Here is a 968,576-nt window from a genome sequence, read left to right as displayed (position 1 = left end):
TTATTATTATTATTTTATGTCAGGATTATAAAACACAAAGTGAAATAAATGTAGATTTAATAATGCACATAGAAAGGAATATTTCTGTTTCAATACAAGTTAAGCTCAAATCGACAACATTTGTGGCATAATGTTTAAAAATAAATTTCAACTTGCCCCTCCTTTTCTTTAAAAAACAAAAAGCAAACATCTGATTTATATTGAGACACTTACAATGGAAGTGAATGGGCGTAATCTGTAAACATTAAAATACCCACTGTTTCAAAAGTAAAGCCACAAAACATAAACAATATGCATGTTAATATGTTTTTAGTCTAAATTAGATAAAATTGCTTACTAATCTAAAGTTATATCCAATTTTACAACTTTGTTGCCATGATGACTTATCACGTAAACGCTTTAATTCTGGTAAACGAACATTTAAATAACTTTACAACTCAAACAATACACGAATTTTAACAGAAGTGCTTTTATAAAAATAAAACTTCACATTACTGCCTTTAAACCATCCTAAAACTGGCCCCATTCACTTTCATTGTAAGTGCCTCACTGTAACCTTCATTTAAGTTTTTTTTTTTTTTTTTTAATGAAAAGTAGGGATGAGTTGTAATTATACTTTGTGGTAATCAACATTATGCCACAAATGCTTTTGACTGATCTTATTTTGTATTGAACCCGGAATATTCCTTTAAGAAAAAAACAAAGTTTAGAGATTCACTGTGCGCTAAATTAAGGCAGAAATACAGCATCAGTATTGAAATATCTTTTTTTTTCTTTTTTTTTTATTAAATGTTTACTTAAAAAACAGCACTGTACATTTTTATTTAGAAACATTTGACATTAACTTATGAAACCGGTTTACAGTCGAGGTGTAAAATGGGGTTTGCAGTAGATTTCACAGTGAAGCTGTAGGAGTTTATTCCGAGAACTCAGAGGAATAAGCTTGTCAAGAACACTGACAGGTAAGTGTGTGAACATGGATGTAATCTCCCGAGAACTGCTCCGACTTGTTGGGCTACCAGGGGATTTAACGGTAAATACTAGTCCACCTGAAACGAGAGCAGTCTCAGACAGTCAGAGTAGTCTTTTTGAAGTCCTCCTCGCATGTCATTTGGTGCCCTTCAATAGCACACCAGTGATTCCCACCACATTTTTGTGGGGACTGGGGAGTGATATTTCTCGCACTGATCCTCCTAAATTATTGGCTTCACTGGAGCCTTAAAGACCCATATGGAAGCGAGACATGGGAAGGCTGCCTCCTAATGACTGCTTTTGGCAGCCCAATATGTCTGCATAATCTCACAAAATGCATGTAACAAACCCTTGCTCGCTTTGGAAAGTGGTTTTACCTTTTCTGATATGTGATCCCTATATATGTTGATTGCTTGTCTCAAAAAAAGCAGACTTTTTCAAAAATAAGAGATTATTTTTTCAGTTTTCATTCTGATTTTGTCTTAATTTAAAGACTACATGAAATCAAATTGACAGTTTTGTGGCTTTTAGTTTTTTTGCGTTAGCTTTGAGACTATTTATATGTGAGTGTGCTCCAGGCAAGTGTAGTGGGCTTTGAGACTGGGCAAGCATCAAAGAGTTTTAATACACATTATTAAACGCTGTGCCCAAAGCACATTATACGTGTGAGTGTAATGTCGCGGAAATGTTATAGACGTAAATTGTTGCCTTAGAACCCACCAGTCAATGGAAACAATTATGTCACAGTGGCAAACTTCAGGACCAAATTGTTTTCAATTAAGGACAGTAATATTGCTCATATCACACAAATGAAAGATTGTCATATATTGAGCCGAGCATGTTTATGTTCATTAAATCATACAATGAACCATAATGCCTGAAGAGCTTGTTTTGATGTACAACAAAAAGAAAAGATTGTCAGTTATTAGCAGGCTATATGTTTCAACATCATAGGCCTCACACGTCACTCTTCCCACAGTTCAGAACCAATGGAATGGACAGCAGCAATTAACTAATCTGACTACCAAAGACAACAGTCTTAACCTGAATGCACAAGGCAAATGTAACTTAGACAAGACAGTCTACATCCCATAATATTTTGTTTTAAACAGACACTGTGCCCTCATGTTACAACTATAAAACAGACAGAGCATAATACAAGGAGGACATGATTGCCAGATCACCACTTCATAGCCTCAGAATAACCAGAAACAATAACCTAGTATCTATGACCTAGTATCAATAACATAGCTTTTTAATAAATATATTAATGCTACACTATGTAACTTTGACGTTTTGTTAAAAAAACAACATAATGTTATTACTGAGAGAGTGCAACAAATATCCATCTTCAAACCATGTCTTTATCCAAATACACTTTGATAAACCGATAATAATGATTTATATTTTAGAGCTGTCGGGACGGATTTTGCAGGAAATTGCATACATTTGTCATTCGCCCATGCATGTTCACGTCATATCCATACATAGAGAAAATAAGCTCTGGATAATGTAGCACATGTCTGGTGTGGGAGTAGCGTGAGGCTGAAAGTTTGTTGTCACAACGAACAAGAAAAATTGACCATGGATCATTCAACACGGCAAACCTCCGGGGAATCACCGGTTGTAAAAACAAAGAAACCCCAAACAGAGCAGAGTCTACAAGCAAAAACGGAATGTGACAGAGTCCGTAATAAAACCCGAATCAACATCGGCTTGGCTTTTCAGAGGTGGCGACAACTCCGAGATCATAAAGGATTTAAACTTCACCCAGAGATGGCTTTATTACTCAACAGGTAAGATATTTTATTGATATAGTTTATGTATAGTTGTGTAATCACACACACACATCTGTGTATGTGTATGAAGTGAAATACAATAATTATACTGTAATCGGTGCAGACCTTTTCACTTGCTAGCACACGTGTGTATTTTTCTTTACAACGGCAATAATTTATATAAATAAATCCTTTAGTCCTAGGCTTGCCAAGGACATGTGAGTCTCGAAATGATGTTGACCACTGGTTGGTAACAGTGACAATCTATAAATTAGTTACTACTGTGGTCTGTTTGGTCAGAATATCCTGCAGTTATAAAATCTTTACAACGTTTGACCTTATCAGACTATCAATTGTTATGTCTAATGTTAACGAATGTTGCCTAACTTTTGTAACATCATTTATTTTAAAACATCAATGTTTCCAATAAGTCAAAACATCAGCATAGGGGCCTGGGTAGATCAGTGAGTAAAGATGCTGACTACCACCCCTGGAGTCGCAAGTTCGAATCCAGGGCATGCTGAGTGACTCCAGCCAGGTCCCCTAAGCAACCAAATTGGCCTGGTTGCTAGGGAGGGTAGAGTCACATGGGGTAACCTCCTTGTGGTCCTACAATGTGGTTCACTCTCGGTGGGGCGCGTGGTGAGTTGTGCATGGATGCCGCGGAGAATAACGTGAAGCCTCCACACGTGCTATGTCTCTGCGGTAACGCGCTCAACAAGCCATATGATAAGATGCGTGGGTTGATGGACGCAGAGGCAGCTGAGATTCGAGTCACTACGCCTCTACAAGGACTTAGAACACATTGGGAATTCCAAATTAAGGAGAAAAAAAAAGCAACAGCATAAGATATGGCACTTACCTGCACAGATGACATGTTTTCGAATATCCGTCTTTTCCTTTCTTTCGTTATTTAATTGTCCATTCGCTCTGATAAGATGTCCTGCATCCATGTGTACATGGTGCCTCGAACCACATTCATCCACACAGAGTAGAGCCGAAGCACGACTACGACATCATTACCAAAATAATGTTCTTCCGCAAGACACATGCAGTTTTATTTTTTAACCGCTAGAGGACCAAAAGTTACATAGTGTAGCTTTAACTTACCTTTACTTGAACACAAAATCCATGCGTCTCTCCTTGCGAATGAACATCTCCATCACTTTGTTGTAGACATCACCTGTCAATCAACTCTAGAACATGCATGTGCATAAGCTATACAAGCTGGGAAAATTGTGTTTTTTAGCGTAATATGAGGTAAAGAATCACAATTTATGATACCAGTATTGTCAGATTTTATTGCTGATTTGAAATAATATTGCCCAACTGTTTTTGAGATTTTGATCTTTCTCCATTGAAGTACATAAGAGCTGCACTTGCATGACTGGAAATAGCCTCCCGAGAGTGTTCCAAATGGTCGACAGTGGACTGACTTGCTAGAAAGACTTTGACAATATCCATTTTAGCACCTAATAACGCATTAGTTACGTGAAATTGAATGTTTTGACGCACGTTTTTCAACTTGAACGTGTTGAAAACAAAAATCTAGCCTATCAGATAGTGTGACTGAAGAAAGGAGCTTCTGCTTGGCTTACTCATTTTGGTAAACATGCTTACCTTAGCCATTTGCAGTAGCGGGCCATTTGTAGTAGCGGGCGTGATTCAATTTGAATAAACGTACAGTGTTGAATGAAAGGGAGGTCAACAATGGTTTGAATCAGAGAAAGCATAACATAAAGTGCTTATACCTGAGGGTGGCTCCAAAGCGAATAAATGAATAATTGTCTGTGCTGCTCAACTGAGATAAAAGGTGACGAATTTGAAAAAAAAAAAAAACAGTAGTTATATTAACAATTATATTTAAATATTTCATAGTGAATTAATTTTTCTTTTCACCCTTCTATTAGGTAAGCACTGCTTACCTTGCTTATATGGATGCCACATCCCTGGTGTGCTCCAAAACATTGATCAAAGTCACTTTTATCAGATACACGAATTTAAAATGTACAGTCTTTTTTTTTCTCCAGAAAAACAGAGAAAAACCACAAATATTGATGACTCATCTTACACTGCACGTTTCTGTCCAATTTAATGCTCTCTAGAATGAGAATATCCTGCCCCTTACCAACCAACTAGCATGTAGCAAATCATGGTTCATGTCTGTGAAGTAACTAAAGCCTATTGGATTTTTTTTATTTATTTTTTAAATAAGTGACAAGCCCTTCGATACTGTATGTATCACCGAAACCTCCTGATTAAATTGGAAATATGTCAGCACAGGACATGAAAATGCACACATTAAGTGATTTGATGGGTCTTTAAGGCATAAAATTTGTATTATTAAAGATATATTTAACAATCTCACCACTTCCAGGAGATGAATCCATTGCTCAGTCCTCTTGGTCTTCTCTCAGTCCCTGCTCTATCATTGTTGGCACTAATAAATAAAAACCATCTTCCTCTTCCTTTGACAATATTTTCAAGGTACGAAGAGATCTGCTTATTGAAGTGGGGCAGATTAAAAATTCTGCCCCACGGCAATGTAATGGATCTTATGCAAAAATGAATGGAGACAGCGTGGCCCAGATTTTTCATAGATAGCCATAGCAGTTTATAGAGGGCCCCTCAGATATATAAATGGAGAAATTATCATGAAGAAACCATTGGCTATTAAAATTAATCATTTCAATGATAGAATAGGGCTGTCATAGTTCACTTGTTAGTGGTGCAGTGGCACAGGAGGGAACTGGTGAGAGATAATGAATGGTTTAGGAGTTCTGCATGTTAAAATGAAAGGTTAAGAAGGCAATCTTAGCATCGAAAGGGTATAAGAGACCTGGTAGCCCATTTAGCTAGTTATTTTATTTTATTTTTTTCATTATAAATATCTAACCATCCTTAAAACAAGATAGGTAGAAAAGATAGAGGCAAAATGACATATTAGTTTTGTTTTCACAGAAATTTAACAAACCGTAGTGAGGTTTATGTAAAAAAAAAAAATTATTAAAAAATACCAATGGGGAAAGAAAAATAAAACTTGAATCAAAGGGAAGCTTTTTTTTAACCCGACTGGAAATATATATATATATATATATATATATATATATATATATATATATATATATATATATATATATATATATTATGATTATTTTAAACAAAAACCATACTGATTTTTTTTTTTTTTTCAATTTCTGTGAAAAGACATAACACATTAATATCTCTTTGAATTCTTGTACATTTTTTGTTTGTTTGTTCTAAGGATGCTTTGATTGTTTTACAGAATAATCTGACAAAAACCCAGATAGAATATTATATATATATTAATTTATTTCTTTTTTTGCAATGCATTAAGCAAAGAAGCTAGCTAAAATAATAACGATAACACTCATAAAAAAAAAAAAAAAAAAAATAAAATATTTAAATTAATTTAATTAAAAACAATTAATCAGTAATCCAAGGGATGTCATTAAATAGCCAATTTAAAGAAGGTTGTGAAGTGTAAACTCCAATGCAGCAGTGTTGACTGGTTTAATAGATTTACCCTGCCGAATATGTCATTCAACTGAATAGTTTAACCAAAAATAAATACACAACTAAATAAATAAATTGCACTTTCACATTATGCAGCTAACTTTGGTTGTTCCTGTCATGTCTTTTATTTTGAAGTTCATGCCTTGGCTTTATTTTGATGTTCTATGTTCTTGTTATGTCTTTGTTCATTGTTCTTTCTGATCAATCTCAGGTATGTCTTTGTAATTTGTCTTATTATACCATCTTTTGTATAGCCAATTTGTTATGTTGGTTTTTGTTAAACCTTATTCTCTTGTAGGTAAGTTTTGAGCTTTGGTGTTAAAAGTTTCCCTTATGTTCACAGTTTTTTATTATTATTATTATTATTATTTATTTATTTATTTTTATTAGTTTTTTTTATTGTTATTAAAGCAATATTGCATTTACATCCACTATTGTTGCTGTCAGTGAGACCCTACGTTACATGCATATTCAAATTTGGCGCATAAAGACACGCAAGGCAAGTTGTAAAATTGTTTCTAAACAGCAATTAATTTTCACGTGTCTCGCAATGCACCTAGTTTTTAACGCAAATGAGATTTGAGAGCTATGGTGCAGGGCAAGGTTTACAGTGACTTACATTTTGGTCTGTTCCCCATGCAGTGTTAATGTATGGTTTCAGAAGATTCAACATGGTGTCATGACAACTCGTACTAATTCGTACTGAATGGCGAAATTGTAAGGTATCATAGGACTTGGCTTGCTTGAAAAGGTATTTACTGGTTTATATGTTTAAACTAATAAACCAACAAACAGAATTTCAAATCAATATAATGCAGTCATTGATTGTTAACTAGTACAACACTTTATTTTAAGAAAGGAAATGTCTGTGAACAAATTTGGTTACTCATTCCATGTTTATTTATCCTATACAAATGACTCATGTATGTCAGCAACCTGTAATACGCTTCCCTCATCATGCTCCAAACCCGATGTTGTTTTTCTTCTGTAGTACACAACAATTATTTTTCTATTTAAATCATGTAATCTATTGGGCTTGGGAAAGGGGTTACACTTTATGTTTAGGTTTGGGTTATGGGTTGAACTTAGGAAAAATCATAATAACAATGTTTATTTTTTCTCTATTGTAGTAAACTTTGTATGTTTTTGTAAGAGTTCAACTCATCTTACTATTATGACTTGTCATGAGACCAGGTTGCTTTCTTTTTGTAGAGGAACAAAAGCAGTTTTAAAATTCTGCCTAATATCTCCTTTTGTGTTCCATGGAAGAAAGAAAGTCATATGTTTTTGGAACAACATGAGGGTGAGTACATTACAACAAAATTTTCATTTTTGAATAAACTTTTTCTGTTTATATAGATCTAGCTATATTTTAGGTGTATTTTTATTTAAATGTGACTTAGTCACAATATCACACATTATCTAAGTGTCTGCAGAAGTTTAGGAGCAGTGTAACGGCAGTAATGCATTCACAAAGAGGGTTTTCAGAACTTACCCCTGTTAATAAAAACACAGATGTAAGTGGCACCTGATCTAAAGAGAAGCTGTCAAGGTTTCCTAATTTGCCGTATTACTTACATGTCATGCTGCAGTTAAAAGTGTGCATGGATGCCAAGGAGAAACTGTCCTCTGTGCCTAAGAATATCACTTCATTTGTTCAACCACTTCAATCAAACTGATCATGCTCTGCATATGGTATGCAAAACTAATCATTTAATTAGGCTATTCCACACCAGTTGAATTTGATGACATGGAAGCATATCCCCATTTAAAGGGGTAGTTCATCTAAAAATGGAAATTCTATAATTTACTCTTACTCTTAAATTTTAAGTAATTTTTAACTAAAAATCCAGCTTGATAGCCGTAGTCACCATTCAGTGCAGCTTGGGAATTCTCCTGTACATAACTGCTTTTGTGATCCATGTAAGAAAGAAAGTTGGTGGATTTTGATCAACATGAGGGGAGATTAAAATTTTTGGGTGAACTAGTCCTTTAAGAACAGCCCTCTCTGTGTTCCATGGGTTCCAGCATGGTCATGATGTAAAGTTTATATATGTAAATCCACACAAAGCTATCTCCGGTGAAGGGAGGAGGGTTAGAAAATATGGTCCGAAGAAGATAAACCAGCCGAAATTACCAAGAGGTGAAAAAAGCCAGGTTAAAGCATTCATAATCTCCAAAGTAGAGCCTTGGGCTGCTAGGCCTGTAAATTGGTGTGAATAGAAAAGGTTGCACATTTACAAAGATTTTCCCTAGACTCCAGGCTGTGGAAAAGGCAGCATCCAAGGAAGAAAGTAAACAGGATTATAAGTCACAGGGAAGATGGGCCATTACTTCACCTGTCAGCTCAACTGAAGGGAAGCGCTCAGAGAGACTCTTACTTTTGACATGGTGAATATTAAGAACGGCAGAAAACCTGATCAAATAACATGGAATTATATGTACTATTCAGATGTACTGCAGAGAACTTAGCTATGTGTGTTAAGACATTAAATTAGTTCAAACTAACCCAATGCTGCCTGAAAGAATAAATCTATGGGGCCATTTTTGAAACACAATTTAGATGACCTTTTTCCTGTAAAAGAAGACAAAAAAATGCATTTAAACGTGCATTTTCCTGCGAGAGCCTGGTATTAGAAATTGTGCAGTATGGCTTGTATATATGTATATATGGTCTTGATTGTTTACAGTGTTAGCCAAGAAGTAATGTTCTCTTTTAAAACAACAAGGTTAAATGTGCTGTAGCCATTCTACCATTCAATTATTTATAATTATTCCATTAATTTAGCCAGTATAAAAAAACATGCTACACTGATATCATCATAACCATAAAGTGATGATATTAGATGGCAATACAGTGGTACTTTAATTCACCATGATACTGAATGATTACCATATTGATTTACCATGGTATTTACATGGTACTTGTCCAAAAAGACAAAAACATGGTAATACCATGGTACTTTGATATATACCACGGAACTGAATGATTACCATATATATGTACCATGGTTTTTACCTGATAATCTAAGGTACTTTTAATATGTCCAAAAAACATAATATCATGGTATGTTTTGTGTGTGTGTGTGTGTGTGTGTGTGTGTGTGTGTGTGTTTGTAAATCTGGATATCTCACTTTTAGAGAAATAGTAGTTTCACTTTTGTGGAGAAGAAAAAAACTAGGGAATTTTACAGACAAACTGGAATATTCATGATAGCATGGAGCTGTTTGTTCAGTAACATCTCATTAAATAGCCCATAATTTTACCTATACACACTGCCTCACACCCTGCATGTGCCTTTGCTCACTCTTACATTTTTACCAGCCAGTAGTGATTTTGAGCATGTCCCAGGGAATTAATTGTAGTATGGAGTAATAGTCACGCCAAGAACAAGCTATCGTTAGCTCAGTCGTTTAGTTTGGTGGTTTTAGCCTGTTGTGAGCAAGTTCTTAGCCCTGCTTGACATTTGCGATAATTAAAACGGCTAATCCAAGTAGGGTGCTGTCAAAGCCATGGAAAATGGTCACAGTTAATTTTAGGCAAAATTAAAACCTCTCAATGAATTTCTTACCTGCAATTTTTGCCAAGAGTCTAATCCGCAATAATGTACCTGATTTATTTAAAGACTATAATGAGGTTAAACGTAACAAAACGCTTCATATCCATATGTTGGAGCTACTGATTATTTGGCATGTAATTTTAATCCCTCACCTTCTGCTTCAGTTTTCTTATGTTTTTCCCCTTAATCACTCATGTTGTATAACTTTCAATGCAAAATAGCTGTTGACAGCTATCGATATTGATAAAATTACCATATTTTTGCATGCCACACATGTATTAAATGGTGAAGCCATTCCGTTTTTCTGGTATTGCTATAGATACTAACAGGGCCTACCAGGCCTGGATCTAGAATGGTTACATTAGGGGGCAATAACATATAACGGAGGGTCGTCGACCAGGTCGGTTGGTGGATGGGGGTCCATGCGTGTAATTAAATAAGTTACAGCACATTTTGATAGGGTTAGGGTAAGCGCCATGATGATACAATTTGACAAAGCCCACCCCAGCACCCCACAAGATCCGGCTCTGGGTACTACCTAAAATTTGAGAAATTATCTAAAAATCCAAAACCATTTTTTTACAGTTTGGATGACAGAGCTGCAATATCATGGTTGTGGCACAGAAAATTATGACAACCTAAAATTATTCTATATATATATATATTTAAGAGATACATATTTCTGTCTGTCTTAACTTTAATATTTTAATCCTTATAAAGTGTTGAGTTATGGTGTAACACCTGCAGCGTCTGCTATCTCTCCAGAATGCCGCCAGAGGTCTCCATCTCTGGAATTCTAGCTTTCCCTTCACAAACTACATTTCCCATAATCCCCCGCTCAGACTGATTACTCACTCACCTGTTTCATATTATCCCAGACTGTTGAAGTTCTCCGTTTACCTGCATTCAGTGCGAAGTATTGTTCTGCCTAGTCTGCAATTCTAAGCGTTATTACCATTCATGTTCTTCCTGTGTTTTTGACTCCTGCCTGTTTATCGTATTTCCCTGTCTGCTTGTGAGGTTTTTGGATCTTTTGCCTGTTTATTGGATTACCACTCTGTCTCTCGGATTTACTTGGTTTGCATTTCTTGGACTGTCTCCTGTGTACCGGACCCTTGCCTGTTTTGTCATTTATTCTTTTATTTGCTATTTGTTGTACTGTTCATATGTTTATTAAACTGCACATGGATCTTAACACAACTGCCCCGGCGTCTTCGCTACATATGGTGTGAGGACGGGTGGTTTTTGCAACATTATCACACAGGAAGACGGTATGTTGTTTCTGAGAGTTCCGGTACCCTGGGATTGGCCACATTATAACGACTAACCGACTAAAGTGCATAATCAGTAACGAGCGTTATTTGAAGGTTGTGTTTTTCCTTCTAATATTTAATTTTTACTCCACTAATGTTTAGGTTTGAGGTTTGGATTGGGGGTTATGTTAAATGGAGCTCACACGTGCCCATAAATTCAACAACAGTTACCACTTTGGCCACTGGGGGCAGCATTTTGCATTATTTTAGCAAAGGAAATTCAACCAATTGTTTCAGATTTCACTGTGAGATCACTCTGGTTTTTGGAGTAGTACGATGTCATAATTTTGATAGGGTTTATTTAAATGACACATTTGTTTGTTAGAATGTAGAGAATTTAGAAAATTCTCATTAATTAAAAATTCTAATTAAAAGTAAAATTGTGGGACATGCTTTGTCCAATGTCTCAAAAACCAGTAATTTGTGTAGGCTTTTTAAAAATGTGTTTAGTACAAATTATTCTTGTAAAGGTGATTGTGGATGGAGGTTATCTTTATTGATTTTACACTTTGCCTAAAGAATCAGGAAGATACTTTCCCTTTTTTCTTTCTTTTTGGACACTTTATAATGTTTGTCTGTGTATAGGTGTAGTTTGTCATAAAGTGACAGTGTGTGAGTCTGAGACGAGCTCTAAAGCGGGGATAAAGTGTGCTGATGGACAGAAGATTCACAGAGAATTAAAAACACTGGGAGTCCCCACTTCCTCCAAAGCGCTGGAGAAGATGACTGACAGTCTACAGGGTCCCTCTCTCTGCACCCTCTCTTTTTTTTTCTCTCTCTATCTGACACTTTGAGACTTATAACCACTCTTGTGATTTTGAAGAGACTAATATATGAAACATTCATGACTGGTATCTAAAAGCAGTATGGATCTAGACGTATGAAAACATGATTGTGTTTCACCTTCTTGTTTACATAAATTATTCTGAATAACTTCTAAACAGTACAGGATAATAGGCCTGCAAGATTTATCCATATTCTGCACTCTAATTCTTCCTTTTATACCTCACTTCTTGACCAATGTTCTTCTTTTTTTTCTTTTTTATATAAACCCACACTCCTTTCTCCATGAATGCTCTTTATTAATGTAAGCGTAACCCTCAGCTGAACTCAAAGCCATAAACTCAATTTGAACCAATGACAGTGAATCTGCATTTAGAGCCAGATATAAGAACACACACTACAATTCATTACTGGCTCAGAGCTTTATATAAATGAATGACCACATCAAAAATAACTGGGCAGGTTTGTGTTTTTTTTTTTAACCTGGACTCTTATTTTCAGGTTTCAGTTTAAAGGAGTTTCTTCAGAATGTAATTATATTTTTTAACATCCTCAAAGAGAGGATCATAATAGACAGAAAATGAGAGACAGATTCATTATAAAAGACATCCAACATATATGAGTTAGTCTTTTTCATATTGAGCTGTTCTGTGTTTTATCTGATCTGTATTTGTCACCATTACAGAACAAGACAGACAGAAAGAGTATTACTGTCTGGCTTATTTTATCATAATTTATATTGAGTTCTTTAAAGTTTATACTCTGAATGGGGGCTGCTTCACATCATTTTGACATTTAGTATTAGTGTAGACAAACTGTTATGGCAGACATCTACAGTACAACTATATTATCATGAAACACTTTTTAAGACAACTAAGTGCTGTGGATAACCATATTTATCCTCCTCTTGTGTAGTTGATATTGCAGTTATAAACCCTTCCTCAGAAAATGAATATAAATAAACAACAAATTACAAGACAGGGAATGCTTGTTTAATCTACTTTTATACTTGATAATATTTATAGAAGAAAAAGCAATTCAAAGGATAAAAGCTAACTTAACTAATCTATGTAGCTATATTTTGGGGACAAATGTGTTAGAAGTTAGCAAAATCTGACAAATCCCAAAATTTGCAAATACTTTCAATTTTTGGAAATGAAACAGAAATGATATTACTTATTTTACATTTTTCTTCAAATTTTCTGACATGAGTCCTTTGAATAGCAGTGCAAAGTTCATTTTCATTAAGCGGATTTAAAGATTTGCATTGCATGATGAAGGACAAGTCATAAATCCTGATGAGAACTGACAGAGACATGGTATTACAGCTATGCAAATCACCTTACAATACTCCAGATTAGCCTACTACATTTCAACAGCAGGTTAAGTATGTTTTTTTTTTTTTTTTTTTTTTTTTTTTTTTTTATAAACAAAAAGTTAATATTGAGTAACTTACATTTTAGACACAATATGGCCAGTTATTTTGTCTATTTGTGCTCTGTTAATGAAAATGGTTCCAAACAAAGGCAAAGCAGGAACTATTCTATTATAATGATTTACACTAAGACTAGACACCAAACCTTGTCATAAGGGAACTTCAACAAGGCACAAAACAGGCTGTGATATTTTGGCATTTTATCCATCTTTGTGATTACAGTAAATTATCTTCATAATATGCTTCAACCTCCCAGCTCTCAACATATCTGTTACAAGAATGGTGTGGTGGTGGACTAAAGCACTGAACCGGTAAGCAAAAGGTTGTTGGTTCAATCCCCACAGCCACCATCATTGTGTCCTTGAGCAAGGCACTTAACTCCTGGTTGCTCCAGGGGGATTGTCCTTGTAATAAGTGCACTGTAAGTTGCTTTGTATAAAAGTGTCTGCCAAATGCATAAATGTAAATGTAAGAATGGCTCCTAATTTGTCATTTGTAAAGCTGCACCACAAAACTAGAGATGCAACAAGTTTGTGCTAGTCATATATTCCAACTATGACACTTGATTAAGGTAATCCTGTTTGTGCAACATGAATAGAAAATGTCTGAGCCCTATCTCCTTCTAGCAGCTGGCAGCTCTTCAGCACAATCCATGCCTTATTGTGGAATCAAACGCTATTGAGAAAGCACTGATTGTGCTGAGCATCAAAAACGTGGAATTGTTTACTTGAAATTAAGTGTGGTTTACACACATTGTCCAAAACGTGGCACTATGGCACGACATGTTCTTGACTAGAGATGATTGTTTACAAAACTGCACCTAGTAAGCATGGGAAATAAAATTGGTGGTGTTTTTCAGATGCAATATTGTTAGGAAACTGAATAAGCCTCATGCACATTTCAGATTTGTTCTAAATGACTTATCTTGCTTTATCACAATCTACTTCCACACTGTGACTGTCTACTTCATCAAAGTACTGGCTAGATTAGCTAGCAGAGCTTAAACAAGAGATCTTGTGAGTGGATAGGAATTTCAATGCTTCAGTTTCAACATTTCAACATGTATTAGGACAAATCTATCCTACAGAGGGCTTTACCAAGATAAATGCATTTATTTGACACCTGGTACAATGATGTGAGATCAGTGCTCCAAATACAGCCATTAAAAAATAAATTACAAAACTAGTGTAAGCTCAACATAGTTTCAACTTTGTATCTTGGTGAGCTCACAAGCTTTAAATTCTACTATTTTATGTACAGTTCATACACATACTTTTAGTATGATAAGTTTACAAAGTTTCATGCCTTGCCTTTAACCACAGAGATGTCGAAGCCATTTCATTTTAAATATGAAACTGTAACACAGAGACTCAAATGGCTCATGATAAAATACACCAATGTTCTATGTAGTGTTACATTTATTATTGATAATTATCAGACTAATCAATTCTTCCAAATAATTATCCTAACTGTAGGCTGTTTGCAGTTGCCAAGCAACTCAGTAGCTTGGTGCAATAATGTCAGCCTAGTCCACATTAATCAGTTTTTGTTTGAAAACACAGTTTTTAGTTTCCTAACATAATTGTTTTTCAAAATATGTGGTTATGGAGAATGTTCTTGGAACATGGTGGAAAACTCTGCATGATCACAAGGGAACTCAACAGCTACCAAATATTCTTGTACTCTATTTTATCAATTTAAATGTGTTTAAATTGATAAATAGTTACTTTGGAAGTACTGATAGTTTCTTCAGAATTGTAATCCAGTACTGATTACAAATTACATGTCAAAAATGTTAATAAGTGACATTATTTATTAGATTACCATTTTAAGGTAATGTAATCTGATTACTTTCAGATTTTTTGGGGATTACCTCTTACCTAATGTGATATGTTCAAATTCGAGGGCAGTGGAGGATTCAGGAGGCAGCGAGCTGTCAGCGTGAGTCTTTTATTTTCTTACTCTCACTCTTTTGTGTACAGCGTTGTTATTTTTATACTCAGGCAATAATTCACTTCCAACATAAACATAAAAAGGCTTCAAAACACTCATTAGATCTCTAACACTCTGAAGAACATGCCACTGCTGTAAACTCGGTCTCTCTCTGCTGTTTCTCTCCCACTCTGATGTTCTGGCGTGTCTTATCAGGTCTCCCTCCGCCATCACTATAATGAGAGACAGGTGTTAGAGTAATCATAACCCAGGTGACGAGCCTTACCGCTCTCCCTCTCCCGCAGACAGACACATGACCACGCCCCCCCATGCCACATACCCCCACTGCCGACTCAGGCCAGGGCAACATCCGGCCTGCCAACCCCCCCCCCATTCCTGGAGAGAAAGTCAGCCACAACCATCTGCGCCCCCAGTCTGTGGATCACCTCGAACTTAAAGGGCTGAAGAGCCAGATACCAACGGGTGATCCGCACATTAGTATCCTTCGTGCGGTGGAGCCACCCCCGGGGTGGTCTCAATATGGTGCTCTACAAGGTACGTGCGACTGGGAAGGGGTGAAAACATGTCCGCGAATTCTGCTTGCAACCAGGCAATATCTGTAATTTGCGACAGTGAAAGGTGGCCTCCACAAGGGACCGGGGTGAACGAATTTGTCATCTCCAGCCCGAGCTCTGCCATCTCTGGAACTATGTTGCCAAGGCTACAGGCACCGCCTCCCTCCATGGTTTGAGGAGATTGAGGTAGTAGATTTGATGTGCCTCTCCCCTATCCGCTCTCCTAACCTCATAATCGAGATCTCCAACTCATCATGTGGCCTCAAAGGGTCCTTGCCACTTGGTGAGTAATTAGGAGCTCGAAGCGGTCAGCAATACAAGCACTTTATCTCTCTGTGCGAATTTGCGTAGTCAAGTGCCCCGTCCTACAGTCGGCATTGATATTCTTGCGCTTGGAGCAAATTCTCCTGTGTTACCTGCCCCAAAGTGTGGAGTTTTGCCCTAAGGTCAAGAACATATTGAATTTGGTTTTTACTATTCAAAGGTCTTTCCTCCCAAGCTTCCCATATGACGTCGAGAACACAGCATGGCCGATGCCCATACAGTAGCTCAAATGGGGAAAACCCTGTGGAGGCTTGCAGGACCTCTCGTACTGCAAACAACAGGGGTTCGAGCAACTTATCCCAATTTTTAGCATCTTCATGTACGAACTTGCGAATCATGTTTTCCAAGGTCTGATTAAATTGTTCGACCAACCCGTCAGTTTGCAGGTGATAAATGCTGGTGCGAATTGATTTAATGCCTAAATAATTCGTACAGTTCATGTAGTTCACAACATGAATGTTGTGCCTTGGTCAGTGAGGATTTCCTTTGGAATCCCCACTCGGGAGATAATTTTGAAGAGTGCCTCCACAACATTACATGCTTCTGGATATCACGTTGCATAGTCAACGAGAACTAATACAAAGTGATGGCCGTGTGCAGTCCGCTCTAATGGCCTGACGAGGTCCATGCCAGTTCTCTCGAAGGGGAATTCAATCAACGTAACAGATTGTAACAGATTTGTATTTGCACTGCATATATATACAGTACTGTGCAAAAGTTTTAGGCACTGGTGAAAAATGTTGCATAGTAAGGATGTCTTCAAAAATAATGCCATAAATAGTTTTCATTTATCAATTAATGTCATGCAAAGTCCAGTAAACATAAAAAAAAGCTAAATCGATATTTAATGTGACCACCTTTGCCTTCAAAACAGCACCAATTCTCCTAGGTACTCCTGGACACAGTTTTTCTTGGTTGTTGGCAGATAGGATGTTCCAAGCTTCTTGGAGAATTCACCACAGTTCTTCTATCTGTCTCTTCATTTAATCCCAGACTGACTCGATGTTCAGTAGGGGGTCTGTGGGGGCCATGCTATCTGTTGTAGGGCTCCCTGTTCTTCTATTCTAATCTATTCTATTTACAAAAGTAATGTTTGGGAGTCTAAAATGTATATTTCCTATTGACACACTAAAGCTGAAGATATACATAACTATCTTAAGATAAATGTTTTTGTGAAACATCTTATGTGCCTAAGACTTTTTCACATTACTGTATATCTATCTATCTATCTATCTATCTATCTTTATATATATATATATATATATATATATATATATATATATATATATATATATATATATTGTCTTATTGTGTATTCTATATATACTTTATTTTCATAAATAAAATAAAAAAATTACTTTATTTATTTTATTTTATTTTTATTATTATCTCTGTCTTGTTGCTGTTTTGTATTGTTGTGCACTGGAAGATCCTGTCATCAAGACAAATTCCTTGTATGTGTAAGCATACCTGGCAATAAAGCTGATTCTGATTCTGATTAATTTGCGTACGTCACCGTGAATGCCCAGTCAAAAGAAACAGGCTATTATGCGGTTCAAAGTCTTTTCTTGGGCTAAGTGGCCAGCCATTGGGTTATAATGAGCCGCCTGGAAGAGTGTTTCCCAACGGCTCTTTGGTACTAATAGCTGCGTTGTATTCGCTTTGGTCTGAGTGTCCTGCGTCACTCTATACAACCGCTCTTTAATAATAGAAAAGTACGGGTATGTGAGCGTAACATCAGGCTGGAGCTGTTGACCACCAATTACTTTCACTTGGTCAAAGGCGTGCTTGAGGGTCTCGTCACGGGACTGCTCCAGAGGGAAATCCCCCTCAGGGAAACCCTTGAGTACGGGAGTTCCCTCATCTGTGTCATCATGATGCGGAGCAGACGTCAACGGCCCTGGCACCGCCTCACCAGCCATAGCATCGCACGCCACACACCACGACCCTATTGTGCAGAGCCAATCCACACACATTACCCTCAATACATTTTTAAAACCAGGCCAATTGGTTCCAGAATTAGTGGGTGGGTGATTAGGGAATTAATAGTGGCCTCGACTCTGCCTTTTTCCCCTGAATCGTATCTCAATGGTAACCACTGGATACTTGCGAATGTCACCATGCACACACCTCACTCTCACCCGTTTATTCCTTTCCAGTGCCCCGCCTTGCACCAAGCGTTGGTGGATAGAGGTTTGAGAACAACCCGAATCCACCAAAGCTTGATGTGTATCCCCTTTTATCCTTACCGGTATCTGATACGCCGCTGCCTGATCAGGGGCGGCCTGTGGAGCGTCAGGGATCCAGACCAGTGTCCCACCTCCCATCACCGGACAATGATCCTGACTATGTCCGGCTTCCCCACAGCTCCAGCAGACCGGCCCAGGCCTTCCTTCCGCACTCGTGGGGGCAGTCTCGCCAACCTGGGGGGGATAGCGGAGGGAGACAGGGTAGTAGGAGGAACAGACAAGGGGAGGGGTCCCCTGGACCGGGGATGGAGTTTGGTCGGGGCTCCTCCCCACTTCCGGGGAGCCGGAACTGGGCGGGACTGGGGTGCAGGGACAGGGGAAGGAACATGAGACACAGGGGTTGGAGAGAGAGAAGAGGGAGAAGAAGAAAAAAACTGGATCGCTGCTTCCTGGAAATGCCACCATGCAGTCCTCTGCCAGCTGGACGGCTTCCTCCAGCGACGCCAGGAGGTGGCACTGGACCCACTCGGACATACCTCAAGGAAGCTGTGCGAGAAACTGCTCCAGTACCACCAGGTCAACGACATCCATGGTGCCGCAGGTTCCCTCCGCCAGCAACCATTTCTGGCAGGCATCCCGGAGCTTTGGGGCAAAAGCAAACAAGTGGCTGTGCTTCCTGAAACTCAAGGACCTAAAGAGCTGATGGCTCTGTTTGGGCTACGACCGACCCGTTGCTGGATGGCCTTCCTCAGGTGTTGGTAATTAAGGAGGCTCGTGGCAGGAAATTGTTGTGCCGCAAGCTGCGCCTCCCCGGAGAGTAAGGGCCATAGACGGGCTGCCCACTGGTCGGGAGGCCACTTCCATACCTACGCCGTCTTTTCAAAGAGGTCCAGGAAGGCCTCTGGGTTGTCGTCCAGCCCCATCTTCATTAGGGCCGCTGGTGGGGTGGGTTCCGGGTTCCTTCTCTGGTGATCAGGCTTCAGAGCACCTGCTGGTCCTCCGCTTGTGCCTGGAGCAGGACTTGGAAACGCTGTTCCTGCTCCAGGCATACATCCATGAGGGCCTGGTGTTGACTCTGCTGGATGCTGGCGAGGGTCTTGAAGACTTCACCCAGCGGTGAGGACTCCATAACAGCGTTCTCCTCCAAACCCGGGTTTCAGCACCATTGTAAAAAGTCTCTAAGTTCGTGGGCAATGGAGGAGTCAGGAGACAGTGAACAGTCAAGGTCAGTCTTTATTTTTCTTATCGTTACGGCTTATAGCCAACTCAAAAATCAGGGCTCTTGTTTTGCTGGTGCTCTCTCGACTCGTCCCTGGTGCTCTCTCGGCTCGTCCCTGGTGCTCTCTCCCCTCTCTGATGCTCTGGCATGCCTTTTCAGGTCTCCCTCCACCATCACTATAATTAAAGACAGGTGTTAAGAGTAATCATAACCCAGGTGACAATCCTTACTGCTCTCCCTCTCCCGCAGACCAACACATGACGACGCCCCCCATGCCACATTAATCCATACAAAAGTTACTGTAATCTAATTATCATATTTTCAAACGTAATGTGATCTGATTACAAGTATTTGTTGTAATTTGACTACATAATCCATATTACATGTAATCCATTACTACCCATCACTGCTGATGGTGCATTGTGTTAGGATGCTCAGAGACACAGGTTTTGGTCCCAGTGAAACCAGGAAGTAATCGCATTCACATAATCCATGATAAGTGTGATTGAGACGTTGCATTTTCCCTCTAAAATGACACTTTTACTCCACTGATGGTTAAGTGAGGGTTGTTGTTTGGGTTAGGGTGTGTGGTTATTAAAATATGCATTTCTGTTGACTGTATTACATCATTACAACTAAAAAGAACTTGTTTTACAGCTTGCTTTTAGCACCCATGTGTGGATATTTTGCACAGAAAATGGACCTCACATCTGCACATATGTTCAACAAACATTTTAGCTTTGGCCACTGGGAGCATTGCTTTGAATTTCGGTAAACACAGACCAATTTCTATTGAAGAACTTTTGACCTACTGTCATTGAATTAACAGTAAGATCAGTGTAACACCGTTCCAGTGTGGATGAGAGTCATAAACATAGCAAAATCAATGCACTTTCAAATGAAAACCTATTAGTGTGGACGTCACCATAGAATGTGTTGATAAGAACTTAGAGTCAGGACTACTTGTTTTACAATATATTTGTTGTTCTCAGACTTTAAAAATGGCATTAGATAGTCTAGTCTTTTAAAACTCCTAAATGCTATAAAGAAAACAGGGAAGCAAATGAAATGGTCAGGATAATTGATCTGAATTTTACAGAGACATTATCAGACAGGCAATGGACCACCCTATTTCCTCTGGTCATTTGGAATCACATTGGTCATGTTAATGACCATTTTCCTTGACCCTGCTGATGGGATTACTATTGTAAAATATCCCTTGCTGAGATTTATGAGTGCAAGTCTCATTCATTAGTGTCTACTTGTTAGCACAAGCTTGTTAAAACCTTTTGAACTCTAAAAGATCAGCTTCATCACCCTAAATTCAATAATGCCAAGAATCATCCAGATCAGATGTAACATGTCCTTTATTATTTTTGATACACTCCAAAATCTCTCATCTAATCATGGACATTGAAACAAACAAGTGTTGTGTGCGGTGGAACATGGGTGATGTATGGCTCCTCAAAGCTGCTTTGCGTTGTAAATTAAAGCGCTTAATTGCTGCCTTATTGCTTGGTGAAGATGAATAACAGTCAGGAGGCTTATCATTGTCAGTAGACCGTGAACCAGCCTTCTCATTCTGAGCCCGACATCCTCCGCAGACACTCTCTTTCAATAGAGACGCTGCCACTGATAAGTCATTATCACCCACTTCCTGGAATGTCAGTTCTTTTACAAGGCTGGAAATTACAGGGTTCCCACAGTTTTTTTGAACAATGAAATTCAATGACTTTCCAGTGGTCTTTAAAATGATTTAATGGAGATTGCTGGTCACACTTGCATTTGTATAACAAAGCTATCAATCTTTTGAATTAATAGATAGAAAAGATGATGCTCACAAAGAGCAAAATGTAACCAATGAAATATTTAAGAGCAGTGGTTCTCAACCTTTTTTCCCTTGTACATTCTGAGATGATATTCTCCTCACCTCAATTGTACAGAGTTGTTATCTGAGTTACCATAGCCTTTCTGTCCGCTTGAACCAGTCTGGCCATCCTCCATTGATCTCTTTCATCAACAAGGGGTTTCTGTCTGTAGAAGAGTCTGCAGTGTCTGTTGTGCTTGAAAATCCCAGGAGATCATCAGTTACAGAAATACTCAAATCAGCCTGTCTGGCACCAACCATCATGCCACAGTCGAAATCACTGAAATCATTTTTTTTTTTTTTCCCAGATGGTTGATGTGAACTTAACTGAAGCTCCTGACCTGTATCTGCTTGATTTCATGCATTGCACTGCTGCCACACGATTGGCTGATTAGATAATCACATGAATAAGTAGGTGTACAAGTGTTCCTAATAAAGTTCTCAGTGAGTGTATATATACACTGATCAGCCACTACATTAAAACTACCTGGCTAATATTGTGTAGGTCCCCCTCGTGCCACCAAAATAGTGCCAACCCACATCTCATAATAGCATACAAAGTCTACAGTAACTCAGATAACCGTTCTGTACAATTGTGATGAGAAGAATAACATCTCAGAATATATAGTATATACAGTACTGTGCAAACGTTTTAGGCACTGGTGAAAAATGTTGCATATTAAGGATGTCTTCAAAAATAATGCCATAAATAGTTTTCATGTATCAATTAATGTCATGCAAAGTCCAGTAAACATAAAAAAAAAAAAAAAAAGCTAAATCAATATTTGATGTGACCACCTTTGCCCTCAAAACAGCACCAATTCTCCTAGGTACTCCTGGACACAGTTTTTCTTGGTTGTTGGCAGATAGGATGTTCCAAGCTTCTTGGAGAATTCGCTGTCTGTTTAGGCTGTCTCAAATGCTTCTATCTCGTCATTTAATCCCAGACTGACTCGATGTTCAGTAGGGGGTCTGTGGGGGCCATGCTATCTGTTGTAGGGCTCCCTGTTCTTCTATTCTAATCTATTCTATTTACAAAAGTAATGTTTGGGAGTCTAAAATGTATATTTCGTATTGACACACTAAAGCTGAAGATATACATAACTATCTTAAAATAAATGTTTTTGTGAAACATCTTATGTGCCTTAGACTTTTTCACAGTACTGTATATACTGTACACTCACTCAGAACTTTATTAGGAACACCTGTTCACCTACTTATTCATGTGATTATACTGTATACACAGTATATACTGTATGTATACAGGTGCATCTCAATAAATTAGAATGTCGTGGAAAAGTTCATTTATTTCAGTAATTCAACTCAAATTGTGAAACTCGTGTATTAAATAAATTCAATGCACACAGACTGAAGTAGTTTAAGTCTTTGGTTCTTTTAATTGTGATGATTTTGGCTCACATTTAACAAAAACCCACCAATTCACTATCTCAAAAAATTAGAATACATCATAAGACCAATAAAAAAAAAAAAAACATTTTTAGTGAATTGTTGGCCTTCTGGAAAGTATGTTCATTTACTGTATATGTACTCGATACTTGGTAGGGGCTCCTTTTGCTTTAATTACTGCCTCAATTCGGCGTGGCATGGAGGTGATCAGTTTGTGGCACTGCTGAGGTGGTATGGAAGCCCAGGTTTCTTTGACAGTGGCCTTCAGCTCATCTGCATTTTTTGGTCTCTTGTTTCTCATTTTCCTCTTGACAATACCCCATAGATTCTTTATGGGGTTCAGGTCTGGTAAGTTTGCTGGCCAGTCAAGCACACCAACACCATGGTCATTTAACCAACTTTTGGTGCTTTTGGCAGTGTGGGCAGGTGCCAAATCCTGCTGGGAAATGAAATCAGCATCTTTAAAAAGCTGGTCAGCAGAAGGAAGCCTGAAGTGCTCCAAAATTTCTTGGTAAACGGGTGCAGTGACTTTGGTTTTCAAAAAACACAATGGACCAACACCAGCAGATGACATTGCACCCCAAATCATCACAGACTGTGGAAACTTAACACTGGACTTCAAGCAACTTGGGCTATGAGCTTCTCCACCCTTCCTCCAGACTCTAGGACCTTGGTTTCCAAATGAAATACAAAACTTGCTCTCATCTGAAAAGAGGACTTTGGACCACTGGGCAACAGTCCAGTTCTTCTTCTCCTTAGCCCAGGTAAGACGCCTCTGACGTTGTCTGTGGTTCAGGAGTGGCTTGACAAGAGGAATACGACAACTGTAGCCAAATTCCTTGACATGTCTGTGTGTGGTGGCTCTTGATGCCTTGACCCCAGCCTCAGTCCATTTCTTGTGAAGTTCACCCAAATTCTTGAATCGATTTTGCTTGACAATCATAAGGCTGCGGTTCTCTCGGTTGGTTGTGCATCTTTTTCTTCCACACTTTTTCCTTCCACTCAATTTTCTGTTAACATGCTTGGATACAGCACTCTGTGAACAGCCAGCTTCTTTGGCAATGAATGTTTGTGGCTTACCCTCCTTGTGAAGGGTGTCAATGATTGTCTTCTGGACAACTGTCAGATCAGCAGTCTTCCCCATGATTGTGTAGCCTAGTGAACCAAACTAAGAGACCATTTTGAAGGCTCAGGAAACCTTTGCAGGTGTTTTGAGTTGATTAGCTGATTGGCATGTCAAAATATTCAAATTTTTTGAGATAGTGAATTGGTGGGTTTTTGTTAAATGTGAGCCAAAATCATCACAATTAAAAGAACCAAAGACTTAAACTACTTCAGTCTGTGTGCATTGAATTTATTTAATACACGAGTTTCACAATTTGAGTTGAATTACTGAAATAAATGAACTTTTCCACGACATTCTAATTTATTGAGATGCACCTGTATATACAGTATATGTATAAGCTATAGTTTTTATATTTATATAGGCTATAGAAAATTTCATAACTTTTAATATTTTATTATTTCTATGATTTTTCCTGGCCTGTAATTCACATTTTTAAATTCCTTGACATTTCCAGATTCTCCATGACAGTGGGAGACCTGCTACTAAAATGCTACTGTAGTTACTTGCTTTAAATTCTTTGATTCAGTGCATCAATATCAATAATCTCATAAGGCTGACATATGACAGATATTGGCCCCAAGTACACCTCTGATCTGCTTAAATTGTAAAAAACGACTAGGCCCGAAGGTGGTTTTCCCGGCAGTACAGGCTCTCAAGGGAATTATCTGACAAAGTTTTGGTCTTTCCTGTACCGCATCTACATCCTTCCACCAGTCAAAATGTCAGCTGACTGACTGTTAGGACACTTGTCCAGCAACATGATTGAATGAGAGTAAATTATGAGTGAACAGTGCAGTCTCCTTTTTGAGCCATTCGGTTTCACTTTGGCAGATCTCTGGAGGAGGATGGATAGTGGTAATACTGGTGTCTCATTTGTCACAAAAGTTCATAATATGTCAAGAGCACAACCAAGTTTGTAATGCTGCAAAAAAAATAAATAAATAAATAAAAAATGTTTCTTAGTATTTTTGTCTTATTTTACGGTAAGAAATATCTAAAGATCCTTAAAAAAGAAAGAAAATTACTTGAAAAGCAGAATGAAATGAGAAAATATGTCTTGTTTGCAGAGAAATGTAACAAAATTTAGTGGGGTTTATGTTTAAAACAAGAAGAAAAAATAATTTTAAAACTATTTACCAATGGAATAAGAAAAATAAACTTGTTTTCCCTTTGAATCATGTTATTTTTTTTATTTTATTTTTTTGTCTTACAGTACCTAATTTTTTTAATTTTAATTTTTTTTATTTTTTATATATATATATCCAAAACGTTAATACATTTGTTTTGGTTTCTCTGAAAAGAAGACAAAATATATTTTGTCATGTTGCTTCAAGTAAATTGATGCTGTTTTAAGAATGTTTAGATACTGTTAGTGAAAAATAAGAAAGAAATTATTTTTTTTTTTTTGGCAGCCAATCTGCTGTATGAGTATTCCTGGTTCTCCATACCTTTTGATCTAGGCAGGGTCGGATTAAGACTCCTTAAGCTTAGGCTTAGTGCAGATTTCATGCCCAGGAGCATATTGCGCCCAGTAAATGTGCTATTTATTAGCACATGCTCTCTGCGAGCACCCCATTCACTATTTTGCAGATAATATAGATCAGCCAACACCGCAAACACGTCAAAAAAATGTGTGCTGCACAATTCCGATCTTGCAGGCCGATTTTGAGCGCTATACAGTGAAGGACGCAGCAGACCACCATGATCTGACACACTCTGCCAGGACTGTACAGCATCACTGCACTACTGTGATCCAGACACCTGAATCATCTCTTTAACATGCTGAAAATGCACTTGACTACACCGCACATCTGGATTTATGCCAGGTAATAACATTCTTCTCCATCATTTGATAATTTTTTGATGAATTACTGCTGATATGATCGATATAAAATGTGAAACAGATCAATATTTAAGTCCTTTTTTACTCTAAATATCCACTTTCACTTTTACATCAGCAAAGTCACATGTGGTGCCTGTTTATTTTCACATCTGAAAGTGAAAGTGGAGATTTAAAAGTAAAAAGGACTTAAATGTTGATCTGTTTCTCACCCAGACCTATCATATCACTTCTGAAGATATAGATTTAACCCAAATATATTGCCCATATGGTTAATCGGCCCTGGATCTAGTTATGCTAGTTAACTTCTTATTACAAAACATGAGGTGTTTCTTCTTCTTTTCCCTTTCTTTTACTGAAATATTTTTACAAAACATGTTTTTGAATTGGGAATATAGTTTTAATTGTTATTTCCATGTCCTTAATGTCACTTTCCATCCTGTTGGCACAAGTCTTTCATAAGTTCCTCAATGAATTCCTCATCCAGAAAGTTGCATAATGTCTTGTAGAAAAACGTATTGGCAATGGCTTTTATGAACTCTGTGAGGTGCTGTGGTATTGTTTGTGTTCAATCCATTTTGATAAAATCGGTTTAATTGTATCAACATTTCAAAAGATGCTTAAAAAATCTAAATGTACTTCACATTGATTGCCTGGTGCAAGCTAACTCTCAACAGCTAACTTTTAGCCATTTTTTTTTTACTAGACCATATTTTTGAAAGTCTGGTCTACACTTTTATCATAATACTTCCTTAAATTACAACACAATTATTTTCATGTTTAAAAGTTACAGAGTTCAAAAAGTACTGCATAACAGGAATAACCTGACTCATCTAGCTTGTGATTTGTTCATTTATTTAAATTGTATGAAATACAGGTTTCTAATACGAGCCTAGTTTCAGCACATGCCAATTAAGCCCTTAAACCTTGAACAAACAATGAATATTTGATGTTTAAGCATATGGTTGACTTCCTTTACTCTGGATTATCCTTGTCTATAACTTGGACAAATTTCACCAAACACAGCAACTCTTATGATCACCCTACCACCAAACGTAGGTACATTAAGAACTGTGTTTGGCAGAAAAGTAATTAATTTCACTTACTCAGCATTATGCAGACAAATATAACCTCATTATATCATGGCAGAACAGAATATCCTGTTGGTCTTCATTTTACAGATGTGCACTAGTCTTGGCATAAAGTAAAATTGCATTACTGCATAAATGTCTGCCTGAGGTAAACAAAAGGGGGAAATTAATGTTATCTCTCCTATAGTTATACTGTCTTGCATTGCAATAAAATTACCTACAAAGTTGACAAACTGCAGTGTATGCACTTTTAAACAGAAGTTATTGCATAAAGGAGGGAATATAATTTTGTATTTCTTGTGACAGTGCCATAAGGCCAAAAATGTCCAAGTGAAAGGACCTTGGTGAAACATGGTGGATCTCTATTTGTGCCTACTGCCAAATTTCATTATGAATATTATGGAATGTATCCCTTTTCTTAACCAGACAATATTTGCACTCAATTACACAGTCTAATGTACAGCTGCACAAATAACTGTACAAAAACAATAACTGCACAAACTTACTTTCATATAGGTCTATTGTTATGTCTGCAGTGCTGGAGGCAAAAACCTTTTTTGCTGCTTATTGTTCTACTTTATATGGCATTATTTGCATTGATGTTGGTGGCCCTATGAGTTGTTTCATGTGGTGTTAATTTAGAGAACATTTATGTCCTTAAAGTGATATTTGACCCCCCAAAATGAAAAAAATCCTCATACTCACCCTCATGTTTTATCAAACCCATTTGACTTTCTTTCATCTGTGGAACACAAAAGGCAGAATGTTAGTTGCATTTTTATTACATTTTTTCTGCACAATATAAGTGAAGGGTGACTGAGGCTGTTATCCTGCCTAACATCTCCTTTTGTGTTCAAGGGAAGAAAGAAAGCAATATGGGTTTAGAACACATGAGGGTGAGAAAATAATAACAGAATTTTCATTTTTGGGTGTAACCCTCATTGTGGGTTGAATGTTAAGTACTGTATAGAGAGATGAAACATTTACATAAAATCAAATTCGTATTTTTATTCTGGAGAATATTGTCAGCCATACAAAAGTGTCTCAAAACAAATATACGCCACCAGTAATTCAAATACTGTACAACTGTCATGTCTGTTTCTTGTGTCTAGCATGGTATTTGTGCGAGAAAGATATTCACTCCAAAAGTGACAAAACTGGAAAGCATCAGTGTTGGGTAAGTTACTAAAAAAATTAATCCACTACAAATGACTAACTACTCAATTACTATAACTACATCTCTAAAATTATAATCCGATTACTTTTCAATTAAGTAATAAGTAATCGCATTACTAATTACTTAAGTTACTTATAAAACTTGTCACAATTTTGTTTTGTTTTTCCACTCAACAACAAAAAAAGGTCCATTTTCTCCTTGTTTATTGTCGCACACCCTTCAGCTGTCACAGAAACGCAAACAAACATTCAAATGAATATATTAATTCACATTTTCATTGTATTACACAAATATTTTTTTGAAATATTTGCAACCCTTAATGTACTTAAAAGTAATTGCTTTCATTTAAAGTCAGATACTATAATCTAATTCCAAAAATTTTAAATGTAATGAATTACACTACTTTTTGTACCTAAAAGTAATTATATTACAATAACTAATTACTTTGTAATCCAATTACACCCAACACTCCAAAGCACAGACCAAATATCTTTCTGGTCTACTAGACAGCACGACATGCCGCGAAAAAAAAAAAGTGATCGCAACTCACTGGATAGTGCAGAGTCAGAGCAAAATATTCAGTTTATGCAACTGATACATGAGGCAGTTAATATCGTGTACAATGTAAGTAACTTAAATGTATTTAAGTTACTATTGCTTACATCCTTCAAATTGCAGTTTCTTTCTTTCTTTTTCCTCATTATTTCAACATCGTGAAATTCCAGGCTGGTTTTTGCTTGGTTTTTGATGGTTTGGTGCTTGTCTAGCTGGATGACCAGCAAAAATTTTAGTTTTTCAACATTCCCTTGCCCCTGATCTGTAGCTACAGTAGCAAAATGGTTTGTCTTTAGTTGTACACAACAAACATCCATTCTGCTATGCAACATGTCCATCTCTTACTTCTAAAATGTGATGTCAAGAGGGTGTGTTGTGTATTTGCACTGATTAGAGAGTTAAGGCTACATTCATAATATCAGTCTTCACTCCTGTGAGAAAAAGACATTGACTGGGTGGAACCCACCCCGAGATTAATGACACCACATTCATAACCTGGCATTTAGTCTTTATTATTGCCAGCAGGCATGGAGCGTCACACACAAATGTGTAGCACACACCCAAAGATGTGCAGCATGTGCTAACACTGCCCTAATCCAATATGCTGATCTCCCTGCACCCACATCTCACAGAAAGCTGCGCAGAAAGGCTCATTTCTAGCAGGTTTTCAGCTGTTCCTAAGGGTGTGTGGCCAGTTCAGGATGGGTCTTACTGGGGAAATTGTGTTAAATGGAGTGTGAGGCCCAGCACTTTGACCTCAATTAATACTGATCTCTTCAGTGTCTGAAAGGGGCAGAACCTCCACTGACTAAAAGCAGGATTTAATCTGTTGTATGTCTTGTTACCTCTGCCTGATGATAACGTTATCATAACTCCAGTGAAAAATGTTTGCCTCCATTTTTACAATTCTACCGACTCTAATTACAAGCTCTGTGGACTGCGAGCATCTCAAACTAATTCCAGCCCCACAATTCTGTGTAGGGGAAAGGGATAATCAGTCTTTATGGGTGGCTGGGGTATTGATCATTCTCTGTGGGCATTTTAAGAATTCAGGTGAATAATAAGAAAAATCCACTGTGATGTTCTCTGATTGCTGTCGATTTTATAATATTCTATGTTGTATATGAGGTTTTTAAATGTATAGATCACCAAAAATGTTTTTAAAATGTATAATATATTCATGCTTATGTTGTTGTAAACTCCTATGACTTTCTTCTGTTGAATGCGAAAAGGTGATTTAAAAAAAAAAAAAAAATGTTGGCCACTCTTTTCCATATGATGAAAGTGATAATGGAAATGATTGAAAACAATGATGGAAAACTAAGGACGCTTGGTATCTAATTTTAAATGACATGTCTAAAAGGTGCAATATTTGATTTTAGAGAGTGAAAGGCCAGATTAACTTTTGGTCTGTGCATCACATAAAGCTTTTGTATGATTTCATTGGAATATAGTGCATGAGTTGCAATGGCTTTAATGATGCTTTTATAGTGTTTTTAGAGCTTGACAGGCCCAATCCCAATTCACTTTCATTGTATCCGTGTTCCAGAACATTTTTGACCTATTCAATTTGATGAGTTTTCAGTGGGCATTCCAGTCATTTCTAATCCATGGGAACCAGGGTCAGAAATTAACTGCTGCTAGGGGCAAAAATGCCACAGAATGTGGCAAAATGCCCCCATAATGAATTATTCCATTTATTTGCAACATCTGGTATGTCTTACAGCTATATTGTATTCTGGGCCAAGATATACACATTTTTGCATAAAACATAAGATGCAATTACTCAGATAAGAATTTATGTTAATAAATTGCTTAAATTGAAGTATTTGACATTATTTTTATATGATTAGAAAACATATGCCCTCATAAAGGTACACAAAATGCCCCTATAAATTTAATCCAGGGGACAAATATGGCCCCTTAATGGAAAAGATAATTTTTGACACTATATGGAACCCTGTTATATGGAAAAGAACTGTCAGGAAATGCTTAAAAATTCACCTTTTGAGTTCCATTTAAGAAAACAAGGGTCATATGGGTTTGGAACTAATTGAGGGAGAGTAAATTATGACAGAATTTTCATATTGTTAGGGAAAAATATTCATTTTAAGTTACCTAAAAAGTAGAGTTTTCTACTCTTGTGGGTACTGTTATCAAAGGTAAAATGCATATATAGAGATTTAGCTAGGTTTAGGCCTTCTGTGTTTGTGGATGTGTGTCTTAAACCGCTTACCCTGGGGCTCTTATTTTGTGCCCTGACTCATGACTAACACTTAACACGTCTGGCATTAGTGCCATAGTAAGAAGCCATGACCACAATTTGAAAATTTCCAACTGACTAACCAGAACTTCGGCAAACACTCATCTCTTCAAATCCTCTTTATACAGAGGCGAATGCAGAGGTGTGTGCAAGAGCGATCTGCAGTCAACTTGTCAACAGCTTTAACACATTAGTACTGCTGCTGTGTGTACTTGTGAGAGAGAGGAATGTATGAAAAAATAATTGAGCATATAGTGTCACTGTCAGTCCCATGATTCATCATGCTTTCAACAACTGCTTTCATAGGCCAGAGTTAGAAAACTACCTAGTCCTATGATATTTATATATTATTAAGCTCCAAAAATCCTTAATAAAACCTTAATTTCCCACCATCTTCCATCAGTTGGACAAACAGATAGGTCCTTAGTACTCAGCCCCAAGTCAAATGAGCCAATCCCCATTTCTCTACTTTTCTGGTGCCAAAAAAATGGCTGGCACTTCTTGACAAGTGGTTGCTAGCAGTAGTGTAATCTAGGGCATATGCAGGCGTATGCCCACCTATCTTTTTTAGGATTTTGCGTATGCCCACCTGAAATCCACCTCCTTTTGAGCTGAAGACGTGCGCCATTAATTCCCAGTTGTGTTCACAAACTTTGTTCCCTGGTTGACTTCCTCCGAGCCCTGTGGCAGTCGAGTTTTCGGAGAGACTCGCTGCCGACCCAGTACACGTGCTAAATAAGAGTCCTGTTCTGGGGTAGGTGCTCCGCATGTGGCGGTTTCCAGTAAGGCTAACCCCATGCAATATATATCTTCCGCTAATTCGTTTCCCTGTTGGCAAACTGCGTCTTCCTTGGGCAGAGCCCCTCTGCCCCAGTCTCCATGTTTGTAGTAACTCCTCCCCCGTTGGGTAGGATCTACCTTGAAGACTCTCCACATGGTTGGAAAGACCATGTGATTTATTCTTCCACTTAAATATCCCCCTCTCTCTTTGGGCGAGGTGTGGTCTCCGCGGTGTCTTCCCCTTGGGAGGGACACCCCCCGACTAGACCTGGCGGCCCAGTCGGATAATCCCCCTTCTCTTTTTGGGAGTGGAAAAAAAGAAGGGGAAAAGAGGCCACGATTGGGTTAAGCCTGTCTCTATCCCTTGAGTAGTCGACTTGTACCCAAAGGGCCGTTCGACACTCATAACTATGTTGGGGGAGGTTACGTGTCGACCTGGTGTGCTGGCTATGAGGCACACAGTAGTCTGCCCACCACACACCGCCAGTTCACGTAACACAGTTCAGCCAATTGTGGCATTTCGTATCGGGACCCCTAGTGTCACTACATCGACACAACGTTGAGTGAGTGACAGATAGGGAACGTCATGGTTATTTGTGTAACCTCCATTCCCTGATGGAGGGAACGAGATGTTGTGTCCCTCCTGCCACAACACTGAACTACCCGCTGAAATGGCTGGACCTTATATCGGCTCCTCAGCATAAAACCTGAATGAGTGGTTGCATACCAGCTCTTTTTATACCCGTATGTCCGGGGGAGTGGCATGCAAATACCACTCGCCAATTTTCTATGGCCTTTTATCAAAGACCAGAGGTGTCTCGGGCTCCCAAGAGTGACCCCTATTGTCACTACATTGACACAATGCCTCATTCCCTCCATCAGGGAACGGAGGTTACACAAGTAACCATGACGTTTTTTTTTTTGCCCATTGAGCGAACATTTTATGCCAATGGTGCAGGACGAGCTACGCACCAAGGTTGTGGCAAGTATTTAGGGATTTTGAAAAATCCCTAAATGTTGGTCAGAGCGATAGTAATAGTAGTACCTTGCTAAAGCAAGCACCAACTAATAATAATAATAATAATAATAATAATAATAATCAGGTCAGTTTTCTAAGTGATCTATTTGCTTAAAGCTGAGGTGTGTCATTTCATTCACATTAAAACACTTTCTCCTATCCCAGCTTAATATGGAGTACTATACTGTAAGTAAGACATTCGTAGGTTATTCTCCTGAAAAGTGTTAACACTGTGGAGCTATCAAAACATTGCTCTGTTTGTTTGAGCATCCCGGCCTCCCTAGCATTGCAACATTGACTCAACCAATGGTGTGAATTTGGGGTGTGGCTGTTTGTATGCCGACCAATGGCAGATGGGGGAGTCCTTGGGGAAGTTATTTTATTTTTTTCAATTACAGTTAATGATGCAAATGGCGCAGAAATTACACACTTCACCTTTAAAGTAAAAAGCAAAAGCACAGCAAAAACTGCTTTTTCATATTCTCCCAGAGCCTGATTATCCCAGAGATGTACAAAGACTGTAATACAACACTTCATTTATCATATTCGGAGTTACTGACTTCTGATTACATCACGTTATAATACATTTCACCACAGATAAAGTGAAGAGCACACATCGACTGTGAAACTGACTGGTTTTCTTGTTTCTCAAGTTACAGGGACTAGCAGACTGACAGCTCAGTGGGCAGCAGTGTGAAGTCACCTCTCATACTTGATGAAGACAAATGATCTCTGCATAACTCTCTTACCTCATGGATCAAATATAAAGAAATGTGACACTGACAAATTACTCTGACTGAAATGTGTCACTTGATTGAACGGTTCCGTGTTCATCTCTCACACTCAGAACTGCATTACCATCCATACAGTTGCACATAAAGCAATTTGCATCAGCCTAATTTGTGCAAATGGAAAGGGAATTGTTGGAGAGAGAAGTCTGAAGAAATCAAATAGATAAAAAAAAAAAGAATATTGTAGGGAAAATTCACTAAACAGTTGCAGTACTTTTGCAGTCGGTCTCTCAATGGAAAAAAAGATCATCTTATCAGAGATCTTCTAACATCCTCTGCACTTTTACCATAGGAGAGAGCGTAACAATCAACTAGCATGTTACGACAGAAAGTCACCATTTGCGGTTACCATACAAACGAATGGGGAGTGACACCTACCTGTCTAAAAATTGTCCATGTCTTCTCTCATAAAACAACAATTTTATCATAGTAAACTCCACACACAGTTCATTCCAAAAGGATTGTTTATTGTAAAACATGTTGAAGATTTGCGGACAGGTGGTCAGTTCATTAAATGATGAGCTGTTTCCCCACTAAAGTAGTTTATTCAGCGTAATGATGCATCTCCTCCATAGACATCCATTAAAACAAATGAAATAGTGCTGCACTGTATTTAAATTAAGTAATTATCATTCTTTTCAGTGCAAGCACGCCTCATTTCTATTAGGCTTATCTTAAAGGTTCTGTAAGCAATTTTTGCCGTTCTGGAATTTCCACAATCTGAGCCGCTGGATTAGCCATGCCATGTCTTTCCAAAACCGAGCAATCCAAAGACACCAAATGAGCTTTATCGAGTCTGACACTGAGCAGAAGCGGCTGTCAAAAACAACAGCAGCAAAATAGCGCCCTCAGCTGACAATTGTTATGAACCACGTGCAACAAAAATGGCATTAAGCCTCAATAATTCGCTGCAACTACAATACTATGAGAATGTGCAAAATGATTGACAGGCAAAACATCAGAGACCGTGACCTGCGGACACATTTTTGTTTGCTTTATACAGAGTCTAGTGCTGTCACGAAGACCGGTGAGATATCTCACAACACTTTTTTTTGCATACTGTACCTTTCCATGAAAAAACTGCTTACAGCACCTATAAATTGCTCTTTGTTTACAAAGTTCAGCACTGTTTGCCTGGTGTAATTTACGTTGCACTAATGGAAAGCAGGTGGTAAACAAAATTTTGTTTAAAAGAGATGAGTACATTTTTTTATTGATTGTGTCAGCAGCAATTCATCACATGATCCAGATTTCGATATGATATCCAGATGCGTGGTGTATGGTAAATCACACTTTGCAGCATCTGAGTTGAATCAGGTGCCTGGATTATAGTGGTGGAGTGATGACATACAGTCCCATTAAGGTGTAAAAGATTTTAGTAGTCTGCTGCATCCTCCACAACCTAGCACTCTGAACTGACCCGCAAGATTTGGAATTGCGCTGCTAACTAATTTGCATGATTCCTTTAGTGAATGGAGTACTAAAACCTATGTAAACAGTACAAATCGCAAATAAATGGTGATTTCAGTGGCCGCAATTCATTCTTAGTGAATGTCCCCTGTGCTTTTTCATTACCTTAATCAAAGCTGTGTAATATTAGTATTTTCATCTCAACTCTTATGAATGCTGGAAGGGCAACTCCTCATTGCATTTGCCACAAGAAAATCCAGGAACTCTCTCAGAATTATGAAGTTATTAAATTTCCTCTCCCTCCCTTTTATAATATACTGCACAGTATAGTTGCCATCCATTTAACAAATGCTAACTTGCTGAGCTACATTTAGAAGGCTCTCAGTGCAGCAATCCTCCCTAAGGCTATGCTAGTGTGTGGACTAGGGAGGCAGTAAATGCTGTTTAAGCATCACTGAGCAAATATATCCAACCAAGACACAGCTATTTTGTTCACGTAAATACAATCTGTGTCCCTCTGGCAAATTGCAGGGTGAAAATCAGAATAACCAGAATTGGATTTGCGATGACAGAAATGTCTCTCGGTAGATATTTTTGGTTGTTTATTTTGTTGAAACAGTCAGTAGGAGCAAGTATGTGGAGATAGCTTGAAGAGGAAAGCTATCAGTTTGCCTTGCAAAATTGCTTGAATGAGTTGGCTTATATAAGGTGAGATTCCTAACTTGCAAACTACTTGATGCATACTCAAACACAAACACAGAACTGCAAACCCCATGGGTAACTTGCTCTTCCAAGTATGAGAGCTAGTACAAATGCTGTTTACAGTAGGTGTGGTGTTTGTTGATTTAGTACAGTTTAGATTGAAGGCCGTGGATGATGTGCATGTTAGGGGTTGGGTGTGTTGTTATCACTCCCACACAATGCGTCCATTAAGATTTTAGGATAAAATCTATATGAATGCATAAACATTTTACATTATAAAAGAAGTAACCATCTCTTCCACAATTTTTAATCACCTTTTTTACCTGTACTACTTTAATTTAAAATGAGGTCATAAAATCTGCATATATAACAGCAATAAAAGAATTAACAAAATGCTGTATAAAATAGTTTTAGAGTATAGCATGTCACACCACATGACAAGTCAACTTCAAAAAAATAATTTAACGTAACTTCTCCATGCATGCATGCCTGTATAGTGTGCTTGTATAGTTTTGTGTATATGTGACTGACAGCAGCCTAGCATGTACTTGTACATGACTTTATTCGATTGGTGGAATTGATGTCCGATGACAGATACATTGCTTAGTTGCTCACAAAACGATGATTTATGAAGCAAATCAGACAGAAATTCCTTTAAGTTAGTTGCCTTGCATTATTAATCGTAAACAGATAGTTCAGCCTAAAATGAAAATCTGTCATCATTTACTCACCCTCATGTTGTTCCAAACTGGTATGACTTTCTTCTGTGGAACACAAAAGAAGATGTTAGGTCAAATGATGGACTCAGTTACAGTTCACTTTCATTGCATCTTTTTTTACAAACATTAAAGTGAATAGTGACTGAGGCTGACATTTTACAATATATCTCCTTTTTGTGTTCCACAGAAGAAAGAAAGTCACATTTGAAACAACATGAGGGGTGAATATGATGACAGATTTTCTTTTTAGGATGAACTGTCCCTTTAGACCCATGTTGTTTCATTGAACAGTTCAATATACATTGAATATTTTGGTTCTGTGTAGTTCCCTTACGACTCAGTACACTTGACATTGTGTAGTTACGCATATGGGGAGTGCCTTCATACACGACCTAGTTGAAACCTCTCTACAATAACGGCAATATTCTAATATTGGCTATGGTGTTTGAGCCCCGCCTGTTTTGGTGCGAAACTGTCCGCTATAAAAACAGGTGCACAGACACCATTTCCTCAGAATTTCTTCCTTCAAGAAAGCGATCATCTCATGTCTAGAAGCATTCTACCTTCGCTATCGATATACACAAGTCAGTGGGCGGAATCTTCACGGGAAAACTTTCCGCTCCCCTGCAGTGTTCCGGCGAACATCACACCGCCTCGCCGACTGACGCTTCACTGGTGAACGGGCCTCAGCATCCTGATTCCCCGCAGCGCTTCTGCAGGGTTTGTGTATCCTTACCAAGCAATTATATATTGTATATTGTATACTATGTGATATAAATATAAATATATATTAATTTATAAATTTATATATCTAAAAGAGTCACTTACATGTTTGCGTCTTTTTAAAGATGTCGTTCTGTAAGTGTTCCTTTTGCGAAAGGCACATCCTGCCATCAGATCAGCATGAGAGCTGCGTTTACTCTCTGGGCCACACCCACGCAGAGTCTGCTCTCATGGAGACAGACTGTCATCACCGTGAGGGCATGAGTCTCAAGACGCTTTGCTCGTGAATCACCCTTGTTCTGAGGGATGATTCAGCCTCAGTTGCCCTCCCACCCGCCTCTTCTGTGATACCTGAGAATTCACACGAGGAGGCACGGCGGGACCGTGAGGTCAAGCAGGATGACTTTGAGGTGGTCCTTGTGGCGGCACACGCCCCGCGAGCCCCTCAATCTCTCCGAAGTCAGTGGATGAGGCTGTCGCCCCTCCCCCCAGCGAGGCTGAGGAACATGCATGCGCCACTGACAGGGAGATGCTCCGTGTCCTTACAAGGGTGGTCGAAGAGCTTCACCTTGAGTGGTCTCCCCGAGAGGAACCTGAACATTCTCGCCTTGATGAATGGTTCCAGCAGTCCGGTCGCCGTCAAACAGCAGCGTCCCGCAGATCTGCCCCATTCTTCCCCGAAGTTCATAACGAACTATCCAAATCCTGGTGCGCGACCTTATACAGCGTGCTCGCGCAGTGACGCCATCCTCTTTAATGTGGATCACGGGGAAGAAAACGGTTATTAAAGCGGCACACCTTTGCCCAGCGAGTAACAGGGCGTGGAAATCATGCCACATACATCCTTCCAAACCGTGTCGACAAACATCCGCACTGGCGGGAAAAGCTTACTCAACAGCAGAACAAGCTGGTTCAGCACTCCACACAATGGCGGTGCACCAGGTATTTCAAGCCAAGCTCCTCAGGCAAACGGACGAGCAAGGCTTCGATCCAGAGATATTCAAAAAGCTCCGCACCACCACAGATTTAGCGCTGCATACCACGAAAGTCACTGCTCAGGCCATCGGCAAGTCCATGGTCAACCTGGCAGTTCTGGATCGACGTATATGGCTGACCCTCACAGAAATGAGTGATAATGAAAAAGCCACTCTTTTAGATGCTTCAGTGTCTCCAGCCGGCCTCTTTGGTGGCTCTGTGAATAAGTTTGCTGAGCGTTACGTCACGATTCAGCAGCAGTCACAGGCTATGAGACACTTTATGCCCAAACGGAGTATATCACAGCCAGTTCGCCCTCACTCTGTTTCGAGCCAGCGCCCGACTAAAAACCCCATACCTGCTGCCTCACCGGCACCTGCGTATCAGCACGCGCAGCAAAAGCGCTCCTGACGGGAACAACCCTTTGAAGCAGAAAGCAGAGCCTGCGGTTCCCTCTGGGTCTGCTCCAAAAAAGGCTCGATTGGAGACACAAAACACTGTTTCCCATCTCCCCACTATTGTTTGTCAGGAAAGGAATATTGTTGTTCACAATATTGTTCAGAATGTTGTTTCTGTGTCTTGCACTCAAATAAATGCAATAAAAAATGCAATAAGTGCAAAAAAGAATACAGCATTCATTGCAAATGCACGAGATTCTCACATATTCTCAATAAAGAGCCCCTTTTTCCTCTTCAAAGCACACACATGAGCGTCGCATCATATCATACAGTGAGTAAACCAAATTGCCCTCTGTCCCATTACGCGGATGTGTGGTAAGCCTTAACAGGTATTTCTGAATGGGTGCAAAAACTATCAAACATGGTTATATGATCCAATTTTGCACACCGGCCACCCTGTTTCAATGGCGTTCTGTCTCCCACAGTTTCGTACGAAGACGCACCAGTGTTACGAGCTGAAATACAGTCTTATCGTGAAAAACACGATAGAGATTGTGCCAAATTGTCAAGCACAAAAAGGATTTTACAGCCGTTATTTTCTTGTTCCAAAGAAAGACAGCGGGCTTTGGCCAATCCTGGATCTGAGACATTTAAATCGCGTACTCATAAAGCACCCATTCAAAATGATTACTCAGAAACGGATCTTATCGCATGTATGCCCACACGATTAGTTTGCGTCGATAAATCTGAAGGATGCGTACTTTCATGTCTAAATTGTACGACATCACAGGATGTTTTTGAGATTCGCGTTCGAAGGAACAGCGTATCAATTCAAAGTCCTGCCCTTTGGACTGTCTCTGGCTCCTCGCACATTCACAAAGCGCATTGATGCAGTTCTCGCCCCTCTGAGACTGAGTGTCTTGAACTACCTTGATGATTGGCTGTTACTGGCACAATCAGAGGCTTTGTTATGCCAGCACAGAGACTTACTGCTTCAGCCATTCTACATTGTCCATCTCAGTTCAAACTGGGGAGAACACTTCCACTGAAACTGTTTCAGAAAGCATTGGGATTTATGGCGCCGGCATTCCATTAGGTCTCTTACACATGAGACCTCTTCAGTGCTGGCTGAAGCGCCAAGGGCGCATGCGTTACACTATATCCCGCTAAAAACATGACAGTTGTGGCATATATAAACCGCCAAGGTGGAATTCAAACTGTATTGAGGATTTGGAAAATATCTGGTAAAGCAGAAATCGATCTATTTGCCTCAGTGGAGAATACCCACTGTCCCCTCTGGTACTCGAAGTCCCAAGTTGTCAGGCGGAAAGTGGTGACCACGGATGCTTCCAACACAGGTTGGGGGGCGGTGTGTGATGGACGCCCGACTTTCGGCACCTGGACAGGTGCGAGTAGGGCGTAGCACATCAACCACTTAGAGCTATCGGCTGTAATTCTAGCCTTAAAGGCTTTCAGTCAGAAATAGCGAGCTGTCATGTCCTGGTTTGCTCAGTCAGCATGACAGTTGTGGCATATATAAACAGCCAAGGCGGAATTCATTCACTGTCACTGTTGAGATACCGGGGCGAATGGAGACTTCATCCTCAAACTGTACTGAGGATTTGGGAAATATTCGGCAAAGCAGAAATCGATCTATTTGCCTCAGTGGAGAATGCCCACTGTCCCCTGTTATTCGAAGTCCCAAGCCATGCTGGGAACAGATGCAATGGCACACAAATGGCCGGCGAAATGCAAATATAAGTTTCCCCCGGTATGCCTTATTCACTCTGTCATATGCAAAGTCTGAGAGGACAAGGAAACGGTTCTATTAGTTGTGCCGAAATTTCTGGAAATGATGGAGATGCTGTACAGCTTGCTCACCATGGGAAATACCGCTGAGGAGGGATCTCCCCTCAGGCGCAAGGCACAATCTGGCATCCCCAGCTGTGTAACCTGCATGTGTGGCCCCTGCGCACTACACACGCCAGAACTGATGCGTTCAGTCATGAACACCATTTTACAGGCCAGAGCACCGTCCATGAGACATCTCTATGCACTAAAATGGAAGGTGTTCACTGATTGGTGTCTCTTACATAGCAAGGACCCAGTAAACTGCCCCATACATGAAATTCTAATATTTCTTCAAGAGCGATTAGACACAGGACTCACCCTGTCAATGCTCAAAATGCATGTGGCAACTATATATGCGTAGCATGCACATGAAGCTGGCGCCTCTATAGGCAAGCATGATTTAATCATAAAGTTCCTTAAAGGAGCAAGACGATTAAAACCAACTCGGCCGGCTACAGTCCCAACTTGGGACTTAACTTTAGTCCTAAAAGCTCTCGCAGGGCCCCCCTTCAAGACTTTGGACTTCGCATGCTCTCCGTTAAGACTGCACTACTGCTGGCTCTGGCCTCAGTAAAACGGGCCTGTGACCTGCATTTACTATCAGTCGACAATACATGTCTGGAGTTTGGCCCCGGTCTTTCAAGAGCCAATGTCAATCCCAGGAAAGGCTATGTACCCAAGGTCCTAACCATGCCCTTCAAAGCGCAGGTGGTTCACCTTCAGGCCTTCTTCCCTCCTCCATTTAATTTGGATGAGGAACAATCATTGTATTGTTATGCCCTATACGGGCACTACATGCATATATTGAGCATACTTGCCTGTTCAGACTGTCTGATCAGCTCTTTATTTGCTATGGAGGACGCACAAAAGGAATGCCCATCTCCAAACAAAGGCTCTCTCACTGGATTTTCGATGCAATTACCCTGGCTTATGAGTCGCAGGGTAAGACTTGCCCAATTGGTGTTAAAGCACACTCAACTAGAGGCATGGCCTCCTCATGGGCTTGGACGAATGGTGTGTCCTTACAAGACATATGTTTTGCAGCAGGATGGTCCTCTCAAAACACATTCGCAAGGTTTTACAACCACAAGTCCTCTCTGTTTAGAGCACTTGCTATTCATTAGCCAAATATATATATACTTATGCCCTTCCCTTTAAGTATGGGCTCCACATCATTTGCACAACCGCCTACATCAGGCCGTTATAATTTACCATAAAGATGCAAGCACTTTCATTATAAATATACTTCCTTCCTGACTGGATTCATAAGGAGTTAATTCATACTATATGACTAGTTCATATATTCGTTATGAGTGCTCTCCTCCTGGCCATCACAAGGATCACTCACTGCAGCATGCTCATGTCAGTCGCTGTCCCACAAGACTGCGCCGCCATGTTTCTTCTCTGGGAAGTTATGTCGTGTAGTGTGGCATGATGGGATTCTGTTCCCCATATGTGTAACTACGCTGGTCAAGTGTACTGAGTCATAAGGGAACGTCTCGGTTACGTATGTAACCTCGGTTCCCTGAGACGAAGGGACTGAGACATTGCGAACGCTAGCCGCACTACAAGACTCCGAGTTCTTGAGGTACGAGCAATGCACTCATTGTTCACAGTCAGAAATTCTGAGGAAATGGTGTCTGTGCACCTATTTTTATAGCAGACAGTTTCGTGCCAAAACAGGCGGGACTCAGACACCATAGCCAATATTGGAATATTGGCGTTATTGTAGAGAGGTTTCAACTAGGTCGTATATGAAGGCACTCCCCATATGCATAACTACGCAATGTCTCGTTCCCTTCGTCTCAGGGAACCGAGGTTACGTACCTAACCGAGACGATTCCAATACTTGAAATTTATAAAATGTAACATTCCAAACCAAGGACCTAAACTCACCAGCTCCACAACAAAGATGTGCATTACATTACAGAAGTGATCTATTTTAACAGGGTTGAAACTAGGTAATGTCAATGATGGGCTATCTCTGCAGCTAGTGGGCAGCATGCAGCGAAGCTGTTTAGCCCAGGGCAATTGGCACATTGCAAGGACGTGCTGGTATTCCTGGATTCTGCTGTTTTGCATGAATTTGAGCTCCGTTCCCTGCCACCAACGTCAGATCTCTGCCCACCTTGCAGAGAAATGGCAGTCCTGAACGCAGTTATGTTTGCAGGTAGAAAAATAGATGACTACCAAGCAAGTGTATTTGTTATTTTTGTTATTAGTGGTACTTACTAAGTCAAGTATCCATATTTTTATTTCGAGCCTGATGTCATTGAGCATAGACTACTTGGGGTTAGGAATTTCAACAAACCCATAAACCTAATTATTAAACTTAAGCATGTGAGACATAGATAATACCTCAAATCATGTGGCTTGCTGAGGAGAGGGGGCTTGTTTTCACTTAGTGGACAATAAAATAGGTGCTTAGCAACCAGCCACCTTGCAAGGCCCTATACTGTAAGAAATTCTTTTCAAAAATTGTGCCTTTAGGGGTACACCAGCTTGTCACTGGGGCAGTACCCTCAAATGTCCACCAACTGTACCCTGTATATGTCAGTTGGGATGTATTTGTACCTTATATGTCCTTAAAGGTTACAGATTAGTAACTTAAGGTGTAAGGAGAGTGCAGTGGGTGTACCTTTGAGATTACTACCCCTGTAACAAGCTGTCAGACTGATCTCACAGTGAAATCAGAAACAGTAGGTTGACTATTCTTTAGCTAAAATCAGTCTGTGCAAATAAAACAGTGAAGAGGAATTAATATTTTATAAACTGTAGCTCCCAACCCAAACCCCAAACCAAAACCTAACCAATAGTGGAGTAAAAATGTAATGTTAAGGTGAAAACTGCAACCTCTTAATCGTGCTAATCACTTCTTGTGCGAATGCAGTTTCTTCCTGGTTTCAACACAGAATCTGAAACCGGGTCTGCCATTCTGCAGACACAGTGCACTTCCGGTTGTATCACAAGGGAAGGTAAACACGCTTGAGCTGATGCAAAAATGTCTGAAGGGAGATGCTGCATGTCAGTGAGTAAGCATAATGTGGTCAATCCAAGGGTACTAGAACTCTTGGAAACAACATGCCGACTTCCTGTGTGATCATGTTGGTTGTACCCCTAACAGTGAATTCTTTGCAAATTTTAAACCAACAATACACTCTTGGGTCTCGGCTGTGAGTTTTGAACCACTCACATTTTCTTACCAAAAACTGCTAATTATATCAGATGTCTTTATCTAATCTTAAGCATCATAAAGACAATTTTACATCTCCGCATTGCAATTACAATAACGAGACAGCAGAGACAGCATCACCAAATTAGTGTGTGAGAATACTAAAACAATAAAAAAAAAAAAAGATATATAGCCCTTTTCTTTTCTTTTTTTTTTTTTTTAAGAAAACTTCTCCAAAGAATAATAAAGTTTTATGGATGGTTTTATGGGCATTTAATTCATTATAAATTGTGCATATATATTGTTTGATGTATTGTTTGTTATTTGTCAGAATGGGTCTCACTTCACAGTAAAGAAAAAAAAATCACAAATGAGATATCTTTGATATCACAATTGTTTATCCTGTACTGCAAGACTTTTACTGAAGCCTCCTGCTTCTCTGACATTTCTCTTGAGAACAAGACTCCAACTTCACATGTCTCCTCTATCTGTCAGGTTTAAACAAGGAGAACCCAAATGTAGACCAAATAAAAACTAAAGATATTTTATTAAAGGGGTTACAAACTCTAAATACAAAAGACCCAGGAAAAAATAAACCAGGCAGAAAACAAAACAACCCATGAGAGGGCAAAACTAAAAATAGTTTTTTTCTTATAACACAGAGGAACTATCAATAAACTGAAAAACAAAACAACAAAGGACCAAACATGACTGACCAAAAGAAACAACAGACTGAAACAAGAGGAATGATCCAACATAGGACAGAGTAAACAAAGGGAATATAAAGGGGAAGAAATCAAGAGAGCAAATGAGAAGGACAGGCGGAACAAATTAACAGAAGATCAGAGAAACGAGGGGGCGGGGTCAGGGACATGAGACAGGGAACAGGAACAAACAGGGTGACACACGCAAAACACAACAGAAATTAAAAAGAATCATAATATAAAAAAGTGTCAGGATCCTGCCATTAAAGTAAAAAACAAGACCTGACAGAGATGTCAGGATCCTGACACTGCCCCCTCTCTAGGGGATGACTACCAGGCATCCCAATCTGACCAACAAAACAAAAAACAAAACAAGAGTCCAACAAAAGAACCAACAAAAGTCAAGGGGGAGGGGGTGGTGCAGGCCACTGGGCACTGTCGGAACAGACCAGGGTGGTGCAGGCCAGAGAGGGGCCGAAAGGGCAGGAGGGCAGTATTCAGACCATGGGGGCACAGGCACTTCCAGACAAGTGGAGGAAGGTGGGGGATACCTAGGAGGAGGCTTTGGCTCAGGGATATGGCTCCAGGAATGGGGCAGGGTACGGCATCCAGGAAGGAGACTTCAGGATGGAGGCAGGGTCCAGCAGCGTGGGAGAAGGATCCAGGACAGGAGCGGGGTCCAGTGGCCTGGGAGGAGGATTGAGGTGAGGGGTGAGGTCTGGCACCGGGGGGCAAGGACCGGTTACCTGGGAGGATGGTCCAGGTCTGGGGTGGGGCCTGGCATCCTGGGAGAAGGATCCAGAATGGGAGTGGGGTCCGGTGGCCTGGGAGGAGGCTTGAGGAAGGAAGCGGGGTCTGCCAGCCAGGGTGGAGGCTTGAGGAAGGGGCTGGGGTCCAGCAGCCTCGGGACTGGGACAAGGTCAGGCAGGTCAACGACCGCTGGGCAAGGGTCAGACTGGGCGGCAGCTGCTGGGCAAGGGTTAGACTGGGCGGCAGCCGCTAGGCAGAAGTGTAGGACAGTGGCAACTGCCGGACACAGGGCAGGAGACTGGAAGAACAGGAAGGCAGCTGCTGGGCAGGGGTCAGTTTGGGCAAAAACCACTGGCGAAGGGTTAGGCTGGGTGGTGGCCACTGTGGCCGAGGGCTCTGGCAGCAGCAGGGAAACAACCTCAGTGGCTGGAAACACTGGCAGTGACAGGGGAACAGCCACTGTGGCCGGAAGCACTGGCAGGGGAATGGCCTCTGTGGCCGGGAGCACTGGCAGGGGAATGGCCTCTGTGGCCGGGAGCACTGGCAGGGGAATGGCCTCTGTGGCCGGGAGCACTGGCAGGGGAATGGCCTCTGTGGCCGGGAGCACTGGCAGGGGAATGGCCTCTGTGGCCGGGAGCACTGGCAGGGGAATGGCCTCTGTGGCCGGGAGCACTGGCAGGGGAATGGCCTCTGTGGCCGGGAGCACTGGCAGGGGAATGGCCTCTGTGGCCGGGAGCACTGGCAGGGGAATGGCCTCTGTGGCCGGGAGCACTGGCAGGGGAATGGCCTCTGTGGCCGGGAGCACTGGCAGGGGAATGGCCTCTGTGGCCGGGAGCACTGGCAGGGGAATGGCCTCTGTGGCCGGGAGCACTGGCAGGGGAATGGCCTCTGTGGCCGGGAGCACTGGCAGGGGAATGGCCTCTGTGGCCGGGAGCACTGGCAGGGGAATGGCCTCTGTGGCCGGGAGCACTGGCAGGGGAATGGCCTCTGTGGCCGGGAGCACTGGCAGGGGAATGGCCTCTGTGGCCGGGAGCACTGGCAGGGGAATGGCCTCTGTGGCCGGGAGCACTGGCAGGGGAATGGCCTCTGTGGCCGGGAGCACTGGCAGGGGAATGGCCTCTGTGGCCGGGAGCACTGGCAGGGGAATGGCCTCTGTGGCCAGGAGCACTGGCAGTGGCAGGGGAATGGCCTCCATGGCCAGAAGCACTGGCAGTGACAGGGGAATGGCCTCCATAACTGGGAGCACTGGCAGTGGCATGGGGATGGCCTCTGTGGCCAGGAGCGCTGGCAGTGACAGGGGAACGGCCTCCATGGCCGGGAGTGCCGGCAGCAGCTGAGGAGCAAGGGTCCTTCTCCTCCTCCTCCTCCTCTTCCTGTGGGAAGCGGGAAGAACTACTGCAAACTCTGACCCCTCATAGGCCAGTCGTGGGATCCCCCGCCTCCTGGCAGTCCACAGCAGGCTCAGCGGACGCCTCCTGGTGGTCCACAGCAGGCTCGGCGGATGCCTCCTGGCAGTCCACGGCAGGCTCGGCGGATGCCGCCTGGCGGTCTGCGGTGGGCTCGGCAGATGCCTCCAGGTGGTCGCCCAACTCAACGGAGGACAGCTTTCTCTCCTCCTCCTGTTTCTTCCAGGCAGCCTCTTTAAAGCAGGCATGTCCAACGAAGGAGGGACAGGGCTAGGTGTAGAGTGTGAGGCTGACTGGGACTGGAAGGTGGGATTGTCAAAGATGGTATCCCATTGTGCAAGAAGGAACTCCATCTCCATAAGTTTACAAACCTTATGAACCACCTCCCAGAAAGACCAACAGTCCAAATCTCCCAACACCTCCCAGTTAAATGGCTCATCCAGTTCATCAAGGAAAAGATGTATCAGGCCGGTCTCACCAATACCCAACCCCTGAACCTCATCGAGAAGTGTCTGGCCGTAAACTCCAAATGACCGGTTGCCCTGGTGACAATTTCTCAACCTGCAGTCCAGGGGCAAGCTCTGGGAGACCGGTTCCTGCCGGATTGAAGCAGGGGTAAGAAACAGCCCCATAGAGAAAAAATAAAAATAAAAATAAAGTCTGTTGGGTTCAAAAACCTGGTTGGATCATTCTGTCAGGTTTGAACAAGGAGAACCCAAACACAGACAATAAACAAACTAAAAATGTTTTATTAAAGGAGGAACAAACTCTAAATACAAAAGACCCAGGAAAAAACAAACGGCAGAAAAAAAAAAAACAACCCATAAGAGGGCTGTAACAGCTCACAAACTGAAGGGAAGGAGAACACAGGGAAGCAGGTTTTTCCAGGCTCAGGCAGGACTTTTAATCAGCCACTTCAATGCTTTACAACTTCACAAACTTGTCAGCTTCACAGGCACATAGTAACTTAAACACATCAGCTTCACAAACATAACAGATTAAACATAGCAGCTTCAGGAGCACCGTGGCCTTCCTTGTGCCAATCTATCAATCTATCTATCTATCTATCTCTCTCTCTCTCTCTCTCTCTCTCTCTCTCTCTCTCTCTCTCTCTCTCTCTCTCTCTCTCTCTCTCTCTCTCTCTCTCTCTCTCTCTCTCTCTCTCTCTCTCTCTGCTGGTGGCGTGGCTGCTTATATGCCGCTCTCCCCATGCTCACTGGAATTAGAGACAGGTGTTACACATAATCTAGCTCAGGTGCAAGCACCCTTACCGCTTTCTCTCTCTCTCCGGAAGGACGCTTGACCACGCCCCCGCTGCCACAAGGGCAAAGCTAAAAATAAAATAAAAATGCAAACGCAACAGAGGAACTATCAATAAACTGAAAAACAAAACCAACAAGGACCAAACATGACCAACCAAGAGAAACAACAGACAGAAACAAGAGAATTTATCCAACACAGGACAGAGTAAAGGAAGGGAATATAAAGGGGAAGAAATCAAGAGGGCAAATGAGAAGGGCAGGTGGAACAAATTAACAGAAGATCAGAGAAATGAGGGGGTGGGGCCAGGGAAATGAGACACTGAACAGGAACAAACAGGGTGACACATGAAAAACACAACAGAAAGTCAAAAACATCATATTATAACAAAAGTTTCAGGATCCAGCCACTAAAGTAAAAAACATGACTAGACAGAAATGACAGGATCCTGACACTATAGAGTTTCAAAAAAATATCTTAAACAATGTCTCAGACTGCTCAGATTTGCAAAGATAGCAAAATCTGCAATTAATTGTCAGAGAATTCAGTATGAACTGACATTTCTCATTAAATTCTTCCAAGGCAAAATTTTCTGAGCTATGCTATCCACATTCATTTTATAAAACTAATGTTAACAATAACTGAGAACTCCTTGATGTCAACATGAAATTAAAGTAACCCTATTTACTTTCTTAATGCATATCCCTGTGCTGTTATTAGTGCATGCTAGATTCCAAAGAAAAAAAAAAGTTTGTCTATGTAAATTTTAATCAAAATGTAATAAATTCCTCTGCCTCTGAAACAACATTCCTTTTCGACTGATGTCACAAGCCCTCTTATTTTTCAACCCGTCTAACCACCTGGCTTCATTTTAAAACACAACATTCCTATTTCACAATCCAGTCAGTTACAGTCAAGTCCCACCCTAATTTGTTCCCCCTCATAATATCCATGTATGCTCTAAAAATGTCAGATTACAAAAGTAAAATGGATTGCGAATGGTATACACATTGACATTGTGTCATTTGCTATGAAAGAGCAACCTCTCAACAATACAAAATATCCCCAGGCTCACACACAAGTATACTGGATTGAACTTACCTTGTTATCTAGCCTAACTATTGTAAGAAAACGAAAGCCAAATTCTGTAATATATCGCCATTGCGGATCCAGAATTTAATTGTTGTTTTGCAAACAGCTGCTGTAGCGCAAGTTGATAGGCAACAATGTGTTCTAAATTTGAATAAGTATGATTCATTTTCCTGCCAGCTAATTTATGACTCTCTGGCAAATTAAGAGGTCTAATTAAAACTAATAGCATTAGCATTCAAATGCTACAAACATTACTTAATGAACTACACCTATTCTATCACATTAATGGGTGGTACATATTGCAGGTTGGCACAATTTACTGTGTAAAATTTACAGCACATCCAGTCCAATGAATATAGAGCCTTAATGAGTGACATCAATGCACACATTCAGTGTTGATTTAGCCACGCAAATCCAAATGCGACAGCCTACGTAGCAGCATGCCATTGTCTCCATTATGTCTAGCTAATACATATTTTGAGTTCTCTGATGGGGGTGCATGTCAGTGCACTTCTCGCCTCCCCACCCCAATGCCCCTACCTGCAGAGCGCATCATCATTTGGCTTGTGCCTATCAAAGCACACTGCCATAATGCTCTGACTTTTGCCTCAGGTGCCGTCAAACATTTTCTGCTTCAAAAGTCTTTCACCACAAGAACGGTCGGTATAGAAAAGCTGTTGAGTTGGTGCCAACCGATCCATGAATACAGTTAACACTGTGTGCAGACGAGCCATTTAGCCTCATTGTATTGTGTTTCTTAACACCCTGCTAACGTGCTCTCGTGACCGTCAGGTGGATCACATGATTGCCGAAGCATTTGTGTGTCTTTCGCCCCAATCATGCTCAGAGATGAATGGTATCTGCCCAGAGTTATTTTTTTTCCCTTTTAACGCGTATGTGGGGGGTTGGCAGTCTGCTGTACGTTTGAAAGACCAGGACAGCCAGGTTTATAAATAAAACTGACAGTGTGCACCTTGCCCAACCATGACTGGAATGTTTAAAGCTTAGCAGCTCTAGAGAGAGACAGAGGCTTTGTTCCAAAACCTATTGAGCTGCCTCCATAGATAACATTTTTAAAAGAATCAAAGCTGCACTTCTGCAAAATTGTCAGTGTCTTTTCTTATAAAACAGCGATTTTATCATAGTAAACTCCACACACAGTTTAGTGTAAAACATACTGAAGATTAGCAGATAGGCAGTGAGTTCATTAAGTAATGAGCTGTTTCCTCACAAATGCAGTTTTTTCAGCACACTGAAGCATCTCCTCCATAGACATCCACTAAAAAATTGGCCTCTTGACTCCTCGCCAGTATACCACCCATAGAATTTCTATGGGACTGCTGTTATGCTATTTTAATGCTAAGCTTGTAGGCTTGTATTGTTTAATGTCATTAAAAATAAATTCATTATCCCATATTTGTGTGTGCTAAGAATTTTTATGTTAAGTATTTTTATGAGTGTTGCATCATTAGCCTAGCAACATGCTAACATTAAACTCGACTTTCCTGTGTGGAACAGTATTTGTGTAGTGCGCAGAATTGCTGCCTATAGAGTTCCAAATCTTTTGAGACCCTTAGAGGACAGGGCAGGAATTCTTTTTTTTTTTTTTTTTGCATGCCCTCACAACAAGTTTTGCATTCCCTCGCAATAAGTTTTGCCTTCCTTGCAATATATTTACCATGATTTTACTACAGTAACCATATTCTAAACATGATATTTGTAGTGAATCCATTGTGATAATGCAGGAAAATGAAAATTATGGTATTAGAAATCATAATTCTGTGGTTATTATGGTTTTACTATACAAATACCATAGTTTAACTATGGTTTTACTATAGTAATATTGTAGACTTTAGTAATCATAAGTTTTGGCAGAAATAAGTTTTCTATAGTAGCATTGTAGTAACCATGACTGTTGTAGGTTAACCATGTTTTTTTTTGTTTTTTTTTTTTGGCAGAAATCATGGTTTAACTATAGTAATATTGTAGTAACTATAAAAAACTAAAAGCAAGTTAAGTAACCATGTTTTTTTGTTTGTTTTTTTTTTTGGCAAGATGCCACCCTGGGTGGCTGCTCATATCGCCCATGCCTTAATCCACCACTGACCACGGTAATTCTTGTGGTTACTATGGTTTTACTACAAATATCATGGTTATTATTTTTATTACCATAGTTTTAAATTTCCTGTATTATTACTATGGTTTTACTGCGAATATCAAGTTTAAAATATTGTTACTCTAGTAAAACCATGGTAAATTTATTGTGACGAAACTATTGCAAGGGCACGCAAAACTTATCATGAGGGCACGCAAAACATATTGCGAGAGCACACAAAACAATTTCAGAAAAAAAAAATAAAAAAATTCCTGCCCTGTCCTTTAAGGGGCTCTGTTCAAATCAGCCACTTCTGAGCAGAATCCAAAATGAACACTCTCAGAGCATCATATACAGTACAAATTTAAGTACATTTGGCTTTGGGGAGTAAATACAACTTTAATTACTCGCTAGTTTGTCGGTAACAGGCAGTGGCTCACAGACCACAGAGCCTCATTATCAGTTATGCTTTAATGGGAGTCAATGCAGATACCAGTCCCATTAAAATCAAGGCACAAAAGATTGCTATTCATTGGAAGAGTGGCTCTAAACACTTGATTTTGGATCCTGCTTGGAAGACTTTGGAAGTTTTGTCTATGGGAGCTTCATGAACTCTATATTAATTGGATCTGCATATGATTGTCTATTGGACATTGGTCTTTATATCAATGTAGTTTTGTTCTGCCTGGAAGCCCATTTTCTCCATATGATGATTGGTCAAGTTCTCAAATGGGCGAGACTTCTGAATGTAATTGAATACTTACGAAATGTAAAAACACCAGTGTCAAGCCCAGAATTTTGTCAGGTGCCTTTTTTGTTGTAATACAGTTTTGAGCTTAGTTAACTGGTTTCATTAAGAAATGTGACTGTTTGAGTAGTAGTTTAAGCAGCTTTTTTTTAACCAAAAACGATATTCTCTACTTCCCCTCTATTGAAAAGCACCAGCCACCACTGGTATTACTGTTGCTGAGGTTTTCTCAATTCAACCTCCATTGGCAGGTGTGGTAAAATGTTCAGTTTGGACACAGATTATGTGGTTCCTTCTTGGTTAGCATGCTGCCTTAGAAGGCAGCTGCCTATGTATGCGGTAGACAGCAAAGCAGCTCACTAGGTTTTAAAACAGAGCCAGAGACTTAAAGATGGCTGAATTTCAAAGCTAGTCTGGAAGTGGGGTATTTAGAGACTGCACATGGCTGTCAGCAGCTTCAGAAGAAAATGACTGAAAAAAGACAGTGGTAAAATGATTTTTCTCTTAAAAGGGGAACCAGTTCAGTTTTAATCCAACATGTGACAAACAACAGTCTCCAAGACTTTCAATCTAAGCACGACGCGAAAAAGAATGGCTTGCTTGCACCGATCAATACTTATCAGATTCCCACCTCACCTTTGACTCTTCTGAAATGTACAAGGAGGGAGTGATCAACAGCTGGATTGAATCTGATGTCCAGCTACGATCTAGCCATGAAGTTGCAACAGAGAAGATAGAAAGTGAGACGCGAGACTGCCGATTAGACCGCCTGCTTTGACATGTACACTCTCTCACTTACTCAAATGCACAGGTACACACCTGTGAAATGACTCAGGGGAGATATAGCCTTGCCTCATGGTGGCCATTAAAATTGGCGCAATAGGAATTGAATCTTTGTTTTGAACTTGAGCCCTGGCCCGGGCTGTCTTTGTTGTGACATCTGGAGGGCGATGGAGATAAACTATCAATCAAAGCTGAGCTTCACTCCTTTTAAAGACTACCTGAGACCAGAAACACACACACACATATCAACTGACATTCCAACAAACAGTTTAATGCAGGAGTGTTGGCTTAAAGGTGACCGTTATAATAGCATTTATGGTGCAGTGTCGATGTAAGCTTAGACATACCAATCTGAGATAAGCTCCTGCCTTTAGGCAAGGGTAAAAGAGCAAAAACAAGCCTGCTAATTCACTTTAGTGAATTACATTGCTGAATTGCTTTTATTAGAGCAACCGTGAAAGTCTAAATCTGCTTTCCATCTGCTTTGGCATTTATTTTTTCACAAATGTTTCATTTTATGAAGTAGTCTACTCATAGCCAACAAACCCATTCTTAAAAGAATTTTACGGGTTCAATACAAGTTAAACTCAATCGACAGCATTTGTGGCATAATATTGGTTACCACAAAAATGTATTTCAACTCATTGTAACACTACTTAGTGGAAAGGAGGAGGCGAAAAGCAGATTTCCTGGTTCAGGTAGGAGTTTTAATCATGCACTCTGACGCTTACAGTTCCACACTCGTCGGTTTTACAGGCAAACATTTACTCAAACACTTCCAGTTCAATACACTAATCATACAACAGAATGTCAGCGTCGTGGCCTTTCTTGCGCCAGTCTCTCTCTCACCGCGTCTACTGGCGGTGTGGCTCTTTTATGCCGCTCTCCCCGTGCTCACTGAAATTAGAGACAGGTGTTAGACATCATTTAGCTCAGGTGTAAGTGCCCTTAACGCTTTCTCTCCGGAAAGATGCTTGACCACGCCCCCGCTGCCACATATCCCCACCGCCCGACTCAGGCCGGGGCAGCATCCGGCCTGTCTACCACTCCCCCCATTCCTGGAGAGGAAGTCGGCGACAGCCATCTGCGCCCCCGATCTGTGGACCACCTTGAACTTAAACGGCTGAAGAGCCAGATACCTACGGGTGATCCGCGCGTTGGTATCTTTCATGCGGTGGGGCCACTGGAGCGGGGCGTGATTGGAACAGAGGGTGAAGACCCGCCCCAACAGGTAGTATCGGAGAGTGAGGACCGCCCACTTGATGGCGAGACACTCCTTTTCCACAGTGCTGTACTTAGTTTCCCTCAACGAGAGTTTACGGCTAATGTATAGCACCGGGCACTCCTCCCCCTCCACCACTTGCGAGAGCACGGCCCCCAGCCCTCTGTCTGAAGCATCTGTCTGTAAAACAAAAGGGAGAGAGAAGTCAGGTGAATGTAAAAGCGGCCCCCCGCAAAGTGCGGCTTTAACTTGCGTGAACGCCCGCTGACACTGCTCCGTCCACTGGATCAGGTCTGGAGCTCCCTTTTTAGTGAGATCAGTCAGCGGGCTGGTGACGTCCAAATAATTAGGCACGAACCTTCTATAATAGTCAGCCAGCCCCAGGAACTGTCTCACCCCCTTTTTGGTCTTGGGCCTTGGGCAGGTTTATGTTTTGAACTCACCTCCGGTCCGAGCTCCACCTTCTCGGGAACTACCGTAGCCAATGTCACTGGGACCGCCTCCCTCCCACAATTTCAGGAGATTGAGATGGTATATTTGACGTGCGCCCCCTATATCTGTTCATTTAACCTCATAATTGAGATCTCCCACTGTCGTGTTTGACGTGTTTGAGGGTTTCGTCTCGCAACTGCTCCAAAGGGAAATCCCCCTCAGGGAATTCCCTGAGAAATTCTCTTTAATAAAACTCTAAAGTCAGGCCAATTAGTCCCCAAAATCAGCGGATGGGTGAGGCGGGAACTAACCGCGGCCTCCACTCTATGCTTTTTCCCCCGGAATTTAATCGTCAGGGTCACCACCGGATACTTGTGAATATCCCCGTGCACACATTTCACCCTCACAGTTTTAGTTGTGCCCAAAGCCTCAGGTTGAACCAAGCATTGGTGAATAGTGGTTTGATTACACCCGGTGTACACCAAAGCTTGGTGAGTACCCCCCTTGACACTTACTGGTATCTGGTACACTCCTGCCTAGTCGGGGGCAGCCTGTGGGAGGTCAGAGACCCGCACCACCGTCCCCAGCTCCATCAGAGGGCGCTGATCCCAGAAGTGGTCCGGGTCCCTGCACCTCCAGCAGGCTGGCCCAGACGCTACACCCACACTTGCGTCGGCGGGCGCCCCCCTCTGAGGGGGAGAGTGGCGGGGCATCAGGGTAGGGGAAGGTGTTGCCTCCCACACCCGGGGAACTGGTCTCAGTGTCTGAAGTCCTCCTCGTCTGCGTGGGGCAGGAACGGGCCCTGGGGTGAGAGCAGAACAAGAGGAGAGAGGGGAGGGGGAAAAAGCAGGGGGAAACATAGGGGGAGGGGAGAGAGAGTAGGAGGGCTCTTCCTCCCTCGGGATCGCCACCATGTGGTCCTCCGCAAGCCAGACGGCTTCCTACAGCGATGCCGGGAGGTGGCATTGGACCCACTCCGCCATCCCCTTCAGCAGTCGATGTATTAATTGCTCCAGTACCACCTGGTCAATGATCCTGTCGATGCCACTGTCCCCTGCTAGCAACCATCTTCGGCAGGCGTCGCGGAGCCGTTGGGCGAAGGCAAACAGGCGGTCGGAGCTCTCCAGCTTCAGGCTCCGGAAGAGTTGACGACTTTCTTCCGGACTCCGACCAACCCGTTGCAGGATGGCTTTCTTTAAGTCTCCGTAAGCCAGGAGGCTCTTCGCCGGCAGTTGTTGAGCCGCGAGCTGGGCTTCCCCGGACAGTAGCAGAATGAGTCGGGCCGCCCACTGGCCGAGCGGCCAGCCCCAGATCTCGGCAGTGCGTTCGAACAGGTCCAGGAATGCCTCGGGGTCGTCCGCCGTCCCCATCTTCTGTAACGCAGGTTGGGTAACGGCATGTGGGTGTCCGGGGTCGCGGCTGGGGATGCCTCCTGGCTGAGGAGGCTCCGGATCGCCTGTTGGTCCTCTGCTTGAGCGCGCATGAGCTCCACAAACCGGCGGTCTTGATCTTGCCGGAGCTCAAGCAGGGTTTGCTGGTGGTTCCGATGTAAGCCAGCGAGGGCTTGGAGGATCTCAGCCAACTGGGAGGACTCTACGGGGCGACTTCCGTCCATCTTCAAACCTTTTACCGGGTTTTGGCACCAGTGTAACACTACTTAGTGGAAAGGAGGAGGCGAGAAGCAGATTTCCTGGTTCAGGTAGGAGTTTTAATCATGCGCTCTGACGCTTACAGTTCCACACTTACCGCTTTCTCTCCGGAGAGATGCTTGACCACGCCCCGCTGCCACACTCATCCCTCCTTTTCTTTTAAAAAAAGCAAAAATCGAGGTCACAGTGAGGCACTTACAATGGAAGCGAATAGGGCCAAATTGTTGAGGGTTTATAGGCAGAAATGTGAAGCTTATACTTTTAGAAAAGCACTTGTATTCATTCTTCTGTTAAAACTTGTGTATTATTTAAGATGTAAAGTTGTAAATATCTTTGTGGGATTACAGGGTTTACAGTGTTACAGCGCCATGGCAATGAAGTTGTAAAACTGAATATAACTTTACACAGAAAAGGTTAGTCAGCAATTTTATAACACTAAAATCATGTTAAGCTTATTGTTTACTTCTTGTGGCTAAACTTTTGAAACAGTGAGTATTCTAATGTTTACTGATTGGCCCCATTCACTTCCATTGTAAGTGCTTTACTGTAACCCAGATTTTTTTTTCTTTTTCTTTTTTTTTAAATAAAGTCAAAATGTATTTTTGTGGTAATCAACATTATGCCACAAATGCAGTCGATTGAGCTTGTACTGAACCAGGAATATTCCTTTAAAGGGATAGTTCAGCAAAAAATTATTTTTGTTTCATCATTTACTCACCCTCATGTGGTTCCAAACCTGTAAGACTTCCATGGAACACAAAATGAGATGCTAGGTAGAATGTTAGCCATCTGCACTTAGCCAAGTCATCACCATTCTTAATCTATTCAAAAAATTAAATTCATACAATGATTTGAATATATCTATTATATGATTACATATTTTTTTTTTAAATTTCTGAATTCAGGTTTGATATATATATATACACATACACACTGATGAGCCAAAACATTATGACCACCTGTGTAATATGCTGTTGGTCCTCTGCATGCTGCCAAAACAGCGCACACCCACCGAGGTATGGACTCTACAAGACCCCTGAAAGTGTCCTGTGGTATCTGGCACCAAGATATTAGCAGCAGATCCTTTAAGTCCTACAAGTTGTGAGATGGAGCTGCCATGGATCAGATTTGTTGTTCCAAAACATCCAACACATGGTCAATCGGGGAATTTGGAGGCCAGGGCAACACCTTGAACTCTTCATCATGTTCCATAAAAACCATTCCCGAACAATGTGTGCAGTGTGGCAGGGCGCTTTATCCTGCTGAAAGAGGCCACTGCCATCAGGGAATACCATTACCATGAAGGGGTGTACCTGGTCTGCAACAATGTTTATGGAGGTGGCACATGTCAAATTGGCATCCACATGAAAGGCGAAACCAAGGGTTTCCCAGCAGAACATTGCCCAGAACATCATTCTCCCTCCACCAGCTTGTCGTCTTCCCACAGTGCATCCTGATGCCATCACTTCCCTAGGTAATCGGTGCGCACGTACACAGCAGTCCACGTGATGTAAAAAAACGGGACTCATCGGACCAGATGACCTTCTTCCACTGCTCCAAAGTCCAGTTCCGACGTTCATGTGCCCATTGTAGGCACTTTTGATGGTGGACAGGGGTCATCATGGGCAATCTGACCAGTCTGCGGCTACGCAGCACCATATGCAGCAGGGTGTGATGCACTGTGTGTTGTGACTATTTCTCCTGTAACCATCATTAAAATTTTCTGTGCCACAGTAGATCTTCTGTAGGTTCAGAAGGCTTCTGAAGGATAGCCTTCGTTGCCCTTGCGCATCTATGAGCCTTGGGCACTCAACATCATGTCGCCGGTTTGTGGTTTGTCCCTCCTCGGACCACTGTCGGTAGGTACTCACCACTGCTGACCGGGAGCACCCCACAAGCCTTGCCGTTTCAGAGATGCACTGGCCCAGTCGTCTGGCCATAACAATTTGGCCCTTGTCAAAGTTGGTCAGGTCTTTGCTCCGGCTCATTTCTCCTGCTCATTTCTCCTGCATTCAACACATTGACTCTGATAACTGATTGTTCGCTTACCATCTATTCTACCCAGACCTTGACATGTGGTCTTATTTGGAGATGATCAACGTTATTCACTTCACCTGTGAATGGGTATACATTTTTGGCTCATCTGTGTGTGTGTGTGTATGTGTGTGTGTGTGTGTGTATACATATATATATATATATATATATATATATATATATATAGTATATACACATAAGAGTTCTTCATCATCTGAAACATACTTATTTGGGTTTGACCCACAAACAAAAGCAACTACAAATGTACCCCCATGCATAACACATATGACTTCACATACAAAAAAAAACCCTAACTTATCACTGCCTAAAAGTTACAGCATCTGGTCAGAAAGAGGAAGCAAACATTCATTTCCTCAACCCCATAGGCCACCGATCCTTTATAAGATTTGCTGGGATCCTTGAAGAATGCACTACCGCAATCTCTCACCCTCCAGGGGGGCCTGTTCCATTCCTTCTCACTCTGCATTCTTGCTCCCTCTTCACAGGCAACACATGATTGTACTCGTAAAGACATGGGAACACGCTCCAATAAGTCTTCAGTTGAGAAACACTGTCTATTTAGCATATTAATGACCTGAGGTCAGTTTCTTAAGATTGTGTTCATGAAAAGATGTGGAGAATGAGATGGAAAGGAAATATTGAGCAGTGGAATTCTTAAAAAAAAAAAAAAAGAAAAGTAAAAAAAAAAAAAAAAAGAAAGGAGCTTATTCAGGTGTATCCAGGGTCCAAAATGAACTTTTATCATATCTGCCAATGGGGGATGAATTGAGAGCATTTTCTGGCCATAAATATTTCTTGCTTAACATGAAATTGTATTATACATATTTTGAATTAAAAATGTAGTTTTGTCTTGATATGGACTCAAGATGGTGCCGAGTATGGCTGCTGCATTGCTAGCTCCGACACAACATTGTAGTTTTTTGTTAATTCTTATGTTTTTTGTCTTGGATGTTGTCTGCCTTATTGTCTACAACAAACAAACATTTTTGGACATTGGTTCTGCAATTACACACCTTAAACCGGACTTCAAATTCCTTGATGCCGACCCGCTGTTTACAAACACGCCAGCGGAGCCCTTTGTCTGGGCAGCCCGGCCGTGGAAACGCAAAAGGAAAGGGGGAAACAGAGCCGGCGTTCTCATCAGAGTAAGACGTCGCGCAAATCGACCCCCACTACCCAGTATTCTTCTGGCAAATGTTCAGTCTCTGGGCAACAAGCTCTGCAAGCTGAGAGCGCGGATATCTTTCCAACGAGAGACGAGGGACTGCTGCGTTATCTGCCTTACAGAAACTTGGATGTCTGCGGAGATTCCAGACTCAGCCATTGAACCCGCAGTGTTCTCCGTGCACTGAGCGGACAGAGCAAAAGACCTCTCAGGTAAAAGCAGAGGTGGTGGTGTATGTTTTATGATCAACAAATCATGGTGTGATCAGAGGAATGTACATTCTATCAAGTCTTTCTGCTCTCCTGATCTGGAATTTCTTATGCTTCTGTGTCGACCATTCTGGCTACTGAGGGAATTCACAGCGGTCATTATCACTGCTGTGTATATCCAGTCACAAGCCGACACAGACCGGGCACTCAAGGAACTGTACGGGATTATAAGCAAGCAGGAAACCGCGCACCCTGAGGCCGCGTTCATTGTAATCAGGGACTTTAACAAAGCCAATCTCAAATCAGTCGCACCAAAATACCACCAACACATTAGTTTTAACACAAGAGAGGACCGGGTTTTGGACCATTGCTACTCTCCCTTCCGGGATGGCTACAAATCCCTCCCCCGCCCACCATTTGGCAAATCGGACCACTCTTCCATTCTGCTTCTGCCTGCTTACAGGCAGAAACTGAAACAGGAAGCACCCACCCTCAGAATGATCCAGTGCTGGTCAGACCAATCAGACTCTACACTACAAGACTGTTTTGATCACGCAGACTGGGAGATGTTCCGCCTCTGATGACGACATCGAGGTTTACACTGAGAGCTTAACGTGTTTCATCAGAAAGTGCGTAGAGGACGTTTTTCCAACCAAAACAATACGGATCTACCCGAACCAGAAACTTTGGATTAATAGCGATGTTCCTGCGACACTTGATGCGCGGACCTCCGCTTTTAATTCCGGGCATTCCGGGCCACGTCATCAGAGCGTGTGCGAACAAACTGGCTGGTGTTTTTACGGACATTTTCAACCTTTCCCTCTCTTTGTCCGTAGTCCCCACATGCTTAACGTCCACCATTGTGCCTGTTCCAAAGCAATCCAAAATCACTTGCTTAAATGACTGGCATCCTGTTGCTCTGACCCCCATCATCAGCAAATGCTTTGAGAGACTAATCAGAGATAACATCTGCTCTGTGCTGCCTCCATCACTGGACCCATTGCAGTTTGCTTACCGCAACAACCGCTCCACTGATGATGTCATTGCATCCACAATACACACTGCTCTCTCCCACCTGGAAAAAAAGAACACTTATGTGAGAATGTTGTTTGTAGACTAGAGCTCAGCATTCAACACCATAGTGCCCTCCAAGCTTTATGTGAAACTCCGGGCTCTGGGCTTAAACAGCTCGCTGTGCAGCTGGATCCTGGACTTCCTGTCAAGCAGACGCCAGGTGGTTAAAATGGGCAGCAACATCTCCTCATCACTGACCCTCAACACTGGAGCCCCGCAGGGCTGTGTTTTCAGCCCACTTGACTGTGTGGCAACACACAGCTCCAATGCCATCATTAAGTTTGCTGATGGTACAACGGTGGTAGGTCTGATTACTGACAATGATGAAACAGCCTACAGAGAGGAGTCAAACCTTTGATTTAGCTAACAGAAATTGTAATTAATAAAATATATAAAATTACACTTTAAAAAAATGGTACTGTCTACCGCATACATGGATTCTCTCTGGGAAAATGTATCATAATTTGTATATATATATATATATATATATATATATATATATATATTATCATCTTTTACATGTTTGCTGTTTCATTAATTTTTTTGTTGTGTTATGTTATTGGTTTCTTTTGGTTATAATTGGTTTTTACAAAACTGTGCCTTTTTCCAGGGCAATAATGGTAGCAATTATCAATAGCGTTTGTGTTGTCAATAGTCAAGGTAAAAATTAACTTAACAATAAATCCACCCTAATAAATATTCACTGTAGTAAAAAAATGTGACAACTTTCCCCGACATCTCACCTAATATGTTGCAGTTCCTGTTAAAATTCTGGATAACTGGTGGTAACTATTTTAAACTTAGTCAATTTATACTTAGATTAGACCAATTAGCAAATCTAAAACCCAAGGTGTGTCTAATCGGGGGTTTATGGGAAAAGAACAGGAACATTTTAAGTACGCAGTCTTGTATTCCAGGCATGAGATAATTTAGATGATTGACACAATACTGTGGTATATATAGCCATATACTCTTTCAATAAAAGGGTAATTGTATCTCTGGCTTCTCTTGTATTTTAGCTTTGTCAATAACTCAGACATCAGTTACCAGGCCACAAAGCACCAACCACTTAAAACAACAGAAAAGGATAATAATACACATTATGTCCCCAATCAGCCCTTCCAATAACAGAAGACTAAATGAACTCTAGAATGCCTGGAGAACCCCCACAGGAAAGAGGGCCAGCACCCAGTTCACTAGTGAAGGCTCGGGCTCAAGGCGGAAAATCTTGTTGAACTCAACATAATAGCTAAATGTCAATGTACAGTGCTTATGCTCACACAGTTGAGGAACTTTCCCATGAGACTTGATTAAGCAGGGAAAGAGTATGTGTGAGAGAGAGTAGATAACTTACTCATGTACATAATAACAGGATAAGTCACATTTGAATGTCCTCATTATCTTTTACTCAGGGGAAATGCCATGGAGATAGATTGATTTGGATATTTTAGGGTAAAAGGGACACAGAAACCAATTTGTGAGGCATCACATAGCTGTTCCAGAGTCAGAGAAGTTGAATGTGATACAGTAGTTGTCTACACGAGCCATATGTCACTTAAAAGTAATCTTAAAGTAAGCTTTAACTGACACTGTTGTTTCATTGATAAAGGACAACTGGATAAGTAAATAATTATTATTTTTGTTCCTAGCTCAACTACTAGCATGGCACTAGTAACAGCAATATCATGGGCCTAGTTGCATGCAAACCCTTAAGTTAAGAAAACCCTTAATTATCATTCTAAATGTATTGTCACTAAGGATTTATTTTCCTTCTTATCTTAAGGTATTTCTTGCAAACGGCAGATGGTTTTGATTTCCATAGAACATATATGTTGATAACATGGATTTTAGTGAATAATTCTGTTTGGTCAAAGTTGTGGTCTGGCAGTTAGCAGAAATGCAATAGCCAACCTAATCTCATAGTATGAACGTTACTATAACTACAATATTGCAAACTGATTTTTACATCCAAATTCTATGTTTTGTCACAGTTACCTGGTGAAATGAACATTAGAGGTGCCCCAACAACTGTGTGTTTTATAAATCAAGAGCACAATGGCAGATTATGACTTTCTAAACACTTTTTTCGCACTATTGCTCACACTGCTATGTTGTGATATCAAAACACTTTTACGATGAAAAACGTTACATTTTAACGCTTGTATTACAGAACCACCTACATTTACACACTTATTCTAGCATGATTAGCTTCTGCTCTAGCTCACCTGAAAGACAATGGTTCGAGACCAGCTAAGGATACTCCAAACGAAAGTGAAAGTGGTTGCTTCAGGAAAAAGTGTGCTTTTCAAGTCGAATTTGCTTTTAAAATACTATCGGTTAGGTTTAGGCATTGGTTAAATGTAGGGATGTCTGTTTTGTTCACCTCTCATTTATCTTTTAGGACAGTATTGGTTAGATTTATGGTAAAGTTTTAGGTTAGGGAGGTACGTTTTACTCATTAAACCTCCATCTAATATTCACCTTAAAAACCTTGTCTGATTACATCATTTTTCTCGCTTTCGGCATCCCCAGCTGGACATTTCACTGGGAAACTGCAGCCAAATGTGTAATACAGCACATAATTTTGGTTTGCCAACAATTTGCCATGGTCACATAAATTCAGGCTGGCAATAACAGTGGTAGAGGTAACCTCTCAGGTAACTTAAAATGTGTTAACATCTAAATGAACTGATTTTGGCTATGCCAAAAATATTATTGAATGTGACTGAATCAACCTATCTTCTAGCGTACACCAAATGACAGTGTCAGATTAGGTAGAATTAGCTCGCTGGGGTAATAACAGCACATTTTCAACCACAGTGCTCATGTGGGCTACGCAACTTCAATTCCCATAATTTCCAATCTTCTCTCTTATGTAAGTTGAATACATTTTGTTTTATATATACAGTATATATATATATATATATATATATATTTTTTTTTTTTTTTTTTATTTTTTTTTTTAATTTTATTTATTTATTTATTTTTTTTTGACCAGAGAATCATAATTCATTGACCAGTCATGTGTATTTCTATTCCCTTAAATTGATATGGACAATTTCATCAAGAGGCAAACAATTGGTACTGTCGATAACACAAAGACATGTGGTCAGCTGTCTGTCTGCCTCCATCTCCTGCAAATCTGCTTACTGTTTTCAGCAAGAACTGAAGTTCAAGTCCTCTCTCTCTCTCTCTCTTTTTTTTTTTTTTTTTTTTCATTCTCATTTTGATTATAGTCTCTTGACAGGTGTTGGCTTATTGAGTGGTAGACAGGCAAATGTAAGCATCATCAGCATGGAGCTCCTTTGAGAGACTGACACATAACCCCCATCTTTCCACTAGTCACCTATTTCCACCCTTAAGCCCTGCTGACTCTCTAAATCAATCAATCAATCAATCAATCAATCAATCAATCAATAATAAAAAAACATGTATTACATACTTAAAACAATATACAGGTAAGTGCACAACATGTAAAGAAAAGTATTTACAGAGAACAATGAGTAACAGTAAGAGTGTAAAATGTGTTTCTAATGGTCTCATATTTACTGCACTCAGTGAGGAAGTGTAGTTCATCCTCTATAACTCCTTGAGTGCAGTGTGAACACATTCTGTTCTTTCTGGGTCTCCAGGTCTGTCTGTGCTGACCTGTCTTTACCTGTGCTCACTCACACAACACTTTGTAAGGAGCATCCTGTGACGGTAGTCTTTAATTTTGGTCAGATATGGTGCCAGTTTATATTCTGTCTTAATTTTTTGAAAGTAGTTAAATTGGTTTGTTTCTTTGAGTTTGCTATGCCAATAATGGGTTTTTGGGTTGTGTTTTGTGTTTGTATAAGTTTTGAATTGATGAATTTAGCTGGTGTTTTTCCACAAAATACTTCAAAGTGTCGCTCTCTTGGTGTGCTGCTCTGTGTATAAACGCACAGTGATGATGATATTCTGGGGAAGAGTCTTATAGGTGGAACCAGAATTTACTTTCTCTCTTTTGAATGTCAGTCAAGAGAGGGAATCTGCCCAGTTCTGCCTGACAGTCCAGGTTAGAAGCACTTCTGTGAACTCCCAGGATATTTTTGTAGAATTCAAGGTGGAATTTTTTTTTTTTTTTTATCTTTTATCCCAAATTTCATAATTCAGTTTATATCTGGGGCCCCAGATTTTGCTGCCATACATAAGTATGGGCTTGATGACTCTGTCAAGCAATTTCAGCCACAGTTTAATTGGGAGGTTCAATTTAAATAGTGATTTTCTTATACCATAATGTGCTCTACGAGCCTTGTCTGTTAGGTCTTTTATTGCCAAGTCAAACTGTTCAGAAGCTGAGATAGACAGACCTAAATAATTGTAACTGGTAACATGGTTAAGAATTGTTCCCCTAAGTGTCAAAACATATTTTTAGTCTTGAAGACTATTTTTATTTTTGAAACTTTTGACTTGTCCATGTTGATTGGTAATGCCCAATTACTGCAGTAATTTTCTAGAATTGAGAGGCTTTCACGTAATCCCTCTTCAGAAGGTGAGAGCAACAGCAGGTCATTTGCGTGTAGAAGACATTTAATTTCTCTGTCCTCTAGTGTGAGTTCAGGGCTACATGAGTTTTGAAGCATTGTGGCCAATTAATTTATGTACATATTAAATAAAGTTGGATTTAGGCTGCAACCTTGTCAAACTCCCTTATTCTGGCTGAAATAATCAGTTTGTCTGTTGTTTATTTTAATGTAGCATTTGTTGTCTTTGTACATTTCCTTTATTAAATCAAAAACCTTTCCTCCTAATCCACTCTGAATCAGTTTTAGGAACAATCCATCATGCCAAATTGAATCAAAGCCTTTTTTTAAATCAATAAAGCAGCCAAATATTTTTCATTGTTTTGTTTGGTGGACATGTTTGTGTATAAGCGTGTGCTGTGTAGATATGATCAGTTGTTCTCTGTTTTGGCATGAATCCAATATGACAGTTGTGTAAAGTCTTGTTTTCTTGGAGATATTGGACTAATCTGTCATTTATAATGCAACAGAATAGTTTGCCAAGGTTGCTGCACACTGAAATGCCCCTGTAGTTGTTTGGGTTAAATTTGTCACCTTGTTTGAAGAACGGGGAAATTTGATTTTCTTTCCAATTTTTAAGAAAGTGTCCTGATTTTAAGAGCAAAGTGAATAATTTGAGAATGGCGTCATTCAGTTTTAGGCTGCCATGTTTCAACATCTTATTGCATATTTCACCTGAGCCACAAGATTTGTTATTTTTGTTTTTGTTGATGTATGTTCAGCTCTTTTGCTTTTAGCAATGATTTTTTTTTTTTTTTTTAAACCCCTTTTTCTCCCCAATTTGGAATGCCCAATTCCCACTACTTAGTAGGTTCTCGTGGTGGTGCAGTTACTCACCTCAATCCGGGTGGCGGAGGACAAGTCTCAGTTAATCCACGCATCTTATCACTTGGCTCGCTGTGCATGACACCGTGGAGACTCACAGCATGTGGAGGCTCATGCTACTCTCCGCAATCCACACACATGCCCCATTGAGAGCGAGAACCATTAATCGCGACCACGAGGAGGTTACGCCATGTGACTCTACCCTCCTTAGCAACCGGGCCAATTTGGTTGCTTAGGAGACCTGGCTGGAGTCACTCAGCATACCCTGGATTCGAACTCGTGACTCCAGGGGTGGTTGTCAGCGTCAATACTCGCTGAGCTACCCAGGCCCCTAACTTGTACTTTTTAAGCATTTGTTGATAGATGGTACGTGTTGATTTGCGGGGTTTCTGTGTTTTTATTTGATAACAATTGTAGTTCTTTTCTTAACATTTGACATTCTTTATCAAACCAGTCAGCTTTCATGACTTTCTCTTTTCTCCTGTTCAGTTTTATTTTATTAAATTATTTGCTGGCAGCTGTGACATTTTTTATTTATTTTTTTTTAGTTAATTGAATTGTTGCCAAATGTATGCTTTTCTCATCTTTTCCAAATGTGGATAGGAGAAGCACATCAATCATGTTCTCAGCATACTGTAAATGCTGTGGAGTTCAGCTTCACACTGGGCTGGACTATCTTTTCACCAGAAGAATCTGGTTTGGAGGGGATATAGTTTAGACTTCTGATTTGAAGATGGTGGAAGACTGGCTGACTTGTTCAAACAAATGACAATGTGAGAGTGGTCTGAGTGAGGTAGTTGTGGCACTACTGTGAAGTAATTGATCTTGTTTTGATCTAGATCTGTGATGGCGTAGTCCATTGTGCTGCTGCCTAGAGAAGAGCAGTAGGTAAATCGACCCAGAGCACCACCCTATGTTCTGCTGTTCACTATGTAGAGAATCAGGCTTTTACAGAGCTGCAGAACTTGTTTTACATTTCTGTTTATTATGTTATCATAGTTCTGACGTGCTTTAGTGGAATGCTTATTTTGATTTATATTTGTATTGTTAATAATATACTTTTCTCCAACTGAACTAATATAATCCAGTTCTTTCCCAGTTCTTGCATTCAGATCCCCCATTATCAGGACTGAGCCTAGAGATTGAAACTGATTGATCTCAGATTGTAATGTGGAGAAGATCTCCTCACTATAATAGGGTGACTCATTTGGGGGGATATAGGTGGCACACAGGTAAGTATTCTCATCTGTACAAATGAGTTCCTTTTTCATTTTAATTCAAATATGTGTTCTCCCTTTTTTAACAGGCTGAATGTAATGGAAAAGATGTTCTTTAAACCAAACAATAATTTCTCCTGAATCTCTTCCATTTTTAACATGAGGGTGTTTCACTGATGGTATACAAAATTCTCTGAAGTTTAAAGGAGTGTAGGTTTTAGACTCTAATCGACTCCATGTCTCAAGTAATCAAATAATCTCTCTCTCTCTCTCTCTCTCTCTCTCTCTCTCTCTCTCTCTCTCTCTCTGCTCTCTCTCTCTCTCTCTCTCTCTCTCTCTCTCTCTCTCTCTCTCTATACCAGGACCTTGTCGCCTATGGCGACATTCAGTCTTATTGTATCTGCTATACTCTGTAGAGGTATGCCACTAGAGGTATGCCACTGCCCAGTAATTAAGACCCACACGTCCTCACCTCCTTCTCTCTGTGTAGTGTGCATCCATATTTCTGACAAATGTGCTCAATGCTTCCTCTGAAATGATGGATTGTTCCAGTATTAGCCTGGACAATGTGCAAACTTTCTGAGGTATTGCTTGGACAGAAATGTCAATCCAGTTAGAGATAATTGAGGTTGGCTTACTTCCGTTTGGGGCGGATGGTCAAACTCAACTAACTTTTTCTATCAAAAACTTCCACTCTATTCTGACTTTTCAGGTGAATTATGCTTCTTATATTCTGTCTGCTCCATGTAACTTTATGGTTATGATTTTGCTCCAAAGGGTGTTAGTAGTTTAGCTCTTGACAAATTAAGGCAGTGCAATATACCGTATATTGAATATGCATGATTATACTGTATGTATTTGCAATAATTTTGCTTGCGGGGTCAAATTTAACAACACTGTAAAAATTGGGAGGATTTTAATATGGATCCATATATGGATTTAAGGATCACTCATTGAATCAATTAAAACTCAGACTGAACAATCTGTTTGCATTATCATATAAAAACGTTCATGGTATTTTTCACATAATAAATGGTTGTGTGAATTATGTTGGTGCATGCAAATGGTTACATTTTATTAATCCTTTGTCTTCAATTACTGCAAAACTGTTCTGAAAACGTGGCATTATTATTTTTAACTAGATTGTATTTTTGTTCTTAAAAAAAACATTTAGTTATAAATGTATAACTATATATTCACATTTATAATTATATTTTCACAATTAAAACAATATATTCAGGATTTATAACTATACATTCATATTTATAGATATATATTTGAATTTATAACTATAAAGTATATTCAAAGTATATATATTTTGATTTATAATTATATATATTCAAATTTATAACTACATATTTTGATTTACAGTATAACTATATATTTTGAATTTATATGATTATTTCTTTTGTGTGTATATATATATATATATATATATATATATATATATATATATATATATATATATATATATATACACACACACACACACACACACACACATTTTCCTATACCACCAAGCCTTAGTTGATATGTGTGTAGCACAGTCTGTATTTACAAAGAGTTTGGGTATCCAACCAAAAACTGTTCTCCAAACGCATTACATCTGCACAAGTGCAAAAGAAAATGCCTGCAAGAAGTAAAGAATGGTCTCTGATGTCACTGAGTGAACATGCAGTATCTCATAAGCAATGCTCATTTACTGTCATATAAAAGACAGGTAATGCAATTATATGGCATTTTGCCTTGAAAGCTTTTATTTGTGCTCTGGGCTATAACTGAGTACTAAAAAATAAAGGCAAAAGCAGATCTGGCAAATGTCTTCATTTTGTGTTATTCCATTTAAGGAATGGCTTTAGTACAAATACAATAAAGAATCCAATGCATATGTTCTGCCAGTAAAGCAGGTGCAGCTTCTATTTTATAGAAGCAAGAGCATACACTGTCAAACCTGTAACCCAAACATTACCCTTATTCCTTTTCCTGTAACTTAATCTCACAGAAGGCCTAATCATACAGTAATATATGGCAGAGGAACCATGAAACAATTTGTTAAAATTTGTAGTTTTTAATGCTAGAAGCAGCCTGATCTCATGAAAATGACGTGGCTGTGGCCAGCCCTAGAGGGTACATTATTTCAAGATGATTTATGCAAGACACATAGCTTGAATATACAAACTCATATGGATTGTATTCTTTCTTGACCTGCAACCTCCCAAACACAGTATCTCTGTTTAAAAATAACTCATAATGTGACACACTTTGATTTAGAAAGACTTTCAGTTAGTTTGTTTTGTTTCCTTTCAAGATGAGCATAATTTAAACAATATACTATTCGCAGAAAGGTTCCGAGTGTCAACAAAAACAGAAGAGGTCCTAAGGAGTATTCATTAGCCATATGGAGGCCAAAGAAATTTCAACTTGGCTGTACTGTACAAGCAGCAGCTTGTGATAGATGTAAGTAATCACTACTATAAAGTGCAAGCGCTAAGTTTTGCTAATTGCTGCTTAGGCTAGCTGCCACAGAAAAGATTGTAATTTTCCATTCTCTCCCATTGTCCATAACGATGGGCCAAATGGCTGCTTATGATTCTCTCAGGTCTGTTCCCACTTTTCTAACTTTGTCTGTGGGTAAATGTTTCAATAACAGCCAGCATAGCTGGCAAGACAGAGAAAAATAAATAAAATAAAGACAAGGTAGGCAAGAAAAGGTAGACAGAATATTGTAGGTACTGTAGACACAGAACACTGTATCGCTTTAAGTGTCACCTTATGATGGGAGTCCGCTTTCTCTCTGTTTTTCCTGTTCCATGTTCCAATGGAATCTGATTTCGTGTCCCTCTGATCTGTGACAGGAAATTTCTCAGTGCATTCTGAAGTGCTAGTCCTTCGTGCTCAGACTTATTATACAAGCATATGTAATTTCCAAAAAGATCTGTGATCACCAAATATAACTCCAGAGATTATCTGAAATACAATCCATGCTATTTGTCATGACACAAATTGACCTGGGCTGCATTTCCTGATAACAATTTATCTTTGCGGTTAAGAGCGTTTTCTACAAGCGATTTTATGAATGTTCGTTATTTTTTACGTGCGTTTCCCAAAACCGCACTTAACATGAACATGCGAGGATGCGCTTTAAGTGCTACTCAAGAGAGACGCTGTCCAAAAGCGTTGAAATGTGACCATATAGTGCTTTGCGTCATTGGAACTCCATTATATTTGAGCGTAACTTTAAAAACTTTTGTAATTTAGTTTGCTGGAAATATTTGAAAATATTTTCTTAAACGTACAACATAATTCACTATATAATTGCATTTTGTTTTGCAATTGTTTTGTGCAGAACGATATATTTATTTTACACAATCACTGCTTCGTTCATCAGATGTGCATTTTAATATTTCGTTTTCAAATTTTGCTCTGTCTGTGGGTCGAGATTAAAGCTTCCAGAATCAGTGAAGACAGCGGATGCCCTGTGTATGGTCCTGCTAATGTCAAGCATTAATTGAATATAATGAGGTTCACCGTGTTATTGCGGAGCACAAAATAAGGAGACGCCTGGAAGCTGCACTGTAGAGACATTCGCCAATCAAAGAGAGATCTGCTCTTTACTCCCTAAAGTGATAACGGTAACAGCAATGCTACACAACATGTGCGGTACAACACAACATGGGTGCTGGTGAGAGAGCCCTTAGGTTTCAGGGACGAAATGAGGAACCAATATACCGTACGGAGGATTTTCATGCACGGCATCAAGTTATTGACTTTTTTCCTTCTCTCTCTGTAATTTTTACAGTTCTCTGCAACAATCGTGCCACCACGATGTTGTTACCAACCAGTCCACAAATAATGTCATTTGTTTACTTGTTAATTTATCTGTTCATCCAATACTGACTAACCATTTTCTGCATTTATTATTGTTATTATTATTAGCCTTGGCAGTTAAAAATAATAATAAAATAAAACGTATGTATAATTATATTTTAAATGATCATAAAGTGTAGCGTAAGGTATTTAAATTGTATAAGGTGTAATTTCGCAATTGTCCTGCAGGTGTCTATGTCCTTACGATGTTCTTAGCGCTCTATGATTACTCTAGAGCACTCGTAAATCTACGAGCATTTTCAAGTACTTCATTTACGATGCTTTTGGGAAACGGGCCGCAAAACTAAAATGAATCGTAAGATGGATTCTACCATCTATATAGGCTTACGATGCTTTTGGGAAACGAGGCCCTGTTCTTTTGGCTGGCAGACCAGGTGAGAACACGTAAACACACACATTTTGCAAGCGACAACTGCATTTAGATGAATCCCTTAAGTGTGTAATTTCAAAGTGATCTCATGAGTATTTGAATGTATAGTATTCTTACGTCAAATATATTTCTAGAATATATAATATAGTTCTTCTTGTTTGCCATGAGATACAAAACAGAGTTTTCAGAATATGCTGCGGCTCAAAAAATATGACCATACAATACACCACAAAAGCAGTAATAAAGTAAAAAAATAATACATTTTATTAGTGCCCTATAATCCAAGACTTCAGAAGCCAAATGATAGATATGTTGAGGAATATACCCCAAATTAAAATCTATTTAATGATCTTCGCCTCCATCCGCTCTAGCAGCCATAACAGAAAAATAAACGAAACTAAATTAAAATATCTGAAATTGTTGCCTCAAGAACCATTATGACAAAGGATTTCGCCAGTGATGTCAAATGCTCATAGGCTCTCGCATGTCTTGTGACCGATTGTGATAATCTGGGGTGATGTATGTTTTTTTAATGACACATGAACTATTTCATGGATGGAATAAGGAGAAGATCAGTAGGTGTGGGATAAGCTGCTCAAAATATAAATAAAGTAGTATATTTTAACAAAACATATTGTCACTGTACATTTATCTGCCTGTAAGGTTTATTATAATTATTATTACAGTACATTGTTGAAAAGTGGTTATGTTTAGGTGTAGGGGTTCAGGGATCTAAAAGGTCTATAAAATAGTTATATAAATAAAATAATGACACCATACAAATACACAAGGATTAGTAAATAGTTTCTAAAGCTGTAAAAACGTACAGATGTTTACATTTTAGATGCTGTCAGTACGTCCATATTGTATGTTTCAGCGTCCATCCAAACATACAAAAATAAAAATGTATGTTTAAATGTTACATGCAAATAGCTATTAGATTAGGCATTGATACAGATTTCCCAGTTTGATTCGATTTCTATTCACAAGCTTTTGATTTCATTCGATCTTGATTCAATATCAATTCATATGGATATATTTCAGTTATAATGCCCATTTTTCTTACATATGAATGCAACTTTCTCTCAGCTAATGCTGTTAATTAAACAGGGAACCTTCTAACTAGGTATATTACTAAAATATTTTTTTTACTAATTATATTTTATCATTAATTTTTCATCATGTTGTTCACATTTTAGCTTTTTAAAAATGCACAAAACCATGTATTCCATCAACAAATATGAAGTCTTAAAATTGCATATGTAACGGTAGCCAGCTGGTGGGTACCTGTGCAGTGTGTAAACCTCACTCCCCTGGCCTCAAGAGGTGCACTAGCAACTGACACTCAAGGCTGTAGCCTTTAGCCAAGACATTAGCAGCAGATCCTTCAAGACCTGTTGCGTGGTGGAGCAGCCTTGGATCTGACTTGTTGTTCCAGCACATCCCATAGATGCTCAATTGGATTAAGATCTGGGGAATTTGGAGGCCAGGGCAACACCTTGAACTCTTCATCATGTTCATCAAACCATTCCCAAACAATGTGTACAGTGTGGCAGGGCGCATTATCCTGCTGAAAGAGGCCAATGCCATCAGGGCAATACCATTGCCATGAAGGGTTGTACCTGGTTTGCAATGATGTTTAGGTAGTTGGCACGTGTCAAATTGTTGTCCACATGAATAGCCGGACCCATGGTTTTCCAGCAGAACATTGGTCAGAGCATCACACTCCCTCCACTGGCTTGTCGTCTTCCCACAGTGCATCTTGGTGCATCACTTCCCCAGGTAAATGGCACACATGTACACGGCTATCCACGTGATGTAAAAGAAAACGGGACTCATCGGACAAGGCAACCTTCTTCCACTGCTCCAAGGTCCAGTTCTGATGCTCGCATGCCCATTGTAGGTGCTTTCGACGGTGGACAGGGGTCATCATGGGCAATCTGACTGGTCTGCAGCTACGCAGCCCCATACGAAGCAGGGTGCGATGCGTTGTGTGTTGTGACACATTCCTCCCGTAACCATCATTAAAATTTTCTGTGACTTGTGCCACAGTTGACCTTCTATCGGTTCGGACCAGATAAGATAGACTTCGTTGCCCTCACGCATCGATGTGGCTTGGGCCCCCAACACTCTGTCGCCGGTTTGTGATTTGTCCCTCATCGGACCACTGTCAGTAGTTACTCACCACTGCTGACCGGGAGCACCCCACAAGCCTTAACAATACAAGGCCATAACAATTTGGCCCTTGTCAAAGTGCCCAGGTCTTTACTCCTTCTCATTTCTCCTACATTCAACACACTGACTACAAGAACTGATTGTTCACTTACCATCTTATCTACCCAGACCTTGACATTTGGCCTTGTTAGGAGGCAATCAATGTTATTTGCTTCACCTGTGAGTGGTCATAATATTTTGGCTCATCTGTGTATATACTGTATATATAAAAATACACTCATTGAGCACTTTATTCGGAACACCTGTACTAAAAGTACACCTATTTATTCAGGTGATTATCTAATCAGCCAATCGTGTGGCAGCAGTGCAATGCGTAAAATCATGCAGATACAGGTCAGGACCATCAGTTAATGTTCACATCAACAATCAGAATGGGGAAAAAAATGTGATCTCAGTGATTTCGACTGTGGCATGATGGCTGGTGCCAGACAGGCTAGTTGGAGTATTTCTGTAACTGCCATTCTCCTTGGATTTTCATGCACAACAGTTTCTAGAGTTTACTCAGAATGGTTGGGGGAAAAAAATATCCAGTTAGCAGCAGTTCTGCAGACAGAAACACCTTGTTGATGAGAGAGGTCAACGGAAAATGGCCAAACTGGTTCGAGCTGACAGAAAGGCTATGGTAACTCAGATAACCACTCTGTACAGAATAGCATCTCAGAATGCACAACATTTCGAACCTTAAAGTGAATGGGCAGCAACAACATAAGACCACGTCTGGCATTTTAATAGGACCATAGTATTACTAATAATGTGTTCAGTGAGTGTTTAAATATATTGTTACATGTTTATGGTTTACATGCAGTATTTACATTGATTTGTAGAACAGGTGCTAAAACGGTACTGTTTCTTTGAGAATACAGGCAGTTTAGAGAGCATCACAGAAGTGTTTTACTTGAGCGTACATTAACGAGAGCTTCTTTACCTCATCCGTGTTTGTGTGATTAAAATTAAATGTTTATTTGTTGATGTTTTTTTAACAACAGCTTACTGTTAATAACAGAGAGGATATTAAAAGAGACATTATTTAATGACAAATGGATTGCATGGATCTTGTCTTTGGACATTATACGGAACAAGTCAAAACAATCGTTTATCCTCAACACGCAGTAAAAGTTCATGCTGTGCTGAACTTCTTCGCCAATACTCAATCCCAGGTTGCTAAAATCTGAACATATACCAGTCAGTGGCCAATCACAGACATTTTAATCACATACAGAAGTGCAAAATTTGGTCCTGCATAGAGTAAAATCTTAATGTTGGGGTTTGAGAATCGATATCAAGATCATTCATATAAAGATTGCGATGCATCAGAAAATCTATATTTTTATCCAGTCCTGGAGATATTTTGCTGTTCCCCAATTTCCAAATCATCATTAACAGAGGTGTTATGTTTTGTTTAAAGTCATGTTTCATGACTTTACAGGGCTACTTTTAAAAATGTCAGCAATTTTAAATGTTACTATAACAACCAGTTGTTCAGTTCAGTTAATGTAGTTCGGTCATTATCTAAATACAGTTGCCACTAGTTACTTGAATTTTTAAGTAGTGAATTAAATTGCAGAATTCAGTTGTCACTACTGGAAATAACCAAACTTTGTGCAAACGGGACCCTCATGTTTTTCCAAACCTGCATGACTTTCTTTCTTTCCTACAAATGAAAGGGGAATGTTTTGGAAAATTTTAGCCTCACAGTTTAGTCACAATTTACTTTCATTCTATGGAAAAAAGATTTAATAAAAATGAATGGTGATTAAGACAAATATACTGACTAATGAGTCCTTTTGTGTTCCATGGAAGAAAGAAAGTCATAGAGGTTTGAAAATAAAATATTAAAGTTAGTAAATAATTACAACATTTCTATTTTAGGTGTAACTATCCATTTAAAGCTGACGTATGCTTCCTTTTAATGTTAAAGGCCTACTTTCTCAAATACCAGCTTAATATTCAGAGACAACTATAAGTACTACATTTGTAGGTTGTTGTCCTCAAAAACTGTAAACTCTGTGTATCTTTGACACTATAGATTTTGCTCTGTTTGAGCGGCCCGTCCAGCCCCGGCACAGCAACATTGGCTTGGCCAGTGGTGAAGTTTAGGGTGGCACTATCTGTTTATTTGATGAACGGCAAACTGGAGGAGTGTTCAATAAAGCTGTTAGAAAACTATGTTTACTTTTGCAATTCCATTTAGTGACTCTAATGTTGCAAAAATTACACACTTCAGAGGACAGCCATATTTAGCTGCAGTGTGTATGTGGCCATTGAGAGGCTGGAGTTAATAATAAAGGCATTAGATGAACTGTACTGTATTGTTTGTACTTACTTTGCGATGCTGAGTTGGAAATATGACACCAAATGTTAGTGGTGGCTTGGGTTTTATCTGATGGGACAGCTGATGGGAGCTTGACATAAAGTGCTCATCACGCTCCATTACCCAGCAGCGACATGCTGCTCCATAAAGACAATTCAATGTACCTATCTCACAGCCACACAGGAATCGGTTGAATGCACATCTATACTTCGGTTGATCCTTCTCTGGTCTTTTTGTTTCATTTTAAGTGCTGGTTTTATCACGTGTGAAATCAGTGAACATACTGTCAGATGTGAATGCATTTTTAAGCTACAGTGTTGTTGTTTCCAGATAGAAACTCTTTTTTTATGCAGGAATATTCAAGTTGATTTGTTTTGGAAGAATCTCTAAGAAGAAGATCTTATTTTTTATGGCAGCTATTGAGAAAAATAAATTTGAAGATACATTTTTATAACACTATTATTACATTGATACAACACAGTAGTTACACGTCATTTAAACAAATAAATAAACAGAAACAACAACAGCACTGATATAAACATTTACATTTTTGAGGCTCTCACAGGATTGTTTGTTCTCAAACAAAAAAGTGTTTCATAATGTGCAGGCAACCACACTGCTGCCATTGTGTGTCACCGTTGATCTCATTTTGCTAATAAAACATTAAAGTGAACTTAATTGTAAACTCTGTCCAACAGCATATGCTCTTTACCCAGCTCAGGAAGCAGCTGCCACAGTCTGCCATCTGCTCCTTAATTGGGGAACTTGTCAAAGTTGTTATTATTATGAATTATTATTATTTATTTATTTTTCCTTCCTTTAATAACAGATGGGTGTTAAATCAAGTCCCTGAAGTCTACCCTAAATATTGATATGGATGCATATATTGTATCATTATGGTCAGCATGATCTTAATGGGACTATTAGACTTCTTCTATATATTGTTATATGTGTTATGCCATGTTTTTAATTTCTTATTTGTTTTGCTTCTGTTTGAGTTCAGGCCCTATAGAGCTGTTCAGGTTGTAGTCCAATAACCTGGACGGCAATTAGCAATTTCGAGCCATGGGTTTCCTCAGGAATCTCCTATGGATTTTCATAATGGTCGTTTTAAATTTCTGAGTAAAAAATGCCTGTAGTTAAAATTAATGAAAGGGATAGTTCATCCAAAAATGTTCTCATCTCTCAAATTCTTTTATCATTTTCTCACCTTCATGTCATCCTAGACTTTCACGTTCATATTATTTTATATTTTGAAAATTAAACTGGAGATGTTTGTAAAAAAAAGGATTTAAATATTGATCTGTTTCTCTCACCCACACCTATCATATCACTTCTAAAGATAGGAATTAAATAACTACTTTTATGTGGTCTTTATTTGATTTTTCGAGATTCAAAGGACTGGTCACCATTCGCTTAAATTGTAACGACCAACAGAGCTGAGAAATTCTTCTAAAAATCTTTGTTTATGTTCTGCAGAAGAAAGTCATACACAACTGGGATAGCGTGAGGGTGACTAAATGATGAGAATTTTCATTTTTGGTTGAACTATACTTTTAAAGAGTCTTTTACATTTTGTTCTATAACATAAATTACTCACAGTCATATATCAATCATTAATTTTAAAGCTACTTTGTGATTGCTTTTTTTTTTTTTTTTTTTTTTAACACATTTTGCTATCACAATATTAATTAAGGACTACAACTACCATCAGCATGTGAACTGTGTACTTTTTTATGAAATTGACAGCTGTTGTAGTCCTTATTTAACAATGTGTTAGCAACAAGAATTTTTAAAATACACAAGGGCTTCAAAATCCTCCATTGAGGGACAATTGTGCGTAATTTATGTTCTGGAACAAAACGCAAAAGCCTCTTCAAGTAATTTTCACCACAGATCTTATTTTACTCGTAATTTGAAAATCCCAATTCTAAATACCCATAGGAAATACCTGAGTGAACCCATGGAGAATAAGCCTTCAGGGTTTGCCAACAAACTGACATCACAGCTGAACAGCTCTATGGGGAGAATTTTTTTTATTTATTTATAAAGTATATTGAATTATGCAGTGGGGTTCCAAGATTCCATATTGAAAATATGGGATTTTTTTTTAAATTTTTTTTTTTTATTATTAAATAAAAAAAAAATAAATAAAAAATAGATTTTTTTTTTTTTTACTTTAAAGTATCACTAGCACCAACAAATGGAATCAGAAAAATAAACATTATTTATTATTTATTATTGCTTTATTTAAAACATTGTTTATTATTATACATACACCAAGATGTTGTGTCGGGCTGGATGGGTCGCTCAAAACAAACCAAGGATCATTGAAAGTGCCACAGAGTTGCAGTGTTTTCACTTTTTGCGGAAATCAACATACAAATGGTTTACTCTACTTATAATTGTTTCTGCATATTAAGCTGGGAAAGGAGAAAATATTTGAATATAAAAAATAATAAGAAATAAATATTCTGCACTATTTCTAGGTCACTAATCAAATAAGCAAATTTGTGACATTGACCATATAAGCACCTTTGTACAAAAGGTCAGATTTCCTTTCCTCCATTGAAGCATGGAACATTCTCAAATCATGCAGGATAATATGCTCATCAGGTTTTGCACAAACTTTTAGAATCCATGCCAGTTAGTGTCAAATACCAAATACTAAGCAATTATGGAACACGTTACATTTTCAATGTAAATTTTCGCTCAAATTAATATACTGATAAAATAATTTGTAATGGAAAAAATATATTAAAATAGAAAAAGGAAGTAGACTGTTTTTGAACCCCACTGTAAAATAGCTCTGCAGCACTTTCTTTTCTTTCTTGTAATTAATTTAAAAGGATGATCCCTCAACTCAAGCTGGAAAATGTAGTATTTGTTTTGGTGAACAAACACAGAATCAATATTCCAACCAAGGCCATAAACCCTTACTACAGACAAGCGATATCACTGATGGGTGGGAGCGGCCAAAAGAGGATAGTTCGAACTCTTTTTTTTTTCAGACCACCACCTTATATGTTAAATTGCTTGTGTATCTGGTTTGTAGAGATAGGCTCTTATCTGTTATTGAGAATGCTGGCAGCAGGTGGACTGATGTGTGTGTGTGGTGTCCAGTGGAGTGGCTCATCTAGAGGCGAAAGCCTCTCTGCATCGCTAACACTCCCCTAAGCTCTCTCCACTTACCCTCTGAAAGCTCCAGCGGAGCACACCATCCTACCAGCGGTCCCAGCAGACTTTGTTATCCCACAAAACAAACGATGTGTTTGCTTCTGCGAGAAGCATTGTTTTTATGTAAAATAACAGCGCTGTAAAGTTACTGAGCTTGTAAGTGTTGTTTATTACTATTATTAACTGTGTAGCATTTTTTTTTTTTTTTTGTTCCTGGGTAGTAAGTGTTATTTCCTAATTGCTTATGCCTCAAAATTATAGAAAATGGCTATTCCCCACAACTTTGCTTTTGTGACGAGGACAGTGATATTTTGAAATGTACCTATTTCCAATGAGAAAACAGGTGAATTTGTGCCTTTTCGGTGACCCCATGTTCAATAATATATTAATAATCAGAATAAACAATTCTTCCATAAAGTAATGTAGTTCATTACCCTAACTGTAGGCTGGTTATGGTTGCCAATCAAAGTGGCAACTTAGTGCATCAAAGCTGATGTGTGTAATTTATGAAAGGAAGAAATTTGTAGGCAAAACTGTGGCGCAATCAAAACAATGCTTTGTTTATTTGTGTACCTTCTTACGATTTTGAGGAAAAGCTTTAGGAGATCTAAAGACAAAACATATATATACTGTATATATTTTAAGGCATAAACTACAATCATGTTTTTTATCAAACCACACAATGAAGACTTTAAGACACTACAGACATAACTGCTTAATTTTCTGTTATAGCACAATGTTCTGTAAAGCTGCTTTGAAACAATGTTTTGTGTTCTGAAAAGCACTATACAAATAAAATGACATGACACTTTTTGTCTGGCTTATGGCAGATGGGGGAGTGTTATATTTGCAATTCCATTTGGTGACAAAAGTGGTGCACTTGTAGTAACAGGTGTGCATTTACAGACTGATCACACTTTGAATTCAGCGACAGTATGTTGAAAGATCTGCTGCTGAAATAGGTCTATTCTTACCAAAATTAGAACCACTGCCCCCAGCGGCCGAAGCTGGTAGTGTTGTTGAACGTATGGGCTCCAGTTTTTCAGGTGAAATGTAAACAAAATGGTGCCAAAAGTGTATTGTAGGGAACAGAAATGTATATTTTATTAACACTAAACATAATCATCTGTGGAGAATTTTTTTTAATTTTTGAGCAAAAATTCAACCACCAAATCATGTGCACCATTGTTTATGTAAATATGTTTACTTCCTGGTTTCCACAAGACCAGAAACAGTGTCTCAAAAGTTGGTTGCAAAGTAGCACCAAACTGATTGCTGTTTATGTACAGTGACTTTGAATGTAGATCAGCCTATCAGCATTTAGAGTCAGAACTATTTGTTTTATAATAAAGGATAGTGAACAAAAGATAACATCACTGAGACCATTGCTTAAGTCACATAATCGAGCCATTAAGGACATAAAAAGCATCAACGCTTGTTTTCAGTGTTTGCTGTCTGTGGTTTCTCTTTGCTCTTAGAGAGAAATCAGTTTGAAGCTGAAGCATCAACAGTGGAGGATGAGCACAACTGAATATCAATCAATAAAACATCTTAGATAAATTACTACAAGAGCACACAAAGTACAGTTTCAGATTGTGACCAAATTGATCAGTATAATATTTGGTTAATTGAGAGTAATTATATTGTTCTTGACAGTGTCATGTTTTGTATCCATATATGCTTAAAATTGGCTCAAGATGCAACTCACTAGCTGGTTGAAGCACACTATCATTCTTAATTATTTAGTAATTCTAAACATATTTGTGGGCACACAATTCTCATTTCTATGCTAATCATACAAAATGAAGAGTTTATATGCAGCCATTTGTTTTTTCTTTGGACCACAAGACTCATTTTATTTAATTGTTTTAAACACATTTCTCCCGATTAATTGGAGGACAGCAAAAGAACATAAATTGGAGGATGACAAAAGAACAAAAAATAATTTCTAAAAGGTAAGGGCAACCACTTCATCATTACATAGCTGGAGGTGGTTTTGTTTGTCCGTAAGGCTATACCCGAAGTCAGATCACTTCTGCGCTGGATTGAGTCCTGAATCTGGATAAAGAGTGCAGAGTAACTGAGTGTTAGCCTGGTAAAAATTCTCTCTACACTCCCACACATTCAAAGAAACATCATTGGGGTTTTATGAATCAACCTACAGCTTCTCTAGTAGATAATTAATGAAGATGAGAAATATCACCAGACTTATTATCCTTAAGATAAGTTTGTATAAATCCAAGTGTAGTAATAATGTGCTATGACAATGCTTTTAAATATTTTTCTATGTTTGGGCACCTAGTCTCACATAGCCAGAGTTCTGATTATCTACATAAAGTCATCTTTTCTGCTGATCCTGACTAAGAACTACCTACTTAGACAGAAAGAAACTCTGACTGACATTTAAAGAGACCAACCACGGTTCATTTTGTTTTTATGTGTGGTTTAGGGGTTGGTTTATCTGAAATAGTTGATACCACAATAATAGACAGTGTCAGTCTGCGACCGGCTGTTTTACATAAAGACTTCATAAACAGAATTTATGTTCCCTATCTGTCACTCACACACTCAATGATGTGTCGATGTAGTGACACTAGGGGTCACTCTTGGGAGCCCCAAACACCTCTGATGTTTTAAGAAAAGGCCAATGAAAATTGGTGAGTGGAATTTGCATGCCCCTCCCCCGGACATGCAGGTATAAAAGGAGCTGGTGTGCAACCACTCATTCAGATTTTTTCTTCGGAGCTGAGCGGTGTTGATGTATTCCACTGCCAATCCATTCACCTCTGCAAGAGAAAGCAAAGAGCGATCTCTGCGGCTGCTGGATTTTATGGCGCATCACAGCGGTTTCTCCCCCTCTCGCACAGATAAGTGCGAAGAACGCCCCTGAGTGCTTCGGCAAAGCGTGTTGATCGCTAAAAGAGTATATTTCTCCTTAAAGAGTGTATATTCCCTAAAAGAGTGGGCACTGACGGAAAGTATCTTTTTAAAGATGCCTTTCCGGTTATGTGCAGTTCCTGGTTGCAGTCGTTATCTCTCTGCTTCTGATGGTCATGGTCACATGACCATGGCCACGTTGAGATCGCAGCTTTCCTTCCTCAGAGGGAAAGCCACTCCAGCCACTCTCCGCCTCGGTTCTTCTGCCCGCAGGCACAAGACCGCGACGTTTAGCACTGGGGCGATTTGGGGACTTCAATGGAAGTAAATCCGCCGGGTGAATCCCCACGGACCTCCCATTCCCCAGCATGCTCGTGCGCCCGGTTGAGTTCCGGGATGAGTCAGGCGGCCCACCTCAGAGCGGGTTCCACCTCTCATTCGGCGCTCAGGAGGAGGATGAGATCTCGATAGCAGCGTTGGAGAGCAGGCTGCTTCAGTCTGATGCAGAGGACTCGGCTGGGCTTCCACCTTTGGGTGTGGCCGCCCAGTCTGAGGCTGATGCCGAGCTGACAGCCATGCTTGCCCGGGCTGCCGCGAGCATCAGGCTAGAGTAGAACCCTCCACCCTGCCCTGAACCTTCGCGACTTGATGATTGGTTCCTGGGGTCGGAGCGCCACTCACGCCTTTCTTCAGGAATCTCACGTTCTGCAACCAAGAACCCTAGGAAGTCTTCTAAGTGCCCCTGAGATGGGCGACCCGGAGGTGAGGAGAATCGTGCCACATTTGGAGGTGGTAGACAGACCACTTCATCCCCCGGTGGAGGGCCAGAGGGAGAATACTTGGTTTCCTTTTTTGTTGAGTTCACCCCACATTTTCAAAAAAAGAGCACTTTCCTCATTCTCTGGGTCATACACTCGATGCCTTTGGCTGTCATTGTTATGAAAGCCGTGCACCAAGCATTCGCGGCCAGGGCATTGCAGGTGTGGGTTTCCCACCTCCACGCACCCGGCCGCAACACACACACACCCACGCACAGGCAGTTGTGGCAGGCTACGAAGACGCTCAGCCTCCTCCCCCATCACTGACCAGTCCTACGTGGGGTACGCGGAGCGAGGTAAGTGCTTTAACATCTCTCCCTATATGGCAAGATCGGGACACGAGGACCCCCGACGTAGCACATTCTGCCCCGCTCTGCCACGAGACCCGTTCCGCAGGTACGTCAGCAGCGGTCGTCCCCTTGGTGCCCCTTGCCCGGAGTTTGGAGGCGTAGTTAACGCTCTCCAACCCGTCATGATGGCTGGCCAGGACGATCCAACGCAGCTACGTGATTCAGTTCACCAGGCGTCCGCCCAGGTTCAGTGGTGTCCTCCCCTTCGGTCTGTCCCTGTCGCATCGCATCTTCACAAAGGTCGCAGAGGCAGACCATGTCCTGCTAAGGGAAGTGGGTGTCCGCATCCTCAACTATCTCGACGACTGGCTGATCCTAGCTCACTGTCAAGATCTGTTGTGTGCACACAGGGACCTGGTGCTCACCCACATCAGTTATTGGGACTTCAGGTCAACTGGGAAAAGAGCAAGCTCACCTCGACGCAGAGCATCTCTTTTCTCGGGATGGAGTTGGACTTGGTCACTATGACTGCTCGTCTCATGAAAGAGCTGACGGCCATGCTTGCCTGGGCTGCCGTGAGCGTCAGGCTAGAGTGGAACACTCCACCCTGCCCTGAACCCTCACGGCTTGATTATTGGTTCCTGGGGTCAGAGCGCCGCTCACGCCTTTCTTCCTGGAGGTGCATGAAGAACTTGCAAAGTCGTGGCAGGCACATTTCACTGCCCGGACCAGGCTTTTGAGTTCTGCTGCTCTCACCACCCTCGACAGCGGGGCGGCCAGGGGCTACACGGACGTTCCCCAGGTGGAGCAGGCGATTGCGGTGCACTTGTGCCCGCAGAGCGCCGCCACCTGGTGGAACCATCCTAGGCTCCCATCCAAGGCCTACGTTGTCTCTGATGGTGAAGGCTTACAGTGCCGCGGGGTGGGCTGCCTCCCCTCTGCATGCTATGGCCCTCCTGCAGGTCCACCAGGCCAAGGCATTGAAAGAGCTGCACGAGGGTGGTCCTGACCCCGGAGTAGTGCAGGAGCTGCATTCGGTGACAGACCTCGCCATACGGGCGATGAAGGTCACAGCGCGGGCTCTTGGGTAGGCGATGTCCATGTTGGTGGTCCACCGTCGAAGACTTCGCACAGCAGTTTTCGACGGGAAAGCAGCAGACCGAGACCATTCAGCACATCTTGCCCCGGCATGGTTCAAGATTGCGCACCCCATCTGCCCATCACCGTGGTATTCCCTGTCCGAGGCCCCCCTTGGCACAGACGCACTGGCACACAGCTGGCCCCGGGGTCTGCGCAAGTGTGCATTTCCCCCAGTGTGCCTACTTGCACAGACATTGTGCAAGATCAGGGAGGACGAGGAACAGGTCTTTTTGGTAGCGCCCTACTGGCCCACCCAGACTTGGTTCTCGGAACTCACACTCCTCGTGACAGCCTCTCCCTGGAAAATTTCCAAGAGGAAGGATCTTCTTACTCAGGGATGAGGCACGATCTGGCACCTGTGACCAGAGCTCTGGAACCTCCACGTCTGGCCCTTGGACAGGATGCGGAAGATCTGAGTGGCCTACCACCCACGGTGGTAGACACTATCACTCAGGCCAGGGCCCCTTCTACCAGGCGACTGTATGCCTTGAAGTGGCACCTATTCGTGAATTGGTGTTCTTCCCGAGGCGAAGACCCACAGAGTTGTGCAGCTGGTCAGTGCTTTCCTTCCTGCAAGAGAGGTTGGCGGGGCGGCTGTCCCCCTCCACTTTGAAGGTGTATGTAGCCGCTATAGCGGCACACCACGATGCAGTGGACGGTAAGTATTTGGGGAAGCACGACCTGATCATCAGGTTCCTTAGAGGTGCCAGGAGATTGAATCCTCCTAGGCCGCACCTCGTTCCCTCATGGGACCTCTCTGTGGTCCTGCTGGGCCTACAGAGAGCCCCTTTTGAGCCTTTAGAGTCAGTTGAGCTGAAAGCCTTCTCCTTGAAGACGGCCCTCCTGACTGCGCTCACCTCCATCATGAGGGTTGGGGACCTGCAAGCATTCTCTGTCAGCGATACGTGCCTAGAGTTCAGTCCGGCGTACTCTCACGTGATCCTGAGACCCCTGCCGGGCTATGTGCCCAAGGTTCCCACTACCCCATTTAAAGATCAGGTGGTGAACCTGCAAACGCTGCCCCGGGAGGAGGCAGACCCAGCCTTGTCATTGCTCTGTACAGTACATGCTTTGCGTATTTATTTGGACCGCACAGAGCGCTTTAGACGCTCTGAGCAGCTCTTTGTCTGTTTCGGGGGACAGCAGAAGGGGAACACAGGACATTGCCCACAGAGGATTATGGATGCCATCACATTGGCATACCAGGCCCAGGGTCCGCCGTCCCCTTTGGGACTACGAGCGCACTCAACCAGGAGTGTAGCCTCCTCCTGGGCCTTGGCCAACAGCGCCTCTCTAACAGACATCTGTAGAGCAGCGGGCTGGGCAACACCCAATACCTTCGTGAGACTTTATAATCTCCGGGTTGAGCCAGTTTCATCCCGTGTTTTGGTAGGTACAAACAGGTAAGGATATGGGCAGCTGGCCGGGTGTACCACTGGCACACATGTGCCCCTTCTGAGGGGAAGACATGCACTCTTTCATCCATGTGAGTTCCCAGGATTGGTGAACCCTGGATTCCTCCCCCAGCACCTGCGGCAAGCAAATTCGGCAGAGGAATTAGACACCAGGCCTAGTACTTGTGTCAGTATGCCCTGTTCAGGTCAGCCCCTGTACTGGGATAGGTGCTCCATATGCGTTGGTTCCCTGTCGGTAACTCCATATGACATAATCTTCCATGGTACGGTCTCCCTGATGGTAGACCCATGTCTCCCTTTGGGCAGAGTCCCCTCTGCCACCGGTCACCGTGTTTGTGGAGCTTCCTCCCCTCCCTACCACAGGGACTTCCTCCACATGCAATACTGCCGATAAAGAATCAATAAGCCCGTGTGACATATTTCCACACAATTACCTCCCCTTCGGGCAGGGTGTGGTCTCTGTGGTGTCTTTTTCCAAGGACACCTAACTCGATGCGAATACGTTTGGCCCCAGCTGGAATCAAGTGAGTTCTTTCTCCGGGAGAAGAAAGAAGAGAAAAGGCCGAACCAGCTGGTGCAGCCTGTTCCCATTGTGGGCACGTCTGACCCCCCCTTTATGCTTTCAGGGGGCGAGGGTCCATACGACATGCACGGGGCATTGGGAAGGTTACGATGGGGCCGGTGCACTTGTTACTTGGCTCACAGTGGCCTGCCTGCACCCTGCACCGCCAATCCAAGTAACACAGTTCAGCTGGTTGTAGCGTTTCGTATAGGGACCCCTAGTGTCAATACATCGACACAACATCGAGTGAGTGACAGATAGGGAACATCTAGGTTACTGTCGTAACCCCCGTCCCTTGATGGAGGGAACGAGATGTTGTGTCCCTCCTGCCACAACACTGAACTACCCGCTGTAATGGCTGGTACTCTGTCTCGGCTCCTCAGCACAAACCTGAATGAGTGGTTGCACACCAGCTCCTTTTATACCCATATGTCAGGGGGAGTGGCATGCAAATTCCACTCGCCAATTTTCATTGGCCTTTTCTTAAAACATCAGAGGTGTTTGGGGCTCCCAAGAGTGACCCCTAGTGTCACTACATCGACACAACGTCTCGTTCCCTCCATCAGGGAACGGGGGTTACAACAGTAACCTAGACATACTTTCAAAAATAATAAGCACCGATAATGTTCACAGACATAACTTAGAAAACAAAGGAGACAATACATATACACTAGTGTGAATCTGCTCCACCAACCAAGCAAATCCATTGGTTAGTTCTTCCTCAAAAGGGCTCATTAGGCCCTTTCCCACTGGCAGTACTAAAGCCTGGTTTAGGTTCTTTCCCCTGGGAATAGTACTTTTCATCGCTATAGTTCCTATGAGACTTTAAAAAAAAATAAAAAAAATAAATTGTGTATTTTTAGTTCCTACTCTGGAGTAGGTACTTTGGGGGCGTATAGGGATTGTGGGAGACTGTTGGAGGTGCTGCAGCCTGTGATTGGTCAAAACCTATGACGCACAAAGCTTTGAGAAAGGAGAGAAGTCAACAGCCTCCATTTGTAAACAAATAGCTGCTAGCATGCTAATCAGAGTATTTTACAATTCCCTTAATAGAAATAAAATAAAACCAACAAAGTATACAAAGAGGATCACCCGTTTCACGTGTGTGGGGTGGGGGGGGCAGGTTTAAGTGGTTTACGAGGACTTTTTTTTTTAGGTTACAAACTGGTAATTACAAGGGTATTATGCTATAAATGTGGTTTATGATGATATTTCTAGTGTCCCCATAATTCAAATCGCTTAAAAAACATACTAAATGATGTTTTATTGAAAATGTAAAAATGCAGAACGTTTTTTGTGAGGGTTAGGTTTAGGGGTAGGGTTAGGGTTTGGGGATAGAATCTATAGTTTGTACAGTATAAAAATCGTTATGTCTATGGAGACTCCTCATAATGTGCACCAACGTGTGTGTGTGTGTGTCTTCATTTGAGATTTCATCACAGCTGTACTGTTTGTACTGTGTGACTATACAGAAAATAAAGTGATTTCTGGATTACTACATTACATTTTTCCTAGGATGACAGATATAAATGATCAGTTTTTTATCAAGAGTGGGTAATTGAACTCTGTTATACACTAAACCGTCATTAAATCTAGTTTGCATGAGGGAAATATTGCGTGCCTGTTACTGGGCATCAAGATGTATTTTTTAAGTCAATTAGTACGTATTTCAGTACAGTAATTTATGTTGAGTCATAAAAGCCTTTATGGTAAAAGATTGTGTTGATAAATAGGTTTATAGTGCTTTCAGCATGTTGCCCACTAAATTCAGTGTGTGCTGCGTGGTAGCCTGACCACTCGTCTCATCTCTCACTGCGGCTGCAGCAGCACGTAGCTCCACACACACAGCACTCGCATGAGTTAAAACATGGCTTCTGTCGGAGAACACGGCTTATTATGTGTCCATGTTAATGCATAAGTGTCGTTTTTTTAGGTTTGTGCTCAGTTGCGTCAGGGGAACCCGAAGTCTGATGTAAAGAGAAACCTCACTATTGCAGCGCAATGTATATGTTGCATTTATACAGTGCATGCAGCTTTTGTGAGTTCAGCTGCTTTAGCACATTAACCCTTTAAAGCCTGAGCCCAAAATTCAGAAAATTCCATGTACCAGAATATGATATTCATATCCATATTCATACTACATTCATATTCATATAACATCACACACTTGAACTGTATATACCATATTGAAGAGGGCTTTCAAATGATATAAATATATGTATGATTATTTAAGTCTAATCATCCTTTATCAATAAGATTTCACACAGCAATTTTTACAAAAATCTTCTCCGGCCACAATACTTCATCAGACAACTGCATTTTCAACCCTTTTAATTACAAGCTAGAGGGAAACTTAGAGTGTATGAAATATACATAATTTTGTGGGCAATGTAGAATAGCAGATTAGAAATATAATCTATTGTTTAAAAGTTATGACCATTCTAGTGATTAGTGGGAAAACGGAATAAAACAGACATTTAGAATGTTAAGATACATTTCACGAGACCACTCCTCAAATACTCCTTTTGAGCACCTGTAATAATAAATTGAGATTGCATCTGAAATTGAAGGATACAAACACTGAAATATACATTTTATGTGTTCAATAAAACATGCACTTTATTTAATTTGAATATTAGATTTACACACGAATTACACATCAAAACATACAAAATCAAACTTTCGAACTATCTACAGTAAATACATTTTTAATAAAGAGTGCAGGAACAGAATATATATACATTCATAAATACTTAACAACTGCAATACCTGTGGAGAGAAGAGAGGGAGAAAAGAGGGGAGGGGGAGGACAACAACACCAGCAAACATAGCCCAACCTAGGCCTCTTCGCGAAACTGGTCACACTCAGCTGAGTGCCAAGACTGAAAACAGTTCCTGTTGCGAACCAATTTAAGTATTTTGCCATTACATACCTGCAAGCAACAAGCTACTTTAGTTTTATTTTCAGTCCTACTTTTCCGATAGCATAGCCAACATCTCTTAGAGGACTCTTCAAATTTAGGGACATGGGCTGCGTGGAGTGATGACGAATGAGGGACTACAGGCTTTAGTGTATGCAAAGGGAAACTTGCGTGAATATCAATACCTGGGTTAAGTTCACCGGTCTATGCTCATCCCCTGGTGCCACATGAATGTGTTGCCATTCCTTAAACACTATGAAACTATTGATGACAGCAATGTCTATGAAGTGGGAAAAAAAAGAGTCTTCCACCACTTCTGAGTTTTTTGTAGGACATCGTAAGATTTTATAATTTGGTCTGACCTATCAACACCACCTATGTTTTTGTTATAATCGCTAATGACAGTGGGCTGGAGGGCTACTTCTTTTGTCCAGTCGCCATCATTTTTTACAAACCTAGTAATTTCGGTTGAGCCATTCGCATTGTGGAAATTGGAGAGGCATGTAACTGCACGCGTGTCCTTCCACTGAATTACAAGTATATTCCCCTCAGTACTACACCACCTCATATCCCGACGAGCTGTCTTGCGTTCCCATCTTTTGATGTCTTTAAATTCTGCAGGAAACAGTTTACGATTCACCCTGCATGTCCCACAGGCATTAGTTCCCATTTCTAACAACTTAACCATAAGAGCTGGGGATGTGTAAAAGTTGTCAAACCAAACATTGTGGCCCTGGTCTTTGAATGGCTGCAGTAACGATTCAACTACTTTGGTGGCCAAGTCAGTCACACGCCCATGTTGGGCCTCATGTATTCAGATAGAAGACAAAGGCAGGCCTAACAGTCATAAAAAACATTCCTCAAGCCCCCTCCTTCTAAGTCAGATGTTGTACTGATAAAAATCAAACAAAGGGAGTCCAAAACAGACTACAAATCCATGAAGCCTTGCCCACTAAAGGATCGAGCACTCAACTCCTAACGGATGAGGCACACAACAGAACGTCCCTCAAACATGACATCATCAGGACTTCAAATAATTCTGAAATGCTTCCAAAGTGGCTTCCAGCGACTTAGTTCACCGAATACGGACGTAGCTTTTTGCTGCTCTCCGGTGCAGCCTCGTGGCATAAGGAAGTAATGTCCAACTTGAAACTGTAGCCATACAATCTCCATCTCGCTGGACGAGTTGAGATTACTCTGTGTTCAACCGAACACTCTAACGGATCCGAAGGAGACCGCAGAGCAATTCGCATCTTCATCCGTTGGCCTACAGAAGTGAAGAGATTAAAGATTTCTCTTCCATCTTCAATCAAGTCGACATTTCTGAGTTCTCCGCCAGCCCGCCGAGAATCAACAGCCGTACCGCCCTCTGAGAATCAACAGCCGTACCGCCTGCCGACAGCGCGTGGAAATGGCCTCTCGTCATCACACGAGCCTCAAGAAACTGGGTCAGAGTTAAAGGACGGAGGAAAACACAAGTAAGAGGTTTACGTCTGGGCAGAGATAGAATATTATAGTGTGCTATTCTTGTGTTTCAAGGTTTTTGCTTGTACAGTTTACGGACCGCCATGTCCGCTAATTATTAATACTCAGGGTATTAATTATCACGAATTTGTTTTGCTGTATTGTGGTCCAAGCAAATTGGACTGTTGTGCATTTTCGCCATCGCGGGTGAGACAGCAACTGAGTTCATCCATTAAAGAGTCAAATAACAAGGGACTTTTACGAGACCCGCTCGTAAAACCGCGTCTCTGAATGATGAACACGGCTGCTTTATCTCCAGCTATCGCGAAATCAGCTTTCGGGCTGTCACTTAATCATCTCTCTCTCTCTCTCTCTCTCTCACTAACCACACTGACACACACACACTGTCACACACACACCTTGTGTTATAGAATTATTTTTATTTCCATATCTAATCATATCACTGTTTAGTTTGTAGTTGTAAGTCGGAAGTTTATTGACTGCATTGTATTAATTATTAATTGATATTACTGCATAAATAAACTTTGTTTATATTACAGAGAGAAGTGTTTTGGTTTGTTTTGCATACGCCTGTGTCATGCTGACGGGATGTCAGTGCTCGGATTCAAACCTTCATTCATTGTTTTTTTTTCCCGAAAATCGATATTCTTCGGATGTCGATTTTCCTAAGAAAACAATCTAATATTGAGACTGTTTTAATATTCGGTTATTAGTCCCTGATTCCAGGGTGGTGCCCCGTCAATGTTAATCCTTATTAATATTCTATTGATTTTTGATAACTGATAATTATCTTTGATTGAATTTGAATGATCAATAAGCTAGTGTTAATTTTAATGTTTCATCGATGTTAACAATTAACGATTATCTTTGATAAGTGTTGATTTTAAAGGATTAAAAAAAGCTAACATTGATTCTCATCAATGTTCTATTGATTTTTATAATTAATAATTATCTTTGATAATTATTAATTATTGCTAATACCAAACTTGCTCCTAAACGTAGCACACTACATTTACTGGAGTCCCATATGAGGTTTTAATGAGTTAGATACAATTAATTAATTTAAATATTGATTAATAACTACAGAAATAATTATTAATTATTTCTGATAGTAACACTGATCTAAACAACCAATAAAGCCCTACACCCATCATGACTACCTGTGTAAACATTAAAGTCAAGAGTATACCCCGAGTCTGATGTTGCAATTACCCATAATTTAAAATTCCACGAGTAGGCTTGCCCTTCATGTATTGTTTAAATCCTGACCGAGCTTTAGGCTTGACCATACGTTCATCTATTGCGAGATTTTCTTTAGGCTGAAAGATCTGTTGGCATTTTTGTTTGAGGTGGTTCATAAGATAACGCAACTTCCTAAGGCGATCCTGATTATACTCTGTGGTAGGGTCTACAACATGTAGAGCTGCTAAAAGAGCCTTGTAGTGGTCACACAACATAAATTCCCTTGCCCACGAGCCCTGAAGTGACTTGGTTCCCCAATGATGATGGGAATCAGGGAGAATTGAAAACCCCATGTAAATGAGCAATCCAAGAAATTTGTAAAATTCATCGGGGGTCACCTCCATCCAAGCTCCTTGGTAGCTGGAATATGATGGACAGTTTAGTACGAGCTCCCACCACTGATGGTTTGTAAAGATGCACATCTCAGCAACTACAACCTGAGAAAAAAACAGCATGAAAAAGTCAATTTCTTGCAACATCATATTGGAGGTTGACCGCACAGCCTGACGCACGCTACCTAAGTCAATAGCGAATGAACAGCTAGGCTTAAATGGGAGAGGTTTTGGTGCCTGTGAATCGATGTCAGAGTACGAGGGATAAGAAACAAAGTCAGGGAAGCATTTACACTTTCTAGCTGACTTGGGACCTGTGCAAGAATGGTTAGCCATACCCAAAATAATAAGCGTAACAGTGCTAGTGTTACTGTGAGTATCAGTCATATGAGAAATAGAAACTAACAATACATACACATTCATACATACCCAGTTGATGGTCTTGGCTGGGGATCAGGTTCCATCTCATCCTCCATCTCCTCGTGGTCCGGATCTTCCTGCAGTAGTTCCTGGTCCAGCAGATCTTCCTTCTGTGTGCTCATGCCCTCATGAACCATGTCTTCCTCTGCTATGAACCTAAGCTCATCAGCAGTCAGCTGCCTCCTCCTCTTGAGGGTGCTGAGCAGGGAGCCATAGTCTCTATCCATCTCTACAACAGAAAAAAAAAAATACAACAATTGGTATCCAGCAGTGTATTCTTCACAAATCCATACACTGTATAGTCACCAAAGGCTTGCAGACTAAGCAGAATGTTCAACTGCAGACAGCCCTCTCACACTTTCCTTGTGAACAGGAAGCTACACACAATCTAAAATCATGTCTGTGTGATGGATGGGTAAGGCTATCTGCTAAATTATAGAAAGATATCTACCATTTTTTTTATTATTATTACATGGGAAAATCAACAAGCTAGATAACTTATCTAACTAGCAGGCCAGTTTCCAGGCAGGTCTGAACAGTGTAAAAAAAAAAGAAAAAAAAAAGGTCTGAACAGCGTCTGCTCTCTGCCTCACATTACTTCAGGCGGATTTTTCACAAGCGACAAAATTGGCAAAAAAAGTTAATGATATTTAGTTAAAAATGTACATAGTATTGCTAGCTAATGTTTATTTAGCAAGTTTCACAGAAACTGACAAAAAAAGTTTGATATAAAAAGAGGCTCGCCAATGACGGTCACGTCAATTTTTCCAGAAAAAACTAGCTAGCGCTACTCCTACAAATAAATGCTTCATAACTAAAAAGGTTTGACTATCTTCCACAAGCGTCAAAATTGGCCAAAAAAGTTATTGATATTTAGCTAAAAATGTACATAGTATTGCTAGCTAATATTTATTTAGCAAGTTTCACAGAAATTTGCTTAAAAATAGAGGCTAGCTGCCTGTCTGATGAACGCCGACGGTCATGTCATTTTTTCCAGAAATAACTAGCATTACTCCTACAAATAAATGCTTTGTAACTAAAACGTTTTGATTTTCAATAGACAATATTGACAACACGTTAAATAATAAGTCCAACACTGGCGGTAATCTCCCAGCGTATCCTCTCTGGCTCCGCTCAGGCAAATGGAGGATGACGCTGATGACGATACATTTATTATTCACGCCCAGTAACCCCTTAACCAATCATATGTGCTTTTAGCTTATACTGTCATGAGTATTTGGCAGTTTTCAGAAATAAAATCGGTGATTGGACGGCGAAGATACTGAGACAGGAACCATGAGAATAATTGTTCCCAAATTTGAATGCTCCGGCTGGTAAGGTTTAAACAGCTTTCTGGAGTACATGTAAATGAGCTATTATAATTTGATATTCACAGAAGTTGAATGTAACGTCATTAATGATAGCTCTATATTATTGAACCAACTTGGTTCAAATGATGGAAGATAGTTACTACGGTTTCGGGAAAAAGTCGTGATTAGCTAGTTAATTTCTCCAACGATGCATCATACTACGGTGGTTAAGCAGTGAGTAATGTTGTTGCATGGGAAATGCACCACAGATTTGAACTGATGAGGGTATCACAATAACATTGTAAATTAATCTTTTATGATCATACAAACGTCACTCGTTATTTTACAATGGAGCAATTTCTGTTTCCCAAACCAGCATGTAGATTGCTTGTTATAAAGTAGAATTTAAGTGCTTTGTCACGGGAGCTGTCCAGTCCAAAGGTGCTGATCCCTTTGGCCAAAATGTCCAGGAGTTTGTCTTCTCAACATGAAAATAATGCGAAAATGCTGACAAACATGGAAATTGTATGCAACCTTGTTGAGGCGCCGAAAGTTATTAACAATTACCGAATGTATTTACAGAAATAATGATAGCTTTTGTAAGACAGGGTTTTAGATGTCTCGACTTCATAGAGATTTATGTAAGTGATGCAAGAAATGCATGTAATATGAATGCGCGTGATGTGAATCATAGGGGGCTCTCACGTAGCCCAAAGTTTTGTTTCTTTGGCTGGAAAATGAACAGATGCACACAGAACAGGATTAAAATGACGGATATCAGTAATGAACTACTCATAGACCTGTCGATATATTAACAGATATAGCCAATATTACATTATACTGTATTATGTGTCATGTGAATTTAGACCTATCATTCACGTTGCATGCACAGACTGCGGAGACTGCCTATTGATTTCAGTGCGATTCTTTCGACACTTTATTAGCCTCTGAAATAGTGTAAAATGGCTTTCAAATTATCAAAATATATTAATAAAATTTATTAACTGTCCCTTTGTCTTTGATAAACTGTGAAAGATGTGAGAAAGATATGTTTAAGTTGCACTTAATGGCCAACAATCTGACTAGCTTGTCTACAATAAAATGCTATATTCCCTGACAGACTAAAACAATTTTTGCTGGTGCTTTAAAATATTAAAGTTTTAGGTTATGTGCTATTAAAATGTAATGTTACAGTCCTGATTAGATTTTTTATCATTTGCACACCTTGCTCCACTAACTAACAATTTTATTTCCTTTCAAACGGATGTGCACTAATCTTTCCAAACAGATAAGAAGTGGTGAGACTGCTAATTGGTGAACAACCTAGTGTGACTCGCATTAGCAGCTGGATTAATAACTATTACTTCAAGGTTACTTTCGTTTTCATGTATTCTCAAAGGTTTGACTTGCTTAAATGAAACATGCTCTCAAAGTAAATGATTTTGAAGAGAGCCTTAATTTCTTCAATACAAATTTTAATGCTGATATCTTAATATTGCACAAGGAACTGTCCTAAAGCAGGAGTATATATATATATATATGAAACAACAGTCTCTAGAGTTTACTCAGAATGGTGCCTACAACAAAAAACATCCAGTGAGCGGCAGAGGTCAACGGAGAATGGCCAGACTGGTTCGAGCTTTAAGAAAGGCTACGTTAACTCAGATAACCACTCTGTACAATTTTAGTGAGCAGAATAGCATCTCAACACGTCAAACCTTGGGGCAGATGGGCTACAACTGCAGGAGACCATGGCAGGCAGTTTATTAGGACCATGATGTTCCTAATAAAGTGCTCAGTGAGTATATATATATATATATATATATATATATATATATATATATATATATATATATATATATATATACTGTAGATCTTTTTTTAAGAATGTATGAATGTAAATTTGTAGCTGGCTGCTCATACCAAGGAGCTCTATAATATGCTTGGGTTGTAGAAGATGACAATGAGCAGAGCGTTAATTCACTATGTACCACACAACATACTGTATACAGATTACATATTTAATGAAAAAGCAGCCTTTTGTGGTTTAATAATCACACTGGGTCATGTAGCGAACCTTTTTTCCGGATATAAGAATCTACTGTCAAAAACACAGAGAAAATGTTCCAAAATAAAAGCTTCCGCCAAAATAAAAGCTCCATTTAAATGGAAAAAAGTACAACAGAAATATATAACTACTGTATTTAGTTATGAAATATTCACTGTAATACTACTACTACTACTACTACTACTACTACTAATAATAATAATAATAATAATAATAATAATAATAATAATAATAATAATATTGTAACAAGTTCTTTAACTCTCTGCAAGAAGGAAGCGGGAGATGACGAAATCCAACTCAAAAGGCTATTTATTTTTCCAACACAAATTCGCTTTCCAGCATAAAACAAAAGCACACACATAAACACTACTGTGTGTGTCTCTCTCTCTCACACACTGGTGTCTGGCTCGCTCTTAAATCCCTCTCCACTCTCACTGCAATGAAAAACAGCTGTAAGAGATAATCAATGACAGGTGATGATCCTCATCGTTCTCATCTCCCGATCTCGCTCTGCTTTCACAAGCTGGCGCTCGACCACGCCCCCACCACCACATACTCCCATTGCCCGACTCAGATCAGAGAGCCATCCAGCCTTCCCGGTACTTGCCCTCCCCCCCATTTCTGGAGAGGAAGTCCACAACAGCTATCTGCGCCCCCGGCCTGTGGACCACCTCAAAATTAAACGGCTGAAGAGCCAGATACCAACAGGTGATCCGCACGTTGGTATCCTTCATGCGATGGAGCCACTGGAGCGGGGCATCGTCCGAACAGAAGGTGAAAGCCTGTCCCAGGAGGTAGTATCGAAGGGTGAGGACTGCCCACTTGATGGCCAGACACTCTTTCTCAATGGTGCTGTACTTCGCCTCTCTCACCAAAAGCTTCCAGCTGATGTACAGCACCAGGTGCTCCTCCCCCTCGACCACCTGGGACAACATGGTTCCCATCCCCCTGTCTGATGCATCGGTCTGTAAAACAAAAGGGAGAGCAAAATCAGGAGGATCTAACAATGGCCCGCCACAAAGCTCAGCTTTCACCTGCATAAAAGCCTGTTGGCACAGCTCTGACCACTGGACCAGGTCTGAGGCTCCCTTTCTAGTGAGATCAGTCAGCAGGCTGGTGATGTCCGAATAATTAGGCACAAACCTTCTATAGTAGCCAGTCAGCCCCAGGAACTGTCTCACCTACTAATTGGTCTTGGGTCTCAGGCAGGCCGCAATCGCTGCGGTCTTATCAATTTGGGGATGCACAAGCCCATGACCCAAGTGGAACCCCAGATACCGTACCTCCACCCTTCCAATTGCGCACTTCTTGGGAATTGCCATGAGTCCCGCCCCACAGTGACCTCAGAACAGCCCTCAGATGCTGCATGTGACACTGCCAATCATTACTGTATATAATGATGTCATCAAGATAGGCCACGGCATGAATCTCCACTCGGGAGATGATTCTGAAGAGTGCCTCCATAACACTACGTGCTGAAATGTTGCACAGAGGCACTGCTTCTGGATATCGCGTTGCATATTCCACCAGTTCCAACACAAAGCAATGCCTGTGTGCCATCCACTCTAAGGGCCCAATGAGGTCCATATACCAATTCTTTCGAAGGGGACCTCAATCAAAGGAAGTGGGTGCAAAGGTGCTTTTGGGGTGGCCGGCGGATTCACCAGCTGACAATCATGGCAGCTCCCCGCAGCTCCAGTAGACTGGCCCAGACTTCATGGCAGCGGGTTCAACAACCTGGGAGTGAGAACGGAGAGGGACAGGGGAAACTGGTGGGTTGTGCAGTCCCTGAAGCCGGGGAGTTGGTTTGGGAGAAGGAACCCCCCGTTTCCGGGGACGAGGAACAGGACCGAAGGAAGGGGTAAGAATAGAAGGAGGGTAGACAGGATAGAGAGAAAGAGAGAGAGAGAGAGAAAGAGAAGGTTATCAGGGCTCCCCGGAGCTGCTGGATGAAGGCAAACGGGCGGCCGTGCTCTCCAAGTGTCAGTGTGAGGAAGCGTTGCCGCTGTTGCTCTGGTGTCCAGCCAACCTGTTGCTGGACGGATATCCTTAAGTCCGCAGACACCAGGAGGTTCTCCGCTGGTAACTGCTGCGCCGCGAGCTGGGCCTCTCCGGACAGAAATGGAATCAAGCGGCCCGCCCACTGGGTGTTCGGCCAACCGCATGTCCCTGCCATCCATTCAAAGAGCTCCAGGAAGGCCTTCGGATCGTCTTGGAGACCCATCTTGATGAGCGCCACCTGGGGCAGGGCGGTCGCGGGGTCCAGGGTCTCAGCCGCAGTCTCCTCCTGGAGTAACAAGCTCCAGCGCACCTGCCGATCCTCTGCTTGGGCCTGGAGGAGCACAATGAACCACTGTTCCTGTTCTGCGCGCAGCTCGATGGCCTGATGCTGGGATAGGTGGATGCTGGCGAGGAACACTCCATCCAGAGGTGAGGCTTCCATGGCGGCATTCTTCCTCCCTACTCCTGGGTTTCGGCACCACTGTAACAAGTTCTTTAACTCTCTGCAAAGAGGAAGCGGGAGATGGCGAAATCCAACTCAAATTCGTTTTCCTGCATAACACAAAAGCACACACATAAACAGTTCTGCGTGTGTCTCTCTCTCACACACACTTGTGTCTGGCTCACTCTTAAATCTGTCTCCACTCTCACTGCAATGACAAACAGCTTTTAGAGTCAGTCAATGACAGGTGATGACCCTCACTGTTCTCAACTCCCGATCTCACTCTCCATTCACAAGCCGGCACTCGACCACGCCCCCACCACCACAAATAATAATAATAATAATAATAGATAAAACATAATTATCGTATATATTTAAGCAATATCTCACATCTGTGATGCTCTGTTGTGCAGCACTTTATTTGACAAAAATAATACCAATGTTGTATTTTGGATTGTGCAGTGAGGTTCTGTATAAAAGTTCTTCATTTGATAAAAATGTTGACAATTAAATGTTCTATTTTCATTTGATTACAGTTTTAATTCATTTATTTATTTAAACCCCATTTTGATGATAAAATTGAAAGAAAAAAATTATTATGGAATACAGATATCGGCGAGTATAGAAAATTAAGAACCGGTACTCATACTCGTGCTGCAAAATATAGTATTGGGACATCCCTAATATACAGTATATATATATATATATATATATATATATATATATATATATATATATATATATATATATATATTGAATGGAATGCTAGGACCTCAGATTCAAAAGAGAAAAAAAATATTCTTCAAAGGAATCAGATTTCAAATTTGATTAATTTCTGATGTTGATGTCCACTTAGACACATTTTTTCCCCCTTGGACTAAGGTTACATAGTTAGCAGGCATTGTCCTCTGCCAATGACTGAATGTCCTTTTTATTATTATTATGGTCTACTTATAAATATGACAGAATGATATGCAGAACATCGTTAAAGTTGGTTATGGCTTGAGATGGGAAAATATTATATAGCCAATGAAATACCCACAAAAATTGCTATTTATTTATATCTGCTATGTTCGCAAAGTCTTAAAAATGTAGAATCAGTACTTAAAGGAATAGTTCACCCAAAAATGTTTTGTAAATTTTGTTATAATTTACTTACCCTCATGTTGTTCTTTCCATGCAATTACAATGAAGCTTCAAGAAGGCAGCATAATTGTATTAGATAAAGGGGAATTCACTAAGAATGAATTGTGCCTGGTTATTTGCATGCGCTATCTATGCTGGTTTAGTTCCTAATTTACTACAGGAATAATGCAGATCAGGCAACGGTGCAAACACGCCCAAATATAGCTGCTGAATGCACTTTGCACACCCAGTTCTGACCTTAAGGGCCAATTCTCAGCACTATATTGCGGAGGATCCAGCAGACCACAGTGATCTGACACACTCTGCTGGGACTTTAGACACCTACGGTTGAAGTCAGAAGTTTACATACACTTAGGTTGATGTCATTAAAACTAATGTTTTACCACTCCACAGATTTCATTTTGGCAAACTATAGTTTTGGCAAGTCATTTAGGACATCTACTTTGTGCATGACACAAGTAATTTTTTCCAACAATTGTTAACAGACAGATTGTTTCACTTTTAATTGACTACATCACAATTCCAGTGGGTCAGAAGTTCACATACACAAAGTTAACTGTGCCTTTAAGCAGCTTGGAAAATACCATAAAATCATGTCAAACCTTTAGGCAATTAGCCAATTAGCTTCTGATAGGAGGTGTATGAATTGGAGGCGTACCTGTGGATGTACTTTAAGGCCTACCTTCAAACTCAGTGCCTCTTTGCCTGACATCATGGAAAAATCAAAAGAAATCAGCCAAGACCTCAGAAAACAAATTGTGGACCTCTACAAGTCTGGTTCATCATGTAATTTGGTGCAAAAAGTGCAAATCAATCCCAGAACAACAGCAAAGGACCTTGTGAAGATGCTGGAGGAAACAGGTAGACAAGTATCTATAGCCACAGTAAAACGAGTCCTATATCAACATAAACTGAAAGTCTGCTTAGGAAGGAAGAAGCCACTGCTCCAAACCCGCCATAAAAAAGCCAGATTACAGTTTGCAAGAGCACATGGGGACAAAGATCTTACTTTTTGGAGAAATGTCCTCTTGTCTAATGAAACAAAAATTTAACTGTTTGGCCAAAATGATCATCGATATGTTTGGAGGAAAAATGGTGAGGCTTGCATGCCGAAGAACACCATCCCAACTGTGAAGCATGGGGGTGGCAGCATGGGGGTGCTTTGTTGCAGGAGGGACTGGTGCACTTCACAGATATATGGCATCATTAGGAAGGAAAATTATGTGGATATACTGAAGTAACTTCTCAAGACATTAGCCAGGAAGTTAAAGCTTGGTCACAAATGGGTCTTCTAAATGGACAATGACTCCAAGCATGCCTCCAAAGTTGTGGCAAAATGGCTTAAGGACAACAAAGTCAAGGTATTGAAGTGGCCATCACAAAGCCCTGACCTCAATCTGATAGAAAATCTGTGGGCAGAACTGAAAATGCATGTACGAGCAAGGAGGCCTACAATCCTGACTCAGTTACACCAGTTCTATCTGGAGGAATGGGCCAAAATTCCTGCAACTTATTGTGAGAAGCTACCCAAAACGTTTGACCCAAGTTAAACAATTTAAAGGCAATGCTACCAAATACTAACAAAGTGTATGTAAACTTCTGACCCACTAGGAATGTGATGAAAGAAATAAAAGCTGAAATAATTCCCTCTACTATTATTCTGACATTTCACATTCTTAAAATAAAGTAGTGATCCTAACTGACCTAAGACAGGGAATGTTTTTTTACGATTAAATGTCAGGAATTGTGGGAAAAATGAGTTTAAATGTATTTGGCTAAGGTGTATGTAAACTTCTGACTTCAACCGTAAATCATCTCTTTAACATTCTGAAAGTGCACTTGATTACACTGCACATCTGGATAAATGCTGTTATAATGCTCTTCTCCATGATTTAAAGATGCTGATATGATCGATAGAAAATCGATAGGTCAATAGATCTCTTTTATCCTCATGCAACCCCACGTCCACATGTGTGGACGTTGTATTTTAGCTTTGCTATATGCAACGCATAATTAAATGAATTTAAACTGATTGAATACTGTTCACAACACTCTAGACTGTCATTTAAGGGTTAAACTTCTGCCACACTGAGTCACGTGACACAACAACATGACCTTGATTTCCATGAAGTGCTTCTACAGGCGCAGAGCCAACAAAAGTGCCTCCTGTTAAGAAACCTCTGAAAATTTAAAGTTTTTTCATTGTAACCAGTTTGGGTGTAAAGAGTGGTGTCACTAGTTTCATTTAATATGCCGCTTTAAAAGATTCATAAAATTTTCACGTGTCAGTACGCTGATAAACATGATGTCAATATTTGTGGATTTTGGGACATTATTCCCTCAAAAGTTGCAAAAACATGTTAGTTATTTTGAAAAACTTTCAACATTAACACATATGTGGGTCTTTTTGCTTCATTTTAATATAAATTTTGTTATATGTTTTCTGTATATCACTGTACAGTATGGTTGTATCCATTAACATTAGTAAATGCATTCCTATATTCACTGTGCATTTTCACATTGAGAATCAATGGGTTCATCCATAAGCTGTAAAATGTTGCTTTCAGAGGCTTTATATGAAATAAGGATGAAAATAAGGTGCTTTTCGAACTGTTCTGAGAAAGCACACTGGAGGTTAAGTCATTCACTAAATAGGGAGCAAGGGGGCATCCTTTAACTTTCTATACAAGTCCATTCACTTCTAAAATCCAACCAAAAGTTCAGTTTCAGGCTGCAGATGTTTGGACTCAACATGTTTGGCAGACATGGGACAGAAAATCAGCTGTAATGTCAGGAGGTTAAATAAAATGTAATCTGGTGGTAATAGCACAAGGAATGACAGTGACTTAATTTAAATACTCAAGACGCAGTGCAATTTCAGTTCTGATTGCGGCTTAAACTAGATTGCATGTGGTTAGTGAATACCACGCGTAAAAGTGGCACAACTGTTTAGTGAATTCGTCCTAAAGTATTTCTTTAAATTAGATATTCAGGTTGTATCTCATGCATGTAGCAAAATGGAGTTTACAGCTTTAAAATACTAGTCGAATACTTCTTCATCGATCTGTACGAAATGATTTTTGATGCACAAATGTGCTTAACGCTGCACACGATGTAAATAGGCTTCCAATGTAGACAACAGATTGCAAGGAAATGGCTTTCAAAGTTTCAAATGCCTCTGACACAATGTTGATACTGCTTGATTAAAGACACTCACATCATAATCCATTTGTGTTCAAAACAAAAGCTGAAACCCCTTGTTAAAGAATATGAGAGCCTTTTTAAGTCTAACCTCCTCTCTAAAGGCCCAGTGTCCTTGATAGCCATATTACAAGTATTGAAAGAACTCCCCCAAAACTACTCTGACTTATCTAACAGTCTCAGGTTTCAGTCTCCGCTGGACACCATTTCTTGCGCCATCATGCGAATGGTACAGAAATCAATACATTTGAAAAGTGGTTAGAGCTCCTTTATCTTGGGCAACTAATGATTTGGAGGTATGAATAATTCATTCTTAGAAAGCTACGGATGCAGCCAGGGAGTAGACAGGGAAAGGGAAGAGGAGGGGAAATAGTGCTTTACCTTATCACTCTTAATCTTAGAGGTTGCAGTAATGCAGTTCTGAACATTTAGCACTTAATGGTGTATCAGTGGAGGAACATGATCTTGGACCATTAGGGCCATCTTCAACAGGCTCACAAGATGCTGTCACTCTTTCTTTACACGAGTAGGGTCATGTGAAAATGTGAACGGTGGTAGTTAGGAAAAGACTGATGATAGTAGCTTGGACGTTCAAGGCAAAACATCTCTTGATGGGTAAGTTGTGTATGTGTGTGCTTGCATGTGCGTTTTAATGTGCAATTAGCTTCAGCCTTGGGATAATGGTGACCCTGGTTGAGAAAAATGTACATAGCTTTGTGGCTGTAACATAACTGTAAGCTGCATGTATTAACTGTAAGCAATGAATGATTAAATATCATATTTGCTTATAGGAAGGTTTATGTATAACATAATTATATAATGTCTATTAATGCAGTGCAAGCTCAGGTTTGTCTGTGTTTTTCAAACTCACCCAAGCAAACATGTGAAGATCAAACTTAATTATGTCTGAAGGCATATTTTAAGACTCATACATACTTGTCACATATTATTAATTAAAGAAAAATAAAACTAGACTCAACTTTCATTATATTACTATTTACACATGAAGAACACACAATCTACATTGGTGTGCAAAGGTCTGAGTCCACTTTTGAAAATGCTTCTATTTTGCATTATTTTCTAGTGAAATATACAGAATTTTTCATATCAAATTATATTATCAGCATAACAGTTGGAGTTTTTAAACATTTACAGTACATGGATTTTACAATTTCTTAGTATTTTGATAATCCATGTTTGCTTTAATCACAGCATGGACTCAACAAGTTTGTGAAAAACCTTCACAGGTTGATATCCCAGCATGATCCGAATATGCTCCAAAGGGCATCTTGTGTGCTTTAATGGAAGCAAGAAAAAAAGATAATTTGTACAAAGGAGTTTAAATGTTTAAATATTACAGAACCTAAATATTTTCTTCATTCCATGTCATAACTTTTTTTTTTTTTTTTTTTTTTTTTTTTTTCAATATCTTAAACTTTCTGTTTATTTCCAGGTTTAAATGAAAAAATCCAAGATTTTTTATGTGGTCTGAGACCTTTGGACCCCACTGTATTTTTAAATGTTTAGTGCAATACAGCACCCTGCAAATGGACAAAGAAAACCAACAAGCTTCTTGATAACGAATGTCATGCTGGTTGACATGGCCATTATGATCCTCGTAAGTATGGGCTGATATTGTAGTTCATGGGTATGAGTTTATTGGTCATGTGTAAAGAGGAAAGTAATGATTGTTTGTGCCATTCACATTAATGGCATTGGGAAATGAATCCTGATGATACCAGTGAGCAAATTCCCTGCAGACCAATTACAAAGGTTCACAAGGTTGTTCCTCATATGCACAATGACTTTTTAATGAGGCTTTGCCGTACCAGGCCAAAATATTGCTTGCTTATTTTGTTTTCAGTCTGCTTGCTCAATAGAGTATTGTTCGGCCATTGGGGAAATGACTCACACATTTCTACATTTCAGCTGTCAGGAGCCTACTGTAAGTCATTAGCTCAGTATTTATTGTATTTAAATTAAAAATCCAAGGGTTATGGTAGTCCTACGAGTGAGACCAGTTTTCACCTGCGCCACTTTTGTGTGCTGTATTTCACGTAGCCATCTACAATCCCAACTTGGTCTAGGGTGACCAGACGACCATGAAAAAAAAGGGGGTGATGAGGGTGAAAGTTTAGTACAGAGGAAAAAGCCGAGCTAATTCTGAGACGGCGAGAATAAACGATTCTCTCGTTATTCGCTGCAAGTTTTTCATTACAGAAAAAGCACGAAGCACAGCAATGATAATTTTCGTAAAATATAAGGCTAAGACTGATTATCACACTGTAAAAAATAATCCTGTAAAAAAACAGTAAACTACTGGCAGCTGTGGTTGCCAGCATTATACTGTAAAAATACAGTGTTACCATTCTTGAAATTAACAGCAAGATACTGTTTTTGACAGCTACAGTATACAACTGTAATTTAGCAGCATATTGCTGTTAAATTACATACTGTCTACTGTTGTTGAAATTAACAGCTATGTTCCCAGCATGCACTACGGCATGAGGAATTTACTTTGATTTTTTACTATTTGCTGGTTTATTTTGACATTGTTTTTGTTGTAGTCTAAGTTACTTGTATTTTAATGTTCAGCTTTTACTGTTTTACGTAGAAGTATGTTTGTTAATTGTAACCATTGTTGCGTTTTGTATGCCGAGAGTAGATATCTGTGTGTGTCTTGTTAACAACTCGTGTTATGCTGTAAGTTCATCAAAAACATCAAACACTCAGTTTGCTGATATCATTTTGCTGAAATAACCTTTACTGTTTTTGGTTTATGTTTATATATGTAATGCATCACTATTGTAACATACTGTGCCATTTGCAAGGAATGATCTGACATTCAGTCTGACCTTATGTTTTGTCTTCCATGTAGCATAGTTCAACAACTTGTGTTTCACTTAAACACAAATTGACTGGCTGGAAGAACATAATATAATAATAAAAAAGGTCCAAGGTGCCAGCTCAAGAGAACACAAATCACCATAATGGTGACTTCAAACAAAACAACTACTGATAACAAAACAACAACACTAATTAAACTAAGACTTCTATTAAGTCTGAATAAAAACTTTTGTACATGTTTTTTTGTTTTGTTTTTGTTTTTAATTTTTGTAGCCCCAATGCATTGCCAAAGCATACATACTTATTCAAGCTCAAAGGCTTATGGGTATTTCACCATTATAACCCACAATTTAGTGCTATACTGCTATACTATTTTACTGTGTAGCGGTTGTTGTAGTTTTTTGTTTTTTCATTAAAAAAATACACTGTTCAATCCTGGCAAAATTGTACATTTAATATGTACATTGCTTCAAAGATTGATTTTTTTTTTTTTTTGACTTCTCATTAGACAGACAAGTGAAAGCTGTTGTGAGATGATAAAGAACAGAGGAGTTGGTCAGAAACATAATGAACACTGTGGGTGGTGTAAAATATATGTTTCAAAATGTCACTATAGCTTTCACCAAGATGATATCACGATTTTAAATGTTCATTTTCTCCTAATGCCTGGCGTTGAACAGCTATTTACTGTAAAACTAGTCACTTCACAGTGAGCCTGCTCTTGATCTCCCAGAATGCAACATTTTTAACAGCAAACTACTGTATTTAAGAATCACAGATTGCTGCAGGAATTTGGCCGTAAATATTTTTTACAGTGCATGACAAAAGGTGTCCCGACTGTAACTCTGTCAGGACGTGGGGCACGGCTAATAAAATCAGACTTGGTCTCTCACAGAATCACGTTACTAAACCTACATTTTTCAAAATGATTTTTACGTGGCTCGAAGTGTGTATCGTGGCAGTACATACAGTAATTTTGAAGTACATAACCCTAACTACATTTATAAGCTTCTTCGGGTGCAATCAAATTTTGATAGCTCAAATAATAGAGTGCACTTGTGATGCAAGGGAGTCCTGAAGAGCTTTGCAAGTCAACATGTGAGTCAAAAGTTGTAAAGAAGGACCGTAAAATTACATGGTTGGTTCAGCAATTGTGTATTTCATCTCACAAACGCATTTTTTTTTACACAGTCAGTTAAGATTAGGTTTAGGGTAGGGAGGTACATTTTGCAGCCTGGTCTCATGAAATTTACGTGACAATGGCAACATTTTAGCAAACCAAAATTACGTGCTTCATTACACGTTTGGCTGCAGTTGCCCAGTGAAATGTCCAGCAGGGGGCACCAAAAGCAAATCAGACGAGATTTTTAAGGTGAATATTAGACGTATGTTTTATTGAGTAAAACGTACTTCCCTAGCCTAAAACCCAAACCTAAACCTAACCAATTGTGTCTTAAAAGATAAATGAGAGGTGAACAAAACAGACATCCTTACCCTTAACCAATGCCTCCCTATTCAATAGAAAAACCTAATCAATAGTGTTTTAAAAGCAAATTCTACATGAAAAGTATATTTACTGAAGCAACCATGTCATATCGTGTCGCTTCGATGGCACTTTCGCTTTACTTTCACTTTCCGTTTCAGGTATCCTTGGTTGGGCTCAAGGCTGGATCTCAGAGTCCAAAGTCCAACACTCTATCAGGTGAGCTACTGCAGAAATTAATCACATTGGAATAAGTGTGTAAATTTAAGTGGGTCTATAATACAAGCAAGGGTGTAGATTTGGGGGGATGGGGGTTGCAGCATATAGCATTTGCCCATGTTTAAATAATGGGAGGGTTGTATTTACTTGTTTTGATATTTTTTTTTGGGGGGGGGGGGTTACCTTCCCCTTATCCCCCTCGTAATCTACGCCCCTGAAGACAAGCATTTAAATGTATTGTTTTTCAAATTATGTGTAAGAGTAAAAGTGTTTTTATATAATAACATAGCAGCGTGTAAGTAATAGTGTGAAAAATAAGTCTTTATAAAGTCATAATCAGCCATAGTACCCATGATTTGTGTGAAAGTGAATAGAACGCACAGTTGTTGTAGCGCCTCTAGTGTTCATTTAAAAAATGTAGTTAAAGTAACGTTCATTCTATGATACTAGGTTCATGTTTTGTTGATAAAAAGCTCGCTAGACTGTTAACCTTAAAAACCTCATCTGTTTGGATGAAAATTTAACTGGATATTAGTGCCACTCAGTGGACAGTTTACTTTGGAGCTGCCATGATACGATTAAAGAAACATGTCATTTCATTTTGCGTAAATGTTGCCACATTCATTTAATTTTCATGAGATCAGTGGGCACAAACCTGTTCAAATAGGCTCTAAATGCACTAAAATAGTGCTGCACTGTGATTATTTCAAATCTGAAGCATGTCATTTTTGCACCTTTACAGAGTTACCAAACAGAATTGCAAAAATAATCATTTTCAAACAGTATCCCCAAAACTGCTTCCATCTTGTATTGGTTGTACAAACAGATAGCGATGCCTGTATTTTTGCCATTATCTAATTTGCATAATTCCTTCAGTGAATCGAGTGCTAAAACAATGCAGACAGTGTGCACAAACACCCCCCTTTCTGTGGGCAAATTTTTTCTAAGGTTGGGTGACTGAGGTGTATGGCTTGTAAGCCTCCGTGTAACTGCCGCGATTGGATGAAGTCCTCTCTAGAGGGGCAGTGGATTTAATTTCCTGCTGCATACCATAATGGTTATATCTATGTGCGTTAGTGCATGTATACTCTTTGCACGTATCCTTGTTAGCGTGTCCTCTGCCTTCAGTGTCATACCAGCCCCTGCGTGAAACCAGGGGACGTGGCAGTGGAGGCAGCACCTGGAACAGACTGATGTAGTGAGACGTGCTACAGCGAGCAGGGAAATGAAGATCAGCCTGCCACTTGGGGTTGATTGCGAGAAGGAGGCTGTTCTCTTTTTTTTCTGTCGATCCCCCTCCACTTTCCCACTCCTTTTTATAATCTCTTCAAAATCTAAAACCCATCACTGTAGCCGCTGGTGCGACATGGGTTTATCCAGCACGGATCCGGCAGTCTCTTCTCTTTCTCCTTGGCCCAGAGCCTTTAATCTGTAAAGCTTGGAGTGTTCATGTTTCCTTTAAAAAAACAGAAGAACTCTAATTGAAAACTTGCTGTGATGTAGCTGGCATTCACCCATTTAATATATATGTATAATTTCCCCCCCAGCTTAGTGAGCATGAGCATGTTTTTACTCCTTACATAGCCCAATGAAACAAACTGCAAAACTTCAAATGAAAGTACATGCTTTATTCTTGGTCACAGTTGTAATTGATATAAAACTTCAGAGTCAAAACAGACGCAATAGATAATTTGAAACGATACAAAAATACAAATTAAATAAATAAATAAATAAATGTAAATGTGCATTGATTTTTTTTTTTTTTTTTTAACAGATGAAAGAATAGTACATTTAAACTGTTTAAAGCTGACTGTGTCTGTTTTAGCCCTTTAAATTAGGGCTGTCAATCGATACAAATTTATCAAATTAATCGCATACATAAATATTTGCTTAGAAAGCCCCTCAAATAACAATAATTCAATTTATAATGATTCAATAATTATAAATAGTTATATTTAAATTATAATATTGTGTGTGTGTATATATTTATTATAATATATATATTATTATTATAAGATTTATTATAAGGGTTTATTTAAGGATGCATCAATGTACGCCTGCATCAGACGGATTTTGGACCATCTCTGTTGTGTCACATCATAAACATACCGTGTTTAGGTCGCTGTGTCAAGTTAAATGATGTTTGAAACTTAGAAAAACACGTACTGAGATCCCTGCATTCGGATTTGCATTCCATCAAGCTGTGTTTGTACGCAAAAACGTGTTCTCATCTTGTGTTAGCTGTGTCTCGAAGGCTGCGTGCTAGGTACGACACGTCCTTTGAAGGCTGCAGTATACTGAGTGTCCTCCTTCAAACAAGCCTCGTTTAAACGAGAAGGCCTTCGTAGGACAAGCGGATACGGAACATAACATGGTTGCTATGACAGCACGCCACTCTTTAACAAGCCCGAGCGCTTTGAGTGAGAAAGAAACAAAGTCCCTTTAGAAGGGAATATATGAGGTAAATTTAGGAGAGTTATAATGATGTAAAGAAAAAAGAAAATAGATTTTACAGGTGTACTTTTAGTCTAATACTTTATTTTAATTATATATTAATATAATTATACATGTTATATACTCTGCACCCATCTACTGAGGTACTTCAAATTGGGAATTAACATTACTTGCCTTTGAACATCATATTTAGGGGCATTTTTTTTAGACATTTCCGTTGAAGCAAAGAATTGTGGGTTGTGAGTGCTCACGAAGGATACACCTCATGCATCCTCTGAATTCCCGTGAAAGAAGGTCGCATTCGAAGGCTGCATTCGAAGTGTCCTACTCGCTTTTCTGAAACGAGACAGCCTTGATGACATATGCGGCCAACAAATGCGAACTCCGGAGGACGCAGCCTTCCAAACAAGGCACAGCCATTGTCTGCCCATGGTAAGTGTGGTTTGTTCTCAAACACGAGCAGAACGAATTTTTGTGTAAATTGTTCTTAAATTCATTCTGACATAAATTTTCTGATTCATGAAAGTTTTAGCATTTTCAAAACGATAGTTGGTACGAACCTGCTCCCAACCATGTGTAAATCATGCCTAAGATATCCAAATGTGTTGTGTTCTTTCAGGCAAACTGACATGACTACATTTTGATAGAACTAAAATTAAATTAGTAATGAAAAAAATAACTAATAATTAAATTAGTGAAATGAACCTTAAAAAATTACATAAAAAAGAAAACACTTTTATTTAGAAAAAGGGGAGAAAAAGTCTTGGTTACGTATGTAACGTCTTGGTTACTGATGTAACCTCTGTTCCCTGATGGAGGGAACGTGACGTTTTGTCGACATAGTGACACTAGGGGTTCGATATTGAGAGCCCCAATCACCTTTGAGAATTGGCGAATGAAAATTGCATGCCACTTTCCGCCCCCGGACATACGGGTATAAAAGAAGATGGCGTGCACCACTCATTCAGATTTATGCTGAGGAGCCGATAGAGAGTCCCGGTCAGCGGCCAGTTCAGCGCCGCAGCAGGAGGAACCTCCATCAGGGAACAGAGGTTGAATCAGTAACCAAGACGTTCCCTGTCTGTCACTCACTCAACGTTGTGTCGATGTAGTGACACTAGGGTTTCCTATAGGAAACGCCGCAGGCGCTGAACCGTGTCACGCGGTACGGAAGAGTGGACACCGGCAAGCTGCTACGTATCTCGCAGCAAGTGCTCAACCAAGTCGTGACCTTCGAGCGAGTTAGGTAAGGCATCTCCCTAGTCCTGTTAAGGGGGGAGGAGGCACTTACCCAAGTAGGCTACCGGCGGTGCCTTTCCTGATTTGCTGTTAAGCAATCTCCCACCGAGCACTTTCTAGAATAGCGCTGGGAAGTGCTCTTCCCTCTGCAGGAAGGAGAGCACTACGGAGACCACATCCTACCGGAGGGAGGTTAACATGTGGAGAATACCTCACATGGACTTACCAACAGGGAAGTTCACATATGGAATGATACCTCCGGAGGACCCTATCTACAGAGAGGGTACGCAGCCACAGTGGCCAAGGCAGAGAAAGCTCTGACGAGGGGAAACACAGGGTTCACCTAAGGGGAAACCGAACAGTGGAAACTCATCATACGGGATTAGCAATGAGGAATCACCACGCATGGAGCACTGAGCCTGAGCACACAGGCTCACCTGAAAAGGGGCATACCACGAGTACTGGGTCTGGTGTCATTACTCCTCCACCGAGTTTGTCACCAAACAGTACTTAAGAGTTAAAGAGGCGTCCAGGGTTCACCGGATACGGGGAACTGTTGTGGACAAAAAAGCGCACATTATCAACCAGCCAGCCGCCTGGTCTACCTGCTGTTACCGTGTAACACTCGGGTTGAAACCGGGTCTATGCGTAGGTTATAAAACCTCACAAAGGTATTGGGTGTAGCCCAACCCGCAGCTCTGCATATGACTGCTAGAGAGGTCCCCCTTGCCAGTGCCCAGGAGGATGCAACACCTCTAGTGGACTCCAGAGGAGGAGGTGGCAGGCGAGTTGCGACATGCGACGCGAGCGTACTCCACCTTGGCGGTTTATGTACGCTACAGTCGCTTTGTTGTCAGTCCAGACCAACACATGCTTGACCTGAATCAACGGTCGAAGCCTCCGCAGGGCCAGAAATACCGCCAGCAACTCTAAGCAGTTGATGCTCTGCCAAAGGAGTCAGGGCCCTGGCCAGAGCCCTGAGACTGCCTGTCCATTGCACATGTGCCCCAGCCCGAGTTCGAGGCATCTGTCATGACCATGACGTGCCTTGAGACCTGCTCTAGGGGAAGACCTGCCCATAGAAACGGCAGGTCCGACCAAGGGCTGAAAGTCTGACGGCACTGTAGCATGATGGTCAAACGCTGGGTGCCGTGGACTCGAGTCTGTAGCCAGTGCTGAAGCAGTCTCACATGCATCAACCCGAGGGGGAGAACCGCCACCGAGGATGGCATATGTCCCAGGAGCCTCTGAAATTGTTTCACTGGCACCGCTACCTTCTGCCTGAAGGTCTTCATGTTTGGTCATAATACGTGTCTTGAAAGTGAGTCCAACTCCATAGAGGAGATGCTTTGAACAGGGGAGAGCTCGCTGTTCTCCCAGTTGACCTGAAGCCCGAGTCAGTCGAGGTGCTGAAGCACAAGGTCCCTGTGCACACACAATTGATCTCGCAAGTGAGCTAGGATTAGCCAGTCGTCGAGATAATTGACAATGCGAATGCCCTTCTCCCTCAGCGGGGCCAGGGCAGCCTCTGAGACCTTGGTAAAGATGCGAGGGGACAGGGACAGACCGAAGGGGAGGACCTTGTACTGGTACGCTCATCTCGAAGGCAAACCAAAGAAAGGGTCTGTGTCGAGGAAGGATCGATACGTGAAAGTACATGTCCTTCAGGTCGATGGCTGAGAACCAATCCTGATGTCGTACTGACGCCAGGATGCACTTCTGCGTTAACATCTTGAACAGAAGCCTGTTTAAGGCTTTGTTCAAAGCACGCAGATCCAAGATTGGGCGTGACCCTCCCCCTCTCTTGGGCACGATAAAATAAGGGTTGTAAAAGCGAGGGGCTGGAGAGCGCTAACCTTGCCTCCAGATTCTGCGGCAGCGGCACCTAGGGGATGACTGGACTTACCGTGTCCGGGCAGGGTGGTTCGTGGCAAGGCAGAGCAGGCACCACACCTGGAAGACAGCCCAGGGGGGACATGCTGCTCTGCAAGCCCGCAACGGTGGCTGGTGACTGGGAAGGGCGAGTGACTTACCTGTTCACCGGCTGTCTCTTAACGGAGAACAAGGGAACAGGAGGTACTTGCGTTCGCCTGATTGACCGGAGAGGCTTCCAGCGCATGGCCGTTGCAAGTGCGCTGACCGAGGGAATGAGGAAACTGCTGTTTTACCGACCATGTGGATGCCGAGGCCCAGAGGCACCCAGTGATATAATACTTACCATGCACTGGCCTAGGAGTGATGGTGGGGCTGGAGAGTTCACCAGCACCAGGGCCACCTCGAAGCCCGTCCGGGGTTCTTGGGGGCCAGCTGATGGGCAGGTGGAGCCGACTTCCCATGGGAGGATCTTCTTCTCTGAGGCCGGCATTTGGTCTTCGATGGTACAGGAGCCGGTTCTGGCCTTGGTCTGCTTCCTCAACGTTGAGAACTGATGGGCGAAATCCTCTATGGTATCGCCAAAAAGCCCCCCTTGGGAGATGGGTGCATCAAGAAAGCGGACTTTCTCGGCATCACGAATCTCCGCAAGGTTGAACCACAGGTGCTGCTCTTGGACCACAAGAGTGGACATCGTCTGGCCCAGGGCACGCGCAGTGACTTTCGTCGCCCGTAAGGCGAGGTCGGTCACAGTACGCAGTTCCTGCATCAGCCCTGGGTCGGTTCTACCCTCGTGCAGTAGGTGAACCTGCAGGATGGCCATGGCGTGCAGGGTGGAAGCAGTTTGACCCGTGGCCTTGTAAGTCTTCGTAATTAATGAGGAAGAGAACTTACAGGCCTTGGAAGGGAGCCTTGATCAGCCACGCCAGGTGGCTGCACCCTGCGGGCATAAATGCACCACTACGGTGCACTGTACCTGGGGGAGCTCGACATATCCCTTAGCCGCTCCGCAGTCGAGGGTAGTTAGTATGGATGAGCCCGTGAAGCATGTACGGGCAGAAAAAGTTGCCTTCCATGACTTCGTTAGCTCCTCGTGCACTTCTGGGAAGAAAGGCACCGGGGCAGGGCGCAGCCATGAGTCGCGCTCCGAGCCCAGAAACCAATCATCCAGCCACGAATGCTCAGGGCAGGGTGGAGGGTTCCACATCAGCCCAATGTTCGCAGCCGCCTGGGCAAGCACGGCTGCCATCTCAGCATCCGCCTCATCCTGTGCTTCAGCGTCCGCTTCTGAAAGCAGAAGCCCACCCTCCAATGCTGCGACCGAAAGCTCATCCTTGTCGCGAGCAGCAAACGACTAATTAAATCCACCCTGAGGCAGACCACCTGTATCGCTCGACAGCTCTTCCGGATAGAATGAGCGTGCTGGAGGATGGGAGGTCCATGGGGGTTGAGCCGCTGAAAATGCTCCCATATCCACATTCATATCGCCTGCGGTGCTTGCCAACCTGGCCGGCTGAGCATCAGCCCAGGATTATTTCTTGGATTATTTCTTCAGCACTGGTAGATTTTTTTCACTTGTTTTGACTATAAAAACTCTGCCAGTACAGTAAGAATAAATACACATGTTAAAAATACATTCTCTGAAAAACCTAAATATCTATAATAATGCAGTGTTTTTTCTAAAACAAGATAAATCAAATTGATCTTGTTTTAAGGATTTTTAGATATTTTTACAGGAAAACAATACAAAAATTATTATCAAGAATACGATTTTTAACCTAATATCAAAGGTATTACTAGAAAAAAAGAAATTATGATCTAACGTGAATTTTCTTGATTAAAAAAATATTATCGTGCCTGGTAACATTTGCATGTAAAATGGCTAGAAATAGCATTTTAGCTCAGCGTAAAGCTGACAATTTACACAAGGTTTATTTCTATTTGTTCTGCTCCAGACCTACTTCAAACGTACTTCTCTGTCTGCTCGTATGAATGTAACACATCATAAGAAAGTGTTTCACTGCTGTTCAAATGCACTTTGGATCGCATCATTTATATGGATAAATGTTTTCCATCTGAAAGGACTAAATATTAAATGAAACAAATTACATAAAATGCAAAGTAATCACTGAACGTATGCATGTAGTGCCCGCACAGGGCATAACAAATGCAAGGATTGTTCCTTATCCGAATTAAATGGAGGAGGGAAGAAGGCTTGAAAGTGAACCACCTGTGCTCTGAAGGGCGTGGTTAGCACCTTAGACACATAGACTTTTTTGGGTTTGACAGTGGCTTTTGAAAGACCGGGGCCAAATTCCAGATATGAATTGTCAATTGATAGTGCATGTAAGTCACCGACCCGTTTTACTGAGGCCAGAGCCAGCAGTAATGTGGTCTTAATGGAGAGCATTTGCAAATCAATAGAGTCCAAAGGCTCGAAGGGGGGCCCTGCGAGCGCTTTTAGGACCAAAGTTAGGTCCCAAGTCGGAACTGTAGCCGGTTGAAGTGGATTTAATCGTCTTGCTTTTCTTATGATTAAATCATGCTTGCCTATAGTGGCACCAGCTTCAGGTGCATGATACGCAGATATAATTACCACATAAACTTTGAGCATTGACAGAGTGAGTCCTGCATCCAATTGCTCTTGAAGAAATATGAGAATTTCATGTATGGGGCAGTTTAGTGGGTCTTTGCCATGTGAAAGACACCAATCAGTGAACACATTAGTGCGTAGAGGTGTCTCATGGATGGCGCTCTAGCCTGTAAAATGGTGTTCATGACTGAATGCGTCAGTTCTGGCACATGTAGCACACTCCGTTCAGGGGCCACACTTAGCTGGGGATGCCAGATTGTGCCTTGCGCCTGAGACAGGAGATTCCTCCATAGCGGTATTTCCTATGGCGAGCTTTATAACATCTCTATCATTTCCGGAAACCATGGCTGATTGGGCCATTTCGGCGCAATCAAATTTCCTTGTCCTCTCGGACTTTTCATATGACAGATTTGTGTTTTGCTGGCCATATGTGGGCCATTGCGTCTGCTCCCAAAGGTGCTTGGGACTTCGAGTACCAGAGGGGACAGTGAGCCTTTTCCACTGAGGCAAATAGATCGATTTCTGCTTTGCCAAATATTTCCCAAATCCTAAGGACAGTTTGAGGATGAAGTCTCCATTCACCTGGTATCACCCCTTGGCATGACAATAGGTCCGCTCCGTAATTCAGATGGTCTGGGACATATGTCGCTCTCAGGGAAAGGACTTACTCAGGAGCGAGTGTGCTCCACAGGAAGAGGTGACGCGTCAGTCTCATCAATGGCAGTGAATGAATTCCGCCTTTGCTTTTTATATATGCCACCACTGTCATGTTGTCTGAGCGAATCAGAACATGAAAGGTCGCTATTTCCGACTGAAAAGCCTTCATGGCTAGGAATACAGCTGATAGCTCCAGGCGGTTGATGTGCCACGCCCTCCTCGCACCTGTCCAGGTGCCGGAAGCCGGGCGTCCATCGCACACCACCCACCAACCTGAGTTGGAAGCGTCCACAGTCATCACTTTCCACCTGACAATCTGTCCAAGCGTGACACCTTGCTGTTAAAAGGCAGGAGCCAAGGTGCTAGAGCAGCTATAGAGCAGCAAGATATCCATGCGCAGCTATATGATGCGCATGAGCCCATGGCACCAAGCATGTCGTGGCACATGTTACTTGAGCCAGCACTGAAGAGGTCTCATGTGTAAAAGACCTAATGGAATGACCGCGGATGCCGCTGCCATAAACCCCCAATGCTTTTTGAAACAGCTTCAGTGTAAGTGTTCTCCTCAGTTTGAACTGAGACAGACACTGTAGAATGGCCTGAGCTTGCTTTTCGTCCAGTTGACATTGAGGCCCAAGCTGTTTAGATGCTGAAGCAATAAGTCACTGTGCTGGCATAACAGAGCCTCTGATTGGGCCAGTAACAGACAATTGTCGAGGTAGATCAAAATGCGTACATTGCTCAGTTTCAGGGGGGCGAGAACCGCATCGAGGAGCCAGAGACAGCCCGAAGGGCAGTATTTTAAATTGATACGCAGTTCCCTTGAACGCGGATCTCAAAAACATCCTGTGATGATGTTGTACAATTCGGACATGAATGTATGCATCTTTCAGATCTATTGACGCAAACCAATCGTGTGGGCAGACGTGTGATAAGATCCTTTTCTGAGTAATCATTTTGAAAGGGTGCTTTGCAAGTGTGCGATTCAAATGTCTGAGATCTAAGACTGGCCGGAGCCCACCGTCTTTCTTTGGGACAAGAAAATAGTGGCTATAAACCCTTTTTGGGTTTGACAATTTGGAACAACCTCTATCGCGTTTTTCGCAAGGAGTTTGTGTATTTAGGCTCGTAACACTGGCGCATCTTCAGACGGAACCATGGAAGACAGAATGTCATTGAAATGGGGTGAACGGTGTGGAAATTGGATCGTATTCCCATGTTCGATAGTTTTTAGCACCCAATATGAAATACCCGTAAGAGTTCGCTACATGTCCGCGTTACGGGACAGAGGGCAATTTGGTTTGTTCCTTGTATGATATAATGCGCTGCTCGCCAGTGAGAAGCGCTTGTGCACAATGTGTGGGCTTTGAAGAGGAAAAGAGCTCTTTATTGAGAATGTGGGAGCGTCTCGTGCATATGCAGCAAGCGCTGTATTCTTTTTTGCATTTATAGAATTTTTTATTGCATTCATGCAAATGTGAGACACAGAAACAACATTTTGAACAATATTGTGAACAGCAATATTCCTTTCCCGACAACCAACAGTTGGGAGATGGGGATCAGTGTTGAGCTTTCTTTGGAGCAGACCCAGAGGGAACAGCGAGCTCTGCATTCCACTTCAAAGGGCTGTGCCCGTCAGGAGTGCTTTTGCTGCACGGGGGGGGGGGGGGGGGGGTGTTCCGCTGGTGCAAGGCAGGCGCTGATATGGCTGCTTCCATTTGGAAGTGGCTCGGCGGTGGCAGGTAGTGGCGCTGAGGCAGCAGGCATGGGGCTACTCTGTTTTGGTTAAAATGTCTCATAGCTTGTGATTGTTGCTGAGTCGCGACGTAACGCTCGGCAAACTTATCCACAGAGCTGCAGAAGAGGCTGGCTGGAGACACTGAATCATCCAACAGAGCGGCTTTTTCCTTGTCACACATGTTTGTGAGGGTCAGCCAGATGTGATGATTCAGAACTATCAGGTTGCCCATTGACTTGCCAATGGCCTACACAGTGAAATTCGTGGCACGCAGCACTAAATACGTAGCGGTGCAGAGTTTTTGAATGTCTCTGAATCATATCCTTGCTCATCCATTTTCTTGAGGAGCTTGGCTTGAAAGTCCTGCAGCACCGCCATCGCATGAAGTGCTGAACCAGCTTGGCCCACCGCTGAGTATACTCCTCCAGCCAGTGCAGAACGAAGGCGATTCACGAGCGCAGCATCTTGAGATTCATGCCCTCGCAGTGAGGGCAGTCTGTCTCAGTGAGGGCTGACTCTGCATGGGTGTGGCCCAGATCCAGGTGGCGGAGGACAAATCCCAGCTGCCTCCGCGTCTGAGACCGTCAACTTATCACATTGCTTGTTGAGCGCATTGCCACAGAGACATAGCGCATGTGGAGGCTTCATGCCACCCACCACGGCATCCACGCTCAACTCACCACACGCCCCACCGAGAACGAACCACATTATAGCGACCACGAGGTGGTTTCCCCATGTGACTCTAAATATATATTTATATTTCACACAATATACAATATACAATTGCTTTGTAAGGATACACAACACCGGCCAAAGTGCTGCAGGGAATCAGGATGCTTAAGTGGCATGTTCACCAGCGAAGCTTCAAGCGGCGAGGGGGAGTGATGTTTGCCGGAGCACTGCAGGGGAGCGGAGAGTCTTCTCGTTGCCGTGAAGATTCCGCCCGCTGACTAGTTTAGTCGACGGCAAAGTAGTAGAGGGCTTCTAGACAATTCTATCAATTTCTTTAAAGATTTTTCCTGTTGCGACACCATGCAAGGAGTGGACGTGTGAGCGATGAGCTCTGCGCACTTTGTTGGTTTTTAATTATTTTTGTGTTATAATCCGGTGAGATTTGATACACCCTGCTATATATTTGCTCTTTGAAGTCAATATGTCAAAAAATTAAAAATCCTCGGGCTCTGGAGATATTAAAAGACACTTACGTGCTCAAGCTGAAACCACTGACGGGCCTGCAGACCGGGGACTCGATTGGAATGGTGCAGCAGGAGAAATTCAGCATCAACTGTCCAACATGTTTGTGATGCTGACGAATGTTGTTGCTGACTTAGAAGATCTCACTGTAATATTGATCGATTACGACGATGGAAACTAAATTCTTGGTTACAAGTTGGTTACAAGAGTGGCAGAGGTTAAGAAGTGGATCAATTATCTGGAGTTATCGGAGAGGGAATAATCTGATAATCTGCCAGCGAGCAAAGTTGATTGAGAACATGTTCTTGAAAAGCTTGAAGATCTTGAGAATAGGAGCCGCAGGAATAACATCCGAATTGTTGGAATTCCTGAGCATGAAGAAGGCAGAGATATGGTGAAATTCCTAGAAGAGCTCTTCTCGAGTCTGCTTGACATAACAGGCCATAAGCTGGAAATCTAGCGAGCTCACAGAGTCCTGGCTCGCAGATTGGCTGAGGGAGATAGACCCCGATCAATCCTGGCCAAATTCCTGAGATCATCCGATAAAGATCTTGTGTTACGCGAGGCGAGAAGCAAAGGAAAGCTTTCTTGGAAGAATCACAACATTTTCTTATTCCCAGACTTTGCGAGTTCGACAAGAGAGAAATGTGATCGATTCAAGGAATGCAAGAAACTCTTATATCAACGGAAGATTGCTTTTGCACTGATGTTCCCAGCCAAACTGAGAATAGAGACTAAGGTTGGCCGCAAAGTAAAACCTTCATAAAAACATTGGAGTGAGTAAGCCATTTGGTGTTTCTCATGTGAGTGGATTGACTTGCTGTACATAGACTCGACTGTCTAAGGAGGCTGGGCACCATTTTTGTTTCTTTTTGTGTTGGTTCCACTTAGTGGCTGGAGTTTGTTTTGTGGCATGACACTCCTTCAAGAAACGTTTGCATTGACGGAAGATCGCTTTTATACTGAAGTTCCTGGTCAGTGGTAAGGATGACCGCAAAATATCTACATGCCTACAGCAAACGATGTCTTTTATAGAGTTGATGGACTGAGGGAATCATGGTGTGTTTCTTATGTGGTCTCTGAGTCAACTTGACTCGTTAAATATACAATTGACCGTCCGAGGAACCGAGATGTCTGTTTTGTTTCTTTTTGTGCTGGTTCCGCCTAGCAGCTGGAGTTTGTTTTGTGGAGGAACATTCCTTCAGGACAGTTGTGGATGAATCTGCTTGTTCTTTGTGCTTATGCCTTAAATTGGCTAGAGTTAGTTTTATAGATTTTCTTCTGTTTTGTCATTTTGCCTCACAAATTTTTTATAGAAGCACCGGGCATGAGCAATCCAATGGCAAATTTGTCGTGGGTCTTTAGTAGGCATACATGGACTGTATGGAGTTTAGAAGGATGGACACCAGTTGGTGCTGTCGTGCGCACGTTTTTCTTTTTTCTGTTTGTTTTGTTCAGGGGGAAGTTCAGGGTTTTATTGTTGCACTAATTATATTCTTTATAATTTTGTTTTGACACACAATTTATTCTTTATATTATATCAAAATGTCAAATGTTAATATGTGTGGATTGCCTCTCTCCACATGGAATGTTAATGGGTTGGGGCACCCCATAAAAAGAAGGAAGGTTACTTCTTTTCTTAAACGTAAGAAATATGATATTATATTTCGTCAAGAAACTCATCTTTGCCCGCAGGAAGCTGGAAAATTTGGGAAGATATGGGATGGACGTGTTTTCTTTACTGCTGGCTCAAGTAAAAGCAGGGGAGTCATTATATTGACAAATAAACATCTACAATTCAAATTTCTCAAACAGATTAATGATAAACTGGGAAGAGTCATTATTGTTTTAGCTGAAATTCAGGGGCAAAATCTGATTTTGGCTAATATTTACACACCTAATGCTGATGAACAGGGCTTTTTTATAGATCTTGAAGGGATGTTGCAAACCGTTGGCACCCCTCATGATATAATATTGGGAGGAGACTTTAATCTATTGATGGACTCAGTCCTTGATCATAGTGAAGCAAAAGTGTGTAAGCCCCCTAGAGCAACATTGATGCTTCACAGGATGTGTAAAAATCTTGGTCTTACAGATATTTGGAGACTTTTGAACCCATCTGGGAGGGATTATAAATATTTTTCATCAGTCCATAAGATTTATTCTAGAATAGATTTTTTTATATATCTAAATCCCTCATTTCATCTGTTGTTGATTGCTCAGTTAGAAACATTTTAGTCTCAGATCATGTCCTGGTGAGTTTAGAGGTGTTGCCATATATTGAGAAAAAGAAATCATATAGTTGGTGCTTTAATGTATCCCTTTTGCAGAATCCTGATTTTCAACAAATGTTAAAGGCCGAAATCAATGTTTATATGGAGACCAACTGGTCCTCAGTATCCTCTGTAGGCATGGCTTGGGAGGCACTTAAGGCAGTTCTTAGGGGTCGGATCATAAAGTATGCCTCATTCATCAAAAAATCCAAAGCACAAGAACTCGTGGAGTTGGAAGGAAATATTAAAAGAGCTGAAGCGCCGAATGTCGTCTGATGGCCTCAGAGAATTGACCCGACTGAAATACAGATATAATACTATTTTGTAGCAGAAGGTGGAGTTTTGGTTATTCAGGGCAAGACAGTCATACTTTGAGTCGGGGGACAAAGCAGGAAAACTTTCGGCTAGATATATAAAACAGAGAGTCTTTTTCTACCATTCCCTCAGTGAAATCTGCTGGTGGTGAAATATTTACCTTGGCCACTGATATTAATAATGCCTTTAAAGGGTTCTATCTTGATCTTTATAGTTCCATGTCTTCGTCTACTGATGAAGATATTAGAAAATTTGTGGAACCATTAGAACTCCCTAAATTGACGACTGAGCAAAAAAATGATCTTGATTCTGAGATAAACTTTTAAGGCCTTACCTACAGGCAAGGCTCCAGGGCCAGATGGTTTTGCTGCTGAATTTTTTAGATCTAATGCTGCAGAATTGGCTCCACTTTTGTTAGAAGTTTATACGGAATCATTAAAGAATGGAAAGCTTCCCCCAGCCATGACACAAGCCCGGATCAGTCTGATTCTTAAAAAGGACAAAGATCCAAGTGAGTGTAAAAGTTACCATCCAATTTCCCTGATCCACCTAGATGTAAAAAGTTTGTCAAAAAGTCTGGCTAACCGATTAAGTAAAGTTATGACATCTCTTATACATATATTATCAATTCCTTTTCAAAATTTTCAGGATACAGAGTTAATTGGTCTAAATCCGAAGCTTTGGCTCTGACAGCATACTGCCCAGTAACGGCTTTTCAGCTGGGCGCCTTTCAATGGCCCAAACAGGGCCTTAAGTATTTGGGTATTTTATTCCCAGCAAATTTATGTGATCTAGTCAGAGTTAATTTGACCCTTTAATAAAAAGGTTTTCAAGCGATGTGGGCAGGTGGGCCTCACTTCATTTATCTATGACTGGGAAGGTTAATGTTATAAAAATGAATTGTATTCCAAAATTTAACTACCTATTACAGTCTCTCCCCACTGAAGTTCCCCTCTTTTATTTTAAACAATTTGATAGTGTAAGGCTGGCACCAGGATGTCTACAACCAAAAGGCGCCATTTCCGGTAAAAGTCAAAGAACTCTGTGAGAATCAACGTCATAGAACTCTCTCACAAAAGCTGAAATCTACACCTGAATATCACCACGTGTGATAAATTGCAAACCAACTTTGCATTGTTTTACAAAGCTGAAATCTTCACCTGAATATCACCACAGTGTGATAAATTGCAAATCACCTTGCTGCCCCCTCTTCTCTCTCCCCCTTCTCCCCTTCAACAGCTTTGGACCAACACAAAGGCACAAGAATTATATGTAAAAATATAACAAATTCTATGAAAACAAAGAATGCAACTGTATGTGTTTGATATCATTTAAGAGGTCTCTGTGCTACTGGTAAAATGGTCTCCCTCCCATTGATAAAACTAATGGTAACAAAGTTATTACATCTTTGCCAAATACTGCATAATTCTGGAGGTCTATCCCCATCCTTGACCTACAATTTAAATGATCTCCTGTATGTTAACAAGGTTAAACCCCAGGAAGTCAAGAACACATTCAGCCCCCAAATTCTCACTGTTCAAACCATTTGGTACACAATGTTTATTCTGTCTAGGTATTTAAGGAAAGTTGGCAAGAAGCTTGGGGAATCTGTAAGCAGATATCCTGCATAATTGATGTGTGTAGTCGTTTTTACCAGGAATCTGTAAGCAGATCTCCCATGCTGTACCGCTGCATGTAGTTTTGTCAGGTATGTTACTTTGACTTGTCTTTTATTTTTAGTAATGCTTGTTTATTCTGATCATGTGAAATTGGCTTTGATTTGAATTTCTGCAACAATGTTTTATATCCTACCTGACAAATAAATTATTATTTGATAGATTATTCTGAATTCCTCAGAAATCATTTATATCATTACTGGAGCTTTAATATAGGAGGAAGCCATTTAAAGACACTCAGTTTGAATTTAAACCACCCAGGACAACCAGGTAGGACAACCACCTAGGACCACCGGGTAGGATTTGAATTTCATTAGACCAGGGTAGACAATACTGGAGCTTTAATATAGGAGAAACCAGGTAGGACAACCACTTAGGACAACCGGGTAGGAGAAAGCCATTTAAAGACTCTCAGTCACTGCTCACCGCCCGTCTTAGCAAGTTGTATGTACGTGACTAAGCGGCAATATCGTCTGGTTAGGAGACAGGCCAAACCAGACGATATTAGTTAACCCTACAACCGCTGACTAAGAACAGAACTGGCTATCCATTTTCGGGAGGTTTACGTAATTTAATAACGGCCAGCGTAAGTCTCCAAAGATCGAAAGGACAATGGATAGAAGAGGATTTAGAGTAATCAATAACCTAAAAATTTTAAATTAAAAGAATGATCAGAAATTAATTAGAGCTTAAATATAAATTAGAGGTCAACTTAAAATTGGAGTCAGATTAATATAAAATTAGAGTCAGATAAAATGAATGATGGAATCAAATGTGTAAATTAACAATAATTGCTTTACTTCAGCGCTCAGAAAAGACAGAACAACGCAGAGACCTTCAAGGGGCCATTCTACTGGAATCTGACATCGGAACAAATAGTTTGTTTTTTTTACCCCCGTTTTACAATAGTATAGCTAAATCCTTTATCTGGAATGGTAAACGTCCTCGAATGCATTCTAACAAGTTACACAGGCCAATTGACAAAGGTGGGTTGTGTCTCCCCAAGATTTTGTTTTACTATTATGCTTTTGGTGTCAGACATTTGGTGCATTGGTCGCTTCCGCCTGAAAGAGCTCCTCCCTGGCTCTTTATTGAACAGGAGGTCCCTATCTTGCTATTGCAATGTCTTTCTACCAAGCTGCCTGGAGAAGTAAAGACACATCCCATTATCTCACACATGCAGTTAGTGTGGACAAAAGTTTCCCTCATGCTCAATTCGGACATTTACCTGAACATTGCCACAAGTATTTGGTTAAACCCTAAATTGTGTATTAACAAGTCCCCCTTTGAGATCATTGAGATCCTTTGAAAATATTATACAGCGGTTTTGGATTCCAAGATCTCAGTTCTTCAGGTACTTACAGCTGCGGCATCTTCTTTGTGCCACCTTTGGGTGTAGTACGCAGCCCCCTAAAGCTGCAGACACTCTTGAGGTGGTACTAGCTGCTTTTGGAAAGGGTCACGAGGCTTCAGCGTACTATTCCTGGCTAATTCAGAGTCTAGGGGATGGGGTTTTGACATCTCTTAAGAAGTTATGGGAGAGAGACTTGAATTTAGTGCAGGGGTGCACCTCATTCAATTTAAGATTCTGCATCGTTTTTATTGGACTCCCTCTAGATTGAATAGGCTTGGTCTTAAAGACACACCCACCTGCTGGTGATGCCAGTCAGAGGATGGGGACATAGCCCACATTTTTTGGTATTGTATTAAGATTCAAGAGTTTTGGTCGAGGGTTCAGAGTTATGTCTGTGAGATCCTGAACACTCAGATTTCACTCTGCCCTAGACTGGGTCGGGTGTTAATGTAGGGAATAAACACATTAAAAACTGGGTCCTTACCAGTGTGATGATCGGCAGGAAAGTAATCCTTGGGGGATGGAAGTCGGCTGGTGCGCCCTCATTTCATTAGTGGTGCACCGAATTGGGAAGAGTTGCAGCCTTTGAAAAAATGATGCATAGACGGCTGGGCAGCTTGGGTGCCTTTGACAAGAAGTGGGGCACTTATTTGGCCTTCTTAGAGGGTTGCCAGGGAGGAACAGTGGAGAGAGACAGTTTAAATGGTGTGTATGTAATGGATTGACATGTGGATCCCTTATTCTTTTTCTTTTTTGTTGGGCAATTTTTTTGTGGTTTTTTTTTTTTTTTTTATGTCAGTGAGTATTTTCTTGGACTGTCTGCTTATATGTGTGTCTGTTATTATTCAGTGTCTGACCAGTGGGATGTGTGTTGGGTGGGGCATATTTTGATGAAAGCTGATTCCGTGTTTTCATGTGCTGATTGTGTTGATTTGAGGTTGGAATCAATTAAAATTGTTAATGAAAAAAAAAAGATTTTTCCTGTTGCAAGGGAAATATCACTGTTACCATCATGATTTACCCGAGAAGTTTTGCCAAAGACGCTGGCAATGCGCTCAACTGAAGATTAATTGTGGTGAACATCCTCCTGCCGGCATGAACTTTTTTACACTAAAGCTTCATTTCAAACTGTTTTTATTGATCTCTTGGACTGTTTAATTGACAAAAGAACCTCTGATGACAGCAAAAGCATGTGATGACTGTAAGTTTCTCACTTTCTTTTTAGAACAAACATGCAAGTGTTTGCTAAATCAATATTTTACGATGTTAATGTGTTCCATTTGAAAAAATAAATAAATAACTTTTATTACTGTTCACATAAATGTTAAAAGCTTCCTATTCTCATCTACTAGCGAGTCTGAAGCTTTCCTTACATGGCTTTTCTATGGGTGTGGATTATGATAATTGTGAATAAACGTGCACACGCCCCCTGTTTACGAATGTTTGGAATTCACTAACATACACACATTTTACTAACAAATCTGGTGAGTATGAAGCATTTGTGAATCCGGCAGAAAGTTTTCGGTAAGGTCCATTTTACGCGTAAATTACTCAGAATTTACTCATATATTTACGAAAGTTTCATGAATGGCTGTGTCTCGTTTGGAAGGCTGTGTCCTCCAGAGGTCGCATTTGTCAGCCGCATACGTCATCGAGGCTGTCTCGTTTCATTTTTTAGCTATTGTCAATGCCTTTTATGTATATGCACTTACATTTATACAATTGTTACCCTTTTTTGCGTTCCCAATAGAAAAAAAAGAAACGAGACAGCCTCGATGACGTATGCGGTCGACAAATGCGACCTCCGGAGGACGCATCCTTCCAAACGAGACACAGCCAATGAGTCCCTCTGTCTGTATGCTGCACGTTGCCTATACAGCGGGTTTCGCTTACTGCCCCCTAGAGAAAACAGGAGGTACTCCAAGCTTGAATTGCTCAGATATAAGGAATATTCCTTATAATGGTCTGTGGACATGATTAATTGTGTTAATGCTATGTTAACGTGTTATTTTTTGTATAATTAATCGCACCAAATTAACACATTAAATCGACAGCCCTAGTTAAAATACTTGTATACAAGCTTAATATGCAGAGACCATAAATAACTATTCGTAAACCATTCATACACTCAAAAATTCCTTGTTGAATTTAGTTAATGTAGCACAATTCTTGAATTTTTTGTCACAGCTTAATTTCATTATGTGCAATAAATGTAAGTTTGTAAAATGGAAGTTCACATGGAAGTTGCATTGGGAAAATTTTAATCATTTGAATTGGCCATAACCAGATGTAAATGTTATGTAAGTGTAACCCAGATAAAGCATCTGGATTCAATGTATCTGGTTTCATATATTTTAGACTGAGTTATACGTGTGCGTGTGTATGTGTGTGTGTGTGTGTGTGTGTGTGTGTGTGTGTGTGTGTGTGTGTGTGGTTCTTTAAGAGACTGACTTTTATTAACCAATCAAAGATCTTACTGTCTAAGCTCCACTCTCTTTTTGCATCAGTAGCTCAGTGGAGAGGGACAGAGATGAGTCTCAAGGGAAATACTAAGAGATAAAAGTTACATTTTAGTTAAAAGAGTTTGAAAAGTTTCGGTCATTATGTCATTGTTTTTGTTGTTGGAAACACTGTTTTTGCTGTTTTCACTGTTTTTGAGTTGACTACCATTGTGATAGTAGACTAAATGTTAAGTAAATGGTGGATGTTCAAAGAAATGAATATTTATTTCCTAAATTGTCATTTTAGGTGGCTGAATGCAGATGTTTGATTTAAACCTGATGAAAGTTAATTTAGTGGGTTAGAAAATTCCAGAAGGTATGTCATTTGCATATTTGTGATATAAATGTTTTTATGCTCTGTCTTTTGTTATTTTTGATGCATTTAAAGTCATTTTGGTGAAATATCAATTCAAAAGGGAAGATATTTGAAATAATATTGTGTTTAAAGTGATTTAAGTTGTTTTAGTCACTTTAAGAACTTAATTAGATATGTTGTACAGCAAAATTTTATAAGAAATGTAACAAGTAGGGGAAATGACCCAGCTAAGCCCACTCAAATCTAAGTTTTACATGTTTTCTTATATAAATATTATATAAGCCTTCCAATAAAATTATTATGAAATGAAAGATTAATCTCTCATCTAAACACTCATGTTATGTTATGTGATAAACTGACAAAATTAAGTTACTTTATTTAACTGCAAACATGAAAAGTCTGGAGTGTGTTCTCATGTGTTCTTAATAAGCACTCTATGCTTTAGAAATGTAAATGCTTCACATCTGACTAAATAAACACTCAATTTTGATTATTTCTGTAGAATTAGACCTCAAACATCATAACCAGTAAATTAAATCTTTAATTTCTGTATCTGGCAGTCCTTATAATTTTGTTCTCTGTCTTTTCATTTTTCTCCCTGCAATGAAAACAGATTCAGTATGTAGCGTTGACAATGAGTTCAGTTTAATGAGGTTCAATGGGTTATTTGCTCAGTGGGCTTATTAGGAACAATAGGGGTCAGTGGAAAATAAACATAAATAATTTAAAGTAGAGTCCAAGTAAACACACTTTTTTTTTTTTTTTCATGAATAAAAACACTATATTTTACAGCATGTTTGTTATTTCTGTTTAAACAAATAAAATATGATTCTGCTTTTAAGCTTTGAGGGCTTTTCAAAGGCACTGTTCCTTAAAAGCCCACATGAAAACAAAGTTATATTTCTGGATTATAATTACAGACAGATCACTTAACCTTGTTTGGGCTCAAGAAGCTTCTTAAATATATTCATTTAATGCGTTTATCAGCAGTTTTATTCATTTATTTTCTTTTACTGCTTCTATCTTTGTGGGCATCACTCAGGCAGTGTCCTGCACTAGCTCCAGAAACTCATGAAATCCATCTTAATTACAAAGTATTGCAAAGTATTGCTGTATTGCTGTTAAATACAAAGAAAATAAATAATATCAACAATCATTTTTTTTGTATTTATTTTTTTAATCATTCCTCACCTGGTTTGTTCATCTGACTCCAGAAAAATTGCTTTTTTTGAGGTAATCAAATGGCCGCCAAACAGCGGTAGCACATGTTCCCAAATAATTAAAGAAAGAAATATTTGATTGGCTCCAAATAAAAAGTAAAATGATACCAACAAATATGTGCATTTCCTCTGCGACAATTTTTTTTTTCTCTTGCTTTCTGTCTTTTTTATATTTCAAAATAAACAGTAAGTGGGCTTTTGTGGTATGTGGGCTTAATTGGGTCACTTCCCCTAAACATTCATTGTAAATGTAAGGCAAAATGTATCAAACACTGATGAAAATGTCATGGTTAATGAACATTTAATCTGACTGAACCTGTTTTATATAAACAGTTCAGGTCTTTTTCTTTAGAATTGTTTGATTGAGTGGAGTTCTGAGTTGAATTCATTGATGGCGAGTCAACCCCATGGAGAAACCTTGAACAGAGCATGCTGAAGATTTTACTGTCCCGGACAATGGATTTGATTTTTCATAACCAACCAATGGGGTAGGATTATTCTTGACTTGGTTAACTGATTGAGGACTGAACATTCTTCTAATTTTCTTCAGAAAAGGAGGAAATACTTTTAAAAGATTTGACAAAGAATTTTCACATACGGGCTGAAGTGACGACAAGAGATGTTTTATTTATTTTTTTTTTTTTTTTTATTGAAATTGTGATATGTACAAAATGTATATTGTTCTCTGAAACAGTAGTCTGAGTGGTTTCTGACACACACCTCCACCTCCTTAACCGAACCTAGTTGCATGGGCCCATTGGCATTGAGAATTTTAAAATTGCCAAGTGATTTATAAAGTAACTTGATATACTTGGTACATACGTTTCCCAGCATGCACCATGGCATGAGTAAAAACTGTGAATTAATGTCTTAATATTGTTGCAGTTTTTGCACTGGTGGTGTTGTGTTTGTAATCTCTTTGGGTTTTGTGTCATGTGAGTGCATTTTTTTCCAAAAATATGATTGTTGAGTGTCATTATGGTTTGTGTGTTGGATATTAAGAACCCTGGATGCCTGGTTGGAAAACTTGAATTAAAACTAATCTGCAAGATGTTGTCCTCTATTGCTGAGACAACAAGCTCACAGGTCTTTACAACAACAAATGTTAATCACCTCAACGTGATTAAACGTATGACTTTGACACATTTTTATCTAGTAGATGTGACAAAATGAATTTAAGGACATACAACAAGACTTGATCAAATTCATTTAAATAAATTTGTTTTTGATGAAAAATATAATTTAATTGCGTGTAAAAGTTTTCCTTGAAAACGTGAAAACACTGTGGCTCTGAGCTGAAAAAAATATTTTTCTGTTTGTTTGAGTTTCCCAACCAGCCCCACACGGCAGCATTGACCCAACCAAGGGAGTTTGTGGTGGGACCATCTTTTTGTTCGACCAATGGCAGGTGGAGAGTGAATTTGGGAAAGCTGTTTGAAAACCATGCTGGTTTATTTTTGCAGTTCTGTTTGGAGATGCTAGTGGTGCAGAAATTACACACTTAGGCTTTAAAATAATGTACACTCAATTTGTTTCATTTAATGTAATAGTGATTACAAATCTACAATTTAATATGAGGCTCTGTGTTTTTTCTGCTGGTTATAACTGGGACCACTGACATGTTAACGTGTCCTGTAAAATTGAAATAATAAATTAATTTTAGACCTTTTAAATATTATATGCACCTTAAATATGTTGAATGTCCATGTAGCTTTGAGACAGACATAAGATGGCAAATTGGAATTAAATGGCTCTGGTCATGTGACTATTTTCATTAAAAAATATTCACTTGAATTCAAGACAGTCTTGACTTTCATTTTAAGTTAACTGTGTAAACTACATGATTTGTTTTTTTAGACACCTAAAACTCAAAACAACATTTTCACAAATGTGACCTATGGGATTAAATGTGTTTTAAAGGAAAGTGATTTGCTTTAGCTGTTAAATGCTCTGCATTTGTTTGGCTTTTTTTCTTTTTTTTTTTTTCTTTTTTTTTACAGTTTTATTGGAATAAAGAGTATTTCTGTTTTTGAGGCTGTGGATCTGAGCTCTAAGCTACCCGTCATGTATTCAGATAGGAGCTATCGGAGATATCAGTGCCAGAGCTCTACAGCCGACTATTTCCTCTTCAAGTGCATTTATTTCGGAAGCAAATGGTGTGTGATCTTTTAAGGTGATGGATAACAAATGCTCTCATGCAGGTTTAATAGGTTTTCCTTGGAACAAAGGAAAATAATAAGAAGGATGCAAACATCAAAGCCTTCATCTGGGTAGCGCTGTCTAGATTATGATCATATGATGCACTGCAAGTGAATGCTGAATTATTACATAGTGGTGGCTTTGATGGCATTTGTTTATTTTTGGGTAGACTCAAGTGTTGTTGAAGCCCTCAATCTCAAGAAGTTTTCTGAGAATGAAAAACTTTTCTCACACTTTTCTTAAAAAAAATAAATAAATATTTTTTTTAAATAAAAACACAAATAAAATCTATATTTTTATATAATTAGTTGCATTTAGCATTATTTCCTTCCTGGTGTAGACCCTATCAGAACTAACTTAGGCTTTAGAAAAGCACTGATTTTCCACATGCTGTGAGTCTCCGCGGTTTCATGCACAGCGAGCCACAAAATAGGATGCGCGGATTGACTGTCTCAGAAGTGGAGGCAACTGAGACTTGTCCTCCGCCACCCGGATTGAGGTGAGTAACCGTGCCACCACGAGGACCTACTAAGTAGTGGGAATTGGGCATTCTAAATTGGGACAAAAACTAACAACATACAAATTATTGTATTGTTCTTGTACATATTGAATACATCATTCAAACATTCACAGTGTAGGTTGGAAAAAGTATGTGAACCCCTAGGCTAATGACATCAACAAAAGCTAATTACAATCAGGAGTTGGCAAACCTGGCATCCAATTAATGAAACAAGATTGGAGTTGTGGGTTAGAGCTACTTTGACTTATTAAAAGCACTCTTTGAGTTTGCTGTTCACAAGAAGCATCTGCTGATGTGGACTCATGCCTCGCAAAAAAAAAAAAAAGAGATGTCAGAAGACCCATGATCAGTAATTGTTGCTTTGCATAAAGCTGGAAAGGGTAAAAAGGTTATCTCGAAGAGCTTAATATTCATCTGTCTACAGTTAGACAAATTGTCTATAAATGGAGACGATTTACTGTAGTACTGTGGCTACTCTCCCTAGAAGTGGCCGTCCAGCCAAGACGCTCAAAGGGCACACTGCAGAATGCTCAGAGAGGTATAAAAGTACCCTAGAGTGTCAGCTAAAACTTGAAGGAATCATTGGAACTGGTTAACATCTCTATTCGTGAGTCCACTATACAGAAAACATTAAACAGGCATGGTTTCCATGGCAGGACACCACGAAGGAAGCCAAGCTTTCCAACAAAAACATTCCTGCGTGCCTGAAGTTTGCAAAAGACCACCTTGACACTCCACAATGCTACTGGGAAAAATATTTGTGGACTGATGAAACTAAGGTTGAATTGTTTGGGAAGAACATGCAGCACTACATAGGGCGTAAAAAGAGCACCGCATGAAACATGTTGAAAACATGATGTTTTCATGGTTTCAACATGAAAACATCATCCCAATGGTGATGTACAGTGGAGGGATCATTAAGATTTGGGTCTGCTTTGCTGCTTTGAGGCTTTGTGGCCCTGGACCACTTGCCATCATTAAGGGAAAAATTAATTTCCAAGATTAACAAGATATCCTACATGATAATATCAGGGTGGCTGTATGCCAGCTGAAGCTCAGTAGAAGTTGGGTGATGCAGCAGGACAAGGACCTTAAACATCGAAGTAAATCCACTACAGAATGGCTGCAAAAAAAGAAAATCCACCTTTTGGACTGGTCCAGTCAAGAGCCCAGACCTTAACCCAATAGAGATGCTGTGAAATGGTGCTTAGTTGAGGTTATTGATGCCAAAGGAGGATCGACCAGTCATTAAATACAAGGGTTCACTTACTTTTTCCACAGTACTGTGAATGTTTATAGGGACGTGTTCAATAAAGACATTAAAGATTATAATTGTTTGTGTGCTGTTAGCTTAAGCACCATCATGTTTGTCTATACTTGTGACTTTGATGAAGATGAGATCAAAATGTATGGCCAATTAATGCAGAAAACCAGCTAATTCCAAAGGGTTCACATACTTTTTCTTGACACTGTATATGTATTAGTTTTACACTACAAGTTTTGTGAAAAAATTTCTGTCTCTTTACCAGTAGCAGTTCTAGCTTGCATGGCGTCCTGGGCGAAACTGGCTTCAACACGCCCCCAAAGTTGTTGACCGTGGGGTGGGGGGGTGCCACCCCCTCGTGCCAACCCCCCCCCCCCCCACCCCCCACAAGATGCCACCCTGGGAAACTGCCCATGTCGCCCATGCCTAAATCCACCACTGCTCTTTACAGATACCTGGCACAGTTAGCTTTGAGAACAGTGGAAATATCTGAAAGTGATAGAGCCAGACCAGGTGTGTGTTTTGCCAGCTTGTGTTGAGAAATGTTTCACCATGGTTTTATCCCAGTTTGGGCCTCAGCCAATAAAAAACAGCTTCCAGGAGAAAACTGGGCAATATTGGACACACGGGGCTGTTTCAACCTATAAAGCAGGCAACTTGCTAATGACTTTTTCAGAAACTAATTTTCTTCTTTGCCGCACTGGCCATAAAAATGTGGTTATCTCCTCCATCCAGGGATAGATAGAGTTTTAACTGTCCACATTGTTTATTGTTTTCCACTGTAGAATTTATGTGATACATGGTACACACATCAGGAACAAAATCTTCCCAGATTTGTTTCAGTCTATGACTTGAGTCTCAAATTGTTCTTTAATTATAGGGAATGATAATATTGCACAACAGTACTCAATGCTAATACACTCAATGCTAAGAGTGCTATAAGTGACAATTGATCTTTTCGCTGTGGGTCTTGTTAAAGCCAATGAACGGTATCTACCTGCTTAAAAGCGAGAACAAGACAGCATTTAGACTAAATCAGCTGAATAGATATAGGCCCCAAAGAAATATAATGGGTTATTGAATATATATATAAAAATACATAGATTCCACCCCCCCCCCTTAATAGAATTAAAATAATTCTATTAAGCATGATTAAGGAAATTTAACCCAACAATGAAAATTCTGTCATCATTTTCTCATCCTCTTGTTAAGAAATTTGACTTTATAATGGGTTTGTGGTGTTTGTCTTAAGTTTATTTCAATTAAAAGTTTTCATTAAATGATAAACAAAACAAAAGTCTGATCATGTGCAGTATAGGCATATTAAATGAAGGCTTTCAAATCTAAAAAAAAGCCAGTTGACGCTGAGGACTCGACTGGGCTCCCACCTTTGGGTGCGGTTGCCCAGTCGCAGGCTGACGTGCAGCTGGCAGCCATGCTTGCCCGGGCGGCTGCGTGCGTCGGGCTGGAGTGGAACCCTCCACCCCTCCTGAACCCTCGCAGCTTGACGATTGGTTCCTGGGCCCAGAGCACCACTCACGGCTGCGCCCCGCCCCGGTCCCTTTCTTACCGGAGGTGCATGAGGAGCTCACAAGGTCGCGGTGGGCACCTTTCACTGCCCGGACCCAGACTCTGAGCTCCTCTGCTCTCACTACCCTCGAAGGTGGGGCTGCCAGGGGGTACTTGGTGATTCCCCAGGTGGATAAGGCGGTTGCGGTACACCTGTGCCCACAAAACGGCACCACCTGGCGGGGCCGCCCGAGACCCCCGTCCAGCGCCTGTATGTTTACGTCGTCTCTGGCGACTAAGGCCTGCGGTGCCGCTGGAGAGGCCACCCCCGCCCTGCACGCCATGGCTCTCCTGCAAGTGCACCAAGCCAAGGCGCTAAGAGAACTGCATGAGTAGTTCTGACCCGGGATTGATGCAGGAGCTGCGCTCAGCGACGAAGGTGGTCCAGGAGCGCCACCTATGGCTCAACCTGGTTGAGATGTGGGAAGCTGACAAGGTACAGTTTCCTTGACACCCCCGTCTCCCAGGTCAGCCTTTTAGGCGACACCGTCGAGGACTTCACCCAGCAGTTCTTGGCGATGAAACGGCAGACGGAGGCTATTCAGCACATCCTGCCTCGGTGCGGTTCAAGACCCCGCACCCCGTCTGCTCATCGCCAAGGGTGTCCTCCTGCCGCAACAACAATGGCTCCGCTGCAACCCACCCCCACGGCCCGGCCCCGGTGTGGAGCCACCCGCAGGAAGCAGACGCCACCCGTCTCATGGCCGGCCATAAAGAACCCAAGGAAGGCTTCGAAGCGCCCCTGAGACAGGCGACCCAGGCACGTGGAGACCTGCTGCAGGCCTAGTGATGGTAAGCAGACCACTCCATCCCCCAGTGGAGGGCCGGAAGGAGAATCCTTTGCCTTTTCTTTGATTCACCGCATGCCCAACACAGGCCTTTCCTACGGTTTGCTTTCAAGGGCCGGGCATACCAGTACAAAGTCCTCCCCTTTGGTCTGTCCCTGTCACCTCGCGCCTTCACGAAAGTCACAGAGGCAGCCCTTGCCCCATTAAGGGAAGTGGGCATTCACACCCTCAACTATCTCAACAACTGGCTGATTATGGCTCACTCACGGGACTTGTTGTGAGCGCACAGGGACCTGGTGCTCAGGCACCTCAGCCGGTTAGGGCTTTGGGTCAACTGGAAAAAGAGCAAGCTCTCCCCGGTTCAGAGCATCACTTTTCTCGGCATGGAGTTAGACTCAGTCTCGATGATGGTGCGCCTCACGAGCGAGCACGCGCAGTCAGTGCTGAACTGTCTGAGAGCGTTCACATGGAAAACGGCGGTCCAACTGAAACTGTTTCAGAGGCTCCTGGGGCATATGGCATCCTCAGCGGCGGTCACGCTGCTTGGCTTGATACATATAAGACCGCTTCAGCACTGGCTTCAGACTCGAGTCCGAGATAGGCATGGCGCCACGGGGCATACCGCGTGCTCGTCATGCCAGTCTGCTGCCGTCTGTTCAGTCCTTGGACCGACCTAGCATTTCTACGGGCAGGGGTTCCCCTAAAGCAGGTCTCCAGATGCGTCGTGGTTACGCTGGCACACAGCTGGCCCCTGGGGCTGCACAAGTATGCGTTCTCCCCAGTGAGCCTACTTGCACAGATGTTGTGCAAGGTCAGGGAGGACAAGGAGCAGGTCGTCCTAGCAGCACCCTACTGGCCCACCCAGACTTGGTTCTCAGACCTCACACTCCTCGCGATAGCCCTTCCCTGGCGAATTCCCCTGAGGAAGAACCTTCTTTCTCAGGGACGGGGCACCATCTGGCACCCGCAACCATACCTCTGGAACCTCCATGTCTGGCCCTTGGAGGGATGCGGAAGACCTAAGTGCCTACCACCTGCAGTGGTAGACACAATCACTCAGGCCAGGGCTCCCTCTACGAGATGCCTGTATGCCCTGAAGTGGCGTCTGTTCGCTAAGTGGTGTTCTTCCCAACGCGAAGGCCCCCAGAGATGCGCAGTCGGATCGGTAATTTCTTCCTGCAGGAGAGGCTGGAAGGTCGTCTGTCCCCCTCCACCTTGAAGGTGTATGTAGCCGCTATATTGGCACATCACGATGCAGTAGATGGTAAGTATTTGGGGAAGCACGACCCAATCATCAGGTTCCTGAGAGGCGCTAGGAGGTTGATTCCACCCAGATCGTGCCTCATCCCCTCGTGGGACCTCTCTGTGGTCCTTTGGGGCCTACAGGGAGCTCCATTCAAGCCCTTAGAGTCAGTTGAGCTAAAGGCACTCTCTTTGAAGACTGACCTCCTGACTGCGCTCACTTCCATCAAGAGGGTAGGGGACCTGCAGTCGTTATCTGTCAGCGAAACGTGCCTAGAGTTCAGTCCGGGCTACTCTCATGTGATCCTGAGACCCCGACCGGGCTATGTGCCCAAGGTTCCCATGACCCCGTTTAAGGATCAGGTGGTGAACCTGCAAGCGCTGCCCCAGAAGGAGGCAGACCCAGCCTTGGCGTTGCTGTGTCCGATGCGTGCTTTACACATCTATTTGGATTGCACGCAGAGCTTTAGAAGCTCCGAGCAGCTCTTTGTCTGCTTTGGCGGACAGTGGAAAGGGAGCGCTGTCTCTGAACAGAGGATCGTCCACTGGGTCATTAATGCCTTCGCGATGGCATATCACGCCCAGGACATGCCGCCCCCCTTGGGGCTATGAGTCTACTCTACTAGGAGTGTGGCGACCTCCTGGGCCCTGACCAATGGCGCCTCTTTAGCAGAAATCTGCAGAGCAGCGGGCTGGGCAACACCCAACACCTTTGCGAGGTTTTACAATCTCCGGGTTGAGCTGGTCTTGTCCCGTGTGTTGTCAGGTACGAGCAGGTAAGTTCCGGGACAGCTGGCCAGGTGTACCACTTGCGCATAGCGCCATTCCCCTCCCCGAGGTGAAGACGTGCGCTTTGACCCCCAGTCGTGTTCTCAAAGATGTGGACCCTGGATGAAGTTCCTCCTTAGCCCTGTGGCAGGAGGGTTTGTGAAGAAACTTGCTGCCGGCCTAGTATGTGTGCTAACTAGGCCCTGTACTGTGGTAGGTGCTCCACATGCACTGGTTCCCTGTAGGTAACCCCGTGTGATGTATCTTCCGCAAAATGGTTTCCCTGTTGGTAAACTAAGTCTTCCTTAGGCAGAGGTTCCTCTGCCCCTGGTCACCGTGTCTGTAGAGCACCTCCCCCCTCAGGTAGGACCTACCACAGGATTTCTTCACATGACATACTTCCGACAAAACTCGGTAAGACCATGTGACGTATTTCTTCCTTAGTTTAAAAATTGTAAACCAATTAGTTGCTTTTTCTAGACTACAAATTGTTTTTTTTTAAAAATCAATATTCCCATATCCATGTTAAATCAGAAAAGAAAACAATTACCCCAAGCACATCATATCTCAGTGAAAGATGGAATTCAGATTTTGCCTGGTTTGACCTCATATAACTTTCTAGGTTCGTTTTGGCTATGCTGTCAATCCAAACTATTGTGTTACGAAATGCATGCCTTCAAAACCCGTAATGTAATTCTGAATGCGCTGATCATTCAAAATGGCCATGTGACCATTGATAAAAAGGCCTGATAACCTCAAGCTTCCTGCCTAAATCTGCTCTTCCTGAAGGAAGCATGGCTAATGTTTAAAATGGGTCTGCAATCTGTACAACACTTTAAAATGCACTAGAGCAGCTCCTCTCCGATCATCATTAACATTCTTTATTGCATTGCACAGTTTATAATCTTTGTTGATAAGGAGATCTCGTCTTAATCATATAAACCCTTTAGTGGATTGGGGAATATTATGTATTAATGATCCACAAAGCCCATGCAACCTGAATATCAATACCACTTTCAATACTTACTGCATCATAAGATAATTGATTTACCCAAGTCCAGCACGAGAAAAGTCAACACACTGGGGGTGCAACTTCACGGTGCAGAGGTTTTACTTAACCAGCCGGACAGCCAGTCTGAGGTTAAATGCCTCTGTCCATGAGTCATTAGTAGTTTAAGAGTGACACCAAGCAGGCATGCATGTCCCCATAGAGTTCAGCCCCGGAGACGCTCAGAGATCACCAAGTCGCCGTGGCAATGCTTAGCCTTGAACTCCAAGAGAGATTCACTAGGAGTGGTTGCTAACTCTGAATTAAAAACAGCCTTCAGAGACTGACTGCAAGTCTGAGACCTGATCTGCCCACAGATTCGTTAATGTTTGAGTATACTAGAAATCCCTTAACAGGGACTCTGGATGTTGTACAATATTAAAGGCATAATTTACCTGAATTTACTGAAAATCTTCCACTCTGAGGCAGCTTTCAAATTTCATTCTGCATTTCGCATATTCAACCAGGCATGTTGCGTCTTGTTACGAAAAACTGGAAACAATGGCATTTTGGCACAAAAGACATCAAACCTAAGTTGTAATTTTTTAAAATCTGCGAATGAGCATGAGATTTTTAAAGCTTTGGCAGTGGGGAAGATTAAGACTGAATACATATTTAATTTCTTTCTGTTCCTACAAAACTATTATATGACTTCAGAAGACTTGAATAGAATACTATAGCGAATGAGTCGTATGGACTACTTTTATGGCGCCTTTATGGTGTTTCATGGAAAAGAGCTGTGTGAAAAAATTATAGTAAATGGGGTTGGAACGACATAAGGTGAGTAAATAATGACATAATTTCCCTTTTTGGCCAAACTACTGTATTTCTTTAGTTAAGTTTTCTTTACTTAACAAATCAGCAACAGAGCTTGTTTTAAAAATATATATTTTATTTTTGTAAACAATGTTAAATAGTTAATGCAAAAAGATGTGCAATTATTCTGCATTTTTTGTGTTGATAACATTTACATAGTCAGCTATGCTGGATGCAGTCAATAACCCTGTTTTATTTATTTATATATTTCTTTTTTATCTTATGATTCTTTTAAATCTTGTGATTATACTTGCAGTATAAGAAGTCAGTAAATATATCTGAGTTTAGAAAGCTTCTGTTCGCTGCTCTCTCTTCAAGGCTGTTGCTCTTTTCCTCCTTGTCTTTCCTGCAAGTTAATCCCATAAGGAATTCAATTTACTTCTCTTTTAATCATCGCCTTTCCATTGACTATTTTAAAACGGGAAGGTTTTCTCAAATCCCACTTACTATAATTAGGGCTTATGTGCAGATAATGAAAATTATAAGGGATCAAAGGTGGAATTCATTTGTAGAGGGCCCTGTATCTGTTTTAATTAAGTTACTTGCAATGTTGTCCTGAGATTGGTATGCAATACAGAGCACCACTATAATTATGTAAATAAAAAAATTAATTGGCCGGCTAAAATTAATGCAGCATCTATCAGTGGTACTATATATATATATATATATATATATATATATATATATATATATATATATATATATATATATATATATATATATATATATATATATATATATATATATTAAACAACTGTCTAATACTGGCAGATTTTACTGATTTGAAAAAGCTGTGTTTGACAACAGGCTTGTTAGCTTGTGCCACCTAGTGGATTAGCACCTTGTGTGTGAACATGACATTACATATCTAATAATAAACGATTGATTTCCCCTGACAGTCTCTCTAATTGGATGTTTTGCTGCATTACAACTTCATAAGTCCTAAACACACAGTCAGAGCTATATCTCATCTGCTAACAGTCAATGTGAACGCAGTCTCCTTCAGTGAAACACAATGAGTGCTAGAGCAATATGGATTCAATGTGGATGCTTTACATGTGAAATAGCACTGTTTTTACCAAAGTTCATGTGCTGTCACCTTTTTTTCCCCACTTTGAATTGCATAAACATATGCAAAACTGCCACAGGCAACACATATACACACACCTAATAACCCTGTTGCACCAGTGTCAAAACATGTCAGGCTCTCCACCTTGCTGTTCTGTCACAGCAGACAGAGGGTGCCATCGGGGGTTAAGCATGTCAATAAGCCCCAACCGTTGATCAGGACACTTACCGAACAGCTTATAAATCCCCCTGGCGTAGGTGCCTAGACAGATCAGTCCTCTGATCCAACTTAATTGAGGAAAATGCAATAGTATTAAGGGGAGAAGGGCAAGGGAGTCTAAACTCCAATCGTGACATGGAGCAATGTGATCTCATTTAAAGAGATATACATAATTTATCAGCTAATGTAGCTACTTAATAAGGGTTTTCTCTTAGATTGTATTAGGCAGATGTGATGAGTCTAGTGTTCCTTTCAAAACCACTCATCAAGAACAATTTGCTGTTAAATAAGAGGCTTATACAATATAGCCATATAAATTAGCAGAACAGAGCCATCAACTCTTCTAGTGCAGTGGTTTTCAACTAGTGGGCCACAGGTCTGTCTTGATTGGGTCGTGGACAGTAGGGGAAAGCAATGCTAAATGCAGATAGACTTAAGCTCTACTTTTAAAAGAGATGGGAATACACTTTCCCTATCTTTTGTTGTTGATGAAAAAGGCAGACCGTTCAATAAAACTATGTTATTTTGGTGTAAATCAAATTGTCACTTCGTAGAAGCTAGCTAAATTAGGTACTGTAGATGCCAATATGGACATGTTGCATACAGTAACATTGTTTAGGGTTGCCAACCCTTTTGATGACCCGTTCATTGGCCAACATGAAACGCCTATTGTCCCGTATTTAAGCAGGTAAATGGTTGGGGTTGGACAGCAAAATGTCCCATATTGAAGCTGCAAAATGCTTGAGGGGGACCACCCCCACTCTGGTCTGATGTCCCTTATTGAAGCACTTACATTTCTCAAACGTCTTGGGGCGAAACATTGGCAAGCGTCTCAGGGCGAAATATTTACAACTTTTCGCCACACGAATATGGGACACTTGAGCATATTTCCGCTTCAATATTTCGCTGTCTGTTGGGGTGGGGGGGCAGGATCCCCTCCAGTGTAGGGTGTAATCTGATACTGTAATCTAATGACATTTTGAAATAAAAAAGTAGTGTAAAGGATTACAGTTTAAATCTTGTAATCAAATTACAGTTACTGACTTTCAATTAAGTTAATTACACTCAAGTACCTTACATGGGTTACAGACACGTATTTCTAATAATATTTATTATGTAGAATACACTTAAAACATGAATTATCTTCATGTGTACATCTGCTTGTGTTTCTGTGGCAGCTAAAGGGGCAATGACAATGAACAATGAAAAAAATATCTACATTATTTTGAATTTAAGCTAATATATATATATATATTATGTTATCATTGTTTTAAGTAACTTTAAAGTAATTGAATTACTTTTACCATGAAGTAATCAGCAAAGTAATCTGATTCCGATATTAGATAAGTAATTTGTAATGTGGCTTGGAATACAATATTTGAGTAATTTACCCAACACTGGCCCCCTTTGAGCGTCTTGCCGCAAAAATATGATACGTCTCTTCTAATACGGGACAGTTGGCAACCCTACTAGTAGCGTGGATAAACTTGGTTTCTGCCAAAAACACTTTGCTTTCTGAAAAATGTATTATTTGTTGCAGAGCGGATTAATAATAATAATAATAATAATAATAAAAAGAATAAAATAAATACAATTTAATTGCATTTTGTTGTGCGATATTGTATTGCTATTGTTTTTCTGGGTCCTAAAGCAAAAAAAACCCTACCTCTGTTCTAGAGTCATTCAACAATACTTTGCAACAACATGCTGCATTGTCTTTTCCATACTAAGGTATCTTGCCATCTCAAACAACAATATGCATAATAAATTATTCAGCTTATATTACACTGTAAGTTTACGTTTCTGCCATATCAGCGGTGCCCTCATATCCCTCATGTCAAATCCACGGCCCTTCGTGACACAAAGATGATGTGATTTCTGACACTTTGGGAGCCCTCTAGCACAGTGTACGTGTGGGAGGTGCCCTGCCCACCCCGTGCCACACTCGGAGCAGCGCGAGGCTCGTGTTGATCAAATGCATGAATCAGCGGGGACCGCGTGTGGATATCTTCAGCTTAACGGCAGCGCGCACGTATTTTTGTCATTAAGCGTCAGTTTTGGACATCCCGGTCCGTTTTAATAAGAAAACTGGAAGGTTTGGTTGCGCTCGGATGCTCGGCTGGGTGAGTGTCTCGCGGTGAGTCTGCATCACTCAGAGGAACGCGAAGCGACTCGATGTATCAGAGTAAGTGTGTCTTTAGTTATCAGCTGTTCATCGCTCCCTACTTAGAGACCTATGGACTGAACTCGGGGTTGTAGTGCTTTAGCTGGACTTGTGCTAACTGAGGCAAAGGTATGCCAGTGCACGTTTCGTTTTCTGTCAGTGACACATTTTCTTGAGTCCTTTACTTCGAGAAGGGACAGATCAGATTTTTTACAGATAAACAATCTACTGAAGATCAATTTATTATTTTTTAGGCTGTTATTATTCTTATTCTTTTTATTGTAGTAGAAGTAGCAGTAGTAATAGTTGCAGTAATTGCATAAATCTGATATATGTCCATAATGAACATATAAATACGTATAGTTCATATATTTGAACATATGTGTACATATTCAGATTCCACTAGTATTTGGGAAAATATAGCCTATGTATCGTATCATATATAAAAACATAAATTTTTGTAGTATTTTGAAATACATGTTAAATATATGTACAAGTATGTGACTTTTTATATCAGTCAAAATCATATATTTTGCATATTTTGTCATATATTAGATATATGTAGGATATACAGTAGTAGGCTACTATGTGCAGTGCTAATAGTAGCCTAGGCTTGTCATTCTGGAGGGTATTCATTCTAATACATATAATAAAATACAGTTAATAAAATAATGTTGGTTATTTTAATCTCATCTCGTCCAGTGGCCAAGCAGGTTTTATACAGATCATATTTAACGTTAATTACAAGTTAGATCAGGCCATATCAGTCCAGGCTTTGAAACAAAACCGGTTTACTTTGATCCAAGTAAAAGTGACAAGCAGCTTCTCGTTTTGAGAGAAAACCTCATCATCACTGTTGACTTCTCAAACCTAATTCACATTGATCTTGCTTACTGAAACAGCTGGTGATGGGTTGAATACACAGAACGCATTAATGCCAGTATGGGTGTGTATTACAGATGCTTAGAGACATGTTGCATTGGGGTTAATGATCTGATATGCCCTGAGTTTGATTCGGTTAGAGAGCGTCATGTTGGAGACATGGAACCTTCGCAGATGTTTAATAATCCGCTCTCACTGTCCCTCTATTGCTTAATCCAGCTGGATTTACTGATTATTGCTCTCCACTAACTCCATAAACCACTCAGAATTAATTTTTTTATTTCCCTTGAAGGATTTTGCTGTGTCAAATGTTCAAATTAAACCATAACATTCTCAAATTTGATCCTTAGTTTTTTATTTAATAATTTTGTAAAACTTTATGGATCACTTTTATTGGTTGTTGGGGTTCTGTAGGCAAAAATCAGTTATATAAAAAACATTGAACTGTACCTCATTTGTACAGTATATGTGGATAGATTTATCTAGCATCTGTCGCTAAGCATCACAGACTACAGCTCCCTGTGTTACGTACAATCTCATCTCGGATGGTGGTTTAGCAGATGAGGTTTTATGTGGATCATATTCGGTGTTAATCACTGGTCAGGCTATATCTATGCAGGATGTTTTGTACGATTATCTTTTAATTGCAGAGTATGCTTTCTGGTCTTTCTTTTAAAGCAAACTGGGTTATTTTAGATCACAATGCATTGGAGACAAATTTAGTGTGAATGGATAATAAGTCAAGCTAACATTTGCATCCACATGTTTAAATACAGTTAGTAGGAGAATGTGTTGTTGCATTATAAACTATTTGTTTTGGATAATTATGTTTTGGTATTAGGTGGAGAGAGCTGAAGTTGTTTTGGGTGGCCTTGTGATATAGAACGTGGTCACAAATAGTTATCAGTGCTACATCAAGAGTAAAGTAATAGAGAGAGAGAGAGAGAGACTGAGATAGAGTGAGTATGCTTTCATTGTAAGTGTACTGCAGCATTGCAACCTGTCAGAAGTGATGTAGTGCAAGTGACATTAAAAAGATTCTAGGGTGGTTGCATTTAGAGGCATGTCATAAAAATTTCATCGAATAGTTTCTGCTGGCAGAAGTATACAGAAAACGTGTCGGGAAGGGTACATCTATATAATATATATACACTGATCAGCCACAACATTAAGGATGTTTTCACACTTGGGTCCTCTTTAAAAGAACCAAACTCAGACCCCTTTAAATGGACCAAGAAGTGAACCGAGTGAAAAAGGACACAGTTCTCTATGCATTCACACTATTTGTGACCTCTAAAGTGGGCTCAGGTCTCTTTTTGGTCCACTTGATCCATTAAGGGGTCTCAGTCCATTTTGCATTCACACTGTTGTTTTTGTGGAACCCAGACCACTTTTTAAAAGATTAAATTGATGATAATTATTATTATTATGGTTATATTAAATGTAAGGGTACAATTATCTCTGCATAATAACTTATGAGATTATTAAACATGTTTAATACCCTTAAAATGAATAATTAGCAATAGTCTAGGTTTCTTTGTTCAATAAAACATTTTATTGATCTTCTGTATAAAAAAAGAACTAATACATAGTGTAAATATATAACATCTTGTTTTTTTTATAAATTAAGAGGGAAAAGCAGTTTATTAAACTGAATGCATTGTATTTTTATACTAAAAAATTGTTTTATCTATTGACAGCGTCAGGCAACATCCATTCATTGAAAACAATAGTAAAATATTTGTATGGTAATCTCTTATCTGTCACGCGCCATTTCAATGCAGTCAATGTAACCCTCGAGTCTTCATTTGCACAGAACACTGAAGAAAGATTTTTGAGTTTGTTTTGTGAGGTTTAAATAGTTTTCATCAGCAACTCTCCATAGAAACAGAATAAGCAGCTCGTCGTGTCTCTTCTTCAGGTACGGTAACCTGTCAGGGTCAAACGTGTTCGGAATTACGCAAAAGGGCAAATCAAGTGAGCTTTGTGTTCACAATGCACATTATTAGTGAACCGAACCGCAGGCTGCAAGCGAACCATACTCAGACAACCTCCCGAGATGGTCTCGGTTTGGTTCGCTTCAACATATGGACCAAAAATCCCGCGAACTGTGCTAAGACCCTTGAAATGGACCAATTGTGAAAACACCCTAAAACCACTGACAGGTGAAGTGAATTATCTTACAATGGCACCTGTCAAGGAGTGGGATATATTAGGCAGCAAGTGAACAGTCAGTTCTTGAGTTTCATGTGTTGGAAGCAGGAAAAATTGGCAAGTGAAAGGATCTGAGCGACTTTGACAAGGGCCAAATTGTGATGGCTAGACGACTGGGTCAGAGCATCTCTAAAATGGCAGGTCTTGTGGGGTGTTCCCAGAATGCAGTGGTTAAATTAATATCATAAACGTGCGACAACTAGTCGACTAATAGCTTAAACTAACGACTATTAGTCGACTAGAAAATCTTTGGATGGGGGCAGCCATAATAGTTTTAGAGCAGGGGTCAGCAACATTTTTGACATGGAGTGCCATTTTTTATTTTCCTGGTCAATGGCTGTGCCGACTCGTTTATTTTTCATTACAAACAGTAGCGGTTCTATCTTTTATGGCACCCTGGGCAAAACCCGCTTCAACACGCCCCCAAAGTTGTTGACCGTGGGGGGGTTGGGGGGGGTGGTCTGTGTGGGTGCTTCGTGCCGCCCCCCGCAAGATGCTGCTCTGGGCATCTGGCCATGTCGCCCATGCCTAAATCCGCCACTGATTACAAATGATATTAAACAGTTTGAGTGAAAATTTTGTGCAAAACCCGATGATTATGATATCATGATCCTGCATGTGAATTTTCACAGAGCATCTAAAGTGCTTTAATGAAAGAAAACCTGTCCTTTTGTGTTATGAGTTAACAAAGTTAATGTCACAAATTTGATTATTTGATGACTGATCACGAAATTGTGTGGAATCTTAAATATTTCTTATATTATGTCACTGTAATCATTTAATCACTAGCACGCAAGCAACAGTGAGAGAGAAGCAGGCTAATTTATTTATATGACGTTTTTCGCACCTGCATTCCAGTCAACATCTTGATGTTTCCTAAACCTTTCTCATGATCACGCAGCGTGTTTTCATCAGATGAATGGGAGGCTAAACATTATTAAAGTGTGACGAGACACGTGCATCACAAGCCGATCAGCTATTTAGCCCTTTTCAGTTAATTGCACCTGCAAAATCCTAAAACTTTATTTCCAGGTTTAATTTATATTTTGAATAGACTCAGAATTTTGAACCCCACCATGTGGGTTTATGTTTTCTCTTTTAATCGTTTAATGTAATTTTGAGTGTGACCATGGTTTAAGGAGGGTTTACCTGTATGCTGGGTTGGAAATCTCAAGGATTAATAGTGGTGTTTTTCTTATTGCATTACGTGTTGTTCTGAAAGCAAAAAGAAACAAATGAAACACGGAATGTAGGCTGTCATCCGCGCAGTCTGACTGAAGCAATTAAAAGAAAGTGAAGAGCTACCTGCTTGTGATGTGCAAATGGCTTGCACGCGCTGCACGAGTCTGTTGGGTATACTGCAGTCTCGTCACATTTTAACTCTTTGTTTAGCCTCCCGTTCAGCTCATTAAAACATGCTGCGTGATCATGAGGAGGGATTACATCAAGATGTAGATTGGAATGCAGGTGCGGAATTTATATAAATATAATAGTCTATTCCTCTCTCGCCGTTGCTGGCGTGCCAGCGATTACCCATCCGTGTGCCAACGCTGGCACGCGTGCCATAGGTTGCCAACCCCTGTTTTAGAGTATAGCATGTCACACCTCAGAACATGTCAATATCCCAAAAGTAATTAATGTCACTTCCCATAAACAGTATAAATAGTTAAAGCTGAAGCTTTCTGTGCTAGTAGTGTAACAAAACGGATTTGCAAAACTTATAAACAGGTTTCCTTAACACTCCTTTTGTCTTCCATTGGTCAACAAACAGTCCCAAACTCACACCATTGGTTGAACCATTGTTGCTATGTGGGACTGGTTGGGATTCTCAAACAAACAGAGCAAAGAGCCACAGTGTTCACAGTTTTCACAGGAACCAACCTAAAATGGCTTACTTATAGTTGACTGCATATTAAGCTGGGATATGAAGTATTTTAACACTGACAAAATTACATCCATTACCTTTGTTATTTTCACCTTGTTTCTTGTGTTTTTGAATGTTCATATGAATGTTGCCTCCTTTAGGGATATGAATAGAGTCCCTCAGAACCTCGCTGTTGTCAAAGTGAGTACAACTGTACGTTTACATAGAGCGAATGCTGTGGGCGGCCCGAATGAACAGGCAACAAAGCCGCCAATGGGAATTCGAGTCCATTTACATTTGCAATAGACCCAGCTTGGCACGCTAAGGCCAGGCAAAATAGCATTTTGGACGAAGTCCTCCTGTGAAGTCTGTTAGCGTCTTATCTTAGGGCTCTCGTCTCTCGGTGACTGCACAGTAAACCAGGGCGAAGCCCGGCAAATAAAGACAAATGCTCTCTGTCACCCGCCTCGTGCCTCCAGAAAGATACTCTCCTTTTGTGCTGCACTCTGTTGGTTTTTAAAAGCAAACAGCACTGTGTGATTTTTCAAAACATTGTTATGCACAGAGGACTGCTGTGGACCCATGATACTTCTTTTGCCTGGTCGCATACAGAGACTTGTAACCCTCTTGTGTCATATTAAGATTTTTTTCACCCTATCCAGGTGATGTGGAGACTCAAAGTCGGTTGCTTATTTTCCTCCACCCCCATTCTTTCTTTTTTATCGAAAAACAGCCAGTGTCTTTGCGCAAGCATATGCTGAGTGCCTTTGACACATCTCTGCTACGGAATTATTTGCATATTTGCCAGGCATTGAAATTGATCCAGCTGACATCACAGATCAAAGCCATGTATACTGACAGCAATGTACAAATGGAACTGTGATGGCTGTCAATTAGGAAAAACAATCCCTCTGGTGCAGGGAATTATTATATCTCAGCTACCTCTCGAGTGTGTGAAAAGGGTGTTTTGATTGCATTGCACACCCTTATGCTCACGAAGCAATGGGTCTAATGGTTTATTAACAGTGTTCCCAATACCTAGCATTGTTAGCTTAAAGGCCAAAGGATTTTAACACATAAACTATACTGGGAAAGTAAAGTCTCTATTCGGTCAGCTCTCTCATTGTCTCGCATAGCTAGACCTTTGACTAAATGGCAAATGGTCTGGTTTGTATTGCATCATATTGTGGCCAAGAACCACCCACTTAGACAAGAAGACCAGCCTGACTGGCATGTTATGTGACGAATCACAGTTGGTTTTGGTTTTCTGAGATACACTCACTGAGCACTTTATTAGGAACACCTGTACTTCTATTTATTCATGCGATTATCTAATCAGCCAATTGTGTGGCAGCAGTGCAGTTCATAAAATCATGCAGATACTTGTCAGGAGCTTCAGTTAATGTTCACATTAATCATCAGAAAGGGTAAAAAATGTATCTCAGTGATTTCGACTGTGGCATGAATGTTGGTGCAAGACAGGCTGGTTTGAGTATTTCTGTAACTGCTGATCTCCTGGGATTTTCATGCACAACAGTCTCTAGAGTTTACTCAGAATGGTGCCAAAAACAAAAAACATTCAGTGAGCAGCAGTTCTGTGGATGGAAGCACCTTGTTGATGAGAGAGGTCAACTGAGAATGGCCAGACGGTTTCAAGCTGATGGAAAGGCTACGGTAACTTAGATAACCACTCTGTACAATTGTAGTGAGCAGAATAGCATCTCAGAATGCACAACACATCAAATCTTGAGGCGGATGGGCTACAACAGTAGAAGACCACGTCAGTAACTTTATTAGGACTATAGTGTTCCTAATAAAGTGCTCAGTGAGTGTAGATACCACAAAATAGACTGTCATGGAACCAAATAATTTAAATGATAGTGGATTACTAATTACTATACCTTTACGTAACTTTCTAAAACACAAAAAAAGTTTTAGTTTTTCTGCTCAACAAATTCAAAATGATGTATATTTCATCCTTTTCATTTGCTGGGTTTCCATCGAAATGTTTAGAATTTTTTAAGCGCATTTCTAAAAATTTGACTGAAGAAAATAGGAATTGTTGCACGTTTCCATCCACTACGTCATGTGTATTATCTTGAGGGAGCCTGCCTTGTCATGAAGGAGCAGCTGAATTACCTCCTTGCTTCGAGGAGAGTTTTATTTGGAAGATTTGAGCAATTATACTTCGTTTTATTAAATGCTGCCAGGAGACGCTGCAGAATAAGTGTATTGTCTGATATAATGAGGGCTGAAATGGCTGCAATGCCCACACGCCACCAGCCTCCTTATACCTGTGAGCGCCCGCGCTCAAAACTGTTCTGGCGGATTGTGTGTATCCACTTTAAAAACCACCTGTGGAGCCCTTCCCTGGTTTTGTATTGAACAGGAAGTTATTGCCCCTATTTCGCCATTGCAAAGCCTTTCTATTATACTAACCAGAGGAGTTAAGTTACACCCCATTATCTTGCATTTGCACTCGGTATGGACAAAAGTGTCCAGAGTGTTTAATTCAGACATTTATTAAATGTTGCCTCGAGCATATGGCTGAACCTAAAATTATGTATTAATAAATCCCCTTTCTGCTGGTCAGAGTGGATTGTGAGGGAGGTTAATACGCTTGGTGACCTATATGAGAGTGGAGTGTTGAGATCCTTTGAAAATATGGTTCAACATTTTAGGATTCCCAGATCTCAGTTCTTTAGGTATTTACAGCTGCCCACCTGCTCTGTACTATTTTTGGGAGTAGCATACACCCCCCTAAAGTGGCAGATACTCTGGGAGTGGTGATTACTGCTTTTGGAAAAGGTCATGAGGCATCAGGCATCAAAAAACGTCAAGTCTACTTCTAGAGATGCAAAGGTGCGCCTGATGTAATTTAAGATTTTACATCGATTCTATTGGACCCCCTCTAGATTGTATAGGCTTGGTCTTAAAGGCACACCCACCTGCTGACGATGCCAATCAGAAGATGGGGACACAACCCATGTTTTCTGGTGGTGTGTTAAGAGCCAAGAATTTTTGTTGAGGGTTCAGAGCTTTATGGGTGATGTATTGGACACTGGGCGTTCGGGGGAGGGGCTTTATGTATATAATCATATAGATTCCATATAGATTCCATATTTTCTGTTATGTTTATTTATTTTGTGAATGGGATCAATAAAAGTTGTTAATAACAAAAAAAAAAAAAAAAAACAAACACTGTAAGTTAAACACTTCCGAATATAAAGGCTGTTTGAAGAAATGTTTGTCAAGGTCGGACCTTTCGTTGGGCCAGTTACATCAAGCTATCGCACACTCATAACACGTACACGAATGGTAAAAACGCAATCATTTTGCAAATTAACCGCATTTTAACTAATGCGAAACTCTAGAAATCCACCTCCTGTTAGTGCATTACATTTTGAAGAGTTTATTTGAATATCAGTGTTTCCATCCAGGATTTCTTATGCACAATTTAAAAATGTGCATAAAAATAGTTGAATGGAAACCCAGCAATAGTCACACACTCATTGCGAAACATTGTCGCAAAGTAATTTACTTGTTTGTCCCTTATAAAGACTCGATGGGGGCTTGTTATATTTCTCATAATATTTCTATTATTTTAGAAATAAATTTCATCCTAAAAAATGCAGACTAATAAAAAACCTATGCGTCCTTATTCATGAACGTTGCGTTAAGCCAGCCAATCAGATTAGAGCTTGCCAGATCAAGAAAGTGCTTTCTAGTTTTGTGTGCAATATACATCAGATGGTCAGTAAATGGACAGTGTTTTTGTGTATAACGTGTAGGGATGCACCGATACCACTTTTTCTCTTCCGATCCGATTCCGATATCGTAAATCTTAGTATCGGCCGATACCGATCCCAAGCCGATAGCAGTGTTGTTGTTTTTTTTTTGCATAATCAGTTTATAATATCTTTACATTATTGTGTGGAACTAATTGGGAGTACTCTTTAATATGTAAAGAAACACAAACCTCTTACTACACATTATTTCAATATAAATATATAGCTTATTAAGAAACACTTTGTTATTAACTAGTATACTGGATAATGTAGCAGCAAAATTAACAGTAATTCCAGTCTTCAAGTCTTCAGTAGAAAAGAAACCAGTGTTTTATTTTTGCCTTTTTTTTTTTTCTTCTTTTTTTTTCAAAAATGTTTCAAGTTGCATCTGGAGTTCTCTTTTTTGTTCAATTTAAGACATCAGTCCACTTTTCATTCACACAGTTATTTTTTGGAAACCATTCCAATTAAATATTGTTATAAATTGTAAACAATACTAATGATGACAATAATAATTATAATAACAATAATAAATTGTTATTAATATTATTATTATTGACTTTTAATTTGAAATACAACAGTAATATATTTAAATTGTGCTCTTTTTAAACCCTCACACTTTTATTTTGACATTCTAAACTCTCCAGGAAGTCCTGTATGTGTCTGTTTGTTCAAGTTCACAGTAGTTTAATTCGCTTCTTATTCAAATTCTGGTAAAATCTGAGATGCTGTTCTTGAGTTGCACTCAAATATTGCACACCGCTGTGAAGGCTAAAAATAGCCGTGATTGAATCACCAGCCTGTGCGTGAGTTTGTGTCAACAGAGCAGCACCATTCACTAATGCGCTGGCGCTGCGCATACTATATATTTACTTATTAAACACAGCCTTTTGTGATTCACAGAGCTATCGCATGTCTTCAAGTGGCTTTGAATAAAATGCACGAGTTATATGAACTGCTTTAATGTTTTTATGGTTCTTTTATGTCATTTTTGGAGCTTGACAGTAACGAAGATGACTAACACACAGTATCGGATTTGGATCGGGCTCGTCGGACCGATACCCGATCTGTCTAAAAGCTTCAGTATTGAAGCCGATACCGATCCAGGTGTTGGATCTGTGCATCCCTAATAATCTGTGATGTTTTATTCCATAGTCGCCTAGTGTATCTCGTTCACACAATTGCACTTTTTGTAGAAATAGTTTTTAAAGGGTTCAGGACCGTAACTGATGAAGGCAAAGCTGTATTTTGACTGGGATCAGATAAAGTTACAGGAGAACCCCACCCCCGTTAGAAACTGAGTGATTTTTGAAGACAGGTGAAACTGCGCTTTTTTAGTTATTTTGATGTTTTTGTTGTTCTAAACTTCTCAAAAAATGTATTACTGTTTGGGTGTAACAATAAAATCTTTGTGACTACTTCCTTGAATGGGACTACACTATTATGTCAATGTGCATAAACAATTGTTTGGGCAAATATGTAAAATGGGTGAGAACACACCTAGTATTCAGTGTGAGTAGAAAAGTTCCCATTAAAGCAGCTATTTTCTTTAATTCTGCTGTTGTCCCTACCACTTTATGTCTCCGAGCTGTATTTTGAGCTCCCCAGCTTTAGCTAATGATCCTACATGATGCGACTAGTCTGGCCACAAACAGCGCTATCATTCATTTTAATAACACCACCATTGTGCCTTTTTATTATGCCTTAATGTCCGGTTATATGAATGGACTTGTGAGTTACTTTTATTAAGGAAGAACTCATTGAGTTGCAGACAAATTAAAATTATTTTTCTGCTTTGGATTTACATCCTTAGAAAATCCACCCCAATTTTTTAATGCATATATTGTTTTATGGATTAAACATTTTTACGACATTTTACACTTTTTCATCTCATCACACTTACAAAAAATACTGTGACTGAACCATGGTACAGTGATGGCATCATATGGTCATGTCATGGCATTTTGATAATACCATGGTTCTAAATGAATACCATAATATAAATATGGTACTTCCAGGTACTTTAAATAATACCATGGTTTAACCATGGTTCATGTGTAAAAAAAAGTACTTTTTGCAGTGGTTAAAAGCAAGTGCATCATTATTTATTTATGCACATCAATAAATAATGATATTTTTCAATGAAATGGAAGGTGAAAAAATGGAGCATGGTTTAATAACCAGCACATCTGTCTCTAATAATTCACTAAACTGTAACCTATATCTACCATTTCTAAACATGTTACAGTCTTATTGTCTTTTGATTCTTATGCAATCATGGTGCAACATGCTATTACCTTTGGGAATATGGCTAATTGTGTGTTTCAGTAAAGAAGCATAACATTAAAGACGCTGACTACCACCCCTGAGTCGCGAGTTCGAATTCAGGGTGCTTAGTGACTCCAGCTAGGTCTCCTAAGAAACCAGATTGGCCTGGTTGCTAGGGAGGGTAGAGTCACATGGTGTAACCTCCTCATGGTCACTATAATGCGGTTCGCTCTCAGTGGGGCGCGTGGTGAGTTGTGCGTGGATGCCGCGGAGAATAACGTGAAGCCTCCACATGCGCTATGTCTCTTCGGTAAAACGCTCAACAAGCCACGTGATAAAATGCGCAGATTGACATCTCAGACATGGAGGCAAATGAAATTCGTCCTCCACCACCCAGATTGAGGCGAGCCACTACGCCACCACGAGGACCTAGAGCGCATTGGGAATTCCAGATTGGGGAGTGTGGCAGGGTGAGCAAGAGATAGACACAGTGGGTGTGGCATCAAGCCTCGGAGAGGCATTTATTGGAAACAATAATAAACGTAAAAATGTCCAAAAGGGGTAATAAAATGTCCAAAGGGGAATAGTGTTCATAATAAAGGGGGGATCTGGCATCCTCGTAGTGAATGGGGCTCCATGAAAGGGCGGGGTAGTGTCCATAAAATAGCCCAGGCATGGGGTAGGTCAGTCGGCTGCTCACGCTCCCCTCCAAAGTCCACGGTGCGAGGGGCAGCGGTGTCACTGGCGACCTGTCTTCCCAGGCCCGCGGCAAGCCTGAGGGGAAGGCGGCCCGGCATCTAGCCCGTCAGCAGCAACGTGAGCTGTTCACCCCTGGCGACTCATTAATGCATCCGGGGGTCCGAGGAAGGGGTCCGGCAGCGCACCATCTCGTCCAGCTTCGAACCCTCTCAGCTCTGGTCATGGGCGTGCGAGGATGCCAGTGTGTGCACACGTGGAGATTTGAAGCCGGCTCCCCGAGAAAAGGTGCGCTCTGCATTTTAAAGACAGCGGTGATGAAGCATTATTCCCATCAGGTGTGCTTCATTCACCGCTGACTAAACGAGGCTTATTAATTATGCACCTCTTCTCGCTCTCCCGCTCAACTCCCGTCGTGAGCCTGGCTGAAGGGCAGCCTTAAGAGGCGGGACGACGATGACGAGCCAGAAGGGCGGATCATTCCGCCACAGAAAAAAAAAAAAAAAGGAGCATAACCTGATGAGACAGTTATGGAAATATTAGAGCTGCAATACTGGTTTCATTGTTTATAGAGTTGACTTATGTAATGAGCGTTAATAACGGGCATGTTGGGGAAATTGTTTATTCAGCAAAGTGCCACCCAAACAACATGGGTGTGTTTTCAAGTGCTTATGAGAAATCTTTGAACAATCTTTTGGGGAGATGGTGCTAAAAACATTCTGCTACTTTATAAATTGCAAAACAAACAAACAAGAAGCCTCTGCCTTTGAGGAATATTGTGAGTGAGATTAAAGTTTGGTTAGATGAGAAGATTGGTAAACTGGAGTAAGTGTGCCTCTGAGAACAGTCATGATGTAATCTGTCTTACAAACCAGTCACAAATGATATATATATATATATATATATATATATATATATATATATATATATATATATATATATATATATATATATATATAAACTCAGCAAAAAAGAAACGTCCTCTCACTTTCAACTGCTTTTATTTTCAGCAAACTTAAATGTGTAAATATTTGTATGAACATAAAAAAGATTCAACAACTAAGACATAAACTGAACAAGTTTCACAGACATGTGACTAACAGAAATGGAATAATGTGTCCCTGAACAAAGGGGGGGTCAAAATCAAAAGTAACAGTCAGTATCTGGTGTGGCCACCAGCTGCATTAAGTACTGCACTGCGTCTCCTCCTCATGGACTGCACCAGATTTGCCAGTTCTTGCTGTGAGATGTTACCACACTCTTCCACCAAGGCACTTGCAAGTTCCCGGACATTTCTGGGGGGAAATGGCCCTAGCCCTCACCCTCCGATCCAACAGGTCCCAGATGTGCTCAATGGGATTGAGATCCGGGCTCTTTGCTGGCCATGGCAGAACACTGTCTTTCCTGTCTTGCAGGAAATCATGCACAGAACGAGCAGTATGGCTGGTGGCATCGTCATGCTGGAGGGTCATGTCAGGATGAGCCTGCAGAAAGGGTACCACATGAGGGAGGAGGATGTCGTCCCTGTAAAGCACAGCATTGAGATTGTCTGCAGTGACAACAAGCTCAGTCCGATGATGCTGTGACACACCTCCCCAGGCCATGACGGACCCTCCACCTCCAAATCGATCCCACTCCAGAGTACAGGCCTCGGTGTAACGCTCATTCCTTTGATGATAAGCGCGAGTCCGACCATCACCCCTGGTGAGACAAAACCATGACTCGTCAGTGAAGAGCACTTTTTGCCAGTCCTGTCTAGTCCAGCGAAGGTGGGTTTTTGCCCATAGGTGACATTTTTGCTGGTGATGTCTGGTAAGGACCTGCCTTACAACAAGCCTACAAGCCCACAGTCCAGCCTCTTTCAGCCTATTGCTGACAGTCTGAGCACTGATGGAGGGATTGTGCATTCCTGGTGTAACTCAGGCAGTTGTTGTTGCCATCCTGTACTTGTCCCACAGGTGTGATATTCGGATGTACCGATCCTGTGCAGGTGTTGTTACACATGGTCTGCCACTGCGAGGACGATCAGCTGTCCTTCCTGTCTCCCTGTAGCACTGTCTTAGGCGTCTCACAGTACAGACATTGCAATTTATTGACCTGGCCACATCTGCAAGGTGTGGTCTCTATAGTGTCCTAAGTTTTTATAACTGTGACCTTAATTGCCTACCGTCTGTAAGCTGTTAGTGTCTTAACGACCATTCCACAGGTGCATGTTCATTAATTGTTTATGGTTCATTGAACAAGCATGGAAAACATTGTTTAAACCCTTTACAATAAAGATCTATAAAGTTATTTGGATTTTTACAAAATTATCTTTAAAATACAGTGTCCTGAAAAAGGGACGTTTTTTTTTTTTTTTGTTTGTTTTTTGCTGAGTTTATATAGTTGAAGTCAGAAGTTTACATACACCTTAGCCAAATACATTTAAACTCAGTTTTTCACAATTCCTGACATTTAATCGTAGAAAACATTCCTTGTCTTAGGTCAGTTAGGATCACTACTTTATTTTAAGAATATGAAATGTCAGAATAATAGTAGAGATAATGATTTAGGTAACACTTTATTTTGATGGTCCCAAGTAGATATTTAACTGACTATAAGTGACTTATCAACTGGCTTGCTATAGCTAGTAAACAGTGTTTCAACAAACATTCAGTAGACTATCGATAGCCTGTATAACAGCAGCAAAATAACAGCTTATCGACTGACTTGCTATAGCTAGTAAACAGTGTTTCAACAAACATTCAGTAGACTTTTAGTAGCCTGTATGTAGATATCTATTAATGACCTACTTACATTATTGTTGAGAAAATCAGTTCATTAAAAGGTCATTAATAAAGATCTATATACAGGCTACTGAAAGTCCACTGAATGTTTATTTTGTTTCATCAGATCAGGGGATATTTTTTCCAAAAAGTAAGATCTTTGCCCCCATGTGCAATTTCAAACTGTAGTCTGGCTTTTTTTATGGCAGTTTTGGAGCATTGGCTTCTTCCTTGCTGAGCAGCCTTTGAGGTGAGGTCGATATAGGACTCGTTTTACTGTGGATATAGATACTTGTCTACCTGTTTCCTCCAGCATCTTCACAAGGACCTTTGCTGTTGTTCTGGGATTGATTTGCGCTTTTCGCACCAAAATACATTCATCTCTAGGAGACAGAATGCATCTCCTTCCTGAGCAGTATGATGGCTGCGTCGTCCCATGGTGTTTATACTTGTGTACTATTGTCTAAATGAACGTGGTACCTTCGGGCATTTATAAATTGCTCCCAAGGATGAACCAGACTGATTTATTTAGATTTTCCCATGATGTCAAGCAGTCAGGCACTGAATTTGAAGGTAGGCCTTAAAATACATCCACAGGCACACCTCCAATTCAGTAAACCTGCTATCAGAAACTAATTGGCATATTGTCTAAAGGTTTGACATCAATTTCTGGAATATTGTCTAAAGGCTTGACATCAATTTCTGGAAAAAAAAACATTCTAGAGCAAATAAATACGTGGACAGCAGGACTACGTTGTGAAATTTTAAATAATACCAAAGCTGTAGAAAATCTGATTTTTTTTCATCAAATTGTTATAATGTTCCCAGAAATGTGTTGGTTATTCATGTTTTTGAGATGTCAGACATTACATCAGAAATTAGCATAATTAATTCTGATTCAAAGTAATGGCCAGCATCATCCAATCAACCATGTTAAAATAAAATTATACATAATAAATTCTGAATCTATGTACTGATTACAATTGTCCCATGTCTGCCAAACATGTTGAGTGGTCCAAACATCATCCACAGCCTGAAACTGAACTTTTGGTCGGATTTTGAGAGCGAATACACTTAGCTGCATAGAGAGCTATAGGATGCTCCCTTGCTTCCTTGCTCCCTATTTAGTGAATTACTTTACCTCCAGTGTGCTGTCTGTCTGCACCGGTCTCAGAACAGTTCAAAATGCACCTTATTTTTTAATCCTAACTCCATATAAAGCCTCTGAAAGCAAAAATGTTCAGCTTTAAAAGGAACCCATTGATTCTCAATGTGAAAATGCACAGTGAATATAGGAATGCAATTATTAATGTTAATGAATAGAATTGTACAGTGATAACAAAATAAAATGTAACAAAAATTACAATATTAAAATGAAGTGAAATGACCCAAAGATGTGTTAAGGTTGAAAGTTCACAATAACTAACATGTTTTTTCAACTTTTGAAGGAATAATGTCCCAAAATCCACATAAGTGGACATCATGTTTATCAGCGTGCTGACATGCGAAAAATGAATGATGTTTTTAAAACGGCATATCAAACAAAACTAGAGACACTACTCTTTACACCCAAACAGGTTTCAATGAAAAAACTTCTAACCAGACGCACTTTTGTTGGCTCTGCACCCATAGAAGTGCTTCACAGAAATCAACGTCGGAGAATTGGTGCTGTCACACCAATAGGGTAGTCACACCATTTTGTTTCTTCTGTATATTGTATGAAGTTAATAAATAAAAATTATTCATGGCATTATTTTTTGAAAACATCCTCGCTATACAACATTTAAAGTTTTGCACAGTACTGTATATAGCATAATTTAAATGTGTTCTATAATAAATAATAGTAAAAAAAATCTATAAAAAAAATCATTATTGCCCACAATTTTGTGGAGAATTCATTGTGATGTAGTTTGTAGTGGTTAATGGGTTTTGAGATTTGAGTGAGTATTAAACACATTATGAACCATGATTTCATAGTTTACCACCAGTCTTATTTGTTTGTTACATAAAACTTATTGTAACCGAATGGCATTGATCAGTTGTAGGAAAAGTCTGTTTTTCTAAGTACTAGGACTGATAGAGCTGTAAATGGAAATAAAGTATTTCCGATGTAGATTTTAGATTTTCACCTTGAGCAGATCAGTGATACATTCTCCCACCCATTAGAATGGATAAAATGGCCAAAATGCATTTTCATGCCTTGTTTCAGAGGCTACTACTGTAAATTACATAGAACTCACCGTCTTCTTTGGTTATACTTTTCCCTTGCCATTGTGTGTCCTCACACGACTTCTCAGGTATGAGAGATTACTCCAATTTTCTGGACATCACTGACAAATTGTTGCGCTGAAGTGAAATCCATGCCTTCACATTTTACCAGTGATAGAAATGTGGAGCCTTTTACTCCCAGAACATAATTTTTAGCTCTCAAAAATATGTCCTGAAGGCTTGAGGCAATTCACAAAATAATCATCTCCAGTGGCTCAGGTTTGAAAAGTAAAAATGCCTTTGAATTATATTTCCATGTTGGACTGGCTGTCATCTCATCTTAGTTGGTCAGATAAGTCGCCTTGATGTGAATTATAGTGAGACTGTAATAATGCGTCAGAGGTTGATCTTGATTTGACAGGCTGACTGAGTGCTACTGAGAATTTCTTTCTTATAAGTGGAATCTGGGGTGTGTGTTTTCTAAAATCTACAATTTACAAGCGGCACAAAAATGACATTTAAAAAATGCATTGTCTCCAAGGGCAGAAATGATGGACTGATACTTGTCTGAATGTAGGCCACTATCTTGTAGAAAAGCGAGTGTGTATATCAAAGCCATTGAGTCTTTATATAACAAGTGCCCTTTTCAAGATGAGCACAAATATGAGTACTTCCTCTCTAAATGTTACAGTATACTACAGCATGCATTAATGATACATACAGTATGGCGTCTTTGTTGCATCCAGGATACGCAATGTAATTTTAAAAGAATTGTTCACACAAAATGAAAATTCTGTCATCATTTACTCACCCTCATGCCATTTCAAACCCATATGACTTTCTTTCTTCTGCAGAATACGAAAGGGATATATTTTAAAGAATGTCATGATCGCTTATTTACAAATAATGGCAGTTGATAGCGATTCCCTTTTAAACCCAAAAGTGTCATAAAAGTAGTCCATGTGACTTGTACATCATATTCCAAGTCTTCTGAAAGCATACAATGACTTTGCATTATGAACAGACTGAAATTTAAATCATTATTCACTCTAATATCAAATCATTGATCTGGCGACACGCCAAAAGCATCAAATCATCATTAGTAACATCATTAATGAATAATTTGATTTTCAAAAAATATATATATTTTTTTTTATATTAGGCAGAATGTCTGAACTTCTGTTTTCAAAACAACAAAAGTGGATAAAGATTTCTACTGCCAAACTCAAAGACAAACAAATATATTTAAAAGTATGATGTATTCACTATTTTTCAAGTCTTCACAAAGCTGTACATTAGCTTTATGTAAAAAAAAAAAAAAAAAGACATGTCATTGTAGATTTGATGTCCATGACTCCAAACGGCATTAGTCCTCACATGTCATGTGGCCGATAATGGTCCAGCTCGTTTAACAACGCGACCACAAATTATGTTTAATGATGACAAAAGAAGCTATCGTATGCTTCAGAAGGCTGGAATATTGCACACACATCATATGAACTACCTTTATGAATCTTTTTCCTTTGTCCTTTTTGGAGCTTGGCAGTATGTCACCATTACTTTTCATTGAATGGAAAACAGAAGCTCAGAGATTCAGCCTAATATCTCATTTTCTGTTTCACAGAAGAAAGAAAACAATGCAAGTTTGGAATGACATGGAGGAAAATGGTAAATGATGACAACATTTTTCATTTTGGACAAGCTATTCCTGCAATTAAACCCAATAAGGCAACATTACAAATGCAAAAATTAAACCAACAAAGCTAGGCTATGTACCTCATTAAGAATCTTCTCTGAGAATCACTGCATTACATGAATACTGTCAGAACCACAGAAGCTTGAAAAATGCCATACAAATGACAGAGCTGGCCTGTATTGGTTTGGGCAGTCTGGCTGGCATATATCTCCCAGTAACAAGGCAGGCTTCATCAAGACCCCTTCATGTCATCATTGGCTAATCCGGCTCATCATTGGCACAGTGCTATATAGTTTAAGAGGCACAATAACTTGTAGTGTTCCTACCATTGTGGTGAAGTCATATAATAATGACATTATTGCTCCCGGCTTGAGTTGTAATTTAGGTTAGGCTGTATTACAGGACCATTGCAAAAGCCTTTCTGTTGTAGCAAGCTGCAATTTGAGCAGAGTAGAATAAGTAAGCCGTGGTTGCATTGCCAAGTTCCCAGCTGGGCCTGGGTATAAGGTATTAAAAAATTATTACAATTATTTGAGCACTGAGAGGCAATACAAAGGCAAACAAAACATTTGATATATTGTGAAAGTGATATACACTGAAAAAAAAGGAAAAAATCTCTATTCAATACACTAAACCAGTTCACTTAAAATCAACCTAATACATTTATGTTTGAGATGAGAACATAATTATATTGTGTAAAGTAAAATTCAACACAGTCATAAAAAAGTGATATTATTACACTGATATGAAATTATCAAATTGATTCAGATTTCTAGTGGACAGTGTTCACTCAACATGATTTTAACTGCTTTCTCAATTTACTTAATTAAATTGAGTTAATCCAACACAATTATTTAGTATTTGATCTCAACTTCATTTAATTGTGTACAATCCAACTATGTTTACTTAATCAAATTGTGTTGGGACTGTGTGCAACAAAATTGTCGCATCAGAGTATTTCTGAAATGGGATAGGGGATGTACATTTCCCAGCATGCTTTGCATGAGACTGGATTGGGAGAGTAAATTTTGAAATTAAGTGCTATTTTAATGTATTTCTACACAAAATGAAAGAAGTTGGAGACTTGTTAGTGTTTAATGATCTGTTATGTTGGGATTTAGAGAAGTTTCTGTCATGGTGAATATTTTTCAGAGGTTACCATTGTGGAGAAGAGTGAAGCTAATGGTTAGGTAAAGAATGGGTGATTTACAGCATTGTACATTGCTGAACAATATGTGTATATTGCATTCATGAAACAAAGACTGAAGGAACAACAGCATTCAGCCTGATTTAGGATCAGTAGACTCTCAACAGCACCATCCTTGTCATACTGAACAAAAATATATATATAATATGCTAATGTGTATTGTTGCTAGCTAGCAGAAAGCTGTTTAATTGAGTAACTTTTTAACAGCTTTTTAAGTAATTTGGACAGATCTCATTTACGTAAGATTAACTTAATCCATTTGCGTTTATGCAACATAAAACATTAAAAAAAGTAGAGCCTATATTTTCATTTCATATGAAGGAAACTCATTTTCATTGTGTGGAACCGATTTCCATAATTTAATTACGTAAAACCAACAAAAAAAAAATTCAGTGTAGTGTGATTATGAGTTATTTACAATATGCACATGAAGACACACACAGAGTGTGTGAGTGTTTGAGAACACTACTTAATAGTCACATTACAAAATCTCCTTACTACTAATGGAAGTATGTATGTTACATTGTCATGCTTTATAGAAAATATGTGTTCTGTGTGTATGGCCCCTTATATGTTACTTTGTATAAAAAGTACAAATGTAACATATTTAGTTACAAGCATTGCTCGTCTGTTATTTTAAGTCTATTTATAAATTATGGTAGTAATTGAATAGATAATATTGAATATTATTTATTCAAACTTTCTTTTCTTTCTTTCTTTCTACAAAAGACTGTAAACATCCAAAGTTTTCATACTGGAATAATAAACAAAATACTTTGTCTAAAGAACTATAAACATTCATTTGTTGCTGTGTATCAGAGATGAATCAGATAAAGCATATTTAACGAAGTACATTTACATAAATCCGTAAAAAGCAGTTGAGTTATATTAAATGAGATATCAAGTACTGCAAATTAGAAAATGTAAATATTAAAAAAGTATCAGGGTAAAGATTGCATTCTGACTTTCTCACATATGTTTTATCATAACATAACAAGGTGTTTGCAAATGGAATTATCATTATTCTGAGTCATTACTGCAGTGTTTAAGCATTTTAATTCAGCGAGAGTTTGTGATAGCAATGTTAACTGGGCTTTTGTATTTTCTAGCCCTTTTTTTTGTTTTTTTTTTTTAAGTAACCGGCTTAAAAGAAAACCTAATTGATTCAAGCCCTCATTTAACCTCATATTGATATTGGTAATTTATTGTGATCTCAATAAAAGGGCAAGGTTTCATTTGATGACCTCATTGGGTTAAGCTGAATAAGCGTTCATTATAATCACTCTGTGCTTTCTGCACATCTCTGGTGCTAGTAGTGGATTTATTGTTGTCAGCCAGAGATACTGCAATGGCAAAGAGTGTCCAGTGCACCAGAACTCACAGCCTTGGGCATTTGTCAGCTGTCGATGTGAGATCTTGTTTGGTAGTAAAGCTTAAGGCACACTGAATGCAATTCAAGCTACTCCTTGTAAATCTTGCAGTACAGTTGGAAATATGAATTTTGTGCTGTATATCATCTTGCTTTAATGAATATGGCATTCTTTTAATTTATATTTAATTTATATTTGTGACATTTTCTTTACAATTGTGATTCCAAATTAATTTATTCATTTGCATAATTTAAAAGAGTATATATATATATATATATATATATATATATATATATATATATATATATATATATATATATATACTATAAAGTGCTTTAAACCAACCATATTTTATTTAAACTTACTGTTATGTTCGGGCCAAAAGATTTCAAAAACTATGAAAAAAAATCATCTTAATCTTGTATTTGGTCAAAATATATTTTAATTCTCTACAACAATGAATAAATCAATAAGTATTTTTTATATACAGTATATAATTTTTATGATACTTATATTTATGCAATGACAGATGTTTTGAGTGGTTAATGGGGTGTTGCTTAGTGGTTGGCCCAAATCAAAAGAGACCATCCCCAATCTCTATCCTGTCATGATCCCTAGATATGTGCAGGGACCTTTTCAATGGAAGTCTATGGGATTTTTGCAGGGCAGACATTAATATTCTAAAGTAAAAGTCTTTTAAAATATAAACCAATATTTTGTATTGGTTGCAAACAGATCAAAAGTATTCCAATTATCAGCTTCTTTCACTAAAAATTGAGGGTTTACTATATGTCTTGTGTAAAAGAATAGTAACTGTAAAATAAAAGAAACTGACATATAGGTGGCGCTCTCTCCAGATGAAATGTTGCTATAAAATGTTGTTTTCAGTGTGGAAAAACAAGCCTTTGGCAATTTTCATCTATATAATCAAAAGGGAGGCTGTATATCTATTGTACTCTGTCTGGTCTTTGTTGACCTGAACAAAAAAGATGTTTGGAATTTTCTCACAAAACAGAAGGGTTAAATTCAACATGAAATGAAAACTGACCCTACTGTGGAGTTGTTACCTTTGAGGAATATTCTGGGTTCAATACAAAGCTCAAGACTAAGCACAGTTAAGCTCAGTCGACAGCATTTGTGGCATAATGTTGATTACCATAAAAAATAAAAAAAATAACTCGTCGTAAACATTTCTTAAAACAAAGCAAAAATCACATTGAGTTACATTGAGATACTTACAATGGAAGTGAATGAAGCCAATATTTGGAGGCTTTAAAGGCAGCAATGTGAAGCTTATAATTTATAAGCACTTTAATTCTTCTGTTAAAACTCGTGTATTATTTTAGCTGTAAAGTTGTTTAAATCATTATTTTACAGTCATTTTAGGGTTTATTGACATTGTAATGGCAACAAAGTTGTAAAATTGGCTATAACTTTACACAGAAAAGGTTAGTAAATGATTTTATCACACTAAAATCATGTTAACACACATATTGTTTATGTCTTGTGGCTATACTTTTGAAATAGTGACTATTTTAACGTTTACGGATTGGCCCCCATTCACTTCCATTGTAAGTGCCTCATTGGAACCCAGATTTTTGCTTCTTTTTAAAGAAAAGAAGGGGCAAGTCAAAATAATTTTTTGTGGTAATAAATATTATGTCGTAAATGCTGGCGACTGAGCTTAACTTGTATTGAACCTGGAATTTTCCTTTAACAAGCTCTTTCTACTTGATGTGACCCTTGAAAATGCTTTTGTTGGAGCAACCTAATGTAGTCTGGTTGATATAGTCAAATAAACTTGATTAAACCATTTTTTGTTACTGCATTATGTGGTGTATTTGGTGCATGTTATTCCAAATAAAACATTGTCTTCATCATCTTTAATTAAAATGTAATAACTAGCTCCGCATCTGAAACAATGTTTCTTTTTTCTGAGGTCACAAATTGTCCTTGTATTAGAGCCTGACCGATGTGGGATTTTTGAGACCGATACTGATACCGATATGGTGGTCGATATATTTAATTTTTGAGCTGGAATGAAAACAGACCTTTTCTGTTTGGATTTTTCACTGATTTTGCACCGATATGACTATGCAAAGGTAGTCAGAAGGCTGCTTTCTTAAATAAATATTTTTATCAAAGAATATTTGACATTATTATTATACATTGTAAACAAATTCTAGAAATGAACACTGAGAAAATAAAGAATAAATAAAAATACAATAAATAGCTTAATAAACATCAGTACTGTATGTTTAGTATCAGTCAAATGCTGACCATTAAAATAAAGAATAAATAAAATAAAATAAATAGCTAAATAAACATAAGTACTGTTTAGTATGTCAAATGCTAACCATTAAAATAAAGAATAAATAAAAATAAAATAAATAGCTAAATAAACATCAGTACTGTATGTTTAATATCAGTCAAATGCTGACCATTAAAATAAAAAATGCTGACCATTAAAATAAAGAATAAATAAAAACAAACCAAATAGCTAAATAAAAATCAGTACTGTTTAGTATCAGTCAAATGCTGACCATTAAAATAAATAATACATAAAAATAAAATAAATAGCTAAATAAACATCAGTACTGTTTAGTATGTCAAATGCTAACCATTAAAATAAAGAATAAATAAAAATAAAATAAATAGCTAAATAAACATCAGTACTGTATGTTTAATATCAGTCAAATGCTGACCATTAAAATAAAGAATAAATAAAAATAAAATAAATAGCTAAATAAACATCAGTACTGTATGTTTAGTATCAGTCAAATGCTGACCATTAAAATAAAGAATAAATAAAAATAAAATAAATAGCTAAATAAACATCAGTACTCTTATGTTTAGGATCAGTCTAATGCTGACCATTAAAATAAAGAATAAATAAAAATAAAACAAATAGTTAAATAAACATCAGTACTCTTTAGTATCAATCAAATGCTGACCATTAAAATAAAGAATAAATAAAAATAAAATAAATAGCTAAATAAACATCAGTAATGTTTAGGATCAATCAAATGCTGACCATTAAAATAAAGAATAAATAAGAATAAAATAAATAGCTAAATAAACATCAGTATTACTGTTTAGTATCAGTCAAATGCTGACTATATTAATACTGGCGAGTCAAGATAAACAGCGGCAGCCGTGTTACACCGTATTCTGCTATGCAAGTTCAGGGGAAACTTTCAACGGTGGAAAACCAGACTGTTAAATATTACATTTTATAAATGCAATGACTGGAATTGTTCGGTCGAAGAGGGTACCAAACTGTGAATCCTGAACAAAACAGTTTGGTGAATACATTAGCTTCCACTCAGCTGACAAGCAATGAAAGTAGCTATGTGGTTAGCTAGTTAGCTATAAGCTCGTTGTCACGGAGAGTAAAAGATGGACCAGCATTGTGTCTCACCAACTAGTTAACAATGTAGCGTGAAATCAACACTCAACAGACACAATCCACCACTGCAACGTTGTCTGCTGAGCTGCAAAAAGATGCTCTGATGTTTACCTTTCAATCTGCTACATTACTGACTGCACTGACAAACTATAGCTGGCTAACAGCAAACAGAGTGACATGGTTGTCAGGGACAAGGTTAACGTTATATTAGTTATATTGAAAAGGAAAAATGATGGGGTCATTGTTTATTAAGTTTCCAGTATGTATTTAACAGACTAGTTAACAACTTACCATGATGACACCGCTGAACTCCTCCCTGTCTGCAGAGCCACCGTCAGTTCAGAGTCAGCTCTGTAACCAATGGAGTCGGAGCGCGCTCTGCTGGACAAACTACGCTATGACACCAATTCTAAAGCATTGTTTTCTACATTATATGTTCTGTAAAAAGTTTTCATGTCGGCGCATAACGGTAAAATATACGCCGATACCGATATATACACCAAAAGGCTAACCGATATATCGGTCGGGCACTAGTATGTATGTCCATATTTTTTAAATTGGACAAAATCAAGCCACACTCCACAGTTTTTTTTCCTCATTGAAATCCTGTTTCAAGCAAAAAAATGTCAGATTACAGAAGTAAAATGAGTCACAAACAGCGTTTTATGTTGACTTTAAGCAAAGGAGAAATATGCAGAAGGACCACAAAGGAAAACAAAAAAAGAGAGATCTGAGCGAAACCTTTGACCTTCTACTCAGCAGATTGTAACGAGATTGGCAAAGACACAGTGGCTCATCCATGAAGGTTACATCCAACACAGAGAGCTCAGCTTCAGAAAGGCACTGTAAAAAGACTTTTGTGGGGCTTTGCGTTGCGAGCCATAAGAAGACATTTTAAGCCACTCTCTTTATATCCCATTGCCTGCAGCTCAATGCCCATGCATTCCTTCACCCATCTTTTTGAGTGCTTGTCATAGATGCACCAATGCATGCCTGCTTTTCAGCACCCTGGGCTCCTCTCTGTTTTAGAGAGAGGGATCTTCTGGCCAAAAGTAGCATTAAAGATGGGGGCATGTCACTTAAGCAGCACAAACCCACTTTGAAAATAAAAGAAAGAAAGAAAAGAAAAGAAAAGAAAAGAAAAGAAAAGAAAAAAGAAATGCATGACTCCCTCCAAGGCAGTTCCCAGAGAAAGGAACAAAATGCTTGAAAACTCCCATGAATTCAGTTTAAAGCTGTTTTTGACAATGGCAACCTTTGAAAACCCACTCAAAAGACATTGATTGAAAGAGCTTAATGATATTCAGATAAAATCTGTTGGTGCCACAAGACAATAGGTAATAGCCCTATTTAAATTACACTACAAGTCACACATAAATAAAATATATATGCATATGTATTTAATGAAAAACAAAAACAAGGTCATTTTGGAAGGTAAGGAAAGTGTGGCAGTATTTAATATTCTCTAAGGGTAGTTTGTCCCAAAATGAACATTCTTCATCATTTATCGGAATGTCAGCCTCGTCACCGTTCACTTTCATTGCATCTTTATTTTCATGTAATGAAAGTGAATGGTGACTGAGGCTAATATTATGCTTATTTTTTGAGAAGGAAAGTCATACAGGTTTGGAACAACATGAGGGTGAGTACTATAAATGATGTCAGAATTTTCATCCTTGAGCCAACTATCCATTTAACTGCATAACAGTAAATATTTCAGTTGTCCATCAATATGTGAACAAACAGGATAAGATAAAACAATACACACTGTAAGTTGAGATGCCTGGTTGCATGATTTGATCAACACATGTCCGGATATAGATCGCCTTAACCCTGTCAGCAACTGGATCAATCGTGTTGCACTTTCTGTGGTCTAGACTGAGCTGCACCTCATTTGTTGCACTTTCAAATCTCAGTATCCACTACAAATTAAAACTAGTGGCCGAATTTGCAAGCCTTTGATGAAAAATCCCATTGGTCCTCATCTTAATGTTGTTTTTGTCCCTTAACCACTTAAAATTAGAAAAAAATTACTCTCATTTAGTGGGTTTCAGTGGGAGGATGTCGTCAGTTCATTCACATTCATGTTTTCAATCAGTCACAATGTTAACCTGTACTTGGCCACAGCATGCTAATAGAGAGATCCTGAAAAATATTTTGTATAGACCCAATTGTTCAAAATGCTTGTTTTACTGTTAAATATAATGCATGTTTATTTTTTAAAATGTCTGTTTTAATACTGCCTAACATCTCATTTTGTGTTCCACAGAAAACATAATGTTGCACACTGAAGCAAAATGCTCATATTGCTCTTTTCCATACAATGAAAGTGAATGGGGACAGGGTATGTTGAGCTAAAAAAAAAAACAAAAAAAAAAAACACCATAAAAGTAATCCATATGAATCAGGCGCTATATTAAGTCTTTTTGAAATCATATCCGATAGCATTTTTATAAGGAACTGACTAAATAAAGGTAATTATTTACTGATAATCTTCCATTCCACTGTACCTTTCAAATCTTGTCACATTAACGCATCTTGAAACTTCACGAGATCAGTTACATGTCATGTAAGAACGAATGACATGTGGAATCATAGACGTAAAATCTGGCATGATGGATCTTCATGTGCCAGGTTTGTATAAGAACGCAGTTAGAGAAGACTTATAACGAAGAACAATTATTGTGTGTTTCTTATGCACCAAACACTATGTTGACATTAAACAAAACAAAATTGCAAAAAAATTGGTTGGGTCGCTAGATACTGTCTTTTATTTCTATAAACATGATAAAGAATGGGAAAACATGGGGGCCTGGGTAGCTCAGCGAGTAAAGACCCTGACTACCACCCCTGGAGTCGCGAGTTCGAATCCAAGGTGTGCTGAGTGACTCCAGCCAGGTCTCCTAAGCAACCAAATTGGCCCTATTGCTAGGGAGGGTAGAGTCACATGGGGTAACCTCCTCGTGGTCACTATAATGCGGTTCGCTCTCGGTGGGAAGTGTGAGTTGTGCGTGGATGCTGCGAAGAATAGCGTGATGCCTCCACACATGCTGTGCCTCTGTGGTAACGGGCTCAACAAGCCACGTGATAAGATGCGCGGGTTGACGGTCTCAGACACGGAGGCAACTGAGATTCGTCCTTCGCCACCCAGATTGAGGCGAGTCACTACACCACCACGAGGACTTAGAGTGCATTGGGAATTGGGCATTCCAAATTGGGGAGAAAAAGGGGAGAAAAAAAGAAAGAAAAAAATGGGAAAACATAATATGTGTTATCGAGTTTAAGGTTTGGGTGGTGTTAGGGTTAGGGTTAATAGCAAATATTAACTACTAATAAAGTACTTACAGATAGCGAATAACAAAGCATGTAACCTACAGTTTTGAACTGCATAGCGTTTCTGGTTATTACATGTAGCCTAAAACTCAAACACATGTATTGAGCAAATATACAAATAATATGGCCACAATACTAACTTCCAGCCTAATTTGTGTAATGGAAAATTGCGATTCTTATTAAAATATTTTACAATATTTAATTTGTTAATTATTCTGCTCCCATGAAAAATTATTTTGTTCACTTTTTCTTTCATTTTTATTGCCAGGAGAATATAACATATGATACAATAATACACATATAAATAAATTAATTCACATTTGATAATCCTGTTAAAAAATAGAAAATATAGGGTAGCCTATCGGCACATTAAAAGAAAGCACAGGTTGAGAGTGTTGACAGTTTTTGGAGGTTACAATTGTTTGAACATGCTGCCTAAAGAAATGTGAATGAATAAATGTAAACAAATAAGCCACCGATGCGTGGGCATCCTCGTGAATGCTAAATGTTGCAGGAAAGTGTTTATCATGCGTCTCCATGTCCAGCCAGCCAGTCAGTGTTGAGGTGGTGTTCTTGTTTTTGTTCTTCTTGTTCTTCTTCAGGTTCTTCTTGTTCTTCAATTTTATGGCGGTTGGCAAAACAAGCTTAACTTGCGTTACGGCCACCAACTGAATGGTTGTGATGTTGCGTGGAAGAGCTTTTAGGCTTTCAGCTCTCACCTTTTAGTACTGAAATTCTATGGTTATAGCGGTTTAGAACTGCTAATGTAAACTGTCATTTTATGGAAAAGAGCTGCATTAAGATCCTTCAAAAGTTTTCCTTTTGTGTTCCACAAAAACAAAAAAAAACAAAAAATTGCAGCAAATGGGTTTGGAATGACAATATGGGTGATTTTTTGGGTGAGCTATTCCATTATGTTGTTGATATTATGTTCGGGCTGAACGAATAACCAAAATAAAATCGAAATCACGATATGACCCTGTGACGAGGAGGAGGGCGTGGCCGGGCTGTGATGGAGCACGGCCGGCATGGAATCAGCTGATCAGCGGGAGATGCCGGTTCGGGAGAGAGAGAGACGCATGCGGCCGCATTGCATACGTGTCTGTTTGTCTTATGTTTTATGTGTTTTAAGTTGAGTTTTATATTAAACCTTACGTTTACTGTTCAGCCGGTTCCCGCCTCCTCCTTGCCCATCCTTTAACTGTTACAGTGGTGCCGAAACCCGGGAGGGAGGAGGGATGCGTTGTCGCGGAGTCCTCACCCCTGCCATCCACCAAGGGAGCAGCTGTGGCCGTCTGCCTGGGGACGGAGGGGTCGCTGCTGGCCACCAAGAGCCGGAGGAACCACAGCCGTCTGCAGAGAAGGGGAGAAGCGGTTCCATCTGCCAGGGGCCGGAGGACTCGCTGCCGTCCGCCAGGGGAGGAGCGAACTGGCGTCTGCCAGAGGGCGGAGGAGTGCTTGAGGGCTGGGCAACAGCATGTCCGGGAGCCGGAGAGCAAGTTCTTCTCTCTCTCTCTCTCTCTCTCTCTCTCTCTCTCTCTCTCTCTCTCTCTCTCTCTCTCTGTGTGTCTCCGCTTACCCTTTCCCTCTCCCCACGTCTCTCCCCCAGGTTCACAGGAGGTGGGGTGGACCACCGGCAGACAGAACGGCCGGAAGGGCAGCGTCTCCCCCCCAGAGATGGGGGGGCAGTTAGTCAGAATGGTGGCGCCCTGGCCTGAATCGGGTGGGGGAGGAGTGTGACGAGGAGGAGGGCGTGGCCGCGTTGCATGTGTGTCTGTGTTTGTTTATGTTGGTTTTTTGTTGAGTTTTTATTAAACTTTGTTTACTGTTCAGCCGGTTCCCGCCTCCTTGCTCGTCCTTATCTGTTACAGTGGTGCCGAAACCCAGAAAGGAGGAGGGATGCGCTGTAGCGGAGTCCTTGCCGCTGCCATCCGCCAGGGGAGCACTAGCCTGAATCAGGCAGGGGAGGAGTTTGACAAGGAAAGAGCGTGGCAGGGCCGTGATGGAGCATGGCCGGCACTCAATCAGCTGATCAGCAGGAGAGCAAGATAAGGGGCGGCTGGAGATGCCGGTTCGGGAGAGAGAGACGCACGTGGCCGCGTTGCATATGTGTCTGTTTGTCTTATGTTTTATGTTGTTATAAGGTGAGTTTTACATTAAACCTTACATTTAATGTAAAACGCCAGTTTCCACCTCACACGATTTTTAAACTGCGAGGGCTGCGATTGAATTAAATAAATAAATAGTCTCAACGCGCTGCTCTCTGTGCTGCGCCTATGTGCACAGCTGTTTTGTCTGTAGTGTAGTGCTTTCTTAAATACAATAGGATCATTGTATTAAACATGCGGTTTCAGAGTGGTTCTGTGCTCCATTTTTACAAACTCTATCTATCTGGTGCCCAGAGTGACAGATGTGCTCTGAGTTTGGTTCGGTGTACTATCGTGATCTAAGTGCATTATTTAAAGCACCCCAGATTTACTTTAATTGCATATTTGTGTAATTTTACATACCACTATGTTTGGCTGCTACAATTTACTATATGCATTTAAAATAATGTGGGTTTTTGTTGACAGCAAGGCAGATGAGAGCATTTCACTGCATTAAAAGGCTGTTGTCAACTCAACTTCAAACAACAGAAACTTCTGTCTCTTTAGTTTTTTTTTTTAATTTAATTTTTTTTTATCCCCTTTTCTCCCCAATTTGGAATGCCCAATTCCCACTACTTAGTAGGTCCTCGTGGTGGCACGGTTACTCACCTCAATCTGGGTGGCGGAGGATAAGTCTCAGTTGCCTCCGCTGCTGAGACAATCAATCTGCGCATCTTATCACGTGGCTCGTTTTGCGTGACACTGCAGAGACTCCCAGCATGTGGAGGCTCATGTTACTCTCCGTGATCCACACACAACTTACCACGCTCCCCATTGAGAGCGAGAACCACTAATCCCGACCACGAGGAGGTTACCCCATGCAACCAGCAACCGGGCCAATTTGGTTGCTTAGGAGACCTGGCTAGAGTCACTCGGCACACCCTGGATTCGAACTCACAACTCCAGGGGTGGTAGTCAACGTCAATACTCGCTGAGCTACTCAGGCCCCCTGTCTCTTCAGTTTTCAAAATAAAAGCTTCCACCAAAATTGGTTTGAAAAATGCTTGAGAGTTTACCGGGACTGCATAGTAAGTTAAGAAATGACTATTAAATAATAATAATAATAAATAATAGTTATAATGATAATAATTATTATACAATAATATATTTCTGTAATAATTTCTTAACATTATTATTATTGCAGTAATATAATATTCAAGTTGACTTGGTTTTAAAAAAAAATAATGATGAAAAGTGAACTGACCCTTTCACAAATTGGACAAAAATTTTTTTACAAAGCAGACAGATGCAATGTGATTATGACGCTTTCCCCCAACACCTCTGTTTCACTGTTTTATTTATTTATTTATTTGGACCCACTTTATATTAGGTGGCCTTAACTACTATGAACTTAACCATTTCCTACAGTGTACTTATTATGTACATGTTGTTGCATTGTAATTGCATTTAAAGTACTTGTATTTAATTACATTTTTAGTTACACTGTTAACTTTACTCCTAACCCAACCCTTACCCCAAACCCTAACTCTAACCCCTAATCCTGACCCTAACCCTACCCTTACTCCTAAACCTACCCGTACCTCAACCTCAGTAGCAGCAAATGTGGGCATTTTGCTGAACAACATGTAGTTACACAGTAAATACATAGTCTTAAATGTATTCAATGTTAGTACATAGTAGTTAAGGCCACCTAATATAAAGTGTGAGCATTTATTTAGTTTGGTTCTTTTTAGAGGACTCAAGTGTAAACACCCTTTCTAGAACAGTATTTCTGGTCGCAGTAAAGCATGGGAAAAACATGGTTTCATTTTGGTTAAAAGGAATCACACGTTTTTTGTTTTATGTTTATCATATTGCAGTTCAAATCGCAATCGCAATTTTTTTTTCAAAGTAATCGCAATTAGATATTGTTTTCCAAATCGTTCAGCCTTAACAGCCCTTGTGATTCCGATTCTGGAAAGCTCTTTGGAGATTATGCCTCAGGGATGGCCCTGATATTCTGAGGAAGGTGTTTTGCATCTTGTTAGTTTGGGCACTGCTGAATTAATAAACTGCAAACTGCGAGGCTTGTCCGCTGCGTCAAAACTCTTGTCATGCTTTCAAGCTGTTTTCAGTTCTGCGTTTCCTCCTTGTAAAGCAGAACTTGACTTTTTTCAGGGCTACTCTTGACACGTCCTGCTCTGTGTCTGCTCGATCTGTAGAATGCTGCATAAATCACACCACCTCCCCCACCTGCTTCCCATTTACATCTGTCTTCCTCAGCTGATAGTTCAGAACCGAATGCCCCACAATTCACACAGCCAGACAGCCAGGCTAAACAGGAATCTGGGAATGGAATGGAGGAATCCATATACAGTGTATTCAGGAAGTATTCAGACCCTTTCATTTTTTTCACATTTTGTTATGTTGCAGCCTTATGCTAAAATGCTTTAAATAAAAAAAAAATTAACAACAATCTACACTCCATACCCCATAATGACAAAGCAAAAAACAGATTTTTAGATAACTTTGCAAATTTATTAAAAAGAAAAAACTTAAAAATCAAATTGACATAAGTATTCAGACCCTTAACTCAGTACATAGTTGAAGCACCTTTGGCAGCAATTACAGCCTCAAGTCTTTTGGGTATGATGCGACAAGCTTTGCACACCAGGATTTGGGGATTTTCTGCCATTCTTCTCTGCAGATCCTCTCAAGCTCTGTCAGGTTGGATGGGGACCATCTGTGGACAGCCAGAGATTCCAGAGATATTTGATTGAGTTCAAGTCCAGGCTCTTCCTCTCCCGGCCTCTCTCTCCACAGATGTCGCTGGGCCACGCCCCCATCTCCACAGCTGCGTTCAGCTTACATTCAACCCTGACCAGTCCCCCAGTCCCTGCCACTGAAAAACACCCCCACAGCATGATGCTACCACCACATGCTTCACCGTTGGGATGGTATTGTGCAGGTGATGAGCAGTGCCTGGTTTCCTCCAGACATGACGCTTGGAGTTTAGCCCAATCAGTTCTATCTTCGTTTCATCAGAATCTTGTTTCTCACAGTCTGAGAGTCCTTTACGTGTTTTTTTATGTGTCTTACTCTGAGGAGAGGGTTCTGTCTGGCCACTCTGCCATAAAGCCCAAATCGGTGGAGTGTTGCAGTGATGGTTGTCCTTCTGTAAGTTTCTCCCATCTCCACACATGATCTCTGGAACTCAACCAGAGTGACCATCGGGTTCTTGGTCACCTCTCTTACTAAGACCCTTCTCCCCAGATTGCTCAGTTTGGCCGGCAGCCAGCACGAGGAAGAGACCTGGTTGTTCCAAACTTCTTCCATTTAAGAATTATGGAGGCCACTGTGCTTTTGGTAACCTTCAATGCAGCTGAAATTTTTTGTAGCCTTACCCAGATCTGTGCCTCGACACAGTCCTGTCTCTGAGCTCTACAGGCAGTTCCTTTGACCTCATGGCTTGGTTTTTGCTCTGATATGCTTTACAGCTGTGAGACCTTATATAGACATGTGTGTGCCTTGTGTGTGCCTTTCTAAACATTGTCCAATCAATTGAATTTGCCACTGGTGGACTCCAATCAAAGTGTAGAAACATCTCAAAGATAAGAAATGGGATGCACCTCAGCTAAATTTCAAGTGTCATAGCAAAGGGTCTGAATACTTATGACAATGTGATATTTCAGTTTTTTTTATTTTTAATAAAATTGCAAAGTTATCAAAAATCTGTTTTTATGTATTATGCGGTATGGAGTGTAGATAGATGTGAAAAAATAAGGCTGCAACATAAAATGTGAAAAAATGAAGGGGTCTGAATACTTTCTAAATGCACTGTACACTTCAAAGACTGATCAGAGTTGTTTTTTTCCTCCCCTTTTTCTCCCCAATTTGGAATGCCCAATTACCAATGCACTTTAAGTCCTCGTGGTGGCATAGTGACTCACCTCAATCTGGGTGGCGGAGGATGAATCTCAGTTGCCTCCATGTCTGAGACCGTCAACCTGCTTATCATGTGGCTTGTTGAACGCGTTACCGCGGAGACATAGCTCGTGTGGAGGCTTCGTGCCATCCACCGCGGCATCCATGCACGACTCACCACGCGCCCCACCAAGAGCGAACCACATTATAGCGACCATGAAGAGGTTACCCCATGTGACTTTACCCTCCCTAGCAACCGGGCCAATTTGGTTGCTTAGGAGACCTGGCTGGAGTCACTCAGCACGCCCTGGTATTCGAACTCACGAACTCCAGGGGTGGTAGTCTTTACTCACTGAGCTACCCAGGCCCTGACTGATCATAGTTTTTGATCAATTTTATTTTGCTGTGTATCAGAGTTAACCTAATTGTTTGTTTACCTTTGCCTACTTCAAGGTACTTGACCCAAGGATCTTTAGCTAGTAGGAAAATCTCACCCAAAAAAATGTCAGGGTCATATTTCACCCATATTTTACAGATGGTTTTTTCCATTGTGATATTATTTACATGACAACTATGCAAATTCCCATTACTCTAATGCAAAAGAAAAAAAAAAAGAAAGAAAAATATATAATTTTTTAAAATTAACTATGTTAAATGTTTATGCGCTGATAGAATACAAATTAAACAAAATGAGGTTGGTTGCTCTATATTTTGGCATCCCCACCCATCCCTCTGTTTAAAGCAGGACAGCTTTAAAGAAGATGCAAGTGGAGGTGTTCCACTAGGGGATTCTGGGACATTACAGTGCTTTCCACGCTCTTTTCAGTTACTTTTGCACTTTTGCAGTGTCAAAGGCCTGAAACACATAGAAAATTACTCTTTTCCTAGACACAATGTGCTTTTGAGTTTGGGCCCCGATTCCATGGTGATCCCTTTGGGACTTTCTCAGAGAAGTAAAAACAGAGCTGGCTCTGACACAATGCTTTCTCTTCTCCCATCCCTCATTCTCACAATAAACATCTCTCAACCACACCAAACACGCAGGAGGTATGTGAATGTGACATGTAAAGGCTCAACAAATGTATTAAACTGTTTACTGAGTGTGGGAGTTGTTAGCCACAGCAGCGATGTAGAAGGAAACTCTGTGCCACAGCTTGCATCGTTTGAGTATTGAATCAAATCATGATGACTAATGACTGGATGACTGATTTGCCAGACAAAGTGTTTTCATTATGAAATCAAGCATCAACTGGAATTTTTGCACCAGTCAAAAGCGAGGAATTTGCAATAGTTTTCGGGAGAATGGCTGTAAAAAAAAAGTAATTATGCCTCCTCAGATCTCACATACTTCTTTGAACTTTTGGTAGGTTCGACATTCATTGCTGGATGAGGAAATTATGAGGTAAATGAGGTAATACAAAATATAACTATTTTTACGCAATTAATCAAGTCCCCGGACTGTAATAAGGAATATTCCTTATACAGTATCTGAGCAATTCAAGCTTGGCTTGGAGTACCACCTGTTTCTCCAGGGGCAGTAAGCAAAACGCGATGTATAGGCAACATGCAGCTTATACAGACAGAGAACTAACCACACTTACTGAGGGCAGATAACACAAGATGAGAACACGTTCTTGGATTCAAACACAGCTTTATGGAGCGCAAGTCCGAATGCAGGGATCTCAAGACATGTTTTTCTGAGTTTCAAACTTAATTTAATTTGACACAGCGACCTAAAAACCATACATTTATGATGCAATGCAACCGAGACAGTCCAAAAGTATCCGTCTGACGCAGGTGTACATTGACATCCTTAAACAAGCCTTATAATAAATCTCAGACTGATTGAAGTATGCAGTTGCAAAATGGATTGCTATAGACTGTAGTCCAATGATAGGCTTATGTTCAGTAATATGGAAATAAACAATATATTGCATTCTAAAGCAACTTTTTGTATTGTCTTTTTTAATGCTTTACTTGTGTGGCAAAATAATGTTATGTATCTGTATTATGTTATTTTTATATATATATATATATATATATATATATATATATATATATATATATATATATATATATATATATATATATATATATAATGTACAGTTGAAGTCACAAGTTTACATACACCTTAGCCAAATACATTTAAACTTAAAACAATTTTCACAATTCCTGGCATTTAATCATAGAAAACATTCCCTGTATTAGGTCAGTTAGGATCACTACTTTATTTTAAGAATGTGAAATGTCAGAAAAATAACAGAGAGAATTATTTCTTTCAGCTATTATTTCTTTCTTCACATTCCCAGTGGGTCAGAAGTTTACATGCAATTTGTTAGTATTTGGTAGCATTGCCTTTAAATTGTTTAACTTGGGTCAAATATTTTGGGTAGCCTTCCACAAGCTTTTTGGGACAAGGAATTTTGGCCCATTCCTCCAAACGGAACTGGTCAGGTTTTGTAGGCCTCCTTGCTCGCACACGCTTTTTCAGTTCTGCACACAAATCCCTCCTGCAGCAAAGCACACCCACAACATGATGCTGCCACCTCCGTGCTTCACGGTTGGGATAGTGTTATTCGGCTTGCAAGCCTCACCCTTTTTCCTCCAAACATAACAATGGTCATTATGGCCAAAAAGTTCCATTTTGTTTCATCAGACCAGAGGAAATTTCTCCAAAAAGTAAGATCTATGTCCCCATATGCACTTGCAAACTGTAGTCTGGCTTTTTTAAGGCAGTTTTGGAGAATTGGCTTCTTCCTTGCTGAACAGCCTTTCAGGTTATGTCGATAAAGGACTAATTTTACTGTGGCTAAAGATACTTGCCTATCTGTTTCCTCCAGCATCTTCACAAGGTCCTTTGTTCTGGGACTGATTTGCACTTTTTGCACCAAACTACGTTCATTTCTAGGAGACAGAATGCGCCTCCTTCCTGAGCGGTATGATGGCTGCGTGGTCCCATGGTGTTTATACTTGCGTACTATTGTTTGTACAGATGAATGTGGTACCTTCAGGCATTTGGATATTGCTCCCAAGGATGAACCAGGATTTCTTTTTTCTGAGGTCTTGGCTGATTTCTTTTGATTTTCACATGATGTCAAGCAAAGAGGCACTGAGTTTGAAGGTAGGCCTTAAAATACATCCACAGGTACACCTCCAATTCAGTACACCTCCTATCAAAAGCTAATTGGCTAATTTCCTAAAGGCTTGACATCATTTTGTGGAATTTTCCAAGCTGCTTAAAGGCACGGTTAACTTAATGTGTGTAAACTTCTGACCCACTGCAATTGTGATATAGTCAATTAAAAGTGAAACAATCTGTCTGTAAACAATTGTTGGACAAATTACTTGTGTCATGTACAAAGTAGATGTCCTAAATGACTTGCCAAAACTATAGTTTGCTAATATGAAATCTGTGGAGTGGTTAAAAAATTTGTTTTAATGACTTCAACCTAAGCATATGTAAACTTCTGACTTCAACTGTGTGTGTGTGTGTGTATATATATATATATATATATATATATATATACACACTGAAGGCCAAAAGTTTGGAATAATGTACAGATTTTGCTCTTATGGAAAGAAATTGTTACTCTTATTCACCAAAGTGGCATTCAACTGATCACAATGTATAGTCAGGACATTAATAACATGAAAAATTACTATTACATTTTGAAAAAATGTTCAGAACTTCTTAAACTACTTCAAAGAGTTCTCATCAAAAAATTCTCAATGTGCAGCAATGACAGCTTTGCAGATCCTTGGCATTCTAGCTGTCAGTTTGTCCAGCTCCTCAGGTGACATTTCACCCCACGCTTCCTGTAGCACTTGCCATATATGTGGCTGTCTTGTCGGGCACTTCTCACGCACCCTACAGTCTAGCTGATCCCACAAAAGCTCAATGGGGTTAAGATCCATAATCTTTTCCAATTATCTGTTGTCCAATGTCTGTTTCTTTGCCCACTCTAACCTTTTCTTTTTGATTTTCTGTTTCAAAAGTGGCTTTTTCTTTGCAATTCTTCCCATAAGGCCTGCACCCCTGAGTCTTCTCTTTACTGTTGTACATGAAACTGGTGTTGAGTGGGTAGAATTCAATGAAGCTGTCAGCTGAGGACATGTGAGGCGTCTATTTCTCAAACTAGAGTCTCTGATGTGCTTATCCTCTTGTTTAGTTGTACAACTGGCTTTCCATATCTCTTTCTGTTGTTGTTAGAGCCAGTTGTCCTTTGTTTTTGAAGACTGTAGTGTACACCTTTGTATGAAATCTTCAGTTTTTTGCCAATTTCATTCATTGTATAGGCTTCATTCCTCAAAACAATGATTGACTGATGAGTTTCTAGAGAAAGCTGTTTCTTTTTAGACATTTTTGACCTAATAATGACCTTAAGACATGCCAGTCTACTGAATACTGTGGCAACTCAAAAACAAACACAAAGACAATGTTAAGCTTCATTTAACGAACCAAATAGCTTTCAGCAGTGTTTGATATAATGGCAAGTGATTTTCTAGTACCAAATTAGCAATTTAGCTTGATTACTCAAGGATAAGGTATTGGAGTGATGGCTACTAGAAATGGGGCCTGTCTAGATTTTTATTAAAAATTACTTTTTTCAAATAGTGATGGTGCTGTTTTTTACATCAGTAATGTCCTGACTATACTTTGTAATTAGTTGAATGCCACTTTGGTGAATATACAGTTGTGCTCACAAGTTTGTATACCCTTGGAGAATTGGTAATATATGTACCATTTTTAAAGAAAACATGAGTGAGCAGGCAAAACACATTTGTTTTATTTCTTATGGGATTCATATTCAACTGTAGGTTATAACAGAATGGCACAATCATAAAACAAAACATGGCAACAAAGAAAAAAATGACCCCTTTTCAGAAGTCTGCATACCCTTTGTTCTTAATACTGTGTATTGCCCCCTTTAGCATCAATGACAGCGTGCAGTCTTTTGTAATAGTTGTCTATGAGGCCCCAAATTCTTGCAGGTGGTATAGCTGCCTATTCGTCTTGGCAAAATGCCTACAGGTCATGCAAGGTCTTTGGTCGTCTTGCATGAACCGCACATTTGAGATCTCCCCAGAGTGGCTCGATGATATTAAGGTCAGGAGACTGTGATGGCCACTCCAGAACCTTTTTCTGCTGTAACCACTGGAGGGTCAACTTGGCCTTGTGCCTAGGGTTATTGTTGTGCTGGAAAGTCCAAGAGCGTCCCATGCACAGCTTTCGTGCAGAAGAATGCAAATTGTCTGCCAGTATTTTCTGATAACATGCTGCATTCATCTTGCCATCAATTTTCACAAGATTCCCCGTGCCTTTAGAGCTCACCCCCCCAAAACATCAGTGAGCCACCACCATGCTTCACAGTGGGGATGGTATTCTTTTCACTATAGGCATTGTTGACCCCTCTCCAAACAAAAGCTCTATTTTGGTCTTGTCTCTCCAAATTACAGTGTGCCAGAAGCTGTGAGGCATGTCAAGGTGTTGTCGGGCATATTGTAACTGGGCTTTTTTGTGGCATTGGCGCAGTAAAGGCTTCTTTCTGGCAACTTAACCATGCAGCTCATTTTTGTTCAAGTATCATCGTATTGTGCTCCTTGAAACAACCACACCATCTTTTTCCAGAGCAGACTGCATTTCTCCTGAGGTTACCTGTGAGTTTTTCTTTGTATCCCGAACAGTTCTTCTGGCAGTTGTGGCTGAAATCTTTATTGGTCTACCTGACTATTGGTCTATTGGCTTGGTATCAAGAGATCCCCGAATTTTCCACTTCTTAATAAGTGGTTGAACGGTACTGACTGGCATTTTTAAGGCTTTGGATATCTTTTAATATCCTTTTCTTTATAAAGTTCCATTACCTTGTTACACAGGTCTTTTGACAGTTCTTTTCTGCTCCCCATGGCTCAGTATCTAGCCTGCTCAGTGCATCCACGTGAGAGCTAACAAACTCATTGACTATTTATACACAGACACTAATTGCATTTTAAAAAGCCACAGGTGTGGGAAATTAACCTTTAATTGACATTTACCTGTGTGTGTCACTTTGTGTGTCTGTAACAAGGCCAAACATTCAAGAGTATGTAAACTTTTGATCAGGGCCATTTGTGTGATTTCTGTTATCATTATGATTTAAAAAGGAGCCAAACAACTATGTGTTAATAAATGGCTTCATATGATCACTATCCTTAAATAAAAGGATATCAATGCCAAAATTTCACAATTTCTGCCAGGGTATGCAAACTTTTGAGGACAACTGTAACTATTTATAATTATTTAACAATTATATATTGAATTATTGTTATTTGAGGGGCTTTCTAAGTAAATATGTATGTACTGTATGCAATTAATTTGATTAATTAATCGGCATACCATTTAATTAATTCGATCAACATTTTTAATTGATTGACAGCCCTTTTTTGTTGTTGTTGTCTTTTTGCCTTTTAAGTCAGCATGAAATCAAAATTGACCCTATTTACTTTCTTAATACATATTCCTGTTCTTATCGCAAATGATTCATTGGATTTAAGTCTAATCGAATTTACACTGTAACAATTCTCTATTGAAAAAAAAAATACAAAATCAACCTTATTTTTCAACCCCTATCTTTCAACCATCTGACATATAGAGACTAGTGGGCAGAGAGATCTTCCAATGTTCATTATGTACGTGAGATGGTTGTAGAGGTGGACACATTGACAAACTCAGTGCAAAACAGATTTCTGTCAACTATTGGCTTGTTCAATGATATCAGAATAAAACAAACAGTATATTAAGTTCTAAAGCCACTTTTTGCATTGCCTAATCAATGCTTTATTCATTTGCCACAATAATGCAATTTATTTCAAACTGATTTTCAATCCATATTATATATTTATTATAGGCCCTACATATTATATTTGTAAATATTTGAATTATTATGCATTATTTATATGAATTATCTTTATTTGGTGGCCTTTCTCAGCAAACAAGTATGTATGCGATTAATTCAATTAATTTTATTTATTAATCTGCATGTCATATAATTAATTCGATTACAATAATAGATTGACAGCCCTAATAGAGACACTACTTTTCACAATCCATTCAGTTCCAGATATATATATATATATATATATATATATATATATATATATATATATATATATATATATATATATATTTTTTTTTTATTTATTTATTTTTTTTATTATTTATTTATTTATTTATTTTTTCACAGTGTGGAAGTAAAATGGGTTGCGAATGTTGTTTCATGTAGACTTGAACAAAAGCATAGTTAGAGCTTAGTTGACACAGGTCGGATTCAAATTTTTAAATTCTGGTTAGATTCGAATCAAAGTTTAAGACCACATCCGCACTAATCTGTTTTTGTTTGAAAACACATAGATTTGTTTACACCTCTCATCCGTACTGGAACGACATTTTCCTCCACTGAAAATGCTCTCCATAACCGCATACTTTGGAAAACCATGACATTAGGAAACTGAAAGCAGAGGTTCTAAACTTAAACATATTATTGTGGACATGTGCTTAAAAGTGCACTCAGTAACTTTTGTCTTTGTGTCATCTTGAAAGTATTTTAACAGAAACAAAGTCACCTTTAAATATGCCAAACCATATTCAACTGTAGTGGCGGTTGTTTGAATGAAACTGTACACCTAATTTTTTGTGTTCCTTGCAGAGTGAAGAACTACAAACCACAGAGAGGATTCCATACATTTCTGATTGGATGTGAGCTGACTTTGATCGTACCAAACTGAAGATGAAGTTGCTATGGAAACTACTGCTGCTGCAGTCATTCATGGGGATTCTTGCAGGTAAACGTATCTTATTAGGAACTTTTAATGCATGCATGACAACTTCTCTTTGTGAAGTCTGGTCCCATATTCCTGTGTATGTAGGGCAGGGAACTGTAAAAAAAAATTTTTTTTTAAAAATGGCATGACATTGCAACTAATTTGAATACATTCGTCAGTGGCACATATTAATCATTAAAAACCCCATTAAGTTAAGAATAAAAGGGTTGTACGATTTGGTTAACTGTGAAAGTAAATATGATCCAGCATGCAGGAAAAGCCGAGAGGAAGGTCTGTCAAATATTTGCCTAATAGTTTTGAATTTAAATTAGGTGATTGGTTGGCGAGATAGAATACTAATATAAAACATATTAATTTAAATATCCTGATAGCTAAGATTGTGAGATTTAATCAAGTAGAGGGAGAAAAAAAAAAAATGAAAACTTTATTCTTTGGCAGACTGATTTATTTTATAGCGGTGTGAATTGTAATTCATGGGAACACAGTTGACCCAGAGGTGCTCTATATTTCCAATTGAAAATTACTTGTTACAAAAAGGCAATTACTGACTGTTACTTTTTGAAATGCAATGAGCTTAAGCATGATAGTCAGATCTGCTGTAAGTGTATATAATATACTTTGTGCACCTCATCTTGGCAATAGATAGATAGATAGATAGATAGATAGATAGATAGATAGTATTGCATGTAATAGAGCAGCGTAAATATTCTTTAAAACTGAAAGAAATTCATACGGACTTGGAACGACATGAGAGTGAGCAAACGATTGTGCTATCCCTTTAAAGTCCCTTAATGACTTTCTTGTCATTCCATACCAGTTGTAAACCTATAAAGTTCATGTTGCGTGCTACTGCATTCAAGTTAATGCTACTTCCCACTGTCTTAAAAGAGAAAAATAAGCACTTCCTCCATATGGCTCTAAAGCCTTTGTCATTAATAAATGTACAGTGAGGAGAAATTAACATATTTAATTAAGGAACAAGCAAGTTGCTTATTATATTACTAACAATTTTTTTTTTACCTGAGGGTTTTTTTCACATCAATCATAATCTGATTATATGGTTTCATTTCAAACACTTAAAACACTGTCTACATGAAATTAACACAATTTACTGTCTTTGAAGTATTTAATTAGTTAGTGCTGTGTGAGAGGACGCCATGCAGATAATTTTCTGTACTTGGTGAGAATAAAATGAAGTTGAATGAACTATATGAATGCAGTGCAAACTTCACGCTAAAAAAAAACTGGACGCAGCACAAGGAATAGTACAGAACGCAAGTGTCTCGAGCTGAAATTCTTTTTTAACTTGACTTGCCATCTAAAATACATGTCAAAGATATCTGTCTTGTGCATGTTTTCAAAGAAATCGATTGAAAAACAGCGCGGAGGGGTGCAAAAGTGTGTTTGGTGTAAACAGCCCCTTGTCTGGCAAAGTTTTCATGTGAAATTGGTTTTGTGGCTCATTTGGCATTGTGATTGTAATAGTGATGAATTGGCCCTTAACTGTGCCATGTGTTGTGATTGATCATATCACAAAACATTTGCCAATATCCTGCCTCATCTCCATTGTCTCTCTCATTTTTCATTTTATTCAAATATACTTTCAGAACACATAACTATCCCTTTGATATGTTTGATTCAGTTCAAAGAGCTCATTTTATTATTTCTATTCTGTATAGCTTAAAAAAAAAAACGTGTTTCAAAATTATATGCGTTTGATACAATGCATTTTATGAATGCCTACACGCATTTACCAACACATTACACGTATTTAAAATGTACTGCTGGGACATCGTTGCAAAATACAATGTTTTAGAAACACAATCTAGTGCAACCAAAATTTTAATGCTTAAGATATTAAGTAAGATAAAGCACACCAGAATTTTTAGCTTTGATATTGTATAATCTGTGTAATTGCATTCTGGGTCATTTATAATAATTTCCCAATTACTTAGGGCCCACACAGAGCCATATTCTGGTTTATATTGTATATTCTGTTTGAGCTTTTCATACACACAAATAGTGTAAGCCACAGTTAATTACAGTTAACTGTTTGATTTATATGCTTGTCTTTATTTAATGTAATTTTCTAAACGTATTCAGACCAGTTTATTTCACAGTATTTGTTTGTGACAATAGCTTGTTGTACTGTATTAGAACATCTAGCCAGTTTCTCATTGAGAAGTACTTGGATCTTTAAAATACAAAGATGCAAAAAAGTTGTCAATATATTGCTCTTTGTAATTTCTTTGACCTTTGGCATTGGTAATTCAAATGCGACAGGCAAACCTTACATGGGAATGTGTACTATTTTGGGGCATGAACAAAACCAACAATGAACCAACAATCTGTTTTCCAAGCAAAAAAAAAGATGTTTCTATCATCAGAATATTAATTGTGAGGATAGATGCTTTATTCTCCACTGTGCTTAAATGCCTCATTGTTTTGTTAATAAGCCCCCATGGGGGTTGTTATATATACATGTGTATGACAACACTAAAAATGCAGTTGCAAGTAACTTTTTAGCTGCAGAAATGAGCAGGATATATCACTTAGTTCAGGCATGAAACTCTGAATGGTGCAAGATTGTTATCTGTTAGCCAATCAGCTCACTTACATGTGGTAAGTCAACCAATCGGCTCACATGGTGTAATGGTTTAGCCAGTCAACTTGCGTACTCTTTCTTTGCCTAACATTTACATTTTCCCAGGTTACAAGTAAGCCTGTTTCAATGTAGTGTGCTATGAGAGTTTTCTCTGAAACCACCTCCACCCCAGCTTCATTTGTCTAGATTTGCTACATGGGTATTGAATCTATGTTTAACCCACATTAATATGCTAAATCTTTCAGAGAGTTGTCATGACAGAAATCTTATTAAAGTTCTCTGAACTACAGACATCTATAATATACTGTATGTTTGTGTTGTATCTTGCCTAACTGTATTTAAAGATATGAACTCCCCTGGTGTTCTCTTTTAATCTGTTTATTTATATTATCTGCAACCAGACGATTTGCTTTTATATATTAGATCAGAAAGGACTCTGTGTTTGGTGGTACTTGGCTTTCTTGCACTGATGGGTCTTTGTTCTTCCCTTTTATTTTCATAATGAGGTGGGTGGCATGGGTTGTTTTAGTGTTGTACTTCTTAACGTAAAACTGACAAGAAAGGTCGTGCAACCTGCCGAACAGCAGAGATGAGGAAGGTTTGCCCCTAAAAAGTCACGGCTTGGCAGGGTGACTGCTCAGAATGCTGAGAGGGGACCGCAATGATCTCCATCTCCCGCTAGGCATCTTTCTTTGTTCTCATACAGCAGTGTGTGGTGACAGGGTGAGCTGTCTGCTACACACACACACACACACACACACACACACACACACACACACACACACGTCACTCCACCCTGATCGCCCACCCAGTTAGCATGTGATTACCTTAGCATCGCACATACTTCACGAGAGGACACTCTGCATTCTAATTCCCTGTCTGCTTTCCCTGTTCTCGCCGCCTCTTTGGCTAGCTGCTTGTTTTATAGAATTTTTCGTCAACATACTTTCATAAAGGAACTCTCAAATGATTCCTCTATTCAGAGCCAACTGATTTAGTCATCTGAGACAGCATCTAAAAAGACACAAAGTCACAGTGTAGCATTCCATCGAGGTAAATAAAAACAGAAATGATGCAAGTAAAGGAAATTGGAGACAGCCTTGACATGATTTGAACTGGTAAATTTATCTTCAAAGGATCATATGATACAGAATCAAATGTTTCTTAATCTTTTGAGAGAAATGAGTTCAATGTACTATGAAAACTTACTAATTTTTAGAATTTTTTGATAGATATTAAAGGAATAGTTCACCCAAAATTGACAATTCTCTCATCATTTACTCGCCCTCATGCCTTTCTTTATTTTACAAAACACAAACGAAGATTTTTAAAAGAATATCTCAGCAATGTAGATCCATACAATGCAAGTGTATGTTAACCAAAACTATGAAGCTCCAAAAATCACATAAATGCAGCATAAAAGTAATCCAGTGATTTTATCCATGTCTGAAGTGATCTAATCGGTTTTGGGTGAGACTGTCATGGTCCTGTTACTCTGTCAGTGGCATCATTGTCCCATGTCTGTCTTGTGTTTCATTGTCTGTCTTTGTGTGAGTGCGAGGTTTCGGTTGTATTCCCTGCCGTGCACTCTTTTTGTTTCATGTCAGAAGCACGGTGTCTGGATCCTGACTTCCTGTCTGGTTCGGTTTCGGTCTGTGTCAGGATCCAGACACTCATGCTCCATTTCAGTCTATTATTGATGTGGGTGCATCGCGCTTATGTCATCTTGGCAGCATGCACTCGCATCAATAGTTTGTCTGTCTCGCGAACACGGGTGCGCCTCGCGTCACACTTGTGTTATGCGCCCGGGTCGCGAGCTGTCTTCGTGTTGTGCTGAGGTTCAGTCACTTTGGTCTAAGGTGTCGGGTGTGTTTGTGGCCGAACTCTTGCACAGGTGTCCTGTCTTGTTTTTGTCATCTGTTGCGTGCATTGTGTGGCGTTTGCCTCGCGATGTACGCTCAGATTTCGTTTAGTGTGAGAATACGTGGCATCGTTTTGTTTACCGTTGCTACACATTTTCTCATCTTGTTTGTCAGTTGGCATGGGCATATATTGCCTCATTGTCTTGGCGATGTGCGCTCATGCCATTTGGGTGTTTTGTTGTCTTGTGAGAGCAAGTGGCTTTGTTTTGTTTCTGTATCTCCGTGTGTCTCTCTGTCTTTCGTCATACTCGCCTCCTTGTTTGCTTATCATTAGTTAATTTGCCTCACCTGTCACCTATTAACACTATTATAGTCTCCTCGTGTTTTTTCTCCGGTGCCAGTTCGTCTTGTTTCCAGTCTTGTGTGTCTTGTGTGATCCAGTCGGTCTTGTGTAGTCAGTCAGTCCTGTTTGTTCCTCATCCCATTCCTGTCCAGTCCAGTTGGTCCTGGTTCCCTGTTTCCCTCTGCCCCAGCCCTGGATTGTTTGTTTTCCCCTATGGGGTTGTTTATGTTTGTTTTCCCCCTTGTGGGAGTTTTGGTTGAGTTTTTTCCCTTTTTTGTATTTAAAAAATTCCCTTTTATTTCTTCAACTCTGCGCCTGGTTCCTGTCTCTGCATTCTCTGACATGACACCAGAGCAGTGAATTGTCCATCAGCTGAACCCTGCTGAAACATTAGTTTCGAATGCCCTTTGAAACAGCTATTTATGAGGACTTCAGTTTGGAACGACCTTTTAACATGGCAGCCATGATTGTTCTCCCCCCGAAGTGCCCTTCGGAGGCTGATTTATCCCGTTTGGAATGCAGGGAATGACTGCTTTTCTGTGTTCAGAAACTTGGCCCGCCTAGTCACGGTTAGGTTATATAAGAACTGTATGATCTGACTGTGTGTAGCACCTGCATCTCTGCATTTTATTTTGCCCAACATAGGAGAGAGTGACTGAAGATTTTTAACAAGGTCCCTAATCATTTCAGTCTTATAGCAACAATTTGTGTGGTGTATTTCAGTCAATGTATTGCAGGTTTTGCAGCAAATTTTTTTTAAGTGTGGGGAAGTTAAAAGCTATATTTTACATGACAGCAAACCTGCATCCCGTGCTTGAGAACTGTAAAGCACTGTTTCTCATTTCATATGCGAAGAGGGTGTTTTTTAAATGCCCACAAATAAAATATCTTTTTAAGGGTCAATGATGTGATACTCATTTTTTTCCCAGATATATAAAGTTATTTAAAATATTCATTAAAAATGCAATTCACACAAAACAATTTCTTGACTGCACCTCTATTATGATGAACGTTTTCACTTTCTGAGTTTAAAGTAATTTTGATTTTTTTTTTTTCTGGAGATTAAGGTAAAAAATGTCTAAGTGGTGTCACCGTCCAAGACATTAAAAAACAAACAAAACAAAAAATATTATTCTAATTAACAGCTGAAATAAAAAAAAAAATAAAAAAATGTTGGCATAGGTAGTTTGGAATAATCTGATATTATTATTTCTGGGAATAAAATAAGCAGTGAAACAATTATTTTTTTAAATATTATTAATATTTGAAAACTTTTGTCCACCGTATCCAATTCAGGTGGTGTAACAAACATGTCGGTATAGCCATTTTAAACATGTTTAAAAATGTTTACGAAGTGAATTATTAATTTGTGTACACTCATTTGTATTCAAGATGCAAGTAACTTGATGGTTACACCACTTGACATTTTTGAAGTCATTAAATAATTGTTTTGTAGAAAATGTTATACATGTTTTTCTAAAAAGTTGTTTAACCAACATGGAGACAACTATTACATTTTTGCAAACTTGACACGTGATTTAAACGAGTTTTTAAAAAGATTTCTCATTTTTATCACATCGGACAATCTTATTTATCAATTACACTTAATTCTAAGGTTTAGAAAAAGGGTGGAAAATGGTCATGAAAAAATTAAATTATGACTTCCCTATCATAATACATTTATTAACATATTAATGTATGATATTTGTGATATGACCCCTTTAACAGGCTTGAGATGTTTTTTTCTTGTCTTCAGTGACTTTAGTGAGCCTTACAAACAGACCACTTGACATTTTCCCTCGTCGACTGAGTTGTTTAATTTGTCCACCTTGTTTGCTTTTGATAACACATTTCTTCCATTCAGTGAAGTGCTCTTTAACATCAGCTGCTAATGGAAAGCAGGATTCTTGGTGAATGAAAAGGATTCCATTCCAAATAACACAGAACACCTGTTCCGCTTCAAAGTCCTTCAGAAAGAATTACAAACACAATATTCTGAAGAAGTGATAAAATCTTTAGTACTCAGTACTAAATTTTAAATCTTAAATACATAAAGTAATAATTCACCCAAAAATGAAACTTCTGTCACTATTTACCCTCATATTGTTACAAACCTGTATAATGTTCTTACTTCTGTGGAACACAAACAAATATATTTTGCAGAATGTCTAAGCCACTCTTTTCTGTACAATGATAATGAATTGAAACAAGCTCTGACTATATTAAATATGTGCAAAAGTGAGATTTGAGAGCTAAACTGGAACTCAGACAAAGCTTTCGTATGGCTTCAGACAAGTTTGGAAATAGTGCAGAAGTTGTTTGGTGTACTTTATGGTGCTTTTTATGTAGCTTAGATATAATGCAAAATATGTGCTTTCCTGTTTCATAGTAGAAAGAAAATTGTTCAGGTTTGCAAAGGTGTGTAAATGATGAAAGAATTTTAATTTTAGGGTGAGCTATTCCTTTAACCAAAAGGATAACTAGATGTTTATTCACCTACATAAGTAGTCCCACCTCAAAAGGAGGTTGTAAACCAGTTTACGTGCTTCATATTTCTGCTTTTATATCCTCTGGCCCGCTTGCCTGCTAAGCTTCCTTTATAAGTGTATTACTGTAAATACGTTTTCCATTCATTTACACACACTGAAGGACGAGTCGACATTATTGTCTGTGCTAATGGACAGCATGCCTCACATGCGGTGTATAAACATTAGGTTGAAAATAACCCAGAATATCAACCAAACTGTGGTTCTCGTAAAATCCGTGTAGGCTGTGGAGGGTGTGTTGTCATGTACCGTTCGCTTGAATTGTAAAAAAATCATAAAAATACTACAAGGATGTCTTCTTGATTTAGGGGTAATTTTGGGGTAGATCAGTCAGATATAGCAATAAGTTCAGATGCAGGCTTCATCTAATGCTTGTCATTCGCTGTCTGGTTTATGTACACCACTCACAGGTGAAAAGGTAGTGAGCGGGACCCTGAAACACGTCATTTGGTGACCAAGTTATTCATGGCTTGTAAAGGCGAGGCCCAGTGAGGATTCTGCAAACAGCATTTTCAGCCCCCCCCCCCAAAAAAAAAAATCGTGAGGTGTTATTTTCATAGAAGCACTGTCTGGCTGACCTACCACTGGCATAACACATCCAAATGCTAATAGAAGAACAAATGACTCGCCTCCACGACTCTCCATATTGAAAAAAACATGCAATCACATTGTGCAATTTTTTTTTTGTAAGTTGTTCATGTAAGATTGTACAGCATGCATATTTCCTGTGTTTGTCTTTCTAATAGCAAAAAAAGAGGATGTCATTTAGGTTTGTTCCTGCCATGGTAACAAAGAACACAGGTTAAGCACGTTCAACCGGACCATGCCTTGGCAATGCGATGGCCAAGCGATCACATCTGCATTCACGTACTTGTGTAGAGCATGTTTCAGCTTTAAGGCGTCAAAGTTAAAGCCTCCTATCTGCTTGATTTATTCTTTAACAATATGCTTTTTCTTCAAATACACATCATAAAATTCCAGTTAAGTTTTAAACTTAATTTATAGCAATATTGGTGATTTATGACTATATACACTACCGGTCAAAAGTTTTGAAACACTTACTCATTCTTTATTATAATTTTTTTTTCACACTTTAGAATAATTGTAAAGTCATCAAAACTATGGAATAACATAAATGAACTATGAGAATTATGTTGTGACTAAACAAAATTCAAAATAAATCAAAACGGTGTTATATTTTAGCATCTTCAAAGCAGTCACCCTTTACCTAGAATTTGCAGACATGTACTCTTGACATTTTCTTAACCAACTTCTTGAGGTATCACCCTGGGATGCTTTTTAAACAGTACTGAAGGAGTTCCCATCTATGTTGGGCACTTATTGGCTGCTTTTCTTTATTATTTGGTCCAAGTCATCCATTTCAAAAACTTATTTGTTTTATTTTTTTTTATTAAATTTTAGTTTTATAATGAAATAATTAATATGGTGGCACAATTATATTTTTGTCTACAAAACTAATTTCAAACATTTAAGCATACGCTGTCAGATCAAAAGATTTTTTAAGATCATGAGAAACATTTCAGTCAAGTGTTTCAAAACTTTTGACCGGTAGTGTATATTTCAGGTTTATGCTTCAGTTGCTTTAGAGTTAACTGTGTCCGAACACATGATTGGCATACTTTTGATGCAACCAGCATTTAGCACAAGATTATGAGAAATGGCAATGATTAGTTGATTTTGTCCGTTAGAATCCTCAGCGGCTGTTCAGACCTAACATGATATTGAGCTAAAAGATAGACAAAGCACAACCAACTGAACAGAACGCAGGTGTATCATATGTTAACATATTTCACAACACATACTGTATTTGCCTGTCTCCTTATGAATATTAATTGGTAATCTGAATCGTAATTGTTTTTGCACGTGTTTCGTGTTAATGTGTATGCATATCAGGCTGTGTGCATATTTGTGTTACCGTGACGTGTTTAGTTTTCATGTTTGATTAGGATTTGGGGTTCATTTTTTATTCTTAACACAAATTTTTCAGACCTATGTGTTTATGACATTAATATCACAGACCAGGGCATTCTTATTATATAATACAATTTGCCTACGCATAGAACACAATATACTTTGACCACATTTCCCAATTTTTGTTATGTAAATAATTAATTAATTTGTTTGTAGGTTTGTTTGTGAGGTTTTCAATGAGCTTTTAAAGGTGGCCCATATCAGATACTGGTATAAATAGGTGAATCTTTAAGCTGGACCACATGTGTAAAACGACCTACACTGGTATGTTCATCATAACAACATCAACATCAATTACATTGTCTGATATTCAAATCTTGTATATGGCCATATACGAACAAATACAGTTAGAGTTCATATATTTGAGCATTTATGTACACATTAAAATTTCACAAGTGTTTAAAAAAAAAATTACAAATATGAAAATTGCCATTTTTGTCATACTGTCATATACTGTATATTGCATATATCTAAATAATTGACCTTTTTGTATCAGTAAAAACATTTATGAACATTTACTTTCAGCATACAAGTGTTCAGCATATATTGCAATTTTCAGATTCGTAGCCTACAGTATTAACAGCACTTCAAATTTTAATCAAATTTTATTGCACAACTAATGGGGATTTTAAAACATTTTAAATTTTTGAATGTTAGGTATTTTTGAATGTTAGGGACGCTTAACGTGGAGGAGACGCTTACACTGTTACTTTGGAGATGATACAAATGGCAGCTGTGCATTTGGATATTTTGCAACTGCTTCAGGCTTTTCAAGCATTTATTTTGCCGCTGTCAGACATGAAGGAAAGCGATGAGATTCCCTCAGATTATTTTTTTTTTGCTGAAAATTTCAGCAACAGGAAGTTCAGTCAGAACTAGGTTAGACATATGGCTTTTATTTTCTAGTATTTTTACATTTCGGTTGATGTTTTCATTATATTTTATTTACATAAAAAATTAAAAGTTTGTGCAGTACATTTTCATTACAATAAACTTAAACTTCTATAGCTTTTTTATTTCACTTTAAAAACTGCTTCCACTTGCACAATAAACTGCCATGGCAACAGTATTTAAGATATCAAATATCCCGTTACAATTTTATACCAGCAGTGTCTTGACATTATTCTAAAGAATTTTGAAACAATTCACATAAACACAAGAGGGCTATTTCAAAGTCAGATAAAATTGCCTTACTTTCTGCTGCCAGTTGGTGGCACTATGGTCGTGACCCATAATAGCTGCATACATGTGATTATCCCCCATTACCAAACATACAGCTGAATTTTCATCAAAATCATACAATGCACAGAGAAGATATAAGGAACTTCCTGTTTCACATTTTTGCCCTTAATTTATTGCGTCGCCATGGCAACAATGTTCGACATATCAAAAATTTGTTTGCAATTTAGCATCTTCAGTGTCTTGTCATAATGTTGCCTAAATTTGGTGACAGTCACATGATTCCCATAGGAGGAGTATTAAAAAGTTCAGGGCCTGCAGTTTTCAAAAAATGAACATTCAATCCAAAATGGGAGACTTCCTGTTGGGCGGAGCCAATGACTGTAATTTGAAAGTTGTCCGGCTTGATGAGAACAATATATGTAGCAAGTTTGGTGACCATAGAAGAAACTTACCCCACCACTTTTGTCAAAAGGTGGTGCTACAGAGCTCCCCAGCCACGCCCATGTGTTATATTTTGCTAAGACCAAATGGCCAACAACTCTAATGTGTGTGCAAAATATCATGAAAATTCAAACACGCCAAGTACCTTAAAAACATGTGAATATACATAACAAGGAATAATGACATTTAATGCATTGCCATTGCAACACTATGTAAGATATCAAGAATATCTCCAGAATTTTAAATCTGCACTGTCTTAACATTATTCAGTTTTTTTTTTAAGCAATTCAGGTAAACATAAGAGGGATATTTCAAAGTCTGTTAAATGTGCCACACTTCCTTCTGCCAGTTGGAGGTGCTACGAACGTGACTCACAATAGCCACATCAATGTGATCAGCCCACAAGGCCAAACATTTGGCTCAATTTTGATGTAAATCACACGATGCACACAGAAGATATGAGACACTTCCTTTTTCCCATTTTTTGACGTTACAATATCGCGTCACCATGGCAACACCGTTCGATATATCAAAAAATGCATTCGCAATTTAGCATTGTCAATGTCTTGGCATGATGTTGCCCACATTTGGTACCTGTAACATGAAATCCCTAGGAGGAGTATTTCAAATTACAGGCATGCATTTTTCAAACAATCCAAAATGGCTGACTTCCTGTTGGGCAAAGCTTATGACTGTCAGGGCAAAAGTTGTCCGACTTGATGAGATCTATATATGTACAAATTTGGTGACGGTAGCTCAAAAGGGATGTGCTACAGAGCCTCCCGAACATGCCCATCTTCTAGGTGGCACTACAGAGCCACTCTGCATTTTCAGTGCTTGGGCCTTTATAATAATAATAATCCTTAGAAAAACAATAGGGTCTCCACACTTTCAGTGCCTGGGCCCTAATAACATAAGTGTGACACTTCAAATTTTCATGCATTTAAGATTTGATTGGCCATGCCCAGATTAGTGGTATGAGTGCACATGATAAGCTTTATTGATCTCTAAAGGATAGACACTGAGTGTTGCATGAGAATGAATAAATCCTGTGTCTTTTTGATGTGAAAGTATTTGAGGTGCCTTGCTTTTGTCAACTGCACCTGAAATCAGGCCTGTTTAGTTAGAGGTCTTACGTTTCTTTAATGTAAGTCATTGATTTAGTTATTAGGCTACTTATTTTAAGTGGGGGGGAGGGATGGGGTGGTGAGTTGAGGTGGGCTACACAAAAGGTTCATCTATTCACTGAAATGACCAGATAGAGAGAGAAAAGAGGTAGCGCTGAGCGGTATGACCAAAGTCTTAGATCACTGTATGAGAAATCATGTATCACGGTTACAGGGTATTTCATGATATAATTCCTTTTGGATGGAAATCCCTAAAATGTTTATATATTACATAATAATGACTAAATTTAGATAATCCATTAGATAATCAATTAAATGTAAGGTACTTCATTTCATTAGATTTTTTTTCTTGTTTTAATGGAACTTGATGGATGCAAACCAAATGATTATTCATGAATTAATAATAATCCTGGCATCCGTTTGAATTGGAACAAATGAGGGTGATTCAATTATGACAGAATTATCTTTTTGGGGTTAACTTATCCCTTTAAGCTTTGAAATCTATCATGTGTATGTTCTTCCATGACTAAAAAAAAGCTTTAAGTTCATCCTTAACTAGTACAGGATGACTTTGATATAGCCTTTTGGATGATATTTTAAAGACTATTTTAGTGACAAATTTTAGAATGTGTTCCACTTTACCCGTATTCACCCTTTACTGCCCAGCCCTACAGAGAGGGATGTAGGGAGTGAGAATAAAAGAGAGGTTAAGCAAAATCAAAGGTGTCACAGTGGCATGGGAATTCTATGCAAATAAATCCAAACATTTGGCCCCATGCAAATCCCTTGTCACCCCTGAAACAAATTGAACTCATCAAACATGAAAATATGCTTGTCACTCATCCAAAATCCCAGGCTCATGTCTTTATATTTGCTTTCATTTATTTTGATGCCTCTGAAACTTTCCTTTTTCATATTCTGAAGGCAAGTGTCTATATTTACACACAGATGCCTGTTCTATCAGCCAAGATATACAGGTTTGGGGTCTACAGTATGTGGTTTTGCTTGCTGATTTGCTTTAAGCATTTGTTGCTGTTTTTTGGGCATCTGGCATGGAGATGCTGCTTTCATGAAGATCAGAGGGTCGCTTACTCCGGACTTGTTTGTCAGTCTCGTGGGAGGGCCAATAGAATTTGCCTCAGGCATGTGTTGCTCGCAAAAGGGGTTGAGAGGAAAAGAGGGGGCAAAGAGGAGTACTCTGTCATTCACTTGGAAGAAAGCACATTTGCTCTTTCTGGTATTCCAGGCTTACCCTTAGAAACATGTATTGAAAGGGCCAATGGAGTAGGCCAATTTACTGAGGGAGAAGACAACTGTGGAAAAAGAGAGTGTACATCCGAAAAAAGGATTTTTGCTGCTTGTTCACTTTACTTAATAATAAAAAAAAAAAAAACTTTAATTTCATAGCATGCAATCCACTTACATTTGTAAAATGGAAGTTTAATCCATAAATTATGACAATTTTCATTTGTGGGTGAACAATTCCTTAACCCTTTAAACTCTGAAAGTGTTTTTTAAAGATTTCCTGTTTCAGTGGCATGCCCAAAATTAAAGCCTTATAACTCTACAAAAAAAAAAAAAAAAAAAAAAAAGAGGGTCAATTGTTTGGTATAATTTAAAATAAAACTTTTCAATATTTTTTTTCCCCTTTTCTCCCCAATTTGGAATGCCCAATTCCCAATGCGCTCTAGGTCCTTGTGGTGGCGTAGTGACTCACCTCAATCTAGGTGGCGGAGGATGAATCTCAGTTGCCTCCGCGTCTGAGACATTCAATCCGTGCATCTTATCACATGGCTTGTTGAGCGTGTTACCGCAGAGACATAGCGCGTGTGGAGGCCCATGCTATTCTGTGCGGCATCCACGCACAACTCACCACGCGCCCCACCGAGAGTGAGAACCACATTATAGCGGCCATGAGGAGGTTACCCCATGTGACTCTACCCTCCCTAGCAACCAGGCCAATTTGGTTGCTTAGGAGACCTGGCTGGAGTCACTCAGCATGCCCTGGATTCTAACTCATGACTCCAGGGGTGGTAGTCAGCATCTTTACTCGCTGAGCTACCCAGGCCCCCCACTTTTCAATATTTTTAATGATATAGATTATGATAAATTATTAGACTTTCAGCCTAAGAATCAGCTGAAAAATTACAACAACAAAAAAAATCACTTTTTTTTTATTTTTCTGATTTGACATTATATATCTAATGGTGTAAATAAGGTAGCTCCAAAAAACTGCTTTTGATTTGTTCCCAAACATGTCACGTGTAACTAAGTGTTGATACGACAAAGCAATCAAAAGTTAAAACATAAAAAAAAAATCATTTATTCTAGTGTCCAAAAATGTCTCCAAGTGTCCAAAAGCCTCTCCAAACAAATAAAACATAATTGTGCAACTAATTACATATGCAAATACAAAAATGACTAAAGGTATGCTCTCTCTCCAAAACATACTGGTATGAGTTATGAGATCTCATTCAGTTCCATTCTGTGTCATTTGAGCCATCATTAAGTCTGTGTCATATACTTGGCGCAATCTCCTGGTGGCCATATGTAATTAGAGTGAATGATCCACTCTACCCATATTTGAATGACTTTCACCTCTTGTTGCATCGATCTGAATCCTAATACGATTGCTTAAGCATTCCAAGGCGGTGGACAATGTTCTTCATCATTTCCGATAAAGATGTCCGATCCGGGAAAGCTAACATATTTTTTGCCAGATAGTACTTGTGCTGTGTGCACATTGTTATTTGTGTGGATTATCTAATGATCTATGTATCCGATTATGTTGTATGTGGGCTCGTTTTAACGGGAATCCCCTCCTCTAAGTAATGGTATGTGATATTTTATGTTCTATTTATTTTTCGTGAAGTTATAGGATGAAAACATGGCTTATAAGTAACACCTGTTTACATGTAAGATGTATGTCAAAGAAATGTACTTAGCTATTACTCGCAATAATTTTTTTGAATGGACAATGTTCTTCATCATTTCTGATAAAGACGTCTGATCCAGGAAAGCTAACACATTTTTAGCCAGATAGCACATTGTGCTGTGTGCACATTGTGCTTTGTGTGGATTATCTAATGATCTATGCATCCGATTATGTTGTGTGTTGGCTCGTTTTAACGGGAATCCCCTCCTCTAAGTAATGGTATGTGACATTTTATGTTCTATGTATTGTTCGTGAAGTTATAGGTGAAAACACGGCTTATAAGCAAGAACTGTTTACATGTAACATGTATGTCAAAGAAATGTACTTAGCTATTACTCACTATAATTTTTTGAGTAAAAAAAATAGGCTGGTTGTATTCTGCTCTTTGTGAGCTTTGCAACAACATATGACACATGGCTGTTTGATCAGTCTGATGTTTTTACAGATAACAATAAAATGTACAGTGCAAAATGTACAGTGCCGTTTTCTTCTCGGCGGGCACGGGTTAAAGACAAAGACACTTGAAAGGATCCCATCTGAGTCTGATCACAAGTGAAATCAGATATTTAAGTCTGCTTTGAAATGTGAATGAAATTTGAATAGGCACCTGCACAACGCAGCATAAAACACTCCTGATTTCTTCATTATATGCACCATTCCCACATCTCAATATTTAATCTGTCATATCCATCTTTGGATGAAGTACTCATATCTAAATCTTTCTCTTTACATTATCATATATCAACCAAAGATGGATATTCTCCTTTGGTGCCGGACAAGCCCCATTGCACAGAACCCCATTCACTCTAATGGCTCCTATAGAGCGTGAAAAATATGACGTTTTCTTCATTTCCTGACCTTGAACCAATTTATATAGCTCTCATTCACCCCCTTCCCACAAATGCATGATAAGATGTGTTGTGGACCCCATCAAGCATGGAGGAATACATTTTCTTGAAAGTTCACCGGGGCACGCCGTGTGTCGTCTGCTACAGTTGGATTTACTGATATCCCGCCGCCTTTCAGAAAGAGAGGAGACAGTATCTCTACATTTAACCAGCCCAAAACCAAGGGAGAACAACCATACAATTGGCTTTGAGTCCCAGTTCTAAACAGACTTATCTGCCTGTATCAGTAAGAGCTGACCAGGAAAAGCTGCTCTGCCCATGGCTTATGGTGTGTGGAAATTAATGCAATAGATTTTGGATTTTCCAAAGTAGGTTTTGCCTCCATGAGTGTCTGTTTGTGATTTATTCTCTATTCACATGGTGGATTGCGGTGAAATCTTTAAATTCACTTACTGTTACCTGGTCACAGAGATTGTGGTTTGTGTTCAGTTTATTCAGTATGGGATTTAGACTAAAGCATGTAAGTAAAACATGTAATCTTTATTGGCTTTCCTTTGAAAGACATACTGAAATCAGTAGCAGGGTGTTTCTTCTATTATGGGTCCCAGGGGTTGATTTTTATTAAAGCTAACAGGTTCAGTTAGAATTTTTTTCTTTTTGTAGTAAGAAGGTCACATTAAAACTGACTTTTTTTCCATCATTAATTATTTGTATATTTCAAATGCCTTTTACAAAAAGTTTTTTTTTTTTTTGTTTAAGGTCAAAAGGGCCCAATGTAAAAAAAAATAAAAACACCCAGCAATGCTTTGTAATGCATAGGCTTTTAATAAAACATTACATTTTCTTCAATATCTTTAGCTATATCGCTTAGGTAACTACAGTAAGCTCACATTTTTTCTTCAATATGAGAGACCAAACGCAAGTGCTCTTATTTTCCATGATCTCACCTTGAGAAAGCACATTTTTCCTCACATAATGCCTTTCATCTTTATTGATAACACTTTAACCTGCAAATCCAGATGAGAGAGAGTACGAGAGAGAGAGAAATTTAACTGAAGTTTTTGATTTGGTGCTTACTGATTGATTTTGGTCCTTTGCCAAGCGTGATTCCGAGACAGGGTTATATGAGGTCACCTTCATGCGCAGACTGTATTAAAATTGAAGGTATTGTATGTTGTCATGGTGACAGACACTGCCATCAGTTGAATATAAAAGTTTCCCATTCATGTATTATGTAATAAGCTTGAATGTGTGAAATTCTTTAAATGTCTGCCACTTGTCATTTAGTGGCAGCACAATGAAAAGGTGAAAAGGGAATGTCACTTTTGTCAGCCATTCATAACCGAGACCAGGTTTGAAATAATAGTCTTCAGCAAATCACTTCCATTTGCAGTTTTCAATTAAGTGTTTTTAAGATTATAAAATTGATAGTTACAGCTCTGAAATCTGATTGGATGAGCCAAGTTTGAAGCTGTTGTCAAATAGCCAATAAACGCATCACAGCACATCAGTTGAATTCTATATTCATTCTATATTAATGCTCCAATGCATCTGTAATTCACCCATTTAAAACGAATGAAGTGTTGCCTAGCTAGTGGAATAATTGTTTATTTTCATTATTATGAATAATTAATTTAATCATTTATTAAACAATGGTGTCTTTTATCATATTGCTGTTGCACTTTATGAAATCTGTAATCCACCTGAGGCTGTGCTATATAGTGATTTTACCATATTTATAGGTAATGGCTTCCCATTACAAAAAGAACCGTGGTGCAGTGGTACAATAACTATGTTTCCATCAAAGGAAAAAAGTTTTAGCGCATCAAAATAAAGTTGATGGAAATGCAAATTATCGCTAAAATTGAACAGGGCCATGACGAATCACTTTCATGTCTGAACCGGTGGCAACCTGCGATAGGCGCAACATCAGGACCAATATTACAGTTCTATCAGAAGGGCAACTGCTCCCTTTTGATTGCAATTCCTCCTATTCTGACTGCATTTATTGGTGAAATTAAAATGACAGTAAGCTGGCTAATTGCAATGAATTGTCTCAATATGCTCCCCATTTTACCAAAACTTAGGAGGAAAAAAAATTAGGGACATCTGGGAGGCGAAAGGTACACAATTAGCAATATACACACATTTCTGTATGGAAACGGCTTAAGGGCAGATTTTTTTCACGATAAACCAAAACTTATGTGACAAAGTGTTTTTATAAGCATGACGTCATCACGCACACCATTTAAATGGCCATTTGAATGGAAACAGGCAGAAGATGGCAAATTTCACAAACTTATTTTTTTTTACACATTTTCAGTTTGTCAATAACAAAATTATGCGAAAAGTGGACGGAAACTAGGTTATTGATGGTATCAAATGGTCATGTCAGGGTGCTTAGATATATACACTAAATAATTACCATATTCATAAACTATGCTATTTTCAAGTTAAACTAAAATACTTAAAAGAATACTATGGTATTACCGTGGTATCGTTAAAAGAATGTGGTAATACCATGGTACTTTGATATTTAACATGGTACTAAATTATTACCATATTTTTATACCATGCTATTTACATGGCACTCCAAGGTACTTAAAAAAATACAATCTATTTAACATGGTATTTATCAAATAACATGGAATTACCATGGTATCATGTCCTCAAAACATGGTGATACCATGGTACATTGATATATAGAATACTGTGTTACTGAATGAATACCATATATTTATACCATGCTATTTACATGGTACTCCGAGGTACTTAGAAGAATGCTATGGTTTGGCAAATGTTAAAAATTTGGCATTATTGTGGTATCATGTTAAAAAAAAACATGGTATTACCATGGTATTTTGATACATACTGTGGTACTGAATGATTACATTTGATATATATGTAATATATATTTATTACCATGCCAATACCATGGTACTTATTTGTTAGTGTTTTGTGGCTTATCGCTTTATTATCCTGAGTTTAAAATTGAGAGATATTCATGAGCAAACACCAATTAGCCAATTAGCTAATTAATTGGCCCTAGTCCTGAATCCACCATTGTTTTAGCCTACCTAGTCTACATCTCGCCTTATTAATAACAAAATCTGTAGCTGAGACTATAATCCCATCATTAGGAAGAGTAGCACAGTGTTAAGATCAATTAATACCTCATTAATCACAAGCAAACTAGTCTTAGCAGCTGCCGCCACTGATTTTTCCCATTATCATGCATAGTTTGTTATGTATTTTGGCTGTCAAAAGCACTTGAGAAGTGAATTATTTTAGCTAAATTATTGACAGGTCATGATTTAACCACACAGTGGAACTAATACTCTCCAGGGCAGATTTATGAAAGCCTTCAATACATGTTGGAATTTTCGCTCATGAATTTTTAGGGGGATTGATCAAAGAACGGAGCGTGTCAAGTGCCCCAACCAATCGCAGGTCTTCGTGCTCAGCATTGATCCAGCAATGCAGTTAGCGTGCCTGAAATGCCTTCGTAAATCATAGTCTCATATGTGTAAAGTACCACAGAATGATGACGGTAGGGTGTATAATAGGGTTCAAAACAGTGTTACTATGAATGCAAACTTTAATACAGTGAAAAAGACACTCTATTAGCATAACATAAATATATATAAATAAATAAACATTTCCAGGATACTTTTGAATGTCCATGTACTAAAATAAAATATATGATGCCATGAGTGTACCATCATTTACTATTACTATTATTTTGAATGGCCATGGAAAATGAAGCAATGTGATAACAATTTTACCTGGTCGCAAAAAGTAGTCCTTTAATTTACCTGATGAACTTTCACCTTTTGCTGACCCTTTATGCTTCGCAGAGCTAATGTGTGCTTCTAAATCACTTGTACCTTTATTAGCAACTGACACATAAGTGCCAGCTTTACATGCCATACATTCTGCTTCCCACGGATCTCGACATGGACGAAAGCATGGGAATTTTTTGTGCAAATCTTCTGTAAATTTGCACTTTCGTTTGGGCATTGTTTCCACTCAGCTGTCATTTGCTGCTACTGTCATGCAACTGTTTGATGCCGAACACAACAGCGCTTCGTGCGTTCGCAGAGAGATTGACAGGCAGGAATTTGGCCAATAGTTGCTGCAAGCCTCTTATAATCGACCAATTGGTGTGCAAGAAGGCGGGACTTACAAAGAGGGGTTAAAGCAATGCAAATATGCACGCACACACAATGAAGTATTAGACCAGATGCACATCATAATGCAACTAAAGCAGAATCCCAGACATTTTCGCAAATTTAGAAATCCCAGCCGGATTCTTTTTTAAGGTCCTAAAAAGAGGACATGTCCAGGAAAAAGAGAACGTATGGTCACCCTAGATGACAAGGAGACAGTACAGGTGGATATGGTAAAAAAAGAAAAGAAAAAGATATTCCTATGAATTTATTTATTTATTTATTTATTTTTTTGTAATACAAGTTGCCCCACTATGTGTTAATATGTAAATTAGACACTAATTAATTAAAAATAAGCTAATTTTGCATGAATCCTGAAACAAAAAATATACTTTTAGACTGTTAGACTTTTAAAAAATCATGTAATTTTAACAACACTCTATGAACAAAGGTTTTTATAAAACAGATTGTTGATATAAACTTTTTTTTTTATATAAATGTATAACTTATATTTTGTGTTTAATTCTGAAATATCTTTCATAACTTACTTGTTACAGTCTATAGTTATTGTTTTATCCATTATATCAAGTTAGACTATACAAATATACAAGTGTGCATACATACTGTAACTACAAAATATAAACATCTTTTTAAACAAGTCCAGTTGCCAGGCCAACAGTGGAAGTGTCCTGATACATTTACATTTATTCATTTGGCAGACGCTTTTATCCAAAGCAATTTACAAAAGAGGAACACATAAGCGAATCATCTTAAGGAGACAGTGGTACGAAAAGTGCCATATTACAAAGTTTCACTAGCATCAGAATAGCATTCAAAACAGATTAAAGTGCAAAAAGGTTGTTTTTTTTTTAGTGGCTGGTTATAGCGCAGCTTTGCGTACTCCTCCATAAGTCCATCCAGTACTGATCCTCGTCCATGTCTGTGGACTCAATCTTTCCATCTGGTCTTTGAAGGAGACCAGAACCCAAGTAATAATATTTTAGTGAGATACGCCAGGGTCTGTGATTTTTTTCAAGAACATGACTCTGTGGAAAATAGTCTTGGACGGGATGGTGTCTTAATACCAGTCCACTTGAATAAAATGGCTCTTGACTACTTTGTTTTGCTGAGTTTAAATTCATAGCTAGCATTTCATTTATCCTAAATAGTCACAAATAAATAATATTTTCATGCAAAAAAATTAAAGCTTGATTGGAAATATCCAACAATAAACATATACTGTTCAGAAGTAATATTTACCTTTTTTTTCATGCATCACATCTCATATTTCATCTCAAGCATGCGCTTCACTGATACTGTCTCCTTGGTAAACAAGGACACTAACTTTTGAAAAAAAAAAAAAAAAAAAGGTTTAGTAGGGGCAAAATTTTGTCGTGTTGGAATGATGGAGCTGTTATAATTTAAGTAAAATCATTTTTGTAGAATAAATATTCAAATGTTTTATGTTTATTTCACTCTGTGTTTTAGATTATCATAATTTATATATATATATATATATATATATATATATATATATATATATATATATATGTATATATATATAATGTTAATAATAATAGGCCCCTAACTGTGCACGGACAAATGCACATGTGCAAGGTTGACTGTTGAGATAGAAGAGTCCACTAGGTGGCAAAACGCACAGTTGGGCTACACTGTCAAGCAGTAGTCGAAGAACATATCCTTCTCCATCGTTTTGTTGTTGTTCTTGCTTCCTCTAATGGCGGATCCTCAGTTTTTCTTCTTCTTTATCCTTCAGAGCAGATGTCCTGTAAATGTTATGACTCGGTGCTGCCCTCTAATGTCTGGTAGTGTATATCAAAGCAATTGTACTGCGCACGTGTCGAACGTGTCCATTCGCGCTCATCCATGTGAGGTATACTTTCAAAGCTGTGCGCACACAACTGTGCACGAGACGGAAAGGAACGCGCAAATTGAAGTATACCTGGGCCTTAAGATTGAAAGTCTGGGTCGTGGACATGAGTACAACAATAAAATCTATTAGGGAAAATCATTAATCAAATTAATTGCATGATATGCTGAATATTTAATAAAATTAATTACATATGTCAATAATTGCAGAGAAAGACATAAATATTTAATGAGTAAATAATTATAAATAATTATATTTATATAATTATAAATACAATATATGTAATAAATATATTAGGGCTGTTAATCTATTAAAATTTTTTATCGATGAATTACAAGATATGCAGATTAAATAAATTATGAATTTATTGAATCGTTGTATAAATTACTATATACACTGCCATTCAAAAGTTTGGGGTCACTTACTCATTCTTTATTATATATATATATATATATATATATATATATATATATATATATATATATATATATATATATATATATTATTTGTATTTTTATTTTTATTTTTTTTTTTTTTTTTTTTTTTTACATTTTTGAATAATAGTATAGTCATTGGAAAAACAGAAATGGAACTGTTGGAATTCTGTTGTGACAAAAAAAAAAAAAAAAAAAAAAAAAATCCAAAATAAATTAAAACTATGTTATATTTTAGCATCTTGAAAGTAGCCACGCTTTCTCAACCAACTTCTTGAGGTATCACCTGGGATGCTTTTTAAACAGTATTGAAGGAGTTCCCATCTATGCTGGGCACTTATTGGCTGATTTTCTTTATTATTCAGTCCAGTTCATCCATTTCAAAAACTTTTTTTTTTAAATACAATTTTATTTTTGTAATTAAATAAATTAATATGTTGGCACAATTATATTTTTGTCTACAAAACTAATTTCAAACATTTAAGCATACGTCTTCAGATCAAAAGGTTTTTAAGATCATGAGAAACATTTCAGTCAAGTGACCCCAAACTTTTGAATGGCAGTGTATATATACAGTATATATATATATATATATATATATATATATATATATATATATATATAATACTATATATTTAAATATTTATATATTATAATATTTAAATATTTATAAATATAATATATATAGTATTAATAAAATGCATTACATTACTGTTGCAGATGAGTAGATGTAATGATGCTGGCAATGACAGGCAGACGATGACGATGAAGTGAAGAACCCAGGTGCAGTTTATTTACATGAAGCTTGAAAACCAAAAATGTGACTTCAAAACATAATCATGAACTAAACTAGACTATAAACTTGGCATAAACATGACTTGACTTGACTTGACCCAACATACACAAACAAACAATACCTGACAATGGACAATGGCAAACATGAGGCTTAAATACATAGACAAGGGTAACAAGACAAAAAAGTTAACCAATGCCAAGACAGAGCTGATAACAAGGTAACTAGACAATAAACCAATGATAACAAGATACATGAACATGGAGGGAAACATGAAATCACATGACCAGGGGACCACATGACAAGATCACATGACAGGAACAAGCATGGCATGGAACAAAACACATACAACCCTGACATATCCTCCCCTCTAGGGGCGGCTCCCGACACCCCAAAACAAAAACACAAAGGTCAAGCGGGAGCTGGGGGGGGGGTGTGGTGACTTGACGTGGTTATGTGTCAGGACATGGAAACATGGTGAAACAAGGTGTGGGGCATGGTCTGGTGAAAACATGGTGTGGAGCATGAGGCCAGGGCGGAGACTGTGGGGGGTGGAGCCATGAGGCTCGAGGGGCGGAGCCATGAAAAGTGGAGCTGTGAGAGGCTCGAGGGGCGAAACCATGGAGAACTGGATACCCGGAGAGTAGCCTAAGACTCGTATGGCCAGGGTGGAGCCAGAGGCAGGGAGGACCAAGGCGGCACCGGAGGTTCGGAGGAGCAAGGCAGAGCTGGGGGATTGGAAGACTGAGGCGGAGCCAGTGGGGCTGAGGACCAAGGTGGAGCCGTAGGGATGGAGGTCCCCAGTGGAGCTCAAGGATCGGAGAGACGAGGCGTAGCCAGAGGATCGGAGAGCCAACGCAGAATCAGGTGACCGACAGACTAAGGAGGAGCTGGAGGGAGGAGGGACCCCGGTAAAGCCGACAGGCTGAAGGACCGCGGTGGAGCCAAGGGAACGTAGAGCCGAGGTGATGTCGAGGGATCGACAGGCCAAGGCGGAGTCCAGGGCTCGGAGGGTCTAGGCGGACTCAGAGGTTCAAAAGTTCTCCTTGTCTGGGATATCTCAGAGGGCAATGATCGAGCCAGTGGCTTGGGGGGAACCGGCTGATCAGGAGAACTCAGGGTGGGCTCAAGGGCGGGAACCAATTCCAACTCAAATTGCCCAGTGAGAGATGGCTCTGGAACGGACGAGGCTTGCAACACTGGCTCTGGGACGGACGAGGCTTGCAACGCTGGCTCGTTGACTGTGGCAGACGTGGGCATTGGCTCGTTGACCATGGCAGGTTTGGGCTTGGCTCGTTGACCAGAGGTGAGCCTGAGACATTGCATGGAGCAGACTGAAGCTTGGCTGTGACATGGCATGGAGCAGACTGAGGCGCGGCTGTGACATGGCATGGAGCAGACTTAGGCGCGGCTGTGACATGGCATGGAGCAGACAGAGGCTCCGGGGCAAAAGATGGCGTTAGCTCAGCAACCATGACGAGGAACTCTGGCTTGGTGGCCATGACGTGGGACTCTGGCTTGGCAGCCATGACGTGGAACTCTGGCTTGGCATCCACCTCCCCCACAGTGAACGAAGAACCACATATTAGTAGGGCATGGTCGATATACTGAGTCAGGCTGTAGGCACTCCAACCGTAAGGCATCAGAGAGGAGACCGGCTCATTCAGCCCAAAACGGAAACAATCCTTGAGGGCAATCTCATTAAAGTTGACCCTGCAGGCCAGAGTGCAGAAGTCCTCTACATATTCCTCCAGGGGACGATTCCCCTGACGTAAACGAAGAAGCTGAACTGCTGGGTTAATTTTGCAGTCAGGTATTCTGTAACAATGCTGGCAATAACAGGCAGACAAAGACGATGAAGTGAAGAACCCAGGTGCAGTTTATTTACATGAAGTGTGAAAACCAAAAACGTGACTACAAAACATAAACATGAACTAAACTGGACTATAAACTTGGCATAAACATGACTTGACTTGACCCAACATACACAAACAAACAATACCTGACAATGGACAATGGCAAACATGAGGCTTAAATACACAGACAAGGGTAACAAGACAAACAAGTTAACCAATGACAAGACAGAACTGATAACAAGGTAACTAGACAATAAACCAATGAAAACAAGACATATGAACATGGAGGGATACATGAAATCACATGACCAGGGGACCACATGACAAGATCACATGACAGGAACAAACATGGTATGGAACAAAACACATACAACCCTGACAGAAGAGCAATGATTAGGCAATACAAAAAGTGGCTTTAGATGGCAATAGATTGTTTATTTCCATATCACTGAACATAAGTCTATCATTGGCCTACAGTCCACAGAAATCCATTTTGTAGATGAATTCGTAAATCTTTTAGATATAGACAAATAATAAGGGCTTTTTTTAAGGACAGGTCTACAGATGCTTTTGGAGCATTTAAAAAAAAAAATTTTTTTAGGACGCTGTGTCAAGTTAAACAGTTTTAAACATAGAAAAACATGTCTCAAGACCCCTGCATTAGGAGATGTGCTCCTTCCAGCTGCATTTTATGCTGTTTTCTGTGAATAAGTGTGGTTTGTTGCTTTTACAGCTGTGCATTGCCGGTCCAGCTGGAGTCCCCTGCTAACTGGGACTTGCAAAATCGTGAAAGTGGTACTTCAAGCTTTAATTGCTCAGATTGTAGGAAATTCCTTATATAGTCCCACGGCATGATTAATGCCTTTATTTTATAACGTGTTATTTTTTTTTATAAAACTAAAAGCACTATATTAACACGTTAAATTGACAGCCCTAATATCTAAACAGAAACAGTATTTGAAAAGCACCAAAAATAAATGATAAAAGCATGGTAATAAAAGTGACCTTTATGTGACCTTCATATAACAAAAAGAAAGTTTAAATTTGTTAGCTTTTATAAAATCAAACTAGGGGACATAAAAGTTCCAGTAGTTGAAGTAACACCCTTCAGTCCCTGCAAGTGACTGCATTAAAGCTTTCATTAGCTTTCATTTCATTACATTGCATTTCATTGATGACAGTATTAGCGGGAGCTGACATCTTGTTGATGAAAGCCAAGACTGTTTCTGAGTAACAGAAGCGCTTGTTCTGCTCCAGGTGGACTCACCTGTTCCATCTCAGGGGATGCAATTATTATTTCTGTGGCTGCATGAAGGCGCACCGCATCCCTAGATGGCTGCGCAGGCAAGCCCTTGCTAATTGGTGATGTCAGCGATTCACAGCTGGCACAGTTTTCTAAAATTTTTTGTTATCCTATTTTGGCACCTGCTTCATTTTATTTTAGTTTGCGCTTGCTCAACACTTTCTTCTGCATATGCATATATCGATAAATGTTTTATTAATGGAAATTGCAAACTGGCTTCTTTCTTGATCTGCATGACTTCCTCCTAACCCTTGTTTATGGTATTCGCATATTTTGGCTGAACAAGCCAAGCTTTCAGTTTCAAAGGTGCTTTATGGCAAGTTTATGGTTATGTTTGGATTGAAATACTAGCTTACTACTTACTTAATAGCCTACTGCTCAGTATACACTTTATATTGCCTACCATTTTATAATTAAAACTATTTTCAGATAATATCTTGAATTATGTTTTTTTTCTTGTTAAAAAGCTGGGGGAGGGGGACCATGGCAACTTGATGTGGTTACATGGCAGGACATGGAAACAAGGTGTGGGGCGTGGTCTGGTGAAAACATGGCGTGGAGCATGAGACCAGGTCGGAGCCCGTGGGGTGGAGCCATGAGAAGCTCGATGGGCGGACCCATGGAAGGCGGAGCCGTGAGAGGCTCGAGGGGCGAAACCATGGAGAGCTGGATTCCCGGAGAGTAGCCGAAGACTCGAAGGGCCAGGGTGGAGCCGGAGGCAGGGAGGACCAATGCGGTGCCGGAGGCTCGGAGGAGCAAGGTGGAGCTGGGGGATCGGAAGACTGAGGCGGAGCCGGTGGGGCTGAGGACCAAGGTGGAGCCGTAGGGATGGAGGTCCCCAGTGGAGCTGAAGGATCGGAGAGACGAGGCTTAGCCAGAGGATCGGAGAGCCAAGGCAGAGCCAGGTGACCGACAGACAAAGGAGGAGCTGGAGGGACGAGGGACCCCCGTAAAGCCGACAGGCTGAAGGACTGCGGTGGAGCCGAGGGAACGTAGAGCCGAGGTGATGTTGAGGGATCGACAGGCCAAGGCGGAGTCCAGGGCTTGGAGGGTCTAGGTGGAGTCAGAGTTTCGAAAGTTCTCCATGTCTGGGATATCTTAGAGGGCGATGATCGAGCCGGTGGCTTGGGGGGAACTGGCTGATCAGGAGAACTCAGGGTGGGCACAAGGGCGGGAACCAATTCCAACTCAAATTGCCCAGTGAGAGATGTTTCTGGAACGGACGAGGTTTGCAATGCTGGCTCTGGGACGGCCGAGGCTTGCAATGCTGGTTCATTGGCTGTGGCAGACATGGGCATTGGCTCGTTGACCGTGGCAGGCTTGGGCATTGGCTCGTTGACCAGAGGTGAGCCTGAGACATTGCATGGAGCAGACTGAAGCAGAAGGTGGCACAAGCTCAGTGGCCATGACGTCAAAATCAGGCTTGGCGGCCATGACGTGGAACTCTGGCTTGGCGGCAATGAGGTGGAAATCAGGCTTGGCAGCCATGACGTGGAACTCTGGCTTGGCGGCCATTACGTGGAACTCTGGCTTTGTGGCCATAACGTGGAACTCTGGCTTGGTGGCCATAACGTGGAACTCTGGCTTGGCGGCCATGACGTGGAACTCTGGCTTGGCGGCCATGACGTGGAACTCTGGCTTGGCGGCAATGACGTGGAAATCAGGCTTGGCGGCCATGACGTGGAAATCAGGCTTGGCGGCCATGACGTGGAACTCTGGCTTGGCGGCCATGACGTGGAACTCTGGCTTGGCAGCCATGAAGTGGAACTCTGGCTTTGCTTCCACCTCCCCCACAGTGAACGTTGAACCACATATTAGTAGGGCAAGGTCGATGTACTGAGCCAGGCTGTGGGTACTATGACCGCCTGGCATCAGGGAAGAGATTGGCTCATTCAGTCCAAAGCGAAAACAGTCTTTGAGGGCAATTTCATTAAAATCGATCCTGCTGGCCAGAGCACAAAAGTTCTCCACATATTCCTCAATGGAAACATTTTCTCATGTTAGCGAAGATGTTGAACTGCTGGGTTCATTTTGGTCGGTCGAGTATTCTGTAATGAATGCTTAGCAATAACAGGCAGATGAAGACGATGATGATGTGAGAACCCAAGTGCAGTTTTTTTTCCAAATGTGAAATCCAAAAACCCTAACTACAAACATGAACAAACATAAACATAAACTTGACTAAACTTAACTTGATATGACATGACTTGGCTTGTCTATGAAACTTGACATAGAACGCTGTACACCAACAACGGAACATGTAAACACATACAACCCTGACAGTATCGCCATGGTATTTTTCTAGTAAAATCATAGTAACCGCAAAATTAAACATGGTTACTATTAACTACTATTAACAGCATGTTACTGTTGTAACACCATGGTTAGTACATCAGAACTATATAGTTTCCATCAAAACACATGGTTACTACAATATTACTGCAGTAAAACCATGGTTAATTTTATCCGGAACAAATCCTTCTCTCAACACCCCGACCTTCACTGTGACCAAATCACTGTGAGGAATCTCTTTTATTTATTACTATAAGTAGTATTATAGGAAATATTAAGAGTAGAGACATGGGAAAAAGTATGTCAAGGGGTTGGATTCGATGCCGAATCTCCAGCGTGACAACACATACACATACTGTCGTTACACCCAGAGCTACTGCAGCTGCATATGGGGCCACAGTTTGTTGTAAAATCCTGCATTTCCACCGGACTTTTGGAGGGCAAATAGTCACTTAGTTATCCAGTCTCTTAATCCAGTATATGTCTAACCCATTAACCAGTTTATGTCTCTGCCCCATCGCAAAATATTCTAATATGCCCGCCTTCATTTGATCAGCAGTTGACCCCAAATAAATCTGTTGTGGCTGCCTTGAGTTTGGTCTGAGCAGTGGTGGGTGGAGTTAGTGTAAATAGCCTCTGTCAACAAGAAGGGCTATTTGAACTTAGTGTAAACAGACACTCTGAAAAAAATAAAAAAATAAATAGTTTTTACTTTTAAAACTTAAATTAAAGAAGAAAAAAAAAATTTGCCAATTTGGTATAAATAAAGAATGAAATAAATCTAAATTCAAGATAAATTCTCTGAAAACTATCTTGCTTTAAGGATGTTTAGATATTTTTACTGGAAAGCAAAACAAAATGCTTATTAAGAAAATGTTATTTGCAGTGCAGTAAGGAAAATACTATGCATTTTTCCATGATAAACGTTTAACAGTAGAATACTACATTGTTGTCACATGACCTAACTATATTGCATATTTAATTCTGTGTTTGGCTTCAAGTTATCATCTCAGAAATAAAAATGGTTATTTTGCCTTTTTAAACTATTTTTGTGTAATTAAGTCTTTTTACTAACAGTTCATTCGTCACACTTAATATGGACAGTGTTTCATGCTCTGTGTGCTCTGTTGTATACTACATTTTGGATACTCTATGCATACATAAAATTCACGTACTGTGCATAGTACATACTGTATACTGCAGAATTAGTAAGAGTAGTACAGTATGTTAGTATGCTATTCTAAACATACAGGCAATACAATTTGATAGCTGCAGGAAACCAAAAAGTTCATGCTTACCATCTGTTAGGCATGGAATGGAAAATAAAAATGCGACAGACTCGAATTTGTTAAATTCTTTCTGGACACTATAGGGATCTTTTAATGAGAATGCATTGTTACTTGACTGAATGGGATATACTGTTGATCAAAACACATGCCGATTGAAGAACAGGAGGTGCTCTCTTGCAATTTTGAACCAATTCCGCATCCCAAAGGGCACACACACCTGCTCTTGAATAATTATGCTGGTGCCACCATTTAATTTTACTCTAAAGATCTCAGCTTTAATTAAAAAAAAAAATAAAAATAGCTTTGTTCACTCTGTCTTGTATTAAACTCAGAGGGCTTAAAAACAGACTGATTCTGAAAGTTCTTGTAGAAAAGTTCACTTGTCGACTTTTGTAGTGTTGTTATTGCTCCATGTTGTTGTGGAGCGAGACATGATGCAAGGCTTGTGAAATGTGTCTCATGCAATGTCTCATGTGTCTTCTGGACATTACCTATTGGTGTGTTTGTACAGGTGATTGGCCCCTGTGCATCCAACATCTACAGTAACATATGACAATATAACACTGTGGTGTCAAACATACAGAGTATTTTTAGCACTCTCCCTCTAGAAATAGGTGCATTGTCAAACCAGGGAAGAGAAATATTTCAAATCAAGTTCTAAGTGTATAATTTTTCCTTTTAAAAATAATTATATCCCAGTTTATTGTGAACATCTATAGATAAGCCATTTACAGATTGACATCCCCAATGTGTTAATACTATGGCTGTTTGACGCTTTAGAAATATTGCTGCTTGTTTGTCCAACATGTAAACTTCTGTGGTTTGGGGCAGGACTACCTGTTTTGAAACAATCTTTATTAATGCAGTTCTATTTGGTGCCACAATTTCAACCTGAAATGCTGTTTACAACCCATTTTACTATTGTTATATTACATATTTCAGAATAAAACACAAAATTCAATTAGAGAAAGAAAAAAGATTTTTTGAATAAGCAGTTTTTTTTTTTTGTTTTTTTTTAAATCAGCAGATAAGCGTGAATGTAAACAAACTCATTAATTGTGAAAAGTTGTCTCGATATGGCAAGTGATTGAAAATTGTTTCAGAGGTCGCAGCAAATTAATACATTTTGATATAAGATTACGAAGACATTTTTTTATTTTGGGGTGGGGGCATACAATATGTCAAATTTAATTGCATGTTTCATGTCATATCCAAAACCCACCAAAAATGTACGAATAAGTTCTGTACTTTTAACAAACATATCCAACCCATATCCAACCCAAGGCACAGAGGGTGCACCATAGTGCCTCTGACAATGAAATAAGGGGCTGTCATTGTCATGTCACAGGGGGAATTAGTGGAGACGGTTTGAGCTGAGATAAAGTATCTGTCTGTTTGATGGGAAGCAAAACAAGCCCAATTAAAGCACCTGGGATGCAGAGAGCAGCCGTACATGAGGCAGCGATCCGCACGCACTTACCTCTGTGCTTTCATACCCATGTTACGAACCTTGGATAGAATTCCACTTTTCTTGTTTATAATTAATAGTCTTGGGATTGATGCCTTTTTCATGCATTGACAATCGTAAGATTTTCCCGATGATTATCAACATACTGTATATCGGGATTTTTTTATCGTTGCACAATTGTCTTTTTTTTCAAATATATTTCTCATCACAGCTTTGGTAAAGTGTGAGCGGCAGGGTTAATTAAAGTAGGCCGTGCACCATACTCGTCTGGCAGATGACATGGCACATTCTAAAAATCGGAAAAATTATTTTCTACAAAGGAACACACACACCAGCATCACTCCGTGTCAAAATTCTGCAGTGCCATGGAGTGCAACTCGCATAGTTTTCCATTAAATTCGACACAAATTATTATCAAAGAACAAAGATTATTTACTCTAGCCATCACTGCATGACATATTGTGTATATGTATCTTTCATATAGCACAATGTATTTTCAGTTACAAGTATGTCAGCTTGAATGAATGACCTATTCAAGGCTACATACAAAGAAATTGTATAATAAAAGTCACCATTTCTAATCGTTCAGTTTGCACAGTTACACCAGTTTCATACACTAACCTGCAAACTCATCCACGTCACTTTGTTCATTCTTGAAGTACAAAAACCTTCATAACTTTGGACTGCCATCTGCTGCACCACATCAGCTCGTCCTGTGTGTGTGTGATACCTTTCCTGACCGCATCCTACTTCAGTAAATGTTATATCACCCCCTTGTGGTCTCCCAACGCTATTACACCAGACTGTTAAACAGAGGCCAACTGAGTGAATTGGAAAGCACACAAATGCTGGGCTGGTCTGAGTATTTCTATAACTGCTGATCTCCTGGGATTTTCATACACAACAGTCTCTAGAATTTACTCAGAATGGTGCCAAAAACAAACAAAAAAAAAACATCCAGAGAGGGGCAGTTCTGCAGATGGAAACGACTTGTTGATGAGAGAGGTCAATGGAGAATGACCAGACTGGTTTGAACTGACAAAGACTATGGTAACTCAGATAACTGTTCTGTACAATTGTGGTGAGAAGAATAGCATCTCAGAATGTGCATTAACAAAAAACAAAACAAAAATCACAGAGCTTTGACATATGCATTTTATAAGATTTTATAAGTTCATGTTTGTGTATTTTGATATATGCAGCCTGCTCTGTCGTTATAAAGATTATGATGTCATCTTACCATAAGTTCCTGAGACCCAGCAAAAGAAGTTTTACAATTTCCCTTTTTTAAATGTCAATATAGTGTTTGCTGCATAAAATACTTATGATAAAAAATGTTATTGCAAAAGGAATATTTAATTTATATGGTATTTGATGTGCTGAATTAAACTGTGATATATTTCAAGCCATATTTATAGACCAAAGAGAGGAAGTTGTCAAGGCCAAACTTTTAAACATTTTGGTATCTCTGAGAAGCCCATGGAGACCTCTGGTAATACCCCAAGATTTACCACTGTAGCATGTATGGGCTAAGAAAAAGTTAAATAACAAATGTCCTACAAAAAAAAAAGAAATGAATTGCTGGGCCTCAGGAGGATAATGACCTTTAAAGCCTAATGTATCAAATATGATACATAAAAAAAACCTTCTTTTTGTTGAACTGTAGTTTGTCTAATGGTACTAAAATATTTGTAATTTTTTAAACAATTTTATTTATTTTTTATTTTTAATGTAACATTTTTTTTTTTTCGAATTTTCAGACAATTATTTAATATATCAGGCTTTGCAGGGTTAAGTTGAAGCCCGAACCCGGCCCGTCCGCGAGACTATGTGACCTAACCCGACCTGTATGGTCAAATTGTAACTTTTTAAACCTGAACCTGACTCGATACCCGAATAATTTCTTCTCCAAGCAAGTAAATTAATCTGGAATCGTGTATAGCAGTGTAAAAGTCACATGAACTTTGCAACCTGAACTTCAAATCTTTGTGACACATGCGCTAAAAAATCTAGATGCAGTGCAACGAAAACAGTACGCAGGTGTCTCGAGATACATTTAAAAAAACAAACAAATCTGGAAATGGTATACATTAGTTCAGTTTCCTGCTGGCATGGCATTAAAGGAGGAGCCAAATCTCCATTTCTCCCCTTGTCTGTTTGCAACTGAAAATACTGCAGTCATTTGCTAAGTTGGTTTGGAATCCAGAAAAGCACCTAAACAGGTTGTATATATACATATATATATATATATATATATATATATATATATATATATATATATATATATATATATATATAAATATTCACCTTTCTGCTTATACAATTTTTTTTTATTATTATTATTATTTTTTTTTTTTTTATTAAAGCTGTTTTAAAACTGCATTTTCCTGTGTGGCAATTTGAAAAAGTTTTACATTTCATAGATTCAACACAATATTTAAACAGAAAAATAAAAACATAAAAAAATTGTAAAACCAGTAATCTAATAAAGTTTGTGGTTTCTTGTCTGTCACTCACTCGACGTTGTGTCGATGTAGTGACACTAGGGGTTCGATCTTGAGAGCCCCAATCACCTTTGCTTAAAATAGAAAAGGCCAATGAGAACTGGAGAGTGGAATTTGAATGCCACTCTCCGCCCTGGACATACGGGTATAAAAGGAGATGGCGTGCACCACTCATTCAGATTTTTTCTTCGGAGCCGAATGCATGTATTGTGTTCATCCCATCACCTACGCTTAACACTGCTGGATTTACGGCGCATATCAGCGTTCACCCTCGCACGGTCGAGTGTTGTGCTTCCCCTGGGCGCTTCGGCAGCAAAGTCTACAGGTGCTAAAAGAGTATATTCTAAAAGAGTATATTTTCTACTAAAAGAGCTCACACAAACGGTTGGCGTCTTTTTAAAGACGGCCTTTCGCCTTTGTGCGACTGGATCTGGCCGTTATCGCTACCCTCCGGATAACCACGAAATCTGTCTCAAGTGCTTGGGGCGCCAGCACGCCGAGGCAGCTTTCGTGGAGGGGTTATGTTCTCATTACGAGAACATGCCCATGAGAACGTTGCGGTCGCGGCTCACTTTCTTCCTCATGAAGCAAGGAGCCACTGCGGCTGCTTCCCAACCCGCTCCATTCTGGGCTGAAACTCAGGCGGCCGGGTCGGCGAGCACCGCGGGCGATCTGGATGTGGACATGGGAGCGTTTCCGCCAGCTCAGCCCCCGCAGAACTCCCACCCCCAGCACGCCCAGTCGAGCGATGCAGGTGGTCCGCCTCAGGGTGGATTTAATGTCTCGTTAACGGCTCGTGATGGGGATGAGTTATCGGTTGTGGCATCGGAGGGTGGACTTCTGCTGTTGGAAGTGGACCAATCTTCTGAGCTCTTGCCACGGGCGGTAGAGCTTGGGATGAAGCGAAAGCTGAGATGGCAGCTGTGCTTGCCCGTGCGGCTGCGAACATCGGGCTAAAGTGGAACCCTCCACCTTGCCCTGAGCGTTCGCTGCTGGATGATTGGTTTCTGGGATCGGAGCGCGACTCACGGCCGCGCCCCGCCCCAGTGCCTTTCTTCCCGGAAGTGCACGAGGAGCTAACAAAGTCGTGGAAGGCACCTTTTTCTGCCCGTACACGCTTTGCGGGCTCGTCTATCCTGACTACCCTCGACGGCGGCACGGCTAAGGGACACGACAAGCTTCTCCTGGTAAAGCGTGCCATAGCGGTGCATTTATGCCCACAGAGTGCAGCAACCTGGAGGGACCGACCAAGGCTCCCTTCCAAGGCCTGTAAGTTCTCTTCCTCATTGGTGACGAAGGCTTATGAGGCCTTGGGTCAGGCCGCCTCCACACTGCACGCCATGGCCATCCTGCAGGTCCACCAGGCCAAGGCGTTGAAAGATTTGCATGAGGGTAGAACCGACCCAGGGCTTATGCAGGAACTGCGTACCACGACTGACCTCGCCCTATGGGCGACGAAGATCACGGCGCGCACCCTGGGTCGAACGATGTCCACTCTGGTGGTCCAAGAGCGGCACATGTGGCTCAACCTTGCAGAGATGCATGACGGCGAGAAGGTTCACTTTCTCGATGCGGCCATCTCCCAAGGGGGGATTTTGCCGACACTGTCGAGGACTTTGCCCATCAGTTCTCGATCAGACACATCCTGCAATCAGACACATCCTGCCACGGTGCAACTCGGCTGCCTTCAGGCCTCCGAAGTCCCGCACCCTGTCTGCTTCTCACCAGGGCTGTTCTCCTGCAATGCCGGACCTGGCTCCCGCACCATCGGAGCCCGTACGCCAGCCTCTGAGAAGAAGATCCTCCCTCAGGAAGGCGGCTCCACCTGCCCGTCAGTCGGCCCCCAAGGACCCCGGACGAGCTTCGAGGTGGCCCTGACACTGGTGACCCAGGGATGAGATGTCTGACTCCGACCGGTCCAGCGTGTGGTGAGTATGAAATCGCCGGGTGCCCTCTGGGCCTCGGCACCCACATGGTCAATAAAAGAGCAGTTCCCTCATTCCCTGGGTCAGCGCGCTTGCGACGGCCAGGCCCTGGAAGTCTTTCAGGTCAACCAGTCGGACGCGAATACCTCGCGTGCCCTTGTTCTCCGTCGAGAGAAGGCCAGCCAACAGGTAAGTATGCTGGTCTCTGGGGCTGCTTACCCACCCCAGCCACCGGCCACCGTTGCGGTAAGTCCCCCCTGAGTTGTCTTTCCAGGCTGCCCTGGCCCCGCTAAGGGAGAAGGGCATATGCATTCTCTCTCGATGACTGGTTAATCCTAGCTCACTCGTGAGATCTATTGTGTGCGCACAGGGACCTTGTGTTTCTGCACCTTGACCGACTCGGGCTTCAGGTCAACTGGGGGAAGAGCAAGCTCTCCCCTGTGCAGAGCATCTCTTTTCTTGGTATGGAGTTGGACTCGTCACTCTCATGACACGTCTTACGACCGAGCGTGCTCAGTCAGTGCTGACCTACCTGAAAAGCTTCAGGCAGAAGGTAGCAGTGCCATTGAAATGATTTCAGAGGCTCCTGGGGCATATGACATCCTCAATAGCGGTTCTCCCCCTCGAGTTGATGCATATGAGACTGCTTCAGCACTGGCTACAGACTCAAGTCCCGAGGTGGGCATGGTGCCACGGCACCCAGCGTGTGACTATCACGCCAAGGTGCCATCAGACTTTCAGCCCTTGGCCAGACCTGGCATTTCTACGGGTGGGTGTTCCCTTAGAGCAGGTTTCAAGGCATGTCGTGGTCATTACAGATGCCTTGAACTCAGGCTGGGGTGCCGTGTGCAACGGGCAAGCAGTATCGGGGCTCTGGACAGGGCCCTGACTTCAATGGCACATCAATTGCTTAGAGTTGCTGGCAGTATTGCTGGCCCTGCGGAGGCTTCGGCCATTGATTCAGGGCAAGCATGTGTTGGTCCAGACCGACAACACAGCGACCGTGGCGTACATAAACAGCCAAGGCAACGTATGCTCATGTCGCATGGCGCAACTCGCCCGCCGCCTCCTCCTTTGGAGTCAGCAGACGTTGAAGCCTCTGCAAACCACTTACCTTCCGGGCGTCCTCAACCGTGCAGCGGATGCGCTCTCAAGGCAGGTAATGCTCCGCAGGGAGTAGTGACTCCACCCCCACATAGTCCAGCTGATTTGGGAGAGATTTGGGGAGGCACAGGTAGACCTGTTCACCCCCCTGAGAGTCCTCTCTTTGCCCCTTTTGGTACTCCCTGCCCGAGGCTCTGCTCGGCATGGATGCCTTGGTGCACAGCTGGCCTCGAGGGCTACGCAAGTATGTGTTTCCTCCAGTGAGCCTCATTGCACAGACTCTGTGCAAAGTCAGGGAGCAGGGGCAGCAAGTCCTGTTCATTGCTCCATACTGGCCCAACCGGACTTGGTTCTCAGATCTGATGCTCCTGGCAGTAGCCCCTCCCTGGCACATTACCCTGAGGCAGGACCTTCTTACTTAGGGGCAGGGCATGCTCTGGCACCCATGGCCAGACCACTGGAACCTCCACGTCTGGCTCGTGGATGGGTCGGATCTTCCACCAGCGGTGGTAAATACGATCACACAGGCCAGAGCCCCCTCTGCGAGTCGGCTGTATTCCTTCATGTGGTGTCTCTTCTTGAACTGGTATTTCTTCCCGTGGGGAAGACCCACAGAGCTGCACAGTCGGGTCTGTGCTGTCTTTCCAACAGGAAGGGCTGGAGAGACAGCTGTCTCCCTCTACCCTGAAGGTGTACATGGCTGCTGTAGCAGCATATCAAGATGGATGGGAGACCCTCACGACAGCACGACCTGATCACCAGGTTCCTCAAAGGCATGAGGAGGTTGAATCCTCCTTGACCGCGCCTGGTTCCCTCTTAGGATCTCTCTGTGGTCCTACCTGCCCTACAGAGAGCCCCCTTTGTGCCCCTGGAGCAGGCAGAGCTCAGCACTTTGTCACTGAAGCCGGCCCTCCTGGTGGCGCTCACTTCCATCAAGAGGGTGGGGGACCTACAGCCGCTCTCTGTCACCAATGAATGCCTGGAGTCCGGGCCGGCATACCCTCACGTGATCTTGAGGCTCGGTTACGTGCCCATAGTTCCCACCACTCCCTTTCGGGACCAGGTGGTGAACCTGCAAGCGCTCCCTTCAGAGGAAGAAGACCCGGCCTTGTCATTGCTATCTCCAGTTCATCTGTTCAGTATCTGGACCGCACGCAGAGCTTCAGATGCTCCGAGCAGCTCTTTGTCTGCTTTGGAGGGCAGCAGAAGGTGAAAGCTGTCTCCAAACAGAGGCTGGCCCATTGGATTGTGGGTGCCATTCCTTGGCTTACCAGTCACAAGACCTGCTGTACCCCTTGGGAGTCCAGGCGCACTGCACTAGAGGTGTTGCGTCCTCCTGCACACTGGCAAGGGGGGCCTCTCTAGCAGACATATGCATTGCTGTGGGTTGGACTACACCCAATACCTTTACGAGGTTTTACAACCTACGTATAGAACCGGTTTCATCCCGAGAGTTATGGGGTAAAAGTAGGTAGGCCGGGCAGCCAGTTGGGTGTACTGCTTGTATTTACGCCTTTCCCCTTTTTCAAGGTGATAATGTGCGTTATTTTGTCCACAACAGTTCCCCATAACTGGTGAACTCTGGACGCCTCTTTAAGTCTTAAGCACTGTTCGGTGATGAACTCGGCGGAGGAGTGATGCCACCAGGCCCTTTACTCATGGTATGCTCCTTTTTCAGGTGAGCCCGTATACTCGGGCTCAGTGCTCCATACGTGGTGATTTCCCTCTTGGTAATCCCGTGTGATGCGTTACCACTGTTCGGTTTCCCCTCAGGTGAACCCTGTGTTTCCCCTCATCAGAGCTTCTCTCTGCTTTGGCCACTGTTGCTGTGTACCCTCTCCGTAGATAGGGTCCTCCCAGTGGTATCATTCCATATGTGAACTTCCCCGTTGGTAAGTCCATGTGAGGTATTCTCCACATGTTAACCTCCCTCTGGTAGGATGTAGTCTCCGTAGTGCCCTCCCTCCTAGAGGGTGAAGAGCACTTCCCAGAATTTTTCCAGAAGGTGCTTGGCGGGAAATTGCTTAACAGCAAATATCAGGAAAGGCCACCACCTGTAGCCTTCTTGGGTAAGTGCCTCCTCCCGCATTAACAGGACTAGGGAGATGCCTTACCTAACTCGCTGGAAGGTAATGACATGGTCGAGTGCTCGCTGCGAGGCACGCAGCAGCTTGCTCGTGTCCACTCTTCCGTACCTCATGACACGGTTCAGCACCTGCGGCATTTCTTATAGGGAACATCTAGTGTCACTACATGGACACAGCGTCGAGTGAGTGACAGACAGGGAACGTCTGGGTTACTGGTGTAACCTCTGTTCCCTGAAGGAGGGAATGAGACATTGTGTCCCTCCTGCCGTGGCGCTGAACCGGCCGCTGACATGGCCGGGACTCTCTATCGGCTCCTCAGCATAAATCTGAATGAGTGGTGCACACCATCTCCTTTTATACCTGTATGTCCGGGGCGGAGAGTGGCTTGCAAATTCCACTCGCCAGTTCTCATTGGCCTTTTCTATTTTAAGCAAAGGTGATTGGGGCTCTCAAGGTCGAACCCCTAGTGTCACTACATCGACACAACATCTCATTCCCTCCATCAGGGATCAGAGGTTACACCAGTAACCCAGACGTTCACTACACTCCCATCGCAAGCTTGTACACTTGTAGTATATGATAATTCATTTTATTCCTTAGATTCCGATCTGAAAAGGTCTTCTCCTACTCGATGGGGAAAGTGTTGATACCAGCTTGTAGAAGTTTAAATCAACAGAACAAAGTATTGTGAAACTGATTCGCCCAAGAGTTTTTGCATATCCAAGAGAAATATGGAGAATATTTGTTTTCTTTTTTTCGGTCCAACATTATCAGTGGTAAAAACACATTTATAATTATTATGCCAAAAGCACACCATGCAAACAAACTGTCTTATAAAATAAATGTTTACATTTGAGTTTCTAACAGAAATCTTACAATTTCTCTCTCACTTTCTCTCCTGCAAGCAGTAAAGCTGTTCACAAAAAAGAAAGCAGTTTTCAATAAATAGATAAATGTAATTCTTTATTTATAATGAATAATGCTTTTAAGCTGTTTGTATTTCTTTACTACCACCAATAATGCACTGATACCCCCTGCTGCTACAAAACATTTTTCTGGTTCTTAGAACTGAAACATGTGCAGATGTTTTTTGGTTTAGTGAGAAAATACTCTCTTCTGCTGCTTGTTAGCAAGCCAGATGACCTTTAGAGCTTTTTTACAGCTGCAGCAGTCGGAGTGATTTAGTCTCAGATCTGCTTCCTCTGTTTTGCTAAATTAGTTAAAGAAAATTTGGGCAAAGATCCAACAAGGTGAAGCGCATTTTTTAATATATATATATATATATATATATATATATATATATATATATATATATATATATATATATAATTATTATTATTATTATTATTATTATCATTATTATTATTATTTATTTTATTTTATTTTATTTTTTTTGCAAAGAGCCGGCAATTCTTTTCTTCAGAAATCACTTGTCTCAAATTGTATCTTATGCATGCTTTTCACTGACACCTTTGTTGACTTAGTTAACAAGTACAATAACCTTGGAGAGAGAAAATAAAATAAGGGCAAAATTGTTTGGTGTTGTGGAAATAATGCCACAACTGTGTGACAGTTGTCATTTTTTTAAAAGTTAAGGAATCCTTTTCACACAATACATATTGAAATGTTTATTTTACTTGTTATTTATAATAGTTTTAAATATGTAATAATTTGTATTTTTATAATGGTTTTCATAGTTTAATACTGAAATTCTGGGTCTGGGACCAGGTTAAAACAGTGAACTCTGAGCATAAAAGGCATTTGAAAAAAAGGCCGGGCACAATGTTTCTAAGTCAGTTTTAAAAGTGCATTCAGTAATTTTTTCCTTATTAAAAAAATACATGAATTGTAATTTTGCAATATATTTAGGAAATCATGGCCACTTACTTTAAAATGAAGAGTCCACTCATATCAGTAACCTTATAAAAGCAGTTTTATTCTACATGGAGAGGGTCCGCACATGGGGACTGCCATGTTAGAATCACATGACCAGCCGAGTACTACTCACTTAATCTCAGTAACCGTCCTGTTATTTGACACGCACTCATTGATTAAAGTAATCATTGCTGACTGTGAATACTAAATTTCTACAATGGCATCTGAAACTGAAAACTATTGATTTTAAATATGCTGCATCCAAGCTGCTAGGTGTCAGTGTAAGTCCAAGATGACACAAAGACAAAAGTTACTGAGTGAACCTTTAATGTGACCTTCATTTAACCAAAAATAAAGTTGAAGTGTGTTCATTAATCAGTAAAAAAAAACGGGGACATGAAATTGCCAGAAATTTAAAATGAATTTAAAGGTTTAATTTTACATTTACATATAGTATATAGACCTACTGTATATGTGCATTCAGTATATGGCAATGTATACTGATACACTATTACAGTTCATCAATAATTTACTGGCCCTCTTCACTGCAAAATTTAGTAAAAATAGTAAAGTTTGTAATGCACTACTACTGTACACATTTCTGTGAATGTAAAGCAGCTGGTTGCCATGTACAGTATATACTGTAAATTCACACTCCTTTTTTTTTTTTTTTTTACAGTTTGGGTATAACTATAGCATTTTATAACAGAGCAGACTGTGTGAGCAATCTCATGTCACCTCACATTAGTAGCATCAAATCACAAGTGAGAGGCGCTTGCCACACGTCTAATTGCTTACACGTTTCCTGTTACAACTGCGCTGACGTATCGAAGGCTAAAAACAGACCAGGGTGTGACAGAAAGCAACGAAAGTGAGTCCTAAATTGCTGTTCTATAACAATCAACAGTGATCCCATCACAGTTGCCGTGGTGTCACTTGAATGAATTGATACTGTATGTTTTGTCGTCTTGTGGTTTGACTCTCTAATGGTTTACCATTGCTGGCCTGCTCAGCGGCACCAGCTAATAGCTTGTTTTTTCAAGACGGTTGGGTGTTTGTGTAAGTGGAGTGTGCTGATCGCTCTCTCTCTTTTCCTCAGTAGGCAACACACTGCAGAGCCCTGTGTTCACAAAGCAGCCGGGCAGCATCGTGTTTCCAGTAGACTCTATGGAGAAGAATAGAGAGGTGGTTTTCAGCTGTGAAGCTCAAGGTCACCCTCTTCCTTTTTACAGGTGAGCTGACTACCAACTTGGCATGACAAAAATACTATTGTCTGGTCATCTGCATCATTGCTTCAGTAAATTGCACCTCAGCCACTTTTTGCCAAATTCCAAAACATGTTCTGCAGGGGACATGTTCTGCATCTTTTATACCAATTCACATGGCCTCAGTAGCTTTATCATACTTTTTTAAATCATCCAACCACTTTTAAATGTTAACTGAGGTTTTAAAGGTAAATTTAGTTTTGGATTACCATTTTCCACACTCTCTGATAATAGAGCACTACAGTGCCCCCCACTTTTTCAGCCATCTTGGTTTCAGAAGTATTTTTCTCATTCATTTCTTCCACTGGGATTTCATAAAGTCCTTCATAAAAGAGTTCTAAGCCATGAACCAAACCAACCAGCTCCAAGGTGAATCACATCATTACAAACTTTGATTTGAAGAAAACGTATTTGAAAATGTACAATGCTCTGTACTTAACATCTTTAAAGGTTTATGAAACACTGGACTACATTTTCTGAGATGTTAACAGATATGTATGTGTTGCACATGATAGAAGACAATGTTAGCATCCGGTATTTAAAATTTTGGGAGGTAAATGGTTAATTTAGGGCTCTATCTCATGATTATTCAATATACCACCTCATATTAGATGAGTGCTTCAAACGCTCAAGTGATTCAAGTGAGTGAGTTGATACCAGGCTGCGAGTTTACAAGGATGCATGGCATTTTTGCGATGCTAACAGAGGGACAGGCTTTCTGTCAATGGTGAAACCTTCGAAATGTTGGTGCAATAAGTATTTATTACCTGAGAGTTTCAAGATATGTGGTGGTGAGATGGACTGGGGCTCCTTTAAGGCGCAGTTTGACTCCACTAGTCTCATACACAAATGCTATCGATAAATTCACGTTCTGGAATTAGTCTCAAATCCTTAATGTGAGAGTTAACCAATCAAAGCACTTTTATATGTGTACTGTAAATCAACGTCATGGAATATGTCTCAAACGTTATTAAAATGCAAAAGCTAATTTACATATATTCTAAATAGAGTGTACAATGGTTTGGCATTTATGTATTTGTGCATAAATTACAGATATGAAATAACCAGTGTGATGTACTATACTGTGAGCTTACAAAACATTGTATAATACATTTGTGCATTTTATTTTGAGCAGTCATGATCATTTTTGATGCTGTTATATGTATGGATCAGACAGACAGTTGTTGATCATGCCCACTTTACGTGGCATTTTTTAAAACTGTGGTGAGAACTCAATTGTGCTGAAAAAGGGGATTTCATGACCCTTTAATGAGGGAATAAAGTACAATCCCATGAAGCAGTGCAAATGGCGTTATCGAATTAAAAATTATGGAAAATCTATAACTATTGATTGAAGTTGTTGATTATAAGCATAGAGACTTTATTGCAAAATGTTCAGATATTTGCAAATATACAAGTAGTTTAAGAGTGTAGGGAGACCATATCGATTACATCGTTTACTGTGTGTCATGGGAGTGGGCAGTTGCTGCAGAGCTCTTTTGGGGTGCTTTGATTCTCTGATTGATGGATTGTTTGACTAAAGCATCATGGGCAGTGTAGTTATTCACCACAAATTCTGCAATTAAACTCACTTTCTTAAAAAAATAAAAATTAATAAAAAGCAAAAGTTGCACAGACTGTTCGCTTAGATGTTATCGTAAAAAGACTATTTGTCCATGAAGAAAATAAATGGGATTTTTTCTTCTGGAACCCTACTGTTGCGCTGTTAATCAGGCTGATTTTTTTGCTGTTGACTCCTATGTAAATGCCCTGTTCTCATGTGAAAGGAGTTATAGTGCTCACGGGGTGCGCGTTTGCTGTCGGGTCCAATAAAGTTTCTGCTGCCTCATCTTTCAGCAGCATCCTTTTTGCAAAGGCTGTATTAAATTGTGACAGCATCACAAATAAATACATGCTGAAATGTGCAGCACAAAGTGTTTAAGCTGAAGGATGCAATTTCTGTGCCAGTGGTGTCACCAAACAGAATTGCAAAAACAATGACTGTTTCCAAGCAGGTTTCGCAAACTCATCCCCCGCCAGCCATTGGTCGGTCAAATAGATACTCACGCCCCAAACTCATGCCATTGGATCTATGTTCAATGGAGTCAATGTTGCTACTTCAGGTGGTGGAAATGCTCGTAAAAATAGTTTCGTGGAAACAAGGAAAATATACAAGTTTGGAAAAAACATGAGGGTATGTCAATTTTGACAGAAATTTAATTGTTGGCTGAACTGTCCTTTTAAGCTTGGAAAGGAGAAAGTCTCTTTTTAGCTACAGTATGTTCTTAAGTATTAAGTTAATGGAGCATCCAGTTCGATAGGTTCAAATTAACGTTTCCCCCCCAATACTGTTCAGATGTGCTGTGGAAAGACAAATCCATGTAATGTTCCGGAATTGATCAAGCTTAATGGAAAAGCTAATCAAGAGCTTCCTGTTTCCTGTCAGATTGGCTGAATCATGGAGCCCTTTTGATGAATGTCCCTCTGTTGGCAGCTCGAGTGTCCATCACTTTCAAAGTGCATTAAGTTCAACCTCCTGAACTGCTCTCATCCTACACCAAAGCTAATTTAGCCTGCAAGGCAAGCCCATCACTCCCTGGTGCCTGTTTCACTACACATTATTTAAGCTCATACAAGCCCACAGGATAATCAAAGCTTTGATTGTAGCTCTTGAGCTAAGGCATCTGGCATGTGTCTCCCTTCTTGGAAGAAGGTTTTAGTGAGCGACGTGCTACGCAGGAAGATTTAAAGTATGCAACAGATACTCAATCCGCCTCCTGTGCCAGATGGTGTTGTGGTGCTATGTAATGTCTGTTTGAGCGTGAGCACGTAAAGCATGTGCTCAGCAAATGAAGCGTCTGTTTTAAGCTGTCACTGCTGCAAGGTGCTTGATATCGTGATGCTATGTAATTATACTTTTGTTCTATTTTTTGTCAGACTACACTGGAGAAAGTGGAAATGTGCTGTTGTTACCTTACGGAGCTATTGCTACCTGATCTGACCCTTAAAATGACTTTAGTTGGTGTAACTAGGGGTGGGTGATATGATAAACCGGTAGAAATATGCCAGCAGGTATACATTTTGGATTATTGTCTCTATCACTATAATGCAAAATTGCCACATGAGAAATGTGTACAGAACATAACACATATGCATTACACACTCTGTCGGATAAATGGAGGAAGGAGGAGCGACTGCTCGTTCCTCACATTCATTTGAATGAGAAAATGAGAGGAAGAAAATTGGTGCACATCATCAGACTGAAATGTGGCATTTTTTTTATTTTTATTTTTTTACTTTGACTATGTTTAAGTTCAAAATAAAGAGAAAATTATATAAAATGAAGAAGTTTTCATTTATAAAGTATTTAATTCACTGACAGGATTACTCAAAATTACACATTGCGACATGGCTTAATATATAATACAATTTTATTGATTTTTCAGAAAAATTTAACTATATCGTGATATATATCGTTCCCTATCTGTCACTCACTCGATGTTGTGTCGATGTAGTGACACTAGGGGTCACTCTTGGGAGCCCGAGACACCTCTGGTCTTTGATAAAAGGCCAATGAAAATTGGCGAGTGGTATTTGCATGCCACTTCCCCGGACATACGGGTATAAAAGGAGCTGGTATGCAACCACTCATTCAGATTTTCTCTTCGGAGCTGAACGGTCATGCTCATTGAGCTGAATTCCCACGACTGTTCATTAACCTCTGCTGGATCTGACGGCGCATTTCAGCGGCTTCTCCCTCCGAATGCCCCTGGGCACTTCGGCAGAAATAAGAGTATATTTCTCTAAAAGAGTATATTTCTCTAAAAGAGCGGCACACACGGAATGTCTTTTTAAAGACGCGTCTTTTTAAAGATGCCTTTCCTTTGTGTGTTATTCCTGGTTGTGCTCGTTATCTCTCACCTTCTAACGGTCACGATTACTGTCTTTCGTGTCTGGGCACTGCTCACGCGGAGACAGCGTTCGTGGATGGGTCATGTACTCATTGCGAGAACATGTCCATGGCAACGATGCGGTCGCGGCTTACCTTCGTAAGAAAGCAAGCCACCCCAGAGGCTCCCTGCCTCAGTCCTTCTACCCATGGGTATGAGGCCAGCGCGGCTAGCACTAGGGACGATTTGGGGACCCCAATGGGACCGCCTCCACCGGGTATCCCCCCACGGACCACCCATTCCCCAGCACGCTCGTCTGCCCTGATCGGGCTTCCGGATGAGTCTGCCAGCTCGTCTCACGGTGAGTTCGACCTCTTATTCGGAGCCCGCGAAAGTGATGAGCTCTCGAGCGCAGCATCGGAGAGCAGGCTCGTCCAGTCAGATGCGGAAGCCTCAGCTGGGCTCCTCCCTTCGGGTGCGGTTGCCCGGTCACAGGCTGACGCGGAGATGAGGACATGCTTTCCCGGACAGCCGTGAGCTGTCAAAGCCATCAAAGCCATGCCCCGCCCCCGTTCCTTTCTTCCCGGTAGTGCAAGAAGTGCTGACAAGGTCGTGGGAGGCACTTTTTACTGCCCGGTCCCGATCTTTCAGCTTCCCCACCCTCACTACCCTCGATGGTGGGGCGGCCAAGGGCTATTCGGCAATCCCTCTGGTGGATAAAGGCGCTCACGGTGCACCTATGCCCGCAGAGTGCCGCCACCTGGCGCAGGTGCCCAATGCTCCCGTCCAAGGCCTGTAGGTTTATGTCGTCTCTGATGGCCAAGGCCTATGGTTCCGCTGGACAAGCCTCCTCTGCCCTGCACACCATGGCTCTCCTGCAAGTCCGCCAAGCAGCTATAGCAGCACACCACGAAACAGTGGACGGTAAGTCCTTAGGGAAGCACAACCTGATCGTCAGGTTGCTGAGAGGCACCAGGAGGCTGAACCCCTCCAGACCGTGCCTCGTTCCCTCATGGGACCTCTCTGTAGTTCTTCAGGGTCTACAGAGAGCCTCCTTCGAGCCTTTGCAGTCAGCTGAGCTTAAGGCACTCTCCTTGAAGACTGCCCTCCTGACTGCGCTCACTTCCATCAAGAGGGTAGGTACCCATGGTGTAGCAGCTTCTTGGGCCTTGGCCAGGGGTGCCTCTCTAACAGACATTTGCAGAGCAGCGGGCTGGGCAACACCCAACACCTTTGCATGGTTCTACAACCTCCGGGTGGAACCGGTTTCGTCCAAGGTAGTGGCACGCAATACAAGCGGATAAGCCCGGGATAGCCGGCCAGGTGTATCGCTTGCACATTGCACCTTTCACCTCCTCTGAGCTGAAGACATGCACCATTAATTCCCAGTAGTGTTCATAAACTATGTTCCCTGGTTGACTTCCTCCGAGCCCTGTGGCAGTCGAGTTTTCGGAGAGACTCACTGCCGGCCCAGTACTCGTGCTAACTAAGAGCCCTGTCCTGGGGTAGGTGCTCCACATGTGGCGGTTCCTTGTAAGGTAACCCCATGCAATGTATATTTTCCGCTAATTCATTTCCCTGTTGGCAAACTGCGTCTTCCTTGGGCAGAGCCCCTTCAGCCACAGTCTCCATGTTTGTAGCACCTCCTCCCCCATTGGGTAGGATCTACCATGAGACTCTCCACATGGTCGACAAGACCATGTGACATATTTTTCCACTTAAATATCCCCCCTCTCTTTGGGCGAGGTGTGGTCTCCGCGGTGTCCTCCCCTTGAAAGGGACACCCCCCGACTAGACCTGGCGGCCCAGTCGTATAATCCCCCTTCTTTTTTAGGGAGTGGAAAAAGAAGGGGAAAAGAGGCCACAACTGGTTTAGCCTCGACACAACGTCGAGTGAGTGACAGATAGGGAACATCCTAGTCACTTTACTTGCCTGATGGAGGGAACGAGACGTTGTGTCCCTCCTGCCACAACGCTGAACTACCCGCTGAAATGGCCAGACCTTGTCTCGGCTCCTCAGCATAAAACCTGAATGAGTGCCTGAATACCAGCTCCTTTTATACCCGCATGCAAATACCACTCGCCAATTTTCATTGGCCTTTTATCAAAGACCAAAGACCAAGAGTGACCCCTAGTGTCACTACATCGACACAACATCTCGTTCCCTCCATCAGGGAATGGAGGTTACGTAAGTAACCAGGACGTTATCATGATATAAAATTACTCATATTGTGATATAGGATTTTGGTCATATCGCCCACCCCTAGGTGTAACCTAATAAAGTTGGGTTAATTCAGTCATATTAAAGGGATAGTTCACCCAAAAATGAAAATTCTCTGATAATTTACTCACCCTCATGCCATCTGAGATGTGTTTAACTTTCTTTCTTCTGCAAAGCACTTTTGAAGATTTGTAGAAAAAGATCTAGGTTCAGCAGGTCCTTCGAATGGGAGAGGATGGTGATTAAATATTTGTAGGTCCAAAAAGTACAGATAGTCAGCATAAGAGTAATCCATCCTATGTCTTCTAAAGTGAATCGATCACTTTGTGTGCAAAAAAGAATGATATTCAAGCACTTTTTAACTATAAAAGTTTGCTTCCAGTCAGGTGTTGACGAATGGCTAAATTTACCTGAGTGCTCCTTCGATTCATTGGTTGTGTGTCTGTCACACGTCAGTTCATGTACCATCATGCTTACATCATGGGAGTGCTTAAATATCGTTATTTCTGAGTAAATTATCAGAGAATTGTATTTTTTGGGTGAACTATCCCTTTAAATAATATTTTATTTTATTAATTGCTGCTGTTTATCAGTGTTTTATCAAGACTCAGTACGTTTACATGCACAGTAATAATCGAGCTACTGTCTTTATCAGTGTGTAATCGAATATTTGAAGGAAGGACACCATATGAGGAAGTGACGTTGACACTTTTAGTAATATTTTATTTATTTTCATGTATTTAAGAATGTGTAGCTCCTTCAGCTGCAGAAAAATAAATGCCACCTTCTCATCCATCCAAAAATGCACGTTCCTAGCGGTCTCCATGATACCTCTACATTCTTTGTGTTGCGTTCGACTTCTGGGTTAAACACACGTCACCTCTGTCTTTTGGAGCATACGCACAACGCTGAGGCTAGTTGTAGTCTGATTTATGTGTGTACATGCTGGACAAAGCCGAGTCAAAAAACAGACTGGTACGATTCAAGTTGGACAAAAACGTTTACTTGACTTTTTAAAATATGAATTATTGTTTTAGTCCTTATGAAATTAAACTTTTAAAGTGCATGGTAACACACTGACTGTTTTAATAGATTCAGTGTAGTTAGTTACTTTTTGTTAGTAGTTTGTAGCATAGCTAACTACTTTTCCTGTAGTTTAACTACTTAAAGTTTAGCTTGGGAAACTACAAGTTCCCAAGATAGCTAGGGAAACTACAAGTTTAATCTAGCTTCCCCAGCACTGCAGAGTGTACATTTTGTCAGTACACCCTCTTCCGTGGGAATCAAACCCATGACCTTAGCATTGGTAGTGTCATGCTCTACCAGTTGGGCTACAGGAAATATCTATTGTAGATAGCAAATTTAAATGATTTCAGTTGCAAACTCAATTGTAATTGCAAACTTGTTGTGGTATATTTGTACTCTTGAATATGTTTTAAGTTTCAAATATAAAAGTTGGGCTGATTTATATTTAGCCCCAAGTTGCTGGTACAGTCTCCAGCACCCCCACGACCCTATAGATAATGGGTATAGAAAATGGTTGGATAGGTGATTTATGTTAGTGATAGTGACTGAAATATCGTTAATTTTGAAATTAACCTATAACCTAGCCTGCTTGGCCTGAAGTTTGAAAATCTTTTAACCAAAGATAAAATATGATGTGAAATATATTATGTCATAACACCACTTATTGAAAAACCTGTATCGATCAATCACTAATTTATACCAAAAACCATAAGTAAAACCACTTAAGACACATGCCTTTGTGGATCTTACTTGGTCTGACACTTTTTAACACCTACTCCTGTAGGAGAAGGTTGGCGAGGCAGTATAATTTAAGTTTAACAACGCATTGTAAATTATACTGCCAGACTCACTTCATCTGAGACAACAGCCTCTCCTTATACTTAAGACTTCCTACCTTCTCTCTCTCGAAAGCTTCAGACAACATCTGAATTTAATTCAATCCTACAATCTGTTTAAGAGCTGAAGGAGACTAGAGAATGCAATGGAGTATCCTCCCATCACCTCATCTTAAAATTAAGGAAGAATTGTCAATCAAAGTATCTCCTGTAGCCATAGTTACAGCAGCAGATGGGATGTGGTTAATTTTATTTAATGGATACACACAGTTTTTTGACATGCTGTCACATAACTGCATTCTCATTTGTATGCTGATAATTGATCTTTTAAAAATAAAGTTGACAAATTTTTTGGAATATGGTGATATTTCTGGCCCGTATGATGACCAGAGGTGTATAGTAACAAAGTACAAATACTTTGTTACTGTACTTAAGTACAGTTTTTTAATATTTGTAGTTTACTTGAGTATAAATATTTCTTTGGACTTTTACTTTCACTTCACTACATTTTGAAGAGAAAATTGATACTTTTACTCAGATAAATTTCTCCAGACCCTTCCGTTACTTTTGCGACTGAACACCGCAAAGTTGAAAGAATCATTTGAGTCTAATCTTTTAATTTTTTTTCCTTTGAACTGAACAAAAAGATTTAAAATGTGGTCTGAATGATTCGTTTTGCAGCTCACAAATCTGAATCAAAATCACAAGCGAAGCGCGCACCAGATTATGTGTTCCGTCGTCTGTCTCCTCTGGGGAAGACATGAAACTGCTCATGGGGTTATTATTATTATTATTATTATTATTATTATTATTATTTTTTTTTTGACTAATTAATTTCATAAGTTTAGGCTTAAACATTATGAAAGCTGTTAAATAATGAAGTTATGTGCAATCAGTCTCCCGCCTTTCCAGGAGATCTGTTCATACAAGTCAATCACATGCATTTACATTTTACATTTAAACAAGGTGTGGTGTGTATGAATAATTACCAGTGCTAATGAAAATGTCCAACAATATTTATTTTTATATTTTATGAAGATGTGAATGGTCTTTGCCTAAGCAAAACTAGTTTTCTGGTGGTTGCTAAAGTGTTATATTTGCTTTGTAGCATATTTATGCTACAATATGTGGTAACTGGGGTTTTCTGGATGGTTACTAGGGCATGCTATGCAGTTTTCAAGGTGATCTCTGCTGTGTGTATTGGCGCATTGCTACAGTATGTGGTTGTAAGGTTGTTGCTATGCTGTTGCTAAGTTGTTTTCTGTGTTTTTTGCACATTGCTCTGCAGTAGACGGTGTTCTAGGTGATTGTCAGGTTGTTGCTATGCTGTTGCTAAGTTGTTTTAACTGTGTTTCAACACATTGCTATACAGTTGCCAGGGATTTCTGGGTGGTTGCTGGGTGGTTGCTTATTGGCCCAAATGAAAAGAGCCCACCCACACAAGTCTCTGTTCTGGTCACTAATTTGACTCAACTCCCTCCTTCAGTGTTCCAATTTTTATATACAGTGGTGTTCGTTTAAACTCATTCCATAAATATGATCATTCTGATGTGACTTGAATGCACCATTAAAGGGATAGTTCATTTAAAAATGAAAATTCTCTCATAATTTTCTCACCCTCATTCGATCCAAGATGTGTATGACTATATTTATTTTTTTCTGCAGAACACACACAACACACACACACACACACAAAGATTTTCAGAAGAATATTGCTGTTATGTAGGTCAATTCAATGTAAATGAATTGTGGCCAGACCTTTGAAGCTCCAAAAAGCACATAAATGCAGCATAAGAGTAATCCATAAGGCTCCAGTGGTTTCACCAATGTCTTCTTAATGGATCCAATTGGTTTTGGGTGAGAATAGACCAAAATATAACTCCTTTTTCAACTATAACACTTGACATTAGCAGTCTCCTTGGCGATCAGGATTTCAAGCTTGATTACACTTCCTGTAGTGCCATCTAGGGCTCTGCGCATACGTCAAGCACTAGAAAGTGAAATCAAGTTTGAAATCATGATCGTGCTTAGAGATTGCAATGGTAAGATATACAGTGAAAATGAGTTACAATTTGGTTTGTTCTCACCCAAAACCAACTGAATCGCTTCAGAGGACATGGATTTAACCACTGTAGTAGTATGGATAACTTTATGCTCCCTTAATGTGCTTTGTGTAGCTTGAAATGTCTGGCCACCTTTCACTTGCATTGAATTGACCTATAGAGCTGAAATATTCTTCTATAAATCTTTGTATGTGTTCTGCAGATGAAAGAAAGTCATACAAATCTGGGATGGCATGAGGACGAGTAAATGATGAGCACCATCAATCAAATAAATTGCCATGGGTTTAATGAACTGTTCCGTAATTTATGCAATTTACTTGTACTTTTGATACTTAAGTAAATTTAATATCAGTTACTTTAATACTTTTACTAAAGTCGTTTTCTCATGAGTTACTTTAACTTTTACTTGAGTAAATTTCCATGAAGCTATCTTTACTTTTACTCAAGTATGACACATGGATACTTTATACAACACTGATGATGACATGTGAATGGACATTTGGCATAGTGTAAAAATGAAAATGTGTCACAAAATAACCTCAGAGATAAAGAAAATATCACAGGCTGTCTGTGACACTGACTGGATGTTTTGTCACCCCAGACGAACTGTAGGTGGTGAACTGGGGGTGGGGAGGTGTAATAACTGATGACATCCATTCGTACCCTTCTCTTGTTTTCATTAAAATGCAATTTTACATAATAAGATGTATTAGCACTAATATAACGTTGCAACATTTCAATAAACAAGTATTTTGCAAGTTTAATCATACTTGATGTTGTATTACCATTATTAATTTGCTTTTACACTTCACAAATAACTAGCTACTCTATGGTGCAAAAGTATTTAAACACGAAACTTGAATACGGTACATTCGAGTGTCCCATTACTCTTTTTTTAAACATTAGAGCCACAAATCCCATGTTTTCTGTTATGGGAACTATTAGATATGTTAGATTAACTATTATTTAACATAACATTTTCCTAGCATGAAAAGTAGTTTGTTTTAAATATATTTAAAAAAATATATTTTAGACATTTAAAACAGGAATTCTGTCCTGTTCCACTTCATAAGTCTTGGCCAACAGTTAATATAACACAACAATGTCATGTTTTTTACATAATTTATTGAATTGGCATTTAATATGTTGTTCTATTTTTTTTTTATTATTATAATTATTTTGTATGACCAGAAACATAATACTCAGCATTTTATTATATCATGTGTCCACAGTTGATGCCCATTAACACAAAAGATGTAAAAATTTGTTGTAAATTATTATATCTCTTAAAAATTTATATATATATATGTATACACTACCGGTCAAAAGTTTTGAAACACTTGACTGAAATGTTTCCCATGATCTTAAAATTTTTTGATCTGAAGTCGTATGCTTAAACGTTTGAAATTTGTTTTGTAGACAAAAATATAATTGTGCCACCATATTAATTTATTTCATTATAAATCTAAAATTTAATAAAAAATTAAAAAAACGTTTTGAAATTGATGACTTGGTCCAAATAATAAAGAAAAGCAGCCAAAAAGTGCACAGCATATAGATGGGAACTCCTTCAATACTGTTTAAGAAGCATCCCAGGGTGATACCTCAAGAAGTTGGTTGAGAAAATGTCAAGAGTACATGTCTGCAAATTCTAGGCAAAGGGTGACTACTTTGAAGATGATAAAATATAACACAGTTTTGATTTATTTTGGATTTTGTTTAGTCACAACATAATTCACATAGTTCCATTTATGTTATTCCATATATTCTAAAATGTGAAAAAAAAAAAAATTATAATAAAGAATGAGTAAGTGTTTCAAAACTTTTGTCCGGTAGTGTGTATATATATATACACTATATTGCCAAAAGTATTCGCTCACCCACCCAAATAATTGAATTCAGGTGTTCCAATCACTTCCATGGCCACAGGTGTATAAAATGAAGCACCTAGGCATGCAGACTGCTTCTACAAACATTTGTGAAAGAATGGGCCGCTCTCAGGAGCTGAATTCCAGCTTGGTACTGTGATAGGATGCCACCTGTGCAACAAGTCCAGTCGTGAAATTTCCTCGCTACTAAATATTCCACAGTCAACTGTCAGTGGTATTATAACAAAGTGGAAGCGATTGGGAATGACAGCAACTCAGCCATGAAGTGGTAGGCCACGTAAAATGACAGAGCGGGGTCAGTGGATGCTGAGGCGCATAGTGCGCAGAGGTCACCAACTTTCTGCAGAGTCAATCGCTACAGACCTCCAAAGTTCATGTGGCCTTCAGATTAGCTCAAGAACAGTGCGTAGAGAGCTTCATGGAATGGGTTTCCATGGCCGAGCAGCTGCATCCAAGCCATACATCACCAAGTGCAATGCAAAGCGTCGGATGCAGTGGTGTAAAGCACGCCGCCACTGGACTCTAGAGCAGTGGAGACACATTCTCTGGAGTGACGAATCACGCTTCTCCATCTGGCAATCTGATGGACGAGTCTGGGTTTGGCAGTTGCCAGGAGAACGGTACTTGTCTGACTGCATTGTGCCAACTGTGAAGTTTGGTGGAGGGGGGATTATGGTGTGGGGTTGTTTTTCAGGAGCTGGGCTTGGCCGCTTAGTTCCAGTGAAAGGAACTCTGAATGCTTCAGCATACCAAGAGATTTTGGACAATTCCATGCTCCCAACTTTGTGGGAACAGTTTTGAGATGGCCCCTTCCTGTTCCAACATGACTGCGCACCAGTGCACAAAGCAAGGTCCATAAAGACATGGATGAGCGAGTTTGGTGTGGAAGAACTTGACTGGCCTGCACAGAGTCCTGACCTCAACCCGATAGAGCACCTTTGGGATGAATTAGAGCAAAGACTGCGAGCCAGGCCTTCTCGTCCAACATCAGTGTCTGACCTCACAAATACGCTTCTGGAAGAATGGTCAAAAATTCCCATAAACACACTCCTAAACCTTGTGGAAAGCCTTCCCAGAAGAGTTGAAGCTGTTATAGCTGCAAAGGGTGGGCCGATGTCATATTAAACCCTATGGATTAAGAATGGGATGTCACTTAAATTCATATGCGTCTAAAGGCACATGAGCGAATACTTTTGGCAATATAGTGTATTTTGACCTCTCTCATCAACAAGGCATTTCTGTCTGCAGAACTGCTACTCACTGGATGTTTTTTTTTTGTGTTTTTTTTTAGTACTATTCTGAGTAAACTCTAGAGACTGTTGTGCGTGAAAATCCCAGGAGATCAGCAGTTACAGAAATACTCAAACCAGCCCGGTTGGCACCAACAATCATATCAGTGAGATCTGTATGATTTTATGCATTTTACTGCTGCCACATGATTGGCTGATTAGATAATTGCATGAATAAGTGTTTGAAATAAAGTGCTCAGTGAGTGTATATACACTGCCTGGCCAAAAAAAAAAAAGTTACCGCTTGGATTTAAATAAGCATTTGGATTTAAAAAAGCATTTGGATTAAAATATTATGCCTCAATAATGCAATTACACAATACTATGAGAACACACAAAATGATTGACAGGCAGAAAGCGTCATTGTCCGTGGACTTTAGACACATGTTTGTTTGCTGTTTACAGAGTCTACAGTTGTCACAGTGACCGGTGAGATATCTCAGGGCACATATTTCATTAATATCTTTCAGGGAGTTGGAAAAATTTTTGCATAACTTTTCATGAACAAAATCGCTGACAGCACCTTTAAGAGCCTATGGTTGGATCATTATCAAGTGAGTCAAGTGAGCTTTATTGTAATTTCTCTATATGTAGAGACATACAAGAGAATGAAATGTCGTGCCTCGCAGGACCACGGTGCTACATATATAGACATTACACATAGACCTATCTAGCTTATATACTATATATATACTTTACATATACTTTCAACATATACTTTACAGACAATTAACACACATAGTGCAACAGTACAGAAAACAGTGCAAAGAAAACATTCAGGGCAAACAGTACAGGGCATGAGGACGTTATACTTAATATACACAGGAAATGTATATAGGTGTATACATAAGTGTTTCCACGGTGAGCCTGGGTAGCAGTGAAGATGTTAAAGTGACCAGTGTGTATAAAACTGAGAGAGAGAGAAGAGAACACCCCCACAGTATTGCACATAAGAATTGTAAACGGTTCTTAAAGGAACAGACTTTGTAGAATAGCAGCAAGAGGTTACGTGTATGTTTCGCTGGGGGGGAATTGGTGTTGGGGGCTCTCACAGCCTGGGGGAAGAAGCTATTGAGCAGTCTGGTAGAGCGGGCTTGGATGCTTTGGTACCGTCTTCCTGATGGTAGGAGCTGGAAGAGACTGTGGGAGGGATGGGTGGTGTCCTTCACAATACTGGTGGCTTTGCTGGAGCACCATGCAAGGAAAATGTCCATGATAGAGGGGAGAGGGACACCGATGACCTTTGCAGCTGTATTTACTGTTCGCTGTAGTGTTTTGCAGTCTGCGGCGCTGCAGTTCCCATACCAGACAGTGATGCAGTTGGTCAACACACTCTCAATGGTGCCCCTGTAGAATGTGGTGAGGATGCGTGGAGGGAGACTCACTCTTTTCAGCCGGCGCAGGAAGTGGAGGCGCTGCTGGGCCCTCTTGGATACTGATATTGTGTTGGTGGTCCAGGTGAGATCCTCTGTGTTGTGCACCCCCAGGAATTTAGTGCTGCTGACTTTCTCCACGGTCGTGCCATTGATGGTCAGTGGGAGATGGTCAACAGAGTTTCTCCTGAAGTCCATCACAACCTCCTTTGTCTTCCCCACATGGAGGGACAGGTTGTTAGCACCACACCATTCAAGTAGTTGTGCCACTTCCTCTCTGCAGAGTGTTTCATCATTGTTGCTGATGAGGCCTACCACAGTTGTGTCATCTGCAAACTTGATGATGTGGTTTGAGCTGAACTTGGCAATCCAGTCATGTGTCAGCAGCGTGAAGAGCAGCAGACTGAGCACACAGCCTTGGGGGGCACCTGTGCTCAGTGTGGTAGTGCTGGAGGTGTTGTGGCCGACCCGGACTGACTGAAGTCTTTTTGTTAAAAAGTCCAGGATCCAATTACAGAGGGAGGTGTTGAGGCCCAGCAAGTTCAGCTTATTGATGAGCTGTTGTGGGATTATTGTATTGAATGCCGAGCTGAAGTCAATTAACAGCATTCTTACATATTAGTCTTTGTGTTCTGGGTGATTCAGGCCCAGGTGGAGGGAGGAAGAAATTGCATCGTCCGTAGAGCGGTTTGGACGGTATGCAAACTGGAACGGGTCGAGTGTGTTAGGGAGACTGGACCTAATGTGATGCATGACTAACCTCTCAAAGCACTTCATCATGATTGGTGTCAGTGCAATGGGGCGGTAGTCATTCAGGCAGGTCACAGATGACTTCTTCAGTACCAGTATGATGGTGGTGGACTTGAGACACGTGGGGACGAAAAGGTGTTAAAGATGTCTGTTAGGACATCTGTCAGCTGTTCAGCACAATCTCTCAGTACACGGCCAGGTATGTTGTCGGGACCCGCGGCCTTGTGTGGGTTAATCCTAGATAGGGTTTTCCTCACGTCGGCTGCAGAGAGGCAAAGCACCTGGTCATTGGGAGGTGTAAGTATTTTCTGTGCAGGTGTGTCATTCTGCATTTCAAACCATGCAGAAGTGGTTGAGTGCATTGGGGAGGGATGCGTCATCATAACAGGCCTGTGGCAGGGGCTTGTAGTCATTGATGGTCTGAAAGGTGTCTCTGCTGTCTATGAAGTGGTTGTTGATTTTTTGTGCATGCAACTGTTTTGCCTTCTTGATGCCGTGCAGTGATTATTGCAGTGATTAATATGTTTCAGGTGGCAAAAATTAGTTTAACCCTAACTGATACAGTGTGTAGCTTCTCATTTCTTAAACAACTATGTTGGAAGACATATCCCGTGGTCGTGGAAAAGATGTTACTGTGTTTCAGAAGGGGCAAAATATTGGCCTGCATCAAGCAAAGAAAACAGCTAAGGAGATTGCTGAAAACGTTGGAATTGGGTAAGAACTGTCCAGCGCATTAATAAAACCTGGAAGGATAGTGGTGAACCATCAGCTTCGCCGAAGAAATGTGGTCAGATCACTAAAATGCTTGGTGATGTCACATCGTAAAAAATCAACAGTAGAACTCACGGCTATGTTTAATAGTAAAAGTAAGAGCATTTCCACACGCACAATGTGACGAGAACTTACAGGATTGGAACTAATAAGCTGTGTGGCCACAAGAAAGCCACTTGTTAGTGAGGCAAATTGGAACAATGCCACGACGAATGCCAAATGTCAAAGCTAAAGGCGGTCCAATGAAATATTAGTATGCAATTTTTTTTATTTATTTTTTGGCCAGGCAGTAATAGTCTTGACAAAGTCACAAAGTTTGTTTACCGTACTAAAAACAAATTATTATCTACCTAAAAAATGACCCAAATGTAATAGGAGAGATAACGTCCTGGTTACTTACATATCCTCCGTTCCCTGATGGAGGGAACGAGACGTTGTGTTGATGTAGAGACTCTAGGGGCACTCTTGAGAGCCCGAGACACCTCTGGTCTTTGATAAAAGGCCAATGAAAATTGGCGTTTGCATACCACTCCCCCGGACATTCGGGTATAAAAGGAGCTGGTATGCAACCACTCATTCAGGTTTTGTGCTGAGGAGCCGAGACAAGGTCCCGGCTATTTCAGCAGGTAGTTTAGCGTTGTGGCAGGAGGGACACAACGTCTCATTCCCTCCATCATGGAACAGAGGTTACGCAAGTAAACAGGACGTTCCTTATCTGTCACTCACTCGACGTTGTGTCGATGTAGTGACACTAGGAGTCCCTATACGAAACGCCGCAACTGGCTGAACTGTGTTACGTGAACTGGCGGTGTGTGATGGGCAGACCACTGTGTGCCTTTTAGCCAGTGCACCAGGCCGACACGTAACCTACCACAACACTGTTATGAGTGTCAAATGGCCCTTTGGGGACAAGTCGACTACCCAAAAGATAGAGACGGGCTAGCCCAGTCCTGGCCTCTTATCCCTTTTTTTTCCTCTCCCAAAAAAAGGGAATTAACCGACTGGGGCCACCAGGTCTAGTCGGGGGGTGTCCCTCCCAAGGGGAAGACACCGCGGAGACCACACCCCACACGGGGGGGGGGGGGGGGTATTTAAGTGGAAATACGTCACATGGTCTTGCCGAGCTATGTCAGAAGTATGCCATGTAGGGAAGTCCCATGGTAGGTCCTACCCTACGGGGGAGGAGTTACTACAAGCATGGTGACTGGGGCCTCTGCCCAAGGAAGACACAGTTTACCAACAGGTAAACGAATTAGTGGAAGATATACGTCGTATGGGGTTACCTACGGGGAACCACCACATGCGGAGCACCTACCCCAGTACAGGGCTTAGTTAGCACGTGTACTGAGCTGGCAGCGAGTTTCTCCGCAAACTCGTCTGCCACAGGGCTCGGAGGAAATCAACCAGGGAACGCAGTTTGTGAACAATACTGGGAGTCAACGGCACACGTCTTCAGCTCAGGGGAGGTGAAAGGCGCTATGCGCATGCGATACACATGGCCAGCTGTCCCGGACTTACCTGCTTGTGCGTGCCACTACACGGGATGAAACTGGTTCCACCCAGAGACTGTAGAACCTTGCAAAGGTGTTGGGTGTTGCCCAGCACACTGCTCTGCAAATGTCTGTTAGAGAGGCGCCACTGGTCAAGGCCCAGGAGGCCGCTTCACCCCTGGTAGAATGGGCCCATAGCCCTACCGGGGGCGGCACGTCCTGGTCGTGATATGCAGTAGTTATGGCATCAATGAGCCAGTGGGCAATCCTCTGCTTGGAGACAGTGCTTCCTTTCCACTGTCCACCAAAGCAGACAAAGAGCTGCTCAGAGACTCTAAAGCTCTGCGTGCGATCCAAATAGATGCGTAAATCACGCACCGGACACAGCAACGACAGGGCTGGGTCTGCCTCCTCCTGGGGCAGCGCTTGCAGGTTCACCACCTGGTCCCTAAAAGGGGTTGTGGGAACCTTGGGCACACAGCCCAGTCGGGGTCTCAGGATCACGTGAGAGTAGCCCGGACCGAACTCCAGGCACGTTTCGCTGACAGAGAACGCTTGCAGGTCTCCTACCCTCTTGATGAGAAGAGAAAATCTGAATGAGTGGTTGCATACCAGCTCCTTTTATACCCGTATGTCCGGGGGAGTGGTATGCAAATACCACTCGCCAATTTTCATTGGCCTTTTATTAAAGACCAGAGGTGTCTCGGGCTCCCAAGAGTGACCCCTAGTGTCACTACATCGACACAACGTCGAGTGAGTGACAGATAGGGAACTGATTTTAATTACCAAAAACGTTCTACTTACAGTAACATTATTTTGCAGGAATCTAATGTTCTGTACAATTGTGACACCCATTTTCTGAAGCTTAAGTTCATCCATTAGGATGAACTTAAGTTGATCCAGCATTAGGTTGTTGAAAAGTGGTGAGAAAAAGGTTTTGTTTTTTTGTTTGCTTTTTTTTAGGCCCTGATTTGTACCCTAGTTGTGAAAGCTCCCAGTACCTTTTACCAGTCTCACTAAGAACTAACTCAGAACAGACAAAAAGAAAAAAAAGAAAAAAGAAAACACTTGGAACCAAACAGGAAGCAAAAATCATATTATTATTGAGCATGAGTTTTGGAAACCCTCAATTTCTATCAATTACTAGCATCTCTCAAGACTACGCAGTATGGTTCGCTGTGGGCTAAAATATTTATTGCATTCTTGTCTTTTGAAAATATTAGGTCTGCTGAAATTTGACAGTGAGAATGTGCAGGCCTCTTTGATTTAAAGCTACTAGATTCAAATTAGACTCAAGAGAAAAGACAGCATAGAGATCCTGATTGAAACAAACATGTTATTTCTCAGGTTAGCGCACAGTATCTTCCTGGTGTGAAGATTTTGTGTGTGTGTGTGTGTGTGTGTGTGTGTGTGTGTGTGTGTGTGCAAATGACCCTCCTTTTAGGGGCATTAGGTAGATTCTGTTTTTGTTTAGGGAAATAAGAAATATCTGTATACAAATGTGAAACAGCCAAACGAAACAAGATGTTGTACTACAGACAATTTAGGAAAGTCTAGTCTGAATGTACCACATGCTAAACTGGATTTCTTTAGCATTAACTTTCTTGACAGTAACACTTGAAAAAATCTGACAGCTGTAGTATGAACACAAGTAAATTGGGCCACTTTTGGACCGTCATCACAATGGCAAAAAGTGGCCCAATTTATCTAAATTCACCCTACTTAAAGGTGCACCAAGTAATTTTTTATGTATGTGGTCTTGGACTTGGACAGTGACACCTAGGAGAGTGGATGCAGCATCATTCAACTGCAATAGTTTTTAATTACTGATGCCCTTGTAGAAATTCACTATACACAGTCAGCCATGATTAATGTAATCCATGAGTGTAAGTTTCCAATAACAAGGTGGTAATTGAGATTAAGCAAGTAGTATTCGGTTGGTCATGTGATTCTAACATGGCAACCCCCATGAGGGGACCCTCTCCATGTAGAATAAAACAGCTTTTATAAGGTTACTGATATGACTGGGATCTTCAAATGTGATTGGTCATGATTTTATCCGTAAGTTTTTAAATTACAGTTAATTTCTTTAAGATTAAAACTTTTTTTAATGATAAAAAAATTACAGATTGCACCTTTAAAGGGCTTGATGCTTGTAAGTATTGATGACTCATTTTGTAAGAGCCCATGCTGGTAGTTGGTTTAACTATCTGGGGTTAAAACCCCTTTTTCTCAATTTACGGCCAGCCTTTCAAAATAAAAAAAAAAAAGGACGTGAAGTTTCTACAATGGGAGGTAGCATGTGATATATACTAGTTATTGACAAACCATGCAGGAACATCAATGAAATGTATCTAATTATTGCATGTTTCTAAATCCATATAGTAAAACACAGCATTTTAGCCTTCAAAAGATAACCACTTGCTATTAATAACTTACACCACCTAATCAGGATCACTCCTGAATAAATTAGATAGCATAATATCACACATGCATGCACACATAAACTAAAGGAAAATATATCCTCTAAACATTGCCTCTGTTGATGATACAAAAATTAGATATTTCAAAGACTGGTTTGTACATGAATAATGGGTTTCAAGTTCTTAGAAAGGCACCGTGAAGTTTTATCGTATTGATTGGGAAGCTTGTTTGTTGTAATAAGGCTGTTTGAAGGGGTGGGGACTCAGCTGCTATCTTAAATTAATGATAGCATTTAGTTATCTTGCTAAATTCATGTTGTGATTACATTTTGTGCTGTAGAATAGGGAGGTGCTCACTGCAGCTATTAGTTCTAATTGGTCCTCTGCAGTGATAAAGCTCAGGTTTGATGCCATATGACTTGGTGTTCAAATAAGATGGATGATCACAGGACGTAATATTTTGGGCATTTATCTTAGAATAAAAACATTAAAAAAAAAAAACAAGCTTCTGGATTTATCTGCACTACAGCTGGTTGCTTTTCATTTAGCAGACACATTTTATGCAAAGTGGTTTGCAGTCCACTAATTGCAGGGTCAGTCCCCTTGGAGTTAGTCTAGTGTAGTAACTGATTTACTCAGGGGTCTAATAATAAAGTGGATCCCAGTAGCTTGGTACAGTTCATTGGTTGTCTACACTTGGAACTTTTGTGTCACCTGCCCAGATTTGCACCCTCAAATTAGTAGTCAGTAGTTGTGCAAAACAATCTCCTTTGAATGCTGATACCACTTCTATCTATTTACCCTGCTTCCAGACATTTGTTTTCTTAAACATTGTTTTAAATGGATAGTTGACCTAAAATTTTTACTTCTGTCATTATTTACTCACCCTGTTATTCCAAATCCATTTTCGTCAAGGGAACACAAAAGGAGATGTTAGGCAGAATGTTAGCCTTAGTCTTTATTCACTTTGGCAAACCTCATTATCTTTGCAAGTTCTAAACTTCTTAAAATAGAAGCAAATTACAAGTAGCAGTCCAGAGCTTAAAAAACAACAACAACAACAATAACAACAACAACAAAAATGTGGATGGCATAGATCAGATAAATTGTTCATAGAAGAATTTAGTTAGTGTGCAAATGTAAAATCTCAGACTTTTGATTGCAGACTTTGGTAACTTGGCAAATATAAGCACAAATTGAGACATTGTTGTGATCTCTTTTGAAACTCTAGAGAAGGCACGAGATTACTAGGATTATGTGCCTTTACTGTATGCAAAAGGCTTTCAAGGAGAAACAATAGAGATAGTAAAGAGCTTTAATTTGTCTTTCCTTTGGATAGTTACACCATGTCTTTTGTTCCCTTGTACAAGTTTACAATTCTTCCTCGGTTTAGGTTCTAAAACTGTGCTCCTCTCTCTTGTAGGTGGAAGCTAAATGGCACTTTGATCAATCCTAAACCCGGCTCCCACCACAGCCTCTCTGGCGGCAACCTTCGGATCACCCATCTCAACAAAGACGAAGACGCTGGGACCTACCAGTGCCTTGCATCCAACTCCTTCGGGACTATCGTCAGCAGGGAGGCCAGCCTAACCTTTGCCTGTGAGTCACGGTCTGATCTCTGATCAAACCAGCAGCATAGTTCAGGTTCAAACAAATAGGACATTGCAGACATGACAGCATGAACTGGTATGCTACCCCATGTTCTCCTGGCTGATATCATGATCAAAATGGAAATGTTTCCCCTAAGGAGAGCCTGGTCACTTTCTCGCACTCTCTCTTTACTATTTCTCTCTAACTTTTTCTCTCTCATTCGAACACATATACTCAGGTTGTTCAGGGGCCAGATTCAATTTCGCAGTTGCCATTTATAGGGAGATATAGGGAATATAATGAGATTTAAAAAAATATGAGATGCAGTAAAACACATTCATGCTTTGCGCTCCTTATTACTGATGTTTTGAAAGCCACGACTGGCATCTAAATCATTCAAGCTCCTCCCCTCCCAGCTACCATGAAAAATTCTTGATCTGACCAATAAGAAAATCACACTGTTTCCGAAAGATGTAAAATGTTGCCTTTGTGGGCTTTATATGATGGTAGAAAGGCAAGAACCGTCCAAATTCAATGTCTACAAAACATCTTGTCTATTAAAGGGATAGTTCACCAAAATATTTAAATTCTCTTATCTTTTATTCACCCTCATGCTATCCCAGATGTGTGTGACTTTCTGTCTTCTGCTGAACACAAACGAAGATTTTTTAGAAGAATAACTCAGCTCTGTAGGTCCTTTAATGCAAGTGAATGGAGGCCTGACCTTTGAAGCTCCAAAAATCACATAAAGGCAGAATAAAAGTAATCCATATGACTCCAGTGGTTTAATATATGTCTTCTGAAGTGATGCAATCGCTTTGGGTGAGAAACAGATCAATATTTAAATCCTTTTTAACTATAAATTTCCACTTCCACTTTTAGAATGTAAAAGTAAATGATTTTCTACTTGATATATTGCTGAATCGGTTGGTGCTAGTTAGTAGTAGAGGGAGAAAGTGCATTTCATTGAACAAAAATGTGTATATATACCTGAGCAGATGAAGTCATAAATAATGTTTGCACATTTTCCCAGAAGAGAAAGAGTGTTAATCTGAAATGTGTCAATACTGTTTCTGCTAAAACTTTATCCTGTCAACTCTAAAGTGTACACTAAGGTACACTACAGGTGTCCTCTAAGCTAACAGACATGGCCGAAAAGAAACACAAATATGATTCCATATTGTCTTTAAGGGCCATTTCTAGCGAATAGGAATGTAGTTTTAAATGCGTTGCACCTGCCATTTTCAGTCCATTTAGTTTGGTTATACATTGGTGAATTAATGTTAAGAAAATGTTAATTTATTACAAATAATGGGCCCACATTAAACAAAGAGTATTGAAAACTGGAGTTTTGTCCTTGGCTCGACACTCAAAAATGGCAGAGAATTACACCAATTGGCTGATCCGTCTTAGCATACGGCATCAATAACAAATGACTGATAGGCCTTTCTGATTAAATACTGATTCACCACATAACCAGCAAGACCATTGTCTGAAGATGATGGTACCCCCAGCCAGGACCAATCTAATTCCATAGGGGGGGCTGTCACTGTAAGATGATTGGCTGACAGATCCATCAATTGACGGTCTCTGACCTTACTAGGCTCCAGTTGTTGTTGTGTGGAGGGGGCACGCGACTCTGACTGCTGCACATCCATCTTCTTTATTACTCTCTCCATAGCTTAATTAACTCTGCCACATGATGGAGTGGTGTAAGTTCAAGATAATAATTTAAAGGGCAGCTGATGTTATTAGATGGGATATATTCTAATTTGGTATCTAATGCGGGAGAATTTGTAGAATACGCTGGCATTCATGACAGTGTGTAAGTCGAGAAGTCACATTTCCAACTTGAATTCTTAATTCAATTTAGTGTTATAATAAATATAAAGACCCATTCAATGCTACATACAGAGAAATTGCATAATTAACATCAGCATTTCTAATCATTCAGTTTGCACAGTGGCTACCGCATTTCCGACATTGCAATGTAGACAGCTTTATTAATTATAATGGGTGCGGTCGCATCGCTTTCAGTGATAGACATTCAATTAATCTTTTATAGAATATTGACATAAACTGAATGAGTTGTCTGTTTCAGCCAAAGCCAGTTTGGTTGATACACAGGCTGCACAAGTGTTTGGAGCTTGCTAGCCTGCTTAGAATTGCTTATTCTTATTCTTATATGTTAATCATATTATCCTTTGCCATTTTACTGCATGCCCTGGGTTTTTACACTTTTCTACTGTTTCATCTGTGTGTATTATATCACACGCACCCGTTTCTCTCATTTAAATTTTTTTTCTCCCTTTTTTCCACTTGTCTACATCTCGCGTCTCGAGTGCGTGCATTCGTTTAACAATTACAGTCAGGATTTAGGCCCCATCACAGTACAGAGACTGCACTTATCAGAGTTACAAATGACTTGCTCTTATCATCTGATCGCGGCTGCATTTCTCTTCTAGTGCTTTTAGATCTTAGTGCTGCCTTCGACATAATAGATCACGACATTCTCTTGAATAGGCTGGAGAATTATGTTGGCATTAGTGGACTTGCATTAGCATGGTTTAGGTCCTATTTATCAGACCGCTACCACTTTGTATGTGTAAACAAGCAATTGTCAAATCAGACAAAAGTTAAGTATGGCGTGCCACAGGGATCAGTTTTAGGACCTCTGCTTTTCTCCTTATACATGCTTCCCCTGGGAGATATTATCAGGAATCACTGAATAAATTTCCACTGTTTTGCCGACGATACCCAACTTTTATTTCTTCTAAACTCAACGAAAATTCACAATTCTCCAAATTAGCAGTGTGTATCAGTGAAATCAAAGATTGGATTGCCAGAAATTTCCTTCTACTCAAATCCGACAAAACAGAGGTACTAATGATTGGACCAAAAACTTCTAAAAATAAGCAGCTAAAATATAATTTGTCTCTCGATGGATGTACTGTTACATTGTCTTATTCTGCAAAGAACAAGACAATGTACCAATTGATACCAATCTGTCCTTTGAAAATCAAATTTGTTTGTAGAACAGCATTCTTCCACCTGAGAAATATTGCTAAATTATGACACATGCTCTCTGTTGCTGATGCCGAAAAACTAATTAATGTGTTCTTGACCTCAAGACTAGATTATTGTAATTCATTACTGGGAGGATGTCCGGCAAGTTCAGTAAATAAACTTCAATTGGTTCAAAATGCAGCTGCCAGAGTGCTGACTAGAACCAAGAAATATGATCATATTAGTCCAATTTTATCATTGTTACATTGGCTACCTGTTAAATTTCGTATTAATTTTAAAATTCTGTTAACTGCATACAAATCTTTGAATGGTCTAGCTCCACAGTAGTACTTAAGTGACCTTCTGACATGCTATATTCCATCACGTTCATTATGATCACAAAACGTTTCAAATCCCGAGGTTACCAGAGCCATCATTTAAGTTTTTGGACTTCAGAGGATGAACTGATGCCAACTCCAACTGTAAGACATCGAATACTTCATATGCCACTGCCTGAACCTTGGACTTAGGATGGACCCCACCGAACCTCACCAAAATGGCCTGCAGGTTGAAATGCAATGCACCTCATCATTTATCTCTGCCTGCTTCACCTTTGTCTATTGATGGAGCACACTCTTGAAATGGAATGCATAGACTATCATTTAATTGCCAACAAAAGCCTTCATCAGCCAACTAACAAAGGACAATGCATCTATGTGAACGTTTGCAGTAAATCCAGGATGGACTTCAAAGACATTAGTCATAAATCTTAAAGTTCATAAAAAAATATTTTATTTTTAAAACACTGGACCTTAACACTTACTTAATTGACAAATTTAAAACCAAGACTTGCACTGCACACAAATAACTAATATTGGCATTATATTCATGTTGTTTAGCCAGAGGGGAACTGGCCCCCACAGTGAGTCTGGTTTCTCCCAAGGTTATTTTTCTCGATTAACCAACATCTTATGGAGTTTTGTGTTCCTTGCCACAGTCGCCTTCAGCTTGCTTACAGGGGATCTAAATACAATCATAATTTAATTATTTAATTTCTATACACATTTTACAATCATATTTAATCAAACTGCACAATGATCACTGTAAGACATTATAGATATCACAGTTTTTTTTTTTTGTTTGGTTTTTTTTTTTGTGCTTTTGTTAGTGCATGATTTTCTGTAAAGCTGCTTTGAAACGATGAGTGTTGTGAAAAGCGCTATACAAATAAAAATTACTTGACTTACACCAGTTTTACTAACCTGCAAAATCAATGTCACTTTGTTCATTCTTGAAGAAGTACAGAAACCTTCATAACTTTTGACTGCAATCTCTTGCATAGCATCAGCTCATCCTGTGTGTGTGTGTGTGTGTGTGTGTGTGTGTGTGTGTGGGCAGGTTTAAGTGGTTTACGAGGACTTTTTTTTTTAGGTTACAAACTGGTAATTACAAGGGTATTATGCTATAAATGTGGTTTATGAGGACATTTCTAGTGTCCCCATAATTCAAATCACTTAAAAAACATATTAAACTATGTTTATTTGAAAATGTAAAAATGCAGAAAGTTTTTTGTGAGGGTTAGGTTTAGGGGTAGGGTTAGGGGATAGAATCTATAGTTTGTACAGTATAAAAATCATTATGTCTATGAAGAGTCCTTGTAATGATAGCTGCACCAACATGCATGTGTGTGTGTGTGCGTGTGTGTGTGTGTGTGTGTGTGTGTGTGTGAGATCGTGGCCGCGACCGGCTTCAGTAAATGGTATATTGCCCTCTTGTGGTGTCCCAACGCTATTACACCAGACTGTTAAACAGATGGCCAACAGAGTGAATGGGAAAGCACACAAATTAGTCTTCTAATTTAAATTTCAGCTAATTTTAATATATCGATAAAACAATATGCAGATCAATAATTGATATATCAATATTTTATTACATCCCTAGAGTGAATAGAGTGCAAAGTGTAGTGTGACCGCCCCTTAAATGTTCTCTTTGACTAAATTTAGCACAAATTTAAATGTATTAGCACGTACAAGAGTGCAGTCAAGTGTTTTATTATTATTTTGTATGATTTATTACTATTTTTATTATATACTACTACAATTTACTACTTCTACAATTCTGATACAATCTAACATTTTTAATGATTTAATACAATGATATCATGTTGCTGCAATACCCTTGTGATTTCCTTCATTTGCCCCCTCCACCACAGAATATGCATATCCTTATTTCTTGCCATGTAATAAAAATAAAAAAAAACAATATAACTTTGATAAAAAAATATATAGATATATTAATTTAAATGGTTTAAGAATAAACCGCTAGACAATCCATATCCGTCGACAACTAATCGGAATAACTTATTAGAGGAACGCATCTCAGTATGTTTCTCTGAATCTCATAAACACTGAGTCAAAAATGTCACTGTTTAAGCTTGTCTTCTGGGAATCGAGCAAGTAGATGCTTACAGATTTTGATGGCAAACAATAATATCCTAAATTTTTATTGATCACATCAGATTCTGCTGCCTTTTTTTCCCGCTGGTTGTAACACTGAGTGGGACCAGTGCATCTGTGGCAATGCTCTTTGAGATTGAGCGCTTGAGAGTTGCCAGTGTTACTTGTTCATTGTTGCAACTCTCCTCATTAGCGGAAATAGCAATTATCTCACATGCTATCGGAGAGATACATTTGAATTAATAGAGGCAATATTTGAGGTTTTATTTGTTACAGCTGTCTCAACAGCTGTAAGTATTCAGTTTGACTGTAATCAAAATAAAGTAGCAGTGATGTGTCTTCATGTAGGGTATTTCAAATGGCCACATATAAGAGAGTAATGCCCTGTAGTCTTCAGAGTACTCATTTCAGGTGTGCTGTGTTTCAGCGTGAGTAGAGCGTAGCAATGCTCACTTTTGAATTGAAATCACACCTTTTATGGAGTCTTTAAAGCATGTACCATTTCTACAAAATAGCATTATTTTCTTTTTTATTCTATGAGGACTTTTAGCAGCTTCCTGTTAGGAGTAGGTTTAGAAATAATAGTAGTTCTTGAACTAGGTTTTGTCTCTTAGAATGGATTTGTCTCTAAACAGCTTTGCCTTTTCTTTTCAAATAAATGACTGTTGAAAATCACTTTGTGTGAAAATACATTTACAGTTACTTTTGTGTAAGCTTGTATTGTGCCTTTGTGCACTTTCAAATTATCAAAAGTACAGATTATAAAAGACACTTTCATTGAATATGATGAAATGTTTTCTCTCTCTCTCTCTCTCTCTCTCTCTCTCTCTCTCTCTCTCTCTCTCTCTCTCAATAGAACTTGATGAATTATGCAGATTTTGAAAGGATTGTCAGTAGATGCATAGGAAATTAGAAAAATTGAAAGTGTCGATGCACCAGTCCCTAAAGCAGTAATTGCATTCTGGGGAATTTCAGAATGTTTTTAATTAAAATGCCACTGATAGAAAAGACCGTGTGCTGAGTCTTAATCGTATTACACATATACCATCTTCTCATTTTCAAATTTTCTTGGGTCTTCCAGAAGACCCCTCTCTTAATGTGCAATAGCAATTAAAGTTCTCGTTGACTTAGCGAGAGATTACAATTAAGTTATGCATTTCTTGCATTAACAACATGTTGAACAGTGTGGTGACAGGTAGAATAGAATAATTAAGGTTTAGAGGAGTCAGAGGATATTGAAGACATAATCTTAAAGGGGAGAATGGGGCTAGTTGACACAAGGGCTATATCTCGGTAGCTGTGGGGATTTTAGTCAAAAGTCATTTGCATATATGCTTGTTGTCCGTGGCAGTGGTTATCTATGTTGAGTTTTAAACATCTGAGGGGTCACGTGAATCACCAGTCTTCGTAAAATCATGTCGGCTCACGAGAGCCATGATAAGTTATGCTATCATTTAAAAATCGCCCACGGTGGCGGCACATGATGGTCAAGTTCATTTAGATTACTGTACATCCTGTCAGATCACTTTTGTAGAACTGGGAGTTCTTCAGTGGCGCCGTTTTTCTTCACTTTGAGCTGTTATGAATTGCAGAACAGGAAAGTGCCCATTTGATGTTACATCATGGCTACATTCTGGTTTCCTTCTCAGTCCAAATACATAGCTGTTACTCAAGTAATAAATACATATGTTAAGTGATTTGAAATTAAATAAGGACCCATTCAAGTTTTAAGTAAAAAAAAAAAAAAAAAAGAAAAGAAAAAAGGCTGGACTAGGAATTTTATTGCAGCTGAATTGGAAATGGAATTGTGTTCCAGAGATTAAAAAATTATTATTATTATTAGGTCTGTGTACCTTTGGATAATTATTATTATTTTTTTCATTTTTTTCATTTTTGTCTTCAAAACGGAATAACCAATAAACCGACTGTTTTCTAATTTTTCATCTAGAAAGAAATGATCAGAATTGAGAAAACACTTTATTTTTCATTTTTTCGTTTCATATAAGAACTAGAAAAACAGGAATTCAGCTTAATTTCTTGTTTTTTTCATTCAAGTGCTTAAAATAAGTATACAATCTTATTATTTGATTTGCACAAGTGGATGGATGTGACGCCCATTTCTACTGATTGGTTAAACCTGCAATGTCATCTGTCCTTCCTCATTCCTTTTCTTCAGAATAAAAGCCTTTTCGAGTGCTAAATCACCACAAGTTTATCACATAGCCTACATTGAGGACAGGTTTTCCTTTTTTTTATTTTTTTATTTTTTATTTTTTTACAGTCAATGCGGTGCTCACGATACGGTTTCATGTGCGCACGTTGCTATGGCTACAGTCAGAAAGGACTTTATTTTGCCCGACATGTCTACCTGTATACCTTTTTAAAACTGAAATGTCAGTGGAGGTGTAAATTTGCGTCCATATACAGTAGGCTAATAAACTGAACAGAATAAACCTTACATTTTACTGTCTACAAATAGTTTTCATTTTATTTTTAGTATACAACAACTAACCATGAACTGATTGAATAAAATGACACCCTTATCTATTATGCAGTTGTCTCTCTTTAACATCTGGGCTATACGATTTGCATAGGCAAGATGTTACTTTCACGATATGCGTTCAACCATTACGCAATAAAATATTATTTATGGACAGCGAATGTGTTTAAAACTTATTTGGAATTAAGTAAAATCATTGCTGTACATAAGTAAGGCTCTTCAAGCTACAATTTGATTATGGTTTTTAATATTATTTCACATTATAATAACCGGCCTTATTAATATTAGGTCTATACCCCATGTGAGTGCCTGGATTTTTAGCTTGATGTTGCCTACCAGCAACGAAATTCTCTAAGACCGGGTTGAATTAATGGGCAACACTTTTAATACACTTTTGGTGTAGGCCTATTACATTTATCTTTTTGATACAAAAAAAGTTTAATAAAACAGATGATCAATTACTCAGATGATCAATAAATTAATTACACTAGGGACATCAAAGACAGAATAAAATAATAATACACAAACAATAAGGGCTGAGCCCCTTCCCCCAAAAAAATAAATAATATAAAAATAAAAATATATGGTCCCCTTGTGTCCTTTATAGGCTACTCCTCAAAACCATGTTCTGCGATCGTATTCACATCCAATAAACATATGTTTTCCCTTATGTTTCCCCTGCAATTATTGGCTTGATTTAATTATCATTAATAACAACAACAAAAATAATGACCACATAACAAAGTATATTTAGTTACAGTTATGTCTGTGCACAGCATCCCAATTCATAATTTTCCTTTTAAAAATAAAAAAGTACTGCCACCCCATCCCGCGATGACAAAAGCGAGTTGGTGAGTTCAATGGTTGTCGTATCCAAGTGTCCATTGCTTGATGAGATTGCAATAAACATGCAGTAGTCAGAAGTTTTTCTAAGAAATATTAATATTATTCATTAAAATGATTAGAATCTATCTGCAAAATCAATCCGCAAACATGAACTTGGTGAACTCTTATTTTCTATGAACAGGGTTGAGGAAGAACAGATAATGGTGCATGTTGACCAATCAGTGGAAACAGGAGTGTCAGGCCCACCCACAAGGGCAAAACAAATATTCAAGTTATAATCTTGGTTTATAAGCACAAATGAGTTTTCTTGTTTTCTTTTTAAATTGAAAAACAAGCAGATACAACATAAATTGTTGTGATGTGATAAAGAGAGATAACGGAAATGTGATAAATGTACGGTTTGTTGTTTATTTAGTTTTGAAGACAAAAACAAGAAAACAAATTATCTGAACACGGACCTTATTATTATTATTTATTTATTTTATTTATTCTTTTACACAAAGACAGATTGGATTTTTAAGCATTTAAAGTTTAGGATTTTTGGCTGTTCTTTTGGCTTATTTAAAAATTGTGTATGTGTTTTTAACAGACAGTAGCCATACTTTGGGGGTAAAAATGCTTTAAAATATTTTAAATGTGATATTCTTTTTTTTTTTTTACAATTTATGAATTACATTATTTGTTGACCAAAACAATGTTTTTGTATTTTGGTTTAAATAACACAAAAAAACTGTTGTGTGTCTCATGATTGTTTTCAATTATTTTTATTTTATTTTTTTGCTGAAAAGACTATAGTAGGCGTTTTAATAAAGGCGTAGATTTAAAGAGAGGCATAGCTTTTGTTTTGGTAGTTGTGATGGGGTGTGACGAGAGAAACTGTATCTTTTTTCCAAGGCAATAATGTGAAAATGTACAATAGCTTTTTTTATGTAGCTACGACTTATGTCGGGGTATGTGGCACAATTTGATACACACTTTTGTTATTTTATGTGGACTTTTATCAGCTTTCTGTTTGGACTAAGTAATAATATGTGTCTCTTTTTTTTTTGTGTGTGTGTGTGTGGAGGGGGGGGGTGGTTATAATAATAAGGGATATAATAATAATACAGACTCCTTTTGGAGTTGACCACAAAAGGAAAAGAGTTTCATTATTAGTCATTTCAGAAAGTAGTTATTAAAGAGCTAGATTTCGTTAAAATACTTTCTTCAAACATTTTATATAATAATAAAACTGCATAAAAAAATAAAAAAAAATGTTCAAAATGTTGGTGTACAGTTAGAGTTTCGATTATTTTGTAGCTTTATTTTAAAAGAATAGTTGCCTGTCCCTATTTAAAGTGTGCATAAATAAAAAAAAAAAATCTTTATCACATTTATATTTTACAACACTGCTTAAATGAATACCATCTGGATTTCCCTCAGAAATGGTAATGCGGATGTGTGCATGTGCATTCTTCAAGTTGTGCCTTCCAGCAAGTGGTTGGTGCGCCATGCTTTTATGCCGTGTTTAAATAAGTGAATGGTTTCAGCTGTAGATACTACAAGAAGCATGTATTTAAGTACCCCCACTCTTTCTTTCCGTCCATCGCGCATCCATTCTTTTTGAAAGATCTCAGCTACGTGCTATCCTGGAGTACTTTAAACAACAATAGTCCCTTTGCTCTTTTTGGTTATGTTTTGAAGTGACCACTCGTAACCAAACCCAAAAAGCAGACAAAAAAAACAACAGTGACATCAGGATACAGTTGTCAGTATCCCAATTCGGGTACACCTCCTGCAATCAAAACTGTTGTGCCTCACTCGCGCTGATGATGACCATATGTCCCCTCTCAAAATCACTATGGCTTTTATCTCTATCCAAAATATACCCCAAAAAGACTATTTTTTTTTTTTTTTTTTTTTTCTCAAATTAATTCAGTACCTTAGATGTTGAATGTGTTTGTCCACTTTGTTCTTCTCTCTCAATTGTATGGCTTTTGTTAGGCTTTTATCTAACATCCTGTGTTTCATTGACATGAAAGTGGCAGTCTAGCCCTTTGTTGCCTCCCCATCGTCCCCAGATTGAGTCCAATAGGCTTTTAATCATAAGTGCTCATGGGCAGTTTTTTTGGCTGGTTGTTTGCTTTCCATGATCTTGTTCCTATAGCTGGGATTTTGCTTAAAGTTAAGCAGTGTTTGAATTAATAATATTACCAAAACTTAAAATTATGTCATTATTTATGTCGTTCCAAATCTTGTACTTTTTTTTTTTTTTTTTTTTTTTTTTCATTTTTGATGTAATTACAAATAATAGGAACTGGATTGTTCTTTTAAGTTTCTTTTCAATCCTTTGTTTTCATTGTTTTTGGTGATGTCTTTCTAGTGTAGGAGAGCTAGGAGCTGACATTTCGGTCCGTTTCTCACCCTAAGCTATTGTTTGAATTCTGAAGACTTGGAACGAATCTAATGAGCCATTGTCATTATATTTTTATGTAGTTTTTGTGTCATTTTTTTAAACTTTAAAGTTACAGTCCCCAGATGTAATTGCATGGAAAAGAGCAACCAGTACATTCTTCGAAATATCGGGTATGGTCCATGTAAGAAATTAAGTCATATGGGTTTGGAACAACATGAGGGTGAATAAATTAATAACAGAATATAAATTTGTTGTATTCCGTTAAAAGAATGATACAAAACTTTTGTAATCTGTGCAAACTTATATATATACAAATATAATACAGTAAAAATGCTATGCCTTACTTATATTGCCCTAAACCTTTTTAAATGTGAAATTCATGGCCTCTCTTCCACCTTCCACCATATTTCAAACACCTGCATTCCTAGTTTATATTCCTGCTGTTTGCTTTTTGTTAATAAAAATCATTATATTTTAAAATGAACTTAATCCAAACCAATAACCAGATACTGAAACAGAATTTCTGTAATTTCCTCTCAAAACAAAGAAGTATGACATTGTGTCACATTAATATGAACAAATGATGAATAATTAGTTTGCCTCATTCCCAGCTGTGCCCTGACATTCATAAGGGTAATTAGCTTGCAAGTATTACAAGTATTAACAATCTGTCAATAAGCTTCACACAGTTCATGACACATCTGTGACTTTTGGTGGCCTTTGGAATATGCATTTGGGGGAAAGGGCCAGCTGTCCTGACACAGATTTTTAAGTCTTATTTTAATTTGAATTTAAGCACTGCCTGTTTATAAAAGCACTTTGTTTTTTTTTAAACAAGCACAAAGGGCATTTTAAAAGACACATAATAAGTCAGTGTGAGTTTCATTGTAATTTAGTGTAATTTCTTATCCATTTAATATCACCCATTACAAATAAAATAAGCAGCATGGTTTCAACAGCTCATTGATGCCGATTCTCTCAGACCCAGTGAAAAAGTAATTACAGAAATTACTTCATTACAAAGTGCTCACTGCAGAGGTGTACGATGCTTTACCACAAAGTCACATATTAATCTGTGCAAAATTCTCAAGAATTGCTTTCCCTAATAGGAGACCAGTGTCTCGAATTGCTATCGGCTCCCAGGGTTAAAAAGAAATTTATGTTTTAAGAAATAATTAGGCAAAGCCTCCTAATAGACTTGTCCCCAAGCCAGCATGTCACATTCTAGCTGACCTTATAGTCCTCTTCATAAACCATTGAGCTCCATAATTTCACATTTAAATCTGGCCCTGAAGCAGAACCAATCAATGGTCGGTGTTTAGGGGGAAGTGATTGCAGGGAGTGAGGAAGATTTAGGATTGATATAGCCCATAAAAGGCCTCTTCATCCCTGCATCAGTGCTCCAGGTGACACCACAGCACCAGAAACCACTGGAGAGGAGGTTAATGTGGGTTAATTCATCTGATTTGAACAATATGTGCCATTAAATGTCACTGGTTAGCATGTGGCGCAGTGCTGGGGAAGCTACTTTGCAACTTAATGTTAACTCGTAATGTTAAGTAGTTCAACTACAGTTTAAGAAATAGTTCACACAAAAACGAAAAGTCTGTCATTATTTACTCACCCTCATTGTTTTCCAAACTCATTTTTGACATTTTTCTTCCATTGAAGATAAAAGGAGATGTTTGGCAGAATGTTCACTCTCAGTCACTATTGACTTAAATTGCATCTTTTTTTTAACCATTCAATAAAAGTGAATGGTAACGGAGAGTTTAATTCTGCCTAACATCTTTATTCATTATTTATTAATTATTCAGATCCCCTTTAGCTTCCACAAAATGGTTGCTAGTTTTCCCTATCATCTCCTTTTGTGTTCCACAGAAGAAAGAAGTCATAGGGGTTTGGAAGAAGATTAGAGTGAGTGAATTATGAAGTTAAGTGAAATTAAAATTTTTGGTGAATTATACCTTTAAACTACCCTTTTAAATAAGTAGTTAGCTACACTACAAGCTGCAAATAAATAGTATTTTATATATATATATATATATATATACACACACACTGGCGGCCAAAAGTTTGGAATAATCAGGGTTGGGGAGTAATGGAATACATGTAATGGGATTACGTATTTAAAATACAAAATACAAGTAAATGTATTCCACTACAGTTACAATTTCAACAAAATCATTGGTAATTAGAATACAGTTACATTCAAAAAGTATTTTGATTACTGAAGAGATTACTTTGCATTTTATTGTCATTTGTTTCATTTAATATTTAGTCCTTTCAGATGGAAAACATTTCTACATATAAATGATGTGCATTTGAACAGCAGTGAAACATTTTCTTATGATGGGTTATTCATACGAGCAGACAGAGAAATAAATTTGAAGTAAGTTTGGAGCAGAAGAAACAGAAATAAACCTTGTGTAAATTGTCAGCTTTTCGCTAAGCTAAAGTGCTATTTCTAGCCATTTTGCATGCACATGTTACCAGGCACGATCATATTTTTTTATCAAGAAAATTCACGATGGATCATAATTAATTTTTTTCTTGATAATAATTTTTGTATTAATTTCCTGTAGAAATATCTAAAAATCCTTAAAACAAGGATTTTTAGAAACAACATTGCATAAGATATTTAGGTTTTTCACATTTTACAGCATATATTCTGTAATCTGTAGTGGAATACATTTAAAAAGCAACCCTCCCAACCCTGGGAATAATGTACAGATTTTGCTGTTTCTGAAGGAAATTGGTACTTTAATTCACCAAAGTGGCATTCAACTGATCACAAAGTATAGTCAGGACATTACTGATGTAAAAAATGTCTCAGTTACTGTCGTAACCTCCATTCCCTGATGGAGGGAACGAGACATGGAATGCAACCACTCATTCAGGTTTTGCACTGAGGAGCCGAGACAAGGTCCCGGCCCATTCAGCGGGTAGTGTTGTGGCAGGAGGGACACAACGTCTCATTCCCTCCATCAGGGAACGGAGGTTACGACAGTAACTGAGACGTTCCCCTTCTGTCACTCACTCGACGTTGTGTCGATGAAGTGACACTAGGGGTCCCTATACAAAATGCCTCAACTACTAAACTGTGTTACGTGGACTAGCGGGGCGAGATGGGCAGACCTCTGTGTGCCTCATAGCCAGCGCACCTGGCCATCACGTAACCTCCCCCAACGCTCTTGTGGGCATCAAACGGTCCCCTGCACCTCAGGGACAAGTCGACTGCTCAAAAAAATTAGGACCGGCCGGCCCAGCCGCAGCCTTTTCTCTTTTTTTCTCCCCAAATGGAATGAAATCATTCAGCTGGGGGCCATATAAGGTCCATGTCGGGGGGTGTCCCTCCAAAGAGGAGGACACTGCGGAGACCACACCCCACCCAGGGAGGGGGTGGCTTTCAAGTGGAAATACGTCACATGGTCTTACCGAGTCTAGTCGGAAGCACGTCATGTGGAAGGGTCCCAAGGTAGGTCCTACCCGAGGGGGGAGGAGTTTCTACAGACATGGTGACCTGGGGCAGAGGGGCATCTGCCCAAGGAAGACGCGGTTTACCAATGGGGAAACCACTTTGCAGAAAATATATCACATGGGGTTACCAATGTGGTAACCAGTGCATGTGGAGCACCTACCCCAGTACAGGGCCTAATTAGCACACATACTTGGCCAGCGGCGAGTTTCTCAGAAAACACGCCAGCCACAGGGCTAAGGAGGAAGGACATCCAGGGTCCATACTTTTGTGAACGCGACTGGGAGAAAGAGCGCACGTCTTCGCCTCAAGGGAGGGGAAATGTGCTATGCGCAAGCGGTACACCCGGCCAGCTGTCGCAAGACTTACCTGTTTGAATCTGACAACACACGGGACGAAACTGGCTCAACCCGGAGGTTGTAGAACCTCGCAAAGGTGTTAGGTGTTGCCCAGCCTGCTGCTCTACAAATGTCTGCTAGAGAGGTGCCGTTGGTCAGAGCCCAGGAGGCCGCTACACCCCTGGTAGAGTGGGCGCGCAGCCCCACGGGAGGGGGGGCACGTCCTGGGTGTGATATGCCATAGCGATGGCGTCAATGACCCAGTGGGCGATCCTCTGCTTGGAGACAGCGCTTCCTTTCCGCTGTCCCCCAAAGCAGACAAAGAGCTGCTTGGAGATTCTAAAGCTCTGCGTGCAATCCAAGTAGATGCGCAAAGCATGCACCGGACACAGCAACGTCAAGGCTGGGTCTGCCTCCTCCTGGGGCAGTGCTTGCAGGTTCACCACCTGATCCCTGAACGGGGTCATGGGAACCTTGGGCACATAGCCCGGTCGGGGTCTCAGGATCACGTGAGAGTCACCCGGGCTGAACTCCAGGCACAGTTCACTGACAGAGAACGCCTGAATGCCCCTACCCTCTTGATTGAGGTGAGCGCCATCAGGAGGGCAGTCTTCAAAGAGAGTGCCTTTAACTCTACTGACTCTAGGGGCTCAAATGGAGCTCCCCTTAGACCCCGAATGACCACGGAGAGGTCCCACGAGGGAACGAGGCGCGGTCTGGGGGGGTTTAACCTCCTCGCGCCTCTCAGGAACATGACGATCAAGTCATGCTTCCCCAAATACTTACCATCAACTGCATCGTGATGTGCCGATATAGCGGCTACATACACCTTCAAGGTGGAGGGGGACAGCCGCCCCTCCAGCCTCTCCTGCAGAAAGGAAAGCACTGATCTGACCGCACATCTCTGGGGGTCTTCGCCTCAGGAAGAACACCACTTAGTGAACAGACGCCACTTCAAGGGAGCCCTGGCCTGAGTGATCGTGTCTACCACTGCTGGTGGTAGGCCACTTAAGTCTTACGCATCCTGTCCAAGGGCCAGACATGGAGATTCCAGAGGTCTGGTCACGGGTGCCAGATGGTGCCCCGTCCCTAGGAAAGAAGGTCCTGCTTCAGGGGAATTTGCCATGGGGGCTGTCGCGAGGAGCGTGAAGTCCGAGAACCAAGTGGGCCAATAAGGTACCACTAGGATGACCTGCTCCTCGTCCTCCCTGACCTTGCACAATGTCTGTGCAAGTAGGCTCACTGGGGGAAACGCATACTTGCGCAGCCCCAGGGGCCAGCTGTGTGCCAATGCGTATGTGCTGAGGGGAGTCTCGGTCAGAGAATACCAGGGCGGGCAGTGGGAGGATTCCTGGGAAGCGATCAGGTCCACCTGCGCTTGACCGAATCGACTCCAGATCAGCTGGACCACCTGAGGTTGGAGTCTCCACTCTCCCCTGAGCGTGACCTGCCGCGACAGTGCATCCGCTGTGCTGTTGAGGTTGCCCGGGATATGAGTGGCTCGCAGCGACTTGAGCCGCTGCTGACTTTAGAGGATGAGACGGCAGGCGAGTTGCGACATTTGATGAGAGCGTAGACCGCCTTGGTGGTTGATGTACGCAACCGTTGCCGTGTTGTCCATCCAGATCAATGGCAAAAGCCTCCGCTGGGCACGCAATACTGCCAGCAACTTGAGGCAGTTGATGTGCCAACACAGTCGCAGTCCTGCCTGTAGGAATTCTAGGTCAGCCCACATCTGGGGTGCCGAACCTGCCAGAGAGAAACGGTGTCCGGAGGTCGTGATAACGACGGCCATGAACACCGACTGTGAGGCCCAGGAAGTGAGGGAACTGCTGTTTTTTTGACAAAGTGGGTACCACAGCCCGTTGGGCGTGTGGCAAAATCAAAAGAAAAGGAAAATAAGGATTCTCCACCCAACCCTCCGTCGGGGAAAGGAGTGGTCTCTTTAACAGCTCCTGAAGGGTGAGTTCCCGACTTCCTGGGCTGCCCGTCTCAGGGGTGCTTTGAAGCCTTCCTCGGGTTCTTGGCGGCTGGCCATGAGACGGGTGGCATCTGTTTCCTGCAGGCGGATCCACGCCGGGGCCTGCCCACTGCCACACAGAGATGAATGGACCAGTAGTAGTTCAGCTTGAATGAACACAACCACTCGGCTCCGAAGAAGAAATCTGAATGAGTGGTTGTATTCCATCTCCTTTTATACCCGTATGTCCGGGGGAGTGGCATGCAAATTCCACTTGCCAATTCTCATTGGCCTTTTCTCAAAGATCAGAGATATCTGAGGCTCCCAGGAGCGACCCCTAGTGTCACTTCATCAACATAACGTTGAGTGAGTGACAGAAGGGGAACAGCAACATCATTATTTAAAAAAAAAAAAAAAAGCAATTTTTGGTCTAACCTAGACAGGCCCCATCTCCAGTAGCCATCACTCCAACACATTATCCTTGAGTAATCATGCTAAATTGCTAATTTGGTACTAGAAAATCGCTTGCCATTATATCAAACACAGTTGAAAGCTATTTGGTTCTTTAAATGAAACTTAACATTGTCTTTGTGTTTGTTTTTGAGTTGCCACAGTATGCAATAGACTGGCATGTCTTAAGGTCAATATTAGGTCAAAAATGGCAAAAAAGAAACAGCTTTCTCTAGAAACTCGTCAGTCAATCAGTGTTTGTTTTGAGGAATGAAGGCTATAAAATGCTTGAAATTGCCAAAAAAAACTGAAGATTTCATACAAAGGTGTACACTTCAGTCTTCAAGGCAAAGGACAACTGGCTCTAACAAGGATAGAAAGAAATGTGGAAGGCCAGATACTAAACTAAACAAAACGAGAGGATAAGTACATCAGAGTCTCTAGTTTGAGAAATAGATGCCTCACATGTCCTCAGCTGACAGCTTCATTGAATTCTACCCGCTCAACACCAGTTTCATGTAAAATAGTAAAGAGAAGACTCAGGGGTGCAGGCCTTATGGGAAGAATTGCAAACAAAAAGCCACTTTTGTAACAGAAAAACAAAAAGAAAAGATTAGAGTGGGCAAAGAAGCACAGACATTGGACAACAGATAATTGGAAAAGAGTGTTATGGATCTTAACCCAATTGAGCTTTTGTGGGATCAGCTAGACTGTAAGGTGCGTGAGAAGTGTCCGACATGACAGCCACACCTATGGCAAGTGCTACAGGAAGTGTGCGGTGAAATGTCACCTGAGAATCTGGACAATCTGACAGCTACAATGCCAAGGATCTGTAAAGCTGTCATTGCTGCAAGTGGAGGATTTTTTTGATGAGAACTCTTTGAAGTAGTTTAAGGAGTTCTGAACATTTTTTTCAAGTTGTAATAGTAATTTTTAACGTTATTAATGTCCTGACTATACATTGTGATCAGTTGAATGCCACGTTGGTGAATAAAAGTACCAATTTCTTTCCATAAGAGCAAAATCTGTACATTATTCCAAGCTTTTGACCGCCAGTGTGTGTGTATATATATATATATATATATATACACACACACACACTGGCGGCCAAAAGTATATATATGTATGTATATGTGTATGTATGTATGTATTAGGGTTGTCGATTTAACACGTTAATTTACGGCGATTAATTATATTAAAAAAATAATGTGTTAAAAAATCAACACAATTAATCATGTCCTTGGACAGTAATAAGGAATATTCCTTCCATCGGAGCAATTCAGCCCTGAAGTACTACCTGTTCTCAGCAGTGGGCAGTAAGCAGAACTCTAGTTATACATTGCAAAGCAATCTCAAAGTACTTTACAATAAGCTAAGTACAAAATAAAAACACAAAAGCAGCCGTGGCCTGTGCAGTTTAAGTCTAGGCCTTCAGTGCTATTCATGCTATTGAGAAAACACAGTTTCACAATAAATAAGACAACGTATGCCTATCATACATTACGTGGCAGTCAACTAATAATACCAATTGAAATTTTAAAAACACATCCATGCATGAAAGCCAGAACCAAGGAGGTCTAATACCAAGAAAAATCTCTCTAGTAATATTTGCGATTTAAATTTTGCTTGCAATAAATTTTGTTTTGTCAGGGTACACGTTACTTTTCAAAACTTGATCCGACACTGAATGCTCAAGCAGCCTAATTTACACTTAGAAAACTCCTGATGTTGCTATAACAATGCAAAAAGCACTTACCAATTTGCCTGAAGTGAAAATCAGTCCTCCTTTCCTGTTTAATTAATCAATCACACGATCATGCAGAACATCTCAGGTTTGTAATCCATGAGGATCTCTTTCTCAATGGCAATAACAGCAGTGATGACAGCCGACTCGTCAGCAAGATCTTGCGCTCTTCGCTTTCAAATTGCGTACATCACTTGAAGCATGATTGCGTCACTCAAGGCCAGCTAGAAGGCCTTGAGTGACGCTCACACCCACAAGAACAAATAAATCAATCTGATTGGCTGATGAATCTGACAATCTGACTTTAGATGCCTATTCACTGCAGTGTTGAGGGATACTGTGGAAATTCTGAAGGCCTGGTGGGGTGGGGCTCAGACTCATGCGGTGCTTCGGCTAAGGAGCATGGCTTTGGGCATGCGATTTGTGAAACAGTTGTCACACTTTGCTTGTAAGCATCATGGAATAAATTCTGATTGGATACATTTTTTAGTTTTTTGCTATTCATTTGTAGATTAATTAAGAGTGAAAAGCGATTGAAAATACATATGCAAAAAGGTCACTGAGAATTAAAGGATTAAAAAATATTTATTTATTAGGCATGTTACACCAGCAGAGAAGGCTTTGCTGGCCCTGAGAAATCGTAGCAATATAAACAAAAGCGGCGTTAACAAAAGTTAAGGGGTAGGGAAAGCCTGTTTGAAGAGATAGGTTTTTAAATCCTTCTTGAAGACCCCCACAAAGTCTAAATTACGAAGATGGGGAGGAAGATAATTCCAGATACGCGGACCATACACTGAGAAAGCTCTATCACCCATGGTACAAAGTCTAGTTCGGGGAACATGGAAGGCTGAGTTTTGGGTGGTCCTTAATAAATGAGCTGAGGTCTGGACCACTATGAGTTCGTTCAAACATGAAGGGGCCAAGTCATGTAAGCCTTTGAAAACAAGCAAGAGCACCTTAAAGTCCACTCTAGATTTAATAGGAAGCCAATGTAATGATTTCAGAATTGGAGTCAAATTTGAGTTTTTTTTTTTTTTTTTTTCATTCTAGTGAGAACTCTAGTGGTGATGTTTTGAAGCATCTGTAGCTTGTCGTGGTCTTTCTTTGGCAGGCCACTCAAAATAGTGTTGCAGTAATCCAAACGAGAGACCACAAAAACAAGAATGAGCTTCTCTGTGTCACCCAGACTGAGAGATGGCCTAAAATGGGAAATGTTTTTTATGTGAAAATAAGCTGTTTTGCACATTACTTTTTATATGATCGGTGAAGCTCAGGCAGTTAACAAGCTTAACACCCAAGTTAGTTAATACAGTTGAAGTTAGTAGCATCGTTACTTTTAGTTAGTTACTCAAAACTGATGAAGCATAAGTGTTGCCACTGTTTCATACAGCCTTGTTTTCAATTGACAAGAATATTCAACACATAAAAGCACTCTTGATCATTATTTTGTTAGAATCTTACTTGATGAGGTCAGTTGTAAGGGTTTCTTGAACATGATTTATTCATACTCATTGATGTACTTTTCAGCTGAGTGACTGCAGAATCCCTTTGTGGAAGATGACAGCAGGGGCCCCACAAAGCTGACTTCACTGTTTTGAATTCAAAAGCTTGCTGGTCTAGCAAAAATTTACATCAGCATGTATATTTTGGATCCATGAATTGCAACAGGGATGCCATAACAACTGTCTTCAGTGATCTAATTTAGTGGTTCTAAACAGGTTTTGCTTCAGGACCAAGATTTAAAAATTGGTATTGAGTGGTGACCCATTACAGTAAGTAAACAATAATGGCCTTAAAGTCAAGCATTGTAGTTATTCATATAACCCACGATCTGCATAGGTCTAATAATGTGCTAAATTATTAGCATAACATACTGAAGGCTGAATAGGAAATTGACCATTTTGGTTTCTAAATGTCTCCTGAATTTCAATGGTTTCATGCACTTGGCAGTCAATAATTCACCACACAAAACAAATTGTGGTTGGCATATCCTTGCTGCTGTATTTAAAGTAGTCTGGGTCATATTTTCTTTTACCTGGTGTGTTTTTTAATGGTTTTCAAGGATGAGGAAATATCAGTCAACCTGTCTATGTTGGCATCTATCTAATTTGGCTACTGCAGATTCTACCAAGTGACAGATGTATATGTGCCAAAATACCATAGAGTTTGTTGGACACTCGCTCGTTTGATGTCAACAGCAAAATATTTGGGAAGTGTTTTCTCTGAATTTTAAAAGTGGATAAGTCTATTTATTTTTCAACTCACCAGTTGAGAACCAGATTTAATTAGGTGGTAATAAGTTCAAAATAAGTTTTTGAAACTTACACATTTCCAGTTATCACCTAGAAATCTACAGTGGCAAAGCAGTTTTGTATAAAAGCAAATTTTATGTCCAGGTCCTACATTAGCATTTCACAGTCACATCATTGTTCTACATCTAATTGTTCATTTTCCCCCAAAACAGTAAAGGATTCTGGAACCAAGTGCTTTTGAATAGCTCTCCCTCAAGACTTTACAAGGTGCCCATCCATGTAGTCAATCTGCCTGTATGAATAACATTTCCCAAAGATTTCCTACAACAATTGCACAAGAGACAAGCTAGAAGCTGTTGTGACTTGTTATTGTTTCCCGTCAATTGTCAAATATAAATTAGTTTCAACGGTGATGCATGGAATGGCTTTGTAATGGTTGCTGGCACACTTTGTGATGAATAAAATTCAAAGGCGGCCTGATAACTGCAAGAGCCATTAAAAGCACTCATGTGTGGCCCACGCTTAGAAAACACTGCCACAGTCAAGGTGCAGTGAACTGCAAGAGCACTCTTCTGTTTAAAGGGACTCATTGATTTTGTCCTCACCTTAGCCCGAATCTGTTAACCCTCATAAAATATCATTGCTTATGATTAGAGATGGTAGAGTTTTGGGATTGAGCTCTTTAAGTAGGCTTTTACTGTGCGATCTTGGCTTGTTAGTGTCAGTAAATATGTTGTTTCAGCTGTTTTCACAATGAAATCAGAAACAGTAGGTTTACTTTTCTTTAGCTAAAATCGGTCCGTGCTTACCGAGATTCAAAACACTGCCCCAAAGCAGTAAGTATCATTGGGCATATGGGCACGTGTGAGCTCCATTTTCTAGGCTTGCCAAAAGCGAATTGTGAAGCAAGTTGTTTATAAACTGTGTCCCCAACCCAAACCTAAACCTAACCATCAGTGGAGTAAAAATGCGTCCTTTGAATCGCAGTCACCACTAATTTTAGGCAAACACAATTATTTCCTGGTTTCAACACGTGATCCGAACCCGGGTCTCTTACGCTGCTGACGCAACATGCTTCCAGTCACGCCACAAGGAAGGGTATACACACTGGAGCCGATGCAAAAATATCTGATAGGAGATGGCACTTGGCAGTGAGTTGGCATAATGTGGCCGATTCTAGGGTACTGGAACACTTGGAAACAACATGCCAACTTCCTGTTTGATCATGTTGGCTTTTCAGCTGTATTTTGTATTATAATTGCAATCAGAACACCTTAAAGGGATGGTTCACCCAAAAAAATCTGTTATCATTTACCTCATGTTGTTCCAACCTCCTATGGCTTGCTTTTTTCCATGGATCACAAAAGGAGATGTTAGACAGCATGTTAAGTGTCAGTCGCCATTCACTTCTGTTACATATTTTTCTTCATACAACGAAAGTGAATGATGACATCTTTTGTGTTCCACAAAAGAAAAAAGGCATAGGGATAAAGTAAATTACGACAGAATATTCATTTTAGGTGAATTATGCCTTTGACAATTACATATCACCCTGGCAATGACAGACAATATATATATATATATAGTTTCACTATGATATTCAAAGAACAGCAGGATGTCATATCAATAAATCCTGAATTCCCCAGTTTCTCAGTGTCTTTGGCCCTTTCCTTTTGCTTTAACTTTCATCCACAAAGTTTTTATTCTTGTATTCAAGTCTGAGTCAGCAAGAGGCTTAAGCTCTCTCAATAAACAGACACAATGGGGGGTGATATAGCCCTTAGTCCAGCTAAAGGCTATTTTACCACAACTTTATACACACTACTCCAAGGCCAAAATTTTATGTGGATCTCTGATTGTATCGTTAAATCATGTGGAATGCGCTGCATATATTTTCATTCATTGACAGTCATTTCTGCATCTCTGCAAAAATGTAGCATGTTATTTTTTTATTTCTTATCTGGGGGAATCGGTCTTTATTTTCATTTTCTTCTCTCATTTGCCCCTTCCCTTTTCTTCTTTCAGACTTGGAAAACTTCAAGACACACAGGCGGAGTTCCGTCTCTGTTCGGGAAGGGCAAGGAGTGGTACTTCTCTGTGGTCCACCCCCTCACTCGGGAGGTCAGTAGTTTTTGCCTTTTGACAAAAATGTCCTTTCATTTTAGTTAGTATTTCTTCATTGTGTCAAATGTATTACTTTACTCAATTTGTGTCAGGATGAGTGAAGACAGATTCAGTGGTTGTGGTGTCAGGCCTCGGAGTAGCGTTTATTTAAAAAAAAAATTAACAATAACAATTCAAACATCGAAAGTAACGTGTCCAGCAATATGTAAGGGATAATCTACAGTCAGACATTCATTATCGCAAAATAAACCCAGATAGGGTGGTAAGGACCCTGATGAGGAGCAGAGAGGTCTTGTTTCACCCTGAAGTTGTTTATATAAGGGATAATGTACATGCAGGCAGTTTTTATCGCAAAATAAACCCTGAAAGGGTGATCAGGACGAACAACCAGTTGACTGTACATTATCCCATTTATTATATGGCTACAAACCAAATAGATAAATAAAAGGACATAAAATAATGATTTCCATTTAAATTATATTATTATGTGAGAAGAAATAAATTGCTGAACAGATTATTTATACCTCCGGTTTGCATCAGAGTTCGGATGGTGTTAATTTTGTAAATAATGACCATGACTTCTCAATATCTATTTTATTGAACGACTACTTGCCAAATAAATAAATAAATAAATTGACATGAAACATTGATTTGAGTTGAAATTATTTTATTATCTTACTTGTAGAGATTGCACAGTGATCCAAGAAGTAGGAAAGATGACTTGAAATACTTGAAATGACCGGTCTGCTGTCTTAATCTCTGGATGTGCAGTTGTTACTCAGACATATCAGACCTCTAGATGGTGCCATTACCAATCAGAATAGAGTATTCCAGAGAGCCGAGTAATAATTTGCGATAATGACCAGCTGACTGTAGATTATCACACTTATTACAAGGCTACTTACCAAATAAAGTGGACGTGAAATAATGGTTTGAGTCTAAATTACTTTATTATGTGAGAAGAGACTGCAGAGTCTCTAGAAACAGCTGAATTCCACTTTCAGTTTGTGTCAGAGTTCTGTTGGTGTTTATATTGCAAAAATGTCTGACTGCTCATTATCCAGCTTATTACATGACAACTTGCCAAATAAAATAGAAAAGTACTTTAAATGGAAATGAAATGTTGATTTGAGCTGAAATAATTGTACTAGCTTACTTGTAGAGAATGAAAAGTGATATGAGAAGTATGAAATATGGCTCGAAATACCCGCATGACCAGTTCAATTTTACTTTATCCCTGGATGTCAGGTCATTATTCAGAAATATCAGACTTCTGGATGCCGTGATGGACCAATCAGAATCAGGTGTTCCTGAGCGCCGTGTAATAAAGTGCAGTAACTAAAAGGGGGTGTGGTTTGCTTGCCATGATCAAGGATCATGAAGGTCAGGGAATTGCAGAGAAGGGTTTGGTCCAGGTAGAGGTGGAGCCTGACGAGCACACATGCCTTGTCCAGGATGCAGGGGCCAGTGGCTTCTCTTGATTTATTTATTTTTTCATCATGTTATCGCCAGTATGTTTTAAATAATATCATGTCATTATCATATTGATGTGTTTTTTTAGTCTCATCTGTGTTATCAAAAAACCTTTAATCAACGAACATTTCTGTCTGTAATAATGTTGACAAGATTAACACTGCATATAAACATATTTCATTTACACCTCATTTTTCCAGAGAAGAGGTTTTCCCTTGTCTCTTGGCGCTCTTGGCTGTCTCATCCACAGATAATATAATCCCATCAATGCCTCTCAATTCTCTGACAGCATGTGAAGGCAAGCCCTACCACCCTCTCGAGACACTGATGTTTGTGTGCATGCCCTCTTCCAATCTCACCTGCCTTTCTATAGTGTCACGCAGTGTCTTTGAATATACAGAGCAAGGGATGCAGTTTATAGTACATAGTACATAGCAGTATATATGTATACTGTACAGAGAATACCTGGATGACCTATAGGTATGTTTGTCAAAATGAGCAGTATACAACAGAGCCAACTGCCTGGAATACTGTATCCCACAATAGAATGAACTCAACTTGACCTTCCATTTTTAGCATGATGAGTGAACTGGAAGCAGTTACTGCACCAATCTCTTTCTTGACTCATTATTTTATCTGACTCCCAAATGTTAATACATGTTAAGACGTATTAAGTTCTTAATATGCAAATAAAGGTATTATAGGTTAAATAACCCATTATAGGTCAAAGTACGTGGAAGATGTTAGTATGTCAGGAAATAAATGTATAATACACACTTGCAGCTATACCTAAATAACCTACTTCCTCAACCTTCGAGAAGCAAGTTCTTTATCGAATTTGTTAAATACTCTGAAAGTGCAGAAATTTTGACTCATCCAAAAATGCAGAAACATTGGCAGGAAAGCCTTGGTTACTCTTTTCCACCATGCTGGATTGCTCCTCCCATGTATTTCCCAGAGCTGTCTGAGCTGAATATTTTCCAACATGAAATGTTCATTGACTCTGCCATCACTTAGTAGATGGCCTCCATTAATTAATCCAGCAGAGTGTGATTTAACTGCATATTAATAGTGCTAACAGTGTTGCTTGTTAGAGGAAATGTTTGTTAGCACTTATTGCACAATAGATGCTTTTTGCACATTACTTTTTTGATGGGTGGCAGAGATCAAAAGCTTTTGTACTTCTGTAATGTGAGTTTATTAACTGTGTGATGTGGAGATTAAAAAAAAACTGAAAAATTGCAGATCAACGTCTAAAAAAGCAATTTTAAATTGTTATTTTTTATTAATTTGTCAGCTGTGTTAAAAAAGAGGTGTGGTGATATTACTTGCAATTTTTTTAAATCTGTTTATTACTTGTTCCTTATGGGGCATGCCAAGTAATGGCAGAATTAATAAATGAAAGGTTGTTTTGGGTCTCATGTAGCAACAGAGATATTAGAATAAAAACAAAACAATAGCACAGTACAAATGTATTATTTTCATTTGGAACAAAGCTATCAATGTCAAAGGGAACAATCAATCATTCTCCTCTCTGACTGTAGTTATGTTTCCGAAATTGCAAGCTCATGTACATAGCTACATGAGAGTTGATTCTTTTTTTTGTTTTGTTTTTTGTTTTTCCCCTTTTCTCCCAATTTTTGGAATGCCCAGTTCCCAATGTGCTTTTTTTTAAGTCCTCGTGGTTGCGTAGTGATTCACCTCAGTCCGGGCTTCACACCATCCACCGCGGCAACCACGCCCAACTTACCACGTGCCCCACCGAGAATGAACCACATTATAGCGACCACAAGGAGTTTACCCCATGTGACTCTACCCTCCCTAGCAACCGGGCCAATTTGGTTGCTTAGGAGACCTGGCTGGAGTCACTCAGCATGCCCTGCGATTTGAACTAGCGAACTAGCGAACTCCAGGGTGGTAGCCAGTGTATTTTACCACTGAACTTCCCAGGCCCCCCAGAGAGTTGATTCTTAACATCCTGTCAACAAATAGCATGGAGGGCTTGTGGGCTCGTACTGTGAATTCGGCACTAGTAGGTCAAAAGGTCTGCTGTTGGATCAGCCGAAGCTGGAAGTGTTGTTAAACATATGAGCAAATATGAGCTCCAGTTTACGGGTGAAGTGTCGCCAAAAAGGAGTTGTAGTTTTACTTGAAAATTATGGAATACAGTCAATAGGAATGCATATATTTTATTAAATCTATCCCCTAACCCAAACCCCAACCCTAAACCTAACAGTCAGTGGAGTAAAAATGTAATGTTAGAATGAAAATGCAACTTTCAAATCGCATTCACCATTGTTTATGTGAACATCATTACTTTCTGGTCATGGGACCAGAACCCATGTCTCTGATTGTGTCTCTGAGGCTGATTGCGCAATGTGTGTTCAGTAGCCCTAGTGGGAAAATCACCCATGAATTGATGCAAAATGTCTGATGGTCAGTAATTCAGCTGAATGGGGTTGATTTAGGGGTGCATGAACTTTCGGAAGCAACATGTCGATTTTCCGTGTGATCATGTTGGTCAGAGACAATGTGCACTCATAAAGAATGGCCGGTTTGAAATGTACTGTAGCCGCTGTGACGACAGAATCAGAGTTTGAATATTGAGAGCGATTGTTGTAGACGTAAAACATGAAAGGGCAACAAGCTTGTAATAATGATGCTGAAATAAAATATGATGAAAAATTATGAGTCTTGTAGTGTGAAATAGGCTTAAGAGTGAGGAATCTCATTAGGTTATTTGTTAGAAAAATTTGCTATTCACTAGTGAGTGAAAACTAGAATAATATGTTGCCAGTTTTCATAAGCTCTTTATTAGAATAGTGACTCAAACTGATTAAAAAGTGTGGCAAGAGGTTGCATCCAGTACTGAAAGACAAATTGTAATAAGTAACTAATGTAAGAAACTTTAAGCTGATGCAATATTTTCATCTATGGTAAAATACTTTCTCCTATCATAGTATAATATGCAAAGACATCTATAAGCCAGGTTTGTAGGTTGAATTCCCAAAGAGTTTAAACTCTGTGGGGCTTTCAAAATATTGCTCTGTTTGTTTGAGCAGTCTGACATGTCAACCTCTAGCTCAACCAATGGCATGAGTTTGGAATGGGACTACCTGTGTGTTAGACCAATGGGGTATGTGGGGAGTGTTTGGGAAACCTGTTTGTCATTATTTTTGCAAATCCGTTTGGTGCCACAAGTGACGCATAAATTAAACAATTCACAATTAACCTTGTGTAAGCCCTGCCTAGTACCTAAGTAATGAATCAGGAACTAACTAATGTCTTTTTTCTTCTTGATATTAAAGCCTTATTATGTCATGTTCCATACTTTGTAATAATTAAATTATTTAGGCTATGAGACAGAGGGGTTTTGATATTTGTCGAATTAAAAACAGCAAACCAGACCAGCCTGACCAGACTGGAAAGACCACCTAAGGCCAGCAAACCATAGGTTGTTTTATCAGGAGGGTATTTTATATATATATTCCTTAATACTGTCCTATCACATAGGCTCCTGGTTGGAAAATAGCAAAATAGGACAAAGGATTCTAGCAGAAGAATTTCTTGCCTGCCTTTTGATATTGGTTCACAAAAATCGGCGAAATTATGAACTCATTCCCTTTGTTGGATTTGTTGATGTGTTTTCCTCACTGTGTGTGGCTGCTGCTTGATTCGCCAAAGCTTTCTTTTCAGCTGTCCTCACAAATTAGATGAAAATACATTTTGGTATTGGAGCATGATTTATCTTTTACTCCTGGAAGAAGGAAACACAGCGTTTAGGAGTAGAGAACTGTCTGGAAGGGAATTGTTATTACTGAGTTCTTGTGCAAGCACAATGTGTCTGGATTTAAAAAGAAAGAAGCATTTGCATGTTAACTTTTATCATGTCCTTGTCTCTGTGGCACTGGGGAAGGAAAGTAAGGAAAAGGACACAAGACTTTCACTGTTAACTTTACAAAGAAAAGAATAATAACTGAAAGAGTTGCCTGAATGTTACTTAAGTATGTTGGAGAGTAATTAAGTAAAAGTAGCAAACTTAAAGGGATAGTTCTTTAAAAAATTAAAATTCTGTCATCATTTATTCACCCTCATGTTGTCCCAAAGCATTTATTTTTTTCTGTGAAACACAAAAGGAGATGTTAGGCAGAATGTTAGCCTCAGTCACCATTCACTTTCATTGTATGGAGAAAAGATGCAATGAAAGTAAATGGAGATTGAAGCTATCATTCTGCCTAAAATCTTTATATATTTTTTGTCCTACTAAACAAAGAAAGTCATAAAGAGATTAGAACAACCTGAGGGTGAGTGAACGATGGCAGAATTTACACTTTTGAGTGAACTGTCCCTTTAGCTATATTTTTTTCAGTAGCATGACAGTAGCTCGGCTGTTCTGATCATATTTTAGCTTTTCCAGTTACGAGCAATTTTTTGCAGCAATTAGTGGTGTAGCATTACAAAACGTTAAAACTTGCAACAAGCAGGTTGAGGCAAGTGATTTTTTTTTTTTTTATATATATATTTTGTTTTTGTGTGTGAATTTATGTGTATTCATATATTAAGTTTAATGCCATCAGATATATATCTATATCTGATTATATTATATAATTTAAAAGTTATTGTCCCCTTATATAACTTCAATATAGTTTTTTTCAATTTAGTAGCTTGACTCTAGTTGAACTACTTTAAATTATGAGTAGCTTGTTGCCTGACAAGCTACAATTTCAAAGTAGCTTTCCCAAAACTGGTTAGAGCCTGCAAGATTTTTTTTTACAGCAAGATAGATTCAGTGCAAACATAAATACTATAACAGGGCCAGTAACACCTGTTAAAAAGCATTTTGTCTTGAATAATTAATAATTAACTGTAGTATTAAGACATCAATACACATAAGAAACATGGGTCTCCAATTCGTATCTGCTTTCCAAAAAAGTGACTTCCTGTGACAGATGATGATGACGCTGATAATTTATGCCATCAGTCTGTTTCTCCTCCAAGCACCCTCCACAGTCAAACTCAACATAGTCCGTGGGTGGCGAGGTAACGAATGAATATCAGAGCATAGTGCTATTCATTACCTTCTGCACTCTGGGTCTAAATTACTGGCTACAGCTTTAAGGACTCATACGCTGCAGAGAAGCTCTCGTCAGCAGCAGAGGCCTGCCTGCCAGAGCAACTGTCTGGGGAAACATAAGGCCGAGAAGACAGCTGGCCCTCTGCTTCCTTATGCCGAGGATGTGCTCACACATGCTGATTGAGCTGTATATGATCCACTGGCAAGGGAGATGGAGAGAGAGAAAGACGAAAGGGATTGGTGGGTGATTGGAAGAGAGACTGTATGCTGACTGTTATGCTTCACCAATACAAATGATATGTATGTCCACATGCAAGCGTGTGGGCATATATTAGTGTTCCAAACAACCCAAGTGTGCATATATTTGCAAGCTTGTGATTTGCAAGCCCAGTTCTGATTTTCTGCTTAAAATCAGATTTATTTTGTGAGGTTGTTCACATGATGTTTTAAATGTGTCCTAAAGGCAATGCTTCTAAACTGAACTGAATGCATAAAAACCGTACCCTAGCATTTTCATTTATTATATTCTATTTATCATAATCTAATATTACAATATATTAATTTTATACAGGGTTTCCATGGTCATCGAAAACATGGAAATATCAGAGATATTTACATTTCTATATTGAATAGACATGTATGCATGCTAGATTTGCTCTTTTGAAGAGTTGAAGAGACATTGCTTGCAATTTGCAATAGTTATCTGTTTTAAGTAAATCTTTTTTTTTTTTTTTTTTTTTCAAGGAATCATCCAAAATGATTCACAGATTTATATGAATGATCCATTAGCAAATCTGAATTTGAATGACTTTTTAAACTCCTGAGCCAGTTATCACAAATGATTAGAAAGGTCATAAAAAGTCATGGGAATTCATTTGTAAAAAAAAAAAAAAAAAAAAAAATTTTAAAGTGTGGGAACCCTGTATATTTATTAAATCACTTTAATAAATTAAATTGATAATCAAGAAATTACATTTTAATAAATAAACAATTATACATTTGTTAATAATAAAAGGAGCTCCATATATTCAACTTGCCACATCTTTGCTGTCCTACATCATTTACACGTCATGGGCAAATCATCCCAGCTCAGTTCTGATGATTCTTGAAAAAAGAGTCTTCATGAAAAAAAAAAAACATTAATTTAGACCTGGTCACAGTGAAGTGATGTCTGATTTAGTTCCACATATGAAACTGGTCCAGATCAGACTTAAATATTTCAGAGTTTTGCTGTTCACGCTGTCATCCAAAAACACATCTGTGTCATATTGTGATGGGTAAAAATCTGATTTTGGGCATATTCATGTCTGTGCTGAAAATGAGATTATCTCTTCCACATTTTTCACACTTTTGCTTAATTAAATCTAGGGATGCACACCTACATCTGCTTTGCAGATTGAGAGCTGTTTAAATGAGAATACTGGTTGATTTTTCACAGAGCTCTTGTGAATAGATTAAGATCTAAGGTGTTAATTTAGTTTTTGTCAACAAGTGCAAGTAAGTTGCAGCAACATAAGCGACAGTCTTTTGTGAACATCTTTTTGGTGATTGTTAAACCCAAAAACATTTTACATACTGTATAAGATGCTATAAATGTAAGTGTGTTAATAGTGAATAAATCAAGAGCGATCTGGAGCCATGTATTATAGTGCTTATTAAGACATCATTCACTGGGTATTTCATCATACTCTCTATACTTAACATCTGGACATGCTGTGAATAGATTTATTAAAGTCAGAAGCATTAAGAGACTGTTAAAAACAAGTCTTTCCAAGCTGAGCAGATGACGTAGTTACTGTAGATGCAAGTCGAGTCAAGATTTGCAGTTGATTTCACCAAGATTCTGCACATGCTGAGTAAGGATGCGCAATACATCAGTGACTGTATCAGCAACAAAAAGTATATATAAAAGATATTGATTTTGGATTCATATATATTGATATTGGATCCAGAAAGTAACAGCAGGAGTCTTTGCCATGTCTAATTTATCATTATGTAAAAGAATGCTTTAAGTATTGAATCACTCTGAAATGAGGGTGCATAGATGACACACATACTGTATAAAAGCATGTGTGAAGCTTTACCTCCATGTCTGTAATGCTCAAAATGCTGGGATAACTTCAATTCGCCCCTGTCTCTCTTTGCTGTCTAGGTGTCAGTAAACAGTGCGTCCCTCTCCATTAGAAACCAGTCTCACATTATGATTTACCCAAGGCTTTCTGCTAACAAACATCCAACAGCAGGAATCTTTGACATGTCTAATTTATCATTATGTAAAAGAATGCTTTAAGTATTGAATCACTCTGAAATGAGGGTGCATAGATGACACACATACTGTATAAAAGCTTGTGTGAAGCTTTACCTCCATGTCAGTAATGCTCAAAGAGCTGGGACAACTTCAAGTCACCCCCTGTCTCTCTTTGCTGTCTAGGTTAGGGATGGGCATTTTGGTCATTTTGTCTACTCGAGTACTCGGACTAATTACTCGAGTACTTGTTGAGTACTGGAGGGGTGAATATTACATGTTCAAAACTATATATATAATAACATGTCTGACAAATGTCTATGGCTGCTGCATTGTGCCTTGTTGTTCCAGTGTATCGTCTATTCATTATTATAGGCTGTTATAAAATAATGTTACAAAATGTACAAAAGATTCAAAATATAATGCATCATATTTTATCATTATGTGAAGATTCGCTGTCCAACTCTGAAAGAATGTGCCCAACGCACGTCTCTGCTCTTCCTTCAGGTTACCGTAGTAATCTTAGTAAGCACGCACCAGTTTATTTAGTGACTGTCTGAACCGTCTATTTTCAAATAGATGCCATAACCATTGCATTTTTAATATTTATGTTAAATTGAAGTTCAGTTTGAAGACGCTGCATTGTGTTCCATTTAGCTGTGCTCTGTCTTGCTCTGTCTAGCTGTTTGAAACACTCACCTGCTGTATATGCATTGCTTCAGCGCATTGAGTCCACTGCCACACGCGCCTGGTGTGTGTGTGTGTGTGTGTGTGTGTGTGTGTGTGTGTGTATGTCCAAATGTTCACTCTTGTGAGGAAAGCCACGATGCTCTGTATTGTTGTTGCTGTGATTCATGAAGCGTTCCATTCAACTCGGAGTCTGAATTTCCACCTTTCAACTGGGGAAAGTGCAATGGAACGACACTTTTTATATTGGACATCTAACTTGGAAATTCGTCCAGAAATCTTCAACTCCCATTTCGTCGAGATGCAGGTGCGTGTTACTTCACACAGGGCAGGGAGGTTTACGGTCAATGACAAAAATTTACTTTTATTAAATAATATCCATTAACGAGTCAAAGTTCTTACATGAAATGACAATAAAACGTGTTTAGCAAACGTTTTGCTGAGACAGGTTTTCAAAACACGGTTAATTACGCTCTCTTTTGATTATCGTAACGATAGCAGTTTTGTATCAGTTTGGTTGCTATGAGACGTTTCTGACAATCAATGTACCCCTCAAAACCACAACATAATCAATCTCAAAATTAAAAATAAGCTCCCTCTTTGTCTGTGTGTTTAGTTGTCAGGTAATTGTCACTGGATTTCGAATGAAGTGAAAAGTCACATCATGTGTGATCACTATCGACCATCGTTTTCATGATCGATCATTGCTGCCATGTCCGAGTAGCCGAGTACTCGAGTACTCGTGCCCATCCTTAGTCTAGGTGTCAGTAAACAGTGTGTCCCTCTCTATTGGAAACCAGTCACACATTATAATGTCCCCAAGGCTTCCTGCTAACAAACATACCCCCCACCAACCACTTCCACACCCGTACACCAATCCCTCAGTTCCTATGGGAATAAATTCAGCCCTGCAGGAATACAGTGCCACTCATTCTCAACAACAAAACAACTGATTATGTGCTATGCTCCTAGTCTAAAGCTTAGTAGATTTAGGAGCTACGTTTAGCGCTCTCTGCCTTGCAGAAAGTCTGTAAATGAAATTTCTCAAAGAAGTTACCATAAAAAGCATTATTGTGTTGTATTTAATCTGCCTGCTTCTATTATGTTGAACCCATATTGTGGTATACTGTATGGTGTGATGCTACAGCATATTAATAACAAAAGAGTGCAACAACCGCCCACTATTTCAATGGCCATGGTTCTGGAAGTGTTTTTCCTATTCGTTTTCTCCATAGGGATTTTAAAAATAATAATAATAATAATAAGAGGTGTAAGCCATAAACCAAACCAAGCAGCTCAGAGATTAATCACAACTACAGATTTTCATTTGAAGTAAAAAAGTATATGGACATTGAAAGAAAAGAAAAAAAAGACCAAAGTACAAGACTAAATACTTTAATTCTTTTCATGAGGGAGCAAACTACATATCCCATGAAGCATTGCAAATTGAATAAGCCTTTTAAATGAATCAAAATGGGGGTACAGTATAAAACTATTGACTCATATTCATTGATTATAAGTATAAAAACAATAAATTTTACGATTATTGCAAAATACTTAAATATATAGGCTATTTAAATATTTAAGTTGTTTGAGAGTGTAGCGAGACCAACTCAACTCTTGCGTCATTTGCGGCATTTTATGGGAATGGGCAGCCGCTGCTGTTTTTATTTTTTATTTATTAAATTTTTTTTTATTATTATTTTTTTCACAATTTTAATTTCCATGGTAACATAGACTTCTCTCATTGGTGGTTCTCTCTTCAGGATTATGGGTAGTGTAGTTCTTTTTCTGCGTTTTGGCAGTTAAAAAATATTTTATACAAATTAAGTTGAATTCACTTTATCTTCTGTAAAAACATTTGGGAAATGGACATAAAATACTTTCGGGAAGTTGGCATTCTTGCAAAACTAGTAAAGGCAAAAAGAGATTGAAATATGTGAAATAAAATGGTGACCAGTTACAGCATATAAAATATAAAATTTCCCTATATACTTTAATGTAAATTTTAAAGGAATAGTTCACCCAAAAAGGAAAATTCTCTCATCATTTACTCACCCTCATTCCATCCCAAATGTGTAAGATTTTCTTTCTTCTGCTGAACACAAATGAAGATTTTTAGAAGAATTTCTCAACTGTGTTGGTCCTCACAGTGGAAGTGAATGGGTACCAAATCTTTGAAGCTCCAAAAGCACATAAAGACAGCATAAAAATAATCAGTATGACTCCACATCTTCAGAAGTGATATGATAAGTGTAGGTGAGAAACCGATCAATATTTAAGTAATTTTTTACTTTAAAACTCCACTTTCACATTCTTCTTCATTTGTTTTTGGCGATTTGCATTCATCATGCATATCGCCACCTACTGGGCAGGGAGGGGAATTTATAGTAAAATAAGGCCTTAAACGTTGATCTGTTTCTCACCCAGATCTATCATATCGCTTCTGAAGATATTTATTTAATCATTGGAGTTTTATGGATTACATTTATGCTGCCTTTATGTGCTTTTTCGAGCTTCAAAATTTTGCTACCCATTCACTTGCATTGTGAGCACCTACAGAGCTGAAATATTCTTCTAAAAAATCTTTTTTGTGTTCAGCAAAAGAAAGAAAGCTGTGTTTCTGGAATGGCATGAGGGTGAGTAAATGATGAGATAATTTTCATTTTTGGGCATAACTAGACAATGAAAATAGAAATGAAGTAACTATATACGTGTGTGTATATACGTGTATATATATATATATATATATATATATATATATATATATATATATATATATATATATATATATATATATACATACACACTACCGGTCAAAAGTTTTGAAACACTTGACTGAAATGTTTCTCATGATCTTAAAAATCTTTTGATCTGAAGGTGTATGCTTAAATGTTTGAAATTAGTTTTGTAGACAAAAATATAATTGTGCCACCATATTAATTTATTTCATTATAAAATTAAAATGTAATTAAAAAAAGTTTTTTTGAAATTGATGACTTGGACCAAATAATAAAGAAAAGCAGCCAATAAGTGCCCAACATAGTTGGGAAATGTCAAGAGTACATGTCTGCAAATTGGCAAAGGGTGACTACTTTGGAGATCCTAAATTATAACACAGTTATTATTTATTTTGGATTTTGTTTAGTCACAACATAATTCCCATAGTTCCATTTATGTTATTCCATAGTTTTGATGACTTTACTATTATTCTAAAATGTAAACAAAAATTATAATAAAGAATGAGTAAGTGTTTCAAAACTTTTGACTGGTAGTGTGTGTATATATATATACACTATATTGCCAAAAGTATTCACTCACCTGCCTTTAGACGCATATGAACTTAAGTGACATCCCATTCTTAATCCATAGGGTTTAATATGACGTCGGCCCACCCTTTGCAGCTATAACAGCTTCAACTCTTCTGGGAAGGCTTTCCACAAGGTTTAGGAGTGTGTTTATGGGAATTTTTGACCATTCTTCCAGAAGCGCATTTGTGAGGTCAGACACTGATGTTGGACGAGAAGGTCTGGCTCGCAGTCTTCGCTCTAATTCATCCCAAAGGTGCTCTATCGGGTTGAGGTCAGGACTCTGTACAGGTCAGTCAAGTTCTTCCACACCAAACTCGCTCATCCATGTCTTTATGGACCTTGCTTTGTGCACTGGTGCGCAGTCATGTTGGAACAGGAAGGGGCCATCCCCAAACTGTTCCCACAAAGTTGGGAGCATGGAATTGTCCAAAATCTCTTGGTATGCTGAAGCATTCAGAGTTCCTTTCACTGGAACTAAGGGGCCAAGCCCAGCTCCTGAAAAACAACCCCACACCATAATCCCCCCTCCACCAAACTGCACAGTTGGCACAATGTAGTCAGACAAGTACTGTTCTCCTGGCAACCGCCAAACCCAGACTCCTCCATCAGATTGCCAGATGGAGAAGCGTGATTCGTCACTCCAGAGAACGCGTCTCCACTGCTCTAGAGTCCAGTGGTGGCGTGCTTTACACCACTGCATCCGACGCTTTGCATTGCACTTGGTGATGTATGGCTTGGATGCAGCTGCTCGGCCATGGAAACCCATTCCATGAAGCTCTCTACGCACTGTTCTTGAGCTAATCTGAAGGCCACATGAAATTTGGAGGTCTGTAGCGATTGACTCTGCAGAAAGTTGGCACTATGCGCCTCAGCATCCGCTGACCCCGCTCTGTCATTTTACGTGGCCTACCACTTCATGGCTGAGTTGCTGTCATTCCCAATCGCTTCCACTTTGTTATAATACCACTGACAGTTGACTGTGGAATATTTAGTAGCGAGGAAATTTCACAACTGGACTTGTTGCACAGGTGGCATCCTATCACAGTACCACGCTGGAATTCACTGAGCTCCTGAGAGTGGCCCATTCTTTCACAAATGTTTGTAGAAGCAGTCTGCATGCCTAGGTGCTTCATTTTATACACCTGTGGCCATGGAAGTGATTGGAACACCTGAATTCAATTATTTGGATGGGTGAGCGAATACTTTTGGCAATATAGTGTGTATATATATATATATATATATATATATATATATATATATATATATATATATATATATTGCAAATTATATTAACATGTACATTATATACAGAAATGTAAGCGCAGCATAGTTCTAGCAGGAAGACTAGCAGCTGTTCATCATCACACCATTAGCTAGGTAACTCCAAGCCGATCACATGTAAACCATTGCTTTATAAGTCTGCTCACAATCTATCACACTGCTGTATCAGTGTGCTAACATGGCAACATCATTCTATAGCACTATCTGATGTCGAGTCCAAGTCGCTCTCCGTCTAGCTAACATCGAGATATGGACACAGACTTATTCATTGCTCCTTACTTTATCCAGAATCAGCAGTCCTCTCACAAACACACGTCTGCAAATTTCCGGATTCTCAGTGGGATCATGCCCTCTCGGAATCATAATAGACATGTTCTGACCTCTCCAGGCCACAGTAGAACCAGTGCACAGAACACCTCTGGAAGCCCGCCTTCCCTTCCCAATACGCTGTCTCTTCATCTCAATTTCTGCCCGCATCAAACCCATGGGGAGTAAACAATCAGCAAACCCTTATTTTCATCCATATCTCATTCACTTAGGAGATCTCCCTCAATCGAGTCACCGCATCCTTGATCGGAATGCACGACTTGGCGCGGAAGGAGCACGCTCCTTGCCAAGTCTGTCAAAATCATCGGCTCAGGCAGCAGCTGATTTCCATCAGAAATAAGCTAAGTTCTTATCAAATCCATCACATGCATTCAGATTTAGTCATGGGTCTAGGCCTTCTGTTGCCTATGTTGTCTGTTCATCATAACACATCTGCATCAATATCAAAAAGACATTTTTCATGTCAACAGCGCATTCGCTTTCATAGTAATGGCAGGCAACCACGCGTCCATAGTGTGATCACATGAGGGTAACTTGGTCAGGTTCACTCGCATGTCATTCACCATGTTGCATGCCTGAGTGTTCCCCATCGGGGAATTAAGATCATTATTCAGGCATGTCATGATGTACAGTGCTCATTGTACGGGGTCCCATCACTCCATTCAGTAAGATAGCTGTTTTGTTGGTCGCCTTTGCTCTAAATCACGTAGCAGGCAGAGCTCATGATGTGGGCACTCTGAAGGGAGCATGGGATCACAGTTAAATGTAGCCTTCACTAAGGTCTTGTGAAAGGGTCCTTGGTGAAATAATTAACCTATTTCGTTCGGTTCAATATTTCAAGCGCTGTTCCCTACCCAAGCGCCTTCAAGGGCACATTAATGCCGCTTCGGAAAATGCAGTGATTTCTTACTCTATACATACTTCCACGTTCTCATCAGGAGCACCACTGCTGTGGCGTGCCTCTGACACCTAGTGGTAGGCTCCGCACTGCATTCCCTTATTCATCAGATAATTTCATTACCAACGTAATGCATATCGCCTATATGATCTGGTCATACAGGGGGTAATTCCTATTTCGTGGCATATTTACGTTTTATTACTCATTCAGGCATCATTAAAGTGCAGAAATTTGCATTGTATGTCTTCATAAATCATTCACTTTCACCTTTGTTCGGACCAGGTTTCAATCTATGGGGATCTTCAAGCATTGGGGCTTTATCAGTGTTCCAATTTCAAAGCTCATGAGTTTAACTGTCATGTCAGCCTAACTACATTACTTTTAAGTATCAACACATTTCAGTATGATTCCGTTCACTTTTAATGTGCGTGGTCGGGATGCTACATTTAGTAGGTAACTACTAAAGTACTGACCAGGTAAGTAGGTTTGGCAATCATTGGATAAAACCTGTGCCAAATCAAGCTCATTAATTTAATCTTGCTACTGTTAATTTCTGTTCCTGCTGGTAAGTCATAGCTCCCTCCTAATGCTCTTGTTATTTCCTCAACTATGTTGCCAAATGCCTTATTGATTTTAAAGTTATCAATGTTTTCGTTTTGCTCCACTCAATATATGTATACATTTATAAAAAAAGAAAAAAGAAGAGAAAAGGCAGATCAAAGACGCCGACTGGCCCCTCTCCGGTGTCACATGACAGTCAAATTTTACTCTGCTGTCCGCACTCACTTTTGGGTGCAGAAGTAGCCCTCACATTTTAATTCTCTATCAGAAGACCTATGCTGGATCCTTCTCAATCACTTTAAGCTCCCCTCCGTACTACACCTGCTCGATGACTTCCTGCTCATCAATCACCCCGCTGCCCACACCCCTATTTTTGGATGTTCTATCGAGCTTTTTCACAAGTTGGGTGTTCCCCTCTCAAGTGAAACCCACGGGCCCCACCACGTCTCTCGAATTTCTCGGCATCATGCCCGATTCTCTTAACATGCAAGCTTCCCTGCCTAAAGATAAACTCGACAGGATCAGGTCTATTTGCACATCGTTCTCCGGTCAGTTTGGGTCTCAGAACGCGATCTCCTGTCCCTATCAGGCCACATCAGTTTGCATGCGCATCATTCCTCAAGGCTGCTCCTTGAGTTCCCGCCCCTCACACTAGTCCATTTTGTAGACAACCTCTCCCACATCATATCAATTTATGACGGCTGCCGCTTGGACCTCCTCTTCTGGTCACAGCTATTAAATCGCTGGAATGGCATTTCCTTTTTTCACAAAAAAAAAAAAAAAAATCCGGACGACATGTCCCTTTTCACAGACGCGGCTCACTACATAGGATTTGGGGGATATTTTCTAGGATCATGGTTCACAGGGAAATGGCCAGAACATTTTTTCAATATAGCTTCCTACGCTCCCTCATCCGCTCTTTTAAATGTATCCCATCATCATGGCCAGCGTTATATGGGGTTCCCTTTGGACACGCAAACGCGTCATAGTTTTGCGACAATTCTGCAGTCGTCACTATAAGTCTAGTCCTCCTCTAGCCATCATGTCTCTTATGAGATGTCCGACATGGCAGAGCATTCCTGCAATCTCATTATCTCAGCTGACTCCCTCTCTTGTTTCGCTTCCAGGAGTTCCACAGACTATGCCCCCCCCCCCCCCCGCCAGCAAAAAAAACAAAAAACATTCCCTGCCTACCCCTCTCAGACCTCCTGCTGGATTAAGCCCCTCCTTACTACCCCTTTTAAATTCCGCTCCAACTCTCATGCAGAAGGACTTGCCCGGTCCACACTCTCACACTTCCTACAACTCTGCCTGGGCCCACTATTCCTCCTTCGGCCAATCACACAGTACTCCTCTATTTTCCGTTCTGATCGTCCAGTGTGCATGTTCATTTCCTTTTGCTTTCACACTAGACATCTCAAATTTCCTCCCCCATTCATCACTCCATCCCTAGCCCCCATGTCACGCTACTGGTTCAGAAACCACCTCATCGCTACCCTAAAACATTGTGGTCTCTCCCCTCTTGTCTTCTCGGGGCACTCTTTTCGCATCAGAGCAGCTACTACTTCCGCTCTTTGAGGTATACTGGAGTCCACTGTCAAGATGCTCGGCCGCTGGTCTTCCTCTTCCTACCAGAAATATAGTCAACCTAATCCAAATCATCAAACAAGCTCAACTCTCCATCAGCCATAAGTTTTCATACCTATCTAGTGGTGGTTGATTCAATGATTCAATTCAAGCACGTCCATCGTTTCACAAGGATAACGCATAACTATGTCTACCCTCCTCGCCAGGGCTTCCATAATCTCAAGCATGGTTTCCTTTCCATAGGTATTGCACAAATCAGCTCGCCCTCACCGGAAAGCTCACACTATCATGGGATATCTTTCAACAGGGTATTGCATGACAACATCGCCATTATCGTATGGCTTTATATATGCTATTCACCCTGGCAAAGACAACCATTAAACAATGGCCGCCCTCATTAGAGGGCTTGAGCCTCATGGAATATCTTTCAACGAAGGGTATTGCACGCAACGTCGCCATTATCGTATGGCTTTACGCATGTTGTTCACCTTTCGGCAAAGATAACCATCAAACAATCTATTCCCTCGTTGGAGGGTTTTCATAATCAAATGTTGTTTAATTTCAACAAAGGGATTGTACGCAATGTCACCATTATCGTATGGCTTTACGCTAAAGGTTGTTCACCTTTTGGCAAAGATATCTCAAACAACTCTTCCCTCGTCAGAGGGTTTTCATAATCAAACGTTGTTTTCATTCAACGAAGGGATTTCACGCAATGTTGCCATTATTGTATGGCTCTACGCTACATTGTTCACCTTTCGGCAAAGATATCTCAAACAACTCTTTTCAAAATCAAATGTTGTTTATCTTTCAACAAAGATACTGCACAACAACGCTGGCCTAACATAGGGCCTCACACCACGTTGTTCAACTTTGGCAAAGATTCTGCACAACCAGGGGCTCCTCGACGGAGGGCCCAAAATCGCACTCAAGGACAAGGACAAAATCAAACTCAAGAGAAAAAAAAATTTACAGCTTTTCCTATTGCAAAGGTATTGCACAACCATGCCAGGAATATTGCGCATTAGATGTCAAATCTAGGTGTTCACATCTCTTTCTTTTTTCTTTTTACCCTCTTCTCCAGAATGAACACCTAATACCAGACCTGGTTTGTACCTGACTGGATCTTCTCTTTTGGGGGTAGTATTCTACTTTATCTCTTTTGGGGTAGGCTCCTCGCCCCTGCCTCCTATCTCCGGCAGGATATGATGGTTCCGAGTACAACTTCTTTGGACTGCCAGACGGGGCTTACGCCAAAGAGAGACATTACATTTCTGTTTTATATTCATCAAATAAATGTCATCTTAAATTCCACTCAAGTCTGTGAGTCTTCCTGATAGAAATGTAAACGCAGCATAGTTCTAGCGGGAAGACTAGCAGCTGTACATCATTGCACCATTAGCTAGGTAACTCCTAGCCGATCACATGTAAGCCATTGCTTTATAAGTCTGCTCACAATCTATCATATTTCTGTTTCAGTGTGCTAACACGGCAACCTGCACCACCCCACCACCACCAGTTGAGTCCCATCCTGCACAGGGTTGTCTCCTCGCCCCTGCCTCCTGTCTCCGGCAGAATATGATGGTTCCGAGTATAAATTCTTCGGACCGCCAGACGGGGCTTACGCAAAAGAGAGACATTACATTTCTGTTTTATATTCATCAAATAAATGTCATCTTAAATTTCACTCAAGTCTGCGAGTCTTCCTGATTGAACTTAAATTGCACAATTAAATTATAGAGTCAGTAAATAAAGAAAATGGCAGAATACTTACAGATTATTGCTTGTGCTATTACACATAATTCCTAATTTCAAATTTAACCCACCCCTCCTAGTTTTCATTGATGCAAAATCATCAATGACTTTGTCAAATCTGCCCAGCAATCACATGGTTGATACTTATTTTCTCAAGACCACTGAGTCGATCATGTATCACAGTGTACCTATACTGTTGATTATGGTTATCTTATGTTTGTTCAGAATGTAAGAATGCATTATGAACATCTATAATCCTAACCATTTAGAGCCTTTTAAGCTGAGTAGCCTGTCGAGAACAGCTCGGGGGACCTTTCCCCCATCGCGATCTTGCGAGCTCTGTGTGGGGGCGGGGTGGCATGATTTGAGGCACCTCTCTCCCATCGCGATCTTGCGAGCTCAGGGCGGGGCGATCGATCAGGTACCCTGTCGTGCCACCCCAGAGAACGTTGCCTCCCTAGGCGCCTGCCTATGCCAGGATCCCCTACTGGCTACCCATATACATACCATTGGTTAAAAAAAAAAAAACCTTGCAGCTCGTAGTAGGTCTGTCTTAAAAGGTTTACACATTCGTGCAAAAGATAAATTTCTCTAGGGAGAAAATGAATGGGATTTTCATTTCCGGAATCCTTCTGTTACGCTCTATAAGACATCTTTTGCATGAGATGTAAGCAGCCAGCAGTCAAACCAAGGACAAAGTATTTGTATTAATAGAGAGATAATAATATCAGTAATAGCGTAGCTCTTGACTTCTAGCTATTTTAAATTCACTGCAAAGACTGTGTGTCTGCAACTATGTGTCATCTCTTTGTTTTTTGTCCTCCACTCCTTGTTTTACCATGCCATGTTCTTGCATGTCCATAAAGCACACAGTAAAAGATAATTCTTAAGATTACTTCTGCTCAGAGCTGTCAACATTCTTTAGAAAAGCACATTCCTCATCGCTGGACACAGCATTATGGGTATGAGTAAATGTTTGCATATGCGATGTATGAGTGACTTCAGTAGTGGCCCGTTCCTCCAGAAATGTGCAGCACAGACCCAAATAATGCCCTCTTCACTCTCGCAGTCAGGTCAGATCAGTCAGGTACAAGCAGTTGAGATGCTGTCACCTCCACCTTGGTCTCCAAGCCTCGCCGCATTCAGAGGCCATCCACGTAATTCAACCTCATTCTGCATGTAAGTCAATAACTATGTTTAGTGTGGAATCTAATGCAGCTGACTGTTCTTTCAGGTGTAGCCAAGGCTGAAATCGTTTCTTTTCCACACTCGTGTGAACAATGGGCATGATGGCATCTGCCCTAGAATCGTACGGGCTCTAAGAGCACAGAGCATGCTTGTCCCATTAGAAGAGATTCTGAAGGGATAAGAAAAGTTTGAGAGTGCTTCTGTGACTGTTTCTGTGTTTTTTTCACGTTCTGACTGTAACTGTGACCGTGTGAGTCAACACAAGGCTAGATAGTACACACTGCGAGGTTTACCTGCAAACGCTGTATGTAATGTTGTATTTTTTTAGCTGGTTTTGTTTCAGGACTTAGATTTACTTTTGACATTGAGTGGCCACCCAACACAGTACCAATCATTCAAAGGGAAACAAAAATGTCCACAAAATCAAACACTGAAATATATTAATATTGCCATGAACTGCATAGACAATTTCTACGGTTTCGTGCTCTCTGTAGACAATAATTGTCTGTTCAAAAGACATAGTAGTTGGTACAAACCATGTTCGTCATTGCTTGTATAGTTTTGTTTATGGTTTTTGAGAATGAGGGCATGTCATGCAAATTGTCCATGTTGACATGTGCTTATTTTGGCAAGCTTATACCAAGTGACAGATGATTTTGAACTGAAATGATGTAGAGCATGATTGGATGCACAGTCATTGACATCAACAACAAAAGATATGGGAAGTATTTTCTCCTCCTTTATAATAGTTTATAAGCCTATTTATTTTGTTCTATATGCACTATTATATGCTTAGTTTCATTTTATTATTTTCATTTAGCATTGTTTTTCCTTTTGTCTACGATGCTATCAAAATATCTAATTTTGGGGTTGTGATCCTCCAGTTGAGAACTACTGAGATAAGAGATATTGGGCCCTATTTTATAAGCGCTAAGTGCAGCACTATGCCATGCCATAAGTAATACACACAAAGTCAATGGACATTGCCAGAAATTTGGGGCATTTTTGTGCAACTGTGATCTATTGCGCATGCAATGTGGCGAATTTGTGCTTGCAGTGTGCTATTGGGCTGGGTTAAGTGCAGTTTAATTCGGAGGTTCTTCTCCAGCACCATCTGCTTCCTATTAGTTCATTCCCTATAAAGCACCAGCAATATAAACAAAGACATCACATTCATAACAAGTTGGTAGTGTAAATGGACTGCAATGAATTAGAAGAATAGAAATATTGTGTTACGTTGTTTTGTGCAGTAACTGCTTCCCTGTTGGATATCAGGCATATTTCTATGACAGTGACATGCTCCTTTTATATGCATGGAAAATGTGGTTCTCGTCAGTATTTGGATTCACGCTCCATTAAATTATAGAGAATGTAAATACTAATAATCATTTTCATCTACTGACACACAAATCATGGCAGTGATTGTATCGGAATGCACTTCACATCTACCGGTCGATTTTGATTTTTTAAAATGTAAATAATTTATTGAAAAACAAAAATATTAAACCAAAAATATTTCTAAATTCAAATTACACTTCAAATTAACAAAAATATAATAAAAATAATGAAGTGGTCAGACAAATCATACCAAATCCAAACATTTTTCTCTCTCCAACTTCTTCCACCGTCTTCTTCCACCGACTTAAAAATCACTCTACGACAACAGGTGGAAAAAGACCAATATAAATTAGATCATAAATACCATTGTAAATATAAATATAAAATTAATAATAATTAAAAAGTAAATCATAACCTAAAGATAATTAAACACAAATATCATAAATGTTCCATAAAACGGTAACAACAGTGATCTTCATAGACATAATTTAATGTTCCACTGTTTTCAGAATTTGGACATGTACTGTATTGCCACCTGCTGGTGGAATATTCAAACTGCAAATGCAGGAACAAACACTCCCACCCATGCCCACTTGTGCTTTGTGCTGGCACAAAAATTGCACTTAGAATTAGCGCTCTCACTAAAATTGGATAAGACATTGCGCACAGCTGTAGCACTGCGCTTTGCACACTTACGAAAATAGAGCCCATTGTATAGTTAGTGTTGCAACATGGCTACTTAAATAAAATAAAGAAACAAATTAATATTTTCTATTGATTTGAGTTGAAATTATTGTATTATGTTTTAATGTTTTTATGTTTACTGAATTATATTAAGAAGAAACATCACAGAGTGATATGAGAGACATAAAACTAGCACAGATTCAGCATATAGGACATCAGCCTTGAACAACAGTCACTTAGTGGTCATTATACAAAAATATTTGGCCACAGGATGCAGCAATTGACCAATCAGAATCAAGTATTCCAGAGAGTCATAAATACTTTCTGTTAAAAACAATAAATCGAGGGGGCCTGGGTAGCTCAGCAAGTAAAGATGCTGAATACCACACCTGGAGTCGCAAGCTCGAATCCAGGGCATGCTGAGTAACTCCAGTCAGGCTTCCTAAGCAACCAATTGGCCCGGTTGCTAGGGTGGGTAGAGTCACGTTGGGTTAACCTCCTCATGGTCAGTATAATGTGGTTCTCACTCTCAGTGGGGCTCGTGGTGAATTGTGCGTCGATGCCGCGGAGAGTAGCGTGAAGCCTCCACACGCGCTAGGTCTCCGCAGTAACGCGCTCAACAAGCCACGTGATAAGATGCACGGATTGACGGTCTCAGACGCGGAGGCATCTGAGATTCGTCCTCCGCCACCTGGATTGAGGTGAGTCATTACGCCACCACGAAAACTTAGAGTGCATTGGGAATTGGGCATTCTAAATTGGGGAGAAAAGGGTAGAAAAAAAAAAGAATAAACAAAAAATTGGTGTTCTCTAGAGTCTGGAGTTACAAAGTGATACTGACCTCACTTATTCTTTCCTTTTTATCTTTTATTTATGTAATTATTTATTAAACAATGTTTTTATGTATTTGCCAAGCAACAAGCTTGTATGTGATCCTAGATACGGTAATTAAAAATGCATACTGTTGTCACATCAAGTCTCACATGTATTATTAACAGGCGATGATCAGGCAGCTGTGGTGCCATTAAAATTCATCAAGACCATGCACATCGATAATGCGCGATTAAGAGCCAGATATGTGCATCTTTTCATAAAGCATTATTTCCTGCTTGCGGCATGACAGAGTGGAAAATAAATAATGGGTCTCTTTGATTGGAACTGAGACTGTTTGGGGTGATAGATGGTTTATTTTGTCTGCAGATACGTCTTTTTTCTCCATTTCCTCACCTTTGTAATAATGGTTTCTTGCAGCTAAAAAGAAATATGATTAAAGTGGTACTTCCTACAACAGTGTTTCCCCATGGGCGTACACTGTTGATGTAAATTGGATTGCGAGGGATTGTTGTCATTTAGACTGTTTATACTAATCAGGAGGGATACTTTGAACTTAGCCCGAAGTCTAAACATATTTCTTCTAATTGTAGGCCTGGTGATGCTGTCACACATGAGTAGTGCTTGTGTAAGCACATTAGATCATTTGTCATTGAGCCGGATTACATTGTCATCTTCATCAAAACATATTTAAAAAAAGAGAAGACAAATAGCTTTTTGTCATGAATAAGTTAATAACTGTTTAATTGGTGAGATTAGAAGCCTATAGTTTTTTTTTGTTGTTGTTGTTTGTTTGTTTTTGTTTTTTTTTTTGCTCATTTATTTTAGTCTCGCTTGCTAAGGGAAACATCACTATTGATCAAAATGATGACATGTAGCTCGTTACGCACTGCTTGTGGTACAGACATGAATGATAACTCAAGTTGTGTGACTTGTTGAAGAGAGGTGTGCTATTACTTATCTAAGCAATCACACTTAAGATTTTCGCTTGGCAGACGATAAAATTGACAAAATAATCCCATAGATGTTCTTTGAAGGAGGGACCTGAGTCATATCTAGGGACCCAAATTTCAATAGAAATAGGAGTGGGCTACTAAGCTACCACTTAAGCAACCAACATAACACTCTAGCAACCACCCAGAACACCCTAGCAACCACATGCTAATCTGTCTATACATCTACATTTTAAAAAATTTAGTTCTGTTTATTGTCATGGTGCTCATAATGAAATTTGATTATATCATATCTTAAAGCTGCAATGTGTAATTTCTGCCCACCAAACATTACAGCTTACAAAAAAGGTATCTGTACAACAAATTACCATACACTGGTAAAATCGTCAGGTTCATAAAGCAGACCTGCACTTAGAAAGCAAAATATGTTCCCCTCCACATGTCTGCACAATTTGCACAAATCTTATTAGCTATCATTTTTCCCTTTTCGTTTATATGTTGACTTCTCTGCTGGCTTTCTGCAACCCCAGCATTCTTGGTATAATGCAAACTGAGTTTTGTCAGCATCAGACAGTCCCCTCCAGGGACCGTTCAAAGTGAAGAGGCTCAGCTTCTTACACATCAAATTTCAGAGTGAACCTTGAACGTTTCACACAGTCTATGAAAGATTCTATGTAGCATTTATAATCATTTTTAATCTTATATTTTTTGAGTAGGAAATAAAAACTGAAAACTGAGTGCTTTATCAGGAAAAGTTCCATATAGAGGAAGAATTTGAAAGCTTAGTTTTGCCAGTGTGATTTGTGATTATATTTTGCATTCAAAAAATTATCATTCCATTGCATTATGTACAAATCTGCTTCATTTCTAAGTACCTTGATACATAAGAAAATCAAACAGAATATGAAATAACATAAACATACACTGGCGGCCAAAAGTTTGGAATAATGTACAGATCTTACAGATGCTCTTATGGAAAGTAATTGATACTTTTATCACCAAAGTGGCATTCAGCTGATCACAATGTATAGTCAGGACATTAATAATGTGAAAAATTACTATTACAATTTGAAATAAAATGTTCAGAACTTCTTAAACTACTTCAAAGAGTTCTCATCAAAAAAATCCTCCATGTGCACCAATGACAGCTTTGCAGATCCTTGGCATTCTAGCTGTCAGTTTGTCCGGATACTCAGGTGACATTTCACCCCACGCTTCCTGTAGCACTTGCCATAGATGTGGCTGTCTTGTCAGGCACTTCTCACACACCTTACAGTCTAGCTGATCCCACAAAAGCTCAATGGGGTTAAGATCCATAATACTCTTTTCCAATTATCTGTTGTCCAATGTCTGTTTCTTTGCCCACTCTAACCTTTTCTTTTTGTTTTTCTGTTTCAAAAGTGGCTTTTTCTTTGCAATTCTTCCCATAAGGCCTGCACCCCTGAGTCTTCTCTTTACTGTTGTACATGAAACTGGTGTTGAGTGGGTAGAATTCAATGAAGCTGTCAGCTGAGGACATGTGAGGTGTCTATTTCTCAAACTAGAGTCACTGATGTACTTATTCTCTTGTTTAGTTGTACATCTGGCCTTCCATATCTCTTTCTGTCCTTGTTAGAGCCAGTTGTCCTTTGTCTTTGAAGACTGTAGTGTACACCTTTGTATGAAATCTTCAGTTTTTTGGCAGTTTCAAGCATTGTATAGCCTTCATTCCTCAAAACAATGATTGACTGACGAGTTTCTAGAGAAAGCTGTTTCTTTTTTGCCATTTTTGACCTAATATTGACCTTAAGACATGTCAGTCTATTGCATACTGTGGCAACTCAAAAACAAACACAAAGACAATGTTAAGCTTCATTTAACGAACCAAATAGCTTTCAACTGTGTTTGATATAATGTCAAGTGATTTTCTAGTACCAAATTAGCAATTTAGCATGATTACTCAAGGATAATGTGTTGGAGTGATGGCTGCTGGAAATGGGGCCTGTCTAGATTTGATCAAAATTACTTTTTTCAAATAGTGATGGTGCTGTTTTTTACATCAGTAATGTCCTGACTATACTTTGTGATCAGTTGAATGCCACTTTGGTGAATTAAAGTACCAATTTCCTTCTGAAACAGCAAAATCTGTTCATTATTCCAAACTTTTGGCCGCCAGTGCATATATATATATATACAGTATATATATATATCTTTGGTTTGTTTTAGTGTTGTAATAAATGTCTTTGAGCTACCATATGCTTTTGTGCTGCCTTTCTATGCCAACACAAAGCTTAGTTTTGTTTGCTGCAAAAAAAAAAAAAAAAAAAAAATAAAATATATATATATATATATATATATATATATATATATATATATATATATATATATATATATCAAACGGCAACAACAGTAGAGGTTTAGCGATTGAAGATTTTATCTTCAAAATGAATTCAACATTTTGAATAATTTATTGATTGAATGGATGACAGGATTAATGTCAGAAAGCAGATCCTGTTTTGCTATGTGCAATAACACAAAATCACATTACACTATTCACTAGCCCCATGTCTTTGTATGCATAGGAAATTATATTTTGCTCTACAAAAGTTAAGCCTGTTCGTAGGATGTTTTTTTTTTCTGTGTTCTGCTTTTTGTGACATGTTTCATGACAATTAAGCATTTTCCCGCCTGTTCCCATTACCATAATACAAAAAATATGCATTCTCATTACTGTAATATGAAAAAAGACATTTCTATAAAAAGTTTTTAGACAAAACTGTAGTAACTGTTGTACTGCCTTTGAGCTTATTTAAAGGTGCACTTAGCAATTTTTTTCCTAATTATAAACTTCTGTATTCATTCAATTATTGTAATTTTGAAACACCTGTATAAAATCATGAGCTCACACATGAGATGAAGACTCTAGTCATATCAGTAACCTTATGAAAAGCAGTTTTATTCTACATGGAGAGTGGGGCGGCCATGTTAAGATCACATGACCAGCCGAATATACTCGCTTAATCTTAGTAACTGCCCTGTTATTAGACACTTTCACTCATGGGTTAAATTTATCATAGCTGACTGTGAATACTAAATTTCTACAATGGCATCGGCATCTGAAAACTGTTGTGTTTGAATGATGCTGCATCCACACCACTAGGTGTCAGTGCAAGACCAAGAAAACATGCATAAAAAATTGCTCAGTGCACCTTTGAATACATATTGTATTACAGCATTTTTATTTTTTTTATACTGAAATACAGTAAATAATTAATGTTTTACAATAAAATGGATCACCTTTGAAAATAATGGGAATAAAAAAAAAAAAAAAAAAAGAAAGAAAGAATCTGAAGGAATTAATTACAGTAATTTCTGGTGACAATGTGCTTAATTGCCATGAAAATAACAATGCAAAAATGTTGCTATGATATTGCTAAAATCCCTTGCAAGCAGATTATCAAACAATTTCAAAGCACAGCACCATCTTATTAGAGACCAAAAGAAAGAGTTCCAGCATCTTGCACTATTTCCTCATCTCTACATGACCCTCACCTTTTCTTTTAGCCTCTGTCTTAAGAGAAGGTATGATATTAGCTTAGCTCTCAGTGCTCAGCGAGGGCCTTGCTCACAGGAAGGAAAAACCAAGCTGCTCAAACCCCTTCTGCGCACGAGATAGCCAAAGCCAACGGCTATGGATCAGATCAAACTGTGATAAATGACCAGGGCTCAGGCAGGACTCCTCCAAGACTGTTTTGTTTAATTAGCTAACGAGTGAGTGCGTTTGATTGGGCTAAGCCGGGGAGATGCTATGTGCCTGTCGATTAAATGCACTGCCAGGGAGCCGAGAGCCACTGAGTAGAACATTACAACATACTGCAAATGGATTTATCATTGACGGCACAAATGGAAAGCTCACATGCCAACATGTCCAGCCACAAAGTGGTTCAAATGAGTAAGATGTAGTTATGCTGCACAGTTTGTGGAAACGTAGAGGAGGGAGGTGACGGGAAATGCACATTGGCTTATTAATGCTTCAGTGCATTGTTCCTCCACAGATGCAGTTATGGATGATTTGATTTTGAGTATGCTTATTAGATTGACAACTGATTTCTTTATCGCTGTTACGAGCAGCAATTTGATTTTGATTTAAGCAAAGCCATTATTTTGGTATACATTTTATGCTAGAACCTTTAGTCTATAGGTAGAAAGTTTACCTATGACTACTTGTAATTATGAACATACAGTAGGGTTCAAAAGTAATTCTGGGATTCTGCACTGTTTCAACATTATGTAACTAATCAAATAAGCAGATTTGTGGCATAGACCATGTTAAAGCCATTGTACAAAAGGTTATGATTTCCTCGCTTCCATTGAAACACACGAGATGCTCTTTTTGCGTTCTCAAATCATGCTGGATGACATGGATCATCAGGTTTTGCACAAACTTGTGGAGTCCATGCCAGCTCGAGTGCATGCTGTCATTAAACCTTAAATGCATACATCGGGTATATAGTGACTCGGGACTGCATTCCACCCCTTGTACCTCATCTAGATTTGCCCACACCTCTTTAGTGTTCCTTAATCTCTCTCTTAAAATTAGTGTAACAAAATAATAATAATAATAATTAAAAAAGCCAAAATGGATTTTTTTTTACATTTTTTAATTAATTTTTTTTTATAATGGCTGAAGTACCAAAAGTGTACAGGGTCATTAGAGACTATAGGTATGTAATAGTGTTTATTTTTTTATTTATTTTTTTATTTTTATTTTTTTTGCACTTCCATAATTTATTTTAGGATTATTAATCTATGTAAATTTACTATCACAGGATATCTATTTCTTTGTTTATTACAGTACTATATTCATTCAAATACTTTGTCACATTGATTTTCTGTGTAACAATGGTGAATTATCAGCATCCCATATGTGCATACACATACAAGATATATTATGCATGCTATTTGTTACTCAATGTGACTGTTGTTTCAGTGATTGACTTGATTTGCATTTGACATTGCTATTGGATGAAGAAGAAAAAAACATGGATGTAAACTATAGCAAGTGCAACAAAAACAGTATTTTATGACTAATGTCATTTAAGTGCACTATTGAAATTATGTAAATTGTGCATCTATTTAGACTTAATAAGAGCCTGAGAAAATACTTATATGTAGCTTATGTGTATCTTATATGTTATTTGTAGCTCAGTATGTGTTTGACAGCCAGTTGCATCTCATGAAATTTCATTGTGAAAGTAATAAATCCTGTTCTTGATATGTCCTGATTTGTTGCATTATCTCTTTGATATATGAATAATAAAACATCAAAATATATCAAAATATATTTTATTCTATTATTTTCTAATTGTCTTGAAAATATTTTGAAAAGTTTACACTATTTAGGCATTTTGAAGATAATTTGTGATAGATATACTGTATGTGTCAGGTCTCTAAAGACCAGAATGTGTAATAGTGTTTGGTGAAATTCCCATGCATTTAATAGTACATACAAAATGTAATAATGTAATTTGTAATGGAAAAGACTGTATTAGATTTGAAAACTGCAAAATAGAAGCATTTTTACAAGCCCCCACTATAAGGGGAAAAAGTCCAAAGTTGTTCAAAACAGACTCATTATCAAAAGAACACATCCTTTTAAAAGAGATTTTCTTTCAGATCATAACTGGATAATACAAAAGTGCATGTTTCACCTTTTTACTTTTCTCGGTCCATTCTTGTCTGCAGGTTCTGTGGGTAATTGAATCAGCAAAAGGCAAAACAATTGTAACTCCTGGAGGTCAAGTTTCAAACAGTTTTTGTTCTGTGCTGGTAGAAGGACCTACCACTGACAGATGTGACATTAAGTGTATGCTGACATTTCGTGGAGAGGAACAGAAGCCAAGAATGCTACCTCTCCAAAACATTCCTCAATTACCTCAATTCAGAAACAAAAGTACAAGTTGTTTAAAACTCTGGTTCATACCAAGTGTGAAAACAACCTTCATGTATTCGGCTATGGATTTTTGAGCATTGGTTACATAGCACTACTTTCCCACTTGACTAGAGGCCAAATAATCACAGACCTCTGGTTATTCTTTCGGTCATTAATTTTCACCCCCTAAGCCACACAACCCTCCTCAGGCTGATTAATTTTCACCCCAGCATGTAGACCCAGTGCTAATTTAGTAACTCAAGGGAGGAGCAAGATTCATGAGCCGAGCCCACATATACCATTTAGGCTATACAGAGAGGAAATGTCACAATGTACTGTAGTTATGTTTATGCAAATGTACAGTGTATTCAGGAAGTATTCAGACCCCTTCATTTTTTCACATTTTGTTATGTTGCAGCCATATGCTAAAATGTTTAAAAAAAATAATAATTCACATCAATCTACACTCCATACCCCATAATGACAAAGCAAAAACCAAATTTTTGATAACTTTGCAAATTTATCAGATTAATATCACATGACATAAGTATTCAGACCCTTTGCTATGACACTTGAAATTTAGCTCAGGTGCACCCCATTTCTCTGGATCATCTTTGAGATGTTTCTATACTTTGATTGGAGTCCACATGTGGCATATTCAATTGATTGAACATGATTTGGAAAGGCACACACCTGTCTATATAAGGTCTCATAGCTGAAAATGCATATCAGAGCAAAAACTAAGCCATGAGGTCAAAGAAACTACCTGCAGAGCTCAGAGACAGGATTGTGTTGAGGCACAGATCTAGAGAAGGTTACAAAACATTTTCAGCTGCATTGAAGGTTCCCAAGAGCACAGTGACCTCCATAATTCTTAAATGTAAGAAGTTTGGAACAACCAGGTCTCTTCCAAGAGCTGGTAACCCTGCCAAACTGAGGAATCGGGGGATAATGGCCTTGGTAAGAGAAGTGACCAAGAACCTGATGGTCCCTCTGGTTTAGCTTCAGAGATCATGTGTAGAGATGGGATAAACTTGCAGAAGGACAACCATCACTGTAACACTCCACCAATCTGGGCTTTATGGCTGAGTGGCCTAATGGAAGCCTCTCCTCAGTGCAAGACACATAAAAAAGCACCTAAAGGACTCTCAGACTGTGCGAAACAATATTCTCTGGTCTGATGAAATGAAGATTGAACTGTTTGGCCTCAATTCCTAGCGTCATGTCTGGAGGAAACCAGGCACCGCTCATCACCTGTTCAATACCATCGCAACGGTGAAGCATGGTGGTGGTAGCATCATGCTGTGGGGGTGTTTTTCTGCAGCAGGGACTGGAGGACTGGTCAGGGTTGAAGGAAGGCTGAACGCAGCAAAATACAGAGATATCCTTATTGAAAACGTGGTCCAGAACACTCAGGACCTCAGACTGGGTTTTGTAATAACCAAAGGTTTATCTTCCACAATGACCCTAAGCACACAGCCAAGACAATGCAATAGTGGTTTAGGGACAACTCTGTGAATGTCCTTGAGTGGCCCAGCCAGAGCCTAGACTTAAACCCAATCGAACATCTCTGGAGAGACCTGAAAATGTCTGTCCACAGATGGTCCACATCCAACATGACAGAGCTTGAGAAGATCTGCAGAGAAGAATGGCAGGAAATCCCCAAATTCAGTTGTCCAAAGCTTGTCGCATCATACCCTAAAAGACTTGAGGCTGTAATCGCTGCCAAAAGTGCATCATCTAAGTACTAAGTAAAGGGTCTGAATACTTACGTCAATGTGATATTTCAGTTTTTTCTTTTTAATAAATTTGCAAAGTTATCAAAAATCTGGTTTTTGCTTTGTCGTTATGGGATATGGAGTGGAGATTGATGTGGAAAAAAAAATATTTAAAGCATTTTAGCATAAGGCTGCAACATAACAAAATGTGGGTCTGAATACTTCATGAATGCACTGTAGTTTCTGGACAGTCGAGTGACCTCTTTCTCCTCATGTGTTACATTGATGGTCTTTTCTCGATCTTTCCTGTTTCCTAACAGCTTTAACGTTCTCTTGGATTTTCAACGAGTACCCATCCTTTGTGAAGCAGGATTTGCGTCGATTCGTGTCCCAGGAGACCGGGAATCTATATATTGCTAAAGTGGAGCCATCTGATGTGGGCAACTACACCTGCGTCGTGACCAATACTGTCACCAAGACACGAGTCCAAGGCCCGCCCACTCCTCTCATATTGCGCACTGATGGTGAGGAAGCTTGTCAATTATGTGTCATTATATGATATGCAATCAATCTAAGCTAATCAATATTGTTTTCCTCCTATATGCATTGCAGGACTGTTTAAATGAGCTGTAATGGGATAAGAAGCAAAGCATATGACTTAAATAAAGCATACACTTCATGGAATACAAATTATATTCAAAGGTTAATGAGCTGTTCTTTGTAAATTTTAAGATGCCGTAGCAGCATGTTTGGGTGCCTCTAGGCAGGCATTATCAGAGGCTCTCCAACTGAAAGGTCATTTGTCTTGACTGATCTAATTGTTTGTTTCTCTGTGGATTTGCGATTTGATCAAACACATGCACCACAGTGATAAAAAGGAATTATCAAGTACCATTAGAGACAAACAGAATCGGATTTGTCTGACTGATATCATAAAATAAACTTTCGTTCCTTGGTTGTCACAATTTTTGTGTTGCAATATAACCTGTGACCAAAATAGTTTATGGCATTTCTTACTAAATAGAGTTAAATAACATTCTAAAGCTCTTTTCCAAAACCTTGTGAGCTGACTTGGTGAATGCTGCCTACATAGGGAGCTACCGTCTAAGGCAGCATGCTAGTGGTCATAAAACCTCATAATTGTCTGATTTGGAATGCTCTGCATAGGTAGCAACTTGTTGTGATTCGTACAAATGGGAGACTCGTCTTGTCATTTAGAAATTCCTCTAGAAATCGGTTCCTGTTTGTGTTATTCACATTTGTAAGTCTAATTGAATGAAAACGTCTTCTAAATGAATAAATGTAAAGGCAAATGTAATTGATTTCATTAAAGGTTTACATTAGCATGTTGCTAAGCTAACGAAGTGATACTCTGATAAGCATACTGTACATGACACACAAATATTTTCAGTTTTGATTTAAGTCAAGTCATTTTTATGTGTATAGCTCCTTTCACAACACACATTGTTTCAAAGCAGCTTTACAGAAAATCATGCATACATTTAATTATATTTAGAATCAACATTTCCATCTTGGATGGGATTGGCTTCTCTGTGAAGCATAAAGTACTTGCAATGCTGGCAAAAAGAAGGTATCTTTTAAGGCAGAATAATCATGCTCCCTACCTATTGGAACAGACTTCACATTGGAAGTGCAACTATGGTGCCTTAAAATACTGCCTACATAGGCAGCTCCCTAGGTTTTGGAACAAATCCTAAATGTATTCTGTGGCATCATGTAATTTTTGTTTTGTTTTCAACAAATAATTTTATATTTACAAATTGTATGTGTTGAGATCCAGCCAATGCCATGTTTGAATTGTGGTGTAAAAAAAACACTAAAATAACCTGATATTTGTATCACTGCTGAATGGCCAACACAAGTCACCCAATGGCGACTTTCACAGTGTGATCTGCAGACACAATTTCAAACCCCATTGTACACATCTCTCTACACGGGATGTTACAAAATGAGATGATTGCCTCTCTTCAACCCTTCCCATCTGGCAGTACTGACATAAACGGGCTGTGTTAGACATTTGAGATAAGCATCTCTTTTGACTCGCTCAGACAGCTTAGTAGCTAGCCCGCTGGCACAGCACACAAAATCACAGAAGGAGATATCACACCTCCCTCCTATCCAAAAAAGCCTTTCAAAAGACAAAATAAATAATGATGAAATGGAGAATTAAAAGATAGGCTGCTTTCTGAAATTGAATTTGCAGATTCAATAATTGATAGCTTTTATTGGATATGGTTTCCAATTTGCTTGTGATTGTTGATTGCTTCATCTTGTAGGTGTTATGGGGGAATATGAGCCTAAGATTGAGGTGCAGTTTCCAGAGGTCGTTCAGGTGGCCAAAGGTTCAACTGTGCGCCTAGAGTGCTTTGCATTGGGGAAGTAAGTGTTACAGTAAATGCTTTGAATTAAGGAAGAAACATCAATTTAGAAAGATGTCCTCAATGGAAAGGGGACGTATTTTGGGTGCATTCACAATATGTAAGAATTTCTTTAATTTCTTAGTTTCCGACTTGTAAAAATCAGTCTCAAGTCTTTTGTCAAATGTCTAAGTCAAGTCTCAAGTCTTAATCCTTGTCACAAGTCCAAGTAGAGTAATGTCTTAAATTTATTTTGGCCATTATCTTCTACATGCTGCAATTTAGTTTTATAAACCCAGTTTTAGGACAGTTCATTTAACATATTTGTAAAAATGTATTATTTCTATGGATTTATAAGAAAAAGTGAGCAAATGACATATGACAAATTTCATACGAAAAAGCAACAGAGGCACGCTTGCATTCATATCTGACTCTATTCCGTTATGGAAGGCCCTCTTTTTATGATCCAATCAACTCCTGATGAATAAAATCAAGTTTTGCCCCAATTTTATTTTTTTTTCTTGTAAAATATTCTGTTTCATTCTACATGTTGCAGATTCCATTTCATTTTTACTTTAAGATCACCTACAATACAATATAAGATATAATATGTATTTACAATGTCTCCCCACACATCAGTCCGGTACCTTCCATAAGTTGGCGTCGAGTGGATGGAGTGCCCTTCTCTCGCAAAGTGGACGTACGGAAAACAAGCGGTGTCATGGAAATCCCTTACTTTCAGCAAGAGGACGCAGGAACATACGAGTGTGTGGCAGAGAACACGAAAGGGAGGAACTCTGTGCAAGGAAAGCTGTCTTTCTTTGGTAAGTTGTCTTAAGATGCATAAATATTTGAACAGCAAAAGCCACATGTCACTTTCTGTCCAACCCCTTACCAAGAGGAAATCAACTTAAAGGGATAGTTCACCCAAAAATGAAAATTCTGTCATGTATTAACCACCATGTCATTCCAAACATATATGACTTTCTTTCCACATCTGACATTCCTAACATCTCCATTTTGGGGTGCATCAAAATGATTAAAGCTTCCCAGTCATGATGTCTCTTAAATTTGTATCCAGATTAAAAAGATGAGAGGGTGACCTTGTGTCTGACCTTGTACATTATGTGTGTCTGTGCATATGAGTGTGTGTGGATGTTCTGTAATACCAGATGGCACTGTGATTGGGATCCAATTTGACTCCAGATCAAAGCTGTTAAAAGTACTATACTTAGATGAGGGACACATATGCCAGGAAAACACTCTGCAGAGCTGCATCTGGATCAGGGGTGTCAGCTGATTTCTGTGTTTGTCAAAAAAATAGTTGTTGGTTTTAATATTAACTTCTTGCAGGCTTGGAACCCAGTTATACTGGCCATTTTTTGTGGAATCCTTTCAGGCATAATCCTTGACAGTGATGTTTTTACCTGTCACATGAAAAGGTTAAGTATTAACATTTGCTGTTTAAAAGGAAAATCAAATTAAGGATATAGGCCATTTTAACACTGCATTTACAATGGACGCAAAACATCTTTTGATTCTAACCATGTATATAAGGGTTGTGCACCATTTAGAATCAAATTATGGATGCCTTTAAATTTCCAATTCAGTTCCTGAATTTTAAATTAAGGTAGCAAACAGGATGCATAATTGTTATTCAAATTTGAGTAAAAGGAAATAAAATTAAAATGGAATGATATTTAAAGAAATTAATATAACTGCTGTTATAATCATGTTTTTCAGTATGAATTACCAATAAATGTGATCATACAGTCAACATATGGGGTCTTTCCAGAAACATTAGATGTTATTAATAATAATCAAGCTTTTAAATGCCACCTATAAAAAATATATTTCATTTAGATATAGTATATTTCATTATATTTAATACATTAACTTTCATTGTTTCGATCATGGTGTCATGATCCTGTTCTGTCTGCCTTTTGGTCCCTGTCTGTTTTCTGTTTGTGTGTGTTTGTCATGTGTATGTGTAATTGGCTGTGTCTGTGTTTGTCTTAGCCATGTGCTTCCCTGACCCCGCCTCCTTGTTACCCTCATCACTCTCCCTCCTTTAGGCCTTGTCATGTTTATTGCCTTCACCTGTTCCTCATGTGCTTTGCCTCTATATATTGTACCCTCTTCTATTTGTCAGATTGTTTTGTTAGTAGCCAGTCTGTTCCTGTGCCTGGTTGGTCCTAGTTATTATCTTTACTCTTGTTTATGTTTTGTGTTACCTCTTTTGTTTTCAGGTGTTTTAATAAAAAAATATTTTATTTTTCACTTATTGCATTTCGGTCCTCATTCCTGACACGTTCCGTGACACATGGTTGAAGAGCAGTTCATTTCCCCGAATGTTACAATTTATCCTGAAGCCTACAGAAAGGAGCCAAACATCATTTATTCTGCATATCAGAGAAGAAATAGTCATAATTGGTCAAAATGAATGAAACATTCATGTTTTGTCACAAAACTTGTCTAATGAAAGTCCTTTGAAATCCCTAATAAGTTGACTACTCATTTGACTGAGTAAACTTATTCCCTCAATTGAATGAGTAATGGTGTCTCCAAAATGTATGTAGTTAAGTTCAATTAACTTAGTGTTCATATTCACCTTAGTCAGCCCCGCCCCTTTTCTGCACTCCGCTCTTCCGAATTTTGTCATCTAACTTCCTGTTTGTATTGAATCTACTGAGAAGAGTCGATCAAAATGGATTACGTGTGGGAGCACAAAGCATTTTTCACCAAGAGTTGATGGTGTGAGTCTACAGCACCCCTTTACTATGTGAAAATGCTAGTGACATGTTTATTCTGTCACTAAAAATGTTCATTTTTTCAGACGACCGCGGAGGTAAAGTGGACCTGGCACATTCGGACAGCTATGACACACAGCACTTTTTCATAATACAAACGTTAGATTGTTTTGTAAATTATATGTAATTCCGCTTAATTTTTACGTTTCAACTTGTTAATAATTTGTTAAAATGTGTGGTTGATATGAAATTTCCAACAGTGACAGCTCATATTACACATACAAGTTCAACAATAAAGAAAATTAAAACTGTACTTTTTAAAAATTTATTTGTCACCCTACATTTTTTAGAGGCTTAAATGTGATTAAAATAGTTGTAAATGGAATATAAAATAAAACATACATTATCACATGTGTATGTATGTGTATAAGTATACTGTAGTTGAACCCCTCCCAGTTTAATGATCAAAATCTGCTTACCTTTACTAAAACGTGATGGGGGGCCTGGGTAGCTCAGCAAGTAAAGATGCTGACTTCCACACCTGGAGTCACGAGTTCGAATCCAGGGTGTGCTGAGTGACTCCAGCAAGGTCTCCTAAGCAACCAAATTGGCCTGGTTGCTAGGGAGGGTAGAGTCACATGTGGTAACCTCCTCGTGGTCACTATAATGTGGTTTGCTCTTAGTGGGGCACATGGTGTGTTGTGCGTGGATTCCGCAGAGAATAGCGTGAAGCCTCCACATGCACTATGTCTCCGCAGTAACACGCTCAACAAGCCACATGATAAGATGTGCGGGTTGACAGTCTCAGACGCGGAGGCAACTGAGATTCGTCCTCCGCCTCCTGGATTGAGGTGAGTCACTACACAACCACAAGGACCTAGAGTGCATTGGGAATTGGGGAGGAAAAAGGGGAGGAAAAAAAACTATAACGTGATGGGTAAATGCCATGAAAAGATGGTCAGAGGTGTTGTATGAGTTTTTTTTAATGACTTTGTGTTGTCTCTTGGAGTTTCATGAGCACAGAGGCACATCAGTACGTCCACAGCTTGAAGGTAGGATCTTGTGTATTTATGAAGTACTCTTGTTTTAAAATCTCCCCACTCTGCTTCCAGTTTTTATGACATCCCCTGAACTCTTTAAAATACTCATGTGTAACATATGCTGGAACTGCTGACAATGATGGCAATGACGAAGACGTGACGATGAAGATGTGAACCCAAGTGCAGTTTATTAATAAACGTGAAACCAATAACCCTGACTACAAAACAAAACAAAACATGGACTAGACTTGACTACAGCGTATCAAACACATTTGTCACATTCAATACTCGACCACTACACAATGGAGAACATGAGGCTTAAATACATGGACATGGGGGAACATAAACCAATGAACAAACAGAACTGATAACAAGATAATTAAACAATAAACCGATGAAAACATGACACATGAACATGGAGGGAAAACAGGAATCACATGACAAGGGAAACAGGAACACATGACATGAACCAGGAACTAAACATTTCAAAATAAAAGACATGAATCAACAGAATACACATGACATATCCCCCCCACTAAGGGGTGGCTCCTGAGACCCCAACACATAACCAAAACACGTAAAACATGACATAAATTCAAAGTTCTGTAGGGAGCGGGGGGGGGGTGTCTTGAGGCATGGGGCGTGCCGTGGCGAGAAAAGGCGAGGGGCGTGGGCAAAGTCCGTGGGGGGTGAAGCCATGAGAGGCTCGAGGAGCGGAGCCATGGAAGGTGGAGCCGTGAGAGGCTCGAGGGGTGGAGCCATGGAACGTGGTGCCCGGAGAGTAGCCCAAGACTCGAAGGGCCAGGGTGGAGCTGATGGCAGGGAGGACCAAGGCGGTGCTGGAGGCTCGAAGGAGCAAGGCAGAGCTGAGGGATCGGAAGACTGAGGTGGAGCCGATGGGACTGAGGACCAAGATGGAGCTGTAGGGAAGGAGGTCCCCGGTGAAGCTGACAGATCGGAGGGACGAGGCACAGCCAGAGGATCGGAGAGCCCAAAGCGGAGCCAGGTGACCGACAGACCAAGGAGGAGCCGGAGGGACGAGGGACCCCGGCACAGCCGACAGGCTGAAGGACTGTAGAGGAGCCGAGGGAACGCCGAGCTGAGGCAGTGTCAAGGGGCCGACAGGCCAAGGCGAAGTCCAGGGCTCGGAGGGTCCAGGCGGGGTCGGAGGGCCGAAAGTTCCCCTTGCCTGCTCAGGAGAACTAAGGGTGGGTATAAGGGTGGGAACCATCTCCAGGTCCCACTGCTCAGGTGTGGCTGTGACATGGCATGGAGCAGGCTGAGGCGTTGCGGTGATGTGGCATGGAGCAGGCTGAGGCGTTGCTGTGACGTGGCATGGAGCAGGCTGAGGCGTTGCTGCGACGTGGCATGGAGCAGGCTGAGGCGTTGCTGCGACGTGGCATGGAGCAGGCTGAGGCGTTGCTGCGACGTGGCATGGAGCAGGCTGAGGCGTTGCTGCGACGTGGCATGGAGCAGGCTGAGGCGTTGCTGCGACGTGGCATGGAGCAGGCTGAGGCGTTGCTGCGACGTGGCATGGAGCAGGCTGAGGTGTTGCTGTGATGTGGACCTCTGGCTCGGCAGCGGCCATGTCGTGGACCTCTGGCTCGGCGGCGGCCATGACGTGGAACTCTGGCTCGGCGGCGGCCATGACGTGGAACTCTGGCTCGGCATCCGCCTCCCCCACAGTGAACGGGGAACCAATGAACCGTAGGGCGAGGTCGATATATTGAGCCAGGCTGAGGGAACTGCGACCGCCAGGCATCAAAAAAGAAATGGACTCATTCAGTCCAAATCTAAAACAGTCTTTGAGGGCAACCTCATTAAAGTCCACCTGGCTGGCTAGACCGCAGAAGTCCTCAACATAGTCCTCCAGGGGACGATTCCCCTGACGTAGGCGCAGAAGTAAAACTGCTGGGTTCATGGTGGGTCTAGTATTCTGTAACGTATGCTGGAACTGCTGACAATGATGGCAATGACGAAGATGTGAAGATGAAGATGAGAACCCAAGTGCAGTTTATTAATAAACGTGAAACCAATAACCCTGACTACAAAACAAAACAAAACATGGACTTGACTTGACTTGACTTGACTACAGCGTATCAAACACATTCATCACATTCAATACTCGACCACTACACAATGGAGAACATGAGGCTTAAATACATGGACATGGGGGAACATAAACCAATGAACAAACAGAACTGATAACAAGATAATTAAACAATAAACCGATGAAAAACATGACACATGAACATGGAGGGAGAACAGAAATCACATGACAAGGGAAACAGGAACACATGACATGAACCAGGAACTAAACATTTCAAAATAAAAGACATGAATCAACAGAATACACATGACATCATGATTTTGACAGCTCTAAAACCTGTAAATCCACTTCGCTAGCTAATTACACTTTGACATCAACACCATAGATATCTATATAGAACTGCCTGAACGGAAGTTCAGAGACAAAATTTTCAAGATCACTGCACACTAGTTTCTCTGGCACAGAAGCTGATTAGAATGAACTTAACTATTTACAGTTGAAGTCAGAAGTTTACATACACTTAGGTTGAAGTCATTAAAACTCTTTTTTTTTAACCACTCCACAGATTTCATATTAGCAAACTATAGTTTTGGAAAGTCGGTTAGGACAAACATGCTACTTTGTGCATGACACGAGTCATTTTTCCAACAATTGTTTACAGACAGATTGTTTAACTTTTGATTGACTATATCACAATTTCAGTGGGTCAGAAGTTTACATATACTAAGTTAACTGTGCCTTTAAGCAGCTTGGAAAATTCCAGAAAATTATGTCAAGCTTTTAGGCAATTAGCCAATTAGCTTCTGATAGGCTAATTGGCTAATTGGAGTCAATTGGAGGTGTACCTGTGGATATACTTTAAGGCCTACCTTCAAACTCAGTGCCTCTTTGCTTGACATCTTGGGAAAATCAAAAGAAATCAGCCAAGACCTCAGAAAAAAATTGTGGACCACCACAAGTCTGGTTCATCCTTGGGAGCAATTTCCAAACACCTGAAGGTACACGTTCATCTGTACAAACAACAGTACGCAAGCATAAACACCATAGGACCACACAGCCATCATAGCGCTCCGGATGGAGACCTAGAGATGAACGTAGTTTGGTGTGAAAAGTGCAAATCAATCCCAGAACAACAGCAAACAATCTTGTGAAGATGCTGAAGGAAACAGGTAGAAAAGTATCTATATCCACAGTAAAACGAGTCCTATATCGACATAACCTGAAAACAGCCATAAAAAAGCCAGACTACAGTTTGCAAGTGCACATGGGGACAAAGATCTTACTTTTTGGAGAAATGTCCTCTGGTCTGATTAAACAAAATTTTTACTGTTTGACCATTATGACCATTGTTATGTTTGATGTGGAAAATGATGTGGATATACTGAAGCAACATTTTAAGACATCAGCCAGTAAGTTAAAGCTTGGTCACAAATGGGTCTTCCGAATGGACAATAACCCCAAGCATACCTCTAAAGTTGTGGCAAAATGGCTTAAGGACAACAAAGTCAAGGTATCGGAGTGGCCATCACAAAGCCCTGACCGCAATCCGATTGAAAATATGTGGGCAGAACTGAAAAAGCGTGTGCGAGCATGGAGGCCTACAAACATGACTCAGTTACACCAGTTCTGTCTGGAGGAATGGGCTAAAATTCCAGCAACTGCCCAAAATGTTTGACCCAAGTTAAACAATTTAAAGGCAATGATACCAAATACTAACAAATTGTATGTAAACTTCTGACCCACTGGGAATGTGATGAAAGAAATAAAAGCTGAAATAAATCATTCTCTCTACTATTATTCTGACCTTTCACATTCTTAAAATAAAGTAGTGATCCTAACTGACCTAAGACAGGAAATGTTTTCTGTGATTAAATGTCAGGAATTGTGAAAAACTGAGTTTAAATGTATTTGGCAAAGGTGTACGTAAACTTCTTACTTCAACTCTAGGTTAAGTTAACAAATGCAAGTAGATTTAACTCAGATTTGCTATTTAAATATTATTGTTTCTACTGTTGTTACTAAGTTTAATAGAATTGATTCAATTTAAGATCAAACAATAGCATAGATCAAATATAGATTGTAACAGATTCTACGTCAGTGATTAAATAAACTTAATTTTCCAAAGAAATGCACATATACCTGCACTTTAACTGCACATGCACAAAGACAATTATTCGACAACTTGGTCCAACTTGACCAAATGGGACACTGATCACCCAAATGGTGACGTCACATGAACAACTATTTGTATCAAAACTAAAAGTACTAAATAGTACTAAAAAAAGAGCTAAAACCACTATAAATTCTTAATTTCAACTATTTAAATGCCCCCATAACTTCTCTTTGTTCAAGCACTAAGCATTGTTGGTATTCCCCATAGCCTCAATTTTGTACTTAAAAATGTTGAGTTATTAACACTTACTATTTGCATTTTATTTATTGCATGTTCACCTTTGGCCCACATTTGTTTACCAGGCCAAATTGGTGTGATTAGTAAAATATCACCCTAAATGGCTAGGCCTGGGTTCCTAGCTAGAGTATTGTGTGACTTACAGGCTTATGAAGAGAAGAATATTTAATATGGATTTTAAAATGAAGGGTTCATAACCTTTTCCCTTCACTGCCGTGTTGGCTCCGCAGCATTGTTCATACAAGACAGCTCCTTATTAAGTAAGTACCTGTAGGCTAGAAAGCAGTGGGATTTATCCTCCCCTTATGGGATCTGGTGCTAGCTCTAATGCTGTAGCCGCATGCCCACTGGCCCATTTACAGGAATAGCCTGTACGGAGCTCGCTGAATGTTTTATTATTTGTGTTGTCTCATTGTTTATATTCCAAACAATGTGGAATGTAGGGGGACAGGATCCTCGAAAGGGAAGTTCTCCTAATGGGCTTCCCAGATGTGCACTGTATCAGTGATGTATAAACCTATTAATTAGATAAATAGCATGGGCGTATTGTAAAAGGTAATGTAATACAGCCGGCGAGGTGATTTGTCGCAGGCGTGGTTGTGTTTCACTAAAGCTCTCACTTCTTTAGCACACTTGCTCCACTCTATTTTTAAAAGGTTTGTTATTTATCATGATTCTCCTTTATTTTTCACTTTGCTTTTGCTGTGCTTCAGTTGTTCCCATCCTCCTTTTCATCCGTTCTGTTTCAGTCTTTTAAAGGATGTAAAAAGTACTTTTTTAAATCACTTAAAGTTAACTACATTAGTTCAAATACAGGTACTATGACACATCTGAATTAATTAAAAGTCAAAGAATCTTGCCAAATTATCTTTCCACATTTAATTAGACTTCTGTCTTTAAAGGTACACTCATTATCATTTGTCTTTGTGTCATTTTGGGATTACACTGACCAGGCGCGAGGCCACATAAGGGCCAGAGTGGCACTGGTCCACCCAGAATGACGGCTGGTCCACCCAATCAAAACTGCTGGAATATACTAACAGTTTGCAAATAAAAAGAAACAGTATTTTTTCACACACAAAATAGCTCACAATAGTTCTCATTATTTCTTCTCTGTCCGTAATCTGGGAACAAATTTCAGGAATAGTGTCGTCTATGAGAATGCTGAAAATGATCTCAGACCATCTCAGGATGCAAGGACATTGGGACAACAGGTGAATTGTCATGCGTGTCATAATTCAGTAGCTACAACCTCAGAAATGGATCTTGAACAAGAAATTTCTCTTCTGTACTTGTCTACTTTTTAGCCTCCATTTGAATGTAAAACTCCCCAACTCTATTGGACGGTTGTTAAATAGAACATCTGATTCACTCGTGTTTTTCACCAGACCTCTTATTTTACATAGACTACTAATCAAAAGAAATATTCTGCAACAATGCAGCAGCTCAACGAAGCCCAGAATGTCAGCCAAAGGAGAGTTGTTATCTTAATTAAAGATTCAGACTTTTTGGAAATAGCCAATGGCTGAGTTTCCCGGTAACGTTGCAACTTAAGCTTTTACAATCATCTTAACTAACATCACTCATTATTTTACGATGGAGTAATGCCTGTTTCCCAAACCAGCATGTAGATTGCTCGTTATAAAGTAGAACTTAAGTGCTTAATTACGGGAGATGTCCAGTCCAAAGATGCTGAAAATTTGGTCAAAATGTCCAGGAGTTTGTCTTCTCAACATGAAAATAATGTGGAAATACTAACAAAATTGGTTGTTTTTAATCTTGTCGAGGCGCCTAAATTTATTAACTATAACAGAATTAAATTAAATATATAATTATGGCTTTGGTAAGACAGGCTTTCAGATGTTTGCTCAGCTTATAGAGATTAATAAAAGTGATGCAAGGAGTGCATTTAACATGAATGTACCCAATGAGTATCGCATCATAATAAGGGTATCTCACGTAGCCAGTGTTGTTTCATTGGCTGGAAACTAAACAGATGTACACAGAACAGGATTAAAATGATGGACATTAGTACTGAACTACTCATAGACCTTTCTAAACAGAATGAAGAGAATCTCTCATTGCACACTCACTCTAACCTCCTTTGTTAAACATACTTTATTTATTTAGGCCTATTTATTTAAGTTTTAAACTGCAGGGTCACTTTACTTACATATGTCTCAAGAAATCTTTGTAATAAGAAAATCTTTCTATTGCTATCATAGTTATGATTAAGGCCAATAAAACGTTATACTGTATTATGTGTCATGTAAATTTAGATTTATCTTTAGACCTAATGTATACCTATCACGTTGCATGCACAGACTGCGGAGACTGCCTATTGATTTCAGTGTGATTTATTTCACACTTTATCCTCTAAAACAGTGTACAATGGCTTTCCAATTATCAAAATATATTAATATAATTTTTCAATGACCCTCTCTCTCTGATAATCTGTGAAAGATGTGAGAAAAATACATTTAAGTTGCACTTAATGGACTTAAGAACGGTTCAAAGCTCTCGTTAATTTACGAGCGTTTTTACGTAGATAACGATGCTGTTGGGAAAAACAGAGATTAAGTACTACTTAAGTACTGCTAATGTTCTTCTTAGTGCTTTGGGAAACCCAGCCAACACCTGTGCAAAGCAGGAGGACTGAAAAGTGTCTAATAATAATGTTTATTGCAATATCACTTATTTTAATTTATTGTATTTGTTTCTATGGCCATTTCATTTTTCATTGCATCAGTATGACGTATTAAGGTAAATTTCTAATAATAAACTAAATAATTGTTCAAAAACAAATAATTATTGTTATTGTACATGTAATTATGCAACTCTAAGTATTAGGCTAAGTGTAAATGAGTGAATATTGACTAATAAAAGCTGAGGAAATGTGCACACTTCATTATATTCACGATGAAATTAGGCACAGAATAGAGGTCCACCCTGTTTCACCATTTGGAGATTTATGGCCTTGCCCCTGACACTGACACCTAGCGGCTTAGATGCGGTATCATTTAAAATCAGTAGTTTTCGGTTTCAGATGTCATTGTAGAAATTTTGTATTCACAGTCAGCCATGATTACTTTAATCAATGAGTGAATGTGTCAAATAACAGGATGGTTACTGAGATTAAGTGAGTAGTATTCGGCTGATCATTTGATTCTAACATGGCAGCCCCTATGTGCGGACCCTCTGTGTAAAGCAACATATATATATATATATATATATATATATATATATATATATATATATATATATATATATATATATATTACCCCATTGGATTTTTTTCTACTTGTTTTAAGCTTAAATCTCACTAAAAGTTGTTAGATTTATCTGAAAACAGGATATAATATCACTTGATAAGCCATTTTGCTGATCAAGTTAATGTACTGTCTTGTTTCAAGGATGTTTAGATATTTTTACTTGACATGACAACATTTTAATTTTTGTTATGTATTTATTAATTTTTGAATGATTCCTTTAAACTTTTAACTTTTAAAAATTGCAATGTTGCTATTTGATTACAAACTGAACACTTCCCTTGATTGCACACAAGTTAAGTTTGTCTTTAACAATAATTATAACAGACAAATGTGATTTGGCTTGTTAGCTCAGTGAGATACAAAACATATTTTAAAATATCAGGATACATTTACATAATGATTACTAATGAAATATGTACTTGGTATGTACTAAATATGTACTAAAATATTACATAAGGAAAGTAATGAAGTACAATTACTATTGTAATTTACACCCATGTTTGCTATTATTTACAACACACTTCAGATAGACTGCAGGCCTGTAAATAAACAATGCTACCCCTATCCTGTTCGCAGATAAGGGAATTCTTGTTTGTCAGGATTAGCCTACGGACAGACCTCTTCGCTGCCACTGTGATCTCTCTCTCCTTCCTCTCTATTTCCATCTCTGTATCTCCTTCTCTTCCTCATCGTCTTTCCCTTGGCCAGCCAGGTGATAAAAATCTGTGATCTTATTTTGAAGTCCGATGGAATTAGGCCTACGAGGCATTCATCAGCAGAGCGGGGGAATGAGTCAATCAATAAGTTTATCTCATGTTTATCTTTTCCTCTGACAGCAGCAAAGCAGGGGAGACCCAAGTCTTTCATTCTTTCTGCTGCCATTGGCTTGATTAGCAATCGCCCTCAAATGTTTTTGTTGCCTTCATTAGCTCTTTTCTTTGCTGGGTTCTCAAGATTGTTTACCTCTAATCATATACAAATCACCCAGAAAGAGATGCATGTTAATTGTAGGAATGTATCTGTTTGTTTTAACCCAGTCTCACAACAATTTCATGAAAGAATACATTGGGGTTTAGAATGAAATGAGGGGAGCGTTTTACAGGTTATTGACATACATCAGTCATTTGTATTGTCAGGATTGGGCAGAATACTTAAAGTATTTTGGGCTGAATACTAAATACTCTCTCTTAAATGTATTAATTATTGTATTCTGATACATCACATAAAAAAGTAACATATTCAGATTACAAGAATACTTTTATAATACATATTTATAAAGGTAAAGGCAAGGCACAATTGAAAGAATAGTGTGATATGTCATGATTATCGCAACATTTTCATTAAATTGTCCTATTTGGTCCTTGTATAACCATTGCGAGAGCTGTGTCCGCATCCTCGCTATTAAGTCAAGCTTGTTCACAGTGGCCGTTGGAGTCCGACTGGGCTGTCCCTTGTCACCGATCCTGTATGTGGTATTTATGGATTGGATCTCAAGGTGCAACTGAAGTGTGGAGTATGTCCAGTTTGGGGGCCTCAGGATTGCATCCCTGCTATTTGCAGAGGATGTGGTCCTGTTGGCATCATCATGCTGTGACCTCCAGCGCACACTTGGGAGGTTTATTATTTACACACAGAGTGTGAAGTGGTTGGGATGAGGGTCAGCACCTCTAAGTCTGAGGCCATGGTTCTCTGCTAGAAAAGGGTGGATTGCTCTCTTCAGGTAGGGGGAGAGCAGCTGCCCTGAGTGGAGGAATTCAAGTATCTTGGGATCTCAACAGGCGGATTGGTGTAGCATCTGTAGTAATGCGGTCGCTGTACCGGACCGTGGTGGTGAAGAAGGAGCTGAGCCTGAAGGCAAAGGTGCTCATCATGGTGACGAGGTTTATAGCAGATTAGTGTCACTGAATGGCTGGATGTCTGAGTGGTGTCCGGAGAATAGCATAAGATTTATAGACAGTTGGAAAAGTTTTTTGGGGTAGACCTGACCTGCTAAAAGTGACGGACTCCATCTCTCCAGGGAAGGTGCTGCTCTCCTCTCTAGTAATTTGGCTCATAGTCATAATAGTGATAGTATTTGACTAACTGGGGCCCAGGTCAGGAAGCCAACAAACTGGTTAATCTGAACATCTGCTTGCTGCCTTGAGACATCACACAGGTCACATAAAATACAACACATAGAAATTGTATCACCTAGATATCATATAGAGACTGTGTCTGTTCCCCGAACTACCAAACACAAAATTCTCACTAAATAATTTCAGTAGTTCGCAAGTTAAAGTAATCCTGCAGTGAGGATAGCGTAAACATATGTGGCTTGCTGTCCCTGGTGGAGGGCTCGAGGCTCGAGACTTGACCTGAGCTTGACCCAAGCATATGGTTTGGATACATACATATATCCTCCTGTTCATCAGGAGGGGATCTACCTCCTTTTGTGGATTTTGATATTCTTGGAATAATTAAAAAGCCAGAATTTAGTGATTGTAATGAACATGACGGAATATAGCATGTCAGAGGGTCACTTAAGTACTCTGGAGCTAGACCTTTCAAAGCTTTGTATGTAATTAACTGAATTTTAAAACGAATACGAAATTTAACATGTAGCCAATGTAATGACAATAAAATTGGGCTAATATGATCATATTTCTTGGTTCTAGTCAGCACTCTGGCAGCTGCATTTTGAGCCAATTGAAGTTTATTTATTGAACTTGCTGGACATCCTCCCAGTAATGCATTACAATAATCTAGTCTTGAGGTCATGAACGCATTAATTAGTTTTATGGCATCAGCAACAGAGAGCATGTGTCGTAATTTAGCAATATTTCTCAGGCGGAAGAATGCTGTTCTAAAAACATTGCAAATATAACACCTAAGTTCTTTGCAGAATAAGACAACATAACAGTACATCCACTGAGAGTCGAATTATATTTTAGCTGCTTATTATTAGAGGTTTTGTGTCCAATCATTAGTACCTCTGTTTTGTCAGAATTGAGTTGAAGGAAATTTCTGGCCGTCCAATCTTTGATTTCATTGATACCCTCTGCTAATTTGGAGAATTGTGAATTTTCATTGGGTTTAGAAGAAATATAAAGTTGGGTATCATTGGCATAACAGTGGAAATGTATTCCATGATTCTTGATAATATCTCCCAGGGGAAGCATGTCCTAAACTGATCCCTGTGGCACTCCATTCTTAACTTTGATTTGACAATTCCTCGTTTACACATATAAAGTGGTAGCGGTCTGATAAATAGGGCCTAAACCATGCTAATGCAAGTCCACTAATGCCAACAAAATTCTCCAGCCTATTCAAGAGAATGTCATGATCTATAGTGTCGAAGGCAGCACTAAGATCTAAAAGCACTAGAAGAGAAATGCAGCTGCGATCAGATGATAAGAGCAAGTCATTTGGAACTGATAAGTGCAGTCTCTTACTGTGATGGGGCCTAAATCCTGAATGAAATTGTTCATATATTTAATTTCACTGTAGAAATGAACATAGTTGGGAGGACACTACCTTTTCTAGTATTTTCGACATAAATGGTAGATTTGAAATCGGTCTGTAATTAGCCAATTCTCTTGGATCAAGCTGTGGCCTCTTAATAAGAGGTTTGATAACTGCCATTTTAAAGTTTATTGGGACATGTCCATAGGATAGCGAGGAGTTAATAATATTAAGAAGAGGTTCTGAGATTATTGGGAATACCTCTTTTAAGAGCTTAGTTGGTATTGGATCTAACATACATGTTGTGGCTTATGATTTTTTGATACATTTTGTTAGCTCTTCATGACCTATGACAGTGAAGGATTGAAGTTGCTCTTGAGCAAAATTATGAGACACTGTTTTCTGAGGTTCCGTGAAAGTTGATTGCATAGTTCCAATTTTATTTCTGATTATTCAAATTTTATCAGTAAAGAAATTCATGAAGTCATTACTATTGTGCTGTGACGGATTATCTGGTTCAGTCGATGCTTTATTCCTAACCAATTTAGCCACAGTACTGAATAAAGACCTAGGATTGTTGTTGTTATTTTTTTCTATGAGTTTGCTAAAATGGCAGCTTTTAGTGCCTGTCTGTAGCTATAGACAATATCCTTCCATGTACCTCGAAATACCTCTAATTTTGTATTCTTCCACTTGTGCTCCATTTTCCGAGCTGCTCTCTTGAGTAGAGCTGTGGAATATAATTGTTTTTACGATGCATCGCGATGCTGACATGAACGATTCTGCATCGATGCATAAAAACAAAAGAATCGATTTTTAAAAAATTTCAATAAATATCATATACATTATATGCCGTACTGTTTTTAAATAAAGTAAGTAGTCTTATTATCTTGCATCTGATGTTTGTAGATAGGAGACATGGCGGAGGGAGAGCAGCAGCTGGTGCTTAAAAATGCACCTAACTTCATGAAAGCAGATATTTGGGCACATTTCGGTTTTTACTAAGATAAGTAGAAAAATTAGCATGATAAAAAATATGCTGTGTGCAAGACATGTCGAACCAAGATTAAATACTTCGGCAACACAACAAATATGAGGAATCACATCTGCCTTTTTCACCCAGAGCTAAAGTTAGCAGCAACCCCGCAAAACGCAGCTAATCAGCCAACAATACAGCAAGCGATGGTATCAGATTTACCTCAGAACTCTGAAAAGGCAAAGAAGATCACACAGTCCATTGCCAAATTTATTGCAAAGGTTCTCTGCCCTTACTCGGTCGTGGAAAACACCGGCTTTCACTTCCTCCTCCATACCCTGGAGCCAAGATACAGAATCCCTTCACAGAGTTTTTTCACAGACACCACTATACATGTTCTGTACAGTGACACAAAATCCAGAGTGATGGAGTCGTTGCGTAACACCAGCCAAGTGGCCATCACCTGCGATTCCTGGACATCCATCACCACAGATTCATATGTAACGGTAACTGCTCATTATTAATAAAAGAATTGGAGGACAAGATGCATCGTGATGCATCGAGAATCGTTTTATAATCGAATCGTTACCCTCTGAATCATAATCGAATCGAATCGTAAGGCAAGTGAAGATTCACACCTCTACTCTTAAGAGCATGAGTGTGATCATTGTACCACGGTGCAAGGCTTTTTTCTTTCATTTTCTTTAATCGATGGGGAGCGACACTATCAAGAGTGCTAGAGAAGACTGTATTTATAGTTTCTGTTATTTCATTAAGTTCTTCTAGGCTTTTTGGCTTACTGAGTATGTGAGACAATTCTTGAAGGTTGTTAGTGAAGCTATCTTTAGTGGTTGAAAGAATAGTTCTACCTGAATGACAGCATGGTGTAGATTGAGTGAAGTTAGCTGATCACAACAAACAAGAGATGAGGTAATGATCTGAGATGTCATCGCTCTGCGGTAGAATTTCTATAGTATCAACATCAACTCCATATGACAAAATTAAATCTAGTGTATGATTATGGCGATGAGTTGGTCCTGTCACATTTTGTCTGACTCCAAGAGAGTTGAGAATATCAATAAATGTTAATTCCAATGTGTCATTTTCATTATCTATGTAAATGTTGAAGTCACCAACAATTAAAGCTGTGTATACATTAACTACTAGATCAGATAGAAAATGTGCAAATTCACCAAGGAAACCAGAGTAAGGCACGACTGATTTATATACTGTAGCAAGGGCAAAAGACAACAGAGATTTTTATGTCTGTCACATTTATGTGTTTTGTTCATGTTCTGTGTTCATGAGTCTTGTTATCTTGTTATCAGTTCTGTTATGTCATTGGTTCATGTTTCATTGTCTTATTATTAGTTTAGTCTTGTGATTGGTTGTCTTGTTTACTTGTTACACATGTCTGTGTATTTAGCCCTGATGTTTGCCATTGTTCTGGGTCAGGTATTGTTTGTGTAGCATCATGTCAAGTCAAGTCAAGTTCAGTCAAGTGTAGTCAAGTTCATGTTTATGTTTTGTTATGTTTCACGTTTGGATGCCACTGTAAATAAACTGCACTTGGGTTCTTCACATCATCATCGTCTTTGTTTGCCTGGCATTGCAGTGTTCGTTACAGAATACCTGACCTAACTATGAACCCAGCAGTCCAGCTCCTGCGCCTACATCAGGGGAATCGTCCCCTGGAGGATTAGGTTGAGGAGTTTTGTGGACTTTGCTGCCAGGTGGACTTTAATGATATTGCCCTCAAAGACTTTTTCCGTTTTGGGCTGAATGAGCCGGTCTCCTCCTGATGTTGGATAGTTGAATTACCCTGAATCTGGCTCAGTTCATTGATTTGGCCCTGCAGTTGAGCGGTTCGTCTTTCACTGTGGGTGTAGCTGAGGGGGAACTGTGCACTCCTACAGTGACTGCCATGTCAGAGCCGTCCACTGTCATGGCTGCCGAGCCAGAGTTCCCCATCATGGCCGCCGAGCCAGAGTGCCACACCAGGGTCCCACGTCATGGTCACAGAGTCAGGGTCCCACGTCATGGTCACCGAGCCAGAGTCCCACATCATGGTCGCCGAGCCAGAGTGCCATGCCAGGGTCCCATGTCATGGTTGCCGAGCCAGAGTCCCACGTCATGGTCTCCAAGCCAGGGTCCCACGTCATGGTCGCTGAGCCAGGGTCCCATGTCATGGTCGCCGAACCAGGGTCCCACATCATGATCGTCGAGCCAGAGCGCCACGTCATGGTCACAGAGCTTGTGCCACCTTCTGCCCCGGATCCTGAGTCTACTCTATGCCATGTCACAGCCACGCCTCAGCCTGCTCCATGCCATGTCACAGCCATGCCTGAGTCTGCTCCATGCCATGTCAGAGCCATGCCTCAGCCTGCTCCTTGCCATGTCACAGCCACAACAGTGTTTGGCGGCAACGGTGGATAAAGCGCTGAGCTGAAGGAACTCCTACCTCCTCCTCCTGGTCTGGAAACAGTGGGGGTGAGGATCCATACTGGCACTGGCAGAGGACCTTAGTGTGTTGTGTGCGTACTCAGCCCACATGACGAAGGATGTCCAGGTAGATGGATTGTGGGCGGCCATGCACCTAAGTGTGGTCTCGAGGTCCTGGTTAAGCCTCTCGGTCTGTCCGTTAGACTCAGGATTGAACCCAGAGGATAGACTCACTGTCATTCCGAGTAGTCGACAGAATGCTCGCCAGAAGCGAGAGGAGAACTGGGGTCCTCTATCGGAAACAATGTCCTGTGGAATACCATAGACTCGAAAGACTTGGTTAATTACAATTTCAGCAGTCTCTTTGGCGGAGGGTAACTTGGGCAAAGGAATAAAATGATATGCTTTAGAGAATCTTGCCTTGGTTGCATGGAATACAAGCCTCCACAAACTCACGCACATCCTCCTTGATAGTAGGCCACCAGAACCTTCATTGCAGGAACTCGAGAGTGCGCTGAATGGCAGGATGGCAGGTAAGACGGGAACTATGTCCCCACTGAAGAACTTGAGAGCGAACAGCTCTGGGAACAAACAGGTAGTTCGGTGGACCTCCCCCAGGATCAGGATCTCGAACCAGAGCCCGTCTGACTGTAGACTGGATACCCCACGTAATCGGAGCCACAATCTTGGAACTAGCAATTATGGGGCCTACTAATTCTTCCCGGCTATCGGGTGAGCCAAGTCGGGACAGAGAATCTGGCTTGATGTTTTTGGACCCAGGTCGGTACGAGAGGGTAAACTGAAAATGGTTGAAGAACAGAGACCATCGTGCTTGGTGAGGATTGAGTCATCTTGTCTGCTGGATGTATTCCAAGTTCTTGTGATCAGTCAGGACAAGGAACGGATGTTGAGCCCCCTCAAGCCAGTGTCTCCATTCTTCCAGGGCATACTTGAACGCTAAAAGCTCCCTGTCTCTGACGTCATAGTTTCTCACAGTTGGTGTCAGGCAGTGTGACAGGAAAGCACAAGGGTGTAATTTGTTATCAGCTCCCCTCTGAGAACCACTCCTACTCCCATATCCGAGGCATCAACCTCAACCACAAAAGGCTTCTCGAGCTTGGGGAGGACAAAATGGGAGCTGAGGTGAAGCAGTGCTTGAGATCCCGAAAGGCTTTGTTAGAGTCAGAGTTCCAGAGAAACTTGGAAACTTTACCCTTGGTGAGGGCTGAGAGAGGAGCTGCCACAGAACTGAAATTACTTATGAACTTCCGGTAGAAGTTGGCGAACCCCAGGAAACGTTGCACATCCTTCATAGAGGAGGGAGTAGGCCACTCTGCCACTGCCTGAACTTTCTTGGGGTCCATCTCTATGTTACCTGGGCTTATAATGAATCCTAGGAACTGGATCTTGGTAACATGAAATTCACATTTCTCTGGTTTGACAAACAGGAGGTTTTCCAGAAGTCAACAAGTACCTTCCTTAAATGATCCGTGTGTTCATGAAGGGATCTAGAGAAAATCAAGATGTTGTCCAGGTAAACAAAGACAAATTGATTCAGCCATTCATGGAGGACATCATAAATGAAGGTCTGGAAGACAACTGGGGCGTTGGTGAGGCCGAAAGGCATAACCTTATACTCGTAGTGCTCAGTGGGAGTATTGAAGGCTGTCTTCCATTTGTTCCCTTGTCTGATCCACACTAGATGGTAAGCATTGCTGAGGTCTCTGGAGTAACTCGAAAGCTGTAGCCATGAAGGGCAAGGGGTAACGATTCCTGATGGTTATCTTGATTAGGCCTCGATAGTCAATACAAGGGCGGAGACCCCCGTCCTTCTTGCTGACAAAGAAGAATCCTGCTCCAGCAGGAGAAGTGGATTCTTGGATTAAACAAGATGCAAGGGACTCCGAGATGTATTTGTCCATGGCAGCCCATTCAGGAGGGGACAAGGAAAAGATTCTGCCTCTGGGGGGAACAAAACCAGGTAACAGGTCAATTGCACAGTCGTAAGGCTGGTGCAGGGGAAGTGCCATCGCACTACGCTTGCTGAAGGCTTCTTGGAGGTCGTGATACACCGGGGGAACTCGAGAAAGGTCAAGGGACTTAAGTGACTTGGGAGTAGACTTGGGAGGACTTGCGACAAGACAAGTAGAATGGCAAGCTTGGCTCCACTCCAGGACTGAACTGGAAATCCAGTTGATATGGGGGTTATGGCAAAGGAGCAGGGGTAACCAAGGACTAGGGGAAAGTCTGGGGAATCGATGAGGTGGAAGGATATCCCCTTGCTGTGTTGGGTTATAGACAGATGGCAGGAAGTAGTGCATCTGATCACCTACCCACCGCCCAGAGGTCTACCATCAAGGGCAGTAACGGTCAAAGGAATAGGGATTGACTCACAGGGGATATGGAGTTCCTGGGCTATAGTATAATCCATGAAATTCCTAGCCGCCCCAGAGTCCACCCAGGCTTGGAGAGAGTGTTGTTGTTTGTCCCAGGAGAATGTTGCAGGCAAAAACATTCCAGCTTCGGAAGGGAATTGGGTTACTCCCGTCACAGACCTCCCCTGTCTGCACGGGACTGGGCTTTTCCCAAAATCTCGGGGCATGAGTCTCTGAAATGACCAGGTTGTCCACAGTAAAGGCAGCATCACTCTTTCATGCGGCGGTCACGTTCCACATGTGATATTCTTGTGCTGCCCAGTTGCATGGTCTCAGGAGTTACCTGGATATCTTGGTGCAGGTAAAAGTATGGATAAGGTCAAAGGACAGGCAGTGGGCTTATGACTCCAATCTCTCTCTCAGGTGGTTATCCAGTTGAATGGCCATGTCGATGAAGGTCTCGAGATAGCTTGGGGTCTCCCTGGTAGCAAGCTCATCCTGTATGGCTGACGATAAGCCATTCTGGAAACAGACAATGAGAGCCTCCATATTCCAGCCACTGGAGGCAGCAATGGTCCGGAACTTGATGGCATAATCTGCTATAGATCTGCGGTGCCCTTGCTGGATGGACAAGAGTTTTTTTGAGGACTCACGGCCATGGAGAGGATGGTTGAAAACCTTACAGAATTTGGCCACAAAGGTTTCGTAACTAGCACAAAAGGGGCTGTGTGCCTGCCAAACTGCAGAGGCCCAGGACAAGGCTCTTCCCGATAGCAAGGTAATGATGTATGCGACCCGGGATCGGTCAGAGGGAAAGGAAGAGGGCTAGAGCTCAAAAGCCAGGGCACACTGGATCAAGAAGCCCTGGCAGGCACTCGGGTCTCCAGAGAAGCGCTGAGGCAGTGGTAGATGAGGTTCGGCCGCTGGGCTGAGACAAGGTTGGATGTCTGAATGCTCAGAAACTGAGGATGGGCTTGGTGATTGAGGGAGTCGTGGAAAAATTTCCTTGAGAGAACTCAATATCTCGGCCAAGAGTCCATCATGTCTAGCCATTAGGATCTCATGTTGGGCTAGAGCGGCCTCCTGTCATGCTACTGCACTGATCAGCTTCAGAGAACTAGGGTTCTTTGCTGGGTCCATGAAGTGGCTCAGTTTTTCTATCAGGCTCAGTGGTAACACAAGGTCGAGGGAACTGAGCTCGGGAGGAACGGGATTTATGGACCCAGTTGCAAAGAACACAGGAAGTCAGAGATAAAACAAAACAAGTCTTTAATGAATCTAAATGATAGTTCAGTAGTAATTCCAAAAGTAAATCCAAGTTAGAAACATAAAGTTCATCGGCTGTGTTAAATCCAAAAAGTTTTCCAAAAAACATAAACCCAAATAACAAAAGGTAATTCCAAAAGTAAATCCAAAAAACAGAAAGTATTCCAGCAAGAGAGGCAGTAATCCATAGAGAAAAAGGAGACACAGAGAACAGAACATGAACTCACAAAAACTGAGCAAAAAGTGAACAAAAACAGCAACTTGAATACATCTCAGAAAACGAGGCACAGGCGAAATGAATAATGACAAACAAGCGAGGGAAACACAGGGAGAACATAATGGGGACATCTAGTGTACAACATGAGGAACAACAAGACCAAAACACTGACCATTTTCTATGATATTACTCCTTCAAAGAGACATAATGAATGGTCTTTCTGTCTATCTATCTATCATAATCACAGTATGCCACTGAACAAGCTTTCAGCTGACATTAAGGATGCAGGTAAGAACTCATTTTGACCTCTCTACCCCTCATTCCTCTTAAGTTTGACTTGTGGGCATGAAATGTTTAGTGTGATTGTGTGCCCTGTGGGCAAGGATAAGTCAGGGCCTGACTGCTTACTTTTATTTAAACAGTGGGGTTTAAAAGTCAATACTCTCCCAGTAAGTGAGAGGTAGACAGAGTGGCAGTGACTGAGGGAACTGAGGTGAAAAAACAGTAGCACTTCAGTCTTTAGTAGTAGAAGGTTTGAGAACAGAATGCGACTGGTTTGCAGTCGTAGACTTGTAATTAATGGATCTCAGAATGCAATAGGAATCAGTAATCATATACACTGCAGTATTTTGTCTTGTTTACCAGTAGAAATCTCTAAACATGCTTAAATCAAGATAAATTTACTTGAGAAGCAAAATTGAATACGATATAAGATTTGTTTTCAGAGAATGTGTATTGAATTATGTTTCTTTTTCTTACTCCCTTGGAAAATTGTTTTTCCTTTCAAGCTGAAGTATGTGATTTTTTTATTTTTATTTTTTTTTTGCCAAAATACTTTCTGCTATCCCAGATTTATATGCCTGTAACTATAAGAAAGGCATTTGTAAGTTTGTTTCCCTAAAAATTGTGAACAGTTTGACACTGTGGTGCTATCAAACCATTGATGATAACCAATAGCATGAGTTTGGGGTAGGGCTATCTGTTGGTTTGATTAATGGAAGACATTTGGAAAACCTATTTGAAAACAATAATTCTGTTTGATTGCACGAAAATTACACCTCACCTTTAAAACAAGATTTTCTGGAGAAGCAAAATTGCGTTAGCTATTAAGGCTTGTTTTGAGAGAAAATACACTCACTAAGCACTTTATTAGGAACATTATGGTACTAATAAAGTGCCCGACATGATCTTCTGCTTTTGTCGCCCATCCGCCTCAAGGTTCGACGTGTTGTGCAATATGAGATGCTATTCTGCTTACTACAATTGTACAGAGGGGTTATCTGAGTTACTGTACCGTTTGACCTGTCTCATCAACCAGGCATTTCCACGCACAGAACTGCCGCTCACTGGATGTTTTTTTTGTTTTTGGCACCATTCTGAGTAAATTCTAGGAATTCAGTTCTGTGGCATTTTATGTGAAATCCCAGGAGATCAGCAGTTAAAGAAATACTTAAATAACCCTGTCTGGCACCAACAAACATGCCACTGTCGAAATCACTGAGATAATTTTTTTCCCCCATTCTGATGGTTGATGTGTATATTAACTGAAGCTCCTGACCCGTATCTTCATGATTATATGCATTGCACTCCTTCCACATGATTGGCTGATTCAATAATCACATGAATAATTGGGTGTACAGGTGTTCCTAATAAAGTGCTAAATGAGTGTACACTCCAGAAGAAAAGTTCCCATATAGAACCCTAAAGGATTCTATTGCTTGCTTCATATTTGGAACCTCTAAAAGGTTCTATATTGAACGCTTTTTAAGGTTCTATCAAAAGAACCCTAAAGGGTCTGGAGACCTGGGAGACTGAGTCATGAGAGGCGAAGCCAAGGAAAGTGGAGCCAGGGAAGGCAGAGCCCTGGAAGACACTGGGGGCAGAGCCATGGAAAGTGGAGCCATGGAAGACTCTGGGGTAGAGCCAGGGAAGGCGGAGTCATGGAAGGTGGAGCCATGGAAGGCAGAGCCGTGAGAGGCTCAAGGGGCGGAGCCATGGAAGGTGGAGCCATGGAAGGCGGAGTCGTGGAAAGTGGAGCCATGGAAGGCAGAGCCGTGAGAGGCTCGAGGATTGCGGAACTTGGGATCCTAGTGCCCGGAGCGTAGCTGAAGGCCCAAAGAACCATGGTGGAGCTGGAGGCTCGGAGGACCGAGGCAGCGCTGAAGGCTCGGAGGACCGAGGTGGAGCTGGGGGATTGGAGGACTGAGGCGGAGCCGGTGGGCGTGAGGACCAAGGTGGAGCCGGAGGGAAGGAGGTCCCTGGTGAAGCCGAAGGCAGAGCCAGGTGACCGACTGACCAAGGCTGAGCTGGAGGGATGAGGGACCCCGTTGATGCCAATAGGCTGATGGCCCACAGTGGAGATGAGGGGATGTAGAGCAGAGGTGATGATGAGGGATCGGAGGGCCAAGGCGGAGTCCAGGGTTCGGAGGACCAAGGCGGAGTCGGAGGGTCGATGGATCCCCTTGTCTGTGGAGTCAACTGGGCCGATGGTCGAGCCGGTGACTTGAGGGGAACCGGCTGAACAGAGGGAAGAGGAGGAGGAGCGAATGTCTTAAGTGGAGTCAGCGGAGGAGGAAGGGATAGGGCACAGGATGGAACCAGTGTGTCCAGTATGCTGGCTGGAACCAGTGGAGGGTGAAGGGTAGTCAGGGTGGGGATCAGGGTGGGAATAAAGTCAAGGTCTAACAAACTTGGTGAGAGCTGGGTCTGGGACAGATGGGGCTACAGGCTCTGATTCTGGGACGGTCGAGGCTACAGGCTCTGGTCTGGGATGGTTGAGGCTACAGGCTCTGGCTCTGGGATGTCGAGGCTTCAGGCTCTGGCTCTGGGACGTTTGAGGCTACAAGCTGTGGCTCTGGGACGGTCAAGGCTACAGGCTCTGGCTCGGTAACCATGGCAGGCATGGGCACTGACTCGTTAACCGTGGCAGGCATGGGCACTGGCTTGTTAACCGTGGCAGGCATGGGCACTGGCTCGTGAACCGTGGAAAGCGACAAGGGAGGAGCTGTGGAAAGCTAGTCCATTGTGGGAGGAGATTCATGATCCTTATCCTCCTTACCCACAGAGAAGGTGAGCCACTAAGTTTCAGAGCCTTCTCAATGTAGTCAGCGAGCGTCCAGTGAGGACCCGTCGGAGGCATCAGCTCCTTCAGTGCACTACTCAGACCAGCCCAGAAGTAATTAACCAGAGCATGGTCATCATAGTGCACCAAATTTGCTAGATGGAGAAAATCACGAACGTGATCCTCAACTGGACGCTCCCCCTGCTTGAGGAGGATGATCTGTACAGCCACTAGATACATCCTTTTGGTCAGTTCTTCTGTCACAAGCTGTGGTGGAGAGGATGATGAAGGAGAGGCGAGAGAGGCGATGTATCAATATGCAGGCTTTAATGAAGAAGATGAAGACAAACGACAACGTGGCGTGCCATGAACAAAATCAACAAACCATCACAAGCTTTACACAGACAAGAACTGACCAAGAATGAACAACACAGGAGGGTATTTATACACAACAGAACTAATGAGGGGATGGCAGACAGGTGAGGATGATGAGGAACAGATGGAGTTGATGAGGGCAGTGCACTGTGGGAAATGGCGTCCAGGGGGAAACTTCAAAATAAGAGTCCATGGAAAACATGAGGGAGACAGAATGTGACACACAAGCAATAATTAACACAATTCATAATGCAATAGTTATGATAATTTACTTAAATCCACAGGTTTGTAATAATAAGCTAAAAGTTCATTAGTAATAATATTATTTATATAAAAATCATAAACATTAAATCATTTAACATTAACTATAACATTATAACCATAAGTAAGATTAATAAACAAGTAAAAAACTAAGTAAAAAAACAAAAAAAACAAATTACCTATGAAAAGCTGTTAAACAATTGCAGAATCATTTTGTTGTCACTAGTCTGACAAACTGAGTAAGGTCTTTTGGATACAACAAATTAAACAAAACTTAATTTCACATCGCAAAAAATTAAACAAAACTTCACTTCACAACAAATTAAACAAAACTTAACTTCAGCCATCTCCATGTCATAAGTTTGATGCCGTCTCTCTGCACTGAGGGGTCTTGACACCATATGAAAGATTAGGTTGAGGATGGATGTGCTGATCCTGTAAGTATGTGAAACATTTAATATACCTGCTGTCATTATGCAGAGTAATTAAAAACAAAGAAATTGGTATCTCTCTAAATTACAAGAAACTTTCTTAAAACGTACATGTTGTTTTATCTGTGTGAAGATGGTCAAACTAGTAATGCTGCACTCTAGAGCCACTTAAAACAGATATTAACCTTTATTTAGTATCATAAAAACCTTGATGCAGTGCAAAATAATGAGAAATAATACAAAAGTGTGTACCTTTTATGACATCGTTTATGCCATCGTTTTGAAGTCAAATGTCCCTCTGACTTCCACTTGTCGTGGAACTTCAGAACTTCAGAAGTCCTCTCGTGTTAGGTGAAGGCTTTTAATAAAACCCATGTTAAATTAATATGGCATCTTAAAAAATAAAAAATAAAATAAATACAAAAAAAATAAAATAAAACATTATCCTGTAGGTGGACCTCAAACAAAATGATAAAAAATTAAGATCTGACCCTTTTAATAAATGAACACTGATAAAGGCTTTTAAATACACACAATGTTAAAAACAAACCAAAATCTCATGACAATTCATAATAAGATGGCGAAATTGTAAGATATTGTATGACTTTGCTCATATGTAAAGTTATGACTTTTATTTCCATAGAGACCAATCAATCAACAAACATGCTGTGATGTGCTCTTGGAAAATTGTTTCATTGTTCCCATGTTTTCTAGATGCAAAGAAAATTAAATTATAACATAACCTGGGATCAGGACTACTAGCCAGTCACAACAGAGATTTTAGTGATTCAAGTTTGAAATTACTTAACTCCTGGCGGAGAATATCACAGGCCTAGACGAAACAGTTTTGTCAGCTTTTATTCTTTGTGCTTGCTGAATTAAATGTGTAAGTAGGACTAAAAACGGTTCAAGGAACAAAAACGAAAACTGAAAACGACAAAATTTTTAGTGGAACATCACTGAAAACCTGAACAAAGTGATTTTCAATTGTTCCTGAGTGAAAATGTTATTTTTAAATGCTGGTAACCGGTTATAACCGGTCAATTTTTTCCGGAAATCTTTTTCATGAAACCAAAGAAAAGAGGACTTTGGAACACTGGGCAACAGTCCAGTTCTTCTTCTCCTTAGCCCAGGTAAGACGCCTCTGATGTTGTCTGTGGTTCAGGAGTGGCTTAACAAGAGGAATACAACAACTGTAGCCAAATTCCTTGACATGTCTGTGTGTGGTGGCTCTTGATGCCTTGACCCCAGCCTCAGTCCATTCCTTGTGAAGTTCACCCAAATTCTTGAATCGATTTTGCTTGACAATCATAAGGCTGCGGTTCTCTCGGTTGGTTGTGCATCTTTTTCTTCCACACTTTTTCCTTCCAATCAACTTTCTGTTAACATGCTTGGATACAGCACTCTGTGAACAGCCAGCTTCTTTGGCAATGAATGTTTGTGGCTTACCCTCCTTGTGAAGGGTGTCAATGATTGTCTTCTGGACAACTGTCAGATCAGCAGTCTTCCCCATGATTGTGTAGCCTAGTGAACCAAACTGAGAGACCATTTTGAAGGCTCAGGAAACCTTTGCAGGTGTTTTGGGTTGATTAGCTGATTGGCATGTCACCATATTCTAATTTTTTGAGATAGTGAATTGGTGGGTTTTTGTTAAATGTGAGCCAAAATCATCACAATTAAAAGAACCAAAGACTTAAACTACTTCAGTCTGTGTGCATTGAATTTATTTAATACACGAGTTTCACAATTTGAGTTGAATTACTGAAATAAATGAACTTTTCCACGACATTCTAATTTATTGAGATGCACCTGTATACCTGCACGGCTAATCCAGATACAACGAAAACATTATTAGAGGTAAAAAGTACATTTCTCAGTTATTTCCAAGTCTTCACTGAATTACTGTTAGATGTGATGCATTAACACAGATCTGATGCTGCCAGGTTTTGACTGAGAAGCAGATCTTAAAATTATACTTAACTGTTAATTAACTGCTTGTTATGATTTCTAGCCGATAAATCCACCACACAGAAAATAAAACAAAAACAAATTGCTTATTTTTGCTTATTTTGGTGAGGCAGGTGGTTATTTTGGGCTTGTTAGACCATGTTGCTTGTTTCTCTTGCGAGATCTGGTAACACTGCAATTGGTATTTCACCCACCCATTAACACAGAGTACTGTCATTTTAAAAATAACGTTATTAACCTTTTCTTTTGTTATAACCGGTAACCTTTTGGAAAGGAGGCTGCGGAACTTTTTAACCGGAACGAAAAAATAGTGTTTTTGCTCAGAACGAACCTAAATGAAAAACATTTCATTTTTAGTCCCTGCGTGTAAGTCATAAATGACTTAGGCCAAAAAGGAGTTAGGCCAAAATAACATAAAATTAATCAACAAATTGATTTATTTCTCTTACTTACCAGGGTAGCGTCGCCCTCAACCATTCAGCTCAGCCGACTTTCCATGACCGTTAAATTTTGAAATAGGATGCTCACGCGTCTGTGAGCGCACGGCTTAAATGCGCCTTTGCGTTATGTAGATAGGACAAAAATAACCAGGGATAAATGCTCAAGTTGTTTGCTGTTTATGATAAAAAACTATTTTATTATGAGTCAAGAATAGACAATACCATAGACTGTTCATTAATACTAAGATAAAACTGTCCTCTAAAAGAGAAAAGACATTGGATCTGATCATCTGTCATTTATCCTTTTCTAATCAAACCAAAAGCTGTAGAAGTACATTGTAAAAGTTTTATTTTTCTGCAGTATGAAATGTAAATGCAAAAGTAAAGTAGTGCAGTGTTCAAAACTATTTGTTTGTTGCCCTTTAGGAAAACTTTCCATAAATGATGCTCTGAATCTGAAGTGCTGTTGGGTCTTGGTCAATTATTTATTAGGTTTGAGTTACTTGTATTTAAAAGATAAAGATCAATGCAATGTGTGTATAATTAAGCCATAATTTACCCTAATTTTATTGGGTTAGGTAGTTTACGACACTACCTTTGGACAAAACTAATATATTAGATGTGATTTCTTGTCTCTATCCATCCAAGTACTTGAGGGAATCAGTTGAGCCCGGCTTCTGTTGTCATCACTGTTGTTGTTTGCTTATGGTGCATTATTGTGATTACATCATACTGTTTCTCACAGTTTGTGGCTCTGAGAATATAAGTCCTCTTTGAAGGGCATATAAAAGGCAATAATCAAGGTTAAAGAAGTTTGTGTAATAATTTCCTCTGGTGTTTGGTGTTACAGCCTCTCCCCAGCTAATTGAGAAGCCCCAGGATGTGCAGAAGGCCATAGATGACTCTCTGCTGTGGGAATGCAAAGCCACAGGGAAGCCCAAACCCTCCTACAGGTGGATGAAGAATGGAGAGAATGTGGAGCCCACTGAGGTCAGTTCTCCTCTGGAGTGTGAGGACGGTCACCCAACTTTCATTAGAAAGATACTAGAGATGTTATGACTGATAGTAATTGCATTAAAGGGATAGTTCACCCAAAATTGAAAATTATTTTATCATCTACCCTCATGTATGATTTTTTTTCTTTTTATGGAAACAAAGGTGTTATTTTGCAGAATGTCCAAGCTGCTCTTTTACATATAATGAAAGTGAATAAGAACTGGGGCTGTCAAGTGACAAAAAGTGCCATAAAAGTTTTGATTATTAAGCCATGTGATAGCTTTTTGTGAGAAACAGGTTGAATTATAAGTCATTATTTAAATTTGTGAGCTATGTCAGAAGGCAGGATTTTAAGTGAATAACGACTTTCAGTCTTTTCTTCACTTGGACTACTTTTATGGCACTATGATCCATGGCATGGTCCTCTTTGGAGATTAACAGCCCCAGTTCTTATTTACTTTTGTTATATTGAAAAGGGCAGCCTGGACATTTTACTAAATATCCTTTTAGTGTTTCATGGAAGAAAAAATTAGATTGTGTGGAACGACATGACAGTGAGTATGTGTATAGACATATAAGAGTCTTAGATGTAGATTGGAAGTTCATTACAGATTAAAGAATCATAAAATGTGCAATATAATGGAAGGTGAGTAACTCGCAGCATTATTTAACTGTATAGTTTGTTGATTAGGTTGTTTTTAGGTGATTAGTGATTTTGTTACACTGCAAGCCATCTTTATTAGCCATATGAGACCAGTGCATTAGAGTGTATTCCTTAATGGAATCTCTATGACACCATATCTTTGCCATCTAAATCTGAGAGAATCCACTGAAGCACCTGATATGTCATTCTGGGCACCTTCTATATAGGCCACTCCAGAAATTGTGAAACAACAGGAAAAGACAAAATTGGGAACATAAATGCTTCCAAACATCTGCCACTTGTTCCAAAAATGCAATTAACTCAAAGTGGCAATAGCCAGGACAAACTTTTACCATTAATGTCAAACAACACACTTTTGGACCAAACCAACACATTTTCATTTCATACAGCTTCCTGTTTTGTGTGCTTGCCAAAGTTATGTTTTGTCTGCTTTAATAAAAAGGTGCAGAGGAACATGCTTATTACTCCAACTCTTCTAATCATCATTACTGCTCATCATTACATAAACATCATTACTGGTTTGTTACCAATAGTACACTACAAACATCACCACACTATAGAGGTGCAGCATTTGAAGGGCATTTAAGCAGTCCTTTAATAAAGTGAAATACATTTTATGGCCATTACGACTTGATTTAATGTGGTTACTTGTAGCTGTGAACCTAAAGACAAGAGACACAGCAATCTTTCATTAAATCTGTAAAAGAACCGCTTTTAAACCTGTTTCAACAAAGGCAATTTAGAGGTGGCTTATAAACCTTTATTGTCTACCAGACAAGCTCTTATTGTTTTGTCTTTCTCTGATATCCATTTAAACTATAGTGAAAGTGGTGATAAACATTTATATGTCTTCAAACCCTATGTAATATACAACCGATCTCCACTAAGAGCAATTCTCCCAGAATGCCAAACACTTCACATGGCTAATGTTCGTTGACTTGTGGTTTAGCAGCACATTAAGTTATTTTTAGAGTCTACCAGCTCTTCGGCGCGACTATCGTGTGGTGAATAAGCAAATAAGAAAACTTCATGTAAATTAGCCTGACTATGTTATGTGGGTGCAAACAAAACAAAGATATTGATCCATTTAGAGACACTACATAGGGCTGTATGTGTGATTCTCTCCCAGGCACTTTCCTAGGCTGGTTTCTTTTGATGGTTTTAGAGGGGGTTTGGGCACTTTTCAGTGGGTCAGGGTGGGAAACAAGATGGCTACAAACAGCTGAAAACCAGCTTAGCCAGGCTGGGAGACAATCTTAAACCATTTTAGATCATCAAACCACCTTAGACTGGTCTAATTGTTTTTTTTTTTTTTTTTTAGCTGTGACCAAATTATAACATCTTTCAAAACGGCTTAATTAGCAGTCCATTTCTTTTGTTTTGCACTTTATTAAAGGTGATGTGTTTAATTTCCGTGCTACTGCAGGGCACACACAGGTCCTTAAAAAGTCTTAAAATGACTTAAATTCAGTTTTCAAAAATGTAAGGCCATAAAAAGTCTTAAATATCTTAAATGATATAACAGAAATCTTAATTATCATTCAAAGAGGTATTAAATTTAGGAAAAGAAAAACAGGAATCCCAATATGGCCAAATGTAATTATTAAACTGCAAAAGGCTGTGATTTAATTAAATAAATCTATAGTCTGTATGCTCTCCAATCTTCAAAGTGAAGACATGGCACTGCTGCACATTCTCCAAGCAAGCAGGGAGCTCATGGTTCAGTGTTTCCATCGGTTTCAGAGTGGTTCAGAATCAGTTAATTACTGCTTATTTTTGTTTTATGACAATGTTTATTTAACACCGTGTATATAGTAAGAAGTTGTAGATGATTATAAGAGTGCATACTTTATTTCCCTTATCTGTCTGTGTAAGCAACTGGGAGTACAGACATTTCAAAATAAGAGCCCCACTGTATTTTCGGCTTGTTTATAGCTACAAATCCGGTGTTATGCACAAAATTTAAATTTTGTTTTTCTGGTTATTATTGGAAATTCAGTTTCTTGTTGCCTTAACACATTTTTGTAACAGCAAAATCCAATATCGGTCGGCCTTTAATTCGTATGTGTTGATATATTGGTACAATTTTTTTTTAAATGATCTTATATGGACATATCGTACTAATTTTATTTGTTCAAGTCTTAAAAAATTTCTTAAAAAGTCTTACATTTGTAAGCTAGTACCCTGTACTAGCATCAACAAATGGAAAGGCAAAAATAATGACTGTTTTCAAACAGGTTTTCCTGAACACTCCCCCCATCTGCCATTGGTCAGACAAAACAGATAATCCCACCCAAAACTCATGCCATTGGTTGAGACATAGTTGCAATGTCAGACTGTTGGTGATTCTCAAACAAACTGAGAAAAGATTTTTATAGTGTGACAAAGCCACAGTGTTTTCACTTTTCAGGTAAATTAACATACTAATGGATTACTTATACAGTAATTGTCTTTGCATATTAATCTGGGATACGAGAAAGTATTTTTACAGAAATAAAATACACACTTTGCCTTTAACAGATTCAGCATCTACCAAAATAGTTCCGCTCCAGTCTATCTATAAGCTAAAATAAAGTTAATTTACATCTGTTGAACCCCAGGAAATAATTTCTTATGCAGATTTTCTTGTTACAGTATGATCACATTTGTTGAGTGAATTTGTATTTCCAAACCAAATGGTATTAGCATAATAATCGTTTGACAGGTAAGTTTTTGTGCTGTTAAGTAATTGCCAAAAAAGAACACTTGAATTTAAAATGGAATCTCTTTATTTTGCATTACTTAAAACTGATTTGAAAGACATAACCGCGTTCATTTCTGGGAAAAAAGCGTGGGCTATCTGTTTTGAGCAATGATGAAATACTGCCTATTTTGTGCTGTGACAGACTATTGTCCCAAAGGAAAAACACAATCTCTTGACTGAATCCTGCCCCTAGCTTACTTTTTGATTCAGAAATGTTGATTTTCAATGTATCCCGGTTAAATGAATTAATCAGTGTAGAATTATTACAATTTCTAAATGTCACCATCAACATCAGCTTTCTAATCATTTGTATAACTAAAGGTCATTGATGTAGCAAAAGCATGGGTTGTTGACTTCAACCATTTGTTATTTTCCTTTGCGCTTAATCAATGAAGACCTTTCATGTTCTTTCTGGCTTATTGGAAAGCAGCATTGCTAAGGTGACTAACTAAAATCAGACTGCTGAGAAAAAGGAATATGGGTTAGGCTATGATGTGAGGCGCATACCGTGGCTTAGCTGATCTAGTAATAAACGTGTCAATGGTTCCGTTCACCCGTGTCATTGTGCTTCTCTGATGCCAGCTCATAGTGCATACACAGAACATTTATAGCTATATTTACATTCATACGCTTCATTCCTCCTGACCGCATTGAAATAGTTTGATTTAAAATGTATAACATAATGTAAGACAGAAAGTTTTCAACAGCTATAGAAGTGGTAATGAGGCCTATCATGTTTAAATCACTACATTGGACAAAAAGAGACTAAGCTTATGTTTCAATTAGAATGCAAATGTACCTCTTACTGAATACTGCACAGGATACACTGTGTACTGCCTACTATTTAAAAAAGTACTAAGTGAAACAGTTATGCTGTGTTTAGGTGTCTTTTACTACTATGTACAGTACTAACTTTAAAATACATACAATACAATATACTTATTGTGTAACTATATGTTGTTCTGCAAAATTCTCTCAAGATTCATATTTACTGCTACTGAGGCTGAGGTACGGGTAGGTTTAGAGGTAGGGTTTGGGTTTAAGTTAGGGTTTAGGGTAAGGGTTGGGTTAGTGTTAGGGGTAAGGTTAACAGTGTAACCACAGATGTAATGAAATGCAGGTACTTTAAATGTAAGTACAATGCAGCAACACATGTATTGTATCAAATGCTACATTGTAGTTAAAGACACCTAATATAAAGTGGGTCCAGCTGCACTAAATGGAATTGCAACAGTAATGTTTATTGCCAAACAGCTTTCTTGAGCACGTCACCCGTCTACCATTGCTTAACAAACAGGTAGTTCCGCCACAAACTCACACCATTAGTTGAGCCAATGTTACTGTCTTGGGCTGTTCAAGATGCTCAAACAAAAGAGCAATGTTTTGATAGTTCCAGACCCATTTGTTGACTCTGGAAGTCAACCTGCAAATGGCTTACTGAAAGTTTTCTCTTCACATTAGGTTGGAATGTAAAAAAAGTGTTTGAACATTAAAATACAATGCATACTTCACCTTTAAATCAAGAATTGAAAAGAAAAATGTAATGCAGTCATTCACACAGACATTAAACCCCTCCAATCTATAGCAGGATGAGATTTGCTGCAACTGTGGAGATGCACTGCGGTTTAAGTGATATGAACTGACCCAGTGACATTGTCAATCATTGCAGTTCAGCGCAAATAGATGGTCCCCCCACTCCAGGCCCCGCCATGTGCAACTGATTTAAGAGGACCATTATGCTTAATTATTACAGTAGTAAAGCGAAGCATCACCCCACTCCAAACTGCTACAGTATGTGCGCATGTGATTTTCTATGCTGGCATATTGTACATCAGACAGTATCCTTTTCACCCTAAACCCTAATGCAAACCCCATTCAAGTGCAAAAGATGTCTTGATGTCTGAATGAGGAGGGACAACTTTTTCATATTGCAAAACATGCGTTTCCAGCAAAAACACACTGGTGGAAGCAGTTTTAATTATGTTACAGGAATATTTCACCCAAAAATTAACATTTTGTCATCATTTAGTCATGTTCCTATCCTGTATTACTTTTTTGTCTTCCATGAAACACAAAATGTTAGGCAGTGGGTTAGGGTTAGGATAGAGTTAGGGTTAGGAACATCAGAATGTTCGAGCTTCTCTTTTCCATATAATGAAAGTGTGTGGTGATTTACACTTCCAAGTTACACAAGGGAAAAAATGGACCATTCTGATTGATTCATGTGGCACGCTAGAACCAATGGCATTTGCCATCAGTGATATCAAACCTGCTGCAATGCATCTAAAGGTAGCATTTTTAATTTGAACTCAAGCGAGTGAGATTTCAGAGCTCTGATGGAGGAGAAAATTATAAGTAAATACATTTTGGTCAGTTCCTCACAGAAAGCCATTTTATGGCTTCAAAAGTCTTAGTATAGTGCACAATTCATATGGAATATTTTATTGTGCTTTTTTTGTCCTTTTTTGAGTTTGGCAGTAAAAATCACCTCACACTTTCATTGTTTGGAAAGCAGAAGCTTAGACAATCTGCATAACATTTTATGTTTCACATAAAAAAGTGAGTACTAAAGTGTGAGTAAATGATGACAAAAGTGTCAACTTCGGGTGAACTATACCTTTAAGAGCTAAGACTATGAAAAAAATTTAAATTATCAAGGACACTGTTAACTCTAATACACAGCAGAGAGCACGTTCTGGCTCTTTTCATGCCAAGTTTCAATATGATCCTGACCCTTTTATGAAGCGTTAAACTGTTATTTATGCCTGTTGGAAGGAAAATGCACTTCAGGGTGACAAAATCTGTAGCTTTTCACCTTTAAATGAATTGTCCTGGTGTTATAAGGTGTCTTTGAGCTTTGAAATGTGGTTTACCCTTTACTGTGTTGTTTTTATACACCATAGTTTTCAAACAAGTTTAGTTAACGGAATAGTTTACTGTAAACTTCGCAACTTTTACTTAACTTATTTACATCGACAATTTCGATCTGTTCCTTACACAAAGCTACCATTTAACATTAGAAGACTTAGAATATAGTGCACACATTATTTGGACCACATTTTTGATACTTTTATGGTGCTTATATTGTAATTTTGGAGCTTGAAAGTCCCAGTCCCCATTTACTTACATTAGACGGAAAATAGTGGCCTGGTTATTTTTCAAAGGTTCAGCTTTTGTGTTCTAGGGAAGAAATTAAGTCAAAAATACATACTTGAAATGACATGAGGGTGAGAAAAGCATTTTGAGTGAACTAATCCTTTAACACCAGAAAACATGTAAAATACATATTATTGCTTATTAGAAATGGTATATAGCCATCAGCTTAGAGATATTAACCCAGCTCATTTGTGATGGCAAACATCATGCAACCCCCCATGGTTTGTCCAAGGAATACAGCGTCTCAAGCTTTTGGTTAAGAAGTAAACAAGCCAGGCTTTATTTCCATCTCATAAACGTACAGATTTATCACCATCGTTTTTGAGCAGCCTCCCAACGCAGTGTCTCCCATTAGTAATGAACACTCAAATTTATGATCGTTTCCATCAGCCTCCAAACATAATTTACCTTCCCAGACAACCTTGTGTTTTTATGCAGATTAGCAATCTCAGTAAAAGACTCTTAATGGAGATATCTTGCTTTCCACAGGAGAGGGTGCAGGTCATTAATGGCGCCCTGTCAATAACTCGCTTGGCGATGTCTGACATCGGAATGTACCAGTGCGTGGCTGGGAACAAGTACGGGGAAGTGTACTCCAACGCTGAACTCAAAGTAATCGGTAAGTTGTTGAAATTTGGTTAATCACATTTGACTTAAACATTATTGTTGATCTGTAAAGACAGATAGTCCAACTAAAAGCACAAAATCATGCCTGAATTGATATTGCTTACACTAATTATATTACAGTATATATTTACAAAATAATTTTAATATTATTATTACAAAATAGAAATTTAAATAATTCCAAATTTTGTTTTTTTATTATTATTATTATTAAGTTGACAGACTTGAGGCTTCTACAGAAGCATATATCATTGTTAAAAGCTTATGGTAGGTAAATAGTTTATTGCAAAAAAAAAATAAATAAATAAATAAATAATAATAATAATAATATATATATATATATATATTATTATTATTATTATTATTTTTTTTTTTTTTTTTTGCAATATATATATATATATTTGCTATAGAGAATGTTTTATTTATTTATTTATTGGGGTGGGGAATTTTTACTTCCAGAACATACTGTTACACTTTGTTGTTTGAACAAACAGAAAGACCTGTCCTAAACTCATGCCATTTGTTGAGCCAGAAGCTGAAATATGAACCGCACAAAAAAACAGAGCAATGTTTTGATATCACCCCAGAGCCAGCTAGTCTTTACACTCTTTGGGAAATCAGCATATGAATGGCTCACTTATAATTGTCTTTTCACAATAAACTTGGATAGGAGAAAGTATTTTGCAATGAACAAAAATGCACCCTGCACCTTTAAGGTATTATATAGTAGAGGCCTTCCTGATAAGAAAAAACAATTGCAGTTGTCATGGGCAGCAACATGCACTCCAGTGCTCTGCTTAATTGTTAGTAGAGGAAATCCTCTATATCCATATCATACTTATCTACAACCTCCTTGGTTTATTGTTTTTCCATCAAAAATGAACCGCCAAAGTGGCAGAGAAACTGAGAATAATTAGCAGTCCAGATAAAGTAATTGAAGTGCCTTTCAAAAGACAGAGTGTAAAGATTCCAGAGTCGGAGAAATTATCATAATAAAAACTCATTTGAGGGGGAAACATGGTGAAGAAGTAGAAAGGACATATTTTTTTTTTTCTTTCTTAGCAGAAAAAAGGAGCATACGATAATTAAGGAATGCCATGGTTTGACAAGCCTCATCTCTGCCATCTCTGTTTCTACATCATAGGTGCCCATGTACAGACATTTCTTCTTTTAAAGTACAATAATTAAAGAGAGGATGTGCTCTAAATACTCCTTAATCCTTATGTCAGCATACCTGTCATTATGGTCAAATATGAAAGGGAACAGACTGTGGCCTCATCTGTAACAGTCTTTAGTTTTTAAAAATATTTTGAAACATTATTAAAGACATGGTTCCTTTTATGTAATTTGTTTTAGAGATAGAACAGGAGTACATTGCAAATATTTGAAATAGGTTGTCTTTTTGGAATGAAAACAAAATGTTTTCTGAATTAATATTTTAGTTATCTATTTATTTTTGCTATTGCTTTATATAAATTAAGTTTTCTGCACTGAATAATCACATCATTTCAAATATTTTTTTTTTTTATTATTCATAACAGCATGGACCTTTAAAAGTCAGATTCAAAGGTTTACAAGGCAATTAGTCTTTTATTTAATGGACTGTCTAAGATCTGCACCACCTCTGTCATTTGGATAGAAATTCTATTTAGGCCAAGCTCAACTGGACTTTTTTTTTCTTCGATTAATGCGTTTACATGTAACCTTTTAATTCTGTTTAAGCTATCAGTTGGATTATTAACAGATTAATTGGCTGCATGTAAACATACTGTTCACTGCTAATGCACAGCTCTGACAGTTCTGTTAGCACAGTAACATAGCTAGTGATTCTACTAAATCACTGTTTTTTAGCTAGATACAAGAACCACAATGAATTAAAATGTCTATAGATTGTTGCATGATGTTGAGGGTTTCAGATGCGATGATTCTCTCAAACATGAAAAACTCTTCTGTTGATGTTTGCACATAATATAATCTAAAACTCCCACTTTTGTTTCAGCTGTCGCTCCTGATTTCTCCCAAAATCAGCTGAAGAGCCACGCTCTGGTAAAGGAAGGCGGCGATGTTCTGATTGAATGCAAGCCCAAGATGTCTCCTAGAGGCACCATCTCCTGGCGTAAAGGCAACGACGGCCTCCGAGAAAGCAGCAGGTAATTTATCTCCGCTGAGCCTTTATTTTCTGTGTTTTTATGTACTGTTATAAAATCTGAGCTTTTAAACCCTGCTAAAAACTGTTTAAACCAGCCTTAGATGGTGTGTTGGTCTTAGCTGGTTTAAGCTGGTCTAGCTAGGCTCCCAGCCTGACAAGCTGCAAAGTACACAAACCCCCTTAAAAAAACAGCAAATAGACCCTTTAAAACCAGGTTAGGATACCAGCAAAGACCAGCAAACTAGCTTAGTCTGGTTTTAAGATTTACAGCCAGGAAGTCTGATCCAGAAACAGCTAGTAGGGCTGCGGTATGAGTCCACAATATTGCGGTTGTGCTCCAGATTGTGTTGTTGATATAATGTCTTCTATTTTTCACACCAACGAAGCACTGGCGCTGACTTTGGCCAGTCATCTCTGCTTGTGGCATCACATTGTAGCAGACAGAGAAAGATCGTGCCTGTCAGGATTGTATGTGTTTTTGTTCATGTCTTTTACTTTAAATTAGTTCCATGCCATGTTTATTCCTGTTTCCTTGTCATATGATCTTGTCTTTTGCCATGTTCTTGTGTCTTGTCCCCATTGGTTCATTGTTTCATTAGGTTGTTAGCAATCTTGTTATCTTGTTTAGAGTCCTAAGTGTTCATTGGTTATCATTGTCATGTGTTCTCCCAAGTCCTAGTATTTAACCCTCATGTTTGCCATTGTCCATGGTCGAGTATTGTTTGTGTAATGTTGGTTCTACAGTCAAGTCATGTTTACGTTTTGTTTCATAGCCAAGTCATGTCAAGTCAAGTTTAGTTAAGTCATGTTTATGTTTTGTTCACATTTGAAGTTAGGGTTCTTGAATATTACTTTTGTAAATAAACTGCACTTGGGATCATCGCACTTCATTGTCATCGTCTCTGCCTCTACCTTGTTGCCAACCAACGTAACAGTGCCTCAGCATGTCTTGGCTAAGGGTCGCAAAGATACTTCTCTAGTGGGCTTTGCGTTTCAGTTTCAACTGCTCTTCTTTCTGTCTATTTTACTGTCTCTTTCTGTTATTTGCTCACTTCACCAAAACACAAGGGCCCCGCCGCGGGCCATTATCTGCAAAGGTGTTTTGGAGACAACTAACGTTTGCCCTCTTTTCAAATTTCCTTTATATTTTCAGTAACATTTTACAATAATGTTCCATTCGTATTAGGTATCATGGACAACATATGTTTTACAGCATTAATCTTTGTTAATGTTAATTAATAAAAATACTATTGTTCATTTTAGTTCATGTTAGTTCATAGTACATTAACTAATGTTAATATATACAACTTTTGATTTAAAAAATGTATTACTTTATCTTGAAACTAGATTAACCAAAATTGCTAAATGCTGAAAAATAATGTCCATTGTTAGTACTTGCATTTTTCATTACATTTACATTTTATTCATTTGGCAGAAGCTTTTATCCAAAGCTACTTACAGAAGAGGAACATATAAGCGAATCATCTTAAGGAGACAGTGGTATGAAAAAGTGCCATATTACAAAGTTTCACTGGTATCAGAATAGTAGTATTCAAAACAGATTCAAGTGCAACAAGAATTTATTTATTTATTTATTTTTACACGCTAACTAATGTTATTAACTAATGCCAACAAATGGAACCTTATTGTAAAGTGTTACCATGTGTGACGAGTCTCAGGTCAGTCTCAAGGAAAATGAGGACCCACTTCCCACTCTTTAGCGTCATTTATTACAGGTCGCTACACACCAACACAAAACAATCCGTCGCTCAATGATAAACACAAAAGTAATTTTAACATAGACAGCATCGTCTCGGAACTCTGGCTCCTCTCTCACCCACTGCAGCTCTGGCTGCTTTTTTATCTCCCTCCAGCTCTCACTGTATATGACACAAAACAGGTCTCAGAGATCATTTTCCCCAGGTGTCAGTCCGTACCACTCTCGTCTCCCAAACTCGCTCTCCATTCACAAACCGGTGCTCGACCACACCCCCACCACCAAATATCCCCATTCCCCGACTCAGGCCGGGGAGCCATCCGGGTGTCACTTACACACCCCCCCCCCCCCCGATGGAGAGGAAATCCACCACAGCCATCTGCACCCCCGGACTGTGGACCACCTCAAACTTAAATGTCTGAAGAGCCAGATACTAACGGGTGATCCACGCGTTGGCATCTTTCATGCGATGGAGCCACAAAAGCGTGCCATGGTTAGATCAGTCATCGGACTGGTGACGGTCGAATAGTTAGGCACAAACCTAAGGTAATAGCCGGCCAGCCCCAGGAACTGGGGTCTTAGGTCTCGGGCAAGCTTCAATCGCTGCGGTATTATCAACTTGGGGCCGCACCTGTCCATGACCTAAGTGGAAGCCCAGATACTTCTTTGGGTTTGCTGTGAGTCCCGCTCATCTCAACGACCTCAGGACAGCCCTCTGATGCTGCAGGTGCTGCTGCTAATCATTACTGTAAATAATTATATCATCCAGATAGGGAAGGGGAAGCTGCGGCATCCTGACGTGGAGCCGATGTAGATGGCCCTGACACTGCCTCCCCGAATCACCTACACCAATACACTTTATTACAGGACGCATCCACACAATTTTCCCTCAATAAAGTTGTACATTTCAGCCAATTCATACCCAAAATTAGTGGTTGGGTGAGGCGAGGACTAACTGCAGCCTCGACACTATGCTTTTGTCCTCGAAATTGAATTATGTCCATCACTAAAGGGTAATTTTGAACATCCCCGTGTACACACCTTACCTTCACCCTTCGGCCTGTACCCAAAGCCTCGGATTGAACCAAGCTCTGGTGAATGGAGGTTTGATTACAACCTGAGTCCACCAAGGCTTGGTATGTACCCCCCTTAATACTCACAGGTATCCGGTATACTCCTGCTCAATCGAGGGCGGCCTGTGGCGCATCGGGGATCCAGACCAATGTTCCCACCTCCATCGCGTAGCATCTGTCCTGGAAGTGCCCAGGTTCCCTGCAGCTCCAGCAGACTGGCCCAGGCTTCGTGCCCGCACCTGCAGCAATGGATTCACCAACCTGGGGAAGAGAGCGGAGAGAGATCAGGCCTGGGGAACTGGTTTAGGGGGCACACCTTCCCATTTCCAGGGAGTCGGAACAGGACGAGGACAAGAGGAAGGGGAGGGGGCAGAAGGAGAGAGAGAGAGAGAGAAAAGAGGGCTCGCTGGCCCCCTGAACTGCCGCCAAGTGGTCCTCAGCCAGCTGGACCCATTCCGCCGTTCCTTTCGGTAGCCAGATGATAAACTGTTCCAGCACAACCAGATCGACTACTGCCACGGCATCACGTTCTGCTGCCAGCAACCACCGCCAGCAGGAGTGACGGAGCTGTTGAGCAAAGGCAAACGGGCGGCCAAGCTCTCTAAGCATCAGCGATCAGAAACACTTGCAGTGCTTTTCAGGGCTGCGACCGACCCGTTGCAGGATGGCTCATCTCAGGCTCTCATAGTCCAGGAGGTCTGACACCGGAAGCTGTAGGGACGTGAGTTGGGCTTCCCCGGTCAACAGCGGCAAGAGGCAGACCGCCCACTGGATGTTGGGCTATCCCCAGGATTCAGCCGTCCGCTTGAACAGCTTGACAAAGGCCTCCGGGTCGTCTTGTGGGCCCATCTTTATGAGCGTGATGTGGGGGATGGCCGAAGTTGTTGCTGGGGTCGCGGTTGACTTTTCCCCCTGGGGCACCAAGCTCTGTAACACCTGCCGGCCTTCAGCTTGGGCCTGAAGGAGCACCTGGAACCGCTGCTCCTGCTCCGTGCCTAGGTCCAGGAGGGCCTGGTTCTGGGTTTGGTGGATGCCGTCAAGGGACTTAATTACTTCAGCCAATGGCGAGGACTCCATGGTGATGATTACTTCCTCGTATCCCAGGTTTCGGCACCACTGTGACAGGTCTCAGGTTAGTCTCAAGGAAAATGAGGAAGCAGGAACCAGCTCATACTCTTTAGCATTGTTTATTACAGGTCTCTACACACCAACACAAAACACTCTGTCGCTCAATGATAAACACAAAAGTAATTTTAATATAGAAAATCTGGCTCTTCTCTCGCTGCTCCTTTATCTCCCTCCAGCTCTCACTATAAACAGGTGTCAGAGATAATTTCCCCAGGTGTCAATCCTTACCACTTTCATCTCCCGAACTCGCTCTCCATTCACAAACCGGTGCTCAACCACGCCCCCACCACCACACCATGTTTTCATTAAAAACAAAAAGAAGGGTGATAATAAATTGTGTCATAGAGTTTGGGGTCCAGAAATCTGAGACCACTTATTGAAGGTGGTTCTACTTTGTATTTTTCTAATTTAATGAAAAAACTTTTTAGTCCCAGGCTGCAATATATTTACAAATAGTGTATGTATAATAATAAATGTAATATATAATAAATGTACATATATTTTATTCAATACCGAAAAGTATCATAAAAATTATTCAGTCTTTTAAAAAACTATTTACCCAATATTTGTATGTACTGTATTGTTATGCCTATTAGAGTTTTGTGTTGTTAGCTTAGCAACATGATCTTTATTTAACATCAAACTTTATAGGAATCAATTGCAAGTCTAGTCTCCTATGCGCTTCACACTATTTGTGTGGCACCCAGTGTTGCTGCCTTTGTAAAGTGCCCCACATCTGTCAATTTTTAGCTTTTATTTCAGCTAATATGCTGTCTTAGAAGGCAGCAGCCTTTGTAGACAATAGACATCAAGGCAGATCACAATATTATTAGTACATTTAAAGATCTGAAGCACTATCACATTTTGTTTTTTAAAGTTTAATGCATTTCTCAACTGATTTGAGGTATAAATACACATTTAATTTTGTTTGCACTCAACAAATATTTTACAACTGAGGTGAAATTGAAGCATTCCAAAATTTTAAAACATGCATATTTCATTTTCAAGTAATCAGTGAGCACATACAGTTATTAAAATGAAGCCTGATGTTCTTATTAACAGCTCCAGTAAGGATCCCGCTGTCACTATAACTGGACTCTGCGGTTTTATCAGGTGACCAGCAGTAACCCCTCCTGAGCCAAGGCAGGGTGTTAATCAACTTCTCTTCAGTCTTAGTAGGAGGTCAGCATCCCTGCCAGACTAACAAACATATGTCCCTGTCTCAGCTATGGATTGGCAGCCAGATCCAGCATGAAACAAGTGCAGTATGTCACTGACCAGAGAGGTTTCATTTGACCACACTGAGACAGGCAAAGTTCAATGTGTCTGTATGTTTGTGTATGCATCTGTCACTGTGTGCACACCACGGTTGCCCATCGTTTACATATACAAAGTTGGTGTTGGTGCTTGTCAAACAGAGTGGCGGGCATTTGCATAGGGGTCACGCTGCCGGTGTCCTTCAGTTGTCCTGTGACAGCAAAGTAGAAGAATTCTTGATGTCCACACCTTGAAGAAAGGGCGCAGGAAATTGATTTGCCACGTGGTGCATTACTTCTTCTGATTTGCATATTTGCAGTTTCCTCCTTATTTTCTTAAAGGGATAGTTTACCCAAAAATTGTAATTGTATCATCATTTACTCACTCTTATGTTGTTCCAAACCCTTATGACTTTTTATTCTTATGCAGAACACAAAAGGCAATGTTTGAAGGAATATCCCAGTCCATCAGTTCAGTATAAGAATGTTGATAGTGACACACTGCTTTTTGGTGAAGTCATTTTATTGTGAAAATCTTGACGTCTGTTCATTAAAATGTATTATTTTGTGTTCCGCATAAGACAGAAAGTCATACGAGTTTGAACAACATGAGAGTGAGTAAAATATGATTTTTGGGTGAACTTTTCCTTTAATTAAGGGCCACTAATTTCATACATCCATTATAAATTACCTGGTAACACTTTACAGTAAGGCTCCATTCATTAACATTAGTTAATGCTGTAGGGAATTTTGGTATGTGTAAGTGTACATGGGATAGGTTAAAATGCCCGCGTACCTTCACCAATATATGTAGGAATTTTCAAAGAAAATAATGACTGTATAAATGTACACGGGATGGGTTAAAATGCCCGTGTACCCCCACCATTATATGTAGGACAACAGTATGTGTGAGCTAGGAATTAATTTAAACTGTTCTTATTCTACATTATTATGTAAGGAAATTTATAATGGAATTAGTCGCGTTCGACAACATAAATAAAAAATAAAAAATAACTAGATTATTTGTCTGAATAAAATTCTCCACCATTAAAATCGTAATACAACGTCTCGTTGTATCCGCTCGCAATTTTATTGTAAGGAATTAGCTTTAATAAGGGAATTATGATTAATTCTCTTATTGGAGTAATATTATTCTCATGGCTTATTGAGAGTAACATTACACATATTTTGGTATAGCTTTGAAGCGAAATCTTTTAAAACAGGGATGAGATTATTTATCATAATATACCACAGTCAAATTATCCTTGAACACAGACAAACTTTATTGCTATTCTAAACATAAAACTAATCTAACACATATAACATGAAACAGGTTGGTGAGTAGTGACAGAATGTAAAATAAATGATCAATACAGAGAAAATTAACTTTATGGAGTCTGTTGACAATGCCTTAAAAACCATTTATCCTTCTTTGAGTCTACATCGATTTGCAGTCGGATTACCCAAAGTATTTAACTAATACACCAGCACTTTGAGCAAAAGTCTGGAGATGTACTTGCATGTCGTTGCGTTTCCTTGCGTTGTGTTTCTTTGTGTTGCTTGGTTCTTTGGCTCTTTGTAGAAAGTTCGTTCCGTCGATGCTTTGGACCTCTGTTATGAACGCTGATAGTTGATGTCTCATTGGATGATGAAGTGGGCTTTGAAACAAGGCCTTCTGCAAGGAAGACTCGCGACTCCGGTTGGGTGTGTGAACCGTAGAGCAGAGATTGTGAGGCTTCCTCGGAATTGTTTGCATCCCGAGATTTCCTTGGACCCTACATGGCACGGAGGATCTGGAAGCGACGGTCCCAAGAGAGGATTCGAAGAACAGAAGCAGAAAGGAAGACGGACGAGAGGAAGGCAAGAGAGAGCATGTTCTTCTTGTTTAGGACTTTTGAACTGAAATTGGCTGCACCCCAAAAGGTGTTCTGGGCCAATCAGAAGTGGCTGTTCAAAGTCACATGGTCAACTGGTCTGTGATTTACAGTCCTTTGTATGGAGAATTCCCGCTCAAAATAGTGAATGTTTAATCATGAACTTTTATATCTTGAAAACGCTGCAAAAGACATGACATTCCTTGTCATCAAAATTCTCTACGTAAACAAGCAAATATTTACATACCAAACATGACACACTTTCATAAATATTATACCTTGAATAGTTACCATTCTTAGTAGAATGAGATGAATCATACAAGATTGATGATTATGATCATCGATTTGTTAGTTAGAAGTGATTACAAATCACTACACATATTTTAAAAAGGTACATCAGGCTATAATCATTAATTTGTCAGTTATAAAAGTAATCACAGGTCAAAGTAATTTTCAGATTATCTAGCCAGGCCAGGCATGGTGTATATCTCGGTCCAAATGCACTCTGTGCATTCCAGAGGGTTAACTTCAGTAACGTACTCTGACTTTGTGTGAAATGTTCCTGGATTAAGATAAAATAGTATTAGATAGTCTTAGTATTAGAATCATGCAAATCTGAGGGTCTTTGCAAGGAAACCTTTCAAAGTGAAGCCTGTTTTAGCTCTGTGTGGAAGTTCAGAAGGTCATGCTGAGGGTCTCTCTGACCAATTACCTTTTTTCTTTAAATCATGCCGTTTCAGTCTCTTTGACCATTTTATTGTCCAAAGGCAGGCCTTCACTAGGTTTGTTGGTGCCTGGTCCTTTAATTTATGATGTCGAGGAATTTCAGGATTAAAAGGCTGATTCAAATCATATTGCTGCAATTCTTCTGCATCCTACAATGCATTAGGTATCATTAACTAACAATGAATAATATACTGTATTTTTACAGCATTTATTAATCTTTGTTAATGTTAGTTAATAAAAATACAATTGTTCATTGTTAGTTCATGTTAGTTCATAATGCATTAACTAATGTTAACATATAAAAAAAAAAATATATATTTTTTTTAAATGTATTACTTTATAATGAAATTAACATTAACCAAGATTAATAAATGCTGTAAAAGTTTTGTTCATTGTTAGTTCATGTAAACTAATGTTGTTAACTTATGTTGACAAATGGGACCTTATTGTAAAGTGTTACCTATTACCTTTGGACCAGTTAGTTAAAAGTACTTGTGAAAATAGCTAATAAAAGTTAGCACTGTTGAAAGGTCTGTAGTATCATTTGTGTGATGCCACTCAATTGGATATTTTGTTATCTATGTATACATGTCATTATTCATGCATTTCAAAATGTGGCCTAAGTGTTGCTGCTGCATCTCTGCCTTGTTATAAACCCCATTTTGATGTCAGCTAGAATTATCCAATAAATGATTTAGCTGGCTCCAAAATCCTAAACCCTACTGCTTTGAATAATAGTCATTGTTATGCTTTATTTGCTTTTATTATCATGTTAGGCAGTATTTGTTTTGTTTTGGGAAACTAAGTGTTCTGTAGTTACAAAAACTGCAAAGAGCCTTATTGAATTTTAAGGAGCCATCTAGGTGCCAAAAGGGGTTTTTAAGTGGTTGCAATTTTACTGACTCGAATAGATTATTATTTTAAGACACCATGTATAACTTACAAGCTATATAAATAATAAATCTTCCCTTTGCAGTCAGGAGAAAATGAAAGCAATGACTGAGTATTTATGGATGGGAAGCCTTCATAAAATCAGGGCATAACTTTTAATACCGTACGGGCCCATTTTAAGGTTTGGAACGAAATAACGAATGCTCTTTTATTTATTTATTTATTATTTTTTTTATTTTTTATTTTTTTATTTGATTGTGAACGGTATTCCATCTAGACCCCCTTACCTATCTTTGACACAAAGGTAATTAAAAAGGAAAATGGATAAATCACAAGTTTGCACAGACATGTCCCAGGTTGTATTGTGGCCAACGAGGCCTGGTCAGAATGTTTGATTGCTTTGTCGATAGATGGAAGCCAGCCAGGGAAACTTTTTGCAGAATTGAATGTATTTCTGGAAACTACTGACTGTCTTTCTAACCCCTTTGGCATTGCCTTGTAGCACGTATGCCTACGCATACTTTCATCCACACGCTTATTTATAGAGTGTCTCACTTCTATGTCTGAAAGGTGAAGTGTGTAATTTTTTTTTATGTTAAAATACTCTTATCTTAGCTTAATATGCAGAATTAACTACACACGTAAGCCATTCGTTATGTAATGTAAACACTGTGGCTCTTGTGATGCTATCAAAACTCTGGGCTTCCTGACCAGCCCGACATAGCAACATTGGCTAAACCAATAGCCAATGGTCAAACCTTTTGGTGATGCAAGTGGCACTGATTCACAGTACACACTTTACCTTTAAAGTCAACATGACCCTATTTGCTGGTTTAAAACACATTTCTGGTCTTATTGTGCATTATTCAATAACATTATTTCAAAGAAATAAAAAATATTTTTTAACCAAAATTCAATACCAATAACTTAAGCAGCTTTCACCCAAAAATGAAAAATTATCTCATTATTTACTTAGCCTCATGCCATCCAAGATGTGTATGACTTTCTTTCTTCTGCAGAACACAAACAAAGATTTTTAGAAGAATATTATAGCTCTGTAGGTCCATAAAATGCAAGTGAATTGTGATCAGGCCTTTAAAGCCCCAAAAAGGAAATAAAGTCAGCATAAACATAATCCATCAGACTCCAGTGGTTTAATCAATGTCTTCTGAAGCGATCCAGTTGGATTTGGGTGAGAACAGACCAAAATATAACTCTTTTTCTCTGTACATCTTGACAGCAGTCTCCTTGGCGATCATGGTTTCAAGCTCGATTACACTTCCTACAGCGCCATCTAGCACTCTGCGCATGCCTCAAGCACTAGGAAGTGTAATCGAGCTTCAAATCATGATCATGCCTAGAGACTACAATGGCAAGATGTACAGTGAAAAAGGAGTTAAATTTGGGTAAGGGCCAGGTTCAGGCTTCAGCTTTATATCTGTGCAGACCTCTACCTCCAACAAACTGGTCATTGTGGACCTTTATGTAATGTCTACTTGTCATGTTCCAATCAATTCCAGATTAATAAATCTCACACTATTTTTTTAAAACAAACTGCAGCATTACGAAGCGATGAAGGACAGCTGTGTAGAGCTAATATAGCAAAGGCCAAATTAGGATTGGATGAGATGCCTGAATTGAATGAATGACATCATGTTTACTATGAGTCTTCCTGATAGAACTATCGCTAAGGCTTCCATTTCTTTCCAATTATTTATATTCTGTCCCTTTCAGCTTTTGCTAATCTTGTAAATGGCAGCAGGTAAAGAGACCATTCTCATTAAGTGGAAATGCCATTAGAGACTAATTCATAATCAGATGTATTGCTTTATGCAAATCAGTGTTAGTGTGCGCTTGTGTGTGCATGGATACACGCTGAGTGCATGCACCTGTCTGGGATCCAGACCTAATCAAAGCAGGGTGCATTTGAACTCTTTTTGTGTAAGATTAATTGGCATAATTGTGTGAGCTCTCCTTGATGTCTTAGAAACAGAGGAGACGGTGTCACCAGCAGGATAATTCATCTTTATAGCAGCAGCCGCTTTTTTTCTGCCAGAGAGAAGAGAGGAGGGAGATCGAAAGGGAGGAAGAAAGGGATGTGGTTTCTATCCTTAGAGCAATAGTAATTCTGTCATTATTTACTTACTCTCATGTTGTTCCAATCCTGTATGCTTTTTTTTTTTTTACTTTTTTCACAGAATCTACACACAGCTCATATACTTCCATATAATGACATAGTTACCACCAGAAAGGACAAAATACACCAAAAAACACCATAAAAGTAGTCCATATGACACTATATTCCTAGTTTTCTTAAGTCATATGATAGCTTTGTGTGGCGAACAGACTGAAATGAAAATCGAAATTCACTGATAAAATTCCCCTCCAGTGAGCTGTTAACTTGGGAACTGTAGCAAATTAGCTTAAAAAGGGAATTATTTATAATTAATTATAACTGGTTATAATTAATAATAAATATTTAGATTAGATCTTAGAATTAACTGTAGCAGAATCGATATTACAATTATTAAACATTATTGTGTGAGAAATAAAGAGAAGATCATTTTGATACCAAGAAGGTAACCTCCAGACGATATTAAAGCAGAGATACACTCATACACTTGAATATAGGCATTTAACGTCTATCTAATACAAGTAAAGGGTTTTAACTAAGTTAATATAATAGGGGAATATACATACGACACATGCATATAGCAGATACATTTATAACTGCTTACTATGGCCTAAATAGAGAAAATGTCTTTAGGTGTGTGTGTGACGTGTATTGGAATTACTGGAGACACACAACTGCTCTGGTGCCTGGCACGGGGGTCACCCCCCTTTCTGTGGAATGTGTTTGAAGCTTGATGGAGACACTCCAGAGGCGACCTGTTTTAGCATCCTTTTGATAGTGATAAAGACCATCTGTAATTTAGCACCCATATAAATGTAAACGCGGAGGCCAGGTCAGTAATTTATATGCAAATGTCAAAAGGCTAGAAGGGTTTTTTTAAACAAAGTGTAATTAGCCATCACTGATCTTACACAGACGTTACAGAACGGAATCAGTTTGATTTGTGAACAAATTGTTCAGTCCAATTTGTGGACTGGATCAACCTGTTCATTGAAAAGAACCATCTAGAAAGACTAATTCGTTCATGAATTGAACTGGTTTGGTCGCAGAAGTTAACAGTTCACTGGAGGGGAAGATTATCAGTGAAAAACATGTAAAATTTCTGCCTGTTTCTCAGACAAAGCTATAGTATGTCTTTAGAAGACTTGGAAAATGGGGGGGGGGGGCTAGTGGCCTTTTTTTTTTCTTTTTTTCATTTTGGAGATTGACAGCCACGATTCCCATTCACTTTTGTTAGATCGAAAAGAGCGGCATGGATATTCTTCAAAAATGTACCTTTTGTGTTCCAAGAAAAAAAAAATATATGTCATATGGGTTTGTAACGGTATGACAGAGAGTAAATTATGACATTTTTATTTTTTTATTTTTTTTACCTATTCCTTTTAACCGAAGTACCTAAAAAAAGCAGCTGCATTTTGCAAATTGCAGTGAGAGTTTCTTCTCTTGATTGTGTAAGAGGATTGGGCACAGATAAATAAGGAAGACGAGGTTGGAGATCTGGTGAAGATGTGCAATCAGCTGTTTTAGGTAGGACAGGTCAGCGGCTGGGCTGACATTTACTGTACAAGCTGACTTTGCTGCGTCTGAGAGGATGTTTCTGAGTTGATTGCAAAACCTGATGATCCATGAAATCCCAGCATGATTTGAAAATCTTCCAAAAAGCATCTTGTGTGCTTTAATTTAAACAACAAAATATGACCTTTTGTGCAAATAAGTAAACATGGTCAATGTCACAAAATGCTTATTTGATTAGTCACCTAGAAGCAGTGCAGAATCTAAATATTTCTTATTCACTTACATCTTATTAACTTTTCTTTGTAAATAATATAATATTAGGCACATACACTCGCCAGCAGCTTTATTAGGTACACTTGTACATCTTATTCATGCGATTATCTAATTAGCCAAAAGTGTGGCAGCAATGTTTTGTATAAAATCATGCAGATACAGGTCAGGAGCTTCAGTTAATGTTCACATTAACCATCAGAATGGGGACAAAATGTGAACTCAGTGATTTCGATGGTGGCATGGTTGTTGGTGCCATATGGGCTGGTTTGAGTATTTCTGTAACTTCTGATCTCCTGGGATTTTCATGCACAACAGTCTCTAGTGTGTATAGAGAATGGTGCGAAAAACAAAAAACAACCAGTGAACGGCAGTTCTGTGGACGAAAAATGCCTTGTTGATGAGAGAGGTCAGAAGAGATTGGCCTGACTGGTTCGAGCTGACAGAAAGGCTATGGTAACTCAGATAACCCCTCTGTACAATTGTAGTGAGCAGAATAGCATCTCAAAATGCACAGCATGTCAAACCTTGAGGCAGATGGGCTACAAAAGCAGAAGACCACGCTGGGTTCCACTTCTGTCAGCCAAGAACAGAAAACTGAGGCTGCAGTGGGCCTACCATTTGTGTACCTCAGCAGAAATCCACTGCAGACTCAGTTTCCTGTTCTAAGCTGACAGTAGTGGTACCTGGAGGGGTCTTCTGCTGCTGTAGCCCATCTGCCCCAGTGTTCCACATTTTGTGTGTTCAGACATGCTTTTCTGCATAGCACTGTTGTAATGCGTGTTTATTTGAGTTACTGTCACCTTTCTGTCAGATTAGACCAGTCTGGCCATTCTCCTCTGATCTCTGTTATTAACAAGCCATTTCCACCCACAGAACTGCTGCTCACTGGATGTTCTCTTTACACAGTCAAAATAACTGAGATCATATTTTTTCACCTTTCTGATGGTTGGTGTGAACATTAACTGAAGCTCCTGACCCATATATGCCTGATTTTATACATTACACTGCTGCCACACAATTGGTTGATTAGATAATCGCATGAATAAGTAGATGTACAAGTGTACCTAATAAAGTGGTCATTTTTAAACAACGAAGGTGATTTATTAAGTGTTCATTATCTGAAATCTGAAATTGTTCAGTACTAGGTGACAATATCAGATATATGAATTTGAGGATCAAAGGATCAAATGTTTTCCACTGAGGCATAATTTGTAAAAGACAAACTAATGGAGAGTTGATTTTTTTTTCTTTATATATATATATATATATATATATATATATATATATATATATATATATATATGCCAGTGTTTCTGAAATTGCCCGCTCTCAAAGAATAGCCTTTTGAAGAAGATGAAAGGTTGCCTGCTATATGATGGAATGGGTTTTGGAGGAAACTTGGATCTCCTTTTGATCATCCTGAATTTTTTGGTTTTGGACTATTGCAGAGGATATACGTAGATAAAAAAAAAATGTATGTACTGTATGTACTGTATGGATGAATCTCACGAAACCTGCAAAGAATGCTTCTGGGTCATATTTCACCCCAAAATCAAGATAAAGATGTAATAAATGATCATTTCTTATAAATGAAGCCTATTTTAGGCTTTCAGAATTTGACCACATAAGATTTTTTGCATTTTTACATAATTTTTATGACAATTAAGCACATTTCCCCACATCCGGCAATTCTTATACCATAATGCTAAAATGTATATATATATATATATATATATATATATATATATATATATATATATATATATATATAAAGTATTTATACATCAAGGTAGTATTTGCTGTTCAGTCTTTATTCTCTGCATTTATGCTGATTTAAACAAAAAATAAAGTTACTGTAATTCAGGTAAAAAGTCTATATTATAGTCATGAGAATCTAATGAATTACAAGCAAAAACTTGAAGTTAAAACATTTGGACACCATACTGACATATTTAGTGGAGGAAATGTGCTTAATTGTCATGAAAATAATGTTGTTGTTTTTAGGGTGAAATGTGACCTGGACAAGTTTTCGTGAGTTTCAGCAATGAACATAATTATACAGATACATAAAGCTTTGTCGTTTTGTGGTAACACATTCATGTTCAGTTAACTTCAGCCCACTTGAAGATGCGGTTGGTGTCTTTGCAGAGTGGGAGAGAAAGATAAAGCAGAAAAAAGGAGTGGGATGAGTATACTCTATGAAGTGATTGCTTGTCAGGATGATTTCCATTTAAAAGCACATCTGCTACTGAAGGCTGCGGTGCAGGTGAGTGAAGGGCGGTGCAATAGCAATTCAAAAAGTTCAGGATAGAGTAGGTTGTGCAGGCAAGCAGCGCTGCTTTCATTGGTGATATAGGTTTGAGGTCTGAGATCCATTTACTCATCTAATTAAGGCCACTTATCTTGTTATTTCGGTTGTTAAGCTTTAACTTCATTTTCAATCTAATGCTTAAAAGCATCCCAGTGTGTTCACTAAGGTTATTGGCATGTTGACAAAATGGCAACTGTTGCAAAATTGTGTTCAGTCAAAAACAAGTGTTTTGATAAAAAAGTTCCCTTATCTTTTATTTCAAATTTAATCTTTCATTTGATTTTCAGTGCTTAAAAGCTTTCAAAAGTTTTAGCAAAGGTCACTGACGCCACCTTGCACAAAATTGCAACTATCGCAACTATCCTTAAATATAGGTATTTGAATGAAGAGTTTGATTCCCTTATCTTATTTCAGAATTCATCTTTAACTTGATTTTCAATCTAATGCCAAAGCATCCAAATTTGTTCACAAAGTTTGTTGACGTTGTCTGATCGTGACGTTATGTTCCTTCCATAAAGTGTTTTTTAAAAGAGATTGATTCCCTTATCTTGTTATTTTGGAATTAAGTTTTAACTTGATTTTTAATCTTATGAAATTGCAACATTATGTTCCATTAAAAACAGGTGTTTTAATAAAGAGTTTGATTTACTAATCTGAAACAAAAAATACAAAGCAAGTGACGATGTTGGCAACATACTGTCGCATTTATTAAAAACAAAGGTTGTTTATCATTCTTTGATGTTGCGTACTGTTTTTTTCCACTAAAGCCTATTGTACTGTTTTTTTGTTTTTTTTTATCTTATTGAACACCTGTTTGGAATTTGCTGTCTCATGGACACAAAAATTGAACATGATTGCACCAATGAACTCAAAATCTTGCACGGCCAAAAATTAAATACCGAATTAATTTTCCTAATTAGTTCACCTTAACAACTGTTATGTTGCCAGCTCATATGGTTCACTTTAATTTTATACTCCTCTCTCACCAGGGGAAATTAGGTGGTGTCTTTCAGATGAATGTCATGTGAAGGAGAATGGGCCCACCAGCTGAGTTCTAGAACATGCCCCGAAGCTTCAAAATCTTGGTTAAATTCCAACCATAGTGGGTCTCTATCAACATATTCCCGGCCCTTTAACTAGAGTGTAATTTACTTAAACTCCTATGGCTTTGTTTTGCTAATGGTTGTTAAAAGACTCTTTAACTAGCCGAGCATAATTTGATATGCCGTGTGGTACGGCTGTGCCACAGACAATCTATAGATATAGATTTACACGACAGACAATTGGTCAATCAAGACGTTGGACAGCACATTGATTGCCACTAATGTTATGTTTGCAGTCTCACACAGCTTTTATTACATTAAATTCTCCACACAAGAATTAGTCAGAAATTTGTTTAATTTGTTGACATTTTTCTTAAACATACAGCAAGTCTAAAAGTCTGAGACCACATTGAAAATCTTTTCAATAAATGCTGGAAATAAACAAAGTTTATTTATGAAAAATGTAAAACAATACCAAATGGAATATTTAAAAAAAATGCAAAATTATTTAAAATTCTGCTGTATTTTATTACCGTAAGTCACTGGGATATGTGATCAAGTAGGCAAATTCTTATGTTGTCCATGTCAACTCCTTTCTACAACAGGTCAGATATCCTTCCTTTCTACTGTATATATGCACACAATGTCGATGTTTTGAATAATCATGTGCATGCTATCAAGTGCAAGTAAAAGGGGGACATATCACATTCTAAGAAATTCTGATTCTAATTTTAATGCATTTTTTAAATTTTTCACTCAAATTGTTATGCTGATTAAATAATTTGTAATAAAATTTTATTTTTTATTTAATTAGAAAAATGCAAAATAGAAGCATTATTGTTAGCAGTCTCAGACTTGGACAACACTGCATATGACAACCCTCCTTTTTTTTTTCTTTTTTCACAGCAGTAATAATGTTGTCCTGGGGAAATCAGATCAATTTGGTGAAATAAAACTCAACCCATTGTGCAAATGAATGCAGGGATGTTTGGCCATGATTAGTTTGGTATGCTCAGGGTTGGGGAGTAACAAAATACATGTAAGGGATTACGTATTTAAAATACAAAATATAAGTAACTGTATTCCACTACAGTTACAATTCAAATCATTGGTAATTAGAATACAGTTACATTCAAAAAGTATTTTGATAACTGAAGAGATAACTTTGCATTTTATTGTCATTTGTTTCATTTAATATTTAGTCCTTTCAAATGGAAAACATTTATATATATAAATGATGCGATCCAAAGTGCATTTGAACAGCAGTGAAACACTTTCTTATGATGTGTTACATTCATACGAGCAGACAGAGAAGTACGTTTGAAGTAAGTTTGGATCAGAAGAAATAGAAATAAAGCTAAAATGCTATTTCTAGCCATTTTACATGCACGTTACCAGGCACGATCATATTTTTTTATCAAGAAAAAATATAAAAGAAAAAAAAGTAAGACCTTTGATATTAGGGCAAAAATCGTATTCTTGATAATAATTTTAGTGTTTTCCTGTAAAAATATCTAAAAATCCTTAAAACAAGATCATTTTGATTTACCTTGTTTTAGAAACAACACTGCATTAGATATTTAGGTTTTTCAGAGAATGTATTTTTAACATGTGTATTTTGTCTTACTGTACTGGCAGACTTTTTATGACAAGTGAAAAAAAATACCAGTGCTGAAGAAGTAATCTAAAGTATTTAGAATACGTTACTGACCTTGAGTAATCTAACGGAATACGTTACAAATGACATTTTACAGCATGTATTCTGTAATCTGTAGTGGAATACATTTCAAAAGTAAACCTCCCAACCCTGGGTATGCTCTTTACTAGTCTAAGTACCATGTTAAATTTGGTGGGATTAGTTTTATTTTAGGGGACTGGAGGCTAAAATCATTTTTCAAAGAAAGATTCTACCAGCGCAGCACCAGTAATCCATCTTGGTCCCTGGGCATATTTTGGGCAGCACATGTGTGTTGCTCTTTATTCCTAGAAGGAATTGTGTGCATATGAGAGAGAGATGAATATCAGTGGGAAAGAATGAAGCTGGGGAGCCGTTTGTGATTAAAGGAGCTTGCTTTGTGTACACCCATAAGTTCACAGTGTTTGGACCAGATAAACACAATTTCTCAAATATGTCCTCTTTTATTCTCTCCCCACTGGTGCTGTCATTGAGGACAGATACTGGCAAAATTAAAAAGCTTGATTGCAACTGGAAAGACCCTCTGTGATTCAAATATGAAATCATAACATTTTCAATTGTGATCATATATTATATAGGTGTCCTAGCAGAGAAACCACTGGTGTAGTTAATCACATTAACTATGGACAAGTTTCACTAACATCTGATAACCATAAAGTGTCCAAATTCTTGTTGTCTTCATTTCGATATACAGTATATCAAATCAGCAAAAAAGAAACGTCCTCTCACTTTCAACTGCTTTTATTTTCAGCAAACGTAACGTGTAAATATTTGTATGAACATAAAAAGATTCAACAAATAAGACATAAACTGAACAAGTTTCACAGACATGTGACTAACAGAATGGAATAATGTGTCCCTGAACAAAGGGGTGGGTCAAAATCAAAAGTAACAGTCAGTATCTGGTGTGGCCACCAGCTGCATTAAGTACTGCAGTGCATCTCCTCTTTGTGGACTGCACCAGATTTGCCAGTTCTTGCTGTGAGATGTTACCACACTCTTCCACCAAGGCACTTGCAATTTCCCGGACATTTCTGGGGGGAATAGCCCTAGCCCTCACCCTCCGATCCAACAGGTCCCAGACCTGCTCAATGGGATTGAGATCCGGGCTCTCCGCTGGCCATGGCAGAACACTGATATTCCTGTCTTGCAGGAAATAATGCACAGAACGAGCAGTATGGCTGGTGGCATTGTCATGCTGGAGGGTCATTTCAGGATGAGCCTGCAGGAAGGGTACCACATGAGGGAGGAAGATGTCTTCCTTGTAACACACAGCGTTGAGATTGCATGCATTGACAACAAGCTCTGTCCAATGATGCTGTGACACACCTCCCCAGACCATGACGGACCCTCCACCTCCAAATTGATCCCGCTCCAGAGTACAGGCTTCGGTGTAACGCTCATTCCTTTGATGATAAACGCAAGTCTGACCATCACCCCTGGTGAGACAAAACCGCGACTCGTCAGTAAAGAGCACTTTTTGCCATTCCTGTCTGGTCCAGCGAAGGTGGGTTTGTGCCCATAGGTGACGTTGTTGCCGGTGATGTCTGGTAAGGACCTGCTTTACAACAGGCTTGCAAGCCCTCAGTCCAGCCTCTCTCACCCTATTGCGGACAGTCTGAACACTGATGGAGGGATTGTGCATTCCTGGTGTAACTTGGGCAGTTGTTGTTGCCATCCTGTACCTGTCCCGCATGTGTTGTTACACGTGGTCTGCCACAGCAAGGACGATCAGCTGTGCTTCCTGTCTCCCTGTAGCACTGTCTGAGGCGTTTCACAGTACGGACATTGAAATGTATTGCCCTGGCTACATCTGCAGTCCTCATGCCTCCATGCAGCATTCCTAAGGCACGTTCATGCAAATGAGCAGGGACCCTGGGCATCTTTCTTTTGGTGTTTTTCAGAGTCAGTAGAAAGGTCTCTTTAGTGTCCTAAGTTTTTATAACTGTGACCTTAATTGCCTACCGTCTGTAAGCTGTTAGTGTCTAACGACCGTTCCACAGGTGCATGGTCATTAATTGTTTATGGTTCATTGAACAAGCATGGAGAACATTGTTTAAACCCTTTACAATAAAGATCTGTAAAGTTATTTGGATTTTTACAAAATTATCTTTAAAATACAGTGTCCTGAAAAAGGGATGTTTCTTTTTTGCTGAGTTTATATACTTTTGGAGCCACTGATTATAAGTATAATATGAATGTCTTGAAGCAAATCTATTTTTGATTTGGAGCTAAATTATTACGCCAGCTGGTGCCTTGTTGATTTATTTCGAGATGAGAAATGACTTAAAATTGTCTTGTGGAGTAGCAAGAGCAAAATGTACCCATACTAAATCAGCACAATGAATAATTGAACAGCATAGAATGTGTTAAGAAAATTACCTCTGGATAAGTGGCAAGGCAATGCGAGCCTCCTTTTAAAGGGAGAAAAAAGTAGCGGTATTTTGACGTTGCAAATTAGTCTCCAAAGGGAATCAATCTTGACGTCCCCACCCACCTCTGTGGCAGGAATAAAGTTTGGCATCTGTGTATTTTTGGTTTACAAAGTAGAGATTAATACTTCTTCTGTTTGCATTCAAGTTTGCTTTTATCCTTCATAAGAGACATAAAACAAAATATTACAATTATAATGAACAGTTCACAGACTTTACAACAGATGTACAAAGACACTAAACAAAGACAAAATAGAAGTATTTATACAGTGCATCTGGAAAGTATTCACAGCGCTTCACTTTTTCCACATTTTGTTATGTTACAGCCTTATTCCAAAATGGATTAAATTCATTATTTTCCTCAAAATTCTACAAACAATACCCCATAATGACAACGTGAAAGAAGTTTGTTTGAAATCTTTGCAAATGTATTAAAAATAAAAAACGAAAAATATCACGAGTGATTTTGAGAACAAAGAGTTCAGGTAAGTGTTCTCAGGCTTCGGACACCTCTCTATTAGAATTTTTACACATTTCTCATGAGCAAAAGCTTCCAGCTCATTGACATTCTTTGGTTTCTATGCTGCCACTGCTTCCTTGAAATCCTAACAAAGGTTTGAAATGGGATTTTAATGATGGACTGAAAGGGCCATTTAAGGACATTCAATGACCTATCCCTGAACCAGATTTTGGACAACTTGGATGTATCCTTGGTGTTATTGTCTTGCTGGAAAGTCCAGCGATCACTGAGCTTCAATTTACACACTGAAGGCATCACATTTTTCATGCCAAAATGGCTTGATACCTGAAAGAATCCATGGTGTCAGTCACATAGTCAGGATAGCCATTTCCTGCAGCCGCAAAACACCCCCATAACAGGATTGACCCACCTCCATGCTTGACTGTGGGGATAGTGTCGTTCTTGTCATCACCTTGTCATCTTACTCCAGACGTACTGCTGACCCATGGGTCTAAAACTCATTTTCAGTTTAGTGTCATACGTCTATAAAACCTTCTTCCAGGACTCCAAAGGTCTTTCCTACTTCTTTCCTATTACACCTTGCATATTCAAGTCAACATTTCCCTTGGTGAAATTTTGCTTTCTTCCACACCCCAAGAAGGTTGCTGTTGTACCATATTTAAAAAATGTATGAATGGTGCTGCCAGCATTGTCTATTGGAAATTGAAGTGCCTTGGAAATTTACTTTTAGCCATGACCTTTCTTGTGTAATGAAATAATCTCCTCTATTAGCTTTTGAGACAGCTTATTTTTAATTGCATTTTTTGCATAGAAATAAATGTTTGCTTACAATGCTAAACTTACATTTTAAAACTTAAATAAGTGCCATTGCAGATTGATGACTTAATTTTACATATTTAAGAAACAGCTACATGCAATAGGGGTTGAATACTTATGACATGGCTGTATTTTTAAAAAATCCTGCTATTTACAAATAATAGGTTATATATTCATACTATGACTTTGAATGTGTCACTCAACTGATATAGATGTAAAAAAATTTCTGTTATAATCTATATTTATTTTGAAAAAATAAAATTATAATCAGTGGCTTCCTAAAAACACTTTGAAGGAGAGAAAAAAATCCATGAACAAAGTTAATGTCTGTCTCTCTGAGTGTAATAATACTACTACTTTTACAAATGCAAACAATCTTTAGAAATCAATATGTGATTCAACTCTCCAGGTACTTTAAGATTGGTGTCCATGCATGTTTTATTTTTATTTTTTAAACTTTGCTAATTTTCCATAATTTGAATGCTCCATAAGAAGTGTAAGCTAATGGGTTAGGGATATTTTCAATTAAGTAATATGGTTTTCTTTGCAGTTGTTAGGGATACTATTAACAATGGTAAAAAATGGTTAGAAAATAGTTTTTCCTTTTTTATTTTTACAAATCTCATTCCATTGCCATGGAAACTTAATGCTAGTCCTCTGGAGACAAAGGGTCAGTGTGCCGAGCGTTCATGGGAAAATTTCACAGGCGCTTTAGCTTGCAGCTCTGCTGTTCCTTTGCTATTTTAATACCGAAAGGAGAAAAACACTATTGTATAGAGCTGGTTGTCTAAAACACCTGCTCTTTGAGCTGGGATAGGTGTCCAGATTCTTCCGTCAATCATCTCTTATCTCTCCCATTATATCTAAATTACCAAGCCCTTTGGACACCCGCAGAGTGAGCGACACCTGCATTATTAAACTCAAGAGCCGCCTTTGACTGACAAATAATACCCATTGTGAAGACTTAGATAAAAGCCACGGGTAAATCCTGTGTGAGCCAATTTCACCGTTTTCTCTTGTAAATATCCTCACAAATTTGGAAACGTTGAGCTCATGGCACTTTAAATTTACTTCACTTTATATTTTTGCTGTTCTGCGATTTTATATATCAGTGTATCTCACTGAAATCAATGTCTTTCTTTATATTCTGGATTTATACAGAATTCAATCAATAAGGCCTGCATTATAAATGCAACTTGTCCACGTTAACTGTAAATCAGCCTTGATAGATGCTATAATCCATTACAGTGAATCTAAACGTTTGACGTAGTTATGTGAGTGTCAGATGTGGTGGTAATGAATGTTATGTCTTAAGAACCATTGGCTCGTATACACAAAAAAACAAAAAAATCAATATCAATTACCTGGCTATTGGAAAAGTGTCAGAAGACAACCTTTCCATGTCCCATTTTTCCCCACTCCTCTCTCATCCCCCCTCAACCAACAGGTGATTGCTTTGTTGTTCTAGTGATAACAGCAAAACTCATCGGAAGGCTGTCTTTTTTTTTGTGGCAGTAATTGCAGACTAACCTTGAAGTTGAGGAGTCAAAAGCAGAGGTATGTTCATCAAGGAGGTTTCCCGTAAACAGATCTCTTGACAGAGCACGATCTGAAATGACCTGTTTCTGCCTCCTCCAGTTTATTTATCCAACTGACAAGGTCGTCAGTTTATCAAACGCACTTCTCTGCGGAAGGCCTACTGAGATATGGATGTACAATCCATCTGAGTAACGCCAGCAGTTCTCTCACACCCCTCTTTATGGTATTAGTCCTCAACATAGATCATAGGTCAACCCTCGTGCCCCATTTGGAGGATAAAACGACCTATCTGGTCTTTCTGTTGATGCTGCTTCACCCTGCTACATAACCTTCCCTCCCTCTGGGTCCTCAGTAAATGCTTTAAAAAAAAATCATCACATATACTGAAGGAACATTACCTGCAGGTAGGTCAGAGACAGCCAGTTAGTGCAAGCGATGCTCAGATTCACTGTTGTGGGTCAAAATTGTGCTCACAAAAATATGTAACCATACCATATGTACTGTATTGTATGTGTTTATTATTATTATTTTTATTATTAGTTTTATTTATTTAAAGGGACAGGTCAGCCAAAAAGTAAAAGTCTGTCATCATTTACTCACTCTCGTGGTATTCCAAACCCCTTTTTTGTCCGTGGATCACGAAAGATGTTAGAATGTTAGGGACTGACAGCCTCAGTCACCGTTCACATTCATTGTATGGGGGAAAAAAATGCAATGAAAGTGAATGGTGATTGAGGCGGTCAATTTCCTTACATTCTGCCTCTTATCTTCCATGAAGAAAATCATAGGGGTTTGGAACAACATGAGAGGGAGTAAATAATTTTCATTTTTAAGGTGAACTATCCCTTTAAGTGCTTCATAACTTACAGGAAAGTCTAAACAGTCTAAAATTTGACATTTGTCAAATTCAGCTTAGGCCAGCATGAATGTCCTTGCTGGTGTATACTGGCAGGGTTGGGAGGTTTACGTTTGAAATGTATTCCACAACAGATTACAGAATACATGCTGTAAAATGTAATTTGTAACATATTCTGTTAGATTACTCAAGGTAAGTGATGTATTCTAAATACTTTGGATTACTTCTTCAGCACTGGTAGATTTTTGTTCTTTTTTTTTTTTTTTTTGACTATAAAAACTCTGCCAGTACAGTAAGACAAAATACACATGTTAAAAATACATTATCTTAAAAACCTAAATATCTTATGCAGTGTTGTTTTTAAAACAAGATAAATCAAATTGATCTTGTTTTAAGGATTTTTAGGAAAACAATACAAAAAATATTATCAAGAATACGATTTTTGCCCTAATATCAAAGGTCTTACTAGAAAAAAAGAAATTATGATCTAAAGTGAATTTTCTTGATAAAAATATGATCGTGCCTGTTAACGTGCATGTAAAATGGCTAGAAATAGCATTTTAGCTTAGCGTAAAGCTGACAATTTACACAAGGTTTATTTCTATTTCTTCTGCTCCAAACTGACTTCAAACTTACTTCTCTGTCTGCTCATATGAATGTAACACATCATAAGAAAGTGTTTCACCGCTGTTCAAATGCACTTTGGATCGCATCATTTATATGTATAAATGTTTTCCATCTGAAAGGACTAAATATTAAATGAAACAAATGACAATAAAATGCAAAGTAATCTCTTCAGTAATCAAAATAATTTTTGAATGTATCTGTATTCTAATTACCAATGATGTAAATTTGTAACTGTAGTGGAATACAGTTACTTATATTTTGTATTTTAAATATGTAATCCCATTACATATACCCTGTATACTGGTTAGTGCTGGTTTGGTTCTTGTCTAGGAAGAGCATTTGCTATGCTGTTTATATAGTTTTGTGAAGTTTTCAGTTACACTTATTAACCCTGTCTCAGATGTTTCTTGTAAATTTCCTTAGAATAAAAAAGAAAGACTCAAATGAGACAGTTTTATACAGTTTGAGTATAAAGCTTATTATTATTCAAATTATTGTGATCTATCCCTTTAAGAGCTTCTTAACTTAAAAAAAATGTGCTGATAAGTGGGGAAGAGAAAGGAGGAACATGACGCAAGCCGAATTTGAAACTTTGTCCCTGTTAGCACATTCATTGCCCATTGTACCAAGGCACCGTAATTGGAGAATGTTTACAGCAGTAGCAGTTCTTTGTTTGTTTGCTTTTGTTTAGTTTAGTTTTGTTTTGTTTTGTAGCTTGTTTGGATTCAAAAGACCATCAAAAAACTAAGGTTAAAAGTTTTGTTCAATTATAGAAAGAGAGAGATTAGTATCTTCTCAGATCTTAAGCAATTACTAATTTAATCATAACGCAGATTTTCTCAGTGCTGGTGTATTTACGGCCAAAGGCAAGGTGGAGAAATTTTCAGTATGTTTTGATGGGAGCATAATACTTACAACATTGCCATTTTAACATTTTGTCTCTTGAAACTGGAAACATTTTGATACTCTTTATTAAACGTTGTTCTGTTTGACTGAGTGTTAAATGGAAGAGATTGTGAAGAGCAAGTTTAAGAGCTTATTGAAGTTTATTCGCTCAGACTGCAAAAGCCTCAGCAAAGTCGACAGAATTTATATTATTCTCCTCTTCTCTATTACTCTCCTCTACACGTTACAAGATTTTCACAATTATTGCTTTTGTCCCATTCTTATGTTTACGTAAACAACAAAAGAGACACAAGACAGGGGCAGTAACCCCTAAATAAAAAAAAAATAAATTTGTTAATTCATCAACAAGTTAATTATTATTTGAGGCAAATCAGATCAAGTCCGGCCAGGAGAGACATCAGGCTTTTTTAATTTTTTTATTTTATTTATGATTTCCAGATTAAGGCTCTTATAGGAAGGTGTCTTTCCTATAATTCCTCCATATCTTCTCCAACAAAAAAATAAAGGACATAATGACTTGACTTTGCCTCCATTGTTGTCTCTGTGCCGGCACTAAGTGCTTCTTGGGAGATCTTCTTGGGGATCCCCTACACCATTGTTTTGCTCACTCCAGACTTGAATCCTAGTAGGAGGTTTCCGACTGTCCTCATTAGCTGTTATGATCTGGAGAAGAGGAGACCAGCACTCAGGTTCATCTCACTGGTGAATTATTGATATGTCCTTGTTCTCACAGCCTGGGAGCTTGGAGTAGGGGGTGAGGGACTCTTGTGCTCTTCTAAGAATAGTTGTGCTCTCCAATTATGTTCAAGACCACAGATTGCACCACCAACTCTAGAAGTCTCCTCTGTTAGAACCCATCACCGTCAAGAGTTAATTGAACCTGTCAGGCTTGCTTACTCTGCTGAAAAAATCCATCTTCAGCCAACCTAAATTTCCTTGCTGGTTTATACTGGTTAGTGCTGGTTTGGTGCAGTGTAAAAAGAGCATTATTATGCTTTTCACATAGTTTGTGTAGTTCTCAGTTACTCAACCTTGTCTCAAATGGCTCTTGTAAAATTCCTTAGGAGAAATAAAAAATACACAAATGTGCATTTGAAATACAGTTCAATTATTTACGTAGTTCTAAAACATATTGTGGATTTTATAGCTGAGATAATTTGGTCTTGGAAGAATTTGATAAGAAATGTTTGCATTCATAATGAAATCTCTGACTTTTAATTGCAGACTTTGGTATGTTGTCAAATTTAAGAACTTTTTGTGAAATGTATTATGATCTCTTCTGCAACTCTGGAGGAAACACTTGAGATCATTAGGGTCTGTTGGTCAGAAGAAAAATCTGAAAAACTGCAGAATTAAGCAGGCCACTTTTCCATCCAAAACAAAACATATGTTGGCAAACCAACCAGGGTTGTATTTTTAGCACAGTATGTGTTGCTTTAGACTGACTTTAATTCCAGTCTTTGTTGGCACCCTACATTGTTTGCTGACACCAGGATCTGAAATCCACTCACAATCTTCATGTCAAAAAACATTATAATTACTCTAAAATCCAGTGTACATGTGCTGTGAAAGTTGTTGCGATATATGACTGGCAGAACTTCCCAAAGGTGGGAAGAGAGAGCGAGTAGCTTTATGAAGAGACGGCCGAACAAATGTATCTCATAACTCCTTGATCTAGATAAGACAATGTGCTGGCCTATTTGTTGGCATTCTCTGGAGGTAGGGTGCATATCAGAGGAGCGAGGGAGAAAGAGAAAAAAGTAAAAAACCTCACCACTATAATTGCTAAACTGTTTTTAACCTGCTTTGTTGTGACCTGGAATTTTTTAGTTTAGATAATTTAGAAAATCCCAGCCTGATCTTGTGAAAATTACTTGGCGACATTTTTGCGAAATGACATTACATGGTTTCTTTCATGTATCGTGGCAGTTCCGAGGTGAAATGTCCACTGTGTTGGTGCTGAAAGAGAGTTAAATGTTCTCACAAACAGATGAGTTTTTTTAAGGGTAATGCTGTATCGAGTTCTAAATTAACCAAACCTACATCCCTACCTTAAACCCTACACCTAAATCTAACCGATAGTGTCATAAAAAGCAAATGTGAGATGAATTGTTGAAGCAACCATGTCATTTTGTGGTGCTTCTTGTGGTGCGACACTTTCGGCTCACATGTCGACTCACAAGCTCTTCAGGACTTGTGCCCTGGTCCTTTGTATTGCAAGTGGAATGCTCTATGAGCTACTTGAGCTACTGAGCAATTTGATCACGCTCAAACAAGCTTGTAAATGTAGTTGGTAATGTAATGCAAACATTGAAATATATCGCCTTACAAAACATGCACTATAATAAAAAGTGTTTAGATGTCATGAGATGTCATGTGAGGAACAGGGCAAAAAGTACTTGTATATTAATTGATAATCTGCCACTTTACTCGTGATTTGTGTGAAAGTGAATAAAAATAATTGTTGTTTTAGCGTCTCTAGTGTTCATTTTAACATGAATCTGCAGTGACAGTTCCTTAGAACAAGCCACTTAAATATGGTATAGTAACGTGATTCTATGAGACCAGGTTAAAAAATCCACAGAGGTTGATTCTTTATCATTGCAATTCCTAAATAAAAAAATTACAAAGCCAGTTTTTACTTGTATTTGGCACTTCGTAAAAAAAGTGTTAATTTTGGAACGTTTACGACATTTTACATGGATATATCATAAAGTATGTGTAATGCAACTATAAATGTTAATGTGTGCTAAATTATCGGTAAAGTAATAAGACGTTTGATACACTTCGACTGTGTTAATTACAAATATGTTATTTATTTTGGTATCCCTGAAGTCATTAATGAAATCCACAGTTTGTGAAAATTTATTATTTATATCCAATGTTTTGTCCACACCAATTAAAAACACTCTTCCCCCAAGCTATCAGAGTTTTTCACAATAATATCATCTATAATATTGCACCATGTTGGTTTTTTCCCCTGTTCTCTCTCTCCTTTTTTTATTTGATTTTTCTTATGCACACTCATAGGACTTGTTATCATGTATAACTTGCATATGGCTCACTACATGTGCATCATGGCTGGAATAATTAGAGTGCCGACGTGAATTAATGAAGTCCTCCCTATTTTTCTCCTTCATTCTCAAGGTCTTCACATTCTGCCTTTTATATTTGAGGTTATGTGTTTTTAAGACCCATTCATGTGTGTATGCAGTACAATTTGATTAAGACCTTAAGGCATGGGAAGTTTTACAACTGATTTTGCAACAGCCCTGCATAAAAATTTATAGGTATTAAAAAATGTTGTTGGATAGTTTTGTCATTAAAAGATATATATTTGAGCGTAAAAGTAAATATTAGGGATTTAAAAATATTATAATTTTTAATTCAATTAATTACGTAATTTGCCAGTTAGTTAATAGAGTTATCTCATACTGTATCATATTTGCAGCAGAGAAAGGCCCCAAAATGAAAATAATTTAATATATTATAAGATTATATGATTATGAATATAATAAATATAATAATTCAGATAATTAAAATACATTAAATTATTGTGGCAGACAAGTAAAGCATTGATTACGCAATATAAAATGTTCTTTAAGAAGGCAATATATTGTTTATTTCCATATCATTGAACTTAAACTTATCAGTGGTCTATGGTCCTTTCTGAAATAGCATTCATCAATCCATCCAAAACAGACATATTAAAAGAGTTTTGGAGCGTCTCTCTTGGGTTGCGTTGCATCATAACAGCGTTTTTAGAATGCTGAGTTAAATTAAATGAAGTAAGAAACTTAGAAAACACTTCTCAAGACCCCTGCATTCAGTTTGCGCTCCATCCAGCTGTGTCTAAATGCAAGAACGCGTCTTCATCCTGTGCTGTCTGCTGTTAGTATGTGTGGTTTGTTGTCCGCATAGCTATGCGACGCATTGCCTGTACAGCTGGATTTGCACTTACTGCTCCCTGCTGAATGAGGTTCGTAAACAAAACCTTAAGGTGGTACTTCAATCTTCAATTGCTCCGATGGTAGTAACATTTCTTATTACAGTTATTTTTTATATAATTAATAGCACTGAATTAAAAAGTTGAATTAAAACATTAAATCGACCTCCCTAGTTAATATTTATATTAATTTGCATGGCTTTGGAAAAAAATTAAGTTGCATTGGTAAAACCTGGCAGCACGGAAACATGGTGTTTTTAACAAAAACTCATTTTAACTGTTTTCTATATGGGTTGTCTTAAGCACAACATTTCAGTGGCCGATGTTACTCCAAAAAGTCTCTTACAAACTGTATTGGGTGTTTGCTGACTGCAGTTTGTTGAAAGTGGAGGTTGAAGATCTGTCAAGAAAAAAGATCCATGGTAATGTGCAAAAACCTTCAAAACTGTTTCAAAATTACACTCTTTCCCAAAATTGTCTCTGTAAGAATGTCAAGATCATCTTAAATCACATACTGAAAATCTTTCCAAAAATCTCAAGTCTTAAAAAGCTGCAAAACCTGTCATAGTTTTATGTTGTCAGAAAACAAATTGCTTTGTTGATTGCTGGCTCCAAGACGCTGGCATGCAGTTTGAAGTAATATTATCATGCTTGCTGTTTGTCTTGTAGAATTGCTGTATTGGAGAATGGAAGCCTTCGAATATCCAGTGCCACCAAAGCAGATGCTGGCACATACACTTGTGTTGCCCGCAACCAGTTTGGGATGGCCAGCAGCTCAGGAAGCCTGCTTGTTAAAGGTATTTGCTCGAATTTCAGTTGTTCAGTCAGTTGGCACTGTTTATGGTACAGAAATTGCACACTTCACCTTTTAACAAAACAAGGTATTCTGTGTCATACAGTACATCCGCTCAAATCACACTGAAAGAACTACAACACTTTTCACTGCATGCTTAGCAGTAGTATGGCTAAGATAGTATATGGCGAAGAACATATCGTGCAAAACTATCTGGTCTTTGGCAAGTGGAATCCTTTTATTTCCTAATGAGATGAGGAAGGAGTGTAGTATTGGAGCATCTGCATGGAGGACCCGGAGGTACTCAGATCACACTTGTGCTGAGTCACTGGAGCAGTGAGTTATTACGCTGTATTAAATATGAATGAAAGGTGGGTGTGCAGTGCTCAGCGTGTTCACTTAAGAGTGTTCTAAAGCTGGGGGAATTTTCAGGATGTAAGCACCACTCAGTGGAGGTCCCCACACCCTCTGCAACGTGTGTTTAACCACCCTAGTCTCTCTCTCTCTCTCTTTTTCTCAAACTCTCTTACTCAATCTCTCTTCATGTGAAAAGTGAACATGTGCAGTTGTTACCTTAAATAAGTATTTATACTAGGGGTGTGCATGACACTCGGTTGACTGTTCAACGTGCCTGTATTCGAATATCAAAATCGCTATTTGATTATTCTACACCTGCAATAGAGGGCACTGATCCAGTCCTGATGGTACTAGACAAACTGTCTAGTTTTGGGCCAGGTTGGGGCCAATTTTTCAACTATAGGGCAATTAAGATGCTGTTCACATGTTTTTGCATGCATCTGCGTTATTTTTAAATTGTTATTCTATTTAAACACACGCTGGATGAACGTCTTTGACCTTTGATCTCACTTTTTTCAATGTCTCACGCAGGACCGCTGCATTTTTTAGACACCTTGTCAATTTAAAAAGAACTTCAATATTTATAATCACATCTCAAGACACCTGCGTTCTGTTTCACCAATCATTGTGTTGCATCTAGCTTTTTCAACAGGTGCATCACTAAGATTAGACATTCTGAAGAAGTTCAGGTTGCAAAGAAGACTTCATGTGACAAGTTAAATGGTAAACCATTTAAAAATCAAAGCATCCCAAAGTGGCTAATAAACCGCAGCAGTGTAATTCCATCTACATATTAATAATAGCGTTCATTGCCTCACGGAAATGTCAACCTGCCCGGGCAGAGCACATGTCAGGTTTTTCCATCCGAGTTGCAAGTTGTGTTTCCATCATAGTTTATGTGCATTTCTTCTTATCAAATAAAAAAATAATCCACTTCAAGCGAGCATATAATGTTTTAATGCGCATTTTGGAAATCTTGATGTTTTCCCAAAATGCACATTAAAATGTGTTGATGGAAACCCAGCTAGTGACAGTTTGATTTTTGTTTTTGATTTTCTCCCCATTTAGAATGCCCAGTTCCCAATGTGCTTTAAAGTCCTTGTGGTGGCATAGTGACTTGCCTCAATCTGGGTGGCAGAGGACGAGTCCCAGCTGCCTCTGTGTCTGAGACCGTCAATCCATGCATCTTATCACATGGCTTGTTGAGTGCATTGCCACAGAGACATAGTGCATGTGGAGGCTTCATGCCATCCACTGTGGCATCCACACTCAACTCACCACGCGCCCCACTGAGAGCCAACCACATTATAGCAATCACGTGGAGGTTACTGCATGTGACTCTACCCTCCAATTTGGCTGCTTAGGAGACCTGGCTGGATTCACTCAGCACACCCTGGGATTTGAACTAGCGAACTAGCGATGGTAGCCAGTGTCTTTACCACTGAGCTACCCAGGCCCCCCAGTTTGATTTTTTTTTTTTTTTTTTTTTTTATGTGAGTGTTTTAATCATTTGAAGATCTATATATTGTGATATTTAGGCTCATATTTCACTGTGGGCTTTATTCCCTGCTATTTTAAGTAGTATTTGATGAAAATGATTCAGTCATAGTAAATAATGTTTGACTTGAATAAAGGCAGTTAAATAAGATGTTGCCACATGAAGCACAATTTTTTATATGGGTCAATGACATGATGCTGCATTTTTGTGTCCAGATCTATTAAGTAATTCAAAAATACTTAAAAAATGCAATTCAAACTGACAATGACTTGAATACACCTCCTCTATGATGAATTTTTTCAGGCCTGATGCCACAGGGGGGCCTGGGTGGGCCTGGCCTACCCTATCATGTGGTTGGCCCACTCTGGCAACCAACCACCATCCTAACTGTAAGTGAGTCCTACGGCCCACCTCAAGTCTTAAAACTGGTGCTGTGCTTGAACATGTTTTTAATTTCTTTTTGGGTGGGGACTAAGTGATAAATTAATGTGTAATAAAGAAAAAAGTATCATTAAAAATAAACAAAATTATGAAAACTAATATTGTGAAGTGTAAACTCACATGTATTCAATGTGTAAAAACATTTAAAAAAATTATTGATGGTTTTACCATATCACAGTTCATCAAATCAGATTTTTTGGTTGAAAATGCAAGAAACATTTTTTTACAGATGCATGAAACCGTCCTGGTTACTTGCGTAACCTCCGTTCCCTGATGGAGGGAACGAGACGTTGTGTCGATGTAGTGACACTAGGGGTCACTCTTGGGAGCCCGAGACACCTCTGGTCTTTGATAAAAGGCCAATGAAAATTGGCGAGTGGTATTTGCATACCACTCCCCCGGACATACAGGTATAAAAGGAGCTGGTATTCAGGCACTCATTCAGGTTTTGTGCTGAGGAGCTGAGACAAGGTCCCGGCCATTTCAGCGGGTAGTTCAGCGTTGTGGCAGGAGGGACACAACGTCTCATTCCCTCCATCAGGGAATGGAGGTTACGCAATTAACCAGGACGTTCCCTATTTGCAGACGAGCGTGCTGGGGAATGGGAGGTCCGCGGGGGTATAACCGGCGGAGGCGATCCCATTGGGGTCCCCAAATCACCCCCAGTGCTAGCCGTGCTGGCCTCAAACCCGTAGGTAGAAGGACCGAGGCGGGGAGCCTTGCTTTTCTTACAAAAGCAATCTGCGACCGCAGCGTTGCCATGGTCATGTTCTCGCAGTGAGAACATGAACCATCCACGAACGCTGCCTCTGTGTGGGTCGCGCCAAGACTCGAAAGACAGCGATCATGACCGTCTGAAGTTGAGAGGTAACGACCGCAACCAGGAATAACACACAATCATCTTTAAAAAGACGTGTCTTTAAAAAGACGTTCCGTGTGTGCCACTCTTTTAGAGAAATATACTCTTTCAGAAAATATACTCTCTTTTTTCTGCCAAAGCGCCCAGGGACGTTCTCTGCAGTGCACCAGTGCAGAGGAGGGAGAAGCCGCTGAAATGCGCCATCAGATCCAGCAGAGGTGAATGAACAGTGATAATTCAGCTCAATGAGCAAGACCGTTCGGCTCCGAAAAGAAAATCTGAATGAGTGGTTGCATACCAGCTCCTTTTATACCCGTATGTCCGGGGGAATGGCGTGCAAATACCACTCGCCAATTTTCATTGGCCTGTTATCAAAGACCAGAGGTGTTTCGGGCTCCCAAGAGTGACCCCTAGTGTCACTACATCGACACAACGTCGAGTGAGTGACAGATTGGGAAAGCTCTTTATTCATTTCCTCCCTCACAAAACTTTTAAATGTAAATCATTTCTTAAACAGCAGGGTTTCTGGCACCACAAGTGCAAAGTTTAGTCTACTTCATTAACCTTTGTCAAGCTTTGAAACCCCAAATCATTGTCTGACAATGGGAAATCAATCAAAAATTCAATAAGCACTGATCCCCTAATTTTTTATTTGTATATATAATTTTATCAAGTTATTGATAATGACACGAGGAAATGTGGTTGGAGTAAATGGTGTTTTAAGATAGATGGAGTGCACCAGAGCTCCTTAAACATGATAGATAGACTGGGCACTTTTAACTTGCCAAAGATGTCAACAGAAGTGATACGCCACTGGCAGATGTATGTCAGTGGCCATTTTCTCTCCATTAGAATGTCAGATGAGCGTATACATGCTGTATCAGCAAAGGGCACTCATGATTCAACCTGACATTCAAACCTAGACACGTTTAGAGATAACTAAAACTCTTATGTTCCACAGCAACCAGCTTAATCTCATAAAAATTACATGATTTTTGAAAAATATTTCACAATTATATTACAGGGTTCCCTACATATATTGCAACAGTTTCAAGGTTAAATGTCCGCTGTGTGGCACTAAAAGCAAGTTAAACGTTCTCCCAAGCAGATAATATTAATGCTGTATTGAGTTTTAAATCAACAAAACCTACCTACCCTAAACCTAAAACTTATACCTAACTGACAGTGTCATAAAAAGCGTATATGAAAAACACAGTTGCTGAAGCATCCTCATAATTTTTGATGTCACAAGACAGCATTGTGTGAGGAACAAGGCAAAATATAAGCGTTTCTGAACTGATGATCTGTCTTTTTTAATCGTGATTTGTGTGAAAGCGTTTAAAAGTCGTTGTTGTAGTGCCTGTAGTGTTCATTACCGAGATACGTACAATGAGCCTCGTAAAAATTATTTTGCAAAAATGCAGTTATAGTAACGTGATTTTATGAGACCAGGTTGGAAGAGAATGTTAACATTGTGATTTCCTGGCCTGGAAAAGCATATAAATTAATACAATATTTAAAGGTCAAGGAAACCCTAACCTAACCTAACCCTAACCCTAACCATAAGACAAAATATATAAACAATATATAAAAGTCATGGAAACTAATAGAAATTTCTATAAATAAATTATAAAATTGTTCAAGTTATTCTCAGCTCTGAAGTATTTAATTAGCTAGAAATTGCTCTTTGTGCAATCTCTATAATATCTTTTTTTATATTATAAAAATAATATATTCAGTGAAAAAGTCATTAAAACGTTATGGAAATACATTCGATAAAATGTAAGGGAACACTGTATTTCATACATACTGAGCTTTGATGATAATTGGGTGGTACTATAGAAAGGCATTCGTAGATTTTATGTCTCTTAAGATTATATAGGTAAAAGAGTTTATGTAAGCTGTCTATACGTCAATATTATACATACAGTATCTGTAGTCCTAATCTATCTAAAATGTAAAACAATGCGCATGTTCACTTTACCTACAAATACTAATGAGATCACATAGTCCATAGTGTGCTTATGATTGTGCTTTGTTTGAAGTTTAATACAGTCTTCTGCCCCCAAAAAACCAAATCCGACATAAAAACAAATCTTTAGTGACTGAGCATGCTGTCATGTTTACTTAAAGGTTCAATCCATTTCAGTTTCCATCTCTAAGGCCTTCTTGAGATACCAGCTCAACAGCTTTCTAATAAAGCACCATGGAGGTAGCTCTCCTTTTGGTGGTTGCTATAGTGACCGCTTTGATTCTTTCATTTGCCCTTTTTTAAGATGCAAATGCAAATGTCTTTTTCATGAGTCATATAATTATTCTTTAATGCGGCTGATTCTTCTATGTTTAGAAAGCATCCATAAGACTGCTTGGCATATATTTTACCTATTATATTCATATAAAAAAGCATTGTTCAGCAGCCATAAACCAGATATTTGTTAATACAGACGAATCATTTGTTTTTTTGTGCCAGTTACTGTGTTCTCGCAGACTGATTAATAATTTAAAAATGCATTACTTGCATTATAGATTAAATATATGCAGTTGAGAAGCATAAAGCGAGTCTTTTAAGTCTTTTATGCTGAAACTTCGCTCCATACTTTAATCGAAAGACAATATTTTTCTCGCCAGGTGAAATTACGCAAGTGCGAGTGTCATACAGTTGTGCACGTTTTCAGTTTATAACCCTGTCATATTTAATTTACCAAGAAAGGAATCCTTTAATCTTGAATTATTTAAAGTATTAAAAACCACAGATCATTTCACGTCGTAATGGTTGAAAAGTTTGCTCATTTTTATTATTATTAGCCGTTCAATATAAATTGCCATCTCTAAAAATAGAATTATCTCCTTAAAGGTTCTCATGTTTTATTTCTAATTTTCTCTACTTGCATAGCAGACTACAGAAATATGTGCTTTTTCATCCAGTAGTGATTAAGTCAATGTGATTCTATGTTCTCGAAATATGAATTCAAGACCTCATACTTATATTTAACTTTTTAAGCAATTTAAAGGGATAGTTTACAGTGGCTGAGAAGTGCACTACACAACTAAATTAGCGAAGCAAATAAAAGCTGAAAACACAACAGAAATAAGCCACAACACAACAAAATTAAGCCACTGCACAGCAAAATTAAGCGACAACACAGCAGAAAATATTTGTAAGCACTTTATTTTAAGTCGTGTGGCAGTCTGACTAAATACATTAGATATCATATGGGTGCTCGGAAGATGTAGAGAGCTGCTCATCCCACTGCAAGTCACTACAAGATTTCCTTGAAAACTGTGAGAACTGAGTGTTTCCCCTGAGCGCTTCTGCATCCAAGCGGGGTCTACAGCCTTTATACAGCCCATTGTTTCGGGAACAGGGCACCTTATAAAAGCTGCCGGTACACAAGAATAGCTGCAGGTACTGTGACGTCATTTTCGAATAATTTTTGGTATGGATTTGGGCAAATGTTGATGAAGTTATGTGCATTAAGAGTTCTGGTAGAAACCCAACCAGGTTGGATTGTCCAGAGCACTTAAGGACAAATAAGTACAGCGTTTTTATTAATGTTTATTTAATGTTTTATTTTTTTGTGTTGTGTCTTATTAATTTCATTGTGTTGTGGTTTAAATTTGTTGTGTTATATCTTATTTCCATTGTGCTGTGGCTCTTCCGTCATGTTGTGTCTTATGTTTGTTGTGTTGTGGCTTATTTCCATTATGCTGGTTTTTTTTTCATTGTGTTGTGGCTTAAATTCATCGTGTTGTGGCTCAAGTTTGTTGTGTTGTGGCTTATTTCCATTGTGGCTTATATCCTTTGTGCTGTGACTTTTCTGTTGTGTTGGGGTTTATTTCATAGTTTCGTCATGTTGTGGCTTATTTCCATTGTGCTGTGGCTTTTCCGTTGTGTTGTGTCTTAATTTCGTTGTGATGTGGCTTAATTTTGTTGTGTTGTGGCTTTTACGTTGTGTTGTGGCTTAAGTTTGATGTGTTGTGGCTTATATCTGTTGTGCTGTGCTTTTTCTGTTGTGTAGTGGTATATTTCCATTTTTCATTGTGTTATGGCATAATTATGTCATGTTGTGGCTTTTCCATTGTGTTGTGTCTTAATTTTGTCATGTTGTGGCTTAATTTTGTTGTGTTGTGGCTTATATCCATTGTGTTGTGGCTTTTCCGTTGTGTTGTGGCTTAATTTTGTCATGTTGTGGCTTAATTTTGTCGTGTTGTGGCTTGATTTTGTTGTGTTGTGGATTATATCCGTTGTGTTGTGGCATTTCCGTTGTGTTGTGGCTTAATTTTGTTGTGTTGTGGCTTATTTTTGTTGTTCTGTGGCTTTTCCGTTGTGTTGTGGCTTAATTTTGTTATGTTGTGGCTTAATTTCGTCGTGTTGTGGCTTAATTTTGTTGTGCTGTGGCTTTTACATTATGTTGTGGCTTATTTCCATTTTTTGTTTTTTGTTTTGTTTTATGGCTTATTTACATTGCGCTGTGGCTTAATTTTGTCATGTTGTGATTTCATTTTGTTGTGTTGTAGATTTTTTTTTCTGTTGTGCTTTGGCTTTTCCATCGTGTTGTGGCTTATTTCCTTTGTGCTGTGGCTTTTCCATTGCACTGTGGCTTTTCTGTTGTGTTGTGGCTTAATATTGTCATGTTGTGGTTTAATTTTGTTGTGTTGTGGCTTATTTCCATTGTGCTGTGGCTTTTCAGTTGTGTTGTGGCTTATTTCCATTTTTCATTGTGTTGTGTCTTATATCTGTTGTGCTGTGACTTTTCCGTTGTGCTGTGGTTTATTTCTGTTTTTCGTTTTGTTGTGGCTTCATTTGTTGTGTTGTGGCTTATTTCCATTGTGCTGTGGCTTTTTCATTGTGCTGTGTCTTAATTTTGTCATGTTGTGGCTTTATTTTGTTGAGTTTTGGCTTATATCCATTTTTGCTATGGCTTTTCCATTGTGTTGTGGCTTAATTTTGTCATGTTGTGGTGTAATTTTGTAGTATTGTGGCTTTTTTCCGTTGTGCTGTGGCTTAGTTTTGTTGTGTTGTGGCTTATTTCATTGTGCTGTGGCTTAGTTTTGTTGTGTTGTGGCTTTTCCATTTTGTTGTGACTTATTTCCATTTTTCATTGTGTTGTATCTTATATCTGTTGTGCTGTGACTTTTACGTTGTGTTGTGGTTTATTCCTGTTTTTCGTTTTGTTGTGGCTTAATTTGTTGTGTTGTGGCTTATTTCCATTGTGCTGTGGCTGTTCCATTGTGTTGTGTCTTAATTTTGTCATGTTGTGGCTTTATTTTGTTGTGTTGTGGCTTATATCCATTGTGCTGTGGCTTTTCTATTATGTTGTGGCTTATTTCCGTTTTTTGTTGTGTTGAGGCTTATTTCCATTGTGCTGTGGCTTTTCTGTTGTGTTGTGGCTTAATTTTGACGGGTTGTGGTTTAATTTTGTTGTGTCGTGGCTTATTTCTATTATTATTAGCTGTTAAATATAAATTGCCATCTCTAAAAATAGAATTATCTCCTTAAAAATTCTCATGTTTTATTTCTAATTTTCTCTGCTTGCATAGCAGACTACAGAAATATGTGCTTTTTCATCCAGTAGTGATTAAGTCAATGTGATTCTAATTTTGTTGTGTTGTGGCTTATTTCCATTGTGCTGTGGCTTTTCCGTTGTGTTGTGTCTTAATTTTGTCATGTTGTTGCTTTATTTTGTTTTGTTGTGGCTTATATCCATGTGCTTTGTGGCTTTTCCGTTGTGTTTTCAGCTTTTATTTACTTTGCTAATTTAGTTGTATTATGCACCCTTCAGCCACCCTCATGTTGTTCCTAACCCATATAACTTTCTTTCTTCTGTGGAACACTAAAGGAGATGCAGAATGACAGCCTCTGTCACCTTTCACTTTCATTGCATCTTTTATCAAAACAATGAAAGTGAATGGTAACTGAAACTGTCATTCTGCCTAACATCAACTTTCTTGTGTTCCACAGAATAAAGAAAATCATACAAGTTTGAAACAACAAGAAAGTTAAGTGAATAAAGTACGTAAATGATGACAGAATTATCATTTTTGACTGATCTATCCCTTTAAACTATATGGATACTGTGCAAGAACTAAAACTTTTTTTTGCTTTCAAAAATTACAAGAGATGACTGAACTTCAATAAATTTCTCTCTGAAACAAACCAATTTCTTTGCAGTCTAACAGGATTGTGATTGGCCCTCACCCTGCCTCTTTACATCAAGTCACTGTTTGCCCCATACATGTTGTCATCTTGCACATTTTATTCCATTATTTCTCTTCATAATGCAGTTCTCAAACATGTCCGCTGTGTCATTATCATTGACATTTATCCACACACTTTTTAATGTGTCTGAAGACAGGGAGCGGGCAATTAAATTGGTTATCAATGAGTATTAGGGAAAGAAGTCATATTTTTTTCTATCTGGATGAACTGCTCGAATATCTTCAGATTTATATTTGAGAGAAGGAGTCATGGGCATTTATCTGACACCCATCCTAACCGTTTATTCTTTATTGTGCAGGCTACATGTTTTGCATCCTTTGCTGACGTACAAATGGTTGCCTATAAGATGTAGCTCCTAACTGTCACTATTAATAAGGCTGCGGGACTAAGACAGGGTCATTTACATCTACAATTTCATTTAGGAGTGGAAACCTGCTTTGCCTGTGTACATCAGCATCTGCCGCAGCCCTTATGGGAGATGACAGTGGTTTATTTAAATTGACTGCGGTGATATGAGGGCTGAAAAATACCTGTCACATTAGATTCCCTCAGAATAAGTTGTGTGTAAACCCCCATGCCAAACAGCGGTGAGAAACAGAGTATGGTGTCAACCCTGGTGATGTCCCAATCATGAGAACGCTGAGAGGATATTACCCAGATTAATTAGTCCTAATTAGAAATTGGTTTTGCTGAACAGAAACTAACTGAGGATCAAATCATGTGTTTGGGATGTTGGACAGTGATATCGGTGCTGGTGAGAGATAATTCTTGTAATGAGTTTCCTCGCTGTTGCATGTGTACACAATTAAACCATCACTCCACACACTTAAAGTTGCAATGCACATAATCAACAAGTAAACCAGGCTATAGGACTGTTAAACGCAATCTAGTCAGTGCAAAAAACACCATCCACTTTTATAAAATAAAGTGCTTTTCAGTGGTTATTTTCTAATATAAGCAATTACTCTATACTTACACATAAATATAATTATATTATAATACTTAGTGTTATATTGTAGTATAAAAAATTGTGTGAAACATGGAAATTATATTTAAAAAACCAAAGCTAGGTCAGCACACTGTGGTTCTCAATATTTATATTGATAAATGTATTATTTACATTAATTATTAAATATTAATAAATGTATTTATTTATTTTTATTATTACATTTATTTTTTATAAATGTATTTATACATTTATTTATTTTTTTCATGTAAATACTACTGCACATTACTGCTGACCTTGTTGTGGTTTGTTATCTGTATATATTCTAATTAAGTACATAATTTATTTTCACATTTACTGTACTCTCACATACTTTATAGTTTTATAGTTTTTATATTTTAATTACCACTTCTTTTAATTATGTTTGTACTACTTCATATATTATTTTTATGAATACTTTCCACTTTTAATGGTAAGTTTGTAGAAAAAACACTTTCATTTGCGGTTTGCTATGTTGTTGCACATTTGACAAATAATACTTTGAATCAAATTCTTTTCATTAAAAGACTTTTATAATTGTAATTTGATGTAATTTTGACGAACACTCTTTTAAAAAAGGACTAACTCAGTCATAAGGTTGCACACGTATCCATTTGGTAAAAGAGGCTCTATTTCAATTACTAAGTTGTGCTGTTTTCCACCTGTGTTGTCTGAGAAACTGCTTCAAAAAAGGGATTGTAAGATCCGCAGGGTTATCGCAGAGGGTTGAAACTCAATTGGAAGAGGTTGCAGTGATCAGGCCTTTTGTCAGTTTTCATTTGGTGTGATTTTGCAGAGGTACTGGAGTGAAGATAAGGAGCCCTGGTCATTTCTAAACTGCTTTATAGTGCGCATGAGGAGAGAAAAAAGGTATTTGGGCAGGGGAATGTTATACAACAGTATCTTGGTTTAGGAATCTTAAATGTACTTATACTGGTATTTGTAAGCAGTAGGGAAAAAATCATTCTATTTTCCTAAGGGCTTGAAAATGACACAGATGCCATAAAGAAAATGACATATGCTTACATTTGCACCTAAACACAGACATACAAATCACATGTAGAATTTGTGAACAGGAAATGATGTAGCTTTGCAGATAACATACACACTTTGACACATTAAGCCATGGTGCTCATGCAGGCAGTATGGTTTTGAATCTGGCTTGTGATATTTTCTGATCCTTTTCTCTCTTCTTCTCCCCTCCATTTCCTATCATCTTTTTAACTTGCTTTGAAATAATAATGGCAAAAATTACAAGAAAAGCATGCTTTATTTCACTGTAGAAACACAATTTTTATTTTTATTTTTATATGAGTTTTGTTATTGCTCTTGTGGAACACAATGTTTTGATAGTGGCTAAGAGTTTTTCATAAAACACACAAACTGACTGACTGAGAAACAGTTACTTTAGTTGTTTTATCTATTTTGACTTAACGTCAGTGCTGCATGACAATGTTTTCCTAAAAGTTTTAAGGGAAAATATATTGCTTCAGTGGTGGTTGTTTGGCAATGCAGATGAAGGACATGTTGAAAATACATTTGCATCAAAAAGGCTCATTATGTTTGCACAGATATATTCCTAATTATAAATTGGACAGAATTTGACAGTCTCAAACAGCATTGCTGAGGGAGTTTCTAACTTCAGCTTATGTTATGAGTCAGACTGCAATAAATTGTGTGTCAGATAACATTGTGGTAATAATTGAACAGCATCATAGCTTTTTAGACATCATTTGACAAAATAAAGGGTAATGCTGTTTTATATGGATACCTTTTATATTTTATATTGTTTTTATGGTTTTATATAGATACATTTTATTTTGTTACCATAACTGTAACATAACAAATGTACTACAAAAGCAAAAACTAAAAAATCATATTCTCTGTATATGTGTGTTCATAGGTAAGACCACTGGGATTTTCATTTGGGGTCGGGTGGGGTTCTTGATTGGGGAGGAGTAGTAGTGGGAATTTACCCTAATATCAAAGGTCTTACTAGAAAAAAAGAAATTATGATCCAACGTGAATTTTCTTGATAAAAAAATATGATTGTGCCTGGTAAAATGTGCATGTAAAATGGCTAGAAATAGCATTTTAGCTTAGCGTAAAGCTGACAATTTACACAAGGTTTATTTCTATTTCTTCTGCTCCAAACTTACTTCAAACTTGCTTCTCTGTCTGCTCATATGAATGTAACACATCATAAGAAAGTGTTTCACCGCTGCTCAAACGCTGGATCACATCATTTATATATATAAATGTTTTCCATCTGAAAGAACAAAATATTAAATGAAACAAATGACAATAAAATGCAAAGTAATCTCTTCAGTAATCAAAATACTTTTTGAATGTAACTGTATTCTAATTACCAATGATTTGAATTGTAACTGTAGTGGAATACAGATACTTATATTTTGTATTTTAAATACGTAATCCCATTACATGTATGCCGTTACTCCTCAACCCTGAATATAGTATAATATAATATATCCATCCATCCATCCATACAGTAATCCATCCATCCATCTTCTATAGCCACTTGTCCTACATAGGTAGTGCTGGAGCCTATCCCAGCTGTCTCAGGCCGAAGGCAGGGAAACACCCTGGACAGGTGGCCAGTCCATCACAGGGCAATGATATACACTGGCGGCCAAAAGTTTGGAATAATGTACAGATTTTGTTCTTATGGAAAGAAATTGGTACTTTTATTCACCAGCGTGGCATTCAGCTGATCACAATGTATAGTCAGGACATTAATAATGTGAAAAATTACTATTACAATTTGAATTTTTTTTTCAGAACTTCTTAAACTATTTCAAAGAGTTCTCATCAAAAAAATCCTCCACGTAGAGCAACAACAGCTTTGCAGATCCTTGGCATTCTAGCTGTCAGTTTGTCCAGATACTCCGGTGACATTTCACCCCACTCTTCCTGTAGCACTTGCCATAGATGTGGCTGTCTTGTCGGGCACTTCTCACGCACCTTACAGTCTAGCTGATCCCACAAAAGCTCAATGGGGTTAAGATCCATAACACTCTTTTCCAATTATCTGTTGTCCAATGTCTGTGTTTATTGCCCACTCTAACCTTTTCTTTTTGTAGTTCTGTTTCAAAAGTAACTTTTCTGTGCAATTCTTCCCATGAGGCCTGCACCCCTGAGTCTTGTCTTTACTGTTGTACATGAAACTGGTGTTGAGTGGGTAGAATTCAATGAAGCTATCAGCTGAGGACATGTGAGGCATCTATTTCTTAAACTAGAGACTCTGATGTACTTAACCTCTTGTTTAGTTGTACATCTGGCCTTCCACATCTCTTTCTGTCCTTGTTAGAGACAGTTGTCTTTGTCTTTGAAGACTGTAGTGTACACCTTTGTATGAAATCTTCAGTTTTTTGTCAGTTTCAAGCATTGTATGGCCTTCATTTCTCAAAACAATTATTGACTGATGTGTTTCTAGAGAAAGCTGTTTCTTTTTGTGCCATTTTTAACCTAATATTGACTTTAAGACATGCCAGTCTATTACATACTGTGGCAACTAAAAAAAAAACCCACAAAGACAATGTAAAGCTTCATTTAATGAACAAAATAGCTTTCAGTTGTGTTTGATATAATGGCAAGTGAAAAAAGAAAAGCTGACAGAATTTATTTTTCCCTGTTTGACCCTCTTTGATTTTGTTCTTTTGATACTAGCCTCAGTGGAACCCTGTCACACAGATCTGTGGTTTCATTTTGCCTTAATTTCTTTTGTGCCAGATCATTGTGAAATTCCCAGAGCCTTTTACCCCTGTGAGACTGCGCTGTTGAGGTAGAAATATAGAGACAAGCTCTAGAGGCTTTAACAGGCCATTTAACCATGCTAGATCTTAGTGTAGTTGTTTTCAATTTCTGCCACCTGCCTTTTTTCACTGTGAAACAGTAAAGCTCCAAAATGGGTGTTGCTGCATTCATTCAAATGTGGGTAAACACAAAATGCTGTTTCCGCCATGGACCTTTCTTTTCAATGTGATTGCCACGTGATTTGTACTCCTTGGTTTAGCTCAACACTACCTGCCAGAAAGTGGGTGGAATCCATCTGAAAGGTTCCACAGTCGTCTTTTCTGGCAGCTTTAATGACAGACAGTAACAGTAACAGTAACAAGGTATTATGCAAGATGAATATCACTCAAATTACTCCAACAAGAGCTGGAGGGCATCAGGTCTTTAAACGAGTTTATCTATGCAATCTGTCATAAATGATGATGGAGCAGGGTAATAAGAGGCCCTTTCTACAGTTTGACAACCTCACCAGCAAGTCAGCTGTGTCAGCTTTGCCTTGAGTAAATTCTCAGTTTGCAGTTCAGGGATTTTCCTGCCTTTCCTGTCTGGGGGTTTAGAGGGGAAAATGCTGATATCCTTAGTATTTTTATCATTCAAATTAACTGAATTATTAATTGGCCACAACAATGGTTTGTTATTTTTGTTTTTAACTTTATTTTATTTTTTTTATTGTTATGTGTTTCATAGTTGATTTTTTTTTTGTATGTATGTATTTATTTATTTATTCATAGCTGAAAAGCTTGCAATAGGCTATACAATAGAAGGTTTCATTGCGACAGCTTGTTTCATATAGTGTGGGCATGTTGTCAAAAGAGGTCAATATGTGTTATTAAATAAACTGAATATTTATTTTCCTTGGCAATAACGGTGGATATATCCTTAGTATTTTTTTTTTTAAATGTCAGATCGAGGCAGGTTGTCATATTTTTGGAGGGCAAGTTACCACATGTTTTAAATGTTATAAATATATTAAGTTTATTAATTACAGTATTTGTTGGCCAAAACAATGTTTTATTTTTATTTTTGAACGTAACCTTCCATTTTTGTTTTTCCATAAATAGTTTTGTACATAATTTTATATATATATATATATCAAACTTTTTTACTGAAAAGCCTTTTATAGGCTATTTAATGGAAAGTTCCATTGTGACAGCTTGCCCCACAAAGTGTGTGGCATGTTGTCACAAAAGTCAGTGTGTGTTAAATAAAATTAATATTTAATTTTCCTGGGCAATAACGATGGAAATATACTTAGAATTTTTTTTTTTCAGATGCCATGTTGTCATTTTTTGGAGGTCAAGTTGCATGTGCTTTTAATGATATAAATTGATTGAATTTATTAATTGCAATGTTTTTTGGTCAAAAACTTTTTGTTTATAAATAATTTAGTGTTGTGAATTGTTTTGTGTTTCATAATTGGTTTACTGTTTAAATATTGCTGAAAATCCTGTAATAGGCTATTTAATGGCAGGTTGTTGTTGTTTTGTCACAAAAATGAATTTGTTAAATAAGCAAAAAATAAAATAAAATAAAAATCATGGGCAATAACGGTGGAAATATCCTTAGGCTAGTATTTTGAAAAAAAAAAAAATTTTTTTGATAAAATGTCAGATCAGGGCAGGATGCCATGTGTATTACATTTTACAAATTGATTGAATTTATTAATTACAATACTTGTTTGCCACAACAATAGTTTGTTATTTTTGTTAGTAACTATGTTTTTGTGTGGTCATGAGTTGTTTTGTGTTACATAATTGGTTTACAATCTTAATGTTGCTGAAAAACCTAAAATAAGCTATTTAATGGCAGGTTTCATTGTGATATTGTTGTCACAAAATTTCAATATATGTTAAATGAACTGTATATTTTTTCCTGGGTAGTAATGGTGTACATTTTCAAAATATTTTTTTGTAACCAAGGTACAGTATATGGCTATGCAGAAATTGACTTTTAAAAATAAATCCACCCAGAGAAATAATCACTGGAGTAAAAAGTGTGACAACTAGCCCTTGTCCCCATATAGTTATAGCAGTATAAACAATACAGCTAAATCTCCCATATGGTATATACCGTCATACTGCCCAGCCCTAATTTGTAGATCAACAGAGCCATTTTTCCCTCTACTCTCACAATGAGACACATTTGCGTGTTACATCCATTACAACTACAATAGAAGATATTAATAGCTTCTCATTTGCTTGCAATGATAATTTTTCACCTGTTCAGCGTAGTCTCGTAAGAGCATCAGACCTACGAAATTCCCATATGTCTAATGCTTGTTTAAATATAGACCATAGAGGAATCTGGCTTGTATAGAGACACTGTGAACTGCCACAAGAACAAAGAGTCATGGGATCTTCATTTACTTTGAGAGATGCAAACAATAACATGAGAAAATTGCACAGAGAACAGGATGAAAGTGTGAGAGGGAAAATCGAGGGGGTTAGAGATGCTCAGACTTAGAAAGGTATGTTATTCTACCTATCTTCCACCAAATGCTGTTCCTACAGGAGAAGAGCAAGTAACGTGCTCTTTGGTGCTTTCATGCACGGCTGTGGAATTCTGAATGAAATTGCCACTAACATCCAGGGTAGGAGCTGACAGTAGAATACCAGGCAGTGCCGTATTGTCATCCCATTGTTTGAATCTGACAGTCAGTCGGAGAGGGATCTCATCCGAACAATAAAAGAACCGAGCTTCATCCGGCGGCCCCCTCATTGTGTTTCACACAAAAAACCCATAGCTATGCACCTCTTAGCTTTGCCTTTCCAGTTTGATATCAGTTGAGATTGGAAAGGTTGTTCCATGTGTCAGAGACCTACAATTTCAGAACTGAATCCTCAGATTGGAACTCGCGCTGGCTTTCTGCATAAATTTGCCGTGTTAAAAGGGACAGTTCACCCCAAAATGAAAATGTTGTCATCATTTACTCACTCTCATGTTGTTCCATTCCAAACCTGAATTACTTTCTTCTGTGAAACAAAAATGGAGAATTTAGCAGGGTTTCCATCCTGATCTCATGAAAATTATGTGTCTGTGGTTACATTATTGCAAAATGATATTACATGGTTTCTTTCATGTATCGTGGCATATCCGAGATGTAATATCCACTGTGTGGTCCTAAAAGGGAGTTAAATTTTCTCCCAAACAGATGAGGTTTTTAGCTCTATCGAGTTGTAAATCAACAAAACCTACCTCCCCACTCTAAACCTTAAAGCGAAAGTTCACCCAAAAATGAAAATTATCTCATCATTTATTAACCCTCATGCCATTCCAGATGTGTGACTTTCTTTTTTCTGCTGAAATCAAACTAAAATTTTTAGAAAAATATTTCAGCTCTATAAGTCCATACAATGCAAGTGAATAGTGGCCAGAACTTTGAAGGTCCAAAAAGCATATAAAGGCAGCATGAAAGTAATCCACATGACTCCAGTGGTTTAATCAATATCTTCATAAGTGACATGACAAGTGTAGGTGAGAAACAGATCAATATTTAAGTCCTTTTTTTCTTTAAATTCTCCTCCCTTCCCAGTAGGTGGCAAGTCATGAAAAAACAGAAGAATGTGAAAGTGGAGATTTATAGCAAGAAAGGACTAAAATATTGATCTGTTTCTCACCCACACCTGTCATATCGCTTCTGAATATATGGATTTAACTACTGTATATGTCATATGGATTACTTTTATGCTGCCTTTATATGCTTTTTGGACCTTCAAAGTTCTGGCCACCACTCACTTGTATTGTAAGGACCAACAGAGCTGAGATATTCTTCTAAAAATCTTTGTTGTTTTCAGCAGAAGGAAAAAGTCAAAAACATCTGGAATGGCATGAGGGTGAGTAAATGATGAGAGAATTTTCATTTTTGGGTGAACTATCCCTTTAAATCTAAACCTAAACAAAAGTGCCACGATACACACAATGAGCCACATAAAGATAATTTTGCAAAAATGTAAGTATAGTAACGTGATTCTCAAGACCAGGTTGTTTGAAAATGTTGTTTGACAGTTGTGGTCACCATTAACTTGCATTGTATGGAAAACAGCAGTTTAGACATTCTGCTAGATTCTGCCTCTTGTGTTCTGCAGAAGAAGGAAAGTAATGCTAATTCCTAAGTTACATTTTTGGGTGAACTATTCTTTTAATTTTGTTTGGTGGATATTTCAGTGGAATACACATAGCACCCTCATGAGGTTGAAAAACAATCTACACCGATGCAAAGCGTATTTTCGCCCCATAATTCTCTTATCATTTCTCTCATGCACCTGTTCTATACTAGGCTGCACTCTGAAAATGGAGATGCAGGCATGCTTGTCATGTTCCCCAGTGAAATGGCACCAGCTCCTGTATGAATAGAGACTTGGAAAGTGAGCTAGACCTGCCGGTGCTGCTGTTATCTTCTTTTTAGAGTATAGTGCATTCTGGGAGAGCAGATGGGACTTTAGGGGCTTAGCAGAGATCAGGCAATGACACATGGTGGAGCTCAGAGACCGGTCAGGGGATATTCACCTCTCTGTCCATCTTCAAACATTCCCCTGTAAGCTGTCCATCCGTCTGTCATAGAATCTGAACTGTTTTACTTGTCTGCGAGTGTCGTTTGTACATAGTTCAAGTATGGATGTTCAACAAATCTACAATCATATTCAGGATGATATTGGGTGTTTCTTCAACTACAGGCATGTTTATGTCCCTGGGGTTGATTTTTATTAAAACTAACTGATTTAAACTTTTTTTCTATGTTATATGAAGGTCACATTAAAATTCTTGGAAACATTTTACTTAGAGTCTGACTAGTAAGAGTGTGAAACTAAAATAAACTAGTGAAAGGTTTTAAAAGAGTATATTTTCTAAAAGTTTGCAGGGCCAAAAAGCATAATTAAACACCCTATTATGCAAAACATGCAGAATAAGTATTAAAATGTAATGTGATTGCTGAAGTTTCCTTGTTTTGTCTGTAGTTTTTGGTTGCATGTCAGTCAAGCTAATGGTACATTTTGAAATTATGCACTTATTAATGTATTATTAATGTTTTCCAGAACCAACAATCATTACAACCACTCCATCTACATTGGATGTGACTGTTGGTGAGAGCATTATTCTTCCTTGTCAAGTGTCCTACGACCCTTCGCTGGAACTCAAGTTTACATGGTTCTTCAACGAGCAACTCATCCACTTCGGCAGTCATGGAGGATACTTTGAAAAAGTCGGCGGAGTGAGAACACTTACTCTTTTCCTAATTTACTAATAGAACATTTATTTATAATTATCAGATATCAATATTTGGGGTTTCTGAGATGCCACACTGGCAGAAACTTCTGGAGAACCTCTAGACACCCTTTCATTTCTCTGTAGAAATGTACTCATAGTTTCTACAAGAACTCCTAAAGACTGTCAACGGTTCCTTTATTAACCCCATCCTAATGGAAATGTTTTAAGGACTCCTTTAAAGGGTCCTAGATGTTTTCAAGAGGGTTCCGCCACTGTGGCATCTGAGGAACCCGAAATAACCGGGTAATCTATTTTACAGTGTACAGTTGCGCTCAAAAGTTTACATCCCTTGGAGAATTGGTAATATATGTACCATTTTTAAAGAAAACATGAGTGAGCAGGCAAAACACATTTATTTTATTTCTTATGGGATTCATATTCAACTGTAGGTTATAACAGAATGGCACAATCATAAAACAAAACATGGCAACAAAGAAAAAAATGAAATGACCCCTGTTCAAAAGTCTGCATACCCTTAGTTCTTAATACTGTGTATTGCCCCCTTTAGCATCAATGACAGTGTGCAGTCTTTTGTAATAGTTGTCTATGAGGCCCCAAATTGTTGCAGGTGGTATAGCTGCCCATTCGTCTTGGCAAAATGCCTCCAGGTCATGCAAAGTCTTTGGTCGTCTTGCATGAACCGCACGTTTGAGATCTCCCCAAATTGGCTCGATGATATTAAGGTCAGGATACTGTGATGGCCACTACAGAACCTTCACCTTTTTCTGCTGTAACCACTGGAGGGTCAACTTGGCCTTGTGCTTAGGGTCATTGTCGTGCTGGAAAGTCCAAGAGCGTCCCATGCGCAACTTTTGTGCAGAAGAATGCAAATTGTCTGCCATTATTTTCTGATAACATGCTGCATTCATCTTGCCATCAATTTTCACAAGATTCCCCATGCCTTTAGAGCTCACACACCCCCAAAACATCAGTGAGCCACCACCATGCTTCACAGTGGGGATGGTATTCTTTTCACTATAGGCCTTGTTGACCCCTCTCCAAACATATTGCTTATGGTTGTGACCATAAAGCTCTATTTTGGTCTCGTCACTCCAAATTACATTGTGCCAGAAGCTTTGAGGCGTGTCAAGGTGTTGTCGGGCATATTGTAACCAGGCTTTTTTGTGGCATTGGCACGGTAAAGGCTTCTTTCTGGCAACTTGACCACGCAGCTCATTTTTGTTCAAGTATCATCATATTGTGCTCCTTGAAACAACCACACCGTCTTTTTCCAGAGCAGCCTTTATTTCTCCTGAGGTTACCTGTGGGTTTTTCTTTGTATCCCAAACAATTCTTCTGGCAGTTGTGGCTGAAATCTTTCTTGGTCTACCTGACCTTGGCTTGGTATCAAGAGATCCCCGAATTTTCCACTTCATAATAAGTGATTGAACAGTACTGACTGGCATATTCAAGGCTTTGGATATCTTTTTATATCCTTTACCATCTTTATAAAGTTCCATTACCTTGTTACGCAGGTCTTTTGACAGTTCTTTTCTGCTCCCCATGGCTCAGTATCTAGCCTGCTCAGTGCATCCACGTGAGAGCTAACAAACTCATTGACTATTAATACACAGACACTAACTGCAATTTAAAAAGCCACAGGTGTGGGAAATTAACCTTTAATTGCCATTGAAACCTGTTTGTGTCACCTTGTGTGTCTGTAACAAGGCCAAACATTCAAGGGTATGTAAACTTTTGATCAGGGCCATTTGGGTGGTTTCTGTCATCATTATGATTTAAAAAGGAGCCAAACAACTATGTGATAATAAATGGCTTCATATGATCACTAACCTTAAATAAAATACTTTTTTTTGCATGATCAGTTGTATTTTCAAAATCAATGCCAAAATTTCACAATTTCTGTCAGGGTATGCAAACTTTTGAGCACAACTGTATTTGCAATAAATATTGTTATTTTGAATTTATATTAAGCTCTTTTTCTTCTCTTTTCTCTTCTCCTTTATGACCTTCTTTCATCTGTGGCACACAAAAGGAGATGTGGGGCAGAATGTTTAGTCTCAGTCACCATTCACTTTTATTGTATGGAAACAAGAGTGGCTATCAGTCCCTAACATTCTGCCTAACATCTCCGATTGTGTTCCTCAAGAAGGAAAGTCATACAGGTTTGTAAAGACATGAGGAGTAAATATTTTCATTTTGAGGTAAAATATCCCTTAAACATTTTATATTTTAGCTGTTCATATACAGTACTTTCTACTGAATTGTTAAAAAATGAATTGTTAAATTCATTTAATTCCACAGTTGATGTGTTAAGAGTTTGTGAATAAGACTGCGATTTTTCTTGTGATAAGAAATTTTCCTATTATATTTGCAGGCACTGACAGCCATTCTGTATTAATCTTACAGCACTTTTTACTATGCATTTCTTCTTATTCCATGAAAACAGGGTTTCTTTTTACTTTTTGGGAAGGGGGGCGCTACTTTTCTCATCATCTTGTTCATCGTGCCATCAAAAGGCGCCCTATCACCTAAAAAACAAGCACTGGATAACTTTCTAAATGGAAGTGCTCTATTTTCAGAGAAAATAGAGCATTTCTATTTTCAGGGTCTCTTATATTACTTCACATGATTGCTATGATTTAAAATGAGTGATATATGTTAATAGCAGCACTTGCTGCTTGTCTTTTGAGTGACGACGTGGGAAAAATATAAACCCTGTATGTGGATAAATGTATTAACTCTACACAGTCGACTTTGCTTAAGTCAATTATTTTATTTTAAATCTCACAGAGACAGGTACCAAAAATAGTCCCACCACTCTGTGTCAGACATTAGTTTCTTATGACTTTTGATTATTGGCATAAAGTCTGGTCCACTTTGCAGCTAATTTTGGTCAAGAACCACCCACTTAGACAGAACAAGACTGTCTGAATGACATGTAAAGCATCCAATCGCAGTTTGTTTTGATTTTACATTCCATTTAAGGGTTGATAAATCTGAAACTGCTGATACAGCAATAATAGACTGATAGTATGGATAGATCCAATAGTAAAAAATATATAACAGTATAAAAGTTCATATAATTGCATGGCTGTAGAGAAAATACCGAAAAAAATGTATAACTACCAATTATTCACAGATGTACCTCAGAAAACTGTTCTTATTATGCTTATTAATACATGGTTATACAGTTCTGCTCATGGATATCCAGTGTTGGGTTGTTATGGACTACAAAAAATGAAATACTTGTAATTAGATTACATTTTAAACTTTGCATAATCAGATTACAGTTACTTTTTTTGGATTGCATATTGATTACATCAAAACATGCAAAAAGTAATCTAGAAGTAATCAGATTATATTACCTAAAAAGTGGTATCTAAAATATTATGTTACTTATTACAATTTTAGTGGTGTAATTTGTAATCAGTACCAGATTACGTTTCAGAAGTAAATGCCCAACAATGTATATATCTACTATATAAAAACTCTGAATGCCTTTCAGAGATTTGCAAAATTCTTAATGTATCGCCGAGAAAAACAAAAAGATCAAAATATTAATAACTACAGTCTTAACAAACACAAAATAGTTAATGTTTTACAATGCATGTAGGATATTATGACAAAAACTGAACAGGTGCTCTGAAAATTGCAGACAAATCAGAAGTGTTCTATTTTGATAATTTATTAATAATTTTGCACTGAACATTTTATTGTAATCGGTAAAAACATCAAACTGATCAAAAAGCCTTATGTCATATGTTGTTATCTCTCAAAGAGTAGAATACAACCAGCCTATTTTTTTTTCTCACAGAAATAAATAATTCTCAATTTCTCTAGAGTAATAGTTAAGTATATGTCTTTTACATACATGTTACAGGTGTTGCTTATATGCTGCGTTTTCACTTATAACTTCACAAAAAATAAATGGAACATAAAATATCACATAACATTACTTAGAGGAGGTGAATATCTTTAAAACAAGCCTACAAACAACATAATCAGATGCAAAGATCATCAGATAATCCACACAAAGCACATAGCACATACTGTGTTATCTGGCTAAAAACACGTTAGCTTTCCTGGATCAGATTACTTCACCAGAAATGATGTAGTATGTTGTCCAGAGTCACGGAACACTATACCAATCGTATTAGGATCCAGATCACAGCAATTAGAGAAGGAAGTCATCCAAATATGGGCAGAGAGAATCGTTCAGTCTAATTACATATGGCCACCAGGAGATGGCGCCAAGTACATGACACATACTCAGTGATAGCTCAAATGACACAGAATGAAACTGAATGAGATCTTGTTACTCATGCCTGCATACTTTGAAAAGAGAGCATACCTTTAGTCATTGTTGTATTAGCATGTGTAATTACTTCTTATGTACAATTATTTTATTTTATATTTTGTTTGAAGAGGAAACATTTTGACACTTGGATAAATAATTTTTATAATGCTTTAACTTTTGATTGCTTTGTCATATCAACACAAACATTTTACTCAGTTGCAGGTGACATGATTGGGAACAAAACAAAAACTCTTATTTGGAGCTACCTTATTTACACCTTGAGATATAGAATGTCAAATCAGAAAAATAAGAAAAAAGTTAATTTTTTAAGTTTTTTACCCAGCAGTTTCTTAGGCTGAGAGTCTTAGAATGTATCATAATATATCAAATTATTAATAAATACATAATATCATTTTTTAAAATTATACCAAACACTTGACCCTCCTTTTTTGTTGAGTTATAAGTCTTTATTTTCGGTTATGCCACTGAAATCTTTAAAAACGCCCTCAGAGCTTAAAGGGTTAAAGGAGATAAATGCAACAAAAAAAAAAGTAAATGAACACCCAAATTATGTTCATCTTCTCTTTTCTGTCCTGTCCCCTTACCACGTTTCTCTGTTAGCAACACTCAGCAGGTGACATCATGATCCGTAACATTCAGCTGAGGCATGCTGGGAAGTACACATGCGCCGTACAGACCAAGGTGGACAGCAGCTCTATTGCAACCGACCTGATTGTCAGAGGTAAAATAGCTATGAAACCTCTATAACACATTTGCATGGCATCACATCACACTAAATTGAAACACATCACATTTCATAGTTAAACTGGATTGCCGTTGGTTAGTAAATAAGATGCAGGTTTTTTTGGGCTGAAATAATTGTTGAACACAACTGTTGAATTCGCCCTTAAATATCTACAATGAAAACTGAGAATTTTAAAGCATTTTAAATATTTACCAAACTGTGGAAAAAAATGCTGTTTTTTTCCTGGTATAGTAAAAATAATACCCATTAAAATTACCCATAATCTAATAAGATATTTTAACTCAGTGAAAGCATGTAATGCAGCTTTAACCTGCTGTACTGCTGTTAGCTGTACTGTGGCAGCGGTTTATAAGCAAGCTACAAGCGTGACAACATGCCTTTGTGTGTCTGTTTCTGGTTTGCATGGCTTCTGTTTCAGGTCCCCCCGGCCCCCCTACCAGCATCCATGTGGAAGACATCACAGATACCACTGCCACTCTCTCCTGGAGGCCTGGTCCTGATAATCACAGTCCAATTACTGCCTACACTATCCAGGCTAGAACCCCTTTCTCCCTGGGCTGGCAAGCTGTTAGTACAGGTGGGGCTTCTAACCAGCCTTCACTGATCAAAACATTTGTTCCATAGTTTTATTGTTTCACCCCCTGCTTTTTCCCTTGCTATTATTTACTGAGATTTTATGTTGGTGCTTTTTGTTTGTTTTGGTTTTGCTTTTTTACTTAATGCCAAACTGACATTGTGAAGTGAGTGGTTTTCATAACCACTTATATTTATGAATTGTCTGTAGTTGCTGTTTTCTGTTGGGCTTTAGCTCATGATCAAGATCAATTTGTTGCTAAACAGATATTTAGAACATGTGAAAAAAAAACATTTTTTGAAAAAGAAAGAGAATTCTTTCAAGGACTTTTTTGTTGGTGTTGATATAAATGAATATACAAATATATATATAAACAGTAAATATATCCTGCAATAGAGTAACAAAAAAATGCATAAAGCCCTCATATTTATATACATTTATCTATTATTAGATTAGATTAGATTATTCTATATTAATTATTCATATTAATATATTAAAATGACAATAATTATATAAACTTTCCATTCATATATACAAAATTACAATTATGCAATGTTAATCCCCAAATATCTCTTGGTTGTACTTATCAGTAAACATCAAGTGCTGCCTCTATACTGAAGACTGATTGTAAAACATGAACTCTAGTTTCATTTCTATCTCTGCTTTCATATCCTATCAATAATTGCGTCCCCCTTTACCTGCAGAGCTTTTTATATTACCGAGGCAAAGAGGTGATAGAAGTGTGTGTTGTCATTGTGTGAGTGTGCGGGGGGCTTGTGCAGGCACACGGGGCACCCGTCTCACAGTAATGTGTGTGTTTTGTTTTTTGCCAGTACCGGAGGTGGTGGGGGGCACACATCTGACTGCTACAGTAATAGAGATTAACCCCTGGGTGGAATATGAGTTCAGAGTGTTGGCAAGCAATGCAGTAGGCACAGGAGAGCCCAGCAAACCCTCAAAAAAAGCAAGGACCAAAGAAACATGTGAGTGCTTGAGACACAGTAGTTAACCCTCAATGTCTGTGGGTTAAAAAAATGTCTCTTTCAATTCTTTCAACAAAACTTGCTTGATTTTGTACATGGATATGGTATTCATCATGAGGAGAGGTATTCTTTTACTTTACTAAGCGATCAGACTTATGATTTTCACCTAGCGGATGATAAAACAGGCTAAATGATCCCATAGACTTACACTGAAAGAGGGACCCATATATCCTATCATATATTTCCATATATAGGGAAAATAGTATCATAGGAAATTGGGAGTTGGCTCTTTTGACATAATGGAATGTTCTGGGTTCAATACAAATTAAACTCAATCAACAGCATTTGTCGCATAATGTTGATTACCACTAAAAAAATTATTTCAACTCGTCACTTGTTTATTAAAAAAAGCAAAAAAATAGGTTACAGTAAGACATTTACAATGGAATTGAATTGCGCCAGTACATAAATGTTAAAATACACATAATTTCAAAAGTCTAGTCACAAGATGTGTGAAGTATGATATAATTACAGGGTTTACAGCTGTTGCATTGTCATGACAACAAAGATGGAATAATGGATAGAACTTAGTTATATCCATTTGGAATAAGTGATTTTATCATACTAAATAATGTTAATGCATGATGGGCTCTATTTTCATGAGTGCACAAAGTGCAGCACTACACACTACAATCGTGCGCAGCATCTTATCCAATGTTCGTGAGAGTGCTAATTCTAAGTGCAATTTTTGTGTCAGCACAAAGCGCAAGTGGACGTGGGAGTGTTTGCGCTACTGTGGTTGTATGCGCGCAAACTGAGGGTGTATTGTATGTAAATGAAGTGCCACAAAGTGCAATTTGCTATTTTCCTGAGAAATATATCATTGCGCTAAGACGTTTCAATACCACCTCTTAACTCAGTGCAAAGTCCAAATGCAGTTTGGAGATTCCACCAGCAGGTGCTTATAAAGTTCATGTCCAAATTCTGAAAGTACAGAACATCAAATTATGTCTCTTCAATCGCTGTTGAAGCCGCTGTTGAAAAAATAATGAGATTTGTGTTAAACTTCCTAGATGTCATGGTTTATTTTTCAATTATAATTTTTTTGTTATTTTTAGATGTATTACATATTTAAAATTGTATTTATTATTTAATTTTAACTAATAATTTTCCACCTGTTGTCTGCCGGTGGCAGAAGTTGGAGACAGTAAAATATGTGGATTTAGTATGATTTTTTTTTTTACTGCTTCATTATATTTATTATAGTTTCGTTTCGTTTTGTTTGAACTGTAATTTGAATTTAGAAATATTTTTGGCGTAATTTTTTTTGTGTTGAAAATGAATAAAAATTTTCAAAATCAAAATGATCGGTAGAAGTGAAGTGCACGCCGATACAATCACTGTTAATACTAGCCATGATTTGTGTCAGTAGATGAAAATTATTAATAATAATTACTTAATTTAATGGAGCATACATCCAAATTCTGATGAGAATCACATTTTCCATACATATAAAAGGAGCGTGTCGCTGTCATAGAAATATGCCTGACATTCATCAAGGACGCTGTTAATGCACAAAAGAATGTAATTTTCAATTCTTCTAATTCATTGCATACAGTCCATTTACAGTACCAACTTCTTATTAATGTGCTGCCTTTATTTAAATCATTGATGCTTGAGGGAATGGACTATATAATAGGACACAGATAATGGAATAACTGGAGAAGAACCTCAGAATTAAATGGCACTTGGTCCAACCTTTTTGCGCGTTGCGCAGGCAATTTCTTCAAACCCACTTGCGCCTAGACTTAGCTCATGCTTGCACGAAAATAGCAAAACTTTATGGCCATGCCCATTGACTTTGCGCTTATGACTTAAAGCATAGCATTTTTTTTTTAAAAACAGAGCCTATTTTAATGTTATTGGACTGGCCCCATTCACGTCCTTTTTAAGTGCCTGTAACTGGGATTTGACGAGTCTAAATAATTTTTTGTGGGAATTAACATTATTCCACAAAAGCTGTTAATTAATCTTTTATAACATTTATTAAACCCAAAATATATTGTACCACCCAGAACACCCTAGCAACCACATAACAACATCCTCCAATCCACTCCATACATAGCAACACCCTGGCAACCATACCTTAGCATTGTGGCAGCATGTTTTGCAAGGGCAAATACCACTCACATTGTCTTTAGAAAATGTAAAAAATCTAGTTATGCATTCACTTTCAAGATATATTAATTATATTAATTAATACAAATCTACGTGGAATATTTGTACTTTTAAAAATTAATTTGTCACATTGCAAAACAATTAGTCAACCGCAAGAGTAAAAAGGCTGATTAAAAATTGTGAAAGGAAGATGCTGTTACTAGGCACAGTTATGCATTCAAATAAATTTTAAAGTAAAATCATGTCCATATTATTTGTTAACTACTCTGTTAAACTTTAAAATCATTCTAGTTTGTCTTAAATGGACAGACCCGATCAGAACTGAGTAAATCTTTCCCTTCATCCAGTTCCCAAGGTCACCCCAGCTAACGTGAGTGGAGGAGGTGGCAGTCGATCAGAGTTAGTCATCACTTGGGAGGTAAGATGGCCAGTGCACTTCACTTGCCCGTGTGTATGTGTGTTTGTGTGTGTGTGTGTGTATGTGTGTGTGTGTGTTGCTCTTTCTTCCTTGAGTCCTTTGTATACCGTCTCCTTTTGCAAGCTGGCTAGACACCATTATTCCCTATACGTGAAGCATTCATTAATCATAGTAAAGCAGATACACATAACACATGACATTTCATTTTCCTTAAGAGCTGAGCAGCAATAACTGCCGCTGTCATGCAGAAAAAGAGGCAAAGAGTGTGCAAAGATAATTAAATAGTGTTTCCCTCCAATTTGCAAGGAACTTTTCAAAGATTGTATTCTCTCTGTCTCTGAAGCTCTTTTCACAAGGCATGTTCTATTGTTTGGGGTTGAGAGTCGATTGTTGAGAGAAGGTGGTTTTATCTACAAAGGTGGAAGTTTCTCAAAGGCAGCTTGAAACTTCGAGAGTTCCTTTGATTGTGTCATTTTTTAAATAAAAAAGACAAATACCACAGAACGGCATCTTTTGTACTGTAGAATTATATGTCTAATTTACTGCAAGAGCACCAATACATTCCACAAATACAGGGGGAAAAAAGTGCATCTTTCGGTCTGCGTGAGTGTATTTGCTTTTCATGGCTCTGTTCCGAAACCTACAGAGCTATGTTCAGGTAGGTAACATTTTAATACATCATAGGCAAGCTTCCGAAGTGAAGGCTGTTCTAAAAGGTGGGTAGCATACTTATGGGTTGTTCAGACTGAATGTGCATATGCATCCGTCTGTGCTGATTTTTAAAAGATTTTTAGACCGCTGCTGTGCGTCTCGCTGTTTTTTCTGTGTTTTTTTAGACGGCTTGTCAAGTTATAAGAACTTCAACTTTTAAAAATGTGTCTTGAGACTCCTGAATTCTGTTTCATTCATTGCTGTGTCTAGTTTGTTTTAATGCAAGAACCTGTTTAGTCTGAATGGCCCCTTAAGCTGCCTTCTAAAACAATATTCTAAAGCAGCATCGCATGTATGCTTTACTGAAAATGTAATCCGATAATGCACTGCGCCAAGCTCAGGGAAAAAAATCCATTCAAGATGGCAGACGAAGCGAGACAAATGTTAAAAGTAGTTAGTCTAATTAGAAATAGACTGTTGTACTCAATATTTGTGTTTTATGCTTATTAGTATATCGCATTGTTAGCTTAGCAACAAGCTAATGCAAAAACTATTAAAATCAATTGTCGAGTCGTGTCTCTTTTGTGCTTTGTGTGAGGAGTGGTATTTGTAAATTTGTAATAGACTGTTTTTCTCAATATTTGTGTTTTATACTTAATAGCGAATCGCATCGTTAGCTTAGCAACAAGCTAATGCAAAAACATGAAATTAATTGTCAAGTCAATTCTCCTTTGCACTTTGCGTTAGGAACGATATTTGCTCACACTGGAAAAAAAAAAAAACGAATTTGGCCCTTAGTCAATTGTATGTTATCAATGTTTGCTCTTTTTATTTCAATTTAATTATGTTTTTAATTTCACTCAATAATAATGCGTTTTTGTACTCAAACTTTTTTCAATTATTTAAATTCAGTCAGAAAAAAAATAAAAAATTTATGCAAAAGACTACTCGTTGTTCTCGCGGCCATAAGTTTCATCAATTATTTCAGGTGGGCATACGCAAAATCCTAAGAAAGATAGGTGGGCATAAGGCGTATGCCTGTGTATGCCCTAGACTACACATTGAGCATATGTAAATACTTGTTAATAATTAATAGTTGTTTGAAGTTACCATTATGGAGATTACTGATCCTCCTAACTAAGGTAAACCTTCATATGGTGAAATGATATTTGACCAGTAGTCCTCTTAAAGGAATAGTTCACCCAAAAATGAACATTTGCTGATAATTTACTCACCCTCAGGCCATCCAAGACGTATATGAGTTTCTTTCTTCATCAAAACAGAATTTAAGACTTTTAGGATTTCATTTCAGGCCTCCTCCTCTAAACAATGCAAGTGAATGTACTCGATTTTTTGACGGTCCAAAATGCATATTTAGGGTGCATCAAAATAATCCACACGACTCCAGTCGACAAATAAAGTTCTTCTGAACGCAAATGATTGATTATTTTGAGAAACGATACTTTGTAACACATATGTTCACTTCCGTACATCTCTGTGACATGTGCTCATGAGAGGGATGATGTAAGCTCGTTGGTAAGGTCACGCGTCACGTGGAGGAGGAGTCAGGAAGAGTGTCATTGTTTACATTGTTTTATTTATTTGTATTATTATTATTTGGAAATTATAATTTTTTATAAAAATATTGTTCTTAAATTGTTTTGGACTGTTTTGGTTGGTGAACGCACAAGTTTCTCTTGTAAACAATGACGCGCTTCCTGACTCCTCCACGTGACGCGTGACCTTACCAACGAGCTTACGTCATCCCTCTCATGAGTGCACGTCACAAAGATGTACGGAAGTGAACATTTGTATTACAAAGTATCGTTTCTCAAAATAATCAATCATTTGTGTTCAGAAGAACTTTATTTGTCGACTGGAGTCGTGTGGATTATTTTGATGCACCCTAAATATGCATTTTGAACCATCAAAAAATGGAGTACATTCACTTGCATTGTTTAGAGGAGGCCTGAAATGAAATCCTAAAAGTCTTAAATTCTGTTTTGATGAAGAAAGAAACTCAGAAACATCTTGGATGGCCTGAGGGTGAGTAAATTATCAGCACATTTTCATTTTTGGGTGAACTATTCCTTTAATGTCACAGATTGATTTCTTAACTCAATACTAGGTATACAAAAAGGCCTCATAACATGATATCATATCCTGTAACCCAAATTTGTAGTAGGGTTTGAAGCCTTTTGCGTGTTCAAATTCTAGTCTGATTGCACCTTTATGATGCTGCCTACATAGGCAGTAGATAGCAAGGCAGCTCACTACGTTTTTGTACACAGACCATTTGTTTTAGTCTCTCCTAGGCAAATTGTTGTTTGCACTACATATTACAAGTACATTTTCATTTAGTCATAAAGCTCTCCCACCGGACTAAAAATGCACAAGTGTGCAAGCGTGAAAAAATGATCTCTCCCACATCTTTGAGTCGCACGCTATGGTTTCAGACTAATGGATGCTATTTTCTGGTGGTCTCACCGTTACCGCACCGCATTACTGCATGGTCAGAGGCAGACCGATACTTCAAACAAAACCACCATGATATCATTACCTGGCAAAACGATTTCCAGGGAGATGGCAGAAGAGGCAGGGGTGACAGCTATTGGCTCAGACCGTGCTGCAGCAGAGATTAGCGGGAATGTGACGTCTGATGCCTGACAGGTGTCGGGGAAAGTCTGCATGGCCAAAATATAAAAGATGGGGGTGTTTGTGTGTAAACAAAAAAGTACCATGGTGCTAGTATGTTTTTTTTTTTGCCCATGTATCATGTTACAAGTATTGGCCATATACCATGGTCCTACTATTGTTTGTTTTGTTTTTTTGCCTATGTATCATGGTACTACTATGTTTTTTTGTACATGTATCATGTTACTATCATGGTGTTTCTGCCATGTTTTTGGGGGGCTAAGTATCTTGGTACTTCCATGTTTTTGGCTATGTATCATGGTACTACCATGTTTTGTTTTTGTTGTTCTTGTTTTGGGGGGTTGCTGTTGTTTTTGTTGTTTTGTTAGTTTTTTGGCTGTCATGGTAATACCATTTTTATTATTTTTTTCATTTATCATGGCACTACCATGTTTTTTTGTTTTTTTTAAGTGACACTTAAAATGTAGGAATTTCATTGCATTAGATAACGCAATATAAAACCAAGTGGCCAGTCTGCCAACAAATAATGCTAGACCTTTTCTCAGAACTAAGTTCACCTTTGCTAGTCACTTGTGCAATTATTTTTAACCAACTGGTCCCAACGTGATTTTTAGTGGATATATGAAGTCAGTTCACCCCAAGTTCATGCAGGTGTCCTAGTAGAGGTGTAGTTCATCGCATTAACTATGGACATGTTCCACTAATGTTTGAAAACCAAATACTTAAAAGTGTCCAAATACTTTTGTCTAAATTGTTAACAATATTGCTTTATAATTTGAAACCTAACAAACCTATCTGAAATGTTTTGCTTGAAAAGTGTGCTTGTGCTATTTTTCTTAAAAATAAATTGAACTTGATTTGATATTTTGTTATATAATGCAAAGACATTTGTACATATTTAAGTATGTCTTAAGTGTCCAAAAATGTTCTGGGGCTACTTTATACTATGGTACTGAACAACATCATATTTATGTGCCATGGTACTTACAAGGTATTCCAAAGTACTTTAAGGATATTAAAACAATTTAAAGGATATAACAATCAAAGGAATGTACTGAATTGTAAACATTTGTGGATGTCTGGATGTGTATTGCAGCCCGTTCCCGAAGAGCTCCAGTATGGAGGAGGGTTTGGCTACGTTGTTGCATTCCGGCCCTTTGGCGCCACCGGGTGGATGCAAGCGGCGGTTCCCTCTGCTGAAGCCTCCAAATACATCTTCAAAAATGAGACCATATTGCCCTTTTCCCCATTCCAGGTTAAAGTAGGGGTCTACAATAACAAGGGTGAAGGGCCTTTTGGACCTGTGGTCAACATCTACTCTGCTGAGGAGGGTCAGTTGCTTTAACTGTAGTGTTTGGTTGTGTGCAACAGAGAAATTAAAGTGGAATGTACCATGTGACATTTTGCTGTGGAACAATTAGCAGGCAGTTAATAGGAGGCAAGTTAACTGAGAGTGTATCATGCCAGAACCCATTAATCATGGCTGGTCTTGTTTTTCAAAAGACATGGACATTCCGAGACATTTATTGAATGAAACGGTCTAATCGAACCATTTCTCCTTCAAATTTAGAGCCTGGAAGGGCACCCACACGAGTAAGAGCCAAAAGCCTTTCAGCGTTTCACGTTGAGGTGTCCTGGAAAGCCCTTCCCTGGAGTACAAGCAAGAAACGAGTTCTCGGCTATGAGGTGCACTTAACACTTTACAATTAAAATGACAGTATGTGTATTTTTTAGTGCTTAATCTACACGTTTTGTGTTTATTGTTGTCTTATAATTATTTACACTTATACAATTTTAAAATCTCCTAACCTTAAAAATTTGGAGCTTGTCAAACAGAGTTGTACTCTAATGGTTCTAAGCAATTAAACTTATGATTTTCACTTGGCTGATGATAAAACAGGCAAAATATCCTATAACTTGGATTAAATGAGGGACCTGAGTTATTTATTCGGTCCAGAATTTCAGAGGCTTGTTCTTTTGACATTTGACGAACTAGCAAACACCCAGCGATGCCGTAGCAACCTCATAACAATGACTGGATATTATGGTGGCAAGTTTAGCATGAGCAAGCACCACTCACATTTTTTTCAGAAATCATTAAAAAATCAAGTTAATAATTATTATGAGGACAGGATTTTCTACTACTATGAGTAGCTCATAAGTCTTTTCTCTGACATCATATTGATAACTCAAGTTAATAGTTAGTAGCGTAATGCTAGCAGTTCTGTTCTTAGCGACTTAGGCCTAGCTTAGCGTAAAATGTAAGTAGTGTGGTTTGTGCACTATACTGAAAGTCATATTTGTAAGAAAAAAAATTTAAAGTACCGAGACCTTTTGTCCTCTGCAAACAATACAAATTATGTTTGTGCCGTCACTGACATTTCACCAGGGACTGTCCAGACTTTGGATGAGAAAATGGTTTATCAGTCAACCTGACAGCTGGGAAATGTTGTAGGTTCATTCACCGCTGCTTTCAGTGCCTAAGTAACCAAAGCGTATCTGCCCCCCACCAGCTGCGAGCCGACATTGGCTCAACCAATGGTGTGAGTTCCCGGCGGGACTATCTGTTTGTACCACCAATGGTGGACGGGGGGAGTTTTCTGGAATCTGTTTGAAAACAGTGATTATTTGTGCAATTCCATTTAGTGGCGCAGAAACACACTACAGCTTTAATGCAGTTTGTAACAAGTGTTTTTCTGTTTTGTCATCACCTGTAGTTGAGATACTGGGAGAAGAATGAGAAGGAGGACACAGCTAGTGTTCTAAGGACAGTGGGAAATCAAACACTGGCTATTATTCAGGGGTTAAGAGGAAGCAGTAACTATTATATAACAGTGAGGGCCTACAACACTGCAGGAACAGGGCCACCAAGTCCAGCAGTCAACGTTACCACCAAAAAACCTCGTAAGTTGAAACATTTTAAAAGATTGATTTTCCAGTAAAGGAGGTGTTACTGCATGCAGGGATAGTTTACCCAAAAATGAAAATTCTCTCATCATTTACTCATGCTCATGCCATCCCTGATCATTTCTTCTGCTGAACACAAACAAAGATTTTAAGAAGAATATTTCAGCTCTGTAGGTCATTACAATGCAAGTGAATGGGTACCAAAATTTTGAAGCTCCAAAAGCACATAATGGCAGCATAAAAGTAATCCATACGACTCCAGTGGTCAAATCCATTTCTTCAGAAGCAATATTATAGATGTGGGTGAGAAACAGATCAATATTTAAGTCCTTTTTTACTATAAATCTTAATTTTTAAGATTCACATTCTTCGTGCATATCACCACCTACTGGGCAGGGAGGGGAATTTATTGTAAAAAGGACTTAAATATTGATCCTTTTTTCACCCACATCTATCATATCGCTTCTGAAGATATGAATTTAAGCACTGGAGTCTTATAGATTACTGTTTTGTACCGGTAAGTGAATTTTGGAGCTTTAAAATTCTGGTACCCAGTCATTTGTTTTGTGTGGACCTACAGAGCTGAAATATTCTTCTAAAAATCTTCGTTTGTGTTCAATAGAAGAAAGAAAGTCAAACACATCTGGTGTGGCATGAGGGTGAGTAAATGACGAGAGAATTTTCATTTTTGGGTGAACTATCTCTTGTTTACATTTAAAGGAATAGTCCACCCCAAAATGTAAATTCTGCCAGTTTATTTACACTTGTTATTCTAAACCCGTATGATTTTCTTTCTTCCATAGAACACAAAAGGTGATTTTAGGCAGAATTTTAGGTGCTTCAGTCACCATTCATTTTCATTATATGGAAAAAAAAATATGCAATATAAGTGGTTGGTGGCTGAGGCTAACCTAATTCTGCCTAACATCTCCTTTTGTGTTCCACAGAAGAGACAAAACCATATGGGTTTGGAACAACAGGAGGATGAATAAATGATTTTTGTGTGATCTATTCCTTTAACAGCAGTAACAATTACAAAGTAAACAAAGTGACCAAGTAAAGTCTTTTGTATGTCTTCATAAAGCTCCCAGTCAACCTCCTTCAAAAGTCATGTGGAACACATCAAATTCCAAAATTATTCTGAACTGGGAACAAGTGAAACCACTGGAAAATGAGTCAGATGTCATGGGGTATAAGGTGAGCAAGATCCTGATGTAGAATCTAAAGAATCTGATTATTGTGTATTCGGAATGTGAATGTTGTGTAAGCTCAGCTGTACGTTGGGGGTACCTAGTAAAAATACATTTACACAACTGTTAAAGTAGATACAAAAAGCTTAGACTTAGAACTGATAGTTGGCCAACATATCGGCCAGGCCATTTAATCTACCTATATTTCACAATTTGAGATTATTGGCATTGGTTGATATCTGTGCAAGTAACAGATGTATTAGCTCCCCCTTGTGTCAGTTTTAAAATCTCTGGCAGCCTTATTTTTGTTTAAAATGAACTTGCTTGAAAGTAATAGTTGGTGTTCATAGTCAAATATGTTTGATTGAATTTTTAATATTTTTGAGTAAATTGGTAGGGTAGTAAATTGTGTACGTCTTATTTGCTAGACCCCTCGCAATCTTGGTATTAGCATCAGCAATAGAAAAACCCATACCAGTCAATCACTAATTAGTACAGCTAATACAAACAGGGTCTATGCAGATGGATATAATTGTCTTTGTCTCAGTAATGTCTTACACTGAGGAATCACTCTGTAGGTGCTTTACAAGCGGAACAGATTCAGCAAGCCCAGTGTTATGGAGACCAACACCACCTCAGTGGAGCTCTCTCTGCCCACAGATGAGGAGTATATCATCCAGATCAAACCATTTGGAGAAGGAGGGGAGGGTATCAGCAGCCGACAGATCACCATTCCTAGAATATCAGGTAGATCTCCACTTATTGATTGGTTAATGTAGTGGTTATTTTCCACTTATGTTTTATGTACACTACCGGTCACAAGTTTTGAAACACTTATTCATTCTTTATTATATATATATATATATATATATATATATATATATATATATATATATATATATATTATTATTATCATTATTTTTTTTCACATTTAGAATAATAGTAAAGTCATCAAAACTATGGAATAACATAAATGGAACTATGGGAATTATGTTGTGACTAAACAAAATCTTCAAAGTAGTCACCATTTTCCTAGAATTTGCAGACATGTACTCTTGACATTTTCTCAACCAACTTCTTGAGGTATCACCCTGAGATGATTTTTAAACAGTATTCCCATCTATGTTGGGCACTTATTGGCTGCTTTTCTTTATTATTTTGTCCAAGTCATCAATGTAAAAAAAAAAAAATTTATTACATTTTAGTTTTATAATGAAATAAATTAATATGTTGGCACAATTATATTTTTTGTCTACAAAACTAATTTCAAACATTTAGGCATATGTCTTCAGATCAAAAGATCTTTAAGATCATGAGAAACATTTCAGTCAAGTGTTTCGAAACTTTTGACCGGTAGTGTATATACATTATAAGTGTGTTATTCATGCATCCATGTATAACATAATAATATAATGTAACCACATTTATAATACAATACAATATAATACATTCATTACAGATGTAAAATGGGCTGCAAGGTGTTTTATAAGGAAATATGAATGTATGCCAGTACATGTACAGTCTTTACCTTCACAAAACCTTTACGAAAACCTTCATTATTCATTACATATACACACTTCCTAGAAACCGTTTCGAAACTCTTTACTTTTTCAACTCCAACAGCTCTACTCACTTTGTGGCACTCAGGCCTTCAAAGTAACATTATATTGCAAGCTTGTTAGTTTTAGCACTTCACTGTCTTTTATCTTCAATCCTTCTCTTACAGGTCCCAATGCTATCGGCTCTGCGTCCAGTGTCTCCACTCTTTCAGCTCTCAGTACAATAGCTCTCTCTCTCACAGCTCGCACATCTTTATGACAGAACACAGCGCGGGCCGCTGACTTCACACGAGATGTTCTTCCTCGAAAGGAGACTCTGAGACAAGTGACTCGGAATAATAATACTGGAAACGGGTGTATGGTTTGGTCACCAATTCAAAAGACGATGAAGGCTTGATGGATTGAATTTATTGTTACCAAAGCAGCTTTACAAAAAAAGAGAAAAATATGTCACATGTCACATGTCTTATTTTGTTTATACAACATATCTAGCTTTTTACTTTGATTGATCCAGTTGGTCTGTTTCAGAGATAAAATGCTAATTGGTTTTACCAATAGTTTTTACAGATATTCACACTTTTCTACTTAATCGGATATTGGTTCCTTAAGTCAAGTCTACCTATGTATGGTGAAATGTCATTTCGAAATCACTGATTACTGGTTTGCTAGTTTAAGCTGATCTCCCAGCCTGACCAGCTGAAAAGTGTTCAAAACCCCTCTAAAACCAGCCAACAGACAAACTAAGATTGCTAAGATTAGCAAACTATCTTAGGTTTGATGATTGTTTTGTTTTTTCAGAAGGCGGAACATTCCACTTTGTCACTTTGACTTTGTCTTGAAAAATAATTGTTAAATAATATAATATAATATACTATACAGTATATATACAGTACTGAGCTAAAGTTGAAGGCACTTGTGAAAAATGTTGCATAGAGTGGATTTCTTCAAAAATAATGCCATAAATAGTTTTCATTTATCAATTAACTTCATACAAATCCAGTAAACATAAAAAAAGCTAAATCAATAGTTGATGTGACCACCTTTGCCTTTAAAACAGCCCCAATTCTCCTAGGTACACCTGGACACCGTTTTTCTTGGTTGTTGGCAGATAGGATGTTCCAAGCTTCTTGGAGAATTTACCACAGTTCTTCTATCTGTTTAGGCTGTCTCAATTGCTTCTGTCTCTTCATGTAATCCCAGACTGACTCAGTGTTCAGGGGCTCTGTGGGGGCAATGCCATCTCTTGCAGAGCGCCCTGTTCTTCTATTCTAATCTTTTCTATTTGCAAAAGTAATGTTTGGGAGTCTAAAATGTATTTTTCCTATTGACACACTAAAGCTGAAGATATAAATAACCATCTTAAGATTATCTTATGTTTTTTTGTGAAATATCTTAAGTGTCTAAAACTTTTGCACAGTACTGTATACTAAATATATACATTTTCATAATGCATATAATGTTTAAATTGTTGTAGTCTAATGATTATTTAGCTAACATTTTGTCCAAAAGTAGAAATAAAACTGGCTCTGCATATCGGTTATCGGACACTTAACATTCAAAAAATCGGTATTGATATCAGTCAAAAAATAAACAGTATGGGTCGATCTCTAGTCTGTTTGTTCCTATAATTGTACGCGGGGTGTGTAGGAACTGCTTTAGATGCATGTCATGTACTATGTTTTGTATGAGAATGCAGGTGTGTGAACCTTTATCATTTAGAGCAAGACATATTTGGCAAGACAGCTTTTTATCGTAATTTAAGGTGATGGTCTTCTGAGGTCATACTCCAAGCAGAGACTCTCCAAGGACTAACTACTGTTTACGACATGGGAATATTTGCACTGAAATTACGTCAGAAGAAAGTGAAAAAAATACAGTACACACACACACACACTGACCAGGAACTCAGAACTGCTGCTGCAAGGCCAAGACGGGCATCTTCGAAGGTCCGTCCTTACTGGTCAGCAGCAAACTTTGAACTTGTCTTTCATACTGAACACTGGCGTTCGTGTGGCTCTACTTTTTCCGTCATTCTCCGCTTCTCTGTTGTTATGTCACATTTAGACCTCTTCTTTGACTTCTGTGTGCCTCGTGTGTTTTGAAATCCTCAGGTCCTCAAAAAAGCCTTAATACATATTTGTTAGCGTTACCTAGATAAGTGCTGGACACCAGGATTGTGAGTGGTAGTTATTATGATTGTGTCAAGCAAAAGGCTGGGGTCATAGTCACATCCAGGGTCCAAAACTTGGCAAGCACTAAATGTGAATAAATATTGGATTTGGTTAGTAAATAAAAATAGATACTCAACAGTTGGTTGATAACTTTATTAGGAACATAATACATGCAACAAAATACACCCTTGCTGATATTATCGCAAGCCCTTTCAACATATAATCACGTGCAGGATATAAATTATAGATATCTGTAATTTCATTTTCAGTAATTAAAATGCTAATTCTTTATATCAGCAATGGAATTACTACTAATGAAACTACACATTTTTATCACTAGATTTATACTAGTAAAAATATTAACTCCTAATATATAAATGATTTAAAAACTAGTAAAAAAAAAAAAACATGCTAATGTAACTGCATTTTCTCTTGTAGAACTTTACAATGATCTGTCATTCACTCCTATTCAAAACGCAATTACAGATATAAATAATTAAATTTCTTACTAGTTGAAAATCCAAATACACATATCAGTTGTGCACGCGTTAGTAAACAAGATGTTTTATATGAATAATTACATTCTTACTAGTACAAATATCCATTCCTTTTATCAACAATTGAATTACAACTAATGAAAATGCAAATCTGGAATTTGGTTTTCACGATAGTGGTGTTAATGTTAATTTAGGATATATGTAATGTTATTGTAACTAGTAAAAAAAAAGCCTTTTAAGATATCTTAAATTACTCTTTGATTTATAAATATCTGAAATCCATTTTCTAGATATTTAAAATTGCAAATCTAACATGTTGAAGGAAATTAACATACATCAATAATTGCCATTTTTGTTGTAATTCATCTGTTGATATCAGGAATGGACATTTTCACTAATAGCAATGTAATTATTGCTATCAAAAATGATCATTTGTACTAGTAGGAAGTACATAGCTGATATGTTAATTTGGTATTACAACAAGAAATTAATCAGATATCTGTAATTGCATTTGAACAGGAGTGAATGACATAATTGTGAAGTTCTGCTAGTGAAAATGCAGTTACAATTATCAGTAATTGTGGGTTTTTACTAGTTGAAATTCAATATTTGATTTTCAAGGGATGATGTAATTTTTTATATCAAGAATTAAACTTTTTATTAGTGCAAATGTAATTACTGATATCAATAATTAGCCTTTTAATACTTGAAAATTTAATAGTAGATATCTAGAAATCATATATCATGCATTTGACTAAAAGTCAATTCGGCTTGCCATAATCCTAAATAATCCTGCATGTCAATTCGGCTTGTCATGCTGATACAACTTGTGTGATTCAAATCAATCCATATACTGCCGAAAACATTTGTCACAACTTGCTTGTCTTGAACTCCATGTGGTGACATGTGGAATAGGCCTATTCCTCACATTAAATGTTCACCCAAAATGTATCATAGGGCAAAAGGTCATGCAAAAATACCATTTCTCAAATAACTGGCCATTGAAAGGTGTGGCAAAAAGCACATTTTGGACCCTGGTCATGTCACAATTGGGTTTCAGAGTGGGGTTTGGGTTGTTGGTGAGAGTTTATTGCTTCCATGTTCCATATTATAACAGCCGTATGCTGTTTTTCCATTGTTTCAAGGCAATACAATGTGTACATGTGTGTGTATGTTTGACTTCTACTAATGTAGAGGCTTAAGGCTGTTTTTTTTTTTTTGTTTTTGTTTTTTTTAATGCCATGTGGGACTACGGTAAAGTAGCTTGTCATATATTGAAGTGCAAATAGTAGAAGTACTGCTTAAAAGGACATATGGAGCTCTAAGACTGAGTGAAAAAAAAAAAATTATATGTAAATACTTTTTGTATATTCCAGATAATTTATATTTAAGTGGACACATCAAAGTTTCCTACAAACTCATCTCTGTTTTTATCTAAAGAATAGACATTTCTTAGCTTAACATGGCTCCGAATATGGATATATCCATTTCCATCTTAATTCATTAGGTACTGACAAACTTTTGACGAAGGATACAATGCAGTCATCCATATCTTAAGATGTGTATTGGTGTGTCTACCATAGCCAGACGGTCTTCTTGAAACCAGTACTTTCCACTAAACTACTTGGTTTATCAGAGATCCATTTATTGATCATACTGCTTTTTTCCTCTAAGGTTATCCATTTATACTGGGTTAAAAAATAAAGTTTACATAATTACATATGGCTGCACAGACGTTTTGTTGGGTGCTTTAGATGTGATGGACTCACAGAAGAGAAAATGTAGTTATAAAGTGCTCAAAAAGGGATAGCTCACCATCATTTACTCACCCTCATGTTGTTCCAAACCCATATGACTTCTGTGGAACAGCAATAAACTATTTGAAGTATCTCCAAGCAGCTTTTTTCCAATGTAAAGAATGTATATAGACACCACAGACTGTCAAATTCCAAAAGCACCATAAAAGTAGTCCCTACAACAACTTTGCGTGAGAAACAGACTGAAATTTAAGACATTATTCACTGATAATCTTCCCCTCCTCAATAGCTCTCAAATTACATTTGCACTTGCACATATTCAAACTTGCTTTGTCATTATTGGCCAAATGACAAATGAGGAAAAAATGGTGTTCTGTGGAATAAAGAAATTTGGGTTTAAAACAAAAGTGAGCAAATGAACTTATTTTAATTATTGGATGAAATATCCCTTCAATGCATCAAGAAACAATTGAAAGAGCAAATAAGATGAATATGATTTTACCACAGATAAAATTACAGGTTGATTTGAAGCAACATTATAACGATGTCATGCAATTCTCCTTGCAAAACCCTTTGTGATGCAGTACACTAGAATGTCCACTACATGGTGTGTAAGGCATCTCTGTGTAGACCAAGACTGTTTTAACCTCTTAACTGTACAAATAGCATTTTTTACAACGTGAGGTTTCTAGTATGATTACAACCCTAAAATAGGAACAATTTCTTTTACAGACAAAACTATTTATTGTCACACCAATAAATACAGTATGAACCCAACAATATGAAAGCACTTGTCATTTGTTGAATACAAATAGGTGTACAATTATTATGCAAAGGGATAGTTTATCCGAAATTAATACTGTCATTTTCTCACCCTTATGTTGTTCCAAGCCTGTAGGATGTACTTTCTTCCATGGAGCACAAAGGAGATGTTAGGCAGAATGACAGCCTCAGTCACCAATCAATTTCATTGTACAGAAAAAAAGATGTAATGAAAGTGAATGGTGACTGAGACTAACATTCTGCCTAACCTATAAAATCATACGGGTTTGAAACATGAAAGTGAGTAAATGATGACAAAATTGTCATGTTGTTTGAACTTTCCCTTTAATCATGAAGACAATAAACATACTTGATGCTGATAAATGATGTTAAAAGCAACATCAAATATTTACTTTCCATTTATTTTTATTGCATCAATCACCATTGTGATTTTTCAAAGTCAGCTGTGACACAGCAGAGTATGAAATGTCTTGGCCCTCTGTGACTATTTAAAAACAGCTAAAGGTAACGTGGCCTTCAGGCATATTTTCAGAGGATTCAGTCGTTGAGTTCACCTTCAACCGGAGTTAGTCTGTAGGGAGAAGCTGTTTTTAATTCACTGACAGCAATAACAGGGATGATGTATGAGCATCTAATAAAAAGCTAATTGGGAGCATCTGGGGCCAAAAGGAAAGATTCCTGAAGAGACTGCAAAGCAGCTGCTTAAGACGCAGTCATAACAGAGATAAATGGAGTTCTACTGGATGATTTACTCTCTTATTGATGCTGTAGGTGACTGACAGCTGCTGTTCATTTGCCATCTTCCTCCCCGACCTCCATCTGCTCCAAGATTCCCTCTAACACCGCCGCCCTTCTCCGCTTCTTAGGAGCGTCTGAGATAGAGTAAAAAATGAGAGATGACTGGAAGGTAGATTTGTGATCAGATTTGTTTTAATTAATTTAATTTAAAAAGGGAACAGATTTCATATGAATTGGAACCAGTATTGGGGGAGGGTACTGCAAAACTGTAGCTAGTTTGCCAAGCTACTCATAATTTGTAGTAGATAAACAGTTGTCAAACAACCCTGTTGAAAAATTAGTTTGACTACTGTTATTAACAAAAAGTAGTTCACAATTTTGAAGACATTTAAGCGTTATCTTTTGAATTATGACTACAAAATTACTAATATTTTGTAATTATTTAAAAAAATAAGAGCAGTATTTATCTGGCTCAAAAACAATGAGGATCTCAATTACATATACAGCATATAGATATACTGTATATATCTATATGCTAAAGGTATACTAAAGGTACATAAATATTTATGTACCTTTATTAAATGTTTATTTTATTTATATATATTTAATACATATAAATATTTAATAATAATCACAATACCAAAGTTATAATAGTTTTATAGATATACCGTATATACACACACACACACATTATATATATATATATATATATACACATACATACATACATACAGCAGTGTGAAAAAGTGTTTGCCCCCTTCCTGATTTCTTATTTTTTTGCATGTTTGTCACACTTAAATGTTTCAGATCATCAAACAAGTATAAATATTAGTCAAAGATAACTCAAGTAAACACAAAATGCAGTTTTTAAATGAAGGTTGTTATTATTAAGGGAAAACAAAATCCAAACCTACATGGCCCTGTGTGAAAAAGTGTTTGCCCCACCTGTTAAAACATAACTTAACTGTGGTTTATCACACCTGAGTTCAATTTTTCTAGCCACACCCAGGCCTGATTACTGCCACACCTGTTCTCAATCAAGAAATCAGTTAAATAGGACCTGCCTGACAAAGTGAAGTAGACCAAAAGATCTTCAAAAGCTAGACATCATGCCGAGATCCTAAGAAATTCAGGAACAAATGAGAAAGAAAGTAATTGAGATCTATCAGTCTGGAAAAGGTTATAAAGCCATTTCTAAAGCTTTGGGACTCCAGAGAACCACAGTGAGAGCCATTATCCACAAATGGCGAAAACATGGAACAGAGGTGAACCTTCCCAGGAGTGGCCGGCCGACCAACATTACCCCAAGAGCGCAGCGACGACTCATCCAAGAGGTCACAAAAGACCCCACAACAACATCCAAAGAACTGCAGACCTCACTTGCCTCAGTTAAGGTCAGTGTTCATGACTCCACAATAAGAAAGAGACTGGGCAAAAATGGCCTGCATGGCAGAGTTCCAAGACAAAAACCACTGCTGAGCAAAAAGAACATTAAGGCTCGTCTCATTTTTGCCAGAAAACATCTTGATGATCCCCAAGACTTTTGGGAAAATACTCTGTGGACTGACGAGACAAAAGTTGAACTTTTTGGAAGGTGTGTGTCCCATTACATCTGGCGTAAAAGTAACACCGCATTTCAGAAAAAGAACATCATACCAACAGTAAAATATGGTGGTGGTAGTGTGATGGTCTGGGGCTGTTTTGCTGCTTCAGGACCTGGAAGACTTGCTGTGATAAATGGAACCATGAATTCTGCTGTCTACCAAAAAATCCTGAAGGAGAATGTCCGGCCATCTGTTCGTGACCTCAAGCTGAAGCGAACTTGGGTTCTGCAGCAGGACAATGATCCAAAACACACCAGCAAGTCCACCTCTGAATGGCTGAAGAAAAACAAAATGAAGACTTTGGAGTGGCCTAGTCAAAGTCCTGACCTGAATCCTATTGAGATGCTGTGGCATGACCTTAAAAAGGCAGTTCATGCTCGAAAACCCTCCAATGTGGCTGAATTACAACAATTCTGCGAAGATGAGTGGGCCAAAATTCCTCCACAGCGCTGTAAAAGACTCATTGCAAGTTATCGCAAACACTTGATTGCAGTTGTTGCTGCTAAGGGTGGCCCAACCAGTTATTAGGTTTAGGGGGCAATCACTTTTTCCACACAGGGCCATGTAGGTTTGGAAAACTGCATTTTGTGTTTACTTGTGTTATCTTTGACTAATATTTAAACTTGTTTGATGATCTGAAACATTTAAGTGTGACAAACATGCAAAAAAATAAGAAATCACACCACTGTACATACATATATATATATATAACTATGTGCAATACACAGTTTAGTCTTTCTTATATTTAACCAACACATCCAACCTCTTCTGCCATTTCATTCCTCTGAGAGAAAAAAAAACAAAAAAAATATTTGCACTGTACATAACAGATTTGTATTAGATTTGCACTACCCATGTGTATGTGTGTGTGTGTGTGTGTGTGTGTGTGTATATGTATGTGTGTCTGTACGTATGTGTATAATTTGTTTTTATTTTTTATTCTTTATTATTATCTATGTCTTGCTGCTGTTTTTGTATTGTTTTTGTATTGTTGTACACTGGAAGCTCCTGTCACCAAGACAAATTCCTTGTATGTGTAAGCATACTTGGCAATAAAGCTGATTCTGATTCACATATATATATATATATATATATATATATATAGTATTGTTATTTATTTATGACTTTCTTCCATGGAACACAAAAGGAGATTTTAGGCAGAATCCTCAGTCACCATTCACTTTCATTGAATGGAAAAGAGCAGCATCAACATTCTTCTAAACCTATCATGTTCCATGGAAAAAGGTCAAGTCATACTAAATACAATTAAACAAAAAAAACAACAACAAAAAACAGTTATTTATATAACTGAATCGAAAATGGGGATAAGCATCAGCATGACTAAATGTTTTTCTACAAAAATAGATGTAAAAGGAAATGTCCTGAAAACACAAGTGCAAGTGGTGTTTTTTTTTTTTTTTTTTTGGTGTTCAGATACTATTTTTGTGCAGCATAATTGTTCTAGCCTTTGTCACCAGAAGCATCATACCCAGGCAGTCGTGTGGCATCGTGAGGGTTGGACGTGTGAATGGCGAGCTCTGCGCACTTTGCTAGTTTTTAATACTTTTTGGGTCATAAACCGGTGAGATTTGATACACCCTGTTCCATAACTGTTCTATGAAGACAATATGTCAAAGAATTCAAAATCCTCAGGCTCTGGAGACATTAAAAGACACTCAAAAGTGCTCAAGCTGATACCCCTGACAAGGCCGCAGACCGGGGACTCGGTTTGTACGGTGCGGTGGGATAGATCCAGCATCAACTGTCGAGCATGTTGGCAATGCTGGCAAAAGTCATTGCTGACTTGGAGGATCTTGCTGTAATACGTTGATCGATCACTGCCATGGAGACTAAGTTCTCGGAGTTGGTTACAAGAATGGGGGACGTCAAAAAACAGATCGATTATCTGGAGTCTTCGGAGAGGGAATTAGTCACAACATTTTCTTGTTCCTAGACTTTGCGAATTCGACAAGAGAGAAATGTGATCGATTCAAGGAATGCAAGAAACTCTTACATCAATGGAAGGTCGCTTTTGCACTGATGTTCCCGGCCAAACTGAGAATAGATGCTAAGGATGGCCGCAAAATATTTACATGCCCACAGCAAGCATTGTCCTTCATAAAGTCAATGGAATGAGTGAGTCATGGTGTGATTCTCACGTTGCAGCAAAGTGCGCCTGACTCATTGAACATTCACTTGACCGTCTGAGGAAGCTGGGCACCTTTTTTTGTTTCTTTTTGTGCTGGTTCTGCCTAGCGGCTGGAGTGGCACTCGTAGGCGTAAATTGACTGTTTGAGTTTAGAGGGATGGATGCCGGCTGGCGCTGTCGTGCGTGGGGTTAATGCACACATTTTTCTTTTTTCTGTTTGTATGGTTCGGGGGGAAGTTTGGGTTTTTGGGTGGTCTTTATAATTAAATTTTTGACACAATCTATTTTTCTCAAATGTCAAATGTTAATATGAGTGGATTGTCTCTCTCCACGTGGAATGTGAATGGGTAGGGGCACCCCATAAAACGAAGGAAGGTTATTTATTTTCTTAAATGAAAGAAATATGATATAGTGTTTCTTCAAGAAACGCATCTATCCCCGATAGATCAAGAAATGCAAAATCCTGATTTCCAACAAATGTTAAAGGCTGAAATCAATGTTTATATGGAGACCAACTGGTCCTCAGTATCCTCTGTGGGCGTGGCTTGGGAGGCACTTAAGGTGGTTCTTAGGGGTCAAATCATACAGTATGCCTCATTCATTAAAAAATCCAAAGCACGAGAACTCGTGGAGTTGGAAGGGAATATTAAAATTGTAGAGGCAGAGCTGAAGCGCTGAATGTCGTCTGATGGCCTCAGAGAATTGACCCGATTGAAATACAGATATAATACTATTTTGTCACAGAAGGTGGAGTTTTGGCTATTCAGGGCAAGACATACTTTGAGTTGGGGGACAAAGCAGGGAAGCTTTTGGCTAGATATATAAAGCAGAGAGAGTCTTTTTCTACCATTCCCTCAGTGAAATCTGCTGGTGGTGAAATATTTAACTCGACCATTGATATTAATAATGCTTTTAAAGAATTCTATCTTGATCTCTATAGTTCCACGTCTTCGTCTACTGATGAAGATATTAGACATTTTGTGGAACCATTAGAACTCCCTAAACTGACAAATGAGCAAAAGATAACTGAGATAACCTTTGAGAAGCTTGGCGAGGTAATTAAGGCCAGATGGCTTTGCCGCTGAGTTTTTTAGATTTTATGCTACAGAATTGGCCCCACTTTTTTAAGAAGTGCATATGGAATCATTAAAGAATGGAAAGCTTCCGCCAACCATGACACAAGCCTGGATCAGTCTGATTCTTAAAAAAGACAAATATCCGGGGCCTGGGTAGCTCAGTGGTAAAGAAGCTGGCTGCCATCCCTGAAGTTCTCTAGTTCAAATTCCAGGGTGTGCTGAGTGACTACAGCCAGGCCTCCTAAGCAACCAAATTGGCCCGGTTGCTAGGGAGGGTAGAGTCACATAGGGTAACCTCCTCATGGTCGCTATAATGTGGTTTGTTCTCGGTGAGGAACGTGGTGAGTTGTGCGTAGATGCCGCGGTGGATGGCGTGAAGCCTCCACATGCGCTATGTCTCCGTGGCAACGCGCTCAACAAGCCACGTGATAAGATGCGTGGGTCGATGGTCTCCGACACGGAGGCAACTGGGATTCGTCCTCCGCCACCCGGATTGAGGCGAATCACTACGCGACCACAAGGACTTAAAAGCACATTGGGAATTGGGCATGCCAAATTGGGAGAATAAATAAATAAATAAAGATCCAAGTGAGTGTAAAAGTTATCGTCCAATTTCCCTAATCCATAAGCTTTTGCTTTATGCAGATGATATTTTTTTATTCATCTCCGACCCCACTAGATCTATGCCTTGCCTCCACAGTATTATTCTCAAGTTCTCAAGATACAGAGTCAATTGATCTAAATCCAAAGCTTTGGCTCTGACAGCGTACTGCCCAGTAACGGCTTTCCAGTTGGTCACCTTCCAGTGGCCCAAACAGGGCATTAAGTATTTGAGTATTTTATTCCCAGCAAATTTGTCTGATTTATTTAGGGCAGGTGGGCTTCATTACATTTATCTATGATTGGGAAGGTTTATGTTATTAAAATGAATTGTATTCCAAAATTTAACTACCTGTTACAAATCTCTCCCTGTAGATGTCCCCCTCTCTTATTTCAAGCAATTTGATGGCATAGCGAAGCCCGTCACTTGGAATGGTAAACTTCCCAGATTACATTTCAGTAAACTGCATAGGCCAACTGACATAGGTGGGCTAGGCCTAACCAAAACATTTTTTTATTATTATGCGTTCAGTCTCAGACATCTGACTCATTGGTCGCTTCCACCTGAGAGAGCCCCTCCCTGGTTTTGTATTGAACAGGAAGTTCTTGCCCCTATTTCGCCATTGCAAAACCTTTCTATCAAACTAATCGGAGAAGTTAAGTTACACCCCGTTATCTCACATTTGCACTCGGAGTGTTTAATTCAGACATTTATTTAAATGTTGCCTCAAGCAAATGGCTGAACCCTAAATGATGTATTAATAGGTCATCCTTTCTGCTGGTCAGAGTGGATTGTGAGGGGGCTTACTACACTCGGTGACCTATATGAGAGTGGAGTGTTGAGATCTTTTGAAGATTTGGTTAAACTTTTTGGGATTCCAAGATCTCAGTTTTACAGGTATTTGGGGGAGGGGTAATAGTGAGGGTTTAATGTTAAATGTTATTCATTATATATATGTTGTGGTTTTTTTCTTTGTGATAAGTCTATGAATCAATAAAAATGTTAATTGAAAAAAATAGATGTAAAAAACCATGTATGGATTTCTAGGAAAACTATTGAGTGATGACTTGAGTGAAATCTGTTTTTTAATTTTATTTTATGGCTTCATTTAAATTAACCATTCAAACAAACCAATTTGTTTGTAAGCCTGTTTGTGCAATTAATTAAATTTTCACGCTACACTGCTACATGGAAAAACAGCTTGTTCCTGGAAAAGCTAGATGACATTACACTGAGTTTCTCCTAAAAAGTGCTTGCAACCGTTTCTTTGACACGAAAGTCTTGTTAACCCTTTAAGCTCAGATGGGCACACCAAATAATTATCAAAATATTAATACAGTCTTGACCAACACAAAATAGGTATTGTTTTAAAGCTTGTACTTTAAAATGCATGTAGGCATTATGACCAAAACTATGCTTTGAAATTTGCAGACCAATCAGAAGTGTTCAATTCTGATCATTTATTAATAATTTTGCACTGCACATTTTATTGTAATCACTAAAAACATACAGATTACACTGATCAAATAGCCATGAGTCATATGTAGTTAGAAAGTTCTACAAGAGTAGAATACAACCAGCCTATTTGTTTTACTCACGGACAAATGTATAGCAAGTAATACTGTAGCTAATTAATATCTTTGACATACATGTTACATGTAAACAGGTGTTGCTTATATGCCACGTTTTCGCTTATAACTTCATGAAAAATAAACTGAACATATCTAATTACATATTGCCACAAGGAGTTGGCACCAAGTACATGACACAGACTCAACGATGGCTCAAATGACACAGAATGAAACTGAATGAGATCTCATTACTCATGCCTGCATGCTTTGGAGAGAGAGCATACCTTTAGTCATTGTTGTGTAAGTAGTTCTTATGTACAATTATTATATTTTATTAGTTTGGAGAGGCTTTTGGACACTTGGAGATGTTTTTGGATACTAGGATAAATTAATTTTTGTAATACTTTTATATTGCTTTGTCGTATCAACACAAACTTTAATTCAGTTACAAGTGACTCTGGGAACAAACAAACAAAAAGTTTGTCAGAGCTACCTTATTTACACCCTGAGATATAGAATGTCAAATCAGAAAAAAGTAAATTTTTGGCTCAAGTTTGTGTGTGTGTATGTGATTTTTCAGCAGTTTCTTAGGCTGAGAGTCTCAGAATTTATCATAATCTACATAATTAAAATATTTGAAAAGTTTTCTTTAAATGATACCAAACACTTGACTCTCCTTATTTTTTTGTCGAGTTATATAATTTTGGGTATGCCAATGAAACAGGAAATCTTTAAAAACTCTAAAAGGGTTAATGATTATATGTCTGTACAAAGCTGATATTTTACCATGGAAGTGTTGAGCAGTTTTCCGTCGCAGATCATCTACAGTCTCCTCTGCGTCTGCCCACTCCAGCACCAGCCTCCTGCCGTAAAGATGGGTACTGTGGCACAGCGCTTTGAAGGCTTTCTGTGAGAGCCAAGTGTACAAAATAAGACCGCTCTTAGCTTGTGTTGGGATTATAACTGGCATACACTGATTGGAATATTGATAAACGATTGATATTTTGGACATACTAAAAACAGTTAATTATAATAGGTTACCTATGTTTTCAGGAGAATGTGTGATTAACAAGAGAAACAGAAAGATAAAGAGACAGATGCACCTACTTTGGCATCCTGTTTAGTGAGGAAGTCAATGAAGCCAAAACCACGGTGGGCTCCACCAATCCCTTTCTTTGGCAGGCGAACAGTCTTCAGCTCTCCAAATGTACTGATAAAAAGACAACCTTTATAAAACGCCTGCACTTCAAATCACACCTCATACTATAGGGTACAATGTTAATGATAAACAGGCACCTTGAGGTATATCAATTAGGAACACAATTGAAAATTACCTGATCTATAAAAACATATTTCCTGCTTCAAATGACATACTTATAAACATTAAACGCTCATACACATTACGCAGATGTTTACACTTCTGAAAGTTTAACCCTTACAAAAAAAAAAAAAGTGTGAATTACTAATATAATTAATTTGTCACACAGTGGGACCATTTAAATAGAACTACTGAAGGCAAAAAGGTGATTAAAAATGCTGAGAAACTAAAAAGAAAATGCGACCAGTTACAGGACTTAGTATATGATATACACATGAAATCATAAATAGTCTTTAAATATAAAAACATGTCTAACCAGAAGAGTTCTCTCAGTTCTTTCACTGTAGCTTGGAAGGGTACGTTTCGCACCAGGATCTTAGACGTCGTCTGTTTCCTGGCGGTCTGCTTTTTCTTCTTGGCTTGAGTCATACCTGACCTGTGGCAGCGACAGCAGGAAAACTGTTTTCAATTTATAATTAAGGCTATGTAGTAAAACCATGAGTGTTTGTCAATGACACCAATGGTCAGCCAAATCAGAAAGTGAAGGGCATATGAAAGAAGCACAATAACATATAATAATAACAATAACAATAAAAAAAAAAGGGCCGATAATTATTTTTATAATATGGCCGATAACCAATGAGATGGATATTATAAATCCATAGTTTTTTTAATTTGTTTTTATTCACACTTAAGCTCCGTTCTTTTATGTTTCAACTGAAATCAAATAATTGCAGAATACTTTTGTAACTTTCCACAAAAATAGAACTTACTGTTTGAAATGGCAAAAATCAGCCCTGATATTATATGCAAGCAATATCTACCAATTTAGACAGAATAAAATAAAACACTAATTTGGGCCAGTACTAATGCTCACTAAAGTTCATCCCTAATACAAATGGTGCCGATTCAGCAATAGCACACTGAAAATTCTCTTACACCTTATATGCTGGACACAAAATTCAAGAATGTAATCTTACTTGGCTTCTCTTTCGGATATTTTCAACTCAAGCTGGTGCTCATCAACTGTGCAATGCTGCAAGAAAAAGTAATGAAAAAAGATGGCTAAATGAATTTCATCACATGAATATTTAAGCATCATACGTGGGCATATATACTGCAATGAAATAGTGGCAGATGGTCATTTACCTGCAGCTGTTTCATGGCTTTCTGTGCTGCCTCTGGAGTTTTATACTGCACAAAGCCATAACCCATTGATAACAATTTACCTGAGAGAGAGAAAAAGAGAGAGAGAGATAAAGAGAGGAGATGAGAGATCAAGATGAGATAAAGACAAAGAGAAAGAAATGAAAAACAAACCAAAAAAAGGAAATAGAAAATGTACTTGCGCAGCACAGTAAGTAAACGGATAGATTTAATCATGGTAAATAGGCATGTTGTGATCAAAATCTGCAAAACCAAACCTGTTTTATCTCTCTTCTTTGATATTGTGCAGGCTTTCACCACACCACATTTAGAAAACGTCTGTCAATAAAACACAATGAAAACCATATGGTGAGACTAATATGGCTGAAAACTTCAGAACTACAAAAATAATTACAAAACCATCATGGCAAACCTCAAAATCTAAGTAAATATAAAAAAATCAAATTAAAAAAAAAACAACAACTGGGTAACGCTGTAACATGAAGCTAACATAAAATAACAATGAACAATATTTTTACAGCATTTATTACTCAAGATGAATGTTTCTGCATATACTAATACATACTTAAATGTACACTTTCAAGTGTAAAAGAGACGCCATTAGCGATCAGCCACCATAGCAGTCATGACACTCTTTGAGTATCTACACATCTGGATTGATTCAGAATCATGTGCTGTAAGTTGTGATATGACATTTTCTATATCATGTTTATTTTTCATGAAGTTAAAAAACAAAATGTTACAAAATTCTGTTTATCTGTTTATTATACATGTGGATTTCACACGCTAATACTCACTGTAGTTTGGTCTCTAAGTGAAACAAATTTGCTTTTTATATTCTACTAATGAAGACCTTTCCAAAGATATATGACACATGCCTGTGTGATCTTTTGTATCTTTTTACTGGTTCTAAATATGATTGTTGTGATCGCAAATTTGCGAATTCTGAAAATGGAACACTTCTAATTTAGCAGCAAATTTAAAAGCAGTATTTTAGAATTGGTCAGATCAGCTATATTCATTGTAAAGATAAGAGTCTAAGCTTTAAAACAACACCTATTTTGTGCAGATCAAGCAAGTGGTTGTTGAATAACACCATTTTTTTCTTCATGATCAGCGCCCCCTAGAGGGCCCGTTACCGAGGCTGCTCCAGGTTTAAGAGGTTAACATTAAACCAGATTAGTAAATGCATAAAAAAATAAAATACAAAAAAACTGTTGTACGTTTATGATACCTACTGCATAAACTAACGTTAAAGAATTGCAACATATTTTAAAGTGTTACCAAAAACTCTTTAGCTCTGTCTACCAACAAACCCTTTAACCTTATGCTTGTGAACTCTGTCCTCACCTCTCGTAATGTTTCCTCTGAGGTTTTAAAGTTGAGGTTCTTAATGAAGAGGGTCGAGCCAGGCAAAATCTCATCCTCCTCCTCTTCATCATCATCTTCCTCCTCCTCCTCCTCCTCTACCTTTTTCACTGCATCCATTTTCTCAGCTGATTTGTCCTTCTCAGACTCTGAGAAGATTAAGGTATACAAGACAGGATGAACATACAGATAGAGTGACAAACCTACAGAAAATGCAGCACTGAGGCAGGTTTTGTGGGCTATGTTGGCCGCGGTTCTCTCATTGGTGAAGCTTACTCTGCTAGACCACGGGTAATGTAGTTGTTCAACAGGAATTACATTATCAAACCTGATTTTTAAACAATGAAGTTGAAATAAGGCAAGTATATACCATCGATGAACAACTTCAAATCTCATGGTCGGTCCGTCTGTAAAGGTTTACATGTTATCGTTGAAAGTCAATTTTGTCTATGGAAGAATTTATGGGATCTTTACTTACGGAGCCAGACTGTTACGCTCAGTGCTTGAAAGGCGGCAAAGGAAGATCAATTACAATACAGTAGGGGTGGGCAGTATGACCAAAATTCTATATCATGGTATAAGTAATGTTATATCACGGTAATGGTATATATCACGATAGCGTGATTTTTTGGGGGGAAAATCAAAAAAAAAAAATATCAAATATCCATGTGATAGTGTGGGCGATAAGTAAAAAATGATATATTAATATTCTTAAAAGATTTGGTTGATAAAGATATAGGAATATAGCCTATTTTGATGAAAAGTGATTCAAAAATTCTGAACAAATAATGAGAGTTTCTTTTTTTTTTTTTTAAACAATATCTAAAGTAGCCTAATGGTACACCTGTCATGTCCATTGCAATGAAAAAACTTTCTCAATCAATAAATAATTCTTAAAATAATAATTGATCTGTTTTATTTTCTTTGCATCGTTTTTCAATCAAAGAAAAAAGAAAAAGTCTTCTCTGTAACTTAATATCAGCATTTTTGAATTTATGGAGTTTTGAATGTAGCCTTCCACTTGACACTGAAAACCTTTTTCAGCAACTATATAGCCTATGTGTTTGTGGAGGTAAAGATGCGTGTAGGAAAGCTTGACGGTGTCAGCAACACTATAAAGAGCAGCGAGGCTTTTAGAGGGGGGGTCCATTACACACCATAGAGAATGCAGCATTTTATTAACGAGCTCTTCCTCATTTTCTCTCGGAATGTAAAGTGATTAGAACCTGAGGTGCGCTCTCCCCCCATGCACACTGTGCACAAGTCAGAAAGAACACATTCATCCATGAACGTGAGAAAACGGCGCCTTTAAATGCAAAAAATACATTTCTGACTTTGACTTGATTTGGATTCATCCTGCGTTCTGTGTTCGTCTTTCTCCATGTTTGTCTCTCGCTATCAGTCTCACGTGCAGCCAGGAGCGTTGCGCACACAGATATTTACATATCGCGATACAGACAGTATAGAAAAATCTCTACCGTTTGACATTTAATTTCGTCGCCATGATGTATCTCACCATACCGCCAAGCCCTACAATACAGTATGCAAATATGACATCATCACTGTCAGATAAATTCTGAATGGCTAACATGCCGTCAATGGGACATTTTCAAACTAATGTTGAATTTCATCTGAAATTAAGTGCGAAACAAGGTTTTGATTGAGTCTGTATGTTAAGTTGATGAAGGCTGAATTAACTGCAAAAATGTGAAAGAATGAGGCAAAAGAAAGCAAAAGAGAGGGCAAAAAAAAAGAGTGCAAAAGAATGAGCAGAGCCACTACTACAGTGAAAGAAAAAGCAAAAGTATGCATAAGAAAACAAAAAGATAGCACAAGAGTGTGAAAGACGGCAAAAGAAAGGGCAAAGTGCAAATGAAGGAGCAAAATACAGGAAAGAAAGTGTGCAAAAGGATGAAAGCTTGAAAGAAAGACAAAGCACGAAAGTGCAAGAGCATGAAATCAAAGAAGCGCAAATTAAAGCAAGCACAAAATACAGCACGAAAGCAAGAAGGAAAACGTGAAAGCACAAAAGCACAAAATAAGCATTAAAAGCAAGACAAACACCACAAAAGTGAGCAAGCAAGAAAGAAAGAAAGTGTGGTAGGTTTACCTGCTTTAGTTGTCCTGGGTGTTGTAAACACAGCTACAGGAGCCCACTCCAGATACAAGGGAACATGCAGGAACTAGAGAGTGAGAATAATGTATTACCTCATACCAGTGTTTATCACCTGTTCAAGCTTAATTAACTGAAGGCACAAAAATCATCTCGTACCTAACTCAATATCCCCCCAAAAAAATTTGTTTTTAAATTGCTCAGGCCTGGCCATCACAAATACACTTGCATTTACCTTTGTGTATGCCAGTTTCATGAAAGCCCGTTTGGCTTCTGTGGGCTCTAGGAACTCCACTATAGCAGTGAGGCCAGAGGGGGAAGTAGAACTCTTCCCAGAGATCCATGAGGTGAGAACAGAGCCTCCAGCTCCTCGACCTGCACTCCTGAGGGCAAGTTCTTCACTAATATCACAGAGTTACTGCGCTGGCCTGCCGCCTACATACAAACACACACATACAAATCTATGATTTATGCAGATACAAAGTGGTCTGCAATTGTGGTTCACTAAAACAAAGAAATATTTAGACTTCTAGTTGATTCTGCATATTAAGCTTGAATAGGACAAAGTATTTGAATGCTGATAAATTACACACTTCACCTTTAATTACATGTGAGTCTACAGCACACATTATACCTGACTGAATGAGTCCAGAGACACTCCGTTGTCCAGGAGAAACTGTCTGGTTTCCTGTACTATCTGCGTCTCCCCAAGGGCCATCCGCACAGCCAGACTGCCCGCAGACTCCTGCAGACACAAACACAAAACCAAGGCATGCTCACTGGAATATTCTCTGAGAAACAAGACACAATCATTTAAGTTCAATGTACTCACATGATCTAAGACTTGGCTCTTGGTAGTGTTGTATTTTTGAGCGATGGCATCGGCCACGGCACTCGTGCCCAAAAACAGCGTATTCCAGTTGTGAGAGCTACGCAACAAACACAAAAACAGTGAACATACATAGTAGGGAAGTCAAGTGTACCAGTACTTCAGTCGATAAAATGTATCTTTTTTAAGAGCGGTCTCTAAAATAATTGTCGTAATTAGCGTTTTAACGCATGCAATTAATTTTAAATGTTTTACGCATACATTTTTCTTCAACGCGATTAACGGATGTACCAATATGACATTAGATTCTAACGTTTTATTCAGCTCTGTCTTATCAGACAATTTGGATGAAGTATCATTTACGTGCAAAGTGCCAGCACTAAAAGTTAAACAAGATGTTCTCTGTAAGCGCTTTTCATGTGGAGTTCAATGCGGCACGAATCATGCAATGCTTTTTAACAGGAAGAAAAGTGCTGTATATATAGTCAAATTTCAGCACTTCAGAAATCTGCGATTAATCGCAATTAACTATGAAAAACAAAGCGATTAATCATGATTAAATATTTTAATCGACTGACAGCACTAATTTGTTTTAAAATGTAAAGATACAAGTCTTTATGCAGTATCATTAGTACAGAGTAACGACTCAATTCAGCAACCAAGGGCTGCCTGAATGACCACAATAATGTAGCTTAGCGTGTGAACCACCAAATGCATTTTTCTGGTCAAAATACTCCAACAAAATCTTGGTGGGGTTTTAATGTAAACACAGTCAGTTTGTTTCAAGGGTATGTAAACAGGTGAGACAAAAAATCAGATGCGTGTCAAAATATCAGATTGACCTCAGGTGCATTCAGTCTTGCAGTCTATATGCAGCCTTATAGAACTGCCACCGTCTATTTTGTCATTAATATTAAATAAAACAAAAATCAAGATAAAAGAAAAATAATTACATTCAATTACAAAATTCTTAATTTCTTTCTTTGTTTTTCATTGCTGACTATTTACTCGAAGCATTATTTACCCTATTGGCAAATACACGAATGCTACACATCATTGTTTTAAATTATTTGGTTAATATTTATGTTTTTTAAGTTCAGTGGCATATTGGTTTTTGCTGTGGTATTGAAGCTGGTATAGAGAGTCATGTAATTCCACTAATATTGCTTTTGACTAATGAAATTTTGGTATCGTGACACAGCTAGAAAATTTTACGATAAAGTTTTTCAGCTCAATAACAGTTTATGAAATGCTGACCTGGTGCTGGCTGCTTTGTCTTTGGCATCTTTCTGTCGCTTATACGAGGAGCTGCCAGGAGCATTAGGCCCTTCATCGGGTTTCTCCTTCCTTAGTCTTGAGGCCATGATGTGCAGTATCCGCCCCTGGAGAGTTCAAACACTTATAAGCAAGCGAATAAAACCACAAAGACAGAAATGCGGTGAAATTAATAAATCTATACCTGGAACACATGGCCATCCAGTTGAGCCAAAGCTGAAACGGCATTCTCTGGTATCATGTATGTCAGAAAGGCAAAGCCCTTTGGTTTCTTAGTCAGACTGTCTATGGGAAAATTGACCTCAGAAAGAGGACCTAATGGTGAGACACAAAAAGAGAGAGAGAGAGAGAGACATAAGTGCATTAAAAACATGAACTGCTCTTGAAGGAATGTTTTGGGTTCAAATCAAGTTAAGATCTATCAGCAGCATCTGTGATATAATATGAATTACCACAGAAAATAAATTCAAATCCCTACGTTTTTAAAAACAAGCAATAGTCATACAGTAATGCACTTAGAATGGAAGTCTATGGGGCAAGACATTCTGGAGGGTAAAATCAGATAAGTGAAGCTTATATTTTTGTTTAAACAATTATATTAATTCTTATGTCTCGAAATTTGTGTTATTTGAGCTTTAAAATAGTCTCAATCTTCCTTTAAGTGGTGGGACCACTTTTTTAGGCAGATGAACTTCTGGTAAATTAATGTTATTCCTGTGGGTAGAGTTTTCATCATGTAAACTGTATTATGTGAACAGTTACTTCACGCCTCTTTCTTGTATCCTTGCATGATTTATGTGAAAGTTGCTTTGGCAGACTTACATGGGACAGGAGGTGAAATAATGGACATTTTGCACAAAAATAAGGTTAGCAAGCTATTTTAATCACACTAGTCTCACATTAACACTTATAATGTTTACGTTGCATGTCTTTGCTTTCGAAACATCCTGCATCTTAACGTTCACGCTGTAGTGTACCATGTAATAAGCATGGATTCTATGTTGGTCACATGACTTACCATGTGCGAGGAAGAGTTCTTTCAGATCTTCTTCAGTGCATGTGTATGGCAGGTTCCTGACGAAGAGTCTTCCCGATTCTGCCACATCCTCTTCTTCCTCATCATCCCTCAACTCACTGACAAAACTTTTTTCCTTATTTCTTCCTTGTGAAGAGCTCTCTTTTTTTAAGATGTTAGTTCTGAACACTTCAATATACCGCCCCCCTGTGGGTTTACAAAGATAATGCACATTAAGAACAAGCCTATTTTTGCACCCCTTCAAATTTCTAATGGGTCGCATTCAAACCATGTGCGAGTTTCTGAAACATCGGAGCTCATTTTTAAGAAATGCTTAAAATTGCTAACTACTATCCTAATGTGTCAGTGTTTTAAAATCGGTAGAAATTAGCTCAAGACGTCAAATATTGCTTACCCATGTAGTCGTTGTTTAGTCGTAGGGCTCTATCGACCTCTGCCTCTGAGCGCAGGTCCACATACACGTAACCTTATCACAGAAAATTCAACATCAATCAAATGGCACCAGAGTGTCATCCTCAAAACAACAACAGACAGTGAACAGCAGATGTTCTTACCTGAATTGCGACCGTCACTGCTTTTACCAAATCGAATTGCAACTGGTTTCAAAGGCGTCATAAATTCTCGGACTTGTTTCTACATTTAAGTGATAAATCAGGCAGACAGAAAAAAATTAGACAGGCATACAAAACAAAACAAAATGTACTGTTGTTCCTCCCCCCCAAAATAAAATCCAGTTTAGATGTCTTATATGTATCATTTAAAAGCAAGGCATCCCTATTTTTATTTATTAAAAAAACATTTTCATGGATTTTCTCCCATTTTCTTCCCAATTTTGGCATGCCCAATTCCCAATGCGTTCCAAGTGCTCGTGGTGGCATAGTGACTCACCTCAATCCGGGTGGCGGAGGATGAACCTCAGTTGCCTCTGCGTTTGAGACAGTCAATCCGTGCATCTTATCACGTGGCTTGTTGAGCGCGTTACCGCGGAGACCTAGCACGTGTGAAGGCTCACGCTATTCTACGCGGCATCCACGCACAACTCACCACGCGCCCCACCAAGAGCGAGAACCACATTATAGCGACCACGAGGCGGTTAACCCAACGTGACTCTACCCACCCTAGCAACCGGGCCAATTGGTTGCTTAGGAAGCCTGACTGGAGTCACTCAGCATGCCCTGGATTCGAACTTGCGACTCCTGGTGTGGTAGTCAGCGTCTTTACTTGCTGAGCTACCCGGGCCCCCCCTATTTGTTGTTTATAAAGAATACAAACATTTTTTCCACTGACATCTTTTAATTATGGAAGCAATATTTTCTGTGACACAAATGAAAAATTATAGAACCAATTGCTCACAACTTATAATACTTAATAAAGTGGATATTAAAAATATGATATAGTCACAGCTATGATGAAACACACCTGTTCACCTAGCTACTGTGTGCATTACTGTGCAGCACCCATAGCATAACTTTGTTATTGTTTACATGTCAGGGACTATATCTTTCAGTGGAAGTTGTGCACTTTACAAATACATACATAATGAAACTAGGGCTCGGTTATATATTGAATAGCCACAATATAATCGCAATGATTTTGCTGATGATATAACATTAAGCAATATCGTGAATAATTTAACATGCTTTTTATTTGGGCAATACGTTTCATAAATAGCGCATTAGTAGACTAATTTCACGATCCTTCAGGGCTGCACAATTCATTAAAATAACATCAAAATGGTGATTTGGAGATATGTGATTATTAAGCAGCAAAAGGCTGCGATTAAAGACAGATAAACGCTGCCTATGTGCGGGTGAAGTAAATAGGACAAAAAAATATTAATTTTATATGAAACACATTTAATCCTCAAAACAATAATGATAATTCAGTATTATATTATAATAATAAACTTGACTGGGTCCAACAGTTATAATTTAGTATTATGCAATATTTAACAGGGTTCCAAAAAATTAAGTGAAATAGTTTTCGCACATCTTGTTAATTAGTAAAAATATATGAAGGTAAATAATGCTTTTTTATTAAGCTACTATGTATCATTGTATATTAAATATTAATATAAAAGTGTATGTCAATGAAAATTATCATAGTGAAAAACTGTGGGAAACATGCCTGCCTTATTTTTATTCAATGCCTTTTAAGTATTGAATCGACTTGGCTACAATGGCTGTTTGGATGAAATGATGGTTCCTCTGATTACTTTTGAGTCATTTCAGCGCAAATACATAATTATCAAAATATACATTGGATATCGTCAATAGGATAAAAAATATAAAGATATCATTTTTGTAGCCATATCGCCCAACCCTAAATTAGATCATGTTTTAATTTTGAAATTTGTGGCCTTAATACTTGTATTATTTAATAATAGTTTTATAAGAGTAATAAGGCACTTGAGGACGTGCTATATTGTGAATACAGTCACTGTTTCAGGGGTTGGTGGCTCAGAATGTACTTTAGCCGTGATTATACTTACAATATAGTACTGCTTCATGTACCTTATTGCTTAATTAAAAACTAGCAAGTCAATTCTATAATCATCAAACAAAATAATCATTTCAAGCAGCCCTCTCACCTCTTGAACTTTGAATGGAACGCCTCGTAGTTTAACTGTAAACTCTGTGCAAGGCTTAATCTATAATAGAGCACAGAGCAAAGAGAACAGTACAAACAAGTGAGCTTCCAATAGCCATTCCATTCCTAACTGATATCACACAGTTTAATATAACCAACCTTGTTCTGGGACGGTGCTGATTCTGTGCTTTTCTGATTGCTTGCCTTGTCACCACTCTCATACGCACTGTCTGTGTGCTGGGCTGGGGTCTCTTCTTCCTCCTCTTCCTCCTCTTCCTCTTCCTTCTCCTCATTGTCATCAGCAGCATTGTCACCATCACTTTCACTTTCACTTTCTTCCTCTTTATCCTCATCCACCATATCTGATTTCTCCACGATTTTAGATCGAAGATAGTCCATGTCAGACAGACCTCTTTTCAGGGCTTCCTTTGAGGCATCTAGTGCGAAACCATATAATGTATTTGTAGATGCTATATTTCAACTTTTAGGAGTTTACTAACATATGGATGGCATCAAAGCTAATACACATGGAGTAAAAGCCACAAAATGTTAATTTCATGGAGTCTTTAGCAATTACCTCATAGAGACTAGCTCTTTGCAATCTAGTGGGCAAAGTTGTATTGCTTCCTGTGAGAAAAACCAAGCAGGAAAGTTCTCACCTTGTTTCTCCTCTTCATCAGCATCCTCCTCTTCATCCTCAGCGTCACTCAGTTCCTCTGACTCATCTGAATCAAAGTTTAGGTAGTCATCAGTAATGTCCGCTTTCTGTTTCTTCTCCTTCTTCCTTTTTTCAGGTCCAACAGAAGCAGCTTCAACAGAGTCATTGGCCCAGGTGGGCACCTGTGTGCGTTTCTGATGCACAGCGAGGAACTCCTGGAAGCCTTGGTCTTTCTCAAGCTAAGGATTACAATCAGACTACGTTTGAAAGGGCATCTGCATGATTACCAGAGTATGATTTGTGTAATGCAATGACAAAACAATTTATAAGAGCAACAAACTTACATCTCCAAGAACATTCAGTGGCTGCTTCTGTTTCTTCTCATTCTGTGTAGTTGGAGTAACAACATATTATCAATGTGACCTTGATTGCAACTGAAAATGCACCAGAGAAGAGATTTTCTTGCTAACCTTTTCATCTTTTTCTCCCTGTTCATGTGATTTCTGTTCTTCTTTTGCTTTGTTTGAGGATGGTTGCTGTGTGTGTTTGCTCCAAGGTCTGGCTTTGTTGGGGTCTCCAAAGTCTGTGCAGAATTCCACCTTATTCAAACAGATGATGAATAAGATACTGGTGTTCAGACATAGTTCATCTATAAATGATTTCCTTCCAAAATAAATCTCATTAAGCAACATTAAGATTGTTTTGCATTGTGACATTGTTTTCACGACAACTGAGCACACCCCCCCTGAACTCTCATTATTGTGATGTGGACGGAAGTTTTCTATTTGAGTTTGTAGTTATAGTTATATAGTAATAAAAATCTTCCTGTCCTGGCACAATAATGTTATTTTTAAGTAAAAATCAGCATAACATAAAGGTGATTCAAAAAATACTACAATGATGTAGTTTTTTTTATACATGAGATTTTTTTTCACATTATGGTAATGAGAACTGGGGAAAATGTGCTTAGTTGCCATGAAAATAGCATCATGAAAACAATCCTAATGGTCCTAATTTTATTTAGCTCTTTGGTTTTGGAGGTCTTCCATGAACTTGTCAGGCACTTACAGTAACTCTGGAGGTGTCCACAAAGCTCTTATTGAAATGTTTCAGAGCTTTTTCGCCATCCTCTTCACTCTTGAAACCAACAAATCCAAATTTGCGGAATTTACCATCTTTGCTGAACTTCAGTACACAATCAGTGAGCGTCCCAAAATCAGCAAACATCTTACGGAAGCGATCTTCCTTCATCTGGAGACATATCAGAAAAAAAAATCTGTTTTTAATCATCTGATAAATTACATGCACTGTGTTAAACCTGGCCTCACATACATCGATCAGTCACAACATTAAAACTACCTGACTAATATTGTGTAGGTCCCCCCTCGTGCCGTCAAAACAGCGCCAACCCGAATCTCAGAATAGCATTCTGAGATGATATTCTTCTCACCACAATTGTACAGAGCGGTTATCTGAGTTACTGTAGACTTTGTCAGTTCGAATCAGTCTGGCCATTCTCTGTTGACCTCTCTCATCAACAAGGCGTTTCAATCCAAAGAACCGCCCCTCACTGACTGTGTTTTGTTTTTGGCACCATTCAGAGTAAATTCTAGATACTGTTGTGTGTGAAAATCCCAGGAGATCAGTAGTTACAGAAATACTCAAACCAACAATCTGGCACCAACTATCATCCATGCGAATATCTAATCAGTCAATCATGTGGCAGAAGTGAAGTGCATAAAATCATGCAGATACGGGTCAAGAGCTTCTGTTAATGTTCACATCAACCATCAGAATGAGGAAAATTGTGATCTGAGTGATTTGGACCTTGGCATGATTGCTGGTGCCAGACGGGCTGGTTTGAGTATTTCTGTAACTGCTGATCTCCTGGGATTTTCACACACAACAGTCTCTAGATTTACTCCGAATGGTGCCAGAAACAAATAAAACACCCAGTCAGCGGCAGTTCTGTGGATGGAAGCGCCTTATTGATGAGAGAGGTCAACAGAGAATGGCCAGACTGGTTCAAACTGACAAAGTCTACGGTAACTCAGATAACCACTCTGTACAACTGTGGTGAGAAGAACAGCATCTCAGAATGCTATTTTGAGATGCGGGTTTGGTGATGTTTTGGCGGCATGAGGGGGACCTACACAATATTAGGCAGGAGGTTTTAATGTTGTGATTGATCGGTGTACAGTTCAAAACCACAATGCTTATAAATTATAGCCTGACAGTGATTCTAAGTCATTAATAAACTTACTGATAATAATAACACTTCCAAGTAAAATACTGTGGTGGTACCATGGTAAATTGATGGTATCAGATGGCAATGCCATAGTACTTGATTGATTGATGTACCACGGTATGTATTATTGTCAAATTCATGTTATTACCAATTAGCATGGCTAAAACATGTGGGGGAAAAAATCATTGTAACACCATAGTACTTTCTGGTACTTTTTAGATTGTATGTATAATATACGTGTGATTAAAAGTTTATCAAAATCTTCGTAGAGTCACGTATATTTGACAACGCACTTACACTATTGTCTATTAACATCAGAAATACTCACCCCGTTTGGAAGATTCTTAACAATTAACCTTGACATTTTTGCAATCACCGAGAAAGTTTATCGGGTGGAATAACGATAAAATATTTTACAACAATAAAGCATGGAGCGGTTCAGTAAGTCGCCATCTTTGCTGTATGACGTTAAAAGCGTCATCATCGTAGAGATTGGTAATGGCGCCCTCTTGGGGACATTACGGCAATGACAGGTGTGATGCCGAATAGCCTACAATGAAACTTCGTCAAATTGAAATACAAATAGAAACATAATTTTTGTAATGTGACTTTGACCATTTGAAACTTGAAATATACAGATTAGACACCATCCAATTAAACATACATAATTTACTAAAATTTTTACAGAATACCATATTCGTCACAATAGTTAATAATAATAATTATTATTATTATTAAAAAAATAATATTTTCAGTTAAATAATTTTGTGTGAGGTTTCATAATGAACACACGACGCAAATTTAGATGAGACTTACAAAATACTTTAATACTTTCAGTACATTATTCTTTTCATAAACACAGAAATAAATAAAAAAATAAATATTAAATAAAAAGAGCTGAAATATGACGTACACATCCTGTGCTGTTCATTTAAAATAAAACTGGGATGCCTGTCAACGATTTGAACGAAAAAAGACTTCATTTACTACATTTTTACATTTGTAATTGTACAAACTTACAACTGTTAAAAGAGGAAAAACTTACAACTGCAACCCCTTAAATTTGCAACTCAGTTGAATATGTGGATTTATGGTAATGTATGAGCACTAAGGCATCAAACAATAACCTGAGCTCCTCTAGGTTACCATCATGTGCACTTGATAGTATCCTTATGTATTTAATCAATATTGCTTGAGTTAAAAACAGAACCAAAAAAAACGTCAGGGTACATCTGACATAAAATTGTGTATAACAATATATAAAAAGGAAATATAAAATATCAAAACAGTAAAGTGGTCTTTCTTATTTTTCAAAGGGAGTTCATGTAATTGGAAGACAAAAATCTGGGCTTTTCTCAAGTGCACATGAGTACTGTTTTGATATTTTATATTTCCTCATTAAAGCTTTTTATATATTGTTATACACAATTTTATGTCAGATGTAGTTTAGGCCGGCTCAACCATCCCCAAAGTCAATTCAGAACAGTGCTTCTTCAGTCAATCAGATAGTCACACTGCAAAAATATCCAGGGTCCCTGTTGGGTCTTGCAGGCCCAGAATGCTGTAAGATATTCTTTTCTGATGTCCTGGCAAGCGCACGCCAATGTTCCTAATGTCCCTTTTTGAAGTAAAAAAAAAAAAAAAAAGTGTAAAAGGTTAGACAAGGGTTTATCAGTTATTTTGATCAATATCATAATTATTAGTTTATTTTCGTGATTTCTTTTGTTGTTGTTGTTGACCAAATGTATATATATATATACTTACTCAAATTTCAAGCGCAACACCTGTTCCATAGTTTTAATTCCAGCATGGGCAAAGGTTTCTCTGTACTGGGCCATTTTGATGGATTCCAGCCATTCATCCACTGACCTGAAGGGGGCGCTATCATTACCACTTGTGCTTGGTAGACGAATGGAGACCCTGAGGAGAATAACAGGTTTGGCAATTAAAGGAAATTTCTTGAAATGCTCAATTTAAACAGTGAAGGACCTGAACTGCAATACAAGTCCACATTTGTTAATCATTTCTTACCGGGGGTCGACACTGGCAATGGCCGAGAGAGACTCTGGGTTTTGGAGCAGCTTTTCGAGCTGATTAGACACCATCCTATTCAACATACACATATTTGCAATAGACCCTACAGAAAATATCACAACTTTTTTATTTACCAGAACCTTTTATCATTTGTTGTTCATTCTACACAATATTTAATAATAATAAAAACCTGAATGCATGTAAATGAACTTTTGTTTTCCCTTTAAAAAACAGAAAATGAAGAAATGATCATAAAAACCTTTCTGAAAATTACCTGCAATCAGGGTTGGGAGGGTTACTTTTGAAATGTATTCCACTACAGATTACAGAATACATGCTGTAAAATGTAATTTGTAACGTATTCTGTTAGATTACTCAAGGTCAGTAATGTATTCTAAATACTTTGGATTACTTCTTCAGCACTGGTAGATTTTTTTCACTTGTTTTGACTATAAAAACTCTGCCAGTACAGTAAGACAAAATACACATGTTAAAAATACATTCTCTGAAAAACCTAAATATCTAATGCAGTGTTGTTTCTAAAACAAGATAAATCAAATTGATCTTGTTTTAAGGATTTTTAGATATTTTTACAGGAAAACAATACAACAATTATTATCAAGAATACGATTTTTGCCCTAATATCAAAGGTCTTACTAGAAAAAAAGAAATTATGATCCAACGTGAATTTTCTTGATAAAAAAATATGATCGTGCCTGGTAACACGTGCATGTAAAATGGCTAGAAATTTTAGCTTAGAGCAAAGCTGACAATTTACACAAGGTTTATTTCTATTTCTTCTGCTCCAAAATTACTTCAAATGTACTTTTTTTGTTTTTTGTTTTTAGGCTTCCTTGTTTTTATATTGTGGATGTTAAGCACTTTGTGATGTCTGTTCTAGAAAGGTGCTATAGAAATAAAAATTACTTACTTCTTTGTCTGCTCGTATGAATGTAACACATCATAAGAAAGTGTTTCACCGCTGTTCAAATGCACTTTGGATCGCATCATTTATATGTACAAATGTTTTCCATCTGAAAGGACTAAATATTAAATGAAACAAATGACAATAAAATGCAAAGTAATCTCTTCAGTAATCAAAATACTTTTTGAATGTAACTGTATTCTAAATACCAATTATTTAAATTGTAACTGTAGTGGAATACAGTTACTTATATTTTGTATTTTAAACATGTAATCCCATTACATGTAGTCCATTACTCCCCAACCCTGCCTGCAATTTCATTTATGACATCTTCTTTTCTTTTTTGAAGGTTTTCTCAGACATTCACATACTTGTCACCATTTTATATTTACACTCTTGAGAACAACCTGCATCTAATGTTTTCCTCCCTTACTGGTAAATTATCCCATTCAGTCTCCTCTTTGTCAGATCACTTAAAAACAGTAATTATGTAGGCCGCAGTCAGCAATGGATGAATGAAGCCTAAACTAAACCAGAAGTTCTAACGTCTAACCTTTCACCATGACAATTGTCACACTATACAATTAAGGGCTTTATTTATGTCTTATTTTCTATAAAACACACCCAATTACTCAGTTAACATTCATTCTTCTCAGGCATTTAAATTCTAGCACCAGTTAGGTCTCTTGATAAAAAAACAGGTAGTTAATTTGTGATTATTATGTTTCATGATTCATTTCAGAGCTTTTATATCTCACTAACAGCCCATGTGAGTGTAGTGTCTACTCCAGTCAAATTATTTAGAAAAATATCGAAACTCTATTTGTGTTCTGGTGAATAGCAAATGACTCTTCACCAAGCATTCATCAAGATAAGGCCTACTGCTGTGTGTTTTCTATCTGAAACTAGATCAGATCTTAAAGGAATTTTCCAGGTTTAATACAAGTTAAAATCAATTGACAGCATTTGAGGCATAATATTGTTTACCACAAAAAAACAAAAACAAAAAAACAAAAAACAGTTTCTTTAAGAAAAGCAAACATCTGGGTTCCAGTGAGGCACTTATAATGGAAGTGAATGAGGGCCAATCTGTAAACATTAAAAAGCTCACTGTTTCAGAAGTAAAGGCACAAGACATAAACAATACGTGTGTTAACATGATTTTAGTGTGATAAAATCGCTTACTAACCTTTTCCGCGTAAAGTTATAGCCAAATTTACAACTTCGTCGCCATGATGATATAATGTCAACAAACCATAAAACAACTGTAAAAATGATGATTTAAACAACTTTACAGCTCAAATAATTCATGAGTTTTAACTTTAATGTAAGTGATTTTATACAATTTTAAGCTTAACATTTCTGTCCTAAACCCTCCAACTATTCACCCATTCTCTTCCATTATAAGTGCCTCATTGTAACCTTGGTTTTTGCTTTTTTCTTTTTAAAAGAAATTTATTTTTATGGTAATCAGCATTATGCCACAAATGCTGTCAATTGAGCTTAACTTGTATTGTACCTGGAATATTCCTTTAAGTTATATGTTGAGTAGACAAATATTGTAGGATATTGTCATTAATTTTGTAATTTACTAAAATTTTTTACAGAATACCCAATTCGTCACAATAGTTAATAATAATAATTATTATTATTAAAAAAATAATATTTTCAGTTAAATAATTTTGTGTGAGGTTTCATAATGAACACACGACGCAAATTTAGATGAGACTTACAAAATACTTTAATACTTTCAGTACATTATTCTTTTCATAAACACAGAAATAAATAAAAAAATAAATATTAAATAAAAAGAGCTGAAATATGACGTACACATCCTGTGCTGTTCATTTAAAATAAAACTGGGATGCCTGTCAACGATTTGAACGAAAAAAGACTACATTTACTACATTTTTACATTTGTAATTGTACAAACTTACAATTGTTAGAAGAAGAAAAACTTACAACTTCAACCCCTTAAATCTGCAACTCAGTTGAATATGTGGATTTATGGTAATGTATGAGCACTAAGGCATCAAACAATAACCTGAGCTCCTCTAGGTTACCATCATGTGCACTTGATAGTATCCTTATGTATTTAATCAATATTGCTTGAGTTAAAAACAGAACCAAAAAAAACGTCAGGGTACATCTGACATAAAATTGTGTATAACAATATATAAAAAGGAAATATAAAATATCAAAACAGTAAAGTGGTCTTTCTTATTTCTCAAAGGGAGTTCATGTAATTGGAAGACAAAAATCTGGGCTTTTCTCGGTCAGCTCAGTCCAGTGTAGTTTAGGCCGGCTCAACCATCCCCAAAGTCAATTCAGAACAGTGCTTCTTCAGTCAATCAGATAGTCACACTGCAAAAATATCCAGGGTCCCTGTTGGGTCTTGCAGGCCCAGAATGCTGTAAGATATTCTTTTCTGATGTCCTGGCAAGCGCACGCCAATGTTCCTAATGTCCCTTTTTGAAGTAAAAAAAAAAAAAGTGTAAAAGGTTAGACAAGGGTTTATCAGTTATTTTGATCAATATCATAATTATTAGTTTATTTTCGTGATTTCTTTTGTTGTTGTTGTTGACCAAATGTATATATATATACTTACTCAAATTTCAAGCGCAACACCTGTTCCATAGTTTTAATTCCAGCATGGGCAAAGGTTTCTCTGTACTGGGCCATTTTGATGGATTCCAGCCATTCATCCACTGACCTGAAGGGGGCGCTATCATTACCACTTGTGCTTGGTAGACGAATGGAGACCCTGAGGAGAATAACAGGTTTGGCAATTAAAGGAAATTTCTTGAAATGCTCAATTTAAACAGTGAAGGACCTGAACTGCAATACAAGTCCACATTTGTTAATCATTTCTTACCGGGGGTCGACACTGGCAATGGCCGAGAGAGACTCTGGGTTTTGGAGCAGCTTTTCGAGCAAGTTGACAATGTCAACAAAGCGTGGCCGTTTAGAGCGATCCTGCATCCAGCACTGAAGTATGAGCTGATTAACCGCAGATGGGCAGCCCATCGGTGCCGGCAACCTGAACCCCTCATTTATGGATTTCATCACCTGGGACCAAAAAGAAAACTGTAAACTTAGTACAAATTTTCACACAAACTTTCCACCATGTTGCTAGGGTGTTGGGGGTGGTTGCTAGGGCATTGCTTTGCAGTTGCTAAGGTGCTCCGAGAGGCTTTTAGCACATAGTATCTGGTTCCTATGGTGTTTTGGTGGCTGCTAAGGTGTTTTTAACTACTTGCTTACTGGCCCAAGGCAAAAGAGCCCATCCCCCAAGTATCTTATGATGTGGCTAGGATCCCACTTTCAATGTAATTGTCTATTTTAGACCAAATCCCTAAGTATAAGCAATAATAAATGATAAAACATTTCTCATACCTCATGGTTGCTCATGTCCCAGTAGGGTCTCTCTCCAAATGACATCACCTCCCACATGACAATGCCGAAACTCCACACATCACTGGCTGACGTAAACTTCCTGTATGCTATAGCCTCCGGTGCTGTCCAACGGATAGGAATCTTGCCTCCCTAAAAAAAGGTTAAAGAACTTTTTGCTGTTTTTCGACATTTTTTACTTAAATTATCCAATTTCCTGAATTCATTGTTTATTTTAAATGATTCTATGCATCTTATGTAACTTACCGTGGTTGTGTAAGTTCCTTCAGGAAAGTCTTCCAGGACTCGAGACAGGCCAAAATCTGAGACTTTACACTCCAAGTTGCCATTGACTAGAACGTTGCGAGCTGCAAGGTCTCTATGGACGTAGTTCATATCGGAGAGGTACTTCATCCCTGCTGCGATGCCACTGAGCATGCCCACAAGCTGGTATGAAGAGAAGTCCCCATCATGATCCTACGGAGCACAGAAAATGTTTTCAATAATTCTGCTACATTTGGCAGATACACTAAATACTGACAGAAAAAAAAAAATCGACACTGCCTACATTCATTGTCTTATACATACCCTTAAATATTGGTCCAGAGCTCCATTCTCCATGTACTCTGTAATAATCATGGCGTGTTTGACTGAAATAATAATTAGAAAAGAGTGTCCTGTTAAAATAAGTACAGTGGAATGGTTTTCAAAAGGAGGAAATTAAATGTTGAGAAATTTAACAGACCAAAAGTGTGAAGGGACTTTCCACACTTACACTTGGTGATGACACCCTCCAGGCGGATTATGTTCTTGTGGGAAAACTGTCCCATGATGCTGGCCTCACTAAGGAAGTCCTGCCTCTGCTTTTCCGTGTAGCCAGGTTTCAGTGTCTTTATCGCAACAGCAACCTCACAGCGCCCAGGTACCTTTAGAGAACCACGGTAAACCTCACCAAACTCTCCTATGGAACAAAAGGTAAGCACAATTATTATGTTAGTCCTCTAAACATCAAATTAAAGTGCAATACAGTATGTAACATGAAAGATGTTTAAAGTATTTTCAGCATACCTGCACCAATGACCTTCTGTTTGGTGATATGACTGGGGTGAATCTCGCTAGCAAACTTGAGGATGGCCGCACAGGGGTCCTCGTATGTGTGGGGGTCGATGTAGGTCTTCAGAGGAAGGAGTTTCTCTGTAAAATGAACAGGAGGAGCTAGACTTTGGTTACTTTGGAGTGGTGGTGGTGTAGTGGACTAAAGCACTGAACTGATAAGCAAAAGGTTGTTGGTTCAAATGAGCAAGGCACTTAACTCCAGGTTGCTCCAGGGGGATTGTCCCTGTAATAAGGGCACTGTAAGTCGCTTTGGATAAAAGCGTCTGCCAAATGCATAAATGTAAATGTACTTTTCCCCCATGACGCCCACTATACAGTATGATGGTTGAGAATAAGCATTCAGCTTCGGAAATTAACAAATGCAGATTTTCGTGCAAAAGCACCTCTGATAAGCATCTTGACTTGCATTGATAAAGTTTAACACATGAATGCCTACAAACGCAAAATGATTTCAGTTTAAAAAAGATTTCATACCTGGACATGAAAAGTAATCTCCATCCACTCTATGTCGGACATGGGAATTCAGCCTTCTGATGAAAGAGAACATTTAACATTACATTTGGACACAAATTTAAACCATTATCTTGATGATATCTTAAATGAGAATGATTGCACATCAAAGCTGGAATGTAAACAGTGTGGGCTGTGGTTATGTCAGGTGACTAAGGCAAAGCAGGATGAAAAGTTGGGAAATTCCATTATGATTTTTGGAAAGAGATGTGATAAGGATAAAGAAGTGAATTGGGATGGAAAAAATTAGATATGCAACATGAGAGTGGGAAAGAGAAAAGTTCTCAAACCTTTTGTGCACCAGCAAAATGACCACCACAAGCAGCAACATAACTCCACCCCCAGCGATGGCTCCCATGACGACCATTGAACTGTTTTGGGTCTGAGATTCAGCTGTTGAGGAACAAAAAAAATGTATTGACAAATGTTCACCAAGTTGTTGCTTCATGTGCCACCCACAGCCTATCACAAATGCATCTAAGTTACACACTTTTGCATAGGAAAACAAAAAAATTCAAAGCCAAAATCGGCCACATACACCTTTTCACGTACACACTTACCTAGAGCCAATGTTTCAAATTCCAGCTCTGCACTGTGGCTGCTGGGGTGACCTTCTGCCGTAAGGGTGTGAACACGGAACACATACTTCGTGCCTGGTAAGAGGTCATTGATTTGGACCGAGTTCTTCTCTAGAACCAGAACAGTGTAGGTGGTCACATCTAACTCTCCCGGATCCTCCTATAAAAGAGTGAGAAGGTTTTAGAATTTTTGTTCAAAAGTTTGTTTCTAGAGAAAGTTCAAAAGGTTGTTCAAAAGAAAGTTGCTCGAAAGATGGACAAAAAAAACAGATAAATCTTAAATCACCTTCTTGCGATACATGAGCTCATAACGGGGGGAGAGGACATTTTGCAAATGGTGGTCCACAACCCAGGATAAAGTCAGACTGCTGGTCGTTCGATCTTCCACTCTTAGATACAACACCCTGGGGCCATCTGAAATAAAGAGGGACAAATCATCAGTATTTTAGATTTAAAAAAAAAAAAAAAAAAAAAAAAGAACTTAAAAGGTGCTATAAGCAACTTTAGCCGTTCTGGAACTTCCATGAAACTAAGCTGTTGAATTAGACATGCCCCCTCTTTCCAAAACACTGTCCTCAAAAGATAGCGTTGAGAACCTAAATTAACCTAAATGATCCTTATCAACTACAACAATGACAACGTACAAAATTACTGACAGGCAGAAAGCACATTAAAGTCTTCCGGTTGGCTGATCAAAGAATGTGTTCGCGGCCTGCAATCACATTTTTGTTTGCTGTTTTACACAGTATTTTTGCTGTCACAGAGACCGGTGAGATATCTCAGGATATCTATTTCAGTGATATCTTTCAGGGAGAAAAACAAAATATTTGCTTACAGCATGTTTAATATGTAATCTCAATATACATGTAAATACCCAATTTGTTACACCATGTCTTAAGTAGGTCACGAAAACACGACAAGCGATCTCTTGCATGTTAATCTGTTAATCTTGTTCTGCCACAACATGCAATAAGACATAGACCTTATTCATAGTAGCGCCATCTTGATTTTTGACAGAAATGAAAACAAGGCTGTGAGGTACAGACAAAGTTTTATAAAGCTCCTACATCACATCTAACTTTCCACAACTCATGTTGGCTGGAATTGTTTGTCCACTGGAATTTCTTGGAAAGATATTTCAATGTTTCTTCAGCAGAACGATCCAAAAACAACTTTAAACAACTGTATAACCCTCTGAAAAATCCTACTTCACATAGACTGATTGTGGATAGAAATATTACTTACAAACACTTACACTACAAACCTGTCCTAACACTGTGTGCTAAATGTTCATAATGCGACATTGAGAAAGGAATGTGTTAGTGTAATTAAAACTTTAAAATGTCTTACCTGTAAAGTGATGTACCGTTGTGATGCTAGTCGTGGCTTTCTTCCGACTGAACTGGGACACGCCGCTCTGGGCTTCAACTGTAAATGTGTAGTTAACATGAGGCTCCAGCTCACTAACCACAACCTCAGGGTCTTTTAAGACTGTTTGTGCAGGCTCAAAGAGCACCCTCCCACCACATGGTGAACACAGACCACCCTCACAGCGCTCGCATGCCACATTGTAGGTGATGTCATTTCTGCCGCCAGTGTCTGCTGGGGGGTGCCAGGTCAGTTGCAAACTCCCCGCTCTCAGGAGGGAGGTGTATACTATGTCTCGAGGTGGGCTAGGCAGGGCTAAATAAAAAAAAAAAAAACATTTAAAAGGGACATTTCATTCTATGAACAAGAAATATTAAAACAACTCTGCCATACAACGCAAAGTCTAAGAGACTGGATGGATGGATGGATAGATGGATGCTTACCAGAGCAAGAAGCAGAGCTGGGGTCAGTAGGGGCCCGGAAGAAGCCCTCCAGGCAGGGACACAAGAGTGCTCCACGACCCGAGCGTTGGGTGTTATCTGGGCACACTTCACATGGCTGGCTGAAATCTGTGCTCTTGTAGTAACCCGGTTCACAAGCTTCAGGAGAAACGACAGCAAAACAAACAGGTGTGCAAAGAGACAATCAACAAATAAAAAAGATTCACCATTACCAGATAATACATGCAGTTTCGAGGACCACAACATGATTTCCATTTTTCTGTCATTGTGTCCACACAGTTAGGGTGGAACAGCACCCTCAACAAGACTATGGTAAGAGTTAATCTTTCAGCACCATTGCAAATCCACACAACAAGAGCTGATCAGGCCAGTGCAACAGACAGGAGGCCCATTACAAACAGGCATTTATGCATAAAACAAAGAAATACAACTCCAATTGAGCAATACATTACAATACCAAGCAGAAGACTTTCAGGCCAATATAAATAAGACAAACTAGTCAAACTGGTCAAACCTTTGTACACTCCTTGGTGCAGGTCATCCAGGGTGTGATATTGGGGGGTTTGGGTTGGTTTGGATCCCCCAAAAGATGTTAAAAGTAAAGGTTGGGTTGCAGGGGGAGGGTTGCAGTGCAGAATGAGCCATTAATTTTATTTTTTTTTTGGTCAGTTTTCTCGCAAGCGAAAGCCTGCACATTTTAAAATGTGTATATCTGTAACATTGGACATTTGCCACCTTTTTGGGGTACAGTAGCATAGACATGACCTCAAAGCAAATGCACATGAACTAAAACACACAAACTCTTATTTTGTTTTCATGTGGTCACAAAAGAGATTTTCTTTACCAAAAATTGGGAAAAGCAAGGCAAGTGATCTATGTAGGGCATATGTGGATGTCCGTTGGACAAAACAGGATGTTGGAATTGCTAGCATGTGTTAGCCCTTTGGTCTCCTCCTCACCTCCTTTCCTTCCTCTACTGAAGGATGAGGACATGCCATAACAAACACAAAGGAAAGAAACTCCGGACACAAGGATCAGAGGGGGGAGGGGTGATATAACAATAATTAACAAAGAAGTGCAAGAGTGATTATTTCAAATCACATACAAAGACTAGTTATGAAAAGTGCACTTTTAATGGGCATGAGAAACTCACTGGCTTGCAAAATCAGAGTGAATATAGATTCCACAGAATGGAGGAACTTCCTTTGAAGGGAGTATGTCCCCCCTGGGGCCCTGTCTCTCAGTGCTCACCTCAAACAAAGGGCTGAGTTTCAGATTGACGACCGGTGGGAGGTGGTGCGAGTGTGAGCGTGAATGGGTGCGTAAGGATTGCTGACAGAAGTTATCCCGCTGAGATTTTACATTGGGTTTTGTGTATTTGCTCGGTGTATAAGGCTGGATGTCTATAGGAAGGGGTACGCATAAGTAAAGCAGCCTCTCTTTGTCTGTTTTTTTTTTTAAGCCAGAACAAGAGCGAGAAACTCCCACTCTATTCCTCTAATCTTCTTGTTTGTGACTATTGCGAGTGGCATACATGAAATTAGGGAAATCTGAATGAATCCAAATTTCGCCAAAATGTGTCTGCTTCGAGTGATAAGTCTTATTAAATATGTAAGTGTTGTTTCTTGGGGACTACATACAAGCATGTTAAAGAGATAATTTACTCACCCGGCATTGTTCCAAACCCATGGAAGTTCTTAGAACTGTCATTTTTGGGTGATCTATCCCTTTAGATAAGATACACTGGAGTACAGAAAAGTGTTAAAAAGAGCCTTGTACCACCACTGTAGTGCTATTGACGCATCGGGCTGACTGATTTTACTAGGAACTATTTAGAGCCGAGCTGCGTTGGTGGAAACTGTCATGGTGCCATCTGAGCGTTTGTGAGGGAAGTGTGGACTAAGTGACTAAGGCCAGTTTTAGCATACTGGTACTACGTTTATGTTCCCACAACTGCTGAAATATGCATGACAAGAGTGATTGGCAGGGCAGATAAGACTCCCAATTCTTTGCTGGGTGGACACAATACACAAAGGGAATAGTTAATGCCCTTTGGGTGGAAAGGTCAAGAGTTAGAATAGCAGTTTCGCCGACATAGTACTCTCATACAATGTAAGAGATTAATATGACTGCTTTTTAAGGGAAAAAAGTCTGAATGGTTAAATTTCAAGACATTGTAAGATAAAATTGTTCTAAGAAAAGATTACCATAAATAAATAGGTATAGAATGGTATGTTGACCACACCAAGTAATTGGCCAGTATATGGCTATTTTGAGATTATCGGCATCGACCAATTAACAGAAGTGTGTCAGTTTTAAAAAAAATCTACTAACAGCCTGGTTAATGGAAAATAAAAAAAAAGTTCTGTTTTCAGTTTATTGGAGTTTTGTGTGAATTTTGATTAAATGTTATAAGGAACAAATTATGTTCATTTGCTGTCATTAAATTGTAGAGTATTAGCAGCATTACATTGGCCATTGGCTGCCCTGCTCTCCAGATATCAGTATCTAAATCAGCCATTGCAAAACCCATATTGGTCGACCACTAGAAATAAAACATACTCAATTGCTCATATATATACAGTATATATAGCTTATATAGGATTATGAACCTTAACTGGTGTGTCAATACAATTAACAATATTTATTTGATACGTTACGGTCAACCTATAAGCAGAATCTTTAGTAGCCTAATATATTATAATCAACTTCACAAGCAACAAAAACATGGGAATACTACGGATCTCCCCTGAAACTTCTCAATTCCAAATTTCTCCGGCTACCCATTCAAATGACACCCCTTCCCCCATACCAGCCTGGACAACTAACCACAATTGCTCCCAACAAACATTGGCAGGTGGTGATAAGCTTAAAAGAACAGCAGTCACGTAGAAAGCCACTCATAAAACTCCCATGAAAACAATGACAACAGTAACTTCATTGTTTCAGCAGTTGTTTGGGGTTAAGAACCTTCTTTTACATTGAATGCTGTGAGGCATCTTTTCACTCTATACAGAGAAAGAACCTTTCCAACTTGTTAATTACTACAGGGCAACAGGCTTTCAAAGAGATGAGTGTATGGACAAAATTATACAGTGAAACAATCATTTACAGGAAAGAAAAAATAAATCTCTTTGTCAGAATTAGAAACAGAAAGAACCACAGTTTGGGATGTCTGGACATGTACTCCTCATTCCTGAAACGTGTCATCATTCAAAGACAACAAGATAGCAGTCTCCATTACATCTCACCCACAAGCTATTTCATTAGGTCATCACTCATCACACTTCCTCCGAGGGTGTCAAAATATTTAGCATGTCTCCTGGAAACTACATTATGAAGGAAATGTGTGCCCTTTTCCACCAACCCTAAATGCCTTCAAATATTCAGAACACCCTTGATGTTCCTCAGTGTCCGTTTCAGGTGCAGGTTCCTGTACGACTGCCAGAGGGCAAGGTCTTCAAAACATTCTTTTCTGAAATTGCCCTGACTAATGGATCCTATATATGCTGTTTTAAAAAGGTTTTATAATATCTTTGTCCAATGGAAACACACAGTCAACAACTGGACTGCAGCACATATTCTAAAGGTCCTTAAATATTGGGGACAAAATAAATCTAAAAGAAAAAGTAACATGATGTGGGTAGATATACAGTTTCATAGTTTTTATTTAAAGTGCGCTCAGTATTTTTTTTTTTTTTTTTTTATGTTGTACTGGCCAGCATGGCAGTCCTTTTTTACTTTGAACTTACTGATATTAAATATCCAAAAGTAAGTTTAAAGTCACTGATACAAATATTCAAAAGCATGTTTACAGTTACGGATTATCGTAGCATTACCCTGTTTGCAATCAGCCATGACTGCATTGTGTGTAAAACATTTTTGTAATAGGGGGAAAATTACTGAGTGCACCTTGAAGAAGTTTGTAGAATGTTTGTTGGTTTTACGTTAGCGTTATGTTAGAGTGTCAGTTTTACAGCACATAAAAATCTTACATTTTTGCATGTCTACTTGTAACCACATTTTCCCACAAATACAAAAGGTGTCCAGAGAGCTCCAGCCCAACCTTTAATTACATGATGACTATCTCAGACAGACCTTGGGCATGCCAAACCTTCTCTGTAATCTGCGGTAAGGCATTGTCATGGCAACACACTTACACATATAAAGTAACTCAGGTAATGGTAACCCTTCCCACTGAGTCATATCAGCTGTTGGAAGATGGGAGGATAGGAAATGAGTAATATGGCTTTGGGGAAATCTAAAAAAAAAACCTTGCGGAAAAACCTAAAAAAATAAAATAATAAAAACTATGTATTTTGGGCACTTTCTGGTGGTCAAAATTAGTCGATCATGTCTATAGTTAAACTGATGAACTACACCTGTGGTAACTGATATATCCACAAAAAATAAAAATAAAATAAAAAAAATACTGATTTGGTAAAAAAGTTGGTTAAACATGGCTAAGGATTGATAGTTAGAATAGTTTGAGAAAAGGTCTAGTTTTCATTTGTTATCTAATTAAATTAGATACATTTTAAAAGTGGCTTCGGTGTCCAAATACGGGGCCTTATGAGGCCTTCGTATATTTAAATTCCAGACTGACACATTTGAATAAACAATTTGTCACCCTTTTTCCTCAGTTCAGATTATCTGTCAATTCATTTTTGCAAGATTAACCCTCTCACCCAAGTTTGTAAATTAACAAAGTCCCTTTCAAATTAAATATTTGGAAAATGTCCAAAGGTCATAAACCTATGAATGCAAACCATGTCATGGTTAATAATGTGCAAACACTCGGTTTCAATACTAGCCTGGTATCTTCACACTTCCTTCCTGAATCACTAAACACACATGCTGAAATAATACACCAGCAGGTGAGAGGGTGTGGAGCCGACTGACATTCCACTGGACTGAAGTCATCTTACTGGCTTCTCACAAACTTCTCAGACAGCTCTGCAGCAACCACAAAAAACTCTCAAGCTTCCCAGTACGCACCCTCACCCATAACACACATTTACCATCTGCCTACCCACAAAGACCTGCAGTTGTTCCCAAACTGTTAAAATATTAAGTTCAACAGTGCCTCAAACCATAGTGTATAGAGATAGACCGATATATCGGCCTTTATTTGGTAAATCTTACTTTTGACCAAAATGTTGAACTAACAGGTCAATGTCTCCTGTGTATTTATAGTGCTTTAAATAGCAGAATACATTACAGTCATAGACTGATATATCAACAAAATTTTTGGCCAATTTCAGAATTATCGGCATCAGCCGATAATTATGGCGGCTTGGCCAATTAACATATGTAGTTTTCTCCTTTGCATCAATTACAAAATGTACCTAGTCAACGGATAAGAAACATTTTGTTTAATTCAATTTTCTCAGTGAACTCTGAGCAAATTTGATGGTGAGAGACCGATATTTCGGCCATTTTTGACCAATTTAAGAATTATCTGCATCGGACAAGAATCATGGCAGCTTGATCAGTGGTTTCCTTCCTTGCATCAATTCCAAATTCAGATTCCAAATTTTCTGTTCATTTCAATTCTCTCACTGAATTTTGAGTTAACATGATGTAAAATTTTTGCTTGTTGGATTTCATGTTGTGTACTTCTCATTTGTCAACATTAAGATGAAGTGTGTCATTTCTGCACCACTAGCCTCCCCAAATGGCAAAAAAAAAATAATTAGCTATTGTTTTCAAACATGTTTCCAAAACACTACCCCTATCTGCCAATGGTTGGTCAATCAGATAGTCCCGCCCCAAACTCACACCATAGGTTGAACCAATGTTGCATGGCTGGTTTGGATGCTCAAACAAACAGAGCAATATTTTGAAAGTGCCAAAGAGCCACAGCATTTTTGAATGGATTACATATAGCTGTATCTGCAATATTAGGCTGGGATAGGAGAAATTACTTTAACATAAAAAAATTACACATTTCAGCTTTAAATTGTATTATGCATTGTATACTGACATCAGCCATTAAAAACCCCATGTCAGTCACCCACTAGTACATTAGAAAAGCAATCTTCATACCTTCAGCATGTTAGTTAAGCATTCGATTGCAGAAAACGGTGCTAAATAATAAACACACACACACACACACACACACACTGTAAAAAGTGGTAACCTGCTATTGTTACCTTAAACTATTTCTATCTGATCTAACCCTTACAATTAGTTTTGTTGGTGTAACAATGTATTCAGGTTAATTTAGACATGTTTAATAATATTTTTTATTTGAATCAAACCAGTCAATTTAGAGATTATCACATAAAAGCCATTTTTAGGTTTACATTTTTCCAGTGCAATCAGTATGACTCACCTTTGCAAGTTTCTCCAACAGCCTGGTACCCCGCTCGGCAGAGACATTGGCCCACAGGAACAACCCACTCTCCCTCAGCTGTGCAGTACATTCGCGGAGCAGCTTCTCCAACCACCACCGCGTCCTTCACACAGGTGCCTTCGACCTCCACCAGCGCACCCGATGCCACCTGCTCAGGAAAGGCAGCCAGGCTTCTCATTGTAGCCGGACAGGTGGTGTAAAACACCCTTAACCCCAAGAGAGCAACACAGCCCCCTAAATCTTGGAAAGCCAGGTAGAACCCCCTCCTAGAGAGTGGCCCGATGCTTCGCGTCTCAATGTTCACCCGTAGATCGGCTCGACCCCCTCCATGATCAGCTGTTACTTCGTCAGGCGCTACAGTGGCTACTTTTCGAAACTGGCTCTTGCGAAAATTTGTGCCAACATCTGTGTCGGTTTCAGCAAGATAGAGGCCAAAAGTCTCACGACAGGAAGGCGAATAGCCGCCAAACGTGTTGCAGTCCCGGACAACAAAGCGTAGCTCCACTGATATGCGAGAAACGTCAGGCCTACGCTGTATGAAGGTCGTACGAAGCCAGTTGTCCTGTTCAGTGTCACTTGCGACATTGCACACACTGTAGGTATATAGGAGAGAGCCGTTCACCACTGTCTGGACAATCTCCCACTGAGGAAAAAAAAAAGAACAACAGAGAAAGACAAAACAGGTTTTATTACAATCTCATAATATGTGAGAAGTCAACATGATGACAAAATTCAAAATTAACCCTCTTTCTGCTATTTACTAGATGTTTGTCTTATAAAAACGCGCTCCACCTCTGAAAAATTTTTTTTTTTCAGTTGACGTCACCAAAACCTCTTTTTTTCCTATCTATTCCCTCTAATAACCTTTTCACAATCCAATCAATTCCCAATGGATAAATCAAGTCCCTACCAACATTTTTTGTTTCTCATTTTTGAAGTAAAATGTGTTGTAAATGCCATTTTATGTTGACTTTAGATAAAAATCCACTTCAGATGGGTGTAATGTTTGCAAATTTGTTACTTATTAATTCTTTTCAAATATTAGTCTGTAAAACTGAATGACAGAATCGCACCTTTGTAAAAGTATCTCACTAAAAGGGTGTGGGAGACCAGGTCTCCGTGAAAGAACAGCCCGACTCTTTCCCACCAGCATTCATGCCTTTCTCCCTTGCTAAAACTTCCCTTGACTCAGCTCTTCAAAAAGCCCTGAAATAGCTGGTAGAATAACCATGACCTCAAATAGCTTTTTTTGGACACAGAAGATGAGTAGAACTGATGGAAGACTTCGCAACATCAGGGAATGAAGATGACAGTACTAGCCTCTAAAAGACTAATTAAACACTTTAGTCTGTGAGTATGCATTCTCAGAGGAAGTGGTGGGACCCTCTCTGTACATTACATGAGAGGTCTTATTGTGGCTGAAGAGGAATTAATCAGTGGATTCTTATAAACCAAAGCTTCAAAGAAGAAAAAAGTGGTTTGCTCATTGCACAGCCTCTGACCAAAACCTATTTCTTTTCAAATCATTCAGAAAAGAGATATTTAGACATATAAGAGACCCTTTGATGCAGAACCTATTAGTCTTCCTTTTACATTTCAAAGTGAAATATATCTTAATACAGTGGCCCCCAAAATAATATTTGGAAACTTACCATTTACATTTATACTACTTGAAAATGTATTAATTTCATTGTGCTAGATAATCAACTTTTTCATCTGCAAACAAATAAAGTTCTACAAAGTTTGACAACCAGAAAGTGTCCAAATACTTTTTATCTTAATTTTTTAACAGTATCTATCTATTGTTGTACATTAAAACATACTAAACTCCTTTATGTGTAATGTCTTGCATGAAAAATATGCTTGCACTATCTCTCTTTAAAATGAATGGCAGTATGATATTTTGTTATGTAATGCAATGACATTCATGCATTTTAAAGCATTGTTTAACTGTTCAAATAGCTTTTAGGGGGGCCCGCTGCATACATACTGTAAATGTAACATATTGTAATGTCATTGCAACAATACAAACAAAATGAAAGTCATAACAGCCTTAGAAATAATACACAATAGCCTGCATTCAAGCCTGTTGGGAAAACTGACTTATGTTACTCAGGTATCAACTTTAATAGCAGGAAAAGCTTTTTAATGGATCTGAGGATATGACTCAAAGGAGATGTTGTTTTAGAGCACTGAGTGACATTGACTCATGCAGGGTATCTGTGTAGCCCTTAAATTTATAGCCAACAAAACGGAACCGAATGCAGTCTATTCACTTAATTTTGTAGTCATATAGAACAGAAGTTTACTCACCCCTTCTTCATTCGGCCAGGTCAACCATCCTAACTCACTTCCGGCAGCCTTCATATCAAGCAGCACATCTATAGGGCATATTTAAAGTGTTAAGGTAGATTAAAACACCTTAATTGCGTAAATAATTTTGTTGAAGAAAAGGCTACTAAAAATATGAGTACATTTTACAAAATATCAACCAAAAATGAACCTACATTAAGTCTTATATTTTAAGTCATAACAGATATAATTGTGTTCATCTCATTTAACCTAACATAATAGGAAAGAAAATATTAAACAGGTTTAAAAGCAATAAAAAAAAAAAAAAAGGAAAGTCACATTTTACTTACGTTCTTTACACTGGATCACAATAAATACGCTGTTAACAAATAAATACAAATATAAGAAACGAAGCGATGTGCGGTGGTACTCCATTATGGTTCTGAGTCTAAACTCGTTTGGTTCACACGAAACTCCTCGGACTGCGGCACACGCGAAACTGGTAGTCTCATTCATGGATCTGAGAAGCCCACTGACTCCGCCCCCTGGAATGCGCTCCATGTTTGGAACCTGTGGGCGTGGCCTAGGACGCGTGGGCGCTTTGAGTAACAGCCCGTACACCTGTTCAATGAGTTTCGGATGTTTGCCCACGTTCATTTGCATAAAATTCATTTTAGCCAATTGGGCACGGGATCAGTTCAAAGAGAGGGCTTTTAAAATGCTTACTCTTTGAAGCTAATATCCAGGTGATTTCAGACTGCAACCAGTTTCATGTTTCAGAAGACAGCCAGTTCATGAACTTAATTAGCTAAACTATTCTTAAGGTCACAAAGGATGCTTACTAGTACATTTACATTTGTAGCCTACATTTAGCAGATGGTTTTGGGTGAAACTTGAGAAAACATGTCCAGGTCAGAATTCACCACAAATTCAAAAGACAAAAAAAAAAAAAAAGAAATAATTTGCAATTTTGCATAAAGAAAATAAAGTCTAGTTTTAGGATGATTAAGATTGTTTGCATTCTTACCATATTTTCATGAAAATTAAGCACATTATTTCCACCAAAATACTAATTGACATAAAGTGTAGTCTACAGATGTTCTAATTTTACTTTTGATTATTTTCAATAATAATTCTCATTAGACTGTCATTAATGTAATACAGTATGTTTTGCTCTTAATTTATTGTTTTAAATGTAATGATCCTTAAAATATGCTTGACTTTCTTTAAGCAATATATTTGAAAGGATCCAACAATATTAATACAGAATTTCAAGAGCAATCCAGTACAAAGCTGATACTTCAGCACAGGCTGGAAAATGTCCTAAAATTAGGTGAATGTGGTATGAGGTATAGATGACAGGGTTATTTATTGAAATACAAGTAAAACATGCTGAAAATATTTTGCATATCGCACCATCACTTTTTTTTTCCCATGACAAGTGAGAGAAGGGGTTAAGTAGACTTGCCTCAATGAATGAATATTTACTAATGACTTGAAGAAGTATGAATATTTAGACAGCAGAATACAACAAACAAAAGCATCGCCAGGCAACAGGGAAGAACGCTTGAGTCAAGACTCCTTTGTGCGACAGTCTGTCAGAGTTCCTTGACCTGTGAGACAAACACAAGCTGACTTCTTCTCAAGAGCTTTACAGGCTCCCTGCATTGTGAGAGCTGCAATGAATATTCATGAGATAGACATGAATAAAAGACCTCAGCTTTAATTTTGGACTAAGGATTTATGTGACAGCGCTCTAGACAAAATCAAAACTCAGAAAGCACATTTTTCCTGATATATCAAGACAAGAATAAACCCCCTGAAATATGGGTTGAAGCTCTCAAAAGGATTAGCATATGTCTCAAACTTACATTTCCAACTTTAATGTGAGAAAATATTTTCTATTTTTTATAATTATTATACAGCATGAATGCAATAGAAGGACTCAAAATAGTGCATTTATGGAGCATAATTAAAAACAAATACCCACATTCAAAATCTATAACGGACTAAACACTTCCATAACAGACAAAATCCATAACCACTTAAGTGACTACAAGACCCTCCATTCCAAAGCCCTTCCCAAGAGATGACATCAGAAAGGAATGTCCTCAGTCAGTTGGGCTTAGGGTTGTGATCACAAATGACTTGTATGCCAAACATGTCTGGCAGAACCCAAGGATTAAAAAAAAATACAATAAAAAATACAACCAACCAAAATAAAATTATTAAAACACAGAAAGAAAACAAATGTACGACATTGGAGAGAACATACAACTAAACAGCAAAGTAGAACGCTATCTGTGATAATAAGTTGTTAATAAGTCATAATAAGCAATTAAATTTTTTCTCCCCCATGTGGAGGAATTATCAGCATAGAAATCGAAACAAGCAAAGTATACAGTAGCCTATATAAAATAACGTCTTTTTAATAAATTAATTTAATATTAAATATATTCCCCAAAATATTTAAAATATTTCAATATACATCTGGCCATCTAAAAACAATTAACAGTCAAAATCTCTCTCTCTCACTCCTGCATGCATGCACACAATTTGGATTAAACATCATTTTATGCAGGATTTGTTCGGATTAAACGTCATTTTATGCGAATTAAACATCATTTTATGCGGGCTGAATTATGTAATATTTATGTAATAATTATTGTATTTTTTTATTTTACTTATATGTTTTAATTACAGATCTACTTCTCGGTCAGAACCCGGCAGCATCAAATCTGTATCAATGCATCATCTAACAATAATTCGCTGAAGACTTGGAAACAACTGAGAAATGTACTTTCAATATTTTTCCTTGCAGGGTTGGGAGGTTTACTTTTGAAATGTATTCCACTACAGATTACAGAATACATGCTGTAAAATGTAATTTGTAACGTATTCTGTTAGATTACTCAAGGTCAGCAACGTATTCTAAATACTTTGGATTACTTCTTCAGCACTGGTAGATTTTTTCACTTGTTTTGACTATAAAAACTCTGCCAGTACAGTAAGACAAAATACACATGTTAAAAATACATTCTCTGAAAAACCTAAATATCGTATGCAGTGTTGTTTCTAAAACAAGATAAATCAAATTGATCTTGTTTTAAAGATTTTTACAGGAAAACAATACAAAAAATATTATCAAGAATATGATTTTTGCCCTAATATCAAAGGCCTTACTAGAAAAAAAGAAATTATGACCCAACATGAATTTTCTTGATAAAAAAGTATGATTGTGCCTGGTAATGTGCATGTAAAATGGCTAGAAATAGCATTTTAGCTTAGCGTAAAGCTGACAATTTACACAAGGTTTATTTCTATTTCTTCTGCTCCAAACTTACTTCAAACTTACTTCTCTGTCTGTTCTTATGAATGTAACACATCATAAGAAAGTGTTTCACCGCTGTTCAAATGCACTTTGGATCACATCATTTATATGTATACATTTTTCCATCTGAAAGGACTAAATATTAAATGAAACAAATGACAATAAAATGCAAAGTAATCTCTTCAGTTATCAACATACTTTTTGAATATAACTGTATTCTAATTACCAATGATTTAAATTGTAACTGTAGTGGAATACAGTTACTTATATTTTGTATTTTAAATACGTATTCCCGTTACATGTATTTCTGTTACTCCTCAACCCTGTTTACTTATATCTAGATTTACCGTGCATGCATACATAGCAATTACGTAGATATACTGTAGTTGTCTAAAAGGTCTTCAGCATATCACAGAAGGCTACATCCACAACGGCAAAGAAATGTGTGATGCAGCAGTTTCCTTTAGAATCAAAACACATGCGAAAAGAAAAGAAGCCTAATTTTTTGGGTAACAGGAAGTGGTGTTATTTCAAAAATTTACTGTGATAAACCATTTAGACTTTAGAACAAAATTAACTGGTTACCAACATTTAAAAATAACATTTTCACTATGGAACAATTCAAAGGGGCTTAAAAATGTGTTCGTTTTCAGTTTTCATTCCTTAAAAATGTTTCAGTCCCTGTAGGTTACATCATCCGTTGGTTCATTTTTTATTTTCCTCTGTGGGAGTAAATTTGTTTTTATAAGAGCTAACTTGTATGATTTCTAACTACAGTATTTTGCCATCTCATATTATTGTTACGACTTTTCTTGAGACTGGGTTGAGTCTTGCATATACAAACTCCCTATACATATACATAGATGAAACTCAATTGTATGGATTGAATTGAGATACGTAATTGTATTATCAGCCACAGTGTTTAACATCTCTTTCTTGACTCATTATTTGATCAGACTGCCAAGAGTTATAACTTTTTAACACAAAATTGGATTAAAATTTAAATGTAACATTTCTAATTTCCATTATTTCACTCCATGACTGAATGCACTTGCTAAATAAAACATAAAATGTGATGATGAGGTCATGTGACAACAATTTAGCATCGCTTAATAATGCACACATTATGTATTCTGTATCACAAACTAATGTTAAACAATAGTAAGCAGTAAATAGTGTATACTGCACAGTATTCAGGAAGTAGTAAGATAGCATTTGATTTTGAATATCCAGTATTTATTTTAATGGCAACCAGTTGGACACAAAAATGAAACTGAAAGTGACCAGATTGTAAATAATATACTATTTTGTGTTTATGTATAAGTATGAGAGAGAGCCTACTGAGTATAGGCATGTGATGGTTTTTAGTAATACGGTATATCACAGTAATTAACATGCACAATATTGCTATCGTGGGCACTTTAAACTTCTGTAAATAAGGCAAGATAACATCTTAGCCAATTTGTTCAGATTTTTCTGATCGCACAGTAGTTTTATTTCCACAACAAATCAAGATCCACAATACTGCGTTTATGTGGCATAAGTGACACATGCGCACTCTAATGTTAACAAAACAACCCTTACAAAAAAATCTAGAGTTCTGGCAATCTAGCCACAAACTTGCCACAAATTTGCACTCATTATTTTTATATGCAAATGAGCTTGTGATTCACCACAAATGTTTTCCGGAAGTTTGCAGCTCTTCACCGGTAGTGGTGAACCTGCAGCAAACCTTTGGCAACAATGGATAATTTGCCGCAAGTTTGCCGCAAAGTTCATTTGCCTGTGAAAATAATCAGTGTCGAATTTGTTTGAGATTTGTTATTTGTTATGAACTCTCGATTTTTGTTAGGGAACATGGATGAGAAGCATGGCTGAAGGAGGAACGCAGTCCTTTATCCACAGTCTAAATGGTTTAGTCAGAAGTTTGGAAGTATTTTGGGTTCTATAAAAATGCAGAGGGATTGTTGGTCAAAGATGGTTTCCCTTTGTGTAAAACTTGTTGCAGAAAAGTACCAGCAAAAAACAGGAACACCTCCAACATGTTCACTCATGGGACAATTATCCCGTGCAATTCAGCAAGATAAAAGTGTGAAAGTTCTGCTCGTTTTTCCAAACTGTTTTTGGAAATAGAGAGACAACACACTAATTGACAACTAGGACAAAAATAAATTGAACTGTTTTTGCCATTTGCAAGATAATGTGTAGCTTGCTTTCAAGTGGCCGAAGATGAGTTAGCTAAAACTCTGCTAGCTACCAGTAGCGAGTCCTGGCATAGGCGATATAGGCAGGCGCCTAGGGTGGCAACGCTCTCTGGGGGGCACGACAGGGTATCTGCCAGGCCGCCCCTGCACAGAGCTCGCAAAATCGCGATGGGAGAAAGGTGCCCCAAATTATGCCGCCCCGCCCCTGGCTCACAAGATCGCAATGGGAGAAAGGTGACCCAAATTGTGCCACCCTGCCCCCGCACGGTGCTCGCAAGATCGCGACAGGAGATAGGTGCCCCAAATCGTGCCACCCTGCCCCCGCACAGCTTGCAAGATCACGATGGGAGAAAGGTGCCCCGACAGGCTACTCAGCTTTAAAGGTTCTATATGGTTAGGATTATGGATGTTCATAATGTATTTTTACATTATGAACAAACATAAGATAACCATGATAAACAGTAGGCCTATAGGTAGGCTACACCATGACACAGGATCTTCTTAGTGGTTTTGCAATAATTAGTATCAACCATGTGATTGCTGGGCAGATATGACAAAGTCACTGATGATTTTGCATCAATGAAAACTAGGAGGGGAGGGTTAAATTTTAAATTAGGGATTAGGTGTAATAGCACAGAGTAGCAGCAATTTGTAATAATTCTGCCATTTACTTTATTTATTGACTCTATGATTTAATTGTGCAATTTAAGTTATGTACTGTATATACTGTATAATGTCAATGTTTTTTCCTCCCGTTTTCTCCTCAATTTGGAATGCCCAATTCCTAATGTGCTCTAAGTCTTCATGGTGGCGTAGTGGCTCGCCTCAATCCGGGTGGTGGAGAAGGAATCTCAGTTGCCTCCACGTCTGAGACCATCAGTCCACGCATCTTATCACGTGGCTTGTTGAGCACGTTACCGCGGAGACCTAGTGCGCATGGAGGCTTCACGCTATTCTCTGCGGCATCCACGCACAACTCACCATGCGCCCCACCGTGAGCAAGAACAACATTATAGCAACCACAAGGAGGTTAACCCAACATGACCCTACCCACCCTAGCAACCGGGCCAATTGGTTGCTTAGGAAGCCTGACTGGGGTCACTCAGCACGCCCTGGATTCGAACTTGTGACTCCATCAGCGTCTGTACTTGCTGAGCTACCCAGGCCCCATATAATGTCAATGTTAATAGAATGTGCCATTTATTTATATATATAAGGGGCGTTAAGGGGGGTGTCACATCCGATCTCGCCTAAGGCACCAAGTAAGCCAGAACCGCCACTGCTAGCTACACAGTAATGTTTGTGTCTTGTAGTAACAACTACATTTGTTAGTCCTGTAATTAATAATGGCAATGTGGCACATTGATGATATCAATATCAAGTTCAAGGTGGAATGCAACGCAATCGTACATTGCCATACAGTGTGAGTGAACTTGAGGTTATTACATTTGTAGCTAGCACCTAGCTATATATTAGCAACTGGCTTGCTATCCAGAAAAAAACATGCATAATTTTTTTAGGGCTGTCGATTTAATGCGTTAATTCGGTGCGATTAATTATACAAAAAATAACGCAACACAATTATTCATGTCCCCGGACTGTAATAAGGAACATTCCTTATAGATGAACAATTCAAGCTTGGAGTACCAAAAGCATCCGGCTGATGCAGGTGCCCTTAAACAAGCCCTTATAATAAATCTAGGACTGATTGACGAATTCAGTACAAAATGGATTGCTATGGACTGCAGACCAATGATATACTTATCTTCAGTAATATGGAAAGAAACAATATATTGCATTCTAAAGCCACTTTTTGTATTGTCTTTTTTAATGCTTTACTTGTGTGCCAAAATAATGCATTTTAATTATCTGTATTATTATTATTATTTTTTATAATATATATAGTGTATAAAGTGTATATGTTTTATTTATAATTTAAATATAACTATTTATAATTATTTAATCATTATATATTGAATTATTGTTATTTGAGGGGCTTTCTAAGCAAAAATGTATGTATGCAATTAATTGCAATTAATTTGATTAATTAATCAGCATACCATGTAATTAATTTGATTAACATTTTTTAATAGATTTACAGCCCTTGTTTTTTTAAATACTCAAAGTTCCTTGCTATTTGTTCATTTAAAAGGCCAGTGTAGTACTGAAAAAAGTCATTAAACTTGTTATTAAGAGAACAACAATAAAGTTTGTCTTTCAACCCGTTTTTGTAATGTAATTCAATACTGTGATAATACCGTATACCGTATAAAAGCTACAGCATTTATCGTGATGTGAAAATGTTATACCGTCACATGCCTACTGTGTATTAATGCTTAAACAAAGTAAGCCCTTGTTTATCATGCTAGAGAGCTTCTTTTGAATATCGAGTATACTTCTTAATTTTTGAAGCAAGTGCCCGGCTACACAAATTGGATGATTAATGACTTTGCTCTGTGTGGTGTGTAAGCACAAGACACTTATGTTCAGAGAAACATTTGTCTTCAACAAATGAGGGGATTGAGCCATTGAGATGCCCTCACAATGCAGAGGTCCCTTTTCATTCAAGGGCTGTGTGCGGTGCAGGAGGCCTGAATTATCTGCTGCAATCCCATCATCCCCCCAGCAGCCCTCCACCCTGTTCCACACAACCACCATTACAAGGCACTTCAGGCCAGGAGGATGGCCCGTTACTCTGGGGGTCAGGGTCTGCAGTAGGACCACGGCTGCAGGTTCATTCAACTCTTCCACCCCTCGACACCCTCTTGTCAACCTTGTCACCAGCTCTCGCCAAAAACGCAATACAGGGGCGGCACTCCATTGTGGGTTCCGCTAAATCTGTCTGCCCCTCAAAAGCTTTGTTAACAGTCCAGACTGATCCCTTAACTGGGGGTGAAGGGATGCTGTCGTGGGATATGTGCCAGTGACATGGCGAGATGTTAACACATTATTAATGCAAAGTTAATAAAATTATTCATGGACATAAATGGATTTAATATGTATAGGCACACAATTAAATAAATATAAATTGTTTGTACACACACACACACACACACACACACACACACACAAAGACAATAGAAAAGGGACTATTAGATCAGGTAGCCAAGCTGAGAAACAATTTGGTGTGTATTAATGTTTTAACTTTAACTTAGAAATCAATATTTGGTGGAATAACCCCGATTTTCAAACACAGCTTTCATGCATCTTTGCACGCTTTCCACAAGTCTTTCACACTGCTGTTGGGTGATTTTATGCCACCCCTGGCTCAAAAATTCAAACAGACACCAATGGAATGGCTGCCATACATGTAGAGATGCTGATTTAAGAAACATTTGGAGTGGTCTCTTAATTATTTCCAGAGCTGTATATACTATATATATATATATATATATATATATATATATATACACACAGTATATATACACTACCGGTCAAATGTTTTGAAACACTTGACCGAAATATTTCTCATGATCTTAAAAATCTTTTGATCTGAAGGCGTATGCTTAAATGTTTGAAATTAGTTTTGTAGACAAATATATAATTGTGCCACCATATTAATTTATTTCATTATAAATCTAAAATTTAATAAAAATAAAAATAAAGTTTTTTAAATTGATGACTTGGACCAAATAATAAAGAAAGGCAGCCAATAAGTGCCCAGCATATAGATGGGAACTCCTTCAATACTGTTTAAAAAGTATCCCAGGGTGATACCTCAAGAAGTTGGTTGAGAAAATGTCAAGAGTACATGTCTGCAAATTCTAGGCAAAGGGTGAGTACTTTGAAGATGCTAAATTATAACACAGTGTTGATTTATTTTGAATTTTGTTTAGTCACAACATAATTCCCATAGTTCCATTTATGTTATTCCATAGTTTTAATGACTTTACTCTTATTCTAAAATGTAAAAAAATAGAAGAAAAAAATAAATAAATAAAAAACATATATATATATATATATATATATATATATATATATATATATATAATAAAGAATGAGTAAGTGTTTCAAAACTTTTGACCAGTAGTGTGTATGTATATATATATATATATATATACCATATTTCAGTATCACTTTGCCACATTCTTTCCAAACTACTCACAGTGTTTTGGGCTGTTTTAAGCAAGATAATTAAACAGTGGCATAAGGAAATTGTTCTAACAAAGCTTCTTCAGAACAACTTTTCAGAACTGTTTCTATTTTATTTTAATTTTTTCAGGAGAAAAACATGAAAAATGCCTTAAGATAAACATATTATAGACCATTATATATTATACATTATATATTATGTAGGCCTACTTTTTATAAGATATAGTCAGACAATAAACCCTGGCAGGGTGATCAGGACCCCAACGTGAAAGGGGTCTTATATCACCCTGAAGTGGTTTGTTTTGTGAGAATGACCTTCTGACTATTCATTATCCTGCTTATTACATGGCTAATTTTAAAATAAATAAATGGACATGAAATATTGATGTGTGATTAAATGTATTTTGTGAGAAGAAAGGACTACAGTATTACGAGAGAGAGCGAGAGAGAGAGAGAGAGAGAGAGAGAGAGAGAGAGACATGAACTAGTACAGCCATGCAGGAAATTGATTGCCTGAACTCTTGCCTGGTCAATTACTGTAGTTTAGCAGTCATTATACACAGATATTGTAGGCTACTCTAGTACTGTTCCTGAACAATCAGAATCAAGTATTCCATAGAGCTAATAATGTCTTGTATTATACAGTTCAGACAGACATGGAGAGACACACTGTCGGATGGATGGACAGATAGATAGGCCTGTAAATTAGTCATATGCATGTGTTTGTGTGCTCAGCTTGAATGGAATGCCATGCTGGAGGAAGAACAAAGGACTTAAGGATGAACAAAGTACTTGAATCTAAAGGAAGGAAGGCAAGTGGCTGGGTGGCAGTAGGACATGGGGTGATGGGAAGAACGTGGATGGTTGTAAGAAGTTTGGGAGATATTCAACACAATGAGCCCCCTGTTGCCATAGACATTCTTACCTCTAGCTTTCTTTAACACACACACACACACAAACACACCACATAACCCCACTGGCTGCATGTTAAAATGGCGACATCTGAGCTTTTTGATTTTTTCTGCATGACACAAACACACTCACAAACTTGCTATACCAGAAACACTTGTCACACACATAGGAACTGCTGTCACAAAGGGCGTAGATTTGGCTTGAATATTGGTTGGGGGGTTGCAGTGTGAAGCATTTGCATGTTTCCATTAGTGTGACAAAATCACTTTCTAACCTTATCTGTGTAAAGTTATTTTCAATATTGGGATTACAGGGTTTTGTTGTCATGACCACGAAGTTGTATAATATTGGTTATAACTTTACAAAGAAATGGTATGTGATTTTGTTACACTAAAATCATGTTAACATGTATTTTGTTTACGTCTTGTGGCTACTTTTGAAACGGTGTGTATTTTAGTGTTTATTAACTGGCCCCTGTCATTTCTATTGTAAGTTGTCTTTTTTTAATAAAGGATGAAGGATGGACAAGACAAAATTATTTGAGGAAATCAACATTGTGCCACAAATTGAGCTTAAATTGTATTAAACCTTGAATATTCCTTTAACAACCGTTCCAAAAATAATACTGATGGCCCCTTGCAGCTTTGATGTTGAATACCAGTAGTGGTCTCTTTTGCAATGTATTATACAAACAGTGCTACATTCATTAAACACAAGCAGACCAAATTTCGTTTTTTAAGAACAGTCTACATAAATTCATTAAGGTCCTTAACAACAGAGTTAGAGTCAAAACCTGAGATCCAGATGCAGAACAATGCTAAGCCCTTAACCCAGGCCCAGATCAATACCAGATCCCCTAAGACACAGACCCAGACTAGATCCCTCAAGGCCCAAGCTCTAACCCAAAAATCCAGACTGAGTCCAAGTACCAAATTATCAGGCTGTCCAATTCAAGGAGCCAAAATATAAACTTCGGTCAATCTGATCCACCATATTATTACTACATTTAGTGTGATCTCTCAAATTGAATACCTCACCCATTTTATGCTTGATTTGTTAATTCCTGATTTCTTGCTATTCTTGATTTTCTTGTACAGTGTGGATCAGAAAGTTTGGAAACTTTCTTATCCATGGGGAGATTCTACATGTAATGAGAGGTTAATGACTCTCCCTAAAAAAAATTGTGAATGTGCTAAAAGCAGAATAAAGACACGTGCATAAAGATAGGAGTATACTCTTATGAAAACTCATTACACAATACATTGTGAAATCGGTTTGAGATGGCACAGTCTTTCTTATCTCTAGGTTTGTAACTTGTGGTTTAAAAAGAACTTTCCTGACCCATGACTCATTAAAAAATACATCTTTCATATATATATATATATATATATATATATATATATATATATATATATATATATATGTGTGTGTGTGTGTGTGTGTGTGTGTGTGTGTGTGTGTGTGTGTATTTGTGTGTGTGTGTGTGTGTCTTCTTTATCTTATTTATGTATACATTTTTGTTGGTTTATACATATTTTTTTTTGTGATACTTTTTATCTATTTTATTTTATTTGTTTATTTTTTTCCTTCACCTGTACTTGTCTTTATGACTCAGTGATTGTATTCATACATTGTTTTATCTTATTGAACATTTATATAGAATAAAATCCACAGTTTTAGCACCATTTGTGGACTTTTCAGATGGTCCCTTACCACACACTCCACAGTATAATCGTTTTAGCACAATGTGTGGACTTTTCAGACGGTCTCTTACCCACCATTGGCAAATATTCCAACTTATATCAGTGTTAAATTAGTGATCTGGAACGATTTTACATACCAGACGCATCATTTTATCTTTAAATACGGGACGATCCCGTATTTTACTGGACGGGTGAAAACCCTAAAAGACCTACTGGCAAATATCGCCCCCCTCTGGGCCACATACAGACTTGCATTAGTGAATTTTCAACACTTAGGAAAACTTTGGATTGTCATTTCGATTTAAAATCAATGAATCAAACAATAAATATACTCAAGGAACATATCTTCCTCATATTCAACACTGATACATTGAACGAGCAGACAGCGTACCTTCTGAAAACAGTACTGTCAAGAATTCGATGGATTTAAATATTTTGTTTCACAGCACCCGCTCATTTTATCTTCCCTCTCAGTGTATTTTACCGTATGTACACAGAAACAACAAATTAATAGTACAAGTGTAATATTAATATCTAAGACAAGCGAAATAATTTTAGAATGGTACTATAATTAAGGCAATTTCTAATAATAAATCGAACGTTCTGTTTCTGCATCTAACCACAAGATTAACCCGACCTGAGATCACGTGACCATCGACTGGAAACGCTTGTTTGTAGTGTGTCACTATCAGCTCGTCCACGCTGCTCGCGCTGTCACCACACTGTCCAGAGGTGAATCAGGTATGTCCACACAGTCTCTCCGTTTCAAAAATAATATTTGTCGTTATGAATTTGGGCACTCTGGGTGCTGATATCATATATTATTTGACGTTTAAAATAATATAACGTGTGTGCCTGTGTTAAAGCTTGTGTTTGTTAGCTGTAACAGGTGCTGTCAGGAACTGCACTTTCTGGTGTATACTTCTTTCTGATAATATTTGTGCGCCTGAAGTAGGCCTAAACCAAGTATATTCTCCTATTAATAAAATATGAGTAAGTATACTTGTCACTAGAATTTTTAAATGTTACCAATGGAAATATGCTCACGTTATTTGTGAATTTTTAAATTGATGTTGTTAAATCACCAATGCTAATTGACAATTGATGAAAAAAAAAAAAAAAAAACACATATTATGCTACACTAACACTATGCAGTAGGGCTACATTTGTATGTCCCCATCCTAAACAATAGCCCCAAAAAGTATTTGGACAATTAAACCACACTTATCAATTACAGTTGATAACATAATTAAAAAGCATGTGGTATTTACTTTAAAAGAAAGATAGCAGAAACACACACAAGCACAACATTTCACAAAAAGAAATGTGTTAAGTTATATATTAAAGTAAAGACACACTGTCCAAAATTAGGACAAAAAGTATTTAGACTCTTTCTGGTTTTCAAACGTTATTTGAACATGCCCACTAAAACGTGCATTCGATTAACTTGTTACTCTGCTAGGACACCTCTGTGAAATTGTGGGGAGCTTACTTTAACTAAAACTAAAGCATCCACTAAAAATCACCATGGGACCAGTTAAAAGTGAAGTTAGTTTTGAGAAAAGGTCTAGCGTTTTGTTTATTTTGGAGAGTCCACTTAGTTTTGTTATCTAATGCATTGGCATTCACACATGTTAAAGTGTGACATAAATGTCCAAATACCTTTGGACCTCTGTATATCATTATATACTAAATGAAATATTATTCACTTCCTCCAGGAAGTCTTTGGTTTGCTTGTTTAACTCTAAAACAGTCCATCCTGCTTTACAAAATTGCAGATAGTTGCCACCCTCATGCAGCAAACTCTCAATCGTTCGCTAAGCAGTGGCTACCTTTAGCTCTCTATTCTGTTAGGTTCCATACGGCTAGGCATCTTGTTAAATTTCTTGCCTTTGTGTAAATAATCAAGTTATAATTGATAATGTTTAAGTGTCTCAGCTTGACCAGAGCATTATTTCCGAGAGTCTGGTATACTTAAATTACAAACACAAGCATGTTCATTTTACTTTCATTTTTAAGTTACAGAGTTGAAAAGGTGACAACAAAGGTCACAACAAAGTGATCTGACTATAAAACGTGCTGAATTATTGCAGTCTAGCAGCTGACTGAGTTTATTAAGGACTAACTCCTCTGCATCCTGTTATACTCATTTGATAGTCTCGACTTTGTTCCTGTGAAACGGTTGTATTTATCTTAAGGAGAGATACTGTCTTTATGTTTGGCCATTTGCAACACCCAAATGAGCAAACAGTGCTTGCTTTGTCTGAGCATTAAGGTCGCATCAGTCATCTTTGCAGTTTTCCTGGTAGACTATTTCCTTTTAGATTTGTCACAGTTATTCTTGGAACATCATTCTCAACTCTACCATATAAAATTATAGTGCTGTCACATTCTCATGTCTGAATGTGATCAACGAGAAACAGCTACTAAGTTAGAATGCATTATAACAACTCTCAGATGTTTGCCTTATTGGTGACCTGTTTTGATTTGGCTTAAAGTTTGTGCAGACAAATTGTTTGTGTGAGGTAGAGGCACCATGACTTGTAGAAAAACTGAGCCTAACGGTTTGTGCTCAGACATTGCCTGATGTTGCAATGCTTGATACGTTGAAACCTGATTCATCCTCCGTACATTTAGACCTATTAGGGCTTGTTTTCAGTGCATTTCATGTTTGGAAGCTGTAATTCTGCTTATACCTCAGACAAAATAATGAGCTAAAATAAAACAAGGTAAAAACATCAAAGTGCACATGCAGCTCTCACACCCTGTCTACAACTGGTGCAATGCGTCACATCAAAAGCAAATCACTCGCATTTTACAGTAATCAAACATGCTGTCTACTAGGGTTGCGCTATATACCGATATTATGATACCAAAATAATAAAATGGCACGATATCATGTTGTTGCTAATTTCGGTACTATACTACAGTATGGTGCTATTAGCAAAATTTTACGGGATGTGAAATTTTTTTAGATGAAATCAGCAACAATTTGACAATTAATGAAATTCAAATCTTGATATGGCCAAGTGTGATCATTGAACATTGGAAGGATGGCATTCAATTAAATAATATGCAGTCTGCATGCAAACAAGAGGTGCTGCTGTGCTCCATGTCATACTTCACACAAACACACATACGCATACACAAACAAGATCGCACGTGATGCACATAATACAGTGTTTAAAGGTGCACTCAGTAAGTGTTGTCTTTGTGTCATCTTGGACTTACACTGACACCTAGCGGCTTGGATGCAGCATCATTTAAAATCAATAGTTTTCAGTTTGCCATTGTTGAAATTTAGTATTCACAGTCAGCCATGATTAATCAGTGAGCAAAAGTGTTAAAGACCAGGACGGTTACTGAGATTAAGCGAGCAGTATTCGGCTGGTCATGTGATTCTAACATGGCAGCCCCCATGTGCGGACCCTCTCCATGTAGAATAAAACAGCTTTCATAAGGTTACTGATATGACTGGAGTCTTCATTTTAATGTGAGTGCTCATGAGTGGTTTCATACATATATTGGAAAATTTCAATTCATGTCTTTAGGAGTTAAACTTTTTAAATGAGGATAAAATTACTGAGTGCACCTTTAATGTATGAGCATCTGCACTCACACAAAGATGGTGCTTTTCTGAGATCTCGGCTTGCGACTGTCGTATTTCAGCATTAGATTCAAACTACCACACAGGAGGAACTCAAAGCTTTGTCAGAATAAAAGTTCCGCCAAAGTAAAAGCTCTGTTTAACAGGATCCGTGCAAGAAAAAGAAAAATGTAATATTCAAAGTAATAGCAATAATACTACTAATAACAATAATTTTATAATAAATGGTTTTATTATTATCATTATAATTTATAAATATTATTACAATTATTATACATGTAAGCAATATAACAAAAACCAGTGTACTAAATATCAGCACACTGTGATTCAGCCGTAGCAGCCTTGTGCCACAAGGTTATCAGATATTTTTCATTGTTTTCATTTATACTCTGAAGCTCTGTTGAGCAGCATTTTATTTGACCAAAAAATTGCTATTTTGTTTTGTTAAAAAATATTATATTTTATTTGATTAAAGATTTATTTATTTATTTGATTAAACACTGTTTTGATGATATTTAATTAAAACATAAAACTTTGAATCCAGAAAAATTCAAATGGAAAATGCAGAATTTGCAAATGCAAGACTTTATGAAGTCCTTTTCTGTGTGATTTAATCAATTATAATCTGAGACTATTTTTTTGTTGTTGAAGTATCAATTCAGTATCGAAACCGAGGTACCAGGGCTGGTATCTTACCAAAGCAAAAAACTGGTATCGGAGCAACCCTACTGTCTACAGTAGATGCGACTGTCACATCGTGCCGATAGTTTACAGACATCTCGTTCTATTTCTACAGCTTACAGCTGATTGTCCGAACGTTCTCTTCTATGCATCCTGTATAGACAGCCTCAAGCCATTGCGTCCGTAATACAGTGGTGTGACAAGAAGTTACTTGGCTGCAAGGCCTTAGCAAGAAATTCTTGGCCCCGAGTTCTTTCCAAGCCTGTGATTGGATAGTGATTATTTTTGTGATTTAATGCACTGTTTAAAATGAAATGCATTATAAAAGACAGAATCACTCAAAAATATTGAATAACGTGCTTTACATTTAACTTTACAAATGAAAAGTGTCTCATAGAAGAATGCAATATAGTTGAGTGGATTACATTTCAGGGTTTCATTCTAGCATTAATTCAGCATCTTATTCTTTAAAAACAAAATAAATGACAGTTTTACTTTTCATTGTGGCACTATTTCAACAGGTTGTTAATGAAAAGCAATGTCGTAAGTGTATTGAATTTAACATTGTCCCTCTAATGATTGCATTTCAGTGGCATGAATTCTGTACCAAATATTTTGAGACTGAAGTCTTATCTTAGTAGCAGTGCTGACCATATGGTTTTTGTGAGCAAAAAGGCTAGTTTGTAATCATCAGCCAAATATTTGCATAAGATGTTGGCTTTATACAGCGTTATTGATGGGAAATGTAGCCTTTATACAAAAGGTCAAGAAAGCAAAGTCTATAATCTAGCTTCTAAATGGGCCCTCAGGGAGTGCAGTGCCTTTAGTCACTATTGAAGTTTTTTTAATATCAGATTTTTTGGTTTGGTTTTCTTTCAGTTTTTCTAACAACTAATTTTAATTTATATTTTAATCTGATGCAGTGTCATAACCAGGTGCAAAATGACAATCATTCAGTATATTTTTAAGTAGTTTGACCACACTGATAGTGAAAACGCACAACGCCACAATCATACACAATTAGAGCATATTTGATGTTTACAGTTATGTGGATTGGTATTTTAGACCAATGAGATTTCACTGTGGGAGTGGCTTCCCAGCACCAAGTGACCGGCAATATTTCCTGTCGCTTGTGGTTGCGGCTGATTTAGATAAAAACATGGGAGAGCTTTTTTTTTTTTTGCTTGTCACTTTATCATGTTGCACATTGTTATTACATGGTGTGTCATTTAAATTTAGTCAAATGCTTTTTGAATTTGCATCACTAGCTTTTTTAAACACCCTGAAATTCTTTTATTTTCTTAAAGGGAAGGTGCTTGGCAAAACAATGCTGTGGATACGATGGGAGCTGCTGCTAATGGCCATCATATTCTGGCAGAGAGGCCAGACAGATATGAATGAGACCAAGCAGAGTCTTGGGCATGTGTCTGTGGTAATTGTGGGTGGAACTGGTGACTTGGCCAGGAAGTACCTGTGGCAGGGCTTTTTCCAGCTCTACGCTGACCAGGTAGGCAAAGGATACACCTTCTCATTTTATGGTGGGGGCCTTTCGCCTGCTGGGAAGGGCACCGAAGTGCTGTTTGGGATCTTGAAGGAGCTGACTTGCCCTTCGGAGCTTTCTGCAGAGCGCTGTGCATTGGTTAAAGAGCAGTTCCTGCATCTGGCCCAGTATCATCAGCTGAAGACTTCTGAGGACTATGAGAAGCTCATCCAGCTGATCAAACTGCAGATAGAACAGGAAGGTATGGTGGAAGCAGGGAGGCTCTTCTACTTGTCTGTACCAGCTTTCTCATATGCAGACATTGCTGACAAGATCAACAACACTTGCCGTCCCTCACACAACGCATGGCTAAGGGTGGTACTGGAGAAGCCATTTGGACATGATTTTGGTAGTGCCCAGTTCCTTTCAAAACAACTGTCAGGCAGGCTTAATGAGGAGGAGATGTACAGGATTGACCACTATTTAGGCAAGCAGGTATAATGCCGTTTAATAAATCAGCCTAATCTCATGAAAATTACGTGACTGTGGCAACATTTTTGCAAAATTATATTACAATATTCAATACTCATATTGTGGCAGTTCTGAGGTGAAATGTACACCGTGTGTTGCTAAAAGTTTCTCTCAAACAGATTTTTAAAGAGCTATTATGGTTTTTCAAATATTACCTTTCATGTAGTGTGTTATATAGCTGTTTGTGAATGTAAAAAAAGTCTGCAAAGTTTCAAAAATCAAAGTGCAAATGGAGTTATTGACTCCCAAAAGAAAGAACCTATTCTGAACACCTGAAACGAGTCGTTAGTAATTCCAGACTTACTTCCTGTACTAACCTACGTAATTTGGTAACAAAAAAACCCGCCTCTGGTCTTCATTGGGTGCTCGCGGACAGCTTTGACCTGCCCTCAAACACTACGCTAAGCGGTAGACCAATCACAACAGACTGGGACATCTGACCAATCAGAGCAGAGTAGGCTCTCTGAAAGGAGGAGTTTAGAATAAATCCTTTCTAACGGATCATTGATTGAGACGTTTTTGACACTGGGAAAAAAAGGTAATGCTACAATTTAAATTATGAGCAAATTAAAGTGTTTTTAGACCTTGGATGCCTAAATCTATTGTATGAGACCTTTAAAACAAAATTAGGCATGTTTAAAAACTATAATAGGTACTCTTTAAGGTAAATGGCCCTGTCGAGTTTTAAATCAACAAAAATTACCTACCTTAAAACTAACCAATAGTGTCATAAAAGCAAGTGTGAGATGAAAAAGGCAATGGACCCTTTTCACAGACCTGCTATGATGAGTTTCTGCCGTCTTTAACAATGCAAGCTTTTTTAATATTTCCATATTAACATTTTAAAAATATGTAGTGTAAATTTATAACACTGTGCTTTGTATTATATTACCCTTGAATATGTTTTAAAAAATCAGTTACCACAGCTGCGATGAGGCTTCTAACACAGCTGCTGAGGGAGTGACAGAAAATTTGGCCTATTTCTCTCTTAGTGCTGTTATCCAGTGCTTTATATTTTTATCTTCTTTTGCAAAGCTGTGAAAGCTTAATCGTTGATTTTTTTTTTTTTTTTTTTTTTTTTCTTTTGCTGTTGAAGCAAACGGGTAAGCAAAAATTTTATTTGCTGTGGTCTCCCATTCACCGCCATTCAAATTTCCCCTGCTTTGTGTCTGCTTTCGCTCTCCAACCTGGATATGTGAAAATGGTCCATTGCTGAAGCTACCACATCATTTTGTGGTACTGCTGTTACACTTTTGGCTCATGTATTGACTGGTGTGCTCTTCAGGACTCATTCCCTGGTCCTTTGCTTTGCAAGTGGAATACTATAAATTTGATCATGCTTGAAAAAGCTTATATACTGTATGTAGTCGGTTATGTAATGAAAAGTTAATTTATGACATTGTTTTGATGTCATAAAATTGTCTAAGGAGCAGGTCGAAAAAGTGTTTATGAACTGATAATCTGCTGTTATATTCATGATTTGTGTGAAAGTGAATAAAAGCCATTGTTGTAGTAGCGCGTTTAGTGTTTATTTCACCAAGAAACTGCCAGAATATGTAGATTGAGCTACAAAAATTATTTTGCACAAATGTGGGAATATAGCTACTTGATTTGATGAGACCAGTTTGTCATTAACATACTTTCACATCAATTACTGTATCTATATGACTTTAGGCTTAAATGATGACACCTTTTTGTGCCCCAAAGGTTGTGTCTAAAATATTGCCATTTAGGAAAGAGAATAAGAAACTTCTGGACCCCATCTGGAACAAGCACCATATTGAAAGAATAGAAATTGTATTAAAGGAAACTTTGGATGCCAAAGGTACTGAAGTCCAAACAACTAATTTCGAAAAAGGATATTTTCTCTACACAGCTTCTCTGCTTTTACATTGCTTGTTGGTGTCATAAAGCTCTGGACAAATATATGTACTGTAGACAATATAGGACAAGTATAACCATATGCCTGTTTGTAATATCATGTATTCACAGGGCGGATTCAGTTTTATGATCAATATGGGGTCATCAGGGATGTTCTCCAGAACCACCTTACGGAAGTCATGACCCTTATGTTGATGAACCTTCCTGCAAACCTATCCAACAGTGCAGAGATACTACAAAACAAACTCAATTTCTTGGCTTCCCTTCAGTACATTGATAGAAGCAATGCAGTTATTGGTCAGTACCAAGCTTACAATGGAGAAGTTCAGAAAGAGCTTAATAAAACAAAGGATTACTTCAGCCTTACTCCCACATTCGCTGGTAAGTTGAAGAGCGTTTTTGTTATCTAACTGATTCATTTGAACTTTGAAAAACATTCAACACATGCTTGCGTTGACAATGGTTGTGTTCACAGGTGTGGTCATTCATGTCGACAATGCACAGTTTGAGGGCATCCCCATTTTTATGACCTCAGGCAAGGCACTTGATGAACGTGTTAGTTATGCTCGTGTTCTCTTCAGAAGGGACACATTTTGCGTCCAGGATCCCAACAATGTTCAGTGCAAATCCAAACAGATTATATTTTTTCTGGGTCATGGGAACCTTCAGTACCCAGCGATTCTTGTCAGCAAGAATCTCTTCAAACCTGACCTGGTGAGCAGCAATTGGAAAGAGATCACAGAGTACAAAGATGTGAATGTGCTGGGGTTACCACTCAATGATTATTACATCCAGTCACCAATTGTACCCAGAGAGGCTTATTGCGAGCTGATCTCGCATGTCTTCATTGGACGCAAGGACAGCTTTATTAGTTCAGAGGGACTCCTTGCTTCCTGGGCATTCTGGACTCCACTCCTTGACAGCTTGGCTCAGGTCTTTCCTCGGCTATACCCTGGTGGTGTAGCCAATGGCAACCTGCTGAACTTTCAACTGCGTGGCCATCAGGTCACATTTAGCCATGAAGCAGTGGTCAATGTGATCAAGACAGGTTTGGAGGAGAACTTCCAGGTGATGCAAGGGAAGTTCCGTAGTTCTGATATGGTGTCTGCATGGGCACAGGAACTGGTGGAACGCTTGGCCTCTGATCTTTTGCTGGCCGCTGAGAAGGCCATTCATGAAGAAGGTCAGTTTCACCTGGCGTTGTCTGGTGGCTCCAGCCCAGTGGCACTACTCCGTTCACTTGCCCTGAACCTCTACACTTTTCCATGGCGCAACACTCACATATGGCAAGTGGACGAGCGATGTGTCCCACACACAGAGTCAGGCTCCAACTTCCAGTCCATTCACAATCTCCTGCTTCAGCATATTCGCATACCCTACTTTAACATCCACCCCATGCCAGTGCACCTTAACCAGCGGTTATGTGTGGAGGAGGATGGTGGTCCTATTCTATATGAGAAAGAAATCAATCAATTTGTCAATGCCTCTAGGTTCCATTACATCCTGCTAGGTGTGGGTCATGATGGCCACACTGCCTCGCTGTTCCAGGACACCAAGTTGGACAGCCATGGAGAACAACTGGTAACTCTAACAGAAAGCCCAATTAAACCTCACCAGAGGATGAGTCTCACTTTCACAGCCATCAATAGAGCTCAAAAGGTAGGTGTTTTAGTTATGGGAAAAAGCAAGCATGAACTTGTCACTCAGCTCAGCCGAATCAAGGGGGAATCAACCAAGTATCCCATAACCAAAGTACAGCCAAAGAGTGGTACTCTAATATGGTATTTAGACTATGATGCATTATTAGGTTAGGTGCCCTAAAGATTGATCTAAGTGAGTATACAACAATGAAGACCCCTATTTCAGATCGAATGCTGTATTAGGAGTGATGGAATTATCAATTGAAGTTTGCTTATCAACAAATGTAGTGTGATGACTTATAATTTTATTATAGTTTGTGCAGTTGTGAAGAGGATTTGTGTGAGTTATTTCAATGCTGTGAAATGGACTTTTCAAACTGCTAATTTTACTGTTTTTCGAATGATTGCCTTATGAATGATTGTGCATTTGAAATCTCAGGAATACTTGTAGCTTACAGAAATGTATTTAAAATGACAATTTTGGTTATGTTGCTAAAGTACATTCACAAGATTAGACTGTACAATTTAGAAAGCAATAATGGAGATACTTATGGAACACTTCATTCCACATCAAGCACTTAATCCACAGATGAGATCACAGTTGAGATCAAGCAGTGGTCAGATAAATTTACTTTATTTCTTAAAAAAAAAAAAAAAAAAAACATTTAAATGGTTGCTTAATACATAGCTGCAGCAGACTGTTAGGTTAACATCTGAGATGGAAAACAATTATGCCCTTGAATCTTTGGAAAAACTGAAGTATTTGGTTTCTTTTTCCTCCTCTTCAAACAAGAATTTAAATAGTGAAATTAATGGTTAATTCCTGCTCTAAGCATAGTCACAGACCACAGGTTAAGAATCCTTACAATACATGTCCACAAAACTTGGAACATGTCATATCCAGTGTTTCATTTCCATATCCAAAAAATACGACTTTTAATGTGCTTTTTATTTTTAGATTGATTTTGAAGTTCCTGTTATTATTCTTACTTGATAAAACCATTCCAGAACAACGTTGTTCCGTCAGGTTTGGTGTCAGGTGTTTGTAACTTGTTTAAAATATTGAAGCATTCCATGCTTTGTTACACTGCAGGAGTTTGGACAGTATTGTCTAATTGATTACCACCACCACTAGTTTTGCCAATAAATCCATTGTAGTCCAGATGAGTAACATTACATTCCACAGGGATGATCTAATGTGTAAAAATGTGAATGAAATAAACATGCTTGATAATGAAATAAAATAGTGTAGTCCTTTCTATCTATTTGAGCATATTTTTGAGTGGCTTAGATTTGTATTAAAATCATATTTTAAAATCAATTTTTAAAATAATATATAATCATGAACATGTAAAGATCATATAAAGAACTTGCAGCAAAGCACCCACCGACAGTAAGGTTTAACAAAATTGTATTTTATTTTTAAATATAATTGTTTTTAATATATATATATAAGACATGAACCCTAAACAAATTGAACTAATCCAAATATTTGTGGAAACAATTAAACATTTTTAAAAGCATATTATATATATATGAAAAACATATAAAGTGCTGTACAAAAGTTTTGCATAGTGAGGATGTCTTCAAAAAATAATGCCATAAAAAGTTTTCATTTATCAATTAGCGTCATACAAAGTCCAGTAAACAAAAAAAAATTCTACCACCTTTGCCTTCAAAACAGCACCAATTCTCCTAGGTCACCTGGACACAGTTTTTCTTGGTTGTTGGCAGATAGGATGTTCCAAGCATCTTGGAGAATTCGTAACAGTTCTTCTGTCTATTTAGGCTGTCTCAATTGCTTCTGTCTCCATGTAATCCGAGACTGACTATGTTCATTGGGGGGCTCTGTGGGGGCCATGCTATCTGTTGCAGAGCTCCCTGTTCTTCTATTTGCAAAAGGAATGCTTGGGAGTTTAAAATGTATATTTCCTATTGACACACTAAAGCTGAAGATATATATATAACCATCTGAAGACAAATGTTTTTGTGAAACATCTTATGTGCCTAAGACTTTTGCACAGTACTGTACATACATGTCATTTACAATAATTGTTTTCAAGTAAACAAATAGCATTCTGCCTATCTATTTTCCACATCCCTTGTGTGCTGTAAGGGTGTATCATTGGACAGAATCCACCTTAATCTGTGCCTGACCACATTCTCTAACACATGAGACCATCTAAATAATAGATGCACCTGTATTTAGTTTCAGTTGACGGTCACAGCGGCAGTGGATCATATTTCTCCCCAGAATTAAGTATATCTCAACCAATGGGGAAAAAGTCTGTGCATAAGACAAAAACCACCTCTGACCAGAAAGAAAGCTGAGTAGAGACACAAAAACCATAGTTAAATTGACTAACTATTAGTGTTTATATATCTTAAATGAAATGAAACTGACTGAAATACAAGTAGTTTACCTGTTGATGTTATGCAAGCCCAAGAGACTACCAAAGAAAATATATACAGTTCTGGGGTAGTGTTCGCCTGAGAAAAATAAAATGTATATTCAGTATATATATATATATATATATATATATATATATATATATATATATATATATATATATATATATATATTAGTTGTGCTCAAAAGTTTGCACACCCTTGGAGAATTGGTAATATATTTACCAATTTTAAAGAAAACATGAGTGAGCAGGCAAAACATTTATTTCTTATGGGATTCATATTCAACTGTAAGTTATAACAGAAGAGCACAATCATAAAACAAAACATGGCAACATAGAAAAAAATGAAATGACCCCTGTTCAAAAGTCTGCATACCCTTAGTTCTTAATAAAGTGTATTGCCCCCTTTGGCATCAATGACAGTGTGCAGTCTTTTGTAATAGTTGTCTATGAGGCCCCAAATTGTTGCAGGTGGTATAGCTGCCCATTCGTCTTGGCAAAATGCCTCCAGGTCATGCAAAGTCTTTGGTCGTCTTGCATAAACTGCACGTTTGAGATCTCCCCAGAGTGGCTCGATGATATTAAAGTCAGGAGACTGTGATGGCCACTCCAGAACCTTCACCTTTTTCCGCTGTAACCACTGGAGGGTCAACTTGGCCTTGTGCTTAGGGTCATTGTCATGCTAGAAAGTCCAAGAGTGTCCCATGCGCAGCTTTCGTGCAGAAGAATGCAAATTGTCTGCCAGTATTTTCTGATAACATGCTGCATTCATCTTGCCATCAATTTTCACAAGATTCCCCATGCCTTTAGAGCTCACACACCCCCAAAACATCAGTGAGCCACCACCATGCTTCACATTGTGGATGGTATTCTTTTCACTATAGGCCTTGTTGACCTCTCTCCAAACACAGTGCTTATGGTTGTGACCATAAAGCTCTATTTTGGTCTCGTCACTCCAAATTACAGTGTGCCAAAAGCTGTGAGGCGTGTCAAGGTGTTGTCGGGCATATTGTAACCGGGCTTTTTTGTGGCATTGGTGCAGTAAAGGCTTCTTTCTGGCAACTCGACCATGCAGCTCATTTTTGTTCAAGGATCATTGTATTGTGCTCCTTGAAACAACCACACCGTCTCTTTCCAGAGCAGCCTGTATTTCTCCTGAGGTTACCTGTGGGTTTTTCTTTGTATCCCAAACAATTCTTCTGGCAGTTGTGGCTGAAATCTTTCTTGGTCTACCTGACCGTGGCTTGGTATCATGAGATCTCTGAATTTTCCACTTCTTAATAAGTGATTGAACAGTACTGACTGGCATTTTCAAGGCTTTGGATATCTTTTTATATCCTTTTCCTTCTTTATAAAGTTCCATTACCTTGTTATGCAGGCCTTTTGACAGTTCTTTTCTGCTCCCCATAGCTCAGTATCTAGCCTGCTCAGTGCATCCATGTGAGAGCTAACAAACTCATTGACTATTTATACACAGACACTAATTGCAATTTTAAAAGCCACAGGTGTGGGAAATTAACCTTTAATTGCCATTTAAACCTGTGTGTGTCACCTTGTGTATCTGTAACATGGCCAGACATTCAAGGGTATGTAAACTTTTGATCAGGGCCATTTGAGAGATTTCTGTTATCATTATGATTTAAAAAGGAGCCAAACAACTATGTGATGATAAATGGCTTCATATGATCACTATTCTTAAATAAAAGACAGTTTTTTTGCATGATCAGTCATATTTTCAAAATCAATGCCAAAATTTCACAATTTCTGCCAAGGTATGCAAATTTGAGCACAACTAATATATATATATATATATACACACGCACACGTACACACGACTTTTCATAAAGCCATATTTCATTCACACTTACACATTCAGGTGCAGTCAAGGTAAGAATGGCTGTACAGAGTCCCTCTGCAAATGAGAACAGCCCAAATAAGTGGTATGTTACCCTGATACTCTTGGGAACTGGATCGGTCAGTGTAAGAGCTATAGCCAAACCTTGAGTGGGGATAGAAGGGGTGATAATCTGTAATTATATTTATGACGTGGAAAAATATGGTAATATATATTTTATAAAGAGTACTATATGGTAAAAGAAGTTATAAAAAGAATCGATTACTATCAGAGGTTACCTGTTGCTGCAAAGGAGAACACAATGAAGACTATTAGATTGTTCAACAGTGGCTTTTCACAATAACGAAAAGATTGTGGCCTGTGAACATATGTCAGAACATTAGACTCTGAGACCATGACATTCAGTGCATGTCTGTTGAGAGCAGTATTTTTATTTTTTTTTTTTTTTTATCTGGCAAACTTTGCATAGAGACACAATGGCACTTACCTTGAAAAGACATAAAACTGTGGTGCCAGGAAAAGCACCACAAAGATGAAAAGAACAATCTGACTGTTGGAGAGAGAGAGAAAAAAACGATACTGTTAACATTTTATTTTGCACACACACACACAAAAAAAAAAAGAGCAATGAAAGGATCATTATTATGCAAGATAGATAGATCGATCTTACAATTTCAACCTTTGGTCTCTTGGAAGCCATCTGCTTGTCTGAAAAGCCGCATGAACTAAGAAGTGGTGAAGCATTGTCACCCTGAAGCTTTCAAGTAGGCTGGAAATCTCCAAAAGAGGGAGGGATTACTCCAGAAAGGGGTTGGGCTGACTCCAAAAGGGGGCAGCACTTCCACCCATGGTTAGGGTAAGGTAGGGCTCTTTATGTCTTTGCTGGCATTTCGGAAGCTTGAGGTGATAAATTTAATTAGTGAGGCACAGAAGTCACGTCAGGTTTGTTAACAGAACAAAAGAACAGGACCAGGAAGGTCTGATGTTAGTGAGAATATAAGGTTAGAAGCTTATGTATGATGTGGAATGGCACCTTCCAATGGTTGGTCTGAGTATATTTTCTCAGTTCTTAAGTTCTGGATTAGAGTCATTTTTATTTATTAGGTATTCATCTAAGTGGTGTAATTTAGCTGTAGCCTTGACGCAAAATGCTAGAGGTCACAATGACACAGCATGGACCAGCACAGCAAACATCACAGGAAATCACATTCAGAAACATGCAGATTTTCACAAAGTGCAAGACACAATGGAAGGAATTATCTGTGCTAAATAGATCATGTGAAAATATAGCTGGTTTTTATGGCTCTAACCATGTAACCGCATATTTAGAATTAGGAGGACTAAATGTTTTGGAGGCAGATCTTGCTGATACCCCCACCAGAATTTAAAAAAAATAATTATTTACTGCTTTTGTGTGATGCCGTTTATAACAACAACATAATTCCTTTATACGTACATGTCTTAAAAAAAATAAAATAATAATAATATTGAACATTTAATGTTCTTAATGGAATAGTTCAACAAACACAAAAATTCTGTCATCATTTACTTACCCACATTGTTTCAAACCCAGGTTGTTCAGTTTACCTAATTAAAATAAACTATAGCAACACAATTCTAGAACATTGTCACAACTTGATTTGATTATGTTTTATCCAATTAAATTAGTAAAACTGAAGTTTACTTGATCCATTTGAGTTTGGACTACATTAATTCTTTTTGAAGCATTTATGAAACTGGGCAGGGGATTTCCATTTCCCTGCATGCTTTGCATGGGACTAGATGAAGTGAACAAATGTTGAAATTAAGTGTTATTTTATGCTTTTTTGAGCACAATGAGAATACGATTTGTTAAAGTTGAATGTTCTGTTATAAAGTATTTAAAAAGAGTCTGTTAGGCTGGAGTTTTGGGGGTTACCATTACGGTGAAGATTGGTGGTTGTGCTTATTTTGAGGATGAACTTTCACTTTAAGAGGTGCATAGCTCTAAGCAATTTATATCAAATTGAAAGAGCAACAGTTTCACTGTCCTTAAAGTTGCCTACCTGACATATACAGCACTAATGATCAAGAAAATAAATTAAGTTGGAACAACAAATTAAATTCAACATTTGTAAATTTAGAAAGTTGATTGACCTAATCCAACTAAATTCTGTTGGCTGAATGAAACTGACTTAATTTAAATGAAAGAAATTAAATTGCTTGGAAAAACTCAAATTCAATTAAGGGCAATGATTTCATTGTTTTAGTGTATTTTCAACAAATATAAACATTTCATCGTTTCAGTATGTTCATCACACAGAAGAATTTTTTTTTTTAATTTTTTTTTTTTTTTTTTATAATTTTAAAATGTGAGAATTTTGTAGTAAAAAGTACCATTTGCAAAAAACCATATCAAGCACTAATCTGACTACAGGATAAATGCATCTACAGTGCCACAATGTCAATGGTGTTACAGCTCTGCTGTAAAGCATCTCCAAGGAGAATTGAGAAAAGATGGCTGACTGAATGAGAACATCTGTTATTGTCACACAATCTTGAAAAAAAAAAAATCTATCTAGATTTTTTTAATAAAAAAAGAGAAGGAAAATACACCTACCATACATTACTCTGCTGTCGATACCACTATAGTTCTTCAAAGTCATTGCCACAGTGTTAATGGATTTAAAATATTCCAATATATTTATTATGATATTAAAATAAATACAATTATTACAAAAATAGAGCAGAAATGCTCCATCAGAAAGAATTCATAATACCTTTACAAAACTATTTGTAATTCTTGCCATTATGAGTTTTAAGAGATTGTATAGCATGCTAGTATGAGATATTTCAATTAAAAAGACTTCAGGTAAAGAATCAAGCCCAGATAATGATACAAAACCAGTCATTTCAAGCCATATGTGACTTCTCTGACAGTTAAACTGTTGCCAAACTATTAACTCCCTGTACCACATTAGTCCACTGCCAAAGCAACATGTGCCTTTTGAGTTACATTGTTCTCTTTTATTCGCCAAGAGACATGCACGCAATAAGTTCATAAAAGTTGTTCCGCCTCAGGGAACAGAGCCTCTCACCAAGCCTCTAAAATAGCTTTTGTGTGCTAGGGATCACCCCTGCCCCAAATTACGAAACACAGACCCATTGAAATACGACACATCACATATGTTTCTCTCATTTCCACTCATATACACTTAAATTCCAGCATCTAGGTTTAAACAGAAGGTAGATCTGAGAGAAAGTAAACCATAACACTTTGGGATAAACCTTAAGAATGCCTGCAAACTACAGTGGAACATGGGAATTAGTGGAAAATGACAATTTTGATGTTTACATGGTGGCCTTTGGTGAGTATTTTTATTCATTTAAAGTCTACCAAATTATCATATTTATTCTCAGTATTTGTTTTCTTTGAATATTATACCTCATATAATGTTTAGTATCAATATTTCTGTTAACATTTTTGTGATTATAGACTTTTGTATAGCCATTTCAATTTCTGAAATTATATTGTGGGCATATTTACTAAGAATGAAGAATTTACCTCATTGTAATATTCGCCACATGAAAGATAGTGGGGATGCTAAAGCCACAGAAGATTATTGAGCAAGACGGAGACCCTTTCACCATCAAAACGTTAACAACATTCCAAAATTACTCCCGTACATTCAAAAAGCAGCGAAGAGTCTGAGGAGGTCACCAAAGGCCTGGACAACAGAAAATGCCAGGTAGATCCTATAAATATACATAACGCAAAAACATACAGACCAATAAGTTTGGTCATGAATATAGCAGGTTAGTATGACAAAACTGCATCAGAACCTGTATTTTAGAGCTCCCTGGCAAGAACTAAGAAATGATTTTTAAATTATTATAGACAACAGTTAATTGGGACAACCACAAACTTGTGTGTGTTCAGAAAGGAGAGAAAAGGAATAGAGGATGGACACACTGGATAGATGGAGATAATCTTTACCTTCTAAGTGAAATACATTTATACATGCAATGTAAGTATCAGATGAAATGCAAACCTTATGTACTCTTTAACTCTCGCTTTTAAGGAACTTAAATGTGAAGACCAGACCTGCAAGCAAACCTACAAAAGAAGTGCTTGATTCTTAACCATTATGTTGAATTTAAAAGGATAGTTCACCCAAGAAGGAAAATTCTCTCATCATTTACTCACCCTCATGCCATCCCAGATTCCCAGATGTGTATGACTTTCTTTCTTCTGCTGAACACAAACAAATATTTTTAGAAGAATATTTCAGCTCTATAAGTCTATACAATGCAAGTGAATGGTGGCCAGAACTTTGAAGGTCCAAAAAGCATACAAAGGCAGCATAAAAGTAATCCATACAACTCCAGTGCTTAAATCCATATCTTCAAAAGAGAGATCACAGGTGTGGGTGAGAAAAAGATCAATATTAAAATTATTTTTTACTATAAATTATCTTCCTTGCCAGTAGGTGGCGATATGCGCAAAGAATGCAAATTGCCAAAAATAAAAGAATGTGAAAGTGAAAGTGGAGATTTATGGTAAAAAAAGGACTTAATGTTTCTCATCCAGACCTATCATATTGCATCTGAAGATATGAGCTGCATCTGAAACCACATACTATCACAGTATGTAATGTATTTGATGAAGGATGCACTTATCTGCCGGCAAATCAGTACGTTCTTTTAGGTATGTGAGTAGTATGAATAGATTTTGGACTTCATCCGGGGACGTGGGCATTGGCTTGTTACCCCAATATGAGATGTAAGAACAACAACCGCGAAAACTATCTGCTGTTTTTTTTTTAAACAAGCACCATTTAAGCACAAGGAACAATTCTATAGCACTTACGGTTGAGAAGAGCCATCCACCTCACGATTCACCATCGTTCCTATAAATTCAGTGATTTGAACGTGACGTTGCCTCAGCTCCCAAAGGAAAATGGGATCCAGTCGATCTACATTTCAAAATCTCGCCGGAAATAGTAGGTCATCCGGGTATTTCTCGCTTACTGCTTCATGAATACTGTGGATTCAGACATACTACTCCACTGGCATACGGTTTTTGGCATACTATATAGTAGGGAAGTATTCGGACTCAGCAATGGATTTAAGCAATGGAGTCGTATGGATTACTTTTATGCTGCCTTTTTGAGCTTTTTGGACCTTCAAAGTTCTGGCTACCATTCAGTGGCATTGTATGAACCTACAGAGCTGAGATATTTTTCTAAAAATCTTCAGCTGTGTTCTGCAGAAGAAAGTCATACAGATCTGGGATGGCATGTGGGTTAGTAAATGATGGCAGAATATTAATTTTTTGATGAACTATCCCTTTAATAAATGTCTGTGTTCTTAATTAGTGACGTAACACATGTCATCTTTATTATTATTTTTTTATGTAATAAATTACACCATTTAAAACATTCCTCTTGATGCAGCATTTTATGCCAACATTCAAGTGTTTATGAACATATCAAGTAAAAAAAAAAAAAAGCTGTGGTTATTTAGCAAATAACTCTGACAAAACCTTGGAAGTGCTTTACAATTGCCCTGTATTAAATACAAATGTGCTTTGAGCCCTTTTTTTTTTTTTTTTTTAAAGGTTTGCCAAGTCACATCAGATGTCAGTACTCCACATATTTTTGACATTACATAAACAAAGAACAGTGTACACTGCATTAAATAAATACATGAAAAGGAAACATAGGCAACGTATCAGTAAAATATAGATATCATAGTTTATAGTAATAATAATATATATATAAAAATATAAACAAAGACCAAAAATGCTCCATCAGAGATAATTACAAGATAATTTGTCAATCTTGCAATTATTTATTTGGAAATTTGGAACTCATGTCCACTGCACATCAGTAGTAGGCGCTGATGACATAATAAACACTGGCAGCGCTGATAACAGTTGCAACGCGAAGAAATCATATTTCGCGCATTTTTTTGTAATGGCACTAAATGCCAAGTGAGCAGCATCAGCTTATTTATCCTCTGAAAATGAATGAGAACGAGGCACAAAAGCAGGTAATAACATTTTAAACAAAATGATCAACTAATGTGTAGCCTTACGTCTGCATTCAATACTCAACTATCTGTAGTCATATTTAATTCGTATTACAATATAAAGCGCAGTTTTTGTTTAAGCACTAACACCGACAGGATTTGAATGATTTTAGAGACTTAAAGCAGCTGTGCATTATACTGTTGGCCGTCTCTGTCGAAACATCGCTGCAGACTGCGAGAAGCAAATCACCAAACAGACAATAGCAGCTATTGCTGAGACTACATTTAGACAGTGTGGTACGATTTAAAACTTGGTCTTTAACGAGATTAAATATGGTATGTAATATTTATTCACCCTCGTTTTGTTTCTTACCTTTAGATATATTTGCCAAGGACTTTGAAGCTTTCGCGAGGTACGCTTCACCAACGCTTTAGGACAAACAGCTGTTTATTAGTAATTAATTCTAATTAGCCACATGATTAACCTTAATTTATACTAAAACTGCTCATGAATGTTTTCTTTGGATTTATTCGCAGGCACGCTAAAAGACACACGGTTACAGTGGATGACGTAAAGCTCACGGCCAGGAGAACTACAGCACTGGTAGGATCACCTCAGAAATGTGACCCTTAATTCATATTTTGGACATATGTAGTGTTGATTTTTTTTTTAGCATTGATATCAGTCCTCATGCTCATTGATAGACCCATTTATTAGGCCTAAGTTCTTAACACCAAGTAAAATATGGTTTTATTTAAACACTTTGTTTTAAAGTAAGGTAGTTCCATTAACACTTTCATGGCTACACAAGTTTGTTTCATCAACTGTTGACATCCTTTGAATCTTTTGTTATGCTTTTCTATTATATAGTTACAAAAACAGTAGTTCAGTTGGAATTGGGATGGTCTTGAAATCACAATAATTATGGCCACTTTCTGCATGTTGGTGATTTTATAAAAAATTCTCCCCTTTTCTCCCAATATGGCATGCCCAATGCCCACTACTTAGTATTCTTCGTGGTGGCGCGGTTACTCCCCTCAATCTGGGTGACGGAGGACAAGTCTCAGTTGCCTCCGCTTCTGAGACAGTCAATCCGCACATCTTATCACATGGCTCGCTGTGTATGACACAGTGGAGACTCACAGCATGTGGAGACTCATGCTACTCTCCGCGATCCACACACAACTTGCCACGAGGAGGTTACCCCATGTAACTTTACCCTCCCTAAAAACCCGGCCAATTTGATTACTTAGGAGACCTGGCTGGAGTCACGCAGCACGCCCTGGATTCGAACTCGCGAATCCAGGGGTGGTATGCAGCGTCAATACTCGCTGAGCTACCCAGGCCCCCTCAAAAAATAGGACTTATAATTGAACATGTTGGAAAATTCTCAGATTATAGCCTACATGTAACAACTTGTAAATACAAACCTAAATATGTATGGCTTGCCTTGAGGTTGGTGCTGATATCTGTAACACAACCCAACATTGGGCAAAAGATTAAAAGGTAATCAGTAGTTTAACTTAAAGACAAGCACCACAGGAACAGAAGTAGATGGCTGACATAATGTGGTTGTTGCTGCTGTACTGTTTTAGTTTTCCATTGTGTATTTGTTTATATGTGGTCATTTAGAAATGTACTGTTCTAGCAAATCATAATGTTTCAGAAATGCTGTACCATTCATTTACCTCCACAGTACAACTACATGCAGCGGAAAAGTGAAGAGCTGGCTTTGAACAACCAAGAGCTGAAGGAGAAGAGGAAGAGTGCTGCTAAGAGGAAGAGTAAAGACATGGAAGCAGAGGAGGAGAATGATGTTGAAGACTGACTGGAGAAGATTTAAATGTTTACAGTTAAATGAGTTACAATATACAAACTACTTTGGGTTGATGCATGTGAAAACAAACCATCACAGTTGAAAAAAAAAAAAACCTGTCAAATTAGATAGTCAACTGAAAATGATTTTTAAGGAATTACTCAACAGAAATACATCCGGTTGTATATTTTATTGTAATAAAAAATATATATATATATATTATATATAAAAATGGTCTTTGGAATATGGAGCTGTATAAAACAGTGCAGATTTGTACTGTGAAAATATTTTAATAGAAACATTTAAGACATGGACTTGAAAATGATTTAAACCTATGCCTGAATTGAAGTACTATGAGCTGCTATACTTTCTTGGAACCAGGGGCCAGATTCATGAAAAAAAATAAAAAATAAAATTCTAATGACAAATTATCAGAATGTTCCTTAATGCAATATGGTATAAAAACGAAAAGAAAATTCTAACACCTTTTCGGGACTATAAAGTATTCTTAAATGAGAATATTAGATAGTGAAGGATAAAATTAAGAACTAGTGTGTTTACATGCACGTTCTTAACCCTATCATTCTTAGTAAGCCAAAAACCTTCAAAAGGTCATAATTAAAATGTTTTGCTTTTAATGCTTTTACCGGCATTCTTATCGGCTTTTACCCAAAGTGTGCAAGTGTTTTGCACAACACTGTTTATATTTTAACATAAAAAGCAGAGAATAATCTAATAATTTCAAGCCTCATGTACCAGTAAAAACAGTTTTCTTGCGTTTTCGGATTTTCGTAATAAACAGATTTTGGTTTTTACACCGATTATGCTTAATAAGCCAACAATGAGTGTGGTCATGCAAAGCATTAAACAGCTTTCTTTTATCAGTGTACGGTCAAAAACTGCTCAAGAATAAACCAATTGACTCTTGATTTTTGCCCATTACCCCAATTTCGCATTGCATGTAAACACCTTTACTGACTTATCCAATGTACTAAGTGTTGTGCGCATGCCTCTTCACGGTTTGACGTCAAAAGCAGAGAATAACTCTGATTATTTCAAATCTCATGTAAATGTGTTTTTCTTTGTCCAATTTTTTAAATAAGCTGATTTTTGGGAGTTATCTGGGTATTGGTGTGCATGTAAACTCATTTTGTAAATCCAGCCCCAGCTCACGGTAAATACTATTAATGGAATGTTCCGGGTTCAATACAAGTTAAGCTCAGATTGACAGTATTTGTGGCATAATGTTGATTCCAACTAATTTCGACTTGTCACTCGTTTTCTTTAAAAAAAGCAAAAATCTGGGTTACAGTGAGGCACTTACAATGGAAGTGAATGGGGCCAATTTTTAGAGGGTTTAAACAGAAATGTGAAGCATATAATTTTATAAAAGCACTTCCATTCTGGTAAAACGTCTGTATTATTTGAGCTGTAAAGTTGTTTAAATCATAATTTTTTGTCATTTTAGGGTTTTAAATTGTCATGGTAATGAAGCTGTAAAATTAGCTATAACTTGACACAGAAAAGGTATTAAATTATTTTTATTACACTAAAATCATGTTTACATTTCCTTTGTCTTGAAGCTATACTTTTGAAACAGTATTTGTACATTAAAAAATTGGCCCCATTCAAGTCTATTGTAAGTGCCTCACTGTAACCTAGATTTATTTTTTTAAAGAAAAGGAGGGACGTGTCAAATTTAATCAATATTATGCCACAAATGCTGTCGATTGAGCTTAACTTGTATTGAACATGAAATATTCCTTTAAGGTTACTTTAGAGGGACTGGAAAGTTAAAAGTATGGACCTTGATTCTTCATTAGGCTTAAATTTATTCTGAGAAGGCAGCCCATCTTGTAGCATCTACCAATTCTGCAACATTCTACAGTGTCCATGGCTGTTACCAGAGATGCTATTGCTGTAATGGGGTACCACAGCATCCTCCATCTTCCTCCATCCCCAAACGGACTTCCCGCCTGGGGTTCTGTTGCGGCCAGCAATATTCCAGGCCCCTAAATGTGTGAATTCAATTAGTTTTCTGATCTTTGCTCTTAAATATGTGACAAACCAGTATGAGAAAACAACAATCTATTCAAATTAAGTTTTATTGAAGCACTCCCTTCATTTGACATGTCATATAAAATGCCTTTGAAAACATTGAGCAAAGTTATCTAGAGGGAACTCCACAAACATCCACAGCACTCAACATACAGGTCGCACTTACACCATCACTCATGTTTTCCCCCCTCAGCGTCCACTGAAGATGTTCATCCACAAAGTTCACACTTACAGGTCAAGTTACAAGGAAATAAAGCACACACACCATACAGCATTCAGATGGGATTATAGAAGCAAGACAAAGTATGCATCATCATCATCACAACATTCCACAAACTACTTAAGCACATTATCAGTATACTAAAGGAGTAAAGTAAAATGGGGAACCTAGGGAAAAAAAAACAAACAACAAAAAAAAAAAATCTTCGAGGAACTTAATGTCCATCACTTGGGCTTAATTAAGGGGACGCTGGGAAGTATCAGCAGCTCTCATTCACACGCTCACCAAAGCCACCCACTGCAGTCACAATTGGGCTCTCTTTCATTGCACTCGCAAGTCTTTTCGTTCGTGCGCTCCACACTTTCTTCGCTCACTCGCAGCCTTCTCACTCTTCGTCATCACCAATCGCACTCAAGGGTTGTTTAAAAAAACGTCAGTTTCAGCGCAGTTCTTGTCATAAAAAGTGGATTAAAAAGTAGACACCCACCGTGTCATCGAGCTGTGCGATGAGAGCATATAGACATGTGGAGGAAGGTGACCTAATGACCTCAGCCACACTGTGCTGCCATAGAGGGCGCTCTTCCCTGGCAAACCCCACAGATGTCAACTGCAGAAGAGATTTTGATGAAGGCTTGTTTTAAAGTGTTTCCACAAAACTGGACTGCAATAAAGCTGAACTTAAATATTTCCAACCAGATTCTTTCGAATGCAAGTTTCTTTCTTCCAATGTAATGATAAATGTACTTAAGACTATGCAATTCTCATGCATTTTTAGATATTCAGATTGAACAACATGCATTATAAGAATCCAGTTGAAATGCGTTGTGCATTAACTAAGACAATACAACATTGGGGGGGAAACATAACACCAAAGATGGTACATTAACGTAACACCCTGGTTAACATGTCACTCCATAGACTAAATTAATCTGCATTCAATGTACAAAACATTCTGTTTTTGTTGAAGTCCCCAGACTCCTCATTTTACCCATCCCCAATCCCAAACACACGTGACGAGATAAGTATCTTGAAAAATACTTACCAAACACACTAGAAATAACACTTCAAAATCAAAACACAACTTACATACCCCACCCCGATGACTTTGTATCCATACTAGAACCAAAGCTTGAGTTAAACCCACTAGCACTAGTGCCAGAGTTGGAGCCGGCGCCCCACCCGAGAGCAGCCGAGTTGCTACTGTAGTTGCTGTTGCCCGAACTGTATGTTTGGGGCTGGTCCCGAGTGGTACTTGTGCCGCTTGTGCCAGATGTTGTGGATGGATTCTGCTGAGCTAACATTCCCATCATGCCCCAACTGCTCTGAAGGGCAGCCTGGGCCGCAGCCATCATAGCTGGATTGAGGTTGAAATTCCCAAAATTCCCCAAGCTGCTGGAGCTACCCCCCATGCCACTCCGGCTGCCTGCGAAACCCTGACCACCGAACCCGTTCCCAAAGCGCCCCGCCCGCTCCATCATCTGCCTAGTGTTGTTGTGTTTTGGTTCAGCATTGGAAATGTGCACGCTAACTCCCTTGATGATCAGATCCTCTCCGCACAACGAGGCAGCAACCTGGAGGGAAGATAGAAATAGATGAAAGGGTGAATTTCTCAATCCAGAACAGAACACTTCCTGAATGCTTTAACTGTTATGCCTAGTTTATAATCTTAAAGGGATAATTCACACAAAAATGACAATTCTATAATTTAATCACCATCATGTTGTTCCAAATTTGTGTGGCTTTCTTCTGTGGAACACACAAAAGATGATGATAAGCAGAATTTTAGCCTAAGTCATCATTCACTTTCATTGCATTCCAGGAAAAAAGAAAGGCATAAGGGTTTGGACCAACATGAGAGTGAGTAAATGATAACAAAACTGTAATTTTTGTGGGCACTATCCTTTTAAGATAAACAAAGAGAGAGTCGCATTCACACAAAGCATTTTTCCAGAAAAATTACCTGCAATTTTCAGTTTAGAGGTCATGTGTGAATGCCGCGTTCAAAAATACTGGTAAATTTTGCACTGGCAATTTCCCTGAATGAGAAGTTGTAACATTACCTAAAAAGTAAAGTTTTGATGCTATGTGTAAACAGAGTCGTAAGATTATTGGTTTGAGCACATACAAAGTCAGAATGGAGAGTATTCAGTTACTCGAGTCAAAAAAAGAAAAAGTCATCAAATTGGACCGATAGTGAAATTATTCCATTCAGTTGAAGGATATAAAAATATTTGATATTTTAGAGCAGACCGTAGAGAAAATCTCAGTGTATGATGCTTCACGGCACAAATACGAAGTCATTCCATCAGCAGACAATGGAAATCGACTGTGCGCTGCCACAACACTGGACCACGAAGAAATGGAGATGGAGAACAAGTTCCTTAGAGTGGAGAAAACATTTAATGCCACTAACTTTCAACTCGCTTCACAGTCTTCGCTCTCCACCCAAGACCGCACCCATTTCTTTTGAGACTCAAAACAGAGCCACATCAAATGGCAGCACTACGGTACTTCCATGTTTGTTTACATCTGTCATGTGTCTTCTAGAACGGGGCATGTGTTTCCATGCGAGTTTGTGATCAGATCGACTTAAATGATCCTAAGTCGTTTAGTGTGTGATGCACAGTTTTTGTGTATAGCCATTAACATAGTCAGTAATCGTGTGATATCTTGTTTTTTTAGATTATTTTCAGATTTTAGAAGTGGTGTAGTGTAATCCAGCATTAATGCGCAAAGAAATTTGCTGACAGATAAAATAACTGAGATGTAGTCTCAGAGTTTAATGTAATTTTAGTGCTGATGTGTGAATGGTCAAAAACAGAAAAGACAAACTGTTGCATGTTAGAATAGCAGATGTTGTATATTTACCAGTAAAGGCAGTCTAGCAATTTTATTGCAATTTACAAGGTAGCATGTGTGAAAGGGGTTAATGGCAGCTTACCTGGTCATCAGCAAAGGTGACGAAAGCAAATGCTCTGAAGGGTTTTGGAATGAAGACATCTGTGACTTCCCCGTACTGCATGAAGAACTGACGGAGCTCGTCAGCACTTATGTCTTCTGTGCAACGACCCACAAAGACTTTCCGGCTCCTCATTGGCTCATCGGGACCTTGCTGTTAAATGTTCAGATACAAAGCATACTATTTAGTTCCTCCAAAATTAATGCCTAATTTCAGGACAGTTTACATAGACTTCAAATTAACCTATATAATTCATTAAACACAAAGGAAAACAAAATATACTAACTTTTGAGTTGGGTAGTTTGCAGTCACACCACCTGCCATCAATCATGTGCCTCTGTGTCATCACCTTGGTCTGAGTCTCCCAATCGGCAAACCTCACAAAACCAAATCCTTTCGAATTACCAGTCTTCACGTCCCGCTTAACCTGATGACACAGAATCAAGTCAAGTATTGCCTTCACGCTTATCTGTACTTTGCTCTAATTTGTCTTCTAGATCGCCTAGTTAGGCATCCTCTTTAAGAACATTATATATAGAGCCACTAATCATGGATCCTTCTGTAATTTTCTACGCATTTCTGCTTTCATCAAATTATGGAAGTACAAAGAGAATCACAGCTTAAAGGAATAGTTCACTCCAAAATACTAATTCTATCATCATGTAATCACCCTTATGCCGTCTCAAACTCTTATGACTTTGTTCTGTGTGCTACAAAGATATTTTGATGGAGATACGCTGTTAGCATATTCATACAATGCAATTCAATGAGCTCCAACACCTCCAAGCTCCAAAATGGACAGGTTTACACTTTCTCGAGCTTGATTCATGCGTCAAGCACAAAGTGTGATCAAGCTTCAAATCGTGATTGTGCCAAGGAGACTGCAGATGTCAAGATTTCTAGTGAAAAATGAGTTCCATTTTGCTCTGTTTCTCATCCAAAACCGATCATATTGCTTCAGAAGGCATGGATTAAACCACTCAAGTTGTATGGACTACCTCTATGCTACCTTTAGGTCTTTTTTGGAGCTTGTAAGTGTTGGACCACATTGACTTGCATTGTATAAATATATTCACATCATTTCTCCATCAAAATATCTTTCTTTGTGTTCCACAGAAGAAAGTAAGTCATACAAGTTGGGACGGCATATGGGTGAGTAAAAGATGAGAGAATTTACATGGAGTTAACTACTCCTATAAGTATTAGATACAAATTAGTTATTAAAGTATTACCTGCACCATGATAACTTCCCCAAATGTACTGAAGTAGTCTTTTAGGTCTTGTTCTGTAGTTTTCCACGGCAAACCAAGCACAATCAGATCCGAGGTCTTCTGGTCCCCTCTCTTGATCTTTGTTGCTGATGAGGCATCTATCTCATCCATCTTCCTCTTATTATCTGGGAGGACGGTTTCTTGAATAGATAAGTTGACAGAAAAGCGTTTGATACATATTCACACATCCAGAAAGCAACAAACATCCTAAGCCATAATAAACAAGCCCCACAAAATTGAAATGTAATGGACCTTGACAACTAATAACAGATGTAAAACTACTATTGAAGAACAAATGTTCCAAACATTTCACCTCAAGGGTGAAACTCAGGAAACCTGAAAAGAACATGTCTGAGTCATATTTCACCCCAAAACAAAAGAAACAAAAAATTATATTTTGCTGAAAGAAAATACATAAGCATTACAGTAATAAGATATGAGAAATTAGATATTTTAATGTTACAGAAATTATAATTTGGTGGGTTCATGTTTAATTGTCATGAAAATAATTTCACAATGCATGAAATCTTAATGAACCTACAGACTAGATTTTTGTGTGTGTGTGTGCAAAATATAATTTCTTACTTTTTCTCTTTGATTATTGAGGTGAAATGTGACCTGGACATGTTTGCATTAAATTCACCCATAAATCACTTGCCTGATTTAAATGTCAACAATGCATTTGACGTATTAATAAGATCCCAGTGTCTCAAAATTTAGTGAGGCTCCTACTTAGTGCACCTCCGACTCCCAAAATGCTGTCTAGGTAGGTTTTGAGACAGTCTAAACATGTAATTGTCAATGCATAACCTACTATGACATGCCATTATCAAATTAGGCATATATGCTTCATAAGTCTGAGCACTTAACAACCTACCTTTGGGATAATTGACCACAAAAACCAGGTTTCCCCAGCCGTTTTCAGGTGCGTGCAAGACTCCGTCCACTAAGCGCACTCCCCTCATGCACTGTGACACTGGGCTCCTGTAGCGCAGGCCGCAAGCCCCTGGAAACTGTGCGGTCACCGTGGACAGCAGCACCGTGCCGTCGTCCTCTGACGGGATCTCCATCGGCTCCTCATTCTCCTCCTCCGCGACGCGAATGTACATCTCGGCCATCTCTTCTCAACAGAGCTGCTCGCGAATCAAATACGGTAACGTGAGCTGTCGACCGTTCACGCGACTACGTTTCAAGCTAGCGCGTGCGTGCGCGAACAACTGCTTCGCGAGCTAATTTATTGCTAAGCAACGGTAAAAGATAGCCTCAATCGATCACTAAATGATCGAAATACGGCGAAAAATAAATACTAATCTATAAACACCAAGGAAAAATAGCGAAGAACGTTACCAGTAAACAAATGCTCAGATTCTGATATTCCTTTGTTAGCGCTCTCTGTCAGAAAAAATATGGCCCTCAGGAATGAATGAGCCTGTTAACACACCCCTAACGGAAAATTATTTCTCTCTCTAAAGTTTCAGTTTTGTAAGCTGTATTCAGAATAAAACAAAATAATGTAATTTATGTATGTAAAATTGTAAGAATAGTACTCATACAACTCACGCGACACTGTTTTCGTAGCAAGATGGCATTTTACCGAAGTCATGAAGGAAATGCGTCACTTGTGGACGAGCTCATTTCTCTCTTTCCCCTCAGCGGGGTGAGAGAAGCAAAAACAAACATATTAGCGGTACTAAGGTGTAAACATAGCTTATTATGTAGATGCCCGAAATATAATAATATAAAGAGTTGTTCATGTATAATGCATATGCCATAAAGATGGTTGTATCATTTGTGTAATATTTAACACTTTTCTTATGACAGAAAATGCAACAATTCCCCGTACGGTGCAATGGGATGTTCTCAGAGAAATAGTGCTCCTAGCGGTAAATATGAGTATTACATCCACGTAAATTACCTCAGATGAACAGTGATCTCACCGCTATGCCATGTTTCAAAAAATAAACAATTATACATCTTTTCTACTGTACATTATAATTGATTTTTTATTGGTTAAAGTCCATAAAAAAAATAATATATATATATATATATATATATATATATATATATATATATATATATATATATATATATACACACACACTGAACAAAAATATAAATGCAACATGTAAAGTGTTGGTCCCATGTTTCATGAGCTGAAATAAAAGATCCCAGAAATTTTCCATACGCATTGATTAGATTAGATTAGGGCCTAATGAATTTATTTCAATTGACTGATTTCCTTAAATGAACTGTAACTCAGTAAAATCTTTGAAAATGTTGCATGTTGCGTTTATATTTTTGTTCAGATATATATATATATATATAAGTTTACATACACCTTAGCCAAATATATTTAAACTCCGTTTTTCATAATTCCTGACATTTAGTCATAGAAAATATTCCCTGTTTTAGGTCAGTTAGGATCACTATATATATATATACAGTTGAATTCAGAAGTTTACATACACTTAGGCTGAAGTCATTAAAACTAATTTTTTAACCACTCCACATATTTAATATTAGCAAATGATAGTTTTGGCAAGTCATTTAGGACATCTACTTTGTGCATGACATGAGTAATTTTTCCAACAATTGTTTACAGACAGATTGTTTCACTTTTAACTGACTATATCACAATTCAAGTGGGTCAGAATTTCACATACACTAAGTTAACTGTGCCTTTAAGCAGCTTGGAAAATTCCAGAAAATTATGTCAAGCTTTTAGACAATTAGCCAATTAGCTTCTGATAGGAGGTGTACTGAACTGGAGGTGTACCTGTGGATGTATTTTAAGGCCTACCTTCAAACTCAATGCCTCTTTGCTTGTCATCATTAAAAAATAATAATAATAAAATAAAAAAAATAATAAAAAAAGGCCTATAAGCTTCAGTTAATTGTTTATACATTGGTGAGTCCATGTCATGAAACCTTTCCAAATTGTGACCCCATAACTAACTTTCAAAGTAACTTTTAAACTTTATTTTTTCCCCTTAATTTTAAAGTGATCTTTTAACTTTTAAAGTAGTTTTCAGATGAGTATTTTTGCCCCCAAAGCTACTTCTATTTATTATGTATTTTCAAAAAGGTCAGTTACACCAGTTCTGTCTGGAGGAATGGGCCAAAATTCCAGCAACTGCCCAAAACATTTGACCCAAGCTAAATAATTTAAAGGCAATGTTACCAAATACTAACAAATTGTATGTAAACTTCTGACCCACTGGGAATGTGATGAAAGATATAAAAGCTGAAATATATCATTCTCTCTACTATTATTCTGACATTTCACATTCTTAAAATAAAGTAGTAATCCTAACTGACATAAGACAGGGAATGTTTTCTACGATTAAATGTCAGGAATTGTGAAAAACTGAGTTTAAATGAATTTGGCTAAGGCGTATGCAAACTTATGACTTCAACTGTGTATATATACAGTTGTGCTCAAAAGTTTGCATACCTTTGGAGAATTGGTAATATATGTACCATTTTTAAAGAAAACATGAGTAAGCAGGCAAAACACATTTCTTTTATTTCTTATGGGATTCATATTCAACTGTAGGTTATAACAGAATGGAACAATCATAAAACAAAACATGGCAACAAAGAAAAAAATGAAATGACCCCTGTTCAAAAGTCTGCATACCCTTAGTTCTTAATACTGTGTATTGCCCCCTTTAGCATCAATGACATCGTGCAGTCTTTTGTAATAGTTGTCTATGAGGCCCCAAATTGTTGCAGGTGGTATAGCTGCCCATTCGTCTTGGCAAAATGCCTCCAGGTCATGCAAAGTCTTTGGTCATTTTGCATGAACCGCACATTTGAGATCTCCCCAGAGTGGCTCGATGATATTAAGGTCAGGAGACTGTGATGGCCACTCCAGAACCTTCACCTTTTTCTGCTGTAACCACTGGAGGGTCAACTTGGCCTTGTGCTTAGGGTCATCGTCATGCTGGAAAGTCCAAGAGTGTCCCATGCGCAGCTTTCGTGCAGAAGAATGCAAATTGTCTGCCAGTATTCTCTGATAACGTGCTGCATTCACCTTGCCATCAATTTTCACAAGATTCCCTGTGCCTTTAGAGCTCACCCCCCCCCCCCCAAAACATCAGTGAGCCACCACCATGCTTCACAGTGGGGATGGTATTCTTTTCACTATAGGGCTTGTTGACCCCTCTCCAAACATAGTGCTTATGGTTGTGATCATAAAGCTCTATTTTTGTCTCATCACTCCAAATTACAGTGTGCCAGAAGCTGTGAGGCGTGTCAAGGTGTTGTCGGGCATATTGTAACCGGGCTTTTTTGTGGCATTGGCGCAGTAAAGGCTTCTTTCTGGCAACTCGACCATGCAGCTCATTTTTGTTCAAGTATCGTCGTATTGTGCTCCTTGAAACAACCACACTGTCTTTTTTCCAGAGCAGCCTGCATTTCTCCTGAGGTTACCTGTGGGTTTTTCTTTGTATCCCAAACAATTCTTCTGGCAGTTGTGGCTGAAATCTTTCTTGGTCTACCTGACCTTGGCTTGGTATCAAGAGATCCCAGAATTTTCCACTTCTTAATAAGTGGTTGAACGGTACTGACTGGCATTTTTAAGGCTTTGGATATATTTTTATATCCTTTTCCATCTTTATAAAGTTCCATTACCTTGTTACGCAGGTCTTTTGACAGTTCTTTTCTGCTCCCCATAGCTCAGTATCTAGCCTGCCCAGTGCATCCATATGAGAGCTAACAAACACATTGACTATTTATACACAGACACTAATTGCTATTTAAAAAGCCACAGGTGTGGGAAATTAACCTTTAATTGCCATTTAAACCTACGTGTGTCACCATGTGTGTCTGTAACAATGCCAAACATTCAAGGGTATGCAAACTTTTGATCAGGGCCATTTGGGTGATTTCTGTTATCATTATGATTTAAAAAGGTGCCAAACAACTATGTGATAATAAATGGCTTCATATGATCACTATCCTTAAATAAAAGAGTTTTTTTTGCATGATCAGTCATATTTTCAAAATCAATGCCAAAATTTCACAATTTCTGCCAGGGTATGCAAACCTTTGTGCACAACTGTATATACAGGGTTGGGAGGGTTACTTTTGAAATGTATTCCACTACAGATTACAGAATACATGCTGTAAAATGTATTTTGTAACACATTCCTTTAGATTACTCAAGGTTAGTAACGTATTCTAAATACTTTGGATTACTTCTTCAGCACTGGTAGATTTTTTCACTTGTTTTGACTATAAAAACTACAGTAAGACAAAATACACGTTAAGTTTTTTTTAGATATTTTTACAGGAAAACAATAAAAAAAATTATCAAGAATATGATTTTTGCCCTAATATCAAAGGTCTTACTAGAAAAAAAGAAATTATGATCCAACGTGAATTTTCTTGATAAAAAATATGATCATGCCTGGTAACGTGCGTGTAAAATGGCTAGAAATAGCATTTTAGCATTTTTAACAATTTACACAAGGTTTATTTCTATTTGTTCTGATCCAAACTTACTTCAAATGTACTTCTCTGACTGCTCGTATGAATGTAACACATCATAAGAAAGTGTTTCACCGCTGCTCAAATGCTGGATCACATCATTTATATGTATAAATGTTTTCCATCTGAAAGGACTAAATATTAAATGAAACAAATGACAATAAAATGCAAAGTAATCTCTTCAGTAATCAAAATACTTTTGAATGTAACTGTATTCTAATTACCAATGATTTAAATTGTTTAAATATCTTGTATTGGTACTGGCCAAAACCTCTGTAGGGGAAGATGTCACAAGAACATTTCTCAGTAACTAGGAGGTTTTAAATCAAAAGTTTTGCAAAAATGCTTGTTTTCCTCTAGTAGTGGTTTTCTATTTCAAACACCTGGCTCAAAATGTTTGTAAATTAGACCCTTCAAACTAAAATTACAACATATTTTGTAATAAGGATAAAAAAAAAGAAGTAAAGGGAAGGGAATAAATCCACACTTGGAAACATTAAGTCAAGGGTCAACTACTCTAGATGAATATGGAAGTAGAAATGTAACCTTAAAAGAATAGTTCACCAAAAAATTTACATTTTCTCATAATTTATTCCCCCTCATGCCATCCCAGATGTTAATTACTTTTTTCTTCTGCAGAACACAATCAAAGATTTTTAGAAGAATATCTTGGCTATGCAGGTCCATATAATGCAAATGAATGGTGACCAAAATTTTGAAGCTCCAAAAGGTACATAAAGGCAGCATAAAAGAAATCCATCGCTGCGTCTGAATATCCGTACTTCTCTACTATATAGTATGCCAAAAAAAGTATGTTAATGGAGTAATATGTTCGAATCCACAGTATTCCTGAAGCAGTAAGTGAGAAATACCTGGATGACCTACTATTTCCAGCAGGATTTTGAAGTGTGGATCGACTGGACACTTAAAGACCCCATAATCCCTCGGGAGCCAGGCTTGGGGAGTAACAGAATACTTGTAATGGCGTTACTTAATCAGGATACAAAAAAATGTGTAACTGTAATCTGTTACATTTACATAAAAACTCAATGTATTCAGATTACAGTTACATCTGGTAAAAATTGGGATTACTAGCAGGATTACAATTTTCAAAATATATAAAAAATATAAAAGATCCTCCTGACATAAAATGATAAAGACCACTGCTTGCTTTAGTACAGAATACAGATATGATCAGATGCGCTGGAGATCTCTTCTGGTTCTCCTTCGTGACTGACGTGAATCTGGCATCATTTCCAGATGTAATGTTAGGTTATGTGTCGTTTAGATCATAATTCCACTGCAGATTACAGAATACATGCTGTAAAATGTAATTTGTAACGTATTCCGTTAGATTACTCAAGGTCAGTAACGTATTCTAAATACTTTGGATTATTTCTTCAGCACTGGTAGATTTTTTTCACTTGTTTTGACTATAAAAACTCTGCCAGTACAGTAAGACAAAATACACATGTTAAAAATACATTATCTGAAAAACCTAAATATCTTATGCAGTGTTGTTTCTAAAACAAGATAAATCTAATTGATGTTGTTTTAAGGATTTTTAGATATTTTTACAGGAAAACAATACAAAAATTATTATCATGAATATAAAGGAGTGTATTTTTAACCTTCTTTGAACAACTCTAATAAAAAATACATTATAAACAACTCTCAAGATCTCTTTTAATAAGAAAATAAGGCTCTGACTGCATAGTTTTACACTTGTGCTCATCTTCTAACGACTTGTAAGACTTAAGAAGATATGACGACGTTTCCGGTAATGGAACGTAGTGAGCAACGATGCTCCCTGGTTTTTACTGTGCACTCTGGGAATTTTTAGGGAGCGAACATTTTAGTGCACTGGAGAGATTTTGCGATTGGGACAGCCCTAGAAATGGCTGACTGACTGATCAGTGCCCTGACAAATGAACTAGGGAGCTGATTGAGATGCACCATGGGATTAAACCACTGGAGTCGTATGGATTGCTTTTATGCTGCTTTTATGTGCTTTTTAGAGCTTCAAAGTTTTGGTCACAATTCACTTGCATTGTATGGACCTACAGAGCTGAGAAATTCTTCTAAACATCTTTAGTTGTGTTCTGCAAAAGAAAGAAAGTCATACACATCTGGGATGGCATGAGGGTGAGTAAATGATGAGAGAATTTTCATTTTTGAGTGAACTACCCATTTAAGGCTGAACTAAAGATTTTGTCCGATTGGTGCAAGTCATCACATAAGTTGTATATTTTGTCCTTTTATACAGTTATTTAACTACACTTTCTTTTAGCTAAAACAATGATCTGATATTTTTGTCTGTTATCTTTTTTATCGTTCTTGCCGAATAATGACTTTTTTTCTGCTTCCTAATTGTTTAACTCTTCGAATTTAGCTGAAATTACATTTACATTACAAGTTTATTTTTTTTTTCTGTAGCCAAGACTTTAAGGTATATGTTTCTGTACATACAGTAAATTTAATTAATCAATTAAGTAAAAAGTGTGACAACTACTGTAGCTTCAGTTAATTGTTTATACATTGGTGAGTCCATGTCATGAAACCTTTCCAAATTGTGACCCCATAACTAACTTTCAAAGTAACTTTTAAACTTTATTTTTTCCCCTTAATTTTAAAGTGATCTTTTAACTTTTAAAGTAGTTTTCAGATGAGTATTTTTGCCCCCAAAGCTACTTCTATTTATTATGTATTTTCAGTTTTATTAGTGTCCATAGAAAATTAAAAACTGAAATGAAGGAAAACAGACATATATTTAGATCAATATCTTTATATATTACAAAACAATAGAAATGCTACTGATAACAATATATGTTCACAGTTGCTGTTATGATACCACACTCAAATAAATGTATATAAGTTAGACATAAAATGGCATATCTTAATAAATAAAAAAAGAACATATTAATCTAACAAGTCACAATGCTTGACGGTTAAAAGTCACATCATGATGAGCATTAAATTGAATGTGGAGCTTCTTTGTGTACAGCGTCCATGTGTGAGGCTGATGTGTGTTAATGTGCTGCCACTGACCAGAAATGTTTTGAACACGATTATCAATAATCAGCTAGGCATCAAGTAGTAACACTGACAGTGTAGTGCAAAGTAGACAGCTGCATGTTGCTGTGAGATGTGTGTCTGCGTGTGTGTATTTTGGAGAGCAGGTTGTGACGCTCAGCAGGATAACAAAAAGCAGCAAAAATAAATATCAAAAGAATTTATTTTTATCAGTATATAAAAGCTCTTTTTTGTTGCGTTTCTTCTTTTTTCATTTCACCAAGAGTCTGGGGAAAAAAGGCCTCATGGAAAGTTCAAGGAATCAGTTTTTCCGTCTCGTTTTCCGGGAACTTCACACCAAAGACTCCATGCTCTCAGCTTGATTGGATTCTTCTGTTACCATTATCCCACCAATTTTGTCCAGGTAGTTGAAGCCAAGTCTGAAGTCTTTACTGCTGACAAGGCTGAGCATAGCCTTGTAAAGGTAGTGATAGTGCTCCTAAAAGAGAGAGAGCAATTCGTGTTTATTGGGCCATTTTTGCACAGTTCTGTAACATAAATTGGGACTGCTTTGAACTGCTACATGTCACTAGCACTGCACGGAATTTTCCCACTGTAAATTTATTTTCCAGTAAAAATAACAATGTAAAGCCTGATATAGGAAATAATAGTCATTTTTTTAAATGGAACTGTTTTTTGAACCTATAGACAACCCCCTCCCCCCCAAAAAAAACATTATTATTATTATTATTTTTTGTATCTTATTTGATACATCAGGCTTTAAAGGTCATTATCCTCGTGAGACCCACGTAGGACTTTTGTTATTTAAATATCTCTTAGCCCATACATCCACAGTAAATCTTGGTGTATATTAAGAGGACACGCTGGGCTTTTCAGAGATACCAAATATTTGGGAGTTTGGCCATTACAACTTACTCTCATGGTCTATAGAAATGTACAATATGACATTAAAATTCAGCATATAAAATAAAGAAATAAATATATATATATATATATATATATATATATATATATATATATATATATATATAAATGTATATTATATATAATGTATATCTTTTTTTTTTTTAAATCAGTTTTTTTTTTTAATGTTTTTTTATACATCAAACAAAGAGCGGAAATTGTAAACTGTTTTTTTTTTTTTTTTGGGTCTTATTGTAAGATGACATCATAATAGCTTGTAATGTTAAACAATAAAATCTTTATAATAAAAGAGCAGGCTGCATATATGAAAAATACATATAAAAAATCAGTTCACAGTTTAAATATTTCGCATAAAAACGGCAAATGTCAGTATTTTCAAAGCACTGTATCCTCGCTCCTCCGTCCTCGAGTCTGTGACCCAGAAACCGTTCAAAGTCCACCTCATTAAGGACGTTTTCATTTTCTAAATGCACCACGAGGAGGCGTGGACTGAGGACAGAGGAAGCTTCCCGAGGAGGCTTGAGCGAGGAAGCACAGGTGCATCCTATGTGGAAGTCTTTTTGGTTGAAGCCCCTGACGCACACATAAATTCTCCTCGCCCTTCACATCTTGCACAACAGTTTTAATTCATGTTCAAATAAACCACAATTGTCACATACTTCTTGAATTATTAGGTTTTATTGTGAAACAATCAATAAATCAAGTTTCTTCAGCATAACGGCAAGCGCTCCAAAGTAATGCAGCTGCGCAAAGGCGGTGCGTGGGTGAGCAAGGACATTTCATTTTACAAATAATCTTGCTTCGATTCCTTCCACCTCCTTTTCTTTCCTCGCATACTTTCCTTGTATCTTTAGCGGGTGGAGAAAGAACGCAAGGAAAAGAAATGAGAAGCACCCAAGGTCTTCTACTTTCAGAAGAGCACGGAAACATTCACCAGGAGGAAGTGGATATCTAGTAAATTGCATACAACAGGTTTTTCAGCGAAGTATTGATCATGTTGATGATGTAGAGGCTTTAGAAAATCATGTATCAAATATGAAACTGTAGGCTTATAGGGATAAAACAAGATACATATACGTAAGAAGCAAAACTGCGTAAAATACGACTTTTAAGGCTTTTCACAAAATATTTCTTGAATTAAGTTTATTTCTCTTACCTCAATACAAATTGTTTCTTTCATGTTTTTAAAATATAGTGGGGGTGCTACTAAATGAAGAAAGAAAAAGAAACTTAATTCAAAATATTGTTTCTGAAAGCAAGTCTTGCTATCAAACACAATTTCTGCTTCTTAATTAAATATATTTTGTTTTAAGAATGTTTAGGTAGTATTACAAAAACACTGATGAAGACATTTTTTTTTTTTTTTTTGCAGTGCTCCAAATTGATCTATCATCAGACAAAATGATGTCTCACTTTATTAACTTACAAGTTCAGTGAAGACACCAGGCCTCATGAGGTTAATCATCTTGGCCACTTGGTAGACATCCACAGTGCTCTCATTCTCCAGCTGCTGGAAAAGTGTTGTCAGAGCGCAGAACATTCCAGCTGAAACGGCCCCAAACCTGAAACACAATCAATGACTCAGTCTCTCCCTCTGGTTACATAAACCCCAAATCCACACTATCTATACTGACAAAACACATACAGGATGCAATGCTGCACAAAAGTTGTACACTAAAACAGATTTTTAAATATAAATGTAGTAAATATAGCAGAAAAGTACTTTCTACATTGAATAAGTTAAAGTGGAACTTGAAAATGTTAAGTAAATTCTACATTTGTGCTCAATTCAAATGTGTAAAAATTCATGCTCTAGCTTATAAATAAATATAATGTATGATTGTTTTCTTTACAATGCGTCATCATGTATCAATCATAAATGAGAAAATCTTGTCATATTTATTTGCTAACTGGAGTAAATTTCACAGGTAAATAAAATAAGTACATTTTACTTAACTTTTGGAAGCTGGTGTTCCTAGCATGCACTGGGCTTGAATTATTCATGATTTTGCATTCACTGTTAGCAAGTTTGTTTACACCATTGTTGATTTCATTGTTACTTTTGGTAACTTCCTGTTTTGTGAAGACTGATGTTAATTTTCCACACAAAATTACCCATTCATGATCAAATAAAATTATCCATTGATTGTTACTGTCGTCGTGTTTTGTGCACCAAGTGTTGAGGTCTGCGTGCGCAGCTTTGTATCTTGATTCTTTTTCAAGTCATACAAGGGTATGTTTATGGAGGGCCAAATTACTCAAATTTAAATCATTAAATAAATATCTGAACATAAAAAAAATAAAAAAAGATTAAATAAATAATGAAATCGTAAAAAAAAAAAACTTAGTTAAATCACAAAATAAATTAATAAATGCCCCTTGTATTTCTTTTTAGCACTAGTTTGCGTCCATTTTCATTTGAGCCATATCTAAAAAAAAAAAAAAAAAGACACAAAGTTTGTGCTTAAATAAAAAATCTATTTTAATTTAAGCACAAGCTTAGTGTCTTTCCATTTGCAGGGTTACAGTTATCGGCATGCCACTCAACAACAGTGGACTTTCTTTGGACTTTCTGATTTTAGGCGATTTTGTTTTTTCAATAAAATATTTTATTTCATAAAATGTTCATTTAAATTTTACTACGTTTATTTAAGTACCATGTGCATCAGATTTGTAAGTTAGAGTTACTGTATTAATTGAAATATTTAAGTAAAATGTACTCACTCACTTTAATGAATATTATGACATGAAGTTAAATAGATTTTACTTAATTTTATACCATTAAGATGTACTTAGAAAAAACGTGTGCAAAAACTTGCAAAATGAAAATGAAGTAAATCTTACTAGTCATTTTTTTCAGTGTACTAAAATATGCAGGGACTGACCTGAAATTGCAGTGTAAAAAACAAACAAAAAAAATGCTTTAATTACACAGGATACTCACTCATCATGGATGATGGTTGGACCATCCCTTGTCACGGCCTCCTCCTTGATGATGTTGATGAGCTCAAATGTGCTGCTAATTGATGCATCAGGATCTGGCCAATTTGGGCACTGGAAATGTCTGACTTCCAGCACATAATCATCCTGCACAGCAAAGAACTCATGCAGTCAATAATGCATACTTGCTGCTTTTAATTATTTATGTTAAATCATTTCTGAACATGAGTGATATGGTTGCAGTGCTTTATAAAATGTGTTTTTGATGTGTAATGGCTGAGATACCTGTGTGGCCTCTAGGATGAAGTCATGGATAACGAGTTGTTCCTCATTAGACAAACAGAGTCTGTCAGTGTTAATAAGAGTGACAGTGAAGGCGACGCAGTTCATGGGCTCCTCTCTGCTGGGCCAGTACACAAATTCATCCTCGGTCTGTGGAAAGCAGAGCAGGGCCAGGCAAGTTCATCACATCATACATCATATCATATCATATATTATATCGCTAATTAAAGGTGCACTTAGTAATTTTTTTGCAATGTGTGCATGCATGCAGGAGAAAGAGATTTTATTTATTGATTTTAGATGACCAGATGTACTTTTGAAATATTTCAAAGGTGCACTCAGTAATTTTTTCCTTATTAAAAAGTTTAACTCCTAAAGACATGAATTGTAATTTTGCAATATATGTAGAAATCATGACCACTCACATTAAAATGAAGACTCCAGTCATATCAGTAACATTATAAAAGCTGTTTTATTCTACATGGAGAGGGTCCGCACATGAGGCTGCCATGTTAGAATCACATGACCAGCTGAATACTGCTCGCTTAATCTCAGTAACCGTCCTGTTATTTGACACTTTCACTCATTGATTAAAGTAATCATGGCTGACTATGAATACTACATTTGTACAATGGCATCTGAAACTGAAAACTATTGATTTTAAATGATGCTGCATCCAAGCTGCTAGGTGTCAGTGTAAGTCCAAGATGACACAAAGACAAAATTTAATGAGTGCACCTTTAAGGCTAATTATGCATAGTCTGTTTCCAAAGTCAAAACTTAAAAAATTAGTAAATCAAAATTATAAATGTACAAGCAAATAATTTTTTAAAATAATAAATACATTTAATTTTAAATGTAAATAAATAATGTAATCATGGAAACGCATGTTAGTGCAAGTGTAAATGGGCCTAAGTGCTATAGAAACGTAGCATGCTGGCCTGAAAAGCTTCAGGATGCATTAACAGAACACACTGGAAGGTACCACTTCTAAATATCTTTCAAAAATGCAATAAGTTATATATCACATGGCATGTTCAGTATTTGTTTTAGAGCCCATGTTCAGAGATGGCTTTTTAATGGTGTACTTACAAGGCCGAGGTTGTCTGGCAACATCACAATAACTTGAGCATTATGATCCCAGATCATTCTCCAGAAGTCTGTGGTTGTGTGGGGCAAAGGATGCTGAGTAATGATGAACTCATTGCTCCTGTTGTAGCCCTGCGATATGTTAAGCATTCATATTAATTTATAAAAAAAATCATAGCAAATTTTGACACAAACAGAAAGAGAGCTAAAACACAGTTACACAAATATGTAAAAGAATGTTCACTACAAGTGAAGTTCAATCAGCAGCATTTTTGGCATAATGTTGATTACCACAAAAAAATACTTTTGACTTGTCCCTCATTTATAAAAAACAAAACAAACAATGGAAGTGAATGAGGCCAGTCTATAAACATTCAAATACACACTGTTTCAAAAGTATAGCCACAAGACGTTATCACTTTATATGTGTTAACATGATTTTAGATTGAAAAAAAAAAATCAGGGATTTACAGCCATTACGGTGGTCATGTAATATTGTAATATTGAATATAACTTTACACAGATTTTACATTTATTTTATTTATTGTTTATTTATTTATTGACACTAAAATCATGTTAAAGGAATAGTTCACCCAAAAATGAAAATTCTCTCATGCCATCCCAGATGTATATGACTTTCTTTTTTCTGCAGAACACAAACAAAGATTTTTATAAAAATATCTCAGCTCTGTAGGTCCATAAAATGCAAGTGAATGGATGCCAAAATGTTTATGCTCCAAAAAGCACATAAATGCAGCATAAAAGTAATCCATATGACTCCAGTGGTTAAATCCATATTTTCAGAAGTGATATGATAATTTTGCGTGAGAAACAGATCAATATTTAAGTACATTTTTGCTAGAAATTCTTCACCCTGCCCATTATGCATGAAGAATGTGAATCACCAAAAACACAAGAAGAAGAATGTGAAAGTGGAAATTGACTGAACAGGGAGGAGAATTTATAGTGAAAATGGACTTATATATTGATCTGTTTCTCACCCACACCTATCATATTGCTTCTGAAGACACTGATTTAACCACTGGAGTCATATGGATTACTTTTATGCTGACTTATGTGATTTTGGAGCGTCAAAATTTTGGCACCAATTCACTTGCATTGTATGGACCAAAAGAGCTGAGATATTCTTCTAAAAAAATCTTCATTTGTGTTCTGCTGAAGAAAGACAGTCATACACATCATAAGGGTGAGTAAATTATGAAAGAATTTTAATTTTTGGGTGAACTATTGCTTTAAAACCTATAATGTTTTCATCTTGTGGCTATACTATAACTATCAGAATGGACTGGCCCCATTCACTTTCACTGAAAGTGCCTTACTGTAACCATAATTTATTTATTTTTTTTAAATAAATGAGGGACAAGTCAAAATTATTTTTCAACATTATACCAAAAATGCTGTCGATTAAGCTTAACTTGTTTTGAACCTGGAACATTCCTGTAATTACTACACAAATATTTACATTTCCTACATTATAAGATATCCTTCAGAGAATGAACAATCCAAACACGATGTATAAAGTTCCAGTAAAGTGTCAGTGCTGTACCATAATATAGGAGGCATTGATGTAATCTGTTCCTTTTACCCCTGGGAGAGGAGCTAATGCCACCCGGGCTCGCTCTGCTGTGGGAAGAAACAAACAAATCACATTCAGCTATGGTTCTCTATTGTAAACCACTAGCTCTGTTATTTATTGAACATATATGATTCTTAAAAAAAATATTTTCACACTTAGACTGGTAACATTTTACAATAAGGTTCCATTTGTTAACATTAGTTAATGCATTAGGTATCATGAAATAACAATGAACAATATATTTTTTTACATCATTAATCTTTGTTAATGCTAGTTAATAAAAATACATTTATTGTTAGTTCACGTTAGTTCATAGTGCATTAACTAATGTTAACATAACTTTTGATTTTAAAAATGCATTACTATACATTGAAGTTAACATTAACTAAGATTAATAAATGCTGTAAAAGTATTGTTCATTGTTAGTTCATGTTAACTAAGGTTGTTAACTGTTGACAAATGGAACCTTTTTGTAAAGTGTTACAGCACCCTTATACCTACAGAAACAAATAATGTTCTGACAGATATGTTTAAAATGATCATGAGATGACTACTCTACAGTCATATCAGTAAAAACCATTGTATTCTACATAAGGTTGGAACCCTCTCAATGTGGCCAACATGCTGACATCACATTACTAGCCAGATACTTATCCCTCTATTTTGGTAACCTACCTATAACTGGGACATTCTGGTTCTGAAATAAATTAATCATGGGTGACAAATATATCTGTGAACAGATTGTTTCTACTATCACATCAGTAACCAAAAATGTTCGCTTTGCGTGATGTTGCCACACAGATAGATGTCAGTATAGTTTGAGTTTCTGTTATTTTTATAATAGAAAAATGGTCGTAAGTTCTACACACTGCTACATTGTCTTATATTGTCTGGATTGTAGCTGTGCTACTTTGTATCTTGAGAAGATCAGAAGGTTGAGCGATACATATTGTTAAATGGGTGTTGATGATTTGGTGACTCACTTGGCAACACTAATGAGGTGCGGTTCTTCTCTTTGTTGCACTCTTTCTGTGCACTGAAACACTCTGTGAGATGTGCATTACATTGCGTCACCAACTGGAGGAAAAATTACAAAAGCGGCCACAAGGAGGAGCAGGTTAGTCATCTAACTGAGCAAATTATCTCATCCTAATGCACAAAGGCACAACACAAGTCGTCAAGTCCAGACCTTAAGCTGTTTGTCCATGCGTGTTTGTCCCGTGGGGCTTGGGGTGAGGATGTTGTTGGCATAACTGTGGAGTTGCCAGGCAGGCACCTCTGTGTCTTTACTGAGCACAGCTTCCATTAATGTATCATGGATGAAGATAAACTGCTCCTATAGGGAACACATACACATATTCATGAAGACAAACTAGGGTGACCTAAGAATGTGACATTTGCACAGTATATTTATGATACAGAAGCAAATATAGCTATGTTCGCCAAGGTATACTACCATACTAGTGTTTTTGCAGTATGAAGTATGTGCACTGTGCACGGTATGCACATTTTCTGAATGGATGGCATACTATAGTTGCAGTATAGAATAGAATTATAGAATTCAGTGTGCTAGATTTGACCTTCCATTTCCAGTATTATTAATGATTCGGAAGCAATATCAACCATGATTTTTTACATCTCCATCTTGATTCATTATTTGATCAGACTGCAGATAATTGGATTCAAACAATTCAAAATAGCTGGACTCCACTTGCTTACTTAAAGGAATGTTCCAGGTTCAATACAAGTTCAGCTCAATCAACAAATTGAATGCTGAAGTTTCATTTGCTGAAGTTTAAAATCTCAAAACTATTATTTTCTCTGGCTCCCATTTGCTGGTTCTCTCTCACCCGGTTTCGCTTTTGACACTGGTTCAGATGACAGTGAGTAAGCGTTTTCGGGTTATGCAAAGAGATACAGCAGCTTGCCTGTATCTCTCCCACACCTGGCTCACCACTTGCGGGTCAAGTCTCCATTCTCCGTACAGTATATCCACTCCCGTGTTTATTATGCCTGGGACATGCGTTGCATGTAATGAATAAGCGTGCACTGCTCCACACAATCAGTTAGTGAAGTTTCAGGAAGGGAAAAGAAACAAATACTGCATAAATTACGCATTAAACAAGTATTAATTGAAGAAATTTCATTCAGTTTCCCAGCCCTAATTAAAATAAAAAAGTTATTGTGAATTGAGTTAATATTGAGTAATATGTTCATTTAAACTAAGCAATTTTGTGTACCTCTTTTTTGCTATCATATTAAATTATATTGAGCATTATATTGGCCAGATATGTAAATATATCAGAATCGTCATCAGCCTTTAAAAAATATTAACCCATATCAGTCGACTACTAATACAGAGTGAATAAACTAAACATTAACCTCGGTCTGGACCAGGTAGTTCCGCTGGGCTCGGATGTGCTTGAGGAATCCCAGGACATTGACAGTGCCTTTGTCCTTTATCTGCTGGAGCATGCTGTCTATGACTATGTATGTGCCTGTTCTGCCCACCCCTGCACTGCAAGACACAGACAGAGTGAGGGTATGAGAGACAATTTCTCCCTTCCTCTCAGAAATTCTGTGAAGCTGTAAGGAGAAACCTTCAAAAATCTTCTTGGTATTTTTTAATCAATGACAAAATAAAAGGTGTTATTGGAAAGTACACTCTCGGAACTGACATTTACACACTCCATATTATTGATTTCGTAATCCTAGATGGCTGGTGGGCGGGGCTTATGTTTCTCTAGTGTACGGTACCTGCAGTGCACTAGGACGGGGCCTGCGCCTGGCAGGCGCGCTGCTGAAGATCGAGAGATGAATTTGATGACTGGTAGTGTATACTCAGGTACGCCCATGTCTGGCCACTGAGTGTAGTGATATTGGGCCACCAGTCGTTCAAACTGCCTCCCTTTCTGACCCTGAGAGAAGAATAGAAAGAGAGAATTCAGAGCTCAAAATGAAGATTCTAATGCATGATAAAAGTGCTTTGTAAATGCGCTAAGAATGCTCCAACTCACCTTCTTCACTTTGGTGTTGCGTATGATAAAGTGGCGAAGTGTGTAGTATGCATAAACTTTAGTACTCTTTAGAGTCACCATTATGCTTCCATATACTTCACTGTTCTCCGATGGCCAATACTGATCACATTTCCTCTGTAAAAACAAGACAAATAAATTTTGCTTTTCAAAACAAGAATTTATGCAATGGTATTGTGTATTTAAACAGTAAAACAAGGCAAGTAATGCATAGGAGGCATACAAATAAATAAGCTTTTGTCAAAATAAGGTTTTTAAGGAGCAGATTTTAAAGGCCTATACACACCAAGAGCAAATTTTTGCTGTGAATTTCAGCATGAAAAACAAAACAATGCATTAGTATGGACTATTCACGCCAGGGGCAAAATTCCTCAACTGACAAACCAGTTTTTGTCACAAGATCTTGAAATCTTGATCGTTCCAAGAGACTGCAATGGCATGATGTATAGTGAAAAAGGAGTTACATTTTGGTCTGTTTTCACCCAAAACAAACTGGATCGCTTCAGAAGACATGGATTAAAATACTGGAGTCTTATGGATTACATTTATACTGCCTTATTGGAGCTTCAAATTTCTGGCCACCATTCACTTGAATTTTGAGGACCTACAGAGCTGAGATATTCTTCTAAAAATCTTTGTTTGTGTTCTGCAGTAGAAAAAAAGTATGTAAATGAGGGGAGTAAATAATGACAGAATTTTCATTTTTTGTTGAACTATTCCTTTAAGAGCGTCTAGAAGTGAGGTTTGTATTAGGTAAGTGTACTTGATCATGGTGAGCGGTGTACTGATAACATACCCTGCCTTTCTCCACCAGGTTGGTTATCATGACAATCACACTGGTGTTCCGTTCCCAAATCATTCGCCAAAAGTCCTCAAAGGTGGACTTCAGAGGTCCCTGAGCAGCTATATAAGCCCTGGATCTCTTATAACCCTGAGAATGTGAATATTTAATTACAAAAAAATATATGAGCAAACATATATACAAACACACACATGAATAAATACTTACGTCTACATAGTTGGCGTTGATGTAGTCCGTGTGTTTGCCGTCTTTCCCAGTCAGTTGCTGTAGCTTCACTCTACTGTGATCATCTGGGTATTCAAATGCAATAAATGATGTATCATTTGAACCACCATTTGACATATGTAATCTATTTAGAAATGCTAGCAGTGCATGTACTGTAAGGGGGAAAAAGGGATGAGGGAATGAGGAATATTTATATATTTAATGCCACGCTAGAGTTTCAGAAAATTGGATCACAGATGAATTCACAGTGTACACATTCACCTTTACTTAAGAAGGTACATTTTCACAACTCACATGCAACGATGTTGATGTATCTGTTTTTGTGCTTGTTGTCTGGGTGATTTGAATGTTCGGCTGTGATCTTCATGTCAGATGTGCAGCGCTGAACCTCCTGCAGAGAAGATTTCAAATGGATCCAAAAGTTACTATTTCGGTTAGACCTGGTTCTATAGTACAGATATCCTTATATTTGGAATAGCATGCTATCATACTACTCTTTACACTATTATTTCTACTGTATGTGTATTATACAGTATGAAGATTTTTTGTATGCATGAGCTACTATATTTGGCAAATGAACCAGAAAGGATATCAACTTTTAACGTTTCAGACTACCAAAAGTTAACACATTTTTACACAAACTTGGATAAATTAAAAATAGGTTGTTTTTTTTTTTATCTACAAGATTATAACTGAACATCACTTTCTGAATTGAACATGCTGGATGAGGTCTTGTGACAATAATGTAGCATACTAATGCTTGTAATGCTTATCACTGCATAAGGAATATTGTTTCACATCCTATTATTTATATTTATTATATTAATTGTTGTATATTATTTATAAATTGCCCCATTTGTCCAAATCATTTAATTATTGTCACATCAATTCAATTGGAAATAATTTTTATACAGCAGCATATAATTAGCTTCCCACTGTGCGCTAATGAAGAAGACGTTAATCTGTCGAGAAGTTTATTTGGGCTACAACTGTAAAACAAAACACCTCTATTATTAAATGTATATTAAATGCATGAAATAAGCAATTGTCATCGTTTTAGGTGAATCTTGTAAAAGAGACTGGGTTCTGAGTTCTTGAATGTGCCCATATTAGATTCTGATCATGTAAATGTTCAAATGTATGTTCATATGTTCATATGCCAAATGTAAATGAACAAGACTCAAGTCATCCTGTATTCCTGTATAGATTCCTCCAGCAAGAGGAGTGATTTTAATGAGGTTCTCCTCTTTAATTAGTCCTTTTCCCATAGCCATCTGTGCCTCTGTGCAACTGGGAACACCGGTACACGTAGAGCACACATACAGTATATTCTCACACACTCCTTTTACAAAGACCACACTCACATTGAACTCCTGAGAGAAGCCATGCTGGTTGTTGGAGTACAACTCCATGATGTGTTTGATGAACTGCCTGACTGGGACAGCCTCCAGGTCATCTGTAATACATAAACCATTTACACATGCCATACTGAATCTGCTAAGTAAAATCCAAACATTTCCATTCAAATGGTTCAGATTACCATAAATCTGATCAAATACCTAAAATATTATTAATGGCATTTGCTAATATTGTGGCAGCGACTTTTACAAGGACAATCACCACTCACATTTGTTTTTGGAAAATGTAAAAATGTAATAATAATAGAAATAGAAATAATAGAATATATATACTATCTAAATATATCTAAATAATATAAATATATATATATATATACTATTGTGTGTGTATATACACTATATATAATATATTAAATGTATTACTATTAAATATACAAACATATTATATTTTATAAAATATGAAATATTTTACTTTACCTAAAAACATAATATTTATGGAATTTAGATATACACTCAAATCATAACACATAAGTTGTTTAGTAATAGCATAAGATAAAATTTATTTTTAGAAAACATAAAATGTAGTATTAAATTACAATATTAAATTCAATTACATTTAATTACATATTTCATTATAGTATAAAATAATTTATTAAATGTTTCATTTATTTGTATCAATTATATATATATATATATATATATATATATATATATATATATATATATAAGTATAAATATAATTATACAACATACAGTATATTTTTGAATTCATAATTTATATTTTATGTTTATTAAATTATATTTAATAAAATATTACAAAATATACCTAAAAACATCAGATTTATGTTTAAATTATGTAAATAAATAAATACAAAAAATACAAAAATAAAAATCAGTTTCAAAATACAAGAAACTCACTACTAAACCCACAGACCCTATGATATTTGGGCACATCTGTGTCATATAAAGCCAATCAGTTATCTATCATTGAAATGAGCTGGTCTGATGGTCTATTGTCAAGTTGAATGGCCATATAAAGGTATGCTTCATTACTGCCCAGAGAACCACACAGCTGGGGCCATATTTAAAAAAAGACCAGAATCCCCCGGAGCATTTAGCGCTTTGGCGTGGCGATGGATGATCAAATACACATCAAGTATTCACTGTCTATACTGTTAACCATAGAGATTTCACCTTATTAAACTACTGAGACATGCACACACTGGCTTCTTTCTCAATTTAACAGGGATTGTTGATGAGTATCATAGCAGAGACATTAAACTACCATTTCAAACAGAGTTCTCATAAACATTAATGGCTGGTTTTACCTCCCTGGGCTTACAGTTTTATAGACCTGTCAGTCAAGAGCTGGGCTGATTCACATGGTAGAACAATAGAACGAGAGACAAAGGCACAGAGCGAGCAAGAAAGAAAAGATGCTAGAAGAGTTGCAATACTGACAGCAGTTGAGCAAGTTTACAAATTCATGCACTGCTCAAACTGCTCAAACTGAAGAAGAATAAACACAATGACTCAAAGAACATTAAATATGCATCCATTAAAAATCCAAGAAAATGGTAAGATTGAAATGCAGATTATTTAAACCATCCAAACAGATTGACAAACAGATAAACCAAAAAGGAAAGCAACGTAATATGATATAGCAGGCCTAATGAATTCTATTCAATTGTTAAGGTTGACCATCTTTCTGATCCATCAATACTGAAGATGATGAATGGAGCCACTTTTGTTGAATAGTCATTAACTCATATGAATGCTGTGATGAAAGGTTTTGCAGTGCGATCTGTCTAGTCAAACTTTGCGTTTATATTTAGTGGCGCAAGCATCACTATTTTTATTGGTAATACTACGGGTTAGAGATTTGAACAAAACCTTTAGTGAAGTTTAAGCTTAAAATAATAAGAAAAACAATTTGCCATTAGGTTTAGAGTTCATACTTCTTACCCCATTGACAAATAGTTCTTTCTTGTTTCGTATGTTTGCTTCTCAAGTAAATGAGTCTTGTTTCAAGGATGTTTAGATATGTTTACTGGAAACATAGACAAAAATACTGAGCAAGAATTCTCAAGTACATTTTTTTCTAGCCATTTTTATATTTTGACTCACCTGCTGCAGAGAGGATGGGAAAACTATCATTGCGGATCACTCTTGGGGAGTTTCTTTCTTCGATGTAGAACTGTGCAGTCTGAAAGAATCTCCTGTGGGCAGAAAGGATCCAGGTTATTTAAATTAAAAAATTAGAACAGAGACAATGGCTCTAAATTGCATTAACATTTTTGTGAACGCAGAGCTTGGTACAGGGGCAGGTAAACAGTATGCTTTTAAAGAGCTCCTTAATTATGAAAAAGTTGTGGGCTTGCTTAGAGTGGCTGCTATGTATTTTCTGAACATCACAAGAAGTAATACATCAAGTCTGTCCAATCTACAAACTACTTTGGGAATTTTGAATTTTGTCTACTGTCATTTTTTGAAGGTAAAGAGGGACTTATGACTTCATTTAAACCCATAACTTCATTTAAATAAACACATACAAGCAGGGTAAGTTCAGAACAACAACAGTTCTGAGCTAGAACTCAGTCAAGTACATAATAAAATCCTTGTCATAATGTCATTATTACATTAGCAAATACAAACACTCCTAAATGTCTAGTTCTCCCTCTAGATTTCATAAAACATACACAAACAACAAAGCAATGATACATAATATCTAGCCAAACTTTGCACCTGCAGCTCTCCATATTGCTGTAGCCTCTCTGCCTTGGGAACAATCTTTTAAAAATCTCCAAATGCACAGGAAAGACAGGGTGCAATCCCCCCTGAAACCCCCATTTAAGACTTACTGTCATGTAAATGCTAGTATAGTATTTTCATAGGAGTGTCCCTACCTGTACTGTATGCAGAGCAAAGAGCAGATGCTATTCATCCTTAGAAGATGAGATAAAAAGAGGGGAAAGAGAGGGAGAATGATGGCTGAGCACTGATGGGGGGTGGGGGTTGGGGGGGTATAGGTAGATAGAGAGGGTGGGTGGGTGTTGGGGGCAGTCACCCTGCACTAATGACCTTATAGGATAGGGGATCTGTTGTTGGCAGACGTACATTTTGCAGACTGATGCTATAGCAGGGTCCTTCAGTGATGTTTTTGGACTCCTTGAAAATGCACAACTAAGCAAATGGTAAAAAGACAAATATAACCCCTTATCATTCCCCATCTGCGTCTCTATCTGTTCGAGTTTGAAATTGCTTTAACTCATAGTGATCTCATGTGTACGTGTAGAGATGTACCACTGGAGACGAGTGCAGTATCTTTGGTCTTTAATGGGCATCTGTGAGTTTGAACAGACTCTGAAAGCCTCTGAGCTATCCAGATGGAACCCTGCCTACATAAAGCTCTCATTAGCCTATTGCCTTGGCAACATCATTACTTCATTTTAGCAAATAATAGCATACTTTGTGGTAAACACTCATGAGCTCCAGTTCTGAGAAAATGAGAAAGTTTTTGCAAAGGAGGTAGTTTTGCACTTTTTCACCTCAGATAATGCAGGAATGGTATTGTACTAATAAAAGGATAAAAGGATATACACTCAATGAGTACATTATTAGGAATACTGTGGTCCTAATAAAGTTCCCGATGTGGTCTTCCGCTGTTGTAGCTCTTCCACCTCAAGGTTCTTCGTGTTGTGCATTCTGAGATGCTATTCTGCTCACTACAATTGTACAGAGTAGTTATCTGAGTTACCGTACCCATTCTGTCAGCTTGAAACCAGTCTGGCCATTCTCCATTGACCTCCCTCATCAACAAGGCATTTCCCTCCACAGAACTGCTGCTCACTGGATGTTTTTAGTTTTTGGCACCATTCTGAGAAAACTCTACAGACTGCTGTGCATGAAAATCCCAGGAGATTAGCAGTTACAGAAATACTCAAACCAGCCCATCTGGCACCAACAATCATGCCACGGTCGAAATCACTGAGATCACATTTTTACCCATTTTAATGGATGATGTGAAAATTAACTGAAGTTCCTGACCTGTATCTGCATGATTTTATGCATTGCACTGATTGGCTAATTAAATAATCGCATGAATAAGTAGGTATACAGGTGTTCCTAACAAAGTGCTCACTGAGTGTATATGAACTTAATATTTTAATAATATTTATAATAATATTTTTTTTAAAAGCTTTTGCTTCTTGGTGGATTTGTTCATGACATTCTTGAAAGTTGACAGAACAAGTGCATTAATTGCTCATGTGCCTTTACTCACATTAAGATTTAGATAAAGATGTCTGGGTTCACATTCTCAATGGAGCAGTTATCATTTGTCTTCCTCTCGCTCACTAACCGATAGATCACTGTATAAAAGAGCAAATTCAACCAGCCTTTTATTCCCTATAACTTTAACCAATCAACTCCCGGTATTTGCAATCATCATTCCTTACAGCACTGAATTTGTTAAATGAATATGCATAGGTCATGGTGAAGTAAAAAAAAATCTGACTGCTTTTATCATTTCTTCTCACGTTCTATGTTCACACAGAGCTCTGGAGTTGGTTGAGGTAACTTGCAGACAGAAATTGTTGTAATTAATGGTGTCTGGTATTGCTCATATTTAGGATTAGGGATTTGAAAAAAACCCATGGCTTAAGTATTAAACTTTCGGAGCGTAATTCGTCCTGCACTTTTTGTGCTATGAACATGAATGATACCTAAAATTGTGTGGTTTGATGAGGGGATGTGTGCTATTACTTATTAAGAAACCAGAAGAATCAGACTTTAAGAGATCACATGAATTTGACCAGGTGGTTGACAAAATGGGTAAATTAAATTCCATAAATTTACAATGAATGAGTGACCCGGGCCTTTTCATAGAGACTTGGGGGTGTTTTTTTTTTTACTTAGGCTGGTCAGGTATAAGAATGTAAGTACTGCAAATATTATTACAACTAACACATTACAAAATAAAGTTTAATGTTAACTATTAATGTAATGTTTCGTGTTCACAATTTAATGATACACTCAGACCAGTCAGCATCACAGATTGGAGCACAGCTGGGTCCCTAGGCTCAAGACTCATGATCCCTAGGGGGCCTATAACCTCTTAGCTCATACACAGACACAAGACAAAACCGGACAGAACAGGAGGATGGTGGTATTTGGCAGGGAGCTCGTTGGGAGGATTTTGATTCGGTTCCCAAAGGGCTGAGACAGGCCTGGGAGAGGGTGGGCAGATGGGGCCAGGATTCTCAAGAGAGCTGAGCCACGTTTATAAAGGCCAGTGAGAGAGAGAGTAGATAAGTAGAAAGAGGTTGATGAGGTGTGGATACAGGGGTCAGAGCACCCTTAAACGTTTTTAAACAGCGACAACCGCAACAAGATATTAAGACGGTGCTTGGTTTCTGTATTTGTTGTGTCAAACTGGGTAGCTCAGCCTGCAGAGAAATCTCACTGGTCCAAAATACTGTTCTCAAAGCATCCTGTTGATTATTACAGAAAATAATTTTGACTTGCCCCTTCGATTGTAACAAAACCAAAAACACACTGACAATAATCCAATCCAATCTTGGCATTGCTGTTGTTGCCATTTTATAAAAACTGTTAAAAAGCTCCACTTTGCCTATAAACACCCCTTACCTGTGGTAAAATCACTTTAACACACAACCCTATTGTAGCTTATTGCTTTATTATAAACTGTGGTCCTTGAACTCTGCCATACCTCCAGTAGACCAGGACAGCCAGCAGCATAATCAGACAGAGGAGTGTGAGAGCAGATACCACCATCAGAGGGATGATCCACTCCATTCTGCTGGATGAGGACACAGGGTTTCGGGTGACAGTGGAGATGCTGTTCCTCTCTGCATAATGGTCACAGAGACCAGAGAAGGGTAACAAAAATAACATTCATTTCTTCAAGTCAAGTCATTTTTATTTGTATAGTATTTTTTACAACACACATCTTTTCAATTAAATTATGCTGTAACAGAAAATTCTGCTGTAATGTCTTAAAGTCCTCATTGCGCGGTTGGACGCGACTGGAAATCATGCCTTTAAAATTAGAGCGCCAGTGAGCAAGTCAAAGGCGATGTTAGTTTATGGAGAAAAATAACCTTGAGAGAAACCAGGCTCAGCTGGGGAAGCCAGTTCCCCTTTGGCTTCTACACACGGAAAGACAAAACACAGACATTTGTAAAGGAGTCTGGTAAAGGTCTACTGTACTAGTATAGTAGGTTCCTGTAATTATTTTAGAACAAGAGCTAAACAAGTTAGTTTAGGTTAGATTTAGGACATGTCTACACTAATACATTTTAGTTTGAAAATGCATTAATATCACTATGTTTACACCACTCATCCACACTAGAACAGCGTTTTCCTCCATCGAAAACAGAAAGGTTCTTAAATGCTCTCCATTACAGCAACTTTTGAAAACGATGAGGCTAGGAAATATAAAACAGAGTTTTCAAATAAAAACAGATAAGTGTGGATGTGGCCTTAGTATTGGATTTAGTATAGTATAAGATTTTCCAGAATTAAGGCGGTCGCATTGAATTTAATGGAAAATATGCGAGTTGCGTGCAGCAGAAATTTGAGCAGCCTCCGGAGTCGTAGCTGGGCGCTGCCGACAGACACTGAGTGGTGGCGGCGGTGTGCGTACCTTCATTGAAAACAGTTGTTTCTAATTTTAGAACACGCCATGTCGTCCGCCAGACGTGTCTGTGTGCGACCCCCTTTAAGGTCTTTAAGTTACAGACTGTGGTACACAAAGGTCATAATGTTATCACCCAGAGGAAAGATGTATTGCTCAGAGGTTTCTCATTCATACCTTAAAAGACAATGTTTCATTAAAGCATACATTTTGTCATGGATATTTCCTTAAAATAGACACAAATGAGACAACTGTTGACATAAAGTTTGTATAAAATTATTAAATTAATGTGGACAGCACAGTTCAGATCAATTGGTCTGGAACAATTGTATAAGAAATCTTTAAGTTAATCATCTTGAAATCTCTGACATTTGATTGCAGAATCTGAGAACAATTCACGACATCGCTGAGTTTTTCTCTGAAACTCTATAGAAGACACAAGTGAGATTACGATGGTCTTTTCTCAGGAGAAAAATCTGAGAAGCAAGAGACTTTAGTAAAAGTGAAATTTTTTCTTTCAATATAATCTCATTGCTTTCTAGGAGAAACGACAGAGCTATTAAATAGATCTCATCTGTGATTTTTCTTTCCTCGGGGCATTTCTCAGAGAACAGTGATTGCGTAAAGCTTTAAGCCTCGATCACACTACACTTCACACTCCATTCACTTTGTTCCATTCAAAAGCATCCCAACGCACGAGACAGGAAACGCAAGCTCATGCGGTGAAATTTCTCATTCCGCTGCGCACAAAAGTTTAGGTTTGATGAACTCTAAACCACGAACTGGCATGAAGAGAAGACGTGTGACCAGTAGGAGATCGTCACACACGGGCCTCTTGGATCAGTACAAAGAATAGATCTTTCAAAGCTGCATGTTTTTATTGTTGCAGGGAAGTGAGCAGTCGACCGATAGTGGCTTTTGCTGATATCAATATCTAAGGTGGTGGGATAACCAATTGTTCCAAAGACAACTATTGGCACAGATTAATCTGTAAAACCTATATATCTCATTTATAAACCGATATATCTAATAAACCCTTCAAATTGTAACATTTTGAAAACATTATTAATTGTTATTTGTGATTTATTATTTATTATAACCAGAAGCCTTCGAGCGTGACATCATATCCTGTCCGTTGCGGTGTCCGAAATAATGTTGCATGCTCAAATCCTAGTGTGGCCGCGGTTTCAGATTGTGGGTCTTTTGGACTGGGGAGGTCATTAGTAGCTCACCTACCAGTGTGAATGTAGTATGGCCAGTGAGCCCTCTCCACATTGGTTAGTTCAGTGGATTTTGTTGAGATGGCAGGAAGTTGCATGTCTGCAGTGTTGTTATCCTCCAACCATGTTGGTTTTGACGAATCCTCACCAGAAGTCTTTTCTGTGGCACTAGATACATGCTCTTCCACTATCCTAGGGGACAATGTGGAGTTCTCATTGTTAACATCCGCCCTCTCTCGTCCTCTCTCCCTGTATGCTGAAGTTGGGAGGGGGGCTGTTGGTTTTTGGGGCACCATATTCTCCTGCGTTTTGTCCTTGATGTCTTTATCCTTTTTTTTCTTTTCCTCTTCCCCCTGTTCCTCCTCCTCTTCTTCCTCCTCCTCCTCTCTTTCACTTCCTTCTTCCTCATTATTATTTGCTTCTGTGGTATCTTCAGTGGTGAGGATGTTGTTTTCAGAAGGGACGGTTTCGGCAGTAGGAGTGACTGGGTGTTGGGTGGGTGTGGGTACTGAGTTTGTAGAGTGGGTGGGCCAAAGCGAACCCGGGAGGGAGGAAATCACACTGCCGCTGAAACCCAGCCCTGCCAACAGAGTGCTGGTTACCACAGATGCTACAGTGGCTTGCCCGCCACTGGATGGAGGCCCCATTCCCGTTGCCATGGAGACGAAGGAAAAGGGGAGGCCAGTGGACGTCCAGGTGGAGGAGCCTGAGCTTATAGGGGCCATGTCTGCAGAGGAGGCTGGGGAAATGGTGGGCTAGAATTGGACAGGACAGGAAAAAGAAAAATAAACAACTATAATATCAGTAGTTGGGTGATTCTCAAAAAAACGGTAAAGAACATGTGTTTTACGCCAAAATAAGCATTTGCTTAATTGAAATAAGGCCTATGTTCAGAACCATTAAGATTTTTTGCAACATTTTTGTGATATAATTTTCATGATAATTAGGCACACCTCCCAGCACACACAATTTTTGTAACAGTAATTGGAAAAAATTTAAATCTCATTACTGTAATAACATAAAATGAGTGATATATTATATATATATAAGTATTTATATATCATGGTAGTATTTGTTGTACTGCCTTTCATTTATGCTATTTTCTAAAAATAAATAATTAAAAAATCACTATTTTTTTTTAACTGTAGAAGAGTAATTCAATATGGGGGGACATTATGTACTTTATGTATCATAAATAAATAGTGTTACACTGAAAAAACTATTAATGGTCCTAAAATATCCTTAATTTTCTTTATATTTTGTATCATTATCGTAATGAAAACTCCTATTTCTTATACAGTAATGCAAAAAATATTGATATTAAATTGAAAAACATTTATATTTATTGGACAGTTTTTAAATTACACGGATTTAAGCAGTACAACCCTATCTGACCAATGGCGACTTCAGACGACTTTTCTAGGTGTTTGTGATAACTGGATACATATTTTTTATTTATTTATTTATTTTTTTATTCAGACTGATTTGCAAATTAATCATTTAGTCCAGCGGTGCTCACACTTCTATGGAATGAGGTGTACTGTTTCATAATGTGATCATAGCAAGATCTACCATACACAATAAATGAATAGTTGGTAGTGAAATTTGACAATTATACCTCTTTTGATACCACAACAAACAATAATACTTCTTTTTATATTATGTAAGCCTTGTTTCAAGTAATTATTCAAGACAAGTCAACAGTCTTATTAAATAAGAACAAAGAAACAAATGAATAAAAAAATAAAAGCAATAAATAGAAGCAAATAAAAAAACAACAGAAAAAAATCAAATTAAGAAAACAGTGCTTTTTTAAAAGCTTAAAAAAAAAAAAAAAATGAACAGCAGTAGCCTATCAAGTATTCAAGTAAACATTCAGAATTAAATTAAATGTAACATAAAACTACTAGCTACTGGTCTCCACTGTTTGATTATATTCCATTAATACTTCTTAAAGCCACTAAATTTATCAAGCCAAGAGTAGTGAGTGGTTTATTTATTTTCTAGTTTGATTAATATTAGACATACTGTACTTATCACTGGGTCTGTTAGGTTACATGTACACTTCAAGTCCGACATTTTGATACAAATCTGCTTTTTTTCCCCATTGTTAAGGTTCACTTTAGACATTACTGACTGTATTTACATTAATACCTTGCCAAGACATTTTTGGCAGAATTTTGAAATGTATTTGACCATATACAGCAGGCGCATATCTGAATTACCATGACTGCTCTCAGAGCAAAAGCGCATGTAAAGCGCGCACACACAGGCCACCTGTCTGTCAAACAGCGCGCGGCTACAGTAGCGAGGAAATAAAAATGTACATCTTTAATTTTTTTATCATTTCTCTCTCTATCCTCTTTCCCTTTTGACCTGTTATGGAGATCGATCAGTGGTTCTCTTGCGATCGCCGCTATGAGCACCCCTGATTTAGACCAATTTGTGAACCATTTTGACTAATTCATTAAAAAAGAACGGATTCAAAAGAATGATTCACTCACAAATCGTATATACCTTTGCATTGCAAGGTTTACTCAACACAAGAGCAATGTCTAGTTCATAAAATATTCTAGAGCAAATACGAGTTTAAGAAAAAGTTATAAGAGTTTGTGGGGGACAATGTGCTTTAAAATAATCATAAAAATAATGCCACAATGCACAAAGAAAATGATAATAAAATAAATAAATAATCATAATGGTCCTAAAATTCAGCTTCATTTTCTTTATGCAAAATGTATTTTCCTACGTTATTATTTGTATTATATATATATATATATATATATATATATATATATATATATATATATATATATATATATATATATTTTTTTTTTTTTTTTTTTTTTTTTTTCTTTTTCTTTTTTTTTTGGTTTGATTTTGGGATAAATCTGGACATGTGACCGGGACATGTTTTCGTGAGATTCACCCAGATATAGAAAGAACTGAACAATTAATAAACAAATCTGATTCACAGAAGACTAGACCAATGCTATTACCTACCATTCCAGTTTTTACGATCCTTGTTCCCTCGAATATCCTTGTGGTGTTTGCTTTAAGAAAATAAAATCAAGATTAATCAATGACCTGATGGATTTTCATGAATAATGGAAATTTTCCACGTGGTATAAGAAGAATGGACAGGCATTGGTTTATTTGACAAACCTCTGAATAAGAGTGTTTGGCTGAAGTCACTGCGCTGGTCTCTCTGACATACAGCTTGCACTCTGAACAGATACAGGACATCTGGAGACACGAGTGTGATGACTGCCCTCTACAGGAGGCAAACAACACCACATATTTCATTAACATATTTATGAGCGAAATAGACACAAGAAGGGTTGTCTTGGCACTTTTCTGCATCTAACATGGGTTGCCAGTGTGACCAGCAGGAGATCGTCACACACGGGCCTCTTGGATCAGTACAAAGAATAGATCTTTCAAAGCTGCATGTTTTTATTGTTGCAGGGAAGTGAGCAGTCGACCGATAGTGGCTTTTGCTGATATCAATATCTAAGGTGGTGGGAAAGGCGGATAACAGATAAATCGGCTGATAGTTTTTAAAAAAAAATTTTTTTTTAATTTTTAAATATTTTGTATAGATGATGTTTAATGAGGAATAAGGTTTATTATTATTCACAAGATTTGGAGTTGGAGACACGATGTATGTGCAGATGGAGCACATTTCCATTTAGTTGCATTTTTTCTTTGCATCCCCTTGCTTCAGTTTAGAATACAAAAATATGTATTGAAGTGAGGATAAAAATATGAATGCATATTGTCAATGATGAAAGATTTAGTTGGCATAAATTCTTGTTGATAACCAATTGTTCCAAAGACAACTATTGGCACAGATTAATCTGTAAAACCTATATATCTAATAAACCCTTCAAACTGTAACATTTTGAAAACATTAATTGTTATTTGCGATTTATTATTTATTATAACCAGAAGTCTTAGAGCGTGACATCATATCCTGTCCGTTGCGGTGTCCGAAATAATGTTGCATGCTCAAATCCTAGTGTGGCCGCGGTTTCAGATTGGTTGCCCTTTTGTAATTTTTTTGTTTTTTGTTTTTTGTGGTTTTGTGTTTGTATTGTAGTGTAATGCTGTCTTTTTAGTTGTGTACTTGTTAAAAATCCAAATAAAAAATGACAATAAAACGATAATTAAGACAGGCTTATTGGCACATTTCAAAACTCATTTCCCAAAGTCGTATTTCCCAAAACCAAAATGTCAAAGCAAATTTGACATCTGCCATTATTATTTGTATAAAATGACACTTATTTATTACAATGTCCTGTTCCATCATACGGCGATCCTCAATCTATCCCCCAGAAATAGATGGGTGGGTTCATTTAAATTTCATATGCCAAAAACTGGTCTTGATTCTCCAGTACAACCTGTGGCTGAGCTCAAAATTGAAATAAAAATGTAAATTTAGAATTGAAAAGATGAGGGAGTCATGATGGGCTGTAGAGTGAAAGGAAGTAATTGGACTTTAACCGTGGCAGTTACATCCCTCAACTGAATCCAAATCTAATTTGACCAAGCCTAAAATAGACTGACAGAAAAGTTCCCTCAACTTGGCGGACACTCTCTTGTAGTCATGGATACCGTGTATGTAAGGCTGCCCCAATAAGGTAACTGACAGACATGGGTGTAAGTCATTCAATAGACTTGAGGGAAGAAAGACCATATGCTGTCTAAATCCATCAAACCGATGACAGCAGTCCATCCATCAGACTTATGAGGAAATGTTGGAAACCAAGATAACGTCCACAAGGAACACTTTGTTCTTTGTTTTTCCAAAACTCATATAAAGGGATGTACTTTTTGTAGGGACTGTTTTTGTGGTCTGTGTACACATCAGATGGTCTCTCTGTTTTTACAGGAACTTGACCAGGAAAGTAGCAACCATTATACATTTAAAAATGTCTATATTTCCCCAAGTTTTTCAACATAATCAATACACATTTGCAGCATAGCGAATCAATGTCAGTTTTAAAACAATGGACCAATCATAAGATGCTGAGGTTGGACAGTCATATTCAGCCTACTGAGTGTTTACAGTAGCAAATGTAACAACGTATAATGTCTTATTAATATCTTAACAGATGGGTCAATGACGTGATCCTCATTTTGTTTTTGTCTGGATCAAATAAAGGGATGCTTCACCCAAAAAGAAAAATTATTTTATAATTTACTCACTTTCATGAGTTTCTTTCTTCTGCTGAACACAAACAAAGATTTTTAGAAGAATATTTCCACTCTGATGGTCCTTTCAATGCAAGTGAATGGTGACCAGACATTTGAAGCGCCAAAAAGCATATAAAGGCAGCATAAAAGTAATCCATACGACTCCAGTGGTTTAATATATGTCTTCTGAAGTGATGCAGTCCTTTTTTACAATAAATCTCCACTTTCACTTTCAGAACATGAAAGTGGAGATTTATAGTAAAAAAGGTCTTGAATACTGATCTGTTTCTAACTTACACCTATCATTGCTGTAGACATAGCTTTAACCACTGGAGTTGTATGGATTACTTGTATGCTGCCTTGATGTGATTTTTGGAGCTTGAAAGGTTTGGTCACCATTCACTTGCATTGTATGGACCTAGAATTATGAAAATGCTTTAATTTCTACGTACTTGACACATGTTCTAAACTAGAATTTAACAGATTTCTAAATTTTATCACCTCAGATCAACAACAGATGTTGTTTTTAGTAGAGGATTTGAATAATTTGATATACTTGCTTCACATCAACGAGGGTCAGATTCTTAAAATTCGATTGAAACCATATATTATGATGTATTTCCTTATGAATAATACTGTTTTATTTACTCACCAAAGCCAATTTTTACTGGATTTGGTGCTTACTGAGTGTTAATTTTGGACCCTGTGTGAGGACACATCCACACCCCCAAGACCGGCAATCAAATAACTGAGTAATTGGATAATTTAAATGTCCGAGCTCAAATCAAAGAAAAAACAACCATGACTGTGGGATTGAGGCTTGGTTAAAACTTGTTAACCACTGTGCTCTTTTATGATTACTCTGCTTGCCCTTTCTTACATGGAACCTCACCGTGCTGTGTTCACTGCTCTGTGTGAAGGTCTTCTCGAAAGGCATTTCATCTTTCACCCAGCTGTAGGAGACCAGGAAGCCAACTATAGGTGGGTGGTAGACCATTGAAGGCCAATCCCAGGTAAACACAAGCGCTGTTCGGTTCAGTGGATGGACCTTCATGTTGTCAGGGACGCTACTACAGACTGAAATGGAAAAGAAGGCAGAAAAAAAAGAGGCAGACAGATATGATGAGACAGATAAAACCAAAGAATCCAAGTCTTCATTAGAGATGGGAAGATGGTAGAGTTGTTCTCATTTGATTAGGGATGTGTGACTGGAGATAAGCGACCGGAATTACAGCTCTCCGGCAGCGGGAGCGGAGCCAGATCTCTGACGCACGGGTCCCTGGCTGCAGCCCGGAGGTGAAGCTAAATCTTTCATCGCTGTCTGACTCACCAAAGCGTTCTCACTAGAAACTGCTTCAAAGTGAATAATAATACATGAGTTCATCTCAATCTGCCTCCAGGCTTACAAACAGCCTCTTGGTGAGCACACGCATGCGTGTCTGTAGTGTGTACTACTATGGACACAGTAGGAAATATAAAGTGCCTGTGTAATACTGTGGTGCTCATTTAACAGGGGGCACTTGGCTCTGCCCTTCAAATATACCCTCACAGCAAAGGTATCTGAGGAGCGTTGAGAGTGATACGCATGACAGAACACTCTCACCATGATGCTTCAGTGGCTATTGTTTTTATCTTCCTTGTTTAGGTGACTTCATTGTTGGTACTGTGTTTAATGTTGCAACCACCACAAACATGAACCCCAGGTTACAGTTTTGCAGTATAAAAATAGTCCATTAAGATTATATTAAAAGATTATTTCACCCAAAAATAACAATTCCGTCAAAATGTATTATTTGCTTTTCCATGTTTTTTTCCAGCGTTACATCTTTTGTCCATGCAACGAAATTGAATGGTGACTGAGACTAACATTCTGCCTAAAATCTCCTGTTGTGTTCCACGGAAGAATGAGTCATACTTATAAATCTAAATGAAAAACCATGTGTCACGGAAGGGTGATTTTATGAGGTTGCTCGGCAGCAAGAAACCGGGAACTGTGCACAATAAACAGTGAAGATAGTGAAAGCAAATAAAAGAGGTAACATGCATTTGAGTGTAAAACAGAAAAAAGGCCTGGCAATTGCTTTGATTCCCCTGCTTAAACTAGCCTAAGCTGGTTGCAGGTCTTAGCTGGTTTAAGCTGGTCTCCCAGCCTGATTGAGCTGGTGCTCATTTGGTTTAGCTGGGTGGCCAGCTGGGTGGTCAAAACCAGGCTGGGAGACCAGCTAGGAACAGCTTAAGGTTTTAAGTTGTTTTTTTTGTTTTTTTGTCATTGAGTCATTGAAAGTGATATGCCTTTGTGTTGTACAACTTGATGTAGAGTCTTCTTTTCCATTCCATTTTAATATGTGCATGGGCACCGCTTACGTAATGATACATCACACAAATTTTGCAGTACTCAGCAGCCGCTTTTCCACTATCGGGCCAGTGCGAGCCAGGCCTGTAAACTGGTCAGCTGTGGCCAACAGCCTTGAACTTCGTGCCACGAGCCCAAAATCGATCTGCATTCCCACCAACGGGCCAGTAGCCTCGCAATATTGCTCTAAAACCCTCCCTTAATACACCGCTCTGGTGCCAACATCAGACACCATTTTACAACCTAGAGGGAAGCTCAAGCTGAGGTACCATGTTGTCAAGGTATCTGGAATATCAAGTTTATATTGTATGTAAACTTTAGCTAGCTAGCAAGATAAGTTACTCACTGAATATAACTGCCATGGTGTCCCGAGTGTTCTCTCCACTAACAGCGGGACGATGTCCCAGCACACCGTCTATGATCTTGAACCATGGAAAGTTCTTTCTTTGGGCACCAATTTGTCCATTGTGCATTTTAACGGATTTATACTGTGCCTGCAATTTTTTTAATTTTGCCCGAATCTGTACCATTATGCGCTGGACACACAACCTTCAAGTTCACCGAAACTTCTCCTTTGACATTGACCACACATCAATCACCAGCTGGCCTTGTTTGGCCCAAGGGTATTTAGCGGACCAAAGGCCATTGGCCGTTGGCCCTGAGAAAGCTCTGAGGAGGCACAATGAAGCCTCGGAAGTGACAGTGGGCCCTGGCACGCACAAGCACACCCTAATTTAGCCCAATAGTGGATAAGCAGCTATTGGCTGCACTATGAAAAGATTAACAGCAAATATCAAAGTTCAAATTGTTTAAACTTGAGTGTTGCGTCACAATGCTTGAAGTATGCGCAAAGCGGCAATGGAGCTAACTCTGTAGCTTTTTGCTGTGCTCAGATTTTAATCCATTGGGAAACACTGACGCAAAATCAGTCTGATCTCATGAAATTTATGTGATCATGGCAACATTTTTGCAAACCAAAATTACGTGCTGTATTACATATTTGGCTGCAGTTTCCCAGTGAAATGTCCAGCGAGGGGTGCCAAAAAACAAGTGAAATGATTTTATCAGATGAGGTTTGTAAGGAGAATTTTAGATGGATGTTTTAATGAGTAAAAATGCACTTCCCTAACATAAAACTTTAGATTAAACCTAACCAAAAGTGTCCTAAAAAACAAATGAGAGGTGAACAAAACAGACATCCTTACCCTTAACCTACGCCTAAACCTAACCGATAGTGTTTTAAAAGAAAATGTGACATGAAAAGCACTTTTTTTTTAAGCAACCACGTCATTTTGTGTCACTTCTATAACACTTTCATTGTGAAATCACATTGGAATAAGTGTGTAAATGTAGGTGGTTCTGTAATACAAATGTTAAAATGTATCGTTTTTCAAATGATGCATTAAAAAAAGTGTTTTGCTATAATAACATAGCAGTGTGTGAGTAATAGTGTGAAAATTATGTGTTTATAAAGTCAGAATCAGCCATTGTACTCCTGATTTGTGTGACAGTGAATAAAATGCACAGTTGTTTCAATGCCTCTAGTGTTAATTTTACTAGGTAACTGCAGTGAAACGTAGAAAGCAGCATGCAAAAGTCAGTTTGTAAAAATGTAGTTGTAGTAATGTTCATTCTATGAGATTAGGTTGTGCGAAACACATTAAAGTGACTTAACAGTATTGCACATGGGTGTTTCTTCAACTTCAGGCACTTTTAGCACAGTGAAATTCTAGAAAGTGAAGTCTCGATACAATTTTTTTCACATTCTCAGTAATTTTTTTAATTTGTCAACTAACAATATCCAACAACGTACGTACTGCACATGCATCACAGGAGATTTATGTCTTTTTTTTTATTATTTATTCACCACAGTATCATTTCCACCACATCTCAAATTCTGTATTGTTTTTAACAATATTCCGTAGTGGAAATGACGTGATGGAAATGTCTTTTTTAATGTTTTTGCAATAAAATGTCTGCCTCCTTTGTCTTGCTAAGGCTAATCTTATGGCTAACATTTTAAATATCCTAAATACACACAATTAAAAAATATGATTAAATTACATCCAATAAAAATACTTTTCTCACAGAGTATGTTTTCTTCAAACATCACGTTCCACTTGTATCATTTAAAGAATGCTTTTCACTAACTTTTGTCGACTTGGTTAACAAATACACATTTTTGTACAACTTAACTTTTTCTAAAACTTAGGGGCAAAATTGTCTGGTATGGTCAATTTTGAAAATTTGATGGAAATCATTGTTACACAATAAATATTAAAATTGTTTATGTTTTACTGTTTGTTTAGATTACCATAGTTTTAAACATGTTATAAGTTGTAGCCTATGTTTACAATGAATTTCCATAGTTTAACATTGAAAGTATAGGTCTGGGACAGGCTAAAACAGTAAAATCTAAACATAAAAGTCATTTGTGGCAAAAAAAAAAAAAAAAATTCCAAGAAGTCCAAGAAAAAGTTGAAATCAGTTAGTTTTAATAAAAATCAACTCCTGGGACATGAAATTGCATGAAATTTAAGTAAAACTCAAACTGTATGTGGTTTACATTTAAATAGGGATGCTCTGATCGATCGGCCACAGATTGGTATCGGCTAATATTAACGTCCTATGGCTTGATCGGTGATCGGTAATTTGGCCGATCGCATAAACTGTTTGCTCATGTCGCAAAAAACGCGCAGTTCTTTTAAGACTTGAGCAGCACTGTCATGGCATTACATAGTGTGGGGAATACTGGCATATTGTTTTAAGACAACAAAGTTGATTCAGCAGTTAAGAACAATGCAGTGGGAGAATGTGAAAATATGGCGAATATGAAAAGTTGTTGTACTGAACTGTTAATGTGGCTTTCACACGCGATAAGGCAAAGAGAAAACAGCGCGAGCTAAGAAATGGTCCTTATCATGGCGGCAGCTTCTCAATCGCGAGTAACAAGATGTGGTGTAATTCAAATATCTTTACTGAATATCTCCCCATAAATTGGCATTAACAATAGTAACACCTGTAGAGTCCAGAAACATGCGCTCTTTCTCAGCTTTCCTTTCATCTCTTGCCCTCATGAGTGAGCACGTGTTCCCCTCATTGAAGTTCAAGCAGCAACAAGTGAAAAATTAACTATTAATACAATCATCTAACTAAATGAAAAGGCAGGTAATTAATTTATAAAGATAATAATGCTTTATACAATATTAAGATACCATAATATAATGTATTAAATATAATGCGAAAATAAAATTGAAATAAAATAAGTAATAATAATAATGATATGAAATAATTACAACGAATCCATAACAAAAAAATTACATTACAAGTTACATTAAGTTTAATTTAATCAGTTTGTCTTCAGTTTGACACTAAGCTTCATATTTTACAAAGCTATCTATCTTAATATAGATAATTTTTTTTAGCCTATATTTGTTTTGAAGTCTTTTTTAAAAAAAGTTTTTTAATAAGCTTTTTTTTTTCAATTTGGAATGCCCAATTCCCAATGCGCTCTAAGTCCTCGTGGTGGCATAGTGACTCACCTCAATCTGGGAGGCGGAGGATGAAATCTCAGTTGCCTCCGTGTCTAAGACCGTCAATCCACGCATTTTATCACGTGGCTTGTTGAGCGTGTTACCGTGGAGACATAGCGCTTGTGGAGGTTTTACGCTATTAATCGCGGCATCCACGCACAACTCACCACATGCCCCACCGAGAGCGAGAACCACATTATAGTGACCACGAGGAGGTTACCCCATGTGACTCTACCCTCCCTAGCAACCAGGGCAATTTGGTTGCTTGGGAGACCTGGCTGGAGTCACTCAGCACACCCCTGAATTTGAACTCGCAACTCCAGGGGTAGTAGTCAGTGTCTTTACTCTCTGAGCTACCCAGGCCCCTTTAATAAGCCTTTTAAACTTTTCAGTCTGTTTTTGTCAGCAAAAACTTGGCAAAGTAATATTACTGGTGTCAGCTCAAGGACTTACTCCACTCACCACCAGAGGTCTCTCTCACCCGAGTTCTGAGAGCTTCAGGAACTGCACTTCCCAACATGCCTACCTGGACTGATTACTCCCACACCTGTTCCCAGTTCCAATGACTATTTAAGCACTACACTAACTCAACACTTTGCAAAGTCTTGTTTTGCCTAGCTGAGATTTCTGAGTGTTTATACTGTTGTTACTGCCTGCCTGTGTTTGACTCCTGCCTGTTTACCCACCGTTTGATTCTCTGCTGCCTGCCTTTGATTACGTCTGTTTACCTGGATTTCTACTTTGATTGTTTGCTGCCTGCCCTGAACCTCGCTTGTTTATGACCACGTCTCTGATCTGTCTACGCTGTTCTATTGCTGGAGATTTACCCTGCCTGTCTGTTTATGGTATGCACTTTTACTAATAAACCGCATATGGATCTAAATCTCAGATCTTCGGAGTCTGTGTTACAGAAGACTTCACCAACTACAGATCCAGCGGCGCTCCTTCTATTGTCTACTGAGGTTTCCATTCAAGCAAATGTGTTGGTGGTTCATCGGCAACAACTCACCCGGCTGACTACTTTAATGGAGGAATTAGTAAAGGCTTTACAAAACCTCCACATTCCAGCTCCGGAACAACCACCACAGGCACCTCAACCCACTCCGGTAAATAACCCTTCCTCTCCAAACACCTTCACTACCAACCCATGACTTGCTTTCCTGGAAAAGTTTAACGGAACATCATCTAGGGATTTTTAATGTTCGATGTTTGTGAAGCAACAACCCACGCTATATCCCACCGAGGACAGTTGCATCTCTTTTGTTTGCTCCTTGTTGACTGGAAGGGCTCTGGACTGGGCTACCGCCATATGGTCTAACGAAGAGGCGAGGTTCACCACTTTCAATCATTTCCTCCAGCGCTTCCGAGAAGTGTTTGAACACCCCGAGGGAGGAAGGAATGCTGGTGAGCTTTTACTCTCACTCCATCAGGGGAAAGACACCACTGCCAAGTTTGTGCTTTCATTTCACACTCTCGCCGCTCAGACAGTGTGGGTAGAGGACACACTCAAACTACTGTTCCGAAGAGGACTCAACCCAGAGCTTCAATCTGAGCTGGCCGCCGCGATGATGGGAGAAACCTGGACCAGTTTATTGATCTTGCCATTCGCCTAGATAATCTCATCCGCTCATGAAGACCAGTCTACTCCCCTACTGTCACCTCACAGACCACATTCAGCACAGGTGAAACAGAATCCATGCAGATTCTCATCTGACGACGGAGAAGAGCGAACGCTGCATTAAGCAACGTCTGTGTTTGTATTGCGGTCAGTCCGGACATTTATGAGTTACCTGTCCATTACGGTCAACCCAATCATCTAAACCGGCGGTGAGTAACGTCATGACTCCATTGTACTCCTCTTCCTGTATTAAGGTGCCTGTCACTATAACGGGTTTTCAGAATATTATCACTACTCAAGCCATGATAGATTCTGGTGCCACAGGCAATTTTATTGATGAAGGGTTAGCCAAGAAGTTCGAGATACCACTAATCCCCTGTGAATCTCCTTTGGCAGTGGAAGCGTTAGATGGACGCCCTCTGGGGATCGGCCACGTTCATCACACCACTACAGACATCACTCTCCAAGTTTGCACGATTCACACAGAGAGGGCAAGCCTCTACATCATTCAGTCGCCACTCAACCCTGTAATACTTGGATTACCATGGCTTCAACAACACAACCCACAAATCTCTTGGTGTGAGGGGAAAATTTCCCGGTGGGACACAACTTGTTGCTCTAGCTGCCTTAAGCCCATTTCACCTGTTTCCATCGGAACCACTACTGTCACGGAGGACTTCATATCAGAGCTCAACCTACCCTCTGAGTATGATGACCTCATCGAAGCCTTTAGTAAGGCCAAGGCTTCTCAACTCCCTCCACACCGTTCCAGTGACTGTGCTATTGAAATGCTGCCCGGCACTACACTGCCACAAGGGAGGATTTTTCCTTTGTCTAAACCCGAGTCTGAGGCTATGAAAAATTACATTGAGGAGGAACTGGCAAAGGGCTTCATCCGACCATCTACCTCACCCACGGCAGCTGGGTTCTTCTTCGTTGGCAAGAGGGATGGTGGGCTCCGTCCATGCATCAATTACCGCGCTCTCAACAACATAACGGTAAAGTTTCATTATCCTTTACCTCTGGTTCCAGCAGCTCTTGAACAGTTATGTACCACACGGTACTTCACCAAGCTCAAACTTCGCAGCGCATACAGCCTCATCTGCATCCGCGAGGGGGACGAATGGAAGACAGCATTCTCCACCAGCAGTGGCCACTACGAATATCTGGTCATGCCTTTCGGATTGGCTAATAGTCCTTCAGTGTTCCAGTCATTCATAAATGATGTGTTCAGAGATCTGCTGAACCGGTGGGTAATTGTGTACATTGACAATATCCTCATATACTCGAACTCCCTGGAGGAACACATCACCCATATCAGAGCTGTCCTTCTAATCCACCACCAACTCTATGCCAAAGCCAAGAAATCTGAGTTCCATCAAACTTCTGTGTTGTTCCTAGGCTACGTCATTAGCTCAGAGGGGGTTGCCATGAATGACAACAAGGTACGTGCAGTACTAAACTGGCCTAAACCCACTTCCGTGAAGGAGTTGCAACGCTTCTAAGGGTTCGCCAATTTCTACAGGCGCTTCATCAGGGGTTTAAGTTCAGTCGCTGGCCCACTGACATCTATGATAAGGGGAGGGGCACCAAGCTGTGTTGGTCTACAATGAACCTCCAGGCCTTCAAGAACTTGAAGTTTCGATTCACCTCCGCTCCCATTCTGCATCATCCTGACCCCAATACCCCGTTCACAGTGGAAGTAGATGCCTCCAACACTGGAATCAGTGCCATACTCTCACAGTGACATGGTACGCCTCCTAAACTCTATCCTTGTGCTTATTTCTCTTGTAAGTTATCTCCTGCAGAACGAAACTACGATGTAGGCAACTGGGAATTACTGGCTATGAAAGCATCTCTCGAGGAATGGCGACATTGGCTGGAGGGGGCAAGACACCCTTTCTTTGTACTTACTGACAATCGAAACCTCGAATACTTACCCTCGGTGAAAAGACTGAATCCAAGGCAAGCAAGGTGGGCTTTGTTCTTTACCCATTTCAATTTCACCATTACATATCGTCCTGGTACAAAGAATTCCAAGGCCGATGCACTCTCTTGTCAGTTTGAGTCTGACACCCAGGTCCAGACTTCGGAACCCATCATTCCCACATCACTAATCCTGGCTCCTGTCCAGTGGGACATCATGACTGAGATCGCCCAAGCTCAGATTCAGGACCCAATTCCCCCTAATTGTCCTCCTGATAAGACCTATGTACCACAGCTCCTTCGGGAGAGGACCTTACAATGGGTTCATTCCACCACCAGTTCCGGACATCCAGGTATCGCAGCCACACTTCAACTGCTTCGGAACTGTTTCTGGTGGAACACTATGCAGGCTGAGACCATCTCCTACGTCAACATCTGTCCCACCTGTGCAGCTAACAAGTCCTTCCTGAAGGACTCCTCCAACCTCTGCCTATTCCCCATTGACCTTGGTCTCATATCGCCATTGACTTCATCACAGATCTCCCTGTCTCCCAAGGTAATACAGTCATTCTAACTGTTATTGATTGGTTGTCATCTAATCCCTCTGCCTAAGCTGCCCACAGCCTTCGAGACCACGGATCATCTTCTGCATCAGGTGTTTCACTTCTATGGATTGCCTGACGACATCATCTCCAACAGTGGTCCACAGTTTACATTTCGGGTCTGGAAGGCTTTCTTTCAACAACTCAATGTTAACATCAGCCTCACGTCAGGATACCATCCACAATCGAACGGCCAGACCGAATGCTTAAACCAGGAGATCACTCACTTTCTGGGAATGTATTGTCACCAGAACCAAGCTGACTGGAGCCGGTACCTGCTGTGGGCAGAGTATGCCCAGAACTCTCTTCTGAATTCATGACTCCCTTTCAATATGTGCTGGGCTTTCAACCTCCTCTATTCCCCTGGTCAGGAGAACCCACAGAGCTACCGGCCATCAACGACTGGCTACGGCGGAGTGAGGAGGTGTGGGACCAAGCTCATGTCCATCTCCAAAGGGCAGTTAGGAGACAGAAGGAACAGGCCGATCGTCATCGACGCCCCAATCCCGCCTACACACCAGGTCAATGGGTTTGGCTCTCAACACATGATCTACGCCTCTGTCTACAATGCAAGAAACTCCAGGTATGTGGGACCTTTCAAAATTCTAAGACAGATCACTCCAGTATCTTATCGCCTCCAACTACACTCTAACTATCGCATTCCTCCCACCTTTCATGTTTCACTGCTCAAACCCGCTGGTGGCCCAAGGGAGGAGGAGGAGATCGATGATCCTAACCCCCCACCCATAATTGTGGATGGCGAGGAGGCCTATCTGGTCCGAGAACTCCTAGACTCCAGATGTCGGGGTCGCTCTCTTCAGTACTTGGTTGACTGGGAGGGGTATGTTCCTGAAGAGCAGTCCTGGGTCAATGCTGATGATATTCTTGACCCCACACTTACCACTGAGTTCCACAGGACACATCCGGAAAGACCTGCCTCTCGATCCCTTGGGGGGGGGGGGGTGTTCTATCACAAACTCAAGGACTTTCTCCACTCACCACAAGAGGTCTCTCTCACCCGAGTTCTGAGAGCTTCAGGGACTACACTTCCCAGCATGCCTACCTAGACTGATTACTCCCAAACCTGTTCCCAGTTCGGATGACGATTTAAGCACTACTCTAACTCAACTCTTTGCAAAGTCTTGTTTTGCCTAGCTGACATTTCTGAACGTTATACTGTTGTTACTGCCTGCCTGTATTTGACTCCTGCCTGTTTACCCACCGTTTGATTCTCTGTTGCCTGCCTTTGATTACGTCTGTTTACCTGGAGTTCTGTTTGTTTGCTGCCTGCCCTGAACCTCGCTTGTTTATGACAACCTCGTATGTCTCTGATCTGTCTACACTGTTCTATTGCTGGAGAAATACACTGCCTGTCTGTTTATGATTTGCACTTTTACTAATAAACTGCACATGGATCTAAACCTCAGTTCTTCAGAGTCTGTGTTACAATTGGGAAGAGGAAAATTCAATTAATAGTGACAGTGTGCAGAAAGCTTACATGTAGAATTATGACAGAGATTCTGATAAAAGGTGAACTGATCGGGATCGGTATCGGCCGATCAGGTGTAAACTTGTGTGGAGAGAGGGGAGGAATACAATTGTGTGAATTTGCAGGCCAGCTTCAAACCTCCATCTATGTGAGCACCATGGCTCAACATACCTGGAGTAAATGCGCTAACGGCTGCACCACAGCTCCATCTTCATGTTTTCTTTTAAATGTTTTTTTAATTAATTCTTTTTTTTTTAAACCAGATTATCAGTAAAAGTATTTTTAATTATTGCTGTGGAACTATTGAAAAGACAAACACTCATAATTGCTCGATTGACGTCACTTATCACACACATCATTTGGTGGGATGTGTTTTTATCAAGCTGGGCGGACCGCATAAGTGGCACTTGATAAGGTTATTATACCAAAAGCCTGTGCTATTTATGTGTGTATCAGCATTAGCGACCTGTCAACAAGCTTGTGATAAACATGTCTGTGAAGCGAGAGGCAGATCCAGAGAAACACAAGATGTGAAACGAGGATGAGGGGGTGAATTGAAAAAGGGCATCTGCTGTGGAAACTGGCCTCGAGAGCTCCGTTAGCAGGGGTGACTCAGCGAGAGCCCATTATTTTCATCAGTTCAATCATCAGCATGCTAATGACTGCCACCATTACTGTCCGACAGAGATAACACACATGCTGATGATTCAAATTGACTCTATTCTCAAGGCAGTTCTTTGGGTTATGTAGTCAACAAACTAAGATGTCAGCACTGGGTACAGAGAGACAGCAGTGCTGTGTGCTAAATAGGCTTATACAGTTGTGGCCAAAAATATTGGCACCCTTGGTAAATATGAGCAAATAAGGCTGTAAAAAAAATCTGCATTGTTTATCCTTTTGATCTTTCATTAAAAAAATTTAAAAAATCTAACCTATAATTGAAGTAAAACAATTGAAACAGGGGAAATATCTGATTATTAAATAAATATTTTTCTCCAAAACGCATTGGCCATGATTATTGGCAGATTTACAAGATAACAGCTCTGAGTCTTCTCTTATAATGCCTAATGAGGTTGGAGAACACCTGGCAAGGGATCTGAGACCATTCCTCCAAACAGAATCTCTCCAGATCCTTCAAATTCCGAGGCCCATGCAGGTGGACACTCCTCTTTGGTTCACCCCACAAATTTTCTATGGGGTTCAGGTCAGGAGACTGGGATGGCCATGGTAGAACTTTGATTTTGTTGTCAGTGAACCATATTTGTGTTGATTTTGATGTTTGTTTTGGATCATTATCCCGCTGGAAGATCCAACCAGGGCCCATTATAAGCTTTCTGGCAGAGGCAGCCAGGTTTTGATTTTGTATCTGTTGGTATTTGATAGAGTCTATGATGCCATGTATCCGAACAAGACATCCAGGACCTCTGGCAATAAAACAGCCCCACAACATTAAAGATCCAGCACCACATTTAACCATGGGCATTGGGTACTTCTTCATCTCTGTGTGCACCTAACCCATCTCTGGTGTTTGCTGCCAAAAAGCTATTTTTTTGTTTCATCTGACCATAGAACCCGATCCCAATTGAAGTTCCAGTAGTGTCTGGCAAACTGAAGACACTTGAGTTTGTTGCTGGATGAGAGCAGAGGCTTTTTTTCTTGAAACCCTCCCAAACAACTTGTGGTGATGTAGGTGATGTCTGATATTTTTTTTACTTTTTGACCCCGAGACCCAACTAATTTCTGCAATTCTCCAGCTGTGATCCTTGGAGATTCTTTGGCCAATTGAACCATCTTCCTCACTGTGCGTGGAGACAATATAGACACATGTCCTCTTCCAGGCCGATTTGTGACATCTCCAGTTGATTGGAACTTGTTCATTATTGCCCTGATGGTGGAAATGGCCATTTTCAATGCTTTGGCTATTTTCTTATAGCCAATATACTTCCCATTTTGTGAAGCTCAACAACCTTTTGCCACACATTAGAACTATATTCTTTAGTCTAACGCACTGTGATTGATGATTAAGGGAATTTGGCCTGTGTATTATCTCATATTTATGCCCCTGTGAAACAGTTTCATGTTCCTAGTCACCCAGGTGCACTAAAAAAATGTAAAATATGAATGGGAATATACTTCTGATATATTTTACTCATAAGAATTTCTAGGGGTGCCAATAATTGTGGCCAACATGTTTTGGAGAAAAATATTTATTTAATAATGAGATATTTTCCCTCTTTCAATTTTTTTTTACTTTTTTCTTTGCTCATATTTACCAAGGGTGCCAATATTTTTGGCCACCACTGTATATTATATACCATGGTTCACAACTGATTTTGCTTCAACACCCAGATTGCACTTTGGACATCCAGTGGTGAAGTGTTTGCTACCTAGTTTGGTTTTCTGTGTCATTTTTCATAACTGTTATGTCCATTTTAGCTAAATAAATTATTTGTTCTTTTCAGCACCACTATAGTAGGCCTACGTATATTTTGGAATATTTGGAACACACACTTGCAAAGCTACTGCTCACCAATACTCATGATTATTATTTGTTCTTTATGCGTTATGGGCATATTACGTTGATTTAAAGGTTAGACTTATTGGCCTGTGTTCATGACAGATCTCATTTATTCTTTTAATTATTGTGTCAGTAGCTACAGTAAATGTTCCCGTTAGATGATATGTAGTGTTTATTATGATCAATGGTCTATTAACTGTCTGTTTGTTAGTTTGCATCAAGTCAGACATGCTATCCTTTATTCATATTAACTCCATAATTAATGTAACATCAGTATTATTTTTCTGTTTTTACTTGCAGTCACACATAAACCAAACATAAAAGCTCCCTTTACCTACTACCTATATGCAAAAAATGTTAAGTAATGATTTTGAATCTTTGTACTGTGGTGCGTTCTTGCGTTCCGCACAATGATCACACATTTAATTCTTATTCATAATTTTTTTTTTTGATCCAGCGAATGTTCAATCTGTTGTATTTTTGTATTGCAGGCTATTATAGCCTATATTCCCAAATCGTGCAAATTGTCCATCCATTTACATTTGTGTCTTAAGCATATTTGGGAAAATAATTATTAATTGTTCTAAAATAATCAAATAGAATCGTGACCGAATTTCAGATTTCATCACTAAATTTTAAGCCTATTATTTGGATCCATTAACAGGCCTATCTAATCCATTGATAAAAGTGGCATTCATTTAAGTCATTATAAAATAACACATGGATAAAATAGAATTTAAAGCTAAAAATAAATGAATGCAATGTTTGTCAACGTTACATACATGACACTTTATTGTGCTTCAGTTCTTGCACACCCTGTTTTCTCGTGGCACACCCAGAGCCTTGATTCTGGCTAAGCCAATAAGTGGCAGCCCAACAAACCCGACACAACCAATTAAAGAAAAATTTGCTTAATAATAATGAATTTCAAGTACAAAAAAATCACATGAGCAAAAGTTAAAACTTTTGTTACACAATTACTAAAAGGAATACTTCACCCAAAAATTCAAATTCTGTCAAAATGGACTCACTCATGCCATTTCAAAATCGTATGACTTTCTTTCTTATGTGGAACACAAAATGAGTTATTTTAATGAATATACTGGTCCATCTTTTCAATACAATGGCAGTGGATAGTGGCTCACTTTAAAGCTTAAAAGGACCCAAAAGTATCATAAAAGAAGTACGAGCAACTCATGTGTCATATTCCATGTCTTCTGAAAGCATATAATAGGTATTGGTGAGAAACAACCCAGAATTTAAGTTATTTCAGCAAAAATATTGATGTCTGTTGCACGTTCATGTGCACTATGACAGAAGCTAGCTCAAAGATTTGGAACGACATGAGGGTGAGTAAATTATGACAGAATTTTTATTTTTTAGTTTACTATCCCATTTGTTTTGTCTATTTTTGCTCCACCAATGAAAAAACGTAGCCAAAGCAGTATCAACCGTTGTGTGTCGCTGGTTTTGGTGAGAAATAACCCACAATTTAAGTTAATTTAAGTTTAAGTTTTCAGTTAAAATCTTGAAATCCGTTGTACGTTCATGAGCTATGAGTGAAGCTTGTTCACAGTTCCATGCATATTCACATGAGAACTTGCATCGTTTAGCACTAGAAACAACGTTCTCAAAATGAGTTCTTCCGTGAACATCTCTTTTTGTGTTTTACATAAAAAAGAAAGTTATAAGGGTTTGGACCAACATGAAGGTGAGTAAATTATGACAGAATTTAATTTTTTTGTTTTTGGTGAACTATTCCTTTAACTTGTCTTTAGAACTGTTGTATAGAAGCAATATCACACTTTGTGCATGCAATAGTGCTGTTGTACTGAATATCTGCCCAGCTGTGATTCGGTTAATATCATAAACTTACATTTTAGACACAACATGGCAAGTTGCTTTGTCTATTTTTGCTCTACTGATGAGAATAGTTTTAAACAAAGTCAAAGCAGGATCAACTGTTGTGTGTCGCTGAGCAACGCACAGATTGAAACCCTGTCAGGAATGTCACAAACATAAACAAGCAAAGTGATACAAACTGCGTCACAATGCTGTTAAACTAAATATCAGCACTCTTGGAATGCAACTTGACTAGTCAGATTAGAAAACCGGAACTAACTGTTCTATAATGTTTTATTTATTTATTATATTTACAGTATAAAGCCAATAATTGCATAGTTTTGTTCATGGTTTAAGAGGATGAGGGCAACCTGTCTGTGTTGGCATCTGCCTAATTTGGCTAGCTTGATGAAGTTGTGCCAAAATACTGTAGAGTTTGATTGTATACACAGCTTTTGTGCTGTCAACAACAAAAGATATGGGAAGATATTGAGAACACTGTAATATAAGGAAATGTCAGGATGGTGAAAGAAATAAAAGAAACGGAAACAGAGGAAAAAAATTATATATATATATATATATATATAAAAAACTATTATTGCAGTGTTTTCACAGCTCATTTTGCTTGCTTCAAAAAATGCCAGAATTGCTATTTGGCCACACTGTGTTCATCAGTACGGGTTTATTTTTAGAGAGAATATTAATGATGATTATTCTGCCTTTCGGCTGTGTTGCATCACTCCCGACTTCACCACGACCAATAGCAATCAATGCCCTCAGCTGGGGAGGAAAACAACGCTATCATTAACGCACAGAGTACACATTCCCCTAGTTACTGTGCTCGGCTCAGAGAGCTGTGCTAGTGTAGTCACTGCATTAATAAATCGTATTTATTCGGTTCTGTCTCAAGAGCAATGAATATCCCCAAAACAACCAGCTTTGCACATTATGCATGAGATGAATGAGAAGAAGCCCAAACAAGACGTCAAGGAAGAAAAACTGAACTACCGTTGTACCTACGGGACTTTTACCACATTCACTGTGGTAAATACACTGATAGTGCATTTATAAAGGAATAGTTCACTCAAAAAATACATTCTCATTCCAAACATGAAAAAGAGATGCTTGGCCAAATTTTAAGCTCAGTCATCATTTAATTTCATTGTATAGAAAAAAGATGCAATGAAAGTGAATAGTAACTTTTGTGTTACAAGAGGAAAAAAAAGTAATACGGGTTCAGAACAACATGAGGGTGAGTAAATGATAACATAATTTTAACTTTTGAGTGTACTAATCCTTTAAAATGTTGTCTAGGTAGGCAGCTCACTAGGTTTTGGAACAGAGCTTTATTTACATGGTACACCAAACCTTTATTTCATAAGATCAAGTTAAATATATTTTTTATTATATGATTCCTTTAATAAAATGTATGAAGCTTTAAACTTTCTGCTCTCTATTTTAGTACGGTTTTGTTACATAAATATTTAGGATGAAAGCAGTCATACCTCTGTTGGTTTCTGTGTCTGCAGCACTGGCCATATTGTCTGTCATGATGTCGGGAAGCCATGCGTCTATCACAGCTGATTTGAATATCTTCCTACTGTCGAGGTCTTGAGTGGGCCGATGGTTATTCCTAAGGTAATCCACGGACTTCACATGATCCTGCTGCTCTGTGGTGAAGATGGAGTAGAAGGCCTCCAACTACAGCAATTGAGACACGAAGAACAGCTTTATTAAAACTGAAGATGCAAAATGTAGAATAAATCATTGTTTTCAGATTGTATTGCTGTTTTGACATATGTTATTAAAAGGATAGTTCAACCAAAAATGAAAATTCTCTCATCATTTACTCATCCTCATGCCATCCCAGATGCATATGACTTTCTTTCTTCTGCTAAACACAAATTAAGATTTTTAAAACAAAATCTCAGCTCTTTAGGTCTTTTCAATGCAAGTAAATGGTGGCCAGAAATCAGAAGGTCCAAAAAGCAGATAAAAGTAGCATAAATGTAATCCATATGACTCCAGTGGATAAATCCACATCTTCAAAAGCGGTATGATAGGTGTGGGTAAGAAACAGATCAATATTTAAGTCCTTGTCTACTATAAATCTCCACTTTCACTTTCAAATCTGAAAGTCACATGTGGCGCCTGTTTAGTTTCAGTGTTACATCTGAAAGTGAAAGTGGAGATTTATAGTAAAAAAGGACTTAAATATTAATCTGTTTCTCACTAACTCCTATCATGTTGCTTTGGAAGATATGGATTTAAACACTGGGGTCTTATGGATTACTTTTGTGCTGCTTTTATCTGCTTTTTTGGACCTTCAGATTTTTGGCCACTTTTCATTTTCATTGAATGAGCTGAGATATTCTTCTATAAATCTTTGTTTATGATCTGCAGAATAAAGTAAATCATACACATCTAGGAAGGCATGAGGGTGAGTAAATGATGAGTAAAATAATCCAACTAAAATAATCCATTTGTAGGTTGATTTTTTTTAGCACTATCAAAAAATTCCTGTTTGTTTGACATGTATACATTTTAGAAAATGGCTGCTAATTATTTCTGGCATGGCCAATAACCAATATTATTTGTCGATACGATAAAACAATGTTGTTTTGCTAACTGTTTTTTAAAAACACCAAAAAAGAAAACAGCAATACCAAACCATTCAAAGTACAGTAGAAAAGCTGGATAACTAGTACTTTTGGAATCTGACATAAAGAAATAGTGTAAAGAAAAATGATTATATAAATCTGTTTGGTAAATCTTCTGCACTGCCTCATTTCCAGGAACATTTGAGCACACAACAGATGAGTCACATCACTTGTGTGTGTGTGTGTGTGTGTGTGTGTGTGTGTGTGCGAGTGTGCATGTGTGCAGATGGTATGAATCTGAAACAGTGGAATGAACATGCCAATTTCAAGCATAGTGCACACAGCTGTAGGTGATGTTCATACATGATCATATGAATGTTGATGTGCATGTATGCATGATTATGTGGGCGTGTTTGTATGCTAACCTGGTGGTAGGACAGGTAAACAGGCTGACTGAAGATGATCCACTCGACTACCTTACTGCAAGGTGGCGTCGTGAGGGAACCAGTGTAACGGTAGTAACTATCCAAGGATGATGGCAGTAGATCTCTCAGTATAAACGGACCAAGGCTTGTCTCCTTCTCTGTTCAACAGATGACACAGAACAGTCATGTAAATGAAATCCTATAAGGTCAAACATACATTTGTTGGATGTTACATTCACAAACTGAGAAGGTTAACAAAAACTAAAAAATGCCATTAAAGAACCTTTTTTTTTTTCAGGGGTTGGATACACTTTTTTGTAATTTTATTGTGTTTCTTTCCATGTGGTCCTCTTATAATGTTATGTTTTTATGCATCAGAACATTCATAATTGTTGTTAAATATGCTGTACAAATGGTTAGTATTGGATATGCAGAGTGGTAGATACAATACACAGCCAGAAACAACATTAAGTCTGGTTAACTTTCCCACGTTTTAATATTATTGTTACTTCTGGTGTTTAGGAATAATTGGATCAATCCTATTTCCTCCTTATTGTTCATGAATTTGGATCTCTGATGACAGATATCCAAAGATTACAGAGAGAGCTGTTTTTGCACCTTAGATTAAATAAATTATCTTTTTTCGGAAATGGGGAGGACGCTTTGAATTCCGAGACTTGCTGTATGTTTTCACAGTACAATGAACTCTTTTATCTCAAAACATTAAGGAAATGTCTATTTCTCAAGATATGACCCCTTGAAGTTCTCATGATGCCACAAGAGAACCATTTTAAAGGAATGTTCTGGATTCAATACAAGTAAAGATCAATTGAAAGCATTTGCTGCATAATGTTGTTAACCACAAAAATAATTTAGACTCCTCCCTTGTTTATTAAAAAAAAAAGCAAAAATGGCGGTTACAGTAAGGCACTTACAATGGAAGTGAATGGAGCCAGTCCATAAACATTAAAATTCTCAATGTTTCAAAAGTATAGCCACAAACATTTTACGTGTTAACATCTTTTGAGTGTCACTTACTAACCTTATCTATGTAAAGTTATATCTAATATTACAACTTCGTTGTCATGATAACATAGCTTTGGTAAACACTGTTAACGGCTTTATAACACGTAATAATGTTTACGTCTTTTGGCTATACTTTTGAAACAGTGTGTATTTTAACATTTATGGACGAGCCCCATTCACTTCCATTGTAAGGGATGAGTTGAATTTTTTTGTGGTAATCAACACAATGCCACAAATGCTGTCATTTGAGCTTAACTTGTATTGAATCAGGAACATTCATTTGAGCTCTATCGTTCTTTAGAAAACCATCTTTGTACCTGTACTTAAAAGAACAAAGGGGAGCTTCACTTCTCCTCTGTTAACATACAACACCTAGAACCAAAAAGTTGATCTGAGGACCAAATAATGTAGCAATCAAGTATGTTTTAATGTCCAAAGAACCACATATGAAAAATTAAGGAGTCCTATATAGTGGAAAATGGTGCTAAAAACACTCTAATAAAAGATGTTAAAATGTGGTTACATTTACCATGATGGACTACCCGTTTGAGACCTGTGATGATGGGCTCAGCTGCCAAATTGTCTTTCTTCCCCACCTAGAAAAATCCGAGAAACACAGCATGAAATTAGAGATTATGCTGTTTTTTTCCCTGCCTATTTAAGCACAAAAATATGGGTTGCACTTAAATAGTGCTATTATCAAACATAAATTTCTCATCTTCCCCGCTTATGCAACATTAAAAACTGGAGCGCGCTGACATAAGCGCCTTTTATCCAGGTTGATGGAGAACCTCATTCAGGTCAGAGATGAAGTATACTCACTTGGGCTCTCAGAGGATTCATTTGGTTGAGAGAGGTGGCAATAAAAGTGCCCATGGGAACCTCCAATACAGGAGCTCCACATCGATTAACTATACAAAACCCCTAGGAATGGACATGTCACACTCCATATGACACCATTCCTATAAATACTAATAGCGGTAAGCCATAATGCTGACATGTGGGCGGAAGTGTTTAAGTCCACCGACGTAGGTTATTCTTTCCTCGGTTGACAATGGATAAACATAGGACACACCTGTGTTCCACTTTCAGCATGAAGAATAAGGCCTGTCACATTAATAAAGGTGTGTTGAAATGTATGAGGCTGCGTGTGAATGTTGAGAATGAAAGGAGAACAAATAGGGTACTGCATGGCAAATATCTTATATTATTTCCACGGATCATGATATTGACCTGTTAAGCCTGTTTTGCTTTTATATTCATATAATACCCTTGAATACTAAGGGTATGCACCACAAATCTTCCTATTCTGCTTCTTACTTATTAAGAAAACCATGAAATTGCACAGTTTTCACCCTGTTAAGACCATTTGTCACAGTTGGAAAAGAAAGAGAAGTAAAAATAAACATAGGAGCACAAATGTATACAACATCACAGAAACCTTTCTACTCTGTGATATCAGTTTTACAGTAAAAACTTAGTGGCCTTTCACACAGAATATGTTTTTGCATCCCTTTACCCTGTTTTCAAATATTTTTTGTATGTAAACATGCGCTAGACAGAAGTCTTTGGCCATTGCAACGCATCTCGCTGTTTTTTCAGCGTTTTGTACATGAGCATTGTGCTTTTTAAGACTTTTTAAGACCAACTTAAGTTAAAAAAAAAAAACTTTTAAAAACACCTGCGTTCTGTTCCATTCGTTGCACTGCGTCTAGTTTTTTTAAGTAAGAATATGTTTGGTCTGAACAGCCCCTTAGAATGGAAGTTCATGGGGTAAGGCTTTCCGGAGGGTTTAAAAGCAGAAATGTGAAGCTCATATATTTGATAGAGCACCTACAATAATTCTTCTGTACAACAAGGGGTAACACTTTACAATAACTTTCATTAATAAATAATTAACCAACACGTTATAATGCTTATCAGGTCATTAGTAAATGTATATTCAAATAGTTTGAAATATGAGATAACTAATCATCCATTGTAAATGTTTATAAAGGTTTACTAATGATTATTTATTACCTAAATTTAATATTGGCTTCTGAAATATTCAAAATATTTGAGCTACTGTTATAAAGTTTGTTTAAGGGGTGGGTTGTAAAATTTTGTTGTGTGATTGCTACAGACATCATCAACAACATAAAATAACAAGAACAGCCTAGAAAAACAGTTTATTGCCTCAATAACAGATTTAATAACATTTGGAAGTGTTTGGATTTTCATTAAATAATGTTTAACAGATCAGTTAAATTGATTAGTAAACAATGACAAGCAAATTATCTCATATTTCTAACTATTTTAATATACACAGATCAGCCACAACATTAAAACCACCTGCCTAATATTATGTAGGTCCCCCCTCGTGCCGCCAAAACAGTGCCAACCCGCATCTCAGAATAGCATTCTGAGATGATATTCTTCTCACTACAATTGTACAGAGCGGTTATCTGAGTTACCGTAGACTTTGTCAGTTCGAACCAGTCTGGCCATTCTCTGTTGACCTCTCTCATCAACAAGGCGTTTCCATCTGCAGAACTGCCGCTCACTGGATGTATTTTTGTTTTTGGCACCATTCAGAGTAAATTCTAGAGACTGCTGTGCGTAAAAATCCCAGGAGATCAGCAGCTATAAAAATACTCAAACCAGCCCATCTGGCACAGAATTTTTTATTTTTTAAATTTTTTTAATTTTTTTTTAATATTTATTAGGTGCTACTACTTACAAATCAAGACATATCCCTTTCTGGTATCCTTGTGCATATCATACCCAAATTGCCAGGTTTATAGGGTTCATTAAAGATTGGATAGAACCCGTACAGACAAGGTTAGCCAGTGATATTATCACACAAAACTAATGTTAATTTGTACAATGCTTAAGTCATGTGGTTATACTTTTGTAACAGGTTGTAATTTAGGGTTTATTCAACTGCATTGTCTTGCCCTGTAGACTTCTGTTCTTTTTTGAGTGGTACAAACACTCTCTGTGAAAAGGTAATATTACCTACAGTATAAAGCACTACTTCACAAGCTGGTAAATATAACATTCAAAAATCCACAAAGATCTTCACCTGAAAGAAGACAGCCATTGCGGCAATGATCCGTCTCTCCTTTATCGCGGTGCTTAGACTGTCAAAGTCATCAGAATTGTAGAAATAAATCTGCATCTATGGGCAAAGAGATGAGAACAGGGTTTATGAACAGCATTTTTATATGACAGTATATGAAACAACTCACACTAATGTTCAGCTTTGAATTTCCTGTTTGGTAAACATAATGCATTGTGGTATTGGAATTGGTACAGTATGCTGTCAAATCCCCATGGATTGATATTCGTCTCATCATATTCACACACAACAAACAATAACTGCATGTCTGTCACATCCGACTTCTCTCATCACTCTTCTCTCATCATGATTATATGCTCTCTCTGAGGATGGATTTAGGAAGAAAGCAAACCTCAGAACTAAATCCCCTCAGCGTGGCGCAATAAACAACATGTCTCCGTTGCCTTAAACATTGTCTATGAACAAATGCACAAAGTGTCATGTGTCAAATAAATGCTAAATCTACTATTACAGAAGAAACAGTGACACTCGCACAAAGAGAAAGAAAGAGAGAGAGAGAGAGAGAAAGAGCCAAAGAAAAGCGTAGAAAAGAAAGTAGGATGAATGGCACGTGAAAGCCCGCAGCAGCTGAGAAATTGGTGAAAGGGATCATTGAAATGCAGGGAAAAAAGTCTCTCTTCAACAGGTATGTTCCTTTTTAGCTTGTTCTCTGGCAGTGTCTCATGTTCTGATATTATCTGCTTGCCAGAGTTGGTCCATCTCACCATTTTACATTGTAGACTTTTGTTTCGCACACTTCTTTGGTCATTAAATGGTACATGCAAGAAACACAACACAGAAACTCTTCTCTCTCACTCTGTTAGACCATCCTTAAAGTCAATGCGAATTGTTGTTTGCAACCAATTTAACTTCAATAATGTGACATACTGTAAATAGCCTAATGCTCTAAATAGCCTAAACAGCTATTCATCCAAGAGTCTGCGCCTTAGTGACATCAGAGATTATTTAGCCCGAGACAGAGCACTTGGTTTAAAATTAATGGGAGAAATTGGAATGCCTAATATGGCAGATGTAAAAAAGGAAGTCCCGCCTTAGTGTTAAAAGAGCCAAACACATTTCAGATACAGACATCGCCAGTCAGTCAAATCGAGAATTCGATCTGAGCTAAAGAAGCACAATTTATAATATGGTTGTCGTCAGATTTTACTGCTGATATGAAACATGTTCTTTGATCTTAATCTTGAACAACCGTTTTGGAGATTTCGGTCTTTCCCCATTCAAGTAGATAGGAACAGTACTTTCATGCCACTGTTATCCATAGAAAATAGCTGCCCAGGATGATGTCTGAACCACTCAACATGGTTGGCAGACATGGGACAATAGTAATCAGTACATAGATTCAGAATTTCTAACGTATGATTTTATCTGAACATGGTTGGCAGTGATTGGACCATGATGGCCATTACTTGTATCAGAATTATGCTAATTTCTGTTAGGTAAAATACTTCAGCACTGGCCATCACTTGTTTGTTTGACAGTGCAAAGAGAGAACATTGAGATTTTGTTACCAAAGTAGAAAAAAACATTGTAACATAAAAATCAAATCAAGTCAAATAATTGTTATTTGTATAGTTTTTTATTTGTGCTTTTGCCAATACACAGTTCCAAAGCAGCTTTATAGAAAATCAGCTGTAATGTCTGTAACGTCTCAAAAACATGAATAACCAACACTCATGGAAACAATATAAACAATTTGATAAAAAAAAAAAAAAAAAAATGGGACTTACCATAGCTTGGTATTATTTAAAATTTCACAAATTAGTCCCACTGTTCACATATTCTGACATAAATTTTAGGAAAACTATTTGCTCTTATATATATTTGAAATATATATTTATTTTTGCATGTTTATTATGTGCTATTAGTTACAAATCAAAAAGGGAAAAGAAAAAATGCACACAGGAGTCATGCTCGGGCCTCAGGAGGTTAAAACACAAAGATTAAAATTTCAAACAAGCTTGATAAAAGGTGCAGCCATCCAGTTTCCTGACCTCTCTCTATTATATGTATACTATGTATGTATAAACTGTATATGTAACTAGATTTTGAGGAAAATGTGAGTTGTGCATGCATGTCTATAAGTCGACGCCGCGATGTATGTTTTAGGTGTTAAAAAAAATGCGTTTGCAAGGGCATTCATTTAAAGGATCATTCATGGTCATAGCACAGTGGTGTGGGAGTCAAGTGCAGATATGTAATATATAGGGTTAAGGGATTTGTTAATATCCTTAACTCTAATGAGCAAAAGTGATAGCAATAGTGATGCTTGCTTTAGCAAGTACCACGAATAAAAGACAAATAAAAGTTTAATTTACTGAACTAGATTTGAGCCAGAGGTCATCCTAGCAAGTTGAGGGATAATTGGATGAACCTCTTCCCGTCTGTGGCTTCAATGTGTTTGGGTTTTAAATCGTTGTGCAGATACACCTCAATTGTATTTTTCGTGTAGAATGGGATTTATGGACCAAAGTCGATCCGTCTAATGAGAAAGTGCTGCCAGAGAGGTGTCCTAAGAGGATCCAGCCCAAGTCCCCTCACCTCTGTGCCAACTAATTCTGAATAAACTGAGACTGATGAATACAAATGATGATCCCTTCTTCCTATCCTCTACATTGTTGGTCTATAGACATCATATTGATAGAGAGAAAATATTGCTAATACATTACAAAGCCAAGAAGGCATCTTCTAATGAACAAGTTTGGATAAATGCGATTTTTGGGGGCATTTTGGCTAAATACATTGTACTTGTGGTTGTTTTTACTCTAAGTCCATCCTGACCCGGTTCAAAATTTGAAATGATATAAAGCACCATCTCTGTAACGGAGAGCCGTATGCCTCTGGCAAGGCAACAAACACACCTGAAGACCCCAGGGCAACCAGGCAAAACCTAGACAGAAAACCTACCCCGCAAATATAATTAAGACTAGACAATGTCTTAAGGAGTGGAGAATGAATTAATCCTCTAATAAAGAGAGTAAAGAACAAAGTTAAAGCCTTGTTAATGAAAATGAATCAGTCTCCTTCAGGTCTCTTTTAAATCACATATTTTAATGGTGTCAATTGTTGTGTCTTCACTGCAGGAAATAAATGACTAATTTATCACTAAACATCATTAGCCAATTAGCTTCCTTTAAGAGCCAATACAGAGTTTACAGTGACCATGATTAAAGAACAGCACAGACATGTTTAGTTCAAGAATCAAAATAGGACAGAAACCATGTGCACAATGGCCTACAAACAGCATATGTGACTTAACATATTCAAGTGTATAATGTGCGATTGCATAACAATGCAGTGGTGCATTGAGACTGGGTTCTCTGGCCATGCATTTTCTCAGGAATCTCGAAATGAAAACTGATTCCAATGTACTCTTTCTTTTTTTTGTACCTGATTTTATCTAGCATAGCTCTTAAACTTGAATGACAAACAATGTTATCAAGGCCAAATAGTGAAGGTCTGCAACTAAGAGCTAATGCTATTCATTATATGGCTGGCAATAAGCCACTTTTAAACTGTAAGGAGGTCAAAAACAGAATAGATGTTGAACCATACATGGGATGTGAATGGAACTACACAGGCACACATGAAATTAGTTTTGTGTCATCTATATGCTAGTGTACTCCTAAGAGTTTTATCTTATTCAGACATACAAATTTAAAGTTTACAGTATTTCGCTTCCAGGAAAACAGACCAATAATATTGGTGGCTCATGTTGTACTACACAGATTCTCTAGAATGAGAATGCAACCCCTGAAACCAACCAGCAAGTAGCAAATCATGGTTCATGGCTGTGACATAACTTAAGACACAACTTACCCAAACTTCATGTTTCAATATGAAAATATGTCAAATCAGGAAAGAAAAATTAACTTGCCAAGCAGTTTCATAAGGTCTTAGAAGATCGAGGGGTTACATTTTATCATTGTTGAATATAAGGCCGTTCAGACCAATTGCATTGTTGTGCTTAAAAAGCTAAATGCAGAGCCAGAAATAAAACAGAATGCAGGTGTCTCAAGATGTTTTTTAAAAAGTTATTTTACGCCCATGTTTACATAGAAAAACAATTGAAAAACAGCACAAACGAGTGCAAAAATGCTTTCAGTGTGAACATTTATCTTGAACAGCGAAATTCCGTGGATGAAATACAGTAATTTCAATGGGAATCTGCGTAATTAGGAATTTCGCCTAATGGACTTCAAGTGGCGAAGAATTTCCCTACGTGAATTTTGTGTGGGGTTCAAGCATGGTGAACTTTTTTTGTGATCAACTGTTTTTTTACTGAAAAAGTTATATGCTATTATACAAAATGAACACTGAACAATTACATTTTAAAATTTTATATTTTAAAGTTTTAAAGGAACATATTGAGGACAAGTAAAAAAAAAAAAAGAAACACTGCAATGCTCAAAAATGCACAAGCTAATCTTAACAGTAATCATATTAACATAGATACACATACACACAGCAGTCATAAAAAAATTTATAAAAAAAAAAACTGAGGAAAACAGAAACCTTGCCTAGTAATGCATAATTCCTATTTATCATGATTAATATATCTAGAAATTGTTTTTGCTGCTGCACTCCATGTCGCTAGGGTGGATGATTTTGCTTTGTTTATATGTGCGGTAGAGAGCTCCAATAGTACAATATCCTGAAATTGTGCTAGCCATTTTCAGATATCAAGGGTGTGTGGAGATAGCCAATGTTGTGCTGGCAATTTTTTGGCTGCTGTTAAGCCAGCAAGTCAAATTACTTTCTGTTTCTTAGAGAGGTTGATGTCGGAGTCATCGTTTAACAGAAGCACTTTAGGGTCAACAGGTATATTGTGCTCAATAATTTCTGATAACATTTGAACATTCATTAAGCTTGGCGAACTTTGACACATGAATTTGCAACGTTGACTGATAGGAAGTTGCTTGGTTTGGCAGTGACCTCTGTTTTGGCAGTGTTTCGTATATAGCTACACTGAATATTCGCAATGGACGAGGAAATCATTTTATAACGTTTAAAGAGCATAAAGTGCAGCATAAAAAAAGATGCTGCTTGACAAGTATTTGTTTGTGTGTTTCACACACGCTTTACATCCTCCCACGCCATCATTTCGAAATTTTGCTATGCAAAGACATTAAGACATTTTTTAAGCTAGGTGACAAAATGGAGAGCAAGTAGCACTGGCACAGGGTTCCTGTTTTCTCAAATTAAATTCCCATTAAATTATTCTGTTGTTAAACAACCCTAGTTTGAATGAAATAATATTAAAACATGAGAGGCAATTCAGCCAATTTCCACACCAAGCTGAGTTGGTGGAGGACAACACAGGGATCAACAAATAATTGTAAAAGATTAAACCCTGAGGCAAAAAGGAAGCCAAATATCATTCCTCTTGGGTGAAATGCAGCAACCGCCCTGTATGTCAATAAAATTCATTGATCCAAGCATTGAGAGGTTCTTTATTAAGTGCAGATTAGCGCACCGCAGTCAACCTTTTCAAGCCAAGGTGGAATCCTTGAACTCCATTGAAGAAACTCAACAATGTGAAAATGAGTGCCTTTCTCACCTCTACTGGAAACTTCTTGCCATTGATACTGTGTTCAGAGCCAGCCGAGCCATTGGTGCTGCCCCAGTGAAACTCCACCTTCTCTGCTTTGAAGCGTCCAGGTAGACCAGCCCCTCTCACAAAATAATCATTCCTCAGACCAATAGAAACTGTAATGAAAAAAGAATCAAGAATGAGGGAAATAGAGAACAGGGCCAGAAGAGTAAAGAAAAACTTAGGAAATATAAGTCAAGAAAGGTCATTCACTTGCTTTGAACTTTGACTTAAAAAAATAAAGCAAGATGTGTTGACAGTAAGGAACTTTAAGGGAAAGTTCTGCTTTAGATACTACTATTCTGATGCAATTGAAACTTTGTGATGCAGCACTTTTCGTACTACTGTCTCCTTAATATGAATCGCTTATGATGTATTATTCCTCATTTGTACGTCGCTTTGGATAAAAGCGTCTGCCATATGAATAATTATAAATGTAAATGTAATGTAAATGCTGTACACAAACAAAGATTTTTAGAAGAGTATCTCAGCTCTGTAGGTCCATTCAATGCAAGGGAATGCTGGCCAGAACTTTGAAGGTCCAAAAAGCACATAAAGGCAGTACAAAAGTAATTCATACGACTCCAGTTGATAGATCCATATCTTCAGAAGCGATATATTAGGTGTGGATGAGAAACACATCAATATTTAAGTCCCTTTTTACTATAAATATCCACTTTCACTTCCACATTCTTCTTCTTTTGTTTTTGGTGTGTGCATTTCATCACCTACTGGGCAGGGAGGAGAATTTATAGTAAAAAATGACTTAAATATTGATCTGTTTCTCACCCACACCTATCCTATCACTTCTGAAGTTATAGATTTAACCACTGGAGACGTGGTTAAATCTATACACTACCGGTCAAAAGTTTTGAAACACTTGACTGAAATGTTTCTCATGATCTTAAAAATCTTTTGATCTGAAGGCGTATGCTTAAATGTTTGAAATTAGTCTTGTAGACAAAAATATAATTGTGCCACCATATTAATTTATTTCATTATAAAACTAAAATTTGATAAAAAAAAGAAAAAGTTTTTGAAATTGATGACTTGGTCCAAATAATAAAGAAAAGCAGCCAATATATGCCCAACATAGATGGGAACTCCTTCAATACTGTTTAAAAATCATCCCAGGGTGATACCTCAAGAAGTTGGTTGAGAAAATGTCAAGAGTACATGTCTGCAAATTCTAGGCAAAGGGTGACTACTTTGAAGATTTTGTTTAGTCACAACATAATTCCCATAGTTCCATTTATGTTATTCCATAGTTTTCATGACTTCACTATTATTCTAAAATGTGAAGAAAAAATTATAATAAAGAATGAGTAAGTGTTTCAAAACTTTTGACCGTTAGTGTATCTCTGCACCAGAAAATCGTAGAGATTTCCGGGTTGACTTATTTCACTCAGGATAGCAAGGAGCCTTGATAAGTATCACCCTGGTAACTGCCTAGCAACCAGATGTGGTTACCCTAGCAACCATGGAACAACACCAATATCTCTGGACCAGAACATCCTACTGTCATGTGGGTGGCCTTTTTCAACTTGGGGCAGTTGGTAGGACATTGTGGTGAGAAATTATGCCACGGCAAGAACCACTCACATTTTCTTCAGGAAATGTACCTATCTAGTGAGTGAGTGAGTGAGTGTGTGTGTGTGTGTGTGTGTGTGTGTGTCTGTGTGTGTGTATGCGGGTCAAATTGACCCGAACATCGTATGAAGGACTTGAATGTATGGGGGCATTGTAGCATGTGTACTCAATGATTTTTTTTTCTTTTACATGTTCTTCACAGAAAACAAGCCAAGGCCATGGAGTTTCAGTTTGAAAAATGTTATCCTTGTATCATTTTTCTTTTAGCAAAAATTTGAAATGGGTTCATTTGACCCGAACACCACATAAGGGTTAAAAATCTTTGTTTGTGTTCAGCAGAAGTAAGTCATACACATCTGGGATGGGATGAGGGTGAGTAAATGAGAAACATTTTGGGGGAGCTATTTTTTAAATTTTGAAGGCCACTAATAAACATTTAAAATTATATATCACTGTTTTGAAAGTATAACCATTAAACATTATGTTTTAGCATGATGATATAAATGGGTGTTAAAGCTGTATAGTTCAACAACACAAAATGCAGACATATTATTTCAAATATGTACACATTTATATTTTAATAATCCACTCTGTTTGGAGGAAGCAGACTGTAAAAAAAATACTCTAGGGGAATTGTAGCTTTATATGTTGACAAAGGACCTGTAAAACAAATACCGACATGGACATTTTTTTTTCAAGCTGCAGCAAAACTGACACTTCAAAACGAGATCCACAAGCTCTTCTGGCACAGACTGTCACAGTATACTGCATTAATGGTCAACCTCTTACCTCTTTAATGCCTGCATCGGTAAACAAATTAAATTTTCTCAAAAAGTCTCTCTTTTTTCTAACTTTCCTCACCCCACATTTTTTCCTGAAGTTCAGCTAAAATAGGACAACTTTTTGCAAGAATAAAATATGTCACTTAGTTTAGCTGAACCATACAGTTTGTCACTTAGTTTAGAGTTCTCCATGGCCAATTAATTGGTAAAGTTCAATGACGTTGTAGATTTTAGACATTTTCACCCTTTCAACTGTAAGAGAAAACAATTTGAAGAAGAGTCAATGAGGGGTGGGTATTGTTATGACTGAATCCTTAACAGTAAATAAATTCATTATTAAACTCAAAAGGCATTAAGAGGCCGTTCAGACCAAATGTGCTCTTGCGGCAAAAGAGCTAGTCACAGCGTAACAAATAGAAAAGAACATACAGTGCTGTGAAAAAGCACTGATTTCTTATATTTTTGTATATATCTCATACTAAATTGTTTCAAAAATTCAAACAAAATCTATCATGAAACAAAGGCAATCTGAGTAAACACAAAATACAGTTTTTATATGATAGTGTTATTTATTGAAGCAAAAATGTTATCCAATACAAACTGGGTCTGTGTGAAAAATTATTTGCCCCCTTAGTTACTAAATCCCCAAATCTATGAAACTGCATTCATAATGGGGTTCAGCTGGACTAGACACACCCAGGCCTGATTACTGCCAGCCATGTCCAATCAAATCAACACCTAAATAGAACTTTTTCAGCAGCATGAAATTGGCTAAAAGGTCTCATCCAGTTACACACTATGCCAAGGTCGAAAGAAATTCCAGAAATGATGAGGAAAAAAGTGACTGAAATACATCAGTCTGGGAAGGGTTAGAAAGCTATTTCAAAGGCTCTGGGACTCCAAAGAGCCACAAAAAACTTGGCCTCTCTCGCATCAATAAAGGTCACTGTTCATGACTCCACTATCAGAAAGACACTGGCCAAAAATGCTATCCGTGGAAGAGTGGCGAGGCGAAAACCACTGCTAACCCAGAAGAACATTAAGGCTTGTCTGAATTTCGCCAAAACACACCTTGATGATCCTCAAACGTTTTGGGAGAATGTTCTGTGGACTGATGAGTCGAAAGTGGAACTGTCTGGAAGACATGGGTCCCGTTCCATCTGGCGTAAATTAAACACAGAATACCACAAAAAAAAAAAAACATCATTCCTATGGTCAAGCATGATGGTGGTAGTGTGAGGATGCTTTGCTGCTTCAGGGCCATGGCGACTTGCAATAATTGAGGGAAACATTAATTCTGCTCTCTACCAGAGAACGTCTGGTCATCAGACGCGAGATGAAGCTCAAGCGCAACTGGATTATGCAGCAAGACAATGATCCAAAGCATAGGAGTAAATCCACCTCTGAATGGCTCAAAAGAAGCTAAATTAAATTTTTGGAGCAACCTAATCAAAGTCTTGACTTAAATCCGATTGAAATGCTGGCAGCACCTTAAACAAGCAGTTCATGCTCGAAACCCTCCAATGTGGCTGAATTAAAGCAGTTCTGCAAAGAAGAGTGGACCAAAATTCCACCACAGAGCTGTGAATGACTGATCTCCAGTTATCGGAAGCGTTTGGTTGCAGTTGGTGCTGCTAAAGGTAGCACAACCAGCTATTAAGTTTAAGGGGGCAGTAAGTTTTTCACATGGGTGATATAGGTGTTGGATAACTTTTTGCTTCAATATATATATATATATATATATATATATATATATATATATATATATATATATATATTTGAAAACTGTATTTTGTGTTTACTCAGGTTGCCTTTGTTTTATGTCATATATATTTTGAAGATCTAAAAATTTTGGTATGAAAAATACACAAAAATAAAAGAAATCAGGAAGGGGGCAAATACTTTTTCACAGAACTGTAGGTGTCTTGAGATGCTTTTATTAAAAGTCGAAGTTCTTTTAAACCTGATGCACGCTCCGCCTGAGATGTGGCGCAATGGTCACAGACATCTGAAAAACTGCAAAGAATGACACAAATAAGGTTCCTAAGACTTTTGTGGATAAATCAAAGAGCACAGAACATTTCTAACAATTTTTCACCGTGCTTCACAGGCAGATCATAACAATATTAACTTCAAAGTGCATCTATTGATGGAACTTCATTTCACAAGACTCCTAAAGTTTTAAATGGATAACTTTCATTAGTTTTCATTTAGTGTGCCACTTAAATATGTTATTATAACATCATATTGTATTAAACTGGACAAAACGTTCATCGTTCTGCCAGATACTCAGTGTTGAGTGCATTGCTCTCATTAGAATGAGAAGGGTCAATGCCTGTTCTTATCCATTGCTGAGCGTAATCAAAAAACTAGGATGGATTGCAAGGAACCACTCAAACAAGCCTCGCATCACAAAAGCTCTTGGATGGAGTTCTGTGCTTAATTCTTAAGTAAACTTAAGGGATGGCATGAGAATAAACAAAATTATTCTAGAGGATGAGAGGAATGTTTGTGGAGAGATGGATCTTTTGGTGAATACACACATACAGTATATCACTGTATGCACACAATAAGCTAAAGACTCACAGTACTCAGAAGAGGCAAGGAGAGGTCTTAAAGGATCTAATTCTGTGCTCTGCAAACAGTGGAAAAAGCCACTATGGATATTATGCCACAGTGTGTTGATGTTCCTGGCAAGCACTCCCAAAACCTACTCAAAAGTGAATCTAGTGCACTAAAGAGTGTGATGAAAATGGTGCACAATTGTTGTGTAATGTTTGATGTGTTTGTTCATGTCTTTTATTTAGAAAATCTAGTTCTTGTTTCATGTCATGTATTCCCTAGTCATGTGATTCCTGTTTCTCTTCATGTTCATGTGTCTTGTTTTCATTGGGATATTGTCTTGTTATCTTGTTATCAGTTCTGTCTGTTCATTGGTTCCCTTGTCATTGTTTTACCCCTTGTCCACATATTTAAGCCCTCATGTTTTCCATTGTCCTTTGTCAGGTATTGTGTTTGGTGTAACGTTGTAATGCTCAAGTCCATGTTTATGGTAATGTAACGTTGTTTCCAGGTCAAGTCAAGTCAAGTTGTTCATGTTTATGTTTTGTTCACGTTTATAGTTAGGGTTTCTGGTTATCACGTTTGGAAATAAACTGCACTTGGGTTTCTCACTTTGTCATCGTCTTTGTCATTGCCAGCACCAGCGCATCATTACAGAATACCTGACCTAACCATGAACCCAGTAATCCAACTCCTACGCCTATGTCAGGGGAATCGTCCCCTGGAGAATTATGTGGAGGACTTCTGCGCTCTGGCCTGCCGGGTGGACTTTAATGAGGTTGCCCTCAAAGACTGTTTCCGTTTCGAATTAAGTGAGCCAATTTCCTCTTTGATGCCTGGCGGTTGCAGTTCCCTCAGTCTGGTTCAGTATATCGACCTTGCCCTGAAGATTCCTGGTTCTACATTCACTGTGAGGGAGGCAGATGCCGAGCCGGAGTCCCACGTCATGGTTGACGAGCCGGAGTCCCACGTCATGGCCGCCGTGCTGGATTCCCACCTTGTGGCCGCCGAGCCGGAGTCCCATGTCGTGGCCGCCGAGCCGGAGTTCCACGTCGTGGCCGCCGAGCCAGTGTTCCAAGTCATGGCTGGCAATCCAGAGTTCCTCGTCATGGTCACTGAGCTAGTGCCATCTTCTGCCCCGGATCCTGAGCCTACTCCATGCCATGTCATAGCAACGCCTCAGCCTGCTCCATGCCATGTCACAGCAACGCCTCAGCCTGCTCCATGCCATGTCACAGCAATGCCTCAGCCTGCTCCATGCCATATCACAGCAACGCCTCAGCCTGCTCCATGCCATGTCACAGCCATGCCTGAGTCTGCTCCATGCCATGTCATGGCCACATCTGAGCAGTTGGACCTGGAGATGGTTCCCACCCTTTTACCCACCCTATGGATGCTTCCTCATGATCAGGCAAGGGGAACTTTCGACCCTCTGACCCCGCCTGGACCCTCCGAGCCCTGGACTCTGCCTTGGCCTGTCGATCCCTCGACATCACCTCGGCTCTACATTCCCTCAGCTCCACTGCAGTCCTTCAGCCTGTTGGCTTTACCGGGGTCCCTCGTCCCTCCAGCTCCTCCTTGGTCTGTCGGTCACCTGGCTCCGCCTTGGCTCTCCAATCCTCTGGCTGCGCCTCGTCCCTCTGATCCGTCAGCTCCACCGGGGACCTCCATCCCTACGGCTCCGCCTTGGTCCTCAGCCCCCCCGGCTCCTCCTCAGTCTTCCTGTCCCCCTTGCTCCTCTGAGCCTCCAGCGCCGCCTTGGTCCTCCCTGCCTCCGGCTCCACCCTGGCCCTTCAAGTCTTCAGCTACTCGCTGGGTACCAAGTTCCCTGGTGTTGCCCTTCAAGTCTCTCACAGCTCCGCTTTCCATGCTTCCACCCCTCAAGTCTCACACAGCCCCACCTTCCACGGTTCTGACCCTCGAGCCTCTCAGGGCCCCACCTTCCATTGACTCTGCCCTGGTCCCATGCCCCACTTACCCACAAGAAGGAACAATTTGAGATAATACAAAGCAGTGTTATTATCGTTAACATAATTGGAAAAACTGAAACTAAACTAATATACATTTTCATGACTCCAAAACTAAGCAAAATTAAAATCCACTGTCCACAAATGAATTACACTGCTGAGTATAAATAATTTAAAGTATATTATATGCTTAAATGTGAAATTTACAACCCACCTTCATTAAACATGAAAATTACACAAGATGACATTGAACCTGTTTACATGCACACCAATAATCACCTTATTATTTACTTGTGATGTCAAACCGTGAAGAAACATGCGCTCAACACGTGTGCACATTGGATAAGTAAGAACACCAGGTAAGGTGTTTACATGGCATGCGAAATCGGCGTAATGGGCAAAAATCTACCCCTGTCTATCAGGTTATTTATAAGCCATTTATGGCCTTTACGCCGATAAAGGAATGTGGTTTATTGCGTTTACATGATCGCACACGTTGTCAGCTTATTAAGCATAATCGTGTAAGAACGTGCATGTAAACGCGCTCAATGACATTAGATGACCTGAGAAATGTAACGAAATTACATGACATTTCATCAGTTAGCGCAGTGGTTCCCAATCCTGTTCCTGGAGGCCCCCCAACACTACACATTTTGGATAGCTCCCTAATCAAACACACCTTTTTCAACTCATCAGCTCATTATTGGAGACTCCAAGACCTGAACTGAGTGTGTCAGAAAAGGGAGATATACAAAATGTGCAGTGCTGGGGGGCCTCCAGAAACAGGGTTGGGAACCACAGAGTTTGGCAGACCTAAAATACTAAAACTAAGCTATATTTACTGAATAAGATAACAGAACTATTTTTACTAAAAATCACAGAGAATAAACTAACGAAAACTAAACTAAACTGAAAGTTAAAAAATAAAATAAAAATAAAAACAGACATATTAAATAAAAAATTCAAAACTATCATAGCCCTCTTTTATATCTAGTGTTTTTAGTTATTAGTTAAATAACTATTGTACAACAATTATAGATGCACCAATGTATCGGCCAAACATCGGTATTGGCCAATAAAAGCAATCATCTGCACTATGGGACATCGGGCCATTTTCAGTGTTTTATTAAGACCCATAACTCTGAAACATGGCAAACAGACAGAGAATAAAAAAGTTATTATTTAAATTTATTTCGACATTGTGTAATTAATTATCAGTGATTGAAAACTAGGAAGCATAAAAAGCAGAACTAACAAAGTATTGGTATATGATGTTGTAAATAATCGGATAATGGTATTGGCACACAAATGTTGTAACGGTGCATCTCTAATAATAATTATTGCAGTCTCATTGACTAAAGTTTGGCTTACTTTGCAGCCTTTTCTGACTTTTCTGAAGAACCTTAAGGCCCTGATATACTTCGTACGAAATCGAAGAATGAAAGGGTATGACGGCATTTAGATCAAAATCTGGCCAAAAATAAGGTGGATTTGCTTTCGTTTCAGTGGTTCGTAACAGCTCGCCTGGGCGAACTCTTAGCAAAATATTTACTGGCTGCTAAACACCTTTTAACTGCAATTGGTCCACGTTATTGATAGGTGTGACCTGGAGCTCCACCTACCTTGAGGCCGGCAACTAATTCCCATTCACTGAGTTCAGTCAGTTAAGATCAATCAACATGAACACACCAGCGTGCAGTTATAAGCGAGCTGGTGCAAATTCACCTACATCTGTACGATTGTTAGCGTAGAGACATTTTCCAAGAACATGTCATGCAATTTGTTTTGTTTAATTAGTCTAAAAATGGAATCAAATCTACTCTTCCAGTCTTTTGGTTTATATGCTGCTTCACTCATGTGCCTTCTGCAGTGAAAGAAATTAAAACGTCTGCCCATAGTAAGGTATGCCTATCATTATTCTTTTGTCTGTATTTTTCCCCTTAACACTCTTTTATACACCAGTCTTTGCAGTAGTATCAGTGTCATCATAAATTACAATAACAGTATGTAATCGGTGCATAATGTATAATAATAATGCAATTGGATGCATATTAGTGCATTAGCATCATGAATTCAGAATGCAAAAAAGACAAATTGCACATTTTCTACTGCATTTATGTTACTTTATATCATCATTGAGTGGTTAAAAAGCATCTTTTACTGATCAGAGTGTGAATTCTACTCATATAATTAGGTGTAAAGTCATTGATAACGCATTTTAATGTCTCATTAGTCAAGGTTTTACTGAGCATCTTCATATTTAAATGTACTTCTAAATGCCTCCCACAGCGGTGTAGTGGGTGTCTTAATGTTCTCAAGCAGTATAGGCTACCGTTGCTCGGCTGTTATGAACTTCTTTTTACCCCTGAAAGAAAGAGTTCTGCTTGTGGATAACGAGTTTACTTCCTATTAAGTGACTCAGACAAAACTGTTAATATCTTTCTCAGAACTCAGTCAGCTCTTTCTTTTTTTCTTTTGTTTTTTTTTTTTTTGCAATATGTAAAGTATTACACGGCCCTTGAATGGAGACTAACCCTACTGTCACTAAGCCTGGTTGGTAAAACTAAATTATTGTACCAGCCCAGCCCTAGTTAGACTTTTGAAGTATGTATCCTTCTTATAATGTTTTGAAAGTTTATGTGTGCCAAAGTTTGTACACCAGCATAATGAATACAGTACCATGGTATACAGAAGTCAAAAGTTTGGACACACCTAATCATTCATTATTATAACTTGGTATGCTTTTTAAACTGTATTGAAAAAGTTCCTATGTCTGCTGGGGACTTTTTGGCTGCTTTTCCTCACTATCCTATCCAACTCATTCATTACAAAAAATAAATAAATAAAATTTTAATTGGTAACACTTTATTTTAGGGATCAGAAATTAGACAGTAATTCATGACTAATAATTATACTTGTAAGTGACTAGTTATGGACTTGTTTGGCATTATAAATGATTTATTAAGCCTTTACTGGCTGATTTATTATTCTTGCTTTATAGCCCCTTTACATTTGTTTTTGTCATAACAATGAATTCATTAGCTAAAAACAAAACATATCAGTAGCTAGTATGATGCAATTGACATCCTTTATAGGTTCTCAGTCAGTACTCTGTGTGAAAGTGCAGCGAATAAGTATAAAATACATGTATAATGCATATAGTATTTCAACAAAGCAGGGAAGGTTAGGGTTAGGTTTAGGGGTTGGTGTAGGGTGTCTGTTAGACTCTAAATAAACACAGTAAACATGTTGATGCCCTTATACTGTATGGTAGTATTTAATCAGGGGTGGAAATATCATCTAACACTACTTGCACTTAGTGCAAAGAAGAAGATGCTTTTTGTTGCTATTTACATTAAGCAAAAAAAGTCTCTGCCTTCAATATTTATTTTATACTTATATGCTGCACATTCACACAGTGTAATAAGAACCTATAACGGATGCATTTTGCACCTTACTAGCTATTGGTATCTTTTGTTTGCACCTAATAAGTTCATTTTTAGGAAAAAATAAATGTAAATATGCTATAAGGTATGGGTAAGAAATCAGTGAACAAAAGCCAAATAAATACCTTATAAGTCTGTAACTATTCCCTTACAAGTCCAATTATTATTCATTAATTACTGTCTAATTTCTGACCCCTAAAATAAAGTGTTACCTTTTAATTTTGAAAAGAAATTCATACATAAGCAAAATTTATATTGGTCAACAAAAGTAATTTTTTGTAACATTTAAGCATATGCCTTTATATCAAAAAAGTTTTAAAGATCACGAGAAACATAAATTCAGTCAAGTGTCCAAACTTTTTAATAGGTACAGTAAATCTAAAAGTACTACCATAACACTATCACTACAGTTTTATAAGGGCAACCTTTATCATTTTTATGGCAACTGTAAATACAAAAGTAATACAAGCAACAATTTGGAGAATGGAAAATACATTTTTCTATAACAACATTTACAGAAAGTCTTTTGGTAATCTCACTCTTAACCTTTTCATTCTTGGAATAAGCTATAATTAATGCTGTTCAGATTTTCACATCCACAACAGATGTACAGGAATTACAGAATCCAGTGGAATCTTATAGCTTCTGAGTGTGGGAGCTGTTAGACTTTGCGGACAGCCTGTCTGATTTTTGCTTGGGCTTTGACTTTGGTTGTTCAGGGAGGAGAACCTTTAAACCCTCACTGTCCTGATGCAACTGGTCTTTCATGAAGGAAGGCTTGTTTCGTACAGTGCAATTATTCTGATGTAGTTAAACATTTAGGTGGCCTTAAGCAAAGAGTGCAATGATTGTCAGAGTGTTTCCACGACTATTGCAATAATCTTGAGAGCAGACAAGTATTGTTAAAGGGATAGTTCACCCAAAAATCATTTACTCACCCTCATGTTGTTCCAAACATATATGAATTTCTTTCGTTCAAGGAACACACACACAAAAAAAGATATATGGCAGAGTAAGAATAAGTTTTGAGTTTGAATTCTAGACAAACCTGTTTTCCCTGTGTTCTTCATGGTGGTCCTGTTTGATGACTTGGTTTCGAAGCCATCTAGTGTGAGTTCTTGACACTCCTGAGAGAACTGGGAATCTTGATCAAGGATGTCCACTGGGGACTGATTTATTTCACCGCACTCCGGATAGGCAGAGGCCCATCTACGAGGTCCATAGGTCCCTGTGAAAGGATATGACCAAATGAGGGAACTTCACATTTACCATATAGCAGACACTTTAACAATCAAAATACAATGCATTCAAGGTATACTTATAGTGTAACATAAATAAGTGGGTCCCTGTAGCTCAACTGGTAAAGCATGGTGCGACTAACGCCAAGACCATAGGTTTGATTCCCAGGGAAGTGAAGTCAACCTCCCTTTATTTATAGAGCACATTTAAAAACAGAAGTTGACCCAAAGAGCTTTACAGATCAAACAAACAAAATATATAAAAACAGACTGATTTAAAGTTAAATATAAAACATAAAATAAATAAAAACATTTAAATTCAACTTTTATTAATCCACTTCAACCTATTCAATGATCTATTCAAATGCTACAGAATAAAAATATGTTTTTAAAGAAGATTTAAAAATGGCTAGTGAAGAAGCTGACCTCACATGGAAAGGCAGAATATTCCATAAATTAGGAGCTATCACAGAAAAGGTACAGTCACCCTTAGACCTATAGCGGCAACGAGGAACCCTCAATAGAAGTTGATCAGAAGACCTGAGCGCTCTGGTGGGGGAGTAAGGGTGTAGAAGGTCACTGATATATTGGGGCGTGAGACCAGATAGTGCCTTGTAGACAAAAATCTGAATTTTAAAATCAACCCTGAATTTCAACAGAAGCCAGTGTAGAGATGCTAAAACCGGGGAAATGTGATCCCTCTTTCTTGACCCTGTTAAAAGCCCAGCTGCTGCGTTTTGAACAAGCTGTAGGCGGGATAACGCAGTTTGGGGCAGACCAATGTACAATGAGTTGCAAAAGTCTAATCTTGATGAAATAATTGAGTGGATCACAAGTCTTTATGGGAAAGAACATTTTTTATTTTAGCGATAGATCTAAGGTGGACAAATCTACCCTTGACAACAGCACTGATTTGGTTATTAAAAGGTAATGATGAGTCTAAAATCACTCCAAGACTCCTCACATGATCTTGTACATTCGACGACAGAGGACCTAACTGGTCAACCAGGCCAGGTAAATAGGATATAGAGGAACCTAAAATCAGAACTTCGGTTTTGCTTTCATTTAATTGTAAGAAACTGTTTGCCAGCCAATGTTTAATATCTCTGAAGCAATTTCGGGTGTTCTAAGATGAACAATTCTTGTCTACACTCACTGGGAAATAAAACTGGGAATCGTCAGCATAACAGTTATAAGATATGATGTACTTATTAAAAATAGAGCTCAGAGGAAGCATATACAGTGAAAATAACAAGGGTCCTAAGATTGACCCTTGAGGGACACCACACTGTAATTGAGCCGAAGTAGAAGAAAAATTATCTAAATTCACAGAGAACATCCTTTCTTTTAGATAGGAGGAAAACCACTGGAGGGTCATCCCCTGGATGCCATCCATACATTCTAGATGATTGAGGAGAATATTATGGTCGATTGTGTCGAATGCAGCACTGAGATCTAATAAAACTAAGACGACAGGTAATCCTGAATCCATGGAGAGTAAAATATCATAAGTGACCTTCACCAATGCAGATTCAGTGCTGTGCAAGTGTCTGAAACCAGACCGAAATGTATCTAAAATGTTAAATGTATTTAGATAGGAGTAGAGCTGCAAATAAACAACTCTCTCCAAAATCAAAGGCAGATTGGTCTGTAATTGTTGTGTATTGCCAGATCCAAAAAAGTTGTAGAACAAAGGATATAGAATTGCATGTTTAAAACTACTTGGAACAACTCCACTTGCTAATGAGCTGTTAATTATAGCTGTCACACTGGAACTGATAGTCATGAAAACTTCTTTAAGAAGGTGTGGAGAAAGAATATCCAGGTTGTAACTGGAACACTTCATTTTGGAGACTACATCTGCTAACTGTTCTGATGTAACTGGTTCAAATTGTGAAGGTACAATCGCACCTTTAATCTGCTCAATTTTGTGAGTAAAGAAGTTTAAAAAAGTTTTAAAACAGAATCAATTGTTTTGAACAAAACTTTTAGTCGATTTGCGTTATCAGAGATTAATGTAGAGAAAAACTTGGCTTTAGCCTCCGTTACAGCTCTCTGATAGTTAGCTAAACACACCTTTAAAATATCGTAAGAGACCTGAAGCTTGTCTCGTTTCCACATGCGCTCAGCTTTTCTGCACTGTTGTCTGAGCTCACGGGTGACGTAATTTAACCGAGGCTGTGAAACAGAGTGACATTATCAAGTGTAAAATTACAAGATTTATTAAAATCATCGACCAATGATTCAGTGTCGAGTCCAGCTAAGACATAATCTGTGAAATGCGTTAGATAAAATTCTGAAAAAAGATTGGCAGTAGATGAGTGAATACACCGGGAGTGACGTAAGGGCAGAGAAAAAGTAGGGAGAGGACAAGTAGAGACAGACTCAAACATGATTGAATAATGGTCAGAAACGCCAATATCTAAGACCTCTAAGTTGGACACAGAAAGACCATAAGATAAGACTAGATCTAATGTATGACCCATATTGTGAGTAGGACCAGTGACATGTCGTACAAAATTTAAAGACTGAGTGAGGGAGATAAATTCATTTACCACAGGTTTCAATAGACAGCATACATGAATATTAAAATCCCCCAAAATCAGGAGTCTGTCACCACGAGACACCAGTCCAGAGAGAAATTCCAAACATTGTTGGATGAAGTCCTTATTAAATTTGGGAGGTCTGTACATGAGTGCATAGAAAGCAGGACTCAAGATGTCAATCTTTAATAGCTGGACCTCAAAACTGGAATACATGTCCATAGGCAGCATTCTGCATTTAAAAGAGTTTTTAAAAACAGTGGCAACACCACCTCCTCGTCCTGAAGTCCGTGGGGAATTTAAAAAGTCACAGCCTGGCGATGTTAGATCCCCCAGGGCTATTTGATCGCCAGGATTCAGCCAGGTCTCAGTGATGAATAAAAAGTCCAATGATCATGATATAAAAGTCATTCAGAATAAAAGACTTGTTTGATATTGAATGTGCATTAATGAGGGCCATCTTAATAGTGGAATAAAAGATGTGCGTTTCAGCAAGCTGAGATTATCAAAATTGACACCACGCTTCACATCACTTTCACCAGTCGGAGGACGATGGCGTGAAGACCAGATGGCCGGTATGTGGTGGTTGTCAGTGGAATTAGCCAGTAATCTGCAGGGATGTCGGTGTGACACTCGATGGACATACCGGGGGTGACGCGCAATTCCAAGAGCAGCGCAATAATTGTATACTCCGTCTGACAGGTGGTCCGAGGATTTCAAACACCGTAAATCCAGAGATGAGTAGAATAAAACCATATTAGAAGAAAGATGATTGCATGAACTTGCAAACAAGCAGGGAGCTCTCAGCTGAAACTGGCGAGGGCAAACAGTAAAACTCCAGTAGGCCAAGATGGGCAATAGAAGGCAGAACATCCTCAATGCATCCACCAACACAACTCAAATTCAAAGTCCACACACTCCAGCCCCACTGGATGTCGACGATGGACAGGGAATCAAGCAGCCTATTTAAGTCCCGGCGAAGACCATCGGTGAGTGCAGCGGTGTTAATTTCCTTGAAGTAATCCAGTCAGACGTGAGGTGTAGCGTAGATTACAAACAAACTAAAAAGTCACTAGTCCATAAGCTTATCCATACAAGATATGTTTAAAACTCGATTTCCTGAGGTCGCTCATATAAAAGGCCACTAAAACAAAAGCATTTAAAAACAATGAAAAGAACCCAGAGAGCAGCGTCAGACAAACACGCCAGCATTCACTCTACCGGAAGTTCCAGTTGTCCTCACAAACTCACAAACTGATCAAATGTATACCTTGAATGAACTGTAAGTCGTTTTGGATAAAAGCATCTGCCAAATGCATGAATTTGGTATACATTTGATCAGTATGTGTGTTTTCTCTGAATTAAATCAATGACCATGGCATTCCTAGCGCCTTGCTCTACCAGTTGAGCTACAGGTCAAACTGTTATTAAGGCTACTTCCAAAATAATACGTTTTAGTTTGAAAATGCATCTTTTTCTCTACGTTTAGTCCTTTTTGTCAGGGAAAACAGAGCTTTATGAAAACGCTCTCCCAAGAGGAAGAGGTATGAGGGAGGTCAGCAGGGGGTGCTCACCCTGCAGTCTGTGTGGGTCCTAATGCCCCAGTATAGTGACGGGGACACTATACTGTAAAAAGGCAACGTCCTTTGGATGAGACGTTAAACCGAGGTCCTGACTATCTGTGGTCATTAAAAATCCAAGAGCACTTCTTGTAAAAGAGTAGGGGTGTAACTGGTGTCCTGGCTAAATTCCCCCCATTGGCCCTTCTCAATCATGGCCTCCTAATAATCCCCATCCACTAATTGGCTCTATAACTCTATTCTCTCCTCTCAACCAATAGCTGGTGTGTGGTGAGCATACTGGTGCACTATGGCTGCCATTGCATCATTCATGTGGATGCTGCACACTGGTGGTGGTTGAGGAGAGTTCACTGTGTAAAGCACTTTTAGTGTAGTGTCAGAAAAGCACTATATAAATGTAACGTTCATTCATAAAGATAAATGTTACTTTGTAGAGCCTTCACATTGCATTCCTTCAAATGCAAAGTTTACTCGGAATTGCTGTCTGGCGACGAAACACGAGGACTGCATTTCAGCTCGTACATGGAATGGCGATTTCTGCATACGCAGTAAGGGGATTTAAGGGGTTTTCATACGTTTCAGTGTGGACGAGCAACTTTTGGAAAATGTTTGAAAATGGCAGTGTGGACATAGAGCCTTTAGAAAATGAAAACCTGTTTTTAAATTTATCCGGATTAATGTTGACGTAGCCTAAGACTAATGTTATTTTTGTTAATGAAATTTTTTTTGGAAACTTGCAGTGAAATATGTTTTTAAATAACAATTTAAATAAAAATGGGAGTTTGCAAAAGACAAAAACTAAACTGAAACTAAAAATGTGCACTACAATACATCACAATACAATTTGAATCTTTAGTTGATCTAAACAGTCTCAAACAAAGCTGTTGAATATATTTTAAAGATTTTATGCCATCACTTACAAAAAAGTAACCTTACAGTACCAAAAATATACATCCCAAAAAAAAAACAACAACAACAAAAAAATTTGAGGGTGCTTTTTTGTATGAACCACACAAACATTGTTCTCCAGTATGATAGTAGTTACAATTTATTTCGCTTGCTTTATTTTTACTTTTAAATGTATATGTTAAAAATCAACGTTGCTGTGTTATAATAGATGTAAACTTAAACTATACTGAAAATATATAAAAACTAAAAGTAATAATTTACCTTATTAAAAAATACAAACAAAATTCAAAACGATTTCTGCACCATTAAAACTAACTAAAACGAAACTGAAAACACAAATTTAAAAGTAAGCAAAAATAAAAACTTGTGAAATTTTCTAAACTATAATAACCCTACCTGAGACATCTAGCAATTTAAAAACAAAGTAGAATGATAAAATGCATAATTTCAAAAAGCAGAGCTCAGTTCCACTGTTAATTAAACATCAACTAGTCTCTGTCTACCAGTCAAGGAAAAGTCCACATTTGCAATGTAAATTTGAAGAAGCAAAACACAAATTCAACACAAACTTTTTCTGCAGCTAAATCCCTCTCTTGCTGATGTAGTTGCATTATCATTTGATGCTCATCAGCCATCTGTGTTGGCCTAAGACAGAGAAATATGAGCACACATGTTCGGCAAACATGAAGTGCTAAACTGATTAATGGTTTCATTAACCGTGGCGGCAGTCATATCACACTCCATGTCAAAGTGGTGTACAGTATGTAAATTGCCTTCTAATGGTTAGTGGCTTAAACACCAAATTAAGTCTCCCACACAGTATATGAATAATGTGAAATGTAGAGGGCTACAGCAAACAGCTAATATCCCTATCAAAAATGTAGAGTTCTGTCAAACCCCTGTGGCAAACTTGCCGCAAATTTGCCACTCATTATTTTCACATGCAAATGAGCTTTGCGGCAAACTCTACATTGTTGCCACAGGTTTGCCATACAAATGTTTGCCAGTAGCGGCAACAGTTCATTGTTGCCAAAGGTTTGCTTCAAGTTTACCACTACCGAAGAAGAGCTGCAAACTTCTAGAAATAATTTGAGACAAATCATAAGCTCATTTGAATGTGAAAATTATGAGAACTCAAAATTTCTACTAAGGGATAGTTTCTACTAAGGGATAAGATTCCAGTGACAGAAATATACACACCTCTTTTTCATCTGACAGATTAATGTCAGATCACTTTCCATTGGGAGAAAATAAAGTCACGGTTTTCCACTTTAAAGGAAAGGTTACTTCTCTCTTACCCAATTAATGAGAGGACAAGTAGGTCATTCCAAAGTTCTTGGCCCACTGCTGCGGTATGGAAATCTCTTTGGGAGCTCCGCTAATTGACACCAATTTTTCCAGTGACGGAAAAGCAACTGGTTTCTCATCTCTCAATTTTGCACAGAGACACTACTGCTGTCTAAGACAAGAATGATGAATTGCAGTATACCATGACACTACAATCAAACTACACTGTTTTTTCCAAGTCAACAAACACATCACGGGCCACTTAAACACATCATGAAGCCAGAAGGGTTATTGTGGCTTTCATCATTCCTCCTCAGGGTTCTTCATCTATGCTTTTAGGCTGGCAGTTCAGATCACAGTCAGTCACTTTCTTTTTCTGCCATGTCACAAGGCCTCGGTGCTAATATGAATCTTAGATGCATGCTGGGTTACTTCTTTCCACCTCCCAATTGACTTCTCCTTGGACCAGGCTACATTCTGATCTGTTAAGTGCTGACATGGTATGCCTGAACCAGCTGTCGGCTTCTATCCCGGTAGGGGTTGGTTAGCCACACAAAGACACTACACCTTAAACACTCAATCTCTCCTCCAAAATGTAACTTTCTGTGACATAAGACCCTCGCAGCAATGCAAGTCACCATCTTCTCTGAAATAGATTTATAACACCTGTGCAAAGCTGAGTCTAATTCCCTACACTCTCTGATTTCCTAATTAATTAATCATTCAGGTTCCTAGTCAATTTGTGAAAGGACCAAGACACTGTTCTCATCTTAAGCTTCTGTGCTATGGTATTTCCTGCACGCTGTCTCTGTCCATCCGACTGACACTCCACAAATCTTAATTGAACAGTTTAATCTCTTCCCGTCACAGACTAAACAATTGGTTCTGCCCATGCCTCTGAATGTGACAGTGACACTACATTCACCCTGCCAGGGTAATGGATCCTTTCAGTCGACTCAATAAAAGCGTGATTGGTGGAATGTTCTCTTTGGGTCTGATTCACTAATAATTGCGTAGATGTTGCATACTTCTGTGCAACAAAAGTTCTCACGCAAAATTTCCACCGGATTCACAACAGGCGCATACACGCATACATTTGTTCTTACAAATCTGTTGCAAATGTTGATGAATTTATATTATTCTAAATGAGACAGTACGTAGTTAGTTATATGCATAACACACCACTACACCACACGGCCAATCCATCTCGATGTGAGCGATTTCTGCGCAACCTCTCCTGAACAGCTATACGTCACCCTATGTGGACATATCCTTAAGACGTGGTCACATTTACCTTTGCACAGCGAAATTCCATGGGCAAAGAAGGCGTGGGTGGATGTTGAGAGGGTGTGAAACCCGCAAAAAAGTTCCAGATCAAGCAGAATCTTTAAGATAAGCTCCTGCCTGAGAACATCCGCAGAATAGCTAAGCGTAAAATTCTTGAAACCGCTCAGAAACACAATATAAAATCTTTTCAATATTTCTAGACTACATGTGATAGGCTGCATTTTTAAGTAGAACTTAACCCAGATCAAGCTATAACGTACATAATTTCTGTTCGAAATAAGGAAGACTTATTGTAGGATCACTTATGTCACGTCCACAATAATCCTTTTAATTTTGAAAATGTGTTGATTTTGCTACGTTTATTCCTCTCATCCACACTAGAATGCCGTTTTCATCCATCGAAAAATAGAGACTTTCAAAAACACTCTTTATAACTCTCTCTGAAAAACAAAGACATTAGGAAAATAAAAATGGTGGTTTTAAGCATAAATGGATTAGTGTGGATGTGGCTTAGTCATTCAAATACTAATTATAATACTGTACACTGAAAAAAAGGGAAAGCAGCTCTATTAAAAATACTAAACCAGCACACTTGAAATCTACTTAATACATTTATGTTTGAGATGAGAACATAATTATACTGCGTAAAGTCCAAGTGATATTCAACACAGTCATCAAAAAGTGAAATGATCACATTGCTATGAAATGTTCAAATGGATTCAGACCTCTAATGGATGGTGTTCACTTAACGTGATTTTTACTGCTTGCTCTATTAACTTATTTAAAGTGAGCAATGCAATTCTTTAGCATTTGGTCTCAAATAAATTTTTATTGTGTACAATCCATGTTCACTTAATCCAATCATGAATAATATTTGTTGCATCAATGCATTGCTGAAACTGGGTGGGGATTTACAGTTCCCGGCATGCTTTGCATGGGACTGGATTGAGAGAGTGCATTTTAAATTTAAGTGTTATTTTAACGTATTTATACGCAAAATTAAACAAGTAGGAGACTTGTTAGTGTTTAATGTTATGTTATGTGGGGACTGAGAGTTTCTGTCATGATGAATTTTATAGGAGTTTGCCATAGTGGAGAAGAGTGGAGCTAATGGTTAGGTTGAGGTTGGGTACATTACTACTGAAAAATCAGTGTTTATTGCTTTTCTCGTGGAAGAAATACTGAAGGATCACCAGTATAATGACAGATTGGGGATCTGTAACTCTTAGCAGCACCATATTTGTTATGCAGTACCAAAAGATAGAGCCTACATTTTAACTTCATATCAAATAAAAACAAATTTTCATTGTGTGGAACCAATGTCCAAAATTGAATTTAAACCCCAAAAAAATTTCCCAGTGTAAATACCGTATATATACAGTATGTGTGTGTATGTGTGTGCGTGTGTGTGTGTGTGTGTAACAGTGTGTAACATACTATAACACGTTCCATGTTTCTGTGCCTATGTTTTGTTTCAGTTGGTTAAAAATGTTATCATAAATTGTGAATAAATTTAAGTGCAAACTAATTGATGAATCGTGATTTCTGTATTATACACGTTCGCACATGTTTTACTCACAAATACATTTGTATAAATGGTTAGCAAGCGGGGCTATTTTTCATGTATCTTAGTGTCTCCACTGGGTTGGTCCTTAAAGACTGTATTAATATCTCACAACCGGTCACCTCAAGCATCATGGTTCACAAGTTTTCAAGATGCAACAGTTTCTATCGCATTGCACGGAGAGATGTGTTGAGGGAGACATGACAGCTGACAGTTTTGTTGTGTCTCTTGTATCCTGCACTCTCAAGAGGCAAAAAAATTTCACCAACACATCAAAGATGACACCTATCAACTCTACATCCCCGACTGAGACACTTTAGTAGACTTAAGGGAATAGTTTACCCAAAAATGAAAATGAATTTACTCCTTCCAACCTTCCGACCCCTCATAACTTTCTTTCATCTATGGAATGTAAAAGATGTTCATGCCCCTCTTTTTTCATACATTGAAAGCTAGCAGTAACCAGACAGGACAGAAAGCACTTTAAGGAAACAAAACAGTACCATAAAAGTATCCCAAACATTTTGGCTGCTATGTTTCAAGTCTTCTGAAACCATGCAATAGTTTTGTGAGAGAAATAGATTAAAATTTCAGTTTTTATGCACTGAAAATCTTTCCTTCCGCCATAGCTTTTAAATCTTCAAAGCTTCTACATGTTCAAACTCGATAAGAGAAACACAAGAACCAATGCTACAAACTACATTCCAATGTTTGGAGCTTTACAGTCCCTGGCCACTTTATGCTTTCATTTAAATGAAAAAGAGATGCGTAAGCATTCTTCAAAACAAATTTTCTTCCGTGTTCCAAAGAGGAAAGAAAACATATACTGAAATTTAATAACACTTCACCCAGCAAGGGTTTTGAAAAGTGATAGAGTGGGGTCTCCAAAAACTGAAATTATAATCCGATCACCAAAACCTTCAGCTCACAGAATTCCCAGATGTTGGACAAAGTTCAAGCCTGACAATCCTGTTACCTAAATCTAGACCTATTCAGACAGGATCTAGGATTTATGGACCCCAAAGTTTATGTCAAGCCAAAGGTTATGCCTTAAGCACACTCAGAGTGAATGAATTATGCCCTGATGGCTTCATTAACTTTCATTGGTTGTCAAGAGCTTCTGCTGGAACATATTATATTTAAAATAATTTAAGGACATCACTATGGATTAAAAAGAAGGTACTATGCCTCAAAGCCCTTTTAAATTTTTTATTGACACTCCAACATCAAGGCAGCATGAGACGCTGTGTGCTTCATGTGTTCATTTTCAAACTGTTCCCTGAGAGATGCAATTACAGTGCAATATTTCTCTCTATATAGAGCTCCAACCAGTTTAAGATTTGCCTGGATTTAAACATGAATTTGCATCATAGAAGCTATGCTAAAATGTGCAGATGTGGCTGGTCCGAACATCTTCGAATTGAATGCCATTTTCTTAGTTCTTTTATTTAAAATAAAACTATACACATTGTGCTATTCTGACTCATTATTGATGAATGCATGTATTCCCTACTTTACAGACAGTTAAATTTGGGAACATATAAATCAAAGTTATTGTAATGTAAAAATCGCAATACGACTTGTGTAATTACGTTGTTGTATGACTCATCATCCTTTCCAGATATATTACCCTTTATCAGCCATTATACTCCACATGACCTTTCTGTATACAACGGAAATGTCAATAAAACTATAACACGACCCCATCTACTCAAAAGATTTTCAGCTTCTGCTTCAATATTTTGAACCAAGCAGCTTTCCAGAGCACATTCAGCTGTGTGGTGAAACATATTCAGTTGTTTCTCCATTAGTAGCACTGATGTACTCTTTCTTGGGAAACAACAGTTTCAAGTGTAGCTTACCAACACACATTAACAACTGACTTTTTATTTATTTATTTTTTATTTTTTAGTAAGAACCTCTTTCGTTCTTTTCTTTCTTTTTCTTTCTTTCTTTCTTTCTTTCTTTCTTTCTTTCTTTCTTTCTTTCATTTTTTGGGCAAGAAATAACTCTTCAAACTTTCAAGTCCTGCCAATTTATATAATTCTCACTGCATTTTAATTAGTGTTCAGAACAATCTCACCAAACAATTTGAAAGCTCTAATTTATATCTCAGTCTTGGAATAGCAGACTAATTAGCAGAGACACTAATTGGATTAATTCTGCGTGATCTGATTCCCAGAAAGAGACAGGAGAAGCGAGATAATGGTAATGAGAACCAAACGACAGTTTTTTTCTTCCTTCTCAGGCCTGGCAATGTTGAGAGATACACAATTATAACATAAACTGATTTATTTTCAAGCTAACTTTAATTGGGTAAACATTTGGGGAAAACTGTAAAACAGGAAGTAGTGACTTATTTTACTTTATTTCACAACAGTGGCTGGTATAAAAATTATAATGCTGTTTGTTTTACCCCTTCAGGCATTTGGATTTATGAATGAATGAATGAATGAATGAATGAATGAATGAAGAAAATGAGTGGATAGTGTTTAACTACTAATAATACAGTAAAAAGCCAAAGATGCAAATTCAACATCAAACATTTACAGTAGTAGGAAAATGAAAAATCCTTATCTAGATTTCTTCTTTGTTAAATATATTTTATTTAACAAGCAACACCCTAAATTTATTACATAACTAGATTTGCTAATTTTCTGAAGAAAATAAGAGTAGTGTTTACCCAAGCACAATGCTCAACGTGTGATGGTAAGAGGTTCTGGGTTGTTGCCAGGGTGTTGTTATGCAGTTGCTAATGTGGTTTTAGAAGGTTGCTTACTGGTCCAAGTCAAAGGAGCCTACTACAGATTTGATGGAAATAGTAACTGCATATCTGTGTTAATGACCTCTTGAAAAGAGAGTTATTGTATAGTGTTCCAGGTAAGTTCAGGTTGGTTTGACCTGACCTAAGATATGGTTAAAAAAGTACAGTAATGGTTATATCCTCCTTGCTTTAGCAAAATTTAGTTGAAATGTCAGAAGACATTTAGATGCTGTGATCTCCTCGAAAAGATCCAGTCACATCGTGCAGAATGATTAAAGGGATGTTCCGGGTTCAATATAAGCTCAATTAACAGCAAATGGTGCCAGTGCATAAACACTAAAATACACATATCACACACTTAAAGATGTAAACTTTATACATGTTAACATGATTTTAGTATGATGAAATTGCTTACTAACCTTCACTGTTTCAAGGTATTTCCAATATTACAACTTCATTGATATGACTACGAAACCCTGTTATCCTGGTATCGGATAGAACTTTTACACAGAAAAGGTTAGTAAGTGATTTTATCACACAAAAATCATGTTAACGTAAAAGGTATTTTAGCGTTTATGCACTGATTCCATTTACTTCCATTGTAAGTGCCTTACTGTAACCACTTTTTTAATAAACAAGGGGTGAAACATTATGCCACAAATGCTGTTCATTGAGCTTAATTTAATTTATATTGAACCTGGATTAAACAAGACACAAATAATTTATTTTAAAATGGACCTATCAATTTAGCTTCAATCTCTGGAGTTTTTTTCTTCTTAAAATTAGATTTATTTTAATTATTTTTTCTAGTTTCAGTTTTTTTTTTTATGATTAAATTTTTGAGGGTCATTGAGTGTAATTGTTACATGTATAGTGGCATTTTCATTGTTAATGAATGCAGGTTGTACTTTTTTGTTTTTTTATTTTTTTTATTCTCTATATACTGTGCACCAAAAACTAAAACTAATTTTTTATTTTTTTAGGCTGGCAGTTCAGATCACAGTCAGTCACTTTTTTTTTCAAGTCTATGTTTAAAAATAATATTCGTTATATTTAGTTTTAGTTAATTTTGGAGTCATGAAAATGTTTTTTTCTTCTTCTTAGTTTTTGTTTTAGTTTACAATTATAACAATGGTGCTCAAAAGTCCACCCAAACACAAGAGTCGATCCTCTGGAAATTACCACAGACGAAACTTCTCTCTTCAAAAAAAGACAGCAACTCCAGTCTTGAGTTTGCTAAGTACTATCCAGATGCACTATTAGAACAATTTTCTATGTATAGATGAGACAAACTTTCAGAAAAATATTAACAGTGTTATGTAACAAAAAGGAGGGATAAAAAACAACAACTGTGAATTGGCAAGCAAGATGATGCAAATGTTTCCAAATATGCATTGCCGCATTCAGATCACCTTTTGGAGGAAAAACTAGGAACATCAGCATAAAACTGTTTTACAACTCATGTGTATATATTGAGTACCATCTGTTTGGGCTACAGCCGAGTTATTTAGCTCAACAGCTACCACACTCTGTCACATTCCCTTTACTCCAATGGGCAAATGTTTGTCTCAATCACTATATTTGTTACCAGCTGTAATCCCATTAACCTTGCAGATAAATAATCCCGACCACCGTTACCACGGGAACGCTGAATGCATGGAGACTGCCTTGTCATGACCCCCCCCCCCCCCCAAGAGAAAATGGGACATGTAGCACACACTTTGGCAGCCGTCACACTTTTTGGCACAGATTCACTCACCAGTCGTGTTCAATCTAACCCTCTGCGGTCTGTGGATGCTGCACGGTCGACAGGAAACAAACATGTGATTCTGATGCAATTGATAGTGACAGAGGAGCTGGTTGGGGTTCCGGACAGGAGACCTGCGGTTATTTCCACTTTTCCTGGGTCATTGATAGCTTCAAGTGATGCAAAAAATGCAGGCTGAATAGTACGGTCTGGGCAAATGTACGTAAAACAAGTAACAAATCAATAAAACTTTAATGGGTCATTCCTGTTATGCAGTAATTAAAAAAAAAAATGTATAAGCTTGTAATTTTAAGAAGCTTGTACTTCTATCAAAGGGTTTACCAGACTTTCAAAAGTACTGCCTCAGGCACTTAAACGTCATACAAAAACGTGATTATTTACACAATGTCATTAAAAAAAATTAACAGGATGGCTAACATGATGGATATTAAGTTGGGACGTGCACAGGGGGGTGGCCACTGTGGCCCCAACCACTGCCCCTTTGCTCACAAGGGCTGAGGTGCCCCTTTAGGGTGAAATACATTATTTTATTTTATTCACTTAAAAGCAACTTACACATCAGAAATGTATGTGATTGCTTTGTGCTGTTTTAGTCTATATAAAATGTTATTTCATAGTATTCATAGTACATTTGGGGTCTAGGCCTTCATTACCATTCATATTATTGAAACACATATTCACATGGTCACATATTTTTCACCTATGCTATTAAACATGTTCAAATAATGTCAGAACACATTTTTATTTTGGCCATAATTAACTTTTATTTCCTTTAAGAGTCCAATCTAACCCACGGAATAATTTGGGGAAAAAAATTAAATTTAGATATACTAGAACATTGCTGTCCCATTTATTATTTTAGTGTGATACATTCATATTATTCTATATTTAGCTACAGCATTACAGATTTCTTTTAATTTGTTGTGTTGCATCCTATAACATGTCTCTTCAAGGACGCGCGGTGGCTCGGCATTCGTGCGTATGCGCAAATTTGCGCTTTTCAGCTGATACTGGATCTATGACACAACTGTCATTGAGCTACACAGGACATTTCATACTGTAAAGTTTCATTAAATGATTATTAGAGAAGATAAATTATTAGCCTACTGATTTGATGCAACTGGAAAATAAATATAAAACATGTTTGGTTTTTTTTGTTTTTTTACATTTTGATTAGAGAATAGAAAAAAAAGAAAAAAAACTGGAATATTTTGTAACAAATTGAAGCTTTTCTTTGTAGTGCAGAACACCCGAGGACATGACAAATATACTCACTGAGCACTTTATTAGGAACACTTCGGTCCTAATAAAGTGCCCGATGTGGTCTTCCGCGGTTGTAGCCCATCCACCTCAAGGTTCGATGGGTTGTGCATTCTGAGATGCTATTCTGCTCAGTACAATTGTACAGAGTGGTTATCTGTGTTACCATAGCCTTTCTGTCAGCTCGAACCAGTCTGGCCACGGTCGAATTCAGTGAGATCAAATTATTTCCCCATTTTAATGGTAGATGTGAACATTAACTGAAGCTCCTGACTCATATCTGAATGATTTTATGCATTGCACTACTGCCACACGATTGGCTGATTAGATAATTGCATAAATAAGTAGGTGTACAGGTGTTTCTAATAAAGTGCTGCTCAGTGATTTTATATGCTTGGGGCATGACAGTGCACTGCATAGTACAGATTTTTTTCGAGTTTTGTGTTCGAAGAACAGAAGTTGTGTATACTGAGAGCTTTACTGCAGGACAATGCAAAAACAAATGATGGTAACACTTAAAAAATAATTAAACATGTTAGTCATGGGAAAAAATAATTTAGAGAGACTCTTTGTGAGCAGATTATAGATATGCACATTCAAATGGATGACAAAAACTTCCAAGTATTAATATTCATGGGAAAATATGCAAAATGTCTAAAATAGGAAGCAATAAACAATCTGTCTTGATGATGGATTGCCTTATAACCATTTGAGAGCAGCACACTGTTACAAATTCAGCATATTCATACAATTTATAGGTTTTTCAATTATTGTTGCTATGATGATCAATATATATTTATCAGTGTTGTAGTCCATCAATGAAATGTATTCACTAAAAAAACACAAGGCAAGTTACTACAGTTTGGTATGCTAAATACAATTCATACCCCTTAAAAATACAGTACATTTATAGTATCAGGTGGTAATACTATGGTGCTTTGATATACCAATGCACTCAATGATATTCATATACTATGGTATCTATATTGTACTTCAAAAAATACCATGGTATTACTAAGGCATCATGGTACAACTTCCAAGAACAGGGTAATACCACAGTACATTCTGGTACTTTTTTGTTAGATGTATAGCAGGAAATTTGTTCTTTGGTGTTATTTCAGTGTGATATTTAATTGGTACCTTTCAGCCTGAATTACGCCCTTTCTCGCTGTCTCCACCCACTTCCTTTGAAAAGTGTACTAGGATTAACTGTGTTTTGCCTACACTTTAATGAATCTAGAAGACATGCACTCACACATGTACGCAAGCAAAACAAATGCTTAAGCTAGTTTAAGCTGTTTCTCAGCAGGGTTTGGATACATTCTTGCCTCAAGACCCAAAATGGTTGTAATACCTTTCAGCTCAATTGTTTGATGAAATATCCTCTTAAAAATGAATGACCCACAAGACTAATAAGAAAAGACCTTAGATCTAAGACTTGAATTGCACTTATTTTTCACTTTTATGTTAAAACCTGAGAAGTGAGGCAAATTATACACTTACATAATGGAAATACAGTTCAAAAGCTTCCTCTATAAAAAGAACCATATGTTCTAGATAGATAATCTTTGACCCTGTCTTCTAACACATCTCAGTTGCATTCCACTTGTACAGTGAAAAGGGGCAAGTAAGGAAATTATATATAAAATGGCTATATGCGTCTAATTAGCTGGCAAGTGGCATTCCAGACAAAACACTGGTCTCCAGTATTATCAACTTCCATCTTATGGTACTTTGTCAAGTAAAAAAATAAATAAATGCCTTCCTGTTCTGAGTACTTTTACCAAGAATTCAAGTGAACTGGATGTTGTTCCACACCCTCTGAAACTTTATTTAGGAGGCTGGAAATAAGGGACTTTGGGGTTTTGTGCTTTCATTCGGAACATGCCATTGTGGGTTGATTCATGTCTGTTTCAACATTTTACATTTCACAAGATCTTTATAGAAGAGTAGAAGGGTATTCTTCAGATCTGATAATCAAAAAGCCCTGTCATGTAAATTTCTCACAAATCTTTGAGGAGATTCTTTTACCAACAGTGCAACAACGACAGTCCACTTTTTCAGCTGCTTTTGTTCTGGCAGTATTTTTCCCATTCATTTTCTCCAAATGGAATTCAAAATAATTATTCAATAAAAAGAATCAAACCAGCTCTGAGATGAATCATAAAATCCCAAACTTTGATTTGAGGCAAAAATGTACAATATATGTAAATCAGAAAAAGACTGTACATAAAATTATTTAATGAACTACTCAAAGAATTGTGAATGCAGTAAGTTAATCAAAACAATGAAAAAAAAGTATAGTATCTTGACTTATAGTAATTCAACATAAGTATAAAAAAACATTTAACATTAATTGCAATATTGTAAATATATAAGTAGTTTGAGAGTGTAGATGATTCACAGTGCTTCATGAGAGTGTGCAATCACTGCTTAGCTCTTTTACCACAATTTCCGTTTTCATGGTAATAGTGACTGATTGGTGGAAGTTTCTTCAGGATTGATTTTTAAGGATAACTTATAAATCTTTAAAGACAGACCTACTGTACCATGAGCTCTGAGAAAATAATAATCTTGTTCAATAGTGGAATTTCTGGTGAAGAACTACACTACCCATGATCCTGAAGAGAAAAGATCCACCAATCAGAGAATAGCGCCAAAAATTCATGGCAACAAAAGTGGCAATATGCATTCACTGAAGCACTGCAAATGACAATCTAATTGCTCTCCCTACACTGTCAAACTACATATATACATACATGCATTATATACACTGGCGGCCAAGAGTTTGGAATAATGTACAGATTTTGCTCTTATGGAAAGAAATTGGTACTTTTATTCACCAATGTGGCATTCAACTGATCACAATGTATAGTCAGTACATTAATAACGTGAAAAATTACTATTACAATTATATATATATATATATATATATATATATATATATATATATATATATATATATTATTATTTTTTTTTTTTTTTTTTCAGAACTTCTTAAACTACTTCAAAGAGTTCTCATCAAAAAATCCTCCACGTGCAGCAATGACAGATTTGCAGATCCTTGGCATTCTAGCTGTCAATTTGTCCAGATACTCAGGTGACATTTCACCCCACGCTTCCTGTAACACTTGCTATAGATGTGGCTGTCTTGTCGGGCACTTCTCACACACCTTACAGTCTGGCTGATCCCACAAAAGATCAATGGGTTTAAGATCCATAACACTCTTTTCCAATTATCTGTTGTCCAATGTCTGTGTTCTTTGCCCACTCTAACCTTTTCTTTTTGTTTTTCTGTTTCAAAAGCGGCTTTTCTTTACAATTCTTCCCATAAGGCCTGCACCCCTGAGTCTTCTCTTTACTGTTGTACATGAAACTGGTGTTGAGCGGGTAGAATTCAATGAAGCTGTCAGCTGAGGACATGTAAGGCGTCAATTTCTCAAACTAGAGACTCTGATGTACTTATCCTCTTGTTTAGTTCTACATCTGGCCTTTCACATCTCATTCTGTCCTTGTTAGAGCCAGTTGTCCTTTGCCTTTGAAGACTGTAGTGTACACCTTTGTATGAAATATTAAGTTTTTTGGCAATTTCAAGCATTGTAAGCTTCATTTAACGAACCAAATAGCTTCCAACTGTGTTTGATATTATGGCGTGTGATTTTCTAGTACCAAATTAGCAATTTAGCATGATTACTCAAGGATAAGGTGTTGGAGTGATGGTGTTACACCTAAAACAGGGGAAGAAATCTGCTGCTGAATTCGCCTTATCCTTCCGCACGCTAGCAGCGCAAACTGTGTGGGTGGAGGACACTTTGAAGCTGTTGTTCCGTCAGGGGTTAAACCCTAAAATGAACTAGCATGTCATGATGAGGGGAGATCTCTTGATGAATTCATCAAACTAGCCATTCGCCTGGATAACCTGATCAAAACCCGTCGTACAGTCAGCTCTCTACAGACTCTTCACTCTGACATCGCTGCAACCAGTCATCACGAGCTCATGCAAGTGGGTCTTTCTTCTCTCTCCTCCGAGGAACGATGATGCTGTCTCCAAGAGTGATTATGTATCTACTGCGGACAGACGGGACATTTACTGGCTGCCTGCCCAACTCAAACTTTCAAACTTAATTCTTATTGATCAGTTTGAACTTTCTGTTCCATTGCATGTTCTAAATAGTGAACATCAATTGTCTGCCATTTTAGATTCAGGGGCTGCAGGTAACTTTATCGACCTGGGTCTCGTTGCGAATCTAAATCTGTCTTTTGTCCCTTGTGTCCCTCCTTTACATGTCTCAGCGCTAGACGAACATCCTCTGGGCTCTGGCAAGATTCAACATATCACCCAACCCATTCGTCTTCAAGTTGGACTCTTTCATCATGAGGAGATTTAGTTCCTAGTCACTCACTCTCCTAAGAACCTGAATGTTCTTGGCCTGCCATGGCTGAGATTTCACAACCCTGAGATCTCGTGGAGAGATGGACAAATCACTCATTGGAGTACTTCCTGTTTCCAGTCTTGCCTCAACCTTCCTGAACCCATCTCTATCCCTCCTGTAAGCACCACGACGATCCTCACTGAGAAGGAGATTTCGATCCTACCCCATTGTTATTCGGATCTCCAAGAGGCATTCAGCAAATTAAAGGCTACGCAGCTTCCTCCTCACCATTCCTGTGACTGTGCCATTGACCTTCTGCCAGGCACCTCTCCTCCACGCGGACAGATATACCCCTTATCTGAACCGGAGACTAAAGCTATGGAGGAGTACATTTCGGAATCCCTTGAAAAAGGATTCATTCGACCATCCACTTCTCCTGCTTCTGCTGCCTTTTTCTTCGTAGGAAAGAAGGACGGTGGTCTTCGTCCATGCATTGACTACCGAGGCCTGAACACAGTCACCATCAAGTATCGCTATCCCCTCCCTCAGGTACCAGCAGCATTAGAGCAGTTACGATGCACTAAGTTCTACACCAAACTAGATCTTCATAACGCCTACAATTTAATCTGCATCCAGGAGGGGAATGAATGGAAGACAGCCTTTTCTACACACACTGGCCACTACGAATATCAGGTAATGCCTTTCGGACTTTCCAACAGTCCATCTGTCTTCCAAGCCTTTGTTAGTGACATTTTTCGAGATCTTATTGGCAAATGGGTTATAGTCTACATCGATGACATTCTGATATACTCTTCTTCCCTTGATGAGCACGTTCAACACGTCAGAGTTATGCTCAACCAATGGAGAAATGTGAGTTTCACCAGTCGACCATCTCTTTCCTGGGGTATGTCATCTCCTCCGAGGGAGTCACCATGGACTCTTCCAAGGTACAAGCTGTTCTGCAGTGGCCACTACCGGTGTCTGTCAAAGAACTACAGTGCTTCCTTGGTTTTGCCAACTTCTACAGACAGTTCATCCGAGGCTGCCCCACTCACCTCATTGCTCCATGGTAAAGCCCAGAAACTAAACTGGACACCTCCTGCTGGTCAAGCCTTCAATGACCTCAAACGTCGCTTTACTACTGCCCCCATTCTCCATCATCCAGACCCCACTCGACCCTTTGTGCTGGAAGTGGATGCCTCCGATTCGGGAGTTGGTGCGGTACTCTCACAAAGACAAGGATCTCCTGCCAAGTACCATCCCTGTGCCTTCTACTCACGCAAGTTATCAGCTGCTGAGAGAAATTACGATGTTGGCAACCATGAACTTTTAGCCATGAAGTTGGCTTTCGAGGAGTGGAGACATTGGCTGGAGGGAGCTCGTCATCCTTTTCTGGTAATCACGGATCATCGCAACCTGGATTACATTAAGTTTGCTAAACGCTTAAATCCTCATCAAGCTCAATGGTCTCTCTTCTTCTCCAGGTTTGATTTCACCGTCACCTTTCGACCTGGCTCCAAGAACACCAAAGCCAATGCCCTGTCCCGCATTCATGGGTCCACTACTGGCAACAACCATGTGACTTCCATTATCCCACCTACTCTCATTGTTGCTCCCGTACAATGGGACATTTTGGCAGACATCACCCAAGCTCAGAACGAAGAACCCACTCCCGCTGACTGCCCTCCGGATAAGATCTTTGATTCCAGCTCCTTTCGCAACAGAGTTAATCAGTGGGTTCATGACTCGGCCTGTTCGGGACATCCAGGCGCTCAAGCTACTTGCAGGTTAGTGCAAAACCGGTTTTGGTGGGAGAACCTAGTGACTGAGGTCGCTGACAATGTAAAAAACTGCAATGTGTGTGCCACCTCTAAATCTATTCTACTGCTCCTGTCTGGTCTCCTTCAACCTCTACCTGCCCCTCAACGTCCTTGGTCCCATATCACAGTGGATTTTGTCACAGATCTACCCAACTCTCAGGCCAGTAGATTCATCCCTCTGCCCAAGCTCCCCTCATCAATGGAATGTGCTGAAAACCTGTTCCAGTATGTCTTCTGTTTTTATGGCTTACCTGAAGACATTGTCTCCGACCGTGGCCCCCAATTCACCTCCCAAGTCTGGTCAGCATTTTTCAAATTGCTCATCGTCAATGTGAGCCTAACCTCTGGTTATCACCCCAAATCAAGTGGTCAAGCTGAGTGTCTAAATCAGGACCTTAGTAAATTCCTCCGGGCCTACTGTTAAGGCAATCAGCACGACTGGAGCCGTTTCCTTCCCTGGGCTGAGTATGCTCAAAATTCACTGTTCAAACCAGCCACCGGAACCACTCCTTTCAAGTGCATCCTAGGTTTTCAACCTCCACTTTACCTGCAGTCGATGACTGGATGCAGCGCAGAGAGGCTATCTGGGATCAAGCTCACGTCCACTTACAGCATGCTATTCGTCAACAGAGAGAACAGGCCAATCTCCATCGGCACCATGGCCCCAACTATGCTCCTGGACAATGGGTTTGGCTATCTACCTGAGATCTTCGTCTGCGACTCCTGTGCAAGAAACTAAGTCCCAGGTATGTTGGTCCTTTCAAGATTCTTCGTCAAATCAATCCTGTGTCATTCAAGCTTCAGCTCCCTGCTAATTACCGTGTTTCCCCCACCTTTCATGTTTCCCTTCTCAAACCCACGGTGCCTCCGAGAGATGAGGGCCCTCAAGACCCCCAGAGACCCCTTCCATTCCTCATTGATAGAGAGGAGGGCTTTTGGGTACACAAGCTCCTGGACTCTCGACACCGGGGTCGAACGCTTCAATACTTGGTTGACTGGGAGGGTTACGGCCCTGAGGTGCATTCCTGAACGAACTCTGAGGACATTCTAGACTCTGCTCTCATCACTGAATTCCACCACAAATTCCCTTGTGAACCACAATTACATGTGCAGCGCCTGCTATCCCTCCTGTACGCCACCAGAGGTCACCATCTCCAGAGTACTAACTTTCACAAACTACATTTCCCATAATCCTCCGGTCAGACTGTTTACTCCACCACCTGTTCCACATCAACTCTGTCTATTTAAGTTCCCTGTTTTCTCGCATTCAGTGCAAAGTCTTGTTTGCCTAGTCGACATTTCTGAGCATTATTTACTATTCCTGTTTTTCCTGTGTTTTGACTCCTGCCTGTTCTTCATATTTCCCAGCCTGCTTGTGTGTTCTTTGGATTTATTTCCTATTTACTGGATTACCCCTCTGCCTCTCAGATTTACTTTGTTTGCCTTTCTGGACTGTCTGCCTGTGTACTGAACCCTTGCCTACCTTTTGTTTTCCCTTTATTTTGCTACTTTGTTTTTACTATTTATACTGTTATTAAAACTGCACATGGATCTTAACACAACTGTCCTGGCGTCTTTGCTACAGATGGCTGCTGGAAATGGGGCCTGACTAGATTTGATAAAAAATGGCTTTTTCCAAATAGTGATGGTACTGTTCCTCTTCTGTCACTCATTCGAAGTTGTGTCGATGTAGTGACACTAGGGGTCATGCTTGAGAGCCCCGAACACCTCAGATCTTTGAGAAAAGGCCAATGAGAATTGGTGAGTGGAATCTGCATGCCACTCCCCTGGACATACGGGTACAAAAAGGAGCTGGCTCGCAACCGCTCATTCAGATTTTTTCTTCGGAGCTGAGCGGTTGTACTATCAGCGAGCTGAATACTACTGCTGTTCCATTCACCTCTTAAGAAGCGTATGCTGTTGGATATACGGCGCATTTCCAGCGGCTTTCTCTCCTTCTGCATGACGAGTGCAGATTTTGCCCCTGGGCGCTTCGACAGTGCTAAAAGAGTGTATATTCCTGTTTAAGAGTGTATTAGAGCACACACATTGACGTTGAACGTCTTTTTAAAGACGCATCTTTATAAAGATGCCTTTCTGTCTTTGTGTGATTCCTAGATGCAGTCGCTATCTCTCTGCTTCCGACGGCCATGGGTGCTGCCTCACGTGTCTGGGCAGCGATCACACTGAGGCAGCGTTCATGGATGGTTCATGTTCTCATTGCGAGAATATGACCATGGCAACGTTGCGGTCGCGGCTTTCCTTCTTCCGGGGGAAAGCCACTCTAGCCACCCTCCGCACCTCACCTTTTACCTCCGGGTACAAGGCCGGCCCAGCTGGTGCTGGAGGCGATTTGGGGGCTTCAATGGGCGCAGCTCAGCCAGGTAAATCCCTGCGGACCTCCCATTCCCCAGCACGCTCCTTTGCCCCCGATGCTTTCTGAGAGGAGTCCAGTTCGCCCCAGGGCCAGCTTAGTGTCCCTTTCGGAGCTCCGGAGCAGGATGAGTGCTCGATCGCTGCATTGGAGAGCGTACTGGCGATGTCAGACGCCGAGGACTCGACTGAGCTGCCACCTTCGGGTCGTCTCGCCCAGTCTGAGGCTGACAGCGAGATGACCGCCATGCCGGCCCGGGCTGCCACGTGTGTCAGGTTGGAACCTCCCCTGAGCCCACGCGGCTAGATGACGTCCCCCCGGTCCCTTTCTTCCCGGAAATGCACTTTGAGCTGACGAGGTCGTGGAGGGCACCTTTTTCTGCCCGAAACCGACCTCCCAGCTCGTCCGCTCTCACTACCCCCAATGGCGGGGCGGGCCACGGGTATACAGAGGTCCCTCAGGTGGATAAGGCGGTTGGGGTGCACCTGTGCCTGCAAAGCACAGCCACCTGGCGGGATCGCCCGGCATTCCCTTCCAAGGCCTGCAGGACGACATCGTCTCTGACGGCCAAAGCCTACAGTGCCACTGGTCAGGCCGCCTCTGCCCTGCATGCCATGGCCCTCCTGCAAGTACACCAGGCCAAGGTACTAAAGGAACTGCACGTGGGTAGTCCTAATCCCGATGTGATGCATGAGCTGTGCTCGGCGACCGACCTCACCCTCTGGGTGACGAAGGTCACGGCGCGAGCACTCAGCGGGTGATGTCCACCCTCGTGGTCCAGGAATGCCACCTGTGACTGAATCTGCTCGAGATGAGGGACGCAGACAATGCCCCCATCTCCCAGATCGGCCTATTCAGCGACACCGTCGAGGACGTCGCCCAGCAGTTCTCGGCGGTGAGGAGATGGAGGCTATACAACACATCTTGCCCCGGCACGTCTCAAGAACCTGTATCCCGTCTGCTCTCCACATCGCATGTCGCAACTTGCCCGCCGTCTCTTCCTATGGAGTCAGCGGTGACTGAGGTCGCTGCGGGCCACTCACATCCCGGGCAACATCAACGCCACAGCGGACGCACTGTTGCAGCAGGTGACACTCAGGGGAGAGTGGAGACTCCACCCCCAGGTGGTTCATCTGATTTGGAGTTGGTTCGGCAAAGCACAAGTAGACCTATTTGCCTCCCGAGAAACCTCCCACTGCCCGGTCTGGTATTCTCCAATGGGGGCCCCCCTCAGCCCAGACGTGCTGGCACACAGCTGGCTCCAGGGGCTGTGCAAGTATGCGTTCCCCCCAGTGAGCCTACTTGCACAGACCCTGTGCAAGGTCAGGGAGAACGAGGAGCAGGTCACCCTCATGGCCCCATATTGACCCACCCAGACTTGGTTCTCAGACCTCACGCTCCTCACGACAGCCCTTCCCTGGCGAATTCCCCTGAGGAAGGACCTTCTTTCTCAGGGACGGGGCACCATCTGGCACCCGCACCCAGACCTCTGGAACCTCCACATCTGGCCCTTGGACAGGACGCGGAAAACCTAAGTGGCCTACCACCAGCAGTAGTAGACACAATCACTCAGGCCAGAGCTCCCTCCATGAGGCAGCTTTATACCCTGAAGTGGCGTCGGTTCGCAAATTGGTGTTCTTACTGAGCTGAAGACCCTCAGAGATGTACAGTCGGGTCAGTGCTTTCCTTCCTGCAGGAGAGGCTGGAGGAACGGCTGTCCCCCTCCACCTTGAAGGTGTATGTGGCCGCCGTAGCGGCACACCATGATACAGTGGACGGTAAGTCCTTAGGGAAGCAGACCTGATCATCAGGTACCTGAGAGGTGCCCGGAGGCTGAATCCTCCTAGGCCGCACCTGTTCCCCTCATGGGATCTCTCCGTGGTCCTCCTGGGCCGTCGTGAAGCCCCCTTTGAGCCGCTAGAGTCAGTCGAGTTGAAAGCCCTCTCCTTGAAGACGGCCCTCCTGATTGCGCTCACCTCCATCAAGAGGCTCGGGGACCTGCAAGCGTTCTCTGTCAGTGATACCTGCCTGGAGTTCGGTCCGGGTGACTCTCATGTAATCCTGAGACCCCCTTCAGGGATCAGGTGGTGAACCTGCAAGCACTGTCCCAGGAGGAGGCTGACCCAGCCCTGTCGTTGCTGTGTCCGGTGCGTACTTTGCGCATCTACTTGGTTCGCACGCAGAGCTTTAGACGCTCCGAGCAGCTCTTTGTCTGCTTTGGCGGACAACACAAAGGGAACGCTGTCTCCAAACAGAGGCTTGCCCACTGGATCGTGGATGCCATCGCTATGGCATACCAGGCCCAGGCCATGACCACCCCTTCGGGAATATGAGCACACTCCACAAGGAGTCTGGCATCCTCGTGGGCACTGGCCCATGGCACCTCTCTAGCAGACATCTGCAGGGCAGTGGGCTGGGCGACACCCAATACCTTCGCAAGATTTTACAATCTCCGGGTTGAGCTGGTTTCGTCCCGTGTTTTGTCAGGTACGAACAGGTAAGTTCGGGAAAACGGACAGCTGGCCAGGTGTATCGCTTGCATATAGCGCCTTTCCCCTCCAAAGAGGCAAAGATGTGTGCTTCTTTTCCCATGTGAGTTCACGAACCCGTGAACCCTGGATGTCCTTCCTCTCTAGCCCTGTGGCTCACGAATTCAGCAGAGGAATTCGCAGCAGGAACCAGTACGTGTGCTAATATACCCTTACTGAGGTAGGTGCTCAACAGGTGCCGGTTACTCCGGTAACCCCTTGTGATGTATTTTCCGCAGTACGGTCTCCCTGTTGGCAGACCTGCATCTCCCTTCGACAGAGCCCTCTCTGTCCCGGTTGCCGTGTTTGTAGAGCTCCTCCCCTTTCAGGCAGGACCGCGCCTCTTCCATGTGCGGCTCTGAGCCCACATGACGTGCTTATCACATGTTACCTCCCCTCCGGGCAGGATGTGGTCTCCGCGGGGTCTTTTCCCCCTGAAAGAATAGGATAGGAAAAGAACACCTTCCCCGGCGCATATATTGAGCGTTAAAATGGCCCCAGCCGAATAACTGAATACTCTGTGGAGAGAAAACATAGAGAGAAAAGGCCACGGCTGGCGCGGCCTGCTTTCATACTAGATACGTCTCTTCCCCTCCCCCCAGGGATGTGGGGAACTATACGATGTTTTTTGGGGCGTTGGGGGAGGCTACGTGCAGACAGGTGCACCTGCTACTACGCACGCAGCAGCTTGCTTGCAGTCCACATAACACGGTTCAGCTAGTTGTGGCATTTCGTATAGGGACCCCTAGTGTCACTACATCAACACAATGTCGAGTGAGTGACAGAAGGGGAACGTCTCGGTTACTGTCGTAACCTCCGTTCCCTGATGGAGGGAACGAGACATTGTGTCCCCCCGCCACAACGCTGTACTACCCGCTGAATTGGCCAGGACCCTATCTCGGCTCCTCAGCACAAATCCTAAATGAGTGGTTGCGAGCCAGCTCCTTTTATACCCCTATGTCTGGGGGAGTGGCATGCAAATTCCACTCGCCAATTCTCATTGGCCTTTTCTCAAAGATCTGAGGTGTTCGGGGCTCTCAAGAGCGACCCCTAGTGTCACTACATCGACACAACGTCTCGTTCCCTCCATCAGGGAATGGAGGTTACGACAGTAACCGAGATGTTTTTTTTTACATCATTAATGTCCTGACTATACTTTGTGATCAGCTGAATGCCACTTTGGTGAATTAAAGTACCAATTTCTTTCCGAAACAGCAAAATCTGTACATTATTCCAAACTTTTGGCCACCAGTGTATATATATATATATATATATATATGTACACACACTACCGATCAGCCACAACATTAAAACCACCTATCTAATATTGTGTAGGTCCCCCTCGTGCCACCAAAACAGCACCAACCCACATCTCAGAATAGCATTCTGAGAAGCTATTCTTCACACCACAATTGTACAGAGTGGTTATCTGAGTTATCGTAGACTTTGTCAGTTCAAACCAGTCTGGCCATTCTCCGTTGACCTCTCTCATCAACAAGGCATTTCACTTCCACAGAACTGCCGCTCACTGGATGTTTTTTTTTTGTTTTTGGCACCATTCTGAACAAATTCTAGAGATTGTTGTGTGTGAAAATACCAGGAGATCAGTAGTTACAGAAATACTCAAACCAGCCCATCTGGCATCAACAATCATGCCACGGTCCAAATAACTGAGCCAAAAAATTTTCCCCATTCTGATGGTTGATGTGAACATTAACTGAAGCTCCTGACCCATATCTACATGATTTATGCACTGCTGCCACATGATTGATAAGATAATCACATGGATGATAGTTGGTGCCAGACGGGCTGGTTTGAGTATTTCTGTAACTGCTGATCTCCTGGGATTTTCACACACAACAGTCTTTAGAATTTACTCAGAATGGTGCCAAAAACATCCAGTGAGCGGCAGTTCTGCAGATGCAAACACCTTGTTGATGAGAGAGGTCAAAAGAGAATGGCCAGACTGGTTCGAACTGACAAAGTCTACAGTAACTCAGATACCTGCTCTGTACAATTGTAGTGAGAAGAATAGCATCTCTATTTACAACTATTTACAGTATATACAGTATTTTGCCATACACTTAAAATATTGTTTATATACCTAGAATCTTTAACTTTAAATAAATAGTTTTATATTTTTTTTTATTACATTATTCACATTGTAATGGGATTTAACATCTTTCGTGAGTGAATAAACTATGTTGTTAAGTACACAGTCTTGTATCTTTGTCCTTTTGTCCAATTTTAAATACTTTTTTGTTTCAAATCAAATTTTGTAATGTTGTTTGGTTTTCTTAATGTCTTAGATACTTTTATAAAGAATTTTATAAAATATCCTTGAACAGGAAAAATACTTCTGGAACCAAGACAACAGATTTATTTATTCATTTATTTATTTTAAGATGAATTTGAAATCAAACTGATTGTGGCTTCTACAAAAGCATATATCATCACTTAACCTCATGGTCTCGTCTTGAACGGTTGAGAAAATGACTCCAGAAACCCCACTGTTGCACTGTAATACAGGGCACATATTCTATACATTTACGGCACCCTGCTTTCTCTATAAAGATGATTATCATTCAATTTGACTACTAAACAACCTTTTATCTCTTGGTTTGCTAAACTTTGTAAAAGTAAACAAAAGCAGAAATGAGATTTCAGAGAGTCTAATATAAAATTATATTCTTATATTATTCCTGCATTACTGTGAATTACAAATGGCTCAGGGTACAACTGTAGCTTCCAGTGCTTAAAAGAAAAGAAGAAGAAAGACAGAGAAGAAAAACTGTGACAAGAAACTAAAAATGTAAATTAATATGCCAATTATTATCTCGCCTTTTCAGATGACTTTCTAGCATGTAGCTGCATGTTCTGGAGTCCGCCCTATAATGTGTTCATTTCCTCTCATCCTGTTCAGACGGTGAGATATGATCACATCCATTGTATGCAGAAACATTGTTATGGGTGGGGAGTAAAGTTTCACCAAACAAACCCCTCCTCAAATAGAGTCAAGATTACAAAACTCTTATGTTGCTGGGGTCAGTAAAACAAATCTATACAATGAATGCCTAATGTTTCATTTTGTGTTCCATGAAAGAAAGAAAGTCATACGGGTTTGGAACAACGCGACGATGAGTAAATGATGACAACATTTTCATTTTTGGGTGAACTATCCCTTTAAGTCTTCTCAGCTTTGACAAGGGGAACCTCTGAGCAATAGGATTTTCCTCAGGGACAGGATGCAGCCAGATAAACAATACCACAAAACTGTCTCTCAATATCTCTCTTGATTCTCTCTTGATGTTGCAATACACACCTCTTCAATGCCTTCCACAGAAACTTCTTTTTCTTTGTGCAGATTTGATTTTATTGGGAATAGAATTAATATTTTTTTAGAGTCGACGAGTGCTACTGCATAATTTCTCTTAACATATCACTCTTTTCTCTCCAGATATAAACAAACAACACTTTTCTCTAAGTAACCAAAGTACATCTGAGATTATTTTAAAGGAATAATTCGCTTAAAAAAGGAAAATTCTGTCATCATTTTCTCACCCTCATGTTGTTCCAAAGAATTTTTGAAGTGTATACCGTCATAAATATCATAAAAGTATATGACTTATATGACATATATGACTCATGAGCAATATTCCAAGTCTTCTGAAGCCATACGTCAGCTTTTTGTGAGGAACAGATTGGAATAAAAAAATGTACTTTTGGGAGAACTATTCTTTTAAGTATCCACTTTTTGTCCTACTATATTTCATTATGTTAAACAGATCCTATCTGTTTTTTTCAGGGCGGGCAGGCACTTTGCCACAAAAAAAGCATGAGGATGATATAGGGGCTTTCGGATTTCTCACACAAATTGGTTCCTGTCTATGCAATTTATCATTGCAAATTATGAGGGCTCTTCTTGCATAACCATCCATGTTGGCCATCTTGACCCATCAATCAAGGTTGCCAGGGACACAGAAAAATGATGCTGTGGAATGTCGGTCTGATTTAATCTAGTAACCAACCACAACATGCTGTCATATACATCTTATAATTGGGAATAGCCATCGAAATCTGAACAACTGGTCATCATTTACTCACCCTCATGTCATTCCAAACCTGTATGATTTTCCATACAATCAAAGTTAATGGTGACCACAGAATGCCTAGAATGTAGTACACAACTCATATGGTCTCCTTTTATGAAGCTTGTATGGTCCTTTTCAAAGCTTGACAGCTCCTGGTCCCCATCCACTTTCATTGTGTGAAAAAGAGCAGCTTGGACATGTTGCTAAACTTTTCCTTTTGTATTTCACGGAAGCAAGAAAGTCATAGACCCCATTTACATCTGATATTAAGATGCGTTTCGAGTGATCCGATCACAAGTGGTCAGCGGTAAATACAGGTGTAAACGGGGTCTTAAATATTTTGTGATCAGATTACAAAAACCATGGAAGTAGTCAAAAACACATGTGGCAACTTCGCATTTAAGGTGTAAACGCTAATCCGTCCTGAATGCGTCCCAGACAGCAGCGAAGCTACACCCCACACCTGTCAATCAACTGCTGCGCTAAAACAAGAGTTTTAACTTTTTTGGTTACGTGCAGCTTTAATGGAATATTTTAGGTACAAGTTAAGCTTAAAAGGTTAGTAAGCTATTTTATTACACTACAATCATATTAAGATGCATATTGTTTATGTCTTGTGGCCAGGGTTGTGCAAAATTCAGAATTTCAGAATTAACTCTTTCAATTCATGAGTTGGAATTTGAAATGAATTAGCCATGCCCCACAGGAAGTTGAATTGGGATTAGTACTGGAATGAAGGAAGTTGAATTTAAACTAAATAGTTTCATTAGTCCAAGACACATTTTGTGACAAATAATTACATTATAATTTTTGACCAAATATGCCTATTTATTCCCTAATAGGTAGATGTTTTTTTGTTTTTTAGCTTATAGACATAACATTTCTCTCTAAATATATAAAATTATCATAGCCATCAAAAGGTTTTGTTTCTGTATACAGCACCAGAAATGGTCCACCACATAGTTTTCATAAAACTTCATAAAAATAGGTTCAAAATAGTGAAATAAATGAAATACAAATTTCCATAGGTGGCAATTTAAACATTACATTCTATTATATTTATTATTTATTATTAATACTGTAAGCAATGTAAAATTAAAGTTCTACAAATATTCCTTTTTATTAAGTTGAATTCATCTACTTCTTATTAAATAAATTAACTGAAATTAAAATGTCAACCTGTCATGACTTTTACATATTAGCTGTACATATTGCATATTAATTTTAAATATTTAATAAATACATATTTAAATTAAGTAACTTTAATAAGATTTCTTAAACTCTGTCAACTTACAGTAGTCCGATGAAAATTGCTTCCTTTATTTACATGAATTTAAATGGTTCAATTTTCTGAGCAACTTATGTACATTTATATAAATATATATGTCATGGAAAGCAGTGTGCTTGCTGTCTTAAAACAAATATATCACAGTTTTACTCATCACATTAACACTTATAAGAAAAACAAAGTATTTTAAACTGACCTTGACACTTGGTACATTAAACACGACAAGGGTAACAATCAACCAAGACATCAGAATCAACAACAATGTAAATAAAACAATGTAAAAAGTAAACATTTTGTGTATGCCAGTTTAAACTCAAATAAATAAATTAACCCAACTCCCTGCTATGCACTCCTGAAAGTTGCCAAGCAAAAAAAAAAAAAAAAAAAAAAAGTAAATCTTTCAATGTTTTTTAAGCATTATTTACTTTATATAAGAAATTATTTTCACAGTGTAATGTTTCTAGAAACAACCTGTTTGTTATGCATATGATAATATGATAAAATGTTTCATGTTATACTGAAAAATCAAATGTATTATTAAAAAATACACTTAAAAACAGTCTGAAAAAACAATTTAATTCAAATTGAATTCTACTTCCTTTAATTCAAAATTTGAATTTAAATTCTACCTCAATTCAAATTCAGTCCAAATTCAGGAATTTAATTGTCATTTTTCATTCAATTCTGAATGGTGCACAACCCTGCTTGTGGCTATACTTTTGAAACTGAGTATTTTAACATTTACATATTGGCCCCATACACCTCCATTGTAAGTGCCTCACTGGAACCCAGATTGTTGCTGTTGTTAAAAAAAAAGGTGGGGCAAGTCAAAATTAATCTGTCTATTGAGTTTGACTTGTATTGAACCCTGATTTATTCCTTTAAAAGTCAATAAAACTCCAATCAAAAATGTAAATAAGCAAATACATATACATGCACGATTTCTTTACGGATCTTCCTCAGTGTGTCTGATATTAACATGCAGGTACATAGATAAGAAGCACACACATCTGAAGCTCATCTAGCATACATAATTCTTGCTCGAAATGTTGTGTTTATGCTTAGATTAAATTTCAGCTGCATCTGGGAGAATCAGTGTGCTGGTTTGGTTTGCACTTATTTTCTAACTTTTTTTGTGGTTTATTATCTTGCAACATAGTGACTGATATACACTACTGGTCAAAAGTTTTGAAACACTTGACTGAAATGTTTCTCATGATCTTAAAAATCTTTTGATCTGAAGGCGTATGCTTAAATGTTTGAAATTAGTTTTGTAGACAAAAATATAATTGTGCCAACATATTAATTTATTTCATTATAAAATTAAAATTTAATTATTATTATTTTTTTTTTTATTTAATTGATGACTTGGACCAAATAATAAAGAAAAGCAGCCAATAAGTGCCCAACATATGGATGGGAACTCCTTCAATACTGTTTAAAAAGCATCCCAGGGTGATACCTCAAGAAGTTGGTTGAGAAAATGTCAAGAGTACATGTCTGCAAATTCTAGGCAAAGGGTGACTACTTTGAAGATGCTAAAATATAACACAGTTTACTTATTTTGGATTTTGTTTAGTCACAATATAATTCCCATAGTTCCATTTATGTTATTCCATAGTTTTGATGACTCCTATTATTCTAAAATGTGAAGAAAAAAAATTATAATAAAGAATGAGTAAGTGTTTCAAAACTTTTGACTGGTAGTGTATGTCATCATGAAACTAGAGACCCTCCCCTCAAAATCCGAACACAAGTGGTCACAGGAGGCGCATTTCAGCCATGCGTCTCACCTGACCACATGCGATTGGATCACCCGAGACGCATCTTAATACCAGGTGTAAACAGGGTCATAGGGGTTTGGAACCACACAAGGGTGAGTAAATGATTACAAAAATTTTATTTTTAAATGAAACACCCATTAACTAGCTCTAAATCCTGCAGGAAGGAATTATTATATGAAAATTATGAACTATCATGTAAAACTATGACTGAAACGACCCAGAATTCACCTTAAAATTATATTTTGGGGAAACTAAATCCGCAAACTGCTCCTATAATAATAGCATGCTGTGACAGCCGAGGGGTGTCAAACATAGATACTCTTTTTAGCACAAAGTGAATATTTGCTCTGATATAGCGAGAGGAAAGGGGAGGAAAATAGATAGATAGGGGAGTGTGAGCGAGAGAGGAAAGCAATGAGAGAATTCTGGCAGAAGAAAATGAAAACCTAGCAGAATATGAGAGGGGAAAAAAAAAAAAAATGAGTAATGATGCGTGCCCGTACCTCCTGGGGGAGACCCTGCAGTGTGGCATATTATCTGTCCTTTTTGAAAAATACCTTCACATACACACATTTTAAATAAACCATCATCAAATCTCACCTGCAAGCTTTATATTCCATTCCTGGGCTCCTTTCTTGGGCAGAATTCAAACCTAGCTTTGCTTTTATATAGAGACTTTGTGTCTAAATTACATTAAAATTCCCTCTTTGCATAAATTTTAATTAGACAGGATAGGAAGGCACAATAATGTAAAAAAAAAAAAAAACATGCATGAAAAAAATAACACATTAAAATGAGTTTAACAGTGAAGTATGTAATTTAAAATGACAAATGCATCTGCAAAGGTGAGTCACATTAAGTTGACAGGCAATTAGTGGTATGTCACAGCAATTAAAGAGACTTGACAATTAGCACTTCGATATGACAATTTTCTAAAGCAACACTTTGCATAACTGAGTTCCAAAAAGACCAATCTGTCAAAGTCAGAATTGCAGGCACATCTGTGACAAAACTAGCAACAAACTTTATTGTGTCAAAGGGTACAGTCTGAAAGATTGTGACAGCATATGCCGAGCATGGACAAATTGCACGTTCTACACTCTAAACTAGCAGACAGGGACAGATAAATATTAATGAATAGCATCTAAATACAAAAAATACAGCCTCATCAGGGTGTAGTGATTGCCACATGTGTTCAGAAATGCTGCATGCTGTGGTGCACATGTGGCTGACAAAATTTTGAGTTTGGCTCTTGACATATATCCCATAGACAAAGTTCCTTAAATTAATGCTAATACATAAAATAAATAAGGATACTTCAACCAAATATAACTAAGAACTCCATTAAGTCTCCTGAGCTATGAAAGAGCAACAAAAGAGATTTCCTGATCCTGTTCAAACCTGTTCTCCACATTATTTCCAGGCCCTTTCTGTTATTATTTCTGACAATAAAAGTGGCAAAAGGCCAAAAACACTTTAAAAAGATACAGCCTTAGAGATTGCCACTAAATTGATTCAGAACCCTGGTAAAACTAAAAGTTAATATCAAGAGCTTCACAAAACTGAAATCTATTACAGGGAACTGTCTGTACCTAGGGCCAACACAAAGACACGTAACCAGGTGTGCATAAATCCTAGACTTCTGTGCATTAGCAAAAACTCATGATCTAATGAGTCATCTTTTTTCCTCCAACCAAACTGATATGACTACTATTTTGAAGACAAAGGATGCCTTCAACCCTCGATGCCAGTTGCCCAATACTAAGTATAAGCAGTGTTGTGGGAATGTTAATTTTAAACATAACATGTTCTATTATTGCATTACTCTTCAAAAAGTAATTAACACTGTTACATTTTATGGAAAGCACCACGTTAGTTGCTTTTGGGTTACTTTTTCTCATTGTCAGTTGGCTACAGCCATAACCACGTTAGTAAATTTTCGGTTGAAAACTCAATTTTCCGTTTACTAATGTCATCGTTTTCCGAAGTATGAGGTACTAGAGAGCGTTTTCAAAGTCTCCATTTTCGGTGAAGGAAAATGCCATTCCAGTGTGGATGAGAGTGGTAAACATAGCAAAAATCAATACGTTTTCAAAAGAAAATGTATTAGTATGAACATAGCCGACTATCTTTGTTCCAGAATGGAATGCTTGGCTTGGAGATGCTTTTTTTATTAGAAGTAGCATTTTTTTTTCTGTGGAAGTGTTTTTTCTCCCTCAGTTTTTTGAACCACTTGAAGTGTACTGTATAGAGCTTCACTGATTTTAATGTGAGCTTTATAGTTTTGTCGCATTGCACTGCTCGCTTGCAGTGTAGCCATGGTATCACACACTGTGGAAGGGGAGAGGCTTTCAATTGTATTCCTCAGTAACTTATCTTTTTAATGTTAAAATGCTTTCTCCTATCCCATTTTATAGGCCATTCATTGGTTGATTTCTGTAAAAAATTTCAACAGAGTGGTTCTATGGTGCTATCAAAACACTGCTCAAAACATAACATTGGCTTAAAGGGGTCATGGCATACTTTTTTTTTTTAAATACATATATTTTTTTATCTTCCCTGAGGTCCACTTATAATGTTTGTAAAGTTTTTTTGCACCAAAAACAGTGATCATTTAGTCATTTATTATCATTTTCCACCCTGTCTCTGGCTCTGAAACGCCTAAGCGCCTCCTTAAAACTTCCACACAAACGCCCACTGTTATGATTGGCTAACATCATGCAGCCTCTCGAATACAGCCATATTTGAAATTCAATTGGAAGAGAATGAACAAGCACCACAACATTATAAAACTAAAATTCAGGGTTTACACATAACGTACAACCAACACATTGTATCTGAATATATTAAACTGTTCACTCAAGCAAATCAGCACCATAAACTATCAAACAGTCATAACATTTAAAATATTCATGAATGAAACTGTTTACTTACGGTTTTGCGATCAGGTAAAATAGTGTTTTTAACAGCCCTAACCTTCAATAACAGTTCCTTTGCAAAGCTTGAATCGCATTATGACTGGTTCACAAGCAATCCATGCTAGAGGTCTGCATGGGCCTTAAAATGAAACCCGAACCCGACCTGTACCCCGGCCCGAGTGATACCATCAGATTTTAAGCCCAAACCCGACCCTAACCCGATATCGCTCACTATCTAATTTCTTCTCCTAGCAAGTACAGTTGCAATAGGCTGTATTTTATGTAAGCATTTAGGCAACATTCGTAACAGTACTGAAAAAGTAAACATACTCATTTTTAACAAGGCATGGCAGCACCTCAGTACACTAGAGCAGAAGGGAAAAAAGCATTGAGTTATTGTTTATTTGCTGAAACTTCACTTGGTGCAGAATAATATGGAATAATATGAAACAATGCAACAGTCCCCTCTATGCAGCCTGAACTTGTTCAGACCGTTGAATCTTTGTGACAACTTCGCTAAAAACAATCTAGATGCAGAACAAAGAATGAAACAGAGCACAGGTGTCTCAACATGCGTTTCTGAAAATTTGAAGTTCATTTTAACATGACACGATGTTTAAACAGTGCCGGTCCTGTGCAAGATGCTGCAGAAGAAGCCAGATGTGGTGCAAATGTCAAAGACATTCATCCAGCATGTGTTAACATAGGAAAACAATGGGAAAACAGAACAGACGCATGCAAAAACATGTTCGGCTGTGAACGTGTCTGTGAGTGAGAGCGTGTGCGCGAAACAAGTTCGGTAAGCCTGTTTATTTTTTCATTAATTACAAACCCGAACCCGACCCGAACCTGAAGTCCTACTTGAAAAACTGCCCCGAACCTGGCCCGAAACCATACGGGTTAGTCCAAAACACGATGAAACAAGATGTGCACACATACAGTTTCATCTTGCACCGAGGCACACATCAGCGGAAATGCATAAAAACAGTCAAAGACATTCATCTAGTGCATGTTTCCATATACCAGCAATTAAAAATAGCACAGATGGCCTCAAGAACACATCCAGGGTGCGTTAATGCTAAAAACAGCAAGAGGCAGAGCAGCTGAATGAAACAGAATGAGGTCTCCTTTTGAGAGTTGTAACTTGAAACAACATCTTTTAAAAGCAGCATGAGATACATGACAATGGACAAAGATGTCTGTCAAGTGCATGTTTATATACAAAAATAATTCAAAAAAGTCCAGATGGGTCCCTTTGGTGTTCAGAAATAGTTAGTAGGCCACACTAGGCCTGTCTGTCCTGCTTTCTCTCTGTTTACGATGTGAGTGCAAGTGGGCGGGGTCAAGGGTGTGATGATGTAAAAGTAGGTGATGATTTTGTTGCTGTAGAGGAAGTCATGAATTAATGGGCCCCCTAGTGACATAGGGGAGTTGCGGAAGTAGAGAATGAGGCGTTTTTGCAGCTTGGTTTCAATAAATGCTTTTATTGCTTTGGGATTAAGTTTTGAGTTCTGAAATTGACAGTATGTTTCAAGGAAAATTTGATTCCTCATGACATGACCCCTTTAACCATTAGCATGAGTTTGAGGTGGAACTCTTTTTTTTCCGACCAATGATAAACAGGAAAAGTGTTTGTTAAAACCCAACCCGGTCACATGACAAGTCATAATAATAGTATAGCATGGTGAAATTGTAAGAAATTGAGTTGGCTCACACAAAAACGTAATTTTTTTTTTTAAATAAAAAAAAATAAAATCATTCACTAACCCTGCTTACAAATGTTTTCAGGCAGGAATCATGATTCATCAATAAGTTTGCACTAATATTTATTCCTAATTTCCGAAAAAAATTAGGACCAACTGAATCCAACGATCAGGCGAAGCGTCGCAGGATTAGTAAATGAGTCCCAATGTTAAGATATTTCCTAAAATTTGATGCCTGTACAGTGTCAATTTGAATTCTGTTTGTTGATTGGTTGGTCTCTATGGGAATAAATGTCATACCTTTTCATACAATATCTTACGGTTTTGCCTTCTCGTATGAACTGTCATGAGACATGTTGGGAAACCTATTTGAAAAAGTTATTATTTTTACAATTCCCCTAGGTTTTAGAAGAACATTACACTCTAAACTTCAAAAAAAAAAGTTTTGAAAAAGTAACTATTAAGTGTATATTTGATTACTTGTAACGGTATGGGCATATTATGGGAGCTAATAGCCTTTATGATTGCTTTGCGTAGAATATGCAAAGGATACAGGGCCATTTTATGGTTCTGGGTGCATCCGTTGCAAACACTGTACCCTCATTATCATGCCATATCCATGATGAAAAAACATTAAATCAAAGAGTGGTGATTCACAGAGTGTCACTTTGTGAAGTTCTGGAGCGCAGAGAGAGAAATAGATTTCTACCTCCTTCACAGAACTGGAGGCTTTTCTACTTGAGGAATGGTGCAATATTCCACTTGAGATTGTGCAGAAAGATGTTCTGAATGCAAAGGCTGGCCCCACTCCTTATTAGGTTCCTAAGATCAATATATTTTTTCTGTTATTTTATCAACCACCTGTAGGGGTACAGTTTAATAAAGACAGTGGGATCCTTTCTAGGTCATTGGCATACAATTGTGTAAACAGTGCTGATTTGCATACAGCAGCTTCCTTTCGACATTGTGAACATGCACGTAATCATGATTGGAAGTCCAAACTCAACATGTTTGCATCTTTGCATCTTTTGTGAGCACATAAGGGCTTGAACTTTGTTTAACAGAGTATATTAAACTTACACTCCATCTGAACAAGCAAATGACTAATAAAGAGTGTACGAGAAATCTCCTGCCAATATTCATGCTTGTATTTTTCATACTGCATTCTTCACAATAAGTTCCAGAATGCAACTGTGTTACTCCTGAAATAGAGTTTAGATAGAAGGTTTTTTTTTTGGTCTGCTGTAATTGTTCATGCACCTGTCAAGCTTTGATTTGCTGTCGCTGAGAAAATAGGTTTAAAGGGGGAAAGTAAAGAGGTAAGCCTGAAGAACCCTTCTGGCACAGGAATTATTGTGCGAGCATTAAAGGATCGAGTGCATTCTGGCTCGGCTCAAAACACGCACACACAAACACAAACACAATGACTCAAAACATACATTGCTTCAAATGTCACCCAATTTGAAAAAGACTATTAAAGGACCCACAAAAAAAACAAACAAAAAAAAAACTATTGAACAGCTCTCATAAACAGCCTGTTAGCAGTATTCGGGGTCGACCTAAGAATGACTAAGGAACTGTTAAGAAAAGCATTAGTTATAAGGTTGGTTCACATTGCCCCAACAAGCGCCAAGTAACAACATTTCAAACATACTAAAGGTGGAGGTTTTACTTAAAATGTTGGGAATCATAATTCACGCAGCCCTAACAAACAGGGTAAAAGCTCTAATTTCTGCGGCACTAGTGTCACCAAACGGAATTGCAAAAATAATCACTGTTTTCAAACAGATTCCAAAAAACTCCCCCTGGCTTCCACTGGTTGTACAGACAGATAGTCCCACCCCAAACTCACACCATTGGTCGATTGATCATTCTTTTGATAGCGCTAAGGAGCCACAGTGTTACACTTTTTGGGGAAATCAACCAACAAATAGCTTACTCGTAGTTAGCTAGGATACAAGAAAGAAATTACAAGATCAGCTAGCACACTGATCCAACAAAACCAAACAAACAATAGAATTTGGTGTTTGTGGACGTTTGTTGGGATGGTGTGAACTAGCCTTTAGAAAACATAAAAGGCACGTACAGTACAGTGTATTGCTGACTGAGGTCATTTTGGTAGTAAAAGATTTTATGAGGTGCATTTTAGGTCAACCTCACAGATTCCAGCGGGCACTGTTAACAGACTGTAGGAGCCACCACGAAAGCTGTGAAATAGCTTTTCCTACCTGAGGAAATATTTACAGTCAAAATAACATTGATTGCTAGAAGCAGAGATCTGTAAAACTTACTAACTTAGTTCCAAAACATAGTGAGCTACAAAAGTAGCAAGCTGCCTTCTAAAGCAGCATCCTAACGTAATTGAACCTCATTAGTGACTAATTTGGAACGTATTCCTAGGCAGCAATGTTGCAGAACACCTATGGTGCTTTAAAATGTTGTCAAGATAAGCCGTTCACTAGGTTTGTTTTTACAAAACAAAACATCTGAAAGTGTTGTGTAAAAGCTAATGCTTTTTTTTTAAATCCTCCAAAACCCACTCACATACCTTTTTTAAAATGTTTAAATTTCTACAATTCAGACAATGCAGTCCATTGAATAACAGCTCTTGTGGTATAAGTCATACCACCAAATGATACTGGCAGTCAGTTTTACCTGACAGTGACATGACAAAGCATTGCTCTGACACAGACAAGCTTCAAAACAATTAAATTAATTCCAAAAGAGAAGAAAAATGACAGTTAAATTGTCTAGTGAGAAGAGAAAAACAAGCTTATTGTTGAAGGAAAAATGTGTGAAAGACAAGAATGCACATAAGCAAGTGCACCAGACAGCTATTGCTTGAGAACTGAATCATAAACTCCACATACTGACTACCCTCATTAATACTTTTAGATGCATCCACAGCTGTACTACCTGTGAAACAACAACATCTGTTGAACATACTGTATAGAGAGAATTCACGGAAACTCGTGGAAGATCTACAGTCCTATAGAATGTCTAACAGTCGCTAGGAAATCTGAATTCTGTTCAGTCCATGTATTTTCCTTGCGCATGTGAATGTATGTTGCTGAAGTGCAGATTTATCTGCACATTTCTGGGGAATCATTTAATGACTGTTTAATGTTTAATGACTGCCTTCAGTCATTATTATCTTTTGAGCCAATTAAATTAGGTAGAAACAATAATATTAAAGGTGCACTCTGTAACTTTTGTCTTTGTGTCATCTTAGACTTAGAGTGACACCTAGTGGCTTGGATGTAGCATCATTTAAAATCAATAGTTTTCAGTTTCAGATGCCATTGTAGAAATTTAGTATTCACAGTCAGCCATGATTACTTTAATCAATGAGTCAAAGTGTCAAATAACAGGACGGATACTGAGATTAAGTAATTAGTATTCGGCTGGTCATGTGATTCTAACATGGCAGCCCCCATGTGCGGACCCTCTCCACGTAGAATAAAACAGCTTTTATAAGGCTACTGAAATGACTTTTAATGTGAGTGGTCATGATTTCCTACATATAATGCAAAATTACAATTCATGTCTTTAGGAGTTAAACTTTTTTAATGAGGAAAAAATTACTGTGCACCTTTAAAGTTCATTTGAAACAACATACTAATAGTTGTTAAATCATATTCGTGTGACATACCTTTTTAAGTAAATAAAGTTGGATAAACTGATACATTTGTGTATATCTAACATAGGTTTTCCAGTTATGCTGACACAAAATGACCACAAGTTGAATTTACTTAAAAAGAGTGATGCAAAAATGCTACATATATATTTTAAGTAAATCCAACAAGTTTTTTTTTTTTCAGTGACGATCCAATCAATTGCTGATGAATAATCCTGTCCTTCATTTTTTTCTCATTAAAAGAAATGCAGAAATATGTCACATCAAGGAAGTAAAAGTGAATGCTAATTCATGTGGATAGAATTGCTCAGATCATTTGGTCTTGAAAGAATTGATAAGAAATGTTTGAGTTTACAAAGCAATGTCTGACTTTTGATTGCAAACTGTCTTGGCAAACCCACAATCTGTTGACATTGATGAGATTTTCTGAAACTCTAGAGGAGACACATGTGAGATTACTGGCCTCTATTTCTCAGGAGAAAATTCTGAAAAAACAGGAGACTTAAGCAAAAGTCCATCTCTTTGCTCTCGCAATTGAGATATTAAAGTGATCTTATTCTTTCCTATGGGAACAACCGCAACAAATACTTGCTCTGAAAACAGTATCCTCTGACATCGAGACCATTGGATCATGGAAATGACATTTCAAAAGTGCTGTAATGCCTATTAGAGCACGCACAATGAAGGAGGAAGCCTCGCAGGGTTTGTCGAGCGAGTTCACATGGTAAACATATATGGAAACACAAATGAAAGGAAAAGCACCACTTAAAGATCATTCCCTGCTAAAGGGCTGCTGGAACTGCAGGCATCAATGTTCCTCATGCCTTTGGGCACCAACAGAAGTCTAGAAGAACTACTAGCACTGATCTGTCAGAATTGATGAAGCAAGCAGTTCAGCTGCCCAAAGGAATGAGAGAAAAAAATCAGAAAGAAAAAGACAAAGGATGAACTTAAAAAAAAAGAGACTTTCATGAGAAAGTTGAAGCACTTTTCAGCGTAAAATTATTATTAGTAATTCACTAACCACCCACAATTTAATTTACTCTGTCAAAAATATTTTATTGAAGTAACTGTCATTCTTTTCAGCACAAACATTCCTCCTGTAAATTAGGCTTATTATACATTTGTAACATTGGGTACTTGGAGTGGAAAAGAGGAGATGCAGGAGTGGATACTTTCAATCTTTTAATAATATATGCAGGAGTGGAACAAACGCTGGAGTAGAACAAACTATAAAGCTAAACATCACAAAAAACAACACAACGTAACACTTCAAGGACTGACAGAGAATGAACAAAACAGGAGAGTATTTATACAAACAAAGGCCGATGAAGAAATGGAGGACAAGTGAGGATGACAGGGAACAGATGGAAGTGATGAGGGCTGTGAATTCTGGTAAATGTAGTCCGGGGAGAAACTTCAAAATAAGAGTCCTTGGGAAACATGAGGCAGACAGACTGTGACATTACTCCCCCTTCAAAGGGTGACTCCTGGCACCCAAAGATGGATTAGGAGGGTAGGGTGATGCAGAAGGTGAAGAAGGATCCAAGGAGGATGATCAGGAGACCTGGGGGGTGGCTTCAGGGCTGGGAATGGATCCGGAGGCAGAACCGCTGGAGGAGGAGACTCAGGGTAAAAGGGCGGAGCCGTGGGGGGCTCAAGGGGAGGAGCCAAGGGAGGCAGAGCCAGGGAGGGCAGAGCCGTGGGACGCGGAGTCATGGAAGGCAGAGCCATAGAAGGCTCGAGGGGCAGAGCTGTGGAAGGCGGAGCCAAGGGTGGTGGAGCCATGAGAGGCTCGAGGGGCAGAGCCATGGAAGGTGAAGCCATGAGAGGCTCGAGGGGTGGAAATGGGGATCTTAGTGCCCGGAGCATAGCTGAAGGCTCGGAGGACCATGGTGGAGCCGGAGGCTCGGAGGACTGAGGCGGAGCCGGTGGGACTGAGGACCAAGGTGGAGCTGGAGGAGGTCCCTGGTGGAGCCGAAGGCGGAGCCAGGTGATCGACGGACCAAGGCAGAGCTGGAGGGACGAGGGACCCCGGTGATGCCGATAGGCTGACGGCCCACGGTGGAGATGAGGGGACGTAGAGCCGAGGTGTTTATGAGGGATCGGAGGGCCAAGGCAGAGTCCAGGGCTCAGAGATCCAAGGCAGAGTCAGTGGGTCAACAGATCCCCTTGCCTGTGAAATCACCAGGGCCGATGGTCGAGCCAGTGACATGGAAGGAGCCGGCAGACCAGGAGGATGAGGAGGAGGAGGAAATGTCTTGAGTGGAGCCAGCGGAAGAGGAAGGGCCAGGGCACTGGACAGAACCAGGGTGTCCATTATGCTGGCTTGTACCAGCGGAGGATGAAGGGTAGTCAGGGTGGGAATCAGGGCGGGAATCAAGTCTAGGTCTATTAGTTCCGCAAGAGCTGGCTCTGGGACAGATGTGGCTACTGGCACTGGGACGGTCGGGGCTACTGGCACTGGCCCTGGGACGGTCGAGGCTACAGGTGTGGGCGCTGGCTCGTTAACTGTGGCAGGCATGGGCGCTGGCTCGTTAACCGTGGCAGGCGTGGCCGCTGGCTCATTAACCGTGGCAGGCGTGGAGGGAGGAGCCGTGGCAGGTTCAGAGGGAGGAGCCGTGGAAGGCTTCGAAGAAGGCTGGAGGATGTCCACTGTGGGAGGAGATTCAAAGTCCTCATCCTCCACACCCACAGTGAATGGTGAGCCGCAAAGTTGTAAAGCCACCTCCATGAACTCGAGTAGCGTCCAGTGAGGATCCGCCAGATTCATGAGCTCCTTTAGTGCACTATTAAGACCAGTCCTGAAGAAAATCACCAGAGAAAGGTCATTAAAGTGCACTAAATTTGCCAGTTGTAAAAACTCATGGACGTGATCCTCAACTGGACGGTCCCCTTGTTCGAGAAGGAGAAGCAGGATGCCAGCAGGCATATCCATCTTGTTCGGTCAGTCCTTCTGTAACTTTGGGTACTTGGAGTGGAAGAGAGGAGACACAGGAGTGGATACTTAACGCTGGCGTAGAACAAACTATTAAGCTAAACATCACAAAAAACAACACTAAGTAACACTTCAAGGACTGACAGGGAGGGTATTTATACAAACAAAGGCCGATGAAGAAATGGAGGACAGGTGAGGATGATAGGGAACAGATGGAAGTGATGAGGGCTGTGAATTCTGGGAAATGTTGTCTGGGGGGAAACTTCAAAATAAGAATCCTTGGGAAACATGAGGAAGACAGACTGTGACAACATTGCATCTTATTCACAAAACTGCACTATTTGTGTGGTGCAATTAACATCGAGGTATTGGTGAGTTCCACTCTGAGTTTGAAATTAGATAAGATCAGTTACTATTCACAATCATTGATTGGATGTCTGCCAGTGACATGGATTGATTAATTTTTAAACACTCAATAAGAGCACTAGAAGTATGAAATACAAAATATCCAGCAATCTTAGGAAGACTCTGCTGAGTTAGACGACTAATCGATTATGTTAAAATTCCCTGTCTAGGACAATATATTCAACATTTTCATTGATTTTGTCCAGTAGTTTCCAAAGTGGCCTTTTTTTCTGGTACAAAACCTATAAAACTAATAGACCAAATCCCCCTGTAGGCTTTCTAAAGGAAATAGGCTCATTAAATTTCCCAATAGGGCTGAGTCCCCACAGATGGACAGGCTTAATCTGAGTAAACATTGTTGCTATTGCTTACTGATGCTGAGCACACATTATCATTGTTTATTGGTTGAAGGAGACAATGACTCACCTGAATACGCCCAATAGGGTTCCCCGGTCGCCCTCCGCTCCCTTTGAATGGCTGAGCTTCCATAATCCTCCGTTTCCACTTGTGAGGCTATCAGAGATAAATCAGATGGCATCATAATGGAGACTTTCCACAAACCATTAAAATAATCAATGCAAAACATTATCATGAATGCAATATTATACACCCTGTAATACAGAAGGAAATATGTTTCTTAGAATTTGACAAATGGGCATGGACATTATCTATTTATTTTACAAGAATTTAGGCTAAATGTATTGATTTGTATACATTGATATCATTGATGGTCATCATTTATTTTATGTTTTTCCACCACTTGTAATATAAAGTCATGATCAGCATGCAAAATGATAATAATACTATGTGAAACATGCCTCTTAAAGTAGTTTTAGATGGACTTTATCATGTGACACTTAAAAAGGGTTTAAACTATTTTGGCATTATTATCAAGTTAGACTCCTATATGCTAGCATCCTCAGAAATAAGTAAAGCTTTAACTTATTGCATGCTTATAATGCTTATATATAAGTTGCTTGGATAAAACCGTCTGTTAAATGACTAAATGTACATGTCATTAAAGTAATAGTTCACTCAAAAATTTGAATTCTCTCATTTTCTCAACCTCATGCTGTCTCAAACTCATATGACTTTCTTCTGTGAAACACAAATGAATACATTTCGAAGGATATATGATGTGTTTTTTGTCCGTACAATGCAAGTCAACGGGACCGAAACTTTCAAGCTCAAAAAAGGACAAAGGCAGCATAAAAGTAATCGATATGCCTCGAGTGGTTCAATCAATGTCTTCTGAAGCGATACGATTGCTTTGGGTCAGAACAGACCAGAATGTATTTCCCGATTCACTATAAATCTTGACATCCGACCCGACTGGAACACAATGCAGGCTTCAAGATGGTGATTTTTGTATCATTGTACGTACATCAATAAGATGTTCATTTTCTAGTGTTTGCCATCAACTTTTCGGCGACCGTGGTACATTTTAAAAGTATCCCAAAAAAACTCAACCTGCGACTCTATCAATTTAACTCACATCTGAATTTTTAAAATAGCCCAACTGGGCGTGAAAACCACAAATCTGGCAACAATGTGTCTGGTTAGTGTACAGCACTCTACGCATTCGTCAAGTGTGAGTAAGTGTGTGAACGAGCTTCGCACCAAAAAAGATTGCAGATGTCAAGATTTATTGTAAATAAGGACATAAATTGTTGGTCTGTTTCTCACCCAAAACCAATCATATCGCTTCAGAAGATATGGATTAAACCACACGAGTCGCATGGATTATTTTTATGCTGCCTTTTATGTCCTTTTTGGAGCTTGAATTTATTGAGCCCCATTGACTTGCATTGCATAGATATAAACACATCATGAATCCTTCAAAATATCTTAATTTGTGTTCCGCAGAAGAATAAAAGTCATACAAGTTAGATACGACATGAAAGTGAGTAATGAGAGAATTATCCTTTTTGGGTGAACTATCCATTTAATGCTGAAAATCTTAATTTCTATATTGTGGAGGTGTCACACCAAAGGACTGAATAAATAAACATGAAAACATTTGTACTTAAATCTTACAATTTGAATTATTCTTTCTAGCTCTTATCTAAAAACTGTCATTTACTTTCTGCTGGTGTCCTGATTAGAAACATTTTCAAGAAACCACAAGATATTGCCCATTTAAAATTGGATTTTGTAAGTCTCTCCACAAAACTCATTAATTGGTGCGGAAATTGAATAGCTTTTTAACAACTGAATGTAAGTTCACATCCTGTCATGTTTAAAAATAGCCCCTATTATTGTAGATAAAGGCAATATATTTAAAAATGTACTTTGATATGTTTCTATTTTTCACAGTTCATGATGAAAACAGTCACACCACAGGACATCATTCATTTCTACATTTAACTTTATTTTGTTAAAACAAAAGCAAACAATTTGGATGGATAATTATATACATATATATATATATGGTCACAATCTGAGTTCTTTGCTGTCTAGCCAAATGATAAAAGTATAAAAGAAAACAAAATATTGCAATTTTTCTATAAGGACAGTAAAATTATGTCACATAAACTGCCCTTCTACAATCATGATTGTGTTTTACTCTACATTGCACTGTGCATCTGATACTTTAGCAGCACTCTGCATAATGAAAGCTCATGTAACTCCTAATGCACATATTTGTTGTGTATGTAATCTACATAATCTTGCACTGGTTCAATACTGTCTCGAGTTCTTGAAGTGTAGGGAGAAATTCTACCTGCATACACAACTCACTAGAACCGCTCACATGCAGTGTCTCTTGACGAAGTAATCACAAGTAATAATAACACTAATAATAACACTCAAAGAGTTCTCAGCGGGGCTCTAAACCTGTGAAAAGCTGGCATTCTCCTCTAATTAGAAACACTCACACTAACTAAAGTTCCAGTTGCCTTAACCAAAGAAATGCATGATTTGTAGATCTAAGTAGTAGGAGGTCATACTTGACAAACAGAACGTTTATTTTTGATCATCAGACCTCTTTTGCGCTTGCCTAGCAAGTAAGAGTTCATTTTAACAAAGCAAATCTGCCAAAATAAACTGCCCAAATACAAACAGCACATTACATGCCCCACCAGAGACAGGAACATACTGGATCATTGCTACACAACAATAAAGGATGCATATCGCTCTGTCCCTAGAGCAGCTTTGGGACTCTCTGATCACTGTCTGGTTCATCTTCTTCCAGCCTACAGGCAGAAATTAAAATCGACCAAGCCAGTAGTAAGGACTGTAAAGAGATGGACCAATGAAGCAGAGCGGGAACTACAAGCTTGCTTCGACTGCATGGATTGGAGTGTTTTTGAGGCTGCAGCCACAGACCTGGATGAGCTCACAGATACTGTTACATCATATATCAGTTTCTGTGAGGATATGTGCATTGCTACTAAGACTTATTTAAAGTTCAACAACAACAAACCGTGGTTTACAGCAGAGCTCAGGCAGCTTCGTCAGGCCAAAGAGGATGCTTACAGGGGTGGGGATAAAGTCTTGTACAATCAGGCCAGGAACACACTGAACAAGGAAATCAGAGTGGCTAAAAGAAGATACTCTGAGAAGCTGAAAAACAATTTTCAGCTAACGACCCTGCATCAGTGTGGAGTGGCATGAAACAACTCACAAATTACAGGACTCCTACCCCCAACCCTGTGGTGGACCAACAACTGGCTGACGAACTGAATGTGTTCTACTGCAGATTTGAAAGGCCCAATCTCACACTCCACACCCACTCTGACCTTCGCTTCACACAAACACCAACACCTCCTGCAACCCCCCTCCTCCCCCCTCGTGCTACTCAACCTGCACTAAAGATCTGTGAAGATGATGTGAGCTGCGTCTTTCGGAAACAAAAGACGAGGAAAGCTTCAGGCCCAGATGGCGTCTCACCAGCGTGTCTTCGATCCTGTGCTAACCAGCTGGCCCCCATATTCACACAGATCTTCAATAGATCACTGGAGCAGTGTGAAGTCCCATGCTGCTTCAAACACTCAATCATTATTCCTGTCCCAAAGAAACCAAAAATCACAGGACTTAATGTCTACAGACCTGTCGCCCTGACATCTGTGGTCATAAAATAATTTGAGAGACTGGTGTTGGCCCACCTGAAGAACATCACTGGACCCTTTCTAGATCCCCTTCAATTTGCTTATTGAGCAAACAGGTCTGTGGATGATGCAGTCAACATGGGATTGCATCATATCCTGCAACATATGGACAGACCAGGGACATATGCAAGGATCCTTTCTGTGGACTTCAGTTCAGCTTTCAACACCATCATCCCAGCTATACTCCAGAATAAATTACACCAACCCTCTGTTCCCATGTCTATCTGTCAGTGGATTACCAGCTTTCTGACGGACAGGCAGCAGCTTGTGAGACAGGGGAAACTCACTTCCAGCACCTGTACAATCAGCACCGGTGCCCCTCAGGGATGTGTGCTCTCCCCACTACTCTTCTCCCTCTACACCAATGACTGCATCACCAAGGACCCCTCTGTCAAGCTCCTGAAGTTTGCAGACGACACCACTGTCATCGGCCTCATCCGAGATGACGATGAGTCTGCATACAGAAGGGAGGTTGAACAGCTGGCTGTCTGGTGCAGTCAAAACAACCTGGAGCTGAACACGCTCAAAACGGTGGAGATGATTGTGGACTTTAGGAGGAACACCCCAACACTGACCCCCCTCACCATTCTAAACAGCACTGTGGCAGCAGTGGAGTCATTCAGGCTCCTGGGCACTACCATCTCACAGGACCTGAAGTGGGAGACACACATTGACTCCACTGTGAAAAAGGCCCAGCAGAGGTTGTACTTCCTTCGGGAAGTTCAACCTGCCACAGGCGCTGCTGATACAGTTCTACTCAGTGGTCAGTAGCCTAGTTTCCATCCACTTTTTGCGCTATTTTGTTGTTGACAAAGTGAAAATGCGTAAAAAAAATTTTTATTTTTAATTTGCCATCTTCTGCCTGTTTCCATTCAAATGGCCTTTTATCGCTAAAAATTGTATGTGTGATGACGTCATGCCTAAAAAAACACTTTCGCATAAATTTTGGTTTAGCGCAAAAGAAATCTGCCCTGAAGGCGTTTCCATTCAGAAATGTGTGTTTATCACTAATTCGCTTCCCAGATGTCCCTAATTTTTTTTTTCCCTGAAGTTTTGGTAAGTTGGGGAGATTATTGAGACAATTCATAATTTCTCAATTTCACAAATAAATGCAATCAGAAGACAAGGAATTGCAATCAAAAGGGAGCAGTTGCCCTTCTGATAGCACTGTAATATTGGTCCTGATGTTGCACCTATCGCAGGTTGCCACCGGTTCCGACCCGAAAGCGAATCGTCATGGCCCTGTTCAAGCTGTCAACCTGCACCAAGTAGTGGGGGAAACTTTCGGTCTTAGTATAAGGACCATCCATCGATGTGTATATACTGTGTGCACAGCTATTAAAGAAAAACTGATGCTGTGTAATTTCATATGATACATTCCTGATATTCAATAGGCTATTTTGAACAATCATCTAAAGCATTACCATCACAGCTGCCTTATGTCCTGTATATTTGTCCAGCAACTTTTAACGACCAACTAAACTTGATTGTCATCTCAAATTATTTTGTGTCATAATGCAATTTACATTTTCTGAATAAGCTCAGCAAATGCGATACGAGGTAAAGAGGGTTAGATTTAAAATATTTAAAAGTTTTAAAATGTTCAAAAGCTCATTTTCTGAAAGTGAACTCCACATTGGACAAATAGTTCTGAAGTGTAGAAAATGTCATTCAGCCGACTTTATTAGTCTGCAGAACAGGGTAAGGCTAATTTAAGTTTGTGTAAAGAAAAGGCATATATAGGTCTAAAAATATAATTTGTTTCATTTGGTAATTAATTTTTTTTATTTAATGTGTTTTTCATTTGGCAATTTATTTAATTTAATATAGGGAATTTTGCCAGCATTTTTTCAAAAGTATAAACAATAATTTAATAAAATTGGGCTATATGTTAGTGTTCCAAAAAAGCACACTGAAGCTTTTCTTCTAGTATTGTGCATATATTTTTAATTTAAAACATATGTGCACAGAAATTATATGTTTTTTTGTATTGTGGGCTAATTCCGTGACTGCCGTCTATTATTTTGATTGGTGTGAAAAAGCAACTTTAAGAAATAAACGGATGGCTACCGCGAATAATCACAAACAGTGGCCATTCATTTGTTCTCCGTGCACTTGTCAAATGTGCATGTCTTGAAACGAGATTTTTGTATTGGCACTCCTAGAAGTGTCATGTTTGCAGTGATCGGATCTTTATGCCGTTCAGATCAATCCATAATCACGTACAATAAATTGGCTTTCAAGGATCCTATACCTTGTCATCATGATTAACACAGGCAACGATTGGGGTAAAATCTGTCATGTGACACTACATTTTTGCGTTAATGCCAATTTTCTCAACAAAAAGTGTTTCCAAACCAGTTTTTCGTGACATTTGATGTATCGACATATAGAGTTTATGCGCTAGAGTTAAATGGAAAAATATTATGTCGACACTTGTGAAATTGTAGCGATAAATTGCATTTCCTTCAGCTTAATTTTGATGCGCTAAAACTTTTTCGCAAAAAATCCTTGGATGGAAACGTAGTTATTGAGTCTGTCCTCTGCACTTCAATAACTGTCTGGTTTAGTTCAGCTACAAAATCAGACATCAGAAGACTACAAAGGACAATTCAGACTGCTGAGAGGATTATTGGTTGCCCCCTGCCCCCCCCCGCCAAAAACAAAAAAACAAACAAACAAACAAACAACAAACATTTGCACTGTACATAACAGATAACAGATTTGTATTAGATTGCACTACGTATGTGTATGTGTATGTATGTATGTGTGTGTCTGTGTGTATGTACGTATGTGTACAACTATTTTTTATTTTTTATTATTATCTATGTCTTGCTGCTGTTTTTGTATTGTTTTTGTATTGTTGTACACTGGAAGCTCCTGTCACCAAGACAAATTCCTTGTATGTGTAAGCATACTTGGCAATAAAGCTGATTCTGATTCTGATGAGTCAATGAAGTGATAAATGGAATTTAGATAAAGATTTGTTAACAGAATTAATTTTTTTTTTGTTTGTTTTTTTTTGTTTTTTGTGCTTATACAGTGCTTTTAAAAATATATTCAGACCCTTAACCAATTCTCTTAATTAACATCATTGATATGTAATGATATTATATTTTTATTTCAAAGTACTGAAATTCTAAATTGAAAATATACTTTAATAGCACAGGGGCGTAGGAATAAACTGAAAAGTGTGTGTGGAGGGCACATTCTAAAACATATCAACTTGGCTCATGAATATTAATAACATGGCATAAGCTCATCCAGTAGTCTAAATTCCTGTAGGTAAAGGATTGCTGCTCAACGTTTGAATTTTTGCATTATGCCACAGCAAATATTGGCTTAATTAATTGCTTGTGTATTTATTTTCCCACATTTGTTAGTCGCTTTGGATAAAAGTGCCTACTGCTGAATAAATAATTGTAAATGTAGAAAATACTCTAAACAAAAATGTAAAAATCACCTTTTGTAAAAGGGATGACCTTGTGTCTTGCTTTAGAAAATCTTACTGACTTAATGAAAAACAAACTGTTTTGATTAATTTGGAAAGTTTTGTGTAATTTCTTGGAAAATGCTGACGTTTACATAATATGTAATTGTGTATAGCTAATATAACTAAAGTTATATTACAACTAAAAATGTATCCTATTTTTAAGATTTACGCATTTCAATTTCTATCAAATTGAATTGTGTAAATTTCATCAATTAATAAAACTTCAAATCTTTAGATTTGTAATATATATTAGTATTATTTATATTAATTTATTTTGTTAAAGATTACTCAGTTCAATTTGGTGGAAATATATCATGAAATTGAAATTCTTTAAATTGTACAAAATATTTTTTGAGTATATGTACTGTATATATGCACCTTTATTTAAAATAAAAAAATTAATTTATTTTTTTATGTTTACTAACCTTTACTATTTATTTTATATATATATATTCATAAAAAATATAGTGAACAGTTGGTAAATCTGGCCCTCTCTTAAAGCAAATCAGTTCCAGGTTATTCAGAACAGATTAGATTTCAAATAGTGTCACTGACTCTTAATTGGACTGAGATCCGTGCTTTCACTGGGCCGTTGTTGGACCTCAACCCTTTTTTTTTTTCTTGTGCCATTTCAATGTTAATTTGTTCTATTTGAGATCACTGATCTGAAATATGAACAATTTTAAATCAGACTTAAACAAGTTTCCTTGCAGTATTTCACAGTATTTTACACAAACCATTCGTCCATTTGTGCCACACTCCCATACAGGCGAGTCTTATGCAAAGCTTCTGATATGGTTGACTAGTGCACCTTTACTCTGTTCTCAGCTACTGAACTCTGTAGCTGCTTCAAAGAGATTATTTGGGTCTTTGTAGCTTCTCTCACAAGTCTCCTTCTTCATGTATGGGGTTGAGGGACTGACTTTTCTAGGCAGAGTCTGGATAGTTTGATGATGTACAGTAGCTTCCACTTTCTGATAATTGAACAAAAAAGTGCTCTCTAGGACATTTGTGGATAATGATTAATGATTGCGTAACTGTGGGTTTCTATCCAGAAAATGCTGAAGTTATTTCGTCAGGGCCATTATTTTTCATTAGTGTGAACTTAACTGTCACAGTTAACTGTAAGTTTGAATACTTATGCAAACAGCATATTTCATTTTTTATTTTTAGAATATTTATATATTTAACATAACTGTCACATTAGCATTTTGAGTTTTAATGCTTTTAATAAAGTTACAGAGAACTACATTTCAATGACTTGTAATTCTGTTGAAGTAATGCATTGGTTAATGTCATGTCCTAACACACAATGTGATACATCAGCCAGTGACAAAAGCTATTACTTACATGTAAATCTGAGATTTTGTCCTAATCAGCCAAGGTGGCGACAAGTGACGAGCAACTGGATATTTTGTTTGTTGCTCTGTATCTATTTCAGCTGCGTTATGCTGGAAGGGAAGCTCTGTCTACAGTGAAATCTTATTGGTCAAAATCCTTCTTCACATAACTGCGTATTAAATATGTGTTCTGTTTAGCTCTGTTTTATGGCATTGCACAGCATTTTCTTTTTTAATGTAGATCGACAAATTACTTGCCACTGGAAACGTAAGTTAGGACACAGTTTAGGATGTAAATACTTGCAACAAGTTGTTGGGCATGTGCGAGAAGTTTATAGTACCATGGACTGCAAGGAATGATAAGACAGAATCAAATATATTGAAGTATACACTTCCCGGAGTGCATCAGAAAGATGCATGCTGGGCTGCACAGAATAGGTTTTCACCTCCAGACTTATTAATATTTCAAGCAGCAGTACCCTAAAAGTACAAGTTTTCCAAACTGTGTCTCATTTACCCCGCTATTCTCCCTATGGCTCTTAAAAGACCTTAGTTATCTCGCTCTGTGTGTTTCAAAGCTTCCCACTGAGAAACCCTGTGTATCTTCAGGACAATTAAAAACCTGAAAAGCACTATGACTTTTCATGCTCAACTGTGTAGTTTTGAAGAACTTCCAATTTCCTGCTTTATACAGTAGAACCATATGGCAGATCACATGTCAGAAACAGACTGATGGTCTAGTGCATTTATCAGTACATCTGGCAATAGCTTGTTATCGGAAGAATTCACCCAAAAATGAAAATTCTGTCATCATTTACTCACTCTTTTACTTTTTTCTTCTGTCAAACACAACAGGAGAATGTTCACACTGCTCTTTTCCATAAAATATAAGCATATAATTTTATTTTGGAGAGCAATTAATAATTCAAACTGATAGTTGCAAGGAGTCAAACCTGTGGATGGAAATCCCCCACAGCAGTATCTATTAAATCATCCAGTAATAATAATCGATTGTTAGTGACCCATCCTAAAATTAACAGGTGCCACGTGACAGCACTGCCTATGCGCTGCTTCAGCAGCAGTCAGGATCTCTGGAGAATGATTTACTTCTGATGATAATGATAATGAAAAACTTAATAAACACAGTGAGCTTGCCATACCAAAGGATTTGAACAGGCCTAGGCAATTAAAAAATTGCAGTTGCGTGGTGCCCCCCTGGGATGTGGTGCCCCCGGGCATCTGCCCAATTGCCCATATGATTAATCCAGCCCTGATGACCAGGCGCTGTCAAGCCTAACCATTAGAGTCTTATGGATTACTTTTAAGGCCCTGATACACTTCCGAGAAGTTCTTCTTTGTTCATGGGTAAAAAAAGAGCTGAGCAATGGTACATACTGTTTGCGAACATTCAGACACTTGCCACACCACTGTGGGAGGAGTTTAGAATTTAAAAATGAGGAGGCACAGTAAAGCCTTAACTAATGTGACATTAAAATGTGTTATCAATGACTTTATGCCTCATTCTATGAGTAGAATTCACATTAGTAAAAGATGCTGTTTTAACCACTCAATGATGATTTGAAGTAATATATATGTAGTAGAAAATTTTTAATTTGTCTTGTTTACAAACTGAATTCATGACGCTAATGCGCTAACACACCATACCCGGCCATAATATGCACAAGTTACACTGTTATCATAATTTATGATGACACTGATACTACTGCAAAGATGGGTGTATAAAAGAATGTTAATGTTCAGAATAAAGACAAAAGAATGATGATAGAGGCATATCTTTGGGCAGATGTGTGAATGGCTTTCACTGCAGAAGGCACATGAGTGAATGGGCACTTGAGAGTATTTGAGTAGAAATTATTCCTTTTGTAGACTAATAATAAAAAAAATAAAAAAAATCGTATGACATGGTCTTGGAAAATGTCTCTAAGCGGACAATCTTACAGATGTAGTTACTGTACATTTACATCAGCTCACTAATAACTCTGCATTCCATGTGTTCATATTGACTAATTTTGACTGACTGAACAACATAAACAGAATTAGCTGTCGGCCTCAAGGTAGGCGGAGCTCCAGGTCACACCTACCAATGACGTGGACCAATAAATGTACGTGTTTAGCAGCCGGTAAGAATTTTGCCTAAAAGTTCGCCCCGGCCAGCTGTTACGAACCACCAAAACGAACGCAAAAATACCTTCTTTTTGGCCATATTTTGTTCTAAATGACATCACACCCGTTCAATCTTCGATTTCTTTATGCTGCCTTAATGTGCTTTTTGGAGCTTAAAAATTTTGTTACCCATTCAGTTGCATTGTGAGGACCTACAGAGCTGACATATTCTTCTAAAAGTCTTTGTTTGTGTTCAGTAGGACAAAAAAAGTCATATTTGTTGGGAACCAAGACACAGCTCTTATTCTCAGCCAGATCCCATTTTAAAAAAAATACCGAAACCAAATGTTTTTTATGACTTTAAGTTACTTTAATGGTTCTTGAACATGCATTCGTTCACCATCGTGAATGGGACACCGTGCTAAATACTCCAAAAGTGTTTCCTAACCTATCATTCAGAGGCACTGCAACATCCCTAGCAGCACAAAACATTCAGCGCAACCAGTAGTCCGATTCCCGAATGAATGACTCTTATATGTCAATTATTTTGAATCTACAGTGTGAAACAAACAGTGTGAGTAGTGTAGTCTGATTTCCGAACAAATTACTCTTATGAGCCAAATTATTTGAATATCCTGTGCGAAACATAATGGGCAACAATTTTAGTACGATTCCTGAAGTCGATTCTTTTGAATCTACAGTGTGAAACATACAGCGTGACCAGAGTAATTTGATTACCAAACAAATGACACTTATAGTCAGATTCTTTTTAATCTACTGTACAAAACAAACAGCACAACCAATGTAAACTGATTCCCAAACAAATGACCCTTATGAGCTGATTCATTTGAATCCACAGCTAGAAACAAACAGCATGAAATGTGAACCTGATTTCCTAACAAATTACTCTTATGAGTCGGTCCTTTTAAATCTACATTGCAAAGATACAGCATTACTTCCCGAACGAATGACTCATACCAGCCGATTCTTTTTAGTGAATGAATTTAGTGAATTTAGCATACTTTTTCAGTGAATTTAGTACACTTACGGAACCACAAGTCATTCATTTCACAAAAACTGTTACTGAGTTGTGTGCTTAAAGCTTGCAAGATTTCAAAAGACAAAAGGTACTAAAAAAAATCAGTAATGGAACTGTTAAGGAACCAAAATTGATAAGAGGATCTGAACTGGAATCGTTAAATTCCTTATGATGCCTATCCCTAGTTATTAAATGAAAATCTTGGCTCTTAAATAAAAAAATAAATACACATTTTTTTAGGTGAACTTTTCCTTTAACACACCATTATCAGATGTACTGATATACACTTTACCTAACTTGGTAACCACTTAAACAGAACACCTTCCCAACGGATCACTTTGAAACAAACTCCATCTTCGTCTCAAAGCTGAAGTGGAATTTCTTTTTTTTATCTCCCTTCAAAGTGTCTTAAAAGTGACTCGGTCTCCTGGGTGAAGACACCCTAGCACTGCTCGTCTTGCATAAACAGATTTTCCAATCCTGTGCTCTGCTCTTGCCCTCACTTGCATCATTACTTCAGAGATTAATTAGTGGCTACACCTAGCCGATTCCCTCCGTTGCAGCAATTACGTCCACTCTAATTGGTTAGTAAGCCATTAGACCCTGCTCTCATTGGTTAGCGACCTGACTGGGATTGTTTATTGTTTAATCCCTGATGGACAGCAACACAGACTACGTCAAGAGCTGTACAAGCACGGCAAACAATTAGTAGTGTCTGCAAAAGCAATCAGAAAGCATTCAAAGGTTATAAAAGCTCAACACTAACCTGTAATTACTTTCTCATAGCTTGTTACAAAGGGTAAACATTATGTTTCGACCTAAAATGAAGGACTTAATCCCTTATGTAGGGTTTGTTTGAAGTGTCTCCCGTGGGCCTTTAAAACAGTAGCTACAAGTCGGCAGTTGCCACCTCAACAAACCAGTTCTCTGAGGGACTATGTTTGCATGTTTGCCGTGTTACACGGTATGGCTGGCGTGCTAAAGGTGAGAGGTTGTGTGTGTGTAGTAGGCTTGTTGTTATAAGACAGAAGGGACATAATAGAGCAAGGCAATGTGTGCACTGGCAGATTGTGATGGCAGGTGCATTTATGCAGTTCCACGCAGCCAGATGTGACTTTAAAGATGAACTGCTGTCTCCGAACTCCCAAATATCAACATAACAGGTAACCTTGGTAACCTACAATTGGGTACATGCATGTACATGCATGCAAGGTCTGGAAGGTGTTAGCATACATCTATTTATTATGTCTAGTATGTCTCACTGTACCCAGATCAGTTTTTTGCAATTTGCAATGAAATAACATCCCTAACTATATTTTTGTATTTTCCAAGTTAAACATGAGTGGTGCTTGTCTGTGCAAAACTTGACGCCACAATGCTAGGGTGTTGTGGGAAGTTGACAGGGTGTTGCTAAGCAGTTAATATGGTGTTCTGAGTTGTGCTTATCATGTTGCTATGTAGTTGCTGAGGTGTTCTAGTTGGTTCCTAGGGCATTGCTATGAATTTGCTAAGGTGTTCTGGATGGTTGCTAAGGTGTTCTGGATGGTTGCCAGGGTATTCTTGGTGGTTGCTAGCTGTCCAAGTTAAAGGAATGTTCCAGATCCGAAACAGGTTCAACAAAAAGTACTTTTATGGTTCTTAAGTGAAACAAGTTCAATGCAAGTTAAGCTCTATCAACATCATTTGTCACAAATTGTTGATTACCTCAAAAAATAATTTTAACTGGTCCCTTGTTTACACAGATAAGGTCAGAAAGCAATTTTATCACACTAAAATCACGTTAACACATATAATGTTTACATCTTGTGGCTATACTTTTGAAACAGTGAGCATTTTAGTGTTTACGGACTGGCCAGTTGAATATATTTGGATGCAATGTGTTGGATGTGCATTTTGTGAAATTTCTGAAATTTAGTTTTATAATGTTTTGGTGCTTGTTCATTCCATGGCAGGGGCGGTTATAGAGGGCCCCCAAACCACCCCAGCAACCCTATGTTTATGTTATTTACTATATATATATATATATATATATATATATATATATATATATATATATATATATATATATATATTTTTTTTTTTTTTTTTTTTTTTTTTTTTGATTTTCCCCCTTTTTCTCCCAATTTGGAATGGCCAATGCCCAATGTGCTTTTAAGTCCTCATGGTCACGTAATGATTGCCTCCGCGTCTGAGATTGTCAACCTGCGCATCTCATTACATGGCTTGTTGAGCGTGTTGCCACGGAGACATAGCACGTGTGGAGGCTTCACGCCACCCACCACGGCATCCACGCTCAACTCACCACGCGCCCCACCGAGAATGTACCACATTATAGCGATCACGAGGAGTTTACCCCCTGTGACTCTACCCTTCTTAGCAACCGGGCCAATTTGGTTGCTTAGGAGACCTGGCTGGAGTCACTCAGCATGCCCTGGGATTCTAACTAGCGAACTGAGCTACCCAGGCCCCTGTTATTTACTATATTAAATTGTGTTATATATTGGTATTGTATTGGCCTATAGGCTACCCTGCTCTCTGGAAATCGGCATCGGCCGATCGCTAATTCATTCATGACTGTCTATACAGCGAAAAACATCAATGCCTACTTAAAATCATCGCACCCTTGACCCCGCCCACTGGTGCTCATTTCTTACTCAGAGAGAGAGAGCAGGACCTACTATGGCTTCAGTATTCCTGAACACTAAAGGGGACTCATCTGGACTATTTTGGGTTATTTTTGTATATATTCATGCACTAGACAGGCATCTTTGACTGCTTGATACATACATACAAACATGCGTCTTCATCGTATTTCAGTGTGAATTGCACTTTTTTTCGGCTCATGTCAGCATGGATTGCTTGTGAACCAGTCGTAATACGATTCAAGCTTTGTTACTGAAGTTAGGATGGGGCAGTTAAAAACAATTGGACCCGATGCAAAACAGTAAGTAAACCGTTTCATTCATGAATATTTCAAATGTCATGATGTTTTATAGTTTATAGTGCTGAGGGTTAACAGTTGTGCTTGAGTGAACAGTTGAATATATTTGGATGCAATGTGTTGGATGTGTGTTTTGTGTAAACTCTGAAATTTAGTTTTATAATGTTTTGGTGCTTGTTCATTCCATGGCAGGGGCGGCAGGGGTGATTGAGGGGCTGCACGCTGTTAGCCAATCATAACAGTGGGCGTTAATGAAGTTTTAAGGAGATGCTGAGGCCAAAACCGAGCATTTCAGACAGAGGGCCAGAGACAGGGTGGAAATTATCATATATTACTAAATTATGACTGTTTTAATGCAAAAAAAAAAAAAAAGGTACTTCGATAAAACTTTCATAATCCCTTTAAATAAACAAGACACAAGTGAAATATTTTTTTTTTTTTTTTTTTATGGTAATCAACATTGTCACAGATTCTGTTGATTGAGCTTAACTTGCCTTGAACCTGGGACATTATGATATTATCTAAGTCTCTATGATATTCTGGTCCCTAGATATATCCCAGGTCCCTCCTTTAATGCAATTCTAGTATATGGGATTTATTTATTTATTTATTGCCAGTTTTATTGTACGCCAAACAAAAATCGTAACTGTGATTGCTTAGAAAAGTAACAGCACACCTCCCCTCAACAAGCCAAGACACACAATTTGAGGTATCATTCATGTACGTAGCCATAGCACAAACATAGCGAATTCCATACATTTCTAGTGGTGTCAAACACCACTAATAATGTGCAAAGGAAAGCTGCACAGGAGCTAGTCAATTTCATACCTGTGAAATAAAATTAATTATATTAAATATACTCCTTACACAGGATAAGACAGATCTAAATATTCTATCAGACCTAAATATTGCAGTTGCTTATGGTAGTTTGTTACACACAGCTCCATAAACCACAGACTAACCAGATGTTCCAATGCTGTGCATTTGACAATATAAAACTACTGTTACCATGCTCACATCAGCTTCTCAGCGGACTCAAGTATAATACATAAACAACCCATACTCCCACTAGACTCACTGAAAATAGCTCATCACACTTTAACATGAGAACTCAGAGGTTTAATTAAGCCCAAACACCCACTATGGCCTTGTTTGACAAATGAACATGATTAAAGTAAAGCCATGCTGAAACACTGATGATGTGATGTGTTGTGACATGGTTCTCATCAACCATTTTACCATAAGGCTGTGCATTTTTGAATAGCCATTCTAATATCTGTTACTATAGTAACATGCAATGTTTACAACACCCAATGGAAACAAACTGTTCTCGCAAATGTGCACCAAAACAATGCCATTTTTTTTCAAATGTGACATTTGGGTTTGTTTATCATTGTTTATTAAAATCAGTTCTGCAGAGACGTAATTATTACAAATGAACACTGTATTGTGACGTAGTTTGTGTTTATGCGTCGTTGACAAAATACTTTTGGAAATTTGACATGCTACAGTATATTTCAATTTGCTAGTTCTTTTAAATTATATAATAATAATAATAATTATTATTATGCATGCCGTTTTCATTAGCATATTAGCTGAGATGACTGACTTAATGGAATATTTGTACTTTTAAAAATTAATCTGACAAACCAAAGGAATATTTACACGAACTAGCGAAGGCAAAAAGGTTATATAAAAATGGTAAAAAAAAAAAAAGTACATTTAAAATACACTTTTACATTTATATGAATATTAACCTAAAATCCTGTTGTTAATATAAAAAAAGCTCATGTTATGCGTCAACAACCCTAATCTATAATTATACACAAGGAATCAGCTCTATAATAAATATGTTTTAAGTATAATACACTTTCAGTTAGCTGTAGTTGTGCACATTCATATATATTTATATTTGAGCACACAATTTTTATGATGCTGGAAATGGCAAAACAGCAAAAATGTCAGAGGAAATGTAGGATTAATGTACTGATGACAACATGATAAAGTATTGCACTCTAAACAGCATATGCGTGTGTGTGTTTAGTGCACGCATGGGTAAGCAATAAGCAAATAAACAGGAGTGGGGCAACTTTGAGGGTCTAAGCACATCTTTTTTCAACACATAGGTCAGAGCAGGTGAGTCTATCATCTGCACTACTCAACTACCTTAACAATATCTCTCTTTTTTCGACCTTTACAGAAAGCTCTAAATCTGCCACACAAACATCCTTAAATGGCACGCCAGACATTTACACTGTGTTCCAAAGCAAGTTCTCAAAGGGCAAACATGCCACACACAGACCTGGAAACAGAAAGGTCAGTGAAGCATAATGGATGCATGACTCCACCCTCCTATCTAAACACCTGATGTGCACAGATATATAAACCGTAGGGATAAACCTCGATCTGTGTTTGAGCTAGGGGTGGGAATTAGCAGGGACTTGGAGGTACAGCATTATATGAACATCTGGGTCACATTAATATTGCGATTCTGTATGTTCAGTGTGATGCAATTCAAAATGATGTCATATTGCCATCATTTATTTATGTTGTTGATGTCTGCTCAGCTCAGTTGATGTCTGGTCAGCTTACTTGAGATGTTTATTGTCAATTTTTGGTGTCCTTTTTGTTGTATTATTTGAAATTTTTGCAATAATAAAAAAGAAACTTTCTATTCGACCTTCATTGGACTGTGAGACATTGCAATCTTTTACTCAATTTTTCTTATTTATCTTAAAGGAATAGTTCACCCACAAATAAAAATTCTCTCATCATTTACTCACCCTCATGCCTTCCCAGATGTGTAGGACTTTCTTTCTTCTGCTGAACACAAATTAAGATTTTTAGAAGAATATTTCAGCTCTGTAGATTCATACAATGCAAGTGAATGGTGGCTAGAACTTTCAAGGTCCAAAAGGCATATAAACACAGCATAAAAGTAATCAGTATGACTCCAGTGGTTAGAAGCGATATGATAGATGTGGGTGAGAAAAAGATAAATATTGAAATCCTTTTTTACTATAAATTCTCCTCCCTGCCAAGTAGGTGGCGATATGCACGAAGAATGCGAATCACCAAAAAGTGGAAGTGGAGACTTACAGTAAAAAAGGACTTAAATATCGATCTGTTTCTCACCCACACCTATCACATCACTTCTGAAGTTATGGGTTTAAACACTGAAGACTTACGAATTACTTTTATGCTGCCTTTATGTGCTTTTTGGACCTTCAAAATTCTGGCCACCATTCACTTGTATTGTATGAACCTACAGGGCTGAAATATTTTTCTAATAATCTTCATTTGTGTTCTGCAGAAGAAAGACATTCACATCTGGGATGGCATGAGGGTGAGTAAATGACGAGAGAATAACATTTTTTGGGAGAACTATCCCTTTAATTGGACTCCTGTGTGTTTTGTGCAACAAGTGCCATAACGATAATATTGCAATTCTTTATGTTTAGTGCATTGCGAATTCAAAACTGTGATATGTTACAATCTTTCGCTCACTTGTTTCTTATTCATCTTATTTGCACTTCGGTGTTTTGTGCAAAAAGTTCTGAAACAATAGTATTGCATTTCTTTATGTTAAGTGTAATGTGATCCATAACTGTCATGCATTGCGATCTTTAAATCAAACGGCAATATATCTTTAAAACAATGGCAATATACTGCGATTTTTCACTCACTTGTTTCTTATTGATCTTAACTGGACGTCAGTGCTTTGTGCAAAAAGTGCTGAAACAATAATATTGCAATTCTTTATGTTTCGTATATTAATTTGCGAATCACAAGGTATATAAACACAAACTTTTACTCACTTGTTTCTCATTCTTATAAACTGGGCTCCAGTGCTTTGCGCAACAAGTGTTGAAATGATAATATTGTGATTCTTTATGTTCAGTATATTGTGATACAAAGAAATTTAATTTATTTGGTTTTTGGCCAGGATGGTTGTAGACTGTATAGTCTAAATATGTTCTGAGTGTGCATTTTGTTGGAATAGCAATAATTAGGTGTGCTTTAACCTAAAACGACAGTATGTTTACCTTCTCGCACACAAAATAAATTATTAATGTGAAACTTCTAACTAAAAATATATTGATTATTTGCGTTAGAACCGTATTGTGAGGTAAAATACGTCAGTTGTTGAAATGTCAATTTTCACCTACCTTTAGTTTGTGCGCACAATCTTTTCTTAAATGATTCGACATGTGAGTGATTTTTCTTTGCGTTCACAAAAAAAAAATATAATCTGCTTTCGTTACAGTGGCCTTGATTTTTCAAAGGCAAATCAAGAGCCAAACACGCATTCTTGAGTTATATTTAACTGGGCCTCTCTTTCCCACTCCGGTTTCATAATCTATTTTTGCGGTTAGTGTTTACATTTGCCTGTCGACCCAGTGGAGTTTGTCTAAAAAAAGCCGCAAGGTTAAAGAGCTGACCCAAGATTATGTGTCTTTGTGTGTAAACCAGCTTACAAACTGTGAAATCACCAGAATAGGAAGATCTTAATTAGTAAAACCCTTTTCAAACTGTGGTTGCAGGGCTTTGCAAGGCATTGGCAGTGAACACATGTTGCATCAGTAACGTCTACACAGTGTGCGTATAGTATATCTTATCGTTAAGCGCAACCCAGTTCTTTTCACTGAAAAACTGTCATCATTAAATAAAAATAAAACAAAACTAGATTTTACACTTTAAGAAGAAACACTCAATTGTATGATATTAGAGTTGGCCTGACATTTTCGCAGTAATTGCTAAGCCATTGCAAAACATTTATGAGTGTTTTCCAGGGTGTTGATAGGGTGTTCTGTGTGGGTTGTTAGGACAATTCTAGGTTGCTTATTGGTCCAAACCAAAAGAGCCCACCATTAAGTCTATATGATATTCTGGGGCTGGATTCATGAAACAGTCTAAAGAATAAAATATTTGTTTCTTATTTTCTAGTTTAGAAATATTTTGTATTCCTGAAGTCTTAAACCATCAACATTTATAGCTAGACACCTTCTTATGAACTAATACTTTATCCTAAGTACTTTCTTAATTATTTTATTCCCACACCAGATCCATATATATACAGGTGCATCTCAATAAATTAGAATGTCGTGGAAAAGTTCATTTATTTCAGTAATTCAACTCAAATTGTGAAACTCGTGTATTAAATAAATTCAATGCGCACAGACTGAAGTAGTTTAAGTCTTTGGTTCTTTTAATTGTGATGATTTTGGATGATTTTAACAAAAACCCACCAATTCACTATCTCAAAAAATTAGAATATGGTGACATGCCAATCAGCTAATCAACTCAAAACACCTGCAAAGGTTTCCTGAGCCTTCAAAATGGTCTCTCAGTTTGCTTCACTAGGCTACACAATCATGGGGAAGACTGCTGATCTGACAGTTGTCCAGAAGACAATCATTGACACCCTTCACAAGGAGGGTAAGCCACAAACATTCATTGCCAAAGAAGCTGGCTGTTCACAGAGTGCTGTATCCAAGCATGTTAACAGAAAGTTGAGTGGAAGGAAAAAGTGTTGAAGAAAAAGATGCACAACCAACCGAGAGAACCGCAGCCTTACAATTGTCAAGCAAAATCGATTCAAGAATTTGGGTGAACTTCACAAGGAATGGACTGAGGCTAGGGTCAAGGCATCAAGAGCCACCACACACAGAGGTGTCAAGGAATTTGGCTACAGTTGTCGTATTCCTCTTGTTAAGCCACTCCTGAACCACAGACAACGTCAGAGGCGTCTTACCTGGGCTAAGGAGAAGAAGAACTGGACTGTTGCCCAGTGGTCCAAAGTCCTCTTTTCAGATGAGAGCAAGTTTTGTATTTCATTTGGAAACCAAGGTCCTAGAGTCTGGAGGAAGGGTGGAGAAGCTCATAGCCCAAGTTGCTTGAAGTCCAGAGTTAAGTTTCCACAGTCTGTGATGATTTGGGGTGCAATGTCATCTGCTGGTGTTGGTCCATTGTGTTTTTTGAAAACCAAAGTCACTGCACCCGTTTACCAAGAAATTTTGGAGCACTTCAGGCTTCCTTCTGCTGACCAGCTTTTTAAAGATGCTGATTTCATTTTCCAGCAGGATTTGGCACCTGCCCACACTGCCAAAAGCACCAAAAGTTGGTTAAATGACCATGGTGTTGGTGTACTTGACTGGCCAGCAAACTCACCAGACCTGAACCCCATAGAGAATCTATGGGGTATTGTCAAGAGTCAAAAATGCAGATGAGCTGAAGGCCACTGTCAAAGAAACCTGGGCTTCCATACCACCTCAGCAGTGCCACAAACTGATCACCTCCATGCCACGCCAAATTGAGGCAGTAATTAAAGCAAAAGGAGCCCCTACCAAGTATTGAGTACATATACAGTAAATGAACATACTTTCCAGAAGGCCAACAATTCACTAGAAATGTTTTTCTTATTGGTCTTATGATATATTCTAATTTTTTGAGATAGTGAATTGGTGGGTTTTTGTTAAATGTGAGCCAAAATCATCACAATTAAAAGAACCAAAGACTTAAACTACTTCAGTCTGTGTGCATTGAATTTATTTAATACACGAGTTTCACAATTTGAGTTGAATTACTGAAATAAATGAACTTTTCCACGACATTCTAATTTATTGAGATGCACCTGTATATATATATATATATATATATATATATATATATATATATATATATATATATATACACACACACAGCTGTCTTTTAGCAGGTGGAAAAGAAATATAGTCTGTACTAATAATATTATATAATATATAAATCGTAACTCTGATTGCTTAAATTGTTTGCCACACAGTTTATGGTATTAGCAAAAACAGTGCACTGTAAACCATAATGCCAACCAAAGCTAAATCATACAAATAAGTTCATATAAATTAACCTTGATGAGTATTTAAAGTTCACGAAACTGACACCTTTTAAGTTACTTGAAGTATTTAAATTGAGATTACTTGTTAATTCTAAGTTCAGACAAATTTGAATTTAAAAGTTAAGTTCCATCAAAACATATGAGTTATCTTACTCAATATTTCAAGTTAAGAGTAATTAACATACATGTGTAGTACAAAATTTAAATCTGAAAGTTCAATTAACTTAAACTTGGGAGTTTATTAATTTATTAACTGCTAGATGTAACTGATTGCCTCAAATGTTTTGAGTTCTGCTAACTTTTTAGGGTTTACAGAGTGCAGGGAGAGTTATGCGTTGAAGTTTTGGCCAGAAAAAGTATTTAACAGTTAATGTTCATACGTACCACTAAATATCACACTATTTCTGCCAGGTAGGGACACAAACAATGAGAGGGGCAATGACTTCCTTCCACTTAGCATGAATAGAGATGGCCTATTGTAACTTAATCTACAGTACTAAACATTCATGTTAATTCATTCAATCCCAAATCAATGGCCGAAAAGGAAGATCCTATCTAGAGTAAAAGGCAAGGGACAAGGTGGACTCCATACTATAAGAGTCTGGAGTCAAAGCAAGCCAGCCCACATTGTGTGCACAAACCACCAACATCCTGGCTTTATCCTGTATTTATGGAACTAGTGATGGCCTATTGTTTCATTGTTTGGTAAGAGGACTGACCTATTTTAAACAGCAATACAGTATGACTTCCTGAGTGGAAAAGCCAACGGTTAAAGCAATAATGCACCCAAAAATGGCAATTCATATGACAATTCATTTGGGTTTGGAACAATATGAGGTTGAGTAAATGATGACAGAATTTTCATGTTTGGGTGAACTATCCCTTTAAACAAACATAGTATTTTGAGTAAGCTCTCTTCTGTTTCATAGAATTCGTCATAGGGTTCTACTGGAGTATTGCGTGATCATTCATGAATAAAATGAATATGGCAAAGTAGACCGCACAAGGTAAAATTCCATCGAGGCTATTAAGAGCAGAGAATGTCTTAACATCTGCCTGGTCTAAGAGATAATTACAGTATAATTAAGATCCCTATAGACTGAGGCTCTCAAACAGGTAGCCATCAACTAAAACTGTCAAAGCTAACATTGAGGAATTACCTGTTATAGCTAAACGCTCTGGTGATTGATTAATCATATATTACAGGTTTGAGTTAAGGGCAAACACGTTTCCCCTTTAATTATCAAGCAATTGAGTGCGTAACAACCTTTAATAGGACAAATGTAATCATGGAATCATAAGATTTTCATCAAGTTTCTAATCTGAGAGTCTTTGTTACCTAGTTTGAAATTTTTGTTAAAAAATTGAGATATTTACTGTATACAACAGACTAGCATAAAACACTTAAATTACACTGTAAAAATGTTTTGCAACAGGGGCAAGGTAAACTCCCTAAGATATTATGTAGCATGAGGAAGAAACCTTGAAGGAAGCAGTCTGCATGCTGCTCACCATTTAAAATTATATCAAAATGGCAAATATTAAGTAGCTTCATACACTGTAAAAAAAAAAAGAAAATGTTTCATATGGTACCACATAAACTAACTGGGTTTATTCAAGCCAAAAATATATTTAATGACTTAATCAACTCACCAATCTCTATGACAGCAACAGACTGTGAATAGCAAACAGGCCGCGGGCTACGGACATATTCTTTGATCAGCCAGTCAGAAGAGTTTGATGTGCTTTCTGCCTGTCAATCATTTTGCATGTTCTCATGGTGTTGTAGTTGAAGTGGATCATTCAGGTCATTCAAGACTACTACAAGACACACCCACTACAAGGAACGCCTAATACAAATAATACCCTCTTCAAATAACAGGTGAAATGCTAAAGTCTGACAGCAGTTTAAAGAGCACTTATTATAGTTTTTCAAATATTACCTTTCATGTAGTGTGTTATATAGCTGTTTGTGAATGTAAAAAGATCTGCAAAGTTTCAAAAATCAAAGTGCACGACAAATGGAGTTATTGACTCCCAAAAGAAAGAACCGATTCTGAACACCTGAAACGAGTCATTAGTAATTCCAGACTTATTTCTTGTACTAACATATGCAATTTGGTAACAAAAAACCCGCCTCTGCTGTTCATTGGCTGCTCGCGAACAGCTTTGACCCGCCCTCAAACACTACACTAAGCAGTAGACCAATCACAACAGACTGGGACATCTGACCAATCAGAGCAGAGTAGGCTCTCTGAAAGGAGGAGTTTAGAATGAATCCTTTAGAACGGATCATTGAGTCGTTGGGGGAAAAAAAAAAGGTAATGCTGCAATTTAAATTATGAGCAAATTAAATAAACCTTGAATGCATGTAAATCTATTGCAGGAGACTTTTAAAACAAAATTAGGCACGTTTGAAAACCACAATAGGTGCTCTTTAATGTCACTTTCATACACTGTGTTTGTTGTTTATTTGAGTCCCACAGCAAGCCCTACACCTACAACTATCCCTACCGTAAACTTAAACCTAACAACAAATGTAAATTTTTTTAAAGTTTGTAAAATTATTCAAAAAAAAAAATACAGCAACTTAAAAGTTCTATTGAATACAATCATACCGCCATATCAGTAGGTGGTGACAGAGAGTAGAAATGTTAGGGAAATGACGAGGAGAAGAATATAGCATATGCTAAGCTAATAAGCTAACCGGTTAGCTTGTGAGCGAACTGGAGAAAACAGAACAGAGAACCTTTAATGTCACCATTTATATCTTCGGTTTAATAATATGATATAGTACATATAATTTAAAAGCTTTTCTTTGTTATACATGAATCAAAGAGCGATTGCATAGGATTTTAAAAGTTATTTTCGAATGATCCAGGGGTGGGCGGGGGTTACTTGGAGTGGGCGTGTCGTGTAGTGGGTGTTCTTTGTCGTCTAGCGGGATGCAGACAGATACACTTGGAGAGGTCTCCTGTCACATTGTGGCTGTGAGTTTGACAATGTGAATGGGCCTTACTGTTTGGTGATGTCTCAATGCTATATTTGGAGGGCGGTGTTTTGGAAACAGTGGGTGTGTGTAATTCAACAGCTCTAGAACGGTTAAAATCGTTTACAGCACTTTTAAGGTAACAGCTGCACAGTTTCATTTTTACAGTGTAATTTTAAATCATATTAACAAGTTATAGGCTATTCATTCTCTATTATTTGTTTTTAATGTCCATGCCTAATTATGCAATATAAAAATCACCAAAACCCTTTACCATGAGAGAATTATACCTGTATAACTATTTTTTGATTTTAGGGACCAAGCTTCAAAGAGGCTGTAGCTGCTATTGTATCTGTTAGTTTTCTTCTTCTTGTTCTTCTTCTTATTATTATACAGATTGTTTTTTGTAGTCTCTCTTGATTGTACAATCTCACAAAATCATGATTTTATTTCAGGACTTTCAAATAAACTACAAATAATAAAAAAAAATATATATTTTTATTTTTTTGTGGAGAGGGATAGTCAGGACACTAATTTCACTTAAGTATTTTAAAATCATGATTTCACCTCATGATTTCTCAATAACAATTTCACTATATGATAGCAAAATCGTGATTTAACCTTATTTCACAATCATGATTCACAATCATCAGTCAAGTCAAGTCAGATCTGATTTATTTCTAAAGCACATTTAAAACAAAAAGGTTGACCCAAATTGCTGCACAGCAAGCAGATAAAGGATGATCTTCAATTCACATGACTTCACTCATGATTTTATAATAACAATTTCACTTCAAGATTTCACAATAATGATTTAATTTCATGGTTTCACAATCATGATTTCACAATAACAATTTAAATACATTATTGCAAAATCAGGACTTCACCACATTATTTCCCAATTATGATTTCCCAATCATAAATTTCCCAATTGTGATTTCACTTCATGGTTTTACAATTATGGCTTCACTTAATGACTATCAAAAAAAATTGAAAATACATTTTTCGTTTTTTTTGTGGGGAGGGATATTCAGGACACTGATTTCACTTATTTTAAAATCACGATTTTACCTCATGATTTCTCAATAGCAATTTCACTGCATGATTGCACAATCATGATTTCACAATCATGACTTCCCTTTTATTTCACAATCATGATTTCAGAATGATATCACTGATTTAACATCAAGGGTTTCAAATAAACTACAAAAGGGTTTTTGTGGGGAGTGATGAGGCAGGACACTGTGAGTAAACTGTAGGTGTTGTATTGAGTGTGTGTGCATGTGTGTGTGTGTGTTTGTGCACATGTCCATCCACTGTCCATCCTCTGCACTATCTGGAATACATCTCAAAGCAGGAAATTGCCACTTCTCTGACCATTTTGTCCAAGCTTCCTACAACTCTGGGTGAGATATCTCTCTTATACTTTTATACTTCACAAGTATTAAAGTCAGGAAGATAGTGAGTGAGTAGGGAAGAGAAGGACAAAGCAAATGCACAACAGAGAGAAAAAGATAACAACTCCAATTTTCCAGAAGCTGTCAGCCTATTAAGGGCACTAATCAATCATTACATTAAGAAAATATAACCTCTCTCTTAAAATAACCTATAATTAACAGAATCATTTGTAAGAGGCTACATAGACTGACAACCAATTAATGCCATCAGATTGTTATAATCTTGAATATTTTTGGCCACAGTTAAACAGAATTCTTAAAGAGATTGTTCACCCAAAAATACAAATTCTGTCATCATTTACCCACCCTCATGACTTTTCTTCTTCTGTGGAACACAAAAGATGATATTAGGCAGAATGTTTTTTAAGGCTTTTTTTCATACAATGACAGTGAATGGTGGCTGAGGCATTTTTACCCAATCTTTTTTCCATGAAATACAAAGGGAGATGTTAGACAGAATGGTAAAGGAATATCCCAGGCCCAATACAAGTTAAGCTTAATCGACAGCATTTGTGGCACAGTGTTGATTACCACAAAAAAATAATTTCAACTTGTCCCTCCTTTTCTTAAAAATAAGCAAAAATCGAGGTTACAGTGAGGCACTTACAATGGAAGTGAATGGGGCCAATTTTTTGGAGGGTTTAAAAGGCACAAATGTGAAGCTTATAATTTTTTTAACCACTTACATTAATTCTTCTGTTAAAAATAATGCATTATTTGAGCTGTAAAGTTGTTTAAATCATTTTTACAGTCGTGTTAGGGTTTGTTGACATTACATCAAGGCGATGAAAATTATCTATAACTTTACACAGAAAAGGTTAGTAAGCTATTTTATTTTTATTCATTTTATTTTATTTTTTGTGGCTATACTTTTGAAACAGTGAGTATTTGAACATTTATGGATTGGCCCCTATTCACTTCCATTTTAAGTGCCTCACTGGAACCCGGATTTTTGCTTTTTATTTAAAAAAAGGAGGGGCAAGTCAAAATGATGTTTTGTGGTAATCAATATAATGACACAAATGCTGTTGAGCTTAACTTGTATTGAACCCTGAATATTCCTTTAAGGACTGACAGCCATCATTATATGGGGAAAAAAGATGCACTGAAAGTGAATGGTGACTGAGGCTAACATTCTGCCTAACATCTCCTTTTGTGTTCCATTGAAGAAAGAAAGTCATATGGGTTTGGAACAATATGGGGGGCAGTAAATGATGACAGAATTTAAGTTTTTGGGTGAATTATCCTTTTAACTTCTTGTAGCTAGTCGTACCCTCTAAATAAATATTTATAAATAAAAATGTTATTAGAAACATTTTATACATACACCACATGCATAAGATACATTTGAGACTGGCTTCCAGCTAAGTAGGAAGCTACTTAGCTTGCTCGAGTGCTCTCATCAAAGAAGGCTATGATCCACCAGAAAGTAATCACGGTCTTTTATTTCAACATCCTAAGCCTTTCATCGCAGTTTGCTTGTGTCATTGGTGTGGGTGATTGGACAATCGGCTGGGAATCAATACAAGAATACGCAGGTCAGGGCCCTTAATCAACCAATGACTGCTCGATATAAGAGATCCAAAGCACAGTATGTGGCAGTTGGAGACATATGATAAAAGACACACATGGAGCTTGTTGCTAAAGAATCTTTGACCCGTACTTTGGCCTCAAGTTGTGCGCTGCATCTTCAATAAAAATGTAAATATCTCATCTGCTCCAGGCGACTACATTGCCAGTAAAGAAGTCATGGAAATTCTGCTCTAAATAGGGAGTGGGTTACATAATTTTTTTCACACTCAATTTCTCTTTATCTTTTAGAATACTAATTAGTATGAAATTCTATGTTATGACTACTTTATGGTGAAAAGAATACAGAATATTCTTTACCAGAAAAACACGAAATAATCTAATAGTGCTCCGTCTTAGTTTTGCTATGAATCCTATTGTTACATATGATACAGAGCACTTTATTAGGAACACCTAATCACCTACTTATTCATGCGATTATCTAATCAGCCAATCGTGTGGCAGCAGTGCAATGCATAAAATCATGCAGATACGTTCAGGAGCGTCAGCTAATGTTCCATCAGAATGGGGAAAACCGTGGCATGATTGTTGGTGCCAGATGGGCTGGTTTGAGTATTTCTGTAACTGCTGATCTCCAGGGATTTTCACGCACAACAGTCTCTAGAGTTTACTGAGAATGGCCAGTCTGGTTCAAGCTGACAGAAAGGCTATGGTAACTCAGATGACCACTCTATACAACTGTAGAAAACAGAACATGTCAAACCTTGAGGTGAATGGTCTACAACAGCAGAAGACCACATCGGGAACTGTATTAGTACCATAGTGTTCCTAATAAAGTGCTCAGTGAGTGTATTTTCATTTGGTAGACAATTTTATGCAAAGTGACTCTACCATTTGAGCTCCAGGAATTTACAGGAATTAACATGCAATCAAGTCAAATATCTCATGTGGATTTTCAATGACTAATGTAGATTTTTAATGCCAGATGTAATGGCCACAATCAAAAACATAACCGTTAAATGTCAGAAATTACTATGCAATGCAAGTAAAATGAGGTATGATATGGGCGGGGGGAGAGGTCCCTCCTGTATCCCTCCCTTGCTGACAACATCCTGCTGATAAAGCAGAATTGTGAGCATCTTTGGGTCATCTGCCATAAGATACAGTACATGCTAAGCATCCAAGAATAAGACGTTGCAAATCCAAAACCATACACGTACCCGAACTCAGTGTTTATGCCACTGTAAAATCATTACTTTGTATTTGGATTCCAACCACAGAACATAATTTAACAAACTATGAAGGGAAATGTTTGTGTTTTATTACAGTCTATAACACTTACAATATCCAGTATTACATCTAGAGTGGGAACTACAACTTTAAACAGTCTATTAAACCACTTTTCTCCAGTCAAAATTCCAATCTCTTTTTAAAAGACTGTAAATGCATGCTGAAGTTAGCCAGTGACATATGTAAAAGCCACACCCATCTGTGGATATGAAATATGGATCTGGATCACTGCTTCCCATTATTTTAATGCTCCGTGAGTATTTATTTTTGACATTCCGCTTTCAATTAAACGATTTACAAGCGCTTTGTATGCAGCTCAGGGTTTTGGAGACGGGTGGATTAGAACAGCAGAGGAGTAGATGGGGCTCTCTTCTGATTTTATTGCGCTGACTGCCTTTCAATCACACAGGAAAGGACTCCTCATTAGGGAAGAGCAAGAGCACTGCAACAGAGAGTGAAGCGCATGGTACAATATTAAAAAGCCAGTGTCTTTTGACAAGAGGCCCTTGATGGATACTGGTGTCAGACTGAAGCATCCTGCAGTGTCGGGCTATGTATCAGACAGAGGACATGATAGACACCCTCCACGGGGTTGCATGATCTTTGACCTTCTCTAGCACATACTCTTTGTGTGCACACATAAAGAAACACACAAACGGCATTACCAAAGCGTTGCTCTTTTATAGCTCATGATGTATTTTATTTAAGTATCAACTTAGTCTCAGATGTTTCATCTAAATTGCCTCAGGAGAAATAAAAATAGACACAAATGAGTAACCCAGATTTGTACTTTTTTCAAGGAAAAGGAGGGACAAGTCATAAGTATTGTGGTAATTAACATTTTGCCACAAATGCTGTCGACTGAGCTTATCTTGTATTGAACCCGGAATATGCAATGGTCTCCATTTGCTCTCCATTCAATATCATTGCTGTCTAGGAGAAACAACTGAGATATTAAAGTAATAGTTCACCCACAAATGAAAATTATCTTATCATTTACTCAACCCATGCCATCCTAGATGTGCATGACTTTCTTTCTTCTGCAGAAAACAAACAAATATTTTTAGAAGAATATCTCTGCTCTGAAGGTCCATACAATGCAAGTGAATGGTGTCCAAAACTTTGAAGCTCCAAAGAGCACATAAAGGCAGCATAAAAGTAATCCATAAGACTCCAGTTGTTTAATCCATGTCTTCTGAAGCGATCCAATCTGTTTTAGGTGAGAACAGACCAAAATGTAACTCCTTTTTTTACTATAAATCTTGACATCTGGAGTCTTTAGGCACAATCATGATTTCAAGCTCGATTGCACTTCCAAGAGCATGACGCATGTGCAGAATGCCCGATGGCTGATGAGTGTAATTGAGCTTAAAATCATGCTGCTGATTTCAAGATTTATAGTAAAAAAGGAGTTATATTTTGGTCTGTTCTCACCCAAAACTGATTGAATCGCTTCAGAAGACTTGGATTAAACCACTGGAATAACCATTATGTGGTCTTTGTGCTTTTTGGAGCTTAATTTTAGTCATCATTCACTTGCATTGTATGGACCTATGGAGCTGAGATATTCTTTTAAAGATCTTTGTGTTCTGCGGAAGAAAGAAAGTCATACACAACTGGGATGGCATGAGTGTAAGTAAATAATGAGAGAATTTTCTTTCTTGGGTGAACTATCCCTTTAAAGAGAATTCTCATATATAATTTTGCTTTACTATGGGCAGTCACACATTTACACCTGATACATATTTAAACACATAAAACACACACAGAAGCTTGTAGCTCTAGGGTATTCATTAAAATATTTCACAATTCTACTCTAATGTGAACAGGGGCCATGTGATTGACTGTCATAGTATCCCTTGCTGAATACACGTACATGCAGTACAGACTAAGATATAATACAAATGGAATTCGAAAAAAAAAAAAAAAAAAAACAGAATTATATAATCAGAAATCCTACCCCATCCTGAAACAAATAATGCAGTGCTCTTTCATTTTTGAGAGGCTTGGGGAAAACCATGGGGAAAAGTGTGAAAGAAAGTTTAAATACTGAATGCTAGTGTGGCCATATAGTCTACAATGAGCATACAACATCTGTATTGATTTAGATGTCAGTAGGTGTGTTCGACGTCAACAGCACCTTGCTTTGCTGATCGGTGAGATTTTGCAGAGTTGGGGAAGGAGCTGAAAAGAGAGCTATCAAATTGGACACTTTCTGCTCTGTGACTACGAAAATAGTACTAGCTACATCACTACATGAGATACAGTCGACAAGGACAGGATTTGCGACAGTATACAAAGTGAATGTCTATCCTCAAACAAAAACTAATGAGGGCTGGGACAGGAAAAGGAAACACTGAGTTGTGATGCCCACCATGTTCCGTTCATCTAGTTACACGCACAGGCTATTATCCCTGAGTAATAACGTCTCAACAAAATTTCAAGCTTTTGTTTTCTCTTATTATCAGTGCCGTCTCCATGGTAGTAGCAGAAAGATCTGGTTTGCTCATTTTGTTATCATGTACCATTTCTCTAGCCAGACTTATAGCTTAGAATTTTACTCATTACTTAAAGCTCATTAAGCTCACACAATGTCAAGTGTGTCCATGACCCAGAGTTTCAAGTTTAAAGGGAATTTTGGCATGCAAAACTCAAAGAATGGTTATGTCTGCATGCCTTCAGTCTTTGCTGAAATTGCTTACATGATCCATTACATTGTACAACAACCTTTACAATGGTAATGTGATAATCAGTGTACACAACAATTACTCACATTTATGCATTTGGCAGACGCTTTTATCCTTTTATTCTCACAGATGGTTGGAAACATATCAATGCCGCCAGACTTCCACTAAATATGTCAGTTATGTTTACAAAGAGTCTTAATTTTCAGGTTGAGGCTCATAAAAAAAACTTTAATTTTCTGATGCATGGTGTCCACTACAGTGGATTTATGTTTTAAAGCCATTTTTAACCATTCAGGGTGTGATGTTACATGCAAAGGCGACCTATGTTGAAGTGAAGCTTTTTGGTAAATAAGGTTTTAATTTTTCCTTTGCTTCTCAAACAAAGTGATTGTTTCACTTCAGAAGACATGGATTAAACCACTTGAGTCATTGGATTACTTTTATGCTGGCTTTATGTCCTTTCAAAGCTTGAAAGTTCTGAACCCCGTTGACTTACATTGTATGAACAAAAACACATCATACATCCTTCAAAATATCTTTCTTTGTGTTCACAGAGGAAAGAAAGTCAGACCAGTTTGAGATGGCATGAGTGAGTAAATGAGAGAATTATCATTTTTTGGTGAACTATTCCTTTAAGTACAGTTAACAGCATTTGTAACATAGTGATTTCCACAAATTATTTTGAATCGTCCCCCCGTATTAAAAAAAAAAAAAAAAAAAAAAAGAGAAGCAAAAATCATGGTTACAGTAAGGCACTTGAATGGGGCCAATCCATAAACATTAAAAAAAAAAACACATTAAAAGTATTATTACAAGATGTAACCCTTATACTGTACAAATATAACAACTTCTTTATCATGACAATGAAAACCTGTAATCCTGGTACTGGATATAACTTTACACAGATAAGGTTAGTAAACCAATTTACTGCATTAAAAGCATGTTAACATGTCATCATGTTTGTGTCTTGTGTCTATACTTTTGAATCAGTGTGTATTTGAAAGTTTAGGGACTGGCCCCATTCACTTTCTTTGTAAGTGCCTCTGTAAACACCTTTTTTTGGAAATAAACATTATGCCACAAATTATGCTAATCGAGCTTAACTTGTATTGAACCCTGAAACTGAATTTAATAAATCAGTACGTTGCCTAAAATGTGTTAGTGCGCTTTAAGGCGCACTGGCTTTCTTGATAGTATGCACCAATACGCTGCGCAGGGCACAAGACAACCTGCGTACGTCTTTACAGCCAATGGAAGAAAATTGGAAAATCCTGGACCATCCGCTCACAACCTGCACGAACTTCATAAAAACTCTCGGTATTTCTCCGCAGATGTATTTTATGTGCGCCAGATTACAAGTGATGCATTTATGAATGCGCGTCGTACTGCCTAAACGATCCATAAAAAAAGATTCATAAATAGAAGTCGTATCTTTTTTCTTTCTGGACACCACATAGCCTGGATTACATCACCTTGGGAACAATCAAGTCCATAAGACCATCCGAGCTCCCACTAATGTCCTTCCTTCTGTTACCAAAGAGGACCGAGGAACTGGAATTCGATACGTGCGCCCTTTGGAAATATTTAATTAAAGCATTTACGGATCCTTTTGCTTTGCAATGCACACATTGTAATCTTGCATAGTAGCTCTTGAGTAATAACCCGTAATGCATAGAAAATTACTCAAAAATATGCATTGTGATCTTGGCTCTGTTCGACATGAATGCACCCGGCTATTTAAGAGATCAATCATCAACTTAACTTTTTGCATTGAAATGTGGGCTAATAAAATCACCGCTATGGTTATAAAATATAAAGCACAAAGGCCCTCTTACCGGGATGACAGCTGATCCGTTGGATGAGAAGGGCTGACAAAGTCAAACACAACATCCCCAAACGACACGGTCCTCGCAGTCTCCACATGTCAAAATGCGCAATTAGAGCAAAACGGAATGGCGGATCAAATTGATGCGTCAACGCCAAGAATGAACTAAACTTGAACAACTAAAACAATTGCAAGTAATTTAATAACTGGCGAAAAATCTCGTGCCTGTTTCGTGGGACATTTCGTGTTGCCCACAATCCGCACACACACGCTTGTTCTCGGTGGCGTCCTTTACATTCTCCAAGTTAATCGCGACCGGTACGTTTCGCCGGGCGCACTTAAAGGCGCTTGTATTTAAGGTGGCATAAAACACTCGAGACAGTCCCTCTTCTGTATAGAGGCTGTCTTTTGCCTGATCTATACAGTCAGTCGCTTCTATTACATTCAGCACGCTCCGCTTCTCTATCCAGGAAGTTGTGCATAGGAGCGTTTCGTGTTTTGCCCGAGGAATTAGTTGACAGCCGGGAAGGAAAATCAAAGCCCTGCCCTCTGGATCCTAGCGCCGAAGGCTGGAATTCTGTACGCCAATACGGAGGCAAGGCGAGGATTGGCTAGTGGACAACTGGAAAGTACCAACCTGTTTCTCATGTCTCTTTCAAATGGATCTTGTACGCAACTGTGCCCTCCGGGTAATGGCTCTTTTTGGGTGTTTGGAGAGCTCTTGATTGGAATACTACAAAACCGGTGTTATTTCTTCTACTTATAGAGCCATAGGTGGGTCATTGACAAATAAGGTTGTCCGAGTTGATAAAAATTAGAAATCTAATTTAAAACACGTGTCAAGTTTGTAGAAACGCATTGTTTGTGTCCATGTTGGTTTCATACATTTTTGAAAAAGCATTTTGCTTGCAAAAGTGGTGTAACCATCAAGTAAAATATATTAAAATAATCCCCTTGTATCTTGAATACACGTGAGTGTACATACCTTAATCATTAGTTTAAGTTTACAGATTTGTTTGTATTTTGATTATTATTATTATTATTATAATTATTATTATAATTATTTATTTATTTTATTTTATTTTTTTTTTACAAAAATAATTTTGTAATCAAGACGTTTTCTTTGGGTTACTCCATTTGACATGAACAAAATGTGCCTGTTTATAAAATATATCAGATTTTTTTTTTTTTTTTTTTTTTTTTTTTATTGAATTTTTTTTTTTTTTTTTTGTCACATGACAACAGAATGGCTATCTGCAAGTGGATTACAACACCTGACTTTGATTTGGTGGACAATTTTTGTTTTAACAACATGTAAAAACAAATTTGTTTTACTGCTTATTTTTTTCACTGCTTATTCTTAAAGATTATTTCCCACTACTTACGCCAAGATTTATTTTTTCAAGAATTTTAGCTTTTAATTATTTATTTTATTTTGTTTAAATTAAATAAATTAAATTAAATTACATTTTCACCAGACAGTTACACCATGTGTAAAAATAAATAAATAAAAAAGGTCACGTCATTGACCCATGGTTTTTCATGAAACACATATAGACAACTGACATCCTTTATCAAGGCATGACATCTTGATTCAGCACTACATTCTTTTAGGAGAAATAATGATGTGTCAAACTCATACGATGTCAACAAATTGGTATGGCATCTTCTGAGCTTTTCAAATGATAAAAGTCCTCATATTTTCCCACCCGTTAATAGTTAAAACCTCATTTCAGTGTAGATATCATGTAGATAGCATTGTGTAGATAGAATAGATCATTTATCCTTTTGAAAACCCCATAGATTTTATGTTGTCTTTACCTGGATTTCACATGCTGTCCATAGAAACTGGCGCTGTCCGAGGTGCTGAAAGTTTTTCAAACCATCATGCGTTATCCATGGTGCTGACAAATTCCACTTTCACATCAATGTCACCAGTTACACTATAAAAAAGTGATCACCTACAATTATTAGCTTAAGGTGCTATTTCTACCTAAACTAACTCTTAAAATGAGTTTTGCTGATGTAACCCAATGTAGTCAAGTTGATTCAGATGTGTAAAATATTTCTAACTTGATTCAAACAAGTTAATTTAGATGTTATCACATGAAACACATTTTACTTGATTTGGCCTTTAAAAATTACCTTTTTTTGGAGTAACCTAATATAGTCATGTGGATTCAGTCAATATGGTTGAATAAAACCAGTTATTTTAAAATGTTCCCACATGTAGCACATTTTATTATAGTTACCTGACAAAACATTTTTTTACAGTGGTACCTACTTGATTGGCATTTTGACATTTATCTTAAACGGAGTGACTATTTGCCCTAGGTGTAAATAGCACCTGCCACACAGCACATCTATTTGCACATCAATAGTGTGATGGAAACACAAAAACCCAAGTGTCGCTGCAATGGCATAGTGTGTTAAGATGGTGTGGGTGTGCTTTTATCATGCGGATGACCCGGGTACAATTCGCCCTTTTGTGCCACTTTTCCCTGTCCTGTTTCCTGTATCCACTTCTAATATTTCCTTTAATACTACTTCTAATAATAATAAAAATACAATGAATATAAAGGTTGTTTTCCTCACAGTGATTAGGTCACGGTGAACGTTGGGGTGTTGAGAGAAAGTATTTGGGTAAAATTAGCCATGGTTTTCTTATAGTAATATTATAGTAACTATGTGTATTGGCGGAAGCCATAGTTTTAATACAATTAACCATGGTGTTACTACAGTAATATGGTGTTAATATTTTGTGGTTACTATGATTTTACTACAATATACCATGGTGATACTATGGTTGATGTAGTAAAACCATGGTTCATTTTTGTAAGGTAAGGTAAGGGTTAGGTTAAGGGCTAGGAGTTGGTGTAGGGTGTCTGTGGGACTCTAAAAACACAGCAGTGATGCCCCTATACTGTATTTTAGTATTTAATTAGGGGTGCAAATAGTATCTGCCTCTTTTTGCACTGGGGTGTAAAAAGCATCTAACACTGTTTACTAGAAGATGCTTTTTGATGCTATTTACACTTTGTGAAAATAGCAATCGCTATTTGCACTTAGTGGAAATAGCCTCTGCCTTATTTAAATGTGTGTCTACCAGAGGTGGATGGCTCTCCTGAGTCTGGTTCCTCCCAAGGTTTGTCCCTCATCCTCTCTAACATCTTTGGAGTGTTTCCACATCACTGTCACATTTGGCTTGCTCACTGAGGGTATTTAAGCCCTATTATCTGTAAAGCTGCTTTGGACCAGTATGTATTGTGAAAAGCCCTATATAAATAAAACTGACTAGATCTGACTTATCTGTCTTAGTTAATAGCCAGTTTGTACATTAATCAACAGAATGACAGTGCCATGGATTAAATCAAGGATATCTAGCTGTAATTAGCTGTATTTGCACCCGGTGTAACCTAATGTAGTTGACTCTCATCTTAAATAATATTTATGACTTATTTGGTTAATGTTGATGTTCCCACATGAAGCACATTTTTAGGTTACCTGACAAAACATTCCTCAAACAGAAATGATTTCTTGTCGAGTCCACAAAAACTGCTTTGATGATTCAAAATGACTGTATCTCCACGTATAGAATTTCACATAAAAATTAAGTAAGACAACCCTGTTGTCAGGTCAAGCTCTGAGAATGCTCTCATGGGCCAATGGTTCTCCATCACCCTGTCAGGGCTGAGTTGAATACTTTATCGCTAATTATCACTCCCAGGTTTTTTTCACAGTGCACAAACCAGCGTGTTCGTGTTTTCTCCGAAGACTGACACGAAAGAGGCTAAGGGACAGGGAACAGCAGGGGAGTTTGGGAGAGTTGCCTAGCTGGACCTTAATTTGAAGAATCTGATTAAATTTGGTATTTAATTACCCTTCCCTCAGAGGAGCTGTTGGGGATTGTCACAATGTTTTGAGCGTGTAGGGTGCGAGCCATCTGCCTGTACTTCTGGAGCACTCTCTGGTGACCCTTGCAAAAAGGAAGAAATCTTTTTCTATTTCAATTTTCAGCTCTCTTTCTCTCTCTTTCTCTCTCTCTCTCTCTCTCTCTCTCTCTCTCTCACACACACACACACACACACACATACACGCCCAGTTCTTTATATATAACAGCTCTTTATTATTTTTTCAGTTGATTTCACATGTTGACAGTTGCTGCATTATATATGACAGAGTGCATCAATTATGTACCATTTATTCAAGCAACAACTATACAGTATGTGAAATTCATTGAATCTGAGCAACCCTGTGCATTGTAAATCTCAGACAGAGTCATGATTCACTGTTATGAGGACTAATACATCTTTCATGAGGGTCATGCACACATAGTTTATGCCACAGAGCATATAGCTCATTTTTTTCATACAAAACATATAAATGAATTGATTTGGTGGTGTTCATAATAGTTTAAGGAACTGAGGTCAAACAGAGAATGCTAAAGTATCAAGGGAACACTAGAATGCAACGGGGCCTTATATACCTTATATAAATGCATTTATAGACATTCCTTGCAGTCACATTCCTTTGTTTTATCACAATGGAAGGATATGGTGCAAAGAAAGCCGCATATGGAAAGGGATTGGGGAAAAGTATTTTGTTGATGAAAAGAAGGAGATGGTTGCCTGTCCACCTTGACAGAAATATGGTCTGCGATTATTCCTCCTCATAAAAACCTTTTAAAAAAGCTTTAAAAAGATATAGAAAATCTTTTGAAGATGAGCGCTTTACGATGTACAGCACAGCGATTCAACGCTAAGGTCATTATACAATAGGGAATGGCTCTAGTCCAGTGGCGAATTCTCAGGGCCAGCAAAGCCTTCTCTGCTGGCCTAACATGCCAAATAAATAAATATTTTTCATCCTTTCATTCTCAGTCACCTTTTTGCCTATGTATTTTTAATCGCTTTCCACTCTTAATGAATCTACAAACAAATAGAGAAAAACTAAAAGTTTATCCAGTCAGAATTTATTCCTTGATGATTACAAGCAAAGCGTGACAACTGTTTCACAAATCGCATGCCCAAAGCTGCACGTGATTTTGAGCTCCACCCCCTCAGGCCTTCAGAATTTATACAGAATCCCTCAACAGTGCAAATGAATGGGAAACTAAAGTCAGATTGTCAGATTCATCAGCCAATCAGATTGATTGATTTGTTCTTGGTGGGTGTGATCTTTAAGATATGTCCCGGTCGAGGCCTTCTAGCTGGCCTTGAGTGACGCAATCACGCTTTGAAAGCGAAGAGCGCCAGATCTTACTGACAAGTCGACTGTCATTACTGCTGCTATCGCCACTGAGAAAGAGATCCTTATGGATTTAAAAACAGGAGATGTTCTGCATGACCTTGTGATTGCTTAATTTATTAATCAGGAAAGGAGGACTGATTTTCATTCAAGCAAATTGGTAAGTGCTTTTTGCATTGTTATAGCAACATCAGGAGTTTTCTAAGTGTAAATTAGGCTGCTTGAGCATTCAGTGTCGGATCAAGTTTTGAAAAGTAGTGCTGCATTCCATTCAACTCGGAAAGTCGGATTTTACAAATTCCTACTAGGAAAAGTGCAATGGAATGCATCTTGAAGTCAGAATTACAACTTGTAGGCTTGTGCAGAAATTCACAACTCCGATTTTGCCGAGATGCAGGGGCATGATGTCACACAAATATGTTGACACTCAGGGAGATATACAAAGTAAGTGATAAAAATTCACTTTATTAAGTAATATCGATAAATGAGTTTGTTTCCTTAAACGTCATCTTCCGAATGTTGGGAATGGATTGCATTTATGGTCGGAGATATCAAGTAGGAATATCCCACCTCCAACTTGAATGGAACGCAGCATAACCGTGTACCCTGACGAAACGAAATTTATTGCAAGCAACATTTAAATTGCAAATATTATTAGATATTCCAGGTATTACAGACCTCCTTGGTAGATTCATATGTAAAATTATGAAAAATTATGTCTGTTTGGGAGAAGTTCATTTCACAAAACAGTCATGTTGCAGTTAAAATTAGGCTTGCTTGAGCATTAATTGTCATTTCAAGTTCTGGCTTTCGTGCTTGGACGTGTTTTTAAAATGTCAATTGGTATTATCAGTTAGCTGCGACATAATGTATGATGCCCAAAGGCATAGGGTGTCTTATTCATTGTGAAACTGTGTTTTCTTAATGACTAGAATCACACTAAAGGCCTAGACTTTTAATGCATGGCCCGCCACTGCTCAAGTCTCACTAATAGAAAAGCACGTTAGAAAATTCTTAATGATGTTCAGATGATTCTGAAACCAGAGGGGGGCAGCTCATTTATCGTCTTTCCATGAATTATTATCTTGCCTTTCCCTCAGTGCTGATACTAATCAAAAACAGACCTGAAACCCTTATTAAAGACTTATGTGAATGTATCTCGGCAATCATTCTGCCTCAACTCCAAGATTATTTATGCAAATTGGATGCTTTGTCACCATGGTTTGTCATATATTATTTGTGAACCTCATAAAGAGCTCGGCTGTGGTTAAAAAAAGCCAACATTTTCTTGACAACTGCATAAAAATGTAGCCTATTTGCAAAGCACAAGGTATCATAGCCAAAATATACAAGTAGTATTTTGGTTTGAGTTACACACCCATATCAGGTTACATGATGAAATTCCATTTGCATATATATGCAATTTAACATAATTTCATCACATCAGCAAATTCAATCCGCAGGAAAATCTACTTATCAGAATGGCATCCACAACCCAAGACAAACCAGACACTAACCTGAGGAGGCTTGTCAAAATAAGCAGGAGATAAGAATAGGAGCTTTGCCTCTGCTTTCACATGCCATAGCCCATAATTAGGCCATTTTGGGATTAGGGAATGTGAATTTCAGCAAAAAACCTGCTGCACCACTGCTGTTCCAAGACTGCTTTACATTTCTGCTTCAGTGTGCCAATAGCCCTAGGTGGTGTGAGTTAAACATTTAGAAGGTACAAACTCACAGGCTCAGTGTTGGAGTTGGAGTCGAGAAGTCAGAGAAAGGGGCTGACCCAAAGTATAAAGGAGGAGGGGCAAAAAAGTTTTCCATTTTTATAAACTCTGACTGGATGACTCTAAACAGTTAGTATGGTACATTATAATGGGCTTGTTTTATTGAGATTTGGCAGTGTTCCGTTGATCATACAACCCAGTCTCATGACATGTCTTAAAAAAGAAGCCTTCGAGATGGCAAAATCGTATGAGTTGGCTCCCATAGAGTAAATTAAATGAACCAACGAACAATGTTATTAAATTTTTTTTTTTTTAAATTTAGCATAACATTTTAACTAGCCCCCTATCCAACACTTTATTAGGTTTAGGGTTTGGGTAAGAGGTTAGAGGTTTAGAGGTTTGGTTTAGGTGTTAAATTTACAAAATTGTTTGTTGGTTCGTTTAATTTGCAAAGAACTTCATAAGGAGCTCGGCTGTGATAAAAAAGCCAACATTTTCTTGACAACTGCATAAAAATGTAGCCTATTTGCAAAGCACAAGGTATCATAGCCAAAATGTACTAGTATTTTGGTTTGAGTTACACACCCATATCAGCTTACATGATAAAATTCCATTTGCAAATATATGCAATTTAACATAATTTCATCACACCAGCAAATTCAATCCGTACTTAGATTACTGACCTTGAGTAATCTAATCTAAGTACTTTGGATTTCTTCTTCAGCACTGGAAGATGTTTTCCCTTGTTTTGACTTAATGCATGTTAATAACAATTGAAAAAACTCTGCCAGTACAGTAAGACAAAATACACATGTTAAAAATACATTCTCTGAATATCTCATGCTGTGCTGTTTCTAAAACAAAATAAAGCAAATTGATCTTGTTTTAAGTATTTTTTTTTTTTTGATATTTTAAAAGAAAACAATAAAAAAAATTGCATCAATTATAACATTTTTGCAGCACATCTTTGCACTAACATGGAATTATGATCTAACATGGATTTTCGTGATAGAAAAAATATAATCGTGCCAGGTAACAGGTGCATGTAAAATGTCAAGAAATAGCATTTTAGCTTAGCATAAAGCTTAATGTTCACACAACAATTTACACAAGGTTTATGTCTTTTTCTGCTGCTCCAAACTTACTTCAAACTTAAATCTCTGTCTGCTTGTATGAATGTTACACATTTTAAGAAAGTGTTTCACCACTGTTCAAACGCTCTTTGGATCACATCATTTATATAGAAATGTTTTTCAACTGAATAAACTAAATATTAAATGAAACAAATGACAATAAAATGCAAAGTAATCTATTCAGTAATCAAAATATGTTTTGAATGTAACTGTATTCTGATTAGCCTACCAACAATTTAAATTGTAACTGTATTGGAATACAGTTCCTAATATTTTGTATTTTAAATGCGTAATCCAGTTACATTTATTCCGTTACTCCCCAACTCAATTTAATAAAAGTCAAGTTGACCGATATAATACGATTTTGCCATCTAGAAGGAATTATTACAAGTTGTCATGAGACTACGTTGGATCATAGGATTGTCCCCTAAAGCTGCTTAAAAAATTAGATCCTAAATGAGAGTGAGATTCCACTGTGGCCCCAAGAAGTATTTGGACTCTTAAGCCATATTTAAAAATGTCTAAATGTCATTGAATTAGATAACAAAATATCAAACCAAGTGGCATCTGCAAAACAAATAATTCTATAGCTGTTTTCATGCCAGTTTTCTTTTGCCATTTTTGCTATTACTATTTACCAGCTGGTCTCAGGGTCATTTGTAGTGGACATATAAAGTCAGTTTCCCTCAAGGTCACACAGGTGCCCTTGCAAAGATACCACACATAGTTCATTATTTTGCTGTAACTATGGCATATTTTACAGGCAGAAAGTGTCAAAATACTCTCAGTTTTGAACAGTACATCAAAACAAGCGTCTCTTTGTGAAAAGTGTGCTTGCACTGTCTATCTTTCAAACAAATGACGCATTGATTGATATTTTGTTATCTAAAGCAATGATAATGCAATGATGCAAATACATTTTTCCAGCGTATGTATATTTTATCCTACACACCTAAGGCTTCGCTCACATATCCCAGTTTTAGCCAGTTCTAAAAGGTCTGAGGTTTTTGAGAGTCAAGGGACATCAATGAATTTATACATACTGTCAGTGTCATCTTTCCCAAACACCCTTTCGTTTCTTCTCTCACCCCTCCCCACCCCCACAGAAATCTCTCTCTGTTTGTCAATATCTGTAACCATCAGTTCTCCCAAGGACAGAATAGAAGGGTCAAATACTGCCGCTCAACCTAATTATGCTGATGGCTACAGGCAGCTAAAATCGGAAGGTTGTTAGCTTCCAGAAAAGTCCCTTTACTGTCCTCTGAACAGACACTCAGCATTGAGATTCCAATATACTGTATTAGCTTTGCCAAATAGGACCACTGGGGCCGATGTTGTTCGTGACAACATCAAAATGCATGTTCTTTTCAGAATGCCATACATGACCTAATGGCTGCTCAAAGGAAATGTCTATTGAATTCGCAATCAAATATGCTGAGCTAATCCAATATTATTAACTCGAAATGTTGCACAAGATGTGATATACAAAAGAATAAATCAATGCACATGAAAATGGAGCCATACATATAGTAAAATACAGTAACATTTGCACAGTTTGAAAGCTAGAGCTCCAATTCTCTGTTGAAGAATAGCCCATTTTAAGGAATCAGAGGCTTAAGTTAAAACTCCGCTATAAATCAGTTTTATAGCATGTGACTGCTTGACCAAACCTTTGATATATGACCACAGGGCCTTATCCACAACTCTGAAAGTCCTCTATCTCTCTTCCCAAAATTCAAAATTTTCTGGAATGTTCTTCCATGTTATGTTAAAAAAGTGTTTAGAAAGAAAGAAAGTCATATGGGTTTGGAACGATGTGAGGGTGTTTAAATGATGAAAGTACTTTCATTTCTGGGTGAACTATCCCTTTCATATTTAGAACAATAGACCGAAATGAGTGAATAAATAATTCAATCAGTGATATTAGATGAGTATAACATTCAAAACTAGGTCAAAATCTTGCAACAAGACCCTAATGTGGAAGTTTATAGACTATATCCCAAATTTTGACTAAAATCAACTTGTAATATCTAGCACCCCACGTAGTGTCCACACAGATTGACCAAGATATAATCTTTGGAAAAAATTGGATGGGACGAATCATTCATTTGAATAATTCAGGTTTTATTCAGTGAACTCAATAGCTGCAACTGGGTGATATGATTTGCCTGAATGAAATGGAACTTGTATCTGCGAAATCCTTCCATTATCCCCAGCCTTTTCCAATTCATCAGTGTATGAACATTACACACCAAACATTAACAAAAGAAAGTTTGAGAAAGCTATGTTTATGATTTTTTCAATCTAGGACATTATGCATTGTTAATGTGCAATCTATATTTGTTTATGGCTGCACTTGGAGGAAATTAATAATGGATGTTGTACCCGCATTTCCCATGGGAAAAAGAGAGAGTGCACTAAAGACAATTAACAAGTAGAGATAAGCATAAGGTAGCCTCGGGGGCTCTTCCCACATCACTGATATTTAGCCACAAAAAATTATATATATATCCATTACATAAAGAAACATTAAGATTTTTCTTTACTGGATTTAATGGAGTAACCAAATTTGTTAATTAGAAGGGAGTGTCCACAAACTTTTGGCCATATAGTGTGTGTGTGTGTGTATATATATATATATATATATATATATATATATATATATATATATATATATATATATATATATATATATTTGGTTACTCCATTAAATCCAGTAAAGGAGAAATCTTAATGTATCTTTATGTAATGGCTTGGGCTTTGTGTGCTTCCAAATTTGTGGCAACTGTTTGGGGATAGCCCTTTTCTGTTCCAGCATGACAATGCCCCTGTGAACAAAGTGAGGTCCATAAAGAAATGGTTTACTGTGTCTGGCATGGAAGAAACTGACTGGCCTGCACAAAGCCCAGACCTGAACCCCACTGATCACTTTTGGGGTGAACTGGAACAGCAACTGTAAGTCAGGCCCCATCGACCAACATCAGTTCCTGACCTCACTGATAGCCTTGTGTCTGAATGAGAGCAAATCCCTGCAGCCATGTTACTACATACAGTATAGTGGAAAGCCTTCCCAAAAGAGTGGAAGCTGTTATTACAGCAAAGGGGGAAATTGATGCCTAAGGTTTTTAAATCAAATGCTCATCAAGCACATATGGTGTCCACAAACATTTAGCCATATAGTGTATATACACTGGTGGCCAAAAGTTTGGAGTAATGTACAGATTTTGCTGTTTCGGAAGGAAATTGATACTTTAATTCATCAAAGTGGCATTCAGCTGATCACAAAGTATAATCAGGACATTACTGATGTAAAGAACAGCACCATCACTATTTGAAAAAAAGTCATTTTTGATCAAATCTTGACAGGCCCCATTTCCAGCAGCCATCACTCCAACACCTTATCCTTGAGTAATCATGCTAATTTGCTAATTTGGTACTAGAAAATCACTTGCAGTTATATCAAACACAGTTGAAAGCTATTTGGTTCATTAAATGAAGATTATAATTTTCTTTGTGTTTGTTTTTGAGTTGCCACAGTATGTAATAGACTGGCATGTCTTAAGGTCAATATTAGGTCAAAAATGGCAAAAAAAAAAAAAAAAAAAGAAACAGCTTTCTCTAGAAATTCATCAGTCAATCATTGTTTTGAGGAATGAAGGCTATACAATGCTAGAAATTGCCAAAAAACTGAAGATTTCATACAAAGGTGTACACTACAGTCTTCAAAGACAAAAGACAACTGGCTCTAACAAGGACAGAAAGAGATGTGGAAGGCCAGATGTACAACTAAAAAGAGGATAAGTACATCAGAGTCTCTAGTTTGAGAAGTAGATGCCTCACATGTCTTCAGCTGACAGCTTCATTGAATTCTAACCGCTCAACACCAGTTTCATGTACAACAGTAAAGAGAAGACTCAGGGGTGCAGGCCTTATGGGAAGAATTGCAAAGAAAAAGCCACTTTTAAAACAGAATAACAAAAAGAAAAGTTTAGAGTGGGCAAAGAAACACAGACATTGGACAACAGATAATTGGAAAAGAGTATTATGGATCTTAACCCAATTGAGCTTTTGTGGGATCAGCTAGACTGTAAGGTGCGTGAGAAGTGCCCGACAAGACAGCCACGTCTATAGCAAGTGCTACAGGAAGCGTGGGGTGAAATGTCACCTGAGTATCTGGACAAACTGACAGCTAGAATGCCAAGGATCTGCAAATCTGTCATTGCTGCACGTGGAGGATTTTTTGATGAGAATGCTTTGAAGTAGTTTAAGTAGTAGTTTAAAATTCAAATTGTAATAGTAATTTTTCACATTATTAATGTACTGACTATACATTGTGATCAGTTGAATGCAACTTTGGTGAATAAAAGTACCAATTTCTTTCCATAAGAGCAAAATCTGTACATTATTCCAAACTTTTGGCCACCAGTGTATATACAGTATATAAAAGTTCTCAAATCTTAAAACAACTTTCAAGAAGTACATACAGTATGATGTCATGGTGATTTTCATAAAGCTTTCAAATGAGCAACATGATCATAAAATACCAGATAGCGCATTGCTCACGACAAATAAAGAGCTGTTGTACTCACTGGGGTCCGGGATCGATTCTGGCCTGGGTCATGTCCCAATCCCATTCGTCATCTCTCTTCCTCCACTTCACTGTCAGTTCTCCATTTTCCTATCTAATAAAGGAAAAAAGCCAAAACAAACAAATAAACATAAAAAAAAAAAACACTAAACTGAAAAATGAACACTTGTAGAAAATCTACAGAATTTGACAATTAAACCTGTCAAACACCACTGTAACATCACCTACCTAGACAGGTGCTGATAAGTCTCTATGATATTCTGGTCCCTAGATATGGCTTGGGTTTTTTCTTCAGTGCAAGTCTGCCAAGTGAAAATTAAGAGTCATATTGCTTAGAAAAGTGTGACCTCAAAAAGCTTCACAATTCGCAGTATCATTCATATCTGTAGCACCAACAGTGCTAGTTATGCGCCCAAATATAATACTTCTAGGGGTTCGTTCAAATTCCAAATATGAGCAATAGTAATAGTGATACTTGCAAGTGTCACTAAGAGTCACTCTTTATTTTGTCAGTTGGGTGATTCTCATGAAACTTGTCAAGAAAATGGTCCTATTTTACTCCAAATTCAAAAGAAACAAATAAGAAATTATATTTTGCACACTGAATGTGAATGAAGTTCACAGAATGAAGCCTATTTTAGAGCTATTAATATCCAGTGCACCCAATCACAGTTTATCAGCAGTACAGAGCTTTTAGGCCCCATTTCATGCTTCTCATGCCATTAACAATGACCATTTTTCTACCCACAGTCCACTTTATTTAGAATGAAAGCACCACCTGTTCTGATGGGATTTATTATGGGCCAACAAATTCTAAGACAAATTGTTCATATCTGAACATTAGCCATGGCAGTTCTTCAGTAAGCTTATAATTATAATATATGGTGTTTGTCTGCTCTGAATCAATTGATTAGTGAAGTATTGTATTAACACTGGAGAAAAGCAGATGATAAATCACTGAAACTAAAAACCAGATCACACTTTAAGTTTTGCAGCCATGCTTCCTTTTCATTCAAACCAAGCGGATGCTAAACAGAAATTCAAGCTCTTTCATATCAGTGCAACATGATTATATATGCATGTTAACAAGTAACTTGTTAATATTGATGTTAGAACCTGATAACATTATCATGTCATTATGAAGACACAACTTAAAGGGATTCTTCACCCAAAAATACAGAACATTTACAAATACAAAACATGAGGGTGAGTAAATGATGACAGAATTTAAATTTTTGTGTGAACTGTATCTTTAAGATCAGAAGCACCATGCCCATTCATCCTGACTGGTATCGCCTCAGATTTCTGAACCAAAGTTTCAAAGTGGATTTTGAATGCAACTTTGTGCAAAATTGTAACTTAAATAATTATTGTAGAGAAAGTGTTTGTCTAAAAAGGTGCTTAGGATCTTTCTTTTCTTAATGCAGTGGAAGTATTATGTGTAAATTAATCAGATGTGATGCTTTTGCTTTTGTTCTAAAAGCAGTTGCTAAACTTTAGTTGCCTACAAATGAAGAATGAAGCAATGGAGTACAGAGAAAAGAAAGGCTATACATTTCCCTGTAGCTTTAAACTGACAGGAGAGCTCTTCTCCTCTACCCCAATCTTTTAATCATCTAATTTCTCCCAGACTCTCAATTACATATGACAGTTGGCTTTCTGTTTGAACGAGGGCCACTTTATCTTTGTCATAATTCGTTAATCACATCTTTCTTCTATTCACGTCCAACCAGTTGAACAGAATCGAGAAGGAAGTCTACACAATCGAGAAAACTACAGTATTTTAATTCTTAATGGATTCTTAAACTTTATTTGTCTGGGGATCTCTTTTTTTGCATAGGAGTCCATTACACCATTAATGCGATTTGTTTAGTGTGTCCATTATGAATGTAGCAATAATAGATGTATAAAATAGAATTTGACATTTTCTGAAGAAAACTTAAGTGTTGTTTGCCCGTACAACAGTCACTGTCACGATGCTAGGGTGTTGATGGTGGCTGCCAGGATGTTGCTATGTGGTTGCAAGGGTGCTCTGGGTGTTTGTTAGATAGTTGCTTACTAACCCATTTAAAACGAGTCCACCCCCAACTGTCTATGATAATCTGTTTCCTAGTTTGTAGGTCCTTTCAATGGAAGTGAATGGTGGCCAGAACTTTGAAGCTACAAAAACCACATAAAGGCAGCATATAAGTAATCCATACGACTCCAGTGGTTTACTATACATCTTCTGAAGTGATACAATCACTTTGGGTGAGAAACAGATCAATATTTCAATCCATTTTTTACTATATATCTCCACTTTCACTTTCAGAATGTGAAAGAGAAAGGGGAGATTTATTGTAAAAAAAAAAAAAAAAAAAAAAAGGACTTAAATATTGATCTGTTTCTTACCCACTCCAATTATATTGCTTCTGAAGATATAGATTTAACAACTGGAGTCATATGGATTACGTTTATGCTTGGAGCTTGAAAGGTCTGGTCACCATTCACTTGCATTGTATGGACATACAGAGCTGAAATATTCTTCTAAAAATCTTTTTTTGTGTTCTGCAGAAGAAATAAAGTCATACGCATCTGGGATGGCATGAGTGTAAGTAAATGATGAGAGAATTTTCATTTTTGAGTGAACTATCACTTTAAGGAAGTGCCACAATATAAGGGAGACTGGGGCTAGTTGTCACACTGGCAAGTTGTCACAAGGGCTGCATCTCAGTAAAGATAAGCTTTATGGAGGTGACCTGATCTATGTCAGCTGGATACTGGCCTGTAGACCTCTGTATCTAATCTTCTCAATGCTTTTTTTAAATGCCCTTGGTCCTAAGTCACTAGCTCATGCTAATCTAATTCTACAAGCTCAATGTCTTCACTGAAGTTTGTGATATGCTGACACAGCACGCTGGTAATGATTTATGAACATGCCTTAATTGGAACCTTTGCTTATTTTAAACGTGCTAGAAATTTCACTGGCGTATGCACATTTTAATCATCAAAACATGTATGGGGAGTCTGGGACATTTCAGTTAATTGTCTTTTTTTAAATTAAGACTAAATATAAACACATATTCTAACATGTATATAGAAATGTCTTTTTGATACATGCTAGTATGAGTTGTGCCAATTTGTCCGTGAGTTGTGTATGAGATGTGCATGAGTTGTAACAGTTTGTGCGGTGCTTTCCTTCATGCTAGCATAAAATCGATATTTATGGTTGATGTGATATGTATATCTTATTCTCAATCACCTGACTTTTGGGCTTATGAAAGATAAAAGACATAAGTGAGTTCTTTGACTCAACAGGAAACTGAGCCAGAGCCCATTTATGATCTGTCAGCTAAGCGCATGATGGATTGATGAGTAATGGTTAATGGGACAACTCTATAAAGTTAAAAACTTGATAGTGCTCTTACTGTTCACTTTTTGAGTAATTTACAGTCATCAAATTGATGATGTCATTATAAAGTCTTATTTTAGTCTATAATTCTTAACATTGCTGTTTACAGATTCTCAAAGAACTTTTAAAAGGCTGAAACTTTACTAAAAGTCTATTGGAATTTTTTCAGCATGGCCGATTTTTTTTCCAGTTCTGATACTGATTGATGGCATTGCAAGGTATTTGCCAGTAAAACTGGTTTCCAAGATTACATCATCATTCTTAATTACACAGAGTCATTCATGTGAGGTGACAACAGTTAATTGAAAACTAATCCCCTTAAGTGGAAAAGACTGCTGCTGTGAGTGTAGGTCAGCAGAAGTTATAAAACCACAGTTACCACTACCTTTCCCTTCTCAACTTACTTGTTAAACCTGATAAATTAAGAGTGATGTTTGTCTCTGTCTGATGGGGTTTCTCAGTTGCTTTGGTTGTTGAGCAAATCCAGATTCGGTGGGTTGATATTTTTTTGCACAACAACCATATAAACTAGAAGAGGAAAGTTAATGAAAACAAATTTGATGCTGACTTGACAAAGCCTTGTCTGAAATAAAAAAAATAAATAAATAAAAAATAAATAAAAAAAAAACAAACCTGTACAAAGCCTTGACGTCTGAAGGTTATTTAGGAATTTTGTTTTGTAGTTTGAATACTTGGGCCATTTTAAGAGAGATTTATTTGAAAAGTTATGTTGTTGACGGTGTGTTCTAGTGGATTGTTAGGGTGTTGGTAAGCTAAGGTTTTCTTAGTAGATGTTAGTGCATGCCTAAGCTAAGGTGTTCTAAGTGGATGCTAGGCTGTTGCTGAGGGGGTTACTATGGGGTTCTAAAGGGTGGCTAGAGCATTGCTATGTGATTTCTAAGGTGTTCTGATTGGTTGCTATGTAAAATACAAATACTGTAGATAGATCGATAGATCGATAGATCGATAGATAGATTGATTGATTGATTGATAGATTGATAAATAGATATACTGTAGATAGTTAACAGATAGACAGATAGACAAACAGATAGACAGATTATCTTTATCGAACCAACATAAGGGACAGGAGGAAGACACATAGGAAAAAGAAAGAGAGCAAGAGCAATGGGCTGGTGGAGGTGTCATGGGATGTGGGTTTGGGCACTGAAAATGGACTGCGGTGGGAGGAGACATTCCACCAGTCTTGGTCAGAGGTGATCTATAGTCCTGCCTGTTTGAATTTATGAGCATTAAGTATGGCACTGTCATACTTGTAATTTCAAATTCCTTAAGATATACTGTATGCAGGCTATAATCCTGCTCTAAGTAATGAATTTTAATGGTCATTCCAGGATTAGAAAGAACCAATTTATTTTCAGGGATGGGAATAACAGAAATGTTCACGCATTGAGAGGCGGAGAGAAAAAGGCCTAATTGGTGTCTTGTTTTCACTGCTAAGCTTGCGAGTGACCAGAGCTCAGCTTGAGGACATAAGAAATGGACACAGAGGGTAGCAAATGAGACTGTGTTGCAAATGTCTGTCTACAGGTGCATTTTTATGATTTACTGACAATTTGACTTGGAGACATTCCATCACTTACACTGGGCGGAATTAATTGCAAGGAGTATATCAAGACCAAAGTTAATTGGGGACATATGAATGTGACTTATCTTTTTTTGATGCAGCAAAAAAAAAAAAAAAAAAAACTCAGACTATAAAGTCATGAATTTTTAGTTTGAGTAATAACTGCATGAATAACCAGTAATAATAATAATAGGGGTTGCTAGGGTCTTCTGGGTGGTTGCCAGGCCGTTGGTTGCTAGGACATTTCTAGATATAGATAGAGAGAACCGATTTAAGTTTGGGGCGCATGCATGAATGTCTTTGTTTACAAATGCGCAGCGTAGAGATCACACCATATAAGGAAAATAAGAAATTGCACACAAACTTCATTGGTTCTTACATCAGCGCTATAGATTTAAATAGCCCCTTTCCCACACACTGGCACTTTCCCCTTAAGAACTTTCTAGATGAGAACTCCCTTGTGAGGTCATCTAGTGTCGACCATTTTTCTTCTGACAATGTTTACACGTCCTATCCAATAGCAACAACAACATCAAAATCAACAACATGGATGGAGGATGCCAGGACTGGAGCTACACTTTTGTAACGGCTGTTTACTGGGCTGTGAGCCATACGGTACTGCGTCCCTGAAGCCGCAGAGAGAGGTTTAATCACAGGTTGAAGCACCTCCCACAGTTCCGAAAAGTACCTACCCCAGAGTAGGAGCTAAAAAATCCCTCAAAGCAGCAAAGAGGAAATTACCAATGTTCAGCCATGCAACTCTGTGTGGTGCAAGCTGGTAAGTTATTGAAATTGTTATCTGTTAACCAATCAGCATTAACCAATCAGCATGTGACATGGTATGCCAGTTGGCTTGCATGATGTAAGCTGATTGCTCCTTTGACATGTAATCGGGTAGCCAATCAATTTGCGCCTTTCTCTCTGTCTAACATTTATATTGCTCAGTTTTGCAGGTAAGCCAGTTTCACTGCAGCGCGCTGCAAGAATATTTTTTCTCTATAACCCACCTCCACCCCAGCTGCAAAGGTCTAGAGCTGCTTTATGGGGAATATCTATTTGTGCAGCAGCATGTCATACATGCTCGATGCAGCATGTTCTGCATTTTGTCTAATTGCAGCTGCAGCAGCATAGCAGATCTAGTCCGCCAAGACCATAATCCTATCAATGTCATAATGTAATGTCATCAGGGTTGGGGAGTAACGGAATACATGTAATGGGATTACATATTTAAAATACAAAATATAAGTAACTGTATTCCACTACAGTTTCAATTTAAATCATTGGTATTTAGAATACAGTTACATTCAAAAAGTATTTGATAACTGAAGAGATTACTTTACATTTTATTGTCATTTGTTTCATTTAATATTTAGTCCTTTCAGATGGAAAACATTAATACTTATAAATGATGCGATCCAAAGTGCATTTGAACAGCAGTGAAACACTTTCTTATAATGTGTTACATTCATACGAGCAGACAGAGAAGTACGTTTGAAGTGAGTTTGGAGCAGAAGAAATAGAAATAAACCTTGTGTAAATTGTTAGCTTTACGCTAAGCTAAAATGCTATTTCTAGCCATTTTACATGCACATTACCAGGCATAATCATATTTTTTTGTCAAGAAAATTCACGTTGGATCATAATTTCTTTTTTTCTAGTAATACCTTTGATATTAGGGCAAAATCTTATTCTTGATAATAATTTTTGTATTGTTTTCCTGTAAAAATCCTTAAAACAAGATCAATTTGATTTACTGTTTTAGAAACAACACTGCATAAGATACTTAGGTTTTTCAGAGAATGTATTTTCAACATGTGTATTTTGTCTTATTGTACTGGCAGAGTTGTTATAATCAAAACAAGTGAAAAAATCTACCAGTGCTGAAGAAGTAATCCAAAGTATTTAGAATACGTTACTGACCTTGATTAATCTAACGGAATACGTTACAAATGACATTTTACAGCATGTATTCTGTAATCTGTAGTGGAATACATTTCAAAAGTAACCCTCCCAACCCTGAATGTCATACCCACATTAACATGCTAAATCTTTCCGAGAGTTCTCATTACTAACCTATAGTTCCTCATGTGCAAAAACAACGAAAAGTAGTAGTTCTGAGAAAAAGTAACTAAAACGTTCCTGCAGTGGGAAAGGGCCTAATGTAAAGAAATGTAGAGTCTTCTGCACCCCCTCATACCTTCATAGTACCCCCTTCTGGTGGTGGGGATTTTGGTTCATCTTGGTGAGTTGAGTCTTCTGAATCCGTTGGCAAAAGAGATTCATTCACTTTTTTTTTTTTTTTTGCATTTGGTCCTTGTGTATTGGACTGATAAAAGACCATATCTCAACTTTTAAAGGCATAGTTCAGCCAAAGAAATCATTTAGTCACCCTAATGATCTTCCAAATCTGTATACTTTCTTTCATGGAACACTAAAGGAGATGTTAGCCAAAGTCACCATTCACTTTAATTGCATCTTTTTTTTTTTTTTTTTTTTAAACATAACATGAAAGTGAATGGGGACTGAAAATGAATGTTAAAAAAAAGTAAAATAAAAAAAAATTGGTTTTCTAAAGAAATTCATACCTGGTTACAATTTATTTTTGTTTACAATACAGTATTCTTTTTATCAAAATGTTTCTATAAACACGAGAAACATAAATGCAGTCATGTGTGTCCAAACATTTGTCTGATAAGTGTACAGTACAGTACATGAATATTGAATACTACTGCATAAAATCTCAATCTGTTAATTCAGGAATTGTGTTAGGAAACTTTAACTTCCCAGTGGTCATATTAACTTACTGAAATTAAATTACTTTAACAAGCTTCACAAATAACTACCAGTTTAAAATGGGTCAAAGAATAGAGTCTTTGATGTAAAAATAACCGAAAAATAACTCAGGATAAGGAGTTCATTAAAACAGGTGTGCTGGTAAATTACAGTTATGTCTTTTCCAATATCGAGCACATTAAGCAAGGTAATGAACGAGCCAATTTTCCCACATTGGGTTTATTCCCAAAATACAGTTAAAATGTTAAACAGAATCCAAGTGTGGAGGTAAAACAAGAAGTTAGATTTTTCTACTTACAGTGGCAAGAAAAAGTATGTGAAACCCATAGGCTAATGATGTCAACAAAAGATAATTAGAGTCAGGAGTTGGCAAACCTGGCATCCAATTAATGAAAGGAGATTGAAGCTGTGTGTTAGAGCTACTTTGACTAATAAAAAGCACTCCAACATTTTGAGTTTGTAATTCACAAGAAGCATCTGTTGACGTGGACCATGCCTTGCAAAAAAGAGATCTCAATAGACCTACGATCAAGAATTGTTGCTTTTCATAAAGCTGGAAAGGGTTACAAAGTTATCTTGAAGAGCTTAGATAGTCCTCTGTCCACTATTAGACAAACTGTCTATAAATGGAGATGATTTAGTACTGTGTCTACTCTCCCTAGAAGTGGCCATCCCGCCAATAAACTAAGGTTGAATTGTTTGGCAAGAGCACGCAGCACTATGTATGGCGTAAAAAGGGCACCACATACCAACATGAAAACATCATCCCAACGGTGAAGTATGGTGAGGGAGCATCATGATTTGGGGCTGCTTTGCTGCTTCAGGGCCTGGACAACTTGCATCATCGAGGGAAAAATTATTTCCGAAGTGTGGCAGACAAGCCTCTTGTTAATAGGAAAGGAGGAAGTGGGAACCGGGTTATCAACCAAAAAGACTTTTATTAAGACAAACACAACATAAAACTCAACAGAACAAAACACGTGCACACTCTCTCTATCTCTCTCTGGTGTCTCCGGCTCCTCCTTATCTCTCTCTCCTGCTGATTGGGGCAACTCAGTGCCAGGCATGCATCATCCCGGCCCGGCCACGCCCTCCTCCTCGTCACATACCCTCCTAGTGGAAGGCAGCGGGCTCCTCCGCCTCCTGGCGAACCGCTCCAGTACCACCAGATCATGTATTCTCAGCATCGCGATCCTCCATCGGCAGTGAGGGCTCTCTGACGGTGCATCTTCCTTCAATCCTGGGATTTGGCTGCAGTGTGGCAGACAGCTCTCTTGCTCATCGTAAAGGAGGAAGTGGGAACCAAAATACTTTTTACAACCAAAAGACTTTTAATTCAACACAACATAAAACTGCTTTTCATCATAACAAAACCAAAACGCACACACAGCTCCGTGTGCTCTCACATTCTGATGACTTTTCAGTCCAACAGGCGGAATGCACACATTTAGTGACTGTGTGTACCTCACTCTTTCTCTCAAACTGGCGTTTCTGGCTCCTCTTTATACTTCTCCCAGCTGATTGTGGTAGCTCAGTGCCAGGCGTCCATCCCTAATAGAATGTCTTCAAAAAAAGAAAATCCACATTTTGGACTGGCCCAGTCAAGAGCCCAGACCTTAACCCAATAGAGATGCTGTGGAATTACCTCAAGAGAGCCATTCACACAAGACATCCTAAGAATATGGCTGAAGCAGTTCTGTAAGGAAGAATGGTCCAAAGTTCCTTCTGAATATTGTGCATGTCTAATTCACAGCTACCGGAATGCTTTGTTCAGTTTATTGTTGCCAAAGGAGGATTGGCCAGTTATTAAATCAAAGGGTTCACTTACTTTTTCCACAGCATTGTGAATGTTTAAAGGGATGTGTTCAATAAAGACATGAAAGATTATAATAGTTTGTATGTTGTTAGCTTAAGCACATTGTGTTTGTCTATACCTGTGACTTTGATGAAGATGAGATCAAATTGTATGATTAATTAATGCAGAAAATCAGCTAATTCCCATACTTTTTCCCACTGTAGCAATGACAACTTGACTTCCATGAATGTAGACTATTGGTAGAATTATATTATAATAATGTATGTTTTAAAAAGTGAAAGTAAATTCTGCACTAACATTGCTGTATTTTACCCAACAAGAAATGGCTTATTAATCCTGTTAAAGGCTGTAACAAATTCACCATTGTGTGGTCTGTTCTCTAAATGCCCTGAATTAAAACAGTGCAGTTAATTCTGATTTTTACAGCAGCAGACAACACATAACAGATCTTACCTCCTTGAAAATTAGCCTTATTTACACAGTGTTACTTGTGCAAGGTAATGATGATTGTGGGTCATCGTCCACACCAATTTCCAAACAACAAATCTTCCATGACTTTTTTTTTTTTTTTTTTACATTTTAATTGTAACAGCTATAGCCAAGTTAGATTAAGTCCCTCCATGACCCTTTATGTTTATAAAATATTGAGTCCCAGTCACCATTCACTTTTACTGTATGGAAAAAAGATGCAGTAAAAGTGAATGGTGACTGAGGATGTCATTCTTCCTAATATCTCTGTTTGTGTTCCACAGAAGAAAGAAAATCATACAGGTTTGGATTGAACAATATAAGGGTGAGTAATGATGGCAAAATCTTCATTTTTGGTTGAACTACACCTTTTTTTTTTTACTAGTGAAAATTAAGTTCCTTGTTGTCTGGTCCAAATCTGATTCTAAAAAAATAATACAACTGGTGCCAACATACAATAATGGATGAAGAAAAATTGTTATTATCCATTTAAAAATTATGTGATTGTAAGGTTCCCTTAGAAGATTATTCATCAGAAGAGGTCATGAAATTATGTGCTTTCTAGATCAAAGTTATTGTTTTATAAATCACTCACACTGGAGTATTATATGAGCACAATACACATTTTTATAACACATGCATCTTAAAACACATACTGGGAGTGCTGCTGCAAAGAACCCCAGTTAATACTGTTAGAATACTGAAACTACTTGAACTATGATTAAAAAAAGGTTGACAAAAGTACTTCTTATTGTCAGTTTCATAAGGCATGCATTTTTATATTTTCGTTATTGCACAGTTTAAAACCACAACTTATAATGTTTCTATAAATAGCAATAAAATGCATTTATCTGATTTTATGATAGAGGAAATGGAATAAAACAGTGTTATATTTCATTTGAAGTATGACTATTTGTCCAAGAACAGCACTGATTTATGAATATGGCTTAAACAGTATGCATAGCGCATATTTCTGTGCTCTTGTGTAACTGAAAAATACACAACAAAAAGAACTCTCATTACTGAAATGACCATGAGCTGTGCAAGCTTTGTGTTAAAGCCGATCAAATGCTTTGGTGAAGAAATCCAAAGGCAGTATATGGGTCATCAGCAATGCAATTAGAGTGTGAAACAGTCCCTGAAAACAAACAAGGCCTCATGATTCTGTTCTTGCAGAGATGAAATTCCAAACCAAGGGCTTTCATCATTGTGTTGTCACGAAGCAAACATGTTATTGTTCGATTGATAACTAGGTATAAAAACATCTTTTCTTAACCAAAAATGTATGGCTTACTTTCATGTAACAGTTCTTACCAGTTAATGAAAAAAATGGTTAAATAATTTCTACATTTTATTATAGTATGAATTATGCCCCTCAAAGCCCCATTCATTTGTATGTGTTGTTTATGTTTTAGCATCTGATTCACAAAAAATATTCCCCACCTTTACAGACATAACTCAGAAAACAATGCAGAATATACAGTTTTGCTTGGACATATCCACAGTACTTTACAGTAGTTTAACCCTTTAAACTTGGATTGGCCCAGCAGAAAAAAAAATATTTATCAAAATGTTACTAAAAAATAACTACAGTCTTGACCAACACAAAATAGGTATTCTTTTGAAGCTTAGAGTCTTTACTTTGCAATGCATGTAGGCATTATTGCCAAAACTGAACAAGTGCTTTGAATTTTGAAGACAAATCAGAAGTGTTGTGTTTGGATAATTTATCAAAACTTACTGTACTGTAATTGGTTAAACATCAAACTCATCATGTGTCATATGTTGTTGGAAAGCTCTCACAGACATGAGCAATCAAACTTAGTGGCCTGTTTTTATTTGGGCCACCCTTATGTCTTTGACATAGGCCTACATGTTTCATGTGAACAGGTGATGCTCATATACTGCATTTTCGCCTATAACTTCAGGAAAAATAAACAGTACATAAAATATCACATACCATTACTTAGAGAAAGCGATTATCTTTGAAACGAGCCTTCACACAAAGTAATCAGATGCATAGATCATTAGATAACCCACACGAAGCACAATGTGCACACAGCATCTGGCTATATGGCATCTTGCTATCTGGCAAGTTAGCTTTCCTGGATCGGATGACATCATCGGAAATGCTGTAACGTCATGGAAAGCTAAACCAATCAGATTGGGTTCAGATTGCTCCAACCAGTGGTGATAGTCGTCCATATTTGGGCAGAGAGTCATGTGATCAATCACTGTAATAACATATGGCCACCAGGAGATGGCACCAGGTACATGACACAGACTCAATGATGACTCAGACTGCACAGAATGAAACTCATTCTGTGAAATCTCATTACTGAAATCATGTCTGCATTCTATGCAAACCTTTAGTCATTGTGTTTGCATGTTTAATTACATTTATGTACAATTATTATATTTTATTTGTTTGGAGTGTCTTTTGGACACTTGGAGATGTTTTTGGACATAGGATTAATTATTTTTGTAATGCTATAACTTTTGATTGCTTTGTTGTATCAACACAAAATTTTACTCAGTTACAGGTGACATGACTGGGAACAAAACAAAAGCAGTTTTCAAAGCTACTTGACCCTGAGACATTTGATGTAAAATCAGAAAAATAGTAAATTTTTTAGCTCAAGATTCTTAGGTTAAGAGTTTAAGAATTTATCATAGTCTATGTCATTAAAAAATGTATAAGTTTTCTTTAAAATGATACCAAACACTTGACCCTCCTTGGTTTTTTTGTTTGTTTGTTTTGTTTTCAAGTTATAAGCCATTAATTTTGGGTATGCAACTGAAACAGGAAATCTTTAAAAACTCATCATTAAAGAGATTTTATATCTCACAGTTGTGACTTTATTTTTCACAGCTGTGACTATTTCTAGTAACTGTGTGATATAAAGTCGCAATTCCGAGATATAAAGTCATAATTGCACGTTTATATCTTGAAATTGCATGATTTAAGAGATTGCAACATTTTTTAATTCTTCATTCTAGCTGTTTGTTATCAACAGATCATTAATAGCTGCAGTTCTGTCTTTGTTCATATATTTTGTTTCTTTCAGACTTCTATATACCCAGCCAATTGTGCTGATAGTTAATTGTTCAGTAATCTTCAATCTATTTTCAGAATTAATCATAATCTTTCCTTAAAAGAGTCTGGCAAATGTGTTATGCCTTGGATTTAAGAGTGTTATCTTTTATAAGTGCAGACAAATTGCAAGGAAATATATAAAATATATATATATATATATATATATATATATATATATATATATATATATATATATATATATATATAATGTTTTCTAATATATATATACTATACAGTATATATATATTAGAAAACATTATTCACAGACAAAATATTGAGAAAATAAATCGTATTTTATCAGTTTAAGTTAGATCCTGCACACATACCGCTTTGAAATAAAGCAAATGAGTGACATAATGAGACCATCTATTATATCTCTGGCGCTTATTTGCCAGCAGTAAACATAGCGACCTATATATCACATACTGAAAAGTGATAAGGCAGAAATGGAAATAATAGACCATGAACATCTCATTCCCTGGAGCCCCTGTGAGATTGAATTTGCAGTTCAAAATGTCACTTTATAAACTCTCTCACATCTCAGCAGCAGGTCTGCCATAAAATATTACTAACAAGACCACGTTAACAGGAATATAGATGTATATGGCACCATGTGTGAGGTTATACTGAGCATTGCCAGTGAGTGTTACACAGAAATCATTAAGGAACAAGTTTTCCCTAATGGGTGCCCCAGGAGATGGGAGGTCAAATGGACGAAATGTTGCCATGCTGGCTTCAAACGAAGCAGCTTGCTGTAACAGAAGGTAGGAGAGGTCAAAAACATTTGGCATCCACCAGGCTCCTGTGTGTCTGGTTAAACAAAACAAAGCAAAAAAGCTGTTAAAGGGATAGTTCATTACTCACCCTAAAGTCAGTTCCAAACCAGCATGACTTTCTTTTTGCCATGGAACACAAAAGGAAACATTTTGAACAATTGTACTAGTCGTTCCTTTCCCTTCCATTTACAGTGAATGAGGACTGAGAATTCCAAATTCTAAAAGGATGCAAAAGCATCATAAAAGTATCATAAAAGTGGTCCATATGACTCAATGATATATTCCAAATCTTTTGAAGCCATATGATATGACATACATTTCAAAGTGTTCCTCACATTAAGCTACTATATAAGGGATGTACTGTACACACATTTTTTTCATTCTAGCAACTTCTATAGTATTATATAGAGTATGTTTATATATATATATATATATATATATATATATATATATATATATATATATATAGTTTTTTAGTCTATTTCTTCTATAGTAACTATATCGTACGGCTTCAGTCATATGAACTATTTTTCACAAGTCATATGAACTATTTTTATGATAATATCGTGCCTTTGGAACCTTTTTGAAACTTTAAAACCTCAGTCCCCATTTGTTGCAGTTGCATGGAAGAAAACGACATAAACAGTTGTTCAAAATGCCATCTTTTGTTTTCCTTGGATAATATTAATGTGGGTTTAGAACGACAGAAAAGTGAGTAAATCATGAAAGAAATTTCATTTTTGGGTGAACTAATCCTTAAGCAATATTTGCATTGCAAGGCAGAAATGATGGGTGTGAAACAGGCTGGGGGAACAGTTCCCAAATGCACAGGTTCAGTTGCAGGACCCATATTCAGATTTAATTAGAACATCTCCCTTGCTGTGCTGTAGAAATGTTTATTGGGTGTTGACTGATGTAATTGGCCCATTTGAATGCTACTTTGCAGAGTTTAACATTCTATGGAATCTAAAATGGACTGATGGGACGTTTTAGGGCCTGCAGGGATAGCTTGTAAAATCCAATTAAGGCCATGCCTAAAGGAGGTGGACCGGAGGCATGGTGATCACGCTCCAATCACTTTCAGTTTGTTAATGTGTGTTTTTCTTGAATAAATGTCCGCAGGTGGTGAGACAAGACTTCCCTTGTGTTTAGTGGAAGTGGCATGGTTAGTTCAAACATGCCCATGGGTAAAAAATTACAACAGTTGATTTAAAAGGAAAGAAAAGTTCATTGAAAATGCTGATGATTACAACAACACGTAATCATCTGTTTTTCTGAAACTTCATCTACATTCCAGGGATGATCAGAATTGAATGAATCCTTTTAAATATTCAATTCTTGAATTTGAATTGAAGAGGCAAACAGGATGGGCAATTGTAAATGGAATTCAAATGTAAGAAATTAATATGAAATGAAATGGAGAGAAATGTAAGCAGTTGTTCTAGCAGGAAGACTTTTGGTCTTTACACTTTCATTCAGTCAGACATCTCATACAATCACAATCCAGCCTCAGCTTTATAAGCTCACATGCACAGCTGTCATCATCACTGGTAATACATCTTGTTTTCACACACAATCATGTCACACGCTATGCCTCGCTTTTCCAAGCAACAGTCACTTCATGTGGGATTATACATTGTGGTCTACTCACCGTGATGTTCACAAGCAATGATGCTTCATGTTGGACTATGCATCGTGGTCTACTCACCGTGATGTTCATGCTCCTCACCACAGCTGGTCTCCATCAGGAAAATATGCTAAGTTTTCTGTATATTCTTCTTTGGGTGTACAATTGTCAATGCAAATAACTGATGGTTGATGGGGTTCCAGGTTCTGCTATCAATGTTCTCAATTATATGTGCATCATATCCCTTATACTGCATCAATATCGCTTTTCAAGCGGCAATATTTCATTTTACTAGAGTACTCGGTTCTCACTGATGTTAGGTGATCGTGTGTCAAGCGGGTAAATCATGCATATGCACTTCAATGTATGGGGTCTGAATCAGATCTGATTTCATCCATTAAGATGCTTCTCACATTCTGTTGGTGCTCCTATCACACGCTAAATCACTGTTTTTTCTTGACGTCGTTGGGTGTGTCTCAATCAGTTCCCTGGTTCAGTAGTCAGTAAACTGATCAGGGAGTCAGCCATTTTTAGGGCTGTCTCAAAAAATCGTTCCAGTGCACTGAAACGTTCGCTCCCTAAAAAATCCCACAATGCACCGTTAAAACCAGGGAGCCTCATTGCTCACTATGTTCCCTTACCGGAAATGTTGTCATGTCTTCTGAAGTCTCTCAAATCGTTAGATGACGAGCACAAGTGTAAAACTATGAAGTCCAAGCCTTATTTTCTCTTTAAAAGATATGTTGTTTGTAATGTCTTTCATTCATAATTACCATGAAAGTGAAACAATCTTTTAAATATTTGAGTTGTTAAAAGGTTTAAAATACACTCCAATATATTTTTATTTCTTTATTTATGCCATTTATCTGTTATAATAACACTGTACATTTGAATATCTTCAATGAAAATGAATGATATTGTCATTTATACAGCGATGGTGCTGATTAATAACAGCTGCACTTGAATGCGTGAGCTCGTTAACATGTCGCATGCAGGTGATTGAGTCATAAGTGTCCCAATATTTAGTGGATCAGTACCCTTACCAGTGCCCAAACTGATTCACAACATAGGGAGCTAGGGAGCTGATTGAGACACAGGGGTTGTTCTTCTTAAAGGGGAAGTATCTGTGCTGTGTACCCTCTGACACTTAATGGTAGGCTCTGCTCATTACATATCTATTTCACTAACAGCACAAAGCACTTGCTGCTCTAATACAAGAAATAACCAGGTCAAATCAATTAATTCCTATATACATTCTGTTTTATTAGAGTCATTCTGGCATCTTACAGTGTAGAGATTTGCAGTATAATGGGCTGTAAATTTTCTTTTTTTTTTTCTTTCTTTTATTTATTTCTTTTTTTTGATAGGACTGGAAGCTTCCTAACATGGGGCTTTATCATAAACGTTTGAAATGCCAAAGCTTCATAATTCAAGTTTCCGCATACAGTAAATCTTTTCTGCATATGCTGGTCAAAACAAACTCCCATTAATGCTCAGCTCCCCATTGATGCTCTATTACATTAGCTTAACAACATTTTATTTTATTTTAAGTTACCAATGCAATTTGATCATTTTGCTCTGTCACTATAGATGTGCTTACTGTCTTGGCAGTAACATTTAGTAGCAGTAAATATTTGCATTATATTTATTGGGATAAAACCTGTGCTGGATAGCACTTCGTTTGAAGCAAATACAGAATATTCAGTTGATTGAATCTACATACGTCATGGATAAAGCATATGTGTTGTTGGTTTGACACAGGTTTCAACAGAAGCCTCCGTATAAAACATTACATCGCTATTCGCATTTACATAATTGTCCCTTTTGATCTGCATCTTATGACATTCACCAGTCCCTTGACCTTTCAGTCCTCTAAGATTTCAAATAGTACGAATATTTCAAATGGTAAGTACCATTTGAAGGCATTTTCCATTCTTTGACTTTCACTAGTATTTTTATGGTTTAACCTTATTGTTTACTTTTCATAATATATCATAGTAAATTTCTTAATTTTTTTCCCCCTTCTTCTGGTAATATTACAGTTCATGTGTCATTTCCCCTTTGTTCTCTGGTAAGTGTATCTATGCTCTCACTTTTCACAAGGGCCATACGCAACGCAAATCATGAAGCCCTTTATTATGCTTCACTGCAACTGCTGTGCTCCTGCTATTGGCCAAATTAATCTCCTAAGCAGTGCAAATGTGCTGTGCAGGTGCCGCAACTGTAGCGTTTTTTATGCTATCGGCTCAATCTATCTCCTATCAGAGCAAATTCTAAGTGCTGCAACTGCGGCATGTCTTTCGGGCCATGCTTCTTAGCGTCCCACCACATCACAAAAGCAGTTTATTTTAAGCTTTCAAATACCCTTAAAATGGCAAAGCATTGTTTATCTTTGCAGGGGTATTTCACAAACAATGCTCGCCGTTATCATAGGGCTCAAACGCAAATGCTGTCTATCCTTTTGCAAAGGTATTGCAAAAACTATGTCACCCTAAACGTTGGGTACAAATGTTGCTGATCCTTGCAGAGGTTTTACACAAGCAACGTCACCTCATCGTGGGGCTCAAATGCAAAAAAGTTGTTTGTTTCTTCTGCAGGGGTTTTTCACATACAAAGTTGCCCTCATCATAAGACTCAACACAAACATTGTTTGTCCTTTTGCAGGGGTTTTGACAAACTGTGCCCACCCTTTTCACAATCACAAAGCAAGGGCTCAGTCACAAGCATTGTTTACCCTTCTGAAAAGATATTGACCAAACAAGGCTCAACCATTTGCAGGGGCTAAAAATTCTTATAAGCTAGCCTACCCTTCTGCAGGGTATGGCACAATAGTAGTATATTTGTACAGTCATTTACCGACTTATGTTTGCATCATTCATTTATATTTTTTCTTATTTCAGATTTGTCCCCACCTTCAGAAGACCTGGTTGTTATCCTGAGTCTAATTTATTGGTTTTGTATTTTTTGGGGGGGGGCATAGGTTTTCAATTAGGTTATAATTCCTTTTGGGTAAGCTCCACTCCCCTGCTGTCTTCGCCTTCCGGCAGGATCTGACGGTTCGAGCAAGTATCTGAGTTCTGAACCGTAGGATGAGGCTTACGCCAAATTATCTAAATACCTCTATATTTCGTATTAATTCCAATCATCCCAAGTCTTTCCTTATAGAAATTTATGTAACTACTGTGAGTGTAGTTTTTAATATAAATTGTAGTTTTTTAATATATAGTAAATTACCCATATAAATGACAACTTACAACGTGTATTTCCAGAAACATTACATCTGATGGTCTTCAAGGGATTCTTCACCAAAAAATGAAAATTCTCTCATCGTTTTCTCACCATGCCATCCCAGATGTGTATGACTTTCTTCTGCTGAACACAAATGAAGATTTTTAGAAGAATATCTCAGCTCTGTGGGTTCTTTCAATGCAAGTGAATGGTGACCAGAAATTTTCAAAAAGCAGCATAAAAGTAATCCATAAGACCCCAGTGGTTTAATCCATATCAACAAAAGCGATATGATAAGCATGTTTGAGAAACAGATCAATATTGAAGTCCTTTTTTACTATAAATCTCCACTTTCTCTTTCACTTTCACATCTGAAAGTCACATGCAGCGCCTCTGAAAGTGAAAGTGGAGATTTAGAGGAAAAAATAACTTAAATACTGATCTGTTTCTTATCCACACCTATCATATATCGCTTTTAAAGATATGGATTTAACCACTGTTATATAGATTATTTTATGCTTTTTTTAATTAATTGTTTTGGACCTTCAGATTTCTGGCCACCATTCACTTGCATTGATAGGACCAACAGTGTTGAGATATTCTTCTAAAAATTTTAATTTGTGTTCAGCTGAAGAAAGTAAGTTATACACATCTGGGATGGAATGAGGGTGAGTAAATGAAGATAATTTTCATTTTTGTATGTACTATCCCTTTAACAATCAATGTTTGAAATGCCACCAATAGAATTGTCTTTTTTATATACAATATGTTTAATATAATACAATATAATAATAATGTTTATTCAGAATATATTCAGACCCCTTAATTTTTTCCACATTTTGTTATGTTGCAGCCTTATTCTAAAATGCTTTCAATTATTTATTTATTTTCACATCAGTCTACACTCCATACCCCATAATAACAAAGCAAAACCAAATTTTTTTGCAAATGTATAAAAAAATAAAAAATAAAAAAATGAATTAAAAAAAATTAAATATCACATTAATGTAAGTATTCAGACCCTTAACTCAGTACTTAGTTGAAACACCTTTAGCAGCGTTTACAGCCTCAGGTCTTTTTGGGTATGATGCAACAAGCTTTGCACACCTGGATTTGGGGATTTTCTGCCATTCTTCTATGCAGATCCTCTCAAGCTCTGTCAGGTTGGATGGGGACCATTGGTGGTAAGCTATTTTCAGGTCTCTCCAGAGATGTTCGATTGGGTTCAAGTTCAGGCTCTGGTTGGGCCACTCAAGGACATTCACAGAGTTGTCCCTAAGCCACTCTTGCATTGTCTTGGCTGTATGCTTAGAGTCATTGTCCTGTTGGAAGGTGAACCTTCAGCCCAGTCTGAGGTCCTGAGCTCTCTGGACCAGGTTTTCATTAAGGATATCTCTGTATTTTGCTGCGTTCAGCTTTCCTTCAAACCTGACCAGTCCCCCAGTCCCTGCCGCTCAAAAATAGTCCCACAGCATGATGCTACCACCCCCATGCTTCTCTGTTGGGATGGTATTGCGCAGGTGATGAGCAGAGCATGGTTTCCTTCAGACATGACACTTGGAATCGAGGCCAAACAGTTCTATCTTCATTTCATCAGACCAGAGAATCTTGTTTCTCACAGTCTAAGAGTCCTTTAGGTGCTATTTTTGCAAATTCCAAGCAGGCTTTCATATGTCTTGCACTGAGGACAGGCTTCCATCTGGCCACTCTGCCATAAAGCCCAGTTCGGTGGAGTGTTGCAGTGATGGTTGTCCTTCTGCAAGTCTCTCCTATCTCCACACATGATCTATGGAGCTCAATCAGAGTGACCATCGGGTTCTTGGTCACCTCTCTTACCAAGGCCCTTCTCCCCTGATAGCTCAGCTTGGCTGGGAGGCCAACTCTAGGAAGAGTCCTGGTTGTTCCAGACTTCTTCCATTTAAAAATTATGAATGCCACTGTGCTCTTGGGAACCTTCAATGCAGCCAACATTTTCTTGTAGCCTTCCCAAGATCTGTGCCTCGACACAATCCTGTCTTTGAGCTCTGCAGGCAGTTCCTTTGACCTCATGGCTTGGTTTTTGCTCTGATATGTATTTTCAGTTGTGAGACTTTATAAAGACAGGTGTGTGTGCCTTTCCAAATCATGTCACTTCAATTGAATTTGCCACCGGTGGACTCTAAAAATGTAGAAACATCTCAAAGATGATACAGAGAAATGGGATGCACCTGAGCTAAATTTCAAGTATCAACCAAAGGGTCTGAATACTTATGTCAGTGTGATAATTCAGTTTTTAATAAATTTGAAAAGTTATAAAAAATATGTTTTTTGCTTTGGCATTATGGGGTATGGAGTGTAGATTGATGTGAAGAAAAAATAATAATAATTTAAAGCATTTTAGCATAAGGCTGCAACACAACAAAATGAATACTTTCTGAATGCACTGTATGCTATAATATATATTATATATTTATATATATAAAATGCAAAAAATCTATCTATACCTATATCTCCCAGGAATATGTGCAATTAGTGTAGAAAAAAATATTCTACAAATTCAATAAATAGACATAATTTGTCACAATTAAATGTTTATGTTTTGTCATAAAACATGTGTTGGACTGACTAAGTTCCTCTGTTGTGTGACTGTTGAATTTCTTTGAATTTAGTAAAGTACTATCATTCCAATTGAAACACCAGATCAACATTCTATGAGGCACGGCCAGCTCAATTCAAATTCCAACTCCTGAATTGAAAGCGAGTCAATCTAGGCAAGAAAAACAGTCAAGTGAAAATGCTGAGGATTACAACAACACGCAATTTATAAACACACTTGTTTTGCCTGAGATTTCATTTGCATTCGCCTGTTGTTATATCCACAAATCTTCACCTGTTGCCTTCGAATCAACATATTCAAATTTAATGCCTTGCTCCTAGCAACGCCGTCTTACTAAAACCAAAAAGGCTGCATACTGATTGGCCCCCTGTGCTGAGCTTACTTGAGGTGAGTGTATATTCGAGAGCCTTCAGAGAAGTATCAGATTTGCATATGCCCGCCATTCTCAGCTGGACTCTTAAAACAGGTGCTCCACTGGCTGCTTTTCTATTACTACAACAATGCCACCCTCCCCCATGGTGTCAGATTTTGGGGACTATACAACTGTGCCTTACAACCCTGCGTTTTGTCAACAACACTTATCAGTCAGCCCCCAAAGGGGTTGTCAGCATCAAGCTATTATTAATCTTGTTTGTTCAATTCTTTCTTCTTTTTTTCCCACTCCCTTCCCGGTACTACTAACGCGTAATTCCCAGAGGTCTCCGTTATCCATGGATCAGTGTAATCAATGATTTATCTGCATGCAGATGGTGACTGAAGCTCATGTAGGACATGTCTGCTTAATAAAGTGTTGCTCTTCTGTCCTTCAACATTCATTAGCTCCTTGTTGCCTCTGATCCTCATATCATTCAAAGTATTCAAAGTTTAAAAGAAACTGGGTGTGTTGAGATGCACACAGTCTGTCCGGACCCACTTTATATTAGGTGGCCTTAACTACTATGTACTTAATAATTTGGTACAATGTACTTATGTACATACATGTTGTTGCATTTTATTTATATTTAAAGTACTTGCATTTAATTACATTTGTAGTTACACTGTTAACTTTACCCCTAACCCAACCCTTACCCCAAAACCTAACTCTAACCCCTAATCCTAACCCTACCCTTACTCCTAAACCTACCCCTACCTCAACCTCAGTAGCAGCAAATGTGGGAATTTTACAGAACAACATGTAGTTACACTGTACATGCATAGTCCTGTATGTATTTAATGCTAGTACATAGTAGTTAAGGCCACCTAATATAAAGTGTGACTGTCTGTCCTGTAGAAAAGAAAAAACTTAAAACTGCCTAAGGTATTTAACTGGTTATAGAGGGGTTTTGAGCACTTGTCAGCTGGTAAACCAGCTGGCTGATCAGCTAATTCAGCTAAACACCTTTGTGACCTGGCTTGGAGACCAGTTAAACCAGCTTAAACCAGTAAAAAGCACCCAACCACCTTATGCTGGTTTCAGCTGTTTTTAAGCATGCTTTCTATTTAATAATCTGAAAATAATAATAATAAAGTTATTTATATGATGACACATCATTGACATTTGAAAGTTGTTGCATTCAATCCAATACCCGTGCAATCTAATTTAACACATTTTGAGACTGGATGCTGAATATGTCCATTTTCACAATCCTCAAGAACGGTCTATACCTCAGCACGTATAATGCAGTCAGTGTTACCTAGCCGTTGCCATTGCCATTTGAATACTCTGACTTAATTTTAATATATTTGAATAATACATTCCATGTGCGCATTTGATTTGCCATTTTTAGAGTGGTGGAAAAAACTGAATCCACAAATTCATGGACAAAATTGGTTTTCAGGTTCATTATAGTTTGCTTGTCACACCATTGTAAATTAATAATGTGTATAATGCAGTTTTTTTTATTGTGAATTATTCCAGACACACAGCAATAATGCAATACACAGAGAAGGATGCAAAGGTTGAATAAACTTGTTTTTTAAAAGCTAACAAAAAGTGTAGGTGTGATTCTAAATGCAATTTTCAATAAAGCATCAGCTAAAATGTGTGAAAACAAAAATAACCAGAAATATAGTTCTCTGCAAGAAGCAGACTTTGCATTACATTATTAATATCCTCCCATATCAATATCATCTGTGTCTTCATAACAAATAACTTAAGTGCATACTCCATCACTCCAACATGGCACACTTGATAACACATCTCTCAAGCTGTCTTCACACCTACCAAATTAATTTAGCCAAGAATATGGGAACTATTGACAATTATTATTTCATTTCTGTTCTATTATGGAAGCTAATACATGAATAATCAAAAAATGTAATGCATTAGGCCCATCAAGGCACAAGGCTCTCTCTGATTATGAGTCAGAACTTCTGGTGAGTGGTTTAATTGTGGAATTATGGCTGATAGCAGTTCTGATGGGCTGGTTTAAAGGTAGAAGTGATAAAAGGCACACAATTATTAAAACTGGTATGATCAATAAGCTCTTGCACATGTACAGCACATTTATGTATTTGACAAATGCATTCTTATCAGCTTAATAGACTTAATGGCTTCATCAAAAGACCGAAACACAGGACCAATGAAGTTGTAGTGCTAGATACAGGTACCTCCATTAAAATAAAAGCAATTTACCAGGACGGCACTTTCATTATCGGTAATGGTCACAATAGCAACCATCAAGACGGCTTTTTATTGAAATTATAATTGCTAAAAAGCAAACGCAATAAACTGATTGCAAAATAAAAAAAAATAAAAAATGGAGTGCCACTGGTTTTCATGTCCTTTTGTTCTTTGTGTGTTTATTATAGATGATTATTGATGGAAATCTTAAAGGGATAGTTCACCCAAAAATAAAAAAATGTCATCATTTACTCACATTTATAGACTTTAATCTCAGTCATCACTACTATTGTATGGAAAACAGATGCAGTGAATGTGAGTGCTGACTGAGGCTGTCATTCTGCCTTTGTGTTCCACGAAGGGGAAAAAAGGTCATGGAGTAACTTTTGAAATCTTTATTTTTAAGTAAAGAATCCCTTTAACAAAATCATCTTAGTATCTTTGTAACAAGTCTGACTTCTAACAAAATCAGGATGTGGTATGTCTCCAAGCTGGGGAAGACTCCCAGTTGACCCTTGCCTTTTACTGGGCTGCTAAATAAAAACCAAATGCTCATTATCAATCTGCACTTAATTAGTCTCCTTCACACAAAATCTGGCATGACAGATTGTGATGGGTAATTATGCATGCTGATGAAAAAATATCACACATGCCAAGATATGAAGAGACAGAAGAACCGTGTCTATGGATGAGACAACTCCATGAAAGAGCATCATGACACAATCATCGCACAATAGCCTATTCTCACAGTTTGTTTCACAATTACTCTTAAAGTCAACATGAAATCTAAAATGACCCTATTTACTATCTTAAAGGGATAGTTCACCCAAAAATGAAAATTCTCTCACCATTTACTCATTCTCATGCCATCCCAGATGTGTATGACTTTCTGTCTTCTGCAGAGCACATATGAAGATTTTTAGAAGAATATTTCAGCTATTTAAATATTTTTTTAAATATTTTATTAAAATATTAACATTAAATCCATATCTTCAGACATGTAATGATAGGTGTGGGTGAGAAACCGATTAATATTTAAGTCCTTTTTTACTCTAAATGTCCACTTTCACTTTCACATCTGAAAGTCACATGTGGTGCCTGTTTAGTTTCACTTTCACATCTGAAAGTGAAAGTATAGATTTATAGCAAAAAATAACTTATGTAAATATTGATCTTTTTCTCACCCACACTTATCATATCGCTTCTGAACATATGGATTTAACCACAAAGACATATTTGTTTTTGGAGAAATGTGCACTATTGAATTGTGCACGATAAGACCAGGAATGTGTATTAAAGGGATAGTTCACCCAAAAATGAATATGCTCTCATCATTTACTCTCCCTCATGCCATCCCAGATGTGTATGAATTTATTTCTTCTGTTGAACACAAAGGAAGATTTTTAAAAGAATATCTCAGCTCTGTAGGTCCTCACAATGCAAGTAAATGGGTACCAAAACTTTGAAGCCCCAAAAAGCACATAAATGCAGCATAAAAGTAATATTTTACTGTATTACTTTACTGATTGCTTTCTGGGAAAAGTAATCACAAATAACTTTACTTTTAAAGTTACTTCCTTTAAACCAAAAATTATTATTATTTTTTTTAAATAATAATAACATATTGAATTATTATTATATATATTATATAATTCAATAATATTGAATTCAATATTCAATTATATAATATATATAATAATAATTCAATATGTTATTATTATTTAAATAAATAATAATAACAATTTTCCCAGAAAGCAATCAGTAAAGTAATATGAATTTTAGAGGAGTAATTAGCTGTGGAATATTATTTTTCATTAACTCACCAAACTGGTTTCTAATATTGCTAATATTTAATGTAGTGAATTAATGCTGGTTAATTTAAATTTAATAAAGATAACAGCAATTAGTATTGAATAAGTTACTCAAACAAAGTAATCACTACTAATTAATAATTACGTCTCTAAAAATGTAATCAGATTACTTTACTGGATACTTAATGGAGAATGTAATAATATTTTACTTTTAAGTTCATTTCTAAAACACAGTTTTTCTGCTCAACAAATAGATATTTATATTTCCTACATGTTCATTGTTGCACACAAGTCATACACTTGATTCTCCCTTACAACAACACTTTAGAATACAAACAGGGCAAAAGGTGCATAGGAAAAGAAAATAAATGTAACCAATCCTTGTGCACATTGTTGAGCATGTCCAATTACAGCAGAGCAACCTGAGAGAGTGAAAGAAAGAAAGAAAACAATACATCACTAAATGTTACAGGGGGCTCATTATATTTCTTATTATTGTCACGGTCTTGTCACCTTGTCAGGTTGGGTTTCTGTCTGATGGGACCGTGGCATCATCATTCCCTGTCTGTCTCATATTTGGTGTATGGTCTTTGTGTGAGCGCACAGGTGCGGTTGTTAGTGACCACCGTACGCAAGTTACCGCTGTGCGCTCTCCGGTACAGTCACAGTCCTGTCACCTTGTCAGGTTGGGTTTTTGTCTGATGAGGACCGTGGCATCATCGTTCCCTGTCTGTCTTGTGTTTCGTGTCTGGGGCATGGTGTCTGGATCCTGACTTCCTGTCTGGTTTGGTTTTGGTCTGTGTCGGGATCTGGACACCCATGCTCCATGTTCTGTTTGCTTTGTTCCAAGCATGTTGACGTTTTCGCCCTTGTGTGTTTCAGGTGCCGCTGGCACACGGAATTAGAGTTTCCATGGGAACCTTGATTGTTTCCATGGGAACGCTGATCATAGCAACTTTCAGCTGTGAGTGGCACCTGACCCTTATTTGTTCTTGCCTATATTAATCCCCTCGTGTGTCATGTTCTTGGCTGGATTGTCTGATTTAATGTTAAATGTAGTTCAGTGTTGACTGAATGTCTTGCTAGATTGATGTTTGGTGTGAAGTAACTAACCTTACTCTCTCTGCCTAGTTGGTCCTGTCTCGTGTATCTGTTGGTTGCCCACGTGTCGGGTGTGTGGTTGCCTTCCAGTTCGCTGTGTGTCAGCTGGGTTTCCACAGAGGATACCTCGTCTTTGCCCGCATGTTGGGAGCTAGATCGCCCTACCCTGCTGGCTGTTGTTCATCACCTCACTAAGCTTCAACAGAGGATTCCACGAATCTATTCTTCGACATCCACAGTGACTGCTCACATTTATTGTAAATAAATCCTTTGAACTGTTCCTCTGCATTTCAGTCTGTTTGTCTCACTATCGCTCGTAACAATTATATACTAGTTATATTTCTATTATTTTAAAAATATGTGCAATCCAAGTTATGCGCCTAAGTTTTACTTAAATATACTTTATTAATTTAACTGAAAGTCAGTTACTGTAATCTGATTACAAGTATTTTAAATGGAATATTTTACATTACTTTTTGACTAAAAGTACTTAGATTACTGTAACTAATTACTTTTTAATCAGATTAGACCTAACACTGACAGCAATAATAGCGAATAACGATGGATATGAACAGTATGAAACGATGGGTTAAAATGAACAAGTGAATTAAAAAATGTGCTTAAAAATTCTTTAAAAAATCTTAAAGGAAATTATTGTCATGATTCACTGTTGTTTTGCCTTGTGTTTCTCCCCTGTTCATATGTACCTGTTCCCATCGTGGATGTTTAATTTTCTAGTCCCAAGTTCTGCCTTATTCCTGTGTTTATCGAGTTATTTTATACTTTCCTTATATTCTTTATTAAACTTCTTGCTGCATCTAGATCCAGCTCTCATAACTTCCTTCCAAACGTTACAGAACAACTCACCACAAAATGGTTCTAGCAGCATACTTTGTGCAGCTGAGCCAGGCGGACTTATCGATATGGGAATATTCCCATTTCTTTAGCACCGTAGCCTGCCACACAGGATTTGACGATTCCGCCTGATCTGCCCTGGTCTCCTTGGTCTCTCGGCCGTCCGCCTGAGCTGCTCTGGCCTCTTTGGTCTCCGGCTCCATCTTGGCCCTGCCTCCCTTACCAGCCTTCTCCCTGTTCATATGTACCTGTTCCCATCGTGGATGTTTCATTTGTTTTATGTTTCTAGTTCCAAGTTCTGCCTTATTCCTGTGTTTACCGGGTTATTTTATACTTTGCTTATATTCTTTATTAAACTTCTTGCTGCATCTAGATCCAGCTCTCCTTCCAAAAGTTACAATTATGACCTGTACATGCTGATAATAGCCTACTGATTAAATTCTAACCTAAAAACCTGGCGTAGCCTAACATTAATTTTACCCAAGAATTTTACTGTATTAGTCATTCTAAAGAATAGCGTGGCAACATGGCTTAAAGTTTGTGGGTAAAACCAGAATATTAGGGTCTATTGACTAATTGAAACATTTGCCATTTGTCAATCTAAGAACACATAATAGTTATCAGCACATATTCTCTGCCTAAATGTTTTGCTCCAGTCTAATTTTGTAGCATTTGCACAAACAATCAAATGTGGCCTTCAAATGGCATTTAGAGCTGGCTTTTATTTACCTTGTGCATGAACAGTAATTACACCTCATCTCTTCTTCAAACAACAGCATGGGCTAACATTTAATATCCATCATGGAAAAATAAATAAATAATTAGAAATAAATAATAACTCTAACTCTGAATGAAAAAAAAAAAAAAAAAAACTAAACAAAGAGGTGTATTTATTAGTGAGTTTTGACATTTAGTCAGACTAGCATAAAGGACTAATAACGACAAACTTTTACCGCTATTAATTTCTTCTGTCATTTTATATTTTCTCTGAAAGAACCCAAAGAAACTCATGAATCATGAGTGTTTTTAGATGTGACAGAGGTGTTCTGTTTAGATAAATGTAGATCACAGATTGCTTAAAGTTACCAACAAGTAATTCATGAGATCTTGAGCTTGCAGTGCAATGAACTGCTCACACAGCTGCTTTGTGGCAGATAACATTGATAATGTAATCCTTTAGATGTCAGAAACATGCATCATGAGCTGAGAGCTGGTAAATCCATCATGCATGGTTGTGAGATAAATTATCTAAGAGAGAGGCAAGCTCTAATGACTGCTTTTAATGGAGTTGTGCTTTCACTTGTCTAGGAAACAGCTAGTATGGAATAGTAGATGGCTTGCCTCTTAGATTTCAGGTACTTAAAAAAAAAAAATAAATAAATAAAAAAATTACTAATACTGTTGATTACTGCAGAAATATATTTGGACTTGTCCCACAGTCTGTAAAAACAAAACAAAAAATGTGTTGACAGATGAGTGTTTACAATGTTTTTTGTTTGATTGATTTTATTTGTTGATTTGTCTTGTTGGTTGTTTGTTTTTTGTCAGTTTAAAAACTGAGGAATGTGTTACGTGACTGTGGTAACATTGATACATGTTTCCTTAAATGTATCACGTCAGTTCCGAGTGGCGTTAAAGCGAGTTAATTCAACAAACCTACCTCCCTACCCTAAACCTTAAACCTATACCTAGCCGATGGTGTTATAAAAAGCAAATGTGAGAAGAAAAACACAATTGCTGAAGTTACCACATAATTTTGTGGTGCTTCTGTGACACTTTCGACTCTTGTGTCGACTTAAGCTACTGTGCAGTTTGATCACACATGTAGTTGGTTAATTATTGTAAACATTAAATTATATCGTCTTTCAAGTCATGCCCCATAGCAAAAGTGTTCTGATGTCATAACATAGCATTGTGTAAGGAACAGGGCAAAAATGAAGTGTTTCTGAACTGAGTTTATGCCATTTTACACGTGACTTGTATGAAAGGTAATTAAGGTCATTGTTGTAGGCCTGTTAGCACCTCTAGGCCTAACACCACAATGCCTTATGTCATAAGTGCAAAGTCAATTCCATTCCCTCAAGCACCAATGATTTAAACAAAGACAGCACATTAATAAGAAGTTGGTAGTGTAAATGGACCGTATGCAATGAATTAGAAGAATTGAAAGGTACGCTCTTTTGTGTATTAACTGCGTCCTTGATGAATATCAAGCATATGACAGCGACACGCTCCATTTATAAGCATGGAAAATGTGATTCTCATCAGAATTTGGATGTTTGCTCTGTTAAATTAAGTAACTATAATTAATCATTTTCATCTGCTGACACACAAATCATGGCTAGTATAATCAGTGATTGTATCGGCACGCACTTCACTTCTACCAGTCGATTTTGATACATTTTATTAATTTATTAAAACCAAAAAAAATTAAACCAAAAATATTTCTAAATTCAAATTACACATCAAACTAAATGAAAATATAATCAAAATAACTAAGTGGTCCAAAAAAAAAAAATCATACTAAATACAAACATTTTACTCTCTCCAAATTTTTCCACCAGCCCCTTTTGCAGTGACATAAAAATCAATCTACGACAACAGGTGAAAAAATACAAGTCAAAATTCAATCATAAATACAATTGTAAATATACAACAATAATAATACATACATATAAACATAACAATAATAAATAACAATAACTGAAAAAATAAACCATGACCTCTAGAAAGTTGAACACAAATCTCATAATTTTTGTTTCAACAAACGGCTTAAACAATGACTGAAGAGACATAATTTGATGTTCTGTACGTTTAGAATTTGTAAATTTACTTTATTACCCACTGCTGGTGGAATCTCCTAACTGCAAATGCAGGAACCTGAAAACTGAGGCGGTATTGAAACATCTTAGCGTACACATAGCACACTGCGCTTTGCGCCACTTCATTTACACACAATACACCCACAGTTTGTGCGCGGACAACCACAGTAGCGCAAAAACTCCAACCTACGGCCACTTGCGCTTTGCGCAGGCACAAAAATTGCACTTAGAATTAGCGCTCTCACAAAAATAGGATAAGACATTGCGTACGGTCGTAGCGTGTAGCGCTACTCATGAAAATAGAGCCCCTAGTGTTCATTTTACCAACTATGTGTACAACAATCCACATTAAAATCATTTTGCAAAAATGTACTGTAGGTAATTGTCCAAAAAAGCGAAATTGGTAGGGCTACACAACTCAAATGAATTTTTTACAGTGCATAGACCATCACATAAAAAAAGTAAAGGTAAAAAAAGGTAAAGTTCTTAAACACATTTTTACTGGTTTAGAAATGTGGTTCCTTTTCCAAAATATATATTTTTAGAGATAATTAAATAAACATCCCCACCTTCTACTCCAAAGAAGTTTGTGCTCCTTGCAAATGATTTGTCTGCTTTTTCACCTCTATATTCTATCACCAACTTGCTGGGAAAACACAAACGGACCTCATTAACTGCAGAGACAAAGGTCCTCGAGCAGTCGCCACTCTCATACCTTTCTGTTTTGTACAGTAATCTAAAAGTGTACAGTAATCCAAGGGAGCGGGAAAAGGTCAGTATATGAGCGTGAGCTGTCACAAAGCCCGAGGTTCCAGACAGATGGATTAGTCATCTCTAAGAGATAGGAAAGCGAGTGAGAGACAGAAACGGCAGCTTGCTTAAGATGGGTAGGAGGGTTTGGGTAGGGTGTTTGAAATGAGAGAGAGACAGAGAATGGAAGAGAATTAGAGTGATGGACTTGCCGGCCTGCTTAATTAAGGTGGACGACTGCAGAGATATGATACAAGCCTCAAGCATATTGAAATCCTATTTCACACAACTTCTAAAACATTTCATAAAATGTTTCCAATAGTAACTGGTACTTTAAAGAACTAAAAAGACTGAATCATAAACTAGACACCTTAGGACTCAAACATATACTCAAACTATGTACTATTTGACAGCAATAGTTACTTTCCACATACAACAAAGCCCAAAGCTGAGTTTGAAAGAGTTTTTAGAATTAAAAGATAGTCAGAGTCAACAAATATATCGGCCTCCAATCTATCGTGTGCTCCTAAAAAATATGATTTAATATCACTGAATTAACCTTAATACATTAAGTTACACCAACAAAACAAATTTAATGGGTTAGATCAGTTAGAAAAGCTCTTTAAAGGAATAGTTCACCCAAAAATTAAAATTCTCTCATCATTTACTCACCAATAATGTGTGCCTCACCCACATCACTTCAGAAGATATGGATTTGACCACTGGAGTCATATGGATTACATTTATGCTGCCTTTATGTGCTTTTTGGAGCTTCAAAATGTTGGTACCCATTCACTTGCATTGTGAGAACCCACAGAACTGAAATATTCTTCTTAAAATCTTCATCTGTGTTCAACACAAGAAAGTCATACACATCTGGTATGGCATAAGGGTGAGTAAATGAGAGAATTTTCATTTTTGGATGAACTATTCCTTTAAGGAAACAATTTGCGGTTACCACTTTTTACAGTCAATTTTTGCTTGTTGAGTATCCACTTTCACTCGGAAATACGTCACATTATGGATGTAAAATGGGTTGTGAAAACCATTTCATGATGGCTTCAAGGAGTAAAACTTATATTCAAACTATTTTAATTTTTTTTTTTTTTTTTTTTTTTTTTGACCGATATAAGTTTTTTCAGCTACAGCAAAGTCAGAGCTGAATGTGGGTTTGAATCAAACAGCTAAATTTGACAGCTAAATTCTAAATTTTCCATAAATCTCTAGCTTATACCTGAGTGTATTTGGCAAACTGGGGTCAATCTTATTGTTAAAACACTGTATAACAATATCCTTGAGTAAATACCACCATTTATGTCCCATTTGAGAGACCATTGAGCTCTGTTTGTGACTGTAGCATATTTCAAGTGACTCTGTAGAGTGAGCAGGAATTTCACTGTGCTCCTGCCTGCCAAAAGGTCAGTTTAATTCTCCTTGAGAAATCTGTGATTAATGTACTCATCTACGTATTGGTTTTTTGCAACCTCTCTTGTCCTATTTCAGGAACATACTAAATGAATCCTATATTTAGTGGCCTATTAATAAAGAACAATTTCTTGCAACATTTATGTGCTTTGGAAAAGTTAAAGATTTTAAAGGATAGAGGACACACTTGCATTTTCTTTATGTTCTATATTCACCAAAGACATTCAGGGGCATATGTGTCCCCCAAGTATTCAGAATAATGGTTGATCAATATCAATAATTTGGTGCCCCTGATCTTAAATATTTGACTACATACTTGGCAACAGCATGTGTTGGCACTGATAGCCTAACAGGAAAGTACATTTAGATGAATGAAAATATATATATATATATATATATATATATATATATATATATATATATATATATATATATATATATATATTAACTGAAAAAAAAAAAATGAAAACAAAAAGAAAAAAAAATTATTTGAATCATTAACATCTGGTTTGTGTGGCATATGCCAAGTGCTTATATGACAACTCATGATTTTCAATATGAGGGTGGTTCAAAGCAAGCAACTGTAGGAATGATCTAGAGTGGAGTTGCACGTGTGATAAAAGGTTTTTGGTGTCATTGTGCAGTTTATATTGAAATGGAATCTTTGCGGAAAAAAGCAGCCGAACTTCATACAGTCTCTAAATCAGTCTTTGAAAAATATTTTCACCACCATAATTACTGTGCTTTCTGGAACTGTTGCGTGAGCAATTCAAATAGTCTAGTAGTGCATGTTGCGTGTTTAATATACCCTGTTCAATAATGCATCACATTCCTCTGAAATGGAGAAATGTTCTTGCAGTTCTGGTTTTCCATTCAGAAGAAAGAAGATATTTTAGAATAGTATAGAAGAAATGTCCATTCTAAACTGTTCCTTTGTATTTACTGTTTGCACAGAAAATTTGAAGCAAGCTAAATATATTCTTATTTGCATATAATGGTAATTTCGATAACTTCCTTTATAATGTTGAGTTTTATAAAGACCATTAGGCTGTCACGTCGCCATTGTCTTCACTCCAGCCACTTCGTCTTCATCATCACCCCTCTGTTCATAAGGACTTTTATGTTGACACTGTTACTGTCTTCTGTTGTAGTTTGCCCCCATACTACAATTCCCATGATGCACTGCCCTCATCACATCCATCTGTTCCCCATCTTATTTCCCAGGTGTTCTCTGTTTAGTCATCATCCCTGTATGTATTTAAGCCCTCATTGTCATGTTCTCCTTTGACTAGTCTTAGTCTGAAGTAGCCAGTCACTTAACTGTCCATGCCTGTGTTTAGATTGTCTTTGTTGTTGGCATTGTTACTTGTTTATCAGTTTGTGCCATCATTAAACTCTGCACTTGGGTTCTAACACCATAACACTCTCTCCTTTGTGACCACATGACATAGGCCTACTTGTATAAAATATTTCTCTATACAATTACTCTGACAGTCACTTTTCATGTAGACTCCTTCCCAGCTTAAAAAAAAGTATTTGATATACAGTGGTTTGAAGTCTACGTACACTGTAAATCTGGGATTAAATAAATAAAGATTCTGCACCATTTCTAGGACACTAATTACATTTTTCCTCAAGTGGATTCATACTTTTGAACACGACCATACATCTGCATAAACAGATTTCACAAACTGTCATAGCTGTGAACAGTTATACAAAAAATAACATAGAAAAGTGTTATCCATAAATGTTTTTTTTTTTTTTTATTTTATTTATTTTTTTTTTTTATTTATTGAATGTACAGAACAAACCATGAATGGTAGAAATGAGAAATTTGCTTGTACAAAACTGCGCAATAACGTTCACAATGTATGTATTTGAGTATGGGTCAGCCAAAGTTTCATTAACTGTGCCAACATTATTCTCTGAGAACAACAGAACAGTGTTCCAAATTTGCAGTGTGGCAATGCTCACATGTGGTTAAAATCCAAAATGATTTAATGCATCCAATGAACAGAAACAAACAAGAATGTCTATACCAAATGACTGTAAATCGAGGTGGAAGCCCTTTATTGATTTCTGTGCTGGTCAGACTGTGTGCTAGTTCAAAGGGAATACAGAGCACTTTTCTCCACTGGTTGGAGCATTGCACATTCATTTAATTCCAAGTAAACTACATTTATGACTCCTAAAAATGTCATTTTTATTTAATTATTTATTACTTTAATTCCCTTAATTTTTGTATAATAAATTGTCTTTAGTTGCTGGTGCTTGTTAACCACTTAGCAACCACCCAGAACACCCTAGCAACCACTAAGCAACCAGAATTGTGATGGCAAGAACACTTTTCCATAACCTCTCTGCAGCACATGCTTTTGGGCATACAGTTACAGTACTGTCATAACACAGAAAAATCACACACTCAGTCAGCAACGATACCCATGTGTCACAATTTGTGGAAGGGCCCCTAACATTGCATGTCAAGGCAGATCGTTCAGAGAGTTTCTAATGTATTTTGGCCTCAGATTTGCACTCCACTTGGCCGAGTCTTTGACATTTCCTGAGGAGTAGATATATTCAGCTTCCTTCCCAGTGGCTCTAACCTGTGGGCTCATATTTATTTAAAGAGAATGGAAGAATAAGGATATTACGAATTAATGGATTTCACATGGAATTTTCTGCTGTAACATTAGAGCTTTTATTTCTTAAAACTGAATTTAGAACAAAGCCGCAATCTGAGCAAATCACATGCAAATAAAACAAAAGTTTCTTGAATGTCTTTTCCACTTTAACATCTCAAGACATATCTGGGTGTTTTTTGTTTTTTTTAATAGGAACAATGTATGCTTGAGGAAACAGGAGATGTGGTGTAGAGGAGCATCTCATTAATACTAGTTAGCACTACTTGAGTTTTAAGGACCGACTTGCTTTTATCACAGTTTCTTGCAGAATGACTGTCAAAACTCCCACACATGCACAGGACTTTTACACTCAAACTGTCATGGAAACACATTGCATTAAGTGTAATGGGTTTTTATTGTTAGGTATGCCTTATTCTCAACACTGTCTATACTCTAAGCTATACTGTATCAAGCATATAACCAAATATTTAGGATTGGGGCATGGCCAGATGTAAAAATTTTATAATTTATCATTATAAAACCAGTAAGACTTTACAATAAGGTTCCATTTGTTAACATTAGTTAACAACATTTTGTTAACATGAACTAACAATTAACAGTACTTTTACAGCATTTGTAAATCTTGGTTAATGTTTAATTTCACATATAGTAATACATTTAAATCAAAAGTTGTATATGTTAACATTACAGTGCACTGTGCACTATGAACTAACATGAACTAACAATCAACAGTTTTTTTTTAACTAGCATTAACAAAGATTGATAATTGCTGAAAAAAATTATATTGTTTATTGTTAGTTCATGATACTTAATGCAGTAACTAATGTTAACGATTGGAACCTTATTTTAAACTGTTACCAACAACTCCATATTAATCAAACACTTTTCTGAATACTGGGGGGGTGATGACATCTCCCCATCAGGGTTTATGGTGGTTACAGCCTTGTACTGAATACAGTAGAGGGGAAACTGGAGCTAGTTATCACACTTTATACAGCAGTAAACATTTATCAGAGTAGGTATTTTGTTTGTTTGTTTGTTTGTTTGTTTAAATAAAGTCAATGTTTGTATTTAGTCTTAAAGTCTTGGCAAAAAAAAAAAAAGTCTGTTTTAAAAATAAATAAATAAATTCAATTTCTACTGCTATTAACTAGCAAAAAAGATACAGTAAATTAGGGCATCTTGTCAAACTGTATGGCACTGTGGTTTTTTACTGGATTTTCCTTCAGAATCGAGATTTTGCATTAGATATCAAGTGGAAACCCAACACAGTTTCAAAATATTTTATTTTACAAATTTGAAGATTTAATGCTCTTGATCCCCTGAATAGAATAAGAGAATATGCAATCAAAATTAACCTATTGTAAAAGACTAATATGTTGTTTTTTATATAGTGGAGAAATTATCATTGGTAACAGATGTCTAAAATAAGTTTTGAATGGTTTCATTAGAGGAAAATTTCACACCTCAATCAGACTACAAGACACTGATTACTTGTTCAAAGGGACTTGTTTCCCTATTGGGCCATTCTGCTATTGCCTTACTGTCCGTGAATAATTTGCAGTTTATTAGCAGCTTGTTTACATGTGTACTGCACAGTGAATAAAAGAAAAAAAATTCTCTTTACTTAACACCACCAAGGGACAGAGACTCTGAAATAATGAAATAGTTTTACAGCACAAGTATTTTCCCTATAATTGGTTTACTTAGCTGTTATATGTATTCTAATGTGAAAAATTGTCAGGCTGTTCCCAGAGGTTCCTGTCATGTTCCATGACAAAATAATGATAGTTACGAAGCTTATGGTGTACAAGTTAATTGCTGAAGCCACTCACTGATCTCCTGGGATTTTCACGCAGAACCGTCTCTAGTTTACTCAGAATGGTGCGATAAAACCAAAAAACATCCAGTGAGCTGCAGTTCTGTGGATGGTAACACCTTGTTGGTGAGAAAGATCAACAGAGAATGGCCAGACTGGTTCGAGCTGACAGAAAGGCTACGGTAACTCAGATAACCACTCTGTACAATTGTAGTGAGCAGAATAGCATCTCAGAATGCACAACACATCAAACCTTGAGCCAGATGGGCTACAACAGCAGAAGACCACGTCTGGCACTTTATTGGGACCATAGTGTTCCTAATAAAGTGCTCAGTGAGTGTATATACACTGATGAGTGAAAACATTATGACCACTCACAGCTGAAGTGAATAACGTTGATCATCTCCTAGCAAGGCTACATGTCAAGGTCTGGGTAGATTAGATGGTAAGCAAACAATCCATTTTCGAATGCAGGAGAAATGAGCAGGAGTAAAGACCTGAGCAACTTTGACAAGGGCCAAATTGTTATGGACAGATGACTGGGTCAGAGCAACTCTGAAACGGCAAGGCTTGTGGGGTGCTCCCGGTCAGCAGTGGTGAGTACCTACCCACAGTGGTCCGAGGAGGGACAAAGCACAAACCGGCAACAGGGTGTTGGGTGCCTGTGGCAGCGGGGGCGTGGTCAAGCATCTGTCTGGAGAGAGAGAAAGCGGTAAGGGCGCTTGCACCTGAGCTAGATTATGTTTCTAATTCCAGTGAGCATGGGAGAGTGGCATATAAGCAGCCTCGCCACCAGCAGAGGACAGAGTCTGGCTCAAGGAAGGCCACGGTGCTCCTGAAGCTGTTACGTTTAATCTGTTATGTTTGTGAAGCTGATGAGTTTAAGTGACTACATGCTTGTGAAGCTGATGAAGTTGTGAAGCTGTAAAGCACTGAAGTGGCCGATTAAAAGTCCTACCTGAGCCTGGAAAAACCTGCTTTCCTGTGGTCTCCTTCCCTTCTGTTTGTGAAACTGTGTTACACTGGTGCCGAAACACGGGATCTTGAAGTACGCCCCATGGAGTCCTCCCAGTTGGCAGAGATCCTCAAAATCCCTCACTGGCTTACACCAGTCCCACCAACAATCCCTGCTTGAGCTCTGGCAAGATCAAGATTGCCGGTTCTTCAAGGTCCTTTTGGCTCAAGCAGAGGACCGGCATGCGATCCGGAGCCTTTTCAGCCAGGAGAGAGCTCCGGCCATGTCCCCGGACAACCACAGCCCCATGCCCCCACCCACGCTTCTGAAGATGGGGGCGGAGGACAACCCAGAAGCCTTCCTCGACTTGTTTGAGTGGACCGCTGAGATCTGGAGCTGGCTGCGTGATCAGTGGGTGGCCAGGCTCCTCCCGTTGCTGTCTGGGGAAGCCCAGCTCGCAGCACAACAACTGCCGGCGGCAAACCTCCGGGCTTTTGAGGACCTGAAGAAGACCATCCTGCAGCGGGTTGGCTGCAGTCCGGAGCAGCATTGCCAGCTCTTCCAGTCGATGAAGTTGGAGATGACCGGCCGCCCGTTTGCCATATGACGGCGTACCCAAGGGCGGAAGAGCCCTCCCACTCTCTCTCCCCTCCCCCTGTGTTTTCCCCATTCTCTTCCCCCTCCCCTCTTCTCTCTCACTCTGCTCTCTCCCCAGAGCCCGTTCCTGGCGAGGAGTCCCACCACTAAAGCCAGTTCCCCATGTGCGGGGTGTTGCATCGTCCACAGCAGCGACAGTGCCCCACCGCTCTCCCCTTCAGGTGGAAGTGTCCGCCGATGCAGGAACGGCTGTGGCGCCTGGGCCGGTCTGCTGGAGTTGCGGGGTTGTCCAGATCCCTGACACTCCACAGGCTGCCCCCAATCGGGCCGGAGCTACCGTGTGGTGACCCTTGTGATTAAATTTCGGGGAACAAAACATAGAGTGGAAGCTGCGGTTAGTTCCCGCCTCACCCATCCGCTGATATTGGGGACTAATTGGCCTGAATTTAGAAATGTATTAAAGGGAATATGCGCAGATGGGTCCTGCACTAAAGCGATGAGATGTGAAATGTGCGATGCTCTGGCAGGGGAGGCGGAGCTGAGGCCGTCTTCATCAGCTCCACGTCAGGATGACGTGAGGGGGGAGAGGCTGAAGCCCCGCCCATCCTCAGGGGATTTCCCGAAGGGGATTTCCCTTTGGAGCAGTCGCGAGATGAGACCCTCAAGCACGCCTTTGACCAAGTGAGAGTGATTGATTGTTAACAACTCCAGCCAATAGTCGAACTTTCATATCCTTATTTCGCAATTATAAACGAGCGGTTGTACAGAGTGATGCAGGATGCTCAAACAAAGGAAGATACAACCCAGCTCTTAATACCGCAGAGCTGTCAGGAAATGGTGTTCCAGGTGGCTCATTATAATCCCATAATCCCCAGGAGAAAGGAAAACACTGAACCACCTAATAGCCCATTTTTACTGGCCGGGCATTGGAGGAGATGTCCGCAGGTGGTGTGCGGCATGCCGCGAATGTCAGCTGGTGAATCCACCGGCCACCCCAAAAGCGCCATTGCGCCCCCTTCTGCTGATCGAGGTCCCCTTCGAGAGAATTGGAATGGACCTCGTCAGGCCATTAGAGCGGTCAGCATGCGGACATCGCTTTGTATTGGTCCTAGTGAACTATGCAGTGCCATATCTGGAAGCAGTGCCTCTACACAGCATCTCAGCACGTAGTGTTGTGGAGGCACTCCAAAATAATCTCCCGGGTGGGGATTCCGAAAGAAATCCTCACCGATCAGGGCACAACCTTTATGTCACGAACACTACGCGAGCTTTACGAATTATTGGGCATTAAATCAATCCGCACCAGCATTTACCATCCACAAACAGATGGCCTGGTGGAGCAATTTAATAAAACCCTTAAAAATATGATTCGTAAATTTGTGCACGAGGATGCTAGAAATTGGGACAAATGGCTCGATCCCCTGTTATTCACAGTACGAGAGGTCCCACAAGCCTCCACTGGGTTTTCCCCATTCGAGCTGCTGTATGGGCAGGGCCTGCGTGGTGTGCTTGATGTCATACGCGAAGCTTGGGAGGAGGGACCTTCAACCAGTAAAAATGAAATTCAATACGTTCTTGATCTTAGAGCAAAACTCCACACTTTGGGGCAACTAACATAGGAGAATTTGCTCCAAGCTCAAGAACGACAGAGCCAACTGTATAACAGGGGAACTCGGCTGTGGGAATTTGCACCAGGAGATAAGGTACTCGTATTACTCCCCACATCGAGCTCCAAATTACTCGCCAAGTGGCAAGGACCTTTTGAGGTCACATGACGAGTGGGGGATCTCGATTATGAGGTTAAGCGAACCGATAGAGGGGGCGCATGTCAAATAGATCACCTCAGCCTCCTGAAATTGTGGAGGGAGGCGGTCCCTGTGACATTGGCTACAGTCGTATAAGAGTCATACGAACCTCATCCAGCACTACATCGAGACTGAGCCGGGGGTGGTGGTACGTAGCTGTCCCTACCCATTGCCCGAGCACAAAAAAAAATTGTCTGGGAAGAATTGGATGCAATGCTCGATATGGGGGTAATAGAGGACCACACATTGGTCCAGCCCGGTTGTTCTAGTTCCTAAGAGCGACGGGTCTGTACGGTTCTGTTTGGATTATAGAAAAGTCAACACGGTGTCTAAATTTGACGCATACCCAATGTCTTGTGTTGATGAGTTGCTCGATCGGTTGGGCACTAATCGATTTTATTAGACACTGGATTTGACAAAGGGTCAGGCTCATCGATGCACGAGGGCAACGAAGGCTATCCTGTCTGGTCCGAACCGACAGAAGGTCTACTGTGGCACAAGTCACAGAAAATTTTAATGATGGTTACGGGAGGAATGTGTCACAACACACAGTGCATCGGACCCTGCTGCAGATGGGGCTGCATAGCTGCAGACTGGTCAGAGTCCCATGATGACCCCTGTCCACCATCAAAAATGCCTACAATGGGCACATGAGCGTTGGAACTGGACCATGGAGCAGTGGAAGAAGATCGCCTGGTCCAATGAGTCCCGTTTTCTTTTACATCATGTGGACAGCCGTGTACTTGTGCGCTGTTTACCTGGGGAAGTGATGACACCAGGCTGCACTGTGGGAAGACGACATGCCGGTGGAGGTAGTGTGATGCTCTGGCCAATGTTCTGCTGGGACTCCCTGGGTCGGGCCATTCATGTGGACGTCAGTTTGATACATGCCACCTACCTAAACATTGTTGCAGACCAGATACTCCCCTTCATGTAAATGGTATTCCCTGATGGCACTGGCCTTTTTCAGCAGGATAATGCGCCCTGCCACACTACACACATTGTTCAGGAATGGTTTGAGGACATGAAGAAGAGTTCAAGGTGTTGCCCTGGCCACCAAATTCCCCAGATCTCAATAAGACTGAGCATCTGTGGGATGTGCTGGACCAACAAGTCCAATCCACGGCAGCTCCACCTCGCAATTTACAGGACTTGGAGGATCTGCTACTAATGACTTGGTGCCAGATACCACAGGACATGCCTCGGCAGGTCAGCGCTGTTTTGGCGGCACATGGAGGACCAAGAGCATATTAGGCGGGTGGTCATAATGTTTTGACTCACTGGTGTAAAACCATTCATAACACATCACTCAACATTATGTAGACACATTCACGCCAGAAAGAAACTGATAATTCAATAATAGTGCAGAATTGTTCATTTAAATGCATTTATGCAAATATATTAACAACAGCAACAACAATAATAATAATATGCATATATTATGCATATTTTAATATGGACTGAATAATAATACAAACATAATTTATTACATCACAAAATTATGTAAATGTCAGTTTACATTCATAGGCCTATATTATAAATTTCTATTAGATATGAAATAACAGCTCAGTGGTCACCACTCTCTGAGGGAATTTCAGAAAACTGGGGTAATTGTTTTCAATATTCAACAGATTGCCTACATACATTATTAACTGGCAGCATTTGTGGCATCATAGAGTATTATGCTTATTGATTGTTTGAGTGTGTCTATTCAGGTATGATTCAAGCTGCCATCAAATTACATATTTGACCTTCAGTGACAATGTCCTTAATTTACATTGCTTAGTAATAGACTTATTAAAACCCTTGGAAAATCCAATTTGGGGAGCAGTTTGCAGTTGCTGCATCATTAGTATTGAAATGCATGTAAAGACCAACCATCTGCTTAAAGTAGTTAAACCTTTGTCATATACAAACGCAGGACACATTTCACTCCCCAAATGATCATGGATAGAAATCCAACAGATAATATTTCATTTTTTTGCACATTGCACAATGAATACTTATCGCATGCCACTGGGTTCCAGAGTCATGGGGTACAATGTTGAAAGTTTATTCTCTAACTTACAAGAATGCAGGCATTTGACATTAATCATGCAACAATGATGAATGATCCACATTGTACTTACAATAGTAGCAGTAGATTATGTAGGTGTTGCAAGACTAAGCATGATGTTATGTTAACATGTATGCAATATTAAGACATTCTGCATCACTGAAGAGTGACATGTTCAACATGCTTTAGTCTTTATGACTTGGTTGATCAAGGCTGATTAAGTCTGTCACAGCAAAGGCTTAAAACTTAATTCATAAACTTTTTGGGGGCAAAACACGCTTTTTCAAGAGTCCTGACACAGCAAAACAGCAATAACAATTGAACACGAACCATGATAATACCTTGTTTTTGGATGTGTACCATGGTAATACCATCTTTTTTTCGATGTGCACCATGGTAATGCCATTTTTGGACATGTACCAGATTAATACTGTTCCATTTTTTTTTTAGAGTCTAACAGGGTAATACCATGTTTTTTGGATCTGTACCATGGTAATGCCACATTTTGTGTAAGTGTACCATCGTAATACCATGGTGTTTGGACGTGAACCATGGTAACGGCATGTTTTTTGGACATGTAACATAGTAATGTCATGCTGTTTGGATGGGTACCATGGTAGTGCCATTATTATTATTATTATTTTTGGACGTGCATGGTAATACCATGTTTTTTTGTTTGTTTGTTTGTTTGTTTTTTGATATGGTAATAATATGTTTTTTATACAATGGTGATACCATGATATACTTTGAAGTACACTATCAGTTAAAAGTTTGGACACACTTGACTGAATTTATGTTTCTCATTCTCTTAAAAACCTTTGATCTTAAGGCATATGCTTAAATACTTGAATATATATACACACATGTTTGGGAGGGTTACTTTTGAAATGTATTCCACTACAGATTACAGAATACATGCTGTAAAATGTAATATATAATGTATTCCATTAGATTACACAAGGTCAGTTATGTATTCTAAATACTTTGGATTACTTCTTCAGCACTGGTAGATTTTTTCACTTGTTTTGACTATAAAAACTCTGCCAGTACAGTAAGACAAAATACACATGTTAAAAATACATTCTCTGAAAAACCTAAATATCTAATGCAGTGTTGTTTCTAAAACAAGATAAATCAAATTGATCTTGTTTTAAAGAGTTTTAGATATTTTTACAGGAAAACAATACAACAATTATTATCAAGAATACGATTTTTGCCCTAATATCAAAGGTCTTACTAGAAAAAAAGAAATTATGATCCAACGTGAATTTTCTTGATAAAAAAATATGATTGTGCCTGGTAACGTGCATGTAAAATGGCTAGAAATAGCATTTTAGCTTAGCATAAAGCTGACAATTTACACAAGGTTTATTTCTATTTCTTCTGCTCCAAACTGACTTCAAACGTACTTCTCTGTCTGCTCGTATGAATGTAACACTTCATAAGAAAGTGTTTCACTGCTGTTCAAATGCACTTTGGATCGCATCATTTATATGTATAAATTTTTCCATCTGCAATGACTAAATATTAAATGAAACAATTGACAATAAAATGCAAAGTAATCTCTTCAGTTATCAAAATACTTTTTGAATGTACTGTATTCTAATTACCAATGATTTAAATTGTAACTGTAGTGGAATACAGTGGAATACTTATATTTTGTATTTTAAATACGTAATCCCATTACATGTATTCCGTTACTCCCCAACCCTGTATATATATATTCTGGTCCAATTGATCAATTTAAAAACTTTTTTAAAAGTTTTATATATATACATACATATATATATATATATATATATATATATATATATATATATATATATATATATATATATATATATATATATATATATAAACTTAAAAAATTGGACCAGCTAGTGAAGGGAAAAAACAAGAGACATGGGAACTTCAATAATACCGTTTTAAAAACAGAGTGGAAGACACATGAATAAACGTGTCGCTAACATCTAAAAGCAGAGTCGCGAGTACAGTAAACAGATGACCGCGTCCCGTTGCCATAGAAAGAACACGCAGTTGCACCTGTTGGTGTATTAGCTAACCGGCTAACGAACTTGCTCTTTAATTGTTAAAGAGGTTTTACCGCAGATAAATGACAAAACGCGAATGGCGATAGTCTTAATAAGGCATGTTTTAACATTGTTTTTTGTTATTTTGTGTGAACGTGGTTGAAAGGGTACATTGGCTAGTCTGTTAAGATAATGTTATGAAAGCAATTGCTAGCTGATAGTTTATAAAAGCATCATTGTGCTGATGTTGTTATAGATCACGTCTCGTTCTTCTGAAGACGACAGAATAATAATACAAAAAAAAAAATCTTTCAAAACTCTGCCTTTGGAAACATGTTCAAGAACGACTATCAGGTATTGTTAGAAATAAATACCGTGGTTCCATTCTCTCAATAGCTGAAAGTCTTTTCAGTGCTTTTCTGTGTGTGTGTGTGTGTGTGTGTGTGTGCGTGTGTGTGTGTTTATGTGTGTGTGTGTGTGTGTGTGTGTGTGTGTGTGTGTGTAGGGTGGATCCATTGTTGACATCTTCAGTGCTCAAGGAAAAGATCCTGTGGCCAAATGGAAACTATATGGCAGGAAACCTTCAATAACTAAAGTATGTTTATAAATGTTTATAAGTTATGATGGATATATTTTGCAACAGTGAAAGAGGGATTTTTCTGTTTTTAACTGGTCATAGAAAATATTCTATTATGTAGTGGAATGATATACAGTATTTATAGGGACACAAGCGGTATTGCAGAATCTGCTCTCTTAATAATCTCAGATTGTTGATATTAGATGATGGCTATCATTTTACATTCACTGAACCCTGACCAGTGAAACATAACCCTAGTAGGCTACTGCAAATATAAATAAATTAACCAATACCACAAACAAGAATCCTACTGAAATTTTCCGTGGAAGGTATATCCGGGTTCAATACAAGTTAAGCTCAGTTGACAGCATTTCTGGCATAATGTTGATTACCACCAAAAAAAAAAAAAAAAAAATATATATATATATATATATATATATATATATATATATATATATATATATATATATAGAATCGTCCCTAATAATAAAAGCAAAAATTGAGACACTTACAATGGAAGTAAATGGGGTGCATTTTTTGGAATGTTTAAATGCAGAAATTTGAAGCGAATAATTTGATCAAAGCACTTGCATTAATTTTTCTGTTCAAACTTGTTTATTATTTGAGCTGTAAAGTTGTTTAAATTGTTGTTTTTTTATGGTCGTTTTAGGGTTTTAGGCTTGGAATTTGTATGCTCGCTCATTAATTTCTTTCATATCACTTTATTATTGACATAAGTGTTTTATTTATCTGTTTTTACCATTGGTAGACACAGAAATAAGGAATACGATTTGTAACATTCTTGGCCTTTTATTTTTATATCATATCATATCAATTTGGACCTATTTTGCAGGTGTTTGATAAAGAACTAAAGGGTTTTGTATACAGTCTTGAAGGCAGCGGTCAAACCCACAAGATGCAGTTACCTAAGGATGGCAAAATAGCTCGTAAGTGATTTTAAAACTAGAATAAAAAAACGGGAATGCATTTATATTTTACACTGTACATTTATAGTATGTGAAAGACTCGCTTAAGGGCTTAGATTAATCTTAAAATATGACTTAATGATTCTATTTTGGCCAATAGATTTTTTTTTTTTTTTTTTTTTTGTCACATAAAAGATAAAATCACTGTTGTAGAAGGATTGATTTATTATTACAAGTGCCCTCTTCATTTATTTGTGTCTATATGAAATATCTCTTTCATATCTTCTAATCTTGCATCTCTTGTTCCTATAGTTGGTCTGATTCAGAAGTTCCTGATTCTGCAAGTCAATGTTCCTTTGGGAAAAGACTTCTCCTCTGAGTTTCTGTAAGTGCCATTATTTAATTTTTCTATAATGTATACCATATCTTCAAGCTACTGAAGAAAAAAAAGTGTTATACTGCTAATGTATGTCTAATTATCATTGCTATAGATGAAATTCTGTGAAAGTGTAGAGGGTATTACCATGGAGAGTGAATTAATTCACACTTTCATGAATATAGATATTGCACACACACGCACACACACACACACACACACACACACACACACACACACACACACACACATGTTGGTGTGGCTATCCTTATGAGGACTCTCCATAGACATAATGATTTTTATACTGTACGAATTATAGATTCTATACCTTAACCCTACTCCTAAACCTAACCCTCACAAAAAACTTTCTGTATTTTTACATTTGAAAAAAAAAACATTGTTTATTATGTTAAGCGATTTGAATTATGTGGACGCTAGAAATGTCCTCATAAACCATGTTTATAGCATAATACCCTTGTAATTACCAGTTTGTAACCTAAAAAAATTTCCTCATAAACCACCCAAACCCGCCCACACACACACACACACACGCACAATGCTTAAAGGGATAGTTCACCCAAAAATGAAAATTCTGTCATCATTTGCTCACCCTCATGTTGATCCAAACTGGAATGACTTTCTTCCTTCCATGAAACATAAAATGAGATGTTCAGCCAAATGGCAGCATCAGTGCATCTTCAGTCCCCACAATAAAAGTGAATGGTAACTGAGGTTGTCAGTCCCTAACATTCTGCCTAACATCTCCTTTTGTGTTCCATGGAAGAAATAAAGTCGTATGCGTTTGGAACAACCCCAGTGAATGAGTAAATGATGGTAGGATTTCCATTTTTGGCCTTTAAAGAGGAGGCATTTTGGTTACATTTTCATTGTTGTCTTGTAGAGTGACAGATGAAGAGCATCTAAAGAGGAGACTCTACTTGTCTACTGTTCATAAAGAGCTCTCAGCAACCCCTCTGCATGCAAGAATACCTCTAACCTGCCTCAAACGCAATACTGTAAGTCTTCAAAAGAGTTACTGCACAGTATTCTCCAAGACCATCTTCCAGTAATCACCATGAGCAGTCAGATCAATTAGTTTTGGATCAGCAAGATACTTTGTAACATGACCACAGAAAATGACCTGAGAAATGTTCTTGTAGTTGATGTAAGGTATGATAAGGTGCTACTTTCTGTGTGCAGTGGTGTAATCTGTGTATTGATCTGGACTCCCTCACTGCTGAGATATTCAAAGGGGCACGCTTCCTGTCTTTGGATGGGATCATCATCTCCGCCTGCTGTAAGGTTCGACGGATCTTCACGATGAAGAATGAACCTGCAGACTGCACGGATGGAGGTTAGGGAAAAGGCATCAGATGGTTTGCTTGATGCTTAATTTTTTAGCCCACTATTTAAAATATGCTTTGCAAATGCTTTTTTCTGTTAACAAAAAAATCAGATAGCTTTAAATGAATAGTTCACCAAAATTGTAAATGATTTATTATTGTTTTTTCTTCTGTGAAGCACACAAAGAGATGTTAGACAGTATGTCTAAGCTGTTAAAGGGATAGTTTACCCCTAAAATGAAAATTCTCTCATCATTACTCACCCTCATTCCATCCCAGATGTGTATGTCTTTCCTTCTTCAGCAGAACCGAAATGAAGATTTATATAAGCATATTTCAGCTCTGTTTGTCCATACAATGAAAGCGAATGGGTGCTGGGTGTTTGACGGTCCAAAAGGCATATTTAGGCAGCATAAAAGTAATCCACATGACTCCAGTCAATCAATGAATGTCTTCTGAAGCTAATCGATAGGTTTGTGTAAGAAACAAATCGATAATAAAAAATTTTTTTTAACTTTAAATCGTTGCTTCCTCCCACTGCTGTATTGCTGTTTGAAATTACCTAACTCTCGCATGACGTTCGTTCCTCTGTTGTATACAAAGCTCGCGCTTCCAACTCTCGACTGCTACCAGTCGACCCAGCTCCGTGATGGGTCGACTGGTAGCAGGAAACATTTTTTTAAAACTTTATAAAGATTTACTTACCGATTTATTTTTTACACATACTGTACCTATCAATTTAAGATATAGATTTAACCACTGGAGTCTTTTGGATTACTTTTATGCTGCCTTTGTGTGCTTTTGGAGCTTCAAAATTTTGGTAACCATTCATTTGCATTGTGAGGACCTACAGAGCTGAAATATTCTTTGTGATATATTGTGTTCAGCAGGTGAAAGAAAGTCATATACATCTGGGATGGCATGAGGACAAGTAAATTATGAGAAACCTTTTGGATGAACTATTCTTTTAATGAGGGTGGATGGTGATTTACTGCCAAGCTCCAAAAAAAAAAAAAAAGCACTATAAAAGTATCTTAAAAGTAGTCCACACAACAGGTCTTTTGAAGCAATATAATAACTTTGTGTGAGGAACAGACCAAAATTTACGTCACAATTCACAGATAATCTTTCTCTCCACGCTTTTGTTCAACTTAAACATGGTGCCTTTAGCTTGGCAGTATAAATCAATACACATTTTCCTTGTATTAAAAGAGCAGCTCAGACATTCTGCTTAATATTTCTTTAGTGTTTCATGGAAGAAATAATATACTACAGGAACAACATGAGGGTGAGTAAATGATGAAAAAAAATATTTTTGGGTGAATTCCCTTTAATATTTTATTTTTGACATTTTGAAACATCTCTACAACACTGAGTTCATTTACATGCACACTAATATGCTAATAACTACCAAAAATCAGCTTATTCAAAAAATCCAACAATGCAAGAAAACCCGCATTTACATGAGATTTAAAATCATCGGATTACTCCCTGTTTTTGACGTCAAAACTTAAACAGGCATGCACACAATACTTATGCACACTGGATAAGCCAGTAAGAATGCAGTAAAAGTGTTTGAGTGCAATGCAAAATTGGGGTAATGCATGTATGCGTGCAAATTGGTTTATTCTTAAGCCATTTTTTACCTTACCCCAATAAAGGAAAACCATTTAAGATGTTTACATTACCTTACGCATTGTCTGCTTATTAAGCATAATCAGTGTAAGATCATGCATGGAAATGCACTCAGTGTCTTTTCATAGTCTGAACAGGCTCTACAGGACAAATTTTCACTTTTTGTGTTTTGTTCAAGATTTAGAGCTAATAACTGGTCCAAAAGAAGAGATTCCAAAGAACTGCCAATTTCCTGGTGAAGTTCAGTATATTATCCAGCTGGTGAACACAAAAACACTGGGACAGACTGATCTAAAGGGTGGAACTGCAAACTCAGAAACAGGTCAGTTCCAAATGCAAAATGGGTAAATGTCACGCAAAGTGTCTTAACTAATTTATAAAAAATAATTAGCAATGTTTTCACCCAGTAATATAGGTCATTGGCCTAATGTAGATTTGTTTATGATTGCCAAGCAATGTAGTAACTTAGTGCATTAATATACAATTCAGCTGTGGTCGCAGGTGTACAAATATTGATATTTTTACAACGGCTTTGATTGTGTCTCATCAAATCAGTTAACCACACTTCCCTACTAAGCTTAGTTACACAATTGACTTTTTTTTTCTTTTTTTTTTATCACAAAGTTCTGTGTTTTCTTATTTGTTCTTTGTTAAAGAGAAAGTCAGACACCTCTATGGAATTCTCATGCTATTTCTTGTCTATTAGTTTGCTGACAAGAGATGCATCTTGCCAAGAGAGCTCTAACCATGTCTCTTTAGTCACATACCTGTCCACTCTCCCAGTCCACTGAGTCTTTCATAGCTGTTCTTATAGTTTTTGTTTATCCAGACATCTGCTGGCCTCATATCAAAGTACCAGATTGCTGTCATCTCACCCTTATAATCTAGAAAATTACTTATATAATGCCCTCATACATGTGAAATCTGCTCTTGTAAGATATTAAAGGGATAGTTCACTCAAGAATGAAAATTCTGTCATAATTTACTCATGTTGTTACCAAGCTGTATGACTTTCTCTCTTCTGTGGAACACAAAGGGAGATGTTAGCCAGAATGTTAGTGTCAGTTTATGTTCCACAGAAGAAAGAACATGATACGGAAAATTAAGAACAACATGAGGTTGAGTAAATGATGACAGAATTAACATTTCTTTGTGAACTAACGCTTTAAAATAACAAAAGTTTAGAGGCCAGTTAATGACCAAAGGTGTTGGAAACTTTAATAAGATCATGCAAAATGTTTCTCCATATACAAAAATTGTAACAAAAGACTGCAGTCTTTCATTCTAGATTACTTATTTTTCCTTTTTCATCACCTAGCAACTATGTATCAAAATACCGTGGGCTTTGTGAATGAAACCCTGTAGTCATAGCTTACAGCCTTGGATACTGAGCTGTCTGTTATATTGAAATGATAAATGGCAGTATTTTGTGCTTTGTTGCCAGGTTTCCATGACCTTAACACTGCTTTCCTTGCAACACCGTGGTATATAACAATTGAAAATATGCCAGTTTTGATCCAACAGATGGCAGGGGTTCACAATTATGGTTGAAGTCAGAAGATTACATACACCTTAGCCAAATACATTTAAACTCAGTTTTTCATAATTCCTGACATTTAATCGTAGAAAACATTCCCTGTCCTTAGGTCAGACAGGATCACTACTTTATTTTAAGAATGTGAAATGTCAGAATAATAGTAGAGAGAATGATTTATTTCAGCTTTTATTTATTTAATCGCATTCCTAGTGAATCAGAAGTTTACATACACTTTGTTAGTATTTGGTATAATTGCCTTTAAATTGTTTAACTTGGATCAAATGTTTTCGGTAGACTTCAACATGCTTCTCACAATAAGTTGCTGGAATTTTGGCCCATTCCTCCAGACAGAACTGGTTTAACTGTGTCAGGTTATAGGCCTCCTTGCTTATTCTTTTTCAGGTCTGCCCACAAATTTTCTATAGGATTGAGGTCAGGGCTTTGTGATGGCCACTCCAATACCTTGACTTTGTTGTCCTTAAGCCATTTTGCCACAACTTTGGAGGTATGCTTGGGGTCATTGTCCATTTGTAAGACCCATTTGCGACCGAGCTTTAACTTCTGGCTTATGTCTTGAGATGTTGCTTCAATTTATCCACATAATATTCCTTCCTCATGATGCCATCTATTTTGTGAAGTGCAACAAAGCTGCAGCAAAGCACCCCCACAACATGATGCTGCCACCCCCATGCTTCACGGTTGGGATGGTGTTCTTCGGCTTACAAGCGTCACCCTTTTTCCTCCAAACATAACGATGGTCATTATGGCCAAACAGTTCAATTTTTGTTTCATTAGACCAGAGGACATTTCTCCAAAAAGTAAGATCTTTGTCCCCATGTGCACTTGCAAACTGTAGTCTGGCTTTTTTATGGTGGTTTTGGAGCAGTGGCTTCTTCCTTGCTGAGCAGCCTATCAGGTTATAATCGATATAGGACTCATTTTGCTGTTGCAATAGATACTTGTCTACCTGTTTCCTCCAGCATCTTCACAAGGTCCTTTGCTGTTGTTCTGGGATTGATTTGCACTTTTCACACCAAACTACGTTCATCTCTAGAAGACATAATGTGTCTCCTTCCTGAGTAGTATGATGGCTGTGAGGTCCAGTGGTGTTTATACTTGCGTACTATTGTTTGTAAAGATGAACGTGGTTCCTTCATACATTTGGAAATTGCTCCCAAGGATGAACCAGACTTGTGGAGGTCCACAATTTTTTTTCTGAGGTCTTGGCTGATTTCTTTTGATTTTTCAATAATGTCAAGCAAAGAGGCACTGAGTTTGAAGGTAGGCCTTAAAATACATTCACAGGTACACCTCCAGTTCAGTACACCTCCTATCAGAAGCTAATTGGCTAATTGTCTAAAGGCTTGACATCATTTTCTGGAATTTTCCAAGCTGCTTAAAGGCACAGTTAACTTAGTGTATGTGAAATTCTGACCAACTGGAATTGTGATATAGTCAATTAAAAGTGAAACAATCTGTCTGTAAACAATTGTTGGAAAAATTACTCATGTCATGCACAAATTAGATATACTATAGTTTGCTAATATTAAATCTGTGGAGTGGTTAAAAAATGAGTTTTGAGACTTCAGCCTAAGTGTATGTTGTAGCGAAGACGCCAGGGCAGTAATGTTAAGATCCATATGCAGTTTAATAAAAGTATAAACAGTACAACAAAGTAGCAAATCAAAGGGTAAACAAAAAGCACGCAAGGGTTCGGTACACAGGATGACAGTCCAAGAAAGGCAAACCAAGTAAATCCGAGAGACAGGGGTAATCCAGTAAACAGACAATAGGTCCAAAAACACACAAGCAGGCTGGGAAATACGATGAACAGGCAGGAGTCAAAACACAGGGAAAACAGTAATGGTAAATAATGCTCAGAATTGCAGACTAGGTAGCACAAGACTTCACACTGAATGTGTGTAAACAAGGAACTTAAATAGACAGAGATAATGTGAAACAGGTGGGTGAGTAATCAGTCTGAGTGGAGGGTTATGGGAAAAGTAGTTCGTGAAGGAAGGGTTAGTACTCTGAAGATGGCGACCTCTGGCGGCGTTCAGGAGAGATAGCAGGTGCTGCCGGTGTAACATGTAAACTTTTGACTTCAACTGTACAAGGATTGTAAATCTTAGACTGAGTCATATTGTTGTAGACCAGCGATTCACAATCAGGGGTACGTACACGAAAATAATTGGATTTTCCATGTTTAAACCTAACAAAATCACATGTATGGCTTCAATTAAAAATAATATTATTAGGGATGGGTAAAAATATTGATTTTACAATTAACCATGATCTTCATTTGAACAATCCCGTTATCGGTCTTACAAAGTTTGGCACCAGATGTTTTCACTGCATGTTGAGAATAAAAGTTTGGTTTGACTCATCCCGTGTAATGTGTCCAATGAGGAGATCCACACAATCATTTGTCACTGAATAATGTCTCTTTTAATACCCTTTCTGTTCTTTACAGTTTGTAAATCAAAAACAACAAAAATGAAACATTAATTCTAATCAGACATAGCAGGGATGCGCTAAAGAAACTGCACGTTCTCTCTTTAGCTCTTGTTTCTAATGTAATACTTGTAAATAGTACAAATTATGCATGTAAACAATAAACACGTAATAAAACATGTGTGCAATATAATATATTATATATATAGTTTTAAGACATCTTTTTTATTGATGGAATTAATGGAATTTGTGCATTTTTAAAAAGCTAAAAGGTGACCAACATTATGAAAAACTATTGATAAAATAAAAATTTTAAAATCAATATTTCATAATGTATCAAGTTACAAGGTCCACTGTATAATTAACATCATTAGATAAGAGACAATTTATTTCATATGTGAGCAAAATGGACAATATAACTAAAATATACCTGCAATATAATTGATTATTATCATTAATAATTATCAATATTAATGATAGTGTTAAATTATGTAGTCTTTGGTATACATCTTTGGTTTTGTGTCAATGAAGTGGTACTTCAGCCTTACTGATGGTGCTGTGGGGGTACTTGTGGCAAAAAAGGTTGGGAAACCCTGTTTTAGACAATGTTGTGATATTGTTAGCCTGCCTTCTCATGCTTAATACTATAATTAATTGATCCATTTTAATACATCATATTTTTACTTGAATGGCAGATATTGTAATACTTGAAAAACTGTAAAAGTTTTATACATGTCTGCTTGCTAGAAGAAACAGGTGGTGTCAAAGCATCCATTTCAAGGGGTCCTACACCACGGGAATCCTCTCATATCGCATTTGGGTCAAAGGTTATTGGACCTCCTCCACTGACTGCAAGGAAGAGGAGCACATCAGCCAACAGGAAAGAAGAAAGATCTAAATCCGAACTGAGTCTCAACATACCACAAGGCATGCATGGATTTTCTTGACACATAGCAGCAAATCACCTTGAGATTTTACACAGAGATTACTGAGAAATAGATTTGCATTTGCAGAAGGAAATAGTAGTGCTTGCAAGGCAGCAAAAGATTGTGTTAAAGACCCTGTGAAATCCAAGTTTTTGGGCTTTTAGTCTTCACTGTATAAAATGGAAACATAGAATTGTTACCCAACACCAGATCTGACCCTTAAAAATACTTTTGTTGGTGTAACCTTATGTAGTCAGGTTGATTCAGTCATAATAAATATTTTTAATTTAGATATTACACCAATATAATATAAGTGTATTTTTCAGGCTTCATGACAAAATTTTTTTTACAGTGCATGTCGATTACTTTTAAATCCATCTTCTAGTGTACTCCTAAAAGTTGACTTTTAGCATATTCACATTTAAAATAAACAGTCTTTCACTTCTGGGAAAACAGACCAAACATATTAATGACTCGTCTTTTACTGCACAGATTTGTGTCCAATAAAATGCTTTTAGGTTGAGAATGTCCCTTCTCCTGCAACTAATCAGCATGTAGCAAATAATGACTCGTGACTGTGATGTAGCTAAAGCCTTTTGGCGATAATAAATAAATAAATAAATAAATAAATAAAAAGAATAATGGATGAGCTCTTCAATATGTTTCATCCATACTTCTTGTTATAATAGCAAATACATCAACACAAAACTGCATTCAATATCTCAGCTCTGTAGGTCCATACAATGCAACTAAATTGTGACCAAAACTTTGAATCTCCAAAAATAAAATAAGACAGCATAAAAGTAGCCCATAACTTTGGATTCCAATGGTTAAATCCATGTCTTCAGATGCAATATGATAGGTGTGTATGAGAAACAGGTCAATATTTAAGTCATTTTTTTTTTTACCATAAATCTCCTCTTTTATATTCTTCTTCTTTTGTTTTTGGCAATTTTGTTCTTCGTGCATATCGCCACCTAGTGGTCGGGGCTGGTCAAAGGATCAAACTGATCTGTTTCTCACCCAAACATATATTACTTTTATGCTGCCTTTATGTGATTTTTGTTCTGGTCACCATTCATTTAGACTGAAAGGACCTACACAACTGATGAATTCGCCAAAAAATCTTTGTGTCCTGCAGAAGAAAGAAAGTTATACACATCTGGGATCAGATGGGGGTATGTAAATGATGAGCGCATTTTCATTTTTGGGTGAACTATCCCTTTAAACTCGGCCGTTGGCTTGACACTTAGCATGTCTTGTTTTCTGATGGCTGAACATGAGAATCAATACAAACTTACTGATGAAATTCAACAAGGAGGTTATAGATCATTAAATAGATGCAAGAAAGAAAAGACCAATCACAATTAAGTATCCAGATAAATTTAAAAAAAGAAGACCAATCAGAATTTAAAGAGTGGACATTCTAACATAGGTCAGTTAGAGATTCTCAAATGTCTACTTGTACTAAAATCTTAATTTTCTTAAAATAAGAATAAAATGTTTATTCAGACAAAACATAGCACACCTAAGACTGACAAAACAAACTTTCAATGTAGTTTGTAAGCAGTCGGAGTTGAATTAATCACAGAGAATTATGGAGTAGAAGAAGAATAAAAAGTGGATTTTGATATAGTGTTGCCTTGGAATCACAGTAAATAACTAGCATTTAAAGATGTTCAATTGTTGTATATTGGAGTGAGGAATTTTTTTTTTTTTTAGTAATGTATTTCTAAATATAGGCAGAGCTGAAAATACACAGCCTCGGCCACCACTTGAAAGGCCTTCAGCAGAGAGAGCGGGCACTAAAAGACCACAGGGAATCCACAGTGTGGGGAGAGAAACATCAAGTACAGGTGAAGATCTGATTTTATTAAATTGTATTCGGTGCAAGTTAAGATACAATTATGGCCCACTTATTGCCTCTGAGCTTTAGTAGATTTTGCCATTGTACAAATTAGATTTTTTTTATTTTATTTTATTTAATTTTTTTTTTTTTTTTGCATTTTGCATTTTAAAGATTTTAAAGCTTTTCACATGGTCTAATAGATAATTTATACTTTGCCCTTGGCCATCAGAATCAGCATTTATGTCTAAGAAATTAAAATGAAATGTTTTTTTTTTTTACCCTAGGTATTCATGCCAGTACAATAGCTCTCTTGAAATTAATTGATTTTGAAGTCTATTGGTGACACAAAGCATATTATTAAAATCTCAAATGTTTCTTTAAGATAAAGAAGGTGGCAAAATTAGCCCAAACCAAGAGGGACCTGAGTCTCAAGGAAAAGCTGCACTACAAATCATGTGCTCTGACTTAACAGTGGAAGATAAATTAACTTACCTGAACCTACAAGGTGAGTAATTATGTTCCTTACATGTTATATGGGCAAACTTAAACTGCTACTGTACTCAGTATGTTAAATGACCTGACATCTAACTCAGATGTGTGAAAGCCTTATTACTAGTGCTTGCTCATACTTAGGGTAAGAGATCTGAACAAACCCCAAACCCTAAGAATTTTGCACGTACTTCGACCTGCATCGACCTGCAAGACATCTTGTCTTGTCAAGAAGTGTGCTACAATTTTTCAAAGGGATCGGACTTCTGATTTTCTATGCTGATAGTTTTTTATTTAATATATAATTTCACCAGATGAGGTTTATTTATGAAGAGTAAATATATATACAAAACTCTTCATCTTGTTAATATATAGAATATAAAAAGCTTAATTTGTTAAATACTTACATATAGAGCATTGCAGCTGAGCCAGGTCTCTGTCATTTAAAAAAAAAAAAAAAAAATTCCCTGCTGTATTTCAGGCTTATTTATAGTTAAAAGTCCCACGTTATGCAATAAATCTTAATTTTCTGGTTATTATTAGGATTTTGTTTGCACAATAATCTGCTTATGGGATTTTATTCATTTTGGACTCTCATATCCTCAATGTCTGTGCCGTCATAGTAAGGAAAGTCTAAGAACTCTTTGATCACTCCATAAATTGATTTTAAAATCGGCTGATTAATCGTTTATTGGCATTTTCCACCACCTTAGTTATCGGTCGACCTCTACTAAAAACCACTCAATACACCTTAGCAACTGCATAGCAATGCTCTGGCAACAATCCACAACACCCTAGCAACATGGCAACTGGTTTTGCATAAGCAAGAAAAAAAATCTAGTTTTACAATAAAAATTATTAGCCTGAATAGTTTGTAAGCAGGTGGTTGTGTATAGACCAGGCTAAATTTAAACTACAAAATGCTCCTAAAATTGATTTGGCTGCACAAGCTTCCTATTTTCTCACAGGACAGTTCACATACACTTGTATATTGGAGTAGTGAAAGTCTAGCTAGCCAACCAAACATCCCAAATGAGTGATTCTGGCAGTCATTTTGATGCCAATACTGAGAACATGATTAGTTGCTCCAAGTTAAAGGAATAGTTAACCCAAAAATGAAAATTCTCTCATTATTCAGTTACCCTGATTCCATCCCAGATGTGTATGACTGTCTTTCTTTAGCAGAACACAAATTAAGATTTTTAGAAGAAGATAGCACTCTGCCAGGTCCTTATAATGCAAGTAAATGGGTGCCAGCACTTTGCTGGTCCAAAAGTCACATTTAGGCAACATGAAAGTGATCCATGAGACTCCTGTCGATCAGTTAATGTCTTCTGAAGCGAATCGATAGGTTTATGTAAGTAACAAGTTGATAGTTAAAACATTTTGAACTTTAAATCGGTTCTTTCATCCAGGGCTCTGGTGCTGTTTGAAATGGCAGAATCCTTGCATGACGTTCGTTCTTCTGTTGTAAATAAGCGGTGCTTCCAAATTCTCGCGTGAATTCACCAACATCCTTACATCACGCAACAGCAGCGTGATGCGTCAGATGCTGGCAGGAAGCGCTTTTTAAAAGTTAATAACGTTTTAATTATTTATTTATTTTTTACACAAACGTATTCATTTGCTTCAGAAGACATTCATTAATCCACTGGAGTCGTGTGGATTACTTTTATGCTACCTTAATATGACTTTTGGACCGTCAAGGTGCTAGCACCTATGTACTTGCATTATAAGTACCTCACAGAGCTCTATCTTCTTCTAAAAATCTTCATTCGTGTTCTGCTGAATAAAGTCATACACACCTGGGATGGCATCAGGGTAAGTGAATAATGAGAGAATTTCCATTTTTGGGTGAACTATTCCTTTAACAATATTTTCCTGCAGATTAGGTTTAAGTTGAACTTCCCTTTAGCCGAGGAAACGAGAGTTCATTAGTGGTAATGGGACATTAAGTACACTGTGTAGGTCAGAGAGAAGTCTCTGGGGTTCAGACGAGCTTGCACCGTGGGCAATTAGAAAAGGTGATTACAATATAAGCCTGTTCCAAAACGTGCCAGGAATCAAAATTTGCTAAACCCATTGGAACAGCAAGAGTGAAGGCAACACTTGAGAGGTGATCTGTGAGCTTGCATGCTTCAATTTTAATAGATGGAACATTACTCTGTAAAGAGCTTAACAGGGCCTTTACATCTCTTTATCTGACATGGTCATTATGTTGGGGTTTTTCATTTTTTATTTTAACATGTAATCATTTGTTCAACTGACACATCTTTATGATCCATGGCTGTGAGCAAAACAAACAGAACAGAACGCAAGCCATTGGAAGGAAATTACAAAAGAGATCTCTTTCATTTTTCCAACCTCATAGGAACACGTTACTATACCTACATTTTTGCTAAATGATTTTTACATGGCTTATTGTATGTATTGCGGCAGTTTCCTGGTGAAATAAACACTAGAGGCACTACTAAAACAGCAGATTATCAGTTTATAAAGACTTACTTTTCGCTCTGTTCCTCACACAATGCTATTTTATGACATCAAAACACTTTTTCTATAGCACATGACTTTTAACATCTGCATTACATAACATACTACATTTACAAGCTTATTCATACACGATCAAGTTGTGCGGTAGCTCAACTGATGGAGCATTGCACTTGCAACGTGAAGGACCATGAGGTCCAGAAGAGCACACGAGTTGACATGTGAGCCAAAAGTGTCATCGAAGCGCCACAAAATGATGTGGTTGCTTCAGCATTTGCGTTTTTCATCCCAATATTGCTTTTTATAACATTATCAGTAAGGTTTAGGTTTAAGGTTTAGGGTAGGTTTTGTTGATATAAAACTCAATAGAGCATTACCCTTAAAAACCTCATCTGTTTGGGAGAATATTTAACTCGCTTTTAGCATCACACAATGGACATTTCACACTGGATCTGCCACAATAGGTGTTATGAACCACAAAGATGTCGCCACAGTCAAATTATTTTCATAAGATCAGGCTGAATTTGTCAGTTGTTTCTCCAAGACAGCAATGAGATTTTCCTCTGGGACAATGTTGCAATAGTTATTACATGGTGTAATTATGTGAAATATAAAGTCACTACATTAACCCCGGTACTTGAGGTCAGGGGGGAATTTGCTAGTCATCAGCCAGGGTTATTCAAAGCGAAAACCATTTTATATTTATGTTTTTGTTCCCTCATGCTTTTTCTTAGTCCTTGTCTCTAGGTGAGTGCAAGTTAAGCTCAGGTTCACAGTTCACAGTGATTTAGTCAGACTTTCTACTGCAGTGTATTTTGCTGAATTAGATCAGTGTTCTACTCTCACACAGCAAATTCATCACTTGGTCTCTGTGGTGTCTTTTTGCTCCCTGCTCTCTGGGTGTCTTCTCTTTAGTATGAGGGCATGCAGACCCCACAGGCGCACATCGGTGTGTCTGAATTATGATCTTACTGTATCATTGCTCCCTATCTACTAATGATGTTGTTTATGTGCCAGCGGTTGAGCCAGAAAGTACCCCTCCTGCCCCCAAACTAAGCAGACATACGCACACACTGGCAAATTTAATGCTATTTTTCCATTTTCTGTTATTCTCTCCGGACTGTGTATGTAAATTCCTTCCATCCACATCTTTAAAATATTGTTTCCAATGTGTCGGCCCCATTTATGTATATTTTAAGAGATCATTAAAGTGTAATGCCACAGTTATCGAATCCAGCACAAATGAAAGAGGTTAGGCGCGTCCTATAAATTCATGCTCACGCTCAGTTGGCAAACTTTGCGGAATTCATCTCAATCTTCAAGGATTGTGGTTATGCACTTATTTGCATACACTCATTAAAATGAACACGGGCGAGGAACATGAGTGCCTGTATAAAAAATGAAAGATGAAACATTATGGTTAGTAATTAGATTTCCATTATTGATCTTTATAGAGACAGCGATTCAATGGAAGGTCCCTGAGGGAGAAACAAGAAGAAAATGCTAATGTTTTCTCCTTTAGCAACATATTTCCAGCAGGACATATTCTCACTGGAGTCTGATTTTTGTCCAGAGATTATACAGAATGGGTGCTCTTGCTGTTTAAGAAATTGCTTCACTATATACATTTTGGCAGAATACTTTCTAGTCCTTTCTGTTTGTGTCTTTTTCCAATTGTCTTATATGATCAGTCATTGGGGCTGCAACATACACTGCAACGTACCTAAAGATGTGCTTCATGTGGTAACAAAATTTAATTAGGCTAAATTAACTGGTTTCAAAGTAAAAATAAATATATTTTTAAAAATAAATCTATTTTTATTTAATTCACCAAAGTGGCATTCAACTGATCACAAAGTATAGTCAGGACATTACTGATGTAAAAAACAGCACCATCAATATTTGAAAAAATATTCAAGATCAAATCTAGCCAGGCCCCATTTCCAGCAGCCATCACTCTAACACCTTATCCTTGAGTAATCATGCTAAATTGCTAATTTCGTACTAGAAAATCACTTGCCATTATATCAAACTGCTGAAAGCTATTTGGTTAGTTAAATGAAGCTTAACATTGTCTTTGTGTTTGTTTTTGAGTTGCCACAGTATGCAATAGACTGGCATGTCTTAAGGTCAATATTAGGTCAAAAATGGCAAAAAAAAGAAACAGCTTTCTCTAGAAACTCGTCAGTCATTGTTTTGAGGAATGGGGGCTATACAATGCTTGAAATTGCCAAAAAAAATAAATAAATAAATAAAAATAAAATAAAATAAAAACTGAAGATTTCATACAAAGGTGTACACTACAGTCTTCAAAGACAAAAGACAACTGGCTCTAACAAGGACAGAAAGAGATGTGGAAGGCCAGATGTACAACTAAACAAGAGGATAAGTACATCAGAGTCTCTAGTTTGAGAAATAGACACCTCACATTTCCTCAGCTGACAGCTTCATTGAATTCTACCTGCTCAACACCAGTTTCATGTACAACAGTAAAGAGAAGACTCAGGGGTGCAGGCCTTATGGGAAGAATTGCAAAGAAAAAGCCACTTTTGAAACAGAAAAAATAAAAAAAGTTATAGTGGGCAAAGAAACAGAGACATTGGACAACAGATAATTGGAAAAGAGTGTTATGGATCTTAACCCCATTGAGCTTTTGTGGGATCAGCTAGACTGTAAGGTGCGTGAGAAGTGCCCGACAAGACAGCCACATCTATAGCAAGTGCTACAGGAAGCGTGGGGTGAAATGTCACCTGAGTATCTGGACAAACTGACAGCTAGAATGCCAAGGATCTGCAAAGGTGTCATTGCTGCACGTGGAGGATTTTTTGATGAAAACTCTTTTAAGTAGTTTAAGAACATTTTTTTTCAAATTGTAATAGTACATTTTCATGTTATTAATGTCCTGACAATACATTTTGATCAGCTGAATGACACTTTGGTGAATAAAAGTACAAATTTCTTTCCATAAGAGCAAAATCTGTACATTATTCCAGACTTTTGGCCGCCAGTGTACATAATTAATATATATATATATATATATATATATATATATATATATATACTGTATATATATTAGTATGTACACTGATCAGCCACAACATTAAAACCACCTGGCTAATATTGTGTAGGTCCCCCTCGTGCCACCAAACAGCACCAACCCGCATCTCAGAATATCATTCTGAGATGCCATTCTTCTCACCACAGTTGTACAGAGTGGTTATCTGAGTTACTGTAGACTTTTTCAGTTCGAACCAGTCTGGCCATTCTCTTGTTGACCTCTCTCATCAACAAGGCATTTTCGTCCACAGAACTGCAGCTCATCGGATGTTTTTTGTTTTTGGCACCAGAAACTCAGATAACTGCTCTATACAATTGTGGTGACAAGAATAGCATCTCAGAATGATATTCTGATATGCGGGCGCACGAGGGGGACCAACACAATATTAGGCAGGTGGTTTTAATGTTGTGGCTGAACAGTGTATATTAACGTCACTGAATCAACTTGAATACATTAGGCTACACCAACGAAACTAATTTTAAGGGTTAGATCAGGTAGAAATAGCTCCTTAAGGTAATAATTAGAGCTCACTTTTTACCGTAAGTGCGTGCTCCAGGCATATTAATCCTTGGTGCTCATGTGGGAAATGCAGATTTGAATCTGGCCTGTTATATGTCCATTCCCCTATCTCTTGCCAAATATATTTCTGTCTTATCTCTACCCTCACAATAAAACAGGCCAGAAACAAATTCTACACAATTATGCAGACTTTTTTATTGTATTATATTATATCTTGTATTATGCATGTGATAGCTACATTAGCTGCTGTGGGCCAAAATAAACAACTTATACTTGTCAATCAGCCAGACAAAGCCAGACAACTTTTAAGAAGACTATTTACACATTTACCAAATAAAAAAAATACAACACTTTTAAATTGCAACAAATGGTGAAGTTACCCATAAATCTGGCTGTCATAATTCTGCAGACAGTGTTTCTAGTGTGGAGACATCTGGGTCAGCTCTCAAGCCTCCGTATGCTTCTCTGCCTCCTAAATGTGTGCTGACTACAGATGATGCTGACCTTTGTGACACGGAAAGTGTGCTCTCTCTCTGCGATGAGGAATACGAAGAGGAAGTCTTCACCTTCTCCTCATGCCCGCACTCGGCCAGACGAAATCAGGCTAGCAACGACCCTGACAGTGATTTGACCTTTGGCCTTAAAGGTTACGAGCTGGTTACTGAAGGAGAGCGCAAAGATGCACGTCTAGAGGATGATTTTGTCGGTAGTGAGAGTGAAGAGGTATTGACACGCAGAAAACATGCACATAATTTCAAATGCAGAAACAAATTAATTTTTGTGGCTTTAACAGTAATTGATTTGACAGGAATTGATTGAGACTTGCTTCAGATGTTAAATGAATGAATTTCAAGACATTGGAAAGTTGCTAAAGTAATTTGAATGTTTACTCTATTGGGTTATCAAGTGGCCAGCAGAGCTGCACAACAGATAATTAGAGCTACTGTACATTGTGATAAATAGTGTACAAAATAGTTTTAACAAAAAACCTTAGTCCTATTGTAGATGTATCTACATATGAAGTCATAAAGGAAAAAATGGCTAATTACTGTTATGTTGGCTGGTATTCCTATTTTATATATACATTTATTTATTATTATTTTTACAATATTCTTTTTATTAATATTATTATTATAATCATCATCATTATTATTAATAAAATAATAACAATAACATATCTATTTAAACTACGGTATTATGCATAATTTAATAAAAAAATATTTAACAATAATCATCATCATCATCATCATCATCATAATGAATATGAATTATAATAATTAATTAATTATAATTAATAATCATTTATTTTTATTAAATAATAAAAAAAATCTTAGTCCTTCTGTAGATAGATTTACATATGAAGTCAGAAGTAAAAAATTGCTAATTACTGTTGGCTGGTATTCCTATTTCATGAGGAATATAAATAGTGACACATGAAGAGTTATTTTATTATTAATATATATTCATATAATAATAATATTTTATTATTATCTGACAATATTTTTGTAAATATTATTATTATTAATAATAATAACAATAATACACCGATTTAAACTGTTATGTATATTATTAATTAATATTTAATAATATAGTTACATGATCATAACTATATTGTTAAATATTAATTAATAATAGGTTTTATTTAATAATAATAACAATAATAAATTATTTCAACTCTTATTTATTATTTAATTAATATTTAATAGTTGATTATTTATTAGTTAATTGAGCTATTTATCACTTTTTTATTTTTTAGATCCAATTTTTATTAGCCTAATTTTTTTGTCATGACTCTTTGGTCTCAGAGAGTAAGCTGGATAGTATTACCAATGATGTCTAAAAATAAAATATGAACTTAATCATCTACAGAAGTGCCTTTCCATGTAAAAGAAAATGGAGAAACAACCGCTAATAAAACTCCAGCAGTGTTTACATGCTTGTATATCCTGTACACTTTTGTTGAGGCACCTGGAGAAAAACATTATTCTCTTCTATCGCTATGCATATAGGCATAATCAAACACAACATGGTGATGTCTTTTATTAACAAGCATTTCCTTTATTAAACTTCAATACACTAGCATTCTTTTATTTATTTCTAAGTTTTCTGTCAAGGATGTACATTCCAGTGGAGTCATTTGTTAATGATACACAACTGTATTTGGCCCCCCGGGGGGCCCACCATTCAATTAAGTCCATGAAGAAAATCATCAGATTTCATCAGTTCAGATCCTTTCTTACGAGAAAGCATTCAGCTCCATGATGCTTTTGAGTTCTTCGTCCATTGAGAAGCACATCGTTAATTTATTCTTTCAATCTCAACTTTGGCATACATATGTTCTGCCACACTTAATTCGAGATTTTTGATTGATATCACTATTGATATCACCGTTTTATTGGCTGTTTATTTCCCTTTCCCCATCCTTGATAAATATATATATATATATATTGCCATTCTCTTTGGCGACAAGAAGTAGATGTCTGTATTTGTCTTCTTATTACTCATGGGAGATGGAAAGAACGTAATAATAACGTTTGAATATTTCGAACATTATGTTTATGTTGTGTCTTTATAACTTGCACCTGTGTGCTATTAAATAATTTCTGATGGAAGCAGAGGTGATTATATTCACCTAATGACTTCCATTAATGCCACAGGGTAGTCATCAAAAGATAGATGAAGCAGTTATGTATTGGAATGTATCTGTAACACAGCCTAATAACCACTAAACACACCCTGAGAATATTCACTTCACTGGGTATCTTGCCCAGTTTAAATGACTCCATTACAAATACTGTGCCAGGCTGATGTTTGTTTGTGTTTACTGAATATCAGCATTTCTCATAATTCAGAAGATGTGACACCTTTGTTCCAAAAAAAGGTAAAAAAAAAACAAATTTAAAAAAAAAGGGCCCTCTGGGGGATATTATGATGTAAGGAAGGAGACAAAAATTGTTGCTGATCTGGTGGTTTGGCTGGCCATGCCCTTTTACTGAGGTTGTCATCATTAGTGTGAAGCTTGATGTTTAAGACCATTAGTGTGGATCAAAGCCTCACTGGTTTAAAGACCTTATCTTTTCCAAAACAGAGCGAAGATAGACAACTTTCAGGGCACTGTGTCGCCCTGATTAATTACAGGTAACTGTGATGTTACTCCACCCGTGCCAGACTGTCTCGCATCATGGCTATTATTGTGTTTCATCTGTGACAGTGTTGGTGTTCTCAGCGCTGAGATTCTTGCAAGAGGTTTCATCATTCTTTTTATGATTCCATCACAAGGTTTTTTTGGGGTGGGGGTGGGGGTGGAGGGGGGTATTTAGGACTTGTCGTTTTTGAGAGAAATTGGTTTATTAATGTCTTTCTTTTCTTGTTATTATTACCCTAACTGTAATATAATTATTGAAAGTAGTTACATTATTAATTATGGTATGCCATAATTAGTGGTGCTTGCTAAGGCAAATCACTATTTCTATTGCTCATACTTAAGAGTTAGAAATTTTAACAAACCCCTAACCCTAAGTATTAAACTTTGGTGTGTATCTTGTACCGAACTGTGCGCTATACAGACATAAATGATACCTAGAATTATGCAGCTTGTAGTGCAGAGTTGTACTATTACTTTTCTAAGTGATTAGACGTATGATTCTTCCTTGACAAGTGACATAATGGTTGAAAATATCCGTTAGACTTACATTGAAGTTGGGAACCAGAATATCATAGGCCCTGTTTCCACCTGGTATTAAGATGCGTTTCGGGTGATCCGATCACATGTGGTCAGGTGAAATACATAGCTGTTTACACCTGGTCATTTAAATGCATCTCCTGTGACCACTTATGTTTGGATTTAGAGGGGAGGGTCTCTGTTTCATGACGAAATACATCAATCACTATATCAGTGTGTTACTGCATGATAATAAAATGCAACAAAGTGAGAAAAGACAAAGCAAGTGTGAAAAAAACAGCACGCTGTTTCTCCCAGATGTGGTTGAAATTTAATCTAAGCACAAACATGTCAAGCAGAATTATCCATTATTTTAGTGGATTGCCTGTATTAAAGGAGCTTGGTGTTCAAGCTTGTCATCTGTGTTGATATCAGACACACTAAAGAAGATCCGTGAAGCTCTCGTGATTGTGTATGTATCCGTTTTTTTTTTTTTTTACATTTTCTGATCGGATGGTTATCTCCTTTTAAAGCCGCACATAAGCTGCAAAGTTTAAACTCTTGTTTTAGCATAGCGATACATTGACAGGCGAGGGGTGATGCTTTACTGCTGCCGGGATGCATACAGGATGGATTAGCTTTTACACCTCAAATGCGATGTGGTCACATGCATTTTTGACTACATTCGTATGTGGTTTTTGTGATCCGATCGCAAAATGTTTTAGACCCCATTTAGACCTGTATTTAGGACTGACTAATGTGATTAGATCACCTGAAATATATCTAAATACCAGGTGGAAACGGAGTCATAGAGACTTGGCAGTGGGTTCTTTTGACTCACTGGGGCCGGTAACCAACCACCTAGCAACTGCATATCAACAGCTTTAAAATCACGATGAACACCCTAGCAACTGCATAGCAACATGTTTAAAATCACCCAGAACACCCTAGCAACTGCATAGCAACAAACTAAAAATAACCCAGAACACCCTAGCAGCTGCATAGCAACTCCCTTAAAATCAGAATCAGATGAATCAGAATCAGAATGAGCTTTATTGCCAAGTGTTCTCATGTACAAAAGGATTTTTTTTTTTTTTTTTTTTTGGTGGTAGGAGAAACCAGTGCACAAAGAGCATTACAGTGAGACACAGAATATAAAACAAGGTAAGAGTATAAATAGACATACAAATAATAGGACATATAACAGAATTATGTATGTACATGTGCAAGTAGTAATGTATGTGCAAGGTAGGGGTATGTACAGTTATTGAATTAAGTATGTGAATTTACATATGTACATGAGATATGTATTTACATTATTGCACTATGGAAGAGTCCTGAGCCAGTTTAATTGTTCATGAGGAAAATGGCCTGAAAACAACTGTTCTTGTGCCTGGATGTCCTGGTGCTCAGTGCTCTGTAGCGTCTGCATGTTTCCTCACACTGGAGATGTACAGATCTTGGAGGGTGGGTATGTGGGCACCAATAATCCTCTCAGCAGTCCTTACTGTCCTTTGTAGTTTCCTTCTTTCTGATTTGGTGGCTGAACCAAACCAGACAGTTATAGATGTACACAGGACATACTCAATGATGGCTGAGTAGAACTGTGTCAGAAGCTCCTGTGGCAGTTTGAACTTCCCCAGCAACCTGAATGACTCCACTGCTACCACAGTGCTGTTCAGGGTTGGGGAGGGGGGGGGGGGGTAGTGCGTGGGGATTTCTCCTGAAGTCCACTATCATCTCCACTGTTTTGAGCATGTTCAGCTCAAGGTTGTTGTGGCCGCACCAGACAGCATGCTGATCAACGTCCCATCTGTATGCAGACCCGTCACCATCGCAGATGAGACCAATGATGTGGTGTCGTCTCCAAACTTCAGAAGCTTGACAGTGGGGTCTTTTGCAGTGCAGTCATTCGTGAACAGGGAGAAGAGCAGTGGAGAGAGAATGCATCCCTGAGGAGCACCAGTGCTAATAGTGAGGGTCCCAGATGTGAGTTTCCCCAGTCTCACTAGCTGCTGCCTATCTGTCAGAAAGCTGGTGATCCATTGACAGATTGTGGTGGGCACAGAGAGCTGGGTCAGTTTGGTTGAGAGAATATCAGGCATGATTGTATTGAAGGCTGAACTGAGTCCACAAATAGGATCCTTGCATAAGTCCCAGGTCTGTTGAGGTGTTGCAGGATATAATGCAGTCTCATATTGACAACATCATCCACAGACCTGTTTTCTCAGTAAGCAAACTGAAGGGGGTCCAGCAGGGGTCCAATGATGTCCTTCAGGTAGGCCAAAACCAGTCTCTCAAACGACTTCATGACCACAGATGTGAGAGCGACAGGTCTGTAGTCATTAAGTCCTGTGATTTGGGGTTTTTTGGGAACCGGAATGATGGTGGAGCATTTGAAGGGAACTTCACACTGCTCCAGTGATCTATTGAAGATCTGTGTGAAGATGGTCAGCTGGTCAGCACAGACTTTCATAAGTGCATGATGAGTAGCAGGAGGGGGGAGGAGGGGGGTTCCAGGAGGTGTTGGTGTGTGTGTGAAGTGAAGATCAGAGTGGGGGAGGGGTGTGAGACTGGGCTTTTCAAACCTGCAGTAAAACATATTCAGATCATCAGCCATTAGTTGACTCTCAACAGAGCGAGGGGGAGGTGTCTTGTACTTGGTGATGCTTTTTAGGCCTTTCCACACAGATGCAGGATTGTTGGCTGAAAACTGTTTTTTCAGATTTTCAGAGTAGCTTTTTTTAGCCACTCTGATTTCCTTAGTAAGTGTGTTCCTGGCCTGGTTGTACAATGTTTTATCCCCACTTCTGTAAGCATACTTTTTGGCATGATGAAGCTGTCTGAGTTTTTCTGTAAACCATAGTTTATCATTACTGAATGATAAAAATGTCCAAGGAGGGATGCACATGTCCTCACAGAAACTGATATATGTCACAGTATCTGTGAGCTCGTCCAGGTCTGTGACTCCAGCCTCAAAAACACTCCAATCAGTGCAGTCAAAGCAGACTTGTAGTTCCAGCTCTGCTTCATTGGTCCATCTCTTTACAGTCCTTACAGTTGATGAAGAGCGCCTCTAAATTAGGACAGCACATCTTCTTCAATGCTGTTACATCTGTACACCAACTTTCGTTGATGTAAAAGCATGTTCCAAAATCACCAAGAACACAATAACTACACAGCAACACCCTAAAAATCACCCAGAATACCCTAGCAGCTGCATAGCAACACCCTTGTTTTGCGGCATCAACTTCTGCACAAGCAAGCTCCATTCACATGTTCATCAGAAAGAGTAGAAATCTAGTTATCTCATATCTTTCTCTCTTTATCTGTTTCTCCTCTCATAGGATGAAAGGCATACTGACTTTCTCGCCCATAGATGTACAGTCCATTATCTTCCTGCTCCTCCCCCACCACCTTCTATACCAAAATACAAATTTTTACCCAAGTTCTCCACTGAGCCAGTTATGGCCCAGGCCTTCACAGTTGGGCAGACCTCCACACGTCAAGTCTCTGAGGGCACAAGAAAGACCGAACCCATGCGAATAGCACCAACCCACTGCCTCTCACCCAATGCCTCCAGACAAGGGAGCAGACTGGATTGGTCTGAGGCTGGTAGAGCACTGCCTGATGGAGAAACCAGGATATCTATCAACAGATCATCTGTTCGCAAGATCTCTCGAGAGAGTTCTGGCCTCCAAAAGGTGAGCTTGTTTAGTAATAGTCTGGCTATATTCAGATTAAATGGAACACTATCTTTGTATTTATAGATTACAGCTCAGAATACAGTCAACTTCAAGTTTATTGTTACTGACACACTGTATATTGCCTACTTTTTTATATTAAGTGAAACAGTAGTCATTATTAAACAATAGTCTTCGACATTTCGGCACTTATTCATCGAGGTTGAATTTAATGTCAACATATACCAATACATTTTTTTAATTAAAAGTTGTGTATGTTAACAATAGTTAATATATTATAAACTCATTTGAACTAACAATGAACTATTGTATTTACATTCACTTAGCTCTTTATTAGGAACACTATGGTCCAAATAAAGTGCCCAACGTTGTCTTATGCTGTTGTAGCCCATCCGCCTCAAGGTTCAATGTGTTGTTCATTCTACTATTCTGCTCACTACAATTGTACAGATTGGTTATCTGAGTTACCATAGCCTTTCTGTCAGCTCGAACCAATATGGCCATTCTCTGTTGACCTCTCTCAACAACAAGGCATTTCCGTCCACAGAACTGTTGCTCACTGGATGTTTTTTTTTTGGGGGGGGGGGGGGTATGAGTAAACTCTAGAGCAGGGGTTGGCAACCTTTTTGACATGGATTGCCATTTTTATTTTCCTGTTCAATGGCTGTGCCTACGAAAAACATGTGCATGTTTGAGTCCACTTGTGAAAATGTTTCTGTGGAGGTGAGGGCGTGGTCGAGCGCCCGTCTGGGGAGAGAGAAAGTGGTAAGGACATCCACCTGAGATGAATTGTGGCTAATTACCATTTCTATGTCAACATGAGTACAGTGTGTTTGTTATGGAAGCTTCACTGTCTGGCTGAAAAGCTGCAGTTTTACGTTGGCCGCTGAAAAGCATTATTTTTGTTTGAGTTGCATTCAGAGTGTGTAAATAAACTCATGTGGTTTACTGAAGCCATCTCCCGCTTCCTCCTTTTGATCCCAAATACAAACATTTGTATATGTAAACCTGGGACAAGGAGGAAGAGTACGCTGCTATGGAGTCATCTTCGCCGCTGGAGGAAGTGTTCCGATCCCTCGCCAGCAACCACCAGGCTCAACACCAGGCCCTCATGGATCTGCAGGCGGAGCAGCAACAGCACTTCAAGGCCAAAAGTTGCGAAGCTTGGTGCCTCAGGAGGGGGCACACGCCATGACCCTGGCAGCAGCAAACCCCTATGTGTTGCTCGCAAAGATGGGGGTGCAAGATGATCTGGAGGCCTTTCTGGAGCTCTTCGAGCACACGGCCCAAGCCCTGGAATGGCCGCGGGTGCAATGGGCAGTCCACCTTTTACCGCTGCTGACCGGAGAGGCCCAACTTGCAGCCCAACAGCTCACAGTTGACAACCTCCTGACAACCGTCAGCATGCCCCGCTCTCTCTCTCTATGTGATCCCCCCCCCTTTCTTCCGACCTATCCCGTTCCCCCGTAAACCCTGTATTAACCCTCCTATTTCTCTCTCCCCCGGCTCTACCCATTCTTCCTCTCAGGTGGGGGAAGCTGCCATCACTAGTGTGGGTGTGAGGTTCGGGCTGGTCTTGGAGTTGCGGGGAGCCAAGTCATGTCCGTGAACAGTGCTCGGTGATTGAGGTGGGGACATTGATCCGAGTCTCCGACACTCCACAGGCTGCCCCCAATCGAGCTGGGACATACCAAATACCCGTGAGTATTGGGGGGGTACATACCAAGCCAATGGATTCAGGTTGTAAACAAACCTCTATTCATCAATGCTTGGTTCAGAATGGGGCATTGAATACAAATAATCGGGTGAAGGTGAGGTGTGAGCACAGGGATATTTACGATTATCCTGCAGTGACCATCACTATTCTGTTTCAGGGTCAAAAGCATAACATTGTGGCTATGGTTATTTCCCACCTCACCCATCCACTAATTTTGGGTACTAATTGGCCGGCTTTTCCCGAATTGTTAAAAGGGTTGTGTGTGGGGGGCCTGGGTAGCTCAGTGAGTATTGATGCTGACTACCACCCCTGGGGATTCAAGTTCGAATCCAGAGTGTGCTGAGTGACTCCAGCCAGGCCTACTAAGCAACCAAATTGGCCCGGTTGCTAGGGAGGGTAGAGTCACATGGGGTAACCTCCTCGTGGTTGCGATTAAGTGGTTCTCGTTCTCAATGGGGCATGTGGTAAGTTGTGCGTGGATCGCGGAGAGTAGCATGTGCCTCCACATGCTGTGAGTCTCCGCGGTGTCATGCACAGCAAGCCACGTGATAAAATGCACAGATTGACGGTCTCAGAAGTGGAGGCAACTGAGACTTGTCCTCCGCCACCCGGTTTGATGTGAGTAACCACGCCACCACAAGGACCTAGTAAGTAGTGGGAATTGGGAATTCCAAATTGGAGAGAAAAGGGGATAAAATAAAAATAAATAAATAAATACAAAAAAAAAGGGTTGTGTATGGTTGGGTCCTGTAATACAGTGGGACAATGTGGGGTGTGCAATGTGCTGACGGGGAGGCGGAGCCAGGGCTGTCTACGTCAGCTCTGAATCAGGATGACATAAGGGATGGGGAAGCCTCGACTTCCCCAGCCCTTAGGGAATTCCCGCTGGGGATTTTCCTCTGGAGCAGACATGAGATGAGACTCTTAAGCACGCATTTGACCAAGTAAAAGTAATTGATGGTGAACGCCTTCAGCCGCGCATCGCACTCACATATCTGTATTTCTCAATTATAAACGATCGGTTGCATCAAGTGACGCAGGATGCTCAGACAAAAGAAGATACAATCCAGTTGTTAGTACCAAGGAGCCATCGGGAAATGTTGTTCCAGGCAGCTCATCATAGTCCGATGACGAGTCATTTGGGACAGGGGAAAACACTAAGCCGTCACATGGCCCGTTTCTATTGGCTGTGCATTCACGGGGTTGTTAGCCGGTGGTGTGCGACATGCCGCAAATGTCGGCTGGTGAATCCACCGGCCACTCCACACCATTGCACCCTCTTCCGTTGATTGAGGTTCCCTTTGACAGAGTTGGCATGGACAAGAAGAGAAGAAACAGATAGTACAGGAAGAAGTTTTGGCCATGCTCGATATGGGGATAATAGAAGAATCCCACAGTGATTGGGCCAGCCTGGTGGTTCTGGTACAAAAGAGTGAAGGCTTGGTCCGATTCTGTGTGAATTATAGAAAAGTCAACACAGTGTCGAAATTTGACGCATATCCAAAGCCTCATGCAAGCCATTCTCTCATCACAAGCCAATCAACTATTTAGCCCTTTTTGGTGAACTGCACCAGCAAAATCCTAAAACCTTATTTCCAGGTCTAATTTATATTTTGAAAAGACTCAGATTTTTGAACCCCATGATTTTTATGTTTTCTATTTTAATCGATTCATGTCATTTTAAGTGAGCCCATGGTTTAATCAGGGTGTACCTGTATGCTGGGTTGGAAATATCAAGGATTAATAGAGGTGTTTTCCTTATTACATCACGTGTTGTTCTGAAAGCAAAAAGAAACAAATGAAACATGGAATGTAGACTGTCATCCACGCAGCCTGACCGAAGCAAGGCGGGTGCGTTTACTCGCGCGATTAACCAAAAGGGAAGAGCTGCCAGCTCGTGATGCACGAGCTATGGGTATGCTACTAAATGGTCCTCCGTCTGTTGGGTATACTGCAGTCTCATCACATTTTAACTTCTTGTTTGGCCTCCCATTCAGCTCATGAAAACACGCTGCATGATCGTGAGGAAGGATTACATCAAGGTGTTGATTGGAATGCAGGTGCAGAATTTATATCAATAAAATAGTCTACTCCTCTCTGTGATTACCCATCCGCGTGCCAATGTCAGCACGCATGCCATAGGTTGCCGACCCCTGCTCTATAGACTGTTGTGCATGAATATCCAAAGAAATCAGCAGTTACAGAAATACTCAATCTGGCATCAACAATCATGCCATGGTCGAAATCACTGATATAAACATTTTTTCCCCATTCTGATGGTTGATATGAACAACAGCCAAAGCTCCTGACCCATATCTGCATGATTTTATGCATTGCACTGCTACCACACAATTGGCTGATTAGATAATCGCATGAATAAGTAGGTATACAGGTGTTTCTAATAAAGTGCTCAGTGAGTGTAAATTAATAAACATTAACAACGATTAATACATGCTTTAAATAATCATTGTACATTGTTAGTTCATGGTACCTAATGTATTTACAAACAGAGCCTTATTGTAAAGTGTTAGCAACATTTCTAACAGTAGTATGGACCATTTTTGTCACATGACCTCATCACATTGCACGTCATAAGTGTTGTCTAGTTATCATCTTCAAAATTAATAATTCTGCATTTTTAATTCAATTTTGTGTTAACATGTCTTCATTTTTGGCAGTCTGATCAAATAATGAGTAAAAAAAAAGAGATGTTTTAAAATTCCATCTTTCATTACTTCATCACACTGAAAATGAAAGGTCAAGTCTTTTCAATACCGCACATTTTGGCAAAAGTAATAGGACATTTGGGAATTCTTTGCAACAGAAAACCTGTGCACAGTGTACATACTACAGTTTAGACTGCAGAACTAATTAGTAGTATGTTAGAATGCCATTCCAAGTATAGTCAATTTCATACCATGATGAAGACAAATCTTTTGTTTTATAAGGAAATATCTTATAAAATGATATCTTTGCAACAACACAAAAACAATACATAAAAGGCATTCAAACAAGTCTAAATCTAATCTAATAAATCTAATCTAACAAGAAGGCAAATCTAGGTAGAGGTAGAGAAATAGACCCAAAAACATAGCAAGCCGAACATGAGCTTTGTGTAGGTGCCCACACTAATCATATGGTCTGTAAATATGAGGATGAAATATTTTTTTGAGTAACTAGCACGCAATACATGCAAGGTTAGAGGGGATCAAATCAAGTACATACTTGAGCTGAATTGGTGCACTCCAGCAGAGTGGCTTTGTGGTGGTGGGGGCGTGGTTTAGCACCAACTTGTGAATGGAGAGCGAGAACAGGAGATGAGAACAGTAAGGATCATCACCCGGCAATGATTGTCTCTAACAGCTGTTTGTCACTGTAGTGAGAGTGGAGACGGGTTTTAAGAGCGAGCCAGATGCCAGTGAGGGGAGAGAGAGTTACCACACACACCCACAGACTGTGCTGAACTGTTTCCACTGAAAAGCGTGATTTTGACTATTGCCACTGAAAAGTGTGATTTTGAGTTTAAAATAAACACACCATTTGAGTTGGATTCGCCGTCTCCCACCTCCTCCTTTCCCCTAACTGTGAACTTTGTTACACTGGTGCCGAAATGCAGGATTAAGGGAGGAAGAACGCCGCCATGGATGCCTCACCTCTGGAGGACATGTTCAAGACCTTCAAGGCCCTCCTGGACCGAACAGGAGCAGCGGTTCATTGCGCTCCTCCAGGCCCAAGCAGAGGATCGGCAGGTGTTCCGGAGCTTGCTGAATCAGGAGGGTGCTGCCACCACGACCCTGGATGATCCAGAGGCCTTCCTGGAGCTCTTTGAGTTGATGGCGACAGCATGCGTATGGCCGAGCACCCAGTGGGCGGTCTGATTAACCCCACTGTTGTCCGGGGAAGCCCAACTTGCGGCATAGCAGTTACCAGTGGAGAGCCTCCTGGTGTACGCAAACTTGAGGAAAGCCATCCTGCAACGGGTAGGCCAGACACCCGAGCAGCAGTGCCTTCCTGGAAACAGGGAGGGGGCCCTCCCAAACCAGCTCCTCGGCTCCAGCGATTGCACATTCCCCTGCCCCTCTCTGCTCTCAATCCCAGGGTGGTGGACCCGCTGTCACGGGTGCAGGCGTGAAGCCTGGGCCGGTCTGTTGGAGCTGCGGGGAGCCCAGGCAGTTCCGGGACCAATACCCAATGATGGGGTGGGGACATTGGTTTGGGTCCCCGACACGCCGCAGGCCGCCCCCGATCAAGCTGGGACATACCGCATACCCGTGAGTATTAACAGGGGTACATACCAGGCCTTGGTGGATTTGGGTTGCAGCCAAACCTTCCTTTGATCAAGGTCCCCTTCGAAAGAATTGGTAAGGACCTTGTCAGGCTATTAGAGTGAACGACATGTGGGCATCGCTCTGTGTTGGTTCTGGTGGACTACGCAATGCAATATCCGGAAGCAGTGCCTTTGTGCAACATCTCAACTCATAGTGTTGTGGAGGCACTCTTCAGAATTATCTCCCAAGTAAGGATTCTGAAAGAAATCCTCACTGATCAAAGCACTACTTTTATGTCACGTACACTACACGAGCTGTACAAATGATTGGGTATTAAATAGTTTCAGACAAGCCTGTACCACCCGCAAATTGACGGCTTGGTCGAACAGTTTGATAAAACCTTGAAAAACATGATTCATAAGTTTGTGCACGAAGATGCTCGGAATTGGGATAAGTGGCTTGAACCCCTGTTATTTGCAGTTCGAGAGGTCCCGCAAAACTCCACAGGGTTCTCCCCATTTTAATTATTGTATAGGCGTAAGCCTTGCGGGGTCTTAGATGTCGTGAGGGAAAATTCGGAGGAGGGACCTTCAAACAGCAAAAACGAAATTGAATACATTCTTGACCTGAGAGCAAAACTCCACACATTGTGGCAACTATCACAGGAGAATTTGCTACAGGCTCAAGAGCGTAAGACCCGGCTGTATAACAGGGGATTTCGGTTATGGGAATTTACACAACCCACATCAAGCTCTAAATTACGGATAGGGGCAGAGCACAGCAAATTTACCACCTCAGCCTCTTAAAACCGTGGAGGGAGGTGGTCCCCATGGCTTTGGCGACAGTGGTACCAGAGAGGGAGGAGCTTGGGCCGGAGGTGGTTCTACACTGGATTTAACAAAGGGTTATTGGCAGATCCCCTTAACACCAGTGTCCCGTGAGAAAATGGCCTTCTCCACACCGTTTGGCTTACACCAATTCGTGACCCCTCTGTTTGGTTTGTTTGGGGCCCCGGCTACATTTCAGCGCCTTATGGACCGGGTCCTCAGACCGCACTCTGCATACACCACTGCCTATCTGGATGACATCACTATATACAGTAATGATTGGTAGCGGCATATGCAGCATCTGGGGGTGGTTCTTTAAGTTGCTGCGACGGGCGGGACTCACGGCAAACCCCATGAAGTGCGCAATTGGACGGGTGGAGGTATGGTATCTGGAGTTTCACTTGGGTCACGGGCAAGTGTGCCCCAAAATTGATAAGACCACAACGGTTGCGGCCTGCCCCAGACCCAAGACCAAAAAGGAGGTGAGACAGTTCCTGGGGATGGCTGGCTATTATAGGAGGTTTGTGCCTAATTATTCGGACATCACCAGCCCCCTGACTGATCTCAATAAAAAGGGAGCCCAAGACCTGGTCCAGTGGTCGGAGCTGTGCCAGCAGGCTTTTATGCAGGTCAAAGTTGAACTTTGTGGTGGGCCGTTGTTACATGCTCCTGATTTTTCTCTCCCTTTTGTTGAACAGACCGATGCGTCGGACAGGGGGTTGGGAGCCGTGTTGTGCCAGGAGGTGGAGGGGAAGGAGCACCTGGATATTTTTATATGAATCCATTCAGATAGAGGGGAGTGGGTTGTGCCCTTGCATTTCTGATGCATTTGGAAAATTGTATTGCCACTGGCTTGGACACAGTGTTCTTTTGTTTGTCATTGTAATTTTTTATATTTTTGGGGTTTTTAGTTTTACACTACCACAAGAAATTTCTAGCTCTTTCATAGCTCAATCTTTTTCAGTTATACTTTATTCAAGTATCAACTGGCTCAGATGTTTATTCTAAACTTTATTATTAGAAATAAAAACAGAAACAATTGTTGGCATGTAGAATGAGTATAGAGCTTTAAAACAAATGTAAAGTGCATCGCATTTACATCACATTATAATTGAATGCTTGTATTCAAATCGACAGTGCATACAAGGTAATTATTTTAACCAGGTTTGTGTCCCTGGAAATCAAACCCATGATCTTGCCGTTGCTAGCGCCATGCTCTACCAGTTAAGCAACACCGTAAAAAGTGGTAACCTGCCATTGTTACCTTAAGAATCCATTTCTACTTGAACTAATCCTTAAAAATTACTTTTGTTGGTGTAACCTAATGTAATCAGGTTGATTTAGTCATGTTAAATAATATTTTTGACTTGAACAAAACCAGTTAATTTAGATGTTAGCACATCAAGCACATTTTAAGGTTATCAGAAAAAAATTAAAAATATTTTTTATAGTACAGTACATTTGGTACAATTGCCACAGACTCTTACTGCAAATCTAAAATGTTAATTAACTAAACGTCATAAATGGAGTTTTATGTGGGAACTACGGAGGATCATTACTCGTGCCCCAAAACACCACTTTACCTGTTTAAAGATGGTACATATCTTTTATGCTGTTGAGGTTTGGTGAGCTGATCTGGAAGGTCATTCATACATCTAGGTAGGACTTTATGTAAGTGGATTTGTAAGCAGCAGGCAGCCATCCCTGCTTATGTCTTGGCCTTAATGGGGGTGCCAATTAGTTTGCAAGCTCTGACTGACTGCTTGCTAATTAGCCATATCCAGTAACGATCATTCTCATAACAAAGTGGCACTGATGAAGTAATGAGGTTTTTGGGACTTACAGGTGAGGGTCGATAGAAGGGTTCTACCTCTGGGCTCCAGCAGGCCTGATCTAAGGAGAAGTCAAGAACATGAAGAGGATGAGGAAGATGAGTTGCGAATGTTGGCCAGTCTGAAGAGAGAGCAGGAAGAAGACATGGGCGGACCGGGCCTTAGCATGTCACAGGTAGGAAAATGGTGAAAATGGATACAGATTGCATCAAGACAACTAGATGAGCAATCGCCTTTTAGATACAGACATCACCAGTCAGTCAACTCAAGAACACACATGCGAATGAGCTGGACCAGGATAAAAAAAAAATAGTATTTTATAGTGTGATCTGAGCTAAAGAAGCACAATTAGTAATAACATTGTTGTCAAATTTAACTGCTGATTTGAAATATGTTCTTTGATCGTAATCTTGACCAACCATTTTGGAGATTTTGGTCTTTCCCCATTCAAGTTGACAGGAGCTTAACTTTTTTGCCGCTTAGACAATAGCTGTCCGGAAGCATTCAAAAGATGGCTGCCAAGTGGACTGACTTGCCTTGAAAGGGACTTTCCCTTGTCTTAACTTAAAGGGATAGTTCACCCAAAAATTTTAATTCTCTCATTATTTACTCACCCTCATGCCATCCCAGATGTGCATGACATTCTTTCTTCAGCAAAACACAAACAAAATTTTTAGAAGAATATTTCAGCTCTGTAGGTCCTTACAATGTAAGTGAATGGTGATCAGACCTTTTTAGCTCCAAAAATCACATAAAGGAAGCAAAAAAAGTAATCCATATGACTCCAGTGGTTAAATCCATATCTTCAGAAGTGATATGATAGGTGATGGTGAGAAACAGTTTAAAATGTAAGTCCTTTTTTTACTCTAAATCTACACTTTCACTTTCAGAAGTAAAATTAACAGGCACCACAAGTGGCTGTCAGGTGTAAAAGTGAAAGTAGAGATTTAGAGTAAAAAAGGACTGAAATTCTATACACATTATAGTAATGAGAATGAGATTATATTATTATTATTATTTGTAGTGGGGGAGGGGGGGTAATTTTCATGTAAATAATGTAACTTAAAAAAAATCGACACAGCAATATTGGCTCAACCAACAGCGTGAGTTTTGAGCAGGATTATCTGTTTGTTCGTCCAATAGCAGACAGAGGGTGTATTCGGAAATCTGTTTGAAAACAATTGTTTATTTTTCCATTCTGCTTGGTGGCTCTAGTCGCAGAAATTACACACTTCAGCTTTGAGCAAAATATTGTTTCTTATTTCTTTATTCTTGGGGTGATATGGCAAAGACAGGTTTTGTGAGTCAAAATACCAGTAACTAATTATATTTCATATCTTCTCTCAGGTTCACCATTGCAACATAAGTTTAAGTACAAGTAGTGATGACACCTCAACCTGGACTCAATGTATTCCTTTGGTAGGCCTACACCACCATCACACACACATGCACTATACAGTCGTTTAGTACAGTTATAATTACAGATGTTAACCTCATTGGCTCACTTAACTACAGCACTGGAAAGTAACTCTAGTGTCTAGTATGCATGTTCTGGAGCTAGTGGGCACATTACAGAGGGTGAATTTTAATACTGTGTTTACTACTAGGAAGGACAGTCAAACAGTTTATACATACAAAAAAACACTATTTAGGCCAGAGTGAAATAAACTCCCATGGCATTGCAACATCAGACCCTATCCATTAGTTGTTGTTGTTGCTGTCTGTTGATTAGAAAGATATGCTGCAACTGCTAATCATGTCTGGTGTGTGTGGTCTTGAGAAGCAAATTAGTGGGCTGAAAGATTGTGAACGCATAGCAATACTGCCACCATCAGGCAATAAGTATGACAAAACATGCCCAAAACTGTATGACAAGGGTCATTTACTCACTCTCATGATGTTCTAAACCCTTATTACTCCGTTTCTTCTGTGGAAAACAAAAGGAACTTGAAAGCTATGGCAGAGAGCAAGATTATAAGTGAATAATGTATACGTGTTTATACATATCTTCTTTGTGGTTCACAGCCAGTTGAACAAGGCCAGCACTACCAGAAAGAAATGAACCCTCTTCTTCACTCTAATCCCAGGTAAAAGATTTTTAGCCTGCCTAAATCATAACTGTAAGGCATAACTCTAATCACTATTCTTTGTGTTTTCTTGAGTGTTGAGGCTAGAGCATAAATTAACTTTAGCTCGTGAGTTCATCCAACTCTTTCTAGCCTTCAGGCCTTTTAAATAAATTCACCAATTTGGACTTTTGTAACACGATGATGGTCACATTTTAGACACCGAACATTTGAAATATCTCATTTTTCAATTTAATTCAGCAGTTACAGAACATAAAGAATAACTTCTTGACATCAAAGAATAAAACAGGAAAATGCGTGGCACATTCAACACATTTTTTGTGTCAGTCTTCAAAAGACTGAGCTGCCACCAGTGCACCAACTGGCAGACTGTCTGCATAATGGAGCGCTGCAACTTTTGACAAAAGTGTCCTCATTTTGATTTAACTGGAAACAAAGATGTTATAAACCTGAAACATTAAAGGGACACATAATAATAAATATTACAATAGAAATAATAATAAAAAAATATCAATAATAATAATTGAAATAAGAAATTATGTTATAAACCTGAAAAATAGAGGGTAAATAATAATAATGGTAATAATAATAAATACTAAAATAGAAATAATAATTACATGTAAAAAAATAATGTTTATGGTTATAACACATTTATGGTTATGTATATTAATAATAATTATGATGATGATAATAACAATAATAATAATAATTATTATTATAAATATAATAATATAATAAGTGTTAAAAAAATATACAAAATAACAATAGTTCAAGTAATAATCCGAACACAGTTTAGGAAGTAACTGCTACTACATAACACAACAAATGAGCATTTTACACTACGTAGACCCTTTAACTTTTATATAATTTTAAAAAGTATTTATGGAGCTTGTAATTCTTTACACACTCAACACAATCTCTCAGCATACCTACAGCTAGTGTCCTATGCAAAACTTTTCCTGTCAAGGGAAACACTGCCACGCCTCGATGATTAATTAAGAATGGTTGTCATGGACAATGAATAAGCAGGATTTGTACATGTGCTCGGAGGCTTGCATGTGTCACCTACCTGTCACTGCTGCAGCTGAGCACACTGGGAGGTCATCATCCACCTCCCTCCCATCCCACCAGGGAGCCTGTCCATCAACACCACATGTTGCCTAGAAAAGTGTCATGTAAATGAGAGAATATGAGCAAGGGCTACAGACAGAGTGGGGGACATTCATTCACAACAAGAGGTAACCCATCAGAGGCTTGGAAAGAATTTAGAAAATGTGCTTTGATGGAGCCTCATCCAATAATATAACATGTTTTGATTAATAACAATAGTACAACTCCATTACACTGTAAGTGATATCTGTTGTTCATAACTGGCTGAGGACTGTTGATTGCATGGCAATTTGTGATTTATATACAATCTGATGCTCTGTTAACACTTAAACGCATACCTCATTCCACCCCCTGTACCTCATCCATTTTTTGGGAGTTGTGCCCACACCTCTTTAGTATTCCTCAATCTATCTTATAAATACTAACACACAAAAAATGGCAAAATTGCAAAAAAATAAATAAATTGTTATCAGTATTTTATATGCGTGTACACATACATAATATACATGTTATTTCTTACTCAAGGTGGCACTGATGTTTCAGTGATTAACCTGATTTACATTTGACATTGCTATTTGACGAAGAAACAACATTGAATTAAACATGAAAAGTATGATATGACTATTGTCATTTGGGTGTACTGCTGAAATAATCTAAGTTTTACATCTATTTAGACTCAACAAGTGCCTGAGAAAATACACATAAGATACACTTAAGCTACACATAAATTACACATACATTAGATTTGTGTAGATTATGTGTTATATGTAACTCAATGTGTTTGACAGACAGTTGCATCTCATGAAATTTCAGTGTGAAAATAATTAATCCTTCTTGATTTGTCCTGATTTGTTGCATAATCTCTTTCATTTATAAAAAATAAATAAATAAAACATAAATATATATCAAAATATATTTTATTTTATTGTTTTCTAATTGTCTTGAAAATATTTTTTTACAATTTTACACTATTTGGCCATTTTGTACATCAATTTTTGATAGATATAAGTGCCAGGTCTCTAAAGACCTGAATATGTAAATGGGTTTCAACCAAAAGTCATGACAAGTTGTAATAAGAGATGGCGAAATAGTAAGAAATCGTTCAAGTTTGTTTATACAAAAACTTACAACTTTTACACCATAGACAAAAATAAGCAAACCAATGAACAATGTTATTACGATTTTTCCTAACTTTAACCCCTAACCCAAACCTAAACCTAACCATAAAGTCTATTGTAGCAGGGAGGAGGGTGGGGCCAGGTCATGATGCTGCACACCCGGCCCCTAATCAGGCTAATCAAGCCCTCGAAAGGGATAAAGGCAACCGGAGGCAGCAGTTCGAGAGAGAGTTATGGGCAGCTGTCCTGCATGTGTTTATGTTTGTGTCTTTTTGTTTTATTAAAAGATTATTTATATTGTCAAGCCGGTTCTCGCCTCCTCCTTTCCAACTTTTATCCTTTGTTACATCTATCTCCTGACCCAAACCCTGAACCTAACCATTATTTTAATAAGAGAATAACTTTTTGTGTAACGAGGGAAAAAGAAAACATCTTAACAAACGGGGTTTGTTCTCCAAAATTTCCTTTGTTAAATTAAGTGTTAGGCTAGCTAAAATCTGATGCCTGTCATTTATCGATCTGAAGTTCTGTGTTCATTGGTTTGTCTTAAAGTTGCACCTTTATTACAGGTTGTCATGAGACTTTGTTGTCCACATTTTAGAATAATAGTTACGTCATCAAAACTATGATCCAACATAAATGAAATTATGGTAATATCTTATATTTTAGTTTCTTTAAAGTAGCCACCCATTGCTTAGATTACAGCTCTGCACATTCTTGGCATTCTCGCAACCAAATTTAACTGGGTTCGAAGAAGTTTCCATGTATGCTGGGCACTTGTTGTCTTCTTTTTCCACATTTCCTTCTGGTCATCCTTCAAAAAGATTTATCTTTTTTTTACTTTAGTTTTGTAAATAAATATGTATGTGTGTGTGTGTGTATACATATACACACACACACACACACACACACACACAATGTATAGCCTATTTGTCTACAAAACTAATTCAAGCTTTTAAGCATGAGCCTTTGGTTCAAAAGGTTTTGTAAGATCATGAGAAACATAAATTCATTCAAGTGTGTCGAATCTGGTAGGGTTTTGATGATTTATGGTTTGATCCTCTTGTAGAGAATGGATGGATGTCCTTAGTCCTCCGATAGTTCATCCAAATCAACAGATGGCAGATGGGAAAGGAGACCACAGCACGGTCTCAACCAAAGGTATACCACTTGAAAATCATCCAGGGATTATATTCTGCAAATTATATCATGTTTGAGAAAGACTCTCAACTAGGCTTCTTTTGTACAGAGATAATATGTGGTCACAGAACTGGTCAAATTAGGTTCATGGTTGATATTTCATTAATGAAGGTATCTTAAAGTTTACAGTGATAGGACAAATTGAATCTTTGTTTTTATTTTACACATAACTTTTTTTTGCACTATTCACAGGGTCTAAATTATGCAACACCAGTGGGGGAGAGGAGTTTCTCAATTTAATGTATGATTCCTGCCTCAAATGTTATTTTGATCCACAGTCTGGGAAATATTATGAGCTGCTCTGATCTGAGATGAGCTACATCTACAGACATGAAAAAGACAGCTGATCTATACTGCCCCCATGTATGGATTGGTGCAAGTGCTATGCTGTCCTTTAAAGGGAATTTGATGTGTAAAGTGTACATTTATCTTAACTGATTTTACTATGTTTTTTCATTTTAGATAATTCATTAAAATTGTTGGCTGTGAGCTATAATTTAAGAAGATATGATATAATGACTCAATAAATAAACCAGACAGCTGAATGACCTACAGTTTTAGTGTTGTTGTTTTTATTTATTTATTTATTTATTTATCTAATTTAACTGATATTAAATGAACATTTGATGTACAAGTTACACACACACACACACACACACACACACATACATATATATATATATATATATATATATATATATATATATATATATATATATATATATATATACATACACACACACACTACCGGTCAAAAGTTTTGAAACGCTTGACCGAAATGTTTCACATGATCTTAAAAATCTTTTGATCTGAAGGCGTATGCTTAAATGTTTGAAATTAGTTTTGTAGACAAAAATATAATTGTGTCACCATATTAATTTATTTCATTATAAAACTAAAAGTTAATAATAAAAAAAAAAAGTTTTTGAAATTGATGACTTGGACCAAATAATAAAGAAAAGCAGCCAATAAGTACCCAACATAGATGGGAACTCCTTCAATACTGTTTAAAAAGCATCCCAGGGTGATACCTCAAGAAGCTGGTTGAGAAAATGTCAAGAGTACATGTCTGCAAATTTTAGGCAAAGGGTGACTACTTTGAAGATGCCAAAATATAACACAGTTTTGATTTATTTTGGATTTTGTTTAGTCACAACATAATTCCCATAGTTCCATTTATGTTATTCCATAGTTTTGATGACTTTACTATTATTCTAAAATGTGAAAACAAATTATAATAAAGAATCAGTAAGTGTTTCAAAACCTTTGACCGGTACTGTATATATAATGTATTATTTAATTATATTATATATTATTAGTATTATTTTTTATATTTATTTTTATCATTTTTATTTATTTTATTTATATAAGTAAATAAATCCTATGGCATAATGAGCTTAACTTTACGTATTCATTCTTTATTTTCATACACTGTATGATTTTAAGCGATTCTACAGTGTCATGTTAACGGAAGTCTTGACGTTGCAACACAATCGACCAATCACGCGTCCGTTGCTCCCTTACGTCATTTGACAGCTGCAATAACTAGGAAGTAAACAACTATGGCTATAACATTGTTCAAGTTAAACCACCACTCAAACATGCTATTAACTATGTTTATATACGCTGTTCTTGAAGAGTTAGCAATCGCCTTACCGCTGTCATCTACATACAGCGAATCCAGACCGTTACGAAGTATGGAGAACCCCACATCAACACCAGTCGATCAACAGGTTAGTGATCGACTCAGTTGCATCAGTCACTTTTCTAGTAACAACACACGTTTGCATATGCTACCACATACTCAATATTGACCATACCTGATTTGAGGTTGTTGTTTTCCAGGTGATAAGACTTCATCCAGGAGTGATCGCATCTGTTGTGATCGTTGCAATAGCTGCAGTAGCGGCTGCTGCCTTCATCATACGGAAATACTGCTGCCCGCAAAAGTATAAACAATACTCCATTCGTGTACTTTATGTACTGTTTTACATTTTTTATTTATTCATTTATTCTTTATAAATGTCTTCTCTTTCAGTAATGCGACATATAGATACTCGGAACTGCGACAAGCGGAAGAGCAAAATGCAGCTAGAGAAGAAAACGATGATTCAGATGAGGCTAGTAGTTATGACACTATAAACGTAGTTGCCTTCAAAACATTTAAAGTTCTTATAATTTTAAAAACTATTATATTTTACAAATAACTATAGATAAGTGTATTACTATAAGAGTATGTTGTATTATTTTAAAAAAATATATTATTTAATAATAACTTGTATTATATATAATGTCGTTTATATTAAATATATTTAACATTATTTTTATATTTCATTATAATATTTATAAACCATATTGTGTTTTTTTATATTTATTTATGAATACTTAATTTATTATTTGATTTGATATGTAACACATTATTATACAGTAATTGATCATTATATTTAATAAGTATTTCTTCTTTATATTCTAACTTTTCTTTCGCCAGGACCTTTTGGAGTGAATCAACCCTTTTAACACTGAAACATTATATGGCCAAAAGCATCAAATGGATCAGGTCATTTAAAACTACCAAGAGCTCATGAAATATTTATCTCTGTTCCACCATTTTTCAATAAGGATGTGTCCACCAACCAGTTAAAATTAGCTGGTTAAATTTGGCCAGTCAAACGCTTAACTTCCTTACATTAAAGGAACTTTTCCTCCAGAAATAAAAACTCTCTTATCATTTACTCACCGTCAAGGAACATAAAGTATATGTTTTAAAGAATGTTCACCAAGCACATTCAAGCTCCAAAAAGGACAAAACAAATTACTATATAAGTGCCATGAAAGTAGTCCATGCAACCTGTGCACTATATTTCAAGTTTTCAGAAAACTTGCAATAGCTTTGTGTGAAGAACAGATGGAAATGCATCATTAGTCACTAAAAATCTTCCCCTTCTGTGTAGTTCTCAAACCTCACTTGCGCTTTTGCATATTTAATCTTGATCGCGTGGACTATTTTAACGACACTATATGCTTTCATTGTACGGAAAAGAGCAGCATGAATATTCTTCAAAACATTTCATTTTGTGTTCCACGGAAGAAAGAAAGTCATGTGGGTTTGGACACCGTGAGGGTAAGTAAATGAAGACAGATTTTTCATTTTGGGTTCATTTAACTCACTGAGATCAAAATTAAGTCAACTCTCATTCTGGCAATAGCTCCTATTGGCTGTGTATATGTAGGACTTTATTTCTTAATTACTTTTTGAATTTGTGATTTGTAAGACAAAACTTTTTAAGGTAAATGTTAAAGCTCAGGTTAAGTGTAGGTTCATACAGTTTGTTTGCAAGGGATATGATTACTGTATATTGATAATATAGACATCAAATAACACTTGAAAAGAGGTGACGGTTGTTATGTTGACCTTTACTTATAACTTGATCACACATGATATACTTTAAAATACACTCCTTGAAGAAAACAGAATTCTTCTTGACTCTTTGTACCAAAATCCTTAGATCTTCTGAAATATTTGTTCATCTTTATTTATTATGTCTGTGTGTGAAAATACTATGTGTACTGTATTTTAGCAAATCTTTGCTTGACCTTAAAACTTGCTTAATGAACTCAGGGTTGTTCCCACTCGATACTGTGAACAGTGCCACTAATAACAGAAACAGACTGAATAAGCCTTTGGCTGCAGACCGGTCTGAACAAAATATATACTACAGTATCAACTGTACTTATGCTGTAAAATTTGCATGTCCTGTGTGCCTTACTGAAATCTGTTACTGTAAAATCTTACTCTGTAGTATATCAACGAACAATAAGCTGTAAAAGAAAATGATTGCAAGTCAATCAGCACATGATACTTCTGTGCTGGGATTGGTATTTACCTTGATTTAAGGTGACAGTGTTGACAGCAATATTGTGTGCAATCACCTCCTAAAGTCTATTTTTGATTATTTAATTCTATTTCTTGCTATTTATGCATGTCTGCACTTGCATTTGTATCAAATATGCATAATTTTCTTAACTGAGACTGAGATGTTTCCCACTTATGACTGTTGGAAAAAAAAAAAAAGTTTAACCGAGCAGAAATAAAATACAGATTCAATATGTGTTTAGTTAATATGCATGCCGTTTCCTCATTTAGCTGAGACCAGGGTTGGATGTCACACTGGGAAGGTGCCATAAGGGCTATTACTCTGTAACTATAAAGTCCAATTACACAAATATATGTTTTCTCTAGCAGAGGTTTTGTATGTTGGTTTGAAACACCTATTTCAAAACACTGTTGAATTAGAATATATATATATATATATCTTTGTGAATACTACCCTCCAAATAAAAAATTCCAGTATTATCATATTTTTGCTACAGTTGTTTTGTAAATTATTGACCACACTGACAGACACTGAGGCAAGGATAAACGAGTCAATGTGTGATAAATAGCCCCAGTGTACCCAATTTTGCCAAAAGAGGGCAGCACACATCTGTGAAATCCCTTTTAGAACACACATGCCATAAAGGAATCCCATCTGTCTAGCAGGCAGTCATTGACCCTTTGAGGATCTGAGGCTCTGAGGATCTTTTTAAAGATTTCCTGTTTCAGTGGCATACCCAAAATTATAGGATTATAACTCGAAAAACAAACAAACAAACCAAAAAAACAAAAACAAAGAAGGGTCAAGTGTTTGGTGTAATTTTAAAGGAAACTTTTCAGTTTTCTTAATGCTATAGATTATGATAAATCCTGTGACTCTCAGCCCAAGAAACTTCTGAAAAATCACAGAAAAATACTTAAGCCAAAAAGTAACTTTTTTCATCATTGAGTCTGTGTAAAGTACTTGGCGCCATCTCGTGGTGACCATATGTAATTAGATTGAATGATCCTCTCTGCCCATATTTGGATGACTTCCACCTCTGGTTCCACCTCGCGATCTGAGTCCTAATACAATTGGTTAAGCATTCCATTACTCTGGACAACGTAGTACATCATTTCCAATGAAGTCGGATCCAGGAAATCTAACGTGTTTTTAGCCAGATAGCACATTATGTGCTGTGTGCACATTGTGCTTCGTGTGGATTATCTAATGATCTATGCATCAGATTACATTGTGTGTTGGCTCACTTTAAAGATAACTGCCTCCTCCAAGTAATGTTATGTGATAGTTTATGTTCTATTTATTTTTCGTGAATTTATAAGTGAAAAAGCAACATATAAGCAACACCTGTTTACATTTAACATATTTGTCTAAGACATACAGGTGCATCTCAATAAATTAGAATGTCGTGGAAAAGTTCATTTATTTCAGTAATTCAACTCAAATTGTGAAACTCGTGTATTAAATAAATTCAATGCACACAGACTGAAGTAGTTTAAGTCTTTGGTTCTTTTAATTGTGATGATTTTGGCTCACATTTAACAAAAACCCACCAATTCACTATCTCAAAAAATTAGAATACATCATAAGACCAATAAAAAAAACATTTTTAGTGAATTGTTGGCCTTCTGGAAAGTATGTTCATTTACTGTATATGTACTCAATACTTGGTAGGGGCTCCTTTTGCTTTAATTACTGCCTCAATTCGGCGTGGCATGGAGGTGATCAGTTTGTGGCACTGCTGAGGTGGTATGGAAGCCCAGGTTTCTTTGACAGTGGCCTTCAGCTCATCTGCATTTTTTGGTCTCTTGTTTCTCATTTTCCTCTTGACAATACCTCATAGATTCTCTATGGGGTTCAGGTCTGGTGAGTTTGCTGGCCAGTCAAGCACACCAACACCATGGTCATTTAACCAACTTTTGGTGCTTTTGGCAGTGTGGGCAGGTGCCAAATCCTGCTGGAAAATGAAATCAGCATCTTTAAAAAGCTGGTCAGCAGAAGGAAGCATGAAGTGCTCCAAAATTTCTTGGTAAACGGGTGCAGTGACTTTGGTTTTCAAAAAACACAATGGACCAACACCAGCAGATGACATTGCACCCCAAATCATCACAAACTGTGGAAACTTAACACTGGACTTCAAGCAACTTGGGCTATGAGCTTCTCCACCCTTCCTCCAGACTCTAGGACCTTGGTTTCCAAATGAAATACAAAACTTGCTCTCATCTGAAAAGAGGACTTTGGAACACTGGGCAACAGTCCAGTTCTTCTTCTCCTTAGCCCAGGTAAGACGCCTCTGACGTTGTCTGTGGTTCAGGAGTGGCTTAACAAGAGGAATACGACAACTGTAGCCAAATTCCTTGACATGTCTGTGTGTGGTGGCTCTTGATGCCTTGACCCCAGCCTCAGTCCATTCCTTATGAAGTTCACCCAAATTCTTGAATCGATTTTGCTGGACAATCATAAGGCTGCGGTTCTCTTGGTTGATTGTGCATCTTTTTCTTCCACACTTTTTCCTTCCACTCAACTTTCTGTTAACATGCTTGGATACAGCACTCTGTGAACAGCCAGCTTCTTTGGCAATGAATGTTTGTGGCTTACCCTCCTTGTGAAGGGTGTCAATGATTGTCTTCTGGACAACTGTCAGATCAGCAGTCTTCCCCATGATTGTGTAGCCTAGTGAACCAAACTGAGAGACCATTTTGAAGGCTCAGGAAACCTTTGCAGGTGTTTTGAGTTGATTAGCTGATTGGCATGTCACCATATTCTAATTTTTTGAGATAGTGAATTGGTGGGTTTTTGTTAAATGTGAGCCAAAATCATCACAATTAAAAGAACCAAAGACTTAAACTACTTCAGTCTGTGTGCATTGAATTTATTTAATACACGAGTTTCACAATTTGAGTTGAATTACTGAAATAAATGAACTTTTCCACAACATTCTAATTTATTGAGATGCACCTGTATACTTAGCAATTACTCACTATATTTTTGTATATAAAATAAAACAAATAGGCCGGTTGTATTCTACTCTTTGAGAGCTTTCCAATGGCATATGAAACATGGCTATTTGATTAGACTGATGTTTTTACCGATTACAATAATATGTGCAGTGCAAAATTATTAATAAATGATCAAAACGGAACACTTCTGATTTGTCTGCAAATTTCAAAGCACTTGTTCACTTTTGGTCATAATGCACATTGTAAAGTAAAGTTTCTAAACTTTAGAATGATACCTATTTTGCATTGGTCAAGACTGTAGTTAATATTTTGTTTTTCTGCTGACCCGCCCATCTGAGCTTAAAGGGCTAAACACAAATGTGAGTTAAGTTTGTTTGAATTTAAGGGTGTGGAAACCTTGAGGTGGATCCTGTTGGGAGTGTTTCACACAGCATGATTGTCTAAGAACTTTCAAACAGGTAACAACATAGGATTTGAATAGAAAAATAACATAGTTTAAGATTTCAGGAATTGTTGCATTTTGAGAAAAATAACATAGTTTAAGATTTCAGGGATTGTTGCATTTTGAATTATTTTTAAAAGTTGCAGCAGGGACTTTAGAGGCCAAGAAGAGTATTTTTTGGTTCCTAAGATGAGACTTCAAGGTAAAGAAAATCATCATAATTTATTGGCAATTCTGATTGATTTATTGCACGTTTGAGTGTGTGCAACAAGGATATTTGTGTTTTCAGGTCTTTTTTATGTTCTTACAACAACGGTCATCATAGTGTTATGGCGTTTCTCCATCAACTGGTCAAACCTCCAAGAAGCTGCCAAACGATCATGTAATAGACATGGTGATCTCATATCTAAGTTTTTTAATCCATAAAGTTATTGACATGTTTTCTTATTGTTACCTTTTAGTTTCTCTAAAGGTGGGCCTGTGTGATATTGCAAACGATATCCATGGTCCCTTAACAGAGGATTTGGAAACAGATTGTGCCAATACAGGTAGTTTACTCTTCATGCTTATCGCAAACATTGGCCACAAAAGGTATTTGGACACTTAAAATGCCACAGTTGAAATGTATGAATCACATAAGATAACAAAATATCAAACCATGGAATCTGCAAGCAAATGACTAGCTTTACATTTCTTGTGAGTTTATGGCTGGCTTTTGTGTCCAAATACATCAGGGATCATTGCATGTGTGTGCTTTTAAGTAACATTTGCTTTTAATATTGTTTTTATATATTAAATTATTTATTGTTTCATGCATCTTATTTATTTCTCTGGGCAGGTCTGTTTAAGTCTCACTCTGCTTGTTGTCCACATAAAGACTGTCCTGTAGACTATTTCCCCTTTCAACTTCGTAGTGGGGCAGCCAATGTCATGCCCCCAAAGATCTGCTTTAACAATACTACGTAAGAACATTTACATAATGCTACTTATTAATACATTTACAGTATTAACACAGCAGTGGGATTGAGGATAGATCACCCAAAATAAAAATTGTGTCACTGTATGACATTTCCTTGTCTGTGGAATGCAAAAGGAGATATTTTGAAGAATGTTTATGCCGCTCTTTTCCATACAATACAAAGATTTTTAGTGAATAACAATTAATATTTTTGTCTGTTCCTCAAACAAAGCTATCGTATGGCTTCCGAAGACTTGGAATATAGTGTATGAGTCATGTGGTATGCTTTTATGTTGCTTTTTTTTTTTTGCCCTTCTTAGACCTAACAGTGTAAATCACTATCCATTCTCCTTTTGTGTTCCACGGAAGAAAGAAAGTCACGACATGGAATGACATAAGGGTGAGTAAATGATGATACAAAGTGGTACTTACTAAATGAGTGTTCTTTTCTACAGCATCATGGGTGGCATAAGAAACAATGCAGGACAAGGGCTGAACATTGTTTTGATAAATGGTCAGTTTGTTTCAAATAATTACCAAGACTTATTTTTTTACTTCACAAAAGAGATTTGAATGTGACATGAATTTGACTGCTTTAAAATATACTTTAAGTGTTAATAACAATCTGTAAATATGAATGTTAAAGTAACTGGAAGTAAATTTGATTAATCGACTCTTTAATTCTTTTCTTAGGTGAAACTGGTGAAGTTTTAAGAAGTAATTACTTTAATATGGAAACTGGAGGTAATTTATGCCCGCAAGAGAGGCAGTTCAATTTCTTCTAAAATGATAAGAAGTAATACTATCTTGACAAATGAAAACATGTTTTTACCTTCAAGAGGCAGAGGAATTACTTGGCTATCTAAAGACAATAAAACCAGGAAATATAATACTTGTGGCCTCATATGTCGACCCTGCAACAAAGTAAAAAAAAAAAACATAACAGCCTTCACGCACGTCAAAATGATTAACTTTGGCTTTGAATTTGTTCTATTATTCATACATTGTCTCAATTCCTCTTTTCCAGGCTGACTGATGAAATTAGAGATATATTCAGTGTTTTGGGCAGCACTATGGTCAGGTCTGTAAGGCCAAGGGATAGCTGGGTATTTGCAGGCGCCTATCGAATTAAAGAAGCTAGTCCTTTTGAAAAGGTTGGAACTTGACACATGCACTGAGATCTATCTCTTTTTAAGATCTTCTGTTGTGAACAAAAGCGGTATATATAAAAGACTAAAGTTTGTGGTTGATTTTTCTGTTATGATTAGTTAATTCAAAATGATATGAAGACGAATGCATATGGAGACTGGCCGGAGATGGTGGAGATCATTGGATGCTTTCCCAGAATGTATAACTGAAACTGCTGTACCAACCAACCACAGATCACCACTCGTTTGGGACATTTGGAAATGGGACATTGGCAATGTTCAGCAAATAACATTAATGGAAATGTTCAACCAAATATTTAAATTCTGTCATAATTTAGTTACTCGCCCTTATGTCGTTCCAAACCCGTATGACTTTCTTTCTTCCATGGAACACAAAAGGATATGTTCATTAGAAAGTTTTGCTGCTGAAATCGGTCTGTGCTTACCATATTTCAAATCACTGCCCCCAGTGGGCATAGCTGGAAGTGTTGTTGAGCATTTGGGCACACGTGAGCTCAAGTTTCCAGGTGAAATACCCACAGGGTGGCGCCAAAATTGAGTTGTAGATTTACTTATAAATGATAAACAGGAATGCATATTTTATTAACTATACCCCCTAACCCAAACCCCAACCCTAAACCTAACCATCAGTGGAGTAAAAATGTAAGGCCAGTAATGTAATCGAAATACTTTGGATTACTTCTTCAGCACTTGTAGATTTTTTCACTTGTTTTGACTGTAAAAGATCTGCCAGTACAGTAAAAAAAAATACACATGTTAAAAATTAATTCTCTGAAAAAAGCCTAAATATGTTATGCAGTGTTGCCTCTAAAACAAGATTTTAAAAAAAAGATCTTTGCCCCAATATCAACTAACTTAAAAATAAAATAAAATAAAATAAAATAAATGATCTAAAGTGGATTTTCTTGATAAAAAGAAATATATTAAGAAATATATATATATATATATATATATATATATATATATATATATATATATATATGATTGTGCCTGGTAACAGGTGCTTGTAAAATGGCTAGAAATAGCATTTTAGCTTAGCATAAAGCTAAATGTTCACATAAAAATTTATACAAGGTTTATTTCTATTTCTGCTGCTCCAAACTTACTTCTCTGCCTGAATACATCTTAAGAAAGTGTTTCACCACTGTTCAAATGCTCTTTGAATTGCATCATTTATATGAATAAATGTTTTCCATCTGAAGGGACTAAATATTAAATGGAAAAAATGACAATAAAATGCAATGTAATCTGTTCAGTAATACATTTTGAATGTAACTATTCTGATTACCAACAATTCAAATTGTAACTGTAGTGGAATACAGTTACTAATATTTTGTATTTTAAATTTGTAATCCCGTTACATGTATTCAGTTACCCCCCAACCCTGTCCATGGTTTTTGTGAACGTGATTACTTCCTGGTGCCCACGGGACTAGATCCCATGACTTGGAGGTTGCTCATGCAATATGCAATCAGTAGAGCTAGAGGGAAATGTGTTTACATTTGAATTAATACAAAAATGGCTGATGGTGAGTGGTGCTTTTCTGTAATTCGGCTGAATGGGGTTGATTTCAGGGTGCGTGAACTTTTGGAAGCAACATATCAATTTCTGGTGGACAAATCGTATGGACTACTTATATGGTTCTTTTTTGGAGCTCTACAGCCCCTGGTCACAACATACTTTCATTTTTTGGAGTGAACATTTGGCTAAACTTTTATGTTAACAGAAGAACATCATATGGGTTTAGAATAATATCAGTGTGAGTAAATTATGGAAGAACTTTTATTTGTAAGTGTACTGTTGCTTTTTTATAATATGTTATACAACATGATAGCATTCATGCCACTGATGACTATACTCTAATCAGAAATAATTTATAAACATAAAAAGAAACCTGATTTAAAAAAAATAAAATACAAAAACAACTCACTAAATTCCTTTCACATTATTTCTTCTATGTTAAGGTAACACTGTTGCTATTCACATTAAGTGTAAGGAGTGTGAAATGGGAAAGTGACATCAGGTTTAGCACAGTCCCTATTTTTCACACCCCCTCCCTCTGCAGGACTTTAAGTACCTGTTAGAGCATGCTCTGTATTCACTCTGGGGTCGTGCTTAGTCTGAGTCAGTGTGTGTGTGGGTTTGGTTGGAGGGGTGCAGGTCCCCTCCCGTTTCTCCTCTTGCTTTCTGTGAAGATAGCAGGTGGAAGCCCTTGACACAGAGTGGAAGTTTCTGGAACAGTCCTGCGGCAGTGAGTGATCCACATCTTTGGAATCATGGGAGTGGCCCATGGAAAGAAAGTAAGGATATTCTAATCCAATTTAAAGTTAGGGAAGCTGTCGCAATGTCATATATCCAACTGCTTATCAACAGTTTATGTGTTGAGTGTGAGAATGTCATGTACATTTCTTGTAAAAATTGAATGGACAATAATCAAGACTCGGATAATCCATACTCTAAAAATGGGTTACTGTATATGGATCATGTTGAGAATATTAACTGTTCACTGCTGTTTGAGTTATGAACTGTTTTATCCCATTTTATATATATATATATTTTTTTTTTTTTTACTTGTGAGGTCAAAATACGTTCTGGTAACGTTGTGGGACAAACATTTTTAAGTTTGAGACATACAGTATTATATAATCTTACGTAATATATAGTGGCTTCAAAAAGTATTTTGGACACTAAAAGTAATGTTCCGGTTCAATACAAGTTAAGCACAATCGACAACATTTGTGGCATAAAGTTGATTACAACAAAAATAACTCATCTCTCCTTTTCTTTAAAAAAAAAAAAAGAGGAAGCAAAAATTGAGGTTACAGTGAGACACTTACAATGGAAGTGAATGGGGTCAATTTTTAGGAGGTTTAAAGGCAGATATGTGAAGCTGACATTTTTTACTTTACACAAAAGGTTAGTAAGCGATTTTATAACACTAAAATCATGTTAACGCATATTGTTCAGGTCTTGTGTCTATAGTTTTGAAACAGTGAGTATTTTAAAGTTTACGGACTGGCCCCATTCACTTCCATTGAAAGTGCCTCACTGTAACTCAGATGTTTGCTTTTTTTTGCTTTTTTTAACAGTATGCCACAAATGCTGTCGATTGAGCTTAACTTGTACTGAACCCTGAATATTCCTTTAAATCATAAATTTTATAATGTGTGAATGGCATTGCATTACATAACAAAATATCAAAATTGAACAAAAATGTTCTAAAAACAACAGATATACTGTTAAAAATTACATGTATTTGGACACTTTCTGGTTGTCAAACTTTAGGGAAAGTTGTCCATAGTTAATATGATGAACTACACCTCTGGTTACTCTGATAAGGAACTTGTTGTGTTAAATTGAGAGGAACTGACTTAATACATCCACAAAAAATGGCTAGAAAAGTTAGTTCAGAGAAAAGGTCTAGCATCATTTGTTTGTAGATGCCACTTGATTTGATATTTTGTTATTTAATGAAGTAACATTCATGCATTATAAGTGTGGCTTAAGAGTCCAAATACTTTTGGGGCAACACATATACATTTTACACATTCCATCATTTGATACTGCAGATGCTGAGCCTAAATATATACATAATATGCACTAGGCATGCATTACATATTCAATTAAATTCAATAAAATTACAATTTTAAATTACAGAGTTGTTAGTTTTAATTCTTAGGCATGTGTGCAAAATCAAGCATTGATACAGCAACTAAACCTGCGTCTGTATAGACTTACTGGCTGTTTATAAGATTATCACCGTGGCAGAATCAACGTCAGAGCACATAATCTTTACCTTTCATCTATTTTGACTATACAGTGTTTCCCTTGCTAAAAGCATATAGTTGATCATGTGTTTAACATACCATCAACCCTATTTTAAATACTGTCCTTCACCCCTGGTTAATTTTCTTCAGCGATTTAGTCCAAGCACGTTTCATGACTCTCCTGCAACAATAGCATTCTAGAAAGCAAACCGATTATGAAAAGAAAATGGTGAGTTTGTTTGGCAGGGCCAGTAATGAGGTGGCTGAATGCCAGCTGGTCCCGAACCCATTTTAGTCCAATATGATCAACCCAGCATGGTGTTAACGCACACACACATACACTCACATCCCTACAATGCCTCCCTTGTGTTAGTGCAACTTTCTCTCAACACACAGGACTATTGTCCACATCATCAGCAGCTTTAGAGATTCATTTTGAATGTTTAAATGGATAGATAAGGATGAGACTGTGTAATATCTAATGAAAAACTGAAGATCCACTTACAGAAAAGTACCATGGTATTACCATGATTTTTTAGACATGGTGCCAAATTGAATGCCATGCATTATACAAATATTTTCATCATTATGTTATAACTGCAGCTTTTAACTGGACACAAATACTGGATAATGGTAACACCATGGTATTATTTGAAGTGACTTGAAGAGCCAAGTAAATCCTATATGAATAAGGTAATCATATTAGTAATCAGTGCCATGGTATTACAATCTGATGCAATCAATATACAACACAGTTTGACAACCTAAAAATATGTTGACATGTCTAGATAAAAAGATTAATATTTTGTTTTATTTATTAAATGTTTGTGATGAGATATATCCTATTTTCTCCCTCCAGGCAGGTCATAATCAACAAAATCATACTTCCAGCTGTGCACAACCACTTATTGGACCTGGTGAATCAGGTTTTCCATGTTTCTCTCTTATTATAAGATACAATTACATTAAAATATGTTTGTGGTTTGAGCACCAGTTTCTGGGAGGAATGTCCACAGAGTGGCGCCAAAAGCAAGTTGTATATTTACTAGTAAATTATGTAATTCAGTCAACAGGAATGCATATTTTATTAACTCTGCCCCCAAACCCCAACCCTAAACTGAACCATCAGTGGAGTAAAAATGTAATTTTAGAGCAAAAATGCACCTTACCATTGTTTATGTGAATGTAATTGATGTTTAGTTTGCATAAAATTATTTACACTTTCAATTAATTGTCTAACTTCTAATTTTACTGTTCTACTAAACTATTATTTGTTTGTTTTAATGCTATAATCAATGTAAGGAAATGGAGGATGGTTGTCACTTCCTTTTAGAACATTCAACGTTCAAGATGCATTCTAATGGTGTACAGGCATGTGTCAATTTTGTTTATAAAACAATCTCCTTTTACCCATCTCCGTCTTTCAGATTTAGTCTCTGATATTAGATCCATAGACCCTGATCAGAAATGGGACAGAGAAGAGGATTTTGACCAGAGCAAGTTGCTTCCTGAGAAAACGGACAGTGGTTACTATGAAGAGCTCATCAGGCCGAAAAAACTCCACAATCCCATTAAAGTGTCCAAGAGCCACCGAGCACTCCAACGAGAGCTGATTATTACACACAAAAGGTGCAAAAAACATCTTAAACCAGCCTAAGATAGTTTGCTGGTCTTAGCTGGTCTCCCAGCCTGGTCAGGCTGGTCTTTGCTGGTTTTAGAGGGTTTTCAGGGACTTGTCATCTGGGAGACCAGCTAGGCCATCTCAAACCAGAGGCTGGTTTAAAGGGATTTAGATTTTGTGCAGGGAACTAACCCAGCCTTGAAAGCAGTTTCGCATTGTCTAAGGAGGCTTTTATTGAGACTGAAAGCAAAGTCATGAACAAAAGCTTAGTCTCGGCCTTAATTGATCACTTGACCCAATTCCACTGTTATTTCCTAATCTCACTACAAAATATACCCAAAGAGGAGCTGAACTCTGGAAAGTTGCTGGAAAGCTTATATAGCTTTCGCTTGTGCATGTCCCAGCCAGCAGATGGCGGTCACGTTTAATGTCTTATTTTTATTTGGCCTTAAAGGAATAGTTCTCCCAAAAAGGAAAATTCTCTCATCATTTACTCACCCTCATGCCATCCCAGCTGTATGACTTTCTTTCTTTTGCTGAACCCAAAGATTTTTAGAAGAATATCACAGTTCTGCAGGTCCATACAATGCAAGTGAATGGTGACCAAAACTTTGAAGCTCCAAAAAGCACATAAAAGCAGCATAAAAGTAATCCATCAGACTTCTGTGGTTCAATCCATGTCTTCTGAAGCTATCCAATCGGTTTTGGGTGAGAACAGACCAAAATGTAACTCCTTTTTCACTTTACATTTTGACAGCAGTTTCCTTGGCGATCCTGATTTCAAGCTCGATTACACTTCCTATAGCGCCATCTAGCACTCTGCACATGCGTCAAGCACTTGGAAGTGTTATTGAGCTTGAAGTGTTATTGAGTTCATGATCATGCCTAAAGATTGTAATGGCAAGATGTACAGTGAAAAAGGAGTTATATTATGGTCTGTTCTCACCCAAAATGTATAAGATCATTTCAGAAGACATGGATTAAACCATTGGAATTGTATAAATGCTGCCTTCATGTGCTTTTTGGAGCTTCAAAAGTTCAAGTTTGTTGTAGTAAAGCTGACTCTTCTTTGGTGTTTAACAGAGGAGGAGTGGTGGAGGAGAAACCAGAGTTACAGAGGGTTCTGGAACAGAGGAACAGAGCTCATGCTCTGAAACAAGACAGACAAGTCGAAGAGCAGAAATCTCCTCTGGAGCAGGAGTTACTGAAGAGGCAGATGAGGCTTGAGAAGGTAAATACGCTTGAAATGTCATTAATCAAGCCATATTGAACAACAACATTTGGGATGTTGACACATAAGATGAACGTATATGAACGTATGAGGGAACAAGTAGATCTTAGATCCTATAACTAGTCACCATTCCTTTTATGTTTGTCACCATTTTTAATTCACTAGTTCATTTTAAATGGTCCTGTGGGGTGACAAAAAATGTTTTACATTTAATAATTTTGCTGATGCTTTTATCCAAAGTGAGTTTTTTTTAGTATATTCCATGTAGTCTCTCAAGTAATAATAGTCATAAATGCATAACTTATTCCTCTCTGTATATACACAACACAATCAAACACCTTTTAGATGCGATTTTAACTTAAGTTTTAATAATTCTTCTCCTTAGTTTGAAAGAGAGGCAGAGGAGCAGAGGGAAAGATCAATGGGCGCGCCTGAGTTCATAAGGGTCAAAGAGAGTCTGAAGAGAACAGCAGTTATAAACGCTGTGGAGAAAGAGCTGTAACTGCACCTTATTTTATTTACTTAAAACAAAGATCTATATGAGTATATGAACTCCTGCAGCTGCTGATCTGAGAACAGGATATTGAATATGAAAGTTTGTTTGAATCAATGAATATGAAAAATGAATGATGATGATGATGCAATTTTCTAAAGGCTAAGGTCAAGTATTTTGAATGTGGGCTATGGTACGTCAGTATTAAGATACTGTGTTAAGCACTTGTAATGATATAATAAGACTTCCTGTACTGCAACTTATGTTTTGATTAAGATTTTGTAATCTTAATCAAAGACACACACAGGAACAGAGTAACTCCAAATATAGTAGCACTTTATATAGTTTTTGAGTCTAAATGTAGATTTATTGGATGAAATATTAAAAAAATATATGCCATTCACTTCATCAAATTCCTAACAAAGGTTTGAGAAAAACACGTTCACATAATTCCACCAATCACAATGCTATATGTCTGTAAACTGTAAATAATCACACCCAATCCAGGAAATGTGACCTTAAGTTGAGGTTTATGCTTGAACCCGATCCAATCCACTTTTTCCTTCACTCATCTTATGGTGTATAAACATGTTTTTTAATCACAGGGTATGTTCGAAAGCTACTCATATTATTTGCACAGTATGCAGTAAGTATACATGTTTTCGGTTTGCACGGAATGCAATTTTCAACATCTTTTTTTAGACTCATTATTAGGTTGGACTGCTAAATGTTGACACAAATTTGGATTAAAAATGATTTTACTAAATTATGTGATTATTAAAAAAAAAAAAAAAAACGCTCACTGAATTAAAAATGCAGAGTATTAAGTTTATGCTGCATACTTCTTTTTTTAAATGTTTATTGTTACATAATGCATAGTGTTTCACATACTATTTTTAAATGTCAGTATACAGTATGCAGTACATCATTCTACGCAATCATTTCAAAATAGTTCTAATACAAGTGAGCAATTGTTAGTTTGAATTATACTTCTTGTTTATGTGACCTTTAACATAGCTTCTTTATATCTTCCCACTCATATGATTCTGACATCACGAATCGCATGATTTGGACCTCAGAAGTATTGTTTAGACTAACAACACCAAACTAGTTTGTGTAAATATGTTTTATACATTTTGTAATAGTTTTAAATAAAGGGATTTTGAGATATGCAAAACAATTAAGAAAGTGTTTATGTGTGGGCGTGTTTGAGCAATCTCTAAATTACCAACCACAGTCTGCCTTTGCATAGCACTTCGATGTGAACTTTATTTGCACTGTACACAAAGATATCACTGAACACACAATGCATAGACAAGGAGTGTTTATTTATAACGTGCTACTTCTTGTATATCTTTATGGGTACAAATCATTGGCTCTTTGCAACTCCGTCGATAAGACATGATGCATTGCATCCATACGTTTGTAGCTTTTACAAAAAAGATATACAATATATGTATACATCATTTTCATGTATTATACACATACTGTATTTGTGTCCCCCCTCCCTTCTGAAATGGAGAAGTGTGCGTACTTCATTGTGAAACCAAATGAAATGTCATATTCGCACTGGTGAGGAATTAATGATGAAAAACGTAATAATAATTATCAAAGCCAACAAAATTCTATTTAGTTTGCATAATTAAACTTTCAACTGATTGTTGAACTGCTCAATTGACTGTTCTATTTTTAAATTACTGAATTCATTATTTCACTTGAAGTGGAAGCAGTGCTAAATTAAATATTGAAATATATACAGTATATATATATATATATATATATATATATATATATACACAGTGTTGGGTGTATCCGGTTATAAAGTAATTAATTACTGTAATTGAATTACTTTTAAGTAAAAAGTTAGTGTAATGCATTACATTTTAAATTATTGTAATCAGATTACAGTTACTGTCTTTAAATAGAATTAATTTTGAGTACATTACTTACCCTCAAGGAGTATGTGTAATACATTTAAAATATTAATTCACATGTATATCTGTTAGCGTTTCTGTGACAGCTGAAGGGTGTGTGACAATGAATAAGGAAATACAGAATTTGAGTGGAAAACCAAAAACTTTTCTAGGAAAAGTGATTTAGAAAGTAACTTAAAAGTAAAATAATTAGTAATGTGATTACTTTTAGATGAAGTAATCAGTAAAGTAATCTGATTACATTTTTTTTTTTAGATAAATCATCAGTAATTTGTAATGGATTACTTATTTTGAGTAATTTACCCAACACTGTTCATAAACATTTTAATAACAATGACACATTTCCAACAAATTAGTTGAACAAATACATAATACAGTTAAAGGTGCACTCAGTCATTTTTTCTTCATTAAAAAAGTTTAACTCCTAAAGACATGAATTGTCATTTTGCAATATATGAAGGAAATCATGACCACTCACATTAAAATGAAGACTCCATTCATATCAGTAACCTTTTAAAAGCAGATTCTACATGGAGAGGGTCTGCACATGTGGGCTGCCATGTTAGAATCACATGACCAGCCGAATACTAATCACTTAATCTCAGTAACCGTCCTGTTATTTGACACTTTCACTCACTGATTAAAGTAATCATGGCTGACCGTGAATAATACATTTCTACAATGGAATCTGAAACTGAAAACTATTGATTTGAAATGATTTTGCATCCAAGCCGCTAGGTGTCAGTGTCAATCTAAGATGACACAAAGACAAAAGTTACTGAGTGCACCTTTAAATTAGAAGGATGGAGTTTCGACTTATCGTAAAACTGTAATAAAACAAGTTTAAGTGGGGAAAATTTTAGGGGTGGAATAGCAAAATGTTCATAATTCTTAGAATTGATGGGTTCAAGTAAGTCATGTGCTCTCATTGGCACACATATGATATACTGATGAACAAGGTGACAAATGATCTTGCATTGTTCCAGTTTTGAGGGTAAGGCCAGCACTTAGTCCTTACGATAATCTAAATTTAATTTTTTGTTTTAAAATATAACATTTATATTTCACAAAGAAAAAAAACGAAAGAAGATACAGATTCAGTCAAGTGCCAAAGTATATGCATTGACATACGACAGCAATAGTTTCTGTCTTTCTGTCTGCAATTAGCATAGTGGTAATGATATTAATAAGTATATCTATGTTTTATATTTTGATCATCGCTCTTGTAAACATATTTACGAGGTCATGCAAACATTAGACATCTTCTGCACAAGAGAAAAGTACAGATTATGGTCGAACCAAATATAAGAACTGTAACCAATCAACCAATCAGCTCACACAACATGCACCCAATCACAAAATATTTCAACCACCCCCCACCCCCTCTGGGAAAAACTGATATTAATTTATGCCTTCGGTGTGAACAGCATCATGTTGCTGCCTACCTTCTGGAGCAAATTAAAATGTAGGCTGCTAGGTTTTGTAAAAGAGCTACAGTCTCTTCCCTACTCCCAGTAGGGTTGCTTTTGCCCCACAAAGTCTAATACTAAACTGAAATAAAATCTTTATTAAAAATGGAGATTATCCAGGTTTAGGATTGCATTTAATCTGGGTGTAAAAATTTACCTGGACTGTGGTTCAAAACTCTTAACCCAGTGGCTGATTAACCCCTGTTCTGTCCAGATGTTCATGTCATTTACAGGTTTACTCACACAACAAGATTATAGGATCTCTGTTTGAGCAATAATAACAATATACTGCTCTGACTCCAACACACTCATTCCCAGAACTCTGCCCCCACTAATTTGCACTACAGAAAGCCAGTCTGAACCAGAGCACAAAATCAAGGATACAGACAACTATATCTAACAAACCTTACAAAACAAAAAACACAATGAATTAAGGCGAGAAAATATCATCAATCAGTTGCCATGAATTTTGCTTGAAAGACTGAACAAGTCTTCATGCAAGTGGCGCTTATTCATATTAAAACATTAATAATAAGACATTTTTGTATATAACTAGTTTGCTATGGGGGACAGACCTGAATGTCAATAACTCTTAAAATAATAATAATAATAATAATAATAATAATAATAATAATGAAAATAAATATTCAACTTAAATAAACAGTTTTAACTGTCTTTGGTTGGGGTACAGAAATATTATTCAGACAAAATAAATTATGGTTGAAATAGGCCACGTACACATTGCAGCTAAATTCTGTTGTCACTCACTCTTCTTCTGAGTGCTTAAAATAATATTCTGGGTTCAATACAAGTTAAGAGTAATCAGCAGCATTCTTAAAAAAAAAGCAAAAATGTAACTTACAGTGAGGCCATTTTTTTGAGGGTTTAAAGGCAGAAATGTGAACCTTATAATTTAATAAAAGCACTAACTTTATAACACATGTATTATCTGAGCTGTAAAGTTGTCGTTTTAGAGTTTTAGGGTTTGTTGACATTACATCGTCAATGGCACCGAAGTTGTAAATTGGTTTTAACCTTTCACAGAAAAATTTAGTAAGCGATTTTATCACACTAAAATCATGTTATCATGCATATTTTTTATATCTTGTGGCTAAACTTTTAAAACAGTGAGTATTTTAATGTTAATGGATTGGCCCCATTCACTTCCATTGTATATGCATCACTGTAACCCAGATTTGTGCTTTTTTTTTTTTTTTTAAGAAAATTATTTTTTGTGGTAATCAATATTATCCCACAAATGCTGTCGATTCAGCTTAACTTGTACTGAATCCGGAATATTCCTTTAAATTCCATATTGTACACACAGATTTTGATATGTTTTTCTGGAATTACAACTACATACAACCATGTTCCCTCCCAAAATATTCTGGTAGTGACAACCACTTTTTCAATAAATCTGCGTAGAGTTTACAGAACCGAACTGAACAATGCTTCATGCAGTGATTTTTCTTTCCTGTGATGACATATTTCCTATTGAAACAGGAAGTTTGGGTGGGGCATATCAAAGGGCTCATCCCCCCCCCCCCCCTTTTTTTTTTAAAATAGCTAATAGGCTTTAATTAATTTAATAATTAATTTCATAATTATATTTATTTATCACACATTATACGTTTGAACATATACAGTGAAATTCTTTTTTTCACATATCCCAGCTAAGCTGGGGTCAGAGTGCAGGGTCAGCCATGATACGGCGCCCCTGGAGCAGTTAGGGTCAAGGGCCTTGCTCAAGGGCCCAACAGTGGCATCTTGGTGGTATTGGGGCTTGAACCCCCGACCTTCTGATCAGGAATTACATCACAGCCATGAACCATGACTTTCTCCTTGATAGTTAATAGCATGTGATATTAGGGGGAGGGACATCCTCATTCTGGAGAGCATTTGATTGGAAAAAAATCTGTGGAGTGCAAGATGATTTATTAAAGGTGCAGTAAGTAAGATTCAGAAACCCTTGTTATTAATGACACTTGTGGCCGTTAAGTGAACTGCAGCAGCTACCTGTTCTCCATAGGGACGTGAGCGAGCAAGCATCGGCCAAAACAATGACGTAACATACAAAGAAACTGAACGTGATTCACTGGCTGACTGATGAGGTAGCATAATTAAAATTACACAGTTATGATTGTTTTACTATAAACTTTGAGACTAAACTAAAACTACTTCTCAGCTAGCATAGCATACTGATACACACATACAGCTACATACTACCGAACTATACCAGACAGTTTACTGTTGCACTACACTGTTATGTTGCACTATTGTATATTTTGTATGTCATATGTTGTACTACGACCAAGAAACCAGTGTATTTGCTTAAATTTATCTTGTATACCTGACATTTAGTATAAAGGGAAGATAATTTAAATTATTTGAAAATTACGAAGCAAGGTAGCTTGCAATTCGTCAGCGTTAGCAGGCAAGATCAAGTTAGCTAAAATTACACAGATCAACCCTTGTGGCACTATATTTCACATACTTTGCAGTTATGTAAGCTTACCTGTCCAATAAGAAGAACACCAATTCAGGGTCAGTTTTGATCCCCAAAACCGAACGAAGCTCCCTCCAGGAATCAAATTTCCTGCCGATGTTCACTCTAGTTTTTGCTCGACCACGATCACGTTCCTGCTAAGCCAGATGGGAATCAGTAGATACATTTTGTTGTTTTTTTTTGTTGTTGTTGTTTTTTGGTTTACTCTAAGTTAGTGTAGGAGTCGGTGTTGTGCTGGGAGCCAGACGTTTGCTGGATTCCATCTCTAAGATAACATTACCTAGTGTTGCAGTTTGTAAGGCTCTCGGGAGCATGCATAAATGTCACCTCCTTTGGATTTTCCAGGCAAAACCGACCCGCTCCCTTCGCATGAAAATCAGTCTACAGGCTTTAATAGACAAACTAGGAAGTCCGGGAAGGGCTCATTTTGTAAGCTGCGTTACAAGCCGTTCACACATTGGCAAAAAAAAAGGCGAATATTACATGAAAATTGTTACATGTTGCACCTTTAATATTTTTGGTCTGTTTTCCCAGAAGAGAAAAACTGTCAATTTTAAATGCGTATATCTGCTAAAAGCTAATTTTGTCAACTAGCATATTGATGACCTCAAAGCCTCAAAGCAAACAGACACTGACTTAAAGCCACAAAACTCTAATTTTATAAAACACAAATAAAACGGTGCTTCTGTCGACGGGAACATTAATAGACAAAAAAAAAATAATTGTTGTCTTTTATGTATTTCTTTTGTCAAATATTGCTAACGCCAAACAGGTTAAACTGTTGACATCCATCTTTCTAAGTCCACATCCACACTAACACATTTCATTTCACTACGTTTATGACCCTTAACACTAGAATGGCATTTTCATCCGCCAAAAAAAAAAAAAAAACCTCCATTACCATATACTTTGGAAAACAATAACATTAGGTGTAACAAAAAATTATTTCAACATTTTGAAACTGAAAATGAGGTTTCAAACAGATTAGTGTGGATGTGGCCTTATTTAAAGCTGTGAGATGGCAAAACTGCTATGGTTATCACTGTGTCAACCATTATGACTTCTTTAGGGGATTCACTTCCGCAATTGTGGTTGTCACTCCCAAAACTTTGCATTGTGTACATGGCCATAGAGGAGTTACTTATCTGTCAATGATATACCCAATGTCTTTTCCTTTCAAATGTGAGCTTTCCACCATCAGTACTAGCTCCATCTAGAGCATGCTACCAGGAAATTCTGTGTTCCGGGTCAGACTGGTGTGGTAGGAGTGCATATGTGGCTTCTGTTGGGTTCTGCTAGGCTCAGAGTTCGACTTCAGATCCTGCTGGTTGGTCGACAGCAGTAAGCACAGCTTCTAAGACTATCCCGATCGGCACTGCCTCTGCGCCCCTCTGAACTGGGAGAACCTAAACAGAAAATTCCACATGAAAACGAACAGTAAAAAGACAGGATCATCTTAATATAATTATATGTGCCTTTAAAAACACACAGTCTTATAGCCTATGAACATTTCAAGCCTATTAAATAAAATGACAAAACATTTGAAAATTCCAATTTGTAAATGTTTTGTCAATTAAAAGTCTGTGCAGTATGTGCATGCCAGTACTGGGAAGAAATCATTTTGGCTGCATCCCAATTCGCATATTTCTGCAAGACACTAAAATTATTTTAATGGTGATGGGAAAGTACACACTTTTCGGTTAGTAAGAACATTGTCACTAATTTGTTCATAATTCATGTAAGTCCAGCCTTTAAACCCCTTCATTCTAAATTGTACTTATCCTTTTGAAAGTTCACCACTGAGTTATCAAATAGTTCAGCTTTCATTGTTTAACAGTGACATATGTGATATTAGCGCCATAACCACAGGTAAGACCATGGATGGCTCCTCATTACAGTTAGGACAATGTAGATAGTCTTTCTAAAAAATTAACTATAGTATTTATTATGAAAAAACTAAAAGCCTAAACACATTTATAAGCTTTAACTACAAATTTTACATTAATAAAAATGTCTAAAAGGTTTTCCCTGATAGATTTAATATAAATATATACCAGTTATCAGTTAGTGTTACTGCAGTATAAAAAAAAAACTTTTTACCTTTACAGTGCTGTCTATAATGCCAGGGTTCTCGAGCAGTTTGAGAGGTTTGACTTCCTCCATACAGAGCTTTAAAGTACAACATTCTCTGTAAAATTTAAATGGTTCACATAGTTTTGTGGTCTCTGTCACGATATCGAGTGAAGCCTGATTGACTCACGCTACCCAAGAGATCTCGATATTCTATCTTTGATGCACGCTGGTGTGTGTGCTGCGGTAATTCATAAGAAACCACGCTTCATTTGCCTCACACAGATGAGCTTGTAAGATATGAGAGGTATATTTGATAATTAATCAGTGCTGAACACGAGATGAAAACAATTTCATTTGCTACGGCTGCGGCCTGACATTCACAGTATTTTCAGTGCAGGAAAACCCTAAAAACGTCACCCACCAAAGTAAGAATGACAGTTACACGCCACTGCCGAGATCTACCCACATTTGGCGGGTAGGCAAGTGTTAATGTCAAGCCCTGTTTACTTGTTACCATCTATCTTAATTCATTAAATAAAAATTCACTATTTATTAATTAAAAATAAATATGTAATTTTTGTGCCACTGGTGGCACCATATTAAATTGCAATCTGTTTGTTTGTTTGAGTGGCCCGAATGGGCTCGACTAAACTCACCTTGGCTCTGCCATTGTTTCTGATCAATGGAAAACAGGGAGAGTGTTTTATTTTAACAAATGTTTTAGCACGGCTAGTGGTGCAAAAATTACACAAATCCCCTTTAACTTTTAGGTTCATATATTTTAAAATTGTTGTGGCAGCTTATCCTTGCTGTTTGTCTACAACAATTTTTTTTTTTTTACAACCATTTAAAAAAAAAAAAAATTTCCCCTTTTTCTCCCAATTTGGAAAGCCCAATTCCCACTACTTAGTAGGTCCTCGTAGTGGCACAGTTACTCACCTCAATCCAGGTGGCAGAGGACAAGTCTCAGTTCCCTCTGCTTCTGAGATAGTCAATCCACGCATCTTATCACGTGGCTCGTTGTGCATGAAACCACGAAGACTCCCAACATGTGGGGGCTCATGCTACTCTCCACAATCCAAGCACAACTTACCACGCACCCCACTGAGAGTGAGAACCACTAATCGCGACCACAAGGAGGTTACCCTATGTGACTCTACCCTCCCTAGCAATTGGGCCAATTTGGTTGCTTAGGAGACCTGGCTGAAGTCACTCAGCACACCCTGGATTCGAACTCGCGACTCCAGGGGTGGTAGTCAGCGTCAATACTCGCTGAGCTACCCAGGTCCCTTTTTTTTTTTTTACAACCATTAAAAACACCTCTTCTGTTTTGCAAGGGGACGTGGACAGTACTAGCCCAAAAAGCATGCGCAAACTTTAAAATCCACTGGAAATAGTATGCCATTTGGGCCTACTATTTTCAATGTACTATGATTTTGGGACACTAATTCTTATTTCACATACTATTCACCATGTACAGTATGCAAATTGGGAAACGGCCTTTTTCTTTTTATCTGGCTTTGACTAGTCTCAAACATACTGCTTTGCTCTACATCCTCCTCTTCCTCCTCATGGTCGAGCTCTTTTGCAGGGAGGAGCAGGTGTCTGTGGTAGGGGCCGGTGGTGGTAATTTGGCTCGGCCCCTCAAGGCTGGTGCTCAGCTGCAGTCTCCGCATATGTCTGACCACTGCTGTTGCATTGAATGCTTGCTACAAGGGCAAAAAAATAAGCAAGAACATGCCTCAAACATATGTTTTTAAGCATCTTCTAGAACATTTCTGTAAGACGATGATCTTAATATGGAAGGGAATGCCTTTTAGTAATCTAGTATATTTGTATTTGAACATGTAATGTTCTTGAAATGTGCTTAACTTGGTTCACCAAGTAAATTTTAGGATAGCTGTGCATAAAACTGAAGTTCTTTGAGGTTTTTATTCCACAATGTTATCAGAGCAACATATCCCAAGATTATTCCAAGTTATCCTCAAACTCATCTCACCAAGCTAAGTGTGAAGAATGTGATGCAGATCTGTTGGGCTAATGTAGTGAGATTCTGACCTTCCATTTACTTTTGGCAAAGTTCTTCTTGATCTGAGCACTGACAGACTCATGAATGTTCCTATCCAGAGCTGTATCTCCAGAAATCCTTCAAAATCAGAGGTGGGAGGTGAGAGGGATGGGTTACTAATGTAATTTTGGTGAATAGAGGAACAGGATATTATTGCAATTATCAAGGGTGAAGCCAAAATATGCAGAGCATGTATTTGGAGGTAAACCTACCAGGGGTGCTGTAAAGCCTGCTCACATGTGTATCTCCCAGATGGGTCTTTCTCCATCAAGTGGCCGATGAAATCCTTGGCTGTAAAAAAATATACAAATATTCAAGAACCTTCCACCATTAAAACATAATAAAAAAGAAAATAATGTTCAATAAATAATCATGTTTATTATTAAGAATAATAATCACAGTAAATACAGTTCTTTCACCTTTTGGATCTATTACGATCTGATTTAATCCTCAAAGTTCATTTTGAAACAAAAAGTTGATTCAAACATGTTAAATAATATTTTTTTGATCTGAATCAAACCAATTAATTTAGATGCTACCACCTGAAGCACATATTTAGGTTAACATTTGTTTCTGTGCAGTATATTATTGTCTGTTTTACAATGACTTGGAATGTGGCTCATCCAAGCAATCTTTAGAGCCAGAACTATCCTGTCTGTAATAAATACAGGATCTTAAGAAAAGATTCCACGTGACTGAAGAACCACCTGAGTCAGAGATGTCGTCCCAGTATGGAGAATCAAACTCATACTCTGCTTTTAGAATCTGTTCAAACAGCTTGGCATCATTTTCGTCATAAAATGGAGGATAGCCACATAAGCTGCAAAAAAACAGTGCTTATATAAACTACACAGATACATGTAAATCTGCACAACACCATTGTTCATTTGTATGCAAAAACCAAAAATATATGATAATAATGACATACAGTAGCCATAACTGAATTTATGTTTCTAATGATTTAAAGGCTTATAATTAAAGGCTTGAAATTTGTTTTTAATCAATTTTGCCTACGCATGAATTTCTTTCTTTCTTGAATTTTCATTTGAAACAAATTAAAATGGATGACTAAAATGGTTAGACCATAGTGAAGGAAAAGCAAACAGGTGGCTACTTTGAGGAATCTAAAATATAAAAAGACTTTACTAAATTGTGAAAATAGTAATAATAAAGAACGATAAAGTGTGTCCAAACAGTTTACTAGTAGTGTAGATCAAGAAACACTTACAGAATATAGGAAATCACTCCAATAGACCAACAGTCCACAGCTTTACTGTATGGTTTCTGAGCCAAGACCTCTGGAGCTGATAAAAAGAGCAAGTGAAAGAGAAAGAGAAGCTTTCAATGATCATTTTCTATTCAGTTCACTTATATTTTGAGCTTTGTGGAAAATCAGGGCAGCATCAAAGAGACAGAGGGAGACAAAGCACTTTAAAATTAATAACACTTGTTGGAATTTCAAAAGACTGAGAGACTCTAAAAAACCGTCAGATTACAGAACTGTGCTAAAGATGGACAGAAAAATTGAAAATAACAGAAAAAATAGCCCTTATTCATACCTACGTATCCTGGCGTTCCACAGGCCGTTGACATCACACTCCCTGAGTCCTCGATCTTAGACAGGCCAAAGTCACTGATCATGATATTGGAGTCCTCCTCCATACTATAGTATAACAGATTCTCTGGCTGCATAGAAAAAGAGTGAATTGAACTGTGCTGTAAATACATTTTTAATTAATCAAATTAAATCACAACTAATCTTATGCAATTTAATGCACAGCCTTTGGTGGAATCTTTTGATATGCCAACATGATCACACAGGAAATCAACATGTTACTTCTGAAAGTTAATTTACCCTGAAATCAACCCCTTTTAGCCTAATTAATGACATTTTTGCTTCAATTCAACCGTGAACACATTTCCTTTGTGCGCTATAACCTCCAAGACCAAGAAGTAATCGCACTTAAATAAACAATGGTGAATGTGATTCGGAGTTTGCATTTTTGCCCTATAATTACATTTTTACCCCACTGACTGTTAGGTTTAGGGTTGGTGTCTGGATTAAGGGGGTAGAGTTAATAAAATGTGCATTCCTGTTGAATGTAATACATTTTTTACAACTAAAAATACAACTCGCTTTTAGTGCCACTTTGTGGACATTTACCAGTAAACTGGAGTTCAAGTGTGACCATACGATCAACAACACTTCTAGCTTCGGCCACTGAGGGGCAGTGATTAGAATTTCGTTAAGCACAGACCGATTTCAGCAGCAAAACTTTCAACTTACTGATGCCAAATTCACAGTAGTAAGTAATATGAACCAACATTGAACCATAAACAATATCAACCGTCATATTCGACAATATATAAATATATATAAATTCTGTATATATATTTAAAGTTATATTTTTACACAAACTTGGATTACAAGTTTGACAACTGGAGGCATATGTAATGGTAGCCAGCTGATAGATAGCTTTGCAATGTGTATAAACCTCACTCTCCTGACCTCAAGAGGTGCACTAGCGACTGACGCTAGGGGCTGTAGCCTTTAGTCTCCTTGTTAGAGCACCCGCCTCCCATGCCAGAGTTACAGGTTCGAGTCTCGTACGGAGCGGGTAGAATAAGAGCATCACAATGGTTCCATGACCCTGATGGGAGTGAGGTTTAGGGGGGTGAGTGTAACGGTAGCCAGCTGATAGATAGCTGTGCAATGTGTAGAAACCTCACTCTCCTGACCTCAAGAGGTTCACTAGCAACTGACACTAGGGGCTTTAGCCTCCTTGTTAGCGCACCCACCTCCCATGCCGGAGACGCTGGTTCAAGTCCCATATGGCGCGGGTAGAACAGGAGCATCACACATACTACTGTGTGAAAATTATTGTTGCATAAAGTGCACTTTTACATACTATTTTTTTTTTTAAATAGTCTTCAGAATACAGTATTTACTGTGTAGTACTCTAGAGTTCCATTTCAACATAGCCTGAATTTCTGTCACATTGCAATGGGTAGCATCGCCAGTCGTTCAGTCCTGCTCCACATAGTTGTATATCAAACATCAAATTATTTCTAATAGATTGGGATTATGTTTTAATGTTTTTTGCTTTTGTGGCAACATTTTGCTTTCAGTGGGGACAGGGGAAAAAATCATGCTGGAAATGTGTCACGTTATGCATTTGGGCATTACCTTCAGGTCTCGGTGCACAATGCCCATATCGTGTAAATATTTCACTGCATCTAAAATTTGACGAATAAGCTTGCTGGCATCTCTCTCTGTGTAGAAGCCCTTTTCAACGATCCGGTCAAACAGCTCTCCCCCTGATACCCTGTGGACACATACACCAACACAAACTACTGTTAGCAACTCTACTATAATATAAACATTCAGTGGCACTGCTAATTAAAGGAGCACAAGGCATTAAAACAGTATCTTAGTAAAAAATGCCACTATGGTTGAGTGATCTTGAATGCTTAGATGAGAACTCACAGCTGCATGACCAGGTACAAATGTGATTGGCTCTCGAATATGTCTTCCAGTGAAACAATATTCTCATGTTTTATTCTGAAACCAAAAAAGAGAGCGAGAGAGAGAGAGAGAGAGAGAGAGAGAGAGAGAGAGAGAGAGAAATTCAGCAATTAATACAACAGAAAATTGAAAAATATTAAATAAGTCTTAAATAATCTGACCTGAATTTTTCTCAGAAATGCATGTTTGGTAACACTTTACAGTTAAGTTGTATTATTTAAAACAACAATAGTTAATACAGTATGAACTGACAATGAACAATAATTTTACAGCATTTATTGATGTTGGTTAATATTCATATCTGCATATACTGTACTAATACATTTTTACATTAAAATGTATATATTGTATGTTAACATTATATCATATGTTAACATTAACTAATGCAATATGAACTATATTTTGATCAATTTTGATAAATTAACATTAACCAAGATACTGCAAAAATCATTGTTCATAGAAAGTCCATTATATTTAATGCATTAACCAATGTTAAGGAATAGAACCTTATTGTAAAGTTTTCCGATATGTTTTGTTATTTTAGGAATAGTATTAAAGGAAAAATCATTTAAAGGGTTAAATAGGCTGCAAATTCAAAATTTGTTATGTATTCATGCTTTTTCTGGCTTTAAGGAAATGTGTGAATGTCTTTACAAGTTCTTTGCATTGCTATTTATTTGTTATATTCATTAGGACTTTTCTTCTTCCCTATTTGTATTTTGCTTTCTTAGTCTCTTTCATACGACATAACCAGCATGCTGCATTGCTCTCATCAGGCTTTTATAATTCTATTCCATCTCCCATCTGACTTTCTCTCTGTAATTACAGTTTTCACACCAGTGGTGGTGGAATTCTTTCTCTCTTAAATCCTTTCTCTGTTCTTGTCTCTTCCTATTCCTCCCCTTTCTCTCTTTTTCTCAATCTTTCACTCTTTCTCTCTCTTTCTTTTCACAATAATGCTGCAGGGAACCTCCATACCATCTCAGCCTCTGTGTGTGCTGTTGCCCTGGCAACAGAGACTCTAAAAATAGGACTCTCCGGTACTCTTGACATTTCCGGTGCAGACTTTTACGATTTCTAAGGCTATAGCATATTTTTATCACACAGATAGCACTTACACTAGCTTTCCTTCTCTCCAGGAGCAATCTGGCTCTTAAAAGGAAAACGAACAGACCTTTCAGCATCCATACTGCCACTTGTCCTTAACGCTACCTCACAAAGACTCATATTCTCTGTGGCATCCACCCTATAACTGTGCACAATTCATGACTGAGGTTTGCTTGTTCTCAAACACTGATCTGAAAATGTTGTCTGGTACTGGTCCCCAAAACAGAGGGATCAATCCCAAAAGGTTATATATACAGTAGATAAATAATGTATAGAATATATTGTTGTTTTTTTTGCCATTTTGCCACTTATTGAGAGCAAAGGAGTGAAATTATGGGGAGAAAGTGGAGGGATGTGTTTAGGAAATGTCTTGAGTCAGATTTGAACCCATGTCGCCTGCATGAGCACCATAGCAAAATGTATCAAAGCTCATGCTAGGCCACAGCTCCTGTCAAAGAAATGTCCTGATCATTATATAACCCCAAATCAAGACAAAAAATATTAAATTATATTTTGCATTAAGAAAACGAAGCCTACATTTTGGACCATTAAGACGTTTGGTTTTTTTACACATTGTAATATTATTTTCAGGACACTTAAGCACATTTTACCCCCCCAAATCTCATTACCATAATGTGTCCAAACATTTTACTTTTACTATTCCCATTATTTAAAATTATGATTCTCATTACAGTTACAGTAAAAGAAAAAAAAAAAGAAAAAAGATGCTGTGTACACAGATTTTTTTACATTTAAATCAGCAAAATTGAAAGGCAGTACTATGGGAGTAATACCATGATGTATAAATTACATAAATAACAAATATATAAATATATAATTATTATTATTATTTTACTTTGCAGTAATGAGAATTGTAGGGTACAATGTTTGTAACTGTCATGAAAATAATGCCACAATACAAAAAATCTTAATGACCCTAAAGCTAGGCTTCATTTTCTATATGCAGAACATCACTTTTTGTGGTGTAAAATAAGACCACAGTATTTTCTTTACAGTGAGAATCAGCCAGTTACGAGATGATTGCATATAAATGCCACCATAATATTATATGTGCCAACATGAAACTCTGAAAATTAATGGAAATTACGGACACGATTAATCACTGACATTTTTAATCACAGAGTGTAAAATTGGTAGCATATGTGGGTGATTTACTCACACTGGAGAGGTTTACATATACAGTTAAAGAATGATCTTGGGATTTAAGAATTGATATTGAGATTGTTCAAATGAAGATCGTGATGCATTGGATAATCCATATTTTTACCCAGTCCTAATAATAAAGAGTGTAATCTGATTTTGTACTTTGTAATTAGTAATTACTGTAAAGTAACTCTAAAGTAATTATCTAATTACTTTTCAGCCAAAAGTAGTGCAATGCAATTCTAGTAATCAGATTACATTTGCTGACTTTTAAAAAGTTTAATAACTTTTAAATATATTACTTGGGTTATATACATTTCTAAAGAACATAATTTATGTAGAATACTTTTAAAACATTATGTTCAAATGTACATCTGTTTGTGTTTGTGACAGCTGAAAGGCATGTATAGACATTATAATATATTTTGAAATTTGTCTTAGAAAGTAACGTAAAAGTAAAGTAATTAGTAATGTGATTACTTTTTATGAAGTAATCAGCAAAGTAATCTAATTACAATCTTTGGAGAAGTAATAAGTCATCTGTAATGGATTGTTTTTTTGAGTAACTCAACGCTGATAAGTAGTATTTGTGTATGTTGACCATACTTTTATGACTGTGGTTTATGAGGTGACAGGCTTGTGCATCCAAACTACATTTCCCATTATTCTCAGTGGCAGCAAAAGAATGACTAAATAACATAACTACGACTTCAGAACTCTTTTAAGTAGGAACTTTTTAGGAGAACTTGAAGGCACCAAAAGAGCTTCCTCTTCCTTATCTAGTCTAAGCCCCTGAGAAAATATTTCTCACCTATGTAGCACAACAATCTCATTCTCAATGCTGTGCTCCTTTCCTTCCAAAGCTTTCTTTGGGATGCATTTAATGGCCACTAGTCTCTGGGTCTCTTTCTCCTCAGCCAGGAACACCTCAGAGAACGCCCCCCTGATGGAAAGGAAAGGATAAAGTTAGTGCTGTTGAATATTTCACTTTCAATATCCTGGATCAGTCAACCCAGCCAGAATAACTCGTCATCAGCATATGATGTGTTTTGGAAGAAAAAAGTACCACAAAGTACTATGATGTTACTATGTTGTTGTTTTTTTTAACATAATGTTAGTCTCAGTCATCGTCATAGTGTGGAAAAAATGCAAAGAAACTGAATGAAGACTGAGGCTAACATTCTGCCTAACATTTCCTTTTATGTTCCATGGGAGAAAGAAACTCGTACAGCAGGGCTCCTCAATAGGTGGCCCCATCCGGCCCACGGCAGACAAATGTTTGGCCTGCGCTAAAGCCCAAAGTATACTTTGGTCAGACACTGAGCGTCCACGTACAGGGCACGTGACGCAGATTTTGTCATCAGCAGAGTGCGCGAGCACTGAACGCACGCAGCCCGATTTTTAACGTGCGCAGAATGGGTATGCATCTGGAATTATTTGCACTAAATTGAGGGTCCAAAAGGCGGTAACACTCACCTTTGAGCCGTTGCTTTCATGAAGAAGTGCTAGAAAATGTAATCGCCGATAAAACAACAGGAAACAAAGTTGGAAACAACAATAGTGGATGTGCACGTCATGAACGCGTGTGTGAGCAAATCAGGACATACTTGCATTTGTACAACGAGTCTGAAGGAATATAAAGACATCTTTGTGTCTAAATTCCTGAAGAGAAATAGTCCAGTATCTCAGTCATAGCGTGCATGCGCCAAACGCCTCCATGCGCGCAGTCAGATGAAGTTGTAGTAGGGTGATCATATTTTGGTTTTCCAAAAACTTTTGGGGTGGGGTGGAATAATAGGGTTCAAAATAGTGTTACTATGAATGCAAACTTTAATACAGTGAAAAAGACACTCTATTAGCATAACATAAATATATATAAATAAATACACATTTCCAACATTCTTTTGAATGTCCATATACTAAAATAAAATATTTGATGCCAGGAGTGTTCCTTCATTTACAATTACTATTATTTTGAAAATGAAGCAATGTGATAATTTTACCTGGTCACAAAAAGTAGTCCGTTAATTTACCTGATGAACTTTCACCTTTTGCTGACCCTTTACGCTTTGCAGAGCTAATGCTAATGTGCACATGACACATAAGTGCCAGCTTTACATGACATACTTTCAGCTTCCCATGGATCTCGACCTGGACGAAAGCATGGGAATTTTTTGTGCAAATCTTCTGTAAATTTGCACTTTCGTTTGGGCATTGTTTCCACTCAGCTGTCATTTGCTGCTACTGTCAAGCTACTGTTTGATGCCGAACACAACAGCGCTTCGTGCGTTCGCGTTCGCATGGAGGACATGGAGATCCAGATTGTTCATTAAAGTTTTTTTTTTTTGGGGGGGCTAGTTTAAAAAGAAAATCAGAATATTTCTATTGTCATTCTTTTATCAACAAAAACAATAAAAACAACAACAACAATAATAATAACAACAATAATAATAATAATAGCAGCACAAACACTTTGTCATAACATCGAGAGTGGTGGCCCTTGGCCTTGTGTTGTTGACAGAATTTGGCCCTTGGTGAAAACTAATTGGGGAACCCTGTCATACAGGTTTGGAACAATATGCAGGTAACAGTAAATTATGACACACTTTGCAATTTTGGGTGAACAATCTCTTTAAGAGTGACAACATAAATGCCAGAAAAAAAAAACTCTGACTTAACTCAGAACAGCTCTAAAATTCATTCACAGAGATTTTTACCTTCAGCAGTAATTCAACCCTAACTGTTGCATAAAACAACACAAAAGGGATGTAAACAGCGCTGACACCTTTTCAGGAGATGCTTTTCTCTGTGTGTGTTGTTTGTGCCACAAAAGTATTGTGAACGACTGATATTTTATCAGGTCAGACTATGAAATATGAAACTGTTCTGTATTTCCAAGTTTATACCCTCCAGTGGGATTTGCACACAGGTGAATAGGAAGAGCCAGAAAAAGACAAACAGCACAAGCTGTTTAATCATCTAAAGAATGATTCTGTGTATTTAGACATTATGGGGTGTGTTTGTCCTATTTCGAGCATCCTTTCAAGTTTTTACACTTAGATGTAGGCAAAGCACATAAGTTCACCCGGTCTTCCTTGAACAGATAGACTCTTGTGTTAAAACAAGCACTGTCATGTGTAATCTAGTTGTCCCAAACACACACTCCCTAAACTGCCTTCTTAATCACAGAGGAAGCAATTAACCATACAGTTTGCCACCAAGGAAAAGAGAAAAACAACTTGCAGAATAAATGACAGCAGAGGAAAAATGTTTTTTTTTTTTAAATTATCAGTTTCAAGGCTAAATTGTTGCATTTGATATGATCCTTTTGTGGTTTATCACATATTTCTCAAAAATGTATGCTACGCATAAATAAATATGGAATGAGTAAGCAGATTTGTTTACAGATGTTTCCTTTCTTAAAGTAAGTGTTGGGTAGAATCTAAAATTTTATGCCTTCTATTGGTTGGTCTCTATGGGAATAAAAACCGTACCTTTTCGTATGAGCCAAGTCATACGATATCTTTTGATTTCGTCATCTCGTACGAAGTTGTTGGGCATATTCAACATAACAACTTCATTGCCAAGACAACTTAGCTAATTAGCGCTGTCAATTTTGCCGACATGCCACTGTAAATTCTTTGTAAAGTCTTATTACATGTCTGTGAGAGGACGACTTCAATTAAAATGAACTGATTTTGTTGTTGTGATAAAAAAAAAAAAAAAATTCAATCTCCAATGACCTAGAACATGCCAGGCAAGTGAGTCATGATCACAACAGGGATGTAAACTGCGAGAGAGCGCTCAGAGAACACTGCAGCTGTCAACAAACTTTCTGCTGGACTCATATCACAGACTTATCAAAGTGCCTTAATTTGGGGGGGGGGGGCAAAAAGCAGGTTGGGAAGAAGGAAAGAGAGAGAGGAAGTCAAGAGCGAGAGCAGTGCTGTTGCTGTGAGACATGTTGTAATTAAGGCCTCCTATGGCTTCCTGTGGGTAAAGGAGGAGGAAGAGAGAGAATGGAGATTAGGAAATGATACAAGACAGCCAGTGTGGGTGTGTGTGGCTGTAAATAAAAAAAATTGTGTCGCAGATGAATATTGGCTGATGGTATGACTTTTACATGTTACAAGGTCAATAATTTCTTAACAGCACCTCTTATACAGCTCTCTAAAAATATGAAAATGCTTGTGGTGAACAGTGTACACTACCCAAGTGTGTTTAGAATCATATGGAGACACCAGAATTACCGGTAAATGTATGCAAATTTATACATCAATTAAAAGTTTTCACATCCATTAATTTTTTCCACGTCCATCCATATTTTCCATCCATCCATCCATTCATTGATCCATCCCATACTTCTTTCTGTTGTATTATTTAACCACTCCATTCTCCCACAGGAAATAATCTTTAAACACTACATCTTTTATTATTATTCTAACCCTGGAGACAACTCAACATTTAATTCATGTTCAACACAACCTTTTTAAACACAAGCACAATAAGAAAGAGCAGGAGAGAAGGATGGCTATAGCTTCTATACTGTATACACAGTTTTCACTCATAGCTAAGTGTACCATCTTAGGCCACGTTCACAATAATCAATTTAAGTTTGAAACCTCTTTTTTTTAGTTTCCGAATGTCATCGTTTTCCAAAGTGTGTGTTTATGGAGACTGAGAGTGTTTTAAAAAAGTACTCGTTTTCGCTGTTTCAGGCTACGTCCACACTAATTTAGTTTAAAAAGTGCATTAATTTAGCTACTTTTCGGCCTTCTGTCCACACTAAGACAGCGTTTTTGTCCAGCGAACACTGAGTTTTTCGAAGATTATTTCCCAAGTGGATAAAAAAATGCGTTTTCAAATGTATCATTGTCGTTTGCGTTGTAGTGTGGACAGGGAAAATGGAGATATTTGAAAAAGATGATGTATTTGTTGTCATGTGACACAGTCATGTGATCCATTCAACCCAAAACAATCAAAGATGGCGGCCCATGTTGTAGCGGCGTTGCTGTGGCTGCTAACTTCTTTGATAACGTTGTTAAAGATAAATGGTACTTTGTACACCTTCACATTTCCTTCCTTCAAAGGCAAGGACAATTGCGCTTCAGACTATACTTGGAAATATATTTTTTTCATATGCGCAGTAAGGGGATTTAAGCGTGTTCAGACATTTCAGTGTGGACAGTGGAAAATTTCTGAAAATGGCTGTGTGGACAGAGAGCGTTTCGAAAAGGAAAACACAGTTTTCAAATTTATCCAGATTAATGTAGCCTCAGTGTGAATGAGAGGTGTAAACGTAGAAAAATTGTATGTGTTTCCAATCGAAAACAGATTTGTGTGGGTGTGATCTAAAGCAATTAGATATGAGAGGCTATGCTATAGTGTGCAATCATTTTGCTAGAAGATATAGTCCTTGAAACTAAGGTAAGAGTTGGTATCTATGGTCATGTCACAATGCAGCAAAATAGAGGTGTCACTCCTCTTCTAAATGCTTAATCCCATTCTGTGCACATAGAATTAGGTTCTATACGGGAATGACAACCACGACCAAATTCACTCTCAAAAAATACAGGTAGTAAATAGAGCTATCCATTTTATAATGTCCTACACATTCATTGACACAAAGGAGCACAACAACTGTCTGTTAAAAGTTTTGTTATAGATTTAATTATAGATCTGAATAGAATACAGATTTGCATAAACAGTCAGGTTAACGATAAAAGAAAAAGCAGAACTTTGCCTACAGTCACAACTGTCCATTAACAAAACCTTTTCATTGCATTCTCTCTCTCTGTCTCTCTCTCTCTCTCTCTCGCTCTCTCTCTCTCTCTCTAAGGAAGGCTGCATAATTATGGATGTTACTCCATTAATGTTTTGTCAATGGCAAAGGAGCCAATATCTGTAAATGAAACATTTCTAAAATCCATTTGCACAGAACTTGCCATTTGCCACTCAGATTCACACAGACTGACCACAACAAGTTGTAATTAATAACAACTTTTTTTTAAAGTATCTTTTTAAGAGGGTAAGTTGTTTGCGCAGCATCTTTTATCATTTTAAAATCCCTAAAGCCCCATTTACACCTTGCATTAACATGTGTTTTTGGTGATCGCTATAATCGGAAAGCACTTGACCACATTAAATCACTGGTGTAACTGAAACCACATTCGGAGGTGGTCAGTGACTGATTCTGACCACTTTCAATGAAGGCAAATGCATTTGTGTTATCCGGAACAGATCAACATTTAAGTCTTTTTTTTTTTCACTATATATCTCCACTTTCATTTTTTTACATTCTTCTTCTTTTGTTTTTGCCGATTTAAACTCTTTGTGCATATCGCCACCTACTGGGCAGGGAGGAGAACTTATTGTTAAAAAAAAGACTTAAATATTGGTCTGTTCCTCACCCACACCTAAAATATCGCTTCTGAAGATATGGATTTAACCACTGGAGTCGCATGGATTATTTTTATGCTGCCTTTATATCCTTTTTGGACCTCCAAAGTTCTGGCCACCATTTATTTGCATTGTATGGACCTACTGAGCTGAGATATTTTTCTAAAGATCTTCATTTGTGTTCAGCAGAAGAAAGAAAGTCATACACATCTGGGATGGCATGAGGTTGAGTAAATGATGAGAGCATTTTCATTTTGGGTGAACTATCCCTTTAAGAACTCATTCATAACATGCAATTCTCTGAAGTCTCCAAAGTAATGGCCATTATATTACTTCAGTTTGTTCACAGTCATTAGTTGGAAAGTGGAATTGTTTAAAGTATTACATTGTAGACAGCTAGCAGACTGGACTTTATGTGGCCACAAATTACCATTAGCACAACTCTTACCATTTTTTTCCCCTTGTACCACTCATTCAAAGCACTTCACAAATCAGTGTCTCTCAAGATAGCAGATTCTCCACAGTTCACTAAAATGAAACTATCTCTTAAGCATTATGTTGATACTGTATCAATTTGTGTGGCGTTGTTGTCTATATGTATAATTATCCTCTGTCAAAATCCAGGTGTACAGATAAGCCAGAGTACATAATATAATTTCTCTAGAGTAAATCAATTGACTCTACTCAAAGAATTCATGGGTAAACCAATTCCATAATCGTCTTTAGAAAATAAGCTTTCTGTCAGCAGTTCAGTTAAATCCCCGGAACAGCGCCTTATAGGGAAGCTAGTCAAAACTGCAACACAGAGATATTGCTATGTGATTTTAAAGCTAGGTTTCAAATGAGACAATGCAGAGAAACAGTTCAATTTTCTGTCTATAGCTGCATTAGGGTATGAGTTTAATTGTGCAGAACAAAGAAAGGACACATTAGATTTATGACCATACAGAGAAATGTCTGGTCTGGACATCAAGAAGGTCATAAATCTTCCGAGCCACCATTCTAGTCTATGAAACTTTTTTTTTTAAGCAGAAGTGTGTCATTTCTGGGTTACTAATGCCACCAAATGGAATTGCAAAAATAAACATTGTTTTCAAACAGCTGTCCCGGATACTCCCCTCATCTGCTGTTGATTGAACATATAGATAGTCCCTTGCAAAACTTACATCATTGGTTAAGTCAATGTTGCGGTGTTGTGCTGTCAGGACATTCAAACAAACAGAGCAATATTTTTTAAGCACCACAGAGACACTGGCCGTTTTCCAAACAGCATTTTTGCACCCTTTAAGGGCATTGCGGGAAGGGGATGCCACTCAAAGGGTAGTTCCAAACGAGAGTAAGAAAATTATATCTCGAAGGGCCCTTCCAAAAGACTGTAAGCGAAAGGGAACATTCCTACAATAATGACATGCTCCCTTCAGAGTGCCCATATCACGAGCTTTGTCCTTCGGAGTGAGTAGGGCATAGGAGTGATTGGAATTCACACCACTGTGTTTACAGTTTTCAAATCATTCAGGCTTAGTTATACGTAGTTGTCTCTGCATATTAAGCTGGGATAGGAGAAAGTATTTTAACAAAAAAAAATTGCATCTGCGTTGCTATTGGTACAACAAACCTCAGTGAAGATCTCCTTGAAGTTTTGGATTTTCACTAGTATTGTCATACTATGTCTCTCTCTCTCTCTCTCTCTCTCTCTCTCTCTCTCTCTCTGCTGATGGGGCTGACAGGTCCCAGCTGCAGCAATCTTGCCTACTACACACTCCGCTTCAGTTCATTCAGCTCACTGTAGAATTCACTGTTTGCCAACAAAATAAAACAACCATAGACTTCTCAGAACAATGCTACAACTGATCGTTGCCATTGATAGCTCCATTGCACCACTTACAATTAACTGAGTAACTCCAGTTCAATGCAGAATGTCAATATACTCAGCCTCCGATAGCATGGCCACAGAACAACCACAGTTCATTCACTGAATGTCTAATTGCCTGCTAGCTGCTACACAACTTCCGGGAGTCAAGATGCACAGGATTTAATCAGTTCAGCAGCAAACATAGTTGTGTACAAGGTAACGGGGTTGATGAGCACTTCTGAGAAAGAACTAATCGCTGGATTCGCCATAGTTTGCGAGGTTTGAGACGTTGCTCAAATACACTATATTGCCAAAAGTATTCGCTCATCTGCCTTTAGACGCATATGAACTTAAGTGACATCCCATTCTTAATCCATAGGGTTTAATATGACGTCGGCCCACCCTTTGCAGCTATAACAGCTTCAACTCTTCTGGGAAGGCTTTCCACAAGGTTTAGGAGTGTGTTTATGGGAATTTTTGACCATTCTTCCAGAAGCGCATTTGTGAGGTCAGACACTGATGTTGGACGAGAAGGCCTGGCTCGCAGTCTTCGCTCTAATTCATCCCAAAGGTGCTCTATCGGGTTGAGGTCAGGACTCTGTGCAGGCCAGTCAAGTTCTTCCACACCAAACTCGCTCATCCATGTCTTTATGGACCTTGCTTTGTGCACTGGTGTGCAGTCATGTTGGAACAGGAAGGGGCCATCCCCAAACTGTTCCCACAAAGTTGGGAGCATGGAATTGTCCAAAATCTCTTGGTATGCTGAAGCATTCAGTGTTCCTTTCACTGGAACTAAGGGGCCAAGCCCAGCTCCTGAAAAACAACCCCACACCATAATCCCCCCTCCACCAAACTTCACAGTTGGCACAATGCAGTAAGACAAGTACCGTTCTCCTGGCAACCGCCAAACCCAGACTCGTCCATCAGATTGCCAGATGGAGAAGCGTGATTCCTCACTCCAGAGAATGCGTCTCCACTGCTCTAGAGTCCAGTGGCGGCGTGCTTTACACCACTGCATCCAACGCTTTGCATTGCACTTGGTGATGTATGGCTTGGATGCAGCTGCTCGGCCATGGAAACCCATTCCATGAAGCTCTCTACGCACTGTTCTTGAGCTAATCTGAAGGCCACATGAACTTTGGAGGTCTGTAGCGATTGACTCTGCAGAAAGTTGGCGACCTCTGCGCACTATGCGCCTCAGCATCTGCTTACAACGCTCTGTCATTTTACGTGGCCTAACACTTCGTGGCTGAGTTGCTGTCATTCCCAATCGCTTCCACTTTGTTATAATACCACTGACAGTTGACTGTGGAATATTTAGTAGCGAGGAAATCTCACGACCGGACTTGTTGCACAGGTGGCATCCTATCACAGTACCACGCTGGAATTCACTGAGCTCCTGAGAGCCACCCATTCTTTCACAAATGTTTGTAGAAGCAGTCTGCATGCCTAGGTGCTTCATTTTATACACCTGTGGCCATGAAAGTGATTGGAACACCTGAATTCAATTATTTGGATGGGTGAGCGAATACTTTTGGCAATATAGTGTATGTTCAGTTTAGTAACAAGTAAATCGATTTAAAAAAAAAAAAATATCTGTTATGTCTGTGAAATAATTGGTGTTTAGTACTTTTCAACGGACAGAAATTCTGATCAAAGTTCACACACCTTTGGCTTCATTCATAAAACACGAGAACCAATTTCTGTGTCAGTTGTTCGTAAAACCATTTTAGGGGCTATTTACACCGAATGTGTTTTTGCATCTGTTTTTTTTTAAATCATAACAGTGGGCGTGTCTTAAAGGTGAAGTCCACAGAAACCGAGTGTTTCAGACATAGGACCAGAAAGAGGTTGGTAAAAGGTCATGTAACACTACATTATGGGCTCTATTTTCGTAAGTGCGCAAAGCGCAGCCCTACGTGCTACAACCGTGCACAATGTCTTATCCAATTTCCGTGCTAGTGCAAAGCGCAAGTGGGCGTGGGTGGGAGTGTTTCCGCAATCTGTGGTTGTATGCACGCAAACTGTGGGTGTATTGTATGTAAATGAAGTGAGAAATAGGTAATTGCGCTAAGACATTTCAAAAGCACGCAAAAGTCGCAAACTCAGTTGCTGCATTTGAAGTTTGGAGATTTCACCAGCAGGTGGTAATAATATTCAGTCCAAACTCTGAAAATAGAGTGGAACATTAAATTATGTCCATAACGATCACTGTTGTTGCTGTTTTATTAAACAAATATTTATGATTTTTAATACTAATGTTAATACTAGCCACGATTTGTGTGTCAGCAGATGAAAATTAATAATAATATTTACATTCTCTATAATTGAATGGAGCGTAAATCCAAATCCTGACAAGAACCCAAATTCCATGCATATAAAAGTGTGTCACTGTCATAGAAATATGTCTGACATTCAACAGGGATGCAATGCACAAAAGAATGTAAGTCCACATTTCTATTCTTCTAATTCATTGCATACAGTCCATTTACACTATAACTTCTTAGGAATGTGCTGTCTTAGTTTATATCGCTGGTGCTTAACAGGGAATGGACTATATAACAGGACGCAGATGGTGTCGGCGAAGAACCTCAGAATTAAATTTCACTTGACCCAACCTATTAGCAATTTGCGCTCAATTTCGCCAAACCCACTTGCACCTAGATGTAGCACATGCTTGGACGGAAATACTAAAACTTTACGGCCATGCCCATTGACCTTGCGTGTATGACTTACGGCATAGTGCTGGACTTAGCACTAGCACTCTTTATGACTTTACTAATATTATAAGTGAACCTCAGGGAAAATAATAATAATAATAAAAATTCATTACATGACACTTTTAATCAAAATGTTATAACTTGCACTACCTCTGATATGACTTCTCTATTCTGCTGACATATGCTAGACCACGTGGCAGTTAAGTCAACTGTCAAAAGTTTTTAGTCAGTTTTAACCCGCCCCTTAAACAGCCTGTCATGTAGACAAACCTGGCTTCAATGCAGCAAACACAGAGATGGTGATGAGATGTATTTTCAGCTGTTTCCCTCCTAAAACTCTGTTCCCTACCCCAAACTCCCTTGATTGTAGATCTGCTGGCTTGAATTTGTACATTTCGAAGACGAAGGAATAATGGCGAATTTGCAGTAGTGTCTGATGCCTTTAACACCTGAATGTTTCCAGGGGTGATCATTTCTGAATGGAACGCGAGTCAGATGCGGGAAAGTGGCTGGAGTTTATTCATTTTTTAATACAGTCATTTTTCTGAGTTAACTTGAGATGTACAGCAAAAGTAATTTCTTAAATTTAGTGTATTATGTGTAATCTAGATATGTTTATATCCTTATAACAGTGGCCTAATATCTATAGCCCAATATTTGTAGCTTTGGTGCTGCTGGCTGAAGTTTTCAGACTGTCCCTTACCACACCCTCCACAGTTTTAGCACGTTTTAACACAATGTGAGGACTTTTCAGATGGTCCCTTACCCACCATAGGCAAAATGTCTAATGAGTATCAAGGTTAAATTAACGATCTTTAATCGTATCACGATCATGCTTCGACATGTCCCACTTCCTTTAAGTAGGACATTTAGTGTATTATGTGTAATCTAGATATGTTTATATCCTTATAACCGTGGCCTAATATCTATAGTCCAATATTTGTAGCTTTGGTGCTGCTGGCTGAAGTTTTCAGATGGTCCCTTACCACACCCTCCACAGTTTTAGCACGTTTTAACACAATGTAAGGACTTTTCAGATGGTCCCTTACCCACCATAGGCAAAATGTCTAATGAGTATCAAGGATAAATTAACGATCTTTAATCGTATCACGATCATGCTTCGACATGTCCCACTTCCTTTAAGTAGGAAATATGTCAAAAAAAAAAAAAAAAAAAACTGTGCTCATCAAGGCACTTCACTGTGACTTTAACAATTGCTGAGTGATACTCCTTGTGGTGTAAATAATGTATCTCTGGATATTATGTAGCATATAACAATGTAGGGTTCCAAAGAAAGGGCTTGAACATGAGGCTGGCCATGTGAACTCAAGCTGAAGTAAGCGTGCCCAAATGATTATGTTATGCCATCTGAAAGAGCAGTCATTCTGGCCGCAGGAGGGGAGAAGCACTCATCACAACCCTCTGATGAATATTGTATGTTTGTGTATGTGTCTGTGCGTGCAGTTTTTATAGCAGCTTTACACTAACGACTTTCCCCCCGAGCGGTGCCTTGGAGGTTGGTTGTGCGCTTCCCACCCAATAACTTGCCATCCTGCTTCTCACGTGTTTCACGAGAGATCTTGCGTGAGTGCCACTAAAATCCGTCATGACAGACGAGTCCGTCCATCTGTTTATGTCTTCTGTCTGGCGCTCTCCCTCTGCTTCTCTCTCACACGTCGCCCAAGATGCACTGAATGCAACAGTAAATGTGCACACTCTACCCACACACTCTGCAGTATAAATATGTCTGCGATAAAAAAGGGCTAGTGCACTTGGGGTATATGTACACTCTCTTGTCCTCTTCTATGCCTCTAAATGCTGGCATCAGATGAGTAATGTCTGCGCAATGACAGGTCTCTTACTACACAACATCAAAACAAACATGAAGGAACTTGATATTGTACACTAACGGAATTATGTCAATTAAGTAACGGCACAAAAATGTTTGAAATGTGCATGCCGCAATTCCACATCTTGAAGGTCAGTTCTTCAGGACTACAGTAGGTTTCCGAGGTGCAGCATAGCATGTGCAGATATATGCCTGGTTATAATGTTGTGTTCTTGATAATTTGATCATCATTTGATGAATTACTGAAAATGTACACAATTGTCTTATCCGGTAATAGCACACCATTAATTGCGCAAGGCAAGTGACTTAAGTGCAAACAGCACAATAATAAGCTTAAGTTACAAAAAGGAGGTGTGTTTGTGTAGAAAAGAATGACCTTTTCTTATTGAACATAGAAATCCAGAACTTAGCCACCTTCTCACAAATGCAATAGTTGCAGTTGTAAGTTGATTTAATTGGAAAAATAATAGTAGGAAATAATAGGAAAAAGTAAATTGTGAATGTAAATTTAAATGAAATCAAAGCCCTGCTGCGTGCTGCACTGAGGAGTCATTAATCACAGCCGGCAAAGTGAGAAAAAGAGAAAACTGCTTCCACTCACATATGAGTTCTGTTCCTGTTGTCTGAACCGTCTAAAATAAATAAAGGCTTTTGAGAACAACTATAGTCAGAGCTACAGAAATAGATGGACTACTTGTTGATGCCATAGCTGCAGGTGTGTCTCCACAATCTGTTGGTGGAATGATTTCCATACGGTAAAAAAAAAACACTGTAAAGAAGCCATTTTCCTTTAAAGACAATTGTAAACTTCTTTTTAGGGATGCACAGATATAAAATTGTTTGGCCGATAACGATTTTAATGAACAATTATTGGCGGATACCAATAACAATACCAAAATTTTGTAGGAATTATGCTATAAATATTTTCAAAGAGGTACAAAGCTTTTTTTTTTTTTACTGTTCTAACAATAAATCATTTCCATTAAACATGGATTGGATCTGTTGAACAGGCCAACATTTTAAAGAGAGCCACAATGAAAGATAAATAGAAGATAAAAAGATACAAAAATAACTAAATATGATAACATGATGATTTTGTACTTCTAAAACATTTTTGCACTTCTGTTTGTGCAGTTCAAAACAACAGAACTCACATTTTACATATTTGTACTGTGTATAATATAACATTATAAATTCATATTATGCATATGTGGGCAATTCCACGGAAATGTCAGCCATATCATTGAAAAATAAAACATTTTAGCAAAAGGAACAAAAACCCCTTTTAAATTCTGTATTATAGTGGTATAATGGACAATGCGATCAAGACCGCTAGAGGGTGCCGCTTGCTCACACACCGCTGACTGGAGCACTAAATGTAGACTATATTTTAAATGCCTCCTTTTAAGGTTTAGTAAACATGCAAGACCATATTGCGATTTCAATCTTAATTCAATCAAAGAATCAATCAAATTCTGCTGGTTTCAAAGTGTTTTAGATGGTTTCCTTCATCATGTAGCTTTTAGATAAGTGCCGCTTTCACAACTGTCACGTCCGTTAATGGAGGTTTTTCCGCATTAACTTAAGGACGAGAAAAAAATTACAATTAAATATTACATGTTCTTAGGAGTGACAATCCTTCTACATATTGTGGCTATTATTATTTCTGGATTGTGCATTTGAATTCAAAATGTTCTGTAAAGTGTGTTACTAATTCATTAGAAATAAATCATTGTTTTTCCATATGAATGTTTTCATGCTAATAACCAATATACAGATGGTTTTAATTTGGTCAGATATTGGCTGATAAATATCGGCAGCTGTTACACCGGTGCATCCCTACCTCTTTTTATTTTAATTAATAGTGCAGGTATGTAATCATTCAGACTCGCTTTAAAAAGCCATTGCTGAGATTAATCAAATAAGGCTTTGAGCATTTTCATGGTAAATTGAGCAATTAATTTATCAAAAACACTCACGTCCCCAAGACCTCCTTGAAATCATAATTTTCCTTGATATCCACTGTCTTCTTTTTCCATCCATTTTCATCCTCTCCTAAAGGCATTGTGTAGGCTAGGTGGTTTGAACCAATGAGGAACTAAAAAAAGACAGAAGAGGAGCCAAATTAATCAGAGAAATTTAGCTTATGGGAAGTGTATCATCATGGAAATAAATTGGTCGACTGACAATTAGCACAACACTGAGAAGGTGGCAAGTGTGGCTTTAGAGTTATATATTATTGGTTGATGAGATGACTCTTACTTTCATAACAAAGACACTAAAATAACTAATGAACACAGCACAAAAGCTATATCTAATTAGTTATTATTATTATTACTGGCCTTTGAGACATTTTAGTACATTAGAAAGAGGATAAGAAGTAATGGGGAGAAGAGAGAGAAACGGAATGGGAATGTGTCGCAAGTCCGAATGAGGAACACATCTCAATTTGTCAGAGCACACAAAACCGCTAGGTCATGGCTCCGACCTGTGTGTTTTCTGTTAAATGGTTATTAAAACTTGCTCGTAAAAACAGTGTAGCATTGTTACAGGTGTACATTATCACATCACATGACTAGTGATGTCTGCATGTGTGAATACCTTCTTACTTTCTCAATGCAGGGTAATATGGACCAAACCAATAGTTTGTGGTTGCAGGATTAGTCATTATATGTAGCCCAAGCATTTTACAGTGACTGTTTAAGCATGCACTACTTGTCAATTTGGCTATTTATTGGTTTAAAGATTTTTTTAGAATGTTATTATCCTTGTTAAATAATAGGACTAACAGAAAGGAAATCCAATCAGAACAACTATTGTCATCATTGAAAAGACTTTCTACCTCCACCTTATTTCTGCAACTTCTCAAGAGCTTCCTTTACATCTAGCTAATGACTCAACAGTACATTGATTAATGTGCAAGATTTACATCACCATTAATGCCTTTCTAAGCTGACACACTAACACACACTTATTGAGATTTTCCATCAAGCTAAGATGAATTATATTATACTGTAATTCTTCAGGGGCACAGAACTATTACTGTACAAAGATTTTTGGTTAAATCTAATCAGGTCCCCATAAACAAACATAAGTAAGACAAAGAAGAAGAATCTAAGGAGATCCTGCAATCCTTTGAACTGTTTTCTTTGCCGTTTTTGTAACTGAGGTGAACTTTTGAGCTGTAAACACCTCAGACTGTTATGAAATAAAATGGAATTTGAATAAAATCTTACAACCTTAACCTTAACAAAAAAGTGCCAAAAAAAAAAAAAAAAAAAAAAAAAGAAAAAGAAAAAAGAAAGAACATATTACAGTGGTATTGTTTGACATGTACCATGTTTTTGGAGATATATCATTCCATTGTTTTCTTTGAGATACATTGGATTACAATGTATATACCAAGATATATAAATATGATTCAGTACTGTTGTATATATCAAATGAGGATCATGATATCTTAACTGTACCATACAGCCGCAGTACTTGTTTATGATAGCATAAACATGCAACAGAGCAAGGAAATCAACCATGGTCATCAAGGGAAACAGCTTTTCCATGTCCCTGCAAGAGCAATTGTAAACATGCACATTACCTACCACTGTTTGACTGTGGTCCGCTTCTTGAACAAGCACTACACTGTATGCCAAAGGATACATATGGTTCGCGCATGTGTGTATGCGTGTATTCAGACACTAGGCATTGATGCGCATGCAAGTGTCCGTTGCCACATGCATGCACTAATATTCTTAATGCTTGTTATGAACAACGAAGCATTAACATGAACTGACAGGGAAAAATAGATCCAACAAATGTCTGTTTCAAGTCGACGATGCTGATGCAAATACTGCAGAACAATTCGCTGAAAATACTGGCGAGGTCAGCAAAGGATTGGTCAATGCGCTTAACCCAAATTGATGACTTTTCCTTAACAATGAGCGCTCGTGCAAAAGATAGCGTGCATGTTATAATGGAACCTACATTGAATACAAAGTGATTTGCAAATTGATTTGCGTATAGTAATATGCGAATAGTAATATGACCCGGTCGGTTGTGTGATACCCCTGATAGGCTATGCAATGTACAATGTATTGTAGGCTATATCCTAAATCAGCTTGCAGTGGTATTGCAGAAGAAATTTTGCTGTTTCTAAATTTGAATCAGTGAATTCATAAGCTTTATCTGCTCACTCGAGAAAAAAATTAAATAAATAAATAAATAAATAATAATAATAATAAACGGAATACCTGTTCGTCTGCTCCTATAGACAGATGCTCCTCTCCTCCGTTTTATCTATCCGCAATTCTCTTTCGATGCAATAGTTGCTGGATCTACCCTGACGTCAAGCATGGCGACTGGAGGAGGCGTCTTTCACTTGACTAAATTAAATGTGACCCTAAACTCACAGCATAATTATACAATCCTAATACCATACGTATCGTTCCGTATCAAACCCCTAGATATTATACAGGCTATAAGTTTTATAAAAAAATGAGTCTGAAAACGCATAGTGAGTCACAATGTCCAAATGACAGGACTTTAAAATCAATTAGAAATCTTGCATACATAGCATACGTTTGATTTCATACGCATACGTTTGTGTTATATGCTTTTATCACCTTTTTATTATTATTTTTTTATTGTATTTGCAAATGTATATATTTAGTTGATTATATTTTCTATTACATTTAAATTGTTTATTTATTGCGAAAATTTACCGCAGTATTATGTAGCCTATATATTTCATCCAGGGAGTGACAACATAAGAAATTTAAGAGATCCAAGAATTGACATTGATTATGTTTTTTTCTTTTTGCCCTCCTTGAAAGTGTTTTTAGGAAGCCATTGATAAAAAAGAAGAAGAAGAAAGAAAGAAAAAAGAGAGAGAGAAAAAGATTTTTAATCATATTTTGTTTTGAGGTGAATTTTGTGTCACTTTAGCAAGCTGTGACATTTAATATGCAATTTATTCATTGTTGAGATACAGTTCAGTTCAGTAACTGTTATGTGTATTTTTTCCAGTTTTTATAAAAAATTGGTAAGATTTAATTTCTTCAAAATTCTGCTACTCTGGGTCACTGAGGCAGATTGCAAATGTAAACATGTCGATTTTAACTGTAAAAAAATAAATACAATTACAGTTGGCTTTAATCGATTTTTAAAGTATGAATTTTAAATAATGAAATTACTATTTACCTGTTTAGACATAAGTAAAGAAGACAGAAAACATTCTACTTTTGAGAAGCGAGGACAGAGAATATTTAACAGAGACGGGCCACTTCTATTAAAAAGAAATGGGAGAAATTGGAACGCCTAGCGGTCAACGGATGTAGAAAGAAATTACCGCCTTACAGGTAAAAGAGCCAATCACTTTTTAGACACAGACATCGCCTGTTAATCAACTACAGGTCGAGCATGCGCATTAGATATACAAACCGGTAAATTTGTGTTTTTTGTTTTGTTTTGATTTTTGCCTGATCTGAGCTAAAGAAGCACATTCTATGATTCCAGTGTTGTCATGTTTTACTGCTGAAATATGTTCTTTGATCGTAATCTCGACCAACCGTTTTGGAGATTTCGGTCTTTACCCATTCAAATTGATTGGAGCTGCGCTTGTATGCCGCTGGTTTACATATAAAAATAGCTGCCCAGCCTGCCCGGTAGCGTTCAAAACATGGCCACCGAGTGGACTGACTTGCTAAAAATCTTTGGCGAGGAGGGGCTTCAATAAATACACTTCCGGTTTGGTATGACTGCGGAGGAGGGGTTTTGTTTGTTGGCCATCAACGCTGCTTGCTGGCTAGCAGTTGCCGCTCTGTTGTTGCTGAGGGATAATTCTTCATCACTCCAACAAATTTGCGATTTTGTAATACGGGTAAGTGAGTGTAATTATAGAACGTTTTGGTCCCGAATATGTTTGTCATTTCTACGAGATTAATATAGGCAACCGAAGTGTACTTCCCAGAGAAGTGAGGGAGTGAAGAGTACACTAGCGAGACCGCTCTTTTGTTTGACTAAAACACGGCGCGTGGATTGGCTGGGGGATTGTTTACCGGAAGATTAGCAGCACAGCTAAATGTGCTATCCATACATTGAAATATAGTAACATGGTAGCAGCAGAGCATTCAGTACAGAACATAACAAAGGTATGCTGTGTTTACTGGAAAGCAGCAATTGGTTTACACCCTCCCCCGTTTTAAAAGAACAGTATTATGTCCAAACTTTTCTTTGTGTTCCATAAACAGGCCACTTGTGGTTTGTACTCATATGTTGAGTATAAGCGACATCTATTTAGCTGCTGCAGATACAACTCTGTACCAAGAAAATCTCCTCGGTTGTGGAGATGTTAAACTCTTCAAAAATCCTTTTGGTTTAACCCTTGTGGGTCAATAATAATAATAATAATAAAAAGTTAATCAGAGGTCCTTAGAGGACAAAAATGTCATAATATTATATATTAATATTATTTTCCACGTTCAATTAGTTAATCAGTCCTGATCATAACCACCAAATATTGATTCATTTTCAAAAAAGCACACACTCAGGACCTTAGAAGACAAAAATGTCTGCGTCAAAAAACTGCCATAAAAATATTATATATTAATAATATTTTCCAATTTCACAGACTACCAAATATTCATTCATTTTCAGGATTTTAACCCTTTAAATTCCAGTTTGTTTACATAATGCCATTGTTGTTTTTCACACACACAAATTTCTCAATACACACACTCAAAACACACTCTGACATCCATACCAACACACCCACACAATTTTAGCTGCATCATTTATTCAGCTGGCCTGCAGTGCTCTATAATACAGCAAACAGAAAATAGGAAAAAAGCATGTATTTGCTCCATAGGCTAAACATGAGAAAAATGGCGCCATCTGATGGAAAATATTACAAATTTACATTTTGAAGCTAGGGCTCCTGAATGAAAGCATAATATCATAGAATTCATGATTTTATGCTTTAATGGCACTGGGATCAAATATTGCCGTTTAAATGGGTTTCAATGGGGACATTTTTGTCCTGAAGGTACTGAGTGTAACTATTATTGTACAGAGTGTATTATAGATGTATTATAGGAACTGAGGTTGAAATATCAACATTCCCCCAAAAATACACACCTTCGGCAAAATGTATGCCATTGGCATTAACACAGCCAAATGATCGAAAAGACAAAAATGTCCTGAAGGTCGCACAAGGGTTATTTAGAAATTAATTCCAGTCTTCATTAGGTACAGTCCATCTTAGCTGAGAGTCTGACACCATAAACATTGCTAGTCTTGTCTCAAATGTAGCATGTTTGTGTTTGGACCATCAACAGGTACCGTTTCAATGGGCTCCAAAAGAAGACGGGCCACTTCTCCCTCCAGCAGTGCCAGTGGAGGAGACTTTGATGATGCCACCTCATCCACCCCAGGCAGTGGATGGAAGAGGAGGAGAGCTTCCACTGCCCCTTCTTTTGATCAAGTAGGCCTACATGTACTTTAGTATTTTCAAACTACTTGATTTGTTACCCAATGATTAACAGTCTAGTTACTGAGCAAAATACATTTATTTGGGATAACTGGGCTGATCTTCTCAGTTAGTTAATTTAAGTGTTTCATCTGTAGATTGCTGTGTGCCATGAATTGTACAACACTGTCAGAGATTACAAGGATGACCAGGGCAGACAGATCTGCGAGCTGTTTGTTCGTGCACCAAAGAGGAGGTATAAGTATATTATTTGTCTTTGAATGTGTATATATTTCTTTTTTTAATGGTGAATGTACAGTGTTTTAAATGTCATGAAATAAAGTAATCCAACCTTAGAATGATGTATGCAACATGCACCAGCCCACACCTCACCCATTCTTTCTTGTCTAGGAACCAGCCAGACTATTATGAGGTGGTGAGCCAGCCCATAGATATGATGAAGATACAACAGAAACTCAGGGCAGAGGAATACCAGGATGTAGAGCAGTTCACAGCAGACTTTCAGCTGCTTATTAACAACGCCAAAATGTACTATCAGGTGAGTTTGTGTTTACAATTACATATTTCAAATTCGCAAACTCATAAACTATTAGATTACCTGTTGGTCTCTTTCAACAGACGGACAGTGCAGAGTATAAGGCTGCCTCTAGGCTTTTGCATGTCTTTCTGTCCACAAAGAATGAACTGCTCCAGGGAGGGGAAGGAGAGGAGGCTGATGATGATGAGGAGGGTGAAGACATTGAGAACCCTAGTGCTTCCATGGAGGAGGAGGTAAAGAAATCTAACAGATTTCATTTGGACATTTTGTGTAAGCATGTGTATGTTTTTTAATGTTGATCCAGACCGATATTTTCATTTATAAATGTCTTTGCTGATCAGACAACGCCAAGTTATTTGAAAGCCATACTGGAGCAGCTCTTGGAGGCCATTGTGTCATGCACTGATACATCAGGGAGGCTTGTTAGTGAGCTCTTCCAGAAACTTCCTTCCAAACTGGTAGGACCAAATCTACAGCGCTGTGCACTAGAGGTCGACTGATAGTGGATTTTGCAGATAACAATAATTAAGGTGTTGGAAAAGGCAGATAACCGATTAATCTGCCGATAGTTTTAAAAATTGATTCATAGAATGTGTTTATTTTTCAACCAAAATTCCAGTAATAATCAGTAAAAAAGAACGTGGGACTTTTAACACTAAACAAGCCTGAAACACATTCGGGGACTCTTATTTTGAAATGATGAAGACTTTGCTCCGTTGCAATGCTCTATTTTTAATATACACCAAAGTAAGCTTTTTTTAATCTATATATTATTATTATACACTATATATAATATATGAAGTTGGAGTCACAATGTATGTGCTGACGAGGGACGTTTCCATATAATCGCATTTTGCTTCAATTAAAAAAAACATATTTATCAGAGGAATAAAAAAACTATCAGCATAGATTTTTTTTTTTTCCCTCCCCTTTTCTCTCCAATTTGGAATGCCCTATTCCCAATGTGCTCTAAGTCCTCGTGGTGGCGTAGTGACTCAATCCGGGAGGATGAATCTCAGTTGTCTGAGACCGTCAATCCGAGCATCTTAACATGTGGCTTGTTGAGCGCGTTACCACTGCGGAGAATAGCGTGAAGACTCCACACGCGCTATATCTCCGCAGCATCGACACACAACTCACCACGTGCCCCATTGAGAGCGAGAACCACATTATAGCGACCACGAGGAGGTTACCCCATGTGACTCTACCCTCCCTAGCAACTGGGCCAATTTTTTTGCTTAGGAGACCTGGCTGGGGTCACTCGGCACGCCCTGGATTCGAACTCGCGACTCCAGGGGTGGTAGTCAGCGTCTTTGCTCACTGAGCTACCCAAGCCCCCCAGCATAGATTTTTGTCAATAACTGATAGTTCCAAAAAGCGACTATAGGCACGATTAATCGTAAAACCGATATATCGGTCTACCTTTACTGTGCACCCACTCTAGTGTAGATAATGATTTCAGACCTGTTTATTGCTTTCATCAAAAATTTCACTGATTAGTTTCTTCTTTGCCCACTCCTTCTCTTCACAGCATTACCCAGACTACTATGCTGTAATAAAAGAACCAATAGATCTACGTACCGTTTCTCAGAGGATACAGGTGTGTGGGACTTTGATGACATAGTAGTGGACTACAGCAATTTGCAATGTTCAGTTTTGTATACATCTGCCATATTTACATGTAATAAAACAGTTATTTGTGTTATTGCAGTTATTGTATTAATAGAATCTTTACAACTGAAGTTGAATATACTAATATGAATAATACTAACATTTGTGTTCTATTGTAGGCTGGTCATTACAAATCTATCAGTGCCATGGCTAAGGACATTGATCTTTTAGCAAAAAATGCCAAAACCTACAACGAGCCAGGATCACAGGTTTTCAAGGTTGCTAAACTTTATATTCTTGCAATTTTATGTCCATCGTTATTTTAAGTCATCATAAGGACACATACTGTAGCTTTCTGTTGAAGATGTTCATGGTAATTTATGCTCATTTTTTGTTCTAAAGGATGCGCAGACAATTAAGAAGGTCTTTGCCCAGAGAAAGATTGAGATTGAGCAGGCTGAACCCACTAAATCCAGCCTACGCATCAGGTACTTCCTTTTTTCTTTATTTGGTTGTATTGATGAGGCATCTTTGAAAATATTTGTAACACATTTATTTGCTTGTGTGTGTGTGTGTCAGAAACCGGAGGTCTGCTCAGGGTGACCGTCTGTCTGCCATCACCATGACACTTCAGGCAGGTTCTGAAAGTGAAGAAGACTCCCTGATTTTAGGTGTATATCCACAGTCCCCCTTTTGACATCCATTGTCAAAGAGTTTACATGTATCACAGAATGCTTATAAATATATCAATGTAGAACACATTAAAAAAAAAAAAAAAAAAATGTATCCCCTTTTCTCCCAATTTGGAATGCCCAATTCCCACTACTTAGAAGGTCCTCGTGGCAGCGCAGGTACTCGCCTCAATCCGGGTGGTGGAGAACAAGTCTCAGTTGCCTCCCCTTCTGAGACCGTCAATCCGCGCATCTTATCACATGGCTCATTGTGCATGACACCGCAGAGACTCCGTATGTGGAGGCTCATGCTGCTCTCCGCGATCCACGCGCCCCATTAAGTGCGAGAACCACTAATTGTGACCACGAGGAGGTTACCCCATGTGACTCTACCCTCCCTAGCAACCGGGCCATTTTGGTTGCTTAGGAGACCTGGCTGGAGTCACTCAGCACACCCGTGTAAAACACATTTTAAGACTTACATACAAATGCCGATAAAGGCAAAATTGTGTTGATTGGGTTTTGCTTTAAACCTTGTATGACCTTTCTCAAATAACAGAGTAGCATTTGCTTTATCTTACATATTAAAACACTCAGAATACTTTCTAGGGTCTACCAAGTCTTCGTATCCATTAAAAACCTAGAACTGAATATTATGAAGGATTCTTCTTTCTTCTGTTTCTTTCTTCTTTGAACCTTTGTCTGTTCCTGTACCCTTTCTCAGGCTCTGTGAGGTATGAAACTGGAGATATGGAGGCTGATTGTGGTCTCAGTTCTAGTGACCCAATCTTCCAGCTTTACCATGCAGTGCGCGGAGCACGAAGTGTTCAGGGGCAGCTACTTGCTGAACCATTCCTTCAACTGCCCTCACGCAGGGAATACCCAGACTACTTTCAGCAGATCAAAAACCCCATCTCCCTACAACAGATCAAGTGTGTATACCCCACATCATATACAGTAGATAAATTGCGGTCCAAAGTATGAGACACTAATGAAAATGCTTCTATTTTGAATTTGTTCTAATTTTTAAAAAAAAAATTGCGTAACAGTTGAATTCACACATTTACATTTCAGAATACAATTTTATAATTTCTTTTACTTCAAGGATAGCATGCACTCAAGCTGGCATGGACTCCACAAGTTCATGCAATAAACAAGTTCAAGGCCATGTAATCCAAAAATTATATCGTATGTACTATGGAAACAAGCAAATTCAATTATTTTAATCAGTTACATAGAAATAGTGCAGCATGTTAAATGTTTCTTCATTAAAATGATTTGATGTTTTTTTTTAAATCCCAAAACTTTTCATTTTCCAGTTTAAATTCCCAGATTTTTAGATTGGTCTCAGGCTTTTGGACCCTTCTAGGTGTTTTTAGATTTGATTCAATTCTTGATGAATGAAAACTGTAGATTCTTACACACTTTCTCCATATGTAATGCCTTACAGGGATAAAATGAAAAGTGGGGAGTATGATGGAGTCGATCCAATTGAGGCTGACCTCACGCTCATGTTTGAGAATGCTAAACGCTACAACATGGCCAACTCCACCATATACAAACGTGCTCAAAGGCTACAGCAGATATTGCAGGTCTGTCTGTTTTGATAACTAAGACTTTGTTCCAAAACCTAGTGAGCTGTCTTCTGCCTACACGACTGTCCGCATGTCGAGAAGATCCGCGGGCCACGGTCACATTTTTGTTTGCTGTTTACACAGTCTAGTGCTGTCACAGAGACCGATGAGATAGCTTAGGACACTTATTTCAGTGATATCTTTCAGCAAACTATTCCATAAAAAAAAAATTACTTACAGCAACTTTTAAAGTGTTTGTGAAAGATGTAGTATTCTGTGTTGAATTAGACTGCATGAATGTAGTAGGCACCTTTTTTTTTTTTTATGAAATGAGAGAGTGTTATTTAGTTTTGTTTATTTTGTATTCTAGCTAAAGAAAAGAGAGCTTCGAGATGACGATGAAGGAGACACCTCGGCCACTGCCTCTGACGTTGGAAGTGGCAAAAGGAAAAGGTAATTTTGACAACAAAACATTATTTAGATGTTTATGAATATTAGTTAGCGATCAGTACTGAAAATTCCTTTAAACATTCTTCCCTGTTTACTCTCATCATGTGGTCCTTAAAGCCATAAGAAGAACACAAAGAAGAACCGAATGAAGATGCTGTATGCTGCAGTGACCGAGGCACGAGAGGCAGGCACTGGACGACGCCTTTGTGACCTGTTTATGGTCAAACCCTCTAAAAAAGACTATCCAGACTATTACCAGGTCATCCAAGATCCCATGGACCTGCGTACCATTGAGAATAATATCCGCACTGAGCGTTACAACAATGAGGATGCACTTATGGATGACATGAAGCTTATGTTTCGCAATGCCCGCCACTATAATGAGGAGGGCTCTCAGGTAAGCATCCTGACAGGATTTTAACAATGCAGAAAGGAAACTTTAGTGGAGTCAAGTAAATCTATGATAAGAGTGAGACTTTGAAAACTGAGGGTTCATCCAAAAATAAATTTCTGAAAAGTCTGTATTTTCTCATACTCCAGGTTGTTGCAAATTCATTTGACTTTCATTCTTCAGTGGAACACAAAAGGAGAACTTTAGCAGAATCTCTGAGCTGCTCTTTTTCATATGAAAGGGAATTGGGACAGACTTTGTCCTGTGTTGACTTGTGTTCTTTATTATATAACTCTTCTTGAAGCATATGATGGGACACAAGCTGTATGGACTAATTTTATAAAGCTTTCTCCATCATTTTTCAAGCTCAACTGAATCTGACCCTTTCATTGTATGAACAACAGCAACTCTGCTAAAGATTCTGCTAAACTTATCCTTTTATGTTCCACAACAGAAAGTCAGTTGGGTTTGGAACAACATGAGGGTAATCTGTTGTTAAGCTGGTCTTTGTTGTGGTCCTAATTTGAAATTTATGTTTGCCATTTCATTTTTTCCTGCAGGTTTACAATGATGCAAACATCTTAGAAAAGATAGTTAAGGAAAAGCAGAAGGAGCTTGGCCCTGCCCCAGAGGAAGATGACATGGGCTCTCCTAAACTCAAGCTTCGTATGTTCTTTGGCTTATTGATATACTGACACTTTCAGAGCTTTACACTTTAGATCCGACTAATTTTTCCTCTCCACCTAGGACGTAGCGGAGTTGCAACCTCCCCTAAAAAGGCACGGCCCCAGACTACACCACTTCAACAGAAGCTTTCTGATCTCTACGAAGCAGTGCGCAACTTTACAGACAACCGCGGCCGACGTCTCAGTGCAGTTTTTATGCGTTTGCCATCACGTGCTGAGCTGCCTGACTATTATGCCGCCATTAAGCGACCCATCGACATGGAGCGAATACGCAGTTACATGGTTCAGGGTCGCTACCAAGATGTCGACTCGCTGGCGGAAGATTTCATCCTTATGTTCAACAACGCCTGCACCTATAACGAGCCCGAATCTCTAATATATCGTGACGCACTGCTTCTCCATCGTGCTTTTCTGGAAGCCCGTCGTCGAATTGAGGATGAAGAGGAAGGAGATGAAGGTGGTTTGGCTGGTGTGTCAGTTGCCCATCTTGTGCGTGAGCTCATCCGTAATCTCTTTGTTTCAATGATGGGGCACCAGGATGACGAGGGGCGATGCTACAGCGATTCTTTGGCAGAGGTGCCAGCTGTGGACCCAGCTAACCCAGAAGACCCACCACTCAGTTTAGAGATTATTCGCAATAATGTGGAGCGTGGGCGCTATAGTAGACTGGATGTGTTCCAGGAGCATGTGTTTGAGGTGTTGGAGAAAGCTAGACGCCTCAACAGGTAAGCAGTGAAGTCAGTAAGGTTAACATGAAATTGTCAGAGCTGTGGCTCAGAGGGCTGTGCACAAACTCAGGATGTATAATAGCTGTTGGGTCATTGGCACCCAGGTTTGAGTCTGACCTGAGTTACCCCCAATGATATATCACAATAAACCCTCTTTACTTTTTCTTAATACATGTTTGTGGTCATATTGTAGACGATTCATCAGTGCACTTTATTCTGGAGAAAAAAATGTCTTGATCAACTTTCTCCACGTCTCAAACGACTTTCTTACTGATGCCATCTAGGTAGCATGGACTATTGGATAATATTAACCAGTAGCCAAATAGCTGTTTAGGCACTGTTTAAGCAAACTGGCATTCAAGTCTGGCTTAATTCTGATATGGAAGGCCTGTTTTTTTTTTGTTTTTTTTTTACGATTCAGCAAATTCCTGATGGATAAAATCAAGTCCTGGCCTATATTTTCTTTTTTTCTCTTCGAGCAACCTGTTTCACTTGGACATATGTCACATTACAGATGTTAAATGGGTAGTGAAGGCCGTTTCATGTTGAATTTAAGTAAAGCCAGAAAGAATCTTAGCATTAATCCTATGCTGTGTTTTCAGAACTGATTCAGAGATCTTTGAGGATTCGGTGGAGCTGCAGCAGTTCTTCATAAAGATCCGCGACGAGCTGTGCAAGAATGGTGAAATCTTGCTGACACCAGCATTGAGCTACACTTCCAAACATCTGCATGCGGACATAGACCAAGAGAAGCGAGAGAAACTGCCCCAAGAACTTGAGGAAGACCGGCTGAAACGAGAGGAGGACAGTAAAGGTTTGCTTTTGATGTTTCGGTGTTAGATGTTCATCTTTGCTTGTTATTCTATTATTTTTAGAACACAAAGACATACGTGAAACACCCTAGAATGCCTTGCTGATAAAATTACCCCTGTAATATAGATGTGATCTAATGTGTACTTTTCTTGTATGGTTAATAGCTCTTCCAGAAGAGGACAAGCTAGAGGGTCATGCAGGAAGCCAGTGGTCATCGGGTTCTCAAAGCTCATACAGTCAGGACTGCAGCTTTGAGAACAACACGTACAGTGTAGGAGACTGTGTATATGTGCAGCCCGAAGAAGCCAATTTGCAACCTCACATTGTCTGCATTGAGAAACTGTGGAAGGACGAAGCTGGTGCGCACATTCTCACATTTCGATGCTATTGCTTTCCATTTCTTAATTACTTTTTTGATGTTTGCTGCCATATGCTGTCTACTCATAACTAAATTTTATTTTAAATTCAATCAGGCGAACAGTGGATGTATGGCAGCTGGTTTTATCGTCCAGGGGAAACGTTCCATCTGGCCACGCGCAAGTTCCTGGAGAAGGAGGTGTTCAAGAGCGACTACTCTAACCGTGTACCTTTAAGTAAAATCTTGGGGAAATGTGCTGTCTTGTTTGTAAAGGTGAGAATCATAAGCCAATTTTGTCTTGGTATGTTTTAGCTAGATCTTATTTCTCATTAAGTTGAGTGCTAAAAGATGTCACTCACAAAATTTTTAAGTATGTTAAGTCACTAGAATCAAAAAATTTTGTTTTAGGACTATTTTAAATTGCAACCAGAAGGCTTCAGACCCGAAGACGTCTATGTCTGTGAATCTCGCTACATGGCTAGAACCAAAACCTTCAAGAAGATCAAGATATGGTCCATGCCACCAAGCTCCATGAAACTGGTCCATCGTGAAGTTCTGTTACCCGTAGTCAGAGTCGCCTCTATGTTTGTCAGTGCTGCAAAACGTGATCAAGAAAAGTATGACCTTCCTAATGGAGACAGTGATAGTTTCATTGAGAAAGTAAGAAAAAAGTAATTGATTAGTTTTGGACAGTTCTCGTCTGCCTCAAATTCACCTAACGCAAAACAATCTCTCAAACGTACTGTCCACAGGAGCGAGAGGATGTTCTAGTTGAGGTAGCCAATGGGGAGCCAGGATGCCAGTACTTTGAACAGCTCCGCTACAATGACATGTGGCTTAAATTGGGCGACTGTGTCTACATACGCTCACATGGGCTGGTGCGTCCACGAGTTGTAAGGTGGGCAAAATTTGTTCTTTATGAATGTTATACATTGACAGGAAAGCATGACAGTTTTGTCAGTTATCTAAGGTTACAGTGATAGACTGAGTTGTTGTGGTTGATATGGACAGGATTGAAAAGATGTGGGTGCAGGACGAAGCAAGGTTCTTCTTCGGACCCATCTTCATCCACCCTGAAGAGACTGAACATGAACCAACAAAGATGTTCTACAAACGTGAAGTATTCCTCAGTAGTCTGGAGGAGACCTGTTCTATGACCTGTATCTCAGGTATGGAGCCTGCCTTCCTTACATCCATTCAAACTTCCTTCCATCCATCCTAACTAACCTTTCTAACTTTGTTCCTGAAAAATGGTGAAATTTCACAAATGGGTGGTATCTAAATTGTAGCCACCACTAGCTACTACCTACTACTTACTAATTGCCACAAGAAAAGATCTGGAAAATTTTGATAGACATGAAATCATAGTTTTGTATCAACTTGCTGTTGTGCCTACCATTGCAAGCCATAGCTCCCCATACTGCATTTCAAGAGTTGTTGTTCAAGCTTGTGTTAAACTGGGCAAGTTAAAAGCTGCAGGCACTTATCGATGTATTTTTTCTACTATTGTTCTGACATTTTTATGTCTCTTTGAGTCTTTTAGCATCATAATGATCTCAAAGACACTGCCAACAAAAGTAAGATCTATTCATAGAAGTCTGTAGGTTCAATAATTACAGAATTAGGCGGTCCACCTCAGAACCATCAACACATAATTGAAGGAGCACGAGATTGCTTGGACTGAGAACAGAACAAAAAGCATCCCAAGTCAAACAAATTAGAGCAAATCCTGTAGCCAGTTGATTGTAGATTCTTCTGGTCACCTCTTCACTTCCCCGACTTGTATCTGAGAATACAGAGACCCCTTTGACCCCATTCAGTTCACCAGGTTTTAAGTCTTTCTTTCTGTTTTTCACAGGGAAATGTGTGGTCTCTTCTTTTAAGGATTTCCTGTCCTGCAGACCAACTGAGTGCGCAGAGGAAGATGTGCTCCTGTTTGAAAGTCGCTATATTGAGAGCGAAAAGCAGATGAAGAAGTTTAAATGCTCTAAACGTTTCTCCCTCTCAGCCAAAGTGGTTGATGATGAGATCTACTACTTTAGGTGTCAACCACTTTTCTCTCTCTATTTAGCCAGTTAAATGGTCAAACTTGTATTGTGGTATTATGTGATTGCCTTATTATATTGTGGTGTTAAAGTTAACATGAAATCAAAATTGATCCCATTTACTTTCTTAATGTATGTTCCAGATCTTGAATTGTGCACAATTCATCAGTTCATGATTTAAAAAAAATAAATAATTGTCTTTATAGTCTTTCATCATAAAGTTAATATGTTATATAATAGACTGGTTAATATAACAAAGGTTACAGGATTAATCACAAACAACGATAGATTTGAAAATGTTGTTGAATCTTCTGTTTTTCTTTTAAAGTGTCACATTACAGAATTGCAATGGGTTGTTGTGAATGACATTTCATGTTGACTTTAAAGCAAAGAGCTGCTCTTTTTCATTTTCCTGAGAATTTGTTTATGCATTGTTTTTAAATATAGAGGGTTTATTCTTTGTCTTCCTGTTTTGAACATTGCTGTAGTTGGTATACTCAAACCAAGCCTTTGAACCTGTACTAATTCATAAATTGGGTTTAGCCACTGAATGATCTGCGCTCGCTTTCAGAAAACCCATTGTGCCCCAGAAGGAACCATCTCCTCTGCTGGATAAAAAGATTGAGGAACTAGAGGCTAAGTTTGCTGACATAGAGGACCTGGATGAAGATATGGATGACATGGAAGACGACGATGATGAAGCACCAGTGACACCAATGCCACCGAGTCAGGCTTCAACAACAAGTGACATGGATATGCCTTATACCCCACCACAGGTACTTCCAAACTACAAAGAGATCAGTTATTGCATACACTGACCCTGTTTACAAGAATATTCCGATATCAGCATTTGGTCAGATTACGTTTATGTTTAGATCATTTAAATGCTTTAAAGGTGCACTCAGTAATTTTTTCCTCATTAAAAAATGTTAACTCCTAAAGACATGAATTGTAATTTTGCAATATATGTAGAAATCTTGACCACTCACATTAAAATGAAGACTCCAGTCATATCAGTAACCTTATAAAAGCTGTTTTATTCTACATGGAGAGGGTCTACATATGGGGGCTGCCATGTTAGAATCACATGACCAGCCAAATACTACTCGCTTAATCTCAGTAACTGTCCTGTTATTTGACACTTTCACTCATTGATTAAAGTAATCATGGCTGACTGTGACTAATACATTTCTTCTATGGCATCTGAAACTGAAAACTATTTTAAATGATGCTGCATCCAAGCCGCTAGGTGTCAGTGTGAGTCCAAGATGACACAAAGACAAAAGTTACTGAATGCACCTTTAACCTGATTGCAATAAGACAATGAACTTTTGAAGAGAATCATTTTTGCATGGAGGACAACACGGATTGTTTCAAGCATGGAACGAAATGAACAAATATATGTTTATTAATTTTGTGGATATTGTGGAACACCACTGTTTGTTTTATCTAAAAGTCAACTCATATGAGTCATAATCAGAGAATTATACATAAATACACCCTTTACCTTATTCAAAACATGTTTAAATCTTATTCTTAGCTGATCAGGCTCAATTTTTAACCCTCCATAACATGCTGTATTCTTTACACCTCTTTCTTTAATGGATAGTCCACGCCAAAGATAAAGGGTTTGTCCAAGAAGGAAGGAGCCAAGCGTAAGATCAACATGAGTGGCTACATCCTTTTCAGCAGTGAAGTGAGATCCATTATAAAGGCTCGTCACCCTGATTTCTCCTTTGGAGAGCTGAGCCGTCTGGTGGGCACTGAATGGAGGAACCTGGAAGCTACTAAGAAAGGAGAATATGAAGGTAAGTCTTCAACCAATCCAGAAAGGTTGCACTAGGTTATAATTAGACAGTTAGTCGTGGGCTGTATGACCAAAATCATATATCACAATATAGTTATTTTTGATGATATGCAACTAATGCTGGTAATGGTAATGCTTATCTGGTAATTCAATGAATGAAATACTTTATTAATGAAATATCTCATTGAATTATTTTCTGTTTTATTTGAAAATTCTTGGATGCAAACCAAAAGATACAATTATTCATAACAAATGAGTAAGTCTGGCATCAGTGCAAAAACAACTTATGGAACACTTGAGACTCAAAACAATAAAACTAATATTATAAAATATTATAATATCATAATTGTAATTCTGATTGCATAAGCCACATTCAAACCCAAACTTAAAACAGCTGATATACACACATCTGTGATGGCACATCAGTTAATTAATGCAGCTACTTGTGACGTTTCTCTGACTGCAACCATCAACAACTAAAGTGTAAGTTCGCATTACACCCCTCAGTAACAAGTGTTTCCTCATCTTGGGACACGTCACTGTTGGTATTTCTACATTACTCCATATTAGTTTGGTACTCTCACGTGTGAAAATGTAATGTAGTCCTGCCCACTAATAGCTGTGCAAATATCTCTAAGGGATAGTTTACACCAAAATGCATTGTTACATCTGTCTGCACTGTTTTTGGATGTAAACGTGCTAGATGAATAGTCTTTTGCTGTTGCACCACATCTAGCTGTTTTAACAGCTTTTTGCGCAGGACACAGTGTCAAGTTAAAAGAACTTTTTTAAAAAATGCATCGAGACACCAGAGTTCTGTTCTATTAGTTGTGCTGTGTAACGTGTTCAGTCTGAACAGCCCCTGAACGTGTTAAAAGCAGTATAAATCTCTACCATTTCACACACATTTCTACAATCACGCAATATATACCGTCATACCATCCATCTCTTTTACACAATATTTCTTGACACCACCAGAGACTGAAAAGTCTTTCATACAGTAATATATATATATTTACAGAACGAGCGGCTAAACTTGTGGAACATCAAGAACGGGAGAGAGTCCTTCAGCAGCAGCAGCAGCAGCAACAGCAGCAGCAGGCTTCCCCTAGAGCAGGTACCCCAGTCGCATCAATGATGGGGGTGGTACCTCACCCAAGCGCTATGGGGATGCTAAACCAGGCCATGCCACCTGTGCCAGGTAACGCCAAATCCCTCCCACCCATGCCGAAAGAGTCAGATGCAGCGTCTGGGCACCCATTGCAACCATCTAAACCTCTACTCATCAACATTCACCAGTCATGTCACAGCCCTTCCCATTCCTAAAGAGTGCCCCATTTGTGCTGATTTAGATCATTTCAATGAATGCCTTTTGTTTGTATGCAAACTTAAAAAAAATATATATATATTACCACATTCTTTTTACACTTGCATGACCAGTCTTTTTTATTAACCCCTTAAAGGTATAGTTAACCCCAAGATGAAAGTCCTTTATCGTTTACTAACCCTCATGTTGTTCGTATTAATTTTTTTCCCCTTGGAGCCTGAGTTACCTTTCAATTTCATTGCTTATTTCTGTACAATGCAAGTGAATGGTGACTGAGGCTTACATTCTGCCTTGCATCTCCTTTTGTGTTCTGCTAAATAAAGAAAGTCAGGGTTTGGAACAACATAAATGCAAGTAAACGATGACAGTGTTCATTTTTGGGTGAACTAGCCCTTTAAATATGTAGATGCACTTATTATCATATATTATGTACTCCACATGCCTGGATTAACACCATTTAAATTTTTACACTTGTAAAGCTCTCATTTACATTCCATGATGACTCTTATTTTGTAGTGCATGATTTATTAGACAGCTGCATGTCATCAATGCATGGATCTTTTGTGCTATCTCCTCACCCAAGGCATGATGGGAAATTATGGCTCACCCTACATGCCTATGCAGTGTCCTCCTGAGGGCATGATGGGCATGGGTAGCACACCACCTCTTCATATGGGGGTGCCCAACCTGCTTCCACAGCACTACCTTCCACCAGGCATGGCCGGGTACCCTGGTATGCCCCATCAGGGTAAGAAGCACCCCAATTAATCAGAAACCCCACCAACCAGATTTAAGATGAAGATCATCTGGCAATCTCCAATCCAAAGGAAAATCTGATTGATTTTTTTTTTTTTTTCTTCATTAGAAATTGTGTCCAGTATCAAATTGATTATATGATTTAGGGCTGGGTGACATATAGATGCGATATGATGTGACATTGTGAATACAGCCGCTTATTATTTGGCATGCAAGTATGCTGAACAGTAGGCCAGTTTTGTGCCTGCTCTACATGTCACAACTCGTGAGTGTGGGCACATTAAGATATTTTAATAGCATCTCAGATTTATCAAACTTCATAAGCAAAAATGCTGACAGAATTGGGAAGTTTAATTCATTTCTGTGACCCTTTAAGTGAAGTGGTTTAAAATACAGATTCAACTATTTGTTTGCGCCATCACTGAAAAAATATTCACGGAAGTCCTGACTTGGCATTTTACATGTTTTAAACTCCTGAGACCCAAGTGTGACAGCTGTTTGCATTTTCCATTTCCCTTTTGATATGTACCTAGTAGCACCTAATAAACAATAATAAAAAAGCTCTTTTCTAGAGCATATAGTTTTTCTAAAAATTGATGGCAGCATATGTGGACAGCGGAACTAAGTTGTGAAATTAAATAATACCAAGCTATAGAAAGTCAGATTTTTTTTTCAGCAAATTGTTTGTTTCCAGGAGTGTTGGTTATTCATGTTTATGAGATGTTACAGACAATACATCAGAAATTAACAATTTTGATTTAAAGTAATGGCCAGCATCATCCAATAGAGGTTGACTGATATACCGGTTTTGCCGATTAATTAATCGGCACCGTTAACAGATTTCTGGAACTATCGGTTATCGGCAAATATCCACACCGATAGTTTTTCCCCGTTGCGTCCAGTGCTGGAGCGTCTGGGAAGGGTCCGCTGTCGTTATACAGCATGAGAGTGGCCTCTAAAGGCAAAATAAAAAAAATCACTTCACTGATGCCTTGTGGTGTTTGTTTTGACACGTGAGACTACACTCTGCATGGAGCGGAACACTTCAGATGCGGATTTAAAACATCAAAAATGAAAAGTTATGTATACAGTACACTACAGTACACGTTGTCATATCCTTATAAAGTAATTAATTTGTTGACTAGATGCTGCATTAGTAGAGAACAGCAGTATGTTTTCCGACAAGGCTGAGAGGACGCTAACGTTAAAGCTAACATCAAGCGGTTAGAACAATGTGACAAAAATACAGCCGAATACCACTGCTATCTGTGAATATTTCTACTCTACATACAACTGTACTGAATAAAAAACAGTGTGGTATTTCGCTGTTATTATGAAGCTGGAGTCTGGAGTAGTAGGAATCAGTGGAAGTGTAACACCACGTGAACTGTCTATTGAAGCGTTGTTTACACACACTTTGTTAATATTTGTAGCATTGCCTTTAAATTGATTAACTAGGGTCAAACGTTTTGGGTAGTCTTCCACAAGCTTCTCACAATAAATTGCTGGAATTTTGGCCCATTCCTCCACACAGAACTGGTGTAACTGAGACAGGTTTGTAGGCCTCCTTGCTCGCACACGCTTTTTCAGTTCTGTCCACACATCTTCTATCGGATTGAGGTCAGGGCTTTATGATGGCCACTCCAGTACCTTGACTTTGTTGTCCTTAAGCCTTTTTGCCACAACTTTGTAGGTATGCTTGGGGTCATTGTCCATTTGGAAGACCCATTTGTGACCAAGCTTTAACTTCCTGGCTGGTGTCATCATTTTGTGAAGTGTACCAGTCCCTCCTGCAGCAAAGCATCCCCACAAAATGATGCTACCACCCCCTCCCCCATGCTTCATGGTTGGGATGGTGTTCTTCGGCTTGCAAGCCTCACCCTTTATCATTATGGCCAAACAGTTCAATTTTTGTTTCATTAGACCAGAGGACGTTTCTCCAAAAAGTAAGATCTTTGTCCCCATGTGCACTTGCAAACTGTAGTCTGGCTTTTTCATGGCTGTTTTGGAGCAGTGGCTTCTTCCTTGCTGAGCAGCCTTTCAGGTTATGTTGATATAGGACTCGTTTTACTGTGTATATAGATACTTGTCTACCTGTTTCCTCCAGCATCTTCACAAGGTCCTTTGCTGTTGTTCTGGGATTGATTTGCACTTTTCGCACCAAACTACTACATTCATCTCTAGGAGACAGAATGCGTCTCCTTCCTGAGCGCTATGATGGCTGCATGGTCCCATGGTGTTTATACTTGCATACTATAGTTTGTACAGATGAACGTGGTACCTTCAGGCATTTGGAAATTGCTCCCAAGGATGAACCAGACTTGTGGAGGTCCACAATTTTTTCATGAGGTCTTGGCTGATTTCGTTTGAAAATGAGTTTTAATGACTTCAACCTAAGTGTATGTAAACTTCTGACTTCAACTGTATGTGTGTGTGTGTGTGTGTATATATGTGTGTGTGTGTATATGTGTGTATGTGTGTGTGTGTGTATATATGTGTGTGTGTGTGTGTGTATGTATATGTATATATATATATGTGTGTGTGTGTGTGTGTGTGTATATATATATATATATATATATATATATATATCAAGAACCTTTGTGAAGATTTTCTGATATTTGTCAAGCCCGCCAATAAAGCAGACGTGACGTATTAGTCTGTAATTACAATGGAGCGGTTTCTAAGACCACCAAATTCGAATCCTTCAGTTTCAGGGGTCAAACCCAAAAGATGATGGTACGATGAGCAGTATTTAAGTTTAGGATTTACATGGACGGGACACCAAGCATGCTGAGGTAGCGGGAAAATCTCCTGAGTTTTTCCAAAGAAAACTTTAAGCCTTTTAAGGTCAGAAAAAAGTTGAATGTCAAATTAAATGTAATGGCCACCGAAGCATCATATCACATTGCACTGCATATTTCCAAGGCGGGCAAAGCATATAACATAGGAGAGACATTGATTCTGCCAGCAGCCAAAGATATGTGTTCCTTGATGGTAGGAGAGGCAGCGGCTTCTAAGCTTGATTCTGTTAAACTCTCTGACAACACATTGTGTCACAAGGGAGGCCCACTGTCTTTGACTTTGAAAACCCCTGTTCTATGCAATAATATAACTGTGCTGAATGGTTTGTATTTATTGCGCCCTCTTGTGGACTAAAGAAACAATGTCAATTAAAAAATTTGAATATTACTTAAAATATATTAAAAAGTATATTTATTTCATTTAAAAATGTACAATAAATTTTCATGGTTCAGTTAGTACAGTTTATTTTTGTAATAAAGTTCAGCACTATTTTAATTTGAGTGTTAATTTTTCATTCAGTATCAGTTTTAAAAACTATCGGTTGATTAATCGGTTATCGGCAGGTACTGCCCAACTTAGTTATCATATCGGTAAAATCCACTGTCAATGTCGACCTCTATCATCCAATCACTGCCAACCATGTTTAAAATAAGTTATACTTTCTAAATTCTGAATCTATGTACTGATTACCATTGTCCCATGTCTGCCAAACATGTTGAGTAGTCTAAACATCATCTTCAGGCTGAAACTGAACTTTTGATAGGAAGTTTGGATTGAATGCACTTGGCTGCATAGGAAAGCTATAGTATGCTATAGTTGCTCCCTATTTAGTGAATGACTTTATCTCCATTTTGCTGTTTGTCTTCACTGGTCTCAGAACAGTTTGAAATGCAACTTATTTTCATCTTAACTCTATATAAATCCTCTGAAAGCAAAAATGTTCAGCTTTTGGATGAACCCATTGATTCTCAATGTGAAAATACACAGTGAATATTGGAATGCATTTACTAATGTTAATGAACAGAACTGTATTGTACAGTGATAAAATAAAATATAACAATGTATATTAAAATGAAGCGAAATGACCCATAGATGTGTTAATGTTGAAAGTTATTTAAAATAACTAACATGTTTTTTCAACTTTTGAGGGTATAATGTCCAAATATCCATGTGGAATGAATTTTTTAAAATGGCACGTCAAACGAAACTAGAAATGCTACCCTTTACACCCAAAAAGGTTTCAGTGATAAAACTTGGAGGTTTCTTACCAGAGGCATTTTTGTTGGCTCTAAGGAAATGTATGTGCTTTTGTGTCACGTGACTCAGATTTTTTACTAGATTTTTACTGTATTTCTTGCTCTAAGCCTTTTGAATCTACTTGGCAATAATATCAAATATCAAGCTATGTCACCCAGCCCTACAATGATTCACTGATTGTTGGAGTTAATTTGTATTTGTGCATGGTATAATTATTGATGCATCTGTTTTATATGGTGGGAATATTCACACAAAATCACTAACATGCTAACTGATTTCCTCAACAGTGTCTTTCCTCACACAATTATATATATTTTCTTTTTTTTCTGGACACAAGATTTGTCACCTCTACTCGATCTTTGTTTTGTACAAACACAATATACTTGGGGAAAATATAAAAAACTATTGTCATTAATACATCCTGTCAGTATATTAATTACTGTCAAAAATTACATAAGTAGAATTGCGTTTAGTGGCACAGAAATGTTTAAGTCAGACTGTCTTTTCTTTTCAGGTGTGATGGGCCCAGGAATGAATGGTATGGCAGGAAGTCCTGGACCTGGAAACCCTTATGGCATGCAGGTGAGGAATCATATTCATGCCGCTTTACACTATATTATTCTAATTATAATACTCTTACTTGTCCATACTTATATCTTTCTTTGTTTCCCAGATGGGTGGTTATGGGCAAGGACAACAGGCTCCACCCCCATATCCAGTTCAAGGTCAATCAGCTCAGCAACAACCAGCCCCACCTATTTTTGTTGCCCCACCTCCAAAGCCCCAGCGTCTGCTGCATTCAGAGGCTTATCTGAAGTATATAGAGGGCCTCAGTGCTGAATCCCCCACCATAAGCAAGTGGGACCAGAGCCTTAAGGGTAAAAATTATTTGCTTGTTTAGAGAATTGTTTTATCCTACTCTTCATTCAACTTTAAGAACCAAGCAAGTTCTTGGCATTTTTTTTAGGGGGGGGGGGGGTTCCCCTTTTTCACCCAGTTTGGAATGCCCAATTCCCAATGCGCTTTTAAGTCCTCGTGGTCGCGTAGTGATTCACCTCAATCCGGGTGGCGGAGGATGAATCCCAGCTGCCTCCACGTCTGAGACCGTCAACCCGCGCATCTTATCACATGGCTTGTTGACCACGTTGCCACGGAAACAGAGTGCATGTGGAGGCTTCAAGGCATCCACGCTCAACTCACCACGCGCCCCACCGAGAACGAACCACATTATAGCGACCACGAGGAGGTTACCCCATGTGACTCTACCCTCCCCAGAAACCGGGCCAATTTGGTTGCTCAGGAGACCTGGCTGGAGTCACTCAGCACGCCCTGGGATTCAAACTAGCAAACTCCAGGGGTGGTAGCCAGCGTCTTTTACCACTGAGCTACCCAGGGCCCCCCCAAGTTCTTGGCATTTTTAATGAAATTTCAGTGTAGGATTTGTAATTCGGTAAAATGAGAGAATTTGTTAAGGGTCTGAATACTTTAGCATGGCATGTGTTGGGAAGGAGTACCTTCCATTGTCTCATTGAGGCCTTGATACACAGGATGTTTTGTAAAAGGGGGAGTTAACATGACCTTGAAAAGTTAGTATCCTCTGATTTTCTTCCCTTCAGCACAAAGGAAAGATTGTCGACTTACCAAGGAACAGGAGAGCCGCCTCCCTGCTCACTGGCTGAAGAGCAAAGGCGCTCACACCACGATGGCAGATGCATTGTGGAGACTCCGAGACTTGATGATGAGGGACACTCTCAATATCCGACAGGCCTACAACCTTTAAACCTTCAACTTTTCCCCTAACTCTCAGGACTCTTAATTTATGCAAGACTATTCTCCTACCAAATCTGTCCTATGATGACTTAAGATCCGATGAAGTATTATGTGTCGGAAATGCTTGAGCAATAATTATATTCCCTAATTTGTGTTTGTGTTTTTGTGTGTGTGTGTGTGTGTGTGTGAGAGAGAAATAAAGGTTTTAGTCACATATTTAGGTACACATGACGCACTGGATTGAAGTCACTAATGCATCTGCTAATTTATAACCACTGATATGGATTTGTTACATGCCTTATGACATTTGAGAGTTGTGTTATAGTTCCGTAGATTAATTATGGTCAAGTTTATGATGTTGAACCACATACGTTTTTATATTGTACATTTTTAAGAGTTCAAACTTGCTATAGCAGCACCTGAGACACTGGCATTACCAATGTACATATACCCTCTTAAAGGTTTTTTTTTTTTTTTTTTTTTTTGTTGCCTGGGGCCACTTATAAAAGCATAATCACACTGATTTAAGGCTTCAAAAGAGGAAAGCTGTATTGGGATGCGGTAGCATTTATATATTTTTTTTCTTTTTTTAAAAATACAAAATAAGTGGAGTTTCTCTTTATTTTATTGATGCCATTTTGGTATTTTCTCATTTTGTACAGACAAAAATGTCTGTGAGGAAAATAATTCTGCAATACTTCTGCATTAAAAGGAACAAATTTGTGTCAGTTTTACCAATAAACAATATTTCAAAAGGATAAAGAGTTTTTCAATATATTTAAAACATGTTTATGAGAGGATTGTGTAAGTAGCCCCTCCACCCTTCACTGTCACACAAGGCTTTTATAGCCACACCACAAATCTGACTTTGCAGATATAGCTAATTTACCAATACGATTATTTGAATGGTTAAAGAGTAGCCGAATATTTATTTAATATAAGAATGAATTATGACCAACCCTCGTTTCGTAAATTACCCCCTCAAATTAATGGCGTGATGTCATTTCCTGGCAGGGGCGGAAAATATCGGGCTATTCTCTTTAGTGTTTGCCCTGTCCACATACACACTCTACCTCTCCCCTGTGTTTTCATACTAAACCAGTCCAGAGCCCCCCTTAAATTGGACAAAAGGCGAGCACACACTACGTTTTAACATCGTACCTCATGGAGTAAATCACAACCGGAGCGAAACGCACCGAGGTGAGGTTTGTTCAGGCGGAGATGCGCGAGCTGCTAGTGTGTTAGCGCGAGCCATTCATATTGATCTCAATGTATCTTATCACACACGCTGTCATAACGGCCTTTCCCACCAAACATGCTTGTATAACATTACATTTTAAGGGCTTGTTTTATGTATGTAGTGCATGCATGCATGCTTGTATAGCTGGCTCAGATTCTTTGCAAGGGTAGGAGTCTTGTGTTTTTTTTTTTTTTTTTTTTTTTTTTTGACAGCTGATATTTATTTTTCTGTTTATATCACCGGCTTGTGTGTGTGTGTTTAAATCAGATACGTTCACAATCATAAATTACCCATATTAAACCATGTATACTAAAGAGTAATAGGCCTAGGGTTATTTTATAACCTAATTATGATCAGCTTTCAAACCATTTTACCTTGATGGTGGCGTGTGCGAATGTTTGCGTAGTGAGTGTTATAATTAGTGTACTTTAATTGGGATTGCCTATTAATGCTATATCATGCATGTTTTAAGGGTTTGCCCACAACTTTTGCACGGCCGATGTCTTTGTTCTTGTGCTATTGATTAGGTTTCCAGGAATAGACAGTCTATTACTATTACAGCTTGTTGTACTGAAATGTTTTTGAAAAAAAAAAAATTTAAGTAAGGACTTCCATACTTGATATTTACGTATTGAAATTCATATTAGCCTACATATTTTTCTTTTAATTATCTTCAGATCAATAAGCTCCAGACTCCATTTAAACAACGTTTTGTATATAATTTAAGTATTAGGTGTGCTATCTTTTTTTTCTTTTTTCTTTCTTTTTTTTTTTTTTTTTTTTGTGTAAACTTTATACTTTAAAAATATAAACGTTTAAAAATCTCCCATTCGTTTACATCTTTGGAATATCAGAATATGCTTAATTGTGATTTGGTCTTCTTTTTTTGGATTGTATTACTTTATTGTATTATTTTGTTATTTTTATATATTTTTTTTATTGGTCTTATAAAATCTATTTAACAATCTTTTTTTTTTTAGAATTTTGAGATTTCACATTAAAAACCATCTTATTCACATAAACAAAATGCATAAATAGTATGCTCATAAATAAAAAAAATTAAATCTTTATGTATATTAAAATATCATATAATTCCTTGCTTTCTTTGTTTCAGAAAAATTAATAGACAAACTTTAAAATGGTTGAAATAGGGTTTTAAAGGGATAGATCCCCATTTGGGGATCACCCAAAAATGAAAATTCTCATCATTTACTCACCTTCATAACATCCCAGATGTGTATGACTTTCTTCTGCAGGACACAAACAAAGATTATTGAAGAGTATTTCAGCTCTGTAGGTCCTCTGGGGGGCAAGTGAATGGTGATTCGGCTTTTGAAGCTCCAAAATGGAGATAAAGTCAGCAAAAAAAGTAATCCATAAAACTCCAGTGGTTTAATTGATGTCTTCTGAAATGATCCAGTTGGTTTTAGATGAGAACAGACCAAAATATAACTAATTTTTTACTGTACATCTTGCCATTGTAGTCTCTAGGCACAATCATGATTTCAAGGTTGATTACACTTCCTAGTGCTTGACGCATGCGCAGAGATCTAGATGTAGCTATAGGAAGTGTAATTGAGCTTGAAATCATGATCGCCAAGGAAACTGCTGTCAAGATGAACAGTGAAAAAGGAGGTACATTTTGGTCTGTTCTCACCCAAAACCAACTGGATCGCTTCAGAAGACATTGATTAAACCACTGGAGTCTGATGGATTATGTTTATGCTGACTTTATGTGCTTTTTGTCTGGTCATCATTCACTTGCATTGTATGGACCTACAGAGCTGAGATATTCTTCTAAAAATCTTCATTTGTGTTCAGCAGAAGAAAGTCATACACAGATTAGATGGCATGAGTGTGAGTAAATGATGAGAGAATTTTCATTTTTGGGTGAACTAACCCTTTAAGTAATAGTCGACCGATATGGGTTTTTCAATGGCTGATGAACATACCGATAGCTAGAGAGCAGGATGGCCGATATAAATGCAGATAAACATTATACAATTTAATGACAGCTAATCAAATGTACAAAATATCTAAAGTGAAACAAACACTTATGGAATATTTCCTCAACTTTGCATAAACGTGAAAAGAAAGAGCCTTCAAAACAGAAAGTGTTGACTATCCATTGACAAATAGATTTTAAAAGATTTTGAAACTGACACATGAGAAAGTTAACAATTTTTAATTGGCCAAGACAACACCGGTATCGGCCGACGCTGATAATCGCGAAATGGCCAATCATCGGCCGATTAATCGGCCTGGCTGATATATCGATCTATCACTAGTTTTAAACCACTCCATTTGTAGACACATTTTGTTTGTTGAAATATCATGTTCATCAAGTAATACTTTCATTTTCTATAGCTGCCTTTATGTGCTGAAGCTTACCTAAAACTTTTATTGCTGTCCTGCAAACACTGATATTCCATTCTGGAAATGCAAATCTAGTTTGTTTTGTTGGTTGAGTAACTAGGCGTACTCATACCTATAATAACAAATCACCTTTCTCTTTTTACTTTTCTTTTTTCTCTCTGCAGAAGGAGCTTTGCAGTCGTTCTTCATTCTACATACCCACACCGTCTCTCTTTCTCCCTTTCACACACACAACTCTTCTTAGTAAAGATCTTTCCCCACCTGGCTGCAAAGCCTATACCTGGTCATTCAATCAAGCTATCTTCCTCTTAGCCAATCAGAATGTCGCAGCTTCACTTCCAGGCGCCTGGCAACACTGCACCAAATGCTGCCCCTATACAGCTGGCCCCGCCCCAACCAGGGTTCAGTATTCCCTGTGCCACTGCTTCCTTACCCTCAGAGAGTGCGAGTCACCCGCTACGAAGCTCCGCCCTACCTTCTGCTTCTGCCACGCCCTTCTGCAACCCTACAGGTGGGTAAAAACTGCAAAATCAGCAGAGAAAATACAAAAAAGTCTACAGATTCCATTTGGGCCTTAACTATAGAGTTTTTAAATGTTTCCTTATTGATGTAATCTTTTAATGTTGTGTTCAAGTATCTAACATGGCAAACCCTAAAGAGAAGACCCCAATGTGTTTGGTGAATGAGTTAGCCCGTTACAATAAGATCCAACCTGAATACAAGCTACTCAGTGAACAAGGACCAGCCCACTCCAAGGTAACAATCAGTTATTAACTCAGAAGTATATACACAAACTCTTCCCGGTTTCTGATGGTCTCTCCCGGTCACAGATTTTCTCAGTGCGGTTAACTCTGGGGGAGCAGCACTGGGATGCAGAGGGGACCAGTATTAAAAAAGCCCAACACACGGCAGCATCATGTGCTCTCGCCCAAACGATTCTGCCAAAACCCAGTCACAGAAGCCCCCGCCACCTTGGCAAGAACCCAGGTGGGATCTACAAGGGCTCAGAGTGTATGTCCAATTGCATATTTTTCCTTGTCTGCTTTAATGGAATAGTTCTGAAAAAAGTTCTGTCATCCTCTACTCACCCTCATGTTGTTCAAAACCTGTGAAGTTATTTTTTTTTTTCTTCTGTCAAATAGAAAAGGAAATATTTAGCAGAATGTTTGGACTACCCTTTTTCCATACAATAAAAGTGAATATGATCTTTCAAGCTCCAAAAAAAATGACCAAAAAATGATTTGGTTGCTGTATAGACTTTCAGTTAATAATGACTTAAATTTCAGTCTGTCACTGACACAATGCTTGAGTTGCATAGATGATGGAATTTTCATTTTTGGGTGAACTATTCCTTTAAGATGCCAAATGCAAGTATGCTTTTAACTTATCTCAACCTTATTTATATTTATACATATTTGGGTGCATTTATTTGTCTGTTATGCTGTGTAGTGCATTTTGTTTCTGTGTAGATTGAGCCTCATCAATTTTAGCGGAGCAAGCTGCTGTTTGACGTGCTTCTCTCTCTCTCATGCAGATGGCGTAACCCACACTGTGGAGCTTAATGCACTTTGTATGAAGCTGGGCAAGAAGCCTATCTATAAACCTATAGATGCCTACCAGGGGATGAGACCAGCGTTCAACTACAACATCAGAGCGCCAGGCCCTTATGCACGCTCTATGCAGCAGTATGAACTCCATATTTCTGTATATTCCTTCTTTATCTATTAAAGGAATATTCCGGGTTCAATACAAGTTAAGCTCAATCGACAGCATTTGTGGCATAAAGTTGATTACCACAAATTATTTCGACTCATCTGTCCTTTTCTTTAAAAAATGCAAAAACTGAGGTTACAGCGAGGCACTTACAGTGGAAGTGAATGGGGCCATTTTTTATAGGGTTTAAAGGCGTAAATGTAAAGCTTCTAATTTTATAAACGCACTTGCATGAATTCTTCTGTTAAAACTTGTGTATTATTTGAGCTTTGAAGTTGTTTAAATTGTTGTTTTAGGGTTTGTTGACATTACATCTTCATTACAACAAAGTTAGAAAAATTGGCTATAACTACACAGAAAAGTTAACACGCATATTGTTTACGTCTTGTGTCCATACCTTTGAAACGGTGAGTATTTTAATGTTTACGGATTGGCCCCATTCACTTCCATTGTAAGTGATTGTAACCCAGATTTTTGTCAAAATTAATTTTTGTGGTAATCAATATTATGCCCCAAATGCTGTCGATTTAGCTTAACTTATATTGAACCCAAAATATTCCTTTAAGCATGCATAATTTTCAAGATTTTGGCAGATATGGGTAGCCAGTAAGTACTGATATGATTTACAGTATTATAAATCTATGCTGTTTTACCTAGTTCACACTACTAGAGCTAGAATTTTACATCTCCAAGCATCAAAACATTTTAATGTACAGGAGAAAATATGGACAAGTTAGTATGGATAAGTTTTGTTAGTTGTGCTTTTGAAACCTGGCACAGAAAGTTATGGTGTAAATTGGTAAATAAATGGCTGATTTTACCTGCTTCTAATATCAGCCAGAACAGACAGATGACAATTCTAAAAATGCTAACATTTACCTGTCTGTAATGATGATTTTGCAGCAAACGTCTATAAACTATCTGTACAAGGCAAGAATTAACATATTGTAGTATAAAGTTTACTTCAGTTTGCCATTTAAATTGCCAATGCATAATGATGTCTTGATCCTTCTGATCAGTTATTACTACCCATTTCCCCCGGCGGGGCCTGTACTGTATCATATGGAGCTGTCTATCGGTGGACAACAGTTCCATGGCAAGGGCTGCACGCAACAGGCAGCCAAACACGACGCTGCTGCTAAAGCTATCAAATATCTACAGAAAGAGCCAATACTGCAGCAACTAGCTGAGGTAAGATGTCATATTTGTTACACAATGAGTGTGCTGATTCAGTGCCTTAAAAATGAAACTGATCTTATGGGGTTGTTATGTAGTAACTATCAGTGATGTGAATTTACTAAAAATACAATATGTCGTAATTATCATTGTCTTTCTCTGAAGATGAAAGAAGAGTCGGTAGAAGAAAACCTCAACAAATCAGAGATCAGCCAAGTTTTCGAGATTGCACTGAAGCGCAACATGCCTGTGAATTTCGAGGTATATCGTTGTGATCCCATCCAATTGGTAGACTGAAAATTTTTAATATTTCAATAAGTTCAGGTTCTTCTGAAGAGCTTTCATGCACTTTTTACTTTGAAAACTGACCTATACAGTAAATCAAATGATCATGCATATAGAACATCTCAAGATATTAGAAATATATTTTGGGCCAGCAGTTCTATCTAGAAGCACAATTTTTTCCCATCTCATAACTCCATCCTCATCCCTCAGGTGCAAAAAGAAGCAGGACCTCCTCACATGAAGAGGTTTGTGGTGAGAGTATCAGTCGGTGAGTTTTCAGGGGAGGGTGAGGGCAAAAGCAAGAAGATCGCCAAGAAGCTAGCTGCCATCGCTGTGCTGGAGGAGCTTCGGAAACTACCACAACTACCTGTTGCTGACAAAATGCCATTACGCATTAAAAAGAAAAGCAAGTCCATCATTAAGGTAGAAGATGAATTAGATTGTAGGATTACTTTATGATACCCTGCTCTTCCTGCATACATTTTCATTTAGATTTTATCCATCCATAATACCATAACCACAAAATTATGATTTTTATTACCAAAGATTTCGTTTTCCTGTATTATCACTATGGTTTCACTATAAATAACATGGCTAAAATATAGTTGCTGTAGTAAAACCAAGGTAAATTTATTGCGAGGGAACGCAGAGCTTATTCCTAGGGAAGGCAAACTATTGCAAGGCCACTCGAAACGTATTCCGAGGGAACGCAAACGTATTCCGAGGGAACGCAAACGTATTCCAAGGGAATGCAAAATATTGCGAGGGAAAGCAAAGCTTATTGCGAGGGAACATAAACTTTTCCAAGCCAATCCAAACTGTTGCGAGGGAACGCAAAGCTTATTGCAAGGGAAGGCAAGCTATTGCAAAGCCATGCAAAGCTTATTGCGAGGGAACGCAAAGCTTATTGCGAGGGAATGCAAAACTTATTCCGAGGGAACGCAATGCTTATTGCGTGGGAATGCAGAGCTTATTGCGAGGGAACACCAAGCTTATTGTGAGGCCATGCAAAACTTATTCCTAGAGAACGCAAACTATTGCGAGGGAAGGCAAATTATTGCAAAGCCATGCAAAACTTATTGCGTGGGAACGCAGAGCTTATTGCGAGGGAACGCAAAGCTTATTTTGAGGCCATGCAGAACTTATTCCTAGGGAACGCAAACTATTGCGAGGGAAGGCAAACTATTGCAAAGCCATGCAAAACTTATTGCGAGGGAACGCAGAGCTTATTGCGAGGGAACGCAGAGCTTTTTGTGAGGGAACGCAAAACGTATTCCTAGGGAAGGCAAACTATTGCGAGGGAAGGCACACTATTGCAAGGCCACTCAAAACTTATTCCGAGGGAACGCAAACGTATTCCGGGGGAACAAAACGTATTGCGAGGGAATGCAAAATATTAAGGGAACGCAAACTTAATGCGAGGGAACGCAAAACTGTTTCCCACCCTGTCCTCTAAGGACCTCTGTACTTTTTATACCATGTTACGAAAGTAATGAATACTTCTCCATATTTACTGTACAGCATGATGCTATTATGCCAGAACTCACTAGAAGCAAGTGAAATTGTAGTTTGAAGTTTTAATGGAAATATTTTAATTTAAAGCTGTATAGATTTATAAGGACGGACATTTATTTCAGTTATTGGCCATACAAAAAAATAATTACCAGCTATTGGAATCAGCCAGAATTTCTATATCAGTGCAACCCTTTTTATGTGTATTGTCCTTTCCAATGCTTTGCAGCTGCAGACCAGTCCAGAGTATGGGCAGGGCATGAACCCCATCAGCAGACTCGCTCAGATCCAGCAGGCGAAGAAAGAAAAAGAGCCTGAGTACACCTTAGTGACAGAGAGAGGACTGCCCCGACGCAGAGAGTTTGTCATGCAGGTACTCTATCAGAGAAGAATGCCGGCAAAGCTTTTTCGTAATGTCTTAGAGAATATTTGGTGATAAGGGCATGTTCTTCTTGTCATAATTTTCTTCTGGACTTTACTAAATTGATTTTTTTTTTGTTGGTCAAAATGATCATTTGTAATGCTGCTGGAAAGGTAATTTGTCCCCGTCACACACTTCTCTTTCACGTCTTCTCTCCGTCTCCCTTTCTTAGGTGTCTGTTACAGGGCAAAGTGCTGAGGGAATGGGCCCTAGTAAAAAAGTGGCCAAGCGAAATGCAGCCGAGAAGATGCTGGAGCTTCTGGGCTTCAAAGTGCCTCAGCCACAACCACCCAAACCGGCTTTAAAAACTGACGAAAAGGTGAACATTTGCTAATGCATTTTGGTGACTGTTTACTTTGCATTGTAATGAACAATGAACTGTGCTAAACACAGGTGTAAACGGGGTCCAAAACATTTTGTGAGATGATCAATGATACCGAGTTCAGAGGTAGTCTGAAACACGTGACAACATTTGTTAATGCGTTCAGACAAAAGTGAATTATAAAAAAAGTATACCTATGTATACCCCCACTGTTTGTAAATAAAGTACTTTTGTCTTTGTAAAGCCACCTGCTAAAAAACCTGGAGATGGACGAAAAGTAACCTTTTTTGAGCCAGGCTCTGCAGAGAAGGCTGGTCTTGGTAGGTGTTTTTTAACATCTGTCATATAGCCTATTGAACTTCACATGAAGATTTTCGTTTTTCCATTCATGTTTTAATTTTCCATCTCTATGCAGTCAATAAGGAGGAAGACTTCCGACTCCCCTTCTTCAGCCATCAACAGCTCCCTGCTGGCATTTTACCCATGGTGCCTGAGGTGGCACAGGCGGTGGGTGCCAACCAGGGACCTCATGCCAAAGACTTCAGTCGTCCAGCTGCCCCAAACCCGGCCAAGGCCACAGTCACAGCAATGATTGCCAATGAGCTGCTTTACGCTGGTACATCCCCAACTGCAGAGGGTATACTGAAGACCAACAACAGCCTGGCACACAGACCCAACGGACCCCTTACCAGACCGTCCGAGCAGCTCAGCTACCTGGCTGCTGTACAGGGTTTACAGGTACTAAATATAACATGCAACAAAACATTTTTTTTATTATTTTTACATTTTTTATTGTTATTATCATCTGATATAGTTACAAATTAAAATATCACAATCTTAATTTAATTTTTCACTGAGCATTATTTGTAGCGCACCATCCGTCGTGCAGATGTTGCAGAGTCTAGTGGCGGATCTATTGGCTTCAATTATATACACGTTTTATATTATAGATCTGCTTTTGGTGTCTGTTGGCTTTTGATGTTGTTTGCACAATTGTTTTGTTGTTATTCAATTGTAGAGTACGGGGGGAGAATCTATAACCCAACTCTGACCCTAGCCCTACTTAACGCCATGCAATTATGTAGAGCTTTCCTCATACATATGAATGAGTCTTCCCCTGGCATCCTACATATCGGAAATCCATGCACGGGGAAGCCAAAATAAGGAAATAAAAAATAATCTTTAAGATTCTCATTATTTGTGTAGTTTCTCTGTCCACTCCCTTTCCCTTTTGACCTGTTAACGAGATCGACCAGTGGTTGTCTTGCGATTGACCCGTGATTTATTTATTTGCAACCCAGTTACCAAAATTTGGGGCATGTCTATGAAAAACATTTTCAAAACCATGATTTTTTTTGGGGTTTTGTAATTATCTAGCAATATTTATTATTCAAAAGTTTGTCAAAATTATGACTGTTGTATGGATAAATTTATGAATGAATGTTGTATGAATAATTTTAATTTATACAGTGGAGAAGGTCAATAGATCTGAGGTGGGACAGGTCAAATTTACCATTTTAAGGCAAGCATACAGACACATTGATGTGTTGAAAACTAGCTTCTTTTCATACTAGGTACATTTTATGCTAGATGATTTAACATGTCTAATAGCCTACCATAAGTGTATCTAACATATAATAAATCTCACAACAACAACAAAGGGATTTGTGCTTCTTTATGCTTTAAAAAGTCCTGGGTCACAAAAGCAAACAAGTTTACCGTTTTCATGGAATGTGCCAACTTTCATGCATTCTTCCTCCTTATAAAGTTAAAGAGCAGGATCACAGTAGCTCAACCAGTGTGTGTGTGTCTTTTTTTTATTACAGGTTGAATACAAAGACTTTCCTAAAAACAACAAGAATGAGTTTGTGTCTCTGATAAACTGTTCCTCTCAGCCTCCTCTCATCAGCCATGGCATCGGCAAAGATGTGGAGTCCTGCCACGACATGGTGAGCCTTCCTCAAACCTGTGTCCATTTGTTTTTGTTTAAGAGAAATTATAGAGGTGGTACCATGGTACAGTAATGGGCTGCGTCTGAAACCAAAGGTAGCTGTCTTGTTGCCTCGCTGCCCTTTCAGTCAATGACTGAACAGACAGCGTTCGTGTACGAAGGTACCTCCAGAAACTGGTTTCGGACAGGATACTGAGGCAGCATAATGCCACATCGTTGCTAGGATACCAGCATCTGATTATCACCATTTTGTGTCCACTAAAGGTAACGCGTCTGCTTCATTGTGGTTCAGTTGGACTGAATGGTCTAATAATCTAGAACAAAATCAGGAGAGTTTTGACGATAACCAAGTGTATATTTAATAACTACAATACTACTAACTTGCTAGAAATGGAATCAAAAGTTGGAAAAAGTGAATAAAAACATACATTTATAAACACATTGGCCATCAACTGCCTCTTCGGCTGCCATTTTTTTTCTTCAGCTCAACCACTGTGGATAAGCACGCACCGGATTGTGGGATTTCATAGACTGCGAAGGATACATCTATGCTGCCTTCAAAAATCGATCAGATGAAGGTATCTCAGTAGACAGGATGTGACATGAACGTTGGATTCGGACATGCCTTGATCCCTTCCTACCTCCGTATACAGCCTCCGGAGGCAGCATTTTCCTGGTTTCGGACGCAGCCATGGTATGAGATAGGGATGTAGATGGTTAACCGATTAATCGGTACCCATCAATGAACAATTTGTTTGACCAAAGCTATCCATTAAAAAAATATAATTGCTTACAATTAACAATGAATGAAAGCTAAATTAATGGGCATGAGAGCACAATAATGCATAAACCACTGTCTTCCTCTTAATCTGTTAAGAGTAGAGCTGTCAAAATTAAGTGTCCGTGATAAAATTATGGGGAAAGGAGCTCTTAACGCTAATTGTTGTACATAACAAGCCCAGATGGGCCTTGAAGGCACATTTTAAATACCACAGAAGTACGGCAAGTCCTAACTATCACCAAAACACAGAATGAGATGTTTTTGTCTGCAAGCGCTTTTCATGTGGAGTTCTGGAAGTACTGTGAGAATCATGTGTTTTTATTTCTCCAGTGCATTCAACACCATCCAGCCTTCACTGCTCAGAACTAAGATGGAAAAAGATGTATTGAACTTTAGCTTGGCTACCTGGATAACTAACTACCTCACAACAGACCCCAGTATGTTAGGCTTCAGGTCTGATGTGGTGAAGTGTTGTACAGGAGTCCCACAAGGAAAGGTTCTAGCCCCTTTTCAGTTTACCCTCTATAAATCTGATTTTCAGTACAACGCCGGTAGCTGTCATCTTCAGAAATTTTCTGATGACAGCAGTTGTTGGGTGTATCACTGAAGATAGTGAGGGTGAATATAGGGGTCTGATCAAGAACTTTGTGGACTGGTGCCAGCTGAACTGCCTCCAGCTTAATGCAAGACTAAAGAAATCGTAGTTGATTTCCGAAGGAAGACATAGTGGAAAATATTGCCAGTAAACATCCAGAGGGTGGACATTGAGATTGTGAAATCATACAAATACCTGGGTGTCTACCTAAATAATAAAGTGGACTGGTTTGGTAACACAGACTATTTGTACAAGAAGGGTCAAAGTCATATCCACCTCCTGAGACTATTGAGATCCTTTGGTGTGTGTCAGGTATTGCTAAAGACTATTTATGATACTGTGATGGCATCTGTCATTTTGTATGCTGTGGTATGTTGGGGTGGAGGTATTTTGGAGACTTAATAAATTGATCAGGAAGTCTGGTTCTGTCCTGGGGTGTCCTCTGTCCTTCATAGATGAATTAGGACAGAAAAGGATGGTCAAGAAGTTGTCTTCTATAATAAACAATAACTCTCACCCCTTCAATCACACAGCTCAAAAGAGCGTTATAGAAAGTATTTTCTTCCATCTGCCACAAGAAGGTATAATTAATATCGCACATGATTGGCTTGACTGTTGTGCAATGCTTTTATGGTATAGTGTTTAGGTCTGTTGGTTTTGTTGTTTTTATATTTTTAATCACTTAGGATGTGCTGCTCAAACATGTGAATTTCTCCTTACGGGGATCAATAAAGTTTATCAAATCAAAGTGGCGCTTGATGCTAGCGCTGACGCCCTGATGTGAATCACAAACGTGGCTTCACGATTGTTGTAACAAAGTGGATAGCCACAGTCTGCCGGCTGATTAATATTGTGCAGAATGAGAGTTTAAGAGATTTAATGCCCATTGCAATGAATGTGCAACCTATGTGGAGACTAATTCTTTCAGTTTGTCAAATTCCCATTTAGAGTTTGGAAACGTTTAATGTTACTTGAATTGGTGCTATTTTAGTGCATTTCTATCTTTTTACTGTTGGAGGCTTTGTTTGGAAAATGTATTACATATTGTTTTGTTTTCATTCCTAAGAAATGCATTTTGACAGGAAAAGAAGAATATTTAGAGTTACATTTCAGCACTTTTAAAATCTGCAATTAATCAAGATTAATTACGAAAAATTACGCTATTAATTGCGATTTTTAAGAGAGATCAAAGTGTACAGCTAAAAAGACCATGAAGTTGGACCGATGCAAATTGTGTGATTCAACATTACATTTCAGAAGTCCGAGTTTAATGCAGTTCATATTAACAAAAAACAACTACAAGCCTTGATACTGAGAATATAGGCCTTGATAAAAAGATATTACCTATTTACAAGATACTTAAAAGAATAACCATGGTACTTTGTATTTTTGTTTACTAAAATGCCTTTATATTTCTGGTCAGGCTGCTCTGAACATCCTAAAGCTCCTGTCAGAACTTGACCAACAGTCTAATGAGCGCACAGCTAATGGACCATTGTCAGGGTATGTTGAAGGGAGAGGGCCATAACCACTTTTCTTACAACATACGATAAAGTTGCAACATTGAAACTATGCTGAAATGTCTACAATTGTACAATTATTCTTTTATGTCATCTATTTACCTCACAATAGGTGCAGCAAACAAGACCAAGACGGCGACGCATTACTAAAACCGGCTAACTCAAGCACCATCGGAAAGACTCTGGACAGCACAGCGTAGAATTTACTATTTGATTGATCTTTTTATCTACAAAACACTAGAGAAAAGTCACAAGCAGAGTTCTAATTAGCTGCTCACAAAGGCCTTGGATATATTCTAAACTCACATTTAAACAAGGTTGAGAGATTTTACTCACTCCTTGATGTTGTTTAATTGTACACATGCAGTAATCGATTTATTTAATACGCTAAGGCTTTGAAAAAGTTGCCCCATCATATCCAGTAAAGTGGTGGTTTTGTTTTTGTTGAGTCGTAAAATGATACTCGTGATGAATTGAGTAGAGAGACTTTTTCTTTGTTGTTCCATGTGCAGGAAGTCATGTTTTCATTGCCATGATTTATTTTTTATTTTTTATTTTGTCTCTCTCTTTTTTTTTAATGTTGTATTATAGGAACCCAGTGAGTTGGGTTGTTGTGTTAGCGCTGTTGTGAAGTGCAGTTTAAAACCCCATTGAAGGATATGATGAAGCTTTCAAACACGTCTCTGCTGTGGTGGTTTTTCTTCAGTGCTTTTTGAGTTACACTGGTGACCATAACACATGAAACACAACAACGACAAAAAAAAAAGATCAAAATTCATTGACATTTTCATGTAGGCTTGGGAAAATGTTTTTGTGACTTCAGTGTAGAGCGTGTGGTAATATTTTGTGTCATCTATGTGTGAGAGACAGAGTGAGGGAATGAATGTATGTTTCAATCACGATAATCTTCAGACTTGACAGTTAAATTGATGCTCCTCCTCCTCTCTGTGTTGACTACACCCACTCTCTGCCAGTTGCATCTTCTTTTCCTCATGAAATACCAGTAAAAATGATGTGCCTCTTGCACAAAAAACACGTTGTCTGTGTGAGTGTGTTTGTGGGGTTGTAAATTATACTAGATTTGCATTTCCTGGAGGAAATACCAGTGCTTGCAAGGCAGGAAAAGAAGTTTAGGTTTTAGGCTTTGGTTCTGGTGAGTGAAATGGTACATCAGAGCCGCTTTGCTGTTGCCATGATCATGACAATCTAGAATTAAAAGACTCCAGATCTGATGTAAACACTGTTTTCTAGCATTGACAGATTTTTGATTAGTTATCAGTGAATTGGTGTGCATGCAGATTTCATTAGGAGATTTTGTTTTATTTTTATTTTTATTTTTTTTAATCTTTAAGATCTTTAAAAAAAATATTCTAATGTCTAGCACCCCTAGATCTGACTACAAAACTAACATCACATCGTTAAAGAAACATTTCACATTTCTTTAGTTTAATTACTGTTATTGGATGATTTAATTAATAATGGTTAACAATTGACAATGATGACTGATAAATCAATAACAACCCTAATATCCTCTGAGCACCACCCACTCAATAACATAAAATGTACATGCTGACTTGAAAAATTGAAAAATAAAAGATAAAATAAAAATACAATTACAAAATGAACTTTACATTTTAATTTGAATTCTGTCACTAGTATTATAATTATTTAATTTTATTAGTGTTATTTATTTGATTAATAAATATTTATTATTATTATTATTTTTAATTTCTTTTTCACATTTATCTTGCCTTAAGATTGCAGTGAAAATAGAATGTCAAATCATCAATTGCATTTTAGTTTTCTTTTTATTTGAAAGGGAATATACATTGTCATTGTGAATTAAAATTAATTAATTTTTAATAATGGCACATACTTTGTAGACACTTAGTAGAAATAAAATGGTTCATGGGATTTTTAATTAAAATTTTTATCTTATTTATTAATTTAAATTTGAAAGGTTTAGCATTTCATAGCCTTGTAACCACTTCAATAAACACAAAGCACTTTATTAGGAACACTATGCCCTAATAAAGTGCCCGAAGAGGTCTTCTGCTGTTGTAGCCCAGCCACCTCAAGGTTCAACGTATTGTGCATTCTGGGAGGCTATTCTGCTCACTACAGTTGTACAGAGTGGTTAGCTGAGTTACCGTAGCCTTTCTGTCTGCTTGAACCAATCTGGCCCTTCTCCGTTGACCTCTCTCATCAACAAGGTGTTTCCAAAAGCAGAACGGTCACTCACTGGAAGTTTTTTGGTTTTGGCACCATTCAGAGTAAACTCTAGAGACTGCACTGCGTGAAAATCCCAGGAAATCAGTAGTTACAGAAATACTCGAACCAGCCCATCTGGCACCAACAATCATGCCACTGTCAAAATCACTGAGATCACATGATTTTTGGCATTGCACTGCTGCCACACGATTGGCTGATTAGATAATCGCATGAATAAGTAGGTGTATAGGTCTTCCTAATAAAGTGCGAGGTGAGTGTATATAATGTATATGTGGCAGAGTGTGTATTTGAAAAGAACGTAAAACTTTAGCTTATGCGTTCAAATGTGGGCATGTGAACTAGTACAACAACTATGCATTTAAATGCAATGGGAAGCTACTTCCAAAATTTATAAATCATTTTCCCATAAGTTTCAGTTGGATTCTTGACTAGTTATAAAGTTCTTTATTAGTAATTCAATGTGCAGACATTAATTGGATACATGAGTCATGACAAATGTTTGGATTATTGAAACAGATAATATGCCTGTTGATTTGCTCTTTCCAGTTCTAATCCAACCTCTTAAAATCTGCATTTCAGCCCATGAACCATTTCAGTGGTTGATGAAAGGCTCACACATGGGTAATTAAGCTGCCTGAAAAACAGATCACAGTTGGACTGGAACAGGAGTAAAAGTTATTTTTATACTCATTTCATCTCAAGCAGTTATTTCCCAATATGTCCATAATACAAACTGCATAATATTAAACAGAGTAGTTCACATATTAATTGAGCTGTGGCAGTCCAGATAAGTCCAAATCTGTACAGCCTCTCCGTCCAGGGTTGTGTTAATGTAGATGGTTTGTGAACTACCCCTTAATTGTAATGTTTAAGCAGCTTTTATGGCGCCATTGGCTGCTCTTTTCTTACTCATGGTCTCGATGAATGGATACATGCACTTATCTGAACCCATGAAGCGATATGTAACCACGTTGGATTCCCATGGAAACAGTCTGCAAAGACAGGATGTTATTCTTTAGATAATCAGATTGTATCTATTTGCAGATTTGAACTAAAAAAGAAATGATCCTTTGTGTCATAATGATTTGTTTTGCTCTTTGTTGACATCTGGAGCATCATACCTGTAACCTTCTAAACACCTCGAACCACAAGCTATGTTTGGAAAAGCACACTACCATATAGAATGCAGCATGCAGTATGTGATACTGTGTACAGTATGTGATACTGTGTACAGTATGCAAAATGTCTGTATGCAAGAAATACCAGGATGGCGGCATACATTTGCCTAAATGTGCAGTAATTAGAGTAGCAATGTTCGGAATACTGTAGCATACTAAAATACTGAATAGAATACCCGGATTACGTACTACATTTTCCAAAAGTGTAGTATAGAACAAAGTACGCAATGCAGTGCACTCAACTTGACCTTCTATTCTCAATGTTACATATGAACTAAAAGTAATTTGATTAAAATACAAAATCATTGAGACTTAAAGTCATGCTTGTTGATATTTGTCTGTACTTACGCTCTGGCCAGGAAGGGCAGATAGGTAAGTCTGGGGATGCATACTAGTGGCTGGTCTATGAGAATGGCATTCATTGCCTGCTGTACACAGTAGAGGGGCTCTAGTGGAGGCAGTACCAGTTCAACCTCCTCCCTATAGGGGGAGACAAGGCAATACAGTGAAGTAGTAATACAGCAGTGATTTGCTTTACAATTAATAATCTTAATACAAAATGTTATAACTTGCTCTGCATTTTTTTCCACATTGAGAAAAGGTAAGGTAAAGGTTAAATGTATGTAGTTTATGTATAACAGAAAAAAATACCTAATCCTGCAGCCTTCAAACATGCCAGTGTCTACGACATAAGGACAAACTAGAGTGGTCTTCACTCCATCAACATCCTCTTCTGTCAGCAGTTCATGGGCCAGAGACTCGTGGAAGCCCACTGCAGCAAACTTGCTGGCACAGTAGTCCTAACACGCTCACAAACACAGACATCAACTAATGTATATCCAGTTTTACAATTTTGTTGTCATGATGACCTAACATCTTTACAGCTCACATAGTATGCAGGGTTTTAACAGAAGAATTAATGTTAGTGCTTTTATAAAATGATACACTTCACATTTCTGCCTTTAAACCCTCCAAAAAATTCCCATTCACACCCATTGTAAGTGATTCACTGTAACCTAGATTTTTGCTGCTGCTTATTTTTTCTTTTTCTTTTTTTTTCAAGAAAAGGAGGGACGAGTCGACAATAGTTGTTTGGTGGTTATCAACATTATGCCAAAAATGCTGTTGATTGAGCTTAACTTGTATTGAATCTGGAATTTTCCTTTATCATATGAAAACAAGGAATAAACCTAAATTTTTAAAACTGGAAAATTTTGATTGTTTTGAAAAAGGCTCTCTTCAACTCTCTGTATCTCATTCCATTTCTAATGTACAGTATGTAGAGTTTCATATATACTTGTTCTGTCCATCTTACCTCTACACAGGCTGTGCTGAAGAGTCCAAGGACACTGGCTATTGTTATGATATGACCGTGGTTATTGGCCTTCATCTGGGGCAGGAATGCCTTAACAGTCTACAAAAACAAGTGGTTTGCTTTAAGTATAGTTATAACTATTATTTAAAAATAAAGTGTGTGATTTTTTCTTAAGATGCTTTCTCCTATCCCAACTTAATATACAGAAATAACTATATTTAAGCCATTCGTTGGTTAATTCCCCCCGAAAAGTGTAACAGTGTGGCTCTGTGACGCTATCAAAACATTGCTCTGTTAGTTTGAGCATCCTGACCTGCCGAACACAGCAACATTGGCTCAACAATTGATGCAAGTTTGGGGCAGGACTATCAATTTGGAATCCTGTCTGAAATTGTTTTGCAATTCCATTTGGTGGCACAGAAATGACACACATCACCTTTAAAGAACAAGATCCAAAGTGACCCAATTTACTAGCATTTTCTTTAAGGCACTAACTAAATGCACCATACCAAATATTATGGTATGATGGAATAGCTATATTTTTTGGACATATATCATGGTATTTTTTTAAGTACCTTGTAGTACCATGTAAATACTGTATTATGGTTCACGAATATGTTATCATACAGTACAATGCAGTTCCAGAAGCTCAACTGGTAAAGCATGGGTCTTTCTTTACAAGTCATGCATTATCATTTCTAGAGAACACACGTACTGATAAAATGTATATCTTGAATGCACTGTAAAGTGTCTGCCAAATGAATAAATGTAAATGCAAGTACCTAAATAATGGCAAACATTATTGTAGGCTGTTACAAGATTGCTCCACTTTGTGCATGGTCACAGTTCTTTGCATTAAGAGGATCAGAGTGAGACTTATGTTGGGAAATAATGTTTACCTCAGAGAAGGGTTGCAAATAAGGCTAAAGGGATAAATATCAGGGAAAGCTGTGTAAAAGTCCACATCATGCGTTCTATGCATCTCAAGCTCTCAACAGTTTCTTTCTCAGAACAACCGAGGTGCTGAGCAAAGCAGCCTTGTTTACTTCTTAATCCGGTCTAATATCATTTGACAAACGTGAATGTGCATGAAGTAGTACAATATGTTCATGTGGCATATAAAGTACTTCAGTCACATTATTCTCAGGCTGAATGAGTCTGATTCTGTAAAGTCTTCTGAGAAAGTTTTTTATTTTTTTATTTTAAGGGTGAATCTCAAAAACTGTCAAGAATATGCCCAGATTATATTTCATGTTTCTGGACAAATTCAAGAAATTATGTTTTGCTTAAAGTGGTAATTTACCCAAAAATTAAAATTCTCTCATCATTTACTCACCTTCATGCCATCCCAGATGTGTATGACTTATTTTCTTCTGCAGTACACAAAGATTTTTAGAAGAATATCTCAGCTCTGTAGGTCCATAAAATGCAAGTGAATGGTGGCCAGAACTTTCAAGCTCCAAAGAATCACATAATGGCAGCATAAAACTAATCCATATGACTCCAGTAGTCAAATCTATGTATTTAGAAGTGATATGATAAGTGTGGATGAGAAACAGATAAATATTTAATATTATTTTTTTTTTTTACTGTAAATCTTGTAAGATTTATAGTAAAACAGGATTTAAATATTTATCTGTTTCTCATCCAAAACGATTGCATAGTTTCAGAACACTTATTAAACCACTGAAGTCGTATGGATTACTTTTATGCTGCCTTTATGTGATTTTTGGAGTTTCAAACATCTTGCCACAATTCACTTGCATTGAAAGGACCTACGGAGATGAAATATTCTTCTAAAAATCTTTGTTTGTGTTCTGCAGAAGAAAGAAAGTCATACACATCTGGGATGGCATGAGGGTGAGTAAATGATGAGAGAATTTGGTGAACTATCCCTTTAAAGAAAATGTAGCCTATCTTAAGGACTATTAAGATTCATTACCGTAATGCATTCGGACTATTATTTTCAATAATGATTATTATTAGATTCTTTTGTTACTGAAATGCAAAAAACAAACAAACAAACAAAAAATTTTCTTTAATGCAAAAAATATATATATAATGATGTATTTTATTTTATTTGTTTTTATTTATTTTTTTTATTATTTTTTTTTAAAGTATTCATACATTTTGGTAGTATTTGTTTTACTATCTTTAATGTATGCTGATTAAAATTAATAAATGTGTTGTAGAACAGTTGTATAATTTTTTAACAGTAAGTTTACTGTAATACACCGAAAATGATTAATTCACTAAGAAGATACATAAGATTGTCATACAAATTATGGCACAATGCATGACCATTTAGGACCATAAGATTTCAATAATAAAACACATATCTCCCCAAATTTTCATTACCATAATGCATCCCGATGGTTTATTTTTGAGTATGTAATTCTAATTAATGATTATTATTAGATTCTCATTACTGTAACACACACACAAAATAATAATAATAATAATAATAATAATCTTTACTGTAATGGAAAAAAATAATGATGTAATTATTTTTTTAAAGTATTCATATAGATAGTATTTGTTGTTCTACCTTTCATTTATGCTTGTTAAAATTTTAAAAACAAATTGTATGACAGTTAATATTTTGTTAACATAATTTTTTTTTTTTTTTTTTTTTTACTGTAATGCACAAAAAAGTATTAATTTAGTAATGAGAATGGCCACCTCTTAATTGTCATAAAAATAATGGCACAATGCAAGGCCATTTAGGACCATAAGATTAAACGCATATCTTCCCAAATTCCCATTACCGTAACGCATCGGGATGATTTACTTTGTGTTTGTAATTCTCATTATTCTCTATTATTATTATTAGATTCTCATTACTGTATTGCAGAAAATATCTTTCTCTTTAATATAATTAAATACTAATGTATTATAAAAATTGTAAACATATTTATACATCTTGGTATTATTTGTTGTTTTACCTTTAATTTATGCTAATTTGAATTTTACAGTAAATTAAAAAATTTACAGTAATACACACACACACACTATATATATATATATATATATATATATATATATATATATATATATATATTGTAATGAGAACGACCAAGTCTTAATTCTCATAAAAAATGTCACAATTATTTTTTTTAATTAAATTTTCTTTATGCGAATTATATATTTTTTATTTGTATTTTATTTGACCTTGACATGTTTTAATAAGATTCACCGTCAAGCCATTTATCTCGTCATCTTAAGTTGTCTTGTCTCTGAGCAAAGCCTCTTACACTATAGAGTTATATTTTACACCTATGGTTCCCATATGACCATCCATCCTTTCATCCCACACTTACAATCTTACCCAGAATAGGGCATGGCAGTTGACTTTTAGGGTTCTCTCCACCATGGTATCGGGGCAGTCCAGGATCCTCTCGCCTGCCACCACCCCGGCATTGTTCACTAGGTAGGTCACATCTCTTCCCACATCCTTCCGCACCTGGTCAGCTGTGCTGTACACCATTTCTCGGTTCGTCACATCCACCGTATACGCATGTGCCTTGCCCCCTTGTTCCTTCACCAGCTTGGCTGTCTCCTCATTAGTTTCTCCATTGATGTCCCACAGCACAACCTCCGCACCATATTTAGTGAACTCCAGGGCAAACAGACGACCCAGTGCCCCTCCGGAGCCTGTTATTAGTACCAACTCACCATCTATGGGCTTGGTACGTGGTCTCAACACTATCCGCAGACAGGAACGCAAGATGAAATATACAATGTCTAACATCATCATCTGCAAATCCATTAGAAAGATCATGGTAAATGGTGTAAATGTATGCTTGTATGGGAGAATGAGTGAGACAGCCAAGCTGGTTGCCCTGGCTCTGTACTAGCCATTTAATTCCCTAAAATGCTGTTTAAGTACTCCCTCTCTCAGGATTAACTGAAAATACCCTTGCCTGAGCCATCAATAAAATTACTTTTGTTATGAGAATTGCTAACACACTGAAAAAAAGGTAAGCAGCTCTACAGAAAATACTGAACCAGTACACTTGAAATCAACGTAATACATTCATGTTTGAGATGAGAACATAATTATATTGCGTAAAGGTGATTTCAATACAGTCATCAAAAAGTGATACTTCTAATGGATTTTCACTCAATGCAATTTATTGACTTTTTTTTAAATTTATAAAACTTATTGAAAAAGAGCTATTGCAACACAATTCTTCAGCATTTGGTCTCAACCTAATTTCATTGTTCACAATCCAATTGTGTGAATAATATTTGTTGCATTAATGTATTGTTAAAACCGGGCAGGGGATTTCCAGTTTCCAACATGCTTTGCACTGGACTGGATTGGGAGAGTACATTTTAAAATTAAGTGTTATTTTAATGTATTTCTACACAAAATTAAACAAGTATGAGACTTATTAGTGTTTAAATGTTCTGTTGGTATTTTGAAGAGTTTCTGTCATGTGGAATTGTTTTGGAGGTTACCATTGTTGAGAAGAGTGGAGCTAACTGTCAGTGTTGGGGAGTAACGGAATACACATAACAGGATTATGTATTTAAAATACACAATATACTATTTTAGTAACTATTCCACTACAGTTACAATTTAAATAATTGGTAATTAGAATAGTTACATTCAAAAATTATTTTGATTACTGAAGAGATTCCTTTGCATTTTATTGTCATTTGTTTCATTTAATATTTAGTCCTTTCAGATGGAAACATTTATACATATAAATGATGCGATCCAAAGTTCATTTTAACAGCGGTGAAACACTTTCTTATGATGTGTTACATTCATACGAGCAGACAGAGAAGTAAGTTTGAAGTAAAATTGGAGCAGAAGAAATAGAAATAAACATTGTGTAAATTGTCAGCTTTACGCTAAGCTAAAATGCTATTTCTAGCCATTTTACATGCACATGTTACTAGGCACAATCATATTTTTTTATCAAGAAAATTCACGTTGGATCATAATTTCTTTTTTTCTAGTAAGACCTTTGATATTAGGGCAAAAATTGTATTGAATTTTTGTAATTTAATTTTTTTATTGTTTTCCTGTAAAAATATAAAAAAAAATCCTTAAAACAAGATCAGTTTGATATATCTTGTTTTAGAAACAACACTGCATAAGATATTTAGGTTTTTCAGAGAATGTATTTTTAACATGTGTATTTTGTCTTACTGTATTGGCAGAGTTTTTATTGTCAAAACAAGTGAAAAAAATCTACCAGTGCTGAAGAAGTAATCCAAAGTATTTAGAATACGTTACTGACCTTGAGTAATCTAACGGAATACGTTACAAATTACATTTTACAGCATGTATTCTGTAATCTGTAGTGGAATACAGAAGTAACCCTCCCAACCCTGCTAATGGTTAGGTCGAGGTTGGGTACATTACTTCTGATAAATTAGTGTGTATTGCTGTTAACTCTCAGCAGCACCATACTTGTTATACAGAACAAAACATATACACCAATAAGCCAAAACATTGTGACCACTCACAAGTGAAGCAAATAACGTAGATCATCTTCTAACAAGGCCACATGTCAAGGTCTGGGTAGATTAGATGGTAGTCAATGTGTTGAATACAGGAGAAATGGGCAGGAGTAAAGACCTGAGCAACTTTGACAAGGGCCAAATTGTTATGGCCAAACGACTGGGTCAGAGCATCTCTAAAATGGCAAGGCTTGTGCATTGCGTCCTGTACTGAAACGACTGTACTGTACTGTGGCACAAGTCACAGAAAAATGTTAATGATGGTTATGGGAGGAATGTGTTACAACACACAGTGCATTGCACCCTGCTACGTATGGGGCTGCGTAGCCACTGATCTGTCAGAGTGCACATGATGACCCCTGTCCACCATCGAAAGCACCTACAATGGGCATGCGAGCATCAGAACTGGACCTTGAAGCAGTGGAAGAAGGTCACCTGGTCCAATGAGTCCCCTTTTTTTACATCACGTGGACGGCCGTGTAGCCTACGTGTGCGCCATTTACCTAGGTTAGTGGTGACACCACGAGGCACTGTGGGAAGACAACAAGCTGGTGGAGGGTGTGTGATGTTCTGGGCAATGTTTGGCTGGGAAACTCTTTTGAAGTCCAAATTTGTCCAAAATCGAAGTCCATTCATGTGGACTTCAATTTGACATGCCACCTACCTAAACATTTTTGCAGACCAGGTACAACCCTTCATGGCAATCGTATTCCCTGATGGCAGTGGCCTCTTAAAGCAGGATAATGCACACTGTACACATTGTTCGGGAATGGTTTGAGGAACATGATGAAGAGTTCAAGGTGTTGCCCTGGCCTCCAAATTCCCCAGATCTCAATCCGATTGAGAATCTGTAGGATGTGCTGGAGCAACAAGTTCAATCCACGGCGGCTCCACCTCGCAACTTACAGGACTAGGATCTGCTGCTAATGTCTTGGTGCCAGATACCACAGGACACCTTCAGGGGTCTTGTACAGTCCATGCCTTGGCGGGTCTGCACTGTTATGGTGCCACGTGGAGGACCAACCGCACATTACGCATAATGTTTTGACTCATCAGTGTATATAATATGCTAATGTGTTTGTTGCTAGCTAGCAACAAGCTGCAAGGTTCAATTAAGTTATTTGAACAAATCAAATTTAAGTTAGGTTAACTCAATACATTTAGGTTTTTGCTACATAACGTTTTTAAGTAGAGCCTACATTTTAATTTCATATAAAAGAAGCTCCTTTTCAATGCGTGGAACTAATGTCCACAACTGAATCAAGTTAAACCAACAATTTGTTTTCCCCAGTGCATCTTGAAAATGGTGTATTAGAGAATTTCATCTTTTTGTCCAACTGTATAATAAGATTAAATATGATTATTTTATTGAAAAAATGGAACAATTCAACTTCAATATAATTGTATTATGTCCATATACAAAGAAAAATTATTTGGTCATCTCATACATTACATTACCCTGAAGAAGCTCCACTAATACATAATGGACATTTATTAAATTCTCTTCACTGCAAAAACAATCCATATCATACAATATAGAAATTTTGACAATGAAATTAATATATTTCTCCAAGGAAAGACCAAATCTTCTTTCATGTTAAGTGTGGTGTGATGTGAAACTGTGGAAATGTATTGTGCAGTAAGGAGATTGTGCGTATATAGCATTAATCTGGGGTGGTTATGAGTGAAACTTTTAATTCTTGACACCTTTAAGAGGCAGTGTAAAATTCTTTCAGGTTTTGAACAGTGCTAGTCTTGTTTAGTGGTGGACAAAGCACTAGTCATCTTGGATGGATCAAAGGTCACCACCAGGCATTGCACATTTTCCATAAGTTATCTTAACCTTACTTTTCAAACTTTGTATGAATTAGTATAAGTATTCTAATCATATTGATTTCCTGCATTTTGTTTGTTTCAATCACTACAATCACTTTTTTACGTTTTCATTTGTTGGTTTCTGATATCAGCTTTTTATTTATATTTTTAATTAGCATAATAATATAGCTATTGACAGATGTTTAGAATTCAGAGGAACCTGGAAAGTTTTAGCTGCAAGCCTGACTAGACTTGAATATATTAAGAGTACATTTTATAATCACTGTTGAATTTTATTGAATTTACACTAATTATAGTATTTGTCTAATTAAACTCTTTGTCTTAATTAACTCAGACTTTTTTTAAATTAATTTCAGTGAAAGTGCAAAGAACTTTAACTATATTATACTGTAATTTGAGACAGAAATGCTACTAAAACTATTTCTATTCAGTTTTTCTGACAATATGAAAGCCCCATGTTCATTTATACTCACATATCATGTGTTATTGCACATGCCTAGTTACCTCACATAACTTTTGCGTCCCTCTCCCTGCCTCACACTCTCTCTCTTTTTGCATATGAGATATGGGAATGTGGATATAAACGAGGTCCAACATTGCACCAGTGCCTATTGTTCTTTCTGCATGAATAGCCTCCAGCTATAGGAATTAATTTAATCCTCTCTTTCACGTGTTTCAGCACCAATGGGCAAAACTGACCAGCTAAGGAAACACTGAAGAGGGTCCTCCACTATAATAACAATACCCAGAGCTAAACTGACTGTGTATGTGAAGTGTTAAAATCACATATATCTATTTTTATTCTGTAAACTTTAAATTTTTTAGTTGGTCCATTATACTGTGTCGCACTTCTGTCAGTATCAATGAAAAAGACATATTCATAGCAAAGAGGTCCCATTTGTGATTTTTCTTTCCAATTGGAACCCTTAAGAGAACATATGACTGAGTGAAGCATGTCATATTAAACAGGCCCATCAGATGACATGTTACAGCTCTGAGGTGTTGGGACATATAGAAGTCAATTACGTGCATGAGTTCCTCAAATGAGAGGAGCAACATATCCAGGCTGGTCATTATCATGTCAGCGTGCAGCTCCAGTCTCTCATGGATGGTTTTCTACTTCGCTGTACTGGTAACGCTGGTGTCCCTGTGCGTGGGAGGTTGTCTGGATGCGGGACTGTGTTGCGTTGGACAAAACCAGTCATGTATTACTGAAGGCTGGAGGCAAGATCGCTCGTATGGGGAGTGTTACTGCGACCAGGCATGCAAGATGACACTGGACTGTTGCCACGACTATGACCTTGCCTGTCCAGGTTTCTGAAATTTCATAATTTTTCAGATGGCATGTATTAAAATTGTCAAATGGATTCAAGTTCGTGCTACAATATGCTATGTCTTAAAAAAACTTAATAAGATTTAATTTAGAACAATTTCTCGAATTATCCAAACTTTAAATTATTATTTTGTTTTATACCTGTCCTGCAGATTTCCTAAAGAAAAACAGAAACTGATTCATTTGTATTAGCACTCATTCTGTATAGCTTCAGGTAGACGCTATTTAGGGTCCCACTTTATATTAGGTGTCTTTAACAACTGTGTACAACATGAAAATACATACAGTGTACTTATTGTGTAACTACATTTTGTTCTGCAAAATTCTCACAAAATTCACATTTGCTGCTACTGCGGTTGAGGTATGGGTATCGTTTAGGGGTAAAATTAGGGTTTAGAGTAAGGTTTAGGATTAGGGGTAAGATATACAGTGTAATTATTAGAGGTAGACCAATATATCGGTTTTACCAATTAATCTGCGTCGACAGTTGCTTTTTTGGAATTATCAGTTATCTGCAAAAATCTATGCCAATAGAATTTTTATTTTATTTTATTCCACTGTGTTACTCCTCCGGGAGATTCTAAAGTTAAAACGGCTTGGTTCTATAGTATAACAACAGCTTTTAGGTTAAATAAATACAATCACTGACATCTCATGGGGATCTTAATCCGTCATCATTGACAATATTTATCCATATTTTTATCCTCACTTCAATGCATATTAGTTATTTTTTCTAGATAATGAAGTGTTTTAAATTAAAGCGAGGGCATGCAGAGAAAAATGCGACTATATGGAAATGTGTCCCGTCAGCACATCATGTCTCCAACTTCATATCTTGTGAATATTCATACAGGATTATGTATATACAGTTGAAGTTAGAAGATTACATACACCTTGGCATTTAAATACATTTAAACACTTTTTCTTTTCTTTTTTTTTACAATTCCTGACATTTAATCGTAGAAAGCATTCCCTGTTTTACGTCAGTTAGAATCACTACTTTATTTTAAGAATGTGAAATGATGAATAATAGTACACAGACTTATTTATTTCAGCTTTTATATCTTTCATCACATTCCAGTGGGTCAGAAGTTTACATACACTTTGTTAGTATTTGGTAGCATTGCCTTTAAATTGTTTAACTTGGGTCAAACGTTTTTGGGTAGCCTTCCACAAGCTTCTCACAATAAGTTGCTGGAATTTTGACCCATTCCTCCAGACAGAACTGGTGTAACTGAGTCAGGTTTGTAGGCCTCCTTGCTCACACACGCTTTTTCAGTTCTGACCACAAATTTTCTATTGGATTGAGGTCAGGGCTTTGTGATGGCCACTCCAATACCTTGACTTTGTTGTCCTTAAGCCATTTTGACACAAATTCGGAGGTATGCTTAGGGTCATTGTCCATTTAGAGGACCCATTTGTGACCGAGCTTTAACTTCCTGGCTGATGTCTTGAGATGTTGCTTCAATATATCCACATCATTTTCCTTCCTCATGATGCCATCTATTTTGTGAAGTGCACCACTCCCTCCACAACATGATGCTTCCTCCCCCATGCTTCATGGTTGGGATGGTGTTCTTTGGCATGCAGGCCTCACCCTTTTTCCTCCAAACATAACAATGGTCATTATGGCCAAACAGTTAAATTTGTGATTCATTAGACCAGAAGACATTTCTCCAAAAAGTAAGATCTCTGTCCCCATGTGCACTTGCAAACTGTAGTCTGACTTTTTTATGGAGGTTTTGGAGCAGTGGCTTCTTCCCTGCTGAGCAGCCTTTCAGGTTATTTCGATATAGGACTTGTTTTACTGTGGATATAGATACTTGTCCACCTGTTTCCTCCAGCATCTTCACAAGGTCCTTTGCTGTTCTTCTAGGATTGGTTTGCACTTTTTGCACCAAACTACATTCATCTCAAGAGACAGAATGCATCTCCTCCCTGAGCGGTATGATGGCTGCGTGGTACCATGGTGTTTATACTTGCGTACTATTGTTTGTACAGATGAACGTGGTACCTTCAGGCGTTTGGAAATAGCTCCTAAGGATGAACCAGACTTGTGGAGGTCCACAATTTTTTTCTGAGGTCTTGGCTGATTTCTTTTGATTTTCCCATGATGTCAAGCAAAGAGGCACTGAGTTTGAAGGTAGGCCTTAACATACATCTGCAGATACACCTCCAATTCAGTACACCTCCTATCAGAAGCTATTTGGCTAATTGTCTAAAGGCTTGACATTGTTTTCTGGAATTTTCCAAGCTGCTTAAAGGCACAGTTAACTTAGTATATGTAAATTTCTGACCCACTGGAATTGTGATATAGTCAAATAAAAGTGAAACAATATGTCTGTAAACAATTGTTGGAAACATTACAAGTGCCATGCACAAAGTAGATGTCCTAAACGACTTGCCAAAACTATAGTTTGCTAATATTAAATCTGTGGAGTGGTTAAAAAATTAGTTTGAATGACTTCAACCTAAGTGTATGTAAACTTCTGACTTCATATTGAAGGCAATCATTGCAGTATCCGTTTTTTTCCCTTCCAGAGCCTTCGCGAGATGAGAGAAAGGTGTTTCAGGCTACTGGCTCCATATGGTTAGGAATACAGTAGGGGTGGGGTCAAGGCACCTGCTGCCTTCCTGGAACCCAATCACCTTAATGGGCAAAGCTTCAGTAATGTTTTCCCCCACTTTCTGTGGCTAATTGGTATATATACATTTTCAGGAGGTACACACTCGACACAACTGCTCACCCTAGCACAGAAACTAATTGTATGGAGCAGTGCACGTTTCGTTACACGCGACGCATGTCCCGGCATTATAAACATGGGAGCGGATTTACTGCACGGAGAACGGAGACTTCGCATGAACCAGGCTTGTGAGAGACATGTAAATGCACAACTACTGTCGTCAGCTGTTTCAAAAGCTGAACCGCGAAAGAGAGACCCCGCGTGTGCACGTAATAGAGACTGAAGGACGTGGTCGTTCAGCACGCTGCAGCCAGGTATACTTGTAGAGACTGAACAGCAGCCAGGGAAAATAATAGTTGTAAGATTTTAAACTTCAGCAAATTAAACAACAGCATTCAGTATGTTTTATATCCGCATATACAGGATAGTGTCTAATAATGCATTGGCAATGTAAAGTACACTTATGTTTATCTTGCCAATAAAGCTTGATATGAATTGAATCTGCCCATTTGATCCTATTATTAAACACTGAAAATGCCAGAGGACTTTTAATAACAGCATCATGCTTTCCTAACAGTGAGGAGCAATCTCACTGTAATACAATAACCCTAGGCTGTCAGCATGTCCACTGAATTTATGGCATGTATACATATTCTTGTATCAAAGATTAATACCTGTAAAACTGTCAAATGAAAAAAAAAAAAAAAAAAATTAACATTTGAAAATGTCATATTTATTTTATTTAAAAGCACCTCACACACCACACAGTCTAGCTGATCCCACAAAAGCTCAATGGGGTGAAGATCCATAACACTCTTTTCCAATTATCTGTTGTCCAATGTCTGTGATTCTTTGTCAAATCTAACCTTTTCTTTTTGATTTTCTGTTTCAAAAGTGGCTTTTTCTTTGCAATTCTTCCCATAAGGCCTGTACCCCTGAGTCTTCTCTTTACTGTTGTACATGAAACTGGCGTTGAGCGGGTAGAATTCAATGAAGCTGTCAGCTGAGGACATGTGAGGTGTCTATTTCTCAAACTAGAGACTCTGATGTACTTATTCTCTTGTTTAGTTGTACATCTGGCCTTCCACGTCTCTTTCTGTCCTTGTTAGAGCCAGTTGTCCTTTGTCTTTGAAGACTGTAGTGTACACCTTTGTATGAAATCTTCAGTTTTGTGGCAATTTCAAGCATTGCATAGCCTTCATTCCTCAAAACAATGATTGACTGAAGAGTTTCTAGAGAAAGCTGTTTCTTTAATTTTGTTAATTCTGTTTCTAATATTGACCGTAAAACATGTCAGTCTATTGCATACTGTGGCAACTCAAAAACAAACACAAAGACAATGTTAAGCTTCATTTAATGAACCAAACAGCTTTCAGCTGTGTTTGATATAATGGCAAGTGATTTTCTAGTACCAAATTAGCAGTATAGCATGATTACTCAAGGATAATGTGTTGGAGTGATGGCTGCTGGAAATGGGGCCTGTCTAGATTTGATCAAAAATGAATTTTTCAAATAGCGATGGTGCTGTTTTTTACATCAGTAATGTCCTGACTGTACTTTGTGATCAGTTGAATGCCACTTTGGTTAATTCAAGTACCAATTTCCTTCCGAAACAGCAAAATCTGTACATTATTCCAAACTTTTGTCCGCCAGTGTGTGCATATATATATGTATGTATGTATGTACACACAAAATCTGGTGAAAAATATACTGAAGGCTATACAATTTTTTATTTGTTAAATACTTAGATATAGAGCACTGTAAATGAGCCAAGTCCCTGTCATTTCAAAATAAGAGTCCTGAAATAACAAAGTAAATATTTTTTATAGTTATGTCTCATTCTATGCACCAAATTTTCTGGTTATTATTAAATACGTCTGGAATTTTATTCATTTTTCACCTTGTAGCCTCTATGTCTGTGCCCATCATAGTAAGGAATCAAAGCCTAAAGCTGGCTCTACACTAGCAGACTTAAAACAACTCGTTTTGGCCGAAGGTGTCACACATGCAGACTGTTTTGCTGAGATCTCGCTCTCTTCAGTCAGAGGTATGACACACTTGCTGATTAAATATGGTGTAGGAGTGACACTTAACGACTCACCGCAACTATCTCTCTCTGACAAAATAACAACATGAGTAAAACGTCATGGTTACTTGTGTAACCTCCATTCCCTGATGGAGGAAACGAGACGTTGTGTCGATGTAGTGACACTAGGGGTCACTCTTGGGAGCCCGAGACACCTCTGGTCTTTGATAAAAGGCCAATGAAAATTGGCGAGTGGTATTTGCATGCCACTCCCCCAGACATATGGGACATAAAAGGAGCTGGTATGCAACCACTCATTCAGGTTTTATGCTGAGGAACTGATATAAGGTCCGGCCATTTCAGCAGGTAATTCAGCGTTGTGGCAGGAGGGACACAACATCTCGTTCCCTCCATCAGGGAACGGAGGTTACACAGGTAACCATGACGTTCCCTATCTGCCACTCGCTCGATGTTGTGTCGATGTAGTGACACTAGGGGTCCCTATACGAAACGCCACAATTGGCTGAACTGTGTTACGTGAACTGGCGGTGTGTGGTGGGCAGACTACTGTGTGCCTCATAGCCAGCACATCAGGTCGACATGTAACCTCCTCCAACATAGTTATGAGTGTCGAACGGCCCTTTTTGGGGACAAGTCGACTACCTAAGAGATAGAGACAGGCTTAACGCAGTTGTGGCCTCTTTTCCCGTTCTCTTTTTTCCACTCCCTAAAGATTAAGGGGGATTATCTGACTGGGCCACCAGGTCTAGATGGGGGGGTGTCCCTCCCAAGGGGAAGACACAGCGGAGACCACACCTCGCCCAAAGAGAGGGGGGGATATTTAAGTGGAAGGATACGTCACATGGTCTTTCCAACCATGTGGAGAGTCTTCAAGGTTGATCCTGCCCAATGGGGGAGGAGTTACTACAAACATGGAGACTGGGGTAGAGGGGCTCTGCCCAAGGAAGACACAGTTTGCCAACAGGGAAACGAATTAGCAGAAGATATATATCGCATGAGGTTAGCCTTACAGGGAACCGCCACATGCGGAGCACCTACCGCTGGCAGCGAATCTCTCCGAAAACTCGACTGCCACAGGGCTCGGAGGAAGTCAAACAGGGAACAAACTTGTGAACACTACTGGGAATTAATGGCGCACGTCATCAGCTCAAAAGGAGGTGGAAGGCGCTATGTGCAAGCGATACACCCGGCCGGCTATCCCGGGCTTATCCGTTTGTGTTGTGTGCCACTACCTGGGATGAAACCGGTTCCACCCGGAGGTTGTAGAACCTTGCAAAGGTTTTGGGTGTTGCCCAGCCCGCTGCTCTGCAAATGTCTGTTAGAGAGGCACCCCTGGCCAGGGCCCAGGAAGCCGCTTCACCCCTGGTAGAATGGGCTCGTAGCCCTACCAGGGGCGGCATGTCCTGGGTGAGATATGCCATAGTTATGGCGTCAATGAGCCAGTAGGCAATCCTCTGCTTGGAGACAGCGCTTCCTTTCTGCTCTGCACCAAAGCAGACAAAGAGCTGCTCAGAGATTCTAAAGCTCTGCGTGCGATCCAAATAGATGCGTAAAGCGTGCACCGGACACAGCAACGACAGGGCTGGGTCTGCCTCCTCCTGGGGCAGCACTTGCAGGTTCACCACCTGGTCCCTAAAAGGGGTGGTGGGAACCTTGGGCACATAGCCCGGTCGGGGTCTCAGGATCACGTGAGAGTAACCCGGACCGAACTCCAGGCACGTTTCGTTGACAGAGAACGCTTGAAGGTCACCTACCCTCTTGATGGAAGTGAGCGCAGTCAGGAGGGCAGTCTTCAAGGAGAGTGCCTTAAGCTTGGCTGACTGCAAAGGCTCAAAGAGGGCTCTCTGTAGACCCTGAAGAACTACAGAGAGGTCCCATGAGGGAACGAGGCATGGTCTGGGGTGATTCAGCCTCCTGGCGCCACTTGAGGATCAGGTCGTGCTTCCCTAAGGACTTACCGTCGACTACGTCGTGGTGTGCTGCTATGGCGGCAACGTACACCTTCAAGGTGGAAGGGGACAGCCTCCCTTCCAACCTCTCCTGCAGGAAGGAAAGCACTGATCCGACTGCGCATCTCTGGGGGTATTCGCGTCGGGAAGAACACCACTTAGCGAACAGACGCCACTTAAAGGCATACAGGCGCCTTGTAGAGGGGGCCCTAGCCTGAGTGATCGTGTAGGTCTTCCACATCCCATCCAGGGGCCATACATGGAGATTCCAGAGGTCTGGGCGCAGGTGCCAGAGGTTGCCCCGTCCCTGAGAAAGAAGGTCCTTCCTCAGGGGAATTCACCAGGGGGGAGCTGTCACGAGGAGCGTGAGGTCCGAGAACCACATCTGGGTGGTCCAGTAAGGGTGCTACCAGGACGACCTGCTCCTCGTCCTTCCTGACCTTGCACAGGGTCTGTGCAAGCAGGCTCACTGGGGGAAATGCATATTTGCACAGGCCAGGGGGCCAGCTGTGTGCCAGCGCGTCTATGCTGAGGGGGTTCTCGGTCAGGGCATACCAGAGCGGGCAGTCCGGAGGATTCTTGGGAGGCGAACAGGTGCACCTGTGCCTGTCGAATCGACTCCAAATCAGCTGGACCACCTGAGGGTGGAGTCTCCACTCTCCCCTGAGGGTAGCCTGTCATGACAGCGCGTCCGCTGTAGTGTTGAGGTTGCCTGGGATGTGAGTGGCTTGCAGCAACTTGAAGTGTTGCTGACTCCAGAGGAGACAGCGGGCGAGTTGTGACATACAATGAGAGCGCAGGCCGCCTTGCCGGTTGACATATGCTACCGTTGCCGTGTTGTCTGTCTGAACTAACATGTGGTTGCCCTGGATCAACGGCAGAAACCTCTGCAGGGCGAACAGAATTGCCAAAAACTCGAGGCAGTTGTTGTGCCAATGCAGTCGCTGACATATCCATAGGCCGATGGCTGTGTGCCCGTTGCAAACAGTGCCCCAGCCCATTTTGAAGGCGTCTGTCGTGACCACGACATGCCTGGAGACCAGTTCTAGAGGAACACCTGCCCGTAGAAACGAGAGGTCGGTCCAAGGGCTGAAAAGACGGTGACAGACCGGCGTGATGACCACGCGATGTGTCCCGTGGCGCCATGCCCACCTTGTGACTCGAGTCTGGAGCCAGTGCTGAAGCGGCCTCATATGCATCAACCCGAGCAGGGTGGCCACCTCCGAAGATGCCATATGCCCCAGGAGCCTCTGAAAAAGTTTCAGTGGAACCGCTGTTTTCTGTTTGAATGCCTTCAAACAGGCCAGCACCGACTGGGCGAGCTCGTTCGTAAGGCGTGCCGTCAAGGAGACTGAGTCCAACTCCAAACCGAGAAAAGAGATGCTCTGAACCGGGAGGAGCTTGCTCTTTCCCAGTTGACCCGAAGCCCTAGTCGGCTGAGGTGTGAGAGCACCAGGTCCCTATGTAGCCAGTCGTCAAGATAGTTGAGAATGCAAATGCCCACTTCCCTTAACGGGGCAAGGGCAGCCTCTGCGACCTTCGGAAAGACGCGAGGAGACAGGGACATGCCGAAAGGGAGGACTTTGTACTGATACGCCTGACCCTCAAATGCAAACCACAGGAAGGGTCTGTGTCGAGGAAGGATCGAGACGTGGAAGTACGCATCCTTCAGGTCTACCGCCGCGAACCAATCTTGATGCCGGACACTCGCAAGAATGCGTTTTTGCATCAGCATCTTGAACGGGAGTCTGTGTAAAGCCCGGTTCAGTACTCACTGGTCCAAGATTGGCCGCAACCCACTGCCTTTTTTCGGTACGATGAAGTAGGGGCTGTAAAACCCTTTCTTCATCTCGGCTGGACGGACAGGTTCTATCGTAGGAGGGTAGCGATCTCTGCACGCAAGGTGGCAGCTTTTTCGCTCTTGACCAAGGTGAAGTGAATACCGCTGAACCTGGTCGGGTGCCTGGCGAACTGAATTGCGTAGCCGAGTCGGGCGGTCCGGATCAGCCATCGTGACGGATTGGAAAGCGCGAGTCACGCGTCCAAGTTCCGCGCAAGGGGGACCAAGGGGACAACGTCGTTGAACGTACCGGCAGGTGGGGCCTCGTGGCGGGGCGGAGCTCGAGGTGCCACACCACATCGTGGCCTTGCTGAGTCTAGGGACATCGAAGCACTTACCTGGCTCCTTGTGACCACCCCCGGAACAGCCTGGGACGGGGGAGGAAGAGGCCTGTCCTCGTAACCCATGGAGACTGCCACATCGCAGCACAGCTGGGCGCTCAGGGGCGGAAAGGCCACCGCTGGAGCGCCAATCCTGCAAGAAAAAACCCGTGGAAGGTAGTCGTGGTGACGACCGTACACACCGGGTATGTGACCCAGGGAGGAAGGAAGCCGCTCTTTTGCTGAACTGTTGGGTACCGCAGCCACTTGGGCATGCGGCAAAATCAAACAAAAAGGCAACAAAAGATTTTCCGGCCGACCCTCCACCGGTGGATGGAGTGGTCTTTTTACCATCTCCGAGTGAGTGGTTTCCTTCGTCCCTGAGTCGCCCGTCTCAGGGGCACCTTGAGGACCTCCGTGGGTTCTTAGGCGCCGGCTGTGAGACGGGTGGCATTTGCTTCCTGCGGTGGGCTCCACGCCGGGGCCAGGCCGAAGGGGCGGGCTGCGGCAGAGCAAGTGCAGTCACTGCAGGGTGATGCTCCTAGACCACTAGTGTGGCCATCGTCCACCCAAGAGACCGCGCCGTGACCTTCGTCGCTCGGAGAGCGAGGTCGGTCGCCGAGCGCAGTTCCTGCATCAAATCTGGGGTGGAACTACCCTCGTGCAGTTCTTTCAATGCCTTGGCTTGGTGGACCTGCAGGAGAGCCATGGCGTACAGGGCAGAGGTGGCTTGTCCAGCAGTGCTGTTGGCTTTAGCCATCAGGGACGACGTGAGCCTACTGGGCTTGGACAGGAGCTTAGGGCGTCCGCGCCAGTTGGCGATGCTCTGCGGGCATAGGTGCACCGTGAGCGCCTTATCCACTGGGGGAATCACCGTATAGCCCCTGGCCGCCCCGCCATCGAGGGTAGTGAGAGCGGGGGAACTGCGGAATCGGGGCCAGGCAGTAAAAGGTGCATCCCATGACTTCATCAGCTCCTCTTGCACTTCCGGGAAGAATGGCACTGGAGCGGGGCGTGGCTGCTTTGAGCGGCACCGCAAGCCCAGGAACCAATCATCAAGCCGCGAGGGTTCAGGGGAGAGCAGAGGGTTCCACTCTAACCCGACGCTCGCGGCCGCCCGGGAAAGCATGTCCGTCATTTCAACATCGGCCTGTGACTGGGCAATCGTCCCTGAAGGGGGAAGCCCAGCTGAGGCTTCTGCGTCCAACTGGACAAGCCCGCTCTCTGATGCTGCGCTCGAGAGCTCATCATCTTCGCCGGAAGCCCGATTGGGGCAGACGAGATGTGGTTTTCAGTGCTTAAATCCATGAACCCAGCAAGGAGTCCTGATGGTCAAGTGATTAACACCTCCCACTGAGAGGTGCTTATGAGCGCTCTGTATCCCTCTGCCTGGCCAGTGATTATGTTAATGAAACTAACACCTGAAAGTCATTGGAAAAACCAGGTAGTATAGAACCAGCTGAAGATTTTTATTTGTATTATTATTACTTTTTACATTCTGGAAATCAATTAAAAAAATTATCAGCCCATTAATCGGTTATCAGCCTTTTCCCCAACCTTAGTTATTGGTATCGGTAAAATCCACTATATGTCGACCTCTAGTAATTACATATGTAATTAAATGCAGGTACTTTATATGTAAGTACAATGCAACAACACATATGTATGTAATAAGTGTATTGTATCAAATGCTTAAGTACAAAGTAGTTAATGACACCTAATATATATATATATATATATATATATATATATATATATATATATATATATACATGTACATGTACATATGCATATAATACATATACTAATACTTACTTCAGCATGAAATAATGAGTTAAGGAATGGACTAATCAAGAACTAATAAAGGGCTAACATTAATTACGACTGGAGTCATATGAATTCATGCATGAATAAAGGCCACCTTAATTACATGTTAGATAGTTAATTAATGCAGTTAATGCATTAATTAACATTTGGGAATAAACTAAAACAGGCTTTATAAGAAAGAATGTGAAGTACATCAACCTTGAATTAAACATGCATAATTTAATGTTGTCACAATTTAAATATTTTTTATAAATTTTTCTATTTGCAGTTTCACAACAAACATCATTGGATGATGCAGGATTATTCACATTTGCATTCACATTACTTTTTTCCAAGAACTTCAGCTTTTAATGAGACATTTTTCATCACAGTTCCTAGTTTTAATATTGCACTGTGTTTTCCAGCTGTATCTTGTGTGGTGAGTGAATGGAGTGGATGGTCTGGCTGTTTGGAGCTGTGTAAGCCCACAGTGCGGACCAGACAGAGGCAGGTTATTCAACAGGCACGTTACGGTGGCAAATCCTGTCCGTCTCTACAGCAGACTGCAGGCTGTGTTGAGTACCATGACCAGCAGGGACCCTGCCTGCAGTCACTGGGTAAGCCTCACATACAGTAATTGCCCAACTATTGCTCTTTGAAATGTTTTATTACCTTTGCAGCATCTGAATACTTTTATAACCATTCGATGTAACATTTCACAATCAATAATGTACAAGATTTTTCTTTTTTTAAAACACCACAATGCTTGGGTGTTGTGAGTTGTTGCCAGGGTGTTGCTATTAGGGTTGCCATGGTGTACGGTGTTACCAGTTTTACTCGATTCAAGGGACAACACCGATGTGAAATTTTAAACTGGGTAAAAGGGGGAAACATTATGACTCCAATATCAATAAGATATTCTTATATCAATAAGAATAGTTGCCTAATGAAGAGTTTGTGACCCATGATGAATTAACCTAAATAACGCATTGAAAGCCAGATGTTCTTTACCAACGTATCAAATTACACAGGCAGCAAAGTACACGCACTGACAGAAGACGTTTAATGGCAGGTAGCGAATATAATGTGCATGGATGTCTCGGATTCGGAATGACACAAGAAATGCTGTTAGAGACATGGACACGTGCTTGAAGAAACACACTTTATTATATTTTTAAGAACAGATGACAGAAAAGCTGTCTATGTGCATGTCTGACATGCTGTTTGTTTGGAGGCGTGCAGTCTTGTGGAAAGCGTATGCAAAGGGTTCTCACTCTTTCTTGGTTTCAGTCTTCTGAAATTTTTTGCAAGAATAGTATCATCTATGAGAATGCTGCATATGACCTCAGACCATCTCAGCTCAGGAGGTGCTCTGAGTTCAGTTCGCTTTATTTCCACAGAACAGTTCGCTCTGAGCGCAACTCTGCAGGGTCACTTTATATACAGCCCTATACATCTGTGATTAAATCATAAAATAATACAAAAACACGTTCACCTCGAACCATGACGTATATTTCAGTGATTATTGTCATCATTATAATTATTATGTTTACATTTATAATTGTTTTTAGATCTTAATTTGTATTAGTAATTTTCCGCCTGTTGTCATAGATGGATACTTGCGTGATGGTAAATGGTAAGGTGGTTATATATGATTTTTATATATCGTTATTTTAATTGCTTTTTTGTTTCATTTGAAGTGCAATTTGAATTTAAAAATGTCTTTGGTTTAAGTTTTTAGTATTTAAATAAATTATTTTAATTTTCAATTCAAAATCACTAAAGCAAGAATATTCACCGATCCCTCAGCCGGGGGGTTGACAATGTAATTGGATATTGTGATGTGATACATACATACACATATATATATATATATATATATATATATATATATATATATATATATATATATATATATATTAATACAAAATATTGTGAAAATATTTCTTGCGCCCAGCCCTAGGAGGGAACAAAACAAATTTATTCACACACAATGAAAGTCATTACCCTTCCAAAGCAGCTAAACTTGGTCCTGGGATGAAAGGTAATAAAACACCAACATTAAACCTGCAACAACCCACAATAAGTGATGTATTTGCCCGGACAACGAAATACCCGACTGGTAGACCATGATGAAGAGAATGCACGGATGAAGTAGGTTCGTTGCCAGAGAGATTTTGCCTGTTGAACAACACACATTTTAATTGCACTTCATTTTTTCAGCTTCATTTGAATTTTTTGTTTAATTAAATAAAAAATAAAGTTCAAAGTTTGAAATCAAGCTGCCTTGCATTATTTTTTAGGCTATTGCTTAATGAAAATTACCCCATGGTACCAATTAGCATCCAACCAACGGTAATACGGTGTTAGTCGATTTGAACGTGAACACCGCACGGGTGTGAAAATTATGATATTGTGGCAAGTCTAGTTGCTATGCAGTTGCTAAGGTCTTCTAGTGTTTTTAGTGCACTGCAGGATGGTTACTAGGGTGTTCTGGGTGGTTGCTTACTGGCCCAAGTCAAAAGAGCCTACCCTAGATATGGCTCGATTCCGCCTTCTATGGGATTTTTTCACCCATTTTAATGTCCACCAGGTGAAAATTAAGTCCAGTCATTTTTCAGTTCGTTATGTGCCAAGTAAGGGATAATCGCCTGTCAGCCAGTCATTATCACAAAATAAACCCAGACAGAATGATCATTAATAGTCTTGTATCACCCTGAAGGGGGTTACAGTATTTTGCGATAATGAGTGGCTGACTGTAGATTATGATGCTTATTATGCATCTACATCCAAAATAAGTAATTAAGTGGACATGAAACAACGATATGAGTTGAAATGATGTTTTATGTGGAAAAAAAAAGAGACAGTGGAGTCTCCAGAAACAGCTAAATTCAAACCTCTGTTTGCATCTGAGTTCTGTTGGTGTTTATATATCGAAAATGACCGTCTGATACTCATCATCCCACTTATTACACGACTACTTACCAAATAAATAAACAGACATGAAATATTGATTTGAGTTGAAATTATTTTCTTAGCTTACTTGTAGTGATCGCAGAGTGATATAAGAAGAAGGTAAAATGAATCGCAATACCCGGATGACCGATAAGATATTACTTTATCCTCGGTCATTATTCAGAAATATATGACCGCTGGATGGCACGATTGAACCATTAGAATTTAGTTTTCCAGAGGGCTGTCAATCGTTTATAATTTTTAATCAAATTAATTACATGATATGCTGATTAATTAATAGAATTAATTGCAATTAATCGCATCTCAATATTTACTGAGAAACACCCCCAAATAAAGATAATTAAATACAAAATAATTAAAATAATTATAAATATAATAATAATATATAATAAGTATTATACTTCTTTATAATTTAAATACATTACATCATATACATATACTGTAGCAGCAGACAAGTAAAGCATTAAGACAATACAAAAAGTGTCTTTAAAAGTCAAAATATTGTTTGTTTGATTTGGCCTACTTCCGTCTGTGCTAGTTTTAATTGGTGGTCTATGTACTCATGCATAGAGCTTTTTGAGCATCTCATTTTGGCTGTCAAACCTAGTTTTCAGTGTCTCTAGTCATTAGTGGTGTGTTTTTAGGACGCTGTGTCAAGTTAAACGTAGTTTGAAAAACCTACATTCTGTTATGCTCAGTCGTCTCTAGAAGGCCAACCCGATGATCATGAGAATTCGTTAGAAAGTACGAGATGGCAAATATTTTACAAATCGCGCAACTTAGTTTGTATGAAAACATACGACTTATACACCAACCTTCCTTGTTGAACAAAATGTACGGTATGTCGATGCAAAGGTAAACCTAACAAAGCAGTGTAACACTTTACACAGACCCTAAACCTAACCATGATAGTATTGTAAAAACCCCGAAACTTCCAGTTACAGAATGCACATTCATGAGATTTTTTTGTACATTAAACCCTTTTATGAGGAGGAGGGCATGGCCAGGCAGTGATGGAGCACGGTCGGCGCTGAATCAGCTGATCAGCAGGAGAGCGGAGACACCAGCTCGGTAGAGAGAGACACACGCGGCCGCACTGCATGTGTGTCTGTGTTTATTTATGTTTGTTTTATGTTGAGTTTTACCATTAAACTTTATGTTTACTGTTCAGCCAGTTCCCACCACCTCCTTGCCCGTCTTTACCTGTTACAGTGGTGCCGAAACCTGGGAGGGAGGTGGGACGCGTTGCCGCGGAGTCCTCGCTACTGCTATCTGCCAGGGGAGCAGCCGTGGCTGTCTGCCTGGTGACGGAGGGGTCACTGCCGGCTACCGAGTGCCGGAAGAACCGTGGCCATCTGCCGAGAAAGGGAGAAGCGGTTCCGTCCGCCAGGGGCTGGAGGACTTGCTGCCATCCAGCGAGTCCTCTGCCGGGCGACGGTGCGTACAGGAACCGGCAAGCAAGTTCTTCTCTCTCTCTCTCTCTCTCTCTATGTGTTTTTTGGCCACTTTTGAGGCCTCTCCCCGCTGTCACTGTAACAAGAAACAGCTGTTAGAAATCATGTTGACGAGCCACACCACTCCCTCTCTTCCGCAAACAGACACACGACCACACCCCCATCACCACAGTTGAGTTTTACCATTAAGCTTTGTTTACTGTTCAGCCAGTTCCCGCCTCCTCCTTGCACGGCCTTTACCTGTTACAAACCCCTAACCCAAACCCCATACCTAAACCTAACTGTAAATTTAAACCTGTGACCATGATTGTAATTGATAAATACGTTTTGTGTACGACGGAAGAATGGAAATATAAGGGTTTTGAAGGAGACAAGGAAAGTGTATTTCATTGGTTGGTGTATAAGTTGTATTTTTTTGTATGAACAAAGTACGAAATACATCAAGGTTGTTCATTAAGCTTTACCTGCCTTCTATGATAGGAACATTCCTTATTACAGAATATACGTACAGGTCGGGGGCATGATCAATTGCGTTAATTTTTATTTTTATAAATAAGTGTTATTTTTTATATGATTAATTGCAGTAAATTGACGTGTTAAATCGACAGCCCTAATTAAAACCTACTGACCTACTTCTATTTTTTATAGTCCCTGCTCTCATCACCACTGGCGGCTATGGAAATGCCCGGAAAAAGAGGGATATTTCAGACACAAACAATATCACAGGGTCAGATCTCACAACCCACCCAATAAAGTGTCATGATACTACCATGTTTGTTTTTTTTTTACATACATTTTGGCAATAATACCATTTTTTGTATGTGTTTTCTGGGCATGTACCATGGAGTACCATAAATAGCATGGTGCATGAATGTAACCTAGTGATCAGTCAGTACCATAGTATTACCATCAGATACCATTACTGTACCATGGTACCACCACAGTGCTTTCAAGCAATTGTAGTTGTCCATTTTCTGTATAGCCTACTTAAGTCTGACAAAAGATTAGGATGACTATAATGTTTTTAAATTATTTAAATTATAATGTATGTTAGTCTTATGTGTTTTTTATTGTTCATTTTATGTGTGTATGTGTGTGCACGCATTAGTTACTGTGTGGAGTTTGAACTCACCTCTCTGACGGCCGGTTGCCAGAGCAGTATCACTCCGCACACTCGCTGGATGCGGTACCTGAAGGAAGGGCATCAAGTGTGCGTGGAATGCCAGCCACCAGCTCTCGCCCAGGGCCAACGCTACTGTTTAGGGGACGGGGAAAGCACCAGGCAGGAATGGTAACAGCAGAGATGCCTTTCTGAAAATTTTTTTCTTTTTTTTTTTTTTTTACCTAATGTTTTAACTTAGTCACAGATTCTGGTAGTTACCACAGAAAATACTTTCGACTCACCCCTCAGTTTGTGAAAACAAACATTGCATGTACAGCAAGCAATGGATAAGTCTGTGGGGAAAGGCACTGGAATAAACATTAAAATACACACTATTTTAAAATATATCCACAGTATTATACGCTCAATTGACAAAAAAAAAAAAAAAAAAAAAAATGGAGAAAACTCCACAAACAGGAATTTAATCGCATTACCAGATGTTCGTCCACCTAGAACACAGTCCCACTTCTACAATAAAGATTTTAATAATAATAATAATAATACATATAAGGGCGTTAAAAAAATACAAGCTGCACTTCTGCTTTTATATCTACTTCCTTGTAGATGCGTTACTGTAAATGCGATATTTTTCGATCTGAGGTAAATTGACAGCACATCACAGATGCTGTAGGTACGTATTAAAGGGGACATGTCATGAGGAATCAAAATTTCCTTGATATTTTGAGGTTGTACTTTAAAAACATTCTGCAAGTCTCGGAATGCAAAACTTCCTCTCCTGTCATAAAGCATTTATCGTTTCCATTCTGCAAAAAACGTCTCGTTTTGAAATCAACCACATGGTGACATCAACACCTGGTGTTCATTTGAATAGCTCCACCTCCACAACATACGTATTCCTTGCGGTGAAAAAGAGCATGACTGAGGTACTCCATCACTGAAAGTGGTATTATTGTTAATGTAGTTTGCAATTTACAAATGAAAAGATTAAGATTTTGAGGAAGGTCCTGAGATGTTGTTGTGTTCCTGGTTGTGGAAAAAGCAGGGCTGTAACCACGATATACATTGAGGTGGACAATTCCCCTCCAATAATCAGATTTGGCCAGATTGTCCCCTCAATAACTGATATCCTTGTTGCTGTTCTGCTGCAGTCCATTATGCACCGTTGTCTAACTGTCTTTAAGTTGTTGCAGGAATAACATAATGGTTAAAAAAAACCTAAAATTTTTAGCATGAACAGTAGTAAACTCCACTCGTCAATGTCATTTGATATAGCCAGACAAATCGATGAAGGCGGGACTCAAGTTTAAGAAGTTGAGCGTGAACCTCGTGGATTATTCCAACGCCACACAGCATGCACACATCAGTGCCAGCAGTTCAGGTTAAGAGTGTTAGTGTCATGTAAGATGTAACTAAACATGCAATGTTTACCCACTGTTTAAGATTGAAATGTTGTACAGACTGACAGTAATTTCCAATGGTGCAAACTATTCACCATTTGGTGAAATTTGCTGTTTTGAATTGAAAATATGTCATGTACAGTACGTGTTTCGGATGTCATTCATAATTTTGAATGTGAAAACATTAACGGAGCCTTTTTCAGCATATCAGGCTTGAGACAAAGAGTGAATGTGTGTATATTGTAAAGAAATTGAGTGAATGTGGTTGTCTGGCAAGCTTCTATAGTAGCTTTTTTTAGAAAATTCACTTGACATTGTCTAAGAAAATCATCTATAAAACACAAAGTAGAGCGTTATCACCCTCAACTAGAAAATGGTTTTGGCAAGGACAGTGTCATATATTTTTAATGCAAATATTATTGGGTAATAATTTAAAATCAATTTATGATTTTCTAAATAATTTCTTTATGTTTTTAATTAATTCTGAATTTTGTACAGACACAGTGGTAGTCTTTTACTGTGTGAATGTAAAAGAAAAACATGTATCTTTTAAAACATGTATCTTTTTATTGCATTTAAAGCCTTTATTCAGAAAAGTATTGCATTCAGTGCCTTTACTATTTTAAAGGACCAAAGAGGCAATTATATTTGTGACCTCAAAACCTGTGACCCCCACCCCCAAAATGGTTTGGTGCCCCCCCAATGTTCAAGACATGGTTACGGCCTTGGGAAAAAGTGCATCCTTACATAGCCTTCTCTAGGATTCCAACGTTTGCAATAAGTGGCTTACATTTATTTAAACAAAGTTCCTAAATGCATCAATGACTATATTTTTGTTCAGCACATTTCTCTGTGGATTGTTTTGAGTAACAAGATTCAGGATTTGCAAAAATGGAGCCAACTATATTGGACACGACAGTAATGCTGGTGTTAGCATTACTAACAAATGTAATTCAATAGGCGTAATTTACGAGTGGGATGGGTGGGGCATGTCCTTCCACTTTTTGCCTTAACAGTTTAATAAAAGTTGTATTAGGGTGAATTAGAACCCAGAACTCCTTGTACTAAAGGCAAAAATGTTACCATGAGACCAATTAGTCATTCTGGTCAAAATTTAGTGATCCACATACTTATCCACTGACTAACAAAATCTTAGTACTAACAGTGCCAGATGTACAGATCAAGTTATAAAATGAATTATGTGAAATATTTATTGGAGCTCTTAAACTGGTCATCAAGAACGACTGTTTATTAAAACAGTAATAGATTATTTGACTTTATCTGCAAAGATGTTAGCCAATCATAACAAAGTGGGCATGTATATTAAAGGAGAAAGCACAGAAACTGAGCGTTTCAGACAGAGGACCAGAGACAAGGTAAAAACAATAGTTTTTCAGATTAATCGACATTGAATTTCCTAAAATGAGCTAGGCCAGGTTTCATAAGTGATGCAGATCTTGCTGCAATGTGCTTCTTCTGCCACTAGAGAGAACCATGAGACATCTCTAAATATGCAAAAGCTTGTTTATAAAACCACTTGGTTTAAGGCTCTCCTAACAGGCCTGTGCACTCGTTTAAAACACTCCAGAGCCTAGTGATGTTTTTTTTTTTTAATAAAATGAGAGATGGCTTGTTAATCTAGGCTAAATTTAAAAGCCTAATGAGACGGGGGTGTTTGTACATCGTCAGTTTTTATAGGTTATTTTTAATAGAATGTAGACACACTACCAGTATTTTTAATATTAGCAGAAAAATGCCGTTTTAAAACACAATTATCATGAGCATAAATTGAAACCCTTCTATATGGCTATTTTCAAGGACAACAGCCAGATGTACCCACCACTCTATCTGTCTCCTATATCTCTCTCCATCAGTTTTTCAGTCTTACCATCACATTCTCACTCTCTCACTCTTAGGAGGTTATCTCTGCAGTGGCAGGCTGTGGGGAATTCTCAGTGCAGAGGGGTGTGGAGACGGGTTCGTCGCCGAGATTCCTGTTCCTGTCCTACTGCACACAGTTTCCTCTTCATCTAGCTCACACACTTTAATTAGTCTTAACCGGGTCATGTAATTTCATACTTGATCACTGATGAAATGATGGTAGAATGAGTAGGTAGAGCAATACGTGGTAACGCCCCAACCTGCTTCAGGCTTGTATGTCAAATAATACAGTATGAAATGCTATAAATGTTGTCAATATTCAATATAGTTGTCAATCGAGAAAATATTCCATACTAGTTCACATTTTTCATAAATGAATTCTCACTACTGCTAATGGTCTTCCTTTTAGCCCTAAAATAACAATTCTGTCATCATTTACTCAATCTCTTCATTTCAGACCCATATGATTTTCTTCTCTTTTTTTTTTTTTTTTTTTGGTTTTTCCCCCTTTTCTCCCAATTTGGAATGCCCAGTTCCCAATGCACTTTTAAGTCCTCGTGGTCGTGTAGTGGTTCACCTCAGTCTGGGTGGCGGAGGACAAATCCCAGTCGCCTCTGCGTCTGAGACCACCAACCCATGCATCTTATCACGTGGCTTGTTGAGCGCATTGCCACGGAGACATAATGCATGTAAAGGCTTCACACCGTCCACCGCGGCAACCACGCTCAACTCACCACGCGCCCCACCGAGTCACCGAATCACATTATAGCAACCACGAGGAGGTTACCCCATGTGACTCTTCCCTCCCTAGCAACCGGGCCAATTTGGTTGCTTAGGAGACCTGGCTGGAGTCACTCAGCATGCCCTGGGATTTGAACTAGCGAACTAGCGAACTCCAGGGGTGGTAGCCAGCGTATTTTACCACTGAGCTACCCAGGCCCCGTGACCCATATGATTTTCAAATTGAATTTGAAAATGTGTTTTCCCGAAACATCTCCTTTTGTGTTTCATAAATGAGAAAAAGTTGTACAGGTTTGGAATGACACAAGGGTGAGTAAGTGATGACAGAATTTTAGTTTTTTGGGTAAACAGGTAAAGAAAAAGTTCTTTGAACAGTTAATGTAGAGAACACTGGAATAATCAATTCAAGGTAAAATTAATAATCTGTATCATTTATTTGATTTCCAGCCAACCAAGGGGGTAGTGGGATATCTCTTCTTCATACTGCAAATGATTTCAGGACATTTTGACACATTTTGGCTCTTTTTCCTATACAAGACAAGAAGGAATTGGCTTTTTGTCACATACAGAACAAGTTACAGCTTCAGAGGTACGACATGCATTAAACAACAAAATTCACGTACAGAAACAACAGCATAGAAAGTCGACAGGTAGAAAGTTTACAAAACAAACAGCCTTTAGAGCTACAAACAACATTGTAGAAGATTAAGGGGGAGAGGGAGGGATTGTAAACAGTGCTCTCTGTTTTATAAGTTCCCTGGAAACTCTATGGATGTTTACATTAATTTCTTTTCATGAAATACTTGGTAAAATTTCATACCTCTAGTTACCACTGTTATTGTACAATTTTTATACAACAAAAATCTAATAAAAGAAAGAAGACGCTTGTGCTTTCTGGTTTAAATGAAATGCATACAAACCCTTTATCATCACAAATCCTCTCATAAATAATAAACTCAATTAAAATTCAAAGCTCCAGTTATCTAATACATGTGACTGTGAACCGAAAATAACATAAACATCAAATAATAATTTCATTTTCAAAAAGTGTCCATGTTGATGCTGGAAGCATCATCAGTTTATCACAGTCTAGCATGTTTTTGAGCAAATTTGAATACCACTTAATTTGAAGGATTTTATTAATGTAACATTATGGATTACAGTCTAACATGTGAGTGTGTATTTTAGACAAAACACCTTTAATGCCATTAGACCATCTAATAAGACCCTGACATTGCACTCAAATTACTGATTGTCATCACTGTTTGTTGACTGGTGTCTAAAAAATCCTCCCCCAAATAATCACCTATATACAGTATATTTTATTCTAATCTTTGTAAATGCTCTAAGCTCACTGCACTATGCGTGTTCCCCATAGGCCAGTATATAGAATGTCTGCAGAACATATACTGTATCAGTAATAACAACATTCTGACATGTCTGATTGGGCCATTAACATGGAATATATGAGGGTGAATCTCTCGTAAACCTGCCAAGAACATGTCTGAGTCATATCACAAACAAACGGGAGAAAAGAAATTCGAAATTATATTTTGCATTAAGAAAATGAAGCCTATGTTTAATACCATTAAGATTTTTGCCATTGTGACATTATTTTAATGATGATTAAATACATTATTGGCCAATTCCTTTGACTCAAATAGTAGAGAATGGTTCTAGCAACATCAAGGTCATGGGTCTGATTCCCAGGGAATATGTGTACTGTTAAAAAATGTAAGTATGTCACTTTGGATAAAAGCATCTGCCAAATGAATAAATGTCAAAGTATATTACGCCACTGCCAAATTCTCATTACATTAAAAAATTATATACTGTATATATATACAGTATATAATTTTTTAATGTAATGAGAATTTGGCGGTGGCGTAATATACTTATATATATATATATATATATATATATACAGTACTGTGCAAAAGTCTTAGGCACATAAAATGTTTCACAAAAACATTTGTCTTAAGATGGTTATATATATCTTCAGCTTTAGTGTGTCAATAGGAAATATACATTTTAAACTCCCGAACATTCCTTTTGCAAATAGAATAGAACAGAAGAACAGGGAGCTCTGCAACAGATAGCATGGCCCCCACAGATCCCCCAACTGAACATAGAGTCAGCCTGGGAGTACAAGAGACCAAAGCAGTTGAGATATATAGAAGAACTGTTGCGAATTCTCCAAGATGCTTGGAACATCCTATCTGCCAACAACCAAGAAAAACTGTGTCCAGGTGACCTAGGAGAATTGGTGCTGTTTTGAAGGCAAAGGTGTTCATACCAAATATTGATGTAGCTTTTTTTATGTTAACTGGACTTTGTATGATGTTACTTGATAAATGAAAACTTTTTATGGCATTATTTTTGAAGACATCCTCACTATGCAACATTTTTCACAAGTGCCTAAAACTTTTGCTCAGTACTATATATATATATATATATATATATATATATATATATATGTTGACCTCTCTCATCAACAAGGCATTTCCGTCCACAGAACTGCCGCTCACTGGATGTTTTTTGTTTTTGGCACCATTCGGAGTAAATTCTAGAGACTGTTGTGTGTGAAAATCCCAGGAGATCAGCAATTACAGAAATACTCAAACCAGCCCATCTGGCACCAACAATCATCCATGCGATTATCTAATCAGCCAATTGTGTGGCAGCAGTGCAGTGCAGAAAAATCATGCAAATATGGGTCAGGAGCTTCATTTAATGTTCACATCAACCATCAAAATGGGGGAAAATTTTGATATCAGTGATTTTGGACTGTGGCATGATTGTACATATATATATGTAGTATAAATTGTAAAGTTTTTATTTATCGTGGTAGAATTTTTTTTTTTTTTATACTGAATTTAAATTATGCAGATTAAATATACAGTTTCATGATTGTTTGCAGCAAAGAGAATCTAAGGTGAATAATTAGTGAGAATAATGAGTAAAACATACAGGTAATTTGAGAATTCAAGGGGAAATGTGTTTAATTGTCATGAAAATAATGGCATAATACAAAAATTCTTAATGGTCCTAATATAGGCTTTATTTTCCTTATGTAAAATATATTTTCTTATTTCTGAGCATGAGATTCACCCATGGATCATAACAAAACCCAGGGTTGACACTGACCTCAGGGTACAGCCAAACACAAATACAGGAAAGAGAGCATTTTGAATGGCTTTAGTAAAGTAACATTACAGTGATAATGTTCTCTCCATATGAATCTACGCAATGAATAGGGTATTGAATGTGGATCACACAACCAAAAGATCATGGACATTGTATAACACACATAAAAGACCACAAGCGGAGCAAGAAGCTCTCTAAAAGCAGTTTCATCTTGCTCTATTACAGTAAGCAATACACATCATGGCAATCATCAATTATTTTGTATCTCTCTTCTATTTTTTTTCCATCTGCCTCCCATACACACACTTCTCCCACACTCTCGCAGAAATTGGTATTCTGTTCACACCTCAGTTCAACTCAGCTAAATCGTTGAGACAGGGATGGAAGCATAAACACTCCCAAGTCTCACAAGAGGCTGAGTTTCCCTGATCATCTTTTCACTCCTTAGATAACACATAGACACACACACACATACATATTCTGAGAGAAAAGTACATTCTAACAATGTAACTTTTTCAGTGATGGTATTTGTTCACAAGCATGCAATTGAGTGAATGTTTTTTATCTAATTTAGCCCTCGCTATCCTGGTTTTCAAATTGGATATGAGCGCTGCCAGGGAGGGCTTGTGGTCACCATGGAAACTGGATATAGTCATCTTCAGGACAGCGTCTACATACCTGCGAATATGTGCTGGACTGTGTACGTGTGGTTCTAGAATAGTGAGGACAAGGGTGTTGCCAATAAGGATCTTATCTTTTATGCATATTAAGTTTGTGCATTGTATGTCAAATTTAGTGGGAAATACATGGCCATGCATACAGTTTTGCATTACAGAGTTCTTTATTAAAAGTGATACTGTACGTCTGAAATCATCCATCATTCAAAATCAGAACTGGACAAAATGGTCATCATCTTGGTCAAGTAGTGTACTTTGAGCCTGAATACCAACTGAGGACTCAAAAGGTCCCTTTAAGCATTATGCGAAATCAAATATTTCAAAAAAAAACATTCTCACTGGCAATGCAAATGTATTAGACCATCTACCTCACCTCATATAATCATCTAGAAAATACCTTAGAAATATATATTTATTTTTATTTTCAGAAATGTTTGTGTCTGAGACAGCATCTACTGCTATGAAATTGTTAAATTGAACTGAAGTGTTGAATTGACCTGAAGTTTTTCAATAGTTTGGGTCAGATTTATTCCAGCCTAATACCAATAACTGTCAACAACAGGGCAAAGTATTTGGAGTCCATTCAGCATAGTTCTCATTGTTGCTTGTGGGTTGCCAATGTGCATGTGCTATTTATTTAATTTATAATATACAATCATAAGCGTGGGTGTTTTGCATGAAAACATTGAACATGAGGTGAATCTTTGTCCATTACTTTCTTAAAACACACACACTTTTTTTTGACTAAATTTTGCCATACCAGAAAAATACATAAATAAATAAGGGATGACATGTAAGTAAATGAACATGAAGAGTGTAAAATCTGAACAGATTTTGGTCTCTTCCGATGAAACAATTAACAATTTAATCTTATATCAGTAAATATAGCAAGAAATATGAAATGCATTTCTAGAGAAAATCTTCTAAATATAAAAATAAATCAATCAGATTAGAATCAAACAGTATGTGAATATATTCTAGAGAGTGAGTATGTGTGTAGGAATGTCATAGTTATCATATACGTGCACATTATCATACCATCAGCCCTCACTATAATCATATACGCTTGCACACAAACACTCATACTGTATGCAGACCCATAACTGCAGTTAAGTAAGGCCAGTTAATCAGGGGACAGGGGAGGGGTGCACTAGTAAAACAGGGTTTAACATGTACTTTGTCTCTAATGCTAATCTTTACGGTGAGCTCTGGACAGTGGGTAGCTAATGTGGGCAGTGACAGACTGTCCACTTGATTTACCATACATACCTGCACTTGAATAGTATGTTTTCAGCCTCAAGCTAGTTAAGCTTTAGAATAAATCCTGTTCTTGTCGCAAACAACCATAGGCCAGATTTGTTCTGGCTTTATCTTAACCCTGCGATGCACCAATGCAGGCTTGTTTACAGAAGAGAAAAAAGGGCAAGAGGTGCAGGCAGTGGTACATCTTCGAGATCCTGTTCCATAATAATGTAACACGACCGCTGTTTTCCAGTGAACTCTTCTGCATAAAATCACCAGGGTAGGCCCACTGTAAAATTATTCTCCAATTTACATTAGTCTCCACTTTCTCCAATGTTCTTGGCCTTTGTTCCCTTCTTGGACTCCTTTCAAAGTCCAACTTACAACCCTAAGGCCTCAGAGGCCCTTATCAAAAGTGTTGGAATGTCCCCTGTCCCCTTTGGGCCTCCGCAACTTCTCTGAAGCCACATGGTTCTCATGACCAACAGTTGGGCTACTTCCCAATGGGAATAGGCAGTTCTGACCTAGCAGCCTCTGGGCAGCTTCTAAGTGGTTGGTGCCCCCATGATAACCACCGAGACGAGGCTTGGAGCTCAGGCCACCCAGCAGATGATCTGATGGGCCACCCTCACGCAAGTGCTCCTCGTCGTCTGTGTCGGCATCGATGTACTTGTTGATAGATGCATCGTGAAAGGTGAAGACCTCAGGGGTGAGTGCCTTCCTTTCGGGTGTCTTAGGTGGAGTCCTGCTGCTGGCTGTTGTGTAGACTGACACCTCTGGACTTAGGATGGAGTGGTCAGAGAGAAGAGAGCTGTTGGATAGAGGACCGCCCGATAGGCTGGTCTCCCCAAAACTGCGATGATTCACCCTAACCGAATGCACTTTCTGAGAGCTTCCAAGCAGACCTGGTTGTCGTGAACCATCTGTGTTAAGAGGTTTAGCACCAGAACAAGGTGGTGTAAGCATGGTCTCATGCTCCAAGGTGGTCTGCAGGCTTGGGTTTGCACTGACCCGACCGGAGAGGCCTGAACCAGGGCTGTGGGAGAATCGAGAGCTTTCTGGGAGGGACAAGCCCCCTGCCGGACTGTAGGGAAATCGTGGGTTTTCTTGAAAGTCTGTTGCACAGCTGATATAACTGTCGATGCTGGACAGACTTTTCATGTCCACCACCCCTTCGCGACCCCCATTCAGTGGGTCACCACCTTGACCTGGCAAGGCTCCTAGCTCAATCTCATCCCTTCTATGTCCTGCCCGGGATGAGTTTCTGTCTTTGGTGTTCAGGTTGGGCTGTGACTGAGTCTTAGCCATCTGGTTGTACATTTCTTCCAGTTTCTGTGGATTAAGCCTCTGTGGACTAGAGGCCGTCACCTTGCTCGGGGAACCTTGGTCTGGGTTGAAGGAACGATTTGAACTGGTCTCAGATGCTGCCCGCTTAGATGACCACTTCCACCGACTGGGTGACAGATGGTTGTCTTGGGTTCTTTCACCCTTATCCATGACCACCACATCCAAAAGCTCTGCACCACGTGAAAATGCTTCTCTAACATTCATGGATACTATACTGCCATTGCGTTTGGCTCGCTCAAGAGCCTCACGTCTCTTGATAGCCTTCTCTTGTCTTTTCTGTTCCTTGTAGAATTCAGAGAAGTTATTGACGATGATGGGAATGGGTAGGGCAATGACTAACACTCCTGCTATGCAGCAGAGACCACCAACAATCTTTCCCAGAAGTGTCTTAGGGTAAATGTCCCCATATCCCACTGTGGTCATGGTAATAGTGGCCCACCAGAAGGAGGCAGGAATGCTCTTGAACTTGGTATCATCCTCGTCCTTCTCGGCAAAGAAAACTAGGCTGGAAAAGATCATGATGCCCATGGCTAAGAAGAGGATAAGCAGGCCCAGCTCATTGTAACTCCGTCGCAGTGTGAAGCCCAGCGACTGCAACCCAGTGGAGTGACGTGCCAGTTTCAGGATGCGCAAAATTCGCATGATTCGAAAGATTTGTACCACCCGCCGTACATTTTGAAATTGCAAGACGCTTTTGTTGGACTCTGTCAAGAATATGGTTACGTAATATGGTAGGATAGCCAGCAGGTCAATGACATTCAGGGGACCTTTGAAGAATTTCCATTTGTTTGGTGAGGAAAGGAAGCGAAGAAGGTACTCCATGGTGAACCAAGCGATGCACACAGCCTCCACATGAGCCAGCTGGGGATTATCTGTAGTCTGACCAAACTCGTCTGTGTCTTGCAGCTCCGGGAGGGTGTTAAGGGACAAAGCGATAGTGGAGAGTACAATGAATAGGATAGAGATGATGGCCAAGATCTGTAAGACAAAGAAATGGAAGAAATAAACTATTATTAAAGGGATAGTTAACACAAAAAGAAATGCAAGGCAGAACGTTCAGCCTTAGTCACGTTCACTTTTATTGCATATTTTTTCCATACAATGAAAATAAATGGTGACTGAGCCTATTAGTCCCTAATATTCTGCATAACATCTCCTTTTGTGTCCAAGTCATACAGGTTTAGAACAACATGAGTGTAAGGAAATTATGGTTTGGGTGAACTATACCTTAAAAAAAAAATTGTTTAATAAAGATCTACATACAGTATTGGTAAACAAATATAGGATTTAATAGTTATTCACTGTAAAACTCAGCTCTTATTTATGAACCTTTTATGTCAGATTGAGCTGTACTAAAAGTCCTTATAAATCTTATGTAACTTTATTATAAGGAAAGGATATTACTATATAATAATCTTACAGTATAAGGACATTATGACAGAAGTTCAGAAGCTTGTTTACTACAACATATCACTGACTTTGTGTGCTCACAACTCACAATAAAAACAATTGCTCAAATTCAGCTGTTAAAGACAAAAAGAGCTTCTTATGGAACTTTTAACTAATGAATATACAGTTCTGCTCATGGATATCTAGTTAACTTGCTACTTTGAAATCTTTAGATCTGAAAATCTTTCAAATGTTTGATGTATAAAGCCGCCCAATCAGATTGAAACTGGCAATTTTCTCCAGCATTTCAAATTTTCTGTGCAATGTACATTAGATGGTCAGTGAACGGACTGTGGGTTGACTGTGGATATGCTATCTGAGGTTCCCTAAAAACCTGTTTGGGTCAGCAAGAGGTTAACCATTTAACTTTAAAAAATTACAAATGTGAGTTATTTTTTTAAAATAGAAAAACGGGATCAAATTTAAAGGTGTAAAAAGATTATCAAGATACATTTTGTTATGAATTATGCCATCCAATGGCATAACAGAACTGTGAACCTCTTTCTTCATCATCTATATTAGCCTGCTAATCTCTCTCTGTCAGTATTATCAAATGATTTGCCTTTGTATTAAAGCTATGGAAAATCATTTGTGACTCACTGCACTTGCAGGTGTCTGCATGTGTGTATTAATATACCTAAGAAGAGATGATACCCTCCAGTCACGTGAGTCATCAGGGAAAAGTTAGAAACGTTAATACGATTATATACAGCCTATAACCTATAAACAGCAAAGTTTAGCCTTTTATTTATTAGCTTGCCAAAGCTTAAGCAGCATTATTTCCAAAACGATATCAGCAACCACAATCTCTGCTAAGTCACACTGGAGCTCCCAACTCCCTCCCATTTTATTCACCACTGTCTGATTAAAAGACTAAAATGCCTGACTGATTGCAATGGTTTGTATTGGTATAAATTCTATTTCTGCTAAATTCATTAAGTTTTAATTGGTCAAGTTTGTTGTAGTGTCTGTCAATTTGAGAATTCCCATAGGAAACAAAGTTCCCCTTCTGTCACTCACTCGACGTTGTGTCGATGTAATGACACTAGTGGTCGCCCTTGGGAGCCCCAAACACCTCTAATCTTTGAGAAAAGGCCAATGAGAATTGGCAAGTGGAATTTGCATGCCACTCCTCCGGACATACGGGTATAAAAGGAGCTGGCTCGCAACCACTCATCAGATTTTTTTCTTCGGAGTGGAGCGGTTGTGTGTCAGCGAGCTGAATTCCACTGCCGCTCCATTCACCTCAGGTAAAAGCGTATGCTGTTGGATATATGCCGCATTCCAGTGGCTTTCTCTCCTTCTGCACACTTAGTGCAGACTACGCCCCTTCGACAGCGCTACTAAGAGAATATATATCTCTGCAAAGAGTGTATTTTCCTCTATTAGAGCAGCACATTAACGTGAATGTCTTTTTAAAGACGCATCTTTTTAAAGATGCCATTCCGTCTTTGTGTAATTCCTGGATGCGTTCATTATCTCTCCGCCTCTGATGGTCACGGGCGCTGCCCCACATGTCTGGGCCGCGCTCACACTGAGGCTGCGTTTGTGGATGGTTCATGTTCTCATTGCGAGAACATGACCATGGCAACGTTGCGGTCATGGCTTTCCTTCCTCCGAGGGAAAGCCATTCCAGTCCCCCCCCACGCTGTGCCTTCTACCTACGGATATGAGGACGGCCCGGCTGATGCTGGAGGTGATTTGGGGATTTCAATGGCCGTGGTCTCGCCGGGTAATTCCCTGCGGACCTCCCATTCCCCAGCACACTCATCTGCCTTCGTCGAGTTCCGAGATGAGACCAGCTCGCCTCACAGCCAGCCTAACATCTCTCTCGGGGCTTGTGAGCAGGATGAGTCCTTGATCACTGCGTCGGAGAGTGCACTGGCGATGTCGGATGCCGAGGACTCGACTGGGCTGCCACCTTCGTGTCTGCCTGCCCAGTCTGAGGCCGACGCAGAGCTGACTGACATGCTTGCCCGGGCCACCGCAAGTGTTGGGCTGGACTGGAACTCTCCACCCTCCCCTGAGCCCTCACGGCTAGATGACTGGTTCCTGGGCTCGGGGTGCCGCTCACAGCCGCGCCCCCCCCCGTCCCCTTCTTCCCGGAGGTGCACGATGAGTTGACGAGGTCCTGGAGGGCACCTTTTTCTGCCCGAACTCGACTTCCCAGCTTGTCCGCTCTCACTACCCTCGACGGCGGGGCGGCCCATGGGTACGCGGAGATTCCTCAGGTGGATAAGGTGGTTGCGTTGCATCTCTGCCCGCAAAATGCAGCCACCTGGCGGGATCGTCCGACACTCCCCTCCAGGGCCTGTAGGACTACGTCGTCTCTGGCGACTAAAGCCAACAGTGCCCCTGGACAGGCCGCCTTCGTCCTGCATGCCATGGCCCTCCTGCAAGTACACCAGGCCAAGGCACTGAAAGAGCAGCATGTGGGTAGTCCTGATCCCGATGTGATGCAGGAGCTGTGCTTGGTGACTGACCACGCCCTCCGGGCGACAAAGGTCACGGCGTGAGCACTCAGCCAGGCGATGTCCACCTTGGTGGTCCAGGAGTGCCACCTGTGGCTGAATCTGGTCGAGATGAGGGACGCCAACAAGGCTTGCTTTCTCAACGCTCCCATCTCCCAGACTGGCCTATTCAGAGACACCATCGAGGACTGTGCCCAGCAGTTCTCGGCGGTGAAGAAGCAGACTGAGGCGATACAGCACATCTTGCCCCGGCGCGGCTCAAGATACTGTACCCCGTCTGCTCACCGAGGGCATCCCCCTGCGGCGGTGAAAGCCCAGGCGGCTCCGCCACAGCCCGAGCCCAGTTCTTGGCCCCAGCGTAGAGCCCCCCGCAGGAAGCTGACACCCCCTGCCTCACGACCAGGCGCAAGGACCCGGAAGGCTCCTAAGCGCCCCTGAGATGGATGACCCAGGGAGGGAGATGCTGCTGCTACCATGGAGCTGGTATCCAGACCACTCCGTCCCCCGGTGGAGGGCTGGGAGGTAATCTTGTGTTCCCTTTAGTTTTGTGTTTGTGTACCCACATTTTCAAAAAAAGAGCAGTTTCCTCAGTCGGTGTTTAAGACCGCCATTATCACGACGACAGGTCACTGAGCACCTGCGACTTGGACATCGCGAACGTGGGCCCCACGGTGGTGAACTACCTGAAGTCATTCAGGCGGAAGACAGCGGTTCCACTGAAACACTTTCAGAGGCTCCTGGGGCATATGGCATCCTCGGCGGCGGTCACACCGCTCAGGTTGATGCATATGAGACCACTTCAGCACTGGCTTCAGGCTCGAGTCCCGAGATGGGCATGGCACCGCGGCACACATCGTGTGGCTATCACGTCACTCTGCCGCCACTTGTTCAGCCCATGGACAGACCTTGCATTTCTGCAGGCAGGAGTCCCCCTACAGCAAGTGTCCAGACCCGTCGGGTCACCACAGACACCACCAAGTTGGGCTGGGGTGCTATGTGCAACGGGCATGCAGCCGCTGGCTCCTGGACAGGACCACGGCTGTGTTGGCACATCAACTGCCTCGAGTTGCTGGTTGTACTGCTCACCCTGCGGAGGCTATTGCCATTGATCCGGGACAAGCATGTGTTGGTCCAGTCGGACAACACAGCGACAGTAGCATATATAAATCACCAAGGCAGCCTACCCTCTCGTCACATTTCACAACTCGCCCGCCATCTCCTCCTCTGGAGTCAGCAGTGGCTGAGGTCGCTGCGGGCCTCTCATATCCCGGGCAGCCTCAACGCCACAATGGACGCCTCTCTGCCCCCGGTCGCTGTGTTTGTAGAGCTCCTCCCCTTACAGGCAGGACCTACCACCACGCCTCTTCCATGTGTGTCTAGTGAGCCCATGTGACGTATTGCCACATGTTTCCTCTCATCTGGGCAGGATGTGTTCTCCACAGGGTCTTTCCCCCTGAAAGAGTAGGAAAGGAAAAGAACACATTCCCCGGCACGTGTAAAAGCATTAGATGGCCCCAGCCGAATCTAATACTCTGTGGAGAGAAAACACAGAGAGAAAAGGCCGCAGCTGGTGTGGCCTGCTCCCACGCTAGTTATGTTGCTTCCCCCCCTCTGGGATATGGGGAACTACATGACGTCTTGTGGGGCATTGGGGGAGGTTACGTGCGGACTGATGCACCTGCTATTACGCACGCAGCAGCTTGCTTGCACCTGCATCGGCAGTTCACGTGACATGGTCCAGCTGTTGTGGCGTTTTTCTATAGGGACCCCTAGTGTCACTACATCGACACAACATCGAGTGAGTGACAGAAGGGGAATGTCTTGGTTACTGTTGTAACCTCCGTTTCCTGTTGGAGGGAACGAGATGTTGTGTCCCTCTTGCCACAACGTGGTACTATCCGCTGAAATGGCCGGGACCTTGTCTCGGCTCCTCAGCACAAAACCTGAATGAGTGGTTGTGAGCCAGCTCCTTTTATACCCGTATGTCCGGGAGAGTGGCATGCAAATTCCACTTGCCAATTCTCATTGGCCTTTTCTCAAAGATTAGAGGTGTTTGGGGCTCCTAAGGGCGACCCCTAGTGTCACTACATCGACACAACGTCTCATTCCCTCCATCAGGGAACGGAGGTTACAACAGTAACTGAGACGTTCTCTTTAATATCTCAGTTGTTTCTCCTTGACAGTAATGAGATTAAAAGTATAGCAAATAGACACTGAAGTTTCCTGCCTCTCAGATTTTTCTCCTGAATAAATCCCCCCATAATCTCATATGCATTTCTACTAGAATTTAAGAAGAAAGCTCAACATATTGTGCTCAGGTTTATCAAGATACAAAAGTCTGCAATCAAAAGTCAGATAATTTAAAATGAACTCAAACATGTCTCATCTAATACTTTCAAGGCCAAATTATCTGAACTACGCTATCCACAGCCATTTTATTTATAGCTCTATGCTTTTTCAAAAATGTCTCTTGTGTCTTTTGTCATTTCTCTCAGTGGATTTTAGGAGAAACATCCGATACATAGTTGACGCTTAAAAGAAACTACAGAGAACTCCATTAAGTCTTATGAGCTATGAAAGACCAACCTCTGAGCAACAAAATCGGTTCCTCTGGGTTTTACTACAGCTCTGATTTGAGTGAAGAGAGTTACCCTGGAGGTAAGAAAGACTCGTTTCTAGGTCATTTACTTGGTCTTTTAAGCCAAACATGTGTGTAAAGTGTGTGTGTTGCAAAGTATTCTGAATGTGAAAAGTGAAAAGGGCAGCTAAAAAAGGACCACTAGAGTGACAATGGACATTGGAAGAATGCTCAATGTAGTTGCTCAGACGTTTAATGGGGACTGCATTTTAAGCTGGCTAAGCACATATTCTCAGTGCACAATCCATTGAGCCATTGACAAAGTGATAATCTGCCAATAATGTGCGTTTAACATCTCACACTCAAGCTGAGGAAGGCATAACAAGGTCGACTCCCTGCATGGCTAGGGAGAAGGATGCACAGGGAGAAATCCCAGCATTTCCATGTCATCTCAGGTGAGTGGCTCATTATCACATCCAGTGGGGTGCTCTTACAAGCACATACAAATTATGCTCTCATAAGATACACACAACTCATATAAACATATAAACACACACGGATACGTACCCACAGCTCAACATGCACTCCAAAAACTGCTGTGCACAGCGGGATATCCCATTAAGGGCATAAATTAAATTGCATGGCATCCCGTAGGAAAGAAAAAATCACAAATGAGATCCCCTTAATATCACAGATTTTTACTTAAGTCTTCTGCTTCACAGATTTTTCTACCAGAGCCTAGTAATTTCGCATGTGTGTCCTCTAGTCTAAAGTTTCAGAAGAGATCTCAACCTGGTCTCAAACTGTGCTCAGATCTGCCAAGATATCAAAAAGTCAGAGAATTGAATGTAAACTCAAACATTTCTTATCAAATTTGTCCATAAGCAAATTATCTAGACTATTTATGTTTAGAATTTTTAATATAATTGATATACATTTTTATACTCGTTAATTTATATTATTTTTTAATAACTTTATAGCTCTAGACTCTAACAGTACGTCAACAATTGACATTTGATTATATATTTGATTCGATTTTTTATTTCTCCAAAGAAATTTTAGTGACAAATTTGATTTAAAGGGATAGTTCACCCAAAATAAAAAAAATTCTCTCATAATTTACTCACCCTCATGCCATCCTAGATGTGTAAGACTTTCTTTCTTTTACTAAACACAAACAAAGATTAAAAATATATATATCTCAGCTTTGTTGGTCCATACAATTCAAGCAAATGGTGGCCAGAACTTTGACGGTCCTAAAAATACATGAATCCATATCTCCAGAAGCGATATGATAGGTGTGGGTAAGAAACAGATCATTATTTAAGTCCTTTTTACTATAAATCTCCACTTTCACTTTCACACTCTTTTTCTTTTCTATTTGGCGATTCACATTTTGAGTGTACTTTCTGCATATCACCACATACTGGTCAGGGAGGAGAATTTATATTAAAAAAGGACTTAAATATTTATCTGTTTCTCACCCACACCTATCATATCGCATTTAACCACTGGAGTCTTATGGATTACTTTATGCTGCCTTTATATGCTTTATGGAGCTTCAAAGTTCTGGACACCATTCACTTGCATTGTGAGGACCTACAGAGCTGAGATATTCTTAAAAAAAAAAGCTTAGTTTGTGTTCAGCAGAAGAAATAAATTCATTTACATGAGAGAATTTTCATTTTTGGGTAAAGTATCCTTTTAAAGGCGATGTGTGCAATATTTCCCAGTGTTTAAATACTTTCTCCTATCCCTAATATACAGAGTCAACTATAGGTGAGTAATTTTAGGTTTATTCCTCAGAAAATTGTAAAGTCTGTGGCTCTTTGGGACTATCAAAACATTCATCTGTTTGAGAATAGCAACCAGCAACATTGGCTCAACCAATAAAATCAGTTTGGGATTGGACTGTTTGTCCGAACAATTGCAACAAGCGGAATATTCTGGAAACCTGTTTTTTTATTTTGTATTCTGTTTGCAATGCTATTGCTGCTGAAATTACACACTTCACCTTTAAATTAGCATAGCTAAGTCTCCTGAGCTATGAAAGAGCAACCTCTAAGCAATGACATTTTCCTTTGGGAGATTCATTGTAATAAGTGTGTTAAAGACCATATTGAGAAATGCAGTGTTTATAGGAGAAAGGGTAATAGTATCTCATCATAAGTAACTCTAAACATGCATATCCCACTCAGTGTAGATGTTTCTTTGACTCTTTAGTGAGAACTCCTTCTTTGACCTTGACCACTGACATTCAACCGCTGCCACAGCATTGTCAAGGCAACCTATTTCAAACATGGTAGGAGGCAGTCAAATAAAAAGGTTTGATTGAAAAGTGTCAAAGTCTCTGTCCCTCTTATCATCAATATCATCACCTTGCTCTGCTGTTTGCTACTTACAAATGGAGTTTCATTAACAAGGTTCGTTCGGGAGGAGCAAATTAATTTAATCTTACCAATCACATTGCCAGAGTAAGCATATATAATCAGCTGCTTACCTCTACATGGCATCGAGCCTTCCGGCATTTGGCCCCGCCCATTGCCCACGAAAAGGCCCGTGCTCGGATCGTCGGATGCTACTTCGCTGCAAAGCACTTGCCCTCATCAGAACAGCTCTTCTGTCTAAATCATCTTGTTGTTCAACAGAAGCTGCCGCAGCAGCTCATTTGTTTTTGCAGGATTGACCGCTACCACTTTAAGTGCTACTTTTACTCTGCCTCACTTCCTAATCTGTATTAACCAAAGCAGATCATAGCGTGAAGCTGCTTCTGAGAAACAGCTCTCTACAACTGTTCATTCACATGTCCTCTTGTGTAAACTTTCCACCTGGAGCGGTCCGTTGCGTGATGCTGCTTCCGCATGCCGACCACTTCAGCGCTGTATACATGTGAAACAGCTGCCTACGATTGTTCATATGTTCTCTTATCTAAACTTTCCAAACGGAGTGGTCCATCATGTGAGCCTGCCTCCATGAACGGGCGCTGCTCCGGCTTCATGCCATTTCAGCTCTATTACAGCTCTCTTTGTACACGAGGGAAACAAAGATTAACTATTTAATTCAATCATCATTCCAACTCTTCCCAGTGTTTTAATCTGCTTCTTCCGCACAGGTGATTCCTGTCAGCCTCATTACCTTACCGTACAGCTCATTTAGAGTGTGCTCCATTCAGTGATTCCGTTTGAAGTCATCTTCCAACATGACTATCATGATTGTTCTCCCTTCTAATTGCCCTTCGGAGCGTGATTTATTCTATTCGGAATAGAGGGGGAATCATGCAACAAGCGAACTTCCTTCCAAACAACCGCTACCCTAATTAAAAAAAAATAATAATTAAAATCAACGCAGACATTTTAGCGCGAGCTCACTGCCACAGCAGCACCTGCTCTGACCATGCTATAGCTCACCACAGCCATACACAGCCTCTGTCTGAACAGACATGAGCCAAGTTCAGTTCCGCAATAGGTAGATTGCACGCAGCGTCACAACTCGTTCATGAATCATCCCGCAAACGCATCTCGCCTCACAGCATTCGGGCTTGCCTCGCCGCGTGGCCCAGATAACCATGAAGCAAGCGCTTCTACAAACTTCTACTCATCTCTAGACTATAACATGACTTTCTCTTCTCTCTCCCAGGACAAATGCTTCATGCAGTTAAAATCAATCCATCATTTTTTATTTTTACAGACAAGTCTTCTCTACTTTTGCCCGAATCATTGGATTACAAACTCTTAACAAGCTCGACCTTAGAACCTAATTGCTGCATGACTTTAAAAGCATTCAACAATCTTCACCCAAGTTTAAAGTAACGGGTTGAAATCGATGCCTGATGATTCGGATTTGCACTTATGTGGACCCACAATATTTCTGTTTTCTGCAGAATTTATTACAGGTCATCAATATAAACAAGTCGTTTTATTCACCTCACTACTGCAAATGGCACCCATATAGTATCTATTAAATCCAATCCACAGGCACAAACTCCTAATGATTCATACGTCCTCGTCAAAATGAGATGAGTCACCTCGTGCCAATAATACAGAGTTAATGGAATTACTCGCATTACGTTGGAAACAATCTACAAATCTCCAAACCATATGCTTAAGTTAAATAAACATCAGACTATGGTATTTATCCTGGTGCTTAGTTTCAGGTCCCTTCTAATTTCATGACAAACAACAGCTTTAAATGACGTCATACGCATGCACATGCCAGCATGCATCCTGACACTGCTTCACATATGTTCCCAACATTAAATCTAGCAAACAACTAAGTTTAGGCGTTCGCAGATGTTACATTTACCATATTACCATGTTTACTATTGGTTCAATTCATCCCTAAGCAGTACAAATGCGCTGGCCAGGTGCCACAACTGCAGCGTCTTTCGGGCAGTGTGACTAAACCTGCCACTACACTGCAAATGGCGCAAATGCACTGTCCAAGCGCCTCAACCGTGGCGTCTTTCGGGCCATGCGACAAACTCCCACTACACTGCAAACAGTGCAATGTGTCGTTCACGTGCCACAACCGCGGCACTTCCTTCGTGGCCATGTGTCTAAGCTTCCATGGCTCCGTAACTCATATTATATCACTCATACCAAACAACCATTACCCACCTAGTGATTGACAACAATCGGGCCGTTTTAGGTCTTCCCTAAACAGTTCACCACAAGCCTACATCTCTGCATCAACCAATTTAATTCGAATATTGCCTATTATATGCCCTCACGTCAAACGCCGTGCTTGACGAATCAACCCACTCGTATCGCAGAGTGAGTTCTTGTGCAAGCTTTTCAGACGAAACACGGACTCTTCCTGTTAAAAGCTGTAAAGTCCTGTTCTCGAGGTTTCAGCCCATTCGTTTCGCATAAGGAGTTCTGTTAAAATGCTGCATTTATCACTTTTCAAGAATCAAGTGTTCTACCGTCGAATGCCGTAAGGGCCCACACTTGCGGATCCAGCCACTCGCAGCACTGAGCGTGCTTAGTAAAATGCAGCATAAACAATTCTCACATGAATCGTATGCTCTCCCACTGAACGCTGTGCGGTCCCGTGCTTGAGGATTCAGCCAGTTCAAATCGCAAAGAAGGGGAGGGCTCTCGTTTTTAAGCAACTTTAACCACTTCATTTTAATGCAGCATGGGCTCTCCCATTCGAATGCAGCGAGAGTCACCACGTTCAGGCCATGGGCTCTCCTGTTCGAATCGCAGTATGCACTCAACCCCCCCACCCCCCCCATTCAAATGCAGCACGGTGGCCCCCCGTAAGAGCTCACTGTCTCTTCAGTGCTTCAGCCTGATTTCATTCTTCATTTCTACCTATCTTGCACCTTCCCATTTCCTATCCCCAAAGCAGACCTTACCATGAGGGTGCCTTCCCACACTCCTAACCCCCCCCCACCCCCACATTTCATAATTTCAGGTTCCTCTTTTTTGGGGGGTATAAGGGGCATCGCAGCAAATCTTCATATTTTCTCAAATATATCACTTCAAACTACAAGGCTCCATAGCTATCAGTTTGCTGTCCCGTTTCCTGGCTTCTTTTGGGGGGTATTTGAGCTCGGGTCAAGTCTCGAGCCTCAAGCCCTTCGCCCAGGGCAGCGAGCCAAACATGTTTACACTATCCTCGATGCAGGATTACATTAACTTGTGAACTACTGAAATGGAGTTTCATTAACAAGGTTCAGGCGGAGCAAGTTAATTTAATCTGACCAATCACACTGCCAGAGTAAGCGAATATAAACAGCTGCTTACCTCTACATGACATCGAGCCTTCTGGCATCCCATCACCTCCCCATCTCCACCTGTCTATTTCATCAATAACTAATCTAAGTCCAGGGGGGTGTTCGAGCTCGGGTCAAGTCTCGTGCCTCGAGCCCTTTGCCCAGGACAGCGATCCAAACATGTTTACACTATCCTCAATGCAGGATGACATTAACTTGCGAACTACTGAAATTTACAGAGGTCAGATAGGAGGAAATGACAGTTACCAGTCCTGTTCCAATCTATTCTAAAAGCTTTCTTCAAACTGGGTACATTTCCATACATTACCTACATTTTTGCAAAATAATTTTTACATGCCTCATTGTACGTTTCGTGGCAGTTTTCTGGTGAAATCAACACTGGAGGCGCTACAACAACAATTACTTGTATTTCCTTTTACATAAATCAGAAGAAAAAGGGCAGATTGACAGAACACTAACCTTAAAAACCTCGTCTTTTTTTCATCTCACATTTGCTTACTATGACACTATTGGCTAGGTTTAGTGTAGGGAGGTCGGTTTTGTTGATTTAAAACTCAATAGAGCATTAACATCTGTTTGGGAGAAAATGTAACTCGCTTTTAGTGCCACACAGTGGACATTTCACCTCGGAACTGCCGCGATATGTGTAATGGACCATGTGATATAATTTTGCAAAAATGTCACTATAGTCACTTTTTTTTTTTTTTTTTCATGAGATAATTTTAAGGTTATGCATTTGCCTGGTAGCATAACAATATATATAAAACTGTCGACAAAACATCCCTTACACTTACACTGAAGGAGGCACCCTAACCATATCTAGAGACCAGAATATTATAGAGATTTGGGAATGGGCTCTTTTGATTTCAACCATTTTATATCCACTTAGCAACAACACAGAACACCCTAGCAACTGCATAGCAACATGCTAATAACCACTCAGAACACCTGGAAATCTTTTGCTTCTTCAGATGGTCTTACATGACCTTTAACATGAATGATTTTGTCATATTTAAAATGCAAGGAACTAGACAGAACAAGACTGGTCATTGTTATGGGCAGACAGAAGGGGAGAGGAGAGAGATGGGATTCCGATACTGTTGCCAAACCCACCTTCATGTCCATCTAAAAGTGACACTGTCACCATGGTTACCAGAAGAGACCATGTCTTCCACATTTTCCACCAAATAATGGCATGAAAAGCACTCAAACACACACACACATTCTCATGAATATAAAATATCACAATCATTCCTTTATAAGTCATCCACTCTTAAAGGGATAGTTCACTGAAAAATGAAAATTCTGTCATCATGACTTCCTTTCTTCCATGAAACACAAAAGGAGATGTTAGGCAGAATGTTACAGTATCAGTTACCATTTGCATTCATGGCATCTTTTTTTCTTCCATATATTGAAAGTGAAGGTGACTGAGACATGGAACGTGGAACATTTTGCCTATCATCTCCTTTTGTGTTCCACGTGAGAAAAAAATACTACAGGTTTGTAACAATATGAAGGTGAGTAAATTATGACAATTTCAATTTTTGGGTGAAGTACCCCTTAAATACTGTCCTTCAAGAGTTGCTATTAACACTCTTCATTGTCCTCATCTTATATTCGTAGATCAAAACACTTTATCTGCTTTATCTGTTTAGCCCTTGAGATAAAAACACAACAGCTGTGTCCTCACACACACACACACACACACACACACACACTAGCTGACCTGAGCGACTGGTCCTTGGCAGAGCCCTATTTTTTCATTCATTATTCATTTGTCTGCAATGACAGGAAAAAACACAGTGGCAGAGTCTATATATAATCCTGCCCAGCCCCTGACACAGTTATTAATAGCAGCAGTCGGGCAGCTTCGGGATTCTACCGGAGTTCTGTCTTGGAATACAAAAACACATGCACACACACCTCAGACGATCGAGTAGACAGCATGCTGGGATATTCCATGCCCTTATTTGTATGCTTTTATTGATATTGCATTGCATGGTTAATGAACAGGTTTGAAAAAAAAATTTGTTTTACATTTTCTAGAGAAAATGTGAGTGGTGCTTGCTAGTGCAAAAGTTGGAGTTGTGGGTGGGTGCCAGGAAGTTGATATGTGGTTGCTAGGGTGCTCTGGGTGGTTGCCAGGTGGTTGCCAAGTCAAAGGAGCCCACCCCGAAGTCTCTATGATATTCTGGTCCCTAGATTTGACTCAGCTACCTCTTTCAATGCAAGTCTATGGTATTTTTTAGTTTGTTTTATAGTCCGTCAGTTGAAAATCTTAAGTTTTATTGCTTAGAAATTTACAGTAATAGCAAACTTTTCCTCAAAAAGCTGCATCATTTAAAATTTTATTCATGATCGTGACATGTTGCAGGGCAAGTTACACTTAGGGTTAGGGATCAGTTGAAATCCCAACCCTAAAGGCTAGGGTACACTTCATTTTTCGGGGTGCCGTTCCATCTTGCATACGGTCGAGTGCACAGCCTTTGAAAGTACACAGACAAAAAAAATAAAAAATCCAATTTTACGATTTACACATTTCAATTCATAACAAATTTCTCTTTTGACCAGGAGCCCACAAGGACACCTTTTGAAAAACCCTTTCGACATTTAATCATGTGCAAGATATTAATTATATATACACTGATCAGCCACAGCATTAAAACCACCTGCCTAATATTGTGTAGGACCCATTCGTGCCGCCAAAAGAATGCCAACCCGAATCTCAGAATAGCATTCTAAGATGTTGTTCTTCTCACCACAGTTGTACAGAGCGGTTATCTGAGTTACCGTAGACTTTGTCAGTTCGAACCAGTCTGGCCATTCTCTGTTGACCTCTCTCATCAACAAGGCAACTGCTGCTCACTGGATGTTTTTTTGTTTTTGGCACCATTCTGAGTAAATTCTAGAGACTGTTGTGTGTGAAAATTCCAGGAGATCAGCAGTTACAGAAATACTCAAACCAGCCCATCTGGAACCAACAATCATCCATGCAATTATCTAATCAGCCAATCATGTGGCAGCAGTGCAGTGCACAAAATCATGCAGATACAGGTCAGGAGCTTCTGTTAATGTTCACATCAACCATCAGAATGGGGAAAAATGTGATCTCAGTGATTTGGACAGTGGCATGATTGTTGGTGCCAGATGGGCTGGTTTGAGTAACTCTGTAACTGCTGATTTTCGTGCACAACATTCTCTAGAATTTACTCCGAATGGTGCCAAAAACAAAAAACTTCCAGTGAGCGGCAGTTCTGTGGACAGAAATGCCTTGTTGATGAGATCAACAGAGGATGGCCAGACTGGTTTGAACTGACAAAGTCTACGGTAACTCAGATAACCGTTCTGTACAATTGTGGTGAGAAGAATAGCATCTTAGAATGCTATTCTGAGATGCGGGTTGGCGTTGTTTTGGCAGCACGAGGGGGACCTACACAATATTAAGCAGGTGGTTTTAATGTTGTGGCTGATCAGTGTATATCTATAATAACATTTTCACTCGTTAAAATACTTGTTCTTGAGAACAGCAATGGAAATAATGCAAGTAAATTATTATTTTTTATATCAGTAATTATGTTATTTCTCGTGGAAATACCCATTCTTGGTATCAAGAAGTATCAAGGAGTTTTAACTAGTAAAAACATAATTAATTAAATCTGTAACTACATTTTCACAAGTAGAATTTCACAATTTTCTGTCTTTAAAGATTTCAATAAATTTCTTATGAGTTGAAATTCCAGTTTCACATATCAGCAATGTACTACTTACTAGAAAAAAGGTTATTTTTGATATCAATAATACAATTTTTACTAGTGCAAATGTCAACTACTGAACTACAACTAGTAAAAATGCAAATTTTTGATATCAGTCATTTTGTTTTCTTTAGTGGCAATGCTAATTTTAGATATCTGATATAAATTTCAGAATAAATTGAAAAGTAATTAAAGATTAAGGCTTACTTTCTAGTAGTTAGCGTTCTTACATAGATAGCTGTGTGAATAACTCACTCGTTTGTCATTCAAGAACATCTTACAATGAAAGATCAAACACATATCTGCCACAGATACGCAGTTGCACCAATGCCACTCAATTGACACTCTATATGAGACACACCCAACCACACACACACACATGTTGGTGCAGCTATAATTATGAGGACTCTCCATAGACATAATGATTTTTATACTGTACGAACTATAGATTCTATCCCCTAACCCAAACCCTACCCCTAAACCTAACCCTCACAAAAAACGTTCTGCATTTTTACATTTTCAATAAAAATAATTTAGTATGTTTTTTTAAGCGATTTGAATTACGGGGACACTAGAAATGTCCTTATAAACCACATTTATAGCATAATACCCTTGTAACTACCAGTTTGTAACCTAAAAAAAAGTCCTCGTAAACCACTTAAACCTGCCCCACACACACACACACACACACACACACACACACACACACACACACACACAAATACTTGCTAATCAATACACATAAGTCATTTAAGACATAGACACAAAGGATCAAACACAAACCAAAAAAAAAAAACACAGGTACACAAAGTAAACACACACACATACACACACGCCACTGCTTATCCTGGCAGAGACAGCTGTGTGTTCAAGCGTCGCACAAGACACAGTTGCCATGGTGACAATGACGACACACTTTTTAGCATTGCAGGGATAGCAGAGAGAAAAGAATGCATGTGTGTGCGTAAGTGTGCATCTGTGGAAAAGTAAACAGTGGCGAAGGCATTTACGACAACAAAATCACAAGGAACAAAAGACGAAAGTTGAAATGTAAATAGCAATAGCACATTCTTTTGTAAAGAGAACCCTGGACAAGACTTACAATACATGCAATGTAGCACAACGCACACACCCAAATCAGCGCCCTAAAGGTCAGCTGGCAGTAGAACGTATCATGTAATCTGACTCTTGACCTGAATGTTTAAAGTTTAAAGGCAGTGACACCATGCAGAAAAAAGACAGCATTCAGGATTGCACTTAAGTCAAGGGAGAAGTAATTAAGAGAAGTGTACCTGGGCAATCACATTATTTTTAAATGTATCTACTAGTTTTATCTCAGTAATTTGCCACATGAAACCTGTGGTAGCAGTTTTAAGGGTCATTCTCAGGAAATGTTGTCATTTGTGTGCCAAGTGTGTCCAAACTTTTTTTTTTTTATTATTTTAAATAGTTTGTTTTTCATTGGAATAGCTGCCAATTTGCTTGTCCCCATTCATTATTATTACATTTTAATGGGTTATATAGAATAAAATATAACTATCTATCTATGAATCTATCTATGACGACATATTTCAAACAGAGGTTTTCTTTCAGTATCTATCAGTATTTATACCACGGGTCTATTGAATACTCGATTCTGACTGGTTGACGGACGTTCTAAGGTGTGCAATTATTTTTCAAGTAAATGCACGGCTATAAAGTAGCTCCAGGTCTTGACCGCATGACGGTTCCATATCACTTCGCCAAATTATTTTAGTTATTTCAAAGAGCGAAATTTCGATTGAAAAGCATCCTTGGGCTCCCTCTCTTTCTCTCTCACTCTCTTTCGCTCTCGTCTCACCCACACACACACCGTACATGCTACCACAGCAAAATAACCATATACACAAAGACATTGGTTAAAGTAAATCTGTAAAGAACGTCAAACAATGTCTATAATATCCTACATTTCTTACAATTTTGCTTGAAAAGCACCCACGCCCTCGCACTAACACACACTCACACACATACATACGCACGCACATGCACACACACAAACACACACACACACACATTGAGACTTGTGTCCCGACCAACAAATAGAGCCACAACCTCCGCGACTTGATCAATACAACAGTTTCTATTATCCGAAATAACTTTTAATATGTGAAACTTTTTATGTTTCAATGTATTTCACCCTAATCAGCCTCACAAAGCTATAACTAAAAGCACTGTGCTACACCTCCACCTCTCTTTCGCTCACACACACGCACGCACGCACGCGCACACACACACACACACACACACACACACACACACACACACACACACACACACTACCTTGTTACTCCAATGCCGAAAAGCAGCACACCCTCCATTGCTAGTTCTAAAGTGATGTTTTCGAACTAGCAACGAAGGCTTGAGCTTTATCAAAGCTAGATACACTTGATCAACAAAAAAGTTACTATATTATCTGAAATATCTGTGGGAAACACCCTCGCGCTCCCCCTCTCTTAAGATCTCTCACACACACGTGGACACACAAACATTATGCACACTCTTACTCATGAGCGAAAAACAGAGCCGTCATGTTAGCGCATACCTGCATCTGTCAGTGGGGTTAAAAACACTTATTAAGGTTTACATTGGAGAAGCTATATACAAAAATGGTGACACTTGCTGCTGCTGAGAAGTGCTTAAGCTTACATCTTGGCGATTTTAAAGCGATGTTACTTCTGACGAGAGCTGCAACAAATAAAGGTAATCCCACAGGCGATCTCTCTCAGTTTCTGAGCTTCTCTCTATCGTTCCCTCAAAAACAAACTCACACACAAACTCTCTCACACACACGCACAAAACGCACAAAATTGTTACTCCAGTAAGTACTCCAGTAAAGCAGTGCAAGCCTCGCAATCCTCCATTGCTAGTTCTAAAGTGACATTTTCAAACTAGCAACGATGGCTTGGTCTGTATCAGAGCAAGACGCTGAATCCGTAGCAGAAGAAACTAGTTCCACTCACGAGCGTTTTAGGGGCGAAACCCAGAAAATGTCTTGAACAATGAACAATGTCTTAAGGTGTGGTAACCATGGAATAAGCAGAATAATTGACGTCCCATTGAATTATTGAAAAATAATGCACACCCGAGGTGCAATGGTAACTCCGCTGTGCGTCGTGACCGCATTACCACCTCGGGTGTGCATTATTTTTCATTATAACACGGGTCTGTTTAATGCTTGATTCTGATTGGCTGATGGACGTTTTAAGGTGTGCAATTATTTTTCAAGTAAACGCAAAGCTATGAAGTAGTTTCGGGTCTTGACCGCATAACGGTTCCATATCACTTCGCCAAATTATTTCAGTTATTTCAAAGAGCCTTACAAGCTACCACAACGAAATAATCAATTAATACAAAGACATTGTTTGTCATTCCTATCTGATGTACTTTACCAATGTGTGTGTGTGTGTGTGTGTGTGTGTGTGTGTATATATATATAGTTTTTCCCATCATATTTCCTGTCTCAACTCTAAATCTATCTATCTATCTATCTATCTATCTATCTATCTATCTATCTATCTGTCTATCTCTCTCTCTCTCTCTCTCTCTCTCTCTCTGTGTGTGTGTGTGTGTGTGTGTGTGTGTGTGTTTATATATATATATATATATACACTGGCGGCCAAAAGTTTGGAATAATGTACAGATTTTGCTGTTTCGAAGGAAATTGGTGTTTTAATTCACCAAAGTGACATTCAACTGATCACAAAGTATAGTCAGGACATTACTGATGTAAAAAACAGCACCATCACTGTTTGAAAAAAAGTCATTTTCGATCAATTCTAGACAGGCCCCATTTTCAGCAGCCATCACTCCAACACCTTATCCTTGAGTAATCATGCTAAATTGCTAATTTGGTACTAGAAAATCACTTGCCATTATATAAAACACAGCTGAAAGCTATTTGGTTAATTAAATTAAGCTTAACATTGCCTTTGTGTTTGTTTTTGTGTTGCCACAGTATGCAATAGACTGGCATGTCTTAAGGTCAATATTAGGTCAAAAATGGTAAAAAAGAAACAGCTTTCTCTAGAAACTCATCAGTCAATCATTGTTTTGAGGAAGGAAGGCTATTCAATGCTTGAAATTGACAAAAAACTGAAGATTTCATACAAAGGTGTACAAAGACAAAGGACAGCTGGCACTAATAAGGGCAGAAAGAGATGTGGAAGGCCAGATGTACAACTAAACAAGAGGATAAGTACATCAGAGTCTCTAGTTTGAGAAACAGATGACACACATGTCCTCAGCTGACAGCTTCATTGCATTCTACCAGCTCAACAGTTTCATGAAAAACAGTAAACAGAAGACTCAGGGGTGTAGGCCTTATGGGAAGAATTGCAAAGAAAAAGCCACTTTTGAAACAGAATAACAAAAAGAAAAGGTTAGAGAGGACAAAGAAACACTTACAGTGGACAACAGATAATTGGAAAAGAATATTATGGATCTTAACCCCATTTAGCTTTTGTGGGATCAGCTAGACTGTAAGGTGCATGAGAAGTGCCCGACAAGACAGCCACATCTATGGCAAGTGCTACAGGAAGTGTGGGGTGAAATGTCACCTGAGTATCTGGACAAACTGACAGCTAGAATGCCAAGGAACTGCAAAGCTGTCATTGCTACACGTGAGGATTTTTTAATGAGAATTTTTTCAAATTGTAATTGTAACTTTTCACGTTATTAATGTCCTGACTATACATTGTGGTCAGTTGAATGCCACTTTGGTGAGTAAAAGTACAATATATATATAAACTTGTATAATATTATATTAACATAATATATACAGTATGTTGATATTCTGTTAATATTTTACCATGTTTTATGATTAGAATATAATGATAATAATTATATAATAATTCTACACATTACATATATAAATATAATGTGCCCTGATACTTTGGGCCTGTGGTGGAAAATAATGATTTCTTTAAAGTTCAGCCGTACCCTTTTCAAATAAAAAATCCTGACATTTTCAGATTTTCTGAACACAAACCATAAACTGATTTCGAACATTAGTAACATAAGAACACCTTTCCGTTCTGTTTCAATCTGGTTCTATCTGAACAACATTGAGGGTCAGTCGCTCTCCCTGATGCCTGCCTCAAAATCAGACACTGGATTTAATTAACCTTTCCCTTCCTTGCGTGCCATTTATTTTGTACCCCTGGCCTTTGCTTCTTTGTCAGATCCATTCCAGCAGCAATCCAATCTCTGACACCCAGAGAAGGGTCTGCACTAAAGATGCCCTCCTTGCTTCAGCAGGCCTTGTGTAGTGTGTTTTATGGCCATTTCTATTGATTGCAGTGACTATAACGTAGTACAGTGAGAGCCACCTGTCACTATAAACATGACAAGCCAAGTGGTGTGGACAGAATAAAATGACAACACGGGAAACTGTTCCGCCCTGTTACCTTTATATCCGCCATTTCTTTGATTTATTAGCCTGCTGCACATTCGAATGGAATTTCTATGCAATATGTAGAGACACTAAAAAGAGTGGATAAACTAAAGAAATCTAAAAGGACATTATGTCTGATTACATTCATGCCTAGGAGATATGAGAAAAATATCTGAGGGAGAACAATCAGGGATATCCATTTCATGTCTTGTAGCAAAGAAATTCACAAATGAGATCTCTTTAATATCTCAATTAGGACTTTCAATCCAATAAAATTTTTAATTAAATCAACGGAGCGACTCTTTGCACTAGGTGTAAACAGTACCTGCCAAAAAGTGTGACTATCTGCACTCCAGTAATCTGGTGGAGACACAGAAATTAAAGACAAAATGCACGCCTAGTGTCACTGCAGTGTGTGGATGTGCTTTTTCATGCGGATGACCCGGGTTCGATTCCTCCTTTTGTCCCACTGTTTCCTGTCTCAACTCTTAATCTTTCCTTTAATAATACTTATAAAAATAAATATAATGGTTGATTTCCTCTCAGTGATTTGGTCACGGTGAAGGTCGGAGAGTTGAGAGAAAGTTTTGAGCTGGGTAAATTTAAATATAGTTTTACTATAGTAATATTGTATTAACCATGTTTTTTGGCGGAAGGGTCAATGACATGACGGAAGTTTTTTGTGTCCATATGGTTTAGTTTAATTTTAAAAGGGTTAAAATTTAAAAATAAATATACGAATTACTTGCATACATTCTTTTATTGTGGGCCTAGTCTAAACGTTCTGGTTTTAATCAATTTTGAGAGAATATTTGGGGGATGATGGCAAAAATGTCAGTGTGGTGTAACTGTAAAAACTTTGTACCAAATAATAAAACTTGCTTAAAAAAGGTGAAATTCTCAATAAAACACCCTATCAACTAGATTGGCATAATCTCCCATTAGAACTATTTAATAGTAAATTAAAGTAATGGAACACCATTGTTCTGAAAATGAAAATTAATTTGGGGGATCCTGTCAGTCAAGTCAATTTCCTGAAGCGTCAAGTTGGTGTAACCACCATTCAAGGAGCCATTTTGTTATGTGCAAGAAGACCATGTGACATGAAATGATATCACAGAGAAAGACCTCTGATGACCCTAACTGCTGCATAAATAGTTTAGTAACTCTCTTTAAAATATTCAAGATAATTTGATATGTTTAGCGTATGGTCAGGTATGCTTGTGTTAATGTCAAATGGTATGACCCCAGTAAAACTTTGATCATTCATCATAATTTTAAAAATAAGTAGGCTATTTACTTAAAATAATTATGTTTGAAATATTCACACCAAGGCCATGTGCTTGTGTCCATGATAATGCCTGTCAAATTAGATTTTAAATTGAAATGTCAAATGGTGTAGCCGGTTACACCATTTGACTCCTGTCAAATGAGCGCCTGTCTGTTAGAGGCCAATTTTGACAAATATCACATTATTACACAACATTTACATAAATATTACATTAATAAATACTACTTTGACACCTCCTGTTGAACATTAACAGCAGCTTTAAAATACCTCAAACTCCAACAATTCAGTGATAGGAGAAACGTTACTCCAAGATAAAAATGTAAATCTATAAAATACTATTCACTGAATTTCTGCAATTTCACAATTACTACAATATTATAGAGGGCAATTCCATGCAAAGTTCACCCTTACCATGGAAAAAATAAGTTTTGCGCACACCTGGCCTCATCAACCTGACTTCCTATTCTATTATGAGTCTGATGTGCTGCACATTATCTCTGAGCCAGAACCTTTGAACTCACGTCATTCAAAACTAACAATGGAGGACCGGAAACATTTCAAAGCACACGGACAGCCCTAATCACACATGATTCTCCCTCTCTCTCTCTCTCACCCCATTACCCCCCCCCCCCCCCTCTCTCTCTCTCTCTCTCTCTCTCTCTCTCTCTCACACACACACACACACACACACAATTTTTGAAAACATTTGTTGTTGTCAGATATTTTTCCATCACTGAAATAAAATAAGACACCAAGTTTACTTCACCTTGTTGACTGTCATGCTTGATTTTCAGTGTCAATTTCTTCAACAAACAATGGCTTTTGACTGTAGAAGCAATATGATCAGGTGGTGTAACTGGTTTGTGTCAATTGGCGTAACCAGTACTTTTCATAAAAATATGATAATATACAGGAAAATTAATGTGGAATAAAATGTACTCTTCTATTGCAGTGTAATAATATGATTATTTTTTAGAAAACAGAGGTGCTTTCAGCATATGTCCCGCTCAATATTGCAAAAACACATTCAATTAAAATTTAGAGATAAGCCTAATAAAATCTATTTTCATATGGTTTTTTTAAATGATGTAATTATTTTGATGAGTACACTTACATACACTCTAGGTGGATAAAATGTGTAATATTTCTCATTCTTTTGTGGTTACACCACTTGGCAAATGTCATTTCAAATTACATGAAACCAACACAAATACGAAATGCACATCTGAACAAACCTTATGCATGTTTTTAAAACAAGTTTTTAATTTTTTTTTAATTGCTCAACTTGCTAACCTTTATTTGTCAATGACCCGGAAGCCATAGTTTTAATGCAATTAATTAACCATGGTGTATAGTAATTTTGTGGTTATTATGATTTTACCACAAAATACCATGGTAATACTATGGATTCTGTAGTAAAACCATGGGGAAGGTTAAGGTTAGGTTTAGGTATAGGGTGCCTGTGGGACTCTAAATAAACACAATAAACACTTAGCAGTGATGCCCATATACTGTATGTTAGTATTTAATTAGGGATGCAAATAGTATCTGCCACTATTTGCACCTGGCTACAAATAGCATCCGACACTTTTTGCACTTAGTGCAAAGAAGATGCTTTTTGTTGCTATTTACATTTAGTGCAAAATTAATCAAAACACTCTGCCTTAAGTTAATAATGCTCATTACAGTCCTTAATCAAATTATTTGAAAGTAATCACACATAGAAATATATTGATAAAAGCTCCCATATGAAGATGATTAAAATATATTATTGTGGCAGATGAGTAACCACGTACAGTACCAGAATGGGCTTAGTATACCACAGTTACCACGTTGATTAGTCATTAGCAGCCCTAAACCGCTAAGAGGGGCTATAACCATGGATTTCAACAGGCCAGAGCTAAACGCCTCAAAGCTCTTTCTCCCAACATTACGACCATTCAGTTTGTGGTGTAATAGACATTACAAAAATTACTTTAGATGTCAATATAGTTTATTTTTTGTTATATTTATATATCATGGACGTATGACCAGGGTTGGGGTGTAATGAAATACATGTAATGGGATTTCGTATTTAAAATACAAAATATAAGTAACTGTATTCCACTACAGTTACAATTTAAATCATTGTTATTTAAAATACAGTTACATTCAAAAAGTATTTTGATTACTGAAGAAATAACTTTGCATTTTATTGTCATTTTTTCATTTAATATTTAGTCCTTTCAGATGGAAAACATTTATACTTATAAATGATGCGATCCAAAGTTCATTTTAACAGCGGTGAAACACTTTCTTATGAAGTGTTACATTCATACGAGCAGACAAAGAAGTAAGTTTGAAGTAAGTTTGGAGCACAAGAAATAGAAATAAACCTTGTGTAAATTGTCAGCTTTATGCTAAGCTAAAATGCTATTTCTAGCCATTTTACATGCACGTTACCAGGCACGATCATATTTTTTTATCAAGAAAATTCACGTTGGATCATAATTTCTTTTTTCTAGTAAGACCTTTGATATTAGGGCAAAAGTCATATTCTTGATAATAATTTTTGTATTGTTTTCCTGTAAAAATATCTAAAAATCCTTAAAACAAGATCAATTTGACTTATCTTGTTTTAGAAACAACACTGCATAAGATATTTATGTTTTTCAGAGAATGTATTTTTAACATGTGTATTTTGTCTTACTGTACTGTCAGAGTTTTTATAGTCAAAACAAGTGAAAAAATCTACCAGTGCTGAAGAAGTAATCCAAAGTATTTAGAATACGTTACTGACCTTGAGTAATCTAACGGAATATGTTACAAATTACATTTTACAGCATGTATTCTGTAATCTGTAGTGGAATACATTTTAAAAGTAACCCTCCCAACTCTGCGTATGACTGATATGATGGATCTACAGTTCAGCTTGTAAAAACACATCTTAACCTGTTAACTTGACAAATTTAATCTCAATTGTTTCTCCAAGACAGCAGTGAGACTGAATAGAGACTAAATGGAGATTTTGAAGTCTAGAGCGGGACTCAACATCACAGATTGTGCTCTGATTTGCCAAAATACCAAATTCTGCAGTCGAAAGTCAAGGATTTCTATAAGAACTTTCTTATAAAACCAAATTATCTCACACACCTTCCTCTGTTTATTATCACACATTCACAGTCTGTTCCTGTATCCGTCAAGCTCAAATCTAGATGGAGTGTTAACAGGCCTGGGAAAGACTTCAATAGAAAATGAGACACCATGTTCCTCTGTGATACGCTGACTGAAACCATCTTTGATTATCTCTCTCTAGATTAGCCTTCTCTTGTATGCCGAAACTTTCTCATCATTTCCTAATCACTTTTATACAAGATCTGTCTGCAAATTAAGGTAGAGCTCTATAAAGAAGTGATATGGACAAATTTAATCAACTCAAAGTGAGTCTAAAGATCTGTTCCAAAACCTAGTGATAGGCATGCTCTCAATGTGAAAGTTGTTCCAAACTGTAGGCAGCAAAATTATGCTGCCTTCTAAGAAATCTTGTTATGGCTAAAATCTAAGTTAGCATTTCATTGCGATGAGCTCAGTTAAAATGTTTTAGCCAAGATGAAAGACACAGATGAATATGTTGATTATAAATATACTTTCATATACTTTCACCCAATGTTTGTTTGGCTTACCAGAGATTGCACAGACTTGCTGCCGATGAAGAGAGTTTCAAATCAGTCACTAATAAGGTTCCATTTTAGTTAGTGTGCTGCATTCGAAGGTAGCTGCCTATGTAGACAGCAAAGCGACTCATTAGGGTTTGGAACAGAGCTTATGTGTTCAGTCTAAGAATATGTTTACTGTACTTCAGTACTGCAGCTATGTATACAACATGCAAATTTATGCTATATATTGACCTGACTATGCTGCCTACCACACAGTAATAATACCTCTGGGCAGGAAGGCCATTAAAGGCAGACAAAGATGTACTTAATGTATCAACATCATATAGGGCTTGGGGCTGATGTCATCTGAAAAGGTTAAGTAAGATGGCCGATCGAGAATATTTAACAACAAGAAAGCCCTCTGTTTCGTTTTCTTGTATTATAGGTCTGCTCTCAGTCCAACCTATTGCTCTTGACATTAATAAGGTTTTTTGAAATTTATTTGTCAGATCAAGTTATTTAAAAGCTACACGCAGGACCGTTTCTAACTATAAGTGGCATAAGCTGCCGCTTAGAACACCCGAGCCACCAGGGGACCCCACAAAGCAAGGTCGCTTAGGGGCCCTAAGCTAAACCCTCCAAGTAGGGTTTAACTTAGGGCCCCCATATGCTCAGAAATGGTCCTGGCTACGCCTCTGTATTGAATTGGCTGGTTCTGTTTATTTTTTCGATAACTAACACATCATAAAGAAGCTCCAATATACATTATGCAAGTGCACACATTTCTGGAGGTAGCAGATAGTTTACGTGAGACAATTAAAGGTGCTCTAAGCATTTTTTTTTTCTACTTGAATAACACACAAAAATCACTAAAACCTGACAGATTTCACTGAAATGGGTGTCTTGAGAAATCTGTCTCTGTGTCAGCCCTGGTATGTAAACAGCAAAAACCAACATGCCAGTCAATCAAAAAACTAGCCAATCATAAATACTCTCTGACTGTCTATCATTATGCACGTTCAGGTTTGCTGACATTGGGTCAGAGGGCAGGATTTTGGAGAAAGGGTGTGTGGTTAGAAAGATAGAAAAATGGCGGGAGTTAGCAAAACAAAAGCAAAAGCGCATTTAATCTCAATCTGAAAAAAGGTTTAGGGAGGATTCAAATATGTCTTCATTTGCAACAATAAACAGCCATTAATATAACTGTGAAAAAGATTTGTCTGTGTTAGCTAGGCTCTGCTTGCTAACACCTGACCAACACAGTAAACAGTATACCATATATTTGTTACTAACTCAGCCCTGTTACAATGAACAATCTCTGCCAAATTTCAAAGTGAGAAATAAACTAGCAGCATTAGAAACAGTCTGGCCAGGTGGTGTTGTCCTTGGACAATGTAGATCCTAAAAAGGAAACTGTAAGCCATCCGAGTCGACAGAGATAGTACAGTTTTGAGACAGCATCCTATTGACATTTTGTCACCAGTGAGTACAGGACGGCAAGGGCTGCGAACATGAACCTCTGTCAATTCAGTCTTTCTTAATTTGTTTCGTGTTGGTGTAGCAATGTTAGCTTGGTATCAATGCCCTGTACATATACAAAGACTTGAATGTGTATGCTGTAGAAACTGGATAAAATGATGTAAAAAATGTGGTAATACAAAAAATATGTTGTCCAGAAATGACAAAGATAATACAGTATTAAATACAAGGTTCAAACAGTCATTAAATCATTACATTATCATTACATTATATTCAACCACAGTTCCTATAATATATCTATAATACACAAAATTGTTACACTTAGGACCTTAAGGACAGTAATGTCCTCATTGAAACCCATTAAAACTGCAATATTTGATCCCAGTGCCATTAAAGAATAAAATCATGAATTCTATGATATTATGCTTTCATTCCGGAGCCCTGACTTCAAAAATTTACTTTTTTAATATTTTCCACCAGATGGCGCCATTTTTCTCATGTTTAGCCTATGGAGCAAATACATGCTTTTTTCCTATTTTCTGTTTGCTGTATTATAGAGCACTGCTGGCCAGTTTAATAAATGATGCAGCTAAAATTGTGTGGCTATGTTGGTATGGATGTCCGAGTGTGTTTTGTATGTGTGTATTGAGGGGAAAAGGTTGAGAACCACTGCCCTAGACTCTACACTACTGGTTTACAGTCAGGGTTGAGGAGTAACAGAATACATGTAACGGGATTACGTATTTAAAATACAAAATATAAGTAACTGTATTCCACTACAGTTACAATTTAAATCATTGGTAATTAGAATACAGTTACATTCAAAAAGTATTTTGATTACTGAAGAGATTACTTTGCATTTTATTGTCAATTGTTTCATTTAATATTTAGTCCTTGCAGATGGAAAAATTTATACATATAAATGATGCGATCCAAAGTGCATTTGAACAGCGGTGAAACACTTTCTTATGATGTGTTACATTCATACGAGCAGACAGAGAAGTAAGTTTGAAGTAAGTTTGGAGCAGAAGAAATAGAAATAAACCTTGTGTAAATTGTCAGCTTTACGCTAAGCTAAAATGCTATTTCTAGCCATTTTACATGCACGTTACCAGGCACAATCATATTTTTTATCAAGAAAATTCATGTTAGATCATAATTTCTTTTTTTCTTGTAAGACCTTTGATATTAGGGCAAAAATCATATTCTTGATAATAATTTTTATATTGTTTTCTTGTAAAAATAAGATCAGTTTGATCTTGTTTTAGAAACAACACTGCGTAAGATATTTACGTTTTTCAGAGAATGTATTTTTAACATGTGTATTTTGTCTTACTGTACTGGCAGAGTTTTTATAGTCAAAACAAGTGAAAAAATCTACCAGTGCTGAAGAAGTAATCCAAAGTATTTAGAATACGTTACTGACCTTGAGTAATCTAACGGAATATGTTACAAATTACATTTTACAGCATGTATCCTGTAATCTGTAGTGGAATACATTTCAAAAGTAACCCTCCCAACCCTGTTTACAGTAATGTATAATGGCCTTGTCAAGCTCCAAGTTCAACACTGCTATGAGAAAAAAAGCTTCTTTTTTTTTTTTTTTTTCCTGAAAAAATATTGTTAATTGCACAATAATCTGGTGAGGTGCAATGATATTTTCTAGCTAAAGATGTTATTAGACATCAGATGTTTGCACTGATCTTCAACTCCATTACATTCAACCCCAAAACATTTGGAATATAACAGGCTTGGCATAAAACATGTTTTGAAAAAGATATACATCACACACTCACACACACACACACACACACACACATGTTGGTGCAGCTATCATTATAAGGACTCTCCATAGACATAATGATTTTTATACTGTACAAACTATAGATTCTATTCCCTAACCCTAACCCTACCCCTAACCCTCATAAAAAAAACATTGTTTAGTATGTTTTTTAAGCAATTTGAATTATGGGGACACTAGAAATGTCCTCATAAACCACATTTATAGTATAATACCCTTGTAATTACCAGTTTGTAACCTAAAAAAAAGTCCTCGTAAACCACTTAAACCTGCCCACACACACGCACACACATGTGTAAGTTATTACAAGGCATTTATTACAGTATTAATTCAGCCACAAATGAAAATTCAGTTATTGTTTACTCACCCCTGTGTTGTTATAACCACAGCTGCACAAAAACACTAAACATGTCTGAATTTCTACTTCCAGCCATTTGAACGGAGTACTCGTAAATCAAACAGAAACATAGAGGAGGCTACAGGCAGCCACAGCACCGTGTCCTAACCAGATGACAAACAACACACGATAAAATGTATATTTTCTATGGTAATCAGAGTTTTTGTCCTAAACAGCAGTGACGAGCGAAGGTACATTCTATCAATTGCTTGTTTTCTATTTTTAGCATCGTGTAGGTAACTCCGTCCACTGTCAACTGTCACCGGACCAAAAACTTTCAAAGAAATAAGGCTGGGCATAGAATTGCATCAATTCTTTAACTAAAAACTCTTCAGACATATTTATTAAGTTCTGTTCTCTGGTGTTTGTGCAGCTGTGTTGTGTTCTTTTGACTGAAAAGAAACACAACTGAATTTTCATTTTTGGGTGAACTATCCCTTTAACTAAGCAATACAAATATACTGTCTTGTCAGATTATAGGTATATGAATTCAAAACTATCTGTGACGGGGATGAAATAATGAAATAATTTCTTATGTGTTGGTAAAACAACACTAAATCTATACAGTAGCATAGTATCAATACACTCTACATAGATTATGAAGACTTCAAATAATGTACACTGCAGAGACAATATGAAACATTACACAAAAATGTAGGTACTGAATATATTCTAGGAATACAGAAGATTATTAAATTAGACATTATATTGATGAAAAGGCAGTTTCCAGATGGAAGTATTTATAAGGTTAGTGACCAGGTTGGAGGGGTCAGTGCCTATATGTGAAATATATATTAATCATAACCTGGGAAACAGATACATTAATATGATTTATTACAGTGCCAAATGGTCACAGTGGTTACAGTGAGAAATGAATCATGAATAATCTACAATATCCTTGTTTAATATCCTTATAAGTATAGCCACAAGATGTAAAGATATGCGTGGTAACATGATTTTAGAGTGAACAAATCACTTATAAACCTTTTCTGTGAAAGTTATATCCAAATTTACAACTTAGTTGCCATGATGACGTAATGCCTTAAAAAAAACTTTAATTCCAGTAATTTAGTAGTCCGGCACAAAATTCAAAATAACACTCAAGTTTTAACAGAAGAATGAATGTAATTGCTCTTATAAAATTATAAGATTTACATTTCTGCCTTAAAACCATCCAAAAAAAAAAATGTCCCCATTCACTTCCATTGTAAGTGCCTGTTAAAGAAAAGGAGGGATGCAATATTTTTTTTTGATAATCAACATAATGCCACAAATGCTGTTGATTGAGCTTAACTTGCATTGAACCCAGAATATTCCTATATGGATAACAATAAAAAACTAGAGAATTGTCCATAGTTTCTGATATGGTATTTCTGAGTAGGCAAAGCATGCAGGTCAAACTAGTTTAAATAAGAAAATCAATGGAAGCATCATTATGTACACACAGCACACTACATACTCTTACTTCAACACAGAGACACAAGCCATTGCCCTGGAAACCGATGGAGTTTGCCATGGCAACAGAGGCTCTGCTGCCAATTGTGTAGGTGAATGGGAATACTGTGATTAAGGATGGATTAACACTTATACAGACATTTGGAGAGTTAAAAAAATGTATCAGAAAATTAATTATTTTAAAATTGTTATTTTGGTACTTATGCAAATGGGTACAAGACCATAGTTTTTAAGAAAGTAACTATTTGTGCTATTTGAATTCATGTCTTTCTCATGTCTTATGGATGAAAAAAAAAAAAAAACACAAATACACCAATGCATAAATCAAATTATTTCCTAGCTTTCACCCTGTTGCATTGGCTCTTACGTGATGTATTTAGAGATGTTAGCCTCACTAACATCTCCTTTTCTGTTCCCCAGAGGAAAGTAATCCGGGTTTGGAATGACATGAGGATGAGTACATGATGAAAGAATTTTCATTTTTAGGTGAACTATACCTCTAACTGGAGAACAAACTTGTTCTTGAATGTCAAAGCCAGACACGCTGCTCTAGAAAAGTCACTTGTGTTCATGCAGAGACACTGACATGAGCCTCTTGTATTTCTGACTTGCGGCATGTATTTGTGAACCGTATGTGTGTATTTGTGTGCATGACTGAGTGAGAGTGAGACATAGAATGCTGTTTTCAAGCTTGGCTGATTCATAACTATTTTACTCTTCTAGGATATTGGTGGAGTGTGGTATATTTCTCTTGAGCTTTCCACTCACATCTAATTTCAACAACTTACATTGATAGGTCTGAAAAAATTATTACACATCTCTATTCATTACATTCTAAGACTGCCTTGCCTCTAAAATGCAACAAATCACCTACTAATGAAGTTTAATTAAAGAATGATTAACTATACATGCAGATTTATGGATTGTTATTAATAATATGGGGCCCAAGGAATGTCATCTACTTAAAACACAAAACAGCTTATTTTTAAGCATTTCTCAGTTAAGCTTAAAGGGATAGTTCACTTAAAAAAATAATTCTGTCATCATTTACTCACCCTTATGTCGTTCCAAACCCATTCCAAAGCCTCAGTCACCATTCACTTTCATTGTATGGCAAAAAGATCCAATAAAAGTGAATTGTGGCTGAGACTAACTTTTGTTTCACAGAAAGAAAGAGTCATTTTTGGGGGGAATTATACCTGTTAAAATTAAATTGTCGCCAGTTAAACATGTTATTCTATTTTATCTTCCCCAAATAATGGCCAATTGCATTACATCCTACTGAACAGTACAATGAAAGATACTTTAGCAACCCACTTTCACAAATAATGTGAATGAGGTGCAGTAGTTGGACGATTAAGGTTGATTGCACAATAACAAGCCACATGGCTTCTATTAGCATTTGGAACGGCATTCTGTTGCACTCAAAAAAAGAATTTTTGCTGCTTGTTCAGTTAACTTAATTAAAATAAACTAAAGCAACACAAACTTGATTTCAGTGTGTTCGATCCATTTAAGTTTGTAAAATGGACATTTACTTAATCCATTTGAGTTGGGACTACATGAATACTTTTTGTGGTGTTAATGTAGCATTGATGAAACTGGGCAGGGGATAGTGTTTGATGTTTTGTTGAGATTTAGAAGAGTTTCTGTTATGTTGAAGTTTTGGGGGTTACCATTATTGTGAAGAGTGGAGCTTGAGCTAACAATGAGGACAGGTACATGTAGAACATTAAGTTGGTTGCTCACTTTGTTTAGCTATTGCTGTGCTAACCATAGCATAGTTCCTAAACTACAAGCTGTAGTGCTTCAAACTAACATGTATTTAGCATGCTAACATTTACTTTTGCTAGTTAGTACTTAAAAAAATAAAAACAATTATTTGAGTTATTGACATGTCTGATTTTGTTGGGTTTTCCCTATAAAACTAGGTTTTTTCTACACAAAGTGTTTGGGATAAGATTAGCTACATAATAATTTTAAGTTATAAAAACTCATTACAAACACAGGGAACCACTGTCCACAATTGAATGTTGTTTGAATGCTATTTTTTCGAGTGTGTGGATGAGAGGCATAAACATAGCAACATATATGATTTTTCAAACGAGAACATATTAAAGTTAATTTGCCATTAATATGTATTTGCTGCTCTGATTTTGTAACCAACACTTTTACATTTTTTAATGGAAGGGATATGGATATTGTATTGTATGTTGAATAAATAGGAAAGTAAAAAAAAAAAAAAAAAAAGATGTGAAAACATTGTGCATGGCAGTGCAGAAAATCTTGAATGGGGCATACTTTTCACAGCACTTAATGTGGAACTTACCCCCCCCCCCCCCCCCCACCCAAAACAAAAAAAGAATACGGAGGTTTTTTATTTATTTTTTGGTACTTTGAATATGTGCGATTTTAATCAACAAGTATTAAAGCATAATGTGAAAAAGCAAATAATTAAACCAATTAACTGGACGATTTGATTAGAGGATGCCCTGTTAATATAAACCATATCTGCTTTGACAATTTTCTTCAGAAAATGCCAGAACTATCAGTCTGAAAAGGGTTATAAAAGCATCTTTAACTCTTTTGTATTCTGAACCACAGAGAGAATTATAGTCAAAAAAAGGAGAAAAACTGGACCTGTGATTGTTCCCAGGACCGACTGTCCTGCTGAAATTCTCTCATCCAGGAAAAGGATCTGAAAAAAACGCTGTCTTTTCAAGCCTGTAAGGTCAGTATCTGTGATCCTATAATCAGAAATGGGCCGAGCAACGGTAAGCTTAGAAGTAGCAAGATGGAAGTTACTGCTAAAAATAACAGCATAAATGCTCTGGATTCTGTCCCATAGAAAATTTTAGGAGAATATCGGGCCATTCATCCCTGAACTTAACTGTAATTGGGTCATGAAGAAAGACAGTATGCAATGCGCAATAGCAAGTTCAAATCAGAATGGCTGAAAAGCAGCTAAATCAAGGTTTTAAAGTATAACATCAAGGTCTAGAACAGAATCCAGAACAGATTATGTGGCTGGACCTAAAATGAGCAGTTCATGTTTGATCACCTTCCAATGTTTCTGAATTAAAGCAGTTCTTCAAAGAGGAGTGCGTTACATTTCCATCAGGATGATGTGAAATGATAATATTAAATTATAGGAATCATTTGGTTACAGTTATTGCAGCTAATGTGTAAGTGGACATTCACTTTTTCACACAGGGGATATGGCTTAACCTTGTGTGACCCTGCCACCACATGTGTGGACATCGTATTTTTGCTTCACTATATGCAATGCATGATTTAAATGAATAAAATCTGACTGAATACTGTTAACAAGACTCTAGACTGTCATTTAAAGGGTTAAACTTCTGCCGCAACAAGTCACGTGACACAACAGCATGCCATCGATTTCCTTGAAGCACTCCTACGGAAGCTGCACCAACAAAATTGCATCTGGTAAGAAGTCTCTAAGTTTTCTTCATTGGTTGTAAAGAGTAGAGGCTCTAGTTTCATTTGATATGCCACTTTAAAAAATCTGTTCATTTTTCGCACGTCTGCGCCCTGATAAACATGATGTCCACATACAAGGATTTTTGGACATTATTCCCTCAAAAGTAGAAATAACATGTTCGTTATTTTGAATAACTTTCAACATTAACACATCTGTGGGACATTTTGCTTCATTTTAATATACATTTTGTTATATTTTTATTTTGTTATCACTGTACAATACGATTCTATTCATTAACATAAGTTAATGCATTCCTATACACTAAAAATACTATAAAAATTCTACAGAAATAAAAGGTTAATTGATTAACGAAAATTAACTAAATTAAATATTTTTTTTAGATGTAAAAAGTATAATTTTCCTCTATAATTAATGGTAAAAATGTACATTGTTTAACAAGAGAGTACATGTACTTTTTACAGTAAATTACTGTTAAACTTACAGTAAAAAAACAATAATCGGGCTTTCCCACAATTCCCTGCATGACCCATCATATTTCATTATATTTTATGTTATGTTTATTCTTATTTTTAATATCAGTTACGTACATTTTTTTTACAGTGTATTTATTACTATGCATTTTCACATTGAGAATAAATGGGTTCATCCAAAAGCTGAAAAATGTTGCTTTCAGAGGCTTTTTATGGAGTTAGGGTGAAAATAAGGTGCAACAGACCAGTAAAGACAGACAGCACACTGGAGGTTAAGTCATTCACTAAATAGGGAGCAAGGGAGAAAGGGAGCATCCTATAGTTTCTATGCAGCCAAATGCATTCAATCCTAAAATCTGACCAAAAGTTCAGTTTTAGGCTGCATATGATGTTTGGACATCTCAACATGTTTGGCAGACATGGGACAATGGTAATCAGTACATAGATTCTGAATTCTATAATCCATGTCACAGTCTGTCTCCCTCGTGTTTCCTAGAGCTCTTATTTTGAAGTGTTTCCCCCGGACTACGTTTCCCATCATGCACTGTACTCATCACTGCCATCTGTTCCCCATTGTGCTCACCTGTTTGGGCCCTATTGTGTGTGTGTATATATATATATATATATATATATATATATATATATATATATATATATATATATATATATATATATATACCCTCTAGTTTTGCATTTCTTTGTCAGTTCTTGTTTGTTTCTTTATGAGTTCATGTTTGTTTGTTTCACTATTATCATCTTCATTAAAAACCAGCATTTAGATCCAGTGTCTCCCGTCTCATCTAAGCAACCATTCGTTACAATGCAACATTTTATTTTAGCATGGTTGGCAGTGATTGGATGATGTTGGACATTACTTTGAATAAGAATGATTTATTCAGCTTTACAGAAAATCAGCTGTAATGTCTATTATGCCTCAAAAACATGAATAACCAACACTCCTGGAAACAAACAATTTGATGAAAAAAAAAAATCTGACTTTCTTTTAGCTTAGTATTATTTAAAATTTCACAACATATTCCTGCTGTCCACATATGTGGACATTAATGTTTTAAGAAAATGATTTGCTCTAGATTTTATTTATTTATTTTTTTGCTTGTTTAATAGGTGCTACTAGTTACAAATCAAAAAAGGGAAACGGACAATGCACACAGCAGTCACGTGGGGGTCTCAGGAGGTTAATATTATTTAATACTTACATTTTTATTTATTTACAGGGTTCCTACCCTTTTTGACAACTGAATTTCTATGACTTTTCCGATACATTTCAAGGCGTTTGTGATTACTGGATACAGGTTTTTAAAAATAATTTTGAACATTAAGCTTTATGCTAAGCTAAAATGCTATTTCCAGCCCTTTTACATGGTCCTGTTACCAGGCACAATATTTTTTCTATAAAAATAAATTAAAAAATCCACATTACATCATAACCTTTTTTTTTATATTAGCACAAAGATGTGCTGCAAAAACCTTATTATTGATGATAATCTATGTATTGTTTTTCTGTAAAATTATCTAAACATCTTTAAAACAAGATACTTTTTCTTTATCTTGTTTTAGAAGCAATACTGCATAAGATATTTAGGCTTTTTTCAGTGAATGTATTTTTAGTATGTGTATTTTCTTCTTACTGTACTGGCAGATTTTTTATTTTATTTGTTATTAACTTGTTTATAGTCAAAACAAGTGTGAAACAATTGTGTTGAAGAAGTAATCCAAAGTAGTTAGATTACATTACTGACTTTGAGTAATCTAACGGAATGTTACTTACAAATTACATTCTACATGTATTCTGTAATACATTTTAAAAGTAACCCTTCCAACCTTGTTTGTTATTTGTACCTATTGTATAATTGTGAGCCTGCCTGTCATCTAGGACCTATTATGACACAATAGAGTTTAATATATTACACAAATTACTTTATTAGTGATTGTGTGTTGACTACAGGACTAAATGGACAGTGTGCGGCTTTAGAAATTGTGTTAGCAGCAAATTTCAAAGTCGTTTAACCTCGTCCAATCCAATCAAAAAGTACTGTGAAGTATGAATTTCACTTAAATCAACTGAACTATCTGAACTGCAGTGGAACTGATCCCAACCCTGGTGACTAAAGTGAATGCAGCCCGTAGTCTTTCTGGCCAGCTATCCTGACATTAGACACTTCACAGGCACTAGTCAGATATCCTCATAAATATTGCATTGATGGAATGGAAGACTTATTATCTGTACCTCTCATAAGAAGTAATGCCCCTTGAACATACTAGTAATAAAATGACAATTACATCAACTAGAACAAGAAAAAGGTTATCTTTCTCACAAAAAAGGTCACCTTCAGCTGATTGTGACATGCCATTTCTGTTCTTTTCACTTTAAGGATTTTAAAGTCATGATAATAATCATATGGCATGTATTTGAACCAGATCTGTGAAAATTTAGGCTAAGTATCAAGGCAAATATTGCAAAAAAACCTGTATAAACCATAAGGTAATTGCCTCTATCTCAGAGCTACAAGGGCTTCTGGAAGGAAAGTAAACAACCACCTCCAGTAAGCGATTACTTCCCTTTATACCAAATGGAGACAGTAAATAAGACTGGTGGTTTGGAACATCTCTTAAAATCACGAGATATTCACATCACCAAATGTGAGCACTGTGGGTCTTTAATAAATGTGATGGGCTACATCAGAAATGAGATTCTTTGAAAAGAACGTTTGCTAATTACTCTGCCTTGACCTGTTCGTGCTAATAGGCTGACCTCACAGCACCACCTTTAATTGAAATTAAGCTTGGGTGAATTGTCATTCCTTGCATCTGACAAGTATTCTTAAACTAGCAGTTTTTTAGTCTCATCCAGGTGCAAAATATACGGTAATACAGTGTAATATTCAGTTGTATATTTACTGATGCAACACCATAAAAGTGAAGATAAATACTTGAAATGCATATATTGTGAAAGCACAACCCACATTTACAGATAGTTTAGTTGGTCCACAATGATAAGTGTTGGCTGTTATCTGATTACAAAGTTATTAATTACTGAAAGAAATAAAATAAAATAAAAATAAAAAGCCAGAAAGTAGTGCAATGCATTAAATTTTAAATTCCTGTTATCAGATTACACTTACTGACTTTCAATCAAATTAATTACTTTAAATGAATCTTGTGGGTTCAATACAAGTTAAGCTCAAACGGCAGCATTTGTGGAATGATAATGATTACCACAAAAATTATTTTAATAATTTTGATTTGCCCCTCCTTTTCTTTAAAAAATGCAAAACTCTGGGTTCCAGGCACTTACAATGGAAGTGAATGCAATTCGTAAACATTAAAATACACACTTTTTCAAAAGTATAGCCACAAGACATAAAGGATATGCATGTCAACATGATTTTAGTGTGATAAAATCGCTAACTAACCTTTTATGTGTAAATTATAGCCAGTTTTACAACTTTGCCATTGCCAAGTAATGACAACAAACCCTATAACCCTAAAATGACTGTAAAAATGTCAATTTAAACAACTTTACATGAGTTTTAACAGAAGAATTAATGCTTTTAAAATTATAAGCTTCACATTTCTGTCTTTAAACCCTCCAACAACTGGCCCAATTCACTTCCATTGTAAGTGCCTCACTTTAAATTCTATTTTTGCTTTTTTTTAAAGAAAAGGACAGAAGAGTCAAAAGTATTTTTTTGTGGTAATCACCATTATGCCACAAATGCTGTCGATTGAGCTTAACTTGTATTGAACCCTGAATCTTCCACGGCTTACATGGCTTGGCGGGTTACACATATTTCTAAAGAATATTATTTATGTAAAATAATGCATTTAAAACATAAATTATGTTTATATGTACATCTGTAATTTGCGTGCGACAATGAACAAGTAGGAAATGTAGACAAAAACAAAAACAAAACTTTTCTGTGAAAAGTTTTATAGAGTAAGTAAAGTAATTAGTAATGTGATTACTTTTCCAAGGAAGAAATCAGTAAAGTAATCCAATTACAATTTTAGAGAAGCAAATAGTTATTGGTAGTGGATTACTTATTTGAGTAATGTAACCCAACATTGCTTATAATAGGCTGAATAAGTGTAATCTGGAAAATGCTGACTCCATAAGTATGTCTATGGTAATATTACCATATTCTAGCTGGGTTGTCATGTGATTAAGTCTCATTTGTTGGTCTCAAGTGTTGGGGTGTCAATCACAGTAAAGAGTGCAAATATGTTCCAGATTACCCTAATTCACCTTAAATGGCACTGAATCAAAGTAGAGCCTACTACATAATGAAGAAAACGTCATAAAATATCCATTCAGTGTGCGATTTAATTACATTCCCTTAAAGCAACACATACTGCCTCTGCAATCATGCACTTTGCAAGTGTTTGAACAATTTGAGACACCACAACTTTACAATGCTTTGACCATGAGGGTTATACGGTATCAATCAAATGCAAGGTCCTTTATTCAAAACAAACTGCTACACTGTATCTTGTAAATACTGTCAAGAGGATCTAGTAAATAGCAAGGTATGTGTGAATGCAGAATAGTTGAAGTGTAGCTTTGAAATATGACCAGATGGTAATTTGCAATGCAATGACGGTGGTCTCTGGTCTGACATAATCTTATTGTGTGGTAGGGCCATGCGGCGAAATCTGATTTGAGACAGATGTAGACAGAGCTCGTTCGAGTGAGAATGGAGGGAATGAGGAGGGGTTGAGAACAGAATGGGACACAGAGTCTCAGGGAGGATAATTAATGTGACATTTCCCTGACATTTAGCCAGAGGTGCAGTGAAGAAGTCTGAAGAAAGAGAGAGAGAGAGGTATGGAAAATGAAGAAGGAGTATGTGACAGGGCCAAAAAACAAGCTTGACTCCTCGCTCTGTTCTAAACTGAACTAAACACAGAACTGATTATGATATCTGTTGCTGTGCCCAGAAAACAGTATGTATTGGCTATGTACATATGAACAAAACAATTCACACACATATGTGTCCACTTTAGCCATGAACCCCTCAAACACATTTTAACCACTCACAAACACTAACTTTGTCCTTTTGTGACTTATAAGTCCTTCCTTTTAAAGTGATAGAGTCATCTCTCTGTTGCTTGGTAACAGGAAGGACAGTCTTGCACTGAACTGTCCCTCCCAGTCCCATGTGAACAACCAGCTCTTAGGTACACAAGTACGAAATTAGAACGAGCAAAATAGACGGCCAGAACAGAAGGAGAACCAAAAGGTTGCAGATAAGAACTGCATCTTCTCATACAATTCAAACATCTACCATTTAACAACAAAACAAGAAGCTGAAAAAAAAAAATCCCATTTTCATAAGCCTGATCCAAACCACCTTTGTAGGTGGTTTGAAATCTGATTAAAATTAAAGGGGTCACGTCATGAGGAATCAAATTGTACTTGACATTTTTACATATAAGAGGTCATTCAGAACTCAAAACTTAATCCCCAATGCAATAAAAGCATTTATTGAAATCAAGCTGCAAAAACGCCTCGTTTTCTACTTCCGTGACTTCCCTATGTCACTAGGGGGGCCCATTAATTCATGACCGACTCTACTGCAACAACTTCAACGCCTACTTTACATCATCGCACCAATGGCCCTGCCCACTGGTGCTCAGTTCGTAAACAGAGAAAGAGAGAGAGAGAGAGAGAGAGAGAGAGAGATAGAGAGAGCAGGACAGACACCTAATTATTCCTGAAAACCAATGGGGACCCATCTGCACTATTTTGAAATATTTTTGTATATAAACATGCACTAGACAGATGTCTTAGACCATTGTTATGTATCTCGCGTGGCTTTTACAAGACACGGTGTCAAGTTACAACTCTGAAAAGGAGACGCCATTGTGTTTCATCACCTTCTACTATTTTGAGCACACACGCATCCTGGATGCGTTTTTGCACCCATCAGCACTATTTTAAATTGTTGGTGTATGTAAACATGCACTAGATGGACGTCTTTGAATGTTTTGATGCATTTCCAGTGATGTGCGCTTCAGTGCAGGATGATACTGTATGCGTGTGCGTCTTGTTTCATCATTCTTTGGACTATGTATGTTTTTCGGCTCATATCAGCGTGGATTGTTTGTGAGCCAGTCATAATACGATTCAAGCTTTGCAAAGGAACTGTTAGTGAAGGAAGGGGCAGTTAACACTCTGGGGTCGACGGACGTGCCGGTGTGTCCTGCTGGATTTTTTCCTCATAACAGCGGAAACAAATTAAAATACTCCATCATTTTTGGGCATACAGATAAGTGTAAGATATCATTAGAGACTATAAAGGGTCTACTTTTATTTGTGTGCACTCACAATAACAACAAAACCTTGTGCTTTTGTAAAATAAAGAAAATAAACAGGGTGCGCTTTCAGCCGTCTCTGTCTCCACGAGCATCTTTCTGAAAAAGTGTCACAAAAATGAACTGAAACTCCGCAAATATTTATCACACAAACATGAAACGTGTCTAAAGAAAGCTTAAAATGTCTACTTTTAAATAAAACAATTCAAATTTAAAACAAATATTCTCCTGCAATGTAATCTGTATGTAACAAAGCGATGTACAGTTTCTCCTGGCTCAGCTAATTATCCCTAATGAGATCACACCCACCAGCAGAGCGCGCTATTCATACGGTAATGTGCTGAGGCGATCAATGCAAATAGTAAACGCCCCCAACAATCCCTTAAAAAACATAAAGTTCATTCACTTTCCTGCGCGTTTGGAAGATGGCATGCTACACAGGTGAGGAAGCTCCTGGATAGTGATTAAGAGTTCACATTTTCCTCAGAAGAAGAGCGGGAATCCGACGAGGAACGTTGGCATTTTGAAGAGCGACTTGATCCAGCCGAGGATACAATTTCGGGTGAGTAAGTCATTTAGTTTTACTTACGTATTAGTTGACATGCTATTTTATATAAACATGGACATATTTTACTAGTTGGACTATTTCCAGACTTGCCAGCCAGGATTCAGAGTGTTGAAATTTAAAATATGTCCTAATAGGCATGTTTTAGTTACATTTAAATGTTGTTTCGACTAAAGCAGGTATTTAAATTGTATACTGTATGATATAAATAAGATATGTAATATGATTTAAAAATAATATGAATGTTTTGATTATAGTTTAACCAGTGTTTATGCTGCCTCATTATCATCAACGAAGCTTGTGCTTACAAATATTTGTTCGGGTGTAAATGTGTAAAATGTGCTGTAAATATGCCCATATTAGAAAATCAGCATATTAGAATGTTTTCTGAAGGATCATGTGACACTGAAGACTGCAGAAATGATGCTGAAAATTCAGCTTTGATCACAGGAATAAATTGCATTTTACAATATATTCAAATAGAAAACAATTATTTTAAATTGTAAAAAATATTTCACAGTATCACTGTTTTTGCTGTATTTTGGATCAAATAAATGCAGCCTTGGTGAGCAGAAGAGACTTCTTTTAAAAACATTAAAAAATCTAAAACTTTTAAACGGTACTGTAGGTCTAAATTTTTAAGTAAAGTCTTTATGTAAAGAAAATGTATAGTCAGATTACTTCTTTTAACTTAAACTACAAACAATACATTCAATCATTAAGTCTCCTCACATTCATGTCTCCTCAGGTGTGAATCATATCAGTATTCATGATCATCCACGCTTCCTCACATACGGCCTTTCTAACACTAAAAGTGTTTTACAAAAGTTAAATGACTATATTATTTTGTATGAATGAGTGATTAGGATGGTTTTCACATAATTTTTGTAACAAAATCTCTAGGCTACAAGATCCAGTTCTCAAAAGTCTTGTGAACAAATGTTTAGTATGTGTTATATGGCCTTATTTCAGTGACTTAAAATTTTAGTTTTTTCAAAAACCACACATAAACGATATTTTCTCAAAAATACAAAGAAGTACATACATGTTGTTCACATATTATTGTAGCCCAGTTTGTGCTGAATACAGTGTTATCAGACTTTAGCCATTAATACATTTTTAAGCAACTGAAAAAAGCAGAAATGTCAAATTATGTCAAAACTTCTCCTGGGCCCAAAACACCCTCAGACCCCAGAGGGTTAAAAACACATGGACCTGATCGCAAAACGGTAAGTAGACAGTTTCATTCATAAATATTTTAAATGTCATGACTGTTTGATATTTTATAATGCTGCTGTGCTTACATTAAGTGAACAGTTTAATATATATATACAAATGCAATGTGTTGGATGTGCATTATGTGTAAACCATGAAATTTAATTTTAGAATGCTTCAAAACATTATATTATAGCTTGTACATTCTCCTCCGATTGAGTTTCAAATATGGTTGTATTTGAGGGGTAGCCAGTCATAACGGTGGATGTTTACACTGAAGTCCCAATTGCACCCCCTTGGTGTGCTGCCGGTGCCCCAGCCCCAGCCCCAGCACCCCCCCCCCCATAATATTGCACCCCTGTTTTGTTCCTCTGGATAAAGTCTCACTTATGGTGAACCCGTTGTTACTACCAATGAGGATGTGCTAGCAAAATCGACTTTAGTCTGAACAGAAAAAAAATCAGATTTGATGACATTTAACTTGCAGTTTAAACAGTTCAGATTTCCTCAAAAATGTCTAAATCTCAGACCTGCACCTATGATTGACTAAAATCTTGACTGACGCATGCATGCTCTGAATGTTAAAATGGAAACATATCATTCTGAATTATGTGAGAAGCAATAGAGACTCACCCAGTTGTGATGGATTACACAGCTGCAGCAATCTGGTTAGAGTCCAAAGGCTTGAACTGCACTTTTTACATTGCCCTTTTAAGCTAATTGAGTGTTGATATATGCTCAGAAACAGTTATGTGGAGGTAGCGCTTTTTCTTGGCAGATGAAGATGTTTGAAACATATTGTTGAATGCAGCTGAAAATTATGTTGTACTTGACCATCAGAGATCTAAATAAATTATTATGACTGAAAAGTATGAGTTGCTTTTCTTTCTAAACTAATGAATGCTGTTTTTGCTGCCTTAAGAACACATTCGTTGCCTTTTCTAGGCCTTAAAGTGTGTGTATGTGTAAGTGTGGGTGTGTCAGCTTGCCCGTTTGCCTCACTGTCTGTCTTTCTGTCTGTTTCTTTGCCTATTTATCAGTCTAACAGGATGTTATCAGTATATGAAGTGAGGTATACCTTGGCTGCTACAGACGAGCCTGGCTTCTCAAGTAGGTCCCAGAGTTTCTTCCGTTTCTCTGAACAACACGTATTGTCAAACTCTTCGCCATCACGGTCCTTCAGCGTGTCAGCTTCCCGTTTGAGCTCCTCATTCATTTGCTCTTTCTTTTGGTGGTACCGCGCCTGGCAACACGATTCCAAGTAGATCTCATCCACCCCCCAATAGTCCAGTTCCTGGCTGAAGGACAGGGCGCACATTTCCTCCATCATGTGCAGCTTCCCTGTACGGTAAAAGTTTAGTATGGACGTGAATGCCCCGGGGTGCCGGTCAAAAAAGTACTCGTTGTCGTCTAGGTTGTAGTCGTCGCATACATCCATGAGGGCTTCATGGGTTTTACAGTCTCGTAACTTCCCCAGTCGAGTTCGTGGCAGTCGGTCCAAGGTTCTCCACAGGACCTCATGCGGCAGACCCCCAACGTTCAGCTTGACACGCCGGTAGCAGGACATACTCCGGATTATATCCACAGGCTCTGGGGGGAGAGAGGCTGTCGACCGGGAGCCAACTTTACTCATTCCTGCGGACGGTTTATCCATTTTGTTCTGTTGAATTCATGCGTAGACTATCCTATGAATTTTTCCATGGGACTGGCATTGTTATCAGTCGTTCTCCGAGATGTTTCATTCTATTCGAGCTGTCGAAAAAAGGGGAAATGAAAAGGGTGAAACTTCAACTTAGGACACTTTAAGCACATCTTGAAAGTAAAGTGTCGTTAAAACATTTTTCACACTCTCACATGAGTTTATTTAAAAGTAATAAAACTTCCCACCACCATGTCAGTTCCAGCACATCTCAGATTCTGTATTTAAGCAACCCCTTTAGCCATGACTTCTGAATATTCACAATATGGCACAGCCATATTACTAAGTAATAAAAATATTAAGGACACAAATGTTCATTAAAATGCTATATTTTGTAAGTAAAGTCATGAAATGCCATCCTTTCGCTAGAAAATATAGTCCCTGGCTGTAAACAGTAAACAGAACATTTCTAGGCAACAAGAATAACTGTCAGCTATGGTTGCTGTGGAGTGATCCAAATAGAAGTTCCGTGAAGAGGTCAGAGCTGTGCTTTATCATGAATAAAGCATGGCTGTTGACCATTCAGCATACAGGACCGGAACTATCCATTCAATAATGTGTTTATTAGAATTCTGTGGTGGAAAAGACACTGATGGAAATGACTTTTTTTAACTCCTTTGTCCTGCTAACACCCTGTCTACACTGGGTGCGTCCGTTGACGTGATGCAATGCAACAGCATGAGGCTGTCTACACTGGAAGCGTGTAGACACGAATGTTCTGAACGCTTCCAGTGTAGACAGCATAATTGATTATAAAGTGTTCTATTGCTTTTGACACCACACGATGCGACACGATGCACCGTGCATGTCCGGTGTAGACAGGGTGTAAGGCTAATTTCATAACTAACATTTTATGTATCTTAAATACACAGATACATTTTCACACTTTTTGCATACATCTTAATTGGAAATGACACCCAATAAAAATATTCTGCTCACAAGTGATTTACCTTGATTTTTCTTTGTTTTCTTCAAACATCACTTGTCTCATATTTCAAGCATGCTCTTCATTGACACTGCTGTCAACTTGATTAACAAGTAGGGTTAATATGGATAAATTGGGACAAAGTACTTTGTGTTGTCGATGTGCAAGCTTTCTGAGGCTGTCTATTAATCTTTAAGCCTATACACTGTTGCGAGCAAAATTATAATATATTCAGATACTGAACTGTGATTGTCTTTTTCAAGTTGATTTAACAAGTGGATATTTCTATATTTATGTAAGCCTACAGTACGCTGCAAACGAAATAAATACTAACAATAAACTACAAGTGCAGGCCCCAGTCCAGCCCCTGTCTACTTCACCCGTATTGCCTGAAGAAATCAGGAAATTGGTCAAAAGAGGGTTCTTTCTCCCAGTATTTATTTCTTGACTTTTGCTTATATCCTAAGCTTTCTATAAAGATGTAATGCCAAGTTATATGGCATTTGGGTCACAATTAAAAGTGCCTGGAAAAGTACATTTCCCAAAGTGTCCCACTTTGCCTATATTTAATCTAAACTTAAATCTGAAAGGGGGGGGGGGGACGGTGTTTGGTGTGGTGGAAAGGCCTGCACAACTGTGGAACAGTTGTAATCTTTGAAAAAGTTATATAATTCATTTCCACACAATAAATATTGAAATGGTTCGTATTTATTTTACTCTTTGTTTAGATGGTCATAGCTTTAAACATGCAATAAATTGTATTTTTACAATGGAAATTCATAGTTTAATATTGAAAGCTTGGGTCTGGGACAATCAAATATATAACAAAAGACATGGTAAATGAAGACATGGTAAAGAATTTCCAAGTCAGTTTTAAAATTTTAATAAAAAATCAACCCCTGGCAAGTGAAAATGTCCACAGTTGAAGAAACACCCCAAAACGAGCTGTGCTCTGTTAAGTGCTCTATTGGGTTTTATTTAAGACAAATAAACAGCCACTTACTCGCAAAGGCATATTGCAAGTCTGGCTACTGGGAGCTCGGAAAGTCGCTGTCCACTCATGGGGGTTCTGAATCATCTGCTGCTCGTCAGTTAAACCCCGATTCTTCACTATTAAAAACTGAAAAAAAGAAGAACTCCCCATATCCCTGTTGCTACACGCTCATGTTCAGTAGATTAAAAGAGTCCATCAAGTATTCCCTAACAGTCCAAAAGGTTAGATATTGAATTTCCATACCTCGTGTAACTAAAGAGTTAAGTGTAACGTCGGCTGGAGCCCGCCCGTACAGCTGCAACAACACGCCAGCGTGTTCCATGCACAAACAGGAGGAAAACATGATGACTAAGATCGTTAGACATTTAGATTTAGCCAATATTATAATGCGATGCTAATTAAAATTGGGTTTTAATAAGCATCGCACGTCTTTCCCCGGATAAAATGGCATTAACTGCATCAGACAGTCATTATTGACATCAGCGTGTCAATGCAGCTGCGCTTTTGCCGTGATTTCATTGATAGAAATCTTTTACACTTGATGAAAACAAGTGACTTCGAAGACGTATAGCGCACATTGTATGGGGTCATTTAAAAACGACATAAAACATCTTAATGTGCTATCACAATCAAATTTAAACACTGTAGGAGTGGCATTCGGGGGTAATGATCCTGCATCATGCATGAAAATAATAATGAAATAAGACAACAAACGAAATTAAAAATCCTATTGCAATAGAATTCCTTTGTAAAAGTGAAATGCATAAAATGTAATATTATTCAGAAACAGCTTATAGCACATCAGCACACCCTACTACACTTTTCCAATCAGGTTATCAGCAGGACTTTTCAATAAAGATCAATAATCACCATAAACATCTGGTAATCATAAAAATATTGGGTAGGTAAATTAAGCTGCAGCGAATACATACCTGAATGTCTGAAGAGTCATTGCTGACAACAGTGTGAAATTAAGCATTTAAATACGGGATAACGCACGAAGCCAGTATTAAGGAGCTTTTTCATCGTCTCCAGACATTGGCTACACATGTCGCCTGGTTTTCTTCTCATGCAAAAAGATCAACAAGTCTTGTGGTGGATCCGCACTTATTTCTAACGTGAAGACGAACGCGACAACTGCTTGCCTTGCAGATGGCTGGCTCTCCATAGTCTTAACGCGCAATCGTGTTTAACCCTTGCCACCCGAAACCAAGAGGCTCTTGGAGCCGCTTGTTCTGTGTCGCTTTACCAGTAACCTATGTGAAAATGGCGCCTGAAGAGAGAGGGCAGTGGAGAAAACTAGACCATTATTTCACGCGTTGAGGACATGTCAGCTTGTTGGAGGAGTGCTTAAGCCAGCAGTCCCTGCTTGAATATGTGATTTTGATTTAATATTCTATCAAGATGAAGCACAGCAGCTGTGCTAAGTTGCTCACATTTCTTGGTCTCCAGTCACCACATTTCAGTAGACCTTACATTGAATTGCAGATGTTTTTTCGAATAGATTGGCTTACTGACTGTCTTTCTTACTGATTTTTGAGGGTTAATAGGGATATCTTGTTGTCATTTTTGAGAATGACTTTACTGACTATATGTCTGGGATCCAAGAGACCCAATGATGCACGTGCAAAAATAGAAATAGTAGCTTCAAAAGTAATCTCTTTTTTTCTCTGTAAATTATTTTCATGTTCATCTGAGCTAATCAAAACCAAGACAGATATTGCATCATCAAAGATTTAACCCTCTATTGTATGACATGCACTTTTTTGGAAATGTGATTATTTATCAATACAGTAACATTTGCTTATGTCTGGCAACAACACATTGTAGAAAAATACAGTAAAAATGTCTACTTTGTGCTTCTTGTACTTCTACAGTGTGTATGCCATTCAGAGATTAGCAAGTGAAAATTCATTGCATTTATCCATAGGCATAGATTTAGATAGGGATGCAACTGTCAAAAAATCGGAAATGTCCCGACCAACATTTGGGCAATTTTACCACATATAAAACACTGTAACTTAATCCAATATTTTTATTTTCATTTTGCTAGCATACTGCACAATTAATGGAGGATTCTGCTTTGGTCAGTAAGTGCCTTATTGAGAAAAATACATTTGAATATGAATGACTGTCAGGTAAGGGTGTAACATTTTGAAAATCATCCTCCTCGCAATATGTCCCTACCAACTTTCAAACCAAACCTACGCCCTTGCATTTATTCACGTTTTATACTTGGTATCTCTGAGACTCCAAACAAGTAATGTGTGTTTTTTTTTTTTTTTTTTTTGGTTTTTTTTCTGGGGAACATATGAACCATGTTTTATCAAGTTGATATTTTGTTGACAACCCATTCTCATTAGATTATGGAAAGTCACAAAGTGTTAACCTGATGCTTCAGTGTTAAAGGGATAGTTCACCCAAAAATGAAAATTCTCTCATCATTTACTAACTTTCATTCTATCCCAGATGTGTGTAACTTTCTTTCTTCTGCTGAACACAAACAAAGATTTTTAGAAGAATATCTCAGCTCTGTAGGTCCATACCATGCAAGTGAATGGTGACCAGACTTTTCAAGCTTCAAAAGTCACATAAAGGCAGCATAAAAGTAATCCTTAACACTCCAGTGGTTTAATAAATGCCTTCTGAAGTAATGCAATCACTTTGGGTATGAAACAGATCAATATCTTAACCCTTTTTTTTTTATATATATATATAAATCTCCATTCACTTTCAGAATGTGAAAGTTAAAGTGGAGATTTATAGTAAACAAATATTTTAATATTAATCTGTTTCTCACCCACACCAATTATATCCCTTCTGAAGACATACAGTCATTGAGCACTTTAATAGGAACACCTATACACCTACTTATCCATGTGATTATCTAATCAACCAATCGTGTGGCAGCAGTACAATGCATAAAATCATGCAGATACGGGTTGGGAGCTTCAGTTAATGTTAACATCAACCATCAGAATGGGGAAAAAATTTGATGTCAGTGATTTTGACAGTGGTTAGTCCCAGACAGGCTGGTTTGAGAATTTCTGTAACTGCTGATCTCCTGGGATTTTCATTCACAACAGTCTCTAGAGTTTACACAGAATGGTGCCAAAAACAAAAAATGAGTGTCAGTTCTGCGGATGGAAACACTTGTTGATGAGAGAAGTCAACAGAGAATGGACAGACTGGTTGGAGCTGACAGAAAGTCTACAGTAAATCAGATAACCACTCTGTACAATTGTAGTGAGCAGAATAGCATATCAGAATGCACAACACGTCGAACCTTGAGGCAGATGGGCTACAACAGTAGAAGACCACGTCGGGCACTTTTGTAGGACCATAGTGTTCCTAATAAAGTGCTCAGTGAGAGTATATTTAACCACTGGAGTCATATGGATTACTTTTATGCTGCCTTTATATGATTTTTGGAGTTTGAAAGATCTGGTCACAATTCACTTGCATTATATGGACCTACAGAGCTAAAATATTTTCCTACAAATCTTCATTTGTGTTATGCAGAAGAAAGAAAGTCATACATATCTGGGATGGCATGAGGGTGAGTAAATGATGAGAGAATTTTTATTTCTGGGTGAACTATCCCTTAAGTATATATTTTCAGATACTGTATTAAAGAGGCCTTTGGGTCTCTAAGACCTCAATCAGAACATTAAAAATCTGGCAAGAAGTAAAGAAAGTTGTGCTATATCTCTTATAATATCTCTTTTGTATACTATCAGAATGGCAAACTGTACATCAGATTGTGAGAAACATGACATTTTTTTCTTTAAAAGCAATATTTATTATTGCAATAAATAACCAAGACATTTCAACATTTAAAAACAATACATACACAAGACATTCATTGAAAAAAAAAAAAATTTTTAAATAGTTATTGTTATCTGTACAGTTCTAATCAGATTTGGCTAGTTATTTCTTTCAAGTCCTTCTTCTGTAATGGATCTCTAGATCTTCTCCAGGTTGTAACATGCCAAAGCCATACCGGCTGGCATCTACCGATGGCATGGTTGCATTTTTGTCACACAGTTCCAGGTCAAATCGAGTCAAGACCATTAACACAAACCTAAAAGGATTTTAAAAAACAACATTATTGCTCCTTTTGGCCCCAAAATCATGCCTTCCAAACACAACATGCTAATGTTTCATCTATCTACAGTAACTTTTATCTACAGCAACTTAATGTCACTTATTTAACTACATTAACACTATATTCATCATTATCAAAGAAATAGAAGGATAAATTTGCATTGGTAAATTGGTAAATCTGAATGTACCAGAACCAGTCTTAATATCATAAAAGCGTACTGTATATGCAACATACAGTATGTAATGTTTGTATCAAAGTTTAGAATGGTGGAATACTTACTCTTTAATTGCACTAACTGCAAAATGGCGTCCTGGGCATATGTTGGCTTTTGTCCCCCAGGGCATGGTGGGATATTTCACCCTTACCCCTTCCTTAAAGAAGTCTTTCCTCTCTGTCCTATCTGCATTAAGGAAGCGGTCATACTTGAACTTCTATAACATCAAAAGAGAACAAACAGGATTAGTCATACTATACCATTCACATGGCTTCCATATTTAATTTTGATTAGTGTGCCTTTGAGTGAAAAAGTTAAAACATCCAAATGATATTTACAGTATCTGACGAGAACATCTGATTATCGTTTTTAAATACAGTCTGCTGACACACAGATAAATGATACATTACGTTCATAGGATTTGTTGATGAGACACGTCTAATGTTTGCTTGCAGTTCAGGAACAACATCTTGCTGTGATGTTAATCAACTTTTAATCAGTGCGCTTGATTTGGAAGCTCGGATCATTTGTTTAGTTCAAACCGCCATTATACAGTGCTATGGTATGCAATGTCAGCATTTTGGCCCTCTGTATGGTTTGAACCATGATAGTGCAAGTGGTGATAAACTCTGAAATATTCCTCACAAAGGACACAAATGACAATGCACAAAAGGGCACACAACAGACGCTGTGTGCATGTGTGTATGTGTGCGCACATATCCGAGGACTTTTGTGCAAACACACATCCACATATGTGCTCATCTAAAGTATTGGAATGCTCCTGAACAATTAATTTTTCTGTATTTTGTAGTCTAATCCATTCATTTCCAATGGCCGGTCACTTTAGACCGGGAACACCACAGGTGTAACAAAGTCAAATAAAATGTATAAAATGTAATGAAAATTATCTAAAAAAAAAAGTGTGTTTTGGTGCCCTGTGTGAACAAAGACATGGAATTTTATTCCAACTGGATGAAATAAACTACAGTTTTGATGACTGTCAGTTTTGACTGGAACACAATATAAGGGTTAATGGCACAAACTTTTGAAAGTAACTCTATCGCCCCTTGAGTACTGAGGTTTGTTACTGCCAAAGTAATGCAAGAACACCCATTAAGTATGTTCAGCAAGATCCCACATTGGCGATTACTAGCATAAAGTATCTTTCTGGCCTCAAGGTGGCACTGGAATCTGAAATTTTACCTCTGGCTGTTGGTGGATCTGTTGGTCCATTTGAGGGCTGAGGTAGGGGAATACACACAGTCGGTCACCCTGTCTGAGCTGGTACTCTTGCCCGTTGCTTAAACGAACCTTCTTATTTTGCACCACTTCTCTAGTCATGAGCGCAGCTGCAGTTAAACGCAGTGTCTCACTAAGAACACTATCTGCAAAAACAGGGGTAAATTGTTTTAGAGTTTTTTTTTAAGTTAAATTGAATATAAACAGGGTCACACAACCATAAATGCAGTAATAAGCTCAATAAAACTTCTGAAATCAATGGAAGAAATAATTCCAGGAATAAATATCATAGTGTGCATATATACAGTTTCTAAGAATTTTAACATGGGAAAAAAATCAGCATTAAATCATCTCACTAATGTGACCTACCAAACACTGGTGTGTGTTTCTCTCTCTTTTCCAGAGGGAGGTGCTGTACACTTCTGATTTCCTCTCTAACTGCCCTCAGAGCTTCAGGGTTGGTGAGCATGAAGCCTAGTACCCAGAATGCCGCTGGGCCAGCGTTTCCCTGAGGTCATAACATATGAAAATTATTTTACATATTTCATTTCCTGAAAAGCAACAGTCACAATGACAGTCACACTATGTCACAATATTTATGACATTTCACCTAAATATACTAACCAACAACATACAGTATTGTCTAAGAAAGAAAGAGTCCAAGAAACAGGCAGTTTTAAATAAACACTGCAGTCAGTGTGGAACAGTTTGATCAGTCATCCATTAATTGCTACAGGTTAGAGGGTGAATCCTCACTGACAAAGAGGTTCAGTGAGAGGCAAAGACTGAGACGGGCTGTTATCTGTCAATAAAAAAACCTGCTGATACTATGACAAAACATCTAGAAATGTTTCCTTCATGAGGAAATACTATGGGGTTGACAATATCTATGCAGAGAAGGCTTACGTGCTTACGTCTCGTGAGAGGCAGTTTGAACTCCACCCTTGTCAACGAGCTGGCCGGAAGCGAACATTTTTAGTAAAAATGTATTGATCTATTTCTTACACACACCTAGCATTTCACTTCAGAAGACTTCAGATATTTGGCACCGATTCACTTGCATTGTATGGACCTACAGAGCTGAGATATCCTTTTAAAAATCTTAATTTGTGTTCTGCTGAAGAGAGACAGCCATACACATCTGGGTTGGCATGAAGGTGAGTGAATGATGAGATAATTTTCATTTTTGGGTGATCTATTCCTTTAAAGGTTTTTTCAAATTCCTAACCCTAAAAAATGAGCAATAGATTAGAAAGCATGACTAATTATGCAGATAAACATATATGAGAGCAATTTCACTCTCTTCTTAGTTATACTGCTCTCATGTGGTAAATTGATTCTGCTTCTTTTTCCTCTTAATACATGCACAATAGTTAATTCTTTAAAATTCATCTTAGAATCAAGGGAAGCAACAACACCTCCTTTGCATATTCTTTTTAATTATGGAAAAAATGCTTCAGTACATTCTGTGCCTCCGGCTGTGGCATCTCAGGTGTGCTTTGTGCAGCTCGTCAGCTTCTTTTGTTCATGCAAAAGATCTGTTAATGACAGGAGCTTGAGCTAATCACAGGCTCGTGCGTTCCAGAGCTGACAGGCTCTTTTGTTTACAGTAAGATCACAAACAGCCTATCCCCATGGCAACCTCAAGGTATTAACGTGTCACCCGAATATCTAGTCCTAGATTTGAGTGATTAAATACTGTATATGACATCTGAAGAAATGAATTCTTAAAGTAGTAGTTCACCCTCATGCTCTGATAAAGAACTACAGTATATTACCCAAAAGATGTTCTATGTGGGTCCAACCCTGTTTATGACTTTCTTCCATGAAACACAACAGAAGATGTTTTGGAAAGGAGTTGTTCTTTTCCATAGAAGCACCATAGAAGTATCATAAAATCATCCATAATGCTTTTGCACTATATTCCAAGTCTGATTTCTCATTTTTGGGTGAACTATTCCTTTATAGCTGATAGTAGGATAGTTGATCCTTGAGTTCTCAGTTGCCTTCTCTCTCACTCTATATTTGGCTTCAAGTGAAAAATATGGGAGATTGGGAGGGAAGTGAGAGAGACAAAGAGAGAGAGGGAGAGACTTACCTGTGTGACCCATAGTTGGAGTAGCATTGCTCTTCTCTGTGTCTCGGCATCTAGGCCTTCCTCCTGAAGGTGCTGTTTGTAACTCTGCAACCATGACTGTTGTTCTTCCTTTCTGTCCAAACATGATGGAAATAGCAGTTCCCACAGCTTCTCTCGCGCTGAATTTGCAACTTTGTCCTCCTCTAATGAATGCATGCAAAAAAGACACAAAGGTTAGTTATACAGAGGTCCCAAAATGTATTTGGAACATTTCGTTAAAACAATATAGATGGGTGCTTCTTCAACTTCAGGCACTGTGTCTCATTAAAAGATTTTTCACACACTAAATGGTTTATTTAATTTGTCTCCAACGTCCAACATTTTGTGTACATGCATCACAGGAGATATATGTCAATTTTGTCATTTTTTCTGAAAGTAATTTTCAGCACATCTCAAATTCATTAATATGTTTAATAGCATTCTGTGGTGGAAATGCCGGTGATGGACAAAACATTTTTAATGTTTTTGAAATAAAATGGCAGACTCCTTTGTCTTTCTAAGGCTCATTTCATAGCTAACCTTTCATGTATCCTTAATACACACTATTAAATAATATTTTCACACTTTTTGCATAATTTGGCAAACTTACAGGAAAGGACGACCAATAGTTATATTTACCTTGATTTTTCTTTATTTTCTTCAGACATTACTTGTTTCGTATTTCATCTCAAGCATGCTCTTCATTTACACTTGATTAATGAGTACACTAACTTTTAATAAAACTTTATTAGGGACAAAATTGTTTGGTGTGGTGCAGTGTTGTAGTCGAGTCCAGCTCATCGGAGTCCAAGTCCAGTCCGAGACCAGAGTAGGTTAATTTCGAGTCAAAACCGAGACCATAAAAGGGTCAAGTTTGAGTCAAAAACAAGACCGGAGAGGGCTGAGTCCGAGTCAAGACAGATGTACAGTTTAAAGGACACTATTGACACTATTTTACTATTACAAAATACAGTATTACTGTGCTATAACTAAAATCGGCCTAAAAACCAAACAATAATTCATTAAATATGACAATGTTTATGCAGAAAGTGAATATAAACATTTACATTCAATTTGTTAACAATTTCCTCAATTGCACTACTATATTTCATTCACTATAAGTCAAGTAAGCATTTCTGCTTACTTTTGCCTGCAAGATTTCATCTCAAGGTTCGCAAAGAAGCTGCTTTTTTCTTTCAGAAATTATTCAATTCTGATGACACTGAGAGAAGTATTTTTATATTTTCTTCAATACACTATGTGTTGTAAAAGACTAGAGGCCGTTCAGACCAAGGCAGTGCAACAAACCCAGGTAGCACACGTGTACAGTATGTTTTAGATCTTTCAGTCTGGAAAGCATCTGATGAACATCTTAAAAACATCAGATTTACAATCATTCTAAATCATAAACGTCTCAAAGACATTTGCTGAATGTCTTATTGACATCCGAGACATACGTATTGACATACGTCTTATAGCAAACAACATAAAATAGATGTCTTCCAGATGTAAACACACACATCAAATAGACGTCTGGGTGTTGTACGTATGCTATCAGGGAATAGAGTATAACACAGTTATACTTGACAAAAGAACATAAAATAAATGGTGGTGCTTCTTTACAAAAAAAGGCAAAAACCACAGCGATACATGTTGCAATGGTCAAAGACATCTGTTAAGCATGTTTACATAGAAAAACAACTGAAAAACAGCATGGATGGATGCAAAAACGCATTTGGTGTGAATAGCCCCTCATTAAAAAGACACAGCACCAATGGAAGTTTCTCAAAAAATCTGTCTTTTGTTGACTGTAGGTAAATATCCACTTTATTCAACGATTGGTTTGTTTAAAATATCCTTATGCTGTTTTAATGAGTGAGAAACTGCTGAAAATTATTCAGTGAGATAGCAGTCCGAACTAATTGGACTGAACCTTTCTGCTAACCTGCCAATTCGCTGAAAAGAACTGACTCAGTAGAATTATTTATTTGTGAACCGGGCATCACTAGTTCTGATTCTGTGCAACAGACTGAAATGCGGGACAAACATCAAGATCTCTGATATTGTCAGTCAAAATTATTTGACAGATAAGTCGAAGCTTTCACTGTATATGTTTTTGAAAAGGGACTCGACTGGACTCGGGGTTAAGTCAGAGTCCACACTTGTTCAAGTTCGAGTCAAGACCGAGTCAAATTGCTCACGAGTCCAAGGCAAGACCAAGATCATGAAAATTTGGTTTTGGACTCGGACTTGAGTTCCGGTCTTGAGTACTACAACACTGATGTGGTGGAAATGAAGCCACAACTGTGGGACAATCATTTTCACACAATGCATATGGAAAAGATTTATGTTTATTTCACTCTTTAGATTATCATAGTTTTAAACATGAAATAATTGTATTTTATAATGGATTTTCATAGTTTTAAAGTCTGGATCTGGGACAAGGCTAAAACAATCAAATCAATATGTAAAAGACATTTGAAAAGTACAAAAAATAAAAGATGAAGGACTGATAAAACGTTTTTGAGTCAGTTTTGATGTGATGATCTTCATATGTCAAAAAGAAAAACGTTTAAATCTTTCAGTTTTACTAAAAATCAACCACTGGGACATGACCGTGCTCAAAGTTGAAGAAACCCCCAGATATCCTGTTCAAAATGAAGACAAAGTACCTGGAAACCTTTTGGTTGTCAAACGTTAGTGGAACATGTATATAGTTAATGTGATGAACTACACCTGTGATTTAACTTGAGGGGAGCTAACTTCATACATCCACTACAAATTACTTTGGGACCATTAGGTTAAAAGTAATTAGAAAAGTGAAGTTAGTACAGGAAAAGGTCAAGTCTTGCAGATGCTACTTGGTTTGATATTTTGTTTCTTTTCTTTGTGTGTGTGTGTGTGTGTGTGTGTGTGTGTGTGTGTCTTACATGTCCAAATACTTTTTGGGGCCACTGTATAAATAACTATTAATATCCAGAACAATTACATTTACAAAGATGAAACAAAAATGAACCTTGTTTTTCCTTTAGCTGTCAGGTTTGTAATGATGCATTACCTTTGTTTGCAGTACATCGCGCCAGTTTAGGCAAAATCTTGTCAAACCGGCGAAACTCCTTGTAAATTTCTGTCAGCTCTGCACTGTCATACTTCTCTTTGCCAGACACAGTGAGATAGCCAGCCCTGCAGAGACAGAGAGAGATAGAACAAGTGAGAGGTATATGAATATATACAGTACAACAGCATAAGAATAACAAACCAATTCAAGTTTTTCCTGACTGTTAAAATCTATGGTATATTTTCAAAGTTTACTTCCTTGCATGGCAGCATCTTAAATACCATGTTTTACTCTATGACCAGAAGGCATTCATGAGAAAACCAGGCTGCACCTTAATAGAGGCATGTTCTTATGTTAGCACAAGAGTGTGTGTGGCTGAATTATAATTATTGTGCCAGCTTTTGGGTGGGACAGCCTTTTCTAGATGGGTACAGGCTGAATGCCAAGTATAAGAAAGTTTCATGCATTTAAATGGGGTTAGTTGCATGTAAATATCAGAGGCTGTCATACTTGAAGAGCAAGCTGTAACAAAAACTGAAGAGTCCCTCTTTTTTCCATTCGTTCAGGCCTATTTCTGGAGAGGTCATGAGCAAGTGGAAGTTGTTGTGCATTGAGTTACAGAGCTGTGTCAGATTCGTTCCCTGAAAGTGCCTACACACACACACACACACACACACACACACAAACAAACGCATCATATTTCAGCTTTGTTATTATCGAAGGATCTATATCTGGCTTGTTTCTTTGTTTATATGTTCTAATATAACAGCAAATTCTTACAATTATGAATTCAAATTAAAATGTAGTATTAAGCAGAATGAATCTGTTCACAGTGAGGCTTAACATCTCTGCTAAAATAATAATAATAATAATAATACAACAACAATAATAATAATAATAATAAACATCTTAATCTAGCCAGGCCTGTTTGCTGGTTTTAGAGCAGTTTTGGGCACTGTTCAGCTGGTCAGACAGTGAAACCAATGAGGCCAAGCTGGCCTCATTGGCCTAGTTAGACCAGCATAACCAGCTAACACCAGCAAACCATCTTAGTGTGATTTAAGATGTTATTGTATTTAGCAGGGATAATCAGGTCACATCTAAAACACCTACATTTTTGCTCTCCTCCTCTCCGATATTGGGTTGTGGTTGGGAAGATGTAGGTTGAAGATTCTCTTCATTAGAAGCTGACTGTAGGAGGTCATGTCAAGGGAGATTGTATCTGACAGGACATCATCATAGCAGTTTGAATCCAGCAGAACAGTGATATAGTGTCCGGCCGCACACACCTGGATTACATTAGTCTGGTTATTGCTCGAAATAATCAAAGGTTGACACATAAATGCCACGAGTTGCCATCAGCGCAAAGTTATTGTTCTTGGAAACTGATGAAAGCTGTTGTTTCTATCACTTTCTTTTCCCTGCAATTTAGCAATATTTCTAATGGGGTTTTAGTGTAATATAAACTACAGTCTGCAACCTAGGATTAACGGTCTCTTTTAAAAAAAACACTGGTAATAGAAAAAGATTGTCATGCTAGAAGCCTATACAGTCATGCTATATTTAGATAAAGCTTTATCAGGAAGCCAGCTATGAATAACATAAATGATCATTGATAAATGACATAATAATGTGTCATGTTGTTTAAACATACAGTTTATATAGCTAATATCACAACTGTATAGTAATTGACATGTCATATACTTCATTTAGAAATGTTTTAAACAACATTTTTCTGATTTTTGTATATTTCTTCACACTGTTTTATGTCCATGTATTAACTGGAATACTACATGGAATATTTGTAGTTTTAAAAATTATTCTGTTATTCTGCAGGAATATACAAACTGCTAAAAGGTGATTTAAAATGCTGGGAAATAGTGAATTTGGTGTCATACATTCATTCAAAACTAAACCTAAAATCTTGATGATGAAAAAACATTCATTTTATTTGTCAAGGCATTAACAGCATTCTCATTATGACCTGAAAAGAACTTACTGTAAAAATGTCTCCGTGTTTCTGCTTCATCCGCGTTAAGAATTTAGCGCTATCTTTTCCAAACTCAAATGCATGGCCAAGCCACGGGATTATTCCATTATCAAGAGGAGGTTCATTTCTTCGTCTGAAAATAATAATAATGAGGACGTTTTGATTTAATACAAACTTATCCGTCATTGTAAGAATTGTTAGGGGCCGTTCACACCGAAAGCGTCTTTGCGCGCGTCAGCGCTGTTTTTGTATGGTTTTCCTAAAACGTGCTTCTCGCGCTTTTTTTCCGAATCTTTTTTTAAACGCCTCGTAAAGTTAAAAAGAACTTCAACTTTTAAAACGCGTCTCGAGACACATGCGTTTTGTCTCATTCGTTGCACCTCGTCTAGTTTTATTTAAGCACACGAACGCTTTCGGTCTGAACGGCCCCCTAAGTTAATCCTATACACATCTGTAAAGTTTAATTTGCAGGAAAAATAGTGCCGTCTGTCAGACAAGCCAAGACTCACCGCGTACGCCTTGTGTACACAAATAAAACGGCGAGTCCAAGCAGCAGCAGAAGAAGAAGTGCAGTCCATATCATGATGATCGCTGTGTGATCAAACACTCTGGTTTCGAGCAGTTAAATACCCCACTGAAACGAAAAGAAACATACGTCAGTACTGATTACGACATTCTCGGCCACTAAGTAAAAAAAGGGCGGGCGTGTCATCCTCAGGTTAAGTCATATTAATGCAATGTCTTCTAGCTTGACTGTTTATAGAAACAACCTGAGAGTTAGTCATGATGACTTACAGTGATAAAGCATATCAATAAATATTCAAACTTGCTCCAATTTAATTTGCCAAAAAAAAAAAAAAAAAAAAAGGCAAAGTCAGTGAAACTCACATTTAAATGATGTCATCTGTTTTACCACAAAAAATTTTATTAATGTAGTATCTGCCAAAATACCATAGTAACTGACTCATTCTATAACTGGGGGTACATTTCATGTCAACAAAAAAGTTTAAAATAAATAAAGTGCTTTCTCAATCAAACAGCTATTGGTTAATATATCAAAAAGTTAATATATGTTTTCAGTGTTACATATCTACTAGTTGCAAAGCTTAAGCATTAAACACCTTTATGATATTATAAGGGAAAGGATGTTTTCCCTAGTGAGTTTGTCAACTATGTTACTTGCCATTACAGACACTGATTAAATGCTACACTTCAAGTAACACACATAATTAAGGGTTCTTTTGTCTATTCTGCCATATGTGCAGTAATTCTTTTAAAATAATTTTAAGAATTGTGTGTTTTTGCAGATATTCATGTTATGTTTTCAGCACGGTCACTAGTGACAATAAATGTTTTTATTATAAATCTGCATTAGATATAATTTTGCTAGTTTTAAAAGATGTTATGCAAAACTCTAACCTTTGCGGATGTAAAATATACCTTGAAGGATATCAGGAGCAGCATACTTGTTATTTGAAATGTTACAAACAAAAATCAGGCGTAACATAGTTGACAGTGAAAGTAAAATAGTTGAAAAATCAATATCCTGTTTTGTTTTTTTTGTTTTTTGCACAAAATACAATGACACCATTTACATAAGAAGACCTCTGTTTTAACTCGCAAAGGAATAATATTTAGTTAACTTTGTAAAATCAATGAAATGTCTCTTAATCCCTAATCATCATGCTTCACACGTTTGCACGCACACACATGCACGAGGTCACACCCACCCTCAGTGTCCTCTGACACATACAGACTTAAATTATGACCAAAAATAAAAACTGATCTATGGACAATAATTCATTATCATCAATGGAAATCAGTGCTCTTAATGTGGGGTCAATTGCGAGTGGGGTGGCCAGGCTTCGGTCGATGGTGGCCACCCCCTAGCTCCGCCACTGTCTGGGAGAGAAACAGATCAATATTTCAGTCCTTTTTACTATAAATCTCCTCTTTCACTTTCTTTTTCAGAATGTGAAAGTGAAAATGTTGTAGATTTGTAGTATAAAAGGACTCAAACATTGATCTGTTTCTCACCCACACCTATCATATCACATCTGAAGACATGGATTTAACCACTGGAGTCGTATGGGTAAATTTTATGATTTTTGGAACGTGAAAGGTCTGGTCACCATTCATTTGCATTGTATGGACCTACAGAGGTGAACTATTCTTCTAAAAATATAAGAATATGTATATATATATATATATAAGAAAAATCAAGCCTAAAGTCCTAAGTCTGACCTAAGATGAATACTGCCAATCCCCTGAATGTCTAGCCTACATGTACAGTAGGCTATATATCACACTTATATCTTGGCTCAAGCAACAGGCTGAATTCTTTGCCAAGAGTAGCCTATTTCTGGCAAACATCACTGCAGTCAAATAAGACAGTTAAAGAAAAAAAAGTTTTTATGCAAGATTGCTGTGCATTGAAATTAGTTGAAGTTAATTTTGTTAATCCTCAAAACAGTAGAAAGACTGACTGGAGTCAGTTGATGAACTGTACAAAGGCTGTTGCATGAAGCAGTCCACAAGGTGGAGATGTAGTCACACTGATGCTGAGCTTCTCCAATCACATTTGCAAGTGTTGCTGCTTTATTAATTTCTAAAAATTTTTACAAATTGTACATTTGTAAAGTTTTTATTTAAATGCAACAAGTTTATATTGCTGTGCAGTTTTTATTTTTGTAACGTTTAAAAAGGTTTGATTTCCCTAATGCACTATGAAATCTTGCGGTTCTATTCTATTTTTATTAAATGTTATGGAACATGAAGTAAGAAAAAAGAATAAACCTTGTGGCCATTACTCAACATCTATTACCTCTTTTTTTTATTGATAGATTGTATTAAAAGTAATTTCATTTGCAAAGATTGTATATTCCAAGCCCTGAAACTAAAAGCAAAGTAGGTAACTTAGCAAATAAATCTCGATTCACATATAAAATACTACTTTATTGCATTGATACATGCAAATGCACGCTCATAAAATGGATTTCCACCAGTGGAGGGGTGTCAACTGATTTTTACTCAGTATTTCACCATTACTTCCATGCCTTTTCTCAACAAGCCTGCCAGATGGTTTTGATAAACTTTATAACTTGATTCTGGTGCTCCAAATGATTAGTCCACCCTATGTGACAATGGGTTGCGATATCTCCTGGCCTTAGCAGTTCAAAGGCTATACAAGCTAATGAGGCATTATGCATGGCGTTGCACTAATCGATGTGACAAAGGCACAGTTTAACAGTTTAACACAGTAAAAAAAAAAAAAAAAAAAAAAAATATATATATATATATATATATATATATATATATATATATATATATATATATATATATATATTTCACTTCAAATAAGCAGAAGAAATCACTGAAAATCACGGTACCACTCATAATATTCACCACCTCTATGGTGGACTCTATGGTGCCAGCTTTTTATGCAGTGGGCCCAAAATTATTTACAATTATTTTTAAAAAATTAGAAGAATAAAATGCTATAAATGTAACTGCATTGGAGAACAACAGATCAAAGCATCATTTATTTGAAAGAAATACAGAACAATTACACATAAAAAAAAATAAAAAAAACCCCACAAAAATTTATTTCTGAAGGTTTTAAATGATAAAACAATTTATACAGTTTACTGTTTGAAATTAAGACAAAACTTATTGGACCCTTTCTGGTTGTAAAACTTAGAAGAACATCTCTATTGTTAATGTGATGAACTACACCTAAAGTTACTTTGCTAGGGCAGTGGGCACCTGTGTGAACTTGTTGAACTGACCTGGGGACTAATTATTAAAAAGCAGGAAATACTTTGTTTGCTTATGCCTAGTAACGGCCCTGAATTCATACATTTTCAACAAGATTTCACTTGTTTAATACGCAGGGTACACAGTAAAGTTCCGGTTTTTCAGTCATTCAAGTGTCCTTACAACCTTCCATTCTAAAATTGCCACTGCCTCAGTAAACAGTGTAAGGCTACTGCAAATAAGGAACATATAAGGTAATTACCAGATTAATCTCACAGACAGGATGCTCATTTATATCTGTTATGACGGTTACTATAAAAGCTGAGACGTTCAGATCTAAAATACAGATAGAGTAGGTAAATATATTATTCTGTTCCAGGGCCAGAAAAAGTCAAACAATACATCACACAGAAAAGAATAGCAAATCATCTGTTATTGTCTACAGCTAAATTGTCTATACAGCACAAAAAAACATAATACCATGAAAGTTATTAATGAAATGTAGTAAAATTTGGGGTAACACTTAATTGTACAGTTTCCATTTAACACATATTGTAAGTTACTATAATTACACAGCAAGCACATGTAGTTCATAAGTATTACTCAGTAATTACTTAAGTAAATACACCGTACAATAAATGCTTATGCCCAATAAAGTGTCCCTGTTGAGTAAATTTGCTACCTCATATGTGTAATAAAAAATAAAAAAAAAGTTAATTCATGCTGGAGAAAAAAAACAAATAAAATATTTATTTATTTACTTAATATATTAATTTAATTTACTGTTAATATATTATTTCAATTTCCCCCCAAATTTGACTAAATAAATCCTTAATAGCACAATTTAAAGGTCATTTTAAAAACATTTTCTGCAACAATGACAAGACGTTCAAGTTTGAAGTTATTTATCACTGTCCTTCCAGTCAACCTTCTTTATGTTGTATTGTTTTTGTAATTAAGAACAGCTCATTATATAAGAAATCCTGTTGATGTCTCCGCTCTGTAAAACAGTGAATTCGGAAACGGTGGGTTCACTTTTCTTTAGCTTAAATCGAGCTAGAGTATGCAATTTATACCAGAAGCATTTTTTGTTATACTGGTTGAAAGTCTCTTTGCATCCTGATAGCAATCATTAAATCAAGTGTTCTGATACAAAAAAATAAAAATAAAAAAAAAATAAAATCCATTAACTGTGTCAGTCACAGGCCTGTAAAAGGCCTGTCCAATCATTTCATATAGCCCGAATGCAATAATTGGATGGCCTACCTGACTGTCTAACTATGTACCTGCCTACCTCCGTGCACTCTGCTCGTGCACTCAATGGCGTGATTTGTGGGCGGGACTATCTGACTGTTTGAACAACTGCAGGCAAGGGGCATATACAGAAAGCTGTTTTAAAAACAACATTTATTTTTGCAATTCCGTTGGTGGTGCTAATGTCGCAGAAATTACATACTCCAGCTTTAAATCGGTATGTGCTCACTGAAATTCAAAACACTGCTCCCAGTGGTCAAAGCGGGAAGTGTTCTATGGGCACGTGTGGTCTAAGCTCTATTTTCCGCACGAAGAAGCACCAAAAGTGAGTTGTGAAGCGATGTGTTTTGAGCTGTACAGGCTGTACTACAGAGGAATGCATATTTTACTACCCCCAACCCAACCCAAACCCAAACCCAAACCCAAACCCCAAACCTAAACCTAACCATAAGTGGAGTTGAAATGTAATGTTAGAATCATCTGAATCATGCTAATCACTGGGATTATGCAAACTTGGTTACTTCTGGTTTCAATGCAGGATCCAAACCCGGGTTTCCCACGCTGATGATGCACTGTGCTTCTGATCGCACCACATGGGAAGGTAAATACACTGGAGCCAGTGTAAAAATGTGTGAAAGGAGATGCTGTTTGTCAGTGAGTCAGCATAATGTGGTCGATTGTAAGATACTGGAACTTTCAGAAACAACATACCGACTTCCCATGTGATAATGTTGGCTTATTACTTATGTGTCCTCCTGCAACTGACTTAATGCTTTTTTAACATTGTATTATACTGTCATCTCCTGAAATAACTCAAGAACTTCTGAGTTATTTGGTTTCCAATCACTACCTCAGAGGAGTCAAGGATAGTAAATGTATTTTATTCATCATACATTAGTCTTTGAGTTGATCTGTTATATTATTCAGTAATGCCAGGACTCAGTGTTACTTGTAGTAAAAGTCACGATTAATGTTCTTTTTCGACTCAGACATTCAATTGTACACAAAGGTAATGCATATGGTTAGGAATTCTGGCTCCAATTCTGGTTCTACTTAATTGTTCCAGTTCCTAAAAAATTACATTAACAATCCATTTAGTACTTGAAGAGTAATGGCTCCAAAAACATTGATAAACTGATTCACTGATTGAGTGAGTCATTAGACTGATTTAAATGGATAACTCATGAGTTCGAGAATGGTTTTGAGTCTTTTTGCCCAATTAATTTAAAAGCACCTCAGAGAAGTAATTTGTTTCCAAATCAAACAACTGTACAAAAAATAAATTATAAATAATAATAAAGTTTTGTAGTAGCATCTTCCATCCGCTTCGGCAGAAGAATGCACTCATTTAAGAACCAATAACAGAACCAAATGTATTATATTTTTTAAATATAAATTGAACTTTTTCTGAATAAGAACAATTTCTCGATTTTCAACCCTGGTAATTACCACAATCACTCATTTTGTGTGTCTTACTGTGAGGCAGTTTATTGAGAGGCTTTAACAGCTCATATGCAATTAAATCTGATTTAAGAAAATTAACCATCGCCTAATTTGTTTCACCACATTGCTAATTGAAATCAGGATGCACACAATTCCGCAATCATACTTATTTGCTTATAAAACCAATGATGGCAAATTATGTGCATACAAGACAAACACATTACGTAAGAACATATCACACGCCATGTTCACACTAAACCTCTTGGACTTTAATGGACATGAAAGAACATTTCCTCATTAGGTGTAGATACATGAAGCTTCCCTGAGGATATAAGAATAGGGAGAGCTGGTCTTTAAATCCTGCTAATTGCATCAGTGGACACAAGAAATGGTGGAGAAAGTCGGAACTGGCATGTTCTGCAAGAGGACCATATGGCCCCTTGAGGGCTAGAGATAGCTGACCTCAGTGTTAGGGTTAACCCAAGATGCAGATAAGAGAAAACACTGGAAATAGGCAGTTAGTCCCTTCAACAAAATTCCTGTTCTGTTGAGACTGACTTTATTTATAGTCTCAGAGACCCCAATGCTGGACCAGTAAAAAATAAAAAATAAAAATAAATATGTATATATATATATATATATATATACACTATATTGCCAAAAGTATTCGCTCATCTGCCTTTAGACGCATATGAACTTAAGTGACATCCCATTCTTAATCCATAGGGTTTAATATGACGTTGGCCCACCCTTTGCAGCTATAACAGCTTCAACTCTTCTGGGAAGGCTTTCCACAAGGTTTAGGAGTGTGTTTATGGGAATTTTTGACCATTCTTCCAGAAGCGCATTTGTGAGGTCAGACACTGATGTTGGACGAGAAGGCCTGGCTCGCAGTCTTCGCTCTAATTCATCCCAAAGGTGCTCTATCGGGTTGAGGTCAGGACTCTGTGCAGGCCAGTCAAGTTCTTCCACACCAAACTCGCTCATCCATGTCTTTATGGACCTTGCTTTGTGCACTGGTGCGCAGTCATGTTGGAACAGGAAGGGGCCATCCCCAAACTGTTCCCACAAAGTTGGGAGCATGGAATTGTCCAAAATCTCTTGGTATGCTGAAGCATTCAGAGTTCCTTTCACTGGAACTAAGGGGCCAAGCCCAGCTCCTGGAAAACAACCCCACACCATAATCCCCCCTCCACCAAACTTCACAGTTGGCACAATGCAGTCAGACAAGTACCGTTCTCCTGGCAACCGCCACACCCAGACTCGTCCATCAGATTGCCAGATGGAGAAGCATGATTCGTCACTCCAGAGAACGCGTCTCCACTGCTCTAGAGTCCAGTGGCGGCGTGCTTTACACCACTGCATCCGACGCTTTACATTGCACTTGGTGATGTATGGCTTGGATGCAGCTGCTTGGCCATGGAAACCCATTCCATGAAGCTCTCTATGCACTGTTCTTGAGCTAATCTGAAGGCCACATGAACTTTGGAGGTCTGTAGCGATTGACTCTGCAGAAAGTTGGCGACCTCTGCGCACTATGCGCCTCAGCATCCGCTTACAACGCTCTGTCATTTTACATGGCCTACCACTTCGTGGCTGAGTTGCTGTCATTCCCAATCGCTTCCACTTTGTTATAATACCACTGACAGTTGACTGTGGAATATTTAGTAGTGAGGAAACTTCACGACTGGACTTGTTGCACAGGTGGCATCCTATCACAGTACCATGCTGGAATTCACTGAGCTCCTGAGAGCGGCCCATTCTTTCACAAACGTTTGTAGAAGCAGTCTGCATGCCTAGGTGCTTCATTTTATACACCTGTGGCCATGGAAGTGATTGGAACACCTGAATTCAATTATTTGGATGGGTGAGCGAATACTTTTGGCAATATAGTGTATATATATACTTATATATAAGTTCCAGTCAACTAGAGATGTTACGAAGCGGCCTGGAAGAGGACGTATGTATATATTGTCTCCATACATGGTGAGGAGGATGGTTCGAATGGTCAAATATTCTCCAAGAGAATTGCAGAAATAAATTGGGTCTTGGGGTCAGAAAGTCTCCAAAACTACAATCTGACATCACCTACATGCTAGCCAGACATCACTTCAGTTTTTGGACTTAAGAGGATGAACTGATGCCAACTCCAACTGTAAGACATCGGATCCTTCATATGCCACTGCCTGAACCTTGGATTTAGGATGGACCCCACCGAACCTCAACGAAATGACCTGCAGGTTGAACTGCGATGCACCTCATCATTGATCTCTGCCTGCATCACCTTTGTCTATTGATGGACTACACTCTTGAAATGGAATACATAAACTATAATTTAATTGCCAACAAAAGCCTTCATCAGCCAACTAACAAAGGACATTGCATCTATATGAACTTCTGCAGTTAATCCAGGATGGACTTCAAAGACTTTAGTCATAAATCTTAAAGTTCATAAAAAAATATTTTCTTTTTACTTTTTTATTTTTTTTAAAACACTGGACCTTAACACTTACTTACTTTACAAATTTAAAACCATGACTTGCACTGCACACAAATAACTAATATTGGCATTAAATTCATGTTGTTTAGCCAGAGGGGAACTCGCCCCCACAGTGAGTCTGGTTTCTCCCAAGGTTTTTTTTTCTCCATTAACCAACATCTTATGGAGTTTTGTGTCACCTTCAGCTTGCTCACAAGGGTTCTAAATACAATTATTATTTAATTATTTAATTTCTATACACATTTTACAATCATATTTAAAAAAAAAAAAAAAAAAAATGTAACGTATGATTTCCTGTAAAGCTGCTTTGAAACAATGTGTGTTGTGAAAAGCGCTGTACAAATAAAAATGACTTGACCTACATCACCACAAGTTGTTTGGGATGGTTTTAAAAAAAGCCTCTGCTCTCATCCAACAACAAACTCAAGCATCTTCAGTTTGCCAGACACTACTGGAATTTCAAATGGGATCGGGTTCTATGGTCAGATGAAACAAAAATAGAGCTTTTTTGCAGTAAACACCAGAGATGGGTTTGGAGCACACAGAGAGGTAGCCATATGGAAAAATACCCCATGCCCACGGTTAAATATGGTGGTGGATCTTTAATGTTGTGGGGCTGTTTTTATGCCAGAGGTCCTGGACATCTTGTTCGGATACATGGCATCATGGACTCTATCAAATACCAACAGATAAAAAATCAAAACCTGACTACCTCTGCCAGAAAGCTTAAAATGGGCCATGGTTGGATCTTCCAGCAGGAAAATGATCCAAAACAGACATCAGTATTAACACAAAAATGTTTCACTGACCACAAAATCAAGGTTCTGCCATGGCAATCCCAGTCTCCTGACCTGAACCCCATAGAAAACCTCTAGGGTGAACTGAAGAGGAGAGTCCACTAGCGTGGACCTCTGAATTTGAAGGATCTGGAGATATTCTGTTTGGAGGAATGGTCTTAGATCCCTTGCCATGTGTTCTCCAACCTCATTAGGCATCATAGAAGAAGACTCAGAGCTGTTATCTTGGCAAAGGGAGGTCGAATAAAGTATTGAATAAAATGGTGCCAAAAATACAGTATATTTGACAAATGTTTTTTTTTATTTTTTTTATCAAACTTGTGTTGTGTTTGCAATTGTTTGATATCAATTCGATGATAGATTTTTTTTGTGAATATTTTAAATGAAAGATCAAAAGGATGAACAATAAAGACATATTTTTCACAGCCCTCTTTGCTCATATTTACCAAGGGTGCCAATATTAGTGGAGGGCACTGTATACATACATACATATATATATATATATATATATATATATATATATATATATATATATATATATATATATATATACAGTATATACAGTGTAGTTGATAAATAAACGTCATAACAAACATCAGTGGGAAACACTGAGGAGGACCATTTTGTCTGTGCTTCTGTATTGTTTTGCAATTGTTCCCTTTCTCCTGTCACCCTGGATAACCTGTAACCTGTGGTAAAGAGATATTAGAGTTTTCAGGAGCATAAGAGTTTCCATGGCAATATGCTGCTAGCAATTCTTGTTTGACAACAAGGAATGATGGGTTAAAAAAAAAGGTGTGAAACGCTAAATCCACCTGTGCCGTTTTTCTTCTCAGATTGCCATGCTGATAAAATATGATAATTCCATTTCAGACATCTGGCTTATTTTCTAAACATTTTGACAATTTATTACTCACTCAGTGGTTCAAGTTACCTCTGCTTGGCTGTATTGGGTCTCCATATTTCCAACAGAGCCAGATAAATTCCTCCAAAACACAATAATCGATCACAGAGCAAAGTACTGTCTGTTCTTCTAACACTGTGAAATGTCTTTGTTTCTGTAACCTATCATACTGACAAATACAAATTCATTCAAAGCCAGTTCCATAATTTTACTCAGAACACAAGGTTTTTAGATTATCATGAATCTATGACAGCCTGTTGAGATCATTTACATTGTCTCAAAAAGCTGTTTCCATTACAAATCTTCTCTTTAAAACTGAAGATTAGACTAGAACAAGATGGTTGCCATAAATAGGTGATAGGTGGTTGCCAGGGTACTGCTATGCAGTTGCTAAGGTGTTCTGAGTGTTTTATTAGTGTGGTGATATGTGGTTACTAAAGAATTATTTGAGTTATCATATATTTCCGTAGCACAAACAGTGCAAGAAGTGTGTCACACAAAGTTTAAAGGAGTTCACCCCAAAATTAAAATTCTGTCATAATTACTCTCAATGTAAATTTAAGTCATCTTTCAGTGGAAATCTTTACATCCATTAAGCGTTCAGCGCTGCTCATGCTCTGCTTTGGCATGCAGTGTGCAACAGCCATTAAAAGGGACTTTGCCTTCTTTTGTTTAAGCTAAATATTTAGATTATTGCTGCTGTTTATCACTACATTTTGATTCAATTATATAAAATAGGGTGTTTACTAATTTATTAGTGTATATTAAGTTTACAGTGATATACAACTATACTGTAGAAACCATGGCTGTAGTATTCATGTTTTTGGGTGGAAACCATGGTTTACTATAGTAATACTGTAGTAATCATGACTGTACTACCATGGTTAAGTATGTGGTTACTATGGTTTTATTACAAATACCATGATTAAACAATGGTTACTGTTGTAAAACAATGGTTAATTTTCTTAAGGGAATGTCACCTTATTAAATATAAAACTATCAGGTGATAACATTAATTTAATTCGTTTTACATTTACCACTTTTAAATTCTGGAGATTTTCCCCAAAAGTTAGGGCAGAAAATGCAGAAAAATGCAGATTCCACCTAAACCCCTTGACATTTTTGGGAGAGGATGCTACATTGGCCTCTCTGCTTCACTGTTCTCCTAATGAGTTGGTACCATTTTTGAGAGGAAGTTACAAAGTCTGCTACAGTTTTTCATTTACAACTTTCAACGTTTTCCATTTCGTTTTATATTATACTGACCTTTCATCCATATTCATCATCTCTTCATTCATATTTATTTTCCCAAAGGTTACTTCCTCTCTCTATCTATCTCTCTCTTTCTAACTCTCTTTTACTGTATGCTGTTTTTTTTTTTTTCCACAGGTCAGGTAGAGTTTAATGACTACAAAAAGAAAACAGAAAGATTTTTCCTTAGAGTCACAAATTGGGATCAGCTGGGGGTTATTACTGGAGGGCAGGTAAGGGCAAAGAAACTTAACTAATCCATTTGCCTGTGCTACCTACTGAAAGACTAGGCATATGTTCAGAATGTAATACTACCTTACTACTTACTGAATACTGTGCATTACACTGTTTATGCTGTAGTAGTATGCTACATTGTTAACTGACCTCATCACATTGCATGTTTACTGTAAGTCAGCGAGTGGCATCCAGTTATCATTTTGTAAATATAGCATTTTGAATAATAATAAAAAATAAAAAAAGTCTTTTTTTTGGCAGTTTGATACAATAATGAGTCAAGAACGATGATGGAATACAAAAGGAAATGTTAGGCCGTATGTTAATCTAAGTCATTTTTCACTTTCATTGCTTTTTTTTTCAATAAATGGAAGTGTAAAAATCATATTGCAAAAATGTAGGCTATAGTAATGTATTTCTAGAGATCAGGTTGAAAATCCTGGAACTGATTTGGTTTCAGGGGAGAAAATCCCTTGTGCTAGAGTAACTTGATTAACAGAGGTCAAACGTTGCAACAAATGAAACTTCTCAGCCATCGATCATAAAGAATTCAAAATGTAAATTGCGTTTCGTGTGGAAGCTTTAAAGCAAATGGCACATAGATTGAATTGAGTTTCAAACAACATGTCCTGCATCTCTTTAGCAGAATCCATTGTCTTTGACCCTAACACTAATTTTGTGGTCATCATTTTCTCTTCTGTATGTTATCAAATGCAGATAATCATTATGCTTTCCCACACCAGACTGGGAATTCAACTGGGTTGCAGAATCATTTATTTGTTTGTCTTGTTGTCATAGAGGCCCCTTTTTCCTGTGTTGTCATGCCTGGGGAGAATGATGACTCACTAGACCCACGGCTTTGAAAAAAGAAGCTTCACAAATACACACACTTGCATACACATTTACACACAGACAAACACGGAGGCATCTATATGCATACACACAATATATCAAGCTTTAAGGTATTTGTTCAGACATATTTAAGCTTCTAACCGCATTCATTCTAAACTCTGACCTCAGTGATGTCCTGGCGCATCTCACAACTGAATAACAAAGGGGGATATTTTTAGTTCTCTAACAGACCTGGGATCAAAATGCACCAATATCATATCCCTGAAGTGTGTGATTTCTGCACCACTAGCATCAACAAACGGAACTGCAAAAATAATTATCGTTTTCAAAACATGTTTCCTTTCTCTCCCCCATCTCTCTTTGGTTACCAAACAGATAGTCCCGCCTCAAACTTACACCATTGTTTGAGCCAATGTTGCTGTGTCGGGCTGGTCAGAATGGTCAAACAAGCAGAGCAATGTTTTGACACCACAACAAAGCCACAGTGTTAACTCTTTTAGGGAAATCAACCTTCAAATTGCTTCTAGTTGTATCTGCATATTCAGCTGGTACAGGATGAATGAAAGAAACACAGAAAAAGTAAAAAAAAAAAATGTAGCTTATAAAATGACCCTAACTGACCTCTTTAGCATAATTATATGGCTTTTCAATGATAAAGTCTCATTTAAGTTATCACATGTTCCTTGTGAACACCTAAAATCAAAGGGATCTTATTTGAAGGTTAGATCTGATTAGGCATCTGGAAGTTAAGCTTATAGTCATGAGATGTTATTTTCATCAGAATTCCACTGAATTTTCGACTTGCTGAGTAGCTCATCTATAAAAACCATGGCATACTTTTGGGTCATTCCAGGTCAACTCAACCAGAGGTCCCCTGTGCACACTTTGAATCTTGGTTTTGATATTTATTTATATTTTTTACTGGTGAAAGATAAACATAAAGTTTAAATATTAAATCCCATGGATCAGTATGCCTTGCCAAAGGCATTTTGATAATTTTTGCCCACGGATTTACATTAAAACAATAACCTTAGAAAGGTGGCAGCATCATTATTTTGTTTTTACACAGAGATCGGTAGGTCTACTAACATCAGTTGCTTTCAGAACCCCTTGCTGCATTGTATGCCAATGGTGTGAGTCCACAAAAAAAAAAAAAAAAAGAATATTTGTTGTTATTTATAGAAAGTTGGGGCCGATAACTCAAGAAGTATTAAAGATATCTTAATATCCTTTATGATTCTGGTTCAAAACAAACGTCACTTTTTTTTATCCTAAATTTTAAGGCTCTATATGGTTAAATCCGAGAGATATGGAGCTCTCAATGTTGGTCCGTTCATAAATTGTTAAATTTTACAAATTTTCAGTTATTAAAAAACTTATGTGGGTCACGTGGTATGAAAATAGCTTTTCTTGTCCTGAAGTATACATGTAGAATCTAGAAATCTAGAAACTAGAAATGTACCTTTATTTATTCACAAATGAATAAAGAGTTAATTACCAAGAATAACCATGAGTCCAAAAACACACTATTATTAAGACTAAGCAACACATGTGGCTCTTCAGTTAGAGCAATGCCTACATCTAGTTAGTGTTGTTGTGATTTGAAACATTCCTCAGACAATGAAAGTAAGCACAACAATCTCTCCAAAACAAGAGCAAATCAGTTGAACAAACATTACTGATTGTCTGCCCTCTTAAAGGAATATTCTGGGTTCTACACAAATTAAGCTCAATCGACAGCATTTGTGGCATAATTTGGATACCACAAAAATGAATTTTGACTTGCTCCTCCTTTTCTTTAAAAAAATAAAATACAAAAATCTTGGTTACAATGAATGAGGCACTTTCAATGGAAGTGAATGGGGCAAATCCGTAAACGTTAAAATACTCACTATTTCAAAAGTATAGCTTCAAGACGTAAGCAATATGCGTGTGAACATGATTTTACTGTGATACAATCTCTATCTAACCTTTTCTGTGTAAAGTTATAGCCAATTTTACAACTCGTTGCCATGACGATGTCAACAAACCCTAAAATGACTAAAAATGACGATTTAAACAACTTTACACTCGAATAATACATGAGTTTAAACAGAGTATTAATTTACATACTTTTATAAAATTATAAGCTTCACATTCTGCCTTTAAACCCTCCAAAGATTGGTCCCATTCACTTCCATTGAAATTGCCTCACTATATAACCTCTATTTTTGCTTTTTTTTTTTTTAAGGAAAAGGAGAGATGAGTCGAAATTATTATTACTATTTTTTTTTGGTAATCAACATTATGCCAAACATGCTGTCGATTGAGCTTAACTTGTATTGAACTGGAATATTCCTTTAAAGCTCATCTGCTTGTCTCATGGAATGCTCAAGTGCGCATTTAGATCATAACTGCTGCATCGCCAAAGTTGCATTTGTCAACACAGGGAAGCATGGCACAATTATTTCCCTAAAGGGGAACAAAAATATGGAAAAGATTGGTACCATTGCAGACAACTGTTTTCTCTTAAACGTCGTCTTACAATACTTTATGTTTCTGATTATGGATAATTTTAGTAAAAATATGGTGTTAGCTGTTAATTGATGGGTTGAGACTTGACTGAAGATCAGCATTCCCATTTTCACTTCTTACTAAAATGCTTACAAATACAGATGCAAAGTTCAGATGTTCAGCCTTGCTGATCATAAGCTATTTTTGATGATGAGTTTGGTTGTTCAGGCAGTAGGCCACACATTAACTTTAAAAAATATACTCAAACTTTACTCCTCCCAAACAGAACTATGCAGTGCTTGAAGTGGAAATAAAAAAAGTGCAGGTACTCTCCTTATTAGTATTAAACTTGATTTTTTTTTTTTTTTTAATAAATTAAAAATAAATTATACTGCAAGACTGTTTTTGTTCAAAACATACATTTATTTAAAAATAAATATATAAACTTGAGGTTTATATTTACAGCAGGGCTCTTCAACAACTTTCTTGCGGGCCAGATTATACAGATGAAACTCATCTGGGCAAAACTTTTTTTTCTGTATTTATCTTACCTGACACTTTCATTGTAACTAACATGTTAACATGAAAAACAAACCTGTTAATAATGTGAATTTATTTAAATGAAAATGGTATTTAATTACATTAAAATAGGTATTTAAGTAATATTTTTAAGGTCTGGCCGTAAATTCTTTTTTTTTTCTCCCCTTTTTCTCCCCAAATTGGCATGCCCAATTCCTACTGCTTACTAGGTCCTCGTGGTGGTGCGGTTACTCACCTCAATCCGGGTGGCGGAGGACAAGTCTCAGTTGCCTCTGCTTCTGAGATAGTCAATCTGTGCATCTTATCACGTGGCTTGCTGTGCATGACACAGCGGAGACTCACAGCATGTGGAGGCTCATGCTACTCTCCGTGATCCACGCACAATTTACCACGCGCCCCATTGAGAGCGAGAACCACTAATCATGACCATGAGGAGGTTATCCCATGTAATTCTACCCTCCCTAGCAACCAGGCCAATTTGGTTGCTAAGGAGACCTGGCTGGAGTCACTCAGCACACCCTGGATTCGAACTCACTACTCCAGGGGTGGTAGTCAGCGTCAATACTCGCTGAGCTACCCAGGCCCCCGTAAATTCCTTCTTATGACTTGGCTAAAGAACAAACATTACCTCACACCCTCAACTAACAAATAGGTTTTGATTAACTTTACGTTGAAAATAAAAACATAGCCTACAATTTAGGTTTATTGTTTATGAAAACTGAAGAAAAGCATTTAGATTTGCTGAAGTCTGTATCTTTGATAATATCAATCGACATAAGAAAACAATGGCAGGAGATAATGTTCTGCCTAATGTCTTGTTTGAATCCCATCTGTTAGTGATTCAAGTTGAATTGATTGCAGAAATTTGGTGAAGAATACAGAATTAAAAAAACAAAATAAAATGCCTTGCAAACACTGTAATTAATCCAGAAGGGCATTTGTTGAGAAAACAAGTGCAAAAGGATATGTTCAGGTTTGATAATGGCCTGGACAGAAGAGGAGGCAGGCAAGTAGGTGTGATCTGTGACACAGAGTGAGTGATGGTGTGTGAAAATCTATCCAAGTTTCTTCAGGGTCAGCAGCCTTGCTCCATTCCATTTTGGTGAAGAAAATGACCAACCATTCACTGCTAAAAAAAAAAAGAAAAAAAAAAAGAAAAAAAAAAGAATAGACTCCAAAATTCTGAGGTGCCGCCTGCTGCCTTTGTACTCTCCACTGATTACTCTTGATAGTGAACAGGTGTTTTCGAAGCCAGGCATGCTAGAATACGTAATTGGCTGATTGGCTTTGCCCAGGGGGACACTGACAGGTGCAAAGTCCTCTGGAGCAATACATTAGATTTATGGCTTAAAATGCTGCATCTGTAGGCAGCTCATTAGGTCTTGGAACAAAGCACACAAAGGACCATTGTGTTATCAGATTGAAATTTAAAGACTTGAATCTAACCTCAATTTTTATTATTATTATTATTATTATTATTAAGTGAAATAGCGAAATACCATGGAATTTGAAATACCATGGTCAAAGCAGTTTACACAAGTTTAATAAAGATAGATTTATTTTTTTCTGAACCAAATTCTTGCATAGCTTCCAAAATGATTATAAAACAAAGAACAAAGGATAAAAGCTACAAAACTTGGTTTTCTTTGCCATTTAAATATTCAACTGGCATGCATTCACCCCCTAATTGGTTGACATACTTTTCATGCTAATTCGAGGTGGGCATTACTTGAGGCAATATTTGCATTTAGTGTTGTTTTTCCTTTCTGTCCGCAATCCAGAACAGACCTCCAACTCAATTTTTGGGTCGTAACCCACCAGATACAAACCACTGGTTTAAATTATTGTTTTAAAGGCCAGCAGAGAGATTTTAAGAGAAAACAGCTCTGACATGCCTGAGCACTTCCAGGCACAGACACAAAATAAACTACAGGGGAAAAAAAAACTGGCATATAGCAACCAATTCTCCAATTGGCAACAACATTATGTATGTTTCCCATTGTGTGTCTTGTGGAATTATGAACTGATGATGGAAAGTGGGGAAAGGAGAGGGGAATGGGTCACACTCTCATTCCTTTTTCATTTCCTGCAAATAAAAGCCTCATGGTGTAAAGTGCTACTGCAGATTGTTTTTGGGTGGTCCCCCCCATCCCTACATAATGTGATGTCAAAGCCTTTAAATTAAGAACGAACACTTATGGTCCCTTGGGATAACAGTTGAGATGATGTATTTCAATGGTTAATAAAAGGGTTTTGTTAAGCTTCCAGATGTCACACATTAACAAACGATACCTTTGCATTAGTGAGAGGTTGTCTAGTGGTGTTTTGTGCCAGGTCATTGTGTATTCCAGGCCCAAGATGTGATCTGAATGCTTAAAAGTGTGAGTCACACTATACAGGTAAAGATTTCTCCCCCAGGTTGGTATTGATTTATGTGGTACAAATAAAATAGCCTAATATTTAAACAAACATCAACTTAAGATAGTGTCAGAAAGTGAATCTATTCTATAGCATCCTGTATTTTGAAACTAGTTATATTTATTTCCCATAGAGTTTGACTTAATTTGGTGGCTGATGCTGCATTCATTTTAAATCAAAACTTTATAAGTCAAAAGTCACTTTCATGATCTGTGTTGAATGTATAATTCATAATCCATATTTCTGAGGTGGGAATAAAGCATTTACTGAACGCTGCTCTAGTTCTAAGAATGTTAAAGGGATAGTTCACCCAAAATGCAAATTCTCATATCATTTACTCACCCTTATGTTCTTCCAAATTTGTATGACTTTCAGTCAACATTCACTTTCATTTAACCTATTTTACATACAATGGCTAACATTAACATACTAAGAGGATAACATTTCCACAAAAGAAAGAAATTCTTATGGGTTTAGAATAACATGAGGGTGGGTAAATGATGACAATATTTCCTTTTTGAGTGAACTTTGAGTTAAGCACTGAACAGAACAATCAAATAGAAATGTACTACAACATCTGTATTATACACCAGATAACATCAGTATCAGAAAAAAAAAAAAATTTTCAAATTTTTCAAAAAAAAAAAATCATTAAGGGGCACTATTTTCCCCTGGATTTAATTTTAAGGGCCATTTTTACCTTTACTACAGCATTATTTTTTAACCATTTAAAACAAACTGTGTCTTATCTGTTGATATTAATTGAATCCATGCATTACTACAAATTGTATGCTCATATTTTATGGTCATAAACTCATATTTTATGTCATAATATAACTAGGACTATAATAGAATATTAAGAACTATATCAGAAGCATTTTTGCCCCTGCATTTTGAATTTTGGGGCATTTTGTCAGATTGGTTGCATTTTTGCCCAGAGTCCCCCTTAAAGGTATAGTTCAACCAAAAGTGAAAATTCTCTCATCATTTACTCACTTTCATGCCATCCCAGATGTGTTTTAGAAGAATATCTCAGCTGTGTAGGTCCATACAATGCAAGTGAGTTGTGGCCAGACCTTTGAAGTTCCAAAAAAGCACATAAAGTCAGCATAAAATAATCCATAAAACACCAGTGGTTTAATAAATGTCTTCTGAAACGATCCAAAAACTTTGGGAGATAAATAGATCAATATTTCAATATTTGTTTTACTATAAATCTACACTTTCACTTTCAGAATGTGAAAGTGAAAGTGGAGATTTATAGTAAAGTAAGGACTTAAATATTTATCCGTTTCTCACCCACACCTATTATATAGCTTCTGAAGACATAGATTTAAACACTGGAGTCATAAGGATTACTATTATGCTGCCTTTATGTGATTTTTGGAGCTTTAAAGGCCTGATCACCATTCACTTGCATTGTATGGACCTACAGAGCTGAGATATTCTTCTAAAAATCTTAGTTTGTGTTCAGAAAAAGAAAGAAAGTCATCTGGGATGGCATGAGGGTGAGAAAGTGATGAGAGAATTTTCATGTTTGAGTGAACTATCCCTTTAATTTTTTTTTTTACCCTGGATGATATATAATATATGATATGATTATTTTAGAAAAATCTGATCTTTTTTCTTTTAAGTAAAAAAGAAACAGTATGTAAATACATATAAAAAACACATGCAGCTAGTGTGGGGGCCTCGAGTTCTGTCACGTCTACCCTCTGTTCTCCAACGAGTAGCTTGGAGTCTGCAGTTCTGGAGATTAAATCCACTCTGTCCCTGCGGCAAAATCTGGTCGAGGCCTAATATTGACATCCTTTTAGTGTAAGCAGCACAGTGAGGTTGACGGATGAGCTCTCAGCCACTGCATGACATTTATCCCAATTACACAGAAGTTTGCTTGACCCTGGCCAAAGGGAGCCAACACTGCTATATTACACTTGACGATAGTTCACTCTTATCTAAATTTTTTGCCCTGTAACTCAAGATGCTGTTCATCCATGGTGTATCAGTGATATTTTATGAATTTCTACCATGATTCTACCCTGAATCTTAGCTCTGATCTTTACAGCAAGAATTGTGGTGGTACCGTGGTAAAACCTTACTGGAAAAAAAGCTTAAACCAGCCTAGGGTTGTTTGCTGTTCTTAGCTGGTCTAGTTGGTCTCCCTGCCTGGACAAGGTGATTTAAACTGGCCTATCAGGTCTCCCAGCCTGTTTAAACTGGTGTTTAGCTGGTTGGCCATTTGGTCTCCCAGACTGACCAACTGACAAGTGCTCAAAATACCTCTAAAACCATCAAACCAGACCAGCCTGAGTCAAAAGAGCATACTGCCAAGTTTCTATGATATTCTGGTCACTAGATTTGCCTGAGGTCCCTCGTTCAATGCAAGTCCCAAGCTTGAAATCATATTCGCCAAAGAGACTGCTGACATCAAGACTTGGGGAAAATGAGTTATATTTTGATCTGTTCTCACCCAAAACCGATTGGATCGCTTCAGGGAAATGGATTAAAACACTGTAGTCATATGGATTTTTATGCTGCCTTTGTGCTTTTTGGAGCATCAAAGTTTTTGTCACCATTCACTTGCATTGTGTGGACCTACAGAGCTGAGATATTCTTCTAAAAATCATAGCAAATCAAGTTACCTTGAGTTTTTCTCAAGTTATTTCGAAGTATCAAAACTGTATGGGTCGAATTATGCCAAAGTTTAAATACTTTGGGTTAGGGATTTGTTCAACTATCCCTAAGTGTGTTAGTAGTAGTAATAGTGATATTTTCCTAATAACACAAGCACTATTAATATTTAAAAAATTATTGCAGAAAATATTTAACAAGTTGTTTTGGAATAAAAAATGTTTTGTTGGGAAACCTAAAACATTAAGGTTCAGACTCTGCAAACTCTGCCAACTGTTAAACTCACTCTCCCCTCTGTGAATGAAAACAACTGTCCATCATCTTCCCATGAGAAAACCACCGTCTGCCAGTTTCTTATTACTGTCATCAAAATCAACCTCCCTGTAGGGTTAAACTCCATTAAATCTGCAGCAGATGATCACGCAAATATGAAGTAAGGACAATACATAAAATAACCACTAAGTACACTTCTCGTGACTTCACCTCTTCGTTGTTCTTAACCAACCAGCTAAATCAAATTCTTCTAAAATCCCATCTTTATTGAAATAAAATAGGATCCCTTGTGAGTGTTGTGTATTTTATGGCTTAAGTTATCTACAGTTTTTCAATTCCGAGTGCAACATTTTGAAAAGGATGCGAAGGAGATGCCGTCTCATTAAAATGAATTACACAATGAAGCGTGGAAGCTATAGCCAGATTTATGGGTCATCTTCTCACACATGAGGCATGGTGCAAGAAGGATAAAAATATGAGAGAGCTTAGCAGGCAGAGAAAGCCAGTTTACAATTAATATAAATCTAATCTTTGCGAGCACAAAGTGTCTAACATAAGTCTACCATGTATCATCAATTTGATAGGGTAAGATTTGGAAAGGGAATGTTTATCATAAGGGAAATGGTTTGGCAGTTTGTGAGAGATTGTGAGAGAAAGAGTTTTGTGGTAGTATTCTGTGGTATATAATACTGAAGTATAATGATACATTTGTGCATGACATTCTGAAATTAAATCACAATAAATTAGTCATTGTTCAATGATAGCGAAACTATTGCTTAAACATGAACACATGGTGCATACTGTGTAACAGAGGGGAGACTGGGGCTAGTTATTACACAGGGAAGTTGTCAAACAGGTTATATCTACATAACTAAGGTTTGAGTCAAAGTCAAATGCCTTGTTCAAAAGTGTTGTAAATTAGGGTCATTTTTGTTAATTCTATCCATCAAACTAAAATTTCAATATCATCATATTACTGTAATAGATCTTGGGAAAACAAGTTTATTTTAGCAAAGGCTAAATAATGTGTTCTCGTAAATGTCATGTCTTGGCACGTATTCACAAGTTTTTAAATATCGTCAAGTCAAGTCATTTTTATTTGTATAGCGCTTTTCACAACACACATCATTTCAAAGCAGCTTTACAGAAAATAAGGGAATTGTAACTGATAATTTAATTTTATACGATTTATTAATTACAATATCAGTTCGCTAAAACAATGGTTTGATGATTTTGTTACAAAAAAAAAAAAAGTTTTTCCATTTCCAAATCCATAAAATTTTTTCAGTTTCATTTATTGTTTTGTGCTTCATAATTGTTTTACTTTTCACTATTTACTGTATTGAGAAAAAAAAAAAAAAAAGAAAAAAAAAAAAAACAGCCTGTAATAGGCTATGTAATATCAGGTTCCCATTTCGACAACTTACTACATATAGTGACAACATGCCCCGCTCTATTCCTGGGCAAATTGACATATAGAAATCAACACATATCACATATCGTTGACATTACCATCAGTGTTGGGTGTATCCAATTAACAAAGTAATTGGTTACTGTAATCTAATTTATTTTTTAGTAAAAAAGTAGTGTTACTCATTACATTTTAAATTTGTGTAATCAGATTACAGTCACTGACTTTCACTGAAAGTAATTACTTTCAAGTACATCACTTGAGCTAAAATAATATCCAAAATATATTTAAAATATAAATTCATATGTACGTCTGTAAGCGTTTCTGTGACACCTGATGGGTGTGGGACAATGAATGAGGAGAAAATATAGACATTTTGAATTTGAGCTGAAAACCAAAAACTTTTCTAGAAAACGTTATTTGGAAAGTAACTTAAAAGTAAAATGATTAGCAATGTGATTACTTTTTAGATAAAGTAATCAGTAAAATAATCTGATTACTTTTTAAGAGAAGTAATTTGTCATTTGTAGTGGATTACTTAATTTTAGTAATTTACCCAACACTGATTATCATACAGCTAAAGAAAACTGATTTTCTTTCAACTGCAGAGATTGCTTAAAATACAGTAGCTGTTCCCTTTTTTTAAAAAAGGCTAAAATTTCATTATATATTCCTTACTGACTAGAGTTAGGCCCACTTATAGCCATACTAACTCGTGCAGACTGCATGCCAGGTGTAGACTGCAGAGATAAGATAAACAGAATATGCTGTTTTTAATTCTGACACACAATTTCACATGCAATTATCATTATGATAATGATTACATTATAAAATTGGGGCGGGGGGGGGGGGGGACAGTCTTTGTAGATGAATTGAAAAATCACATTTTGAATATTAGTATATAGGAGCAAAAGAGATAATTTCTGCTGTAAATCATAATTGATTTTTCCATTATTCAGATGACATGCACCCGAGGCAGGAGGGTGTTTTTGATAGATATGAGACAAACAGTTTACTTCCAAGTACAGTGACTTCATACTCTTCACAGATGTGGATGAGTTTAGGTAATTAATTTTTCAGATAGAGCTTGTCAAAGAACAGTTACATTTCTAAAGGAAAATAATTATTTTTAACCAAAATGAAATTGTTTTATTGTCTTTAACATAAATACTTTTCTCACTGCATTAAGGCACAGTATTAACTCATACAGTATCCTGTTACTTTGGCTTGAGTTCTGATTTAACTCACCATGAAACAAGCATAAAGCAATTATCTTAAAAAAAAGCCAAATTACACCCTATGTGAACACGAACAAATGAATTAAACCCAAAATCATGGCTGAAGAGATGTGAACGTGTCTTAGACTCAATAGAAACTTGTGGGCTGCATTTACAAATCTATAAAAAGCTTTGACCTTTTCTTCAACGTGTTAGTTGCATGACATTTAGCAAATGCATTTCATCCAAAGCAACTTACGGCAAACTAATTGCTCTGCTTCAAGGAAATTTGAGTTAAGTGCCTTGCTCAAAAGCAAGATGGTGATAGAGCAGGACTCTAATCTCAGTATGTGATCTCAGACTTCTTAGGCCTGACCATACTGTACATAAAACCTCTGTGTTGGCAGCCCAAATCCTTCAATATTGGCTCTATCAACCAGTGTTTCCATCCGCTGCAATTAGACTGATTCAATTTGATAAATTAGTTTGTGAATCTTTTGAATGATTCATTAAAAAAACCAGCTTATAAAAGTAATTTGTAATTTGTCATCGTATTATTTTGTGGTATCATTTTATCTCATCACATTCAATTCAGACTACAGCTCACAACTCCACCACAACTGATGTGGTGCTGTAAATTCAGTTACCCTGAATAGCGGCACAAGAAACAATGCTATCAACATAACAAGCTAACATTAACTTACGTTAAACGTTAAATTAAGTCTTAAACGTGAGGTTCCACTTGTCAAGAGGATCATTAAATGCTTATTTTTTAGCTGTGTTTATTTAATTATGGCCTTTTGCCACTTGTATATACAGGAAAGGATAGAAAAAAATAGAGGGAATGGGATACAGGCAGAAACCTCACAAGCCAGACTAGATTTTACCTATATGAGCACTTGCACTAGACACTAACAGCACAATTCTGACCATTCTTAGCTTTCTCTTTAAACATGCATTAGAGTCATGACATTTCATTAAGGGTTACGGCAGTCATGCCACTACAAGTAGTGGGAGACTGCCATGCTTAAAAACAACAACAACAACAACAACAACAACAAAAAACTAAAACAAAAAAACAGCTAAAAGCTAATGCTGGTTGGCTTGTTTAAGCTTGTCTTTCAAACCTGGTCAGGCTGGGCAGTTGGATGGTTTTAAAGGGGTTTGACCACTTTTAAGCTGGTCAGGCTCGGAGACCAGCTGGCCTCCCACTGCTAAGATGAGCACCTGCTTGACCAGCTATACTGGGAGACCAGCTTAAACCATCTCTCACGGCATGACAAGCTTTGTCTGCTCTAGAACTTCATCCCCTAGACTAGAGGTTTTCAGTCTTTCAGGCCACCCCTTTGTTTGTCCACGAACTTCCCTCAACCTCAGTCCAAAATCCACTGAGAAGCAAATGCGTGCCAACACCCCTGATGTAGGCCCTAGTAATATTAGCAACTACGGTTACATACGCATAACGCATATCAATACATACTGTTAAATGTATCCACCTTTTTCCTGTACGCAGAAGTGTTCCACGATTCATAACGGAGGGCCTGTGTTCCAGTTTTTTCACTCACATTGGCATATGTTGTTAGTGGATAATGTGATGTTTAGCGTATTACATTTTTTAAAATTGTCAAAAAAAAAAAGCATGTGGGTCCATACTGGTGATATTTTAGAGAGTCACGATGACAGTGCCTTATTAGTCAAAGTTTAAGGAGTGGCTGGATGACATAAAGCAATGAACCGAGGTTACATTAACTACATCGAGTTGTAATGTACTGTACTCCTGAACGTATTTTTATTCCAACTAACACTTAAAATGGGTTTGTTCTTCGTTTGGAATGCTCATATTGGCAGTTTCTTATGGTAAGCATAACCAGAAAACCCACCAGCGGCAATCAGAATTATCAAGGCGCTACCCAATAGTTAGTCAGGAAAACTGTGAATAGACCTTAAAGGAATGTTCCAGGTTCAATACATGTTAAGCTCAATCAAAAGCATGTGTGGCATAATGTTGATTGGGACAAAAATTTATTTAGACTTGTCCCTCATTTTCTTTAAAAAAAAATTAATAAAAAAAAGCAAAAATCTGGGTTACACTTACACCTAACGTTAAAATATTCACTGTTTCAAAAACATTGCAAAAAAAAAATAAAAAAATAAAAAAAAAAAACATAAACAGTATGTGTTAACATGATTTTAGTGTGATAATTTACTAACCTTTTCTGTGTAAAGTTATATCCAATTTTACAACTTTGTTACCATGACGATGTACCGCTGTGAACCCTAAAACCCTAAGACCACCATAAAATTATGATTTAAACAACTTTACAGCTCAAGTAATACATGAGTTTAACAGAAGTATTAACGTAAGTGCTTTTATAAAATTATAAACTTTATATTTCTGCCTCTCTGGTGCATTTATGAGCTGCCACCCGCAATTTTTCTCACTCAAATTTAAAAGCTCACCATTCACACATACTGTGGACTAATTGCTACAAAATTGGTCTCATTTTTCAGGGAACCGCCCAAAAATAATAATAAAAAAGAAAATACTCCAATTATAAAAAATAAAAATACAAAATAAAAAGTTTGTTGTCCTAACTTTGTAAACATTCTAGTTCTGTTCACTCTACCACACTGAAAAAATCTCTTTTATTCCACTGGTTGGCAGAAAGCAATAGAAAAAATATTTCTTTTCTCGAACACATTCCATCACAATATACAGATCTGAAATGTAGGTGGTGCTCTAATGCATTTCAGCCCTCACAGATGTGTTCGTCCATAGACATTAAGTCTAATTTTCAGTTCAAGCACTACCGTTGTTGTTTCATTGAATATCTCAGCCTCTGAGTGGACTAGAAGCTCAATCTAGATGTCCTTAGAAAGCTGAGATCCTCCCCTTTGCAATGATATTAACATTTTATCTTCAATAGTCAAATTTTTAGTTGATTATTCAGCCAAGTAAGCTCACAGACAAGTAAACAATGGCACATTTTTTTAGAGAACTTCCTAAGGTAAAAGCAAATATAGTTTTTAGCTATTTGGGGCTTACAGCTGCAGTTATCGGAGCGTAAAATAGACGTTTGTATTTGATGTCTTACAGAAATCATATTTCACTTTGTGATTCTTTTGAAAAAATGTTGAGCTGTGGTATTAGGTCAACAAAATTTGATATATGAATTGTACATTTATGTGCTATGTGAAGAACTTTATTTTTATATAAATATTTCTACTCCATTACCTCTGGGGGGGGGGTGCTAATTTTCAACATGAACGTTTTGAGGCCTTATTTTGTTATTTTAAGTAACATAAATGCAGAAGTGAAGGTTATCTCTGAAAGTTTCTGATTCTAATCTTTTGAATGATACCTCATATGCCTGACTTATGTATATGGAGACTTTAATGTTTTATGGTAATCAACCATTAAATAATTTTTTGTGGTAATCAACATTATACAACATTATGCCACAAATGCTGTCGATTGAGCTTAACTTGTATTGAACCCGAATATTCCTTTAACTTACTGTATTTAGCACAATATGTATGTGAATAGTATGTGTTCATGAAAGAATCAGTGTCTTTGAATTAAACTTCTCGTTCGCTCCCATTGGGTGCGTTCTATTCCAAAGGGCTACTGTTGCACAAGGCTGAGGCTAATGTACATAAATTGTGCCTAATCGGATATTTACACATGATTGCCTCATTTTTAACTACTTTTAGAATGTTGCGATGACTATTGTGAATGACTCGTTGTTTTTGAATGAATCAGTTGAATTAACAATCAATGACTCATTTATAAAACATAAAAGAGGTCCATTTGTAGCTGACTAATGGCGCCCGTCCGAATCTTTTTGGTGAACAGATTCAAAAGACTCGAGTCACTGGGATGAATCAAAATCCCCACCATTATAAAACACTATATTCTTGTGCCCCAAAGCAAAATGTAAATTTTATTTTCCAAACAAATGTCTTTTCTTAGCCTAAATTATGGGAAGCTTGCTCATAGCTGAATAAATCCAGATGTTTAAAGTGATTACTAGAGACTGTTTCATAGATAACAATCGTCTTGTTTGTTTTTTCACTGCTTTTTCTAAATGTTCGTATACTCTGTTAAAAACCCTTTGAAGTAATAACGAAACATTCATTTCTAAATGGAAAGTGTGCAATTATTTCTGCTCATCTGTTGCTGTAACTCAAAAGTCAATTACCAATGAGCCATTATTTGACTAAGGTCATGACCATGACCATACAAAGTTGGTTAAGCTGTCTGAACTCCATGAGCTTCTGTCTCATTGATTCTTCCATATGAACATCTCAATTTCTTCAAAACAGTTTGACTTGATTGTCGCCATGCACCATTGAAGCATGTTATGAGGTCAAGTACTGGAATTCCATTGGATATGTGGTGTTAGCATTGACCTAAAAGATCAAAAGAGGCAATGGCCTCTTCTTGCTCAGTTTACTATGGTTTATACAACATAAACCTGTCTTTTGATCTCATCATCACAGGGTACGTACTGTATATATTTCAACTTCTCTGAGCACAACTGATAGGGTTACACAGGATTTAGAATCTAATAAATCTAGAAAAGTACAGTGAGAGGCTTGATGTGGGTTAAGTCAATAGCAAACATATTGACCTCATAATAATCAATATTTGATGTCTGTGTGTGGATTCAACATTTGAAGCGTGTTCCTCATTACACTGATTTCTTATAGCACCTAAAATAATTTGCAACATTTCCTTTTTTTTCTTTATCAGTGTGACCGATGTCTTGGTTTCTGTTTTGTGGTTCCTGGGTCTGCAAAGTTTGCAAAACACTTCTTTACAGTAAATGAGTGCATTGTAAAAATGTACTAAGTACCTTAGTTTAAATTATATGAGAAAGAGTTTTATGGTGTTGGTTAATCAACCTGTGCCCACACAATTTATATGACATTAACTGAGCCATTTTTAAAGAACATCGAGATTCCTCACAATTTTTATGGTCACGTGCCATTAGATTTCATGATTGTTCATACCAAATGCAAGACAAAGGCACATGGATCATTGAACAGTAGGTTGGATATGTTCAAATTACTGATAAGTGCTTTAGAAATATATGTGAGTCACACTTTAAGAGGCGATGTGACTGAAGGTTATGCTTGACGTAGGTTATTTGCAGAAGAAAAAAAGAAAGGCTTTTGACATTTGAAAATGGTGATTGTTGAACACTGTTGCATGCCAAATTTGTAATATCTGCAGAGAAGAAAATAAAATGTAAGCATGAATATTAACAACATGAGAAAATTTTATCTTTCAAATCAGAGCACTCATTTTAAATTAAACCAGTATTTATTTGTTAATTTTTGATTGACCACAGGAAACAACACTAGTAAAGAGCGATAAAATGAATAACAAATTCTGTAAGACATGAAAATAAGAAATATGAGATGTTTTTAAAAAATAAAAAAAAAATGAAAAAGTGATGTATTGAGAAAGATGATGCAAATGGCTTCAAAGACTACTTGCAAATAATTTCACTTGTGTTAAAGCAGCCTTCAGCATTAACCTTTTATTTTTATTTAATTTAGATTATTTACCTCTTTTGCCACTTAAAATCACAGACTAAATGTCATACCCATTGAACAAAAAGTCCTATGAATTTCCACAAAGTGGATCTGCTTGTCACTGCAGACTTTCAGCAACATTTCACAATGACTTGTTTTTAATTTATTTTTCAGGAAGTAATAAAAAGTCAAATCAGATATTATTTAGCAGAGACGGGCCACTTCTATTAAAACGAATGAGAGAAATGGAATGCCCAAAGGTCAACGGATGTAGAAAGGAAGTCCCGCCTTACAGGTAAAAGAGCCAATCGCCTTTTAGATACAGACATCGCCTGTCAATCAACTCAAGAATGCGCATTAGCTATACAAGCTGGTAAATACTTTTTTCTGTGGAAAAAGAAGCATAATTTATGATTCTAGTGTTGTAAGATTTTATTGCTCATTTGAAATATGTTCTTTAATTGTAATCTTTACCAACCGTTTTTGAGATTTCATTGTTCCCTCATTCAAGTAGATAGGAGCTGCACTTTCATGACTGGAAATAGCTTTGGGCATTCCAAAGATGGCCGACAGTGGACTGACTTGCTAGAAAGACTTGGGAAAATGCTGTATTTATATTTGAGGCTGTAGTTTTTGTAGGATTGTTTTATAAAAACAAATATATCCAACTTAAAATTCTAATAGAATGAACCATGTTTGAAGCCATTATAAATGTACATAGTCTTTCTAGAAAGTCAGTCCACTCGGCGGCCATCTTTGGATGCTCTCAGGCAGCTATTTTTCTATGTAAACAAGTGACAAACAATAGCAGCTCCTACCTACTTGAATGGGGGAAAACAGTTGGTCAAGATTATGATCAAAGAACATATTACATATTATTAATTAACCATATTAAATATTAAATGTAATTTTTGATAATTTTGTTAATGGTAAAGGTACTAGCACAGGTTCAGTGTGACATTTTTGAGAAGAGTTGTGAAAATAGGGTCGAGAGTTAGTTAGTACTGACTTCCTGAACTGTAACACAGTTACATCGTCCCCATTTCTGTTTGAGTGCCTTCTCAAAGTAGTGCAAGATGCACTCACTGAGAGTGCATCTTTACTGAAAGCAAGCAGTAACTTGTTAACTTGTGAATGAAGAGCTTTGAACAAGATTCTCAGGGGGGAATGAATAACATCTTAAAGCTTTTTCTATTTTTTCTTGGTTGAGTCATCATTGTTCGGAGCTCCATGTGGTGAAAAGGACAGAGAAAATGAACTGGTAAACTGCACCAGTGATTTCAGATATAGTTTAGGATTATTATGTGAATTGCATGCTAATCTTCGGGTGCAAATGGCAGATGAGTGTTACATTAGCATTTAAAAGCCGCTTCCATATGGCGCTAAGTTAAATTCTAGTTTTCTGTGTGTGTGTGTTTCAGTAAGTTTGTTTGAGTCTTTACTGCACATCCTCTCTCTCTCTCTCTCTCTCTCTCTCTCTCTCATCCCTGCTGTTTTCCCATCCATTAAAACATTCCTCACAGCAACGATCCTCTCAGTAATAAATGACTAAAATGACAGGCCCATCAAATACCTCACGGCTTTAAACATCTCTAGCACCTCTCCACTCAGCCCATTTGAGATCTGCAAATGGACGCGGGTTTCATTAAAAAAATCTCTGGCACTTCTATGATGGACAAGCAATAACACAGGACATAAATTACATAAGACAGAAAAAATTATAATGCACATGAAAAGATCCTATTAACAATGCAGAATTTAAAGGGATAGTTCACATGAAATGAAATTTGATCATCATTCAGTTAACCTCATGTTATTCCAAACTCATTAGACTTCTGTGAAACACAAAAGGAGATATTTGGCAGAATTTGAGCTTCAGTGAAAATTTACTCTCATTTTATAAAAAAACAAAACAAAACAAAACAAAAAAAACAATACAGTGACTGAGGTTAACATTCTACCTAACATTTGTGTTTCACAGAAGAAAGAAAGTCATACTGGTTTGGAACAACATGACTGTTAATAAACAATGACAGAGTTTTCATTTTTGGGGGAGCTATCGCTTCAACATCTGCACAAAATGTTTCCATAGCTATTTAGATAGCATCACATGGACATGGCATGGTCATGGGTTTGATTCCCAGGAATAAAAAAAAAATAAGATTTTTTTTAATTATATTTGTTTTATTTTACTGGTTAACAGGTTAGTGGTTGGTTGGTTGGTTGGTCGGTCGCTCGGTCGGTTGATTAGTTAGATGAAATCAGAACATCGGAATTGTCGCTCATGCTGCCTTCATTAACTTATCATACAAGTTTAATTGGAAGACATACATAAACACCCCTCAAGTCATAATTATGACTGGGAAACACAGAGATAATTTTGATACCTGAATTTGCAAGTTGGCTGCATCCGAAAACGTAGGCAGCTGACTCACCTTATCAATTAATGGCTTAACTTACAGCGTTTTCAATGAATGGAACTCTTAGAAAACTGATCTCAAAAGTACCTTATCCTACCTCTGTATACAGCCATTGAAAGCAGCATTTTCCAGCTTTCAGACACGGCCGTTGAGAGAAGATGTGCTGATTTCGGAATGGCATACTACCCATATTACTCTTACTAATTCTGTCATTTGTGTCTATGGCAGAAATAGTATGAGTAGTATGGTAGTATGCAAATCCGAACTCAGCCATGAACTTTCAACATGGCGGAGGAGAGTACTAATCTGAAAAGAGACACTAATCTGTGTTGGTGTCAAAAATGAAACTGGCGTCCTCCATATTTTCTCACCGGCAATAAAACACTAATACAAGACATACTAGTTATTGCAACTTCAGAAGTGGGAAAAAGAATCATTCAGATGGCAGCATCACTTCACGATCGCTCGGTGTGGAATACCACCCCACAGCCGTATTAAAAAATTTAACTCACAGTGTCAGCATTACTTTTCATCACTACGACAGACGCAGGTAATCACAAACGCTCAGTTGCTTTCTCTTTCTCTCCCTTGCTCTCTCGCTCGCTCTCTCTCTCTCTCTCCCTCTCTCTCATGTCCTTATTATTCCAGTAACTTGTTAGAAAAAAACACAAGCTGTCAATACTAGTTCTAAAGTGATGCTTTCGAATTAGTAACAGATGCTTGGGCGCATCTTTTGAACTAGCAATTGCAAAACCTGACCCATGGCATAAGAAAGTTTTTCCACACACAAGTGCTTTTTTAAAAACAAAATTTTTTTAATCAACTTCTCTGTTGAACCTATGGCCGAATCACAGCGGTGCTGATATACGGCCATAACAGCAGTCTTGCTTGTGTGATACATCTGAAAAACTACAGGCCTACTGCATCTTAAGTAATTAGGTATAAGTAAACGCAAAGGCAGTGCACTGCAAACATTTAGTATTCTTCTTCTTTTTTTTTTTTTTTTTTTTTTTTTTACATCCAGCCCATATTGAATTCTGAGTGCAATTAGTTCAATAAGATTCCTTTGACAGAAGAGACAAAATCATGAAAATTGGAAGACAACTGATTGCTATTCAGATGATTGCTTAAACACATTTGAATAATGACCATGAAGAGTCATTGATCAGCTTTTAGTAGTGGCCATGAATTATTTAAATAATACCCTCTGCTACATTTATGAAATGGCTATTAAATACGACTTGCATTTTTTAAAAGATAGATACTGTGAATAGACAATTGCTCTCACGTTTCATATTTAAATGCAGATAAAACTACAGTATTTTAACTACAATGTTACGATTATCTAAGTCTTTATCTTGGGGACTGGACAATTCTTTAAAGACTAAAGATTCTAAACAGTTTAATTCTATCATTACTGGATATCTTCCATTACACTATTAAATGGATAAATTATTAAAACCTTCATACATTAAATTGAAAGGATTTCAAATTTTAATGATATGTGCCATGCTTAATTAAATGTGTGATTTTAGCACATGAGCCTAATGGGAATTTGTTAAGACATCTGCTGTATTAAAATAATTAATTAATCTGACATCTTAAGATTTGTTTCAGTTTACTGCATCAACATGCATACAAATGTGCTGGCACACTCACACACATACAAACACAAATCATGATTGCATTTCTCTATGTAGTTAGTTTATCTGTTGAGATAGTTATGGTTGCAAGTTATGTTTAATAAAAAATGCCATGGGACTGAGCCTGTAATAAGCCTGCATGGTGACTGAGAACAAATGGAATAATACATTTTGTGCTGTTTGCCATATTTCACTTACACTTATGCACAGACCACGATTGACCTTTTTCACAGATTGTGATGATGCAATTCTGCCTTATTTAGCAGTGTAAATCTAGCAAATGTTTTATTTGATATTTTTTTTCAGTATTGAGTGTAAGTTTATAACATTATGCTTTGTGTTATATTACC

At 38.2% G+C, this 968,576-nt stretch overlaps 19 protein-coding genes across 34 annotated transcripts; 10 read left to right on the top strand and 9 right to left on the bottom strand.

Moving 5' to 3' along the window:
- The first annotated feature begins 141,869 nt into the window (after window positions 1-141,869).
- LOC127445670 (contactin-4-like) lies at window positions 141,870-412,520 on the top strand. Its single transcript, XM_051705901.1, has 23 exons — window positions 141,870-142,004; window positions 183,377-183,512; window positions 225,483-225,615; window positions 247,093-247,268; window positions 270,710-270,805; window positions 302,951-303,154; window positions 304,928-305,030; window positions 305,648-305,832; window positions 334,634-334,773; window positions 341,832-341,961; window positions 343,966-344,116; window positions 374,025-374,152; window positions 393,355-393,530; window positions 398,466-398,586; window positions 399,029-399,187; window positions 400,018-400,167; window positions 402,693-402,763; window positions 407,166-407,400; window positions 407,640-407,755; window positions 408,787-408,973; window positions 410,061-410,173; window positions 410,745-410,913; window positions 411,893-412,520. Exons 2-23 carry the CDS (start codon window positions 183,458-183,460, stop codon window positions 411,982-411,984), a joined length of 3,090 nt encoding a protein of 1,029 aa, XP_051561861.1. The 5' UTR covers window positions 141,870-142,004; window positions 183,377-183,457; the 3' UTR covers window positions 411,985-412,520.
- Window positions 412,521-416,546: 4,026 nt separating this feature from the next.
- Window positions 416,547-439,733, bottom strand: rbm19 (RNA binding motif protein 19). The gene is given in 25 exon segments (XM_051705893.1): window positions 416,547-417,805; window positions 425,459-425,579; window positions 425,780-425,882; window positions 426,307-426,426; window positions 426,971-427,026; window positions 427,140-427,219; window positions 427,415-427,475; window positions 428,508-428,674; window positions 430,636-430,708; window positions 430,874-430,950; window positions 430,953-431,073; window positions 431,273-431,383; window positions 431,471-431,567; window positions 432,725-432,849; window positions 432,927-433,057; window positions 433,761-433,964; window positions 434,173-434,244; window positions 434,333-434,411; window positions 436,369-436,428; window positions 436,527-436,804; window positions 437,027-437,264; window positions 437,370-437,411; window positions 437,496-437,624; window positions 438,094-438,276; window positions 439,602-439,733. Coding segments are annotated over 25 exon segments (2,847 nt in total). The 5' UTR covers window positions 439,638-439,733; the 3' UTR covers window positions 416,547-417,722.
- Window positions 439,734-440,719: 986 nt separating this feature from the next.
- Window positions 440,720-458,791, bottom strand: epha2a (eph receptor A2 a). 3 transcript variants are annotated; one of them, XM_051705892.1, is made up of 17 exons: window positions 458,659-458,791; window positions 458,330-458,397; window positions 455,996-456,659; window positions 449,641-449,796; window positions 449,180-449,512; window positions 448,116-448,243; window positions 447,812-447,989; window positions 447,542-447,644; window positions 447,216-447,271; window positions 446,694-446,819; window positions 446,401-446,586; window positions 446,214-446,275; window positions 445,893-446,102; window positions 445,629-445,778; window positions 445,108-445,301; window positions 444,841-444,996; window positions 440,720-440,891 (listed from the first exon to the last, which is right to left on the bottom strand). In XM_051705892.1, the coding sequence occupies exons 1-17, from the start codon at window positions 458,741-458,743 to the stop codon at window positions 440,783-440,785; spliced, it is 2,964 nt and encodes a 987-aa protein (XP_051561852.1). In that variant the 5' UTR covers window positions 458,744-458,791; the 3' UTR covers window positions 440,720-440,782. The 3 variants fall into 3 exon arrangements, with proteins under 3 accessions (XP_051561852.1, XP_051561851.1, XP_051561850.1); XM_051705891.1 differs by lacking the exon at window positions 444,841-444,996 and adding an exon at window positions 441,038-441,193; XM_051705890.1 differs by lacking the exon at window positions 440,720-440,891 and adding an exon at window positions 443,950-444,700.
- Window positions 458,792-471,153: 12,362 nt separating this feature from the next.
- Window positions 471,154-481,614, top strand: h6pd (hexose-6-phosphate dehydrogenase (glucose 1-dehydrogenase)). Of its 2 annotated transcripts, XM_051705894.1 has the most exons (6): window positions 471,250-471,291; window positions 471,431-471,543; window positions 476,146-476,813; window positions 478,557-478,674; window positions 478,842-479,111; window positions 479,206-481,614. In XM_051705894.1, the coding sequence occupies exons 2-6, from the start codon at window positions 471,540-471,542 to the stop codon at window positions 480,540-480,542; spliced, it is 2,397 nt and encodes a 798-aa protein (XP_051561854.1). In that variant the 5' UTR covers window positions 471,250-471,291; window positions 471,431-471,539; the 3' UTR covers window positions 480,543-481,614. The 2 variants fall into 2 exon arrangements, with proteins under 2 accessions (XP_051561855.1, XP_051561854.1); XM_051705895.1 differs by lacking the exon at window positions 471,431-471,543 and having other exon boundaries at window positions 471,154-471,291.
- Window positions 481,003-492,421, bottom strand: LOC127445668 (uncharacterized). Of its 2 annotated transcripts, XM_051705898.1 has the most exons (8): window positions 492,338-492,421; window positions 492,080-492,118; window positions 485,307-485,533; window positions 485,124-485,186; window positions 484,915-484,994; window positions 484,650-484,780; window positions 482,794-482,860; window positions 481,003-482,697 (listed from the first exon to the last, which is right to left on the bottom strand). In XM_051705898.1, the coding sequence occupies exons 3-8, from the start codon at window positions 485,378-485,380 to the stop codon at window positions 482,627-482,629; spliced, it is 486 nt and encodes a 161-aa protein (XP_051561858.1). In that variant the 5' UTR covers window positions 485,381-485,533; window positions 492,080-492,118; window positions 492,338-492,421; the 3' UTR covers window positions 481,003-482,626. The 2 variants fall into 2 exon arrangements, with proteins under 2 accessions (XP_051561858.1, XP_051561859.1); XM_051705899.1 differs by lacking the exons at window positions 492,080-492,118; window positions 492,338-492,421 and adding an exon at window positions 488,668-488,792.
- Window positions 488,934-492,687, top strand: LOC127445669 (centromere protein S-like). Its single transcript, XM_051705900.1, has 5 exons — window positions 488,934-490,669; window positions 490,822-490,945; window positions 491,028-491,061; window positions 491,186-491,252; window positions 492,346-492,687. The coding sequence occupies exons 1-5, from the start codon at window positions 490,604-490,606 to the stop codon at window positions 492,475-492,477; spliced, it is 423 nt and encodes a 140-aa protein (XP_051561860.1). The 5' UTR covers window positions 488,934-490,603; the 3' UTR covers window positions 492,478-492,687.
- Window positions 492,637-500,584, bottom strand: LOC127445667 (TAR DNA-binding protein 43-like). 3 transcript variants are annotated; one of them, XR_007898035.1, is made up of 6 exons: window positions 499,851-500,584; window positions 498,935-499,113; window positions 497,989-498,129; window positions 497,685-497,855; window positions 494,690-496,314; window positions 492,637-494,477 (listed from the first exon to the last, which is right to left on the bottom strand). XR_007898035.1 is itself a non-coding variant. In XM_051705896.1 (5 exons), the coding sequence occupies exons 1-5, from the start codon at window positions 500,089-500,091 to the stop codon at window positions 495,826-495,828; spliced, it is 1,221 nt and encodes a 406-aa protein (XP_051561856.1). In that variant the 5' UTR covers window positions 500,092-500,584; the 3' UTR covers window positions 494,552-495,825. The 3 variants fall into 3 exon arrangements, 1 of the variants encoding a protein (XP_051561856.1); XR_007898036.1 differs by having other exon boundaries at window positions 495,231-496,314; XM_051705896.1 differs by lacking the exon at window positions 492,637-494,477 and having other exon boundaries at window positions 494,552-496,314.
- Window positions 500,585-507,215: 6,631 nt separating this feature from the next.
- ca16b (carbonic anhydrase XVI b) lies at window positions 507,216-652,398 on the bottom strand. Its single transcript, XM_051705888.1, has 29 exons — window positions 651,586-652,398; window positions 618,304-618,390; window positions 572,867-573,046; window positions 561,439-561,587; window positions 555,825-555,920; window positions 553,290-553,356; window positions 551,735-551,892; window positions 550,215-550,410; window positions 533,721-533,905; window positions 530,795-530,903; window positions 530,633-530,682; window positions 527,646-528,384; window positions 525,483-525,621; window positions 521,879-521,970; window positions 519,758-519,849; window positions 518,688-518,784; window positions 518,376-518,458; window positions 518,163-518,297; window positions 517,349-517,483; window positions 517,089-517,249; window positions 516,714-516,849; window positions 515,521-515,667; window positions 515,315-515,408; window positions 514,302-514,378; window positions 512,738-512,866; window positions 511,649-511,795; window positions 511,368-511,510; window positions 509,850-509,985; window positions 507,216-507,977 (listed from the first exon to the last, which is right to left on the bottom strand). Exons 1-29 carry the CDS (start codon window positions 651,671-651,673, stop codon window positions 507,831-507,833), a joined length of 4,194 nt encoding a protein of 1,397 aa, XP_051561848.1. The 5' UTR covers window positions 651,674-652,398; the 3' UTR covers window positions 507,216-507,830.
- A 56,746-nt stretch (window positions 652,399-709,144) lies between these two features.
- LOC127446404 (protein CFAP20DC-like) lies at window positions 709,145-714,488 on the top strand. Its single transcript, XM_051707310.1, has 8 exons — window positions 709,145-709,271; window positions 709,423-709,512; window positions 710,348-710,441; window positions 710,733-710,805; window positions 711,698-711,812; window positions 711,997-712,150; window positions 713,953-714,096; window positions 714,481-714,488. The coding sequence occupies exons 1-8, from the start codon at window positions 709,251-709,253 to the stop codon at window positions 714,486-714,488; spliced, it is 699 nt and encodes a 232-aa protein (XP_051563270.1). The 5' UTR covers window positions 709,145-709,250.
- Window positions 714,489-718,472: 3,984 nt separating this feature from the next.
- On the top strand, window positions 718,473-749,147 carry LOC127446497 (protein CFAP20DC-like; the record flags this gene model as incomplete). Its single annotated transcript, XM_051707461.1, has 10 exons — window positions 718,473-718,692; window positions 720,434-720,547; window positions 720,923-721,045; window positions 727,590-727,819; window positions 734,105-734,461; window positions 743,119-743,280; window positions 744,453-744,524; window positions 745,131-745,192; window positions 748,490-748,581; window positions 748,813-749,147. Coding segments are annotated over 10 exons (1,545 nt in total), but the record flags the coding sequence as incomplete, so codon positions are not given.
- Window positions 749,148-755,462: 6,315 nt separating this feature from the next.
- Window positions 755,463-760,029, top strand: si:dkeyp-67f1.2 (uncharacterized protein LOC556106 homolog). Its single transcript, XM_051707465.1, has 9 exons — window positions 755,463-756,099; window positions 756,187-756,279; window positions 756,359-756,445; window positions 756,736-756,859; window positions 757,311-757,369; window positions 757,549-757,599; window positions 757,695-757,779; window positions 757,883-758,009; window positions 758,124-760,029. Exons 1-9 carry the CDS (start codon window positions 756,087-756,089, stop codon window positions 758,211-758,213), a joined length of 729 nt encoding a protein of 242 aa, XP_051563425.1. The 5' UTR covers window positions 755,463-756,086; the 3' UTR covers window positions 758,214-760,029.
- Window positions 760,030-760,134: 105 nt separating this feature from the next.
- On the top strand, window positions 760,135-769,976 carry LOC127446502 (protein FAM107B-like). Of its 2 annotated transcripts, none has more exons than XM_051707467.1 (5): window positions 760,135-760,324; window positions 762,651-762,708; window positions 763,219-763,420; window positions 764,496-764,643; window positions 765,029-769,976. In XM_051707467.1, exons 1-5 carry the CDS (start codon window positions 760,301-760,303, stop codon window positions 765,143-765,145), a joined length of 549 nt encoding a protein of 182 aa, XP_051563427.1. In that variant the 5' UTR covers window positions 760,135-760,300; the 3' UTR covers window positions 765,146-769,976. The 2 variants fall into 2 exon arrangements, with proteins under 2 accessions (XP_051563427.1, XP_051563426.1); XM_051707466.1 differs by having other exon boundaries at window positions 760,138-760,324; window positions 762,651-762,717; window positions 765,029-769,970.
- Window positions 769,977-770,064: 88 nt separating this feature from the next.
- camk1a (calcium/calmodulin-dependent protein kinase Ia) lies at window positions 770,065-798,151 on the bottom strand. 2 transcript variants are annotated; one of them, XM_051707464.1, is made up of 12 exons: window positions 798,051-798,151; window positions 795,783-795,901; window positions 781,795-781,926; window positions 778,674-778,748; window positions 778,374-778,512; window positions 776,746-776,872; window positions 776,415-776,490; window positions 775,894-776,006; window positions 775,399-775,477; window positions 775,177-775,264; window positions 774,659-774,827; window positions 770,065-772,451 (listed from the first exon to the last, which is right to left on the bottom strand). In XM_051707464.1, the coding sequence occupies exons 2-12, from the start codon at window positions 795,866-795,868 to the stop codon at window positions 772,360-772,362; spliced, it is 1,176 nt and encodes a 391-aa protein (XP_051563424.1). In that variant the 5' UTR covers window positions 795,869-795,901; window positions 798,051-798,151; the 3' UTR covers window positions 770,065-772,359. The 2 variants fall into 2 exon arrangements, with proteins under 2 accessions (XP_051563424.1, XP_051563423.1); XM_051707463.1 differs by having other exon boundaries at window positions 770,065-772,441.
- A 1,402-nt stretch (window positions 798,152-799,553) lies between these two features.
- Window positions 799,554-821,647, top strand: pbrm1l (polybromo 1, like). Of its 4 annotated transcripts, none has more exons than XM_051706792.1 (30): window positions 799,554-799,678; window positions 801,135-801,280; window positions 801,424-801,521; window positions 801,677-801,824; window positions 801,905-802,057; window positions 802,166-802,282; window positions 803,356-803,424; window positions 803,615-803,713; window positions 803,838-803,923; window positions 804,015-804,106; window positions 804,831-805,038; window positions 805,557-805,698; window positions 806,051-806,133; window positions 806,248-806,527; window positions 807,082-807,187; window positions 807,269-807,932; window positions 808,538-808,749; window positions 808,913-809,107; window positions 809,222-809,379; window positions 809,515-809,766; window positions 809,859-810,004; window positions 810,118-810,275; window positions 810,965-811,148; window positions 811,723-811,927; window positions 812,761-812,959; window positions 813,980-814,075; window positions 814,869-815,033; window positions 819,615-819,682; window positions 819,774-819,978; window positions 820,717-821,647. In XM_051706792.1, exons 2-30 carry the CDS (start codon window positions 801,146-801,148, stop codon window positions 820,878-820,880), a joined length of 4,887 nt encoding a protein of 1,628 aa, XP_051562752.1. In that variant the 5' UTR covers window positions 799,554-799,678; window positions 801,135-801,145; the 3' UTR covers window positions 820,881-821,647. The 4 variants fall into 4 exon arrangements, with proteins under 4 accessions (XP_051562752.1, XP_051562751.1, XP_051562754.1 ...); XM_051706791.1 differs by having other exon boundaries at window positions 813,980-814,159; XM_051706794.1 differs by lacking the exon at window positions 814,869-815,033.
- Window positions 821,648-821,900: 253 nt separating this feature from the next.
- On the top strand, window positions 821,901-835,797 carry stau1 (staufen double-stranded RNA binding protein 1). Of its 4 annotated transcripts, XR_007898207.1 has the most exons (16): window positions 821,901-822,070; window positions 824,651-824,997; window positions 825,121-825,242; window positions 825,317-825,497; window positions 826,021-826,171; window positions 827,219-827,390; window positions 827,541-827,636; window positions 827,871-828,083; window positions 829,402-829,545; window positions 829,766-829,912; window positions 830,160-830,235; window positions 830,331-830,653; window positions 831,742-831,864; window positions 832,351-832,560; window positions 834,666-834,745; window positions 834,875-834,943. XR_007898207.1 is itself a non-coding variant. In XM_051707264.1 (15 exons), the coding sequence occupies exons 2-15, from the start codon at window positions 824,808-824,810 to the stop codon at window positions 834,960-834,962; spliced, it is 2,106 nt and encodes a 701-aa protein (XP_051563224.1). In that variant the 5' UTR covers window positions 821,901-822,070; window positions 824,799-824,807; the 3' UTR covers window positions 834,963-835,797. The 4 variants fall into 4 exon arrangements, 3 of the variants coding, with proteins under 3 accessions (XP_051563224.1, XP_051563225.1, XP_051563223.1); XM_051707264.1 differs by lacking the exon at window positions 832,351-832,560 and having other exon boundaries at window positions 824,799-824,997; window positions 834,875-835,797; XM_051707265.1 differs by lacking the exon at window positions 832,351-832,560 and having other exon boundaries at window positions 825,317-825,473; window positions 834,875-835,797.
- Window positions 835,798-837,490: 1,693 nt separating this feature from the next.
- Window positions 837,491-843,305, bottom strand: rdh20 (retinol dehydrogenase 20). 2 transcript variants are annotated; one of them, XM_051706999.1, is made up of 5 exons: window positions 842,816-843,305; window positions 839,488-839,586; window positions 838,824-838,972; window positions 838,521-838,652; window positions 837,491-837,986 (listed from the first exon to the last, which is right to left on the bottom strand). In XM_051706999.1, the coding sequence occupies exons 1-5, from the start codon at window positions 843,266-843,268 to the stop codon at window positions 837,863-837,865; spliced, it is 957 nt and encodes a 318-aa protein (XP_051562959.1). In that variant the 5' UTR covers window positions 843,269-843,305; the 3' UTR covers window positions 837,491-837,862. The 2 variants fall into 2 exon arrangements, with proteins under 2 accessions (XP_051562959.1, XP_051562958.1); XM_051706998.1 differs by having other exon boundaries at window positions 838,521-838,972.
- A 4,526-nt stretch (window positions 843,306-847,831) lies between these two features.
- On the top strand, window positions 847,832-870,143 carry si:dkey-7k24.5 (somatomedin-B and thrombospondin type-1 domain-containing protein). The gene is made up of 5 exons (XM_051707015.1): window positions 847,832-848,114; window positions 859,206-859,397; window positions 863,859-863,937; window positions 864,319-864,501; window positions 867,647-870,143. The coding sequence occupies exons 1-5, from the start codon at window positions 847,832-847,834 to the stop codon at window positions 867,762-867,764; spliced, it is 855 nt and encodes a 284-aa protein (XP_051562975.1). The 3' UTR covers window positions 867,765-870,143.
- Window positions 870,144-873,580: 3,437 nt separating this feature from the next.
- Window positions 873,581-923,029, bottom strand: kcnb1 (potassium voltage-gated channel, Shab-related subfamily, member 1). The gene is made up of 3 exons (XM_051706970.1): window positions 922,853-923,029; window positions 919,381-920,054; window positions 873,581-875,743 (listed from the first exon to the last, which is right to left on the bottom strand). The coding sequence occupies exons 2-3, from the start codon at window positions 919,954-919,956 to the stop codon at window positions 873,815-873,817; spliced, it is 2,505 nt and encodes an 834-aa protein (XP_051562930.1). The 5' UTR covers window positions 919,957-920,054; window positions 922,853-923,029; the 3' UTR covers window positions 873,581-873,814.
- Window positions 923,030-925,722: 2,693 nt separating this feature from the next.
- Window positions 925,723-935,295, bottom strand: LOC127446608 (prostacyclin synthase-like). The gene is made up of 10 exons (XM_051707661.1): window positions 935,155-935,295; window positions 934,655-934,778; window positions 933,769-933,944; window positions 933,166-933,306; window positions 932,656-932,780; window positions 929,580-929,761; window positions 927,851-927,989; window positions 927,446-927,627; window positions 926,308-926,459; window positions 925,723-926,004 (listed from the first exon to the last, which is right to left on the bottom strand). The coding sequence occupies exons 1-10, from the start codon at window positions 935,226-935,228 to the stop codon at window positions 925,860-925,862; spliced, it is 1,440 nt and encodes a 479-aa protein (XP_051563621.1). The 5' UTR covers window positions 935,229-935,295; the 3' UTR covers window positions 925,723-925,859.
- Window positions 935,296-968,576: the final 33,281 nt, after the last annotated feature.

The sequence above is a fragment of the Myxocyprinus asiaticus genome, chromosome 9 (genome assembly GCF_019703515.2).
Source record: "Myxocyprinus asiaticus isolate MX2 ecotype Aquarium Trade chromosome 9, UBuf_Myxa_2, whole genome shotgun sequence".
Lineage (NCBI taxonomy): Eukaryota > Metazoa > Chordata > Actinopteri > Cypriniformes > Catostomidae > Myxocyprinus > Myxocyprinus asiaticus.
This window is presented reverse-complemented; position numbering and strand designations above follow the sequence as displayed.

Coding starts and splice junctions, on each gene's coding strand:
- si:dkeyp-67f1.2 (XM_051707465.1), top strand. Junction 756,446..756,735: donor AACAGATTGTGCCAATACAG/GTAGTTTACTCT, acceptor TTCTCTGGGCAG/GTCTGTTTAAGTCTCACTCT. Junction 757,370..757,548: donor GAACATTGTTTTGATAAATG/GTCAGTTTGTTT, acceptor TTCTTTTCTTAG/GTGAAACTGGTGAAGTTTTA.
- kcnb1 (XM_051706970.1), bottom strand. CDS start 919,956: ATGGATAAACCGTCCGCAGGAATGAGTAAAGTTGGCTCCCGGTCGACA. Junction 875,744..919,380: donor GCTCGTCTGTAGCAGCCAAG/GTATACCTCACT, acceptor TTTGTCTTACAG/ATCTTGGCCATCATCTCTAT.
- stau1 (XM_051707264.1), top strand. CDS start 824,808: ATGTCGCAGCTTCACTTCCAGGCGCCTGGCAACACTGCACCAAATGCT. Junction 829,913..830,159: donor CTTTAAAAACTGACGAAAAG/GTGAACATTTGC, acceptor GTCTTTGTAAAG/CCACCTGCTAAAAAACCTGG. Junction 830,236..830,330: donor TGCAGAGAAGGCTGGTCTTG/GTAGGTGTTTTT, acceptor ATCTCTATGCAG/TCAATAAGGAGGAAGACTTC.
- LOC127446404 (XM_051707310.1), top strand. CDS start 709,251: ATGTTCAAGAACGACTATCAG. Junction 711,813..711,996: donor CCTGCCTCAAACGCAATACT/GTAAGTCTTCAA, acceptor TTCTGTGTGCAG/TGGTGTAATCTGTGTATTGA. Junction 712,151..713,952: donor TGCAGACTGCACGGATGGAG/GTTAGGGAAAAG, acceptor GTTTTGTTCAAG/ATTTAGAGCTAATAACTGGT.
- si:dkey-7k24.5 (XM_051707015.1), top strand. CDS start 847,832: ATGAGTTCCTCAAATGAGAGGAGCAACATATCCAGGCTGGTCATTATC. Junction 848,115..859,205: donor CTATGACCTTGCCTGTCCAG/GTTTCTGAAATT, acceptor TGTGTTTTCCAG/CTGTATCTTGTGTGGTGAGT. Junction 863,938..864,318: donor GACACAAACAATATCACAGG/GTCAGATCTCAC, acceptor TGCACGCATTAG/TTACTGTGTGGAGTTTGAAC.
- camk1a (XM_051707463.1), bottom strand. CDS start 795,868: ATGCCTTTAGGAGAGGATGAAAATGGATGGAAAAAGAAGACAGTGGAT. Junction 776,007..776,414: donor GGAGTGATTTCCTATATTCT/GTAAGTGTTTCT, acceptor GTTTTTTTGCAG/CTTATGTGGCTATCCTCCAT. Junction 774,828..775,176: donor TTGCCAAAAGTAAATGGAAG/GTCAGAATCTCA, acceptor TTGCCCTTGTAG/CAAGCATTCAATGCAACAGC.
- LOC127445667 (XM_051705896.1), bottom strand. CDS start 500,091: ATGGCCGAGATGTACATTCGCGTCGCGGAGGAGGAGAATGAGGAGCCG. Junction 499,114..499,850: donor TGTGGTCAATTATCCCAAAG/GTAGGTTGTTAA, acceptor TATCTATTCAAG/AAACCGTCCTCCCAGATAAT. Junction 497,856..497,988: donor GCAAACTACCCAACTCAAAA/GTTAGTATATTT, acceptor AACATTTAACAG/CAAGGTCCCGATGAGCCAAT.
- ca16b (XM_051705888.1), bottom strand. CDS start 651,673: ATGTGGAGACTGCGAGGACCGTGTCGTTTGGGGATGTTGTGTTTGACT. Junction 561,588..572,866: donor GAAGAACACAGGGAAAACAG/GTTTGTCTAGAA, acceptor TTTTCATTACAG/TTTCTATTGGTCTGAGGAAT. Junction 519,850..521,878: donor TCCCATCCTCTCTGCAGCAG/GTGAGTCAAAAT, acceptor TATGTATTACAG/ATGACCTGGAGGCTGTCCCA.
- LOC127446502 (XM_051707466.1), top strand. CDS start 760,301: ATGGGAGTGGCCCATGGAAAGAAA. Junction 762,718..763,218: donor TATTGGACCTGGTGAATCAG/GTTTTCCATGTT, acceptor TCCGTCTTTCAG/ATTTAGTCTCTGATATTAGA. Junction 763,421..764,495: donor CTGATTATTACACACAAAAG/GTGCAAAAAACA, acceptor GGTGTTTAACAG/AGGAGGAGTGGTGGAGGAGA.
- h6pd (XM_051705894.1), top strand. Junction 476,814..478,556: donor ACCACTATTTAGGCAAGCAG/GTATAATGCCGT, acceptor TGTGCCCCAAAG/GTTGTGTCTAAAATATTGCC. Junction 478,675..478,841: donor GGAAACTTTGGATGCCAAAG/GTACTGAAGTCC, acceptor ATGTATTCACAG/GGCGGATTCAGTTTTATGAT.
- LOC127445668 (XM_051705898.1), bottom strand. CDS start 485,380: ATGCTTCACCACTTCTTAGTTCATGCGGCTTTTCAGACAAGCAGATGG. Junction 484,995..485,123: donor CAGTTTTATGTCTTTTCAAG/GTAAGTGCCATT, acceptor ATATGTTCACAG/GCCACAATCTTTTCGTTATT. Junction 484,781..484,914: donor GTTCTCCTTTGCAGCAACAG/GTAACCTCTGAT, acceptor TCCCCACTCAAG/GTTTGGCTATAGCTCTTACA.
- LOC127445670 (XM_051705901.1), top strand. CDS start 183,458: ATGAAGTTGCTATGGAAACTACTGCTGCTGCAGTCATTCATGGGGATT. Junction 400,168..402,692: donor AGCAAGGACCAAAGAAACAT/GTGAGTGCTTGA, acceptor CCCTTCATCCAG/TTCCCAAGGTCACCCCAGCT. Junction 410,914..411,892: donor CACCATTCCTAGAATATCAG/GTAGATCTCCAC, acceptor CTTCTCTTACAG/GTCCCAATGCTATCGGCTCT.
- rdh20 (XM_051706998.1), bottom strand. CDS start 843,268: ATGATCTTTCTAATGGATTTGCAGATGATGATGTTAGACATTGTATAT. Junction 838,973..839,487: donor TCAGCACAGCCTGTGTAGAG/GTAAGATGGACA, acceptor TGAGCGTGTTAG/GACTACTGTGCCAGCAAGTT. Junction 837,987..838,520: donor CTGCCCTTCCTGGCCAGAGC/GTAAGTACAGAC, acceptor CTGTCTTTGCAG/ACTGTTTCCATGGGAATCCA.
- epha2a (XM_051705892.1), bottom strand. CDS start 458,743: ATGGAGTACCACCGCACATCGCTTCGTTTCTTATATTTGTATTTATTT. Junction 456,660..458,329: donor CCTGGCCGAATGAAGAAGGG/GTGAGTAAACTT, acceptor TTTTTTCCTCAG/TGGGAGATTGTCCAGACAGT. Junction 446,103..446,213: donor CTCTGGACCAATATTTAAGG/GTATGTATAAGA, acceptor TGTGCTCCGTAG/GATCATGATGGGGACTTCTC.
- LOC127445669 (XM_051705900.1), top strand. CDS start 490,604: ATGCCAAGTGAGCAGCATCAGCTTATTTATCCTCTGAAAATGAATGAG. Junction 491,062..491,185: donor GACTTTGAAGCTTTCGCGAG/GTACGCTTCACC, acceptor ATTTATTCGCAG/GCACGCTAAAAGACACACGG. Junction 491,253..492,345: donor CCAGGAGAACTACAGCACTG/GTAGGATCACCT, acceptor TTACCTCCACAG/TACAACTACATGCAGCGGAA.
- pbrm1l (XM_051706791.1), top strand. CDS start 801,146: ATGGGCTCCAAAAGAAGACGGGCCACTTCTCCCTCCAGCAGTGCCAGT. Junction 807,933..808,537: donor AAAGCTAGACGCCTCAACAG/GTAAGCAGTGAA, acceptor CTGTGTTTTCAG/AACTGATTCAGAGATCTTTG. Junction 819,979..820,716: donor GTGGGACCAGAGCCTTAAGG/GTAAAAATTATT, acceptor TCTTCCCTTCAG/CACAAAGGAAAGATTGTCGA.
- LOC127446608 (XM_051707661.1), bottom strand. CDS start 935,228: ATGATATGGACTGCACTTCTTCTTCTGCTGCTGCTTGGACTCGCCGTT. Junction 934,779..935,154: donor GTGTACACAAGGCGTACGCG/GTGAGTCTTGGC, acceptor TATTATTTTCAG/ACGAAGAAATGAACCTCCTC. Junction 927,990..929,579: donor TCCAACTATGGGTCACACAG/GTAAGTCTCTCC, acceptor TTATGACCTCAG/GGAAACGCTGGCCCAGCGGC.